The sequence below is a fragment of the Ursus arctos genome, unplaced genomic scaffold (genome assembly GCF_023065955.2).
Source record: "Ursus arctos isolate Adak ecotype North America unplaced genomic scaffold, UrsArc2.0 scaffold_37, whole genome shotgun sequence".
NCBI lineage: Eukaryota > Metazoa > Chordata > Mammalia > Carnivora > Ursidae > Ursus > Ursus arctos.
The window spans coordinates 17,054,272-18,187,454 of NW_026623053.1; the positions used below are offsets into that span (position 1 = coordinate 17,054,272).

The 1,133,183-nt window shown below is 37.8% G+C and overlaps 6 protein-coding genes and 1 non-coding gene across 23 annotated transcripts; 5 read left to right on the forward strand and 2 right to left on the reverse strand.

The window, feature by feature from the left end:
* The first annotated feature begins 69,884 nt into the window (after positions 1-69,884).
* PAX9 (paired box 9) lies at positions 69,885-84,113 on the forward strand. The gene is made up of 5 exons (XM_044389495.2): positions 69,885-70,085; positions 70,471-70,619; positions 70,782-71,476; positions 74,440-74,582; positions 83,859-84,113. Exons 1-5 carry the CDS (start codon positions 69,885-69,887, stop codon positions 84,111-84,113), a joined length of 1,443 nt encoding a protein of 480 aa, XP_044245430.2.
* Positions 84,114-86,878: 2,765 nt separating this feature from the next.
* On the reverse strand, positions 86,879-557,429 carry SLC25A21 (solute carrier family 25 member 21). Of its 4 annotated transcripts, none has more exons than XM_044389466.3 (10): positions 556,942-557,429; positions 266,624-266,672; positions 208,038-208,121; positions 137,308-137,374; positions 130,732-130,791; positions 126,827-126,934; positions 113,361-113,525; positions 92,318-92,499; positions 91,349-91,401; positions 86,879-88,320 (listed from the first exon to the last, which is right to left on the reverse strand). In XM_044389466.3, exons 1-10 carry the CDS (start codon positions 557,009-557,011, stop codon positions 88,259-88,261), a joined length of 900 nt encoding a protein of 299 aa, XP_044245401.1. In that variant the 5' UTR covers positions 557,012-557,429; the 3' UTR covers positions 86,879-88,258. The 4 variants fall into 4 exon arrangements, with proteins under 4 accessions (XP_044245401.1, XP_057162407.1, XP_048076662.1 ...); XM_057306424.1 differs by lacking the exon at positions 556,942-557,429 and adding an exon at positions 542,977-543,079; XM_048220705.2 differs by lacking the exon at positions 126,827-126,934 and having other exon boundaries at positions 556,942-557,023.
* MIPOL1 (mirror-image polydactyly 1) lies at positions 556,707-914,313 on the forward strand. 13 transcript variants are annotated; one of them, XR_008957208.1, is made up of 17 exons: positions 570,579-570,814; positions 619,069-619,207; positions 619,797-619,875; positions 636,269-636,488; positions 638,129-638,264; positions 639,578-639,683; positions 655,346-655,475; positions 670,016-670,049; positions 670,309-670,479; positions 723,034-723,141; positions 792,737-792,831; positions 844,266-844,496; positions 882,594-882,697; positions 883,767-883,822; positions 884,882-884,922; positions 897,730-897,759; positions 899,081-914,313. XR_008957208.1 is itself a non-coding variant. In XM_057306421.1 (15 exons), the coding sequence occupies exons 5-15, from the start codon at positions 619,857-619,859 to the stop codon at positions 882,658-882,660; spliced, it is 1,317 nt and encodes a 438-aa protein (XP_057162404.1). In that variant the 5' UTR covers positions 556,707-557,526; positions 559,600-559,661; positions 616,382-616,437; positions 619,069-619,207; positions 619,797-619,856; the 3' UTR covers positions 882,661-883,333. The 13 variants fall into 13 exon arrangements, 7 of the variants coding, with proteins under 7 accessions (XP_057162404.1, XP_057162406.1, XP_048076590.1 ...); XR_008957209.1 differs by having other exon boundaries at positions 570,580-570,814; positions 882,594-882,725; positions 883,767-884,922; positions 899,081-900,970; positions 913,539-914,313; XR_008957207.1 differs by having other exon boundaries at positions 883,767-884,922.
* Positions 627,391-627,545, forward strand: LOC113266241 (small nucleolar RNA SNORA62/SNORA6 family). Its single transcript, XR_003320327.1, has one exon. It is a non-coding gene; the product is annotated as a small nucleolar RNA SNORA62/SNORA6 family (small nucleolar RNA).
* A 9,408-nt stretch (positions 914,314-923,721) lies between the features above and the next one.
* On the reverse strand, positions 923,722-929,317 carry FOXA1 (forkhead box A1). Of its 2 annotated transcripts, none has more exons than XM_026513525.4 (2): positions 928,860-929,317; positions 923,722-926,449 (listed from the first exon to the last, which is right to left on the reverse strand). In XM_026513525.4, exons 1-2 carry the CDS (start codon positions 928,929-928,931, stop codon positions 925,103-925,105), a joined length of 1,419 nt encoding a protein of 472 aa, XP_026369310.2. In that variant the 5' UTR covers positions 928,932-929,317; the 3' UTR covers positions 923,722-925,102. The 2 variants fall into 2 exon arrangements, with proteins under 2 accessions (XP_026369310.2, XP_044245403.2); XM_044389468.3 differs by lacking the exon at positions 928,860-929,317 and adding an exon at positions 926,717-928,845.
* On the forward strand, positions 925,627-934,584 carry LOC130542552 (uncharacterized). Its single transcript, XM_057306417.1, has 2 exons — positions 925,627-925,900; positions 929,864-934,584. Exon 2 carries the CDS (start codon positions 932,320-932,322, stop codon positions 933,379-933,381), a length of 1,062 nt encoding a protein of 353 aa, XP_057162400.1. The 5' UTR covers positions 925,627-925,900; positions 929,864-932,319; the 3' UTR covers positions 933,382-934,584.
* Positions 934,585-941,811: 7,227 nt separating this feature from the next.
* On the forward strand, positions 941,812-1,132,451 carry TTC6 (tetratricopeptide repeat domain 6). The gene is made up of 32 exons (XM_057306418.1): positions 941,812-941,985; positions 953,327-954,289; positions 1,009,441-1,009,533; positions 1,014,697-1,014,906; positions 1,021,060-1,021,193; positions 1,025,954-1,026,148; positions 1,039,409-1,039,550; positions 1,050,151-1,050,255; positions 1,054,099-1,054,191; positions 1,056,557-1,056,631; positions 1,064,307-1,064,674; positions 1,070,131-1,070,593; positions 1,070,918-1,071,047; positions 1,072,112-1,072,284; positions 1,074,309-1,074,445; positions 1,077,530-1,077,699; positions 1,080,242-1,080,362; positions 1,081,758-1,081,908; positions 1,085,298-1,085,380; positions 1,088,501-1,088,577; positions 1,089,017-1,089,177; positions 1,092,184-1,092,318; positions 1,093,536-1,093,685; positions 1,094,725-1,094,865; positions 1,096,140-1,096,253; positions 1,099,697-1,099,816; positions 1,105,352-1,105,425; positions 1,119,200-1,119,410; positions 1,122,140-1,122,292; positions 1,123,147-1,123,317; positions 1,131,350-1,131,575; positions 1,132,224-1,132,451. Exons 2-32 carry the CDS (start codon positions 953,342-953,344, stop codon positions 1,132,358-1,132,360), a joined length of 5,661 nt encoding a protein of 1,886 aa, XP_057162401.1. The 5' UTR covers positions 941,812-941,985; positions 953,327-953,341; the 3' UTR covers positions 1,132,361-1,132,451.
* The last annotated feature ends 732 nt before the right edge of the window (positions 1,132,452-1,133,183 follow it).

Sequence of the window (1,133,183 nt, forward strand, 5' to 3'; positions counted from 1 at the left end):
GCGGCGTTAAACTCTGGCGCTCTCTTTCTCTTTTTGGTTTGGGCCCCTCTAAGGCTTCAGAGGCGAGAAATTTCAGGAGGGCATAGAGGAGTGGCCTGGTCCCGCCGGCATTTTGAAAGCCTCTAGGAACCACACCCCAAACGTTCCGCCCTTCAAGGTGTGCCAGGGAAGGGCTGGCAGTAGTACAGGAGCTCCAGCTCTGCGCCCCTTTCCCCAGATCGGCAAAACGGAGGCAGAATCCGGCCAAGAAGTTCAGGTCCTTAGTGCCACGCTCCTGAGCCCAGGCCCGCCCGGCCGCCGCCGGCCCTGGGCCCAGCTCCAGTGGCCGCGTTCCTCAAGAGCCTAGCGCACGCCCGCTCTAGAGCCCACGGGCGGCGGCGTTTCATCCAGAGGCCGCGAAGGCCTTGTGGCCTCCTTGACGTCGCCAGACCCTCTGGCGCCACTTGTGAGATTCAGCTATGCGGCCTCAACGTCAGGCCCAGGACCAGGGATACGGCCTCTGCCCCAGGGCAGGCCTCTGGCCTGGGCTTCCCGCTCCAGGAAGCTGCCCGGCCTAGTCCGGTACTGGACCGATTGGGAGAATTAGGGCTGGGCCCGGCGGGCAGAAAAGACAGCCTGCTCGGGGTTTCTCTGCCATCTAGTTCCCACAGCCCCACCCGAGCGAATGATCGCGGTGTAAGGCGCAGGGAGCCAGCCGGCGTGGACACATTTTGTTGGTCCATGGCTCCCGCTTCAGTCTAGGGCTCATTGAGGGCACTTTTAGAGGCCGCTCCTCTGCAGCCGTGGTTTGGGTATTTGCTTGCTAAATTCTAGTGAGGGACGCGGCGCTTGGGTGGCCGCACCCGAAATTCTAGGTCCACCTGAGCTTAACTCGGACCTGGCTCCTGCGCAGTGGCCCCGGCTCGCTGGCCCGGTGCACCCTCCCCATCAGCCTCCCTGTCAAGCGTGCCCAAGGCACCCCGGTCTGCGCGGCGCGCTGGGTGGTCGGGCGGAGGCAACCCCAATACAGGCCAACTGCTAGGCCGAGGACAAAAGGGAAATGGAGCTCGACGCCCCGGACCTGTTGGAAGCATTTGTTCCAGTCAAGATTTTGCATTTGTTCAGTCCGAAATAATGCGTGATTGACGCCTGCTCACAAAGCTCTTTAGCACGCCGGGATAAATCGGAGCTTGTCCCGTGTTGTCATGGTTTTCAATGGGGTTCAATGGGATTGGGAGCACGATCGACTCTGCTGGCCGTCTCTCTGCGGCCCCGGCAATAGATTTATTAGTTATGTCTTTTTAAATAAGATTAAATTGAAATGACTTGGCTGTCCTCTTTGAGATGGGCGGCAGAGGGAGCCAGGAGTAGACAGCGGGCGGCAGAAGCCCGAAACTCGGTGCCCATTGCGCCCCAGCACCTAAGCTCCAGCTCCCAGAGATTGGGCAGGTCACAGACTGGCCCAGGGCTTCCTGGACTTCTCTCCAGCTACAGCTGGATGCCTGGCAAGCTCTGCTAGCCCATTTCCCGAGACAGGTGGAAGGAGGGCACTGGCAAACACTATCCTAGGGAAGCATTAGGATAGACTCCCATGTGGGGTCTGAACATTATGGCTGTGTCAGGGAGAAGGAGCTCTGGCCTGGGAGTCAGTTGGCATCCCAGCCCAGCCCCTCACTAGCTTTAATGGCCTCATCACTCTGAACATCTCCCCCCACCTCCTTATCTGAAACAGAAGAGAATAGGTATGGTAACTTCTAAGGACCCTACTAGTTTTATCATTACATACTGCTGGAATTTTTCTAAAACTGTGTTGTTGAATTAACCAGCAACTTTGGTCTCCCTCCCCTGCAAGCCCCCCCCCCCCTTTCTGGCACTCATCCACAGGACTCTGACTCTACATTCTCCAGAATGTTCTAGAAGAGGATGTGCCATCTCCGAGTTTCCAAAGGACCCTCCATAAGAGTAGGGGTGAGGTAGGTAACAGTTTTGGAAAGAGAACCAGAAAACCAAGTCAGGAGATGCAAAAGAAGAGTCTTTCCTGGAGTGACTGACCTCTCTTAGCCTTTTAATCTATTTAACATCCTAAGCCCACACTGACGTGTAGAAATAAGTAAATGGCACTCTTCAATTCTTAAGAGCTCTTCAGCATCAAATATTTGCTTTTACTCTTAGTATTTGGCTCCCAAAGAAGAGATATCCCCCCTGCCCCCCACATCTAGCAGTGGTGCTCTGAGAAGGATCTAGCTCTGGGATTAGCTCCAAATATTACTTCTAGCCTTACCTTCCCTGACCTGGCAACAGTGTTCCTGGGTCCTTCTGTGTTCTAAATATCCCAGGAAAACTCTGTACCTCCTGGTTCTGCATTGCAACTTCCCTGTGTCATTGTGGTTTCCTCAATGCCTCTGCAGGCTAGTCCAGTCTTCCTCTCCACTGGGCTCTGGGACTTTATCTAAATTATCTCTAAGAGCCAGAGCCTGGGGACTCCAGGAGTTTGTTCCATGTAAACTGTGCCTTCTGAAGTAATGGAGGAAAGGAGGTAAACAGCCAGAATTATTAGAGAAAGATGCTTTCTTAATTGCCTTTTCATATCACATAGACTCAAAAACGTGGGAGGAGAAAATTATTTTGATACGGGGTCAATTGGAAAAACTAGGCAAGATAATAAGTTTCACACATTTTGGAAATCTTTATATAAATTGCCTCCAGCTCATAAGAGATTCTTAGTATCCAAAGTAAACCATTTAACTGAATATCCTTTCTAGATTTTATTTTATTTTATTTTATTATTATTTTTAAAGATTTTATTTATTTATTTGATAGAGAGAGAGACAGCCAGCGAGAGAGGGAACACAAGCAGGGTGAGTGGGAGAGGAAGAAGCAGGCTCCCAGCAGAGGAGTCTGACGCGGGGCTCGATCCCAGAATCCTGGGATCACGCCCTGAGCCGAAGGCAGACCCTTAAGGACTGAGCCACCCAGGCACCCCCCTTTCTAGATTTTAAAATATTGTTTGGTGTTCTGGACATTCAAACTTACTTTGCAACTCAGCGTAGCTTGGGAATATTATTATTTAATTAGATAAGTATTTGTTTCCCTGTAATTGGATGTGGTGCATCTCAATCCTAATGAGAGTTTTAATTGTTAGGCATCTGTGCTATAGTGAATATATTTAAGCAGTCTGCATTAATCGCCTTTTCAAAAGTATTATCCAAGAGGATCATCACTGCTGCGTGCTTAAGAATTTAAGACTAGGAAATTCTGAAATAAAACTAAAGTATCTTGATTTTTAAAAAAATGATTGCATCTATATCGTGCATTCTGTTTTTAAATCCTTCCATTTTGGTTAAGTGTTTCACAAAATCCTGCAAATCTATACAGTATTGAAGAGAGGCAACATTGCAAATTCCCCTTGATAGATGGAGGGCCCTCAACTGCCAGGACATTTTTCTTTGCCTCATAGCAACTGCTCTCCCCTTTTTATCAGTAGTCTGGTTAAAATAGCAAAAGGAAAAAATAAAAATGCACTTTTGATACCTCCAAGAAGAAGTGAATGATCTTGATCAGACTTAGGATAGAAAGAAAAAGCAGCATTTAAAACAGACCTCTTTGCCTTTCCTTCTGAAACCTAGTTGCCATGAATAAGTAAACATTTCCCCTTTAATGGCTAATAATCAATTGCTTGGTGGTGGTCCAGGCCTGGCTGCAACTCATTCTTAGTGGTACCGATGATATATACATACAGGACAAGGAGCGGCAATTACTTTCAGACTGGGGATTTAGTACATCTTTGAAATGGGCTTCAGATTTTATTGCTTAATGTCAAACGGCAAGATTTGAAAGATCCCATCTTAAGTTCCTTAAAATATTGACTTTCCAGGGACTTTTTGTTGTCATTGTTGATCTCTAGGAGAAAAGTTTTTCTCTCCTGCTATGTTTATCTAGTTGTTTAGATATATAATGAAAAAGATAGGGAGTACTATGGTTCAGTGAATTAAAAAGTAAGGGTATTTAATGAAATATCTATAGTCTACGTTTCCTAAAGAGCCAAAAAAAATAACCTACAAAAATTTTAAACCAGTTTGTTAAGTATTTCTGGTCTTTTCTATACTTTACAGTGGTATAATATAATGCTAGCATGGAATGTAAGTTGTCAGAATAGAAATAATAACACACCTTGGAGAGGGTGACAAATCTTATTTGCTCAGAGCTGAACTTCTTCATTAAAAAGGATTCATAATCCTTTTTAAAAGATGCTACTTTATACTCCTTTGCTTGACTGATACAGATATAGTTTATATAATATAAACAGTATCCTAGTTGATGTTTGTACAATAAAGGTCCAGGCCCTACGTCACATTTAATGTCACATACAGACACTGACAGAGTAGACTGACCCCAGAAACATATTTTGTGGTATTTGCCCTAGCACCTTACATAGTATTCTACAGTGCCTGCTTATAACCACCAGCACTTCATTTCAAATTAGGTATTTTTTCTTACCCAAGCATTATAATAAGGCCTCTTTTTTATATACCTTTACTTTGAGTTAACTTTGGGATTTTAAAAGGGTTGTATTATTAAAATGAGATATTATTTCTGTCTTATTAGCAGTGATTTAAGCACTAAACCAATTATTAGGCTAGAGAAGTATTTGTTAATATCCGTCGGAGACAGGGACCATAGTCTGTCAGAGGTCTAAAGAATGAAATATTCTATTTTCTTACAGTGAGTGATGATGACAGCAGTAGTAATAAAATATCACTTTACATTTTATACATTTGAGAATGTTACAATGTACACTCGCATTTGTTATTGCATCCTGAGTCAGGATAGATTACCTAGGAGAAGCAAAGCTTAAGGAGAGGCTTGAAGGCAGATAGACTGTGATATCCCTAGAATTGAAGAAATTGCGGGGGCGGGGGGGGGGATGAAGAGGATGTAAAGAGGAGAAAGAAAGTCCATTGTAATAGAAGGTATTAGAAAAGAATGATTAAGAGGTGAAAGAGAAAGCAAGTCTGGGCTGGCTTAGAGCAATGGGTTCAATTTGATCTCATCGACTCAGAGAGAGAAAAAAAAATGCATGAACCAGAAATTTCCAGTCAACAGTGGCTTCTATATGCTTTCCCAAAGTATTTATATTTCTAAAGATTAATTACAATAGCCCCCAGTTATGAGATAAGTAAGTCCTGGGGATGTAACACACAGTGTGGTGACTACCATTAACAACACTGTATGATATACTTAACAGTTGCTAAGAGGGTAGATCTTAAAAGTTCTCATCACAAGAAAAAAGAATCTGTACCGATGTATGGTGATGGATGTTAACTAAACTTATCCTGGTAATCATTTTGCAGCATATACAATTATCAAATCATTGTGTTGTACACCTAAAAACTAATACGTTATATGTCAATCATATCTCAATAAGAAAATTAAAAAAAAAAAACAATAACTAAACTTCACCCTCTAAAGCATTCAAGTTTTTCTAGATTCTATTGAGTTTATTTTTAAATGTTTCTTTTTTTTAATTTTTAAATATTTCTTTGGAAAAAATCTTTTTCCCAAGAGGAGGCAAAAATGTATCACAAGGGCATTGAAATGACAACCTGCAGGAATTTCCTAACACACAAAAAAAGTAAAAGAGCTGTATGTTTACTGCAGTCTAGGGAAACCCCTTACCAGCAAAGGTGGCTGTCTTTGTATTCTTGATTAAATGGGTATTTGCGCTGAAGTCACATACCACACAAAGGAAACAAAACAAAATAAAAATGTCCTTCGTGTTCTGTTTTTCAATCATTTGTGTGAAGGAGGTTCTTGGCCTTTATCACTGTCAGTGAAAAGTTCTTCATTGGAAGGAGGCATTCCACTCACCCTGCTTCTCGTGCACAGGGAACTTACCATGGAAACTACTTCTGGAGCCATCAGACTAATGTATAAATGACAAAGCTCAACCCTGGGCATTTTCGGTTTAGCTTTATCTCAACAACAGGGTATGAGGAAGGGTGTTTAGAATTTCCTGAGAAATTTACTGTTGTATTTGCCTTGCTCTGAATCTTCAAACCCATAAAGTGGACTTATTCAAGTTGGGAAACAATGAAGAAATGACTTTAAATAAATTCCGATACTAGCATATGTATGCTATGTATTTAACATATGTATGATAAAGCTGTACTTTGTTAGGTGACTTTTTAAAGAATAACTTGAGTATCCCCAAGACGGGAGATTCATCTTTAATACACGTTTGTATTTTTTAATTGGTTAGGAACTTCAATTAAGCGAGAGAAAAAAAAATTTCTCCTATTGAATAAGTTTCTTTTGTGTAACAAGATCTATCCTAAACTGTTGACGGCTTATCCTTAAAATATTTTGCTTTGTAATATGAGCCTGAAGAAATTTAAGACCGTGCTCCACAAAACTTGTATATATATATATTTTTAAATTCCACCTGCTTGCCAAGTTCTCATTTAATTTACAACCAATCCCAGGTCACCCCCCTACCGTTTCCACCAAGTCTGTTTTCAGCCTTCTTCTGTCCATGGTCCACATGAACCAACTGGAAAGACTGTTTCTGACTCAGCATGTGTCCATTGCTCATTTTCATCACCAGCTCCTCGAATCAAGGCGGTTTATAAAAACTAGATTGATATATTTCTGGATGCTTATGGCATCAGGATGTGTGCCCTTTTTGGGGGATACATTTACGAAAGTTAGTTCTTAGGCACTGAAAGTATGTGTGTATTTGGATGATTGGTAGCATAAGGAAAGAAATGGATGGCTACACGTGGGATTTTAGTTGCTTCTTTGTTTTTGACTACTTAACAAGAAAAAAACCCTTCTCTTTAAGCAAAAGGATTGGGCTGTAAGACAAATTTTGAGGGGGGAAAATAAAAAAAATAATATGTTTGCCTCAAGTTAGACATCCTATTTCTTACGTATTATTGAAATGATTATCAAATGATGAACTTTGTGAAAGCTCAGATGTCAGAATGCCAGGGGTTAGACAATATAATTAGCAGGTCATCTCTAGCAAATTTAGCCTTCTGGTTTCTTCTATAATAAAAATAAAAACCACCCAGTTTTCATGAATTATCATCTTAATAATTTCTTTTATAGAACAATTAGGAAAGTATATGAGTATCTCTTTCCATGATGCACACTCATTTATCCATTGTTGAGATTTGCTATTATTCAAATTCTGGTGGGATACTGAGTCTCCTGTCAGCTGATTGGTCAGAAGAGCATCCCAAGGGGTAGGCAGAATAGGGGAGAAAACCTGTTAGTGTCTCTAAGTGAATCCAAGGTGTGTGTCCACACTGAATGGAGGTGACAGTGACTGGGTGAAGGGAGGAAGGAAGGTACGAGAAAGTGGGAGAGTGAGTGCCTGTCTCACCTTGGTGATCACCCATCTCTATCCAGCTATGGCTTACCAGCTGGAAGTTGGTAAAAGGAAGGCAGGGAGTTGATCTGATCACCGGAGCAGCACACCGGGAAGTGGAGGGGAGAACGGGTGGTTTTGTTCAGATACCAATTAAGACTTGAAGGCCTACAGCATTTTAAAAGTCCTCGCTGGGAACTACGTCTCATTTCTAGGAATCCTGTTGTGATTTGCTTTTTAGCAGTATCTCAGTGACTAGCAGAGTGTGATTTCATCTGCTCTAGGTTGTATTTGTTTCCAAACAGCTTAACAATGCTAATTGGACAGCATAGAAACCCATTGCAAGTTGCGTTTTTTAAAAAAGATAACTCACCCTAGCAATGAACATAGATTGAAAACCAGTTAAAAGCCAGCGAGGACAAATGTGTCTTAAATGGAGGATGAAACAAAGGGAAGGTGGGGGCACATCCCCTAATGTCAATAGGCAGAAAGCTGCACGTGCATAATGGCCATGGGAGCGACCACCCAAGGTGATCTGAGTCAATTCTGGAGACAGACAGAGACCTGGAGCCAGAGAAGGGGCGGGGACAGGCCAGCCACCCAGAGTCCTGCTCAGGAGGGAGCCAAGGTGGTGGGGAATTGTCTTATTCCTGTTCATGATACACTTGTATCGGCAGCCAATTTTCTTCCTCCAAATATAGCCCGCAAGGCAGGAGGTCTGCACTCTGGCTTCTGTGGCCAGTAGTCACACTCCTCGTAGATTTAGAAGGCTGTCAAAGATAATGACGGAATACTAACTAGAGTCAATTGAATTACACAAATATAAACCCCCCTCCATCCTGCACCACAAGGCTGCCCACCCACCCAGCCTTATAATCGGTAGCATCAAGGAGTAACATTTTTAAGAAAATTGTAATCCACAAATATATGAGTAACTCATGAACACAAGGCACTCAGCAAGCACTGAGGCTGATCGACTCAAGCATAAGGCAGAGTCCAGAAGGAACACCTGTTTTTTCTTTCCAATAGCACCAGATTTGGGGAGCAGACCGACAGCACCAGATCTGGGTTCGAAGTCTGGCTCTCTGAATAAGCTGGGTAACCTGGATCTACTTTTGTAATTTCTCGGAGTCACAGTTTCCTCATCTATAAAATAGAAATAGTCATTCCTATGGGTGTTGGGAGGATAATGCAGTAGTTCATGTAAAGTGCTTGGCATGGTACTTGTCCACAGTTAGGAGGTGTTTATCACGGCAGTTGTTGCTATGATAATAATGGATGATGGGGAGGTGGAGAGGCTGAGTTTTATATTCACGCAGCAGCTGGAAGCGTTATCCTAAGTTTAGGATCGGCGGTCACAGAGCGGAGTCGAATTTCATCCAATTCACAGAAGAAGAAACTGAGGCACAGAGAGAGTTTCAGTGACTTGCCCGGCATCTCACAGTTCAGCTTCACAACCGAATTTTCCTCACCTAGGCATCTTTCTACTTGACCATGCCCTATACTACTAGTCCCTGAAGTAGATTTTCTTCTAACAGAGTTAGGAAAAAGTTGCCTGTAGCAGAGATTTCCTTAAACTCAGCAGCATTACCCAGACCCTCCAGTTTCAGAGCTTTGGCCTCAGCCTACTTGCTGCTCTGGGTAAATCTCTGCTCGCAGTGCAAAGGCTCTCATTGCACTTAATGCAAGGATAGAGGCTCAGCCTCCCAAGCCCTAATGTTTTCATTTCTTGGTGCCTCTACAGCTGCCTCAAGGTGTTTTCTCCCCACTGTCTGTGCTTCAGGATTCATTCTCCCCAGTGTGTGAATCCCTGAAGTAGCATTTGAATCCTCTCAATTCGGCCAGAGCATCCTGTAAAAGTTCTCTCTCTCTAGCACATATAAAACACGAGTAAGAACAGAATCAGATGAATTAGAAACAAATGCATTTGCCTAGAGGGAAACAGAACAAGGCAAATATTGACTGCTCTAAGAAAGCAAAGGGAAATGCATCAAGACTTTTTTTTAAAGGCCAGGGTCAGGGAAGGATTCTTTGCCTACTGGGAAAACTGGAGAGGAGGGAATGGTCACGGCAAGGCTGTGTCACTCAACATCAAGTTCTTGGATTTCCTGGGGAAGGCGTTGGAGGGGGGGCACATGCGAATGTGCTGGGCAGAGCATTGTGTGTTCGATTCCACAGGCCCTGCTCATCCAGGCCTGCCTCACAGTAGCCCTGCAGTCCTTACTCTACAGGGAGAAGCGAGCTAGCTCCCAGAGTCCTCGAAACCCAGGCCGCTTTGCCCAAGACCGTGCATCCTGCCCCTTCTTTTGTCTTCTAAGTTCCCTTGGCTCTGGCAGTCCCTACCATCTGCTTTTCCTTTTAATTGCTTTCTGAAACATTTCAGATGTGCTAATTCTAGGTGCCTCTCCGGGACAGGCACTGGTGCTCTATATTTTCTTCTGTGTTTTCAAAAGAAATACTTGTTGATATTTTTTGATTGATACAAGAGTACACTGTTAAATATAAGACAATTGGGCTTTTAAGGTATACAAACATTCCATTAGAAGGAACATGTTTCCTTTGTCACCAGTGTACCTAATCAGATAAGAATATGAATCAAGGTTAATTCCCTACCCAGCCAAAGTGATATAAAATCATTTCCTGCTTGAAGGAGTGTGCAATGGCACGGGCAAAGGATGTGCCGAGAGAGGTCCCCCCTTATTTGAGAAGATGAGAAGGACTCGGTCATCTTACCAAATCATTCTCATCTTAGAGCAAGTTAAAAGGGATTTTGCTGTTTTTTTGCGCAAAGTTCTCTTCCCTTGGTCTGCATAAGGCACAATAGAGGCTAACAGCTGATTCAGAATAGTTACAGTCTAGTGTATAAATATGTAAACATGGGTAAGTATGTATTTAGACAATTTAAAAGTGTGTCTCATTTACCCAATTATAAACAGCTGTCTGAGAGCAATTACGATTTATCATGTAAATGCTTATTTGCATAATTCAAAATATGAATATTATTTGCTTGATAAAGACTGTAAATAAAAGGCAACCTGAACTTTCTCAGGCTGAGAGTTTTATGCTAAGTTTTTATCTAACAGGGAAAAACAGCATTTTGTTCGAAATGGTACTTAATTTTGTTAATTTTAGCAGGTCCAGGCAATTGCTAATTTAATAAGAAAAGAGCAAAAGTTTTCAAGTAAACGTGGCTGGCTTAGAGGTAATACAAGAAGTCACACTACTCTACTACTTTTACTCCTGAGAATTTGCTACGTAGAGAAGATGAACTGCCTCACCACTGTTTTCACTGCACGTGAGTGTTTAATGGTGAATACTTTCAGGGTATTTAGCATATTATTTTCAGTGCTACAGTTTGATAGGCACATAATTTTCAGTAATATGTCATTATTTTTTAAAGTATGGGATTATTATTATTATTTTTTAAAGATTTCATTTATTTATTTGACAGGGATAGAGACAGCCAGCGAGAGAGGGAACACAAGCAGGGGGAGTGGGAGAGGAAGAAGCAGGCTCATAGCGGAGGAGCCTGATGTGGGGCTCGATCCCGGAACGCCGGAATCACGCCCTGAGCCGAAGGCAGACACTTTAACCGCTGTGCCACCCAGGCGCCCCTAAAGTATGGGATTATTAAATGATCGCGCTTCCAGGTGTACTAAGGACCATTTCTCCTATTAAAATCTAACTTCTGCTTCTATGAGAACAAGTAATAAAATGTGGGCATCGGAACTTCCACTCAAGTATATCCTGGTGTATTCATTTTCTAGGGCTCCATAAACAATCACCAAAACCTCAGTGGCTTCAAACAACAGAGGTGTACTCTCTTAAAGATCTGGAGGTGAAACCTAGAAGTGAAATCAAGATTCAGCAGGGCCACGCTCCCTCTGAGGGTTCTGGGGAAGGATCTTTCCTCATCTCTTCCCAGCATCTGGTGGTGTTCCCTGGCGTGCGATGTAACACTCCAGTCTCTGCCCCTGTAATCTTCCCTGTGTGTCTGTGTTTCTGTGTGTCTTCTTTTCTTCTTAGAAGGACACCAGTCATTGGATTTAGGCCCCATCCTACTTCCATATGACTTGCTCTTAACGAATTACATCTGCAAAGACTCTATTTCTAAATAATGTCACATTCACAGGTACCCAAGGTTGAAACCTATCTTTCGGGAGGACACAATTCAACCTACTACACTCAGTGAAAACTACTACGCAAAGTAATGTCTCTGAGCACTAAAGCAGCCTGAACTATCTGAATTATGCTTCCCCCAAGAGTAATCTGTATTTTGCATAGTTTTGACATTATAGACAGAGTATGATGTTATTTGAAAAGTTGAGAATTCACATCTAACATATAATATGTCATATTATTATATAGTATATTCAAGAAACATTTATTCACTTTCCTTTATGTGAAAAACAATGTGAGGGGAACTCTCTCTTAACCGAACCAGCCAGTTAATAGTGCATCCACTATTTTTGACAAGCCAAAGTTCACGATCTTTCCTTGGTATTAATGCTTCTCTTCGAGGACCTCATTTTTGTTACTGTGCCACTAAGTGTGGGTGAGTCTCCCCGGGGGGATTAAGTCTCTCTCTGCAGCTCTCCACTGCGTTGAGGCGTCAGTTCGTCCTTTATGCAATTCTTCCCATGCTTCCAGAAAAGAAGCTACCATGTGCCAGCACAGTTGCTAAACACGTCAGGCCTCATAACCCTGGGAGTTGTGTTTTACGACACTCCCATTTTATTGCATGGCAGAACCAGGATACAGATCCAAATCTTCCTGTCTCTAAAGCTTGTGTCGTTGCCACATGTCTTCGGGGTTGGAGGGTATCCCAGTGTGCTGGGCTACATGCGGTGGCGTCCCTGGCTGTGTCTCCTCCTCGAAGACCCGTCCAGGAGAGCTTTCTGTGCTGCATCAGCGCGGCTGGTCCTGCCTTGTTGCTATGCTTCTACTAAGTGGCTTCTGGTTCCTAGGAAGATGCACTAGCCACGTGACTGGGGAAGGAACTTGGAAACCTGAATTGTTCAGGAGGGGGGAGTAGAGATCATCTCTCAAAAGAGCTGATCCGTGGGCCCCCTTAGGAAATCAAAGCAGGAGAAATCAGGGTACCACAGTGATTCAGAGGTGAGAAACTAGCCCTTAGAATCCTAGCACAGGCACAGGAGTTGGTAATAGACTTCCGTGAGCGGACCAAAAATATGAACGAGATTACCAGAACTGAGATGAAGCGGTAGGGTTTTGCTTCTCTTTTATCATGTCACTTATTTGCTTCTCACTAGGGTTCCTAGAGCAGTGGCAGGGTTGTCATTTCTGCCTCATGACACTACTTATTTCTCAGGCATGTGTCCTGTCAGCCCAACTGGACAGCAAGCTTGTTGAGGACACAGTCTTTCTCTCTTGCTATCCTGGTGGTACCAACAGTGCCCGTCGGGCTCTAGGACCTCATCCAATCTCCAGTCATTGACATTCAGAGAGGACCATATCTGATGAGCACAAATAAATGGGAAATGCACTCATTGATGGGCTGAGTTTTAATTTTCCCACGTTAAAATTTTTGCTTCTAAAAGAAAAGGCATGCTTTGTACACATCCAACATCCTATCACTCCATAGAAGATCCCACAGCCTTTATAATTTACGTGGGGCTCAAATGCCACAAAATACCAAATGACGGGTTCAGGGCCAGTTCCGGGGTTAGGAGAAATATGCAATTGGTATGTAGTGCTATGTAGTTGAGATTCCTGCCTTTGTTAGGGTCTCCTTTTTGTTAGTGCTATTAAAAATCAAATCTGATGTGGAAGTCAGACTTCTATGACTGCAGAATCATACATTCTAACCCCCAGGCAGAAAACAAATTCATGTCAATGCTTTGTTTTCTAATTGAACTTTCCCTTTCCAATCAGAAAAGAAGATGAATTAACATTTTATGGTACCTATTAGTGGGGGACCGGTCAGGTCGTAAAAGTGCACCAGGCAGTGGAATTTCCACCCTGGTATAAGCAATGCACTTCTCTTATTATGCTTGCAAGTTAGAGATTCAGCTCGATTCACCATCCTGGCTCGGCACAGTCTAGAGGTGATGAGCTTTACGAGAGAATCAGAGAGGGTAGGTCCTGCACCTGCCAGTCCCCAAAGTACAGTAAGGGCCAAGGACCCGCCTTCTTGTGACTCCTTTAGCTGTGTTGAAGCTTCATTTGCCACTTGCCCCAGTATTTCTTGATTACTTATTTCCTTTCTAGTCCTCACAGCAAGCCTGCGGGAGAGGTTCATTTTGCTATCTTATCTATAGGTTAGCTTTATGGTAAGATTCTAAATGTTTTTTTTTTAAGATTTTATGAATGTATGTATGTATGTATGTATGTATGTATGTATTTGACAGAGAGAAAGAGTGAACTCAGGCAAGGGGAGTGACAGGCAGAGGGGGAGGGAGAAACAGTTTCCCCGCTGAGCAGGGAGCCCGATGTGGGGCTCAATCCCAGGACTCCCGGATCATGACCTGAGCCGAAGGCAGATGCTTAACGGACTGAACCACACAGGCACACCTCTAAATCAGTTTTGATTGCTAAGTATAGCATTCCAATTTTAGGAGAATCAATCATTTCCCCCACTGAAGGTTGTTAATTCATTATTACTAGTTTATTCATCTATTCATTGAACCAACAAGCATTCATGGAATGCTTGTCATATGACAATTGCTGTGTTAAGCTCTGGAACAGGGCATTTCTATAATGTCTTACAATTTCTGGACTGTAAAATCAGTAGTTGCTTTGTTTTGTTTGCAGTTCCAGAAGGTGAATGTTATCAGCTCCACTTTACAGATGTCAAAACAGATGCTTGGACCCCAGAGCCTTTATGGGGGCAGGACTGTTATTCCCGGTTAAACTACGAAGAGTACATCAGACTACCAGCTTTTTGTGGCTCTGTGCTGGAGGTTTCATAATAAAAATGACCCAATCCCTGCCCTTGATAGGGTAAACATTTAATATACGTGTGACCATAGAGTTTGCATATAACTTATTACCCAGACAGGACATTTTTGAGAGGGAAAAGAGGCACTATAATGTTTATGCCAGGACAATGTGCAAACTAGGGGGGATAGTTATTTCCTTTCTCCCAGCCTGTCTGTCCAAGTTGAAAACAATGCATCTCTAGAGACTATTTGCTTTCATGAAGAGTGTGAAGTTGGGGGCAGGCAGAGTAAGGCAGAGGCAGGAGTGAGGGGGCAGGGAGCAGTACCTGGGCTGACTTCATGTACCGACCAGGTAGTCAGAAATGAAGCCAACCTGGGAAGCGGGGGCTGCTGTGGTCTAGCTCCCCCCGGTGCTGCAGTGTTTTAAGCTGCAAGAGAAAAGAGGGAAAGGGAACAGAGAGTCTCTATTCACTGGACAAAATCAGTCCATCTTCTCTCACATTCTCTTCCACTAAAATCAAGCCCCACAGGAGGTGAAAATTCCCAAGATCTTTTTCTTTTGGCTGGGAGTCCTTTTATAGACTACCCCCGCCCGGAATTCATTCTCTAACTAGCCTGATATTAATAAAAGAATTACTCGCACTGGGTGGGTGTTTGCCATTACAAATCCCAGAGTGTGGGGATGATACCTTCCTTTGGTTATCGGCACAAAGCTAAATGTTAGGAGCTGTGCTCCGTAAGACTGTAAGACAAGATCGAAATTGTGTTTGCTCACGGGTGGGAATCACGTGTCAGAGCTGGAGGGAATCTGAGGAGATTATCGGTAGACAGTTAACTCCCAAACTGCAAACACCCCAAAGGGAATGATGGATATCAGGGCAAAGTATATCCTTCTCAGAATGTTACGAGGGCCTTCATGCACTGACGCTTCTCCTGCCCAGGCCACATCTCCCACCACTTCCTCACAGGAGTTCAGGGCTTCAGCAGTGACAACGATGAGGATGATGACAACGATGGTATCCGACATCTTTGGAGCTCTTACGATGTACCAAGCTGTTTTCTAAGCACTGTGCCTGAGTTATCTCCGTTTTTCCTCACAGCCCTCTGAAGTAGTTTATTTTAGTAGTATTTCTATAGATGAGGAATCTAAAGTACAGAGAAGGTAAGTAACTGTCCCAAGGTCACAAGTCTCCAAAGGGGCTAGAGCCCAAGGCTGACCTCTACAGTGCGCAGGTCTGCTCAGTACGTTCCCCCGGTGTAGACAGCGGTCGTCTCAGGTCTTCTACCTGGCACACTCCTCACCCTCGAAGGTGCGGCTTGAGTGCTGTTTCTCCTTAAAAGCTGCCCGTGCCTCCAGTGGCGGAGCTCTGTGGGCCTGGTCTGGGCATGCACACACCCTATGCAGGCATCCATGACAGCCACGGCAAACTGTCCTTCCTGCTGGCTTTTGTGCCTGTCTCCCAGTCTATACGGAGGACAACGTGAGGCTAGAAACTCTTGTGCCTCTGGCTTCTAGTGCATGATCCGCTGTCTGTTGCTTTCAAATGCATTTAACACAGTAAAATATGCGTAGTCAGAAAACACACAAACAAGAGTGCCAGCTTCCCTTTGCAGTGCCACCGTGGGGACAGGGCTACCCTAACGGAAGCACTAACGGTCTAAGGAAACACAGCTTCCCAGAGGGGGCTGTCAATCTGGCTTGCAATTCTGATTTGGAACTCGTGTTTGGCAGCAATTGTTTTAAACCATGAGCCAGTCAAACCTGAATTAATGATAAAAATGAGATACTATTTTTGGAAGAATACTTAAAAGGTTACTATGAAGCCCATTGGTAGGTGTGTCAGTTGGCACTGCCTACCTAGCAATTTTTACCTAGTAAAATGTATCAAAACCTTAAAAATATGAACGGCTTTTGACTCATTTACTTCCAGGATTTTTTTCCAAGAAAAGATCAGAAATATATAGAAATACAGGGGTGGGTGGGTGGCTCAGTCATTAAGCGTCTGCCTTTGGCTCAGGGCGTGATCCCGGTGTTCTGGGATCGAGCCCCACATCAGGCTCCTCCGCTGAGAGCCTGCTTCTTCCTCTCCCACTCCCCCTGCTTGTGTTCCCTCTCTTGCTGGCTTTCTCTCTCTCTGTCAAATAAATAAATAAAATCTTTAAAAAAAAAGAAATACATAGAAATACGTACGCATAAGTATTATTACAGCACCACCTTAAAAAACGGAAAGTTGCAAGTGACCTAAGTGCCCAGGTTAGGGGTGTGGTTAGGACTGCGTTACCATCAGATGATGGATTTATCCCATGTGTACAAAGAATTTGTAATGACACGGTAAAGTCTCATGATATGTTAAGCAAGCAAACACTCTAGAATATAAAACTCTATATAAACAGCATGATTTCAACAATGTAAAAAGTGTATGAAAACTAGACGGAATTATACTAAAACATTAAAATGATTATGTCTGATTGGTGAATTGGGTAATTATCATATTTTTCTTTATAGATTCCTTTACTTCCCAAGTTTTACACCTTGAGCATGTATTACTTTAATATTTAGGGAAAAAATTTAAGTTTTTAAATACTGCATGGGATGTAACACATTATTACCAACAATGAATAAAGTTGAGAGACAATATGTAAATTTTTAATTAAATGAAAAATATACCATTATCTCTGAAATAAAAAATGAATGGAATTAGACAAGTATAGAATAAGAGCTCTAATAAGTAGAAGCTGGATGGTTTCACAGGGGAAAAAAGCAGTTTGGGTGTCAGAAGTTCTGGTTAATAGTATTTGTACAACCCAAGAGAGTCACTTAACCTCTTTTTAAGTTTCTTCATTTGTAAAAATTAATTGGTTGAATCAGATGAGCTCCACCTTTCCTCTAACAAAGCTCTGGCAAAGCGTCTGCTCTTTAGCTATTGATTCATCCACTATTTATCTCATATGCACAAAACCCCACATTTATGGGTGATTGGATCACTCTAGATGAGGCGCTGAGTGCAAATTCACAGAAACCTCTCCAAGTCAGCAGGGGTGGTGACTAATTCCTGAGCTTAGAGTCAATACAGCTGCGAGGACCAAGGAGTTGAAAGGAGAAAGATAAGATATGGAGAGAATGGTGAAGAAGACACGGAGGTGATGGGAGAGGCCGGCTGGGTTGGGGAGGAAGATGCCTGTTTGACAGAATCCGTGATAGCTGCATGGAAGGCAGGCTGTGGTCGGGGTTGATTGATCAATGGTGGAGAGGCTGCCTGACAGCTTGCCAAAGGAAGAACAGGGACTGGTGGGGGGATGACCTTTCACCCTTGGGCTCCCAGCACAAATTCCCTGGAGACCCAGTGTCTTATCGCCCTGTGGAGTTAGAACTGAATGCCTGAAAACAAAGTTCCACCCAGGAGATGGCCGAAGGGTTTTTGCTTGTGGTTAGGAACAAGTGAAAGAAATTATTTTAACCAGAGAGCAAGCATGCAAACATCTGGTCCAACACGTAAAGGAGCGGTGAAGAGGAAGGAGGAATACTCTGGAATTCAAAAGTCCTGTGTCTTAAGCCTGGCTGTGCTGCAGTCTTGCTGGGTGGCCAGTGAGCCATTCACCCTTTCCTGCCTCACTTTCTCTCAGTAAGATGGAGACAGCAATTCCTGTTCCCAGCATCAGGCAAGGTGTTAAGAAATCACAGATGCCACAAATGACGGACAGTGCTATGTAAATCCAGAGTCCTAATTTTCTTTCTCCTTGGACCGGATGAATCTGGCAAGGGGCAGAGGGTAAGGGAAAGAGAGAGACAGAGACAAAGGAAGAGAAAGAGAGAGATCAGCCTCCTCTCAGTTATGGGACCATCCTTCTAGTCACACTCCCAAAGATGGCAGATGTTAAATAATGAAAATTGTACAGCCTAAATAGAAACCCAAATAACCTAAATTTTTCTGAGTCAAATAGCATTGTCATTCTAGGAGAAACACTGAATACTTGGAATATCCACATTACACTTGTGGAGTGATGCTATTCATTTCCTTCTCAATGTTGTTTTAAATTTGCAACTGCCATGAGTCACGGTTGCATTTTATTTTGCCTGTGAAGCCTTCGTGTTTAGTACTTTAAATGTTGCTGGTAGTGCAGCAATATTTGATTAACATATCCTCAAGGATAGAAGCTATGTCTTCTGCTCCCCTTGCATTCTTAGAGGGGCAAAAGAGATACTCAAGTTCATGTGTCACTTAAAATCCAGCACATCCTTCCCATGGTGGTTACTCTCAGCATTTGCATTTAGCTGAGCCCCTTCCAGTAGAGCAAGTCTGTTTGTAACTCCTGAATGATACAGGAGTGGGCCAGGTGAACATGTTGGGGTATGATTTTTGGGATAATAATGGCAGCTCATTTCTATTTATGGGTTTAATTGATCTTAATCCAGCAGGCTCTGAAATCACGACCCTACAGCAAGTACCTCCCATGAAGGATGATGGCTTAAGACCTCTGTCAATCACCCAGCAGAGCAGATGAGTACCCAAGTATTTCTGATTTTAAGGAGCGCTTTAATCCAATCAATTTCAGAGAGTCTTACTTCCTCTGAGCCATGCATGGATTAATTCTATAAGAGTGCCTTTTCCATTAAAGAAACTGATTGCAAACTTCCCTTCTAATTGTGAAAATGCTCACCTGCTCAAAGTAAACAGTTCTGGAAAGACACCTTCATTTTGCTTCAGTTATTTGGCTGAGAGGAGTGGAGTTTCAATGGAAGTTTAAGAAGTAAGAATGCAACACCCATTCTCGCTCATAGAGCAATTTGTGCCTAAGGTAAATGCAGAAACTACAAATCGACCTTGACTTCCATCACCCACTTTTCAAGGACCTTGATTACTTGGTTACTATTCCCTAAGTAGGGGGGCTGTGGGAATAAGGAGGCATTGAGTTAATTATTTAATAGGAACAATAATCAAAAATTGAAAGCAACCTAAATATCCAAAAGTCAGAAAATTATTAAATCAACTATTAAATTGATTTTAGTATATTTATATGCTGGAAAATAATGAAATAAGTAAAATCATGTTTTCTGAAGAATGTATAATGAGACGAGAAAATATTCACATATGTGAAATGAAAAAAAGGGTGTAAGACTGTATGTACAATTTCTTGAGAATCTGTAGTCCTGGAGAAAAGACTGTGTTCTACAGCAGTTCAAAAGAATGAAATGGATTTAAATGTACTAATATGGAAAGATTCCTAAAATGTGACTCACATCATCAAAGCACATTTCAAAACGGTGTGCAGCACAATCTTACTTGGCTGGGACTTTGGGTTGGAAAGGTTAAAGGGCACTTTAATCTCATCTGTAGCATTTGGGTTTCTGTAATGAGAACATATTTATAGGGGTGCCTGGGTGGCTCAGTCAGTTAAACGTCTGATTCTTGATCTCAGCTCAGGTCTTGATCTCGGGGTCATGAGTTCAAGTCCCACATTGAAGAGACTATATTTGTATATCATGTCATTTAAAATTATGTTTTAAAAATTTTAAGTAGGGGGAGAAGAGATAGGATGATGATGATGATAGTTGACTATCTCTTAATAGTATGATTGTAGTTATTTGCTGAAACTTGCGGCTCAATCACTTGACAAGATTGGATTGTGGTTCTCTGCGACTCCGAAGTTCAAGTTCTTTCCGTTCTGTATCACCTTTCCAGTCACGTGTCCCTAGGGGCTCCAGGGTCAGGTCACTGTTAGCGGAAAAGAAGGAACAAGCAGAGATAGGTGGCTGTCTTTCTTCATGAACCTTAAGGCTCCGAGTTCAGAGGTGGAAATCAGGCACTGGGCCAGCAAACCAGAGGCTGTGAGGGGATGGAAATGGCACCACCAGCTGATCCTCCCCCCCTCCAAAATCTGCGGCTTCTTTGCAGCTGTGGTTCACCGCATAGTCTTCTTGGGAGCTTAACAGAGAGATTCTGAGACCTACTTCCAGGGACTGTGACCCAGTAGGTCTCAAGCATGGCCCAGGAATCCTGCATTTTCACACACATCCCACGTGGTTTTTAGACCATTTCTTGAGAAACCCTGCCCTAGAGATACTATGGATTCAGAGAACGAATGCATGAAGTGTCATCCTCTCCCTTCCCAACTTACCAGATGATCCTCTGAATCCATTTTTCTTTCAGAATGGTCCTTTATGCCCATTTAAAGCTGATTCCTTGAATTAAAATATTGGGGGTGGGGTTGCACAAGGGTAAAATGAGGGGGTAGGGGGAGAATTATACACTGTGAGTGGGCTGGGGAGAGTGGGGAGAGGCAGGGGTGGCTCAAGGAAGAAGAGGGGCAGCAGCTACATAAATGCTATGAAGTTTAAAAATCAATACAAATGCTCTTCTCTTTAGACATGACCCTGCCAAACATATGACATAACAGAGTACGACCTGTTAAATAACAGTTGTTGTCGGAGGATTGTAGTGAAAATAATTATAGCATTGAAGAAGTAAGCACCCAGGCTCTGATCATTAGCTTAGCTAAGAGACAGAGCTATTAGTCCACTGGGGTCAAGAAGAACCGCAAGAAACAGGTTTCCTCCTGAAAGATTTGCCTGGATTGCCGCTGCTCCCAGAAAGCAAACCAAAGGTCCTATGTTGCCACCTAGAGTCCAAAGGCTGGAAGTATTGGCTGAGGAAATTTAAATCGATCTGACTTCTGGAAAAATCTCTCTGTCCAAGTTTAATTACAGCACTTAAAAACCACCAGCTTCAGACTTAAGGATGCCAATCATTCCTTTCTTCCCCCACAGGACATGAGTTCAGTGTGTGAACTCAATCCTTCAGAATGCCCAAATAATTTCAGGATAGAAAAAATTTCTAGAACCTCGATTGAATGTGAGAGAGAATATGTCTGTGTGTGAGTGTGAGGGGGTCGGGTGAGGTCTTAACTGCCACTGTCTAACCAGATGATCTTAGTAAGATCACTAATCCCTCAGGGCTGTTCCTTTTATGTAAATGAGAGGACTGAACTAACTTGACAACACAAGACATCTAAGCCCTAAAATTCTGTATTTCTATAATAACTAGATTCTATTTTAACCCAGACATCAGTCAAAAAAAAAAAAAAAATGGCACCATATGCAAAAAAAGTTGGTACCCTGCGTTCCTTAATGTGACCTTCTTCATCAAGGAAACCATGTCTTTGCTGCCCTCTAGAGCTCCGCCTGAAATCTACACGAATTTAATCGAATCTTAGAGCCTGGCAGAGGCATGCAGTCTCAGGCACATTTTTTCTGCAACATTTTACTCCTTCTTTCCATTCTTGCTCTTATACATCTTCCGATACAATTCAGTTCAATTCAATCATTTATTCTAGAATTCACTCCCAACTCTTCCTGTTTATGGCTTTTGGCTGTTGGACGGTAAGCCTACATCATTTACTTGGAAGAAGGGGCCAATTTTTCTAAAGGGTTCTTTGCTCCATAAATACGTCTCCTCTAAGTAAGTTGTACAGGGGCACTAGGGAGGATTATCTGTTCTGATTTACGGAACCAACGCTTATAAAAATAATCCCAGGCTCTTTTCTTGTATCACGTCCAAGAAATGTGTGCACCGAAACCTCCACTGCACTGACAACGCAAGAACCGCTGTGAAACTGCCAAAGAAACATGGGACCACTGGGTAGAAGTTCACCGGCTGAGTCAGCAGGGGAGCCGTATTTTCCGCCTTGCTTTGGAATTATAATTCAGTTCTGAGCTTTCTCAGAACTATAGCCAGTCTTTGATCCATCCAGTCTGCTAATTGGTGGGTTGTACATGAAGGACGGCTTAGAGAAAAGTGGAAACAATGCTTTCGCTGGTTGCATCTTTCTTAACATTGGAAACATCTCCATTTAAGGCAAGAGCATTCCAGTTCAGTTGGGATTTTTTTACTCGGAGCGGGACTACTGCTGTTGCTAGAACAGCAGTGATGTATAGCAAAATTTATGCCAGAAATTAAAGTGTTGGTAGTGACCTATTATAAACTAAAACCTCCATAAGACCAGTTCTACGATACCTAGAGGATATGCAATGGCCTTCAGGGTTACGGCTAAAGGGAGACCCAAGACCCCTTCTTACTTGATCTGTATCCCATTCAAAGTCTAATCCATTCCAGGGTCCAGCCTCCTGCAGGGTGTCAAGTCAGCCACAGTGGGGACTTCACAAAGCTTTTAAGGCACTAGTTGATCAGGGAGTAGATGAAGCACTGGAGAAAGATTCGCAGAGTTTCAAATGTTTTCCACTGTTCATAGTTATAAAAGGATCTTCCAGTAGTTAAAGGGCCGTTAGTGTTTATGATAACTCTAAAGGGACTGCCTGTAAATTTGGCTTTTCTGCTACCCATCACGCAGCTACTGGGAAACCTAGCAACATAGAAGATTCCATTGTTTAGCCCCAGGTGCGACACCCTTAAAACCCCAGGGAACAGACAATAGTAAATAACCTAGTCTGCTTGCGAGAACCTGCTGCCTGTTGCTAGCCATGTGTTTGGCTTTTTAAGCTCCCAGAATCCATTTCCTGCCCCAGAGTCCTTCCGCCTTCACCCTGGCATGGTCTAGCAGGCATCCTTCATTCTACCCACTGAGGCCATGGTGACTAGGGAGGACTGAGCGGAGGAGTCCTCAAACCACAGAGGCTCCAGAATAGTTTCCGCCACTCAAAAGTAAAGGGGTGAATTTGAACCCTTTGTTTACTGTATCTCTTTCTGTATATGACCTAAATAATTATTCCAAGTGCTGGTAAATGCAGGTTTGTAGCCACATGGAGAAAGGAGGTAGAGCTAGCTTATGCTGGGCATTACAGCTGCTCACTGCTATTTCCAAGCCTCTTCTTCCATGTGCTCAGGAGGGTTGCCCCTATTACTCCCTACAAGCACGTGACTCTGTAACTTGCTTTGCCCATTGAAATGTGAGAGGAAGTGAAGTTGATCACTTCTGTATGGAAATGCTGAAGAGTGTGTGAGATTCTGCATGGCCCTCATCTTTTGCATGGAAAGATGTGTCAATGTCACAGTGCCACCAGACCAAAGAAACCTGGAATGTTGAGCCAATATACAAAGGACAGCTGCCTAGAAAATTGATTGAACCTGTAAAGGACTTTACATGAGTGGGAACCAAACCTTTGTTTCTTAAGCCACTGACTTTTTTTTTTTTTTAAAGAGTTGTTTGTTACCGCAGCATATCCAGGCTCTCCTGACTGGTACATGCTTACCTATTACTGTAAGTTGAATTTTTTCAGTCTGAATATTGTTTACCTTGCTGAGAGAGACAGAAGCAATCAGAAGCTCATATTTCTTTCTAATCTCATTAAATCCTAACAACAACATTGCATTATGACAACAGCTGAAATATTTGGCCTGCTCCTGCCTTGATCTTTCTTACTCTAAAAACAATTGCCTTATTTTCAATTTTAAATTCCCCTTTAGCTCTCTTTAATGCTTTTTGCCAGATTTGCCTCACTTGGGTCATTAACTTTTCCAGCCCTGCCATTACACATCTATGCTACCTTCTTATGTTTATACTGCATATTATTTCTCCTTCCCTGAACCATGCTACCCGCCAACCCTGACATTTCCATCATCTGGACATACTGTTTTGAAGTCTGGGCTTATTAGCATTTTTCAGAATTCTCAGCATTCTTTCTTTTATTTTTTTTAAGTTTACTTATGTTTTTAGTGATCTCTACATCCAACATTGGGTTAGAACTCATGACCCCAAGGTCAAGAGTTACACGTTCCACCAACTGAGCCAGTCAGGTGCATTCTTAAGGGGCCTTTCCTTCTGGAGTTTCCTGTAGTGGTACTATGTCTCTTCTGCCTTGTGCTTTAAAATCAATTTTCCACAAATCTAGGTTCCCAAATTGTGTACTGGGGTTCCCTGAACACTTTAGCAAACTCACAGGCTCATTGCAGAGTGTTTTAAACTTCTGAGGAAAACACAGGGATATCCAACTTCTATCAGATACGATATGAACTACTAGCTCAAGACTGTTTATAATTTCAATATTAGAACACATTACATTCTGTTGACATCATAACTTTGCAAAGTTGTATTTTCAGTGATCACTGTAATAAAAACCAAGTACAAGATTGTGAAAATCAATATAGACAAGGAAATGAGGATGGCAATGTCTTATTTGAATCCAGGAGTTTGAGAAGTTGTGCAGTGCCAAATAGGTACACACATTTAGCAATTGTTGGTTATTTAAGAACAAAATAAAAATATTATCTTTTAATTAATGTATAATATTTTTTCAAATAGCTACCAAGTTGTTAGAGCATAAATACTTCTTATGTTGTTCGGCCTTATCTACTTATAATAATGAAACTATTAACAATTTTTTTTTGGTCTAGGAGAACCATTAAAAATTACTGAAAAATTGGGGCATGATAGACTGAGAAAATGTGGGAACTTCTGGCCTAGGAACACATTCAACCATACTCAAAATCGTGTCCTGTTACATCCTCAAATAGACATGGTCCAGTCTCTTCAATAAGTGGTGCTGGGAGAACTTAATATCCACATGAAAAAGAATGATGTGGACCTTTATTTCACACCATATACAGAAATTAACTCAAAATGGATCAAAGACCTAAATATAAGAGTTAAAACTATAGAACTCTTAGAAGAAAATATGAGGGTAAATCTTCATGACCTTGGATTTAGCAATGGGTTTTTAGATAATGACACCAAAAGCACAAGCCAAAAAAAAAAAAAAAAGAAGAAAGAAAGAAAAAAGAAAAAGAGAAAGAAAAAGATAAATTGGACTTTGTCAAAATTTTGTGCATCAAAAGACACTATCAAGAGAGTGAAAAGACAACCCACAAAATGGGAGAAAATATTTACAGACCATATATCTGATAAAGGCCTAGCATTCAGAATAAAGAAAGAATTCCTATAGCTGGACAACAAAAAGACAAAACCAAATTTAAAAATGGGCAGAGGAGGGGCTCAGTCAGTAGAGCATATGACTCTTGGTCTTGGGCTTGTGAGTTCAAGCCTCATGTCGGATGTAGAACTTACTTTAAAAAAATAAAACTGAAAACGGGCAAAGGACTTGAATAGACATTCCCCCTCCACCCCCCCCCAATATACAAATAGCCAAAAACTACATGAAAAGATGCTCACTATCACCTGTTATTAGGAAAATTCACAACAAAACCCAAAGAAATACTACCTCATACCCACAAGTTTTGGCTATAATAAAAACAGAAAATAACAAGAGTTGGTGGAGACTAGGAGAAACTGGAAAACTTGTTCATTGCTGGTGGGATGTAAAATGGTGCAGCCACTGTGAAAAAAAACAGGTTAGTGATTCCTCAGAAAGTTAAGCATAGAATTACTAAATGATCTAGCAATTCCACTCCTAGATATATATCCCAAGGAAATCAAACAGGTATTCAAACAAATACTGGACATAGATGTTCACAGCATTACTATTCACAGTAGCCAAAAGGTGGAAGCCCAAATGTCTGTCAACTGACAAATGGATAAACAAATATGGCATACCCATACAATGGAATATTACTCAGACCAAAAAAACAGGGGATGAAATAGTGATACCTGATACAGTGTAGATGAACCTCAAAAACATTATGCTATGTGAAAAAAGCTAGACACACAAGGTCACACATTGTATGATTCCATTTATAGGAAATATCCAGAATAGGTATGTCTATAAAGACAGAGAGTGGACTAGTGGTTGCCAAGAGCTGAGAAAGAAGGAATAGGGAAAGACTGCTTAATGGATACAGAGTTTACTTTTGGCATAATGAAAATTTTTGTAACTAGATAGAGCGGATGGCTGCACAATATCACGACTAACTGCCACTGAACTGTACGCTTTAAAATGGCTAATGGTTAATTTTATGTTATGTAATTTATGTTATGTTATCTCAATTATATATATATTATATATAATATATATAAAATATATAAATATATCTTAAAACTTTTGATAAGGGTTTCAGAGCAGGGAGTTCAAAATTGTCACATCTGGCAAGAATCTGAAAGGTGAATATATATATATTCACATATATATGTATATATGATATACATGATATATATGATATCATATATAATATGATATATAACATATCATTGAGATAAAATTCATATATAAATAAAAGCCCCTAGCATGGTCATCTTCTCTCAATGTTTCCGTAACTTCTACTCTGCCAGTAATTCCCACTTGCTGGTAGAATTAGTTAGGGCCATTGTATCAGGGGACTTAGTCATCCTTCCACTCTGTGAGACAGAGGTTCCTAACCTTTAGTTCAGCTTCAGGGGGTCAAGAGACTCTTCAAGATTCTATGTCACATTTTTCGCCCATGTGCAGAGAGAGCAGGTAAACTGCACTGTGGTGGCCACAAGAGGTCTCGGCAATCCCACAGGGAGTTCTGAAGCTGGGATGGTCTCCATGTATACCACGGGTCCAGGCACTACTTATAAAGGAAGCTGGGTTCAGGCTGCCTCCAGGGAGAGGACATAATCTTCTTCCAAGAGCAATTCCTGGGGGAGGACTCAGCTGTGCGTGGGGAATGAGTGTGCTGGTCCTAAGAGGAGGATCTGAGCAGCTTACAACAGCATCCACTTCAGTTGGCATAATTGCGATACACCACCAGTACCCTCTGGGTGTGGTAGATTCCAAATGCTAATTGTTTCTCTTGCATAGAGCTTCTTGATTCTTTGGAGACCGATCAACAGTGGACATCCTGAATTGGGTGCTGTCTCTTTGGCTGAAGTTGCCTGACAACTTTCCTTTCGGCTCCCAGTTTCCTAGTCTGTTTCTCTGTGGGGGTCTTCTCACTGCTCCAGGTAGCCCTCTTAGACTGAGCTGCTTTCAAAATGACTCAGACCAGCTCCTTCCAGAGATTTTTTTTGTAGCATATATTAGAAGTGGTCTCAAAAAAAAATTTGTGGACCCTGTTATCTAAATGTTACCAGAAAGAAAGATCAACTTCTCAAAACCAAATTCATGATCCTTGGCAGATGTGCTGTGTGTTTCGTGTGGCTTATATCCAACAATTCCCTACCACTGGTCAAATCATTTCACTATCTGAGAATATGATTTGCAACTAATTCATCTTGAAGTGTTTGACCAGAACCTACAGTGCTTAAAATTAGAAATGCTATGTGTATTTTATTGAGATTTTTTTCAGTGCCCATGGTGGGTGATTGCTAACATCTGCTTTGAAAAATTTCCAGGCTAAAATCATTATGGCCTTATGCTACAGCTTAGAACTTTGGATCTCAACTGCCTGTTCCTCAGTGTGTCAGAGCAGGCCCCAGGACTGTTTCTTAGGAGTATTTCTTTCTTTCTTTCTTTCTTTCTTTCTTTTTTTTTTTTTAAAGACTTTATTTATTTATTTGACAGAGATAGAGACAGCCAGCGAGAGAGGGAACACAAGCAGGGGGAGTGGGAGAGGAAGAAGCAGGCTCATAGCGGAGGAGCCTGATGTGGGGCTCGATCCCATAACGCCGGGATCACGCCCTGAGCCGAAGGCAGACGCTTAACGACTGCGCCACCCAGGTGCCCCCTTAGGAGTATTTCTGACCCTGCTCATAGTTTGTCTCTATTCCCACTGCCATGCCGAGGTGGGTTTTAGTTAGACTCCTTAATTTTCAAAGGATCTTAAATCTACTCTTAGCCAGTGATTGTCTTTTCCTTTAATCAGCCATTCAAAATATTCACCTTTCCGATTCTTGCCAGACATGACAATTTTGAACTCCCTGCTCTGAAACCCTTATCAAAAGTTTTAAGATATATTTATAGGAGCTGGCTTAAGAAAACAGGCAGACAATCCTCTAAATATTTTTAAAATTTAACTCAGGATTATACTAGACCATGTGATCTCAAGCTTTTTGTAGAAGTGTGGAGCCGTACTTTGGCCTACCCTGAAGGATTTTATAAGAGACTCATTTTTTAATTTACTGGGGGAGAGGGCTGTGGTTGAGAAGCCATCCTCTCCATGATCGTGCTTCCTCTCTATGACATCTATTGGGTGTAAGGAGAATAGGTACTTCTCTGCATGACCTAGCTTATTGGTTGCTAGTGGAAAGTGTGAATCTTGAAACTCAGCATATCTTCCTTTTTACAATGAATTATCAAAAATTTCAAAACCAAATCTGTGACTCACTTGAGCAACTACCAAGACCTTAGAATACGCATTTTCCTCATGACCTAGCTCCTTGGTAGCTGGTGGAAAGTATGAATCTTGAAGCTCAGTGTTATTGTCCTCTTTACACTGAATTATTAAAACAGGTCAATGCCAAAGTTGTAACTCACCCATAGCAACTATTAAGATCTTCAGGCATGCATTTCTTGGTATTCATATTACTATTTTTCTACTCATTTCCTTGTCATAGTCCCCTTAAATTATATATTTTTAATGCTCTTATTTGTACATGTTTTATAGCTTAACTTAAATTTTTCATAGAAAAGGGCTTGGATATAAATAAAATGAAATAGCCATCTCAACTCCAGTTCCACCCCTTCCTTGCCTAACCATTCGTTTCATTTGACTTCTTACAACATTCTTTATCAAGCCTGATTTAATCATTAATCATGATGATGACAACAACAACAACAAAAATAACTGTTGGTTGAGAGACTCTATGTGCGAGATTCTTGACATACTAACATGGGTCTCATTTAATCTTTAAGCCCCCTCTCAATGCAGGTATTCTTTCCCTGTTTTACAAAAAAGTAAAACAAGGCTCAGGAGGTTTAAAGTATTGCTCAAAGGTAACCTCAGTAAGCGACAGACCTAAAACTGGAATTCTCCAAAGACCCTTTTCTTTTCTCTGTGCCAGTTTGCCCACTCTGTAAAATAATGCTCTTTCACTCTTTATTTTATTTTATTTTATTTTATTTTATTTTATTTTATTTTATTTGCACTTTCACTCTTTGAAAGCGTCATCATTCAATGGCTTTGAACTGATACAATGACACGTACCGGTAAAACCCCAAGCCTTCGTTTCTCTAATAGAGATGGGGACATGGGGGTGGGTGGGATCTCTCAGCCATTTAACAGGACATTGTCTTGCTCGCTAAATGAGTGAACAGAACTCCATCATCATTCCTTCTCCTTTCTGAAAGAGGCATAAGCTACAGCTTAGACTAGAGGTGGAGACGGAAGTGAAGAAAAAAGCAGACAAGATCTAAAAAAGAAATATTTTACTGGATTCCCAACCCAGGGCTGAAGAAAGTGAAAGGAACTGGGGGTTGTGTTTTCATTAACTTGTAAGACAAGCCGGTTTGGCTAGATTTTAGCTGAGCAACAAGCAGAAACCTGTACTTTACTATTTTTTATGTTAGGTTTATTGAGGAGTAATTTATATATAATAAAATTTACCCCTTTAAAATGTAGAGCTGGACGAGTTTTGATCAATGTGTACATTTCCATAGCCACTATCATGCAAGATGCAGAATATTACTATCACCCCAAAAAGTCTTCCTCCTGCTCTTTTGCAGTGAATCTCTTCCTCTTGACACACTAATCCTTGGCAAATACACAGTATTGCCTTTTCCTGACTACAATATGAATGGAATCATATAGTATGTAATCTTTTGCATCTGTCTTGTTTGACTTAACACAATACTTTTAGAATTTGTCTATGGTGTTGCAAATATCCATAGTTCATTCTTTTTATTGCTGAGTAGAATATCCTTGTGGATGGAATTCACATTTGTAGATATGCCAAAGCTTGTTTACCTACTCACCAGTTGATGAACATTTGATTTGTGGCTTTTATGAATAAAGCTGTTATTGAACATGTGCCTGCAGGTATTTATAGAAAAATACCCAGGAAAGGTATCGCTGGATTGTATGGTGAGTGGATATTAACTGTACAAAAAGCTACTGAACTGTTTTTCAAGTGGCTAAACCCTTCTGTGTTCACACCAGCAATGGATGGGATTTCTAATTGCACCACATTCTTGTATACACTTGCTATTGTAAATCTTATTGTAATTTTAATTTATTTCCCTAAACACTAATGATGTTGAGTACCTTTTCATAGACTTATTTGCCATTTATGTCTTCTTTTGGTGAAATGTATGTTAAAATCGTTTCCTTTTTCTTTTTTCTTTTTTGGATGGTTTGCCTTTTTATTATTGACTTATAAGTGCTCTTATATTTAGGATACAAGTCCTTTATCAGACATATGTTTTGAAAACATTTTCTCCTAGTTTGTGGTTTTCCTTTTCTTTTCCTTAATCGTGTCTTTTAAAGGCGAGTTGTTAGTTTTGGTGAAGTCATTAGAGTTTTTGCTCTTAAATTCAGGGCTATGATCCATTTCAAATTAGTTTTTGTGTATGAGGCAAGGTAAGGGTTGAGGTTCTTTTTTTTTTTTTCTTGCATATGGATGTCCAATTATTCCAATTGTTCTTTTAAGAAGCACAACTTATTACAAACTCGATACTTTCTTTCCTTCAATTACCTTAGCACCTTCGTCAAAAATCAATTGACCACATATATGTGGGTCTATTTCTGAGCTCTTTATTGATGTATATGTCTATTCTTACAATACTAGCACACTGGCTTTATTACTGTAACTTTACATTAAGTGTTGAAATCAGGTATTAATGGAACCCACATCTTTTTCAAAACTGTTTTGAATATCTAGATGCTTTTCATTCCATATAAATTTTAGGATCTTGCTTTTCAATCCCTAAAAAAAGAACAGCCACTGGGATTTTTATTGAGATTCGTTGAAACTATTGATCAGTCTGGGGAAGAACTGATATCTTAACAATATTCTAATTAATAAACACAATGTATAACTCTATTTAGGCCTTCTCTGTTTTTCCCCCCCAGCATGTAGTTTGTTAAATTTATCTTTGAGAACTTCATTTTGATGCTATTATAAATGATATTTTTATGTCAATTTCCAATTGTTCACTGATAGTACATAGAAATATAATTCATTTTTTATTTTGACTTTGTATCCTTTGACTTTGCTAAACTCACACAGTAGTTCCGTAATTGCTATAGTTACTTGGATTTTCTATGTAGATGATCGGGTCTTCTACTGATAAAGATAGTTTGACTTCTTCCTTTCCAAAATATATGACTCTAAGGGGCACTTGGCTGGTTTAGTCAGTAGGGCATGCACCTCTTGATCTAGGAGTCATGAGTTCAAGTCCCATGTTGGGTATAGAGATTACTTTAAAAAAGGAAAAAAAGAAAAACTGGGGCACCTGGCTGGCTCAGTCTGTAGAGCAGGCAACTTGATCTTGAGGGTCATGAGTTTGAGCCCCATGTTGGGCATAGAGCTTACTTAAAGAAAAAACAAAATATATGACTCCTTTTTTAAGAGATTTTATTTATTTATTTATTTGACAGAGAGAGACAGCGAGAGAGGGAACACAAGCAAGGGAAGTGTAAGAGGGAGAAGTAGGCTTCCCGCTGAGCAGGGAGACCGATGCCAGGCTCAATCCCAGGACCCTGGGATCATGACCTAAGCTGAAGGCAGATGCTTAACCGCTGTGCCACCCAGGCGCCCCGGATATTTCCTTCTATCGCTAGATTATTTAAAGTGTCTATTATGAATGAATTTTTGACTTTATAAAATGTTTCTTTTTCCTGTTTCTTTTCAGATGATGGTATGATTTTTCTTTTTCTTTTTTAAATTAATTAATTGGTTATTTTAGAGAGGAAGGCAGGAGGGGCAGAGAGAGAGGGAGAGAGAGAGAATCCTAAGCTGGCTCCATGCCCAGTGTGGAGCCCGATGTGAGGCTTGATCTCACAACCCTGAGATCATGACCTGAGCTGAAATCAAGGGTCGGATGCGTCACTGACTAAGCCACCCAGGTGCCCTATGATTTTTCATTTTAAGCTTGTTGATGTGGTAAATTACATTGATTGATTTTCAAATGTGAAACCAATTTTGCATACCTGTGATGAATCTTATTTTTTTTGTGGCCCTGATGTATTATCATTTTTATGTATTATTGGATTCAAGTTAATAATCTTTTCTTGAGGATTTGACATACATATTTATGAGGATTTTGTTCAGTAGTGTTCTTGTAATGTCCATGTCTGGTTTAGGTATCAGGGTCATACTGGCCTCACAAAATGAGTTGGAGAGTATTTTTTCCTCTCCTATTTTCTGGAAGAGTTTGCAAAACCGGCATTTTAAAGCTCATCTATTTCTTTTTTTTTTTTTTCTAAGATTTTATTTATTTATTTGACAGAGAGAGACAGCCAGCGAGAGAGGGAACACAAGCAGGGGGAGTGGGAGAGGAAGAAGCAGGCTCCCAGTGGAGCAGGGAGCCAGATGTGGGGCTCGATCCCAGGACCCTGGGATCACCGCCTGGGCTGAAGGCAGATGCTTAACAACTGAGCCACCCAGGCGCCCCTACACTCATCTATTTCTATTCATTTTGCCCCTGAACGTCCAACCTCACCTCAGGTCCTCTCTACATGATTCTTTGAAGTACTTTAAAGTTCTCTTTGTGGAACCAAGAAGACAAGGGGTTCCTATACATATGAGAAATTCAAATACCTTGGAAAGGCCGTGTGTGTATGTGTGTGTGTGTGTGTGTGTGTGTACGTGTGTGTTCCTGTGCTTCTCTCTAAGAGTTACTGTACAACAGGAGAGAAAAAGGAAAGAGTGTTCTAAACGTTGGAGGAAACTAACGTAAGTCACCATGTGTCACAGCCTCACAAGGACAACGGCTACTTATTATCAGAGGAGAAGGGCATTATATCAAAATCCACTCCTTTAAGCAAGACGAGGGCATGTAATGCCAAAGCAAACCCTTTCTCTCTGCTTTCTAAGTGTGGTTCCGTTGACTCATATTACCCTCCAGAGTCTTGCCCCTTGAAATCAAAAACTTTTCAGTGAGCTCAAACCCTTCAGGCCTGGAACAAACCTACATTTGAACATGGGTTAAACACACAGGTGAGTTCTTAGAGAATCCATATGTTTTGCTATTGCCTCATAACCTGTCAGAGACTAGACAAGTGACAGGAAGCCACTGAAGAGGATGGAAGATGAAAGGGCCCTGTGTAAGTCTGGGACTTTACCCTCTTTCACCTTCCAGCTTTTCTCTCCGTTGCAGAGAGGACATTTCTGGAGGAAGGTTACATACAGGTGACATTTGCTTTTTGGAGATTTACTGGGGAGCACATGGGAGCCCAGCTGAGATTCCTGTAGGAGGAAAATTACTACACAAATGTACATTTTCACCCCTGCTTAATGAAGACAGAAGAGCAGAGAGAAGACTCAATAAGGACGTGTGCCTTCAGCTCCTTACTGGGCTATGTCTAAATCCTCTTCACCCACAGGGACCAGCACCGGCCTTAGGGCTCAGACCATGGAAGGAGCATTTGCATGCAAGTCAGAGGATTTGGTGTCCAGTCCTAGAGTGACGCTTATCTGAGTTCAAGGAAGGTGTGTCCTGCCAGAACAAGGGAATCCGGGTCTACTCAATTTTACCAATGAAAAGTGGGGTCCATCCCTTCCCTCTGGCATCTCTCTGCACACAGCAAGCTAGATCTTGATCCTGGTTGGTTTCCTCCCTGCTCCCAAGGCAAGGCAACTTTGTTCTTGAAGATATGGTTAAGGAAGAGAGCTGTATTGGTCAAGGTTCTTGCGGAAAACAGATGGTGCACTCAAATCAGGACAATACTCTAGAGCTAATGAAAATGGGGCTCCATTACTGTCTCAAGTCTAAAGGGAAGAGAGGAGGACATGACTTCCAGAATCTAAACGGAACAAGCTGTATGAAGAGGGTCTCCTGACAAGAGCGGCTACCCCATAGGATGGTGGCCAAGGAATGACACCCCTCACACACCTCAGTCTCCTTCTGGTGTTCCACATTGGTTGAACCAAAAGGGAAACCAGAGGACCAGGAAACAGGTTGATGTGGTCCACACAGGTGAGCTTCCTGGGGTCCAAAGCAGGGTGGAAGAGGGTAGGGAATGAATCTGGAGGAACAAAGGGAAGGCATCCAGTGAGTAGGTTCGTACATCAGAGAGTTTCCCACACCCCCAGACCCTGTTCAGAGAACAATTATATCTTTCCATTCCCTTCTTGACATCTATTCCCTAGGAGGAAAAGCTCCAAGGTTCACCATCTCTGGAGTAGAACCAAGGGGCCCATCATTGGAATCTGGGTCTTGAGCAGCTGGGCCACCAGGTAGGAGAGACTGGTAGAGACTGTGAAACCTGCCAAAAGGTTCGTGGCCAGAAGCCATGCTTTTTCCCCCAAAGAGAAGAAACAGGTCCCTGAAACGGGCTGGTTGGTCATGAGTAAAGTTCAACCCTGTTCATTCCTGTTAACATCCTGTGGCGGCCAGGGGCACTGAAGGAAGTCAGTAGTCAGGAAAATTCCAAGACGCTTTTACTAAAAATAAAGTAAATAGCCATTTCTTACAAGATGCCCAGCCACTAATTAGCTGCAGTACTTCTGTGTGAGGAGAGGCCCTTTGGCTACAGAATATGAATTTTAAAACTAAGCTCCCTCCGAAGTGGCAATTAAGGGCTTTACCCAATCATAATAAACCTTAGTCTTCCTTTCCTAAGCAAGCTCCGCATCTTGCTGCCAGAGCAAACCCATCAGCTCATTCCTGGTTTCCTTCTTAAAACAGAGCAGGGCCCTGACACTCCACAGAGCAAATACTCTCGGACAGCTCTTTCCAGGCTCCTGGCGCAGCTCTCAGGGCCCGTTACAGCGCTGGCATGGGCACAGCAGACCCTAAGTGTCCTTCGGTCTCTGGCCTCGGCCCAGGGCACCAGGACACCGTCCACTAAGGCCGGGCAGCCTGGTGGTTATGGATGCCGGCTTTGCTACTACAGTCATGGCGTTTGCAGAAACAGAGCAAGAATTCCTTCACGGCACTTGATGAAAGTTTGCGAGTGTACATGTAACAGTGATAGACATTTTGCACTGTGTGCGTTCTCTGCCTCTTTCCAGCTCTCCATTCTCCCCCTAGAGACAAGCCTGGTGTTGTCCACCTGGCCCGCTCCTTTTTCTTCCCTCTTGGGACCAGCATGGGGAGCTCATGGTGAAGTCAGACTGGAGTCACAAGGTGGCATGCCTGCAGGGGCAGGGCAGGGCAGGGCAGGGGGCAGCAGTGCAGGGAGAGTGCAGAAGCAGCAGAGAGCTGGGGCCTGTAAAGCAAAAGGAGGTGAAGCCCTGAACTCAGCTCTGCCCAGCCAACTGTTGTTGGAATACACCCCTGCTGTGGCCTGATCTAACCATTCTTCAACACAAACCCCAGATTTGGATTTCTGTACAAAACGTCTTGATTGTTGTGGGACCAGAAAACAACGTAGGCAGGTGTGGCCTGTGCCTGCCCGTGTGTGACGCCAGGGTGAGATGAGGTGTATTGAAAAGGAACAGGAAAGAGGGGGAAGGGACAGCAGAGTATAAAGTTAGGTTTAAAAGTATCCTAAATGGGGAGTTGAGAGCTGCTAATAGTGAGGAGGATTTGGAGAACGGCTGCAGCTGAAAGAGGTGATTTTAAAGATGATCTGCTATGCATTACTGGACTGCCCATTTGGATGTTACCCTGAGAAACTGAATTAAAATTTTAAAGCCTTCATGACATTTCCCCAAAGAAGACATCCAGATGGCCAACAGACACCTGAAAAGATGCTCAACACCACTCATCATGGGGGAAATGCAAATCAAAATGAGATATCATCTCACACCAGTCAGAATGGCTAAACCCAAGAGCACAAGAAACAAGTGTTGGCGAGGACGTGGAGTAAAAGGAGCCCTTGTGCACTGTTGGTGGGGATGCAAACTGGTGCAGCCACTGTGGTAAATAGTATGGAGGTTCCTCAAAAAGTTACAAATGGAACTACCATGTGATCCAGTAATTCCACTACGGGATATTTACCAAAAGAAAGCAAAAACACTAACTCAAAAAGATAAGGCACCCCTATGTTTATTGTAGCATTATTTACCACAGCCAAACTATGGAAGTAGCCCAAGTGGACACGGACAGATGAACGGTTAAGAAGATACAGTGTATATACACAGTGGGGTATTACTGAAGCATCAAAAAAATGAAATCTTGCCATTCGCAAAAACACGGATGGAGCTAGAGAGTCTAATGCTAAGCAAAAAAGTCAGAGAAAGACAAATTCCATATGATTTCGCTCATATGTGGAATTTAAGAAATGAAACAAATGAGCAAAGGTAAAAAAAAAAAAATAAAGTAGAGGGAGACAGGGTGCGCCTGGGTGGCACAGCGGTTAATCGTCTGCCTTCAGCTCAGGGCGTGATCCCGGCATTACGGGATCGAGTCCCACATCAGGCTCTTTCGCTATGAGCCTGCTTCTTCCTCTCCCACTCCCCCTGCTTGTGTTCCCTCTCTTGCTGGCTGTCTCTCTCTGTCGAATAAATAAATAAAATCTTTAAAAAAAAAAAAAAGTAGAGGGAGACAAACCAAGAAACAGACTCTTATCTATAGAGCACAGACTGATGGTTACCAGAGGGCATGTGGGGGGGGGGCTATGGCTGAAATAGGGGATGGGGATTAAGGAGTACACGAATCGTGATGAAAATAAATACGTAAGTAAATAAATAAAAAATTTTAAAAGATTTTAATTCTCTCAATTATTCTTTGGTTGGCAGACAGTGTTACTGTTTCGAGGTGACTGTGTCGTGCAGGGCTTGGGTGGCTGTCAGCTTTCCCTGTGGATGGCTCCCACTCGCATACTTTGGCTGTGTCCACTACCTCACGGTGAGCCCCCTGAGGGCAGGGTGAGGGCAGGGTGAGGGCATCTTTTGCTTCTCACTATTTGCTAAATGAATGCCTCTGTGGTAGCCTTCGTTCTTTTTTCAAGAGGTACAAACTGAGTTTAAATTCACTTTCAGTTTCCTCTGGGCCAATCAACATAATCGATCACAATATAATAAGCAGAGTGGGAGGGGCGCCTGGGTGGCTCAGTCCTTAAGTCTGCCTTTGGCTCAGGGCGTGGTCCTGGAGTTCTGGGATCGAGCCCCGCATCAGGCTCCTCTGCTGGGAGCCTGCTTCTTCCTCTCCCACTCCCCCTGCTTGTGTTCCCTCTCTCGCTGGCTGTCTCTCTATCAAATAAATAAATAAAATCTTTAAAAAAAAATAAGCAGAGTGGGAGAAAGCAGAGAAATCCACGACTACGAAAGGGAGAGTGGAGTGATCCTGGCGCTGCAAGCTGGCTCCAGCTAGGCTGGTGTTCTAGGGACAGGAAGCAGCCTGAAGAAAACACATTTTGCCCCACTCCTTGAACCAGGCTCTCTGTCAGCTCTCCCGGCAATTACTCACAGAGGGCAAGTTATACTCTCCTCCCTTTACCCTTAGGAAGCATATTACTTTTCGATGCTGTGTAAAAAAAAAAAAAAACTATGCCAAAACTTAGTGATCTGAAACAATGAAGTGTTTATCTTTATTTCTGATTGTCAGAAATCTGGGCACAGTTTGGCTGGGCGCCCCCAACGTTAGGTCTTTTGTGAGGCTGCAGTCATCTCAAGGCTCAAGTGGGGGAGGATCCACTTCCAAGCTGATTTTCCTGGCTGTTGGCAAGCCTAGGTCCTTGCTGGCTGTTGGCCAGAAACATCACTTCCTTGCCAAGTGTGTCTCTCCTAAGGGCAGCTCACAACATGGCAACCTTTGGAGCAACCTGGTGAGAGAGCGAGTCTCTTTGTAACCTAATCTCAGTAGTGACTTCCCATCACTTCTGCCCTAGTTTATTTATTAGAAGTAAGTCACTAGGTCCATCCCGTGCTCAAGGAGAAGGCAATCCATAGGGCTTGACTGCCAGGAGGTGGGAATCCTTGGACGTTTTAATCCAGCCTTGAAACTCAGGGCAGTGATGCAATGGTCATATTCTTCTAGACATAACTCTGGCTCATCTCTCTGAATAAGCTGAGGCATACACATAATTGTCCCCTATCAACCATCTTCCTACAAAAGTTGAACCCTGATACTAGTCACACATGTACCATGGGCAAACACCATAAACTGATCCTGGGGAAAGTTGACTTATATTGTAATTTGTTGAGGACAGTGAGTCTAAAACATAAATCCATATTTTCTCAACATTTTCCTGTGATCCTTGGGTTCAAATTCTGGTTCTGCCTTTTATTAGCTGTGTGACTTTGGGCAAGAAACTTCCCTAAAGCTCTATTTCCTTATCCATAAAGTGGGGTAATAACAGAATTCATGCCACTGGGTTTTGGGTGGGATTAAATAAAAAAAGATTACATATCTAAAGACCTAGCATCGTGCCTGACACATTACAAGTACTGAAGGTTTGGTGCCTGTCATTATCATTACCATTATTGTTCCATTACTTTTCTTTAATGTATTTTCTTTCAAACCTTCTGCTCCTAAAGCCTGGCTTGCTTCCTCTTAGGATCCATAAAAACTGGTCAATGCTAAAAACTCACGGACAGTTTTTTTTTGGGGGGGGGGTAATGTTTGGAAATTATAACCCTAGTCTTTGGAGATCTTATGTTGGTAGTTGGCTTCCGTCAAAATGAGGCATCTCAGAATTAGAACAGCTTATTGGAGAAGTTGGCAGGGAATAAAATGTGACAGATTGGCAGAAGTGAAGTGGATCTTTCTCCACATTTCACCTCTTTATTCTTTGCCCACAGTTTGAATGGGTGTGTTCTGAGGGAATCTGTGCAGGGAAGGACAATATTGTCTCAGGTCCTCTCTCTGGGGTTGGAGTCCCCAAGTGTTTCAGAGGAAAGATGGCCCTTGGACACTTTGCTCACCACTGTGATATTCTGGAGTGGAGCAGAGTTGAATGTCTTTTCCTGCTTGCCTCAGGCAGTATTAGTTGCATTCCAGAAGTTTAGAAATATATGAGTGGACATATGATCTATGAAATAATTGTTGACTTTTCCATGTGTTTTGAGAAAGAGCTAAGGAGGACAAAGGCAATTTTTTTTCCCTTTCTCTCTCAACTTTTTTTTCCCCCAAGAAGTCACAGAATTGTGACCCACTTCATATCCGCCTTCTGCCTCTGGTTTTGAAATCTGCAGGCTGATGGCTTGTTTGCTTGTTAGCATGAAAGGCTTGCTCTGGGTCTGTGCTTGCTTGTTAGTAAAGAACCAACAAGCATTGCAGTCCAAAGGTAATCACAGAATGAAATCACTTCCAGATGCCAAACCCCACTCCTGATGGTGAAAGCAGACTTTACAATTTCAGTGGAACAGGTATTCGATGGCTCTCACCCAATCCTATTAGGGTTTGAACACGTACACGTGTTCTCAAGCTCCTTTTCTTTCTCTCCCTTTTCTCCTTTTTCCCCCCTTTTCTATCATCCCTTGCTTTCCTCCACTTGGATCAATATTAATGTAAAGAGCAAAATCAAAGCTGGATATAACCCTGTCTCAATTCTCCCATAAGCCTCTGAGCTGCTGTTGTCCCGCGATCTATGATCGCTCCCTGTTAGAGCTGCAGCTGCTAGAGAGGGAACCCCTTCTTCTAGCTCCATCCTCACAGGCTCCTAGGAAGCCTGTCCCAGGCAAAGTGTACACACAAAGGATACTGGTCCTCGGGAAGTTGGTAACGTTGCGACCAGAGGGATTGTCCCGCCTGCAGAAAAAGATCACTGCCCATACTCAGAATTGGCACAGAAATGAGACAGGCTGTCAGAGCTGGAACTCACACTGATGGAATATGTGGGGCTCAGCGGTGACGTGGGACACCTCTCCTTTGGATCCCTACACGCTGGGATGTGTCAGCTCCTCACAGAGAGTGTGGGGAAAGAGGAAGGAAAGAAGATAGAGAAAGAGAGATAGAGAAAGTATGGCTAGAGGAAGAAAAGGACTTAATACTAAGCGAACAGTTTGAGAGGCCTTTGATTATAGTACGGAAGTCTGAGAAAGAATAGGATCAAAAGGGCTTTCAAAAGAGGAATGCAGCATAGACCTACTGACTCTCTCCCCTCACGAAGTGAGTACCACGAAATCCAATTGCATGTCCCCTCTCTCAGCCCGGCCCCCAGAAGGACTTAGTGTCAGAATCTTTCCTTCATTCGCTTCTGAGTCTCCTTCACCAGTGCTCCTGTGGTGGATAGACATGGCCATTTGTGAAGACAAGGGTCTGTACGATTTGATCATGTACATGAGGATAAAATGCAAATAAAACATTTGTATACAGCCAGTAGGAAGCCTTTTCAAAAAAAAAAAGTCTCGCTTAATTCGCTTATGTATAGTTAGTAGACTTATTAAGTTATTACTTCCCTTGTGAATAATTCATTAAATTTTAAATGCAACACAAATGTATTTCTTCCCAGCCAGAATAGCATATAGCTCTCACTCAACCGTTTATTCCCAGATGTTTATATCCACAGGGTCCAAGAACTCCATAAAACTAGAATAATAGCACATTGAAAATATCTGGCCACAACCCATAAACGAACGTGCATAATAAAACTGCTCCCACCCTTCCAATGCAAACCTTCCAAATGTTTCAAAGTAATTTTCCAAAGGTGTAGTGGGGGGTAGATACCCTAAATCTTATACTCACATATCACTGAGACCTGGGTTCAAGATCAGATGGAAGAAGCACCTTTAAAAAGAATCTCTTAAAAGCAAACTCAGGAAAAAATAAATAAATTTTAAATGGCTGGTGAACAGTTTGTTTTATTTTAAGGAAAAATAAAAGGGTTGGGTATGTGTGTATGGGAGCATATGCCCAAAGTGATGAATGTATTCTCCAAATGGCCAGATTTTCACCATCCTGTTAACATCTAAGCAACTCCTGCTTCTCCAACCATTTGCTAAAGCTGAGGGTGGTTTTTTTTTTCCTATTTGGTTTTGGAAATATAAATTATTTCCTATCAGCCTTTCAAACAGCCTCTCATCTTAGATACATAATTCCTTATGCCAGATGATAGCAAAATTCCCTAGTTCATTTCTTTCTAGATTCCCGTTAGAAATATGAGGCATCCAAATACTGACCAGTTAGATGCCTAGTCAGTCAGTATCAACTACTAAGAGGATAGAATTAGGGATATGAAGGAGAAAACACTGCTTCTGTATCCAGGGAGGGAACAGGGCAACGATAGGAAATTGGTCGGTGTGATGTAAATGGGAAGGAAGATATAACATATCCCATGTGCATAACACGCCACGGCTATTCAGAGAAGTCTGAATAGAAATGCACTCAGGGACCTGGGAAAGATGAAGGATTTGGGCTTGGCAGTGGCATAAGGCAGGGGACAGTCAGGGAAGGAGTGTAACTGGTTGTGTTGTAGAAACGAAACTTTATTTGAAGTCAGAAAGTCTAAGGTCGAGTTAGGCTTTTTCTCTTGGTAATCATGTGGCTTGGGCTTAGTTTCCTCATCTATAAAGCTGAGATAATCACTTCTACCTTGGATGGTTGCTGAAGACACCAAGGGAGCTAAGAGGTTTTGCAAGTTGTAAAATATCACACATGTCTGCCTTATCAGAGAGGGTGAAGTTACATAAAGAGGGCACCTGGCTGGCTCAGTCAGAAGAGCATGTGACTCTTGATCTCAGAGTCCTGAGTGTGAGCCCCACATTGGGCGTAGAGAATACCAAAAATAAATAACTTAAAAAACAGTTGCATAAAGAATTAGACAGCTGATGAAATGAAAACACCCTGAAACCCGGCTTCACTTTTATTTATGCCTAACGCATGCTTGAGGGTTGCTTTCCAACTCACTCCTTTATCTGGTAAATGAAGATTGTAGTATTTGTCTTATGTGGTTGTTTCATGATCAAATGAGAGTCTAAAAACAGGAGATGTATAAAGGGTGAGGCACTATTCAAAGTTAAGGCATTGTCACACTTTGGTAAAACACAACCCATGCTCATCCATCCATTCATTGATTCTACAGTCTTTGAGCATTAAACTATGCCAGGCTCTGCCACACCCTAGAATACTAAGGGCGAAGAAGACAGACCTAACCTTGTCCTCTTGGAACTTATAGTCAAGTTTGTTAACAAGTTACTTGCAAAATCAACTAGGGAAGCCGATTTTTTGAAACCACACGTTTACAACATTCCGCCATACTTACCCTTTAACACAAAAACACAGAATCAAGAAAGTTTATTTTTTTTAGGGACCTTATTTATTTATTTGAGAGAGAGAGTGCACAAGCTGGGGAGGTGAGGGAGGGGGACAAGCAGACTCTGTGCTGAGTAGGGAGCCTGATGTGGGGCTCAATCCCAGGACCCTAGGATCATGACCCAAGCCAAGGCAGACACCAAACCCACCGAGCCACCCAAGCACATCATCAAGAAAGTTTAGTGGAAAAAAGAACTAGATGAGAAATTAGGAGATGAAGATTCAGTTTCAGACCTTCTTAGGCACATCACTCAAAGTCTTTGTACCTCTGTTTTTCCATCAATAAGAAGGGGCTAGCACAAGTTTTGTATGCTTCAAAGGATTTCTCTTAAGTGGATAGGTGCCCTTGTTCTAAATCTGATAGATTAAAAAGATACTGGAAGGTGGGATACTGGACAATTGATCTGATTTCTTTAACAAGTCAATGTCATGAAGAGATGAGAGTATTAGAGGATACTTGGGAGATATAACAACCAGATAATGTGTAGACTTTGGGTTAAACGACCACCTGTAGGGGCGCCTGGGTGGCACAGCGGTTAAGCGTCTGCCTTCGGCTCAGGGCGTGATCCCGGTGTTATGGGATCGAGCCCCACATCAGGCTCCTCCGCTGTGAGCCTGCTTCTTCCTCTCCCACTCCCCCTGCTTGTGTTCCCTCTCTCGCTGGCTGTCTCTATCTCTGTCAGATAAATAAATAAAATCTTTAAAAAAGAAAAAAACAAAAACGACCACCTGTAGCAGACATTTTTGATATAATGATGGAAATCTGAATATTCCCTGAGTTTTGGATGACACTAAGGATAATTTTTATTATGTATGATAATAGCAACATGAGTTTTTAAGAAGTGTCTCATGCTTTTTGAGCATCTGTAGAAATGAAATGCCTTAATTTCTGACTGCTACAAAATAAAATACTAGGGGAGGTGGGTGGGGGGACGGGTTAAACAGGTGATGGGAATGAAGGAGGGCACTTGCTGTGATGAGCCCCGGGTGTTGTATGGATGTACGGAATCATTATATTATACACCTGAAACTAACATTACACTGTACGTTACCCAACTGGAATTTAAATAAAAACTTAAGAAAATAAAATCCTAAATAACAAAAGCATAATTATATAACAAACATGTGCATATAAAGACACATGTTATAGTCATACCTTAAAGCCAGCATTACTCACGCTTTTTCCCCCTCTCTCTGATACACAAAATAGGTTACAAAACTCTTCAAAGTGGAAACATTTTTCCTAATTACTTGAGTTCACTTTGGGGTGGGGGGAAGAACACAGGAAAGGAAGTTTCCAAACTTATTTCTCTGCGATAAGTGTCATTAAACTCACGGGTGTTAGATTCAAACTGCATGACTAAGGACATTTGGGTGCTTCTGGCCCTACGCCTGGCTTCGGTATGGTCACAAAATTGGGGATGGGCGGATAAGTGTGAAGAGGGAGGTAAAGGTAGTCAAATCCTTCCACCAATGATTTGGTGCCTTTAGACGCAGAAGATCTGAATCAGTAAGGCAGACGTTCGAGTTTGGCTACGTCAACTCAACATGTGTCCCTGCTTCCCTGGGGCAGACTCGCTAGCAGTGTGTGACTTGAAGTGTCTTAAACTGTCACTACTCAAAGTGTATTCTCAGACCATGAGTAGTGACATCACCTGGGAGCCTGTCAGAGCCGCAGGAGGTCTGATCCACCCAGAGTTACTGAACCAGAATCTATATTTTAACAAGATCCCCGGTTGACTTATACGGTCATTAAAGTTTGAGAATCGAAGACTTAGATAGTCATCGAAAAGAATAACTACAAAGGACCACACCATTATTATTATTATTTGTGTGAAAGTGTGGAGAAATGAAGCAACTTGCAACGGGGTAATTTCAGAAGAGCATTTGGTCTTGAAACAGTCACAGATTGAGAAACTGTGCCTTCTGCGCACAATTCTCCCAAGTCACCCACCCATATCTGTAGACATATCAGCCTGGTGGATATCAAACCACCTCAGTGTTAGTTACCTCCACTCCAGCTTGCTTGCTTTCTTTTGATGTCAGAAATCACTTACTCCTCTGAAAATGTGAAGGTACAAGACAACAACTCCAATTGTCTCTCAAAGCCTTCTCTCTCTCTGTAAACTTAGCATTAACCCAGAAGTGTTCTTAAAATATCCTGATCTTGATATATTCAACCTTTCCTAATAATGACTTGTATACTCTCCAGTGGTCAAAATTGTATTTCTTATGTATTTGTTTTCCCCTGCACTCTTGCAGCCTGAGAGCTTGTAAAGGAGAAGAAGGGGCCACTGTTGTCACGCACTCAGCAATGATTCCCCCATCTCAACACTGGCTCGACCACCATCACCGCTTTCTCCTACACCCGTCACCTCTGGGCATTTTACAGAATACTCCCCTCAGCCGCCCAGCTCCTTCCTCCCGGACCTTTTGCTAAAGAGTACGGCTGTGGGGATCCCCCAGACTTGATGTACTTAAAGGGATGGCCTCTCTGTACCAAACCAAATGATCAGATTTCACTTATTCCGCTAAACTCCATTGTGCAACCTCTACATGTTATTATCTGGTGACATTGACTAAAGTAAGCAGAGAGCTATCAGCTCTCTACTCCACTTAGACTGTTTAAGCACTTTTCCAGTTCTGTCTCTCCTTATTAAAGTGGGTGAAGCACACTACAAGTAGAATTAATGCCAAAAGTTCGAAATTGATAACAACGCAAACCTGATCATTTGTGTTATAAGAGACAGCACTCCCCCTTTTAAAATGCCTCAAGTCTTTTGTTTTCTGTGGTCCTGGGAATCTGGAGGTTTGAATGGTGAGTGTAATAGGAACATCCTAGGCGCCATAACAGCCCCATAAATATCTCCTCGGCAGAGCTGTGCATCTCCCTCTGGACTCGAAGAGCTTTCTTTGAAGTCCCAGGGCAGAAGTTGTGCACGTGGAAGAGGTATGCAACTTATTATTATCATTATTCGCCATTGCTTTAGAAGCTTTTAAGTAATACTAGATTTATCACAGTTTTCTTACAGCAAATTTTAGTTTCATCTAGTGTTTCTTCTGAAGCCTGAACCAATAAACCGGTTTGTCTTTGTAGTTGATCCGCCACAGTAGTTCCCATATTTTTCTGCCAAGAAGCCCTTTTGGAATCCGATTAAATGGGTAACATGACATTTATAGTCTCAGAGACTAGAATACCTGGAAGGAGGCCCAGAACTTACCCAGTCTCTTGGGGACCCTCTGGCAGAAGGCAGACTGGACCTTGTTGTTGGACAGATCTAACTCAGAGCCAACCTTTGGCTACTGGCCCCTCGTGAGGTCTACTCTCATCTGGAGCAGTCCCCTTAGACTGCATTGCCTAGCATTGTACGTAGTAGTGTTCAGGAAATACTCCATATTCTTGATTTGATGTTGCTGAGGGGCTCGTGGAAAGTCAGTGCACACGTAAACAGTTTGCATTGCACTGCATCGTAAGGGAGGAGGACAATTACAGAACACCTGGAAATTTCCATTCCTGTGTAGATTTAAACTCTTACTTCCTATCTCCGTGGGACAAAGCATCATTTCCTACTTTAAGACACGTGCGTGCGCACACACACACACACAAGCACACACACACACCTTAGTCTCTTTATCATTACAAAAGTAAAATACAGTCATTGTAAAAAACAAAATTAGTAAACATAAATAAGCATTTTCCTCTACCCAGCATAACCAGTGTTACGTTTTGGTCACACTATCACTCCAATATTTCTCAGTGTGTGTGCATGTCTACATACGGTTTTGTACTTTTCAGTTAACAATGTGTCTTGTATTTCTGCACACATCTACCCGCTCTGTCTCCAAAGCACCATTGAAACAATTTTTTTTAAAAAAAGGTTAGTTTTAAAATTCAAATCATTACAACAGTGGAATATAAGACTAAGTCTTCAGTGAGTCAGAAAATGTGAAGGATTCAAATCAATAGAAACAAAAAGGTTTCCAGGAAAAGGCGAAGTTACAGTAGTGGTAACAGGAGCCCAAACTCCAGAGATAAAGGCTGACTTTTGCAGAGGAGTCCTCCAGATGATTCTAGCTGCCAATTTACAAATTAGTCTGAGATGTTAAAGAATTGCATTTGGGAGAGCTGGGAGGAGGAGGCCCACTCTCTCTTCTTCTGAAAGAAAAGCAACGCCAAGTTTGAGATAAATCTGGACTTGCACAATAGGTCAAGAAAAAAGGCGGAGCCGCCCAGAACTGAATAACCTTGAAGACCTTGACCCCAGAGAAAAGCCCTCCTGACTTTGGCAATTGTCAAGGAACTCGAGCCTGACAGCAGACTCACACTGACATCATGGAACTCCAGGAGGCAATGGAACACCATCTCCAAAGTTCTGAGGGGAAATTATTCTGAACCCTGTTTTCTATACCCAGCCAAATTTCCCTTTAGCAAGGGCTAAAAGAAGGCACTTGCAGACATATAAGATTTTAGTTAAATTTAGTAACCACACATTCAATAAGAAAAAACTACTTCAGAAGTAACCCAGAGAAAACTGAAAGAAAGCCAAGAAAGAAGAAAAGACGAGATATAAGAGGGTGCAGCTCCCTGATATGACCAGGAAGATTTATAGATGTGAGAAAGAAAAATCTAAGCAATCCTTTAGATAGGGGTGTGTGAAAGATTACTGTTAGAGTGGCAAAACATTCAAGATTGAGGATTACATTTTCTTCTCTAGAAAGATTTGTAGTCACATAATAATAATTTTATAATTGTTTCACACTGTTTTTTAATTATTAGAATCAACCTAGAGACAAAGGAAAGAAATGAAGTTATGGTTTAAGAAGCTTGTAATCATTATAAATATTAATGCAATAAAAAAAGAAGCTAAACAGGAGGAGAAATGAGAAGCCCCTCAAGTTCCAAAGTCCTCACATTTTGTACCCAGAGGCCAATGTATAATGCCTGGATTTGATAAAAATAAGAAATAGAAGAATAATTATATTTTTAAAAAAATCACAATAATAACTGCTAGAAGCCGAAGCAGAAACTATTAGCCATTGGGGGGGGGGTGGACAGTGGGATCAGGGCAAGTGAGAACTTCCTTTTTATTTTACATATCCCTATAAAATATAATTTTTTAAAAGATTTTTTATATATTTATTTGAGAGACAGTGAGAGAATGAGACAGAGAGAGAGCACAAGAAGGAGGAGCATAGGGAGAGGGAGAAGTAGACTCCTTGCTGAGCTTGATCTCAGGACCCCGAGATCATGATCTGAGCCGAAGGCAGACGTTTACCTGACTGAGCCACCCAGGTGCCCTACAGTATGATTTTTTTAACCACATGCATGCATTACCTTTATAGTTATATATTTTGGACATCTTTCTAGATATAACCCGAATGTTACCAGCCTGTGGATATAACTGAGATCACATTTATATTTATGCCCAAATTATAATGATTCCGTGTCTTTAGTTCCCCATTTGGGAGCTTAGTTCCCACTCAATATCTCCCTATTATTTCTGGGAACTGCCAGGAGACCTCTCACAGGACCATAGTAAAATCTTTCAGCTCCAGCCCCCGTGATTCCTTTTCTGTGTTCTCTCTCCTGTTTCTTGGTATATGATGTATTCCTGTACATTATTTTTAATGACAATCATTTCTTGATCTTCACAAAAACTTCAGATACTTCTTGTCTCCCACTCCAAACCTTCAGATCAAATGTCAAACTTCCAATTTAGAGGAGACATCAGAGGTAGAGGAACAAGCAAGTAACATCATGAAAAAACAAGCAAAGACAACCAGAAAGTGTGACAGCGCAAGGGACCTCTGGCTTAGCCTCTTCAATCAGTGTATTGTAGCTATGCTACTTCCAAAATGAGACTTACGGGACACAACCAGATGCCAGAGTGGACCTGGGTTAGATCCTGTACATGACCTTTTGGGATCACTGGGAAATTTGTATTTGATATAGTTAATTTATGGAATGAAAACTGAAAACACCACAATATGGAAAGGTAGAGAATGTTGACTAAAAAGGCAAGTACAGTGGGATCTCATTTAACACACACACACGCACACACACACACAAATACACACACACATAGAGAAAGAGCGAGAGATCTGCAAGAATATACACTAAAAATTGGCAGCGGTTGTCTCTTGTTGGCAGGAATATGTTTTAATTTTTAAAAATGTACGTTTGTTTTTATTTTCTGATTTGCTACCATAGGTATTGCTTTTGTAATAATGAAAGGCTATAAAATTCCCCAAGACTTGACTTTATGAACACTATTTCCTTTGCCTGAATCTTGGATCCCTTCCTCCTCCAGCCACATCTAACCCATGAACAACAGAATGGGTCCTCCTCTCCATCAACATTTTCCCTCCTTTCCATCAATATTTTCCCTCTCCCCATCGGTATTTTACTCTTGGAAACAGAGAGGCTGTACAGATAAGCAATCTGGGTAATTAGGCTAGGAAGTCACATCACTGGGAGTCTTCTGAAATTCACCCTGGTCTGGGTAGACTTCATGTGTACACCTTGTGTTTTTACTTTCTCAGCCTCACCATGGGAGATGCATGAATATGAGGGTTAAGACACAGCACACTCATTCTTCGGATCATAACAATGCACCCAAATGAAGAAGGACTTTAACATCTCCTGTGCTATTGCTCACAAATAGCTGATGGGAACCTTAAGGCTTCCTCTGTCAGAGAAAATAACTCGTTCTGAATGGCACGCGAGACTTAGCAAGAGGCCCCTCTCGCCTCACAATATGAGCTGCACATGTGCACCCACACTTGACTCTGACCCCTAAGCATTTCCAACACCAGGGATGTTAAAGGTATGCCTTTTTTTTTTTTGAAACAGCTCTTTCCCAAGTACTCACAAAAAAACACCAAGAACAAAAAGTGTATTTATAACTCTTTGAAACCAATGAGAGTTCCACATGGGGAGGAAAAAGACGGGAAAAATCGCAAAATTAATCAATAAACTCTCATGTTATCCATATCGATGTTTGGTCTTCTGGGAATTTGTGTAAGTAAAGTCACATGGCTGGAAGCAGCAACACATTAATAAGTCCCAGGAGATGTGTGCTGAACTGTGGGGACTGGAAGAGATAGAGGACGTAAGAAGGAATAAAGTATTTTAAGAGAATTCAGATTCAAGGGGAGATAGGTGTTCTGTATGAGGAAGAGAGGTAGTGAGAGAAAAGCACTGAACAGGTTTTCCCAGTCCTCACATTTAGAGAAGAACTTCGACACCATAGCCCTCCTCTGCAAATGTAATGCACACTTCCAAAGCATTAAGACCTACTTGAAATAGAGTGAATCCTGAGATTCTTTTAGTCTTACCATGATTCAGGTGTGTCTTGAGCCAGGCTATTGCAACTAGACCCAGGAAAGATTCTGCTAGAACAGTTCATCGGCAGTATAGACAGTGATCCTGTTCTCCACTCCATCTTTTCCTCCATTCTCAACGCGAGCAGTCAAGTCTAGGAATCTTACAAGATAAAAAAAAAAAGTCTCTCAATGCAAATCTTCCTTTTCCCCTATCTTTCTCCCCAGATAATCTCAGGGCCTTGGAGTTTATGGATCATTTATTTAAGCCCCAGATTTTATAGATGATACAGAGAGGGAAAATGACTTCCGAAAGCAACTGGTGACACAAACCAGACCTGAGCCCAGCTCTCCCCTAAATCTCCTAAATCTGGAGCTATTTACAATGAGCTCCATGCACTTCATGATCACTTACAGATAGGCTATCTTACATTGGGCTTAATTTAATTGTCTTCTCAGTAAAGCAGCACAAAACAAAACAAACCCCAAGAACCACCTCTCCCCCATACACCCACCTTTCCCTTAAGAACAGCCATAAGACCCTGCTACAATTATCTGTAACCAACAAATACGTAAACCTGAGAATATCCTTAGATTAATGTACAAGAGGCCTTTGATTTTAGCCTGTCAGAATTAATGTCTTCCTATATCCTCTCATTTAGCATATTGTCTCTTCAAGATAATCGTTGCATTCTTTATAATCCTAAATGTTTGCACTCATCATCACGTTATTGTAATTAGTTGTTTGTGTGGCTGTCTTCCCATGTGTTGTAAGATCCTGGATCACAGGCATCTGTCAAATTCATTTCCTTGCCCTCTTAGACTTTGCACATAGGGGAATGAATGAATGAGATCAATGAATAAAATGGCAAAGTCAAATCTTTTGGACAGCTCTTCCTTCCCTCTCAAAAAGATAGTCTAATGTAGTCATCGATGAATTATGTTACATACAACTCCAGTATAGAAGCTTCAGTTTTGCCACTAAATCACAAAACAGGTAAGATTTAGTAGAGATTTTACAACTACCAGCATTAACAAAAAAAAAAAAAAAAAAGATGGTGTAGTTAACTGTCACCTGAGAGTCTTTTCTACCTTATAGAACTACGTTTGTAAAATGACCTGAATTTAACTTTTACTCTGCCTGGAATCTAGCAAAGGGTAGGAGCTCAAAATGCTGAGGCAACACATTAGAATTTTTTTATAGCCAATAAGTGAACAAACCATGATTCAAATCAGGCAGTCTGTCTCCAGAACCATACTTTCAAAACCATTCTTTTTTTTTTTAAGATTTTATTTATTAATTTGAGAAAGAGAGAGAGAGCATGAGCAGGGGGGAGGGGCAGAGGGAGAGGGAGAAGCAGACTCCCCACTGAGCAGGGAGCCTGATGCTGGACTAGATCCCAGGACTCTGGGATCATGACCTGAGCTGAAGGCAGACCCTTAACTGACTAAGCTACCCAGGCGCCCTCAAAACCATTCTTTAAAAGTATTTTTCTGGCGCTTGTCAGTTAAGCATCTGATTTTGGCTTGGGTCATGATCCTGGGGTCCTGGGATCAAGGCCTTCATCGGGCTCTATGCTCAGCAGGGAGTCTGCTTGTCTTTCTCCCTCTGCCCCTCTCCCCACTCATGCGCGCGCGCACTCTCTCTCTCTCTCTCAAATAAATAGATAAATATAATCTTTAAAAGAATGAAAAATAAAATAAAAATAGTTTTCACTTCATCTCTCCTTAGGTTCTTCAAGTCTCACGCTTACAGTGTCGGCCTAGAGGTATGCACAGTGATGTGTCCATGTTTAACGACCAGCTCTCTGGGGAAATGAAAGAGCCTCGTTTGGAGCAATTTCTGATTTCTGTGATATAAATATTTCACCAGCAAATTTAAAGCTACCAACTTGATGTCACTGACTATGGAGTTGGAAAGAGATACATAGTAACACACCATTTTATTAATATAAGTTATTATATGGTATGGCCATCACACAGGAGACATAAATAACCTCAAGAACATAGATAATAGTAAAGTATAATAGTGGTAGTAAATATAATTAGGTGAGTGATGGTTGAAATTAAAAATGTGAATCATGCATCCTTCCTTACACCAGTGATCCTAATTAATAGGCAAATTAACTGACTTCATTTGTCATCCAACTTTACCCTTTAGCCCTCGAGCCTCAGCCCTGTCCTTTGGAGCCACGTGGAATACTTCATGTGTTCATTCCTACAACAAAACTTTATTGGCTGCCTTCTATGAGCAAAGCACTGAGGTTACCAAGTGAACGGGACAGACGTGGGCCCTATATTCGTGGGGCGTCTACCAGGAAAGGACAGCCAAGCTCATAGAGCACGGCTTGCTTCATCAGCCTCTGGATTACAAACTGAGAAAACCTTGACTGTGCTCCCTTGATAGAGTGAGTTAAACACTTAAAAAATATATATCGATTGATTGATTTTAGAGAGACAGAGAAAGAGAGCACAGGGTGGGAGGCAGAGGGAGAGGGAGAGAATCTCAAGCAGACTGCCCGCTGAGTGGGGAGCTGACACGGGCTGGATGCCAGGACCCTGCGATCATGACCTGAGCTGAAATCAAGAGTCGGAGGCTTAACTGACTGAGCCATCCCAGCACCCCCGTTTTCATTTTTAAAGATTTATGTATTCATTTTAGAGAGACACAGAGACACACACACACAACTTTCATATATGAGAGCCTTTCTGGTATTTGAAAACACTCTGCTGTCCTCCCTGAGTCTTCTGGTCTCTATCAACATTCTCAGTTCCATCAGTCAGTACTAGACCTGGTTGAGGGTCTTTCATCATACCGAGCGTGGAAACCAGAACTGAGACATGTTCCAACCCCAGGGAAACAGAATCATCACCCTTTAGCACAAGGTAAAAACATTAACATCCTAGCATTATGTTAAGTTTGCAGTCAAACGGAGGCCTTTGAGCTTAACTGTGCTGCCATCCCTGACAGTCCCTTCATACATTCATGCAGTTATTTTGTATCTGAATGCAGAATTTTATACTTACCATAAATTGATTAACATGAGTTATGGTCAATTACTCCTGTCTATTTAAGGTATTTCTCCATACTGATTGTGTCCCCCTTCAAATTTCTTATCCTTTCTAAGTGTCATGTTTTCCACAAATACGAGAGCATGCCAACAGGCTGGCATCAGCCTGAAGACCACCCTCTGGAGCCCTTTGGCATTTCTACAGCATTTTGTGTCTAACGCCATTACCACATTGTATTATCACCTTACTATCACTATAGTTATTTTAACATGTCTCTTTCCTCACTCAACTGTGAGCTCCCCAAGGACTGTGGCTTATCTCTTTTTGTATCTCCAGTGTTGAGTCCAGTTCCTGACACATAGAATATGCTTCAAAGAAAAACTGATTTGTCTGAATAATGAAGGAGTAAATGAGCCATTCAACTAATTATATCACCCAGGCCGCATTCCTCTATCTCAGCTCTAGGGCTGCTATAAAGAACTTTGTTAGATGCTTACTGTAAAACAAATCTATAGCTGTACCAATTTTGCTACCTTCCACGTTCCTTCCATTTTGGTTAAAAGTCACTATTTCTCTATGCCTCAGGTTCCCCATATGCAGATCGTCAAAGCTTATCAAGGTTAATAAATGAACTATGTATAAAAGTGCTCTATAAAACTGCAAAATGTGTGAAAATAAGATGTACGCATTCCCTCATTCTAGCAGGAAATTATGTTTATTGACCTTGCAAGAGCTTGTGGCTTGTGGCTTCCATTTAGAAGTGAGCTCTAGGAAAAGTTTCAGGGGATGAAGCCTGGAGCCAAATCTACTCCCCTCTGGCTCCCTGTAGAGGAGCTCTCTGATGGAAAGCTTATGCCTCCCATACAGGGCCTTCTCTCTCGGCTGGCCTTCGGGAGTTTTCCAAATTCCATGTTATAGGGTCTAGAGAGGGTCTCCTTCAGATCTTTGTTTGGGTGGGCCCTGGAACATCTTTAGTAGGCTGTCAAAGTTTACGCCATGTGAATAGGGGACTTTTCCTTTGCCCTAGGAGAGAAGGGAGGAAGGCCAGGAGATAAGCAGAGAGGTGTACTGCCCTGCTGAATGGATAGCATCTTGTTAGGGGTTTGGTCTGTTACAAGAGGATATCATTGTGAGGAGCCAGCTGCCTGCCACAGTTAATGGGTATCTCCTTTTCTGTCTGAGCATTTCCCTACCTTTGATATTATTGTCTTACTGAATCTATAAAGAAAGACCACATCACACTGGGTGAATCATCCAAACAAGAGGTAGGTCCTCAGCCACCTGGATTCCTGAATTTTGAAGCCAGGTTTCAGGTTGGCTGGAGAATCCACTGGTCTTGTTGGCGCCCCTCTCCTTGACTTACAAACAGCATAACTGTATTTGAGAACACTTAAAAACGGTAAAGAAAATTTGCCTTTGTCAGGAGTAAATAACCAGCCCTATAGCAAATCCCAAACTGAGAGCAAGCAGTGTTTTATTAGCCAAAAGGTCCAGCTTGTCTGTAAGGCCATGTCTTTCTTCTTTGTCATTGTACCCCCAGCAGTTAGCACAATGCTTGACACATAGCAGGTGCTCAATAAAAAGGTGTTGAATGTATGAGTGTGCCATTGCAGACTAATGAGGCTAGGTACTTATGGCCCCTTGGCCAGAGTTTTAAAAGGGTAGCAACACCTCCCCAGGTCGACGTTAAGATAGCAGGATAATTACAGCAAGAGCATGAAGCAGTTCATTCAAGCAGTTCACCAGAGATACTTTGGACTGGGGGGATCTAGCTTCTGCCTTCTACCTGAAGATTCTCCCTTCACCGCCATCCTTGGCTGATTTTAATAAGGTGAGCTTGCAGTAGCTATTACCGTATGAAGAGAAACGATCCACTTCTCTGTTGTTACGCTCAAGTGAACACTGCTCACTAACAGAGAAGTCCACGTCCAAGAAGGAAGCCAGAGAAAGGAACTCAGGAAGGGGTGCAGGGGGACGGGGCTCGACTGTAATTAACACCAGGAACCTAACTCTGAAAACGGTTGTTTCTTTCTGTATCTTTTGATCCCACCCTCTGACTTAATTTCTTTTTAAAAACGTTACTTTCAAAAAAATCTCTAACCTTGATGGCAGAAACAGGAAAAGCTTTCTCTCTTTCTGTGGCGGTGCAGAGAGCGGCTGGGTGCATCCCCCGTGAGAGAGTGGAAGTGACCGCAGACAGGTCGGCTCTGTTCCAGTCCGGGGAGCAGAGCTGGATCCCTTCCGGAAGACTCCATCCCACTGCAACCTGAAGCCTGCCTCGGGGGCCACAAATACCCTCCACCTTGAGTCATCTCCTCCTACTCCTTGCTGGAGTCTTGGGCACCTGGCTGTAGCGGACGTGAGGGGGGTCCGAGATCCCTTCGCCGGTGATGGAAGGCCGTCTTGTCCTGGGGAGCCTGCAGCCTCCTGCCCTTTCTCCAGCGGGAACCCGAGAGCAGGTACGTGCGTGGGTGTGTGTAGACCCTCCCGGGAAGCTAGGGCCTTCCTTTCATCTCTTGGGGAGGACACCGACTATCGGTTTAGTAATTGTTACCACAGGCACCTCTGGAGGTATTTCAGGGCGTTATTAGGGGAAATGGCGCGGACGCCGGCGTTCGCGCTACCCGGAAGAAGCCGCGGTAAGGGCCACCTGTGGAGTCGCACTTCCTGCGAGGTTTCCTCGGGAGGTGGCGCCACAGCCCGTGGCTGCGCCCCGCTGCCCGCCTTCTCCGGCGGATCTCTGGCTGCGCCAACACCAGATGGAGCGAATCGGTGGCCCCCGCCTGCGCCGCGGCCGGGACCCCAGCAGCACTGCTTCCTGGGCGCTCAGAGCCACGGCGCGTGGAGGTCCGGGTGCCTGAGGCCGGCCTCGGAACCCCACCCTGCGGCTCTCCGGGCGCAGAGGACGTGCGCCGGGGTCCCGGCACCTGCGCGCCCTCGACCTGGGCCCGCCGTGATAGCCCAGGAGCCATTTATTGGGCCATGGCTGCCCTTGGTGCCTCAATGAGAGCGGTCAGGCAGGCCTCGGCTGGTGACTGGTAGGAGATGAGGGGTCAGCTGGGAGCTAGGTCCCCCACTACATCTTTGCCGTGGGGGAACCCCAAGCCCGCTCGCGGTGGCCACCGAGTATCATAAAGAGACCCTCAGGTCTGAGCTCTTTAGGGATTCAGAGTCGGCAGTTCGTAAGCCCCAGAAGATCTGCGGGTTTCCCGCTTGCAGAGGACTCAGCGCCCGGGGCAGACGGCCGCAGCCGCGCTCGCAAAGCCAAGCAGGGTCGGGGCGCACCGCCCGGGAAAGAACCGCGCGGGTGGCAGCGCTCTCTCCGCAGCCACGCCGAGGCGTCCGGCAGCGGCCCGGGCCCTCTTAGCTCCACAGATCCGGCTCAGCGCTAGGGTTTCGGACCCGGGGCTCTGGAGGCCTCCGCCCGCGGGAAGGAGACGCACGGCGGGCACTTCGCATTGAGCTGGAGGTCCTGCGCCGCTGCGGGTATTGGACGCCAAGCCTGGGAAGGAGCGGATTCAGCGCGCGGGGGAGAGTTACCGGGGATCCGAGAGAGGGCGATATTTACCGATCCCTTCCCAGAGCAACCGTGCAAACGGGATGGTTAGGGGTGACGGATTTGCACAAGTTGGTACAAGAAAGTCGAGAATCGAGGACCTTCCTACCCGGGGGCCTGCCGGACACCAGAGCAGACTCTTTAACTCCGGTCCGGGGATGGGACGAGTGGGCACGTCCAATTTTCTAAGTTTCGTCTTGCTTCTCCTTCATCTGCCACTCTGGCAGCACTCTTGCCACTCTCGCCGCCGGGTCACCACCTTCGCCTGAAGGAGAGTAGCTGTCTGAGGGGCGCAGACAGCAGAGACTTCGTTTTCGTACAATTATTCGTTACAGCTCTGTTCGTCCAAATCGCAGGACATTATTCTCAGCTTCATTTCCACATATTTGACAGCGGACGAAGAAGTACTTGTGTATGCAGACTTGAATCAGAACCTGGGAGCTGACGCTATGAATTAGACACTTGGGAGTTCATGGTTCAGCCCTGGGGAGCGTTTCTGGAAATGTGTTTGGGAGCAATCCCGCAAGCAAGAGGCCCGGTCCAATCCAACTTTCTTCCTTTGGGGCGATTCAGGGTAAAACGAAATGTGAGGTCTCCTAAATCGTTAAGATCCCCTGGTCAGCTAGAAAAGCCTTAAGTAACTTGTTTTATCTTTGAGACCACTATCCGTCCCTCAGCGCCTAATTATGCAATACCCGCCCTCTGGGGGCATACAGATATACATAGCCTAGCGTTCAAACACGTGTTTTTTTGGAGTACACTATTGTCAGACACTCCCCCCATATTATTTATTCTATTGAGTCCATTTAAAATCTATTTTAAAAGTCATTACATATTCTTGCAAATTTAGTTGTAAACATCATTTAATTATGAATAAATAATTTCCATGTAGTCCCGGAACTGCCGACCTAATGGAAGAGAAGCTTGAGGACTTTCCAACCTTCAATAAAAGGAAGAGGACTTTATGACTGGGGTGAAAAGGGGGTAGTGAGCTAAGCCAATGGGGCAGCAGACCTTTACTATGTGCAAAAGCATTCAGACACATGGTGACCCATTCGCAATAAAACTTTATTGATGATCGTTTGAAAGTTATGGCAACTCCAAGGTTATAAAACTTGTCATAAAATACCAAGCAGTCATTAGTTTACCTGACCTCATTTCAATATAAACTTCCACAAAACATTTTATTTTGTTCCTTCTTATAAGTGGGGAAAAGAAATTGAGGAGGTTAGACACAGTGGCCCATTATTGAGAACCCAAGATCTGCAATTTGACACTCTGACCTTCATCCCTGCAAATAAAACAGTGAAATCCACATTTCTGTTCTTTTCTATAAATATTCTTGTAGAAAAAGAGAATAATAATAGCTATTTTTTGGTCCAATCATCCATTTTTAGCACATAACCTGGGTTTGAATTTGGATGCAGAGTTGTTTCTCTTTGGAAGATCTTGCAGGGTATCTTTAACAGTTGTTAAAGAGTATTGGCTTCCTGAGCTATGCATAAGAACTCTAAGAAACAAATAGCCACACATTATTTGGCATGTGACCTGAGAAGTAAATTGTTTAAAATATTCAGTTGGTGTTTAGAACTATTGAGAAGTCAGATGAATAGTCCATCTCCTCCATACCTCCAATCAAGAAATGCAGCTGTCCTAATTGAGATCACTTAGAATTGCACTGCAGTAAAGAAGCCAAACCGATGTTGCAAGAAAGTTCCAGGAGATAACTAGTCTGAGCTCTGTCAAAATCATTGTTTTTGGTACAACTGTATGAATGGACTTGAACCCCTGATGACAGAAAGAACTGGCGAAAAAACACTGATGACTTTGAGTAGATTCTCATCTCCCCATGCTCCTCTTTGGATTGACCAAGGCTCACGTTCCCCTAACGCTGTACAGCTAAGGTCAGTCTACCTGCTCTTAGGGCAAAGAGTTTGTGAGCATGTACAGATGACAAAGGTTGACCTTGTGTTAGCTGCATGCTAATTTCTCCCAAACATGTAAAGGTCTGGATATACTTTTCACTGATTGTTTAATAATATAAGCTTTGAGAGAGATCCGGGCATATATGCATTTATGGTGGTTTGGGAATCTAATATGAAGAATGCTAACTGTTTTATGACCTCACTGGAACTCATCTTGGTAATGTTATGCTTAGTTTCCTTGTGTGCCTTAAACTATTTCAGGGATTTCATAGAATTTTAAATAGAAAAGAACATTTAAAAAAGCAAAATCTTATGTAAAATGCTGCTTTCTTTCAGGGAGTGCATAGGGGGGTGTGCGTGTGTTTGAGAGGGAAAAGTACAAGATCAGAGAAAGAGGGTAGAGATGGAGCTAAAGGAAGAGAGAAGTATATGACACAGTACTAATTAAATGGCAAACTCTCCTGGTGTCCATAGCTTTCCCTAGCTGGTGGGTACAAATTGTAATAATTTGACTCGCCATTTCTTACTCTCATGTTTTTAGGCACAGTGATGCCATGCATCAAAACATTCTGTGTTTCCCCAATTTAGCACTGATTTCCAGGAAGGACAGAGGAGAAGGTGCTTGTGATCTATGAGGGGGCCCATTGGCTGAACACAGTGTATTTACTGGACTTTAGAAACAGGCTCTAAATTCATTCTTTTGGGTTTAGGACATTTTGGAGAAGTTCACACAGCTCTAAGAGAGAACTTACTCAGAGATAAGTTAGCAAATTGTTCTTCTAATTGATTTCATTGAATTTATTTATTGAGATACATACATACGTACATACATACACAGATGGGTTAGGATTTGTGTTGTGGCAACAACAGCAGCAGTGAATTTATACTGTTTGTATTCCTTCTGCTATCAATTCCAACGTTCATTTTGCTTTTCCTAGATGCCTTAAGGGTATGGTATAAAGGAGAAAAGTGTCTTTATTTTAATCAGCAACAAAAATATTTTACTCTTCTTCCATCTTCCTTCTCAAAATAACCATTCTTCACCCCCCAAAAAGGTCATTTAGACTCTACACAAATGTTCACTAATTCACATTCACCCAAGTGATTCCCCATTCAGCTCTATTTAAGTGTGCTTACTAGGAAGGCTTGGTTACCAAAAAACATCCATTTGGATTCACCTGTCAGAGATCTCTCTTACACCATATTCTAAGAAAGGCATGGAAGTTACCTAAGTAGAGTTTTTAAAATAGTTTTCATGTCAATAAGTTGTGAAAGGGCCACACAGCATGCTCATGCTTCTTTTTCTTATATTCTCCTCATTTAGAGATGTGCAGGTTATTAGAAGACATTCCCCATACTTCATCCACACTTGCTTTCCTGGGTGATCTGATTCACTAAGGCTTAACTACATGATGAGAAGTATGTCTTGGGTGGGGGGGGGCAGGCTTACAAATATCTTTGAAGTTTTTTGGGCAGCTGGGTGATAGAGTTGTGAAATCCCAAATTATGCCTTGAGTTCGGTACAGATGACATGTACAGACTGCATAATTGTGGCCTCATCATTTCTATTGACACAAGAAACTCTCCCATATGAGGAAGAAAATGCAGCTTTTACGTAGCCTCATCCAAGTGTCTGTTATTCATTCCTGCTGTATAATTCAATATATGTTGTACCCCAAGGGTATATTTTCCCCAAGGAGACTAATTTGCTCTAATAGGAATAATAATGCCTCCACTGCACCTAATACCTTTATTCCAAAAAACTCTCCTGTGACTTAGCAGTTCCCGGATGAAACACACAGGTCATGTGCATGTGTAGCCAGAAGCTGTAGTTCATCTTACGCACAACTCTACACATTTAACCCTCTAGTTTCTGCTTTTATATATTTATTTTTTTGGTTCTCTTTGGTATTAGGCGCCCTTGAGAAACAGAAAGTCTTAAGGTGATTTTGTTTCACAGCTAAAATGTAAACAAGTCTGGTTCTAAAGAAAAACTCATGTACACTTTTTGTCTACCCTTCCACTCATTGAAAGAGGACAATTTGGAGGTGACTTTGGAAGTAATAATTCATATGTAACTTAGCAACGTCTGGAACTTCCAGCGCAGAACTTAAATAACAACACATCTTTCCACTGTGTATTTTCCTCTTGGGAAGCATATAGATACAACCATTTAGTTCTAAAACAAAAAAAATTAAGGAAATGGTGAGGAAAATACACCCACTCACATCAATTACCATTTGAGGAATTCATTTGATGTCAGAGTTGAAGAACATATAGAGCTGACTTTGAATGATAAAACTCTCTGGATTTAGTATCTGGAAGATTTGGGAGGTATGTAAATATTTACAGCACATTTCTATTTTGTTTTGAATTGGCTTTTTGTTACCTACAAGTAAATTGGCTTTCTTTAATATTTAAACCCATTTATCCACACGAGCAGTGCAATAACTTTCACCTAGCAAGTAACCGCGGAAATCTACTGGTGTGAGACATTCAAACGCGAATGGAAAATCTACCCAGTCAAGGGGAGCTACAGTGCTCTCCCTTTAAACACAGCAGCAGCCGCGCCTGGCTGCTGGAATGGCCATGCTGGGGAGGCTTGTAAATGTTCCATGTATTATACAGCCTAGGCAGAGAGGGTGATTGAACCCAACTAAAAGAATTTTAACTTTTCTATTTCCTGACTTTCAGGGGTTTAAATTTTTAGCCCTAAACTGGCATTATTGAAAGTTTTTTTACATTGAGTAATGGGATCATTATTTCTCTCCCCACTGAAAAGGGTTCCTCCAAGAACAGAACCATGTGGCTAGGCAGAATTCTATCCCAAAGGGAATTGCATAGGAATCGTTCAGGCAATAAAAACTACTTAGGGAATTTGTATTGTCAGCTTGCCAGAACATCAGATTCACACCTCTGGTTCTGCAGGAAGGTGCTAGGGGACTTTTTAAAGGTCCCCTGTGGCCGTGACCTTGGCTTTCTATCCTTATAAGAAATGGCTCACCGGTCAGCCACTGTCATGGGCTAGCCTTTTGATCCTGCAGGAAACAGAACCAGCCTTGTTCTCCCAAACCTCTATCTACCCTGGGAGCCTTTCAAGAATGGCAGCCACAAGGTTGTAGCCTCCCCATCATACATAAAACCCTGGCCCAGCATTTCTGGTGCTAATCTCTGGTTGTTGCCAACCCTCTCTCTGTCCCCTGCAGCCTTTAAACCTGCAGGCTGGATATGACGCAGCAGCACAACAACAAAAGCACCTTAATATGTAAGAACGGTGATAACACAGAATTGTAGAAATTGGGATAAAATATGAATCATTGGTATTGTTCAAAAACCCTTCTTTATTTTCTTAAGTTTTCCCCTCAAGAAATTTCTTTTTCCTTTGTTTCTACTATGCCATCCTTACTCATTATAATGGTTTTTGTTTAATGCTCTCCCCCAAACGATATTTTTATGAAATGCACTCCCGAAGTAGACCTACGTTACGAAGATATGTACTTGGACATCTTTGTAGAGACTTTAAAACGCCAGGAGCTTTTGGATGTGCAAATTCTTTTATAGCATAAACAAACCTTTTAAAAATCATTTTTTCACATTTGCACAAAGGACATACATGTACTGAACAAAACCAGTAGCACTTACTTGGGTTTTCCTGAAAAATAATTTGGAGTCATTTGTATTAATTTTGAAACATTTCATTTGAATACAAAAAAGTGAATCATAAGGAGGCCGTAAACTCTTTTCCTCTTTCTCCCTTCAGATTTATGTGTGTGTGTGTGTGTGTGTGTGTGTGTGTGTGTGTGTGTGTTTCGCTTATTCTGCAAAGATATACCTGTTTTATCTCTCTTGGCTTAGAAAAATGACTCTTTTGAGAGGTACCATTTATTTCTTTTTTACATTTCTCTTCCTCAGAGTCTATGTTCCCACTGAAAACCATACTGTTGAATCTCTTGGCAATTTTTCCAAAGCTACCTTCCAGTCATGTCTGTGGAGAAGTGGTTACAGTCTGTGTCCCACTGGCTGGGACACACAGCTTGACTCCAAAGTGACTGAGACTGAGGAGAAGGGTTGCCAGCTCTTTCACTGGTGTGGTGGAGGTAGGGTTTTTAGACTCGACGGGATACTGCGCTGGCAGAGGGGGAGGAGAGAGTGCACCCTGGACGCAGCAAGTGAGCCTCTTGCGGGGGACAGCATTCTGCAGAGGGGTCTGCCTGAGACTATCCAGTCCTAGGGAGCGCTGAGCCCAGCCAGGAAGAAGACTTGTGGCGTGTGACCCGCGTGTCCCGCGCTGTAGATTGCTAGGCTACGGACCCTTGCTGCAAGAAGACAATCAGACTCCTCTTGGCCTGCAGAGCTCTGGTGACCCCAGACAAGACAGGAGCGGCCAGACTCTGGTGTGGACCACAGGTTTTCTCCGAAACCTGAAAACCCCAGCTTGGAATTTTGCAGCCCAGGTTCTCAGTCCCTACTGGGAGGTGCCTCTCCTACCTAATCCCTCCCTACTCAAAGACGACTGAGTGAATTCCTTGTGGGCCACAGTTAGAGAGCAGTTTTCCAAGACAGTAAAAGTGACCCCTGCTCCTAATAGCTTTGTGGCTTTCTCTTATCCGGGCTACTACCTCTCCCAGAGTGCACTGAAATCCCTTTAACATTACAGTTTTTAAAATGAGATGGTTTATTTTTCCTCTATATCCAGGATAACGAAAAGAGTTGAGCTAGACGACAAGAGGCACACAAGAGCAAGAAAAATGTTAACTATATAGTCTGGACTCCAGGGAGAGAGCATGGCTAGCTACCAGGTACACTTCGGAGCCACTTGGGCCCAGCTAGCGGTGTTAATTACGGGTTCTAATTTTATTGCAGCTCGGCTCCTCCTGGTTTGTCCCACCTATAATGGTCTTAAAAAGAAACACCCACAGGCACACACCACGATGAATCCCCAAGAAAGACAAAGGTAGATTTCTCTGCCTGGGGGCTAATACTCCCAGAGCGCTTGGGGAAATGGATGGGCATGTCCCGGCCTCCGGAAACAGATTCCAGCAAAGAGCAGCTCATTCCCGATTCTTCTCGGTCCTCGGAGTGCCCCTCTTCCTGCAGTTGGGCCTGGGCGCTCCTGGTGGACGCTTCTGATACCTACAGTAGCCGCGGTCTGCGCCCCGAAGCCCTGGAGTAGCCTGGGTCACGAGAAGACCGCACGCAGCCAGAGCCTGATCTGGATTTCCTGTCCTCACCTGGTCAGTCAGACGTCCTCGGCGGTAGTGTGAAGTGTCTTGGAGTCTGTGCCTATAGTGAGGAAGCGTAGAGTGCAGACCTTCTTTCCCGCAGGCTCTGTCTCTCCCCCTCCCCAAACCCAGAGATGGAGGGGGGAAAGGGGAGCGTCCAATTTCCTTGCTGATGCTTGTGGTGCGGGGGCTTCTTTTGATGCTTCAGCAAGAGCTCTTCCTGCAGGATAGGGAAACGGGGAGAACAACGACACTAGAAGCATGGTGGGGTTCGCATTCCCATCTACATAATTAACCGTATGATCTCATTTAATCTGTTTTGTGGGCTTTTATTTAATGTAAGTCTCTGTTTTATCTCTTGTAGCACTGGGAAGATAGTATCTCCTTTATATGGTTATTGTGGTGCTTGGATGCTGTGAGCCCTCAGCAAATGGTAGGATGAGCTGGAGAACCGTGGTCTCATCACTCCCTTGGCCTTCGAGAATCCTCTTTGCAGTTTGTGGTGTTCCCTCCCCAAAGCAGGGACCCGTCACAGAACCTGGTCCTGAGTAGCCCCTGGGAATTCCAAGAGGATCCAGACCAGCAGTGCTTAGAAGATGAGCTTTGAGTGGGTCATGAAAAGACTGATAGTCGAGTTTGCCTTGGAGAGAGGTAGAGGAAGGTATGGGGACTTGGAGCCCAGTGGGGAATTGAGGGTGGAGGAGGAATTGGAAGAGGAAACTAAAAATTTCGGGCTATCAGAGTTCCGTGGATTTTCAAAGGCCTTTCCCAACCTTTGCAAAAATTACTGTGGGAGCGCGATCAAATCTGACCCCTGTAGGTGTCGCTATGACGAGATGACGTACTGGAGAGAGGTAACCAGGGACTCCCAAGACCACGGCAAATTTTCCGTGACTCCGACCCTGACTCTGCTCCCAGCCCCCGCTTTCTGTTTTCGGAGGGATGCTGAGGACAGTGCAGCAAGATTATCTGCTTTCACGGTCAGCGCAGGGCTAGTTGGTGGTGGAATTCGTCCAGAGAAAGAGGTTGGAAATCCCCCGCCTCAACTGCACCGAGCCGGGCGGATCCACCACTGTCTATCCATTGCCCGGGTGCGAGGACTCCCGGGGAGGGAACCGCGAAGTGAGCCAGCCTGTTCTCCGCATCACTGAGAATGGGAGGAACGCTCGCGCTTAGCTCCAAGACTGGCCCACAGGTTGATTCCTGCTCTTTGAAGCCTGCAGGCAACCCCAGCCTCACAAGAAAGCTGCATTCCTCGTAACCTGACCGAGATGGGGACTATGAAGTGCTTTTCATGTGCTTCAGAGCCAAAACCAAGGCTTGGAGGTGCGGCCTGGTTCGCATTTATCTTTTCCAGACAGTCTTTGGGCCAATCGGGTCTTCGGAAAGAGGCATCTCCACTGCCCTCGCAGGGACCCGGAGGGCAGGGTCTTTAAGACCCCGGCAAACCTGCTTTTCCCACACGCAGCTGCAACTTTCTTGAGCTGCTTCAGCTCAAGGCTGTAGTGACCGCGGGTGGTGAACTGCTCTCGTCACCGAGCGGTGAGGCTTCTACAGATGCTTAGACCCAGGCTGGGCGACGTGCCTCCTCCCTCTGACTGGAGGCTCAGCCTGGACACCCGGAAGGGATCTTCCCTGCCCCTGCCCCCAACCGGGATCCATCCTTGATCGCACTTGCGGGACCGCAGCCACAAGTTTTGCCCTTTGCACATAAAAATGTGTTCTCTTTCATTTGCGGATTTAATAAACAAATGTAACCATATCACATGGGGCTCCGCGCCGTCCTTCTGAAAGCAATTCCGCTGTTGAAAACTGAAAAATGGGTGTAATTTGCGTTGAGAAAGTGATGTTAGGGTCATGGCAATTTCCCGGGCCGTTATTTATTTTTACTTTAAAGTCTTTAGGGAAGATTTGCTTATATACTCGGAAACCTTCCAATGCGAGGGTACCAGCAATCTAGTTCGCCTTCAACGCGCGGGGGGAGGGGGTGGAGAACAATTACTGAGTGACGCTAATATGGGGAAACTGAAAAGAAATGTCGATTGTTTTTATTGTAACAGAAGGAGTGAACAAACAGAAAAACCAACCCCGGGTGATCGGAAACAGGCAGGCGGGGAATTAAAAGCGGGTTTCAGGCGGCAGCAGGCCCCTCCCCTGCCTTTGGAAGGAGAAAGCGGGTGAGGAGCGCTCTCGGCCCCGGGGGCCCATCCCACCGCCCGCAGCGGGATTACCGCGCTCTGGCGGTACCCTGCACGCTGCCGTCTTCTGGGGAAAGGGTCTTGAATCATAAGCATCCGTCGGCAGGAAGGCGGAGAGGCTGCAGGGAGGCTCTGGCGATTCTCGGAGAATCTTCTGGGCTCCTTCTGGGGGCCTCCTCCCTCATCCCCCGCCTCCACTGGGGCTGGTACGTCCTGCGGCGTCCGCAGCCGGGCTAAGTCCAGGCCTGCAGGTCAGTGTGTGGGCACCCCCACACCCCAACCCAGGGGCCCTGGCTGGGGCTGAGGGCCCTGGTGGTCTGTCTCTCTCTCACCCCAAAGCGTTTCCTTCTAGCCGCCGCCCCGACTCCGCCCGCGGCTCCACGCGCAGATCCCGCCTGGCCCGCAGCTCAGGGTGGACCTCCCTCGCCTTGGGCACAGGGTGCGCTTCCGGCTGCCACGTGCCGCAGCAGGCGCTGGGAGGTCGAGTAGGCGGAGGAGCTGCAGCTGACCCCGAGTGGCCCGGACAGAGCAGTGGGCAGATCGGGGTTGGAACCCGTGGCCCGGGCGTTCGCCGCTCAGTCTGGTGAGGACTGAAGTCCGGCCTCTTTTTCTCTCCGCCGCGCTCCATCTTTCACTTACCCAGAAAGAGGCGCTCCGTTGGGAGAATCGGATTCGAGATCTTGTTTCTACCTCATTCCCTCCTCACGAGGCTGGAAGCAGTCGCTGTGCTCCGAAAACCGTGTCGGAGCTCAGACCCTGTCTCCTCTCCTTCCCTGGACCTCCCTGGGCAGGGCGACAAGCCGGCACCGTCGCATGCGCCTGCCCGGGGTCCTGTTTCCCAGGAGGAGGGCACGTTGGAAGAATCTGCCCCTTAATATTCTCCTCTGCCAGCTCTGCTCTTCGTAAATGCAGCCGAGAACAGCAGGACCCTTCTCACGGCGCACTGGCACGCCCTCTCTCATTCTGTCCCCCAGCCGAAGTCGTAGTGACCTGCAGACGCCGGGTAGCAGCCCGGGGCATCGGTCAGCCTTGCAGAGCTAGGGAAGAGTTCCCCTTCCTCAGCAGCCCGTAGCGCCGGGGTCCCACCTCGCCGTCACCGGGCGGGCGCCGTCTGCCAGGCTGCGCGAGGGCGGCCTCGGAAAGAGCTAGATTCCTGTTCCTTCTCGTCGTCTCTCCTCAGAACCCGCTAGTGCGGAGAGGGGGGCGCCACAGGTTACCGTCCGCGGCACTGCGACCGCTGACAGATTTATGAAGACTTTACAGCATCTGGCCTGGGCCCGCAGGGGCAGGGCAGGAGTCCAGCCTAAGAGGTGCTCTGCGGGCTAAGTTCCCCCAGCCGCGTGCCTGGGCCGAGCCGGTCCTGGAGTCCCGGGCCCTGGCTCCCCTCTGGGCCGCGGACACGTCTGTCCCCGCCGGTGTCGAGCGTAGGGATTCTCTCCGCCCGGTGTAGCCCTCTCCTTCCCACCCTCCCCCGCTAGCTTCCAGTCTCCCACTGAGTAAATATTTACCCAGAGAACGGGTAGCCCCTTGGAGGAGGCCTCGACAGCATCCTGGGAAGGGCTTTTGGCTTCTCCCTGGCCTGTGTCAGCTGCAGGCCTTACTGGTTGTGTTTTGGTTTTGGTCTTTTAGAAGAAATTCTTTTAGTAGAAATTTTTTCCGATCTCTTTGTAATCTCCCGGGTCCACAGCAGGCAGTAACCAGGGAGCGCTGACCCCAGCTGCCCCTTGGCTGTTTCTCAAAGTCCTGCATCCCTAGGCCCACTGTCGAGGCTTACCGGCCCTTTAGGGTTTTTTTTTTCTCTCTCTCTCCCTCCCGCCTGCCCGCCTCTAGCCCTCGAGGCCTCTTTTCCCTTTTTCAGGTCGCTTATCTCTCTCTCGGGCTCTTCGGTTTGCGGGCTACCTGACCGTAGCACTCAGTGTGCGGCCCCGGGAGGGTTCAGCATCAGCACCTTCCCCTAGGATCCCTCGCCTCGATCTGTCTCTTGAAACTTCCACTCTTTTTGCCGTCCAAGCTCGGGCCTCAGTTTGCCGCGGGTTCTTAGTGTCCCCAAGCACCAACGATTCTTCGCGGGCTGCTGGGAATGAGCGGAGCTAAGAGCGCCGAACACCCGCATCCGCCGGCGTGATGACCGCCTGCCCGGCTCCAAAGAGCAGGAGAAGGGGTGCGCCACAAAGATAATGCGCGGCCGCGGCCAAGTCCAACAGGTGGAACTGGAGAGATAGTAGCAGACCTGTTTGAGAGCATGGGACTTATCAGTCAGCTGAAGGAGTTTAGAGGCAAAGGAGAGGGATTTGTGTTTAGGTTCACCTAGTAGGAGCTCTAAACAACGCGAGTCTTTGGATCACTCCGAGTTGGTGCTGTAGAACCACTAAAACCCTCATAGAGCGCATAGACCCACATCAGGACACCGAGTCTTGCCAGCCAGAAGGTGGAACAGCCCTTTACCGACGCTGCAGCCCGCAAAGTGCGCTCACTGGGGGCGCGAGCTGAGTAGAGTCGGCGCGTGAGATAGCCGTGCGTGTGGGGGGCGGGGGGCAGGGAGCTTCTTGAGCAAGAAGCCAGCATGTTCAATCTTCCACACAAACGTCAGTCGAAGGCTCCTCTCCGATACCTCAATCTCAATTAATTTGCACCAATCCCCCGGAAGGAATTGCTACATTAAAAATCTTGGATGCTCAAAGGACCTCTGCGTGGTGAAATACCAGGCGGTGCCGAACAATAGGTATTTGAGGTCAGGCCAGGGTGAAATCGCTATTGAGTCAAACTGCGAGATTTTAAACAATTGAAACAAACAAATAAAAAGACAAGTTCAAGTATTTCTAGTTGTGAGACTTTTCGCAAGAAACCGATTATAAAGAATTAAGGGTGTTTGAACTCATCTGTATCTTTTCATTCTTCTTACCTATAAATTTGAAATCAGACCGCGGCCCCAACCACAGAAGCATCTGGAGGTGGCTCTTCGTTTCAAAAAGCACAGATGATTATTCGTTTTTCCGGCTTCTTGTCACTTACTGGCCCGCAGTCTGGGCCCAGTCAGCTTCCCTGTATGTAGTAGACCAGAGCCACGCACATCCCTCAGGACTCTGGGAAATTCACCAGGAATCCTGTGGGCACAAGAAGCAGCGTTACGACTGTCAAGTATCAATATCCTCGACCCGAAGCAGTCCATACACCCAAGTTCATTAAAGGTGTTCCCCATCTTGTTTTTAATTTTGATTAGCATTCTCCATAACCCATACTCAAAATGTGACTAACTCTGGCCCCCAAAAAGAGTACTGTACACTTTAGACTTAGAGTGATCGAAAGTGAAAATTCAGATGTAGGCTGACTCTCAGGGCCTCTGGTAGCTAAACAGAAGACGGGGGAATTATATGTATAGGCAGGCTCGGTGTTCAACTTTTTTGGGACCAAGTCTCTTTCATTAAACAAAACCCTTTTGCTGCGGGTTTCACTGGTGGGGGGAAGCCGGCAAACCTTGGCATCAAATACCAGCAGACCAGCCCCGGGACTGAGCGCAGTGGCGCGCTGGCCTCCAAGGAGAGTGCCTCACGCACGGGCAATCGTCGATGTTGGCTGTGACCTAGCTTTAGCAGCGTGTGCTTAAGTTCTCCGCGATCCGCGCGCAGCCACAGCCTGGAGCCTGCGTGGCTAAGGTTTGGCCCCGCGCTCGTGGAGAAACCCACCAGAAACTGCATTGAGGGGGGCTAGTCCCGGGGGCAGGAGAGGGGTCTCCACCTGGTGGTCACAGTGGCCTCCACCTCTGGCTCTGTCTCCGCTAAACCTCCAGGTCTCTCCTATCGGCCTACCGTCTCACACCTGCGCTCTCGCCACCTGGCGTAGGCTGGAGTGAGGAGATAAGATCCTCCGGTAATAGCGTCCTTCTTCAGACAGCCCCTGGAGGCCTACGTGTCCGGCTATTCTAAGAAGCACCCCGCTACCTGACGGTGGCCCCCACCTCCCCCCTAGAGTTTTAACTTCAATTCTAACGCGTCTGTTTCCCCCTTCCCCAAGTCTCCTCAACGCCTTCCCCCTTAAAGTCTCTCATATTCAGACCAAATGCTTTCATTTGCTTATTCAGCATTTTTATCAGGCTGATTTTGTTGTCTGTTTGCGCTGCCGCTAGGAAGGTGTCAAACACCCATTTTCATTGTATTTAGTCACCCAGGTGCAGAGCAAGCTTGAAAGAGACAGCGGAAGGACTTTCCCGGACTGCACTGTCGCTCAGCGGCCCGCACCAATCAGCACGCAGCTTGACCTCGGGCCCTCCTCTTCGAGGGCGTGTCCCCAGTGAGTGATAGACGGAGCCGCCCGGCCCAGCTCAGGCCAGCCCAAGTTGCTGCTTAGATTGAAATGCAGAACTCTAGCCTCTTTCATCGGGGCACAGACTTCCTTTTACTCCTTCCTTCTGCACTCTCGCCGCCTCCTCCCGGGAAGAAGCGGAGGCACCGGCTGCCCCGGGCAGCGACAAGCCGGGCCACTGAGGCTGTGCGAAAAGTTTCTTTTTGGGAGTTCGGAACTGGGGCCGCGTTGGTGTACTGCTCGGAGCAATGGGTGAGTGGCGGCGGGGGGACGCTGTCAGAGCCGGGAAGGGAGGGAGGGAAAGAGAGAGCGAGGGAGGGAGGGAGCGCGAGGGCGCGCACCACTGAGCGCTCACACTCTTCTTATTGACTTTGCTCGTGTTCCTACAAGTTGTTAGAAACACGCTAAGGGTCAGGGCACACAGCAGTTCAGTATTGAACACTGGCTACTGGGTTGCTGTTGATGCCATTTTCTGATCTTAAAAGAGGAGAGCGGTGGCACCAGCAAGCTCCGTAGCCTCAGTGAGGACCAAGTTTTGTTTCACACAAACTCACACACTCAGAACAGGAAAAAAAAAAAAAAAATCCAAACCGACTGTAGTTTCTCCTAGACCTTGTCTAATTGCGCCGGTCCCCAGGCGGGGCGCTGGGGCTCAAGGGGTAGCAGCCGAGACTTTAGCGCCGAGCAGCCGAGAAAGAGCCAGTTGCAGGCGTCAAGACCGATTTCCCCGCCTGCTTCGGAGGCTTTTGAACACTTGGAGCGGCCCTGCGTCTCACCACTTTGCTTGTAGTGGCCGCACGCACCCCTGGAATGGGGGTGGGGGAGGGTCCGACTCGTCCTTAGGGGTTTGGGGCCATTGGGGAAGGCTCCGGACAGTAGGGTTTGGGAAAAGCCCGGCTCCCGAGTCCCGGGTGGGTGCAACTGCCCTGCCTTCTGACGTGGGCTGAGGCCGAGTGGTAAACGGCTGTCCCAAACTGCCGGTGCGCGTTCCCGCGCGCCGTGTGTTCGTTTTGCAGAGCCAGCCTTTGGGGAGGTGAACCAGCTGGGAGGAGTATTCGTGAACGGGAGGCCGCTGCCCAACGCCATCCGGCTTCGTATCGTGGAACTGGCCCAACTGGGCATCAGACCGTGTGACATCAGCCGCCAGCTACGGGTCTCGCACGGCTGCGTCAGCAAGATTCTGGCGCGCTACAATGAGACTGGCTCGATCTTGCCAGGAGCCATTGGGGGCAGCAAGCCCCGAGTTACCACCCCCACCGTGGTGAAGCACATCCGGACCTACAAGCAAAGGGACCCTGGCATCTTTGCCTGGGAAATCCGGGACCGCCTGCTGGCGGACGGCGTGTGTGACAAGTACAACGTGCCCTCGGTGAGCTCCATCAGCCGCATCCTGCGCAACAAGATCGGCAACTTGGCTCAACAGGGCCATTACGACTCATACAAGCAGCACCAGCCGGCGCCACAGCCGGCGCTGCCCTATAACCACATCTACTCGTACCCCAGCCCCATCACGGCGGCCGCAGCTAAGGTGCCCACGCCGCCCGGGGTGCCTGCCATCCCCGGCTCGGTGGCCATGCCCCGTACCTGGCCCTCCTCCCATTCGGTCACCGACATCCTGGGCATTCGCTCTATCACCGACCAAGGTAAGGGCTCAGGGGCCGGATGGTGTGGATGTGCAGAGCCTCGCTCTGCACCTTCGCTGGTGTCTCTGTTTCTGCGGCCTCCAGGCGGGCGTCTCTCCCACCACCTGAGGCTTTTTCCTTTCGAAACCAAGGAGTCCTCCCAGGGGGTGTCCTGATCTCATTAACTTGAAATTCATGCCCTCCGTTTCCTTGCCACACACAGTCTCCTGCCTCATCTCAAACTACCAGACCCATAACATCCCCCCATCCCCAACACATGGTTCGCATTTTCCACCCTCCCCCGCCTCTCGCGCCGCTGCAGCCTTAGACCCGCTCGCTCACTTGGAGAGCGCGGCCCGGGTCGGACTTGGGGCGCAGCCCGGGAGGCCTGAGCCGGCGTGGGGCTGCAGGCTGCAGACACCGCTGCGGGCAGCTTGTTTGGGGATCAGATGCGGCCGCGAGGAGTCGGGCACCCTGTGGAAATTGCAGTATTCTTGGATTCTGGCAATCAGGCCAAATTTGCTGAGGCAGGAAGTTCAAATGTCACCTAATTGGTTTCATTCTTATGCTTCACTTCATTTTCCTCGGAAACGGAGGTCCCGAAGTTACTACTAGTAACTTGCATGTTACTGCATTGCTCATTCTGGGACTAATTTTCTGCTTTATTTCTCTCTCTCCCTCTCTCTTTTTCCTATCGTCCCCACCTCCGGCCTTTACCTTAACAGACTTCACTATATGTATCTTAGGAAGTGGCACCAACCACCGCTGTGATGGGAACAAAATGCAGGGTGTTTTCATCATGTCCCCTCTTCTTTCCTGGTTTCCCCAAGCCTGCGGCTTCCCTTTAGGGTCCCCTGGTCCCTGGGAATGCGAGTGGACATGTAGTACCTGCACATTCTCAGCGTGCCACCCCACTGTTCCTTTCCTTTCTCACCCTTGACCTTGCTGTGTAGCCAGTGTCTTTTCTGCTTGGTAAGAACAATTCCCCGAGCCTTCCTGCACAGTTGGGCTTCCGCAGACCAGACTTTGTTTTTCTTTACTTCATAATTAAACAAAACAAAACAACAACAACAACAGCAGCAGCCGCAGCAAGGAAACGGGCATTAACCTCTTTCTCGGTAGGGGGAAAAAGTCAAAATGTCCTAGATGCAGAATTTAAATAATACAGAGATAAGAGCCTACCGTTTTAATTTCCCAGCCAAAAGTTTAAGAAGTGCAGGGGGAAAAATTAAGTAGGAAAAAGGGGGTGGGATAGTTCCTTTAATTATTTCCTGCCTTTCTCTGTTGCCACCACATTGGCACAATTATCTTTTTAAGTAATAAAAGCAGAGCCCTGATTTCTCATCTTCGTGTTTGCTGACTGTGAATTTACAAGATTCTTCTAGGAGCTCGGTTTTGTCTTATTCCGAGCTGGTGGGAGCTTTAGTTGGAGAGAGTTTGCCCTTGATTTATAGGATAAACTGACCTCACTGACATTTAAAGGAAGCCCCTGTTCATGGGAAAGTGTGAGATCAGCAGAAATGGGGGCTCACAGGGGGATCTCAATTTCTTAAGATAACTTCAGGCTTGTGCCCACCGATTGCCTTTTGTCTGGGAAGGCAAAGAGAGACTGGCAGTTCTTCGCCAAAACACAGTTTCCTGGTGCAAATTGGAACACAATCTAATTCTTTGGAGAGGGGGAGGAATATAGAAAAAAGACTGACAGAGTTGATTTTCCCTGGGGATCCTACAATCAGACCAAGTATCAGTTGGAAAAGTAATGGATTATATGGAGAGGAGCAACTTTTCTTACTAGATGTTGTTGATTCTGGATGCCAGCTTTAAACAACCTGTTTTCTGACAAATCTGTGACTATAATAAGTGATCATTTCTACACTATGATTGCCCCTTCAAAGCACTGTGTCAGATGGAAGTATTTAAAATCAAGTTGCAGTGGCTTTGTCAAACTTCAGTCCTCCACCTATAGGTTCCAAAGACCAAAACACATTGCTTATAGTCTTCAAAAATCTTGTCTTTTAAAACTGCACTTAGTCATTTAAAGATGGCAGTGATTCAGTGGGCACACTCTAGGTATTGTGGTAATCAGTTTACAGCATATAATTTTCTTTGTATCTCCATTAAGAACATAAAGGATAACTGACAGCTTTACTCCTTTTTAAAAAGCACTTAATTCTGCCTTCATTTCCTTAACCTTTTATTTCATTGAATAAAGAAAAACAAACCCTCTCTCTATAACCTCACCACTGACGCTGGTGGCACTTACAGTGAATTGTAGTATTTATGTTTTAAGTTATATGCACATATTTAATGTGTAGACATAGAGCATCAAGGGTCATCACAAATAGTTTTGCGCGTACAAGACAAACTGTGCGTGCATATTTTGCATGTGTATTGTGGGCATCTTGTAGTTATTTGTTTGCAAAGGACTTTGCAGGTCTTTTGTCTCCTCTATTGACATAAGTACTGGATCCCCACAGCACAGAGAGCACTTTTGTGGCTGTCTCTGAGCACCGGCCCAGGCCCAGGACGGTCAGGCCACGGACGCTCCTCTCTCCCTTTTCAGTCCGCACCAGTCCCCGCTTTCGTCAATCCCGAGTCAACCCCGAGTTAGGACTGGGATGACCTGCGCATCCAGCTTCACGTGTTTCATTCCTCGATTTAGGAAAACTCTCAGGCTCCTTCCATTTGATTCCCCGGGGGAATGAGGAGGGGAGGAGGAAATTAAAGGCTGTTGAAGAAGGGAAAGAAAAAAAAAACTTCCCCCAGGCGTGGGTGAAAGAGCTGGGAGAGGCCTACCCCGAGGAGAGCAAACTTCGCCGGGGCCCGGGCTGGAAGCCGGCGAGGCCGCGCCTGGGCCCAGCGCCCCCGGGAGGTCGAGGGCAGGGGTCGGAGTCCTGGAGCTCGCTGGTCGCGGCTTCGGGCCGCGTCTCAGGAGGGGGCGCGCGGGCTGGATCTGCGGCTTGACGCCTTCTCCTCGTCCCCAGGCGTGAGCGACAGCTCCCCCTACCACAGCCCCAAGGTGGAGGAGTGGAGCAGCCTGGGCCGGAACAACTTCCCCGCCGCCGCCCCGCACGCGGTGAACGGGCTGGAGAAGGGAGCCCTGGAGCAGGAAGCCAAGTACGCTCAGGTGAGGACGCGGGCGCCCCGCCGGGTGGGCCGCGAGGCGGCGGCGGTTTGGGCGCCGGGGGGAAGCCTCGACCCCGGGGAAGCCCGGGCCGACCACCCGCCACTGCCGGGAGTCCCGTCCGGGGCGGGTGAGGCGGGACCGAGGCCCGGACCGTCCAGGGCGGAGTCGAGGCCTCGACCCCCCGCCACGAGCCCGGGGGCCTGGGGCGGCGGAAGCGCCTCCGGGCCTGTGCGGCCTCTGCAGGCGCGGGAAGGCCGCGCCTGAAGCCCCCGCCGCTGCTCGCCCCGGGGCGGGTGACCCCCGCGAGGCGCGGCCGCAGGGCCCGGCGGCGCGACCCGGTCGTGAGGGCTGCGCCCGCGCGAGCCGCCTCCACGGCCGCCGAGCGCACGCCCGAGGTCGCGGCCTGCGGGGCTGTGGGCTGCCGGTCCTCGCGCTCGGACATTTCTCGGGCCGTGGCCCCCCGAAAACAAGCAAACGTGGCTCGCCCTGCGATAGTGAAGAGAGGGCAACCAGATAAACTTAATAAAGTTCCCATTTCCCCATTCAAGGTCACGTTGTAATCTCCCAAGGGAGGCTTGTGAGAAAACCTCAAATTATACGGACTGGCTGTGGACCGTTTAATTTTTCTTTCCCTCTGTCCCTCCCCCGACTCTGCAAAAGAAAAATTAAAACACTCGTGTTTTTTTTCCCGCCCTGATAAAAACTAAGCAGCCACCACTACAAAAGCCCTAGAGTTTTGAGTCTAAATTCACCACCAGGATGGAGTCCCGAGCTCAAAGCTCTGAAAAACAAACAAACAAACAAACAAACAAACAAACAAACAAGGACCTTAAGGCAGCCTGACGTTTCTTAGAGCAAGCAGATCTGGGTGGATTTGCAAATTTCTTAGAATCAAATTCCAATTCCAAAGCCTCAAAATACCCAGTTTTCGTTTTATTATTTTGAAGTCCTAAAACTTAGTGCTTTCTTATCTGTCAGAATCAGCGTCTTACGTGTTACTTTCATACACTTGGGAAAAAACCCTAATCCTTGTTTTCTCGAACAAACCCTATTTCCACTTCCTTTTCTCTCCCTTATTTTGCTAAAACAGAGTCAGATACATATTAGCAGCTCTCCCACGACAAATATCCCAGAAAATAGCAGCGAAGAAAGAGAGTCCCTTTCCCGAGTCTGTTTCTACTGTAAAGAATGCCAAGGAGAAATTACATGAAAGTTTGCCATTTTCTTTTATAAAAAGCCCCTCACGCATAAAGAAGAGGCCATAGGTACAATGGTTAGGAACTCCCATCTTCGGGCACCATTGTCACAGAAGCAAGTTATTTAACCTTTTAGCACCTCCATTTCTTCATCTGTAAAACGGGGAAATAATAGTCCAACCTCAGGAGATGTGAAGATTCAATGAGATAATGCAGCCATATGGCGCAGAGTAAGCGTCCATTTAATAGTACCTATGGTTATAAAGGGCGGTTAGAGATTGACTTTTAAAAACAGGCATTTTTTCCCCCTTTTGGTGAGAATATACTTTGTTCAGAGAGCTCATAGTCAAAAAGTGTCAAGGCATTTTGTTACAAACATTAGGAGTGTTTTTAAAGCACCGCGCAGACTAGCATTTAATAGGCGCACAGTAGTTTTTATTGGGTCACCATGTGTTGTAATAACATCAGGAAGTAAAGAGTTGAAAAATAGTTTTTAATTCTCATATATAGTTGATAAACCCAGTTTATATATAAAGCAGTGTCATAATTCAAAAATCTTTGGTTATTTCATTTTTTTCTCCCTCGAATTATAGATCTAGTGTTTATACTCATTTAGAAATGGTTAATTTATACACACATATCAAAAGCACACTGACCATTTTAAAATAAAAATAGAATACTGATTCAAATAACCTACTCTGTATATTCTGAACATTAAAATTGATTACATTTAAACACTATTATATCACTAAATTATGAGATTTATAAAAGCAAGTAAATGAAAGATATAAGTGGCCCAATAAGTGTTGTTCTAAATACATAAGAGAACAAGTTAATTTTTTTTCCAGAAGAAAAACATATTTATATCTTTAATTTGGAAACTTCTTTTTTAAAAAGATTTTACTTATTTCTTTGAGAGAGAGAGATAGCACAAGCAGGGGGAGGGGCAGAGGGAGAAGCAGACTCCCCGCTGAGCAGGGAGCCTGATGCGGGGCTCCATCCCAGGACCCTGAGATCATGACCTGAGCTGAAGGCAGACCTACTGAGCCACCCAGGCGCCCTAAATTTGGAAACTTCTTAATTGCTAATCTTCCGCATTGCCATGTAGTAATATAATTCAGATGATGTAAAATTTCAAAACTTGAAAAGTTTCGAAGCACAATTAAATCAGTGGTTACTGTATTATAATTACCAAAATAGTGCTTAATGATGAAGGTGGGCTAAGTAGGCACAGATATTTAGGCTGTGTCATTCTGTGAGCAGTTTTGGAATTTAGACATTGATTTCCTTGAGGGTAAAATTCTATGCCAATACTTGCTCATAAACAAAAAATAGTAAGGTGTGTTGTGTGTATACACACACACACACACACACACACACACATGCATTTCTCTTACAAATTTAAAGGGCAGCTTTATTTTTAAAAATTATTATTATTTTCAAAATGTTACCAGCATAAGTATACTTTTACAACAAAAATGTAAACTTAAGTAACATTTCTTCTCTATTTGTATTATGAACAAAATTTGAAAGTTTTTGACAAAAAAATTCTCAAAAATTATGCACATAATATTTTCAGGGCACTTATAATTTTTATTAAATAGTGCAATATTATATGATCCTAGTTTCATTTTAGTATATAGAGGAGGAAATTGAGAATTCAGAGTCAGAGGAATTAGAGTATAATCTTTTTCCAGAAGACACCTGTAAAATTACTAAAGGCACCGAATTGACAACTGATCGTAGGTACTAGTGATTACAGTAATCTAAAGTTTCTATTTCCAGTTTAAACTGCAAAAAAAAAAAAAAAAAGAAAAAAAGAAAAAGAAGAAAGAAAAGAAAAAAAGAAAGATGCCTGATCGCTAGTAATTAGAACCTTATGCACATTTCAGCTATATACACACCTATCTTTTGTTTTTTAAAATACTAATATAGAATATTCACACTTGTCTTACTGATTCATATTACATTGAAGTCAATATTTTGTATTACCATTCAGAAGTTCTTACCCTTGAGGATAGAAGAAGGATATTTATTTGTTTTGGCTTTTTTCACCTGCATTTAATATTGGGCCAGAAATACTTAATCTCATCTAATTCTGAAAGCCAGCTATGTTCTCTGGTTCCTAATGCTGGTTCTCTTCTGTTGAAAACATGAAATCTCTACTGAATGCAATTGCATGGCAAAGAAAAGGGGGAGGGATTGGAATATATCTCCCCTTTTACATGGGACTTAGTGATTTAATGCTTCATTTTATTTAAAGAGTTTATAAATTGTTGTATAGCTCTTGAAACATTTTCTACAATTGGGCATACTTTCTCAGAAAAAATATACTGCATATCTGGTACTCTAACTGAAATAATCTGAATGTTAGATTTACAAGCTTCGAGTATCTCCAGTTTTGGGTAGTGTATGTTAACTCAGACAGCAAATTTAATATAACATTAGCTACAAGTTGAGATGTCAGAGATGGGGAATAGTGCATACAAACTTGAATTTAAGAAAAACTTCAGAGTTTTACAGTTAAACGAGTTGTGAAAATGGTTGGATTTGGAGGCAAATTAATCTGAAATTCTTATGGAGCATTCATTTGTATATTTGAAATAAAGATAGTATTTCAGAATCCTGAATATAATTTTGTAGTGCATTATTTGAAACACTGGTTGTCCTTGCAGACATACTGTTTTCATGAAAATATAAATGAAGTTGCACTGGATTTTTCATCTATGAAATAGTTAATTTTGTCTTAAATAATTTATAATTTTGTAGAGAATCCAATTGTAGGCAGGTACCAATAGAGAGACTTTGAAATTCATGACGTTACCTATTATGAAAAACATTCCTTGACCTGGGTTGCTTTTAACTATTAGTGTCTTAAAACAAGATTAATGATTATGTGGTAGTAAAGTGTGTCATGTAAAAATACAAAAAATAAGTAATTTGAAATTTTTTCAAGACTACCTTAATTTTAATATTTTGGAAACATAAAATTTAGGAGAAAAATTTAAATAACAGCTTCCCATTACCTAAAGACATTTAGATCTGCAGTGTGATAACTCAGCATAATTAAGATCTTTTTGGATGAATGTTGAAACCATATTTACAACCGTCATTTCACTTGATCAGATTTGTTTTACTAGGTCATTGCATAATGAATTAAGAAGGGTATAACAACAGTCAAACAAAAAAGTTTACACAAAAAAGAGAAAATCTTTTTTATTCTCAGATCTGAAACTTTCTCTTGCTAATGATATGGAGGCTAAAATCTAGGTGAAGCACATCTCTGTTTGTGGCTAACTCTACTCTACTATAAAGCCAAAGTAAACTCATTTATCATAAGGGTAGGACCAGGTAGAACTGATGAGTGGATAAAAGATTGTGGGTACGGGACTTGGCACTGTTATCTGCATTTTCTTCAAGAGAGAAAATGTTGAGTAGACAATTCCCTGAATGTGAAGACTTCTGGTCTATAACTTGTAGTTGCCAGACAGTTGTCATACCAGTTTTGTGTGTGTGTGTGTGTGTGTGTGTGTGTGTGTGTGTGTGTGTCTGTGGTCAGAAGTGTTTGTATATTAATGCATTTCCATTTTCGGGGTGTGTGTGTGGATAAATGCAACAAGCATAAATTAAATAGCGAATGGCTACGTTAGAACTTTTTTTTACTTTTTTCAACAGCTTTAATCATGTTGCTTACTGGAAGTGTAAAGTCAGTTCTGTGATAAAGAGTGCCTAGTTTTCCTGTTGTTTTATTTTGTTTTTAAAGCAAGAGTATTCCATCTTCTGCTTTCAAAAGGCTGCACTAACTTGGGTATACAAATGATTATGAAACACCTCTGACGTGTCCCGTTCTGTGAGGATATTGAAATAATTAAGGCAAGGTCCTGTCCTCAAACTGTTTGTACTCTAGCTCTCTGCCAATACATCTTCTCAACATACTAATTTAAAAACATATTTTTAAAAACGGACAAATCTGTATTTCTAACATTTTAGAGCAAGTAAAATGAAAACTCATGCTTTCATTCAAACCTTAACTGGACATTGTATTTTATGTGTTTTTTTTTTTTCTAGACTATTTCCTTTAATGCCAGTGAGATAAAATCTTTTTCCAAAAACATTCAACAAAGCAAGAACTTACTTTTTTTAGGGTATGCCATTTGGTATATTTTGCTTTGAATTAGTAAATCTCATTCTCAAAATTAGGTAGAGTTTGCTTCAGGGAAGATCCTTGTACAGTTCTCAGGAAGAGAGGATTCTCATGGCTTTTATGGAAGATCCACATTAAAAAAAAGGGGTTGATGGATTGAGGTCTTATTTATGGAATCTTTAGGTAAAGTCATTTTCAAAAATGAGATTTCCATTACATGCCCATTGCTGGGGTTTCATTTGGAAAATTTGTTTACTCTTCTCTGGGGATTCCATATGTTGGTTGATTTATAAATCATATTTACAATCCAATTAAATAGAGTAATTTAGCATGTTTGCTCCCACTATATTTATGGTGTACATTTGGTAGTCTCTACTCAGCCTAACTAGCTTTTCAGATTAATTACATGCCGTTCACTGAAAACATTAAACAGATTTGGGAAGTTTAAGTCATGTACTCTTTTACTGGAAAGAATAAACAAACATCAATGCTACCTGTAGTTGTTTTCTTTTGTGGTGGAAAATTTTACTCATTCAGTGATTGCTTCATAAATAACAATTACTTTATCCAGTAGAGATTTATATCTTTTACCAATGCCATGTTTCAGAATTACTAGTGAGAAAATCGATAGGTTTACTGAGTCACTAGGCTGAATGAATAGTGAAAGTGGCAGGTACATTTTAAAGCATGTTTGTCATCTCATCTTTCTTATGCTGCTTTTTCTAGATTTCTAAATCTGACCTTTAAAAGTAAAAAGGAAAATTAAGACAAAACTTTTTAACCCCAAATCTGGGTGATAATTTAACCGGAGGGAATGCTAAGAGTTATTTTTATACTGTTTAAAGATATCTGTGGTTTTTTTCTTTTTTCCTTTTAAGCAAACACTTTTGCCTACTCTTGCCTTTACTAACAAGGAGATCAAACCTCTTTGAGCTTCCCTTCTTATTCATCCTTTCTGCAATACAGAGAGGACTGCATCCCTGAAATGACTCTAAATATGTTGTGAATTTTAGAGAACTTTGAAATGTTTAATACTAATAGTAATACTAGCATAAAAGCAAATTTGGTGCCTTAAGTATAAGCAATGGGACAAATATGGAAAAAATTAGTAGTGTTTATTTTATGCTCGACAAAGGTAGTCACAGAATAAGTGAGGCACCTGAAGGTAACACAGGCCTAAATCCAGTGTTCCTCCTCCCCCTGAATCCCAGGAGCATCATGTAAGATGAGAGTCCGATCCAGGCTGATTTCTCAGGAGGGACGTTTCAGGGCAAAAAGAAGCAGGTCCCTGAAAGGGGATTGTAGCCATTGCAACAGAACAGCTGGAGAGCCCCAAATAAAGGGGGCACATCAGGGAGCAATGGTTCCAAGGGCAAGGGTGTAAGGGGAGGAAAGGGAAGATGAGGAAGCAAGTGTTTCAGAGGAAACTATAATTGTGGATGATAGAAAAAAAATTGCAAAGAAAAACGAATGGATAGGAAAAATTTAGCTGTCATAAAAATAAGAATTCATCAACACATTTTTTGGCTAACTAGAGCATTGTTTCTGTCATGTATAATGTTAAATAGTTTAACCTTATGTACTTGTAAAATGTTGAGCAAAGGTTTTCACTATTTTAAAAATAATTTTAACCTTAACATTTTTATTTTATGATTCTTAGTGACATTGGTGTCAACAGTATAAAATATTAATTAATCTAGAATGGAAGAGGGCAATGCAGATGCAAATACGTTTCTCTAAGTGGACTGAAATGATTCCTTTTGAAACTCATTTCTTATGGGTTACTGGGAAAATCGTCCACGAAAATGACCGGGACTATAACCTCTATGCAATGCTAGATTTCTCCGGCAGTTGGATAGCTGTCTTACTCATTTTCTGAGAGTCTTGGAGTGGGTCTCCTCTGAGCCCTTCTCTGATGAGCCATCCTCCGAAAGGGGGAAGATTTTTTTTTTAAGAAGTTAAGAAACAGAATGAGGATCTAGCAATGAGAATAGGGCTCTAGAAGGAGAAAGAATCTTTTATAAGATGTTATCTCAAAAGATGCTCTAGTTTGATATTAAATTGTGTCTGTCTTTTAATTGTCCTGGAAAAAGCAGGAAAAGATTTGCTATAGAGCATCCGTGTCAGACAGGGGTGAGAACTTCTTTTAACACATGACTATTGACTTGCCAATTGGCCCAGGGTAAATGGCTAAATTCCTTAATCTACATTCTTGTGTATAAAAAGAGGATAAGATTTCATTTATATTTTAAAGTGATGTGCAATGATTTCTTTGTTAAAAAATAGAGCACCATCCTATGGGACCCTTGAAATACATTTTAATTTCAATTGAACATTGTGTTGTAATCGTTATATATTATCCTGTCATTATTATAACCCCAGTAGTTTATAATGAGTTACAATTCACCAATCTTCATTATTCCATAAAATACGTTGGGTATTTCATGGTGCCTGGGACATAGGACATAGTCAAAAAGCCTTAGTATCCTTTCCCCTTCCTCATTTTTCAAAGAACAGGCACTTTGACACCAGAACAGGAGGCATGTGTTCTTACAGACCAAGTACACAAGGATAACCCCTCTACTTTTATTCTTATTTCGTCAGAAATCCATGAGCAGTGTTAAGTCATATCCATGTGTTTATTCTACTCTGTGTATTACTCTAAATTGACAAAATCATTTTTGAGAGCCTATCATTGCATTCTCATAGACGTGGAAGTGAAAATAATAACCAATGAATTAAATTGGAAAATAATTTCTATGTTGCAATCAAATTGGAAAAAGTATCTAATTAACATACGTCTGCTTTTCTTACCTCTAAGGATTGAATCAGTTTTACTACTAGTAATTCTAGTATTTACCTTACACTCTCACTAGGAAATATGTTGATATGTTAATTCATTCACATCACTACCAGGGAAAAGATTTACTCTTTATTTCTAAGTAATGTAGAAATTGAGGGGAAAAAAAATAAGTTACTTGAAGAGGGATGCCAAGCGTTCATGCCAGAATCAGGATTAGAAATCAGGGTGTTTTTGTTGTTGTTAATAGTAACAATACCAACAATAATTCATTGGATGCCAAGAGACACTGGTTTCTAGGCAGAATCGCTTGCCAGGGCTGCTGCATTTTGTTTGCAAACTAAGATTTTACATTTAAATTCATTTCAAGAGATTTATCCATGTGGCTTTTAAAAATTCCTATCACAGGACCCCAAAACTTTGCAGACCAATTTTCCAATTTTAAAACCACACACATGCAGTTCTTTTATATTCCAATAGACAGTTTCCTTTTTGATAAAACAGCTCTGGAAAAAATACCCCCGGTCTTCATTTAAACACTCTTATAAGACAACTGTCTGATTTTGCGTGTCCTTTGTCCAATAGGCATTTTCAACATGACATTTTAAAATACGGCCCATGTTTTATTTAACAAAGGTCATGCTCATTTTGAGTTTCTAAAGTGACAGCCTACGCTCTGTGCCCTTCTTTACTGGAAATGAAAGCTACACCAACCAGGCCCTTCACAAATGCTTCAACAAAAGAGCCAAACAAAACCAACGTACAGCGAAGGTTGACAAAGGCATTCGGATAGCTGGACAGCTTCTGAGGGTACTTTATCACCATTAATTCTTTCCTCGCCCTGTATTTCCTTCCTATAATTCCAAATAGCAAAGCAAATACTGTGACTTTTCTGGTTGTAGCCTCCTCAAAACCGCCGTGGAAGGAATAACGTCTTGTCTGTGGGCATTATGTTTGAGTAGCAAGACGGGGGAGGCAGGTAGGATACAAAGATCGAATCTAAAAAAAATCAGAAAGTAGAGTCAGAATGTTGCTACTACTACTCGGAACTTACGTTCTGCCACTTTCTGAAAACCGGTGAACTGTCAGCTACTACAATGCGATGACCTTCACCTCTTGTCTTTTCCTACTCCCAGGCACCGAATGGTCTACCAGCTGTCAGCAGTTTTGTGTCGGCATCCAGCATGGCTCCTTACCCTGCCCCGGCCCAAGTGTCGCCTTACATGACCTACAGCGCCGCTCCTTCTGGTTATGTGGCTGGACACGGGTGGCAACATGCCAGCGGCACCCCACTTTCCCCCCACAGCTGTGACATTCCCGCATCGCTGGCGTTCAAGGGAATGCAGGCAGCCAGAGAAGGTAGTCACTCTGTCACGGCTTCTGCACTCTGATGGGAAATTCTGTCCCCGTCGCAGCTTCACCCCGTCTCCCCTCAGCACACCCTCCCCCTCTTCCCTGGTCTCGGATCCCACCCCCCTGCCCTCCCGCCCCCAAAGCTGGCTTTACGGACTCACATCCTTTGTGCTGATGACACTTAAATATTTCTTGCCATAACTTCTCTCTTACAGAAAACCTGACATGACTTTAGGATTTGAAAACAAAAGCAATCTTAAGGATTGAATGAGACATTTGTATTGCCCACACACTGTTTTAACGTAGCAAAGAAACCTGCACCCCTCAAAGGGCTTAAGGAACTTTTAAAACTAGTCTTTGGTAAAACCACATGTGTATATTTATTCTAAATCAACCTGAACTTTTGAAACGTGCAATTGTTGAGATTTTGCAAAATCAATAAAGGAAAATACATATAGAAAAAAGTTACGCTACACCCTCTAATCAAATAAGGTGACCAAATAAGCTTTAATTCATCATTAGGAAACTAATCAATAATTGACTTGTTTGAGTGATGCTTTGTTTATTTTTAAGAGATGACCTATTTTGTTGGAAAATATAATGTGTAACACAAGCAATATCTGAATTTAGCTCCTCCTGGTGTTTTGAGTTGGTTCCAAATACAATAATGTTTATATTTTCTATTAGTTTGTAAATATGGACTCTGGATGGTGCATTTGTGTTTTCATTCCATGGGATATCCCCCCTCCCTCCCACCCCGATCTATTTTTTTCTTTCTTTTTGCAAAGGTGACTTTCTGGCAACGTCTTTGTCTCTGTTTGGTGGTGGGCTGCTCGGGCTCCTGGACCTGGACTTGCCCCCAATTTTGTGTGTGCAGTGAAGGCTTCAACATCTTATGAAGGACATTTTCTTTCTACAGCAGAGGACTCAAAAACAGATTAAACAAGCCAGTCTCCCATTTTGTATCCTTATCAAGCAACACACATGCCAAGCATATAAAGACACGAGGGTGGAAAATATCTGAACGAGAAGGCTTTAAAGGAAGTCACTTAGAAACTTAAGTTTAATGTGAAATGCTTTACAAAGACACTTAAAATGAACTTTATGTTAAGAAAACCACTGTGAAACTAAATTGTACTGTTATTGTTGGCTTACCTGTGTGTTCAGCAATCTCAGCCCAAAATTATGTTGTAATTTAAAGAAAATGGAAAATTCTGCTCCAATGAATGTAAAAACGGCTTGCTGTGAAGTTTACGTTGTTGTATAGAAGCATGTTTCACATGTAGGGAAACTGGTGGTGGTATTAGAAATACAAATGCTATTTAATTTTTTAAAAATTCCCTTTATTCATTTCTGGAGTTACAGGACATAGTTTAGCTGATAAGTCTTTCTGGACCAAGGGGGTTTTCACTTTCATGTCAATAGCAGAGCTGTGGGTATACGTGTGTGCGGCGCGTGCTATGTGCTGCATTTTAAACTAACCGCTTTCCTCGGGCAAAATTCTACAGTGTTTCTCTCCTGTTTAGAAAGTTCTTCCTGCTTGGCAATATGTAGGCTTGAAACTACGTTTTAAAAACATTGGTACAATTCATCTATTGGAAAATTAATATATTGTGGTTTTTTTTTTTTTTTTTGGTATTCTGTGCAATAATGGAAAGGGGACATCAGTACATGTGGATGCTCAAGAGGCGTCCGTGAGGCGGTCCTGATTTCTTCCTGTCTGTGCTGTGTGCAGTCCACACGGCCGTCCAGTTCCGCCACATCGGTTTCATGGCTTCATTTAAAACTCAGATGGCTAGACGAGCGAGGTTTTCAGATCACTAGCGTATAAACAGTAAGCAGATTTCTGACACATAAGTTATATTCGAGGAATTGCTGTTTTCAAGCAACAGAGATCTTATAGGGAGAGCTTTGAACTGCATTTATTTCTAAAGCAACCAAAATTCAGTGCTACAAACAGAGGATTATAACTTCAGGAGAAGAATAAGCAGAAGGAGCAGATGAACTCTCAGGGCCATAGTCTTCCTTTGATCTTATAAAACTCCTGTTGACATCTGGAGTTCCCAGTCTGGTGAGAAAATAGACTATAAACTGAATGGAACAAAGATACCAGTCCAATATTTTGGTGGAGACTTTAAAACCGTACCATCCAGGGACTCTCCTGCCAACCAGAAAAACTGACATAAGGTATAGAATTATCCCTTATCAGATATTTTTTAGATGGCTACTAGGAGTCTTTAAAAAAATACCAGTCATTTGTATGGAAACACAATGAAATATTTTATCTAAATTAAGAAATCTCTTGTTAATGCTATTTATAATTTTTTCTGGTTCTTGTATTTTAAAAAAATCTAATATTAATGATATCAAGATTTTTTTTTTCTTCTCTTTTTCCCCCTGGTCTTTTCTTAGCAACAGTGAATTCACATGGGGTAACTTAAGAAAGACAACAGAAAGCTAAAATACAATTTGCTATTCAAAGCAAAATATGATTTAAAACTACTTTTAAAAATAAGAGAAGGAAAAGGGGATGGGGTACGGGATTGGGACTGTTTGATTTTTAAATGTTATTATTATTGGCTAATGTTGACATATTTCCTTTCTTTCTTAGGGGGTAAAAGTGTTATTTTTAAACTGGCAAATGCACTCTTCAGAGATCCTTTTCCATCCCATTCACAGGGAGAGGTTAAAGGTTCAATTTCATGGCCTCCATGCAGGCAGTTCTCTCCCTCACAGGATGCAAGAGCATTACCTGCAAGGATAGAATGCAGTTGTACAACAGACACATTCTTCTTTCTCTTGCTTTTTTTTTTCATCCTACTTTTAATGACCCTCTTTTGGAATATCGGGCTGAAATATAAATTAACACGTTGGAAAGGATGTACAACCGAAGGCTGTGTATGTATATACAGTATGTCAAAAAGCCTTTATTTTTATACTTCAAATGCTCTAAATTAATAAAAAGTAATAATTATCATGTTATCTTTTATTTTTTGTTTTCCAAATGCTTTAGTGACATAGCCTCGTGGTAGAAAAGTCCCTCAGTCGTAGTTAAGAACAGGTGTCATCTAGAATGGGCAGATATTTTTGTTGACTTTAGCTGCTAATGTAGCATCATTTCAGGATGCAAATATAAAATCAAGTTTGTTCTATCAGTGCCAAGGAGAGATCTCTGAGAGAGCATGTTAGTACAGGAATCTTTGGAAATGCTAAGAATGTACTTCTATTTTGAAACATTTCCCCCTTCACAGTACATATTTTAACTCTACAGATAGTTGACTTCGCACCTGAAGCTGTCACTTAAAACTAATAGCTTGGAAATGTAGTTTTACTCTAAACATTCTTTTTAAGAATGGCACAGGCAAGAGTTCTGAACAAAGATATCTGGATGCAAATACAGACAACACAAATGGGCCCAAGGAGTGGTTCCAATCTGTGTTTTAACATGAAAATATTTCAGCAACAAAATTGTTTTCAAAGGGAATTATGTGAAGGAAATTTCATGTGTTCTATTTGCCATAAGAGACTTCACGTATCAGGATTTAAAAATATGACCTGCTTTAAACAACAGTGCAAAATATAGAGTAGCTTTGGGAAAATATAGCTGTGATGTGTATTATTACTCTAAAGAATACCACCGGATTTAAATTTTAACATAAAATTCAACATTTTAAAAATGCCATTTTAGTGTACTTTAAAAACATTTTGTGCCTTTTAAATATTATTTATGGGATAATTTAATTCCTTATAAAAACTGTTCAAATTTTGGCTTAATTTTTTTAATACTTTAAGCATTTCTTGACCTTGTGGGAAAAAATAATTATCAATACAATGAATTTTCATTGTGAGGCAGTGTAAGAGGAATACAGATCACGAAATTTACATAGCTTTTATGAAATATATCTGATTTCTATGCTATTTTCTATGTTCAATTTACATACCTCACTATTTCATACTATTTTTCTTCTCACAGGTTTATGGATATGGCCAAAATTACAGTCTCAAATTGTCTAGAGATAATTTTTGAAGTATCAAAATAGGTTTTGTTCTTGAATAAACTGTTTCCCCTTAATAATTGTACATAATTGTATAATTATAATTTATAATCATATCAGCTGAGCTGATAGTCTCTCCTCATGGTTCTGTAGAGCAAATACCCATGATCTCAACACTTCCCAGGTAGTCACCAGTTCTCCTGAAGCCATGAATAGGTATATTCATAAACCAGCAGCATCACTGCACCACCTAGAAAAGAAGAGAGCTGGTTTTTATCTCAAGCTTGCAAAATAGTGTCACTTTCTTCCATTGGGTTTCTGAGTCTGTGAAGTCCCATGCAGCTTATCAGGCAGGGGCAGTGTAGACTTGTCAGTCCTTGGGCTCTAATACATCAATATAAAGCTATTGTGGAAAATTCCCAGAGCAAAATCAAGACCATCTTGAGTCTCCGAATACATTTTTTCCCCATGAGTTTCTGTAACTTTCATCATTTCGCATCAGATTCTTTTTCAGGCACTTTTAATTTTAAAAAGTAAATAAATATAGACACATTTAGTCATGTAAGGGCATGTGGCATTCCTGCAAACAGAAACCATTCATATTTTTCATATGTAGCCAAAGGATTTATCTTTTTCAGTCCATAATTAGCACTGTCCTAGTTCATTCAAGAAGGCGAGCTCTAAGAGGGTGCTTGATGGATGAGTCTGATTTTCTCTTATAGGCTTCAAAGTGGATTGCAATGTAAAAAACAGCTTCTGAACATTTAAAAATATGTGTATTACAAAATATAGCTAGCTTTCAGCTTCCTTTTGCTCCTTTTGCCTGCCTCAGATATGAATGGATTTCACTTGAAAATTTGGTGGTGGAGTTTGGGTGTCACAGACCACTATTTGTCTTGAAAGGTCAACAGGACTATGATACAGAAAGACAAACACCAAGGTTGCGGAATACCTAGGAGTCGGGAGGGGCCTTTGCATGTGGCAAAATCACGTGGATGATTTTGTGTTCTAGCTGATGCAGTAAATGGCACATGTCCCGTGCTCTTTAATGTGATCTATCTATCCTCTCATGTCTGTGTGAAAAATATTACAAAATTAAGACGTGGGCAAATATCCTGAGCACAACCTCAAGAAGACCTGGCCGCATGAACGGAAGAGTGACTTCTGACGAAAAGAAATATAACTTGATTTTGATCTTAGTTATTTCGTACACTGCTGTGTGTGTGTGTGTGTGTGTGTGTGTGTGTGTGTGTGTTTAATCCACAGGCCACACATGTTTGTGTAACCTTATACCAAAGATAATTACCTGCCTGTAATTTTCATCTTTAACCCATGAAGATACTCTCTTAGACCCCTCTCAGCTGCTGTGGCCCTCTTGGCACTCTGGCAAACAAAAAAAGACCCACTAACAGAGGGTTGTTAATACCTATGTAATTGCTGTGTTTACTCTTATTAACTGTTCTCCACGTAGGACAAGAACATGCAGACTTGAGTTAGTTTTCAGCCTAGTGATATGTGGAGTTTAAACCACAGACGTCAAGAGCCTCCTTTCATCGGAGGTGACTGGGGGTGAGCCACACAGAGCTGCCGAGGCTGTTACAAAAAGAAGATGGGGTGCTTCCTACAATGAAGGATGAAAATCCCAGACTTACCCTTTCTTTCACTTTTTTACTCTCTTAGAAAAAAAAAAAATCTTATCCTTAAGTCAAATGTTGTACTTTTCTACCTTTCCTTCCTTTCAAGCCGCTGGGACTTGCATGTTGGGAGGACTTACGTGTGAGTGGAGGCCAGGTCCCTGAAGGAGATTTCCAGTCATTCACAGTTTTGTTTAGCCTGGACAGTCCACTCACAACAACCCTTTTCATTGTATTTAACAGCACAGCAACTCAGGACACCTCATGCAAAAACATTTAAAAAGCCAACCAAACATTTGCAAGCCTCTAACAAAACTTGGGGTCAGATTATTTAAGAGTTTTGGATTAAGGTTCCAGTCAATTACTGTTTTAGGTAAACTCTCCCTGATCACTCTTTTCAGGCCCAACCCCCCCTGAGAAAGCTGGGTTAGGGTCATTCCTGTGATTTTCTCTAATACCTGGTCTACCAGCAGGGTTTTACTGTGTGGTAAAGGGAAAACACCACATGCTCACAGAGAGAGTCACACAAAATCACCAATATTCTTTGTCATTGGCTTTGTTTTTACACACGGGCCAATGACTAACAGGAGGCAAGTCTCCATCTTAAATGTGAAGCAAAATCCACGCTTAAATGCCTAGAAACTTTGGGCTAGATGGAGAGGGAACTGGGGAAGTGTTTTCTAGATACATGAAAGGATGTGCTATCCTCTACCTCGGGCTGGTAGAATGCTGGCTGGTTGGAGCTGAGAGAGGACGGTGAACGTGTGTGAGCTGGTGGGACAGGAGGACCCTGGTGTTAAAAGGGAGGAACGGGAAGGGGAGAGGGGAGGGGGGCAGGGGAAGCTCCTGGGAGAGGATACCAGGACGCCTGAGCAGGTGAGTGTGGCCTGGTAGAAAGGCCGGCGAGGGTGGGCGCCTGGTTCTGTACTGAGACACAGAGTTGCTTATAATCCAAGACTGTTTGTCCAGGCGGTTGGGTCTGCAGCAGTTATGTTCTTATCTATTTACATAGAGGCAGCTGACTCTCCCTGTGGGGATGGCAGCCGGTTTTTTGTGGGCTGGCTTCTGGAAGCAAGGCCCTGAGCCAGGAGCCTCCACCGTCATGCTGACAGAGGCCAGGAAGGTGAGCGCCGGGCTGCAGTGCCACCACTCCCTGCACTCCCGGTGACCGTGAGGACAAGTGACTCCTGCACTTCGTGGAGGCAAGTTACCCTTCCTTCCTTTCTATTTTTCAAATGAAGTTGAGGCAGGAACAAGAAGGAACTGGGGGGCACCAGGAGAGTTTTTTCGGGCTGGTCCCTCCCTCAGTGCAAATCCTCCCGCACAGCCAGAAGCTACCATCAGTAGGCCTCCTTGCTCACTGGACCTCCACCTGGCGTGGATCCCTTCCTATTGACTTAAGCTGGGCTTGGGCTTCTCTCAGCCTCCAGTAAGGTCTTAAATAGTACCTTATAAACAAAGGTGGAAAACCTTTCTAACGGATGCCTTCAGTGTCTTGAATACTCGCAGACAACTTTATATCCTCAAGGTTTCCATCTTTCACAGTGTGATCAATGTAGCATGTTGCTGACCGACACAAATAAGAAAAAAAGAGACACTAGAACAACAAAGAAGGAAGGATATAAGTAAGAAAAACATCATTACCTGGTCCAAGCCTCATAATCTTGGGAAGCAGGCCTTTGTACAAAGCTAAAATCCTATAACAGGAAGGGAAAGAGCAACATTCTTAATTCTGAATTCTGAAATGAATTCTGAATTCTTAATTCTGAAAATAGAACGGACCAGCTTTATTGAGATGTTGACCCAGCATCCACAAGAAACTTTATTTGAAATCACATGTACCCCAAACCAGGCAATATCTGGCTATATATTTTCTGCAGCAAACCGCACAAAGGGAAAGAGTTAATGAATTCTATTGCCCAAGTGATGCTGATCGTGTCCAACCAGAAATATGACTTTCCTCAGCGAGGAGGTTTCTGCTTGGAACACAGGTCTTACTTTCAAGACAGCTGTGTAGATGGACAAAAATGACTTTTGTAATTGAATTTAAAAGACCACAAACTCGGCCTTCACAAAAGGAAATATGACATAGTGTGCATCGAAATAATAAAATATTACTCGTTTACTTGAGAATAAGGTCTGAGTGAGGAGGGGTGAAGAGACAGACGTAACACTTAAAAAAAAAGACTAGCAGAGAAAAGCATGTACTTCAGATATTTGAAAGAAAGCCACTTTCACGGAACTCTCACGTTTAATTCTCCCGGGAGAATATAATGAGGTGACGTTTTGACTAGATTTACAGTCAGAAGACAGTCATTGTCCGACCCACGTGTTCCCAGGGTGTATTACAGCATGGGACGCAAACTGCCGAGCAAAATGTGCATCTTAGGATTCTAAGAGAAACACGCAGCCGGTCAGATGGTGGTGGCCCAAGGTTCTGGATGGTGTAAGAACACGTTGCCAACATCTCATCATGGTGTTATCTTTCCAAGTTTGTCATTATTCACACACACACCCAATTTAGGAGGGCTTAGTGGCTCTCGGCAAAATGGAAGTACGATATGCTTTTAACAGGACTTGCGTCCTGCCCATTTATTAAAATAAGAATGTTACCCTTCTTCCCGGTAGACCGTTGCCATTGTTTTAAAACAGGTTTTGTACTTGATCTCTCCAGGAACTGGTTGAGGCCCTTGAATCCTACTCTTGGCAACATCAAAAGGGATGTTAATGACTGAGGCTATTGTGCCTGAGAGAAGACCAATCCCAAATTTTCTCAAAAACTCCAAGGTTGGATCCTAAAAGAAAAGAAGAATAAAGTAACAGAAAGAGAAGCGGAAGGCCCTAAATTGGCTAAACACTATAAAGCAATATGTATTTAAGCAGAGCATTGCACTCCCCGGCACCCTCCTGTTATTCCAGCGGAACACATTAGGATTTCCTAGGCTGGAACTTGTTTTCTTGACAATCCCATTGGCTATGTTTTTACACATGGTCTAAATTGCTGAAGTACACATTTCCTCACACAGGATTTATAAACACAGTTCATAAAGAAAGACTGGTATGGCATATGGGGATGATTTGTATAATTGGGCTTCACAATGTACTTAGTATTACTGTATCAAAACAGGAGAAATCCAAGCACACTATTAGCTAATTGGCCAGAATATTTTACAAATGACAGCAACTTCCACCATGAAGCCTACTAAAATGCTCATTTGTGTGTGGACCCCCAAATGTTAAATTAAATCAAGGCTACTCTTGGTCTGCTGCTATTCCCCTCCAGGTTTTTTGCATTTATTTTCACGTGTGGCTGATCCACTGTACTGAGAAGTGCTAGCTTCCTGTTATTAACAAACCAACTTGGGGAGTTTGCAAAACAGCCTGTGACATTCTGTGCATTATAAACAGTAGTAAGTTACTGGACTAATTGGCTGAAGAATTTACAACCTATTGTTCCTGAATCTTATTCTTCCTTCATGGCAAAGGAAGAAAAGAAGAGAGAGACAGAGGCACAGAGAAAGGGGGGGGGGGGGAGTAGGGGTGGTGGGTGGGGGGAGAGAGAAATATTTCTTCTTTTCATTTGAATTTAGGTCCTTCACTTTGGTCTGATTTGATTTTCCACCCCTCCCTGCTCTGCTTTCTGACATCAAAGTATTTAATTAGGTCTTATGTGGGAGTCACTTTCCTTCAGCCTATTTTTGTGCCCAGTGAGCTCACATTATGCTTTGTTATAATGAATTTGCTGGGAAGTTCTCATTATGTTTTCAGCCTCAGTTCTTGCCCTGAAGAGAGGTCACCCCACAAACCTTAAGTTGCCGATGGAGACCACCCACCCCTCCCCCATCCCTCCCCTGCCCTTTCTTTTGGTCAATATTTCAGGAGGATCTTCACCCAGGAACAATACAGGGTGGGGCCATGGTACCATTTCACCCAGCAGGAGAACGGAAGTGGCGAGACATTCTTGATTAAAATAAAAATTAAAAATTTAAGAAATCATGTCTGAGCATTGCATGCTTCTAGCTTCTGTGGTAGAAGAAAACTTCTGGAAGCTCTGAAATTTTCAACTGAACCAAGAGCCAGATACCATCACAGAAACCCCTATGTGGCTAAATATAAAAAGTGAAGGGTTCGGTAATAATTCTTGGATCTGGGCCATACAGGTGCCGGGTAGGTTTAAAGGGATTTAAAAACCAACAGGGTGTTTCAACAGGAAAAACAATGCAGTGATTGCAGTATGAGTGAGGTGTGTTTAAATAATTCCCCCTCCCCCCATTTTTTTTCTCTTTTACAAGGAGAGAAAAATGCCTTTATGTTACCCTTCTCCACTATGGCCCAGAAGCAGAACCGGAGCTCAGGAGGATGGCGGGTTCAGGACTGGCTCTGGTTTGTCTGACCTTGCACAAGTCACCAAGTCACACAGAGCCCAGTGTCCAGAAGGGACCTGTTTCACACCCTCCTTACCTTTGTACCCCATTATTTTTCTGAGAAATAAACAGCAGCGAAAGCACTATGAATGTTGTGTAAGTCTGGCGGAAAATGGATAGTATTATTATGTAGCCTGTCTTCCAACGTCTCAAAGCATCCTGCAATAAGATTCTCTTATGGCGTCCCTGTGACGCAGCCAAAGCCTCCTTTTTGAATTGAGGACAAGGGTGAAAATGATGACTTGTATGAACATTGTCCTTTGGGACGCTCAGGGGACCCCATCAAGCATGCAGCCTGTCCCATCTCCTGGTGAGGTCACTGAGGCCTAGAGTTGGAGGAGGGGGGTTCCCTCCTGAGACATTCGGTGAAGGTCCCTGTGCTTGAGACACTGCTGGAGACTAAAGCCTTGGGGCTTCAGCTCCTCAGTCTTCATTAGCACCAGTATGTACTGAGCCCAGGGTCTCTATACACCTCCCAGACTAATAGTAAGGTCCCACAGTGGGTCCCCAAGACAGACGTGCACCACAGTCACCTGAGAGCTTTACAAAATATGGATGCCTGGGCCCCACCTCAGGTTTCCGGATCAAAATCACATGGCAAAGGGCCTGAAAGTTATTTTAAAAGATCTCCAGGACTTCTGAAGCTGCCGGGCTGAGGACCCAGGTCCAGGCATCAGTGATTTTGATACTCCTTGCAGCAAAGCAGATGGTCAGATGCTACCCTTCTGGGCATTCTAGGAAGGACAAAAGTCTTCTTCCGACAGCCAGGAGGTATTCCTCACCACCTGGTCCCCGGGCCCCCAGCCTGTTTCCTCCTCGGAGCCCGTGGACTACTCTATGCACCAACGCGCCTGGGGTTGGGTGTTCCCAGCAGAGCCCCCTCAGCTGGTCTCTGCTTTTTTTTTTGCTACGTGTCACCAACCATTGTCAAAAGGCAGCCTCTCACACATTTTCCCCTGCGTGCCCTCCTGGCTACTCCCACTGCTCTGGCTTCAGTTCAGACGCCCAGCACTTTACCAGGTCGTGTTTGCTTTTTGTTCTCTATCGTCTAGTCACAGCGGCACCAGTTCTCTTTTTGGAAAAACAGCTCTGCCTGTGGTATCAAAGACCCTCGATCCTTCCCCACTGCACGGCGAGTAAAGCCAAAGCTCCTCACTTGGCCTTTGGTTTCTTTCCCACAACCTGTTTCCAACTTACGGCTCTGGCCTCAAGTTTGATAGCTCCACCCCGCCCCCATACTATAGTCACACTGGTTAAATCATTAATTATGCAAATTTAAACCAAGGACTTAGTTCTAACTCTTTTCTTCAAACGACTTCTACAGCCTATAAAGTCCTTCTCCATTATAGTCCCCTAACGCAGTCCCACGTCTCCTTTAGGGGCCAGCTTAAATCCCACCTTGCCCAGGAGACTTGAATGGATCCCTGTCAGAACTGATTTCTCCCTCCTCCTGTACTCTTGAGCCTCTGTGTGAACCACAGTCATTGCCCTTGCCAAGGCTCACTTTGTGTTTGGTTTATTTTTGCATGTATTTATTTTCCCTGCAGGACTGTGAGTTGACATAGCATAGAATGCATATTACTCTTCTTCATGTCATCTATTATACAGTGTACACAGTAAGTGCTAAATAAATGTCTGCTGATCGGTCTATCGATGTATTTATTTACTTTTGTAGAAACAATGAGAACCAGGTTTAACCCTTAATCACTATTCCTCAAGACTCATCATCTTTTAGCCTAGAAACAAACCCCTATTACAACTTTGCATTTCTATCTTTCTGCCAGGAGGCATTAACCTGGCGACGTGACAAGGCATTGGACATCTGCAACGTGGAGCACTTCAGGGCAAGGAAATTGAGACTCTCAGGTCACAGAGCCAGGCCTGGGCTTGCTAGACCCCACTGCCCAGTGACTCAGAGAACATGATATGGCAGCCTGTGACCAGAGTTTAGCAGAAGAATATGGTGGGAGTAGAGTACGGTCTTGACATACTACACTTAGGGCTCTTTCTTATACTTCCTTATCTTCCCTTAGTAGGGAGAGCCACCCACTGGCCTCAAGAATGAAAGTTTATTGTAGCACGACTATGAAGAGAGAAAAAAGGTAATATTTAGAGTTTCTGGCTTTCATATAATGCCTTTTCATGTATTATGTCAGCTAATCTTCACAAACTTTGATGTAAGAACATTAATTATTATTCCTGTTTTATTTTTTTATTATTATTATTTTTTTAAGATTTTATTTATTTATTCGACAGAGATAGACAGCCAGCGAGAGAGGGAACACAAGCAGGGGGAGTGGGAGAGGAAGAAGCAGGCTCATAGCGGAGGAGCCTGATGTGGGGCTCGATCCCATAACGCCGGGATCACGCCCTGAGCCGAAGGCAGACGCCCAACTGCTGTGCCACCCAGGCGCCCCTATTATTCCTGTTTTAAAAATGAGTTAACTGAAAGGTTAGGTATAAGAAGGGTCTTTTTGTTGCATCCACGTGAACCCAAGACTTTGTCTTCCGCCAGTTTTTCTCCTGATACTCCTTAGGGTCAGTGGGTGGGCTGGTGGGAGGGGTGTCCCAGCACCTCCTGAGATCGTAAGCAATGCTTCTGTGTATGTGTATATGGGTTTTTCTGTAGAGAGTGTCCATGGATTTTATCAGGCTCATAAAAGCTTAAAAACAACTTCACGAAACTATTTCCCCTACCAATAAATTTATAAAGAAGAAGGGAGTTCAGGGTTGAAAACACTGGCACTGAAGAAAGAAAGTCCTCATTCTCACAGGGGTTATCAGGCAATTCAACTTCGTGAAAAGATTTCTGCACACATTCCCGCCCCGGAGTCAGGTTACTCATACCTCAACCATTTCTAAGAACTCGGTGGTTCTCAACGTGTGGTGCTTGAACCACCATCATTGGTTCCATGTGGGAACTTATTAGAAATACAAATTGGGGTTCTATTCCCAGGCCTACTGTTGGAGATGGAGACCAGCAATCTGTTTAAAAAGTCCTCCAAATTAGTCTGACGGATACTAAAGTCTGAGAATCCCTGGTTAACTGGAAGATTATGGTTCATCTCTTTGTATCCTCAGGTTGGAGAAGTGATGCACTGGAATGCTCTGGACGTGCTGGGAGGGCTTTTAAAACTTTCTTTGGTGGAAACGGGGCTTTGTTTCTTTAAGGCTGCAGAACTAAAGGTGATGCTGTTAACTCCGCTCAACCTCTCCCACCCCCGGCTCAGTCCAGAGCAAGAATGCACACCTGTGAGGTTTTGGGTACGAGTGGTACCTGTCACCTAGTCTGAATGGGTCATTCTGGTACCGGCTATCCGTGAATCACCCAAGCATTTCTGTCAATAATGGTAACAACAAATCACAATGAAATTGATAGCAAAAATAAATAGAAACATAAAATAATATACATTATATAATGTTTATATTATTTTTCATAACTTTCATTATGAGAAATAATGGTACTATTAATAATAGTTACTTATTGCTAGATACCATCTTATATGCAAAAACTATATATATAAAACATTTTTATTATTATATAAGAATCCTATGGATTAGGTATGTAACACTATTTTACAGATAAGGACACATGCCTGAGAAAGTTAAGTCAGTTGTCCAGGACCACAGTACTTGTAAGAGGTGGAGCCTGGACTTGAACTCAGGTTCTTCGGATTTGCAACCATATGCTCTTAACCATTATATCATATTGTTTCTATCCATCATTCATTTTTTATTTATTCACTCAACAGGCATTTATTGGATGTGTATACATGCCTAGTCCTACTCTGGGTGCTAGAGTTGAGTGTGGAGGTAAGTGATCCAGAAAGGGGTTGGGGGCGGGTGTATTATTATCACACCATGTGATAAGTAATGAAGTGGGGGTGTGAACAAAGTGCGAGGGAAACATGCGGCAGGGGGAAGGCAGTTACTCCTGGGCTTTCACTATCAAAGTCCTATGAGATAGTACCCAGCTTCTCTGCCTCTTAAAAACTTAGTTACTTCCTGATCTATGTGTCCAACACCCCAACTTCTTTGGGGAGGCCCAAAAAAGTGCATCTCTCTTGCCAGTCTTGGAGTTCTGACAGGTTCAGTGCAATCTAGCTACCTGGGGGGGCAGGCAACTGAGGTGTCATAGCCCTCTCGTTGATCAGCAAAGAGGGAGCAGACACAAATGGCAGCTGCCCGCTCCTCCCTGAGGAAACCACATGCTATTAAACAACCAACCGAGGGGCACCTGGGTGGCTCAGTTGATTAAACATCTGCCTTCAACTCAGGTCTGATCTCAGAGTCCTGGGATCAAGCCCAGTCATTGGGCTCTCTGCTCAGCAGTGAGTCTGCTTCGTCTTCTCCCTCTGACTCTTCCCCTGCTTGTGCTCTCTCTCTCAAATAAATAAAATCTTAAAAAAATAAATAAAAGAAATGAAAACCAATTGGTCAAAAGGGAAATTAGAAAATACCTTCAGACAAATATAAATGAAAAGGCAATATATATGAAATGAAAATACAAAACCTATGGGATGCAGTAAAAGAAGTATTCAGAGGTAATTTCATAGTGATAAACACCTACATTAAAAAAGATCTCAAATAAACAACCTAATTTCACAGCTTGAGGAGCTAGAAAAAAGAAAAACTCAGTCCAAAATTAGCAGAAGGAAGGTAATAATAAAGATTAAAGCAGGGATAAATAGAGACCAGAAAAAGTTAAAAAATGACATCGAGTTCATTTTTTTGAAGATAAAAATGACAAACCCTTAGCAAGACTAATAAAGATAAAAAGAGAGGACTCCAATACAACAGGAACGAAAGAGGAGACATTATAACATCACAGAACTAAGAAGGATGAGACTGCTAAGAACAATTCTATGTCAACAAACCGGACAACCTAGAAAAAGTGGATAAATTCCTAGAAACATACAACCTACCAAGCTTAAATCATGAAGAAACAAAGTCTGAACAGACTATAACTAGTATGGAGATTTAATCAGCAATCATGAACCTCACAACAGAGGAAAGCCCAGGGCCAGCTGGTTTCACATCGCTGCTCCCAAATATATAAAGAAGAATTGATACCAATGCTTCTCAAACTCTTCCAAAAAATTAAAGAGGAAAGAACACTTCCAACTCATTTTATGAGGTTAGCATAACCCTGATACAAAAGTCAAAGACACCACCAGGAAAAACAAACAAAAAACCCCCCAAAAAACAAAATACAAAACACTATAGGCCAAGATTCCTGATACAGATGTAAAAAATCCTCAATAAAAAACCAGCAAATTGAATTCAACAGCACATTAAAAGGATCACACACCATGAAGAAGTGGGATTTATTTCTGGGATGTAAAGACTTTTTAACATACAAAAATCAATTAATGTGATACACCACAACAGAATGAAGATAAAAAAATCACACGATCTCATTAGATGCAGAGAATGCATTTTACAAAATTCAACATGCTGTCATGATCAGTACCTTCAACAAACTAGGAACAGAGGGAAAGTCCCTCAACATAATAAAGCCCATATATGAAAAGTCCACAGTTAACATCACACTTACTGATGAAAAACCAAAAGCTTTTCCTCAAAGATCAGTAACAAGGCAAGGATGCCTGCTCTCGTCACTTCTCTTCACCATAGTACTGAAGTCCTAGTCAGAGCAACTAGGCAAGACAATGAAAAAAAGACATCCAAATCAGAAAAAGTAAAATTGTCCCTGTTACCGACAACATGGACTTACATGTAGAAAGACCTAAAGATTCCATAAAAAACATTTAGAATAAATAAGTTTAATAAAGTTGCAGGATACAAAATCAACATACAGAAATCTCTCATGTTTCTATACACTAACAACCAACTGTCTATAAAAGAAACTAGGAAACTAATTCCAATTAAAATAGCACTAAAAGGAATAAGATACTTAGGAATAAACTCAACTAAGGAGGTGAAAGACTCGTATACTGAAAACTATAAAACATCAGTGGAAAACATTAAAGAAGACACAAACAAATGCAGACATCCCATGTTCATGAATTGGAGTACTTAGTATTGTTAACATTTCCATAACAATCAAAGATTGAATCAAAGATTCAATGCAATCCCTATAAAAATCCAATGGCATTTTTCATAGAAATAGAAAAAAATTCTACAATTCATATGAAATCACAAAAGACTACATATAGCCAAATCAATCCTGAGAAAGAAGAATAAAGCTGGAAGCATCACACTTCCTGATTTCAAAGTGTATCACAAAGTTACAGTAATCAAAACAGTATGGGGTAGGCATAAAGACAGACATAGACCAGTGCGACATAACAGTGAGCCCAGAAATAAATCCAAGCACTTATGGCTGACTAATATTCAACAAGGGTGCCAAGAATACACAATCAGGAAAGAATAGTCCTTGACAAATGGTGCTGGAAAAACTGAAAATTCACATGCAGAGGAATGAAATTGAACCTATATATTATACCATACACAAAAATGAATTCAAAATGGATTAAAGACTTCAATATGAGACCTGAAACCATAAAACTCCTAGAAGAAAACATATGAGAAAAGCTTCATGACACTGGTGTTAGCAATGATTTGATACCAGAAGCACAGGCAACAAAACCAAAAATAGACAAGTAGGATTATGTCAAACTAAAAAGCTTCCGAACAGCAAAGGAAACAAAAGAGTAAAAAGGCAACCTATGGAATGGGAGAAAATATTTGCAAACCATGTATTTGATAGGGGTTCATATATGAAATATATAAGGAACTCCTACAACTCAATACCAAGAAGACTATTAACCCAGGGGCACCTGGGTGGCTCGGTTGGTTAAGCATCTGACTCTTGATTTTGGCTCGGGTCATGATCTCAGGGTTGTGGGATCGAGCACTGAGTCAGGTTCTGTGCTGGGCATGGAACCTGCTTAAGACTCTCTCTCTCGACTATGGACTATGAGAAACAAACTGAGGGCTACAGAGGGGAGGGGGGTGGGGGAATGGGATAGGTCGGTGATGGGTAGTAAGGAGGGCACATATTGCATGGTGCACTGGGTGTTATACACAACTAATGAATCATCGAGCCTTACATCGAAAACTGGGGATGTACTGTATGGTGACTAACATAATATAATAAAAAATCATTATAAAAAAAAAAAAGACTCTCTCTCTCCTTCTCCTGTGTACCTCCCCCACCCCCCTGCACACACATACTCTCTCTAAAATAAAATAAAATAAAATAAAATAAAATAAAAAAAGAATGGGCAAAGGACTTGAATAGACATTCTTCCAAAGAAGACACACAAATGGCCAGCAGATATATGAAGAAACGCCCAGCGTCACTAGTTATCGGGGAGATGTAGATCAAAACACAATGAGACGTCACTTCATATCTGTCAGATGGCTAGTATCTAAAAGTAAAAGACAGGGGCGCCTGGGTGGCTCAGTCCTGAAGTGTCTGCCTTCGGCTCAGGGTGTGATCCTGGAGTCCTGGGATCGAGCCCCACATCAGGCTCCTCTGCTGGGAGCCTGCTTCTTCCTCTCCCACTCCCCCTGTTTGTGTTCCCTCTCTCCCTGGCTGTCTCTGTCTCTGTCAAATAAATAAATAAAATCTTAAAAAAAAAAAAAAGTAAAATACAGCAAGTGTTGGCAGGGATGGGGAGAAATTGGAATCCTCATGTACTGCTGGTGGGGGTTCGAAATGGTGTAGCCTTCATGGAAAACAGTATAAAGTTCTTCCAGAATTAAAAACAGAACTATGATATGACCTAGCAATCCCACTTTTGAATCTTTATCCAATGGAATTGAAAGCAGGATGTCAAAGAGATATTAGCACCGGTATGTTCATGGCAGCACTATTCACAATAACCAGGACAGGGAAACAACCTAGAAGTCATTGACAGAAGAACAGATAAAGCAAATGTGGCATATGCGTACCATGAAATACTATTTGCCTTTAAAAAGAAGGACACTTCGCAGTATGTGACAACATGGATTAAAGTTGAGGATGCTATGTTTAGTGAGAGGAGCCAGTCATAGAGAGACAAATACTTCATGATTCCACTTATGCGAGGTACCTAAAATAGTCAAATTCACAGAATCGAAGAGTGGAATGGTGGTTGCCAGGGGCTTGGGGGACAGGGAAATGGGGAGTTACTAATCAGGTTTCAGTTAAGCAAGATGAATAAGCTTTAGAGATCTGCTTCACAACACTAACTATAGTCAACGATAATGTATTGTGCACTTCAAAATTTGCTGAGGGTAGATCTTATGTTAAGTGTTTTTACCATAATAAAATAAAAATGAAAAAAACGTGAGGGAAAAATATGTCACTTAGCCTAAGTAAAATATTTAGGATGGATCACACCTTAATTGTGTAAATGGATATTAATGTTGATGAAAAACCTATCTTGTTATTAAAAATTTCCAACTTACTTCCATAATTTGTTCCAACTGTCATCAATCAGGAAACTTCCTGTGTTCCTAACCCACATTCCTCACGCATAAGCCTAAACTATTTCACTCCAATTTTTTGCTCAATTGCAAGGGCAATCAACTGTCACCATTCTTGACGTAATTCATCATGATTTAAAAACCGTTATTGAACTAACTTTTCTTCCTCATGCTTAAAAACACGGTTCCTTTAAAATATTTATTTATAAGTAGGATGTATTATTTCCCCACCTACAGATGAGTTTTACTCTTTTCCTCCAAATATTTTCCAATTTTTCTTATAAAATATGGTACTTTAAACTGGAGCTAAATAGCCTGAAATGTTAATGTATGTTATATGCATTGACCTTATTTTGTGATAGCAATACAAAAGCCAATATTCATAGCTTTAAAAAATTATTTAATTCCCCTGCAAACATTTTTAAGGCTGATGTTAACATTTTCATCTCACAAATGAGAAAACAGAGACAGAGCAAAGGTATAAATTGCCAAAGAGACATGGCTAACTGGTAAGAACCAGAATTTGGAATTAATACCAGGTCTCTTACTAGAATTCTGGCTGTTTCCATCACACTGTGATCTCGTGTGAGTGCAGAGCTGCAGAGATGTGTTTACCAGTGCCTCTTTAGGAAGATCAATGAGGTTCCCTGACAGGACATATTATGTATAGGCTCTCCACGGCTTCACGAGAAACACCAATAAGTGATCCCAAAACACTGGTGGCCATGATGTTCCACAACCATTAAAAATTCAACAAAAGGTACCAAGTCATCAGAAATGAGATCATCTGACTCAAAATAGTTAACAATCAACATACTACATATTTGTAACTAATTTAAACACCTAATGCAAACATTATATCCACAGCTAAAGACAGAACCAGTAATTTAAGGCAATGGCACATAAGAAGTTAATATGCAGAGAGGCAAAATGTCTTGATCAGAAGACGCATATGCCTCTCCTTTTACCTTCCCTGGCATGGGCTTTGATGCCTTGCTTAGTGACTGGCCAGCTGGCTGCTAGCTTGATAAACAGAGAACCTTTGCCCATCTCACAGGCCTTTGTGATTAGGGTCTGGCATCCTTAAGAAGACATTCCACACAGAGACAGGCCAGAAAGAGGGGGTAAGGAAGATGGGGGAAGGAAGATTTGCTAGTAGTAAGGACAAGGAGTGGTGAGGGAGACTGGCCAGGAAGCTTGCTCCCCACAAAGCAAGGTTGAGCAGAGTGTAGCAATGGGCTTTTCACTTCAAGGAGCTCAGCACGAATGTTCACATTAAAGTCTAGTTACAGAATCTTCCTACCTTGTCAGCCCAATTAAATTTCATTTGCTTGTTGCAATTCACGTACCTTTTAATTTCTCCTGGTATCACACTGCATCTGAGATCCTTTCTGACTAGTTTTAACCTTTTTTTTTTTTTAAAGATTTTATTTATTTATTTGAGAGAGAGAGAGACAGCCAGCGAGAGAGGGAACACAAGCAGGGGGAGTGGGAGAGGAAGACGCAGGCTCCCAGTGGAGCAGGGAGCGGATGCAGGGCTCGATCCCGGAACGCCGGGATCACGCCCTGAGCTGAAGGCTGACGCTTAACGACTGAGCCACCCAGGCACCCCTAGTTTTAACCTAACTTGACGTCAGTATACCCTGGCTGCCTCAGACAGTCTTCAGTAAATACAGGGAGAGGAATGTTCTCCATTCAGGATTGGCCTTGGTTGATGCTAGATTGGATTTATTGTTGCTTGTCAAAAATTGCTAAAATAAGTTTACCATTTGAAGAACTAAAATTGTTCAGAAGTGACTGAAAGAGATTGTTATAAATTGCTTTGGGTAAGACAAAGACAATATGGCGGGCCTACAAAGAGTCACATGATTTTCAGGGTATCACAAATTACTTCTTGACAGAACTCTTTTATTCTGCTTCCTCTTCCCCCAAGTAGGCTAATAAACTGTTTGATGGTGAGAGCGTCACGACCATACAGGATGACTCAAAAGGGACTGAACAGTTTAATAAATCTATTACTCTGTTATTAGATTATATATAATAAACATGTGGTCAAAACCAATTTTAATGGGCTCCGTCACAGTTATTTCCATAATCTTACAAACGGTCAGTCTGTGCTAACAGCACACATTCTGTACTTTAACTCCTTTTATTCCTTTCGTAGCACACCGCCATCAATAGCTGACTGCCTCAAGGCTGCCAGGCACGAGGTGATAGAAACACGAAGTTCGTGATGTAGTCCCACATGAGACATGTGAGAGGCAACCCTTTTGAAAGTTTCATTTCCTTTTAAAGCACCCGGCACGCTTTGATTTTAGAAAGTTACTTGAAAAAGTCTCCCATGTTATCCTGACTAATAAGACACTGAATTAATAAGAACTGAAAGGAGGCTGAGTGAAAGTACAGCTGGAGGTCTGCATCTGTGAAAGATGCGTCCCCAAGACAGCCCGAAGACGGGCTGGATGAACTTGGGTGAAGATGGGGAAGGCCTGCCCTCGGATCTGCAGATGACACGGGCTAGGAGGGGAAGCTAGAATGACAGATGAGGCCCGCAACATGAACGTGTATCGTCCTAAGCTCTAGCACTGAAATGAACCCACAGGATTACATTTAAGCAGAGTGAATACACTGCACAAGTTCAAGATGAGGGAGGCTTGACTGACTGCAGTTCATGTAATCCGGGGATTTTAATTGACCACAGAGTTTTATACACACCAACATCTTGATGTAAAAGCAACACCCATTCTCTTTCCACCCTGACAAATCCCCCAAGAATTCATCTCTGTACAGTCTTCGGCTGCATTAAGAAAGGCACGTATCCAGATCACAGGAAGGGCTGAGGCTACTGTACTCTGAGTTGACCGCCTGACAACTGCAGTATTATGTCTGGTTTTGACACTGACATTGACAAATCTGATGCATCTATAGTGGGACAGACAGACCATACAGAGGACAGGAAACCATGTCATTTGAAGAGGAGTTGAGGAACTGCGGGTAAATTCTGAGGAAGGAAAGACTCAAAGGCTCACCTGTCCATATATTTGAAGAAGTGGAGTACAACAGTGACAAGTAGGGACTCTAGTGTCAGATGGCCTGGGCTCAGTCGTCTGCAGGATCTAGTGGAGACCGGCACCAAACTCTGACGTTCTTTGGGAAGAGTCCTTCAAAGCCTCTCAAAGGAGAGGACGGTGCTGTGTCATAGTCATGCTGTATGTGTAACAGGCCTGACACATGATCGGGGTTTAATAAATGTTTTATCTCTCCTTTAAAAGGATACACTACGCAGAGAACTAAGGTCTCAGGAGCAAATTACAGAGGCGGAACGTACACGCTGCTCGAGCACCTGGTAGCAGCTGGAAGGCAAATAACAGCAGCTCATCGCTGCCTTCCCCACAGCTGGCAATGGTCGTCATGAAAATGATGTGGTGCGTTGAAATCATAGTTGCCTCCTGGCAACTGAACAAGGAGGCAGCTTGACTGAGTGTAAACTGCCTTTTATTTTTTTAAGAAGAAATTTGCATTTTCGATATTGTTAGTTTCTGTGGGTCCAAGTCAACGAGAAGCAGAGTCAGCTCACAGTCTGTATCTTGCATTTCCTCTAATGTTGGCTCTCTTTTGTTGTTTTGTTCACAAACTTTGACAAGAGCTTTTTTTGCCCTGATGTCATGGTATCATGCTGTTGTGTCCTCCAATGAAAATACCTGCTATTGAAGCTTAATTAAAAAATACAGTTGTTTCCACTTCACAGCTATCAGAAGAATCTATTACAGTGTTTGTTTTCTCTTTATGTGAGATAATTTGGGGAAATGCTAGCTCCTCACTCCACAGAAGGTCACTAACTAAAATGAGATGGTTTAATTGATAAGCATTCTTTAAGGAATGTAGAGTATTCCCAAGATCCTATCCTTGCAGGGCTCTGGGCTTTGGAATGAAATCAAAGTCTTGTTAAAAGCTCAGCATCTAAATGTAGCCATTCAGAAAATAGCCATGAAAATTCCTTTCCCCCCCTGAGCTAGCTGTTCTTTAAAGCATTGTGAAATGTAAAATAATTTTAAACATCTAACCCACTTAGTTCAAATTATAAAACACATACAATGTCAAAATGGGTTAGGGTTTAAGCATAACAGTTATCACTTGATTATTTCATATATATGTACACACACACACACACACACACACACACACCCTCTCCTTAAACATCTCTCTATAAATATTTACATGGGTAGGTAGTACCTTCAAAGAGTCCGTTGTATCACTGAGTATTATCATACAGAATGCAGGAATATATTAATATATTTCCTTGGGAACGCAGTCAGATTTTTCTGTTTTGGTGTGCTCTGTTTATTCCTTGCCTCAGTAAAGGCACTGACCCCAAAGAAAACTAACAAACCAGGTTTCCAAAACAAAATTCTAAAAGTTGGGAAGTTAGGACAAGGACACACTGAGATGCTTTGATATGGAGGTAGGCATATGATCAAGAAGTCCTCGACCCAAGTTTGTTTCGTGAGATTCTACTTCTGGACTGCTTCAATAAATGAAACTTTCCCATGCCCATCCAGTCCTCCTTATGTAATATGTTTACTTGACATCCCCCCCTCAGTTACAGCATTTAAGAGGAGTCAAGTGACTTATAACATGCCTCGAACATTCTGGCCCAGTTAGTCAGAATGCAGCCTCCACCACCTCCTCTCCCCTCTGGCTCACCATACACCAGCTATCCTCATTCTTTGTTTTCTTCCCGGGGCCCTGGGCCTCCGTTTGCTTCAGGGCAGTCACTCATCCTCTCCTCTCTGACTAAAGATCTGTCTGGTCTCGGCTATCCTCTTCCTCTTGGCCTAGCTAATCTTCAACCTCGAGCCTCAGCCTCAACATTGTTTTTGAAGGAAGGCCATTCCTATGTCCTTGCCCTGCCATCGGTCTAGACTACGATCCCGGTTTATCAATTCCCGCAGTTTGGTAGTTGTCTTTTCATGGCACTCATCGTGACTGTCACAGCCCAGTGTCCCGTGTGATGACTTGCTTATTGTGTGTCTCCTCTCACTGACCTAAACCCTGGTAAGGCAGGACAATGCTGAGACTCAGTGAGACGGAGCCCCGGACATCGTAGATGTGCCATGAAGGCTTTGGGAATGAATGAACAGAAAGAACCAACTGAGAATCTGAAGCTACTGGTACCACACTTCCATCCACTTGGGTGGTGCCTGACTGGAAACTTTCGGCTTAAAGTTTATTTAAGAAAGTGTCTGCATCCTTGCCCCCTTCCCTCTGCCCCCCCCCATGCCTTCCTTCTCCCCAGCACACATGCCCAAGGGAGTCTGTGAAAACTGCCAATGAAAGATACTGCTTTTTACCACAGAATCTTGTCACATATCCTGGAATTTTATAGATAATATATACTTGTAGTTTTACCCCAGTGGTTCCCAGAAAGGAGAGTTGTTCTTAATGAAACTTTAATGCTCTTGCCCTTCCCATTACCGGATGATTGGTAAGACTAATGATCGAGTAAGAGAGAATCAGAAAAATAAATGGCCATAAATTAAATCCGACTATGATCTAATTCTACTGAGATTCTTCTTTCCAAAATACAAACAGCTCTGTCTAAGTTCTCCATTTGAACCCAAAGGTGCATTTTTCATTCAGCTTAGTGCACACCTTAGGGAAGGATACAGCTTTAAATCATGAAACGAACACATTTCCACATTTCTTCTGATAAACTGAAGTGCGTCTGGCACCGCCCTTCGACTTTCTGCAGAATTTACAAAACGAAGAAAATATTAAAAATCAAAAGAAAAAGAAAAACATTTGCATTTCTAAAAGGCAAACTTTTATAAATATTACCTTAGGAGAAAATAAAATATGTTTGACTTAATGCTGTCTATAGTAAAATGACCATAGGGACAGGTCTAAATGGTTTATTAAGTAAGAAAAATTGAACATATGAAAAATTGTTCTCTCCTAGAATATTTCTAGCCCACACATGTAATTTATATCATGGCAAAATTCAACACAAAAGGTCTATTGTTTTTGGCAACATAACTTGCAAACATGCTTAATTAGGATGCAAACTGAAAGCACAGCCCAGCACTGTTGACAGCCCTGAGCTGCAGACAGTGATTTCTGCTATTATTGTTATTATTTTACTTATGGAAACATTTGAAAAGCAGTAAATATGGAACTAGAGGACAAGGTTATTAAAGAAATGTAACATTTGAATCTTATGATTCTCATTTCTGTGTCAGCATCACAAATAATAGGCTTCGAACAGCCCCACCTTGTAACGGGAATGAAAGAAATGATTTTTGCAATGAAAGCTTACTCCCATGGATATTTGAAAAAGATGTCAGCATTTAAGTTAATCAATACCTGCTTCCAGTGGGCTTTACTTTGAGAAGTGATGCCTCTTTCTGGGGAGAAGGGATAATTCTTTATGCTGACATTCCATTCCATTTACTGCAAGATGTAAATGAATGCCTCCATTACCTGGATTCCACGGTCAGTTAATATCCAAAGCAGTCTTTGCTCTATTGTAGCCACTTACTCGCCACAGGAGCGGCCGGAGCCTAAAAATTAATCTGCAAGAATCTAACCCAGGGCGCCATTTTCAAACGGCTAATGCCTGCTTCTTCCAGGGCCATGACTTCTCATTCTTTGTTTCTACAGATTATAGACTAAGGATATGGAAAGGGAGGACGAGGTCACAGGGCTGAAGGAGACAGAAGACGAAGCCGGTTATATTATCTGGACATTCTAGCTAGTTCACGTATTTGAATTTCAGCAATCATTTTTAAGCGGTCATTTATGTGCGACAAAACACAAAGTAAGATGTAGAGTTAAAGCATTGCATGGTATACTGGAAGGAGTTCTGGCCTCTGGTTTGCCCCCCCCCCCCACGCTGTATAACCTCAGATAAATTATTTCAGTAACTTTCAGCGCTAGGCCGTAACTTCTCATTTGGTTTTCTTATCTGAAAATGACAGTTATCGTGACAGGGATCGGGCAAAATTGTGCAGTCTACAAAAATGGTTTTAATAGTATGACATGGCACAGAAGGTCAGGATAGCTCTGTGATCGCTTGAAAAATATATCTAACGGAGATCACAAGTCTGAAGAGTTAAAGACGTCAGGGGTGGATGTCTGACCTGAGCTCTCCAGGCTTACCGCTTAAAGCTCTTATTTTGCCTCTATGGACAGCCTCAGAATTATATAAAATGTGAAAAAGTTAACTAGGTATTCTATTTTATGAGACTCTATTAAACTTTTCACTGATTTATTTCCTATTATAAAATTAATACATGCTTATTGCAGAAGCTTCCAATAGCTCAGAATGGTATAAAGAAAAAGGACTTTCCCTTCACTGCTGCTTGCTCTCTCTCTCTCTCTCTCTCTCTCTCACACACACACAAACACACACACACACACATACACACAAACACGATTCCCCATTTCCACTCCCCAGAGATAATCATTATGAAGTTTCTTTTAAAATAAAATACTTTGAAAATGGAAAACATTGCAAGACCATTTATGGATTTAAAAAAAATACATTAAAGGAAAAAATCTAAAATTATTTCATGCCAGTCAGGACTGAGAAGATCTCCAATTCCCTCGGAACAACAGAATGACCAATTGCTGGGTGAGGGAGCTGAAACAATAATCCTGTAAGCAAGTCGTCCACAGTGTATGGCTAGAGACAGCCCACAGCGAAGATGGAATAAAGCCTTCAAGGAACACCACCTCCTCCTCATGGTTAACAACTTGATGACGTTCTTCAACATGTTTTAATGATTATCATACCTTCCCCTTCACAAAGGATTGATTTATTATGGTTTAAATTTAAAGAATACTGGTTTCCCAGTTTTGAATCAGGCTTAGATTACAGAACACATAAAATCAATGACTTTGTTCTAGGCAAGAAAAAACACAGTGTTCATTTAAGTGCAAAAGGAACAGTCCTGGGGAAAAATTCTTCCTGCTGTTCTGTGTGCTTGCTGTTTCCACCACCCGCCTCCCCACCCCACTCCTCCCCTCATCGCTGTCATCAGCACCAGCACACCTAACACTTCCGTGGCACCCTAAACTTCACCAACAACTTCACGTATTCGTTCTTTTCATCCTCGAAATAATGTTGTTGGGTAGCTTTTCAATATACAATAAAAGAAGCCGAACCTCAGAGCAGTGAAGTGATTGGCTCAAGACCTTCTACCCAGTAAGGGGACACTCACCCAGGTCTATGATGACTTTTTTTTTTAGATTTTATTTATTCATTTGAAAGACAGGACGAGAGAGCGAGTGAAAGAGCAGGGAGGAGAGGCGGAGGGAGAGGGACAAGCAGGCTCCCCTCTGAGCAGGGAGCCCAACGTAGGGCTTGATCCCAGAACCCTGAAATCATGACCTGAGCCAAAGGTCGACGCTTAACCGACTGAGCCACCCAGGCGCCCGGATTTGTGATGACTTCTAAGTGTGTATCTCCAACTCAGATCTCTCCTCTAAAGCTCCAGCACCCACATCCAATCTCCGACTCATCTGCATTTTAGTTCCAAGTGCAGTTAAATTCAGCTCCCAGGCTGAGCCCATAATATTCTCCCATAAACTTGTTTCTCTTTCAACGGTTTTCTTTCTCAGCAAATGGCACCATCAGCCTTCCAGTTGCTCAGGCCAGGAACCTAGGCAGCATCTCTATCCACCACCCCTTTTCTCAACACGCCTATATGTGTTCCATTACCACACCCTGTACATTATGCCTTCTCAAGATTTCTCCAATCTGTCCACTTCTCGTCTCCACCATGAACAACAGAGTCTGAAGTCCTAGCATCGCGCTTTGAAATCATTTCCATGTTACACCCTTCCCTTCCCTCACCACCTCCCCTCCATGCATTCTCCACTTGGCAGCCAGACTGATCAGGTAATTCCTCTGCTTAAAATCTTTTGTTGGCTTCCTAGTGCTTTTCAGATAAAGAGTGGCCTATAAGAGCCGGTATGATCTGACTCCTGGCAACTGGTAAGATCAATGAGTGCTTTCCATAGTTTCAGGATATCACGATGTATTTAAAAAAATAAATGAATAGTTACACTTCTGTGTTTATACAATGCATAACACTTAATGACTTAAGTGCATTGATTAATTGTAAAATGAAGTTTACACTTGTGGATTTTTTTTAAAGCATTATTAACATATGACCATATGTAGATCTTTGTGACTTCTTCCTTAAATAGAACCAAATTCATTTTATAATACTATAGGAATTAAAATATATGCCCAAATATATGTTATAAAATATATAATAATTTATATAATTTATTTCATTGTGTGTGATTTCTAATTGTCTCAAGACTGGATAGCTGGAGAGATAGAGGCAGGGCCTCTTCTCCCATGCTGTATGGAGCACTCATTTCAGAGTCTAAAAAACAGGGTCAACTTCATGCAACTTTGTGACTTATGCAGTTACCCAGGGCCTCCACTTAGAAGAGCTCGGGTTATTGCCTTACTATTTGGTCTTGAAATTCTTAATAATTTTTGAACAAGGGTCCTACATTTTCATTTTGTCCCGGGTACCACAAATTGTTTAGCCCATTCCTGCTAAAAAGAATCTCCATTCATTAAGAGTCGAACTCTCTCATGTCACTCTGCCCAAAGTGTCTATTGCATTCGATTTCTGTGATTTCTTGATGGAAGGAGGGCTCTGAGGACCACTGGAATCAAACTGTCAGTCAGTGGGAGAAGGGTGTCCATACACTGTGGTCAATCACAGATTTCAGGGCAAACATAAGCTTCTACTCAATAACAGATTTCCAAGTACAGTAAAATGTGGTTAACAATTTTGGCTAGTGAATGAGGCCAAATCAACAGATGGTTACTGTGGAACATCCCTTGGCTTCAGCTGCTACTTAAGGTAAATCCTAACCCTGAATATAGGGGATCACTGGGCAAAAGTAGGTATAATCAACTTTACTGAAGAGTCTGGTGGTAGCCATATTAGAAATCTTTTTATGGTTTATAAAAGTCTGTCAAGAGTTTCGTACTAAGCAAAATAAAAATCTGAACCCCTGTGGGAAATGTCTGCATGTGCAAAATGTGTCCCCAGTGGGTGCTTCCAGGATCACAATCTTCAATCCAAGCAAGCAATATAATGGTGGGGGAAAAGTGTGCTGTTACAGATGAGAAGATGCTGGGCTTAAAGCACATCATCTGCTACCTTTATCTTGTAGAAGTTGAGAGGCTGCTAGCATTGGTAAGTTACCATTAAAAATATATTTATAATTATTACTACTTTGCCTGAAAAGTGAATGATCCTTGAAGAGTTGGTTTACTGCTTACCCTAGTTAACTTAGGTGAATTTAAAAATTAATATCTAGGTAAAATTTAAATTTTAGGCTGATGATTTCCCCCCAGAGCTCAAAATTTATTTAGAACATGAAGATTTCAACTTTCTTGGGAAAGTTATGCTTCTGAGATGAAAAAAAGTAAGTGATAACACAGATTCTAGAAGCTTAGTGATAAATGGGAAGCATTCAGGTGTCATGGTGCATATTTCAAGGAGATGAATTTTGGTGTCATATTTGGGTTCAAATCTCTACTTTGCTCTGAACTACTTAACAGTGTACTTGATTCTTCTAAGCCTCAGTTTCCAATTCCTAAATAGGGATAAGGACACCCCATGAATAAGGCTAATGTGGGGATCAGATTAGATGCAAGTGTTCAGAGCAGTGACTAGCACCTGATGAGCACTCTACAGATACAGCTGTCATCACTGATGAGATTTTCCCTCCAGGATTTTAATCTATTAAATAGTTACCTTATTGACAGGAATAATGTTTTTGACATTGTGGTAGAAGCCAAAATAAACCATGTTGAAAACCCCGTGACGTCCCAAAGTTGCTGTAAATCCTTTGTTGAGGCCCTGGAGTCCCAAGCCTTCCTTCTTAATGATGTGTCTTGCATAACTCATTGTGGATGGTTGCTGCAGGAGACAGGAGCAAAGCCAGAGAGATCATCTTTGAGACCGTGAAATAGAGTAAATTACCGTTTTAGCCTCCCTTCAAGCCAGAATTATTAGGGACTTTCTTCCCCCAACATGAATAATCATGCCTAGATCCATGCTTTTAAAATTAGGAAGCCCCAAAAGTAAACAAAATTGCATGCATACAGGCCTACAAGGGAAGACTGCTGGCAAAAACCCCCACATCTTTGGTGGAATTAGTGAAACTAATGTCATGTAATACCTATCATCACTACCTACATGTAAATAGCTGTATCCAATTCTGGATTACCCAAAGTAATGGAGGGGATTAGCCATACAGGTAAACTGGTAATCCATAACTGCATAATCCAAAAGGAATTTACATTTGGTTCCTGAATCCAGCATATTTACTTTCCTAATTATGTTTTTCTGAAGTGAATGTTACAAGTAGTCTTGATTCCACTGCCTCAATAGTTTAAATGGGCGCTAGGTTAGAAATCGAGTGTGGACATCGGAAACCGGGGATGTACTGTATGGTGAATAACATAATATAATAAAAAATCATTAAAAAAAATAAATAAAAAAAAAAGAAAAAAAAATAAGCTAAAAAAAAAAAGAAATCGAGTGTGGAAAAAAAAAAAGAAAGAAATCGATCGTGGATAAATAGCAGTTGTTTGTACACTTGATCCTCAGGAGGGTGGGCAATCAGTGTGTGTACCACTTGTTGTGGTAAATGATAAGTCAGTGGCACTGGGAGTCGTGGGTTACCTTCGATTTACTTCTTTCCGGCCCCCCGATGATTACCCAAACTTGAAGTACCCTGACTGCTCTCCAGCCTATCGATACTTTCGGAACACGCTACAGAGCTCATGGTAGTTTGCCCTGAGGTTTGTAATTCACTACGATACAAGAACAACGATTCACGTGGGCTTTAACAAAAAGTTGAAAGATCGCTTCCTTTTTGGAGGTACAATACAAAGGATACCTCTCCTTGTTAAATTTTGACGGAACAGGAAATAGGGGAAAACGGTCAGTATTTAACTTTTTGTTTCCCACGAGGCCGGCACTGATGTGACCTTTGTTTGATGTCCCGCCGGAGCAGCTTGCTGCAGTGGTCTGAAGTCTGATGTACTTTCTGACTAAATTTGTTTTCTTATCATGTGCAACTGCGGTTGTACCAGCAGAACAGAGTAGAACAAATCCAACCATGGCTTTTTATCCAACTTGTATTTACAGCTATGTAATTAACATGATACATTTAAATGAACTTGTTTATATAGTAAATCCTATAGTTTTCGCTGATAAATGTTTTAAAAACTCTTAACTACAATACTATACTTAACTTCATCTTTTCACTTAAGAAGATAAATTACAATACATTGTATTAAGCTTAAGGAAACCCTTTTTTGTAACAGGAAAAAAACCACATGAGAAGGTATCTTAAAATATTAAAAAACATTTCATATAGGAAAACCAAAAATTCTCAGAAGGTTAAAGTTCACTCTCAGCTCTACAAAATGGGAATTTTTGTTTGTGTTCTGGCACATTGACTATCGACACAAATTATTTATTTTGGTTTTCAAAATAGACTTGAGGACAAGTTGAGCAGAAGTTCATTTCTGTTTGAAAGACTCTGAAAGTGCGAGCAAACTGCCTAGGTTCTGCTCTCCTGCTCTGAGAAAGACAGCCAGAGGGCAGATTTTGAACTTAAGTGCCTGGTTGAGCTTGAACTCTAGTTGTGAGTCATTAAGTAAAATCAAAGAGTAGCACAGTAGTTAGAAATAGTGGGTTGTCTTTCTCTGCTTGACTTATTTCACTTAGCATAATCCTCTCCAGTTCCATCCATGTCAGTGTAAATGGTAGGTATTCATCCCTTCTGATGGCTGAGTAATATTCCATTGTATATATGGACTATATTTTCTTTATATGTGGAACATAAGGAAAAGCGCAAAGGACCACAGGGGAAGGGAGGGAAAACTGAATGGGAAGAAATCAGAGAGGGAGACAAACCATGAGAGACTCTGGACTCCGGGAAACAAACTAAGGGTTACGGAAGTGAGGGGGGTGGGAGGATGGGTAACTGGGTGATGGGTATTAAGGAGGGCATGTTTTGTGATGAGCACTGGGTGTCATATGCAACTAAGGAATCATTGAACACTAAAAAAAAAAAAAAAAGAAAAAAAAAGAAAAGAAAAAAAGAAAGAAAAGACATACGAAGAAAAAGAAAAAAGAGATAGCGGGTTGGAGCCAGACAGCCCCAGGTTTGAGTCTCAGCAATCCCACCTGCTAGCTTGGGAAAGGATTTTATCCACTCTGATTTATCCTCACTTAACTCATCTGTAAATAAGAATAATAAGAGAATAAGAGAATCTTCCTCATAGGATTGCTGTGATGGTAACTAAGTCAATGGATTTTTGTTCTCTGTAAGCATTCAGTACATATTAGCTGTTAATAATAATGGCAACAGTGCTTATAATAATAAAAATAGTTCAAATAAGAAAAGAGCAGGTAATTGTTAGCTGAAGGCAATGGCAGGAAACAGGGCGGAAGCTGATTTGAGGGAGACGAAGGGCATGCATAGCTAGCCTCTTCCTTTTCATTCCTTCTGGCTGTCCCTTCCTTTTCCCAGAGCCCTGGACCCTTGTGTCCACCAGAAATGCATCATGCAAGACAAAAAGGTCTGCCTCCTCTGAGGCCTAATCAAATCCAGCCTCTGGGCTACAGAGCTCCCCCAGGGGTCTTCCTCACCCCAGGGGCTTTCTTCTCTACAGCAGTAGATCCTGTAAAATGGCCTCTTCCCTACCCCTCAGAGTTAACAACCTTGGTAAGCATTCTCCACTGGGTAAGTCTGTGGTCCACATGGGAGCAAAGGTTGAGAATGAAAGTCACCAGCTGGGCCTCCACCTCACACAGCTTACAGCCTGGACAGCCCATTCTTGTGTGTTACCAGGTGCCTGGAACACAGTAAGTGCTCATCAATGTTAGCCATTATCAAGGATGTCTGGTACTTTACATATATCACGTGATTTATCCTCTCAACAAGGGTGCGAGATAGGTATTATCATTATTCCCATTTGACAGATGGGGAAACTAAGGTCGTGGTACTTGCTCAAGATCACAAGGGTGGTGCCAGATCGCAAACTAAGGTCTCTCCCACTCCAAATCCATACTTTTATACTCTGCATGGTTTTGCCGTCCTAACATACCTGATTGCTTTTCTCAATCTTGTAAGGCGGGCAGCGGGTATATTTTCCTTATTTCGCAGGTGAGAAAACCAAGGATTGTTAAGTAGCGGGCCTAAAGTAGAAATGCTGCTAAACAGCTTCATGAGAACTCTGCCCCTAATCCAGTGTGGTTCTCATTCTGCGGACTCATTCTCGTTCTGCATATGTGGTAAGAGTTCCAGAGTTTGATAATCCAACTGATACAGGTAACAGCTACATCCTAACCCAAATATATTTTTCTTGGGGCCTGGCGAGACAGCAAAGCCCGAGTTCTTCTCTAATTCCCCATAAAGAGTAGAAGTGTGCTTTTTGCTTCATTTGGCAACATTGTGTCACACACATGTAAGCAAATATTTAATTAGAAAGGCAAAACATGACTTCCACTGGGATGCTTAAATAGGAAAATATAGAGTCATTTTGACTAGATCTCTGTAAACACAAGGAATTTTACTAAACTTATTTGATTACTGGGCTTTCATTTCAAAACAAAAATGGTGACTGATTGGCATCATCAGCCAAATGACTCCAATACTATCCAACCCAGCAGGTCACCCACCGGTTTGGTTTCCTTCCAACATTTAGACTCACTGCAATTTTCATATTCAGTTACCACTTGTGGGCCAAGTTGCATTATAACTTTCCTAGATGTACTCTTCGTCGACTGCACCAGAATGCAAGCAGGAGAGAATAAGTGGATTGGCATGTAGTTAATACTGTGATATCACACTGCTCTCCACACTGGCTTATTGAAATCCTCAGTTCACTGGTACCCGCCAGAGTATTTCCATTTGACGTAACTCAAAGTCTTTAGGTTTCATGTTAGCTATTGGCGACTGCTAATTCTGGGAACTCTCTGTCCTTTCGTGCATTCGTTTCTTCAACGAGTACCTGTTGTGTGCCTACCAGGCACCATGTGCTGTGCTAAATGTCTCGTGCAGGACTTTGCTCATATGCTAGAAATTTAAATACTTTTGCTTTGATTTTTATTCGGGGAGATAGGCTGATAATTTTTAGATCCACCCGTGAGAATATTCCGCAATGGTCATGAACTATGGAATCCAATTTCTGTTTTAAAAGTCCTTAAGAGGCTTAATTAAAGGGAAGATTTTTTGCACCACTCCAGGGCACTGATTCCTTACTCACGGAGAGTCCAGGATTACCAACAAATCACGGAGATGAGTTATGGCAGCCTGAGCTATTTTGTCTGGACTTCTTCCATCCAACTACTGACTGTAGCTGGCTCTGATTAGCTTGTGAGATCACGGACTGAGGTGCAGGCAGCAAGCATTGTTCTCTGGGTAAATAGCTATCAATAGGTAGAGACATGGGGTGTGTGCGAATGAACTTCCTCCATCCCTGAAGCCAGAGAAGAGCTCTAGGCACACCATGTCAAAAGGCAGCGCGCTCCACAGGCGTTCCTTTACTTGCTTCCCAGGGCAAGGTGAATTCTGTTGTGTTTTAGAGCCAATGGAATAGGGTGTTGCTTTGAATTTCGTCACATGGCTGGAAAGCAAACCGGATGAGACCTTTGCACAATGGAGTGAGTGTCCATATCTGGGCCTTCAGAAAAATACTGCTTTGTTAAAAAAGAGGAGATTCAGTTGCTGCATTCAGGCAGGAAAATACCCTGGTTCCTCAGGAGATAGAAGATCACTTATGTGTTTCGTTACTCAAATAGAGTCTTGAAGCATTTTCATAAATTGGAAAAAAAAAAAAAAGAAAAAAGAAAAAAATCCCTTCCTTTTATTTGAGAACAAAATGTAAGTGAAAGAAGAGGTATTGGGCTCAAAATCCCACACTACACGTTGCTTTCGCCGAGATATTTCACTAATTCATCATTATAGCTTACTTTAATAGGGCAAGATCACGAACAAAAAGATATGCCAAATACAATTACACTCTATCTAGAGTTATGTTTGATGAACGGGTCTATTTTCTAAACAATCCGTGAGTGGATAGTAATTTGCCATAAACAAACTTTCCCAGATACTGTGCCATAAATCTCCTTTGACACCAAGCTGCCGCCCGGTCACCGTCCCTGGAGGAACACGGGGCCTTCCAGGTGATGAGACGCTGACGCACCCACCAGCCGAGCAGGGGGGAAGGAGACCATGCTGTGGTGACCGCTCGGAAAAAACTGGCACCATGGAAAGAGCCTTTGCTTTTTCCTGGTTCCAGAAACACGTCTGACTTTCCCTTAAGTTTCATGATCACCCACATATCTTTATCCCAATAAAAGCAGCGCAGTGCCTAGAAAGAGAACTCTATGTTAACATTCAGTTCCTAAGAGCTACTAACTTCATAAGGCTTTATTTTCCCTATCAACGAAGCCGAGAGAAAGCCACCTCCCTTACAGAGGTAGCGGGGGAATTTGAAATACCAAGAATGTGCGGGCACTGGGAAAAGGGGAAGGAGGCACGAGCAGTTACCAAAGCACTGGGATCACGGGGAAGTGCTGGTGGAAATCATCAACTGCTTTTTCTTTATATAGCTTTGTATTACTTGATTGGTGTGTGTGTGGGGGGGCAATGTAATACTTTTATAATTTGCAAAATTATATAAATTGGAAAAAAATCAAATAAAGGAAAAAACATGTAAGGCATCTTACACAGTATCTGGCATATAGTAGATGTTCTGTAAATGGTAGCTATTATCATTACTTCAAAGTCTCAGTTCTGAAAGCAAAACTCCTGGCACAGCTGAATGGAAGACTGAAGTCTATTTTCTGTAAATGATAATAGAGAGACAACTTGGCTGCTGCCTTAGGTATTGTTGAAAGATAACTATAGGAATGGATTCATATACATAATTCACTTTTCTGCCCACAAGAATCATAGACTGGAAAGAAATAATTTAGGTACTGAACAGTTTCCAGGCAGTATTTCACATGGTAATGCAGGAAAAATTTGAACTTAACTCAGGACATCATCATGAATGCTGACATGCCCTTGAAGCTGGCTTCTCACACTATCTGTAAACAGAGCCACACGCTTGCTCTCTGACTCAACCTCCTTCTTTCTTGAAAGAGATAATCGCAAAATGCAGTGCTTCTATTTACTTTATGTTGACTCTACATACTATAACTAAGTTTAAACATTCGTCGATTGCCTATGGAGAAAATAATCACTAAGCTTTGTGATCTCCTGTATGATCTGATCTCGATTAGATTACTAAGCTCCCAGAAGAAAGTGTATAGAATTATATCTAGTGGTGTTTATCCAAAAGCAGAATCAAACCCTGAACGAATTTTTTTTTGTTGTTGTTATTTTTTTAATAATTTTTTTATTATATTATGTTAGTCACCATACAGTACATCCCTGGTTTTTGATGTAAAATTCCATGATTCGTTACTTGTGTATAACACCCAGTGCACCATGCAAGACGCGCCCCCCTTACTACCCATCACCGGTCTATCCCATTCCCCTAATTTTAAAAAAAAATCCCTATCTTTAAAGATTCTACCATCAAGGACACATTTGCTATCTGTTCATTGAACCTTAAAATTACAATCATATAAAGGCAGAAGACTAATTATTCCTTTCTTGGGTTGAACATCTTTAAAGACTAAGTAGAGAGGAAACAGGCTTTTGCAATTCACTTAAGCCTTAGTTTCATATTTGGGGGTGAGAATGATTACGTTCACATGTAATGTAGATAAAAATGAGTAGAAGGAAAACCTGTCCCCCATCCACACATCAGAGGCAAATCCTATAGACCTCAAGGGAAGGAAAACATAACCCGTTAGCCAAATAATAACTTTGAAGTAGATTTCAAAGTGGAGAGAAAAACCGGGAAGCAGTTCATCCAAGATTTTGCTCCTGGGGAGAAATTCACATTTTCTAGGCTTGCAGAGAGCATGCCAGCCAAGTAACCACTTGGCTTAGCACGAGTGATAGGGGACTTCTAGGTCTTATAAATATATAGATTAAAAAACAATGCACCCAGTTCGAGGGGAGAAAGGTCCTACAAGGACAACAAGCTATAAAGTCACACTTTTGGCAAGACTGGATATGCGAACCATCTCCAGTAGAAAAATCCTTGGGCAAGCCTAGTCCTAAGCCAAGGAGACTACAAACCAGAACAACACTTTGCTCGGGTTTAGTTTGAAGGACGGGGGGAAATTTGGGTCTATCCCGATTTTATTTGAACATGTTTTTACACCCACTGAACCAAACCAGAGCATGACAAAGCTGTGATTACTTTGCTCCCCACAGAAGGTCAAGCATATTTAAATTAGAGACCGGTTCTCTTTATTCACTGTGAATTTTAAGATGCTGGCCAAGATTCTGGTATTGGAATTGGAGGAAGTGTGGCAGGGATTATAGTCTTTGACTGATATGGTGGTAATTTAAAAAGTGGAGGCGAGACAAGCACACCTATTGAAATACTTTACACAGAAGCTGGAAGGAGATGAGGGAAGTACCAGGAACCAAAGGAACCACAGTTTCTTTGTATTTTTAGAAGAGTTCATGGCTAAACTGAGTGGGAAGGCATATGTTATGGGTAACATACTTCTGACTGGCTAGAGAATCAAGCCTAGACCACAGAGGGGAGAATGCAGGCAGTAGGAGCCAGCAAGTCACCTGCCATTCCTGGAAATCCTCATGGGAATTGCTTGGGGCTCCAAGAATATCACAGACACAGCCTCTCCTCTCAGCCAGTCCTGCACCCCAGCCAGAGGGGCCCCCGTTCAGGAACCCGTTCTTCAGAGGGCCCCATTCTGGTCCTTTGCCAGTGATGCCCCCCCCACAGTACCAAGGGGGATATCTGCCTGCTTCCCACAACCTCCTTCTAGACTTTCCGCTACGTACCCTCAGACTGGGGCAGTCCGCATGCTTCATCTTTACCACCCTATCATTGCCTACAAGACGTTAAGTGTAATATTTTTTTAAAGATTTATTTATTTACTTTGGGAAACAAACTGAGGGCTTCAGAGGGGAGGGGGGTGGGGGAATGGGATAGACTGGTGATGCGTAGTAAGGAGGGCACGTATTGCATGGTGCACTGGGTGTTATACGCAACTAATGAATCATTGAACTTTACATCGGAAACCAGGGATGTACTGTATGGTGACTAACATAATATAATAATTATTATAAAAAGAGATTTATTTATTTATTTCAGAGAGAGAGAGAGAGTGCGGGTAGAGGGGTAGAGGGAGAGAGACAATCCTGAAGCAGACTCCCTGCTGAGCCCAGAGCCCAGCTCCGGGCTCAATCCCAGGACCCGAGATCACGACCTGAGCCAAGAATCGGACGCTTAACCGACCGAGCCTCCCAGATGCCCCTTGTTAAGTGGATTATTGAGATGAGTATTGACTGGCTGCCCTAGGCTGTCCTCCACTGCCAAGCTTCTCTCAGCTGCAGCAACTTCTTGGGAGATGTTCGTCTTTAAAGGCCCGTGGTGACTCGCCTCCCCCGGCTGGGGAAATAGGAAAACCCACAATTCCTGTGCAGGACTCTGTAGTGGTTCGTGTCTAAGACACGAGGGTACAAGGGCTGAATAGCAGACAGGTGCCTGCTGGTGGGGACAACAAGAGTTATCTAGCGGCAAAATAAGCCCCTAGGGAAGCTGCTCTGCTTTTCTTAAAGGTGTCGGCAAGCCACGTGGCCGTTCTGCCTGCAGCCCATCCATTTCGTGTTCCATCACAACTGGTAGCTATAATTAACTGAAAAGGCTGAGAACGAGCTTCGTTCACAACTCCATGCACTTGAAGTGATGAAGGGGCTTGATCAAGAATACATGTTTGGGGTGCCTGGGTGGCTCCGTCAGTTAAGCGTCTGACTCTTGATTTCAGCTTCTGGTCATGATCTCAGGGTCGTGAGATGGAGCCCCGTGTTGGGCTCAGTGCTAGGCATGGAGTCTGCTTAAGATGCTCTCTCTCCCAATTCCCCTCCCTTCAGAAAAAATACATGTTGATTTTGTACAACTATTCCAGAGGAAGCATATCTTGATTGTAATGGAATTCTTTCCCAAGTGGCTTCAAATGTTTTTTGTGTCAGTCTCTAACTTCTGCTGCTACCTGCTAGCTATTTACAGCAAACGGAGATCCAGCTTCTTCTGTTTATGATGGTAGACCTGCATCTGAGCTTAAAGACCTTGTCAGCAGGCATTGTAACCAGGCTGCCCGCCCTTAAGCCTTGATAAAGAATTCCGGCTGAATGGATTGTACTGGCAGCTGAGCACTGCCTAACGTGGACCGAGGGAGCAAACCAACCACACTCTGTAAGCTGTCTACATGCCCATAGCCGGAGTCAGCTGTCACTGCTCAATATTAATTGGGGTGCTATCTCAGGATAAAGGTCTTTAGGTAACCTTCAGCATTTAAAGATCAACTTGCATCTTGAAATAGTTATCGTCGGTTGACTGCCTACCAATGTACCAGATTCTGTGTTAGGATCTTTGCATATATTATCATTTAAATTCTCATAAAATGTGTAATAACTACTGACACATTAAAGCATCACTACAGGACAGGCTACGTTGACAGCTTTGCATAAACATCTCCACCCTATTACTATTATTCTCCCCTCACAAAATACGAAACGACTACAGTCAGGGTGGGAAACATGAACTTGTCACATGGCCAATGACAGAGATGGCCCTCCAGAGCTTGCTTCCAGCCACTTCCCAGAAATGCCTCGCTGTAAGACAACTTGACCCATCGCCATCATTCTGTCACCGAGAGAACTGCACGTAACTTGTTCAAGGTCATGTTAGAAAATGGAAAAGAGCATGATGGGTGTATCTCTCTCCGACCCTGAGACAGATAGGCCAGTTCACCAGTGGCCCTCCTGTTCTAGACAGCTCTGTTTATATATGTTCTTTGATAGTCCACATGTAAGGTTTCAACTTTTGTTAGAAATTATAGAGCAGGAAATAATGGGGGTTTCTGCTACTACAAATGAAGTAATGGAAACTGAATTATGCAACATGGGGACTTAAGATGGACCGGCAAGTCATTTCTACCCAAATCAGCTGAGAACCTTCTCGCTAAAGGGAGCCTGGATCCTGGCAGAGCCAAAGAACATTTCTTTGGGATTACATACTTTTCTTTATACTCTCCTGTTTTTCCTAAATTTTCTACGAGGAAAGTGTTACTTTTTAAAGTAAATATTCACAGGTAATGCTGAATACATTCTCACGTTAAACATTCAACTACACAAAGCCCTTCCCTTAAACTTACCTTCCACTCCCCCTATTCTAGTCTCCTTTCCAGAGGTAATCACAATTTAGAAGTTGGTAAGAATTCCTTTGCATGACAGACCTGCACAGTCCTATAAGGAAATCACTACCCATATGTGGCTATTGAACACTTGAAATGTCCTAGTTCAAACTGAAGTATGCTTGTAAGCATAAAATACACACGAGATTTAAAGACCAAATATGAAAAGAGGGTAAAAGATCTCATATAATTTTTATACTGATTACATGCTGAAATGACAATATTTGGGATGTACTGGGTTAAAGAATTAAAAATAAATAAATAAAAACAGTATTAAATTAATTTCATGTTTCTTTTTGCCTTTTTAAAAGGTACTAGAAAATGTGGCTTGTGTTGTATTGTTATTGGCCAGCACTGCTCTGGAGTCTAGATCATTTTAAGTATGTTTACACATTTATATATAATATATATTTTTTGTGCTTTCTAAGATAAATATGTGTTACTTTTATACTTGGACTAAAACTTTTTTTCTTAAAAAAGTATAACTTTTAAATGCGTTGATCATTAATTCCTTTCTTCCTTCCTGTCTCTCCCTCTTCCCCACCCCACCCACCAGCTCCAACGCACACACTTCTTGACAACCGACAAAGCCTCAGAGTGAAGAAAGCAATAATTACTCTTGGTCATAGAAATGCTGAAGCGAGCACACCTAACAACTGGATTAATCCAATCCAGGCACAGATTAACAAAGAAAATGCTAGTCAATGGAAGAAGGCTTTGGAGTTAGTGGGTCCTAGACAGAAGACATGGGAAATAGCTACAATTGCCAGTAATGACTACCAGTTATTTTTAAAGAACAGACCCAAATTTGCTATTCTTATCATGTCATCTCTTCCTCTCAGATTTTTTTTTTCCAGAAACATAGTTCCATTACTTTATGTTGGGTGACTATGTACCACTAACTCCTTTTCCCTTGATCAATATTGCCTAGAAAGCGCCAGTTCAGCTACTGAATCTTGATCGTTGCCGGACATAAATGTTGACATGTGTAACCATGTCTGACTCACCGAAGGTTATAATGTACCCATGATTTTTGTTTTGTCTAAGTAAACACCTAAAAATGAGTCCAGTTCAGTGGATTCTGCAAAGGAAATGACCCCAAACAAGCTCCTGTTCTCCCCCCACTTAAAAACTGCTAGCCTGCGTTTACGTAAACAGTTGACACACGCTGCACTCTTGTCACTGAACGGGGACACGTACACGTGCGGCACTCATGTGTTAGGCTGGAAGGGTGTTTCCTGTGTTCTAGCAAGGCCTTCAGACCTGCAACACATTAGCAGCTCCTCCTTGGCCTCAGTGTGGAACCTCCTTGAAGGCAGAGGAGAGACAACACGCGGCACGCGCAGGGCTGCTGTGATAACTCACTATTCTCTTTCCCGCGGGTGCTCCTTGGTGCTCTGTCCCACCTGCGCACGTGGGTTCTGTGCTGCCCCATACGGACCGCGGCTGGGTACGTGCTTTCCTCTGCCGCCTCCTCGCTGCCCCGGCGAGCTTCCCAATGACGGAACAGAGGCTGCGGAGGAGGAGGAGGAGGAGGAGGAGCTCCACGTTTTCCTTCTAGTGCTAACTCTCCCAGCCTAAGAAATCAAAATTTCCTTCAACCGATTTCATGGGGGCTGCTCCATTTCAAGTGGACATTCAAAAAGTGTTTCTTCTCTCTTCTTCCTATTCCTCACCGCCTTTTCCCTTCATGCAAAGAAACAGAAAACAAAACAAAGACTAGGGCAATGCAAGGACTTTCAATCTTCACTGAAGTGCCGAACATCACCACAACTAAGGCAACCTTCTGAAACGTAAAAGAAAAAAAATTCTCCCTTAATTAGGATTGACTTCATCTGCGTGGATCCCATCTGCTGAGGCAGCCCAGCCCTGTCCTTCTCGGGGCTGGGCAGCTACAGGGGAGTCGGGCCCCCTTCTTTCCCACAGCCCTGCTCAAGAAGCTGCCAGGGAGCTCTCAAGCAGTTTGGGCAGGCGGGAAGTGGGGTGGGAGCGCGGGGGTCTCCACCCATCAGCTGCTGCTAAAGTGGTAGGAGGGGAACCGCTCTACAGAGAACTGCAGGTCAGCAGACATGCCAAAGCAGTTTAGCCCACATGCTTCCCAGTTGTGGAATTAAATTAAAACGCTGAGGAAGGAAGGACCTGGAACGCCGATCTCCTTATTTTCTCCCTACCTGGTGCTCGTCACCCAAAAGAATAAAAGAAGCACAGTTGGACTTGGTGGTTTAAAGGGAATTATTAGGCAACTGGGAGGAAGTGAAGGCAGCACACACCAAGGGCAGCTGTCTTCATGGAACATCATGTACCAGTGATTAAATGTCAGGACCCATCATCGTCCAAGCGGGGACGTCTACACAGGTTTACTAACTTGCTTCATTCAGATTAAACCAAAAGACAAGCTTGACAGATTATCAGAATCTTTGGGGGAAGGCGGTGGGTGGAGTGCAGAAAGGAGTAAGGCAATTTTAAAAAATGACTTCATAATTTTTTTTTTAAAAAGCACAACATTTATCACCTCTGTGGTTTTTGCTTCAGTTTCTTCTAGCGTAATGTGAAATCGAGGTTTTGCTGAAAGCAGGGGAAACATTTTCAAAGAAGTCGTTGTAGATTACATTCCAAATCTAAAATAAAAACCTGTAAACATGTGTTTGTCCATCAGACTTTAGAAATGTTTGCTCACACTTCTCTTGTGGAAGAAATTTGACTTTTTCTTATGCTACTTCTTTAACAAGAATTTGCTACGGTTTTAACAAGTGACTAAGAGCTGGGTTCATAATTACATATATAGTATATACATATATTAAAAACATTTTTTTTTACATTCCCTCACCAATAGGAAAACATTAAATGATTACCTCTGTAAATTTGTTCCGATTCGCTTGCAATCCAACTTTTACTACCTCAAAAGGGTTAACCACGATAGCTTCTGTTAGTCCAGATCCTAATCCAGCAATGGCAAATGTCTAGAAAAGTTAAATCAATCAATACTTTCAAACAAGTGATGTGTACTGGGTTAAACATCGTACTCCTTACACTCAGCAGCTGAATGTTTGGTGGAGAATGGAGAAACGTACATAAATACACCACATACCATTACTAAACAGCTTTAGTTCTTGATTAGATGCTGACAATTCATGAAGAAGAAATTACAGAAGCCACAAACCACATCCTAACAATTCAAAATAAAATGTCAAAGCCCCATCAACAGCGACTTTTTCCTTTAATGAAAAGAAAGGTTGTTTTAGTGATTTAAGGTGGATACTAAAACATCTGCACATGTAACAATTAAAAGAGTTTGACTTGTAAAAGGAGAGCTTCGTTTTTATTTTTTTTTTTTCTTTTTTTTTTTATTTTTTTATTTTTTTTTAATAATGATTTTTTATTATATTATGTTAGTCACCATACAGTACATCCCCGGTTTTCGATGCAAGGCTCGATGATTCATTAGTTGTGTATAACACCCAGTGCACCATGCAATATGTGCCCTCCTTACTACCCATCACCGGTCTATCCCATTCCCCCACCTCCCTCCCCTCTGTAGCCCTCAGTTTGTTTCTCATAGTCCATAGTCTCTCATGTTTCATTCCCCCTTCTGATTACCCCCCCTTTCTTTATCCCTTTCTTCCCCTACTGATCATTCTAGTTCTTATGTTCCATAGATGAGAGAAATCATATGATAGTTGTCTTTCTCTGCTTGACTTATTTCACTAAGCATTATCTCCTCCAGTGCCGTCCATGTTGTGAGAGCTTCGTTTTTAAAACACCTACTTAAATCATTATTGAGCATCTCCAGAAAATTCAAGGAGCAGAACCAAAAATAAAATGTTTATAAAAAGTGAGATTTCAGGTAACCAAACAGTGCAGCTGAAAACATTTAAAGGTATAGCCCTGTTGTTAGAGTCACTATTCTAGACAATTGACAAACAAAAAAAAATTTTTTATTCATCCTTTCCCTATCTAAAAAAACCCCCCGATAACTGCCCTATTCTTCTAGACGTAGAAAATGAGGAACAAAAGTTGAGATCAGAAATGGCAAGGTTGTTCTGAAGGGATCAGCTAAAATCTAGAACATCTCTCAAAAGATGATGTCAGGTTCTTATTTGCTCTCAGTTAAGAGTTTCTGCAAAAGGAACTACAACTTTCTTGACTTTTCCTCAAAGTAGAATGTTTAAGGGTTTTTCAGAAACTCTGTATCAAAAAAAAAAAAAACAAAAAACAAAACAACAAACCCAACAAACCCCACAATTAAAACACACACACACACACACACACACACACACACACACACACCAGAAAAACAAAATGAAACAAAGCCTCAAATCTCCAAAACAGATGCTGAAAAAAAGTAATTCTTTAGTGCTGAAGCTCTCATTGCAGGAGAAGAGGGAACGCTACATACAACCAAAAGAAGAAAAAAGCCAATGAAGAACAAAGGACAGGTAACTCTTACTAGGAGTCTCTAAATTCTCCAAAGTAGAAGACTGGAAGAGAAAAGAAAAAGGAATATTCCCTAACCTTGGAACAACAGGCAAGGTGGAACAAGGGAAGATCCAGAGGGAGGTCTGGGTTCTGGTCCTGGTTCTGCCACTTCTTGGCTATGTGACCAGGGCTGCCATGTGCATTAGTTTGTGCACAGAAAAAGGTACGTGTGTGTGGATGTGTGTAGGCTGAGATCCAGCCTGCACCCCACCATCCAAGCCGGAGCCCTGGAGAGGCATCAGCCAGGACAAAGGGTGCCTTTGCGTAATTCACACAAAGGCACCACGTGTGCGAGCTGCAGCTCTGTGTCTAAATCACTGAGCCTTTTATAAGCCACGGTTTCCTCATCAGTAAAATGGAGACAATGATGTCTAATCTCCCCACCTCATAGGAGGATCAAAACAATGGGCGAAGCCCTTTGTAAAGTGCTTTACAAAAACCATTGTTCCTGTCGCACATAAACATGCCGAGGAAGAATGGGATAGTACACAGATTCAAGGAGAGGGAATAATCCATCATGTTTTCCTTTCATGCCCCTTCAGTACTACTTTAAACACATTTGCATAGGGTACCAGAGCATGTATTTTATTCATTTATCTCACACTTCTATCATGGAAGCCAAAACGTGTGTGTGCACGGGTGTGTACACACACAGACACGCACACACACACAAATACCAGTCCCAAACTCTGCTGACTGGGAAAGCTAAAATCCAGATGTTCAGGTTTTTATTACTTACTATATGCAATCTTCCAAGTAATTCACTTTTTTGTTCTTCTATAAAACTCAGCTACATTTGCTGTCAGAACTAGTGTTCAGCAGTCCCTTGTCAAAAGAATTGATCAGCTATCAGCAGATCACGTTACTTAGATGATTCCAGAGACCGGCGGTAACAGTTGGGTTCCCAGCCTCCTAGGCTTTTCATGTGCGAGCACCAGGGGACATTTAAGGGCTGTTTAAGTGTCTAGTGGTATCAAAAAGAAACTGGAATAAATGAGTTCAAGGAAAGAGAACAACTGTCTACAGTTTGCATGCATTTACTTAGAGTAGCTGGAGTGGCCAAATGCTTTTGTTTTAATTCTCAGGAGTCCAAAGGACTGCAGCGTCTCACATGGTACCAATGCTCAACACAGGAACAGCCAGCTGGCCCTCTGGAGACCATATTTTATTGTCTTTTGCTAGGAAGTTTTTAATCCTCCCCTTACCAAGAGGTTTTCAAAGTTGAGAATGACATTAAGAAAAGGCAGTGAGGCATAAAAAAAAAATCTGAGCTAGTATCAGGACTCATGCTGCCACCTCTACCACACAAGGCTATTTCGCAGTCACCTTGTTTTGGCAGGAGGCTTGGCAAGAAGTTTCTTAACAGTATCCTTCTTAGAGAAGGGGCATGTAGGTTTTAAAAAATAACAGATATTTTTTCTTGGACAGTCTACTGGGCAGAGTAAATATTCTGAAGTGAACCTTTACAAGTTAAGTAACGGCAGAGCTGAAGCCCAGAACACTGCCTCTCTGGTTGAGTTCTGAGGCCCACTGCAGCAGGAAAACTGGAGGACTTTTCTAGGTGCTGGGAGGCCCACTGTCGATTGGAGGGCCAAGGATCATTTGTTCTTCAGATATGGAGGGAGAAATCAGTGCACTTTCTCTCTCTTGGGCTCTTGTCGCACACATACTTGTAGAACCCATTTGATCACTCCAATTTGTCTTGTGAAAAGCAGCAAAGTCACCAAGAAGGAGAGGAGAGGCCCTGAGAAATGTTCACATCACCACGTGATCTCCACGTAACAGCTGAGATGCGTCATTGTAGCATCCCTGTTCTCCTCAACGACAAAAGGTCCTTCAGTCTGCATCTGCCTGCAGGGTGACCCGAGGTCCTGTATTTCCTACAGCTTGAGCAAAAGCTGGAAAAGTGACCTGTTAGGAAATGTTTTAGGCATACTGACTTCTGCATAAACACATATGCGCAGTACCTAGTATGTAAACATATGCACGTTTTGGCTTTCACAGAACCTTTGACAAATGTACTCTTTATTTTATATTCTTGACCATATCTCATATGGGTCTTTCCACACATATCACTGTTATCATAAATTCATCACTGGGAGCTATAAAATAGCCAAATTGTGAGTTATTAGGAAGATGGCTTTCAACAAGTAGCTGAACATTGAATAACTCGAATTCATATTTTAGTAGTTGGGCTTGGGGAATCAAAAGGGTTTTTGTTTCCAGATTTTGCTTTATGAAATAACTCACACACTTAAGTATAATAAATACTCTCACTTACCAATGCTGGCGACAGTGACACATATCCTAGCAATTTCTTGTACTGCTCAAAGGTGAAAAACTGTGAAACAAAACCAAACCCAGAGATTTATAACAATTTCCTGCAACAAACTCTTTAATTGGCTCAAATTAACCAGCATTTTAGAAAAATGATAAACCATCAAACACAGTTTTTAATCTGGTCTCGGGTAGTTGCTAGTGGACCTGACTTTTTACATTCACATTTTCAAATGCAACTATAATAACCTACAGAAGAGCTGATGGAATCCTTTATAGCAGTAAATGAACCATACAGCTTCCATTTACCATGACCATTTTCAGTTTCCCCAGACATCAATAGACTTCTTTTTTATGGCAGTGATTCAAAATTATAGGCAGAGAGACCTGAAATCTCTGGTCTCCTATGTTTTCTCTGTGAACTGCTTTCCCAGTGAATGCCCAGTTTTCTAACCCACTTGTAAAAGGCACCCACCCCCTTCTCATCTTTAACTTGTGCTTACATTGCTGTGTATCTCTGTTGTTCCATGAAGTTTCTAAACACTCACTGATGATGACGATGCCGCGGTAAAACAAAGACCCAATAAGGTCCTCTAGTCCATCCCAGAAACCCAATAAGGTCCTCTAGTCCATCCTAGAAATTTTCTCTGCAAATAAATTTCTATGGAGGTAAATCTCATCAGACTTCATGTAATGTGCCCCAAATACATTTCTCTCCTCTCTTTCTGTACTCTGTATTCTGGGAAACAACTCCGCTTGATCATGCTGTTTGGCTCCCGAGTGCTCTGTCAGCAGTAGCTGCCGATGTCACTGATAAGGCACAATCATAGGTCTTGCTAGGGTCTGAATTTTAAGACCCCAGGAAAGGCCTGGGAATTTTATGGTCTCAAAGGTCTTCTACTCTATTACTTTATAACCCAATAAGATGGGGGAAGAAAAAAAAGCAAATTTGGGGATCGAATAATACTCTGTTGTTAGAAAGAGGTAGTTCCATGTAGACATGGCTCTATGAGTCTCTGGGCAGCCCCAAAGTCATTATATCACCAGATAGATTTTGATTCTTTTAAAGACCCAGGAATAACTTTTGTGCCATACTTCTTTAGCTCAACTACAGATGTAGACGTTTCTAGATCAGGGATTCATTCATTTACTCATTCAACAGATATTTATTGGATGCCTCCTACAGCAGTAAATAAAGAGAAACCCCTGCCTCTTTAGTCGAACATTCTAGTGTATGGTGTCAACCCTGAAATTCTCCTGGTGTTAAAAAAAAAAGAAAACAGCATCAGCGGCCACTACTGTTTTAGTGAAACCATTAATCATGGAAGGAAAAGTGACATTGTCTTAAGCTTTACAAGTAAGTTTTTTCCTTCATTTTTATAGTCATTATCATCACTATTCTTCGACAATCACCTTGCTGGGGTTTTGATGGGAGCAGTCCTGGGACTGAATCCTGCCTATGCTACTTAGCTGTGAAAGCACGGGCAAGTCACCTGACCTTTCTAGCCCTCAAGAACATAAAACTTAACTTCTGAAATATTCCTTAAATAATAGCATTTAACTAAGATATTCTGACATGCCTGACCCAGATAGGACTTTCAGAAAATCTTAGTTTTCATTCTCTTTCTTCACTTTGGCTCATAAAGGAACCACAGTTACTTGTATCACTCACGAGAGCTTGCCGTGGTCCAGAAAACACGCCACGGCCTTTGCACGTGCTACTGCACTGAGTCCATACAACGGCATCAGGCAGCAGGTTATGGTCATGATTCTCATTTTGTAGATACATATCCTGCAGTTAGTGGGTGGAAGGACCGACTGCAAAGCCTGTGTGTGCTCTTAACCACGACACATGCTTGCTCACTGCGGAGCCGTGACTGTTAACAGCTTGGGATTCTCTGCCCTGGAGTTTTCTTGCTGCTGAGGTCTTCTTGCCTTCCCTGACCTTGGAAACCCAGAGTCCCTCAAGGCAGAAGATTTCAAACCTTTCTGAGCACAGTCTATGTAAAAAGTATTCACATAACACGCACGCACACACACACACACACGCACACACACACACACACGATGAATACAGTGTACGCTTGTGTTTATAACTGAAACAAAACATTGCTGTAAAACAGTGTTTCCCCCCCTCACTATGTGTAATGCACTATGTTTCTATTCTGTTTCATGAAAAAAATTCTGGTCATGACCCATTACATCCAGTGACCCACTAAATTGATTTTATGACTCATAGGTCATGACCTACATTTGGAAACACTGCACACTGGGTTCGAGGAAGTTCTGGGATGAATGGACCTCACAAAAGACCTCACTGCCTTTTCTCTTCCAATGAGAAGATGCGGTTTGATTTTTGTCTTTCTTTATTTCTGACTTTCTGTAGTTACAAGGGATTAAGGACCAGACTGGGACCTCAGGGGAGAAGCCTGGGGATAGGCACTTGGCCTGTCATTGTAGCAATCCTCACAGGGAGTTCCAAGTCTCCAAGTTGGGGCAATTCTATGCTTTTCTTATATCATCACTAAAACTGTGAGAAAACCAAACTACTATTAGCTGACTGGTACTCATCAGCAGCGTTGCTGGAAGCTTTTGGTGAATGGCTAGGATGAAATGATTCAGGTTCCTGGGAATAAAGAAGCCCCATAAGTCACAGTGATGAACTGTCAGTGTACTGAATTCAAAAGTCATGAAAAAAGTATTATCATATATTCCAATAAACAAATAGTGCTTCAAATAAATAAGACACTAGCTCAAGGAAGGAAAAGGTACAACCTTTTAAAATGGAGTTTCAGTAACAGTAAAAGAATGTAAATGTCATCATTCTAGTTTGAAACCAATATTTACTAAAAAATATTCATTCATTCATTCAACAAATATTTACTGAATGTCTCCCAGGTTCAAAGCTTAGAAGACATTATACCAGAACTATATTCTTAAGCACTAGTAGATGAGCTGTTATTTTAATTCCTCTCTATATGACACTACTCCTTTATGGCTTTCACGAAATTTCTCATCCACAACATTGATCAATGCATAGATGTGATATAAGTACCCTATCATACAAGATGTGAGGTTACAGTCTAAGGATAAAATTGGGGGGCTCAACACATAATAAAGCTGCCTCCCCAAAGTCATACTGATATGTAACTAAAGAGTTTTGAAAACATTCATATTCAATCAAGGTTTTGAGAATCCTGAATGTAAAATCTTGAATCCAAATGAATTGTGCCATATATAAGCTATCAACTGGAATCCTGAAATTGGTAGTCTCATGTAGGGAGAGGGGCTGCCATGTGGTCTCTGGAGAAGTGTCAGGCCGTGGCTGGGCAGGGGAGGTCGGTGCAGTTTGCCTGGTGACACAGCTCACCAGCACTTTTCCCTTTGCTTCTATTCACGCTCACTCAGCAATCTGAGGACTAACCTGACCTCCCGATGTTCTGTTCCCGGATGCAGTTAAATTACATGGAAGGAGTCTGGTCCATTTGGATCTTGCTTTTAACTACCTAAGCTGCGCTCTGACTAGGGCCAACTAGTCCCCACTACCGGGGCAAACCCTTTCTGAGTACTCCTCTCAACAACGCCCTGTGCATTTTGAGGCCCTCCGGTTTGGCTGGTGGGAACAGGTACTATCCCTGGTCCCGCATGCTGGCCAAGCACTGTTCCCCCGAATGCTCTGGACAGCTCTTTCCCAGCCTTGCTAGTTTCCTCACATGCATGCACTCATCGGTTCTCAGCTGAATATTTACGGGGTCCCTCTGAAGAGCTTATGAGCTCTCTCTCTACGTGGCTTTCTCTTTTCTGGTACCTCCATCCTGTGAACTCTAGCTGCCTTGCCCTCTCCAGCCTGCCAGTTCCATCTCAAGCCAGGGAGTACACTGGGCTCTGCTTACATTTCCTCTGTGTGCCCGGGGTCTGGAAAAACCTCTCAAGGCAGTAAGTTGGGGAGAACCATAGAGCTCATCTCATTTGTTTCCCGTCCCCATCCTTCCTTGTCTGATGTCCAGTGTCTTGAAAACTGTGGTTTCATATTTTTTGTTCATTTTTGTTGCCGTTTCAGGCAGGAGAGTAAATCTGGTCTCTGTTACTCTATCTTGGCTGGAAATGGAAGTCATGGTCTTCCAGAAACTGAATAGTAGATGCGGGAATTTTGGGAAATAGCACAGGAATGTCTCCTGTTTTAAATCAATACACTTTCTATTTCTCTCTGTTTCATTTGTGCATCTAACATTGAGAGAGCATCTAGTGTGTGTAGACACCATGACAGGTGTAGGGATGGTGGTGAACAGACAGCCTTCACAACTCCTGCTTTCTCCTGAGTCTGTTTAGCGTCAGGCAGTCCTTGAGAATCTGTCCATGGAAAAATGGTGTTTCTGGACCTGTGAATCTCAAGACTGGACCCTGGAACCTGGAACATCGTGCCTCCCATGTCTGAAGGAGCAGTTGGTCTCTTTCTGAGGTCTTTATTTCCTTTTGCTAACTGCAATACTAATTCTGTCTTAATCTGTGAAAGGTGAAGTTTCACTTATTTAGCATCAATGAGTCTTATTTTAATGATGAATCTCATTTCAAAGAATAAAGTGCAGAAAAACTTCATATTGTCTGTTTCTGATTATAATAATGATTGTAATCGAAGTGTCAGTACCGAGGAATACACACATACACACACATTCACAGACCATATATATGTGTATGTATGTGTGGGTATATTTATACATATATGTATGTACGGTCTCTGAATATTTTTTCTGATGCCATACAATGAAGCAGTTTATAATGTATGAAATCATTATAATCAGATGATCGCTTTCCTCACAAATTCTAAGATAAATATCTATAAAATGAATGTTTTCATAAATTGTATTGAAAAACTAGTGCTATCCATCTGGCAAAGATACACTTAACTCCAAGTTATACTTAAAAAGCCAACGCACTTACCATATGTCTCAATAATTTTAAGGTAAAATCAACTTGAAACAAGATGTCTGGGACACATACACCATATCCAGTTGCCCAAAAGTTCATCTGTTAACCATTGTTCTGGCAGGGAGCGTTGCTTTTTTCTTAAGTAGAGACTAACTCAGTTTTGTAAAGCTCAACTTTTTTTTTTCTTACATAAAAGACTGTTCAACACTGATAAACTTTAATCCTCTTCAAATTTAAATTAAATTGTCTCCAATGTATAGTATTAAGGAAAAATATTCCAGGAAAAACTTTAATTATAGTTTACTCTATTTATCCATGTAAAACACTGAACAAATGAATATATTATTCCACGGAGACAAAGTGACTTTCCTTTTGAAAAGGAACTCTGCTCTGTTTGTTTACTTGGGCAATCTTTTATCAAGTGAAGCCATTTCATAATTCAATTCAGCCCTCTTGTGTACTTTGGTGAACTTTTTCCAGATTCTCTACTGCGATTCAGATCCTTATAATGAAATTTGTATTGAACTAATAACACAAAATCACAAAAACTATGGCAACAAAGGGGACGAATTTATAGAGAAAGTATGTTTTAAAGCTTTGTTTTTTGAATTCTAGACCTGAATTAAATCCTATGAAATTACTATTTTGACAGAATGTAGAAGTATGGTGTCTGTGAATATATGTTGGTTATTTTATTATAAATTTTAACTTAGTCAACCTCTTAGCTTACTGAGCAAAAGTACAGAAATTGTCCCATCTTACCTGTCAGGAACATTGGGAATACAAATTGAGTAATGTATCTGAAAAAAGCTTTATGTCATTAGTTGGAAAGGAAGCCTTTTGGTCTAAGGGTATGTTATCCTTCTATGGAAAGACAAAGCCATATTTGGTGAAGCCAGTGTGGGGGCAGGGGCACTGCCAGCCAGAGTCACTGTGATCGGGACTTCTGTCCAAAAGAACATTGAAAGGAGTGATCAGATTTAGTTCTTTGTTCCCCGGAGGTCCTGCCAGATCTCTGTGTTCCTATCCAGACACTGAACCGGCAAATAGTACATAAACTCCATAGTTATGTGGTTAAAGAATGGAAATCAGCATAGTGGAAGTAATAATTTTGTAAAAACCAGAATAGAGAATTTTAACAGAGGAGACCAGGGAAGCAAATGAAGTTAGCATGCCAAATAAATGTGTTCTACGCGAATCATGTACAAAGTAATGTAGTGTATTAGTTTGCTCTGTTCATAAAATGGAACTGATTTAGGGAAAAAGGTTTTTCTACCACTCTTCCCTCCTCTCCTCTCCCTCTCTCTTTAATAATTACTGCTCCTAAGGAAAATTGATGAATTGCTTTGAGAAAAAAAGTTATTTTGTGGCTGCTGTGGTTCAATTACGTGACTTTCATTCACCACTGTACTTTTTGTATAATTTCCTCATCAGAAGGGAGTGCCTTTACCTGAAAAAAGATCCATAAACCAATATTTGAAAGAGTGACCCAGCCTAATTATAATAAAAGTTATGCTATAGTTTCCACATTAAATTTTAAATTATCTTATCTTTAATTCACATTAACGTCCCATAGATTGTTGTGGGATGTTTTAGGGCTGAAGTTGTTACTGCAGTCTTGTTTTCCCTTGGTGGAAAGGTTAACAATGCTTACCTTCACTGCTCTTTTTGGTGTTTCCGCCAAGATTGGTGGCAGGATCCCCTTGTAAAAACCAAACAACCTATTGGAGAAATAAAAGATTTTAAGTAAAGGAATCAGGAAACAGGTAATTCTGCCTCTGTTTATGGATAAAGCAACTAATCTAAAGTATCCCCAATTATTCAATGTAGTACACCAATCATGAAGTCTTCCTTCGTTTTAATTCTGAAGTGCAGAGATTATATTTGCTGCAACATGGACGGCACTGGAGGAGATACTGCTTAGTGAAATAAGTCAAGCAGAGAAAGACAATTATATGATTTCTCTCATCTATGGAACATAAGAACTAGGAAGATCGGCAGGGGAAGAAAGGGATAAAGAAAGGGGGTAATCAGAAGGGGGAATGAAATATGAGAGACTATGGACTATGAGAAACAAACTGAGGGCCTCAGAGGGGAGGGGGGTGGGGGAATGGGATAGGCTGGTGATGGGTAGTAAGGAGGGCACGTATTGCATGGTGCACTGGGTGTTATACGCAACTAATGAATCATCGAGCTTTACATCGGAAACCGGGGATGTACTGTATGGTGACTAACATAATATAATAAAAAATCATTAAAAAAATAAAGTGCAGAGATTATGAATTTTACATTTATTAACACTATGAAATTCAGAAGAATAAATGGTACTGAGACTGGAATCCCCTGAGTACATTGCTAAACACTACGAGTTGCACATTAAGGATGAACTTGACCTTCCTCAGTCTAAAGAATCTTGAATTTATTTTCTCAGGTGTGTGGTAGGTAGCTTCAAGCTGTCTACAGTTTAGCATTTCCTCCCTTGTAACCAAATGAGGTTAGGGTTATACCTGAGCCTGCTAGACTGGAATTTTCTGCGCTAACAAGGGGCACAAATCCTTAATTTCAGCTTTACTAACACAAGGGAACTAACAAGCTCTACGGCTGTGAAAACTGGGCTCCCAGCCCTATCCTGAGTTAGTCATGATTTTTTTAACTTCACTGATGGAGATAGAACGTCAGGGACATATGTTGCTGACAGAAGAAATGTCAAACTTCCTTGCTGATATAGTCTTACAGGGCCTGGGACAACTGTCGTTGCCAATGTTGAGGGACTTATCACATACTCAAATGTTTTTAGAAACAAAAACAAAAACAAAAAACAAAACCAAGAATGAGCGCCATATGCTTATGATAAGGTTCATAAAATGTCACCACTTATTTCATATTAGATTTTAAGATTCAAAATTTTAAATTTGTCTGCCCTGGAAAAAGATATATACGGCATATACTCATTTTAGACCTGAAATACATAAGTAGAATATTCCTCATTATTTTCCGAGATAATTCAGCTTTCCTGATGAACCCACACGTGACTGCAGAAAAAGGCAGGACTCGATGTGTCTGTATTTTAGGATGTTCATTTAACATGGGGCTCGAGCTTCTCTGATTGACCTCTCAAGCTTCACTCCAACTTCCTTAAAGTGCTTCTAGAACAAGAAAGTTAAGAATTTATATATACTAATCCACTCTGCTACCCAATCCAATGTGGTGATCTCTTGTTTTTCCTTGATTCACTGGCGTACAAAGCACACTTCAGTTAGGGAAGCAAAGGACTTGTTTCATAGCTTCTAAATTGTTAGCTTCTTGAGGGCTGAGTGTGCATTAGTGTGCTTACCCCAGAGTCTTCTCTGTGTGTGAATATGTAACCAGGATACAAACGTTCGTTAAGCATGTGGATTTTGTGAAGGGGAAGAAAGGAATCAAATGATCCCTTGATATGGGCTTACTCTACCCAGTATTTTTGACATAATGGATAGTGCTAGCAGACATATGATTTGAAGAACTATGGGAATTCATGCTCCCACCTCGTTTCCATTCCAATTTCAACTACTAATGCCTGAAATTCACTTACAAAATTCAAATACCACCCTTTATCATTGAAATGTCATTATAAATTAATCATTACATAATTTTCAGTATAAGAGTGATTAAGCATAGGCTCGGCCTTCCCAGAAGATAAATGTGATTTTCCTGAATAGAAGTTCTATATTTATAATGAAAGATTTATGAGTTCTGTTCTTTCTGTGATTTTTCTGTATCTGGAAGATTACATCTGGTTTTTGGGGAAAAAATTAAGAAGAACATTAAAGTAAGTAAAGCTTCTAGAACAGAGTGTCCCTGTTAATAATAGAGGTACTTGAAATCCCATACAACAGAGAACAGTTATAGGAAGAACAGTCGTTCAGCCTGGAGAAGAACAATCACAGGGAGTAACATGATGAACGTGATTGATTTCTTGAAAAGTGAGCATGTAGGAAAGAAATTCAACTTTTCTGTTTGTTTCCAGATTGTAGAACTAGGACCAACAGGTGGAAGCAACAAGAAAAGACACATTATTCGTCCAGTAGGAGCTTAATACAAGGAAGTACTCTTAATAGAACTACCTACAGATAGAATGGGCTGTCTTGAAAAATAATCAATTCTCCTTCATGGTATGTGGCCAAGCACTCTGGAAGGCCCTTTGTCATGGATGCCAGAGATGGGATGTATACAGCAATGGATGAACTTAATGGCCCTCAGGATTTGTCTACTCCAACCCTCAGATTTTGTTGCTCTAAGAAAAATAACAGGAGGATATGGGAAAGTGCTTTCCTGAAGAGACAAAATCTGCCTTAACTGCAAACTTTTGCCTAAAGTAGAGCACTGCTTTTCTGGAGGAGGACAGAAATCTTCTAAGTAACACAGAAGGTCTTCATTTTAAAAATGATGGGAAAAAATATTAAAAAGAGGTGTAAGGCAGGAGGGAAGAGAGGCAGCTGGGAGAACCATAAGGATTTAATCTGAAAAGAGCTGGGAGGTCCAGAGCCCTCTGCTTCAAGTTGTCTATGCTTCCTTGATGCGCCCTCCTTCCCTTCTCTCTGCTCTGTTCCTTTCATGTGTAATCATCCCCACCGCCCCAACTCCCTGCGACCGCCTCCAGCCGTCCCACCATCCTGAACTTTCTAACAGTGAATGAACAGCTTTAATGGGAAATTCTCAAGGACCATAGGCAGCCTTTGCTGGAAAATGGGAGGCTAGATCCTTGCACTGTTTTCACAGTATAGCCTAGCAATAGTGGACATCTACAGAATAGTCAGGCCAGCACCTCTTCTGTTGAGAACTGCCCCACCCAATTTTTTAAAACATTGGAGCCAACACATTAGTATAATATGATACTACTTGCATGCAGTTGGTTGATTGGGCACCTCACCAAATGGATCCAAATGGTGTTCTGTCTCTTTGCCCCAGTTAATCTGATCCAAGTTAGACCTAGCAGAGTTTTTCTCCAGGATTTGGGAATTAGAACTGAAAAGGTCAAGTCTCACTCTGTGTGGTTGAAGCTCGAAGACAGAAAACTAGCGTATCAGTGACAGTCACATTTTCTGTCTTTTGGAGAGTCAATCTGCAGTGATAAAAAAGAAGGAAGCTACTATTCAGGGAAACGCAGAAGCAAGATGGAGAAGAGTTCTGGTACTGTGAGTATGACCTTCTGTCAGCAATTTTTTACCCTTAGTTACATCTCAACGCTTCTTGCAAATTGGCATTTCTCTTTGCTTTTCATTCTTTGAGATACCCAGTATCATTTAGAATAAATTCCTTTTTTCAACCTAAATAATTTTGAGTTGTGTTTATTACTTACCAGTCCAAAGTCCTGGATCTAGAAAGTAAGCCTCATGGGCCCTACAGTCAAAGTGGTTGCCACAGGACCTCCATGCCACGCCCTCTCCCATGAAGAGCCTTTTGTCAGTGAAGATTGGCACTTGGGCCAGTCAGAAGAGTCACACCCAAAATTCGAGAAAGAGAATGTGGTGGGCAAGGGTGCAAGCTGACGATTCTTGATTGATTAGATAATTACTGGAAGCTTTCCCAAGGTAAAGTATGAAATACAGATTCTTAAAAAACAAAAAAAGAATTGTAATGTTTTATGAAGGAGATACTTTTTTTTTTTCTGCTAAAGAACTAATGTTTATACCCACATGCACTGTTCACTTTGCCAAATTTTCTGCCTTCATGTAGTTTTGGCTTGAAATACAGAGCATGTGGCTTAGGAGGACAATAACTAGGGACGTTAAGAGATTTGTGACACCCATATCAACATGCTTTATCTTGCTTACTTCTCAAGAAGCAGACTGACACACTCAGTCTACTCCCTAGATGAATGGAAACGAATTCTAATGTGTATGTGGCATTAATAGCCACTCTTTCCCTGAAAAGACAGTCAAGCCACCATTCTGGCTTTCAGTTTTGACCAACACCAAGCCAACCGGAGAACTCTTTGGAAGATGCTCCAGACGCAATGCAAGACCTCTCTCAACAAGATGGTATGTACTATACGACAGGCCTCACGGTTTGTTTCTCAAAGCTGTTACTTCTAGAAGTTGTGAATTTGATTTTAATTATCCTGTGTAGGAAAACGTTAACTTGGATGTTTATGGACTTTTGTTGATATTGATATAAGTAAAAACAGTCAAAATTTGTTGAAAGCTTACTATGTACTAGGCACTCTGTTAAGAATAAATGTATGTAGGCAGATGGCCATATTTTAATCTCCTTCAACGTTCACAACAATCTTTTGAAGATGGTATGATTATTTTCTCTTCATTTTGCAGGTGAGGACTACTGTCACATCACCGCCAAACACAGTGACTGAAATCAAGTTCCGTTGTCCTCATAGTCCATGTCCTTGACCACTGGGCTACACTCTATTGCAATTCTTCTTGAAATAAATTTATTTCCATAAACATTTTTGAAAAGTTATTTATGTTGCAAAAATGTCTTACCACTACTTATTTTAGGAAAAATCAGAAATGGCAATCAAAAATCAGTTTTTTAGTCCCATTTCCATTCAGTTCTGTTTTAAAGTAATGTGAAACACTATTTGTATAACTGATTGATCTGGGCTGAGATGAACAAGATCATTTTTTTGTGAAAGCTTTTGGGTTGTTGCGTATTTTCTAGTTTTATCAGAATGAGAAAAAAAAAGTACGCCCAAATGTTTTTCCCCCTCAGGATAACTTTTGTCCTTACAAGGAATACCAGGATAATACTGTCAGTGTGGAAGAAAAACAATGCTTCAGTAATACGGTAAAAAACTGAAATATTGATGCTCTATATTAAAGTAAAAACTGTTATTATCCAAAAAAGTCAGTGGGGAGAACTGTTGGTTGCTCACCCAATAGATATCCATAGATATCCCTCTTTGTTCCTTGGGGTGCAAGTATTCACCATGCCCTGTACTCAGGGAAGAAACCCCTTCTCTAGCCCAGGGGTGAAGCAGCATTCTTCAAGCCAACCATGGTGGTCCCAGTCCCTTGCTGGTGAATCCTGTCACATTCATGGACATATGATCCAAACCTAGCCCATGAGACCAGTGGTGGGAAGAGGGGGAATGTATGTTGGAAGTCCTGGATTTCTGGCCTAAGGAAAAGAGGAACATGGAAAGAAAAGTCCTTCTTTTTTGCTAGTTGTTGTGCTATCTGCATGAGACGCCTGTGTGCTGCATTCAGATGAGAGATCATCGCCCACAAACTGAAGAAGGCCAGCACAAAGACGGGAAGGACCTGGATCTCAATGACATTATCGGGCTGCCGAATTAGTCAATCCCAGCAATCTGCCTCCAGATTTCTGGTTAGGTGAAATTAAAAATACATCGTTACTATCTGAGTTGCTTTCAACTACGTCTTCCATTAACCTATGGCTAAAAAGAATTTGAGAAAGATATGTACAATGCATTTTTGATTTTCACTAGCAAATAGCCTTTAACACCCCGTTTCTGAAAAAGCCTTAAAATAGAATTCTTCAATCATAATTATAGTGACCACAGTTGTTGAATGTTAAGCAAAGCATTTAGAAGAAGACCGTGAGAACCATTTTGAGAAATGGTTTTAGATGATTTCTTTCAGGAGCCCATCATACATTAAAACCCTGTCCTATTCAGATGATTACCTATGAAGGAACCCCATACCACACATGGAAAAGTTCATAAGCAAATATCGGATGGGGTTCCAGGTCTCCAAAGCCATTAATGGTGGTTCGTAGACTAATGAGAGCTGTTGTTCAGAAACGTAAGTAGATACAGAGCACGACAATATTGGGTCACATTTGTTTTTCATTGTATAATCAAAACAGGCCTTGTATTACTTATGTACATCTATAAAACGAAGATCAAAACTGCGTTGCACGTGTTCCTCGCTCAAAGACACAGCTCATACATAGCTTATTTGAAATACAGATTTGTGCCAAGCCCCACAAAATAATTTTACCCCTCATTTCCCCCACCCCCACTTTTAAAGTGCGAAGCTATTTTAACATATTGGGTGGCTCCAAGGTCATAGACCGATCAATGAAAAGATGCTGATTGTATGAAGCAAGGAGATGTGGAATTTCCTTTGAGTTCCAGTTTGTGTCCCGTCTTGGTGGTTCATTTATGGCGAGTCAAACCCTTGAAGAAGCCTTCCTGCTGTCTCTCATTAGTAGGCTCTAATTTTAGGTTACCTTGTTTAAGGTCCAAACTTTAGACGCCCAAAGAGACTAGACAGATCCTTAATTAAACATCTTGTACCTGACAACATCTTTAGTCCATTTGGATGGCTGAAAAAAAGTTACTGGCTTTCAGTCAGCTACTGAAATTTGAAGACGTTGTGGTAAATAATGGGTAGACAGGACAGGGCTTAACATTCTCAAAATTTGACTCAGGTAAAGAAACCAAAAAGGAGTGGAAAAATCACATGTTCTGTCTGCCCCTCCTTTTTTCCTTCTGAGTCACCCCCTTGTTGGTTTTGCTGTTTTTTTTCTAATTTAGTATGTAGAAAATGTTTGTTTGGAAGTCATTTGTACCGTGCAGTTGGACTGCTCCTACAGGCAGGCTGGGAAATTTCCGAAGTTGTCGGGCTAGTACGCAGGACTTTGGTGTTAGGAAAAACAACATGGAATCTTTTCTTCTTTGTGGCCCTCAGGGAGAGAGGGAAAAGTGTAGCTGCTTCAGAACCGACCTGAGAGGGAGTTAAACCCTGTTGTCCATCAGAAAGGTTGTCAGAAAACTCAACTGATAGGTTACTGAGAAAACGAGTGTAAGAAAACCGTGAATAAAATGTCTTCCTGCCAACTCTACTGCCAATGGAAACTGAGGCTTTTCCTGGTTGTCAGAGACGAAGTGCTTTGGGGCCCAAACTGCTGAGACTCATAACCGAGGTCCAGCAACCGTAACACTGAATGCCAGGATCGAGGTGCACATCATCCAAGCCTGAACAGGCCAATTAAAGAAACGATTTCCAAGTTTTAAAGCCATTTTCAAAGCCACCTGCAGCACACTCACACGCAGCCTGAGAAGGATGCTTTCACCTGGATCCCAGGTCTTTGCCAAAAACCTGGCATTCACTTAGTGTCCAGAGCAGCAATAATACTCACCGGTGAAGCATGAAATAGGAACGACAGGGAAAGTGACACCAGATCCCCAGTTGGGGAAATTGGAAAGCATTAACACGTCTGTGTACCTAACAGAGCACAATTACTACATTTTATTTTGTTTCAACAGTCAGAACCTAAATGAACATCACCATTCAGTTCTGTTCTGGGCAATGATCCAAGCTCATCTTTGGTACAGTTGATTTTGAAGCCTTACAGTCAATCATATCTTCACAATTTGTTCTTCTTCCAGGCTTCAGGCATCCTCCTGATTTCCATTTCTTGTTTGGAAGCCTTGAGTCATCTGCTCTGGCAACATGACCAACCCAAATCAGTCATTTTCTCCAAATTACATTGAAATCGGGATCCTGCTAGTTTGTTTTCTTCCTCCTTCTTTCTTTCACATAATTTTCCCTTCAAGGATCTCCTAATACAAAGCTGATTGAAGGCATACAATATCCTCTTTCTTCCGCTGTTGTCAAGTCCAAGTTTCTTACCCACATGCTGTAGCTCTGTAATTAAAACAATGAGGGCGGCCCTCGGCCCTGGGTTGTGAGTGCAAGGCTCTTACAGCCCGATGGGCCATGGTATCCCAGGGCAGAGTTCTGGCCCTGACACTACACCTTTAGGGCATCATTCTGACATCATTTCTACTCCACAAGTCTCAGTGGTTCGCGGAATCCAAATGAAAGAGTGGAGCTTCATGGCTCTGTTATTTGAATTACGCAGAATCTGCGATCTGAAGTTCACAAATTTGCATGCATCTTCGGGCCATTTTCATCTAAGCAACGGAGAGAGAGAAAACTATGCATCCTTCAAAGGAGAGGAAAAACAGCTTAAAAAGACCGAGTGACACAGATTCGGCTTTTAAAACCAGCAACTGAACTTCAAGGAAGTGCACCCTCACAAAAGTTTTAGCTAACATCGTAACATAAGACTAACACAAGTTTTTCCTCCTTCAACTCCTATCAGGTCTTCAGGCACAAACAATATAGTTATTATTTTTCATTACAGAGAATTAATTGAACTAAGTTTCTGCATATGGTCCTTGGATATATTTGTTAGCCCAAACCATGCCACTTTCATTATATGCTGTATGGAGGGTTTCTTTAAAGTTTTCCTGAACACCCGTTTTTCCCTGAACTTTTAGTGGGATTCTACCACGTCAATTAAACTTTGTTGACATGTCTAAAATAAACTACAACTTTGATTTTCTAAGATACAGAAAAATTAGTTTAGCTGTCAGTACCATTTAGGAGGTAGTTCTGTGGCTCGATTCCCTGGAAAGTTGGCTGGGTGCTCGACGCACTAAACACGTTGCACAGCTCAGCCCAAGGAAGGCATTAGCGTGATATAAGAACCAGAACCCTGATGGAAAACGCTAAGGAAAGAGAAAGCAAAAAAGATATTCGAGAAGTGATTGAAGTAAATAATGTGGGTACAGTGTGGTGTTAATTGCTCCATTAATCTATAAGTGAAGAGACTGCACAAAAAGTGTATTAATATTCAGTGACAGCACATTGCCTTGCTTATAAAGATAAACACGTTTCCATTAGGAAATAGGAATCATTTAAGGGCAGTCTTTGACTCGTGCGGATGGCAACTATGTAGAAAAGGACTAACAAACAAACGAACGAACAGACAAAACCTCCAAACCAACCAAAGCAACACAATTTCTTGGAGTGAGACTGAAAGTCAGGAAAGAAGTCCCGATCGGGGACTCAAAAGCTCTTCACCGGCAGCTCTCTGCTAAACAGGGCCCGCTGAGGGGATTCCTTGCTTCATCCTACTAATCCCACCTCACCTATCCTCATTTTTTTTTTTTTACTTCCTCTGTTTCTAATTTCTGCCCTTCCCATTCCTGAAGTAACTATCTTTCATTTATTCATTCACTCATTCTTTCAATATACTCTGTTCCAAGCATGAGGCTAAACACGTGTTTGTAGGGTCAAATGTTGATACAGTGGTCCCATTGTCCCCATACCAATTAAGACCTTAATTTTCTTCAAGAAGTCTTCTCTGAGATAGTGGACAGAATCTTGATATTGCAATTACCCCCAATACTTAACCAAGATGTTGCCTTTCATCTTACATTATGTGCTTAGCACACACTAACACTCAGATAACATATGTTGAATATAGCTATATTCAAATGAGAAATGTATATACTTACGCATATACACCTATACATATATACAGGCATGTATATAGATCCATGTACACAGACACGACCCAGACACGATCCATATTAATAGTCTGAATGACCTGTATATTTTTAACTGAGTAGAGTATGCATTAGACACATGATTACCATGTTTAATCCAGGTTATAAACTGCTTGACAATGGCCACTCCTGTTCTTTATCACCACCCTCCGGCATTTAGCATTAATTCGATGCTACCTGTCAGTAAAGCAACATGATACAGTGGGCAGGAGTGTGGGCTCTGGAGCCACACTCCTTGAGTTTGAATTCTGGCTCAATCATATGTTAGCTGTTTACCCAGCATGAAAAACCTTTGGCACAAAAGGTGAGCAAATTAATTCCAAAGCAGTACTGCCAGAATAGAGATTTTTTTTTTTTAAATGTCAGCTCTCTCTACAAGTGCTTATGAAAATGAGTTGGTACATTGTTGTAATAAGTAGACCAATTTAACAGCTTGACCTAGCAGGGCTATGTATGACCACAGCTGGGGCAGAAAGCCTCAGAATTCAGAGATGTCCTTCACAAATAGAACCTTACCTAAGTGTATGACGCAGTACCTTAGGAATTCATGCCCTGTTGTGGAATTCTGCTGCAATCAATTTATACATATTTGAGGCCAAAGATGTTGTGCACTAAATGCACTGAGCAGGCTGCTCCCAAAGTGTAAGTCACATTTAGAAATTCATTAACTCTTTATGGCTGCCAGTTATTACAGTAGGCTCCAAAATTAATTTCTTGAGGTGCCCCCTAGTGGTATTGGAGTTAAATGCAACTCAACAATTGTCTCAACCCTAATGAAGGAAGCCTTGGACCAGAGCATTTTGTAGGTTACAAACTACAATCTGATTTAACAGACCTTCATTTCACTACATTAGGTTCCAAAGGAATAGTATTATAACAGCTTGGAATTCTACTGCAATTGAGACTACTGAGAGAAACTTTAGAAACAAAAATAGTGATCACTGTGCTAAATGCTTTGCAATTATCATCCCATTCAATTCTTACGTGAAATAGATTCCACTCTTTCCATTTCATAGGCAAATACCAGCGAGACTTAGAGATGTTAGCCACTTTCTCTCTAGTGAAACTGGAAGAGTTGGGATAAGAACACAAGTCTACTTGACTCCCAAACCTCTGCTGTTGAGCACTCTGCTTGATTCTGTGTTCTCAGGTTGAGCCAGTGTCAATCCACTGGGAACTGTCGCTCCACCTCCGCTCTAGTGCTCCTTCCGTGACTGTGTCTCTAGTGCTCGGGCCCCGGTCTCTGCCTAGTTGGCTAAAATGCTGGGTTTTGAATGGAGGAATAGCTGAGCCAAGGTTTGTGGCCTCCTTTGTCATCCACAGTCCCTTACACCAGTTTTTTAAGTGCCTGAATTTTTACATAACTTACTAAAACACAGGTTAAATGAGTAGTCACCAGGCTTTCTGGATGCAGTAAGTAAAAGTCTATATGTACTTTATGGACTCATGGATGTGCACAGTCTTCCAGATAGCTTTGAAAAAATTTCCCTTCATATCACATTATTGTCAGTGAGTAATCAAGGGTGAACTATTTTCCTAACTCCTGCAGTCAATGTCCTAAGAAACTACAAGTTGGATAAGTTACATAGAACTCAAGACATTTAAAAAACAATGCAGAAGATAATCCTAGGACTTAGTGTCTGGACCTTGTCTACCTCTTCCCAGTGATTTCATCCTGTCCTACTAATTTAATTACCTTCCTTATGTAGATAACTGTCATATATCTCCAGTTCTTCTAGTCACCTACTCAACATCTCCACTTGGATATGTAAATGGGATGTCAAAATTAGCATGTTCAAAATGGATTCCTGATTCTTCCTCCACAAACCTGTTCTATCTACAATATTCTCCAGATCAGTTTATAGCAACTCCATCTTTCCAGTTACTCAGGCCAGAAACTTGGAAAGCATATACTTTAGTCGAGTTCTTGCTTTCTCTTATTCATCTCTGTTTTTCTGGTCCAAGCCCTGGTCATATGTCACTTGAACCATTGTGATAGGCTCTTAAATAGTTTCCCTACACTATTCTCAAAGCAGTGACAGAATAATCCTATTAGAATAAAAGGTAGACAGTATCACTCCCCTGTTCCCAACCTTCCAGTGTTCTCCCATGTCCCTCAGAGCAAACCCCAAGTCCCTTCAAAGGCCTCAGGTAATGTGGTTCTACCATATTGCATTATACATTCCACCTCATCCTCGGTTCACTCCCGTCCAACCCTACTGACCTTCTTGCTCCTTGGACCAGGCACACACCCACCCCAGGACCTGTGTACTTGCTGCATCTTGTCTGGGATCCTTTTTCCCACATATCCCCATGGCTCACTACTCATATCCTTAAATTCTGTACCAAATTACATTCTCAGTGAGGCCTGACCTTACTTCTCTTCTATGTAGAATTTCAACACCCTTCCTTGAGTACTACCTATCCTTTCTGCCTGCTTTCTTTTCCTGTATAGAAATTATCCCTTCAAATGTGCTTTATTGTTTGCCTACTTGTTTTATTTCTTCTCTGTTGCTCTCATTAGGATGTAAGCTTCATGAGGAAAGGGCAGGGGCTTTTGTTTATTTTATTTATTGATGTATCCCCAGGGCTAAATACAGGACCGGAGGACATATAACAAGTGCTCAGCAAATACTTGTTGAACAAAAGAACGAATGCATTGTATTCCCACTGGCTCAGTCTGGCAGTGTTGTGAACAGAAACTCTTAGCTGGCATTTTGAACTATTCCAAGAGCAACCTTTTTCATTTTCTTACCAAATGTCAATTCTACCTGGTTTCTTCAGAATCACCTAGACTTCACCGAAATGGCTATCAATGAGGAAAGTTTTGGGTACTTGATCGAGAGAACATGAGCAGACTTCAGGAAATGGCAACAGAAGAAATCTAGGCTTCATGTGAGTTATTATCCCTCATCAGCTACTAAGTCATGACTGCGAACTTTATTTTGACCCACCCAATAGGCTTCATCTCTTCTCCAGGCTGTCAGAACCCAACTCTAGTGTTCACACTCTCGAGGCCATCTGCTCAGGGAAGTAGAACTCTCTCCAACCCTGGCACGATTGATTTAATCACCTGGTTTTATTCTCCTAGCTTGTAATTGTATGAGATGTGAGCAGGCAACTGAATTCTCACCAATCAAACTTGAGGGGGATTTTGAGAGAGGTTTTTTTTTCCCCCTTCCTGATAAAAGGGATCCTTGTGGCTTACCTCCAGAGATTTGGATTTGGTAGGTCTGAGTGCATGTTCAATAATTTGTATTTTAATACTAGCCCTAATTCTTACGCAGAAGGTCCAGGAACTACACACTGAAAAATTAAAAAAAAAAAATACTTGTTTATCAGGTTAATGACCTAGGGCTGCTTTTACCTAGATGTCTATCTGTTAGGAATCAGGCCAGAGTACTCAGTACCATTTGATCTGGTAATTCTTCTAGAAACTTGATGAAATTGTCCTTGCTTTCTTCCATTTTCTAGTCTAGAGCGTACTTGCTTTTTTCAGTGAAAAACTGCTAATTGCAAGCGTGCTCCACGCCTCTGACATGGCCATCTCTGGCCTTTGAGACCAGGAAGCTATAGATATTCTTAGCTATAGATATTCAGTCACTGCTGAATAGAATACCAGGCTGTGTCCCCCCAACACCTGCCGGTGGCTTTGCTCCTCCGAGGGCTACTTCTTGGTTTCCTCTTTGGCTTATTTAGAACAACACTGAGACACACCAAAACCAGATCATTAGCTTGCCCGCATCTTTTCAAAAGAAACTAAGATTTCATTCCACCGTCTGTCTATGAAGACTAGCAGAAATTGTGGTTGGCAGAAAGCACGTTTTCACTGTTTAAACACCAGAAGAAAATTTAAATGAGGGTACTTGTCTCTCATTCTGCTAACAGTCGTGCATTCTGCAGAACAGGAACAGCAGGAAGCAGCCCCTGATGTAAAGCAAGCAGGACCACACCTATGGCTGTGTGAGCTGCACAGTGTAGGAAAACACTCCCCTTGTGCTTTACGGCATGAACCAACCAAGAACTCAGGCGTCTCTGAAGTTCTGCCGGTGACTGATTTTTAGAGAAGCGACACTGCATGGGGAGGGTGGCTATAGACTTAGCTTCTCAATTGATTACTTGTTTGAAGAAAAAAGACCTATGAATTACCCACTCATTACCCACTCATCATTAATTCTTCCCACCAAAACCACCATCCAGGGCTCTGTCCTAACCGGTTTCAAGTGTCTCGCATACAGTCTTTATTTTTAGTTACCAATGACTAACCATTTTCAGGACCATTCACTTATTTATCAGCAAGTATTTGTTGAGCACATACTATATGCCTGGTACTAATTACGAACAGTGCCTATAATTTGGTCATAGAAATTGCAAACATGCTACAGTTTCGTCAGTTATCAAGTCTGTAAGCAAGACTGATCCAGCCATAATATTTTATTAACCTAATTTAAATTAGTTTGTCCATGAGGCGCCAAAGGCACAAGTATATTGTTCTCTCATTTTCCAAGGAATGCTAAGTAATGAAAAGGTTACACTTACTTATTATCTCAGGCAAAAAAATTGAATGCTTGAAAAATAATTTGGACTTTGAATTTTTCTCTCCGGTAAATTCATCCATCCATCCATCCATCCATCCATCCATCCATTCATTCATTCATTCAACAAATTATTGAGTATCTTTTATGGCCAGTGATGGCTCTCTGGGTTAGAGATAAGTTGTGAACAGGTTGGACGTATTTCCCATAATCGCAGAGCCTGCCTCCTGTTTGGGGAGCCAGACAATGAACAGGCAACAGACAAGTGAATAAAATCATACCAGATCAATATCACCGATCATTAGGGAAATGCAAATAAAAAGTGATGAGATACCTATTCACACCTATTAGGAACATTTTTTAATTAATTAACTAATTAATTAAAGAGAGCGAGCGAGCAGGGGGAGGAGCAGAGGGAGAGGGACAAGCAGGCTAGATGTGGGGCTGGATCCCACGACGCTGATATGACCTGAGCCAAAGTCAGATGCTTAACTGACTGCACCACCCACGTGCCCCAACATGGATAAATCTTGAAGAATTATTGTGCTAAGTGAATTAAGCCAGAAATAAAAGGATAAATATTACATGATTCTACTTATATGAGGTACTTCGAGTGATCAAATTCATAGAGAGAAAGTAGAAGGGTGGTTGTCAGGGGCTGTGGGATGAGGGAATGGGGAGTTAGTATTTAATGGGTATGGAGTTTCAGTTTTGCAACATGAAAAGAGTTGTGGAGATGGATGGTGGTGACGGTTTTACAACAATGTGAATGTCCTTAATGCCGCTGACCTGTACACTTAAACATGGTTAATGTGGGGAGTTTTATGTTGTGTCTATTTTGCCACAATAAAAAAAATTATGCCAAAGAGTGAGAAGTTATAAGGAAAATTAAGCAGGAGGGTAACTGGTTGCTGTGAGATGGGAGGAGGCTACTAATTCTGATTGGATCTCCAGGGAAGGCCTCATTGGAAAGATACTTGCTGAGCTGATGACTTGTATTTAGAAGAAGAAATCTATGGGGAAGGGAGAGAAAATTGAGAAATGGAGAGCTTTAGGAAAAAAATACAAGGGAGAATCCAAGGCAGCAGTTTTTAAGCTTTTGCTTTCTTCACATAAGGAGGATGAGGAAGCCATGATTTCCAAAGTAGTCTCTTGGGATGTTCTAAAAACTGATTGTAAAATTAGTTGACGCTCTTCAGACTCATTCTTCTTCCCATAGGGACTCAATGCATAGTAGTTGCTTACTGTACTGAAGATTTAAAACCAAGTCATTTGTTAAGACCAACCAGAAGCAAAGCCAATATTAAATACAGAATTATAGGACCATGACATCTTTGGAGTAGGAAGGGCCCTTAGGGTCCTTAGTCCTCTCTTCTGAAGCTTGCTTTCTCTTTATAATGTCCCTGCTATGATATCACCTGGCTTCTGATCAGATGCTAGATGCCAGGACCCCACATCCTTTCTAAGTGCCCCTCTGACCTGGATACCTTTGCTGCTGAAGAGAGAGACCCTCCTGCCTTGAGCCCTGTTCTGTTTTCAGGTGACTTTCCTTTGATTCTGTTCACTAGGTGTGATGGTTAATTTTATGGGTCAACTTGATTGGGTCACAAATTGGTCAAACATTATTCTGGGTATTCCTGTGAGAATGTCTTTGGATGATATTAACATTTAAATCAGAATACCATGTAAAGCAGATTACCCTCCATAATGTTGGTGGGCATTATCCAATCAGTTGCAGGACTGAACTGAACAAAAGGCTGACCCTCCCCAATTACAAGAGAATTCTTCTAACTGATGGCCTTTGAATGGGAGTATCAGCTCTTCCTGGTTCCAGACTTTGGACTTGAAGGGGGACAGTAGCTCTGCAGATTTTGGATTTTTCAGCCTTCATAATCTCATGAGCCAATTCTTTATGATCTATGTATGTACGTGTGTATGTGTACATTCTATTGGTTCTGTTTCTCTGGAGAACTCAGACTAATACACCAGGAAATACAGAATAAGTCTAATTCCAGTCCCCTTAAGGAATTGCAAAATATTTGAAGATGGTTATTGAGCACTCTGATACCTCTCTTCTATAAGTCAAACTCTCAGCTCTTCATACGACAGGGTCTCAGACCTCTCATCATTTGACCTTGGAGTCCCTGGACCAAAATCCACACTTAAATAGGCTGATCTGGGCACAGTAGAGCAAGACCATTGCCCCCATGTTCTTAATATTATATTTCTCTTCATGTGGCTAAAGACCAATTTAGCTTTGTTTCATTCACACCATTCTGTCTGTGTGTAACACACACACACACACAGATATACACAACCTGCTGTTGTAAACTTATCCCTCTTCTACTTCTTTAAGGCTATGATAGAACGAAAGAGGATGGGTAGGAGTAAATATGTTCCAAGTACATGAAAGGGGAGGGAAATAAGATTTAATGAGGGTTGCTTAACATATATAATGTTATTTCATCTTTATTTACAGATGTGGAAACAAAGACTCTTGGAACCTATGTAACTTATCCATATCAACATAGTTTAGAAGTAATTGGGATGGGACTGAAGCCCAGTTGCCTCTGATCTTAAAGCCTGTGGTCTGTCCACTGCCCCACATCACACAGCATACACACTGTGGGCATTTAAAATAATTTCCAGAGTAATATAAAGTGTGAGAGAGATGGTGTCCAAGAGGAAAACAAGGAAGAAAACTATTAATACAAAGAAAAATCAAATTTAATATCAAAGGTATTATTAATTCACCTCCTAGTCTTTTTATACCTTCCTACAGATTCCAAGAACTCTCATAGAAAAATTTTTCACACACACACACACACACACACACACACACACACAAAGAAAAAATTTTCACCAGCAATAACAGAATATGCGGCAAAGAAGGAATAAGTACATGTTTTTCAGGTGTGCTAAGGAGTGAGGAAATGGAACTAAAAAAAAAACCCAACAACACACACTCAATAATCATGACTGTTAAAGTACATTTAGTCTCAAACCTTGGCAACCGTGGTCCAAGTCATACTCCCACGTAGATTATATTAAATGATAATGAGAGGGGAAAAATCTGCTATCCGACCACATTTTAGAAAAAGCGGACACCAAAGAGTTTTCATCCAGCCATAAGTATAGAGGTTCCCTATTCACTGAAGAAAGCAACAGTGTGATACGTAAGAAAAATTTGTAGTTACCGCCCACCATGAAAGACCAACACTGTATTCAGAAAGTGGGCATTTTGCACATAAAATAATCCCATGAACCACTCACATGTGCACACACAGAAGCACACTCACACACATAGTGGTTCTCCCCCCTCCCATCTCTGTCAGTGCCCTGGGGTGGTGTCATTGATCCCTACGAGACCCACACTCTCATGGGGCCTGGCTACATATCTGTCCTACAGAGCCACCACTTGACGTTCCTGGTGATGAGCTTGGAGCTGTCCCCCTCCTGCTCGAGGCTGAGTGGATTCTGTCTAGAGGCCTGGCATTTCGACCAAGACTGCAAACGAGAGCCTGGGATTCGGGGCTGAAAGTGGATTTCCTGCACAGCTGAGCCAAGTGCTTCCAACCATCCAGCCAGATGTTTCTCTATATGGTCCTGGCAGTCATAGCTTGGGATAGAGCCAGAATTTGGCCTGATTTCTACAATGAAAAGCTTGATGGAATGCTGGGGTGGTGCCATCCCATAATAAAAGGGGTGGTCTCTCAGATTGGCACACCACTCCCTTTTGGACTTGGGAGTCCCTCCAAAGAGAAGAGGTGCTTGAGTAAAAGTGGGTGTGTCCATCCAGTCCTTGCCAGGGCTGGGGTGAGGAGGGGAGGGTACAGGCGGAGGGAAGGTGGATGGAGAAGAGAGGTTCTGAGTGATTGGAAGCTTGTGCCAGATGGAGCTGGAAGACGGTGCTCTGTTGCTTCCCTCTGCACATGTGTGGCCACCAGGGGATTGCCTGGCTATGCACACTGCTTCACATCTGTCAGCTAAATCAAAGTTGCATAATTGAAGATGCAAAGCAAGAAACATTACGTGGTTCACAAGGCTCCCCAGAGGATTCTGGATCTGTAATCCAGTGAGGAGATTTTAATGAGACATGAGCCTAGCACTCTCATCTGTGAGAGACGATCTTACTCCAGCTGTGTTTAAGGATGTGGAAAACTTTTTTTTTTTTGCAGAATATGAGGAGTCTTTCTCAACTGGTCACTGCCTGCCCATTTCTCTTGGCACCCTTTGGCCTTCCTCCCAAAGAAATGCTTCTTTTTGAAGCTTGGGTTCTCAGCATGAGGAAGGCACAAAAGATGCTGTGATTGAGGCTTTAGGACAGTGAATCAAGAACGGACGTGCTAGATAAAACCATTAGCCTGCTATCATTTCTTACAAGCAAATTTAAACATTTTTAAATATTTAATCATAAAAGTAACATATATCCAAAGTAAACATTCAACCATACATAAGGAAGGAAAGTGTGAAGTAAAAGTGTAAATAGGATTCTTTGTTTGAGTTCCTAGAACAGTGTTTCTCAAATGTTCTATGGTAAAGGAATAATTTTTCCTTATTTTCAATCCTCACAAACCAATACTTTTGTAAAATACCATAAAAATTAATTATCAGAACAATTATAAAAAAGGACCCAAAGGCATGCAGAATACCAACCCATTAAAAAAAAATTAAGTTCAGGGACGCCTGGGTGGCTCAGTCTGCTAAGCATTTGCCTTCGGCTCAGGTCATGATCCCGGGGTCCTGGGATAGAACCCTGCATTGGGCTCCTTGCTCAGTGGGGAGTCTGCTTCTCCCTCTCCCTCTGCTGCTCCCCCTGCTTGTGCTCTCTTTCTCTGTCTGACAAATAAATAAAATCTTAAAAAAAAAAATTAAGTTCAACAGATCAGCCTTAGATGTAGTGGTAATACCAAATTGCTACAACCTTTCTGAACATTCTCAATTTCTGTACTTACTGTAGCCCACACTTTGATCATTTTCTTCCGGAGATTTTCAAAAATTCCTATACATATCAAACATATGAACATACAGATAACTTTGTTAAACATAAGAGTAATTGTGCTATATGTATTGGTCTGTAACTTGCCTCTTGACTTAGTATATTTTGACATCTTTCATATTAGCCCTTGAAGAGCCACACCATGCTTTTATGTGGCTGCCTGGCTTTCCACAGTCTGAACGTACTACATTTTTAAAAAAACTGGTCTCAATATGTATGAGTATGTGATGGTTTCTAGATCTTGCCTATAGTCAAAATTTGATGGCATGACCTCTATAAATGGACTGTTATTAACTCTATATGCCTTTTAAAAAATTAACATTTTCATTAATTAATTTTTTACAGAGAGTGCACGCACACACGTGTTGGGTGGGGGAGAGCTGGGAGGGAGGGACAAAGGGAGAGAGAGAATCTTAAGCAGGCTCTATACCCAGTGTGGAGCCCAACATGGGGCTCGATCTCACAACCCTGAGATCATGACCTGAGCTGAAATCAAGAGTTGGATGTTTAACCGACTGAGCCACCCTAAGCGTCCCAATTCTATATGGATACCAAAGTTGCCATAGCACTTGTTAGAATTTCTGCTTTGTGAGCAAAAAGCAAAATACTTTGCAGTCCAAAGGTTCTTTACCTTCAAACTAGCTTGTTGACCATTCTGAGAGTGGTTGGTGGTGCAATGATAGGGCTAAGCTTCTGTCACCACGCACTGTGTAAGGCATACCCTCCGCCACTGCAAGGGGCTTGGGATGGATCCCATAACGACTGGCTTTGCCTTTTTCACTTAGTAGCACAAAGGTGGATGTGCGACAGTGGATGCAGGCTGCCTTGGGGGGTCCCACAAACCCCAGCCACTCCGCGGTGAGCTCTTCTCTTGCTGACTCAGACCTTCCCAAAGAGCTTGTATGAAGGAAAGGTCAGCTTGGTGGCTAACCTCAGCTCGGTGCCCAATTCCTCTCTTACAGTATTTTTGCTGAAGCAGTAAATTTGGGGCTCTACACGATTACCTGCATGATTTTTCACATTTCTGTTAGGGCCTCCAGTGGCCCTTTGTGGAAGCAGTTAGCTTTGTATGTGTAAACCCCACTCCCAGTCAGGCAGGTCCAGTCAGGATGAACCTGAGCAATTGGCCCCAGCAGACCTGCTCCAGGCACAGGGCATGACCCAGGAGAGGGGTGGAGTGTTTCTGATGTTTACATTTCAGATGTCTCCAAAGCAGCCAATTATGTCAGGTCCCGGGCATGTATGGAGATACGGGAGAGGATTTTGTGTGGAAGGCAAAACGCTCGAGCAGAAAGACAAGTTTTCCTTTCTACTGGGTTAGCCGGGCCAAGAGAAAGAGGACGGTCTAGGTTTGTACTATGGAGTTCGTCGGCTTGGGTTTGGTGAGCCCAGATGGAGGGAAACTGGCAATAACTCCCCTCTGCATTTTCAGTTGGGAAGAGAAATAATCTCAGACACCCCAAAGGCTTATAAGGACCTGAAGTTCCCTTGCACGAGGATTAGGCATATCCTGACAGGCAGCGAGGGAACCAATTCTTTGGTCTTGCTAGAACTTCAAGCGGTCCTGAAGAGAGTGGCCCTGAGTAGAAGCATCTAGGCTAACAGCCAAGTTGGAGCTACATGGAGAACGGATGAGCTTCATCGAAGGCTGATTCAGCTTCGCTTCTGGAGTGTGCATTATCCGTGCGAAGGGGGCCCAACAGAGGTCCGGCAGACAACCCAGACAGGAGTGGGCGTGTTTGTTATTCACCTCACGCTCGGACTGGGCTCTGAGACGGCACCCTGAGTCGCAGGCATGGTCTGCACGGGGAGAGGACTTGGGGCTCAGGATCTTACCAGTGACCTGCCAGCCCTTGATGTGAAGCTCCTGCAGGATTTTTTTTTTTTTAAAGATTTTATTTATTTATTTGACAGAGACAGCCAGCGAGAGAGGGAACACAAGCAGGGGGAGTGGGAGAGGAAGAAGCAGGCTCCCAGCGGAGGAGCCTGATGTGGGGCTCGATCCCAGGACTCCAGGATCACGCCCTGAGCCGAAGGCAGACGCTTAACGACTGAGCCACCCAGGCGCCCCCCTGCAGGATTTTTTTTAAACACCCACCAAGAGCCTTTTGAGAGGAAACCTGCCCCAGCAGGCCTGCCTTACACATCCCTTCAGAAATGTCTTCTTTTTCTTCTGGATATGTTTTTCTGAGTGGGCACTCTTCCTACTGCCGGCCTCTTTTGTGTGAAAGCAAAGTTGCCATCTAAATCTGGGGGAAGTATTCTTATATGTGCATCTAGTTTCCTTCTCAGAGAACCAGGAGACCCTTTCCCAGTAAACATCTTCTCCATTCCAAAGTTCTTAGACATTTTGCTGTGCTGACATGGAAATGCTTATTCTGTCTTCAGACTCCCTGATTTTGCAAACTCTCTGCAGACAGGATCTAAACGTTTTGTGTCGCTGAGACAGTGCCTGGGTTACAAGTGTGTCCTCACAGCCCTCATGCCCTGTCCCTGCTGCTTGGCCCGAAATGACTTCCTTTATGTCCTACGTTGGAGACAATCACGGCCCCAGAGGAGAAACACCAGCATCACAGAATAATAATTCAGTTAATGCGGGCAGAAAAAGGTCGCCCACTTCCCCCTCACAGCACAGAGCTCTCATCTCCAGATGATGACTAAAGCAGTTACAAAAGTAAACTGCTAAGTCCCTGGGCAGTTTTTTCCTCACGTCATCTGAGTAAACGATTCAGTGTGCATCTTCCCGCACATGTGTTCTCTCTGGGTGAGTGAGGAGCGAACCGGGCTGCTCTCTGGCAGCTAGCTTATGGACGACTTCCCGACGCTGGAACTCCGCGGGCAGCGAGGGCTGCCTCCCCTGCGACGGACCATTTGCACTGCTTTGCTCTGCATCATCACGGGCCGTGCAAAGCCAACCCGGACCACACTTCACCAGGCGTGACTATGTGATTCCTGTGACATACTGCCATGTCGATTGCATCGTCTTAGGTAGGCAAGGAAAAGCTTGGTCCCTACCAACCAAGCCCTCTCAAACTTAGTGGGAGTGCAAAATGAGACGCAAAACGAAATGCCATTCCCTGCCTGTCACAGGGAAGGGATGGCCAGCCACACACCGGCACACCCAGAGTTTGTCTAATCACCCGAGATTTTTCCATGCTAAAGGGAATGGCTTAGTCAGAGATGTCCGAGAGCAAGAAAGCTCTCTCACACTGAATTTTTGCAAATGTGTTCACCTCCCTCATTCATTTCCATCCCTACCGATGACATGGAATGCCAGCCAGTGTGTTTGGGAAGATACCCTTCAGGAGAATGCTCCTTCAGGAGAATGTTCCTGCAGGAGAATGTTCCTTCCCAGAGAGAGAGGAAAACACGAAGGGAGCAATGTTGATCACAAGAGAAGAGAAAAGAAGGAAGGGAAGGAGGGATGAGGACAGAAAGGAAAAGAAAAAGAAAAAGGGTATCAAGTGGTTTCTGCCTCATTATTATTTTTCCTTCTTGCCAAAGTTGTTTGGCAGATTCTTAGAGACGGCAGAGCCTGTTCCTTGAAAACCAACTGGTTGTCTAGACCAGGCTTAAAGGCATCTCTTTAATTACAGCCACAGAGATGCTCTTCTTCCTTTCATCTCAGGCCTTGTGGGGCTCAGCTCCGGCCGTCGCCATCATCTCCTGAAAGGTTATACGTGCCACATCACCATTCAGTTTGTGCATCCACACAGAAGCCTTGAAGCATTCCCCCTCGCTTCGGTTGGCACGGCCAGCCCGTGGGGGTGTGACTTCGCTCCTCTCTCGTCCATTTTTTCGTTTTCCCTTTTGAGCGCATATCACATTAGTGTCCTGCTCTGTGCCAGGTATGTCCCTCACCACAGCTTTCGCTTCAGACAACTTCCTTGAAGGGGCAGTGACTACGCTCCTCTCTCGCAAAAGCTGCAAACCCTGCAGGAAAATGCCTGCTACTCTCTTTATAGAGTTGGCTCGTGTTAAAGCTGACGCAATCGAGGTGCAGAGCCTGCTAAAGAGCATTTTTAAATGATTTGTAACAATTACTGAAAGTCAGTTAATCTGCTCAAATTTTCATGGAGGATCATAAACTGCGTTTTGTATATAAAGTAACAAACCAATAGTCTTCACTGACTTGTCGGAGGCCACACAGCAGGTGGGGAAAGAGCCAATTTAAGAGCTTAGTTTGTGAAACACTTGTCTGGTCTCCTGACATGATGATATATTTGCATAGAAACAACTTAAAAATTGGTCTGGAAAATAAAAAGATGATACATAAAAGTGCAGACTATTATGACATTTAGAAAGTTTGAATTATCAAATCAATTACAAAGATATGTAAATTGATGCATAAGAGATTGAGAGACTTCAAACACGTAGTTAACTCCCATTATTAGGTCGAATTATTCACCTTAATGGGTAGTCTTTGGGGTCAGTTTTATTTTTGTTCTTTTTTCCTTCCTGCTGCCAGATTTCTGTTTCTATTATTGCTTAAGAGTGGGCTATAGACAAGAGAGGAGAAAATGTATAGCTCAAATCTCATTTTTATCGAGGCCAACCTTTCAAAATACAGGGAGTCATGAGGGATTACAGGTAGATTTCGATTAGCTATATTTGCATATGTAAGAAGGTACCATGCGGCAATAAACTTAGTGAAGATAGTCTCACCAATTCTAGTTAGACTTCTTAGAGAACTGAGGCACTCTCTCCTCTAGTGGTCGTACGGAATAGATTTGTCATATATTCAGAAGACTTTAATCTCAACAGCAAAAAATGATTAATCAATACCAATGCAATACCAATTGGAGTGCTTACTATGTATCAGGTACTGAGTTAGTTATTTTATACATATTATTTCATCTAATTCTCATGATAATCCTGAGGTAGATTTTCTTAATTCCATTTTTTTCACATGAGGAAACTGAGCTCAGTACTGAGCCACCAGAGGCAGCTCTGGTCATAGGGCTGCCTTTCCCTGAGATGCTCCCATGACCTTGCCCTCAATGGAAACTGTGTCTGGTTGTTGGGAAAGGCAGCTGTGAGATTTATTCAAAGTCACATAGATAGCAAGAATTTGAAACTAAATGCGTAACCAGATTCATGGGGGGGGGGTATTTATAAAGTTGAGACTTCCCTGAATATTGCAAATTCATCTGAATTTGAAAATATAAACTGTAATCGATTCTATATCATGTGATGTGGTTATCAAGCATTTAAATCTGGAATTGAATCCTAGTTCAAATCTGGGCTCTGACACTCAGCTGTGTAACCCTGTGCATGGATCTCTCTAAGCTTTAGTTTCTTCATCTGTAAAATGGGATCTTATGCTGCTCTCTTTGAGTTGGTACAGAGATTGAGATAATGTTTGCAAAGAGCTTACATGTGCGTCTGGTGCATAGTAAGCCCTCAATAAATGTTAGTATTATTGCATCTCTGTAGCACAAAGTAGAAGTGAAGAATATGTCATTGAATTAATCCAACATACTTACTCACACAATTTAGCAAAAATAGGCCCATTACCTAAATTACATAGACCCTGGTAGTTATGTGGATGTATGAGTTTATGACTCCTGTAAGAAGGTAAACATCATGTCATGATTATCTCCCTCTAGTTAAAAAAGCCTGCATTAAACCATGCAAAGCAAAGAGATTAGGTGTCAGAATTTCAAAGAGTAACACTGTAATTTTATAAAACAAGTGAAACATGCTAATTAAGTTATATTCAATGTAGACTTCCAAACACCCAATAAAAAAATTGATACACTGATTCTGGGATGGGATTGAGTAGTACCACAAAGGCCCAGATTGAGGTTTTTCTCTGGAAAGATTTAGGACAGAGAGAACACTCATTTGTTTATTTCTCATTCATTCTCTTTTGTTCATGTGACGAATACTTATGGAGTGTTGCTAAGCTGTGCTTGGGTGGTGCTGGAGATACTGGGGTGAATCACACGAGCTCTTCCCTGTCCTTATGGGGTTTATAGTCCATGGGGGAGAGAGAAGGTATTACATTAGTAGAAAATAACTAATGAATGCAAAGGTGATGAATGCTTTCAGTGAGAACTATGTGTCTCTTAGTCACTCTGCCGCTGGAGGCGAGACCAGGAAGAACCTCGAGCTGCTTGGGCTGGAGAAGAAATGCTTGCTGGACCACCTCAGGTATTTGGGTGGGGGTGTTGGGCTTGAAAAGATGTTCACTGATGGGGTGGGGTCCCTGCTGGATTTGAAGTGGTGCTCACATAGGAGCCAGACACATTAGGGCACAATGAGACCAGAAAAAGCAGTCCTATCAAATCCATTACCACGGACACTGTGTAGCCTCCCAGGACAAAATGTATCCCAAGGGAAGAGCCACGTAGGCACCTTCACTTGTTCTAATGACAATGCCTCAGCCCTGGGTCAGAGTGTTGTCTCTCACTGAGATTACTCCTCTGGCCATGGAAACTGGGTCTGAGTCCTGGGGACTCCTGCTAAAAACAGAATCAATGGAGAAAAAAATAAATCCAAGAAGAGTGGTTTTCATATATAATTCCACGAGACATTAAAGCACAAGCTGCTTTTGACTGGGGACCAAGATAACGTACCGAAAGGGATTCTAAACGTACACCGTAACACATACATACATATCTACGCTGACACAAGACTCAGCATGGCTTTGTTGGACTTGGAGTTCCAAAAATTTAGGCGTTGACCCCCGATGAAGCAGTTACCAGCAGGGGTGGCTGTGGACATAAACAGCTTTTACAGTAATGGGAGACAGTGCTCCTAAAGTGTTGTTTTGATGGCAGGCCCCTAGCAGGGTCTGTGACAAGGCTCCCTATGTGGCTCCGCATGTTGCAGGAGCCCTTCTGCTCGGGTACCTGAACTTGGAGGAAGAACATGGTGGACCACAAATTAACTAGCCGTCTTGCTCTTAAGCCCATGTGACACCCTTTGTATAGACTTCTGGAACTAGTTGAGCAGGAAAGTCTGTGTTCCTTCTCTTTAAATCTGAATGGGCTCTATGAATATGACCAATAGAATATGGTAGAAGTGACACTGGGCCAGTGTTTGGGCCCAGACTTCAGGCAATTGGAAGCTTCCAGTTCCTGTATTTTTTTAAAAGATTTTATTCATTTACTTGACAGACAGAGAGAGAGAATAAGCAGGGGGAGTGGCAGGCAGAGGGAGAAGGAGAACCAGCCTCCCTGCAGAACAGGGAGCCCAATGTGGGGCTTGACCCAGTACCCTGGGGTCATGACCTGGAGCCGAAGGGAGATGCTTAAACCGACTGAGCCACCCAGGCGTCCCTTCACTTCCTGTATTTTGAAACATTTGCTCTTGGTGCCCTGAGCTGCCACGTAAGAAGTCTGATTATCTTGAGGCCACCATTTTCTTTTTATTTATTTATTTATTTATTCATTTATTTATTTATTATTATTTTTTTTTATAATGATTTTTTATTATATTATGTTAGTCACCATACAGTACATCCCCGGTTTTCGATGTAAGGCTCAATGATTCATTAGTTGTGTATAACACCCAGTGCACCATGCAATAGAGGCCACCATTTTCTGAGACCTGGGCCTTATGAAGAGGCCCTGGAGGATGAGACCCTCCCATGTGGAGAGAGCTAAATGCCAAGGAGCCCTGAGTCACCAAACATGTGTGAAGGGACCACCTTGGAAATGATCATGGAGCTCCAGCTGCCTTAGCTGAGCATACGGAGCAGAAAGGAAGTAACAGGCCAAGCCCTTCCCAAATTCCTGGCCCATAAAAGGGTGAATGAAATATCACGGTTGTTTCAAGCCCCTGTGTTTTGGGGACAGTTTGTTACACGGCAGAAGATGACTAAGGTCTTAAGGAAAAGTACAAGAACCAGTGATTAAGCAGTTGGGTGCCCCAGAGTGGAAACCAACACCGTATATCATTGTTTACTGTTTTGCTTCCAGTCAGCTATAGCCTGGGAAAACCAAGATTTTACTAGAAAAGATGAAAAAGTAAAAAAAAAAAAAAAATGAGAGAGAGAGAAAGGTTATACAGTGCACTGTTTTGGTTTTCCTGTTGTGGCTTTGTTTTTCTGACTCCTCTTGTGTATCCTTTTCCTCTGTTACTCCCCAAACATATGTGTTCAAAAACATCTGTCCTCAGACTTTCCCTTCTCTCACTTGGACATTATGCACTGTCTTCAACTTCAACTCCTCCTCTGTACAGATGGCGATGCATGACACTCTAGCCCCAAAGCCCACCTTGGGCCACAGGGTCTTACTCTCAAATGCCTGCTTAATACCTCTCGGAACATGAAACTCAGCTTGTTCAAAATCAAACTCTCTTCCCATACAAATCCAGTTTCTCCACCCATCCGCCCAACTTCTGCTAACAGTTGTCAGCTTTGGAGTCTCTTGAATGACTAACTCATTCCCTTCCAGAATATCTTTTTTATATGCTCCTCCCATTTCTCTAGTTCTAACCTTGATCTCTACAATAGCCTGTCATTGGTTTGTCCACCTTGTCCCTATCTTCCCCAACTATGATCTAAACCAGTGTTTTTTCCTACTGTGGGTTGCAACCAATTCACGAGTTATGAGAATCAATTATAATCAATACTATTTAAAAAAAACAGGAATAGAATAGAATAAAATAGAATAGAAAGTATGAGCATTTGCATACAGAAAAGGTATTATCTTGTACAAATTTTGTTTCAGTTAGAAATGTATACTTTAAATACGTATATACTAACTTGCAATGAAAAATGTATTTCTTACTGTTGGTTGTGATCAAAGAAAGTTGGCGAAATAATGATCTGAATAGTACATTCCTGTCCGACTAATGTTCCTAAAGTATAATTCTGTCATATTGCTTTCTTGCTCCAATGTCTTTGATGGCTAACTATTGCAACCAAAGGAAGTTCCCACTCTCATTCTGGGTTCCATGACGTTCTTGACTTGGCCTAATTTCCTTTCTAGTTTATCTCCCACTATTTTGAAGATTTTATTTATTTATTAGAGCGAGCGAGAGAGAGCACAAGCAGAGTGGTGGTAGGGGTAGAGGGAGAAGGAGAAGCAGGCTCCCCGCTGAGCAGGGAGGCCAATGTGGGGCTCCATCCCAGGACCCTGAGATCATGACCTGAGCTGAAGGCAGACACTTAAACTGACTGAGCCACTCAGGCGTCCCTATCTCCTACTATTTTTGTCCACAGTCTCCTAAGCAGGGTGGGCTGCTGTCTATTCCCTGAACATTTCCCATGCTTTCTGTCTTCAGGGACTTTGCTTACGTTGTTCCCTTTGCCTGTCCTCTTCCACCAACACCTCCACATACTGACTTCATTTCAGTGCTCAAGAGGCACCGTGGCATGGTAGAAAGGGTGAGGCCTTGGAGTCCCACCAATCACAAATTAACTCTGGGCTCTGCCGCTTACTCCCTTGACAAGTTATTTTTGTATCTTGGCAGAATTTCTGTATCTCTAAGAAGGGACCCATTGACATGAGGATTATCCGAAGCAACGCACATAATGCATTCGGCCCCCCAGTAGGTATCTATGAATGGGAGCCAATGTCTCCAACATGCCAATACTGTGCGACGGCATTTCTGTTCATAATGAAGTAGCTGCTGCTTATACTGTTGTAAGTATAAACAATTACGGCATAACGTCAGGCATGCCGGAGATGTTCAAGTGCTAGTTCTTTCTTCTGTCTTACTCTAAGCTTTCTAATTTTGTTCTATTTTATATTCAGTGATTCCTATGCTTGTTAATTTTTTAGTGCACTTGATTCTCCCAGATTAGGGATTTTAAACTGACTCTGTCTGATCTCGCTCATCGTGCTTAGTAATAGGACTTTGATATAGGAAGTGATTTTTCTGGAATGGAGTTGGAGGTGGAAATGCTGCCACACTGTATTCCAGCCAGAGAGAAGTTCCACATCTGTGGGCCCCGAGTACACCAACTGAGAGAAAATCCTGACTTCTTATTTTGATTTTGTCCTGCATTCACAGAATGGTTGCATGGGTGTCACTTAAGGTTTGTGCGCACAAGTACCTCCTCTTAGAGTGAAAAATAGACTGTGGTATGAAGATTTGCCTTAGAGAGAGGCTAGGAAGCTCAAGTCCATAAATTCTAGGCAGAACCCGGGCAAAATCAGCATAAAAGTAAAAAGCGAGAATTTGAAACAAGTTATTTTAGGGGAGAAAGGAGGCGTCAAATCTTGAAAAGTTGGAATGAGTCAAATACACCAAAGATCAAATGTATAAATCCCAGGACTACACTTACTCACTTCTTGTCGTGAAGGCTCTTTTCCTCCTAATCCATTATGCTAATACAGATGCCACATTTTATGAGGCCAAGGTGAAAACTAATCAGGCTCTATTGTAACTAAGCCTGTTTAGCTGACACATGACACCCAAAAGGATTTCTAGCCCAGCAAATCAAGCCCACTGGTATCTGCTGGGAGGTGATGAATAATGAGGTAATCACAGAGGATTGTCTCACCAGGGCACTTTGTGAGGAGGTGGCAAAACAGGCTTCAGATCTGAGGTTTTAACCCTTTTTTACTGGACATCTGGTGCTGCAAACACTGCTGTGACGAGGCTCTTGTAATCCTGACACACATCTGGGCCAACTCCTGTGACACGGCGTCACTGAATTTTGGAGCGTGGAAAAGCGTGTAGCTGCCTGCAGATCCCTACTCTAAGAATTTTTAGGATTCCAATTGGCTCTTCGCATTTCTGTGGCCCTGGAATCACCTACTGGCAATACCCTTTGTTTAACGGCTTTGTGCATTTGCCACGGACTTTGGAGAACCAGCAAGCAAGAGAGATGTACTTAGTATCAATGTTAGTGTCGAAATGAACAAGGAGAGAAGCAATTGTGTCACTTGCGCCATTTTCTATTAGTACTGACAGCCTTAAAGCACAAACAGAAAGCCCAATCAGTAAACTGACGGTGATTTGGGCTTAAATACCAATTCATTTATTTTTGATACTACATCTGTAATCCACGTGGCTAGGACAAAAGCACACAAAGTGCTTGAAGCTAACCGAAAGTTGCTTTCAGACGGACCTGGGTCCCAATCTCTCCAGATTCCGTGACAGGGGGAAGATTACTCAACTGCTCTAAATCTTGGCTGCCATGTTTGTAAGATGAGATGGCCATAGAAGTCAGGCTTTAGGGTTGTTTAGAAGATGAGTAATGCACACACCAGGCTAGCACAATGCCGGGCTAAGTACCCGGCAAATGACAGTATTAAAGGTGATAAAAATCCTCGCACTAGATTGTCTCTATTGTATACTTCCCTTACAAAGCAATATGATGTCACTTGATGTGACTTCACCTGGTATTGTTGCAGCTGAAGAGACAGGGAACATAGATGATAGGGTGTTACTAAAAGGTCTGCAGCTACACGGATTTACTTGGAAACTCAACAGTGGGGCTCTTCTCTAGATAACACAATTCAAGTTTCCTTGTCTTGATGTTCTATCTTGGTTCTTCTTAGTATTTCTGTCATATTTCCAACAATTACAAATTCTTCCTCCTTCTGGGAATTGTCAGGGTAGGCATATGCTTCTCCCTCTCCCTTCAATATTCTCACGAATGGAAGAGCTTGTTTTTGAAGGAAACTTCTTTCTCTTTCCTTTTTTCAAACCACTTTGTTGAGGTATGACTGACATGCCGACAGCTGTACATATTTGACGTATATGACTTGATGCGTTTGGAAATAAGTATATACCTGTGAAACCATGACCACAATCTATCCCTTAAATATATCCATCACTCCAAAAGTTTCCTCTTGCCCTCTTCACTTATTATTATTATTGTTATTGCTATTATTATTTTGAAGGAGTTTCAATAGCCCTTCAAGTATTATTGCTTTTAAAATGGTATCAGTTTTGAAGGTGATTCCCAATTTAGGAATTTTTCACCTATCAACATTGCAAAAGGGTTTTAAAATAAAATACTAGTGATCGCGAAACAGAGCTAGATTTGTAAAAATCCCAGGCAGAGTCTACCCTCATCATATTATTTCCATATTATCCAAATGCTTGACAAGGATGGCAATTTATCTTTGGACGGCCTATGTTTACATATTTCTTCTCCCAAGGGTATATTAGGGTTTTAACTTTCTTAGTTGCTTAAAATTCTTTTTAAAATATGTAGACCCATGTTTTTGCTACAAAGATAGAATCCATGACAAGGAAACTGAAGACATCTCTCAGAATATGAAACCTCAAGTGGCACTGAAATACTTAAATTGTTGTGTCATTTCTATTTTTACATTTCTGTAACTAGGATTTCTTACTTTTGTATTTCTGGGTGACCATTGTTTTCTACCTTGTTTAGTGTCACATCCTCACAGGGCCTGGCATGCAGTCTTGTTTGAAGAAGGAAAATCTACATTTCCTGTCAGGTCAGAGACTGTGGTGTCTTCGAAGACGGTGGCCACATGCCTTCAGAGAGCTTGTCCAGAATCTATCCCCGTCTAAGTCAGGGGGCTCCAGTCTAGACAGAGCTTGTCTCTAAGACTGGGACCTGAAGGACTTCCCTCTTGATTTATATTCATTTCAGAAAGCATTACGCTATGTATACATAGCATTTGCTGTTGATTATTTATGATTCCTGGTGATTTCTAGAAAATGTTAGGCATCATGCTCTTGGTGAGGCATATAATCCCCTATTATAACTGTTTCTATGAGGAAATCAGATTTGACTTATGTCTTTGTTACTTATGTAACCTTTACTGGGAATGTAGGTAGATTTGGAGGCTGCCTGTATTTCATTTTGCCATATGTAATTATGTTACATGTATAATCAGTGCTAAAAATGTGTTGGCTATATTCTGTTACCCTTGTAACCCTCTTGACTTTCTGCATATCTGTTTTATTTAGATATTGTTTAACTTACATTCTGATGTCCACCTTATGCTCTCATGTAATTCTAGTCTATCAAGGAAGTCTAAATTTAAAGGCCCTTCCTGGGGATCAGGTCTAAGGTGCTATGTTCTGACTCCACAGCACGTAACTGATATGTCAACATTCCACTGTGATAAACAGCAGGTGAAGATGTAGGTTTTCAAGAATAATCTCTTGTGAGCTCAAGTTTTGTTATCTGACAGCCCATCTGGTCTTCAGCCTAACTGCTATATTTAAATCTATAATATACTCTAAAAAATTATTGCCTAATATTTCTCTTAATTTGAAAATCTCAGCATTCTTTAAGTACTGTGTGAGTCTTATAAAAACAGAGGTACTACAACTAAAAAAAAAAAAAAGAAAAGATAGAAAATAAATCACTGATTCAATCTTATTTTTGCAATTGTCATTTTTGGATGATAGCCAAGAATGGATTTTTTTGATGCGGCTGTGAACGCAGAGTACAACTCCCTCCATTGTTATCAGAACAAAGATCACTTACTTTAAATGGCTCAATATATGTAAACACAGCTGGTCCAATAGCTTGAGTGGCAATGAAACACACTGCCACAGAAGAGCTGGTTTCAGGTGTGACCCGAGGACTCAGATGCACTTGTGCAAAAAGCCTGGAGGCCATACTATGTCTCTTTCTGATAGAGAGCAGTAATTTGTGCTCTCCAGAGAAGTTTCTCCCTTGCTGAACTTAGAACCTTCCAACTAGATATAACCTCTCAGAGTTCCCAGATATACAAAATTTCCAACACTTTGCGAGGACTTGCCAGCTTTTAGTCTTACCAAGCAAGAAACATCAGACAAAAAATTCCTATCAGCTACTCTCTCCATCATTTATTAAAAAGGACATTTTAACATAAAAAATTAATAAGGAATATCCCTTTAAATTGAATACCTTTAAGCTTTATAAAAACCGCTGCCTTCTTATTTTACAGTGTATCAGAGAGGCTTTGTTACACACAGTGTGGTGTTAGGGCCCCCTGGCCTCAGCCCTGTCTGCTAAGTGCTGATTACTGATGCCCAGAGAGCCCCGCTCACGGGCAGCATCAGGCGAAGCACCATTTTCCTCAGGGCCAAATGGTGGAAGAGCTTGCCAAACCCTAAGATTTCACATTCCCAGAATGTGCCACTTCAAGGCCACAGCTTGGCCACAAGGGACTGCTCACAGGCTGCACGGGCTCCTCCAGGAGCAAGGCAAGCCATGGAGAGCCTTCATAAGAGAGAACTCTTGTATGGCTCTCAGAAGCCATATTTCAACAGCATCAGAATCAAAGCAGGGGAAATCTTTTTGTATTTTAAAATCTCATCCAGACCCTCTAAACTACATGTTTGGAAATCCTTGATATTTATAAGGGATAAATCCTGAGATATGAAAAATCTCCAAATATGTGAATATGGAGATTCTTGCATAGGCTCCTCACTTTTTAAATAATTAGGTTGTTTTTTTCCCGTTGAGACATGTATTTCCAAAACATACTATCTTCCCAAACTAAGCAAATGTTTTTGAAAGATTTATTAATTTTATTTTTCATATGCGGACTATATTTTCTTTTTCACAGAAACCAAGTTTTCCATCACTCTAAGAATTACTTCCTAGGTCAGGAGTAGGAAACAAAAACATTTGATTGGAGAGGGACGCTGAGTGGCTGACTAGGTTAACCCACTAGCTCCTCAATCACTCCCTAACGCTAGCTTCAAAGTACATGTGATTCAAATTTGAACCTCAGCAAAACTGCCAATTAACACATCACAAACCTTCATGGTCGATTGCAAATATTCAAAACCTAGAGTGTTAAATCTGTGAATACCAAGGGTCTCCTGCATAGTTCTCTGGCAGTTCAGTGTTATATAATTTAGGGTGAGAAACCCACGCTGCTGTTGGCAATGGTAACAATCACTAACTACATCTTCTTTTGTTGCAATTCAAAAGCACAATAAAATAAAAGCAAAATACATTTTTAAAAATGAACATACCAATCGCCTACATCAATTTCTCTTGTTTTCACTATGCCCTGGCATGGAGTCAATGGATATTGTAAATTAAGAAACTGGGAGATCGCTAAACATTGTTCAGGAGAAAAAGCTGGTTAAAGGTCTCTTTATCGTTGAACCACTATGCTAAAGAAAAATATCTCACATTTACCAGCATTCTTGAGGATTTGATGTTCTTTCAAAATAAACTTAAAATACTTTGCCTGGTTGGATGCATGATGACAGATTTTTGAGAGGAAAAAAAAAAATCACCTACCAGCCACTGGGTGGCTAAACAACAAAGTGGAATGTTTGTCCCTTCTCAGCTGTGATTGATGAGTTAGTCTCCCAGACGCTGCTGTGATACATGCCCATGTCACCAAGAGCCATACCAATTAACATTCATTTGGAAAGACCCCCTAACTGGCATATATGTGATAGGTCAGAAAGAGAATATGAGATGGAAAAATACCCTATGCTCGGCTTATCCTCAGATTTCACCACTCTCAGAGGGAATATGTTCAAAAGTTTTAAGCAACATACATCTATCAAGTATTTATTCAAAATCTAGAATTCTGCTTCGAGTAAGTTTTAAAGAAGAACAGTAAATGGTCCCTGTCCTAAAGGAGTTCGAAATCTCCTACTGAAAAGAAGCAGCATGATAACAGCAAATATAGTAGTAACATTTACCGAATGCTTGCCAGACGCCCACCACTCTGCAATGTGATTTACTCCTCACGATAATCTTACGTGTAGAGTTCCAAGGTTGTCGGTAGGTCATAGATGAGAAAACGGAAGCTTACAGAAGTTAAATAACCTACCCAACTAAGTCTCTCTCACTCCAAAGCACGTGCTTTTAACTCTTCCATCACGTAGACATCCATGTGTACATACATATATAAATACATACGTACACACATATATGACAGTGGGGGAAAACAGAGTTAAACAAGGTGCGGGTTCAATGATATTTATTGATGCTTTACGTAATGAATAAACATGAGTTATGTTAAATGTCCACTTGAGGGACATTTTTGGGTGTCTTGGAATAATATGCCTACCTCTACGTAGCAGGTGAGAGGAATGCCCAGCTATGAGCTCAAATTCCTTCTTTCTGCAGTGGAAGGAATTTCTAGGAGGACTTTCTTTGTACTCTTCTAAGAGCACATGTTACCTTTTGTCATTTATTGTAGTGATCTGTGTAGGCATTATAATTCTCTACTAGGCCGTAATAAAAAGGGTTTGGTTGCTTTCTCAATATTTAGCAATTGTTTCATATCTAGCAGCAACTCGACATCTGTAAATTCTAATAGTCTAATGAATTACTCAGCAGATACAGGAACTAACACGTGTTCTTGACTTTGATTATATTGTTAGTCTCCACCATTGATTTGGCTTGCATGTTAGCAGATATTATTCCATATGACATTGGAGAAAATACTTAAAAGGCAGACAAAAATAAACTGTTTTTCTCAGTATTTTTCCTGAGATTACTTCAGTAATGCCAGTAAGAGGAAAAGAACTGATAGTTTGCTAGATAGATTTTGATAACAATATATTCTGGACTTTAAATTCGAAAATGAATAACAAAAAGTTACAGGAAGAACTCAGAGCACTTGCTGGCCTGTGAGGACATTGACTAATTTTAGAAACTTTTCTCTCCTTAGTAATGTAAGTGTGTCAATCATCCTGTCATTTCATTTAAACAAATTGTTGCAAATTAAAGGAAAAAGCTGACGTTTCTATTTTAGAAATAACCATTATTTAAAATATTTGAATGAAAACTTAAAATAATTTAAAATCGATCCCAATGGTACTACCCGTAAAATTATTTTAAGCACCTTTGCAGCATTATAATATTGATAAATATAACAATATTAATCACATACTTCATTCTCATCATCCATGAGATTCTACCTCCCTCATTCGAGAGCTGCATATGGAGCATTCCGTAATTGCTCTTTGCCAAAGAACTGTTTGAGTAGACATTAATTCCCATAGGACTTGTAAAACGAAGTATGCCAGCTTTAGTGAAAGGTAAATGACTGCCACTCAGGAAACCAACAGCAGAAAAGGGGAAGAGTAGAAACTCAGTCCTATGTTTAAGTTTAGTTCTCAGAACTTACTTAGATTTATCCCTAAGAGGCTACACGTAAGAACCATTTGAAGTAACCAGGGATATGAAGTCTGTGTAGCTCTCTAGAAAAGATCTTTACCTTGCTAATTTATATCATTTTACAAGTTGACAAATACCTGCGAGCATCAGAAGTCAAAAACAGTCAACCCATGTTGTGGAAAACGAGATACTGGTTCAGCGTTGGGCAGCTGGGGGGCCCCAGGGGTCCTCCACTGCAGAAGTCACCAGCATAGACACCGAAGGCAAAGTTTGGAAGACTGTGTGTATTTAAAACCATTGAAAGAGAAAGAGCCTTTCTTATTCCATAACCAAGTAACCAATAAATAACTTTTTTTTGATGGTCCCCAAGCAGAGGGGTACTTACTCTCCTCTCTCCCATTGTTCAGAGCTATGAGTGAAGTGTGTGTTAGCCGCCCAATTTAGTGAGGATTTAAGTTTTTTTGCTTTGCATTCATCAATACCAGCCATCATATTCGACAGTCTCCCCACCCCACCTTAACACCCTTGCTTGATATTTCCTTGACTTCTTATTTTCAAAATTCTCTACCACCACCTCAATGTAGCACCCTGTTCCCAAGACGCGGCATTGCATAACCTGGAATTGAGATACTCTGAGACACTGAAGGCCACCAACCCATCTTTCTGTCCTTGCCTCACCTGTCTTACTGCTTTGGTTCAATAATACCTGCCTTTCAACCTCATCTGGACCTGCTTCTTCCATCTCTCCCACTTGTCTCAGTCTGTTAGGACTTCTCTTCTTTTTTTGTGCAACTACACTCAATCCATCAATTCTTAAAAATTTCCAACTGCTTTCTTTCCATCAACTGCTCCTATCCTTAGGTTTTAGTATCACTCTATGATCTGACCTAAAGATTGGTGCCACCCCAAATGTACAGTGGCCAGTGCCAAATGGGAGCTCAATATGACCCTTGACAATCCTGCTGTAAGTTCCCGGCCCTTTCTCTCTTCTAGTATCACAGGTGCTATTTCTAACCTTCACACCACTTTTCTCAAGTTCCCTCTTCACTCTTAGCAGATAAGCTGGCCTTCTATTTCACAGAGTAAATAGTGGTTATCACAGAGGATATCTGTCAACATCCAGCTCCCCACCTTCAAATCTATTTACCTTCATACATCTGTCTCAGAGAATTAGAGATACCCCCTCTTGTTAGAGTGTGTTTCTCCACTGACATCTTTGGCTTATGCCTCCTTAAAGGTTTTGATCCGTCAATTATCCTTTTCTCACATAAAACCTAGGTTAAATCCCTCTCATCTTAAAAAAAAAAATCTGACCTCAGTAATGTGTTTAATAGGTCCCAAAGAGATATGCCCAAGTCCTAACCCTGGTACCTATGAATGTGAACTTATTTGGAAATAAGGTCTTTGCAAGTGTAATTAACTTAAGGATCTGGAGAGGAGATTACCCTGGGTTAGAGTGGGTCCTAAATCCAATGACAGGTGGAAAAGGAAAAGACACGCAAAGGAGAAGGTCACATGAAGATGGAGGCAGAGACCAGGGTTATGCTGCCACAAGCCAAGGAATGCTAAGGACTGCCAGCAGCCACCAGGAGTGAGGAGAGAGGAACGGAATAGATTCTCCCTCAGCCTCCTGAAGGAACCACTTCTGCAGACATATTGATTTTGGACTTCCAGCTCTCAGACTATGAGACAATACATTTCTCTTGTTTTAAGCCACATAGTCTGTGGCGATTTATTACAGCAGGACTAGGAAACAGATACACCCTCCGTTCCATAAGCCCTTTTACTTATCAACGATTTCGATTTTATTCCCTGAGAGAAGAGACTATGCTCTGTCTCTTACCTTGACTGTGTCACTGAAAGTGTAATCCCCATAGTCATTATCTTCCAACACCTACCCTTATGATCTCATTTAATCTTGATTGCCTCCCTAAAGTTCCTATCTCCAAATATCATCACGTTGGGGGTTAACAAAGGGTTTCCACATATGAATTTAGGGTGGGGGGACACAAGCACACATTCTGTAATAGGATGCAAAAAACTCCGTTCCTGGCATGAAGTAAGCGCTCAAAGTATAGAAGGTTCCTCACCGCCATTCACTCTTCATTCAACAGTGTTTTGGTGAGAGTCTGGTAGTATGTGAAGAGCTGGGGTAAAAATGTAAATCTGACAGAGTGTTCACCTTTAAGTCATTCCCAGTCTAGTCAGGGGGCAGATTCATTAACTGATGATGAGTGCGGTGGTCGATCTGTCCACAGGGTGGAAAGGTGGGTGAAGAAGTGTTAAGGAACAGATGACACCTCAGCTGAGTCTTGACCAAATGGTGCAAACAGCCAGGTGAGAAAAGGAGAGTGTTCTAGGCGGAGGGAACACCACATGCAAAGGCATTTGTGAGAGACCATGGTATGTTCTGGGACAGTGAGTGATCTAGTGTGTCCAGACTACAGGGTGTGTGTGGGGGGAATCAAAGCTGGAGAGGGAGACAAGGACAGCTGATGAACAGTTTACACTCTAATCCAGAAAGTCTGGGGAAGCCATTGAAGAATTTAAGGCAGAAGAGTGACACATTCAGATTTATATTCAAACACTACTTGGATTAAAAAAATGGCTCCATCACTTACTGTCTTTGGGACTCACGAAAATTACTTAATCTCTTTGTGTCTTATTTTCCCATCTGGTAAGTGGAGAAAATAGATAATAATACTACCTCAGAGGGTTGCTGGGACGTGATTAAACAGTTTGTTATGTGTAAAGCACTCAGTGTCTGACACGTTTGATACGTTCCACGAATGTTCTCTCTTTTCATTATTTTAATAAGAGTACTCTGGCAGCATAGGAAGCATTCTAGGTGGAAAGAGACTCACAGGATAGCTCCCCCAGGAAGAAAACGCAGTCATCCAGGTTCGAGATTGTGGCCCTTCCCTGCGAGCTCACTATGTTCCAGACGCAGTGGCCTCCTTTCTATTCTCTACCCCACTGAGCTCACTCCAAATTTTTCCCTTTGCGCTTGCAGTTCCTACAACCCAGAATGTTCATTCTCCCAGCTCTTTGAAGGGCTGGCTTCTCATCATTCAGTATTCAGCTCAAATGTAGTCTTTTCAGAGAGGTCTCCCCTGACCGGCGTAGCTAAGGAACCCCCCCCCATTCATCTGTCTTTGTTTTTCTGATAGAAGTCATCACTGTCTGAAATGGTCTCTTGCATTTATGTGTTTGTTTTCTTTTCCTTTCACTAGAACGTAAGCTACCTTGTCTGTCTGGTGTACCTAGAACAGGCTTGTTCATGGAGAGAAGGAAGGAGTGAATGACCTTTGAACTAAGGAGACGGAAAGGGAAGGAACTAGCCCATGTCAGGTAGCCACTGCACCCACCGCAGCCCACACAACCCCTCTCCCGGGTACTGCAAACGCCTCTACACCCGGAGCTCTGCCCTTAGCTCCACCGATCAGGTACTTCATTCAAACTCCCTTCGGTTGTTCCACGTGGGGTCAAGTTTGGCTCTCGTGAAGACTCCAGCCACACGGACGGCAGTGGCCGCACCTAACTCGTCTCCCATCCCTGCTAACAGCAGTAGTGGCTCCGGTCTTATGTTTTCCCCTTCTTGCCAAAGACTCTTTTGCGAATCTAATGAAGACCATGAACTCTCCCCAGAAAAACACACGTAGACACAACAAAATATCTGCCGGCTTCATACCTCTCGAGGTCTATGGACGAGAGTTTTGATCCCTGCTCTCTGGATGCTGATCACGAGGCAGGACAGTCAGAACGTGTGCACTGACTTCCTGCAACTGAAAAGCTACTTCGTCTATGAAGCTAAGTGAGGGCAGAAGTCATTTGGCCGGGCTCAGTTCGGGTGGGGCTTGATCTGGATGTTTAGGTATGGGTAGGATTGAATACATAGATGAGGGGAAAGTGTATTCGAGGCAAGAGAAAACACGTGAATAAAGGCATGAGCTGGAGGACCTCAAGGTGGCCCACTTGAAGAGCGTGCTTGAGAGAGCAGAGAAGTGGGCAGGGATATAAGGTAGTATCAAACCTGACCTAGCACAGGAGGCGATGAGGAGGCTGTAGACCTTTCTGAGCGGAGAAAAGATGTGATGACATGTTCAGACAAGTGGACATTAAGAAGAGAAGAGAGAGGGGGGCGGGAAGCAGAAAGCCTGGCCAAAGTGGCTAAGATGGTAGCAGTTACAAATGGAAAGGCAGAAAAGAACGGAGAAATGTTCCAAAGGAAGAACCAGAATTTGGTGAGGACGGATTAAGGGATCTAGTGTTGGAAAGAGCCCAGGAGCTGGCATAACCAGTGGAGCAGGGGGAAAAACCATCAGTAGTACTTTCCTCATAGGATGGTGTGCCATGCACCAGACTAAAACCAGCAGAGTTGTTCCCTTCACCAACTTAAGAGTCTACACCAGACACCAATGTACGTATTCAACATGCTTCCCAGAAAACCTGCAGTGAGTTCTACCAAATTCTAGTAAGTGAAATAAACCCATGAGTAATGTTTCCAGAATGTCGATCAAAATGACCACATTGAAAACATCTCAGAGAAGCTCTCTTTTAGCAGCCGGTGCCCTGCACGGAACCTGCTTTTAATGCAACTGCATCTAATCATTAGTCACGTTTCCCTTCTGCTGCCTAAAGCCTTCTCAACAACAGCAGCATTGATAACGCCTACCAGCACTGCTAATGGCTTTGCACAGCTCCACTCTACCCTCTAATGAAGGCATGCCCAGGGGTTCCCACGGATCTCAGCAGTAAGTAAAGGAGCACACCTGCATCTAAGGAGCCTCTTACAGGAGGCACTGGTCACAAGCCTTCGCAAGGGCACAAAGGTGTGTGGCGGCAGCAGCTACAGCACCATGACTCATCCAGATTCCCCCACATCAAAATTGTCCTTCAGGACCAAGCCGTACACGGGTTGTGCCTGGTAACAGCTGCAGGTAGGAACTAAGTGATTAGGTAACTGTATTGACTCTAGGATGATGCAAACTATTTCAGTGTCTGAAACATTCTGCATGGTGGTCGATCATTTTAAGGAAAATTGGGCATGAACTTAAATTTGGGGTAGGCGGTGGATGGGGAGATCAAATCGCCCACTCAGATCAACTCTCTAATTGGGAGCAATTAGAACAATGAGTTCTAATTGTTCAGAGGAAGGCCAGATTCAATAAAGACACCTTCAAACTGAGCTTGGAGCTGGAGCTGAGGACAGTCTTGGCATTAGAATGGACGCCTATGGGAGCCCGGAACCAGCCTGAGGCCGGAGGGGTCAGTGTGAATTTGTGCAAATCAGGAACCACATGGTGGGTTCTGTTTCCCATTTCCTACCCCAGAGCCTTCACCAGTCAGTGAGACACACCGCCCAAACTTGTTTTGTGGGACAAATATTTAAAAATTAAAAAAAAATAAAAATATTAAAGAAAATTTAAAGGCTTAAATATTCTTTTCACCTTTTTGTGGTCGTTGTTAAAAGTCTCTTTGCATCATCAAAAATAAATTGTTCCGGTTGTCAGGTACTTGTTGATGAAAGTTACTAGTCTGTAGCAGAGGAGCCCAGGCACCGTACATGAGCTCTTAATGGCAGATCTGAGGAATGTTTAAATCAAGCTGTGGTTTGAGGCATTTTCCAGCACGGTATTTGGTAGATACACTTGATCTCCATGATTTATTAGCACGAGAGACAGTGTTTTAAATCAGGCCTGTTATGCAAGAAGTTCAATAGTTCCTGATAGAAACTTCCATACTCACACAGTCTGGATGTGCCATCAGAACATTGGACCCAGTTGTTTGCATTCTCTGGGCTGGAGAGATCTTGAGAGTTAGCTCATGGGTGGCAATGGTTCTATGTGAGAATGACTTGAGATTATCCTAAGCAGCATACTATCATTTCTGGAGCTAACCTCTCCCGTCGGCTTGAAGGCCAACCATACTGTCTTTCAAGGTTCGAGAGGAGTAGACTGAGTGAGTAACCCTAGGTGTCCCCAGGTGGGAGACCAGCCCTTCCTTTTAGAAACAGACCTGCAAGCTAACGCCAACCAGACAACTTCTAGAGACAAGAGTGGGAGTAGCGGAAGTGAGGGCCAAACCGCACAGGCTCAGCTTTGTGTCTCTCTTCCTTCCACAAGAGTGGAAGAGAGATGGGAAAAGAAACATTGATTGCTCACTTACCATGTGCCACTTTCTGTCTTACCCCACAAGCTGACTCTTGTGATTTCATTTTGCAGATACAGAAACAGAGTTCTAGGGTTGTGTGTGCTTACTATGCACTGCACATTTGGTAGTTTGCTTCTTAAAAGTATCTTCTGGAGGGAGCAAAAAGGTACCACATCTGACTGGTAACTAAAATGAATTCTTGAATGCTCTGTATCATCTCTCTTTACTATTCCCGATTCCCACATGAAATGATGAAAGTAGAAATCAATTAGTCTGCTAATTCCTTGACCTGACAGGCTCTGCCTAAGGGTGGCTGCCAGGGAAAGACGGACCAACACAACGTCTCAATGAATACTGAGTCCTCACGGAGTACAAAACTGGCTCAAGAATATGTGGTCAATTTTCCTACAGGCACAGATCAGGGAAATCCATTTAAGACCCGCCCATTCCTCTCTGGCATAAAGGAGGTTGCTTGTGAGTCCAGAGCAGGGTGAACCACGTGCCCTCAGGCTCCTTTGATCTTTCTGGAATTCTGATTCTTTTTGGATCTTGGGTTTGACAAAACCCAATTAAACCAAATCAACCAGCAAAGACACACTATATATATATTTGGTGGTTTCCTCAACAGGCATTTAATAGTCTGACACATCCCTTTGCCAGTCGTTTAGAAAGTAACCTTGCTGTGCTTGGCTTTCTGCACATGAAAAGTGGAGGTGTATGTATATTTTCCCTCATCTACCCCAGAGGATTATTGAGACAATAGCCTCAAAGCTATGTGAGCTTCTTACCAAATGATGCTACTGGAATACAAATGATTATTAGCATCACCACTGTTAAATGATTTAAAACTACAATCTGAAAAGCAGGGCACATGGATCAGTGTGTCATCATCCTGCATAATTTAAGTTCAATTTGAAGTTAGTTGTCCTTGCACGCTCAGGTTCTGTATTAAAGCATTCTTTTGATGAAAAGCACTCTCAAGAGGCCAGATGTAGTCACCCTGCCAGAAGAATAATGAAGGGGCAAGAACAGACATGCACAGGTAACACCTGTGGAAAATGGATGTTTGAGCTCTCATTTCTTTAATGCATGTTTATATTACAAAGTCCCACCGCGGTGAAGTTGGGGGAATCTTACAAGTCTTTATTAAGTGCTTAATGTACAGATTTATGTGACTCAAGACTAGCTGGAAACAGATACATCTTGCTTTGGTAAGGGAAGCATTTTGATAGAAACTTAAAACGTGGTATCAATGAACATTATTTCTTGGGGACAAATGTGATATTTCTAGTCATTTAAGACCCTGCTCATGGGTTTGATTCTTGGGAGGCACCCTGGAGTACAGGCAAGAGCGTGGGCTCTGCAATCAGACACGCCTGGATTTATTTATTAGCTGTGGGACCTCAGGCTCCTTGGTTTCCACCTATAAAATGGGGACAATAAAATCTACCTCAAAGGTTGTTGTGAAGATCACATAATGTAATGTGTATAAAGAACCCAGATCCAGAGTAGGCACTCGTTAAAAATTATTCCTGTTCCCTGCTGTTTGGCACGTTTCAAGCATCTATATTGTTCTTCAAATACAGTCGACAGACTGGCATTTAAAAAATACCTGGTTTTGAACAGTTGAATCTAAATGCTAAGTAGGCCAGAGGTCATTTTCTTTTCTCACTAAAAAAGATATTCTGCAATTAGGACAGGCCTATTGAGAACAGGCTGTTTAGAAGAGCTGCGTTTGAAAATGAATCAGGAGAACCGTCACAAAATGAATCCAGAATGTCCCTAAATGGTGTCTCAATATCCAGGGACATCGTTCTGCAGGCAGAGCTTAACTGCTTAGCTTAACCCCTATGACGCTGTCTCCGTGAAGTTCTTTCTCTGAGTCCTGAGATCATTCTAATTCTCTTCTTGTGGACCACAGAGGTCCTATATAATTTCTGTTCCCTTTATCCTATTGGATGGACCTGTACTTTAAAACTCCTTCTAAGGGCCATCTAGAAAAAAAGGAAAAAAATGGCATGAGGAATGGGGGTGGGGTTGGGTGGGGAAACTCTGAAAGGGTTTGGCATATCACCCTGCACCCCAGACTCCAGCGTCATACAGGAAATGTTCTGGGCCATGCCATGGGCCTCCGTCGAGCTGATGGAAGTGGGGCTCCTCACCTCCTCGGCAATAAGAAGTCACTGTCCTCCCTAAATTTTCTTGCCTGAGGGTTGCAGAACCAGCCCTGGAAACCTTGGTAATGAAAGTTATAGTGTCATGGCAGTGTGTTCTTTAACATTTATTTGGTGGCCCCGGATGAGTCGGATTCATGTAGAACACAAGGCCCCCCGCTCTCAGCGACTTGAAGGAGTTTTGCATTAGTTGGCAAGAGCAGCAGAAAGAACAGCAGGGAGAGAGAGGCCGTTAAGACAAAGACAGGGAAATGGCCTTTCAAATATATTCGCCTTAGAATATCCTGAGAAGTTATGAAAACTATGGTGGGGTAGGGGAGCAGTCATTTTTTCTAATCCTAATCCTAATCTAATCTAATCCTAAATCCTTATATTACCTCAGGATTTTGAGATGATATAAATTAATTCATCATTAATTTTTCCTTTTCTCACAATGGGGCCAATGGCATTTAAGAAAAAATTTATAAAAACAATAGATAAAAATGCAGAGGGTTTTAAAACATACTTAGTATGCAAGTTCTAGAATTCAATTTTCTGGGTATTTTCAAAAAGGACACACTTTTGTGAAAATTAAAAAAAAACTAATGCTGAAACTGACATTAATTTAGAAAAGATGAAAAGAATGAAAGCACAGCCCATTTTACACTAAACCGAATTAATATTATTCCAAATAACTGCACAGATAAGTGAACAAAACAGATGCAAATGTTGTTTACAAAATAATATTAAGTACATCATTTTCTAGAAAATTTTTCTTCCTGAAACACATCAAAAAGTTTTAAGAAATTATTACTTCTTCCACTGATGCAGAAACATGTCTTGTTAACATAGGAACAAGTAGGATGAAGAATTGCTTTGGCCTCATGCTATTTTTAACACCTAAATTCCCTGTTTGGATTTTCTTAGGCAGGGACAAATGGTTTCTTTGACTAGCTCCTTGCAAGCATGCCTGTTTTAATCAGAACGCTTGTGCAATGCATAAACTTAGCTGTATCAAACCAAGGCGACACGCGGTGTAGACACTCAGAATAATTTGTTTGATGTGGACCCTAAGCAACTGCAAACACTAACTTAAAGCACATTGCTCTCTGTACTTCGAAAGGAAATGACTAGCATTTCTTGGGCACTCTGCATTTATTTTTCAAGAAATGCAAGAAATAGAGTGGCCACTTTTATAAGTTTGGACATATTTACAGCATTGCTTTATTTTCTTAAAGCATAACAGCATTCATTCATCACTTGCGAGTAACAAAGCAGTAACCTGATATATGACAAATATTACGAGCTTAATGGCTGATGTCCATTACTGATGGGTCCTGCTCACTCTTCGGAGGAGATTGGCACTGAAGGATTACTGAGCAAACAGAGCACCTGAAAAAACTTGCACTCCACAGTCTGTCATCAGGGCTGTGATCGAGGGCATTACCTGAGAGCAGCGGCTCTTATCTGAAGCTGCAAACTGCTGCCACTGCCAACAATTCTCAACAAAGAGCAGCGGTTTTGGAAGGCTGAGCCACGGAGGCCGGCGGCCGGGGACGCCACCTTCCCGTAGCCCACCCCCTCTATGGATCACCTGAGCCCAAGTACCACACCACCCTTTAATCTGGATGGCCACAGCAACTGAGGACAGGCATCCCACATCTGTATGTGTTGAAAAACAAAAAGGCTCCAAACATTCTCTTTATAATACTATAAAATACTTAGCATTTAAACTGCTCTTTAATTTCACAACCAAGGACTGTGTCTGTGCATATGGTTAAAACCGTGATGGAAATCTTTGGATTCTATCAATATTGAAAGTACTTGTTTTGCTGTCATCTATCTTTCTTCTCCTTCCCTAAGAGGACCTCATAGCCTTGAGAACTAAACTTGTCACACTGGTTTGACCCTCATGAAAAGTAAGTCACTGCTTTCTCTTTAGCTGTTCTACTTACCTAGAAAAGATCAGCTTTCCAACCATAGGGTTTATGGCTTAATGGGCTTGTCAAATTATAAATTCCAGGTGAAAACAGGATTTTTGTAGTTTTGGTTTTACTCCTTTTACTGTGTCGGCAACCAAATAAAATATCTACAGCTTTCCCAGAAAAAGATATTTACCTAATGCTGCCTTGTTGTTATTGTCGTTTCCTTGTTGGATTTTATTTCAATTATGTATTAACCTTTGGCTTATTTGTTAATGTCCTTTCAATTTCATTTATGAGCTGAGAAGTATAATACATACAATTACTAACTTTATAACAGAAATAAAAAACTACAGGAAGTTGAAATATTTGGAATTAAATACTGACATTGTATCACTGTGATAATCTCTCATCAATAGTTAAAATTCAGTGAAATGAATAATAGGAGTCATTTGATGTTGAAGTTTTGCTGCTGATAATGTTTTGCTTAAAGTATTTCATAGTTTTTTTTTTGGCGGGGGAGGAGTGCGGGTGGAGCAAGCATCGTCAGGGAAAAAAGGACAAAGGTCAGAATGAAGAAGGAACAGGACATGTCTTTTTAAGAAAACTGGTGGGAATTTGATGCTCATATGTTGTCATTATGCTTTCATTTTGCTAGTACCTTTTCTCCCGAAAAATTTTATTTCTATCAGTCTTTGTCAAAGAAACTATCAAATAGTTGATAAAACAAAGAAAAGTAAAGGCATGTGCAAAGTATTATTGACGAGATTTAAAGATGAGATTCACAACTTCATAGGGTGGCATTTAATATCCGCTGGCCTTAGCATCTAGAAGTGTTTTTGTCAAAATTAAATTTTCTTTTTGAAGTGTGGCAGCATCTTAGGGTATCAGGATATTTACAGTGACAATTCTAAGGTAATAAGCATAATAATAATTATGAGCTACCTCAAAGGAAATGTCCAAACCAAAATAAATCATCATCAAAGTCTCAAATCTGTACAAAAATTTTCATTATATCTAAACCTAATTTTTGAGGGTTTTGATGCATTATTCTGTTTAAATCTGTAAGTTCTCTCTCTCTCTCCTTCTGCCTTTGAAGTTCTGCCATATCTGCTCTTGCCAGGTAAAACGCTGAATTTATTCTGCTTTAGCTCACAAGAAAGAAAAAGAAAACAACAACAAAGAACTATGGATTCGGACTGTGAATTCCCAAAATTCTTTTGCACACAAGCAAATATTGGATATTCAAAATGGTCTCTGTTGTGCTCATATTTAAACAGATAGTTCACTTAATTATAGATTATTGAGAATTTTTATTCTCCAAAAAGCCTGCAACACTTTTGAGGGTGCAAAAATAAGCCCTCTGTTAGAAAAGCCACAAATAATGGGATTTGGGAAATCTGGTGTAAGATGAAAGGTTAGCTAGCACACACAATTGCACAGTGATGATTGCCCTACATCTTGAAAAATAAACTTTTCAAAGCAGGAATTTGGGAAGGTTGGACTATTATAAAACTATATATATCATAGCATCACGGTACTGGAAAAAGGGGATGTGTATAGTCAAATTCTATATTACATGTTCCAAAGATAGTATTTCAGTAATAAAAGGAACATGTTATATCAATTTTCATTTAATAATAGAGTTCAAAATTCAATGCAGCAAGAAATACCATCAAAAGATCTGTCCTTCCTTTTAAAAAAAATTTCAAAATAAACAGCAAGGAATTAACAAACATAAGCAAATGACTGCAGGCTTTAAAACTACTGTTTATGCTTATATTAGAATGGTTAATCTAATTGAACCATAGTATATTTCTAAGATGATCTTCCCAGAATTATTGAAATCTAAAAATTTTGAGAGAGAAAATTATGCCATAAGTTGGTAATTAACAAGTAAGCATCTTTTTCAAACTCAAGTATTCTTATTAGGTAACACTTTAGAAATGCATGCATTACTTTGGATGTAACTTTATAGCACTAAATCACCTTTCACAGGGAAACACTTTGTACTTTACAATAAGATTCTTGTTCGTTACTTATTGACTTCCTCCATCTAAACAAAAATACTTTACCCGCCTTTTAAAGTCTAGAAATTTCTTTTACTGATTTCACTGAAAGTCTCTAGGTTTTAGTGACTAATATCTATGGAGAAAAATCTGGCTTAATTATCGTTCTTTGCTCCACCAGCAGCCATTTTAAACAGAAAACTGGTTTAGTTGTGTTGACAATCACATTTTAAACTGATTCTTTCCAGATGAAAAGATACTTTTTCAAACAATGTAATAAAAATGTAAACTCAGCTGTTTCACAGACATAAAAGTGATTTATATCACATGTACTGTGCTCGTGGAGTTTTCTCCTTACACAATGGAAGTTTTATTTTAAGGAAAAGTTAATAATTAACAGCTAGGAAAATCCCACAATGCAAAGAAGTCAGCTATAGGGGATTAACTACCCCCCTTTGCTCTCACACAAAAATCAGCCAAGAAACCTGGTGAGGAAACGATGTGATATCTGAAAATTAAAAAGAGTCAATATCAGGATGGTCCTTACCTTTGGTGGGGGCCAGGTGAGGTAGTGAATGGAGGGAGGGACCAGGAGGCTTCTGGGAGATGAAAATATTCTGTTTTTTTATCTGAATGCGGGATACATGGCTATCTAGTTTGTGAAAATTCACTGAAACTGTACGTTTATGTGTACTTTCTGTACGATACTATACTTCAATGAAAATGTTTAAAAAGAGATTACGTATCATTTTTTAAGATAGTATGAAAAAAATTAATGTAACTAGATAAGTACTTATAAATACTCTGAGGTAGAGTGGAACCATCAAAAAAAAAAAAAATTACTAGAGGACCAAAAATCATGCTGGTGGCTCATGTGATGAGTCCCATGCTAGCCCTAAAGAAGCAGAGAATAGGGTCATATTTTACATTTTAGGAGAGAGAAATATGTGTGAGAGAGAAAGAATGTATCTGAGGGCTCATAGCTGCAATCTGCACAAAAACATGATCTTTTTGAAGAGACTTTAACAGAGGCCTGTAAAATTCATGTTTCTAGCAGAATTTTGCAACGGCTGTGAATCTATATGCTGTACATCCAGTTCCCAATTATTCCTGTTAATGGGAGGCAGGCCACACGGGTAATTGAAAACTCACAGTCAAGAGCTGGAACGTACCCCTCCTCCATCAAAATGGGGGTCAAGTATTAAATAAATAGAAAAATTGGTCTCTGTTTGAATTGCTAATAAACTGTGAAATGTCCAAAGTGCAGGCAACTGCAGGGCAAGCAGAGGACACAATCCAGCCAGTGATCCCCTGAAAAAATTCTAGAATTGGACAGATTAAGTGGATACCTTTATGTAGCAAAAGCTTACTTTGTACATCTGCTCCGTGAATTCTGGTATTTAAAACTTTGAAGTTTAATCCGTCGGCACACAAATGTTTACTATTTCCATTTTCTCAATGTACTATTTCTTCTGTCATTAAAAAATTGAAAGCAATACGTAGGATTAATCTGTGATATCACGCATTCCGAAAGAGTTCTCAGTCGTCCACCACCACCGGCACTTCTATCAAGGAAAAAATATTTTTACCACGATCACAGTTCCCACCGCATCTCACACCCCACAGCTTAAAGGCGGTCGCCACCAGCTCTCTCCTCCTAAAACTCCTCTTTCGCATTTTTATTTACGAGTCCTTGCCTTTCTGTGGTGTCCTTACCCTCTGAAACGGGGTCTTATACTGCTTTTATTTACTTTTTCTTCAAGTCTGAGCAAAGTAAAAAGATCATCTTTAAGCATACACGTATGTACACATGTTCAGCTCAAATAAAACTGAAAGGTTTGGATACGAACAGGCAACAGACTGGCGAAGATACTGTGACTTCTTCTCTGTACTGTGTGGGGAATGCAAAAGAATCCCTTCGTAATTTGAAATCTCCGAAAGAGCTGTATTCTGAGGGAAAACAGAGGCAGAGTGTGTGTGGGGGGGTGCTGGGGGCAGCAGAGATAGATAAGCAAACTTTTTGTCCCGGCAAAGGCACTGATGGGAAAACCTGAGTAAACAGAGTGAGCGCAAGAACCTTGGCTTCACACTTCCGAGCAGCCAGGAGGCTGACGTGCCATTTTCCAACTCACAGTCGTCCTGAAGAAGAAGAAGCCTCTTCCCATCCCTCTTTACCCTCTGTCCCCCTCTCCGTCCCCAGAAGACACACAAAAATCCCTCAGCATGAGTACCATGATGGTCTCAGACATGCCATGTTGTTTGCAGTTAAGAGTTAGGGCGAAGCGCAAGCAGAAGTATATGATGAACCCAAAGTTAATGGACCAAATGTTTTCAGAGTTACTTGTGTACATCCCCAGGGTCAATTTCAGTCCTCAGAAGTCCACGTGCAGTTTCCATAGAAATAACTATAAATACTAAGCAGGGAAGAAAGAGCTGCAGTCAGTCTTTTTCTCTGTATTGACACATGGTCTTTATTCTCTTCTGGCTTTATCTCTTGAATGGCAAGTTTTGGCTTGGTTTTATTTATGCAGGGGAACTTCATCAACTCACACACACCTTCAAGAGAACCAGAGTAAAATACTCGTTGTGGGGATCAGTAAAGAACTGGAAAAAACTTGGCAAGAAGAAGCAAATCAAAGAAGGTCATAAAATATATTTATTTTATTGGGCTATGAAAAAAATACGGACTTGGAAAGTGATGTATGATGTATATGATGTAATCTCAAAGGAAAATAAATAGTTGACAGAGATGGAAGTGTCAATCAGCAAACCATCAAGGCAAATGAGTGAAAAGAAGTCCGTGGCCAAAGCAAGTGTAGATAAAATACCACATAGGCAATGAGTACATACCATCAGGGGCAGGTGCACAGAGCGTTAACAAGGGAGTAGAAATAAGTAGGAAGCTGTTTCCTAGTAAGTGGTGTTCACGTTTTCATTTCTCTCCTTGAGTGTTTTTGTTTCCACAAAGAAGAAAAAAATTACCCTTACTTTTAGTAAAGTTTTAATAACATGAAATGCAATGAATCTTTTAACAGATACACAGCACCAATATGTAATATGCTTGTTTCAGGCTGATTAGAAAATATGATTATGTAATGAATGAAAAATGTAATTGTAGAGCTGCTTATTGATGATGTATATAAACATCCCAGTAAAATAAGACTCTTGTCCAGGTAATAAAAACTAAAGCTTTATGTCAATAGCTCAGTACATAAAATTGACTAAAAAAACAACAATTTAAGAATCTCATAAATTTCAAATAATCCAAATTTTACTCACAGCCAGAATTTATGCATTTACTGCATTTGTCTTTAGCATACAGCATGCTTGTATTATTGAAGGCCACTAGACCTTTCTGGTGAAAACTTTATTTACTATGACTTTGTGAATCGAGGGGAAATGAGGGAATTTCCAGGCCACTCTATATGACCATAGCTTATTATAATCACTTTAAAGATACAATAAAAATAATCTATTTAAATTGCTTTTTGTTACAAGGGCTTTGAGGGAAACTGCCTTTTTATAAACAAAATTAGAACATGATTTTAAAACGCTGCTGAGTGGTATATAGCTTAGAAAATGATTTTAACTTTGTTCTTAAGTCCTAAGGATCATAAATAAGTGATCAGTTTGGTCAGTTTAAGCTACAAGTAAACCAATTCCATGCTGAGCAAAATTTTGCTTGGGGCAGGTTTTTGTTGTGTTACATGATTCCTCAGGTCAAGTTCTGAGTTCAGCTTCTTGTGGCGAAAGTACAGCATACCTGTACCACACTCCTGCTCGCCTGACAGATCCTAACAAAGGTCCAGGCGTCTCAAAGAAAGGGTAAAATGAAGTGTGGACCACTCAGACTTAGCGTATCGTTAGAGGTCTTTGGTTCTGGTTTTAAAAGAAGGATGGGTTTATAAGCAGTTACTTGCTACCTCTAGATTTCTAGTCAGAAAAGCCCAAGACTGAGGAAGAGTTGATTTCTAAAACCGGGGCTGGCGTAGATCTGAGACCGACAGTGTGATGCATGAAGTGTTTGTGCGGTGTGCGTCTCATGCCCAAACGAAGCCCTTCTTGGGACAACGGTAGCAGCCAACTGTTTGCCACTCAGAGACTCCTGTCACCAACTCAGAGAAGCAACCAGGAGGCAAACTCACACAGTAAGTCTGATAACCATGGCGATACCATAAACTGTGCCTGAAAACTCAGTAGGCAGTTCATGCAGACTGGCCTGGAGGGCGTGGGGAAGAAGAGCAGAACTCCACAGACGCAACGCAGCATGTACATAATACCCTCAGAACAAGGGTAGCCTCAATGTCAAGGAGTCGTGGGAAATGTGATAAAGGAGGACATTGGTGTCTGATCAAGGGAGGAGATGCTTTTCCTCGTTTAAGTAGTATTGGCACCATGTAAATCAGAAGAAGGACCCACAAGTCTCTAAGTTAGCTCTCAGGAAGAGGTAGTAAGTTGATGCCCCAGGAACAAAATGAAAATTCCATGGACACCATAACTGCCAATTGACTAGCAATCTCTGCATGATAACATATTATAACACTTTAAAACTGAACATAATAAAAAAAATAAGTCAGACATAGAATGACAAATACTGTATAATCTCACTTATATGTGGAATCCATGAAAATAAGCCCAGAGAAACAAAACAATAATAAAAAGAATAAAATGTAGGCAATCATCACCACCATGGATGTGACGCAGAAAGGAATTAAGAATAAATTAAATCCGTTGAGGAATAAATTCTGTGTTCCACTTAGTAAATAAAGAAATAGTGTATTATTTTCTTTAAAAAAAGGACCAAAACCATTTTTAAACAGAGTTAAAAGTTTTAATCTAGTTTCGTTGAGTTCAACAAACGTTTGTTGAATTCAGTCTAAGATTCAAGCACTGTGTCGGGTCCCAGGGACATCAAGACAGCTGTGAAAGGCTCTGGACCCTCGAATAGCTCACTACTGCCTGGTGGCGACATGCTAATTAGCTTTAGATACATACTTGGTCTACGAGCCTCAGCTGTTGCAAGATTCTGACATCCCCGGAATTTCTCTGGTCTATTCGCATGTATGATACGCGACACACCTGCACAAAAACCTACCCGTATCCACAGGGCCATTTAGTTCTGGTGGTGAAATTGAGAACTGAGTTATGTGAATGTTCACATATCAGCTTTGTCAGGAGATACACATTTTTTTTCAAAGGGAAAGTGCACTTTAGATAACTGCCTTGGGGCGCTGGAGGCAGCCAGTAAACCTGGTTTGCATTTCTAGCTCCGCAGCCACTCCTTAGCAAGTGACCTTTAACAAGTTGCCTAAATTTTGTCTCCCATTTATTTTACTCAACCTAAAGCAGGATCAGCGCCGGGTGGGGGTGGGGAAGTGTGGTAAAGAGGGAAGAAGCAATAGCTAGGATGAGTTAGCGGAGTATAAAATTCTTCTTTTATTTTTTGGAGGAAAGATGTAGGCAAAGAGATGTTAGTGGGAATTATAACTAATGCCAAGTTTAAAAAAGTAAAGTGAAGTATCATTAATCTAACATTAATTTGGTGAACTATTTTTAACCTAACAGATCATTTCCAAATGGGTAATACTTCTACTTACAGACAGAATCGCTTATTTTTTGAAACCTTTTAAATGTCTCATTTAAAATAAAGACAAAAATCTAATGCTGTTGATATTTAGCTATAGGTGAAACTGAAAAACAAACAATTTAACAGTTTAAAACCAGTTTACAGCAGTCTGTCCCCCTTCCCCACCAACAATGATGAAAAATAGCAAAAACAAAAAACAAGACCAAAGAAATTTAAGAGCTCTTACTATATGTAAGTTACAGGAAACAGTAGAAAAGACAGTTGATATGATAAGCAATGTGGCTTAGATTTTGCTTTACTGTTATCTAGAAAGTTTGCATGGCCCATGTAAATTCTATGGCAGTGAATCTCTGAACGGTAGCCTCTTCCTCTTCAAGGTTTTACTTACTTCAAAACCCCTGTTGTAAAACATAATTTGGGGTAGCGAAGTAGAAGGGAGTGAGCAGGGGCACAAATTAAGGGGAGAGGGTTAAAGAAATCGACACAAAAAGTTTTTATGTAGTTGATCCCAAACCTTATTTGAAAAGTCTGAATAGGATGAAAAGGTTTTCTCTCTTCACTAGTTTCTCTTAATCCTCAGTCCAAACATTTGCCCCAATAAACATTAGATTATTTTTATGTTAGCTATAAAGCTGTCAGTCCTCAATAAACAGATACACTCCTGGTGGTTTTACCTTTGCTGTCAAAGAATTGTCCATATGCACACTGGCTCTTAAATTAAAACGAACACACAGGAAAAGATGTGTAAAACAGAAGCATGCAGGAGAGGTTAACAGGAGGCTGCTGAAATCCTAAATAAATGAGAGTCCAAAGAGAGAATGGTGATCAGAAGTTCAGTATTCTGTGATACAGTCAATGCGTTGTTAGCGCTTTGCTGTCTCCTTGATGGAACGCTGTCATCTCTCCTACTCAGATAAGCCGGACCCTTCCTTAAGTGTGTCTCAATTAAATTTTATGTCTGATGTGTCCATTGGTCGTAGAAAAAGAAACAAACTCAATGAAAGGGACACTTTGAAGATTTTTATTTCCTATGGGGACAGTTTACTTCTGTCTGGAAAGTCTCCTCGGAGTTTTTGTAGTTTGTTGTCCTGTGATCGAGAATGGTTATACAAGAGATGTGAGGAGATACGGAGGTACAGAAAATGCAAATCCATTTTCTGGTCGAATGTCTATCATTTTCACAGTTGCTTTTCAAAGGATTTTTTCCACAAAGGCTAATAGAATCATGTGACTCACACAATAATTCTTGCTCATATGGTTATCTCACTGCAGAATTAAGATTTTAGAAGGCCAAAGCTGTGCCTTTTTAATGTACTCTCTGTGTGGCTTAACAGAAGTCTGCGTAAATATGGGCAGCCAATAAATACTATTTGCTTGGTGGGTTACAAGTGTTCTTTTAAGGCCAGTAATGAAACAGCATAAATGTAGAAAAGATACAGAAATCTGTTCTTAGCCAGAATAATGTTGTTTGCCCTCCATCTCTCATATCAAAAAGCTATGTAAACTCTAGGGAATTGGGTCTAAAACCAGAGAGACACTAAGAAATACTTAATAAAGTGACTGTCCACGATCACAAAAGGAGCTGTTCTTTTAATTTTGTTCATTTTCTGTCTGAAACGAGTAGCTCTTTTTTCTAGAAAGAAAAGAAACAAATAAGCAAGCAAGGAAACAATGAAAGGGTCCTTTATATCGAAGGGTCCGAAATAAGAGATTAAAATAGGATGTGAGGCACTTAGAAACGTAACCTGGATGAACAAAGAGTTTGAGGAAAAGAGAGCTGACGGCAAATATATTGGGAATCTTAAGGCTCTGATGAATACTCCCTTTGTTCTGTGCAATAAATGTATGCTCTTCCCTGCCAAGGCTGAAAGAAATGGATTTCCCAAGGAATGTCCCATCACTGGAGAAGAGATCTGCCATCAAAAGCCGTCATCCTCTGACGAGGTGTAGCAAAAAAGAGTAAACATTTAAAATAAATGATGGGGTAAAGGAAGAAATGAAGACAGTGATGTAGAAAAGGTAAAATGTCAGCATCCTGAGAATGAGATCCACCAACATGAAAGGAGGAAATGGAGAGTGTCAACTTTAAACCCATGTTTTGTATCTTGTGGCCTTGGGCAATTTGGAGTTCAGGGAGAAAGATGGGACATTTGTTCATCATGGTGTTGTTTCTTATATGTCAAACATACATAACAGAGCCCATGCCAAAATACATCAAGTAGTATCCCCTTGTCCAGAAGGAACATCTGCGAAGATGGAAAGGTCATGTTACAAGAAAAGTTTAGTGCCCTGGCACATGTCACCAAGCAATCTGGCTTCTCAACTCTTCATTTATTTTCTAAGATTCGCAACTAGCCAGTCAGCCAAAACAGAACAATTTATGTTTCTTGAAAGATTATTTCTTTTAAAGTAATGTAGAGGCAAAGATCTAGACCCAGATCACATGGGTTCAAATTCCTACAACCTACGAAACATTAGATAAGTTACATAAACATTTTGGCCTTAACTGATGCATCAGTAAAATGGAAAGAATGATGGCTCCTCTCCCACAGGTTGTTGTAAGAATACACAGAGTTAGCGTATGTAAAGCACTTAGCAAAGTGCCTGGCCCCTGGCAAATTATTATGATTATTTTAGTTGCTTAAAATGAATTTTTAAAAACTTTTATGATTTCTCTCAGCAAAAATTTTTGTTATTATTATTATATCTGTACTTAATCAATGAATTACAATATGGAGTACCTACTACTGCAATGTAGTCAGATAAAACATGTTCCATCATATTTAAATATTTATAAGATAATTAACAAGTTAAGTGCTGCCAATACAACATGTGGGTTAAAAATCCACCTACCGAATTCTTATTTTTAGCTACAGTATTTTTTAAGATTTCCATTTGAGTCCTTAAAAAACAAAAGATTCGTATCTCTGGTGAAATTCCCTATCTGTTACTTTTTCAGACATATTTATTATATCTTTTTTAAAAAGTTCTTGTCCATCAAACACAGAATTATATATGATCCAGAAATTTCACTTCTGCATATATACTCAAAAAAGCTGAAAGCAGGGATTTGAAGAAATATTTGTATACCCACGTTCACAGTAGCATTGTTCTCAATGCCAAAGGGTGAAAACAACCCAACTGCCCACCGACACAGGATGGATGAACACTATATGGTATATACGTACAATGGAATATTAGTCAGTCTTAACAAAGGAAGAAATTTGGACACATGCTACAACATGGATGAACCTTGTAGACATTATACTAAGTGAAATAAGCCAATCACAAAAGGACAAGTATGATTCCCCTTGTATGAAGTACCTAGAGTAGTCAAATTCAGAGACACAGAAAGTAGAATGATGGCTTCCAGGGGCTGGGGGCAGGGAAGAAATAGGGAGTTACTGTTTAGTGAGAATAGAGTTCAATTTGGGAAGATGAAAGCATTCTGGAGATGGATGGAGATGATGGTTTCACAACAAAGTGAAAGTACTTAATGCCACTGAACTGTATACTTAAACAAGGTTAACATTGTAAATTTTATGTATATGTTACCGCAATAAAAATTAAATAAATTAAAAAATCACCATCTGATAATCCCAAAATTTGAGTCACTTATTGTTTCTGTTTGCCTTGATATTTGGTTCTTTCGTCTTTTCTTCTCTAAGTACCTGTGATTTTTTAATTGAAGGTAGGGCATCGTGCATAAAACAATTCAAAGATCCTCTGGATGATGCCTCTTCCCCCAAAAGAGGAATGAATGTTCTCCTAGTGAACAGAGAGAATATAGCAGATCAGTTTCATCTTGCTGAGGGTTTGCTGACTTAGGCTTTGTTAGAAACAATGTGTTTCTATTTTGCCCTTATTCCTAGGGCAGAGCCCTTCCTCTTGGATGTGGGCATTCTGAGTCTCAAATGAAAACCTGTTGTGTTTACCGGAACTCCTCTACCTGGCTGGGTTTGAAGTCCAACCCTTGTCTCCCCGGCATCATGGGGCTGCTGAACTTTCTGCTCCTCTCTATAGCCTCTCAGCTTCTGGGGTTTTGTTTTGCTTTTTGCTGGGTTTGTGGGAATTTTTCCTATTCACGTGTAGCTTAGGAGTTGGCAAATGCCTCAAGGAGAAATTGCATATAAACCCAAAGTTCACTTCTCTCTAGTTTCCCTCTTCTTTGGGATATTTTTGCTTCTCATATCCCAGACATATGAGAGCTCTGCAAACCGATCTCCCACTCCTCTCCTCAGGCTTGGTCTGAACTCCCTTCCCCACCCCATCCCACAAGACTTAGCAAAGTATGGAAAAAGCCTGGGTAAATGTAGAGTTCACTGAGGTGGGCTTCCTTCCCTCAGGTCTTGTAGCTCTTTGCAAGTTCTGCCTGCTTTTGATGACTCTCTAATGCCTTCAAAAGTAGTTTTGTGTATTTTGTCCAATGTTTATAGTTGCTTTCAGCAGGACAGTTGTTCTGATACAAACTACTCTGATTGCTGGAACCAAAAGTTTGTTAATACAGTCTTTTAAGATTCTAACTCTTCATTTGCCTCTGATTATGTTTTAAACATTTGCTTGCTTTTACTTTAATTCACCTTTTTATTGACCAGAATATTTGGCTTTTATTTATACTGTTCTGGGTCCCTGTGCTTATTAAACCCTAGGCAGGCAAGTGTCATAAAGAGAGAACACATTCTAAGCAATGGGGGTAGATTGTTTGCCTTCGCTTGGGTCTTCGTCAGCTCTTCCAGTTTCCCTAACCAAACCTGTCAAGTATCCCAACAACACTTGTCAATGGTGAGTCCCCTGAATCTAAAAACTCAATGTCAAAAGCCAACTCCCTACCTTCAGACACCTTCATGGCCCTTAAAAATATTCTACTATCTTCTGAGACTGTTACAAAGATGTTACTCTTCAGGAGATAGAGGCAGATTATCATCTTTAGAATTTTTGTCTTAATGGTACCAGCAGCATCATAAATTATTCTTGGTATTTATTTAGATTTGACTATATTTATTTTCTATATTAATGTGGCCAGAATAGCTTGGTATGTGAAACTACTAATCATTTAATTAAATTCAACAAACGTAACTTGGATGACGATTATATACAAAGAATTGTGTGATACACTTTAGAAGCCCCAGAGAGATTTTATCAGAGCTCCACACGTTTAAATAACTGTGAATAGTTACAAATAGTTAGCTACAATAGAAAGTAATAATAATGGAGCCAGTTAATGATTATTGTGTGCATACTTATATACCATCTATTATACTAAGTGCTAGCAACATAGTAACATAGATACTACTATTTTAGACAACAAATAAAGAAGCTGAAGTATAATGACATTAAGTAATTTGCCCAAGGTCCCCAAACTTATATGTGGGATTCTAATCCAGGTCTCTTTGACTCTGAAGAGAAATGTTGTTATGGAGGAAGAAGAGGCCACAAGAGAACAGATAGGGAACATTAATTTCCATTTGGGTAATGAGAGAAGGCGATAAAGCGAAGGTGGCATGAAAACTGGTTATTTATGGATGACCAGAATTACCAGAGCTGGACAAAAGAAAAAAAATGCCATTCTGGGCTGATGAATATGCATGAGAAAAACCACGGAAGAATCATTTCAGGAGTTAAATTGGTCCAGAAGGGCTTGACCATAACATGCATGTGATGACACTAGGTAAGATAAAGCTTAAAAGATTCAGAAAGCAGATATGGAGAACTCCAAATAAATACCATGTCAAGGGGTTCGGATTTGTTTTTGTGTATTTTTTATCACCACACAATTTCTGTGGGTCAAGCATCTGGGCATGGCTTAGTATGTGTCCCTGACTCAAGGTCCCTTAGGGGATTGTGGTCAAACTATCAGTTGGGCCTGAGGTTTTATCTGCCTCACTCAGGTGGTTTTTGGTAGTATTCAGTTCCAAACTGTTAAATAGAGGCCCTCAATTTCTCAATTGGCCAGAGCTACTCTAAGTTCCTTACCACATGGGCTCCTCCATAGGGGAGCTTACTTAAAGGCAATGAAATTCCAAGAAATCAAAAGAGCAAGAAAAATAAGAAGGGTCTACCATGATCGAAGCCAGTTTTTTTATATACTAATCTCAAAGGTGACATCTCATCATTTTTGCCATATTCTCTTTATTGGAAGAGAGTCAATAAGCCTAGTCTATGCTTAAAAGGAGGGGATTATACAAGGGGGCAGGGATCATTAGGGCCATCTTAGTGGCACCCTACAACATGAATCAATAGGAAATCATCAGAGATTTATGAATGTGTAAGTGACATAATTTGGCTATCATCAGTCATTCACATGAAAGAGTAGAAAGTCATTCAAAACTTCTCCTTCTCACTCAACACCAGTATTCATTATTGAATCACTCCAAGGAGTTTAGTTGTCAGCATTTCCTCTTTCTAATGGTACATAAAATAATAGCACATCTTACAATCCCCAGTGTCTCAGATCCCATGGAAAAGGATAGGAGTCCTGTGGTGACTTCTGAGACAGCAGTTTGTAAATACATGGTGTAGACAGAAGTCAGACCATGGGGATTAAGGAGTGAACAAGTGGTCAAGAAACATTTTTGTAATCTAACACAGATATTTTTTTACATATGAAGCCAGATCTCTAGTCATTGTTATGTCCTTGATCCACTGCTTAATGGATTACATTGCAATATTCTTTTAATTTTAGTTCTTTTATAAATAGTGCCAATTTCTGGGAATTTTATTATTTGAGTTTTGAAAACATGTTGACCTGTTCACTGAAAACTGTAAGAATACAAAATGGTAATGACACCAGAGCATGTCCTTTGTTTCATTTTGGTTCTAGATTCTTCTAATTTAGTTAAAGCTTTATGCCAAGAAATCAAAGAACTTATTCATCTAACACAAACTTATAAACTCTCTTTGACAGCTTCCAAAACTCATCTCACACTTAATCCCCTTTTTTGTTACCACTGAGACTGTGTTCACTTTAGAATTCCTGGTACCCAGGGCGTTGTTTTCCTACAAGTTCTCTGTGGCCAGACAAAGAGACTTATGAACAGTATTTATCAGCAGGAGAACAGGGCCACTGAATATGGCTGGCATCTTGTTTAGATTTTGGTGACCACATATTTTAACATTTAATGCAGTCATATGATGATTTTCACTCCATCTGACAATTCATCCAAGAAACTTTGGTTAAATGCCTTATCTCATGTTTCATGAGGTTTTCATGGTTATTACTCAATATTCAAGTTGAGCTAGGCAGAGGCACTGACAGGTCAAATAAATGAGTTCATTCAATGAGTCTTAACCTTAAACTGCATCCTTAACTTCTTTTGAACAGGGCTCTGCCCAAAGGATTATGGACCTCTATCTTGGTCTCATGGGAGGATGGTGCCACACTTCATAATACATTTTTAGTCCAATTTCATTTGTCCAAGATGTCATTTAAAGAAAAAGTGCACCTTTGTGTTCTTTGGGTGCTGATCTTAGGAACCAATCTATTATTTTGGGAATCTCACTAACCTCCCTTCTGTTGAAGTTTGCTGGTCTGCAGAAGTAATCAACCATACCAGATGCTACCTTCCCCTACCTCCCCACTCCCCCAGATGCTATTCAGCCAAGTGAGATGACATATATGACAATGCTTTGAGCCCTTACTGGCAACAGTGTAAATCTGAGGTGTTGCTTCTCTTATTACTAATGCCACTATTAAGTTATTGACAGAGTAGGGAGCATGATACAGGATGCAGACGACCTCAGATGAACACTCACCACAATAAACACCAGCTATGGGATGCTGGGCAAGTCCCTTAACATTCTTATCAATTTCCCAACCAGAAAACTAGAGATCATACTTCCCACCTGCCTATTGCCAGGGTTCTTGTGAGCAACAAGTGAGGGAAGGCACGGGGACACATTTCACAAACAGTAAAGGGTCAAAATAGAAACAGTGGTTTTGAATATAATCACTGTCATAACAAGAGTGTCTGAACCTTTTCCTTTCCAACCATCTGAAATACCTGGAGGAAAGGTAAAGCTAAAGTCATGAGACTAGACAAAAATTCATGAACTAGTGACAAGAACATTGTAATTGGGTGATGAAACAGATTTCCAAGCAGGAACTGAGTAGAAACTTAACCACAATTAACAGTCAGATTCTCCAGTGGTATCTGAATCATGGGACTTACAGAGAAAATGCAGCAATCTAAACTATAAGCAACTCAATTTAGTTTAAATACATGTATATGTTCACATATGTATGGATGGATCTTGTCAATGCTTTTACCTTCTTAACAGTGTTCTAGAATATTAAAAAATCCACGTGACCTTGTCTTTCCAAGGAAAATAAAATGAGATCAAATCTGCACATGGCCAGGAATAGAAGATGTCTTAACAGAAGACAGAAAGACGGAATTCCATGAAATCGGAGATGCTGGCTGAATCAATGATGATGATAAAATATTAACTCCTGGGGCACCTGGGTGGTGCAGTTGGTTAGGCACCTGACTCTTGGTTTCAGCTCAGGTCATGATCTCAGGGTTGTGAGACTGAAGCCTGGATCCAGCTCTGTGCTCAGCATGGAGTCTACTTGGGACTCTCTGTCCTTCTGCAAACCCACCCACCCCCTCAAAAGAAAAATTAACTTCTTTAACTTACGTCAAATCATGCCTAAGTTATTTTCTTTCTTTCTTTCCTTTTTTTTTTTTTTTAAACAGAGAGTGTGTGTGCAAGTGGTGGTGGGGGGAGGGGCAGAGAGAGAATTTTAAGCAGACTCCACACCCAGTGTGGGGCCCCACATAGGGCTTGATCTCACAACCTGAGATCATGACCTGAGCTGAAATCGAGTGCTTAATAAGCTTAACTTATTTTCTACATTAAGAGAATCAGACAAAGGTAGGAGTTTTTAGGAGATTTTCTTTTCTTTCTCATTTTCATCTGAAACTGTTCAGTTTAACAATCGCTCGAAAAAGGATTAGGGTTTTGGTAAAGACATTTTTCCCCCAACGTGACTGCATCTAGCTAATCAGAAATCCAGAGTAAGTTAAAATAAAGGCTTGAAAATATTTCCAACTGGACATCTCCCATTGGCCATAGAATCCTCTCACCTCCCATTAACACTCTATAAAACATGGGAATATCTGCTCACGTTCTGGATTGAGACACTAACGTTCCCGAAAGACAACTACTTCCACCCAAACAACTGGTCCTCCTTTCCTTCTTGTCAGCACTGTGTGCTGGGAGAGGCTGTGTTTGGTCTCTTAATCAGGCCTTGCTGACGAGCTGACATCACTGCAAACGTTTTCACTTATTCTTTGGCAACACTTAAATCCTTGCCAAAGGCCAGTCAGTAAGTCAGAAAGTATTCTTAGTGAGAGGCTGGGGGAGTCAGAGTGTGACTGTCAGCTAGCAATCTATGGTGATGACAGGAGGAAAATCTAGGAGCTGAAACCATTTTAAAGGTCATTCTGTGGGCAGAACAAAAGACCTCTGACAGAGCTCTGGGATATTGGAAGCATAAGGATGCTGCTATCTGAGCACTCTGGAAATTCATCATCCCTGATTGTAAAGACCACTTTACAACCCAATACAGCTTAAACCAGCAACTATTTGCCTTCGCAGTGGTATAAAATAATCTGGTAGGACAGAAATGCCAAATAATGCGCCAATGGTTCAACTTTCTGCTTTTTTTTAAAAAAATACTCTTCGTTAGTATTTTCTCCTTACCCTACATTCTTTCATTTTCAACCTTGACTTGCTAAACAATCAGAGTTTAAAGTACTTAGCCACATACTTTCTGTGAAAAGCTATTACATACATTTCATGTCTAAAATTTTATGAGTACAATATACTAAGCATTGATAAGCCACTTTTAAAAGGAACACAGATCATTCAGGAATGATAGTAGGCCCATGACTGAATTGAGATCAACTCTTTTTTCTCTTGGCAAAACAGGAGAAGATTTGGAAGAAGAAAATGGCTCGGTTTATCGGATGCCATAATCTGGACCTGGGCCCACCACGTTTAAGACCTGCCGGACAGATTTGCTAGAGTTTATTCTCCAAACTCTCACCTCTTATGTTATTTTCTTATTCTTTTTCTCTCCCCTACCTAAATGGACGACTTCTGTTGTGCCATCATTAAGAAGCCCAGGCAGGCCAGGGCAGGACTCTAGCGTGGGAGCAAGAGCGGCTGGGATGGTCTGCTTTCCTCCCTGTCACCGAGGAAAACAAGGGAGCAGGGATCTAATGCATAGCATGGTGACTATAGTTAATCATACTGTACTGGATACTTGGAAGCTGCTAAGAGAGTAGGTCATGAGTGCTCCCACCACACACAAGTGGTAATTACGTGAGGTGATGGATGTTAACTAACCCTATTGTGGTGATAATTTTGCAAAAATGTGTGTATCAAATCATCACATAGTACACCTTAACCTTCACATTGTTCTATCTCGATTATATCACGAGAAAGCTGAAAACAATCCAACACAAGGGAGCACTCAAGGGAGGTCCAGCGGGTACCAGGAAGGGCCTCTGGTAAAACAAAAACGAGGCGAGAGAAGACACTCAAGGCACCAGGACACTCACACAGAAGGCACAGTGGACATCTGGCACCCACCAAAGAATGAATTCACTTGGGTCCCCCAGGCCTGCAACCCAATCAATACCCAATGATCTATACACCGTTGATTTGCACTGCAAATTATCTGCTCAGGGGCCTGGGATACAGTCTGTAATTATCCACCTGGCGAAAACTCCGCGCTGTTTAAGTAGCAGTGAGTACACAGGGACCCACCCCTCAGCTGCAGGTGAACTGCACTGGGTCTATGTATCAGATAAGAGGACCAGCCTCAGGATCCAGGGAACAGCGACGCTAAGAACCAGCCGCTCCACTCCAGCTTAGCAACACTGGGTAGCGGTGGTTGGATGAGAAGTGGGGGAGAGAGGAGAGAGAAAAGGTAGCAGCGACTATGGGGCCTTGTGAAGTTGGAACCTGGCTTAGGTGGGGAGGAGGCTGGTCGCTCAAATAACTGCCATTCCTGGGACGAGTCAGCGCCTCCACTGTCTCTTCAAGTCCAGTACTTCCCCTCCCTTCCATGTGAAAGTGAGGGGGTTTCCAGAGTCTGCTTAGGGGGTTTTCTCTAGGGGCAAGTCTTTCCATTTAGGCGCAAAGGTGCTTTCAAATCACCTGGTCACATTACATTAGGTAAACCATGTTTTTAAAAGTGGACCCACTAAGACACCAAATTAAGTTACAGATCTTGGAGTTGGTCCACCTGCAAAAAGAAAATATCCAAATCTTACCAGGTTGTAGTTGATTTTGAGTTGTAGACGTCCCGCTTCCTTTGTTTGTGTCACAAGCCACTCATTCCCCTTCTTAATGAAAACAAGAGGGAGTGATTATACCTCCTGGGGCTGTGCCATTCATGCCGTCTGAAAGGCACTTAAACGAGTGGCACATTATCTCACACATCTGGAGTTTACCAAATTAGCCAATTATGCTGGAGCTCATAAAACGAGGCCTTAAATGTCATTTAACTAGAAAATATTATAATCACCAAGTGGTCTGATTGTAAGATGATACTTGGGGCAGCATCAGTGGTTACAGAAAACAAATCGTGAAACAAAACACAGTTCAAATGCCCCCCAAATGCAACCACATATTTTCTACAGTAATACTTTCTGAAGAATACCATATTTCTGAAGGCACCAGCAATCAACATGTTTCTCATTTGAGACTAAGTCTAATCCGACCTAGTTGTTTCTGAGTTATGTGCCTTGGGCAAACCAATGTCCATGAATTTTTCTCAGAAGAAAACTGAGGAACATGCAGGATGAGAGCAGACTGATGGAAAACCATGAACTTACCAGAGATATGGAGGCATTTGTAAGGGATGGGACAATAACCAGATTAAGAGTCTTGTGTTATCAGAGGTTTGTGGTGCTGTCTTGGAATTGACAAGATTCGATTAACTGAACATACAATAGTCTCTCAGGGTTTTCGTGTTTTGCTTGAAGGAAGAGATAAAAGCTGCTTTAAATTGCTATGTGATTTGAGGGTAGGACTACCGCAAGTTTTAGAATAGCTATTTAAAAATTAGGGGTTTATAGCCACTACTTTCACATTGTGCTCTTTTCGTTTAATATATAACAAAATTTGGTGTTTAGTAAAAGGTGATATAATATAATGGGAACGAACACCTGTGTGACTTTAGGCAAGTTATTTAACTTCTCTGATCTTCTGTTTTCTTATACAAAATACAGACATAATGCTACATTGTGTTGAGGAACAGTGTTGTGTTGGAAATAATGTATGAAAAAGTCCCCAGAATTGTGCCTGTTACACTGAAAAAAATAAATACTAGTTTCACGTCTTTCTTTACCTATGTCACCAGAATATCTTAAGTTCTGTTTTATTCCCCTCGCCCATCTGTGTGCATCTCCATCACTCTCTTTAGAGCGACAGGTACAAAAGAGACGAGAAAAACTTTCAGGAGATACTCTGAAACGGAAGGAAGGAAGACGCGATGCAGGAGCACATGGTAAGTGGAGACACCAGCTGCTACTTGCTGGGAGAACTTACAAAATGAAACTAATTGGTTTTAAAGGCACCTAATCAGCTAGGCTATGTCTTCTGGGCTCACTACTTCAGTAGATGGACCTATGGGTTTATTTTTGCCAAACCAGAGTAAGATGAAAAAATCATGGTGACAATGGAGGACTCTCAACAGTGACAAATTCCTTGCCTATGAGTTCTCTCTTCTCCATTAGATAAAACAACAATGGCCTCTTTGGTAAAAGCTAAGTATGATGATTCCATATAATAGAAATCCTTGTCAAACATTTGGAAGGTCTTTTTTTTTTGGGTAAAGCTGGGTTGAAAAGCCCTGTCTTTCACTGAGTACAATATATCGATGTTGTTGCTTCTTAAAAGAACCTTAGAAGTGGTTAAGGGACTTGGACCCATGTATTTGAGCCACTGTCTCTTGTAAACATGAATTCTGGGCAGAGAAGTGGGGAACTGCATTTCTCTGAACGGTGACGAGTACCCTTCACTTTCTTACAGCAGGGAGGAAAATGGGAGATCTGTGCAGACTTTAAGAGTATGAGCAGACTTTAATGTTCTTAAACAACAGAAAAGAAATAGCTTTCAAAATCTTTAACTTGGGGGATACAGGAAAAACCAGGAGAGATGGGTTGTCCTAACTATGTTACTAGTCAAGCTGACTTGCACCATGTCCCTATAGCCACAGACCAGACTGGCCTGATGACCCTGAGTGAGAAAAATGTCTTTGAAAGCAGAGTGTACTCTACAAGCTAAATAAGAAAATCAAAAGAAACTGCTTTCGCTAGGAAAAAAAATCCAACACAACATGTGCTAAAAGCGTTTTTCGTTTTTCTTTTTCCTTTTTTTTTTTTAACAACACTATGAAATGTTCTTGCTCTGTATCAAAAATAACAGGAAGCTTTTTCTTTTGTATTTTTTACAAATATTTCCATCTCTGAGACTAGAGCTCTCCGGCTTTGGGCTAATAACATGTCCAGATCTAAAGGCATTACAGAAAGAATGTCAATTTGCTCTAGAAGCAATTATACATACAGTCTAGGAAAAGGCCAATTTTACTATGCAAGGACCACACATGCTGTATGTTTGTTGTATTGCTTGATATCAAAGCAGAAACATCAAATTCTTCCTAACACACATGAAATAAAGAGCCTGGCTAAGGAACTCCCACATTCAATTCAGAGATATCTGTTACAGCTTACAGAACTTGGCAATGCTGCTACTACTGTTTTACTGGAAAGCAACACTGCTATTGACTATATAATGCACGAGGATTTCTTCACCTTTATATATATTTTGGGTAAAATGAGCATGATTTTGATCCTAGTTGTCATAGATGCAGGTATATCATTAATCTATGGCACTCAGCTACCATATCACCAGAGTACTGGCAAGAACTTGCTGATTCATTGTCACTAGTCACCTAAAAACAGTTAATCAGGCACCAAGATTATTATCATAACTTCAGAGGGTGTGGTCAATAGCAAGAGTTATCATCTCTGTTTCATTCTGCATCATTATGCTTTTGATGTGATGACTTGTATTCATTTAATGGGCACTTACTATCTGTACTCAGGGCTAAACACAGTCACGGGAGATACAGAGCTAAATGAAAAATGGCCCTTAGGGGACTATATCCTTGGGGTGGGAGAGAGGAGACAGACAGAAAATAGCCACAGTAAATTAGAGAGATGCATGGTATATTTTGCATATCATATATGAATGACTGCTAAAAAAAAGCATGTGGCAGAGAAAAGATGGTCAGAGAGAGAGAGAAGTGTGAATGAAGAGGGATGATTTCTTGTGTGGATGAGGGGGTTGGTCCTGTAGGAATAAGATAACGACCAGCATGCAAAGCTACGAGAATGTGAGCAGATCTGTTGTTCTTAGAGCGGATCCGCGTATGGAGAATGAGCTGGGGAAGAAGGGAGGGCCATAGAAGGACCGGTGCTGTACCACCATAAGTTTAGGTTTTCTGGGCACCTGGGTGGCTCAGTTGGTTAAGCATCCGTCTTTGGCTCAGGTCATGATCTCAGGGTCATGGGATCGAGTCCTGCATCGGGCTCCCTGCTCTGTGGGAGTCTACTTCTCCCTCTCCCTCTGCCCCTCCCCCTGCTTGTACGCTCTCTCTCTCTCTCTCTCTCAAATAAATAAATAAAGTCTTTAAAAAAAAAGAAAGAAAAAATGTTTAGGCTTTCTACTGCAGGGCATATTTTTATATATTACCCAAATACTCCAAAAGTAAACGAATTAAAACAGTATGATACTGGCATAGAGATAAACTAATGAAACAGAATAGGAAATGGAGAAACAGAGTAGAAGATTTAGACGACGTGTTTGTAGAGGTTTGGGCTAGCGTTTCCAATGAGGGAGTAAAAGAGAGCTTTTCCAACAAGTGGTGCTTGGGCAAATTGACTAACCATTTGAAAATAAAATTTCATTCCTACATGCCATACGGTGCATTAAAAAATTTTTTCAGATGGATTAATGATTAAGATGTAAAACATACCAGAAGAAAATATTTATAACCTTGGGCTTAGAAGACATCCTTTCTAATGCGACAACAAGGTCAGATATCACAAAGGAAATGAGAGATATGATCACAAAACCACAATCTTCAAAAATGACAAGGTTCTGAAAGGTGTAAGGCACTATAGCTCTAAGAAAAATGACAAGTTGGGAAAAATATTTGTAATCTATGTCATGGTTAAAGAATTAGTACCTATAATATATACTGAGCTCCTACAAATCAATAAAAAATCTAACCCAAGAAAAATGGGCAAAGACCATAAATAAGAAATCCACGAAAGAAATGACATCTGATGGTTATAAAAGTATGTTCAATCGCAGTTATAATCAAAAGAATGCTTGTAGACAATTTTATTTTTCACCTGTTAGATTATTAACAGGAGACACATGTGGGTGACAGATATACCAAATAATGATTGGTAATGTCCAGTGTTGGAGAGAGTGTGGAGAAATGAGAACTCTCAAATACTAATACTTTTTGGATGATAATTGGGTAACATTTATAATATAAAATGTGCATATCATTTGATCCTGTATGTCCATAGCCAGCAACTTATTTTATAGAAAAAATATATGTGCACACAAATGTGAAAAAATAGTATAAGGATATTTACTGCACCCTTGTTTGTAATAGTGAAAATGCACAACTTAGTGGTCTGCCAAAAGGATTAATTTAATAAATTGCAGCATGTCGATACAAAAATTACTACGGTATTGTTAAAAGTATATATACTGTCATGGAAACACATCCACAACATATGTTTAACTGAAATAAACAACTGGGAGAATAACATCCATAGTATATCTGCCAAGAGAGGTAGTGAACTACCAAGGTTAGGAGCATGGGCTTTGAGGTCAAGCAGGCCCAGATTTGAGTCCCAGTTCCATTATTTTTCAGATATGTGAAAATGACTAATTTCTCTGAATCTTGGTTTCTTCATTTGTCCAACTGGAATGGATTCTCATAGAACCTACCTCACAGAGTTATAAGGAGGATTTCTAGTACACTGTAGAGGCTAAGTATATACTAGTTTTTATTATCACTGTTACCATTTTTTGCATACTTATTATTTTCAACCAATTTTCTTAAATAAACAACTTCAAAAAGCAAATCTAATATCCTTTGGAAAATTATGCTGGAAGGAGTCTTTAACCGAATCTACACATCAAAGACAATTTTAGCTTGTGTAAAAAAATATTCTATTTATCTGATCATCTAGTAGATAGGGTAACAAATCTGACACATCGATTTTTGACATAGTTCTGTTTTGACTGAATATTCATAAGCCACAATGCAAATAAGGAACACATTTGGACACTATATTCAAGAATCGAAATAAAGAACTATTACATTTAGATAGCTGCTGCTACGAGAACTTTAAAAAATCTCAATGGCACAAAACAGAAATTGTCTTCTAGTCAGCAAACTGATTATTAATACCATTTTTGTGGTAGTTCTTGTGTATACATAGTTTTCAATTGTATTATCAGGAAAAACACACAAAAAAGTGGGAAGGCACCCTTTTAAATATTTTCCTCTAATAACACGAGGAAAACGAGCCATCCAAAATGAGAAAAACATGTTATGTAATAATATGTCAAACGCCTATGTCAACATAAAGTTCATACACAAAGAACCATACATACCCTTCTATTCGGAAAATCGTTCGAAAGCTGTCTCCCAAGCTTTTATAACTGTTTGGATCAGTTGCACATCTCTGAATCTGGAACCTAGGAGTAAAAAAAAAAAAAAAAAAAAAAAAAAAAAAAAAAAAAATCAAACAAACAAAAAATAATCCAAGTTAAGGATTTTGCCAAATGGCTTTCCTCATTTTTCAAAGTCTTAGGAAACTTAGCCTTTTCAGGTTAATCTAAAATATTCTGGGTTTTGTTATAGATTTTGATTTATTTGCCTTATATAATCTTTACCTTATATTTGCAGCCTTTAAAATTATATTTCTCTGTACTTTAATAGAATTTTTTCATCTCTTTCTTAGCCAGGCAGATGCACCCCGAGGCATTTATGCCTTTTTCTTTTATGAAAAACATACACAGATGTCATAGATTGTTTTAATGCAGAATTCAGAAATCTGAAGGTGCATATGAAACAAATAAGTAGCTCTATTTCTTATCTTAATTAGTGCCCCCTTGATGGTAATTTAATACAAAGGTTAAAAATACAGAGCAGCTAATATGGCCTAACTTTGATCCTGATTGTGAATTTGGAATTCATTCTGGCAGACAGGAGCCTGTGCTTAGAGCAAGAGTTGCAGTCATATTGTGATACAGTTTATAATCCCTACTTCTCCTTCATGATGGAGCAGAGTTGGTCATTACATTCAGGCTGCCTGCATTTTCACAGGAGCACCATGTTCGGTATATAGTTGGTGCTCAGCAAAAATGCTATCGCATTTTAGAAAGCATAATTCTTTTTTTTCTTCTTTTTGGTTACGATCATGCATCTCCGGACTCTAACCTTCAAAATTTGGGAGTTCCCCAAGGTGAGGGTCTTAAGTTATTTATTTTGTATTTTATCTGGGGTTTGTTTCTAATGAGATTTATGACAAGGACTCTCATTTCCCTACATCCCAGTTGTTCTCCATTTTTGGGTTTCTTTAGTCTGCTCACTACTTGTGTTTAACTTCTTTGTCCCAATTCTGAGTTAAGACCCTTCTGTTCTTCCATCCACAATTTCACCAAAAATTTTTAAACGAATTTTCAAAAACACCTCTTCTATTGTTTACTTTAAGACGCTTTTCTCAGATTGTTGGATTTATAACACGAACACTTCTACCTCTAAGAATGGTGTATTTTATGGTTCTAGGCCTCAGGGAATTACGTTGAAAACTGACACACATATCACAGAAAAGAGTGACTACTTTGCTTTGCCTGATGCAGTTGGGCATATGAAAGGAATGAGTATACTATAAAACTGGAAAGTGAGGCTGGATTATATTTGATTTTGTAAAGTAGAGAGTTGCTGAACCTAATCGTGCAGGAGGGTAGTCATTCTGAGATGAGGAGGTTGAGTATGCCAGCACAGTTCTTCCAGCAGGACACATAGAAATACCAACAAAAATATTTACTGCCTGACTGGGTGGATTGGAATGGGAGTATGGAGGGCGGAACTACCATGAAGGCAGTACTATAATCCCGGTGAATATAATGCCAGAATATCAATGGTGGCAACAGGAATGTAAAGAAAGGGGTAAGCTTGTTGGGTAATCTTTTTCCTCTTTATATATACGCGTGCATGTGTGTGTGTGTGTGTGTGTGCGTGTGTATGTTTTATGATACATTCAACACGACACTCTCTTGATCCTCTTCAGCCCAGCAAGGAATATTCCACTATTGCCAAAATGTAAAGCATCATAAATGTTCATCTTCATAATGGTTTTGTTTGTCGAATTTAAACCTCTATTAGCATAATCATTTTTAGAAGGTTAGTTTTTAGATAAGAACTAGATCTCTAAAATTTGAATTGTATTGAACTCATCAGAAGATCATGGACCGATACAGCTAACTCATTTAAACTGTTCCAGACCTAGAGGTACACGTGGTGTATGCGTAACCATCGGCCCAGGAGGCTCAGTAAGCAGTTCTGTCTAGAACCAAGAACACGATTTGATGGTCAGGTCGATGGACCGTGTTTGGTATTTCTGGACTACTGCACATAGATGAGATACCTTGGTACTCTGGATAAAAATGAGTTAACACTAAACCCAAAATAGAAAACTACATGTACACCCGCACAACAAATAACTTTACATAAAATTTGTTTATACTACAAATAACAACACAGGGAGTGATTTCCAAAATATGATGTTGATTCTCGTGTGAAAAAGAATCTCCATCTCTCCAATTGCATATTTGTAACCTATATTCATTGCTAAGCATGAAACATTTTCTTAGGTCTTCGTTGGGAAGTCCAACATTATTTTCTAACTGTTCTTTTAAGAAAATACTTTAAAATAGTTTTATATATCATAAAAGTATTACATGCTTGTAGATTTTTCTCATAATATCTGTAATAATTCTCAAGTTCACTGACCTCCATCAAATTCCTTTCTAGATGCTTTTTTCCCAAATTACCAAGTATGTTTTAAAATAACTATCATATGAAATAAGATCTACGGGTTTTAAAAAAACTCAGGGTATTATCTTCACTTCAAGAGTCACAATAAATAAATAAATGAGAAAAATAATTTACAATATAAAGAAAAATATTCACGATGTCAAGTAGCACCAGCACCAAATTGCCCAGGTGTTTATCAGAGGGAGCAATTACTGCTTTCTGCAGAGCTTCAGGAAGGACCTCAGGAAGGAGAAGGGATTTGAGCTGGTCCTATAGGATTCAGAGGCAAAAAGAGTAAGCGGGAGAAAGCATTCCAGGTGGGGAAATGAGAGAAAGGCTAGTGAGGAAAAGCTGTCCTTTCAAGAGAAGTGAAGAAAGAGATCCCCCACCATGGCAGCCTCCCACGTTTCCTTTAGGACAGGTGTTATAGGACTCTGCTGGGCCATTCAGTTGCTCAGGTGGAGACCTGAGTGGGTTGGGAGAGGAAATTTATGAGATAAAGTCAAAAAGCCCAGTAGAGACCATTTGACCTCTTCCCGCTCCTCAGCTGAGTACTTCAGTGAACTCTGCATGGCCATCTCCCAGTTATGTGACCCTGGTCCTAGAAGGGGCTATAAATGAGTCAGCAGAGGGACCAAAGCAAGTGCATCCCAATGCCTAGAAAAATGACCTTAGCCCCTCTTTCACGGCTGAAGTTCCAGACATCAGCTTTGTCTATGATGTCCGTGTGCTTGGGTAACACTGAGGCGGGTCTTCCGTCAGCTTACACCAAGATGAATACAAACTACAGTTCTTTCACAATTAACTAGTCATCTAACCTTGCTATTGGAAGTCTAGGCACTTTACTTGCTAGTTGCAATTTCTTTCTTTTTGTAGAATCTGACAGATACTATTTCTAACCTGCCATTCATTCAGTTAATAAGAGTTCTTGAATGCTAAGTATGTATTAGGTATTCCAATATTTGGGGCATTGCAAAGAAATAAGACATCATCCTGCCCTTTAGAAGCTTCTAGTTAGGTGAAGGAACTATGCAAATAGATGATTACCATATGCAAGTAATAATAGTGTTTCAGAGTATCCAGTGTCAGCCAAGGAGTTTGACTGGCACTGAGTAGATACCATTATTACTCTTCTTGGAGATAATCTCCTATCTATGTGTAGACTGTAGCTGACAGAAAATAATACTATGCAGAGACACTGGAGGAAAGAGGGAAAATGGGAAGGCTATCTTTGGGCTAAATATCTGTGATTAAATTTTACCCAGGACTTTAGAACAGGCGATAAGAGCAGTGAGTGGAATCCATGAGTATTCCACTTAGAAACTGACTAATGAGTGACGCTGTTAATTACAAACAAGAGTGGCGTCATCACGTGAGGAGAGTCCACAAGCTGTGTTGTACAGCAGTGCAAAAGGATGGGCAGGCAGGGTAAATACTGATTCTTCAGTAAAGCCACCCGCCATTCCTCACTAGGCTAAGGCAGCGGGAGGTCCCATTAAGCAGGTTAAGGCAAGTACAGCTGTCTCTTCTACCGCACATCTCAAATACGGCATGTCTACACTTTGCAGAGAAAGTACATGCAGTATTTAGTTCTACTACACATGACTTGTTGGGATCACAGAGTTATCAGTTCTAAGGAGTCTGTTTCAAGTTGATATAATTACAGTGCATTTTGGTCAATCATGTAAAACAGCAATTTCCTTCTTCCTCTCTACTACATTTCAGCAACTTAAAAGGTTTCTCTCTTGGATTGAAGCTTTACGTCAGCATTATTCCAAGCTGCATTCTGGGCTAACAAATTCTCTCTACGCCCGGGGAGACAATTTTCCAGTTACGTAATATAACTCTTTGTAAAATTACAAAGGCAAAGCCACACTACTCTTGATTGTATTTAGAAGAAAAGGTTGGACCTTTCCATTGTCCTAATAAAACCAGCTTAGACACATCTGGAATCTCCATCTGAGAAACTTCTCTTATTAGAATGAAAACCTGCTGCCAAACTGGCAAATGGGACAGTGGAGTAACACTCGAGAAGTATTCAGTGCCTGACGTGCAGTCAGGATGAACCACAAAGAAAGGCATGTGGCTCAACCCCTATGTACGCCTCATTGCCCAGGAGCCAGCAACCCCGTCTGCTGGGGTGCCAAGCAGCACGGTCGTGCAGACTCCTCCGAGTGGAGGGAACAGCCCTGTCATCCACCGTGCCATAAACATGAAGGGAGTTACTGTGGTAACCACCAGGGCAAAGAAGGGCTGCTCAGTGTTCACAAACAAATGTACAAGCATATTTTTAAAAGCTGAAGAATGTTCTCACTCACTAAACTATTTATTTTTCTCCGAACGGATCGAGAACCATTACTATAGCCTTTCCCACTGACTTAGATGTGTGCTTAGTCGGTGATACCAAACTTCAGACTAGTCTGTTGTTGATTCTTGGCACAGTTAGAAATGCCAGGTTAGGCATTCAGCTGGTCTGAGCACTTCTTAAGATATGCCATAAAAAAGATACGTCTGTAAGAAATAAAATGACTTTGCTTGCCTTAAAAGCTGTAGGATGAGGTTTTTTTGAAAATTTCAAAATCGCAAATTTATGCAATGCCTTTATCTGCAAAGTAATTTTATATCTATCATATTTTTAAAAAATACTGATGGCTGATGGCATCTATATTGGGGAGGGGAGGCTTTAGGACACACATCTACAGATACACGTATATGCATCTATGTATGTGTATATGTGATTTATAGTATATTTATATGAAGGGTGGCAGTTGAGTTGCAAAGAGTCAGATTGGGGTAGATGATGACATCTGTCCTGAAGCTATGTTCACATAGCACACACTCTGCTTTTTAGTTTGATCATATGATTGTTTGCGGTGCTTTAGGGTAGGGAACTGATGGAGATTCGGGAGGGGGCGAAAGCCATCCAAACCATCCCTTTGGTACTGCCATTGATCCCGAGCAGAGCAGCAAGATAGGAGAAGTTTAGCTCTGGCATCATCTCCAGGTCATTTTCCAGTTCAACAGTAGGCTTGTGCTCTCTCCTATCTTCCCCTCTTCAACTCCAGCTCAGAAAAGCATTCACACCATTTATCTTTAATATAGCTTTTCAAATGAGATGCTATCTCTCAGATTTGTCTGCTGTTAAAGGGATTTCCGCTGTCAGAGGCGAGGTAGACAGGTTTGTTTTGTTTTGGGTGGAGATGCCACCAAAGATAGTCCTGAGTGATACGTTTTCCTGAGTGGAATTGTATGCTACCCTCATGCTGTGGGCTACACACAAATTCCACCTTTCTGTCCGAGGTAAGGACCTGAGGAGAAAAGAGACACAGACCAGGAGCCACCAGTTACAATTTAAGTGTAGCCACGAGTAAGCAGTGAAAACTAGTGAGGTTTGCAGCTTAATCCTTCTTGGCCTTTCTCCTTAGCAGTGAAATGGGAGAGCAGACATTAGAGGACACTTTGACTTTGAAGGGACAGTGACACACAGACTTATAGTTGAGTTTGTTAGCCATAAGAAAGAGGAAGCATTTCATTTTGTTTTGTAAAGCCCCAAATTCCATATTTTATAGAGGTGGGGAACAGCTAATAAAAATTGTACACTGACAATAAGTGGTGAGGAATCTAATGAAACTCCCTGCCAAGATCTTCGCAAATGTGCTATGAACCAAGATTATTAGTAATTACCAGAATGTTACACATGCTCCTTAATAAACACTTAAGAAACCCACTAATGAATCAAGAGATTAACAGACTAAAGGTTTGCAATTACAGAACACATTAAACGGATAACTGTGGGAAGATTAAGTAAAGATTTTAATTCACTGTAATTAGCCTATCTTACTGAAATAAGATGTTTCTCCTATGGAGTATGTTTGCTTTCTTACTGGTTGGTTGAGCATGGCCAAAGTCACACTGAACATGCAAAGACATGTCTGAGGCTTTGAAATGTGGGTGTACACGCCTACCTTACAGACTTTGGGAAAAGGCCCTAGGAAGCACATCTTCAGAACAATTCCCACCATGTATATTTGTTTTCTGTACTCTCAAAAGTCACCTTCCACTGAGGCTGCCCCAAGAGAAAAAAAATACCCACTTTCCACGAAAGACTAACCACTGAACTCAAGGGGGATGGGGTCTCTGCATTTGTCACCCCTGCAGAAGACCACGTCAGATGGTGGAGAGACGAGGCTGCGACCTAGGAGATGATTCCAACAGTTTTCTTTAGCAGGTGCTGGGGAGAAAGGTTTTCTTTGAACATTTCTCAGACAAATGTTGGCTGTGGATATTCTGTTTTACTTTAGATTAAATATAACAATAATCCACGTAACACTGCCTTGGCAATGATGAGCACAAGAGTCTTTTAATCACGTTGGAAGGGTGCGGTTTACAGTTCTAGACAGATTTCTGCCTCAACATTTCCTGAGATTTCCATCTGCACAAGAGGCAAAGTGAAGAGTTCTGGGGACATAGAGATGAATAAGCCACAGATCTTGTTCTCTAGAACAGAACAAACAGGTGGAGGGCAGGGAGATGTTAGTAGTTCGTCATAAAATAAGGCAGAATACAGGGGCACCTGGGTGGCTCAGTGGGTTAAGCGTCTGCCTTCAACTCAGGTTATGATCCTGGGGCTTAGGATCCAGCCTGATGTCTGGCTCCCTGCTCAGCAGGGAGTCTGCTTGTCCCTTTTCTTCTGCCCTACCTCCTCCCCCCTACCCCCCCCCCACTCATGCTCTCTCTCTCTCAAATAAATAAAATCTTAAAAAAAAAAATAAGGCAGAATACAAATGTTAAAGATTCCGGGATAATTACTGCAGATAAAGTAACACATCTTGGCAAGGCCACAAAAGCAAGGGAAATCTTCAGTGCCATGTAATTTTGAACACGCTTTTGGACAGAGCCTCAAAAATATTATCTCTCTGAAATATCAGATCAACCCAGATAGCCTGATTATACTTTAAGTAATTTCCTGTGATCCCAGACACATCTAACTGCAGTCTCCTTTCACAAGGCAGGGAGATTTAAAGTCTGATATGCTTTGTACATTTCACAAATCACACTTTGACTATACACTTCAATATTCTATAAATGGTTCATCGTTTTGCCAAGCACAAGTTTTGTTACAATAAACATTTACCTGTGTGTCTCTGATTAGTGTGATGAAATAGATCTAGCCTTGTACATCTTACACAATTATAAGACATATGGTATTCCTGGTATGTCAAATCTGCAAAATTTGACATTGTAAGATGAACCATGATAAGACAGTTGATTCTACCATCTGGCACACGTTCTTCCAGTTGTTTATGTTACTTATGGGATAATAACTAAGAACACTGACGATATAATTCTAAAATTTATTTTAATGACAATATGCTAGTTAACAAGTCAGAGACAAATGATCATTAGAAATTACAACCTAAATCTAATAATGTTAAACCACAAGCAATAAAACAGGCTAATTGACATGGCTGTATAATTAAAGTGCTCCAAGCATAAACTGGTCTCAATTAAACACAAGCCTGACTAGCATGACTTTCAGTATTTTGCTTTGTAAAATACATGTCACAATATAAAATAATGCTGATAATATAAAAATATAGGGCTGCCACTTTTTGAATATACGTGTGTATGTATGCATATATTTAATTAAACTTCATATTTAATGTCGACAAATGACCAGATGCACCTACCTATATTTTCCCAAGTGCACTGATGTAGGCTGGCCATTACAGTGGTTAATTAGCATGAAATCAAATTATACATGGGCAGGGAGGGAAGGATGGATCACAGGTTGGAAAATAACCCATAAGCAAGGTAATGAGAATAGAGAGGGTGACATCAGCTTTAGCAATCAAGTACTAAAATTACTATAGTCATGACGAGTATCGTTTTCACATATTCCCAAAATAATTATAGTTTTAAAAAATTTGACCCCCACCCCCCAAAAAAAGTCAGCTATATTCTTTCTCTCTCCAATCCTCCCCACCTACCTCCTTGGGTCAACAGGTTTTCCTAATGTTCATCAATAGTACCTACTGCCTGGTGACAGAGAACCACAGGACATCATTCTCACCTGTTGAACTTCAGCTCATTGCTCGGGATGGCACTGAAGTTCTTGGTTTCCAGCCTCCATAAAAGATTTCCAGAACAGGGAAATTGAAAGCAGTCAAATCTACCAGAACCCTCTCACTGGCCCTGGGAACTGAGCCACTTCACATAAACTAATTATGCACTAGAGACTGTAAGCTGGGGTCCCGGTGAGGGAGAATGTCAGAGAATATAGTCTCTAAAGACCTAATATACCATATTCCATTTTATTTTAACTGATCAAATGTGCCTATTTTATGGTTTATTTAGCATTGATAAGGAAGGATGTTTTTCAACAATGTCAAAGGGAGAAGATTAAGAGAGTGGGTGGCTTCTTTGCATTCATAAGCATAAGTGCTTATGCTAGAAAGAAATTTGGGGAATGGAGGTAAGAAACTTGGCTAGTAAGGAAGAAAATATGCTTATGCTTATCAGAGTTGAGGAAAATTTCAAGGGAAGATTTTATTTTTATACCAAGATTGACCTCATAGGTTACCAAGATTTGGATCAGTTATTATTGATTCCAAATGAGGACTAGAGTTTTCAAAAGCATTTTATAGGTGGACAGGACCCAAAAATGACCAAAAAAGTGGTGATCGTACTGCTTACTTATAAATTGCTTTCAACTTTGAGAGCATTTTTACATCTGTGATCTAATCGCAGGATACTCCTCAGTTTCACAGTTCCTTGTATTTGTAGGGTAAAAATCACTTGAAAAAGGGGAAAAGAAAAAGTATCAGCTTGGATCTAGAAAAGCATCAGACTAGAGGGAATAGGTTTCCCTGAAGTCTTTCACCTTATTTTTGTCTCTAGGTCAGAGAATGTCTAGTAAAATTACTTCTCTAAAACCAAGCTTTTTTCATTTGTTAAAGAGGGAATAATGTTACTTGCATGCCACCCAACTGACTTCGAAGTTTATCTCCGGAACTCTAAAAAAATTGGCCCTGAATTAACTGTTGTGGGGACAGCCAGGTTTCAGCGATGAATTGACTGTGTTAATTTGATTTGATCCCTCATTGTCTGGAGTATAGACTGTGGGTGGAGAGGGATCTCTCATGGGGGAGGTAGGATGGACATCTTTGTGGAGGAATTTGGATGCAGTCTTATTTGAAGAGTAAGACATCATGTGATTCCTGCCAGCCCTCTCATTGTAGACAACTAGACTGATACACTGTAGACCAAAACCAAAACCAAAAACACCCCCTGACCTTTCTACATTTCTTTAGCATCTATTCTATGGGGTTTATTTCCAAGCTTACTGTCTGCCTGGGGAACACTGTCAAGACCAGTATCAACTAACTCTGTAACTTCTCTCTCTCACCCCAACTGCCACTTCTCTCTTCCCTCTCTCTAACTCTGTTTTTCTCAACTATATGCTTTTAATAATGAAGATTCCATTATGACAGGAACCCATGCTCAAGAGAGCCCCAGTGGAAGGGTGTGGTTTCATCATCATCAAATAACAAGCTAAAAATAATTAAAAATGACTTAGAACACTGGCAACAGAAGAGATGCATGAATTATTTCCACCCAGGAGCAGGCCTAACTTGGCCACAGAACTTGTATGGGAAACTTTGTTTTACCAATTAACCAAATATTTAATAAAAGACAACTAATACATTTGGCCAAATTACAGGTGGGTAGTTTGGTGGATAACAAAGCACATCAAGACCATTCCAGTCATGTAATTTCATAAAATGATGATCTTATTCCAACCAGCAGCTTTTACATAAATGTAAATTTGCATTTTAAAACAATTATTCTAAAAAACCTAGCTTTCTACTCTATAAATTAAGATTCAGATTAATTGGATAGCTTGGTTAATGTAGGTTCCCTAAAATCTTAAAAACTAAACATAAGACATTCACTTAAAATGAGACCCAAGTGAGAAACCTAGAGTGAACACCTAAGAGTTAAACCTCCTCCTCCAAACTTCTGCGAGGGTGAGTTCTCGTTGTCTCCAACGAAACTCTGCTCATTTGCAGTCAATTAATCGTCATGAGTTCTGAGTATGACGATTAGATTTTTTTAACGGTTTAAAGGGTAAGTTTTATGCATATCTTACCACAATTAAAAAAAAAAAGCCTTATTCAGTTTAAGGATGCTTCACAGCCCTTTCACCATCTCCCCAAGCTGTTCCCCAAAAAACCAGTTTGGTTGAGAGCATGATAGGAAGATTAGCTCAACACAATGGCAGTGTTGAAGGAAGATTTTTTGTGGGTGGGGTGGGGGTGGGGAAAAGGGAATCAGTGATGTAGGAAAAGAATTTAGTGCAGAAAACTCCTGGGGGATCCTGAGCTTGTCTCATCCCTCAAACACAGCTGGATAGTTACCAAATTATTCTAAACACCCAAGAAGTCAGTCAGAGGTCTGAGAGAACAAAACCACAAGGTTACAAGTAGTAAAGCGACCACTTTCTGGAAGGTAGGAGTTGTGGAAGTTCCCTTGGCGGAGACATAGCTGAAGATTAGATTCAAACACTGGGAGTTTTAGCTCCTCCCCCACAAGTAAAACCTTATTGTTGAGTACAGAAGTGCAAACAAGTATTCTGGAACACTGAAATTTACAAAGAATTCATGCCAACTAACATTTGCTGAGTGCCTACTCTGTACAGGACACTCACATGTTAAGACTGCTTAACTCAGACACTGACCCTGTTACAGAAGTTTGCATTCTAGGGGCGCCTGGGTAGCTCAGTCAGTTGGGTGTCCGACTCTTGATTTCGGCTCAGGTCATGATCTCAGGGTTGTGAGATTGAGCCTGGTGTCAGGCTCCATGCTCAGCATAAAGTCTGCTTAGGATTTTCTTGTATTCTCCCTCTGCCCCCTACCCCTTGTCGCACACACACGCACACTCTCTCTCAAATAAATAAATAAATAAATAAATAAATAAATCTTAAAAAAAAGAAGTTTGCATTCTAATAGGAGACAAACATGTGGCATTCAAACATGAATAACAGGCAAGTCTTCCTAGATTTGTCATATTCTTGCTTGCCCCCTTGAATAGTACACAGGAAACCCAACATAGCATGTTCGCAGTGCCTGTGGTCAGTGGGGGCCTTCCAAAGGGGAATTATCCTTCTGTGCTGTTACCCTGGGATCTGCCTACACTAATGGCCTCACAGTGCTTTTCTGGTTCTTTGTTTCTCTGTATGGTTTTGTTCTACCCCTTATTGCTAAGCAATGAGCTATCTTTTCTTGCACATCATTGTGTTTGCCCCAAGCCACTCTCCCTGCTTCCATCTTCCCCTCCCCCTTTTCTCTCCTGCATTCCTCCCGTGACCTTTCACTCACCACTTGAAACCCAGCAGTGAATGAAGGACGAGATAACTCAGCTTGGTCATGGCTCTCAGAGAGGGCCGCAGGGGCCATATTATGAGTCAGGTCCGTGAGCATCAGTGCCTGGTTCTTGTAACATCTATTTTGGCTGTTCAGAGACCATTTTCTGCATGTGTTTTGTTTCTCAGTTCTGTGCCAGAGTTGAGGTTCTGAGATAAGTGGGCCTCTGGCTGAGTTTGAACTTTCCCTGAGAATGGGCTGTCCTGAGAGGAGAGAAGGGGTAGATAGTCTCCATTTTCCTCTCGTATCCTCTTCCCTAGGCTCTGTGGTCATGCCCAGGTAGAAGACCTCAGGCAGGGACAGTCTCTCCTGCTTGTGGGAAGGTAGCCCTGCTGCCACGTGCTCCTATCCCTCTGGGATCCTTCCACTCCATGGGCTTACTAAAGAGTCCTGAACAAGAACTAATTTATAACTTACACTAAGGATGATGAGGATGGCACACAGCAGAGCTGATGCCAGCCATAATGATTTCTTCATTCTGTTCCCCTATTTGTTTTGTGGGTTCTGTTCCTGTTTGTTTCTTCAAATAAGATGCCCTTCCTTTTTCTTGGTATGTTTTCCACTTTTGCATTATGAACCATGTGGTGTCTGTTATTTAGATTCTCATAAATGCATGTTTAGTTTGAACATTTGAGGAAAATATTCTTTTGAAAAACCTATATTTTTCAGAATTCTGACCAAATCACTGTGGTTTTCTGTTGGCACTGATGATATTGCACTATCCTTTTGGGAGAGAGAAGAGAAAGAAATATAGAAGAGAAAAGAAAAGGAAAGAAAAAAGAAAGAAAGAATGAAAGAGAAAGAAAAGAAAGGAAGGTCAAACGAAAGAAAAAGAACCACTGCAAAGGATTCTACTTCCCAGTACAAATACTTTTGGAACTGCTAAGCCCATTCTTACTCATGTGTGTTAGGTCAAATTCTGGCAGAAATCATAAGACAGCTGCAATTCCATACTTTGAAATGTCTATTAAAAAAATCTTGATATAATTTATAGAATAGTTGGCAGGTATTCCCCGTTTTTTCTCATTCCCTTGAATGTAGACAACTTTTGGAATAAAGGAAGGGGAGAAATGAGTATTTTCAATGGTGAAGTCAGTATATTCACAACTTTAAATGTGATGCCAAGAGATCTTTATGCAGTGAAGATTGGTTTGAGTGTGTATATATTTTTAGTAATATTACTTGTGTCAGATTCAGTTTCAGCTAACTTAAGTTTGGGACTGAAGACAAAAATTTACCACAGGTAAACAAATATACAATGGAAGACACTACACTTTTAGATACAAATCAGATAAAGAAAATTTTCTTAAAAATCTCAAGTTTAAGCATTCTAGAAATTTAAAGGCATAAGCAGATGACTTTTTTCATTATATTGCAATACCAATCCTAAATGAACATGGCTTCACCAAGGGCTTTGGCTGCTAGGACTGACATGTCTCAAAGTAACTCACATCAGGGAGAAAGTGGTTATTACAGAGACTGTGTGGGACAAAATAGTGTAATGAGGTCTCCTGGGAACTGGGACTGGGCAGGGGAATCCATCAGGGACTGTGGTGGAAGCAATAAGCAGTCCACTAACACCTTCTGCTCCCTTTTTCATTGTGTGAAGTTGGTTTGGGGAGATACCTACACCGTCTGATATAAGTACATCCCCAGCGCCCTGTACATCCAGATGTAGGTCATGTGACTAGTTCTTTTGAATGGAATCGAAGTGATGTAATGGGTCACTTTCAGACTGACATTCTTATGAGTGGGGCTTCTTCATTCTCTTTCCTGCTTTACCCAATGTACTTTTGCAAGATACATCTTACATCAACACTAGTTACACCTGACATCAAACCTGTCTCCTCTGCAAGAAGGAACCAGAGGACTCTGAAGCTTTAGTGGGTACACAGCTACAAGGCAGAAGGAGCCTGGATCCCTGTCTCACACATGCTTTCTTGGGATAAACACTGAAATTTAGGGGTTTATTTGTTACCGCAACTAGATTTGCCTTAACTGATCCAAGGACCAACCTTGTACTGTGTCTCTGTCTCTCTCTGTGTCCCCTCTGTAGACCAGTTCCTTCTGGTTATTCATGCTTCCTGCTCCCCCACAGCATGCACTGACTTTGATAAAGCTACCCAGCCATGGTGTAATAAGACACAAACCTGATGCCCACCAGTAACTCGTTTCTGCCACTACGTGAGCCAAGTATCTTCTGCTTGCTCCTCCAGACACTCTCTCCACCCTTTTCCATCCTGTTCGTTGCCCTGAGAAGTGATCCAAATTGATTACATCAAAAGAATCCTATGTTCTCTGTCTTCCAGTTGGATTTGGTCAATGAGAAAGCCCTGGCAGGTGACAGGAGGAAGGGAGGAAGATGAATTTGGGCTATTTATTTGTCTGGTTCCTTCCTGTGAGGTTTCCTCAGGCTTGTCTCTGTCAACAGAAGCTCACCGCTCCTCTCAAGAAGCCCTCTCTTCACGACTTTTGTCTTTCAAGTTTTGGTAACCTTTCCCTTCACGCATGCCTTTGAGCTTAGAGACAGCTTTTCCTCCTGCTGCTGGTAGCCTCGGGATCCTGAGAGTTCTTCCTTATGATTTCTTTATACCCTGCCCATAGTTTTGTTGTGAATCCATTTATAAATGCTTCCAATTATCCTAATTTGAGAGAACTACCTGCTTCCATTTCACTGCAAAATCATATCCCAGTTAAAATTCTCTAAGGAGTCAGTTGTCTACCACTGGCTCTCTTAGCCATGTCCATGGGATGGAGTTATTCTGCAAACATCACCTCAAGCCCACCCCTGCAGCCAAGCCTGTGAGTGATGGTGACTTGCAGAGAAAGAGGAAGTTTGCAGGTATCTCGAAATAGGTCTATCAAACCATACATCTTCATATCTTCTGGTAAAAGTTCCCCTTCATTTTTCACTCCTGTTTAGCTAGATAATTGCCATCATCTCCATTGTATTTTTTTTTTTCCCTCTAGTGGATTGCCTTATCACAGAGAGAGCACATTATTACTTTTTATAGGATTGTGTATTGTGAACAGTGAATGTTCCTACTATACCATTTAGAATCCAATTCTTTAGATTCCAAAGTGGAAATGTTTTAAAAACAAAATAGGAGAAAAAAGTACTAATAACCACAGATTAGTGTTTTGGCCATGTTATTTTTTAGGGGGAGAAATGTCTTTGTACCAACCTGGATATGCCATGGATATATGATACAATATTTGCATCCAAAGAGCTCATCAATTTTCTCTTGGAATTTTTTTTTTTGTGTATAGTTCACTTTCTTTTTACTGCCATTAGTATCCAGCAAAAGATGTTACGTAAGCATACAACTGAATTAGGAATTATTATTATACCAAACATCTCACCGCTTTCATTCAATGTAAAAAGTGCGTTATACATGGGGAGCCAAGCAGTTTTGATAAGGTGCCTAACTTAAGGTAGTATAAAAATTGTGTGAATATCCAGGTACAGAAGCCAAATGTTACATTTTAAGGGTTTATTTTTTCTAAATATTTTATTTTAAGCCTTTGGTAGTAACAGTTGTATTCTTTTTCTTATTTCAGGAAAAGGGGAACTAGAAAGCACTCACCTGCCTCCCCCGGGAGAAGACAAAATGGAAGACAATATATTTTTTCACTCTATTTAAAGTCACATGTTTTATATAAACTGAAATAAGGTTAATATTGCAAGATAGTTATTTTTCCAACTTAATATATGTATATTTAAAGATTTTATTTATCTATTTGAGAGAGACAGAGATAGCGACAGAGAGCATGTGCGGGGAGGAGAGGGAGAAGCAGGCTCCCCGCCAAGCAGGAAGCCTGACGCCAGACTCAATTCCAGGACCCCAGGATCATGACCCGAGCCAAAGGCAGACATCCAACAAACTGAGCCACCCAGGCACCCCAAGTTAATATATTCTTAAGAAATATTATTACCACTGCCCTTCACCATACATAGGAAACCCATACCACCCGCTCCTCAATTTCCTGCATCATCAATTTCATGAGGGGGATATATGCAAAAGCTCAGACTTACTAGGACTTCATAATGGGATTCAAAGTGGGAGGTGGTTATCTGTTTTCAAAAGTCATAGATTGATCATATAGCCACAGCACTGCCCCCCTCCTGAAACTTTCCAGCACACACACACACATACACACACACACACACAGCTAAAATCAGAGAAATAAGCTTAGAAATTGGTCCAGCATGAAAGCATCTTATTAACACTGATTTCTAGTGCATATATAGAAAGCGGATTATCTTTATTTTATCATGTTTCTTCTAAATAGGAACTACCTACAAGGAGATCATTAAAATAGCACTACTGTTTAAATAAATTCCTCAAAGGCCTAAATTTGCACTGTCCAGTATGGAAACCACTAGTCACATGTGGCTTCTGAGCAGTTGAGATGGGCCTAGTGCAACTGAGGAAATGAATTTATTTTATTTTAATCGATTTAGATTTAAATTTAAGAGCTAAAGAACTGTAAAATATTTTTCCATTAAATATAACTTCATTGTTTTCCTAGGATTACACTATCTGTTGCATCCCAGAGATGTATATAGCAAGCATGTACTTTTTACTTTCTAATATCTGGCTAACAACAAATTGCAATTATGTGTATGTCTCACATTATATTGAATTGGAAAGTTCTGGCTTAAAAACTAAGATCTAAGGCTGAAATACTTTTTTTTTTTTCCCTATAGCTTCACCCTAAATGGAGCATTATCAGAGTAGATTCAAGAGTTAGGAAACCATCCTGAATTTTAAATTCAGTTCCTCTCTTATAAGCTTGGTGTTACTTATTGTATAGTTTCATTACTTCAATTGTTTATATAGGTTTAAAATGAAATAAGTTTCATCACAGGATAACCTTATTATGCCAGTTTTGAACTGATTAAAGATGAAAATATGTCTTTGGTGCTCCTTGAACAATCTTTTATAAGATGCGTCAACTTAAAATGAAGCCATAGTGGTTGTAAGGCCGACAAAAATGTTTTCTGAGAAATCCAAAATGGAATCTACTGGATTAAATTCCAAGCCAAATTAGGAACATTGAAAACCCTCTTAAATACACAATGTTCTTTTCCTTCAAGCTATTTGAGAGTTGCAGCTGAAGAAATCCGTGTGATCTTTTCCAAGTACAAAATTTGAGGAAGATCAATACATAGATATGCTGAAGTCATTTCCATGCCTGTGTCTTTGCTAGTTTGATAAAACTAGCAATTAAATAGAATCTTCCAAACATAAGGGATTGTTAGTATCGTCTCAAAGAAAGTCAAATCTTTCACTGGAAAACAGAAACAGCCAGTTCCTCAGGACAGTTTTGTGGAGAAGCTGGAGCTGTTTATGGAGAGATAGTGACTTGAAAATCACCAGCGTGTAATGAAAATTGAAAAGTGTTTTTTTTCTTCCACATCAACCTAATGACTCTATGAAAAAATACACATATCTTCATTATCATGAGTCACAACAATGATTCGAGATCTTCTAATATAAATGGTATGTCCTTTGTTTTTCCTTAGACAGGACAAGAGACAAAAACTGGAAAGTTTGGGTCATATGGATCATGGCAGCACTGCTATGTCTGGAATTTTCTTATAAATATCCTATTGCTTGGAGCCTCACAGGCCTGGCTAAAACAGCAGGGACAATCTCGTTTGCACTTTTATAGCTGTAGAGGGATTTTCAGGAGTTAAAACAATTTTCTATAATATTCCGTATTAACGAATCTGAAGTGTGATCATTACACCTTTTCATGCTTTTCTGTGAGCTGACAATTTGGAAGTAATTAAAAAAAAAACAAACAAGATTACAAACAACGACAACAGGAAGGCATTCTTGGGTACTCAAAAGAATCTACTCTGCAACGATTTTTTACTGCCTGTTCGCAGCTCTATGCCTCTTTAAGATTATTTTTTTAAACACTATAAATGGCTGTTTCTACCCTTGTGCCCTTGTGAAAATCATCACTTCAAAGGAATGTCTTGCGGCATCGTACAATAACTAAATAAATCTCAGCAAAGTGGATGCAACCCTTTCTTGTGCTAGTAAACACCAGAGAACATTATATCAGAGTCTCCTTTTACTTATGTTACAAATGTTCGTTGTTTACCAGCATTTGAATAACTTTACTTTTCTTGAAATTAGGAAAATACTAATATGTCACTAAAACGTAAAACTTCCATATAAGTCCATTAAAGTTACTTTTTCAAGCCATCTATAAATTCTACCCTAAACTACACCAGGCAGGCATAAGGATACTAGAAAACATGACATACAAGGAAGTTTAAAAATCAGAGTCAATGAGAAGGGAATTCAAAGTAAATATACAGTACTATTAAAATAAATTTTATACACACACACACAGAGAAAATAAATAAACGCTTAAAGGAGATAGGATATACACATTGAGTTGATGGACTGGAGACTAGATGGGGTTAAACGGAGCAAACTTATCTGAAGCAGTTAGCTTGGGATGCCAGGAAGGACGGTTCTGGGGCAGTGAGCAGAGTGTTTTCATGGCTGGATGGGAAGCTAAACCAGCACAGAAAAGAGCCTTGTTAGAGAGTTTTAAAAGGAGATATGTGTACATCAGTAAGCGCTGATAAAACCTTTTCCTATGGAGTAAACATATGGTTTTTGAAAGCTTAGGAGGGCTGTTCTAGAAGTTTAGGGGGGAAAGCACATGTAAAGTCGAAAGGAAGTAAGTACCTGAACAATAGGCAGAAGTGAGAGTAAATTTTCCGATAGCTGATTTGTATCTATTTAGGAAAGGGCATCGGCGTCCACTGAACTTGGCTCTAAGAAGGGAAAATTGTGCCAGACCAATTTAATTTCCTCCCACAGAATAGTGACAGGCAATGTCAACTGACAGGAAGCAGTAGTAAAAAAAAAAAAAAAAGGATGTTAAAATAGGCCAGGCATGAGAGAACCAAAATCTGGAACACAAACCTGATAAGGGGTTTGGCAAGGTAAGGATACACGTAGGTAGAGACAGACCTGGATTCAGATCCTGACTGTGCCAGTTACCCACTGCATGAACTTGGACAGGGAGTTTAAATTTTTCTGTTTCTTTATCTGGAAAAGTGATACCAACCTTTGCCACTTGCAGTGAGGATTAAATAAGACAATGTGTATAAAATGCATGGTACCTATATTTCCCAGTAAGTATTGGCTTCCTTCCACCCCTTCTCAACCCAACCTCTCCTCCCTTCTCTTTCTCTAATTGCCCATACACCTTGGAAAGAAAGATTCATGAAAAGGCTAAGAATAAAGCTCTGTGAAAACAGGAAAAGGGACACAGCCCCATTTCCTTTTACTCTTAAACTCTTGTTACAGGTTTCCTGGCTCTACAAGGAACCATTTACACCCATTTGGCATTCTCACAGCGTTTCCCAGTTTTTCCTTGTCAAATGTCAAGAAGCTGAAGGAAACAGCCTCCTTACCAAGTGAAATTTTTTTTAAAAAAATTCTTTATTCATATATATATATATATATATATATATATATCTCAAGTAAAATGCAGTGCAAACACAAGTATGAACACCAACTAATGGTAACCCTATTAGTGCTTAAAAAGAGCCACCCCACCATGTCAGCTTTACAACTACAACCTTCAACTAGAATATCAGTTACTTGGTTCTTACAGATTTGTCCACTTTGTTCAAGTAAACAAAAATCAATTTCCTAGCATGCTCTATAACATCTCGATAACAATTTAACACCTATGCGTAAAGAAAGAATCGGGGATTATACAATCACTTAGTATGTATTATTTCTAGACTGAGCAGACATAAGTCTTTGAGGATTAATTTCATGCTGAGGGTTAAATTTCACTTTCATGATAGGCTAACCATTGCCTGGGGCTGCACAGATAATGAACCTGCCAAGGGATTAGCAAGGAAACACTTGTGTTATTATAAAGCGGGTACACTTCCCTTTCTAACCAAGTTCATCCTACATGACATTAACAAATTACTCCCTCTCTCTGCCCACATTTCAATATAATGTGAGCCAACAAGTGACCCCAAACCAATAGGACACGAGATAAGATCTTCCCTGTGCATGAATGGCTATTAAACTTGTCTGTGAGAGCTAGACCTCCTGCAGGGAAACACAAGGCATTTTATCTCCATAGGGCCCCTGCCTCCCCTGCAGAAACCTTTCTTTGGTCATAAAGCCTCTAAATGGACACAATGCCAAGAGGTAGAAATGTCTTAACAAAAATATTTAGCCTACAGAAAAGGCACTCTCCAGAAAACACAAATGACACAATTCATTTTTGACAAACTCGCAAGGACCTAATATCTTCTAAATAAGAATTTAATGGCTTAGCATTTGCTGAAGTATGTGTTAAGAGAGATTTCTGATTTTTCCGATAAAAATATCCTTTACTCAACAGGCCCTCTCTTAAATAACAGCTATGTACATAGACGTCAAATCTGTTGGCCTTTTCTCAGGTTTCATTCTCAGAAGATCATCTTCTGCGGGCGGCGGCGGGAGAGGAACTCCACTGGGCGACACTTAACCATCGTGTCCCTCCAATTGTGGTCTCTAGGTACTTGTCATATTTCTACTACTTGACTGCAAGCTCCCTCAGGGCAGGGAGTTCATCTTAACTTACCTTTGCATCCCCTCCAGCGTCTGACCAAATATCGTCACCGAGGGACAAGCAGCTACTATTGGCAGAATAGAATCTAACCAGCCTCTACCGTTGACCATATCCTGATCCCATGGCACAATGTTTGGAGCAAAGAAAATCTAACAGATAAACAGAATACGTGGCTCCTGTTATACATGAAGTTATAATTTAGGTGTGTTTAGTATAAATTAGAAATTCTTTTGTAAAACAGTACGGAGGTTCCTCAAAAAGTTAAAAATAGAGCTACCCTATGAGCCAGCAATTGCACTACTGGATATTTACCCCAAAGATACAGATGCAGTGAAAAGAAGGGGCACGTGCATCCCAATGTTCATAGCAGCAATGTCCACAATAGCCAAGCTATGGAAGGAGCTGAGATGCCCTTCAACAGATGAATGGATAAGGAAGATGTGGTCCATATATACAATGGAATATTACTCAGCCATCAGAAAGGATGAATACCCACCATTTACATCGACATGGGTGGAACTGGAAGGGATTATGCTAAGTGAAATAAGTCAAGGAGAGAAAGACGATTATTGTATGATTTCGCTCATATGTGGAACATAAGCAATAGCACAGAGGACATTAGGGGAAGGGAGGGAGAACTGAAGGGGGGGCAACCGGAGGGAGAGAGACCATGAGAGACTATGGACTCCGGGAAACAATCTGAGGGTTTCAGAGGGGAGGGGGGTAGGGGGAAGGGTTAGCCCGGTGATGGGTATCAAGGACAGCATGTGTGGTAATGAGCACTGGGTGTTATACACAACTAATTAATCATGGAACACTACATTAAAAACTAATGATGTACTGTATGGTGAGTAACATAACATAATAATAAAAAGAAGTGCTTTTGTGAAAAAGCTGATCCGTTACTGAATGGACCAACTGCTGCCAAAGTGAGACCAGCAACTTCTCTAACTTACCAACGAGCAGCAGGAGGAGAAATGCAGCATGTTTAGGATATCCATTGGTATCTGCTACAACTCAACTTAGTTCAGGCCATGAATATTATGGGAAAGCACAGTATAGGTTTATGATATATCAGTGCACCTCCATTCAAAATACTGTCCTATGCACAGTAGATAATGTTTCTATAAATTCACATTCTTATTTGCCAGCTTGAAGGCTTTAGTATTGGGCCTATAATGATCTCATTGCATTTCATGTATATTCTCAAACTAATAAAATATGTAACTCTAAAACACAGATGTGTTGAATGCTTACATGGAAGCATTATGTAATGAAGATGGGGGATCTAAGTTGGACTTCTGAGCTCCGTTACACTGAAGCACTACAGAAGCCCCCGTCTGCGAGGCTGTTTCAGTAGAATGGTAGAGGTGGGCATCGGAGCACCCGTGCAAAGTAAGAGCAGGTGGCGGAGAAAATGGATGCAGACAGTAATGGTATTCTTCATCCAAAGGTTTGGTAATTAAGAAAAGGGGAGAAAGGGCTATAAACAAGAGGAATTAATAGGAAGGTTTTTTTTTTTTTTTAAAGGATGCGAGAGATGAGTATATGTGTAGTTAGAAAAATCAGGTTAGAGGGGAAACTGGAGGAAGCAAAAGGAAGAGGGGATAGAGTAGAGTCCTAGAGGAGTAGAATCAGGAGGATCTGATGGTAGAAAAGAGACCGGATACTTTCTCTTCAGCAATAAGAAAAAAGACAAGAGAAGCAATGCGGGTTCAAGCCAGAGTAGAAGGGTTTTGAAGAGAATCATGTCAGGTGTCCCCAGCTTCCTCAGTAGAAAGACAGGCAAGTTCGTCTGCAGACGGTGGTGGGAAGCGATGTGACTGGAGGCTTGTGCTGTGGGAGGGAGTCCAGAGAGGCCGCTGCTATGGGGAATGAAGTGGGGGCTCAGGAAGGAATTCATCAGAAGTACTGACAAGTTGCAGTGGGACCAGAGGACACGGGGATGGGCTCTCATGTGGCTGAAACGGCTGAATGTGGGCGTCCAGCCTGAGAGCCAGGCAAAGTCAGGACAACTAGGAGAAAGCCTAAAAGTGGAGGATGGGGAGAAGTAGGAGCCGAAGGGTAATTGTTTTGGAAGGGACAAGGAGTAGGTGCAGCACATACAAGACAGGGGAACAGTGGAGGAGCAAGAAAAGGGGGAATTTTAGAATTGACATTAGGGAGGGGAGTCTACAGCCACCACCCTACAGGGAGAGCAAGGCCAGGGGTGGTGTGGGAACTGTGAGGACAAGAGGTTAAATGCTTGGCCACACTGAGGTTGAAAGGCCGATAATACCATCAGGGAACAGGCCCTAGAGTGCTGGAAGGTTGTGGGGTCATGTCTGGGCAGTTGGTAAATGGCCAAGTGATGAAAGAGAAAGCTGTGGAGTGAGGGTCAAGGACAATGGCAGAGGGAAGTGAGGAATACGCCGGCCCCTTGTGCGAACAGAGAAGAGGAAAAGCAGCGGCCTCCTCTGGAGGGTTGTGAGTATGAGAAGAAGTCAGGTGAAGGGGTCCAAGGAGAGGACGAGGCGATGTGAGAGGGAGAGGTGCACAGGGCTGGTGAGCGGTGTTTAGCGGCAGAGCAAGTTTAGGGAGAGTTCAGGCTGACCTGGCCTGGGGTCAGAGAGCACGGGGCAGCACTGGACATCCCCTGGCTTTGCAGTTCCTTGGTTTTCTCAGCTCCAGTGGCCTCTGTCCCCACGACACTCCCATGACTCACCAATATAGCTAAAGCGTGACCATGTCACACTGGAAGACTCTCCGCTACCATCTCAGGATTTGCCTTGTTGCTGTCTTGTCCTTCTAATTGTTCTGGTGAACAAGCTCTGCCATCCTGGGACCCAGTGTCCACTGCTATCTCCACCACCCTGTCTCAGGAGAGCTGGGCCCGCAGACGGGCTCCAGGGCTGCAGTGAGCACTGGCAACCAAGCCATCATCCCAGCGTCCATGGAAGAGATTCTAGATCAAGGTGTGCCACAGCTCTGCTTTTCCCACGGAATCATCATGTAGGAGAGCGGTTATGATGACAGTCCTCACGTGAAACTAGTAGTTTAGGAATGGAAAGAATGAAGTCAGAATCAAGAGGTAGACTGGGAAGAGATGGAGCCAGTTGGAGGTGGGTAAAGTGTTCCCAGCTGCCAGGGCTCTCACTCTGCTTTTGGCCTCTGGGTGAGGATTGGGGCTTGCTGATGGGAAGTTCGATGGAAAATAAAAGAGCCTTGATGTCTGTAAAGATTTCTTACCTTCTTCGGGAAGAGTGAAATAAATGCAAATTACAGAGAGCTATGAAAGAGCTACAGTCCGGCGTAACAGTACCTTCTCCAACCCCGGGACTGGCAGCTGCACAGCCCTGGCACGGTCTTTGGGGTCTTTGGGACCCCAAAGCCACCCTGGGACATGCTGCACCTGCACCTTCCCTGGGTGGCCACCTCGCCTTTACTAAGCCTGTTTGTTATTTAGCTTTTGCTAAATAAATCAAGGACTGTAGTACAGACTTACAGAGCATGACTGCATGGCCTCTTCCTGCCAAACTTGAGCCCACCTGAGGTAATGTAGGTGGGGTGTAAAGAACAGGATGTGATATCATAAGCCTGACACCCCAGAAAGATGGCCTAGTCTGCAGAAAAATCAATTTTAGAGACAGGAAGAAGTAAATTTCAGGGATGCTGGAAGATGGGAAAAGAGCACTGTTAGAAGCAAGTTACACTCCTTTGATATTCTAGGCTACAGAATCAGGGAGATACAGTTTGGCACATTAGCCAGCATTCCTGTTCATGGCAGCATGAAACAGTGATGCTTCTCTCTAGAGTTGAGTGGAAAGCCTTCTTTATTTGTTAGTAGTCAGTAGCTGCCAGAAGAAACACAGCTTTCTCTTTTAATAAGCATTTTAGTTGGTTCAGTGTATTATACCAGTCCATTTACTAGTCTCTTACTGGAAATTTCAAGTTATTACTGGTTCGTACTGATTTCAACATCTCACTTGCTATGAAGTGTGTAATCTATAATTTGCCAAAAGGCATTTAGCCGAATGAAGTTCTGTAATCTACATAATTACTATATAAAATATATTTACTATATTTTTATTTGATGTTCCCTTTAAAGGAGTCACTGGAGTTTATCCAAGATCACTTACTTATAATAATTTTCCATTTCCCATATGAAGGTTATTAAATCTTAATTAAAGTGCATTTGCAGTCAATCATAAGAGGCTCTCATTCAAATTATATTGACAAATTTTATTATAAATCCCCACAGTCTTAACACATTAACTTGTCTCTCAAACCAAATTTCAGAAGCAGATAGCACTTGGGCTTGTATGTGCTAGGGGGAAAATAATAAACATTCATTGAGTATTTACTATGAGATGGGTTATTTTTCCCGGGGAACACAGAATCGGGAATGCAAAGAACGAGTTTTATTTAAATAATGACTATTTTGGTGGGTAAATCATCTCCACAGCCTAAGTGGAATTGGCCAAAGGGGACTAGATTAACTTTCCTATGGTTCAGTTTCATACAAGGCCACCCTGTTATACTACATGACACCGTCTGGCTCTGAAAAGTTAATTTGACATATCTGAAACCAATTCCCTGTCTGCCCCTGAATCCAGTCAAACACTGACAAACACAACTGGGACAAGAAGCTCAAGAAAAGTATTCTGGAGACTCAGAGGCTGTCGTTCACTTCTGGGGGATGGTTCAAACTGGTGAGGAATGGGTTGAGACCCCAGAGGCAAGAGAATGACTTAAGCCCCAACCGCCCGCAACAGCAGCGCCACAGAACTGATCTTCCAGAGGGATGCTGGGGTTCACAGACACAACGCCATGAGAACATAGTCTGATAGGCTTCACGGTCACAAGCAGGGCAGAACTGAACTCACCATCAAGAATGAAAGCCAGGGTTTTTACAGAAAAATTCTCATCCAAGAACTCACTGGGAAAACCTCTGAGAGTTGACTCTCTGTGATGGGAAACAAGAAACTTCTCTGATGGACAACAAAAGGAAGAGTTTATTTCAACCACAAATATATTTGTTTGCCTTTATCTTTTGAATTTCTGAAGCAAGATAACTGTTACGCTATCCCTTCTTAGAGTTATCTTTTATCTAACAAATATTCCAGTGTTCTCAACATCATTAAGAAGAAAAAAAAAAAAAGCTCTCCAGATCGGTAACCTGAGCAAATTCCTTACTAGCTTCACTAATGGGAACAGAAGAATCAGTTTGTTTTGGACAGACTTTATTCATATAAATTTTCTCGAAAAGTATTTTCCTTCAAATAGCTTGATAACATCAATTTCCTTAGATCAGACTCTAAAGAACCAAATGTTGCTCTCCAAAGGTTTTCCCACCTACTATTATAAAATAGAATTACGTGATACACAAGGTTCTCAAAGTCTTTCTAAACCTCAATAAGATGTGACTTCCAAAAATTGTAGAGGAGCAAATTTTCAATAGATGTGCTATTGGATGAGCCACAGAGAAGGGAGGAAGAACTAAGAAGACAAAAGAGCAGCAGCTTTGACCTCAGTATTTTGAGGCTTGAATGCTGGTTCTACCACGTAGCCGTGTAACGAGGACAGCACTTACCTGCTCTGGGTCTAAAAGTAAGAGTATTGGAGGATGAAATAAAATTACGTATGGCATTAAATTAAACGTTAATTATTTTACCTTTTATTATTATGGCACTAGTTAAGTGCTCATTATTTTCCCTTTAGGAAGTCTGGGTAAATGAGGTTTTCTTTTTTCTTTTTGTAAGAATTAACACAGTAAGACTTGAATTTCTTGAAGTATAATCAAAGCATCAACATATCCTTAGTTTGTCTACTCTATGTAGTACATAGGAACTTTAAAAATATCAGCTATCTCTCTCATGAAGACATTATCCTTCTTAAACACACAAACACACACACACACACACACACACACACACGCCCCAAAACCCAAACCCAAACTACTGGGTATGTTGTAACTGGAAAATACAGAGGGCTGAATGCAAAGCATAGTTCAGGTCTCAAATAACTTGGTAGAAATAACTTTGCGGATTTCAATTCTATAAGAATTACTTAATGACTTTTGTTCATATCTCTTCTGTCCACTTTTTACAGTTCTTCCTCAAAGTCCTCCAGAATCTACAACTGTCCCCTTTGGCCAAAGGCTCCACTAGTCTTTAGGACTAGAAACCTCGGAATCATATTTTTTTTCCCTTTTCTTCCATTCCCTGATCAATATCCCTCCTCAATTTTCCTTTCAAACACCTTTCAGCATTGTCTTTTCCTCTCCATTTCCACTGATTTCTTGACATAGTTTTATATTAACTCACAACTCTACTCATTTATTAACTCCAACCTCTTTATTTACTTCTACTTGTAACTAGCAGTCTTCCTAAAGTACCATGTTCACCTAATTAATACCCTGCTCAAGAATCTACAATAGCTCCCTGTTGCCTAGTCCATCAGGACCAAACACATGTGTCTTGCGTTCAATATCCTCCATAATCCATCCTCATTCTACCTGTCATTCTAGTTTCCACTTTTCAAAACATCTCCTCTGTCCAGGTGAGGCCAGGGCACTGTCCCCTGACTACTTGCTCATTTCTTCCTCTGAGCTTTACCTGTGCTCTTTCCTCCCCTTGGAAAATTCTCTTACTATATCTCTCACCTAAATATTACGCAAAGCCAGAAACTTTACCTAAAGACCTACACTCTCTTTTTCTCTGAGTTCCATTTAGATTAGCACCAAATTTCTTCTAATTTTTCCACATATTTTGCCTCCTTAAATAAGTTGTAAGCTCCTAGGGGATTAGGTGGCATGGGAGACATGTCCTATTTTTTTTTTTTTTATGCATTCCACCTCAGCCCAGAGTCTATACTCAAATACATGACCCAAAGATATACTAACAGATGTTATAGCACCAGATTTCTTGTTGTTAGCTGGTGTTCTTTCTCTTCTTCTTCCTAATAAATTCCCAACAACGTGCTCAGGGGAAAGACTACATTTGTCAACCTTCCGTGCTACTTGGTGAGGTGCTGGCAGGAAGTATTAGGTGAGGCTCTCAGGAGACGACTTTAAAGGGAGCTAACTCAGCTGGGAAGCGTGTTCTTTTTGCCCGGAAGCTGGATGTAGAGCTGGAGGTCTGGTAGCCATTCTGCACTGTGAAATAACTTCACGAAAAGATGGGAGGCACAGACAAGGTATAAAGGAGCCCAAAGACGGAAGGAGCGTGGGTCACAGCTGCTGTTGCAGAATTCTATTCCTGTATTACAGCTAAATACAATTCCTGACTTGTATTGGTGCCAATAAAGGAGAAAGAAGCTTGCGAGGAAGGTGGCACAAAACGAGGAGAAAAATCACAATCCTCGGTATAAACAGGAAAAGAATAAAGTAGGAAAGTTTTCAAAACTGTGTAGAAAACATGGCTTACCAAGGGGTGCACCCACATGGCACTCCCATCTGGTGCTACAGAAAGAAACCCAGGCTGGGGGAGGGAGGAAGATACGGGGCTAGGAGACCAATGTTCCTGGGTCCATTACTCTCTGGGGGCCAGTCCTGGACATTATGAGGGAAGAAATTGCTAGGGGACATGTTTGGCACCATATGGAGTCGAGTCTGGCTAGTACTAGAAAGAAACCCTTGGTTAAAAAATTCATATGTCAAGTAATGACATTCACAACAGCTGACAATTCAGTGTGAGAATCCTGAATCACCTAGTACGTTGCATGATGGAAACTCCGTGGTTGTCTTCTGGAAGGCGAGGCTATCAGCTCTACTGTGACCCTGAGCGGGAGGGGCAGCAGAGAAGACTCACCGATAAGCAGTGCGCTATTCACTTGGCCTACACAATTTTTACTTAATTATTAAAATAGTACACAAGGTAAATATTATAAATCTCATTTGTAAAACTCATCCAGGGTCATCAGTGTTTAACATTTTGCCACACGTTTTCCCTCCACCCCCCACTCTGTGTGTGCGCATACATATATATGTCAATGGATACAGAACATGAATATTTTGCTGACTGACTTGATATTAAGTTGAAGACATCATGTCACTCCATCCCTAAATACCTCAGAATATCTCCTAAGAACAAGGACGTTCTTCAACATAACAAAATGTCATCATTTCACTCACAAAATTTAGCATCAGTAAAATCATATTATCTAATGTTCAATCCGCATTCCTATTTCTCTAACTGTCCCAATAACATCCTTTTAGTTTGTTTGTTGCATATCATACTACATATTATATTCAACCGTCATGTCTCTTCAGTATCCCTTAATCTAAGATAGTTCCCTGACCTTTGATTTGGTCTTGCAAGACTTTTTTGAAGTATACAGACCCCGTTGTTTGTAGAATGTCCCACAATTTGAATTTGACTGATTGACGTTCCTTACAGATTTTTAGGTTAAACATAAACATTTTTGGTAAAAATACTATGTAGGTGATGCTGTATCCTTTTCATGTGTCACATCAGGAGACACACAATATCAGTTTGTCTCATCGTTGGTAGGCAAAACTACAGATTTTGATGCTTTACGTTTACTAAAGAAGTCCAGTTATTTCAAAGGCACTGAATCGATTAGCACGCCAGTCCAGCATCAAACAGGTTAGTAACAATTTGCCCCGCATTCACTTTCTTTTCACACCTTAAGAACACATCCTTCCTAATTTATAACTCCCCCTCAATTAGAGAAATAAAAGTGTTTCCTGACTTCTGACAAGTTTTCTGTCAAGGAGAACTGTTCCTGCTCCAGGTAATATGCAGACACAGCATCTCTCCCTCTTCCCTTCCGTGTGCCCTTGCCAGAAGCTGGGTACAAGTGGGTACCAGTACTGCCAGCAGCATACAAGGGGAGAACCAGCAAACAGATCACATTAAACCGTGTTGCCCAGAGAAGGTGTTTGGAAGAGACGAAGCCAGATCTGAAATATGATCCCTGAGCTCTCAATCATTTCCATTTTATTTTACCTAATGAGGCAGGAGTTACAAACGTTGACCTGATCAGAGTCAGATGGAAGCCTTACGGGAGCGGGACCCCCACGGCCCTCCTGTCCCGACACCCTTTGTTACCTCCAAGTGAGCTGAGACCAGGCTGTGAACCATGTAAATAGAAGGCTTCCAGGTTAATGAAAAGCTTCAGCACCATTCAAAAATCTGGACAGAGGGTCATGCCGCCTCCTAATCCAAAGAAACTTCATGCAGCTCAGTAATAAAGTTTAATGAACGCTGGTCATTTTGAATCATGAGCCTGTGAGACTGGCCAACGGCTAATAGTTTCCTTACAGAATCCCCTCTTTAGCCGGGACACAGCAAGTACTTGAAAGCTGCCTGGGAAGCCAGAGGCGCACATGAAATGTAATATTCCATATGACCAAATCCAAGGGGAAGTTTTTGAAAAGGGCAGTAAACATTTCTCACAAGCTGATGTTTTTATTAGGTGATGGCATGCTTTGTGCTGCATTTCATTCATTATCTGCAAAAGGAACTTTCTTTCAACACCACGTCAGATTTGACCTATTGCAATCATGTAATGTTGTATAAGGCCAGCCTGCAAAGTAGCTTCTCCATCTTTCTAGGGGCGTATGCATGTAAGGCAGGCTAACAATTGAACTGAAAGTGACCCTGGAAAAATTCACATCTCCCAGAGAATCAAGGACAGCTTTGCTTTTATTAACTTTAAAATCTGACTATCCTAATTGCTTAGAAGAGCAATGTAGAAATGGATGGCTTTATGAAAAAAACTATGTATCATTGTCAGAGTGCATGAGAAAGCCATATAGAAACAGGCAAAGATCAAATGCTACTTTCATGAGGATGGATGCGCGCCTTATGTCCTCGAGATTCATTTTAAAATATAGTAGAGATCATATTCCGGTTACCTACTACATGGACTTAGATATGCCATAAGTCAAACCACAGTCTAAAAATGATCTTGCTTGCACACAGCAGAAGTCTAAAATGTGCCAAGCCATATATGAGGCACTGGTATTTTCAGGAATGCAGAGAACTTTTCCACATTTAAAAGAGCCTCGCGCTGAACTCTTTTGAATAAAACTTCTGTAGAAGAATATAATCCAACTGGTGGCCAAATTATCATATTTGCCTCAAACTCCTCTTTTCAGTAAATAGGGCTTGCTATTGGCTTTCACCTATTCTTGTAAAACAATAAGCTGGGATTTTAGACATTCTGCAAGTCTGGGAATTCAATGTAAATATGGATTTGAAGATTTATGGGGCGGAATATTGTGATCACACACCGGCGCTTCTCCAGTTTTCCAGAGATCATAATTCCTGCCTCTGTTTATTATTCAGTTTATGGTTGGAGCATAACAGATGATTCATTTTTAATGTGATAAATGTTTGGGGGTTTGTTTGAGGGAAATAAAAGTTTATAGTTCAGCACTGGACATGGATAGTAAACTGGAGTGTAAGGCTATATATTTCTAAAACATGGTGATTAGGATATTTATTTGCTCCTTTATACCCAGGGCTCCAGTGAAGAGTGACTGGTCGTGTTTACTTTTAAACCCCTGAACCCCATTACTCTGCTTTGCAACGTTCTAGAAGGAATTTAAATTTTCTCAAAAAATACAAACCACTACTTTCTAGCTGTGAAAGGAATTTATAATTCCTCATACGTAGACAGCACGAACTCTAGACAAAGCATCAGAGAGCAAACCGGGATCAAAACAAAGTGCCCTGACCCATAAGAACTCACAGTCTGTGAAAAAAAATAATGCTTAGAAACACTTAATAGTCTCTGTTATTCAGATTATCTCCACAGCAAGGCAAACTTGTGTTTAATTCACGTATCCATCTATCCACCCATCCATTCAACAAAAGTTTATTGAGCACATACTAAATGTCAGATGCAGTTCTAATGCTAGTGATACAGGGCTGAGCAAGAGAAAAGTCCAGAGCCCCAAAGAGTTTACGTTCTACGGAGGGAGATTAACAATAAACAAATAGACTAATACATCTACAGGCCCTAATCCCTTTCCACAATTCCCAAATCCAAATGCTCAAAACATTCCCAAACTATGATTTTCCCCTAAGTTTGTGGCAAACTCATTTGGTGGCAAAACTTTATCTAAAAAGAAGTGAGGCTATCTTACATTTCATTACATTTAGTGTGAACGTGTATATATTTAGTTACAGGATTATTACATTTGATCTTGGAATGCTGTCCCAGACCCTACTGGGTGTTTGTAATACACATAGTGCATCATATGACTTTTATAAAATACAAAAATTTCTGAATTATGAAATATCTATCTTCAAGAGTTTTTTTTTTTTTTAAATAGTCTTACTGAAGTAGCAGTGATGTACAAAGAACGGCACATAATTAATGTGAACAACTTGATGAGTTTGGACATATGGGAACACCCATGATACCATCAGCACAACCAAGGTAACAGATAAATCCAACACTTTCTACAGTTTCCTCGTCGCTCTTTGTTTTTCTTTTCATGGTAAGAACACAAAACATGAGATCTGCCCCCTTAGGGTTTGAAATGCCCGATACCGTACTGTTAACTCTAGACACCATGTTGTACGGTAGCTCTCCAGCACTGACTCAGCCAGTGTAACGGAGGCTGTAGGCCCATTGAACAAAAACCTCCCATTTCTGCCAGCCCCTAGCCCCTGGCAACCACTATTATAGTCTCTGCTTCTACGAGTTTGACTATTTTGGCTATTTAAATACCTCATATAAGTGAAACCATGCAGTATTTGTCCTTCTCTGACTGGCTTATTTCATTTACCATAGTATCATTCAGGTTTATCCATGTTGTTGCAAATGGTAGGATTGCCTTTTTTTAAAATGTTGAATGTTATATTCCATTGTATGTATATACCATATTTTCTTTATTCATTCATCTGTTGGTGGTCACTTGGGTGGTTTCCGTATCTTGGCTATTGTGAATAATGTTGCAATAAACATGGGAGTGCTAACATCACTTGGGGATCCTGATTTCAATTCTTTTCAATATAGAAAAGGGATTGGTAGATCACATGGTAGTTCTATTTTTACTTTTTTGAAGAGCCCTCATACTGTTTTCCATAGTGGCTGCACCATGTTACCATTCCTACCAACAGTTCCTACCTACCAATTTTGGTTAAGGAATTTGGATTTGTACACTGTAACATCAGGAAGTGAGTGAATGAACAGATACATGGATGAATAAGTATATGTTTACAATCTTTTTCAGGTGAATCTGATAATTCTAGTAAAATATCCAGCCATCAGTAGATTGATACATTTTGCAATGTCTGTGACCTAAACCCAGGATACTTGATAGTTCTTGGCCCCAACATTCATTGATTCATTTACTGGTACCTACTTTGTCTACTGAGGAGACTAAAATGAATAAGGCTTAGTCCCTATCTTTGTAAACTACAATCTAGTAGGCAACATAGATATGAAAACAGAAGAATGTCACGCACTGTGATAAATGTTACCATCACTTGACTCTGCCTGGGAGAAGTGGGGAGAGGAGGTGACATTTCAGAAGCGTTGAAAGATGAGTAGATGTTTGCCAGGCAAAGAAGGTAAGAGGGGACTCTCCAGGAGGTGGATTTCTCTGTTCAAAGGCTCACAGAATTTGAGAAGATCATGAGATGTTTGAAGAAAAGGTGAGAAGGTCACTGTGGTGGAAGATGAGGGTGCATGGGGGTAAACAGCTGGGAGGAGAAAAGACTGGAGTCAAAAGAAGGCCTGTCTGTGGCTTTGCAAAGGAGGTTAGATGATTTTTATAGGACATCTTCAGGCACGGAGGGGAGTGAAGCACCCAAATTTTTGCTTTCTTTCATTTATTGTTTCAGGAAGATAATGCTGGGAGCAGTAAACGAAGGTTAGGTTTGAATAGGGACCAAGAGTGGAAGGCAGGCCCTTGGGAATTGCTGATAAAGGCTGAACTGGGGCAAGAGAAATGGGAGCAGGAGAACAGAGTTCAGAGACATTTCTAAGGCAGACACAAAAGGCTATGATGACCAATGGATATGTGCACTGAGGGAGAGCGAAGAGTGTTGAACTTGGGTGACTAGGTAGAGAAAAACACCATGAATTGAGATAATCAAAAGGCATTGCTAAATATTATCCAACAACCCTTAGAGGTTCCCCCTTTTAAGTTATCACCTTACCTCACAACATCAATAATATTCTGTTTTACACAATTGTGGACCCTATTCACAAGGCACAATAAGATTAGAAATTTTTTTTCTTGTACTTAGGGACTTTCCAGTGGGAGAAGCAAAAGAATTAGGCATTAAGTATATTCTACATACTGTCAAGGCCCAGATTCGTTTCCAGTGTCATAAATCATCATAATTAACAACCTTTCAACCAAATGGATCCCAAAGCACTTTCCAAATTATGCAACTCTGGAGGTGAATTGCCTTGGCTGTCCAACAGCTGTCAGCAGCACTCTGCAACGGGGACAGAACGAGAGGGAGGATGCAGAATCCCCAGGGAACTCCGTGCAGTATTTAGGTTTGTGGAATGCAGGTCCCCAAAGCAGAACTTGGCTCAGAACAGGGTCTCATCTACTCTTGGTAGAAATGCAGTAAAGCCATTCTTATTTTCAAATAGTCAACAGATTGCTTTTTTTTTTTTTTTTTTAACAAAAGGTACCTGTGAATGGAATCAATATCAGTCCTTTGCCTGAGAAACCAGTTATATATTTCAAATCATATTTCTTATTTTGGTAACAGCTTCCTTACTGATTGATCAGGGCATGGTTGGTTTGAGCGAAACCTCATTTCTTTTTCACATATTAAGAGATCAATAAACAATTATGAAATTGAATCAAATCAGGCTGTCTGAAATCTCATGTGCTCAAATCCACTCTGTTTTTTTTTTTTTTAAGTTTGGTTTTGAGGGGTCATTTTGTAATCTGATCGAATAATGACTCTTCTTCTCTCTCCCTGTTTGTTCGGGCCCAGCGGACCACAGTAAACCTCCCACAATATTCTCTTAATTTTGTGCTTTTCCAACCAAGGACGGCAGGGGATTTACAAAGTTGTGAAATTAACATGGTGACTATGCTTGGAGCTTCTAATTTATTCTAAGATTTGGGTTCAATATCAAAATTGATATAGTATGATGTGTAATGTAAGATTAAAATAAATTTTAAAGGTAATCTAGGAGAACTTGAGTTTGCTTTGGACTACTCAGGTGCTTCCCCCGAGAGTTCTCTTAGTCCTTCCCTGTCCTCATCTGCTCATGTGTATTTGTTCCCTTTTCATTTGATATGGAGAGGACTACGGGGAATAAATGTATGAGACACTGCCATAAGTGCTTTTATTTTTAAAGCATGGCTTTTTTGGGCAGCAGGGAGATGAATTACACAATTCTGAAATGATACCTTGATTCAAGAAATCTGATATTAAGGAAATAGTGATGAAAAGGGCTTGTATATTTGTATTTCATAATTAGCAAAAACTATCACTAATAGTCTGAGAATAATTCAAAACAATCTAAGTCCAGTTGACATAAATCATCTTACCAATACCATTCTAAAAGAAGAAGTAAGAACTTGGTTCTTCTTTGGGCGCCTGGGTGGCACAGTCATTAAGCGTCTGCCTTCGGTTCAGGGCGTGATCCCGGCGTTCTGGGATCCAGCCCCACGTCAGGCTCTTCCGCTGGGAGCCTGCTTCTTCCTCTCCCACTCCCCCTGCTTGTGTTCCCTCTCTCGCTGGCTGTCTCTCTCTGTTAAATAAATGAAATCTTTAAAAAAAAAAAAAAGAACTTGGTTCTTCTTAAATCAGTCTGATGCAATAAAGTTTCTGGATTGCCTATCCTGTACAAAAACACAGCTAACAACTCTCAGTGATAAAGTGAAATGAGATAGAAACAGCATTTCCAAAGCTTTGGGCCATGCTGCTCTTTGGGAGGATCTATCCATATCTCTGGTGGCTCTTGAAAATCAGTTATCCAGAGCTTATTTCCCGCTAAAACTCATGCCAGACATGTAATTAGGATCTATTATCATGTTGAGTTAATTTGCAGAATCAAGGGCTTAGACTTTTTAAAAAGTTGAACTTACTTTACTTACTTTAAGTTACTTGTTAATTCACTGTTTAAGTAACTCATCTACCCATTAGTTCAAATCTTTATTGTTTTCCAGCTATGTGCCAGTCTTTGGGGATCAAGTGAATGACAGACAGCTCTTAAAGCCATAGAAGTTTCAGTCTTGTGTGGATACAGGTAAGTAAACAGATAATTAGCAATACTTTGTGCACGAAGTGCTATGATCAAGGGAAAGTCAGAGGAGGGCACACAGTAGCAGGTGGGTACCTGACCCTAACCTAGGAGGGGGAGAAGACCTGCCAGGGGGAGTGATGGGTAAACAAAGGCCTAAAGGATGAGGAGTTAGCCAAGGGAAGGGGGAAAGGATGGAGGGGGAGAGAGACTGTTCAAGACAAAGGAACCAGCATGGGCAAAAGCACGACGAAACAAGAGAGTGGTATTTGGGGGCACAGAGTTCAGGTGGGAGAATGATAGGAAAGAAGGAGGATAAAACATGTAGGGGCCCAGATGTGACAACCCTGTGAACAGAGCTGAGGACTGTGGGCTTTATCCTGAGAGCAAAGGAGATCTGAGTTCCAAAGATGGGAAAGGAGCCTAAACTTTATCAAATAGACGTTATCCTGACCCACTGGCTCAGAAAGAAAGCAAGATATTCATGCATGCTTCCAATCACATCAACCCATATTCACAGGGAAGTAACGATTGCTACCAAGGACTGACTCTTTGCCAGAAATTCCATGACATTTTACATATATGAAAGCATCTAATACAACTATTCCATTTGTTGGGCATCATGAGCTCTATTTTACAGATTAGGAAAATGGGGATCAGTTAAGTAATTGGTTAAGTCACACTGTAAGTAAGTCATAGAGTCAGGATTCAAACCCAAGCCTGTCTTGCTCTAAAACTAAAATTCTTACCATACCTTAGCTTACCGGCTACAGAAAGCAGTAGAAGATTTTGAAAGAAAGGTCCTGCCTGCAGTCTCTTAAGAAAAAAGCTTATAATCACAGAAAGCTACTTAGTCAGAACTCAGATTTGACTACCTTTTTTTCCCAGTCTGTCAAAAATGATATTCACCAGGATACCTTGTAACCATCTTGGAATATTGACCGACAATTCATTGCTTTGTTATAACATATTATTTCTCCATAGTACCTGCATTCTCCAGGCATCTAACAGAGCCATAGCACAGGGCACAAAAGCCTACTAAAGTCTGAACGGATTTTAGCACCAGTTAGCCAAAAAGGAGAGCAGGCATTCCGCATCTATGCAGGAAGCAATATTTCGGTCTTGATTATGCTCCATGGGACTCCTTCATTCACCACTAGAAATTCAGACTTAATGCATAATACAGGGACCATGGCAGGTGACAGAGAATCCTGTTTTCTACCTATTCTTTCCCTCTACTAAAAATGTTAGTGGTGGAAATGGTGATTAAAGATTATGACACTTTACAGTCCTCTTTAAATAAGACATACAATATGCATATACTCCGTACAGGGATTACTTGGTATCTCTACTTAAAGGAAAATATTCTTATTATGAACAAGCTAACAGATGCTGGAGTCATCGTTTATTAAACTTCGTCTTTTCTATGCGCAAAGTAAAGTATGTAAAGATAACCTGGGAGCCATATGTGTCACATGATTTGTTAGGGCCCAATCACACCTAATTTCAGTGGCTGAAGAAAAAGAGGCAAGCAATTAAGGGAGAGTTTGGTCAGCTTCTGTTCAACCACGGACGGAAACCTGCACAGCTGGAGACAATTCTGAGCAAACTGATCAGAATTCCTTTACCTTAACTAGAGCCAACTAACAAGTGGATACCCGTGAGTTTCTATAATCAAGCAGCAAAAATTTTAGAACCCAGAAAGGCATCGGAATATTCAATAGCTCTAACCCATGTCATTGTAAGGACAGGGACACCTATTAGCTTGGGATCATAGCTATTTTTTTATGAAAAGTAAAATTTTTTTGGGAAAAAATGATGTACCTGGGTGTCAGGAAAATTAATCAGCTGAATGTGGCTGATTACAAAATTAACTGACAAACTCGAAAAAAAAACAGGGACTAGAAAAACTATGGAAATTATCACTCTCAATGTCATAATATCTTGTATTCAAAATGTTGTGTCTCCTATAAAAACAAAAAAGAGACTTACATTTTAATGCGTGTTCTCCAAATGAGCAGCTAAGAGTCTTCTCTGAGTTGTTAATCCCCAGAACCTTATGAAGGGTTGCTTTATATATACTGGTTTGCTTGCTTGCTTGCCAACCTGGTGACCATGCCCCCCCCCCCCCCCCAAAAAAAAGTCTTTTCCTGGGATAGATCAGCTACTTTAAGGAGGTTTCCCTAATTCCCAAATAATGAACACGGTACTCTGGAAGGATACCAAGCACATTAAACATTTGGAAGAGTTAGTGAAAACAGTTACATACTTTTTAAATAATAAAATAGATCTACCTCCCCCGAAACTTATGATTATTTTTGCAGTTGCAGATTTTAACTCGAAGCCAAAAAGTGCTGGGAACACAGTCATTGCTATCCAAATGAGCTATGTATCCTTTCATGTGCAGCCTGAGAAGGAAGGAAGGACCTACCAAGCAAAATCACCTATACCCAGAACAACAACAAAAACAATGATCAAGTCCAATCTGTTTCCACCAGCCAGCGAAAGGGAACCTGGCTCTTTTGCTTTAGCATTGAAATACTCTTTCTGGATTCTACACCTTTTCTTAACTATACTATTGCTATTTCAGGAAAAAAAAAAAAAAAAACCCACCATAACAACAAAAAAACCCCCCTAACAATTAGACACACCTGCTTAAAGCGCCCTGTGCTCTGTTCACACTTCATGGTGTATCTTAAAGTGACAGCATATTAAAATGTCAGTGTAATTCCTGTGTATTATGTAGCTCTAACAGCTGAAAGTACAATTAGACTTCCCAGCATTATGGAACTGAACTTGACTCATTCAGAGTGCTAAAAATTCATATATCACATGAGAAATGTAATTTTCACAAGATTATAAAAACTCAGAAAAATGGAAGTGCACCTTCACATAAACTTACAAATTCCTATGGCTTTTCAGTTTGTGTGTTTAGAGTATGGTCATAGTATTTAAGAGTCTACCATCATGTGTTAGCATAATACATAAAATTTTGGATAAGAAAATTGTCACTCTAATATTTCCAAGACAAACACACAGCTAACCATATTCAGCTTTAAATATATATATTAAAAAACCATACAGGAAACACTGCTAAAATTTTACATGGAAACCAAATATACTGAATTTGAATATAATGAATATCATAAACATGAAGTGGGATCAAATTGCTTCCATGCACTGAAAAAGGAAAATTGTAAATCTGTTAGAACATATATCCCTGGTAATAAATTGTGACATTCTTATTGTGAAAACCAGGAGTGCAGCAAAGTACTTCTAAGATTGTCTTGGTAGCCAAAATAAAATAGAATATTACAAAAGAATTTGGCACTAAAACCAAAACAACAATTGTTCAAGGGGAAATGGTATAATTAAATTACCCGTTTGAAAACTGTAATGATAAGATATGAATCACACAGTTCAGATAAATGTTTTGGCAGAGCTCTGCTTCTATTAAAATCTCCCAAGGACAACTCTAAAATTGCAAAATCTGAGAAGCTGTCCGAGTCAATGCTGCCCTCAAGGAGAGCGTTTCACAGGAGATTGAACACTTCTCAGCAGCGAAGTGCCATCTTGCTCCTGAGAAACCCCTCCTCCCCTCACTGGACACACAAACAGACCCTCAACCCCCCTAAATCATTGGTTATATGGGGAAACACACCTTGATGACTGCAGTTTCTCCAGCGTGGCTACTCTGGGCTCTGCTGGACCAGTGACAAATGCCACAGCTTTTTAATGGTTTGATCCCTGGGACTTTCATCGGCCAACACCCTATTTTTCAGAGGCCTTAGGTGGCCTCTGAGACCCTCCAACAAACACTGCTGCATTATGCATCTGGTGCTTTTGTTCCACTTGGATTAGAGAGCACAGTCCACAGATTGTCTTTTTTTTTCTTTTCTCTTTTTTACAAAAGTAGGTAGGGTGAAAATCTTTTAAATTATAGAAATCAGAAGTATATGTTTAACTGTTCGTTTCAACTCAGGTCTGACAACTGGTAGATGGATGTGGCCCGTGTATATTTAGAGCAATATTTCAAGTTGGGCTATATCACTCCTTGACTCATTCCTTCAGTTAGCACTTAGATGATATCTCTTTGGTACCAGGCACAGTGTCATATGCTAGGAGTTCAAATATAAATGTGACATGATCTCATATTTTGACATAGGAGACTACAAACATCTAATAATATTATGATCTGAAACATGCCTGTTATATACATTACAGCCACACATATGCACAGGGCACGCGCGTGCGCACACACACACACACACACAAACATACACACAGTTTCATCCAGTGTCATTCCACCTGGAGTGTTGAAAAGTATTCATAGAAGTAGCCATATTTGAATTTAGAAGATGAGATAATCCCCCCCAAGGAGAAGCTGAGGGAGAGTAATCATTACAAATATAGTGTCTACAGTGCTTAATGCAGAAAACTAAAGAAGGAAGAAAAAAGGAATAACATAACACAGCTTCCTCATCTGCAGCTATCTCACTACTGATAGGTCAAGTACCAGTCCAGAAAGATCCAAAGCACAGCCAGACTGCCTGGGTTTGAATCCTGCCTCTCTCCTTAACTCATTTCTTGACCTAAGTTCCAAGTTCTTTATCTGTAAAATGGGGATCACGGTGCTTCTTTCATGGGCTGTTGGAAAGATTAAAACAGACAACATAGTTAAGAATAATACATGGCACATAGTAAATGCTTGATGAGATAGCTGCTAATGAGTTTTACCACTATTACCACCATTATGTGTAGTTACAGGTCATGTTTGGGAAATAATAAATAACAATCTGGTGCAGATGGAATATATTCGCATCAGAGGCAGCAGATACAGCAGATTCTGAAAAACGTTGGGTGGGTGTCCTCGGAGAAAGGCCTCTTAGGTCATGCAAAGGAGTCTGGACTTAATCTCATCAACAGAGGGGAACCATAGATGGTCACAGAGATCAGTCAAGCACTCAGTAAGAAACCTACAGTATACAGAAACCTGCAGTGTAGGAGAATGACTGGTGTCTTTTGTACTTGCCTTGGGCATAATGCAGGGGAGACATTCTGCCACCCCTGGAAGCTACCAAGAGGGAGTCATGGTAGCAGTCTGCCCAAGGTGCAGACAATAAGGGGGTGCATTGTCGGTACAGAACTTTTTAAAAATAATGAACTTTGACATAATTTTTATTATCACCATGCCCTGGCGACTATGAACAATGTCAGTGATAAAATATGTTCTTCCCTGCTGAGCAAGCCACCTCTTTGGTACGCCACAGTCTGGTAGTTTGTTTTGTGAAATCTGAGGATTAACAAGCACCCAGAAGCTGGGTGCCCATTAGTATTTCCTGACATTTAGGCATGCGTTAATTCAGGAGCAGGAAATGAACCTGAGGAGCAAAGAGCCAGACAGAAAATTCTAGTGGGGCCATGGAGTTGGGAAATGCCTGGAGCATTTCCCGAGGAGAACAGTCTAAGGAGGAGGCACCCTCAAGGAGGTCCTGGGAAAAAGAGGCCAAACGACACTGGGCAGTAGGTGATGAAGAGGAAGATACAGACACAGGGAAGGCTTAAAACAATACAGCTTCCTCATCTGTCATGACCTCACCATAATAGGTGAAGTACCCACCCAGAAAGGTCCAGACCAGGGGTTTCCAGGAACACTTCAGGAATCAGCATCACCTTGTCAGAGACACACATTATTGGCTCCCACCCAGACTGGCTGAATCGGTAACTGTGGGGTGAGGCCTGGCCATTTGTGCTTTACCAGCCCTCCAGGTGATTCTGACACGCACTGAAGTTTGAGAATCACGGATCTCCCCCCCGTGCAGCAGTTCCCTGAACACAGTACTGTGTTCTTCTGGTGCCTCATTGGTATCTGTGACATTTGTCACATATCAATATTTATGCCTAATAGACACAAGATCAGTGGATTCGTTCTTTTGTTTAATCTAGTGGTTCTCCAGGGGAGTGGAGAGTGATTTTGTCCCCTGAAGAATATGGGGCAATGTCTGAAGACATTTTTGGTTGTCACATTGGGAGGAAGACACTACTGGCAGCTAGTGAGTGGAGGCTATTGGGTGCTAAACATTCCACAATGCCCAGGACAGATCCCCTTCAACAAAGAATTAACCAACGCAAAGTGTCAACAGAGCTGAGGTTGAGAACCCCTGGTTAACCTTACAAAGAAAGAGGTTTCTTCAGGATCCCTATTAAATTGGGGGAAGGAAAAGGCAAGGTGGGGAAGTCGGCATCCAATCTGCTGTCTTTGAACACAAATCTCCACTCGTGTGGTGAGGAATGTTTACTGATTGGTGACTGACTCTGTTTATTGTTGGTCTGTAAAGGAAGTAGGAGCTTTATGACCCGAACCAGGAACTGCCGGCTTTGTTTGCTCTCCCTCTCTTGAGCTGTCCTTCTGTATATTGTTTCTGCCCTGACTTAATTCTTTGATTCTAAAGCAGTCAGGCCAGGCCTGATCTGGATCTCGGGTGAAGGCTTGAGTCCTGGCTGTTCAGACAGGGCTTGTAAGAGAGGGGGGATTTGGGAGATGGCCAATTCTGGTAGCGGGCAGTGGGGAGATAACTTCACTGAAATGCTAAAGTCAAGATACACCCCCCCCCACTTCCTTAATTCGGGAGAGGCCAGTGACAAGGGGCCACTGGCACTACTTTGGAGAGATCCGCAGCTAGGGAGGGCTGTGCTAGACATGGGGGTGACCGACCCATGGAAGCCCTGGGATCCCCACACCCTGGCACATTGCTGACACAGCAGAGGTGGGCACACAGGGCTCTTCGCCGAGTGAATTCAGCTAGAATCTGAAGGAGGCAGGAATTGTGCTTCATGGTGGGGTGCAGGGACAGGAAGGAGACAGATCTGTGGAGACTGGAAGCTGGGCACTGGAAAACGTAGACTCAGATGGAAAGAACATACGAGAGCCACGAATATTTGGCTTATTTTTTTCCTCATGTAATTTGGAGGAGGCTTGTCCACTGTGCTGTCCAAGGAAGCTTGCTGCTGGTGCAAAAGGACATTTAATTCTCACCAACAACTCTTGCCATCTTTTTACACAATGATTTTACAGCCCTCACATCTCCATGGGATGTTTTCAAATGTACCACAGTTTGATAACTGCATAATGCACTCCAATAGCCAAATGGAATACTGCTCTCTTGGAATTTTCAAGGAACTTCTTTGTAGTTAAAGCCTAAAGCACGTTTTCTCCTACGCCTGAGGTCTGGATCTGCCTGGGATTGGGTCTCCACGTTTCTGATCATCGGCTGCAGGGGAGCTCAGCACCAGGAAGGCTCTTCCGGACAGCCAACACCGGACCCACACTGGAAGCTTAATTCCTGAAAGACACGGAGTGAGCCAGAGGCCCTCAGATGGAAACACCTTTCAGGCAGCACCACGGGAGTCTATTTAAACAGGTGACCTTGCGGAGAGAGGCTCCAGATCCCATTACCGACTGCCCGGCTGAGAGGCAGATTTGTTTTTATGAGCTCTCAAGGCACACATTGGGGGCCTGGCGTAAATATGGAGAAAACTCGCTGAGACCTTGCTCCTTGTACACATATTATAAAGAAAAGAAAATTATGCACAGGCTTTTCAAGCATAACTGCGTAACAGCAAAGGGCCAGTGAGCAAAGTGGTTATCGTTCCATTAAAGTTTTAAATATAATTTATCATAAGAACTAGGAAGATCGGTAGGGGAAGAAAGGGATAAAGAAGGGGGGGTAATCAGAAGGGGGAATGAAGCATGAGGGACTATGGACTCTGAGAAACAAACTGAGGGCTTCAGAGGGGAGGGGGGTGGGGGAATGGGATAGGCCAGTGATGGGTAGTAAGGAGGGCACGTATTGCATGGTGCACTGGGTGTTATACGCAACTAATGAATCATCGAACTTTACATCGGAAACCGGGGATGTACTGTATGGTGACTAACATAATATAATAAAAAACCATTAAAAAAAAGTAATAGTGATGTAAGACAACAGTGATAACACCATCAATATTTGTATCACAAAATAAAATACCATGTCATTAAAAAATAAATAAATAAATAAATAAATATATTTTATATATATATATATATATATATATATATATATATACACACACATATATATACATATATATAGTTTATCTAGGGGGAGAAAAAAGAGTATCAGATATTTCAGCCCTCCTGGTTCCTTCAGGGAATGGGGGAAAGAGGAAAACAGCTGCTTGTATATGAAGCAGTTTAAGGGTCAGATATTGCTCTGCCCAGCGGTGCTGACATCACTTAACTCTCCCCAGGAGAGGGGCACTGGCGTCATTTGCTGGGCTAGCCGGCGCAGGCCTGAAGATGGGCCGGCCCCAGCTCCCATTCTGTTTCTCCTCGAGCACCTCTGGGGTCAACAACTGCAAATGAACATGGCAATTAAGACTCTAAAACTTTGTTTTTATTGGCTTTTTCAGGAAAAAATTTTTTTTCACAATTTATGAAAACACAATGTAGCCAGTAAGTTAAGATGTAAATGTGAGTTTCAAACTTTGCATAGTCATTAGGCTAATCATTAGTCATTTGTGGTTGACAAGGAGGGTTATAATTTGACACCTGGCAAAAATCAAGCACATTTCAGAGAACTTGGAACTGGGAAATGAGATGGAAAAAACACCCTCTTTTTCCCTAGGAGGTCCCATGAAGTAACGTTTGCAAACCACTTTTCTCTCCACAGAAGTGAACTGCCCGTGATTCAGGGCTGTGATGTCTCTCCATCTCAGCCTGCTGGACACCCACCCCCCCGAGCCTTGTAAGAACTGGCCAAAGAATCCAGCCCAGAAGGTTTCCAGAAGTGAACCTCTGGGAGTTAAGAGAAAAGAAATAAATAACTTCTCGATGTGATACTTAAGCAACAAGAGCCCACCAAAAAGTTTCAGTGTCGATTCAGAAAATATTTTCTGAAACATCGTAGAGTCATGGGAGAAAGGAGTTTTAGAATGACAGAATCCTCCGTTCCTAACTTTTCCATAAACTTCCAGATTTTCTTCTGTCCGCTATCTGTGACCATTTTCTTTTGTGTAATGTGATCAAAATATCGAACCCTGAGTTTGTATTTTCTGACCCCCGACCTCTCACAGGTGTTCTGGCTCATTTCCTGAGAGTTATGTTTGATTTGGGAATGCTTCTCTCTTTTCTTCCATTCCCTTGTTACAGTTTGAAACCTGGAACACCCGCATACAAGACCCTGACTATCTCCCTGTGCTACCCAAAAAACACTCTTAAATGTTCTCTCGGAACTTGGCCAGCATCTGGACAGGGACAGTTTTCTCACACTCTGGGAAATCAAAATGTACAGCAATAGTTCTCTATACCAATTCTTTAAACTGAGGATAAATTTCAGGGTCTTTGCTTTTTCTTTTTTCTTTTTTCCTACCTAAACCTAATAGTTTCCCTGTTTTAGTACGAAAAGGAAATCAAGTAAATAATCTACTTAAGTTTTTAGTGTATGACAAGGAAATAGAAATGCTAATCGGGAATTCTTTAGGACCAAACAAATATCAGCCAAAATCCAAAAATTATCCCCAAATTATTGCTTCTGAAGCAGTGCTTAACATTTTCTTAATAAATGTCTCTTTCTCATTCTTCCTTTCCCTTCCCCCCTCTCAGATTCCAGAAGAGACTAGAAAGTATTACTTTTAGAAGTCATGCATTGTTTTTATTTCGCAATGAAGCTAGAGCCCTACTTGACACTACTCGTCTATTAATCCTGGTTGTCTTTGAAAGAGAAAAAGCTTAAGATACCTAGTAAATCTTGATAAAAAGAGATTTCTATACCTTTTAATTCATTAAGAGGTCAATTATTGAACTAACAAAAAGAGCTACCTTGAGGAATGCAACAGGCTCTGTTTCACTCCATCTGGCATTATTCATTAAAACACACACACACACACACACACACACACACACACACACACCCAGATTAGCCTCATTAAGTTGTATAAGTAAAAATAAGATTGTATACACTAAAAACATTTCCTTAAGGAGTGTCCAGGCTGGTTTCATGGAGCCCACCTGTCACCAGCATCATGCCCACCAATCTACACACCACCGGGGGGTGGGTGAGGTCTTCTCTTCCTAGCTTAGTGGATGGGAGGTCGTCCATGCACTGGACTGGAAGAAAGATGCTTAAACCTTGGCAGAGGAGAGTACACACAACTGAGGGAGGCTCGACTATCCTGAATCCAGATGACAACTTCCCCATGTTCGGAGTAGTAAAGGAGCAGCTGGTACAGAGGTCCTGGAAAACTCACTGGCACTGAGCAAATATATGAATATCATTTCTAATTCTCTGTGGTATAAAGCTATAAACCACAAGTTAAGCACCAAAGAAAGAACAGCTTAGGCTATATGAAATGCCCAGATTATGTAGCCAAAGAAATATGTAAATTCCATCAAGTCTGTGAATTGCCCTTGTGTGGAGCCTGGCTCATGATTAGAGTAAAAGTCAGTCTTAGTATTTTTGTTTGTTTTATTTTTCTAAATACACAATTTAAAAAATATATATGTAGTGTCAATTTTTCAACTATAGTCATTCAGTAAGTATTTACTGAGCACCTACTTTGTGCCAACACTCTTCTAGACAGGGCATACATGCATCAGTGAACAGAGGAAGAAAGCGCTTTGCTTATAGAAGCCCACATTCTGGGGCGCCTGGGTGTCTCAGTCGGTTAAGCGTCTGCCTTCGGCTCAGGTCATGATCCCAGGGTCTTGGGATGGAGCCCCATCTCAGGCTCTCTGCTCAGTGGGGAGTCTGCTTCTCCCTCTCCCTCGGCCCCTCCCCCCAGCTCGTGCTCTCTCTCACTCTCTCAAATAAATAAATAAAATCTTAAAAAAAAAAAAAAAGAAGCCTACATTCCAGGGAGATGGACACACAGACACTGAGTACACAAAGAAATCAACTTGATGGCATCAGAAGAAGAGAGTAAAGATAACTAGGGTAATGAGAAAGAGAGAAACGCAGGAGGCTACGTTAGATGAGGTGGCCAGGGAAGATTCTCAGAGATGACAACTGAGCTCCTGAGACAGAAGAGAGCTTGGCGTGTTTGGGGAATAGAGAAATCCCACCACTGGATATGTACAAAGATCATATTTTTAAGCAATGAAAACATGGCTATGGAAACATAGAACATCATATTGGAGAAGCCTCTGGGATCACTTAGGGGTATATCCTTAATTTCCAGGTAGAGAATCAAGGCCCAGAGCAGTTCCATCGACTCACACATCTGGGGCCAACAGGGTGGACCTGGAACGCTGGTCTCCTATCTTCATCTTCCTGCATCATCTCCTGCCTCTCTGAGTTGATATGTGTTAATCACAGTCTCCCTTGACACTGTCCGCAAAGCCTGGAAAGCCTGTGCACAAAGGGACCATCTCCGCTAGCCTGTCCTTTCAGAATGAAAATGGGTCAGAGTTCTAACCAGCTCCCACTTTAGAGCATCTAAAAAACAAAAAATCAATCCTTTTTTTTTTCTTGCAGGTACTTGTTACTTTTCAGAATTTAAAAGGACACAAATAGATGACTTACATTCTAAAGCCTATTTTCTTCTTTGAGTACTTGGCAGAATTGAATTAGATCTGAAAATGACACTTTTACCATGATGTGTTTTTTCACAAAAAAGAGAAATGAATATCCCAGATAGATTTTGATTACTCAAAGTTGAGGATATTCAGTTTACTTTTCAATTGTTTTTCCTATAAAAGGAAAGTATGTAATCTTTTAGGTACTCACAAAAGTTTTACCAGAGAAAATATTATTAAATAGCCCCCAAATGGGATAATTTTATTCTGTAGGAACTTGGCGCAGAGTATGCAGAATTGCATCCAGAGAATATACAGCTCTATTTATCATCTTGCAAACTTCTTCATTATGTCAAAACTAAATCTCAGCTGTGCCCTGACTGCAAAGCAAAAGCAATATGGGCTATTTTAGCCATCTCAACAAGAATATTTTGAGAATTAATCGATTTTCCAGGAATGTTAAACAATTTTATCAATTTTTGGTCAAGGTTCACAGTTAAGATACTAGTCTTGAATTTACGTTTGTCTAAAGAAATTTATGATTTTTATTCTTGCTTCACAAAGAGGAAAAACAATCTTCTAGAGTATTCATAACCATAGTTTTCAGCTGTGCTACAATCCCAACAATTTAGATTTCATTAGGCTTGATTCCCACTATATGCTCAACTCAAAAGCAGCTTTCCCAGGGGCATGGCTTGAGGTTCTAAGGTTCAGCTCACAGTTAGAGCTTTCTCTTCTCAAGCAGCTTCTTTCTCAACACTTTCAAGTTTTCTCACGCTACAGGAAGAGCTTCCTCCACGGTACAAGACATTGAAGGAATATTCCAGTCCTTTTGAGATAAGCACCTGCTCTTTCTTTATAGATGCAGATGAGAAGAAACACCCTTGATAAGACAACTTTATTTTCACTGGTGGCAGATTGCTTAGAGCTTAACTAAAAATCATTTAAAGTAAGTACTATAGCCAAATAAAAGCAAACATTTTGAACTTTTGCTTTACTTCTTGAATTTGGAGCTAGGGCTTATCTCAAAAAGTCTTTGAATAGCCACTGAAAATAGACATGGTATTGGTTCCAAGTTCTCTACCCCCCAAAATTTATACTTAAAATAGAAGGTTATCTGAGAAAACTTTATGATTGTATAAAAAAACACTTAGAAAAATATCCCATTTGTTTTTAAATCAAAGTAATACCAAATCAGTTTATTTTATTCTTATTTTATAGTCTTAGTAAATTCCAACAACCAAAAATTGGAATTTAGGATGGCTAAGGCAAAATACATCATTATAGGGGAAAGTGTGTTAGGCATTGGCTAAATAAATAGATTAATGAAACTGTTGAAAAATTTTAAAAACAATTGGATAAATCTCTGGATGGGGCCTGGGGTTGGGGGGGGAACAGAGGAAATAGTTTTCATGCTGATGCTCATTTTAGAAGTAATTCACTTTCCCATGGCAAAGATAAGAAAGCCATTTAAGAGTTATTTACCTTTCAGCTTAAAAAAAAAAAAAAAAAAAAAAAAAGAAAGCACCACGTCTGGAGAAGCCCATTGACAGGCATGAAGAATGCACAGGCGCTTTTCCTTCTCATCCTCTGGGCTGGGATCGTCATAGAAGGAGAAGCTTTTGCAGTTAAGCAGAAGGAAGAGGAGGTATCAAAACAGAACAACATGTTATGTTATTACCTAAGGGAGAATCTTCTAAGCGCATTTAATTAGTTGGGGAATAATAGCTACTGTACTTTAAATAAACACCAAATCTTTATTTTAAAAATTTAGACAAAAACACAAATGAAGGAGAGATTAAACACTTTACAAAAGTTCTACAATGTGAGTCATAAAAATAGCATGCTCCTCTAGGGAGTAACTTAAAAAAAGAATTCTATTTACAAAAAAAGAAAGAAGAAAAAAAAAAAGCAAGAAAAAAAAGAAGGAAAGAAAAAAATTAGAAGCAAGAGTTCAAGATTATAAAGTGAGTTAGAGTTGATTTAACATAATTGGGGTTTGTTATTTTATGTGGAGGGAACTGACTGGATTTTTTTTTTAAGGAAAGGATTTTTTCCTTATTAATAAATCTGAAAAATAAATTTAGTGTATGGTAGCAAGATTATTCTGCATAAGATCGTTGGGTCCTCCCAATGTCTCCGAGCAACAAGGTCTCTAGGTGTCCTCTCATCCTATCTCCTCATCATTGGCCTGAGCTCTGCAAGGGAACCTCTGTCCTTCCACTTCCATTCATTACTAACAAAGCAGTTTACATAAATGAAACCAAATAAAGAAATGATTAAAACTACTTAGTAGCAGCAAAAACTGACTTGCACTTAGCACTCTCTATGAATAAGGAAACTTGTAACCAACCCAGCCTAGTGCTTCGCTTTATGTCCAATGGCAAGGACCACCAAATGTGAGGGAGGGAAAGACTTTCTACTGTGAACCCTTGTGGGTGTTCTGATACACACTTGTTATCCCAAAGAAAGGCAGAACATTGTTAAAGTAAAAATCCCACCAGTAGGGGCACCTGGGTGGCTTATCATTTAAGCGTCTGACTCTTGATTTTGGCTCATGTCATGATCTCAGGGTCCTGAGATGGAGGCCCCCATCGGAATCCCTCCCCCATGTTGCTCTCTCTCTCAAAAAAAAAAAAAAAATCCAAGCAGTAATATTAATGAAATCTCTTCATGGGATCATGGCCTATTATCCCTAAACTCTCTGCCTTTCTCCGGAAAGTCAACACCCATCTAGAATGTAGACATGTAGCATTCATAACAGTGCACAAAATAGAATTATTTTCTCTAGTTTTAAGGTCATGCTTAGGTTCTACTCATCTTTTTAACTAAATCACTATACAAATGTGGGACCCTTTAAAGTTTGTCATGTACTCGTTGGCAATGATGAATTTGATTTGTAATAAAGCACTTCAGTGGGAGCAAATGGCATTTCATTTTATTTTATTTTTAAAGATTCATTTGTTCATTTGAGAGAGAGAGAGCATGCAGAAGTGGGAGGGGCAGAGGGATAAGGAGAGAGAATCTCAAACAGACTCCAAGCTAAGCATGGAGCCTGACACAAGACTTGATTGCACAACCTGGAGATCAAGACCTGAGCTGAAACCAGAAATTGGATGCTTAACCAACTACACCAACCAGGAGGCTCCCCACAGGTGGCATTTTAAAGCACATATTCACTTCCGTATTCACAGCAGTTCTACGATGTAATAAGCAGAGCATAATTAATTTTCACCTCTATCCCTTCCAAATATATTGTCCATCTTGTGCACCATTTTTGATTTAATTATGTTAATAAATACAATCTTTAATGATGACCGCACAGAAAAGAATGACGATCAGTGCAGAGTTGCAGTGTGCTCACCACCTAGTACTTTCTTGCTTTCGATAATTACAAAATAAGACATTTCAGTTAAATAAAACAAAATCCAAAGAAACCCTAGTATGGTCATACAACCTCAAAATCAAAGTTGGAGTTATATATACTCACATGTATTTGGGGATATTGTGACCATTTCATACCATTATATGTTGCCATTGATTGATTTACTTACAATGACAAATTCCCAATAAAAATATAGTTTATAAAAATGTGGTTTTATTCCTTGCTTACTTTACTTCAGACACATTCTCTCCATGGTTAGAAATAAGCCATGACAGTGGTCTAGCCCTGAATTTCTACGGATGATGAGAAATCAGGCATAACCATGGTCTAACCCTGAATGTGATCTTAATGTTTTATACCACGGACAAATCGTTAACATATGGAAATAACCCACTCGGCTGCTCTGTTAATTTTTTTTTTAATCCTATAGACTCTCCTGCTTCCACTCTATGCTCCATCCTAACTTATCCTGCTGCTCTCTTCCCATTTTGAAAGGATTCTTCTCTTCTTTTTTAAAAAGGATCTGTTGGGGAAAAACATTCTTCGTTCCTTGTTTCCACCCTGCTGTTCTGTTGGCCCCAACGGCTGCTCAATGTCCCTTCTCCAACCTCTAAATTAAGTGTTCATTTTCAAGTTCATGGCTGGTCCCCCTCTACCCCCTTAAAGGGAGGCTGTGGATGTTCCCAAGCTCTTAGCTCCTTGATCTCTACTGGGCTCCCCACAAAGCAGCCTCTCTCCACAGCCATCCTCAGATTTCTCTTTTTAATAAAGTTTGTGGTGGGCTAATGCCTCTAAATCATTTTTACCCGTCACAGCCATTTACCTTCCCTCTGTAACAGCCAATGCTCACTCCTCTCCCATCTTCTGGCATTGATTCTTGCCTCTGTAACCTGACTCAGTAGGACAATATGTGTTTTTTCTGGCTATAGGTAATACTCTCCCGTAGCACTCTCACCAACCACAGAATGAGCTCGCAAGGGAACCTCTGTCTTTCCACTTCCATTCATTACTAACAAAGCAGTTTACATACACGAAACCAAAGAGAACCACGGTAAACGAAATGTTTAACACACACACACAGAGAGAGACAGAGACAGAGACAGAGAAGGAATTCTTTACATGAAGACTTTTTACAGAACAGCCTATAAGGGTATATAGCAATGTTTCCCAAAGGTTGACCCACTGAGCAGTCTGGGCTCCTTGCTTAAGATTCACCCAGGAGGGTGTTAAACATAAATGTTGGTAGGCCCCCACCCCTACAGTTTTGGATTCAGCAGGTCTGGGATATGGGAGCCACCAACAGAGAGTGTAAATTCATCTCAACAACTTGAGTAAAAGCCCCATAAGCACATACAGCAACGTGTGGATGCCATGTTTTCAACCCATGTGAGTCTTTAGAATTCACACAGTGATTAATATGTTTTGAGAGAAGTATGATAAGACTTTTCAGTGCAAGTTAAGTCCTGAGGGGAGGAAGGATGAAAGCCAAGGTATGTGCCGGCCTGCCCACTCACCAGCAGCACGTCAACTTGTGTCTGTAACGAGATGTGAAAATGCCTTTCCCCTTCTCGCCCTCCCTGGCATGCACCAGAAAATGCGCCTTGCAGCTCTCTGGCAGGACGTGCTTTTGAAAGATCAGTCCTTACAGGATCACTAATCTTTTTAGTTTGCAACTGATTTATGCCTCATTCGAAAGTGAAACAAAACAAAAATGATTAAAAATGACTGGGGGAGAAACAGAATGAACACCTCAGTAATTCTCTCTTCCTGAAGCACAACGACCCGTTTCCCTTCCCGGGAATAAAAGTGTGAAAGGGATGTAAGCTAAAACCCCCTTGGACTGTGAGCAGATAAATCTTTGGGGCTTCTGACTGCCACTTTCCCCACATGAGTACGAGCCTTCGAATGCGTATGGAGTAAAATTCCCTTCCACCTAGAACCCTGCTCATTTGCAACTGTCAACCCATTCTAAGCTAGAGTATTTTTACTAAGGAACCACAGGGCCACCTCTCTTTCCCCTTAAAGAATTTCCTCCCCACTGCATTCCAGGCCTGTGCCGTCTAATCTGGGAACCACTAGCCACATGTGGCTATGGAGCATTTGAGAATGTGACCAATTCATCAGTATTCAGATGTGTTCCAACTTTAAAATATGCACCAGATTTCAAGGATTGAGTATTTCAAAAAAGAATGTAAAGCATCTCATTAATAATTTTCATATTGATTAACATGCTGTGATGACAATGTTTTGGACATATGAGGTTGAACTGGATATATTGTTAAAATTAATTTTACCTGCCTCTTTCTACTTTTTAAAATGTGGCTATTAGAAAACTTAAAATTACCTACATGTCGTGCACTTGATTTTGACAAGCTGGCGCTGTCCTAGATGAAGTCCTGCATTTTGCTTTCCACTTCAAAGCTTGTCACACCTGCTCTCTGGGCACCTTCAGTCCCCTGTGCTGGTTCGATCCACCCTGCTCGCATTTTGGCACCCCTGCTGGAAACCCTCTTCCCTCACTCTGCCCTAATCCAGTCTCTGGAATTCCACCACAGGGTTGAGATGTTTTTGCCTACCATCCTATCAAGTAATTTCTCCTCTTTTATTTCAACAGATTCTCACTCCCCACCTTTTTTATGAAATCTTACATTTTTAAATGAAGACAACACAACTGCATATTATTCACTTTCTAGACATTCAACTTTGGCTGTAGAACTCATAGGGCTATTATTTCTGATCGCTACCAAGTGCTCTCTTATTCATTTATTCATCAGCATTCGCGGGGCACTGCCTGGAGACCAGGCACTATGATAGTTGTGGCACGCAGCCCTAAATAATGTCAGCACATGGCCCTAAAGTGATATGTGGAATGATGTCAACAGGAACACATAGATGAAACTGATGCTGTCCTGCCCTCAGACCCAGAAGGACTATCTCCTTGCAAACACCCTTCCGAGAAAAGATTTAAATGTAGTGCTCATATAACACAAGTCTTCCGGCCTGGAAACTCGAAACTGCCTGATTCCGTATTAAACATTTCCCCTCTCCCACACTTTTTATTCTCCCTTGTGTTTCCCTCACTACCTTACAAACTCCATTTGTCTCTGCAGTCCCCTTTCCTTTGCTGACATAGTATAAAACACTACATAAGCATATTTATATATAAACACCATATATGTGCATATCCTCATCTATTTCTCACAGTGATGTAGATGCTATTATTGTTTCCATTTAAAGCTTGGGAAACTTAGGCACAGGGGAGTTTAGCAACTTATCTGAGGTTACACAGATAATAAGCGAAGGAGCAGAATTTGAACCCAGGCTGCCAAACTCTACTGCCAGAGTTCTTAACTACCAGGTTATCCTGTCTCAGAGAGTACACACAAATGCCAAGGCCCATGTAAGCTTGAAGCTGCTGGGGCCATCTGGTGCCAAGTAAAAAAACACCCCACCCTCAAATGAAGCCTATATAGGAAAAGGAAAGCTGAAGGGAAAGTGGAAGAGAGAGAGGGAGAGAGAGAGAATATGAGAGAGATATGAAATATTACTGATGACCTTATTTGAATCCCTGGAGTACAAAGCCAGAAACTACCTTTGGTCTTCCTAGTTATACAAGTGCATAGAGTCTTTTGTCATTTGTAGTTATGCATTCTTAGCCAGAGTGTCCACCCACAATTGCACACAAAGTTTTTCTGTATATAAACTATAAAAGAACTATGAAAGAGTGTATATGCATGTTTCTAGGAAGAATCTCAAAGGAGAACTCGAGTCTACATAACTGCCATCTATACAGCATCTTAGCCAAATCTCCTCTGCTAAAATAAGTTGGGGACATTTGGAGCAAGGCAGTTGTCATGTGGCTAGTCTATGCTTACATTAGGCCTTACCCTGGAGCTACACTTATATGAAGGAGAATATACTAATTCTTTTTTTTTTTTGAGAATATACTATTTCTTATATAAAAGGCAAGTGCCACAGTGCCTAAAATCTTTTCATAAAAAATCTATCGATTATAACTTCTAATCATCTTTTAAAATGCAAAGTGAGTGCATATTAAACCTGCTAAATTGAAAATGCGTGCTTGAAACTTAAGTGTCCATCTTAAGGGTAAAGAAAATGTGGTATATATATGTGTGGGTACATACATATATATGTATATATCTTGCACATACATATATATACAATATACACTATATACAACGGATATTATTGTGTCATAAAAAAGGAGGAAATCCTGCCATTTGCAGCAACATGGATGGACCTTGAGGGCATTATGCTAAGTGAAATCAGTCAGACAGAAAAACAATTAAGATAATGATCTCACTTACATGTCAAATCTGAAAAAAAAAAAAAAAAGAAAAAGAAAGAAAAAAATGAAATTTATAGATAAAAAGAAGAGATTGGTGGTTGCCAGAGCCTGGGGGTGGTGGGTGGGGGAAATGCATGAAGGGGGTCAAAAGGTACAAGCTTCCAGTGATAAAATAAATCAGCCCTAGGTATATCATGTACAGCATGGTGATATAGTTAATAATACTGTATTGCATATTTGAAAGTTGCTAAGAGAGATCTTAAATATTCTTATCACGAGAAAAAAATTTGTAACTGTGTGGTGTCAGATGTTAACTAGACTTGTTGTGCTGATCATTTTACAATACACACAAATTCCAAATTATGATGTTGTACGCCTAAAACTAACATAATGATATGTCAATTATATCTCAAAAAAAGGAAAGAAAAGAAAATGCATGCTTATGTCAGCTCTCTCTCCAAACCTCACTAAAATGACAGCTTTTCACTCCTGGTTCTGTTTGTCTTGAGACCCATTTCTTGTTCCTCCCTCAGTTTGCTCTGCTTTATTATGCAGAAAGACCGCCCTCTGCTAGGCTGGGCTTTCTTGGCTTCCATGATTCAGCAAATAGAAGCACTGGTGGGAGACTGAAGACTGGGGAGAAAGCAGAAGGTAGAGGATTTTTCTCCCTCCCTGTCTACCTCAGGCAGTGAACGTGGCAATGGTTGGGGCTCCAGCTACCATCAGACAGCTCCATTATGGTTCTAGCTTTCACCAGGTAACTTGGTCCTTGGGCTCAAATCATACCATCACCTCCCTTTGCCTTCAGTCTGGGGTAACACAATTGATCATTTACAAAGTTAAAAAAGAAAGAGATTTACAAAGTCAAAAAAGAAAGAAAGAAAGAGATCCCTGTAAAGGATGAGTTTGGAAATGCATTCTTAGAATCTGTTACCTTTCATTCAACAAAGAAAAGAATTAGGCACAAATAGAACCCAAAAAGAAAAGACTAAACTCCAAGAAGTAAACACTTACTTTGCTGTATACTTCAGCACATGAGATATTGTTGAAAATGAACCATTTCCATACTCAGGTTCATTCACTGTACTACTCTTCAAGTAATAATATCCAAGGAGAAGCAAAAACAGCCCACAAAACAACTGTGAAGGAACTGAGAATTGGTCTGGTGTACGCCACCCTCCACTTTGACAATGCTGACAACAATTTAGAATTCAGTGCCCTTTATGTCATTAAGGAAAGTGACCTGCTAAAATGACTAATGTTACCTTGTTTCATATATTATCTCTTATAGTTTACAGTTTATCTTATTTAGAAATACAGTCATCTCCTGTCCAATATAATAATGAAGAGATTTCAGCATGTAGTCCGTCCTGTCCACTCCCTATCACCTGCCTGTTAGTGCCCAGTGAGAAGTGCTTCCAGGGGGCGCCTGGGTGGCACAGCGGTTAAGAGTCTGCCTTCGGCTCAGGGCATGATCCCGGCGTTCTGGGAGCGAGCCCCACATCAGGCTCTTCCGCTATGAGCCTGCTTCTTCCTCTCCCACTCCCCCTGCTTGTGTTCCCTCTCTCGCTGGCTGTCTCTATCTCTGTCGAATAAATAAATAAAATCTTAAAAAAAAAAAAAAAGAAGTGCTTCCAATCTCTGCACATTCTACTTCTGTTGCAAAGTCAGTTGCACATTATTCTGGACTTTCAGTTTACTCTATGATTGTGAGTCTTTATCCAATATACTTTTTATTGTTATGCAGGTCAAATGCAATCCCATATCCAATTCCCTTCTTCTTCAGGGCATCTGGAAGAATTGTATTTTCCCTCCCTGCTGAAGTTAGACAAGAGCATGTGACAAAGTCCAATCAATGAATGCCATTTTCATGAAAATATCTATGTAACAAAGAAGATATAAAGCCCCAGTAACTTGGCACATCCATTTCAAGAAATATTCTATTCAAATCCAGTGCCACGAAATAATATAGTTTTTGAAATTTATATTAACTAATCAGACTGTGAGCTCTTTGAGGACAATGCCTGCTTGGAACCCACACACACTAGATACTTAATAAATGAATGATTGAGTGAATGAATAACTGTAATTTCAATGTCTTGTCTTATTTAAATCATTCTTGTTTCTCCTGTATGCGAACTTGAACACTTTGCTAATTTAGGAAATTACCCTTAAGAAAGACAATTTATTCCTCAGTGTGGCTAGCAACAATATTCTGGCTTTCCAAAGGTTAGCATGGAATCTAAGAAGGAAATGCCAGGGAGTTTTGCTTTCTGTTTTTGAACCCCATAAAAAGATGGTCCAGGGAGTGCATGCAATTTTACATTTGAGTGTAATTTGTGGTTTTCTTTCTCTGTGTGGTTTGGTGATTTGAGGCTGCTAATGGACTGAACGTTTGTGTTCCCCCCGGATTCATATATTGGAGCCCTAACCCCAGTGTGAGGGTACTTGGAGGTGGGGCCTTTGGCGAGGTAATTAGGTTTAGATGATGTCGTGAGCTTAGATGAGGTGGAGCCCCAGTGATGGGATTTGTGCTCTTATAAGTAGAGGAAGAGACAGCAGAGCTGTCTCTCTCCCTCGTGTGAAGATACAACAAGAAGGTGGCTGTTTACAAGTCAGGTAGTGGGCCCTCACCAGGAACCAAACTGACCAGCACTTTGATGCTTGACTTCTCAGCCTCTAGAACTATAATAAAAGTTGATTGCATAAGCCACCCCGTCTGTAGTATTTTGTAACCATTGCCTGAGCTGAATACAACAGGGGCCAAATTCTCACCTCCTCTAGCTCTTTTAGAAATGTAATATTTGCATGATACAGCCACTTTCCCCTGCTTTCAGCAGCCAGATTCAGAGTCTGCTGCCTCTTTAGGTAAATTAAGCAACATGTCCATTCAACGATGAGCCTGACGCTTTAAGCATTTTCTAACTTTGGTTGTTTGACCACCATTGTTGCAAGGCACTGTTTGCTCTGGAGCACCAACCAAGGCATGGTGTTCTTGGGTTTCACACAATGTGAATAAATGGAAACTCTAATTTGACTCTAACAGCTTCTAATTCTAGAAAATAGAGAGTTCAGTAATTCAGCCATAGAGTTGACTTTTTAAAAAAAATGCTCTAGATCATATTAAAACCCACATGATTTTTTTTTCACTCGGTAAACAGATTTAAAACATTGCCCTGATGTGTGTCTCTCTGTAAGAGCAAATACATTTTCCTCAAAATATGGCATTTTACATTGGCGAACAGTTGTAGGAATGAATTCTTTAAGCACCATTTGAGGAATTTACTTGAAATTTTGGAGTCTCACAGGAAAATGCTGACTATTAAATAACAATCTGTTACATGCAATGCCAAATGAAAGTCTGCTGTCATAATTCACTAAACTTTAGTTTTTGTACCATTTTGATAAATTTACTTCACCTACCAGCTTTGCCACAAATCATATCTTACAGTTGTCATGTGAAGGCAGGAAAATATCATATACCTTCAGATGACCTCTATCCAAAAATGCTTTTCCCTGTTCACATTTTACCTGTCAAATAACATTTTCTTTAAGAAGCAAATATAAATGCCATTATTGGGAGAAGCTACTGGCCTAGGACAAGTTCTAGCATTTAGTTTTCTGACAGATCTTAATTTGGATATCAGCCAAAGTCAATAAAACTTGTTCATGCAGAACCTTACCTGGTTTTCACCACATCGAGGGGGTGCATCAGGCAAATTTCTACAAGACCTGAAAGATGATAAAGAAAAGTCCAATAAACACTTATGTAAACACTGGTTCTTATTTCCTTGACCCCATTGATTTCTCAAGTATGAAGATTCAAATGAAAACTTGGGGCTTTGGAAATGACAGCTAGTAGTTAGAGACTAGTAGCAAAAGACAAGAGTGTAAGTGCTCCTCTAGCATGGGGGTGGGGCTGTAGGGGAAAGAAAATGAAAAAGGAATCAGATATCCGAAATTCCAATCATCTAGGCAGGAATTATTGTGCACCGTTCCAGTCCAGTATATAAATATATGTCAAAGGAAGGGAGGAAAGAAAAGAAGGAAAGAGGGAGAGAAGCTCTTTCAGCACCCCCACCACTGCCATTCACAGCAAATCATAGCCTCAGTCTCGGTAAGCATGAAATAAACATAATGAGGCCTGTTATCTCACGAGGTAGTTACGAGAATCCAATGCACATTTAATACATTAATAGCCTAATAGAGAACATGTATTAAGTGTTCATTGCATGCTGGACAGTATTCTAAACAGTACTTAGATTATCTCGTTTAATCCTTACAAGAGCTTGTTGTGATAGGAGGTATTATTGTCCCCACTTTACAGAAGAGTTCATTGAGGCACACAAGGTTAAATAACTTGCCTAAGATCTCAGAGCTAAGAAGTGCATAGTAGCCCCATAAAGCCCACGATCTTAACCATTGCACACGGAGAAAGAATTTCTATACCTTCTTACAAATCAATTGTAAAGCCCTCCCTCCTGTTTCTAACAGAGCAGAGAAGACTGCTCAGTTACAAACTACTGGCACATAACAATAGTAGCAGTAAAAATAGTTTTATGTACTAGGGTAGTACAAATAATTACAGCAGTAGTTACAGTCTTGTAGTAGTAATAATCGTAACAGTTACTTTACCTGCAGCCCCTACACAGTGATGGTCATTTAACACACATTATCACTGGTATGCACAACTACTAGGCAAGGTAAGTATGTATTTTTTAAAAGATTTTATTTATTTGAGAGAGAGAGAGTGCACAAGAGGGAGCAGGGTCAGAGGGAGAAGCAGGCTCCCCACCGAGCAAGGAGCCTGATGCAGGACTCAATCCCAGGTCCCTGGGGTCATGACCTGAGCCGGGGGCAGATGCTTAACCAACTAAGCCATCCAGGTGTCCCAAGGAAGTATGTATTCTCTTCATCTTTACTTGAAGATAAGCAAACAGGTTGATAGTGTTGGTTGATTTGCCCCAAAGCCATAGTACTTGTGGATAGTTTCTTAAGGGCAGAACATTTACTAGTCTTTCCATTTGCAAACTAACTCAATATGAGCTTAGCTGTGATTTAGTTCACCTTTCCCATTCCATATTCATACATACAAATGTCTTTTACTCCCAATCTTGGTAAGGTCCAGAAAGCACAAAGGTCCTGCACTTACCTCAAGTCCTGCTTTCCTTCCACAGAAGTTTAGGGAATTCTTCCAGCTTAAGCCTGCTATACAGTTTACAAAGCCTTATGTATTGGTCCAAAACAATTGTCTTACTTTGACTAAAACTAATAGGATCCAATATTAACGTCTGTGCCACAGGTTTCCCAGCAGGAATCGTCCTTAGTGGTTGGTAACCAAATCACTGACCCAATCAGAGCCTCATTGCCTAGAGATGGGAGGAGGAAGGCGTGGGACAGCAGAGGCAACAGAATCGCTAGGCACAACAGCAAAGCCTCTGGGCACTGCTTTAGCTTCAGGAATAAGCTCCCTTACTCAGGATTGCATGGGTGGGTTTCTTCCTTGAAACAGGTGAAGTCTCAATACACTTCCTCTTGCTTTAAAATTCACATTCACCTTGAGGTAAGAATCGGGTGACCAGAGTTCTTATCCTGATGCTTTCAGGGAATAATTTACCCCTGGGGGCATCAGTTCCTTATCTGTAAAGGGAAATGTTACATGGTCTATAGTACCTTAAGGTCTCATATTCTGTATTTATTTATTCTTGAATCTGATTTATATCTATCTCTATCTCTATCTCTATCTCTATCTCTATCTATATATATGATTGATTGGAGTGGGAGAGAGAGAGAGAGGAGGGGGGAGGGGCAGAGGGAGAGGGAGAATGCCTGTGATCACCAAGACAGCATGGTACTGGCACAAACACAGACACATAGATCAATGGAACAAAACGGAGAACCCAGAAATGGACCTTCAACTCTACGGTCAACTAATCTTTGACAAAGCAGGAAAGAATATCCAGTGGAAAAAAGCCAGTCTCCTCAACAAATGGTGTTGGGAAAATTGGACAGCTACAAGAAAAGGATGAAACTGGACCACTTCCTAACACCATACACAGCAGAGAGAGGCCCGTGATCCAGCCTGGAGTTGGATGAGGTGTGGAAAAGGGACTCGAGGCTGAAAGAGGACAGAATGAGTATCAAGCATGGAGGGGACACTGCACACAAAAAGAAGGAAGAAAGAACATGAAGAACACTGCAATAGCTGAGGGCTCAAGGCAAGAGATGAGGCTGTAAGTGTATGTACACAGGTCAGCATCAGATTTATGCTCAGGGACTTCTAATTCATCCCATAGGCCATGAGGAGACAGTAAAAGATATTTTTTAAAAATAATTCCTTGGTTGTTTTTTCTTATTCTTAATGTATTCCATGTTAATTGAAGACAATTGAGGGATTTTAAGTAGAAGTGAGATATTAGCCTTTGTTAATATGTTCTCCCAAGAATTAGCAATATGTCCAGGAATCCTCCACTGCTCCCAATTACATTTTCACATGCAAACACATGTGCACTGAAGCTCCAACCCTTATCCTTCGATTATCAGTAAAAGCCCCACCTCTCTTCACAGCATAGATGGCCTGATGTCCCATGTACCTCTAAGCCTGAAAGAGTCAATGACCATCTATGAAACTACCTGCTAAATTATAACTTGGCCAATAAGAAAGTATGACTTAAAACCTGAGGATTTTAGGGGCGCCTGGGTGGCTCAGTCATTGAACATCTGCCTTCGGCTCAGGGCATGATCCCAGAGTCCTGGGATCGAGCCCCACATCAGGCTCCTCTGCTGGGAGCCTGCTTCTTCCTCTCCCACTCCCCCGCCTGTGTTCCCTCTCTCACTGGCTATCTTTCTGTCAAATAAATAAATAAAATCTTAAAAAAAAAAACACCTGGGGATTTTAGAGGGGAGGGGACTGGGGGGATGGGCTAGCTGGTGATGGATATTAAGGAGGGCACGTATTGCATGGAGCACTGGGTATTATACCCAAACAATGAATCTTGGAAAACACTACATCAAAAACTAATATAATGTATTTAGTCCAGAATCTCTTAGTGGTTCATTCATGGTCATTTTTAATCAAAACAAACAATTTTCTAGAATTCAAGTTAGCAGCAAAATGCATCAGAAGCAGAAAGAATAGATATGTTGTAAATGATATGGAAGTTTGATTTTCAATCGAGTTCAGAGTTAAATCCGAATTGACTCAGTGTGAGAATGGCTGTTTCTTGTCCTCCACTGGGTAGCTAAGGACAGTAAGACCCTGTTGATAATAATGAGGATGATTATTATTTTTTGCTTTAAAGCATGTTTGTTTATTTATCTATTTATTTTGTAGTTCTTTATTTAAGTTCAATTTAGTTAACATAAGCTGTATTATTAGTTTCAGGGGTAGAACTTAGTGATTCATCAGTTGCGTATAATACCCCGTGCTTATTATATCAAATGGCCTCCTTAATGCCCATCACCCAGTTATCCCTTCCCCCCTCCCACCTTGCTTCCAGCAACCCTCTGTTTCCTAGAGTTCAGCATCTCTTATGGTTTGCCTCCTTCTCTATTTTCATCTTATGTTATTTTTCCTTCCCTTCCCCTATGTTCATGTTTTGTTTCTTAAATTCCTCATATGGTATTTGTCTTTCTCTGACTGATTTATTTCACTTAGCATAATACCCTCTAGTTCTTTCCACATTGATGCAAATGGCAAGATTTCATTCTTTTTGATAGCTGAGTAGTAGTCCATTGTATATATGTATCACCTCTTCTCTATCCATTCATTTGTCAATGGACACCTGGGGTCTTTCCATATTTTGGCTGTTGTGGACATTGCTGCTATAAACATTGGGGTGCATGTGTCCCTTCAAATCACAATGTTTGTATTCTTTGGATAAATACCTAGTAGTGCAATTCCTGGGTTGTAGGGTAGCTCTATTTTCAACCTTTTCAGGAACCTCCATACTGTTTTCCAGAGTGGCTGCACCAGTTTACATTCCCACCAACAGTGTAAGAGGGTTCCCCTTTCTCCATATCCTCACTAACATCTGTTGTTTCCTGAGTTCTTAATTTTAGCCATTCTGACCAGTATGAGGTGGTATCTCATTGTGGTTTTGATTTGTATTTCCCTGATGGTGATGTGCAGCATTTTTTCATGTATCTGTTGGCCATTTGTATGTCTTCTTTGGAGAAAGGTCTGTTCATGTGCCCATTTCCTGACTAATTTGTTTCTGGGTTGTTGAGTTTGATAAGTTCTTTATAGATTTTGGATACTAGCCCTTTATCTGATATGTCATTTGGAAATATCTTCTCCCATTCTGTTGGTTGTCTTTTGGTTTTGTTGACCGTTTCCTTTGCTGTGCAAAAGCTTTTCATCTTGATGAAGTCCCAACAGTTCATTTTTGCTTTTGTTTCTCTTGCCTTTGGAGATGTGTGTAACCAGAAGTTGCTGTGGCCGAGGTCAAAGAGGTTGTTGCCTGTGTTCTCCTCTAAGATTTTCATGGATTCCTGTCTCACATTTAGGTCTTTCATCCATTTGAGTCTATTTTTGTGTATGGTGTAAGAAAGTGGTCCAGTTTCATTCTTCTGCATGTGGCTTTCCAATTTTCCCAATACCATTTGTTGAAGAGACTGTCTTTTTTCCATTGGATATTCTTTCCTGCTTTGTCGAAGATTAGTTGACCATAGATTTGAGGGTCCATTTCTGGGTTCTCCATTCTGTTCCATTGATCTATGTGTCTGTGTTTGTGCCAGTACCATGCTGTCTTGGTGATCACAGCTTTTTAATAGAGCTTGAAGTCTGGAAATGTGATGTCTCCAGATTTGGGTTTCTTTTTCAACATTCCTTTGGTTATTTGGGGTCTTTTCTGGTTCCATACAAATTTTAGGATTATTTGTTTCATCTCTGTGAAAAATGCTGATGGTATTTTGATAGGGATTGCATTGAATGTGTAGAATTCTTTGGGCAGCATGGACATTTTAACCATATTTGTTCTTCCTATCCATGAGCAGGGAATGTTTTTCCATTTCTTTGTGTCTTCCTAGATTTCTTTAATAAGTGTTCGATAACTTTCAGAATACAGATTCTTTACCTTTTTGGTTAAGTTTATTCCTAGGTATTTTATGGTTTTGAGTGCAATTGTAAATGGGATCCATACCTTGATTTCCCTTTCCCCTGCCTCATTGTTAGTGTATAGAAATGCAACTGACTTTGTGTGTTGATTTTATATCCCACAACTTTGCTGAATTCCTGTTATCAGTTCTAGCAATTTTTTGCTAGAGTCTTTTGCGTTTTCTGCATAGAATATCATGTCATCTGTGAAGAGTGAAAGTTTGACTTCTTCTTTGCCAATTTCGATGCCTTTTATTTCTTTTTGTTGTCTGATTATTGAGGCTAGGACTTCTAGCACTACGTTGAACAACAGTGGTGAGAGTGGACATCCCTGGTGTGTTCCCGACTTTAGCGGAAAAGGTCTCAGTTTTTAGGATGATATTCACTGTGGGTTTTTCATATATGGTTTTTATGATATTGAGATATGTTTCTTCTATCCCTACACTGCAGAGATTTTTTTTTTATCAAAAAGGATGCTGTATTTTGTCAAATGCTCTTTCTGCATCTATCAACAGAATCATATGGCACTTGTCCTTTCTTTTATTAATGTGGTGTATCACATTGATTGATTTGCAGATGTTGAACCACCCTTGCAGCCCAGGAATAAATCCCACTTGGTTGTGGTGAATAATCCTTTTAATGTATTGTCAGATCCTATTAGCTAGTATTTTGGTGAAAATTTTTGCATCCATGTTCATCAGGGGGATTGGTCTGTAATTCTTTTTGGTGGGGTCTTTGTTTGGTTTTGGGATCAAGGTAATGCTGGCCTCATAGAATGAGTTTGGGAGTTTTCCTTCTATTTCTTTTTTTTTGAAACGATTTCAGGAGAATAGGTATTGATTCTTCTTTAAATGTTTGGTAGAATTCTGCTGGGAAGCCATTCAGCCCGGGACTCTTGTTTGTTGGGAGATTTTTGATTACTGATTCAGTTTCTTTTCTGGTTATGGGTCTGTTCAGGTTTTCTATTTCTCCTGTTTCAGTTTTGATAGTTTATATTTTTCTAGAAATGCATCCATTTCTTCCAGATTGCCTAATTTGTTGGCATATAATTGCTCATAATATGTTCTTATAATTGTTTGTATTTCTTCAGTGTTGGTTGTGATCGCTCCTGTTTCATTTATGATTTTATTTATTTGGGTCCTTTCTCTTTTCTTTTTGATAAGTCTGGCTAGGGGGTTATCAGTCTTATTAAATCTTTCAAAGAACCATCTTCTAGTTTCCTTGATCTTTCTACTGGTTTGTTTTTTTTGTTTGTTTGTTTTTTGTTTTTTTTTAGTTAATACCTGTCAAATTTTAATTGTTGAAAAGATGTTACTTGTTTTTTTTATAATAATATTTTTTTAGAGGAGCCTGGGTGGCACAGCGGTTAAGCGTCTGCCTGCGGCTCAGGGTGTGATCTCGGCGTTATGGGATCGAGCCCCACATCAGGCTCCTCTGCTATGAGCCTGCTTCTTCCTCTCCCACTCCCCCTACTTGTGTTCCCTCTCTTGCTGGCTGTCTCTATCTCTGTCAAATAAATAAATAAAATCTTTAAAAATAATAATAATAATAATAATATTTTTTATTATATTATGTTAGTCACCATACAGTACATCCCTGGTTTTTGATGTAAAGTTCAATGTTTCATTAGTTGCGTATAACACCCAGTGCACCATGCAATACGTGCCCTCCTTACTACCCATCACCAGCCTATCCCATTCCCCCATCCCCCTCCCCTCTGAAGCCCTCAGTTTGTTTCTCAGAGTCCATAGTCTCTCATGCTTCATTCCCCCTTCTGATTACCCCCTCTTGCTTTATCCCTTTCTTCTCCTACCAATCTGATCCTCCTAGTTCTTATGTTCCATAGATGGAGAGAAACCATATGATAATTGTATTTCTCTGCTTGACTTATTTCACTTAGCATTATCTCCTCCAGTGCCATCCATGTTGCAGCAAATGCTGAGAAATTGTTCTTTTTGATAGCTGAGTAATATTCCATTGTATATATGGACCACAACTTCTTAATCTTGTTTTTTAAAATTTCTGTATAATTGATTTCTGCTCTAATCTTTATTATTTCTCTTCCTCTGCTGGATTTAGGCTTTATTTGCTGTTCTTTTCCAGCTCCTTAAGGTGTAATGTTAGGTTGTGTGTTTGAGACTCTCCTTGTTTCTTGAGAAAGGCCTATATTGCAATATACTTCCCTCTTAGGACCGCCTTTGCTATATCCCAAAGGTTCTGAACTGCTGTGTTTTCATTTTCATTTGTTTTCAAGTATTTTTTTAAATTGTTCTTTAATTTCCTGGTTGACCTAGTCATTCTTTAGTAGGATGCTCTTTAACCTCCATGTATTTGTGGTCTTTCCAAATTTTTTCTTGTCGTTGACTTCAAGTTTTAAAGCATTGTAGTCCAAAAATATGCAAGGTATAATTTCAATTTTTTTGTACCAACTGAGACCTGACTTGTGACCCAGTATGTGATCTACTGTGGAGAATGTTCCATGTGCATTTGAGAAGAATGTGTATTCTGTTGCTTTAGGATGAAATGTTCTGAATATATCTGTGAAGTCTATCTGGTCCAGTGTGTCATTCAAAGCCCTTCTTTCCTTGTTGATCTTCTGCTTAGACAATCTGTCCATTGCTATGAGTGGGGTGTTAAAGTCCCCTACTATTATTATATTATTATCAATGAGTTCCTTTATATTTGTTATTAATTGGTTTATATATTTGGTTGCTCCCAAGTTAAGGGCATAAATATTCATAATTTTTAGATCTTTCTGTTGGATAGATCCTTTTATTATGAAACAGTGCTCTTCTTCATCTCTTATTACAGTCTTTGGTTTAAAATCTAGTTTGTCTGATATAAGGACTGTTATTCCAGCTTTCTTTTGATGTCTACTGGCATGATAATGGTTCTCCACCTCCTCACTTTCAATCTAGAGGTGTCTCTGTGTCTAAAGTGAGTCTCTTGTAAATAGCACATCGATGGGTCTTCTTTTTTTTCATCCATTCTGATACCCTATGTCTTTTGATTGGAGCATTTAATTCATTTACATTCAGAGTAAGTACCGGAAGATAAGAATTTAGTGCCATCGTATTACCTATAAAGTCGCTTTTCCTGTAGATTGTCTCTGTTCCTTTCTGGTCTTTGTTACTTTTGGGCTCTCTCTTCACTCAAAGGATCCCGTTTAATATTTCTAGCAGGACTGGGTTAGTGTGCAAGGATTCCTTTAGATTTTGCCCTGGAAACTCTTTGTCTCTCCTTCTATTCTGAATGACAGCCTTGCTGGATAAAGTATTCTTGGCTTCATATTTTTCCCACTCAGCATGCTGAATATATCATCCCAGTATTTTCTGGCCTGCAAGGTCTCTGTGGACAGGTCGGCTGCCAGCCTTATGTTTCTACCTTTATAGGTTAAGGATCTCTTTTCCCAAGCTGCTTTCAGGATTTTCTCTTTATCTTTGAAATTTGCAAGCTTCACTCTTCTATGTCGAGGTGTTGACCTATTTTTATTGATTTTGAGGGGGGTTCTCTGTGCCTCCGGGACTTGAATGCTTGTTTCATTCCCCAGATTAGTAAAGTTCTCAGCTATAATTTGTTCAAATAAACCTTCTGCCCCTTTCTCCCTCTCTTCATCTTCTGGGACTCCTGTTATCCGGCTATTATTTCACTTTATGGAATTGCTGGATTCTCTAGGTTTCCCTTTTTGAGCCAGTAGGTTTCTTTTACTCTTCTTTGCAGTTTCCTTATTTTCCATCATTTTATCTACTATATCACTGACTCTCTCTTCTGCCTCATTTATCATTGCTTTTAGAGCCTCCATTTGGGACTGGATCTCAGTAATAGTATTTTTAATTTCTGCCTGACTAGATTTTAGTTCTTTTATTTCTCCAGAAAGGGATTCTCTAGTGTCTTCTATGCTTTCTTCAAGCCCAGCTAGTATCCTTACAATCATTGTTTTAAATTCTTAAATTCTAGTTCAGACATCTTAATTATACCCTTATTAAATCCCCGGCAGTGTGTAGTACCTCCTGTTCTTTCTTTTGGGGTGAATTTCTCCATCTCATCATTTTGTCCAGAAGAGAATAGAACAGAGAGAGAGAAAAATATAACAATAACCACAACAGAAAAAAAAATCCAAACCAGAAAAAAACAAAAACAATACAAAAAAAGAAAAAAAAAAAAGAAACAAAACAGAACAAAACAATAACTAGATCCTGGGTGTGTTTTGGTCTGCTTGTTAAAAGAAACTAGTTCCCAAAATAAGAAAGAAAGAAAAACCTATATATAAACAAAAATAAAAAAATTAAATAAAATACAATGAAAGGAAACAAAAAATAAAAAACATATAGTATATATATTAAAATAAAAATTAAAAAATAAAAAAGAATTGAAAAAATAAGAAAATAACTAAAAAAATAATACTGAAAGATTTAAGAATAATAAAAACCCACAGATGCTATATACTGTTTGCTCCAAGAGCTGAAGCTCTGCAGTTCTCTAGGATCAGTATACTTGGTGCTGGCCAGTTGTTCCTGCTGTTCTTCTGGGGTGGGGCCCATTGTGGTGATTCTCAGGTGCCCTTGCCCTGGTGGAATTGCACCCCCCCTTCCCAGGGGGCCAGGATTAGTATAAGTAGCTCTGGATTGCACTAGGTGGTGCTGTTTTGCTCCCTGAAGGCTTTCAGCATCATTGGGTGGGATGAAAATGGCGGCGCTCGGCTCTCTACCCCTGGAGCTGAAAGTTCGAGCCCCACACTCTTTAGTGAGCCCTCACAGAAAAGTAGTCAGTCACTCTTGTCTCCTGGTTTCTGTCCAAACTCTGCGTTCACCCAGCCTGAGACCAAGTGTTTTTATCTCGGGCACGAGACTGAATTTCAAAACTCCAAATTTTACTGACTCCTGTGGTGGACCTGCACCCTTCCTCCCAGGGGTGAGAGGGGCAGATGGGGGGAGGCATGGGGATCTCACCATGCTTCTGCCTTTTGCTGGGCCCCTTCCCAGAAAGCAGTTGCAGAACCATGCAGCAGTTCATAGTTTATGGCAAAGGTGGGCAGAAAGCTGCACCTGGACTTACTGTATTCAGCTGGCTTCCCTGCTTTGATGCCTGGGAATTCTGCCACACTCAGGCACCCCCATTCTTCTTGTGACCCTGGGGATCCGGAGACTATGTTATCCCTCCTGGGACGTCGTCAAGCTTTACCACCTGAGCACCTTTAAGCCAGGGATGTCCCCAACTGTAGCAGAATTCTGAAATTTCCAATTTCGTGCTCCATTTCCTTAAGCAGGCTCCCTCCCTTCCGCCGTATCCTGATATATCACCCCATATTCAAGTCTCTGCACCTCTTACCTTCCAAAAAGTGGTTGCTTTTCTATTTGTAGAATTACAGCATTTCTTTTCTCAGATCTCAGATTGATTTCAGAGGTGTTCAGAATGATTTGTTAACTAGCTGTCTTCAAGGGACCAGAGAAACTTAGGGTCCCCTCCTCCCCCACCATCTTAACTCCTGATTATTATTTATGGAGATAAGCATAAAAGTAGAACAAGATGAATCATGTTGCCGTAGGCCTGGACGTGACCCCCAGAAACTAAATTGCTAATGTCTTCTGTTTACCTGTAAGGCCCTTCTCAATGTGTCTTATCTGTGCCCACCTTTGAAATCTACCAGCCTTTCAGGCACTCTTGATGGTGCTTCAGGCTATGTCCCCAGCACCTAGGACAATACCCAGTATGCACGTAGCCCTCAAGAATCATTTGCTAATCAGTCAGGTGCTGATTGATTGGTTGCCTCCTCACATTTACATAGCAGCTGAATATCTGGGTATGTGATTAACAATATTGCAATTCCCAATTCAAGTACTTACTGTACTTTACTTCACATAATTTTTACCAATATTTCTTGTCCTTACTTGCTTATTTGTATAATACTCAAACTAAAGAAACAAATATAGAAATGTAGCTGCCAGTTCAGTTTATCTTGAGAATTAGCTAACACAATGGCCTATACAGCTTTAATTCATTTATTCAACAAATTTTTATTGAGCTTACTGAATCGAGTGCCAGCCATTATGCAAAGTGACAGGATGCAAAGGTGAATAAGGCAGATGGAGTCTCTGTCCTGATGGAGCTTTCAGACAAGAAAACATATATTTGCAGCGCCATGTAATAACACAAGTTCAGGGTACTGTGTAAGCACAACAAACGGCACCCCTATCAGTCAGATTCAGGTTCAGGTACAACAGCAGAAAACCCAAACAGCAGTACTTTAAAAGAAATAGACATTTTTCTCCAACGTGAATGCCTGGAGATAGATCAGATCTCCACAATGTTAGAGACCACTTCTGTCTTGTTGGTGAGTTGTGTGTGCCCTCTACGCCCAGAGTCACCTCATTGTCCAGGAAAGCTGCTATCAACTTACCAATTTACATTTCCAGTCCAGACTTCTCTTTCAAAATCAGCTTAAATATCCAACTGCCTATTTGGCATCTGTGCTTGGATATCTAACAGACATGTCGAAAATCACATGCCTAAAAGTGGACTCTGTACCTGCTTCCTCTCCACTCCTACTCACAAAACAAAACAAAACAAAACAAAACAAAGCAAAACCAACCTGTTCAACCTTAGACTCACCCTGGACTCCTCTTTCTCTCAAAACCCTATTCCCACTTATCAGGAAATCCCTTTGGCTCTCCTTCAAAATATATCCAGACTTCTACCTTCTCTCACTTTCTCTATGGTGCCCACTCTGGTCCAAGTCATGATCATCATTTCTCAGCTGATTAACTGCAGCACCTCATTAACAGGTCTCCCTCCATCCACCTTTGACCCTTTCCATCTGTTTTCACCCAGCAGCCTGAGTGATCCTTTTAAAGTGGAAGTCATTTCATGCCATTCCTCTGGTTAGCAATGGCTCTCAATCTCACCCAGAGAAAAGCCATATGCAATCCTGACCTGTACTCCTTCTCTCACCAATTCTCTTATTACTCTCTCCCACACTCATTCCACTCTGGCCACACTAGCCTCATCACTGTTTCTCAGGACTACTTCAGCTTTTGGTTTGTACTACCCATTCTGCCTGCCTGGAATGCTCTTCCCCCAATTCTACTTGCCCAACCAGTTTCGCATGGTCAATGAGTATCCCTGACCACTTTAACACAGCAGCCTGTCCTTCCTCACCCCAGCACTGATGAAACACTCATGCAGCTCAGTTTTTGCCTTCTTCCATAGGATGTGTCAACTTCTAACCTAGTACATTATTTACTTACTTATTACATTTATTCTTTCCTGTCTCTCCCAGAATATAAGCTTTACCAGGGGAGAGATCTTGGCCTATACTGTCCACTGATATGCGCGAAATACCCAGAACATGCCTGACACCTAGAAGTTGCTCAATAAATAGTTGTTGAAAAAAGAAACCAAACTGTATAAAACAATAAATCTGCTACAGTAAGATTCCTTTTAGTGGTATATAAAAGATAAAGTTTTAAGGATTTAGTGTACAGAATGAGAACTCACCCCATCATTCAAGGAATCCATGATAATGTTTATAATGGGAAATCTACTGATAGGTGCTGAGTCCATCTCTATTCTTTAAGTAGAATTAGATTATTCCGAAGATAATTTTGGTAAGTAACATTTTGTGAAGCAGAAAATATCTCAACATCCTGCAAACTGCAAAGGAATAGCAGTGCAGACAAAAATTGAGGTTGTCAAGTATCCCCAAGATGTCAGATACAAGTAAAACTGTATGGTGACTAACATAACATAATAAAAAATTTTAAAAAACAAACAAACCTATGTTTTCCTTTTATCAAGTCCAAACTCTTCACACTGCACTATAACCCCTTTCTTGGCATTTTCAAATCAAATCTAAGACTTCTCTTCCGTTCTCTCAATTTCACCCTAATCTAACCATTACCCTAAATGATTTTCTGTAACATGTTTAACTCTTTAAAATATAAAAGAATCTTTTTATTTTTTAAAGAGAACCACAGAGGAATAAATGGTTTCAAACTGTGCAAATTTGAAATTCAAAAATAGAACTGCTACAGACAGAACTGATATTTTTTCATCTACTCTACTAGTCAAGCAAATCATTACAACATCCTATTTGATAGCCTGCCCAGAAAATGTGGTAGCCCTACTGAATTATAAGCAATGTGAGACTCATAAAGGGAAATCAAATATATTATGCTTTCCCCTAATAACAGTTAAGGCGCACTACCTTTGTGGCACAGTAAATTAATATTCTGCACACTGAATTGGCCAAATAGGCAATGTGATTTGGCAGGTTTGAAAGATGTTGTTAAAAGTTATGCTTTTGGGCAAGCCACAGCCTTCCTTAAAAAATCTGAAGTGAATATTTTCATAGAAGTTTACTGTTAGCATGTATTTTTCTAAAGAAACTAACACTAAGCAGTGGTTGTAGCATGTATCTAAAGGAAGTACAATAATTTCCTTGGTGCATATCCCTTGTTCGTATAGAGTTTATTATCTAATTGACTTCAAAATTTAGAAAAATATATTTTAGAGGCATAAGAGATGCATACATTATGGTCTAGAGACCACAGTAGATACAGCATGAACAAAGGAGGAAGAAAAGTTGAGGCAGAGTTTAAAAAATAAGTGAGTTTTTATTACACTTTGCATGCAGAGAAAGACTCAAAATTATGAAACTAATGAGAATCTCACTTGTCAACAAAGTTTTTATATTAACTTTTTAAACTCAAGTTCAGCTCAATGTAACATCTTTAAAAATTATTGTTTGGTGTTTTAACTCAAAGGAAATGATCCTTTTCTTTTTTGTTATATTTATGTTTATATTAGACTCCAAGCAAGCTCCAAGTGCATGTGGGTAAGTGGACAAATTTTCAGATATGTTGGTCTTTTATGGAAAGCTAAGTGCTATATATGGTCCTTAACACAATTGGTAATGCAAAGAGAAACAGCAGGGGGAAGTAAGCTGTGGATTAAGTTGGCAGATGGGAAAATACTTCCAGAAGTGTATAAAATGCCTTTAAGGAGAAGGAAATATGAATAAAAGAGAAATAGAGGTATCATTTGTGTTACAGAATATATGTATTATATGTATATATTATATTAATTTCATAATATATATTATACATAATAAATATATTATAATTGTTAATATATTATTTCAGAAGAAGTTTGCATTGCAGTGCATTTTGTTTATCTAAAGTAAAAAAAAAAGTTCAGGCTGACCAGCATTTCAATGTTGGAAGTGTATGAAAATGCAGAAGGGCAGCTGAAAGAGGGGTTAGGACTCTGTGGCATGGGGGAAGGGCAGCCTGCCTAGTTCCACTCCACAGACCACTTGCCCCAATTCTGGTGACTCTGCTTTCTTCCTTCTCAATCAACTAGAAACACAAAAATATTCTGCTCTGCCTCAGGATTTCTTCTTTCTCACTCAACCTCTGCAATATTACTTTTTCCTTTCTTCTTTTATTGAATTACCTAGAAAGAAGGAGCCCTCTATTTGTCACAAGAGTCAGGAACAGAACTCAGTCCTTCCCTGCTCACCCCTTGCCTTCCCCAGGTCACGTACTGAAGCTGGCTCTTACACGCCGGATAGCAGGCCTCCCTTCCCAACTTTACATTCAGTGGCATCATGTTGGTAGCTTGAAATTGGCCATGGCAGGAGTATTTACACCAAGGAAAATGTCAAAGCCTACAAATCAGTTTTTGTTTCTTTGATTTCCAGGGAGCCATTGTTAAACATGTGCCAGCACAACACTGCCTAAATTGAACCACAGATTCTGTTGCCTAGCCTATTAGGTTCAAATAGTTTCTGATGTATCATATATGGAGAGGCTTTAATTCCCAGTAGTTCTGCTTGTCACAGATTTCCAAAGGTGCCATAAAGTTCATCTTTAGCTTATGTTCTCTGTACACAATTTAATAAGAATTGTGATCCTGCATTTGAATTTTAAAGAAATCCTTAGGTATTGCCATCTAAGAAAACCAACCAACCCACCAAACTACCAACCACACCTATGATTTGCCATGCTTTTGTGCAGATGTTTCTATGCTTCACACAGAGATTTAGTAATGAAAGCAAGTCTTCCATTTCTCAAGAAATCAGCTTCCTTCCTCTGCCCTCTTCCAAGGGTTTGAGCACCTTAAAAAGAGGAAATGTGGCTACAAAGCCAGTTTCATCCTTGGTCATCAGACAGAAGTCCTGAAATAGGAAGAAGGCCTCAGGCAAATACACAGCATCTTGCTAGGAGAAGAATTCAGATTTTTAGTCCATAAGTAGCTAGTTCTTTCTCATCTATATGTCACAAATACCAGTTACCATCAAAGAAAGAGCAGGATGAAGTTACAATGCTTTCCTTTGCTGTGAAAAAGTTTTTTGTTTTTTTTTTTTGTTTTTTATCTTGGTGAAGTCCCAATAGTTCATTTTTGCTTTTGTTTCTCTTGCCTTTGGAGATGTGTCTAGCCAGAAGTTGCTGTGGCCGAGGTCAAAGAGGTTGTTGCCTGTGTTCTCCTCTAAGATTTTCATGGATTCCTTTCTCACGTTTAGGTCTTTCATCCATTTGAGTCTATTTTTGTGTATGGTGTAAGAAAGTGGTCCAGTTTCATTCTTCTGCATGTGGCTTTCCAATCTTCCCAACACCATTTATTGAAGAGACTATCTTTTCTCCATTGGATATTCTTTCCTGCTTTGTCGAAGATTTAGCTGACCATAGATTTGAGGGTCCATTTCTGGGTTCTCCATTCTGTTCCATTGATCTATGTGTCTGTGTTTGTGCCAGTACCATACTGTCTTGAAGATTACAGCTTTGTAATAGAGCTTGAAGTCTGGAATTGTGATGCCTCCAGCTTTGGGTTTCTTATTCAACATTCCTTTGGTTATTCGGAGTCTTTTCTCGTTCCACACAAATTTTAGGATTATTTGTTTCATCTCTGTGAAAAATGCTGATGGTATTTTGACAGGGATTGCGCTGAAGGTGTAGATTGCTTTGGGTAGCAGGGGCATTTTAACCATATTTGTTCTTCCAATCCACGAACATGGAATGTTTTTTATTTCTTTGTGTCTTCTTCAATTTCCTTCATGAATGTTCTATAGTTTTCTGAGTACAGATCCTTTGCCTCTTTGGTTAGTTTATTCCTAGGTATCTTATAGAACTCCTCTTTCAGCTCTGTGGCATTTATACCATACAGTTTCATCACACAGTATTTCTACCAAATACAATTAAACTAATCTTTATTTCCACATGAAAAATTTGCAAAAATGAAACTGATTATACTTCATGTAAAATTAAGTACCAATGAAAACAATATTTGGATACTAAAATGTAAGACATTACATAAACACAAAGGCAGATAGATTTCATATCGCAAATATTTAGTTGTAATAGCAGTGAATATATTACTTGTCATAGAAACATTATCTAAATAATAATTAATGTTTGATTTCAGTTATAATTCTTAAATTACTGACTCACTAGAAACAATATTTGCCTCCCTGGCTTCCATCCCAATGAGCACCATGGGATGTGTCCTTGCTACTATACATTAAATGTACTGGACAGGTACACATCCAGGAGGGTTTTTATTCACCAATTTTTTTTTTTGAGTGCCTACTATACACATAGGTTTTCCAGCATAATTCTAAATGCTGGTTCTCTTCTGCTTGCTCCCATTTTCTCAGAATAAGAAGCAAGTTCATCAACTGAGAGTGAGAATGAAGAAAGGGACATTGGAGAAATTAGAGAAAAGATGTGAAACAGTCATCTATGGGATTCTGAAGAAAGGGATGGACCGGGAAAATGTAATATGATTACTGGGTAGCATTGAGTCCACTTGAGGCCAGCAGTTATGAATATAAAGTGTCATTTCTGTAGCCACATTCAGCTGTGAGGGTGCAGGAAGAGTAAGATTTACCCGAGATGAGGTTTTGCCAAATGAATATGAAGTGAGAAAGGGCAAATGAAAGAATGTGTGCCCGAAAGTGATTGCAATGGTTGGCCATGGAATTTAAGCTAGGAAGGAGGGAAGCGATGACATGATGGGGATGAGGATATGGTAGTAAGCGCAGTGGCTTGCTGGTCTTGTTGAAGTCAGATACTAGAAGACAGAGCTAGAAAGGTAAAAGATGGAGTTAACATTAGGATATCTACTAAGTCCCATTTTTAAACCCAACTAAAGTTTACATTTTTTTTTCTGTATTCTCAGTGTCTAGCACAAGGTATGGTACATTATCTATACATTGAATAAAAATGCTGAATGAACAAAACTCTGATCCTATAATTAAGTAATACTATGTGAAGAACAGCTACATTGATGGATAGCACATTCTCCATTCCCTGAACTAGATTCAACAGATACTCTTTGTTTTGATTTGATCTCCAAGGTTCCTTTGAGATTATAGTTTGACAAATATTAAACTAAGATCTGACAATCAGCAGAATGTGTGCACCTTAGAAAGCTAATACATATAATGGCCAATGTACATCACATAGAAATGTAAAAAGAATTGAAATATTAATTAAAACAACTGTACAAAAAATACAGCCTTCCAAAGATCAGTTATTTAAGAATAAAAACAAAACTACTTTGAAAGATTTTGAATCAATAGTATTAAGTTCTCAAACATAGACACTTTCATATTTATAAGTTGAGGAAAGCTTAGATAGTAATTAACGAAACACATATTTTAAAAGACTTTGTCATGTTTTCTAGGGAAAGCAGGCCTAACTTTTTGTCAAGCAACTTAAAATTTGTCCTCACTAGAAAAATCTCACGGTAGATGAAGATTAAAGCTATGACAATTTACCCTGGAATTCTACAGGTGCCTACAAAACCTGAAAACATGGATGAGTAAACATAATATTGTGAAGGGCATTGTCAATCCATAAAAAGGTAAATTAATATTACCTATTCTTTCAGACTTTACACTCCATTGACGATTTCATAGGAGAGGTGTGATTTCTATATTCACTAAAGGACTAGATTTAGCTGCCAGATAATTTTTTTAAGTATAGTTTACACATTATGTTACATTAGTTGCAGGTGTACAACATAGTGATTCAACAAGTTTATACATTATGCTATGTTCACCACAAGTGTAGCTACCATCCCTTCCCATACACCACCACTACAGTATCATTAGCTATGATACTGGAAGCCTGTATCTCCCACTCCCCTTCACCTATTTTGCCCAAGCCCCCCACCCCCTTCCCCTCTAATAACCATCAGTTTGTTCTCTGTTTTTATAGGTCTGATTCTGCTTTTTGCTTGTTTATTCATTTTCACTTATATGTGAAATCATATGGTATTTGTCTTTCTCAGTCTGACTTATTTCACTTAGCATAATACCCTCTAGGTCCATCCATGTTGTCTCTAATAGCACAATCTCATCCTTTTTATGGCCATGTAATATTCCATTCATTATCCATTTGCTTATTGATAGACATGAGTTGCTTCTATATCTTGGCTATTATTTACAATAGGCTGCAATAAACACAGGGGTGCATGTATCTTTTCAAATTCATGTTTTTGTCTTCTCTGGGTAAATACTCAATTGTGGAATTATTGGATCATATTGTATTTCTATTTTTAGTTTTTTTAAGAACCTCCATATTTTTTTCCACAGTGGCGGTACCAATTCAGATAGTTTTTGAATAAATAAAAGTGAAGAATAATGTTTATAACTCTAATTTCTTCACGTACTACTTTGATGATATAAGGATCAATTTCTTCCTTTTCCTCTTACACAAAAGTTAATAAAGGGGATGTGTGAAACAATGGCAGAAACTTTTAGTTTCTTATAATCCTGGGTATTTATAATCCTTGGAACAATACTGGAGCTCCACCAAAATCCACTGTGTCTTTCATCCATGGCCCGTAATATCTCAGAAAGATGGCAGTTTGTAGCATTTCTTGTATGTGACCATGTAAGTTCTCACCCATGGAAGGTGAGAAGCAGAGAGCCTAAGACTGTGAGTTTACCTCTTTCAGACCTAATTTCCGCTTCCCATTAACTGGAACGTCAGTGTGGTATTGACTCAAGTTGTATTTTACAGATGAGAAGACAGGCCCCAAGGGGACAGTGGAGCAATCACTGGAAGGGACCTATGTCCCAGAGTAACTATGAGGAGCAGAGATTCTGTACTAAACTGAACTATCACTGTAAGGACTTAACATAAAAGAGAAATAAACTTTTGGTTCTTAAGCCACTGTATTGTTGGGTCTCTTTGATACAGTAGTTAACCTTTACCCTGACACATACAAATGCCAAGTCAAGTAGTGCCATCACACAGTTGTCAACTATATTAAAAATTCACAAATGGTAACTTTTCTGAATTAAATTCAACCTACCACCAACGAGGAAAGAGAATTGCCCTCTCTCTCAAAAAGAAGAAGAGTGACATCATGATGTGTGCTGAGATCAGGGCTATGAAGTTTCACTGGGCTAACTAAGCTATCCCTAAGGTTTCTCTTGTTTTGGAATGGGTTTTAAAGCACCAGTAAGTGAAAACTGAATTTAAGAAAAAGAGATTTAAACTTGATGTGGAAGCTATGGCACAAGTTGGACCATAATACAATTATTAAAATGAGCAAAAAGTCTAAAATGCCATCGTCTAGAAAGTGAAACAATACTGTTTCTTCCATTGCAGAGTTTAATTTATTCATTATTTGTTTCACACAACTTGAAAGATACTCCTAAAAGGAGCTGTTGGTGTTTTAAAATGGCGTTTTCCAGAATGAACACATATTTCATGTTTTCTATTCTAACTTTACCAGTGAAAAGCTGGAGGAATTTGTGGGAGAGAAACAATGCTTTCTTATTCGTGCAGGAAGTCAATTCCAACAAAAATAATTTGTCAGGGCTCCTCTGGTTGTTTGAGACAAAATTCAACACAAATCATTTTAAACACAAAAGGGGCATTTTTTTGTCTCAAAATTGAAAAGACGGAAATGGCACGGATGCTTGGCTCCAAGACTTTATCTCCCCTTCTCTCATCTGCTTGTCTCTGCTTGTCTTTATTCACTCTTGCTACAGAGATTTCCTAACACAGAGAGGTATACTGCCTGGGAGAGCCCCGTGTTCCTACGCAGTAATCTTGAAGATGCAAGAGGCAAGCAGAACTCTCCTCTGCTGGCAACGACAGAAAAATCCCTGGCAGGGCTTTGATTGGCCTCACTTTGGTCCCCTGTGAATCCCTTGGCCAATCATGTGGGCAGGAGGTTGTGGACATTTGATTGGTCGGGCTTTAGTCACATGTGTATTCTTGGAGGAAGGGCTATAGAAAAGAAAGTTTCAGAGTTTTAAATATTTTTGTAACATCTTTTTCTTTGTAACTTGAAAAATAATACTGGGCTTGAAATATTTAAACAATACTCTTGCTGCTTCCTTCTCTAAATAATTAAGTTTTAATCCTAATTAACTGACTTCTTTTCTATACTGCTAACCATCCAATGACAATGGTACTGGGACTAATTAATTGCACTTCATTTCAAAAAATACTTTCCTACTAGGGGCTTTAGTTTATAGTTTGGTTATTCTATATTCCTGTGAGATTAGCAAACTTGGAAAGGAAATGAAATGGCTCAAGTTTTAAATATACATATACTGCATGAGATGTTATGTTAACTTGTGGATAAGGCCCTGGCTCACCTAAACTTGTCATTTATAAAATATTTACTGTATCAGGAAAGGTGTGCAGAAAGAGGGAAGACATAATCCCTGCTTGAAAGGTTTACATAATAACTCTAGAAGCCATTGCAATAGGGCATCTTGATTATTAAAACTGTAAACTGCTTCCTGGAGGGGCAAACAGAGGTAACTGGCTGCATGTTACAATCCACAGTTCAGTTTGGCATAGCATCTTGCACAAAAGTGTATCCCAAACCACTTTACAGAAGTGAAATTTCCATTCTCAAGCCAATATATGCTATACATTACAGAACAGCTGTGTGCAAACATTGCCTCATGGGGGGAAAAAACTCAAGGCATTAGGTCATGAGATGAAAATCCAAAGGAGAACTTAGGAGGCATGGACCAGTAGGGCAGAAAGGAGGGAGAAGAGGAAACGATAGGAAAGGAAACACATTAATTTGCAAGATTTAGAAATGAATCTGTGATAAGCTTAAGAGACATCACATACTTTTTCCCTGGAAAAAATTGAGAGTGAGGCAATCTTTTACACAATCCAAAGGAGTAACAGCAGAAGTTAAACAAAAAAATTATGTAGTGAAAGCTGACAAACTTTCACAGTAGCGGTATAATTACATAGGCTCGGTAATTTCAACTACTATGGGATAAAGGCAATAAAATGATATATTTTGAGGTAATCTGAATTATGGTAAACGATTACCTGAAAATGTTAGGGGATGAGATGTACTGTGAAAGCTAATTTCATAAGGATAAACACTATACATAAATTGTGCATTTTAAAGTAAACAGAATTTTATAAAATATGCTTACTACAGAGACAAACCAATTAGACTACATTCTTTCAGAATCTTGCCTAGCTTTAAGAAACCATAAAATGTCAATTTTTATTTGAGTCCTAGAAGTAGCAGCTAGTAGGGAATTGTATTTAACAAATGAAGACAGAGAGTTTGCTATACTTAAACTGGATTCCTAACATAAAATCCTGCTTTTAAACTAAATAAAAATTTTTATGTAGAAATGACTCTCAAGAAATTTTTTTATGATTTATATTTCATATCATTTAAATAGCATTGAAATATTTTTAAAAATTCAAATTCTCCATTTTGGATGTTCACTTGAAGCTTAAGTTTCTCTTTCGAGTATCATCCAGATAGCAAATTAGCCTTCCATACGCCGTGTGCATCAAGAACATTATTCAAGTTCCATGAACTGCAAGATTATCCATTTAACAACAGGTTTACATAACTCATTATAAGTTACACACTTCTGTTAAGGGGATATACTCTGGAGTACTGGAGTTTTCCACATAAAAATATGATTAACTCTGGGGCACCTGGGTGGCACAGCGGTTAAGAGTCTGCCTTCTGCTCAGGGCGTGATCCCGGCGTTATGGGATCAAGCCCCATATCAGGTTCCTCTGCTATGAGCCTGCTTCTTCCTCTCCCACTCCCCCTGCTTGTGTTCCCTCTCTCGCTGGCTGTCTCTATCTCTGTCGAATAAATAAATAAAATCTTTTAAAAAAATATGATTAACTCTGTATCTTGTGCAAGCGATTCATGTTTGGCATCTGCTCATTTTAATTTGGCAGGTATTACATTTTACAAGACACATATAACACTGTGCATGAGAAATGAGGAAATCAAATCCATAATGTATTATTTCCCAAAATATCTGGAAATACTGGATACTCAGTTGGGTTGTAGATAAATTTGTATGTCTGGCCTTTAAAGGACATGGAAGATTACGTAGATGATCACTGATTTTGGCAGTGTAACAGGGGTTTAGTAATAACTGATATGTATGAAGATTTCCACTAAACTGGGTGTGATTAGGTTTTCCTCCCCCCCCCTTTTTTTTTAAAGATTTTATTTATTTATTTGAGATAGAGAGACAGAGATAGCGACAGAGAGCAAGAATGGGGAGGAGAGGGAGAAGTAGGCTCCCTGCTGAGCGGGGAGCCCAATGTGGGACTCGATCCCAGGACTTAGCCACGAGGTGCCCCTTTCCTTTAACTTCTTAGATACATGGTATTTTTTTTTTTTAAGCCATGCTACCCGAAAAAAAAAAAAATACCACTGTGTCATAGAAGGAAAATCAATCGACTTTTCAGGAATTTCCATACTATCTTATATCTTTTTTTATATATATCTTAAGAATGATGACAGAATAAAGGATCTTCCTCTGCATGTTCATCACCCCCATATGCTCACCTCAGAATGAAAATCAGAATAACAGAGTGGTTAACAGTGTTGGAGGCAGAGTCAGAATGATAATCTTGATTTAGCAATTTCCTTATCTGTGTGATGGGAGGTAAAAACCGTACTGACTTCAGCACTTAGCATGGTGCCTGACATATGACAAGCATGGGATAAACAGCGGCTACTCTTATTGCTGCTATTACTATTTGCAACTCTGAGATCTCTCAGATAACCCTGAGAAGTCTTCCAGAGACTATGGTGATGGGAGGTCCCAGCTGAACTGCTGAGGTCATCCTCCCCAGTTCAGCCTCATCTCAGAGTCCAGCCATCATGGTGATGGTGGCATAGTTGAGATAGCTGATGACTCTTCAGCCTGAGGACACTCTACTCTGTTGGCTGCTGTCTCAATTGTGCCTCTCTCTAAGGAGGGAAATGTCATGTAGTAGAAACACACACACACACACACACACACACACACACACACACTCCTCTGGAAATCTCAGTTTGAGTTCTGTATCAAGTTTCAAGATCACTTATTCCAGGGGTTCTTAACCTGTGGTTGAACTTTGGAAAGAGGAAGATATCCATGAATTCCTAGAAATGATATGCTAAATTTTTCTTTTTTAGTGTTCATTTTTATGGCAAGAGAAACCCATGACTTTCAACAATTTCTCCAAAGATTCTGTGTCCTTAAAATAATCAGGAACCACACTCATTGAGCTTCAATTTCTTTCTCTATAAAATGGGAATAAAAATAATGGTCCTACTGGCCTTACCGGGTTGTTCTGAGGACCCACTGAAATAGAGTGTGAAAGACTGTAAGTCATCACTATAGAAGCATTTGCTATTCCTAACCTTGCTGCCATTATTTTTTTTAAATCAGTTTGTGTGAACAGTTCTGATTACACAGTGTCATCCACAAGGAACTCAAAATCTTATATCTACTTTTTGAAAACCATGTCATAGCTTGCCCAAGCAGTAAGCATTGAAAAGAAGATTGAGGCACTACCTCCAGAAAATAGTCTACAGATGTGTTTGGTTTAGTTCACATACTGTTCTTTCAAAAATGAAATGGTTGTCAACATTTAGAAATCAGGAGTTTTCACTTAAAAAAAATCAGACTTTAGGTTACTTTAAAAACTGAAATATCTGGCATCCCTGAGTCACCTTTCTGGAAGACAACAATTAGCTGGAGCTAAGTACAGGGACATGTGTGCTTCCTGTACCCCCAAAGTGAATCTGGCCCTCCTGCTTCCCTCCTTGGCCACATAAGTGTCCCTAGCCTATAGATATGAAGTCTAAATCTTAACTGAGTATAATCAGTCTGCTTTGAAAATACATAAAATAAGATGTCACCTCCCCTCTTTCTTCTTGGAAAGTTCTTTCAAACTTCAAATATAGAATAGTTAGAATACACCTTCAGGCAATTAGGGAGAAAGTATCTATACTTTCCACATACATTGCTCTCTGTTAGCAAATTCTTACCCTTTGAAAGAACATCCTTTAACAGGAATACTGAAGGGCAAGACCCATGACGTGATTATAAGATCCAAGAAAGAGGCAAATGATGTGATTGGGGAAAGGCCGTAAGTTTACAATGGAAAGTCATGACTCTGACTCATAATTTGAGCTTGTACAAATCAATAAGTATGGAGAAATAAATGGACTGCTAACATATAATTTGGGAGAACTTGAAATGAATCATCAACTCAAAGAGCCTCTTAATTTTGACCTGAGAAAAAATGTCAGTTTTAAGGATAAGAAAATTGTGAAGTATAGGAAGTATAGGTGTTTGTTTCCCTTAAATTTCACAGGTTACAAGAGCTTTCATAAGGCTGACTTTTCTCTGGAACTTATGAAGAGGAAGAGCTACTATGAAAATTAAAAATGCATGGTGAATCAACAGATGAATGGATAAAAAAGATGTGATATATATATATATATATCAAAATATTAATCAGACATCAAAAAGAATAAAATCTTGCCATTGGCAATGACATGGATGGAACTAGAGGGTATAATGCTAATCGAAATAAGTCAGTCAGAGAAAGACAAATACCATATGATTTCACTCATATGTGGAATTTAAGAAACAAAACAGATGAACACAGGGGAAGGGAAGGAAAAATAAGATAAAAACGGGGAGACAAATCATAAGAGACTCTTAATTGTAGGAAACAAACTGAGGGCTGCTCGAGGGGAGGTGGGTGGGGAGATGGGGTAATTGGGTGATGGGCATTAAGGATGGCACTTGATGTGATGAGCACTGGGTGTTATATGCAACTGATGACTCACTAAATTCTACCCTGGAAACTAATAATACAGTATATGTTAACTAAATCGAATTTAAATAAAAAATAAAAAAAAATGCATGGTGAAAAATTAAGGACTGGGAAATTCTTGATGTTCTCCTTTTAAAAAAAAAGATTTATGCATTTATTTATTTGAGAGAGAGAGAAAGAGAGTGAGGGAGCATAAGCAGGGGGAATAGCAGACTCCCTGCTGAGCAGGGAGCTGGACGCGGCACTCGATTCCAGGACCCTGAGATCATGACCTGAGCCGAAGGCAGACACTTAACTGACTGAGGCACCCAGGCACCCCTTGATGTTCTCTTTTTTAAATAAAATATTCTGTTATGTTATTAAGGGCCCCCAAATAATGAATAGGCTGCTACGGATTACAATAAAGAAGAAAAAAAATAATACCAAGAAACCCACTTAGATATGATTAGAATGGACTGCCTTTCAAAGCTGTTCTTAGACTCTGGTCCAAGATTATTTGCTCTAAGGAATGCTCCATTTTTTTAAAATGTTGATACTGACATCAGAATTTTGGTTTAAAGAACTCTGCATCAGCTACATAGACCTGTGAAAGATTTCAGTAAGATTTATACAGTCATTACCAAACTAAAGTTTATGCTGGATCATGCACTATCGTAAATGTTTCGGCCAAAGCGATGTGGTGTAACAAAGGCTGTCCATTCGAGTAGTATGGCCTGTAGGAAGTTTTTCTAAACCTAATTGCAGGGGCCATTTGGGGTAGAGCAAGGTTGCACTGTAAATCTGCCATTCTTAGAGGGCCAACTTTCTCAATGCATATTGAACCAATATTCTCACTATGAAACCGTGTAAGCTAGATTCTGTGCCACTATAGTAAAATGCTCCTCAATAAACTTGTTCTCACAAAAAGTTTGCCCACTCATGCGTCCCAAAGCTGTTGTAATCTTCATTGTCGGGGCTGATCTAATAGCAGGGACATTATTCTATTTCTTGACATGTTTAAAGTTCTCTAATGAATAAAGCTAACAGCTATGGCTGCTTCAACTGTCACTTGATTACCCCGAAGGGATTTTCTTTTCTTTTTCCTTCTTCTTCTTTTTTTTTTCTTTTTGTCTTTAAAACTGGCCTCCTAGTTTGTTTTTAACTATCTTGTGCACAGAGGTCTGAAGGGGGAAGCAGATCAAAGATCAGCTCGCAACATAAAAAGCAGCTGTAGTTAATTAAAGGCAAATGAAGGACATCTGACCAGATTCTTTATGAGCCGCCTTGTCACACATTCAACAGTCTATAATCTCTGTGACCTTGTCCCTTGGTCCTGAACTGTCGCTAAAACCTGAGAAATGGATATGTCTTGAATTATATATGAATTAAAAAAATGGGAGGAATGTTCAGGGTGTGACTTAGGAAGGAGTAAGTGATGTGGAAGAAGAACACACAGAAGTGGAGTCTCGTGGGGTGGGGAGAAGTCACCTGGAGTTTCCATTGTAAAGCAGTGAGTCTTTTCCCACACTGGCAATTAAGTGGTTTGTTATAAAGAGATAGAGGCAGATGATCAGATTGTAAAAGGTAACATTTGATTGTAAGAGGTCAAATGCAATACTTATTCTACTATGATTTGAGAGAGAATGAGCTAAGACTAATTCTACAGTGTCCACTATTAGACTTCTTAAAAATTTGTAATTGTTCCTATTTTTTTTTAAAGATTTTATTTATTTATTTATTTGACAGAGATAGAGACAGCCAGCGAGAGAGGGAACACAAGCAGGGGGAGTGGGAGAGGAAGAAGCAGGCCCATAGCAGAGGAGCCTGATGTGGGGCTCGATCCCATAACGCCGGGATCACGCCCTGAGCCGAAGGCAGACGCTTAACCGCTGTGCCACCCAGGTGCCCCGATTGTTCCTATTTTTAAAAAGTTATTCAAATCTAAATAATTCAAGTAAAACAATTCACGAGTTTTTCTAATTTTGAAAGCAATACATGTTCATTCTAAATCCTTGAAAAGTCCCAGAGACATCTAAGAAAAAAAAAATTCCCCTGAAACCCAGCCTCCAAGAGAATCCTGTTAAGATTTATATTTAAATCAAAAGAAAAATATTTGAGTACATACTACCAAAAAATCTGTGAAGTTGCACTGTGCCTGTTTGTAGACGGCTAACACGCCTATAAAGCATGGATGATGGAATGGGAGGTGTGGGTTCTGGCAAGTCAACAACCTCTATCAGCCCCAGGGAAATGGCTGTCGGGGCCTGCACTGGCCCAAATGCATCGTCAGCACAGATAAAAGAAAGGCCACTGCATCCTCTATAGACCCCAGAGTGATGGGACAGCTCCTGATTCTGCCTGTTTGCTAACTTGCTATAGGCCTAGAATGGCACGCGACATGCCCTAACTTCCACTTTCTCTTGACTGAAGATTGGGGATTATAGGAAAAATGCCTACTTTACAGGACTGTGTAAGGAAATATCTCTAGGAATGCTCTGGAAATTGCAAAATGTTATTTATTAACCATTATTAGCAGTAATTGAGGTATTGTGGGAAACATTAAAAATGATTAAGAATCATGGCATCTGGGTGGCTTACTTGGTTGGGTATCTGACTCTTAATTTCAGCGCAGGTCATGATCTCAGGGTCGTGAGATCTAGTCCAGCATCCGCTTTGTGTTCAGCATAGAGTCTGCTTGGGATCTCTTTCTCTCTCTCCCTTTGCCCTTCCCCCGCTTGCACTCTCTCTCTCCAAGTAAATAAATACAAAAGTAAAATCTTTTAAAAAAATGATTAAGAATCTACCTTTAAGGAGTTTTTATCATGTACTTGGAGATACAATACATAAACAAAAGAATGTTAATTAAAATTTGAAAATAGGTTCAACTTTACAATGCAAGCAATGTACCAGGTAACCATCAGGTTAACTGTCAACGTCTAGGAAGGAATGATACAGTAGACTATAAGTTTTTGATTTATTTGTTTCTAAACAAACATATCAGAAGTAACGAATACAAGTGAGTGCTATCCTTTTCACTTAAAAAGGATATTGCCATGGTTTAAAACATTTTTGAACTGTATGAGAGTCCCTTGAAGCTGTGGTATATAATTTTTAAAAAAACCAAAAGTTGTAATTTTGAAGATAGATTCAGTTTCTGGAAAGAACTGAGTACCAGGTGGAACCAAGAATGGTAAGTACAGAGGCTGATACCAAAAGAAATGTGGCCTCATGAAATGAAATTAATAATTTTATATAAGACAAATTATTTCTGAAGAGAATTCCAAGATTGGGTATCCAAAAAATATTTCAATTAAGGCAATGCCTTGAAACAGGCTAATAGTTAAAAGAGTGATATTCAATTGAGTGAATAAATTCCTATTTATTCTTCATTTAAAAAAGTACTGGTTACTTTATATTCAACTTCAGAAGAGAGAGATATGAGAACGCTTTGCAGTCTAATTGGATTTGATTTGTTATTGAAGGATAGACAAGATACGGTTGGGAGAGTGAATTTTAGGGAAGTAGAATGATATGTAAAAAATGATGCCGGAGTGCCTGGGTGGCATAGTCGGTTAAGCGTCTGACTCTTGATTTCAGCTCAGGTCATGATCTCAGGGTCGGAAGGCTGAGTCCTATGTCCGGCTCTGCACTCAGCATGAAGTCTGCTTGAATTTCTCTCTCCCTCTGACCCTTCTGCTTCTCTCTCTCTCGCTCTCTTTCTCAAATAAATTAAAAAAAAAATGATGGGGGGACACAGAGAACTTTTAGGGCAGTGAAAATATTCCTTATGATACTATATAGATGGATACATGTCATTATACATCTGTTATAACTCATAGAATGTACGTCACCAAGAGTGAACCCTAATATACACTATGGACTTTGGGTGATAATGATGCATCAATGTAGGTTCATCAGTTGTAACAAATGCACTGTTCTGGTGGGGTATCTTGATAATGGGAGGTGTTGTGTGTGTGTAGGGGCATAAGGTATAAAGGAACCTTCTGTACCTTTTCTTCCTTTATACTCTAAAAAATAAAGTCTATTAAAAAATGATGGTGGGAAAGCACAAGGCACTGATGGGAGGAAAGAAGATTTAGGAAGCATTCCAGGCAAAGAATAAAAAAGAGTATAAATGAGAGAAGGCAAAGTTGCTGGAAATTAAAGGAGTTCAGCACAGTACTGTCCAACAATCATGGAAATATTTTATAATCTGTGCTATGCAGTATGGTAGCCGCTAGTCTCATTTGGCTACTGAGTACATGAAATGTGGCTACTATGGCCGAAAAAATGATTATTTTGTTTTTACTTACTTTCAATTAAATTAAATCCAAATAGCTATATGTAGATAGCAGATACCATTCTGGATAGTGCAGGATAGAGCATGGAGTGGGGATCCTGTGAGACAGGGATGGAGAATTACATAGGATATAGCTAGACACTGGAGGAACTTCAGCTATGTTAAGGAGCATTAAATTTATCCCAAGGAACATGAGAAGTCAATGAAAAGATTTAAGAGGAGAATAACTAACATAATCAATTTATTTGCTTTTTGGCATTAAGCTACAATGAAAAGGATGGATTAGGGTTAGGATGATGGTTTCCTTAGAGGCAGTGGTGACAGGGAAAAGGCTATTGGATAATCCAGGCAACAGATCCCATGACCCAAAAGGATAGAAATAAAGGAACCTGAGGGACATTTGGGAAGTGAAGAAAAGGATGGATTGGATGTTAGGAATAAAGGAGGGAGAGGGAGAGATAGATGAGGCCTGAGGATGATGGACAGTGGTACCATGCACTGAAGAACAGGTCTGAGGAGATGACCAGTCCAGTCAGAGACACGTTGAATGTGAGAGGCCTGCCAGGCGTTCAAATGGGATGATACACATCTGTGAGCTACGCACATGAGGATGGTCCCTGCTATGGGAGGGGGTGACACCGTCCAGGCTGAGTCTGAAAGTGAGAAGGACTAGGACAAAAACCCCAAAGAATACCAATACCCTGACATGATTCTTTTGCTTTTAAGTCTGTTTTATATTCATGTGAGCGTGGGGTTTTTATTTAAAAGACAATATTGTCTTTTAAATAAAAACCCCACGCTCACAGTCTCAGCACCCCATGGCACTCCACAGTATTTGGTAATCTCTCCCCACCCCACGCCCATTTTTAGGACACATTGACACATGAGAAATGTTATTTCAAATTTAGGTTTTTTCATTCAGGGCACAATTTCAGATACAACAAAGTGAACTCTCATGCAAACAAGAAAAATTACTGGTAAGAGACTATATTAGTTAAACACGTTTAAAAGAAGTTAAGAACACAGTCATCAAAAAAAAAAAAAAACAAAAACCCCACAAGTGTTTCTCTCTTCTATAAATTGATTATTAAACAAATGTCCAGTGCCCTTACTACATCAAATAAACTACTAACAATCATATCACAAAATGAGGGAATATACCGATTTTTTTTAAGTGGGAGCATAAAACTAAGTGAAATACAAATGATGATGATACCATTCCAGTTTGCTTTATCAACAGTTTTTACTATGCAAATCAGAGCCTTAATGGAGGGTGCCATTGCTCCTACTTGTGATCCAGAACTTGGGATCATGCATGGCAAAGGTATGCAAGTACCAGTCTCAATTCTTCAGGTGTATCGGACTGTCAAATGCTCTTATTTGAGGAAGCACAGCTAATAGATTAACTGAGAAATTACTTACTGCACTTTAAATAATCATAAACACCAGCAGGCAATGCAAGTATAAGTCGAGATACCACAGAGTCATTCTTCTTTCCAGAACCCAATAGATGTTGCCCCATAAATACATTATGATAGACCCTGTACTGGGTCATTCTTTCATTTAACAGCCTCTTATTAAGCATTTACTAATTATCAAAATAGAGTTTTCAGCTTCCTGCTGACTTTACAGGTATGAAAAAGAAGGTCTCAAAGTGCTGGGAGATGAGATATGGTGGGGGTAATGACGGGATCTCATCTGTGTTTTCAGAGAGAGAACACTGGCAGCAGAACTACAATGCAGAGACCAAATTCATGAGCCCAGTTGTGGATGAGAACAGATTAGTGCATAAAATTGGGAAGTGGTGCTGGGGATGGAGAGAGAGGGATTAAAGATATTTAGAAGTCGACTGGGAATTGAGAAATAATCTGGAGATTATTTCCTGAGGGGAATTGAGTAGATATTTTTGAGCCCAGGAGGTACCTCTGAAAATATTATTTCTTAGCCTCTTTTTGTGGTACTCTCCTAAAAGTATCTTGGAAGTGTCAAAAACTCATTAGTGGCTTATTTTGGAATTATAGTCATTTCTTTACTGAACAGCCCTGTCAAGTAGTTAATGATCTGTAAAACTCTGAACTGGGAAGAGCTCTTTAAATTAAATCAAAGATCCTTAAATCAAAGATCCTTTGATAATATTTTGTAAATCCTGATTTACTTTTCTAAATGAATCATACCTATCTTTCAGTGTGCGTTTTCTAGTCCCTGAACTGTGAGGAAAATTTTATTAGTTTTCAATATGATCAAAGGGAAACCAAACTCAACCTGTTAAAAGTCAACATACTGTACTACACTACAGATTGTAAAAGCTCTAGTGAAACTAAATCAGCAGCTGTCATGAAGCTCTACTCTATTCCTAAAATGATATTTCTTCTATTACTATTATTGCTTCTACTAATAATAATTCCTTACTCTTACTCTTACTGTAACTATTACTATCATCACCACTACTATTAAAACTGGCTTACTTTATTAACTGCTTTTATGTATCAGAAACTGTTGCACATTTTATGTGTATTAATTCATCAACTGCTTGCTGACAATCATATTCACAACAGCCACATATTCCCTACTTTATTAATGAGAAGACTGAGGCACAGGGAGGAGAAATCACTTGCCTAAGCTCCCACAACTATTAAGAAGCAGAGTTGGGATCCAACCCAGCTGCAGGGTGTTACTTTGGTGGTCACCAGTAAACCCCACCTCCCACTATTCCTGTCCTGGTGGTATGTCCTGTCACATTGACTCCAAGCGTGGCCACGTGACTTATTTTGGACAATGAGACATTAGCACGTGTTATGTAAGCAGAGGTTTGATAAGTCACTTCCACATTGGTGTTTGCTATTTCGTATTTTTGGGATCCAGCTGCCATGTGCTAAAAAGCCTAGCCACATGGAGAGGCTACTTGAAGGAGAACTGAGGCCCTCCAGTCTCAGCCAGGAGCCTGCACCAAAAGCTAGCCACGTGAGGGAGTCATCTCTGCCATTGCAGTCCCAGCCGCCATCTGACTAACTGCTTGAAAGACTCCAGTCAAAGGCAGCAGAAGAACTGCCCATGTGAGCCCAAGCAACCCACAGAATCGTGAGAGATGAGAAAAAAGTCTGTTGTTTGGGGCGCCTGTGTGGCTCAGTTGGTTAAGTGTCTGCCTTCAGCTCGGGTCATGATCCCAGGGTTCTGGGATTGAGCCCTGTGTCAGGTTCCCTGCTCAGTGGGGAGCCTGCTTCTCCCTCTCCCTCTGCCCCTGCTTGTACCCTCTCTCACTCTATCACAAACAAATAAATAAAATCTTTTTAAAAAGTTTGTTGTTTTAAGCTACTAAATTTTGAGGTGACTTGTTATACGGTAGTGAAAAAAAACCCAACAAAACAAAACCCAATCTGTTTATGCTCTTAACCACTTTGCTATCCTGAGCTAAAGTTACCTTTCTAAACAATCATTATATATAGAGATAGATACAGATTTACGTCTATATCTATATTCTATTGAGTATTTCTTTGCCATGTGCTTATTATAGCTTCTCATGATTTTAAAATCTGTGTGGTATACCGCATTACTTATTATTATAAATTTCTACCTTAAATCCAAAATATATCCTGGGAATTAAAAACTAACAAACTACTTATCCATTGCCAAGAAAGTTCAGTTTTACCACAAGAACCAATTTGTAGAAAGAATTAGACCTATTTCACTAACTCTGCTAAGGGTTTGTAACAGCAGTGTTCACTCACTTATTCAGTCATTCAACAAATAGTTAACATTTATTGCACAAATACTATGTGCCAGTAACCACGCTAAGCAGTCTACATATATTTGCTCCTCACAACTGCAAGGTTGTACGAGGGATGGGAATGTGCCGGAAACCATGCCAGAGGTCACAGCTGGTAAGCAGCAGAGCCTGGCCAGGCTCAAGTTCATCTAACTTGAGTCTAAGCTCTTCCCCCACATTCTGCTGCACTTGGTGTCATAATACAAGCAGCAGGCGCTAATCAAATCCTAGTGGATTATGGAAGTTAAGGCCCTAGAATCTGACTGAAGGCATTACTGAATGAATGTATAGTCTCATTAAAAAGGCATTCAAAAATGCCTATTTCTAGGTTCAATTTGAATTGATACAGTCTACAATTTAAGATAAATCTATAGATTATTTTTAATTTAATATATAAACACAGATTAATGTTTAATGCATAAAATTCTCTTTTGTGGGTAAAAGTTTGCCTACACGTTAAGTTGCAAAGATTTTAAGCCTCTGCTTGGCTGAAGTTAATGCTTAAATTGTTAGCTCAATCCTCTCCTCAGGCAGGAGTCCCCCTCAGACTACCCTAGTCAAGTTGGGTGCATATGGTAATTCTCAGGTAATGTATCGCAGTGAATTCTAATGTTCTATTCACCAAGCTATCTCCTAATTCTCTTCTACCCACACTGGATTGTGCAGACTTTCAGAACAAGAACTATTTTAAAAAAAAAATCTATGTTGTCATATAGCATCTTTGGGGAAAGAATAAATCCCTGCAGTATTTTTCTTTCCTCTCCCCAGCAGCCACCCATGGGTGAGAAAATCCATTCTTCTGATTGAGAAATAATAGTAATAATGTAACTTTAAGTAATAATGTCATTTTAAGTAATAATGAAACTTTAAGTTTTTGTTCTTCTAAGTCACTTTTTCCCTTTCCATTTCAAAAAACGTTTGACTTATATGGTATGGGTTTAAGGACCAGAAAATGATATAAAAAGAAAGAGAAATTCCTAACACAAAAGCTGCTCTATAAGCCTCTACGTTATTTAGATAGTTGACATCCAAAACATATCTTGGGAAGAATAAACACCTCACAGCTAGAAGTAGCGATGTCTGAACTGAAGGATAAGATGAGTCGTTTGAGTAGATGTGTATAATTCTCCACTATTAATGGTAAAATAGGGGCTAAGACATCGGAGAGCTTAACAGCAAATGTTAAGTATTAATTATCTTATATACTAAATTAAGTATTTAAACATGAATGGAAAGATAGGCCAGAATATTCTGAATTATCATAATAAAGGAAAGCCGGAGGGGTATTCGAAGAAGGACCAACAGACTCCAAGAAATATTAGGCTATTACAACATATGATTATGCAGAATACTGCTAAGTCATGTAATAAGAAGTCACAGTCATATGGGACAGTTGTAGTTATATAAGGATTTCCTTTAATAAGCAACTTTTCCAAGGCAGATCTTCTACCTAAATGCTAAATACTAAATACATCGACATTGGCAGAAGGTGAACAAGAACAAATGAATGTAAACTTTCTGAAAATCAGAAAGACTTTGAGGAAAACTTCCAGCTTACAATAAAGACGTGTTTAATTTGCCTCCAGATTCCCTTATACTTGACTGGTTTTAATCACCATGACGAAAATTAATAAATGATTTGTCAGTGTTTAGGAGACAGCATAGTCTCCATCTGGTATATTCGAGGCTTGTGAAAACATTTTCCAGTACTACCCAGTGACAGAAAACATTGGTAAGGTAAGCTCTTACAGCTGAAATGCAGCAGTTGATTGCCAATGGAAGCTACAGAAAAGGATGATTAATATAAACAGGCTTTTGCCTGTGCTTCATAGCAACATTACATAAAGCAGTGCTATTTCAGGAGACTTTTAGATTTTAATTTCCAAGAGTCCATAGGGTAATGGATTTTTTTCTTCATCTTGTTTGATCTTTGATATTTAAGACCAACTTCTGTGTTTTGTTTATTTTTTCTTTGCATTGGAAAAAGAACATAAATTGAGTGACAACACATAATCAGGGCTAATTGGTATTTTTCAGAGAAAAAAAAAAGAAAACACCTTTTATGATGAGCCAAATGCAAACATTTTACAAATAGGGTATCTTGCACCAAATAATCATGTCAGGAAAAAAAAAAAAGGTTATGTTGCATGCATGGAAGTATTTGTTAGTTTCAAATTTAATCACAGCAAGTGGTTTTCATTTATATTTCCCTAAAATTTGGCTATTACACAAAGCAAGTACTTTAAAGGACTAAATGATTGTCTTCTCCCTGAAGGAAAGAAACTGAAAGTTGATTTCAAACTGAAAGGAATAATAGAGACAAAACATTTTAAATAAAAATAAATAAAGGGGGTAGGTAAACCATCCAGTGGCCAGCTTGTTTAATATAAGATGATTTAGTTTCTCTTTTTTAAAAAAAACTTACTATTTTTTCACCCTAAAAATGATCAGAATGATGCAAGCTAACTATTCCTCCTTAATATATTATCAAATATGTAGGGGTCTCCTTGCTGCCCTGTTGGTAAGGTCTGTGTTGCCGAAACAGGTGATGACAGCAGTACTATTTTGTGTTATTTTAGCCGTCACTAGCCTTCCTAGTATTTTTCACCACTCCCACTTGCTGGCAGTATATCATGGCACAGTTTCAACAGAATTCTACTATGAGCTGTGAGCTAACTGGGAAATGTCAACATGTAAAGCCGTGTCTAGAATTAACCTGTCTTTAACAAGGGCAAACTCCCACACTCTCTTCTCTCTCAAAACTTAATTACAGCAGAAGTACAGCAAAAAGGGGTGGAGACGGTTGGATGAGAAGATGCTAGAGACAATTCTATAACCAAAAGATAAGATAAATCACGCAAAATTCACCATGAACATTTTGCTATGGAACTAGAAAATAATACTGTTCATCTTGTCAGAGAACAAACTCTTCTAATTAAGAACCACATGGCCATCTAGTAAGACTCTCTAACCCTCCAAAGTGAAAGGATCATGCCCTTCAGCTTATTGTAATGCATGCCTTGTCCCTTCTTCTGTGGAACATCTGACTTTAATTGAACAGTTATTGAGATTCCTGCTGTGACATCCTAGAAGTATCATCACACTTTTAGGCATCAGCCTTGGCTGTGATCTGCCCCTTATCCCCTTTAATGACAAGAGGTCAACATTCTACCTCAAACCAAGTTACACACTATATGATGGCTTCTCTTAGCACTGTCCCATGCCTGTTGACCTTGAAAAATGTCTAGTAACCACCAGACAAATCAGCAAAACCCCTGAAGGTCACGGCCCCTGTGTAACTTAATCAGCATCTCTAAATAATTTGTCAGAGTCAAGTTGAGAGTCACACACTCAAAAGACATTACTGCCTGCATACCTAAAACCTTTCTCGGATAAGAAGTGGATCCATAAGGGTATCTGTGGAAAGACTATGGAAATAAAAAAGAAATCTTAAAAACTTTGGTAAGATCTGAGAAAACAAAGAAATAGAAGGTGGTTTTCGGATTTAAAACAATTGATTAAAGCATTTCCTGGATTCTCAGCAATATGAGAAAATTTCACCAAGAAAAGAACAGAGATTCAAAACTCTGGACTATTGTCAATACAAGTGGCCTCTGACAATGCTAATAGCATCCTGGGGATCATAAAATGACATGAAAAAGAGCTCAGATGTTGTCTCATAAGATCACTTCTCATTCAAGCTGTTTATCCTTTGTCCTCTCAAAAATTAATATATTTTAAGCCCTACCACCAGGGAGAATAAATATAAGTATTCCTCATTCTTTCTTGCACATGTATAGTTAAAGCTACTCATACTGTTCCAGCACAAAGTAAAAAAAACACAATGTATTTCCAACATAGTTTTGATTGAGGCTTCATTTAAATTCACTATTTAACAACTGTGGATAATGTGAATATATTGGTGGGGTCCACTAAAACATGTAAAGGGATGCTATCTAATTGCAGGCCATAACGGCATAAATTGTGAGTTTTGTTTAAGTGACATAAATTTAAAGGTCGATTAATTTTGTAAGTATGGGCACAAACTCTGACAAAATTGAGGTAATCCCCTTATAATTCCTGTTGACTTCAGATCTATTATACCCAGATTTGATCTCTCTATGGCTCAGAGCCAGTTTTAAAATTACCTCCTGGACAGTTCCACCTGAATGGCTCTTGGGCACCTAAATCTCAATCTGACCAGAACAGAAGCTCTCATTTCTCTTCCCAGGCCCACTACCAACCTGCTCCTGTCCTTTGGCTCCCGCCATCTATCCTACATGCAATAGTGCAAATCAGAAGCCTCATCTTCAACCTAGAAGCCTTCACTTTCAAGCAGTCTCTAAATCTTGGGATTTCTCACTCTTTGATTTCTCTTAAATCTCTTCCCTTCTGTATTTTTACTGTCTTTATCAAATGTCAGACCTTCCTTGTTTCCTGACTGGACTTTAACAATATCTTCTACTGTGGCTCTTTTTGCTTCAGGTTTCTCTTCACTCTTCATGCATATCTGATATTGATGGTCCACTGCCTCAGTGGCTGCCCACTATCCATAACCCAAAGATTCATCTAAACCCCATCTTTTCGTCCAGGACTTCACCTCCAATCTTCAATTCTCTTTCCTTGGTGTACCTCCTGCTTTCTGACCCTAGAAAAGTAACTGCATATCCTGTTTGACCCTGGCCTTCTGGACGCCATGGGTAAGGATGCCCTGCATTCCTCATCTGCCTTTTGAATGCCACCTGGGCACCTCTAAACAGAGAAAGCCTCTTTTCCCTCTTTTCCACAGTTTCTTGTTTATATCTTGTTTCTTACAATAATTTTGCACGTATATGTTCTTTTTCCCACCAAAATGCAAGCTCCTCAAAAAACAATCCATGCACTGTTCATATTTCTCTCCTTAGCATCTATTACAATGCATGGTGCATAGGGGGCAATTTAATAATGTTGAATAGTAAATAAACAAACGAAGCAATAAAGCACTGAAAGATGCTTCAATTCTTGGATTCAAAGCTATATAAATAAGACAGAAAATACAGAGGAAAACTAATGGCATTATGTACAGTTCCTAGTCAGACATTAGTTAAATATTATTTATAAAAAAGAAAATTGGGGCGCCTGGGTGTCTCGGTTAAGCTTCTGACTCTTGATTTCAGCTCAGGTCATGATCTCAGGGTTATGAGATCAAGCCCTGGGTCAGGCTCCACATTCAATGGGGAGTCTGCTGAAGATTCTCTCTCTCTCCCCCTCTCTCTGCCCTTCCCCCTGCTAGCACTCTCTTTCTCTCTCTGAAATGAATAAGTAAATCTTAAAAAAAGAAGAAGAAGAAAACGGAGGCCCTAGCAAACATAATGCTAATTATATAAAAGTCAGGAGGTACCCTGTATTGTATCATTAGTAGAAAAAATTAAAAATACTTACAGATAAAGGTAAAGTTACAGGAAATGTAGATTTCACTTTCAGTAACAACCTGACTAAAAGCAAATTAGAAAACATTTGATTTGCCAACTGAAACTGGCATCATAATCCTATTACTTTTTGTTATTTCATGATTATAAGTGTTTTCAGGGTCTGAAGTATGTGGTTGGCCTCACTTGTGTATATGAACATCTACATTGTTCAAGGCACTAGACTTTGGGGAACAGACAAAGACTCCTTATGTGACTGTGATGCAGAAGTACACTCTCTAAAAAGGAATATAAAATGCAAAGCCCCAGAAGTTCCTTAGTTCAGGCCAGCTTTCTTATTGCCTAAGATCTACTATAAAGATTGAGCTAAAAAAGTTGCAAAAAATCTCAACATCAGTCTAGCAGATGTTAGACATACTTTGAGCTCCAGATGTCCACAAACAGCCTTGCTACACTTAGACCCATGGGTAACCCATCCCAGAATCACATGTCTCTACAGAGATCAAGGGACGATTGTGGGATGCCATGGTTTTCCTCCAAAATGCCAAGCTCAACATGATAAGCAACTATTTCTCAAACATCCCCAGTTTCCTAAATAACTTACTGAAAAGCTATCATCCTCAAGTTGATTTAAATCCTTCCTGAAAAACAAAATTTACTACAGACTCCCGATCTGGACCTAGGGAATTGGCTGGACTTGAATCAGAATTGTTTTCAGAATTGCAGGATGAGAAAACCCAACACAGAGGACTTTAAAGGGATTTCACCAAGGGCAGGGAAATACTGTCCACAATAATTGTGCAAATCTAGAGCTATTTTTAGAAATCACCTTCGATTTAATATAAATAAATTTCATATATTCTCATTGTAAATGATCAGAAACCAATATAACTATAAAAGTAGGAAAAAATGCAGAAGCTATAACTTTGTCACACATCTTTATTACCTTTAAAAATAACTAATGAAAAACATTCACACACACACAAAAATAAAAACCAAAAAAAAAAAAAAAAAAAAAAAACCACACACCACCAAATGGTGGGGAAGAAAAAGAAGCTGTAAAGGGAAAAGCCAAAGATCCTTTTAAGTGTAAGACACATAAATTTTTCTTTCTCTTTCTCTTTTTTTAACTACTCTCCTCTGTGAAAAGAGGTTTTATGTGATCAGTCAGAACTTCTAGATAGTAACTAAAACAGAGGAAGAAAGACGGTAAAAAGAGGTAGAGTCCAACCATAGAGAACAAAACAGAGTTCACGTTCTTCATATCACTCTTAGAAATATTTATCTCAAAAAGAAAGATAAATTTATCAGTTATAAAATCTCAGATGCTGAAGTCCTCTTTAAATCTTCTTAAACTAAAATTCTTTACCAAATCCACTTTGGCATTAGATAGAATACCTTACTTTAAACTGCTTCAGAGTGAGATTTAAACAGCTATTTCCATGTTAAAAATTAGTGACTTATTTATTAGGTTGTGTCTTCATTAGATTTCTTTATCCATGTTTAAACATATTTATGGAGTCGTTTTTGGGGGGTGAAAACTCATAATCCATCTTTAGAAGGCTGAATTAATTCTAGGTGCATTTTACTTTGTATGACTACTTGCTAAGAGGTATATCAAACTGACACTGAAATAATATATTACTCCAGGGTCAGGATTTCACAGTGGCACTTCCTAAGTCCAAAGCAATTTCTCTATCTCTTGAAATTTAAAAATTCCTCTGTGATACTCCTTGCATGGAATGGGAGAAATATATAGATATATATACCCCAAAACTTGAAATACCTAAGTACTGAATTTTTGGTAATTATGCAGGAGGCCAACGAACAGATAGTAGGAATTTTAATTGAGTCAGAGATATACACTCGATTTGCAATCAAAATGTTTCCTTACTAAAGACCACAGGCCAAATTATTATATCACATAAAGACAAAAAGACAAATAATAGTGGTGAATGAAAGTAAAGATCAAGATGCCAATTAATTTCATTCTCTGTAAGTAAAATTACACTACCATAAAAGCTGTTATTCTGTACACATGTCCTGAAGATATTTTGTTTTGTCAGTTCTGCAAACTTTTCTGATTGCTAATTTCAATTCTGGAAATCAGTCAAATAAACACAAATACACAAAATGTGGCTGAAGAAGCAAGTTCAGAAGTTTTGCTGTATTGGACAAGTAAACCAGTTAACATTTCTTCCAGAGACTGTTAATTTTAAGAACTTTATGTTTCTGGTTATATTTATGGTAGGGTAAATGTTCTTTAAACAATATATCTATCCTACTACAGAGATACATCCATGAAAAAACTATTGATTTAGATAAAATAATTCTTGGTATCAATTAAAGTTTAATATCGATAGGAAATTTAGAATTATAAAGCAAGCTCCATTTACAATTTTGTGTTCACAAATAGGTGGCAGGAATGTGATATAATTTTTTTAAATATGGGAGGGGGGTGATCCAGGATGGTGGCACAGAAGATCCTGAACTCACCTCCTCCCACGGACACACTGAATATACAGCTACATATGAAACAATACACACTGAAGAAGACCTGAAAATTAGGTGAATAGCTCCTTCACAAGAAACAGTAAAAGGGCCACATTGAGATGGGTCAGAGAGGCAGAGATGTGTGTAGTCTTGCCAAATATCTCACCCCTGATTCAGTGACCCACAATTGGGAGAGATCTCACAAATCCAGAGCTTCTCCCTTTGGAATGAGGGGTTTATGCCCCACATCAGGTACTCCAACCCTGGGACCTGCAACAAAAAGATGAGCCTCCAAACACCTGACTTTGAAAACCAACTGGGCTCACGTGTGGGAGACCCAAAAGACTGTAGGGAACTGAGATACTTTCTTAAAGGGCTTGCATATAGACTCACTCACCCAAGAGACCAGCACAAAGGCAGCCGCTTGAAAAGTGCCTAGATTACATGTGGAAAAGATTCATTTGCTAATGTTATAGGGTCTGCTGGAGGGGCAAGGGCCTGTTGGAACTCTCTCTGGGGGAACAGAGGTGCTGGAAGGTGCCATTTTTGCCCTCTCCCTCTACCTTGATAGCACAGGTGGACCCTGCACAGGTGGGCGCTGGCCCTGATAGCACAGGTAGGCCCTGTGTGTGAAAGTGGGCAGGTATGCCCTGGCCCTACACTTTCCCATGGTCCCATGAAAGCCAGTGGGAGATACACAAAATAAAAAGACGTAAAATGTAACATTAAAAACAAAACATAGGACGCGGGTGGTTAAAATGTAGAGTTTTAGAATGCGTTCAAACTTAAGTTGGCTATCCACTTAAAATAGACTGTTAATATATAGGATATTATATGTGACCCTCATGGTAACCACAAAGCAAAAACCTCTAGTAGATACACAAAAGGTAATAAGAGAATCTATGTATAACATTAAAGAAAGTCATCAAATCATAAAGAAAAAGAGCAATAGAACAAGAAAGCAACAGAGGGGAACTATAAAACAGCCAGAAAACAATTAACAAAATAGTAATAAGTCCATATCTATCAATGATTACTTTAAAAGTAAATGAACTAAATTCTCCAATCAAAAGACAGAGTGGCCGAATGGAAAAAAAATTGAAACCCATTTATAAGCTACTTACAAGAGACTTACTTTAGATGCAAATATGCACACAGACTGAACTTGTAGAGATTGAAAAAGATATTACAAGTAAACAGAACCCAAACAAAGCTTGTGTATCTATACTTTTATCAGACAAAATAGACTTTAAAACAAAGACTGTAAATAAAGGACAAAGAAGGGCTTCACATAATGATAAAGGAGTCAATCCAACAAGAGAATATATTTGTAAATATCTATGCACCCAACATACAAGCACCTAAATATATATTAGCAAATATTAGCAGACTTAAGGGGAGAAATTGACAGCAATACAATAGTAGAAACTTTCATAGCCCTCTTACATCAATAGTAGATCATTCAGACAGAGAATCAATAAGAAAATATTGGCCTTAAAGACCATTAGACAAGCTGGACTTAACAGATATGTACAGAACATTCCATGCAAAAGAAGCAGAATACACATTCCTCTTAAGTGCACATGAAACATTCTCCAGGATAGATCAAATGTTAGGCTACAAAACAAGTCTTAATAAATTTAAGAATACTGAAACGATATCAAACATCTTTTCTGACCACAATGGTATGAGTTACAAGATGAAAACTAAAAAAAAAAAAAAAAAAAATTCACAAACGTGGAGACTAAACATCATGCTACTGAACAACCAATGGGTCAATGAAGAAATCAAAAGAGAAAAAAAAATGCTTTGAGACAAATGAAAGTGGGAATACAACTACAATCTATGGGACACCACAAAAGCAGTTCTAAGAGAGAAGTTCCGAGTGATATAGGCTTACCTCAAAAAAACAAGAAAAATCTCATATAAACAATCTAACTTTACACTTAAAGAACATAGGAAAAAAAAAAAGAACAAATCCCAAAGTCAGTAGAAGGAAGTAAATAATGAAGAGTAGAGCAGAAATAAATGAAATAGAGACCAAGAAGACAATAGAAGAGATCAGTGAAACTAAAATCTGGTTCTTTGAAAAGACAATCAAAACTGACAAATGTTTATGTAGACTCATCAAGACACAAAAAGAGAGGACTCAAAAAATAAAGTCAGAAATGAAAAACAAGTTACAACTTATACCACAGAAATACAAAAAGCTTATAAGAGACTACTATAAATAATTACACACCAACAAATTGGATAATCTAGAAGAAGTGGATAAATTCTTAGAAACACATAGTCTCCAAGACTAAATCATGAAAAAAACAGAAAATCTGAATAAACTAATCACTAATAAGGAGATTTCATCAGAATCAAAAACTCCCAACAAATAAAAGTCCAGGTCCAAATAGCTTCACTGGTGAATTCTACCAAACATTTAAGGAAGATTTAATATCCTTCTCACACTCTTCCAAAAAACTGAAAAGGAGATAATGCTTCCACACTCATTTTACACAGTCAGCATTACCCTTATACCAAAATCAGACAAAGACACCACACACACACACACACACACACACACACACACACACAATCACGGACCATGTCCCTGATGAACACAGATGCAAAACTCCTCAAGAAAATATTAGCAAACAGAATTCAACAACACACTGAAAGAACCACACACCATAATCAAGTGGGACTTATTCCAGGGATACAGGATGATTCAACATCTGCCAATCAATCAACATGATATACCACATTTACAAAAACGAAGGATACAAGTCATATGATCATCTCAATAGATGCAGGAGATGCATTTGAGAAAATTCAACATCCATTTATGTTAAAAACCCTCAAAAAAGTAGGTGTAGAAGAATGTACCTCATCATAATAAAGGCCACATATGACAAGCCCAGAGTTAACATCATATGCTATAGTGAAAAACTGAAAGCTTTTCTTCTAAGATCAGGAACAAGACAAAGATTCCCACTCTTGCCATTTTTATTCAACATAGTTTTGGAAATCCTAGCCAGAGCAATTAGGCAAGAAAAAGAAATAAAAGGCACACTTTATTATTTGTCTGTTTTAGTATCAGGGTAATGTTGGACTATTTGCAGATGACATAATTGTATATATAGAAAACCTTGAAGATTCTACCAAAAACACTATTAGAACCAATAAATCCAGCAAAGTTGCAGGGTACATAACTTTTATACATTTTTATGCACTCATAGTGAACAATCAGAAAAAGAAATCGAGAAAAGAATCCCACCTACAATTACATAAAAAAGAATAAAATACTTGGGAGTAAATTTAACCAAGGAGGTCAAAGACCTGTACACTGAAAACTATAAGACAATAATGAAAGAAACTGAAGACACAAATAAGTGGAAAGATATCCCATGCTCATGGATTGGAAGAATTAATATTGTTAAAGTATCTATATTACCCGACATAATCCACAGATTTAATGCAATCTCTATCAAAATCCCAAAGGCATTTTTCACAGAAAGAGAACAAACAATCCGAACATTTGTATGGAACCACAAAAGACCCAGAATTGCCAAAGCAGTCTTTAGAAAAAAGAACAAAGCTGAAAGCATCACACAACCTGATTTCAAAATATGTTTCATAGTTATACTAATTACAACAGTATGGTACTGTCATAAAGAGAGATATATTGACCAATGAAACAGAAGAGACAGCTCAGAAGTAAATCCATGCATATACGGTCAGTTAATTTACAGACACTAGAATATACAGTAGGGAAAGAACAGTCTCTTCAGTAAATAGTGTTGGGAAAACTGAACGATCACATGCAAAAGAATGAAACAAGGCTACTGTCTTATACTATACACAAAAAGCGACTCAAAAAGGGTTAAAAACTTGAATGTAAGACCTGAAATCATAAAAACGGATAGAAGAAAGCACAGATGATAAGCCCCCCAACATTGGGCTTGGAAATGGGTTTCTGGATCTGCTCCAAAAGCAAAGGCAACAAAAGCAAAAATAAGTAAGTGGGACTACATCAAACTAAAAAGTTTCTGCACAAAAAGAGAGAGCATCAACAAAATGAAAAGTCAACCTTTGAATGGGAAAAAAATATCTGTAAATCATACATCTGATAAGGGGTTAATATCCAAAATATATGAAGAACTCATAAAATTCAATTGCAAAAAAAAATTCTGATTAAAAAAAGGGGGGGGGTTGAGAACCTCAATAGACATTTTTCCAAAGAAGACATACAGATGGCCAACATACACATGAAATGATGCTCAACGTCACTAATTATTAGGGAAATGCAAATCAAAACCACCATGAGATATCACTGTGGCTCTTACCACAAAGACAAGAAATAACGAGTGGGGGGCACCTGGCTGGCTCAGTCTGTGCAGTACACAACTCTTGACCTTGGGGTTGTAGTTTCGAGCCCCACATTGGGTATGGAGATTACTTACAAATAAAATCTTAAAAGAAAAAAAGAAATAACAAGTGTTGGCAGGGATGTGGAGAAAATGAGGCCCTTATGCACTGTTGGTGGGAATATAAATGGGTACATCCAGTATGGAAAAAAGTATGAAAGTCCCTCAAAAAGAAAAATAGAACTACATATGATCCAGCAATTCTACTTCTGGGTATTTATCAGAGAAAATAAAAACACTAAATCAAAAATACAGATGCTCTCTTATATTCATTGCAGCATTATTTATAATAGCCAAGATAAGAAAACATCCTAAGTGTTCATCAGTAGATGAATGGATAAAGACTTTGTGGTATGTGATGTATATATTTATACTATATGCTATATTTTAGTATACTATGTATACTATATATATATATATTATATATATATTATATATATATATAATATATATATAATGGTTTACTAGTTGATTTAAAAAAAAGGATGAAATCTTTCCATCTGTGACAAGAATGGACCTTGAAGGTATTACACTAAGTAAGATAAGTCAGAGAAAGGCAAAGACCTCACTTACATGTGTAATATAAGAAACAAAACAAAACAAAACAAAACAAAACTCATATATACAGAGAACAGAATGGTGATTGCCAAGGCAGAAGGGGACTGTGGGGTGGGCGAAATGGGTGATGGGAGTCAAGAGGTACAAACTTCCAATTATAAAATAAATATGTCATGGGGATGTACTATACAGCATGGTGACTATAGTCAGTAATACTGTACTGCATATTTGAAAGTTACCAAAAGAGTAAATCTTAGAAGTTCTCATCAGAACAAAAAAAAGTTGTAACTTTGTATGGTGATGGATGGTAACTAGCCTTATTATGGTGATCATTTTACAATGAATAAAATACTGAATCACTGTGCTGTAAAACAGAAACTAATATAATGTTATCTGTCAACTATACCTTAATAAAAATTTTTAAGTATAAATTCAAGTCATTTTAACTATTTTTGTATCTACGTCAATTTGAAATTATTGGCAAGTTAAATATTCTTTATAATCAGGATAGCTACCCTAACAATGTCTAAACTCATATAAATATTATTTGAGAGACTCCACATGTTGAGAAGGTGCCAAGTTGTCTATTTTTATTTATTTATTTATTTATTTATTTATTTATTTATTTATTATTTAAGAGAGAGAGTGCACAAGTAGGGGGAGGAGCAGAGGGACAACCAGACTCAATGTTGAGCATGGAGCCTGACTTGGGGCTTGATCTCACGACCCTGAGATCATGACCTGAGCCAAAATCAAGAGTCAGATGCTTAACCGACTGAGCCACCCAGGCACCCCAAGGTACCAAGTGTCTTAAAAGAAAACAAAACCGAACCATTCCCAAGCAGAGACTTCCCATCACACTTTCTTTAAGCATCTCTTGGACAAATGCCACAAGAAGGGGAAGGCAAAAATATGTTTTCTATAGTGATGCTACACAGAATGACAACTTTAATTATTTTACCTCCTTTCTTGCAGTCTGGGTTTCAGAGATAGTAGATAAAAGCTACAAAAAAAGAAAAGGAGGAGCACTAGCAATTCTACAGATCTAAGGGAAATGTTATGACACTTAATGCAAAAGAAATTCTAATATTAACCAAAGTTAATTCATTCATCACTTCTTTTTGTTCAATAAATACTGGTCACATACTACACATACTACCCATGTACTAGGAAAAGAAATTTTATTGATAATTATTGATATATGACTTACAATTAGTCACACGGGAAAGTGGCTATGCTTGCTTTTAATTGTTCCATAAAACAACTTCCAGATTTTTAGGTCTAACGAATTCTTAAAAATTAAGTCCTCCCATGGGGCCCCTGGGTAGCGCAGTTGTTAAGCGGCTGCCTTCGGCTCAGGGCATGATACTGGCGTTCTGGGATCGAGCCCTGCATCAGGCTCCTCTGTGGGGAGCCTGCTTCTTCCTCGCCCACTCCCCCTGCTTGTGTTCCCTCTTTTGCTGGCTGTCTCTCTGTCAAATAAATAAATAAAATCTTTTAAAAAAAATTAAGTCCTCTCTTAAGGTTTTTTAGCAACCTCTTCTAACATACAAGCTAGAAATTGTGGCCCAATGAACTTTGCCCCACACTGATAGTAAATTGACCCTATTTCTATATGAAGTTCAGCCAGTCATATTCTGGACCATACTCAATGAAGAAAATGTTAGAACTAAAATCTTTTCCATTTAAGTGTATAAGATTTCATTTGTTCATTCTGAGAACATATACTGAGCATTTTCTACATGTAAGGCACATACTGGGTCCTACAGATGCAAAAACAAAGAGTCTTTTACCCTCAATGAAATTGCATTAAATTAGAAAAAAATCACATTTATAGAAATCGACAAACTAATTCTGTCATGAAAATGCACAATTTACATGGAAATGCAAAAGCCAAGAATAGCTAAGGCAATTCTAATAAGGAACAAAGTTAAAGGACTTACTATTACGTATCAAGATGTATCATACAGCTATAGTAATTAAGACAATATGATATTGGCATAAAAATAATGAAATAGACTCAATGGAACAGAATTTAAAAATCTACAAATAAATTTATGCATACAGAACCACATGATTTCTAACTAATATTTCACTGAAGAACAGTCAGGAAAGGAAAGTCTTTTCAATAAATGGTACTGGGACAATTGGATATCCACACATACACAAAATGAATCTTGACTCATACCACAATATATACAAAAATCAAGTTCAGATGGATTGTCCATCTAAACATCAGAAGTAAAATAATAAAACTTTAAAGAAAACCATAGAAGACAAACTTCAGAAATTTGAGGCAAAGACTGATTAAATGGGTCAGAAAGTGCTACAAAAAGGAAAAAAAGAAAAATTAGGTTGCCTTAAGTTATTAAAAAATTCTATGAAAAGAACAATTAAAGAGTAAAAGGGAAAGCCACAGGGTGGGAGAAGGTATTTGAAATATATAATTGACAAATGACTCCTATCCTGAACATGTAAATGACTCTTACAAATCAAGGAAAAGTCAGGGAGAAAAAAAGGGCAGAAGGCTTAAGCAGTCATTTCACATAGTACTCATTTCACATACACAAACCTAGGAAAACATTCTCCAATTTGTTGAAATTAAACCCACAATGCCATTTCACAATACATCCATCCGAATGGCTAAAATGGAAACATGTATACATTACCAAGTGTCACTGAGAATGTGGAAGAACTGTTCCATTCTAGGAATACAATAGAAAGAGATATACATAGTCACCAAAAGACATCTATAAGAATGTTCAGAAGTGTAATGTTCTCAAACCAGACCATCAGAAGTAGAATTAATATTTATACTGTAATACTATACTGCAATGAAAATGAATGAACTATAGCCACATAATACAAAATGAATGGATATGATATTGAACTAAAGACGACAGCATCAGAAGAGCACCTATTGTATGATTCCATTTCAATTAAGTTCAAAATAAGGCAAAACTCATCTAGGGTAGTATATATTGGGTTAGTGGTTACCCTTCCTGGGGAGAAAGTGATAACCTGAAGGGGACAAAAGGGGACTTCTGGGTGCTAATTATATTCTGGATGATGTATTAGATAGGTGTATTCATGTGAAATTTTGTTAGGCTGAACATTTATGATTTATTCATTTTTCTCTATGTATGCTAAACCTTGATTAAAACTTTAAAAATTATAGTATGGAAATTTCCAATCTGGCCTGATTTGATCTCCCACTATAAACAACCAAACTTGCCCTCCCACCAGAAACAACTAGAAAACTGGATAAAATATGGAGCAGCTGTTTTCAGAAAATGGATAACCAGCAGTGCAGGACTGTTTTCCCTAAAAGAAGGGAAACAAATGAAGTTATCTTTATGATCACCCCTGCATTCCTCCTGGAAACAATTTCTAGACCCCATGCAGGAAGGAGCAATCCAACCAAGGTACAGTGGTCTTGTTGAATTAAGGATACAAAGATTAGAGTTCAAGACAGCCAAGGCAGCTCTAACTTAAAAGACAAAATACCAGAGAGAAATCAGCTATGTGGAGAAGGAGCTCCAGAAATCTTCATGGGGTCCTCCTGGTTTTTTGATAAACTGTAGGATGTACTAATGTATAAAAAAATTCTATAAGATCAGGCAAAGAACTATTGGGGAACTGGAGCTTACACATGCTCAGAGCTCACATAGGGCTGGGAGACTTTTATTTTTATTTTATTTTTTATTTTTATTTTATGTTATTTATTTTTTATTGAATTATAGCTGACATACAATACTACATTTTCAGAAGTACAACATAAGTGATTTTATACCTTACCTTCTGTCACCATACAATGCTATTACAATACCACTGCTTATATTCTCTATGTCATACCTTTTATTCCCATGACTTATTCACTCAGTAACTAGAAGCTTGTACCTCTCACTTCCCTTCACCCATTTTGTCCATTCCACCCTTCCCTCCACCCCCTGGTAATCAACAATCTGTTCTCTGTATTTGTGGGTCTGTTTCTACATTTTGGTTTTGTGTGTTTTTTCATTTGTTTTGTTTTTTTAGATTCTCATATAAGTGAAATCATATGGTATTTGTCTTTCTCTGTTTGACTTATTTCATTTACTATAATACCCTCTAGGTCTATCCATGTTGTCAAAAATGGAAAGATCTCATTCTTTTTTATGGCTGAGTATACCACATCTTCTTTATCCATTCATTTATTGATGAACACTTGAGTTGCTTCTATATCTTAGCTATTGTAAATAATGCTACAATAAACATAGGGGTGCATATATCTTTTCAAATTAGTGTTTTTGTTTTCCCTGGGTAAATATCTAATAGTGGGATTAATGGGTCATACAGCATTTCTATTTTCAATTTTTTGAGGAACCTCCATGCTGTTTTCCACAGTGGCTGTACCAATCTACATTCCTAGCAACAGTGCACAAGAGTTCCTTTTTTTCACATTCTTGCCAATACATGTTATTTCTTGTCTATTTGATTCTAGTCATTCTGACAGATGTATGGTGATATTTCATTGTGGTTTTGATTTGCATTTACCTGATGATTAGTGATGTTGAGCATCTTTTCATATGTTATTTTAAATAGCCAGAGTAGAGAGATGTCATTGAAAACATGGAGCATTCAGTACCGACTCCAGAAGGGTCACAATTTTAGTAGGAATAAACTAGCTCTAGAAAAAGACATACTTTAGATCCATCTTTAAAAACTTAAAGACAAGCTTTGAAACAATGAAGATGGTCCCTAAGAAGCATAACTGCCTGAAAAACAAACTAAAAATACTTTTCTAGGGGTGCCCGGGTGGCTCAGTGGTTAAGCATCTGACTTGTGATTTCGGCTCAGGTCATGGTCTCATGGGTCATGAGATCAAGGCTTGCATTGGGCTCTGCGCTCAGCAGGGAGTCTGCCTGAGATTCTCTCTCTCCATCTCCCTCTGCCCCCTCCCCACTCATGCACACTCTCTTCTCTCTCTCTCTCAAATAAATAAGTCTTTTAAAAAGTTACTTTTTTAAAGGAGAACAGTGAAATACAACCATTCAACAATGTAACATTTACAATGTCCAGCATCCAATAAAAAATAACAAAGATACTGGAATGCATGAACCACACCCAGGAGAAAAATCAGTCCACAGAAACAGACCCAGAAATGAGAGATGATGAAATTAGCAGACAAAGACTTTAAAGCAGCTCTAGTAAATATAATCAAGGATTTAAACGAAAACTATAAATCATGTATTTAATAAGCACAAAAGATCCCAAGCAGAATAAAGAAAATGAAATCCACTGAATGACAAATTATATCCAAATTGGTATAAAGGAATGACAAAGAGAAAATCTTACATGCAGCCCTCCCCAAAAGACATATATACAGAAGAAAGATGAAAATGTCAATAGAATTCTTAACAGAAGTTTATAAGCCAAAATCAATAGACAAATATCTCTGAAGTACTGATAGAAAACACAACCACCTAGATTTCCATTTCCAGAGAAAAGTCTTTTTTTTTTTTTTTTTTTTTTTTTTTTACAAAAGCAAAATAAAGATTTTTTTCCCACAGAAAATTTGAGGGCACTCATTGCTTGCATCCCCATGTATAATAAGGAATATTAAAGGGAGGAATCTGGCAGGCAGAAGGAAAATGATAGCAGATGGAAATTTATATCTATACAAGGAAGAAGATTATCAGAAATGATAGATGTGTGAGTAAATGTAAAAGAATTTTTCTTATTTTAAAATTTTACTTAAACAACAATAGACTGCTTCAAATAAAAAATAGTACAATGTAGGGTTTATAACATATGAAGAAGTAAGGATCATGACAGTAGTAACACAAAGGAATGGATGCAAAAAGTAGAAACATTCTGTGGTGAGGTTCTTACATAATATGGAATGTGGTACATTATTAGTTGAGGGCAGACTAAACTAAGGTAAACATACATATTGTGAATTCTTAAGCAAGAACTTAAAGCAAATTCACAAACACAGGATGCCTTTCCATTTATTTGTGTCTTCTTTAATTCTTTTATCAATGTATTATAGTTTTCAGTGTGCAAATCTTCCACCTCCTTAGTTAAGTTTAGTCCTATTTTATTCTTTTTGATACTATTGTAAACGGAATTAGTTTTTTAATTTCCTTTTCAGATCATTCATTGTTAGTGTATAGAAAGGCAACTGATTTTTATATGTTGATTTTGTATTCTGTAGTCTTACAGAATTTGTTAGTTTTAACGTTTTTTTGGGTAAAGTCTTTAGGGTTTGCCATGTATAAGATCATGTCAACTTCAAACACAGGTAATTTTATTTCATCCTTTCAGATTTGAATGTCCTTTATTTATTTTTCTTGCCTAATTGCTCCATTTAGGACTCTCAGTACTGTGTGGAATAGAAATGGCAAGAGTAAATGTCCTTTCTTGTTCCTGATTTTGAAGAAAAGCTTTCTTTTCTTCAAAAAAAGAAAAGTTTTTCACCATTGAATATGATATTAGCTGTGGGTTTGTCATGTATGACCTGCATTATGTTAAGGGACATTTCTTCTGAAAATTTGTTCATTTTTATCCAGAAAAGGTATTGAATTTTGTCAAATGCTTTTACTGCATCTATTGAGATAACTGTATGATTTTTATTCTTCATCTTGTTAATGTGGTGTATCACATTTACTGACTTGCATATATTGAACCATTCATGCATCCCAGGGATAAATCCTTCCTGATCATGGTGTATGATGCTTTTAATGTATTGTTGAGTTCAGTTTGCTAGTATTTTGTTGAAAAATTTTGCAACTATGTTCATCAGGAATATTGTCTGATAGTTTTTGTTGTGGTTATTGTACCATCTTCAGCAAACAAATCAAACAAATTAAAGAAGAAACAAATAAATGGAAAGACACCCCTTGTTCATGAATTGGAACACTCAATATTGTTAAAATGTCCATACTACTCAAAGCAATCTACAGATTCAATGCTATTATTATTCAATGCATAAATAAACCCATACATCTAATCTTGAACAAGGATGCGAAGAATACACAATAGAGAAAGGACAGTCTCTATAACAAACGGTGTTTGGAAAACTGAATATCCAAATGCAAAAGAATGAAATGGAACATTTATCTCATACCGTATACAAAATCAACTCAAAATGGATTAAGAAGTTAAATATAAGACTTGAAACCATAAAATTCCTAGAAGAAAACAGTGGGAAGGCTTCATGACATTGCTCTTGGCAATGATTTCATGGATATGAAACCAAAAGTACAAACAGCAAAAGCAAAACTAGGCAACTGGGATGACATCAAATTAAAAAGCTTCTGCACAGCAAAAGAAACCATCAACACAGTGAAAGGCAACCTAAAAATGGGAGAAAATGTTTGTAAACCACACATCTGATAGGGGCTTAATTTTCCCAAAATATATATGGAACTTTTACAATTCAGGAGCAAAACAAACAAAAACTGAACAAAACAAAACAAAACAAAAAACATAAACAGTCCAATTGAAAAAGGACTGAAGGACTTTGGATAGACATTTCTCCAAAGAAGACATAAAAATGGCCAATAGATATATAAAAAGGTGCTCAACATCACTAATTGTCAGTGTAATGCATTCAAATCAACAATGAGATATCATCTTCCATTTGTTAGGATGGCTATTATCAAACCAAACCAAACAAAAGGTAACAAGTGTTGGTGAGGTTGTGGAGAAACTGGATCTCTTGTACACTGCTGGTAGGAATATAAAATAGTATAGCAGCTATGGAAAATAGCACGGAGATTCCTCAAAACATTTATAATAGAACTACCATATGATCCACCAATCCCACTTCTGATTATCTATCCAAAAGAATTGAAATCAAGACCTTGAAGACATATCTGTGCTCTCATATTCATTGCACCATTATTAACAATAGCTAAGATATGAAAACAACCTAAATGTCCATCAACAAACAAATGAATAAAGAAAATGTGGTATATATATATGCAATGGAATATTAGTCAGACTTAAAAAAGAAGGAAATCCTACCACTTGTAAGAACATGTGTGGACCTGGAAGACATTACATTAAGTGAAATAAGTCAGTCATGGAAGAACAACTATTGCATGATTCACTTATTTTTTTTTAAAGATTTTATTTATTTATTCGACAGAGATAGAGACAGCCAGCGAGAGAGGGAACACAAGCAGGGGGAGTGGGAGAGGAAGAAGCAGGCTCATAGCGGAGGAGCCTGATGTGGGTCTTGATCCCATAACGCCGGGATCACGCCCTGAGCCGAAGGCAGATGCTTAACTGCTGTGCCACCCAGGCGCCCCTGCATGATTCACTTATATGAGGTATCTAAAATGGTCAAACTTACAGAAGCAGAAAATAGATTGGGGGCTGCCAGGTAATGGGGGTGGAAGAAACGGAGAACTGTTCAATGGATATAAAGTTTCAGTTATGCTAGATAAATAAGTTCTACTAGAGATCCGCCATAGAACAGAACATAGAACTATAGTACCTATAGTTAACAATGTGGTATTGTGCACTTAGAAGTTTGTTGAGTGTACATTTCATGTTAAGTGTTCTTACCACACACACACACACACACACACACACACAAGGAAACTTTTGGAGGTGTTTATCTTGACTGTAGTGATGGTATCATGGGTGTATGCATATGTTCAAGATCATCAAATTGTATACATTAAATATGTGCAGTTTTTTGTACATTAATTAAAACTGAATAAAGTTCTAAGAAGTAAAACAAAGGTGTATAATGACTAAAGACAATAAAATAAAATAGTAAAAAATACTCAATCCAAAAGAATGCAAGAATAGAGAGATAAGGAACAAATAAAAGGAGGAGAGAGAGAAAAAAAACAGCAGAATAGTAATTCTTAATCCAACTGTATCAATAATTATATTAAATGTAAAAGGTTTAAACTATCACATAGCAGGGATTGTTCAATTAGATTAAATAAAAAGGTAAGCCCCAATTATATGCTATCTAGTGGAAATCCACTCTAAATATAAAAACACTGATAGGATAAAAGGACAAAAAATATACACTGTGCAAACACTATTTTAAAAAAGCAGAAATGGCTCTGTTGATAATAGACAATGTAGACTTCTGAATAAGAATATTATCAGAAATAGAGATATTTTATAATAATAAAAGGATGAATTCATCAAAAAAACCCCACGATAATCCTAAATGTGCATTCATCTAATTACAGAGATTGAAAATACATGAAGCAATATGCAGATAGAACTGAAAATAGAAAGAGACTCACAAATATATTTAAGTGAAAACAGAAAATCAGCAAGTATATAGAAGAGTAGAACATCATCAACCAATTTGACCATACTGACATTTACAAAACCCTCCACTCAACAACTGCAGAATACATATTCTTTTAATAAAACATTTACCAAAACAGGCCATGTGCTGTTTTGTAATCTTATGGCCATAAGATTAGTTTTAATAAATTCAATAAAATTGAAATCAGAGAAAGTATGTTCTCTATAACTGAATTAAATTAAAAAACAATAATAAATATTGGAAAATCCCTAATTATCTGGAAATTAAAGAACGCAATTCAAAATAACTCATGTCACAAAGAAGAGATCATAACAGAAATTAGAAAATATTTTTATCTGAATGATAATGATAATGCAGCATATCAAAATTTGACATTGGGTAGGCAACAATTTCTTAGCTAACACACAAAAAGAATTAAGGATACAAGAAAAAAACAATGATTAATTTAAATAAAGAAATTTGAGGGAGAGCAGAGGAAGAAAACCCTTGGAAGAGGAAGATGATAAATCAGTCGAGGTAGGTGGGACACTAGGAGGGAACTATCTAAGGATACAGATAGAGTGCATTTACCTTAAATTGCCAAATAAAACTAAGAGGTCAGAGAAAAGAGCAAGTAGACAGGGTAGGCAACAAAGATAATGAAACTCACTAAAATGAGTATGTGAAAGAACACCAGGGTGAGGACCAGCTCAGTGGATTTGGAAGAGATCATTAGTTAAAACACTGGTCCTACAGTAGTTTGGGTATTTACATTGGCACTTGCAGAAGTATTTGGAATACATTCTGAATCTCTTTATGCTGCCCACTCCCACCCCCAGCCAAAAGAATGAATGGTAAAAACTATCTTGTCTGCTTTCAACTAAATCTAAAGAGGGCATTTATGTAGTAATTCTCTAACACTGATAAGTTTTAATAACCAAGTCCTTGTAGAATGTGTCTCATTTCTTCAATTTGGCACATTAGAAGTATTTCCTAGGTTGTATTGATGTTGCTGATGATAAAAAGTAAGTCAAATTATTGAATTTATGAAAAGATATTTTAGACATTTGAACAAAACCGAACATTTTCAATAAATCTTTAGTTATTTCAATCCAGAGATAGCCTGAACCTGTTATTTATCACTTATTCTTTCTTCCAAGAGTCACATCTGTGTTTGGAGTTTTAAAGACTAAAAGATGAATGGACAGAGGGGCTTCTCTCCTATTTTGTTTTCCAGGCAGACAAGGATATTGACAGGTCTGCAACAGGGCTAGGCATTTCCCATGGGAGTCTGCAGCAACAGCATGCATGTGAAATTTTTGACTGTGTCGCTATCTTACTTAATATGGATTTTCTCTTTTTTAGAGAGGGAGAGAGAGCGTGATGGGGGGTGGTGGGGAGAGGCAGAAGGAGAGGGAGAGAGAGAATCTTTTTTTTTTTTTTTAAAGATTTTATTTATTTATTCGACAGAGATAGAGACAGCCAGCGAGAGAGGGAACACAAGCAGGGGGAGTGGGAGAGGAAGAAGCAGGCTCATAGCAGAGGAGCCTGATGTGGGGCTCAATCCCATAACGCCGGAATCACGCCCTGAGCCGAAGGCAGACGCTTAACCGCTGTGCCACCCAGGCGCCCCGGGAGAGAGAGAATCTTAAGCAGGCTCCACACCCAAGGCAAAGCTCCACCACGGGCTCCATCTCATGACCCTGAGATTGTGACCTAAACCAAAATCAAGAGTCGGACGCTTAACTGACTGAGATACCCAGGTGCCTTTTAATTCTCATGCTACCTCTGTCTACATGGCCAGGCAATTCTACTAATATGGAGAGTCAGCCCAGTATACAGTTGGTGCAGTATGTAGTTTGTGTGAGAAAACTTCATCTTTTAAAGCAAATTTATTATATCCACAGTGCTCTCACCTAATTCAGCACGGAAAGAGCAACTGACACTGATGGAATCCAGCTTTGTACGTGTCCCCAAAAATATGAATAACGAAGCATCTGCTCTGTGGTGTCTATAATCACAGTACCAACTGCTAATAGCCTCTGCAGTCGAGAATGAACAACTGCTTGGGGAAAAAACCTTCTTTTCCCCTTTATTCTATTTAAAACAGCCTTCATTAGGTATTCTTAGTACCCAGCATATAACCTGAGGCAATGGAAGCTGGGGCCCCAAAACAGAGATTGCTTAACAATACCTTGGAGGCCCAGAAGCATTACTGTTGACTTCCTAAAGCATTTAATCTTTCCCAGGGAGAGGTTTTCACTCCTGATATAGCCTGGCTCATTATGACACCACCGGTTGATACCCTTATCTTTAAAACAACTAAGAGTTAATTCATAAGTCCTGATAATAGTCACAACAGAAGAATTTATAATAGTCACGTGTGAAAAATAAACAGGTACTCCAAAGAGGACTAATTTACTTAAGGAATAATGCCAGAAACATTAAAAGTGATAGTTTTGCTTTTAAATAAAATGTGGTTAATTTGATTACTAGTTATTTTGGTTTTTGCCAGATTTCAATCAGTTTTTATGGCAGGATTAAGCTTCGAGGTAGAGTGTTGTGTGTGTGTGTGTGTGTGTGTGTGTGTGTGTTTAAATAATGGAAGCACTTTTCCAACCTTTACCATGGTTAACTAATGGGAGGTTAGTGTTGTACATTATGGATCTGTGTTGATCCTCAGACGTATTTATCCAAAATGCGTGCACATTTAGGTTTGGGTTAGAATGACTAGGTATGTGTATTGCAGACTCTCATTAATTCATAACAGCTTAAATTGTGATTTTTATTTGGCATCCTACTGTGGAACCCAGTAGAGAATGCCGAAATGCTCAGCTAAACATTTTCAAATCCGTGACTCTCCATCTGGTTATTCAATCAGAAGAAAATTCCTGCAAAGAAAATCCTCTTCCTAAAGGTACCCCATTTTCCTGGCTAAGAATCATTCGGGAGAAATGTGAACAGTTTGCCTAGTTGTTCAAGAAGTTTATTTGCAGGAAAAACTAACACTATAAATATCAACAGCACTTAAAGGGAAGTGAAGAAAGAATTCCCTCATTCTGCATAATGGCAGGCTTGTTAGAAATGACTACACATAGAAAATGGAACTGTGGCATTTATTATGTTGGACCATTCTTTGAAAACTTCAAGTCACACAGAACAATCTCACATAACTCAATTGACATAGAAGGAACAGCTACATTAATACTATCATGTTTTAAATTAAAGGAAAGTTCAAAGTAATGGTAATTTAGGACCTAACACCATGTAAGGCCTACACCAAAAAGATAAATTGAAAAAAAAAAAAACTGCTCTAAACAAGAAAGCATATACTGAGGATCCTGGAAAAGAATAAAATACCCGCCTGATGCCTGGGACATAGGAGTCTATAATAAATATTTGTTAGATGAGTACTGGGATAGCCCACTTATAGTTCATGGGACTTTTGTTCCCAACAAAAAAGTAGAGAATCAGCTTCCCGCCTTAAGTAGTTTTTAACAGGGTCTTTTATGGATATACTTTATTTGGGTTAATAATATTTTAATGTGTTTTTCATTGCTTTAGTTCATCAGCTATCCCTGACTTGGAGAAGAATGGGAAAAGTAAACATTGCAATTATTTTTTTCTTCTTAAAAAGTAAGTCTGTTTCCAATTAGAGAATATTGGATAAAACAAGATTTCATGTGTATGATAATGAAAAAGTGATAGGAATTGTATGGGTTAGAAGTAATGGACTTGGCTATAATATTAAATAGAATAAACATCATATAAATATGGGATGCTAGAAAACATTCTGTGCTTTTAAATAGAAAGTGGTTCTATTAATCTTTTATCATTAAGATATGGAAAAAATTTTTTTGAGAAACTCCCCTTGATTCACTTAAAAGGAATTGTGACAAGAGGTTGTAATATAGCTCTTCCACCATCAATTTGTTCCTCCTGTGTATGTGCAATCATCCCTCCTTTGAGAGTGCTGTCTATTCTTTCATGCTCTTGAATCTGGGCTGGTCTATAACTGCTTTGATCAATAGAATATGATACCCTTTGACTTCCAAGATTAGGGTATAAGAAGTCTTGTAGCTTCCACCTGGTCTCGTGGAACATTCTCTCTGGTTGAAGCCAATCACCATGTAAGAAGTCCAACTACTCTGAGAATGCCATGCTGTGAGGAAACCCAAGACAGCCATGTGAAGAGGCCTCCTGAGAGGGAAATGTCAACCAGTCATTATAGCCTGGCACCAGACATGTGAGCTAAGAAGTCTTCTGATGGCTCTAGCATCAATTGCATTCAGCTGCCGTCCAAGTGAGACTTGCCTTGCCTAGACTATCAATCCCCAGAAAAAGGAGATATATTAATAAATGGTTGTTTAAAGCCACTACTTCTGGCCAGCTAAAGAACACCAAACAAAATCAATATTAGTGAGCTTTCAGAATAATATTTAACATTCTTCTATTACTAAATGTTTTGAAACCTGGTGAGATTTTAGAATAAAATAAGGTAGGAACCTAACTAATGTTCACTATTTCACAAGTTGCTAAAATTAGAACACTGAGAGTCACATTAAACCCTCCCCTTTCCTTTAGTCCCCTCATCCAACCAGTCCTCAAGTTCTCTATAGTCCACCTTCCTAACGTTGCGTAATTCCATCCACTCCTCCTCATCCACACTGCCACTGCCTTGTATCAGATCTGAACTTTTTTTTTTTAAGATTCTATTTATTTATTTATCAGAGAGAGAGAGAGAGAGGGAGGGAGAGCGTGCGCACAGCAGGGGGAGTGGCAGGCAGAGGAGAAGCAGACTTCCCGCTGAGCAGGGAGCCTGATGTGAGACTGGATCCCAGGACCCTGGGATCGTGACCTGAGCTGAAGGTAGATGCTTAACCAACTGAGCCACCCAAGTGTCCCAGATTTGAACTTCTTGTTTAAGTTATACAACTAGTATTCCTTCCTTCAGACCATCTAAACCCCCCTCAAACCCTTGCTGTATCATCTATAACCCAACCCCATATCTGTCCTGCACAACACTACCATAATAACATTTTCACACCAAGTTCAAGCCTCTCATCTTTCTCCCTAAAATCCTTCAATGGCTCTCAATAACTGTTACAATGAAGTTTAACCTCCCCAGTCTAACACATGAGGGCCTTCATGATCAAGCATCCTCTTAACCTCTCAAGTCTCATCCCCAATTTTTCAAAATTAAGCTAAAAAAATCACCTCTCCCAGGAAAATTTCCCTGAACTGGTCCATCTAATTTTGACACCTCTTCTCTGGGTTCCAATGTACTCATTTGCTTTTCTACTTGTTTGTTCAGTGAACCTTGAGTTGATTTCCTTCTCCTCCTATTTAAAGTAAGGGAGGCTAGGAGTGCCTGGGCAGCTCATTCAGTCAAGAGTCCAACTCTTGATTTCAGCCCAGGTCATGATCTCAGGGTTGTGAGATGGAGTCCTGCATCAGGCTCCCTCTCTCTCTAAAAAAGGATTAAAAAAAAAAATAAAGTAAGGGAGGTTAATATCGGGCCCTCAACAAATATTCCTTGAAAGAATAAATGGATTATTGAAAGACATGATATTCTCATTTATGCAATGAAAAAATCCTAAACATCACTTCTAATTGTGAGTAAGAAATTGTTTCTCTGAGGAGGGACATGTAATTCAAATTAAAGGCAAATGAGACCACTTCTCAGAAGTGGTCACCTTAGCAAGGATGAGATAGCTTGCCAGGTGGAGTAGAGAGCAGGGATGTCCTTGCAGAAGGAAAAGCCTTGGCAAAGTTGTAGAAGTGAGAGACAGACAGAGAGTTCAGGAAGGATAAATAGATCAGAATGGCAAATGCTTCATATTCTGAAGAGCAAAATCTGAGGTTGGTATGATGGGCAGAAGCCAGAAGATGGGAGGCTCTGAGAAGGATGTACATTATTGTGTAGGCAATGGGGAGCCATTAAAAGATTGTAAGTAGAAGAGAAACATTGGGGTTACAAGTTAGAAAGCAGAAGTATGGAAAATGGACTAAAGGAGGGATAGAAAGCAGAGAGGAACCCTTAGGAGTCTAATTCAGTAATTCAGGTAAATACAAAAGACACGGTATCAGAATTGACAGGATTTGTTAACTGACTGGATATAAGGGATGGGCAACCAAAATGCTTCTCAGAATTTTGCTCTGAGTCCTTTTGTGGATGGTAATGCCAAATTAAAAGAAAGTTAAATTAATTTCCAAGGATTTCTGAGAATTTAATCATGCATTTTGAGCTAATCAGAAACATTTTGTAATACAAGGGGCATGATGTTTTCAAAGAGATGATTCTGACACTGGTGTCCATTTGCCATTAAATAATCATGAAATTTGATTTTGGGGGGTTATGCCATGAATTCTCCGTGTGACCCCAAAGAGTCATTTAAACTCTCTATGCTTTAGTCTTGGAAATCCTTCCATACAAATAAAAAATATGTGCTTCCTAGATAATTCAATGAAGCAATTTAAAAGTCAATTTGTCTGTGTGGCAATTTCTGTTTCCTAAAAGTAAAATGAAATACGATCTTAATTTCCTCCTCTATTAAAAAATTTTTTTAAAGCAGAAGGTTTAAATGATTTCAAATGGCCCTTTCAGCTCTAAAGATCAATAACTCTGTAAGTCAGAACACTTGGTTGGAGCTACATTCAACCCAGATCAGTGGCTGATCCCCAACAAGAACCAAGGGATTTATGGTGGAGGTAGGTTGTCCTATTTAAGCACTTCCTGCTGAGTGAAGTAGTGCTTCCTTTCACTTGTCTTAATAGTCCTCTGTTCTTTATTGTGCTACTTTTTAATGAGGTGTTTTCATTTGTTTAACAAATATTTATTGAGTACCTACTATGTGCCAGGCACCACATTAGGTGCTGGAGAAAAAAAAATAAAATGAGACATGCTTCCTTTTGTTGCATTTTTTAAAAAACTGTAAACCATATTCAAGCCAAAATACATCATCTTATAAAGTAATATTTATCATGTACATGATCCTGCTCTAGGAACCATGCCAGGCTACCCCATTAAACTTGATGGGCCTGAGAATAGTAAAACTATACTCTGTATAATGTATTTATAGTATATAGCAAGGCAACAAGGTCCCCGGAGAAGGGGAGGCAGGAAAACTGAAAAATCATCATGAGTGCACTTGGAACTCATAGAACATTCATAAGCTCCCTGACTACTTTGTGACTCCATTTCTTTACCTATAAAATGGAGATAATAAGGCCTACTTCTAATATTCCTCATAGGATATTATAAGGATTAAATCAGTAAAAGCACATTAAGGATTAAATCAGTAAAAGCACATTAAATACTTTGGGCTTAAAAAAAAGCACTAAATAAATATTAGCTATTGTTGTTTGGTAGCATTACATAAAATCACATTAAAGTCAAAAGCCTACTGTAGCTATTCTAATGGAAGTTTAAATCCCAAGATGAAAGCAGCAGGAATGAATAACTAAATTCAGGATACACCCCTAATTAGATCTAATTAGAAACTAAAATTAAAACTGGAATTAGCTGCATGACTGAACAATGGTTTCTCATAAACGACAGAACTTACAAAATATCTAGTTTGTGTCTATAAAGTTGGGAAGGTGAGCAAGAGCCTCACCTGGATTGACCACTCTTGGATTCTAAAAAATGAGTCTTCCTCTGGTTTACAGCTTTCAGGAAGAAACTCCTAGTTGGTGGGAATCATGCCTTCATTGAAGGTCCTACCACCAACTCTCAAGTGCCAAAGCAGGGACATTTCCAATACCAGGATATTTGATGCATGTCAGCCTCAACAGCAGAACCATTTGTTAATCTTGAGAGGCCAACTGTAATGAAATCCCTTTGTCTCTTTTTTAAAAATTTTTATTTATTTATTTTTAGAGAAGGAGGTGGGGAGGGGGAAACAGAAGGGGAGAGACTCTTAAGCAGGCTCCACACCCAGCACGGAGCTCAAAGAAGGGCTCAAGGGCATGACCCCAAGATCATGACCTGAAATTAAGATTTGGATGCTTAACCGACTGAGTCACCCAGGCACCCCAAAATCCCTTTGTTTCTTTTCAGAAACTTTGCATAGATTTTTAAAAATGTTCTGTTATAAAATATCCAGATTTTTAAATTATATTTATTTTTATATGTTTTATTTTTATCCTTGAAGAAGATAATTCCTCACAAGATGTTCTTGCTAAGATACTCAAAGTTAAAGCAGATGCTATTACCAGAGAAATTAAACTATTAAAGCCTCTACCTACCACCACATTAGAACTATCTCTAAACTCAGCAAGAAGAATCAGGAAATTGTTCAGTCCCTTCCTCTGGGTCCCCGGATGGAAAGCTTCCTGATTAGACAACTAACAGACAGCAATATCACGGTATTGCTTTCTCTTTCTGCGTCAGCACTGTAGATAAGAGGATAAAGGAGAACGGAGTGGGGTTTCCTTTTTCTTTTCACCTTACTTGCAACAGTTCTTTTGGTTACTGAAAGAGGGAATGAATGGTAAGGATAGGTGCAGAGATTTTTGGATCCACTAATCTAGTACCAGAAGGTTCTCTGATGCTAAGAATGGCTGAAAGTTGAAAGCAAGACTTCAGGAACCACTTTTAACTCCAAGCCAGCATTCAGGGAGAGTGAAAAAAGGAAGAAGATTAGTTAGAAAAATACCAAACTTTAACTAGATTTTTAAGTTCCAAAACAGTGTTTTTAAAATCCATATTTGGTTAAACCCAAATTGTTTTAAAAAGAGGCTTATTTGGATAACAAGTGGAAATTACATTATTATTAATCTTTTAGGACTGGAGTAGAGAACTGCTGTCTGACTCTCAGGCAAAGCAAATGCTTTTTCTATTGATTATAATGCAGGAGACCTCACACTTTTGTTGAAAGGTGAATAAATCTCCTTAGGCAGGTAAATCTCTCTATAATTAAAGTATCTAAGCAAAAGCAAATCCACAAATTCTAGTAAGTTACACAACTTTTGAACAATACCTTCCAGTGTCTTAAAATTCTTAGACTCAAATTCTCCCTTACACCAAATCTGTTATCTGTTTTATCCCGGGAGATAAAAAAATTTAAAAGTATGTCATCCCTTGGGAATTAACTCTTCATTTATATTAAAGCTATAAATCACCAACCACCAACCACTGACTGAAATTAATGATCCTAGTTCCTATGCCATTTCCACTCAACTTCCAATTCTCCCTGACTTACAGGGTGAAAAGAAGGTGGTAGAATTCTCTGCTTTTAGTTTATAAAATATACTTGTTAAAATCCTCACTCTTGCTCTCTAATTAGATTTTACACACGCACACACACACACACACACACACGCACACACGCGCGCACATACACACACACCCCTCAGCTGAGACTTTGAAACTTTTTATATGCTTAGTGTCTTTTATTTCCAACATTTTGTTAAGCGCCTACTACGCTTTCTATGAACTATTTCCATTTTAGTAGCCTTGCCTTCATTTTTATGACTTTCGTTCCACAAAATACTTCAAACAGCCTACCCAGCACCACCCCCTGCAAAAGCAAGAAAGAGAGAAAGCAAGCAAGCAAGCCAACAAGCCAGACCTAGCAGCTAAAACCCTGTGGTCCCTCATCTTTCTCCTGAGGGCTGTCACCAGGACTCTTGAGTAATTCTATCAGCATATTTTAAATGGGGACGATGATTTAGAAGATTCCAGAATGCTCTCAATTCAGTCTTAATTCCTTCTTTTACCACTGCCACCTCCAAATGACTATTCAGGATCCTCAACCCTTGAGCTGCTGTAGATTTTCTAACTGCCCATACAATATCCAGAACACTGTTCTGGCGAAGCTTTGTAATGTTTCACAGGAATCTCCTAACAGGATAATTTTGAATCATAATTAAATTTCTCTATCCCTCACATCTTTTTATTTCAACTTATTCTGGCATGGAGCAAGCTGCGGCCAGGCAGGGGACTGCCTCAGAGCTTGACTTGAGAGGTCTCCCTGTCCCCCAGCCTGGACTCGAATATGGTAACCATTTTGAAGGGATTCTCCTGCCTGGACTATGAGAAAGGTGATGTTATGGTGCATGCTATAATTCTTTTTCTAGGTTAGCCTTGAGAACTAAATTATTTTTTAGGAGTAAACAGGTTCAGATGGGAGCCACTGAGTATCTACATTCGCCATGGTGTTCTAGTGGCCAGATCCACAGGATTTCGCTGTCACTGTTTAACATCTGATTGATGAGATGGTTTAAGGAAGTTTCCTCATGGCCATCTCCTTGAATATACCAGGCTGTGGTATATTTGAAATAGAATAAAACACTGTTTGCAAATCTAGCAAAGACATCTGGTGGGAGGAACCCTCCAGCACTCTCATGATAAACGTTTACATCTGATTCTGAGATTCTGCCAAAACAAACAAACAAACAAACAAGTATGTATGGTCACAGATTTTTCATTTTCTCAATTTTAAATTTCAAGTGTCTGTAAAATAACATCATCTTAAATTTTCTTTTAAAAGACACATGGATTCTAATACTCAAGGGCCGCCTTATAGAATCCTAAAAGTTTAAAGAGTAGAAATTCTGCATGGTTTTGACGTTAAGGAAGAAACAATTGGCTTCTAAATAATGGGATCGTCACTCCAGGGTAAGTTATTTCACATTTCCTTCAGCTACCGGTTCTGGGTTTTTATCTAACAGTACTATCAGTTTTGTAAACCACAGGCCTACAATCACAGAAGTTGAGAAAACCCCATCAGGGAAAATCAATCCTAGTCAGGCTAAAGAAACTCACATCTGCATTTCTTCCAAGCTGAATCACAAACAGTCCACACCCATCATGATCCCTCTTCAAATAATTTCTTCATTTACCTGTGTGGCACTTCCTGAACGTAAGGAATGGGCTTGACTGGATGAGCTATTATCTCATTAGGATTTGTGAAGGACCCAAACAGACTGGAATGCTTTTCATGAGCCTCCCCCACCCCACATCCCTTCTCCATTTCCCGAACCCTGGCCACCTTTTGTGCTGTTTGCCTTTTCTCAGTTTCTGTGTTGCTCAAGGCAGATAGATAAGCCCTTTAAATGATTACTACCACTCTGCATTAGCCTTCAAAGCCACTGACAATTTTTCCATGTTTGGTAACTGATTTGTGATAGAAGTGTTGACAACGTAAAGTGATAACTAAATCAAAGACCAGAACTTCTCAAAATAAATGGAAATCACCCAAAGGTTCTCTGGGAACCTTTTCTAAGGATTTCCCCACAGATCTGTTCAGAGCATGGGTGAATTATAAGACTAGATCTATTTTCATTGTTCTTTAACCCACCGGAATACCAAGAACAGTTACATAGGTATGCATACTGGGTTTGTTTGTTTTTTATTTCAATATGATAGCTTTGAAACAAATTTTATTTTTTCTACTTCTTATCCAGAAGAAAATCATATCATTTCTCAATCTGATATGCTAGAAGAATTACAAACTTTGGTTTTCACTTAGAATCCCAATATACGCTTATATAGGGGGAGACCAGAGCATAATGTTTTCTCTCCACCCTGCTGTATGTATATTCATACTTCTCGAGGTTCATTTATAATAGTGTAACTGGAGGTGCAAGGACACAGCCAGAACTCTTCCTATGGTACAACAAGGACAGATAGATATTACATTTCAGATGGAGAGACAAAAGAAAAAATAAAGCAAGAACGTTTGCTAAATATTTGTTTCCATTCAAAGCACTGCTAAGTTTTCTTTTGCTGGTTGATTGAATGCCTGTCTCGGAACAAAACCCTACATTTGCATTGTAGAAACTGGTGTCTAACTAACCTGGAATGATGCTGGACGCACACTCTCCCACATTATCTTGGGTGCCCAGAAAGCATATGGCCAATGAAAAGCCCCCAGAAGTGTTGTACCCACTTGGGTTAATTTGGAGTGGACAGGTGTTCTCTGACTGACCTTTTTTTTCTTTCCAAAGGATACCAGACTAAAGTTAAGAATGCTGACACAAATAAAGCAAAAGGAAAAACAAAAATACTTTTGCTTAACAACACTAAAAAACCAATGACTGGAACAGTGGAGTGGAGAGTGACACTGGTGTCCTTTGGACGTGGGCTGCCCGCTGGTGATTGTAGTGTGTAAATGTTAAAGGACGGCACTCCATCATCTGATTCTTTCTACATCTACTAAGTACCTGGCACTGCTCAGGATGAAGGAAATACAGTGGTGGAGAGTAGGACATATAGGAAACCACATCAACATAATTTTGGATCATGAAGGAAACAAAAATGACAGACTAGAATAACAGGGCAGCGAGAGGACAGGCCATTATAGATAAGACACTCTACTGAATGGAAAAAGAACTAGCCACGCAAGAAGCTGGCAGAGCAATCCGGGCACGGAGCGCACAAAGTAAAGGCCATGAGGCAAGAAAGAGTAGAAAATGCTCAAAAACTAAACTCATCGCACAGAGGAGAAGGTTTCATTGTTGTTGTTTTGATGACTGAGTTTCTAACAGAAAGCTGAGAAATAAAGAAACAAAAGTATATAACAAAAAAGTATAGGTTAACTAAATATGTCTGATTTTAAAAACCATCTATTATTTCAGACGTTTTCTGGAAAAAACACTTTATTATCATTATTATATTATTTTACTTTATTATTATTTTTATTGTTATTATTTTGGGGAGGACTCAGTATAATGTTTGGCTTGTTTTTCCTTTGAGTGCTCAGGAAAATGGTGTGATGAGGTCTACATTGTTGTTCTTGATTTAGCTTATTTTCTCAAACATACCCACTGAAGGCATGTTGGTAGCTACATACCCACCACGGCACCCTTTTGTACTTCATCTTTCTTAGCCTTCTCCCAGTGACACGTAGGCTGATTTAAATTTACCCATGGATGCCAACAAATCAAGTCCCCGTGGTCCAGGGTGGATGGGGCCCAGGTGTTTGACCAAGTCTCCTGACCTAGGACTCTAATTAGGTGAGTTTACTTGATGCCAGATGCTCTTCACATGGAAAGGCCACTTTGTGTGTTAGGACCAAGCGTTGTTGGAGACTATCAAGCTCTGGACAGCGTTAGAGGAGAAGCAGGGTGAGGATTCTTGGCACTTCTGTGTCACCCTCTTCTCAGGCTGCATCCCACTAAGCCTTTGTCTGTATGTGGGATCAAATAGGCTCTCTTCTGCTTGATTGATTTTTTCCAATACATAACAATAAACGATTGCCAAACAATCAATTGGATCACTGCACAGGGAATTCAACTTGATCACCAAGATCACATCTGGTTATTTTACTCATTTTAATGACCAAACAGGATCAACCATGAAAAAATTTTGGTTGCTTAGCAATCAGTTAATGTCATACACTTCTAAACAAAAACCTGATGAAAAACAGTCAAGTTGGGATGGGTCTATTAGGTAGGGCTTGTATGATGAATAAAACACAAATTTATAAAAAAAACACATCAGAAATCTATTTTTCTCATTGAATCCTTGAAACAGAACAACCTGTACTATATTCAGATTTAACTTTTGCATGCTTTAGATAATAGATATTCACTACTTTCAGCTTGTGTTTCTAAAAAGTTTTATGTAAACCAAATTTTGCAAATCTAATCCTATTTAAATACATTAACAGAATTTACTACTCTAATTATGAATCTGTTTGTAATCAATGAAGTTCTCTCGAACACTCTTCTGGTGTAGAGCTGGAATTTCATATCAGAGATTTTGCTTAAAGTGAGGTTTCGTTGCAAAATTCTGTGTTTCCCAGATAATTTGTAACAATTTTTAGTAAACCTAAATTTGTGGTCAGACTCATTTATGGAAAAACACAAGAAAGCAATGTTTCCCTATTTAAAAGAAGAGAAGGGGACATCTTGGTTTTTTTTGGTTTTTTGTTTTTTTAAATCCAATAAGTTAGAACCAGAGGGGGGAAATGTGAATAGGAGTCCTTCATCATGCACATTTCCTTTCATGAGGGATTTGACTGCAATATGATTGAAAAGAATATATTCCTGAGCACTGCTTGTTAGGACAGCATTTCTGTCAAATGGCTCTGTCAAGTAAACATTACTTATGCCCCTCTTTCTCACACCCATAATTTTCTTGTTGTCCACCTAAATCTTTTTGACATGGCACCTCCAGGTTACCTGGAGCTCTGTCAAGTCTCCCAAACCCCTGTCCCTCTCCTTTCTCACACCTTCTTCGTAACTTTCTGCCTCTTATTGTCCTGTGTGAAGAAAAAGCCTTTTTTAAAAAGTGTATTTTATATTAAAAAAGATCGATGAATTCTTTAAGGGGAAAGCATTCAATGTTTATATATATATATAAATAAGTTGTATATATACAGTTCTATTTATGTCTTATTAATCTCACAAAAGGAGAAAATGAATTCAAAAGACACGGGAAACTTTGAACAGGCACTGTTAGCAACTTAAGTAGCAAAACCTTCAATGAATGAATAGAAAACAGACAATTTTGCCCCTGATGTGAACTGTAAGAAATAAGGAAGTTTGATTATTTTGCATTTCTTTTTTTACATGCAGGGTCCTTTTTCACTTGAGACTTTCTTAAAACTGATCTGTGCCTCCATTAGCTCTTCACTGTCTACTGAAGTTGACTTTTAAAATCACCTTAGCTATGTACACACCTACTCTCCCACTGAGTTCTAGAGAAAGAAAATTTAACAAGAAATTTTAAAATGTGTCCTCTAAACTGTTTATTGCAAAAGTTTCATAATTATGCTTAAATTCAGTCAACTTCAAACACTCTCAGAAGTACCTTTTGAACGAATATATCAAAGTGTTATTTTCCCACACAGCGAAGCTAATGTGGAGTTGAAAAAGAAGAAAAATATATTTGAAACCATTGATATTTTTTTTCATTCGGTTTCTTCCAAATTTGAAGGAGTGAAACTACATTGATTTTAGCTTTTTAGTAAAATTTTCTCTGGATTGAAAAAAGAAATGTATTAATCTGAGTGTAGGTTGGGATTCTTAAAAAACGGTTGAGTTATAACCCCAAACTCCTAAAAATAGGAGAGCGTTTTAACTGCAAGCGCATGAGTGGTGTCCTTTTACGGACGCCTAAATCAAACACAGAAAGAAGTGCTATGTTGCCAGGACATTCAGTGCACTTTCCTTTAATTGCCATATATAGTTAATAACCTGATTTTTTTTTAAAGAAAATAAGTTTCAAAGCTGCAAGCAACTCAATTACATAATATCTTCCCATGCAACATATCAAAAACAATGAATTCAATCATTCCGTGGTCTGGGTTGAATTCAACACTGAAATCTTTTTATTGAACTTCACAGCAACAAAGAACTTCAAACTTACAGATGACCATCTTTGAAGCTGGATAGAAGCCTGACCATGCTATGATTGTCTGATACTGAAAATGGACAAAGTACAGAATACAGTATTCCAACCACGATTTGGGCTGATCTGAGAAACTCGAGAAAAGTACTGTGAAGGAATCACAGATATAGAATGACTGGATAGGTCATTTGATCTTGCTTCTGAGACTGAACTTAAAAACCTCTGTTTCAGATTAAACAGCACTTCATTGCTTTCCTTTTTCTTTTTTTCTTGACACAAAAATACTTCTACAGATTAAAAGAGTGGAAATAATAGAATTATGCAGTATGTATTATATCTACATAGGTCCAAAAAGTTACTGAAATTTGAATAATCCATGCTTTGTTCAAAATATTGACACTAAGTAGCATCAAACCAAATTCTGAGAGCACACAGTGATCTTTTCGATCATGTGTGTGATGAGTAAGAACAGCGATCCTATCTTATAATGTACCATAAAAGAGAGGAAAGAAACTGTCTCACATTTTTAGGAAACAATCTATCCCATTAGCCTAAACATACAGTTTAAACAGTCAACATTTTATGGCTTTCATCATTTTCCAACATTATGCTGCACAAAATTGTACAGAGAATGTTCTGACATTTAAAAAAACAGGAACGACAGCAACAACAGTACTGACTGTAGGTTTAACTTACATTATTAAGATAACTACATCACATAAATTTGAAATTCATAGAATTTTGATATAAATCTTGAATCATTCAGTTCCCACCATTTAAATAAATACTTTCACCACATTAATATGGATTTTGATGGTATTTTTTAGGTAGAAGATCTGTGGTATATATTTAATTATGGAATGGAATATTTTTATTATGTTTTTTTATATAGCTTAGGATTTACAAAATTAAATGTAACACATAAAATAATTTTACAGGCTGTTCTTCATTAGTCTTTAAAATATTAACTGCTAATTCTTAAAAAAGTTAAGTTTTATTTTAAGAAATAAATTTAAAAATGAAAACTTTAAGAGTAGGTAAACGATGAAGTACTTAAATGAATAATTTGGGGGAACTGTTACACATGTAGAATGCCATGGCAGGTAAAAGACAGTGCAAATATGGTAGCATTATCTTCATTTTGAATTGTAAAAGCATATTTTCAAATAAATTTTAAACATAATTAGATGAGGTAAAACAAATGATACAACAAATTATACTTACAACACTGAACAAGAAATAACTATATCAGTTGAAAAATTAATTCTTGAAAAACAAAACTGGTAAACATCTAAAATTTTGTTCTTATTTTTTAGAAACATACCACCCCACTTTAAATTTACTTATATTATTTTGGTGGTTACCTATATTTTTCACAATTAATACTGAGCTTATAAGCAAAAGTTTAGACTACATATTAAAGATCTTGCTTTCAGAAGGACTTAAATTCATTGTACCTTGAATAGTTTTTGAGACAGAAATTCTTAGCCTTAGAAAGCCAGTCTAATGAGAATATTTTGGTCCAATTTAGTAAAAATTATGAAACCAAACCAACCAACCAAACAAAAATACACCATACATGCAAAGTCCATGTTATTGAGGCTGGAGAACCGGCTGAAATAACCATCTCCAGAAATAAGCAAAAGCAGGGAGCAGAGCTGTGCTGGCACCTAGTGGAAGGAGGTAGAGGAGTCCTTTACCTTGGTCTCAGAGACATGTTGGGGAAAAAAAACCCCACATTTTAATTATTTTAATCTATGCTTTTTATCACATACATCTGAAAATAAGATAAATGAAAAGTATCTGGGGTAATTCATCCTAAGTATGCAACCAAATGCTATGATTTTCATTTCCTGCAAGGACAAAAAGAAAATGTGGAGAGGTGGGGGTGGTAGAGAAGAACAAGACCAGCTGTGGTGAAAAATATAACATAGTAAAAACAAGGATTGTGCAATTTTCCTTTCCCTTGATATGTTCTGCCAAACCTGGTCACACTAGTCTATTCTCCGTCAAGCAAAGAATCTTTGTGAAATCAAGTGACAGGCTATTTGTTAAGTTCTGTCTGTATTTGGGATATAAATCACCAAACACGACTCACACGTACCTCTCAACATTAAATGTGGAATTTTCAAATGTCAATATTATGTGCAGAGGTATAGTGGTTTTTTCTGCATAGTATTTTTCAATATCAGGGCAAATTTAAATTTGAGCCCTGCGTCCCGTATCTTTTGGGACTGGGGAAAGGTGTGGTTCTGGTGGAGAGCTTCTACCTTAGAAGGAATGAGTTCCCCATTCAAAGTGATCAAGCAAAGGCAGAATTACTACCATTTGCCAGAAAGAGTCATTCATCAGTTAGGTTCTCCAAGTGACTTCTATGGTCCCTTCCAATTGTGAGATTCTATGATTTCCTAAATAATTTTCTACATTGGGAAATGGACTTTAGCTCACTGTCCCTATAAATGTTACAAAGACTACATCTATACCTTTATTTCTTGGTATTCCTGGAATGATTAGTAATTCTTTTATGATGGAGACACAGAAGGGTCAAATCGTGCTAAGGTGAAACCAAGACTTATCTTGTGATAAGTTAGGAGTCAAGTTTTCCGTAACTGAATACCGAAATGGGTTCCTAAAATATGAGTATACTCCATTGTTTACTCTAGGTCTGCTTTCCTTGATCAAGCAGCTGCATTGTTGTAGATAGCGGGTTCAATTTTTAACTACTACACAATGAAAGATGTTCATATATACATTCTTGTCTATTAATAACCTTTTTCTCACTTTTAATCATGGAGCATAATCTGTTTTCATCCTATTGTATTAATTTGATATCTTATACCTAATCATGTGCCTAATGCTTACCTTATTCACTTTACTGCTGCTCAACTTAAAAACTGATATTTTAGCTAATAGAATTTGGTTCGTTTCGTATCGTATTTTAGACATCCAGAAATTTCTGTCAGAGTACATGAATGAACTCTTCCAAACTATTACCGTGTTGGAAGGCTGTTTCTGTCCTTCGAGGTCCCTGCTTTGCTGCAGTGTAAGAACAAGCTCAAATGTTCCTTGTAACTTTGGTTTTTGGATAACCCAGTGATACAGTTCCCTTAGGTTCCATGCAGCTCACACAGTAACTAACCTAAGACTTAGAAACAAGAATCGGACTTGTATCCTAGACTTCTTGATTCTGCTTTCTAGTTAGCAAGTATCCTTTGTTTAAAAAGCTGGCTAGAAAACCTCTTGGTAATAAGCTTGATGAATTGATAGAGAATATATACAGTAACAGGCTTTTATATTAAATATGAAATTATCACTACTAAATTTATAAGAGAAGGAATAAAAGGGGAAAAAAGAAACAGATAGGTCCTAGGTCATTGGCAAGAAAAGTTTTTCTTCAAAGGATGCCCCAATTCCCTCTGAAACCCCAAACTCACAGAAATACAACCCCTGCCTTAATCCCACTCCAATCACATCACACAGCCACAGTGTCCATCTCTACTTCTTCAGGTTGACCAGAGGTTTAGGATTCTGTTTCCAGTGGGCCAAAGGTCAGAATCATGTCCTGAATATACAACCCTGTCCATATGTAGAACCCTGGCCCAGAGCACTGTGGGACAAGGACAGGGACGAATCAGAGCAGGAGCCTGCTATTAGTGGAAGGGGAGAACATGTGGATAAGTAGCAGGAAAAAAATCCATAGCCACAGTGCACTCAGACAGTTATGGGGCTTCAGAGGAAGGAAAATACCTTCAGCTTGGGATGTGGGTTTGGGGATGAAGGTGTGAGTAAGACTTCCTGAAGGAGGTAACTGTGCCTTGGGAGATGGTTAGGATTTGAGAAACCATGATGGGAAAAGAGCAAACTGTGTACGAGGACACACTGCAGATGGTGATCTCTTCTCCAGCTCAAGCTGTATAGCCTGAGGAGAAAGCCGTCCGTCAGAAGGGCGGGGCCCCAAGTGGCCGGCTCTGTCACAGGCAAGAACAAATGACGACAACTGCCCCACAGAATACACAGGAAAAGCACTGCTCATTTGTAAAGTATTTTGAAGCTCACAGAATTTACCTGTGGCTTCAGTAGCAATGATAAATTGCACATTCTTCTCTTTGTCCCAGCCCATTCTGTCTCCCGCCATTTTTCAAGTACCATGAGCATGACTTCAGAAGCCAAACCAACAAAACACGGAACCAAGACTGAGTGCCCTCAAACTAGGTCTGCTCCATGGAGCTGATTTACCCCACTTAAATTTTTGTTGTGTGAATCAATTCTAATTTGCAAATCAAAATATATTATCCCTTATCATCATTTTTTCCTTTTCATACTATCCCTGGTATAGTTGCTAAGAACATGCAAATCATGTTTGTTTCTCCAGAGTCATTTTTCTAGGAGTGCCTTTACCAGTCAACCTTCTCAGGACAACCAAAACCAGAAACTAAAACTAAGCCAAACAAAAAATCTTATTTCCTTTGACCCAGATTACTATTTTTTAGTTCTTCAGGACTACCTGTGAGTGTAAGTGGAGGTAGTGACTCATTCCCCCTGTAAAGCTCCCATAACGATTTCAAAACTACTGGGCAATAGGGAAAGTTCTCTTCATTTAATGAAGAAAGTGAGAGACATTGGAGTTAGGAGTATTGCTATAAAAGGAGATAGAAATGTGAATTGATACCATGTACCCAAGCGGTAGATCTCATTGTTAGCCTGTTTAAGACAAATTTCAATGATATGATCCAGGAAATCCACTTCTGGGTATCTACCCAAAAGAACTGAAAGCAGGGACTAGAAGAGAGGAAGCAACCCAAGTGTTCATCAATAGATGAACAGGTAAGCAAAAGGTGGTATATCTACACAATGAAATATTATTCACAAATGAATCTTGAAGATATTATGCTAAGTGAAACAAGCCAGTCATAAAAGGACAAATATATACCACAAAAGGTGGTATATCTACACAATGGAATATATAACACAAATGAATCTTGAAGATATTACGCTAAGTGAAACAAGCCAGTCATAAAAGGACAAATACTGTATAATTCTATTTATATGAGGTCCCCAGAGCAATCAAATTCATAGACACAGAAAGTAGAATGGTGGTTGCCAAAGGCTGGGAGGAGAGGAAATGGAAAGTGACTGTTTAATGGGGACAGAGTTTCAGTTTTACATCATGAAAAGAGTTCTAGAGATGGATGGTGGTGATGGTTGCATGATACTGTGACCATACTTAATGCCACTGAACTTTACACTTAAATATGGGTAAGATGGTAAATTTTATGTTACGTGCATTTTGTCACAATAAAAAACATATCTAATATTACTCAAGAAGAAAAAAGTTGGGAAAAAAACCAATTTTCACCATTCAAACTAGCCATTATTAACGTAGAAGGAAGAAAGTATGTGTGGTTCCTTAAATGTAATTCATTAAGTTTAATTAAATGTACCATAAATAAATTCGTATTTTATCAGTTATTAAAGCCAATCAATATATAACCACAAAGGTAAATAACAGCGGTAATAACACCAGCAAAAGCTCTGCATTTGTGTTTTAAAATCTTTCAATGACATTAACATGTGCCCCCTAAAACTTCTATTTTATACGTGCATCTGCTTGCCTGACATAATCGGCATTGAGAAAAAGACCTGTTAAACACTGAATAGGTGAAATTTCTCTTCCATAAATCATTATTTCACATGTGTTGTCACAATTCTCAAATGTCTAATTAATTAAAATCCAAGTAACAGTTGGTTTTGCTCAACAACTGTCCAGCCTAGCAGCCCAATGAAAGATGGCCACCCCTGTAATCTTAATAATACCTCTAGGCTGTCAGCGTGTCATGGCCTGAGCATGAAATCTAACTTGACAGATAATGGAAATGAGCTATTAACACAAACGAACCTGTGCACAGGCCATGTTCTAATATTTTATATGTGTTTATTTGGCAGAATATTGCAACGTTTTTCTAGTCTGTCTTGTTACAATCCCATTCTAAAAATGATTTCTCTTTCATAACATATATACACACATATATATTTATTTTATATATATTTATTTAATGCTGACAACTTACTTATTCCATACCCTCCAACCTTCCTCACTCCACCCCCATGCTCCACAAACTTTTCTAAAGGTTACTTAGTACTTTAGTCTTAGGCTATTTCAACTCTTACCTTTTGAAACAGCCCAGAAGTGATAATGAAATACATAAAGGAATGGGAAAGAGAATCCAATTACACTTACCTGCATAGCTCAGCTGCACACCAAGTAACAATAAACAGGCATTCTTAAGTCACAGCATTTCACTGGAAATGGGGCAGAACTTGTGTATTTTAACAACTTTTACAACTAGTAACCACTACAGCATTTATTTTACTTTCTCAAAGAAAACCAGAGAAGGTTCATAATTTAAACTAAAGGGTCTTTCAGCCTTGAAGACAAAAGGCACTTCTGCTTAGCACCTGAGTAATAATGTGGGATGTGTACAGGTGAATTAAGACGACTGGATTCAAAGAAGACTGTCTTTGGCCAGTCTGAAACATATGACTCCTTTCCAGTCTTGCAATCATTTATTATCCAGCAAAGAAAGAAAGGCTAGTTTTTTGCTCTGCAAACACAGTGGTGGTCCTCAGTTTATAATGATTTACCGTGTCTGCTCTGAAATGCATGACACAGACTGTTCCAAAATGGTCTCTCTCATACACAGACACACACATCTGATGATATTTTAGGTCTGATTTACTCTTGTGCCACTAAAACCAGAGAGCTTTGGTCACCTGCACATATTTTCCCTCTCAAATGTGACACTGAAAACACATTTTAGGGGGTACTTTATTTTAAACGATATATATCTGAACATACACAGCAAAAGCATCTCAGGTTTTATTGGGTTAGTAACCTGATATTCATTTTTCCTCTTAGAAGGGACTGTTTTTAAAACTTAGAGGAGTATTGCACCCAAAACACATTTTAGGCATTACTCTCTTTTAAATAATATGTAGTGGAAATAAATTGTGAAAGCTTCTCAGGGAATGTTGGATTAGTAACTAGATATTTAGTTTTCCTCTAAGAAGGGACCATCATCATTACTAAAAAGTATGAATATTTTACTAGAGCACAGAAGAACATATAGTATTAATAAGTAGGAGCTTTAACCCTGTTGGAAGTGTGGACTTATCAGTCTAGAAATCCCAGTTGCGAGGTGTGCAAGTATGACTTCCAATCTATATCATGCACATATTTAATTCTATACATAGCCATAAGTACTGCCTTATGCATGACATATCTAGGTGTGCAGAATACATATATAAAGTCAAAGGCTCCAATTTTTAAAATTTGCTATCCTATTTAGCTGGGGTGCTACAAGTCAGAAAACAATAAATTTATAAAGTTATCTGGTATATAGATTTCTTTTCTTTGGATATACACGGCAGCATGAGTTCAGACATTAAATTAGAATATAAGTGGATTCAGTTAAGCTTGTCATTCTCAGGGAGGATAAGTTACAAATCCATCACAGCTAGTTTGGCATAATGGATAAATCTGCACTCAAAGAAAACTATTCTGTAGTCACAAGAGAAAGAGAGGTAGGAAAAAACTAATAAAGAATCATTTAGGCGCACCTGGGTGGCTCAGTGGTTAAGCATCTGTCTTTGGCTCAGGTCATGATCCCAGGATCCTGGGATCGAGCCCCACGTTGGGCTACCTGCTCCGTGGGGAGTCTGCTTCTCTTTCTCCTCCCTGCTCATGCTTTCTCTTGCTATCTCTGTCACTCTGTCTCTCTCTCAAATAAATAAATAAAATCTTAAAAAAAGTTTTTTAAAAAGAATCATTTAATAAAAACCTGCTTGAAGATAACAGAAGTAACTGGACATCCAGTGAAAGGCAGAGTGAAGTTACTCCAAGGTATCCAACAGTGATGAAAAGTTTGCCTTTCTAATGCTATAGGTCTAAAGCTGTGCAGCCAAATATGATAGCCACTAGCCCGAAGTGGCAACTGAACACTGGAAATATGGCTAGTCTGAATTGAGATGTGCTGTAGGTATAAAATAAACACCAGTATTAAAAACTTGGTATTAAAAAACAGACTATAAATATTTCATTAATATTTGTAATTGATTACAGGTTGATAAGTTAATATTTTGAATTAATTACATTAAATAAAAATATTATAATCAATTTCACTTTTTCCTTTCTATTTATTTTATTTTATTTTATTTTATTTTTTTAAAGATTTTATTTATTTGACAGAGATAGAGACAGCCAGCGAGAGAGGGAACACAAGCCAGGGGAGTGGGAGACGAAGAAGCAGGCTCATAGCAGAAGAGCCTGATGTGGGGCTCGATCCCATAACGCCGGGACCACACCCTGAGCCGAAGGCAGACGCTTAACCGCTGTGCCACCCAGGCGCCCCTCCTTTCTATTTTTTTTTAATGCGGCTACTTGAAAATTTGACCTTACACGTGTGTTTGCATTATATATCTGTTTGACAATACTTGATCTAAAGGACAAAGTCTCAGAATGTGAAAATAGGTTGAGAACTGACAAATCATCTTGTCCAAACCCCAACATTTTACAAACAAGGAAGCTGAGGCTCAGATAGATAAAAGCAATGGCTTCTGGTTAAGCCCAGAATTAGCGGTAGATTCCATCAGAGGCCAGTGTCCATCATCCAACTTTCTTTCCATAAGACTATCATGAAAGAGAGATAGGGACTTGTCTCAATTACCACAATGAAAACACTCTACTTTCAGTTTCAAAATCCTTCTTTTGTCATCTTTTGAGAAGTAATGTGAGAAACTTCGATCTTGACCAAAGTCATCTATGCAATTGCCTTCACTTTCTTGACTCTGGTGGTGGACACTTACCCCAAGACACGCCTTTTTGTACTGTTAAAATTATATGCATGTATTTCAAGGAATATTGTTAAATTCATGTCATGCAATAAGATAAGTCAGTTAGAAAGTGAACAAGTGTACAAACCAAACCAATTTAAAACAACTTTTAGGGGTGCCTGTGTGGCTTAGTCCCTTAAATATCTGGCTCTTGATCTCTGGGTTGAGTTCAAGCCCCGCTTTGGCTTAAAAATAAAATAAAATAAAACAAAATAAAATGAGATGAAATGAAATAATATAAAATAAAATAAAATAAGTTTTAAACTTGTCTTTAAAGCACAATAAAGGTTAAGTCGCCTTTCACATGAGCTCCAGCATTCTTTCTCAGGAATTTGTCACCCTTTCCCCCTTTCCCTCTACCATCCCTCATTTCCATAATCTATGGGATCAACTTTTTTCCTTAACAAAACCTTTACTTTTGCTTTTTATTGTTATTGCTATGACACCAAGTTTTTAATTTATATATTAATGCTTATTTCTAGATTCCCTTGTCCTGAAAGCCTAAGTTGAGTTGAGATGTTAAATGGAAAATGAGATCTACCCCACCAGCCTTGGGAATACTACCTACCCTTCAGCAAGGGTTGAAGCATTTTCCAAAGTGGGCAAATAGACAACAATAAGTTTCTTTAAAAAAAATAATGAGGGAAGGTTCTATATCCAATATATGGGAGAAAATTTTGGGTTAAATAGTTAAATAGCTTTCTTTTCTGTAGTACATCTCAGAGACTTTAATATGCTAATGGATAATCTTACTCTCCACAAGATAGATGTAGTTTAGAGTTCTCTGACCTATTTAAACCATGTAAATCCTGTTCTCACAGAGCATTCTGAGAGTCCAGTATCCTATAGAACACATCGGGAAAACCCTGGACCAAAGAATCTGCTACAAGATACATTTATAAAATCACATATCACCCTTCACTTTTGTGTTATTAGTGAATAACATTTATTATTCAGTCATTTACCCAGTAAAATTCATTAGCTTGTTATAGACTGAACTGTGTCTCCCAAAATTCATATGTTGAAGCTATAACCCTCAATGTGACTCTGTTTGGAGATAGGACCTTTAAGGAGATAGTTAGGGTTAAATGAGGTCATGGGGTGGGGCTCTAATCTGATAGGATTGATATCCTTGTTGGAAGAAGAAACTGACACCAGAGATTTCTCTCCCTCCAAAGGCCATGTGAGGGCATAGTGAGAAGGCAGCTGTCTATAAGCAGGGAAGAGAGTTGCCACCTAAACCAACTGTGGACTTCATCTTGGATTTCTGGTCTCTAGAACTGCAGAAAATAAATTTCTGGGGAAGCCTGGGTGGCTCAGTCAGTTACGTGTCTGACTCTTGATTTTGGTTCAGGTCATGATCTCAGAGTCCTGCGAGCCGTGTGTCAGGTTCTGCACTGGGCATGGAGCCTGCTTAAGATTCTCCCTCTCCCTCTGCCCCTCCCCCACCCCTCTCTCCCTTTCTCTTCCTCTCCCTCTTGAAAAGAAAGAAAAGAAAAGAAAAGAAAAGAAAAGAAAAGAAAAGAAAAGAAAAAAGAAATTTCTGTTGTTTAAGCCACTGGGTCTACGGTATTTTGTTACTGCCACCCTAGCAGACTAACATATAGATCCTGTCATGTTTTCGGGGATGCAAATAGTGAACAGACAACAGTCCCTGGCCACTAGGAGTTTGCATTCTAGTTCAGCGTAATATAGGAAATACTAGCTTTCTGCTGTTAGACTAATCACTTGCTTGACTTAAGGTCAGCAACAACTTACCCACAACCTAAACTCCAATTCACATTCTCATTGCAAGAGATAATCAAATTTATTTATTTTGTAAATTTGTACTTAAAGAAATGGGCCAAGTGGACCTCTTGCCTCTCTCTCTCAATTTCTGGAAAAACCTACAATTCCAGGAATCAGAGCCTGAGTCCCTTCGCCACTGTCATACAGCATGGAAAGATGTTCTAACTGGGCAGCAAGGAATGAGCATTCCATGCTCCCCACCACAACAGCTTTCTAGGAGCCCAAACACAAGTCTCCATAACCTAAACTTAAGATTTCCTCAGCTTTGGATGCTGAAACCACACTGTGAGCATTTTCTACTCCTGAACTGTCCAGAAGGAAAAAGGTGGCAATCTGAAGTCAACCCCATCTACCCACACCCTACATATGCAGCCTTCTCTTGGTCTCAGAGACAATGTTTTGGTGGCAAAGCCACACACCATGAACTATTCGCCCTCCCCTTTCAAACTGCACAAAGAGAGCAATAATTTGTTTTATCTCTTGCCATTACAAAAAAACCCCAGCTAACTGTTACCAAGACAAATAGCCTATTTTTAAGCAATCAGTAATTGTGCTCAGAAATAGGGTTTAAGCAATATAATAACTTGAAATAGAGTGAGATCACATGAAAATAACTTAGGGAATTTGGGAACTGTTGACTAGTTGTATTATTTCTACTACTTTTTCCATGGTACTGTCTCTGAATCATTGCAACTGTCTGCATCTCAAATGTCAAATTGTCTACTAACATATAGACCCTATGAATTACTCTAGCTATGTCAATGGTGTAAATGAAAGAACTAGGACTTTCCTTATCCACAAACCTGTCCATTAAACACTTATTTTGTCTGAATATTTGTGCAAGAAACTTTTTTTTTGCAAAGAATTGTTTTGCAAAAGCATCAACAAACAATTAAAATGTAGTAATATTAAAATAATTCAATTGCTATTAAAATGATACAGCCTATGTGGTTAAGCATCCAGACTCTTGGTTTTGGCTCAGGCCATGATCTCAGGGCTATGAGGTAAGGCTCAGTGGTCAGCAGCGCATCTGTTCCTGATTCTCTCTCACCCTCTCCTTCTGCCCCTCTCCCCACTCCACATGCACTCTCTCTCAAAATAAATAAATAAATCTTTAAAAAAAATGATGATATATTCTAGATCTGGTTATACCTTCTTGAAAAAATTAACTTCTCTGAGCCTCAGTTTCCTCAAACTCGAAATGAAGGGAAAAGTTTATCTGGTTTCTAAAATATCCCAAAACGGCATGATTGAATGAAAAATTATTTCTTGAACTTAAATTAACTGTAAAGCTACCTTTAAAATTCCATTCCCTCTTATAATATTTTGCAATTCTAAATTTTAGGCAAATCATGGTATACTAAGAAAATAGGCTAGTTCTACTTAAAATTAAGCCATTGCAAAACTATCCAGTTGAGCTATGGGTATTATTTGAAGCAAGAATAAGCAAAACAATGCCGACTGTGTGCTACTATTTTCTGTCCAGAAATAGAGACAAGGCCAGTCTCTTGGAAGGAATGAGTCTGAGATTTATACAAATAAACTACGTGTGTGCTTATATAAAAACAGTTAAATATTTTTAAAATATTACTGCACATGCTAACATTGTTTTAAAATACTCTGCCTTGTGATTGTGGAAGAATGGGCATTTTGGTACCAATGCAGAGTAAAATTATCCCATTCATGATATACTTATTGCTCTTAATTCTAGTCTGTACTGGACATGCCTAGGACCCAGTGGCAGTGGGGCTGTGGGGCATAGTCTTTTTGTTTGGGTATTTATTACCTGTGTACACCAGAGCCCTGGATATGAGACTTGTAATCAACTGCTTCCATCTCCAGAATTCCACCATGGGTGCAGATCACAGTGAGGAAAACTCTTGGCTTTTCAGATGAGTGGTAGATGTTAGGAAACCTCCCTAGGCCAACGGTTTTTATCAATGAGGCAGATAAATTTGGAGTTTTTTTTATGATTACGACAGAAGCACAAACAAATCCATTTATTGCAGAAATAGATCTCACTGAGGCAGGAATTAGTCCATGCTGCAAAATTTTCTGATACTGAACCAGGGTCAATTCTGTGGTAAAGCACCATGTGTTGACAAAAGAGACGAGTAAAGGAATGCTTGCCAAAAAGTCTGTTCAATGGTGACTTTGTGAAGGTACTTTCCATTATTTAAATCTAATTAGCTTCTCAGATTGTCTTACTTCTTGGGGAAAAAGAGCTGCCTGGATTTAGTAGTTTCTAACTGTTGCCAGGTTCTGGAAAACATGGAAACCAAAGCAAAGGCTCACCTCAAATATTGTCCACATGGTTTCTAAACTACCAGATTTCACAAATGAGTAAATTTTTTAAATCTTGAACATTAACAAGGGCACCTGGGTGGCTCGGTTCATTGGGCATCCTACTCTTGGTTTTGGCTCGGGTCATAATCTCATGGTTATGAGATCGAGCCCTGTATCGGGCTTCGTGCTCAGCGTGGAGTCTGCTTGAAATTCTTTCCCTCCCTCCCTCTCCCCCTCTACACCTTCCCACCCCTGCTCACGCATGCACACACACTCTCAAGAAAAATTTAAAAATGACCATCATCTACTCTCACAATTATTTCACAAAAGAAAGGGAATTTTTAACAGCAAAGAAGTGGAAAGGACAGACTCCTAAGAATTACAGTTATTTAGGCTGATAAGAATTAATCTTATTAAGATGTATTCTTTATTTTTCTTATTTGACACAAACCAGTGAAGACTCCATTTTGGATAGACATGGGTTTAGGAAACAACATTTGGGAATCACTGATTTACACTGTAAAGCCTCGCCATAATCTTACCCTACCAGGGTATTTTCTCTCTCCATTCCCTTAACATTTTGCTCATATTAATTCTATTATAGAAAAAAAATCACATTATATCATATTCATTTATGTGTGTCCCAGGAGACAAGAATAAGAATTATCTTACTCATCTTCTGACTGCTATCATAATAAATTCTGGATACCTTTTTATGAATGAGTGAAAGGATAAATGGGAGAATAAATCAGTGAAGGAATAAACAAATAAATGAATGAAACCTAGGCACACCAAAGACACTTACTCAATTCCATGTGTTAGCCTGTTTTTCCCTACTGTGGAAATAGACGGCTGAGGGAGCCCGATACTTCCTACAAATGCGGTACAAGGCTGAGAGATCAATTTCAATCTGCCACTGTGCATATCTAGCTCAATTTTACATGCAAAAATAGAATCAAATTGGAGCTTCTGATATGGGCTTTTGAGTTACCCAGATTTCATCACCTAAGACTGCATTCTAGAATTCCACAAAATGCTTCACTGATTCCATACAGTGTAGGCAGGGGAACCTGCAATGGCTTCATTTTTGCCCATGCTTTAGGTAGTGTTACTGCAGGTACAATGAATGCAGAGTAAACTTGGACCAATAACAGAGAACCACAATGAAATGAACAATTGTCTTCTTCCTTTCAGTTCTTGTCAGAACAACTACCTGAAGCACGGAAATACAGTATCAATTGGGGGAGTCTATTATTTGATATTCTTAAGGATTCCTATATTTACATGTCTCTATCATTTCTATAGATAAGTTGCTTAAAGTTGGAATTCTTTCTTAATCTTACTTTTATATGATCACATGCAAATATTCACTAAATAAATGGCAGAATTTTCATCCTAAATAATCAGAAGTGACATCAGGCTTAGAAACTTGTAGACTAGAGAAGTTTGAGCCTTAGGAAGTGCTACTGTTTTCTAGATATTTGGAGTTCAAACTGACAATTCTTGGAAATTCTGTGCTAGAATAATTAAGGGTAGAAACAAAACAAAACAAAAAACAGAGATTCCTTAACATCATAACAATAAATCCCAAAAAGATAAATTCCAAAAATACAACACAAATGAATCCCAGTTTTATCCAGTCCACAAGTGCATGGACTTGGGCAAAAAGACTATACCTTCTATACTTTGGACTCAGTCTCTGAGTTGTCATGTTTCAGGTATGAAGAACAGGATGTAAAAAAAAAAAAAAAACTTCTCTCAAATGACAGTATTTACAGAACGTTTAGATCTGGTTACTCATCTATCACCAAGCTGTGCTACCCAGTGTTCTCTGGATCCTTCAGCGGTGTCGTGGAATTTGATTTTTATCATTTGCTATTCTTTCTCTGCCTCTACCTATTTAGTTTTGAAGTGTCAGCTTACTGTATTATGGTCCATGTCTAAACACTGCTCTTGGTTGTCAGGGGTTGAATGTCAGAAAATATTTGGTTAATGATAACAAGACATACTATAAGCTATTACTAATCAGCAATGTGCTTCAACTTTAAGATGTTTCTTAATCATCTTTTTTTTTTAAAAGATTTTATTTATTTATTTGACAGAGATAGAGACAGCCAGCGAGAGAGAGAACACATTCAGGGGGAGTGGGAGAGGAAGAAGCAGGCTCACAGCAGAGGAGCCTGATGTGGGGCTCGATCCCAGAACGCCGGGATCACGCCCTGAGCCGAAGGCAGATGCTTAACCGCTGTGCCACCCAGGCGCCCCTCTTAATCATCTTTTGAACTTCATAAAAATATGGCAGGATTCATTTGGGCTACTTTGTATAAATAGCAGCTGGACTAAATAACAAAGACTGTATTGATATCTCTATTTTATAACCCATAAGATTCATATTGTCCATAACATGAATATGGTGTAAACAACTGATAAAATTGAGTCACAAACCTTTTTAAAGCCTATGTAAAGTCAGAAATATGGAATACAAAGGAAAAGTCAAAATAGAACACAACAGGATATAAAAGTTTATAAGGGGTTAGCTCCAAACTGAAAAATATGAATCCTTGTCTAATGAAAACTAATGTTCAATAGATGACAAAGCTAACAGAGAAAAAACTTTTAGAAAATTTTCTTTATATTGTATTGCAAACAACTAAATGTTAGTGTTATTTGCTAGCAGAAACTAATTTTGGCACAAAGTTTTTTGGCACAAAAATTTTCTCAGCATGAGACCATATAATTCGAATATTGTGTTCAGTACTGACTGAGAATAGAGGGTATAAATCTATCACTTTAAAAATTATCATGATAGAGGAATTTATTAAGAAGTATTTATTTACCATTTAAGCATTCTAACCACTCTTATGGTTAAGAATTAAAAGTTATTAGATATTTAATGCATGCTTAAGTGTCTTCTATGTACCAAATACTGTGAAGAGAGAAAATAGGTGGTGTATTGCTTGATTTTTCCAACTCCCTACTGGACATCTTCACTTGGGGTAATTTGTTATAATAGTCCACTTTATTCAGCACCCAAACTTTGTTATAAATTAGGGATTCAAAGATGTATACAAAATGATTCTTGTAGAACCAGATTGTCATACTGGTGTCCAGAACCGAATCTGTCATTCCATCCCTGCTAAACCTCCTCCCGTTTTTAACTGACTGTCCTAGTCACTCAGCAGAAACCTGAAGGTCGATCTTGATGCATCATCCCAAATAAAAAATGTCTCTGGTCCTCTGATTTGACTTCTGTCTCATGTTTCTACTCACTGGCCTCCTCTTTCTTCATGTTCTTTTATAGGAATTCTCTCCTCTCTCACCAAGGCTTCCCAGCTGCACCTTTGGTCTCTTTATCCTCCACCCCATGCTAGAGAGCTCTTCCCTAGCACAGTTCTGATCAAGTCTGTTTCACATGCTACAGACTTTAAGTTCTCCCCTACTAACTAGGGAAGAAGGCCTCAAATCTTTAGTTTAGCCTCTCAAGGTCCTTGTTGCTCTGGCCCCAACTTATGTTTCCATTATTTTCTGAGTCCTTCACTTCTCCCTTTCTTCCCTTCCTCTGCCTTCTTTCATTTTCCTTATGCCTGCAATGGCTTTCCTCTACTTTATCCTGTTCTCTGGAGGTACAAAATCCTAGGCATCCTTTAAGAGCAGCCTCAAATACTGTCATTTCTAGGAAGTTTTTCCAAAGCCTCCGGCAACAACTAATGGCCTTTCTGCATCTGCCCCCCCCCACCCCCAAACTATTGATAACTTTCCAAGGATATGGATCACATTCTACCTTATATTTGTGGCATTTTTGTTTTATCTACTCTACTACTTTCTTTTTTTAAAAGATTTTATTTATTTATTTGACAGAGAAAGAGACAGCCAGCAGGAGACGGAACACAAGCAGCGGGAATGGGAGAGGAGAAGCAGCTCCCAGAGGAGCAGGGAGCCTGATGCGGGGTTCGATCCCAGGACCCTGGGATCCTGTCCTGAGCCGAAGGCAGATGCTTAACCACTGAGCCACCCAGGCGTCCCTACTCTACTACTTTTTAAGCCATTTGAAAGTTCCTTGTCTCATGCATCTTTGTATCTTCCTCAAAACTTGGCACAGTGTCAGCACTCGAAAAATACTGAATGAATGAATAAATGAAAGAACAAATGGGCAAACAAAAACTGACTAAAGATGGACACGGTAACATTAACTTGTAAGTTGTAACCATTAAGAAAGAAGTCTGTACAGCATTGCTCAAGAGGTTATAATAACTAGGTATAATGGCTGACATTATGAAAGAAATAAATTATGCTAAGTACTTAGAAAATTTTCCCAAAGGGATTACTTTTGTATTGTGATAGTTTCCTATTTAGTGATGAAAGGAAATTAACACTCGGATTGATACTAAAAGTTTTTCCTATTTTTCATTGTAACTCTGTTTTATACATACTGGAAAGGGCACTGTGGGGACAAGTCTATGCTGTCATTCAGATGGCCTGGCTGACTTGTTAGTTGCTTACATTTCTGGATTTTGTGATTTTTATCTACAGGCACTCTCTGTAGCAACTCACCATTAATCATGGGAATTTTAAGTGTAGACACATTAGAGATGACAAACCAAGATTAAAGATGTATGATAAATGTGGTAAAAAAAAAAAAAACCTCTTCTGCTTAATTTTTCATATTTACCCATCAAAACTTGCACCTCTGGTAACGAATACTTAGGCTCATTTTTTTTTTTTAAAGTGAGTAATCCATCTTGTGGAGTGATATCTGTGAAACAACTTAAGAACTGTTGCCTGTAAGAGGGTGGGACATAGAAAACAGTTTCCACACTGAAAAAAAAAAAGGTAGAGACTGTTCAAATCCCATCTCATTTCTACCCTTTGGTGCTGGTCAATAAACTTGGTACCAGATATAAACAAAACATTCCATTCAACATTATGTCAACCTTCAGCGAAAAGGTCATCCATCACTGTACATTAATGTTCTGAGCACCTGTAAAATCTGATGTGCGTTCTTTCAGGCCATTTTTTTTCAACTTTGTGTCTGTCAGAGATACCCCCCACCATATATATATTATTTATGTTGGGAGTAGCTTTCTAAATGTCACCCAAATGAATTAGTATCACGCTGAGCCTCAGAGTTAAGAGAGTCGCCATGTGCATTTATGTGTTTTCTCTCCCTGAATACTGACACATTTATATCCTTTCCCCGTCTGCTCTGGCTTTGGCAGGGATGCATAGTACAAGCAGTTTATTTTACTATGACATGGTGACAAAATAGAACTTTATTTATGTGAAGCTGGTTAAAAATGCCCTGGCCAAAAAATATGACACCAGTTAAAGAAATCTAATAAAACCTCTTGTAGAAATGGTGTAAAGTATAGAGTTTTATTTGGAACTTAATGAGGTTAGTAATGCATACTGTACCTTACTGTGTCTACCAAATAACATCAGGCTAATGTTGCCAAATGCTTTTTTTTTTCCAAAGCAGTCCAATCTCTGTTAATTTAGTCAGCCACTTTTAACTCCCGAGCATTCCCTCATTCATTCATTCATTCATTCATTCATTCATTCGCTCTTTTAACAAATAGACTAATTATCACATATCTAGTTCATATGGCTGGAGAGGAATTAGGTTAGTTTTTAGATATATGGAACCTCAAAAAGTTTTTATCAATGTTTATGAATTCCTCTAAAGGTCTCAGTAGAAGCAACTCACTAATCACAAGCTGAAAGAATATAAAAACTTGAAATCTGGTTTTATGAAACTTTTGTGTTAAATGCTTTATCAACTAACAATTATTTTCTAGAATGACAAAACAGATATCTTCATTTATATATTATGCCATGTGGTTGGCCATGGTGACATAAGCAGCAAGTAATAACAAAAACAAAAGGCCACACTTCTTAAGCACCCTCAAGTTCATGTCTCTGATGCGTACAAACAGAAATGAAGTAAGAGTTTTTCATCCAAATTTTCATTGTTTTTCAAAGGCAGCACAGTGAAAAGCTGAATGCATATTTAAATGATGCTGTCTGCTGCTCAAAGGATTTCTGACCCTTCCCTTTGAAATGGCCATCAGAGACACTGTGTAGGTCACAAAAGAAAGTCTATCTCATTGTTTTAGAGACACAGGACACTTTTCCATGGTCATCACTCTCCTCTCCTCCTTTCTGATCTTACTTCCTACTCCCTCTCACCACAGGGCCCCCTACTGCTGGCAAAGATCCAGAGACCCAAGGAAGGGGCATTACAAGCTTGAAGAGGCCCTAGGGAGCAAGAGGTACTTTCCTCAGCTTTCACCAGGATGCCTATGGGCAGTGTTCAAAGCTGGTGCCAGGCGGAAACCTGCTGACCTTGGGCTGGAACTCTGAGTTCCTGTCTAAGTTCACTCACTAACATGTTATGTGACCCCGGATAAAGGAATCCACCTCTCCGAATTTTCATTTCCTCACCTATAACATAAATTGGTTGGATATGGGATTGGGTACCATAGGTGATCTCTATCCATCCTTCCTGCTCCATACTCCGATGACCTGATAATCCCTTCCCCAGGTAAACACCAAGAGCCAGTACGAATCTTCCATCAACCACAACTAAAACGACATAAAACCCCCAAATTTGAGAAGCCAATCACATTGCCTGAACGCAATTTAATTTTGATTAGGATTTCAAATGCAACTGCCAGCATAAATACCACATTAAAACAGCAATATTTCTGGGGTGCTTGTGTGGCTCAGTCGGTTAAGCATCCGACCTTGATCTCAGCTTAGGTCTTGATCTCAGGGTCTTGAATTCAAGACCTAAGTTGGGCTCCACACTGGGTGTGAAGCCTACTTAAAAAAATTCAAAAAACAGCAAATAATTTCTCTTTCAACATAATCATTATGCTCACCCTAACAATTGGCATTAGTATAGGTTTCTGGCAAGGTCATGAAAATAGTTTTATTACATAGAACTTGTTCTCATAATGATATTTGTTTAAGTTTGTTTATGTTTCATATATATACACACACATACATATATATATCTCTATATATATCTATCTATTTACTTATATATTCTGGGTAACTCTAAGCAAAAGTCTAATCTTTCCACTGAAAGTGATAAAACAGTGTTGATTAACCTGAACACATATAACATAGGACATGGCTGGGTTACATGGTAGCAGGGAACAAAGGAAGAATGTCTTCAGAAATTAAGGTTCATTTTCTACTCAGCTATTAGGCCTTTATAATACATATAAACAGCTACTGAGGCTCATTCAACTAGGCCATTTCCAGGTGTGTTTGCCCAGATAGCCAAACTATTAAAACACCTCCGTCGCCCCACATTGCCTAACTGCCATGTGGCACAAACAAGTAACCATGCCCAGCTCTCTAGGACAGACAACATTTACTCAGAAACACAGACAATGACAGCTCCAGCAACATTCAATTTTATTTTTGTCTCGTAGTCCATGCACACATTTATTTCACATGATGAACAGAAAAAGGAGTATGAACAAAATTTCAAATTGAAAAACCATTTAAGAAAGTGTCCTTTTAGGAATCACAAAGGTTAAACTCTTTTGAAGTCTTCCTTCAGGTATTTGTTTTATTATGGTCCTTTACGCAGTAAGTACGAAGCGCCAGTCCAGAGGCAAGTTTCCTGACATCACAGAGATATTAAGAGTTATTAACTGTGTCTTATGGAAACTTGACATGTCACTGGGTATTGAGGCTTTACCCAGATATGGGAGACTGGCAATCTCCTCCCACATAACACTGTCAAGCTCACACACGCATGTGTGCAGACACATACATACACACGCAACGGAACCAGAGGGAAGAGGACACTGAGTGAGGCCACCTGGTTTTCAAGAACTTCTGAGACTACCATAGAGAGGAACCAGTGCAGAGTGGACAGAGCCAAACCACAGGAAAGAAGCCCCTAGAAACAAGACCATGCTCTAGAACGTCTTCTGCAACCTGCTTCTTGTTAGACTGACACACTTCTTCAGGCCTGTTTGTTTAAACTGTCTTGATAAATTGTGCATATTGACCCTACAAACTCTTGGCCTTTTAGTTGCCCAGTAAATCAGTGATTCTACCAAACACAAATATGGAGCGAGGGAAACACTACCATGTGCTTCTCGTAGTTGCTTTGATTATCAGTTGAAAATGTCTTATGAGGGAGCCCAGAATGTGTGCCATGAATTCAAGGTTTTGTTTTGCTTTTAGTGGGTACTGCTGCCACAACAAATGTCCCCCACTTTTCCACGGTACACTGACAGGGCAGCCGAACAAAGCTTCCTCTTCCAACTGCCCCCCACTCTTCTCCCTACCTTCCCTCTACCAGAAACCTATGATGGAGCGAAGGCCAGTAGAGTTGACTGGCTTGACTGCCAGGCTCCAAGCCCTTTGTATTGGATCCTACTCACTTAAATCAGGACATCCTCCTCTCCACTGTTTCTAAAAACAAACCTCTAGAACTGTCTTTAAATATTCTAATCCCTTATCATCCCCCACTGACTGCAAGTGGAGGAGGTAATGCTTCACCTGCTTTTATAACCTGAGAAATAAGGTCTCCAAACCTGGGCATGCCCTGTCTCTGCCTGTGTTTCCCAAGGCCTAAGGGCTTGGTAAAGTAAACTCTCCACAAAGCTGAAGAGATGGAGAATAAAAGGCATACGCCACCAACTGACTTGAAACACCTATAGAAAAAAAGGAAGGAAGGGCAACCCAATTTTTTGCTCATTTTCATCTTTAGATCTTTGTTTGAATTTTCTGAATCTAGATTCCACAATTTAGACCATAATTCCTCAGTGAATTACTAGTAGACAGGCTAATACATGATGGATGTTCCAGTACCTAATTAGTAATAACATAATCAGTGACCAAGAAGCAGTCTGAATGTCTATCTTCTCCTGAAATGGTAAGACAAGAGAAAAGGCAACACATTGGAGAAAAGATCATTGAACTCAGAGCCAGAAGAAATGGGCTGGAATCCTTCTACCACTTGCTGATCATAAAATGTCTAGAAGATCACTTAACTTCTCTGGCTATTAGGTTCCCTATCTGTCCAATTAGGACAAGAATATTCTTCGTGCTTCCCTGAAGGACCATCTAAGCATCATACAAGATGAGGTGTGTGTGAAACCCACAAAAGCCTAAAGCAGAGAGGTCCATAGGTGTGCCTTTTTTGTTTTTATTTTGTTTTGTTTTTAAAGATTGATTGATTTGAGAGAGAGAGAGAGAGAAAGCATACGCCCACGTGGGGGCAGGGGCAGAGGGGGAGGGAAGGTAGTCTCAAGCAGGTTCCGCACTGAGCATGGAGCCACACATGGGGGTTGATCTCATGATTACGAGATCATGACCTGAGTTGAGACCAAGAGTTGGACACTTAACTAACTGAGCCACCCGGGTGCCCCTGTTTTTTTTCTTATTTAATTTAGAAGAAAAAATTGGAAACTAATCATTTAATCCAAAATATGGTTAGGTGTTTATATGACCATAATCTATTTTCATTGGCCAATTTATGCCATTCCCCTTTTTAGACTTTTGAATCCTATTCCTATCTAATTACGCCTTGTTCATTTTAGGAATTTGACTTCTTAAGCATACACAGACATGTGTTTGTGAGTGAGAAAGTTCTCTGGAATATCTAATATGACAATGCAGAACAAACCAGGATGGAGAAAATTTGCTTTCATAAAGCAGAACCAGAATTTTACGTTTCGGGCTAGTGATGAGGAGTGGAGAGAGAAGAGGAGGAAAAGCAGAGATAATGCTAGATAAATTCCTGTGTTTTTCAAATCATCATCATAATTATTTCTATTTCTCAAGAGTGCCTTTTGGGGGGTGTATACATTTCCTATCTTATCATAGAGACTCGGGGCTGATGCTTTTCTCTTTCCATCTCTTTTCTTTTGTACCCGATCTTCCTTGTGCCATCCTGCACCTCAGACCTTTCCATCCCTCCTTTCCCTGACCCACTCTCCTTGAAGATGGCCTCACCATTGTTCTCCAGTTTCTCTTCGGGCCTCTACCTTTAGAGCAAATCCCTTTAGAGTGAGAAATGTAAAGCCAAGGGCTGTAGGTACGTGCACAACCCTGCTCAGCAGCACCAAACGCAGTTACAGCCAAAATAAGCAAGAAAGTCCATGGGAACACCTAACAGCAGTGGTGATTCTACTCTCCAAGCCACCCGAGCATAGAGCCACCCTCATTATATGTGATTCCTGCTCTTTGCCAGTAATCAGAAAAGAGGAAGGTTCACACAGCCTAGAGCACAACACCTAATTGCTCATATGGACTTCTGACAGCAATAACGCTGTCATCACTGTACTAGTTTTTAAACTCATCACAATCTGTTAAGGTGAGAAGGTTTAAGAGGATGGTTCTTAAATTTTCATGTGTGGAATTACCTGAGTGAGCTTGTAAAAACCCAACCCCCGAGAATCTGATTCTGAAGGTCTGGGGAAAAACCTGGGAATCTAGGTTTTTAAAGATTTAGCAAGCCTTCCCCAGGTGTTTCTGATAAGGGAAGTCTAAGGGCCACACATTGGAAAACACTGCTCTGAGGCTTTGCTGAGAAAGTGGCCACTTCCAAACAAGGGCTGGAAGATCTTCTAAGATGGACGGTTCTAAGAGAGTCACTTTGGCTCCAGGCCTGGTGCCGACCCTCAGTCTTGTCCCACAAGTCACAGGCCATATCCCTTCCTGCCATCCATGCTCCACTGCTGGTGAGGAGTAGATAACAGCTCACCAGTTGACACCCAAAGCTACAGTCTATGTAGGGGAGGACGAGGGACATAAAGGCCCTTCCAGGGTGATGAAACAGTGCCTTCCAAATGCCCTTTGCACATGAATGCTGTACCGGCAGTGGCCAGGCACAACACCACCCTAGAGCTGAAGAGATAAGTATTCCCTGAACTCCTTGAATTGACCAGATGCCAAAGCAGTGATGAGAGCTATTTCCAGGACAGAAATGTTCCCTCCTTCCCATATGTCTCACAACATAATTTCCCATAGAAACAATAATGGAAGGAGAATTAGAGGCTCAGGCCAGTGTACAAATGATGCCATCGCTTAGAAGTACTTCAACTCTTGGGACGCCTGGGTGGATCACTTGGTTAAGTGTCTGACTCTTGATTTTGGCTCAGGTCATGACCTCAGGGTGGTAAGACGGAGCCTCACATCAGGCTCCGTGATCAGCGTTCTGTGCTCAGCAGGGAGTTTCCTTGAGATTCTCCCTCCCCTCTGCCCAGATTTTATTTATTTATTTGACAGGAGAGAGAGAGAGAGAGCACAAGCAAGGGGAGCAGCAGAGGGAGAGGGAGAAGCAAACTTCTTGCTGAGCAGGGAGCCTGATGCAGGGCTCCATCCTAGGACCCTGGCATCACGATCTAAGCTGAAGGCAGACACTTAACCAACTAAGCCACCCTGGCATCCTCAGAAGAGAAGTATTTCAACTCCATCTCCACAGTCCCAGTCTGAGATCTCCTCATTTTCTGTCTGGACATTTGCAGTAGCTTTCAAGGCGGCTTGCTGCCTCCACTCTATGCTACTATTCATTCCTTCTTTCGCCTGTTAACAAAGTTAACTTTTCTCATATATAAATTGTTTACTAGTGTCAATATCCTTGTTTCTGTCTACTCAGCTCTACGCGATTCTTTAGCATAATGTTTTTAAAACACAATCAAATAGCATTACATTTAAATCAGTAGCTGAACATCTGGAAAATAACCAAAAAAGTAGTAATAGAGTATGTTTTATCCAGACAGAATCTGGAAATTATTCCCCAGTTTATGAAGGATAACAGTATAATATGTACCTATCCAGCCTATCTTGCTTCTAAGGATAACGGTGTCTTTTAGGAGTTAGACATACCAAACACAATTTCGCTTTAATAATTTATCGTTTTACTGCTTTCCTTGATTCTAGAATTTTGGGTGGAGGTAGTAGATACGTTGTTTTGACTGAGCCAGAAATTTTCTTTTTGGTAGTGGGGCAGTGCTATTAATACAAACAGCAGTAATTTTAGTTTCTGGCAGAAAAATTATTGTGAGATCTGCGTTGGCAGCCTTCAAGTTTTAATTTTATTATTCCATACTTTTTAAAAGTTATTTAAGAGGTTGAGAGAAAGTCAAAATGTTCCAGAAATATTTTCCACTTTCTTTTGGTTACAAAATAGGCCCCCATTTCTATCAAAGGTTAGTACATATCCCCTCATAGTATATTAAAGTGCTTAAAGAAACTATAAGTGAGAAAGCCATTAAGCTTATTCTATTTTAAAAATTTCCCCCTTTTTCCTGTTTTATTCCCCAAAGTCATGAAAATGCTGCTCAGATCATGTGAACAGAGGATATAAAATGGCCCTCCCCAGATTATGGTGATTCTAAACAGCATGCTAGTGACAAAGGTATTTACGGCTGACAGAGTAATAGGAAAATTTACATTTAAAAATAATAGATTATTCATGCAGGGACCATAACAGCTCTATCTTCCTTCAGCACAAAGAGACAGAAGAGCACGCATGGGGTTGTGATAAAAATAGACAGCTGAAGCATCGTGCATTCAGGCCATTCTACCCAGATTCCGCATCCTCTTGGTAGAAGGCATGCTTTGACTCTTTGTTAATGGAAAATGAGGTTGCTACAACATTTAACGCTGACCCAGAATGAGCTGTTCATGCAGAGATGTGCATCTACCCTCACTGCAAGCCAAGCCAGGCTTGTTCCAACTTCACAAGTCTGCTCAAAGAAGGCCAGGAGCCCCTGGTGATCCCTTGCTACGTGGTGCAACCTGAAGGGACCACAGATGCAGCATCACTGTCTTCTGTTTGTGAAGAAAGTAGCTAACTGTAGTGGAGGGACACTCAAAAGGCTCGGTGAATAATGGCTTCTCTTGTCTTGTAGGCCTGCTGCCTTCAGAACTCCACAATACTCTTCTCCATCTCTCCCTTGAAGCCTCTTTTTGAAATTGCACTTTTGCTACATTTGCAAAGGCTACTTAGTGCTTTCATTTCTCAAGGCTTCTTAGACACATATATAATTTCCTAGTCTAAATCCATGAAAAACCAAAATGGGTAAATATATTTTTAAATGAATATAGTTTTACTGCTTTCTCATAAATACTAATTATCATGGACTTAAACCAAACACCAATAAAATGTTTCTAAGTATATGCATCCTAATTTGTGAATCAATAGCTTGTTTATAATCAGGATATTGGGTATAAGCCAATGCAGATGAAATGTTTGGCAACCTTTCCATGTAGCAAGTTCTCTCTATTTGTATTACTTCATTTGCTCAGCAAACCCTTTCTGTATGGAGTCTACAAAGTGGATCCCTCATGTATGTTCACAAATTCTTAATTTAATGGGGTCCACATGACCATTCTCTGGGTGAGAGCCATCGCAGAATGCCTCCTTCAAGTGTTAATCTTGAGGGTGGAACAGTCAAGCCTGGAATCAGGAGCGGCTTTGTAGCCACATTAGAGACTTGGTTTGTAGCCTTTGAACAAGTTACTTATATCCATGGGAAGCAGTTTCCTCAGTTATAAAACAGGAAGAATGATCCTGGGAATAACACACTAATGTGAGTTAAGCTCTTAAAGATCCTCTTGTGAGAGGTGCAGGCAAAGGACAGAGTAATATTATTGGTACCTTGTCAACACTCAAACAATATGCTTAGGTATTAAGAAAAAGTGAATACAAATAAAAGTAGAATCAGTGCCTGCAGTATAATCACATAAGCCCACTCAGCGTGCTCACCCACAACTGTAATTTAATTATACATTTCATGGTAGACATTAGACATGAGCATATCTATTCAGCTTTATGATATCAGAATTACAAACTTGCTTGTGATACAGAGGGTAATGATTTTCTTATAGCTGTCTCATCAGTTTAGTTCTTATTTGTCTTATTAGTTTAGTTTGTTTTTCCTATCCATTGTGGATGTTTCCGTAACTTGAGAAAGGCTTTCCTAAGTTACTTAAAGGAATGAATGATCCTGGTTGAGCTCTGACTTTGTCTTCCAATTATCTACTCCATGTTCAATTTTAAAAGTTTGTGGTTACTTTCAAAGGATATGGATCGATGCTAGCAGGTGTACTAATTTGATTCTTTTTGCAAATACTGGTTAGCTTTGCTTCCCTTTTGGAATGCCCAGAATCAATCACACTGAAGGTAAACTGTAAATGCTACCTTTTGATCCTGCCTTATGGAATAGAATTATGCTTTAATCAAAGGACATCATATTTCATATCACAATCGCCACAACTTTTGCTATAAACATAATAAATTCACAATTCCAGAGTTATTGCTCCTCTTTTCCACTCCACTAAATTTAAAATCTTAAGCTACATTCTTTTAAAAAAAAAATTCCTCTCAACTAGATCAGTGTATCTTCATTATGATTTTTGATAGTCTAATATTCAGATTTATATTATTTTTAAGTAGTGTCAACAGACATTTAAATTTCTAAATTTTTAACAAAAGACAAAGAACACGTGAAAGAGTGATATTTATAGAGTATCTTATAATCTCTAACATTCCAATGTTTAAATAATCTTATTTTGGTTTTGGTATATAAATACACACAAACTATATATAGACATACTTTCTAAAAAAGAACTATAGCATTCCTATTTATCCCTATCAAAAATAAGAGTAGAATATTCTGGATCAAGTCCAATATTTCTTGGAGTGCACTAGACCAGAAATAGTTTCCTTTTGAGTTTATTCCCTACTCTGTCACTTTGGTAGAATCTCATTAAATAATGACAAGTAATTTTCATATTCTTATGAAAATATTATATTTTCACTTATTAAAATATATTTTCATGATATTTTTAAAAAATCACAATCTGTAAGAAAGTCTATAAAATATTTATTTTCACTTATTAAAATATAATATTTCCATATGATATTTAAAAATAAATCACAATCTGTAAGTAAGTCCTAACCATCTGAAAACATTTGTAAATACACTTTTGGCTCGAGATAAGAAATACATAGGACGTAAGAAAACGGATGGCTCAGAGATGTCACAGTCATGAGGAACAGCCAAATCACCATTCTCAAGGTGGCTTCTCTCCTCCCGCTGCTCTTCTGCTTCATCTGCTACTCCAAAGAAACATTTCAAGAAAGTGTCCAAAAAAGAGGGAGGAGGTTGCCCATCAACACAGTGATCTACGACCTCACAGACATTCCAACAACTTCTCACTATTTCCACCACAGAGAATGGACCTCTAAGCAATGTGGAAGCAAGCTAGAAGAAATTCCTGAGTTGATTAAAGAAATTGTTTAAGAGTCTTTTTTTTTTTTTCTGCTTAACTAAGAAGAAGAGCCCTTGTATGTCCTGGAGTGGGTTTAGCACAGCCTGACCTAATGTCCCAATTGATCAATAGATCAGTGTCAAAATCTTACAATTCTTGCTTTCCTTATAGGAAATGTTACTGCTTCTCGTCTTGTCCATACACTCTACTCACACTCCCCTACTTACTTTCTGCTTCTCCGACATTCAAACAAACCAACTATCGTCATTTGCCCTGAGCAAGAATTCCTGAAATCCGCAGTTTAAAAGAAAAGTTAGCAAATCACAGCAGCAGAGCTCTTCCCTTGAATGAGATCCTGAAATTCTGAAAGAAAAGTTTCAACATGGAGCCTTTCTGGTTGGAGGACTGGCAGGACCAGAGCTTTATTCCTGAGTTCCTCCTTCCCTGGCATCTCCTTCAGAAGCCCTTATAGGGATTTCACAGGGAAGGAAAACCTCTAAATTAGGCAGTAAGAGGAAACTTGGATGTGAATTTTTATTCCCCTAAATATTTAATTCCTTAGCTCCATCTAAACACGACAGTCAATAAAATGCACCTACTGCAACTTCCAAATCTTGTAAGAAATCCTGATTTTTCCTTCCTTTTGAAGAGTGGGCTAATTTTAGAATGTAATCACAAGATTTACGGGCTGTAGATCTGTATAAATCACCACTAACTGAGGGTCAGTTACATTTTTGTCCTTCATGATTCCACAGATCTAACCCTCCTCTGAAATGAAGAGAATGAGACCGTCCTCTCCTTTGTGATTCTCCCACATTTCCACAGATGAACACTTTCTTCTCTTGTTTTTATCTGATGTTCCCTCAGATGATAAGTGTCAGGAGGGCAGGGATCTTGTCTATGTAAGTCACCTCTACACAACACCAAACGACTGTCCTAAACACACACTGGCACCTTGTAACCACTGTTTGGTAAGGTCAGTAAGAGAGAACTTTATTTGAAATACATATACTCATTTGATCTGAAAATGCTAAGATTTTAAATATCCATTAATTATGAACAACCTCCCCCCCACACACAATGGAGAGAGCTGCTATGCTTGTTACTAAATAAGTAACTAGCCTTGCTCTTAAAAGGTATCTCATACTATGAATGTTGTATGTCTATTTATGCTTTTGAAAAGGATCTAATAACAACTTTCTACTTTCCTAATAATATATAAATTAAATGTCTACTGTATTCAGCAGCAACAAATATGAATTGAGTGATGGGCACTGGAAATACAATGGTGAGGACTGACAGCCATTGTCCCTGCCCTAGAGGAACTTGCAGCTGGGGTGGGGAGGACAGGCATTTGTGCAATAGTGTGTATGTGTATATGAGTGTGTGTGTGTGTGTGACATAGTCCTTAATTATGTCAAGCATGAGAAAGACATCCATCAAATGGTCACTCAAACAAGTGCTATCAAGGAAGGGACATTGTCCTATGAGGACTTTGAGCTGGTAGCTTTGACCTAAGCTAGATGGCTGACGGGCTTCTCCAAAAATGAGTAAGCAGCTAAGAAGGCAAAGTAAGGAGGAAAGAGCATGCATGGCTGAGGGAAGAGTGTATACAAAAGCTCTGCAGCAGGAGGGAGCTTCGCAAGCACCAGGGCCTGAGAGAAGGCCAGGAAGGAAAAATTTCTTAACATGAGGTAAAGTGAAAATGTTTCTGAAGGCAAAAAAGGTCAAGCAAACTTTGAAGCCACTTCTTCTGCTCTTCGTCCATATGCAACCTGATTCTTTTCCCTCACAGCCCTTCTCCGGCACTGACAGCACAGCTAAGGCCCTGGTCTGAGGTGGGAGGTCCTGCTGATTGACAAGCAGTCACTGGTGAGACACAGTCAGTCATTCCTGACAAACCCAGGTTATTATTAAATGTAGTGGAGCAGTGAATTCAATGGTTAGAAACGGAACGGAGAGCGCCTGAGAAACACGGCGAGGCAGCCTAGAGGAAAACCACCTCCATGGAACAGGAAGTCTTTTCTCTTTTCAGAGCATCATCCATCATGCTGGGGGAAACGGCAGGAACGTAACCTACTACTTCTTAATAGGCTTCTGCACAGAGAGTGGCTTTGAAGCAGCAGCTGCCCACAGTAAATTTCACTGACCCTTAGAGCCTTTCCCCAAGTTTTCCAACTGTTTTGTCTCCTGAGCTGCAGCTCAGTGTTGGGTCCAAGTTAGAGCACCTGACAAAACTAAGGAGCCTCCACTGTATGAGAATGGAAAGCGTTCAGCGATGTTGTCTTTTCTGTGCTACCCCAACAGTGAGACATGATGCCATTCCATCTGGCCATAAAGTGTATTCTTTCCCAGGGAGAAGAAACCCAGCAAGGGATTTTATTTTAGGATCTGGTATTTTACTGTACATATATCAAAGGAAATATAGTGAAATACAACCCAATCCCAAGATAATGCAGCCGAGGGGTCAAGTCTTCTCAATAAAGCAGAATTAATAAGTCTAATAAGAACAAAGCCCTTTAGAGTTCATTCAGACTTTTTTTTTTTAATTATGAAGTTGCAGAGACATAAAAATCAAAGGATGGTTTCAGAAAAAAGTGGTGTGGAAAATAAGAGTAAATCTGAAAATTCAGCTTTTCCCTCTATTGAATAATTTTCATAAGAGTTCCAATTAAAGTTTGGGCAATGTGATTCTTATGTATAAAATGGACAAATTAATTAGGTAAATAAATATGTGGCCTTTGATGTCCAAGCTTGATGTTCCAGGCCCTTGCTAAGAGAGCTTATGTGCTGAGCTGCTTTTCCAGGATGGGAATAGTTGTGCTTAGCCCTTACTATCCTATCTTACAATCTGGTTCTCACTGTGGACTGTGGAAGGCCTTTGTGAGGCTGTACCCCACAGTGAATCTACTTGACACTTGGGGGCCTGATATCACACTCTGGTTTTTATTATCACCAATTGAGCTGAATATTAGGGATCTGGGAAGCCCCAGACACACACTTTTATACCTTGATTCTTCCATCCCAAGCAGGCAAGAGAGGCAGATGCAAGCAGGAGGGTTTGGGTGGTACAAGTTTTAAGTCTTGTTCTCACACATGAAATGCTTCTCAGGTGTTTTAAAGGCTTAGGACAGAGGAAAAACAGCAAGGGGCAAGGTTTTGGATTCCACTGTCTCTGATTACCTTGAGCAAAGGTCCACATAAATTCCTATAAAGTCACACAATTGAGTGTTTACTTAATGAAGCTACCTCCTTTGCATTCTTATCACTGTTCTTAGCCATGAGAATCTCAGAAGGATAAAAAAGGATGTATCAATGACTTTTTTTATTTTGAAGAGAAATTCTTAAAATATAGCTAACTATCAGTAGGATTGTAACCATCATCATAATAATGATTATCACAGTGACTTCAGTTGAGCAAAGATCATGTATCAAACACTTTTCATACCTTCTCTCCTTGTGGCCAGAAGTCCTATGTTGTTCAAGATGGTATGCCCAGAGCAGGTGCTCAAGAAACATTTGCTGATGGAATCATGAATAAATGGATGAGCCTACAGCATAAGTCACTAACAAGCATAAAAGTTGCAAGTCAAGATCATGACGTGGCATGTATATACCTTCAGGCCAACTTCAAAGTAAAGGACATACTCAATTAATTTTAATGTTTTAATTACTAGTATAATAAACCCAACTGATTAATGCACTAATATGAACCAATAACTATCAGGGAATTAAGCCAACAATTACCAGTAATGACTAAAGCATTACTACAGCATTACTAATTAGCACTCTATCTCCACAGGCTGAGTCAAAAGTAAAATAACAAACCACTTTAGGGTAAAGAAAGAACCAGATGTACATAGATCCTAAGCACTAACGTTAAGTTCTAGAGATTCAAGACAGAAGCCACATGTAGATTGAGCCATGTGAAACTGCTTTTTTGTTAAAATGTTCAAACATCATCAGTTTCATATGGCTCAACCTAATATTTTCATGTAGGTATCCTTGTATTGAACTAAAAGTAAAGGTAATATATTAGAATAGGTTAAGCATATTGCTAATATATCAATCTTTGAAGAGATTTAAAAGAAATTATGTTGAGATTTCCAGCTTTTTTACATTTCTACAGTCTGTATTTATATATTCATTTGTACTTTTGACATTCACACATTGAATATATTCAATCAGTCCCTGCCCATAGGTACTCAAAGACATCTTTACAGAGGAGATACATATATAAGCAAATAAAATTCTTCTAGATTTTTAAGCTTCAGGTAAATACGTAAGCTCACTAGGCAAGGCAAACTGAAACAAAACTTCCCAGTACTTTCAGCATTCTCCATTAATCCAGAAGTGACAATACAATCCCTTTTAAGGGATATTCTTCCTCAAAGTACAAGTCCTGGTTGAGAAAGGAGGTCCTGAGTCTTGATGTATCGCAAAAGTAAAGAAACACTGGCTGTGAATATTGTGTTTAAAAATGGAAATAAATAGGGGTGGCTCAGTAGGTTAAGCATCTGCCTTCGGCTCAGGTCATGATCCCAGAGTCCTGGGATGGAGCCCCGCATTGGGCTCCCTGCTCAGCTTCCTCTCCCTATGCCCCTCCCCTGACTCATGCTCTCTCTCTCTCTTACTCTCTCTCAAATAAATAAATAAAATCTTTAAAAAAAATTAAAAAGGAAACAAACAAATGGGGATATAGGAGATTAATTTTTAATTATATAGGTTTGTGTATATGTATACACATACTTATCAAGTACTAAGCATGTATAAGGCATTATTCTGGGCACCAGGGAGAACACAAGAATCATTAAGGCAATGGTCTTCATGGAAGGATCCTCATTGATCCTTTATGGATCTTAAATTCTTCTCCCCCAAAAAGAAAGAAACACAATAGAATATAAGGGTAGGTAATGGCTGACAGACTAGAAAAAAGGAACAAGTAAAGTGAAGACTGGCCAGCAGGCATAGGAAGCAATGTAGCATAATCAAGGATGGCTTTACGGAGAAGTGGTATTTGAGTAGGCCTTGAAGAATGGCCTGGATCTTGGCAGACAGAAATTGAGGAGGAAGTTTTAAAGAGTACTGAGCAAAAGGAACATGAGAAAGATGAATTGGGAGGAAACTTAAGGGCAGAGCAGTTTCAGAGAAATCCAAAAATGTCTGGAGTATGTGAGTATGGAAGGCATGGAGGAGAGGATGGGAGAATAAATGGGGCTAAAATGTGGAAGATATTAACCATCAAGAAAGGGGTCAAATTCATTCTGTAGACTGTAGAGAGGCACTGAAAGATTTGGGGCAAAAATAAACAACAACTAGAGCCACATTTTAAAAAGGAAAATCTGGTGGTCATGTGTAAAATGGGTTGGATGTGGCAGGAGGCAGGGAAGCCAAGGATGGTTCATGTAGTGGGGGTGATGGTAATAGCAGGGAGATGGGTTATAAGTCAGAAACAGTAGAGGACAAGAGGAGCGGTGAGTGCAGTGACATGAACATGGAACTGAGCAAATCGATATAAGAAATGCCCTGAGGCCAATGTAATGGGATGTGGTGACCGCTTGAATACGGGATAAGGGGAGGAGGCATAATGTGAAGAAAACACCAAATTTGCAGGGTAGAATGACTGGATGGTTCCATTACCAAACATAGGGACATGATGAGTTTATAGTGTTGGAGGGACAGTGATGTATGGATGGACAGCAGAGAATGAGGAAGACAGAATTGAGTTCAGGAGAGAAGCCGGGCCAATTCTGGAGTCCATTTCCTAGAGTTGAAAAGTGACCGATTTACTGATTCAGAAAATATTACTTAACAAATAAGAAGAAAGGTTTTCACTAGGAGGATTAAAGTATAATAAATTATAACATATAGTTAAACAGATCCAATTGGATTGTAAAGTAAGTTTTAAAGATCAAAGAAAGTAAATGGAGAAATACACAGAGTTCATAGGGAAGGGGGAAAAGGAAATAGGGCAAGAGAACTCGTTTGAAGAATGAAGATCAGGGCCTAACTAGAACAAAAGAAGGAAGTATGGCAAATCAAAATTTCAAGTCCAAATTTGCAAGGATGAAGTCAAATGTGTTACTAAATTAAGAAAAAAGTTAGCTAAGAACGGGTGAGACTCTGTTTGGGACTGCTTTATACCTAAGGCTACATATGAGGGGGGAAAAAAGAGCAACATTTCAATAAGAGGATTTGACAAACTCCAAAAGAGTTGAGTGGAAGTGAAATAAAAGGACACTGGGATGGGCTCACCAGAAATATTTGTCTGAAAGATAGAAGGAGATTTGTTTTTCCAGTGTTACGTAAACTAATCACCGGTATTTAAAGTTTACTGACTCTCGGTAATACCAACTTCTAGGATGACTTAGATGTTAACAGACGTGCTCCTGCATTGTTTCCACACAAAGTTGGTGACTGCCTATTCTTGTTAGGAACATGAGTCACACTTTCTCTTAAATATCCCCTCTACTCCTCCCTTTTTATTTGGTAATATAATTCTGAAAGAGTGGCATGTACCAAGACCTTCATTTTGACAACTCTTCTGCATTTGAGAACCTGTCTTAAAAAAAGAAGGCACATGTAAAGAAGACAAAGTTTGAATAGTTTTTTCCATCTCTCTGTCTTTCCCTCTTCCATTTGAAAGAAAAGGACTCTGGGGTTTTTACTCTGTTACCTAATCAGTGACAGAGCCTTCTAAGGACATTCCAAGACAGTATATGGAAATTCATGGAAGAAAACATTTCAAGGAAGATACCCTGTTGGTTTTGACTGGATATTCATATAAACACTTTTAAGAGATAAGAGATAGAGCTAATCCTTATCTGTAAGTTTTGAATTTATATTGTTTCTTCCCATGTACAAAACCATTTTTCCCCCTACAAATAGTTTTGTTTTTGTGTTTTGTGTTGACAGGTGTAAAGGAAAGCAGAATTGTTTCATTATGATTTTGCTTCATCCACTTTGGGACAAATTAAAAGTTCTAAACTCTGATGCCAGAAAAAAAAAGAAAAAAAAAACAACAACAGGAGACACACATATTCTTTTTTCCTAATCACTTTAGGCGGCTGCTGAATATTCTGAAAGCTTGTATTTCCTGAGGCTCCAAATACCTTGCTATGAAAAATTACATCCACTAAAAAATTGGGCCATTTTGAAGTCTAACTTTGTGAGAACATAAACAGACATCAGTAGCCGCATAAAACTTAAATTCAATGGAGCTACAATAGCCTGGCCATCTGATACACAGAAACAATGCACACCTGCCATTTTGTATCATTATAGGCTGTGCAGATCAGATGGGGTGGAACGCTGACGAGGGTGAGCCGATTGGGAATATAAGGAAAGGCATGGGACTCACTGCAGCATGCTTCAATGTATTTTGGTCTCTCTGTGAGAGTTTATAACAATTTGGCCTTTTGTTTGTTTGTTTTGCCAATAACCAAAGACACGATTAGAATAAATCTTTAAATGTGATGATTACTATACCATGTTAAAGTTACAAGTGTCGACCTGGGGATTTTTGAGCCAATAAGCTATAATATTTATACCAAGTAAAATGAACAAAGTTCAAGAACTATATCTGAGTGTAGTTCTCTAGGGATATAAAAAACTAATGCAGAGTTTGAATACATAAAACAAGAAACCAAGTAGAATAAAGGACAACCAAACTTGGACCTGCAGTGAGAAAAAAGAAATGGTAATAGTACCCAACATTTCCGAAAGGAAATGATCAAGCTGATTCCTTGACTCATGATGAAGATGATGATGACGACTGCCATTTTAAAAGCACTTTTGAGGCACATATTATCTCATTTAATCCTCACAACAATCCTACAAGGAAAATAATCACCGCATTTTACAGATGAGGAGATTGAAGCTTCCTGGAACGCCTGACAGGATATACAAGACTAGGCAGAAGAAATAAAGATATACATAAAGAACTTGACTGACATCAGGGAAGAATCACCAATGAGAGAAAGATGCTAGAAAACGAGGAAGCACAGAGGATAAATAAAGCTTATATTACAATGAAATATACATTAGAAATCAAACATAAATCAAGGAAAAATGTAAGAAAGATTTTTTTTCTTTCAACATACTAACACTCCATCTAGAAAACAAAGTTGAAGAAATGTCTTTTGTATATTGCACTGTTTATGAAGATAACAGCTGTTCAATGAGTACACACTTAACACATACATTACAGTTTTACAAATCCAACTGTTAAAAATGTAATTTTAAGATGGTTTTGTTTGGCTAAGGAAGCACCTAGAAAAAGATTGGTGGTCTATTTCCTAGATAACCTTGTTTCGTGCATAGCACATACATATCCAGTGTCCAAATCCTGAGGTGAGAGACAGCTTTACTGTCTCCTTTCTGGCAACACTAGGAGAACCCCAACAGGTGACAAATGGGAGGAAATCTGGGGACCATGGTTGATAGCAGAGAAGCAATCAAGCAATAGTCACAGGAGGAAGAATCAAAGTTCAAGACACCCTGCAGAAGTAGAGTCACGGGAAGAAACAAACTAAAAATGTGAGTTGCAGAGAAAACATCTGTAAGCAGTGCTACTGTTGGGGGAGGCAGACCCTCAGGCAGCCCCTTGCCAGGCAGCGTCAGTGTAAACCAACACCTCAGCCATGGGAATTTTTGCTCCAGATCAAAAGGACAGCAGCAATGCCATCTGCTGTTTGCTTAGAAAAATGGTAAGAGCAGATGTTTCCATGTGCTGACCTGCCATCCCTTGACTAAGAGGCCACTTGAAAAATAATCATGAAATAGCACAGGAGAACATCTGCACAGTGTACAGCAGACCACCAATCACGCAGCATAGGAGGGAAGGAACAGGCAGTAAGCCCATGAAATGATTGTAGGCAGGTCCCTAACAAGGGATGGGGGCTCCCTCATGTGTACGTGGCATATGAGAACATAGAAAGGTTGAGATCTGTGGTCAGAATGTCTCCCAAGGACCTCAGTAATTTTGGTGAGCAAACCCTAACCTACGTCAATTATCTTCACAAGACCCATAGCTACACAGTCACTTCTTAGACTCCTCTTTGTTGTTGCAAAGAATATCATTTGACTTTGTATAGTCCATATTTTAGGCATCACTGCAATTAAATAATTAGCGGTTCCGTAAGAACAAGCCCTGGCCTGTAGATGGAAAAAAACTCAAATGCAAAAGACCTGTGCAGTGTCGGGTCAGGACATGGTGAGAGAATTTGCATCTCACCATCCTGCTACATCAAGCCCCCGGAGGCCCTCACCCCCAGGGTGAGGTTGATTCAAGCTCTGGCTCTCAAATTGCTGAGTCACTCGCCAGGCACCAGGTGGGCCAGCAGACGCTTGGCCTCAGGAGGAACCAAGTTTCATTCAGGATTTGCACCTCACGTATGCTCCCCTTACTTTGTTGCCACACCTGCCACCCTATGGGAGTTGATCCTCTTGCTTTGAGAGCCTTGTGTGAAAAGCACTAGTCATCTATTCTTGCCTCCCTCTTCTTGCATGTCCTTGGGCCTCATCTCCCACTAGCTAATCATCATCGCAGCCCCTCAAGTCATTTTCTCAGCCAGAACACATGTACTTGGGAGTAAATGTTATTCAGAATTTTTCAGATAATAAGTTTTCTCTTTCTGTACATGGAGGACAAAATGTTTACATGACCTGCATTTCCTCTTAAACATGTTACACTTTTCTACTTAGGAGTTTTGATCTCAAGGCATTATTATTTTTTTTTTTCTAACTTCATTTAATTATTTGTTCCATCCTCCTTCTTTAGTCTATTTTTCTGATCTAGTGATCCATTGACAAATACGTCCTCAACATTTTGGTTTTGTAAACTGGAAGGAGGAGATCTGGCTCATTTTGAAATGAACACTTCCTTCCTTTTCCTGGTATGAATGAGGCATTTTTTGTTACTGATGAGAGAGGGAGGACTCTGTCTTATTTTCTTTGCAGATCCACTGGCACACAGTAAATGTTCAAGTGTTTTAACCAATTAGAAAAAAAAAAAAAGTCTTCAGGAAAGGTGTTACTGAAAATGTCTGCTATATCACCACCAGAAATAATACAGATTTTTCCCTAAAAATGATACACAAACACTGGTGGGGACCTCAAGCTCTATCATAGCTGCCACCATCTCCTCCCAAACTCTCGGGGAAACGGAATTGTTGCTACCTCTCCTCTTTTACAGCAAGACAACCTTTGAAGAAAAATGTTACAACATAATTTTCTATGTATTGTAACGCAAGCAGTGTCTTCTAATAAAATTTGTTTTCTTAGATCCTATCAACTATATAGCACAGCATATGACACTATTATCTATACCACACATCATTCCCAAAGAGAGAAGATATTACTTAAAATATAAAGATATTGCTTAATTTAAAACATTGAAACATTTTTTGTCCCCTTCAAAGTTCTATTCTTGTTAAGACGAATGCAAATCATTAGCATTCTCTTTGCACTTGGCACTTCAGGAATTATTTTGGATATGCCCTTGGAGGTTTTTCTTTTCTTCTCCTTTTTCTTTTATACTCTCCTCAGTGGCCATAAAGTTTTGGGTTTTTTTTTGAGAATGAATTTGAATTTTATAAAATTCAAACGTCATTTGGAGGCAACCATGGGCAATAATGTGATCAAGCTAGATACCATTTGGTTAAAATCAAGATTGATTGTAAAGTTACTATATGAGTGATTAGTTGTTTTCTTCTGTGACTCAAACTGGCTCTAAAGGTATAACAAAGATTTTCTGGGCAGTGGCAGAACTGCTGCAACAATTCTAAGATGGCAATTTTGATGGATAATACTGATCTGTATATAAATAATGAATGCATATAAATAAATCAATACATATAAATTATTTCATAATGATATTCATACTTCAAAGTAGAGTATAAAACTAATACCCACACACTTTTAGTATGCTCTAAAATATTCCAGTTATTTGGCTTGGAAGATGGAATTTTGCATATTGTCCATCATTTTCTGTTTAGACTTAGTTATTCTCAACTGGATTGGAAGTGAATGTCCTTTCCCCAGAGAGTTAGGTGATGTCAGTACCTGGGCCATTCATTGCCTGTAAATCAGGAGGATCACTGCATTATTGCTGGATACCTTACCACAGTCATCACTATCAAGCAGCTATTCTTAACCTTCAAAAGACAGTTGGCCAAAGACAACAATATACTGTAACAGTTTAGATGTCATGATGCTGGTACTTGTAAAACCCAAGTATTTGCCAAGTACTTGGTTCTTTGAGGTACTCAACGAAGTAGAATACGGGGTCTTTTCCCTAAGAGCTTTTATTACTACATGAGAAAACAAGTCAACCAGAAATTTCAGTGAAAGTTAACGTAGAGGACGGTGAGGTAATCTAAACAACTAGCTGGGGTAGGACTTTTTAAAACTTGCTCATACTGTCTAAAGGTAAACAATCTTTTGATTGGTTAAATAAACAACAAATCATGGAGAAAAATCAAGGCCATCAAAACCCACTTTAAAAATTTTTGTGTGTAAATTAAATATGGTGCTAACATCTTCCTGTTTGATTTCCTGTATAGAGAATTCTGTGCACGGCAAAGGATCTGCAGACCTATAATCCAGCAACTTCTAAGGCCACAGAGACTCAAATTTAAAGGAAACATAAATTCCTAACCTGCTTCCTGGAAGCTAATTCTTTCTCAATTAAACAGTGAGATTTCCTAAAAAACAAGCAAACGAACAAACAAAAAACTAACACTCAAACGCAGGGACAGCGTATCCTCTGGGTGTAATTCCAGACCTTGTCCAGCGCTCAGGGCTTTAACCTAACAGTAGTTATGTACACAGCAGCTCTAATGTCACTGACATTTTTTCCTGGTTTGTAGGATGAGACCATCATAGAAGAGGCTGTTCTTTGCCCTTTTTTTTTTTCTTCAAACTAAAGCATGAGCTGGGTATATACAACGACAAACAACTATTTAAAAAAAATACTGAACTGGGCGCCTGGGTGGCTCAGTTGGTTAAGAGACTGCCTTCGGCTCAGGTCATGATCCCAGGGTCCTGGGATGGAGTCCCACATGGGACTCCCCCGCCCCCCACCGCTCTGCGGGGAGCCTGCTTCTCCCTTTCCCTCTGCCTCCCACTCCCTCTGTTTGTGTGCACGCTCGCGCTCTCTCTCTCTGTGTCAAATAAATAAAATCTTAAAAACAAAAACACTGAACTGAATATTTGCTCTACTCGGTACCCAACGGGCTGATTTATTAACTGAATTTACTTCTTGCATTTTTACTTAACTGAATGACTGTTTTGGTGTCATGCAAACAACATTCTCTAGGTTTTCTATTGGCCATCCCTATGATTATGTGCCCTTTACAATACGAATGTAGTGACCCTATATAGTCATATATTCTGGAAAGTGCTTGTAAAACATGGAGAATATCTGTTACCATCAACACTACATGATCTCAGTGCTTAGAAGCAACAGTAAGAGTTCAGCACCAAACTGAACTTTACAACTGATTTTAGAATCTTTTAAACTCCTTTTGAAAAAAATGTATGCCATGAAGAAGTTGTTTTAAAATATACTGTCACAGAAAGTGTGACTCATTTAATAATTAAAATTATTCATTGTGTATTATTCATAGCATCATCCTTAGTGTGGACACTCCTTAATGAATTGATTCAAGTGTACAAAAATAGTAAAATATTACTCAAATATCACAACAGTAACCTTATTTTCATCCTGTTGGTCTTGCTTACATGACATAAAGAACAGAATTTTTAAAATTAAAAAAAAATTTTAAAAACCACAGAAATGTGTGAATAATAGAATTTTTACCCTTTAGAGATCCTAGTACATTTTTAAGGAGGTTTTACATTGGCTAATGCAAATATACTTTAGTGAGTAATATTCTCCTAATTTAAGGGAATACACTTGTTTGTGTTGCTTCACTTTTCCAAGTCTACATTAAAGACACCAATTGCCTCTGAATTTTTTTCAAAATAGGCCAAAGGAATGGCTAATAACCATCATAAAGTATGGCTGAATAATACTCCAAAACAAACATTTGGCCTTATATCTTATAATAAGTATTTGTGGACTTTAATACCCATTAATTTTTTTTAAAAGAAAGTTATTTTTCTCTTCACCTGACATTCAAGAGTCTTGAATATAAGACTCTGAAACATGGTATAAAGGTCTTCTAGACATCATATACTTATTTAGTGCATTTTCGGTGAATAGTCTATATGGCTGGGTACATTTTCATAGCTTTGCATCTTTCTCTTATTTTTAATCTAAAATTAGATACAGGAGGGACAAATCATAGTCTGGCTATTAAAGTCTGATTTATTTATTTCACAAATTTTGGGGATGCCTACTATATATAGGGGCTAGTATATAGCAGTAAACAAAACAGACAAAAAATCCTATCCTCATAGGTTAATATTATCTCTTTCTTACCCCATATTTAAGAGAAATACATTCCAGGTAACCCAAGAATAGTGACAAAATCAATTGGACTCTGTATAATCTATTGTCTTTCTTTTCATTTGCCCCATCAAGGCTATTTAAGGGACAATGTCATAAACAAAGAATTCCAATGACTCTGATATTATATGAAATTGCTTATGATACTGTTTGAAAGACAGCGACTAAGGGAAAGAGTATGAAATAAAGTGCCCCTAAAAAGGGGGGTATTACATTTCAGAATTTCCTTTCCTCTCTGGGATCTCATCAGGGCTGCCCAGACATTTTAACACTGACACAGGTAAATGATGAATATATAGTTCAAACACAGATGAAGGTCCTTATATACTCAAAGAAACCACACTTGCCTGAAGCCAAATGGGACTTGTCCAGTGGAAATAATCCCGTTTACCTATAGGTCAAGCTTAAGAGAGGTGAGAGAAAGAATAAAGCCTGACATAGCTTAATGTTCCCTTAAAAAAAAAATGAAAAGAGGACAATTTCCTATTTATTTTTATCAGCTCGCATCATTGTAACTTTAGATAAAGCTGATCAAGTTTAAAATTGACATACTGTTGAAGAGTATAATGGAAAAATTGGATTCACTCAAGAAAATCAAACCCAAATCCTCCAAGGTTGAAAATGAAGAGGGACTTTTCCCTTGGGGAGGAGCATCTGACTCAGGCCCCTGACTCTTGTCCCCCTGAATGGTCCTGACTCTTCAGTGACTTGCTAAATAGCACCACCAACATTACACTGGCCGTAGAGTTACTGCGGTCTCCTTAGTACTCAGAGAAAACAACTCAGAATAACACTCTGCATTGCAGCAAAGGTAGACCAGATAGACAAGGAAATAAAACAGAAACAACTAGAGAATCAGGTTTTCAAGTCATGGTTTGCCAATCCTGGTGTTCAGGACCCATTTCTACTATTATTTTATTCAATGTTTATTTAAATATTTAGCAATTTTTTTGCTCACCATTCTTTCTTTCATCTCAAATCTTTCTGATAAGGTCATTTTCTTCTTTGAAGTGTAAAGTGTTTTTCTTAAAGTTCTTTTGGTAAATGGAAAGACCTATTTACATTAGTTTGCTAGAGTTGTCATAACAAAATATCCAAGAATGGGTGGCTTAAACAACAGAATTTTATTTTGTCCCAGTTTTGGAGGCTGGCAGTTCAGGATCAAAGTACTGGCAGGGTTGATTTCTCCTGAGGTCTCTCCTTGCTTTGCAGATGACCACTTTCTGATAGTTTCATCCTCATATGGTTGTACTTCTGTGCACACATGCACCCTGGTGTCTCTCTTTGTATGTCTTAATCTCTTCTTCTTAGAAGGATATCAGACAGTTTGGAGTAGGGCTCACCCTAATGGCTTCATTTTAAATTAACTACCTCTTTAAAGATCCTATCTCCAAGTATTACATTTTGAAGTACTGGGGTGCGGGCTTCGATATATAAATTCTGGGAGTACATAAGTCAGCCACAACACTACTAAACTCTCTTTTCATCTGAAAATGTCTATTTTGTGCTCATTACTAAAATATAGTTTGGTGGTTACAAAATTCTAGGTTGACAACGTTGTAAAAAATGTTCTCCATTGTTTCCTGGCCTCCATTGCTGCTGTTGAGAAATCTATTGGTATCCAACTATCATTTCTTTTTAGATGATTCATCTTTTCTCTTTTGGCTGTTTTTAGGTTCTTCTCTTTGTCTTTTTAAAGATTTATTTATTTACCTACTTATTTACTCATTTATAATTCCAGTATAGCAAACATGCATTGTTATATTGGTTTCAGGTATACAATATAGTGATTCCACAATTCTGTGTATTACTCGGTGCTCGTCAAAATAAGTGTACCCTTAATCCCCTATATGTTTTTCACCCACTCTCCTCCACCCACCTCCCCTCTGGTAACCCTCTGTTCTCTTTAGTTAAGAGGTTTTTTTTTTTTTAATTGTTTCTTCACTTTTTGTTTGTATTGTTTCTTAAATTCCACATATAAGTGAAATCATAGGGTATTTGTCTTTCTCTATTTCACTTAGCAATATATTCTGTAGATCCATCCATGTCATTGCAAATGGCAAGATTTCATTCTTTTTTATGGTGGAATAATATTCCATTGTTTGTGTGTGTGTGTGTGTGTGTGTCTGTGTGTGTCTGTGTGTGTGTGTGTTCGCATGTGTATCACATCTTTATCCATTCATCTATCAATGGACGCTTGAGCTGCTTCCACAATTTGGCTGTTGTAAACAATGCTGCAATAAACATAGGGGTGCATATATCTTTTTGAATTTGTGTTTTCATATTCTTTGAGTAACTACCCTGTAGTGTGATTATAGGATCATATGGTAATGCACTGTTAGTAGGAATGCAAACTGGTGCAGTCACTGTGGAAAACAGTATGGAGGTTCCTCAAAAAATTGAAAATAGAATTACAATATGATCTTCTCTTTGTCTTTGGTAGTCTACAGTTTTATTAGGATATGTCTATGTATAGACTTTGAAAATTTTTCTGCTTGGGATATGGTAGTGCTACCTTTATTTACGGAAATTTTTTTAAAAGTTTATTTTATTTTATTTTAAAGATTTTACTTATTTATTTGACAGAGAGATAGAGCCAGAGAGCACAAGCAGAGGGAAAGGCAGAGGGATAGGGAGAAGCAGGCTTCCCACTGAGCAGGGAGCCCGATGCGGGGCTCTATCCCAGGACCATGAGATCATGACCTCAGCTGAAGGCAGACTCTTAACTGACTGAGCCCCCCAGGCACCCTACTTGTGAAATTTTATATTTCATCTCTTTTAAACATCAGTTATTTTTTTAAGTATTGATGCTCCTCCATTCTCCTTAGTATATCACCTGGACATTCTATCAGATGTGTAGTGGATCTTTGCATTGCATTTTTGATGTCTCCTAACTTCTCAGTTCTAATTTCAACCCTTTTCATCTCCTTGACCCACATTCTGATCATTTCTTTAGCTCTTTCCTGCAGTTCACTATGCTCTTTTCAATTTTTTGATCTTCTGTTTGGCTTGTACATTGGATTTTTAACATCAACATTTTTTTTCACTTTTACAAGTTAAATTTAACTAACCTGAATAGTTTTTAAAAGTCTCTTGTTTCTTGTGTACTTCTTAAATTCCATCTTTTATTTCTTTAAAAATTGTATAACAGTATTTTAAATTTTTTAATCTTATAATTCAAATATCTAAAATCTTTGTAGGTTTAAGTCTTTTTTTGTTGTTTCTACTGACTCCATTCTTTATTTGGTGAATTTCTAAAATTGTGCAATCATTTTTAAAATGTTTTATTTTTAAATAATGCAAACTTAGAGAAGAACTGCAAGAATAATACAAAGAATTTCCTTAAACCCTTCACCCCAAATTCCAAGAGTTTTTTCAAGTGTTCTAATTATGTACTTTATAGCAAAGAATACAATCAAAGATCACATAATGCACTTAGTTCTTATGTTTCTTTAGGGTCCTTCAATCTCAAGTAGTTCTTCAGTCCTTTCTTGACCTTCATGATGTTATTATTTTTTAAGATTATACGTCAGTGGTTTTGTAGAATGTGTCTCAATTTTGGTTTTTATGATGCTTCTTCATGATAAGATTCAGATTCTAAGGCAATTATGTTGTTACCTCAGGGCAATAATATATCAGGAGGCACATGATGTCAAATGTTAACATATATTGATATTTCTTGACTGAATTATTATTATTATTATTATGGCTACTATAATTTTCTAATTATGTTACTTCTACATTTAATAGCATTCTACATAAAAAACTTTCTTTTGGGGCGCCTGGGTGGCACAGCGGTTGGGCGTCTGCCTTCGGCTAAGGGCGTGATCCTGGCGTTATGGGATCGAGCCCCACATCAGGCTCCTCCTCTCCCCACATCAGGCTCCTCCTCTATGAGCCTGCTTCTTCCTCTCTCACTCCCCCTGCTTGTGTTCCCTCTCTCGCTGGCTGTCTCTATCTCTGTCAAATAAATAAACAAAATCTTTAAAAAACAAACAAACAAAAACCCTTTCTTTTATCTCTATTTATTTATTTATTAATCTATTTATTTATACAGTGAGGACTCTGGATTCCTATTTTATTCAATGTGATACAAGCCATTAGTTTTATTTTAGTGCTCACATTGTCCCAGATTTGGCCAGTAAGAGTCCTTTCAAACTGTCTTATATGTCCTTTTCACATGTCCCAATCATTCTTTGAGTATGTCCTTACTTTTTGGTATAAGACCTCTAAGCTTATCATATACTAATTATCCTTGTCCCAATCCTGAAATCAGCCATTTCTCCAAAGAACTCTAGTTCCTTTTACTGGAAAATGGCATTTAGAAACCATGGTCTCAGTATTACATGTGCTCTTTACTATAGAGATCTTTCAGGCACTCTCAAATGGAGAGAGCAACAAAATATATTCATGTACATACATATACATAAACCTATATACACACATTTTTACTTTTATAGTTATTTCTATATCTATCTATCTATGTATTGGAAGTCATGAGTTCACACCAATATCTGCAATTCCAATCCAACGCCAAAGGGTATGCTCTGTATTCTCCCTTTTCATATTAGTAACATCCATCTCCCAAAGTGAGAAATTTTATTCCCATTTTCTTCAGTCCATTCACTTACTTGCTCAATCCCCCTGTACGTAGCCAATGCCCTGCTGCTGCTGGGCAGCGTCTCTACCCCCTTGGCTGCTTGGCTGATGCTTATGAACTCATTTAATTGGATTTTGTGGGACTTGCGAACGCCTCAGTGAAGTTGCTTCTCTATAATGAGGATTTAGGTTTCCTGCTACCACGAGACTATGGCACAACCACTGTGAGATCTTGTAAACTCCCCTACAGAGGATCCTGGATAATCCAGAAATTTTAGGTTAGCAATCTGATCTGATAGCAAGGCTCAGTCTAAGTCTCCTGATCCAATCATTTACTGTTCCCCTTTCTGATTGCAGTTCTCAGGTGTTTGGAGGGGAGATGATTTGAATGGTGGGGTGTTCTCTATTTTATTGTTTTTGTTATTTTTTGCTTTGTCTTATTTTGTTTGTTTAGGTGTTCTTTGTTTCTTTATTTCTTTGTTTTTGCTCTTGAAGACGCCCTTAAAGACTTAGCTTCTTGCAGTCCTGGGAATGCTTTGAGGGGTAGGCTTCTAATTTATCCAGATTTAGTTGTACTAAGTAATGGAGCCTTTCAGAGTATCTAATCAGCCATACTTTATGTGTCTATATGCTTATCTATATTGATCCTGCCCTATATACCAAAATTATTAATACCCTTGGAACACCATGGGAATCTCTACTACAGTCTGGTTACTGTTTCAAAGCAGGAAAAAAAAAAAGCAAGACTAGAGAAATTACTGGGTAACACTTCTATCTTGTTCTTATCAGAAAATATGAACCTTTATAGCAAGGTTATGATAAGAACAAGTCTTTTTTTTAATCTTAAAGATAAAAAGATCATTAACATTCCTTTGATCCTGTCCCCTAATTTGACACATGAAGAAAACATGGCCCAGAGAAGATGGATTCCTACCAAAGTAAATGGCATTTGGTGGGCTTGCTTAGATTATTTAGAACTGAGGTCTAAATTATTTCTAATTAATTTTTGTCCAATATTCTTTTTCTAACCAAACTCTATGATTCATTTTTTCACAAATATATTTTAATGTTTCTTACTTCTTAAAATAATTCATGATCATGTCAGAAAAAAATTTAAACGAACTGAAGTATAAAGAAAATGAACTGAATTTATAATCTTACTACTTGGAGATACCTACTGTTAACATTTTAGAGTTTTTAATGCTTACATCCTTTATTTTTATAGTTGAGATCATACCATATAGTTTTGTATCTTTTTTTTCATATAACAGCATTAATATTTCCACACCTCATTAAAATCTCTTCAGAAGCATTATTTTTGATGCTATACAATATTTCATCATATGGATGTACTTAAGTATAGTGAACTATTCACCTTCAGTAAATATTTAGATTTTTCCCTTTTTTCTCATAATACATAATGTTCTAAAGAAGTTCTATTGTTTTTATTCAATGTTAGTCCACACCAATAGTTATTCCCTAGAACGGCTTCCTAGAATTAGATGTACTAGGTCAAAGGGTGTGAACGTAGTTAAGATTCCTGATATATACTGCCAAATTACTTTTCAGAAAGACAGTAGCATTTTATGCTACTTCCAGCTGGATTTAAGAGAGCTGGTCTCATCTTGTCTTTACCATGGTTCTTCCATATGGGTTTGACCATTCTCAAGTATTCCTTTCCATTATTTTCCTAAAGTTCCAAGTTAAAGGGCTCTTGAATTATGGAGTGGAGACTGGGGATACTAAAACTAGCTCTCCAACTAGATAGACCTGTGTAAGGATGACCATAGGAGCATCTGAAAGGTCCTGCTGTGCAGAATGCTCCTTCTTCCATTCCCTGTGGTAACATGGCCTTGCGGCGGGGGGATCCTAGGCTTTGACGTTAGACATATCTGTCCACCTATTACCTGTGCAATCCTGGGTAAGACAGGTGAGCCTCACTGAGACTTATTTTCTTTATCTGTAAAATGAAATATTGATGCCTCTCTGGTTGCAAGGATTAAATGTAACATTGCCTGATACCTCTTTACCCTCTAATCAGTCCTGCCTATAAAGGAATCTCTACACTTAAGATTATTTCATGAGCTAGATAAAACAGGATCTGCTTCCTTCATAGGTCACAGTATTCACAGGTTACAGTTAGTTAGCTCGTGCACCTTTACACCATTTATCTGACAGGTGAGCTGATATATCGGATGCTTACATGTTTGTAATGCGGCAGCATGAAAGAATGGGGCTGCCAAAGGACTGGTGTCCAGGATATAGAAGCCAAAATGGGAAGGTTTCATAAGATACACTTTATCATGTTTTAACTGATTAGACCAGGCTCCTCGATCTAGGAACACAGAAGTACCCAGCAAGGAGTTAACTGTTTATTGCAATCTCACCTCTGGTTATGCATCTAGTTTAAAAAAACTTTTAAAAGCTTCACTCAGAAGCTGAGTGGAATTGGATATACTGACTTGGAACCTCTGTGGGATGGGGCCAAGGTATCTGTAATTTTTAAAGCTCTCTAGCTGATTCTGATTCACTGCCAAGGTTGAGGTTTAATGGATAACGTGGTTCATAGATTCTGGAATGTAAGAGCTGGAAATGGTCATCTAAACCTTTAATTAAACAACCTTGATTTATAGATTAGGAACCAAGGCCTACAGAGGTTTAATTACTTGCTAAATATCACATAGTTTGGTAATAACAGGATGAAAACCTAGAATTCTAGCACATTGCCAGAATGCCTTCAAGAAGCTTATTAGATAGAAGACAAACATCTCATAAAATGCAAAAATCAATTTTTTGAAAGAAATTACTGCCATGTGGTAAGGGGTCCTTACTGCTCTTGTTTCTAAATGATCATATTTCATATTGTAAGTATATGCAGGATGAAGAAATCGGATTTCAGTTCTCACCTGGATGAAGGGCCAAAAAAATGCTTGCTTTGCCATTTTCTTTGCCGCAGGAAGGGAGCAACTGTTGAGGCAATATAGAATCTTTGCTCTCCTCAGCACATCCAATCCTCTTGTTTCTTGGTTTTTAAAACCGTTTAGATATATAATGGTCAAGGTGTAGATGTCAAAAAGGTTCTCCAAGGTTTGCCACCTCCAAAATTCTTTTAGATTCCTAAAATGTAATTATTTTTATTGTAAGGTACTTTGTGAACATCCCTCTCTTAATATATACCACTTCTTTAGATATCAGAGGGAAGGGTGTGAATGTTAAAAGGTGCTTAGGCACATAATAGTGGAGGTATAATGGTCTTAAAATCTTGGGTGGGAAAAGGACTTAACCAAACCTACTTTTTTTTTTGACTATGACAGCCTGCTAATGAACTTTTTATATCATGTTATTCATGAAATTTTAACTATGACTTTGCTTTAACTTTAAAAGATTTCTTTAAAAAAACAAAACAAACCAAAACTCTAACTATACAAAAATGCCTGGCTAATTTTTATTCTCTGGGGGCCATGTTGGGAAGCACTGGGTCCTAAAATATCGCTTAAAGGCCCTGAGTTCACAGCTGACACGTTCTTAACATTTATAGTGATTCTAGAGACCCTCAATATCTATTGCTACAGTTCCTTCTCTCAGTGTTTTTCTTGGATTGGATTTACAGCCAACTGGTTGTAATTGACCCTCTATTGGGACAAGTTAGGATATGAGCATATGACTTTTCTGTAAAAAAAAAAAAAAGAGAGAGACAGAGAGAGAGAGTGACCAAGAAAAAAAAAAATCACCATTGATATTTATCTTAAACTTCCTTCATTTCCAGCTTCTCTGGCAGCAAGTCAAGCTGCTGTCATAAAGCAGAACTCTCGGTAAAAAGGGTTCCTAGGGAAAGGCCACATTTCTGAATGCAAAAGCACACAAGAAAGAGTTTAATAGAAAAGACAAGCATTTCTCTGTCCTTTAGGCATACAACACCTAAGTCTTGCCACAAAAGTGGAGTCTGCCATCTGAGATTGCAGGTTGGCATTTCCCCATAGGAAAATTGGTCCTAAACAGTCGAAGGACACATGGGGACAGGGCATGTGGAAATCTCTATCAGCTCTTCATGAAAAGCAAAGGCCTGTCAAGCTATAGAACTCCCCGCCCCCAAAAGCACTGCCTCCAGCTTTCTCCACAGAACTGATCTACGGGTCCTCTTCCACTTCCTCATTTAGTAGACCACCTCCCCTAAGGCAGAAAAACAAACTCAGGTTTTACCCACTAAATGAGTCTGAAACTCCTTCTCATTTAACTACCATGGTTGATTTTGAGGAGCCTGAAAAAACAACTGGAAATAATTCTGTATGGGGTACATGAAATAAATTTATCTCCCAAAGAAACTTTCACTACCAAGTCTACTCTACAAACGACAAAGTATTGATTTGTCACAATCTAATTTTAAGAACCTAAACCCAGCCATCTCCCAAGCTCTTTAACTTTATGGTCATAGGCTTGGAGTTCCTACCCTGATGTGCTGGGAAACAAATCAGTGCAAATCATTCTATTCAACGGCTTCCAGTTTTCCCTTCAAACGGCCCCTAAAAAGTTAACAACAACTGAAGCCTGTTTTGTGTTAAAATCCTAATAATGTAAATAGTCAAAAGCAGCATTTTTAGTCATTAGCACTGAAAGAACATCATACACCCGACTGTGTCACCTGGGGATGAGCAAGGAGTGCTGCTTTTTGTACAAAGCCATGGACCACAATAAGAGATCGCCCATCTGTGTGACTGCTGGGTAACACTGACCAGAAGTGGGAGGGCTGTTAATGGGGACCCCTTGATGCAAGGTTTCAATTCATCTCAGTTTTGTCTCCTCAAACTTCACACTAGCTTTACATTCTGGCAGAGTGAAGCAGACCAGAGGTGGCCCTGACACCTCTTCAGAACTTTTGAATTTGGGATGCTGGTTGGAAAAGAGAATGGAGAAGCAAACCCTTTGCACCTCTGAGTTCAAAAAACACGTCTTAAGCACTGTGCTCTATTATGAGAACTAGTACCCTAGTAGTAATGAACATTTGAGTGCTTAATTGTGCTAAGATCTAACCAGCATTACATCATTAATTCTTTACAACAACCCTGGGGGGGTGGTAATATTACCTTTCCTATTTTACAGATGAAGAAACCGAGGTTTGAAAAAGTTAAGTAACTTGTCAGAGGTCGCATAGATAGTAACAGAGCCCAAATTTTAAATCAGGCTTAACTGATTCTAAAGCCCATGCTCTTAACCTCTACACAATACAGGAAAGTCAAGGATCTTGCCAATGCTGCTGCCTCTTAACCTGGGCTGTTCACACTGCTTCCCCTGTACAGCAGGACACCCAGAGAAGGATGTCAGAAAGACAAAAGGAATCAACTGCTTTTTGGGCTGTTTCAGTAGCATCAGTGCCGTAGCATACCTTAAATGGGACCTATGTTTGTCTTGACAAGATTCTTACAAGATTTGGGTGACATATTATATTTCTACGGAGGTGGTATTGTAATTTGGTGGCTTCTCCACTTATCAGTGGCTTCTTCATTTCTCACTTGGCAAGAGCTCAAGCTATTCTCTTTTTCACATAAAGCAATAGTAAAACAACACTAATGATTTACTAAGTGTCTATATGTGTGAGGCCTAGGGCTGGGCAATTTGCAACTTGCTGGGGGGGGGCATGAAATGGCATCTATATTACATCATTCCCATGAATTTAACTACCCGTGGGTGGAACCATGTGCCCTTCCAATGGATAAAACCCCTATGTTGACAGGTCACTATCTCAGCTCTCAGGACATTAAGAATAGCACTGTTCTTTGGACATTTATTCTCTGAAAGGAGCATTTTTACATCTGGCTCCAGCTCTGAGTCAGGAACTGGATACATACACTCAAGGTATGCTAAGGAGAAACTATTAACCATGCAAACTAGCCCCAAATGGCTTTTCTGATTATTTGCTAGCATGCAGGTGGCTTCATGAAGAGGCCTGCAGTTCTAGAATGTTAGTTTTTGTAGTATAAGAAAATCATAACCTTTTTTTTCCCAGGAACTTGTTTTGCCATAGATTTAAGGCAGTAATTTGTTACAGGCAAGACATTTATAGGGGCTGCGTTATCGAGGCTAGAATCATCAAGAAATTCTATCAGAAGACACAATGTTTAAGTATAGGTCTAATTACTGCAATCATTTCTTTTTTGTTTCCTTTGCAGAGATCCACTTAATCCCATCTCTTAGTGTGGGCACAAGCTGACAGTTGCATGACAAGGAATGTTTCCCTTTGTAAAAAACCCACTTCCTTTCTGTGTAGTTTTAGCCTAATTGAAATGTTTCCTATTAAGCTCAATCAAGGCAGCAATTATCTAATTACTCACTTATGCTTTTCCAGCCAAAAATTTGCCTAAGCTGGTATATTGGAATGAGAGAGAACATATTTATTATTGCTTTTACATTTTCCTGTTTGGCTTTAGACAATAATCATAAACATTTACTTCTAGCTCACCAGCATATATCTAATTAATACTGCTATTTTCTATAAAATTGTATCACTGTAAGCTACAGGCTGGTACCAAATGTAGCCCTGTCTACGAGATGTGCTTTAAAAGACTCGTGGTTATGCTACATGAATGGTGTCACTGGAGAAGGGGAGTAAGGAGAGAGACTAGTGAAAACAAATCACAAACATATATTCAATCATTTCAAAGCCACGAGTTTTATGGCTTTACAAAATAAAAAATGAGTAACAGATTTAATCGAGAAAATAATTTTTATAGCATCACTTTAAAGAAACATGTATCCTGTGTGTCTGGATTTTTTCTTGATACAAATCCCTTAGGTCTCAGATGATCACAACCAGTCAACAACACAGGTGGTCCACACTTTTTAGGTATAAATTAGAGGCATATATCATTAAAACCAGAATTAATTTTAGAGTTAGTGACCCTATGAGGTCACTCCTGATTAACTCAATTTTGATTGAGGTTGTACCAAAGCACAACAGACAAATTGGGTATGAGGGATTGATATTTTCATTTCCAGACAATAAATTTTATTGTTATTATTATCTTAAATGTTAACTAATGTGGGACTAATTCAGTCCTCTGCATGGAAAAACACCCCCAGAAAACTTGGGTATTTCTGGGTAAATTTATAAGGAGGGAGAGGAACACCTCGTTAATCCCCCAAATGCAGCCACTTGACAATCTTTCACCTAAGTTTATCATAAACCCAGAAAACGACTACACTCAATTAGAATTGCAACAACAACAAAATCAGTCTGCAAGGAAAACATCCCATTTACCGGAAGGAGTTGAGAGTTTTTGCATTGTGTTGTAAAGGGAAGAGCTTTTTTCTTTCTTTTTCTTTCTTTCTTTCTTCTTTCTCTTTTTTTCTTTTTGTTTGTTTACACATAATGATGAATGAAGCACACACAATATTAATAACCTCAAACATAAGAAGTTATCTACACCCCCCCAAAAAACCAACCCAACAACAAAAACCACTTCACTTCCTAATAACTGATTAGGCTCAGGTATACCCCAAATGATGGCTGATAATAACTTAAGCCTGAGTGGCTAGACAATGGGAGTGGGGAAGATGTCATTCTTAAAATCATGTTATGTTATCTGCTTCACAGTATGGAAAGAAGAATTTTTTTTTTTTAAATAGACATTCTCAATTCTTTTTTTTTTTTTTAAGATTTTATTTATTTATTTGACAGAGAGAGAGACAGCCAGCAAGAGAGGGAACACAAGCAGGGGGAGTGGGAGAGGAAGAAGCAGGCTCCCAGCAGAGGAGCCTGACGTGGGGCTTGATCCCAGAACGCCAGGATCACGCCCTGAGCCGAAGGCAGACGCTTAACGACTGAGCCACCCAGGCGCCCCTGGAAAGAAGTCTTTTAAAAACATGTATTCTATCTTAAAGGTGGTCCCAAAGATTCTGCATTCTGTGCTGTTTGATTCCTTCAGGAGAGGAGGGCAAGAACAAAGAGTAGAGAAAAGGAGAGAAAACAATTTCTTTGCCAGAATGGGGAGAATAAGTAATCAGACATTTCCCCTTCACTGGTCCTTATTTAGGGACTTGAAAGCTTCTGCAGTGTTATTAAATAAAATGTCTGGAAAATGGATTTTGTTTCTTCATGTGACCATTCACTGGAGAGGACAAGTAAGACAAGTAAGTCTCAGTATTCTGTCTGCAGTTCTACTCATTCCTGCTGTTCTCTCTCTAAGCAGCTTTTTTACATACTCTAGAGGGGGACTAAATCCATTTTACAATAGGCAGATTGGGAGCCTGAGGTAGTAGGTGAACCCATCATCTGAGAACAAACATAGAGACCAGCTCTACCAACCATCTGTTTAGATCTGCCCTCAGCAGCACCAGGATCAGTGAAAGGCGGGAACATTGAACCTACCAATATCACTTCTGTACACGGGCCCACGAACCTTCTAACGCCCAGCAATAAACAAAAGGAAACAAGATGTTAAACCAATGTGGTCCTTGTTTTCAACATTATTTAGCTTTTGAAATTTTCAAGTTGAGTTCCCACTGCCTTTATTTCCCCTCCTACTTTGCACTAGTTCTCGTATTTCCATCCTTCCTCTGCTGCAATAATTCAATAGAACTAATTATGTCTTTAAAAATAGTTAAATAAGCAAATGACTGACATTCTCTTTCTGTTTCCCCTGATGCTGGGTCAAATGGCTCCTCAAGTTGTTCTGAAATGAGACCCTTGCATGTCTGGCCAAAATCTTCTTTTGAAATTACTTTTATGTTGTCCCCTTATTCTTCCCAGCCTGTTGAAGTGGTGCTATTTTATCCAGTTTTAAGTAATACTGGCTGGCAAATTTTAGGATAATGCATATTTAACATTAGAAAAGGTAAAATATCCCACAGTTTCTTAATTATAATTGTGGATTATATATATACATATATATATATATGTATGTTTATTTTAAGTCTTCCATTTGTGAGTTTTCTATTTTGTACATTTTTTAAAGATTTTATTTATTTATTTGAGAGAGGGAGAGAGAGAACAAGCAGGGAGGAGAGGTAGAGGGAGAGGGAGAAGCACACTCCCCGCTGAACACTGAGCCCGACTTGGGGCTGGATCTCAGGACCGTGAGATCATGACCTGAGCCAAAGTCAGACGCTTAACCAACTGAGCCATCCAGAAGTCCCTATTTTGTGCACTTTTAATATCTGATTGGTTCGTTGGTTATTTTGGTTTTGAGGCCTATAATATTAATGCTTTTCAAGTTTTTATAATCATAAATAGGCTCTGGCAGAAAACATGAACAAGATCATTTATCCCCTATTATTTTAAAAATGCAAATAAATTGTTGGTGCTTTGAATACAGGTCATGGGTTGCCTGTGATAAATGAAACTATCTGCTTTTCATCAATCTATTAAGATCTTACAAGTCAAAGTTATTCAATACAAAGACCACCTACTATGGAAAAGTCTAACCTTAAAGGCTCTTCACTTGTCATTGCCCAAGTTAAGAATATGTCACACAATTTAAGGCTTGTAAAACATCATAACCCTGGCTAAGTACTGGAATTACCTGGAAGTTTTTAAGGCCATCTATGGCCCCAGAGATTCTGATTTAAACTGTATGTTGTGTACCTGGGTATCAGGACTTTATAACACCCCTAAGTGATTCTGATATAAGTCTAAGGTTGTGAACAGCTGCTTTGGAATGAAAGTTTACAAACACGTACACCTGCCCAGTTAATGGATTTGTAATTTGTCCTTTAAGAATCCCACCATTAGTTTGAGGTGAAACAGAGCACTACAGTAGTTCATTCAGTCACAGAATGACACCTTTTTCATTACCTAACTCTCCACAAAATCAAAACACCCCTTGCAAAAAAAAAAAAAAAAAAAAGAGGGAGAGAGAGAAATTTGTGAAGAAAAACTAGTTTAAAGGGAAAAATAGTGTGGTAGGCAAAAGAATAGCTCCCCAAGAGGTTCCATCCTAACCCCTGAAGTCTGAATATATTTCTTTACATGAAAAAAAAACAAAAACAATTTTTGCAGATATAATGAAGTGAAAGACCTTGAGATGGGAATAGTATCCTGGATCATGCATATCCTGGATCATGCAGGTGGGCCCGATCTAATCACATGGATCCTTAAAATCAGAGAACACTTTGCAACTGTGGCCAGAGGAAGTCCTGAGTACAGAATAAAGGCCCAGAGAGATGCAATATCACTGTTTTTGAAGAAAGAGGAATGAGGCCGCGAGCCAAGGAATGCAGGAGGCCTCCAGAAGGTGAAACAGAAGGTAAGGAAACACTCTTCCCTAGAGCTACCAGAAAGAAAGACGCCCTGCCAATACCTGGAGTTCGGCCCAATGAGACCCATGATGGACTTCTGACCTACAGAAATGTAAGAAAAAAAATTGTGTTGTTTTAAATCACCAAGTTTGTGGCAATTTGTTAGGGCAGCAATAGGAAAATAGTGCAGATACGGATGCTAATTTTTGCATCTCCCAGAGGCCTCAGGCAGAAGTAGGGGTAACAGGGAATGTTATGTGGAGTCCTGAGATCGCATCTTGCAGACCTCCAACTACAGGGAATATAAATGACCTAGGGCTCCAGCTGCTGCTCTGAACTCCCTTTGGTGTTTGTGCAGAGACCATGCCTCCCACAGCTGCTCCCAGCCAACAACCGGGCCAGCAGCAATGCCGAGGCAGCCAGGGTCCTGGGAGACCCCGAGCTCCTCTGACTTAACCAGTTTGGTAAGGACTCCATCCTGTGATGGCCTTGCTGAGCATTCCTTCAATTGCACTGGAGTCTAGGATACTTCCATCTCACCTTCCCTTCCTCTTGCCTTCACTCAGGGTCCGATTTGCACAGGGGTCAGACACAGCTATTCTACCTTTCCTGACCCCTCCCCCATTTTCTAGCACAGGCATTTCCTCCAGGACCAGCTACATAATTTGAGTACAAAATAAAAGCATGAGGCCCTCTGTTCAAAAATCATTATGAATTCTAAGCCTGGGATAGGAGGGCATTACAACAAGTACCTGTTCTAAATGCAGGGTCCTGTACACCTCCTCAGGTAGCTCCCCCATGCGGCTGGCACTGGTATCTTTTAGTAAAATCCTTGCATATCTAACCCTCCTTTGCTATCTGCTGGGAGGACACTAAGAGAACATTCTGCCACTTTCCCTCCAGATTAACTCCTTTGGTATCAAACCTGGCTATGATCAAGGAGTGGTTGTCAGTTTCACCTTGACTTCCCAAGCCTCTTAAATGGTTTTAAAATTAATTTTATTGATTCAAGCTAGTTTTCGGGTTTTTTTTTTTTTAAGATTTTATTTATTTATTTGACACAGAGAGAGAATGAGGGAGAGCGGGTGTTCGAGCACTAACAGGGGAAGTGGCAGGCAGAGGGAGAAGTAGGCTCCCCATTAAGCAGGCCGCCCGACCCGGGACTCAATTTCAGGATGCTGGGATCATGACCTGAGCTGAAAGCAGACACTTAACCAACTGAGTCACCCAGGCGCCCTTTCACGCTAGTTTTCTATTCAGTTTTGAGGTTTCCGTTTTCTATAATAATACATAATGTTTAAGAAGTAGTGTGGTTTTTTGAGCCAAATTCATTGGGGAGAAAATGTAATGAGAATTATAACTGAGATTTTGACATTTCATTTGAAATAAACACCAAAGCCAAATTAGGCAGCAAAACTCATAAATGCATTCCTTCATTTCACATTTAAAGAAAAGGAGCTGGAAACAACCAAAGGGCTACTTGGGGGAAAGGACTACAGTTCTCTCCTTCTGTTTCTGTTTGCAATTCCAGGTGCAATCATTTTTTTGAGAAGGTGGTTTCCAAACATTTGGCAATGTTAAATATAAGTGCAAAGCTCTGTGACCTTTAGCAACTCTCTAGGCCTCAGTGTTCTAAGCAAAGTGGATCCTACATAGTCTCTGAGATCCCCTTCAGCAATAAAATGCTTTGGATTCATGAAAAATGTACTCTAGTCAAGGCTGTGAATTTTTATAACATTGTTATATATTCTTCCTCCATATATATTCTACCTGGAAGTGTCTGTCTTTTCAGGATTTTCCAAAACAACACATTTGCTTAGTACTCCCATCATTAAGATTTGTTAAGGCATTATAGGTAAGACAAAGGAACTGAAATAAAAAATGCAGTTGATGGAATATTCACACGACTAGCCCAAGTACCCAGAGTTCTTTAAGGATAAGCTCTGGACTGGAACATAAGTCTCTAGACTATTCATCCTATTTCGTTGTCTGAGCAAGGAAGATCATCATAAAGAGTCAACTTGTTAGATTTTCACATTTTTGCATTATCAAATTAACAGATCGACATTCATTCATTTAATATATTCCCTTAGATGGTGCACAGAATATTGGATTTCCCAGGTCCCAGGATAATAATTTGGTCCCTTCAAACTGATGTTCTTTAGTCTTTTTTTCTTTTTTTTAAAATTAAGCTCTACCACCCAATGTGGGGCTTGAACTCATGACAAACTGATGTTGTTTAAATATTTACCTAACCCTGATGTGAACTAAGCACTGGGGGAGAGGAAGAGACTAGGGGGAGGAGGAGGACCACCCAATCCCCATTTGTACACCAGAAGGCCTACAGGTAACAGGACCCACTGTCAATGGAAGTCCTACTGCTATTATGGTATATACCTCTTGCGGGCCCACCTAAGCAACTCCTCCATAGAGGTGACCTTGGGTGTAAAGTGTTGGTGTCCTGGGTAACCATCTAATTGTTCCTGCTCTTAATCCAATTTTGTTATTGTATAACAGGTTTTCCTTCAAGTCCATTTCCTTTTTATAATTTGAAGCCACAAGTAGGGGTATAATGATGGCCCCTACATCATAAGTCCAATGTGAATTTTGAAATCTGCTTCTGGTTTTTCTCTTTATCCAAGTAATTTGTTATCACAGAGGTCTAGATATGGAGAGAACTCCTATGTCTCTTTGAGTAAAACAAAACAAAACCATACCTCTCAGGCCAAATGTAAACCCGAACCATATATACAGTATTATTAAAAAAAAAAAAAAACAAAACAAAACCAACTCCTATTTGTTGAGTTGAAGCCTGCAGAAAGAGTAAGTCTTGAAAATCAGATTTTGAGACTGCTTAGCATTGCCTAGGATAGGAATACTTACAGAAACATAGGACATTTAATTTTTTTGTAGGGTCCATGCTGGCCACTGCAAATTGGACCAAACCTCTTTCCTCCTCATTGGGAACTAAGATGATTTATTCACTGATGAACCTGTCCCAAAACTTGCTGAGTTTATCAGAAAACTGTATAGAGACTCTAAGTATTTGGAAAAATCTTTAAGAAAGCAGTATATGCTATAGAGTCAACATGTTATTCAGATCTTGGAATAGGCAACTACTGCATTTTGAGCATTACTGTAGGTAAGCCATGTACAAAGTCATCTAAAATGAGCAGACCCTTGTTTCTAGCCCAGGTCTCCAAAGGTTTTTGTTTTGTTTTTTAAGAGCTCACGTGGGCACAGGTGGGAGGGGAGTGGTGGGCAGAGGGATAGAGAGAATCTTAAGCAGGCATGGAGCCTGATGTGGGGCTCCATCTCATGACCTTGAGATCATGACCTGAGCGGACATCAAGAGCCAGATGCTTAACCAACTGAGACCAGGGGCCCCCAGATCTTCATAGTTTTTAAACATTCTACATACTACCTCTCCGACTACTCTGTCATTACCATAGTTGGCTTCCACTCCTCCTGCCTTCTCAGTATATCACATCCCCGTGTCTTCTCCTGATCAATGTCTTCATTAACAACAGAATCTTTGTATCTAGAATTCTTGTTTGGCTAACTGTCATCTCATGGTCTACCAAATCTTCATCATCTTAGTTCTCTGTGCTTCGCTTGATCATAGTATTGAGTCATGTTAGCCAGCCTTGATCAGGTCCTCACAGAGGCTCAGCATCAGATATTAAGGATTTCCTACTGCATTTGGTAATATATAATATAGTGGTTTAAAAAGGGGCCTCTGAAGCCAGATGTCCAGGTTTCAAAGCCTGAATTCTTTACTTTCTAGCTTATTTAACGCGTTTGCGACTCTGTTTCCTCATCTGCAAAATAGGAGGTAATAATATATTGTTGTGAGCAGCAAACAGAAGTTGTTGATTAGTCACATTAGCTATGCTACATCCTCTTTTTTCTCCTTTATACCGTTTGAATGTTTCCTCTCAAGTTCCCATAGGTTATATGAGGAAATGGCCTTATGGAGAACTTATAAGCAATGAAACCAAAACAGTTAGTTGAAGGAATAAAGGAGAGAACAGTAGGATGAAGACGGAGAGTGGTCTCAGAAATTAGTCAGCCAGGAAGTCAGAATTTTCTTAAGACCTACAGGTAAATAACAAGGCTACGGGCTCTGTCTCCTTAAAGTGCCTTCAAATAGAAATGTGGTGATAAGTACAGACAGAGTATATGAAATGAAGGCAAAATAAAGATGTTCAAAATAAGGAGCAATTAACTCAAAAGAAAAGAGAAAGAAGGAAGCCTTCGAGTTGTTCCTACTTCTACCGATTAGTGATTAACTTCACTATGGGATAAGGAAGGAATAAAAAGGGAAGAAACAGCCCAAATCCCAGTAGGAAAGCAGGCAGTGCTCTGAACCACAGGACAATTTGTTCTCAGAACTAGAACCAAAGCAAAGTCAGTGAAGGATTACGTTGTGGGAACCCTGATGATAAACACACTCAAGATGAAGGAACGAGAGTTCCCTTCCCCCAGTTTTGTGGGTACCAAAATTGAAAACAGGATGATGTAATTCATAGAAATTGAACAATTTAGGATTCAGCTCCATATTAACTGAACCTCTGCTACGTGCCAGGCACTGAAGACGTGGTCTTGCTTTTGCAGAGCTATGTACCAAAGGAGAGGCAGACTTTCTCCATGAGTCACCAAAAGAGTAAGTGGGAAGAGAGGAGGCCAAACTGAGGGTGACTTCCTATAGGAGGTCATTTACACTGAACTATGGATAACAAGTACAAATTAAACCATTGGTGAGAAGAAACTTAACCTGGCAATAAATTACTATGCACATAAATAATATTACTTTAGAATATACATGAGATGGAAATTAAATGCTTGATTAAAGAGACATAAAGTAAGATTTAAAAACTATATTATTTAAACTTGTATAAAGTGATTTTATTCATGTTTTATGCATTTAGAAACACTGAGTGAAGCCTAAAGCAAACTTAAGGGAGCCTGTTATTATCCCCATTTTACAAATGAAAAAACTAAGAAATAGAGAGGTTAACTGCCTTGCCTAAGCTCACACAAACAAAACCATCTTCTACACTGGACCCCATTTATCTGGATTGTGCCAATGATGCTGTTGGTCCACCCAGCATTTTCCCCAAGTGTGAACTCTGAAACACCAGTTCTGTGGAATGCTGGCAAATTTCTGTTTTATGGTAAAGTAAGTCTTGGACATGCTGAGCGAACAGCTTCAAACAAGTTTCTTACTGTGAGACTTCTCCAAGACTTTAAAGTAGTCATGTACAATGTGAGTTTCCAAGTAGGGCATATAGAATGTGGCTTTTCTTCTTTGATCACAGAACACTTTTTTCATGGTCTGTTTCTTGGATCTGGAGTAATATGGAATGCACTGGAAAATACTGCACCAATGTGTACTAAGGTGAGCAAGCAGCTGGACAGGTTTTGAGTATGGGCAGAGAAATACAAATATGAGATAGAAAAATTATGACAAGATGATTCTGGAATAAGTTATCCACTTGAAAGAACTTAAGCAGAGAGGAGCTGGTGTCCCTAAACTAGACCACCAGGCCTCCATAAATACCTAGGCAACACTAAGTCTGAATAAGTATGCACAGGTGTATTTCATTATGGAGAATTCAGATATAAACACTGCACAGAGTTAGCATTTGGTGGGAACTGTATGACAAAGAGTCTATTTCATCTGAACAGGGCTGAGGAAAAAGATGCAAATTGAAAGTATCATCTGAGATAACTGGAAAGACTGTGGTCCAACACCTTTAGAAGCAGATTATTTGAGAGCTCACAAGGGGAGCAAGGCAGTAACAGCAAGTTTACTTATGTATTTATAATATTTATGTATTCTTCATTATCCTCCCTCATTTAAACTTCTAAAGGGCAGAGACTGTCATTTTGCCCCCACTGATTTACCCCAAGAGTCTAGAACAGTGTCTGCCACACAGGAGATCGATAAACAGTAAATGGATAAAAGAACCTTATATTCAAGTCAGAATCTTTGATAAACTCTCTACCTACCCTCACCACCCAGAGAAAATCTTCTTCATCTCTTCCATCTTTTTAAAAAAGTTTTTACTAAGTAATCTCTACACCCAACATGGGGCTCAAACTCACAACTCCAAGATCAAGAGTTGCATGCTCTTCTGACTGAACCAGCGAGGTTCCCTCCACCTTTCTATCTTAATGACAATTCCAGTTGACCTAGTTCCTTGGGCTAAAAGTCTTAGAGTTTACCTGCACTCCTCTTTCTGTCTCACCCTCATCCAATTGAGTAGTAAACGGAATCAAGTCTACATTTATATGTATCCCAATTTTGATATCTTCTTCCCATCTCCAACGATATCATCCTAGTCTAAGCTACTATCAGCTCTTAATTGGCCTATTTCAATAGCCTCCCAATTGTTCTCCCTGTTGTGTCTCACACCCTGCTCCCATTTCTTCTTCACAGAGCAGGCAGAATTATCCTTTATGATGACAAATCAGGTTCTATTACAACCGTGCCCAAAATCCTCCACTGGCTTCCTATCAAACTCAGAAGTCCTCACAGGACCATGAGCTAGACCCCACTCTTGCTCCAGCCTCTCAACTTCCCTCTGTCCCCCCCTCTCTCTCCTGGCTCCTTGCTATCCATGGCTACATCCAGCACACTCCACACTGCAGGCCTTGACACACAATGCTTCTCCACCCTGGGCTCTTTCCTCCAGGACAGCCATACTTCACACCCACTTTCCCTCAGGTGTCTCTCAGAGGCTACCTCACCTGAGACTTTCTCTAACCACGCCATGTAAAAGAGCGGACTCGCCACCATAATTCCTTTCACCCCTAGCACTTGCCACTTTATAGATAGCTATTTGTTTTCTGTCTCTATACTCCACTAGAACACAAGCTCCATAATAATAGGGACTTTGTTTTGCTAAATTGTGTAGCTTTAGCATTTAGCAATTTTAGAACAGTACCTGTCATGTTGTAACCCCTGAATTAAAAAAAAATGTGCTAAATGAATGAATTACTGTGTGTCAAATGCTTATTAAACGCTAGGACATTTATTCTTATTTTTATTTTTATTTATTTTTAAAGATTTTATTTATTTATTTGACAGAGAGAGAGACAGCCACCAAGAGAGGGAACACAGGCAGGGGGAGTGGGAAAGGAAGAAGCAGGCTCCCAGCAGAGCAGGGAGCCTGATGTGGGGCTCGATCCCAGGACCCTGGGATCACGCCCTGAGCCGAAGGCAGACACTTAATGACTGAGCCACCCAGGTGCCCCAAACGCTAGGACCTTTAAATATATTATTTCATATAATCATTAAGAGGCAGTTAGTATTACTAACTTACTTTATAGATGAAGAAATTGATACCCAGAGAAGTAATTTGCTCAAGGGCATACATGAAGCAAGTAAAGGACTCTGGTTTTAAACCCAAGCGGCCAATTCTGGTCTGCACTTCTGTGCTCTATATTCTGTTTACGTTGCTATGGCAGATATATAGAAGTCATTCTAATAGTTTTGTTTTCATGACAGTTCCTAGAAATGTATTTTCTCTTTTCCTTTCTTCCTCTTTTTCTTCGTTTGTTCGTTCATTCATTCATTCATTCATTCATTCATGTGCCCACATGTTAAGCATGTGATTGGCTTTGGGGATACAAATTTAAATAAGATACATTCCCTACTCACAAAGAGCTTCCCTGTCTAGAGGGGAAGGCAGACATATAAATAAATAAATCCAAGATACATATTTATTTTTTCTCAGAAAATAGAAATCATTTTACTCAAAACATTTCCCAGTTTGCATTAGACTGCAAGAAATTTTAGTCAAAGCCATTACTTAAATGTTGTGATCTGTTTATCTCCATTGCCCCAAAACATGTAAATACCATATTTTGCATTTTTTTCTCCTTGCAAGTTGTTTCTGGTTCTTTGGAAAGTAGATGCAGTATAAATAGTAAGTGATGTAAAATGTATGTATTTCATTATTCTTAAAATACTTTTGATATTTATGATCAAGGCATAGCACTAGGCACTGTAAGGGATTACAAATGACCTGGCGCTAGCCCCTCTTTGAGTTCCCAACCAAGCAGAGGGACATAGACAAAACATGCTTAGTGCAAGACCCCATCAAAAAGCAAAGTACAGGGTCTGATGTGCTTTCTGCAGAGAACTAGATTCTGGGTGGAGTGTTGGGGATTTAAATGCAGACATTCCAGTTCTAGGGCCTTTATTCTTAATCATGTCTCTCTACTATGCTCATTTTGAGGATTCTATGAATTTAGCATTGGTAAATACTGTAAGGTAGAAAGTTCATCTCAGATATTTTAATGTAAACTATCTAAATGTTTTATCTTCTGTGGAATTATTAAGGGCTCTACCAGCCCTATGAGCTTTCTCTGCATAGAAGTCTGGTCTTCAAGATTGTGTCCTTGTCGACTTTTAAAGATCTTGCATGACTTACATGTAAAGGAGGCGCACACATTCTTCTCTACTTCCTATTATATAACTTTGATCAAGTTACTTCTCTGTACCTCACCTGTAAAATGGGGTTAATAGGAGTATCTACAGCACAGTGATTGGTGGTGAGGGTACAAACATGATTAAAAAGCAAGAAAAATGAGAGCAGTTAGCTAAAATACAGTAACGCTCAGGTAAAACAACTGAAAACTGTACATAACAGTGTTAGAACTATAGTGTTATAGCTATATACAACCGTGTGTCCTTACTAGAATGAGGGCTAGTCCATGATCCTGATGCAGTCTTTCCGTTGAGTTTACAGTTCAGAAACCATGGTATAGCAACAGAGCTTCTTTGATTACTTGCATTTTTATAAATTTTTATTATTTATTTTTTTAAAGATTTTATTTATTTATTTGACAGAAAGAAGGAAGAGCATAAGCAAGGGGAGTGGCAGGCAGAAAGAGAGGGAGAAGAAGAGCCCAATGCCAGCCTGATCGCAGGATGCTAGGATCTTGACCTGAGCTGAAGGCAGCTGCTTAACCAACTGAGCTACCCTGGTGCCCTACTTGCATTTTTAAAAAGATTTTATTTACTTATTTGAGAAAGAGAGAGCACAAGCAGGGGGAGGGGCAAAGAGGGAGGGAGAAGCACGCTCCCCGCTGAGCAGGGAGCCCAAAACGGGGCTTGATCCCAGGATCCTGGCATCATGACCTGAGCTGAAGGCAGGCAGCTGCTTAACCCACTGAGCCACCCAGGGGCCCTGATTGACTTGCATTTTTAAAAGGTAACATATGATGAAAAACTGGCAGTATCTACTAAAGCTGAACATTCTTATTCTTAAACAGCAGTTACAATGAACAAATCACAAATGCACGAAACAACATGGATGAATTCATAGAAACAATGTTGAGCAAAGAAGCCAGATACAAAAGTACACATATTCTGTGACTGCGTCTAAATAAACTTCAAAAACAGAAAAACTAATCTGTGATGTTAGAAGTCAGGACAGTGGTTTCTTAGGGGGTGTAATAACTAGGAGATACAAGGGGGGACTTCTGAGGTTTTCGTAATGTCTGCTTCTTGCTGTGAGCTCTAGACCGGTAGGCATATGCAGTTGGTAAAAATTCGTCAAACTGTAAAATTAAGATATGCACCTAATGTATATTTTTAATAAAACCCTCCCTTCAAATGCTATGGTTCTCTTCATTGTCCTGACACCCAGGGCACATGTTTCTTAGCTTTGTGCGTCCCCTCACCCAAGGCCAACCACTCTGAGAACGCACCCAATTTAAGCCTTAACAATCTCTCCTTCTGTAAGCATAATGCCAATGCAGAGTATTGCTGCAAACCACTCCTTGAATCAATGTTTTCTTTGACTATGATTAGCTCATTGGTGCCACATGTTCTATGGGGCATTAAGACAACATTTTTAAAATGGCAAAATAATAAAAGAGGCATTTGATGCTAAAATAAGTAAATAGCTTGTCTTTATTTTCCAGAAACAACTGGCAGCCACCCACCAAATTCTATTTTGAAATCTCATCAATGCTTGGGGGAAAAAAAAAACTATCAACTGACAACTATTATTTATAAAAGGTCCTATAAAGGGTATTAAAGATGTCAAGAGTGTTTTATCTACTGACCTGAAACCTCAGACAGAAATAAAAATGGCTGCAGAGTCAACACATGTATTTCATGTTAGTGCTGCATTTGAGGGCACCTGGGCCAATGTTATGTGTTAAGTCAGTGAAAATGTGTAATTCACGGGGTAACTGAAAAAGCCACTAGACAGGAAGATGGATGGATTGAACATTTTCTGTGCCACCAAATGGCTAATGATCAGGTAAACACCTTTGAGAAAAACAAACTCCAGAATTGTTTCAGCCGTTCTCTGACCACCTCTCTCCTCTGGCATGAGCAGCTATTAGTCTGCTGAAGGCTCCTCCAGAAGACGGACCAGCTGCAGAGTCCCTAGGAGGTCACATCCTCCCTCCCACCCCTTAGAGCCCACTAAATAGCTCATTAGTTGGAGGCACCTGCTGGGGAGAAACTGGTGTGGGCAGAGCCAGGACTCAAACCAAGTTTGCAGATTCCAAGGTCCAATCTCATTAAGTGTTACACTATATTGCTTCTTCATTTTAAGACACCTTTTAGGCCCTCCTTCTGAAAAAAGGAATAAGAACAGGAGGAAAGCCAAGGAGTTCATTAGGATCCATACCCAACTCTTGAAATCCCTGCTCTGGGTCTAGATCAGCCATTCAATGAGAGGCAGAGCTCCCGGTGACGCATTTTCTGAAATCACCAAATCTCCTAAGGATACTGCTTTCCAGAAAGTTAATCTTCCAAATTATTCCATCTAAGTAGCTGTCTGCATATCTGCACCTCCTGTGTCCGTGTACACACACACACACACACACACACACACACACACACCCCATGACGAAAAGCATTCTGGGGGCAGCGAAGTTCAGAGAAGCAAGTCTTCAGATTCAATCTCATTTGGACTGAGTTCCACAGGAAGCTCAGCCAGATCTTCAAAATTAACCTCTTGTTTTTGGTTCTTAGTTCCCATCTGTAGCCAATGTGGTATCTTGTTTGGTTTCTCTTATTTATTCTCTAAGTACTAAGTCAATATCCATCCATTATGCTTTATTAAATAGCCATGATTGGATAGTATAATGATACACAAAAGTTTGAAAAAACAAGGTTTGTTACAAACTATGAAACATAATACAGCATCTGTTAAGAATTGAGTTCACTTACCTAGTTATCATACATTTTAGTTTTTAAATACTGCACTTATGGATTAGATTTGTTTTATGTATATTTTGCAGTTTACATTCCCTTATGAATCAATATATTGTATACCTTTCATACCCACACACACACACACATGCTGTGATTCAAAGTTAAGACTTTTAAAGCTATACATACAAAATCAGTGCATGTGGAATTAAAGCACATTATACACAAAATGAAAAGAACTATAGCATAAAACAAAGATAGAATGCAACTTAGCAAAATAAAACACAGCATATGGTCATTGTATCTCTAGAATATTTTTTTTTCTTAAAAACTAAAGCCAATTATCTACTTGTTGAGTAAATAACAACCCAGTTTTCCAAAAAAATTTGCTAGGCAATGGTAAATTGATTGTGTTCTTGGCTTCAGCCCACCAACTATTCTAAAGATATTTAATTAAAAAAAAAAACACCATCACATGAAATACACTGTAAATTGTTTAAACAAACATGCTTATGTTTAAATATATGAATGATAAATAGCACCACATTTGGGAAGTGTGGGCTTTTCCCATTATTGATATATCTCATTAATGATAAAGAGTAGTCACTGGCCTCTTTCTCTTATTTTTTATAGCTTTTTAAAATGTTCAATAAAAATTGCATTTCAGTTGGGGCGCCTGGGTGACTCAGTTGCTTAAGCAACTGCCTTCAGCTCAGGTCACAGTTTCAGGGTCCTGGGATTGAGCCCCACGTCAGGCTCCCCCTGCTCTGTGGGGAGCCTGCTTCTCCCTCTCACTCTGCCTGCCATTCCCCCTACTTGTGTTCTCTCTCTCCCTCTCTCTGTCAAATAAATAAATAAAATCTTTTTAAAAAATTGCATTTCGGCATTTTATCTTGAAGTATAATAGCCCAATTTTTCTCTTTACCTCCAAGTATACCCCAATCTTAAAATATTTTGTATGTGTATAATAGTATATACATTCATGTATTTATTAAGCAACTTGCTAAAAAGGTCCCCATGAAAAGATTTACTAAAATTGTACAAAACCAGGACTGCCTGACAAGAAGAGAACCGCTAGCACAGCTATTCAACAATTTACTATACTGGCTGGGAAAAACAAGAAGGCCTGGAAAATTCCATATTGTTCAAGTTTATCAATCTTAATTTCCTAAAACACTGCTCCATAATCCCAGACAAGCCTCAGACAAAATTATTTCCTTAATTTTGTTACTTCCTATTTCCCCTCACATTTTAACATTTCCAAAATCAGGATTATTTTACAAAGAATGTGTGTATATATATATATATATATATTATGGTAGTTTCCCTTTAAAAAATGGGCAATACTAAATTGGCATCAGAACTCACAAGTGATGGAGATTTAGAATCACAGAAATATAATAAACATAGTATTCCTCATGAAAGGGAATTCTAAATTAAGTACTTTTTAATTTGTCATTTCTTCCAGTAACACTTGTTAAGGCTACTATTCATCCTACCCAAATTGGAGCCCTTACAATTTCCTGAAACAAAGAAATGGCATAATCCTGAAACCAATCAATTTTTTAACTTTTTTTTTTTTTTTACAATGGCAACTAAGGCCAAGTAGTTTTATCACTTACTATGTGAAGACACCAGAGAGTGATTTGGAGATTAAGAAGATAGATTAATAGAAACAAAAACTTACTGAGAAATAAGGACATTAGTTGCCAAATTGCCAGTATGAATTATCTGTTGTAGAGGGTCTCTCTCATGAGATGACACATTATTACTCAAAGAATTGGCCATTACGTTACCTTGGCCAGACTACATGTAGCACTGCCAGAAACTACTCATGCAACAGCCTTGGCTGAAAGTTACCTCTCATGGCCTGGAACTTATTTTGGCATTAAAAAGCCAGAACTTTCAGGCCACTCAGCATAACTTGCCCAAGAAATCTATTTCTCAGTTAAAAAAATAAGTTATTCTATCTTGATTTTACTGGCACACTTAAAGGGAAGAAATTATTGATAGTTAATTCATGTATATAATCATTCATCTTTTCAACAAAAGAAATATGAGAGGCACATTTAAAAATATTCCAAATTCAATTTACATCATCTTAAAAATAAATAAAACCTTTAACATCTCAAAGATTCTGCATTTACTCCTGATTATTTTAATTTGTCACAAACCACCCTCAAGTAAACCATCAGGCCGAAAGGATTGTACAGATTTTCAGATAGCCTAAAACTGAAAGATTAGGCTATGGAAGCAGCCTAACTGGAAGATACTATGAAACCAATTTGCCAGGCTTCTCATTGTTCCAAATATTACTGCATGTATTCTTTGCTCCAAAACAAGAGTTTATTCTGCTGAATTACTGAACCAAATTCTTGATATTTGCCTTAACTATCTTTATTCAGATCTGTTAAAAAAGTTTACAGGTTAGATAGAGAGTCTTGATGCTGCTCCGACCCTACAGAACGTGACAAAGGAGGTTGAGAGGGGAGGTGTCCAGCCATTGGAATGGAGGATGTGGTGCCCAAAGCTCACATAATCTCCTGCAGCAACTGAAACCACAGCAGTATAAAGGCACTTCCTCTGCCACTGATTTATTATTATTATTAATATTATTATTGGGGTAAAATTGGTATATAACATTATACTAGTTTCCTGTATACCACATAATTCAATTTTTGTACACACTACAAAGTGGCCATCACCATAAGTCTAAATAACCATCCATCACCATACAACTGACTCACATTAACCATTTTGCCCACCCCCAAACCCCTTCCCTCATAACCACCAATCTGTTCTCTTATCTATGAGTTTTGTTTGTTCCTTTGTTGTTGTTTTTGGATTCCATATATAAGTGAAATCATTCAGCATTATCTTTCTCTGACTTATTAGACTTATTTCACTTAGCATAATACCTCAAGGTCCACCCATGTTGTTGCAAATGGCAAGATTTTCTTCTTTTTTTATGGCTAAGTAGTATTCTATATCTATATAGAGAGAATATATACAAACATATGTACATATATATAGAATATAAACAAAAATATATCCAATGTATTTTTATATATTTTATTACCCTTTATATACATACAATTATATATCTCACAAATTCTTTATCCATTCATCCATGAACACTTAGATTATCTCTATACTTGGCTATTGTAAATAATGCTGCAATAAACATGGAGGTGCATATACCTTTTTGAATTAGTATTCTAATTTTCTTTGGATAGATAACTCAGATGTGCAAGTGCTGGATTATACGTAGTTCTATTTTTAACTTTTTGAGGAGTCTCCATATTATTTTCCATAGTGGCAGAACCAATTTACATTCCCACTGACAGTGTACAAGTGTTCCCTTTCTCCACATCCTCTACAACACTTGTTATTTCTTGTCTTTTTGATTCTACCATTCTGGCAGGTGTAAGGTGTTATCTAAATGTAGTTTTGATTTGCGTTTCCCTGATGATTAGTGATGTTGAGCACTTTTTCATGTGTGTTTGCCATCTGATGTCTTCCTTGGAAAAATGCCTATACAGGTTTTCTGCCCATTTTTAAATTGGATTATTTGGGGGGTTTTGGTGTTGACTTATATAAGTTCTTTATATATTTTATATATTAACCCCTTATCAGATATATCATTCATGAAAATCTTCCATTTAGTAGGTTGCCTTTTCATTTTTTAAAAGATTTTAAGTAATCTATACCTAACGTAGGGCTTGAACTCGTATCCCCAGGATCAAGAGTCACATGCTCCACTGAATAAGCCAGCCAGGTGCCCTGGTTGCCTTTTCATTTTGTTGATGCTTTCCTTTTTTGTGCAGAAGCTTTTTAGGTTTTTAGTTTTATGTAGTCCCACTATTTATTTTTGCTTTTGTTGCCTTTGCTTTTGGAGTTGGATCTAGAAATTCAATCACAAGACAAATGTCAAGGAGCTGAATGCCTATGTCTTCTAGGAGTTTTATGTTGTCAGATCTTTTTTTTTTTAAAGATTTTATTTATTTATTTGACAGAGATAGAGACAGCCAGCGAGAGAGGGAACACAAGCAGGGGGAGTGGGAGAGGAAGAAGCAGGCTCACAGCGGAAGAGCCTGATGTGGGGCTCGATCCCATAATGCCAGGATCACGCCCTGAGCCGAAGGCAGACGCTTAACCACTGTGCCACCCAGGCGCCCCGGAAATGTTCCCTTCTCTTCAGTTTTTTGGAAGAGTTTGAGAAGGACAGGTATTAAATCTTTCAATTCATCAGCGAAGCCATCTTGTCCTACATTTTTGTTTGTTGGGAAATTTTTTAATTCTGATTCAATCTCCTTACTAGCAATAGTCTATTTAGATTTTCTGTTTCTTTATGATTCAGTCTTAGAAGATTATATGTTTCTAGAAATTTATTCATGTCTCCTAGGTTGTTCAATTTGTTGGCATATAATTGTTCATAGTAGTCTCATGATCCTTTATATTTCTGTGGTATCAATTGTAACTTCTTCTTTAATTTCTGACTTTGTTTATCTGAGCCCTCTCTCTTTTTTTCTTGGTGAGTCTAGTTAGAAGTTTCTCATTTTTTTTTTATATTTTCAAAGAATCAGCTCTTAGTTTCATGGATCATTTCTATTGTTTTTGTCTCTATTTTGTTTATTTCCACTTTGATACTTATTACTTTTTTCCTTCAACTAGCTTTGGGCTTTCTTCTTCTTCTAGTTTCCTTAGGTATAAAGTTAGATTGTTTGATATTCTTGTTTCTTGAGGTCTTGAGGCAGAACTGTGTTGCTATGTTTTCCCTCTTAAAACTGCTTTTGTTGGGTCCTTTATAAATTTTGGAATGTTGTATTTTATTTAATTAATTAACTAATTAATTAATTATTTTTTAATATCTGGGGCTGGAATGGGGCCTCAGATTTTTTAAAAAATATTTTTATTTATTTGACACAGAGAGAGAGAGACAGCCAGTGAGAGAGGGAACACAAACAGGGGGAGTGGGAGAGAAAGAAGCAGGCTCCTAGCAGAGTAGGGAGCCCAATGCGGAGCTCAATCCCAGGACCCTGGGATCACGCCCTGAGCCAAAGGCAGAGGCTTAACGACTGAGCCAACCAGGTGCCCCACAGAACGTTGTATTTTAATTTTTATTTGTCTCAAAGTATTTTTTGATTTTCCCTTTGATATCTTGTTGACCCACTGGTTTGTCAGTAGCATATTGTTTAATCTCCACATATTTGTGATTTTTCCAGTTCACTGTAATTGATTTCTAATTTCATGCCATTGTTGTTGGAAAAAATAATTGGTATTATTTCAGTCTTCTAAGGTTTACAGAGACTTGTTTTATGGCCTAACCTGTGATCTATCTGGAAGAATGTTCCTTGTGCACTTGAGATGTGTATTCTGCTGCTTTTGAATGGAATATTCTGTATATATCTATTAAGTCCATTTGGCATGATGTATCATTTAAGGCCAAGACTTCTTATTGATTTTCTGTCTCAATGATCTATCTATTGGTGGAAGTGGGGTATTAGAGTCCATTACTATATTGCTGTTAATTTCTCCCTTTAGGTCTGTTAACATTTGCTTGTATATTTAGGTATGCCTATGTGAGGTACACAAATATTTACAAATGTTATATACTTTTGTTGGATTGAGCCCCTTATCATTATGTAATGCCCTTCTTTGTCTTTTCTTAGTTTTTGTTATAAAGCCTATTTTGTCTGATACAAGTACAGATACACCAGCTTCCTTTTCATTTGCATTTACATGGAATTTCTTCTATCCCTTCATTTTTATTCTTTGTGTGTCCTTAGATCTGAAGTGAGTCTCTTGTAGACAGCATATAGATGGGTCTTTTTTTTTTTAATCCATTCAGCCACTCTGTCTTTTGATTGGAAAATTTAGTCCATTTACATTTAAAGTAATTATCAATAGGTGTGTACTTATCGGCATTTTATTAACTGTTTTTTGCTTGTTTTTGTAGTTCTCCTCTGTACCTTTCTTCTTCTCTTGCTCTCTTCCCTTGTGTTTTGATGACTTTCTTTAGTGTTATGTTTAGATTCTTTTCCTATTATCTTATGTGTATCGACTATAGGTTTTTATTTTGTGATTACCATAAGGTACACATATATTAGTCTCTTTATACAGTAGTTTAAGTTGATAGCAGCTTACATTTGAACACATTCTACATAACTACATATAGTTATGAAGAACACATAACTACATTTTTATCCCCTCCTTCCCACCCATGTTTTATGTTTTTGGTGTCATATTTTACATCTTTTAATTTTCTATATCCTTTAACTTATTATTGTTATAGTTAATTTTACTAATTTTGTTTCTGAATCTTCATACTAGCTTTATAAATGGCTAATCTATTACCTTTACTATATGTTTGCTTTTTCCAGTGAGATTTTTATTTTCATGTTTTGTTTTGTTTTTTTATTGCTAGTTAGTGCCTTTTCTTTTCAGTTTAAAGAAGTCCTTTTAATATGTACTGGATGGCTGGTTTAGTGGTGATGAACTCTCAATTCTTCTTATCTGGAAAGTCTTTACATCTCCTTCAATTATAAATGATAGCCTTGCTAGTTAAAGTATTCCTGGTTGGAAGTGTTTTGTTTGTTTGTTTTCCCTTTTAGCACTTTTAATGTCTTGCCACTCCTTTCTGACCTGCAAAGATCCTACTGAAAAATCAGCTGAAAGTCTTATGGGAGTTTCCTTATATGTAACAAGTTGTTTTTCTCTTGCTGCTTTTAAATATTTTCTCTTTCTCTTTAACTTTTGACATTTTAATTATAATGTATCTTGCTGTAGATCTCTTTGGTTCATCTTATTTGGAACTCTCTGAGTTTCCTGGACCTGGATGTCTGCTTCCATCCCAACCTTTGGGAAGTTCTCAGCCATTATTTCTTCAAATAAGTTTTCTGCCTCTTTCTTCTTCTTTCTTTCTTCTCCTTCTCAGATCTTAAAATACCTGATGTCCTGTTAGCTATATTCATTTTTTAAAATTCTTTTTTTCTTTTTGCTGTTCTGTTTTGGTGAGTTCCACCCTGTCTTCCAGGACACTGATCCATTTTACTGCTTCATCCAGTCTGCTGTTGGACCCCTCTAGTGTATTTTCAGTTCCGTCATTGTACTCTTCAGTTCAGTGACTTCTATTTGGTACAATTCTATATTTTCTATTTCTTTGTTGAAGTTCTCACTGTCCTCATCCATTCTTCTAGTTCAGCGAGCATCTTTATGACCATTATTTTTGAACTTTTTATCAGGTAAATTACTTGTCTCTTTTTCATTACATTTTTGTTTCCTGGGGTTTTACCTCACTCTTTCATTTGGGACATATTCTACTGTTTCCTCATTTTGCTTTTCTGTGTTTGTTTCTATGTATTAGGTGAAACAGCTACTTCTCCCAGTCTTGAAGGGGTGGTCTTGTGTAGAAGATAAAACTTATTGTTCAAATTTGCCATAGTTCTTAGTTGTCACTGGAACTTTTGTGATTGTCTAAACAGCTTGATTTATTCTTGATTTATTCTTGATAGGTTCAAGTTGTTGAGGTCATGCCAAGCCCTGTCAGTGTTCGTAAGGGAGGGATTTCAGTCGGCACCTAGTTTCAGGCTGTTTTGAAGCTGGACCTTTAAACAGCAGCTTTTAAAGTATGCAAATATAAACAGTCCTGTGAGACCATAGTCATAATCCCTGCTAACCTGTAGACCAGGCAATTTGGAGGTGTTCCTTGGTGATATCTGCCAATATCAGGGCTCCAGAAAAGTTTATAAGTTCCTTTTGGGGAAGTACCACTGAGCTGGAGTGAGGCCAAAGGAGAATGCAAAGCTGGCATCCCCCAGCCTACATTCCCTGAGAGCTCCTCCATAGCCTCTGAATGTGTGGTAAACCTAAGGCCTGCCTTTAGACTGAAGCTCCGGGACAAGTAAATAGGTCTTTTTCACAAGAAGACTAGGGTTGTGTTTCTTACTACTCTCTGTGTGGTGCCCTGGGGTTAGTAGTCTACCACGACTGTCTTTCCAGTTGTTTCAGTCCCGCAAGGCCTCCAATACAAGCCTGCCTAGCCAGGTGTTCAAAAGACGTCCCTTGTGTAGACTGCATATACCTGCCAGCTTCAATGTGGATTCAGGGGAACTGGGGACAGGGCAAATCCACTGGCTTCAGTGGGGCTGTAGGAGAGTGTGGGGATGAGGTAAGCCTACTGGCACTAGCAAAGTGAAGTAAGTATAAAAAAATGGCATCCACCAACACCTCTTTCCCCAAAGAAATTCCTACCAGGCCCGTGCATCTCTGGCAGATTCTTGGAGATTAGCTAATGAATCTCCTACACATACAGTCTAGGCACTTTTCAAACTGCTGCCTCTGCACTGGTCCTAGGGTACGTAAGCCTTCATACAAGTCCTTTATGAGCAGACTTTGCTCCACATAGCCTTTTGGGTCTCCTAGGTATAAACTCCATTAGTATTTAGTGGCTCATTTCTCCAGGGTATGTCCCAAGGGTTTGGGTATCTGATGTGGGGTACAAACTGCATATTCCCTAGGGAGAATCTCCAAATTTGTTAGATCCCTCCAAACTGTGGGTCAACCCGTGCTGGAGGTGGGTATACGGGAGGAAGTAAGTTTAGGATATTCCTACACTTGAACCACTCTCTCCCTGCCATTGATTTTTTAACTTCATCTTATGACAGCTTACTACAACCACCCAATCCACCTGCTAGAGCCACATCCCGTAATTTTAACCACCTGGTGTAATACAGAGGCTTCTTATCATCAATTAGAAGATGATGCTTAAAAAAGAGAGATGCTTTGATTAAATGCTATTTTTTTCTCCCTCTTTAAAGTTTCTCCCTCAAAGTTTTATGTCTCAACTATTTTATGGTGAAGTTAGGTATAGAACTATTTATAACACAAAATATTTTATATGAAAAGGCTGCAAATATATTGCACTGCTTGACTACAACATCTGTTCTGTGTGACCAATAAAATCCAGTAACCAACAAATTGAAATGGAAGACAACCTTAGTCCAAGAGAGTACTCCTTTGTGGAAGGAAGTGAATGGAGATAAACATGCAGCAGGAATCCAGGGCCCAGGAAAGCATGAGCACAGCAGGGCAAACATAAGCCTTCGCTTAGTTCTTTCCTTTTCTACCACACCTGCTCTTGTTTCTCTCTTTCCTCTTCCTTAATTTCACACCATCAGCTGCCCAGAGCCAATATATTCACTTACCTCGATGGTGGGCTTAATGCTTTTCCTTGGAACTAAGTGGGGGGATGCTAAGGAATAAAAAACTTAGTTTGGCTTCATAAGAAAAATCTTAATGTGGAAAGATCTGGAAAAGAGAAAAAATAAAAGAAGGGGAGGCTTCCATTTGTCCTCAAGTGTTACCTTACCATAATTGGTGACATCTCTGAATTAGTGTCTAAATGTAATGAAAATCCTCTGACTCATCTGTTACACTCTAAGCAACTTCTTTTCACTCCAGTGAAAGCAACAGCCTTGCCATAGAATGTTCGATTAATGTTACCAATAGATTGATGTCCTGACATTACACTCTCAGTGGTCCAACTAGTTCAGGCGTTATTGTTTAAAAGACAGGATAGGACAGGCAAAATCAACCATAAATCCATGTTATAGATCACGGGGAGAGACAGGGCTCAGGAAATATATCATGGCTTTGTAGGTTTTAACAGCTTAAGAAATTTTGACACAGTGTGAAAAATGTCTCTAGAGCTCAAATAATTGTCTAGTCTAGGTGGAATAAGAATTAAAAACTTGGTTTGAATGGAATGGTGGGGAGAAAACTCAACTTAGAATCATAACATCTGGTTCCAATTTTACCCTGCCATTTATTGCCTGTGACTTTGAACATATTGCCTCTCTTACCCTGAATTTCTGTATCTGAAAATTGGAAAAATTCAAGTACATACATGATGGCATTGTTGTGAGGATTTAACAATATGAAACATGTGAAAGCTAATAGCATAGTACCTGAAATTCAGTAGATACTCAATAAACATTTTACAGAACAATTTTCCTCCACTGTAGCTGTGTGCTATCAACTCAGAACTTAAAATCCTTTTTGAGGGAGGAAAAGAAACCTTTCTTTCTGATATGGCCATTGCCTGCCATCTGCATTGTTTGAAATATTAGGTCTCTCTTAACTCCTACTGTCATATGTGAAATGATATGTGGTTCATTCATATAATTTAGTGAGGACCTACTTTCTTCCTCAACAGGCTTGTTGTCTAGTAGTAAGAGAGAAATGCAAATTATTTCTATGTTGGGTGTATGTGTAATTAACACAACAAAGCAGGCTGGTGGTACAGTGGCAGCAGCAGGGGAGAAGAAGGGTGTAAGGGTCTGAGGGAGCCAGGGAGGCTTTGGTGAGGAACAGGACTTGGACTCAGGCTTAGGGGTCAGAGAAGGAATCTGCCAGGTACATGCAAGAAAGAAGAGAGGTTTTCCAGACAGAACCTAAAGAAATACCCAAACTCTAAAATATTTTAAAATATTTAAAATGCTCTTTTTAAATATGCCTAAATTCTAAATTCATATGGTTTATATGCCCATATTAAGTTATTCATAATTGTACACATTTTCCCCTAGTGGTTCTAATTTAGATAATTTAAGAAGTAATAGAGGGGTGCCTGGGTGGCTCAGTTAGTTAAGCGTCTGCTTTCAGCTCAGGTCATGATCCCAGGGTCCTGGGCCCCACGCCAGGCTCCCAGGGAACCAGCTTCTCCCTCTCCCTCTGCAGTTCTCCTTGCTTGTGCTCTTTCTCTCTCTCTCTCTGTCAAATAAATAAATAAAAAATCTTTAATAAAAAAGTAATAGAGACATTTGTCTTCTTAGGTTATGAGAACTTCTATAGGAATAAGCAATGATGGGAATAAATTGACAAAACCAATCAAACAGGGGCACCTGGCTGGCTCAGTCAGTAGAGCATGCGACTCTTGATTTCAGGGTTGTGAGTTTGAGCCCCACATCGGGTGTAGAGATTACTTTAAAAATCTTAAAACAAACAACTCCATCAAACATTCTACTTTTACATACTTGTTTTAACTGGGAGACAACACTTGTGTTAACTCAGAGACCCTTGATATTTGGTGTGTGGAAATGCCTGTCGTGGTCCTTGGTTTTCTTTCAAATCATGGTTCCATCTAGAGTCACATAATGATCATCATTATCGTCACAATCATCATAGCAGCCAATACTTGAATGGTGTTTATGTGCTAAATACTGTTGCAAGTGCTTGATAGGTAGAAACCCATTTATTCTCAAAAATGACCAAAAAAATCCCATGGCCCTTTCAATTTTGCTAAAAATTTCTTACTTAATGAGCAATTTGACATTGGCTAGAGCATTTCCAGCACAGATTACAAACCATTTCTTATTTCTCTATGAGTCATATGACAGGCTCGGTTCATATACCTTAATCATGGTGAAATAAATAAACGTCACTTTGCATTCTTGGCTTTTGCATTCTTACTTCATCTCATACTCACCACTTATCTCTTAGCTTTTTCACAAATAAACCAAATTTCTACTCTTCACAAGAGTTATAATATATTGATGACTTGATTGGAACAATCAAGTTGCTCTGAGAGCTACGGCAGAGTAGTCAGTTGGGCTTACTCCCTGACTAAAGTGATTTGCTCCCATGCCATGCAAGCACTTCAAATCCATGCTTCAGTAAAATGACAGGTGAGTCCCTGTCAGGACTTCAGGACCATGCACAAAGAGTGAAATCAAGGATACTAAATCCAAAAGTCTATTATTGTATTTGATCACCGAGACAGCACAATGTGTAGTCTATGTAATGAGAATATGGTTGTAATATTTAGGAATAAAGTTTAAAAGCCACCGCTATCAAATTTCTTTTTTTATGTTATCTTGATGTTTCAAATGTGTACTTTTTCCATAGAATTACCATATTTCCTTACACCTGCAAATAACCTACTATAAAAAAAATTTACAACTGCAACTCCTGCCTCTACCATCCTTAAAATGAGATGATTAGGAAATTAGAAGCTAAATTATATGTCTGAGTACTAACATGCCCACAAATAGTATAAACTGTACATGCAGAAAGCAGTAAATAACTCTTAATTATCACGGAAAAGTTAACCTCAGTTTCAAGGCATCAACAGAAAGAAGTTTAATATTTTTTGGAATTTTGATAAATTTTAGTCAAATGCTGACTCTTACTTCATGATTCCATAATTTAATACATGTAACATTTTTAGAATAGTGTCTGCATGTGTGTGGTAGCCAACTTTCCCAATTTTAATAATAGTTATTGGCCTTAAAGGACTCAATTTTCATAACAGACCAACCACTTAGGACATTCAACATGAAACAACAGCTCTTGAAGTTAGAAGGGTCACCACAAAGAATCCACAGTGCCGGGCTGTGTTTAGCTTGTCATTCCTACTGTCAGAATGACAAAACTGATTTGATCATAAATAGTCTCAAGAAGGCCAGTGTGCTTTGGGGACACGCCAGCTTGGTCCAACCACTGTGAACTCGCAACTCGGAGAGCACAGTATCAGACTTCTTGAGGAGGGTAGCGGTGGAATGTGGAGATCAGAGTCTAGTTAAACAAAAGTTAAATTGCTTTTTAATTAAAAATATATATACTCCAGGAACCCTAATAATTTGGGTGGTATTTGAAAATAACAGCTTCAACAAATATGATTTTTAAAGATTTCTTGCCACAGACCTGCTGTTCTGTGGGTGTGAAATAAAACACCAGGCTTTATCCCACTGAAATCTGAGAGGCAAAGAGCTCGTTTTAACTATTCATATGTCTGTGTTGGCTTTACAGATAAAGATCAACTCAATGGCATTTTAGAAAATTAGTTGTGTCTAATCCCCAGTGTCCTAGTTGACATTTCCTTTATTAATAGAACAGGATACACGTGGCTGTGGGCAACCTCTTACTGCGTCTGCTGTGACTGTTGTAGCTGCCTGCAAAGTACAGCTTCTCTCTGAAGTACACTGCGCTGCTCCAAGGGAAAGAATACTTCGTCAGACGCCTTGTTAGCTTTCGCTATTTTAACCATCAATGTTTCTTGAGCATTTGCAGATTTTTCAAAAGTCTTTTAATATATAAGTAACACCACCAGACATTAAACACTGATCTCGGGTGTTAATTCACAACTAATGAATCACTGAACAGTACATCACAAGCTAATCATGTTCTATATGTTGGCTAACTGAACATAATAAAATAAACACTGATCTCTAAAATATCTTCCAAAAACTACCTTTAACATTTTGCTAGTATGTAACTTTCACAAGCAAAAAGCGTTAATTGTCAATTTTTATAAATTATTTAACCCTCACCCCACCAACCACTCTCCAAAATCTCATAAGTCATCTAATAGCAAACAAACAGATAAATAGTAATTAGGTTTCCATTTCTTTCCTTAATTTTCCCCCATTATCTACCTTCTTTCCTTCCTTTCTTCCTTCCTTCATTTTTTACTTTCTCATTTTCTTCCCCTTAAATATCTGAATGTTATTTGCTTTTCCATTTCTAGAACGATTTCGTATGTTTTGAACATAAAACCAAAAAATGGAATGGCTAATAAACATATGAGAACGTGCTCAACATCATGGATCAGGAGAAGGTAAAATAAAGTAACACCAAGATAACACTTTCCCCTTTCAAATTGTAAAACATAAGTTGATAGAATCCAATGTTAGAGAAATTGACACGCTAATATATGGGTAATGGTGCAGTTATTTTCAAGGGTGGCAATTTCTATCTGAATTCAAAATCTGGATACCTTTTGATTCAGCAATTCTACTTTTAAAATGTATCCTACAGAAACACGTGTAAAACTACATAATGATATACATAATAATGACCATATAAATTGTTGATTAAATTATGGTACAGCTATACTATCATGCAATTTAAAAAAAATAATGAAGGAAACCTATATTACAATTATGGAAGAATTCCCACAATTTGTTTTTAATGAATAAGAACAAACAGAATAATATGCTTTTTCTCTAATTTACAAATATATAGGTGCATAGATATATTTAAGCACAAATATTTCAAATTTATTTATTTATTTTTAGATTCACTTATTTGTTTGAGAGAGAGAGAGAGCGCATGCATCGGGGGAAGGGGAGCGAGAATCTCAAGCAGACTCCCAACTGAGTGTAGTACTGAATGCTGGGGCTCGATCCCATGACCCCGAGATCATGCCCTGAGCCAAAATCAAGAGTCAGACGATTAACTGACTGAGCCACCCAGGTGCCTCAATACCTCAAATTTAATGTCTCCAAAACTGAACTACTGATCTTTTCCCCAACACTGTCCCCTATCTTACTAAATGACACCTCTATCAGTTGCTCCTTCAAGAAACTAGGACATCTTCCTCTTTTGTATTCCCCACCTCCAATCCAATCCTAAACATGTTTCAAGTCTGTGTACTTCTCACTGTCACCAACCACTACCATTACCCCATCTAAGTCTCTATCAGTTTCACCTGATTTTAACAATAGCCTCCTATTTATTTGTTGTCTTCTACTCTTGAAATTTCCTAATCTATTTTTATACTCCTTTTTAAAACACAATTGGGATCATGTCACTTCATGCCTAAAACCCTCATGGTATCACTTTGCACTTAAAAAATGTACTCTCCTTTCTTTAGCCTACAAAACCCGCATTATCTCCACACTGACTACTTCTCCAACCAATGGAATTATTACTGTAACAGCAATAGTAATATTATTGTCAAATATTTCCTCACTTAGGTTTCAAAAGAACTGTTTAAGAAATACGGCTATTAGTAACTAATCTGAGGATAGTCATGGGTTTATTCCAGGATCAACCATTTGAAAGTTATCTCTTGCCCAGACCTGTGCACTAGCCTCCTTACTGGTTTCTTTCAGATTCCTGCTCCCCTCCAATCTATTCTCCATACAGAGTGATGAGAGGTAATATATTCAAGACCTCCTATTGCTTAAAAGTCTTCAATAGTACAGACTGACCTGATCTGGCCCCCACTTAGCTCTCCAACCTTATCTCATGCCATTGTCCCTCGATTAATATACTTGAGCTAAGTGGCCCCTTCTTAGTTGCTCAAATACACCAATCTCTTCTTCATCAATCTCCTCTTCATCTTGGAGTTTGTATGTGCCTCTTGGCCTGAAACATTTTTCCTTCTACGTTTTGTATGGCTGGCTCCTTCTTACATTTTCAGTCTCAGCTTCGATGTCCCTTTTTCAAAGAGTCTTTCCTTGACCAGTAAGTAGCCCTACTCCTACCTTTCTTATTGTGCCTTACTCATTTCCTTTATATCACTTGACACAAGTTGAAATTGGTTTTTTTACTTGTTTGTCATCAGTCTTCCTAATATTCTGGAAGTTCCATGCAACACAGCCATAGTAAAAGCATTGGTAGTGGGAGCTATGAGTCATGCCTGCAAAGTCAGGAAGACCTCTTAGAATACAGCATTAAGTCCTGTACTTAAGGGAATGAGCAAGGAAAGGAAATGAGGAAGGCCATGGTTAAGGGGACAATTGGTGAAGCTGGACAAAAGCATGTAAAAGGATGTCAGATTCCAAAAGACTCTATTTGGGGCCTGAGAAGGGAAACAAGAAAGGGTTATTGAAGCTGGATGGGGACATGAGGCTGGAAAGATACAACTGAGTGGTGAAGGACTGAGGAGACTTTTCTTGTCCTGTAACACTGGAGAGCCACAGAAAACTTAAATGAAGAAATACTCAATTTATAATTCAGATAGAGTAAGAAGAGAAAATACGAGAGACTATCTTCTAATAAACAAATCTGTATCCCCTACTCTCCTCATTAGTAAAGATATACAATACCATCTAAAACATGAGATAAAATAAGTAGTTTTTAATTAAAGATGAATATATAGGCAAAAAATAAATGTAAATATGTATATATTTTATTACATTTTAAGAAGTCAACTTTTTAAAAATAATGTAGTTTTCGGAATTTTCCAAAGGAACTAGCACCAAAACTGTGACTGACTTTTATCTAGCAATGTAGCTGTTTATGGAGCAGGAGCAGAGTTATTTGCCCTAAATAATAATAGAAAAAAATTTGAAGCATATAATCCATGTGTTACTTTGGTAAACTTTACATAGTAAGGTCCCTGGACTTAGAGAAAAAAAAATTTTTTTCAAGATACGTGTATATAAAGAAAAGCCCTTTTAAAAGACCTGGAAAATATATGAAACTCAGTATTTTCCATTTAGAAATTCATCCAATAATCTGGAAAAAAAACTAGTAAATATGAAAAAAGGAACTTAAAAAAAATCAGAGTTTAGATATGACCTGATTTGACCCCAAATTCCACTGGACATTCTGTTACCAAGTAATTACAACTCTACAGTGTACTTGTTCAATTTGTTTGTACTATGTAAAATTGATTTTTTTTCTTTAATACTAAAATTTGGTCCATCTGTTGGGAAAACAGAAAATGTTCTAAATATATACAAAGAGTGGAAATGCTTCATTCCACTGGCTGTATCCTGTGGTATATGCATTTTCATCAGTATGTTTGTCTTGCAGACAAAATGAATATCAGATGGTGGTTTTGAAAAAGGGCAGACCTAACATGAGGTGATTAGTTTCAAAAACAGATTTTTATTCTTGATAAATTATTACCAAATACAATCATCTGTTGATTGAGGATATAAAACAGATTGGTCATACTATAACCCACAGGTTAAATGAAAAACGGAAATAATAAGTTTATTTAACATGGTCTTGCATTAGGTTCCCAGCAGTACAAATCTAAGGCAAATAATTAGATTTCCAATTTAAAGATATACATTTGTTAAGCCAGACATTTCCTGAGGTCATCTATTTCTCTGTTGGCTAGTCTCGTTGCACTGGCAATGTATTTAGGACATTTTCACTTGGAACTTTCTATTACTACCTATACCTTGTACATTACTCTGATCAAGCCAGTATTATAGTTTGCTTCAGGTATAATGCAGAGGGCAAATGACTGATTGTGATGATCCCTGGCTGCAAATTAGATTCAAATACACTGTCACACAGACTTAAAGAAACTAATGCTTTAAAAATAAATCCCTGGGGAAAAAAATAAAGGATTTACTTGGAGACAACCAGTAAACCAAACAAATCTTACACAAACTATCTTATACTAAGTAAATAAATGTGACAACAAATACAGTATACTCAATTTCTTATATATCCACTCTTCTTTTCCCACTTAATTTTATGGTGAAAAATAAAAAGTTAAAAGACAACTGCTCTGATCAATAGTATGTCCTATTTTTACTGAGCACACTGCCCCCCCTTCTTCCTCCTCTATTTCTTCAGTAATTTACAGCTCTGCTATGTAATGTCTCTCCAGGGAGCAAAGAATCCCATTACAGATGATTCCTCTGTGCAGACTTTAACTCTGTAAATCAACAGGCTGAGCTCTCTAACAGATTTTAAATCCCTGCTTGAGTTAGGCTGGGACAACCTGTAAATTGGTGGGACCGGAAGTGGGAGGAGGAAGGAAAGTTTGATACCAAAGCAAAGTCCAGGAAAAGAGCTTATAACACACTTTGTGTTTTTGTTAACTTTCTCCAGTAACTACTGTGCCTTGTTTCAGAAGACGGAAGGTCCAGAAATAGTAAAAATTGAAAAAGTACCTCCAAAGGAGATTTTCTCCCCAGAAGAAATTCTCAAGGGATTCTAACAAGCCCAGTAGAGTGTATCAGAAGCATAAGGTCATAAGCTGGGCTAATGCCTTCTTGGAGATGAGATTTCTAAATGGAATCGAGCACCTTAAAAAAGATAAAGTTGTATGGCAAAGGTAGAGGGTGGTATTTTTAAAATAAACCTCTGAGAATTAGATGGCTCATAGAGAATTTGTTTACTTACAGAGCTTCATCAAAAAAAAAAAAATCCTCTAGAAATCCATGAATGATGTGAAAGGATTTTGAGAGATTGCCATTATTTTTTGTATAGTATATGTCTCACTTAAAATAATCATTAACGATGATAACAAGGAGGATGTAAAGCATATTAATTATATAAAAATTTATATTTTAATAAGAATATTACACATATTACACCAACACTGATCACAGGAGGAAACTGACTCTTGCTTATTTCTATTAAAAATCCAACATGATGTGGTTTTAAATGTTCCTTATAAAAAAATAACATTATGTTCAAGTTGAACCAAACATTTATTGAAATAGAACAGTAAGAAAAATAGGGATAGGGAAAGCAATTCAATATTCCAAAACAGATTGTTTCTGAGTCAATTTCATATAAGATACCATCACAGGATCCTAGTACCAGGATTTATCTCCTCTATCCTAGATTACTATTATTTCATTCTGTCTGAACTTTTTGAGTTTTCCCCCAGATCTTTGGCCTATGCAGAGTTCCAATTAATGCTCCTAAAATGTTACTCTAATCATGAATTAATAAAGTCTGGAATGATACTTGCCTTTACTTAGTTCTATGGTCTCAGGAAATGACCTCTGACTATGATCAAATATTCTGAAAACAAATCTGCAAGGAATGAGCAAATGAATGGATTGGGACAAGTCACTTCTAGACAAACTACTCTCAGCAAATGCTTTTGTTAGTCAATATTTTCCTCTAAGTATAAAAACAAGAGCATATAATTATTAAACTAGAAAAAGTTTTAGAAGATAACTTAATGGAACACTTAATATAGGTATGATTATCAATTTAATATAATTCCCTATAAGGTCCTTTTTCTTTTCCAGTATCACTTCTCCAGGCTACCACCCTCTCTCAAACATTGCTTCTGATTACTCTACCAACAGACTGAACACACCTTCAGGACAGTCTTGCTCCTCTGGTGAAAACCTGAGTGACATTCTCTAACAATCTTTGCTGCAGCTGGTTTTTTGGAAGGGATCTCACTGTCAATCTTTATTCCAAAAGTGTTCTAAAAGTCAACCTTCTCTTTAGCATGGATTATTATGTAGGGACTTTTCTGTGCTGCCAGGAAATTTCAGACTGAACTTTTGAATGGAAGAAAAAGCCTTCGGGCACAACTGGGCACCCATGTTTAAGAATGGTGTGTTTGTTTTAAATTGGTGCTCCATCTCTAAAGTTCAGGAGGAACCTTAAAAAAAAAAACAATGTTTAAAAAGATCCAATTTCTCTGCACCTTTGGTCAAGAGTTCATAGTTACTTCCTCTGTTAGAAGAAGCACTAACTTACCTTAGCAAAACCAAAGAAATTTAAAACCAATGGGTTCTCTTTTCTCCACCTATTGATTCATCAGTAAGTTAACTTTCCTCTAAAACTATCTTAGCCTTTGTATGCAAGAGCTTTAATTCTCTACTTATTTGGCATTTACAATCTAAAATGTAAATAATGAACGCTGAAACTCCAGAAATCCCTTCCAAATACTCTTTACTTCTGCTTACACTTACTTCAAACAGTACTTCTCTGACTTCCGATTAACAATTCTCTTATGTGTACTCTCACAAAACACTGTCTTCCTATCTCCCTGCCCACCCCCATCACTGATATAGCACTTAACCACATTCTATTACAGTAGTCGTATGCGTTTGCTTTCTCCCTGCCTACACAGACTGTGAGCTCCTGATAGGGGCCTTATTTTATTCACCTTTGAGTTTCAAAGCACATCACAGTAATTAATATATACTAGGTGTTCCTTAAATGTATTTGCTGAATTGAATTAGACTGACTAATTGCGATTCAGCCCATGTTAATTACTGGCTAAGGCCAGGCCTCCACAAACAGAGGACAGCAGTGAAATGAAGTAATTATCCAGATCACTGAGGACAAAAAATGTGCTAATTTGGGCAAAGTGAGTAAGCAAGATTTTGCCTAACTGGACTAATCCATCATTTCATTCTGATGCTTAGCTTTGCTAATGGAAATCTGATCTCAGTAGAGCAGTCCTATTCTCTCCCGTCCTTTGGTCATCTGTTTTATATTGATGCTGAACATAACCTACACCTCTTGTGCATAGGACAAAAATTGCATCCTAATCCCTGTCACCTATCATGGGCATGCCATTGGTTCCAAGCAGGGTCAGTTGAGGGCAGTGTGTAGATGGTCTTATGAAACTCATGACTAGACCCACATTTTAAGACCACACGTCACTAATATAGTGAGTCACTGGTATCTTCTTTATATACCAAAGTCAGCAAGTTGCACGACAAATTCAATTTTTAGCACCATGGTTTCTCTACATGAAGTCTGCGTAATCCTCTAGACAGAAAGTAAGGTGGCTCTCTCATGTAAAACCATAAAACTCCTAGAAGACATAGGCAGTATTTCTTTGACATTGGCCTTAGCAACATTTTTCTAGACATGTCTCCTTAGGCAAAGGAAACAAAAGCAAAATTAAACTCTTGGGACTACACAAAAATGAAAGGCTTTCGCACAGCAAAAGAAACCATTCAACAAAATAAAAAGATAACCTACTAAATGGAAGAAGATTTTCACAGATGATACATCTGATAAGGGGTTAGTATACAAAATATATAAAGAACTTATACAACTTAACACCAAAAAACCCCAAATAATCCAATTAAAAAATGGGCAGAGGACCTGAAGAGACATTTTTCCAAAGACATACAGGTTGCAAACACACATGAACAAATAAATGCTCAACGTCACTAATTATCACAGAAATGCAAATCAAAACCACAATGAAATATCACCTTACACCTGTCAGAATGATTAGAATCAAAAAGACAACAAATAACTGACGTGGAGAAAGGGAACCCTTGTATACTGTCAGTAGGAATGTAAATTGGTGCTGCCACTGTGGGAAACAATATGGAGGTTCCTCGAAAAATTAAAAATAGAATTACATGTGATCCAGCAATTTCACCTCTCAGTATTTATCCCAAGAAAATGAAAACACTAATTTCAAAAGATAGATGCACCCCTCTTAACTGTAGCATTGTTTGCAATAGCCAAGACATAAAAGCAACCCAAGTGTCCACTGGTAGATGAATGGATAAAGGAGATGTTGGTATATGCACACGCATGCACGCAGGGAGCGCACACACACACAATATGCAATGTTACTCAACCATAAAAAAGGATGATATCTTGCCATTTGAGTCAACAGGGATGGACCCAGAGGGTACTATGCTAAGTGAAATAAGTCAAAGACAAATAGCATGATTTCAGTTATATGTGGAAGCTACCAAACAAAACAAATGAATACACAGAAAGCAGAATCAGACCTATAAATACAGAGAACAAACTGATGGTTGCCAGAGGGCTTGGGGAGATGAGCAGAATGGGTAAAGGGGAGGAGGAGATACAAGCTTCTAGTTACGGAATCAATAAGTCACAGGCAAGAAAGGCACAGTGTAGGGAATATAGTCAATGGTATTGTAATAGCACTGTGTGGTGACAGTAGTAGCTATACTTGTGAGCACAGCATAAGGGGTAAACTTGTCAAATCACTATGTTGTATACCTGAAATTAGTGCAACAATGTGTGTTGACTATACTTCAGTTAAAAAATATGATCTGTAATTTTAAACAGGTACACATAGTATATATACAGTATACAAATATGTACATATATATACATAAGGTGAGTCAATACATTTACCCTTTGGGATGAAGATAAATCTTTACTGCATTCTAAGAGGAAGAAATGAATGTTGCCTTTTTTTTTTTTTAAGAGAGAGAGAGGGTGAGAGAGGACTGTGAGCAGGGGAGGGAGTACAGTTAGGGGGTAGAGTCAGAGGGAGAGGGAGAGAGAGAATTTCAAACAGGCTCCGCACCTAGCACGGAGCCTGACACAGGGCTCAATCTCACAACCCTGAGATCACGACCTGAGCCAAAATCAAGAGTACACTTAACTGACTGAGCCACCCAGGCGCCCCAAGAATGTTGCTTTTTAAACCAACAGCTTAATTATTTATAACAAAGCATATATATCTGTTGGCATCTTTCCTTGTCTAGCTCATCTGTACTTGATCTAAGCAGGAAAAGCAACGTTATCTAAAAAGCTAAGCAACAGATTAGAAATTTAAATACTTGACTTAATCTTTTGCCATTCTGTGACTGTAATTCATTTCCTTATGTAGTTTCAGAAATGGGGATAAAGTTTTTATTGTGTTTCGTGAGGAAGTATAAATTTCAGAAAATACTTTGCCTTTGTAAATTTAAATCTTTCAACTAACAAAGCAGTTACTCACTTTGTAAATAACTGAAAAAACTGCATTGACTACATAACTATATTTGAAATCAACACTGTCAAATTTATAGGATTTTTTATACCATAAAGGCTTAAAAGCAGAATGATTTCTAATTAATGGCAGACAAAATATTTAATAAAAACTACAATGAACTATAATATTTTAGACAGTAGAGAGAAGTAGAAAGAAATTGGATATCAGAAAAATCCTAGTTTGAATCTCAGCTTTACCAGTCAGGAACGCTGTGACATTGGGCAAGTCACTGAACCTTTGTGAACCTCACTTTGCTCATTTCTTATAATAGTCCCAACCGTATCTAAGTCTTGAGGCTATTTTGAGAAGAACATGAGATAACACAGAGTATTTTTAAACTATGGAAAGCTATACAATATAAAGACATTATTATTATTATTGTGGCATATGGCTGTTGATGGTGATGGATAGCAGTAATGGCCTGATGTTAGCCATCAGATGCATTGCTAATGCTCTGCTGTTAGTTAACACGATTACTACAACAGCAAATTATTTTTTGTTCAGATTCAGCCATCTGCAAGGCTGAAATATTTGTTTCAACACCAAGGGGAAAACAACGTATATTAGTTTAAATAGAGAATAATAAATACATATACAGCTCTGCCAGAAAAAGACTAGTTCATATTCCTTCAAATTAAGGAGTCCTTGTCTCATGTGGCTTCCTCCTTACTCCTGTAGGACAGACTTGTTTGCAAACGTCAATCATATTTTATTAAATTGACTGTGAAAAGGGTAAACTTCAGACCAAGATTTTCAGCCCTAGGCTTCCTCGATATGCTTGTTGCAGATGCAATTTTAGCAACTCCTGTCCAAGCTTCTTAAGAAAAAAAAAGAAGAAAGAAAGAAAGAGAAAGAGAAAGAGGAAAGGGAAGAAGAAAAGAAAAAAAAGAAAAAGGAAGAAAAAGAAGAAAAGAGGTGAGATAGAGACTAATACATAAATTGAAACTGGTGTGGACAAAACCATGTGGTAAATACCAAAATGTGCAGCAAAGGAAAAATTCCCTAGAGCAGGCATTCAGTCATTTACACTTCACCACGGGGGTCAGGAGCTAACCCAGACATAATCCACTATGTCTAAGGCAACAAGAAAGTACCCAAAGAACACCAGCCATCTTCCTAAAGACTAGACCTCCTAAGTAAAGAAGCAATCTTCAACTAGCTCTCCTCTTTGAAGATTGCTAACATCCAAAGTGCAATCCATGGCTCTTTGTAAAGATTCTATTGCAACACAGGAAATAATCTGTTTTTCTGCATATCATTAGTTCTCAGTTATTTTTAATATGATGCTTCCCCAAAACTATAATGAGTTGGCTAGGAAAAGTGGGCATCGTTGTAGTTCCTTGGGTTTTGTCAAAATGATTACCCTTTAATAAAGGTGTTTATGAAGAGCCTCGGCCAAACTGGTAATCTCCTAAGTGTCTTTCTTAGCTAGGAAAACCTCCAAATTATTTTGTTATTTAAAAAAATAGGCACCAAAAGGAGCTCCTTGCTCCCACCAACTTTAAATTCCACATACTTTGCACTTGGAGAAATAATTAAATTAGATAGTATCTGTATAGGATATGCCCCAACCCAAACTAGCATCCAAAGTAAAACTATTGTGTGGGATATTATGACATCATGTGAAAAAAAGAGTGTTTCATATTCAAATAAGTTTGAGAAACAATGAAATAAATTACATTTAAATGGTATCTTTTCTGTTGGATTTCTCAGCTACAAAATGCTATCACATACTGTGATGTCCTAAGAAAGTATTTACAAAATTTATTTGACTGTGAAACTCTTTTTCAGGGAACTCTGTAAAAATGTGGAAGAGATGCAGTTAAGAAATGTAGAGCTGTAACATGGCAGAAATGCGTCAGAGCTGAGGATGACCACGGAAGAGCTGTGTTTGTGTGGCTGAATCTATTTATGCCAATCGGTGTAGCCACAGAGAACCTACTGTCTTGCCAGGTTCTGTTTGTTTAAGGAGTAGATACAGATTGCTTTGAGGGAAGGAAAGAACAGACTTAATTAGCACCAACAATTCCAAGGATTTTTCCCCCCAAGTGACAGCAATCTGAAGAAATAGTTTAAGCTATCTTTTCTAGGAACTCACAAGGTCCCAATATTGTATTTTCATTGGGGAGAGTGGGGACAACACATTTATGGAATTACAAAAACCATGATACAAACCACAAAAGTACCGGTGTATCCCCATTTCTAGAAATTCTAGGAAACCTGGTTTCACAATTTAAAAGAGGGCATACTATAGCAGGCAAGAGATAACTTTTAGGGGTAATGACTTCATACCTAACACATCTGTATCTAGCTACCAGTAACCCGTATCTGGATTCGAAGTTCCTATCTCTGCATCTCTGACATTCCTTTCTCTAGTTGCCAAGATGGTTGAGCTGTGACACAGTTGGTAACAACTGTTAGACGACTGTTTCTGCTACTAAAGGAACTCAAATCAGGTATTCAATCCAGAAGGCTTTTCTTGTAATCAAAATAATGACGACCGGTTTTGTTCTGTTTTGTTTTTTTTAAAGGGCAGTGGGAAGGACCTAGATTTTATCTCTTTTTGAGAAGCTACTCTCTCCCTGAGCCCAAGTGGAGCCGCCCACGATACCACGGAAGCTCCGGAGCGTGTTCAGCGGCTGTGGCAGCTCAACCATGCAATTTTATAGCAGGCAGCAAACAAGGCAGAGAATTCAGGGTTAAAAACTCAAGTGAAGTTTTGTCTTCTACAGTAATGAAAGCTGACTAAAAGAGTAAATCAAATGGATCTCCTAACAAAATGAAAACAGCTGTTTGGCCTGGCTAGGTCTCTGATTTAGGTTAAGTAATTATTGCTCTAGTGTGGTTCAAGGTTGTTCTGTATTAGTGAAATAGGATATCACATGAAAATCATCCAACTTTTTAATTTACTGTAGCATCAGAAATTCCACTGTATAAAAAATTCCAGAAACGTAATCTTCTAAAAACTTTACCTACAAACCTTTTCAAATACCAATTGATTAAATCTTACAAGGCATAATTACACAATACATAATTACATTATAGTAATAACCTTTAGTATCTATGCTGAGAAAATATTTTAATATTTTACCTTTAAAACACTAAGTTTTTCAAGTTCTACTAGAGTGATATATTATATCCCAAATCCTAAATAACGGTAAAGACCATTTTTTTGTATATAGAGATTTTCTTATGAAGAGTAAATAATAAATAGCTACTTCTTGAGCCCCAAAACAGTCTATTTTAACAGTGTAAATCTTTTTATTTCTTGAATTCAACGTTAGCAAACTATGGTGGCTGAGAAGAAAAAAAATTATAACAAAGAATCATAGTAAAGCCATTCCTGAGGAAGAGATTTCTATGTTTAACACCATTCAGAGTAAATTAAATTACTCAAGAAACTTGAAATTTCATATCTTGTTTGTGGACTTCTCATTCTTCTATCACCATCATTCATGCTATTCTGCTCTTATTTGAGGCTTTATTTGTTTCAGTTTGCCTATGGTAGCAAAGGACAAATCAAGTGTAGGTGGTTGGTGTTTGTTGTTGTTTTTCAATGATGCCCAAGTAATTAAGTGGTTAAAAAAAATTAAAACTATTATCTCACACAAGATGTTAAGTTCTTGAAGAAAACAAAGACTTAAAGTCTTGGCCACTGTTGATTTTTAAGTCTGTCTCTGTTATATCACTACAAGGATACTTACATACATGAATAAACAATAACATTAAAATATTTTCTAACACTAACAACTATTTAAAATATAGAGTAATATGTCTTCAATAAATTGACATTTTTAGAGCACTTTAATTCAGTTAGATACATTCAATTTGGTTCCCAACAAAAAAAGGGAGACATGGAAAGAGGAACAAAGGGAGAAAAGATTGCATCAGAAAATTAGTATTTTAAAGAAAATTACTTAGGGTGGTGTAAAGCCCAGGGAAAAATCTCAGATGTTCTTGTTGAATTATTATTGCTGGCTGCAAGACATGACATATTTACCTTTCCAGTGGGATAGTTTTGTAGCTTTCCTAAGTCTAAATTGTATTTCTTGCTAGTTTTTGCCAATTATTCTAACTAGTGCTTGCCAGCACATCAGAATAAGAGAAACAACAGAGTTACATGTGTTATTTCTCCAAAATGTTTCCGCATTATGATCTTTCTTAGGGGTCAATATTCCTTAAATAGAAGAATATATCATGTCTGGGGTTTCCATTCAGAAATCGTGTTGTGGAACTAGATCAACAGTGTACAATCTAAGGATTAGAGAGGAACTCGGTGAAAAGCAATATTTAAAAGGAAGGTTTAATTTTTCCCTTTCAGACAGTTAATGTAAATTCTACTAACTGAGATCTTCAAAAATGATAGGGCACGAGAAGCCAGTCTACATTCTTAGCTGTCTGCAATCTGAGGAGGGTAACACAGAGGAATGGTCCCACCACTTTGCATAGTCAGTGTTTTCCTTTCAAGAAACACAAAGCCTACTGTTGTTACTGCATAAATCTTAGTGAATAGGTAAATGTTATTAAGTCAGTTTCTAAAGAAAATGGAGCATAGTTAGAGCCACTTAAACAGTGTACCCTTAATTGCTGAGTCAAAATATAAGGTCAAACGATTCAGTTTTTCTGTAGACACATTTCCATCAGTAGTGTCTGAGCAGTACTTCCAGATGTATATGCTGTGTATGTGTGTGCTGAAAGGAGAAACTCCCTCTCCAAAAACCGATCTTGTTCTCAAATACTTCTTTTGAGTCCCTGATCTGCCTCTAGTTCTATTACTCCTGATATTCCTCCACCTGGGATATCATTCCTTGAATAATCCTTTAGTTGTCACATCTTCGTGAGTTCCATCTTGGGAACAAATGTTTTCTAGAATCCACACTGAAAAAGTCTTGCCCTGTACTTATTTTTTTTCTATTTTTTTTTCTGAATTAGTCTCCTAAGATACTACTATTTTCCTCTCTCTTCTTGAAAAAATTCCAGGAATAAATCTAGTAGAATCTAAGAAACGAGCACCAATGATGAATTTGTTGGTCTTAGAAGATTATGTTTCTGACCTAGGGCTCAGCTTCAGAAAGGGCATACCAGGAAGGGAGGAAATGGACACCCATGGTGACTGATGTGACAGAGTGAGGACCTCATATCTTGAGTATATATATTTTTATAAGTGTTCCTACAACCACAGAAACTCCTAGTTATCAAGTTGAATATAGGTCAAGGTCCTGGATATTTTGAGTTTGGTCAACAGTCTCTAAATCCCAGCAACAAAATTTGGCACCAGGTGGCCAAAAGTAGTCAGAATCAACTATCAACATTTCAGTCTGGGTAACTAGAGATTGGGACTTTGATCCAACTTTGTTTTGAAGAATTTATACAAAGAAGGAGCTCTCTGTTAGGAAGAATAATCCACCCCAAATGGTACTTTTCTACCTCCTTTGTTTCCTCAACCATTTACCTTTACCCTGAGGATGAGCAGGACGCTGTTGATTTTTGAAGTTTGGCATTCTTTCAACTCTCCCTCACCTTCTTCCCCATTTTCCTCAAGACTCTAACACGGAGTCATGTTCCAACCACCTTCCAAGGTAGCAAGCCTTTTTACACATGGTTTTTAAAGGAATGACACTTTGGGGGAGCCTGGGTGGCTCAGTTGGTTAAGCATCTGCCCTCGGCTCAGGTCATGATCCCAACATCCTGGGATAAGCCCCATGTCAGGCTCCCTGCTCAGCGGGGAGTCTGCTTCTCCATTTCCCTCTATTCTTCCCCTGCTTGTGCTTCCTCTCTCTCTCTCAAATAAAATAAATAAAATCTTAAAAAAAGAATGACACTTTGTATAGAGAAAAGGTGAGATCAGATAGATGGAATACACAGACCACCCTGAAGAACATTTGCACTTAAAATGAATAGTGTTCCGTACAATCACAAAGTTTTACACTCTTGCAGCCAACCATTTCAAAGCATATTTACCACTCAGTTTTCCTTTTACTCTTAAATTTTCTAAGGAGGAAATTTCTTTTTTTTTAAAGTCCTTGGTTCAAAGTAACCAAGTAACTCCTTAGTTCAAATTATTTCATTATATGTATTTTTTTTTCATTTTAAGTTTTAAAAATTTAGAATACAAAATGAATATAGAATATAAAATACTGTATATCATATCAATTCCTATAAAACTTTAATAGAAGACCTTACAAAGACATTTTGGCCACTATTCTATACTACCTTACACGTTACTTTGTATCGTAGGTACTTCTTCACTTGATGTTGGCCAAAATATGAGACGATATCTCAACTTTCATAAGCTGGGAATAATGGCAACCATATAAAAAGCTAGGGCCTTTACTAGAGTGAATTCAGCCATGAATTAATCATGAAATCTTTTGTAGTACAATATTTACTCCTACTCTCAAATCATAGGATTCTTGAATATCAAGGACCTTAGCAACTACCCTTTCGAAAGCCATCATGTCAAATATGAGGGTATTAAGGCCCTGAAAGATGAAGCAACTCGGGGTGCTTGGATGGCTCAGTCACTTAAGTGCCTGCCTTCTGCTCAGGTCATGATCCCAGGATCCTGGGATCCGAGCCCTGTGTGATTGTCAGGCTCCCTGCTATAGGGAGCCTGATTCTCTTTTCCCTCTGCCCTTCCACCCTATTCATGTTTTCCCCCCACCCTTCTCTTACTCTCTCTCAAATAAATAAATAAAATCTTAAAAAAAAAAAAAAGATGAAGCAACTCATCCAAGGTCACAAGGTCTCAGTTGAGGAGCCCAGACTACCTCTTTCTTCTTCTCCAGGCAGTAGTGGTAAAACAACCATATTTTTCTAAAGTTTTTATTTCACATTGTATCAAAAAGAGACAAAGATGTTCTCTTTAGAGAATTCTCAATTCCTAAAATTAAACATTTTATTCCTTTACTCTTTAGCACTTCCTAAATGGTACCAAATTCAGTCATAAGGCTTTTAATCATTCCCATTCAACATTCCTAATCCTTTAATCAGACATTCCCCATAATCTTTCCTATATAGCTATTTGAATTTTACATTTGAAGAAAGTAAAGTACTATAGAAAATAGTACATCTAAATCATAAAAATTATTTTTATGTGACAAGGTCTTAAATCATCCTGAGTTTCTGAAACAAGTGCTAAGTCTATAATTAAAAATGAATCTGTTCATTGTTTTAAAATACTCCCCCCCAAAAGGTGGAGGAATAGATGAAACAAGATTGGCAAAATTATAATTGTAATTATCTTTCATTATAATTGTAACTTATAAAATTGTAACTGGAATGGATATATGTGATTTATTATACTGTTCTATTCAGTGAATACTTGAAATTTTTCATAATGTTTACTTTAAAAAATGAATCTATATACTGCCTTTCGGAGGAACTTAAATAGTTACCAAATTCTAACATATACCAGCGGACTGTTCTAATCAATAGTAAAAAGGTAAAGGAGAATGCAACCAATGTCTTCATCTTTTCTTTTAATTGTGTAAAAAAAAAAACACACGATGAAATTAACCATCTTAACCATTTTTAGGTGACCGGTTCAATAGTGTTAAGCATATTCACATTGTTGTGCAATGGATCTCCAGAAATTCTGCATCTTGTAAGACTAGTGCTCTATGCCCGTTACACAACTCCCCTTTTAACCCTTCATTCAGGCCCAGACAACCACTACTTTCTGTTTCTGTGAATTTGACTACTTTAGATATCTTGTATAAGTGGAATCATACAGTGTTTGTCTTTTTGTGATTGGATTATTTCACTTAGCAAAATGCCCTCAACATTCATTTATGCTGTAGCATGTGACAGGATTTTCTTTATTTCAGCCATTTTGCACCCATTCGTTCTCCTTGTTGCTTAGCTGAGTTTTCCTCATAGCATCTTTTATTTCAGTTTCTTCAGAAAATACATTAAGATGAACACTTTAAGATATAAGTAACCCAAATGACCATCAACAGATGAATGGACAAAAACATGTCGCATATACATACAATGGTATCTTATTCAGCCTTAAAAAGGAAGAAAGGCTGTCCACTTGACATTCATCACTCCAGGACCTACAAGAAACTGGCCACACCTAATGGAAATTAGCGGTGGATCTATAAGAAGTTGAATTTATCATTTATCTACTTCTGTTTTCTAACCCCCTTTTATATTGGTACCCTTTCTTGATGGAACTATTTAGAGAATATTATTGGATATAAATATACTTTTACTCTCTTGGTCTAGAAATACAGCTGTAATAGATGTAGCCTGACTGAGAGGAAGACACCATGGATGGAAAGATAAAAATTGGGACAGTGTCAGATTTTTCAGATTAAAAAACATTTTTTATTAATAAAAATTACATTTAAATCCCAAATTTGTCAAAAAACTTGGTGTGACAGGTATTTCATGGTTTATTTTGAAGACGAATTTGATAATCCATTTGATTTCTAAAAGGCTGCACACTGTGTTCCATTTAGAAAAGTTTCCTGAATGCCACTGTGATATCATGGGGGGGGGGTAATTATCTTACTTATTTGAGAGCATGAACCTACCATAGAGGATGTAGGTCTTCAGATGACTGCACTACATCTGAGTCCACATGGAATAAAGTCTATCCAAAACCACTTGAGTTTCTTGGGCACCAGGAAGCCACTGCCATCTTATCTTTGTATTTTGCCTCTACTTAGCTTTCTCGGCTCCCACTCCAAGGAGTCGCCAATCCCTTGGGCTCCTTAAGTTTCTGGCTCAGATTATGTAGAGTGATTAATGGTGGTGGGCCTGGTACACATTGAGGTCAGCGTGCTGAGCATCCTGTGTGTCAGCGACAAATACGGCAGTGTGCATCCACCAACTCACTTTTCCCCTTTGCAGCCGTAATTTATTCATCCCAGAGTACACTCAGCCATCTGCTATTTATTTTGTTTTCTTTAAGCATTATTTCCCTCAATTGGCTAAGCTAGGGCACAGGTGAAAAGTGGTAAGAAGCGAAGGGAAGTTGCTGTTGTTGGACACAGGAGGGGTGAGCTGAGCTCCCCAGGAGGAAGAGTACTCAGCTCAACAGAAAGGGCCTAACTGTATTGTTGAATACTTAAATCCCTGTCTAATAGGAGCATTTGGGCCAGGCCCAATCATAACTAGCTAAGGCTAGACCCCTGGGGTGAGGAGTGTAAAGCTGGGGAATTTTAAGCATCCTTAATAGTAGCTCTGTAATAAACTGATGCTCTGAATCTTTGCTAGAGTCTGTGCAAGACTGGGCTATAAATTTTACATTTGGCTAAGTGACTCATAAAGAAACACCCACCTGATTTCAGACATGCATTTTTGGCAGTCAGGGAGCTCGCTAAATTAGCTATGGTTCTATTTTTAGCTGCTTTCTCTCTCTGCCTAAAATACAATGATTCTATCTGCACAGTTTTACAACTCGACTCTCCACTGCTGCTTATTAGACTGTTTCTGGACTGAGAGATTGCTTCCTTCTTAAATGCCCAAAACATTGGAATACATTTTTTTATTTCATCTATTAGCTTCTGGCCATGTCAGCTGTTTTTCATGAGAGTAACTATAATAAATAAGTTATCAAAATGCATTCCAGCTTATTTGTACTATATAACAATCCCTGTCATTATAGAGTGATAAAAATATAAAAACACTTTTTTCTTCAGGAAGAGCTGAAGTGTCTCTTGTCTGGGGAGGTCCAGTGTTGACTTGAGGAACTTCGGTCAAGCTGGTATTTGACCTTTGGCAGGAGGCTGCCCTGGGTCTTATATTCTCAACAAACTGGGCCCAAGACAATAGTGTGCTTTATAGCCCAGAGCCCGATCGGTGTGTTTCTCCAAGGAAGACCTCAAGCTGAAAAGCCAACATGCCTGACAAGCACCGTCAAGGTACCAAGGGCATAAGCACTAGACATTGGAAAACAAATGGAAAAGCACACACAGCTACATCTGGAATCCTAATGGGCTGCCAATGGTTCCCAGCTAAAGGAAGAATTACCCGTGTTATTTTATCATCCCTTGCGCTAACTTCGCTGTTTATGTACAGCAATAAATGATTTTTTAAAAACATATTTGGGTCATTATGTCATATACCACCAGCAAGTAAGGTTGTTTTATTGTGCTTGGAGTCAAAATACACTGCTGTACCCAGATGTACGGGAAGTTTAAAATCTCTTGTCCTTCTGTATTCATTCCTCTTGGACAAATGAGTTAAGTTTTTAAAAGGGAAATTGAGAATTTTTATGGCTTCTACTCCCACCTCACCAGTAAAATTTGCACCAGTATTTTTCTACCCAGCAAAGGTACTTGGCCAATGATAACACTAAATAGTAACGCAGAAAGCCAAACAGCTTCCAACCAACAGGAAATGCCAGAGATTTTTTTTTTTTTTGAACACTTTTAGCAAGTTGGATTCTTCTGCCAAGGCTGTGCTATAATCAAAAAGTAACTTTAGCAGATCAGGAATATGGAGTGAAATCCAGAGGTTCAAGCTGACTCTTCCCATGCAATATGTGGATTTCTACCTTCCTTTCTGATCGCTGCAGGGAGTTTTAAAATACACCTGCTCTGTTAACTCCTTTATTATACATATCCAACAATTACCAACAAGATGAAATATTTTTTCTTTTTTAAAAAAATATTTTCTTAGCTTAAAAAAAATCCAAAATGCCTCTCTTTATAATATATTCTTTTGCATGATCTTTAATCAATGAATCTGGGTGGTTTCTTTTTCTACCCCTTCCCCACACTTTCCAAAATTTTAAAGCTCAAGTCATCCAAATCTGCTTCAATTCCGTTATTAACAAAGGGAACCTTTTTTCACATGAATAAAGAAAGGACTTTATACACCAAGGGAGGGGAAAGGAGAGGAAAGGCTAAGAAAAGCAGATGTTCAGACATGACTGACCCACCTACCCAGAGAATCAGTTCTTGTGTGAGTGTTTGGTTTCTGAAGCAGAGGATGCTGACTTTCCTGTTTACTTAGCTAGCCCTGTCACTGGTTTACAGGTGGTCTGGAAAGAAGATTTAGGAAATGTTTTCTCTCTCCATAAATGAACATCAAATTATTTTACAATGTGCCCTGGTACATGCATCATAACATATTGGAAGCCAAAGACAATCGCTCAGCAGAAGGGAGGGGAGCGGGTGGGAGAGGATGGAATGGGGCAGGGAGCTGAGTGTTCTGTGAAGAACTTTGTTTCAGAGTTCTTGGTGAAAACAAAATTAGTTAAAATTTTCAAATATTTTTACTAATAGGTAAGTCATTTTGCTGGTATATGACTTTAGCCTGGCACACATACCCTTCTAACTCCCCTTCTTTGACAGGATTTTTCTCTTTTTTTTAAGATTTTATTTATTAGAGATAGCACACAAAAGAGAGCATGAGGTGGGGGAGGGGCAGAGGGAGAGGAAGAAGTAGGCTTCCCACTGAGCAGGGACCCCCAATGAAGGGCCAGGCATAGGGCTCAATCCCAGGACCCTGAGATCATGACCTGAGCCAGAGGCAGATGCTTAACTGAGTGAGCCACCCATGCACCCCCTTTGACAGGATTTTTGAGTTCTGGTTATTCTTACAATGAACCATTCTTACAATGAACCATCACCATGATCTTCCGCTACTAATGATCAATTAACTTGATTCAAGTTTTACCTGAATCCTCTACACAAGGAAAGCCTAAAATCACCAGCATTGATTCTTTATGAGAGAAGACATTACTTGACAATTTATCAACCAAGGCTAAAGTTCCATCTCCTTTTTTCTCCCTTTTTCATGCTTACAGGTCATCTTTTTCTTTTGTCCTATTACTTACCAAAGTTTTTCACCAAACTTCAGTGGTGATTTTGGTGATTTCTTTCACTTTTTTCTTGCTTGTGTTCTAACCCTATCCTCCTGACACATTTCTAGCTTACATTTCAGCAGTATCTGATTCTTGTCATATTTCACATTTCAAGAGAATTTTAGAGTCTCTTGCTCCTAACTACATTCCCCCAGCCCAGAAGTCTTCATAGATCATCTATGTCAAATCATGTCCCTCCTCCTTCAGAATGCTGCCAGGAATCATCTCCCAAACTAACCCCATATGGCTCTGCTCAACCAAATCACTTCAACAATCCTGTCTGCACATTGACAGGAGAAATCACTTAGGAAGATGTTTCCATATTCTGCAGATGTTTATATTTTCCCTATGATTCTTCTGCTTCTGTTCTTTTCTTATTTCATCTGCATATATCTTCTTGTCTTTATTCAAACTTAAAGCTCCTTGTGAATATGGAATGATCTTATAATCAAATACTTTTTATGTGTGTCTAGAGTTTTCAGTTCAGTGCTTACTTTATTACATGGAGAAAAAAAAAAACCCAAGAAATATGGCTACCTGCCTGAAGTCTGAAATTGGTTTTTTTTTTTTGGCTGTCATGTTCTTTGGTTTGTGATAGCTAAGCATATCAAAATAACCATTCCCTGTATTTTGTAATCTAAGTATATTAGTTGCATCCATTGGGCTCAAGATTTCTGAGGGACATAGGGTATAACCACCTTCTGTCAGTACAATAATGGATAATAAAACTGACAAAATGATAACATCCGAAAAATGTGTCTTCACAGCATTCAGCATTTGTGAGAGTCTCTCCTTTCTCAAACCCAGATATTATGTGTCTTAATTTCCAACTTCTCCAAGTAAAAACATCAAGATGTAATGTTATTTATCCTTTTAACTGAAATTATCACAAATATATTCATTCTTTTTAATTTTATTGGTTTTAGTTGCTATTATGGAATAAAAGTATATCCTCAGAGAAGAGTTTATAGAATACAGAAAGTGAAAAGAATGTTGTAGGAGGAGGAAGGTATAAAATAGTCCCCTTGGCTCTAATATTGCACTGCATTTAATTCTGGTCTTACAGACTGCAGAGTGAACTTGCTTCAGTTGTCTGGGGTACTTTTCTTAGAGACTAGTAGACTGCCTTTCTGTTTTCCTTAATACAAATATTCCTGTGCCCTAAGATTCACAAATGCCAGGGGTTCTGTGCCCCCAAACTGTCCTACGTCTTAGCATTACTGTCATTCGTATGCCTCCCTCACTTCCACAACCACCACATGGACAAGGGGTATGCCCTTCCCTAAGCCTCTCTTTGCTTCTTCTAGAATATAATCCATAATCCCATTATCCAAAGTTTTAGTTACTTCCAATACCCCAAACAGTTGAATCTGACACCGCCTTAGAAACACGGAACAGTTGCTTAGTAGTCATCAGGGAGGTACAATGATGATAAGGAGGGGATGGGAACCATCAGCCCAAGCACGCTGTGAGATGCCACCATTAAAGCACCATGGTTATTAGCAGGTATGATCCTGCCTCTCTGCCTGAGTCCCTGACAGCATATCCCAGTAAAGTTTAAAAACATTCATTGATGTAGTCATTCTTCCTTCTTGTTGGCATTACTTTTACCTGAGGTATAACTGACATGTAATAAACCATATATTTAAAAATGTACAACTTGATAATTTTTGACATTTGCTTACACCTGTGAAGCCATTAGCACAATTCAAGGTACTAATGAACACATTCATCAACCCCAAGTGTCTTCATCACCCTTAATTATCCCTCCCTCCCATTCCTGCCTCTCTCTAGGCAATCACTAATCTGTTTTCCATGACAACAGATTAATTTGTATTTTTTAGAAGTTTACGTAAGTGGAATCATATAGTCTGTGGCTTCTTTTACTCAGCATAATTATTTGGGGATTCATTCATGTTACTGAATGTATGACTAGAATGTTTGCTTTTATTGCTGAGTAGTATTCCACTGTGTAAATCTGCTGATCTGGGAGGGACCTATTGAGCCTCTTCACTGTGGTAGGTGCTATTTTAGACATTGGAATATACAGGCGCTAAAGGCTAGGTTCCAGCCCTCAATGTCTAACTTGGCGTCTTACACACAGCTTTCAACCCTTAAAAGAACATCCCTACATGGAAACCTAGGGCACTGGTGACTCGGAAGGCATTCCCTTCTGACTGTAAATAAAGAGTATGAGGAATAAATTCTACGTGCAAGGCAAAAGTTGTAGTTAGAAATGCTCCTGAAACTTAAACACTGCCAAACACACAGACTGTTTGAAGAGAAATACTGGGAGTGAGTTCATACTGGGAGTACATCCTCTCAATTTAGAATCTCAGAATATTGTAGCTGGACACTTTAGATTGGGGTTCCAAGCTCAATTAGAAGGCAAGCACATAGCCTACCTGACAGAAGTTGCCTGGTGGGGACTGTGGTATTAGGAAAGGGCAGACATCTAAAGGGGGAAATGCAACTCAACTCTTGGTAATTGGTGTCTTGATGCTCATTGTCATCAGTCTCCAGTTTCTTGAGAGAAACTGGATTTTAATGTGAAATCCTTTAAAATATTTGCAACTTATAAAACTTTAAAAATGGTGTCTTCAAAGGAGGTTCAGCAAAACCTCTTGGAGGTAGATTTTGACTAGCACTTGAGGTAGATTTTGGTGGATGTGCAGCAGTTTGTTACAGGATGGGTCAAAGAACTACAGGTCATTTTCTATGCCTGGCATGGTGGGGGCAGCTGAAGCTAGTAGGAAGGAGCTTTTATGATGGGTAGAAGCTTAAATTATATCTTGAGACTTATTAAAGGCATTTAAATAGCAATTGAGTGACATAATTAAATTTACTTTTAACTATGTTGAATGAATTGAAAGATGACCAGAGATAGGAAGAATAATTAAAAGGTGATCACAGTAGCCCAAATGAGAGAGGGGTTAAAGGCTTAGGCTCAGATCATGGATATAGAAACTGGGGGAAGTGGACAGACCAGAAGGAAAGTGATAGAGACAGAGGAAATAGAATTCTAAGTACTCACTGATTGATTAAATATGTGCAGAAGAGTCAAGTAGATTCCCATATTTAAGGCTTAAGCAACTAGGTAAATATACAATGGATCAGGAAATGAAAGTAGGGCTGGGGAAGATGAATTCATTCTAACATTTTGAGTTCAAGGTTGTGTGGGACATTCGAAGGGAAAAGTCCAGAACTTAGATGGATGTTAACATGGGTTTAGAATATGCAGGAGCTCAGAGATGAAAATACACTTTTTCTTATATTTATAGGCCTGAGGGAGGAAAAAGATAAAGAAAGAAAAAAGAGCAAAAGGCTTAAAATGCAGCTCTTGGAAACACTGCCTTTATGGGGAAAAATTAGCTCATGTATCTTATATATTCATTTTTGCACCTTACTTAGTTGGTAAATTCCTGAAGGAAGGGGCTTTGCCTTAAACTTTTCAGTAACTCAGTGCCTCTGTTAGAGAAGGGGTTCAAAATTAATTCATTATTTGCATATTTACAAATTGGAAATATGGTGAATCTGGGTCTCTAACTAACTGTTTCTGATAAACCAATCCATGTGTTGTACTAAAATGTTAAAACAATCAGTTTGTGAGTCCTAGGACATGAGTTATTACCACCACATAGACGTGACCTATCTCTGTTGAGTAGGAACAACAATTGCTAGCTACAGGTTTTTTTCTGATATTTAACTTAATACATAAAAGAGAAAGGTGCTTCCAGTTTCAAATCCAGTAATATAACTTGAGCAGAAGGCAAGACAGTCAAATACAGCAGTGGCCTTAAATATACAACTAAATAACAATGAAGACAACATGATGAACACCAATTTTGTTTTTTTTCACATCATGCAGAATTTAGCAGGTGACAACTTAGATACATTTTTGCTTAAGTGATCAAGAATCCCAATTCTCTCAACAGCACTCCCACCAAAACTAGGAAGGCCTTCCTAATCCGAATTAAATCTAAAGACTGTAAATATTATTCTATCTTTAAACTAGATTAACTAGAGGTAAATGAGTGGAAAGAGGTCAGGAAAACTTCAGTGAATCAATCCTCATTTTTCTCACCACATCAAGTAGAGAAGCTGTGATTTACACAATTTCTACTAGGGAAAGTGCTTCCTGTGTAACTTTCTTCCTCCATGATCTCTCCCCCTTAATACATTAAGGGGTAACCTTTACTTGCCATAGAAAAACAGACATGTGAATTCGATACTCTCAGTTTGTTGATCTGTTTTTAAAGCTGGCGAGCAAATAGAGTGCAGAATGTGAAATTTCTTGCTTCAACTGCCACACGGCTAGCTGGAAGCAGAGTTCAGGACATAGCCCACTGTCTGTTCTGATTTCCAAGAACAGCAAAAATATTAAGTTATGTTGAGGGGGAAAAAATTCTTATTCTTGATATCATCAAACTTGTTTCCAAAATACCCTCCAATTTCTTCTAGGTAAAGAACCTTACAATGAAATAAAAACAACAAACTTAATTTTACCGTTTCCCAAAGATGTCTAACAATTTCCAAAGGAATTTCTTAGACTCTCGTTTTTTTGAAGTTTCTTTTTTAAATTAGAAAACAACAATGTAGTTTGAATTCCAGGTACATTTCCTAACTCCTTACAGAAATATCACTTAGATATAACTTGATTTAAGAAAACTGAGTACGTAAAATTTTTCTGAAAAAGATAAATTAAGCAGATACTAATTGTATTTTATTTTTTATTTTTTGTAGTGTTTAATAATTTATCAGTTGCATATAACACCCAGTGCTCATCACATCACATTTAATTGTATTTTAAAAGCATTATTTACATTATAAGATTCATTAACATACTAATCTGTTCATTGAACCTAAAAAAAATAATTTATAAAAGTTTTGTTCCCATAGCCTTGGAAAGTTTCCTTTGGGCAAATGGATTTATGGTGCAAACCAAGGCATGTGTGAATTTTCCTTTTATAACAATGGGTCCATGATACTAGGCTATTAGTCTCTTCTGTTTCCCTCTACAGATTGAATTTCCTCCTAACATGCTAGAGAATACCAACTCCATATCACCAAGTCAGATATTTTTCCAGCACTCCAGATTCATATATTGCACTTCTTATAAGACATCTGCACTTGTTTAACCCATGGAAGTCCAAACCCAATACATTCAGGACTGACAGCATCACTCCATCTTCCAAATCCTGCTCTTCTTCCAATTCCTTCTTCCAGGAAACTGATGAACTAGCCACCCACAGCCCAGTTCAGCACACTGCAGACATTTTCAAATCCTCCCCACTTTTAACCATAAATATAACCAAAGTCCTATTGTTTCCACCTTTTTAATACTACTAAAATGCCTCCACTTTTCTTCCTTTCCACTTTTTCAACTTGGTTTAGACCAACTCCATTTCCTGCATCCATTACACAACTATCCAGTCCTACCTTTCTTTACTTCATTCTCCATACCATAGCCAATGATCCTATAAAACTACAAATCTAAGTAAATCTTCCCTGCCTAAATTCTTTTTTTTTTTTTAAAGATTTTATTTGAGAGAGCGAGTGAGAAAGAGCACAAGTGGGGTGGGGGGAGGAAGGGGCAGAGAGAGAGAGAAAGAGGGAGAAGCAGACTCCCCACTGAGCAGGGAGCCTGATGTGGGACTCGACCCCAGGACCCCGGGATCATTACCCAAGCCGAAGGCAGACACTTAACTGACTGACCTACCCAGGTGCCCCATTCCCTGCCTAAATTCTTAAAGAATTTTCCAGGATAAGGCTTTACTCTTTAGCTTGGCATAAGAGACACTTCAAGAGAAACCTCTTTTCACTCCCCCCACCTTCCCGTCTGAGCTCTAATCATTCCGAGTTACCTGCAATCCCCTGTGTGCTCGCTCACTGTCACTTCATCTGTTCTACCTAACATGAATTTTCTACCCTCTTAAGCTCTTTCCCAATTGCCTTTGGTACTTGCCTTTGGATGTCTCATTTCAGGCTATTACCTTTCCAGGAAGCAGCTTCCCCTAGCTAATCTTTATCCCTTCCACAGAGAAGATAGTGCCCTCCTGTGTGTTCTGGAAGTTCCCTGTCCTTACCCAGACTACAGCACTTATCATCCTTTATTATAATTGCTTATTCATTTGCCTGTCTCCTCTTCCAGAATACAAGCTTCTTGAGACCAGGAACCATTCCTTGCTTTCCATTACATCACCAGTGCTAAAAGCAAAATCTAGCACATAGTGGACACTCAGTAGATAGAGGCATGAATAAAAATATATAAAGAAACATGAACCAAAGAGGCAGTTTCTTTCATTTTAGTATTAATGATATTTTAAACTCTTAATATGTTTCGTTTTTCTTTTTTTATAATCTTGGTTATAATATTGGTTTCTCGAATTTAAAAAATGAAAACAAAAATACAAATGTTTACTTTTCTTATTTAAATGCAAATTTAAGCATGTCTCTTTTCAAAAAGCAGTAGTAGGCTATTATTTTTTTAATAGAAGTTCTATAGAATATGTTATATTTGTTTTCCCTTAGTCTTTTTTCTTTTTTTAAAGATTTTATTTATTTATTTATTTGTCAGAGAGGGAGAGAGCACAAGCAGGGGGAGTGGCAGGCAGAGGGAGAAGCAGGCTCCCTGCTGACAAAGGAGCCCAATGCAAGACTTGATCCCAGGACCCTGGGATCATGACCTGAGCAGAAGGCAGATGCTTAACCAACTGAGCCACCCAGGTGTCCTTATTATTTTAAATTAAAGATACACTTATCCATTCACAGAAATTCCAAAGCAAGCATACTTTGATATATAACATAAAGGATATCATTAAAGATTATAGGTAATCAGATTTTAGAAATAATACCAATTTTGAATGTACCATTGGAACTTGTGCCTCATTATTTATAGGAACACTGGTTTTATATAAGTGACTAATCATTCTCTTTAGTTTTAGAAACTTGAGTTTCTGTGTACAGTATTGGGCTTTCTTAAGGTAGGGTACAGTCATGAAGCACTAAAAACCAAGAGAGACTTCAGACTTATAGAGAAAGGAAAGGTAAAACCCCAAACTACGAATACTGAATGATTATGATTATGAAGATGAATATTCTCCTAAACCTAAATTAAGGAGTGTGATCTCCAACTTTTTTGGTTTTTTAATTTGTGGCAAAATTCCAAACCTAAGGATTAAGGTGTTTACTTGCCATTTGTTTCTTACCAGGCAAAATGAGAAAACTGGTCTATATTAAGGTTACCTAAACATATTCCAACTGAAAAAAACCTTTTCTTTCTTTAAAATAAACATCAAGGAGATGACAAATATCTGAAACATTTAAAAATATGGGGGAAAATGAAAAAGAGAGACACTTTTCTTCTCGACTCCTTTTGCCCCACAACATGCTGATTCTAAAGTGCTAAGAATTCAGTGGAGCATAGCTTTAAAACCACTTGTGTGTGAGGACTCCAAAGACCCCTTTCAAATCTGAAGTTACGCGGTTCTAAAATTCAAACATTTCTGTGTGTGCAGTTATCTAGAGAAGAGAGGCTAAATAGTCAAATCTCTATACTGGGACTTTCTAGGAAACATGAAAGTATGTAGTGTAATATAGGTGAGTTTTAAATTACTACAATTATGAAGGAGAGATCTCTGGGAACCATCCTAGAATTAATGGATTTTATAATGTTTCTGTAATTATTTTTTTAACCTATTACTTTCCATCATTTAAGGGAGGCTTTGAGAACACGTATAGTTGATTGAAAAGACAAACTGCTGGGAAAAACTTCACTATTATTTCAGAATTGGAACGTGAAAAGAGTAGGTTTCATCAAGAACCACAAAATAATGACAGGAACTCAGTTTGAAGAAACCCCAAGACATTCAGAGACTCAAAGTAATGAGTTTAATTCCCCAAAGTCTCAAGCAGTTTCCACCCCAGGGTAACAAAAACAAGAACTCGTGTTTGTTTGTTTTGGAGTCTCCATTCGGTCCTGAAAGGTCAGGCTCTGAACAGCAAAGCCATTGTTCGACATCATTCATCCTGATCATGGTCCAGCACCTGACTGGGAATTAGCAAACCTGGGTTCTTGATCGGATTCTCTAATTGACTCATTCCGGAGTTTTTAAAGAGTCACAATTCCTCCACTCTAGACTATCTGTGAAGCGATCTTCCGCTTCTGGATGATGGAGGCGTTACAGGGATTATGTTTTCCACTAGTACTGGGAAATATGTTAGAGAAGGTTAATGCTGATACCTTGTTACCAATGTTGTTCATTTCAATACCTAAAAACAACAACAGTTATCACTTCTCTGAGGGATTATTTTGTGCCAGAACCTGTTCTAAGTGCTTTACATAAATTAACTTCCTTAATCCCCATAACAACCCTATTAGTTAAGTATATTATAATTCTCATTTTGCAAAAGAGGCAGTGAAATTATAAAGGTGAGTAATTTGCCTAAAGTCACACAGCTAGTAAGTAGCAGAGCCAGAGCTCTAACAAGGCAGTCTGGTTCCAGAGTCCGAGCTCCTCACCATGCCATACTGTCTCTCCGGAGAAGCTATCGGGTTTTCCCAGGCCTGGTGCTATGAACAGGAAGGCTACAGTACATATAATCTCTTAATTGCCTGTCTAGTCACATTAACTAGGTTTGCCCTCCCACAATCAGGGACTAGGGCATATACTGCCCTTATCTTTTTCCCCAAAAGGGGGATGTAGTTGGAGAAGCAAGAGGGTGAAACAGCTTCAAAATGGCGTTTTTAACTGAAATGGATTCTCTCTCAATATGCACGCCTTTAGAATAGAAAAGGGGATTTGAAAATCTTGTTAAATATTACTCCGTAAAATTACTTTAATAATAATGGCAAATCCTGAAATTTCTGTTAGAGACACTACAATTAATATAAAAGTGCAAACAAGATAACAGCTTATAAAGTAAAACCTGTGGCAGGGCATTCTCTGATCGGGTTTCCACGAAGTAGGTGTTGTTTTGATTTCTTAAAGCCTGTATATATTCATAATTATGTTCTGCCTTTACTCCTCTTACCTCCACCCCACTAGTTAGAAGTTCCGTCATCAGATTGTACAGGATAGGGGGTTCTTAGGTCCCAGCAGAAACAAGAAAACAATTGAAAGTGTATTGGGCTGTTGAAGGCAGCTGCAAATGTTGAACGACCTCTGCCCCCTCCCCCCACACACAACGCCCCTGGTTCCTTCTCCCCAAAGATTCCCTGGGTCTGTCTTAAATAGGAGCCAAATAGAACAATGGTATCCGGAACGTTTGGCCTTATTATAGTTTGTTTTAAGACATTACAGTTCAAAAGCCTCTAAGCAACTACTGAGTTGCACTAATCACAAAGAAATCTCTCATACAGGAACTAAGAAATAATTTAACTAGAGTCTTCCTTCCAAGACTTCAATAACTTCTAAAAGTCACGAGCCAAGGGATTTAGAAAGGCATTGAGGCTAAAGAAATGCACACTGGCGGGGTTGTATTAATCCCAAACCAATCTGGAAATCAATTCGCGTGAGATTAAGAAGAGCATACTACAAGCTAGAGAAAATGAAGCCTGGGTGTCAAGTCCAGACCCTTGGAACATGCAGATAAGATACTCGGTCCAGGCAACTGAGACATGTTTTGAAGTGTACACTTTGTGCACTAACACAAGGATAACTGATACTAATCAACTGCTGTGAAACCAGAACAAAGTCAGAAGTATGGGAGCAATAAGAAAAACATGACCTAAAGTGGCAATGTAGCAAAGAGCAGACTATGGTCCATTGCTGGAACTTTGCTAAGAGGCAAAAGCAGGAGGCCCTGGGTCTCACCAAACCCAGATGGTAATGCAAAAATAAATGAATGACTGCTGAATAATTATTTATCAAACAGCTCAATCATTCCAGAAAAATAGAAAATATGTAACATAACAAGAACTATTAAATCAGTCCCAGCAGAGTTTTGAAATGGGGCAGTAAAGAAGTTCCCATTGGTTAAAAACCAAAAGCAATTTTGTGCTGTTGATTTGCTTTGCTCTTAGAAAACAAAAAGTGTTTTATCAATATCTATACGTGGTGACAGTAAGCAAACCTTTATTGAATTTCGTGCAAAGTAGATATGGTTCCCAATGTATCATCACCCACTCTATGCCAGGTTTCAAGTTAACTTTATTTGGCTTATTAGGGAAAAGAAGACTAATTAACAGTACAGAATTGTAGGTGTCGGATTTTATACCATTGTAAGGTATTCTAAGGTGTATGTGTGTGTGTATAGGTTTGGCCATAGTTTTAGGAAGAAAAAAAGCAAATTTCAAAATTAATATGGAACTCCTATAATTATACAAGGAATGAGGATTCTTCTTATATTTTAGACAGAAAATTACTTTTGTGTGTGTGTGTTTATTTATTTTTTATTTATTTTTTAATTATGTTCATTTAGCCAACATATAGTACATCAGTAGTTTTTGATGTAGTGTTCAGTGATTCATTAGTACTCTTTAAAAGCTTTCCAAGGGCACCTGGGTGGCTCAGTCAGTTAAGTGTCTGCCTTCAGCTCAGGTCATGACCCTGGGGTCTTGGGATTGAGCCCTGCATTGGGAATCCCTGCTCAGCGGGAAGCCTGCTTCTCTCTCTCCCTCTGCCCCTCCCCCTACTCATGCACTCTCTTTCCTCTCTCAAATAAATAAAATCTTTAAAAAAAATAAAAACTTCTTTCCAGGTCTATCCACAAAGTTCTTCCATTGTTTACAATGTTTATGTATTTATTTAGGTTCTTTTGAAAAATGACCACTACTTCCATTCCTCCCTCAACATAGTATCTGAAAGGAAGCCAAGGAAAACCTTCAGGAAAAATGCTGCCTCCTGAGAACTCATGAGAACAGTAACACATTTAGATTTTGCAAGATTAACATAGACCATACAAATACATATTTCTCCCAGTGGCCATGTCATTTTTCGTATGTTAGCCACCACTTTCTAATAACACATAGGTAGGAAACTACTGTCATCATACACTGGGTCATGTGTCTCAATCAACTACTACCTAAGGAAACCTATGGGATCTGGGGAGGGGACAAGGCAGTATGAAATTTCTGCACCTTCCTGCTTTTGCAGTAAAAAGTGTACCACTGCACTTCAATGAGAAGATGGAACCACCTCAAAAGACCTACATTATTCAACAGACTCAAAAATGCAAAGCTTGTCTGTAACCATAAAGACATGTTTTGCAAAGCTTGTCTGTAACCACAGAGTTGTCACTAGCTATCTGCCTATGATATCTGACAGCTGACAGGCACCTAATTATAAATCTCCGTAGAAAGATCCAAAACTGCACTCTGGTATTAGTTAAATGAGAAGGTACTGACCTAAGCTCAAAAAAAAAAAAAAAAAAAATTTGGACCACGCCTCCCACCCACCCAAAAACCTCCTGAATCAGAAATTGCAGGGGTAAGGTTTAAGGTAATCTTTATTTATTTTTAATCTCTACACAAGGTTATAAAGCGACCATGGTTAAGAACTATTAACATAACCTGCCAAGTGTTCCAATGTTTCAACACAAAGTAACTGAATAAATCAAGTCTGTAAATCTTGCCAAAAAAGAAAAAAAAAATCACAAATGAGAAAAGATTGAGAGCCATCACAGATCACAACAGATCCAAGAATTATTAAAATAATAATTAAAAGGCACACACTTTAGACCAATGTGGTGCAGTAGATAAATAACAAATCATAATTGTGAGTCACATGTGTCATTTGTAATGTTCTAGTAGTCACAAAAAAAATGTGGTTTTGATCATATAACTTGATACAGAGATGGAGTAATAAAACAATGAAGATTGATGCTATGAACTTTAGGCTTGTGGTTCCAAACATGGCAAAGCATCAAAATTGCCTGAAATCACACAGTCAGAATGGCTAAAATTAACAAGTCAAGAAATGACAGATGTTGGTAAGGATTCGGAGAAAGGGGAACCCTCTTACACTATAGGTGGGAATTCAAGCTGGTGCAGCCACTCTGGAAAACAGTATGGTGGTTCCTCAAAAAGCTGAAAATAGAGCTACTCTGTGACCCAGCAATTGCACTACTGAGTATTTACCCCAAAGATACAAAAGTAGTGATCTGAAGGGGCACCTGCACCCCAGTGTTTGTGGCAGCAATGTCCACAATAGCCAAACTGTGGAAAGAGCCCAGATGTTAATCGACAGATGAATGGATAAATAAGATGTGGTGTGTGTATGACAGAATACTACTCAGCCATCAAAAAAATGAAATCTTGCCATTTGCAATAATGTGGATGGAACTAGAGGGTGTTATGCTAAGCAAAAAGAGTCAAACAGAGAAAGACAATTGTATCATCTCACTCATAAGTGGAATTTAAGAAAAAAAACAGAGGATCATAGGGGAAGAGAGGAAAAAATAAAACAAGATGAAATCAGAGAGGGAGACAAACAATAGGAGACTCAATCATAGGAAACAAGCTGAGGGTTGCTGGAGGGGAGAAGGGTGGGGGGATGGGGTAAATGGGTGATGGATGAGCACTGGGTATGATATAAGACTGCTGAATCACTGACCTCTACCTCTGAAACCAATAATACATTGTATGTTAATCAACTGAATTTAAATTGAAAAATTAAAATTAATAAATTAATAAATTAAAATTAAAAATTAAAAAATTAAAATTAAAAATTAAATTAAAATTAAAAATTAAATTAAACTCAAAATTTAAAAATTAATTAATTAAAAGATTAAAATTAAATTAAAATTAAAAATTAAATTAAAATTAAAAATTAAAATTCAAAAAATTAAATTTAAAAAAATCTCCTGAAGAATGTTTTAAACCTAAAGAGTTTAGGAGGATCTGCCTACTCTACCCCCCTGACTCTGACTCTTCAGGGAAAGGGCACAGGGATTGTGACACACAGATTTTGGAACTAGTGTTTTAGAATTTCCCTTTAAAATGTTAAATATCTTGGTTCTTTAAAAAAATGTTTTTATTTTTCCATGCTTATTTTTATGCTGTTTTAAATTAAGTATTCATCAGACATAATTTGTTATTCAAATTTCTAAAACCAATCAGTAAAAGCATTAATAAACATAGACACTTAATAAAAGACTTCTGGGAATTCTGGTCCAAGAGGCAACAAAGGAGACTTCTGAACTTGCCTTCTCTTACGGCATTAAAATTATTTAGTTAAATATTTATACAGTTAAATAGCTTTCTGGTTATTTTTAGAACTAAGATCAAATGAGAATTAAGAGGAAGGTTAAAATGTACGTAATGGCTGTATACTCTGACAATATAGGTACAGTACAACTATTTTATAAAGTGAAGGAAAGAGGGAAAGCATGTGCAAAAATAATTTGCTTAATTGTTTTTACAATCCTTTCAGTGGTCTTAAAATACTATTTCTCACTAAAAGATACTGAGGCTCCTTGAATAAATGGCCGACTCTAGGTTTAGGGAAGAAATGTGCAAAAGAAGGCCTGAAACATTTTGTCATACTAGGTAACAAAGAAGCTAACAAATGCTATTAGGGTCAGGTCAAAAGGATTTAGAAGCCAACTTTGGGAGGCTCATATTAGCCAAAGATAAGACAATATGAGGGTCGACACAAAATAATGGCTGCAATGGACTAAAGCACATCAAATATATGTAAATTCATGAATTGATAATGATCCTTCTTTTTTAAAAAGTTCCCTTAGAATAATAAGTGTGTAGATTAAAGATGACCACAGAGTCTTTATTTTTTTTTCTTTTTTTTTTAATACTGTACACCAGGACTGATTTATTCCAGTTGAGACGTGAAATCTAATTCCCTTCCTTTAATATAGGCTGGCTTTAGGGACATGCCTAAGCAATAGAAAGAAGTGGAAGTAACACTCTGGGCCTTCAAAACCTAGATCATGATAAGCCTTGCAACTTCCATCTGGTCCTCTTAGAACACTTTCTTTGGGAGACCTGAGCTATCCTTATAAGACAATTCTAGTTGACAGTTTAGCGGAGTCTAGCCGCCCAGCCGTCTTCAGCAAGTCAGTGGACATGTGAGTAATGTAATTTTGGATCTCTTAAACCATCTCATCTCTCAAACCAACTGAGTGACTTAGTTGATGCCACATGGAGTAAAAGCATCACCCAGGCAAGCAGGCAAGTGCTGCCCAAAGTCCTGACCTGCAAAATCACGTTCTTTGTGTTATGCCATTAAATTTTGGAAGAGCTTGTTATATATTAAGAGATAACTGGAACAGGAGCACCTGGGTGGTTCAGTTGGCTAAGCATCTGGCTCTTAATTTCAGCTCAGGTCATGAGCTCAGGGTTCTGTGATGGAGCTCCATGTTGGGCTTCATGCTCAGCGGGGAGTCTGCTTGAGGATTTTCTCTCTCCCCCTCTTTTTCTCTCTCTCTCAAATAAATAAATCTTTACCAAAAAAAAAAAAAAAAGAGAGAGACAGAGATAATTGGAACAGATTTTTATACCCAGAAGTAGAGCTCTACAGTAACAAAAACCTATAAACAAGTGACATTGGTTTTAGGACTAGCTGGTGAGCAGAAGCTGGAAGACCCTCAAGGAGACTAGTAGTGACTAGTAGTAGTAGAGACTACTAATTGAGAAACTGTCAGTGAGGACCTGAAGGACAGTAAAGAAAATGCTAATGGAGTTTGGGGAAAGGGGCACTCTTATATAGTGGCAGAAAGCTTGACAAGATTGTGGCCTTAAGAAATTTAGAAAATAGAAGAGAGATAAATTTTAAAAAGAATTATTCAGTTTTTAAGTAGAATTTAGAGGGCAGATAAAGATCTAGGACTTTCTATGTTTAAATAAAACAGTTTCTCATCTCTACTCTCTCCCAACAAAATATTATCCAGTTAGAAATGGTTTCAGGGCAAAGATCAAAGCTCTAGAATCAGAGTTAAGATGTCAAGTGTAGCTCCAAAGCCCTTTGGTGAGACCTCAAAAACATTTGAGGGTATGCCTAATAGAGTCTCTAGAATCATACTGGTATGCTTCTTAGACCCTCTCTGCTAGATAATTAAGCCTCCAAGAATCTTAGGGGTGTGCCTCATAGATCTTTTCAACTGAAAAATGAGCTTGTAAGAATTTTAAAGTCATTATCTCACAGTACCCAGCCATTCAGATCAAGGTTGAGAACGGCAAGTTTTTGGAATAAAATATAAGTGTAGTTTTTGTCTAATTAAGTGGATTATAATCTAATACACAGGAAGCCCACATATTGTTTTTAAAGATTTTATTTATTTGAGAGAGAGAGAGGGAGAAAGAAAAAGAGAGAGAGCACACATGCGAGTGTGAGTGCAGGGAGGGGCAGAGGGGGAGGAAGAGGGACAAGCAGACTCCAAGCTGAGTGGGGAGCCCAATGAGAAGCTTGATGACATGGGGCTTGATCTCACCACCCTGAGATCACAACTTGAGCTGAAACCAAGAGCTGGACACTTAACCGACTGAGCTATCCAGGCGCCCCTGGAAGCCCACACACTTTTAAAAGAAATTGTATCAGCTTTGACTGAAAGACACAAAGACAATCCAAAAAGAAAAGAGAAATTTGATTTCCCAACTTCTACTGGCAGAAATCAGACTAGAAAGGTTATTCCTTTGCAGACGTAGAAAGAAAAAGGAAGAATGACTCAGAATGTGAAGAAAGAAAAAAAAAAAAGCCCAAGGGGAAATACCAAAAGCCACAGAAAATCATTTCCAGGGAGAAGGACTGGGCCCTAATCAAGGAATTGGTGATGTCTGCCCAGCTAGAAATCCAAATTGCTATAGAACCTTCGTAGCTATGTGCCTCCCGTTTTACCCCTTTGATAGTGGAAATGTACATTGTAGATACCTTATGCCTTTGTCACCATTATATGTAAGGTGTATGGGGAGAAGTGGATCTCTAACTTATAGACCTTCAGATCAAGAAACTATGCTAGAGAATACTAGACCTGAGGAATCACACCCATGGACCTTCGTTAGCATCTGGACCTGATTTAAATAATGTCTTAGTCCAGGCTGTTATAACAAATTACCAAAGACCGGGTGGCTTAAATAACAAACATTTATTTCTCACACCTTTGGATGCTAGGAAGTCCAAGATCAAGATGCTGGTGGATTTGGTTCTGATGAGAACCCACTTCATGGTTTGCAGATGGCCATCTCCCCTCTGTGTCATCACATGGCAGAGAGCAGAAAGAGAGGACATAAGCTCTCTATTCTCTTTTCTCATAAGGGCATTAATCTCCTTCATGAGGGTTCCACCCTCATGATCTAATTACCTCCCAAAGGCTCCACCTCCTAATAACATACATTGGGGTTAGGATTTCAACATATGAATTCTGGGCAGACATAAACATTCAGTCAATAGCAGATAATGAGCATTAGACTTCAGGAAGTTGCCATAATGAGATCAGAGTTTGGGAGAAATGGGAAGGAGATAACTATATTTTGTACTTAGTAAGAATATAGGAATATATATATAGTATATATATATTCTATACTTATATACCATAAGAATATAGTAAATACTCTATGACAAAGGGCAGCCTGAAGTAGATTATATGTAGCCACAAATTCTTCACTGGTCCTGCCACTGAAATTGTGTTTCCTTCCCCTTGAATCTGGGCTGCTTTTAGTGACTTCCTTGACCAAAGAATGCAGAAGGAGTGAAACAAACTGAGGGTTTCAGAGGGGAGGGGGTGGGGGATTTGGGATAGGCCGGTGATGGGTATCAAGGAGGGCACATTTTGCATGGAGCACTGGGTGTTATACGCAAACAATGAATCATGGAACATTATATAAAAAGCTAGGGATGTACTGTATGGTAACTAATATACCATAAAAAAATTTTTTAAAAAGTGATATCTTAGGATTTCTTATAACTTTGAAGACTTGAAGCTTCTACCTAGTAGCCCTTTTGAAACATTCTTTCTAGTAGATCTGATCTGGCATACATGGAAATCCAACTACTCTCAAACCTTTCTGCTGGACAGGCAAGGGTAGGGTCTCGAGGTGACAATTCTCACTGAGCCCTGCCTTTCAATCATCCCCATGAAGGCACCAGACATGTGGATGACACGCAGAGCTGCAGACTAGAGGCAAAGAATCCTATCTCATTTTGATCTTTAAAAGAGTAGGTAATGGCCTAAGAGAAGACACCATGAAACTTCACAAGTATTATAAATTCTATAAAGTAATATACCCAATCTGTTCACCCATAAAATGACACAAACAACCCTTCATAATTCACATATTCTCTGAAGTCTATGAAATGACTTACACCCTTTTCCATCAGGTCCACACATGATGGACCTGCTGCAGTTTTCTTCCCTACATTATGATCACCCTGCTGTGCTCTGACCTCCAACTACAGACTTGGAGTCTGTAGCCAGGTCAACACTAACAGATCATTTATTTTTACATACAAGGGGCAAGCATTCGTCCATATCCATCACACCTTTCCAAACCATCAGGCTTTTCTTTTCCCCATATAAACTTCTGAAAATCTTTATCTAGACATGGTATTGACTTTAATCCTGGATCCATCAAGACTAGAAACACTTTAAAATCTTATTCCCCCTGCCTGGAAGTTTAAATAAATTTCCACACACTAAAAGTTGGATTTTTTTAACATCTCAAGAGAAAGTCAAAGATCATTTTAGATGTCAGAAATGTCTTACTTTTTATTTGAGATTTAATGTAAATCCTCCTCTAAATTTTTACCATTATATCTAAAGTAATGTAGTATTACTTTCTCATCTTTGGATTTAGAACTTTCAAATATGTGTGTACATGGCTACAATAACCTTTCTTTAGTCACAGGCTCCCTAACTATTTTTAGCTTTTGCAGTCTTGACATTTCTCACCCCAGCTCATTTTTTGGAAACAATTTTGTTTTGCTTTCATCTGTGATACAATGACAGTTGGAACCTAAAGCAGTATTACAGGTGGGTCCTGAGTTCCTTGTCTTTTATAAAGTATATTTTTCCCCTGGCCAATCAATTTTATTATAAATTTAGGTTAGGAAAATTTTAGCAAGTTCAGCTACAAAAAAAAAACAAATATAGTTATAAGTGGAGGATTTTCATAGTGAACTGTGCAATTTCCTTAGATTTTTCTAGCCCCTTCTCATATCCTCAACCAAAAAGTTACTGGATCTGAAATCCTCCCCGTTAAATCAACAGACATTTAGCAACAATAAGATAAAATATAACAATCATTTAAAAATAAAAGGCTTATAGCATTGACATAGTCTAGTGAATATTTATGTACAATTGGAACTAAACCCAATCTTACTCTTTTTCTCTACTGATGAATTACATTGTTGTCACTTTTCATTTTATTATGCTAACTTGAGTTTTCATACAAGTAAAAGCTTTCCCTTGGTAAGATATTTTATTGCTGGATTTACCTCTGTCTTGTCAGTGGATGCTTCCTTCAGTATTTTGAACACATTATCCATTTTAACAACAGATGCATACTATGATCTAGAACACTAACATCTTAACACATTAACATTGAGAACCCAGATACCCACACAGACTGCACGATGAACCTTCAGCCAAACCTCATAGTGCCTGGAATGGTCTGCATTTTATGTTTGGCATATGAACAGCTTTCTACCCATGCAGCAATGATCATATCCGCGCAACTTGAATTTGGAATGTGTTCATGAGATCCTATGGCCAGAACTTTCCCAGACTCAAATCACAGTAGAACTACAGTCTATTCATCTAAAACTTTTAAAATTTTATTAAATAATTTGAAAAATGAAGCATATCAATGACAACTTATTCTCCATACTTACTAAAATATCCAAACAATTCAATCAAATCTTTCAAAGTCAACTCAGCAATATTTATTAAGTGCCAGAAATTTAATGATGAAAAACATAATCTATACTACCTAACAAAGCCCTTATATCTCAACTACCATTAGGGTGATCCTCAATTTCTGGTATACTTTAAGTTTGTGAAGATACAACTCATTTGACCAGACTGTGTATGCTATTGTTAAAGCAGACCTTTAGTGGCAATCTTTGGTTTATATCATTTCCATGAAATAATATGAAATAATAATGGCTGCTCAATATGTCTTTCAGGTCCAGACCTGTCAGATATGGTCATCAATCATTTCATAAAAGTTGCTTTTCCTCCATGAGTTTTAATGTTCTCAGCTGTAAGGTGAAGGGGTCGAACCAGATGATATCTAAGGGTTCCTCCGTTTTTTGGGCACGTGTATTCTGCTGTCACTGGTAGGAAGGAGCATTATCAGGTCTAGACAGATGCTGCTTTGATACGCACAGTAACAACACTTGAAGTCCTGATTGGATTTTGGGACAGTAGTGTTTAAAGGCCACAGCAATATCATTTGAGGGCCTGTCACATTTGCAGTCAAGTTCTGCTGAGACTGATAGTTGTTCTGGGAGACCAACCCTTTTCCACTCAGAGGAATGTACAAACCAGTACCAGTTGTTGGTCTCTTCCTGAGAGCCTTGCTTGACCTTGCGCTCTTGGAGCAGATCAATGTGAATGGTATCCGAATGAGGGGTGACCCCCCTTACCTCTCCTTCAAATTATTGTCTCAAGAATTCTTCTCTCAAAAAAGGTTAAACATTTCCATGAAGTTTTCCACGCTCTCTCCAGATAAGAGTCCTTTCTTCCCTGGTCACTATTCTAACTTGAATGCCTCTGTGGCTATGCTCATATTATTATTAAGTGTCTCCTCATATATTTAACAATGAGCTTCTTCAGGGTAAGCATCATGTCTTATTTATCTCTGTCTCTAACACAGGAGCTTACCACACAGGAACACTGAAATAATAGTAGTAGCCAACATTTACAGAGTATATGCTAAACGGCAGGCTCTTTGTAAATACCAGCTTTAACCCCTATACCAACAGCCTGAAGTATACACTGTCATTATCACCATTTTATAGATGAAGAAACTGAGTCCAAACATTAAGTAACTTGTCCATGGTTACATCCAACTAGACAGTGACAGAGTAAGAAAATGAATCCAAAGAGTCTGGCTCCAGAGTCTGCACTATTAACTACTATGTGTTGGTTAATTATTATGTGAGATATATATATATAGATAGATAGATAGAGATATATATATATAACCTTTTAATATGTTACTGTGATACACATTATCACTCAAATTATTCTTCCTCTCCTTCTGAGACAAAGCATATTGTTTCTAGAGTGGGCCTCCAGATAACACATGGAGTTATTATACAAAGTAGAACTGTATTTTTAAAAATAGCAATCATTCATTCGGGAGAGATTAACTAAAACAAACAAGCAAGCAAACAAGCAAAACAAACAAACAAACAAACAAACAAACAAAAAACAAAGCACAAGGAAGAGATTTTTCGGTGTTTACTACCGGGAGAAAATGACCATAGAGGCACACTTGCAAGCATCATCTTCTATAATGGAATTCTTCATTGAATTAACAAGTATAAATATGGTCCTGTGTAGATGTAATCTGGCATCTGAAATGTTCTCTTCTAATACTGCCACCCTAAGGTATGGCCATTAGCTAGTCTGGGATGGCCAGGGGAGGGCATTGGCAGAGTGGATATAAAAACTAGAGGAGCACCAAGCAACAGTCTGGATCTAAATTTGGGGCCGATACCTAGCAAGCTCCAAAGCATTGAGGTCTAAGTAATGGTTACAAATTGAAATGCTTTTAAGGGGATCAAGCAGCTAACAAGACTGAAAGATATCTTGTTAGAAAAACATTTACAAATACTGGGATAAAAGAAATATTTCATTTCTCTCTTTATTTCTTAAAAATAACAACCATGAGAAAAATAGGGCATGGTGTAAACTACAAAATAAAAAGACGGATACACCATTGTTCCAGGCATTGGTTGCCAAATCTCAGTTTTTCATGGGACAATCAGAAATCCAGACTTTAATGTGAAATCTTCCAATTTTTAAAATATTAGCAACTGATTCAGTTAAACACACACACACACACACACACACACACACACACACACAACACACACAATGTAAATAAACCCTAGATGTGGCAAACGAAACATAGCTGCAGGACAGATGTGGCCCACGGCCCACCAGTTTGCAGCCTTGGAATACAGGCTCCACATCCCCAACATCTAGAAAACAGGAAACAATTACATGGGCAAACATGATTACTCGTGGTCAGAAATAAAAACAGAGAGTAGAATTCAGTAAGTTAGGCAAGGTGAGGAGAAGCAAAGGATCCTGAGGTAAAAAAGCAGGAGAGAGCCCAGAAACCAGGAAGTTCAGTGGGTTAAGACAACGGTACCAGAAATCGAAACCACAGAGAGCAGCCTAAGCCAGGGGACGTTTCGCCCAATAGAGCCATTACTTGTCACTGTAACTGAAGCTGGTAGTGGGTGGGCCATCCTCGGAACCGCAGTACACTCAAGGAAGTGAATGCAGGTGGCTGGAAGAGAAAGCCTCTCTCTGCAGGTGTGCTCTTGTCCCTGCTGGAGCAAAGACAGTCCAGCTGGGATTCCAGGGAGATTCTAATGGTGAGGGTCCCTGAACTTTCCATTCTAAATAGGAAGCACACCTCAGAGACAAGGAGGTTAAGCCCCCTCCTATATTTCAGAGCCTCTCCTGTCTGCCACAGCTCCTCAACTCTTCCACAAATAAAGCACATTTTGCTATGACACCAATGAACAGCATTAGTCCCAAGCAACAACATTCAGGCTGATTCCTCAAATGTCAGTTTGCACAATCTGCCCTCTTTCTTGTGGACCACCCAGTCTTCTTATAATGATTCTACGTTGTCTCATTTATTTTCCTCATGGCAGCAAGATCCCAATTTCCTTAGTTAAATTTCATTCCTTCCCTTATGTAACTGCTGATTTATTTGTAATTCCCTGGCTCTCTATTAGTCAGCTCAGGTTGATTTTTTTCTCTCTAATCAGCTAAGAAATATGGTAGAATTGATAAACTTTTTTTTCTACTCAGAGAAAAGTGAGCAAAAAAAAAAATACAGAAAGAAAAAATTAAGTATAAAGAGATTAGAAGGGAAAGGAAACAAGGCAGATGCTACACATAGGTAGCTCATAGTTTGTAGCGTCCTTTTCACTGAGTGTTGTGAAAGAAATGGACAAGAAAACAGTCTTAATGAATTTACCCTATCATTTGGTGCAGCCCATGTTATTGCATTATTGTAATGAAAAACACATCAGAATATGTCTAGACACATGACATACTCCTGGTAGAGAGTTCTCTGCACTTCAAAAAATTGTGGTTCAATTTCCTTCTGGGAAACGCTCCAATGGCAACATTTCAGGTTCTTGAAAGGCTCTTCAGAATGACCGCCTAAGGGAAGGCCACCTCCAAAAGGAGACTTAAAGCACCAGGGCACTGTAAGGGCTGGCAGAGCTTTCCATGGGAAAATGGTCCGAACAGCATGGCCCCCCTGCAGAAACCCCATGTACAATAATCCACTGATAGGTTTTGCTGTGTACAGAGTAGCTGTGACAGTCTAAATAAAACACTGAAAAGAACCTGTAAACAGAACAGAAGTAATGAAATACTTTGTTTTGGTGATTCTTTAATTTTAACTACATATGGATTAAACAAATCCAATTGGTATAACTTACACCAATGTGTTGATTTAAACCAAATTCTATAGGCATTGGAAGTTAGGAAAGGAAACTAACACCACATCCCCATGATACGTTACCTAGTATAGGGTAAATGATGCTATGCCTGTGTTTTCGCAGAAGAGTATCCTAAATTGCAGTCATCATGCTTAGATTGTAATTCTGGCTGTGCCACTCCCAGACTTAAATCTCTAAATGCCTAAAGTTGGGCAAACCACATGATAGCCTCTCATATTTCTATAAAACAAAGATTATAAAACAAAGCAAAAAGGACCCTGATTCAATCTAACTCCTAGAATTCTCTGAGATTTTATCACATATGGAACAGGATGATTTAAGAGCTATGGGGATGCTCTCTACCTATACTCAGCAGGTCGACAAGTATTTCTTAAGTGTATAACCAGTACCACAACTAGATCAATGGCCCACCAGGGTGAACACAATATTCTTTAGAGAGCCAACAATCAATACTGGGAGAAAGGAGTAACCCTTAGGAAATAATTAAGGAGCACGACAAAATTGAATATAATTAAATGCAGAATGTTATGGGTTAAGATAATCTATAGGAGTTTGGTCAATGGGCTGGAGTAATACACAGGGTATCCTAGCAGAGTTAGAATTTTAGTTGAGCATTGAACTCTGAGTAGACACAGAAAAAGGCATACTGGAATCATTACAACTGGAAACATTACAGAAAAGGCACAAATTGGGAAACGTGTTTTGGGGTGAGGCCTGGGAGCAGCAATTACTATGGATCTGGGGACACTTCAGCTTGATTGGCACTTATTGGAAAGGGGCAGTCAGGTGAGTCAGGCTAAGAGGAGCCAAATTCTGAAGTCTTAAAAGCAGACCTGGTGGAAGTAAAACCTCTATCCAAAAATTTCATCCTCATTGTAATAGCTAACACAAAAGAAGTTTGCTCACCCTAAAAATTGGCCCGTGTATTGCTCAAAGCACACAACAATCCCACACAATAATCAAATCTTAAGACCAGAATGCAGGGTGCTTGGGTGGCTCAGTCGGTTAAGTGTCGGACTCCTGATTTCAGCTCAGGTCATGATCTCAGGGTCGTGAGATCAGGCTCTGCCCTGAGAGTGGAGCCTGCATAAGATTCTCTCTCTCCCTCTCCTTCTGTGCTTCCCCCAACCCCTAGTTTGTGCTCTCCCCAACCAAAAAAAAGAAGAACAGAATGCAAGCCAAAGAAGATCTTTCCTGACACACCTCCACTTGTGCCACTGAGCATCACCATTTTACCTTTTCTAATGCTGGAACTGCTTTAATTATGCCTTCTATCTGGATCTTCCTCTCTGGCATATATCTATGAATAACTGAATTATAAATCCCCCATTTTGCTTCTGTTTGGCTAGACAAACCAGATAGTGTCCCTTCAGGACTCACAGTAATTATACCACCATTGCTACCATCATCACCAATACCCCATCCTATGAATTAACCTATTTGTGTCCCCTGGCTTTTGTCCCTTAGCCTATCTCAATTCCATGTTGACAAATCAAGTTCTGTCAACAACAAATAGTTATTAGACAACTAGCACATGATAGATACTGTACTAAACACTGAAAATGCAAAAACAAATAAGACACACCAGTTTTCAAAGAGTACAGTCCATTGGAAAGTTGGATATGCTTTCATTCTTTCATTTGACAAACATCTATTATGGGCCTGTTACAAATCAGCCACAATACCAGGTCCCGAGGATACAAAAATGAGTAAGATATGGTATCTGCTCTCTAAGAACTTATGGTATCTTTGGAAGAGACAGAAAGGCAAAAGAAACCAACCACATAACAAAGCAATATATTTGCTGGGCACACTGGAAAAAAACAACCTATTATATCTTGGGGGAGGGATTTGTTCAGAAACGTCTTATGGAAGAGGTGACACTTGAACTAAGATATTAAATTTAAGGGGATTTTCGGGAGACAGAACAGGTAAAAGAAAACACTTAATGTAGAGATTATAGCATGGGGGAATATGGAAGCCCAAGTTATTCACACTAGTCTTCTCAATGAAAACAACAACACTGGATAATGTAAAAAACATCTTCTTAAAACCATTAAAAAGCTGAGAAGAAAGTACGGAATAACCAGGCTAAAATCTAAGTCAAGCAGAAGCTTGGAAAGGTGAGCAGAGCTCTGTAGTTGCTTTTGCTCCAGGACATTTGTCAGTTAGGGAAGTCTGAGTTTTCATTTGTAGACTCTCAGGGTGAGAGAAAACAAAACCAAAGCTCGGGTCCCATAAGGTGGAAAGACAAATTGAAGAGATTGCTACATTAAACTCTTTCTCCAAAAGGTTATACCTGCAGGGAAAGGATGATCTAGAAGTAAACTCACCCTATCCTATCCCCTACCCCAGGGGATGGTAAGAAAATGTGTACTTTGCTGAGCAGATTAGCAGGAATAGTCCCTGAGATGTTTAACCATATGATGGCCTTTGAGTGAATCTGAAGACCAAATCCGTATCACTGAAAAAAGGCACCATGAAGCAAGGTCCAGAGGAAACAGCGGAATGCAGAAAAAGAGCTTCAAAGACTTGAGATATTGAATCATTAGACATATATTATAAAACAGTTATTCTGAGTGTATTTAAAGAAATAAAGAAAAAATGGGATAAAATTTAAAAGGAAAAGGAAAATATTAAAATGTACCTTTAGCAAATCTGAAAAGAATTAGATCTTTGGAATTGAAAAACAAAATTTATTCTAAATGAATAGTTTTTGCAACAATTTTAGTGAAGATTAGATCAGGCAAGAATAATCACTGAATGCTAAATCTAGGGGGACATTTTTACAAGAAATGGGATATTTGGGTTTATTGTTTTTGTCTATTTGCTTTCACACACACAAGTAACTTATTTACCTGATTTTGTTATCTTCTATATACATAGATTTTTTCTACTGAGGTAAGAACACTTAATGTGAGATTTAACCTTTTCAAAAATTTTTAAGTTCACAATACAATATTGTTAACCATAGGCACAATACCATACAGCAGATCTCTAGAACTTACTTGTCCTGAATAACTGAAACTTTATACCAACTGAATGGCAACTCCCCATTTCCCTCTCACAGGAGCAGGATATTTGTATGACTTAAAATGTTATCCCACAAACTGCTTATTAGTTGTAAGAAAAGAGAAAAAAGTAAACAGAAGAAAAATTGGATCAATTGATCAAAATTAATATTGCCACCTCCAGATGTGATACCCCAAGAAAGACACAGTACCATTGATTCAGTATTCTTGCCAAGAATGCACAAGTCGGATCTAATCATGAGGAAACATCAGACCCCAAGTTAGGAATACTCTATTTTTAAAAGTTGAGTATGAGGGCTATGGTCTTCCAGAATGTATATGTAATAAAAAAAAAAAAAAAAGAAAAACTAAGGAAATGTTCCAGATTAAAAGAGGCTTATGAGACATGATAACTAAATGTAGTATCTACTCTACTGTACACGAGGGGGAAAATGCTATAAAAGACATACTGAGTCAACTGAAAAATTGAATTTGGCAGGAGATTAAACAAAAGCACTATACCAATACTTTCTAACTGTTAACTTTAATTTTACCTCATAAAAATTTATTAAAATTGATAACTTTACTGTAATTACATGAAAATATCCTTATTCTTCAGAAACATATATTGAAGTACTCAGGGTTTAAGGGCCATGATGTATGTCATTTATGCACAAATGCTTCAGAAAACAATTATTTACATATATAATATATGTGTGTGTGTGTATATAAATTACCACATACAAGTTATGTAATAGATATAAAGTTACACATAGGAAGAGAGAGCACAAATGATAAAGCAGATGGAGCACAATCTTGATAATAAGTATATCTGGGGAAAGAGTGTGCAAGTATTCTCTGTACTATTTTTATTTTTTCAACTTATCTGTAAGTTCTAAATGTTTTAAGTTATTTCCAAATAGAAAGGCTAAAAAATAACCTCAATGAATGGATTCAACATCAATGTAGACATATATGAGGGGAAAATTAGTACACTGGGGCAGAAGAAATTATTCAGAATGCAGCACTGTGGAAAAAGACAGAAATACAGAAGAGAAATTAGGATACATTGGCTAAAGAATGAAGGCTAACATATGTTTAACTGGAGTTCCAGGAGGAGAGGAAAAAAAGAATGAGGCAGGAACAAGGACAACATTTGAAGTAATGACTAACACTTTTTTTAAAACTGAAAAAAAGATACCAAATCAAACTCATTAATTACAATGAATCTTGAGCAGGTGAATAAAATGAAATGCATATAAAGAGATAGCATTGTAAATTTGCAATACACCAAAAACAAATAAAGACACCCAGGGGAAAAAGGACAGATTACTTCCACAGCAGAAGTCTGACAGCTGGGGCGCCTGGGTGGCACAGCGGTTAAAGCGTCTGCCTTCGGCTCAGAGCGTGATCCCGGCGTTCCGGGTTCGAGCCCCACGTCGGGCTCCTCCTCTATGAGCCTGCTTCTTCCTCTCCCACTCCCCCTGCTTGTGTTCCCTCTCTCACTGGCTGTCTCTATCTCTGTCAAATAAATAAATAAAAAAAAAAATCTTTAAAAAAAAAAAAAAGAAGTCTGACAGCTGACAAAAACAATAACAAAAGCCAAAAGACGGTAGAATTACAATTTCAATGTGGTGAGAGAAAATCACCAACCTAGAATTCTATACCCAGCAAAAGTATCTTTGTTATTAAGATATTTTCAGGCAAAGAAGGAGATTTTTCGTCTAGTAGACTATAGCTAAAGGAATTTCAAAAGGAAAAACTTCAAGGAAGGGATCCCAGAGAGGAAGGTCTGAGATGCAATAAAGAGTAACAAGCAAAAAGAGTGCTAAATACATGAAAGGAAAGCATGAACAAAGGCACAGAGGCAAGAAATAGTCTTCTGTGTCCAGAGAATTGCCAGAAGCTAGTGTGTGGGTTGGTGGAGCAGAGAGTTTATCAACTTTATCAAATACAAATCCTATCAGTAATAATTAAATTAAGCATGTGCTCTGAATACATGTAAAGCATAGTGAATATAATGATATATAATATAAATATAAATATAAAAAATATATATAAATATACACAAAAATTAAAATTAAAAAAGGATGAGATTAAAAATATATGAATAGAACTTCTGACAGTTTTTTCCCACATTCTAAGAGATTGTACTATAAAACTAGTGGTTGGAAAACTGGACAGCAGGCCAAATCTGGCTGACCACCTGTTTTTGTAAATCCGGCTGACCACACAGTCATTCTCATTTGTTTAAATATTATCTCTAACTGCTTTCATGCTATACCAACAGTTATGTAGCTGTGGCAGAAACATATAGTGCATAAATTTAAAATATTTGCTATTCAGTGTCTAACAGAAGTTTCTAACCCCTGAGCTTGAACACGGGTAGGCACAGGAGAATAAAGAGCTCAAAAGTCACCACTTAGTAGACATGAATATACTGGCAATGGGGAGTCCTCAAAGGATTTTCACCAGGAGACAGGTTACTCTGGTAGCCATGTGGTAAATGGAATAGAGAAGAGAGTCTGAGGAAAGGGAGACATTAGATTTTTTTGTCATGTTGATGAAAGTGATCTTCTCTGTGTATAAAATGGGAGTGATAATTCACACAGAGTTCTCTGTGGCTCAAATGAAATAATGTGTAATAAAGTGTTTCTTAAACTATAAAATACTACAACAAATTAAGGTATGATTTTACTTGCAGCAGATTTTTCATTAAATGAATGTTTTAGAAAGAGTTATATAGCTGACTTGGAACAACACAGTGGTTAGAAGTGCCAACCACCCCCCGACCCCACACAGTTGAAAATCCATGTATAATTTTTGATTTCCCAAAAACTTAACTACTAATAGCCTACTGTTGATTGAAAACCTCACCAATAACATAAACAGTCAATTAACACATATTTTGTATGTTATATGTATTATGTACTACATTCTTACGGTAAAGTAAGCTAGGGAATACAAAATGTTATTAAGAAAATCATAAGGAAAAGAAAAATACATTTACAGTACTATGCTGTATGTACTGAAAACAATCCATGTGTAAGTGGACATGCACAGTTCAAACCCATGTTGTTCAAAAGCCAACTGGATATTCTGCTCTCTTAGTTTTGGTTGCATTCTTTTGTATTAATACATCTTGTATAATTGCATCACATAGCTAACACTGAAATCATTTAGTATCAAATTTTAGGTGTGATTTAATTGTGTTAATTGATTTAAACCCATGTAATCACTCGCCTGGCAAAAATGCTTCCAGATGTTAATATTCAATGTATTTTATTTGCCTGTTTAGTTACAAAACGTGGTCCTCAGTTGAAAAATGTATTGCATAGGCATTGACTTTTTATTAACACCTAATATGTTCACCCTATGTAAAAGGCTTCTATAAGAAGGTCATAAAGAAACAATATGGCAGAAAAAGATCTATAAGCACAATCTTATATTTTCTTATAATTCTTGAGACTTTCAAAACATTAGGAGATAAGTAAAGCAATTCAAGTCTTCATAAAAAAATAAAAAACCCAAAAGACAACTTAATGTAGTTCTCATTAATATTTATGATACTTAAACATAGAATCATATTAGTTGATCATTTTTCAGAATCGGGGAGATGATTTTCAAGAGCACCCATCTGTATCTACCATCTCATTAGATAAAATGCGGAGAGTATTACTTGTTTGTGATATACTATAAAGAATCTATGGCAATAATAGATTATGCCTCATAATTTGTAAATGCCTCTGTCCCTCATGTGTGCACAAATATGTGCTTATGAACACATGTGGAGATATCCTTTTAAAACATGCCAGCAAATTTGTGAAAGAAAAAAATATATTATTATCATCAGTGAAGATAGAAGGTGAGAAGCAGTACCACATGCATCCTAATAGAACTGCAAGCTGTTTCAATTTAAATGAGTTTCAGCCTTCTTCGTTGAAAACAGAAGTAAATCATGTAAGGAACTAATTCATACTGGGAGAGACAACAAAGAATGCCAATAAAACTTATTTGTAAAAAAAAATTACTACAAAAATATTTCTACCACATTTCCAGTTTTGTTTTAAATAAAAGAATAGAGGCCCTTTTCCAGGAACATTTTAAAAGGATATAGCTTAAAGGAAACTTTTATTTCTTTTTTTATATATATGGCTGGGTCTCATTTATTATGCATTAATTGCAGACAAAACCTTGGTTCTCTGCACAAAAAAGGCTTGACACAAGCAACATGGTGGTCTATGAAACAGAAGGTTGCATGGCCCCTACTTCTGACTGTGTCCAACCTATGCACCTTATTGTATGCTCCTCTGATAACAAAGATCAGATGCTTCTAGTGTACAAGGTACACTCTTTCAGAGACTTTCCACCACTAATGCCCCAAGAATTCACGCACAGTTATTTTATTTACATGGCTTTGGAACTTGGATAATTCAGTGAGTCCAGTTTTTTCCACATTTTGGCATTTGTCTTACCTGCCTAGTCAGACTCCAGTATATATCCTACCCATGACCCATTCACCATAATAATCCTTCTTTGATGGGCACACCAAAGCAAATATGGTGGAGGAATATGTCTAATCTCCTTCACGAGTTGTAGACATACCTCAAAGTGTTATTGTTTCCCTAACCTGTTTACGAGCTTATCTAAACTTTTAATAAATCTATTTATATTTTCAATCTGCACCACATCCTGGATAATGCATTCCACAAGTCTCTATTCATTGTAGACCTCTTTCAAGCTTCTGAGAGTGCCCTGAGTTCTAGCATACCAGGATTCAATAAACAAGGAAAGCATAGCTTTCAGTTTTATAGATTTTAATCGTATCTCCTCCTTCAGCCTTTATAGAGCCCTCCTCTTTTTATGCTACACTCAGAAAACTATTTAATTAATGAATTCACCAATTTAAGCCAATTAATCAACATAGTAGCCTATTCTTTTGCCCATGTTAGCTAACTTTCTCTAGAACCTCTCACTTTAATCATGTCTTCATTGAGGGCGGCTGACCAGAACTGTACACCATGTTCCTGGTGCAGTGCATAATGAGGTACAAAGATTGTTTATTCTGAAACAATTTATAAGCAAGCCTGGAAATGATTAGGATACTTGTGAAATCACCACATACACTGGAATCAAGAAGGGCTTTGGGTGAAACAGTGCTTGTCAATGAAGATACGGTGCAGAGGTCAGAAGTAAGCTGCCTTTATCGGATTCACCTCTTAATCCCAGACTGCCTTCCCCACTGGACAAGCTCCCACATCAGTCTTTCCAGGGAAAGGCTTCTTCAAAAAAAGGCTCTGAAATATTGAGAGTTTCTATGAAAGGAGAATTTGGAAATGATTTTATAAGACAAGCTAAAGTACAGTGACCATACAAATGGTAAAGAAGAAAGAGACTAGGATATTTGTCTGTTTGTGCTCATTTTAAGCCACATTCCAAAGTGATTACCCATTTATAAAACATCTAATAGATCTTCAAGGGCATAAATCCCCCAGAAAGCTAATTCGAAGGTTTCTTGGCAAGTACAGAATAAAAGAAAAGATGTTTACATGGTACTGATAAAAATAAAAAATATGCTACATTAATCCTACTGCAGAATACATCGGTGTCATTACAAGACAACATGTGTCCATCAGATACTATTTTTCAAAGACTTGGACAATGCTAAACAGTTATGTTATCAATTTCCAATTCCCCTTTTTATATAAACTCCATGTAGACAATTCCTTTTCAATTACTTTATAGGAAATAAGGTAAATGCCTGGCTCACATGCAGCCATTATTCTATTCCTTTTTCTGTTAAAGACTTCACAAATGGAAAAATACTCTTAAGGCAAAATGCAGCTTCAGAATGCTTTTTAATTCAGTATTTTTGGTACTCATTACAAAACTGTCATTAAATTAACTAGTAATTAACTAGTTTCCAGCTTTCTTGGGTTCTAATCTAGTGCCAGAGATACATTCTGGTTGCTCAAGGTAGAGAAATACCTGAATTATATTTACAAACGTCTTTCCAACGTCCAGTTTTTAAACTACTCCAAGAGGCCATCAACCATTAAATGTAACACCATTTTTATGTGCCACTAAAGGAAAAATGCTGCTAGTTATTTGTAAGACTACAGCAGTTGTAAAATACATCCTTATTTCACAGACGTTAAAGTGTGGGTAAAAATATATCTCGAAATCTATGAAATACAGTATTTTCATTCTCATATTTTTCAGATCAATCCCAAATTTACAGATCACTCTTCATCTAGGTCCCATGATCTGATCCCACATATTCTCAGGCTGTCCAAAGGCAGCTTCAAATTAGCGAAGAACTTTGGAAAATTGTATCACAGTCAATAGCCTCCCATGCTCAGTCAAAAACAGGGGATGAGTGGGCCTTTATCTGAAGTAAGGCTTCTAGTTGACTACAAACCAAAGTGAGTCATAAGAAGAATCCATTTTGGAAATACCACTAACATAAGAAATCAGTACAGGGCTGCTGGGTGCCTCAGTCGGCTAAGTGTCTGACTTTTGATTTTGGTTCGGGTCATGAACTCGGGGTCGTGAGAGCGAGCCCTGTGTTGGGCTCTGCACTGGTCGTGGAGTCTGCATAGGATTCTCTCTCTTCCATTCTCTCTGCACCCCCCCCCCTGCTAAAAAGAAAGCAAGCAAGAAAGCAAGAAAGAAAGAGGAGGGAGGGAGGGAGGGAAGAAGGGAGGGAGGGAGGGAGGGAGGGAGGGGGGGAAGGAAAGAAGGAAGGAAGGAAGGAAGGAAGGAAGGAAGGAAGGAAGGAAGGAAAGAAGGAAGGAAGGAAAAAAGGGAGGGAGGGAAGATGGGAGGGAGGGAGGGAGGGAGGGAGGGAAGGAAGGAAGGAGAAGAAGAAGGTTTCTGTTTTTTTCTTTTTTGGTGGGGGTGGAGAGGGAGAGAAAAATTCTTAAGCAGGCTGCACACCCAGTGTGGAACCCGATGCCGGGCTTGATCTCATGACCCTGAGATCATGACCTGTGCCAAAATCAAGAATCAGACACTTAATAGACTGAGCCACCCAGCCTCCACCTCAACACACACATAAGAAGGTTGTTTCTTACGATTTGGTACTCTTTCTAGAATTGAAAGCAATGTTTTCTGTATTTATTTCATAACCTATAACTTACAACCTTTATTGAATGAAACTAGATAGCTCTCCCGATGGAATCAGAAATCAGATCCTCAATTACGCTAGATATTCTTCACTTGCCTCTCTAGATCCACTCTTCTCCACTTTTACCTGGCTTTCTTTCCAGAAGGCTGATTTCTAAGGACTGAATCAACTGTACTCCCTTTTGCCTTCTGGCTTCCAGTCTGGTTCAACCAATGGGAGGTACCTACAAGAATTCACAGGGAAGAGGAGAGAGAGGGTTGAGTTTTCATTTGCCCCGCTCTCTCCTCTCCAGGCATGGCTTCTAATTGTTTCCTGCTAGTTAAGGCCACAGCTCCTGTAAGGCAGCCTTCTCTTCCTGCTTCAACCACTGCCAGGATGATAATAATTTCCTATTGCTTCCTGGTACTGGGTGAGCACTCTCTCATTGGTTCCTTAAATATGTCCAATTTTGTCAATAGTTCTTCCATCAATTTCTCTTCAGGTTTGCCGTTTCAAATGTGCCATGTCCAGCTGGGACCAGACTGACACATCGGATTTACAATTTACCTAATGCTTAGCATGGAAATTTCCTTCAGTCTAAAGCTCAGAATATTTCTTCCTCAGATACTTGCTAGTAACTTCAATGTCAAAGAATTAAAAGAACTTTAACCCTTCTGCTAATGGTTCAAATCCTGCCTGAAACACCAGATCGTCAAGAGGATCATATATGTCAGTCACTCTTACTTAAGAGCCTAAGCGTTATCCCTGTTTTAGGCCAGATCGATCACCAGGAAGCTACAGACCGCAACCGTGTCTCTCTGTATACACCCTGCAGAGTTGCTTCCCTGTAAAGGATTGCAACTCTCCCATTTCCCTGCATTAGCTACTCTTCCTCTGAGCTCTCACAGCACCATGCACTTGTCTATTTGATTTTCCATATAACAGCTGTTTTCTCTACTTATCTATCTGCCCCACTAGATTATAAGCTCCATGAGGGCACAAGCTGTCTTACACACTTTAGTTAATTTATAACACCTAAAACTGTGCCACTAGGTACTCAATATTTGTTTTAAAAAAGTGAATGAACTGAACATTATGCCCGTGAAGTTAATGGGCAATGAAGCAACTACATATGCATTATAAATAAACTGCTAACAGAAACTGTGTCACTCATTCCTTCATTCACTGTTTCATTCATTTACCGTTCTATAAAATGTGTTTAGGACCTGCTACTGGACAGCATGACACTAGGTCCCAGAAACACAAACTTGTGTGACCATCGTCCCTGCCTGAAAGAAGCACTGTTCATTCATTATATGGACACCATGCGGGATACATTTTGACCATAGATGAAGGTTTCCTGTACAAATTCTTCTTACACGAACTGTTTTTTGGTTTGTTTTTTCATTTTTGTTTTGTTTTGTTGTGTTTGCATCCCAGGAAGACTAGAAAGACCACTCTGAAACTTTGTGCAATGTTTTATATCAAATGGTATAACTTTCTACCACTAGCATGTCTTGATTTTAACATTTCTCTTCTCTGAATTACTCCCCTTTCCTTCTCTCATTTACACTTGATAAATGGTTCTTAGTTGTATTTTTCCTTTGCCCTAGTTTTTATTGTAAGCTGTTTTAATGCTTCTTGAAAGAAGCTGAAACATAAATAATGACAGAAAAAGATGGCTTTATTTTTCCGCGCTTAAATTTTATCTACCTTTAGAGATTTTTTTGATCCAGCTAATTTTTCACTTAAATTAATTTTAAAAGGCCACAGTTGTATTAGTACAGTATTAACAATAGAAAATTCCATTAATGATTAAGAAGTAATTGATACATACCAAACTGTTCACAATGTATCAGGTGGTGGGGAGGGCAAAAGGTATTATATAATTTTCAAAATTTTATAAGCATTTTACTTGTAGATACAGAAAAAAGACATATTTAAAAGAAACAAAGTAAAGAGAAGACAGCCTAGACTATCTTTGTTTTCCCATGTCCACATGGTGGTCAAATGAACATGCAGATTTAAGATATATAGGGTGGTAATTTGATTATTGAGTCATATGTGACCCAGCTGAGTGAATGTAATAACAGACAGATGATGGTTTATGTCGTTGATAGGAACTGATTTCCCTCGTTCCATATTTTAGCAGCCAATCATTTCCAGAATTGGCTTAGACCCTGAACATATCCTCAGCAGGGATGCAGTTTTGAGCCTGGGACATTCTCTAACAGCTGGAAGACATTCAGTGACTCCAAATGATGAGGGCCATTGGGAGCATGTGAGGATGGGCACCCGTCTTAGAGCTTCCCTGAGCGAGCAAACACCTTGCTCTGGCAATGAACTCTCCCCTGGGGTCTTTTAGATATTAAGTTTTAGAAGCAAATCTGAAGAATGACAGTTCATTTGAAATAGCCTTCATATCTAAAGGCCTCATTGTGAGACTTGTAGAAGTTTAATATGAGTATGTATTAGAGGATGGGGGGGAAGGGAAGAATGCAGCACAGATAGCCTTATTTTCAATTTCATAGGCTATTCTTTTCAAAATAATTCTAAAGATGAATAAACCCAATTCTCTCTATTGCAGAGCAACATAAAGTCTTCACAAAATATAAAATTAAATGTAAAGTGTGTGAATAATGAAATATTGGGGTTTTCCATGTTTGAATTCGCATAGCATAAAATATTTGAGCTGTTTAACATTAAACCCCAAAGATTTAATCAAATAGATATCTAAGTGACTCAGACATCGTAAATAATTTCAGCATTGTAGCATTGTATTTGCCAGCAGATACAGTCAGTTCTTTCACCAACTGAGATATCATTTAGCCTATAAATTAAACAAGCATTGATAAAGTTTTTCACAAAAGATGCTATCAGCAAAACAAACAGAGGACTTTGTATTACTTCAAAGCTTATTTATAATGTGTTTAGAAAAAATTCAATGGAAACAGGAAAATAATGTCTTGATTTTCTAAACTTCGCAACATCTGCTTTTACTTACTTTTCAGCATTGTAAAGGTCTCTGGATTTCAAGTGAATTACTTTGCTTTCCCTTTGTCTATTCCTTTACTTAACTATCTTCACACTAACTTATATATACAGGCACAATCTGTGAACCCATGAAAATCTCTATGGCATGAATAACAAAGGAATTTTAGAACATGTGACACAGTACATGGAAATATGCCTCAAAAGAAAGGCCAGGTGTATAAAGAGCAGATGCCTCTACAAAAATACTCAATGTCCTGTATCATTTTTTCTCATACCATCCTACACTGGTTATTTACATGTTATTCACAGTCTTTGCTGGATAGCATTAAAAATATCTCCAAAAGAAAGGACTTTTACATATGTGTGTATATATGAGCACATTTGTGTGTTTTGCCCAAATCCAAATGAGAGTTTTAATATTATGTTGAGTAAATCCCCAGCTTTTGACCAAAACAAAAACAAAAACAAACAAACAAATAAACAAAAACCAACAACAACCAACCAAACAAAAACCCACCAATAAAATCTGCTGGGAACAACATCCTCAATGTTGATCTTCTTCTCTGTTTGGCTTTTGCTTCCCTTCTTCCCAAATCTCATGTGGCTTTAAATCCAAAGAAATTTTTTAAATGTTCTCTAAATTTTTAAAAGAAAGATATTTCCCTACACTCAGTGAGAATTCCTCCTAAAACACACTAATGTCCCATTACTTTGGAGGGCATGAAGTCTCTCATTCCTTGACCTTTCTCTGTCTGACTAAGCATCCCATTTATTTCATTTAATGTAAGTTACCTTAGAAAAACACCACCATTCCTTCTGCTGTATTTCCTGATTGCTTAAAATTTGAGATTTCAGTAAATTTTGCATCAACAGGGAACAGTGGGCAAAAAAATAAAGCTAATATATTGGTCATCACACAAACACAATTTTATTCAGGAGTTTCTTGGAAACGTTGTTGAGATGCTTTAAACATTTGTTGGTGGCTTCTTGTGAAGCTGATTTAAAGGCTGGTGGTTATTTGTGGTTAATATACAAAGGGGTAAAAAGAAAAACAGGGAGAAAATGGCCTTTACAAAGCACACTCCTGAGGTTTCACCATTGGGTTAACTGACATTCTTTCCTTCACTTCCCCACTTGGGCTGACCTCAACATTCTTGGTGTCCAAGACTTCTAAAAGAATGTAAACCACATTATCTTCCCCAGAGGGAAAAACAGAAACAAAGCTGGATGATATGTCAGGATAAGGAATAGGTCCACCATGTGTTTAAGAAGGAGGAAGAGTTCCACTGTAATCATACCAAAAATCAAGATTTTGTGGACATGGATTTGTTCACATAAAAAAGAAGAGTGGCTTTGCCATTTAGTCAAAGGTCTTTTACAAGCAGTTAAAGAACGAGTTGGGAGCCATTATTCTTGGTTTCTGCCACACACCTGTGAGATCAAGATGGGAGAGAGAATACAAAGAGATCTGAATCTCTAAAGGATTTTTAAAAATGTTAAGATATTGGAAGTAAGTGGTAAGAGGGAAAAGAAGCAAAGTCCTTCTTTAGCCATCATTGAATGTTGGCAACAGTGCCTTTCATGGTTGCTTTGATTATGCGCTAAATTCAAAAAGTTTTAGCCATGGATAATTTGATGCTTTGGTTTTCCTTTATTCCCCATTTTTTTCATTGCATGTTTTATAATGGTTTGTGTTCAAGAATCAATTTAACCACAACAAAAAGAGACTCTGATTCAGAATGTGTATGACTTCACTTGAGGTGGAGGAAATGGCAAATCGGTGCTGAAAAAGAAAGGAAACTCTCAGACAAGCATGCCTTCCTCTTTTCCTTAAAAACATTTTTAAGATGTTTTCACCTAACATTATCTTTAAATCCTCACTTAGAGAAAGATCCTTTAAATGTCAATACTTCTCTGAAGGCTCAGTTATAAGTCCTCTGTTTTTCTCATTCTATGCACTTCAAGTAACTGCAATGACTTACAGAACCTCAATGAGCATCCACGCACTGGTCACCCTCCTATCTTTATCTCCAGTCCAGTTCTGCTGCTGTTTAGACTTGCTTGTCCAACTGCCTAATGAACAGTAGCCTACTTGATATCTCATAAGCCCTCCAACACATCATGTTCAGAAGTGAGCTCATGTCTTTCTTTGCTCTCCCGTTATCTAGGCATTTCCCCTATGTTGCTTGTCTTCAGTGTCTACCCAATGTAGCCCAAATCTTTTTGACTTTTCTATCTCATCTAATTAATGACCAAGTCCTGTCAATCCGTCTCCTCAATATCATTTTAATAACCATTTATCTCCATCTCCACTGTCCCCCAAAGTCATCAGCATCTCTTACAAACTGCTGAAACAGCACCCTAACCAGTCTCTTTGCCGCTGACCTTACATCCTAGTCTACAAGTTTACCATCCACACAGCCCTCAGGGTAATCTTTCTTGAAGTGATCTTCATAAAGCACAAACCTGATCACAACAGTCTAGCTCAAAGCCCAACAGTAATTTCTCATCTCCCTTATTAACCAAGTCTAAACACCTTAACATGAAAGACTCTTAATGGGATAGGCTGGTGATGGGTATTAAGGAGGGCACATATTGCATGGTGCACTGGGTGTTATACGCAAGTAATGAATCATGGAACTTTACATCAAAAACTAGGGATGTACTATATGGTGACTAACATAATATAATAAAAAATTATTATAAAAAAAAAAAGAAAGACTCTTACTATCTAGCCTATGCCTATTTCTCTACTGCTGAGGTTTCACTTCCCCATCCAGGCACACTAAGCAGCTTTTAGTCCCTTAAAACCTGCCATGCTTTCAGTTGGAATATGCTATTCTCTCTGCCTACGCCCAATCTGAATGCCACTTTCTTAGGGTTATCTTTCTTTGCTGTAAACGAGATTAAGGCCCTAGCTAAGCTTGTAGAACACCTTAACTTCTAGTGTATAGCTCATCACATACTGTTGCAACTGTGTGCAGTGGCTCCTCCACTATGCCGTCAGTTCCATGACGGCAGGGACCATGTTTGTCTTATTAACTACTACTCAGCACCTGGTACTTGGGAGGTATTTAATAAATACCCATGGGGGCACCTGGGTGGCTCAATCAGTTAAGTGTCCAACTCTTGATCTGGGCTCAGGTTATGATCTCCAGGTCTTGGTCTCAGGGTCCTGTGATTGAGCCCTGCATCAAGCCCCACACCAGGCTCCACACTCTGTGGGGAATCTGCTGCTCTCCCTTTCCCTCTCCTTCTGCCCTGCCGCCCTTTCTAAAATAAATAAATCTTTAAAATAAATACCCATTGAACAAATGAATGTATATATATTTCCTCCTTCACCAGCACAACAGGCCACATTATGTGCTGTACAGCTATCAATGATTCGCTCATCTACCACAGAGGAAATACGAGCCATTCCAGACAGAAATTAAGAATCTGGATGATCCATAATCAAGAAACCTCACAGGGGGCGCCTGGGCAGTGCAGTTGTTAAGCGTCTGCCTTCGGCTCAGGGCATGATCCTGGCGTTCCAGGATCGAGTCCCACATCGGGCTCCTCCGCTAGGAGCCTGCTTCTTCCTCTCCCACTCCCCTGCTGTGTTCCCTCTCTCGATGGCTGTCTCTCTGTCACATAAATAAATAAAATCTTAAAAAAAAAAAAAAAGAAACCTCATAGAATTTATAGGCATCACTTGTCCCAAATTCTGCCTAGTTAACAGTATGGTAGCAGGGTCAACTAAGCTTGGCCAGAGCCAAAGACAGACTTGCCTTTGGCAATCTAAAAGTCACGGGTAGAATAAATAAATTAGGCTGTTTGGTGGTTATTTAGTACCTCTACCTATTCTTCTTGATTCCTGAATCTAATTGTAAGGATAGCTACCATCAGTGACCTACTTAGACCCTGATCATGTTGGTAGTAAAGTGTTTTTGTGCACTTTTTCAACTTTGAGAACATGAGAAAACTTACAGGTTTACACAAGCATTACAATGGCACCTAAGTTAGTTGGAACTGTTTTAAAAAAATGCTTATTTTAACTCTAACCCTTGGTTATGTTTTCCTGATGTTAGATATAACATTAGATGTAACCCCTTGAGATAGCTGTAACTGACAGAAGATGCAATGTTAGTGCTACAGTGTGGAAAATGACTCAGTCGTGCCAAAGTTGAATCACAAAACATGATCCAAGCAAGAGGCATGCCACCTGCAGTGGTCTCCCGTCATGACCAGCACTCGGTCCACTTACAATGTTCTGCTCCTTGCTGCTGCCCATCAGAATACGACCATCTCCAAATGGTCCCAAGAGTGTTACATCAAAGAAGAATTTTCCATGTCTTAGTTATGCTTAAGGCTTACTAATATAGGGCTACATTAAACCAAAAGTCATTATTAACTTAGTAGTTTTTATTGCTCTGTATTGCTTAGAGTGATAAAACATAATAACAATGAGGAATCAAAACATTTTCAGTGTTCTCTTTAATTCTGCCCCTCAACTACTGATGCATCAAATCCCAGCACTGGAAATTATAAAGTAAGATGCTTCACAGAAGAAAAAGTCATGGAATAAATTAGATCAACACTGGGTAAACTCAACAAGAAGAATTCAATTACTTCCCTAGAATCTCTTCAGTATTTAAGTTGCCATTACTAATGAGCTAGGAAACTGATAATACGGCAACTCTGCCACACTGCTGGAAAATCACGTACTGGCGTTCTATTCAATGCCCTTTCCGGAGGTAGTAAAAAGACAGTGCCCTTTGTAGGGACACCTAGAGAAGAAACTTGGCTCCATCTATTTATCCCTTGTCTCCTTAAAGCTTTAATCCTCAAAAGTGAAAAGAGTGATGATAACTATCTCATATGATGGCTCTGAGCAATGAATTAGGGCATGTAAATTTCCTAGTACATGGTGAAGTACCTAGCCCATAATAGATATTTTTAGAAGTTAGTTCTCTTCCTTCTTCCTTTCCCCATCCACCCTCAAGTACCTACTGTATGCTGCAGCACTCATACAACCACTGGACAAAACAGAAACCATTCAGATCTCATATTAGCAGGTCCCATTCTGTTGGCCTCTATTTACGGTTGTTTGGCCTATTATTTTTCCTATAGAAATTAGAGTTGTTGTTTTTCGTAGTATTTCTTCCATGATAATGAATAAAGGGCATTTTGTAACTTTGTGTTTAACACAGTCATAATTCAGCACAGCAATCTAAATAAAATTCACTTTTAAGTGTATAATTCTACAACTACTCTACCTTTATTTGGTGACAGTATATTACGTTTAAAGTTCATTGCATATCCAAACACTAAGAAACTCACAATGTAACTGTCTCATTGATTTCCAGTTTCAATGTATCCTAACTGGCTTTACACATCAAATTGTTTGCAGCTGACAGGCAAGATTCTCTTACACTCTGAACATCAGAAGGTAAGGTATGCTCTGAGAGTAAAAGAGGTGTATTGAAATCAGAATCAATTATTTCAGTCCACATAGCATTATTTAGCAAATCCACAAATTTGTTTATTCAGTCAACAAATATTAAGAGCCTGCTATGTGCCAGGCACTCAACACTGTTCTGGGGCATGCAGTTGCAGCTATGTACTTCTAGAGCTGATTTACAAATGCAGAATCTGAGACGTGTTCATAGTTTTATCTACTGAGTATAATCCACCATGATTCTTCTTCTTCCTGACTATAATAATAAAAATAACACATGCTGAGTGCTTACAATAATGCCTGAAACAATGTCAGGTGCTTTATCCCATTCACTCTTCACATTTATATAAGGCAGGGATTATTATAATCACATTTTACCAGATGAAGAAAAGAACTGTGGAAAGAGTATTTAACTTGCCAAGGCCACCTAGCTAGTAACCTGAAAGCTGAAATTCAAACCAAGTCTGTCTGACTCTAGAGTCCACTCCCTAAAGTCTAAACCAGTGCTGCTCGAAGTCTGGTCCTCCATGGACCGGCAGTATCAGCAACACCTGGAAACTTGCTAGAAATATAGAACTGACTCAATCATAATTTTGGGAAGTGGGACCAGCCATATGTTTTAATGAGGCTTCCACATGATTCTTATGCGTGCTAAAGTTTGATAAGCATTATTCTAAACTACTCACTATACACACTGTTCAGTCCTAATTGACAATACACTAATGGTGTCAGGTCAGATTACTGCTCATCGGCTTTAAAGAATTTCTAGTCCTCATAATAGTTGTCCTTCAGTTGGATTCTATGGGTAGTGAAAATACAACTCTGCACCAAAGCCTTTAAGTAGGGTGACTATTCATCCTAATTCTCCAGGGACAATCCCATTAAGCCTATCATGTAATCAACCTCTTTCACTCTCAGAAGTGCTATAATTTAGACCAAAAATCATATGGTGGCCCTAGCTCTAGGGCCTGGCTGTCAGTCTCTCCAACGTCATGTCCTACCACTCACCTCCCACTTCTACATCCTACCTATAATAATGGCCTTCTTTCAGTTCATTATAAATCTCAAACTCATGTAAGGGTTTACCACTTCTGTTCCCTCTTCCTGGGAGGCTCTTCCTCTAGATCACAGAATGATTTGCTCCTCCTCACTGGCATTTCAAAGGTGGGATGGTAGGAGCAATCTGCACTACACACAGGCAATTTTGAGTATTTTAAAATAATAGTAAAAGAAACAAAAACTATGTCTTACTTCTTATTTATTACCATGCCCCAGCAAGGTTAAACAATGTTAGTGATACAACACTGCTCTTCCGTGAAAAATACTTTGTTATGTGTCCCTTAATCAACATTGTGTTCTACATGGAAGTTAATATGGAGAACTCCCAAGTACATAGGTGGCCCCCAACAGACACAAACATAGATACTTGAATTTATCTCAAGAGAAAATTCCCAATAGCTACAGAATAGCTATAGCTACAGAATAGTTACAGCTTGTTTTGGGTAGTTACTGTCTCCAACCTCTGTGTTACCACATATTCCTGAATTTAAACAACAGATTTAAAATAAATTTTGGTAGCACAGTAATTGTAAAGATGAAGAAACTGAACTTGGCTTGCTTCAATTCTGTCATTTTATTTGGCTTCTTGAAATGTGATTTGTATTTAAGATTTAGAGATGCCCTTCAACAGATGACTGGATTAAGAAGTTGTGGTCCATATATACAATGGAATATTACTCAGCTATCAGAAAGAACGAGTTCTCAACATTTGCTACAACATGGACAGCACTGGAGGAGATAATGCTAAGTGAAATAAGTCAAGCAGAGAAAGACAACTATCATATGATTTCTCTCATCTATGGAACATAAGAACTAGGATGATCGGTAGGGGAAGAAAGGGATAAAGAAAGGGGGGGGTAATCAGAAGGGGGAATGAAACATGAGAGACTATGGACTATGAGAAACAAACTGAGGACTTCAGAGGGGAGGGGGGTGGGGGAATGGGATAGACCGGTGATGGGTAGTAAGGAGGGCACGTATTGCATGGTGCACTGGGTGTTATACACAACTAATGAATCATCGAGCCGTACATCGGAAACCGGGGATGTACTGTATGGTGACTAACATAATATAATAAAAAATCATTAAAAGAAATAAATAAAAAAATAAAAAGTCACTGCCAAACCCAAAAAAAAAAACAAAAAAAAAAAAACCTAAGGGGCACCTAGCTGGCTCAGTGGGAACAGCATGTGACTCTTGGTCTTGAAGTCGTGAGTTTGAGCCCCATATTGGGTAGAGATTACTTATATAAATTAATTAATTAATTAATTAATTTTGAAGAATGATTTAAAACATAGGGAAATTCAAAGGAATCCAAATAGCCAAACGGTCTCAAAAAAAAAAAAAAGGGAAGAAGAACTAAGTTGGAGGATTCACATTTTTTTTTCAATTTAAATTCAATTTAGTTAACATATAGTGTATTATTAGTTTCGGGTGATTTAGTGATTCATCAGTTGCATATAACACCCAGCACTCATTACATCGAGTGCCCTCCTTAATGCCCATCACCCAATTACTCCATCCCCCCCACCTCCCCTCCAGCAACCCTCAGTTTGTTTCCTATAGTTAAGAGTCTCTTATGGTTTGTCTCCCTCTCTTTTTCTATCTTATTTTACTTCTCCTTCCCTTCTCCCATGTTCATCTGTTCATCTGTTTTATTTCTGAATTTCCACATGAATGAAATCATATGGTATTTTTCTTTCTCTGGCTTATTTCACTTAGCACAATACACTCTAGTTCCATCCACATCACTGCAAATGGCAAGATTCCATCCTTTTTGATGGCTGGGCAATATTCCATTATATATATAATATGTAAGAATATATAGAATATATATAATATTCCATTATATGTATGTATGTGTGTGTATATATACATAGTACATATATACATACATGTATATATACATACACACACATACACACACACCACCTCTTCTTTATCCAGTCATATGTCGATGGACATCTGTGCTCTTTCCATAGTTTGGCTATTGTGGACATTGCTGCTATAAACATTGGGGTGCAGGTGTCCCTTCAGATCACTACATTTGTATCTTTGGGGTAAATACCCAGTACTGCAATTGCTGGGTCCTAGGGTAGTTCTATTTTCAACTTTTTGAGGAACCTCCATACTGTTTTCCAGAGTGGCTGTACCAGATTGCATTCCCACCAACAGTTTAGGAGGGTTCCCCTTTCTCTGAATCCTTGCCAACATCTGTTGCTTCCTGACTTGTTGATTTTAGCCATTCTGACTGGTGTGAGGTGGTATCTCATTGTGATTTTGATTTGTATTTCCCTGATGTCGAGTGATGCTGAGCATTTTTTCATGTGTCTGTTAGCTATTTGTATGTCTTCTTTGGAGAAATGTCTGTACATGTCTTCTGCCCATTTCTTGAGGATTCAGATTTCTTAATTCTAAACATACTGCAAAGCTCCAGTAATCAAGACAGTGTGGTACTGGCATAAGGACAGTCACATATGTCAGTGGAATATACTTGAGAGTCCAGAAATAAACATTCACATTTACAATCAATTAATTTTTGACAGATGTGCCCAAACAATTCAATGGAGGAAAAAGTCTTTCAACACTGGGGCAAGCACACCTGGATATCTACATGCAAAAGCATAAGGTTGGACCCTCGTCTCACATTAGCTCAAAATGGACCAAAGACCTAAAGCAATAGCTAAAACTATAAAAATTTTAGGAAAAAAAAACATGGACGTAAATCTTTGTGACCTTGGATGAGGCTACAGTGTCTTAGATATGACACCAACAGCATAAACAACAAAATAAAAATACATACCAGAGTTCATCAAAATTAAAAACACTTTTGTGCTTCAAAGGAAACCATCAAGAAAATGAAAGACAACACATAGAGTGTGAGAAAATATTTGCAAATCACATGTCTGATAATGGATTTGTATCTGGAATATATAAAGAATTCTTATAGCTCAATAATAAAAAGACAAAAAGGCAATTAAAAATTGGCAAAGAAGACATACAAATGGCCAATAAGAAAATGAAAAGATGCTGAACATCATTAGCCACCAGGGAAATACAAATCAAAATCACAATAAACTACCACTTTGTACCCACAGAATGGATAGAATCAAACTGTCAGATAATAACAAGTGTTAGCAAGCACATGGAGAAGTTACATCCCTCATACTTTGCTGGTTGGAATGTAAATGCTGCACCCACTTTGGAAAACAGTCTGGCAGTTCCTCAAAAGATTTTAACATAGAGTTGCCATATGACCAGACAATTCCACTCCTAGGTATATACTTGCCAAAATATAAACATATGTTCACATAAAAATGTGTACAGGAATGTTCATAACAGCATTATTCATAATAGCAAAACTATGTAAACAACCCAAATTTCCACCAAGTGATAAATGGATAAATAAAATATGGTATATCCATATAATGGAATATTATTCAGCAATAAAAAGAATTATTGATATATGCTATGACATGGATGAACACTAAGAATAAGATAAGTGAAAGAAGCTAGTCACAAATGAGAACATATTCATGATTCCATTTACATTAACTATCCAAAATAAGCAAATCCTTAGACCCAGAAAGTGGTTTCCTAGGGCCAGGGGTAGAGGTGGCAGTATGAAGAAACAGAAGTGAGTAATAAAGAACATGGGGTTTCTCTTTTAGGGTAATGAAACATTCTTTTTTTTTTTTTTTTTAAGTGCATCCCATGCCCAGCATGTAGCCCAACATGGGGCTTGAACTCATGACCCTGAGATCAAGACCTGAGCTGAAATCGAGAGTCAGATGAGTGACCAACTGGACCACCCAGGCGCCCCAGGGGTGATGAAATGTTCTAAAATTGATTGTGATGATAATTGCACAACTCTATGTGTATACTAAAACCCATTGAATTATACAATTTAAATAGGTGAATTATATGGTATGTGTATCTCAATAAAGCTGCCCCCACCAAAAGATTTAAAATAGTGAAATATGACGCAAACTGCATGCTATGTAGGTATGTTATTTTTCCTTTTTTGTATAAAAAATAATGCAATTAAAAATACTAATGCATTACTTTTTTGCTTTTTTTGGTACAGTAATGTTTATTTTATTTTTTAGATTAATTTCATTACTAGCATGATAACACATGAAGTTGAATAACTTTTTTTCATTGTGTTTTTTCTGGCCATCATTGTCATCCTTTTCATTGCAAGATTATTAAAAATAATTTTGTCTAAAGAGAAGGGGAGTGTTAAAAATTTTTTTATCCTAGTTGGCAAATACACTAGAATGTCATTGGTGTTCAATATTATTATCTAGAGTTTTGCTCAAATGTCAGCGTTTTAGAGAAGCCTTCTCTAAACACTCTATTTAAAATAGACACCACTCCATGTCCTTCAATAACATCACTTTCTAACCCCTTACTCAGTTTTACTTTCTTCATAACTCTTATGATTATCTGATATCATATTATTTGTTTGTTTACTCCCATATCTGCCACTAGAATGTTAGTTCATTAAAGGGTTATCTATCTTACTCATTCCTGCGCCCTCAATGCATTGTACATATTCAGTCAATTTTTGGTGAATAAAAAAAAACAAAAAATATATCTACTAAATTTCTTCATATAAAAGATTAAAAAGATAGTTTTATCTTTGTGCACTCTTCTCATCAGAATATTTCCTGTATGCACATTATATTCTGCTAGATACTTCAGAGATGTCTGGACATTCAAATCCCTTTGTCTAGGAGTCTGAAACACCCACAAAAATGTGTGGCATTTTATGCCTTTGCATTATCTTCAATGAGGTTTATAAGTATAATTCGTTCAACTCTGCAATGTCTCTTTCTTAATGTTACAAAAAAAAAAAAACTCGTAATTTTTAAAGGTTAATCAGCTTAGATTATCCCAGAATTCATTACTCCAGTCTAGTGATAAAAACCAGCCTCTTCCATTGAACTTAGATAATGCTGTATTTTGCTAAACAAATGTTAAAACATTTACTTCTGAAATCTGGACAAATTTTTATAGAAACTACTTCTTTCTTATTGTTGCTTTATCCCTTTTTCAAAATAGTCATTGTATTTTTAAAACAAAACAGAACTCTGTTATAATGTGGTTCAATATTACAACCGTTTAAGTAGGCCATAGGTCAAATACTGTCCCTCCCAAAATGTGACAATCACACATAGTATAAATTTGACCACACTGTTAGCCTATAAACCTTTTGTTAGTCATGTTCTGGGATATGAAAGTTAAGAAAAAAAAGATATTTCTAAGTGTATAGATGTGTTAATATAATATTCCTTCTAGGAAAAGCTTCTAAACATAATGAAATAATCTTTGGAATACTGTTCCAAAAATCTTTTGAATAATAAATTTGGTGGATTTAGATGTTTGTGTATAGATCCTCAACTACTTAACCAAACCAAATCCTACACTGCAGAGTGGCTAATTGCCTTAAATCTAGAGTTAGAATGCCTATGCTTAAATATCCCAACCTACCACTTAGTAGCTGCATGACACTGGCTAAATTATTTATCTTCTCTATACCTCAGTTTTATAACCCTTAAAGTGAAGATAATACTAGTACCCACAACAAGGGGTTGTGATGAATACATAAGTTAATCCATGAAGAGTTTGTTACATAGGGCACTATCAAAAAGTACTGGCCATTGTTTTTAGGTTGAAAGGAAGAAAACATTTAAAATTAAAGTCTGAGTTAACATTAATACAGCATTAAAAATGAAAAGACACCATTTCACATATTTTAATATAAAATTAGTAGGAAGACTTTATCTTAGGTTCAGGCTTTTCATGTGTAATTATATCTTATTTGTGCAGCTAAAGTAATGGCTTTCTAAAATGAAAATTTATGCAGAAGCCTAAAAGATGCAAGAATATTTTCTTATACTGTTGCAGCCCAGTAGAAAAAAGGATCCATGGCCCTCCTGCTAAGTTTAGACTAGACGCTTTTCTTAAACAGTCACATATTTCTTCATTAAACTGTTTTTTAATGGCCCTTTTGATGACTGCCAGTTTCCTCCACAATAAAAGAAGTTTTGACCTGTGAATTCATTTTTTTAATCTAGTAATAACTTTGAATACATTAACTGAGCATCATGGACCAAATAAGGAGCCAATTAGTTGTATTTTCCATCATCTGAATGAAATACGAATGAATCAACTTCATCACTAAACTTAAAAGGCTGTCTTCACTGGCAAAGAAGTCTAAATATTGTTCTGCTAACTCAAGTTCCTTTTAGAGAATAAGGAAAGTTGAATTATCTGTGACCTGAAAACAACTGAGTTTCATTTTCCCTTCCCCATCCCCTCACCCCCCCCCCCCCGGGAAGGCAAGTCAAGCGATCTAGTACCGTTCTACAGTAGCAGTCCCCATAAAATTACTGTAAGAACTCGTTACTTAGAGCACTGCCTATAAATTAAGACCCTGTACAGGATTCATTTTCATAAATAGACGCTGTTTATTTTTCCTTCATCGTTCATTCTTTATTTCCCTTTCCCACTCATTTGGATATTGGGACGACATGATGAATGCATCTACTCATCAAGCTACCATCCTTGGTAAATATACCTCACAGATAATCAACTCATCAACTAGTCACGACAAGTCAGAAAAGACACAACCATGAGTGATCCTGTAATCTTAGTGCAAACGCTCTCCAACCATATTTGCTTTTTATATAAGCACATCCCTTCCCTTCAAACGTTTCGTTTTTATTGATATTGACTCAGAATATTTCAACAATACACACATCAAACACAGCATCAACATTTTGCGCCCCTCTAGGTAGTGTGAACGGTACATCGAGCCGAACAGGAAGTACAGTTTGTCTCACCTAAGCGTATTGGAAAAGATCCTCATTTTCAGCATTTTTATGTGCACTTTCTTTGAGGTTACAAAAGAGAAAGTGAAATATCAGTTTTAACTTTAAATGTGTCACCGCAGCTTTGGAAATTTTCATATTATAAAATTAACTCAATTGGGATTTATTGATAATTCACAACTGAACGTTTAAAGGCACATATTAATGCATTTTTTTCTTTTGAATATGTATCTATAGATTCAGACGAACTTCACTTTCCTAATTATTTGCTTACATTGTTGCTAAAGTATAATACATACAAGGTCTAATTTTAAATACCCTGATTTAAAAAAAATTTTTTTTTATTATATTATGTTAGTCACCATACAGTACATCCCTGGTTTCTGATGTAAAGTTTGATGATTCATTAGTTGCGTTAAATATCCTGATTTGAAAATATTTCTACAGCTGTTGTCCTTATAGAATTCACTTTTTTAAAAAAGTTGAGGAATAACGCAGCTAATGATATAAAAGGTAAAGAAAATTAAACCATTTAATGTTTAAAAGCAATTAATTAACTGGGCAACTAACTAAAGAGAGTACAAAACCCTTATTTTTAATACTCACAGGTTCTATTGTGAATATTTGTTCTGTTGCATACTTTTCTGTCAGGCAAAGTCTCCGAGTTGGGAATGGGCCCTGTCAAGTCTCTGAAAATCGATTGTTCAAAAATCTTAATTATGAGAAAGTAAACAAAGAGCCGGTTGAAGTTGTGCAGAGTTCTAACGAGTTAATGTAACAAAACTTGAGCAAAGTCAACCCTCTTCAAAGCCAGCAGGCTCGGCTCTGACAGTCATCCATCAAACTGAAGGTCTCCTTAATAAATGCCAATTATAGTGCATACATGCACAAATGTGGCAAGCATAAGCCATGGGATCATTTCCTTCCGAGAAAACTAGTGACCAAGAAAACACCCAGGCAGTGTAAGCAACCAGCCCACCCGACAGTAAGGTTTGCTCCTGATTGGAATACTAACCAGCATTATTTCTCTCTCTTTGGAAAAGTTCAGAACCACACAGAATTTTGTTTGGGGTTATACAAATTCCTTCACAATTTGTATAGAAGTCTAACATAACTTTTTAAAAGCCATGACATGCCCATAATGTATACAGAGTCTCCGACTTCCGCCGTAAGCGAGGCTTTTTCCTAACTTAATCATACTCAAATTTCACCCCTTTTAAAGATCCTGATTCAAAAATGTTCACTCATTCTCCACAGTCCACAAATTTATACCATCTCTTCCTGTGGTATTTTATGTGCATAAATTAAAAAAGAATGGCCTGCAATGAGGATTAAAAGGTTGAAAAAAAAATCATAGACTTTCTAAATTTAGTTTCATTTTTCTTATTTTAACTGTCAAAATATGTGTGTTAACAAAACATATATATTTTCCTATACTCATAAAATAATCCATTTACGTTAACTTTATTACCTAGAGGAAATGCTGGCTCAACTTAGATAGGAAGTTATATCGTAGGCTTAGTATCATATCACTATGTAACTCAGCATCTATGAGAAATAAATATTTGAGAACTCTTGAGAAATAACTAAAATATGCCTTCACTGGTACATTAGCTCTTATTGTGGAGTTCACACCATTATATGATTCCCAACTTACAAAAATGTTTCTCTGATGCCTTTTTCATTATCTAGCTGGCCAGGAGCTTGAGCCCATCCTCAAACAGTTTTCTTAGAGGCATTTGATGACATCAGGGAGTGGGGAAAGAACTTTCTTAAAGTGTACGGACACAGATTTTTTGACCAGAAGCACATGCCCCGATTTTATACCACAGCATTACTTCTTTAATAGAGATAGATGGGATTTCAAAAAGAAGGGCTGTATCCTCCTATGATGACAGAGATAATTAATGAAGTAAATGAAAACGTTCGTGTTTGATATTTTTATGCAAATAGATTAGAATAGTCTGCATTAGCCCCAAGTTGATGTCTTATCTAATTGCCCTTTAAAGTGACATCTTCCATCACACATGCAGACCCGTGCTAAATTCATTTATTTCTATCTTGCCTGAAATTATGATGAATGGTCTGAGCTCCATTCAATTATTTAAAATGTGCAAAGAAACAGAAACAATGAAACTGGCAAAGCCCTCTACATTCTTAGGAACAATTTAGGCTAATTAGCATCAACTTCTCCCCCATTCATCATACCCCTTTAGAAATATAAACAAACTGTCAGCTCTAACCTAACAAACAGATCACTGAGCTACTTAACACAAATTATTCTTACATGAAAAGCTCCTTCTCAGGCAATATTCTCCTTTAGGGCATCTGGGAAGCTGAGCTATCAAAATTGAAGACATATGTTCCAGTCAAACTCAACTCCCGGATTGTAATGATCGCTGTTGTGACAGTTTTCAGTCAGCATACTTGCTGTTGGCAACACAGCCCCAAGCTCCAGTGAAACAAAAGTCAAATGGAATGATGCAAGCAGAACCCTAGATGCAGAAGAACACCTCCTCACACTACCCATCACAATTTACTTAGTGGGTCTCAACTCTTATGATGTCCTGTTGCAGCTCCAAGTTTTGCTTCATTTGCTTTGCAGGCAACTGAGAGAGGGAAAGGTAACAAATATGGTCTTTGACAAGGCAGTGAATTTCAGCATGTGTTATTTTTCATTTCTGTATTCAGATGAAGCCTGTAAGTTGTTGCCTATCATTTCAGAGAAGGTAGAGAGGATGTAGTTGTAAAGGTCCAGATGAAGAGAAATCTAGCTTGCAAGAGATTGGCTATGTCTCCTCAAACGGACTTAGAAACTCTGAACTCCTTCTTTTTAACTAACAGGAATATAAAAAGCGTTTACCCCTTTGCATACTAGAACTCTGTGGTTAAGCCCCTGCCTGGATTTGGACCAAGCTAATCTTTTCTTCATTTGCTTAAATGAAGTCACATATATATAGTCGATTCTCATTATTTGCAGTAGTTATGTTCTATAAAGTCACTGTGTATGTGGAATGGGTGAATACGGAACCTACTGCTCCTAAAGGAAATACAAGATTAAGTTCCTGCAAGCCCCTGGTCACAACCTCTTCATCAGCCAATCAACGTGTAACCTATTTTATATGTGCTTCCATTTAAAGACACCATATTTACCAAATATTGTTGATTTATTGATATCGAACTCACAACCAACAACGTTGTAATTCATGCCACAGGAAGCTTGTCTAACACATGTGTTTTCTCATAAGGCACATGGCAGCCTTCTTGTATTTAGAAACACCAGACAGCACTTCAGCACTATGCTTGGGGGCCATTTTAACAGTGAAATCACCAACAAAAAAAGCACGAAAATGTGAAAAATGTGGCACTAAATAGACCATGAAAGGTTCACGTGTTCATGGTACGAGAGCTGAACAGGAAGGCAGAGCATCATGTTTTTCAACCTTAGCGGTCCTCAGTGCTTCAGATGACTCAAATTTTTCACCACTCCGCACACATCCATGAATTCCATGAAAGCATCATGAGTATTTTGAGGTTACAAATAAATTTTATCAAGTAGGCAAATTCACAAATAGTAAATATGCAAATAATGAGGATCTACCATACATGCGTTTATACATATTTTCTCCCCTCAGATTTCCCACTGAAGATCTTTCAGTTTTTCTCTCTGTAAGCAAAGGGCACAGACTGAAAGTAAAGCAAAGCCTTCATGAGTTAACTGATAAAGTGGGTGTCTACAAACTTCCCAGTGGCATGGAAAGCCACAAAGCCCTTCAAATATGTTTCTGGTTTTTAGCATCCCAGAAACACGACCATTGATGGCACCTATAACAACCGCAATAATAGCATCAACCCATACGCAGCCCATCCTACACAGTACTGTGTACCATGTGTACTTTACCTTATTATAGCACTTGAATTACTGTTACTTGCTGTACTGAATAGTTGTTATTGCTAGCAGCCGTCTCCCCAATCCTCCAACCTAAGTAGGTCTCAGATTTCTCACCATGCTGTTTATGTAGGGTGATCTGCAGGAGTAATCTCTTGGCCTTTAAGCCTATTAGTGCATGCTGTCCCCTTAGCCACAGTGACTCCTTTAGGGATGAGTACATGATTCAACTTGGGCTAATGACACACAAGGAGATATTTGCTTAGCACATGTAGCAAAAGTGATTCATCCCCATGACAGCCATGGTAAGAACCAGCCTCAGGATAAAGCAGGCACAATGGAAAGTAGAGCAGAGAAATGTAAAGAATAGGAGTCCTTGATGATACTACTGGGCTACTGCAAATAGTCTCACATCTATCCCCATTCTATTTTAAGAAGTTTTCAATTCGATAACTTATAAATACCTTTCGTTGTTTAAGGCAACTTGGGTAAGATTCTGCTTTTCTGGTACCCAAGAGAATTCTGATATACTTATGGGTTAGTTTTTACCCCCTGTTCCTAATACACACACACACACACACACACACACACACACACACACAAGTACCAATTGCCTGAATTATCTTTTGCTCATCTTCTTATATATCTTTACCTTCCGGCATTCATGAGAAATAATGGTAGCCACTGATAAATATACTGAACTTAATTAGTAGAATGGAGAATACCTTCCATGGATATAATCATATAAACAGTATACCATGTTAGAATGGTTAACCGAATGGCTGCTATCATATTGCTGCTCACCCATGAGAACAAAGTTCTTGTTATGATTACCTTAAATATATTTACATCATACACATCTATATTACAGAAGACCAAAACCTTAATATAACTTAATATAACTTTATCAACTAAAATTACAAAGATAGCATGATCTTGTCTTCGACCCACTCCTCAAAGTAGGATAACTTAGGAATACTTTTTCTTCAGGATTCCTAACTCCAGTATCTCTAAATTGGGATAAAATGAATAGAGCTGAATGTTACCCAAGCATTCATAAATGTAAAATAATACGCCACTTTTTAAAGTTTCTGCCAGCCTTTTCTTTCTCTATGGGTGGTTTTAACAGCCATGGTTATTTGTGGATGCAAAACTGTGTGTATAATAAATTGCAACTGCAATTGACTAACCTCAGAACGAGTGACAAGTGACTAATTACTCCCACAGGTGGCCAACTGCTTTGGCAATTAGCCCATTGCGGGCAAAATTCATTGCATGTAAGAAAGAGGCTTCCTTTTCAAAATACCCACTCCTCCTTTTTGGAGGATGAATGGAGGGGAGGGGACTTACAGGGAAAAAAGTGGGGAGGGGATGAAGGGATAATGGGTAGATGGAAAAATTAACGGTTTCTTCAATAAACAAACCATTTAATCTGAATTTTTCTTCCAAGTGGTGGAATTCTACCCAACCACGTCCTACCAAAAAAACCTCAGTAATAACCTTAAAGAGAGTTCAGGCCATCTAGCTAAACATTTCAAATAATTCTAAGGTCATCTGCTATGAACAAATATTTTCTCTTTACAATATATTTCAGAAATCCTCGAGTGATACTCTAGCAATTTTGGAGACTATTATAGACGATTCTTCATAGCACATAGCAAATAGCATAACAACATTGTTTCTAAATGTATGTTTTTCTGTTACTTATCTATAATTATTATCTCATTAGCTTCCTACTAAAATGTTTCTAGGTCCTAGGTAACAATCCTACATCACAGCAATATGGTCAAGTATAGAATTTAGAGTTTAAAAGATTTCTTTCCATAACAGACTTTAATTGAGAATTAGGCATTAAAATGTCCATACTACCCAAAACAATCTAAATATTCAATGTAATTCCGATCAAAATTCTAACGCCATTTTTTTTTTTTGCAGAAATAGAAAAATCAATCCTAAAATTCATATGAGGCCAGAAAAGACCCTGAGCAGCCAAAGCGGTCTTGAGCAAAAAGTACAAAGCTGGAGCCATTACACAGCCTGATTTTAAAATATACTACAAAGCTACAGTAATTAAAACAGTATGGTCTGGCATAAAAACATATATGTACACTGATGGAACAGAATAGAGAGCCCAGAAATAAGTGCAATTATAGTCACCCGATCTTTGACAAAGGTGCCAAGGATACACAAAGGAGAAAGGAGTCTCTTCAACAAACGGAGTTCATAAAACCAGATAGTCACTTCGAGAAGAATAAAGTCAGACAAATACCTCACACTACATAGAAGAATCAATGGAAAATGGATTGCAGACTTAAATATAAGACTGGAAACCATAAAACTACTAGAAGAAAATATAGGAGAAAAGCTTCTCAACATTGGTCTGGGTAATGATTTTTGAATATGAACCCCAAAGCACAGAAACAAAAACAAAAACAGACAAATGGTACTGCATCAAACTAAAAAGCTTCTGCACAGCAAAGGAAACAATCAACAGAGTGAAGAGATAACCTACAGAATGGGAGAAAATGGATATGTGGATAATGGATGAATGGATAAACAAAATGTGGTACACACACACACACACACACACACACATCTATATATACTGGAATACTATTCAGTTTTGAAAAAGAGGAAATCTTGTCTTTTGTGGTTACATAGTTGAACCTGGAGGACATTATGTTAAGTAAAATAAACCAGATACGGAAAGACAAATACTCTATGTTCTCACTAATATGTGGTATCTAAAAAAGTCAAACTCTTAAAAGCAGAGAGTAGAATGGTGGTTATTGGGGACTAGGGAGAGTGGGGAAATGTTGGTCAAAGTGTACAAAGCTTCAGATATGCAGGATAAACAAGTTCTGGAGATCTAATGTAACACATGGTGACTGTAGTTAATACTGTTGTGTTGTATACTTAGAATTTGCTCAGAGTGTAGATCTTAAGTGTTCTCACACCAAAAAAAGGTAATTATGTGAGGTGTGAATATATTAATTAGCTTGATTGTGGTAACCATTTCATAATATATTCGTATATCTAAACATTATATTATACATTTGAAATACATACAATTTTTATTTGTCGTAAATTGTTTAAAATTGTTAAATTGTTTTATTTGTCAATTATATATTAATAAAGCTAGAAGGAAGAAAAAGAATTAGGCAGTTTTTCTAAAGACATAAATAGCAACTCTAATCGGTCTCTCTGTTCACTCATGGTAGGTCTCCTTGAGGACAAGACTAGAAGCACTGAAGCAATAAAACACAAACAGGCACTTTACGCACCAGACTTGGCAAAAACCAGACTCTTCATTACCATTCAGCTAATATAATACCTGTTAGTATGGAAAAGATGAAAACCTTGATAGTGTCCAGTTTGGTAAGAATAGAGATACAGAAGCACTGTACTGAGAACAAAAATCAGAGCAAAATGATAGCATTTATCAGCATTCGTTTGATCCATAAATTCACTTTTAGGGAATTATACTACAGTACATGAGTTTGTACACATACCCACATGCCTATACAAACATTCACACATACACACAAACACAATCACATCCACACCTATACACAGATATACATTCACATACACACATACACACACACACACACACATTCAGATTAATATACTATATTTGCAGGGTGCTTATTGCAGCATGGCCAGTAATAGCAAAAAATTAAACATGGAAACAAGCTAAATACCATCAGTGATGATTGCTTGAATAAACTATGGTACATAAGCACAAAAATACAGAGTACTATTGTCTAGTTTTTTTAAAAACATGAAATAGCTCTACATATGGAAACACAAAATATATATCCAAGATGGAAATATAAACTCTATCAGAGCAGAAATTTTGTCTGTTTTGATCACTGGTATATCACTAGGGTTTAGAACAGTGTTTGCCACATATGTACATGATAAATATTGTTGACTTGAAATAATTATGTTATTCAGTAAAAACATATTGAAGAAAAAGCATGAATAAAAAAAAGATACCTATGGGGTGCCTGGGTGGCTCTTTGGTTAAGTGTCTGCCTTCAGCTCAGGTCATGATCTCAGGGTCCTGCCATCGAGCCCTATGTCAGGCTCCCTGCCCAGCATGGAGTCTGCTTCTCCCTCTCCCTCTGCCCCTCCCCCTGCTAGTGTTCTCTCTCACTCACTCTCTCTCTCCAATAAGTAAATAAAATCTTTAAAAAAAAAAAAAAGATACCTATGAACAACACCTTGACCAGGTGTTGAAAATTAGCATCTCGAGCGAGGCACATGAACCCGTGAGCCTCTGGTTGCGATATCCTAGAAGAATACAATATCACTTACATAGTATTCCACCCAAGAAGGCATAGCCAGTAGCTAATCATGAAGAAACATCAGGCAAACCCAAAATGAAAAACATTCTATTAAATTCTTCAAAAATTTCAGTGTCATAAATACCAAGGAATAGTTGAAGAATTGTTCCAGACTAACAGAGACCAATGAGATGTAACAAGATAGTGTAGTATATAGTCTTAAACTAGACCTGATACCAAAACAGGGAAAAATTCCATAAAGTATATTGTTGGATCAATCTTATAAAAACACTGGATCAGTGACAAATTTATTGACGTTTTATCAAAATTGATGACTGTATTGTGCTTATGCATATCCTTATTCTTGGGAAATGTACACAGAAATATTTAGAGGTTGCTATAGAATGAAAGATTATGTCCTCCCAAAATTCTTATGTTAAATCCCAATGCCCATTGTATGGGTATTAGGAGGTGGGGCCTTTGAGAGGTGATTAGGTCATGAAGGTGGAGTGCTCATGAATAGGATTAGAGCTCTTATAAAAGAGATCCCAGAGAGGGGTGCTGGGTAGCTCAGTCAGTTAAGCAGTTGGACTCTTGATTTCAGCTCAGGTCATGATCTCAGGGTCATAAGACTGAGCTCTGCACTCAGTGGGGAGTCTGCTTGAGATTTTCTCTCTCCCACTCCCTCTACTCTTCCCCCCCCCTCACGTAAGCACACTTTCTCTCTCTAACATAAATGAAAAAAATCTTTAATAAGTAAATAAATAACAGAGAGCACTCTCAAACCTTCCCATGTGAGGACAGAGCCAGGAGATAGCCAGCCATCTATGAACCTTGAAGCAGGCCCTCACCAGAACTGAATCTACTGGTATCTTGCTCTAATTCCCCAGCTTCCAAAATTGTGAAAAATAAATTTCTGTTGTTTAAAAGTCACCCCGTCCATAGTATTCTGTTAGAGCAAACTGAATGGACTAAGACAGAAAATAAAGGACCACAATGTTTACAGCTTACTCTGAATTGGTTCAGACAAAAATAGTATCGATGGATGGATGGATTGATAAGCAAGTAGACGGCAACTATAGAGAACAAATGATAAAGCAAATGGGGCAAAATGTCAGCAGTGAATTCAGGTAAAAGTTCTTTCTAAAATTCTTGCAATTTTTTGTAAGTTTAATTTTCTTCTAAATAAGAACTTCTGTAATTTCTGGAAGTAAATACCAAAAAATTGTTCATGCTATTTACTTCTAGGGAATGGAAATAGAGGGATTCTGGGGGGCAAGAGGAGATAAGATTGTTGAGAGGGAGAAGGACTCTTAGCTTTCATTTAATATCTTTTTATACTCTCATAATTTCATATAAACATATGCTACCTTTGTAATAAGAATGCCTAATAATTTTAAAGCAGCAGCTTGCAGGCGTAGGAAACGTGTGGCCTTAGTCAGACAGACCTTGGCTGAAATCCCATCAGTGCCCACTTTACTCAGGGTGTGGCCTTGACCAAGTCAAGTAATTTCCTTGAGTGTGAAATTCCTTAGACAACCTGGTTTCCAGTCTCAGCTCTGTCATGAACCCACGGGGGGGTTTCACACACCTGGGCCTCAAGTCTCTTGTCTATAAAATGAGAGAACACAACCATGATTTCTTTTCAAGTCCATTTTTCCAGCAAAAGAAGTTTGGTTTCCCAGGATATATCTCCTAAACAGAAAGAGTTCTAAATTTTTTCATTCATATGAAGAAAAGATGATCTACCATTCTTTGGGCTGATGACTATAACCTAAACTTCTAAGAGCACTTAAAATGTTTTTTAAACCTTTGGCGTTGAGGCCACACTGATTTGTAATAACTTGGACTTCACCAAAGTTGGGGTGGAAGGTATGATATCTTTTCCCTGTTCCTTCTCCTCCCTGCCTTCCCCAGGGAGCATTTCTCAGCCTTTCTCTGTGAGTCTACCTAAAACCCTCCTGGGGCAAACATCAGAGAGTTCCTAACCCAGTAGGGCCCTGTTCTCACGTCTCTTTCCCCTTAACGTTTAAACCCGTGCATTGCTGAAAGGAAATTTAATCCATATGCTTCTGAGTAATTTACACTTAACACATCAAAATATTCCGTTGTAACAGTCATTTGTTGTCCCAAGAATCCTCTTGAGTCTTGTTAAGGCCTTTTATTCTTAGCAGTCTCAGTTTAGCAGTTATAAATGGAATTTGAACTCCAGAAGGATAGTTCTTTCTCCTTATTATTCCTCACTCATTTCATAGACCTTGCCAGGCTTTCTTTTCCTCCACCTTAGGTAAGAAAGTCTTTGTTCTAAGATGCTTTTTACATTCTTTTAGTTACATAATCAGGATGCTAATAATTACTATTTGCAGGCATCAACAATAGGCTCTGTTCTAGAAACTGATTGTATCTTCTTTAACTTTCCCATTGAGATGAGCATAATTTTTCCCTACTTTTTCAAATTCGGAATCTAAAGCTCTGAGAGATTAAGTAATTGGCCTAAAATCACCTAGCTCATAAGAACCTAGGTGTGACTTACTCCAAACATGGCACTGCATTCTTTCTAAGTTAGATTAAAAATAAACAATGGATGATGGTCCAGCTGCCACAGCGAGAGGCTTTCTTATACCCAAAAGAGTACAGAGGCCCTATAGCCTTGCTTCCCTGGTAATCTTTATTCATCCCAGTTCAAGTGTCATATCTTCTTCAAAGGTTTCACTCTTCTTTGCTGTCTTACACGTCCTTCTTTGTCAAATCATACTGTAATATAATCATTTTCTCATGTCCATTTTCCTTTCAGACTACACATTTCTTGAGTTCAGGGTTATGTCTTACTCATTTTTGTCTTTCCAGAGCCCAACCCAGAGTAGATGCTTAATAGATGTCTGTCAAATTGGATAGCTTTTACTTAAGACTGAAGTGGAAATGCCTTTCATTGATTCATTATTCATTGTCGGTACTGGAGATAGGGCAAGTTAAAACAAGCGGATTACCTCTTCCACCCAACGCTACTCAGTTTGGAAGCCTACTTCTCCACGCCCTATTGACTGTACCCGTATATTCCCTTTGGAGCCCACATCAGTAGAGTATAGCGCATAATGGAGATAGGATAATACAGTGAATGGACCCTGCAGTCAGCCCATCTAACTTGGAGCAATTTACTTAATTAACCTCAGTTTCTACATGAATGGAATGAGGAAAATAAAGTACCTACCTGACTGGGTGGTTGCAAAACACAATTTATATTATAGACATTACATTACATGTAAACTTAGAACAGTGCCTAGAAGACAGAGTTCAGTAAATATTAGCTATTTATTATCATTCTCTGTATCACCCAGCCCATTTATTCTGCTTTCACTGCTACCCAATCTAAATAGCCATTATAAACTAAGAAATTAAATGAAACAATCTAATATGATGATTTCACAAATACACTTTCTTGGTGAAAGGCTTTTATGGATCATTACAAAGTAATGTGTTGATTCTATGTAAAAATGCACTGACCAAACAGGTGTAAGATTTTTATACAAGCACAATTATTAATTCACCAGACATACTCTCATATCTGTAATTTCTCTCAACACAGATACACCTCTTTCACCTCTAAAATGTCCATGACGTAAACTATATGTTCTTATTTCTCTCTCTCTCTTTTTTTTTTATTTCTTCTTAGTTTGCTTCTCTGACCCTGTGTCAACACACAAATGTTGATGAGGTCAAGATCATAAACTCATTCCCTTTGTAAATCAGATTGTTCCCTATCTAATGGCTGCAGAATATACCCTGATCCTTGGCCAATGTTACTAATAAAAATAATGTATCATAAGAGATGCCAGTGGGTAAGGATACCACCCTATGCTTTAAAACCCTCGGCTATCTATTAAAACGTAATAGTAAATGGAAGCTATTCATATACAAAGACATTATTTTTAATTGATAAATTTAAAAAATGTAAATGTTCAATAATAGAAGAATGGTCTAATAAACTTCATAGTTGAACAATGGATTTTAAATGATGGTTTGCAAAGATTTTTAAATAACATTACAATATAATAATTTTAACAATCAGGATACAGAAATGCATTTAATGATGCTAAATTATGCACTTAAATATGTTTATACAGATCCCTACATATGTACAGAAAAAGCAAAAGAAGACAATGCACTAAAATGTTAACAGCACTTATATCTTGAGTAATGAAATGATCTATGGGTGATTTTTATTTTCTTCTTTACCATTAGTAGTACCAGTTTTGACTTTTATTGACTGTGTTAAATGCCTTATGTGAATTCCCTCGCATTTCAGTTTCCTGGTCTGTAAAATAAGGACAATGAGAATATCTGTTTCACAAGTATTATAATGTATAGTTGAGATAACAGATACAAAAATAATTGAAAAATTTTAAAGTATGCTTAAGTATTAAGTTATTGGAAAACAATATAACTTCATTATATGTATGAATTACAGCAATTAGGACTAGAAAGTTTACTTAGTTTAAAAAGTATAAAAAATTATAATACATGTGTGGCTCTTTCTTCTCAGATTTTTGCCAGTGCTTTAGGATTTCCTGCTCCTTTACCTCCCCTAGCTGTGCATTGTTGTCAATAGGAAGGCTGAGGAATATTAAAAAGGCTGGTAGTTTAAGGCAGGAGATAGAAGAGGGATCAAATAAAAAGTTCAGAACTGGATGTCACCATTGTAGCCAAATAATGGAGAGTGAGGCCAAACGCTGAAGCACAGGAAACAGTTAGATTTGGAATCACTCATGTACCAAAAAAAACCAGATAATGGACATCTCAGTTTTCTGAACAACAAATCAGCAATGACTTTAGTCAGAGGTGGTCTGACTTCAAGCCTAAAGGACTAAAAGGAAATGAGATGTCTAATCCTGAATACAAAACAGAAGCCCAACGTGTCCTTGTGGGGCTGGAGGAGTGGGTTTTTTTTTCTCAGAGTCAAATCACCACAATGTGAACTGCAGGGGAAATGCTTTTCTGCATGCTTTCCATCTTAGACTGTGCTTTTTAATTTTATTTTTAATTTTAAGAAAGAATGAGGAGAGTCTGTGTGGGAATAAATCAAGCTATCCATTCCAAAAGAAAAAAAAAACCCAGATATCCTGAATTATTAAAATGAAGAAACCACGTGATCTCAAGCATAACACAGATTACTTATCATAAGGAAAGACATTAAGGTCTACTAGTAGAATAGAACAGAAGTAATAGAATTCTATCAGAAGTCAAAAAAATGGTAAACTATCATGAAGTCTCATTTCATCACAAATCCAAAATGCTCCAAGATGGAATTAACTTGCTAATGCTGTCTTACTGTGTAGATGTTAATAGTGCTATACACTAAAACAATAATGAGATCGTGTCACCCAACAGCTCTCGCACATTATTAGTAATTTCAGGTACAGATATTCAAAGTATACCAAAAAGTAGACAATGTTCTGAGAACTGATTCAGAAAATGTGCTCTGGAAATGAAAAGAATGTTCTTAGCTAAATAGGTTCTAATTTTTCCTTTAGTTTTCAGGGTCAATATTCATATTTTTATTTATCAAGTACATATGGTTCCTACTAAGTGCCAGACACTATTCCAAGAAGGTTACTCATTCAATCCATATAACATCTCTATAATGTAAGTATTAGTATTATCATTCCTATTTCACTAAGAAAGAAACTGAAGCAGAGAGGTTAAAGTGCTTGAGGTGTACCCAAGAGCACACAGTCAATAAGTGAAGTTTCCAGAATTCAAACCCAGCCATTCCCTCTCCTGTGACTATTATATGTATTCATATACCTAGCAAGAACACAAGGGGAAGTCTGAGAACCATAGAGAAATGGAACTATGTGAGAGTCAGTTGTGGATCCTACTAAAAGTGACGAGTCTCAGTTTCCTGGAAACAGTCCATATTCATACCTCTTGTCCCAATGTAATTACTAACAGCACCCCTTGTCACTCTCAATAGTGTCCAAGTTTGGGCAATAAATTATAGAGGGGACCTGTTAGAAACACCCTATTCTACTATCATGGTGAGGTGCTTAAGCCTTGTTATCCATAAATTTCTTTATCTTTAATATGAGAGTGTTAATGTTTGCTCTCTGTCTTCCAAGATGATATTATTGTGGCATTATGCAGAAGAATCTAGATGTAAGACATCTGAACATACTACAAATGTCAGATAGCTGTATAGGGAACTTCCATAATGCTGGGTCCATATCATGTGCAATGCCTGAAGGTGGATGCTTTTCATTTGTTAATGGACTCATGGCCCATAAGTACATGATGCCTTTTTTATTCTTACAGAAGAAGCATTTGTGATAGAAACCTTGGTGTCAGGGTAGAGTACAAACAAACAAATCATTGAGCCACTCTCCACCATCACTACTGAACCAGAAACTATGTCAAGAAACTGGAAAAGGAAGCTTTGCTAATTTCATTATATAATATCCACTTTATGGTTGACTCATTATTTCCACATAAGCAAGAAAAATGAGCAGAATAAAAAGAATAAACTGTTCTGTTATTTGAAAGACAGTTTATGAGGCTAGTACTGCTAAGTAACATATCAGAAAGAAAAGCTATGGATGCATTTTACAAAAGAAAAAGTATATTGAGACATTGCTGCTATATCAATGAGTTGAAATTCAAGAAAATCACGTATTTATTCAGATTTAAAAGGTGTAAACTCTATCATTGGGGTGTATCTGGGTGTGTGTGTGAGAGAGAGAGAGAATCTCTTTGTATTCTGGCTTTTTGACATGAAAATTCATAAAAACAGGAGAAGGAATGGGGCGCCTGGGTGGCACAGCGGTTGGGCGTCTGCCTTCGGCTCAGGGCGTGGTCCCGGCGTTATGGGATCGGGCCCCACATCAGGCTCCTCCGCTGTGAGCCTGCTTCTTCCTCTCCCACTCCCCCTGCTTGTGTTCCCTCTCTCGCTGGCTGTCTCTATCTCTGTCAAATAAATAAAATCTTAAAAAAAAAAAAAACAGGAGAAGGAAGAACATCTAAAATGTGTGCAAGTATTATATCCTTATCTTTTTGTATCTCTCCTCAGTTCCCAACTTTTGTTCCCTGCTTTCCATCCATTCACTCCCTCACACTAATTTTTTTTTGAATATTTTATTTATTTATTGAGAGGGAAAGAGTGCGAGTGGCGGGAAGGGCAGAGGGAGAGAGAATCTCAAGCAGACTCCGAGCTGAGAGTTGAGCCAAATGCAGGGCTTGATCCCACAACTGTGAGATCATGACCTGAGCCGAAATCAAGAGTCGACTGCTTACTGACAAAGCCACCCAGGCGCCCCTCATACTAATTTCTGATATATTGAACATTATATCACAGTTTAATACTTCCTTTAATCCTCTTCAATTTGTCATCTCACTAAATGTCCTCATCTCTCTGACTGAAAATAAGGGAAGAAATCTAAGTATGTTCATTCTATTAATTTTTTTTCTTAAATTTTTTCCCATTGTGCAAAAGGGGAGTTTGGGTCATGGTTTTCTCACCTGTAAGTCAAGAAATTTCAATCTGTAGATCCCCATGAAATTCACAGTTTTGTAGATCACAATATATCATGTGATAGAGGAGCTGAATAAAGGCTTCTGAACAGGACAAAGAAATTATGATGGTGGGAATGATTCTATCTTGCCTTGGGGAGAAACATCACCATAACAATGAACTCTACTTCAATTAAGCAAGAAATCTCTGGTCAAACAAAAAGAAAGGACCAAGGAAGTAAAGAAGGAAAAAAGGAGGGACGAGAAGAAGGAAGAGAGGACAGAAAGGAGGGAGGGAGGAATAAAACCTCTTGGTATAGGGGCACCTGGGTGGCTCCGTTGGTTAATAGCCTGCCTTCGGCTCAGGTCATGATCTCAGGATACTGGGATCAAGTTCTGCATCGGATTCCCTGCTCAGTGGGGAGTCTGCTTCTCTCTCTGCCTCTGCCCTCTGCTTGTGTTCTCTCTCTCTCTCTCTCTCAAATAAATAGATAAAAAAAAAACCCTCTTGGTATATAAAAACGTAAGTGTCAGATTTGTGGCACTCCCTTAATGTCTTGATCTGTTAGTCATTAGAATGTGAAATACAAAGCCAAGATATATAAATGCAATTTTGGCTTTTTGAAAAATCTTTTTATCTTTATCTGTCATATACAGCAGTTGCAAAAGTAAATGATGTCGTACAGTCTGGAGACCTATGTGCTAGCTTAGCTCTACGTCTAATTAACTGCCCGAGAGCAAGCAAGTCACTTGGTTTTCAGACGCCTGGGTTTTGTCATGGTTCCTGAGGCATCTCTCAGAATGGGAAATAATGGTAGGGATTATACCTTCAGTCCTTCACAACTTTTTCACATTGTGAAAATGCTATATGGTTGACTGGTTCTTTTTTATAGATAATTTGAGGTCTTTAGGAAAGAAAATAAAAAAAGAAACTTAATAAATAATATTTTGCCAGTTAGATTTCTCATAGAGATGTGAAAATTATTTACACTGCATGTCTAAAACCAAAACAGCTTAAATGTATATAATGAAAGTAAATGATTATATTATGAAAATATTTTGAGTATTCTTTATAACATCATAGTATTCCAAGAACCAGAGCTTCTGACTTTAAGTTGACCTGTGTTTTCCATGAAGAACATTTTCATACTTGTGGAAAAAAAAATGTATAACTGCTGTAAAACAATAGCTTGTGAACACTACTTGAGAGACTCTAACCATGCTCTAGGGAACCCAAGAGCTCATTTCCTCTGAACTTCTATTACTTATGTTTTATGTTAAGAGGTTATATTGGTTTGCAAAGGCATTAGTTAGCCAGAAAACTAGTCCCCAGAGATTTACTTCATTATTAAATGTAAAATAAGATACTAAATAGCAGGATGAAGGCCACTTCCACGTTTACCAAAATTACCTAATAGGCTTACAGAGAACAGGTGAGTGTGATGTGATTCCGGAGTATTATGCACATTCACTTGAATTATGGCACATGCTGGCTCTCCTAAGCATGCCAGAATCATCCTCTTTTTATTTCTCAGAACCAAAAGCACAGCATGTACAGAAACAACTCTTGATAAAGATATAAAGGAGGCACCACGTGCTTGGGGTGAAGAGCACAGTAGAGAGGATGAGGGTGTCACTCCTAACCCACTTCTCTCCAGGCCAGCTCCTGTGTCCACCCACACAAGCTCTGGGCACCATTATTCAGTCATGTAAGGGACCCCACCATATGGTGCTCAAGCACTGTCAGTCAAATCCATGGCAATGAAAATATTTTACTACCAAAAAACTGCTTATCAATAATTGATAATATTGATATATATTATCAATATAGTTATCGATAATATAACATTCACAGTGCAGCAACAGCTTGTTTGAAGCAATACGTGTACATATGTTACTTGGTTTTTTAAGAGACTACAAATTGCGGGAGAGACTTGGTTTCCTACTTTTTTAAGATTTTATTTATTTGAGAGAGAGAGAGAGTGCCCAAGCAGGGGGGAGGGGCAGAGGGGGAGGGACAAGCAGACTCCTCGCTGAGCACAGAGCCTGATGCAGGGTTCAATTCCAGGACCCTAGGATCATGACCTGAGCCGAATGAAGACACTTCACTGACTGAGCCACCCAGGGCCCCCTTGGTGTCCTATTTTATGCCAAACCTCACTATATAATCCCCAAAAAGAAAACTAATCTTTTTTTTAATAACAATGACAAATTACTGATACAAGAATGCTTTGAAGCCAGTGTACAGTGTAGTGTAGTGGGAAGATATCCATCCCAGGAGTAAGGAGATATGAATTCTGGGCCTTGCTCTGCCTTGATATCTTTGAAAAATTACTTCTCTCCAAGCCTTAGCGTTTTCATGTACAAATTAAAGAAGCTGTGTTCAACAGAAGGCTTCTAAACTTTTGTTAGAATAAGAACCCGTTTTTTTAAACGAATTTCACTAATGAACCCTACCTGTTACAAGAATGAACCTGCTCTGGTGGAAAAGAGGGCAGTAAACCCAAGCTTCACCAATCACCTTCCTATCTACCCCCCACCCCCATTCAGACTGCAAACCACTAAGTTTAGAATCTCTAAGGTCCTTCTGCGACTCCATATGGATGACAAAGAGAATAAATAAAGCAGATGTTAATTTTTAAAGACTGATAGTGAGCTGTCTGAGGCTTTAGGAAAGAGTTTAATAGAAAGAGAAGGAAGAAATTGATGGCCATCTCTCAGTGATTCTAGATTCTGACTACTGGGGGCCTTTTTTTTTTTTTTTTTTTTGGAGAACCCTTTTTCTTTCTATCACTCATCTCTGGTTTGAAAAGCCAAAGCAGTCAAATAATGGAGTCAATCAGAAAGAGTTTTATTGTAATGAATTTCATATTTCTTATCTGTACCAGTTCACTCTCCTCAAAGAGAGCCAAATCACGTTTAAGGTATAGATTGCCTCCTGAACATTTTCTCTTGCACGTAATAATTCCATGTCAAATATACCTTAAAGAAACTAATTACCATCTATTCAAAGATGAAATCCAAAATAAAACAATATTAAGTCTGTTATTATGAGCCATTTGAGACAACAGTAAGTTGAATTTGTATGAGCAAATTGCCACTACTTTGCATTCAGGAAAGATTTTTCTAATGGAAAACAAGAATTTTGGATAAGCTGGAAGTTTGAAACAAATTTGAGGACAAATAGTGAGACGGAAAAATAAATTTGTTTATTCATTCATTTAACAAATAAAATTTGAGCACCAACAAGCTCAGTAATATTCTAGATGTTAGAGACATAGCTGTGAACAAAAGAGACAAAAATCCCTGTCTTTACAAAACTTATAATCTTACTCCATTTCCTATTTTTTTCTTTCTCTGTCCCCTTCTTTCCTCCTTCCTTTCTTCCTTCCTTGCTTCCTTCTTTCTTTCCTTCCCTCCTCCCTTCTTCCTTCCTCCTTCTTTCTTTATCCTTTCTTTCTTTTTCTATCTCCCTCCTTCCTTTCTTCTCCCCTCTCTCTTCCTCTTTGCTTTCCTTCTTCTTCTCTACCTCCCTTCCCTATATTTTACCTTATTCCAGAAAGGATTAAAGGTGATGAGGGCAATATATTCCACAGAATAAAAAAGTTAACCAATAGTTTGCAGACCCAAAGAAACACTACAGGCTCCTTTGTAGGGCGCAAGCCACTAGAGAACACTAGCTGTTTAGGTTGAATAATAGCATTGTCTTTATTATAGTATAAAATAAGGGAGAGGAGGCAATCAGCAAAGAAGAGTAAGACTAAAGAAGGAAAAAGAAGAGAAGAGGGGAGATGAAATAAAGAAAATCAGAAATCTGCATTAGAGAAGATCACAATTACCAGAGACCACATTGGCAGAGATCACTAATTGTCCTCCCAGTGTTCATTCTCCTCTTCCTTCCTTTCAGTAATAAACACCCCACCATCACGACTTACTTTTAGCTGGACACATAATTGCCCATCCCCAACTAGGCTTCCTAGACTCCTTTGCAACTAGGTGTGGCCAGATGACTATGTTTCAGCCAAAGGGAAACGAAAGGAAGTGATGTAAGCAATTTCAGGTCATTTCCTTACTAAGGAAGTTGCTTCCCCTCCCTACTTATGACCACTCCACCATGAATTCAAGCTGGGATGAGGAGATAGTGGTGGTAATCCAGCTTTTACTATGCAGATGGAGATGACATTCTAGGGAAATCAGAGGAAAAGAGAAGTAACCTATATTCCTTGATCTTATGGAACAGAAACTCTGGTTTGACTTCTTTCTTTTTTGAGTTACTGTATTTTAGGGTCTTTTTGTTATAGCAGCTTAGATTATACTCTAGCATAAGCTCCTTCTGCCTTATCAATAATTAAAAAATGGAAACAAAAATATAGGGATAGATGCAAAGAGACAACACCCAACAAGTGCCTCTGCCTTGATGTTATGAAGGCTAAAATCTGAGTTTAGCTTAACTTAAAGTTTAAAGCTTAACTAAAAGCTTAGTTCTTAAAGTGTCAAGTCCACTAAGAAAGCTTTGTAGAGTGATTCTGAGGGTTTCCATAGACACCTCAGGTAGATCAGATTTCAACAGGCCAAAAGAAATTTCATCACGAGGCTAAAATCATTCACCATACTCCCATTAGCTATGGTTGTCTACTAGTTGCCTATTATATGACCTTAAAAATACACCTTTATTTCCTATCACACAAACATCTCTACCTTGCCATTTCATTTAAAGGGATGGATTTAGGGTAGAAATGACTAAATATTTCTAGTCTCCACTCTAATTCCATCCCTCATGACAATAAAATAAAGAGTAATAGAGTGGATAAGAAAGACAGTGTACACAAATGGGGCAAACACAGACACCGTACATAGCATATATGCAGGCAAAAACCAATTACATTTTGTCACTGACATTGCCTTATTTCCTCAGAGCCTTTTCTCTAGTTATTTGGAGAATACTGCATACTGTAAATTATTAAAACTTACACTTGGAAATAATAATGCTAAACCCTCTTCCATTCTGTGTATTTTATACCCATTTGTATATTTGCAACTAAGATATTTGAAAGCTATTTTTGAGTTCAACATGTAAAAGTATTTATATATATTTTAATAATCCAGGTAATTAAGCATTAAAAGTGGTAGGGAAAAATTGGTTAAGCACGATGATGTAATGAAAATGTTTAGCATGTCTTCATTTTCTTCAGACTTTTAATTGTTTGTTTTTCCTCCTACGTACCATAATAAAACATAGAGTTACAATCAATGTGTGATGACAAATGGTCTCAGGGTTGGGTTTGCATTCTTCTAATTATATTGGCATTTGTAAGCTGGAAAAGATAGATGTAATCAACCACCCTCAGACAAAAGTAGGATGACTATTCTGGCAAAATGTTCAAACCACATTAAGCCCTAATTTGAAATGATGTTTGAAAGAAAGCAATGCAACTAGGACCAATTTATTTGTACAACAACAAAAAACTGAACTCGCTAAGCATATTTAAGAGATGGAAACAATTAAATGCGTTTGTTTTCTAAATAGACCAAGAATATCAGAACTTTGAAAGAAAAAAAATTTCACTAGACACTTATTTGTTGCTGTGCAATACTTAAATCATTTTCTTTAATGGTCCTCTGAGGTTGTTCTAATAAAACATGCTATTTTTAAGAGTAAATAAACAATTTGTTTAATTTCACATTATCAATATATTATAGAGTTTCATTCTAATTAGCAGCACATGAAAGAACGTAGCTGTGAGGAAGTATAGAACAACTGAGTGTCATTTTATTGGGGGGATATTGTTCATTTCATTTTTGTTTTTCAGAAAGGATGAATCTTGATGGTTCTCTTTTGCATTCAAATCAAGTTTCTATGGTATTCTGGTAAAATTACGTCATGTGAGTTCTTCTGGGTATACATCTAGACATACTAGGCACTTCAGCTGAAGATAACAATTGTTCTGGCTCCAAAGAGATTGAAACAATGACGTTTCTATCCAGAATAATATCCTGCTCCAAATGCGGGATGGCCAGATACCAGCATATCATCAAGTCTTTGGCTAATATATGTACCCTGACCACTCAATCAAGCAGAGTTTCTTTAAGACCAAGTGTCCTAGACTCTCTGGCGTCTTCTCCCTTGGGCTATATCCTGTCAAGCCTGGCTAAAAGAGGTGGCTCTTAGCACACTATAATGAAGCACAGGTCTGGGAGGGCAGGACTGCCAAGGCCCTACTGAAGTTTGCCAAAAACGGATGCTACAGAGTATTGAAAACAGGATGGAGCTCTTTTCGGTTCTCCTCTTCTGCATCACTAGTTTGCAGAAGTCCAATGAACATTTGAATGAATACACATCAAGAGGGATTTTTTTTTCCCATAAGGATCAAGGATTACACATCACTGAGCAAAAGTATATAAAGCATGCCCCTTGCGTGGAAGACACAGTAAGGACTAGTAGAAAAGGGAGAAAAAAATTCGTTAATTTTTTAATCTCGTTACTTCATAACTCCAAAATACTCAAAGGCTCTCCTCTGGGCTTATTTACTTTATGTAGAAACACCAGTAATTCAAGCACACAGCATTTTCCTAACGTAAGGTGCGCCTCCTTAGAAACCCATCTAGGGTTAGGAGAGCGTATGACTTTGATATTGCGCCTATTCAAGCTGCTGAGCAAAGAGTAAGGAGATTCTGCCGATCAGAGCATTCAGCCTCAAAGACGTTTAGCAGGTCAGAATACTGGTGAGACAACAAAAGCATGACCGAAACATCGAATCTAATGAATTGCTTCATTCTATACCAGTGTAATATTTCATATCTAGCAAGTCTAAAGCACATTCTAATTGAGCTAAAAGCCAATGAATGCTTCAGGTACCGAATTGTAATTATTCAGCACTTTAACTAAAATATTTAAAGATTTCAAGTGTTTCTTCTACTTAAAAAGTACATTAAGAATTAAAATTTAAAAATACATGTAATAAAAATATATTTTAAAGAAATTTACATTATGGATTTATTTATGTAAACTAGAAGTTGTCCAGAAGAACAATCCTACTCTAACACAAAGGATAAGAAAGTTCAAAAAGACTCTTAAAGGACGAGCTACTAAAAAAAAAAAAAATGTTAAAAATGTTGAACATGGAAAGTCATAGAACTTCAATCAGCCAGCAAACATTAGGTGAGCACATGTTATGAATAAGACACTGTGTTTCAAGAATCATGGCAGATAACATACAACCTCTCACTTCTACCCACCTCATAGGGTGAGCCTAGTACTGAATGTATGGACCTGTGTTCTACCCAGCGTAGCTAAACTTTAAGCAGCCTGCTCTTAGTTGGAGTTTTGAAAGTAGTAAGAACTGCCTCACCATGCCTACACATTCGCCATGCATGCTTCCAACAACACATAAGATGCGCTGGTACTAAAGGCGTATGTTACATTCTCTAACTTCAGCATTACATTTTAAGTCCTTAGACATGCTATTGGAAGCCCTTACTCGTCAAACCTTTCCAAACTAACCAGAACATATCCTTTTAATAAAAAATAATAGCTATGTTCTCATTTTCAAAGTTTGCGATTAAAACCTACAGTGAAAGAATCCAGCTGAGAAGAAATTTCCTTTTAGTTCAAAAAAAAATAATGTCATTAAATTTATCGGAACAATATGAAATGAAGATGTTGTTGTTGGGTCCTTCACTTATAATGGAAACCAAATTGGCTTGCTGGCTTAGTTAAATCCATAAATTATTCTTCACATAACATTTCAACAATAATTTTAAACATATAAAAATTAAGGTACAAAAGAAAATCCCACTATCAATGATAATCAAACTAAACAATTACACATCTTTTTGTATGTGATTTAATTGCCCAGATTTCAAAGAAAACCACAAAATCTCACATGTTAAGATATTGCTTTTACATATTTTAAGCATGGCAGGATGGCTTTTCAAAATATAACTTGTAGTATTGGGTGCCATTCCAACTGCTATTTCAGATCCTTTGACATGGCAGCTAGTTTGCTAATCTTGGCTTATACTTTTAAAAACAACTTACTACAACTTTACGTGGTAGCATTCTATCTTTCTCATGGTTAATAACCTAAAAAATGTACTGTTAAATTGCTTTTGATATTGACAAAGGGGACCGTTACTTATTTTGTTTTTCAACATAGTCCTAAAAGGTATATGAATCATCCTTTTGAAACTTGGAATGCAGGCAAAACAGTAGATGTGAATGGAGACTAAGTAAACAATTCCTCTGATCACCTAAACTTTTTTTCAGGGCATCAGCCCTAGAAAAAGTCATTTTCTTAGCAGTAGCCTACTGCCCGAAAAAAAGAAATGATAAAAAATGTATTCCCAGAGAGCAGCTTATGTATCATAAGACGTGGCTCAGTAAGGTGTTTTGTGTTCTGGAAACGTCAGGTTAATTCTTCCTGCCAAAGCCTTAGGAAAACAGGCATATCGTAAACACACTTTTGCATTTTAGAGCTGGTCCTCATTTTATTTGAGAGGGTTACTTCTACGGGTCCCCTGAATTGGCATTCTTAGATGTGCAGACATGAGTGTAAGTGATTTAATCGTATCTTTGTATGACAGTTCTAATATAACATATATTAGAGCACTCTTTCATTCTCCATATGGGATTACAAAGGGAGTAAGGGTAGAAAATAAAATCCCAAGAGATGAAACTGCATTTAGCTAAAGTAATACTCCTTTATGAAAAATCTTAAGCTATTTCAAACAGTGTCAAGTCTGAGCTGAGGCTCAACACTGCCATCTCCTTCTTAAATGCTGAAATACAAGAAGCAATCTCAAGACAAAAATATAGGATAACAAAACAAAAGTAGCTACCGGACACATAAAATACACCAAACACATAAATTTTATGTTTGTCATTTTGGAAGGAAGGTCCAACCACTAAAGATACTATATACACTTTATTAAATTAACAAATGTTTTTACCAACAAAATGACTACTATTTTTTTGTAGATTCTCCCCACCCAAAAAGGCAAATATATAGCTATAACTTACAATTTATTCATCTTATTATTGATACTAATATAACTTATTTTCTTATTTTGATGATATTTAAGCATTGAGACAACTACTAAGGTAGTTGATAAAGCCAGCCTTAAATTTAGGCAGAGAATTCACTGAACTATAATTTTAGGGCTCTCATTCTCTGACTCTGATTCTAATAGTTTCCTCACCTAGTAACTGATACCTGAAAATCTGCCATTAGAATGTTTTCCTTAACTTAAAGCTTTGAGCTCTATTAAAATTCAAATAGCTCACTGAGAGGTAAATTTATAATGTGTTATCAACTACAAGGATCTTATTGTGTATTGTTCTCTAGGAGGGGGGGTTCAGGAGGTTCCTGGACAGTGCCAATTGATGTCTCTTGTCCCAGAATAATTACTAAAAACTCCATTTTATTAGTCTGATAAATTCTATGATTTTTCTAGTCTTAAGGTCCTTCTTGAGGGAAGAATTTAGCAAAAGGGCTCCTCTACCAAAGTAAGTGGGTGGAAAGTAAGAAGCAGAATAGAAAGGCTGGGGGAATTATTTAGGTATTACATTTATAGGACTTCAGGCAAAAAATCTACAAAGCATGAAATGCAACACACTCTTAATTGACAATAGTAAAAAATTTACTTAGCTAAAATAAATATTAAAGCACCAGATTTGTTTTATCACTAACTTCTTGAGCAATTTGTCTTTTCCAAAAGAACAAAAACGTTGATTTGGAATTTCTCATTCCTAAGCTGAATAGATCACTACTACTGCAGTCATTTCTCAGATCCAAAGCAAAGAAGAATATACTCATAATCAGCCTGAGAGAATCAGAGTTTCGGGGGAGGCACTATTCCACCATAAGCATTCTCACCCTGTTTAGCAAAACACCTCTTCTCCCATTCATATTTCTTGAGATCTATGAGAAAAGCCTAGAAGAAACAAGGGAAGCTACCACCATGTTAGCCACTGGACAGGATACTCATTGACTAGAACAGGTCTATTGCCCTGGCTGATACACAAAAAGCTCAGGTCTTTAAAGGCAGGGTTCAAATTCAAGAAGGGCCATTGACTCAGGGGGAAAAAGAGGATGTGCTCACTCTTACTGAAACAGTAGTCATAACCGACCAATTCTCATTAACATCAATGGTAGCAGGAGACTCAGTGTTCAGACTCTAAAAATAGGAAATAAGAAACATTTTTGTGAATCTATCAAATGAAGAACACACTTCACATAAGCTACAAGAATTATATTAAACTTGGGGCGCCTGGGTGGCTCAGTCGTTAAGTGTCTGCCTTTGGCTCAGGTCATGATCCCTGGGTCTGGGATCGAGCCCCGCATTGGGCTCCCTGCTCAGCAGGAAGCCTGCTTCTCCCTCTCCCACTCCTCCTGCTTGTGTTCCCTCTCTCGCTGTGTCTCTCTCTGTCAAATAAATAAAATCTTAAAAAGAATTATATTGAACTTAACCACAAAAAAGCCTTAACCACAGAAATATAATGATATAATGTTTTTGCACCTTCTAAATTCAGTTATTCAAAACTTCGAGGAAGTTTTTCTTTAAGTAAACTGACTACGAAATAAATCAGATTCAAGAGAAGTTTCCCTTTCCTCTAATCACCGGGAATTTTTATATAAAAGTTACTGGAGCAAATTATCTCCTCACCTACCATCTCCAAGTTAACCATTCTGTGTATTAAATATTTGGGCTTGAGACCTTTTAGTGAGAAGCATATATTTTACATTGCATTTAATGTCATCTGAAAGAACATCTTAAAAATGTATTATAAAATGCGTTACAAAAAATAAAAAAATGATGAATGTGTTTCAATGACCAAAAAGGACTTACTTGATGCTCTTCAATACTGCCTTGAGTTCTCTGAGAAAGCAATGCTGATTTGAAGTCCTCTCTGTCTTTTAATCAGAGTTAGAAACAAGGACACCGAGCACAGCTGCCAAACTGCAATGCAGTGGACACAGGTGAGGCTACTGATGTCGCACAAGGAGCACCATATCTGCTGACTTTCCCTTGGTCCCTTGAATAAAGATGCTGCACTCTATGTGTCTACCATTCCTCAAGCTTCATTACCAGGCATGTTGATTCAATTGTAGGGGAATAAAAAATGTCAAGGGAAAACATTCAGAGCTGGGATGTTTTACCTAGTGGCTGCTTCTTGGTGTTAGCAAGTGGCAGCGTTCCCATGGGCAGGCCCAGCAATAATAGAACACCACACGAGTAGTTTTTCCATATATATGTCAGTAGAAAAAAAAATTATTCTGTACCTTGAAGAGTGAACATATTTTAACTGGTATAAGTACTTTTATTAGTTCCTTCTATAAAGGGAAAATTGAAAGCACTGTTGTAGATGTTATAGAATGGAGGTCACTTGCTAAATGAGGACAGAACAGTCCAAAGCTAATACAAGTTCCAAATACACTTTTCTTTGCAAAGAGTATCATGGCCAAGGCCTTTTAACCTTCATGACTTCAGGAAATGCCCAAAAGGCATAGTGAGGCTGACCGCACACCCTTTAAAAGTGACTTTTATACTTTTTCAGAACTCCAGAACACTTGTGCTGGGCAAATAGTTTGAAAACCCCACTTGCTCCTAGATACAGCTTACTAAAATTCCTGAAAAATGTAGACCTGTTTTTCAGGATATCCTATTGGAGTGATCATGTCTTCAGTTATTTGGTCCTTTCTTTGATAGATTACATGAAGGGGCATGATTTTCACCCCAAGGTAAATTGTGTGAACATGAGCGCAATTAATTTAATGTTCCTAATCTCACTGACCTATTGGGTGGGAATAAAATAGCATGTAAATGCAAGTGAGAGGGGAGAAATGTAAAGAGACAGAAGCACATAACAATTTAGCAATGTATGGATTCCAGCCTGTAACCTGTTTAAACAGTGCTGACTTCACTAAATACCGTGAGTGGGGGATTCATGCTGCAGAAACTGACTCCTTTCCTTGGACTCCATCTCATCTCACGCTCCAATCTTTCTCTTTCAAGAACCAGCTCAAAAGTCATGTCCTTCATCAGCTGTTCCCCAATGCCCAGGGGCAGAAGTAAATTCTTCTGATCTATTCTGACAGTGGACTCTCTCTATCCCTCTTCTCATGCTCTATCTTTTTTCTTCTTCTTTCCCCCCTAGTTTTACTACAATATAGTTGACAAATAACACTGTAATGGTTCAAGGTATACGGCATAATGATTTGATATATGTATACATCGTGAAGTGACTTCCACAATAAGTTTAGTTAATTAACATCCATCATTTCACATAGGTACATTTTTTTTCCTTTGATGAGAATGGTTTTTTCTTGTTATCACAACATTTTTCTTTCTTGAGGAACTTGACCATCTTGATTATCTCCAGAACAACTAGGATGATGCCTTCCCCAATAAGCCTCCAAACTTCTTCCTGACATTTCTTAGACTGTCTCTTGTGACAAGGAATAATTCTTTTTTTCTTGTTGAATTCCTCTAATTGTTTATAACTCTTATGTTAAACCACTTTGTAACTTATACCCACAGATCGAAATTATGCATTCTAGAGTTACGCGTCAATCTAATATAACTTCCATGGTACAATCTTTCATTCTGTTTTATTTTCCAGACTAAACACCCCCCATAAGAAATGGCTTCTAGACCCTTTATCATCTTTGTCATCCATTTAAATGTATCTTCCATTTCATCAATACCCTTAAAATCTTCCCATCAGAAACAGGAAAGAAGGATATATAACAGACAACTAATATGAGTACAATAACAAACATATGAAGTGAAAAAGTACTACAGAAGCACAGTGGAAGGAACAATTACCTGGCTTGAGAAGTCATCAATTAACAATCAGTGAAATAATTGAATAAGACTAAATCAAGGTCAGAGGATCCTAAAACTCCCCTTCAAATGCCTGTCCCTGGGTCAGTTTTCCAAGGTGCATAGCTAATAGTAAACAAAACTAGTAAACAAAAACGAGTAACAGCAAACATTAATTGAACATATAGAATGTACCAGGCATCATGCACGTACTTTTTATATATCAGGTTATCTAATCTTCACAATAATCCTTTAAGGTAGATATTATCATTACATTAATTTACAGGTGAAGAAACTGAAGCTTTAAAAAATTATTTGTTGAAGGTAACAATGAATAAACGGCAAAGCCAAGACTCCACCTGGGTGTATCTGGTTCCAAAGCCCAAGCTTTTAAATCTCACACTACACGGCTTACTCTTAAAAATAATTAGATAGGAAGGTAGGTAAACAGGAGGTAAACAGCTGGATGGAAAATTAAAAAGTAGATGTAGTCACATAAATTTGGAAAACTCAAGTTATATAAAGAAATGGGGAACTGCATGATTTCTCAAAACCTTTAAAATGCTAATTTACATTGTTAATCCCCAATGGAGGGACGTAGTATGACAAATTTTGTAGCATGTTTCCCAAATATATTTAACCAGAAACACTTTTTTCTAAGATGTGTCTTGCAGGACTAGTGTCCTACAGCACACATTTAGGAAAATGCTGTGTTAGATTAAGAACAACTCTTTAAAATTTTTTCCAGTACATTTTTTAATGAGTTTAAATCTATCCTCTAGTGCTTGTGCAAGTGAATTTTCATAACTAAATTCTTAACTTGGGCAACCAACTACCTAAATATAGTCTGGGGAGTGGAGAGGAATGTGGCTTGACAGTAGCTCATTCTTTCCTTTCTTCATTCAAAAGAAAGTAGTGAACAGCTACCATGAACTAGGCTCTGTGCTAAGTACATGGCATACAAAAATGGCAGTAACCCAATTCCTTCTGTCAAGGTGCTGTTTTGTGGGGGATGTAGATGGAGACACACGGCCCATCTCCAGGGGCGTGACTCACATTGCACATTGTATGCACAGAGTAGCCTCATGTAGAAGCTTTGAATGGACACATTCAAAGAAATAATACTATATGGTATGATGAGTTACAACATTTGAATCCTAAACAAAGTTTAGACTCCATACAAAAGGAAATGTAATTCCATTTGAGTCTGTCGGGGAAGATTTCACTGAAGAGGGGCTGCGCTCTCCTTTTCTTTGCCCTGAACGCCAACAGCGGTCCAAATGTTTCACTCACTTTCTTCTCCTTCAGGGACAGAGAACTTATTTTCCAAAATACCATAAATGAAAGTATCACTAACCTCAAAGTTGCTCAAAAAGTGTTCTTTTAACAAAACAATGTGAATCCTTATGTAGATAGGTCCATATACCTGATGACAATTTGCCACTGTGTCTTCGGTATTTGAAATCCAATATCAAATAGATCCTTTCTTCTCTAGAGGATAATTGTGGGGTAAAATATGTGCCCTATGAATCCTTAGGGCTTATATTCACAGATAATGAGAAATTACTCATATAGTATCATGAGTTAGAAGAATGTTAAAAATATAAATCGGTTGTCTTCTAAAGCATTTTAGTACCTGAAAAACTTCACTTGGAAAAAGAAAAGACTTCAGGATTGTTGCCAAGTCCCCTAAGTGACATCTTGGACTAACTTAATCTGGTGGGCTTGGGGGAAGGAGTTGAAAAGGAGTGACACTGAAATGGAGCCAGGCTGAGTGAGCCTGCTTTGGAGTAATTGTCCTTCCAATTCTTCAATTTCAGTCATCAACAAAGAAAACAAGCATGTATAACTGACAAGATAAGAATGTTCGGGTCTACGGAAAGTTAAAAAACGTGATTTTCCTTGTTATGGAGCAATTTTTAAAACTAAGAACAAAAACAAAAACGTTAAAAGTCAATATGCCACTTAATGCCATATGCCCCACCACAAACTCCCTCTTACTAAGCCTCTCAATATTTCCTATTTAATAAAATGGTGTTTTAAAATGATGTTCTTGAGTGCCTGGGTGGCTCAGGGTCCTGGGATCAAGGCCCACATCAGACTCCCTGCTCAGCGGGGAGTCTGCTTCTCCCTCTACCCCTCCTCCCTGCTCATGATCTCTCTGTCTCTCACTCTCTCTCTCTCAAATAAATAAATGAAATCTCTTAAAAAAATAAAATGATGTTCTCATTTTATTTTTCCTTCATGGAGAGCTGACTTAAGACATTGAATAATAACAGAATTTTTAATTTCATATCACCTTTGCTTAATAGGGTATTACAAGGCATATACAACACTAACAGGTTTTCCCGATATATTATTGCGACCTACAGCAAAGATAAAAAATCTATTTCTGAACATATGGCTGTGCTATGATGATTCCTTTCTTGAACTGGAGGGTTTGATTTCCAAGGCTGAATACATCAGTAAGACCACTTTTGGTTACAGATGTCACCTAGATGCAAATGTAGGGCAGACGGTGAATGGTACCTGAATGGATGGCCACGCAACAGAAAGAGATTTGTACTGGGTAAAAGTCAGGCCACCAAACCTCTAGTCCTGGTCATGCTACTAAAAGGCTGTGTGACCCTTGGACCAGTCACATCTTCTTAGAGAGTCAGTTTCTGTATGTGTAAAATTGGGGAATCAAACAATTTACTTGTTACTTGTCCAATAAGAGGGCTGCAAACACATAAATATTAGAGAGTTACATACAGAAGAGGGTGATACTTAAGTCAATGTAACAGCTTAAAAAAGATTCTCCAAGAGTCCCCAGTCTATCATCTACAAGCCCCTGGTCTGCCACTAGCTAGCTATATGATTTTCTGAAAATCATTTGATCTCCTTAGGCCACTGTAAAACAAGCTGGGTGAACCAGATGACTCTAAGTTCCATTCTACCTCTAAATCTATGATTTGGAATTGAAATATAAGTCAGAGAAGATGAAGAGAAAGTTAAAAAAGGATTGAATAAACATGAAATTCTCTGGCTTCCTTGTTTTTACAATGGGTTAGATTTTCTTTAATTGTGTTACTTGGTGAAGGGATAAGTGAGGGTAACTCCTGCATTCCAATTAATGGTAGGATAACAATTATTTAAAAAAACAAAATAAAACAATTATGATTAGGTTAAGAGGCAGAAAATCAGTTACCCAAATGCTATCACTTTACATACAATAATTAGCTCCAGAAGGTGGAACCACCTAGCACTTTTTGGCAACTAGAAAGTTAATAAATATTTACTTTATGAATTATGATTATTGTTCTATTTGAAAAAGGATGGACTAGGAACACGCAGTCCTCAATGGAAGATTCTGGTATTTAGAAATCCTTTCTGTTTCAAAAGACTCCAAGTCTATGGACCCATTAAACATCATTACGTGTTTATGGTCTAGCACCATGAGAAGGAGTCAACTGGGATACACAGTATTTCAGTTACTTTGAAGGCTGTCCAAATACTGTGGCAAGATCTCATTGTATTGAGTAAGTGTCAAAAGGTACTGAAAATACCTAACAATTTAAAAGAGATACTCTTTGCTCATATAAATTAGGAGCAATTATGTTTTTCAACCTATGACATATGATATCATAACTTTCAAAAATCTAGATAATATTTACAGATGTGGTCCCAAAGTCTTTCATCACATCTCTTTTTATCCTAAACACAACTTGGACTAAAAATGTTGTCTATACTTATTTTTAAAAAATTTTACTGAAGTATAATTGACATATAATACCCTCTTAGTTTCAGGTACACATCATAGTGATTCAATATTTTTATACATTACAAAATGATCCCCATAAGTCTAGTTACCATCTGTCACATACCAATTTAATACAATATACTGACTATATTCCCTATGCTATACATTACATCCCCATGACTTTTTTTTTTTTTGCTTCAAAGGGAAATAATTGTTTTATTCAACTGTATAATACCATTTTTTCATAGAATGTGCTTTTATTTTTTTAATTAAAAAAATTTTAAGCTTTTGTTTTAATTCTGGTTAGTTAACATAGCGTAATATTGGTTTCAGGTGTACAATATAGTGATTTAAAACTTCCATACAGTGCCCTGTGCTTATCACAAGTGCACTCCTTAATCCCCACAACCTATTTAACCCATCCTCCTACCCACCTCCCCTCTGGTAACCAGTAGTTAGTTCTCTATAGTTAAGAGTCTGTTTCTTGGTTTGCCTCTCTTTTTTTTTTTTGCCTTTGTTCATCTGTTTTGTTTTTTAAATTCTACACGTTAGTGAAATCATATGATATTTGTCTTTCTCTATTTCGCTATGCATAATACACTCTAGCTCTATCCATGTTGTTGCAAATGACAAGATTTTATTCTTTTTATGGTTGAGTAATATTCCATTGTGTGTGTATGTGTGTGTGTGTGTGTGTGTGTGTGTGTGTGTGTGTATATATATGCCACATCTTTATCCATTCATCAGCTGATGGACACTTGGGCTGTTTCCATAGTTTGGCTATTATGGATAATGCTGCTATAAACATCAGGGTACATATATCCTTTTGAACTAGTATTTTTTAATTCTTTAGGCAAATACTTAGTAACGCAATTGCTGGATTATAGGGTAGTTCTATTTTTAACTTTCTGAGGAACCTCCATACTGTTTTCCAGAATGGTTGCACCAATTTGCATTCCCACCAGCAATACAAGAGGATTTCCCTTTCGCCGCATCCTTGCCAACACCTGTTGTTTCTTGTGTTGTTGATTTTAGCCATTCTGACTGGTGTGAGGTGATATCTCATTGTGGTTTTGATTTGTATTTCCCTAATGATCGGTGATGTTGAACATTTTTTCATGTCCCCATGACTTATTTTATAACTGGAAGTTTAACCTCTTAATCCCCTTCAACTATTTCACCTGTCTGCCTCCCCCTCCCCACTTTGGTAACCAAGAGTCTTGTTTCCTCTATCCATGAATCTGCTTCTGTTTTGTTTTGTTTTTTAGATTCCACATATAAGTGAAATCATATGGTATTTATCTTACTCCATCTGACTTATTTCATTTGGCATAATACCTTCTAGGTCCTTCCATGTTATTGCAAATGGCAAGATTTCATTCTTTTTTATGTCTGAATAATATTGTGTGTGTGTGTGCACGTGCGCACACGTGTGTGTGTCACATCTTCTTTATCCATTCACCTCTCGAAGGACACTTTGGCCATCTGTATGTCTTCTTCTTCAGAAAAATGTCTATTCAAGTTCTCTGCCCATTTTTATTTTAATTATAAGTCAAGGCATTACTCTCCTGTGGCCTGGCTGATGGCTTTCCTCTTTGCATGCATGCTGTGTGTATACTATGATTAGGAACTGAACAGCTTTACCATTAATAAGGACTAGAATGATCATTAGTTGTGCTGTCACAGAAGTGGCAGTTCAGGGGTGCCTGGGTGGCACAGCGGTTAAGCGTCTGCCTTCGGCTCAGGGCGTGATCCCGGCGTTATGGGATCGAGCCCCACGTCAGGCTCCTCTGCTATGAGCCTGCTTCTTCCTCTCCCACTCCCCCTGCTTGTGTTCCCTCTCTCGCTGGCTGTCTCTATCTCTGTCAAATAAATAAATAAAATCTTAAAAAAAAAAAGAAGTGGCAGTTCAGTAACACTGGATCAATAAGACACCATTACACAGGCATTGGTGCTTTACTAGAGCCACTGAAATGGAATACGACCAATATCAATGCCCTTATCATTATGAGTTTCCTCCCTAAAATGAGGGAGGAAACTCGTTTGTAAAATTAATTTAATTGTGCATAGAGTATTTATCTTTCACTTTCTGCTGATGATGCCAGATTACCACTGTGACTGTACATTTCACATTCCAAGTTATTGAGACATTAAGAACTTGTAGAAAGAATGTACATATGTACAATTTTGTACTTTTGGCAAAATTATACAACACATGCAATGCAACATAAAATAAAAGTCTATTTGTCACCACACTGATTCCCACAAATTTACCATGTATAGTTCAATTACAGCAAAAAGTTTATATAAACATGTCAGTCTAATCCAATTTAACAAGCATTTATGGGGTGGCTGCTAGATAAAGAATACAAAGAGACATTCAGGATGCGATCACCTTCCTACCCTCTAGGAACTTACAAGGATATTTTAGTCTCCCTTACAAAGAAAATCTTAGAAAATCAATTTGTTGTTCTTTTTTTCCTTAACAGAGTTCCCAGAAAAAGGTTTTGCTGAAAGTGAATTAATTATATTTTTGTTACAGTTTTGTGTTTGGGAGGAAGACCATGGAACTGATCTGATTTGAAAGAAAATAGCCAGGGTCTACTGGAAACTACTGAAACACATGTTTCTACAACACTAATATTAAAAGGAAATTGCTTGCCCCTCCTGGTTCTGAGAACAGTAGGTTCCACTAAGGTAAAACAAAAAGGAAAAACAAAAAAAGTGATAGAGGTAGCACTTGTTATAATAATACAGCCCTAGGTTAGGAAGGACTAATAATAACTGCTATTTATTGAGTGCCAACCAAGTTCTGTGCATATTACAAACATTATCCTAATTGATTTTATTCATATGTGTAATTTAAGAAATAAAACAAATGAACAAAGAAATAAAGGAGACAAAAAAAAAACCAGACTCTTAAACATGGAGAACAAACTGATGGTTGTCAGAGGGGAGGTGGGTGGGAGATGGGTGAAATAGGTGGAGGGGATTGAGAATACACTTATCCTGATGAGCACTGAGTAATGTACAGAATTGTTAAATCATTATACTGCATACCTGAAACTAATATAATACTATATGTTAATTATACTACAATAAACAGTCCCAGAAAAAAAAATTATCCTATTAACTCTGCAAAGTAAGCATTTTTACCCTTGTTTTTTCAAATGAAGAAACTGAGGCCCAAGGGTCTTTGGAAATTTGCCTGAGGTCACGCAGCTATGAGTGGCAGAACCAGAATTCTAATCCAGGAATGTGTCACTCCAACCAGCAGAAATGCCCACTCATCAGCTTCCTCTATTGAGAGAGATCTCTCTGGATACCTACGTGGATACCAATCATTTGGCCAAAACAAATTTCTTTGACTTGAACTTCAATGCTGCATAATGTAATTTCAGCACCCTCTCAGTTTTTACCCCCTCTGTGGTTGGATTCTTGTCATTGACTTCTACTGCTTTTCTGCCCCCTCAATGGTGAAAGCTTGAAAGAGTGTGCAGCAATTACCAATTGTTGGCGCAGAGTCAGAATGGTCGCAGATTGTACTTTTTTACCTGTATAAATCCTAAAATCAAAAAACTTCATTGATCGAATGCAAAGTAACTTTTCAAGAGCACAGAGACCAGATCTCTAGCTGTCAACTGTCTTGTCTCAATACACACTGGCATATGGAAACTCAAAATTGAAGAGGCTATAAAAAAAATTTAAGGAGCGGGAGAAACCAAATATTTTGTTACCAGCCAAAGAATCATGAGAATGGGATTCTAGGAGTAAAGACTTCAGAATTCAAGAAGCAAACTGACCAAGAGAAAAGTTATGTTACAATCTATATTTTAGCATTAAGAAACTAGTTTCCTTGTCTATTATGTGCTAAATACACCCATTCCTAAAATAGAAATGCCCATTTTTTTAAGAGTTTTTATTTATTTGACATAGATAGAGACAGCCAGCGAGAGAGGGAATACAAGCAGGGGGAGTGGGAGAGGAAGAAGCAGGCTTCCAGCGGAGGAGCCTGATGTGGGGCTCGATCCCAGAATGCTGGGATTATGCCCTGAGCCAAAGGCAGACGCTTAATGACTGAGCCACCCAGGCGCCCCAAAGAAATGCCCATTCTTTATCTCCTTACTTTCGGGGCAACAGACATTCTTTAAGAAATGCCCACACTACAGTGGTTTAAAAATACTACATTGTTTAAGCCAAGGAATGCCAGCACCACTGAAAGGGGGAAGACAGGTATAGAAAAGATCCTCCCTCAGTGCCTCTAGAAGGAACCAAACCTGTTAACACATTGATTTTGGACTTTTAGCCTCCAGAACTGCAAGACAACATCTGTTGCTTTAAGCGCCCCTCCCCCAAATTATGTTGCTTAGAACGAATTTTATCTCTTAAAGTGAAGCATGAATTAGATTAAATTATGTTATTTTGATGTGTTAATACAAAAGAATCTCCCCAATCTCCCTCAATATGGTCCATTACTCTACATTTTAAACATTATTTCTTGGTTTGCACAAATGTGTAATCTAAATGATAGTTACTAGCCACATGTGGCTACTTAAATTTAAATTAATTATGATTAAATAAAATTAAAAATTAATTTCCTCAATCCCACTGGCCACATTTCAAGTGCTCAATAGCTACTACATTGGGCAGCACAGATAAAGGATATTTCTATCAATGCAGAAAGATCTACTGGAAAGTGCTGGTGTAGAAGGATGAGATAAAGAATAGCCACGGCCACAACCACTGCTTCTATTTAAGGAAATTCCTGGCTTCTCATCCAACACTGACTTCATTACACTCATATAATGACAGCTATACTCCACAGTCCCATAAGTATCACTTTCCTGGATTTACAACCTAGAGAAACTAAGAACTGGGGCTTTATTATGCACAGTGGCAGATCAGCATCGAGTTTGGAGATGCTATTGTCCTGGCCTTTCTGTTGGCAAGAGTTATCTTGTGCAGTTCAATTTGTTTGGATTAGAACACAGTTGGGGGTGAGAAAATGGAAAACATGATGCTCTCCCTTCAGCAATGACCCAAATGTATCCACTGCTCCTTTCAGGATTGTTCCTAAGTGACCATGAAGCATATTTTACACCAACAGCAATGCTGCACCTTTCAAAAACCATAATAAGCCCTCAAGATAATGAAAGCATTGATCCTGGAAAGAGAAAAGCTGTGCATTTCCCCAGGTCCCATATTCTATCACGGATACAGAAACACTGTATTAAGTACATTTTAAATAAGAGTGTTCAGAACAATCCATTCACAAGGTGGACAGTCAATATTCCAAAGTGAGCCTAGAGTTCTCAAAATAGGTTTAGAGTCTTTTCTAATTATATCATAGGGGTCCAAAGTTCTCAGAAATATAATTGAGGAATCTTTATTTCTTGCTTTAATTAAAGTCTCTAAATACATTTGAGAATTACTTTAATAATTTCTCTCAAGACCAATGGCTTTGGCATTACCAAAAACTTCTAAAAGGCTTTTCTTCTTAAAAAACAAGTACTCCGTATCATCCCTATAAGAATGATAAAGAGTAAAAATAAAGCTGAGTCCTCCTGTTAAGGCAGCCTAGATTCATTCTGTAACAGACTGTCCCCACTCAGAGAAAACAATGGCCAGTTTGAGTCCAGAGAGATATCATGACATAGACACTTGAGATAGCAGAAAGACATGTTTGCTCTGCATTAACATGCAAATTGGATCTATCCTCTTATTAACTTTTCTACTATAACAAGCATATGCAACATGTTATGCTGTTTAGAGCATAAACCTAAAGGAAAATAATAAAGCGCATTACTACAACTATAAATGTGATAGGAACTCTGATCTAAGCAAAAAATTAGAGGAAATTATTTTTTAAAATTCACAGCAATTCATGTACACGGTGTGGCTCTTTTGAGAAACACGGCCCTGAGACAGACTTATAGCCAAAGAAGATTTGGTGGTTTCTCATTAAGCCCCTGGAAGTGAGTGAAATGAAAATTAAGTCGTTTATGGAACACATACTCTTGAGACATTCCCTTGCTTGATTAGATGAGGCAACAATACAATGTGGATGTGAATTCTAAACAGATGGGGAAAATAACCATAGAAAAGGGCTGCTGGCTTTGGCCAGATTGTAAAAGGTTTCTCCTAATGGGCAAGCAAAATACACCTCATTGAAAAAGAAGTTTGAGGGGATCTGGCCAATAAAAGAAAAAAGCTCAAGTTAAATACCCTATCCCTGGAGGGGAGGGAGAAGATAATGATTGCAGGGAGGGACAAAGGGGCCTTCTCGGTTACTGGTAATATTCTATTTCTTGACTGGGATCGTGGTTACAAAGTTTGTACATTTTGAATAATTTGTCAAACTCTGTACTTAAAGTTTGTGTATTTTTATGTGCATATCTTACACTGAATTTTTTGTAATGTAAAGTAACCCCTGCCTCCACAACAGAAAGTCACACAGACTAACCTCAGAATCTTTGTGGGATTCTATGAAAGAAGCAACAAAAAGGAATTTGTTTAATGTAACACGAGGGCATGTCATTGAGTCAGACACATGTTGTGGTGACACTTCATCTTATGAGGTCCCTTTGTGAACATTCTGGCGTGGCATTAGTCCAAGCTCATTGGTGCATACTAAACAAGATGTTTTACGTCTGACTGTTTGGTACTAACCAAGGCAGCTGTCAGCCAGCGGACATATGTGAGTACCTGGTAGATGCGGAGCGCTGCCTGCACTGGCCAGTGCGGCGAGAGAAGTATTCTGCGCACAGTGACGTAAAAATGACTTTTTTTCCCATAAGCAACAACATATCAGTGAGTGCAGAATAATGCAATTCATACTAAGATTGTAAGTGCTAAAGGGAGAATGACTAACCATTCAGATTATTTTAATCAAAGAGACTCTCCGAACATAGGTAACTAGTTTAGAGCAATGGTTTTAACCTTGGCTGCTCAGTAAAATCACCTAGCAGCTTTTAAAAGCACTGATACTGGGATCCATTTCCAGAGATTCTGATTTAATTAGTCTGGGGTGTGACCTGGCCACGGGATTTTTTTTTTTTTTAATTCTCCAGATGATTCTAACGTGCACCCAAGGATGAGAACCACTGCTCAGGTTGGGACTTAGGTTGACAGTCTATTGCAAAGCTATTTCAGGTAAGAATAACATCAGCAAGAGAAAATGAGAATGAGTAGAAAGGTCCTATGATTAAGAAGAGCTAGAACATTTGACCAGAGGCAAAGGGTCATACTGAGAAGTTAGGTTAGATCATTGATTCCCAAAGTCTCAGGCAGTTTCCACCCCAGGGTAACAAAAACAAGAACTCATTTTTGTTTGTTTTGGAGTCTCCGTTTAAGCTCAGGAAGGCCAGCATTACTCATCCTGACTGTAGCTATCTGTATTTATGACTGACCGACCTCTGTGATTTTGGGGAGGGGGTTAGGCAGAGTAAGTTCTTTATTCCAGAATAGCCCCTATATTCTCTTCCCCACCTTGAATGATGAAGATAACTAAGGATATTATGTTGCTAGTGAAGTACTCTGAAACATGCTAAGAGTACTTAGGACAATACTGTACTACCGATGTTTTTAGTTTCAACACATAAAAATAATTGAGTCAGACACATTATTCATAGTAACTCATGTAACCCTCACAGCATCCCTAGGAGATTGATTCTTTTATTAATCCCAAACACAAGAAGCTAAACCATGGTTAGCAGAACTTGACAAGGTCACATATTAAGGGGAGGAGGTGAGATTCAAAGCCAGGCAGTTTGGTTGTCTTCCATCCCACTACACTCACAGGTAAGGTGGAAGAGGACAGCAGAGACAGGAGGTACAACTTAAAGGTGGAAGTTTTAAACACCAAGCCAGGACATTTTAACTTGTGGGTGACAGATGCTTATGGGCTGAAATGTAAACGAAATATTTTTCAGACATCTGTTTTGGATTAGAAGAGCATCTGACATTACTGACTTCCTTGAAATTCTCTTTAACTTTCAGGACACCCTTTTCTGGTTCTCTTTCCACCTCTCTGGTGATTAAGTTTTCAGAGTCTGAGGCACCTGCTGCTGCCTCCTCCTTCTCCTCTTCTTCCTTTTCCTCCTCCACTTACCCTAGTGTTCTTCAGGGTTCTGAGTTACTCCTCTTCTGCCCTTCTGGCTTCTCTATAGCTATGCTTCTTAACAGGGTTATGGAGGGTGTGGAGAGGGATAAGTTTAAGTATCTCAAGTAGGGATGTACTTTTTAAAATTCCCTCAGGTGACCGTGATACACACACCCCATCCCAACACACTCAACACAATGGAAGACTCACTGACAAATATGCTGGTGACTCTCAAACCTTCATGGATAGCCCACCTATTTTCAACCCCCTACTGAATAATTCAAACCTCATATACATAAAACATAAATCACTATTCCTCAGTCCCTCTTTGATATTTCCCACCACGCTTAATGGCATTAGACACCATCTTCACCCAGTCTTCAACTGTGAGAATCTTTCTCACTCAACTTCCCAAATCCAATATACCACCAAGTCCAACTGATTCTTCCCCAGAGCCAGTCCTCCTTCTCTTTTCCACCGCCACTGCCGTAAATTTTCATCCTCTCTCCTCTGAATAATGGCAACCACCTTCCAAACAGGCACCTTACGCAAATTCAACCTCTGCATCACCACCAATTTCGTTTCCTCAGTAGAATCTGCGCGTGCACCCTCCTCCCCTTCTTTGTAACACCTTTCACAGCCCCCCTGTTGCCTACAGAATAAATGTAGAAACCTACGTAGCATAAAAGAACCACAACACCTGCCCCAACCCACCTCTATAACTTCATCTCTCACCATTCCTTGCCTCTTTCTCCTCCTCTAAACCCTAAATTACACTAAACTTCTCATCCTTCCATGAGCTGACCATAAACTTTCATGCTTCCAAGTCACTGCAAGTCCTACTTTCTCTGCCTAGAATGTCCTTGTTCACTCAGAAAATTCCTACTCACCCTTCAATGCCCACCACTATTATTTACTTCCTCAGTAACATTGTTGCCGGCTCCCTCTTTTGGATCTCACAGTACTGGTGAGCTCCTCCGGGCTCAAGACCCACTTTATTTCATGTTGTCTTCTCATGTCCATACTCAGGCACCTGAAACCTCCTTAACACTCAACGCAATCAATGTTTATTAAAGGAAGGACTAAAAAACATGACCCAGAAGTTAAATAATTATTGGAGTCATCTAGTCAAGAAACTTTAAGAAACCAAAACAATGCTGGTCAAAATAGAGAGAAGGAGGTAGGCCAGAGAGATTAATGACAGTTTTGATGAGAGGTACATCAAACAGAATAAGGATCAGAATAACCCAATGTTTTTGTGTGGGGGAGATTTGAAGGTTGATGTTTCATGGGTAGTACCTGAAAATTTGGGAGATGAAATAATTTTTCTTTTTCCTGTGATGGGTCCTTTCATACCAAACCCAACTTTAGTTTATGTGAAAAATATGTGAAAAATTTTTCAAGTTTTAAAAGTTTCAAATTTTAAATCTAGAATTAAGAGAACCTTTGGGTAAAATAATTTTCCCAACGTCTTCAATGGCAAAATTATTACTAAAAATCAGGCATACTGACATTCAGTTCTTTTCCCACTGTGGTATACCAACTTTTTTAGATTAATGTTCTGAACTCGAAAACTGAATACTCCAGGAAAAAACATCTAAAGACAGGATTCTCTTGTAAAAGAGATTCATAATAAAATTTAATAGTCTATGTCTCTTCTATGATTCCTGTCTCCTGGCCCTTGGCAAATTTACTCATGATTTTATTGGATCTCCTCTGCCCCACTTCAAAGTCTTGTCTAAGTTTGAATCCTATGGCACCCTCTTCATTGATCCAAAAAGCATACTTAACTCTTTCTGCACATAATTTAATATTTAGTTTAACAGGTGAAATAGTGGAGTTTTGTGATTTTGAGTGAAGTCTCTGGAATTCAAACCCAGAATTTGCCACTTACAACATGAGCAAAAGTTACTTCTCTCTTTCTCAGTTTCCTTATTTGTAAAATATTTGTGTTCTACAAAATATTTCCTTATTTTTAAAAAAAACCCACAAAACCTGTTGTTCTGCTCTAATCTTAGAAAATACCTGACACATAGTAAGTGCTCAATAAATATTAGGCACTATGATAATAACTATTACTATCATTTATGTAGTTGTGATAGTTCAGTGACTAGTCTATCTTGAATATCTATCTTAGATTAAAAATTGCTTGGTTGTTGAAGGGAGTAGAGGATGTACATCTAATCAAAGGTTTTGAATGGCACCTAGCACAGAACTGAATTCTACTGTAACTACCTTAGAAACAAACTTTCAGTAACCTAGGGAGACATTCCAATCTCCTGACTATACTCTAGCAGTCATCTTACTATGTGCTATGTTCTCCATGTCTTTAAGATGACCCACCTTCAACTATTAATTGTAATGGTCTTATCAAATTATGTTTATCTCACCTTGAAATCTCATCAAAAACAAACGGTAGAAAAGCAAGAATTTGAATAGTCTTTCGTGCCTATGTATACTATCTGGGAAGAAACAAAAAGTGTCTATTTATTTATCCAGAATTCAACTGTATTAATCCAGGAAACGAAATTTGTCTATTAACTAAAGATGTGGATATTCCTATGAACCAGAGACATTGTTACAGTTATTTAAAAAAATTTCAACAACCCAGAAATCACACTCCTAGGTATTTACCCAAATGAGTTGAAAAGCTTACATCCACACAAAAATCTTCACACAAATGTTTATAGCAGCTTTATTCATAATTGTCAAAACCTGAAAGCAAACAAGATGTCCTTTAATAAATAAATAAATAAATAATGATATATCCCATACAAGGGAATGTTATTCAGCCATGAAAAGACATGGGGAGACTTAAATGCATTTTGTTTAGTGAAAGAAGCCAGTCTGAAAAGGCTACATACTGTATGATTCCAACTATAAAACATTCTGAAAAAGGAAGAACTACAGAGGCAGTAAAAAGACCATGATTGTCAGAGGTTGTGGGGGCAGGGATGAATAGATGAAACACAAGGGATTTTCAAGGAGTGAAAATATTTTGTAATACTCTGTAATGGCAGATAAATGGCATTACACATTTGGCAAAATCAGTATGCTGCTGAGTTTTAAAAACAAGTATATTAAAATGTTACATTTATGTCTAACTATTACCATTTTATTCATTTGTGTCAATTACGCTTCTTTCCAAAATTTAATTTTGCCCATATGCAAAAATCCCGATTTTACTTACTTGTTGGAAGCATTAAACATCAGCTGATTTTAAAACTTTCTTATTATTTATGTCAAGTATGTGAACATATGAGGCTGAAATATAAGTAAATTGGAAAACCTCCTTTAGTGGCTCCCAAATGGATCTTTATTTGTGCCAGTGGTCTGATTTTTATACACTGCTACATTATAGGATCTTGAGTAAAGACAAAAAGAAGTGGATGATGTGCTGTAAGCCATCTCTACTCTGTAGTCTGCTTTATCTAGGAATTAATCTGGCAATAATCTCTGTTACTCTCTAAGGTAAATGATATATCATTAAAGTAGCCAAAAGGCATCAACCCTTCTTTAAAAGTTACAGCCTACTATAACATTTAGCATGTCTGTATGTCAATGAATTAGTTTTACAGGGCTTCCTTAACTACTGACACTCAACAGAAAATGTGTAAAACAATTCAAGCGTATGCTAAAGGTGGATCAGCCATTAAGGACACACTCTTCAATGTCAATAAAATAATATTTCATTTAAAAACCTTGTATTTATGTTGCTTGGATTCCTAGATTCTCTTTGTCTTCATTTTGCCCCAAAACTTGTTTCTTAAAATATTTTGCACATATTCCCCTTGTTTCTTTCTTGAGTGATTATCAACCACATAGAGAGTTAAAGAGTTATTCTATTCAAGTTACAACAGAACCAGATGTAATATCCCACCCCCCAAAAGGCATTTATTCCCCAGGTGATTTTTAAAAAGCTACTGAAGCAATACAATCCCACCTTCAGAACACTGAGACAAGGAGAAAGACGACAGAAGAGAAAAAGAAAAAGAAACAACAATAGTTCTAGAAGTTTAACTCATAAACTACCACCTCGAGTAAATTATGTACTTTGGCATTCAAAGGAGTCATTCAAAATTCAAAAGATAAGGCCTTTATGTCTTATTTTTATGTAAACTGATTTCCAAAATAAATAATTTTTAATAACTATTTAAAATTTGAGAGAAAATGTGTAGGTTTTCCTTGCAGACCATGTTTTTTAAATTATAATTTCCATAGTTGGGGCGCCTGGCTGGCTCAGTTGGTAGAGCATGCAACTCTTGATCTTGGGGTCATGCGTTCAAGCCTTTTGGGCATAAAGTTCACTTAAAAGAGAAAAAGAAGAAGAAAACAATGACTAATGAATTTATCTGTCTACGAATGCCAGAAAAGCTGGATAAAATTGAAAAATTCAGTTGATCTATAATTCCATAGCAATGTAATATCCAGTAAAACATTCAAGCTATTGATGAAAATGACAATATACTAATAGCTATATAGCTCTGACTTAAACACCTTTGTCACATACAGTAATTTACTGTCTTTGGACAATATCTCTTATCTTTTATCTATTTCACTCTACTCAGTTACCTATACGTTTCTAATTGCTCCATCTGCCAATTTCTCTTCATTGAAATGTCAAATATCATTTATGGGCTCCTTTAAAACTTTGCCAATATACTAACTACATATTATATTGATTTTCATAAGGAAAAATTAGTTTTTGAAAAAGGAAAAACTATTTAAAATGTTCATATTATATCATACAAAACAGTCTTCAACGGAATTTTTTTGGTAAACTATGTTGCAGTCTTTTACCAACGTTCTTTGGTTCAGTATAAATGATATGGTAAATTTGCATTCAAATTCATGGAACTTTTCAAATCTGTTTCCCATTTAGCTGGCCAGCCAAAAACAATATTTTCATTTGTAAACAGCTGTTTCATAATCAGCTCTTTTGTACTACGTGGAACTCCATAAAAAAATTGAAAATTTTATTTAAAATACAAGAATTGCATTAATCCACTGCAAATCATTGATTAGTTTTTGTATACTACCACACAGTTTAACTTATAAGGAAAGATTTTAAGGAAAATTTAATCTTGTGTCCAAATATAACATTACTTTAAACATGAGGTCATCTAAACATCTGTCTCCAATATATCACTGGGGATTTAAATCAAAAGTCTGCTAAACATGTACAATCATTTTGAAAATAAATAACAGGACAAATTTTGTCTTGATTATGATTATCATGCATTTTAAAAGGAAACATTTATTCTAATAAGAAAAGTCTGAACTAATTTAAACTTTATTGACATTAACTTAAAATAGTTTCATACAAGACTAAGAGATATATTTCATTTATTTGCTGTTTAACAATACTTATATTTTAACTTTTCAACATTAAATGCTATTCCTCTTTATAATATTTTTTATCTTTGCAAAATATTTAAGGAAAATTTTCAATACATAAAGTATTTCCACTCAATAACTGAAAAACTAACAATATTCGTTCTGAACTTTCCTTCCTTTAGGGCAAATATGAATCCTCAACAAGAACTAAAATGGTTCTATCCATTTAACTGACTCCTGCTTTATGCTTTAAAGTAATGTGAACATGGCTAATTACAAAAGACAGTTATGACAATAACTTTACTCTAAGACTTTACAATCAGAAAAAAATGGATGTATTTTGAGGAGAGTTTAATTAAACTTAAACTCTTTACCTTACTGTAGAATTTAATTTGTGTCTAGTAAGTGCGACTATTTTAAATTCAACAACAGGATTACTACTACCAGTTAACTACTTGAGATGAAGTCGCATTAAAAATAAACCAAAATGCTTAATCTTCAAAAGTTTCTGCCAAAACTAAAATGAACATTAGCTGTTGAAAAGCTGGAGAAAAACAAATTAAAGCATCGCTGGATAATATATTCTTAGAAAAACACCACAGCATTCCCTACTGTGGCAGAAATCACCAGAAAATTCAGCTGCAGGGGATATTAGTGTCCAAGCTGATCTTGCACCTAGTAGGCTGTCACAAAATATAACTGTAAAACACGGTCATTATGGGTTTCTGAACTACCTCAACTCTTTTCTTCTTCTGCCCTATGTCTTGGAAGACTTGACAGCTTTGTCCTTGGCAATTTCAGGTCATGGATTTTGCCTTGGTAGACACAGGCTAAGAATTTCAAGTCCACTTATGACACTGTGTACATAACTCTTTAAAGGCAACACGTGTGTCTTACTCATCTTGGATGCCCATTACCTAGAACTCCATCGGACACATACCGGCAGCTTGATAAAGATAAATGCATGAATGAGCTGATGACAGGAATATCTGACTAGAAAACAGGAATCTTTGCCCTAGTTGAGTTGAAACTGCCTACTAATAAACTGCCTTAGTTTCCCCACCTATAAAATGAGGCTAATTCTCGAACTGTATCCTCACTGAGGTATTGTGAGAACTGAAAGAACACATACATACAAAACTATCTGGAAAACTAGCAGTAGTAAACAAGTGTGATTATTGTGGTGAGTGTCAACAATATATACAGGTTAAAACTGTATACACCAAGAAACAGATAATGAATGTGAGATGAATAATAATATTTTAAAACGTTCTTTTAAAGAAGCTTAAAATTAAAACAACTTGTTTACCAAAATAATGTGATATGTTGAAATACAGAGAAATTCACGTCGGAAATACAGTTAAAGAACTGGGGGGCTGAGAAATCCCTCTGGAAAAGTTAAGTCTGTGCTTTCATTTTTTTTTTAACTTTATAAGATCTTGAAAACTTAATAATTAACGTCTTTTGGATTACCAGGAAGAAATTCAAGCTTTCTTATGTAGTTATATACAATTGAGCTTTTCCTGGATCTTTGCCTTCCCATTCCAAAAGGTTTAATAATATAATGAATGGCTAAATATGCTGATTCAGCATAAGCAATATAAAAGCATGTATTCTCGAGTTGCCATTGGTTTTCCCTCAAATTCACACAAACACAGATATGAACTAAGTGCGATATGTTTGAATTACACTGATCTTTGTGTTAAAATAGTATAGATTTGTCTTTATGATTGTCAATTATCTCCCTTTTTTCAAAAAACCACTAAAATATAAAAATAATTTTACTTTAGTATAGTTTCATTTTGCTTTAGTATAGTTCCATGTGTATAGTTCCATTAAAAATAATTTTGCTTTAGTATAGTTCCATTTGTTCCAATTCTCAAAAACTTTGGGTTCCCACATATTTTACAATTTTCCATTTCTTTCTTAGTAGCTTTGCTCTACTATGATGTTGATAAAAAGTGGCCCGTTGAAAAATCACTCAATTTAGCTTTGCCCTATTCAGTTTCTCAAAATACTTACAACAAAACATGCAAGGTACTCTGTGTCACTTTTTTTTTTCTAGATCATATTTTTATTTTTCAAAATATCCACATTAGCAAGTTTTTCATACATTTTTTGTCTGAATGCTTTATTATAATACAGGCCCCACCTTCAGGGACAGTATTTCTGAACCTCGGCTACACACTGGAATCAGCCGAAGCACGTTAAAAATGCCAAGTCCTGGACCCAACCCCCAAGATGCTGATTTTGTTGATCTGGACTGTGGTGCTGGCACCGGGATCTTTTTAAATTACCCAGGTGATTCTAATGTGCAGCCAAGGCTGAGAACCATTGCTTTTACAGTCTTGTACAGGAGACTGCTGATAATAGCAACAAACCATCAATTTATGGAGGGCTTACTTGTGCCAAGCAGCAGGCTAAGCACCTTCTGTGCATTATCTTATTTAATTCACAACAACCTTATGAAGAAAGATTCTGTTACTAACTCCTACTTTATGAATAAGGATGTGAAGATTAGAGAGATTAAGAAACTCTCCCAAGGTCCCACCACTCTTAATTGGCTGAAAGAGGACTTACACACAGCTCTGTCCAACTCCAGAAGAGGAACTCTTCATCACTGACTACCATCGGCAGAAACTATGCCATAAGCCAGATTTTTTAAAAAGGCAAGTCAGAGTGCTATTGAATAGAAGAAGTGACAGAAGAATTAGCTTTGGGGATACAAAAACACTAAAATAAGCAAGATACTGGAAATGCCCATTTTTCTCCTTAGCCTGATTGTCAGAATAAATTGTTAGCTTTCTCAAAATAGTAGTATTTGAGGAAAAGAACATTCCCAGGCAGTGTCCTGGTCTAGCTGCATACCTCTCAGTTGTCATGGACACAGGAAGGAACAATGAAATCATTATTTGACTATTATTTTTTAGTTGCTAGTCAGCATATGATTCTGTCTGTAAACTGCATCTCTGCATTCCCTACAGATCAGGGGAGCTGTCCCTCCTGGTAGTGACAGAACAACCACAAACAAAACAATCCTTCTCAGGGGAAAGCCATCTTTATCTGTCAGTATTAGTCAGTTGAGAAACAGAGCTGCAGGCAGCTGAAAAAACAGTTTGACTGTTTTAAGTTTACAGGTGGCCTTATAATGGAAATTTTTACACACTGAAATTCCTTTTTCAAGTTAAAAAAGTTTGGACAAAAAGGGACAAAATTTGGCAGTATTTTAATGCAATGCTTCTAACCAGCTTGCGAAAGCAAAATATCAAATTTTAGTGAAGGTTGGTGAACTAAGCACCCGCCTTCTGGCAAACAGACTCAGTTAACTATTACCACCCTTTCTGGGCTGAACATTCCTCATGGTTAAAATCAGATCGGCCACACTTATCACAGGGCCTGATATATAAAAGACATGTAAGAAATGTTTTCTGAATGAATTCATGGACATTGGGAAGAATTAATTTAAAAATATTTTAATAGAAGGTTGTATACACAGAAATATAATAATAATGTTAGCATGTAAATAATTGGATACCTGCTCAAAGCCCAGCCAGAAAGTATTTCCGTGTGTGTGTGTGTGTGTGTGTGTGTGTGTGTGTGTGTGTGTTGTTTGCTTGGAAGAAACCAGGATGAAAAAAGAAGGCATTTGACTAATAATTACATAACCATTAGCAGCAAAGAAAACTTGGGGTTCCACAAAAGATACCTGTTGTGCTTTCCTCAACATTTGGGGCAATGAAGCAGACAAAGCCAGTTTATTTTGTAGGTTGCTCAAAACCTTCCTGATTGGCCTACCAGAACTTATTAAACTTTTTCTGGGAAAAGGCACAGTTTGGAGCCTATCCCAAATAATAAAATAGAATTAATTACATTTATCAATTTAGCTACTAGAATAAAAGTTTTCTGGAACAACATCAGGGTTTTAAAATGTCAGATTAGGAAGCTATTTATGGCGTGCTTTGGTGGGAAGCCCTGGACAGGCCCCTGAGAACACCGAACCTTGGGGTTGAGGGACTAGAAAAAAATACAGAAACTAATGAGAATGGGTGATTACAAACTTCGGTAATAATTTTGCCTTCAATTCCTGGGAAAAGGACTAACAGATCCCTGTTAATCTATAAACCAGTAGTTGTCAATCACATGGTTGGTCTCGTTCTCACCGGCATGGGATATGGAAATAACCACATTAAAGGAAAGGTCTTTACTACTTGTATTGATTAATAATACTTGATACACTTGCTCCAAATAATACTTTGCGATTTTAAGATAGCCAAAGTTATTATGAATGATAAATACAATAAAATACCTACAAAAATATACATGCCCTTCTTTTTTTAAAAAAGTAGGTTTTGGGGGAAAGGGAGTGACCCAAGTTATTTGATAGGGTGACCACTGGAATATGAACTGAGAATCACTCCTATAGGCCCACTATGGAATACTGAAAATGAAACCTAATGACTCCATTCTGGGAATAAAAAATAAAAATTTCTGGTAAAAAATAAGATCATGTTAATGATATCCAGGTTTGAGAACATAACAAAAACTCCACCACCCCCAAATAAGGTTAGGTTTCTTGAAGAAAAACAGAAAAATACAGTTTACATTGTAAATTGTAGAACAGAATTATTGTTTGCACACACATATTCATATAATATGGCACTCATCTATGACAATTTTTTTAAATGCCTGGAATAGGCCTAAATACTTTTACATTTTCCCTCTCTGTTAGTAACTAGCATTTACTGAGTGCTTACTAAGTGCTAGGCACAATGATAAACCTTTACATGTATCAACCCATCTGATCCTTCTAACAACGTCATGAAGTATTGCAATATATCCTATGGATAAACCACAGAAATGTTAAGCTGTCTGCCCAAAGTAACACATCTAGTGAATATCGAAGTTGGGATCTAATGCCAGTCAGTAAAGCATCAGAATCCCTACAGGACGTCACCTCCCTGTATCACCTCTACTGTCTTCATAAGGTAAAGTTCACTATCAAAACATGGATGCCTTTTGATGAGGTGCTCCATTTTCTTCTTTATTGATCTCAGTTGTAACTATTTCATTGCTTAGCTCCCACGGTGTACTCAAAAGTTTGCCATCTATGTAGCCATTTTTGGAAAATGATGTAATTCCAAAACAAATATCAGAGAACAAAAATTAGGTAGATCAATGTTTTCATATATATATATATAAAATAATATTCATATACATATATATTTCATGAAATATATTATGTGTATATATATGATAAATGACTGGAAAAAACTACAACCAGCACAGTGGACTTTGAGCTTGGGAAAATAAACCTACCCTCAAGCAGTTAGCAACTCAACCAATAGTCTATATATGCTTCTTATAATCATTCCTGGGAAGGCCGGTATTGGGAAGAAACAGGTCTACATCCATGCACAGTCAAGATCTAGGTTTGTAGAATCGATGGGACTTAGACTATATAGGATTAAAGTCCCTCCAAGACTGGCTCCTTCTTAGGGCAATCAGGACGGGAAAAGTAGGACCCTTTGGATTTCCTTTTTCTTCCATTGCCACTATTAGGAATAAAATGGAATAATGCATCTGGGACCCTGCATGGTTCCTGGGGTCATGTCTGAATTCGGTGACAGGTGAGCACTACCAATGACATGTATGGGGCATGGAAGAAACTGCACCAACTCCTTCAAATCACATAGAAAGCAATATATGCTCTAGCATCTTGCTGAGAGGTTTAGAATTTTTAAAATTAATTAACATTCAATTTTTTAAAATTGATTAACATTCAAGAATTAATTAACATTGGGAACCAAAATAAATTTAACATTCATTCAGTCATCTATTCATCCAACAAATGTTTATTTAGTATCTAGCCTGTGCCATTTTCTGTTTAGGGACTAGGGATATAGCCAGGTACCAAACAGACTAAGATTCTTATCCTCAGGGAGCTTATCATCAACGGATAGGAATAAGAGCATGTTTTAATATCTGTCACTATTATACATCAGGCTTTAGTTAACAATTAATATTATGCATTCTTACATTTAAATAAACATGTCATTGTTACAGGTCGATAAAATATAAAAACTAAGATTTCTTTAAAAATTTAATATATGGCTATTTTTTCAGTTCTGTAATGTTAATAAAACATACATTAGAAGTGTGACTTTCCTCATGTATGTTCAAATGAAAGAACACATAAATTTATACGAACTGCACAAATCATAACAAAAAATACAGATAGTTTTCAATGTAGAAATAGTTTTAATTTGCTAACAACCTATATATATACCAATAACCACTGTGACCCCCCCATCTACTCCAACCTTGATGCTTCCTTTATTTCAGTCCCTTGCTTCACACTTCCTCTGTGATCTTCTGCTGACTATTCAACATCCATCTATCCATCCATCCATCCATCCATCCATCCGTTTATTACACAAATATGTACCAGGAACAATTGGAATGAGAACCTCTCCATTACATCTTTCCCTCAGGACGAGAGTTTCTCAGAAGTTGAAAAAGACATGAGACTCTTAATATATTAAAAAGTAAAGAAATGCCACTCTGGAAAACAGTGTGGAGGTCCCTTAAAAAGTTAAAAATTGAGCTACCCTATGACCCAGCCATTGCACTGCTGGGTATTTACCCCAAAGATACAGACGTAGTGAAGAGAAGGGCCATATGCACCCCAATGTTCATAGCAGCATTGTCCACAATAGCTAAACTGTGGAAGGAGCCGAGATGCCCTTCAACAGATGAATGGATTAAGAAGTTGTGGTCCATATATAATATGGAATATTACTCAGCTATCAGAAAGAACGAGTTCTCAACATTTGCTGCAACATGGACGGCACTGGAGGAGATAATGCTAAGTGAAATAAGTCAAGCAGAGAAAGACAATTATATGATTTCTCTCATCTATGGAACATAAGAACTAGGAAGATCGGTAGGGGAAGAAAGGGATAAAGAAAGGGGGGGTAATCAGAAGGGGGAATGAAACATGAGAGACTATGGACTATGAGAAACAAATTGAGGGCCTCAGAGGGGAGGGGGGTGGGGGAATGGGATAGACTGGTAATGGGTAGTAAGAAGGGCACGTATTGCATGGTGCACTGGGTGTTATACGCAACTAATGAATCATCGAACTTTACATCAGAAACCAGGGATGTACTGTATGGTGACTAACATAATATAACAAAAAAACATTAAAATAAAAAAAATAAATAAAAATTTAAAAAAGTAAAGAAATGCCAACTGTTACTAAAGTGTAGCTTATTTTAAATGCCTGCAAATCACCTATTAATGCTTTCAACACACGCAATTGCAATGAGAAAGGCAATGTCTTTATGTCTAGCCTTATTTGAAAGAAATGTCAAAAGTTTAAGTTAGGAGGTCCTTTGTGAATGTGTGGCCCCATTCAAATGGCCCTGCTGGTCCTGCTGGTCCCCCTTCCCTCGTGACTCACTGCCAAGGAGAAGTTACCAGGCTGTCTCTACATATGACCATCTCATTCTCACTCCCCACTCCTTAGAGCCCTTGAAACCTCCAGGGAAGCTAACTTCAGAAGGGCACAGAACCCTAGATTTGGGCATGAAGGTCCTAAATGTCCCAGGGTTCAGGGCTCCTATTAGTGGTATTTCACACTCACTAGGGGTTAAAAATATTTTTTTGTGGCTCGCCCACAAATTACATAACACTGTTCTAGGGGAAACGCACCCTGATTATAAACAACTAACCTAAAATTACAGATTTTTGGAACGTGACCTACACATTCAGGCATTACACGAAACTACATTTTTTCTCATACATGGTAACAGCATTTCTTATTTTTTTCTTATATATTTGTTTTGTATGTTTTTCCTATCCATGGTAATGGTAAGTCATTTTTTCCTAATTTTAACTTAACCACAAAAAAACTTACCATCTATTTCCAACTTATGTGAATAATGAAAAATAATAGACCTGCTTTTTGAATTTATATTATAAAATATTTCTGTGTATAGTTGCTCACAAGCAGAAACTGTGCATCTTATATTGATTATATGTCAAATATTCCATTATACGAAGTAAATCACACTATTTGGCATTTCCATATACCTTATGTCAGAAAATAAAAGTTTTATTTTCAGTGCAGCTCTGAGAAACTATCACTCCTACAAGGAGCATTCCCTCTACTATCACCAAAATAAGATGCTACGAATGAGTTCAAAGCACTGGCTTCTAAAATAGAAGATATTTTCTTTGTCTCTGCCACATTTATGGCTGATCAGACAGGGGCACATAAGCAAAATATGTCTCAAAAGAATTGTATCATTTTGTGGCAAATGCAATTGGAATAAAAAATAGATTTATTGAGTAGATATATTCTAAGAACTGTGCAAGTCCTGGAGATACCTAAAAGGGGCTCGCTCTTTGCAAGACTTAAAAAACAAGAATTAAATCCAGTGTAATCTTTTAAATTAATCACACAAAAAAAATCTAAAGTAATCGTGAAGAGCATCCATGTAGAGTAAAACATAATACCACATAATATGTAAGCATATCAATGAAAACATTGTAAATACAAACAATACTGGATAATGTCTATTTAAAAACCCCTATTGTATGGACAGAGGATACATTTTTAAAGTATATAATATATAAATTCAGCAAGGGTCACAGAGACACCATCATCACTGCTTTCTTTCCATATAACTTAGGAGCCAGTGTCCCTACTATTCTTTCTTTTCTTTCCCTTCTTTGCTTCGCTGTTGACCTTCTAACCTCCAGCGTATGTGTGCTCAAAAGAATAGAAGGTACAGGCCAATGCAGATCTTTACAAAAACATGAAGGAAACAGAAAAAGTCTTACCCTTCTTTGATGCTTGGTCAGGCAAACACCAGATCATATTGTTCCGTAAAAGAAAGTTGCTGATATTCTTTCCAATTCTGATATGATCACATTTCTACTTTCATCTTAAAAGAATATGAAATAAATGTTTTCTTAGCTCAACTAAAAAAGCCCCTGCTAATCAAAATAAATCACTAAAGGTTCTATAGTACTTTTTATATTAAGTATTTTCAATATTCATCTTCTTTATAATTTTGTTAAAATTTCATGTATAAATTTCTCGTTGAGAAAGAAATGAGTTTAATTTACTAATCATTTTTCTTAAAAAAATGTTTTAAAAAACATGGGCAAGTTACACTGCCATCTTGTGGTTAGGAGTTCATTTACAGTGGCAAGGACTTCTGGTATTTCCATTAATTCCACACACAGTATGTATTAAACAAAACAAAACAAAAAATCCTGTTTGGAACTTAAGAAAATACATTCTTTATACACCTCCCTCGCTTTCTTATGTTAAAGCTCATTATATGAAAACAAGAAATGGCATTTTGAGGGGCTGCCCCAGATAGATAAATAAAAAGAACTATGCATTTGGCACTCTAGATCTTGCTCACAGAAACTTGTAATTTACTATTAGTGTATACACACTTTAACCCCGACAATTTAGAAAAACAAAATTATGGAATCTAGGAGTTTCGTTTCCACAAGGTAATCTCCAAGACCTAAAAGCAATGAATATGACATTTATGCTAAACTTACCAACGGTTTTTGTTTGATCCAGAACTCTAAATTCAAAAGCAAGACTACCACAGAGAAAATAAATATTATAGCAATAAAAATAGTTGTTCCCACCTCTCTTACTCATATACATAAACTTATTTTCCCATACATAGTTAAGGATAATTTAATAGAAAAATTAATTCCAAAGTCCAGTCATCTACATTTTTCAAATGTATAATTCTCTATCATCTACGCCAGGCACCTGTTTCAAATGTTTTACAATGGTAGGATCTAATTAGAAGTTAACACACTTCTACATCTAACTGTCTGCAGAAAGCTTTTCCTTTTTTTTAAGCAAATCACCAAAATTATAGGAAGACAGTGCCATCTATAGGTCTGCACAAGGACAGAATGGTGTTCTATTCAAATGTAACTGTCCACTGCAATAGAGTAGCCAACCAAATGCACTGCCCTAGAAGGAAGCTCCAGAATAACTTTGCTCATTATTGAATCTCTGGAGTGGTACCTATAATTTTTTCCAAAGTATTTTAACTTACCTCTACAATCATTCTCCAAATAACAACAACAGCAACAGCCATATCAACGAGAACAAAAATAATACTTCCTATAACTGTATTATTCTGATTTCGATCATCCATAAATATTGATAATTTTCAAGAAATATTAGTTCATTGGCATTTGTCCTCTCTCTTTCTCCCTCCCATCCTCTCTCTCATAATGTAAAACTTTTTGAGCTTAATTCTGCTTTAGGTGTCATTCAATTCTACTGAAAAATATGTCATTATTATTTCTCCAAAGTTATATTCCCCCCATAATAGTCCATTCTAGATTTTACAGACATTCAACTGAATTCACACTGTGTCTCACCTAAAGCTACCAGATTCGTGCAAATGAAAAAGCTCAAAACAAACTTATTTCATTCAACTTAAATTCCCTCCTTTTTCACAGCCAGGCTCACCCAGTCTACTCTGGGGTTGCTCTCACTCCAGTGAATCATTCTGGTATCTTACCTAATTGTATAAGGCTTGTTTAACAACTACCCAAGGATTGGAGCTCAACTCATTCCTAATCAATCGCCTGTAGGGAATGACAGAAAAGAGGTAGCTCTGTCAATGCTGACAGAGTCCCCTGATGGGTGATATGGAGAATTTTATACTCGTACTATGGCTGGCATTTAGAGGTCTGGCAAAAAACAAGAAATGGCTGGTTATGCCAAAGGCAGATCTTGATTGTTCATCAATGTGTGAGTTTCTAGAGCAACTATAATATTTAAACCAGCCTGAAGGAACAGAGGTCTTATAAAGGCAAACCTCTATGGGGTTGCTAGTCTGATTTCTCATTTTGCACACCATGAGGCAGGGTGGGGTATCGGGTAGGAGTAAAAGCTCTAAAAGCAAAGAAAATCGAGCTTGAGTTCATGTTCTGTCACTGGCCTTGAGCAAGTTACTTAATTTCTCTGTGCTTCACTTTCCTCATCCTCAAGAAATTACAAATTATTAACAATAATTTAAGCAAAGTAAGGTGCTTTAAACATAGTAATCATTCAATTAATGTGAGCACTTAAGATTTATCATACTGTTTCCTGTTTGTCTGATCTCAATTATTGACTAGATAACAAGGGAGGATCCATCTAAACCCAAACAAACACCCAGAGAAGGTCACTTGTAACTAGCTAAGTTAACAAAAAGAATGAATGAGAAAGACAATTCAAAATAGGATGAGTACAATGATACAACAAAGAGAAAATGGTATTTGATGATCTGATACTAGTTTCAAAATTTACCTCTGAAACATTACCTTTGAAAATCACTAAAAATCCACATAACTCTTGTTCCCACGTTATTTCTACTGTATAAATTAGAAATCTGAATCTGGGGGCACCTGGGTGGCTCAGTCGTTACGCGTCTGCCTTTGGCTCAGGTCATGATCCCAGGGTCCTGGGATCGAGCCCCCCATTGGGCTCCCTGCTCAGGAGGAAGCCTGCTTCTCCCTCTCCCACTTCCCCTGCTAGTGTTCCCTCTCTCGCTGTATCTCTCTGTCCAATAAATAAATAAAATCTTAAAAAAAAAAAAAGGAAAGAAAGAAAAGAAAAGAAAAGAAAAGAAAAGAAAAGAAAAGAAAAGAAAAGAAAAAAGAAATCTGAATCTGTAGGACACCGAGAAGTTGGAAATATAGATTGGGGAGTTACGTGCAAATCGATAATACTGAAGCCAGAGAGCAGATGGGCTCACTCAGGGAGGTAAGAGTGTATAGAGCAGAGAACTTAGGACCCTGCAGAATGCCAATTTTTGAGGAAAGGGAACAAAGAGAAACCAGCAAAGGAAAGAGTAAAGAAGTGATTGGATGTGAAGAGGAGAGTAACAATCAACTGTAGAGATGACTTTGAAGAGAAAAATTGGTCAGAGTGTGAAATTTTACAAAGATTAGGCAAAATTAAGAATGAAAACCAGTAGTTAACAGTTTGAACAGAAAGGTAAAGACTGATATGCCAGTTATAGGAGGTTGGAAACTGAGCGAAGAACTCTTCACAAAGGTTGACAATGAAAGGAAGAGAAACGTAGGACCATAGCTTGAGATATGGAACATGAATGAGATATGGAACACAATACGAAGAAAAAAAAGTGTGGGTTGAACTGTGTTCCCCCAAAAAGATATGTTCAAGTCCTAAACCCTAGTATGTGACCTTATTTAGAAATAGGGTCTTAACAGATATAATCAAGTGAAGATGAGGTCATACCAGATTAGAGTGCGCCCTAGTCCAATGATATAAAAAGAGGGAAATTTGGACAGATAAAGAGACAGATGGGAAAAGAAAGCCATGTGATGACAGTCAAAGAACACAATGATTCTGAGCAACTACCAGAAGCTGAGAGAAGCATGGACCAAATTCCCCTTTGCTGCTTCCAGAAGGAACCAGCCCTGCCCACACTCTGATTTCAGACTTCTAACAGCCAGTACTGTATGACAATAAGTTCCTGTTATTTCAAGCCATCCAGTTTGTGGTACATTGTTCAGACAGCCCTAGCAAACTAATACAAGGGATCAAAAGATACAGATCTAATAAAATACTTAGAATGTGTATAAGCCATGATCATATCAAAGTATGGAAATAATTGGCACAAACGTAATAATTTAAAACCAAAAGGAAAAGAAATTGTTAAGAAAAATCAGTTAAAATCTAGAACAATTAAGAATCTCATAGATTGGGGCACCTGGGTGGCTCAGTCATTAAGCGTCTGCCTTTGGCTCAGGGCGTGACCCCAGGGTCCTGGGATCGAGCCCCGCATCAGGCTCCCTACTCTTCTGGGAGCCTGCTTCTTCCTCCCCCACTCCTCCTGCTTGTGTTCCTTCTCTCGCTGGCTGTCTCTCTCTCTCTGTCAAATAAATAAATTTTTTAAAAAATGAAAAAAAAAAAAAGAATCTCATAGATGTTACTTAACCTAGTTTCATTTATTAAGATATCACCTGCTTAAATCATCAAGATGTTTGAAAATGATTTGTGCACCTCTTTTCATTTTGGGGAGATGGAACAAAAGATGATATATAAATTTTAAAAATTATCATAGACCTCTCACTCAGAAGGTGGCAGACATTTTAGACCTGAAGATAATTTTTTCACTTCATTTACCAAATGATTACAATATAAGAAAATATTGCTAAAGAAAAGTAATGTTGCAAATATTCATTGTCTGATGACTTGAACCTCAGCATACTTTTCTCTCTTCAGAGAAGGACCCTAAGAATATAATCCACGGCTTAAGCTTCTGATATTTATTCATTATTACAGTCAACATACATTTCTGAGCATCTACTATGCTCTACCTAAAACACGAGGTTCTCAGCGGCTCTGAGATGTTGTAGTCAAGACTGGGAAGGGAAAGCAGCACACAGGCAAAGGAGATGAGGAAGTGCTGGTTTACAAGACATTCCTAAAATGTTCTAAAAAAGTTGATTAATGTTTTTATGTCAACCAAATCACGTACGCACATATTATATTTATGCTTTTGTCTTTCACTAAAATAAATAAGTAAATAAGGATGAAATTTAGTTTGTAAATAAACATTGTAGATATTCAATATTAAAAAATAATTAAATAAATAAAATGTCTTTCACTGAAGGACAGTAAAATAAATCCTTTGAAATATGGTTATGCAATTCATATTTTGCTCTTGCTTAAATTCATATTTTTGAGAACTAGATTTTCTTTAAGAGAGACAAGATAGAGCTACCCTATGACCCAGCAATTGCACTACTACGTATTTATCCAAAGGATACAAACATAGTGATTTGAAGGGGCACCTGCACCCCCATGCTTATAGCAGCAATGTCTACAATACCCAAACTAAGAAAGAGCCCAGATGTCTATCAACAGATGAATGAATAAAGATGTGGGGTGTGTACACACACACACACACACACACACACACACACAGTGGTATATAACTCAGCCATCAAAAAGAATGAAATCTTGCCATTTGCAATGACGTGGATGGAACTAGACGGTATTATGTTAAGTGAAATAAATCAGTCAGAGAAAGACAAATACCATGATTTCACTCATATGTGGAATTTAAGAAGTAAAACAGATGAACGCAGGGGAAGGGAAGGAAAAATAAAATAAGATAAAAACAGGGAGACAAATCATAAGAGATTCTTAACTATACGAAACAAAGTGAGGGTTGTTGGAGGTGGGAGGGGGGGATGGGGTAATTGGGTGATGGGCACTTGAAGTAATACGCACTGGGTGTTGTATGCAGCTGACGAATCACCGAATTTTACCTCTGAAACTAATAATACAGTATATGTAATTAAATTGAATTTAAATAAAAATTTTAAAAAGAGACAGGACACATTTTATTTAAAATACATCTTTTAACAGTATTTTATAATTAATTTGAGCAGTAGAGTTGCTTCCTCCTATGCGGTTGAAATAAGGGGAATTTTTCCTCCCTAATTACCCAGATAATGGGTTCTAGCTTTCCTTTGATGTTCCTAAAGGCTCACCTGTTTCACTACAACCTGCTATTTATTATCAAACAATTGCATTTTTCCCAAGTTCTGAAGTTCGAAAGGTGCCATTTATCCAAATCACATGTGTGTCCCCTTTGCATCCATTCTGAAAAAGACTTTTCCTTGATCAAAATTTTAACCTTGATTACCCCCCAGTACATCACCCCTTTTATTACTTAGCCCAAATTAAAGTTCACAGGACTACTAGTATACATACCACCTGTTAAGGTACTTTTTTTAAAACTATATTTTAACTACTATGGATTAAAGCAAAAAAAGGTAAAAAAAATCTTGTAAAAATGAAGATACATAAGATATATAAGATCAGGAGTTTAAAAAATAAGATTTGAAATTATTCGGTACCATTTTAGTTACCTTTTTAGGTTGAAAGCCTTGACTCTCAGCCATCAGTATATTGTGCATTTTACCTATACTTTCAATAGTTAACTTCCCAGAGACCTATCTATGAATCCCAGGCTTCTTTCCCCCTAAAAAAGGTTTTTCGTTTCACTTTCTCATTTGACCCCTTGAAGGTGATTAATGAGACAAACTGCACAAAGTACTGGAACTGTGTCTAGTGCAAACTTGGAAAACTTGTTTCCAGAATACTTTGACTACACAATTTGACTAAAATATCTCCAGGCAGACACACAAAATAAAACCTGTAATTGGAGATGTGATGGGGATGTGTGCCTACAAGATATAAGAAACTAGGGTGGGGCTGGAGAGGAGCCTGAAAATTTTGGGAAATAAATCAGTGTCCTGCATGAATGGTGATCATGTAAGAGATATAAGGAGGGAAAATGCTGTAGGAAGTTCTCTGAGTGGCACTGGCAGACTTCTGGGAATATGAGTATGAGATTCTGGGAGACAGGAGGAGGAGGGTCTTAGAGACACCACTGTGCAAGGGAATTCAGTGTGGACAAGGCCTAGGCATACCCTCAGGAGGGACCCTGACAGGCTCTGGTGAGAGTAGGGTCTCTCCGGGACCCAAGACGACTTGCCAGAGGCCCTGGAAAACTCTGAAGTTAGAGGCAAAAGCCCAATGAGAACTTGGGGAGAATACCCATCTGAGTGAGCCTAAAAGGCTTCTATATGACATGGGAAATAAGAACCCTGTGAGCTTCGGAAACACATGGAAGAACCCAAACTGGTTATTAAGGAGAATGGGAGGGTCTGAGGTAAAGCTAAGTTCCTGTCTCCAAGGAAGAGATGTGCATAGAAGGGAAACTTCCTGGAGCCCTACTGGTGAGAAGACAAGGTAATGATGTGAAATACTGAGGCTTAAGGGACCTTGGGAACTCCAGCAAGTTTGGGGGGAATCATGTCAGTATTGTTGTCAGGTTGCTACCAACCCCCTTGGTCATTGTGAGAAATAGAAAAAGATGTCCCAGAACCGTATGATCCTCTCAATAGATGCAGGAAAAGCATTTGGCAAAGTACAGCATCCTTTCCTGATTAAAACTCTCCACAGTGTAGGGATAGTGGGAACATACCTCCATATCATAAAAGCCATATATGAAAAGCCCATAGCAAATATCATTCTCAATGGGGAAAAACTGAGAGCTTTTCCCCTAAGGTCAGGAACATGGCAGGGATGTCCACTATCACCACTGATGTTCAACACAGTACTAGAAGTCCTAAGCTCAGCAATCAGACAACAACAAAAAATAAATAAAAGGCATCCGAATTGGCAAAGAAGTCAAATTCTCATTCTTCACAGATGACATGATACTCTATGAGGAAACCCAAAAGACTCCACCCCAAAATTGCTAGAACTCATATAGGAATTCAGTAAAGTGGCAGGATATAAAATCAATGCACAGAAATCAGTTGCATTTCTATACACTAACAATGAGACAGAAGAAAGAGAAATTAAGGAATCGATCCCATTTACAATTATGCCAAAACCCATAAGATATCTAGGAGTAGACCTAACCAAAGAGGCAAGGGATCTTTACTCAGAAAACTACAGAACACTCATGAAAAAAATTGAGGAAGACACAAAGAAATGGAAAACAAACAAACAACAAAACCATGCTCATGGATTGGAAGAACAAATATTGTTAAAATGTCTATGCTACCTAGAGCAATCTATACATTCAATGCAATCCCTATCAAAATACCATCAACTTTTTTCACAGAGGTGGAAAAATCCTAAAATTTTTATGGAACCAGAAAAGACACCAAAGCCAGAGGAATGTCGAAAAAGAACACCAAAGCTGGAGACATCACAATTCTGGACTTCAAGCTGTATTACAAAGCTGTAATCATCAAGAGAGTATGGTACTGGCACAAACACAGACACAAAGATCAATGGAACAGAACAAAGAACCCAGAAATGGACCCTCAACTCTTTAGTCAACTAATCTTTGACAAAGCAGGAAAGAATATCCAATGGAAAAAAGACAGTCTCTTCAACAAATGGTGTTGGGAAAATTGGGCAGGTACATGCAGAAGAATGAAACTGGACCATTTCCTTACACTATACACAAAAATAGACTCAAAATGAATGAAGGACATAAATGTGAGACAGGAATCCATCAAAATCCTAGAGAACACAGGCAGCAACCTCTGTGACTTTGGCCGCAGCAACTTCTTGCTAGACATCTCCAAAGGCAAGGGAAACAAAGACAAAAATGAACTATTGGGACTTCATCAAGATAAAAAGCTTTTGCACAGCAAAGGAAACAGTTGACAAAACCAAAGACAACCAATAGAATGGGAGAAGGTATTTGCAAATGTCTTATCAGATAAAGGGCTAGTATCCGAACTCTATAAAGAACTGATCAAACTCAACACCCAAAAAATAAATAATCCAATCAAGAAATGGGCAGAAGACATGAACAGACATTTCTCCAAAAAAGACCTACAAATGGCCAGCAGACACATGAAAAAACGCTCAACATCACTTGGCATCAGAGAAATACAAATTAAAATCACAATGAGACACCCCCTCAAACTGATCAGAATGGCTAAAACTTACAAATCAGGAAACCACAGAGACTGGCGAAGATATGGAGAAAGGGAAACTCTCTTACACTGCTAGTGGGAATGCAAGCTGGTACAACCACTCTGGAAAACAGATGGAGGTTCCTCAGAAAATTGGAAATAGAGCTACCCTATGACCCAGCAATTGCACTACTGGGTATTTACCCCAAAGATACAAATGTAGTGATCTGAAGGGGCACCTGCACCTCAATGTTTATAGCAGCAATCTCCACAATAGCCAGACTATGGAAAGAGCCCAGATGTCCACTGGCAGATGAATGGATAAAGAAGATGTGGTTTATATAGGAATATTACGCAGCCATCAAAAAATGAAATCTTGCCATTTGCAACGACTTGAATGGAACGTCGTTGGGTATTATGCTAAGCGAAATAAGTCAATCAGAGAAAGACAATTATCGTATGATCTCACTGATATATGGAATTTAAGAAACAAAACAGAGGATCATAGAGGTAGGGAGGGAAAAATAAAACTGATGAAAATGGAGACAAATCATAAGAGACTCTTAATCTTAGGAAACAAACTGAGGGTTGCTGGAGGGGAGGGTTGTTGGAGGGTGGGGGGATGGGGTAACTAGGTGATGGACATTAAGGAGGGCAGGTGATGTAATGAGCACTGGGTGGTACATAAGACTGATGATTCACAGACCTACACCTCTGAAACTATTATATGTTAATCAAATTTAAATTAAAAAATAAGTAAATTTAAAAAAAGAAAAGAAAAAGGTGTCCTTACTCCCCCAGATGGATACATCTCTACTCTAGGATACATGGATTATGAATCATCATGGGCTAGATTTCAGCTCCCACTTGCTCCAGTGGCCAGAGCCCTTTTTCAGTATACAATGTGCCCAACTGCACATTTAGACTCCAGATGGATTGAGAATTTTCTTTTGGCTAAAAGCTAATCTTGCACCCATGTATATGAAAATATTTAGAAAGAGAAACACGCTATTTAGCAGAAAGTCTGTAAGAATTGTATTTGTAGATAAAAGATCTCTTTTAAGGGATGTAAACTCACAAGAAATATGGAAATCGTAAGGGATAGTAGACTTAATTTGATCTCCCCAAATTCTAAAAATGTCTCACAATGGAAACAATACCCTCCTTGTCCCTCTCCTACCCTGATTTCCTACAGAAATGGTTGCATGCTAGTGCAACCATAGGCAAATTAATTAGGCCCTCTGTGCATCAGTCTTCATCCTGGAGTTGTGAAGAGGATTAAACATGTTGATACATGTAAAGCTTAGAACTGAGTTTACCATTTAGTATTTATTCAATAAATGTTAGTTATTTTGATTATTTGTGCCATTCACATGTTAATGAGAATGTTAAGCTGGATGAGGCTGTAGAGGCTATCTGGGAAACCTTCATGCAGAAAACAGTTTTCAAGCTTGGCCTTGGAAAATAGGTAGGATTTCAATAGGTAGAGAAAATAAGAGGAGGACATTCCAGGCATCGTGAATACAAGTGCAAAGGTACAGGTAACATTCAAGTACGGCAAACAGATCTATTTAGCAGAAACTGAGTGGCATGTGTAGGAGAGGAGTGGAAAATAAGACTGACAGCTAAACTGGGAGCATATAATAAAGTGTGCAGAATGCATTCTTCTCTCTCTGGTCAGCAATGAAAACCAAGAATGTTTTAACTTGTAATCCTCTGCCAATCTGGTTCCCCTCTATAAATTATAATCTCTTTTCCTCAAAGGTCTTCTAACGCAGTGCTTCTAAAACTGGAAAGTGCAGATGAAAGACTTGGAGTCCTTCCTATAATGCAGATTCTGATATGGCAGATCTGGAGTGATGCCTGAGAGCCTACATTTTAAACAAGCTTCCAGGTGCTACCATGTGCCTGAGGCTGCTCATCCACAGGTCACATGTTGAGCACCAAGGGTGTACTCCAATGGCCTCTTGTCATTCTCATCCTTACTCCTCCTGCAGTGTTTGGATTTGTTGATCTTCCTGAAGTTCTCATCATTGGTTTATATTCTTTCACGTGAATCTTAGATGATTAGTTGAAGCTGAAAATACAGACTAGAAGCCTGCTCTGTAAAACTTCAATTCATATGGACTTGCCTTGAGCATAGCTTTCATCATATAAAACAAAGTTGCCATTGGTAACAATAACTTTATATATTAGGTATAGCTACAAGCTCAAGGCCAGTCTTTAGATGTATACTGTCTAAGCAACTGTCAGCGCATCAATCTCTTTGGTCTTTCAAATACAAACATCGCAAACCATCTTTTAATGAAAGACAGACATATATTGTTATGAAAGTCATCTATTGCCCATCTCATGATGTGTCTGGCTTCTCTGGAAAATAAATCTCCCCTGAAATCCCCATGCCCACTGCTGCCCCACATATCCACATGGGCAGTGGCTACAACTGACTGGTGCAGAGGTGGGCCCCTGTCCAAAATTGGGTTATCTTGAGTCTTTCCCATGATTTTACACAAGAACTGAAAAAAAAAATCAAGTCAGTCTCTCACTGTCTCTACAGAAGTCAAGAGCATGTAAATTCAAGGGCTGTTAGGAACCACACTCTGTCATGTAGATGGAAGAGCAAAAAACAGCAGTCAGTTGTAAGGAAAAAAAACTGATGAAGGCACCAGGACGGCACAGGGAAATAGCTCCCCAGCCTGGCATGTTGACAACCTTGTACATCTCCATATAACCCTATAGGCAGGGCTAGGCCACAGTCTGACCTGAGTCTTGGCAGAATGCCCTGTGACTTCCTCTGCCCCAAGGGAAGATAAGCAGACTGGTGAGGAAGAGCTGAGAAGCGGTTTCTCCTGTTATGTTATGGAAGACTGCCGTAAGGCCATTTCTCATCTATCTCCCTAGTTTCAGTTGAACACAAGATTTTTCACCTCACTTCCATTTAGGAAAAGCTGCAGCCTTCAGTGTAAGTGGATAAGACTGTTTGACTGTGGTTCTGAGGCACCTCCTCAACAGCAAAGTGACCCACCACTCATACCGCGTATCATCTGGCCTCTCTAGTTTGGTGTCATCCATGGAATAAGGGACACAGGGAACTGACACCATAATGACTTGCTTTTCCTGTCTTTATAAGTAATAGCTGTCTGAATCCATTTGGGTATGGCAAGCCGTCCTAACAACTCTATTAGTATTACCTGTGACCCTATGGTTCACCACCACCCTGCTGCCTTGGAAATGCTTTAACCATTTGACAAAGTGAGAAAGGGTACGAGATGGCAAGAGTTCACTTCCTGAGCTCCCCTCAGTGTTCTAGCTCCTGATTCCAGTCTCTTCCAGGAATGCATCAAGACCTTGAACTCCATGAGATACCCTGGTTATTTCTCCAATAAACATCCCCAGCTTTTTTTTTCCCCCTTAAGAAAGCCAGAATGTATTTTTAACCTTTACCCTCAAAAGGTCATATAATACACACACAGAGGTGTTGTATTTGATAACATTATCAGTAATGAGAGCTCCAGCACTAGAGATTCAAATGCATTTTCTATATTTATTAAAATTCTACCTCTCTTGTATATTAGTTTCTTTTTGCCCCTGGACCTGTATATGTAATATGATTAGTCTGCATTTATTAAAGTCCAATATAAAATCCTATGAAAATGTTATTGCCCAAGTAGAATCATCATACTATGATGAAAGTATAAATTATTCTCATCATTTATCAACAATTCCATAGTACTAAATACATAAATCAACTACACTGTTTAATTTACCTTAGAAATGTACTAATCTTCATTCAGATTAGTTACAACTGTAAGAACATGATAGAATCACACATTATATCTGTGCCAAATATTTATCATCCAACAAAACAGTGTAAGTAGGATTACAGTTTGATCTACTCTTAACATCCCTTGAATTTAGCTGCGTCTAGTATAGAGTATGATCGCCTAAGCCAAATACAGATGCTTCTGAATCATTAGTCATAGGTTAGGATGTTCATCAATCAGCCTTATTCTACTATTGGGACAGCTAAGTTTTCTTTGATCAGGGTCATGGACTCTGAATCAACTGAGCCAGGGACAGCTGACAGAGTCTTGGACATTGTGAAACTAGCCAAAATGGTGAGTAAACTGGTGAAAATTCATCATCACTACAGGGAAACAACTAAAAAAGCAGACAGTGGGACCTCTAACGTCATAATTATGGATGGACAAAGCACAATCACATATAAGAGATGAATGTCTTGGTTGCCATGTTAACGAAATATCATCTTTGGGAAAGTGTACAGACTGTAATTGATACATTTGGCTGCGTGTGGTACTCCTGAGATGCAAGTGGTTCATGACATAATGATAACTAGTCATAATTTATAATAGGCCTTTATAAAAAGTCCAAGTTTGAAAATAAATTTGACTAGTCGATGTTAAACATTGGTCATCTAGTCACTCTCTTTACATGATTTACTAGAGTTGCCACAGTGTAACTTATTAAGAGACTACCTACATTTAGAAAAATGTTTTATGGTGATGAGTGAATTACAGTAATTATACATTTATAATAAAAATGCATCACAGTTATGAAAAATTAAATTTTCAATCAACTCATAATTTGTTTTAAAATATCTTTAACACACATTCACACAACATAATCTCACGGGTTACTAACTTTCTCTAGCTACACTTAGTAACTGTTTCCACGAACAAATTTTTTCTGATGTTTTTTTCCCCACAGCATAACTCTCCATAAACTAACGTGAGCCAATTATACCAAAGGTGTTGATATGTGTTAATATACGCATTTAATTTTAATATGCCTATTTAAGGCACGAATAGCCCCAAGGAAGCACAGTCTGCATCGAGAAGAGCTGAGGTGTGTACTTGAATGAGCGAGGCAGGAGTTACGTAAGACCTGAATTACCCAGAAGAAGACTACAACTGAGAGCAAAACTAAGTCTGACAGAAACCGGATCCTCTCAAGCAAAGCAGCCCGCTCCGCATAAAGGCCTCCTCCAAGTTGCAGGCCTTGGGGCTGCCCCGCTCGCTTTCCAGGCTAGGGCACGGGAGGCGGGGCGCGCGAGAGCGGCGGCGCCGGGGACTTGCCCTCGGGCACCCGGCGTCCGCCGTCCGCTCCCGGCCTCCTTTGCTCTCCCGTTCGGCGGGCTCGGGCGCTGCGCCCGCGGCGCGGAATTCAGGGGAGAAACTTCGGTAGGGAGACTCGTCTGAGGAAAGTTTTCGGGACACGCGAAGGAAAAAGCAACTGGCCCGCGGCGGGGCGGGGCGACCTTACCAGCGGAACCACCGGCCAGGATCTGGCGAGAAGCCTCTTTCACGAAGCCGGCGTCGGGCTTGGCGGACATCTTCGCAAAGCCGGGACGACCGAATGGGCCGCGATGAGTGGGCGAGCTCGCCGGCCTCGCTGCCGGGCCTGTAGAAATTCCTCTGATCGAGAGAGCCGGCGCTGAGTAGGTCCTTGCGCGGAGTGGCTCCCCGTGAGGCGGCAATTCGGCGACCGCTCGGAGGCAGCGGCTCAGGGCGCAGACTCGCTGCGTGCTCTCCGGTGGGTCCGAACCTGCCCGCTGCACCCCTTCGGGGGCTCACTGTCGCCCCTGCCAGGCCCCGTGGGCTCCAAGAAGGACCCCGGCGGAAAGAAGACTCGCGGATGCGTTTGGGTTGGCGGCCCGCGGTGGGTCGGGTTTGGTCTCCTAGATTGGCGCCCACGCGCTTCCCTATCAGGAGCCTCCTGCAGTTAGTCAAGCGGGACGCGCTGCCTCTGATAACGCTGGCCCAGAAGGGAGCCCGGCTGCGGCGCGGCTGGGCCGACCCTTGCCCTCCGGGCAAGCCAGCGCTCCGCGAGGTTCTGAAGGACCGACAGGTGAACGCGTCCTTTGCGGTTAGCTGTGCGCCGGTTGTGGGTTAGAGAGACCAACTCAGAGCAAATCCAATTTGCAATTATCGCACAATTAAGTGAATGTAGTTCTTTACAAAGAAATGGTTCTGGCTTAAGGGAGCTTATCACACCTCAGAAACTTGAGTTCTGTTTATTGAAAGACCAAAATAAAGAAGAGGCCTTGTTACAAAGAAGTCTCTTCAGTACTCCACGTCAGTGTTGCTCCAAGTATGAGCTTAAGATCCAAAAACATAAACGTAATGTGAGGGTTTGTAAGAAAGGCAAATTCATGGCCCCACCCCTACCGACTGAATCAGAATCTCTGGATATAGGGCTCAGAAACCTGTGTTAATTTAGTAAGTTCTCCAATGCTTGTTAAGATCGTTAAGTTTTGTCAACCACAGAGCTAAATAATCAAGGAATATTAAGGAGCTATCAGTGTATTCTTTCTATAAAAACATTTCATTTTTTGTACCAGCCCTTTAGGATATTTGGCAAAACGTATTAATTTATACAATTTTTAAGCCGCAAGTTACAAATGCCGTGTAGAAGAGACACAATATTATGAAATTTTAGAAAAATATTTGCCACACCCCTAACGGGTAGGAAATGATACCAGTACAAGGTTGAATGAGAGGATTTGGAGCCCCTATTGTCATATTATTTCTTAAACATTGTATTTAATACTAAATACATTCAGTTTGAACCACATAGAATTGCCAGTTTTGAAAACCAAAAACAGTTGAATATCAGGAATGTAATATGGTTAAAACTTAATATATATGCTTTCCAATTAAATGTGCAAAATATAATAGTTTCATATTTTGTTTTTATTTCTGAGGCTGAGCTATTAAAAGCTGTTAATAATGATATCTGATGGGCAAAATTGTTGAAAGTAAGGAATTGAGTAGACTTGCTGCTTATGGATCAGATAGGCAAAAATAAATTTTCTCATATTTGATTAAATATTTGACTGAAATTACTGTTTGAAATGTTTACCAAGAAATAGTTTTCAGAAATTTTTGCTGTTTAGCTAAAGTAAAAGCTTTTGAGGAATGTTTCAGTCTTTTACTAATTAAATTTGAGGTCTTGAGTGCAATACAGAATCATTTATTCAACAAATTATATATCTATTATATACTGAGCACTAAAATTAGAATTTCAGAGCTCATAGAAAACATTTCCCTCATATTCCAATGAGGAAACTGAGTTTCCCAGGATCATGCCATGAATTAATAATATTGCTGGGATTTGATTCCAGATTCCCTCTTCTAACTGCAACGGGATTGTGGATTTAAATCTTAGCCACAGGCCAAACTACATTCTGTCACACAGAAACCTAAAATAATTAAATGCCCCCCCAATTAATTTCATTTATTCATATATATAAGTGGAGAATTTTTTAAGGTTAAAAAAAGTGTCACAACTATTGAACCTCAAGGCATACACTGAACCAAATTCTACATTCATTCCTTGAAAGCTTCCCTATGTGCTGGCAATGTAACACTTAAAATCCCTGGCAGAGCATATAATCTAACGGAAGAAATCCCACCATATTGCAATATAAGTGAAATTTTGTCTTCCCTAGATTATTTCAGGAAATACAATCATATTCCCAGGTCAAGATTTAAAAATAGCCTTTTTTTGTTCAGTCAGATCAGTGTAAAGATAGACTTTTAACCAATTCTATGAGTACCTTAGTCTCTGAATATCTTATCCTGAGGAGGTGAGTGCAAATTGGTGGCCTCACTAAGACGTCAGTCTCTCAACACCTGTAAATTCAGTGAGAAGACTCTCCTAGACATAGTTCCAAATATCAGTAAAAAATTGCTACCAATTTTTAATCTCTTTGGGCTAGCACCGATTTTTTTTGGAGTTAAAAAAAAGCAAAGCCTGATATCACAAATAATATAGTCCTATACCTCGAGAATAGTTGAGGATATAGGGTCTAGGTATAAGAATATTCTGAAGCTTGGGAGTCAGCCAGTATCGATCCAGAGTCGACAAATACCCACTGTGCTGAGAGCTCTGATTATGGGATGTATCTTTTATCTGCAGCCGAATTTGCCTGTGACCAGTTTTGGAATGCTGCAAGGTTTAGCACTGAGAGAAAAAAAAAGGTAAAATTCATTTGACCTACTATTTCAGATACCCTAGACTGAATCCATCACAATTACTTTCTATTATTATTTTATATAATGCTGTAATGTCCTGATATTAGAGCAAAACTGCTAAAGTATCATGCTTATATTTTTATTTTACTTTTTAAAGATTTATTTATTTATTTATTTGAGAGAGAGCGAGAGATCCCTCATGCGGGCAGTCAGGGGTAGAGAGGTGGGGGGGGGGAGGAAAAGGAGAGAGATTCTTAAGCAGTCTCCCTGCTGAGCATGGAGCCCCACACAGGGCTGGATCTCACAACCCTGAGATCATGATCTGAGCTGAAACCAAGAATTGGATGTTTAACCAACTGTACCACCCAGGCACCCCAAGCTTATATTTTTACATTATTGATTACTTAGCTAACCTTGGTTGAGAACTACATAATTAAAGTATTGATTTATCTATCAGTTTCCAGAATGGCTAGAAACTAAACTGCCAGGAGCCTTAAAATCCTCACTAAACTTAAATCTCTGACAATTTATTCAGTGTTGTTTTGGAATAAGGTTTTTGTATTGGGTCCTTAGATCAGCTACTACTGTTCAAGACCAAAATAATAGTGGTTAAATAAGATACAAATTTATTTTTCTTCTTATGCAAACCCAGTTGTAAACCATGAATAAGGTTCCAGCCAGCAGAAGGAGGAGAAAGATAAGGGTAAAGGCGGCCCTGGAAATTACAGAGATCTCATTGGTCAGAACTTGGCCATAAGGGGTATAAGGGAAATTGGGAAAGGTAGTATTTTGCTGTGTGTCAATGAGCGTAGGAAAAAAACAAAAACAAACATTATGGAAGAAGGGGAAGAACATACTGGGAAACAATCAGCAGTATCTGCCACTTTGGGGAAAAGTTTAGGAATGAAAAGCTATATTTTAAAATGACAGTATTTGCTCATTCTGAAAAATTTTGTTTTCCTCAAATTTAAAGTTTACTTCATCAGTGTCTAACTAGAAAATACAATATAACCCTGTAGTACTTGTACTATGATGGGACCCACATTTTGAAATACCGTTCATTGAAAGATACAGAGCCACTGTAGGTCCATAGATTCTTTTAATTAGGGGCAGAATTTGGCACACATGGAGTCCATCCATGGAATAGGGTGGAAAGTTGGAAAGAGTGGTTTGTGGACACAAGAGTAAGAAATCTTGATGAAAAGAGGAGATTATAACTCTTGAACTATTCAAAAGATCTGTTATTTCATAATATTCTTTTACAGAAGTATTAAAAGTACCGAAGAAATGCTATTTGCAAGTGAAAGACCGGCTTTAAAATTTGTGGGTCTGATTATCACTGCTCTAAGCTCTAACTGGCTTATAACTTACAAATACCAAGGTATCATATTATTTTTTAGGACTTAGGTTCTGGTGCATTAGATTTTCTCATCATCTAACAGAGCATTTCTAAATTCCAAGGAACTTTAGTGAACAGTATGAACAAAATAATTACTTGGGCAACTTTTTTTAATATTTTGTGATATAATAGGAACAACACTTAGATGTCATTTATATAACAGAATTCTGTTATTAGGGACATAAGCTGGGAACCTAGAAGTTAAGGCCTCTAAGCAGTCAACATGCAGAAATTGATACACTTTGATCCTAGGATCTTCCCAGGCCTTCCTGTAGAACTAGTTTTAGACCCAATTCTAAATATGTCGGTAGGGTGGTTATCTAATATCTTGGTTCATGGAAGATTAGAAAGAAGAAATTAAAAGAGAATTAGGAAGGGGGATATCAGGGAGATTCTAGAAAAGTGTAGAGCAACCTGCAAGTTTCCAGTCATATTCAGCCTGCCTAGCAAATTGGAATAATGACAACCTTCATTTAATGCTTATTTGTAACGCATTATCTTGTTCACAATATCCCCGTGACAGAAATATTCTTATCCTCATCTTATACTGGCAAGTTAAGTAACTTGCCTGAAGTCACAATGAATATTTGAGATATTATTTAAACTTAAGTATGTATAATTTAGGAGGCCTCTTTCTGAATCACTAGCTATGTTGTTATTATGTTCTAATTTTTATTTCAGCTTTTCTACCCATACAAAAAAAATCAAAATGTAAAATTATTCAGAGTAAGTAGCTTGTAGCATTCTTGACTTTGGTAAACAATGAATTGATAAGCTAGATCAGGAATTTTATATATCTGAAGTTAGAAAAACACTAACTTCAATGTCACAAATTGCATATGTGAGAATGGAGTGAATTTTCTGTTTATTAAGTCAGGGTCATCTCAGCAATGGCACCATTAACATTTTGGGCCACATAATTCTTTGTTGTGGGAGTCTGTCCTGCGCAATGCAGGATATTTAGCAGCGTCCCTAGCCCGTACCCATTAGCTGCCAGTAGCTTCTCCATCCCCACTTGTGACAACCAGAGATGTCTCCAGACATTACTAACTGTTCCCTCCAGGGCAAAAGTGTCCTTAGTGGAGAATCACTGGTTTAAGTAAAAGAGCTCATATAAGTGAAGCCTACTTTATCTTTTTAGAATCACAGGATGACAAACCTGGAAGAGACTTTAATTGATTCCTTATTTGACAGTTTAGGAGACTGAGGTGGGAAGGGCAGAGGGAGAGAGAATCTTAAGCAGGCTTTACACGATGCGACATCCTACAAGCCTGAGATTGTGACCTGAGTTGAAATCAAGAGTCGGACATTTAACCGACAGAGCCACCCAGGTGCCCCAACAGTGGCTGTTCTATTTTATATATCCAAAGAAGTGTAAAGCCTTCCTACTTCTCCACATTTCTCCCAAACTTACTTTCATATATATATTTTTAAATTATAGCCATCCTAGTCTGTGTGAGGAGGTGGTATCACATTGTGGCTTTAATTTGCATTTCCTCAATGGCCAATGAAATTGGCTATCTTTTTCACATGCTTTTGGCCATTCGTATATCTTCTTTGGAGAAATATTTATTCAAGTTTATTGCTCATTTTTTATTAGGTTGTCTTCGTTACTGTGTTGTAAGAATTCTTTATGTATTCTGTATATTAAAATCATCAGATATATGATTTGCCAATATTTCTCCCATTCTGTGTGTTGTTTTTGCTTTCTTGACAATGTCCTTTGATGCACAAAAGCTTTTAATTTTGATGAAATCCAATTTATCTATTTGTTCTTTTGTTGTTTATGTGTCAAACTAAGAATCCACTGCCAAATTCAAGGTAATAAAAATTTAATCTGATATTTTCTTGTAGTAGTTTTATAGTTTTAGCTCTTTATTTGGGTTGTTGGTTAATTCTGAGTTAATTTTTGTATGGTCGTACCACCGAGGTACTGTGGGTTCATTTCCAGACCAACACAATGAAGCAAATATCACAATAAAGCCAAATGAATTTTTTGGTTATCCAGTACATATAAAAGTTATTTTTACATTATACTGTACTCTATTAAGTGTGCAATAGTATTATGTCTAAAAAAAAAACAACATGCATGCATTCATTGAAAAAGACTTTATTGCTAAAAATATTAACCATCATCTGTACTTTCAGCAAGTCATAATCTTTTTGTTGGTGGAGGGTCCTGCCTCAGTGTTAATGGCTGCTGACTGATCAGGGTGGTGGTTGCTGAAAATTGGGTGGCTGTGGCGATTTCTTAAAATAAGACAATGACATTTGCCACATCCATTGACTCTTCCTTTTCACGAATGATTTATCTGTAGCGTGCAAAGTTCTTTCATAGCATTTTACCCACAGTAGATCTTCTTTCAGGATTGCTGCCAATCCTCTCAAACCCTGCCACTGCTTTATCAACCAAGTTTGTGTCGTATCCTAAATCCTTTGTTTTTATTTCAACAATCCTGATAGCATCTTCATTAGGAGTAGATTCCATCTCAGGAAGCCACTTTTTTTTTTCATCTATAAGAAGTTAACTCATCCATTAAAGGTTGATCATGAGATTGTAGCAAATCAGTCACATCTTCAGACTCCACTTCGAATTCTAGTTTTCTTGCTATTTCCACCACATCTATAGTTACTTTCTCTACTGAGGTCTTAAATCCTTCAAAGTCATCATTGAGGGTTGGAATCAACTTCTTCCAAGCTCCTGTTAATGTTGATATTTTGACCTCTTCCCACGAATCACAAACATTCTTAATGACATCTAGAATGGTAAATCCTTTCCAAAAGGTTTTCAATTTACTTTGCCCAGATCCATCAAAGGAATCACTACCTATGACTGCTGTGGCCTTTCAAAATGTATTTCTTAAATAATAAGACTCGAAAGTCAAAAATACTTCTTGATTTGTGGGGTACAGAATGGATGTTGTGTTAGGCATGAAAACAATATTAATCTTACTGCACTTCCCCATCAGAGCTCTCAGGCGACCAGGTGTATTGTCAATGAGCAGTAATATTTTGAAAGAAATTCTTTTTCTGAGCAGTAGGTCTCAATGGTGGGCTTAAAATATTCAGTAAACCATGTTATAAACAGATGGACTATCATCCAGGTTTTGTTTTACATTTCTAAAGCACAGACAGAGTAGATTTAGCATATTTTTTAAAGGCTGTACGAACTTTAGAATGGTAAGCGAGCATTGGCTTCAACTTAATGTCACCAGCTGCATTAGACCCTAATAAGAGAGTCAGTCTGTTATTTGAAGGCTTTGAAGCCAGTCATTGATCTCTATCAATGAAAATCCTAGATGGCATCTTCTTCCAATAGGCTGTTGCATCTGCATTGAAAATCTGTTGTTTAGTGTAGCCACCTTCATTAATTAGCTAGATCTTCTGGATATCTTGCTGCTTCACCTTGCACTTTTATGTTACGGAGAGGCCTTCTTTTCTTATACTCAATGCTTTTCTTCTGCAGCTTTTTCACCTCTCTCAGCCTTCATAGAACTGAAGAGAGTTAAGGCCTTGTTCTGGATTAGGCTTTGGCTTAAGGGAATGTGTCTGATTTGATCTTCTATCCAGATCACTAAATTTTTTTCCATTTCAGCAATAAGACTGCTTTGCTTTCTAGTTCATGTGTTCACTGGAGTAGAACTTTTAATTTCTTTCAAGAACTTTTCTTTTGAATTCACAACCTCGCCTTTTGGCTCTAGAGGCCTAGCTTTCAGCTTATGTTGGCTTTTCAACGTGCCTTTCTCACTAAGCTTAATCATTTCTAGCTTTTGATTTAAAGTGAGAGACATGTGACTCTTCCTTTTACTTGAACACTTTAGAGGACATTGTAGAATTATTAATTGGTATAATTTCAATATTGTTGTGTCTCAGGAAATAGGGAAGCCTAGGGAGAGGGATAGAGATGGAAAAATGGCTGGTTGGTAAACTGGTCAGAACATATACAACATTTATTGATTAAATTTATTATATGAGCATGGTTCATGGTGCCCCAAAAATAATTACAATGGTAACATCAAAGATCATCGATCACAGATCTGAATAACAAATAATGAAAAAGTTGAAATATTGCAAGAATTACCAAAATGTGACAGAGACACAAAGTGAGCAAATGCTATTGGAAAAATGACACTGATATACTTACTTGATGTAGAGTTGCCACAAATATTCAATTTGTAAAAAACACACTATCTGTGAAATGCAATAAAGCAAAGTGCAACAAAATGAAGTATGCCTGCATATGGAGTGAAGTTGGCATCCAAATTCATTCATTTGCATATGGTTATCCAGATATCCCAGCACCATCTGTTAAAGAGACTATTTTTCCCCATTGAATGGTCTTGGTATCCTTGTCAAAAATCAACTGGCCATAGATATTTGGGTTTCTTTCTGGGCTCTATTCTTTCCATTGGTCTATATGTCTATCCTTATGTTTGTACCTCACTATTTTGGTTAACGTCGCTTTGTAATAAGTTTTGAAATCAAAACACGTGCATCCTCCATCTTTTCCTTTTCCAATATTGTCTTGACTGTTTGAGGCCCCTTGCAATTCCATATGAACTTGAGGATCAGTTTATCCATTTATGTAACAAAGGCCATTGGAATTTTTATAGGGGTTGCAATGAATATGTAGATCACTTTTGAGAGTAGTGCATTTTAGTTGTGTGGGCTTTTAATCTGTGAACTTAGAATACCTTTCTATTTAATTAGGTCTTTAATTTCTTTCAGCATTGTTTTTGTAGTTTTTAGTGTACAAGTCTTTTACCTCCTTGATTAAATTTATTACTCGTATTTTATTCTTTTGGATGTTGTAGTAAAATAATTGTTTTATTTCCTTTTTAGATTATTCATTGCTGGTATATAGAAACCATTGATTTTTGTGTATTGATCTTGTGACCTACAACTCCATTGAATTCATGTATTAATTTTTTTGGTGGATTCTTTGGGATTTTCTCTATGTAGAATCACGCCATTTGCAAATAGGGATAGATTTACTTCTTCCCTTCCAATTTGGATGCCTTTATTTCTTTTTCTTGAATAATTGCTCTCTCTAGGATTTCCAGTACAATGCTGAATAGCAGTGATGATATTAGGCATCCTTGTCTTATTCTTGACCTTAGAGGGAAAGCTTTCAGTCTTTTATCATTGAATGTTACATGTAGATTTTTCACGAATATATTTTTTATGTCAAGGGAGTTCCCTTCTATTCCTGTTTTGCTGAGTATTTTATCATAAAAAGAAGTTAAATTTTGTCAAGTGCTTTTTCTACAATCAATTGAGATGGTCATGCGGGTATTTTTCCTTTGTCATAATAATATGATATATTACATGGATTATGTTGAACCACCCTTGTATTTCTGGGATAAATCCCACTTTATCCATGGTGTTTAATCCTTTTTTAAAAAAATATTGTATGTACGTATGTATGTATGTATGTATGTATTTTAGAGAGAGAGAAAGAAAGAGAGAGTGCCTGAGCAGGGGTAGGGGGAGGAGCAGAGGGAGAGGGAGAGAGTGAATCTGAAGTAGACTCCATGCCAAGCTTGGAGCTTGCCACTGGGCCTGATCCCACCCCGAGATCACAACCTGAGCTGAAATCAAGAGGATGCCCAAGACTGAGTCACCCAGGTGCCCCAGTGTTTAATCCTTTTAATGTGCTTTTGGTGTATGTTTTTTGTTTTGTTTTGTTTTATTTTGTTTTGGTTTTTTTTGGCTGATTTATTTATTTATTTATTTATTTATATTTATTTTTAATGTTTTTTTTTAATCATATTATGTTAGTCACCATACAGTACATCCCTGGTTTTTGATGTAAAGTTTGATGATTCATTAGTTGCATATAACACCCAGTGCACCATGCAATACATGCCCTCCTTACTACCCATCACCACCCTATCCCCTTCCCCGACCCCCCCTCCCCTCTGAAGCCCTCAGTTTGTTTCTCAGAGTCCATAGCTTAATGTGCTTTTGAATTTGGCTTGCCAGTAATTGTTGAGGAATTTTGCATCGTAAGGAATACTGCTCTGTAGTTTTCTTGTGATAGATTTGTCTGGCTTTGGTGTCAGGGTAATGCTGATCTCATAGAGTAGATCAGGAAACTTTTCCTCCTCTTCTATTTTTTGAAAAATTTTGAGTAAAACTGTTAATTCTTCTTTAAATGTAGAATTGCCCAGTGAAGCTTTTTGGTGCTGAATTTATTTTTATTTTAATTAATGATTCAATTTCTACTTGTTATAGGTCTATTGAGATTTTTCCATTTCTTCTAGAGTAAGCCTTGGTAATGTGTGTGTTTCAGGAATGTGTCCATCTCATCTCATTATTTGTTGGCATACAAATGTTCATAATATTCTCTTATAATTCTTTTAATTTCTGTAAGGTCACTTCCGATTTTATTTACATCTTCACTTTTTTTTAATCGATCTAAAGTTATGAGAATTTTTAAATATTAATGTCTCTTGGCTGTAATCTTTATTATTTCCTTCCTTGCTGGTTTGGGATTTAGTTTGCTCTTTTTCTACTTCCTTAAGGTATAAAGTTAAGTTGTTGATTTGAGAAGTCTTCTTTTTTAGTATAATCATTTACAGTTATGAATTTCCCTCTTAGCACCGCTTTCACTCCATTCCATTCCTTTTAGTATGTTGTGTTTTCATATTCATGTTTCTCAATGTATTGTTTTGGGTTGAATTATGTCCCCCGCAAAAAAGAAGCAAAGTCTAACCCCCAGTACCTCAGAATAAGACATTGTTTGGAAATAAGGTCTTTACAGAAAAATTATAATGTCATTAGGGTGATCCTAATTTAATATGATTATTAAAAAAGGGGAAATTTAGACACAGAGACAGACATGGGCAGGAGGAAGAGACATGAAAGTGCCACTTGATTTTTATGGTCTCTAGCATGTTTTGAAATCAGGAACTGTAAGGCCTTCACTTTGTTCTTTCTCAAGTTTACTTTGGCTATTCTGGATCTTTTGTGGTTCTATATGAATTTTAGGATTTTCTTTTTCTATTTCTGCAAAAATGTCATTAGAATTTGAATCTGTAGATGCTTTGGGTAGTATAGACATTTTAACAATATCGTCTTCCAATTCACAAACACAATATCTTTCCATTTATTTGTATCTTCTTTTAGCAATGTTTTGTAGTTTTCAGGGTAAAAATTACGTCCTCAGTTTATTGCTAAGCATTTCATCCCTTTATCCTAATTGATGATAAAGTAAATGGGATTTTAATTTCCTTTTCAGATTGGTTATTGTTAGTGTATAGAAACACAATTGATTTGTATACATGTAAAATCTTGTTTCTGTTTCTCTAGAGAACCCTGACTAAACACACATGGCATTCTCAGGTACTTGTGAGCATAATTTTTATTCGTTATTTTATTTCCAGAACTGAGTGTGGAGTACCTGGCACATTGCAAGAGCTTAAGATATTAGTGGACTTGAAAGCACTCATGATCAGACATTCTTTTGCTCTCTGTAAAGAAAGAGGAGCGTTCATTTTCTTCTCCCTCTCATCCTTAGCCAAATTTTAGCAAAAGCCCAACTTATAAGAGGGATGAAGGCATAGACAACATCTTTGATAATTAGCTTGAGAACAGGAAAGAAGGCTCTAATTGGTCTCTTTCATTTCCTATAAACTGGCAACTGTTAGCAGAGTAAAGAATAAAGAAATGTATATATGAGTGACTGTGGTGTGGAAGAGATTTAGGGAAAAATTAGCTATTGAAGTCTGAAACATTCAGGAAAAGAGCGTTTGAAGAGTACTTCAGGTAAGTTAGAGGAAGGACTAGGGAGAAAAGGCCTAATGTTTGAACTCACTGGATACGAAAGGTGGAAGAAAAAACAAGTTACTGAAGGGACAGAAAACATGGGGTTTTCTCTTTACCTGGGAGACTTTTAGCACCCAGAATAGCTTTAAAAAACTAGGGTTAACGTACCTTTACTTAGAGAAAAATAGTATAATCACTTTCTCTAAATTTAACCAATGAATGCATTATTTAGTTTGAATTTTCTCAATGTTGTGGTCACTCTCTCCCTTGGTTTCTTCTTATTCCTTAGCTAGGAAAAGCAATTTTCTTTCCTTTCTTTTGGACATAATTTGAGTTGGCCCTAAACCTTTTCAGAGGCCATTCTTGATTGGAGTGCCCTTCACATCTACTCTAACAAATTATACCACTCCTCTTTTTGTCTCATATATTCAGTGGTACTTTGTGTCTGTAAATATCTGATTCAGACCTTGACTGAAGTAAAGAAAAAATGTATTTCAAAGCTGAATCTGTAACCTCTTTAGAGCACTGTCCATTCATTACGCTATAATAGCCAAGAGTTTGTGAATATTATTATCTATTTTGTTCCAACCAATTTTTTAAAAGATTTATTTATTTGAGAGAGAGAGAGAGAGCAGGGGGAGGGGCAAAGGGAGAGAGAGAGAGAGAATCCTAAGCAGACTCCTGCTGAGCACGGGGCCCAATGGGGGACTCGGTCTCAGGACCCAAGATCACCACCCCAGCAAAAATCAGTCCCACGCTGAACCAACTGAGCCAGCAGGCACCCCTGTTCCAACCAATTTATATTCAATTTTTTTCTTTTTTTTATTTCCCTTTATTGCACTTACTGAAGTGCAAATTCCTTCCATTAACTTGAACCATTAACTTGGGAAACTGTCAACACTTCGTATTATGCCTATTCTCTGGGGATGTGTAAAAACAAAACAAAACAAAACCATTATCATCGTTTAACAAACACTCAGAAGAGTACCAGGCACATAGTATGTACTCCACAATTATTTGGTGTCTGAAGGAGTTAAGGTGACATTTATAAAAGCAATACTGTTATGTGGAAAAAGAAAACCACCTTTGAATTACTAGCAGCTATTTAATTGTGCCAGTCCTTTCTTGTTTCAACAGAGGAACACGAATTGAGGACTTATTCTTTAATTCTGGAAGATTCAACATTGTGTCTTAAAGAATTCATTAGTTGAACGTAAGCCTCCAGATCTCGTTCTACAGTACTTCAGTCAAAAAATTTACCACCTCCAAGTTTTAGTCTGTGAACGTTCCCTGGCCGGGAGCTAGGCATTGCTTTTTGCTCACTCAACTGGAATCCACTTTGGCCGTTTTCATTCAACCATCACTTCACAACATGCCCCCCTCTCCCCGGTGTCCTCTCACCCCAAACCACAGGCAAACCAACCAGGAAACCACAATTCCTCCAGCTTCTTGGAGAGTGCAACCCTAACTTTGAGGCCACAAGACACGTTTTTAACCACACGGTTTCCTTCCTCTAGCCCGATTGGGTTTTGTCCGGACAATATTCTGCTGTCGCAAAACGCGCCTGTCTTCTCGAAGCCGACAACCGTAGCGTCGGGCCCCTGCGGCCACGGAAAACTACGAGAAAAACCGCCTTTTCCTCCAAACTCCTACAAGTACTTCGTTAGCTCCTGAGCGGTCTAGAAGCCACGCCCCGCGGCTTTGGCGCCGCGGTGTGCGCATGCCTGGTGCGCGCCGCCTGCCCCTGCCGGGCGCCCGTTCCGCCTTAGTTCCCCGCGGCCCCGGCGCGCGGCGCGCGGCTGGTTTCCTCCCCCACCGCGCCCCGCCCGGTCGTTTGCCGGCGCGCGCACCTCCTCAGGCGGGTGGGCCTCAGAGTCCGGAGGCTTCGAGCGAAAGTCGATTGGCTGACGTGGTGGCCGCGCGTCGGGCCTCAGAAACTCTGGGCGAGCGCGCAGAGTCGGCTCCTCAGGCAGTGCCAGGCACATCTCAGGTAAACAGGTAGGCTGGGAGGTTTCGGCGACCGGAGAAAAGGAGGGGGTGGGCTTAGATCCAGCCCTGGAATTTCCGGCCGCAGCCTCCTTGGCGCAGGAGAAGGGGCTGCGCGGAGTCTGCACCCGGTGAATCTGCACTCCCGCACGGCCGGGAATGATGGGGCTCACGCGAAGGTCAGCGTCGTGGGATCCGCAGGTCCTCTTTCTGGGCATAATTTCGGCATCCTCCCGTTTCCTCTGACAAGAGTTCAGCAGCTGAGCATTTATTCAAGGGTGTAGCTTTTTGTTTGCTTTTTCCTTAAGTGGCGGTTAGTTGGAGAGTTCAGGTCCTGGCTCAACCTGTGATTGACTGTGTGTGTGTCCTTGAGAGTCACTTAATCATCGTGTGTTTCAGTTCTCACACTTGTAAGTTTCAGCAAAGAATGCGATGCTTCCTTAGGCACAGAGAGCCGTGCTGTAGAAAGATGAAATTAGAATTTTTGGGTTCACAGTGTTTCTGAGCCCAAATCTCTGGAAGGTGGTACCACCCAGCAGTATTTGTGAAGTATTTTAAGCTCCAGGGATGGAAGGAACTACATAAACACAGGTAGCAGCAATATTAGGCAGGATGGTAGAAAGAAAAAAAATCCTTTTCTCCCGACAAAAGCAGGCTTTTTAAAAAAGCTCCTTTGAACATATTATGCAGATTAAATCACTGTGGCAGTAGACAAAGTTAAACCAAAACAAAGGGCCAAACAAAACCACATTTCAGCGTCGCGCCACCCTCCAGGTAACTTTAACATACTATCATAAATTATTGGCTTTTCAAAGTTTCTCCTTGGGATTAGTGTGGTACTAACCGAAAATGACAGTTATGTAATCATTTGGGTATCCTGTGCAATAGTATACCAAGAAAATTTATTAAAGCGACTTCTACGTAAGATAACAAGTTAAGATACCTCATTGATGAAATATAATGATGGCAAGTCAGAAAAATGAAAGGGGGATGTACACAATTATCTTTTAAAGGCATAGGTTTTATTAAAATCTTTTTAGTGTGTTAATTTTTAGGGTATAATATAGAGAAAACCGTATAAATCATAAGCGTACAACTCATTGAATGAACATGAACATATTCATGTATTCAGAATCAAGAAGGAGCATTACTTGCATCTTAGAAACCCCACTTTGTATGACCCATTTCCGAAGGTAACTTTTATGTTGATTTCTAAAGTCATCTATGAATTTACTATTATTGACTTTATATAAATGGAATCATACAGTAAATAGTCCTTTAAGTCTCACTTTGTTCAATATTGTATTTGTGAGATTTATACAAGTTTTGTAGCAATATTTCTTATAGTATTCCATCTAGTTTCTGATTATTATGAATACGGCTTCTATGAACGTTTTATAAGTACCATTGACCCTCGAACAACATGTATTTGGACTGTAGGGTCCACTTATGCATGGATTTTTTTCAATAAATACAGTACACTACTGTAAATGTATTTGTTCTTCCTTATGATTTTCTGAAAATTTTCTTTTCTCCGGCTTGTTTTATTGTAAGAATATAGTATATAATACATGTACAAAATGTGTATAAATAGACTTTATGTTATTGATAAGGCTTCCAGTCAACAGTAGGCTATTAGTAGTCAAATTCTTAGGGAGTCAAAAGTTAAAGTTGGATTTTTGTGTGGGATTGGTGCTTCTAATTCCTTTGCTATTCAAGGGTCAATTGTATTTTGGTGAATATACACACACACACACACACACACACGCACGCACACACACACATTTCTGTTGGATATACATATACATATTGGTGAAATGGCCATATTATAAGGTATGCAGGTATGTATTTTTGGTACACACTACCAAAAATATTTTTCAAATTAGTTGTGTCAACACTCCTGTTAGCATTGTTTGAGAATTCTGGCTCCTCCAAAAGCTTGCACACTTAGTGTTGTCTTTTTCATTTTAACCATTCTGGTGGATTTATAGTGATGTCATATTGGGGTTTTTCCCTCATTTCCCTAAAGACTAATGATATTTAATACCTCTTCATATATTTATTGATCATTTAGATATCCTTTATTTCAGGGGTCATTAAATTTTTCTATAAGGGGTCGGATAGTAAATATAGGCAGTCCTTGCTTTGTAGTTTAATTTAGTGCAGTACTGTGTAAAGCTAGGACTGCTTGTATTTTCAGCTTTGCAGATCATATAGAGCCTCTGTTGTATTTTCTTCCTTCCTTTCCTTGCTTCTTTTTTTCTTTCCTTCTTTCTTTTTTGCCTGCCCACTTATTTGCTTGCCTTCCCTCCCTCTCCCTCTTTTCCTCCCTCCTTTCTTTCATTCTTGTTTCATAGATTGCTAAGACCTACTATGTTGAAAAATGACTGTTCAAAAATGACAGTTCAAGGGCACCTGGGTGGCTTGGTCAGTTAAGCGTTTGGCTCTTGATTTCAGCTCAGGTCATGATCTCAGGGTGATGGGATCAAGCCCCATGTCAGGCTGCTGCTCAGCAGAGAATCTGCTCAACATTCTCTCCCCTTCTGCCCCCCCCCCCCACATGTGCACTCCTGCATGCTCTTTCTCTCTCAAAGAAATGAATAAATCTTTAAAAATAAATGACAGCTCAATCTTTAGCCCCTTGGTGGTGGTGAAATTATTGAGAGGGGCTACATTGAAAAAAAATCTAAATACATAATAGTATTAAATATTGTGTGCTGTAATGTTTTGAGATTAAGTAATAGTATTAAGCAGCATGTGCTATAGCGTTTTGGAGTTAAATTTGAAATCTCTAAGCATACTTTTTTTGCTTCTTACCAGTTTTACCTCAAAGCTAATTAGAGAGCTGTTTCAGTCTTCTCTAAGCTGTTCTTATTTCTTCTACTTTTTGTCATCCCTTTAAAGCTGATGAACAGAAAGGAGGTAAAAGGTGAGAAAAGAAAGGAGAATACAACCCTTTTCTGATATTCTGATATCTGATAGTCCCTAAAGGCTAGGAAGGGATGAATACCCAAACAGTTCTGGACACTTAGAGTAAAAAAGTATAAAAAGCATAAAATACTTTCTGCAGTACTTTGACTGTCTTTTGAGCTGTTCCATTGCGGGATGGCTCGATTAAAATTTGTATCTACCTGATTGAGTATGCCCATAAGTTGGAAGGTGATAATAGTGTCTTGTGCCATGAAACTCAGCTGTGGCATCCCTGCCCATAGTGGAGGTCCTCTCTTCTTTAGATGCCCCATTGGTCTGTCTAGTTCATCTTCTCTTACTTTGGGCCCCCTGCCCTTCACTCAGTACCAAAAAATATCAAAAAAACTTCTGAAAGTGTCAGAACTTTCTTTGACTACTATTTTAGCCTATGTTAACATTTTTAGCTAACGATTTCTTTTTTTTTAGGTGGTTTATAGAAGTGAATTTAGGAATGTATTTAGATATATGCTAATACTAATGACAGACTTAGGGGTAATCTCCATCAACTTGATATTTTCTTTGAGATAGATAATTGAGTTTTTCATCGTTCTTACTTGATTGTTATGCAAACACAGATTTATGATAAGCCATTAGGCCTAGCTTCTACCACCAACCACTTTTGTCCTTAAGCCTTTCTTAAATAGAAATTCTCGATCCAGTTATGCATTTCTATACATTTGTTTATACACACATATTCATACATATTTTGACAAATACAGATACTTTACTGGCCCCACAAAAAAATTGTACTTATATGCATTATTTTCACCATGCTTCTTGAACCAGTGTTGGAGACATTACAAATTACTATGGTTGGTAAAGGGTATAAGGTAGACCTCATATAGAAACAAATAGGGTATTTATGTAGTACAAATGTTTCATGGTACTGGACCCTGACTGATAGGGATATATCTATCAGTCCAGAGGTTGTCATTAGCTTCCTAGAGTACCTACTCCCCTGGACATTGCCTGCATCATATTGTCATTGTTGACCTCTGGGACTTTGTATTTTCCAGGATTCCAGTGGGGACAAATCTTGCCTTTTCTGTTGCAGTTTCTATTTTTAGACACTTCATTTAGGTTATATTTAATCTTGGTTTCTTTAAGGTGACTATATTTCTCTGCTACAGTCTATTTATTTGTTGCTTTTATACTTCCCTTTCCAGCGAGTCTATTACTAGTATGTCTAAATATCTGGGACTGGGGATGGACAGAGGATAGCTCATTTTCATCTCACAGGCCACCTACAGAGATAGCTTTAGGGTTGATAAGAGAAAAAGGTAAAGCATAACATCAATTTTTGCTGCTCTTGTGAGTTCTGTGTTATTATTCTCAACTTCCTTTTCTGTTTCTTGGATTTTGATACTGTTTTAAAGGGGATGGGGCAGATTAAGGACATTTATTGCAAAAGCAACATGCTATATAGTGCAAAGAGCACTGGGCATAAGTGTGGTTTACTACTTTTCTGTATTAACCTTTCTTGAAATTTGGCTCTTTTGTAAAATGAGGCATTTAGACCAAATATCTCAATCCTTGGTAATTCTTTCCAAAAGACATGGTAGAGAAGCACAGAGTTTAGAATTTAGATGATCCTAGAGGTCATTTAGGCTATTATCTCAGGTTTTCTCAGAACACTGAGGCCTTGAGAGATTGTATTTAGTCACATAGTTTTTAGAATCCAGTTCTCCTGACTTATTCCAGTTGCCTTTTCTGTATGCTACTTTGTAAGAACCAGCCGCCTTTTTTTTTTTTTTAAGATTTTATTTATTTGACAGAGACACAGTGAGAGAGGGAACACAAGCCAAGGGAGAGGGAGAAGCAGGCTTCCTGCTGAGCAGGGAGCCTGATGTGGGGCTCGATCCCAGGACCCTGGGATCATGACCTGAACTGAAGGCAGACGCCTAACGACTGTGCCACCCGGGTACCCCAAGAGACAGCCTTCTAAGATAACCCTGGTATTCATCCTCTTGTGTAATCCTTTTCCGTTGAGGGTAGACTACCGAGAGGCTCACTCCTAATAGGATATGACAAAGGTAGTGGGATGTCACTTAAGAGATTATGTTAAAATAGACTATAACTTCCTTTTTGCCGGCCCTTTTTTGCTTGCTCACTTCGATGAAGCTATCTGGTTGCTATATCATAAGCTGACGTATAGAAGGACCCACCTGTCGAGGAATTGAGGGGAGCCTTTGACCAATAGCCCGCAGAGAAAGTTTAGTAACGCCCTGGGAACTGAATCCTGCCAACAACCACTGAGTGAAGTTAGAAGATCTTGTCCCAGTTAAACCTTGAAATGACTGTAGCCCTGTTGATGCCTTGATTACCACCTCGTGAGAGACCCTAAACTGGAGGACCTAGCTAAACAACACCAGATGCCTCAGGAACTGAGATAACAAATGTGTGTTGTTTTAACCTGCTAAGTTTTGGGGTAATTTGTTTAGCAGCAACAAATGGGTAATAAACTGCTCTTAGTAATTTTTAAATTTTAATAAAAAAAATTGTTAATAAAGGAAATAGTTCACCCTGAAGTTTTTGTGAACATAACTTTAGTCAGTTTTTATCATTTTAGACATATTTGGGAATATGTTATTTTTACTCTTTAAAAATGAAAATATTAGGGGCTCCTGGGTATCGCAGTCGTTAAGCATCTGCCTTCAGCTCAGGGCGTGATCCCGGCGTTCCGGGATCTAGCCCCACATCGGGCTCCTCCGCTGGGAGCCTGCTTCTTCCTCTCCCACTCCCCTGCCTTGTTCCCTCTCTTGCTGGCTGGCTCTCTGTCAAATAAATAAATAAAATCTTTAAAAAATAAAAATGAAAATATCAATCATTTGTTCTGTATTTGTTTTAGTTAGAACTTAATTACCATGTATTTGTTTGATCTCAAAACTGGCAACAATAAAGAGATAATTACTTTGAAAGTTGAGAATTACTACTTTGGTTGAAGGTTCCACTGAACTGGATGATTGATGAGACAAATTTACCATAGAACTCCTTTTGGCAGTTGACAGGAGCACCTTTGATTCAGCTATTGTCTGTATTGAAGGTGTTTTTAATTTAGATTGTTTACTGTTTGGGATGTATATACTCACGTCATCTACTCTTGTTTATCTGTAGTTTTGCATTATGGTGATTTTATTGTATATAAATACTGTTTTGAGAATTGCCTTTAATATTCCTGGATTTATAAGTTTTGGAAGCTACTAGAATACAACAGGGATTATTTTGCTGGAACCCTTAATCCTGAATCTTGTTTTATTTTCTGTTGAGGTATATACCAACAACGCCTCTTCATAATTTTATCTTGGGAATTTTGCTGCTGTGGAATAAGTGTTGAAAAACTGAAAAAAATGAATAAATAAATGATAAAGATCAGTGAACTTGTAAAACACTTTATTGTGAAATGTAATAAATGTGAAGAAAAGGAAATAAAATATATGTGGACGTTCAATGAATAAAAAGTTAACACCCATGTAACTACCATCAAAATATCTTGAATAATCATTGAAATGTTTAAGTCCTTGCTTTGTATATGGTTTTGTTTTTTTCTTAATGCTGTGTGAATATGAGTGTGCATGTGTGTGAGAGAGAGACAGAGAGATGTGAATTCTTTGGTCTGTGCAATGCTTTATGTGTCTGTTAGGTGAAGTTTGTTAATGCTGTTGTTAAAATCTCTTTCCTTACTGATTTGTGTGCGTGTGTGTATGTGCGCATGCATGTGATTGATGAACTGCTAAATACTGAGAATTTGCAGTATGTTAAATCTCTGTGTAATCATGCATGTATTTCTCCCTGGTAGTTCTATCATTTTTTATTTATTTTGAAGTCATGTTATTAGAAACATATAGCTTTATAACCAGTCTGTCTTATGAATTGAACCTTTTTTTTCCCCCACTAAGAAGTGTTCCTTTTTATCTCTAGTAATGCCTTTTGTTTTAAAGTCTAGTCTGATTTTTTAAAAACTTTATTTTGAAATAGTTTTATACTTACTGAAAAGTTGCAGCAATAGTAGAGAGTTCCTGTAAATTCTTCATCCTACTACTGTTCACACAATGCATTATCATCGTACAAGGACCAAAACCAAGAAATGAATATTGTCACAATATTATTCACTATATTATACACTTTATCCAAATATCACTGTTTTTTCCATTAATTTTGTTGTTGTTGTTCTATCCAATCCAGATCCTGTGTTGCATTTAGTTGTTGCGTTTCCTGAGTCTTCTCCCATCTGTGACCTCTTTTGAATTTTGATATAGCTATGTCAGCTTTCTTTTGGTTAATGTGTGCATAGAATTGGATTTTAAAAATTCAGTGGGACATCTTTGTCTTAGAATTGGAGCATTTGGTAACTGGATCATTAAATCCATTCATATTTTGTATTATTCCATTTTCTATTTTCAGTTATGGCAATTACATATGCTCTACCATTCTTTTGTAGAAACTCTTGCATCTTGGAATGTGTCTTTTCAGACCTTTATGCATTTTCTTACATGTATATATATAGCCAAACACATGGTTTGGTTTGTTTGCTTTTTTATTTTAATATAATAATGGTAATGTTTTATTATTTTACAACACTCCTTTCATTTAGTAATATTTTATATATCTTTCTATGTCAGTGTATATTCTACACATATATATAGTACTTATACATATATACCATAGTTTGTTTAACCAGACCCTAACTGGTAGACATTTATGCTGTTTCTGATTTTCTTAATGGTATAAACAGCACTGTCTTATATATTCTTGTATGTGTAATTTTGCACCCTTTGCTAGAACATAGATTTCTAGAAGTAGAATTATGGAATCAGAGTTTGCACATGTAAAGCTCTAATTGACATTGTGGGATGTTCTTGTTATTTTTTAATGGCATAGCTTTTATAAAAACAATATATGCTTATTATAAATTCTTTCAAGCAACATAAATAAACAAAAAGGTGATGGTGAAACATTACCGCAAATTCTAGTACCCAACCAAAACAACCCTCATTAAAAATCAGGTGTATAGCAGTCTGTTTCTGTTCCTAAGAGTTCTCAATATTTAAAAACAAACAAACAAAAGAGCCTACCTGTAGGCACATGTTTGTGAAATTTCACAACACCAAGAATGAAAAAAACAGAAATCTTGAAGGTTTCCAGAGAATACAAAAATAGAAAAAAGAATCGAACGTATTAATATCAGTCTTGACCAGAATCGTGGCTATTTAACAATGACGTATGGGAATGGAACAAAGGTGTTTTTAGGGGTGCCTGGGGTGGCGCAGTCAGGTAAGCATCCTATTCTTGGTTGTGGCTCAGGTTGTGATCTCAGGGTCATGAGATGGAGCTGCCAAGGGGCTCGGCACTCAGCGTGGAATCTGCTTGGAATTCTCTCTCCCTCTGCCCCTCCTGCTTGTGTGCTCTTTCTCACTCTCTCTCTCTCTCTCTCAAATAAATCTTTTAAAAAAAGATATTTTTAAACCTGGAAATCCTCAGAAGTTATGCTCAAGCAAAATAAATAAGTGAAAGAAAGGCCTGGAACGTAGGAAACAGTAACTCTAACCCAGAGCACAGTGAAATGATGTTCTAGGAGGGACAGCTATATAGCTGGCCTAGAGAACATATGGTGCAGATTTAAGGAGAAGCCCCCTCATGAAGGAGGTTTTCAGGAGAGAAAGAGGATTTCAGAGGTACATAACTTCAGAGCCTGGAGTTTTCTCTGTTGGGAGGTTTTTTAAAACTATGAATTCAATTTTTCCTCCCCTACTATGTCTATTTCATTATTTGTGTATTTTTATTTTAAATAATGTTTTGATTTTAGGAAGTAATTTCTTATCAAGTATGATCTAATATCATGTAATTTTATGTTATGATGCTTGGATATAAGTGGTCATCACATAATTAGAAAAATTTTTGTATTCTTACTCTACTTCTTGGGTGGAATTTGAAGGGTAATTTTTTACAGATGCTATTTGCATTCAGGTGTTAAAATGTTTTTTTGCATTAAGTCTCAACCATATACATATAACCTAAAAAATTTTAAACATTTAAGTTTGTTCATTTTAATGAAGTATTTTCTGAATTATGACATATCTCTTCTTTAAGCAGCATGTCTTGATACTAATTAGTACTGTAATACTTTTATTATCTTTTAAATTTAATGTAAATCAAAGCCATTTCCTTAATATATGTCAAACAGCTTATTACCAGCATGGGAGCTACAGATACTGTGTGATATAGCATATGATATCCCAAAGTAGAACATTTTATTCAGTGGCATGAGCTCGCACAGTGGGCAAGATTATTGTAATTCATTTGGGTAGGTGAACAGTAATTTAGGAAGTTCACATACAAAAACTCACTGTCAGTGAGTTTCTTTGTGATTCTTTACTGGTAAGAAACTCAGTTTAGGATATCATTAGCTTATTTCTACTGTCTTTATTTCCTGCCGGTGACTAATTTACATCTTAGTTTAAAGTAAAATCTACGTACACATCTTTAAAATGCCTGTATTTTTGTTAGCCATTTTAGAATTAAAATCTCAAAATATTTGGTCACGTGATTACCAACCAGTTGATTCTAAAAGCTCATGTTTGCTCTACGTGCAAATATACCTTAAGAATTACAGAAATTAAATATTTTCTTCATTAAAGTTTTTTTGAACAGTTTCTCTTTTAAAATGTGTTCTTTTAGGAATTACTTTATGAAAAGCAAAAGATTGTATTTATTTGCCTATTAGTGGATAAAAATTTAGACTAATATATAACACGCCACATTTAATAATGAGATTTCAAAAAAGCTGCCACAAAGATATTCCTTCTAGTGCTTTTTGTAACAGGAAATAATGATGTTGCCATCCAGTGGAGTGTTAGTCAGTAGTTAGTGAAGCATTTTGAAGAAAAATGCCTATGATATATTATTGTGAAAAAATTAAATATGTGTAGACTTTGATTACACATATAAATATGTAAAAAAATGACAAAGGGAACACACTAAAATTTTAAGAGTATTTTATATTTTGGTGGTGAATGTAACGGGTGATCTTTTTTCCTTCTTTCTACTTTTGTTTTAGTGTATTTTGGACTATTTTCCAAGAGATGAGGTCATTTGGGCAGTACCTAGAATTTGTGTCTCAGTGGGTTTTTTTCCTATCATCAGTGAATTTTTTACCAAATCAAGAATTCAGCATCATTTGACATTAACATTGGATCAGCTCCGACTTCTCCTAATGATAATGGATTTATTGTAATCTGTTTATACCAGAATATAATGATTTTTATGCCCTTTGAAATCTTCCAAGTGAGTTGTCAAAAGGTAACGTAATGTACTTATTACTTAACTTATGTACTTAAGTAATGTACTTACTTAAATGTAAGTAATTAGAAAAATGTTTCCTGTTGTTTTTGAGAAGGTTTAAAGAATGACTACTAACTTTAAGATCTTTTGGCTGTACCACCTTCCCTTCCCCAGCTTTTAACTGGACCTAATTTTTACTTTCTCCATATGGTGTCTTCCCTACAAATTTAGACTCTATTTCCAGTTTCTCTTCAGTGTGTGAGAACTTTGTCCAAATGTTTTGACAGTTCATAAGGCTCTAACTGTTCCAGCTCCTTTACTTCAGACCTTTTGCACCCTAATTGCTTGCTGAGAGCATACCTGCTGGTTATAGTGATTCTCATGACTTTTAGATATCACGTTGCTCCCTATTGTTTCCTTCTCCTCCTCCGTGCACACATGCTGGATATCATGCAGGTCTCATAGTTGTTGGTGTTGTATGTTGGTATTTACCTAGTTTTGTGGTAGATATTTTGTTTATGGTTTCATTTTGGTATCCTGGTTGCTCTGTTTTTATAAAGATAGTTGGGAAGATTTAAAAACTGCTGATTCCACCACAGTCTTCCCAGAATCTTCCTGGCTTTTTTGCAAAGTTAAATTTACTCAATTTAAAGGGTTGTCTTTTTTGAAGGTATGTTCTGCTAAAATGTTCTTTATTTTATGATTATTGAAGGTAGTTGCTTCTATTTTTTAAAGTCATTTATAAAATAAAAACCTATCAACAATTTTTGTTTTGGAAATTTTACTAGCTTGGGAAGTCTAAAATTTTAGTGACTATTGATTTTCTCAATTCCCTATAACAGGAAATTGAAGTGATTTGCCAGAGGCTACAGAGTTGATAAATGCCAGCACCTGTATCCAAATATTCATTTTATGATCCCACAGTAATCAGTCCTGAACTAGTTATAGGAAGTGACTGAGCGAAAGGGAGCTCTGTTTTAAAATCATTTAAAAATGATTAAATCCTTCATCTAATACATGGCTCTTCTGGGTTAGGACTCTCCTGGGTGGTATGAGAAATAATCCCTCCAGGGAGAGTGAAGATACACTTTAGGACAAGTTCCTGATCATCAAGAATTCATTTTCCAGTTGATTCATGACTGTGACCCCTCTTTTTTTTAAAATGCATTCTATGAGAGAAGCTGAAAATGTCTCTGAACATGCTAGGTGGTATGAGAGCTAGAAACTCACAAGGTATATGTATTAGTTTCCTGTCATTGCTGTAACAGACCAACCACCACAAATTTGGTGGCTTAAAACAACATAAATTTATTATGTTACTGTTTAGGAGGTCAGAAATGTGAAATTGTTCCCACAGGGCTGAAATGATGTCAGTAGCACTGCATTCCTTTGTAGATAGTCTCTAAGGGAGACTTTTTCTTACCTTTTCTAGCTTCTAGAGAGGCAGCCTACTGTTTACTTGAAATGGTGCATTTCTTTAAGGAGGTGATCAATTAGCATTTTATAGTCTATTCATATATTCAGTTCTTTGAATTTATGCAGTATATAGTTGACCCTTGAGCAGTGCAAGGGTTGAGGGGACCCCCCCCCAGTTGAAAATTCATATATAACTTTTGACTCTCTAAAAACTTAACTACTAATGGCCTCCTGTTGACTAGAAGCCTTACTGACAACATAAACAGTTGATTAACACATATTTTGTATGTTATGTATATTATATACTGTATTCTTACAATAAAGTAAGGTAGAGAAAAAATGTTATTAAGAAAATCATAACGGGGGCACCTGGCTGGCTTTGTCGATAGAGCACGTGACTCTTGATCTCCAGGTTGTAAGTTTGAGACCCATGTTGGATGTAGAGATTACTTAAAAATAAAATCTTTAAAAAAAGAAAAAAGAAAATCATAAGGAAGAGAAAATACATTTATAGTACTGTACTGTATTTATTAAAAATCTGCTTATGTTTAAACTTGTATTGTTCAAGGGTCATTTGTAGTTTTTTTAATTCAGCCAGTACACAGTCAGTGTCTACCATCTCTGGCCATACCTGGGGTTTGGAATTGGTGATGGCACTGAACTGAGACATGCACGTGGTCTAAAAAAAAATGAAATGTGTGTGAGTGTGTATGTGTGAAAGAGAGTGTGTGTGGGTGTGCATTTTCAGAAGAAGGGATGGGATGAGCTTGGAGTTAGAATTTTAGGAACCACAGAATCACTGATGACGTTTGTTGTTACTGCACCAGGGAGTTCCTGTGGTCAGGATTGGAGGTGGGAGGGTGGAACTCTTTAAGTTGTATATTACGTTAAGAGAGGCTGTGTTGTGCTAATAACCCCCATATCATGACTTAATACAACACAAGTTTAATTCTCACTCATACGGAGTTTGGCTTAGAGGTCAGCATCCCTTTTATCTTGTGATGCCACCATCTCGTATTGGTGCTTACATGGCTCTGCTTCAACCCCATCACATGACCCAGATGTAAAGAAGATTAGGAAATGCATTTTTCCTGCACATTTGGGAATAGGAGCTGCTATGATTATAATCCAACAAGTCTAGGTTTTGGAGAAGAGGTGGAAGAGTAAATGACGATTTACATCTTTTATGAACTGAATGTTTGTGTCTCCCCTTCCCCGCCATGCCCAATTTGTTTGTTGAAACCCTACCCCCTAGTATGATGGTATGGGAGGTGGCAACTTTAGGAGGTAATTAGAATGCAATAAATGTCATGAAGTCTCTACCCTCATTGAATGGGGTTAGTGTCTTTATTAGAGACATGAGGGAGTTTGCTTCCCCCTCTGCTCTCTGCCATGCAAGAATACAATAAGAAATTGGTAGTCTGCAACCCAGGAGAGGACTCTCACTAGAACTCAACCTTGCTGATTCAAACCTGATCTCAGACTTCCAGCCTCCAGAACTGTGAGAAATAAATTTGTTTGTGAGCCATCCAGTCTATGGTATTTTTGTTAAAGCAGCCCAGATGCACTAAGATCTTACTTCTTTCCATTACCTAGTAGGACTTTTGCCTTGCCTTGACATTACCCCATGACACTTGCAGCTTGGGTTATTGCTACTGATTTCTGTATTGGTGAGAGAGACAAGACTTATCCTAATGCAACATGGGGGTAGTAAGAGCCATGCAAATTTTTCTGAAACATGGATGATGTGAAGTTTTTGATGGGTTCCTGGGGGTCCATATTCCCTCCCATTTTTCAGTTTTAACTGAGAAGGAAACAGTTCCATTTCTTGTCCCAATAAATAGAATAAACAGTCCATAGCGCCAGGGTAGGATGATAATTTTTTTTTCTTTTTTTTAGAGTGAGAGAGAGAGCCTGAGAGCACAAGCTGGGGGAGGGGCAGAGGGAGAAGCAGACTCCCCACTGGGCAGGGAGCCAGGAGTGGGATCATGACCTAAGCCAAAGGCAGATGCTTAGCCAACTGAGCCACCCAGGAAGCCGGTGATAATTTTGACAAACCAGTAACTTCGAGTATTTGATAGTGACCAAGGATAGCAGAAAACTTTGTGTTGGATACCTGGGGGTTATGATTCTTGCTTAGCAGGTGGATTCCCTCCCAACTGTTGATGGTATCCTCAGCCATTCCCTTTAGGTCAGGTTGAAGGTTTCAAATAATAATTTAAAAACCATTTTATCAAAGTAAGTACATTGCACCAAATTTTAGCCTCTCATGGCATACAAAAGGAAGAAAAATTTAAAAGAATTCAATTTGATAAAACGAGCACCTCGACCAATAAAGAAGAGATACAATGTTGAAATTTTTGTTAGAGTTTTCAAAATAAGTTGACAATCTCATTGAAACTATTTACATTGGATTATTCATTTAAAACCTATATATTCTGCTCAGTACTGTGCTCAACAGGCATTAGAGATACTTAGACATTGTTAAAAAATTAATGTGTGATAACTCTATTCATATCAATTAACATCACAGAGTTGTAGACTAACACTAATTTGATTAAATCAGCAACGTAGAGAAATACACTGAAATTCTGTATTGAGTTTATGCAGAGATATGGAAATAGTAATAAGAGGAAAAATCTTTTAATGTTACTACTGATTGTATACCTCTTCATGTTGGTGCCTGATTTTAGTGAGCTTTCATTAAGTTAAATTTATATTTTATATCATAAAAATAAGTTTGATTTGAAATTTATATTAATGATTAGAATGTTTTTATATTGTTTTTAAAATATATGTATTTAAAATAGTTATTAAAGGGGAAATTGTCAACTTCAGAGTCTGCTATATCATTAACGAATTTCATCAAATTTTTTAAAAACACAATTTTTCATTGTTATTTATCATTGGGGAAAGGTCAATGAAGTGTTTACAAACCCTGCTTGTGTTTTGTTATCATGACCATAGGAAATTTGAAGAGAGTTTTACATTGACATTTGCTTGCAGAATGTCGCTTCATCCTCATGGAGTGACTTTTGTGTCTTTTATCCTCTTTAAACGGACAGTATGAATATGAAGTTTTTCTTTTGCAAAACCAACTGCTATTATTTTTGGTCATATGGAAAAATTTGTTAGAAGATGTTGAGGAAATTCCAAATACTCAAAAGTATCACTGTTCAAAAAAAATGTTGGTTAGAATATTGATTAGGTAGGGGCGCCTGGGTGGCACAGCGGTTAAGCGTCTGCCTTCGGCTCAGGGCGTGATCCCGGCGTTATGGGATCGAGCCCCACATCAGGCTCCTCTGCTATGAGCCTGCTTCTTCCTCTCCCACTCCCCCTGCTTGTGTTCCCTCTCTCGCTGGCTGTCTCTATCTCTGTCAAATAAATAAATAAAATCTTTAAAAAAAAAAAAAAAAAAAAAAAAAGAATATTGATTAGGTAAAATGTCATAATTATACAGTATGAGTGAAAAGCTAGCCTTTTTAAAAGTCAGTTTTGTTGGGTTTACTGTGAAATTCCTTAGGACTGAAAACGCTCTGGAAATGTTTGTCTATTTCTCCACTAGATGGAGCTGTACACTAGGTATTGGTGCTGTAGCAAACAAGGGCATGTATCCGATGAGGTAATAAATACTAAGGTTAAACTTCAGTAACCCATATATTAATGCAGTTAAATAATTGGTATAATTCTTGCATAACTAAAGGTAAAATTTAATTTTATCCCTTACATATAAAAATGTTATTTTCCAGTCATTCTGGGGAATGTATACATTTGATTTTTCTGATAGAGTTGTTAAGTTTCTCTTGGTCTATCCTTTATACTTCGTTGGTACCCTAATGGCCAAAAATATTAAACATTTTCAACATAGTTAAAATTACCTTAAATGGCTTCTGCTTAATGATTTGCCAGTATAACTAAAGTTCTGCATTTCTTTTGATGTAAACATACTGACTGATGCCTATGGTTTGCTAGGTATGTGAGGTCAGTACATTGATCTCTTGTAGATGCTTCTATTCCTACTAGTTCAGTTGATTTATATACTTACCAAGAGTCACTTGTGTTTGTCCCCAAACCTCTTTATACCAGTTATATCTGTGATCATAATTATATAATTTAAATGAAATCTATGTAAGCTAATGAAAATATCATTTGTAGAAAGTGTTCCTTCTACGAAAACTTAAGGTGAATGATTTGCAGCACTCAGTAAGAGGTGAATTGCTAAAAAAAAAAATTACTATCAATGAGATAGTAATTTTTTAATTTGAATGAGAAAGCTGTAAAAAAAAAAAAACAGCTTTTGCACTTGTTTGTGGGGCCAAAAATGCTTGGGATTCTGTAAGCTCTGTACAAAAGGTGCTGTTATTTAACGCTGTGATTATAAATGTACGGGTTTCACATTTTGAAAGTTATAATTGAGAAATAACTCTCCAAGTAATTTTAACTTGAAAATGAGAAGTGTCCTGAAGTTATTTTTACTTAAGTGCTTGATGATTTTAAAATCTGCTTCTCTCTTAACGTTAGGCTATCTTACTATAGCTTTCTGTGATTGTTTTAGCTGATTATTATTTAGAGGCCATCCAAATAAAACGTGTTAATTAGAATACAGAATATATTTAGATAGAAGAAAATAAAACCAGTACTTTATCAAAGACTCCAGATATACAGTTTAGCAAATAACGTAGCTTTTTCAGTCTTACTTTTGAGTTAATGTAATGATTTTTATCTTTCTGTTATGCCAGATTTTATGATTTCTTGAATTGTTTTTTTAGGCAAAAGTTTGAAATTTGGTCCCTAGTTTGTCTGGTCTCATCATGTTGAGGTAGCAAGGGATTGTCTTCCTCCACATATACAAAACTGGTGATTTTGGTTCAGTAGTGATTTCCTCTCTAATTAGAGTTTCTCCTCCTCTGCTATAATCCTATGAGAGAAATTTTATTACTAAAAAAAGATAAAAGAATTTTTTTTTCTACTTTCGTAAAAAGAACAGGAAGGAATCAGAAGATCTAGGTTTTAATCCTGGAATCTAGGACCTAGAACAATAAATACTTGCCGAGTAAATAAATGAATGAGTAGTTTGCTGCTTATTAGTTCTGAGTATATAACCTGGTCGATTAACTTCTCTTAGAGCCTTATCTATAACATGGGATTTTATCAATTCAACACACATTTCTTCTTTTTTTTTAACACACGTTTCTTGAGTGTGTTACAACAATGAGAACTCCTTTAATTTAGATTGCTTAATTGGAAGGAATAGATAAGTGAATAATTGAAATATACTGTGACAAGTACTCCGATGGAAGCAGGCCTGGACAAAGACAAGTGAATAGCCCCTTTAAACCTGTAAGTATTGGTCAGACTTTTATTTAGTGGAAATAGGAAGAAACATTTTATTTTAAAATTATTATGCAGAAACTGATTAAAATATTAATTTTCTCTCACTAGTTGAGAATATTTCTGAAAAAATTTTACAAGAAAATTTTCAGTTTTTTTAGCTTCTGTGTTCACTTCTCAACAAACAGTTTCATGGAAAGCACATTTATAAGTTTCAAAATTAGATGATATAAGTTGCCAGAGAAGTGCCATGGATTATTTTCTGAATTTTAATTCAGTACAACTACATGTGTAGTAGAAACTGTTGAGGAGTGCTTTTAAATTTCCAGTTAAGAGTGATATACAGAAACCTTAGTTAACTGACATCATACTTATAATTTATTCCAGTGATGTTTTAATGGCCCTCATAGATTGCTGTACTCACCAACTTTGCCCCTGAATCCTAGCTGGCTTGCCTACATTCAACATGAACAGGACTGACACTTTTATAATTTTGAGTTTTCCAGTCTGTGACCACAGTAAATATTTCCTTTTATTTAGGTCTTCTTTTATATCTTTCAGTAGAGTTGTATTATTTTTTCCCTAGGGGTTTTGCATTGTTGTAATTCTTATGCAAGGACCTCAAATTTAGGGTGAAAGAAGTGTGAATAGCCAAGATTCTTGATTTGTTCCAGTATCAAAGGAACGAATTTAAGTGTTTCACCATTCTTAGAGGATTTTTTCTTATTTGTTGTTCGTTTTAAGATACCTGTTATCAGATCATTATATTTTTAGAATGCGAAGATTTTTTTTTTAAGAAATGCATGTTGAATTTTATCAGCTGCTTCATCTCTATAGATTTTTTGCCTATCTTTTGATTTTCTTTTTTAATGTTAGTGTAATAGATGTATTCATTTCTTTTCAAATATTGAATAAATCTATAATGAAATAACACAATTTAGTCACAGTGCATTACTACTTTTCTTATAATGCTGGTTTCTGCTTGTTAATATTTTATGATTTTTACATGTGTGTTCATTAATGAAATTTGCTTCTTACACTATTCTCATATAGGTTTGGTATCAAGATTTTTGCTATTTTCCTAAAGATTTTGCTATCTTTTACTCTCTGGAGATTTTAAGGTAACATTAGACTAATTCAAATTAGATTGAAGTAATAATTTCTGGAATATGCTACTTCCCAGGAATATTTTTTTACTCATGATTAATTTCTTTGAAAATTATAGGCTTATTCAAGTTTTCTGTGTGTACTAAATCAGTTTTGGTTAATTATATTTTTTCTGGGAATGTGTCTGTTACAGCTCCATTTTTTAATACATTGCCATAAAGATGCTTATAATATCCTTTTATTATTCTTAATATTGTTTGTGTATTTTCTCTTCTTGATCAGTTTTCCCGGTTTTTCGGTCTTTTAAAGAACCAGCTTTTGGCTTTGTTAATTCTCTAAGTGATATGTTAACTTTCCTATTTAATTAGTTTCTCTCAATTTTTTTCCCTTACAGTCTTTTTGGACTTATTTTGCTTTAAATCTGATTTCTTATGATGGGTGCTTAGCTCATTAATTTTCATTTTCCTTTTCTAATATATGTACTGAAGGATATAAATTTGCCTCCAAGTAGTACTTTAGCTGCATCTCACAAGTTTTGCTTTGTGGAATTTGTTATCGTAGGATTCAAAATATTTTCTAATTGTCATCAAGATTTTTGTCATTGACTTGTGGGGCACCTGGTGGGTTGGTCGGTTAAGCATCCAACTCTTGATTTCAGCTCAGGTCATAATCTCTGGGTCGTGAGATTGAGCCCCGTGTCAGGCTCCACACTGCCATGGAACCTGCTTAAGATTTTCTGTCCCTCTCCCTCCATCCCTCTCTAAAAATTAAAAAAAAAATTTTTTTTCATTGATTTATTAATTTCTAAGCATATGGGAACCCTAACTTATGAATTTATGGGAATTTAAATTTCTGAATGATGATTTTCTTTTTGTTATCAATTTCTGACTTTACATTGTGGTTAGAGAAGATGCTCCATCAGGTTTTAATTCTTTGAAATTTGATTCTACTTGCTTTGTGTCAGAATATGGTCAGTATTGTAATATTGCATGTGCTTAAAAAGAGTGTGTATTCTGGATATTGGGTAGAACATTAGTTTATGTTCAGATTTGTTAGATCAAGTTTGTTAATAGCATTGTGTAAATCATTTGTATTCTTACTGAGTTTTTTTGTTGTGTTCCATCCTTGTGGGTTATCCATTCTCTCCTCATGGTTTTGGTGTTTTCTCCTATACTTACATAAAGCCTGTGTTATTAGGCTTGTATACATTTAAAATTTTGTATTTTCCTTGTGAATTGAAACTAAAATTTTATTATTATAAAGTGACCCTTTCTCTGCCTTAAAATCTACTTTGCCTCATATTAATATAACTTAATGTTTTTTGCTTAATATTTGCATGGTATATCTTTTTGCATCCTTTTTTGTTTAATGTTTCTGATTATTTTTAAAGATTTTGTTTATTTTATTTTAGAGAGAGAGAGCATGCGCGTGCGCGTGCACACACGCATATGCATGAGTAGGGAGAGGGTGAGAGAGAATCTTAAGCCAGCTCCCTTGCTGAACGTGGACCCTGACACTGGGCTTGATCCCAAGACTCTGAGATTGAGACCTGAGCTAAAGCCAAGAGTTGAAGGCTTAACTGACCTAGCCACCCAGGCACCCCTGATTTTTTTCACATTAGATGAGTCTGTTGTAAACATGTAGATGAATTTTTAAAAATCTAGTCTGACAATTTCTTTTTAATTTGACATTCTGAATTATGTAGATTGATTTCTTTTTCATTTGGTGTATGTCCCTATGAATATTTTATGTGTGGCAAAGTATACATAACATTTTATTGTTAACCATTTTTTAAGTGTACAATTTAGTGGCATTAACTACATTCACATTGTTGTACACTATTACCAATATCCATCTCTATAATTTTTTATTTATCCCAAACAGAAACTTTGTACCCATTAAGCAATAATTCCTTACTCTTCTTTCCTCAGCCCTGGGTAATAACTGTTCTACTTTCTTTCTTTATGAATTTGACTATTTTGACTTTCTTTATGAATTTGACTTTCTGTATGCATTTGGCCTCACCTAAGTGGAATCATACAATATTTGTCCTTTGTGTCTGGCTTAATTTCACTTAGCATAATATTTTTAAGGTTTATCCATGTTGTAGCATCTATCAAAATTTCATTCCTTTTTAAGACTGACTAATATTCCATTGTATCTATTTGCCACATTTTGTTTATCCATCATCTCTTGATGGACAGTAGCATTGTTCCCATCTTTTTGCTATTGTGAATAATGCTATGAAACTGGTATACAGTCCTGTGAATTTCAATACAAGTAAAGATTCATTTAACTTCCCCTGTATCAGAATACAGAGCAATTTTCTATCATCTCAAAAAACACCCTGGTGCTATTGTTTTAAAGTTGTATGTTCCCTCTAGTTACTCTCCTTGGCAAGCTCTGATCTCTTGTCCATCACTATAGTCATGTCATTCTAAGATGGTTATATAAATGGAATCATATTAGTGCAGTTTTTTGAAACTGGTTTCAGCTCAGGTCTCAGAGTTTTGAAACTCAGCTTAATGTCTTTAAGTTTCATCCAATTTGTTGGATCAAGTTTGTTCTTTTTTATTGGTAAGTAGTGTGCCATTCACTATATGTGTGTATGTGTATAGCAGTTTGTTTACCATTCATGGGTTGAAGGCTAATACAGTTGTTTTAAGTTTTGGGCTGCAGATTTTTGTGCCGACATGAGTTTTCATGTTTAGGGTAAATACCCACCCAGCAATGAGATTGCTGGGTCAGATGCTGAGTGTTTAACTTTGTAAGAAATTGCCAAACCATTTTCCAGAATGACTACTGTTTTGCATGTCCACTAGCAATGTGTGAGAATTCTAGTTGTTCCTCATCTTCATCAGCATTTGATATTGTCAGTATTTTTTAATTCAGTCTTTCAAATGTGTATTGTAGTTATCATGGTTTTAATTAGTATTTCACTAATTAGTCTTTATGTTGAACTACTTGCATATGCTTATTTGCCATCCCTATATCCTCTTTAGACAATTGTCTGTTCGAGTCCATTTTTATTGTTGAGTGTTGATGGTTCTGGATATATTCTGGATACAAGTCCTTTGTCAGATATGTTATTTCCACAGATTTTTTCCCCCAGTCTATAACTTGTCTTTTAATAAACTTGGCAGTTCTTTGACAGAACAAAAGTTGTAAATTTTGGTAAGATCCACTTTATCATTTTTTTCCTTTATGGATAATGCTTTTGGTGTCATTTCTAAAGGCTTGGAGTTTTTGGAGCTTTCTGGATCTATGGGTTTGTAGTTTTTATATGCTTTGGTTGCTTTTTCTTTGCATGCCTAAAATTTGTTTTTTTCTTTCTCTCTTTCTCTTCTTTTCTTTTCTTTCTTTATACTTTTTATTTTAAGTAGTCTTCACACCCAACATGGGGCTTGAACTCATGACCCTGAAGTCAAGAGTCACATGCTCTACTGACTGAGCCAGCCAGGCACCCCTATTTTATTCTTTCACAGGTTATCATTCTTGTGTTTTCTTCAGAGACAATTAACTTGTATAAACACAAATTATAAACCTTGGCTTTCCAACATCACATTAGCTGCTGTCTGCTTAGTTTTTAATCTCCTGCTGCTTTTTTGATAGCCTCATTCTCTGGTATGCCTGTATAGTTTGATGGTCAGTGAAGGATTTGGGTAGCACTTACAATCAGATTTGGGGGCTTACAGTTTTTGTATCTTCCTTATTTCTGGGGATCTTTCCATTAATTTTCCACTACTCTGCCATGTTGAGCTCTTTCCTCATACCTCAGGCCTCAGCTCTCTGCTGCCCTTACTGCCTATTGTTTGGGGAACACATTCAGTTAATAGAAGCAGCAGGGTCATAAATCTCACCGATTTCAGCTCTGTCTTTCAAGGGTAGACTGCTTCTAGTGTGTTGTTTTTTGTTTGTTTGGTGAACATGCAGTGTCCCCCACCCCCACCCCCAAGCATGCCCAGTTTTGTGGAGATTTGGGCAGTATTTATACTCAGAGTTTGGGTTTTACTGACTCTCTGGTTCTTACTTCAGAGTCTTACCCTTGTATTTCCAGCTCATCTTCTAGTTCTGAACTCTGTTCTCTGCCATCTCAAGCCAGCTGTGATCAACGTTCTGTTGATGAAGTTGTGGGGATTGGGGAATTTTCTTCTTGAAGTGCCAATTTTTCAAGATGAAATTCTTGTCTTTTTTTTTTTTTTTAAGATTTTATTTATTTTAGAAAAAGAGAGAGAGAGTATGAGTGAGTGCAAGCAGGAGAGGAGCAGGGGGAGGGGGACAAGCAGACTCCGAGCTGAGCATGGAGCCCGATGCAGGGCTCAATCCCAGGACCCTGAGATCATGACCTGAGCCAAAATCAAGCATCGGATGCTTAACCAACTGAGTCACTCAGGTGCCCCTGTTGTCTTTTTTCTATGTTGGGCTGCTTCCCATTGACTTAATTTTGTCTGGATTTCATAATTATTATCCATGGGAAGGATCATTTAACCACTTCACTCTGTTGCCATTACCAGAAGTTACCACACATTAAATTTTACATTTCAGTTGTTATGTTTTATATATAGAATCCTCATTTATTTCTATTTCATATATGTTAATTCACAGTTCACTTTTTATTGCTTCATGTTCTCTGCATATATTTCAAACCTGTTCTTATTTTTTAAAATTTAATGTGAATGGTTTTGTTATTTGTGAATGACAACCCCAAAGGTTGAAGTATTTGTGGTTTGTCTGTGCAATACCTTTTTTTTTATGGTGATTCTTCATTTTAGTTCATTACTTCTTTGTATGCTTGGGTATTTTTGACTGTGTGTTACTTATTTTAAAATATTTTATTTTTATTTATTTATTTGTGTGTGTGTGGGACTTGGATTCCTGGAATGAAGAAACCTTTCTCCAAAGAAGTTTTGCTTTTACTTCTGCTGGGTACCAAAGAACCTACCATTCTGGCTCTATCTGAAACTAAATTAAGTGTGACATTTTTTTGGACCACCCAGCTGATGTGAATTTGAGTTGCAGACCTTTGAAAGACCTGGTTTGTGGTGAAAATTTCTTAAGGACCCTTTTTCCTGCTGTAATCAATACCAGGGAAGATTTCCCTGCAGTCCTCTAAGTGTGAGTGATGGATTAAGTTTATTTCTTTGATGTCTTTGCATTTTTTCCTTCTTTGGTACGTTTATAACATTTGGGGTCATAGCTGTATGGAAGCAGTGTTCCAGTATGTTCTACCTTGGGTCACATTCTGGGATTCATCATTTATAGTTCCTCAAAAGGACAGAAAAATCAGTAGCTCAGTTACTTATGTTTGGCTAATATCCTAGACTAAAGCACATTCTGTGCTTAGCTCCTCTCAAAGGTTAGATTCCCTGTGAAACAAACTTTGAGACTTTGAGATTTGTGCATGGGAGGTTTGCTGGAGGAATTCTGTCAGGAACAACATCTGTGACAAATGAGAGAAGCAGGAGTGAGTAAAAGGAAAAGTTGAACTGCAGTCAGTTGCAGGAAAGATTTCAGTCAATCTTTTTGTCCTTTAGAAGTGTCTCATTTTGAAGAAAGGGGTTGGCTTTTATACACCCAAATAGACCCCCACATTGAATGCAGGCCACTCTGAGGGACGAGGCATGATTCTGGGTAGGGTGGCTCTTTTTGTCTGAGGGTTGGTGCTTGTAAAGGACTTAGCTGAGAGCCTTCAGTAGCCACCTCTTAACCAACTGGGGGAATTAAAGCCTTGATACTGAAAGAGATTTGGGATATGTACCATAGCAGCCGCTGTAGTTTCCCCTCTGAATTCTTGCTTTAGCTATTTATCGGCCTTATAATTTCTTTTCAGATCATACGTTCTTCTTTTTATTTATGTTTTATACAGTATTTTTATGGTTGTTTTCAAGGTTAGTCCAAATGACCTTGTTTGTTATATTATTGGGACAACTCAAATTATAAGATAGAACTCTTTTCCAGCTTTGCTTTACTATTTTGTGAATTACATTTATATTTTCCCAGCTTTACTGATGTATGATTGACTAATAAATATTATATATATTTAGGTTGTACAATGTGAATGTTTTTTAAGTTATACTTGATGTTTTTATATACATATACATTGTGAAATATGATAGAACTCTCTTTTTTTTTTTTTTAAGATTTTATTTATTTGACAGAGACAGAGACAGCCAGCGAGAGAGGGAACACAAGCAGGGGGAGTGGGAGAGGAAGAAGCAGGCTCATAGCGGAGGAGCCTGATGGGGGGCTCGATCCCACAACGCCGGGATCACGCCCTGAGCCGAAGGCAGACGCTCAACCGCTGTGCCACCCAGGCGCCCCATGATAGAACTCTCTTAATAGATTTCACCTTACCACTGACCATTAATACTTTGACTTAAACTTTTTGTTCTTTTTTTCTCTTTATGGTCAGTCAATTTCTTATGAAATGATTCTGAAAAGTGTTGTGGTAATTTAGAAAGAATCCCAGTAATCTATTTTTTGTAAAAGGGCAAGTTATTGGGGCACCTGGGTGGCTTAATCAGTTAAGCGTCTGCCTTCGGCTCAGGTCATGGTCCTGGGGTCCTGGAATTGAGCCCTGTGTCGGGCTCTCTGCTCCAGTGTGGAATCTGCTTTTCCCTCCCACCCCCCAGCTTGTGCTCTCTCTTGTGTGCTCTCTCTCTCTCTCAAATAAATATATAATCTTAAAAAAAAATCAAAAGGGCAAGTTATTAAGAAATTCTCAATGAAGTCAATTTATTACACAGAGAATTAGCAGTATTTTACTTTAGATTATTTCTCTTAATATGAAAATGGTATAAGCTGGATCATTGTCATAATGAATTAGGAGGAATTTAGCATATTTAAAATAATGAAAAACTCAACAGTCAGAACATTCTAGATAAGTTCTTGTGCTTGGTAACAGATAGCCTGTCAGATCTAGCAACTATCAGTTACTAATTCTCCAATGTTTTCATTAAATATTGTTAAGCAACCAAGAACCTAGTAGCCTATCTCTCTAACATGTAGTTACAAGGGCGCCTGGGTGGCGCAGTCGTTAAGCATCTGCCTTCGGCTCAGGGCATGATCCCGGTGTTCTGGCATCGAGCCCCACATCAGGCTCCTCCGCTATGAGCCTGCTTCTTCCTCTCCCACTCCCCCTGCTTGTGTTCCCTCTCTTTCTCTCTCTCTCTCTCTCTCTCGCTAGCTATCTCTATCTCTGTCAAATAAATAAATAAAATCTTTTAAAAAAATACCATGTAGTTATAATACCAGTTATAGTGTGTAACTTTTTAACTTTTATTTTCTTTAGCATATTGCTCTTAATTCCATCTCCCCCAACCTGGGCCTCTGAGATTTCATGTGGAATAGGAAATGGAGATGAAGGTATCAGCAGATGTTTTTCTTTTCCACAGAACCTAAGAAGCCTTTACTTCATCTTTTGCAATTAATAATTACCATTTTTTATTATGCATTTACATTTATGTACCCCTGTTACTAGTGTCTTATTTGTGTTATGCAATGTATCAAGTACCCAGAAAAACACAGAGAATAATAAATCTTAATTGAGCTACACAGATTTGGCATAAATGTTTTCCATTTTACCCTTCTCTCAATCTCATTTGCCTTTTCTGTGTTAACTACTGTTAAGTAAAAGTAGCTGTGAATTTTACCAGACTCATTTCTATGTATTCTTTTTTACAAACACACATCCAGATGTCAAAATAAATGCATAGTTTTCAGGGTTTTTTAAATACAAATGCAGTTATGCTGTACATATTTTTCTGATATTTCTTTCATTTTTTAGTATATTGTAGAATATCTTTTTATGTTAGTCCATACTGATTTACTTCATTTAGTGAATGGCTTTTTGGATATTTTTAATATTAGTACATTACTTAGTATATAATAGGCACTCAGAAAATATTGGCCATGGTTGCGCTGTTAATATTATACTATATGGTCTGGATGTGTCCAACTTCATTTAGCCACTTACTTATAGAGTGACCTTTAGATAGTTTCTAGCATTCCAAATCTAATATTTATATTTCCTTTTAGATTATTTCCTTTAGCTGCCCCAATTTTTTTTTTTTTTATCCTGGAGATCAGGTATGTTTGGTTTTCATTTAGTTCTTTTAATGAACCTATTATAATCCCAATGTTACATCATACCGTAAGGCAGAAAGATTAAAATCTTATGGCCGGTTTAAAACTACAGATTCCATGGTGATTAAGATATTCAGTAGTCCTTCCTGAGTAAGGGTACTAGTCTTCTTCAGTGTAATTAGTGGAGGTGTATACTGTTTTACTAGCTTAGTGAAGCATCCAGTCCACTTTTGCAAGTTTCATCTTTCTAAACGGACTGCCAGTCTTGACTAGTCTTCTAGAAGAGCGCACCCTCTAGTGTTCCTATTTGGTGTAACAAGTATTTATTTCATCCTGGTGAAGTGCTTCTCAGAGCACCATTTGGGCTTGGTTCAATAAACTGAATCTATCCCTAGGGCTCTTCTGTTGCTCCTTGATTGTTGGGGCCAGTGTTGACAGAGCTGTCACAAATCCTGTTGGCACTGAATACTTGTGGCCTGAGTGTAATTTAAATATAATGTACACACCCAAATGTATTTTGTGCCCCAAGAAATAGCCAGTTGGGTGTATTTCACTTTCAGATTAAGTTTAGTCTGTGTAAGCCACAGGTTTACTACAGCAGCCCTTTTCGGAATTCTGGGCGTGAATCTATGCATGATATGTAGCCACCGTATTGTATCATTCACTCTTTTAGAGAACATTTTTATCCCATGAATGCTGTTCCATTTGCATTCATGCTTTTTATAGCCAAAAGAACAAAGCAGCAGACTTTTTACACAGTGAGCTGCAGCAATATTTTGCCCTCATACCCCAATAACTTTCTCAGGAGAAAGTGATTTTGATTGGTGGCAATACAGTACACCAATTGCTACCTATTACAGTCATCCCACCTGAATCAAAGGTAGAATCTTTGTTAAACACTACAAAGGAACCATCATCATAAACATAACCAACACAAATGTGACTCAAATGACAATTCTAATTGACTACCATTTAGATGAGTCATTAAGAGGATTTTCCTTGATATCTTCTCTCTACATCACTTCAGGTTGTTGTCGTAAGGCAGCATTTGTTCAGTTTTCATATGCTAGAGATCATGGGTTAGCCACTTTCTCCCAGCCTTAGTCATTCTGATTTTCTTGCTCTGAGAAGTTCTTGTGGGAAAAGAATCATAGCATCCTTTCTTGTGTCATAGCCCATTTCTCCACTCCCTTACTGTTGGGGACATAATAAACAGTACTACTGTTTATTTGTTTCCAATTATTATTATTTTAACCTGTATTTTGACTCCTGCCAGTGGAATGCTCTGATTTGGCCACACTGTCTGTCCATATGGCAGACAGTTAAAGCAGCCTTGCTGAGACCTTTGCTTTTGTTTGTTCCCAGGAAAATTTTATACAATTTGATGAATCAAGAATTATAGGACTGTCTCTTGTTTGGTAATGAAGTAGTACTTATGATCAATCTTAGTTAGCTTTGTGGGGTAAAATCATGAGCCACTCCAAAGTTTCCTTAGGAATAGGTACAAATTGTATGTTATGAATAATTTGTCTTATGCAGCAATCTCTCCCTCTTTCTGTCTCTGGATTTGCCTGTTCTAGGTACCTTATATAAGTGGAATCATACGGTATTTGCTATCCTTTTGTTGGCACATATTAGTTTGGGAAGATGAAAGAAACATTTGTGAGCTGGAAAAGATAAAATTGTGAACTGCATCACATCCATCCTCTCCCTGCCATTCTGGTTCCTAGAAACTTTTCCAGTGGAGTCCCCTCTGACTGCCTCTCATATTTAATTTAGAATATAATGCCACAGTCAAGTTAGCCAATCCTTGATGCCCTTATCACCCATCATTTAAATGACAAGTATTTTAATTGCCCGTTCCAACTTTTAATGAAATCATTACTTTGAGGGTGATAGTATTTTATTTCCTTGCCCATTTTTGTAAATAGGTAACAATCAGAGTAAACATATGCAGTGTTGAAACTGATAAGTGATTCTGTTCCTTTAATTGAATTCTTGGCAATTGCTTTCATTAAGGTATGAGCAAAGCCTAGAATACAATTGGTGTCAATTCTAGTCACTACTCATTTGTTAGGTCCCTGCAGTAACTGGTAGAAGTCTACTATGGTCCCCTTTCTGCTTTTTTTTTTTTTTTTTAAGTAGGCTCTATACCCAACACGGGGCTTAAACTCATTAACCTGTGATCAAGAGTTGCATGCTCTGGGGCACCTGGGTGGCTCAGTCATTAAGCATCTGCCTTCGACTCAGGTCATGATCCTAGGGTCCTGGGATCGAGCCCCGCATCGGGCTCCCTCCTCAGCGGAAAGCCTGCTTCTCCTTCTCCCACTCTGCCTGCTTGTGTTCCCTCTCTTGCTGTGTCTCTGTCTGTCAAATAAATAAAATCTTAAAAAAAAAAAAAAAAGTTGCATGCTCTAGCAGCTGAGCCAGCCAGGCAACCCCACTTGCTGAATTCTAAAAACAGAAGTTCGCTCAACTTTTTTTCAGACGTCTTTAGTGTCTTAGTAATATTTTCATGGTGCTTCTAAGCTGCTTCCTTCTGTTCCTCCATGCTGATTTTTGCTTGGTATTTGCTTTTTATCCCAGCAATGCAAGGATATGAAATCACTGAAAAGAATGTAGTGAGACCTAATGTTCTAAGAGTGAACCCCCTTGAACTAGTAGTTCACATGATATTCAACAGATGTTGCTGTTTCCTTTGAAAATTTAAAATATGCATGTGTTTGTTGTAGTATTTGAATACCTTGGCTCCCAATTTGGGAACAATAGGTCTAAGACCATTTTCTAGACATTAATGTTGAGTGTGTGTGTATGTATGTTAGAAGACTGTTCATCAATCACAGATAACATCATTCATTCTACAGGTGTGTGTGTGTGTGGTAAAATACACGTAACATAAAATTTAGCATGTTAGTCATTTTTAAGTGGTATTAAGTATAGTCATGGTATTATATAACCGTTACTACTCCCCATTTCCAGAACATGTCATTATCTCAAATAGAAACTCTGTACCCGTTAAGTAATAGCTCCGCATTCTCTCCTTCCTCAACCCGCTGTAACCTCTATTCTTTCTGTCTCTGGATTTGCCTGTTCTAGGTACCTTATATAAGTGGAATCATACGGTATTTGTCCTTTGGTTTATTTTACTTAGTATAGTGTCTTCAGGTTCATTCATGTTGTAGCATGTGTCAGAATTGCCTTTTTTTAAGTTTGAATAATATTCCATTGGATATATTAACACATTTTGTTTGCCATTCAGATGACACTTGGTTTGTTTCCACTTTTTGGTATTGTGAATAATGTTGTTATGAACATTCACTAACAGATATCAGTATTTGAGTCCCTGCTGTCAATTCTTTTGGGTCTATTACCTAGCAGTGGAATTGCGGGCTCTATGTTTAACTCTTTGAGGAACTGCTAAACCATTTTCTACAGCTGCATTATTTTTACACTCCTACCAGCAATGCACACGAGTGTCAATTCCTCTACATTCTTGTCAACACTTGGTATTTTTAGTTTTTTTGATAACAGTCACCTTATTGGGTGTGAAGTGAGTGATTTTTATTTGGGTTTTACTAATGGCTAGTGATGTTGATCATTTTTTCATGTATTTATTAGCTCTTTGTATATTTTTGAAGAAATATCTATTCAAGTCCTTTGTCTTTTTTTTTTTTTTTTAACTATTGAAGGCTGTGGTAGCCCGTTTGATTTGAGACTTTTCCAGATTATTGTTGCAGACTATTCTTTGTTGTGTGTGATCACTGTTGTCCCTGTCCCTTTAGCTCATGTTCAGCTAGTATTTTTACAGTTTCCTTGAATGTCAGGAGCACTTCTAGTCCTTGCAGATTGTGTCTGTTTTCAAAGCACTCCTTTAACCCTTAGCTAGGCTTGCTCTGAGCCTAGTGGTCAGCCTGAAAGGAAAGCTTAAGGTCTTCTTCAGTCTTTCTTGAACATGCAGGTGGCCTTCTAAATTCCCCCATATACTTAGCTGCTTTGCATGTCTTTATGTCCCAGAGGCTCCCCTCAGCTTCTCCTCCAGGCTTTAGATGGTCTATTGTATGTCTCCATTCTTCTTATGCTAGGTGTCAATGGGTCCGTAGTTGCCTTGCAGCTTTTACAAGCAATGTTTGTTCCTTTACCCACCTGAGTTCCAAGTTAGGTGCTACAGAGGTGGGTGCCTTGCGTCAGTCCTTCAGGTATCCCCCAGACAGGTTAGAACAGACTATGTACAAAAATTTTCATATCAAGTCTTCTTTGCTGTCCTCTAGTAGAAGGAGGAAGCTGGGAACCATGCTGCCACTGCTTTAAGAACAAGACCACTGTTGCACTAGGGAGTGGGCAGGGGAACAGTAAGGAGAAAATACCACAAAATTCTCCTACCATTTTGAAGATGACTTTTTCTTGATTGAGTATTTGCTTGGTTGCTGTTAACTTTTGACTGTTTTCTAGAGTTCCAACAAAGTTCATTCAGACAGTTCCTGCTGGGTTTTTATGATGTTTCTTTTGGGTAATGAGAGCTTGGAGCTTTCTAGTCTGCCATTTTGCTGTCATTCCTTCTACTGATTTTTAATATAGTTTTATTCAATAGTGCAAGGCAAATAATATCATTTTTCAATCTTTGTATTACTTGTGTGATCCATTGCTTGCTCGTTCCATGAATTCAGGAGGCTAGTTCTAGAGGTCTGGGGCATTTGCCTTATCATTCCAGCCCCCCTCTGAACTAGCACTTTACTTTTTTTGATAAAGTTTCATAGGGATAGCCGGAGACTCCATAAAGGTGTGTTTTTTTATTGCCCAATCCTTCAGGACCTTTTGCCATACTGTACTAGAATGACCCAAGATTTTGTGAATATCCGGATCTTAACCCCAGAGGCCCATTTTGCAGATTTTCCTTTACTACCTTCTACCATGGTTTTACTGTTTGCAGGCTACATATGGCTGATTTTCAAAAACATTGCAACTCTCAAGCAGGCAATGGTATGCTAGTAACGGTAAGGGATTGACTCTGGCAAAAAAAAAAAAAAAAAAAAAAAAAAAACCGTATTTGTTGCTTCTGGTTTTTTTTTTTTTCTTTTTTTTTCTGTTTAAATACCACGTTTCAGGCTAAAAACATGGCATCTTTGATCTTGGAGTTGGATAGAGAAAAATGCCTCTTGCGGGCTGTAATGCATTCCATTACAGTTAGGGAACTTGCATTGTTGAAACAAGTGGTATATTTTTCTTTGGCTGAGAATCATAGGGTTCACATTGTACAGCAATCCAAACTGGGAGGTCCTGAGAGGACATTTATGTCAGTGGCTTCAAAAATGGTGAATAGGCCTGTATGTGAATGCAATGAACTCCTCCTGAACTTATCCCTAGAATATACTCTTGCATAGGACATTTCTGTTATCAGAAAGCTCTCCTGAGTGGCCTTCTCCTTATTTGAATGCTTCTTTACAGCATATGGGACATGATGGGTATTTCTTACCTAAGGATTATTTGATGACCTTCGATGATGGGTGCACTTTCTTCCAATACCGAGTAATAAGATAGCTGTAGTCTTTAAAAAGGTGTATCTTTAACACTCGCATCGGGCAGCTTTCCAATCTCTAGTGATCTGAGAGTTTCTGAGGTATAATAATCGGTTTCTGCCCAAGGCCCCTATCTTCCTTCATGTGTCACTATTGAAGATACTTCTAAAATAGTTTGAGCACTGAGATCATAATGTTCTAGACTCTAGGACCTAGAGGCACTGCCTGCGAGACAATCCTTTGTAAATCTTTTATTGATTATTTTGGCTGAGGGCCTTACTCATATTCTGATTCCTTTTTCCTGACTTTATTAAGAGGCTTAGCAGTATCTTTAAATGGAAGATTTTGCTTCACCAAAACCCAAATAGCCCCACTAGTCAGGGGTGTCTATCTAGGGAAAGGTCATAAGGAATACTAAAACATTTTTCAAAGATTAAGGATGCTCTTGGTGTTTCCAGCACACATTATTCCCAGAAGTTTCACAGGTTGGGCCTGGCCTTGAGTTTCAGTTAGGTTTATTAGCCAAGTTTTATGTCACGTGAGTAAGAATGCAAAAGAATTCCATTGTTTCACATGTTCAGTTTGCCTTGCTAGAGCTTTTAGTTATGGCCACACTGATGTATGTGTAATGTGTGATATCTGATTTGGCTTTAATTTATACTTCGATAACCAGTAATTCTGGGAACCCTAACATGTTTATAAGCCTTTAAAAAAAAAAAAAAACTCCTGTCAAATGGATGTTCTGTTTATTTGCCCATTAAAAAAAAAAAAGTATTGTCTTTCTTGTATAGATTTGTGGGAGCTTTTAAAAACAGTTTTTTGAATATGAATCTGTTATCATTAAACATGTTGCAGACTTCTCCCAGTCTGTTGTTTGTCTTTTCATTCTCATAGTGACATCTTTTGATGAAGAGAAAGATCTTAATTTTTAACAAAGATTCTACTTTTAGATCTATGATCTAGCTCAGATTTTTTTTGGCATAATATGAAGTAGGGATTGAGGGTAATTTTTTCTGTCTGGATATCCACTTGATCCTGCGTCATTTATTGAAAAGATTAGCTTTTCCTCACTATTGTGGATTATTTGCCAAAAATCAGGTGTGTGTGTAAGTGTTTGTGTGTGTGCAGGTATGTGGGTTTGTGTGTGGTGAGGGTTTATTTGTGTCCTCTTCATTCCACTGGATTATTCCTGTACCCTCGCACCAGTATCACACTGTTTTAATTACTTGGCTTTATAGAAATAAAAGCATATGAACTGGGAAGAAAGAAATAAAGAATGTCCTTTTTAGCAAATAACATAATTATATATGTAGCAAATCCTAAAGCCTCTACAATAAAATGAGCAGGACTTATAAGTGAATTTGGTGAGGTTGTAAGATTCAAAGTCCAGGGGCGCCTGGGTGGCTCAGTCGTTAAGCGTCTGCCTTCGGCTCAGGACGTGATCCCAGCGTTCTGAGATAGAGCCCCACATCAGGCTCCTCTGATGGAAGCCTGCTTCTTCCTCTCCCACTCCCCCTGCTTGTGTTCCCTCTCTCGCTGACTCTCTCTCTCTGTCAAATAAATAAATAAATAAAATCTTTAAAAAAAAAAAAAGGAGATTCAAAGTCCAGTACAAAAATCAATTATATTTCTATATATAGCAAAGAACATTGAAAAAAGTGAAATAAAACAATTACATTTGTAGCAGCGTCATAAAGCATTAAATACTGGGGGTAAACTTTATAAAATATGTGCAAGACCTTTATACCAGAAACTGTAAAACATAGCTGAGAAAAATTAAAGAAGACATAAATAAAGAGGTGTGCCATGTTCATGGATTAGGTGGTTAAACTTTTAATTCCTTCTTAATTAATTTATCTCCGTCAAAAAGTCCAGCATGCTCTTTAAAAAGAAATTTACAAGCCAACCCCACTATTTATATGAAAATCCTCAGGGCCTAGCCAAGTAATACTTTAAAAGAATAACAAAGTTGTAGGACTTATACCACCTAATTTCAAGACTTACTGCAAATCTCATGTAATGAAGGCAGTTTGGTATTACGAAAGGACTGAAAGAGCCCAAAGATAGACCACATATATATAGTCAACTGATTTTCAAGTAGGTGCCAACGTAACTCAATGGAGAAAAGATAGTCTTTTCAAATGATACTGAAATAACAGGAAAAAAAAGTGAACTTTGATCTCTGACTTACAACTATATACAAAATTTGAAATCAGTCGTTGATCTAAATATAAAGCCTAAAACTATAAAACTTACAGGAGAAAACATAAAAGAAAATAGCTGTGATCTTAGAGTTGGCAGATATTTCTTAGAAGATGAAAAATGTTAAGCTCAAAAGAAAAAGATGATAAATCGACTTCATTAATATCAAAATATTTCTCCATATGACCACCATTAACTAAAATGAAGAGGCAAGCCACAGCCTGGAAGAAAATATTTACAATACATATATCTGGCAGAGGACTTGTTTTCAGAATACATTGAGAATTCTTACCACCTAGTATTAGGACAAGCAACTCAATAAAAAAAAATGGGCAAAAGAGTTAAACAGACACTTCACACAAAAAGATGTATGAGTAGCCAATACACATTTGAAATGATGCATATCATCATCAAACAAGTTATGCAAATTAAAATCATAGGCTATAACTGCATATGCAAGAAAATGATTCAAATCAAGAAGACTGAAATACATCATGAGGTGTAATGTACAGCATGGTGACTATAGTTAATAATACTGTATTGTATATTTGAAAGTTACAAAGAGTAGATCTTGGAAGTTCTCATCACAGCAACAAATTCTATAACTACATTTGGTGATGGATGTTAACTAGACATTGTGATCATTTCTTGATATATACAAACATCGAATCATTCTATTGTATACCTGAAACTAATATAATTTTATGTCAGTTGTATCTCAAAAAAAAGAAACTGGTTAAGCAAAACACGTTCTCTTTTTTGTCTTTTCCAGGTTGTACCATATCAGCTATAATGAATAGTGAAATATCCATATATGTATATATATATTTGTATGTATATAAATTTGCATATTTATATTTATAAAAAGACTGTCCTTACCAAGTGTTAAGACTGTGGAGAATCTGGAACTCTCACACATGGCTGGTTGACATGTAAAATCTTTGGGAAACAGTTCGGCTATTTCTTAAAAAGTTAGTATGATCCAGCACTTCCACTCTGGATATTTATCCAAGAGATTGAAAACCTATGTTTGCAAAAAAGGCTTGTACCAGCACATTTGTTACTGTTTTATTCATAATGGCCAGCAATTAGAAACAACCCAAATATCAGTTTATAGGTGAATGGATAAACAAATTACAGTATGTTCACATGATACAATAGAATATTACTGAGCAATAGAAAGGAACTACTGTTTTATACAACATCAATGAATCTCAAAAATTTATGCTAAGTGAAAGCATTCAAATACAGAAGAGTATTGTTAGGTACTCAGCTGAGCTGGAGAAATCTGCCTAAGTGTGAGAGTTGCAGTTTAAAACAATAAGCCAAAACGAAATTAACTGTCAAGACTTTAATCACTTTCTATGATAGTGTAAGCAAGAGACTAAATAGAAAGCACTCAGGACACCTGGGTGGCTCAGTTGGTTAAGCGTCTGCCTTTGGCTCAGGTCATCCCACATCAGGCTCCTTGCTCAGCGGGGAGCCTGCTTCTCCCTCTTCCTGCTGTTCCCCCTGCTTGTGTTCTCTCTGTCTCTCTCTGACAAATAAATAAAATCTTTTAAAAAATAAAATAAATAAATGGAGAACACTAACCTCCCCACTGTTCCATTTTTACCCATGGAACGATGTACCCATTTGAGGGTCGGGTGTATCAGCACAGACATGGGGATCATCTCAGTGCCTAGGGAGCCCCAAATGAAGTACTTTTATGGGCCCAGGTTGGGGGTGGGGATGGGGCACAGGATGGAGGAAGAGAGTGAAGGACTCGGAGTGGAAAAGTACTGTTCACTAAGCCAAAGCCGAGAAAAGTATCCTCTCTCCCTAGCCCTTTACGGAGGTCTCCTGAGGGAGGGCCTGGATAAAGACATCTCTGAATGGCTAGGAATGCAGGTGTGCCTAAGAGCATGGCCAGCCAGGGAGGGCCTGAGTTCTTGACTGCAACTCCCTTTGGAGACTGCAGAGCATTGGTTGTGCAAAGTCTGGTGGGGGGAGAGCACCTTCTTCCTGTGAGGTCTGCCAGATGAAGGCTTTTTAATTGTCTATGGTTGGGTTTACAAAATCACACATTGGTTTTTGGCCAGGAGCTGTACTCCTCAAGTATACATTGTATGAGCCCATTTATACAAAACTCTGGAAGTAGTATCTAAGTTATATAGTAAAGGAACACAGATAGTGATTGCCTGGGATTGGGGAGTGGGGTAGATTTATTGCAAAGGGGCATGAGGCAACTTTTCAATGGGGTTTTTTGTTATACCGTTGTAGACAGCTGTCAAAACTCACCAAATGTACACTTAAAGTGGCTGCACTTTTGCATGATGCAAATTATATCTCGAATTTGATTTTAAAAGTTAAGAAAAATTTTAAAAATGATTTAGTTGAATCCTGAGTGTACGGGGAAAATATTTACATGTTTACTATAGTTTCTATTTTTTAACTATAAATTATGAATAGGACTATAGTGTAAATATAATGTGAAACTGTATGGGTTCGGTTAGGGTATGTTATATGCATGATTTTATCCAGGAAGCTGAGAAAAAAGTGATAACGGAAAGAATCTTGACTACTCTCTGAAATTTGTTTTATTATTAAACTGATGTTCTTTTTGTACTTAGTTCACAGTGCATTATTACTGTGTTAACAAAACTTTGTCATATAGTGTCATGAAGCAGTAAAATTCTTGTGTCTTAAAAATATGCCAGTGTTTTTTAATATTGTAGTATAATGTACTTAGGATTTTAACCATTTTTAAGTGTATAGTTCAGTGTCATTAATTGCATTCAGATTATTATACAGCCGTCACCCCTATGCTCTCCAGAATGTTTTATTTGCCTTTACTTGAAGAGTCAAATTTCTATAAGGTTTGCTATGAAATCTTTGTCCAATTCTTTTGAAATATACCTCCATATTTCTCTATAACATGTTTATGTTGCTGTTTCTTGATCCCCCTTCCCCAGTCTTATCACAAGTCCAAGACTTCCTGAAGCTATCAAATGTAGGGAAGGTGTTTATCATTATGTTTTAGGACAGAAACACACACACACACACACACACACACACACACACACGCACACCTAGCTATTCCAAGCAGAAAGGGCTTTTATTATAGGGAATTGCAGCTTACAAAATTATTCCAAGTGCTGGAACAGAAATCAGAGACTATGTCTAAACCATGATTCAGGGTCATGATGTTATTGTTGCAATCTAGAGGTCAGTGAGCTGCTGCTGCGCCACCACAACTAGCTGTACCAGGGAGCTCGTACTAGATCTTAGACCACGGAATCTCTGCCACTGGAAACATTCATGTCTGTCTGACTTTACCTGCTGCAGACAAATGACCTCTACCTTACTTTCTTCTTCCGTATCTTGCTGGAGTACATCTGCTTGGTAAAACTTTTTTTTACATTCAGACCATGAGCTGCAAAGGGACTGCAAAATGTAATTTTAGCTGTTTTTACCTCTTCCAAATGGAAAGGAAGAGTGAAAGTTGGGAGAGCCAATCCAAGTAACTCCTACAAGGAGACAGGTCTTTCTGATGCTTTTGCCCCTGGTACAGGCACCTTCACTTTCTGTTTTCTCAAGTTTCTAATATAGTTATATTGTAATTATTTAGAAAAATATATAGTGTTTACATTATTATGGTCATATAGATCCTAATCATAACTAATACATGTAGTATATTTTAATTATTTTCCCTTCCCCCGCCCTTGCATAGCTCTTTGCTATTGTATTTGTCTTGTTGCTTAGTTTTTTGTGTATTTTTATTGATTCAATCCCAAACTCTCTTATCATTTATTTGAATCTCTTCAGGCGCCTGGAGTTTTCTTAGTGCTGTCAACTTTGAATGATTTCCTTCTATGTCTGGTGTATAGCTGTTATCCTGTGATTTTCCTCACCATGACCTTACGTATTCTTTATCGCTCTCTCCTGAGATGGACCTCTGTTTTCTAAAATCAGGGTCTGCTTCTTTCATGTTTTACTCCCTTGTTTTGGTGGAGCACATTCTCTACCAGCTTCCTGAGAAGGAATGTAAAGGTAAGGTGAGGTGATGTTTGCTTTTTGAGTTCTATTCATTTCTGTTTCTATGAAGAAATACTTTAGAGGTGCCTGGGTGTCTCAGTTGGTTAAGCGTCTGCCTTTGGCTCAGGTCATGATTCCAGGCTGTTGGGATCCAGCCCTGCATTGGGCTCCCTGCTCAGCAGGAGAGTCTGCTTCTCCCTCTCCCTCTGCCCCTCCCCCTCTGCTTGTGCTGTCTCTTGATTTCTCTCTCTCAAATAAATAAAAATCTTTAAAAAAAAATACTTTGTAGAGCATTGCTAATACATATTTTTCCTGTGTTCTGAGTGTTATCATATGCTCTTGGCCTGTAAAAACTGAGACTGCAGACTACTACATGCACTCAGCCTTTAAATGTGGAATTGCATTCTGCAATTTATTTTGATTTTTAGCAAACAGTTTTGATCAGGTTGGTAACAAGAGATGTGCAAGTAATAATGCTGGACTATAAAAAGTGGAGAAATAGTATCATGCTGTATGTTAACAAGCAATTATATTGGTGATTCCCTGTGCCTTCATGTAAAAGTTGAGGAAAAGGAAAGATAAGGATCAGCAGGCTTAGCATTATTAAACATCTCTTGATATTATGAAGCGTATTATATGTATCACTCTGATTTGTAGCTAAAACAACAAGGTAGGCGTGCCATAATTTCAGGGATTTGAAGAAAACGAAAGATCATTGCCAAAATATGATGTCAGGAACGCAGCTCTATAGGAATTATGCAATGTTGATACTGTGTAACTCTGATTCAGTTTTTCTTTTCCAGGGACACATTTTCTATACTAATTAGAGTATAATTATTTTGCTTTTCCTTTCTTTTTTCTGTTCTTCCCTTCTCTAACCCTAATTAGACACGTTAGATCTTTTTATCTTATCTTCCATGATTCTTCTTTCTCATATTTCCAACTCTTACTCTGTGATGCATTCTAGGGAGTTTCTTCCCTTTGGCCACCACGTCATTAATTTTCATGTCCAGTGTTTTCCATTTTCACTTCATCTATCGTTTCAACTTCAGGGAACATACTACTCATTTCTATGATTTCTACTTGGTCCTTTTTCACGTCTGTCCATGCTTATTTAATAACTGCCCGCTCGTATTTAATAGTTGTGTTGCTTTATCTGTCTGGCACTTTAAAAATTACACCTATTTTGAAGATTGATTTCAGATTGCTTTGTTTTCTCTAATTCAAGTATGAATTCCCACCTCTTTTGTATGTCTATACTATTTTTTCTTACAACAGATTCTTTCATATATTTTATAGGGTTTTTTTATGGCTATAAGCTTATTTTCAAAAGATTTTATCTTGTAAAGGAATCTAGTTCATGACCTACTTTTTTTTCCTTTTAAATTTCTGGTTGGACTATATGATGTCAATTTGTTATGTTAGTTGCTTGGTTTTAAGTGCAGATTTTGGATTCCTTACCCACCGTGGTGAAGGCTTTTGGTTTTGCTCTTGGGTAGTTAACTTTTTCACCTAATTTGGCAGGTGCCTTGTGTCTGGCTAAGGTATTAAGCAGGTGGTCGGAGATTATGTAAGTGCTATTTAAGGGAAGGGGAAAGTCGGCTAGTTGAACTTTAACCTTTAAGCCAATTTGGTCTCAACATTTTCTTGGACTACTTTGGCTTCAGGTCCCATTCTAACTTATGGTTTGATTTTGACATGTGAATGTTTACCTTGCTTCCTTTTGAGCTTATCTGTGGTTTAACATATTTATTTAAAAATATTTTAGTCATGGGGTGCCTGGGTGGCTCAGTCGGTTAAGCATCTGACTTGATTTCTGCTCAGGCCATGATCTCAGGGTCGTGAGATCAAGCCCCACGTCGGGCTCCACACCAGGCGTGGAGCCTGCTTAAGAGTCTCTCTCTCTATCCACCCCGCTGGCACTCCCACTTCATCGCTCTAAAAAAATAAATAAATAAAAATGTTTTAGTATTTTAAAGTTTGGAATGGTAGATATCAGGAGGCATTCCAGCAAATGCTTAATTTTTTCAATCAGAATGAGTTTGGGTTTGCAGTTCCTCAAAATATAGGGTCAAAAAAGAATTGAAACTGGATGTAGGACTGACCTGTGACTAGCTGTCATTTCACCTTAAAGATTACAGATATATTTATTGCTTTCACTGATATGAAGTTATTATTTAGTAAAATAATTTTATTTTAAACATTGTGATGAGGTATAAAATTTACCTAAATTTGCTGGTTCAAATATAGACTTAACACCTATTAAGTGGTAACAAGTGTTGGAATTTTGAGACCTGTTGTTATAGTCATTATCACTGTTTCTGCTTATAAGTCATCTGTGTAAGTCATCTTCTTTGTTAAGATTATTATGCCTTTACAAAGAAATACGACTGTTCTACAAATGGGAAACATCCCCAGGAATAGAAATAAATATTTTGTAAGGTAAAATTAGAGAAGATTTCAAATTTATATCGTTATGACTCTAGCAAATGATAAACGTGGTTGGTTACTTCCATTGCAAGTCAGTAAGTAGCAGTAGCTAACTAGGATGTTGCTTCAGGGTATAGCAGATGGCCTGTAAGTAGCTTGGTGAGGAAAATGTTTGCTAAAGGTGACAGAGTGTACCTACCCTATTTCCCATATGCACTAGGTCATTGGTAACATAAGGTCTTAGCTTCAGGAAGTTGTTAAATTTAAGGTCAGGGAGTAATTCCAAAGCATTTTAATAAATAAAGTACATATCCCTTAGCCGATAATATTTTCTTTTCAGTTCCTGCATGCTAAGATGAAATTTGTAAGCTTTTCTCTAGACAACATGCAGTATAGAGTCCAAGTGGGGTGTGAGTATATATATTTGTGAAAAATGTGCAGTATCTGTTGCATGATATATTGTGTGTATATATATCAAGCATGAGATTGATGGGGTTTTGATAACATTCTTATAAAATGGAACACTCATTGCTAGTCCTGTGAAAGATTATTTAATGGCTTTTGCTAACAAGTAAAAAATGCTGTATATTCTCTTTTATATTACAATGTGTGTTTTAAATTATTTATTATGGAAAACTAAATGTACAAGAGTAGAGAAACGATAATGAACTCCTATGTATGTACTACACAACTTCAACAATTGTCCTTCATCGTTCATGTTAGTTAATTTTGTTTCATCTTATTCTGCCTGCCTTATGAATCCTGCTCCCCTTGGCCCCCCGCAATCTCTACTTTCCCTACTCCCACCCCAGGATGATACATACAAGTTTGTGTTGCATACTTCCCCTAGGAGGCTCATAATGTTTGATTGCTGTTTGTAATACTTTGAATATTTATGGCAGTTTTTGGTTTCTCTTCATTTTCTTCTCAGTTTATGAAAGGTTTTCTTCCATAATTAGTAGTGTAAACTGTCAGATTGTTTATATAGCCATTTTGTAGTAATCAACACATCGTACAGATGTAATTTTCTTGAAAGAAGTGAAAGTCTTACATTTTTTAAATGAAAGATCATCAGTGTTTTTTGAAAAATGTCTTTAAAAAAATTAAAATCGCCCTGCTTAATTTGTTTAATACTTTAGAACATTGTACAATTGTATTACTATTAATTTTGTAAGTAATATTTTTAATTCAGTTGATTTGCCATTTAGGGATTTTTTAAAAATGTGTTTTCTGAAACATATTTTTAGTGAACATGAACGTCTGATCCTAAGAAACTCTTTATAGTATGATGAAGAGATAGGGCAATACTTACATATAATTTATAGTGGAAATTATAATTTTAAGTGCAAGAAGAACAAAAGTGTTTCTTGAAGGAAATTGCTACATATAGTTTGGCTTATATTTTTCTTTTCATACTGTATTTTTATTATTTTATTATTCACTGTGGAATATCTATTTTAGGACTATATTCTTACTACATACTTTTCATTAGTGAAAACATTTAGTAAGAATGACTCTTAAATTGCATGAGCTTTTGCAGTTCTTCAGATAAAGGAGACTGATAGCTCTGACTTCCCAGATATTGAACAAGAAATTAGAGCTGTAAGCCTGACGTTTATTTTACTGTTTAAAGGTTTTTGTCCTAGTAATTGTATTTTGCAGCCCCAGAAATCGTCTTTAACATCACAATTTAAAAAAGCAAAATGCATGGTTTGCATGCAGCACTGTCTATCGAGAATGATTAGGTACTATAGTATTAGCAAATGGCGTAAACATTTATTAGTTATACAATGTATGGATTGCTATTAAGTGTTCAAAACACCAGAGTACAACTGCTGTTATTGAAATATGTTGATTCTCATATACGTGCCTCTATTTGTTAATGTCTCAGTACGAATTATTAAATAGCTTTCTGATAAAATCTATTAGTAATCATTACAATGCCTAATGAATTAAGACTTTATGTGGTTATTTTTACTTTATTTTAGAAAGACATTTCTGATAGCTGTTATTTCATTTGATTTCAAGTGCCTGCTCATACCAGTTGTCATTGTAGACTGATTTAACTTGCTCTTATACATTTTTACTTTTGATATGCCAAGAACTTCAATTGGTTGTGTGGAAATGCAAGCCTTTGTGTGAAGGAGTAGGTAATTGCATCAGAACTTGGCACCCACATGAATCTTATGAAAACATGCTGTTTGTTCCCTAGAGAAACTATTCTATAAGCTGACTTTGTTTTTATATTCTGTTCTGTGCTAGATTAAGCGATTTAGTTTAGTTTGGCCTGGGGCAAAACGTTTCAGGATATTTTAGAAAATCCTGTATCTGATTAGCTCTCTGAAAATAATACTAGTTTTAAAGTTTTGCTTTTTAAAAATTTATCAGTAGGCTATGCAATGCCATTTCTATTAGCAAAGTGTCATTTGTAACTGGCACTGAAAACAATCGCAGTGTTCCAAGTGGTATATTGTTTTGCCCTCCAAGTTTTAAAAATGTGAGAGCCATTTATTTTAAACCAAATATTTATTTCTTCTTAATTTGATGTCCTAATGCCCTTCAGTGATGAGGAGTAATTTATCTTTTTTGATAGTAATTTCTTGATTACTAAAGCATATAACACAGGGGAACTATGGGAGACAAACATACAATAGTCATAATATAGAAAAAGTTATTTTTATTATAAACTTTTAAACCTTAAAATCCTGAACACTACTTGCATAACTTTTAGGAAACTCATTTATTTTAAACTTTTCAAAAAAAAGTTCCGACCATATATTAGTTTAATTTTAACTTTTCACTCTACTTAAACCAAGCAAGCAAGTAAACAACCATAATAAATTATAATTATAAAAGATTAATTAGGCAATATAATTTTTTCAAAGTTTCAAGAGAGTCATAAAGATTTTGTTCTTTATTCATTTTAGATCTTTCAGGTATAATAGTTACAAGTAGTTTTAAAGTTTCCTGTTCAGGGGCGCCTGGGTGGCACAGTGGTTAAGCGTCTGCCTTCGGATCAGGGCGTGATCCCGGCGTTATGGGATCGAGCCCCACATCAGGCTACTCTGCTATGAGCCTGCTTCTTCCTCTCCCACTCCCCCTGCTTGTGTTCCCTCTCTCGCTGGCTCTCTCTATCTCTGTCACATAAATAAATAAAAAAAAAAAATCTAAAGTTTCCTGTTCAATTCAAAGGTTATTAATAAATATTTATTAAGTTAAAAATAATACATGCACATGTTAAAAAAATAAAATTATACAGATAGATATAAAATGAAATAAAATACTTCCTTCTCTCATTCCTCAGTCTCCCCACCTCAGCTCTTAGGTCCTTTTTTCAGGGTAAGCACTGGTAATAATTTCCTGTGTATTTTCTATGCCTTTTCAAGCATGTATGCATATGTAAGTATAATTTTACATTTCTCTCTATTTTACTGTATGTATGTTTTGTGCCTGCATTGTTTTGGCTAAAGACATATTTTGGGTAGGAAATTTATTTGTCTTATTCATCATTTTATATCTATCTCCTAGAATAATGTCTGACACATAATATATAAGTGCTTAACAAATGCTTGTTGAAAAATCTTTATAAAAATCTTTATATGGTACAGACTTTATAGATTTGTTTTATGATTATATCACATTTTATATTACCAGTTTTTTGTTGATGAACATTTATGTTAACTCTGTTTTCTGCTAGTCATTGATCCATCCATCTATCCATCCATCCACCTGTCTGTTCATCAAATATATACTGAGTACTTACTGTATGCCAACACCTTCTAAGAATGCAGATGAAGGAATAAATCCTGGGCTCTGCTTGCATGTAACTGACATATACATAGTTGATATATATAAAAAACAATGAAATGAAACCTAAACAAAATTAGTTTCATGAAGGCAGTAGCATAGGTAATATGATGAGACAGGAGTTTCTACTTTAGGTAGGATCCAGGCAAATGAAATAAAGACAGATGAACAGAATAAATGATGAGAAAAATAGTTTAGAGAGCTAGAGAAGAGAATTCTAGGCAGAGGAACTAGTAAGTATAAAAGCTGCAAGGCAAGAATAAGCTTGGTAAGTTCAAGGACCAAAAAGAAATCTGGTATGACTAGAGTGTATTTTCTCTTACAAATAAAACTGTTTCAGTGAGTGTCTTTGTACATAAAAATATATTTTACATGTTTTTCTAAATACTTTTAGTAGTAAAACTGAGAAGTTAAATAGTATGTGCATTTTACATTTCGATAGCTATGGAATGGGACCTCTTTTATCCCTTATCCTTTCTCCCAAAACCTCTTCATGCTTTCCCTGGCTCTGAAGAACTTGGGCTATCTAGAGCTTGGTAGGGAATGGGCCGTGACATGAGGCACAGTGAGTGAAAGGAATTTTTTTTGGAAGAGAATGCGCAGGGAACTGTGAATGTTTGAGAGACTTTTGTCTAATAAGATGAAAATCCAGTAGTGGAACATATTCATATATTGTGTGTGTTGAGTTATGTGATAAAATATTTGGCTCTCAGAAGTACAGTCCTCTCCTTTTGCCTTTTAATGACATCATTTCAATGCAGAAATTATCTCTACTTTCACAACTAGCAAATAGAAAATTCAGAGTTTTTTAGTTTATTATTGGGTATGAGGCAGTATTACAAATGATTCCTAGTTTGACACTCTTGGATTCAGTTTACAAAAATTTGTGATTAAATTAAAAGATGTGTTATGAAAAAAATGCCATTAACCAAAGTCAGTCAAAAACCTTTGCTATAATGTGTCTTTTGTGAAAGAAGGCAGGAAGGACATCTATTTAAAATAAGTTTTTAAAAATCCTGGGTATTGTTAACATTGGTGAATCCCATATTTAAATAAAATGCCTCTCTATCAAAAAGGCATTGTTTTAATTTTAAAGGAGAAATATCAGAATCACTTACAATGTTTTAGGCAGATTAGAAATTTTCAACTGGTCAAAGAACACATTTTGTTTCATGAGGTGTTTTACTGCTTGAGTAAACAAAGAGTCAAGTCATATTTGAGATCATAGAGATGTTTGTTTAAATTTTTTCAATCTTTATTTTTTTGACAGGTTAAAGGTAGGAAATTTTGGCAGATACATTCAGATTCCCATGTACCTAGAGAGAGAAGAGGGTATGAGGTTTCCTTAATTATTATTTATTTTTCCTTTTTTCTACGTATTACCATTTCCTTTGAAAATTAAAAACAACTTGAAGGAATGAGGCTAGGAATCTGCGATGGAGAAGATCTTAATTTAAAAGATGCTAATGTGGTATGTTCTATCTATTATGTTAAAGTTTTTTTAAAATTTTTTTTTAACGTAGGTTATCTTTTCCAGCAAAACTTATAAATAAACTTTATTTGGAAATCGATTTTATTTTGCTACTTGAACCTGGTATACATTATTAATGATAAAGCAATCAACTTATATTTTGTCTGTATAATAAGTTAGTATTTTGATTAAGGAGGCTAATTTATCTGGTGTCTACTGTAAAGTCATCCAGCTAGTTTTAACATGAATATATAATTTTTAATTAAGACAAGTTCTTGATACCAGATCTTTAAGGTGAGTGTAAGGAAAGGAATTACTATTTTATTAGTCTTATCTTTTATCTTAAAATGAATAGTAGTATAAAATATGTTACATGTTTACAGAAATCTTCTATTCCTTTTACGATATGTAGATATATAAGTTGTAATTATTTGAATTATTAGAACATCTAATTTTTGCTTGACAATATGCAAATGTGCCATTAAATCTGTTTTTTAAGATTTTTCCAGTTTAATGTCTGAATCCAAATTCATAAAGAGTTGGAAAAATGAGATGTCTGAGCTATAGGATTCACAGGGATTTCATATGAAGCCTATTTAATCAGGATAACACTGTTATTAATATTCATAATGTCAGCTGGAACACAAATGACAGACTATGGGGCCTAAAAATTTTACTTGGTGAATTTATTAAAAGTAGCTTAAAAAATTAATGGAATTTAAGTAAAGTTGGTGAATATGAAAATCTTGTGTTAGCAGAAAAAAATCTCTATTAGAACTTTCTTTAAGACCATTTTGCATTGATGTCTTTTGACAGATTTCATTGGTACTTAAAGAAGAAGGATGCATGAATGGTCATTTAAGAGGATTTAAACACATTGGCACATTAATTTTTACATGAATAATAAGTACTTTCCAAAAGCAATTAACTTACAGTGTACAAGATATGAATTGAAAAATAAGACTGTGACATCAAGGGCAAAGCAAATGTGCTGTACATTTTAAACTTAGTGGCAGGACTTTTTAATATTTTGGTTTATTTTATTTTTATAGTTTAGGTAGGATGTGACTTAGAATATGGTTATTTTAACACATTCGAGAGAGTCTTAGAAGAGCAATAATGCTTCCCCCTCCACAAAAATATTAGTAGTGTTAAACATTATCCTCTGCAGGTCTTGTTTGCATTTATTGGAGAATTAAGCATTTCTTGTGCTATTGGTAATATCTGAGAATATATTCAATTTTATAGACAAAGGGATGATTCTGATTGGGTTTAGTGATTCCAGTATTTATGTGTTAACACAGATTTGTTGATTATAGCATAACTTAAATGTATAATAAATAAGCTTCTCAAAGTTTAGTGTGAGAAGTTTAGTTAAGACCCATCTGAGTGATATACGAGTCAATTTGTTCTGAATTTTACCTAAGGAAGTAAGAAGTTGGGAATGGTGTTAAGTAAAACTGGAATGCCTTTTATTTGGTGTACCACCTGTTACTCTTTATGTTTTCAAATGTACTTATAATGACATTATACCAGCGATCTAGTTTTTATTTTATCACTAACATTCATTAAAAACAATTAATTTTAGACCATTATGTATAATTACAATAACAGAGTATTGTGTTTTATTTTTTTCAGATTATTTTTCACGAAAATTTTAGTACTTATAAAAAGCATAGTTATTATCTGTAACAGTCCACTTAGGGTTTACCAGTTAGAGAATATAGGCATTGGCCTGGCAGTCCAGACGGGTACCAGAAGTTTCACTTGTAGTCTGTCAGTGTTATATATGAGTGATTTTGTTTCATTAAACATAGTAGAAATTGCCTGGTATGTTTTGGGACTCATATTCAGAGTTTGGTTAGAAAAAGCATTAATCAGGTGTGTAGAAATGATCACAGTATAAGCTATATGTTAATTTTTCTGTATGAGGAATGAAATCAAATTGATACATTGGTTATTATTATTTTTTCTAGTAGGTTTTTAGAAGTTAGGTTTGGGGGTAGTGGTTTTTGTTTTGTTTTTTGGCTCTGAGATAGATATTCACTTACATGCCCAGGAGAGGGCAGCATTTTACTATATCAGACTCATAAAAGAATTAGCCCTGCTTAGACTGTCAATGTTTCTTGTAATTACTCCCAGTATATTTGTTGCTTGCTTATGAATTAACTTGCATTTATGGAACTAAATCATTTCAATCATTTAATTACACCTGAGGAGCTGAACTATAATTGCTTGCTTCCAACTAGGATCTGATATGGCTTGAGCAGTATTAATTTGGTGTTTACTTTTCTGAGTGCTAAAAGCATTAAAATGATTGTGCAATGGGATTACATTTTACTAATTGCTGGCATTCATTAGCTGGGTAAATGATGAGGAAGAGTGACTGTATATTGCAGAGGGATAAAATTATGGTTTTAAATAGTATATTACTAAGCACATTAAGGCCTGTAAGACATGTTTTAAAATACTCCAGAGGTTATTAAAGACTGTATTTTCTACATGTCTTGCTATATGAATCTCTTATTAAAAGACTGCAATTATTATTAACCTTTTTGGGCAATATGTAGGGAAATGGCTTCATTGACTGGGACATATTTCTTTGATATTAATAACTTCCTATATTTTCAGCTAATCCAAAAGTAAATGAGGAACTTAGAAAAAGATTGCCAACTCCAGATCAACATATTTAGAGAAAATTGGAAAAGGAGAAGCTTACTACAGCTTTATTTGAAGACTTTTTAAAAGAACGCAGAGTTCTAGCTGTGAGGTAAATCAGATTTTATTCTCCTTAAAAAGCATGCCAAGGGGAAAAAAAAAAACCCTTGCATAGCTTTTGTCATGTTTATTATGAAAACAAATGCAAGACAAATATCAATAATTCCATAAGTTAATAATAGTCATTATGTTTTTTTTAAAAAATAAATAGGATTCTTAAATTATTTTTACAAGTATAAAATGTTTTATATGAAAATATACATCATAAATTCAAATCAATAAATTTGAAATTTTTGGTATAAAGTTTATGACATATAGAGTGCAAATTTTATTTTTCTTAAATTGGTGGAGTTAGAAAAAAACTTAAGTTAAATAAAATAAATGGTTCTCTAACCAAAGGAGCAAGAATGTCTAGAAGCTTAACCTGAACTGTATTTACTAAAATGTAAGTGTGAAAGAAAGAACCTTTCTCTGAGAAAAAAGATTTAATTTCACCTGTTGAAATATACAGTTAATAGTCCCATTATAAATGTTTTAGAAAACCATTTATCCTGTAAATTCTCTGTTAAACAAAGGTAAGGTTTAGGTGTGTTCTGATATATTGTTTTAAGTTTATTTATCTAGAGTTGGCTTTATTTTAGCTTCAAATCTTGGAGCAAAAGCCAGAGACATTGCCAGAGCAAACAAGAACAGAAGTACAAATGGAGGACTGGTCAAAAGGTAAGGACTTTTAAGGTATTAATACCAAACCCCAGGTGTTGTGCTAGTTCAAGGCACTGAATGAAGTGTGTTTGTTCTAACCAATATATTAGATGGAGGCAGACAAGCGCACACGCACACGTACAAAGAAGGAGGCACACACAAAGAGACCCACATACTGCAAAAGAGACACAAAGACACAGAGAAAGAGAAACACACAGAGGAAGAGATACTGAGAAAAAAAGGGAAACAGACGGAGGGAGAGAGAAAGAAACACACATACACAAAAAGTGATCAAGAGAGGAGATTGAGAGAATGGGAGAGAAATGCTTACAGAGGGCCACACTCAGAGAAAGAAACACAAACAAAGAGAGACACAGACACAGGGAGGGAGATACGAAAGCCAAAGAGGGAGGCACAGACACACATGTGGAAGCACACACATGTGGAAGCATACAGACGGGGAAAGACACACACAAATGGATACATACACACTGAGATGCATAGAGGAAGATAGAGTAAAAGAACACGGTAGAAAGAGACAGAGACATGCAGGGAGAGAGACAGGGAAAAACATACATACACACACAGGGAAGAAGACACACAGTGAAAGAAAATAGAAGATATACACAGAGGGAGAGAGACACACATATGCGTGGAGAGAGACAGATGCACTCAGGGAAACAGACCAAGACACATTCGGACACAGAGACATATGTGGAGACAGGTGCATACCAAAAGATGCACTCAGAAAGAGACATGCGCAGAGAGATGGAGGCAGAGGGGGCCAGAGGTAGAGTGACAGAGACACACAGAGATGTGCAGGTGGAGACAGAGAAAGACACTCCCAGATAGAGACAGAGAGAGACATGAAGACAGAATCCCAGATAAGGAGAGAGGCAGAAAAAGATGCACAGGCAAAGGGAGAGAACAGCCAGGGATGGAAACACAGTTTAAAAGACACACAGACTGAGAGGTGGCTTGAACAGCAGAGAGAGACGATAGATAGATGATAGATAGATAGATAGATGATAGATAGATAGATAGATAGATAGATAGATAGACAGACAGACACACACACACGTAGGTCAGCAGGCAGGCAGGCAGGTAGGGCACATCTATCTCCCTATAGAGCAAGATACAGAGAGCCATAAAGAGAGAGGTTTAAAAAATGTTAGGTTTTTTCATTGAGGTCTCTTAAAATAAAATGATGCAGGTCTGGAATCCCTGGGAAACTAATCATTCTGAATATAGTGTTGCAAATAGTTGAAGGCTTAAATCTCTGAGTGCATTGTTTTTATTTCCTCTAAATTTTATATTTAAAGTAATAGATTATGACCAAAACATTGCACACATCTCTCCCTTTTTTGATTCCCCCTCCCCCAACAGGGTTCTTCTTCCACCATATATCAACCACATGGTTACCTTTTTCAGAAGGTCAAAGGCCATTTTGGGGTACTGTTCTATCATCATTGTATTAAATAAATTAACAGTTACACATTCTTTTGAATTATAGGAAGATGCTTTGCTTTCTGAGTATACTTTTTTCTGATTTCTGCGTTTCTTTTGATTTCCATACTGTTATAAATTTTTTTTAGCATTAGCAAGCTTTCTCTTCTAAACTGTGATTTTAGGCTGCTTGTTATGAGTTTAGAATCCAGGTAACTAATTGAATTGTGTACAAAGTAATAGCAAGTAATATCCGAGTAAGGTAGTTATAGGTATTTAATTCAACGTTTATGGTTTTAGTGAATGGGCTTTATGACACTTAATTTCCATCCGCTTTCTTTATATTCAAGTTTGTACTGGTGTGAAGCTGGGAACTAATTTTTTGTAGCTGTTTTTATTCATTTATGCAAATAAACAAGAAACATTCTTCTTTTCAAGGGCTCAAAGCAGTTTTACTCAATTTATGTAAAATAATAAGAAAAGAGAAGTAAATAATGATGCCCCTGTTATTTATGTTCCCTAGTCAGAGGTCACATTGCTGTGGAAGTCATGTTGTTCAAATTATAGACAAAAGGATCTCTACGGAACCAAAGGAATTATTTTTAATATATCTAAAGCTGCAGGCTGTGGAGGAAATACTTCTCATAAGTATAGAATAACCAGGAAAGAAGTTAAGGAAGGGAGCTGCTGAAGTTCTAGGACACTTACAGAAGGAAGGTTTTAGGGCTAAAGACATAGATGCATAAATAGTTTGCAGAAGGCACAGACCACGATAGACGTGACTGAAACATCATTAAGAAAATTTGCATTCTTACAGGCTTTTTCTTTTTTTTTTTTTTTTTTTAGTCAGAAATAGGAATAAGACATTCCTTTATATAAGGGCCTGTTAAGGAAACATTATTGAGAACTAAAATTAAATAGGTAAATGTACTGTATCTTTTGAGTTTTGAGATATAATTGATATGTTTAAAATCTCGCATGGTCATTGCCTTGACATCAAGGTTCGCAGAATTTATCTTAAAGCACAAATTTCTTCAAAGCTCTGTCTTAAACTAATATTCATAGTCTGCTTGGGCGATTAGTTATTTAATATTATTTTACTTATTTTTTTAAGAAATGGAGCTAACTAAAAACTTGTATTACACAGACCTGCCTTTGTGTCACCTTACACATTTTATTACAAAGAGTGCTAACGTGGCTCTTCTTTTCCTAGCTTTATTGTAGAAACATTGCTGAAGTACTTGAAGTCTGAGTTGATGAGGTATATAATGTGAACAGATATAACAATTTACTTTTTTTTGTTTTTGTCATTATTGACAGTTTAGAAAATGTAAAGCTGTGGTTGGTAGGTAGGACCGGTGAGAGCATCTACAAAACATGTCCAGGTTTCTTGAAGAGTTATTTTTACTCTAAGTGAAGGACATTTGAAGTTGTCGGAAGCAATATGTGAGTGAATCAGCATGTGTTGCCAAGTGAGCATTGGTAACATCCTCTGGTTTCTTAAGAAGTAAATAACGTTTTGCCCTTTTGTGAAAACTTTCTGTTTGTTAGGGTTTTTCTTGTTTCTGCTTTTTCAGAAAAAAATAAAATGTTATAATCAGAAGATGTATGTAAAGTTAGCCCCCCAGAGTGAGTTGTTATGTGATTGGTTGTTAAGTCCTTTTAAGCATTTACTTATTTACTTAACTATGTAAGAAAAAAGGCACGAGGGTCAGAAGTCTCTGTAATTTTTTGCAATAGTATGATAAATTTCTGAATATTATTAAATTTTGATGGTTTTTATTACATTAGCAGACACATGGTTTAGTTGTTTATTTATAGTGCACAACAGTACACTGAAAATAGCTTACAAATTTATAAACAAACATGTCTGCCATACTCATACATACCTACAATAATATAGAGAAAAATGACATCCAGACACCGTTTAAATTTAGAATATGGTGAAACCTATTTAAATTTAGAACCTTTAGGGGTCAGTGTTCCCTAAGAAAGGTTAAAAAAGGTTACTGTGCCTACCCAAATTAAATATTAAGTCTACTGTATTCTAAATATTTCTTACCAAATGAAGGCAAGAAATGGTAAGAATCATACAGCTTAAAGACGCTCCAAACAAAAGCCTTTGAATTTTACAAGTTTCTTCAATATGAGTTTTAGGTTTACTATTTTAGGGAATTGTATTTAACATGTAGTTTATACACGGAGTAGTTATTTTTACTTACGTATATTATCTCAATTTAGATATGAATCAGGTGTTTTTAAACTATTTTCTTTTAAGCTTACAAAGCGAACATGATTCTAAATCACTGTACTCATTTGAAACTTGAAATGAAAAACCACTGCTAGAAGCCCTTCGAGTCCTTTCATATTGTAGTTTACTGGAGACTAGCAAATATTTTAAAAATCTTAACTTATTGAATTTAAGAAAAAAGCAGCTGTCCTCTTTACTTTAGAATTAGACTAACAATTATCTTTTATAACCATGATTCTGATGGTTTTTCTACTAAGCAAAATAAATAACTAAAACCCAACAAAAGGTAACTTGTCAGTGATTTGTTAGTTTCTTATTGAGTCGGAATACTGTTTATTTTTGCTTGGCATTTGGAACCTGTGTGCCACCATCAGCCTCTTTTATTATTGGTTCATCTATCTTTCTGTCTTTTCACAAAGTATGTGTTCTTTTTACCTTTTGTCCATCTGTTTTTCTGTAATTGAATTATATCTAAAACTATTGCATGATTTGCAAGCATTTTATAAGGGGAGACATCTTTAGAAATACTATAGAAAAACATCTAGCATGCTTTTAAATGTCTGATCATTGTGACTAAAATAGGAGTGTGGAATCTCACATCATTTTCATAAAGTTTCTTTTTAAAGCAGAGAAGAAGGAAATGGTGAGTTGGATGGAATGGCCATCCATTTCTACCAACAAAATAGCTGTTAGGGAAAAAAACAGATTCCTGGGCATTATGATTAGACACTGCTTGAAATTCAGCATTTTGAAATCTAGATAATCACTCCCTGTTAAGTTATAGGACTTGAATTGTATTTAATAATTGGCTTTCTATTAAGTAATGGTATATTTTCCTTAAAAAGTATTACACCATGTTTTTGTTTCATAGCAGAAGGTAAATTTTACTGGAGAACCAGTGCATTTAATAATTTCAGTAAAATGTTAAAGTAGAACACAGGTTTTGAGCTAGATAGACCTGGGTGTCAGGTTTTTGATCTTCCACTTACTACCTACCTGGACTTGGGCACAAATTTCATAATTTTAAGCCTGAGTTTTCTTGTGTATGGAATAGGGAGATAATTCTTTAGGACTGTTTTGAAGATTAGGGATTGTGTATGTAAAAACCCTACTACAACACCTGAAAAAGGAGATGAATTTATATAATCTGTATTTCACATACTAGAGTAATTACTTTCACTAGTGTGGTAGTGATAATGGTTTTTTTACAGATGCTTTAAAAAAAGAAAAAAGAAAAAAAGGATTGTTAACATATTTTACAGGACCTAAATATAAATGATGGTAGTTGTTGTCATTGTTATTCTACCCAGCTGAGAAAGGTAGGTCTATTAAAATTTCCAAAACTATTAAGAAACAGAAACAACAGTATTTGAAATGGTCATTGTTAGTTTTATAAAAATATTCTTTTCAAATATAATGTTCACAATACCATTAGAAACTTGAGTTTTTCAAAGTAGCGTAGTTTGTATTCGGTATGTTTATATTTGTTAGAATATAAAATCAATTATGTTCATTTAGGGTAGAATCTAATTTTGTCTGTATTGAAATCCCAGTTGCAATAAAAATCTTCAGACTAGTGGCACCACACAATATGCCTTTCATTTCCTTTTGGCAAGTGTGAATTTAAAAATGCATTTTTTATTTTCCAGATGCCATAGAAGGGTTAAAAAAGAACATGTCCTCAGTCTGATTAAATTTACTATTTATCTCTATAGGCCCTAACTTACTAGAGCAGTGGTAGCTTCTCACACATGACCATCTAGAATATTTGAAAGAGTGTTTTTAGGACTACTGGCAGCTGGTCAACAAGGATTGATTCATTTACAGAGGAAATGCTAAGGCTACTCTTAAAAGAATGATTGACGCTATACTCTTTCATAAAAAATAGATTTCTCTTATTTTAAATAACTTTATTAAAATAAATGGGATTCTTTGTGTCTTTATTTTTAAGTTTGTTATGAATGAGTCCATTTACTACTGTTGTCCTCAGTTGAAAAATGGAATGAAAAAAAAAATGTTTAAAAGGGCAATTTAAGTTTTCTAACTGGTTATGAAGTTTATGAACTGTGTTTTGAGATTCATTGTTTCTGATATGAATAATTCACATTTGTGAATTTATGCCATAAATTGTATTTTTTTCCTTTATTTTTTGGCATTTTTAAATAAACTTTATTTTGTAGAAAAGTTTTAGGTTCACCACAAAATTGAGAGGTAAGTGCAGGGTTCCCACTATACCCCCTACTCCTTCACCCCCCCCCAACACACACACACACACACACACACACACACACACACACACACCTTTCCCACCATCAACATCCCCACTATAGTAACATTTGCTACAATTGATGAACCTACCTATAAATTCTGAATAAGGGAAAAAGTTTGCAGAATAATAGACTCACCTTCTTTTATTGTTTTTATTCGAGTGTTTTAAATCAGTTCAGGCTATACCCTTCAGGTGGAATTCTCACTACACTTTTGGTTCTTCTTTTTAAAAAATGATAATTATTAAAAAGAATAAGCACAACAACTGGTAAATTTCTTTTTTTTAAAATAAGTTTTATTCTCCCCCATTATTTCTATACTATTGGTATGATCCTCTCTTTGTACAACTTGTGACTATTTCTTTGATTTAAGGAAATCCAACTCTACTTTTATGTGTAAGTTCTGTCAAATTTATTTGTGGCCATGAAAATATGAATATGTTTTTTGAAATAGAAAAGAATACCTGAATTTTTCAAAACTTTTTGCTTTGTTTTAAATTCTCCATTCTTAAGATTCTGAGGTCTTTGATAAAAATCCTCATTGATTTCTGGTTATGGCCCTTTGATGCTAGAACACTTCCTGGAACACATAGTTACAACACAAATCTTAATACAATCTTATTGAATCTTTAATTTTTTTTTTAGAAATTAGGATTTCAGCTTATCATATTTAAGATAACCATTGTGGTCTCCATAGTGGCTATATTTTTCACCTTTTGTGTGATTTATTATAAAGTCCTGAGTGTGCATTGGCATTTTGTTGATTTTGAAGATCTGAATCAATATACATTGGTGTATAGAGTGAAATTATAGCCATTTACACAGTCTGTCTAGGTTTACTGGCTGTTTATAGAGTAGGACTGATGTGACTACATTTACTCACTAGTTTGGTTATCAATAAATCTGGTAATTGAATAAAAAAATGGGGGGGTCACTAAATACTCCAACTCTGTGTGTGTGTGTGTGTGTGTGTGTGTGTGTGTGTGTGTAATTCAGAACAACCTAACATGTAGGACATTATTATCTTTTGGGGAGTTCATGCAGTTTTTCTTTGTGTTTTTGCCTTTTGTGTTTTTTGTTTTTCTTAGGGAATATGAAAAAGGAAACAAATCAGACTACAAAATTTTGCAATTTCATAGTCTAAATGACTGAATTAAAAATATTCTAATTTGTAGCTTTGGGGTAAATTCAGTTATTCTTTGCCAAAAAGTAAAATTGTGCTGATAGACGTAAATTAAAAGTAATTATTTTTAAAAATCCAATTTGACTTCCATTTTTAATTTTTGAGAAAGTCTAGGCTTCACATATGGAAACTTTTTGGTACTTTAAAATCAGGATGGTGCTAGTGGGTGAAAAGTTAAAAATGATCAGTTCATGTTGATAAAATTATACTTGTTGAATAGATACTGAATATGTTAGTTTTTGCTAATTAAGTATTTTTAAAATTAAATTCTCTTTTTTAATGCAGTTTCACTGGCTGTACCTAGGGTAATTTGACATATGCCAAAACATAGCAATGCTTATTGATTTTGAGCGATTTTAGTATAGAAATATAATCAAAATTAAGCACATGCACGTTATTAGAGCTTGGAGTTTGAGGCCTCTGGCTGACCGATGAACTGGCAAGTGTAGGTAGTGTGCTACATGAGGGGCAAGTCTTTCGCTAATACCACAAGGGTCTCTGGCCCAATGAGTAGAGTTTGATAGTAATTCTTGCTACAAGTATAAAGGGAGGAAGGAAAGAAAAAAGAAAAAAAAGAAAAATTAAGCACGATAAACCCTATTTATCTTTTTCATTTCTCCCTGCCTGTTCAAAAATTTCAGATTAATATTGATCAGATTAGGATAGGTTGGGTTTATTTAGCATTAGTTTTCTTGAACCAACATGTATTAGGGGAAATATAGTAGGAAAGATAGAACAAATACATAAATCTTTAAGGATTCAGGCTTGTGTATAAGCATTTGGAATATGGGTTGCAGGGTATTCTGGATTCTTTCCACAGATTAAGTGTAAAGAATTTATAATTAGAAAGAATTCCTATTTTAAGTAGATTAAATGTTTTTGAATTTTTTTTAAAAAGTCAAATGCTGCAATTTTGGAGTCACCGAAGCTTTTTACACAATCATTTTTAAGTTTTTAAAGTTAAAGTAATGATTTCAGTTCCGCAAATCTGATTATTTCCTTTTAGAAGTCTTCAGGGCCCGTATATTATGGTCAACCAGTATAGAATTTAAGACCAGCACAAGGCTGCATTAGTCCAGGTAAGAAGACCAAAGACAAAACAAAAATTTTCATTCAAAAACCAATACTTGATCTCCTGAGAATGCAGTAGAGACTTCCTTTGCATTTTTAACAGGCTATTTGCTCTCTAAGATGTTCTGTATTGGTCTTTTATTACCTTTTTTTTTTTTTTTTTAAGTCCCTTCCTCTTCCCCAGGTCATTTGAAATGAAAACATAATTTTTTTTTTTTTACTTTTCTCAGGCTTTTTTTTTTTTTTTTTTCCTCAGATATTTAGTGCTTTTTTTTTAAAGTTCACAAATGTTAACTCTAATATGGGGCTGATGATACTGTAGTATTACTAACAAGGCAGAGTATAGTAGTCATGGTTGATTGATGAAATGGGAGTCCCTACCTTTTCGTTTTATGCTTTTGTTGTTTTTTTTTTTTTTCCTGGAGAAACAAATGGTAAATTTGAATAAAACACACATCATTTGCATAGAAAGTTATGTAATGATGCCATATAGAGTATAATGATTTCCTAAAACCTTGTATTTAAAGTAACCTGAATTACAATGAGAGATAAACAGAATATTTACCCATCCCTTATGAGCTGCTGCTGATATGTAAATTTATTCTTCTACTTTGCACAAATATACTTTTGAGCTACTGCTTAAACACTTTGAGGTCCTTAGTCAAACAGTTTTAATGATGCCTCCAATATTATGAAAGTGTGACATTTGATGAATGTCTCATATAGTTTTGATATCTGGGCACATGTCAACAAAAAAAATTGAACATTGGTTTGTCATGCAACACCTAGATAATTTATAATTTTACTGTTTATATCCATCTTGACATTTTTTATCTGCCAAAGGCAGGTTTCATTTGGAATCTTAATCTGAGATTTATTTGGTGGATCTGGAAATCATAGCTAGGGTTCCCACAGGAAATGGTCCATCTACCAACAGATTAAATGGCAGTCCTGCAGTTGTTAGGGGAGCTCTGCATTTAACACACATGCATACTCATTCAGTCAGCACTGTGGAGAAAAATTAAAGTAGTAACCCAGGTTTAGGAACAATGTAGCTAAAAAGTCCCATATTTGCTGAATGACAAAGGGTTATATAGCAGCATTTCATTTTATTATTCGTGCTTGAATTTCTTGTTTGCTCTGTTGAGTCTGCTGACGAATACTAATAAATGCCTGCAACAATCCAGACGAGAGATGCCTGGCAACAAAGCTATGCGGTGGACCTCCCTGATCTTCTCCAGTTCACAACCTGACCTTTTGAAAAATTGGCTGGGCTAAGCTGCAGAATTTGGGTGTAATGGTTATTGTTAACTCCAGCTTTAGGATTTATTAATTTGTGTGATCAAGACTTACCTATACTTCAAAGTTTCAAAAGACCAAACACAATCATCCATCCATTAGAACTAACATTGTGTTTCAGTGATTTCCACTTAGTGTCTGACTGGTGATTCTTCTGTTTTGTTTTTCAAATCTAAAACTGCTCTTAAATAAAATGAAAGGCACAAATGAAGAAAATCTGTTTTTTTCTCTTTATATTTATTATTGGAAAAGTTAGGGTCCGTAAGTGATCTATGAAATTGTTGAATTCATGGACAGTCGGTATGTGTTCATACTTAACAAACAAAAAATAGATAATTATGAAATCTGTTTTACTTGCAGTTGTGGAAATTTAAGACCTAACCTAGTTTGTTCATATTTTTAATTACTTTATATAAATTATTTAACACAAATTGAGAAAGGCCGAAAGGGTTAGAAATGTATAGTAGGTAGCCAAATAATTCATATCCCTGAGGCAAAAAAGAAAGAAAGACTGCTCATGTTAGTTAATAAAATTTTAGGACAGTTTTCACAATTATTTCAACCTAGATAATATTTGTAATGGTTTAAATAGGATGATATAAGTTTTACAGAGCTTTAATTTATGTGATATGTTCATGAGTTAATTAGGTAGCCTAAGCTTTAGGAGATTACACTGTTATACTGTGTTCATGGTCTTCATACAGTGAAGGATGTTAAAATTTAGAATCTGAAACATTATAATAGAACTTAGTTCTTACACAGAAATCTGATCTCTTCCCCAATAGAATGAATATTGATATGTTCCTGACTATTTAACTTGGTAAAGCAAACACTTTTTAAAATTTGGTGTAGTACCACCTCTTAAAATAGATTTTTCATAATAAAACAAATAACAAAATTCCAGTAAAATAATTTTCATGTCTAGCCAGTAGATAATTTGAAATATAGTACAATAAGTCATCATTTGTCTTAATCAAAGATGAAATAACCTCACCACTTCTTTTTGATATGGTGTTCTAAATATGCAACCATGTATAGGAATGTAAAAGATGTAGTTTATTTTGAATGTTGAACCTTCATGTGCAAGTGAATAAATTATGTGATATTGGTACGTTTCATGATTTTCCAACTTTATAAACCTTTATAAAATCTTACTTCAATATCCGATAGCTATATTCTGCCTCTGCCCCTGATATATTTTTGACTTCTCCTCATTATATATATTACGCCTTTATTAGAACTATGTAAGACTTTGTATCTGTGCTTTCCAACATGGTAGCCACTGGCTATGTGTGGCTGTGAGCACTTGAAATGTGGGCAATGTATTTGTAGACCAATGAAAATGAAAGTTATAGTTCTTTCTTTTTTCTTCTTATTGCTGTTCAAGCCAAAATGTATTAAAACCTGAGAGAGTATACAGTATCCAAGTGGCAAGTTTGCATTTTTTTAAGCCAGAGATCCAGAAGTTACCTAATTTCTTGTGACTCCCAATTTAGAATCTCTGAAGGATAAGTGCCTGTGCACTACTAACTATAGTCCTGATTATATCTAATATCGTGCCAGGATAGTGAAGGCTTAAATTCTGTTGCAGAAACAGGCTATTTAAATTTCTTGTTTTCTCGCTATGGAATTGAATCTACAGAAATATACTATTAAATTTTCTTTCTGTGCAATGAATTTCTTTCAGGATCTTTTCCTAGTGTCTGGATTTCTAAATTTTGAAGTCCTATTACTTCTGTAACTTACTAGTTTTGTAATCTGATATGTGCTTTATTAAACCATTATGTGTTAACTACAAGTTTTAACCTCATTAAATAATTTCTCTTTATTGTATGTTTCTCATTGAATGAGCTAGCATTGTATTTATTTTTATATCCATGTCTTTGGATATTTTAATAAGAAATTTTAAATTATATTTTTTTATTCTTCTTATATTTTAATTTAAAAATCTTTTGCTTTAAAAAAATCTTCTGCTTTTTGGCAAGCAGAATTTTGTGATAATCATAGCTAACATTTATTGAGCGTGTACTCTGTGCTGACACTTTTCCAAGAGACTATATAATTTGAATAATTTAATCTTCATAACAACCTTTTGAGATAGGTGCTGTTATTATGAACTTTTATTGGTAAGGACGTTAATGAGGTTAAGTAATTTGCTAAAGATCAGACAGCTATTTGGTGGAGCCAGAATTCAAACCCTGCTGTTTGTCTTTAGTCCATGCACTGTGGTTTGGCTTGGAAGATCTAAATATACCAGTTTTCTACTTGGAAGGTCTAAACTTTTCTCTTGTACACACTCATAGTAAGTGAGACCACTCTAATATGGCACAAGTTTCTGATGTCTTTTTCTTTTATGTTTGGCAGGGGGTGGGGAAGCCCATGTATGCATCTATGTGGAAAACTAACCCTTCCCTGCATAAAAAAGGAAACAGCATTATTTAGTAAAGGAAATAAATAGTATTTGTACACACACACACACACACACAGATAACCTACACTTAAATTACTTAAGGAGTTGGCAGAAGTTATTTGGGCCCACTAACTGATACTGTTGTTCTGGTTATGTTAAAACTAATGTTCACTTAGAGAAATCCTTAACCGTTGAAAAAAGACAATATCTTTTGTTTAAAATATGGGACTACCTTAGAAATTACATCATCATATTAAATTTACAGTCTTATATAGTAGCAAAAAATGTGTCATGTTTTGATGCTGTTACATAATGTGGTAATAGACAAAATACAAAAGAAAGCAATAAATGTGAGATTTTTGTTCTTTTTATACTTATAAAATCATATGCTTTAGTATAAGTAATCATCTTTCCCCTCCAAAAAAAGTTTAAAGAAGTGGTGACCAATTATATGAGCAAGCATCAGAGAACACATTAACAAATTGCCTCCTTTATGGCTCATTTTAGATATAAATGCCCCTAAGTAGCACCCGCATCTGAAGGTGCAAGAGATCCATTTATTTGAATGTACTTGCCTATAGTATTTCTATTGCCCTTTTTCTTTTCTGTCCCTGAGCTCTCAGGTAGCTGGCATGTTGCTATTCTGAGTAACTCTGGTAGGATCCCTAGAGACAGTTCTAGCTCAACCACTCTGAAGAAACAGCTCTGTAAACAGTATTGACCCCCCCAGGGGACCATCAAATCCGTTTACACAGATACCAGTTGTCACAAACTATTTACAAAGCCAGACAGAACAGAATTTCCCAGCCTTTAAGAATCCCTATTTGATTCTAGCCACCTTGTCACTTCTGTGTAATAGTTGGGAAATAACAGTTATTTTTGGCCATGAGTCTTGATTTGTTGAGTAGCATCAGTTTAACTGAGTGTATCATACATTAACTAATGTACAACTGTCTGGAGAATTGAACTCAGAGGGGATCCTAAAGCTTTTTTCCCTAGGGTAAGAAATGGTATAATGTTAATTTTCTAGACTAAGGAATTGAGAATTTAATAGCAATGCTAGTGTTGAGATAGTTGACAATACTGATACCTACAGAAGTTAAGAGAATTTTTTAGATCATGAAGATGGTCCATTGGAAACAGCATGAAAGTCACTAGAGTGACACAGGGTCTTCAAACACATGTGGGTAGCCAAGGCACATATATTAAGTATTAAGATTCCCCCAAATCTTTATGAAATCCACCCATTTTACCCAGATGAATAAACTGTCTCTAGCTATAGCAATTTGAGGAATTAGTAATCCTCTATAACATCATTTTCAAATGGCCATAGGATAAGCTGATATGGTAGCAATAGCATAAGATATTAAAAGCAAAAATTGGGAAATATATTTGGTTTGATGTGGTCAAATTCTCATGTCCAGTAATACAGTGTGGTCACAGAAGAGCAAATAAAGTAAATAAAGGAATTGATATAGTTCTAAAAATTCCCTGTCATTTAACTCTTAGGAAAGAAAGACTTCAGAGTATTATGAAGTATGAAGGGAGATTAATAATTTATTCTCTAAGGCCATATGGAGAAATATATAGTATTTATTCTGTTCATCATAATGATGGAACGGTTAAGGACTTTGATTAAACACTGAAGCAGATTACTAAAGAAGGTTATAGAGTTTCCATTTTAAACCATGTGAAAGAGGAATTAATAGAATAATTTCAGTTTTAAGCTTTATCTGCCTAGAGATAAGAGTTTGAATTGTTTTTTCCTTTTAAACATTTATCTTATCTTTCTAATTGACTGGTGTGCAAAACAGACCTATAACTTCCCTTTTTGTTGCATTGTATTGCCTTATATACTTCTATTTCTATATGCAGTGCCTTTTCAGGTGATGGGACAATCCAAAGAGCTCAACCGAAGCTTTTAGTAGCTTCACCCCATTATCACTTCATATGGTCTTTCTTCTGGGATGGAGAGTTCAGAGAAAATAATTGAAAACTGAGTTAGAGTCACTAAATGCTATCATCTTCTCTTGGTTGGAGACAGTACCAACTCAGAAATTGAATTTAAGTCAGGCTTTGAAAAAGGTAAAGAAAACTTGGCAAAATGCAATATGATAAAGCAGTATCTTAAAATTTGACTTGAAAAGTCAGAGTACACCATGCCTGTGTCTTGTTCTCAAATGTTATGGAAAAAAATAACATGTGTAGATAGACAGGTAGGTAGGTAGATTTGGAGAGAATGAATAATAAAGAAAATGCAGTAAAATGTTAACATCTGGTGAATCTGGGTGCCTTCACCCAGTATATAGGAATTCTTTGTACTGGTTTTGCAACTTTTTTATAAGACAAATTATTTCAAAGTAAAAAGATAAAAAGAAATGACTTACTACAATCAGTTCCTGTCAGTTCTTTCTTCTGTCTCTGTCTTCATCATGTTCCTGTAGTCAATGAAGTTTTGACTCTCCTTTCTCCTTTCTTTTCTTGCCATTTTTCTGAATGATTTTCATATCCTAATAGGTGATACTTTTAGTACCCTGATTCCTTGATTTCTTCCTCTCCAAGTACCTTCATCATCAGTCTGTTTCATTAACCCATTCCCGGATGAACCACATCTTGGACTCTGTCCTACATATTACTCATTTTAGAAATTTTTACTCCCTCACTATGACATCTTGTCATTTCAAGAAAGACATACAAGAAGTGTCTGTGTTTTTCCAAAAGTTATTCCTTCTTTGTATCATGCTTGCTTTTCCTGTTCTTTTATTCTTACAGTCTGTCAACTTTTTCTTTACACCATCTAACTCGAACTCTTTGCTCTTTGGTAGTTGATTGCTTTGCACATCCCTACTTGTCTTTTAGAGGAACAAATGCCTTTGTGAAATCTTCCCAGAGTCTTCTAGTTGAGCATCAGTATGTCTAGCATGTTTTATATTTGGTCTCTATAGCCCTAGTGTAGTCCTTTTACACTGTATTGAAATCATTAGACCAGTTTGCTTTCCTCACTATACTACAGAGTCCTTGAAGGGAGAGTCTGTTTCTCACTTGTCTTTGTTTTTCCTAGTACTTTCATACAGCATATCACATTGGAGGTTTTCCATAGATTATTAAATTAATGAATAAATAGTTTAATTAGAGGGGTCAAACTTTCTATACAGAGGTTGAATTCTGACATAGGGTAATTCAACATGGCAAAGTAGAAAAGCATTGAGAGAGCATTTAAGCAACATTTACTATAATAGTTGGTCAAAAACATAGATGAAAGAAAAATTTTATAAATCAGCCTTGTTACCCTAAAGTAAAATTAAATTCTCAGTAGAAGAGTATGGATAGTCTGATTTGCAGAGGATGCTCCAAATGTCTGGTAAACAGTTACAGTTGGGAATCTAAAAGCTTTTAGTACAGACCAAGATTAGAAACATCTAGAATTCTTCAAAAATATTAAACATTTAGAATTCAAATCCAGAAGTACATTAGGACTTGCTGAATTTATTTTAATAATACTATAAGGGATTATAATTACTATAATCCAGGAGGGATCTGCAAAGGGTCCTTTTATTGGGAAGATCACACATCTGCTCTGAGTTTGGAGAAGATAGGACAATACCAAGTGAAAAGGTGCTGATTTACCAAGAGTTCAGCAGATCATAAAACTTGATAGTCAGTAAGCTGAAGTAAGAAAGAGAGCTATAAATATAGTAGGCAGATAGGAAGTATAGATACCAGGGATGGAGTAAAGTAAACACTAGGAGATTAGGGATAAAAAAACTGAAAGGAGAAAGATGCTGAACTAGACCTAGAAATACTGAGGTAAAAATATGGGACAAGTTGTAAATAGTGGTAAGATAATGGTAATGTGCATAACGGAAAAGCAGATCAAAGAGCCAAGTACTTTGCATGTATATACCCAGTTAATCATCAGAATAACTCAAGTAAAAGTGCTATTATGTTCTCATTTTACAAACAAGAAACTTAGGCTTGGATGGGTAAGTAACTTGACCAAAGTTATGTACTTGGCAAAGCTGAAATTCTAACCCAGGCTGTCTGATACCAGAGTTTCATGCACAGTATCACTTCCCTATAATCATTAACTTATTGCATCCTATTTTTTGAAATCTAGAAAAGAAATCTAGAAAATAATGCTTACATCAGTGTTTCTCAGCTTTGATTGTATGCTGGAGTTATTTGGATGCTCTGACAGATTTTGATTTAATTAGTATAAGATGTGTTCTGGGCTAAGGATTTCCAGAAACTCCTCAGGTTGTTTCAACCTGCAGTTAAGGTTGTAAACCTTTGCCCTAAATACCTACCAGAAGTGGAAAAACAATACTGTACAGGCTTAGCTGATTACAATAGGAGTAAGACTAGTTAAGTACATGTTTAAAGCTATGAGAGCACCTATTTCCACAAAAATATTCAGTTGAATGATTTAATATGTAGCTATGGTATTTCACATATCATTTCTTTTTGTTTTGTTTTAAATACAGAGATAGCCCATAGTTATCTTGAACAAGAAACTAGAGGGAGAAATAAAAGTACAGAGCCGGATGAACAACCAACAGTGAATTCTATGGAAGGCATGCATCATAAAGCCAGTGAGTTAGGTAATGAAGCCACCCATGAGGACACAGAACTCCCAGGGCAGAGATCAATGAATTTTCCTTATCCAGGTGATAAGACAGCTGACTGCGCTACTAAAAAATCCAAGTGAGTGCTGGCAGCCTTAAATTTAGAAAATAAGATTGAGAGAACTCTTTCTTCTTCCCTTCCTCCTTCCTCCACTCATCCCTCCCTTTCTTTTTGGCTTGGGCTAAATTGGATATATCATTAACTTATTGGGATTTGGGCAATCTACCAGAGTTTTCTACTGTTTTCTTTACATTGGTGTGATGCATGTAGATTGCTAAGTGAAAAAGCACAAGGTGAGTTTAAATGAAGGCAAAGTTGAATATTATTTTCTATGTCCTTTCATTTTTGATCTGGAAGTAACTGTTAAGGTGATATAAATGGGAAATTATTCATCAGAGCCCAAAACTGGCAGCTCTAGGACAAAACAAACCCAAATATGTGTTTTGGTTTTGGTTACCATGATTTTTTGTTTAAATGAATTTGAATGCTTCTAGAAAGGCCCTGTGCTCTCTCCCATTTGTCTTCCTTATTATTTCCCATTCTGCAGCTTTTAACATTCACCTTACCCGCTTATCCCAGGAAGAGTTTGAGTTTGTGACACCTGTGACTTTTACCTTTATGGGATTAAAGTACTTTGATAATTAGTCATATATTTTGAAAATACTGCAGAATTACAAAAATTTCAATGACTAATTATATATTCAGTCCAAACAAAATCTTATTTAATATATTTTAACAGTTTTGCGTAAGAACAGCTAAGTAAGTAAAATATTTAAAAATTATTCAGTAGATATATTAATAGCTACGTTAATATATAATATAGTAGATATATATTAATATGGTCCTACTTCTTGGCAAACAGTTATATCATTACTAAAGTGCAGATTTGGAATATACTTTTGGGGGATTGGAGTAGGGATGAATGAAGAAGTGATAAACGTTTTATAACCACATGGGACAAATAGTAGAGATTGGGCTAAAGCCAGAATATTAAATATCTGATATAATTGCAACAGAAGAAATACATAGTAGGTAGAACTGCACTGACTGTCCCATACCTCACTGCTTAATTTCCTAGAAACTCTAAGATTTATCTATGTTTACAACTTTAATATAATGCCTTCAAAAAATGGTCCATCTCTTCTCCCTTCCCTCCTTTATACTACTTGCTAACAAGTCGTTACTGTTCTCAAATAGCATATAAAATGTCAAAAAAAATTATTTACCATTAAATGTCACAGGAATCGGTTTTCATTTTTAATTTGTTTTGGGTTTAATAATGAAAAAATGATATTCTGTCAACCCAAATGAAAAAAGTATGATTGTTGTTCCCATTTTCCAAAAAGTGAGATACGTTTCCAGACTCCTGACCAAAAGTACAAATAGAATTATTCACAACCCTTAAAACCTGAATTCTTTAAGTGTGCTGAACCATGAATCTCTGTAGAAGTTACTAAATGCTTTCCACAGTAAAAGCAGTAAAATGCTTTTACTCTCTTAGTTGATAGATTAGTACCTCTGTGAAATTGATGTATTTATTCTTTTTTATCTATAGTATTTTCTTAACAGTGCATAGCAAGAGAAATTTAAAATTAAATAACTTTACATATTTTTTGTTAAAATTAAATTTGTCTCTCTCTTTTGCACTGTAAAATTTATGGATCCTGTATAGTAAAAGTCATATGTGTATATTGTTTAACAGGTGTTTTTTATTACAGCATTATGGAACATAGAGCTAATGATTTGCATTGTGAGTGTATGATCCCTTGTCAAGTTACTTCGGACTTAGATAAAGAGAAGAAAATAGCATTTCTTCTAAAAGAATTGGACATTCTCAGAGCAAGCAATAAAAAGGTACAATATAGAAAGTCTGATAATTGTATGGTGTGCGTTTAGCTGTTGACCTTCTAAGTTTGCTTTGTTGCCCATCATAATTCAGTTTCATGCTGTACTTTCATCCTTTAATGGTATGGCTTTATGTTGTTGCCATACCATGCCATCAGAGTATGACTGAGGTGAGACATTGGCTATATAAAGCAATTTCTTTAATTTCCTCCCTGGCTGGCATGTGATATCCCTTCCTTTTTCATAAATCTATGGTACCCGGAGTAGGTACCTAAAAAAAAGACTCAAGTTTTACTGTAGTAAAAGTTTACTTCGGTATTATGGAAAGTGAGAAATACAATGTACTGATTTCGTGTTACTTAACTTTTTGTTTTTTTATTAGTATCAGTGCCCTGTATTTCACCTCGTAATTAAATTTTAAAGTCTTAAGGCTTGGCAATATTGTCACATTCCTTGTGTTATATACTGCTGCATTTTGTCCAGTCCAATTTGTCATGTCACGTTTTATCTTTCCTGACTCTTTCTAGTTACATTTCTTGGAGTTTTAAATAATGTTATTAAATAATGCTCATATTCTATGCCTTCTGTTTTTTTAACCTCTGCATACCTCTACATACCTTTCTGATTTTAATATTCTAGTTTTTTGACCTTGATCATGCCTGACGGAAAACAACACAAATGACAAAAGCCAAGGGAGAAATTTAAAAAAAAAAACAAAAAAAAACTGTTGAGGAGTTCTGTATGAAAGTAGGAGATATTTTCTGTATTTTCATTTAGCTATTATTTATTACATGCCAATTACAAATCAGGTGCCAGTGCCAATTTAAATGGAACATGATGGGATAGCATTCTCAAAGGAGATTTGTTTTACATATTAAGATTATTATCTTAATTAATTTTGTTTCAAAATATTAGAATTACTAAGAGAAGCTGTAAAGCTGTACTCTCCGTTATTTTATTAGGATAGTGCCTTCCAAGTCTTTTGCTTTAAGACAAAGGAACAGATAAGATTGCTTTTTGCTGTAGTTATTTTTAATAATTATGTCATTTCTTCTTTAATTTCATTTGCCTGTACGCACACATACAAATTAAGTGTATATCAAAATGTTTTTATAATTTCTATATCATTATAGGTAATTATTACTTTATGAAATATCTTAAAATTTTAAATATTGTGGGAATGCCCCCCCCCGAGTTATGTATTTAGGCAGTTAAATGTAATATAAAAGGGCTTAGAAAAAAATAATTTCTACTTTGGGATTAATTATATTTCTGCAAGAAATTTGTCAAATAACAATTTGTGTTTTTTCAATGTGTTTTAGCTTCAAGAAAAATTGACTGAAGAAGATAAGGAACAGAGAAAACTAAAGGTTAAGCTGGAACTCCAGGAGAAAGCAACAGAAGCTCATATTGCTGAAAAGACAGCAGGTACGGTAGATGAGTATTAATATATGGTCTTAAGAATCATACACAAGGTTATTATATGATTGGCTTGGTGAATACTAGCATACTGGCTTATTTGCCAAAGGAGGGGAGGCTCTGTCTTTTTTTTTTTTTTTTTTTTTTTCTTTTTGGCTGCATAGAAAATAGGTGGCTTTAACATCCTGGTACTGGTATTAGTGAGAGCTTTACCTGTATTCATACTGATTTGGGCATTAAATGCATTGTTAACACCATGTCAATCCAATCACAAAAAGGTTGTTTGTTTTGTTGGAAGGGCCTGAACAAACAAGGGGAAATAATGATTACCAGTGCCTCTACCTTTCAACCAGCAGTTCAAATACCACTTATTGTTTTAGCTCGTTGAGAGGAAATACTTCTCTTCTGTGTGAAGATAGTCATATATTCATTGCCAATGGAAACCTACATTTGATTCAAAAATCTGTTTTGTGCAATTAATAAGTTTTCATCTGATGATGTGGATGATAATGGAGATAATATTTTCACTGAGAAGATTAAAATGAAAGGTTGCCAGAGTTTAAGATTATAAATGACTGCCTTAAATATGTTTTGGAGTCTATCTTTACTCACAGGTCTTTGCAAGGAGAAATTTTTTTAATGCATCTGTGATATGTTACAGATAAAGATCAGATGATTCTCAATAGTCTGTGACTCTCTTCCTCACACTGTTTTATGTTAAGGATAGAAATCTTGTAGTATAGTAGAAATTAACATGCAGAGGCATTTTAAAGGTTACTTATTTTAACGCTTTTGTATCAATTGGAATGATTTTAAGAAAAAATTGTATTTTGTGATTAGTTTGGAGTTATAATCATATTTTATGAGCTACATGAAGCTGGTTGCATATATGGAAGAATTCTGGTGTTTTAGGTTAGAGACAGGTATAGCCTGTCTTTAAAATATTACTATACAAAATAGAACTAAACATCACTATGAAAATATAACCAAAATTACCTTAAATAAGTACTCCAGCTAAAATAACAAATGGTTGCTTTTCTATTAATGTTAAACTACCATGAATGTTTTGTTTCTTATTTAGTGGAGAAATACGAGGCAAATATATTTTAAGGACAATTAACAGTATGTTAAAATGAATAATTCAGGTATAAATTTGGGACAATTTAGAAGTGTCTTGGTTTTTTATAATCAAATACGTATATACTAATTGCTAGGAAGGTATTATAAGAAGTACATTTGTTTTGAAGGTGTTTGCGTCACAATACGACTTTGCATGTGTCTTACAGGAGTTGTTTGATAAGATTTAGGCTGTTTAGGCCATTTCACTGATGAAAAGCATGAATTGATATGTCTGCATAGATCATTTATGTCTTGGAGGGGAAAAGTCATTAAGCAGTATTATCTACTCTTAAAACTTTTGTAAGATGTAGCTAATCATCTACTTCAAATATTTACTTATTTGTATGTATTTAAGACTTCCCTTTGACTAAATAGTATGAATCATGCATGCATAAATTGGAAAGAATTTGATTGCTTTATGATTCTTGTTAATCGAATATTTCTCATTATTGATACAATATTATTTTAGTAAATGTTTGAAAAATATTTAGTATTTTTTTGTAGCCTCCTAAATTGATAAAAATAGCAGTGCTATATAGTTTTTCTGGAACAAAGCAATCTAATTAAAAGAGATACATCCAACCACTTAGTTACAAAAATGATGAAAATGAAAATCCTCTAAAATATATACTTTTTTTAAGTATAAATTTTCAGTGTGTATCTTTTTAATGTTTCAGTTCTACCTTTTAAAAAAGATTAAAGATATTTTACTTGTGACATTAGAATCATCATTGTAATATGTCAAAAAATTTTTTAAAAACTGAATTGCTTAAGAAATCCATTGATTTGAAACTATAAGAAATTCATTAAGTGATTTTTGATACACTCATGATTTTTTCATGTTTTCTCATACGTACAGTCTTAAATAGCTTATTTTCTACCTGACTGGTAGTAAGTGTAGTCAAAAAGCAAAACACAGTAACAAAAACAATTATGTCAGTATCTTAATAGAAAGGGGAACATTATAGAAATATGATTACATGTGAAAAATGTTTTCTTTAGTATCTAATGGAAGGATATTAATCCATATAACGAGAACAAAAAAATCTACATAAATATCATAAATATTGATGTTTGTTTCTATCATTGCTTATTTTCATATTCAAAATAAAAAGTGATCTTGGTTAAGTATATTATAAATATGTATACAGATTTATGTATTATAATGTATTAAGCAGAATATAAATGTTTAAAAAAGTCAAGATATCCCACATTAGAAGAAATACATGCAAAAACATCTCTAAACTAAGCATTGGAAATTGCAAATAAGATACAAAAATGTTATGTTTACAGATTTTTCAAATAAAATGTAAATTAAAGTATGAAGTACTCGAAGGAAATAGGAGCCATTTCCTTGCAATATATGATACAAAGATTTATATGTAAGAATATTCATATCAGTATTAGTTATGATAACCAGAAAATTAAAATCAATCAAACACTAACAGAATGGTTAAATAAATTAAGATATGTTTATGCTGTAAGGCATCATGCAATAACTAAAAACATTTCTGAATCGTATTTGGTGATATGAGAAGATCTTCACAACAACATTAAGTGAAACTTAGGGGAAAACTATTCAAATATAATTTTGTTAAATATATTTATACATGTACATTATATAAGACAAAAGGCAAATTTTGGTAGTATTATTGCATGTATCAATGTTGCAATTAAGTTTTCTGCCCTTTCAAGTTTTCTACAATGAGTATGGATTAGATTTAGTATTAGTACTACTATTATTAGAGATTGGTATTACTAATCAATAAAGATGTGATTTTTTTAAAAAGTTGCTTGCTTTCTAATCTTAAAATGACTCCTGTGATAGATTTGATATATAAAGACCACATAAACCAAAGTTTTATGAAATTTATATGATGGCTGTGATCAAATCTTGTCATTTTACCTATGCCATTTTTGTTGTCTTTCAGATTTTCACATTTGTTTTTCTCTTTTTGTGTATTATGTAACTTATGTATATATTAGTCCATCTTTTCTTCCCACCTGATTGAATATAAGAATAAGAATCTGGTGTAGTCAGGACGCCTGGGTGGCTCAGTTGGTTAAGCGTCTGCCTTTGGCTCAGGTCATGATCCCAGGGTCCTGGGATTGAGTCCCATATCAGGCTCCCTACTCAGCAGGGAGGCTGCTTCTCCCTCCTTGCTCCCCCTGCTCGTGCATTCTCTCTCCCTCTCTGACAAATAAGTAAATAAAATCCTTAAAAAAAGGGAAAAAAATCTGGTATAGTCAAAACCACATAAAACAAGGGGCTCAGTTCTCTGTGAGACACATTGAAATAATGGGAAAACCAAAAGCCTTGGAATCAGATTGACTGAGGTTCAAATCACAGCTTTGATACTTTATAGCTACTGTGTGCCTTTGGGCAAGTAACTTATTAGCTTCTTCAGGTTTACCTTCTCCCATGTAAGATGTGAATACTAACTAATTTACCAGATAATTTTAAGGATTATAGATAATGTATAAAAGCACCTAATATGTAACTGATACTCAGTAAGTTGTAGCTTATAGTAGTATTGGTTATTCCTATCTTTATAAAATTCTTAAATCTTTGATAACATCAGAAGTCATGAAAAGATTTTTCTTCTGTTTGGCTTTTAATTAAAAATATATTTTATTTAAGTGTGAATCCAAAATAAAAGAAATGGGATACAAAAGATTTGGGCTTTAATCTAATGTATAACTATAATAAATGTTCATGTAGACTGTTAAAATAATGTTAAGCCTGTTTCCTTTACTTCCCTGTTGGTTTTTACCTAATGTGAACACTGTCATTCTAATGTAATCTCATGAGAGTTTGAAACTCACTTGTTTCCTCTGTTGTGATAAAAATTTCAAATGGTTGACACTTATACCCTCCCCTTCTTTTTTCACATCACCATCACCATTATTACTATTTTTATTAGACACTTTATAGGAACTAAGCTAATTTCTTTAAAAATCAAACAAATATTTATTGAAGGGTCGTTACGTACTAGGCATTGTGTTAGGCACTGAGTATACGCCAGCAAATAAGACAGATTTGGGACTTTAGACATTTCTTTTTGACTGTAGTCACTTTTCACTCATAATACACTATTGAAATACATAGTGGTTAAATGTTCATACTTTGGATTCAGACCTTTATTCTAATCTTTTTACCACTTATCATGTGTAAGTGACAGCCTCACTAAGCTTTGGTTAAAACTTATATTATAGGTTGCTGTGACATTTAAGCGATGTGATGTTTATGAAGTGCTTAACCCATAGAAGGCACTCAAGATGATGATGTCATCATCTTGCTTTCTCAAGACTCCTTGATTTAGTAGGGGATATATTCAAAGTGTACCTAATATAAGTAACTGTCCCATAACTATTTATATATGGTTTTGTTTCTCAAAAGATTGATATGTATTTCTTTTTTAAAAATAATTTATTAAATATTGTTATTTCATTTATCCCCATAGTTTTCAATTTCCCTTGATTTTAAGATTTAACCTTACTTAAAAAGTTTGAAAATATGAAAATTATTTTTTTAATGTTTACAAAGAAGAAAATAAAGGAAAATATATAGTAAGTAGGTCTTATTTACTTAGCAAAAGCTGAAATGACCAGGTCATTCCCTATGAGTTAACATTGGGAAAAATTTATCTCATTGCAGCTATTTAGGACTTTTTACTGTGTTTTAACTCACTAAATTGTACATGTGGATAAGATTATTTGAAAATTATTGACATATATGACCTTTAAATACTAGGGAATATTTTAGAGAAGCACAGCAGGAAACATTGACTCTCTATTTTTTACTATTTCTCTTCATCTAAATAAAATGTTTAAACCACAAACACTTTAAAATTTGTTTTGAGTTTGACAGTGACAGGTAGTATTGTATGGTCTGTTGCAACCATTAATTTACTCTTAGGTCAGTAATGTAGTTATAAATTTAAAAATAACTTGTTCAATTAAACGTTTTCAGTTTTCCTAAATAGGCTCAGTGCATATTATGTAGTGTAATATCTCTTAATTTTTATTACTGTATTCCATTTACAGTATACAGATGATGTTTAAATTTTATACATAAGAATATTTAGTTTTTTATGTTACTTTGTGATATTTAAAATATATTTCTTTAAAAGCCTTATTTTTTCTATTTCTTAAACGCTCGCTTTAGAGTGTCTGCTTTATATGTTAGTTATTTTTCTTCCTTGCATGTCATCCATTAAAGATTAGCTGTGGAAGGTTGGAGCATGGAGAGATTATGAATGACAGAACAACTCCTGTAGAATAATAATCAGTTTTTGGTATTTAATGCTGTTTGACTTTTGCAGACACATTTCTTATTAACCTTTGGTACAAAGAGAAATCCAGGTTCCTGATATCTCATGGAGAAGATGAATTTGAGATCCTCTTCCAATTAAACTGAAATAAGGCCAATATTGGGTTTTAGCCAAAAGAACTCCTTAGTTCCTAAGTCTTGTGTTTATAAATCTCTCTCTCTCTCTCTCCATCCATCTTAGTTACATTTTACATATAATTCAGTGGCTACATAATTTGCTTATCTTGCTGTACTGATTCTGCAAGCATTCAATCTGCTTTTTATAGCTTATCTCTTTAAACATAGATTCTTTTCTCTGCACCCAAATTTAGACTGATATTTTATAAATTAAAAAAAATATTGTCAAGCTCTTCTTATTACGGAGTGTGTTCATCTGTTTTTGGTAGGAAAGAGAGGAGTTTAATTGTGGTTGCCCAAAGCATCAGAATATAGAATCCATGAAACTTGCAACTTAAGTTTTTCTAGGTTAACATGTAAATGTTTAAAGTATAGATATATAAACATTATAGCAAATACATTTGGACACTACAACCAATTAACATTGAAAAATAAAAGTTGTTGTGTCATAGAAAGTATTTACACTGTTCTCTTTTCAAAAAAAGTATTTATTACTGTATACCATATCTCAGATGATATTGACCATCTAATGATTAAGAACAAAAGTGAGTTTTATATATAAGAGGAAGATAATACAATATTTACTTTAAAAAAATAATACATGTTAGAATAATACAATGTATATAATAGACATTACAAAAATGTGATAGCCTTTAATACTGAAATGTATTGACAGTATTATAATGGAGCAATACATATATATGTATATCGATTTTTTTAAAGATTTTATTTATTCATTTGAGAGACAGACAGACAGAGAGCACAAGCAGGGGAAGAGGCAGAGGGAGAGGGAGAAGGAAAAGGAGACTCCCCGCTGAGCTGGGAGCCCAACATAGGGCTTGATCCGAGGACCTGGAGATCATGACCAGAGCCAATGGCAGATGCAAACCATCTGATCCACCCCATGTCGATTTTTTCATATCCCTAGCATCTTTTAATTTGGAAGGAAAAAGGATCTCAATAATATGACCAGTTGTTTCAGATAAAAACAAAAAGCCCAATTCTGTGAAATATCGCATTTAGAAATACTGACGGGTAGAATGTTTATTATATTATTATCTTTGGCTGCAGAATCCTGTGAGTGTGCATCAGGATTAATTATGATGAGTGCCAAGTGAAATAATGCTTGAGGGTAGAATGTGGCCAATTTTGTAAGCTGTCTCCCTAGGAAAGTTTGTATTTTTCTGGGAAAAAAAAAAATTGAGTAAACAAAGAAAGCATTATGCATAACAATGACCAACAATTGAAATATTTAATTAGGTCTGGTATACAATGAAATTTACCCTGGTGTCAAGCAGTTGAGAGCATATCATCTAATTAGAATAACAGAAAAATTTTCAGAAAATGATTCTTAAGATTTTTTTCCATATGTTTAGTTAATTCTGAAGAGGAAATGATCTTGGAAAAACTTTAGATAGCAGTTATGTTTTACAGAATTTTCATATTGGTATTTAATTAAAATTTAAAGTAGATATTCTATGCAGAAAGTAAGTTAAGAACCTCTTAAAATTGTATTTCAGAAGTGCATAAAATAATTGATACTGGTTTTAATACTTCTGGGATAAGCTTTTTCTTTCACATTAACAATTTTAGCTCTAATATCAGATATTTTAATGTTTGAATGTAAATAGTATATTCTTAGAAAGTACTCTTACATACTCTGAGTTTCTGTACTAAGTACATGTATATAAGAACTCAGGGTTTTGCAAAAAAAAAAGTTCTTTATAGTTTTGCTACTAAAACTTACTATCTGTATATGTTTCTAATTAATTTTTAACAGTTTCTATACCATTGATAAGTATAAATGTATTAGCAACTTTACAGAGGAAAATTTGAAAGTGTGTGTTAAGAGTTTAAGAAGCTGATTTTAATGCAGTAACCATACTTGTAGGAATTTTCCTCAGTACTTAGCTATGTATACACATAGAGATTTGTGTACAAAGATGTTCATTACAGTATTATTTATATAGTGAATAAAGGAGAACAGTGTAAAATCTAATACTAGGAGCATCTTTGTTCTATCAAATACAGCATGTCCAAATGATAAAATCCCATGTACTATTTCATATTTTTGAAGAATATAGGAATATATTCTGTTTAAGCATACGCAGAAAGTTATGACTATGTAAAATATTTGTTTCCATATTTTTACAATGAGCCTGTATTATTTTAATCAGAAAAGGTTATTTACAGAATAATCATATAAAATGTTGAACATTCAAATATAGTTTTTAGAAAAAATAGTCTGGTCTGTAAAAGAAAAAATAGAAGCATTAAACTACTTGGAGTAGGTTGGTTAATTTTTTGTCGGTGTAGGGCATTTACCATCTATGTTTAAATTTCCAGTAACTGAGTTATGCAAAGAGAGAAATTATAATTTCTAAGGAAATTAAAAGACAGTAGTGTAATATTTATGATTCTGGAATATATATGTGGTGGTTTCATAAAACACTAGCATATTTGCAAGGAATCCATTTAACAAGTAAAGTAGTAGATATCCAGACAATCTGAAATTCTTTCAAATATAATAAAGACCTGTCTTTTATAGAACTGTTATCTATATTTGTTGCCTAGAATTTTGGAACATGAATTGTAATCAGTCATTATTTTATATGTTTCAAATCCTGTTGATATCTTTTTCCTTCGCTTTAGTTCAGCCTTTTCTATGTATATAACTACCTTGAGGATGTTAACAAATGTGTTCTTTTTCTTGGTAAATGTCTATCCTCCAAATTATGTTATTTAGGGAATCATGATCCAGTGTTTAAACTAGAATGTTTTCCAATACACTGCCTCACTTCTATTGTATTTTAAAAGTAGTATGAGAAGTGTAGAATATGGGATTGTCAATAGACTTGGGTTCTACTAAGAAAATATGTACTCTGTCTTGACTCAATAAACTCATACTTAGTATGGTTCAGCTTCTTCATATTTACTCTTGCCCATATTAGAAAACAATTAGCTTACTAAACAAATTTGAGTATTTGGTGTTGAGGGGGGGTGATCCTCTCTGAATCTTCCTCGAATTTACCTAAGAATTATCGGATATTTGATAACCATGTTTAAAAATGGAGATATCCAAATATTATTGTAAACACCCAATGATTTGTTTTACCTACAATATAAGTATTTTACTTGGTTGGCTTACATAGTAGCTAATAATATTTGTTAATGTAATTTAACTGCTGTGAACCTTTACTGAACAAATATTGAAATTTATTCAAGTCAAAGAAAGAGAATCTCTAATGACTTTTGTTAAAGCTTCTATTTAATAGTTAAGGAGAAAAGTTTGTATGACATACGAGATGCAATTAACAGTAGATTTTACATTTAATAAAAAGAAAGAAGCATGCGTATTTGCTTTATTCATTCCATCATAATTTGCATTAGAGCTGTGGGTGTTTAATGAGCAAATTCCAACTAAAATGCTATATTGATTTTCTAGTGAACTTTGTAATAGTCATCTACCTTGGAAAAGCTCAGTGTTTACAATTAAGTTTTCTTTACTAAAAATGTTTGAGAGTTGCATATTGATCCTTTAAAAGTACTGAATTCTAGAAAGAATCAGGTTTTTCATAATCAAATTTCACATATAACCTAATAGATGTTTAAAAATTAATTTTGGAAGTACTTCTTAGCATTTGTAAAATGTGTAATCAGATTTTATGTGTGTGTGTTTTATGGCACTCTAAAACTTAACCTTAAAATACTCAGAAGGCAATCTCCTTTAAATATACACATTATTTACCTCTTTAGAGTTGATAGCATTATAGAGGGAAAAAAATGTTTTCTCTTGATTAACTAACAGTACCAAATAAGCTCTTGGTGTAAAGTGTTTAAGCATAGAGATAACTATACTTAGTCTTAAAGCCCTTGACATTGCTAGTCTTACCACTTTCATTAAACTGTTATTGTATATAAAGTAGAATACAGCTTACGTTAAATGTCACTTTATAAACATCTCATCACACTGTACAGAAGTGATAGGAAGCCTGTTGGCATTTAAAGTTTAGTAATTAGTATTTTAACCTTTTGATATGTCAGAATATTTCACAGCATGGCACACATGTTTATCTGTACTTAGATCACTGTGTAGCATCATTGTGTCCATTCTTTCTGACCTACAAATTAGAAGTGGGTTTGGGTTTTTTTTTAGAAGTGCCTAAAATTTTTTTTTCATTGCATTATAGTTGACACATGTTATATTAGTTTCAGGTGTACAGCATAGTGATTCAACAACTCTATGTGCTATGCTATGTTCACCTCAAGTATGGCTATCATTTATCACCATACAACACTATTAAATACTATTGACTGCATTCTCTATGCTGTATCTTTCATCCATAATTGGAAGCCTGTATCTCCGACTCCCCTTTACCCATTTTGCCCATTCCCCCATGTTCTCCCCCTTTGGCACCCACCGGTTTATTCTCTATATTAATGGGACGATTTCTGGGTTTTGTTGATTTTTTTTTCTTATTTTGTTTTGTTTTTAGATTCTGCGTACAAATGAAATTGTATGGTATTTGTTTTTCTCTGACTTATTTCACTCAGCATAATACCCTCTAGGTCCATCCGTGTTGTCACAAATGGCAAGATTTCATTCTTTTTTATGGCTGAATAATGTTGCATTGTGTATATATACCACATCTTCCTTATCCATTCATCTATCAGTGGATACTTGGGTTGCTTCTACATCTCAGCTTTTGTAAATAATGCTGCAGTAAACATAGGACTAGAATATTGTGATATTTTGTACAAATTATTATGTCATTATAGTGTGCAGTAAACAATATAAAATGGATTGTAAATTTTTCTTTCAGTTCCCATGTATAATTTTTGAATGCCAACAAAATATATACATGTATGTATATATGTGTATAAAGCTTTACCTACCTAAATTCACAGAGGTTTTCTCCCAGAACATTTATAGTTTTAGGTTTTATATTCATCTTGTGGAATGAAATGTTATTTTACCTTTAAAAAATCAATAAAAATAACTAAAATAACAAACTAAGGAAAGAAAAACAAAAATAATCCCATTCAAGGCCACACGCTACCTTCTTGTTTCAGCTCTTATACTGTAAATGAGTGTTCTTTTTGCAGCTTAGTTAGTGTTAGATTTACTTCATTTTTGTGCCTTTTATTCGTGATTTCACTGTTTCAGACAGCCCCCAAGTTTAGTGCTGAAATACAATCTAGTGCTCCCTGAGTACAAAAAAGTTATGATGTGCATTATGGAGAAAATATGTGTGTTAGATAAGTTTTGTTCAGACATGAGTTGCAGTGCCATTGGCTATGGATTCGATGTTACTAAATCAATAGTATATTTTAACAAGTGTCTTTAAACAGAAACATGCATAAGACAGGGTGATGTTAGTTGGCTGACAAAACTATTAGTTTCAGTTGATTAATTTTTTGTCATTATGGGTCCTAATTTTGGTGCTTGTTTGCATGCCGAGCAATTTGATGCCATGATGAATTTTACCCTTTTGGAAGCTATTTTGTATTCTTATAAAATATTTTTGAGCTTTCTTATCAGATGTACTTAAGTTTTTTGGAAATAGGCCTCTCCTTTTGGGTCATGTTTTCTTTTCTTTTTATTTATTTATTTATCACATTTTTTTAAGGTTTGTTTGTTTGCCAGAGGTAGAGAGAAAGAGCACGAGAGAGAGCAGAAGCAGGGGGAGTGACAGGCAGAGGGAGAAGCAGGCTGCCCACTGAGCAGGGAGCCCAATGTGGGACTCGATCCCAAGATCCTGGGATCATGACCTGAGCCAAAGGCAGATGCTTAACCAACTGAGTCACCCGGGTGTCCCTTTGGTCATGTTTTAAAGATACGCTAGATGTTACCAGAGCAGTGTTTAGGGTTAATTAATCCCCACTACCAAGGCAAGACCCTTCTGAGTACTCTATGCAGTACCTCATGAATCTTGAGGTTTTCTGATCTGGCTGGTGGGAACAACATGCACTATTTCTGGTTTTGTGGAGCCCAGGGCACTGTTGCCTCTAATCCTTTCAGGTGGTTCTTTCCCCAGTTTGGAGTAGTTTACTTACACATGTGCACTCAGTATTCAACCGACTTTTTGAGAAAGGCCCTCTGTACGTCTCTAAAATTTTCTCTTTCTTTGCAGCTGTTTTTTATCTAATAGTCTCTCTTGTGAGTTCCAGCTGCTTTGGTTTCCCCAGATTATATCTCTGCCCTCCCAAATTGTGGAATCAGCTGGGCTCCTCCTTGATTCTTCCCTTTCTGTACCATGTTCTGGAAATTCTCTCAGTTATTAAGCTGGGACAATCATAGGGCTCAACTCTTTTGTTTGTTTGTTTCCTCAGGTCACTGTTCTTTTTTCCTTACAGTCTTAAAAGCTGTCATCTTATATATTTTGCCCATTTTTAAATATTGTTTTGGGGTGTCTGGGTGGCTCAGTCAGTTAAGCGTCTTCCTTCAGTTGAGGGTCCTGGAATCAAGCCCCCGCATTGGGCTCCCTTCTCAGCATGGAGTCTGCTTTTCTCTCTGTCTCTCTCTCTGCCCCTACCCCCAAGTGCGTGCACATGCTCTCTTTCTCTCTCTCTCTCTCTCAAATAAATAAATAAAATCTTTTTAAACATTGATTTAAGTGGAAGGACAAATCCAGATCCTGTTACTCCATCTTGACCAGAAGGACAAGTCTCAGCTGCTCAAAATCTAATCTTAACAAGTACCAGAAATTTTATCATACATGCTAACTTTTTTCTACTCTTAATATTTTTCTTTAAATCAGCTCAACTTTTTAACTAGATAAATAGATTTATTCTTTTTAATGTAATATTCCTTATTTAGTTTTAACATCTAAACATAAAAGCACACCAATAACTGTGCAGTTTTATGAATCTCAGAAAGTCTGGACAAACTGTGTAACCAGCACCCAGATCAAGAAACCAAATATCACCAGTATCCCAGAATTGTCCCTCATCCTCCCTTTCAGTACTCCTTCCAAAACGTAAGCATTATCCTAAGTTTAATAACTAGGTCATTCTTTTGTGTTTTTGAACTTTAAATAAATGAAGTAATAGAAAGTTACGTTCATATGGCATCTGGCTCAGCAGTGTATTTGGGTAGCTTAGAGAATTTTAAAATTTAATTAGACATTAAATTAAATGATACTAGGAGACATTGTAGGCCTAATGTACCTGTTGTATTTTTGTAATATGTATTAAAGTGATACCTAACTGTTAAAAACTGTGTTTTGCAACCTGCATTTTATGTAACATTGTCCTAGAGGGAGCATGGTGGTAGGTGATGCTGGGAAAGTAAGCTAGAACTGGACTCTAGTTTTCCTTGAATGCCAGGCAGAGACTTTTTTTTTTTTTTGCCTTGAAACCAATGTAGCAGCAGTGAGAAGAGTAATCTGTTTATCCTAAGGTTTTAAGAAAATCATACTACTGATAAATCGAGAGATGGTCTAGTGAGGTCACCTGTCCTATTTTTCTCTTCTCTAAAATTTATTCAGTACATGCTTAATTCTTGGGTTCTAAAATTTATTCAGTACATGCTTAACTCTTGGGTTCTGTTATTTTACCTTTTTGTTATGAATGAATCCCTTCTTTTTCTTTTCAGTTTTATTGCCCTTGACTTGGTTCAGGATTTCATTATTTCTTACCTGAACTGTTAGAGTAATCTATGATTGGGTTAAGGGGCACGTACAATCCAACCTGCAACCTTCTGCTGACCCCTGCATCTTCCAGATACACTCTATATGCCAACTTGTGGGTGTTTCCTTCTAAAGCACAGAGCTGATCAAATTGTTTCTGTTCTAGAAATCTTTTAATGTACTATATAAACTCTCTCTCTCTCTCTCTCTCTCTCTCTCTATATATATATATATATATATATAGATCTCCTTCTAAGTAGCTTAACTTTCAGGGAATGGGCCATTTATATGGGTTATTGATGTGAATTTTTGCTTAGACTATTCCTCTAGTCTCCTAACTGGTCTCTTCTTCTATGCATTCCCACCTCCAGACTATTTCTCACCCAGAAACCAGAATTCCTTTTCAGACTTCCACCACATAAACGTGATGCTGTCATTTCCTTGCTCAGGACACTCCATTGGCTACCGTCATAGTTAGGTGATATGTAAAATCCTTGCAATGGATCACAAGGCCCCATGTGATCACCCAGAGCTCTCACCCTTTCTCACTGTGTTTCAGACACATTAGCCTTACTGCTGTTCCTCTAATACTTTTAGGGCCTTTCTATTACTTTTTATTCTGCTTATTAGTCTCCTTTCAAATATGTATATATGGCTTCTCTTCCTTTACCATGCGCTGAAATGTCATTTATTTTAAAAGCGCTTTTCTGGCCACCTTTCTAAATTAGTTTTTCTTTTCCCATCTTCCAAATTACTCCTTTTTTCTCTCACACACCCTTATTTTCCTTCAAAACCTTTACTTCTATCTATCTATCTATCTATCTATCTATCTATCTATCTATCTATCTACCTGTTCAATTTTGGCCCTACTTTCTCTCTTTTTTGTCTCTCTATAATAGAATGTATATATCTCCAGGAAGGTAAGGACATTTTAGAACACTGTAGTCATACTGCTTACAACCGGATGGGTGGACTGCCACAGGAATTTCATAAATATTTGATGAAAGAATAATGAATGAATGAGTGAAGAAATGAATGAATATATTTCTCTTCCCTTAGGCTCACTTTCTTGGAAATGGTTTTGAGTTTAGCTTTGCTGTTACATGTTCCATTTTATATTCTATTATGGAAAAGATATAGTTGATTCACTCTCAGGGTTCGTTTCTTTTCTACCAGCTATAATTTAAATAATACAAGAATAACTCTTAATTAGCTATGCATTAATTTATGACAAATGTTAGCAAAAACCCAATGTTTTGTGAACTGAAAGAACATTTCAAACATCTTTCCTAAGTTTATTTTGTGGTTTGATAGTGTAAATAAAATTTGGTTTGGTGATCTAGGTGTTTGAGCCCCTTTTTGTCTAACATTGCAGTAATATTTTAAAAGTTATGTAAGATTTCAGGTAGAAATTATGCTTGAGAAATGACAATTTCAGATAACATCAAAGCTCCGTATATAGTACTACACCAATCTAGATGAGGCCATTTGTACTATGATCTATATAAACAGTGCTCCCTGGAGATGCACAGTGCTAATGGGCTCAGCTCTGCTCATTTGCTTTTCCTTGATCCCATTTTCTTTCCTTTTCTTCCACTGTGCTACTGACATAACTACTATCCTGAGTTTGATGATTATCATTGCCATGCTTGTTTTAATATGTTTGTCCATAAATGTTAAGTAGAGTTATTTTGCCTTGCACCTTACAATTTTTGCCATAATTTTATTTTTGAAATGTGTCCCATTTGTCCATAGCTAATTCATTTTAAATGTTGTATTGTATTCCATTTTGAATGTTTAGTAATTTATTTATTCTTGCTCCTGTTTTTTGACATTTGGGTTATTTCTAAGTTTTTGCAATTATATAATGCTGTAATAAGCATTTTTTATACATGTTTCCTTGTGTACATGTGCAAGAATTTCTCTAGGGTGCATACCAAAGAGGTGATTTGCCAGGTTATAGGCAAATCTTTAATTTGCCAAGTTGCTCTTCAAATGTCTGTAGAGATATATACACCTGTCTGCAGTGTATGTGAGAGTTTCCTTTATTTCACAAGCTCACAGTATTTGTTATTATTTGACCTTTTAATTTATGTTTTTATGGGTATGAAATGTATCTCAATTTTGTAGTAGCTTTTAAAAATGTTTTTTCAGGGGCACCTGGGTGGCTCAGTCATTAAGTGTCTGCCTTCAGCTCAGGGCGTGATCCCAGGTTCCTGGGATCGAGCCCCACATTGGGCTCCTCTGCTGGGAGCCTTCTTCTTCCTCTCCCACTCCCTCACTTGTGTTCCCTCTCTCGCTGGCTGTCTTTCTCTCTCTGTCAAATAAATAAATAAAATCTTTAAAAAAAAATGTTTTTTCAATGATTAACTGATACTAATTTAATTTAGTAAAAAATTGTTTTCTTTTTATTTTTGCTAAAAGTAAGCATTTTTACATTTTCTCTAATTATGGATTATATATTTTGGTAGCTCTGGTTGAAGAAGTGTATTTTGCACAGAAGGAACGTGATGAAGCTATTATGTCTCGCTTGCGGTTAGCCAATGAAGAGAGAGATGAAGCAGTTGCAAGAGCCAAGCATATGGAAATGTCTCTCAAAGTGTATGTATACATTTAAAACTATATGTGACTTTTGAAGCATTTATAAAGTGTTTGCATTATATGGTGGTTACATATTAAGAAAAGTTACTGATTGTTACATGGTATACCAGTAAATTCTATATTCCCACAGTCATGCTGTAGTAGTTTGCATGTCAGGGATAACAGTCAAAAAAAAAAAGGGGGGTGATGCGAGGGAATACACAGCACTGTCTGTACATTACTCTCTTTACTCCTTCATAGCCCGCTGTTGATATCCTTACTCTGCCTTCCTTTATGATGCCTCTTTTCTTCCCTCTCTTATTATCACTTTTTTTATTTATTTAAACTATGTGAGTCTTTCGGTGCTCTCTGCTTAATATGCTTATTCCTGTTTGTCACTGCTTTTTACTTTTATTAGGTGTATCATAAACTTTAATGACATTTGAAATAGGGCAGAGCCTGAGGATCTACATTTTTAACAAGCAACCGAGGTGATTCTGATATAGGTAAATAATGGGCCACACTTAGATAAATAATGCTCTAGGAATTTCCCAATTTTAATGTGACTTGGGAAATCTTGTTAAAATGTTCATTCTCATTCGGTAAGTATGGAATGGAGCTTAAGATTCTGTTTTCCTTCAAGCCCCCTGATAATGTAAATGATGCCAGTCTAAGGAGTCAGATTTAGGTAAAGGCTCTAGAGCATCTAGAAATATGCTACTTGTAAGATAGGTACAATGTAGTAATGTAATATTTTATGATGACCCATCAATATATGTATTGAGTGTTTGCTCTGCCCGACATTGTACTAGGCTCCGTGGGGGATTACAGTAAAGTACTAATTAAAACATTGTTCATTAGGGAGACAAAAAGTCATTAAATAATTACCATGACAGTGTTCAAGTTGTGATTAGATAATGTAGTTTGTTTTTTGTTTAGATTAATGGCTTCTTTTTTTTTTTTTTTTGAAGACTGATACTCATTATAAGGCATTAAACTCATTGAATAATAGAAATAAACAAACCGAAAAAATTTACCTGAATTCCCCAGTGCCTACTCCCAAATAACTATCTTTATCAATAGAGAAAGGTTTTTCCAAACATTTTCTTTGCTTAAATGGTTAAATACTATTATCTACAAGAATGGATGGTTGATGGTGGTTGAATGGATGTATACATAGAATTAATTTGATAAAAATCAAATAATTCTCTACATGCTGTTTTATTTGAGAGGCAATATAATGTAGAGGTTAACAGCAGAATCCAGATCCAGACATCTGTATTTGAATCTTAGCTCTGTTGCTTCCTAGCTGTACAGCTGAGAACAAATTACTCAGAGTCTCTGGAACTCAGTTTTTTGCCTACAAAATGGGTAAAGAGTGCCTACTTTGTATAAGTTGTTATGAGGACTGAATGACTTAATAAATATTGAAAAGTACCTGTGTCATAGCTGGTGCTGTGTGTTACTTGAATTTGGGAGTAATAGTCAATTAAAGTGAAACTAAAGAAATTTTTGAAACTCATGGAAAGTTTACTTTATACAGTAAGATATATTAATTCCCCAAAGATCCTTCAAAATTTAAGAAAAGAGACTGAAAAACATTAAGATGTTGGAATCATCAGTTCTTTTCGGTTTTTGAAAACATGCAGTGTTTCAGTTAAACAGTATCATTTGACTTTCAGCTATGAAATAAGTTTTAAAATCCTTGTAAAAATTGTATTAGATTCTATAGCCAAAATGCCCCCCTGTTGTTTAATTTTGATTTTATATTTAAAAGGATTGAATAATCATCTGCAACTTTTTTTCATACATGACATTTTATAGCTGGTTTCTTTATTTTGGGAAATCCCTGGGTAACTGAATTTCAGTTTCAGTTTTTTGAGGAAGGACTAAAAATACTTTATGCTCAGATTTAGCATGCCTCAGACTGGCTTTGTGTTATTCTTATATTCAAATTGGTTATGAATGAAATTATTGTGTTAAGTATTTTTTATTCTACACATTGTAAAAATGTTATTCTATTTTTTGACATTGAGTTTGGCTAAAAAGAAGTCAGGTCACAGGTTTTTTTTTTCCTTTACTTATATGTGACTTGTTTTGGTTTTTGGTTTTTGGTTTTTTTTTTCATGCCAGGACACCTGAAGGATTCTTTGTCCTTGAAGTAGAAGAACTTAATCATGGTATTTGTTTTGATTCTTCTTTACTAACGTATTTGGAACCCACCGCATGCCTCACTAAGGACTCTTTGATTCTTCTTTTAGTTCAGGGAAATTTTAGATTTGTGAATTTTATATTCTATTTGTTAGGTTGTTTTAAAGACTCTAATTATTCTTATATTGGGGCCTTTTGTCTTTATTATCTGTTCAATAATTATTTGAATCCCCCTCTTTTTCTCTGCATTCACTGTGATCATCTCAAGCCTTTTCTTCGTATTAGTTATTCCAATTGTCTCTATTCCCGTCCTGATTTTTTCTAGTTCATTTATTAAATTTTTATTTATTTGTTTATGGTTCTCAGCATATTTCCTTAAGTTTTCAACTTCCCTTTTCATTCACTTTTTTGTTTTGGCATCTTCTCTTTGAACTTTTCTTTATTGAATTCATGTTCTTATTATGTTCTAAGAAACCAACAACTGGCAGGAAATTTTTCTTCATTCCTTTGGTTTATATTATTTTTTATATTGTGATCTTTTTTTTGTCATGTGTTTGTGGTGTATTTATAATTGCCATGTCATTTCTCTTCATCTTGCTTGTGTGTAAATTGTCAAGAACTTTTCTTTGTTCTGATATAGTGCAAGTGAATTTTCCTTGATAAGCATTTCTTATTTGAAACCTGTTTACCTTCTCCTCAGAGCTACAGTTTCTTGGCAAAGTATTGCTTTTACATTTCCCTCATGCCAATGGGGTGGGGGGGGGGGGGAGATAGAGGTTGGGAAGATCTCCCTGAGGCTGTACACCCCTTTTGTTGGAGGTTCTGTCCTCTGCCTAAGGGATTTTGTTTGGTGTCTTTCAGTGGACCACAGGCCTGTTCTTGTGTATATCCGGATTCCATGGAGTATTACTTTTGGGCTTTTATTTGTTCCATCAGTATAGTGGAAAATGGCCGCTCTGACACTTCTTCCTCCCTTTGTAAAGATTCTTCTGTAATACAGGCTTCTTCTGTTCAGGGAAGAATTTTACTTTTCTCTGGGCCATCTGCACAACTCATTGGCCTCTCAGGTTATTTCCAAGCTGTGTGGTGTTCCAAGTGAAAAATTCTCAGGATTTGGTGAGCTTACTGTCTTTTCTCCATACCTGTTTTGATGTGTAAAAGAAAAGTTCGGTGAACATGGCCCAAATCATCTTTTTTCTACCCTGCTTTTAAAAATTGCTATGTGATGTCCTACTTCCTTTACTGTTTGACTAATTTTTTTTTAAGAAGGAAATTTTCTTTTTTTTTCTATTTCTATTTCTTTTTCTTTCCTTTTTTTTTAATGATTTTTTATTATATTATGTTAGTCACCATACAGTACATCCCTGGTTTCTGATGTAAAGTTCGATGATTCATTAGTTGCGTATAACACCCAGTGCACCATGCAATACGTGCCCTCCTTACTACCCATCACCGGTCTATCCCATTCCCCCACCCCCCGCCCATCTGAGGCCCTCAGTTTGTTTCTCATAGTCCGTAGTCTCTCATGTTTCATTCCCTCTTCTGATTACCCCCCCCTTTCTTTATCCCTTCTTCCCCTACCGATCATCCTAGTTCTTATGTTCCATAGATGAGAGAAATCATATGATAGTTGTCTTTCTCTGCTTGACTTATTTCACTTAGCATTATCTCCTCCAGTGCCGTCCATGTTGCAGCAAATGTTGAGAATTCGTTCTTTCTGATAGCTGAGTAATATTCCATTGTATATATGGACCACAGCTTCTTAATCCAGTCATCTGTTGAAGGGCATGTCGGTTCCCTCCACGATTTAGCTATTGCGGACAATGCTGCTATGAACATTGGGGTGCATATGGCCCTTCTCTTCACTACGTCTGTATCTTTGGGGTAAACACCCAGTAGTGCAATGGCTGGATCATAGGGTAGCTCAATTTTTAACTTTTTAAGGGACCTCCACACTGTTTTCCAGAGTGGCTGTACCAAGTTGCATTCCCACCAACAATGTAGGAGGGATCCCCTTTCTCCACATCCTCTCCAACAATTGTTGTTTCTTGCCTTGTCAATTTTTGCCATTCTAACTGGCGTAAGGTGGTATCTCAGTGTGGCTTTGATTTAAATTTCCCTGATGGGTAATGATTTTGAACATTTTTTCATGTGTCTGTTAGCCATTTGTATGTCTTCATTGGAAAAGTGTCTGTTCATATCTTCTGCCCATTTTTTGATTTGTTTATTTGTTTCTCGTGTATTGGGCTTGAGAAGTTCTTTGTAGATCTTGGATACCAGTCCTTTATCTGTAGTGTCATTTGCAAATATAGTCTCCCATTCCGTGGGCTGCCTCTTAGTTTTTTTGACTGTTTCCTTGGCTGTGCAGAAGCTTTTTATCTTGATGAAGTCCCATAAGTTCATTTTATCTTTTGTTCTCTTGCCTTTGGAGATGTGTCATGAAAAAGGTTGCTTTGGCCGATGTCGTAGAGGTTGCTGCCTATGTTCTCCTCTAGAATTTTGATGGATTCCTGTCTCACATCGAGGTCTTTCATCCATTTAGAGTTTATTTTTGTGTATGGTGTGAGAGAGTGGTCAAGTTTCATTCTTTTGCATGTAGCTGACCAATTTTCCCAGCACCATTTATTGAAGAGACTGTCTTTATTCCACTGGATGTTTTTTTCCTGCTTTGTCAAAGATTAGTTGCCCAAAGAGCCGAGGGTCCATTTCTGGGTTCTCTATTCTGTTCCATTGGTCTATGTGTCTGTTTTTGTGCCGGTACCATGCTGTCTTTGTGATCACAGCTTTGTAGTACAGCTTGAAATCCGGCATTGTGAAGCCCCCAGCTTTGTTTTTCCTTTTCAACAATTCCTTGGCGATTCGGGGCCTTTTCTAGTTCCATACAAATTTAAGGACTATTTGTTCCAGTTCTTTGAAAAATGTCATTGGTATTTTGATCGGGATAGCACTGAAAGTGTAGATTGCTCTGGGTAGCATGGACATTTTAACTATGTTAATTCTTCCGATCCATGAGCATGGAATATTTTTCCATCTTTTTGTGTCTTCTTCAATGTCTTTCAAGAGTGATTTGTAGTTTCCAGAATATAGATCCTTTACGTCTCTGGTTAAGTTAATTCCAAGATAACGTATGATTTTTGATGCTATTGTAAATGGGATGAATTCCCTAATTTCTCTTTCTTCAGTCTCATTATTCGTGTATAGAAATGCAACTGATTTCTGAGCATTGATTTTGTATCCCGCCACATTACTGAATTGCTCTATAACTTCTAGTAGTTTGGGAGTGGATTCTTTTGGGTTTTCCATATAGAGTATCATGTCATCTGCGAAGAGAGACAGTTTGACTTCTTCTTTGCCTATTTGGATACCTTTGATCCCTGTTTGTTGTCTGATTGCTGTTGCAAGGACTTCTAGTACTACATTGAATAATAGTGGCGAGAGTGGGCATCCTTGTCGTGTTCCTGATCTTAGGGAAAAGGCTTCCAGCTTTTCCCCATTGAGTATAATATTTGCTGTAGGCTTTTCAAAGATGGCTTTTATGAGATTGAGAAATGTACACTCTATTCCTACACTCTGAAGGGTTTTAATCAGGAAAGGATGCTGCATTTTGTCAAATGCTTTTTCTGCATCAATTGAGAGGATCATATGGTTCCTGAGTCTTTTCCTGTTGATATGATGTATCACGCTGATCGATTTGCGAATGTTGAACCACGCTTGCATCCCAGGTTATGAATCCCACTTGGTCATGATGGATAATCCTTTTAATGTACTGTTGGATTCTATTAGCAAGGATCTTGTTGAGGATTTTGGCGTGTTTGACTAATTTTTTATCTTCTGTTCATGTGGCAGATTTCTGTGTTTAGATTTCACTCCACTGTCTTTACTTGGACTTCTTTTTTTCCCCCAATAAACTTCTTATTTTAGAATACTTTTAGGTTTACAGAAAGTTTGCAAAGATAGTACAGGGAGTTTCCATACAGCCACCTGCCAGTTTTCCTTTTTGTTAACAGCTGAGGTTATTATGGTATATATGTCACAGGGGAAAAAGCAACATTGATACATAAACTCCACACTCTAGATTTCACTAGTTTTTCTCATGTCCTTTTTATGTTCCAAGATCCCATCCAGGATCCCATATGAATTTAGTTGCTATGTCTCCTTGCCTACCGTAGTCCTGTTTTCTCAGACTTCTCTTGTTTTTCATGACTTTGACAGTTTTCAGGAGTATTGGTCAGGCATTTGATAGAATGTTATTCAATTTGGGTTTTTCTGAATTTTTTCTCATGGTTAGACTGAGGTATTTTGGGGGGACAAAGAATACAGGACTGAAGTGCCATTCTCATCATATTATTTCAACATCATGCTATCAACATGACTTAACACGAGTGATGTTAATCTTGGTCACCTAGCCAAGGTAGTGCTTACCATGTTTCTCCACTGTAAAGTTACTTACCAACATTCCCCTTTCATATTCTTTGAAGCAGATTACTTAAGTGCAGCCCATACTCAGAGGTGGGGATAAGGGGTGTGGGCTGAGAGCTTAACTGAGCTCTACTTCCCTCATGGAAAATACCTACATAAATTATTTATAATTTTGATTTGTCTCCTCTCCCTCATTTATTTGTTTGTTTATGTTAGTATAGACTCATTGATACTCGTTTAATACTTTGGGTTATAATCTAATACCGTGTTATTTATTTTGTTGCTTGAAGTATTCCAGCTCGGCCATTGGAAGCTCTTTCAGTTGGCCTCCATAGCCCTTTGACATGTCCCCATCCTTTTGGTTTTTAAACACTTTTCTTCCTTTTCTGGCACTACAGGATGCCCTTGGATCATGTGTTGTAGGGATGTATAGGGATGTGCCTCACCCATAAAATCAGCCATTCCTCAAAGGGCCGTGATTCCTTTTGTTGGAAAACGGTTATTAGAAACCAAGGTCTGGATGCTGGGTGTGCTCATTGTTACTTGTTGTGACCACTTTTAGGCCCAATCAGCAGAAAGAGCTAGGAAATACATGTATGTATACTAACTAATATACATACACATGTATGAAATTATTCGTGTATGTATCTATCGGTATCTTTATTAAGCTAAATCTGAATTCATACTTATTTCTCTGATTCTAATCCAGTGCCACATATTTCATTCTGGGTTTCTCCTTTTTCTTATGTGTAATTTCCTCTCCGACAGTAAGAAACCTGTTCTCCATCCCCCACCATCCATCATTTCCTTATTCCTTCTACCCCACTATACGTTATAACTCTTTCAGATTCATTAAGGTACATCCCCATGAGAAACAACTTGACCTACTAGAGTACACTGTTCATGTATAGTTCCTTTAGTCTTTAATCTTACAGTTTCCAAAGTACCACCTTCCAAAGTTACTTAGAAGGGCTCTTCTTTTTTCCCTCTACCTCCTTAAGTGAAGTTATGTAATATAGTTTGTAATATAGTCAGGCTCTTTTTCATAGTCCTCATACTATCCTAGGATCGTCTCACCTCCTGGTGATTCTTTTTCTGATTTTGGGGGATTTTGAATAAAGTTGCTTTAATTTAAGCATTTGCATACAGGTTTTGTGTGGACATATGCTTTCAAATCTGTTGACATGATTCCTGGGACCTACGTTTAATCTATGTTAACTTTAGAAGAAACTGCCAAAGTCTCTTCCAGAGTGGCTCTACGACACCATTTTGTATTCCCATCAGCATGAATGGTTTTTTGTTCTCTTAATGGTGTGTTTAGCAGAACATAAGTTTTAAATATTGATGAAATTCAATTTATTGATTTTTTTTTTTCTTTCATGGATTATACTTTTGGTATTGAATCTAAAACTCATTGCCATATATAAGGTCACACAGGTTTTTTGAAATCCTTTCTTGAAACTTATAAATTTCATGTTTTACATTTAGATCTGTGATTTTTTGAGTTAGTTTTTGTGTAAGGTAGGTGGTACTTGTGGTGGTGGTGAGTTTTTTGTTTTTTGCCTATGGACCTTCATTTATTCCAGTACCATTTATTGAAAAGGCCATCATTTTTCTATTAAATTTCATTGGTACTTTTGTCAAAACTCAGTTAACTATATGAGTGTGGATTAATTTCTGGACTTTATTTTCTGTTCTATTGATCTGTGTGTCTATCCCTTTGCCAATACCACATAGTATTGATTACTGAATCTTTATAGTGTCTGAAATCTGATAATGTTAGCCTTCTAATTTTGCTTTTTTATTACAAAATTGTTTTGGCTATTATAGTACCTTTGCTTTTCAGTATGCCTTTTAAAATCAGTTTGTTTATATCAACAAAAACATTTGCTGGGGATAGATGTTTTTATTTATTTTTTAAAGATTTTATTTATTTGACAGAGAGAGCATAAGCGGGGGGGCGGGGGGAGTGGGGGGGGCGCGGCAGGCAGAGGGAGAGGGAGAAGCAGGCTCCCTGCTGTGCAGGGAGCCTGATGTTGGTCTGGATCCCAGAACCCTGGGATCATGACCTGAGCGGAAGGCAGCCGCTTAACTGACTGAGCCACCCAGGCACCTCGGGCCAAATGTTTTTAAACATAACTTTTCAAAGTAGATGCCTTTTTTATTTTTATAACTTTACAGCTCTTCTTTGGGGATTTGCAAGTACTATTACACTCAGTTTATCAGCTACTGAGCAGTGATGTGTTTACATGTAATTCGTGACTGTAATCTTGTTACCTAGGTTGATTACCAATTTTATTCACGAAATTTGCTTCTAAATAGATTTTGTTTCTTTTCAGAAATCAAAATCACATCCCAAAGATAACAGATCAGCTTTTTATACAATGTCACAACTCCTTGAGGTAGATGATGCGTGTACTTATAGGTGAAAAAACTTTGAGTGGCTGACTATTTGCTCAGAGTCAAAGTCAATTACACATTGTAGGACTTATCTATCTCAGACTTACATAGGCAACTCAAACTTACCATATCCCAAATGGAATTTACTAATTCATTTTTAAACCTTATTCTCCCTTGACCTCTTGTCCCAGTCAGTGGCGCAACCATCTGCCCACATATCCAAATCAAAACTTCTTCCTCAGAGCCTCTACTAGTTTGGTCTCTTAGTTTTGTTCATTCTCTCTTTAATTGATGGCTCTAAATTGAGCCTATCTTTCTTTACATTTTTTTTTTTTACCTGCCATTGTCTACTTTAATTTGTACATACATTTGTTCCAGTTTTTATTACAATATATTAAAATTAGGGTTCCTTGAGGCAGACCCTTTCTCATTTGTTCTTTGTAGCATTTATATTAAGGGAGAAATGGGAAAGGGAGTAAAGAAAAACCCTCAATCCCAAGCCCTTTCTTTTAGTTATTTAGTCCATTCAATAAATATTTATTGAATATGTACTATGTGTCAGGTTACTCAGAACACAGCATTATGGCCCAGTTTAGTTGAGAAAATAGACATTAAAGAAATAACTACATAAATACTAAAATAATATTAATTGATATGAATAATTATTGGTTCTTAGGAACAGTTTGTAGTCCACTTCTACAGTTTTATAGTCTAGGGGTGCAGATTGGGGAGATCAGGAAAAATCATACATAAGAGGGAAGAACAACAACTTTAAAAGAATGGTATGTCAGCATAGTTTTAAATGTCACTGTGCATGCTCCTTTCTACTCAGTTGACATCTATAGGTTCTGAACTTTCAATAGTGCATTTTAGATGAATTCCTTATTAAGACAGAACCAATTTATAATTGATCTTTGCTTGACTGAAAGGCATATTTGGAGGCACTGAGTTATAGGTTGAAATAATACACATTATTTCACATCTCTTTTTGTTTTAATTCCTTATTTCTTGGTTCCTATAATCTTCAAATTCCTTCTGTCATTTTCATTTTTGCCAGTTCTGATCTACTTCTGTCTTTTTGTGATGTCTGTTTTGTCTATATTCTACTTCTGCCTTCCCTTACCCCTTGAATCTTCAATGCTTTTTTCTGTTTCACTTTTATCCAAAACTAGGAAAAAAGTAAAAAAGATTCAAGTTAAAATAAATAAAATTTGGGGCACCTGGGTGGCTCAGTCATTAAGTGTCTGCCTTTGGCTCAGGGCGTGATCCCGGCGTCCTGGGATCAAGCCCCACATCAGGCTCCTCCGCTATGAGCCTGCTTCTTCCTCTCCCACTCCCCCTGCCTGTGTTCCCTCTCTCGCTGGCTGTCTCTCTCTGTCAAATAAATAAAATCTTTTTAAAAAAATAACTAAAATTTACTTACTAATATAGACACATTTGTGTATGTATATTCCAACTTTTGAGATCATGACATTCAGTCTGTTCAGTTTTTCTTTTTAACATATTAAGGTGGCACTGTGTAAAAATGAAAGAGAATAAAAAACAATTCAGAGATTTTTGATTAGGTGAACACAAGTTCCTTTTATCATTTGAGGTCAAAGTTTAGCTGCTTCCCATTGAACAAGGTGAATGACTATAGGTTCAGAAAGGAAAGACATGATATTGACTGATCTAGGGATAAATCAAGAAATGTGACATTTAATGCATGGGTCTTTTCACTTAGAGTGCAGGGGTGTCAGTCAGAATATGCACAGTATAGGAAATCAATTGAAACTTGAGCCCATGGACATTTACTTCAGCAAAATTCTTACTAATTATCATGACTATGTCTGGTTAGACTGTTATAGGCATAATTTAGTTTCCAAAAGGTTGAGATTCTTTTGTATCATTGTAAATCTCCTATTAATGATACATAATTTATAGTTTGCCAACTGTATTTCATATAATCAACTATACTTTCAATCTTTATTAAACCAGTAAAGCCTTATGTATTCTACATGTTGCTAGTAAACCTTAAGCCTCTAACAAGTCATTTTATATAGAAAATAGAAAGCCTGGTAAACTGTTTAAAATTGTCTTCTTAAGGGACGCCTGGGTGGCTCAGTGGGTTAAGCATTTGCCTTTGGCTCAGGTCATGATTCCAGGGTCCTGGGATCAAGTCCCGCATCGAGCTCCTTGCTCAGTGGGAAACCTGCTTCTCCCTCTGCCTGCTGTTCCCCCTGCTTGTGCTCTCTTTCAAATAAAATTGTCTTCTTTTTTCTAAAAGTAGGTTGTTTGCCTAATTTTTATGTTTTCTTAAGTCATAACGATAAGTGATGTCCTTATAAGACTGAATTTTATTTTCTGAAATCCACATTTTTGGGTGATTAGTCTTTAACTAGATAGTGAGTGATCCAACTCAGAAAAATATGTCACAGTTGGCACTTAGAGTGTTTTAACATCAAAGATCTGGCCTCATTTTTCAGTGCTCTATATCAGGGATGAGCAAAGTAAAGACCTATGGTGCACATCCATCCCTCCAGTTGTTTTCGTGAATAAAGTCTTATTGGAGCACAGCCACACCTGTTCATTTACATATTATCTTTGGATGCTTTTGTACTAGAAAGGCAGCATTTAGTAACTGCAACAGAGAACATACAGCAAAGTCTAAAATACTATATGACTGTTTACAGAAAGTTTGCTGATCTTTGCTGTAAATAATCTAGTTGAAACTAAATTATGATGTACTTAATCTTTGATATCTATGACAAGTACTTCCTGAAACTTTTAAAGAAATACAAATAGAGAAATATAAATATTAGCCTTTTCTCTTTCCAGACTTGTGTTTATATTGAAAGTTATTTGTTTTTATGTAATTTTTCAACTCTCAGATTAACCATTTGGTCATTTTCATTAAAGTTTTAGTTTTCTCTTAATGAGCATTTATCACTGTACTTATAATGGATAACCATAGAGCAAAATTAGATCAATTATAAAGGATAGGGCGCCTGGGTGGCTCGTTCGGTTAAGCGTCTGCCTTTGGTTCAGGACATGATTCCAGGGTCCTGGGATCGAGCCCCATATCAGGTTCCCTGCTCAGCAGTGAGTCTGCTTCTCTTCTCTCCCACTCTCCCTGCTTGTGCACTCTCTGTCAAATAAATAAATAAAATCTTTTTAAAAATTATAAAGGATAATAATAAAGCAAAATTGAGATCCAAATAAATGCTAAGTGGTTGACCTCGTGCCCTGCATATCAGACCTGGCACACCTACCAAAACATGATTCAAATTCACCCATCAGCAAAATGATAAGTCACTATACCTTAGGTACTTCTAAGGGCAATCATATATATTATTTGTAGCTGTAATGCTAGATTCATGTGGAAAGGATTTAGTATAACCTTTGATAAGAAAATTTTAATTTTTAAAAAATTTTAGTTTTTAGTAGAGAAATCTAATATTATACTAAATACAACTATCTTAACCATATCCTCTTGAAAGATATTAATATAAAACATTCAGACTCTTCATTTGTGTCTCCTTAAAGTAATAATTCTTCTTCACCTTACAATTCCTGAAAAAAACTTATAGGTATCACATAGAAATTGCATACACTGTGTTGTGTTGATTATTTTGAATGTACAAACTAGGTAACTTCACTACACTGTTATTTTCTTCCTAATCATATATGTAGTTCTTTGGAACAAAAGAAGGACATTTATAACCTTGAGATCTAAACTTTGTTTTTTTGCAAGAGTTTCCAGTAACCTACTAATCTGAGTATTTAGTTTTCATGTATCTTTTCATTTTAAATTATCGAGTTTAAGAAATTAATTATGAAATTTATAAGAATTTAAATTGAATCTCCTTTGGAAACTGCTGTAATTAGCTCATGGTCTGATTTTGTCTAAAAAGAACAATATTAAGGGAACTATTTCTCACTACATATGGCTTCCTTAAAAATGATATTTAGCCAACCAGTATCTGATGGTTAAATGCTACTGATGTTTTTCAAATAGTTTTATATGATCATAAATAAGCGTAAGAATTTTGTTATCTTATACTTTTCACTGTGTTTTTAATTGATTAAAAAAAGAAATGATTATCTTCAGAGTTTTTGGAGAACAAGCTTTTATGAAGCAGGGTATTTGAAAACTGTTGATTTATTTTGGGAGAAATGTGAAATGTGAATCCAAGTGGACATTACTAGTTTGAGATATACTAAGTATACATAATTCAAAATTACTATGCCATCCTGTAAATTTATGCCATTTATGTATGTGTAGAAATAGTTTTTGATAGGGGCGCCTGGGTGGCTTAGTCACTTAAGTGTCTGCCTTCAGCTGGGGTGATGATCCCAGGGTCCTGCACTGGGCTCCCTGCTCAGCAGGGAGCCTGCTTCTCCCTCTCCCTCTGCCACTCCCTCTGCTTGTGCTCTCTCTTGCAGTCTCTCTCAAATAAATAAATAAATTCTTTAAAAAAAAAAAAGAAATACTTTTTTTTGTATGTTTATTTTTTTCCTGTCAAAAATTCAATGTTCTAAATTTCTCTTCATGAATGTAGCAATTTCATTGAACTGTGGAGTTTGGAACAATTTTGTAATAAATTTATTAAGTTTCTCTATATCTTTTCCAAGTATCCTTTTTTATTGTGGTAAACATTAAATCATAGGAGCCCAGAAATTGGGGGGGGGGGGAATGTGAGAAAACAGGAACTTATATATCTAAACATTTTAATTTTTAATTTAATATTAATACAATTCAAAATAATGGAGCCATTTCTAAAATCTACATCATTTTACTGATAGCCATTACAGATTTTCATTTAATTTACCCAATTTAATGGCTGCCTAAATTACATTATAGACATTTTCTAAGCTATGTCATTTAGAGCTTCTTTCTTTACCTTTCCTGCATTTGTTCAATTCACCAACATCAAAAAAATTTTCAGTAAGCACTATGACTCTTCTAAGACAAAATGCATTTATGAGAAGAACCAGTTTACTTCCTTAGTCTTTAAATTGAATAATTCTATATATGTAATGAAAGAGAGAAAATAACATTAATCATCTAAAAGCATGGTCCAGTTTGGTCAGCCTTTCTATATGATGTATTTGTTTTAACAAATAGATAGCAGCAGGAGATTTTCAGTTCAAATTTAGAGGTCATTATTTGTCTTTGCTTTTGAGGGAACATAGTTAAACTTTGCAATAAAAATACTTGCCTTGTTTTATTTGTGATGAAGTCCAAAAAACCAGAGGAAATACAGTTTTTGGTAAGAATTGAAAGTCCAGGAATAAATATAATGATGAGAAGTAGTGCTTCTATCACTAGGGAACTTTCCTCATCTAAGCACATATGAACAATTGATCCTTGTAGTCATATATAGCAGTAAACATTAATAACTTAACAGTCTGAAGTCAGTGCAGAAGATATGGAGCATTATTGAAAGATGGAGTCGAGCAGGTGGCACTTTAATATGTTCAGTGTCATGGTTGACTCTAAAGACTAGTCGAATGAAATTACTTGAGGTTCTAAAGATTTAAAAAGCGAACTCATTTTGCTGCACTAAGGAAATGCTACTGATCAGGCTTTCTGTGTCCCTTTTTTCTAGGCTAGAAAATATTAACCCTGAAGAAAATGACATGGTAAGCCATTCTCTGAGGAGATTTCTTGATGTCAGTCTTATATCTTAGAGGCTTAAGTTCAATTGAGTGGGTTTCAAGAACTAAGATGTGGGAAAAAGAAGAATTGACACACTAATAATGTACATCTTTGCTGCAATATGAAAATTCAATAACTTCACTCAGTCAATTTACAATTCACATGTGCCTATTAATTAAAACCCTATATTAAATAAAATATATTAAAACTCCATGTCTGACTAACATATAATGGTGTTGGTAGACATTACAGGAATTACTGAACAGAATAAACAACGCAGACACAGGAATAGCTATTCAGAAGAATGGAGCTGTAATTGTGGATAGAATCTACAAGACCAAGGAATGTAAAAAGAGAATCACTGCAGAAGAAATGAATGCGGTGATAGAAGAGCGGGATGCTGCTTTGTCTCAGGTAACTGCATGTATCTGTAAAAGCATTTCCCCCCATTTCTTTACCGTTAAAAAATGACCTTTCCCCACATAGTCTTAATTCAAATTAGTTTTTAGCATCTGATTAACACCACAATGATTAGATGTATTAAAATAGTCACAAATTTTGTTAGACCATTCTTCAAATACATGCATCCTCATTTCTGAATAAAACTGTTAGGTTGTTATAAAAATTTAGTTATATTTAAAAAAAAGAATTTAGTTTTATTCTTTAAAGTAATCACTTTTATATGAGACTTCTTACTTGAGTCTCAGTTTTGTGAGGGCTGAGATTATGTCTTTATTACTGCTTTATTCCCAGTGCCTAATTCAGTGCCTTTTAGTAAACATTGATAAATGAATCAAATTATTAGTGTATTCTTTTCTGAACATTACTTACACCTTCCTGCTCTAACTGAAACCTGATTCCCTCCCCGAGGATACTGCTTCCACTGCAGTCCTCTCAAGTAGTGATCGTTCTCCGTCCCACAGCCGTTACACCAGTGGGCTTAGAGGCTTGTTCCGCATTAGTGTTTTTACATTGTTGTTCCTTTTTTCTCTCTAAACACCTCGAGCTTTGAAGCGCGGGCCTCAGATTGTACCACCCAGTAGGCACTCCCGGTACAGTGCTGGGCACACTCCAGTGGTGCTTCCCTCATTTCTTGAAGATCTTAAGACATATTTCATGGTCTCTTTCTTCAGCACACTCTTGTGGTTTTGAATTATGAAAAACAATTCTTGGTGATTTAAATTTCTATACAGATGATTCTTTCCCTGTTCTGGCCTCTCATCTCTTTGAATTTCTCTCCTCTCATCATCATGTGTTCTGCTCTACTTCCGCCATCCACCCTATGGTCATATCCTATTTCTGACCAGCACTTAAACTATCTTTCCAGTTCACTTAACTCCAGAACTCTGAGTAGCAAATTTCAACTCCACTGGCACCGATTTCTGTTGAATTTACCACTTATTTTCCTATTCCCTCAAGCCTCCTGTTCCCACTTCCCTCTTTACGGAGGGCTCACCTAATTATCACCAATTTGCATATAATATAACCTCAGTTCTCTTGGCCTTTTGTCCTACTCACCAAGCAAAACCTAAGCCTTTTATATTTAATTTTCTGCCTGTTCTACACCTTCGCAGCTTTATATGAGAGAAGAACATCACACAGATTTGCCAACTAACCCTTAAATTCATGACCATTGTCTTGAGGTAGGCCCTTGGTGTTGCCCGGCATTTTTCTGGCCTTTTGTTAGTCCATTCAAGGACTGTTTTATCTCCCTTCTCTCTTTAGATATCCAACCTTCTGCTTTTCCCGACCATTTCACCCACCAGCCTTCCTGCATTTGTACCCATATACTCTGCCTTTTGTATTTTATTTCTTACGTAGTACATGCCCTTGTTTAAGGACAATGTATTTCTATACTAGTTCTCGTCTTTTCTTGCTTGCTTAAGGTTATCACTTAATCAATTGCCTCTTTTCTCTCCTACTTCATAGAATGTTTCCTATTAGTTCATTTTTATCACTCTATAAAATAGTTTACTCTCTCCCATGGAGGCTGGATAGAAGTTTTGGTAAGTCTTAGTCTACCTGTGGCTCAGCCCAGTACTTTTGGTAAGGCTTCCCAAACAGAGCTGATACTCAGAAGGACCCTACTTCTGGCAAAACTTGTACTCTGGTGTTTATGTCCTCACCATTTAAGACTGTGGAACTCTCCATTATGCTTTTCAGAGGCTTTAGGGCTTGGCTTTTTAATTTCAAGCCCTGTACAGGTTTGGGATTTATCAAATGATTTGGGGGAGAAATAAGTCTCGGATCTCCAATTTTGTCACTTCAGTCCTGCACAGCTACCTAAAGCTTCGATGATTTCTCTGTCCTCCAACATGAGCCCTCTGTGCAGTCAAAGGCTGGCTTCCCAGCCCCTTACCCAGGCCTGGAATCTTTAAAACTCAGGGGTAAAAAAATGACTGCAGATCTGCAAACCACTCTCTTCAGAATCTTAGCCACTCAACTTATTGTTGGAGCTGCAGCCTTCTGACGTCTTTAAACTGGATTTTTAAATTTAATCTGACTTTTCTTGTTTTTGGCTGGAGCACTGTTTTGCCACAAATGATTTCCAGATAGGATGTGGAGAACTGACATTTATCTTCAGGTTAGATTTGGAAAAAGTCCTTAAACTTCTAAAATGAACAAACTGTTTTTACCATTTTGTGTCTTACTAACAGTATGCAATCTTGAGTCATTCAATATATTGTTGAAGAGATAGCCAAATTGTTTGTAAGTACTTGGAAACAATTATAGTGTGAACTCAAACATTTGATTTTTTTATCATTTATTTTCTTAAGTTAACTGAAAATAAACACATAGAGCCTAATTCAATATTGACTGCTACCCATTCCTTCTTTCTCTCTATCCTTTGCTTGCTACCTTTCATGATACATAAAGATAAAGAAATCAACATTTGGCAATATTTACCAACATGCCTTTATTTATAAATAGATATTATCCATCATTACAGTGTATTTATTATTTATCTATTGCATGTCTTTATTATGTTTTGTGAAGAAGCAGTTGTTTATTTTAATTATTTTAATTTGCATAGTTTTCAAGCTCTCTGGCCTAAATAGTATTCATTTTAATTTTTATGTCATAATCATTCTAAAAATGAACTTTTGAATTACTGTCTTATAGTTCTGAATGGAAACTTTTTTCCTTAATTTTTTAAAATAAACTTTATTTTGGCACAGTTTTAGATGTGCGGGAATGTTTCAAAGGTAGTACAGTATGGCGTTCCCATATACCTTTAACCCCATGTACCTTTGACCCAGTTTTGATTTGCCCTGCTTTTGCCATTTTGCTCATGACTGTGGTAAGTTTGTTAAATTTAAGAAACCCACATTGGTAGAGTACTGTTAACTTCAGGCATTATTCAGATTTTACCAGTTTTCCATTAAAGTCCTGTTCAAGATTTAATCCAAGATGGGGCTCCTGGGTGGCTCAGTCATTAAGCATCTGCCTTCAGCTCAGGGAGTGATCCCAGGGTCCTGGGATCGAGCCCCGCATCGGGCTTCCTGCTCTGCTGGGAGCCTGCTTCTTCCTCTCCCACTCCCCCTGCTTGTGTTCCCTCCCTCGCTGGCTGTCTCTCTGTCAAATAAATAAATAAATAAATAAATAAATAAATAAATAAAATCTTTTAAAAAAAAAAGATTCAATCCAAGATACCACATTTCATTTAGTTGTCGGGTCTCTCCAGTCTCTTCTGGTCTGTAATATGTTCTGTGTAGTGCCAGTCCCATTCTATATAGCTATAGTGAGAAGTTCTTGATTTTGATACATTTGCTAATCTACTTCGTTTTTCAAACAAGTTAAAATCATTTATTTACTTGGACTGGCCTTGTTAAAATCTTATCTTTTTCTGATGAATCCTAATACTCTTATTTATTCGAATTCTTCTCCCATAACTTCTATCTCAAGCTGAGAACTGAGCGCCTTAAAATATTTTATAAGATGAATTAAAATTTTTATAATAAGCATTTGTTTGATTAAAGAATTATCTTACCACAGTCTTTCATTCATTCTTATCACTTTTGGCCCATTAGTCCTCATAAATAGTTTATTTATGTTACAGAAATACCTGGTACTATGGGTAAAGCTAGAAACTTCCATTTCTTCACTAACTTTTCTGGGATCTTAAGTTTCATAGAACTCTAGAAGCTATCTAGTTAAACTACCCACTAAATTGAGGAATCTTATGACTAATTTTCAATTTTGTTAAGTAGTCATTCCCTCTTAATATCTTGCTCGTATTGGCCTCAGAACATTTGACTGATGAATTATATTGTATCAGATATATTTGAATATCTACATGAGCAATAGTGTCCTAATTCATACAGCTAGTCTTTGAGACACAATTGGATTCAGGCCAGACACCAATAAGCAACAGAAGAATAGAACTGGCCAGAATTGGCAATTCATTAGCTTTGAGGCCTGACCTTATTACAAGCTACGGTAACTTAAATAATCATTTGTGTTACTTTGGGTTCTCCAGGAAAACAGAACCAATAAAAAACATACATATAAACAGATTTACTATAAAGAATTGGCTCATGTTATTATGAAGGCTGAGAAGTTCAAGATCTTCAGTCAGTAAGCTAGATACCCAGGAGAACCAATGCTTTAGTACCAGTCTGAGTCCAAAGGCCTGAACAACCAGGAGAACCGATGATGTAAGTTCTGGTTCAAGTCCAAGTCTGAAAGCAAGGGAAGACCAATATACCAGTTTAAAGACAATCAGAGAGAAGGAATTCTTTCTTACTCAACTTTTTATTCTATTCAGGCCTCCTGAAATGGATTGAATGTGGAAGCCCATTCACATTGGGGAGAGCAGTCTGTTTTGTTCAGTCTACTGATTCACATGTTAATCTCATCCAGAAACATCCTCACAGACACACCCAGAAGTAATGCTTAATCAAATATCTGGACCCTGTGGCCTGGTCAGTTTTTCACATAAAATTAACAGTTACACCATTCTTAGGGGTTCTAGCTAAATTAGGCTAGTTCAGGCTAGTTTTGAATTCCATAGGCATAGATAAGGGCAAGGCCTAGCAGCAGGAAGCTGGGCCTCATTGATACTTGTAGTTGGTACAGTAATATTGCAGAGATTTTTATTGATTGGACTGCAGCCGGTACCTGGAACATAGGTGAAGGGCCCAGTCCTGAGAACTGAATAAATTAGGCATGGGTATGGAGGTTGGGATATGGACTTTAGCCAAATGGGCCAGGGGCATTGATAAAATATATTCAAAACACCAAAGCAAAGGACTTGTCATAAAGACTTAGAAGATAGCAAAGATAAAGGAAAAAAGTGGTAAATTCTCTATGTACATAGATGTTTGGAATCAACTCCAGGCATAATTGATAATATGCTTATGGATCTTGAACTCACTTCTTTCTCACCTACTGATAAGAATTAGACTTTCTGTTGCCAGACTTGATCAAAGTTAGTTTATGAACTATATGAAAAAGAGCTTGCAAGGTAAAAACTTTTAGGGTCAGAGCATAAGCAGGCAAAAGCAGATATTACCACTGTCTTTTCTCTCCCAGATTAAACATCTCAACATCCTCTGTCCTTTCCCTGGACTTCCTTTTCTTTGTTGTCTTCTAGATGTTAGTTTTCCCTTGTTGATCTATCAGGGCTGAATTAGTGACCATAAATTTCTATAACCTGAACACCATGTAGAGAATCTTAACTGGCCACTGTTTTTAGAAATAAGTCATTACAAATATCTAAAATCAATAATAACCCTTTTAATTTCTTCACTTTTGTTTATTGTTTTTGTTGAAAATATTTCTAAAACATTTATGTGCCTCCTTTAATAGGATATATTTAGCACATCTTTTTTTTTTGATCATTTAGTTATTTCATTTTTATCAAATCCTATAATGAAAAGTACAGATCCTGAAGTCCTTCAGGTCCAAAATTGACAAATACAAAAAGCATGAAAGGACCAAGGGGTAATCACCAGGGTAATTAAAGAAACTCAGCTTAATATTTCTCTAGTCAGGTTCCTTATTCTCTATAGCCTGTAAGCTACTACAAGCACTAAGCTACAGCTCCAGCAGAATGAAAAATAAACCAAGAGGAAGACATGCATCCAGTCCATTTTATAATGAAGAAAATTCTAAGAAGACAGCTGTCCAATATACAGAAAGTGTAATTGGTCTGTTGTTGTATAACTCTTTCTGCCTTCATGTAAGCGTGTTTCCCCTCACTGGAACATGCTTTCTCTCCACTTGTTGCTCACTTGTCTATTTGAAGTAGACTGCTACTTCAAGGCTAATTTAACTATCTCTTTCATAAGGTCTTTCACATGAATCAATATGATAAATATCTTCTTTGTGTCCATATTTCACTTTGTATCCTGTTAACAGTACTTGTCATACTGCATTACACTGTCTTTCCTACTAGCATGAAGATAGAAACTATTTTTCTTTATGTTTCTGTCACAGTTTGATCCTTAGGACAGTGTAGGTACTTAATATATGTTGAATTAATGAACTGATGAGCTGAGCTATTTTAAATCAATTTCAAGGTACACAGAACTAAAAGAATTTGGTGAAATATTATTCATTCATTTACATTTTATTGCATACCTGTTATGTGCCATGTGTTGGGAACCCAGCAATTCCAAATAGAAGGTTCTTTCTTGTACAAGACTTATATTTTAGAATGGAAATATAAACGTAGTGAGCAAACTAACGAATAAAATATTTTCGAGTAGTAATGTGATGAAAATAAAAAGGTAGTGGAGAATAACCACAATTGGTAGTGGGGCTGTTACTTTAAATAGGGTGATCAAGGCAGGCCTCTTTGTCAACATGAATAGTTGAACTGAGACTTGAAAGAGGAGGAGGATCTAGCCATGCAAAGAACCATGGAAAGAGTGTTCCATCAGAAAATAATAGATCAGTAGTGCCCTGAGAGAGAATAAGCTTAGTGTGCTTAAGATGCTGATATGAACATACCCAACTTAAATGCGATTGACTTACAATGAGCAAAGAAAGATAGTAACAAGAGATGAGGTAGAAGAGATAGGCAGCAGACAAATCTGTATGGTCTTGTAGACCGTGGTAAGGAGTACACATTGTATCTAAATGCAGAAAAATTGAAAGAGAAAGGCTATTGCAATAGTCCATGCAAAAGGTGAAACTGATGATGGCTCAGACGAACAAGTGTAGATTTAGAGAAGTGAACAGTGGGAAATATTTCAGTAGTACAGTGAATAGAACTTTAAGGCAGATTGGTTTTGGGCATAAGGAAGCAGGAAGAATCAAGGCTGACTCCGATATTTGGGGCTTGAAGACTGTAGGTATTTGCTCCATTTATTGTGATGGGCAAATTTTTGGGAGGAGATCAACATATTTTGGGAGGGAAATTACATTGTCTTGGAGGAGATCTATTTGAGATGATTCCTTAAAAATCAGATGGAAATATTGAGCAGGCATTTGACTATTGCAGCCATCAGCATGTACATAATTAAAGCTTGGGACTAGATGAGACAGATCATTGAGAAAGAACAAGGCCTAGGACCACACTCTGTGATGTGCCAACATTTAGCAGTTGGCCAGATTAGAAGGGGCCCATGTAGGAGACTGGAAAGGATGGTGAGTGAGGTAGGACACAAAAAAGAATGTGGTGCCAGAGAAGGCAAGAAAGTGCTTGCTAAAGATGAGAGTGATCAATTCCTTTGAATGGTGTTGAGAGATTGAGCAAAGTGAAAATGGAATGGTTACTTGTAGATTTGATCACATGGAAGATGTTGAGGGCTTCGACAAGAGTTTTGTCCAGGACAGAGGCCACATTGGAATAGTTCGAGGAGAGACTGGAAAGTGAGGCAGTAAAAACAGCGAATGCACACTTCTTAGCCCTGTAATGGAGCCAGAGAAATTGGTGGTAGATGGAGAGGGGGCTTACGGTTCATGGGAGGGTTTCTCTTTTTTAATAGGAGATTCTAGGGCATGTAGTTGGTATATTGATGGAAATGAATCATGAAAAAAGAAAAGGTGATTTTAAGGGAGAGAAAAAAATTATTGTAGTAGGAAAGTCCTGGGGTAGATAAGTAGATTGAGAGGGGATAGGATGTAGAATATAGGTGCAAGAGTTGTCTTTTGCTAGGAACAGGGAAACTGCTTTCATTGTAACAGAGGAATACAAAAACTTGGATGGATGCACATGCTGGCAAGTTGATAAGTTTAGGGGATGGGGTGTCTTAATATAATTTAGATTCTCAGTGTGATGGGTCAGTGGATGATGCTAAAGATTTTATAAAGAGGAGATCGTTTGAAATAATTATCTTGGTTTGTTTGTGAATGAACATAACTAGAGAAATGTAGGATGCCAGGCAGAGCAGAATGCCCGTTTGAGAATTAGGGTAGTGAATTTAAAGTGAAACCTGTCAGGAAAGTTGTGTGATTTCTTCTAGCAATATTCAGATCTGGAGTGTAGTGTGGTGTTGTCAAAATTTTAATAAGGGTTGGGGTTTTAATGGGTGAGGGACCAGGAAGTCATTACAGTGATGCCTATGGACTGTCCCTTACATAAAGAGGAAGAGGAGTGATGAGTGATGTAAAAGGAACTGAGGAAACTATAGCGTCACAGAAGGCAGAATGCTGGACTGCAAAAATCTGCTAAGTCTATGTATTGGAGTTCTTTGTTCATCTTGGAGTGCTGTAATGAGTTGTAGTCAAGAGAAAAAGAACCTTGGAATAAAGATTTTGAATGTATTGCAATTAGTGGAGTCAATATATTTCAGATATTTTTCTGTGTAATTTTTATATGAATTTAAGGGGATGAGGGGACTAAACGTTGGATATGTTTAACACACAGCAAAACAGATCCAGAATCAGTGAAAGAGAGGGAATACATTTGAAGAAAATGTATAAATAATTTAGAAAATAGAGTTCTCTCTCTTTATTGTATCACATGGTCCAGAAGTCCACGTTAGAACATTCCTGGCCTGGTTATGAATTTCTCCCTTGATACTCTGTGTGAGCAGAAGTCACTGTGAAAAGCAGACTGAGGTTAGGGAGTTTAGCATAAACTAACAAATCCACTTGAATAGCAAAACCAAAATCTTGGCCAATGATGTAGGCATCAAAGTTAACTTTCCACGTTAACAGAGGAAAGGATAACCTCGTTTCGTAACCTGTCAGTTGTTAGTGTTGCCTTCACTTTGTATCCCTTTTGATTGGCATGGTGCCCGGCATATAATAGATGCAAAATAATGATTTGTTAAGTTATTAGAAGTTTGACAAAAAGCTCATCCTTGAAAAAATAAATCATAACATTTAGGGTTTTACTTTTCAGGAAAAGTAGGAAACATGTTTAACATTCTTTATTATAGTGACTGTAAAATTTTTATTAATTTTTTCCCCTGTCAGTTTGTTAATTTTCTTCTCTATCTAATCATATAATTATTTGCCTGTGCATGTTTTTTCTTTCCAGTCGATCTTGCTAAGGTATCTTATTTATATTTGATCTATTCCAATAACTCTTCTTAGTTCTTACTATAAAATTTTTACAAACTTTTTCAAACTAGAGATGACTTTGGAAAGTGTAGATAAACAAGAAAGTAAAATTTACTCATAAAGTCATTTCCTAGAAATAATCACATCAGATTATCTTTTTTTCAATCAATATTATACATACTACTTAGTAACCAAATTATTCTCTTTGATTTTATATGTCAGATAGTTTTGTAATTTTATATTGAGGCTATATTAGGATTTATCAAACTCATCTGTTTGGGTGGGTGTTTATATTTGTTTCTATTTTTTGATACTGTGAACACTTGTAGCTAAATTTTTATGTATATCTATGTTGATTTCCTTAGAAAAAAGTCCTAGGAATGGAAATACTGGATTGAAGAATATAAACATTTTAAAATAAGTATATATTTTCAAATTGCCTTCTTAGAAAAAATGTACCTAGAAATGTTATTTGAGGTTTCATTCAGGGGAGTTTTAAGTGAATAAAATGCTAAGGAATTTAGAATTTATTCTCTAAGCAGTGTGTACCTCCTGAGATTTAAGTCCAAGGCTGAGGAGACAGTTGGGAATCTATTATAATAATTCATGTAAGAGATAATGAGGGTTTAAATTAAAAAAATCAGAGAGGAATGGATATGAAAACGATGAAAGGAAAAGCATGCATTTTTAGGGATGCCTGAGTGGTTCAGACAGTTAGGCATCTGCCTTTGGCTCAGGTCATGATCTCAGGGTCCTGGAATCAAGCCCCATTTCCGTCTCCCTGCTCAGAGGGGAGCCTGCTTCTCCCTCTCTATGCCCCCCCAGTCGTGCTTTCTCTCTCTCTCTCTCTCTCAAATAAATAAGGAAAATCTTCAAAAACATGTATTTAAAAAATTTAAAATTTAAAGTTTTTTAAAGGAGAGTGCACAAACATTCATAGTCCATGATTTCAAACTATATTACAAAGCTACAGTTCATCAAAACAGTATAGTTTTGGCAAAAAAAAAAAAAAACAGACACATAGATCACGATGGATCAATCTCAGTAGAATAGAGAACCCAAAAATACACCAACACATATATGGTCAATTAAAGGAGCCAAGAATATATAATGCAGAGAAGATAGCATCTTCAATAAATGATGTAGGGAAAACTTGGCAACCACATCATAAAGAATGAATCTGAACTACTATCTTATACCATATATAAAAACTAACTCAAAATGGAGTAAAGCCTTTAATGTAAGACCATTGTGAAACCATAAAATTCCTAGAAGAAAATTTAAGCAGTAAGGTCCTTGACATTGGTCTTGGCTATGAGTTTTTGGATCTGACTCCAGAAGCAAAAGCAACAAAAGCAAAAATAAACAAGTGGGACTACATCAAACTGAAAAGCTTCTGCACAGCAAAGAAAAGCATCAACAAAATGAAAAGGCAGCCTACTGAATGGGAGGAGATATTTGCAAATCATATATCTGATAAGAGGTTAATAACTAAAATATGTGAAGAATTCATACAACTCAATTGCAGATAACCCAATTCAGTTAAAAAATGAACAGAGGGGGGCGCCTGGGTGGCACAGCGGTTAAGCGTCTGCCTTCGGCTCAGGGCGTGATCCCGGCGTTCTGGGATCGAGCCCCACATCAGGCTCTTCTGCTGTGAGCCTGCTTCTTCCTCTCCCACTCCCTCTGCTTGTGTTCCCTCTCTCGCTGGCTGTCTCTATCTCTGTCGAATAAATAAATAAAAAATCTTTAAAAAAAAAAAAAAATGAACAGAGGATCTAAATAGACCTTTCTCCAAAGAAGACATGTGGAGAAGAAGATGGCCAACAGACACATGAAAAGATGCTCAACATTACTAAATGTCAGGGAAATACAAATGAAATACAATGAGATACCACTTCACACTTGTTAGAACGGCTTTTATCAAAAAGACAAGAAACAAGTGTTGGCAAGGATATGGAGAAAAAGGAACCCTTGTGCGCTATTGGTGGGAATGTAAATTGGTGCAGCCACTGTGGAAAACAGTATGGAGGTTCCTCAAAAAATTAAAAATAGAGCTACCGGATAATCCAGCAGTTCCACTTCTGGGTATTTATTCAAAGAAAATGAAAACACTAATTCAAAAAGATAAACATGCATCTCCATGTTCATTGGAGCATTATTTTCAGTAGCTAAGATATGGAAATGAGGATCTGTATGGATGAATGGTTAAAGAAAGTGTGTGTATACACACACACAGAGTGGAATACAATCAAGCATTAAAAAAGGAATGAAATCTTAACCATTTGCAACAACATGGGTGGACCTTGAGGGCATTATACTTAGTGAAATAAGTCAGAGAATGACAAATACCATATGATCTCACTTTGACGTGGAATTAAAAAACAACAACGATTATAAACCCAGCTTAATAGCTATTGAGAATAGAATGGTGGTTGCCAGAAGTGGAGGTAGAAGGAGAGAAATGTCTGGAGGGGGTCAAAAGTACATACTTCAATTAAAATAATGAAGGGACACCTGGGTGGCTCAGCCAGTTAAGTGTCAGACTCTTGGTTTTGGCTCAGGTTGTGATCTCAGGGTCCTGGGATCAAGCCCCATGTTGGGCTCTGTGCTCAGAGCAGAGTCTGCCTGGGGATTTTCTCTCTCCTTCTCCCTTGCTCCCCCCACCCCCAGTGCTCTCTATCTGTCTCTAAAATAAATAAATAAATACTAAAATAATGAAATCATGGGAATGTAATGTAGAGCATGGTGAGTATAGTTAATAATACTGTCTTGCATTTTTCAAAGTTGCTGAGAGAAATATTTTTGAGTTTTTAAAAATCATAGCTTTATTGAGATATAATTCACATCCCATACAGTTTACGTGTTTAAAATGTACAGTTCAGCGGTTTTTGGTATATTCACAAAGTCATGCAAATCTGTCACAGTAGATTTTAGAATATTTCATCATCACCCCGAAAAGGATCTCCCCACTCTCTCATACCCACATACCTATTAATAGTCACTTTACATTCTCTTAGCTCCCTCTCCCCCAACCCCAGGAAACCACTGAACCACGAATTCACTTTTTGTCTCTATGGATTTGCCTATTCTAAATATTTCATATAAATAGAATCATACAGTATGTGGTCTTTTGGGACTGGCTTCTTTTGTTTAGCATACTGTTTTCAAGATATATTCATGTGGTAACATATTATCAATACTTCATTTCTTTTATTGCCAAAAAATATTCCATTGTATCAACAACATACCACATTTTATCCATTCATCAGCTGATGGATATTTGAATTGTTTCTACTTTTTTACTTTTGTGAATAATACTGTAACAATCATTCCTATACAAGGCTTTTCTTCTTTTCTTTCTCTTTTTTCTTTCTTTCTTTTTTTTTTTTTTTTTTTTGGATACCTGCTTTCACTTCTTTTCAGCATATACCTACAAGTGGAATTGCTGGGTCATATGCTAATTTGATGTTTAAGTTATTGAGAAACCACATTTTTCACAGTTGTCATACCATTTTACATTCCCATCAGCAGTGTATAAGGGTACCAGTTTCTTCATCTCAAGGTATGAAGAGATATCTCATTTTGGTTTTGATTTGCATTTCGCTGATGGCTAAGGAGCATCTTTTCATGTATTTTTTGGCCACTTGTATATCCTTTTTGGAGAAATGTCTATTCAGATACTTTGCCCATTTTTAAGTTGGATTATTTGTCTTTTCATGGAGTTGTAAGTTACATTATTTTTATACTCAGAAAACACTTTAGGGATGCCCGGCTGGCTCAGTCAGTACAGCATATGACTCTTGATCTTGGGATTATAAATTCAAGCCCTATGTTGGGTGTGGAGATTACTTAAAAATGAAATCTCTGAGGAGACAGACTGATTTATCTGTTTGGTAAATTTGTTAATAACTAAGCTTGGCTGGTTCAGCCACCTTCCCACTTCTTCAAGTGAGTCTGCCTGCAGAGAACACACTCTGCTCTGCTCTGTTTTAACTGGGCAAGCACCTGGGATTCAGGGGTGAGCACAGGGATATGGCTGGGTGCCGGGTCTGTTTCCAGCCCTGCTTGCTGACATGGCGGCCGAAGAGCTGTTACAAAGTTGGCTTGGTTACATCGAAAACCGGGGATGTACTGTATGGTGACTAACATAATATAATAAAAAATCATTATAAAAAAAATAAATAAAATAAAATTAAAAAAAAATATTTACTTTAAAAAAAAAAAAACAAAAAACAAAGTTGGCTTGGGTCTCCCACCCTTCCGGTGGAGCAGACACCTCTTGCTTTCCTACTCCGCCTCCCTCTGCACCTAAGAGAATAAATCTTGAAAGTGGTCATCACAAGAAAAAAACAGTTTGAAAAACCAAATACAATGAAATACTATATTGTTTTTTATATATATAAAAGAACATTTGCAACTTTCCAAAAGATTCCTTCATATCTCTTTTCTGTCAGAATTTCTTGCCAAGAGTAATCACTATTCTGGGGCGCCTGGGTAGCGCAGTCGTTAAAGCGTCTGCCTTCGGCTCAGGGCATGATCCCGGCGTTCCGGGATCGAGTCCCACATCGGGCTCCTCTGCTGGGAGCCTGCTTCTTCCTCTCCCACTCCCCCTGCTTGTGTTCCCTCTCTCGCTGGCTGTCTCTGTCAAATAAATAAATAAATAAAATCTTTAAAAAAAAAAAAAGAGTAATCACTATTCTTTCTTCTAACACCGAAGGTCATTTTTGCATGTTTTTAAACTTCATATGAAATGAATCATGCCATGTACTCTTTTGTGTCTGACTTCCTTCGCCCAGTGATATTTATGCCTGTATGTTGATCTGTACTGTTATAATTATCAATAGCTTATCTTTTTTATTACAGTGTTATGTTCCATTGTATGATTATACTCTGATTTATTTAAATATGCAACAGTTGATAGAAATATGGGTTGTTTCTAATTTTGACCTATTATAGATGAAGTACTATGGATGTTCTTGTATTTTTTTGCTGGACCTTAGAATTTATTCCTTTTGGTACATATGTAGGCATATGCATAGGATAATATCTATCATATGTTTGGCTTTAGTAATTCCAAGCATTTTTCCAAAGTTATACCAGTCGATACCAGCAGTGTAAGAGAGCTGCTTTCAGTTGTGAGAGTCAACACTTGGTATCTTTATTCATTTTAATTTCTGCCATTTCATTGGATATATAATCTTACTTCGTTGAGGTTTTAATTTGTATTTCTGAAATGACTAATGGTGTTGAACGCCTTTTCAGATATTTTAGTGGCCATTTTGATATCCTTCCTTGTGAAGTGTCTGTTCAAGTCTTTTGCCTAGTAATAAATTCTGTTGTCTGTTTTTTCTTATCGACTTATATAAACTGGATACAGATACTTGTGTCATCTGTGGCTTGCATTTTTATTCTCTTATTGGTGTCTTTTGATAACAAAAGTGCTTAATTTTAATGAAGTCAGGTTTATCATTTTTTCTTCTTATGCTTAATGCTTTTTGTGTTCTGTTTAAGAAATATTGTTATTCCCACAGTAATGAACACGTTCTGTAATGCTTTTTTCTAGGAGCTTGATTATTTTAGCTTTCACATTTAGGTTTTGATCTGTTTCAACTTAATTTTTATATATGATCAAGGTACATCATTTTCTTCATATGAATACCCAGTTGACTGGACCCAGCATCATATGTTAAAAAGATCATGTACTGCCCTCTGTCCCCAGTGAATTACAGGAAATAACTGTGGATTTCTTTCTGAGCTCTATTCTGTTCTCTTGGTGCAGTTTTCTGTCCTTGCACTAATACTATCCTATGTCTTAATTCCTGTAGCATTATAATTAAGTCTCGATTTCTGATGGTGTTAAGGATCCAGCGTTGTTGTTCTTCAGTTTTTCCTTATTCTGTGTTCTTTATTCAGCTTGTGATTTTTCCATTAAAAACTGCTAGAAGGGGGAATGAAGCATGAGAGACTATGGACTCTGGGAAACAAACTGAGGGCTCCAGAGGGGAGGGGGTGGGGGAATGGGATAGGCTGGTGATGGGTAGTAAGGAGGGCACGTATTGCATGGTGCACTGGGTGTTATACGCAAGTAATGAATCATGGAACTTTACATCAAAAACTAGGATGTACTGTATGGTGACTAAAATAATATAATAAAAAACGTAAATTAAAAAATTAAAAAGCTGCTATTTTGATGGGAATTGCGTGGGCTCTAAAATTAAAGAAAGAGTCTCATCATAGCAATATTGAGTCTTCCAAACCTTTGGTCTTTTCATGAAAACGATTAGTTTTTCTTTATATACTGCTTTGGCTGCATCACACAAGTTTTTGATAAGTTGTTTCTCGTTATTATGTACCTAAAATATTTTTTTAGTTTCTAATTGTGATTTCTTCCTTTACCCATGAATCATTTAGAAATATGTTGCTTCATACTTAAACATTAGGAAATATGAGTTTATCTTTCTGTTGTTGAGTTGGAATTTAGTTACTTGGTGGTGGGAAAACAAACCAAATGATTTCAATCTTTAGAAACTTGGTAATTGCCTTAGGACCCAAAATAGGCCATTTGTACTATTTAAAATAAGGTGTATTTTGCAGTTGCTGAATGTACTATGTAGTATTGTTATCTATAGGTTATTTAAGCAAAGTAGTTTAATCATGTATTTCACTTCCATATTTATAGATTTATTGTTGCTTGTTGTATCAATTTCTGAGAGACATGTTTAAACTATCAAATGATGAGGTACCTGGCTGGCAGTAGAGCATGTGACTCTTAGTCTTGGGGTCATGAGTTCAAGCCCCGTGTTGGTTGTGGAGCCTACTTAAAAAAAAGAAAAAGATGTTGTTAAAAATACTTAAATAAAATAAGCTATCAGGTGATGATGATGAATTTCTCTCCTTTTAATTCTGTTAAGTTTTGTCCTACTTATTTTGAAGCCATGTTAAGTACTTAAATCTTTAAGATTACTGTATCTTCCTGTTTCTATTATTATGAAATGTCTTTTGTTATCTTTTTTTATTATTGAGTTTTTTATTTTAATTCCAGTACAGTTAAAATACAGTGTAATATTAGTTTCAAGTTTATAATTTAGTGATTCAGTACTTACATACAGTACCTGGTGATCATCACAGTAAGTGCACTCCTTAATCCCCACCACCTATTTCACCCACCCCTTTACCCCTTTCCCCTCTGGGAACCATCATTTTATTCTCTATAGTTAAGAGTCGGTTTCTTGTTCTGTTTCTCTCTTTTTTTCCCAGTGTTTGTTTTGTTTCTTGAATTCCACCTATGAGTGAAATCATAGTGTTTGTCTTTCTGTGACCGACTTATTTCACTTAGCATTATACTCTCTAAATCCATCCATGTTGTTATTTTTTTATATTTCTTGCCTTAAAGTCTACTTAAGTATCTTAGTGTTATAGCCTCTTTCATTTGTACTTTCAGCCTTTTTTCTCCAACATTTTATTATGAAATATTTCTAGCATACTGCAAAGTCATAAGAATTTTACAACAAACATCTATTTACCCACTGCGTGGAATCCATCATTAATATTTTCCTAAACTTGATTTATTACATCCTTCCCTCTATCAATTCATCTCACTTATATGATGCATTTCAGGTAAGTGCAGGTGTAAGTACAAAGGCCCCTAAATTCTTCGACTTTGAATATCATTAGCTAGAGGGGCACCTGGGTGGCTCGGTCCATTACACAATCAGCTCTTGGTTTCAGCTCGGGTCATGATCTCAGGGTTGTGAGATTGAGCCCCGTGTCAGGCTCTGCACTCGGCACAGAGTCGGCTTGACATTTTGTCTCCCTCTGCAGGTCATTTGGTTAGAATGATGATTATTCATTTCAGCATATCACTCCTAAAGTTCTACTGTTTTGCCATTTTAAGATATCAAAAACTGAAATTATTTCCCAAAAAGTTAATTTTCACCAGCTTTCTGATTAACACTATTTAAAATGTAATAAACTGTATTAAGTACATAATACCATTTTTTTCAGTAGGTTGTTATTTAGTGTAATAGTAAACCCATTCTGATTTCCCAGAAGAAGCAATGTTCCTCTCACAGCAAGATTGCAAGAAGTATGAATTTAACCCATAAACTCATTATGAAACATTTGGTAATTAGTAGATGTCCCTAAGTATTGGGGAACCTATATTATAAACTTTTTGGCCTGGAAGCATCTTTATTCTAAAGATATGACTTTTTAGGGGCACTTAGGTGGCGCAATTGGTTAAACATCCAACTCTTGGTTTCAGCTCAGGCTGTCATCTCGGGGTGTGAGGTCAAGCCCTGTATCAGGCTCAATGTGGAGTCGGCTTGAGATTCTCTCTCCCTCTGCCCCTCCTGCTCATGCTCTCTCTCTCTCTCAAATAAATAAATAAATTTTTAAAAATAGTAAAGATGTGACTTTTTAAAGGGAACTGAAATTTTATAGTAGCATCCTTAGAAAACTACTTGATGGTTTCATGAACTGTCATTTGGGCACAAAAATTAAAATTGCTATGGTTTTCTTTCTTTAGTACATCTCTGATTTCATAACGATTTTTTCACTTAACATTGTAGTGGATTTATATTTATGCTTAATTTTATCTTCAAAAACCAAAGTACATGCAACTAAATAGCTTATCTGCCATGCTAACACAGATATTGCAGGAGGAGTGTAAAAATCTGAATATATCATTCATAGCAAAATACTTGTCTTTTTGGTCCAAAGTGCTAAACACTTTATTCATTCATTCATTCATTTATTCATTTATTTGCTTATTTATTTTGGACATTTTAAAATAAAACTTGCATTGTCAACATACTGTATCAAAGCAGGCCTTCTTCCTTCTTTTGAAAATGACTCTGTGACTGTGCTTGTACATTTGCATATAGGTTTGTTTGATTAATTGCTACTTGACTCATCTGTCATAATACTAAGCTCTGAGATCACAAAAGATCAGATTTCCAAACCACTTCCCAGAATTAATTTAAATATTTAATGTCAATACCTTGAAAAATTCAGGGGAAAATGCTTTTAATTGTTACTAGTAACCTGTTTTAGTATTATAATCCCTTGAAAAAAACTGTAGAATTATATATTAATTCATCATTAATATTATTTATCCTATTGTAAAAAATTGTAGTGACCTTATAAGTAGGTTAAAACAGATCATAAAATATGCTTTTAAATTGTAATTTATTTGGAAACATTTTCAATAAGTATATCTATAAATATGTGTATTATAGTTTTTTATCAGTGTGTTGTGGTTTAGTGATCATCGAATATTGAGAACTTTTCCACTGTTAATGTTTACCTTTTATTTGTTGACAACTTTGATTTTATATAAAAACCTACACACAAATAAAATACACAAATATTAAATCTGCAATTTGATGAGTTTTGACAAATACCTACAACATTTCCATAATCCAAGACGGTCTCCTCATTTATTTCCCTTCCCTGCCACTCATCCCTGCTTCAGCTTCACCAAAACAACTTTTCTGACATTTTAAACCACAGGTTTATTCTGCTTATTCTAGAACTTCATACAAGTGCGTTTCTACAGTGATAGGATTATATTTGTGATATTTATCCATGTTGTTTCTGTATCAGTAGTTTGTTCCTTTTGTTGATAAGTAATATTCCATTTTATAATAATCCATATATTTTTAAAATATTTTTTATTGTATTATGTTACTCACCATACATTACATCCCTGTTTTTTTATGTAAAGTTCGATGATTCTGGACGGCACTGGTGGAGATAATGCTAAGTGAAATAAGTCAAGCAGAGAAAGACAACTATCATATGATTTCTCTCATCTATGGAACACAAGAACTAGGAAGATCAGTAGGAGAAGAAAGGGATAAAGAAAGGGGGGGTAATCAGAAGGGGGAATGAAACATGAGAGACTATGGACTATGAGAAACAAACTGAGGGCCTCAGAGAGGAGGGGAGTGGGGGAATGGGATAGGCTGGTGATGGGTGGTAGGAAGGGCACGTATTGCATGGTGCACTGGGTGTTACACGCAACTAATGAATCATCGAACTTTATTTATTTTTTTAATGATTTTTTATTATATTATGTTAGTCACCATACAGTACATCCCCGGTTTCCGATGTAAGGCTCGATGATCCATTAGTTGCGTATAACACCCAGTGCACCATGCAATACGTGCCCTCCTTACTACCCATCACCGGTCTATCCCATTCCCCCACCCCCCTCCCCTCTGAGGCCCTCAGTTTGTTTCTCATAGTCCATAGTCTCTCATGCTTCATTTCCCCTTCTGATTACCCCCCCTTTCTTTATCTCTTTCTTCTCCTACCAATCTTCCTAGTTCTTGTGTTCCATAGATGAGAGAAACCATATGATAATTCTTTCTCTGCTTGACTTATTTCACTTAGCATTATCTCCTCCAGTGCTGTCCATGTTGCTGCAAATGTTAAGAACTCGTTCTTTCTGATAGCTGAGTAATATTCCATTGTATATATATGTACCACATCTTCTTAATCCAGTCATCTGTTGAAGGGCATCTCGGCTCCTTCCACGATTTAGCTATTGTGGACAATGCTGCTATGAACATTGGGATGCATATGGCCCTTCTCTTCACTACGTCTGTATCTTTGGGGTAAATACCCAGTAGTGCAATGGCTGGATCATAGGGTAGCTCAATTTTTAACTTTTTAAGGGACCTCCACACTGTTTTCCAGAGTGGCTGTACTGTACCAACTTGCATTCCCACCAACAATGTAGGAGGGATCCCCTTTCTCCACATCCTCTCCCAACAATTGTTGTTTCTTGCCTTGTCAATTTTTGCCATTCTAACGGGTGTAAGGTGTTATCTTAGTGTGGTTTTGATTTGAATTTCCCTGATGGCTAATGATTTTGAACTTTTTTTCATGTGTCTGTTAGCCATTTGTATGTCTTCATTGGAAAAGTGTCTGTTCATATCTTCTGCCCATTTTATATTTATTTGTCTCTCGCTTATTGAGTTTGAGAAGTTCTTTGTAGATCTTGGATACCAGTCTTTTATCTGTAGTATCATTTGCAAGTATCTTCTCCCATTCCGTGGGCTGCCTCTTAGTTTTTTTGACTGTTTCCTTGGCTGTGCAGAAGCTTTTTATCTTGATGAAGTCCCACAAATTCATTTTTTCTTTTGTTTCTCTTGCCTTTGAAGATGTGTCATGAAAAGGTTGCTGCGGCCGATGTCATAGAGGTTGCTGCCTATGCTCTCCTCTAGGATTTTGATGGATTCCTGTCTCACATCGAGGTCTTTCATCCATTTAGAGTTTATCTTTGTGTATGGTGTGAGAGAGTGATCAAGTTTCATTCTTTTGCATGTAGCTGACCAATCTTCCCAGCACCATTTATTGAAGAGACTGTCTTTATTCTCCTGGATGTTTTTTTCCTGCTTTGTCAAAGATTAGTTGCCCAAAGAGCCGAGGGTCCATTTCTGGGTTCTCTATTTTGTTCCATTGGTCTATGTGTCTGTTTTTGTGCCGGTACCATGCTGTCTTTGTGATCACAGCTTTGTAGTACAGCTTGAAATCCGGCATTGTGATGCCCCCAGCTTTGTTTTTCCTTTTCAACAATTCCTTGGCGATTCGGGGCCTTTTCTAGTTCCACACAGATTTAAGGGCTGTTTGTTCAGTTCTTTGAAAAATGTCATTGGTATTTTGATCGGGATAGCATTGAAACTGTAGATTGCTCTGGGTAGCATGGACATTTTAACTATGTTAATTCTTCCAATCCATGAGCATGGAATATTTTTCCATCTTTTTGTGTCTTCTTCAATGTCTTTTAAGAGTGATTTGTAGTTTCCAGAATATAGATCCTTTATGTCTCTGGTTAAGTTAATTCCAAGATAACGTATGATTTTTGGTGCTATTGTAAATGGGATGAATTCCCTAATTTCTCTTTCTTCAGTCTCATTGTTTGTGTATAGAAATGCAACTGATTTCTGAGCATTGATTTTGTATCCTGCCACATTACTGAATTACTGTAAAACTTCTAGTAGTTTGGGAGTGGATTCTTTTGGGTTTTCCATATAGAGTATCATGTCACCTGCGAAGAGAGACAGTTTGACTTCTTCTTTGCTGATTTGGATACCTTTTATCCCTTTTTGTTGTCTGGTTGCTGTTGCGAGGACTTCTAGTACTGTGCTGAATAACAATGGCGAGAGTGGGCATCCTTGTCTGTTCCTGATCTTAAGGGAAAGGCTTCCAGCTTTTCCCCATTGAGAATGATATTTGCTGTAGGCTTTTCATAAATGGTTTTTATGAGATTGAGGAATGTACCCTCTATCCCTACACTCTGAAGGGTTTTAATCAGGAATGGATGCTGTATTTTGTCAAATGCTTTTTCTGCATCTATTGAGAGGATCATATGATTTTTGGTTTTTTTCTTGTTGATAAAATCTATCACACTGATAGCATTGTGAATGTTGAACCACCCTTGCATCCCAGTGATGAATCCCACTTGGTCATGGGGGGTCATTCTTTTAATGTACTGTTGGATTCTATTACCAAGGATCTTGTTGAGAATTTTGGCATCCATATTCATTAGGGAAATCGGTCTGTAATTCTCCTTTTTGATGGGATCCTTGCCTGGTTTGGCAATCAAGGTAATATTGGCCTCATAGAATGAGTTTGGTAGCTTTCCTTCTGTTTCTATTTTTTGAAATACCTTTAGGAGAATAGGTATTATTTCTTCCTGGAATGTTTGGTAGAATTCCCCGGGAAATCCATCAGGCCCTGGTGTTTTGTTTTTTTTTGGAAGGTTTTTAATCACTGTTTCAATCTCTTCGTAATTAATAGGCCTGTTTAAAAAATCAATTTCTTCCTGTTTCAGTCTTGGTAGTTTATAGGTTTCCGGGAAGTCCTCCATCTCTTCCAGATTGCTTAATTTATTGGCATAAAGCTGTTGATAAAAGTTTCTAATAATCCTTCCAATTTCATTGGTGTTGGTTGTGACCTCTCCCTTTTCATTCATAATTTTATTAATTTGGGTCCTTTCTCTATTCTTTTGGATAAGTCTTGCCCGTGGTTTATCAATTTTATTTATTCTTTCAAGGAACCAGCTTCTAGTTCTGTTGATCTGCTCTACTGTGCTCCTGGTTTCTAAATCATTGATTTCTGCTCTAATCTTGATCAACTGCTTTCTCGTGCGTGGATTAGGCCTGTCCCTCTGTTGCTGTTCCAGCTTCTTGAGGTGAGAATATAAAAACTGCATTTTAGATTTTTTATTCTTTTGAGTGAGGCTTGGATGGCTATGTATTTTCCCCTTAGGACTGCCTTTGCAGTATCCCATAGGTTTTGGACCGTTGTGTTTTCATTCTCATTGGTCTCCATAAATTGTTTAAATTGATTTTTGATTTCCTGGTTTGTCAAATCATTCCTGAGCAGGATGGTTCTTAGTCTCCAAGTGTTTGAGTTTCTTCAAATTTTTCCTTGTGGTTGAGTTCCAATTTCAAAGCATTGTGGTCTGAGAATATGCAGGGAATAATTTCAGTCTTTTGGTATCGGTTGAGACCTGTTTTGTGACCCAGAACATGGTCTGTTCTTGAGAATGTTCCATGGGCATTAGAATAGAATGAGTATTCTTTGGTTCTGGGGTGTAGTGTTCTATATATATCTATGAGGTCCAACTCATCTAGTATGGCATTCAAAGCTCTTGTTTCTTTGTTGATTTTCTGCTTAGGTGATCTATCTATTGCTGATAGTGGAGTGTTGAGGTCCCCTAGTATAAACGTATTATCTATATGTCTCTTTATTCTGGTTAAGAGTTGGCTTGTGTATCTTGTTGCTCCCCTGGTGGGGGCATAGATATTTATAATCGTCATATCCACTTGTTGGATTCATCCTTTAAGAATAATATAGTGCCCTTCTGTATCTCTAACTATAGACTTTAGTTTAAAATCCAATCTGTCTGATATGAGAATTGCTATCCCAGCTTTCTTTTGAGGTCCATTGGCATGAAAGATGGTATTCCATCCCTTTACCTTCAGTCTGGATGTATCTTTAGGTTCAAAATGAGTCTCTTGTAAACACTAATGGATGGGTCATGTCTTTTTATCCAATCTGCAACCCTGTGGCCTTTTATGGGAGCATTTAGGCCATTTACATTGAGACTGATTATTGAGAGATATGATTTTAATGATGCCATGTTGCCTGTAAAGTCTTTGTTTCTATGGATTGTGACTTTCTGTTCTGTATCACTCTTGGGGCCTTTTTACTTTTATAGAACCCCCCTAATATCTCCTGTAGGGCTGGTTTCGTGGTTACGAAATTGGTCAATGACTGGCGATTCTGGAAGGTCTTTATCTCTCCATCAATTCTGAATGACAGCCTTGTTGGATAAAGGATCCTTGGCTGCATGTTTTTCTCTGAAAGAGCTTTAAAAATGCCCCCTTTTCTCTCATTCCAGGTCTGTGTAGACAGGTCTGACATAACTCTGATACCTTTGCCTTGGTACATGAGAAATTTCTTTGCCCTGGCCGCTTTCAATACTGTATCCTTGGATCTAACATTTGCGAAATGCACTATGACGTGACATGGCGTAGGTTTGTCATGGTTGAGCTTGGGAGGGGTCCTCTCTGCCTCTTGGACACGAATGCTTGTTTCCTTTGCTAGATTAGGGAAGTTTTCAGCTACACTTTGTTCAAATATCTCTTCTAGACCTCTCTTTTTCTCCACCCCTTCGGGGATGCCGATGATTCTGACATTGGAACGTTTCATTGAGTCAGTAATCTCCTGTAACCTACATTCTTGAGATTGGATTTTTTTGAGCCAAGTTTCTATTTTAGCTTTCTCTCCTACTAACCCATCCTCCAATTCGCTGATACGTTCTTCTGCTTCATTCACCCTGTCAGAGCCTCTACTTTTGACTGCATTTGATTCATATAATTTTTAATTTTTGCCAGATTCGCTCTCATTTCCGCCCTTAGAGATTCTATATTCTCATTAATATTTTCGTTAATACTTTTTTCAAGTCTTCACATCATCTTGACCATTGTTACTCTGAACGCCATTTCTGATAATTTGGTTATATCCATATCCATTAGTTCTGTAGCAGAGGCCACAGACTCGTTGTCTTTTCTTTGCTGGGGGGGATTTCTCCTTCTTGTCATTCTGATGAGGAGAGGTTGCGGGGTTGTCCAGAGCCCAAATTATTGACCAGGACCCAGGCAGTGTGCACTTGTTTTATAGGGACCTTAGGTATGTGTGCGTCTTGATTTCTCAGCCTGCCTTCTGGGTGAGGGGTCTGCCACGCCGATACTCAGGCAACCCTGTTTGGGTAGAGTCTCCGTGTCCCCTGCGAGGGGGGATGGGATGGGCACACTGTGAGCCGGTCTTCCCAGGCTTTTGTTCTGTGGCGGCTTTCCCTGGTGGTTTGCTGTGCCTCTTCTGAGAGTCAGAGCAGCAGTAGCCGAATCTCAGCCCCTGTCTCAGAACAGAGGGATCACAGATGGTTCTCCACTGGTGTTCTGGCCACTTTAACTCTGTTACTGTTGGTGCTGCTCAACCCTGCACCGTCCAGGGATGTGCGCCCCACACCCAGCGTCCCAGCCCACACTTCCAGGGCTGGCAGGTCTCTGTCCTTTGTATTTCTAACACTGCCAGCCGCCCCCGCGTGCTCCAGAGCTCCGTGTCAGTGTGGTTTGCACCCTCCGAAGCTCCGGCCCTCAGACTGGTCGCGCACGTTCCCTGGCTCACGGTCTTAGTTTGCTCTCTCTCGGGTGCCATCTGGGAGTCCGCGGCTCCCTAGTGCAGGTGGCTACCGCTTCCCGGCGCCTGAACGCGGCGTCTCCCTCCCCCTTCCCTATAATATTCCATATTTTACTTCTTATTCATTTTCCCATTGATGGATATTTGAATTTGTCCATTTTTTATCTAATAAGATTAAGACTACTATGATTAAATTGTAAGAATCTTAAAATTTCATTTATATCATTTTGTGTTCTTTTCCTTAACTTGAATATGTTTCAGCATTTTCTTTCTTTTCCTCTTCTTTTCTTTCCCTCCCTTCCTCCCTCCCTCTTCCTTTCTCTTTTTCTCTTCTAATACACATCTATTGTTGAATTCAGTTCTCATTTATCTGAATGTATCTTTATTTCACCCTCATCGTTTAAGGATATATTTGCTAGATATAGATGAGTATAATATTATAAGATAAATATAAGAGAAGCCCTAAAGGATCTCTGTATTCCATATATGCTCTTCCTTACCCTCATTGTGTAGTAGCAACCCTGTTTCCCCTTGGTAGTCCGTATCACTTACTCCAGCAAGTACAGTACCCCCTTCCTTACATACTGATTCAAAAGCTTGAGGAGACCTAACCAACCATGTGGCAGTTTCAACTTCCAGTTCAGTGGAATCTTGTTATGTCTCTAAGTGGAAATTGTTCTCCCTTTGTAACTAAGACCTCTGGATTATCAGAACCTCTATTTGCAGAGAGAGGAAGCAAACTTTTTGCTAGTTGATCACTAGGAGTAATAGTGAATGAGACCACTCCCATTTCTACCCTTGATTCCCTGACCCACGTATATTGGCTATGAAGGAAAAAGCCATTGTATATAATACTGTCATTTGAAGCACGCACATTGTCATGGAGAACCTTGCCCTAGTTCCATAAGATATTGCCACCTACCATTACAACCACGTCTTCAGAAATCCATTCCTGTTTTATTCTGTGAACATGGTAAAATCCTTGTGAATTCCATGAGCATGGGCCCATGTTGCCATACTTCATTTGCTGATTTGCTGTGAAATGATTTCCTTGAACAGAACAATGCTATGTGGAATACTGTGGTGGTACATATGGTATTCTGTAAGTCCATGGATGGTTGTTTTTGCATAAGCTTTGCATTTAGGGAAGGCAAATCTATATCCAGAGAAAGTGTTTATTCCAGTAAGAACAGTAAAGAGCAGTTCGAGTAAGAAAGTAGAAAATAGAAATTTATAATCCCAAAGTAGAGTTTCAGAGATAAAGATTAAAGAGAACTAAGAACTAGATACTGCTTTAGGTATTGTTTAAAGATAAATATATTAGAACAAACAAGTCAAGAAATTGTGAGGCAAGAATGTTATATGGGTGACTCGCTTTTGTCTAAAATATTGGGAAGATATTTTCTTTTAAAATGTGGGAAAGTAACTTTGGTTGTCAGATCACAGTTGAGAAGCAAGTCATCCAAATCAGTGCTTCTCAAACTATCTGGTGAAGGACCAGTTTTTTTAAAAAAAATATTTTATTAGGTTCAAACAGCTTTGAAATTGCTGTGAATTTTCTATAATATGTTTAATTTCTTCCTCTGAACTTTAGTACCACCTTCATGGCACTATCAGTTTCAGACCAGTACTACTAGCCCCTGGATCACACATTCTAAATGGATAACAGAAAGTTCAAAAATTGAAAGGATTGTTTAACAGATTAGTGGGCTGGAAATGACATTTGGGAACCAGGAAAATGCAAGTCCATTCTTCTTGCCTCTGACGTAACAGTATGTGAAAGAAGGAATACACTCAGAGGGTTCAGAAAGACATATCACTGGAAGTGAGGTGGTTTTTATTTTAAGCTGAGATAATAAAGGGATTAAGTTAAGATTGTAGTGAAAGTATCTTGGTAATGAAAAAGTACCTCCAAAGGCCACAGATTCAAAAGTACAAGGAAGGTAGGTAAGCGAGAGAGCTAAGCCAACAGAATATTAGAGGTCTCATTGATTTTAGCAAGTTGAATGTAGTAGACCATTTTTCGCTGAGATTGTTCTTAAGTTCATCACTGCATTTGGGTGATTTTTCTGACCTTGCATATACACATCAGTAAAACAATTACAAGAATATTTATAAATTTAAGGAAAAAAATGGGTGTAAATGATTGACTTCATTGTAAAACTAGAAAGTGTTTTGAGAACTGTCCCAAGTTTCCAAAACTTGTTACAGTGTTTAATAAATCAGTCCACAAGTATTTACTGGTTTCCTATGGAGAACACTAGTTAATTTACATATTCAAAGGTAATTAAAGTCTTATTTCTCAAAGAATATTCAACCTGTTGATACTTTTATTTGTCATACAATTTTTTTTTAGCTTTTCTCCTGTTGTAATCTTAGAAGTTGGAGTGGCTTCTGTTAGGCTTTTAAAATGTTTGAGCAATGCATTTTATACGAGAATAGTAAGAATGAACACTTAAGTAATTGACAGCTCTAGTGAGATTACAACATTTATAATAGCAAACAAAGTTTGCAAGCCAAGAGGCATCTGTAATTCTAGGAATGCAATAACTGAAAAAGAGCTTAATAAACTATTAAAGACTATGGCTATCATCCAATGACTACTATTTCCTGAACTCTGCTTTGTGTTTTACAATAGTATAAGAAGCATCCCTGTCCTTTTGTGCAATAACTGCCAACTTAACATTTAGGTTATACTGTTGTTTGTTTATGGATTTTGAGAAAATCCATTGAAGTTTACTTAAGAACCAACTCATTACAATGGTATTATTTACTGAATTTTGTTTTCCTGACTATTAGCTAACTACAGGGTTCGGCATTGCAAGGTTATAACTGTACAAAAAGGATCAAAATACCACGTCCTAGCTGGGGCATTAGCTAGAGAAGTAAAGTCATCTTAGAAATAAATGTCTTTACAGCACTCAAGAGATTAAAAAAAATAAATAAGCTTAAATCAGACCTCTTTTATGTGGTAATTTTATAATTATTTTTTATATTATTTTAGTTATAAAATATTGTTATAGTTTTTAATCACTTACTATTTATTCATATTAAACTACCGAAATTCAGTACTTTTTGATATAATTCATGTCAAAGCAAAAATTTAGAACACTTATAGAACTTTGTCATTGAAATTGAAGAGGAAGTGTTCTTAATGAATTGCTAGTTTTAATTAAACTACTAGAATTATATAATTTCAGATCTAGTTAAGATTTTAGGTGGCCATCCCGATCATCTGGAAACTACCAAGTATTCTTTTATACAAGCATCTTTCTAATTCAACTTTAATGTATTGAGTATAATATAATTTGTAATTAACAATTATATATTAGATGTGTGATATAATCTTGGTGTTTAGATTGCCATTTTCTTCTTGTTAGACCCCTAGCAGATTGAGATCCTGAGAAGATGTGGGCCTGGTGAAAAGGTTGCTTCTTTCTAGAACAATAGCTACTACTGAAATCAAGGGACTATGGTGGTGTTTATTTTGGGCCCTACTTCATTTTTTTGGCAACCTGTTTAGGTTACTTCCTTGGATTTATCATCCTACCCTTCCCTTCTTTTACTCCCAGAACAAGGTGTCATAATACATAAAGAATTAGCTGAGATGCTAGGAAAGAGAGACCAGAGAGGGGTAGGTTGAATGGACAAGTGATAAGTTAGTGTTGCCTGTATTTTGTGTTCAGGGAAGTGTTAGTTGCCTTTAAAGTTCTAAAGTGGAGCAGATATCTGTGAAACGTTGAATTTTTTTAAGTTCTTCTAGTTCTTTATGTTATTACCAGCTTATATCATGAATCATTTCTAAATGTGTTCTAATTAAAATCTGAAAATGGTGATTTAATAACTCTCTAGTTGTTAGACTAACTACATTTCGTAGATTAGCAGTCTCTAATAACTCTATACTCTGTCAGACTAACTACATTTGATAGGTTAGCAGTCTCTAGTTGTTAGATGCTGTGTAATTAAACACCATTATTAATTTATTTTTAATTTACTCATAATTTAGTAATTATTATCACTGACATATTGTAGCACACCCTGGAGGAAAATTTCACTACTAGGGAAGTGTTTAGGAATTTGCATACATAATTTCATTTCCTATTAACCTTTCCAGAAATTTAAGTTTACAGATAATAGAAAAGATGTATTGAAAGTTATAGGAAAATTGAAAAGGAAAAGATTTTTTTGTTGGGTATTGTCAATTTGAAACAAATGAAACTTATCGTTCAGTTTCTGTATTGCAACAACTTTTCTCTCAATAGGAAAAATTGCTTTTGTTGTCTTGAAAAATGATAGAAGCTTCTTGCCAGGACAGTCATTATTACTAATCTCGTCATTCCTCAAAAAACAATTACAAAATTGGAAAACATGTATGAACAACAGTCTGCGCAGGAATTCACAGAGTGAACTCAATGATTCCCCTGGCATTATGCCTACAGTCACTCTTCCTGACTCAGGAAGGTAGAACTCAAGCAGAGCAGTGGTCTTGCTGCACTAAACAAGAAATTTATGTCTATGTACTTGAAACACCTGAAATTTGCAGATGATATTAAATAAGAGGTAACTGCATATGTTAGGTGTCTTACCATGAACCATCCACTATGTCTAGCATATAACAAAAAATACTAGAAGCAGGAAAATGTGACCTACAATCCAGAGAAAATGTAGTCAATAGAAGCAAATCTTGAGACATTTAAATATGTTAGAAATTGCAAAGTACTTTAAAGTATCCATTTTATATTTCTTCAAAGATTGAAAGGGAAGATGATCCTAATGAGTGAACTGATGGGAAATATCAGCAAGGAAACAAATGCTAGAAAGAACCTAATTATAAAAATTGCAACATCTGAAGTGAAAAATTCAGTGGACAAACTTAGCAGTTTATAGACTGTACAATAAAAGATCAGTGAACTTGAAGACCAATCAATAGAAATTATCCAACCTGAAGTAAAGAGGAAAAATGAAAGTAAAACAGCACAATCTAAATTGTCTGTGAGACAATATCAAGCAGTCTAACAGGTGTGCAACTAGAGTCCCTAAAGAAGAGAAAAAGTGAGGCAGAATAAATATTTGAAAGAAGAATTTCTGAAAGCTTTTCAAATTTGGTAAAAACAAGCTTACAGGGGCACCTGGGTGGTGCAGTCAGCTGAGTGTCCGACTCTTGGTTTTGGCTCAGGTCGTGATCTCAGGGTCGTGGGATTCAGCCCAGCATTGGGCTCTGTGCTCAGCACAAAGTCTTCTTGAGATTCTCTCTCCTTCTCCCCTCCCACTCATGTGTGCTCACTTTCTCTCTAGTAAATCTTTAAAAACAAAAAAGTTTATAGATCAAGAAGCTCAGTGGACACCAGGAAGAATAAATGCAAAGAAAATTCTACCTAAGCTCATCAGAGTCAAAATAATCAAAACCAATATAAAGAGAAAATCTTGAAAGCACCTAAAAGGATGGGGACTGATCCATACATGGAACATTCCTGTGAATGATGGCTCACTTATCAGAAATAATGAAAGTGAGGAGACAATAGCCAAAAACTTTAAAGGAATGTAATGAAAAAAACAAAAGAGAAAACTGTCAACCCAGAAGTGTATATATAGTGAGAATACCCTTCAAAAATTGAGATGTAATAAAACTGTTTTGCAGATAAGTGAAAGATGAAACAATTGAACTCTAGGAAATGTGTACTACATAAATGCAGTGTTAAAGTGAGGTTTTTCCAATTCAGTGGAAATGACATTCAATAGAAAATTTAATCTACAGGAATGAATGAAGAGCCTCAAAAATGGGAAATTGGTAAATAGAAAAGCTATCTTTTTTATCTTATTTATATAGCGGATTGCTCAAAACATACTAGATATAAAATATGGCAAAGTGCAAAACAAATGGAATTTCACTGTTGGTTAGTTCTTAAATTTTAAATGAAGTGATAAAACATTAAGAAGACTATAACAAATTGAGGATATACGATTTAATTTCTGGAACAACCACAAGAAGATATAAAATGTCATCTGAAAAAGCAATATAAGAATTAAAATGAAATACGAAAGTATGTTTGGTTAACTCAAGGGAGGTAGGAAAGGAGGAAGAGAATAACAACAAAAGATAAACAACAAATAAGATTGAAGACCTAAATCTAACCACATAAATAATTATAAGAAAATGATCTAAGTACTCCAATTAAAGGTAGATATTGTGACTTATTAAAGGCAGTAAATGGTCAGACCCCAATTTTATACAATTTGTAAGAAACATACTTGAAACAATAAGACGCTAGATAAATGGAAGTAAAGTGATGGAAAGATATATAAGCTATAGCATGAGAAAGGTGCTGTGGCTATATTAATATCAGATTAAGTAGGCTTAAAGTCAGAGTATTACCAGAGATAGAAAGACATTTCATCAGGGAGACGTAACAACCTAAATATTTATATACATAATAGCATCTTCAAAATACAAAAGCAAAAACTGACAACTAAAGGAAGAAATACAGTATTTGGCAAACACAATTAGAAATATTAACACTGTTCTCCCTAATTGATAGTTCTAGACAAAATCATTAACATTGTGGAAGGCTTAACAAATTCACTTTCATCTACCTGAAATTTATAAATAAATCAACAAATGTAGGAGTGCCTGGGTGGCTCAGTCAGTTGAGCATTCCACTCTTGATTTCGGCTCAGGTCAGTCATGATCTCAGGGTCGTGAGATTGAGCCCCATGCCAGGCTCCCCACTCAACATGGAGTCTGCTTGAGATTCTCTCCATCTCCCTCTGTGCCTCCCCCTGCTCACATGCTCTCTCTCTCTCTCTCAGTCTCTCAACTGAATGAATAAATCTATAAATAAATAAATATAAATGAATACAACGACAAATGTAGAATACACATTCTTCTCAAGTTCATATGGAAAATTAAAAAGACCATGCTGGACTGGACCTTGAAATATTTCAGGATAAATCTGAAAAGATTAAAACCATAAAGAGTATATTTTCTGTTCACATGGGAATGAAATAAATTAACAAGAATAAAGTTTAGAATATCTTTAAATATTTGGAAATCAAATAGTGCCCTTTTAAATAATCCAGGTGTCAATGTAAGTAGAGAAAAGGAAATTCAAAAAATACTACAAATTTAAAATTATGAGATAGTACATATCAAAATTTGTGAGATACAGCTAAAGCAGTCTTCCAGAGAAGTTTATGTTGCTTTAAATCTTTGCATATAGAAGAAACACCCACAATCGATTTAAATTTCCATCTTAAGGATGAAAAAGGTGAACAAACTAAACACAAAATAAATCGAAGAACAAAATATGAAGAGCAGAAATAAATAAAAAGAAATGTAAAAGAAATAGAAAAACAATAGAGAAAAGTAAGCCAAAGTTGAGTTTTTTGTGAAGATTAGTCAAATATACAAGTCCTGGTAAAACTGAACAAGTAAGTAAAACTGAAGTAAGTCAGAGAAAGAAAATACCATATGATTTCACTCATATGTGGATTTAAGAAACAAAACAAATGAGTATAGCAAAAGGAAGAGAGAGGCAAACCAAGGAACAGACTTACCTATAGAGAACGAACTGAGGGTTTCTGGAGAGGAGGTGAGAGGGTGGTATTAAATAGGTGATGGGGATAAAGGAGTGAACTTGTGATGATCTCCAGGTGTTGTGCGTAAGTATTGAATCACTAAATTGTACAGCTGAAACTGATATTACATTGTATGTTAACTAACTGGAATTTAAATCAAAACTTAAAACTGAACAAGAAAACCCAAATTAATAATATCAAGAATGAATGAAAGGGTATAAGTAAAGATTCTGCACTTGTTAAAAGATAACAGTAGTATGGAGAATGTCACACTAATGCATTTGATAACAGATGAAATGGACAAGTTTGCTGAGAAACACAATTTACCAAAATTACTCAGTTATTCAACATTTCTATTTCTTGTGTAAGTTTTGGAACATTGTGTTTTTCAGGATTTGTCTATTTCATCTAGGCTATAAGACTTTTTTTAAAAAATATCCTTTCAAAATTTTATGGAAATATAAGTGATCTAGAGTACTCAAAACAGTCTTGTAAAATCGGAATTTGGAGCATTCAGACTACGTGATTTTAAGACTTACTCAAAACTACAATAATCAAGACTGTCTTGTGCCTATACAATCAGTGGGACAGAGAGCCCAGAAATAGAACACATATATAATGACTTACTTTTGTTTACATTTTAATAGCTTTATTGAGATTCACATGCCATTCACACATTTAGTGTACAATTCAGTATTTTTTTATTGTATTTACAGAATTGTGCATTCCCACAATTTCAGAGTATTTTAATCAATCCCAAAAGAAACTCTCTACCCACTATCAGTCACTCCTATTCACTCCCCCCAAAATACTCCTCCCCAAAGCCTACGTAATCAGTAATCTGCTATCTGTCCCAATAGATTTGCCTAGTCTGGACATTTTATATAATGGAATCATATATGTGGTATTTGTGACTAGCTTCTTTCACTTTGCATAATAAAATTAAAGTACATCCATGTGGTAACATGTATTAGTACTTTTATGTTAAATTAATACTTTTGCCAAATAATAATTATACGGATATACCACATTTTGTTTATTCATTGGTCAGTTGATGGACATTTGAGTTTATACTTTGTGGCTACTGTAATGATACCATGAACATTCATTTACAAACTTTTGTGTGGATATATATTTACTTTTCTTTTGGGTATATACCTGGCAATGGAATTTTTGGATCATTTGGTAACTCTTACATATGGCATTTTGATGAGCTATCGTCTTGTCTTTTTGTTACTGGCTTATTTCACTTAGTGTAATGTCCTCAATATGGTAGAATGAGTCAGAATTTCCTTCCATTTTAAGGCTGAATAATGATCCATTGGTAATATATACTACATTGTGTTTATCCACCAATGGACACGTGGGTTACCTCCACCTATGATTATTGTGAAAAATGCCGCTAGGAACATGAGTGTACAGATATATCTTGAGACTGTGCTTTCAGTTCTTCTGAGTTTAGCCCAGAAGTGGAATTGCTACATCGTATGGTAATCCTGTTTTTACTTTTTTTAGGAACTGCAATACTGTTATCAACAATGGCTGCACCATTTTATATTCTCCTGAGCAGTGCACAAGGCTCTCAGTTTCTCCACATCCTCAGCAACACTTATTTTCTTTCCTTTCTTTTCTTTCTCTTTTTTTCTCTTTCTTTCTCTCTTTCTCCTCCTTCCTTCCTTCCTCCCTTCCTTCCTCTTTCTTTCTTTCTTTCTTCCTAATAGTCATCCTAATGAGTGTGAGATAGTGTTTTATTGTGGTTTTGCTTGAAATTTTTGTAATGATTACTGAAGGTAAACATCTATACATGTGTTTATTGGTCATTTGAATGTCATCTTTGGAGAAATGCCTGTTCATATTCTTTGCACATTTATTAATCAGATGTATTTTTTGTTTTTGAGTTATAGGAGTCCTAGATATAGTCTACGTATTAACCCTCTTATTAAATATATGATTTACTGATATTTTCATCTGATCCATAAAGTGTCTTTTCAGTCCGTTGATTGTGTTCTCTGATACACAAAAGTTTTTAATTTTGGTGTAGTCCAATTTATCTGGATTTTTGTTGCATGTGCTTTTGGTGTCATATCCAGAAAATCATTGCCAAACCTGTCATAAAGCTTTTCCCTCATATTTTTGTCTAAGAGTTGTGTAATTTTAGCTCTTATATTTATTTAGGTATTTGATCCATTTTGAGTTAATTTTTGTATGTGGGGTAAAGTAAGTGTTCAACTTCATTATTTTGCATGTGGATATCCAGTCTTCCCAATACCATTTCTTGAAAAAACTGTCCTTTCCTCCACCGAATGGTCTTAACACCCTCATGAAAAATTATTTGATCGTATATACAATGGTTTATTTCCGGACATTCTGTTCTATGGTCTACGTGTCTGCCAGTACCACACTCTTCGGATTATTATAGCTTTGTATGAGTTTTGAAATCAGCATATATAAAAACTTTATATGTTATGTCTTATTGGTGAATCGACCCTTTTGTCATTATAAAGTACCCTTCTTTGTAATAGTTTTTAACTTAAAGTCTATTTGCCTGATGTTACTGTAGCCACTCCTGCTCTTTTTGGGGTCCTGTTTACATGGAATGTCTTTTTCTATCTCTTCACTTTAAGCCTTTGTATGTCATTTACATGTAAAGTGAATCTCTCACAGACCACACATAGTTGGATCCTGTTTTTTTTTTTCCTAATCCATTCTGCCAGTGTATGTCCTTTGATTGAGGAATTTATTTCAGTTACATTTAAAGTAATTACTGATAGAAAAGGACATACCGTTGCTTTTTTGTTCATTGTTCTCTAAATGACTTACAGTTTCTTCAACCCGCATTTCTTCCCTTACTGCCTGCCTTTATTTTCAGTTGATATTTTTATAATGATTTGCTTTCATTCCCTTCTCATTTCCTTTTGTGTATAATTCTGTAGATATTTTCTTGGCAGTTTGCCATGGGATTACATAAGATATCCTAAAAGTTATAGCAATTTATTTTAAATTGATAACCTCATTCACTTAGAAATTATACTCTTCCTGCCTCCCCACTTTATGTTGTCACAAATTACATTTTTATATATCACGTACTCATTAACATAGATTTACAACTATTTTTATGCTTTTGCATTTAAATTCTGTAAAAGAATAGTATGTAGGTTTGTAAACCAAAATTATTGTAATACTGGTTTTTATACTGGTCCATATATTTACCTTTACTAGAGAACTTTATAATTACATATGGCTTTTTATTTACTGTCTAGTGTCCTTTCATTTTATCTTGAAAGACTCCTTTAGCATTTCTTGTTAGGGCAGATTAATGTTAATAAACTCTCTTGGTTTTTTTTTTATCTGAGGATGTCTTAATATTGTCCTCATTTTTGACAGATATTTTGCCAGATGTGGAATTCTTCTTTGACAGGGCATTGGTTTTTTTTGGTTTTTTTGGTGTTTTGTTGTTTTTTCTTTTCCATTCATCAGTTTAAATCTATCATCCCACTGTTTTCTGGCCTGCAAGTTTTCTCCTGACTAATCTGCTGGTTATCTTATTAAGGATCCCTTGTACACAGAGTTCTTTTCTCTTGATGCTTCCAAGATTCAATTTTTTTTTTACTTTCAGTGGCTTGATTATAATGTATCTTAATATGGGTCTCTCTAGATTTATCCTACTTGGAGTTTGTTGAATTTCTTGTTTTTTAACATCCTATATTTTCTCAAATTTGGGGTCTTTTCAGCCATTATTTTTTTCAAATGAACTCTCTGCCCCCTTTCTCTCCCTCTTCACTTTCTTTGAATCCCATAATGTATATATTAGTCCACTTGATAGGACCATAAATCCCTTAGGCTCTATTCACTTTTCTTTATTATTTTTTCTTTTTGTTCCTCAGATAAAATTTTTAAATTAACTTTAAGTTCACTGCTTCTTTATTCCGTCCATTTGAGTGTGCTGTTGAACCCTTCTAGTGAATTTTTTAATTCAGATAATGTGTTTTTTATCTCCAGAATGTCTCGGTTGTGTGTGGGTTTTTTTTTTTTTTAATAATTGTGTTAATTTGTTGGTATCCTCATTTTGTTCATATGTTGCTGTCCTGATATTGTTTAATTTTCTGTTCATGTTCCCCTCTACTCATTGAGCACACTTAAGACAGTTGTTTAAAGTCTTTGTTCAGAGGCGCCTGGGTGGCTTAGTTGTTAAGCGGCTGCCGTCAGCTCAGGGCGTGATCCCAGAATCCTGGGATTGAGTCCCCATTGGGCTCCCCGCTCAGTGGGGAGCCTGCTTCACCCTCTCCCACTCACCCTGCTGGTGTTCCCTCTCTCACTGTGTCTCTCTCTGTTCAAAAAAAAACGAATAAAATCTTTAAAAAAAAAAAATAGTCTTTGTCCAGTAAGTTTAAGGCCTGTGTTTCTTTAGGGTTGGTTTCTGAGGATTTATTTTGTTCCTTCAAATAGGCCATGATTCCCTGTTTCTTTGTATGCCTTCTGATTTTTTATTGTTGCAAATTGGACATTTGAATAAATATCCACATCTCCCAGTCTTTGTAGACTGGCTCTGTACAGGCGGAGACTTTCACTAATCAGAGTGGTATGACGGCTCAAGTTTTTCTTGGGCCTTTTCTGGAGAGGCATCTAGCATGGCGTATGTATGCTTTTTTACCAATTCTTCCCCATGTTTGGTTGCTTTAAAGTCCTTAATTTCCCTTAGAGTCTCACACTTGCTTCTTTGGAGGTCCTTGGATATCTGTTGCAGTCTTCTGCTAATAATTTCTTAACTCCAGACATCTGAGACTCTGCACTTCTCCTATAGTTCTCATTAGCCACGATACCCACTACTGCTTTCAGCAGCCTCCACCTTAATATTCCAAACCATGCCTTTGTTCCTATCAGCACTCCATATCCGACAAGGCAGAAAATCCTTTGCACAGCCTATAGATAAGCCATAATGTTCAAAGAAAGTCCATCTTTTTTTTTTGTCTCATCGAAGAAAGGAGCTAGGAATTGGGCAGTCTCCTCCTAAGTGACATCACTGTGATGTGCCAGGGAGACAGTCCAGGATGGACAAAATCTTCTACCAGTTTGAGAGTGTCTTTTTCTTGGTTGAGGGTTCATTTAGTTGCTGCTGATCCTTAACTGGTTTCTAGAATTCCCACAGAGCTTTGGTTCATACGTTGTTTAATTTTTGTTTCCATTGTGAAACTCAGGCCTGGAGCTTCTTAGGCTACCCTTTTGAAAAGTCACTGTCATTGTGGTTTTGATTTGCATTTCTGTAATAGCTAATGATGTCTTCTTCTTTCTTGTGTTTATTAGCCATTTGTATATGTTCTTTATTTTATTTTTTTATAATAATATTTTTTTATTATATTATGTTAGTCACCATTAAGTACATCCCTGGTTTTTGATGTAAAGTTCGATGATTCATTAGTTGTGTATAACTCCCAGTGCACCGTGCAATATGTGCCCTCCTTACTATCCATCACCAGCCTATCCCATTCCCCCAACCCCCTCCCCTCTGAAGCCCTCAGTTTGTTTCTCAGAGTCCATTGTCTCCATGCTTCATTTCCCCTTCTGATTACCTCCCCTTTCTTTATCCCTTTCTTCTCCTACCGATCTTCCTAGTTCTTATGTTCCACAGATGAGAGAAATCATATGATAATTGTCTTTCTCTGCTTGACTTATTTCACTTAGCATTATCTCCTAGAGTACCGTCCATGTTGCAGCAAATGTTGAGAATTCGTTCTTTCTGATAGCTGAGTAATATTCCATTGTATATGTGGACCACAACTTCTTAATCCAGTCATCTGTTGAAGGGCATCTCGGCTCCTTCCACGATTTAGCTATTGTGGACAATGCTGCTATGAACATTGGGATGCATATGGCCCTTCTCTTCACTACGTCTGTATCTTTGGGGTAAATACCCAGTAGTGCAATGGCTGGATCATAGGGTAGCTCAATTTTTAACTTTTTAAGGGACCTCCACACTGTTTTCCAGAGTGGCTGTACTGTACCAACTTGCATTCCCACCAACAATGTAGGAGGGATCCCCTTTCTCCACATCCTCTCCCAACAATTGTTGTTTCTTGCCTTGTCAATTTTTGCCATTCTAACGGGTGTAAGGTGTTATCTTAGTGTGGTTTTGATTTGAATTTCCCTGATGGCTAATGATTTTGAACTTTTTTTCATGTGTCTGTTAGCCATTTGTATGTCTTCATTGGAAAAGTGTCTGTTCATATCTTCTGCCCATTTTATGATTTGTTTATTTGTCTCTCGCTTATTGAGTTTGAGAAGTTCTTTGTAGATCTTGGATACCAGTCTTTTATCTGTAGTATCATTTGCAAGTATCTTCTCCCATTCCGTGGGCTGCTTCTTAGTTTTTTTGACTGTTTCCTTGGCTGTGCAGAAGCTTTTTATCTTGATGAAGTCCCATAAGTTCATTTTATCTTTTGTTTCTCTTGCCTTCGGAGATGTGTCATGAAAAAGGTTGCTGTGGCCGATATCGTAGAGGTTGCTGCCTATGCTCTCTTCTAGGATTTTGATGGATTCCTGTCTCACATCAAGGTCTTTCATCCATTTAGAGTTTATCTTTGTGTATGGTGTGAGAGAGTGATCAAGTTTCATTCTTTTGCATGTAGCTGACCAATTTTCCCAGCACCATTTATTGAAGAGACTGTCTTTATTCCACTGGATGTTTTTTTCCTGCTTTGTCAAAGATTAGTTGCCCAAAGAGCCGAGGGTCCATTTCTGGGTTCTCTATTTTGTTCTATTGGTCTATGTGTCTGTTTTTGTGCCAGTACCATGCTGTCTTTGTGATCACAGCTTTGTAGTACAGCTCGAAATCCGGCATTGTGATGCCCCCAGCTTTGTTTTTCCTTTTCAACAATTCCTTGGCGATTCGGGGCCTTTTCTAGTTCCACACAAATTTAAGGGCTGTTTGTTCAGTTCTTTGAAAAATGTCATTGGTATTTTGATCGGGATAGCATTGAAACTGTAGATTGCTCTGGGTAGCATGGACATTTTAACTATGTTAATTCTTCCAATCCATGAGCATGGAATATTTTTCCATCTTTTTGTGTCTTCTTCAATGTCTTTTAAGAGTGATTTGTAGTTTCCAGAATACAGATCCTTTATGTCTCTGGTTAAGTAAATTCCAAGATAACGTATGATTTTTGGTGCTATTGTAAATGGGATGAATTCCCTAATTTCTCTTTCTTCAGTCTCATTGTTTGTGTATAGAAATGCAACTGATTTCTGAGCATTGATTTTGTATCCTGCCACGTTACTGAATTGCTCTATAACTTCTAGTAGTTTGGGAGTAGATTCTTTTGGGTTTTCCATATAGAGTATCATGTCACCTGCGAAGAGAGACAGTTTGACTTCTTCTTTGACGATTTGGATACTTTTTATCCCTTTTTGTTGTCTGCTGTTGCGAGGACTTCTAGTACTGTGCTGAATAATAATGGCGAGAGTGGGCATCCTTGTCTGTTCCTGATCTCTAGGGAAAGGCTTCCAGCTTTTCCCTATTGAGAATGATATTTGCTGTAGGCTTTTCATAAATGGTTTTTATGAGATTGAGGAATGTACCCTCTATCCCTACACTCTGAAGGGTTTTAATCAGGAAGGATGTTGTATTCTGTCAAATGCTTTTTCTGCATCTAATGAGAGGATCATATGATTTTTGGCTTTTTTTCTTGTTGATAGAATCTATCACACTGATAGCATTGTGAATGTTGAACCACCCTTGCATCCCAGTGATGAATCCCACTTGGTCATGGGGGGTCATTCTTTTAAATATACTGTTGGATGCTATTACCAAGGATCTTGTTGAGAATTTTGGCATCCATATTCATTAGGGAAATCGGTCTGTATTTCTCCTTTTTGATGGGGTCTTTGCCTGGTTTGGGAATCAAGGTAATATTGGCCTCATGAAATGAGTTTGGTAGCTTTCCTTCTGTTTCTATTTTTTGAAATACCTTTAGGAGAATAGGTATTATTTCTTCCTGGAATGTTTGGTAGAATTCCCCGGGAAATCCATCAGGCCCTGGCGTTTTGTTTTTTGGAAGGTTGTTTATCACTGTTTCAATCTCTTCGTAATTAATAGGCCTGTTTAAAAAATCAATTTCTTCCTGTTTCAGTCTTGGTAGTTTATAGGTTTCCGGGAAGTCCTCCATCTCTTCCAGATTGCTTAATTTATTGGCATAAAGCTGTTGATAAAAGTTTCTAATAATCCTTCCAATTTCATTGGTGTTGGTTGTGACCTCTCCCTTTTCATTCATAATTTTATTAATTTGGGTCCTTTCTCTATTCTTTTGGATAAGTCTTGCCCGTGGTTTATCAATTTTATTTATTCTTTCAAGGAACCAGCTTCTAGTTCTGTTGATCTGCTCTACTGTGCTCCTGGTTTCTAAATCATTGATTTCTGCTCTAATCTTGATCAACTGCTTTCTCGTGCGTGGATTAGGCCTGTCCCTCTGTTGCTGTTCCAGCTTCTTGAGGTGAGAATATAAAAACTGCATTTTAGATTTTTTATTCTTTTGAGTGAGGCTTGGATGGCTATGTATTTTCCCCTTAGGACTGCCTTTGCAGTATCCCATAGGTTTTGGACCGTTGTGTTTTCATTCTCATTGGTCTCCATAAATTGTTTAAATTGATTTTTGATTTCCTGGTTTGTCAAATCATTCCTGAGCAGGATGGTTCTTAGTCTCCAAGTGTTTGAGTTTCTTCAAATTTTTCCTTGTGGTTGAGTTCCAATTTCAAAGCATTGTGGTCTGAGAATATGCAGGGAATAATTTCAGTCTTTTGGTATCGGTTGAGACCTGTTTTGTGACCCAGAACATGGTCTGTTCTTGAGAATGTTCCATGGGCATTAGAATAGAATGAGTATTCTTTGGTTCTGGGGTGTAGTGTTCTATATATATCTATGAGGTCCAACTCATCTAGTATGGCATTCAAAGCTCTTGTTTCTTTGTTGATTTTCTGCTTAGGTGATCTATCTATTGCTGATAGTGGAGTGTTGAGGTCCCCTAGTATAAACGTATTATCTATATGTCTCTTTATTCTGGTTAAGAGTTGGCTTGTGTATCTTGCTGCTCCCCTGATGGGGGCATAGATATTTCTAATTGTCATATCCACTTGTTGGATTCATCCTTTAAGAATAATATAGTGCCCTTCTGTATCTCTAACTATAGACTTTAGTTTAAAATCCAATCTGTCTGATATGAGAATTGCTATCCCAGCTTTCTTTTGAGGTCCATTGGCATGAAAGATGGTATTCCATCCCTTTACCTTCAGTCTGGATGTATCTTTAGGTTCAAAATGAGTCTCTTGTAAACACTAATGGATGGGTCATGTCTTTTTATCCAATCTGCAACCCTGTGGCCTTTTATGGGAGCATTTAGGCCATTTACATTGAGACTGATTATTGAGAGATATGATTTTAATGATGCCATGTTGCCTGTAAAGTCTTTGTTTCTATGGATTGTGACTTTCTGTTCTGTATCACTCTTGGGGCCTTTTTACTTTTATAGAACCCCCCTAATATCTCCTGTAGGGCTGGTTTCGTGGTTACGAAATTGGTCAATGACTGGCGATTCTGGAAGGTCTTTATCTCTCCATCAATTCTGAATGACAGCCTTGTTGGATAAAGGATCCTTGGCTGCATGTTTTTCTCTGAAAGAGCTTTAAAAATGCCCCCTTTTCTTTCATTCCAGGTCTGTGTAGACAGGTCTGACATAACTCTGATACCTTTGCCTTGGTACATGAGAAATTTCTTTGCCCTGGCCGCTTTCAATACTGTATCCTTGGATCTAACATTTGCGAAATGCACTATGACGTGACGTGGCGTAGGTTTGTCATGGTTGAGCTTGGGAGGGGTCCTCTCTGCCTCTTGGACACGAATGCTTGTTTCCTTTGCTAGATTAGGGAAGTTTTCAGCTACACTTTGTTCAAATATCTCTTCTAGACCTCTCTTTTTCTCCACCCCCTCGGGGATGCCGATGATTCTGACATTGGAACGTTTCATTGAGTCAGTAATCTCATGTAACCTACATTCTTGAGAATGGATTTTTTTGAGCCAAGTTTCTATTTTAGCTTTCTCTTCTACTAACCCATCCTCCAATTCGCTGATACGTTCTTCTGCTTCATTCACCCTGTCTGTCAGAGCCTCTACTTTTAACTGCATTTGATTCATAGAATTTTTAATTTTTGCCAGATTCGCTCTCATTTCCGCCCTTAGAGATTCTATATTCTCATTAATATTTTCGTTAATACTTTTTTCAAGTCTTCACATCATCTTGACCATTGTTACTCTGAACGCCATTTCTGATAATTTGGTTATATCCATATCCATTAGTTCTGTAGCAGAGGCCACAGACTCGTTGTCTTTTCTTTGCTGGGGGGGATTTCTCCTTCTTGTCATTCTGATGAGAAGAGGTTGCGGGGTTGTCCATAGCCCAAATTATTGACCAGGACCCAGGCAGTGTGCACTTGTTTTATAGGGACCTTAGGTATGTGTGCGTCTTGATTTTTCAGCCTGCCTTCTGGGGCAGGAGCCTGCCAAGCCGATACTCAGGCAACCCTGTTTGGGTAGAGTCTCCGTGTCCCCTGCGAGGGGGGATGGGGATAGGCGCACTGTGAGCCGGTATTTCCAGGCTTTTGTTCTCTGGAGGCTTTCCCTGGCGGTTTGCTGTGCCTCTTCTGAGAGTCAGAGCAGCAGTTGCCAAATATCAGCCTCTGTCTCAGAACAGAGGGATCGCGGACCGTTCTCCACTGATGTTCTGGCCACTTTAACTCTGTTTCCTTTGGTGCTGCTCAACCCTGCAGTGTCCAGGGATGTGCGCCCCACACCCGGCGTCCCAGCCCTCACTTCCAGGGCCGGCACATCTCTGTCCTTTGTGTTTCTAACACCGCCAGCCGCCCCCGCGCTCTCTGGAGCTCCGTTTTAGTGTGTTTCGCTTGCACTGCAGAGTTCCGGTTTTCAGTCTGGTCGCGCACGCTCCCCGGCTCACGGTCTCAGTCTGTTCTCTTGTGGGTGCCGATCCACAAGTCCGTCTGCTCCCCCGTGCAGGTGGCTATCGCTTCCTGGCTCCTGAGCTTGGCGGCTCCCTCCCCCTTCCGTTTATCTTCTGATATCTGTGCTCGGCTTCACAGCTCCCCGCTTCGTACCTCAATACTCATCCCTGGAGATGTTCATTTGTAGAGATCCAGATATATCTTCCTGTGTCTCAGGCTGATTCCGTGGATGTTCAGGATGGTCTGGTACCTATCCAGCTCGACTCAGGGGACCAGCTGAAAAAGGGGACCCCTACTCCTCCATCTTAACTCCTCCCCCAGCCTGTATATGTTCTTTAAAGAAATGTTTGTATTCTGATTCTTTGCCCATTTTTGAGTTATGTGTTTATTCTCTGTCTTATTGAGTTATAACAGTTCTTTATTACACATACAAGCTTTTTATTACATATAGATCATTTGTAAAATTTCTCACTTTCTTAATGATATATGGGACAAAAATATTTTTATTGTGGTGAAGTCCACTTTATATTTTTTATTTAATGTCACTTAAAGGCTTAGAAGGTTATGCTTAACCCAGTGTCAACTAAGATTTACTCCTTTTTATCTTAAGATAAATTTTTACTCCTAAGATGTTTTCTCCTAAGATTTTTATAGTTTTGGCTTTTACATTTAGTTCTGTGATCAGTTTTAAGCTAATTCTTCTGTATGTCTTAAGAAAGTTGTCTAACTTCATTCTTTTGCTTGTGGCACTTGCTTGATTTTAGACCAGGACATCAGGTCAGTCCTTTAAGGAGAGGTAAGTCAGCAAATAGTGGTGCAACATCTGGGTGTCAGTATGGAACAGAAAGGACTCTTCCTTCATGCTGTAATCAAAAATAAAGTCAAGGCCTTGTAGACCTAAACAAGAAAGCTAAAACTTGAGAGATATTGTTAGAAACTTGAGGAAAATAGCTTTATCACATTGGGATAGTCACGCATTTTTAAAAGGACAAATAACTCCAATCATAATGAAAAAATTGATAAATCTGCCTTTGATAAAATTAAAAATTAATATTCCTCAAAGGCCGACTTTAAGAAAATGAAAAGGTAAGCCATAGCCTGGGAGAAAATATTTGCAATTCATGTATCTGACAGAAGACTTATATTAAATATGTTTAAATAATTCCCACAAATAGATAATAAGATAAACAACCCTCCCCTAAAAATGGGCAGAAGACCAGAAGAGAAACTTCACAAATGTCCAGTGAACACACGAAAATATTATAATTTGTAAATAAAAAAATACAAATTTAAATGTGATACTACATCACATGCATTATGGCATCTGAAATTTAAAAAACTGACAACCTGGTAAGGATGTCAGCAACCAAAATTCTGATCTATTGCTAATGTGAGTATAAGATGGTACAACCTGTTTTGAAAACTGTTTGGCAGTTTCTTATACAGTGGAACAATATCCTCTGTGACATAGCAATTCCGTTTCTAGATGTTTACCCAAGGAAAATGAAAACAAATACACATTGTAAGACTTTCAGAGGAATGTTTATAGGAGCCCATTCATAATATCCGAACAATGAAAACAACTCAAGTACCATTTCATTAACAGGAAAATAGATTACTGTATATCCATAAATGGAATACTGTTTTGCATGAAAAAAATGAACTATTTACTCACACAAACAGATGAATTTCCAATATATAGTAGATTGAAATAAGTCAGACAAAAGATTACGGACCAGTAGGTGAAATAATCCATGGTATTTCAAATCAAAATAATGGTAGTTTATGGCTCTCAATGCAGATAAGCTGAAAGAGGGTAGTTGTCCAGATTTATAAATTTGTCAAAAAATAAATCAAGTATACATTCAAAATCTGTGCATTTTACTCTATATAATTTTCATCTAAGATAAAACCCCTACAATGGTTTGGCTTATGAGGTATGGCACAAGTCTTCCATTTGCTTTGATACATTTTTTTCTCTACTTGTCTGTTTTCTTTCTTCTCTTTTTTGGCCCTGTTTTTCCTATCTAGAATCTTGGTGTCTTACTACTATCCTTTTTCTTTTTATGGCCCTACTTGCATTACCATACTGCTGCTGTACCCCAAACTTTTAAAGACGTTGACTGTATGCTTCTTAATTGGGAGTTAATTGAAAGGCATATCATTAAATAGTCATTGTTTGCATTTATAATTTTTCATCTTAGGAAACATAGAGCTATTTTTCATATCTCTATATATTGGAAATTAGTTATATTTCCTTTCATATACTTTTTTCAGATATTTTATGTTGAATTTATGCTTATAGGTGTATGATCGCCTAAATATTGTTTAGTGCGTATTAAACAAAATATTATTTAATGTCTTTAATTTTCAAAGGAAATTAATATAAAAAAATAAGGTTTCTTTAAATGAAATTCACACTATTTATTTAATGAACATGCATTAGATAGCTTCAATGAACCAGGTGCTAGGTTTGCCCAAGGATCATAAGCGTTTATGAGGGATAGTGCCGAGCAGATGGAGAATTTAGCATGTCCAAATTAGAGCAAAGTGTGCAGTTGGGGAGGAATGAGAAAATATGAAATGGGTCTGGGTCATGAAATGCTGCTGTTATTTTCCAAAACTTGGTTTTAATTCTGGAAGCAATGGGAGAGCCAATAAAGCATACCAAGATAGGGTAGGTAGGAGTTAGTTTGATCAATCAGAGATGTAGTCTAGAAATAGCTCTCTGAAATATTTATTAGCTCTGAGATGCAACCTGAAAACACATGCACTCATTGGGTATGAATGAACTGTGTTAAAAGATAATAATTCTATATTCTAGCTAGTCCATATTCCATTCTGATCTATGTTGAATATTTTCTTATGTCAGATCTATGTACTACTTTAAAAATTATCTGTATCTGTAATTGTTCAAAGTTCAAATTTTAAAATGTCATCATCGTTAACTTTTTCTGTAGTCCTGTTTCCATTCCTTTTGCTATTGGACATATTTGTGCACACTATACGTTTTTGTGATAAACTGAATTACACTGCATGAAATTGAATCCTTCTTATCAGTTGCATGACTTTGAAAAAGTTATTATTACTCTCTGCTTCTACTTTCTTCTATTATAATATCTAACTCATAGGGTCCACATGAAGATCTACTGATTAACACATGTACAGTGCTTAGAACAGGACCTGGCACATACTAATTTTCACTAATAGTTGATTGACTATCATTAATAGTATGTGTATTAACCTTTATTCTGTGTAGACATGCAAACTATCATTTTTTCAAATGAATAACTTTTTATGAATACAACTCATATAATAAACAGTACTATTAAAATGGTATTTTAATAACAGCATACTAAATACCTACATACATGTTGATACCTTTAAAAATAATTGTCATGTTTACTAATCCTTTTACTTTGTGATTTAAAACATTTCTTTCATCTTTTTTTGAATAATTCAGTAGTTTAAAATGAGTATGGGGGTGCCTGGGTTTCTCAGTGGGTTAAGTGTCTGACCTTGATTTAGCTCAGGTCTCAGTCTCAGGGTCATGACTTCAAGCCCGGTGTTGGGCTCCACGTTGGGCATGGAGCCTACTTTAAAAAATGAGTAGAAATTACCGTATTTGTTCTTAAATCCTTAGTTATTTACTTTCTTATGGTGTTTTTGAAATGTATATATGTAATTAAGATATATATATGTATAAATCTGTAGAAACGTGTCATTGCCCGGCATGTTGCCTGGTGGGTGCTGGTATATTGTCTAGTGGGTGCTTAATGAAATTTACCAAATAACTCTGTTTTCTGTATGTTTTATATGTGTGTGTATGTGTGCGTATATACACACATCAGCTACAGTACATGTGGTTTTAGAGACTCGTTCACATAATTATTGTTTTTCTTTTTTAATCTTTGGTATTTTTAAAGCTCTGAGTATTGTATTCATTTAAACCAAGTTATTGAAATTTTTCCAGGGCTTTGAAGAAACAAAGCCTTTGAATTTGAAAACTTTTTATTCCAAGTTATTGCAGTGTGAGAAAAGCATTCTAGTTATTGTTTTTAAATCTAAAATGAAGTGATTTTTAAAGATTCTTCTAAATGAAGAAGAATAAAAACTTATTTATATAATCCTAAGTGCTTCCAAACATCTGCCGTTCAAAGTACATAATTCACATTGACACCAAAGTGTAGTTTCTGTTTTGACTGGAAGAGTCTGGTATTATTTTTTGTCTGCAAAGGAAAGAATTGTATAGCATCCAAGGGAGAAGACATTTGATTGTATGCAATCAAAATGATCTGTGACTGAAAGCAGATTGCATAGGAGGAGAAATGGCAGCTGTTAAAAACTTATACAATATTAGAGAACTTTTTGCTAAAAACATAAGGCATGGTAATCTTTCAGAAACTAAAAGTAAAACAACCATAACAATGTATTGTCTGCTTGGTATAATTCTTCAGAATTTACAGTAACAAGTAAGAGGAAATTACTGCTGAAAATAGATATTAAATATGGACCAAATTTAGTTTATAAAAATTTGCCATCGGTTTTTATGTTGTGTATATTTAGTTCACTTGCATTATAGAATTAGTTTTGTTTATAGAGAAAAATTTAATCCTTTCCCTCTTATCAGTGAACTTCGAAACCATAGAATCTCTGATCCCCTGAGATATTTCTACCTTGCTACAACTGTCCAGCCTTTTTATTTATATTCCCCACTCATTTATTCCTTCTCATGTTATTTTGAAGGAAATTTACCAGACATAATATCCTTTTTATTTGTAAATTTTATTGTGTCTTTCTAAAAGATCACCTGTTGCTTAAAACATAACCACAATATCATTATCACAACAAAAATATTAACAAGGAATATTGAGAAACATCTGATTAGTTTTCAAATTCCAGTGATCTCGTAAATATTGTAACTTTCTGTTTTGAATCTATATTTAATAAGAATTATACATTACAAATGATTGAATTGAGTCAACACTATTTTTAATGTATAGATTCTGTTTCTCCTTTTATCCTTTAAATTTTTAAATTTTATTTATTCATTTATTTTTAAGTAGGCTCCTCGCCCAGTGTGGAGCCCAATGCAGGGCTTGAACTCTCAATCCTGAGATTAAGACCTGTATGCCTAACTGACTGAGCCACCCTGAGGCCCCATTGGAATTTTTTTTTTTAAATGAGTCATTTTTCTTGTAGAGTTACCTCGTTTATTCATTGCATCTCTTTAGTGTCATTTAAAATGTTCCTCTCTATTCTATACATATGCCGATTTGCTCTATAGGCTTGAGCAGATTTATATTAATTTTTATTACCAAGACTGCAGGTGGTTTTGTTTTTTATCTGGGAATACACGTTGGTTTGTGAAAGAACTATGTTACTAGCAGTTTCAGTGCTATATTAATGAACTCTTAGTATAGTAATGATTTCAAAATTGTGAAATTGTAACATTCCCTTTTTTTATTAGCTTGAATACTTCTGTAGTATTGTAGTATTGTTTGATTACTTAGTGGTTAAGTTTTATCAGAAAGGGTAGATAAATTCTTGGCTTACTAGTATTCCCGAACAGTGGTATAGTTTTTTAAAAATTTTATTGTCATTACAAACTCAATAATTTAAACATATAATGTGTGTTACAATATATTTCAGTTACTATCCTTATTTGATCATATTCTCTTCTTTTTAGCTGGTGGGGGACTTTTCAAGTTGTCTCCTGAGTCCTCTCTGAGTCTCTTTGATAGTCCCTCAGTACTGATAGTTAATACAAAACTTCTGCTAAGAACATGTGTTCTTGGATCATATTGTACATTTCTTGTCCCAGAGCTGGAGTCAGCCATATATCCACAGAGTTCTCTATTTTTATTAAGAAATGGTACTTGGACCCACAGGGTAGGTCCTGGGAGTATTCACTGCTACTGGATTTCGTGTTATTTCTACCCTTTTCAGTGGGCAAAACTAGGAAATACAGAAACACACGTATTTTTTAAGGATAAAACTGTATCCTCGTACTGACGCTTCCACTTCAAATTCTGTACTAAAGGGTTTTTTACTTAACCTATTTTATCTTTCATCTTTATCTTTTGTCTCATATGAGAATCCTAGTTCTCAAGGACTGTAACAGTATAAAGATAGCATTTACCTAAATTCCATTTGAGTATTAAAAAAATTTTAAGGGGCACCTGGGTGGTTCAGTTGGTTAAACGTCTAGCTCTTGATTTTGGCTCAGGTCATGATCTCGAAGTCCTAGGATCCAGCCACATCCAGCTCCCCGCTCCAGTGGGGAGTCTGCTTGTCTCCCTCTCGTTTCATCCCTACCCCGACTCAAGCGCTCTCGCTCTCTCTCTCTATAAAATAAAATAAATCTTTACAAAAATAAAAATAAAACAAATTTTAAGTATAAAAGAATGTAAGAAACCTCCTAGGTCTCAATTTATTAACTAGAACTTTTAAGGATATTAATATTTGGCAGAATATGATCAGGGAAAATATCGTGTTACTTTTAATTGTGTTACTTCAAAATGAAACTCTAAAACCATATTAGAAATTATATTACTTGATTTAGGGACATACATTTTCTGTCTTGTTTCTTTTCATTCATTGAAGTAGGGAGGAGCCCTAAACACTTGAAAGTATAGCCCTTTAGGACACTTGCTAGTTTGGTCCCTGGGCCTTATTTTCTATCCCTCTTGTCCTTCATGGCCATGAAAACTGAGCCCAGGTATGCAATGTGGATAAATACCCTCAGGTTCAAAAATAGCTTTATTGTTCTTAAGCCATACTTCTCTGTTTGGCTATAGTATTTTGTATTTTGTGGATCATGTAGGTAGGAAAGAAATCTCTATCCTTGGGTTATTTCTGATTTGCTTAGGAACACAAAAAAATAAGTGGTCAGGCAACTTATGACCATGATTTCTCACTTTCTCCAGAGAGACCTTTGATGTTTCTACCTTTTCTCCTGTATTCTTCCTTTTTCTCCTCTTTCAGCTTATAAAATCATGTTCCCCAAATAAGCCCAACTCAGATGTCATCTGCTCCATGAAACATTTTTTTATCCCATAGCCAAATTATCTACCCCACCTTTGTAACCTCATAGTCATATTTAGTCTTTCCATTTACATAGTTAATATGTAATAATTTTGTATTAAAATTAATTGAAGATGTAGAGGATGATTCTAGTAAAGAATACTTCTACTAGATTGTGATGCTCACTGCTATGTCTTATTCATTTTTATGCCTCGTGATTTGTATCTTCAGAGAACTCATTTGTATTTTGGTTGCATTTGTATACTTGAATTGTTATAGGCTAAAAAGGGACAGCTGTAGAGTTTAATGTATAAATCATGTGTTCCTTCCAAATAAAGGCCAGATGATGTCATGTCACAAAGGTTTCATTCAAATAATTTTTAAAAATGTGATGTGTGAATGTGAAGTGGTCACACAGCACATGTTGGAATAGACATGGCAACCTGAAATGATCTGCCACCATATCAGTCAATACTGTATTATATTTACAGAATTTAATTTCAACAAAACTTTATCTGCTAAGTTAAATATTTTAAAGTCTTGATTTTGTGATTATTATTTTACTTCATTTATAAATGTGTTTTGGTTTTATAATTACATATGCAGGAGGCATGTATACTTGATGTTACATTTGTTTTTGTTTTTTGTTGTGGTTTTTTCTTGTTTTTTTAAGGTTTTATTTATTTATTTGGTAGAGAGAGAGAGGGAACACAAGCAGGGGAGTGGGAGAGGGAAAAGCAGGCTTCCCCCTGAGCAGGGAGCCTGATGCAGGCTGAATCCCAGGACTCTGGGATCATGACCTGAGCCGAAAGCAGATGCTTAACGACTGAGCCACTCAGGCGCCCCTTGATGTTATATTTGAAACATCATTATATAAGTCAATATCACCTGTTTGGTAAAACTTCTTTTAAATGGATTTGTATACTTACTCAAGGAGGAGAAATACTAATATAGACTGAAGAATATTATATAGGCCAGAGGCAAAAGAAATCAATGTCAGATGCCAATTTGGATTATGACTGTATCTGAATTGTATCATAGTAATGATTTTTAATTCATTAGGTCAACTAGCCATTTGTCAAATAATCTAGAATTAATTTTGTCTAGGTCTTGAATCAGTATGTGTATTTACATATTGGTTGATACTTAAATATGCTAATTTTTTAGGTTTTTTGTTTTTTTTTTTAATAATCTCTACCTCCAGCCCGGGGCTCAAACTCATGACCCCAAGAGCAAGAGTTGCATGCTCTGTCCAACTGAGCCAGCCAGGCAATCCTTAAATATTCTAATTTAAAAATAGATGACTTAAGGAGTGATTTTTAACTTTTTCCTGAAACATGGGTTTAGTACTGTATTCCTTTAGCTAATTCCCCAAATATCTTCATATGGTCCTGATTTACAACACATCACTTTATATCCTGTACAATTATTGTATGAAATATTTGATATATTTATATGAAGATCTTGTATTCAAATGGCATAGTACTTCAGTTATTTTTTCAGCATAGATGCCCATTTATGCTTTTATTTATAATTTTTTTAATTTATATTTTCACATATTCCCAGTAGGTCAGAATGTCATTTCATATGTTTGTTATCACTTGTTTTACTTAAAAATAAGGTTTAGTCAAAATAGAAATTAAAAACACTTGTTTCCTTAGTTGTTTCCTAACCTTGTAGCACTCTATAGTTAATACTTTTATCCTTATACAATTGTTTCTTTAGATGTTTCTAAAAATCTGAAAAACCTCTTACCGTATATCTTATAATTGTTTTTTTTTTAAACTTAATAAAAATTCATCACAGAATATCATATTGTGGTTTAAGTAGAACCCCATTTGACTTTTAGAAGCATGCTTTTATTCAGCCAGAAGATATATAATAAAAACCATTTGATCCGTGAAGAAAACATTTTTCAATGTAGTTTAATCTTAATTTTATGAAAAAATAAGTATTTTTCTAATTTTATGGCAATATTTAGATTAATAAAAGACAAAATTGCAATTGAATTGCCAGACTACAAACATACGTTCATATTCATCATTACTTTTAACTTACTATTCTTGTTGCAAAAGATACCTTGTCTTTTAGAGAACGCAGTGGTATTATTTACATTAATTCATGTGGCTTGTTTGAAAAAAAAATGCTATAACTCCTTTACTTAATGGGATTCTTCCCCTGTGGCAGTGCAAACGTCTAGAGCAGGAGCTTCATCATCTGAAAGAGCAGAACCAGACTTCAGCAAACAACATGAGACATCTGACTGCTGAAAACAATCAAGAACGTGCTCTGAAGGTAAATCTCCGTTCCTTCTTACAGGCAAATTAAGGTTGTAAGCCCTTGGTGCCAGCTTTCTGTGCTGCATATATCAGTTGTGTACATTTCAGCAGAAGTGAGCTGTGGTGTTTGCCAACAACCCCTTCTTTAAACACAGATACAGCACCCTTCTGTTATGGTATTATTTTATTTCGTGTATGTGTACATGAAAACAACGTATTTTCTGAATTTTGAGTGGTGGTATATTAATACTTTGGGTACATGTTCATTCCGTTCCTGATTTTATGATATACTGTTATCTTTTGTAGTTAGTAAAAAGTGGCCACACTAAAAGGAAAAAAAATAAACCATGAGCCTTTTCTTCACATCAATATTTATTACACTAATCTTGTGATACTATTAACCCACAGAACTGACAGTCCCTGAAGGGTATGTGAATATGTTTGGGAATTGAAATCGTTCTCAAAATGTTACTTATTGCAAAAAAAGAAAGAAAATTTAGTCTACTAGAACTTGAAACAAGGGAAGTGTATGCTTCACGACAAGAGGTTCTGTTTCATTGTAATAGAGATCCAATAATCACGAAAAAGGACGTCATTTTGATTCTACTAATTACATATTTTTTCTTACGGTACTTATATGACTTTCCATTCTCCTTCTTTGTCTTTGTCCCAATTTGTAGCATATCACCTGTGACCTAGTTGTGGTTCCTGCCCTCAAGGTGCTTACTTTCTCATTTACTGGTTAAAAATAAAAACAAAACATATCCACAGGAAACAGAAAAGATTCATCGTTGTTGTGTTTGTGCAGTAAGAAAAAAATGTACTATCAAGAAAATTGTATTGTACTTTGTTATCTTAAATTCGTTTTTGCTACAGATTATAGGAGAATATTAGGGCATTAGCAGTGTAACTCACTAAACCAGAATTATCTACCAAAATTCAGAAAAATGGTGACATTTTGAAGTAGACAATATTTTTTGTCTATCCAAAAAGTGTGAAGTTCGGTTGAAATCTGATTTTTCTACAAATGTGTTTAGCTTCATTTTGAAATTCTCGGTGAGTAGTTAGGAGCTTATAATAACTTTGTTGTCATTTTTAATGCACTTTCTCTTTTTTTCTCTCAAATTTATAGACTAGAACGATAAATTGGAAAGAAAAGAAATGTAGATTCTTGATCACTTTTTAATTACCCCAAGGAATTTACCATGATATGATTAAAATTTAGTGTAATAATATTTTCAAATATATACTTGCAAATTAAAAGCAACTTTGTTTTAAAGGCAGCTTCCATAATATGTGCCAATTTATTATCAGCATTAGAGGACAGATTTCATGTATTGTATGTGACATGGCTATTTCCATATAAAACAGACCTGGAATTAAAATTCTAGTTCGTTAAGTACGTAATAATACCACAGTCCTTATTCTGGCTTGTGTGTGTGTGTGTGTGTGTGTGTGTGTGTGTGTGTGTGTGTGTATTTGTTTTAAATTGAATTAAATGGCACCTGCTATTTATGGAGAGGAAGAAACGCACATTTCTAAGAGGTTATTAAAATTAGAAGGTTAGATGTAAACCAAAAAAACCAGGAAGTTCAAAACCAAACAGAACGAAATCCCTATAAAATAGAAATCTCTAGAAACTATAGACTATGTAAAACAATAAATAAACAAAGCTACATTTTTACCCCTGACGAATATACTATGTTAAAATCTTTTCTAGTTTCTCACGTTTTTCACAAAAGTGTCAGATTTTTCTGTTGCCTTTTAATCTTTCCTAACTTCATCCATTCACTAACCAACTTAATTTTTTGTAGAGTTAGGATGGGAGGAAGAATTTTTAAAAACTCATCAATTTAATCTTTTTAAAGCTCCTGTGTTCATTTTAGCTCTTTTAAAAATGTCTATCTTGTGTAACACTGGCTTTGAATCATTTTTTAGTTATTTTATGCTATACTTCCTCATGAGAAATCTTAAATTTATTATATATTTATATCTACTTTATTCTGAATCATTTTTAAAAAATTATTCTTAACTTCCAGAGATGATGTTCTTTTTTTGGTGCTTTGGTTATTACATGCTGTATCTTCAAGTTGCCATATAAGTTATGAATAATAAGTTTATTACCAAGCTATCTGATGAATCAACTTTTCATCTTCTTTCTCAGCAGTATGCCTGTCTTTTACAGTCCACTTACAAGTATCATTTTTTTGTTGTTGTTAACTCATTCAATATTTAGTATCTAAATAAGCTTTAGGAAGAAATTTTAAGAAGAGTCTATTTCTAGGAGCTTTCAATCGGTCAATAATATTTCTAGCATTTTATCATAAGTAGTACTATTATTGATATCAGTAAAAGGTAAATTTGACTAGGTAAGAGCTGAAAATTTTATGCTTTTTTTAATTGTATAATGCTGAAATTCATAAAGGAAACAGTACTGGGGATATGTTTGGGAAAAATCCAAATTAATGATCATACATTATATAGAACTTTCCAATTAATTATGGCAAATACATGATTATCATACAAGGAAATACTTTATTATATCATAGTGCTGTTCAAATAATAAATCTTTGTTTATTCTAATAACCTGGAAATTATTTCTAAATTATTTTTTGTGGTAGAGCATAAAATTGGATTTTTGCTGATCATATAAGCATTGTTTTTGAAGTAGCATGGAATTATACTAGCTAAATTTGCTAACATGGCATTTTTCCCCTACTTTTATAATGTTTGCAGTTTTCCCTAATAACAAGTAAAACACAATGGTACATAAAGGATGAAGGGCTAAATTTATGCTGATACTAGTCTATACCTTGAGAGTAACTTTAAAAAAACAAAAGAGCTTATTTTCTAATTTAAAATAAATTTTACCTCTTTATGTTAAGAAATTGGTTTCTTGAAGAAGAGTTTTGGACATTTAATGTTTTTGAATAAATTTACATTAACCATAAATATGTAGACATCAGACAATAAGAAATTTCACATATACTGCCTTTTTATCCCTCTTCCATTTTATTTATCTTCTTTATCATACATCTTTAACTTCCTACAGTTGGGCTTCTCCACTGTAATTCCATTGAAAACCATTCATTCTTAGATTATAAGTGACTTCTGATGATTAAACTTGTGAAACTTATTCTCTATCCTACTCAGTATCCTAGTCAATGTAACTAGAACACATTTCCCTTTTGTTGGCCCTGCCCTTTTAAAAACTTTCCTAGAGTTCTGTATTGCTACATCCTCATCATTTTTTTCTTTGATTGCTGTTATTTAGCTGGTGCCTCCTTTTTTCTACCTAGTTATGTGATTAGACCCTTATTGTTCTTTAAAAAAAAAAATTTTTTTTTTAGAGCAGTTGTAGATTCCCAGCAAAATTGAGCAGAGTGCAGAGTTCCCACATAACTCCTGCCTTCACACTTGCACATGCCCACAGCACCCAACACCAGAGTGGTATATTTGTTACAGTTCACGAATCTGTATCAGTATAACCCACAGTCCAGAGTTTACATTAAGGGTCACTCTTAGTCTGTACATTCTTCTGTGCATTCTAACAAATGTACATGACACATACCTACCATTGTGGCTCATACAGAAGTTTCTATCTAAAAATCCTCTGTGCTCTGCCTATTTATTTTTCTCTCCTCCTAATACCTGCCAGCCATTAATCTTTTTACTGTCTCCATAGTTTTGCCTTTTCCACAATGTCATATGGTTGGAGTCATATAGTATGTATTCATTTAAACTTTCACCATACCTTTTGATGGCTTTGTAGCTCGTTTGTTTTAGTGTTTAATATTACATTTTCTGGGTGTACACGGTTTATCTACTCGCCTACTGAAGGATATCTTGGTTGCTTCCAGATTTTGGCTTATGAACATCCATTTGCAGAATTTTTTGGACATACATTCTTCAACTCATTTGGATAAATACCAAGGACTGCAATTGCTGGATTGTATGATAAGAATATATTTAGTTTTGTAAGAAACTACCAAACTCTCTTCCAAAGTAGCTGTACCATTTTTCATTCCTTCCAGTAATGATTGAGTTTTTCTTGTTTCACTTTCTTGCCAGTATTTGGAGTTTCTTTTATTGTAGGCTTGTTTGTTCTAATTTCATGCATTCCTGTAATATCACCTATTATATATGTCCTAATGACTACCTCTTCTGTCCTTCCACTTAGATATCTTAATGTTTCCTTAACCTCAGCAAGTTTGAAAACAAATCCCTAATTTGACTCCCTAAGCCTTTTCTCCCCAGAAAGAAGTCAGTACCTGAGACTAACACTATTGACTGTATAACTCAACATTTATTCCCAATCATATTCTCCTTTGTTTGTCTTTACTATAGAAGCAGGAGAAGTTAAACACTTTCTTAGTCTTTCTTTTTGCCAGTGTGACATAAGAGGAATTCTGCAGCAGGGGAGAGAGAAGTTGGAGTGTCTCTGGAAAGGTTTTTGTTTCCCTCACATAGGACAGATGTAGCAGGCACCATTCCTTTTTTTCTTATTACCTTGAACACTTCCTCCCTTCCTGGAAGTACAGCAACCACTTTATAGCCATGAAGAAAACACCAAATGAAGCTGGCCATTAACATCAGTTGAGCCCCTTAGCCAGTGAGCTACTTTGAGAACATTAAGCACCCATACCCTGATTTCTTTTTCTGGTGATAGATATACCCTTAATTGCTTTTAATAGTTTTCCATTATTTACTTCCAAATTGATCAATTAATATCTATTAATCAATGATACTACCATGCTCCATAGACATGTAGGCTAATACAGTTGACATAATTTTCATATTCTTTTTAGGCTGTCATCCACCACAAAGCAATGGAGCATCCAGTATGGTCAATTCTGTAACAATTATTTCTCTCCTATTTTCCCTCCTATTTTATTATCTTACCTCTACTTACAGGTCCATGATCTAGACAATAATAGCATAGACACACCTCATTTTATTGTGCAACACTTTATTGCACTTCACAGATAATACATTTTCTGCAAATTGAAGGTTTGTGGCAACCCTATGCCAAACAAGTCTATTGGAGCCATTTTTTTTTCAACAGCATTTGCTCACTTTGTGTCTCTGAGTCACATTTTGTTAAGTCTTGTGCAATATTTCAAACTTTTTCATTAGTGTTGTATTTGTTATGGTGATCTGTGATCAATGATTACAACTCACTGAAAGCTCAGGTGATGATTAGCATTTTTTAACAATATTTTTTAATTAAGGTATGTACATTTTGTCTTTTTATGCTATTGCACACTTACTAGACTATGGTATAGTGTAAACATAACTTTTATATGCACCGGGAAATAAAAAAAATTCATTTGACTTGCTCTGTTGCAAGATTCACTTTATTGCAGGGGTCTAGAACAAAACCTATAATATTTCTGAAGTATGCCCGTACCCTCCTAACTTTTCTGACCTCAGTTTCTCACCTCTCTAACCAGTTGTCACTTTCATTTGCTATCATTCCAAAACACAAGTGACACTTTGCTACTCAAAAACTTTCACTGTCTTGCATTGTCAACAGTATGAGAAAATAGAGATATCCTGAATGACCCTTCTGATAAAAAAAAATGAAAAGGATGGCTAAAAGTTATAATTTAAGTATATTTTACAACAACATTATAGAGAAGGCAGGAAGATAAGGAATTTACAAAGGCCTAAAACAAAGTAGAAATGGGGGCAGGATGTTGGGGAGGGGAACATGAGAATTAAGTGATTGCCTGAAGTTGTCTTTCACTCTGAGAGCATTTGTCAAACCTCTGTGAATTTTCCATTTTAATGGTTTCAAGGGCAAGACAAACAAGAGATAGAGCCTGGAGCCTGTTTAAGCCAGAGAGTGTAATGAGATATCCTCTCTTGAAGCTGGTATTGTAATGGCCACACCATTAGTGTTTAGGTGAACAAGAGTCAAGCCCTTCCTGCAAAATAAGGTAACAAAGGAATTTGACTTTCTTGACTATGGAGGGGGTGAAATCACTGAGAATTCATCTTCCTTGGCCAACTTTTGGGCAGGCAGGTTTAGAACCACACAAGTTGCCTGAATTCTTGCTATTTGTGTAGTTCTATAAGCTGAGGATTTAATCGAAGTAGTCCTACCCTGGAGGGGCCCATAGACCACAAACCAAAACAAATTACCTTCCAGTTAGCCTCTAATATTTATTATAGATAAAATTTCAAAGACCCAGAGCTATCAAAAAACACATAAGAGAAAAAAGCACTTCTAATGAAAGTTAGTGAAAACATAAGGCAGCAGAATCATACACATACTTCAACAACAAATAGTTCAGGTATTCTATTAGTCACAGAATATAACATAAGTATTTAAGTAATATCTTTAAAAAGAGATGCTTGAAAATAAGAGCAAGGAAAATGACCAAAAATGATTGAGTGAATTTGAGAAAACTAATGAGATTGAATTTACAGAATTAATAAAATAATTAAAATTAAACAGCAGATAGGTTTAACAGCAGATTACATAGGCTGTAAGAAACTAATAATGAACAGAAAGATAGATCTGAACCAAGTACTTCTGGAAGCCAGAAAGATGAAGAAATGAAAAATATAAAATAGATGTTAAAGGACACAAAAGATAGAATGAAAAGATCTAAAATAAATCATTTAGAATTCTAGAGTATTAATATAGGGAACAGGGAAAAGGCAAGATACAGAGAAATCATGACTGAGCATCTTCCAGAATGGTCAAATGACAAAAGCCTTAGATCTAGGGATACCAAATGAATTCCAAGTATGACATATTAGGAGAAACTGCAGAACACTGAAGTTAAAGCCCTTAAAAACAACCATTAGAAAAGACATATTTAACAAAGGAATAGCATTTAGACTCACTGACTTCTCAATAGTAATAATGGAATAATTTCTTGAATACCCTGAAAGCAACAATGGGGATAATTCCTTAAATATGCAGAGAGAAAGGAACTGTCAAGAGCAAGAGTGAAATAATGGTCAGATAAATAAAAAAACTTCATTTGCTTTCTGTTATGTATAGAATATAATCCAAACCTCCTAATTTAAGACTTCAGAATTTAAGATTCCACACTACAATTTTAGCCTGTTTTTTTTTTTAATTTTCCTTCTTCGTTCTTTCTTTTACTTTCCTTTTTACCTTACTTTTTTTTTTTTAAACTATTTCTCTCTTTGTAGTATTGAGAAACCCTAACCATCCCCCACTACTTCCTACATGTGTCATGTTCTTTAATTTCCTCTGGTCTTTACTTTAGTTGTGACTTTTATTTAATTCTGTCTCTAGTATTAGTCGATTGCTTACGTGTCATCTCTAAATCAAAAACTTCTTAGCATAGGGATCATAGCCTTTTCAGGTTGCTGTTCTCTTGGAATTTAGCACATTGTTGAACTCATTATATAATCACTAAGTTTTTTAAATCAAATTAGTTTTAACCAACCTAGTTGAAGTCAACATATTTATTAAGTATTTACTAAGTTAAAGACAAGGAGGATATGGAATTATTCCAGAATAATGTCTTCATAGTCACTAACTGGGCTCAATTAAAACTCTCTAGAAAGATTTCTGTCTTGTGCTAAAGTTTCTTCACTCATGAATTGAACAATGCAGTGTCAGGAATTCCAGTTTTTCACTATTGGCTTAAAAATATCAATAGAAGAGATTTTTGTTCATGCATTTTTTTTCCTTTGCTATTCAGAGTTCACTGCAGGATAAGCTCTTTTAAGAGACTGAGTAAATAGCAAGCACTATTAATTACATTTGATAGTAAATAATATAATTTCTTATGATGAAATCATATATTGAGATGAGTTATTAGTCATTTGCCTGTACTGGCCATGTTAATGGGCTATCTTTGATATGCCCAGATGATATAACCTTTCTACTGTCTGTGTGGTATGGCTTTAGATTATTTTCTAGTGAATAACTGCAGTAATAGATTTTGAATTTAAAATCCTGAATTTTCCCATTTATTAGCTATTTAGCATTGGGAAAGTCTAAGCTTTGGCTCCTACATTTGTAAGATAATGTCAGCAAATATATTGTACAATTGAGAAAATGTATGGACAATCTGTAAAGTAGGACACATTATTCCATATGGTGTGGTAGTAGAAAGAACATTTGTGTAGATGTCAGACACCGTTTTCTTGTCTTTCCTGTACCGCGAACAAACTATGATCTTGTCAAATTATTTTACATCTTTAAAACGAGGTTAAGTAACATTCAGAGTCAATTAAATTGGAAGATGTGATTTTATAAATTGGTAGTGTTATATCATAGATATATATTTATGAGATGATGAATTCAGGCCCACATAGATTCTGTATTAAGGGAAGACCAGCCCATTGTAAGCTAATATGGTCTTAGGTAGGACAACCATATAATTTATCTTTAAACTAAGACATTTTTTAGAACAAAAGAAATATGATTAAAAATTATACCAGGACAAAGGGATGTGGCTACAAAATGGGGTGGCACAATGGATCCTGTATCGTTAGAACAGTTCTTTGTCTTTGCTTGTGGTGGTGGTTACATCTACATGTGATAAAATTGCATAGAACCAGGGGCGCCTGGGTGGCACAGCGGTTAAGCGTCTGCCTTCGGCTCAGGGCGTGATCCCAGCATTATGGGATCGAGCCCCACATCAGGCTCCTCTGCAATGAGCCTGCTTCTTCCTTTCCCACTTCCCCTGCTTGTGTTCCCTCTCTCGCTGGCTGTCTCTATCTCTGTCAAATAAATAAATAAAAAATCTTTAAAAAAAAAAATTGCATAGAACCAAACACACATACACACACACACGTGCATGTGAGCTAGTGAAGTCTACATAAGCTGCATGGGCTGTGCCACAGTGGCAGTTTCCTGGTTTGGGTATTATGCTATGATTATACAAGATAATAACCATCAGAGGAGGTCAGATACAGGATGCATGGGATCTACGCATATGTCTTTCTTTTTTTCTTTTTTTTTAAGATTTATTTGACAGAGATAGAGACAGCCAGTGAGAGAGGGAACACAGGCAGGGGGAGTGGGAGAGGAAGAAGCAGGCTCATAGCAGAGGAGCCTGATGTGGGGCTCGATCCCATAACGCTGGGATCACGCCCTGAGCCGAAGGCAGACACTTAACGACTGCGCCACCCAGGTGCCCCGTCTTTTTCTTTAACTTCCTGTGAATTTACAATTAGTTCAAAAAATAATAAGTCATTTTTAAAAAAGCAAGTCATTCATCCATCTCAAGCTCAAGGAGAGGAATTCCACAAGGGCATGAATACCAGGAGGCAAAGATCGTTAGGGGCCATGTTAAAGGCTGCCTATCACAACTTGGATGTAAAGAAACACCACAATTCAATATGCCCAAAACCAAACTCATGATCATACCCTGAAAACCTGTTCATTCTGCAGGTTCTATCTCAAAAGAGGATGTCCACCTTACTGGCAGCTTAGGCCAAACTCCTGGGGTTAACCTTGATTTCTCTTTCTGTCTCACACTCCACATTCCAACTGTAAACAAATTCTCTTGGCTCTACTTTTGGTGCATATCAAGAATCAGTCACTTCCCATCATTTCCACTGCTACTCCTACCTTTCAGGTCTCCATCATCTCTTGCCTAGATTATTGCAAAGCCTACTAGTGGTTTCTTATTTCCATCCTTACCTCCTCTATTCTCAACACAGCCTCCAGGACCATCCTATTAAAATATAAATCAGATCACATTACTCCTCTGCTAAGAACCTTTAAGTGGCTTGCCATTTCACTCAGAGAATAAACCTACAAGACCTCTTGATCTGGCCCTCAGTTTCCTCCTTGGCACCATCCTGAACTTTAGTCATACTCCTCTCCTGCTGTTCCACAAACATACCAGGCATGCTTGCATCTGAAGGCCTTTGTACTATCTGTTCCTACTCCCAAGCATCACTCGCCCCCCCAAATATTCACATGGCTTACTTTCTTAACTCCTTCAAGTCTGTCCAAATGCCCCCTTTCAGTGAGGGCTTCACAAGTGTTTTTTCTATCCCCTTCCCTGCTTTTACTCCAGAATACTTATCTTCCAAGAAAGTATATATTTTACTTATGTATTATATTTACTGTCCATTTTCTCGATAGAAATGACTGCTCCATGATCAAGGATTTTTGTTTACTTTGTACACTTCTGTATCTATTGATGATATTAAAAATATTTGACAGTCGGAGATACTAACCAACCATAACAGATGCCAACTGTTAACAATTTGTATGGCTGTTCCTATGCATAGCAGCTGAAACCAGCTCTAACTGAATCTTCTACAAGTACACATAGTAGCCCCTGAGTAAATAACTCTTAAGGGAATTAATACCACATGCGACTTAGTATCTGGCTTTCCCTACTTAACACTTCATAAGCATTTTCCAGGACACTTACTGTATGAATATCACCTTAATGTACTACATAATTTGCAATGCACAGATGCACCATCATTTTAACTCTTCCCTTAATGTTGAATATTTAGGTTGCTTGTAGCTTTACATTCTTAACACCACTGTGAAAAATATTTCTGTATATTTAAAATATTTTGTGTAGTTTAATATTTAACCATATTTAGCAAACAAAAATTTGATTATTTTTCAAATTTTTATTTTTAGTAAAGCAAATAGTTTTCAAAGCCAAATGATTCTAGGGGCACCTGGGTGGCTCAATCCGTTATGCACCTGACTCTTAATTTCAGTCCAGGTCATGATCTCAGGGTCATGAGATCTAGCCGTACATTGGTCTCTGTGCTGGGCATGGAGCCTGCTTAAGATACTCTCTCTCTTTCTCAGCCTGCTTAAGATACTCTCTCTCTTTCTCCGTCTGCCCCTCTGCACCCCCTTAAAAAAATGCCAAATGATTCTATAAGGATTCTAATAAATAAGGCAGTGTCTCATCTTACCTCTTCTGAATTCTGCTCCACAGGGGAAAAAAAAAATAACTTTCAACTCTTTCAGCCATTTATTCTGTATCTGTACTATATTTCTAAGTGAAAAGCTTATAGTTTTTTTTTCATCTTTTGTTATTCATTGATTCCCTCCTATAAAGATGATGATGTAACTTTCTGTTAGATTAGTGCTTAGTATTACATTATTATAATATTCATAACTGACCATGTAGTATTCCTCAGACATCTCTGCAAGAATTGTATTTTACGTCATGACCCAGATAGTATACAAACATACAAATATAAAACTAAAGCAAAATAAAATGTAAGGAAATAATACATACTCTAATTGACATATTTGTATTCAGACATGTTAAATTCTGTTTAATTTTTTTTTGAAACCTAATGCTGGTTGTGACCCTCTGAATAAACTGGGTGACAAGTCTCCCATGGGTGTTTTGTGTTTCTACGTGTTTTGTGAACAGAGGCACAATTGACCTTTGCTCTGAAATATGTTCTGGAGGATATTTGCTTAGCAAACAGTCTTGGAAGATAGAGATAGTGTCTCCCTCTGTAGCAGAAGGCAGATTTGTTTCCTCTCCCTCTGAAGCAGAGGTCATGTAAGTTTGCAGTATATTATAAAAGATTTGGCTTCCCTGAGTTTGAATTTCTTCAGCTATAATGCAGTCCCACTTTTCCCTTTCATATTGCCCCCATGGGAAGTGGGGGATATAATGCAATATCCAACTTTTCCCTTTCATATTGCCCCCATGGGAAGTGGGGGATATAATGCAATATCCAACTTTTCCCTTTCATATTGCCCCCATGGGAAGTGGGGAGCAAAGACCACCAATACAAACATGAAGCTTAAGCGTTTGTGCTATGTCTGAGTAAAGTTCTTTGGGATGCAGAATTCTTGTCTTCTGCCAGTATGCACGAAACTGGCAGGCTAATTTGTTAGCCTACAAGTAGGATAAAAATATTTCATCCTTCACACCCTTCACGGTTCCTTTCTTTTTTTAATATTTTGTCTTCCTCAGAATTATAATCTGGATTTCTTTGTTTGTATACTGTGTATCACTAATACATCCACCCACTCTCTACTAGATATAAATATCTTGTTAATACATTCAAATATTTCAGGTAACCTAAAACTATTACTTTTTTTTTCTTTTTAAGGATCTGAACTGATTGTCCTATAGGACATTATGCATCTTACATTACCTACCTTCAGTGTAACTCTGTGGCTTCCTTTAGGTTCTCCTATGTTGGATCACCTGTTTCCTGTATCTCATTTTGCTTGTCTTACTCTTTCATTTTGATGGAGCATACTTCCTAATAGTTTCCTGGGAAAGGATACGCGTGAGTTAAATTTTTAAAGATTCTGTGGTATTTCTTCAAGATAGATTTTAGAAGCAGAGTACTTGAATAACAGGATGAACATTTAAATTCAGATTCCTAGACTCACTTTCAGGATTACCAAGGCAGAATATTTGACAAAAGACCCAAAAAGCTTGTGCTTTAATTTTATTGTTTTTGAAACTTCTAAAAATTGAATTTCTCTTTTAGAATTTATGCATCCATTAAAACCACAATGAGATACCATGTCATACATATTAGAATGGCTACATAAAAAAAGACTCGCAATACCAAATGTTGATGAGATGTGCAGAAACAATCCCTCGCACACTACTGGTAGAAATGTAAAATGATAACAGCTGCTTTGGCAAATACTTTACCAGTTTCTTATAGAGATATATTTAATACGGGTGGCTCAGTTGGTTAACCATCTGCCTTCAGCTCAGGTCATGATCCAGGCTCCTGGGATCGAGCCCCGTGTCATACTCCCTGCTCAGCAGGGAGTCTGCTTCTCCCTCTGCCCTTCCCGAGCCCCACCTGACCTCACACTCGCTCTCTTTCTCTCTCTCTCAAATAAATAAATAAAATCTTAAAAAAAGAAGAAGAAGAAGAAATATATTTAGCATATTATCCAGCTATTGCACTCCTGGGTCTCACTCTAGAGAAATGAAAATTTATATTCACAAAAATGATGTACAAAAATGTTCATAGCAACTTTTATTTGTAATTGGCCAAAACTAGAAAGAAGCTAGATATCCTTTAGTAGGTCAATGGATCAACATCCACACAATCAACTATGATTCATAAATAAAAAGGAAAAATTTACTGATATATGCAACACCTTTGGTGGTTCTCATTATGTTGAATGAGAAAAGCCAATATCAAAGGGTTGTATCTATATGATCCCAATTATATAACAGTCCCAAAGTGACAAAATCATTATGATAGAGAACAGATCAGTGGTTTCTTGGAGTTAGGTGGAAGAGCTTGAGTATGACTATTAAAGTCCAACAGGGAGTTTCTGTATAGTGTTGTAACAACTCTGTAGTCAGATTTTATAATATTAAAATGTCATAAAATTACATATCTGGGAGGGAAGATGTAAAAACAGATGAAATCCATATAAGGTCTATAGCTGAGTTAATAGTATTGTGTCAATGTCAGTTTCCTGGTTTTGACAATACACTATGGTACATATATGATATTACTACTGGGAGAAGTTAAATGAAGGCTATGCAGGATCTCTGTACTCTTTGCAAGTTCTTTTGGGTCTTGAATTATTGCAAAATAGGAAGTTACTTTAAAAGTTATACATGCTCACCATAGCCAGTGAAACAAATGCTAAGATATATAAATAAAACTTAATAATATCCCCTTGGCCCTCTCACAGTTCTTAGACTTGCCAAATTAATCTTGACCAGGAATTACAATAGTGGATCTCCTCATCTTATTACCTGATTTTAGTGGAAATAGATTCTGTGTCATACTAAATTAGTTTGACATTTACCATGGGATTTTCCCTTTTTCTTCATAGTCTCAGTTTGATAGTTCCAATATGTGGGTCATCTCTGAGTCTGGTTTTGTGATTATTTTGTTGCTTTACATTTTTGTTTTGTTTTGCATTTGCTTTCATGCACCTCATGATTTTTTACTGAATGCTGGACATTGTCAGTAGAACAATAATAGTTTTCCTGTCAGGCCAGTAGAATGAGCATTGAGTTGTTCTACTCAGGAGTTGAACTAGATTTGTTTTTTGTTGTTGTTTTGTTACTGTCAGTGCATCATAGGTTTCAAATTGCTTCTAGTAACAGGTTGCTATTGCCTTGTGCTCAAGATGGAAGCCCAGATGCTGGAGGATTTTTCTCAGTGTTCATGCTCCACCCTTAGTTTTCAGTTGAACCTATGTGCTTAACCTCAGAGAGTGTCTCACTCTACACTGTTGCCTTTCTTCCAGCAGTAGAATTCCATTTATAGTCTGATGTTGGAGGACTGAGAGTCCTCTGCTTCAATTTTAGACAGTCCCTTTATGCTTGGGCTTTGGAGTGGGGCTTTCTTAGAATTCTTTTCCATGGCAGCCAAACTCTGACTTGTATCCCTGGGTGGTATTGTGTTTGAGAGACCTTCCTGCCCCTTACCAAGTTTTAGAAGCTATCTAATGTTATTGGTATAAGATCCTGGAGGCAGGTCTATTTCCTGCCACTAACCCAGAAATAGGAGTTCTTTCTTCTACCATTCCCAAGCAGTGGGTTTTTCCTGTGTCCCGAGGACTTCACTGCTCTTCTTTCAGCTGTAGATGGCTTTTGCTCTATCCATAGAAAGGTGTGGTTGTAGATAGGAGGTGGAGTAGGGTGGGAAGGGATTTGTTCCTTCGTAGCAGCAACCAGTCTCTACTCCTACATACACTGCATGTGAGTATCACTGAGGGAAGCTATCTCTGGTTTCCTACTCTGGCCTTGATATTTTCCATGTGTACCTAATGGAGCAGTGTGGGAAAGAGCCTACTAGTAAGTGCAAACCCCTTTTGTCAGGGATTTCTAGGGCTGTCTGTGATAGCTGGCCATTCTTCCCAGGTTCTGCCCAAGGTAAGCTAGTCTGTGCATCCCATTTCTCCTTGGAGTCTTCTCCCTCATTGAAATTAAGACTGTTTGGTTGCCCTGTGAACTTAGCTAGATCTAATGAGCTCTAGAAAATTTATGACTCTGTGCATTGTACAGCTTTTCTTATAGTTTACATAGTATGACAGTTGTTCTGGTTTTCTGCATCAGAGTCATGATCATTATCTCTACTATTGGATTTTGATAAATACTGTTTTGTCGTATTTAACTAATTTCTTTCTAGAATACTTTTGAAGTTTGTATTAGTGGATATAACAAATTTTATTGAGTTCTTGATATTGAACACTTCCTTGAATAAACTCTTGGATTTGATTTGTCATTGTTTTTTTGAGAATTTTAAAAATTATATTTATAACCATCTGCCCTCATGTAGCATTCACTGAGTGCCAGGCAGTGTTACTAATACTTTACATATGATAAAGTACTTAAAACTCAAAGTGACCCTCTGAGATAGGTGTTATGACTATTCCTAATTTTATAGGTAAAGAAACTGAATAATATGGGTTACTTGACTTAACCAATATTATGGATAATAATAATTGGTAGACCCAGACAGATCTGAACTCTCTCCAAAATTTACAGGCTTGAGAATAAATGAAATTGACCTGGAGCTTCTTGCTTTGTTTTGTTTTGGTTTTTCACTGTCAGAGTTTTGTTAAGAGTGAGTTTGAATTTTTTTTTCATATGTTCAGTGGATGTGTGCGTGTGAATATAAATAAATCTATGTATTTGTCTGTTTATATGTTTTCCTCATTTTTTTCTTGATTTTTGTTTGCTTTATCTTGGTCCTTCGTCCCTGAGTTTTTTGTTTTGTTTGCATTTTATAGCTTTATTGATACATACTTCATATACCATAAAATTCACTTTAGAGTGTATTATTTTAGTATATTCACAGACTTGTTCACCCATCACTGCAAACTAATTTTAGAAAATTTTCAACGCATGCCAGTAACATCTCATTAACATCTCACACACGTTAGCTGTCATTTCCCCATTCCTTCCAACATTCTTCTCCCATTCCTAAGCAACCACTAATCTGCTATTTCTATAGATCAGTCTATCCTGGATATTTCATGTAAATGAAATCATTAAATATATGGTCATTTGTGACTGACTTCTTCACTTGGCACAATATTTTCAAGGTTTATGCATGTTATAGCATGTATCATTACTTCATTTCTTTTTATTGATACATGATACTCATTGTGTAAATACACTGTATACTATTATCAGTTCATTAGCTCATGGACATTTAGGTTGTTTCTGCTTTGGGGCTATTATGAATAATGTTGCTATGAACATTTGTGTACAATTTTTTGTTTGGACATATGTTTTCATTTTTCTTAGTTACATACCTAAAAGTGGAATTGCTGGGTTATATGGTAACTCTGTGTTTAGCATTTTGAAGTTTTGCCAAACTGTTCTTTAAGTGGACGCACCATTTTACGTTCTTACCAACCATGTATAAATTTTCTACATCCTCACCAAGATTGTCTTGTCTTTTCTATTGTAGCCATCCTATTGGGTGTGAGGTGGTATCTCATTGTAGTTTTAATTTGCATTTCCCTAATGAGTAAGGATGTTGACCATCTTTTCATATACCTATTGGCCATTTGTACATTTTTAGAGATATGTCTGTCAGATCTCTTTTGCCCATTTTTGAATTGGATTATTGTCTTTTCATTGTTGAGTTAGAAGATTCCTTTATATATTTGGTATACAAGCCCCTTGTCAGGTATATGATTTGCAAGTAGTTTTCCAATTCTGTGGGTTGTCTTTTCGCTTTTTTTGATGGTGTTCTTTAACAAACAAAAGCTTTTGATTTTGATTAAATTCAATTTATCTATTTCTTCCTTTTGGTTGCCAGTGCTTTTGGTTCTGATCTAAGAAGGCTTCACCTAACTCAAAATCACAAAGATTTACATCTGTGTTTTCTTCTAGGGGTTTTATAGTTTTAGCTCTAACATTTACATCTATGACCAATTTTGAGTTAATTTGGAGATATTGTATAAGTTAGGGTTCAAATGCTTTCTTTTAAATGTGGATATCCAGTTGTGTCTGTACCATTTGCTGGAAAAAAAAAAAAAAAGATGATTCTTTCCCTATTGGATTGTCTTGACACCCCCCTCCAAAGTCATTTGACCATATATATGAGAGTTTAGTTCTGGACTCTAAATTCCCACTTTGTTTTTGTTTTTGAAGATTGTTCTGGCTGTGTCAGTTTTGATGCTAATATTACTAGCTTAATGAATGGCATAATTTTTATTTTTAACTGGTCTTGACAAGTTTAAATTGAATTGGAATGGTTATGTACCACTGGAAGCCAGTGATTCCAGGCCTCTTTTTTCTCTATATTACTATTACTGTATTTTAAATAAAAGTAATTTACCAATATGTCACTTGGTGCATAAGTGACATAGTGAGAAATATAGTGGCAAGAAATTAGTTTGAGAAGGGAGAGAATGATACCAGATCTTGTACAAGTTGTAGTTCAAATTATTGAAGCGTATGGGAATACTCAGAGGTCAGATGTAGAAGAAGTGAAATAAATGGAACAATAATGATTTCCAACGTTTGGCTCTTGGTGCACAGAAATAAGTGGTTCACAGAGGAGACTGAGAAGAAATAGATAAGAAGATGACCCAGAGATTGTGTTATGAGAGAATTCAGAATAGAGTAAAACTCCATGAAAGGAATGGTTCACAGTGTCAGATGCTACAGGAAATCAAATAATATCAAAGTGTCCATTTGATTTGGCAAGTAAGAGGGCAGTGGTAGCTTTGTCACTGCAGTTTCAGTGGTTATGGTGGTGGTCTTGAATCTAGTAAACTGCCGAGTAAATGGAAAGTTTAGAGGCAGAAAAAATATAAATCATTTTTTGAAGAGCTTATTTCTGAAGTAAAAGTGCAAGGATTAGAATGTAATGTGAAAGGAACATTGAGGATGATTTATTTTAAGGAATGGAAATTATCGCAAACATTTTCTCAATCATTCTCCTTGTCTAAGAAGTCAGATATGTAGCTGTCTAACCTAAAGCTAGCTGGTGTACGTCCTGGTTCAAAAAGATTGCTAAGTCAGATAATAATTTAATAATTCGGAATTGGAAAACTTAGAGGGAACGGGCCAGTTGGTTTTGAATGCTGAGCCAAATGATCCTGAGGTAGACTGAGGGCTAGGTCGTCTGCTGTAGGCCATGTGCAGTCTGAAGTTATGAAGCAGCCAGTTGGAAAAGTCGGAGTCAGTGTTAAAAAACACACAATTCTGAGTAAAGGAAGTGGAGAGAAATTGTGCGCTGATTCCTAACAGTGTTCTGTTCCCATGCCAGGCTTTGTTTTCCAACAACACATTTTTCCTTGAGAGGGTGCCTTTCCTTACAACACGCAAGACTGGCAGCTAGACCAGGTTTACAGTCTTTGCATACCAAATGGGGAATTGCTATGACAGCATTCATTACAGGCTCTCTGAATTCAGACACAGTTACGCTGAAGGGTGGGTCTATGGATTCCAGCACCAGGTATAGCCAAATCATCAGAGCCTAAGTTCACCAAGACACAATAAAAATTGATGAGGTTCAGATAAAACAACTGTGAGCCATACCTCTTACATGGAAGGAATACTGAATTTCTTTGGGAAACTGTACGTTATCTGGAGATTATCAGTGGCAAACCACAAATGCAGTACTTGTGAATTCTTAAATTTAATTGCTCTTAACATTGGATGCCAGTGTTTTTCTAATTTTGAATTTCATAGTACTATTTTAGGAATGTGAGATTTGATTTTGATACATAGTTATAGACATATAAAATTACATTGCATGCTCTCCTGTCTTATATGTTTGTAATATGCCAAAAAAAAATCAAAATGAATACTTGAATGATGATATAAACTTTCAGTAGGGGACTGAATATTAAGCACACCAGGCAAATTTATCATTATGTCAGCTGGCTTTAGATAGATCTTGGAATCCTTTTTAAATCTTTGTATCACCTTCTTTTTGGAACTGGTATTTCCTTTGACTGAAATGCCCACATCACCTATTGCCCTACCTCCTTTGCCCAGATAACATCTACTCATCCTATCTTCAATTTGGCCACGGTTCTCTTTGTCACCAAACCAGAAAGGTATTTGGATGGTAGGATGAAATTGTTTTAATATCAAAATAAGCACTGATTTGAAAAGAAATGGAATATGTAAGAAACTCAGTGCTCCCAGGATTTCTTCCAGGCCTTTCCTATCTCTGTCACATGAACAGTACCTTCAGTCCTACTTTCCCCTTTGCCTTCTGCTCTCACCTCAATATCTCCTCCCTTTTTTTTCCTGGCCTGTTGAGTTTTGGTGTTACAGTGGACCAAGGTGTAGAAGAGAAGTTATTCATGATACATTGTTGAAAACAATACCCCGGGTAGCTTTAAAAGCAATAAAGGTCCACTTGACTGGTTGTTAGGTAATGCGTATAGGTTAATGGCTCTTGACAGAGGCATGTATTGGAATCATCAAAAGAATGTTAACAAAATAATAAATCTGGGCCTGACCCAAAATATTCTGAATTGGAAAATCTTACACTGAATTTGAAAACTTGCTGACATAGACAGATTTGGTGTTTGGAAGTAAAATAGGGACAAAATATTTCCCCAACCTCTTTTTAGGCCTTTGGATTTTTTGTTTCTGAAGATGATATGTTTGTTTTCTACCCACTGTGCTTTTAATTTTAGTTCTGTTTCATTTTTTACTTGATTTCAGTACTAACTTGATGTTAGTATTTTGGTGGCATTTTCAGTTTTATGTCTTTTTAAAGTGCTTTCTTGGTGTTTTAAGGGTACGCTAGATGCGGCTATATAAGGAATGCTGGCCAAATGAAAGTTTCCTTTTTCATTTTTAGTATTTCCAATAACCAGATTCTACACAAGTTTGTACCTTGTAGTGATTTGGAATAACTTGGACATATTAAAGTCTCCTGTGAATTGAAGTATACTAGAACTTTGAAAAATATAGTATGAAATTTGTTTTGATTGATTTTTTAAAAATTTACATGTTCTTTCCAAGCTAAAAATGTATGTTTAAAAAACAAACTCTAGATTATCAAATACAGTTAATTTACTTTAGCTACTAAGTAAAAGTGTTTCTGATTTGAGACCTGATGATGGAAAGCAGTTAAATACTTCATTAGAGATTACATAAAATTCTCAATAAAATTAACTACATTGAACAGTGTAGTTTCCTGTACCAAGCAAATCCTTGTTCTAGTAGCATACTTGACATGAGTTTTTTTCTAGACACATAGTTTTTAGTAATGCATCTACAGAACTTTATTAAAGAAAATGAATACTTGCAAATTGACATAGCTGTAGTTTGCCTTCTATACCAAAATGACTTTATTGTGTTGTTCAGTGTTGGTTAGTTTTTCTGTTATGTTGATGCATTAAAACAGATATTAAATTTTATCATTAATTCAGCGCCTGGTCTCTCATCAAATCCCCTTAATTACAAATTGACTCCAAGGATTAGACAGCATGGATTTTAATTTTAACTGAAACAAAAAAAAAAAGAAAAGCATCTTGAAAAATCACTCTTGCCTAGTGACTCATAGACACATTTTAAAAGATCCTATAATTTATTGCTTAGTATTTAAATTGCAGTATGAAAAGCATAACATTGATACTTTTATTATCTCACAGTCCTACTAAATATATATTTTAGAATATATTTCATAGTATTGAAAAAACTCTGAGTACAGCTTTAGGAGTTTTGATAACTTGGAACCTTGCACAATCATAATTGTATCCAAACGGCATTATATCATCTTGTATTTCTACTTCTTTAATTTCACAGAATCATACAGTGTGGTTTTATGTATTCCGTGGAAGTGTTTCCAATATAATCCAGTATCCTGTTTCCAGTATTATATGAGTAAATGATTATTTAGTAAACTCTTCACTTCCTTTTGATAGTTGATATTTTAAGTTCAGAATCATTTTTGTACATTTTACACTGATGATATATAAGCATTGCTGTCATTTCTAAGAATGCCAGTTTTTAAAATTGAATTTATTACATAGATTGTTCGTTTTAAATACTAGAATGAATATTTGTTTTTACTAGAATAAGAGGATAATGAAATTCACTCATGATCACAGTGATAGAAAAGTACATTTGTCCACTATATTTTTGCCCCATTATATGATGATCGGCTTTGAACTTTGAGATCCCTTTCCAAAAATTCACCTAATATTCTGAATAGTTCCTGGAATCTAACTTGTGTTAGTCACTTATGATGATTTTTAACTAGATCCATAAGTTTTCAGGTGATCACTTTATTTTTAGAAAGACCAAGTAAGAGTTACTGATAAACCCTAAGTATTCTGAGGTAAACCATTTGTTTATTAATAAATTCCGTTGTGCTAATTACCGTCACATTTTAAAGGTTGTAAAATATGAGTGATAATGTTCTTTCTAGCTAAGCAAATATTATATATCATATATTTTTATAAATTTTATTTTAAATGGCATTCCTTTATGAGCTTTTGTTACTGTTGCTGTTAAACTGGATTTTTATATGTTGAAAGATATTTAGTGTCCAAGTGAGCTCAGCTCATCAGGCAGAAGAAAAAATAAATTGCCTAGAAACGGATTGTTTACGTAATGTTAGATGGTAATATAAACCAACAAAAGCAAGGAAATTAACTTCTAAGGCTGACACACTGCCCTTTCCTTGCTCCTTTGTGCCTGTAGGCATCCTATACGTGTGGTAATACCAAAGTACAGTGGACTCAGTTAGGAACTGTCAAACTTAATTCTAAATTTCTTTACTTTGTTGGTTTATGTCACAACTTAAGATTATTGTTTTGTCTCTTAATGCTATATACTGTCCTTCGCATGTGAGATGAAGCAATGCATGGGTGGATCTGAACAAGATGGAAAAGTTTATTTGCTTTTCTCTCATTTACAGTTGATTGCCTCTGATTAGCAAATATCATGCAGCTCTGATATTAGTTCTTTACATTTCGAAAAAGATAATACAAGAGAATATTATAAAATATCTGAAGAAATTTTTGAAAAAGTATAGATACTGATAAAAAAGTATTATTTACTCTTAATTTTTACTCCTATTAATTTTTATCACTTTCATATTAATAAAGGCAGATATTTCTCTTTATTAAAAATGTACAGCAATGAGAAACTCCTGGTGTTTTATTATGAATAGTCAAATACACAAGTGTGACTTTATGGAACAGTTCTTGTATGAATTGAACAAAGGAATTATATGTGGAATTCTGAAGATAGGACTTAATCTCCCAAAATAACCTCTGAGATTAATTTGGGAACTCATAAATACTTGGCCATTCTCTTAACAGCACCTGTTTCTTGATGCTTGTGATAAAATGTAAATAATTCATTCACTTTGATTTTTATATTCACTAGTTAGGTAGTAGTTCATCAATTGTTAATGAATGTTATCCTTGCTTTGGGGGACTATATTATACAATTGTAGGGACTAAATGATATTTTAGTATTAGAAAATTTATTCTATTTTTAAATGTAAGTTCCATGTTTGTAGCATTTTGGAAATCATTTTGCTTTTTGTATTTCTTTGTAAATGATTTCTACTCCTATATAAGTATCCATTAGGACACAGTTTTCTAAGGGGGAGTTACATATTTTCAAGCTTTGAATTTTTCTAAGTCTAAATCTTTTCTTGCGTGGTCACCAAAGGTACTTTACTTTAAAAAAAAAAGATTCTTATTCACTTCTAATTTATGTGTTAAACCTTATAGGAACAGATCAGATACTTTCTATAAAACTTATATAAAAGAATGAACTATCTAAATGTGGTCAAACACAAGACTTTACTCTCAGAAACTAAAAAACTGCCATAAAACATGGTAGAAGAGAGGTTGTAAGGTTGGAAGTGGTGCTAATTCTTTAAGAAATTCTACTCTCTACTTTATGTAATTAATATTTAATTGGTTACACTTAAAAAGTAGTGAAAATATCTATTTGTTAGATATTTCTGAAACAATACTTTTAAGCTCTTATTTTGAGGTGTTGAAAGGTGAAACATTTGACATTTTCTTTTCGGGGATTGCTTTAAAAAACAGAGGGCGGGATAGAGGCATTGCAACATCAGAGTTAAGGGTGTTTGTGGTTGTCCGTGACAGCCGCTCTAGTTTTAAAAACACCTGTGTTTACTTTCCAGCTTTTCAGAATCTGCCTGAAAGTGGCCTAAGAATGGCACAGGCTTTCATGATGGCTGGGTTTTTTTTATAATACATGGAAGTATACTAAACCGTATACTTCAGTTTTCTATTGCAAGCATTTACTTCTCCTATATATTTTATTTCTTTATATACTTACATGTGTGCATTAGATAATGCATGATTTATATAATGTATAGATTATAATATAACAAAGGCATTTATTTGTATCGGTTATTCTTGTTCACTAACTAGAAAAAACTGGTGAAAAAATGGATGTTTTTCAACTTTGTACAAATGTGTTTTCATTCATAATTTGAAGCCAGTGAAAAAATGAAAATTCAGATACATTTTTGGAGAGAAATAAATTTGGCCTAACATAATAATTATATTATTTTGTTAATTTTTTATTCACTAGTAGGTATTTCTCAATTTTTGTTTACATTTTTTGCTTTAGAGGGTTTAGTTTTTGAAACATTTTTTGTAAATCGACAGATGTGATTTCCTCTTTAGTGTAGGTTATATCTTTAATGATTTCAGTATAGGTTGATGTTTCAACTTACCTATCACTACTTAATGCTCAGTGTTTCCAATTATTATAAACATGATTTTTTAAATATTTTGTACATTATTATTTCATAATATTCAAATGACACCTACACGTTATATAAACTTTATTCTCAGAATGAGAGATTCCTAGCTATGGCAGTTTAGTTTAATAAAATTCACTTTTTGCAGATTTGTTTCAATTTTTTTTGTTTTCACACTTCTTGTTTCTTACATTAGAAAGAAGCCAAATGTTGTATATTCTGTGATGCATTTTTTTAAACAAATTCTTAATTATAAAAGCAGGACTTTTCCATGAGATTATAGTTAATGTCAAGCCTGTCTGGTATGTAAAAGGGATAATTTCATTTTTTGTTAAGAGATTGATGTTCTTTATTTCTCCATATAACTAGTATATTAACTATTTGTGTCATTAAACCCTTTCGAGAAGCCAGTGCTAATTTTGAATGTTCTCCCTAGGAAAACACACATACACAGAAATTTGCATATAATTTCAAGAAGTTTATTCCCCTCCCAAGCCCATCAGTGTGCCCAGGTTAAAAACCACTATTCTAGGTCTTATTTTCTTTAGAAAGTGTTAATTCTTTAGGTAGTTGTTTAGATAGTTGTTAACATGATAAATCACAGAGAATCATTGAGTCAAAATATTAAGTGGTTAGTTAGTACAAATCACCATGTTAGGAATTGAGTAACATAAAGCAGTAATTGATTTTTATCAGCTTTAAATATACATAGTATTTTAACAATATACTTCATATCTTTTAATGATTACACAAATGTCAGTGTCTTAATACCATCATCTCAGTGGATTTGAAATAAAATTGATAATTATCTCATTTTTCTAGATAGAAGGAATTAACTGTACCTATTATATTGTTGAAAGATAAAGTCAGCTAATATTATTAAACAAAAGCTGTAAAAATTATATTCAACTCAAAAACTGAATCATTTTGATGTATGCTTTCATCTAGGTGGATAATGCTCAGCTACAGACAGTATCCTAAAGCAATTATATATAATAATAATAATATGTATCACCTGGAAGATAATGAAAACTTGGAAAATAGCCGTAATAATTGAGTTTTTAAAATATGAAAGCATTTAGGAAAAGACAAAGTGTTTTAAGCATAGGAAAAGCAGTTAAATTATTTTATTTTTTTTTAAGATTTATTTGAGAGAGAGAGAGAACGGGTGGGAGGGGCAGAAGAGGAGAGAGAGTCTTAAGCAGACTCTGCACTAAGTGGGGAGCCAACACAGGGCTCATTCTTATGACCCTGAGATCACAACGTGAGTGGAAACCAAGAGTCCAGCGCTTAACTGACTGCACCACACAGGTACCCCAAGCAGTAAAATTCTTTCAAGTGGCATAAATTATATGACAAATAAATAAGATATTTATACAAGGATTTATAATACTATATTATATATAGTTTAACATACATCAGAGCAACTATTTTGGTCAGATGAAACTACTGAGATAAAGAATTATTTAAAGCCTTCTATTTTCATTTTCTGTGACTACTAATGAGGAAGTAAAAGGGAGAAAAGATATTCTTAGTTCTGTTAGTACATTTGTTTCCAGAAATTCCCAAATTGCATAACTTAAATCATGAAACTTGATACAGGATTTCTATTGGGTGTGTTGATTTTGTCCTGGGGACAGTTGTCTTTAGATAGTAATAAATGTCCATGACCTAAATTTCAGCATAACTCATGTATAGTTACGTGTTATGAAAGACTTTGAATTCCTTAATGAAAATTTAATGTGTGTATGTGACTCAAGCACACTTTCCCTAGTTATAAGGCCATGATTCTCAATACATATACAGTATATTTCTTGAATCTTGAACTACCAGTCTTGTGTTTGGAATGTATTTATTTTACTCTAAAGTATTAGGTGTTTTAAAATTTATATTTTCCTAAAACTAATATTTTCCCATGTAATTTTAAAGGGAAAGTGCAGAAAACTTTAAGATCTGAAAGATATTTTAAAAAATAAAATTAGACTTAAGATAGAAATTAAGATAACTGAACCAGAAGAGAGAAAGTGAAAGATATAGCTTGTAACTATGCAAATGTATGAAAATGTAACTTGAAGAATTATATATTATCTTATATCCAATTATAAGTAAGTGTGAACACAAAAAAATACTAAATCAGTGATCAGGAAAGTCATTAAGTAACAATTCCTAAGCAGTGTAATACTTTAAGAAATGTTGGACTCTCCTCTTAGAAAGGATTAAAAATAAAACTTGAGTTAATCAGCATTATTGGAGAATCATGTTTTTTATTTAAAGGAAAGGTGAGTCATTAAGCACCTATAAGTCTTTTTGTTCAACTATTATTGACTGTCTTTCAAAACTGTATTAATACATTTGCTCACCATAGTAAAACTTGTAAATCTAACATAATTGTATCAGGTAGGGTTTACTTGTTTCAAGGGAAAGAAAACCACACCCCAAATTGCTTAAATAAAAATAAAACTTATAACTCACATAACTGAAAGACCAAGGATAGGGCTAACTTCCAGAGATTACTTTTTATTTATTTGTTAACTTTTATTTCAGTCAATTTTATTGAGGTATAAGTTACATATACAGTAAACTGTATCCATCAAAGGTATACAGTCCAGTGCATTTTGATAGGTATGTGTCCACACAGTAATGAAGATAAAGAGCATTTCATTCATCCCAACCAAAAGATTGTTCTCTTTTCCAATCTATCCATCTCTCCACCACTGGTCCTAGTAACCCCTGATCTGCTTTTTGTCGTTATAAATTTATTAGTATTTTCTAGAATGTTATATTAATAGAATCATACAATATGTATTCTTCTATGTCTGGCTTATTTCAGCATGATGATTTTGAGATTCATCCTGTTGTATGTATGTAGTTCATCTCTTTTTAACTTCAGAAAAGGCTTGCTTAGGACCCATAAGGTTTTGTTCTGCCTTTGGATTTTTGTTTGCTTTCTTCTATGTATTGCCTTCATTTTCAGGTTATATAGAGGTAGAAGTTTCAGCCTATATGTTTCCCAATTGAATTCTAGAGGAAGAAACAAATTCCCAAAAAGAGAAATTCTGGAATTGGGTCTTGTTAACTTGGATTGGACTACAGGGGTCATATGCTTATTCATTTATTTCTGAAATAATTGATGTGGCCAAAGGAATGCAATATACTGACTGCCTTAGGACAATCCAGGTCTGTCCCTAAAGTTAGTTTGTGAGTGGAAAAGGATGGTGTGATGGTTACTTTTATGTGTCAGTTTGAATGAATCACACGCTGCCCAGATATTTGGCTAAACAGTATTTCTGGATGCATCTGTGCAAGTGTTTCAGATGAGATTAACATATGAATTTGTGAGCTCAGTAAGCAGATTGCCCTCCCCAGTGTGGGTGAGCATCATCCAATCCACTAAGATCCTGAATAGAACAAAAGGCAGAAAGGTAGAATTCATTCCTTCTGTGCCTAACTGTTTGAGCTAAGATATCCGTCTTCTCCTCCACTTGGACTGGGATTTGCACTATTAGCTCCCCTAGATCTTAGACCTTCAGACTCAGTCTGGGACTTACAACAATGACTCCCCTGGTTCTCAGGCCTTCAGGTTCAGACTGAACTACACCATCAGCTTTGCTGGGTGTCCAATTTGCAGATGGCAGATTGTGGGACCTCTTAGAACCCTATTGGTTCTGCTTCTCTGGAGAACCCGGACTAATACAGATGGTTTTCCAAAAAATATTTGAAATATTATTTTACCACTAAGTGTAGTAAGTCAGTCAGAAAAAGATAAATGCCATATGATTTCACTCATATGTGGAATTTTAAGAAACATACAAATGAACATAAGGGGTTAAAAAAGAGACAAACCATAAAACAGACTCTTAACTATGGAGAACAAACTGAGGGTTGCTATAGGGGAGATGGGTGGGGAGTGGGTTAAATGGATAATTTGTATTAAAGAGTACTTACTGTGATGAGCACTGGGTGTTGTATGTAAATGATGAATCACTGAATTCTACACCTGAAACTAATATTTCACTATATGTTAAATAACTGGAATTTAAATAAAAACTTGGGAATAAACCTGGAACTTAAATAAAAAATTTTTCAAATGTTAAAAAAAAAAAAAATATATATATATATATATATATATATATATATATAATTTTACCAAAAGAACCAAGAAAGAATGAAGGGTAGTAAAACAAATAAAAAAACAGGATTCCACTGTAATAGCATATGACTAAAAACATTTATGGTAGCATGTAGTAAAACTGATTTTAGTTTTTATTTATCTCTTAAAGAAAGGAAGATAATCTCAAATTTAACATATGTATGTGTATATACATTCATATATTTATGTACATACATGCAGATTGTGGCTAATCACATGGTTTATATAGAATATATATATGTGGTTTTTTAAACTTGATTCTTTGACAGTCTGGTAATCTAGGTCTTTCTCTATTCTTTTTCCCATCTATTTTTATGGTCTGTATTCTATGTCTTGTCTTCTGAGCCTTGACCTTTTATTCTTCAGAATCCTTTATTCACACACACACACACACACACACACACACATCTGGTTTAAACAACTAAGAAAAATCATTTATTTAAAGGCACCAGAGAGCTGTTGGGGCAATGAGAACTAGAGTGTCTGAGACAGTGGAAGTTAAAGACTGAGAGAGCTGATTTTTGCAGCCACTTTTATCCTGTAGGCATTTGTTATCTACAGGCAAAAATCTGAAAATTCCAGCTTTTTACTCATGGAGGGTCATTGCTAGAATATAGGAAAACCAGCAGATCTTTTGTGGTGATATTGAGAGGAGGGGGCATCAGGCATACATCCAGTAGTACCTTTAGGACATCCGGGACTGCACAGGTTAGAAGATTAAAAACATAAATAGAAAATCTCTGAAAAACAGGGTGAACTTTGCAGCTGTTTAATGAGAACCAGAGCCTACAAACTGGCATCTACACTGCACAGTTCTTGTTTAAGTTGAAGTGATTAGCCCTACTCCATCTGCCTGGCATAGGTAAGCCTACATCATCAGAATAAATAATATGTGGAATCTCTACCATTATTTTATGTATAATGGTAGGCATTCATTTAAATTCTTAGGCACACAGAATGATAAGACCCCATAACCAAAACCAAGAAAAATGCACATGATATAAACCAACTCAAAGTTAATCCAAATGTTGGAGTTGAATGGCAAGGACTTTGTAATAGTTATCGTTAAAATATTCAAAAAGGTAGTAGAAATGAAGAAGAGAGTGGATAAGCAGATTAAGCATTTCTCCCACAAAAAAAGAATCTCTATAAAGAATCAAATGGAAATCCCCAAACTGAAGAACACAATATCTAAAATTACTAACTTATTAAAATGGGTTTAGCAGTAGATGATAGGATTGGTAAGCTAGATAATAGGTTGACAGTAAATTTTCAAATTGAAACAGAAATAAAAAGGAATTTGGGGGTGGGACCATAGCTGAGAAGACAGGTGGCGTGTAAATAGTCCAATACATGTGCAATTGGAGTCCCTGAAGGAGATGAGGAAGACAGGGGGACAGAGCAATAACTGAAGAGATAACAGCCAAGATTTTTCCAAAACTGGTGGAAGACTTGCAAACCAAAAGTTCAGGAAGCTGTAAGAACTCCAAGCACAATAAATAAACAAAACCTTATATAAACACAACATAATAAAAGTGATGAACTTCAGAGATAAGGAGAAAAATCTTAAAAGCAGGCTGAGGACAAAAAGTTTTTCATAGAACAACAATAAAACTGATTGATGCACTGGAAGCCAGAAGAGAATAGAATGACACTGTTAAAGCTCTGGGGGGGGGGGGGATTGCAAATGTGGAATTCTATACTCGGTTTAATATCCTTCAAGGTGGAAAGTAAAATATAAACACACTGCAGACAAACAAAAACAGAGAATTAGTAGCTTACATACGTGCATGTAAAGAAATAGTAAATGCAGTTCTTCAAAGAGAAAGTGATAAACACAGAAATGTAGGAAAGAATGAAGAGCAACCAAAAAGATAAATGTATTGGCAAATATTAAAATTTTGACTTAATGTAGCCTATTCAAAACAATAATGATAATGTCTTCTGAGATTAAAATATATATGTAATTAAAATGCGTGGCAAAAAAACACCCTAATGCCTGGAAGTGTGTAGTGGACTTACTGGAGAAGTGGTAAGTGCTAAAATTAACTATTTACATTGGTTAAAAGTTAGGAAAGCAAGTTAGAATTTCTAAGAAAATCATGAAAAGGATGTTAAATATATATACGAACTAATAGAGGGGGTTAGTGATATAATAGAATGTATTGATAACATAAAAGAAGAAAATAAAGGAGAGAGAAAGGAACATAAAAAACATGGGTCAGATAGAAACCAAGATTGAAATAACAAACATAATTGTAAAGGATAATTTTTAATCAAAAGAATTAAATGTTCCAATTAAAAAGCAAAAATTGCCAGACTGTATAATAAAACAAAACTCAACTATATACTCTTACAAGAATACATCTTGAATTATAATGGCAAAAAATGTAGAAAGCTAAGGATGAAAAAAGAAAAACTTAAGCAGATGTTTAAAAAAAGATAATTTTTTTCTTATGTTTTAATTCCAGTATAGTTAACAAATAATGTTATATTAGTTTCAGATGAACAATATAGTGATTCAGCAATTCTATACATTATTCAGTGCTCATCACAATAAGTGTACTCTTAATTCCCTTCACCTATTTTCACCCATCTTCCCACCTACTGCCCCTCCGGTCACTGCTAGTTTGTTCTCTCCATTTGAGTCTGTTTCTGTGTCTCTTTAAGAAAATGAGGTATTTATGTTCATAGCAAACAAAGTAGACTTTAAGTCAAGAAGCATTATTAGAATTAAAGGATATCTAATCCCAATAAGCATCAGGAAGATATAACAATATTAAATCTCTATGCACCCAGTAGTAGCTCCAGAGTATATAAAGTGAAAAATGATGGAACAGAAAGGAAAAATAATCATGTGGTAGATTTTAACACATCCTTCTCAGTAACTGATAGTACAAACAAATCAAAGTCAGAAAGGTTATAGAAAATATGGACATTGCAATTAACCTAATACACACACACACACACACAGAAAGAGAGGCACAGCGAGAGAACTTGCACTCAGCATTCTTTTGAAATTCGTGTGGAATTTTACTAAAGTAAATTACATGTTAAGCCATAAAACAAGCTTCAATAAAGTTTGAAAAAACTAAAATAATTTTCTAGAGAACCCATATGGTGCCACCCAGCACCCGCTGAACTCAAAGCTCTCCAGGATTTCTGTGCTGAGGAAGACCAGATTTTCAGGAAAGATGGTGAAGTAGGAGGATCCTAAACTCACGTTGTCCCGTAAATACAACTACATACAGTGTAAATAATGCAGAAAATTACTCAGAGTGGCAGAACAAACTCCACAGCTAAATGTAGAGAGGAGGCCTTATTGAAGAGTGTAGGAAAGTCAGACATGATGAGCAGCTAAACCCCTCAGGTCTGGCTACTGGAGGGAGGGAGTGAGCCACAGGCACAGAGAGGAGTGAGAAACAGACTATCATACTGGGGAGCCTGCACAAGGAAGATGAGTCCCCCTAGCATTTGGCTTTGAAAATCAGAGGGACCAAAAAGAACTTAAACCGCCAATAGAACTTAAAGGCTGGAACTTTAAAAATTGTTGGGTTCCATCCTGGGAGAGCCTGGAGGGCCATAGGAAGTTGTATTCCTGCCCTTAAAGAGACAGTACAACAAACGGCCCTGGAAAAACAGAGCATGGAGACAACTGTTTGAAAATGCCTGGGGCATAAAGGAGGGAGAGTTATTCACTAATCTCAGAGTTCTTGAGGAACTTCTCCAGGAACTAAGGAGCTGGTGAGTGCCGTTTCCTCCCCCACCCCAATATAAATACACACCACCTGCAGGAACCAGCTCAGCACTGCCATTCACTAGCTAACTTGCTAACACCACACTCCGCCCACTCCCATGGGGCTGCCTCAGACCTGCTGCTTCAGGTCCCCTCCCCCCAGAACAAGTGCAAACTTTGCCAATACTTTGGCTCCCAACTGTGGGCTTTGCAGGGCCTTGGTCTCTGCAGCAACTGGTCATCTCCCATGGAGTATGCGCACACCTTGTTAAAACCACAACTCCTGCCCGCACCTGTTTTGCAGAGTGGCCCTGGCCTGCTTCAGTCTCCACAGCAGCTGCACATCCCCTGTGGAAGAGAACAAGCACCATCTTCTTAAAAGTGCAGACCCCACCCACTGCTTTGAAGAGCAAGACACATAACTGACTTGCCTAACACACAGAAACAGAGTGTTAGGCAAAGTGAGGAGACAGAGAAATATGTTCCAAATGAAAGAACAGGACAAAATCACGGCAAGAGACCTAAGTGAAATGAAGATAAGTAATATGCCTGTTAGAGAATTGAAAGTGACAATCATGAAGATACTCACTGGACTTTAGAAAAGAGTGGTGGACATCAGTGAGACCCTTAACACAGAGATAAAATGGAACCGATTAGAGATGAAAAACACAATAATTGAAATTAAAAATACACTAGATGGAATAAATAGCAGGCTAGAAGAAGCAGAAGGATGAATCAGCGACCTGGAGGACACAGTAATGGAAAGTAATCAAGCTGAGCAGGTGGGAGGAAAAAAAATTATACACAATGAGAACAGATTTAGAGAACTCAGTGATGCCATCAAGCATAATAACATTAGCATTATAAGGATTCCATAAGAGGAGAGAGAATAGGGGGCAGAAAATTTATTTGAAGAAATAATAGCCAAAAACTTCCCAAATTTGGGGAGGGAAAATATTCAGATCCAGGAGACACAGAGATCTCCCAATAAAATCAAGGAGGTCCACACCAGATACATAGTAATTAAAATGACAAAAAGCAGTGATAAAGAATTTTAAAAGCAGCAAGAGAAAAGAAAACAATTACATTCAAGGGAAACCCCATAAGGCTATCAGCAGATTTTTCAACAGAAACTCTGCAGGCCAGAATGCAGTGGCGTGATATATTCAGAGTGCTGAAAGGAAAAAAATCTGCAGCCAAGAACACTCTATCCAGCAAGGCTATCATTCAAAAATAAGTATTTCTGTAAAAAATTTTTCGAAAGTATTTCTGTAAAAATCAGCTTAAGGGACTCACAAAATAAAGAAAATATGACTCCATATACCTAAAATGTGGGAAGGAGAGGGGTAAAAAAGGGTTAAAACTTAAGCAACCATCAATTTAAGATAGACTGCTATATGCAGAAGATGTTATATACAAACCTAATGGTAACAACAAATCAAAAACCAGTAATAGGGGCGCCTGGGTGGCTCAGTCAGTTAAACGTCTGCCTTCGGCTCAAGTCATGATCCCAGGGTCCTGGGATCAAGCCCCACATCTGGCTCCCTGCTCAGCAGGGAGCCTGCTTCTCACTCTCCCACTCCCCCTGCTTGTGTGCTCGCTCGCTCTCTCTGTCAAATAAATAAATAAAATCTTTTTAAAAAAACAGTAATAGATATGCAAAAAATAAAGAGAAAGGAATCCAAGTATATCGATAAAGAAAGCCAACTTATTGTATGAAAAGAGAGCATGAAAGAGAAAGGAACAGAGGAGATCCACAAAAACAAATGCAAAACAAATAACAAAATTGTCGATAAATACATACCTATCATTAATTACTATGCATGTAAACTAAGAGCTTTTCCCCTCAGGTTTTAATCAACATAGTCCTGGAAGTCCTAGCCAGAGCAGTTAGGCAAGAGAAAGTAATAAAAGGCATCCAAATTGGTAAGGAAGAAGTAAAACTCTCACTATTTGCAGATAACATGATACTATATATAGAAAACACTAAAGACCACCAAAAACTACTTAGAACTGTTAAATAAATTTAGTGAAGTTGCAGTATACAAAGTCAATGTACAGAAATTTGTTGAATTCCTATATCCTAATAATGAAGCAACAGACAGAGAAGTTAAGACAGCACTCCCATTGGCAGTTGCACAAAAATAATAAAATACCTAGAAATAAACTTAATCAGAGAGGTGAAAGACCTGTATTCTGAAAATTATAAACCACTGATGAAAGGAATTGAAGACAACACAAACAAATGGAAAGACATCCACGTTCATGGATTGGAAGAATAAATATTGTTAAAATGTCTATACTACCCAAAACAATCTACAAATTTAATGCAATTCCTATCAAAATACCAACAGCATTTTTCACAGAATTAGAACAAACAATCCTAAAATTTGTGTGGAACCAGAAAAGATCACGAATAGCCAAAGCAATCTTGAAAAAGAAAAACAAAACTGGTGGTAATAGCACTACAGGCCTTTCTCAAGAATCAAGAAAAGTCTCAAATACACAACCTAACTTTATATCCAAAGGAGCTGGAAAAAGAACAGCAAATAAAACCTAAATTCAGTAGGAGGCGGGAAATAATAAAGATTAGAGCAGGAATCAATGATAGAGCAATCAGAAAAATAGTAGAACAGATCAATGAAACTAAGAGCTAGTTCTTTGAAAGAATTAACAAGATTGATAAACCGTTAGCTAGACTTATCAAAAAGAAAATAGAAAGGACCCAAATAAATAAAATCATGAATGAAAAAAAGAGAGATCACAACCAACACCACTGAAATACAAACAATTATAAGAAAACATTATGAGCAATTATATGCTTACATAGGCATAACAAATTAGGCAATCTGGAAGATATGGATAAATTCCTAGAAACATATAAACTAACCAAACCAAAACAGGAAGAAATAGAAAATCTGAACAGATGCATAATCAGCAAAGAAATTGAATCAGTAATCAAAAATCTCCCAACAAATGAGTCCAGGACCAGATGGCTTGCCAGGGAATTCTACCAAACTTTTAAAGAAAAACTAATACATATTCTTTTGAAACTGTTCCAAAAAATAGAAATGGGACAAAAACTTCCAAACTCATTCTGTCAGGCCAGTATTGGCTTGACCCCCAAACCAGGCAACAACCCCACTAAAAAGGAGAATTACAGACCAATATCTCTGATGAACATGGATAGAAAAATTCTCAACAAGATACTCGCTAATCAGATCCAATAGTGATTATTCACCATGCCCAAGTGGGATTTATTCCTGGGCTGAAGGGTTGGTTCAACATCCACAAATCCGGGGCGCCTGGTGGCGCAGTCATTAAGCGTCTGCCCTCGGCTCAGGGCATGATCCCGGCATTCTGGGATCGAGCCCCACATCAGGTTCATCCGCTGGGAGCCTGCTTCTTCCTCTCCCACTCCCCCTGCTTGTGTTCCCTCTCTCGCTGGCTGTCTCTCTGTGTCAAATAAATAAATAAAATCTTTAAAAAAAAAATATCCACAAATCCATCAATGTGATATACCACATTGATAAAAGAAAGGGCAAGAACTGTATGATCCTCTCAATAGATACACAAATAGCATTTGACAAAATACAGCATCCTTTCTTGATTAAAACTCTCAACAAAGTAGGGATAGAAGGAACATACCTCAACATCATAATGGCCATATATAAAAGACCCACATCTAATATCATCCTCAATGGAGAAAAACAGAATTTTTCCCCCAAGATCAGGACCATGACAGGGGTGTCCATTCTCACCACTGTTGTTCAACATAGTACTGGAAGTCCTAGCCTCAGCAATCAGACAATAAAAAGAAATAGAAGGCATTCAAATTGGCAAAGAAAAAGTTAAACTTTCACTCTTCACAGATGACATATTACTCTTTGTAGAAATCCTGAAATTTGCCACCAAAAAATTGCTAAAACTGATAAAAGAATTCAAAGTCTCAGAGTATAAAATCAGTGCACAGAAGTCTGTTGCATTTCTATACACTAGCAATGAAGCAGCAGAAAGAGAAATCAAGGAATCGATCCCATTTACAGTTGCACCAAAAACCATAAGATACCTAAGAATAAACCTAATGAAAGAGGTAAAAGATCTGTACTCTGAAAACTATAGAACACTTATGAAACAAATTGAGGATGACACAAAGAAATGGAAAAATATACCATGCTCATGGATTGGAAGAACAAATATGGTTAAAATGTCTATGCTACCCAAAGCAATCTACTTATTTAATGCAATCCCTATCAAAATAACAGCAGTATTTTTCACAGAGCTGGAGCAAACAATTCTGAAATTCGTATGGAACCAGAAAAGCCCCAAATAGCCAAAGTAATGTTGAAAAAGAAAACCAAAGCTGGAGGCATCACAATTCCAGACTTCAAGCTATATTACGAAGCTGTGATCATCAAGGCAGTATGGAACTGGCACAAACAGATACATAGTTCACTGGAACAGAATAGAGAACCCAGAAATGGACCCTCAACTCTATGGTCAAGTAATCTTTGACAAAGCAGGAAAGAATATCCAATGGAAAAAAGACAGTCTCTTCAACAAATGTTGAGAAAATTCTGCCACATGCAGAAGAATAAAACTGGACCACTTTACTACACCATACAGAAAAATAAATTCAAAATGGCTGAAAGATGTGAGACAGGAATCCATCAAAATCCTAGAGAAGAACACAGGCAGCAACCTCTTTGACCTTGGCCACAGTAACTTCTTGCTAGACATGTCTCCAGAGGCAAGGGAACAAAAGCAAAAATGAACTATTGGGGCATCATCAAGATAAAAAGCTTTTCCATAATCAACAAAACTAAAAGGCAGCCTACAGAATGGGAGAAGATATTCACAAATGACATATCAGATAAAGGGCTAGTATCCAAAATCTATAAAGAACTTATCAAACTCAACACCCCCCCCAAAAAAATAATCCAGTCAAGAAATGGGCAGAAGACATGAACAGACATTTCTCCAAAGACGCATCCAAATGGCTCACAGACACATGAGAAGATGCTCCACATCACTCATCATCGGGGAAATACAAATCAAAACTACGATGAGATACCACCTGACACCTGTCAAAATGGCTAAAAATAACAACTCAGGAAACAACAGATGTTGGCAAGGTTGCAGAGAAAGGGGAACCCGCTTACACTGTTGGTGGGAATTGAAACTGGTGTAGCCACTCTGGAAAACAGTATGGAGGTTCCTCAAAAAGTTAAAAATAGAACTACCCTGCAGCCCAGCAATTGCACTACTAGGTATTTATCCAGAGGACACAAAAATAGTGATTTGAAGTGTTATATACACTCCAATGTTTATAGCAGTAATGTCCACAATAACCAAAATATGGAAAGAGCCAAGACATCCATCAACAGATGAATGGATAAAGAAAATGCAGTGTATGTATACTATGGAATATTACTCCACCATCTAAAAAGAATGAAATCTTGCCATTGTGGATAGAACTAGACTGTATTATGCTAAGCAAACTGTGTCAGTCAGAGAAAGACAAGTACAATATGATATCACTCATGTAGAATATAAGAATCAAAACAGATGAATATAGGAGAAGAGAATGAGAAATAAAATAAGATGGGGCACCTGGATGGTTCAGCTGGTTAACTGTCTGCCTTTAGCTCAGGTCAGGTCATGATCTGGGGTTCTGGGATTGAGCCCCATCTTGGGCTCCCTGCTCAGTGGGGAGCCTCTTCTCCCTCTCCCTCTTCTCTTCCTTTCTGTTTATGCTCACTCTCTCTCTCTTTCTCAAATAAATAAATGAAATCTTTAAAGAAATAAATTTTTAAAGAATAAAATAAGATAAACAGACACGGAGGCAAACCGTAAGAGACTCTTAACTATAGGGAAGAAACTGAGGGTTGCTGGAGGTGAAGTGGGGGAATAGGATAATTGGGTGATAGGCATTAAGGTGGGCACTTGATGTAATGAGCACTGAGTGTTATATGCACCTGATGAATCACTAAATTATCCTCCTGAAACTAATGCACTATATGTTAACTAACTTGAACTTTAAAAAAATAAAAACTGGTGGTATCACAATTCCAGGCTTCAAGTTATATTACAAAGCTGTAGTAACCAAGACAGAATGGAACTGGCACAAAAATAGACACATAAAGCAATGGAACAAATTAGGAAACTCAGAAATAAACCCACAATTATATGGTCAATTAATCTTCGACAAAGAAGGAAGGAATATGCAATGGGAAAAAGACAGCCTCTTCAACAAATGGTGTTGGAAGAACTGGACAGCTACATGCAAAGAATGAACTGGATCACTTTCTTACACCATATACAAAAATAAACTCAAAATGCATTAAGGACCTTAGTGTGAGACTTGATACCATAAAAATTATGAGTATAATGCTAAGTGATATAAGCCAGTCAAAGAAAGATAAATACCGTATGATTTCACTCATATGTCAAATTTAAGAAACAAAACAGGTGTACAAAGGGGAAAAAAAAGAGACAAACCAAAAAACAAACTCTTAACTATAGAGAACAAATATATGGTTACCAGAGCAGAGGTGGATTGGGGGATGATTGAAATATGTAAATGGGATTAAGAATACCTTATCTTGGTTAGCACTGAGAAACATATAGAATTGTTGAATCAGTATATTGTACACCTGTAACAAATATAACACTGTATGGTAACTACACTGGAACTAAATTTTTTTAAATATCTTCTAGGAATATAAAGAAACTAAATTTAGAACATGTTTTCTGACAACAATATAATTAAGGAAAAAATTCCCAAATTCTTACAAAATGCAAAGTACATTTCTAAGGAACCCATGAGTCAATGAAGAAATCACAATGGAAATTAGAAAATATTTTTATCTAAATGATAATTCAGGTTTCACTTAATACATTTGTAGAATGCCACTAAAGCAGTCCATAGATATAAAGATACATACTTAAAACGTAAAAATTAGAAAAGCAAAAATGCTAAAAGCAAATATGCTAAGGTTCTACCCTAAGAAGCTAGAATAAGAGCAGCTGAATGACAGTAATGAACCTGGCAGACAAGGACCTATGGAAAAAGCATTCCAGGGGTGGGGAGTAAAGCAAACACTTTATACATGATATGTATAGATAAATATGTATACATGTTGAACAAATGGGAAGAAATCCAGTATGACTGGAACACACTGAGGCGGGAGTGGGTGGTGAGGGTCAGAATAGATATATAAAATTAGATCTAAAAGGTAAGCATGATCTCTGTTTGCAGAATATATGGTCTTATATTAGAATATCCTAAAGAATCCACACACAAAAAATCTGTGGAGCTAATAAAGAAATTTAACAAAGTAGCAGATCAAACCAACATGCAAAAATCAGTTCCATTTCTATATACTAACAATTAACAGTCTCAAAATGAATTATGAAAACAATTCAAAAAATCAAAAATAATAAAATACTTAGAAATTAACTTAACCAAGGAGAGGAAACACTGACAAAATTAAAACTACCAAAAAATTGCTGAAAGAAATTAAAGAAGACATATATAAATGGAAACACATCTTGTGTTCATGAATTGGAAGACTTAATATTATTAAGATGCCCATACTACCAAGAGCAATCTACTGATTCAATGCGATTCCTATCAAATTCTCAGTGACATGTCTTACAGAAATAGAAAAACTCATACTGAAATTCATATGGAATCTCAAGGTACTCCAAATAGCCAAAACAATTTTCAAAATTAACAAAGCTAGAGAACTCACAATTTCTGATTTTAAAACTTACTACAAAACTACACAGTAATCAAAACAGTGCATCATTGACATAAAGAGAGACATTGACCTATAGAATAGAATTGAGGAGCCCAGAAATAAACCCTCATATATGTAGTCAAATGATTTTTTGATAATGTTGCCAAGAGCATTCAATGGTGATAGTACAGTTTTTTCAACAAATGGTAATGGGAAAACTGGACATCCACAGGCAAAAGAATGATGTTGGACCCTTATGTAACACCATGTATAAAAATTAACTCAAAATAGATAAAAGATCTAAATATAACAGCTAAAACATAAAACTCTTACAAAAACCCATAAAGCTTCATGACATTGGATCTGGCTGTGTTTTCCCTTGGATATGATTCTAAAAGCACAGACAACTAAAAAACAAGAAATTAAGTTGGACTTCATGAAAATTAAAAGATGTACATCAAAAGACAACACCATCAAAGTAAAAAGGAACCCACAGAATGGGAGAAAGGATTTGCAAATCCTATATCTATGATTAGTAAGAGATTAGATTAATATCCAGAATATATAATTTCTAAAACTCAATGGCAAAAACGACAACCCAGGTTAAAAAGGAGAAAGGACTTGAACAGGTATTTCTCCAAAGAAGGTATACAAATACTGGTAAACACATGAATTAGATACTGAGTGTCACTAATCATTAGGGAAATGGAAGTCAGAATTAACTTCATTGATAGACTACCTCAAACTCATTGGGATGGCTACCATCGGGGAAAAAAAGAAAAGAAAAGAAAAAAAGCCCTTTGGTGAGGATGTGGAGAAATTGGAACCCTTGTGCACTGTTAGTAGGAATGTAAAATGGTGCATCTGCTATGGAAAACAGTATAGCATTCCTCAAAAAATTAAAAATAGAATTACCATGTGATCCAGCAATTCCACTTCTGGATATATACTTAAAAGAATTGAAAGTAGGGTCTCAAAGACACATTTTTACACCCATGTTCACAAACAGCGTTATTCACAATAGCTAAAAATTGGAAGCAACCCAAGTGCCCATGGATAAGTAAAACGTGGTATATACATACAATTGAATATTGCTCAGCTCTAGAAGGAAATTCTGACACATGCTACAGCATGGATGAACCTTGAGAACATGAAATTAACCAGTTACAAAAAGATAAATAATGTATTATTCTACTTTTATGAGATACTTAGAGTAGTCAAAATTGTAGAGAGAAAGTAGAATGGTGGTTGCCAGGGGCTTGGAGGTAGGGGAGAATAAGGAGTTAGTATTTAATGGGTATAGAGTGTCAGTTTTACACAATGTAAACAGGAAATAGATGGTGGTGATCATTGCACAATGTTATGAATGTATTTAATACCATCGAGCTGTACACTTTAAAATAGTTAAGAGGATAGATTTTATGTTGTATGCATTTTACCACCATTTTAAACATGAAGCTATGTTATGTTTTTAGAGTGTCCTTTGCATTGATAAAGAGTTTAGATTTTGTAAGTGTAAATCAGTGGTTAGTAGCAAATGAGAGACAGGACTTAAGGGTTAAGAAGCTCACTTGAGGTACAACATAGAATAGTTTACAATAGGATTAGAAAAGAAACAGGGAGAACCAGTAGGAGACTAAAAATCCTAGTTTAGATAAGAGGTGATAGTGGCTTAGAGTAGATTGCTAGAAGTAGAAAGAGGAGAAAAGTAGATGGGTTCACGATTTTTTTTTGTCAACCGCTGCAAATACCTGTAGATTGACATGTATGTTTAGATATCATAGTGATAGTATTTACTTAGGGGTTTGAGAGAATGACTTAAGGTAAAGAGAAGAATCAAGAATGAATGTTTTGACTTTAGGCTGGGAAAATGGCGGTCCTATAGTTGAGATTGGAAATATGAGAAGAAATAAGGTAGAACTCAAACTTTTCATTGGGCTGTGTTAGTTTTAACATTAGACACCTTTTGAACATATCATGGTGGCAGTTAGGTACACAAGTTTGGAGTTCTGGGAGACGAGCCCAAGGCAGGGTATGTAAATTTTTAGTATCATCTATATATATATGGTATATAAGCCATGGGTGTAGATTAGAGTATTTAAGAGAAGAATATAGATAGAGAAGAGGAGCAAGATGAAGCCCTGTGTCTTTCCAACATATTGAGGTCAAGGAGAGAAGAGAAACCAGCAAGGGAGAGGTAGGAGGTAAAACAGGAGAATGGAGTTGTTCGGAAATCAAGGAAAGTTTCAAGTTAGAGGATGTGGTCAACTCTTTCCATTGCTGCAGAGTTATTTAGTAAAATGAAGAAAAAAAGCTTTTCATCGGATTTGACTGTGTGGGGATTTATATGGTGACCTCAATAAGAGCATCGGTGGATATAAACACTGGGAGAGTAAGCTGAAGAGAGAATTTGTAGTGACAAAGTAGAAATAACATAAATTTTAGTTTGCTGTGTAGCTAATTAGAGAAATGGAGTGGTAGTTAAAGGGAGATGTGTTGGGGCGCCCGGGTGGCTCAGTCAGTTAAGCGTCTGTCTTAAGTTCATGATCCCAGATTCCTGGGATAGAGCCCCACATCGGGCTCCCTGTTCAATGGGGAGTCTGCTTCTCCCTCTCCCTTTGCAGCTCCTCCTGCTTTTGCTTTCTCGCTTGTGCGTGCTCTCTCTCTCTGTCAAATAAATAAAATCTTTTAAAAAAAGGGCGGGGACTATGTCAATAGAGGATATATCTGAAATACAGGGAAAATATACTGTATGAGGGATACATAATCACACACATAAACAGTTTGAATGGTGTTTTCACCTTGACTTTTCATAGTTTGATGGAAGCAAACCCCAGTTTATCAAATGAATGAATAAATAAATAAAAAGTGAGAAAATAGAGACACTATGGAGGACTATTTTTCATCTTCTCACTTTAATACATAGTGTTAAACATATCCTTGGCTCTGTCCATGGTAGTAAGCCTATGCCAGATCACCTAAGAACATATAAAAAAATTCTTCCCTAGCTCTATAGGGCTCACCATACTAAGGATTCACCTCCATTCCTCCAGTAAAATAGAGATACAGAGGGGTGCCTGTGTAGCTCAGTCAGTTAAGCATTGGACTCTTGATTTTGTTTCAAGTCATGATCTCAGTCAGGGTCATGAGATCAAGCCATATGTTGACTCTGTGATGGAGCCTGCTTAAGATTCTCTCTCTCCCTATCTTTCTGCCCCTCCCCCCTTCAAAAAAAAGAGATACAGATTACTGACTTCATTCACCTTTATTTCCCCCAAGATTCATTGCCAAAAGAAAAATCTATTATCTCATTTTCTTCATCTCTCAGGTAGATAACACAGATAATAAAATTAATCAGAAGTGGATTAAGACGAACCTGATTTATGTCAAAATCTGCAGTAATAGACATTGACTATAATTATTTATGATATATTAAGGAGTTTGATGTTGGTTTTGTTCCATTAATTTGTAATTTAAAACACAGTGATTTTTTAGGTGTCTAGGATATCCTAGTGCTTAGTCCAGTGTTATTATTACATTAAAATTACACATTAAAAATCTATGTAAAAGTATAAGTTAATTATGGATGTTTTCTACCTGGTGAGTCACTTGCAAATATTTGGAAACTTTAAGAATCTTGGAATTTTTTTACTTGAATATATTGCATCAAATTGGCCAAAGATAATGTGATAAGATATTTTGCTTGCAGTTTCCAAAACCGGGAATACCATGATGAGAAACTGTTAGTAGGTGTGTTGAGAAACAGTCTTCCCCTGAAAATAAGTTTGCATAGTTATTAATAAAAGTTAAACATGTTTCTTTTCTTTGTGGGTTTTCTCAAAGTCTTTAATGTTCTATTGTTATTTGTGCATCTCTAAAAGAGATTTAATAAAGCAGGTACACTTAGATGACGAGACCCTTTGTTCCCTTAGCACAAGTTAACATCTACTATTACTAGTTTCTTGTAACTCAATTTGGGAAATTGTGGCATAGAGAAGGTTCAGATGTTGTCTGAATTATAAATCCATCACAAATTTATCACCATCATGTTATCGGGGTGACATCAAAGGATATACAGTACAATTTCTTTTCCATTCTTAATCCTAAGATGGTATAAAAAATAATTACACAATTGAGCCAATTGCTATGACTGTGGCTTTATCTTTACCCTGTTTTTTCTTCAGTTCCCCTTAGCAGTTTTTTTATCGCACAATCTCTACAACAGCCTTTTTGAACTTCTTTTAGCTCTTATTTTAGTGCTCTTTCCCTCTCTCTCTGAGAAGATCTTGTGTCTTCACAGAAAAAATGAGTCTAGTAAATATGATCTCTCAACCTCCTTATTTGCTTTCCTAATGTCTCAGAGGAGATGATATCCCTCCTCTTGATCAAGGCTGTTCCATTTGCTTGTGTTCTCAATCCTGTATTTGCTTGTTTGTAATGCCAGTTGCTTCCAAATATGGATTAACTATGTATTAAAATCACCTATAAAGGTGTTGTTGTTTTTTTTTAAATACAGAATCTGAAGATTTCCTTCAGAGGGCTGATTCCTTCAGTCTGTGGTAGGGCCTAAGAATCTGTATTTTAAAAGTTCTCCTGGTAATTCTCATAGGTGGTCAGTTGTGGGAACCACTGATCTGTGTTTGGTGGGGCAGATGTTTTTAATTTTGATGAATTCTAGTTAATTTTTTCTTCTATGGATTGTGCTTTTGGCGTCATGTTCAAGAACTCCTTGTCTAACTCTAGGTCATGAAGATACCCTATATTTTCTTCTAAAAGTTTTATAGTTTTACATTTTATAATTAGATTTATGATATATTTTGAGTTAATTTTTGTGGAACATGTGAGACTTAGATTGAAATCCTTTTTTTTATTTTGGCACCTAGATGTCAGATTGTTCCAACACCATTTGTTTAAGACTACTTTCTCTGTTGAATTGATTTTGCACCTTTATAAAAAAAATTAATCGTATTTGTGTGGGTCTGTTTCTGGACTAGCTAATCTCTCTTCTTGATCTATGTGTCTGGCTCTTCATCATTTTAGGCTGTGAATACTCCAACTTTATTTTTTTTCAAAATTATTTTAGCTATTCTTTCATTGCCTTTTATAAATGTTTAAATCAACTTGTCTACATTTACAAAAAAATCTTGCTTGGATTTTGATAGGAATTGACCTATATATACATCAATTTAAGGAAAATTGATATATGAACATTAGCTCTATTTTTTGAACTGTTATATGAATTTGTACTTTCCCCCCAACCTTCTGCACCCATTGCCACAGACTGGAACTTTATACATCCTGGTGAGGAGTTTCCCAAAATGATTGGTCACCCTGTGGACAATTCTGATGTTATAAAGTAGAGTGGGCTATTGAAAGTGAAACAAAGGAGATAATACTTGGTAAAATAGAAATTACACAAGCTCTGAAGATTTTTTTTTCCTGAAAGACTGATAAAATGTATGACCTGATAATATCAGAGTGGGACAAAAATAATCTCATAGGTTTTAATGGAATTAATTAGGGCAAGCACAGGAAGATAAGAAAGACTGATTTGGAGGCTATAGAATATTTCATAAATGAAGTGCATAAGGCAAATATATGATTAGTAGTAGAAAATACTGGGACTGGAGCGCATTGATGAGGACGGGACAAACTTCAGTGAACACTGCAGGACCAATACAAACTTCCTTTGGCGTCAATATGATGATCTAAAATGAGGACTCTTTTCCACTGTAGAAAAGGAAAACAAATACAACCTTTAAAAGTTTGAATGAATAGGGGTGCCTGGGTGGCACAGCGGTTAAGCGCCTGCCTTCAGCTCAGGGCATGATCCCAGCGTTCTGGGATGGAGCCCCACATCAGGCTCCTCCGCTGGGAGCCTGCTTCTTCCTCTCCCACTCCCCCTGCTTGTGTTCCCTCTCTCACTGGCTGTCTCTATCTCTGTCAAATAAATAAATAAAATCTTTAAAAAAAAAAAGTTGGAATGAATAATAGGGGAAGAAGTGATGAAATAAAGGTGGTTTTTGCCCCGACAACCTGAGCTCCAGTAGATCCTCTTATCTTAAAAAGAAGCTATCTCTGTCCAATTAATGATGTGCCCTAAGAGAAACATGCTAATCTGACTAATGAAGGAACTACTTACTACTCATTCTTGCTTATCACCACTATCCAAATATTTCCAGTTTTTAAATGTGCTAAGGGAATCCATACCAGCTGATATGAATAGCTTGAGAGTCCATGTATAACTCAGGGAATTTGGTTGCTTTGAAAGACCACATTCTACCACACAAGTGGCCCCAGCTGAGGCTGTTTTAATTGCAAGTAGAAAAATTTTTAAATTGAAATAAGACTTCCTAGGGAGAGTCAAAGAAATGTTTTGAAAGGGTGATCAAAATAGACCAACATTTTAAAACTACGTAATAGATGATTTGAATAACAATGATCAGGGACAAACATCTAGGGATCTGGAAGAACAAAGAGAGAAATACTAAGCAAAAATACAAAGAAATGGAGTGAAATGATAGAGAAAACCTAGTATGTGAAAACAGGAGTAACTGTAGAAGTGAAAGAAGTAGGTAAAAGACAACCACATTCAAAGAAATAGAAGAAAAAACTAATCTGAACTGAAGAAAAACTCAAGTTATCAAAATGAAAATACATAACAAGGAGAATAAATTTCTAAAATTACATACTTACATATGTAAATTTATATATGCATATACACATATGTTAAATGTATAGGCATATCTGGGTGAAATATCTAGTGGTAAAGAGAAAACATTGCACCTTTCCTAGTATAAAGTTGATTATTTGCAAAGGAAAGAGCATCACATTGGCATTAAATTTCTCACTTACAAAACCGGAAAGTAATACAGTGCAACTATGTTTATAAATCTTATGGGAAAATACTGCAATTTAAAGATCCTATATCTAAGGACACCTGGGTGGCTTAGTCAGTTGGGCATATGACTCTTGATTTCAGCTCAGGTCATGATCTTGGGGATGTGACATTGAGCCCCACGTCAGGCTCCACACTCAGCGAGGAGTCTGCTTGAAATTCTCTTCCTCTCCCTCTGCCTCTGCCCCTCTTCCCGCACTCACTCACTCTCTCTCTCTCTCAAATAGATAAATAAATCTTTAAAAAAAAGTAAATAAAGATCCTATATCTGGCCAAAATATCATTTATACAAGAGGACAAAACGAAGACTTTTGTTTTTTAATAAGCTACAAACGTACCAATTTATACTTTCTGGAGAAATTACTTGAAGAATTATTATAGCCAAAAAAAAAGTAAAACTTGTCTCAGAAGAGGGAAGGACAGCACATAAGAATCAATGGAAACCAGTATACCTTAAAAATGTATAAATAAATTTAAAGCAGTAATAATTTTAATTGTGGTGTGTTGAGAAAGGATTCTCAAAATATGTTACATATAACAAGAAAAATCCAAAATATGGCATGAAACTACAGTTTTAAACTATTCGAAGTAAACTGTAGAAGGGGTAAGTGAAGAACATAGAGTTTTTTTAAAAATATTATTTTGGCTTTTAAAGTTCTTCCTTTATTTATTAGGTATATCAGTTATGAAGTGATATAAAATTGGAATTAGTGTCTTGAATATGAGAATCAATAAAGCCAAGTTGATTATTTTGATTAAAAGGATAGATTTTCCTATTCATGGATATACATGATGAGTCAACCTAGATTAAGTAAATAATATCTTTGTAGGATATGAATTATACTTATAAAATTTGCTTTTTCAACAATTATTAGACAAAGATGTCAATTATTTTTTAATATTTATTCATTAAAAATGTTTAATAAAAGCTTATATACTACATGCTGGGAATACAGAAAGGAAAAGAAATCTGCCTTCTACAAGGAAGATATATATACAAAAAAATGCAGATATAATTAGATGAATGCTATAATAAATATGTATACAAGGTTAAATGAAGCATAAGAAAAGAACAGTCTTTGGGGGAAGATGTGAAAGACTTCACAAAGAGGAAGGTTGAGTCTACCAGTGAGCAAGGTAGGAAAGGCATGTTGAACAGTGGGAACATAGGTATGGATAAGAAAATGCAAGCTTCATCACAGGTAACTAAATTATACAATAAAATTCTTAAATTTATATGTATTGAAATTGGTGTGAAAATGAGATATCTGTTGAAAGCAGCTGTGCATACTCGAGTACTGTTATGGTTTATGCCTAGGTATTTTCAAATTTTAAAAATGGCAGTATTTTGAGGAATTGTGTATAACAATCAGATGTTCACTACGTATTGCCATTAGTTTTTTTGGAGAGGAATGAGGATATAAATTCCTTGGCTTGTTTTTAAACAGCAATGTGCTGAGGAACCAATGGCTTCAAAATAGTCTCACTTCTGCCTTCCTGGTTTAGGTCACCTAAGATAGGAAGGGAGGACAGCCCCCTGCTTCCAGTAGTACCCAGGGATTCCCAGCATGGGTAACAAAACTCATGTGATGGGCTTGTTAGATGGTAACCACAACCTGTCCCTTTCCACACTGAAGAGAAAAGCATGAGCTCCTGTTCCTTGTGCAGTTTTCTAGTATTCCTGTGTAGAGCTGAGAGAAAGGACTGTCCCAGTGTCAGCGTAGAACAGATTTGCTTTGATTGCTACCGTGCTGAGAAAGTAGGTCTTCTCTTAGAATTGAGAAATCACAGAATAAATTCTATGACCTAATACAGATTTTCAAACATAAAAGCTAATAGTTTGTTCTCTACTTACATATTTTGCTAGCTTCTATATATCAGGAGACTCCTTAGAAATTAAAGAATTTTAAACATTACAAATTCTCATGGGAAGTTGGTTTCATAGAAATGGATAAATCTTTTGGTGGTGCTTATCTCTTGTCTGTAATTACGTAAATGTTGAAATTCCTGTTTTAGGAAACATAATTTTGTAGAATGTGGTAGAGTTTTCTAGCTTCCAATTTTTCATATAGGAAAGCGTAGTACCCAAGAGGCAACCTAAATAATATTGCTTTAGAAAGTTTGCTTTTGTTAATTATTTTTTATTACAACTTCTTTTGGTGAAATGATTTATTTACATGTTGTTTAAAGTTTCTGTCCCTATTAATTGTCCTGATGCCTAACTGAGGCGTTCAGAACTGATAATCGGTAGGCTTTTCTATTTAATGCTGGAAGAACAAGCTGCTTATGATGACCCAACAGAGACATGAGGAAGGTTTGTGAAAGGGGTGTATTCATCCAGCTCTAATCCTTGTTTTCAGAAAGGCAGTGTCTTTAAGTGTTCTCTAATTAGTGAATAGATATGGTTGTAAATTCTTATAGATACCTCTTTTGTAGGGCAGAGATAGATGCCTGGCTTGTTTAAATCTTTGTTTTACATTTCTTTTAAGTGAAATTTTAATATGAACATTTAACAATAGAGAATAGTAAAGGTAATTTTTATACACATAATTATTGCTATTAGTATGCTCCATTGTGCTATTTCTTTTTAACATCATCATAATTAGAAATGAATATTATATATCGTATGATGCTGTCTAAAATAAAATACGGTTTTATTTTTTGTTTTCCTGCTTGCTTATTTTGCTGATCTCTTTGTATACATAAAATAATGTTTACTGCTATGAAATAAATTCTTTTTGGGTTTGGTAAAATTGCTTCTACCAGTCACCTAGGAAATATAAGCTAGGGAACAAGACACTGATATTTAGGCATACCAAGAGGAAATATATTGCTTCAGTGAACTGAATATAAAACATGATCAGTGAAAACACCTGGAAATCAGAAAGAACAGATTTTAGTTATGCTTCTCTTTTTCAAAGAACTTAAGTGCTTAGCTATTATTGTTAGTACTAGAAAAGTACGTTGGCAGTGACATTTGAAATATGATAAATAAAAGCCTACAGAATGTCTGCTTCTACTTTTAGCACTTCTCTGATTCCTTCTTCAGAAATTGCATGATGGAAACTACCATAGAGTTAATGCAACTCTAATATACAACCTTACTTGTTTGTAATAAATGTATTCTCTATTACTGTGTAATGATAAAACCATAGTTATTGAAACTGCCAAAGATATTGAAACAGAGGGATAGGAGCTTTTTGCCTTTATCACCTGTATTATTAATTGGAGATAATTACTGCAGAGCAGCTGGCTGTTGGTTTTAGGGAGCATCAATTGTTCTCCTCACCCAGCTGTTGACTAATAAGGATAGTCAACACATCTGTTTCAACAGCTGGTAATTAACAAGAGCCTAATTGCTGCAACTCTTTTAACATCCAATCTGTGAAAAAGAAGGGATGTAGAAGAATATTATTTACTTTGTGCTTTGCGCTTTCTGAGACCAGTTTCTCTTTTTTCTCTCTCCCTCCACTTTTTTTTTCTTTGAACACCACTGCCTTTGTATGAAGCATTGAATGGCAGGAGAACACAATATGGTAATCCAGAGCTTAACTTTTTCAGATCTTTGTTGGTGTTTCTTATTGCAACATTTCTTTGCTAACTTGCAAGATAAAATGGATCAAAAGCATTTTGAGTAGTTCCATACAACAGTTAAAATCCGCAGCAGTGTGCCCTAGGCTGTTGCTGTTGTCTGCAGCATCCAAAAGGAAACAGGGAATTCTCTTTTCTTCTGCTTTTCACATGCTTAGACACAACTCCTAAATAATTCCACGTTCATACACAGAATTTTTGTTTAAATTACTATATACATATATTGATTACTGCAAATGAAGTCCTTCCTCTTTTGACTTAGCAATCTTTCTTCCTTTGGTTGAAAACTGGAAAGAGAGAGAGAGAGAGAGAGAGAGAGAAAGAAAGAAAGAAAGAAAGAAAGAAAACTTAAAAATGTAGTTGCTTTTCTTAATGCCTATAAGTCAATTTAAAGTATTTAAGAAAACTTTTATTTATGTAATCTTTCTTGGTCCGTTTTTCTTTAGAATGTGTTTTGGTCTTTTTAAAAATTCTCCTTTAATTCAGATGACTTCAATTATTTCTTGTTGATTTTTATAATAAATGAATAGGAAATTTACTGGATTAGTCATAGAAACCCGAGTAAAATGATTTCACAGATGGGAAATTTATAAATTAACATTGCTTTTATTTGATTTCTTTTAGCACTCTTATTTAGTTATGAACTATTTCAGTAAGAATATCTTTCATATAGCCTTAGTTATAAAGCTTTATATTTATGTTTTTATAATTATAATTTTTGCTAGTTATATATTGATGTTTACGTTTAAATATCTCTTTGTCTCCTATTTTGAAAATTTCCTTTTAAAATATAACTTACCAAATGTGTTCCTTTCTTCAAGCATGTTTCCCCAGTGGTCTTTCCATAGTCTTTTACATTTTCTTTATAGCCTATATCTAAAAACTTTTTGATGAATGAAAAATTTATTTTTATTAATTGAAGGTCACATAGTTGTACTGAATTTCCTTTTAATACAGCCATAAAATTTTAGATTAATGTCAAAATTAATTTGATAAGTAATGATTATGGTACTTATTTAATATGAGTATCTGAAAAGTCCTTAGCTAAAATGTTAGTCAAGTTCACTTGATTAATCCCGCTTCACTTACTTCTCAGTTGGCAATATTTCTATGCAGGCAGTTCTTTAATTGTTGTTAGGTTTGTTGAAAGGTATAGATGAAATTCTATCCAAGTGCTTGCCATGGACTGAATTGCAGATTGCATAATTTCAAAATTTTTTACTGGCAAGACAAGTTCAGTTCAGCAGGTGTTCAGGTGATGAAGTATATTATAGATGTAGTAAAAAAAAAAAAATACATGATCCTGAACAAATAAACAAAATACTGCTGACTAAAATTTTAACTAAATAGGGGGTCAACTGGCAGGTAGAGAAATGTTTATGACTCAAGTGTAATGGAGGGGAATATTGTCATTTTGGGAAATGTTTGCTTCTTCAGTTTAAATAAGAATTTAATTTTCTCTGTGTGCTCATGTTCTTAGGTAGTACAAGAGAAAGCAAGCTTAGTGAGAGGAATGTATCATGCCATGAGAAAGGAGAATGAACTTTTTGGGGAAACTCACATTCCAGCTGATGCTTTAAGTGTTTTCCTACATGTAATTTTTTTTTCCTCCTGAGGAAATTATCTCAGAAATGAATGGCGTGGTAGACAGAAATTCAGTAAATTAATATATTCTCTGAAGACTATAAATACTACATAATGAGCCTGTTTTCTACATGTTAAAAGAGGCAAATCTTATTAAATGATGCATAGAGTATTAGTGAAGCCAGTGAGGTGGTCAGTGGTTTCACATATATTAGTATAAATGACTTTCAGAGGTATAGTCAAGAAGTCTTGGAGAACAGATGGATCTAACTAGCAACAAATCTTAGGTCAAGGTAATATCTTCTGACGTAGAGTTCATTCAATAGCAAAGATAAACCCTCTACAGTCTGAGTTAATGGACAAAGAAATAGTTCCAGACAAGTATGTTAAATTATTTATGTCTTAAAGAGTAAATGCTGTCATACACTAAAGATAAAAATACAAAGAAGTTTTCCCAATAAATACAGTGAATGGAAAAAGAGCTAGGATTTGGGAGTAAACTGTGTCATCTCTAGAGTCATCACAATAGGATATAATGGCAAGTGTAATGTTGAAGAGGTTGGCAAAGTAGTTAATGCACAGACTCAGGATTATTTACTAAACTGGTAGTCAAGAGTTCTGAGTTCAAATTCTGCTTCTAATAACTTTTATTTATAATTTTTTTAAAGATTTTATTTAATTATTTACTTATTTGAGAGCACGAGCACAGAGGGAGAGGGAGAGGGAGAAGCAGGCTCCCTGCCGAACAGGGAGCCTGATGGGGGGCTCAATCCCAGGACTGTGGGATCATGACCTGAGCCGAGAATGACAGCCTCCCTGGGTAAAATATTCTTGGCTGCGTATTTTTCCCATTTAGCATATTGAATATATCATGCCAGTCCTTTCTGGCTTGCCAAGTCTCTGTGGACAGGTCTGCTGCCAGCCTTATATTTCTACCCTCATAGGTTAAGGACCTCTTGTCCCGAACTGCTTTCTGGATTTTCTCGTTATCTTTGAAATTTACAAGTGTTATGTCCAGGTGTTGACCTATTTTTATTGATTGACCTATTTTTATTGATTTTGAGGGCAGTTCTCCATGCCTCCTGCACGGAAATGCCTGTTTCCTTCCCCAATTAGGGAAGTTTTCAGAATAATTTGTTCAAATAAACCTCTGCTCTCTCTCTCTCCTCCTTTTCTAGACCCCTGTTATTCGAATATTATGTCTCTTTATGTTATTGCTGATTCTCAATTCTTCCTTCATGATCCAGCAGTTGTTTTTCTTTTTCTCAGCTTCCTTATTCTCCTTCATTTTGTCTTGTATATTACTGTCTCTTCTGCGTCATTTATCCTAGCAGTTAGAGCCTCCATTTTCTACTGCATCTCAGTAATAGCATTTTTAAGTTTGGCCTGATTAGATTTTAGTTCTTTTACTTCTACAGTAAGGGATTCTCTACTGTCTTCTATGCTGGCCTAGCTAGTATCTTTATACGTTGTTTTGAATTCTAGTTCTGACATCTTACTTATATCCATAGTGACTAGATCCCTGGCAGTGAGTACTTATTCCTGTTCTTTCTTTTGGGGTGAGTTTCTCCGTCTCATCATTATGTCCAGAAAAGAACAGATGAAAGAGAGAGAAAAGACAAAAATAACAACAATACCAGGAAAATACAAACAGAATGAACCAGAAGAAAACAAACAAAACAAAATAAGAAAAAATCAAACAAGAAGTAAAAAAGAACAAAATAATAAACTAGATCCTAGGTGTATTTTGGTCTGTTTGTTAAAAGAAACTAGATCCCAAAATAGGAAAGAATGAAAAATTTATATATATACAAAAATAAAATAAAATATAATGAAAGGAAACCAAAAATTTTATGTATATATAGCATATACATAAAAATTAAAAATTAAAAAAGAATTTGAAAAGAATTGATAAAATAAGAAAATAGCTGGGGGGAAAAAAAGCCCGAACGACTAAAGAATTAAAAAAAAAAAAAACCCCACAAATGCTATATACTGTTTTCCCCAAGAGCTGAAGTTTTGCAGTTCTCTATGAACCGTAAACCTGGTGTTAGCTGGTTGTTCCTGCTGGTCTTCTGTGGGAAGGGCCTGTTGTACTGATTCTCAGGTTTCCTTGCCCTGGTTGAATTGCACCCCCCTTGCCAGGGGTCTAAACTCTGTTTAAGCAGCTCCAGATTGCACTCTGTGGCACTGTTTTGCTCCCTAAGGGCTTTTAGTACCAATGGCGGGGGGGGGGGGGGGGCATCTCTAGCCCTGGAGCTGAAAGTTCACGTGCACACACACACACACACACACCCCACACTCCTACCCCCACCCCCCACCCCATCTTCAGTGAGCCCTCACAGAAAAGCAGTCAGTCACTCTTGTCTCCCTGGTTTCCATCCTAACTCTCTGTTCATCCAGCCTGTGACCAAGTATTTTTATCTCAGGCATGTGAACCAGTTTCCAGTCTCCAAACTTTACAGACTCCTGTAGCACGGATCCATGCTGTTCCTCCCGGGAAGGGAGGGATTCTTGCCCCACTTCTTCCTTTTGCTGGACCCCTGCCTGGAGAGCAGTCACTGGACCGTGTAGTGGTTCACAGTTTATGGCAACACTGAGCGGAAAGTTGGGGCCTAGGCGCCTAGACTCACTGCTTTCAGCCTGCTTGCCTGATTTGATACGTGGGAACTCTGCCGCACTCAGGCACCCCTGTCCTTTTTGTGACCCTAGGGCTCCTGAGACCATGCTGTCCCATCTATAATTCTGCCCCAGTTCACCATCTGAGCACCTTTAAGCCAGGGATATTCCCAACTGTAGCAGACTTCTAAAAGTTTCAGTTTTGTGCTCCACTGCTTATAATACTTTCCAGTAGCCTGCTAAAGAGCTCCCTCCCCACTGAGGTTTATCTTCCAGTATATTGCCCCAGGTTCACATCTCTGCACCTCCTGCCTTGCAAAAAGTGGTAGCTTTTCTATTTGTAGAACTGCAGCAATTCTTTTCTCAGGTCTCCCATTGATTTTGCAGGTGTTCAGAATGATTTGATAACTGTCTAGCTGAATTCCAGGGACCAGGCAAAATTGGGGTCTCCTGTTCCTCCACCATCTTAACTTCTCCTAGCCATGTGATCAAAATTCTTATATAGACAACCTTTACATCTCCAGTACTTTCATAAAACAATGTTAAAAGAAAAAAAATATTGTTATGATGACTATATCCAAAATTTTACTTTACTTTTCATATATTTGTGTTTTAGACTAGACAGCCCTATAGTTGGTTGTTTTCAGAGAAGGGCTTACAAATGCAATCTGAAACCTCAATCGTTTCTATTTAAAAGCAGGCCAGGAATATTATGAAAATAAATAAATCCAGTTGATATACTGAATGTAAGAATTCTAAATGTTAAATTGTAAAAACAGATTGGTCTATTTTTGATGGTATAATATGTGTTAAATTTCAATATAAACTTTTTTTAATAATCTTTTTTTATTATATTATGTTAGTCACCATATAGTACATCCCTAGTTTTTGATGTAAAGTTCCATGATTCATTACTTGCGTATAACACCCAGTGCACCATGCAATACGTGCCCTCCTTAATACCCATCACCAGCCTATCCCATTCCCCCACCCCCCTCCCCTCTGAAGCCCTCAGTTTGTTTCCCAGAGTCCATAGTTAATATAATCTTCTCCTTCCTGCAGTGTGTCCAAAAAGTGGGACACTCTTGCTATTAACCTAGCAGGTCTTGGAAAAACTCTAAATTCTCATGCATTGCTAGACTCACAGAAAATAAAGGAAATGTTTCAAAATTTTTACTTAACAAAAAATTTGGGAGTAGAACCAGAGACAAACCCCTCTCCAACAGTAAGCAATCAGATGGTCTATAACTGCACTAAGGGCAAACATCTATAGAAGTACTCTCATCTTCAGCTGGGATCCCAATTTCTAGACCAGCAGCAAGGCTAGGGAGCTGAGCCAGAAACTCCAGCATTAATCCAGGCTTCTTGAACTTTATCTGGAATTGTCTCTCCTGGCTCCCTGATGAAACATGCACAAGTCCTCAAAGTAAGGCATCCCTAATTCAGCCCAGTAGGATCCCATAAATTATTATCAGGAAAACATGAATCACAACCAAAGATCAATCAAACATATGAGGAAGATAACCATCATTAATGACAGTCACAGCAGATACAACAACTTCGAAGAAGAACACACAAAAACAACAAACAATAAATTCATAAAGAATATGGAATAGCTGTGTTTGAAATGCTTCAGTGAATATTTAAAAAGAGTATGAATCACAACCATGAATAAACTAAAAGCATTTTCTAGGAAACACCATGCAAATCTGGGAGAGAATCACATACAAGTGCAAAACAAAACAAAACAAAAACATTTTTGAAGTAAAACACTCTAGATAAATGTCAGATTATATACAGCTGAAGAAAGAATTAGGGAGCTGGAAGACATATGAATTGGAGTGTGTCTGAAAAATTACCCATAATACAACACTAGTAAATAAAACCAATATTAAGAGATATAGAGTAAGATAGTCCAACAAACATTTAATTGGGCTCCCAAAAGGAGAGAATACAGACAGTCCTGGAAAAGCATTATTAGAACAGAAAATGACTGAATTTTTTTCTTAAGCTGATGAAAGATAGTCTTCCAAAGCAAGATAAGAAAGAAATCCACACCTAATCACATCATAATGAAATAGAAGAATTCTAACATTCAAGAAACATTTATAAAAGAAGCCAGCTAAAGGAAAAAGACTACTTTCAAATGAGCAACAATTAGATTTACAGATGACTTCTCAATAGAGCACTGGAAGTCAGGAGACATTGGAATAATGCTTTCAATCTGCTGAAAGAAAATACCTGCTAATTTAAAATCATATACCCAAAATTAATATCCTCAAAGAATGAATATGAAATAAACATATTATCAGACAAAAATTGATTAAGTCATTTGCAGCTTTATATTAAACTTTTGAGAGCTGTTGTTCACACAGAAGGAACATAATTCCATACGGAATAAAACACAAAAGTAATATGACAAATGCACACTCACTCAAAAAAATATATAGTACCGATATTCTTTGAGGCTTAAATCTAAATAAATTAGAATACATTAAGAATAAACAGTAACATAAATTAGGAGGAGAGCAAATAGAGTTAAAGGGTTCTATGTCCTCTTATTGTCCAGGAGTATTAATATTAGGTTTTTGATAATCAAATATTTTCCTTGTAGTTCCTAGGATAACCATTCAAAGAATGTAAAGGAGGGAATAACATTCAAAGTGAAGAAGGGGATATGGGGTGATGATAATAAAAGAATCCAAAAGGTAGTAAGGAAAGGTGATGTAAAAAGAAAAAAGAGAAATATCAGAACAAAAAGAGCATGATAGGATTACATATTTAAGCCCAAACTTATCAGTATTAAATGTGAAGGAATCAAATGTTTGAGTTAAAAGATGAAGATTGTTAGACTGGAAAAAAATAATACATGCTATTTATAATAATCACTTCTAAACCTAGACAAATAAAAGAGATTGAAATTAAAAGGATATAAAAAAAGATATGCCATGCCAAAGCTAATAAAAAGATTGCTCTTGAAACTATGTTAACATCAGGCAAAATATAATTTAAAGATACAAGGTTTTTTTATTTGTTTGCTTTGCTTCATATGTAATAAGTGAAATCATGCCTCCTTGACAAGGTCGTTTCCTGTCACACTGCAGTGTTACCATGCAAGCACACGGTTGCCATGAGCCACTATTAATTCCTTTTTTCCTTTATATCATCATATGCCCTGAAGAACCTGTTCTAAGACTGTGGATTTCAGATATTTTGTTTCATTGACTTTATAAACTATTCATTGTAGACAGATCAAATGTATTGAAAATGTTGTTGGCATTTTCATTTTTCACCTTTTCTGACATTATCTGTTGTGCTGACGTTATCTGACAACATTAACGAAAAGACTGTTTGGCTCAACACATATTCTGGGCTCTATGTAAACCAGTAGTCTCTGACCCCCAAGATCCATAACCTGCAAACTATGGCCTCTGAACCAACTGACTATTTCTGTAAATAAAGTTTTATTGGAACAAGCCTTGCCCATTCATTTATATAGTGTCTATGGCTCTTATCACACTGCAACAACAATTAAGTAGTTGCAAGAGAGACAATGTGGCCCACAAGTCTAAAATATTTGTTACTTGGACTTTAATGATCATACTCTAGATTACCACATGTCTTGAACTGATACTTTAAGCCCAATCCTTTTTCACTTTATTGACCTGTTACTTGGTATAGTGCTATTTCTTATTGACATCAGTTATTTCCACAATAATTTTACATCCAGAGTTCAATAGAGTCTATTGTACAGCTTACATATTTGTTCACTTTGATATGGCTATTTCAAATGGTAAGTTATCTCATTTTATCATTGCATAACAGTCATGTGAGATGGGTATTATCACCCCTATTTTACCAATGAAATATTGAGGTTCAGAGGCCCTAATTCAGAGTCAGAATTACTCACTGGTAGCCAAACCTAACTTTGCTCTTAATCACGGTGCTGCATTATCTTTTTGGAATACTTCTACTTCCCTTCTCTATTTTGTGGACTCAGCTCTTTCCTCATAGATCATTGTCTGCCTATGAATATTTTGATTTCTGCTTCCATTACAAACTGTTTTCTTCCCTTTCTCATGTCAGACCATAGATCATTAGACAGTGCATTTAAGACCACTTCTTTTTATGTTAAACTTTTTTTTATTATGTTATGTTATTATATTATCTACTGTATGGTACATACAGTACAGCTTTGGTTTTTGATGTAGTGTTCCATGATTCATTATTTGCATATAACACCCAATGCTCATTACAACACATGCTCTCCTTAATACCCCTCACTGGGCTAATCCATCCTCCCACCCCACCCCCTTCTGAAACCCTCAGATTGTTTCCCGAAGTCCATAATTTCTCATGGTTCATCTCATCCTTTGATTTTCCCCCCGCTTCAGTTTTCCCTTGCCTCCCCTAATGTCCTCCATGCTATTCCTTGTGTTCCACATATGACTGAAACCATATGATAATTGTCTTTCTCTGCTTGATTTATTTCACTTAGCATAATCCCCTCCAGTTCCATCCATGTCGATGCAAATGGTGGGTATTCATCCTTTCTGATGGCTGAGTAATATTCCATTATATATATGGACCACATCTTTATCCATTTGTCTGTTGAAGGGCGTCTCAGCTTCTTCCACAGTTTGGCTATTGTGAACATTGCTGCTATGAACATTGGGGTACATGTGGCCCTTCTTTTCACTGCATCTCTATCTTTGGGGTAAATATCCAGTAGTGCAATTGCTGGGTCATAGGGTAGCTCTATTTTTAACTTTTTGAGGAACCTCCATATTGTTTTCCAAAGTGGCTGTACCAACTTGCATTCCCACCAACAGTGTAAGAGGGTTCCCCTTTCTCCACATCTTCTCCAATATTTGTTGTTTCCTGCCTTGTTCATTTTTTGCCATTCTAACTGGTGTAAGGTGGTATCTCAGTGTGGTTTTGATTTGAATGTCCCTGATGGCTAATGATGTTGAACATTTTTTCATGCGTCTGTTAGGCATTTGTATGTCTTCTTTGGAGAAGCGTCTGTTCATGTCTTCTGCCCATTTTTTGACTTGATTATTTGTCTTTTTGTGTGTTGAGTTTCAGAAGTTCTTTATAGATCTTGGATACCAGCCCTTTATCTGTAATATCATTTGCAAACATTTTCTCCCATTCCATGGGTTTCCTCTTAGTTTTGTTGACTGTTTCCTTTGCTGTGCAAAAGCTTTTTGTCTTGATGAAGTCCCAGCAGTTCATTTTTGCTTTTGTTTCCCTTGCTTTTGGAGACATGTCATGAAAGAAGTTGCTGTGGCCAATGTTGAAGAGATTACTGCCTATGTTCTCCTCTAAGATTTTGATGGATTCCTGTCTCACATTGAGGTCTTTCATCCATTTAGAGTTTATCTTTGTGTCTGGTGTAAGAGAATGGTCCAGTTTCATTCTTCTGTATATAGCTGCCCAGTTTTCCCAGCACCATTTATTGAAGAGACTTTTTTCCATTGGATTTTTTTCCCTTATTTGTCAAAGATTAGTTGACTATAGAATTGAGGGTCCACGTCTGGGCTCCCTATTCTGTTCCATTGATCTATGTGTCTGTTTTTGTGCCAGTGCCATGCTTTGTTGGTGACCACAGCTTTGTAATATATAGCTCAAAGTCAGGCAACGTGATGTCCCCAACTTTGTTTTTCTTTTTCAACATTTCCTTGGAGATTCAGGATCTTTTCTGGTTCCATACAAATTTTAGGATTGTTTGTTCCAGCTCTTTGAAAAATGCCAATGGTATTATGATAGGGATGGCATTGAAAGTATAGATTGCTCTGGGCAGCATAGACATTTTAACAATGTTTATTCTTCCTATCTATGAGCATATATTTTTCCATCTTTTTGTGTCTTCTTCAATTTCTTTCATAAGTGTTCTGTAGTCTCTAGAGTACAGATCCTTTACATCTTTGGTTAGGTTTATTCCTAGGTATCTTATGTTTTTTGGTGCTATTGTAAATGTAATTGATTCCCTAATTTCTCTTTCTACAGTTACATTGATAGTGTATAGAAAAGCAACTGATTTCCGTGCATTGATTTTGTATCCTGCCACATTACTGAATTGCCGTATGAGTTCTAGTAACTCTAGTAACAGGGTGGTGTCTTTTGGGTTTTCCGCGTAAAGTATCATGTCATCTGCAAAGAGAGAGAGTTTGACTTCTCCTTTGCCAATTTGAATACCTTTTATTTCTTTTTGTTGTCTGATTGCTGAAGCTAGGACTTCTAATACTATGTTGAGCAAGTTAAGAGTGGGCATCCTTGTCATTTTCCTGATCTTAAGGGAAATGCTCACAGCTTTTCCCCATTGAGAATGATATTCACTGTGGGCTTTTCATAGGTGGTTTTTATGAAATTGAGAAATGTTCCCACTATGCCTATACTCTGAAGAGTTTTAATCAGGAGAGGCTGCTGTATTTTGTCAAATGCTTTTTCTGCATCAATTGAGAGGATCATATGGTTCTTGTCCTTTCTTTTATTAATGTGATGTATCATGTTGATTGATTTGTGAATGTTGAACCACCCTTGCAGTCCAGGAATAAATCCCACCTGGTTATGATGGATAATCCTTTTAATGTACTGTTGGAGCCTATTGGCTAGGATCTTGTTGAGAACTTTGGCATCCATATTCATCAGGGTTATTGGTCTGTAATTCTCTTTTTTGAAGGGGTCTTTTCCTGGTTTTGGGATCAAGGTAATGCTGGCCTCATAGAATAAGTCTGGAAGCTTTCCTTCTGTTTTTACTTTTTGAAACAGCTTCAGGAGAAATAGATATTATTTCCTCTTTAAATGTTGGTATAATTCCCCTGGGAATCCATCTGGCCCTGGACTCTTGTTTTTTGGGAGGTTTTTGATCACTGCTTCAATTTCGTTAGTGGTTATCGATCTTGTTAATTCTTTCAAAGAACCAGCTTCTAGTTTCGTTGATCTGCTCTCCTGTTTTTCTGGTTTCTATTTCATTGATCTCTACTCTAATCTTTATTATTTCTCTTCTCCTGTTTGATTTAGGTTTTATTTGCTGTTCTTTCTCCAGCTCCTTTAGGTATAAGGTTAGCTTGTGCATTCGGGATTTTTCTGCTTTTTTGAGTGAGGCCTGGATGGCTACGGATTTACCCCTTAGGACCACCTTTGAAGTATCCCATAGGTTTTGGACCTTGTGTTTTCATTCTCATTGGTTTCCATGAATTGTTTAAGTTCTTTAATTTCCTGGTTGACCCAAACATTCCTTAGCAGGATGGTCTTTAGCTTCCAAGTGTTTGAATTTCTTCCAAATTTTTTCTTGTGATTGAGTTCCAGTTTCAAAGCATTGTGGTCTGAAAATATGCAGGGAATAATCTCAGTCTTTTGGTATCAGTTGAGACCTGACTTGTGACCCAGTATGTGGTCTATTCTGGAGAAAGTTCCATGTGCATTCAAGAAGAATGAGTACTCTGTTGTTTTAGGGTGGAATGTTCTGTATACATCTATGAAGTCCATCTGGTCCAGTGTGTTATTCAATGCTCTTGTTTTTTTGTTGATCTTCTGCTTAGATCTGTCTATTGTTAAGAGTGGGGTGTTGAGGTCTCCTACTATTAAAATATTATTATCAATATGATTCTTTATTTTGGTTAACAGTTGGGTTATGTAGTTGGCTGCTCCCATGTTGGGGGCATAGATATTCACAATTGTTAGATCTTCTTGTTGGATAGACCTTTAAGAATGGTATAGTGTCCCTCTGTATCTCTTACTACAGTCTTTAGCTTAAAATCTAATTTCTCTTATATGAGAATTGCTACCCCAGCTTTCTTTTGAGGTCTGTTGGCATGAAAAATGGTTTTCCATCCCCTCACTTTCAGTTTGGATGTATCTTTAGGTTCAAAATGAGTCTTTTGTAGACAGCATATGGAAGGGTCATGTCTTTTTATCCAATCTGCAACCCTGTGCTGTTTCACAGGAGCATTTAGGCTATTCACATTGAGAGTGATTATTGAAAGATATGATTTTAGTGCCATCGTGTTGCCTATGAAGTCCCCGTTTCTATAGATTGTCTCTGTAAATTTCTGGTCTATACTACTTGGGTTCTTTCTTCTTTTCTAGAACCCCCCTTAATATTTCTTGCTGGGCCAGGTTGGTGGTCACTTATTCTTTCAGTTTCTGCTGGTCCTGGAAGCTCCTTGTCTATCCATTTTGAATGACAGCCTTGCTGGATAACATATCCTTGGCTGCACGTTCTTCTCATTTGCTACCCTGAATATGTCTTGCCAGCCCTTTCTGGCTTGCCAGGTCTCTGTGGACAGGTCTGACATTATTCTGATGTTCCTCCCTCTGTATGTAAGAAATCTCTTCCCCCTAGCTGCTTTCAGGATTGTTTCCTTGGATCTAAGATTTGCTAGTTTTACGATTGTATGTCAAGGCGTTGATCTGTTCTCTTTGATCTTGGGAGGGGTCCTCTTTGACTCTTGGACACGAATGCTTGTTTCCTTCCCCAGATTAGGGAAGTTCTCAGCTATGATTTGTTCGAATATATCTTCTGGACCTCTATCTCTCTTCACCCTCTCAGGGATCCCATTAATTCTGACACTGCAGCGTTTCATGGCATCATTAATCTCTCTCAGTCTGATCTCTTGGGCTTTAAACTGTTCTTCCCAGGCCTCCTCAGTTTCTTTCTTTTCTATCCTCTTATCTTCTAGCTCACTAATTAGTTCTTCTGCCTCGTTTACCCTGGCAGTCAGAGTATCCAGTTTAGACTGCATTTTATTCCTAGCATTTTTAAGTTTGGCCTGATTAGATCTCATTTTGGCCCTTTGAGATTCTATATTGTCACTAATATTTTTCTCAAGCCTAGATATCGACTTTGTAATTGTTACTTTGAAGTCTGTCTCTGACATCTTGCTTATATCCTATCTATTAGGTCTGTGGCAGAGGCCATAGTCTCTGGTTCTTTTCTTTGTTGGGGGTTCCTCTTCTCAGTCATTCTGTCAGGGGGTTGGGGTGGTTGAGGGAATGTAGAGTGCAGAGTATTAACCACGACCCAAGCAAGATGCACCTGTTTTGTAGGGCCCCTAGGGTTGTCTTCTAGGAGAGCAGCCTGCCGTGCTGTTACTCAGGCAACCCTGCTTGGTCAGAGTTGCCCTCCCCCCTGTGGGAGGGGGGTGGGCTCAGTGAAAACTGGTTTTTTTTTTGAGCTTTTGTTCTCTGGAGGCTTTTCCTGGTGGCTTTCCATGTCTCTTCTGAGAGTCAGAGCAGAAGTGACCATACTGAAACCTCTGTCCCAGAACAGAGAAATCACAGCCTGCTCTGCACTGAGCTCTCTAGGATACACAGTCTCCATTTCTGTCTGCTCTTCTAAAAACCGCAGCCTTCCCTGGTTGTGCACCCCACAGCAACTCTCCCAGAGGTCGATCCCAGGGCTGGGCACATCTCTGCGCTTTGTGCTTCTAAAACCACAAGCCACCCCTGGTTCATGCATATACACCCGCAGCTCCTGGTTCCTGTCTGGGGGCTGGACTAAAGTCCTTTCCCCACCGCTACTAGTCTGCAAGTCTGTGCCTGGTCCCCAGTGCAGGACGCTTTTGCGCTCCAGTGTTATATCACCTTCCTGGCGCCAGCTTATGGGGCTCCCTCCCCCTTCTGTTTATCTTCCAATATCTGCCTGCAGAATCACTGCTCCACCCTTCCTACCTCAAGACAGGTGGTGTTTAACTGCTTGTAGAAATCTAGATATATATTCTTACATCTCAGGCTGATTTCGTTGTTCGGAATGGTTTGGTAGATATCCAGCTAAATTCAGGGGATTGGTTGAAATAGGCTCCCCTACTCCTCTGCCATCTTCCCTCCTCTCCCCATATAAGACTGCTTTTGAGTCTGGAACCTGATTATCCTTGGTCTGACAGGTATCTCATGAGGACAAAATATTACCTCTTAGGAATAGTCGTTAAAGAGCAATACGCTATGGTAATATACTTTGGTGAGCAATCCCAGTTTTCCTATGAAGGGGGGGTGTAATTGAAATCCAGTCATTTTTATCCTTTTGGTAGTAGCTTTTAATTTTTTAGATACCCTTTTGCATGATATTTAGTTATGTGTCTTTACTAGGTTTATAACCTGCTTCTGAGGTTAAAAAAAGTCAAATACTAGGATGTCTATAGTCATATTATTAAGCAATTTTCTAATTTGATGTATTGTTTGAACGTTATCTAATTAGATTCCTTACAAATGTGTTCAGTGTAACACAGTCTATACATTTATGATTACTCTATAAAACAATTCTGTTAAAACAGTTAACATACATATTAAATTATGCCATATTGAAATGTGGTGTTGTATGGTAGAATAAGCAGTGTTTTTTGGATATTTGTATTCTAGTTCCAGCTTTCCTTCTAGCCAACTATGAAACCTTGGACAATTTCCAAATGTTTCCTTAAACATATATTAACAACAATTTCCTCACCTATAAAGTAGGGGACTATATTATCTCTAAGATCCTTTTCAGGTCTAAAATTATTTGGTTCTGTGATTTAATTTGTACTGTATGTTTCTTTATTTAGCAGATATCACACATAAGATCAAATGCTCGGTTCTCTGATAAAAACAGATTACCATTAATGGTCTTGGATTACCAAAGGAAGGCTTAATTATATTAGACTATTACTATTAAAAACACATTTTTAAAAAACAGGATTTTGAAGTAAGATAAAAATGGTTTCTCCACAATATCCATAACAATAGTGTTCAGTGATATAGATAGTGTACTGTTTTCTTTGTCTGTCATTCTAAAGTACTAGATAAGTGTCTAAGGAAACAATGTAGTTCATTTCTCATTTGATAACAATACAAATGGTTGTCCTATTTAGATGGCATTGCTCACAATATAGTCTTAGAATGAGCCTTTCAATTATAAGACTAAACTAACATTAGTTAAATACTTTTTTTTAATTCACTTAAGGTAAATAAATTCTGGGGATATAATGTATGGCATAGTAACTAAAGTTAACAGTACTTTATCATGTATTTAAAAGTTGCTAAGAGAGTAAATGTTAAAAGTTCTCATCACAAGGAAAAAAATGTGTAACTATGTGAGCCGATGGACGGTAACTAAATTTATTGTGGTAATCATTTCACCATATATACATACATCAAATCATTGTGTTGTACATGTAAAGCTAATACAATGTTATCTGTCAATTACATCTCAATAAAACTGGAAACAAAAAAATAATGGTAAAAGGAAAAAAGTTATAGGGAGAAGATATTAAAGATATAAAACACACAGATTGTTCTGTAAACTTCTGTTTATTATCAATAACTGTTATCAAATGATGTTTTGATTCCATTGCTTCGCCTGGAATTAGTTCAGCTGCCTCTCCCAGGTGTTCTAAGCAATACCTTTTACATGTTGCGAATAAGTCTGAAAGGTAGCTGAAGGACATATAAAACTCTGGAGTACATCATTGAAGATCACAATGAAAACTTCGAAGTTTTCCTTATATAGAAAACAAAAGAAAGGATCCAGAATGTTACAGTTCTCTTTATTTAATAGAGAATACTACTCATAAGAAAAGGACAAGGTATGGTTTTGGTGTGTGAGTGGAGTGAGGAGATGAGAAAAAAATCTAAAACACATGCCACGGGCCAGGAAAAGATATTTTGATATTGCTCAGAAGAGAATTTTATTGTTTTGGAGCAGGGAAATATATTAGGTTAAAAATCATTTCACATTTTGAAGCACCTGACTGGCTCAGTCAGTACAGCATCGAACTCTTGATCTCAGAGTCTTCATCTCAAGGTCATGAGTTCAAGTCCCACACTGGGCATGGAGCCTACTTTAAAAAAATAAAATAAAATAAAATACTTAAAATACTCATTTCACATTTTAACATTGCTGTATGCTTGTTACAATAGATGGTGTCTTAGAAGTATTATTGGCATGATTTTTCTGCATAAAATTATAGTGTTTTAAAATCAGTAGTATCTTAGATTCAATGAAATTTGGTGATAAGTTCATAAAATTTATTTAGATAGTTTTAAAAATACAATTGTGATTATATATGCTTAGAAATATTTTTTTAAAGATGTATTTATTTATTTATTCGACAGAGATAGAGACAGCCAGTGAGAGAGGCAAGCAGGAGGAGTGGGAGAGGAAGAAGCAGGCTCATAGCGGAGGAGCCTGATGTGGGGTTCGATCCCATAACGCCGGGATCACGCCCTGAGCCGAAGGCAGACGCTTAACCGCTGTGCCACCCAGGTGCCCCGGAAATAATTTTTATTACAATAGTAAAAGTAGTGGATTTAGGAGGCCATGTTTTAGTCAAGAAGACAAATGTTTTTAATAGGTAAATTTTGATGGAGTATATTCTGACTAGTATTAGGGAGAGATGAACCAGCACACAGTTTGAGAAGTAGAAGATTCAGCTGATGACTAAGTACAGTGTTAACTCCCGGTTGTTCCCATTCGTAAGACTAAATACACACATTACTCCCAGTTACAAGACTCCTTCATCCCAAAAACTTAGGTGAAGTTTCGGAGGAATTAGAATAAAGAACAAAAAGAGCAATTATATGTGGAAAGGCTTGAGTGAAATATAAAAAGGCAGCATGCTCAAGAGTATCTAGTACAACTCTCCTTGTCCTTTTTCCCTGCAAGTGTGGCTAAGACATATGAGACATATGAAAATTAATCACATGCTTGTGAACCCACACATTGGTATTATTTCTCAAATTCCTAAGTAAATTCTTTTTGTCATCTGTCATATGTTCTTGAGAATGTAGGTTGACCTAGCATATATGTGTATGTGTGTAAACATATATACGTTCAGTGTTTATGTATATTTGCATATGTATATCCCAGAATGTTATATAGTCTTGCAAGTTGCTTAGTTTTCATGAACTTCAATTTTATCACCTTAAAATAAAGATAATTGGAGTTATCTCACAGGTTGATCATGGGGATAGACTATAGGGTTTCAAGCACTTGATACAATGCCCAACCCATCGTAGGCATTCAACAAATGGCATTATAGTTAAGCACAGATGTTTTCAAGTTACATTAATTTAAGCAGCAAGTTTGGAAGTTTCTTTATAGTGTATAAACTTTATAAAGTACATAACTTTATATGAAGCATATAAACACATTATACACACCATAGGACCCAGCAATTCCATTCCTTAGTATTTACCTGAAGGAAATGAAGGCATTGTTCCACAAAATTACCAGTATGCTGATGTTTATAGGAACTTTATTAATAATTGCCCCACACTGGAAACAACCCCCAAATGTCCACCAACTGCCAAATGGATATATAGATTTTGGTACATCCCTATGATGGAATACTACTCAGTGACATAAAGGATGAACCATTGATAAATGTAATAGTCAGGATTCAGTTTTCTTCTGGGACTGGTGGGATGGAGTACTGTTTTTGAACAACCTGGATTATGTTTACCCGAGGTGGTGGGGAATGAAGTTCATCCTAGCCACCAGGACTGAACAGGATCACTGTGGCAGAGGGTAAGGGTATTTCCCCAAAACAGAAATGCTGGCCGGATGAACGTATATCTGATAAAGGAAAGCCAGGAAGTTTATAATAGCTTCAAACATGGTCAACAGGGCCTAGGCATAAGATTAGACATTTGGATTGCTATGAAGCCACACCAGATCTTCATAGCCAATTAAATGTGAGATGTGAGAAAGTCAATATTACCTGAAGCACAGAAATTTAAGTAAAATTCTCATGTTCCCATTTTTATTGCAGAAATTTCTTAGGCAAAAATCTTCATTATGGCCTTTTCCTACCAGAACATTGTTGGTTTTGTTTTTTGGTTTTGGAGGGGGTTTTTTGGTTTTGTTTTTATTTGTTTTTGCAAAAGTATCAGGTTAAAAAAAATTCAAAATAATCATCTAAGGTACTTAGCAAACTCTCTATTACCTGTCCAATATTTGATATTTCTTAAATACATGTAACAGGATGTTCGACATTTTATAAGTTCAATGTGATATGTCCTTTTTTGTGTGAATCTTTTTGGCCATTAGTCACTGTGGGTATCTCTGTCTTCCACGTTACCATTTCAATCACATTTTATAGTTTACTGAAAATTGGCAAAGCTGTCTATTTTTGACATAAAGAACCAGCCACCTATTAAATGCTTTTTATAATTTTTGAGAATGTTTTATCTATAATTCTAGAATGTGACCTGTTAAAGCAAGCACTCAACATCTTAAATTTAATGAAGAAGTAACTCTTTGTTAGGTTTGCTAGCCCAGGTAGAGAACAAATTATTTAATTTCGTTCCTAAAGTTATATACAAAGACCTGAATTGTTACATTGTTTTTATTATTCTCCATTATTAAAATAGAAAAGTGGCATTGTCTAGCATTCACTTACATTACACTAATTAGTTTTCCTGTGGTCAGGGTTTCACAGTTTGCCTTATGACCTTATTCTTTTTTTTTTTTTAATATTTTATTTATTTATTTGACAGAGATAGAGACAGCCAGCGAGAGAAGGAACACAAGCAGGGGGAGTGGGAGAGGAAGAAGCAGGCTCACAGTGGAGGAGCCTGATGCGGGGCTCGATCCCATAACGCCAGGATCACGCCCTGAGCCGAAGGCAGACGCCCAACCACTGTGCCACCCAGGCACCCCTTATGACCTTATTCTTATGCAAGAAAATAATCCCAGTAAAATCATATGAATTCAGCAAAATTAGTGAACTTCTGTCTCCAAACTCAATCACTTTTTAATTATTGCCATTAGTGTAGTTTGTGAGGTGTTTGATAACAATTTGTTCTGTGTTACCTATCAAGCACCACTTAAAGTAAAAGACAGTCTTTTCATGCAAATCAAATTTCGAGTAAACAAAACTGAAATCTGACTTACCAGTACAATTTTTTAAAAGTTTCGTTGAAAACTTTGTGGCTACGCCTGAAACCCAATGGGAAAGATGGTTGGAAGTTGGCAATTCTTTTAAAACTGCGACTTTGAACTCTGTCAAAAAACTGATTACAGTCCCTTTAAAATTTGAATACTATAGGCAGAGAGGAACAATAACATCCTTTGGAAAAAATACTTCTAACATTCAAGATTGTTGTCTACTCCCTTTAGAGATTTTTGTTCTGCAGAAAAGGAATTGAAAAGGTTAAGTCCTATCTGTAAGAATCAGGTTATAGTCTTGTGTATTTTTTTCACATTAAATATCAAAGATAGCTTAACAACATATTTAGAATTTTCTGGGTTTTACTATTAATAAAGTTAAAAGAAAACCTAGTGTGATCAGGGAGTGGAGCCACATTAAGTTTGTAAGTGAAACACCCATTGTGCTTATCTTGACTCTAGATATTGCTCTGAACCCATGTTCCACATTCTGAATTCTGTGTATAAAGTTAAACATTGCAGAAGGGCATATATCTGATGATACAGATGAATAAGGTTGAGGTTGAGTAATGAGCAAACTTGGTAAATTTAATATGTTCTCGTCTTCAATATGTCTGTTATTAATATAATTTGATTATTTTGTGGGAAATTATGAGACACTACTGAAAATACTGATAGATTTTAAAACTACCACAAAATTAAGGCTCCTATTTATACTACAATACTGTATTCTAACCTACCAAAACTAATATTAAATTTCTTAAAATATTAATTCCTTACAGGCAAAGTTGTTGGCCATGCAACAAGCCAGAGAGACCGCAATTCAACAGTACAAAAAACTAGAAGAAGAAATCCAAACACTTCGAGTTTACTACAGGTAAAATTCTTTTTAACCTGGGCATAAATAAATGTTGTTGGCCTGGCCCTATTGAACTGTTTGCTCATCTAAATGCCACCTCTGAAATGATATATATATTTTTAAAATAGTGCATGAATAGCAGTAATAACAGCCTTTCACCAATTATAATATAATATGAGAAGTTTATAATGCCACTGAAGGATTTTTAACACTTATTTAATTTACGCTCGAAGAGTAGTTGTGAAATTAATTCAGTAGGTCACACTGGCATTTTTTAATGAAAAGAAATAGAATAGGAAATGTCACCATGCATCTCCTATATATAGTAAGGGTAATTATTGTTTTGTGTTACTTTCAGTTTTGTGTTGTGTGAGAGAGAGTTAAGATTGTGTATTGGGTTATGTGTAAATATATATATTTGCACAATGGGTCATGGTTAAAAAAAAAAAAAAAGGTTTGAAAAATGATGTACAATGTCCGGGATGTTCTCTGATACTTAATAAGATTAGAAAACCCTCAAGTCTGAAGTATAAGAATTCACTAACTAACTTGGGCTGTGGATTATTGAAAGATTTTCTTTTAATTTTGCCCCTTCTCAGAATAATGTTGTTAAGTGCAAAAAATGCAGTTAAATGAAAATCAGTTTTACTGAAATAGTTATGAAAGTATTATGTCATGATATATTACTATATTCACACATCATTATTAATACATTAAATTAGTATGTCTAACAGCAAGTCTATTAACTATATTTCAAAGTACTGATGACTGTAAATGGTATTTTGGGGATAAATGGAAACCCTAAAATGTGATATGTAAACACCAGTGGTTCCTATAGGTGCAAATTCTCAAGAAGCACTAAACAGTACTACTATAGTTTGTTGCCTATGTTCACAATTATGAGAAATGCTATATTTGCATAAGAGTGAAAAATAAAGATGAATTTTTTTTTTCTCATCCCAAGAATGCCTACGTTAGAGCAATGTTACTGGCATATTGTAGTTAGTTATTGTTATGAGTTGAATTGTGTTCCTCAAAAAAGATATGTTGAAGTCCTAACCCCTGGAATCTCAGAATGTGACTGTATTTGGAAATAAGGCCTTTAGAGAGGCAACCAAGTAAAGTTAGGTCATTAGCATGAGCTCTAACCTAATATGACTGATGTTCTATAAACAAGGAGAAATTTGGACACAGAGACACACACGTAGAGGAAGGCTATCTAAAGACACAGGGAGAAGACAACTTTGTGCCTGACATCCACACTGCCAAGTAATGACAAAGATTGGCAGCAAACAGTAAAATGTAGAAGAGGCCTGGGAGGATTCTCACCTATAGCCATCAAAGAGAGCATAACCCAGCTGACACCTTGATTTTGGACTTGTAGTTTCCAGAACTGTAAGAGAGTAAATTTCTGTTTTCAGCCTCCCAGTTTGTGGTACATTGTCATAGTAGCCTTACGAATTAATGCAGTTATAAAATATTAAGTATGTTTGATTGATGACTGCCTGGGGAATCATTTGTCTGCAGTTAGAAACAATGTCTATGTGTGATCATGTGGGTAAGCAGAAACCTGATGATTAATGAAGACATCCCAGCCTTTCAGCCCCTTTTTTTTCCCTTTGTAACTATAGAGTGGGTATGACAATCTTTCCTCCATACTTTACACCAACGACTTCTCAACTACAGCTGTGCATTAGAATCACCTGAGGAGCCTCTAAAAATCCTAGTCCCCATCTCCTCCCAGGCCAACTCCATCAGTTTCTTGAGGTAGGACTAGGTTGTCAGTGTGTTTTAAGCTCCCTAGATATTCCCTTATGTATCCGAGTTTGAGGGATGCTGCTTTACAAGCACATTTCAGGTAGCTGCATCAAATTAGGGTCTCTTCTTGGTAGAATAATAGAGGCATTTATTAAACCCTCTACTAGGACTTATGAATATTGCGTGATTTGTGCCTTTGGATATTGCAGTGCGGTACAAAGGAGCTTCACATTATTGATAAGGGAGAGTTTTCATGGAACCTTCTCCTGCCATCCTTGTGAGATAGGACAAGTGCTTGTTGATATCGTGACAATGTCCAAGAATTCTGAGAGGCATATAATCCTACATGAACTGACATTTTTTCTTGAAAAACAAACCTTGATGTCAGTTCCTAATGCTCCTTCTTTTTGCTGAATTGCAGGTTACTGAAAATTTTTTGAAAATTGTAAAGCTAAAATTCTTGTTTTCCTAAGACTTTTTTAATCTACATGAATATAACAGAGTTAAACAATCTCTTCTTGATAAAGGGCTAACAATTGTTGGCTCAAAGATATGCTTCACATGTACCCCTCTCACTGCTACTCTAAAAAAAAAAAAAAAAAAAGCTAGTAGTGTGGTAAAGCTACTGGGATTTGCCAAGGTCGCCCTGCCTTTTGTGACTTATATAAATGAACCTCTCCAAGACCATTTCCTTTTTGTGGAATTAGAATTATAGCAGCTACGTCATACAGTTAAGTATGTGCAGTTGTTACCACAGTATTTAGCTTATTAGTGCTCAACCAATGTTAAGATAAATTTACTTTTACATGACAAAGTCAGTGAGGTAGGAGTAGAATCAAAATGGATGCCACTGAAGTCAAAGAAAGAGATCTATTAAAAAAAAAAAGGTCATCCAATGCTAAATGGGTAAGGAAGATAAGGACCAAAAAAGTGTCCATTTTTATTTGAAATTAGTTGGTCATTAGTAACTGCCACAGAAGTAGTTTAATAAAGCATTAGATACAGAAGCCAGTTTTCTGTGAATTAAAGAGTAGAGGTCAAGAAGCATAGTAATTTGGACAATAGAGTGGTCCTTGAAGAAACTTGAATAAGAAAGATGTTAATGATAGTTGAGAAGAAAGGAAGATAGGTTAAGGACTTTTGTTTTTTGTTTTTGAAAAATGGCAGATACTTGAGCCTGTTTATGACTAATTGGAAAGAGCCAATGGAGAGAATTGTTATGGGTGGAACAGGATTCCTATAGAAATAGGAAGAGGTGGAATTTAGAATCTGCAGAAGCGTTTGCCTTGAACAGGAAGATGGTCACCGTGTGCTCACAGACAGGACTGAAGGAGACAAGAATAGCTGTGAAATAGAAACAAATTTCAGCTCACAATTAAGAGTTTCATTTTTTTCTGTAAAGTGAGGGTGATTGTGGGCTTAAAACGTGCAGAGGTCAGGAGGCTTTGAAAGGGAATGGGAAAAAGTAGCTCCTGAAGGGAATGGGAAAGAGAACTGAATAAGGACAAGAAGAACAAGACAAGCAGTCCTGAAGAGCCAGCTGGGCATAGATGCTACCTATGAGTTTGAGTTCTAGTTTGTACAGTTGCATAACTTAGCACATTTACCTATCTTGTAGAGTTATACGGAAGGCAAAGGATTGAAATGATCCAGGATTACAAGTTTGCAGAACTGAAATGATGGAGAGGAGAGTGGTTGAAAGTAAACTAGCAAAAAGTTGTTGAAACGAAGAATGATAGTCTAAGCTAAACAGAGCAGGAAATAAAACTGAAAGAACATGTATACCGAGAGAAAAAGGAGGAATCAAGAAACCCTAAATCTTGAGATCAAAGAGCAAACGTAGTGGGAATAAGAAAATTCAAGAGCTAAAAGGATCAGAGGTTGTAGGCAGAAAGTGAAATTTTGCTGTTTAAGATCTCAGAGGTGAAGCACTCAGACTGAGCATTGACAATATTAAAAGCATTGCCTTAGAAGTAGATGAAATTGAGAGGAGGGAGGGGTCACTAGATAAGAAGAAGTAAAAGATTTATGAAACTAAGGTATTGAATACCCATTTGGATATTGTCTGAAAATATTGGGTACTCACTGTAAACCCGTAATAGCAAACGACCTAAAAATAGATAGATAAAAGCTACATGTTGAAATAAACAGCCATATGTATCAAAGGAAGAAACCTGTCCTGTGTGTGACGCGCAGGAATATGTGTGTGTCTATGAGCAAAGTTGCGTCCTTTAAGAAGATCAACATTTCTATCAAAACAAAAAGGTACAGAGAACTTTCATGCGTTGTTGATGAGGATATAAAATGATGCATCTGCTGTGGAAAACAGTTTGGCGGTTCCTCAAAATTAGACATGGAATTCCCACATGATCCAGCAATTCCACACGTAGGTATATACCCTAAAAGGATTGAAAGCAAGGACTCAAACAGATACTTGCACACCAATGTCCGTACGGTATTGTTCAAATTAGCCAAAAGGTGAAAACAAAACAAGCCAAGTGCCCATCAACAGATAAATGCAAAAACAAAATGTGTTATTTACATACAATAGAATATTATTCAGCCATAAAAAGAAGTGAAATTCTGATACATGGTACAACATGAATAAATGCATTATGCTAAGTAGAATAAACCAGAGAGAAAAGATAAATATTGTATATTTAAACTTCTATGAGGTATCTAGAATAAGCAAATTCATAGAGACAGAAAGTAAAATAGAGTTACCACTGGCTGTGGGAAGGGGGGGATGGGGAGTTGCCAGGGGCTGGGGGAGGAGGGAATGGGGAGTTATGGTTTAACATGTACAGAGTTTCTGTTTGGGATGGTGAAAAAGTTCTGGAAATGGATAATGGTAATGGTTACGCAACATTGTGAATGTACTTTGTACCACTGAATTGTACACTTAAAAATGGTTAAAATGGTAAGTTTTATGTTATCTTACCACAGTTTTTTTTAAATGTACAAAGAGCATTCTGTGAGGATATACAGAAATTTATTTAAAATAGGATAGGGGAAAAATCCCTGGCTCATAAGACTCTGGGAAGGGAGAGGCAATTACAAAAAGAACAACGCTGAAATTTCATGGGAGCTCACATTCTGATTTAATTGATTCGAATGAAAGTAAACAATATTTCTTACTCGAATAGATGGTGGTTACAAATCCATACATGAAACACAACTAGTATTCATAGAGATATGTTTTTTTTCTCACTTTCCTATGTTATAGAGGATAGGATAAAGTTCCATTTTTATGTGAAGAAAATCAAGAATAATTCTGTAATTTGTGTGTGTGTGTGTCTGAGTATGGGTAAAGAACTCCTAGATAAATGTTGTGTAGCAAAGTTTAAGAAAAAATATATTTTCAGTTATTCAAGTCAGTTTTACACACACGTACACATGTGTGTATATTATCATGTCAAACAAAGCTATTCACCGATAATTAAGAAAACATAAGCTAGGAAAAATAAAGGAATAGGACAGTAAGCTAGCGTCAGGAACAAGTCAGTATACAGCTTGTATGTATATACCATGAAACAGCAAAAGAATGAATAAACATCAAGAATAAGTCTGGCTCTCAGCTTTCCAACAGCCAAAGCCAGGGAGGACGTATGATCAGTTATTAGTTTTAGGGGCAGATTAAAATATGCTGATGACTTTCATTCTACCTTGCCTTTAGTTCTGCCAGTTAGTGATAATGACTGTATTCTCTTTAAATTCTTTTCCAAAAATAATTTTCTTTTGCTGGGTTATGTGCACCAAGACTACTGTTACTATAACCATTCCATTTCCCTGTATGGAAATACGGAAAATGGAACTATATTTTTCTGAGCTTCTCTCTTCTGTTGTCCTTTTAGTTTGAGAAGAGTACTAAGAAGAGAAATGTTGGCCGTTGGTTTCCTTTGGCAGAGTTAGGGACAGGGGCAATGAAGTGGATGGGTAGGGATACTAAACTTAACCATCATAACTGACAGCTCCTTCACATTAAAGCAGAAGGGATAACAAGAGAGGAATAGCAACAGGAAGATTTAGAATAAGTTTCACTTATTACAGAAGTGCTTTTAGTAAAGTATTACTACCTCCTCATTGCTGTGCTAAATGTTAAATTCATCTGCAACAGCTTCATTAGTTTCAGTCTAAACAGCTTCATCAGGGAATGATCTTAAACTTGTAAGGGTTAGATTTGTATTTAGTAATGATTTTTTCCTGTTACTGTAAACCTGTAGTGCTGCATTCCTAAGTTCAGGAGGCATAATAATAACAACCTCTTTCTAATCGAGAGAATGCCTCAGTTTCAGTGTTTGCTGATTTTATAGTGCTTCCTTATGTTTCCTTTTGCTTAAAAAAAGTGTAAATTTAAGTGTGTAGATAACAATTAGATCCTGTTGTTTGGTGCCAGTAAACTAGGATTCAGTATTTATAATAACAGCAGTTTATGTTTTAAGTTTGTATTATATTTTGTGTGATTCCATGTGGGAAGTCGTGATGCCTTTCAGAACGTGGTAAATTTCACATTTTAGACCAAAAATATTGAATAGAATGCTTCATATTTTAAGGTAGTATGTTTCCTATGATTATACTAGTATTTTTTTAATCATAGAAATCTTTTCTTAATAGAATACTTACATGTTTGACATCGTGAAAACTGGACTAAACATGAGCCATACTAACTGGTTTTAACATACATTTCCGAGTTGTAGAGGCCATAAGATAGAGCCCATGTAAAATATATTGAAAAAGAGAATGAAATTCTTAATTTTTTCTACATTCTTTTTCTAAATTTTATTTAGTATGAGTCTTTTGCTTCTTGGTTATATTTTTTCTCTGTGTATGCTATCCTTAGCAATCAAAAGCATTGCTGTCACTAAGAGCTGGTGTTTTGTTTTGTTTTGTTTGTTTCTTTAGTGGTGGTGATAGGTTTTCCTTGAACCGTATGTTCTCTCAGTTAGAACTGTGCACTGATAAGACAGTTGGCAGTGACTAGGGCATGCAGGCTCTAGCCAGGGAGCAACATTTTCCTCAATTCAATCCCTCAATGAGAGGGGTTGAACACTTGATTCTAAACTCATTCATTTAGTGTTCAAATCAATTGTGCTAATTGGACTGCCCAATGACATAAAAAATTTGTTACATACGTGTTTTCGATAAGAATTCACAAAGCTGCGTTATGGCACCATACTGCTAAAGCAGTAGTAAAAAGAGCAAAAGAAAACCCAAATTCTTCCATCTTTGACATTAGTCAGATTTTTTTTTTTAACATAGGCAAATTCCAAACTTTCTATGTTTCAGTTTCTCTAACTTTGACACTAGGGGCTTTTTATAGTTAGCTTTAACATTTTGTGAAATTTGTCACCCTTTCATGTGAGGTAGATTAAATTCTTGTTTAGTGATGTTTATTTATTTATTTTTTTTAGAATCAAGAACTGTTGAGGTGCCTGGCTGGCTCAGTCAGTAGAGCATACAATTCTTGATCTCAGGGTTGTGAGTTCGAGCCCCATGTTGGGTATAGAGATTACTTAAAAATAAAATCTTAAAAAGAAAAAATAGAACTGTCTTCTTATACTGTTAAGTTGCACCTATTTTCAGGGTCTTTTTAATGCACAGTTGGCTTCACCTTTACTATTCGAACACCATACATATTTTTTGGTGGCTCTGGAATGCAAAACAAAAAGAAAAATTAAAACGAAGTTTGAAAAACAAAATACTTAAGGTTTGCATTTTCTGTATGTCCAGTGATTTGGAATATAGTTATTAAAGATTCTTTCCTTTCTCCTCTCAAATTATAAAACATAACATTTAATAAGTTATTTCTGAACGTCAGTTACTTCACCTGTGAACAGATATCTGACCCGCTTACTATGAAAATCAATGAGATAATATATTTGGATGTTTTTTGAAAACTGTAAAGCACTGTGCAAGGAAATAAATTAATAGTTTATTGATAAGATTACTTTAAAAGTTTTGCCTTATTCAGATTAAGGCAACTATTAAACTAGTAAAAGGCAATTTCTACTGAAATATTTTATGCTTCTATGACTTTGTATCCAGAAGGCTGTTTTTTTGCATTGTCTGTTTTCACTATTTGCTGGGCCTTATTCTAACAACAAGTTAAAAAGCAAAACTAAAATTCATCATGTACAGTTATACTGTTCTTTGTTTTTCAATCAAATGACCCTTCCTCCTCTTTTAAGAGCATTTAACAAAATATTTTGTCATTTAATCATTGTGTTTAGCAAGAGGCCCAGAGTTAAAATGGGCTTTCTCCTAGTATTTGCCATCTATTAACATTATATCTATTAGCTTAAGAAAATTTTAATTTTAGATTTTATTAGATAAAACAGTAGTGTGCCCCTTGAACTTGGCACAGAATCACCACCATTATTGATTCCACAGGTGCGCCAGTTGCCTCATGCATAGGTGATCTTTCATTTGTATCCCTTTTCACAATTGTAATCAGTGGCCGAATTTCACTACACTTTTCCTTGTAGTGTCTGTTACTTTTGCCTTATTTCCCACAGTTCCTACCTCAGATCAGGCTTGTACAATCTCCTGGCCAGGCTTTTCCTTCCTACTTCATCTACTTGTCTCCATTCCTTACTCCTCTTAAAATTCCTGAAACATTATTTTCAACCTTTCACTCAGGCATTAACACTATTTAATGATACCACATTAGCTATCCAATAAATTCCAAACTCTTTAACCTGACATTCATAAAACCTTGTTATTTCTGCCACCTCTATGTCTGAATTACTATTACACCCATCATCTTTTTGCCTGCTGATTTCATTCCTAGCAGTGTCACTGGTGCCAGTACACTGCCTCACACATAGTAGGAACCCAATAAATATTTGTTGTACCGAACTATTATTTGCACTCCCAAAATGAACCGTTCACTATTTCCTGGACACACCCCACAAGTCCCCACTCCAGTGCTTTCCCATATGTCCCCTATTCCTCCTGGAATACTCCATCTCTGCCTATCACCTTCTTATTGAGCCTTCGGAATACAATTTAAATACCAACTATTCCATTAATCTTTTTATTATCTTCTCAACCAGAAATGATCTCATTCTACCTAAAAATTAACTACCATAGTTCTTCATAATGGCTGTCTCACAATATGTACCTCATGCTTACCTATATAATAGCTGTATGACTATTTCTCTTAATTCGTCTACCAGGGCTGCTATTCTTTATATACACCCAGGCCTTCAGTAAATATTTGCCAAACAAATGAATAAACAATGAAATTTATCACTAGATTGAAAGTTTCTTCAGATGAAACATTTCTTCAGAATAGTTGTGTGTGTACAATGCATACAATAAGAATTCAATGATGAATAAAATGATTGGAAATAGTATGGACCTAGTCCAACATCTTGCTTAGTCATCTGCAAGGGTGTGGGGCAAAACAGGGTCTCCATGTAAGAGAGTATGTCATCTGCCAACAAAGCTTATTTTTTCCCAGGCCAACAGTGTTCAAATTTGAAAAATGTTATTAGAAATATTTGTTTGGATTTTACTTTTTTTTTGAAATTTAGAATTACCTCAAGAAGCAATATTATCACATATCAACATCATATGTCATGTTCATTCTAATATTGTTTCTTACAGTGAAAAAATAATTTAGAATCTTTCCTATGGATGTTTTGTTTAGTCAGCACCTTATTTAAAAATATTAAGTTAATTGTCAAAATAAAAACTGGAAGATTTGCCACCTTGGAACCCTTATGATTATATCATGGTGTGTGTATTAGTCAGGGTTCTCCAGAGCAAAAGAACCAAGACACTGTGTACGTACATGGAGAGAGATTAATTTTAAGGAATTTGCATGCATTTGTAGAAGGTGACCAGTCCAAAATATGCAAGGTAAGCCCGCTGGCTGGAGAACCAGGGAAGAGTTGATTTTGCTGTCATGAGTCCGAAGATCCAGAATTCCTTCTTCCTCAGGGGAAGCTCTTTCTTTCTCTTAAAGCCTTCAACTGATTGGACGAGCTTCCCCCCCACCCATATTATGAAGAGTAGTCTGCTTTCCTCAAAGTCTACTGATCTAAATAGTAATCATATCTAAAAAATACCTTTATGTCAACATCTAGACTGAGGTTTGAACAAATATCTGGGTACTAGAGCCTAGCCAACTTGACAAAGTTAACCATCACGCCTGTGTGTTTCAACAATCAGCTGGGGCTAAGTAGAAGCTATTTTCTCTAAAAAGAGCACGCGCTCTCTATTTCACCATATTTCCCGTCCTGCCTACTTCATGCATTTCAAATCATCTGCCTCATTCATATGGGCATATAATTTGGACCCCAGATGTAGTTTGTGATCTTATTTATAAAAGGAGTATTTGTACACATATTACAAATGCACTGGCCTTTGGCTGCCTCTCTAACCTCGTTTATTAACATGTTTCTGCTCTTGCTTTAGCTACACTAGTTCCCTTATTATTGTAAACCTTCTAAGAATACTGCCATCTCAGAACCTTGACTTTTTTTTTTTTCCTTTGCTTTGAGTGATCTGCCCTCCAAATGTCACAAGTCTGCTTCTTCACTTTGTTCAACTCTCTGTTTAAATGTACCTGACCAGGGCACCTGGGTGGCTCAGTTGGTTAAGCGACTGCCTTTGGCCCATCCATGCTTACTCCCAGGATGGAGTACTGCTTCGCCCTCCCTGCTCAGCAGGGAGTCTGCTTCTCCCTCTGACCCTCCCCCCTCTCGTGCTCTCTCTCTCTCTCATTCTCTCTCTCAAATAAATAGATAAAATCTTTAAAAAATAATAATAAATGTACCTGACCATCTAAAATAGTCTATCTCCTCTCTGCATCACTCCATTACCCTCCTTTATTTTTCTTTATAATAGACAATCACAAATGACCCTATACTCTATTTGTGGATTGTCTTCTAGAAATTAAATTCTGCAGGGACAGGGATTTTTTGTGTTTACCACTGTATCTTACACCTGAATCAGTCCTCAGCATATTTTTAATAGTCAGTAGAAGTTTTCTGAACATATGTATATATGCTTAAACATAGTGATATGTCAGAAACTTGACAGTATGTTAGCCGGGAAATGGGACTAAGTGTAACAGATTTATTATCTGTTAAGTGTGAGAGGAGGAAATTTTACATTGCATTTCATACCCTAATAAAGTATTTGAAGTTTTTATGAGTATGCATTACTTTTATATAAAGTGAATTTGATTTTAAAAAATACTATTATCCATAACCTGAACAATTTAAATTTGATGCCTAGAAATAAATAACCATCTCTAAAAAATAGATCTGTAATGCCCACATATGTATGTGTATGTGATAGGAAAGTTCATTTTCTTTAATAGATGTTATTAGTATTGTGCTTTACAAAAAGATAAGATACATAAGGGAATGAAAATTCAAATCAGATTCATTATGAATTTACTGTAAATCTACATTATGGAATACATTTCTATAAATGATAACCTCACTTATGTTTTAAGTTTGCCAAATATTTCAAACTATTTTTCAAGTACTTTACATTGCAGAAATTCAAGCACTTTTAAAAATAAAATGTTAAAAAATTACCAACTTTAAAAAATATATTAACAGAAACATTCTCTTGCCACTTGGTAGCAGCAGGGGCCGTGGCAGGTTAGTAAGGAAAAGGATGCCTTTAAAAAAAAAAAAAATCCAATGCTATGAGTAATAGCTATGGCCAGAAATGACAATGAAAGGAGATAATTCCTTCCTATTTCAAGAGACTTCATTGAGTACAATTAGATTTAATTTAGCATATTTGAATTATAAATGTTTTTCTCTTTCCTTTCTATACATGACATATATGTTATTAATTCTTTAAAAGATACCTTAAAGGATACTCTTAATGCTTTGAAGTATACTTTTAAAGGATACTTTAAAAGTTTTATTAAATCTAAACTAGTTTAAAATATTTGACAAATGAAAATATTAGCTAATCATTGAAAACCTTTCTTCAGGAACATTCTCATTCATTAACCATGAAAACAATAAATAACGATTTGTTAACCTATAGAACAAGATATAATAAGCTGAGATCTTTGAGCTACTCTTGATTTCTAATGCCACTGTTGTCATAAAAGGCTAGGTAAATATTGACTGAGGATGATGATGATCCCACAGTATTTTTAAGACTGTATGGCACTGGCAGTACAGGCCGGTATCCGGGACTTAACATTGTCATTTTGCCCTGGGTCCCTTCCATCTGGGCTTATCCCAAAAGGACAAATGTTTTCCTGCAGTTAGGCATTTAAATGTGTAAATATTCCAGTCTTAATTATATACAAGTTGCTCAAGTTTTCACTCTTTAAATCACAGACTAGTTTTTCTCTGAAGTTTAAATTGGTGTTCCAAAAGTTTGCAAGGTCCAAATAGGCTTACTTGAATGTTTTTCCCATAATTCCAAACAAATTGTATTATAAGCTCAGGTCAATATAAAAATATTTTGTTACTCTTATAATTCCAAACCCAAGATGTTTATGAAACGTGTGAGTTTATTATTATAGTTTACTATTCTGCTTATTTGTTAAGTTTTAAATGTTGTACAGTATATCTTTTTCCTTTGGGCTTAGAAGGGTGTTATTTTATGACTGTCAGTATTCTATTAATATACTTCCAGTCACTTCCCAAATAACTGCTTCTGATTAGATCAGAAATAAACAGTATTTGCTACTACATGAAAGAATCAAGAAATTCAAAAGCCTAAGGATTTTCTTTAGTTTTGTTTTATTAGACATTATTGATCTAATAAATATTTTAATGTACATTAATCCATGGAAAGTTTCGTTGTCCTATCAGGGTAGGACATCTGTTCTAAAAAAACAGCTGAAATTTTTCTGAAACCTCGATTATATGAAAGAATGTGAAAATTGAGATTTTATTCTAGAACATTGAACACACTACACCATTGGCTCATAATTGAGTTATATAAGTTTTCTGATTTTGTTTGGTTTGATTTCACTTTTTATGTTTTGTTGTATATGATTCAGAATTGAAATAACCATTTATCTAGTTTTTCTACTCTGTTACCTGAAAACTAAAGTGAAACGAAGGAGTCAAGTATTATTAGTTGTTTGTGTCCTGACATGATTTTTAACAGCTACTTCTTTTTTGTTTATAATTAGTAACATGATGAAAAGGTGACAAATAGACTTGAATTATAATTCATATGAAGAAAACTTCATTTATTTTAAAATCTGATTTAATTGGATCTTTGTTTATTGTTTTATTTGTTAAATGTTTATTTTGCATTCTTTTTTTTTTTTGGTACGATACAATGTTTTAATTCGGAGCTGACATTGCAGTAAGACAGATGGTATAGGTTCTGACTAAGTGACCTTTGACAGGTAATTAACCTGTCTGAGCCTCAATTTCCTGACCTGTAAAATTGGAATTGTAATATTACCTGCCTCATATTATTTTTGAGAAAAATCAAATGAAATAATGCATGCCAAATGCTTTGTACAGTTGCTGGGTACAGGCTTAGGTATTTAATAAATATGAACCATTGTTATTATAATCCCTCTGCTGAGTTTATATTGAGTTGTCATTCACTTTTCTTTGAAATTCTGTTAATACATTTCTTCTCTTTTCTTTCCTTTTTCTTTTTTTTACTATTTTTGGCTCAAAATACAATATTGTGACTGCAATATGCAATTGTTTGATTTTTCTTAAGAACAAGTTTTCACTGGAATTAGAGGTCTTGTTTTTTTCTTGTTGTAGGATACTTTTAAAAAAAATACTTAGTCAAAATGATGTGCTTGAACTTAGATTTGGCTCTTTTTTATGAACAGTTTATTTTCGGGAGTTATTTCTTTACACAGGAACATTTTAATGGTCAGAAATCTATTGAGAATTAGAAAATTAATAATTTTTCATTTTTATTCTACCTTATTAAAAATATTTTTAGAGTTCACATTCAAAATATACCATTTCTCCCAATGTTTTCTATTAAAAAATCTACCCCAGGGGCACCTGGGCAGCTAAGTTGGGTGTCTGCCTTTGGCTCAGGTCATGATCTCGGGATCCTGGGATGGAGCCCCATATCGGGCCCCCTGCTTGGCAGGGAGCCTGCTTCTCCCTCTCCCCGTCCCCTGCTGTGCTCTCTCTCACTATCTCTCTCTCTCTCTCAACTAAAATCTTTAAGAAATAATAATAATAAAATTTTTTTAAAATCTACCCCAGAAAATAATAAATATGTAATTTTAAAGCTATTTTTCTAATTCTTTTATCTTGGAGTTTGATATATACGTTATCTTCTTTAATCCCATCAACATCCTTGTGAGATATTATCCATTTTTACAGATGAGGAAACTGAAGTACAGAGCTGTGAACTTACCTAGGTCACATCAGGGCCAGTAACAGAAGTTAAATATTACCTAACCCATCCAATACTTGGGCCTTTTACTTTTCTACTGGACAGCTTCCCCCAGCCCTGCCTCTCGCAGAAATATTGCTGAGGCTAAACTGGTACTTCAGCATTATTTTCCTGATTTGGATATGCTTGATATGTTTGTCACATTAAACACACCTCTGAGACCACGTTAAAGACATGTTAAAACGGTAAAAGAATCTGACCTGCTTTGGAGTTTAACAGTCTTTGTCTGTGTTCAACCAAACTATACAAATTACAACCGCAGTCAATGTCTGGATTTATAAATAGACTACTCTGAATTTTTTTTTATAACTTTTAAGCTCTAGCGTTATATCATATGTCAGACTAGAGAAGATAAATACTGTGCCTGAAAGTAATTTTATCCACACATTTATTTTTATTTGCATGTTGTAGTATTGTATTGTTTTATAACTACTCTAGCAAAATCACTAACATAACATTAACTATATTAACCGTAGAAGTAATCATTAGCCAAATAGCCATTTTCAATTTAATATGAATTTATCAAGAGCCTACTGTATACTAAGGACTGTGCAATCTCCTGTGGAGAGTAAAGTAACAGGATAAGATTCAGTTGCTAACCCTCAAAAAAACTATAATTCAGTAGATAGAAAAGATACTCAAAATGAGCATAAGAAATTATGTGCTGTTAAATAAAATTACTTGACATTGCCATAGAAAATCACAGAAGGGAGAAATCATTTTAGATTGAAATAGACAATGTTTTATGGAATGCTTGGGAACTGAAGTATGAACAAGTAGGATTCTGACAGAGAGGAGGAGGAAGAAGAGCATTTCAGTCTGGAAGAACAGAATAAGCGAAAGTGAGGAAGTTGTAATGCGTATAATGTGTTACATCACGGAACTGAGAGAAGGTTGCAGGAATTTGAAAGCTAGCACGCATTTAAGTTTGATCCTGCATTCGCTACAGATATAGAGCCTTGGTAATTAGCATATTACCCAGCAGTTCCATTCCATTCCACTCAAAATAGGTATTCAAACAAAAACTTGTATAGTAACGTTCATAACAGAATTGTTCACAATAGCCAAAAAGTGGAAACAACCAAAATGTCCATGAACTAATGAATAGATAAACAGAATGTGATAGATCCATTCAACGGAATATTATTCAACCATAAAAGGGAATGACATGCTTTCTTTTTACAAAAGAAAGAGTTGGAAGAAAATTACTACCTGATTTCAAGATACAGTCCATAAAATCACAAATATCAAGACACTAGTAATGTGAAAGGACCATGTAGATCATTGGATTAGAAAAGAGTCTCACATACGGTCTGTTTATTTTCAACAATGAAGACAAGGCAATTCATAGGGAAAAGTAAAACCTATTCAACAAGCAGTAATAGAAAAACTGTGTAGCTCTTTGTAAAAAATTAATTTTAACTCGGGGCGCCTGGGTGGCTCAGTCATTAAGCGTCTACATTCAGCTCAGGGTGTGATACCAGGGTCACACATTGGGCTCCTCCCCTGGGAGCCTGCTTCTTCTACTCCCACTCCCCCTGCTTGTGTTCCCTCTCTCGCTGGCTGTCTCTCTGTCAAATTAATAAATAAAATCTTTTAAAAAAATTAATTTTAACTCTTACCTCACATCATTCACAAAAATTAACAGGGACTTCGTCTTATTTGAATTTTTCCCCAGCACCTAATATACTGTCCAGCTTATAGTAGGTGCTAAGTAATTATTTGTATGATAAATAAATGATTAGATTCTAGTTCTGTTTTCTTGTTCTAGCCGCAGTGAGAGATGCTTATCACAGTTTTAGAAGACTATACGAATTCCTTATTTTCACTTCAATAAGATATAACCTCATTGCACTGTGTCAGTCTGGGTAGCTTTCCAGTCATAGCTTCCAGATACACTCACTTGGCACTGAAATGCTTAATAGTTTTACAGATATTTCTTTGTGTCACTGCATTGTATATATTAGAAACTGCAAGAATAAGAACATGTTAAACTTAAATAGAATAGCAAGAGGTAGAACAATCCTATATGTCTGTGGATAATTCGATACTATTTGTTGATGCTGCTAATTTGCATTTTGCTCCCACTGGCAGCTAGAGTCAACATGACATATTCATTTATCCTAATATTTAATTCCAGTGAGCTCTCTTTTTTTATTAACACAGATATAATGTGACTTTATTTTGCTCAAAGAAGTTAAAGGATACTGGTGCCTATCTTCAGTGTACAGGCAGATAGACAGTGATTAATGTTGGTGGATGAACTAAAGAGGTATGGTGACTATTGACACAGCAGACCAAGACTGGAAACCAAAGTCAGGACTCCTGATGGCTGATTTTTTAAAACAGTTCTTAAAGGAATAGACTGTATTATAGAATACCTCCCTCATCACATAGCTGCAAACTGTTTTGTTAAAAACAAAACAAAAAAAGTCGGATCAACGGAAAACAAAGTGCTTTTCTTAGAAGCTATGTTTTGTGATACTACTTCAGTGACTCACCAGAAGAAAAGCCCCAGTTATGTTCTGTCTCTGAAAATTCTTCAGTCCTTACCAATCTTCCTTTTGAAGAGGAATAGTGGCCATACTCTAGCAATAGCAGCAGTAGCCAGTGTGGGCCAGTACAAGACTGGAGAAGTATCATTGCAAAAGTCAGCATGTTTCCTGAGACAAGAATATGAAGCAAGGTGTCCTGTATATGCTGCTTAGTTTGAAAGTGATCTGAGTTCTAGGACAGTAGCAGTTTATTTACAATGTGCCCACAGTGTTGCTGGTAGGAAATTATTTTTGTTTTGATTGATGTTATTACAAGTAAGTTCTAATATATAGCAAAAGTCTTCTTTTTTTTTATAAAGATTTTATTTATTTATTTATTTATTTGACAGAGATAGAGACAGCCAGCGAGAGAGGGAACACAAGCAGGGGGAGTGGGAGAGGAAGAAGCAGGCTCATAGCAGAGGAGCTTGATGTGGGGCTCCATCCCATAATGCCGGGATCACGCCCTGAGCTGAAGGCAGACGCTCAACTGCTGTGCCACCCAGGCGCCCCAGCAAAAGTCTTCTGATTTGACTCTTGACTTTCTTAAAGATTGTTTGCCAATAAATACTTAATAATAACTAGCAAAATCATTAGCAGCTTTCAAAGTTTTAATAGTTCACTGTATTCCTTAAATATTAAATAGTCTTAAAATCTTTACAAGGAAGTTAATATTGTTTGCTATGTTGTCGCCTTTTAAAATGAGTGGGGTGGGGTTAAGCAAGAGAGCACAAGGGGAAAAAGTGTTCCTAAAGGGAACTTAGAAAACTGAAAGTCTTCCTATATACTGTTATTTATACTAAAATAACAACAGGACCTCAAACTGCAAAATCAGTATTCTGCTGACTCTTTCATATACATGGTCACTTACAGTTTTTGCATTCATTAATATTTGTTCCAATTCCATTGCAGACATGTTCCTTTATGCCTTCATGTTTAAGTTCTTTAGGTTTATATCTTTACATAACTCTTCAAAATTTTCTCATATATGACTCCACAGACATTCTCAAAGACTACCTTAAAATCATTTCTGGTTTATGCCAACAACAAGGGGAATAGCACAAGATTACATTCTTCCTTCTGTCACCTGAGGAGTATTTTTGACATTGCATACATCAGTACTTGATCAAACAGGTTGCTGAAATTTTGGCCATGTCAAAGTCATGTTTAAGAATTATAGCTCTATTCCATTTTCTTTTCATCTCCCTGTCAATGGATTCTGCAACTAATTTACCAATTAAAAAAAAAAATAGAAGAAGTCTTTGGCAGAGATAATCCACAAAATTGTCAAAATACTCAAATAAGGCATACATGCACTTGGATTATATTTTAAATAATTATGTTTATCAGAAATAACACCGACTAATATAGGCTTCTCGAAAACATTGAAATAGCAAATATATAGATCTATGAAGAACTCTTATTGTCCCAATTGTCTTAAAACGTATTCAGCAAGTTGAATGAAGGTAAAGAATTTGAATTTTGTTTTCTTTTTTCCATATATCCTTAAGTGGAATTAGTAATGAAATTATTCTTTATGTACAGACTACTGTTAAGATTTAAAACTTTTCCTATTTGAAATTGACTGTTTGCTATGTGGAATTCAAGAATTACAATTCCTTTCCTTTGGATTGAATTTGTCAACCCCTGTGCCAAAGGAGAATGTTTTTGGATCAAGACAAAGGGGTTTTTTTGGTTTGTTTGTTTTTTTTACTCCATCAAGTCCTTAAAATCATACCATATTTTGTGTTTCTTTCTTACTTGAGCCATGACTCTTTTCTTGTACAATTGTTTTATCTTGCCTGAAATTTCTAATTACCTTTCTTTTTCTTGGATCTTGTGCTTTATTATTTCAGCTTTTTCCATCTTGTCGCTCTTACTTTCTGGAGCCCTCTCTCCCTCCTGCTCTATTCAACCTGTTGGTGGCTCTCTGGAGTCCTGCACAGCTATCATCCTAGAATTCCTCTCCACTGCTCTACTGGGGTTGGTTTCACTATTTCCGGGATTCCGTGTCTTCTTTCTTGCTTTGTTCCCTCTACAAGTAACTTCCGAACAAAGTGTAGATTGTAGAGGAGTTTTCTGAATATAGAATTCAGATTTGAAAATTACATCCCTTCAAAACTTTCGAGATATTACTCTTTTCTTTTTCTGCTCCCTGAGTAACTGATCCCAGAATGATTCAAATTAGTCTTTCTTTGAAGACTTTCTTTGTAGACTTTGTAGACTTTATTTGTAGACTTTTTCTCATGGGAGGTATTAAACGTTTTTACCTTGGTGTTCTGAAGTCTCCTGAGGAGCGGTCTGAGAGTGGATCTTTTTTAATTTATTGCACTCTATACTTATAGATGCTTTCAATCTTAAGATTCTTGTCTGTCATATATGAGAAATGCTCCTTAAGATTATTTGCTGGTTTGCTCTCCTCCTTTTTATTTTCTTTCTGATGTCTCTTTCTGGTTTTCTAATTGCCAGCTGCTTCACCTCCCAGACTGGTTCTTTCATATTTTTTCTCTGTATTTTCTCAATCTTTAACTTTATTACATGGTTTAAAAATTATCTCAATTTCATTTCAAATTTTGTTTTTTGTTGGTTGTTTTGTTTGGTCAAATAGATTTGAAACATTTATTTATATAAGTCTACTTTCTCATTGTTGCTTTTATTTATTTTTTTTTTTTAAAGATTTTATTTATTTATTTGACAGAGATAGAGACAGCCAGCGAGAGAGGGAACACAAGCAGGGGGAGTGGGAGAGGAAGAAGCAGGCTCCCAGCGGAGGAGTCCGATGAGGGGCTTGATCCCAGGACCCTGGGATCACGCCCTGAGCCAAAGGTAGACGCTTAACGACTGAGCCACCCAGGCACCCCTCATTGTCGCTTTTAAGTAGCTTTCCATTTCCAAGAATAAAAATAAGTTGTCTGTAGATACGAAGTTTTCAACATAGCTATTGGCTTAGAGGAGCTTTTCTTGGAAATATTTTCCCACTTAACAAGTTGCATAAAAGCCCACACATTCATTTTTTTTAGTTGTGGTAAAATATATAACAAAATTTACCAATTTAACCATTTTTAAGTGTGTGGTTCAGTGGCATTAGGTACGTTCACTTGTCGTGCGGTTAGTCACGTCCTTCTATTAACTTTTAATTTAGCCAGTGGTATTTTTATTCTCTAAAAATGTTTATCTCATTTTTTGTTCCTTTTTCATAGCATTCTGATCTTGTATAATCAAATGTCTCATTTCTCTCTGCATTAATTTTTTTCTAATTTTTATTGTCTAAATTGTTTCTTTGGAGGAGTCAAGCTTTCTGGTTATTTGCCATGTTCTTTCTCTTTCATCCTTTGGTTCTCATCATATGTCTTTTCATAATTACAAAAAGAAAGCTGGATGTCTGGTATGTACTTCATTAGCTATTGTGTAATGGTCTATATCTACCCTGTATAGGAATTGTGCTGGAGAATATTGTATGGGGTAGAACAGGGAACATAAACTAGCAGGGTTCACTTTAATTTCTATCCAGTGAATAAGAAATTCTACAAGTGACAAAACTAGGACTATTTGACTTGGGAGTGTATATCCCAATTAACTTCTTCCAGGGAATTCATTTTTAAGCAGTTCAGTAAATTTCTTTAAAGATGGCAGACTCTTTGCTTATTGGCGAACATCAGGGCACCAGCCCTGTGTGCTTGGGGAAAAGGTCTCAAATAGGGACTTTCAATTAACCGTCCTGTTTAAAGGCTCCGTTTCTCACTCCTGCCCTCCTTCATACCAGGTACCTGTTAGCCCAGAGCTATAGCACCTCTTTCTATAGAGTTCTTGTGTAGTATATTCCGGGATGCTTCTTTCTTTGCCTGTTTCGTCTGTTAACACACTCATCACTTTCTATCTTCTGGAGTATATTAAAATTTCTCATTGGGGGTAATCACCACCTCCATTCCCACCTCTCTTCTCTTCCCTTTTATGGCTTTATTTCTTTTTAAACTGTGATGCTTTTATTTTTGTGTGACCCTAGAAGTTATGGGAGGTAAATGCATGTTGTAATATATGTATCTTTTAGTTTCCCTGAACAGACTAATGACTTGGAGAGATAATTCATATTCTCTACACTATTAAATTAACAATATTTCTACAGGTACAGAAGGATTCTGTTGCTTTGAAATTTCTTTTATTTAAAAATAATGGAGGTGCTTACAGTGCAGAATGAACATCTGTTACCCTAACAACAACAAAAAAAATACTGGCTCAGTTGGTAGAGCATGCAACTTTTTTTTTTAAGATTTTATTTATGTATTTATTAGAGAGAGAGTGTGTATGCACAGGGTGGCGGGGGAGGAGGGAAGGGAGGGAGAGAGTCAAGCAGACTCCACACTGATCTCACAACCCCGAAGATTATAACCTGAGCTGAAACCAAGAGTCAGACACTTAACTGACTGAGCCACCCAGGCTCCCCAAGAACATGTGACTCTTTTGATCTTCTGGTCGAGTTCAAGCAACACATTGGGCATAGAGCTTTCTTAAAAATAATAATAATAATAGTAATAATAATCAACAATAATGATGATGATGGAAAAAGCAAAAAAGAAAAAGTAAATTTCAATAATCCAACTGCCTTAAAAATCAAAATATACAGGTATTATCTGTAGACATTTGAATACATTTTACATATATGTGATTTGAATGTAAGTTTTTACCATATCTGAATTTATTAAGAAACTTTGTACCCAATATGTAAAATGAATTCATAAATTGGATTTACAACTATATCTACCAAATTAATTCAGTTATAAAATTACAGTTTTTAAATAGGAATACTCATTTGTTTCCTTACTCAAACTACTCTAAAAATTTTTATTTCTAAATCCTACTTGACATAATTAGTCATCAAGATGGATATTTTCTGTGGAGTTCTTGACACTGCTTCCCCCGGGTAATATTAGCTGCTTTGTACACATTGCCATTGTATCCTGCACTTTTTGTCACAACACTTGTAAACAGTTCTTCTGCTTACTTGTTCACCTGTGTCACCTCCCACCAAAAGTAAGCTTTTTGACAGTATCTTATTTATCTCCATACCTTATCCCCAGTGTCTTACACATGGTATAAGTGCTCAGCTAACATTTGTGAAATGTTATTGTGATATCCTGATAAATAAGTATCTTAGGAGCCACTTTTTCTTCTGCTTGTGTATATTTGAGATTTTATTTTAATAATTTTTTATTTCCTTATTCAAAGATAGATTTAAATATGGTGAGATTTTTTGGTTTAGGTAAGATTGTATATCATAAGTTTTCCATAGCCTCATCATGGGTAACACATTCACCTGCCTTTTTATTCAGGTCTGTCATTTTTGAATAATGAGCTTTGCTGTGTAGACTCTGATTTTTGTATATGGAAATGGAGTTAATTATTTCCTTTGATAGGTATGGGTTTGTTTAATGAAAGAATGTGTATGTATATGTCTTAGAATATATACGTACATATATTAGAATATATACATGCATATGAAAAAGAAATAACATCCAATAGATTTTAAATATCAAAGCATAACTTGAAGCAAAAGATTATTTTTAAGGAGAAAGCTATATAAAATACATGTTCTGCCAAGTTGTATTTGTCAAAGCATATCAAACAAATCCTTATGAACCTTAAAGTTCTTTTGTCCATTCTCTTTGCCTAGCACTTGAGCACTGAGAACTTGAGATGAAAAGAAAGAGATACGGCTACTCACTAGTGTCTCTTCAGTGCAGTTGGAATAACAAAGTATGAAATCTGGAACTCAGCCAACTGTTATTAATATCTTAAAATGATTTTTAAATGTAGATTTGCATTTATTAAAATTTAATATACTAGAAGCATGAATTACAGAAATAGTCTTATGAATATGAACAGCAAATGAAAACATGATTAAAGGTGGCCATATCAAGCATTCTTCACTTGAATTATCTTGCCAGCTTCTGAGTAATACTTTGATTTGGGTTTGAACATTTTGTATGTAACAGTTTTTACAGCAAGTTACTACAGTTCTTTCTGAATAATATAGGTCATGAGAAGTTCATTTGTAGGTGGGGCAGCTGTACTACTTCGGGGGACTGTCTTAATAGATCCATTTCATTAATTGTCATGAATTTTTTTATTAACAAAACCAGTACATCAGGTTTAGCCAGCTAAAAACTGTTCTCATAGTTGTTATCTTTATTGTCAGAAAGAATATTGTGAAAATGGGGAATTACTGAACATGCTTTAACTCTTGATTAAACAGAGGAATGGAACTATCCATGAACAGTAACTTAGGGGCATATTATCAAGTTGATGTACAGTGTTTCAGTTGTGTAACTCCCATTAATTTTAAAGCCCTATGCTTTAATTCCAGTGTCTTCCAGCTAGGAGTAATGTCGTAGCTGTCTGTTAGGTACTCTGAGTTAATGTGATTAATGTCAAGTAGCAGGATGTTCATTCTTTCCTACTTAAGCTTTATTCCTTAGGTACTTTTGGTTAAGCAACCTTCTAAGGAATTGCCTTTCAGAAACCAGGCAGTGGTATTAAGAAGCAGCAGTAATGGATTGGAAAATGAATGATGTTAATGTTTGCATTTTATTTACCAATGGAAGAAATTTCCTTCAGTTCCCATCTGATAATCCTTATTATTAAGTCATGCATAGAGCATTAGAACTATTTTTTTTTTTATTTTAAGAAGTTTCTAGGGACGCCTAGGTGGCTCAGTCAGTTAAGTGTCTGCCTTCGGCTCAGGTCACGATCTCAGGGTCCTGGGATGGAGCCCCACATCAGGCTCCTTGCTCAGCAGGGAACCTGCTTCTCCCTCTGCCTCTGCCCCTCCCCCTGCTTCTTTACTCTCTCTCTCTGACAAATAAATAAATAAAATCTTTTTCAAAAATATTTCTTAGACATATGCTAGGCAATTACAATATTATTATCCATATTCTTTGTCTCTTCCATATGGAGGTTATAAGCACTTTTTATTTCCTGCCTCATTAATAGCATGAATTATTATCTTCATAAAAATGGTTTTAAAAGTGAAACAGGAAGGTACTTAGTGGTTTTCTTAGGATCCCATAATTGATCTTTGATATACTCCACAACAGAATTTAGAATGTGTACTTGTACTCATTGTACTTGGTTAAACATTGGTCTTATAAAATTTTAAGGCTAAAAAAAGTCCTGAGAAAATCATACTTTATAAAACAAAAATGACATGATTTTTGGAAGTAGATATATTATGATTAGAATCCTGGCTCAACCATTTATTTGCTTGGATAAATTACTTAACCTCTAGCCTCCATTTTCTCATTTTAAATGGAAATGATAACCACCTTCCAGGGTTATTGTACAGATTAGATATAATATAGGTAAAGTGCCCAAATGAATGGCTAATCAATAAAACAAAAGGCATCATTTTTTTATTATCTACAGATTTGGAATCAGATCTAAAATAGTTAAACAGGATTAGCAAAGTAACATGGCATGTTACTGTGTTGCATATACAGTGTTATCTCTTAATTACTGATATTGTCCACACCATTTAGTAAGAATTATTCATTGGTGAAAACTCCTATTACTCAATATCATTTTTTTTTCCTCTCCCCCAAATTCAATATCTGAGTATGTCACAGAGGCCAGATTCTCAGATTTCTTTTTCAGGTTTGTGTGACTGAAGGGATCCTGTTATTTTTAAAGAGATCCCATCAAACTCCGTTATAACCAAGAGAGGTTTTTCAGTAGCCATTTATCAGAATCTGTAAAATAGATCCAGTTAACCATGACCTAGACTAAATAACAGAAGGCATTCCACACTAGGTCATACAGTTGCCTAGGCATGTGAATATCTGCTGATCCATGGAACCTTATGTTTTTTTCTCCTTATGACTCTGCGTGCTTCCTGCGTTCATAGCTCCAGATCCTTATTCCTACTCAATTATAGGCTTTTGGGTGCTTCCCAAGTTTGGCCTTCTCTGGAGCCATTTGTCTTTCCCAGCCTTGTTGTGGCCTCCCACCTCTCACTTCGCATACTGTCTAGGTGATCCACCACAGAAGGAATCATAGTAGGTGTTAGCTAATACTTACATAAAGCTTTACTTTTGGCAGAGTTCTTTCATAATAATAATCTAAGTTGATCCTCATAACAACTGTGTGAAGTAAGCAATATTAGCTCTCTTACAGTTGAGGAATCTAAAATTCAGTTAAGTAATTTGCCCGAAGTCATACAGATAGTAAATGGAAGAGCATAGGTCCGTTGACCACAAACCCCACACTCTTTTCATCTCTCAGTCACCACTTAAGATTCTTTTTCCGACGAGTGATAACAGAAGTGTCCTAAAATAAAAACAAATGAAAATATAAGAGTCTGTGTTGTAATATGAGAGCTCTGTGGAAGAAGCATCTATATGTAAATCCATGTGAGAAATATTGTCAAGTGTTAACTGGGGAGTAAGTCTTACACTTCTCTTATTTCTCTCAATATTGAGCACATGGGAGGCAGCTGATAAATATTTTTGATTCAATATTTCATTTAGAATATTAGAAAAAAGACAACATCTCCTCTAGGGAAAAAAAAGTTTTACTGTGATATTATTGTAACTATCTCTTGGCAGTTTTTTCATTTTTTATGACAGTAATTATTCAATAAAGTCTTCTCCCTGGACTGCCTCCACTCATTCTTGTGATTTTAACTCCCACCTGTATACTAATGACTCCCAAATGCAGATATGCAGCCCAGACCTTTCTCTTTAGTTCCACTTTACATATGAAAGCTATCTGCTGGACATTTCCAGATGATATTTCATGGGCACCCCACCTCAGAATGTCTAAAACTGAGGGCAGCAACTTATTATAAACAACAACAACAACTGTGCTTTCTTCTGAATGCCTGAGTCAACAAATTCCACGTGTGTCACTTCTTAAATATTTCTTGAATCTGTTTCCTTTTTTCTATCATTATTACCGATACCTTATTCAGATCCTCATTTTTTCTCAATTGAGCTACTGAAGTGGCCTCTTAAATAACTTCTCTGCAACCAGTCTTGTTCTCTTCAGATCCATTCTCCACTCCTGACTGCCGTTTCCCTCCATAAAACCTTTCAGTAATAGCGCTCCATTTCCACAAGAGAATGGCATGTTTTTAAGGCTCTTCATGACCTGCCCCAGGACTGCCTCTTCACCCTCATCTTTTGCCCTTTCGCTATTACTTCCTTGGGGCCTAATCCACACCAAGCACCATCGGCTAGTCTTTTTTCTTCTGACTCTGCTTTTGTTTATGCTGTCCCATGCTTTTTTTTTTTTTTTTCACAAATTGTTCTCTTCTAAATAACCAGCTGCCACCATTCCCTCCCACTGAGCAGCCAAATTAGCCTCCTTTCTGTACTGTAACTGTCTTCTCAACTGCACACTGAATTTCTTAAGGGCAGAGATGATCTTACTCAGTTTACAATGAGAGGGCTGCTAGTGCGTTTGGTACAGTATAGACAGATACCTTTGAAACTCATGCTCTTTTAAAAATTCTCTTATTCGTGAAAACCACATCCTATTAATTTTTAAAACTTATTTCATTGTGATATCAATGATCTTAATAGCTCAAACTTGGTCGATTCAAATTGGATTTTTCCCATTTTTCCCATTTATATATCATTTTTTTCATTGAAATAAATTATTTATTATTATATTGCATTTTGCAATGTATTTCAATAAAGAACAAAAACATTACATGCTGACAACATTATTGCAGAAGCCCTGTCTCATTAATATTATGTAGGTGAAAATATAGGTTTCCTCTACATGACATTAATATTGGTAGCTTTCTATTTGTGAATTCATTATACCCATAGCAGGAACAAAGAGAATAAAATAAATAAGCTGAAGACCAGTTTTCAGTTCCTTACCATCCAAATCAGTCTTTTTTTTTTTTTTACATTTTTTCCTACTTGAAACTGTTTTTCAATTAGCACATATCTTTTTGAGTAGCAAATAAGATCAGATGCTTAATCCTCACCCTAAATAAATATAGGTAAATGATATTTACCCATAGTATAGTCCCCAAGTGGAGAACAAATTATAGTCGGAACCATGTTTGTACTTGTCTTATGGGTAAGTTCTATACATACCCATAATAGGAACTTATTAAATGAAAAACAAGCGTGTTGCAGCTATGAATATTTCAGATAAGGGAAATGCAATTGTGCTTATTGGAAAGGAGCCTAACATTCTTTCTTACAGTAAACTCAGCAGCAGTATCATCTTGCCCTAATCCACTGTTTCAGTCCAAAGCTAGCTAAATATTGGGCTATAAGGACAATAAAATTTCCCTGCTATATATCCTTCAGCTGTTAGTTTGTTGGATTGGTTGTTTTGTTTGTTTTGATGCTTTACTTGCTTCAGAGAGATCTAGTAGTTGTATTTGTCACTCCCAAAAGTAAACCTCCTCTAGGCAGTGATCGCCAGAATGTAGATAGAGATATGCAGGTACTACAAAATCTAGTATTTATGTTTCAGACCTTTTCTTAATATCACAATATTTCAGTTCATCCTGATGTTTTTTCTCATAAGAATATCAAATCTTTTGAAAAAATAAACATAGATTTATGAAAACTCTCTTTGCAATCTACCTTTAAGGAATTGTTTTTACAATTGACTAGTTCTTAAAAATTGTAACTAATATTCTTTTTGGTATTTGCATAATATTCAGATTTATCTTTATTTAAGAGAACATATTACAGCAGTATATACTTTGTTGACAGGAAATTTATTCCAGAGATACATATAATATCAAAAAAGGACTCATCGTGCAAATATAAAATGTGAAATAAAGTATTAGTTATAAAAACCAAAGAATTGGTATCTGGAAGTCTTTTTTTTTTTTTAATGATTTTTTATTATATTATGTTAGTCACCATACAGTACATCCCCGGTTTCCGATGTAAAGTTCGATGATTCATTAGTTGCGTATAACACCCAGTGCACCATGCAATACGTGCCCTCCTTACTACCCATCACCGGTCTATACCATTCCCCCACCCCCCTCCCCTCTGAGGCCCTCAGTTTGTTTGTCATAGTCCATAGTCTTTCATGCTTCATTCCCCCTTCTGATTACCCCCCTTTCTTTATCCCTTTCTTCCCCTACCGATCTTCCTAGTTCTTATGTTCCATAGATGAGAGAAATCATATGATAATTGTCTTTCTCTGCTTGACTTATTTCACTTAGCATTATCTCCTCCAGTGCTGTCCATGTTGCAGCAAATGTTGAGAACTCGTTCTTTCTGATAGCTGAGTTATATTCCATTGTATATATGGACCACAACTTCTTAATCCAGTCATCTGTTGAAGGGCATCTCGGTTCCTTCCACGATTTAGCTATTGTGGACAATGCTGCTATGAACATTGGGGTGCATATGGCCCTTCTCTTCACTACGTCTGTATCTTTGGGGTAAATACCCAGTAGTGCAATGGCTGGGTCATAGGGTAGCTCAATTTTTAACTTTTTAAGGGACCTCCACAGTTTTCCAGAGTGGCTGTACCAACTTGCATTCCCACCAACAATGTAGGAGGGATCCCCTTTCTCCACATCCTCTCCAGCAATTGTTGTTTCTTGCATGCAAAAGAATGAAACATGACCACTCTCTCACACCATACACAAAAATAAACTCCAAATGGATGAAAGACCTCGATGTGAGACAGGAATCCATCAAAATCCTAGAGGAGAACATAGGCAGCAACCTATACGACATCGGCCAAAGTAACCTTTTTCATGACACATCTCCAAAGGCAAGAGAAACAAAGATAAAATGAACTTGTGTGACTTCATCAAGATAAAAAGCTTCTGCACAGCCAAGGAAACAGTCAAAAAAACTAAGAGGCAGCCCACGGAATGGGAGAATATATTTGCAAATGACACTACAGATAAAAGACTGGTATCCGAGATCTACAAAGAACTTCTTAAACTCAATACACGAGAAACAAATAAACAAATCAAAAAATGGGCAGAAGATATGAACAGACACTTTTCCAATGAAGACATACAAATGGCTAACAGACACATGAAAAAAATGGTATCTGGAAGTCTTGATACAGAGGACAGAATAGAAAATAGGTGAGAGATAGAGCCTCCTGGACTAGAGCTGTAGTGAGGTCTCCACAAAGGGAACTTACCTGCCAGGTAGGTCTTTGCTAAAACCTAAATAAACTTCATTTTCTCAGAGATCCACAAGAGTACAGATCCTGGTCTATTTCATTCACTTCTCTATCCCTAGTGCCTAGAACGATCTGGCACAAAGTAGGTGTTCTGTAAACATTTGTTGAATGAGTGAATGATGACAGTAAAAATGAGCATGTCCTCAGCCAAACCCAAGAGTTTCCACACACTGTCTGTCCTTCCAGCAATCAGAGCACCAATTATTCTCTCTAGGTGTCAGAAAATACTTGGACGTAGGAGAACACACTCATTCCCTCTTAAGATAATCTCTCCCTTCCCCACTTTACAAAATCCAAAGACCTCTGTTTAGAACTAGCCATATTTGCAAGCCCATAATTTGTGAAATATTTTCAGCAAAGCTTTCCTCAGACCTCCATGCTGATACACATGACCTTCTTTAACTGGAACACTCTTTATTTATCCTTGTTTGACTGAGGAACTCCTACTCCTTTTTCAAGACTTAGCTTACACATCATGTCTTCCAAGAAGTCCCCCTACCCCCCCCAACCATCCCTGGATCTGAATTTGGTGCCCCTATCATACATTCCCAATAGCTTCTTCTGCTTGGCTTTTGCAATTTTCCAAACTAGACAGTTTCTGAAGAAAAATATTAAATAGATTAGAACTAAATCACCTCTGGCATGACCCCATATATTATTTGGTTTCAGAAGCTAGCTGGCTGGTAAAATTTGGTGATGCAGTTTGTCATTGTATATTATAATATGCGATTGTGTATCAGAGCCAGAAAAAAAAAAGGTTTAAATTTCCAGTTGAGGTACTATTTCAGCAATAGTACATCCAATTTACATCTTTCTATTTGCATGAGTAACTGGTTACCTGTACACATGAGTTAACTAACACCATATTTTAAATTTATTCCAGTTTTGTAACCATTTTTTTTTTAAGATTTTATTTATTTCTTTGAGGGAGAGAAACAGAGCGAGCGAGCATGAGTTGGGGGGAAGGGGCAGAGGGAGAAGCAGACTCCCTGCTGAGCAGGGAACCCGACCCCAGCACAAACCCAGGATCCCGAGATCATGACCTGAGCCAAAGGCAGATGCTTAACTGACTGAGCCACCCAGGTTCCCCTTTGTGACCATTTTTTTAGCATTTTTTTTTTATTATTATGTTCAGTTAGCCAACATATAGTACATCATTAGTTTTTGATGTAGTGTTCTATGGTTCGTTAGTTGCATATAACACCCAATGCTTATCACCACACATGCCCTCCTTAATAGCCATCACCCAGTTACCCCATCCCCCTACCCTCCCTCCCTTCTGTAACCCTCTGTTTGTTTCCCAGGGTCCATAGCCTCCCATGGTTCGTCTCCACCTCTGATTCCCCCCCCCTTCAGTTTTCCCTTCCTCCTCCTAATGTCCTCCATGCTATTCCTTATGTTGCACATATAAGTGAAACTATATGATAATCATCTTTTTCTACTTGACTTATTTCACTTAGCATAATCCCCTCCAGTTCCATCCATGTCGATGCAAATGGTGGGTATTCATCCTTTCTGATGGCTGAGTAATATTCCATATGTACATGGAGCACATCTTCTTTATCCATTCGTCTGTTGAAGGGCATCTCGGCTCCTTCCACAATTTGGCTATTGTGAACATTGCTGCTATGAACATTGGGGTACATGTGGCCCTTCTTTTCACTACATCTGTATCTTTGGGATAAATACTTAGTAGTGCAATTGCTAGGTTCCTTTGTGGCCATTTTAAATTGAGGTCCCAGGCTGACCTGCTGACCTGCTGACCTGTTCCTAGTTCTAATCTGACCTGAGTCCCTGGCCAAAATTTGAGAAGTAGGGAAATACTATGTCACATAACATTTCAAAGTTCAAAATCAGAATACATAGGCATGTCATCAAAACATAAAGCAGAAATACTAATTTAAAAACATACATATTTTGTGCCACCCTTCCAAACTTTGATATATTGAAATCAGCAGTATACAACATCAGACTCCTTTTGAAGTTGGAGCATGATACCTTTCTCTCTGAAAGTGTACACCATATTATTAACTAATTCTTAGAGGGGATTTTAGGAAAAATTTAGGAACCTTGCCTTCATACCAATTGGACCATTAGTCATATCTTAAAAATTAACTTCATATGTCACTGATAGTAGGGGACTATTTCTTTTTCCATACACCAGCTATGTCAGGCAAAATATACATAAACATTCCTTTCAGACCATCACAAAGTAAAATAAACAGATCATCCCAATATTGCAAAATCCAGTGTTTCCATCTCAAGTCTGGCATATTTGTAATATTTTTCCATTCTGAAAACCTAACTTTAACCTTTTTATTCTGACTTTTTTTTGTTTTTTTTTTTTTAGTTTTAACCCTTTGGTATTGAATGCATCTTGAAGGATCATTAGTTCAGTACAGTGCTTTAAGTCACCAGCCCTTATTTGATACTTAGAAAAATAATTTGTGCTCTTCTGCAGCTAGGCTATAAAAATTCATACTTCATAAGTCAGTGTTTAGTAATAAATTTCTAGACTGAAATATATGCCAGAATAAAAAAGAAATATGTTACCTGAAATAAGTGAAATTTAAGTAAATGTAAATTTAAAGGAATTAGTCTCATTTCTAGAAAGAACCTAGGAATTATCAAGTATTCTAATAAAACTTAAGTCTGAAGAGATTTCCTCCTTATTTTTAAAAAATAAAGCTGTCATTTTTTTCTGCCTAGCCAGGAGTTACGTTACAGTAAGTAAAACAAAGGAGCCTAAAACTCAATTGATAATTAAAAAGGTAAAGATGTAAAGCCCAGCCTTTACTGTGTTGAATAAAAAGCAAAAACCCATATGTCTTCTGATTTTTACAGAGCATGTGGCAACTCTAGAACAACAGAAACTTTATAACATTTCCTTGTGACAGCAGCTGTACAACGGGTTTTGAACAAGTCTGGTGAAGTGTCTAGTAAAATGAAAGGGGCTGGGTTGTTTAATGCTTTGAGTTGGCATTTTACCAAGGAAAGAAGTTTGGTGGTGATTTGTTTTTCCCTGTTACATTTAAGTGACACAGTACTGATGAAAATGAGCATTTTTTTAATCTTAATTCTCCTTTGGCCTTTTTCTAAGCAAGATACTCAATGAAATAAAATCCAAATGCTTTTACACCTACACACTATATTGCTGAGCAAATTATGCATGGAAGGGAAGGCAAGATAAAGTTGCTTTTAAGAGTCCTTTAACATATCAGTCGGATAACTAGCAAAACACCTTTACTGCCATTAAATATTTACCAAGACTTGGCTTTGGGCAGGGGGGCAGTTTAGTGCAACAAATTTGACTCTCTGCAATGCCATTGATTAGTTATCAGAAGGACATAGTTAATAAGTAACTTTAGGTATTACAGAGCACTCTACATTCTTGTCAAATCTTTTCTCTGAAGATGACCTAAAAAAAAGTCAGTTACAACCAGCATTTGCCCCAGCAATGATTGCACAAGCACAACTAGGAAAGAAAGAAAGGCCAGGCAAATCGGTTGAGCGGTACTTAGGCAATCTTTCCTAGTGACTGTTGTCATTGCTGCTGGACTTTAGAACTGAACGTGTTTACATTTAATTAGAAAGGACACACAGTTTACAGCACAGTAGCTATCAATATCGGATCAGAATTGATTTCCGCTTTCTCCCCAGTGATTGCTTCCTTCCAGCTAATTAAAAAAGGCATATAACCAAAATGACTCACATAAATTTTAAAGCAAAGTAAACAATATTCCCTGGAGACCAAAACAAAAGTAAATGACATTCACCCTGATTATTAGCTACATTTTTTAAAAAGAATTCTGATGCCTATATATGTGATATAAGGCATGTTTTAGTGTTATCAGACTGCTGATAAACCAGGTATTCCCTTTTGAAGAAAGCTGAATGAATGCTTCCCTGAGTACTTGAGCTCTTAAAGAGACAGCCTTACTTTTATCTTTATAATCCCTAAAACATGTAGCTAAAGCAATCCGATAGAAGTTCCTGCTGATTTTATTCAGGTTTTCCATTTTCACATACCATACAGAGAAACTGCTAAAACAAATGGCAAAATAAATAACAAATCAATTACCTTTCCACTAATGCGTATAGAAGATCATGTATAATTTGCTAAAATTAAAGAATCATCCTGCTACATGTGACTAAATTTCCCCAGAATTCACCATAGCCAAAGTCATCAATAAAATTATAAGATTATTTCTCGTAATTGTTACTATAAAGATAACTGCTTTACATTTCACAAACTAACATTTATTGTTGATGACACTAAATTATGGTAAAATGATTTTAAAATCAGAGAAGTAAAAGAAAATACGGGAGATGGAGAGGTTACTCCCAGGAGAATGGTGTCATGGCCTTCCTTCTTCCTTATCTACAGATCTGCCATGCAACACCACAGGCCAGCAAGATGTAAGGAAGTACAGAACGTTCAGACTAGAAGCAGACCTTAAGAAACATTAATTCATTTATTCACATATTCATTAACCACTTATTCTGGGCACTAAAGATAAAATGGTGAGCGAAACCTCAGTAGGATTAGACATTCTGTCTGATTTGGTGAGTGTTGTATCCCCAAGCATTTACTGTGTGCTTGACTCTATATAGATATGATTGCTCAATAAATACTGAATGAATGAATGAATGAATGAATGAATGAATGACTTCTTTCAAGGATTATTTCACCATAAGCAAATGTTCACTCCGCCACCAGGGGGGCCTCCGGTAGCACTTGTTCCTAGTATTCCAGGAAAACTGCTGAAATCCACAATGATGCTATGCTAATGAAAGTCCATTTAAAATCCCCCTTCAGAATAGAATAACGCATCAAAGTTATTTTTGCTTGCCTTTCTTTCCTTCATTTCCTTTTTAAATCTTAGGCTTTTTTTTACTCTTAGTGTTACAAAGCACTCGAGCTGTAAGCCACATTGGTTAACTACAGAGCAGTACTAGATATCCATAGCTTATATTCTGCAGGGCACATACCGTAGATCACAAAGATTCTAGTCACCCATTACAACAGAAAAAAGTTAAGAGCTGCATGAAGCAGGACTAAGGAACCAGTAATCAATCAATTCCACAAATATTTATTAAAGCCTTTTCTAGGCACTAGAGATCAAGTGGTGAAACAAGAACAACTGCTTAACATCTATCCAGTTGAGAGGTCACAATACTGTGGGAGCACATGAGAGAACCACCTAATCTAGACAAGTCAAATTTCTTGGAGAAACTCACTCCAAGCTGAGATCTAAAGGATGAATGGGAGCTAGTTAAATAAAAGAGGATAGGGTCAGTGTTCTAGGGGATGTGAAAGTTGTTCATCTTGGCTGCAATATAGAGAGGTAAATACATGAATAAAGAGAGATGGGCTGGAAAGAGAGCCATGAAGAGCTTTGTGAATGATATTTAAGGAATTTGAACGTTATGCTAGGAAAGTGAGGAGTCATTGAAGAGATTGACTCCAGCTAGTGATAGTCATATTTGTGCTTTAGAAAACTCACTCATGGCAAGGAACAAGTGAAAAGACTATTGCAGTAATCCACTTAAGAAAATAAAAGCAGGCACTCTTAATTAAGACAATGGTAATGGAGCTAGAAAGAAGTAGAAAAATGCAAGGGAGATTTTAAGTTTAAACCAAAAGGATTGGTTAGATCTTATGGTGAGAGAGATTCAGGGATGATGTGTAGGATTTGGGCTTAAACACTGAGTAGATAGTGGTACCCAGTGAGGAGGGAGGGAGAGAAAGAGGGCATAACATGGAGAGAAAGAGGGCATAACATGAGATTATGAGTTCAGTTTCAGACATACTGAGTTGTAGATATTTGTAGGGTGGTCAAGTGGAGGTGTCTTATACTAGGTGGTTATGTAGATCTGGTGCTCAGGATAGAAATCTAAGCTATAAAGAAAGTATATAGATGATTAAGTGAAGCTATAGGAGTGGGCTGAAATCAAGTGGGTTGACTAGGAAGAGCAGACAACCAGTTAAAGTGTTGGGTAGGGGAAGAGAAGCCCCAAAGGAGATTGAGAAGCATCAAAAAATACTTTTGTTGAAGCAGAACACCAGAACTGTATTTTCATGGAAAGCATTTCCAGAAAGAATTGGCTTCAGATAGGTCAAATAAGATAAAGATTGAAAAGTACCTTTTACAATTAACAAGATCGTTGAAGCGGTTGTAGACAAAGCAGATTGCAGAGCCTTGAATGTAAGTTGAAAAGGTGCAGACAGCAAGCACAGATAATTTAATTCTAAATGAGATGATTCCTAACTAGGTCCAAGAAAAATCCCATCTTTTAGACCAGACTGAATATCTTTAGAACTTAGTGAGTTAGAATCTCTTAGTAGAAGGGCACCTGGGTGGCTTAGTCCGTTAAGCATCTTGACTTCAACCGAGATCATGATCTCAGGGTCTAAGATAGAGCCCCGCCATTGGACTCCCTGCTCATCAGGGAGTCTGCTTAAGATTCCCTCCCTCTTCTTCTGCCCTTCCCACCACTCACTCTCACTCGCACACTTTCTCTCTCTCTCTCAAATAAATCAATACATCCTAAAAAAAAAAAAAATCTCTTAGTAGAAAATAAAACAAAAAAATCTTCATAAGTAGCATATCCTGCCCAAGTAAATATCAGGTGAGTTCTAAAACTTTATTGTATTTCCTAGGTTTGGGTCTTAGTGTAGTTCCATGTTTTCTTGAAATTCTAGAGCTGGCCCACTCAGACAAGGAGCAAGGTGAGTCTTACCTGTCTGAGCCTGTCCTATCAGGTAATAGAGATACACAAAATACCCCCTAGCCAGAGCAGTATTTTAAAAAGGCACATCTTTTTGCCCTCTTTTAAAAATTCTTCAGTAATGTCTCATTTTTCTCAGGACAAAGACCAAAAAGGCCCAATGTCATCTAGTCCCAACTACTTTTTCGCTGGTCTTGGAACATTAATGGTAGCGGAACTGGGCTTCCTCAGCTCCTCAGCTATCCTTTCTCTTAAAAGGCCTTTGTGTGTGTTCTTCCCTGCACGTGAAATTCTCCCTCTGCCCCTCTAATTAACACCTACTCTTATCTTTAAATTTCAATTCAAATGTCACATCCCTTCCTTTACAGTATTTATAATAATTTGACAAGTGTGTTTAGTCCCCACTCTAGTTCTAGCAAAGTGCCCAGCACCCAGTAGTCATTCATTTATGTGGCCCCCCTTAAGTAAAACAAAGCACATGCTTCCAATATGCACGTACTCACTGAACCCTACATTCAACATTTCAGCTAACCAAATAGCTGTTCATCAACAGCTATGTATCAAGCAGGGTGCATTTGCAATAGCCTTGTGAAGTGACCTCATATCTGAGATCAGCATCAGTCCATCTCCTAAGCTGTATTATACAATGTTAAGTAAAACTAAATTAATAGGCCCTGACTAACTTTTTGAAAGAGAGTTAATTAGGATCATTAATAAAATTTAAAAATATTTATCCTATGTAAGAACAGTTGGTTATTTGCTGTTTTTACATTTTTAGTATAATCATTTATTCATGCAAATGGTATGGAACATAATTTTCAATAGTTGAGCAAACTTCTCAGCCATTTACTAAGAAACTGGCTAGTCAGAGTGTGTGCTGAGGTCCTCAAAAATCTTTTTCTCCAGAACTGATCCTTATGTAGATAATATTCTTCCTTTTTGACTGTTCTTAGATGGAATACCCCATCTCAGTAGAATTAGGATGACAAATAATATCTGGCATTTAACGAGGCCTCATAATTGCAAGATCACTTACATCTAGAGATAATTGAATCCAACCTTCACCATTGTGCAGGGAGTTCTTCTATGCCATTTTTAGCAGGTGTTATCTAGCAACTACATAACTATAATGATACCTGATCACAGGTAAGGTTTACCCTACCTGATAAGCCCTCCCGTGGAGGTGCTTTAATTTATCACTTATAAATTATTACAGACATAGCCAAATTCAGGTGTGGTTAAGTCTGATATGGACACTATACCATTGCTGGGTATGCTTGCCCTTGTTTCTTTGTATCTCATGTCACTTTTGATTCCTACCAAACCAATCTTAGCCTGTCTCCATTCCTACTGTGTGTGTGTGTGTGGTGGGGGGGCAATTAATAGACTTTAATTTATTAGGACAGTTTAGATTTACAATAAAACTGAGCAAATAGCAGAGTTCCCATATAGCTCCTTACACACACACAGTTTATTCAGTATTAATGTCTTGTGTTGGTGTGGCACATTTGTTACAATTAATGACACTTTATCAATACTTCACTACCTAAGGTCCATAGTTTACATTAAGTTTCATTTTTTGTGTTGTAAGGTTCCACCTCCCTCTGGACCCTTGACAACTACCGATCTTTTTACTATCTCTGTAGTTTTTGCCTATTCTATAATGTCATATAGTTGGAATCACACAGCATATAGCCTCCCAGATTGGCTTCTTTCAGACTGGTTTCTCTCACCACGTAATATACATTTAAGGTTCCTCTGTATATTTTTATGGCTTAATAGCTTGTTTTTTATCAATAAATAATATTCCATTGTATGGAGGTACCACAGTTTATTTATATATTCATCTGTTGAAAAACATCTTGGTTGCTTCCAGTTTGAGAAATTACGTATAAATCTATAAACATTCATGTGCAGGTGTTTGTGTAGACATGGGTTTTCATTGCTATAGGGTAAATAAATACTTATGAGCACAATCACTGGATCATATGGTAAGATTATGCTTAGCTTTGTAAGAAACATACAAATTGTCTTTCAAAGTGGTTGTATCATTTTGCGTTTCCATCAGCAATAAATGAGAGTTCCTGCTACTCTGTATACACATCAGAATTTGGCGCTGTTACCTTTTTTGGATTTAATCATTCCAATGTGGGTATAGTTGTATCTCATTGTTTTAATTTGCAAATCCCTGATGTTATATGATGTTGAACATCTTTTTATATGTTTATTTACCATGTATTTCTTCTTTGGTGAAATAGCTATTTGGAACTTTTGTCCATTTTTTAACTGAGTAGTCTATTTGTTTTTTTTTTATTTTTGAGTTTTAAGAGTTCTTTGTATATTTTACATACTCGTCCTTTATCAGATAACATGTTTGCGAAGATTTTCTCTCAGTCTGTGGATTATCTTCTCATTCTCTTAAAGCATGTCTTGTATTACACAATCTTTAACTTTAATAAGGTCTAACATCTACTTTTTTCATGGATCATGTTTTTTTTTTTTTTTTTAATTTTACTTATTTATTTGTCAGAGAGAGAGCACTAGCAGGGGAAGTAGCAGGCAGAGGGACAAGTAGGCTCCCCACTGAGCAAGAAGCCCGATGAGGGACTCGATCCTAGGACCCTGAGATCATGACCTGAGCCGAAGACAGACCTCAACCGACTGAGCCACCCAGGCGTCCCCATGGATCATGTTTTTGGTGTTATATCTAAAAATTCATTACCAAACCCAAGGTCAACTCAATCTTCTTCTATGTTATCTTCTAGAAGTTGTATAGTTTTGTGTTTAACTCTTAAGCCTATGATCCATTTTTAGTTATTTTCTGTGAAAGTGTAAATTCTCTGTCTAGATTCACTTTTTTCTCATATGGGCATCCAGTTCCAGTGCCATTTGTTGGGGGGGGGGGGGGGGGATTGTCCCTTTTTCATTGACTTGCCTTTTGCTCCTTTGTCAAAGATGAGTTGACTTTATTTGTGTGGATCTACTTCAGGGTTCTCTGATCTCTTCCATTGATCTATTTGTCTGTTTTCTTACCAGTATGATGCTGTCTTAATTGTTGTGATTTTATAGTAAGTCTTGCAGTTGGTCAGAGTCAGTCCTCTGACTTTGTTCTTCTATATTGACTTGACTGTTCTGGATCTCTAAACACAGTTTTATTTCTTACTTCCTGATCTATATACCTTTTATTTCCTTTTCTTGCTTATTGTGTTAGCTAGGACTTCTACTCTTGTTTCGAATATGAGTGAAAAAGGAGAAATCTTTGCCTGGTCTTGATCTTGGGGGGAAAGCATCTAATTTCTCACCATTAAGTATGGTGTCAGCTGTAGGTTTTTTGTACATGTTCTATATCAAGTTGAGAACTTTATTTTCTCTTCCTAGTTTGCTGAGAGTTTTCATCATGAGTTTAGATTTTGTCAGATGCATCTTCTGCATTTATTGATATGATCGAATGAGTTTTCTTTTTTAGACTGATTTGTGATGGATTATACCAATTGATTTTTGAATGTTGAACCAGTCTTGCACACGCAGATTAGGTCCCACTTAGGTATAGTGCATAATTCTCTATCTGTCTTGTCAGGTTTGATTTGCTAATATTTTGTTAAGGAATTTTGCATCTATATTTATGAGAGATATTAGTCTGTGAATTTTCCTTTCATGTGATACCTTTATCTGGTTTTGGTATTTGGGTAATGCCGGCCTCATCGATTGAGCTAGGAAGCGTTTCCTCAGCTTCTACTTCTGGAAGAGATTGTAGAGAATTGGAATCGTCCCCTCCTTAAATGTTTGATAAACCTGTCTGGGTGTGGTCCATTCTTTTTTGAAATGTTTTGATTATTGATTCTATTTCTTTAATAGATAAAGACTTTTTCAGATTATTTCCCCTTGTGTGAGTTTTGATAGTTCGCATCTTAAAAGGACTTTGGTCCATTTCATCTAGTTATTAACTTTGTGGGCCTTCAGTTGTTCATAATATCTATTATCCTTTTAATGTCCTTGAGGTCAGTAGTGATGACCTCTTTCATTTCTGATATTAGTAACCTGTGTTCTTCTCTTTTTATTTTCTTAGTTAGCATGGTTAGTTTATCAATTTTATTGATTACGGTAGGCCAAAAATGGATGCCCAAAAGATGCATTAAATCACTGTAATTTTTGAGTGTTATCTTAACAATTTTTGATGTGATTAAGCTAAGGAACTTTAAAGGGGGAGTTTATTTAGGGTTATCAGGGTGGTCCTAAATACAATCACCTGTGTTTATCAGAGAGTGGCAGAGGGAGTTTTGAAAGAGACACACAGAGGAGAAAGCCTTGTGAAGAGATTGGAGTGATACAGCCTTAAGCAAAGGAATACTTATAGCCACCAGAAGCTGGAACAGGCAAGGGAAGAAATTTCTCCAGAGCCTCTGGAGAGTGTGTGGTCCTGCTGACACCTCAAATTCAACCTTCTGGTCTCCAGAATATGAGAATAAATTTCTGTTTTTTTAAGCCACCGATTCATGGTAATTTGTTATGGCAGCCCTGGGAAACTAATCCATTGATGTTCTCAAGGAATCAGCTTTTGATTTGGATGATTTTCTCTATTGATTTCCTGTTTTCAGTTTCATTCATTTCTGCTCTAAATTGCATTTTTTCCTCCTGCTTGTTTTAAGTTTACATTACTCTTCTTTATCTAATTTCCTAAGGTAGAAGCTTATGTTATTGATTTTAGACCTTTCTTCTTTTCTGATATATGTATTCAGTTCTATCAGTTTTTCTCTAAGCACTATTTTTGCTGTGTCCCACAAAGTTTGATAAGATGTATTTCCACTTTCATTTAGTTCAAAATATTTTTCACAATCTATGGAGACTTCATCTTTGACCCATGTGTTATTTAGAGGTGTGTTGTTGAATCTCCAGATACTTTGGGATTTTGCTGCTATCAATTAATTTGCTAAGGCTCCTTCAAGCAAATAATAGTTGACTTCCCTTGCTTATTTTCGAGCAAATCAGCTTATGCTCTGGTATAACAGGCCTTCATTCTGAAAGACATACAGAAATGCTTTCAGTACAGTGAAGAATGTGGTTGAGGAGATTTAATCTGTAAATCAGACAATGAGGCAGGAAATACAGGGAAATGCCTTCAGTATAGTTAAGAATGTGGTTGAGATTTAATTTGTCTGAGCTCCCATCCACAGTGCCCAAATAGTAATCCCCAACCAGTGGCTTGGCTCATCTATAGAACTAAGCCAGGGACACACTCTGACCAGAGAACTCACTGGGGTGCAGATCCTCAAATGAGGAGTTATGCCAACCCTAGAGTCCAGATTGCCCACACCCAAGCAGAATTCTGAGTCACAGCCCCACCCACTATAGAGAATGCCTTCCAGCCGCCCTTCTCACCAGAAGGGCTGGCAACAACTTCTGGAGGTCGTGTAGCCCAACAGCACTTGAGCTCAGAAGCAGATGGACAGGGCCGATCACCCCAAACCAAAGCCAGTACTGGGTATGGAGACTTCCCCTGCCATACATAGGCAGGGAGATTAATCCATAACCATACTGAGAGTAGCCTGGAGCGCCCCTACCCCTCCTGCCCAAGCAAGGAGGCTGAGACATAGTGCTACTGACTGTGAAGAGTGTCTTCCAGCCCATCTTACCAGAAAGATTGTCAGAAACACCTGAAAGTGTGGCCCAGCAGTACTCAAGCCAAGAGAAGAGCAGACACAACCAATAGTGCAGAGAGAAGGCAGTGGCCCTGTATGGCCAGGGAACTTGGGGTACAGATCAGCTTGAGTTAAGACGATAAAGAGCTTTGCCAGTTTTAGAGCTCTTTCTACTGCTGCACCCAGGCAAGGAATCTAATTTGTAGCCGCTGAATACAGTCTTTAGCCTGTTTGACCAGTGAACATAACCAGAGCACATGGGAAACTATTTAGCCCATTCAGGAGCCCTGCATAGAGTGGCACTTGAACAGAGAGCACAGCCCATATCTTCCCCCATCTGCAGAGCAAAACCAGTAGCCTCATCTGACCACAAATTTAATGCATAAGGTTTAAGGTCCCAAAACAATGAGCTATACATGCCCTGGACTCTGACCTGCTGCCCTGACCAGGCAGGAGAGCTGATTCATAGCCTCATCTGCTACTAAATGTAGTACCAGTCCCAGCCATCTGGTAAGTCTGACCAGTGAATTCAGGCAACCATGGAGCCAACCCAACAGCTTCACTTGGGTAGGGAACCAAGCCAGCCGTCCTGTCCAACTGATCCCAGCCAGTGGTATAACCTACCCCTCCATTCCCATCCTCAGAGCTCAAATAGTTGCCTAAAAGTAGATGGTACTTTTACCATCTTTTACCACGTGGGCACACAGACCCCACGTGCCCAAAACATTACCAGCAGACTCACCCAGAAACCCAAACTTAGCTGATTAATAAAGAAAGGTCTCTGCCACAGCAAACTTACAAAGTCTGGAAGAGGAGCCCTATCATTCAAATGAGCCAAAACCAATGTAAAGCACCAAGGATCACAAAAAATCAGGTAAATATGACACCACCAAAGGAAACTAATTAAGTCCAATAATTGTCCCTAAAGAAATGGAGATTTTGAACTGTCAAAATGTTCAGAATAACCTTCTTAAAGAAGTTTAATGAACTATAAGAAAACAGAAAACTAAATGAAACTAGGAAAACAATGCATGAGAAAAACAAATCTGATGAGGAAATAGCAACCATAAAAGAAAGAAAGAGAGAGCAAGAGCAAAAGAAAGAAAGATCCTAGAGTTGAAAAATATAATAACTGAACTGAAGAATTCAATAAAGAGTTTCATGAAGAAGAGCACATCAGTGAGCTGGAGGATAGAATGTTGGAAATTACCCAGTCAGAGGAGTAAAAAGAAAAAAAAAATGAAAAGAGTGAAGAAAGCCTATGGGAATCATGGGACACAATGTAAAGAAAAAATATTCACATTATGGGAAATTGAGAAGAAGAAAAAGAGGTAGAAATTATATTTAAAGCAATAATAGCTGAAAACTTCCTGAGGAAGGAAGTAGACATCCAGATCCATGAGGCCCAAAGGATCCCAACTAGGTTGAACCCAAATTGGGCTACATTGAGACACATAATTAAACTGTCAAAGACAAAGAAAGAATTTTAAGAACAGCAAGAGAAAAAAGAGAAGTTACACACAAAGGAACCCCAGTAAGACTATCAATGGATTTCTCAACAGAAATGTCTCTGGCCAGGAGAGAATGGGATGACATAGTCAAAATATTGAAAGAAAATAACTGTCAACCAAGAGTTCTATAGCTTGAATTGAAAAGAATTTTGTACGCTGTCCTTCAGAAACAAAAGAGGGATGAAGACTTTCCCAAGCAAAAGACAACAGAGTTCATTACTAGGTTCATTATTTAACTTACAAGAAATCAAAACGAAATTCTTTGGAAATAAAAGAATGTAATTAGCATCATAAAAACACAAAAGGTAACATAAATCTCACTGATAATGGTAAACATATAGTTAGATTCTGCAATATGGTAATGGTGGTGCATAACTCATCATTCTAGTTTAAAAGTTAAAAAAAGCAAGAGGCGCCTGGGTGGCACAGCGGTTAAGCATCTGCCTTCAGCTCAGGGCGTGATCCCGGCATTATGGGATCGAGCCCCACATCAGGCTCCTCTGCTGTGAGCCCGCTTCTTCCTCTCCCACTCCCCCTGCTTGTATTCCCTCTCTCACTGGCTGTCTCTATCTCTGTCGAATAAATAAATAAAATATTTTTTTTAAAAAGTTTAAAAAAGCAAAACAATCATAAATATAAGAATCTATCAGTTACACAGTATTAAAAAACACGTATAACAGTAATAACCTAAAATGTGAGGGTGAGAAGAAGTAAAGAACAACAATAAAACCTCAGGGACAACAAAAAGAAAATGGCAGGCTTAAGCCCCAACTTAAATGTTAATGGTCCAAATATAACAACAGACAGAGAGACTGACAAAGTGGATTAAAAATTATGGCCTGTGAGGCACCTAGATGGTTCAGTTGGTTAAGTATCTGACTCTTGATTTCAGCTCAGATCATGATCTCAGGATTGTGAGATTGAGTCCCACGTTGGGCTCCGCACTGGGCATGGAGCCTGCTTAAGATTCTCTCTCTCTCTGTCTGCCCTTTCTGCTCCCTCTCACTCTCCCCCTCTCAAATAAATAAATAAATAAATATAAATAAATATTATGGCCTAACTCTAGGCTGGCTACAAGAAACTGATAACAAATAAAATCATTAAGAGAACAGAAGATAAACCATAAAAATACAAATCAAAAGCAAGTAAGAATGGCTATACTAGTATCTTATAAGTAGACTTTAAAGCAAAAACACTTGTCAGAGAGGGGCATGGAATTATAAAAAAGAGTCCACCCAAAAGACATAGCAATCTTAAGTGTGTTCATACCAAACAAGAGAACTAAAAATATATGAAGCAAAAACTGGTGGAACTGAAAAGAGAAATTGACAAATCCACAATTACAATTTGGAGGTGTCTACACCTTCCTCTCACTAGACGCAAAAAAATCCAGGGGTACAGAAGATTTCAACATGACCATCAACTACCAGGATCTAATCAACAGTTTTAGACATTCCACACAACAGGATACATATTTTTTCTGTAAATGCCCATAAAACATATACCAAGATAGATCATATTCTAGGTCATAAAATAAACCTCAGTTGACTTAAAAGAACTGGAATCATACAATGTATGCTCTTCAATAACAGTAGTATCAGAACAAATATTAGTAACAGAAAGATAACAGGCAAATCTCCAAACACTTAAAAATTAAATAATGCATTTCTAAATAATCCATGAATCAAAGAGGAGTTCTCAAGGGAAATTTTTTTAAAATACATAGAAGTGAGTGAAAATAAAAATGCAACACACCAAAATTTGTGGGACACAGTTAAAGGAGTGCTGAGAGGAAATTTGTAGCACTAAATGCATTAAGAAAAATTGGAACTGTATCAGATTAACAATCTAAACCCCTACCTCAAGAATCTAGAAAGAGAACAGAAAAAGAAATGTAAAACAAGCAGAAGGAAGAAAGGATAAAGATAAGAACAGAAAGAAGCAGATAAGAGCAGAGAAGAGACACTTTACCAGTATCAGGAGTGAAACTGAGGATAACACTATAGACTTTACAGATATAAAAATAAGGATTATTGTCAACAACTCTAGACACACAAAATGGCACAACTTAGAAGTAATGGACCATTTCCTCTAAAAATTTAAAAAAAACACAAATTATTGATACATGCAACAACCTGGATGAATCCCCAGAAAATTATGCTGAATGAAAAAAGTCCCAGAAGCAACCTTTCCATTTATAAAACATTTTTGAAATGACGTTATAGAAATGGGAAACAGATTAGTGGTTAGGGTTTAAGGAGGGGAAGGAGTGGTGGGGAAACATGAGGGGTCCTTGTGGTGATGTAACTGTTTTTTGTCTTGACTATATCAATGTCACTGTCTTGGTGGTGCTTTTATACTATAATTTTATAAAATGTTACCATCGTGGTAAAGTAGGTAAAGGACACCAGGGATTTTTCTGTGGTATTTCTTGCCTACTGCATGTGAATCTACAATGATCTCAAAACAAAAAGTTTATTTTTAAAATATCCCCCAAAATGTGAGGGAATGAATTGTGGGTAAAGGTGAACTATGGAACATACGGGGCTATACATTAAGATAAAGAGAAAAGGAAAGGAAATAAAATTGATGTGATCCTTTTACAACACTGGAGGCCACTTGTTCAAATAGAGCATTTAAGCAGCAATGTTCATTAAATAACTTTTGTATGCCTCCTGTAGAGAAGCCACGGAGTTAGGCCCTAGAAGGAAACAAAGAATAAAACGTGGTTCCTTCTTTGAACAGTATTAGAATCTAGTAGGAAAGAAAACAAGGTTACAGTAACTACAAAGGATAGTAGAAAGTGAGGAATATAATATAAGGGATATGGAAAGGGTGTGGGAGCTTAGAGGAAGAACCATCCCCCTGGGCAGGGAGGGTATGGAGTGTGACTCCATGACGGTTGTTGCAATTTGTCTGAATCTTGAAGCGTGGTGATAAGGGGTGCGGAGGGGGGAAAATAGCACTCGAAGTGAAGGCAACAATGTGAGCAGTACTGCAAAATGAAGTGTGATGGCATTTTCAAAGAACAATTTATAGTTCCATTTGGCTAGAATAAAAGACTTTGATAGAGTAGGTAGGACGAAGTCTGAAAAGAAAAGTAGAATAGAATTTTGGAGCACCTTGAGTGTCAGACTAAAACTTCGGACATCAACCTAGAATTCTGTATCCCGTGAAGTTATCCTTCAAAAGTAAAGGAGAAGTAAAGACTTTCTCAGATAAACAAAAGCTGAGGGAATTTGTCACTAGTACACCTGTCTTGCAGGAAGTGTAAAAAGAAGTTCTTCAGAGAGAAGGCAAATCACAGGTCAGAAATTCAGATCAAGGGGCGCCTGGGTAGCGCAGCCGTTAAGCGTCTGCTTTGGCTCAGGGCGTGATCCCGGCGTTCTGGGATCGAGCCCCACATCGGGCTCCTCCACTGGGAGCCTGCTTCTTCCTCTCTTCCTCTCCCACTCCCCTGCTGTGTACCCTCTCTCGCTGGCTGTCTCCCTGTCACATAAATAAATAAAATCTTTAAAAAAAATTCAGATCAAATTAATTGATACAGTAAACTAGGAAGTAAACGCAGACACTATCCTCTCAGAAAATGTACACTTAGGACAAGGTAGCACATACTTCTGCCTTTCATACTTGCTTTATCTTTATTTAATTCAGTAAAACAAGCCAAACCTGCCTCTTTTTTTTTTTTCCAGAATGATTTAAGAATGTTATCAGTAAATGATAAAGGTTAGGAAAACTAGTTTACTTCTCCCAATTCATGAAAAACCTGTAGAAACAGGCAGTTGTTTTTCATCAAGTATTTCTAAAATGTCTGCATGTTGTATAAAATATCATACAAAGTTAGAGATAAATTATTTCTTTTAAGAGTTACACATGGATAAATGCCCATTCTTTACCAGATATGGTGCTAGATATTTTCACATAACTAGATCACCTCATTTTGTTCTCAGTCAACTCCATGAGATTTTTCTCATTGTTCTTGAGTTGATGAAATTAATACTCAAAGGGGTAAAGAATTTTCCTAAGGTCATACAGAGTGAATGACAGGACTGAAATTTGAATCTACTTCTGCAAAGTCCAGAGCCAACATCTTTCACGTACACCAAGTTTGGCATTTTTGACACACTGGACTGCCCTCTGCAATGTAGGATGCTTAGCAGCAGCTCTGGCCTCTACCCCCTAAATGCTACTAATACTTCCCTCCTCGAGTTATGACAACCAGAAATGTCTCCAGGTGCTGCAAATGTCCCCGGAGGGACAAAATTACTCCTAGGTAAGAACTGTTGGTTTATACTGTGGTACTTCACCTCTAAATTCTTAACTCAAACATATTTATCCAATTAAAGCAACACGTATAAAATATTTGATTGAGCAATTACTGTAAATAAATGAAACCTGAGCAGAAGAGTAAGCGCATGCTGTAGGATGATGAGTAAAGCGACTCATGAAGGACTTAAGTTAATACCTGATCACGGAGACAAAAGAGGAAGCCAGGAAACGTAGCATCAACACTTGGTACAAATGAAAAAGTACCAGTTGCAAGAATGAGCTGAATCCACGTGTGACATTACAATTGAGAGAAAAAGAGTTCAGCAAGCAGGAAAGCAGGATAAGCTGAGGTGAACATAAGCAAGCAAAACATAAAAGTGGGTCAGAAGCTTGATAATTCCAAGATAGTTTAAGCTGAGGCAGTTCAGAATCAGGGACTAGGAAAATAGGACCACAGACTTGAGGGAATTGAAACTAAGACAGAAAACTTCTGAAAGGAAATCTGTTACATGCTACTTACTAGTACAGTGCCCATCAAAGGGTATTTTCTACCCTGGCCTGCTGTTGGACTCAACGTGGTGAGCAGCATAAGAGGCAATGTACAGTCTCATTTGATATGGATTAGAATTATAATATGAAAGATTACCAAGCAAAGATATTTTCAAAGTCTCACTTTCTATAATAACAAAAATTAAAGAATTACATCATTTGAAAACTGTAGAATGAGTAGAAACCTTGTGTGTGATACTACCTCATTAATTTCATGATAAACCAAAATAATTACCATTCTTTGTCAATATTGGGTGAGCCACAGGCTTTGGAACTTCTGAGAGTGATTTAATGGCTCTTTTCTGCTATTGTTTTATCATTTATTCTTACTATAACTTCAAATATTTTCCAACACAACGTCATTTAAGACCAATAAATTGTAATGTTGCTGCCATGCTAAAAATGCCTCTGAAAATCAATAACTTTGAAAAGAGGTTAAATGTGATTTGACTCTATGAAGAAAGCTAAACAAGATGGCCCTAGGGAAGAGCACTCTGAGGGGAAAAACAGCATTAAAACAAAAATATGCTATAAATGGTATAGATTTATATATGCCAGGAATCTGTCCCCTCTACTTCATCTTTATTCTGATAAGAAGGTGTCCTTAGAAATATTTTGATTTATTGAAGTTATTAAGGAATGTGTCCCCATTTTTAAAAATTCCCTTTGTAAATAGAGCGTTAATATGGTGGAGTTGGGAAGTAGATCACAAGATGAAACTGAAAAAAACTACAAATTATTATAAGTTCTAAGAAGAAAAAGAGTAAGGTCATTGAGACAGAATAACAAAGAAGGAACACCAAAATTTAGATTGAAGTGTGGTAAAAGGTTTATCTGAGAAAGCAGTATCCATGCTGAGACTGAATGAATAAGTAGAAGTTTATCAGGGAGAGGAGAGAAAGACGTTACAAACAAATGCCTCAAGCAGGAAAAAGCTTGACGTACTTGAGAAATGGAATGTCTGGCTAGAAGATGAGGAGGAAGAGAGAAGAGGTGATACAGGGCTCCACGGCTCATGGCCAGCTGGGAGGAGTGTTTCACATTTCAGCTCAGGGAGAAAGACTATGGGTTGAGATTCTGGGTCTGTTACATGTGTGAGATTAATTAAATTATTGCCCTCTGTTTGCTTCAATTTCTTCCTCTGTAAAAAAGCTAATATTGATAGGCCTTCTCTCATAGGTCGTTGTGAGGTTTAGTGAGTTAAAATAGGCAAATTGATGTTATTATTTTTAGAGATTTATTCTGAGTGCAATGAGATGCCACTGCAGATTTTAAGTGACATTATCTAATTTATTGTTTTAAAAGCTCATTCCAGCTACTGCTTCTGTTTGAGAAAGTCTTGATGTGAATTTAAAGGTTTCCAAGGCATTTTGAATGATGAGTAGCTTTTTGAGCTTGAGAGTTAAGGATCCCAGTCACAGATCCCACTGAGAGAAAAATGAGATATAAATTTGAAAAAAAAATTAAAGGCTAGAAGACTAGGAAGTGATGAATGATTAGAGAATTAAATTGGGATACCATGGTTTTAATAAAAGATGAGATTTTTAAAACGGAATCATTGATTCTTAATATTTAATTGGCTAGAGGATACTGAGTAGTGTTATGGACATCGTAGATAAATGCAGAATCCCCAAACGAAGCTGCCCACTGTGAACTTTAAATGAGACCATATACATAAGGGTAAATACAAAGGAACGGTTAGGCTAAGATTTTTTTTAAATAGGACACAAAAAGCACTGCCATTAAATAAAAAATGATTAATTGGACTTCATTCAAATTAAGAACTTAAATTCATCAAAAGACAATATTAAGAGAATGAAATTGTACTGCACCCCTGTTAGAATGGCTATAGTTTACCAGTAGGGAGAGTACTCTAAGGGAGAAAGTAGAGCGATTGCAACTCCCATATATTGCTGGTGGGAGTGTAAATTGGTAGGACCACTTTGGGAAACTATGCAGCATCTACTTAATCTGAACATACATACACCCTATAGAGCAATTCTTACTACAGAAAGAAGTACTTATGTCAGTTATATCTCAATAAAGTGGGGGGGGATAAGTACTGAGGTCCATCAAAAGATAACATGTAAGAATACTAATAGCAACAATAGTGAAATGATTAAATAAATTGTGGTATATTTATATAACAGAATACTTCATAGCAATAAAAAACTAATCTTAATAGAGGTTGAATAAGTGATTGCTTTGGGAAAGGGGAATTAACTGGAAGGGAACAGAGGGGAATCTTCTGGGTTTATTACATACTTTGTTCTTTACATTTTGTCAAGCTGAATACTTTGGATTTGTGCACTCTGTGTAATTTAAAGTATAACAATTAAAATGTAAGTAATAATCTTTTAAGTGTAAAGAACATAAAGAAACTTGTCTTTTTAAGGGTTTTTTGTTTTGTTTTTTGTTTCTTTCTTGGATTTTTCAAGTAGCCAAAGAGGGTGGATTGAAGAAAACAAACATGGAATAAGAGGGATCAGAAAGTGTGAAAGAACATAGAAAGAATAGGAAAATGGGCAAGAGATGGGAGCCTTTAGGCATGTGGATTGGTAGGAAGAACTTAGAAAAAATGAAGTAAATGCTTGATAAATAACAAGGTCAAAACCATAAAGAAAGATACTTCTTTGCACTCTACTAAACACCATTCTTATTTTTATGTAGTAATCAATTGACCACAGTTTAGTAGCAGTCTTTCTTCTTAAGAACTAATTTGAATCTTGAAATGATTTCTTTTGGTGTGCTGACTGTCCCTGTTTCGTGTGCTTCTTATTTCTGTGTGACACCTTCTACAAAGTGAGCATACTGGAGAGATCTATAGGTTACTTAAGCAAAAAGAAGAAATGTATAATTAGTTTGGTTTGGACAGTTTTAAATAAAGTATCAGACTAGATAGATATTCGGCTAGTGCTAAAGTTCCCTGACTAGCTTTTTGAAGCTTTCAGAATTATATTACTTTCTTTCACATCATCAATCTGTATTATATAGTTAGGTTGTTTTACTTCAAGTCTCCCATCGACATTTCTTTTGTATGCATATACTGAAATGATTTTATTTAATAAAAAAAGAACATCTCCTGTGTGGATTTTAAATTTCCCTTATTAAATATTTATATTTTCAAAATGTCTTTATTTAATTGAGTGAGGTGCTTGGTGCCATTTCAAAATAACCTCAGGTGGTAGGTGTAATGACATATCAAAGATTTGACCTTTAGCATTTTAGGGTTCTATTTGTCTGCATTTTCTTCTGCATTCATTTAGTCTTAATTTATATGCTATTTCTCTGTATGACTTAATGAGTGGATATATTTGGCATGAGATTCATTAACAAAAAGAAAATATATCTGAATACATATTATTTCTGTGCAGTCGGACTAGTGATTTTAACTTCATTTATATCTGTGTATGAGCTGATCAGTATTCGTACAACCCCCGTTCATTCTCATTAAGTGCTCAGCTGAAGAAACCCTGGATCTACTAAACCGATGCCCGTTCTCTTACTTCTCACTTCTTTGCAGTCAGCTTATTATATTCTTTTATTTACCTAGGGATGCTTTATTTTCCAATTCTCCACTATTCCTTTTAAAGAAAATTGAATGTAATATTTACACTGATGTAATTAAATTAACATCTTGCAGCATCTTCTTCTATGCTTTGGTAACATCGATAATCATTTGTCTGGGTAGCTTTCAGCCTAGAAACAGAGAAATAGAATAATTATCAAGGATAATATTGTGATGTGAAAATTATTTTTATTTACCCATTTAAGTATGTCTTCATTGATTTTTAGAAAAGGGTATCTCTTATGGAGAATTTTGTTCAATAGATTATTGGTCAGGAAGGCTACATATCTATGTTTCCATTATTTATTTTTATGTTTTTTCTCAGTTTACACAAATCTTTATCCCAAGAAGAAAATCTGAAGGATCAGTTTAACCATACCCTTAGTACTTATGAAGCAGCTTTGAGAAATAGAGAGAACATTGTTGCCATCACGCAACAACAGCATGAGGAACTGGCTACCCAGCTGCAGCAAGCTCTGGCGGACCGCGCGAACATGGAGTTGGAGCTTCGGCACGCCATGGAGGCCTCCCGAGCGGCCAATGACAAAGTGCAGAAGTAAGTCAAATGATCTTGCATGATTTCAAGAGCATGAGACAAAACAAAACAAGAACGCTGGTTTTGCAACTGAATAATAGATTATTTATTAGGCATGTTGTTAATGGTTTAAGACAAAAGTAGATTGAGCCAAATGAACTTTTTTATTTTTTGCCTATAGATTGCCTATCATACCTACATAGTTGGGGTCAAAAAAAGTCACTCACTTGGGAATCATGGTTACCACTGAGGGCAAACCACTTTTATTTAATAACTGCTCTTCATTAGTTCCTGGAGGCCATACCATTAAAAGCCTTTCATAGGTAATAGGTAAAGTTACTGGCAAGGGAAGAGGCAGTCAAGTAATCAACTTTACTCATTTAGCTTTGTGATAATCCTGCTTGAGTTGAGATCATCTGTGAATTTGTAATCTGAGACCTCTAGGCACATAGAATAGTTACAGTGGAATTAATTTTCATGTGTTGTTCTGAAGTATTCAGGACAGCTTTTCACAGTGCATAGCTACATTTGTTTATTTTCGATGATCTTCACATTTTTGTTAAAATGTTTAAAAAGCTACAAAATCAATCAGTCCTTACGACAGCTAGCAAAGTGTTAACATAGGACATATCATACAAAGAATTGTTAATTTAAGGGACTTGAACACTGTAGCAGAAGCTGCTAAGGCAGCTTTAATGAAGTGGAACTTGTCATTTTAACTGATCCCATCTTTATGTATTGTTAACTGCATTTTGTCATTCACACACTTAATTGCCTTCAGTTCCTAAGACATACTTTTTCCTTAATTTTATTCAGTCTCACAGTATGAAGTAGTGCTAGCTTCAGAGTTTCTTACTTCTTACCACTTTTTATTTGAAAGTAAATCATCTCAACCATTTCCCCAATGTCCCTGAAATTATGCTTTGAATGGTAGCCCAGGGTTAAGGTAAATCTATAGTTAAGAACGATTTTTAAAACAGATTAGGAATTATGCATATTAAAATCTTTATATAATCAGGGTACCTTGAAATTTATGATTTATGGTAAGTATTCTGTTGTTTGTAGGTTGAAAGATTAGGTTTATGTTCAGTCAGAAACTATGTCCAATTATTCACAATGTACATTAATATTCTAAAAATACTAAGATACATAGGTAGATCCCATTTCATTGTAAATTACAGATCAGTAACTTTTGACAGTCAAGATCTGTTAGCTCTATTTGCTTGAAGTCTACAAATAAATACAAATTTCAAAGTTTTCTTTACATGTAGTTCTTTAATTTATATACATGACTAAAATTCCCTAAAACAGTGTTTCCCAGAGACCAGTTAAATTTCTATAAAATCTTTGGAAATGTTGTCAACCTTTTATTTTTTAGATCTCATCAACTATTATTATTTTTTTAAATAATTTAAAAAATACTTTGTATCAATATAGAAGTATTTCAATTTTGAAGTAAAAATAACATCATCTCAGATAATGCTTTAAATTGAGTAAGTTTGACTTTTTGAGAAACTTACTATATTGTCCTATTTTTCACATTTAACCATGGACAGATCAGAAGGTTTTAGTGGAATGACACTAATCAATGGACAGAGTTTAAGTGAAACAGTTACATCATTTAAATGTTAAATTTCTATTTAAATGTTGAATCTTTTATCCTAATTTCCAGCAATAAGACCCAGACAAAATACAGGAGGTTTCCTATTCATATTCAATCCACTGTATTTTTAATTGCCCTCAACTGGGCAGTGTACCTTCATTGCAGTTAATGTGGGCATCAACCTATTTTATTGCATTTAAGAGGATAATACTCCAGGAAACCAACTTAAAAGACTTTGATAGGTGGTATTACTCTTCTCCATATGATCTGAAATTTCTGTTATTAGCAATTATTTTTGAAGGTCCTTTGTAAATATGTCAGTATTCTAGGCAGTAATTATAATGTAAACTAAAAAGGTACACATTTCCCCTTTTCCTTTCACAACCAAATTTCTTGAATAACTGATCTATATTCAGTATATAATTTTTCAATTCCGTTGACTCCTGTGCTACTCAATACACTATGGCTAGCTTTTATACTGAAATTGTTCTTTTTAAGATTACCAGTAATTTCCTAACTATTAAATTCCATTTCTAATTATATTTTTATTATAAACTAACATATGATCCTGGTAAACAATAAGTAAAGATGCTCCCATATCTTCAGTAATGTAGCATAGTGGTTTAAAAGCCCAGAATCTGGATCCAAAATGCATAGGTACATGAACTTGTACATTTTGTTTTAAAACACTGTGCTGATGCAGATAATAATATATGGGCAATAATACTTCCACCTCGTAATGTTGTAAGAATTAGATGAGATAAACATTTAATGTCTTTAGAACAATGCATGTTGCATTGTCCCTCCTTCTCTTGCCATTTCACTCCACACTGTAATATCTCATTCTTCAGAAGGGCTCTACCTTTTCAAGACTAAATACCTTTATATACGTGGGTTCCTCTGCTTGGAGCCTTTTCACCCTTTTCCCCCATGAAAAAGTTATTCATCCTGTGAGATCAGTGCAGCAGAGAGGATAGAGGCAGGCTTTGTAGTCAAGTCAGACAGACCTGTATGTCAATCCCTGCTTTCCTACCTATTAGCTGTGAGATTTGGGGCAAATTACTTAACCCCTGGAAGCAAAAGTTCTCAGTTGAAAAATTCAGACAGTATTACTGCCTTCACAGGCAGATTTGATACGAGTAATAAACTGGATACCATGTAAGATAGCTAGTTCACTGCCAGTTACTTTATTATCAGCATGTTATAAATTATATGTGAAGTAGTTCAATATAAATTGTGTGTGAACTCATCAAACTAGCAAGACTAGTTCAAGTATCTCTTCTCTATAAAGTCTTCTTCAGCTTCCTAGAAAGTTAAATATCACTCTCTTCTCCGTGTTTTCATAGTATGTTAAAAATTCCTCCCCTGAAAATAAAGCCCTCGCCATTTTCCTGTATCTCCTGTCTCAGTAATGGTCTTCAGCAGTTTCAGCACTGTCCTTATTCCCTCACTCTTTCTTACTTTTCACTTTGCTGTCATTCTCTGTTTTCTGTACTGCCTATCACCCGATTCCCTCTATTCCATCCTCACTTTTAATTGCATTATTTCAGGCCTTCATCATCCTCCCTCTAGACTATTGAAATAATCATAAAACTAGTTTATTTGCCTCTAGGCCTCAGCAAGGTGTCTTCCTTGCTGCCACCAGAGTTAATTTTTCTAAAACTGAAATCAGGTTACATTACTTCCCTATTTAAAATCTTTCAGGGGCCCTTCATCCCCTACATGCTAAAGCATAAACAACTTAGCAGGCTATATGAAGCCTATCACCTTTCTGGCCTTCATCCATTTTCTGGTATCATTTCCTCCTACAACCCCAAACACAATATCTCTACACAAGCTATTTCTTCTTCTTAAAGCATATCCCTCCCTTCCAGTACCCAGCCAAATTTTTGTTACTCCTTAAAGTCCAGTCTTAACATTACCTCTGTGATGTTTCTTAATTTTTTTTAATTTTTTTCATAATACTTAGTCCATATCTTTGTTAGAGGTCTTAATCATCTAGGTGTTACAATTGCTTTGTTGACCTGTTTCCTGTCTACTTCACTCCCTGCAAAATTACTGAGCATTCCCAAGACATGGAGAGTGTTCCTTTCATCTTTGTATCCACATTTCCTCCAAATATTCACACAGATGCCTGCTGCGAAATAGGTACTCTGTAAACACTTAGGAACAAATGAACTAGAACAATTTAATAGGTTGATGGGATGACAGAATAAAGTAAAAGCAAGTCAGGTCCAGAATACACAGGAAAATTTCAAATGTGCTCTGATCTACTTTAGGTCCTAGATAAAAAAATTTTATCCCAACCCGGTACCCAATGCTAGTAGAAGAGTTTCATAGAAAAGTATGACCTTTGTGGCTAGTCCTGCCTGCCTGCCTCCCTCACTGACACCACCACTCCTATGGTATCTGACTTTCTAGTGGGCTTTTAACCCTTGTTCTATCCACCAGCTCCCATCAAGTTTAATTACATTTAAAAGATCTGAAATCTTCAGTTAATAGTGGAGAGACTATATACTATTTCTAATAATTATAGAATTTTAAATTTATATTTTATTTCCTTTTAGAGTCAAATGAATTTCTTAAATTTTTTGAACCTGTAGGAGTATTCCTGAAAAAGAAAGTGGTGCAGAATTACCATCTATAAGCTAGCCAATATGTACAGGCAGAAACACCGATAGGGGAAAGTGTAAAGAATGCCAGACCTTATTTGTCCAAAAACAGCTTCTTGGCCCAGGTGTCATAAAACCTAAAATTTCACCAGTGGAAATCCATTCCCTTGGGTTAAGCAAGGCTAAGGTACTTCTCTTCTAAAAATGTGTATGTTTGTGGAAGAAGAACACATTGTCATTTCAGTTTTAGGTTGCTCTTTGGCTGATCCTGGATGCACTTAGTTTTGGTGAGCTACGTGGAAGTAGAGGGGACTAAAGAACAGGTTACGAGCATAGGAACTTTGTAAGAGAAACTTCTCTTAATGATTCGGCCAAGGACCATCCATAATTCTTGTTTATTAGAGATAACTGACACACATATCCATTAAGTGATATTTTTATCATCACCAGAGATTTAAACTTCCTTGTTCTTCGTGCTGTATTTTATTTCCCATCTGTCTCTCTGTCTATAGATAAGGTTCTTGTGGCCTAGAACAAAAGTTTTCTGAAGGATTTTAAAAATGTATTTGACTATTCTTAACATACCTAAGCTACACATAATTACTTAAAATATTTACAACCAGGCTTATAAGGTTAGAAGATCTCAGAAGCTTCTAGATTTTACAGTAAAGTAACTTTTGTCACATAATCATCTTTACTGTGGGCCAGATTTACACTACTTTGATTCAAATCCCTCATAAACTGTAACTATATAATAAGTAGATCAGACAAAAAGATATAGGACAAAAATTCTAAACTTTTAAACATGTTTTCAAGAAAGAATGTATCACTATCTAAAATTTTCTTTCTTTTCATACTTTAAAAAAAATCGGTTACTTAAAATTTACATGTGTTCTCATTTCTAATTACATAATTAAAATATCAAAGATCAGCATAGAACATTTCCTTTTGAAATATAGGGCATCCTGAGCTTTTGAGTGGTATTGACAGGGAAAAAAGAAGAAGAAGAAGGACATGTAAGCTAACAAAAAGTCTTTCCTGCCTCTTGGTCAAATACTGATTTCTGTGAAGAAGTTGAGGTCACAAAGAAATTGTGAATTCTCAGCCTGGTTTCCCTGCTGATGAGTAAGGACTGTCTGTAGTTCCCTTCGAGGTGTCAGGGGAGTCGCCATAGTGTCACACAAGGGTTCTTAGCGTAGAGCAAACATACTTTCCACAACTCAGCTGCTTAATCTGTTTGCAGGTTGAATTATAAAACAGGGTAGATGACTCAGTACTGGGAAGGGGAACAGAGCATTTCCACAGTTTCTTGGTTTAAAAAAAAAAAAAAAACCTGCCTTCTTTTCATCAAAAGACATCACTAAACTTTTTAGTTTTGTTGCTGGCTCCAGAATCTGATTTTAACCATAATGAAGACAAATTGTCGTAAAATATCCTTACATAGTTTAGTACAAAAGGTGTTATAATTATATTGTTGTTTCACTAAAATTATTCTGCTTCTTGCCAATTTTACCTGTGATTTTTTTTTTTTTTAGTAAATTCTTGGTTAGACTATAAGTAGCAAAGCAAAATAGTACACATGTCTGAACACTTTATAAATGTTGATTAAATCAAAGGATAAGTTTCATAAATTCTCACCTCAGTATAAGGTTTAAATCATTGTTTAATATAAAGTTGAAAATTGATCTTGATTTATTAGTATTATTAATAAATGGGAGGATTTAAAACTTGTGGAAATTGCTCTTCAAAATTTATTTTGTGTTTGAGATTTAAAAGCTCTGTGAAATATGATACATACCTCAGCACATAATGAGTCAAATAATTTATTGTGGTAGTTTATGTACAAATAAACTTCCCAATCAGCTCTAGAAGGCACCTTCCAAATCTAGATCCAATCAGATATTGTCATTTATATGTGGAAGATGGATTCAGATGACTCCTAAGCAATCGTTGTAAGGTGTACAACATCTAACATGCTTAATTTTTGTTCTTGAGCACATGATATGCTTTTTAAGAATTTAATATTCTAGATTTGTAAATCATAACACATATTTTTAAATTAAATACATATTTAACTTATGAAATACAAGTCGTCTTACACACTAGGAAATAAGTATGTATTTTATAAAAAATTTAATTCCATTATATATTTGTTTAGTGGATCACCTTTCTCATCCATTGAGTACATAAAGTAGATTTCTTTAGAGCTACTTTTATTTTATACACACACACACCAATACCTGTCACATTTGATAGATATGTATTCATTTCTTTACAAAAACTAAAGTGTTGGGTTTGCACCTTTATCTTTAAGGAATGTCTCACTTTGACACAAAAAAGAAACATAGTGTTAATTTTCGATGGCATTCCTCTCTACTAGGGAAGGATTAATGTAGGATTATTGAAATTGAAGCCTAACCCGAAACTTGAGAAATTCTAATGAAGTGGAAAGTAAAGGATGCAAGCTAAAGAAGAAAAAAAATTCTCTAAACCTAAGAATCTGCACTTTGTCTGATACAGTTAATGTTATGGAATGAATCATAAAAAGCATGAAAGTAGGGACCAAAAAGTTGAATTACAACACAGCTGCTTACATTTGATCTGCTTCTTCACTTCAGAACCTATCTTCAAATAGGTGATCTAGAGTTGGGCTAATATACATTTCTGCCTACTAAGATAGATAAAACATGTTTCAAATGAGTACAATGGAAAAGAATGAAAGAAAAAGAACAAAAGAGTAAAATATGGGAGATATCCATGCTGTTTCAGTTTAAGACCAAATAAAATGCAGGAATTTTTGTTGTTTTTCATTAATCCCAATATTACAGTAATTAAAAGAGATAATGTCCCTGTTATTTTAGGGGATTATAGGATCCACTTAACAATGATCATATAATTTTTAACCAGAACTTGATAGGTTAACATTAAAAACAAAAAACCAGGAGTTCTTATGCTCCAGAGACATTCAAATGTGATTTTCACTTATTTATATTAAATATAAGTTCCTTAGAGTGGCCATATGACCGGACAAGCATCCTTTTCCTTGGTTTTGTTCTAGCTCCAGTTAAAGCCTTCCTACTGTTTAACCCTTGACAGGCTACAGAGCTCCCAGGTACTTCTGTGAAGACAGGAGAACTCATTCATCCATCTTACCTGAGGATAGTTTTAGAAATGATGAAAACAAGATATATAAAGTGATTTTAACTTTCTTATATAATAGCACTAACCACCAGTGTACTTTAGAATTCCTTTGTAGTAATAAAGAGGAAAGGGAAGCTATTGTAAAAATTTGATTTTAACAAATTTTCATTAGTCCTGCTTGGATGTTGCTCAGCCTCATTATGCTCCACAGCTCACTCAGAGCTTCGTCCTTTGCTTTCCCTATTCTTAAACACATAGAAAATTTAATATGATGTGTCTATCTATTAGTATAGAAAGGTCTACATTATTATATAAATCACGGTCTGGTTTTCTTTTAATAAATCCTCAGTAGACACATCTAAAATCTGATATATACTTCCTTACTAGGTATAGCTTTTATTCCCAAAATGTAATTAGAAAAAACCTAAATTGAACCCAAGAATAAGTAGAGATACCAATTTTACTTAGATCCTAACATTCCAGGCTTGATTATTTCTCCCCACTAAGCCAGGGATTTGCCCATGTGCATATTTTGCCCTCAAAAAATACAGAATAAAAGAATCTTTTGGGGTGCCTGGGTGGCTCGGTCAGTTAAGAGTCCGACTCTTGATGTCAGTTCAGGTCGTGTTCTCAGGGTCATGAATTCAGGCACCACGTTGGGCTCCACACTGGGCGTGAAGCCTATTTTTAAAGAGAGAGAGGGAAAGGAAAGGAAAGGAAAGGAAAGGAAAGGAAAGGAAAGGAAAGGAAAGGAAAGGAAAGGAAGAGAGAAAGAGGAAGAGAAAGAAAGAAAGAAAGAAAGAAAGAAAGAAAGAAAGAAAGAAAGAAAGAAAGAAAGACTCTCTTGCTTATTTCAGTGTAGCTTTGGCCGGCAGTAAAATCATAAACATTGCCCATACATAAACTTCATTCTTGATCATTTATAGTTAAAAAGAAAAAAATCATTCTATAACAATATAGTATGTAGTAGCAGCTGAAGTGGTCTTCTTTCTTCTTCATATTGTCATATATTCTTGGGCAACTCAACAAATTTTTTTTTTCTGTAGTTCTTAACCTAAGTATAAAGAAAAAAAGAGTTCCACTATTGTCGATTACCTTGTCAGGTGTTTCTATATAAAGACTGACTAAAAATGAAAAATGAGGCTCCAGAAATTACATAGTGAACAGTATTTTAGAACTCACTAAACTTAATCACTTCAATTTTTTAATTGTTTTGGCATTTATACCATTCAGACTAATAGTCCTTGGGACATCATCATCTTTGACTTTTTCTTTTGCTGCATATAGCAGTATCCTAAAAGCATATGAAAGCGTGTATTATTTCTCTTTATGTTACCGTTTGCCGTTTGACAAGCTACACAATGGTAAAACATTTAAAATCTTGAAACATCTGCTTCCTTAAATTAATTTGCCTTCTGAGCTATGTATATTTCACATCAGTCTTGCAAGAAGTTCTCTACTACTGACTGGAGGGCCTAATCTTTCCGAGTGGTGGGAGTAGCACAGTTCAAGAACAAGAATGAATCTCTGTATAATCACACCACAATGTGAGGTGACCCTAAGACAGAGAACTGACCAGATACACATATGGGTTTTAGGAAGACTTTCTGATGCTCTTTTTTAACACAGCTGTGAGAAGAATGTGGCTAAGACCCAATAGTCATTCTTGAGTAGAGCTGGCAAAGGAAACCATGAGGAGAAGAGAATTTAACACATGGGTGTAAGAGAGCACGGCTTCATTGATGCGATCTGAGGGGAATGCCTAATGACTGGAAGAATCAAACTTGGCAATGAAAACACAAAGCTCTTTTCATCAATTCAAACGCAGACTCTAAAGCTGCAGATGGTCACCTCCAGCCTCGTCTATTCAGCACGAGGTTTTATAAAATGGCACTTTGGTGAATACTAATAGATCAAAACAAAGATTTAATAACGTAAAGATGTGGTGTTCATTTTTAAATGAGTATACAGGTCAATGTCTCAGAAAAGGATAAAAAGAGTACCTTTTATATGTGGGTCTAAAGTCTTTTTGTTATTTTTCAACTTCCAAAATAAATGACATCTTTAACATACAGATTGTGTTTTCTGGAAAAGAGTTTACATTAAGAAAAAGAAACCAAAATCAGGATTTATATTTACACTTACTGATTTCATTGTCTCTGTTTGAGGATTCTCAGTTTATAATGTCTGTTAAGGTCATCTTTAGTAGTTCCTTGAAGCTCACTTGATAGGATAAATATATATTACCATTTTCAAGTATGAATCAATCTAATTAAAAATTAGGCCAAAATATTTTATACTTGAAATAGAACTTTTTTCCCTATCTTTTCAGAGAATGCTAAGAGACATTGTGTAGTACAAAGGAAGCCTTTGAACTTCAATGCAGTCTTGAAATTATATTTTTGCTACTTTGTATTTGATTTTCTACAATTTTATAAATTCCTAATAATTGCTTATATATGAAAAGGTAATTCACTGTGTTCTAACTTGTTACTGCTTACATAACTGAATCTTACTTTGAATTAAAATATGGTATATTTTTCCAGAATAAATTACATTATTAGTTGTGATTAGCTCTTTATAGTTTGTAAAATTCTTGAGCTAAACCCCCCAAAATTAAGCTTTATTATCCAAAATAAGCTTATCATATAAACTTAAATAACTCATTAATAGCTTTCATATTTCTGCTACTTTGTGAAGTAAATATAATTTGTAAGTCTGTATGCCTAATATTCTTATCTTATAAGTGACATTAATACATAATAAATTAAAGCACTAGAATTGAAAGTTAAAGGGGAGGCAACTCAGTATCTAGTAGAGATATCAGTGAACTAACAGGACCCTTGATTGTCATTAACTAAGTATGTAGAAGTCATTAAATTGTGTTGCTTCTCAGTGTCCTCATCTGGAAGGTAGAACTGATATACTTCCCCTATACTTCAAAACATGGCTGTGAGGATCAAATAAGATGCATGTGCATAAAAGTATTTTGAAAAGTATAATGTGCTCTATAAATGTAAGCCATTGACTAAAGAGTATCTTCTACTTATAATATACGTTTTAAATAAAAAATTGTAATCACCTTTTGGGAACTAGAAATAGTAAGTGAGAAAAATAGTGAATTTTAGCCTCAGAGACATAAAGTAAAAACCATGTAACTTTGGAAAAAGAGATTCTTCACAAAGATCTTGGAAACTGGAAGTAAAAAGGATTCTATGCATTCTCATACATTTTTGGTAAGAATGCAAAATGGTAAAACCCCTGTGGAGGAAAATTTGATAATATCTAACAAAATTCCATATGCACTTATACTTTGACTAAGGAAAATTGCTTCTAGGAATCCATCCTGAATATATACCTCCATGAATATGAAGCAACATAGGAATTACAGGATTGGTTTTTGTTTGTTTTTTTAAAGATTTATTTATTTACTTGAGAGAGAGAGAGACACTATGAGCAGGTGGGACAGAGAGAGAGGGAGAAAAAATCTCAAGCAGACTCAATGTTGAGTGAGGAGCCAGATGCAGGACTCGATCCCAGGACCCTGAGATAATGACCTGAGCTGAAACCAGGAGTTGAGGCTCAACCAACTGCACCATCCAAGTGCCCCTACAGGATTGTTTTTATTTATTTTTTAAAAAAGATTTTATTTATTTATTTATTTGAGAGAGAGAGAGACAAAGATAGCGACAGAGCATGACCAAGACAAGCTGGGAGGAGAGGGAGAAGCAGGCTCCCCGCTGAACAGGGAGCCCAACACAGGACTCGATCCCAGGACTCTAGGATCATAACCTGAGCCAAAGGCATATGCTTACCTGACTGAGCCACCCAGGCACCCCCAGGATTGTTTTTAATAGCAAAGAGAAGCAGTCCAGGGGCGCCTGGGTGGCTCAGTCATTAAGCATCTGCCTTCGGCCTAGAGCATGATCCCAGATTCCTGGGATCGAGCCCGGCATCAGGCTCCCTGCTCCACTGGGAGCCTGCTTCTTCCTCTCCCACTCCCCCCGCTTGTGTTCCCTCTCTTGCTGGCTGTCTCTCTCTCTGTCAAAAAAATAAATAAAATCTTTAAAAAAAAAAAAAAGAGAGAAGCAATCCAAATAGGAGAGTAGTTGAGTAAACTATGACATATTCACATAGTGGAATACAATGCAACTGTGAAAAAGAGAGAGAGAAAGGAAGGACGGTCTGTAAACTGATATTGAGTGATTTCAGGACATATTCCTAACTGAAAAAAAAAATCAAGTACTTATAATATCCTATCTTTTATGTGAAAAATAAGCATAAAAAGAATAAGAAAGATAAACCCACAGCTAATGAATTATTAGCCTTTGGAGGTAGATGGGAAAGAGCACCTAGGTCTGGAGAAGGGAAAGTACAGTGAGTCCAGAGTATTTTTTCGTACGAGAAAGCAAGTACTCAAAGACTAACAAGGTTATGTCGAAAGGATACAGAAGCCAGCTTGGAAATGTTCCCACTGACCAAATTTGGCACGAATTTGCCTTAGGAATTTTATCAGTATTAAAGTAGATACTAATCCTTTCTCTTTTTAAATTTTGATATTTTGTTTATCAAGAAATTTTTGTGTTAACTTTGATTTTTTTAAAATATTGATTGAAATATTATTTATATTGATTACTGATGTTTTTTGTATCCCCTTAAAATTTTCACCTGAATTGAGTGCTTCATTCATCTCACCCTAGTTCTAGCCCTGAATACTCTGTAAAAGGTGAAAAAGACACTGCTGGAGAAAAAAGAAAATACTCCTGGTTTACCCTTATTCAAAAAATAATAATGAAAACTTAGTAAGTTAACCTAGCTTGTATGATTTCTACTGACTGGTGTTTCATATTGAGAAATGATAGTACTATAATAGAGCTGAACAACTGTGGTTCTTCCACCCTATGGAATTTCACCAGGTTTTTCATTGTATACTATCCAGAGTGTCTACCATTGTCCGAATTTCAGTTTCTTATGTCAGGGTCATTACCCGCACCACTTCTGTCAACTGTTGCTTTGTCTTTATTTCGATCATCTGTATAGATCATTCGTCATATCTGTCAATAGTAGGGTGGTCCTGATTGCATTCTAGAACCGAAATGTTGATTTCAATTTGAGAATGTGTGGTTTTTATGAATCAAACATAAATCAGGTAGAGAAAATTACTGTGACGATGTTAGCTTAATAAGTTGAATATTACTTTTACTTTTTAGGCCCTTGGCTTAGTCTGAAGTTTGAAGGTGCATTGAATATTATCTCCACTAGTCTCCCAAAGGATGTTGCCAGTCTTTTGAATTAAACTTGAATAAGGTTGATTTGTATTCCCTGTTAATCAAAATTTGAAATGTTGACATTAGAAAATTTCATTCAGTGCTAATTATATATGACTTTTATGAAAGTTAGGAAGAAGAGAATCCTACATTTTAAAGTTTAGTATCAGCCTAAAGCCCTATGAAAACAATAGTGAGTAGCTTAATAAGCCATCTTAATAAGATACCTTAATAAAACTAACCAGTTATTCTAGCTTGCTGCGTTTCACTTGGCAGTATGAATATCAGTGACTCGCTTCCTCCATCATTAATTGAAACTTTTCTGGGTTTAAAATGATGAAAAAACTCAGCAGTGTTTTCACAGTAGAGTTTCCCAGCCTTTCTTGACTCTTGAATCCCTTTGGTAGTAATACATATTCTCTAAGTAGAATTGTGAGCATCCCTTTCGGTTGATATAAGAAAAAGAAGTTAATTTGCATTGATTTATAATTTTATTTAAGTGCAATCTTTAATATTTATAGTATGTAACACCACGTGGTATTTGACTTATTTCAACCATATGAGAAAGAGCATAATTTATTAAGTTTTATTATGGTGTATTGTTTGGTTTAGGGACAAAATACATATTAAAAAGTTTAAAATTTAGTAATATTAAATAACTGCTTGTGAGATGATAGTTGGAATTCTTAACATTCTACCTTTAAAAGGAAATAACAGAGGTTTCTCAGCATCTATTTGCTGGAATATTTCCTCAAATAGCACATTACAGATATTTTGGTCTTTACTTCCATATAAGTAGAGACTAATTAAGTTTAATTATTATTCCAGTATTTTTTTGTCCTTAACTTTGTTTTTTTTAAGTAACACCTACTAAATAAGGTGATATGAGTAGTTTGATCAAAGGAACACAATTTAGAGAGCTGGTAAAGAGAATCTTGAGGCAAATTTACAGATTAATGCCGCACATTAATTTGTGTTTCAGCATTAGTGTACTTTCTCCTTCCTATAAGTTTTCAGTGCTCCATTAAGGGTGGAAATTAAACAATTTACAACTGAGAAAAAAAAAGAGTCAAAAACATGTTGACCAGCTATGCTCAGCTGAGGGATTAAGTAGTGAACATGCTATGCTGATCTTTGCTTAACCTCCACCTTGCTCATTCATATGCACTCACAAGTTACCAAAGTAATCTACTTTAAAAGGCAAAATAACATAAAAGGCAAAAATGTTTAATAATAATTGTATATTTTGAGTTCAAAAATGGAACTCAGAACAGACATTGCCACCTTTGACTACATGATCTCCTGTGAATTTTTAAATTACAAAAGGAAAAAATGATGCTTTAGAGAATTTCATTATATAGTTGTGCACACCTTTTTTACTCTTGTCAATTTTAACATACTTTATATTGCTTAAAAAACATTTATTTTCTCAAAAAATATATATTTTAAAATACTTTCATTGTTAACCAACCCCCCCCCAACACATATAAAGTCAAATAAATTACGTGAATTAGTTAAATTAGGCTGTAAATTCTTGAAAGAAAAGAATTGCTTTCTGGAAAAAGTGTGTGTTGGAGCATACTAAATAAATGTTAATAGTTTCTTTACATACCTTCAAATAGGAGAACATTTTTCAAAGAGGGAAATTTAATAGTTCATTATAGAATAATTAACTGTATGCTTTTTTAAATGAAGTAAATGTTTTCTCATCATGAGCAAAGTATACAACTTCTAAGACCTGATTTGCTTGTGTTACTGGACTTACTAAATATTCGCCTTTGCTAGTTCAGCTTATACCGTTTATCTTTCCTATGCCAACACTCTGATTTTGCTCTGAAGTATTCTACAACTTGCTGTTATATGATACTAGCCCCAGAGCTAACTTTTCCAGTTTCTGAGTATGCTTAGTATGTTCTATAACTAATAAATCAATAAAGCCTTTTTGTAATGTACAAACTCCTATCTCCATGAAGCAATTATAAGCAAACTGTAAATGAACACATGAGTCCAAGAAAGTATGCTGTGATTATATTGACTCTGAAAACATTTGTCTTTCATAGAATACAGCATTTATTGTGTGGTATAAATTGGTCATAGTGTTGCTCATAATTTTTTTAATAATAAATCCAGTGAATAGTAAAACAATAAAAATGTTTATATCCTAGGAATACACTTTAATTATTCTGAAGAGCTACATGTTAGTGGTATCTTTGAACAAATTAATAAATATGAATCATATTTCTTATTTAGGGAATGAAACTGAAACCTGTTAATAAAATTTTTATCCTTAGTAATTGAATTTTATATTGGTTTCATACATTTTCCGTATCCTATTATGATAGATAGCAAAAAATGCATAAAAACTTCTAAATAACATTTAAGTAATAATTTAAACACTATAAACTCTACATCGATTAGGTAGATGTGTTTAAAAGAGAATAAGATGAAAGCATTGAAGAATTTACTTTAGCAATCATGTCATCTTGCTCATTTTTAAATAATTCCTGCTTAATGTAATGTTTCATTACTCAGTGAAATTTGATCAAGTCTAAGATTGTACTTCCATGATAAAACATAGCTTTGATACTGTTTTCTTGAAAGATTTTATCACTTTCAGACATAGCCCTTTTGACTGATGGATTGTATTTATTATTGGTTTGATTGATGTAGATGTCCTAATTATTTATTATAAAGTGAAAACCTAAATATAAGCCATTATAGTTGGATTTGTTGAGGAGGAGGTAAACAGATGAGTTATAATAGCCATGCCAAATATAAGTAGATTTTTTTTCTGATCTCAAAGCTGATGTATTTCATTCTAAATAAAAAAGGTAAAAGAGAACATTCCTAATGAATGAAAAGCCATCATCTAAATATTTTCCCAGTTATAATTACAATAGCATGATCTTGAACAATTTTATTCATGTCTTTATTCAACAAATATTTTTTAAACAGCTACCGTGTATCATGCAGTGACACTACTAGGGGAAGAAGCTGGAACCAGATGTATAAGTGGGGATTGGCCAGGGGAAAAGCTTGCATGTGGAAGCCAAAGCAAAGAACTTGGCACATTCCATACACTGAAGGAAGATCTTTGTAGCCAGAGGGCAGCTTGGAATATAAAAGGAGGATGGAGCTCTATGCAAAGTTAGAGCTTGAAGAACCTTGGGACCCTTGTTAAGGTTTTTCTCCGTTAGTTTCCATCTTTAAACTGTATCTTACAAGCAATGGAAGTCATTGATAGATTTTAATCAGGGGACATGTTCTCATTTGCATTTCTAAAAGATTTAAAGACTGCTGTGTGAAGGATAAATTGCAACAGGACAAGAGTGGAAGTAGAGAGACTCATCAGGAAGGATTGGCACTGGGGACAGATTGTAGTGACTTGAACCAGGGAAGTGTCCTTGGAGACAGAGAGAAGAAGGGGGGCTTGAGAACTATGTGGCATCTAAACAGTAGCCTTTCTTAATGGGATGCAGGGTATCAAGGAGAACGCCCAAATTTTTGTCTTGAGCAACCTGATAGTTGGAAATACTCTTTATTAAGGATGGGAAGACTAGAGGAAGAACAGAGTTGAAATGGAAATACATTTTTAACAAGTTTGAGTCGTGTGTGAGACATCAAGTAGATATCCTTATTGATATCTTACTTTCTCAAAGACAGACTTATATTTATAACAGATAGTCCTTCAAATTGTTAGTAAGTCCCTTTAAGAAAATACTTGGGATTTAAATTAGTTATATTTATTATAAAAAATTCTAATGGAAAGAGGATAACCTGCAGTTCTCTTGTATGGTAATCGTACCATGAGGCTATATGAGGCCAGATAACATCCTGTGGTGTGTTTGATGTCTACAATACCAGGCATGATCCAAGAACACTAATTAGTATATTTTTCCTCCCAATAGTAATACATCATTTTTATCTAAAATTTTTCATTGAACCATCTTGCCAAGAATCAGTTTAGGTCTTAAAACTGTCATTCACATACATGTGTCAGTATTTTGTGCCAGAAATCTTTCCTATTTGTATTTCCTGCTAATAATGAACTTGTATCATATTAAAAGATATAATGGATACATATTAACCAGACAAGTATATAATTTGAAACCATAATTTTATGTTGTATTGTTTCAGAACAAAAAATGTTTTGCTTTTGAGGTTTATATTAGTTTAGTTATCTATTGCTGTGTAACAAATTACCCCAAAACTTAGTGGATTAAAACAATTACTATTTCACAGTTTCTGTGGGTCAGGAATCTCAGTGCAGCTTAACTGGGTCCTCTGACTCTGACTCTGTTATAAGGCTGCATCATCTCAAGGTCTGACTGGTAAAGATCTACTTTCTAGATGATTCACATGGCTGTTGTCAGGACTAAGTTCTCAAAAGCTGTTAGGCTAAGGCTTCAGTTCCTCTCACACTCAAGACTTCAAGGCCTTTTGTTTCTTGCTATATGGACCTCTCCATATAGCATCTGACAATGTAGCAGGTGGCTTTATTCAAATGAACAAGCAAGGGAGCAAGAGAGAGAGTAAGTTAGCTGAATGGAAGTCCGGAAGTAATTTCCCATCACTCTCGCCATATTCTGTTCATTAGAAGCAAGTCAGTAGGTCCAGCCCACAACAATGGGGTGGTGATTATACAGTGGTGTGACTACCAGGAGGTAGGAATCATTGGGAGCCATGTCAGAAGTTGCCTTCCACAGAGTTTTTTAAAAGTTAATTTACTTTTATTGGGCCTTATGTAGCTGGAAATTGGTGGTCTATAAGACATTCAGTTAATCATATTGCTTTATGAACAGTGACAGTTGTGGGAAAATGCACAACCACAGTCTGACCTTAGGATACCATCACAATCCTTTGAAAATCTACAGGAGCCTGTCTAAAGAAACCAAAGGTCATGGTAGGGTCAAAACCTCTAAAAAAACCAAAGTCTGGCCCAAAATTAAGTATCAAGAATCACACATATTCAGAAACTAACAGATCATGAACAGGGCAGTTAGTTAGATGGTGCTCTCACTTCTGGATAGCTTCCTACTGATAAATTTCAAGTTTAAAACTCTAAGTACAGCAAGCTAATGTAAGAAGCAAGAAAGGAGGAATTAGATTTTTACTTCTTTTAAATGAAGATGCATACAGAGAATCTGAGTCAAGATTTAAGCCAGCCCTACTAGTAAAAATGAGAATAATAAAGTAATTGGCCAGGGTTTGTGAGAAGCACTCAGCTATGGTAAATGTAGAAAACCAGTCAGTATTATTTGAATGTATGTTGAAGTGTAGCAATTTTATTGGCACTTCAAATCCATTTGTTATTGATATTGATGCTATGAATGATGTTAAGCATAGTTTAAAAAATTCAATAGCAATGGAAATTCAGCAAAAAAAATGTTATCAAATATAAGTATTTAAACACGGAAGCTTATTTTTAAATGACAAAGAATTATAATAATTAACATGAAAGATTACCAGAAATAAGCTGAAATAATAAAAAGCATGATTATTACCACACTAGAAATGTCAATGAATAGACAGCTGTTAAAATATTTTGGTAAAATCATACTAAAAGGAGCTTTAAATAATGAAAGAGAGTAGTACCTGCACTTTTCTATGTACCTTGGATTATCTGAAGGTACTTACAAAATTTTTTGAAACTATTTCTTCTCTCCAAATGAAATATTTTTTTAATCCAGTATTGAGGTAGACACTGGGTATCAAGCATTGAGGTAGACACTGGGTATCTACCCAGTGGATATCACAGGTAAATAAGATTAAAGGCAGCAGCATCTGCCATCACTGAGTTTATTATAATCTAGGAAGGAATATTGACAAGTAAACAGTAATTACAATAGGAGAAATATATGGTACTCTAGGAACACTAGGAAAACTTGGGTCAGTCAGGGAAGGTTTTATAGTTGTAAAAAGCATGCATGTTCCATTAACTCTGTGGGTTATGTTTCTAGTCTTTTTTTTTTTTAAGATTTTATTTATTTATTTATTTGACAGAGTGAGCACAGCAGGGAGAGAGGCAGAGGGAGAAGCAGACTCCCCACTGAACAGGGATCCCGATGTAGGACTCGATCCCAGGACCCTGAGATCATGACCTGAGCTGAAGGCAGATGCTTCACCAACTGAGCCACCCAGACACCCCATGTTTCTAGTCTTGATTATCAGTTAGAAGAACATGCTGTAGAAAATGGTCTAAAATTGAAGATTCAGGAGCACCTGGGTGGCTCAGTCGGTGAAACATCTGCCTTCGGCTCAGGTCATGATCTCGGGGTGCTGGAATCAAGTCCTGCATCAGGCTCCCTGCTCAGCGGTGCGCCTGCTTCTCCCTCTGCCTGCTGTTCCCCCTGCTTGTGCTCTCTCTCACTCTCTCTCAAATAAATAAAATCTTTTTTAAAAAAAATTGAAGATTCAACCTCTTCCTCAAAATATGATTTTGAAGTATCAAATATGCTATGGCATATGTACAATATTCACTGACTACAGAAATAACAACACAAAACCTAAATGGATCCACATCCTTAATTTAAAGCCCTTGGGACTATATGTTGTGTTTCAGAATTTAAAATTTTTCAAATTTTATAAAGGTAATATGATATATATTTTTCTCTTTAATTATGTAACACCAATTGTTCTAGAGAAGCACAATTTAATGAAACATATGAATTGTCACCCTCAATCAGGTTTTCCTGCTACGTGAGTTTGCAGCAAACATAAAAATCTTTTGGCTTTTAGGAGCTTTATGAATTTTGGAATTATACATTAAAGGATTTCATGTGAATATAGCCTCCTTTTCCATTAAAAGGTAGTTGGACCTGATAAATTAACTAAAAGGATGCCTGGTGAAGATTTACATTATTGTTATACCTTTGATACCAATCATTGACATTAAGAGGAAAGATCTCACCCACTCCTCTATGATGGTGTACTGACTATCCCTCAGTAGTAGGGAGCATCAGTGGAAAAAATAGAGACTATTTTAATGGCTTCTTTAAAGGAGTATGTCTAAGAGATTATGCCATATCAAAAGTCGTTTAATTTTTAGGGACAGAAGAATCACAAAAGAGTGAGAACTACTTTAAAATGAGAATTTTAATAATTTTATTGAATATGAACCTTTCCAAGTTAATATTTATGCCAAGGCTCTGGTCAGGGTAGTTGTTGCATATATGCTGCTTTATAATACCAGTGGATGCAGTAACTTAATGGATTAGACTGAGTTTATTTTCAGGAATTTGTCACAAGTGGGAACTTTTTACATTTCAACATTTTCTCCAAAACTTTATCTCACTGTAGTTAAAGTTTTTTCTGGAATTTCATTAGTCATTTAAGTTCCATGTTTAGTGAGATGCATAACCACCTATTAGTTGGGTTAAGTAAAAAGAACACACATTAAAGATTTTTTGAAAGAGGGATTTGTGGTTTTATCTGGAAAAGCTAGCTCCAGCTAGCTTTTGAGGGATGGGCCTCTAAAGGAGAAGACAAACTGTAGAAACTATTAAAATCATTTTTTAGAGCATCAGGTTTTCATTGGAGCCCAAATGCAAGCTGTTTTGACCTTCTTCCTTAAAGACTTTTTCCTCACAATTCTGTGAATGTGATCACTGTTTTAAGCAAAACATTTTGCCTGTCATGAATAAGAATTTATACTGATGTGTGCAAGAAAAGTGAAGGTAAATGTGTATGTTTTCATAGTGCTAAAAAAATTAGCTTTGAAATTATAGTCTCTAAAATGCTATCCACTTCCTTACAGACTTTCAAAAATATAAGCACCAATTGTTAATTTCCAGCCAATGCAAAACATTATAAAATTATAATTTAAATCTTTAAAAATTGCTATATGCATGTATCTTTTACAGACTAGAGTACAAATTGTGTGAGAAAAGAATCTGGGCTTGCTTCTTTGGGTTTGTTTGTTTGTTTGTTTGTTTTAATCTGCTGTTACAAACAATGTTACAAGTGAGCAACCTCCTTTAAACATACTTATATGTAGTTTTTCAATAGATCAATAGGATAAATTTCTAGAAATGAAAAGCGTAAGTTTCAAAAAAGTGTGCCTTTTTAAGTCTAAGTCATACCAAATTCTTGTTTTTAAAAATTTATATTGACAACTGATAATTTGTAAGAATGCTATTTCCCCAAGCTTTACTACTATTTAGTATTATTGAGGTTTTTAACCTTCCAAAATGAAAGATAAAAAATTATATCTCATTTCAATATGCACTACTTTAATTATGAATAAAGTGAAGCAGCTTTATATATTTTTATTTACATTTTTCTTTGAACTTCCTGTTCATGACTTTTTCCCATTTTTGTATTGGATTGTTTATTGATTTTTAAGACCTTTGGGATAGTAAATAAATCAGCTTCTTATTTAATGTATTATGAACATTTTTCCCCATTTAAAACTTCGCTTACATTATTTTTTTCAACAGAGAAGTTGTGTTTTTTTTTCTCTTACAGTGTCAGATTTGTTATATTGTGGTATTATATGATAACTAAGGCAGCTTGCCTTCTCTTGAGTTGCTTATTTGAGGTTTTTTAATATTATTATTTATGATTATCTGCCTAGAAAAAGCATTAGAAATATTTATAGCCATGGTCTTTGTGTTCTTTTTTTTTTTCTTTTAAACAAAAGATTGTTTTTATTAATGAGTAGTCCAGTGGGTTTTTATACCTTAATACTAATTCAGGTTGGTTTATCTTCGCAAATAAGCTATTTAGTCATGTTCTTCAGCCATAAATCTCCCCTGCCAAAGTAAATATCCTGCATGGATAGAACAAACAGGATCAAAACACAATGAGAGGCTTGAACGCTTAGATGCTGGATTGGCTTCATTAGGGTGTGGGAGATGAAAGGGAAGTACCTGAGAGAGCCTTGACTGTATAAAGAAATCTGTCTTTCAATTCAAATCATCTTTTTAAATATTGTAAATACTCAACAAAATTGTACAGCCTTAATATGTGATGTCAAAAAATAACAGAATAAATCTTTGTATAGCATATGTCCCCTTAATTTATTTTTCTGGGAAATTTCTAGCTATGAAAAATAAAATTATAAAACTGTGAATGGTATGCATACTGAATATAAATACTTTACAGCCACATATAATTTTTAAGCTCTCTGTCAGTCTCATAGGATTCCTGCACCTGGGGAGAGTTCAGCAAAATATAAGTGAGGATGGGAAGAGAAAGAGTTTACATTTTTCTCTTTTAAATGCCCTCTTGATCACTTTAATAGTTATGTGCATGTGTTCATTTTTACCAAGAGATGTATTAATTAATATTGTTTTGATAGGCCACACATTTTAAAAATGCTTTTTAATCATAATACATATTTTTTCAAATTACTAAAACAATTTACATTAATTTTTATTAAAAATTTAAATATCACTAAGCAACTTGGCATTTTTACAAGATGTTTTCATATATTACATACCGTTTCATAACCTAAATCACTTAATATATGATTAATAACTTTGTCTAAACCTTATAATCTTTTACTAAGTGGTCTAAATGGCTCTAAATCTAACTGTATGGTTGTACCATAATTATTTAACTAATTAATTATTGTTACTATTGAGTTGATTTAAAATACTGCTGCAGTGGACACTCTTGCAGCTAAATACTTGCACATATCTGCAGTTATTGCAGGGGACACAAATTCCTGGAAGTGTGGAATTACTGAGTTAAAAAGTATTTAGAATTGCTAGAAAAGATTTCTATTAACTAGAAAAACAATTAGACTATTTATAGAACTGCAAATTTTAAACCTCTTCAGGTACATGGAAAAGAGAGAAATATGGTGCTGAGTTTTTTATAGTAGATAGGTAATATTTCATCTTGTCCTCTAATAATAAAATACATTACCATAAATACTTTCTATGGTAAGAATGACCTAATTGTAAAAGCTGTTTATATAAAGATATACAGTGATAGCAGGAATTTCATTGGGATGTACTTCTTATGGTACAAGGACTAAGAAAAAATTTTTTTAATTTCTATACTTTTTAAATTATGGCTTTTTTATATCCGTCAAAGACATTGGCACATAATAGAGCAGAATGATGTGAAGCTGAAAAAGGCAGAGTGTGCATCCCATCAAAGGGCTGCCTAACAGTAGTTCAGATTGAGAAAGTTTAGACAGGAGTTAATAGCTCGCTTTGAGGATAGTAAGTCATCTACTGTTCTCAGTAAGCATGTCAAAATAGTGGACCAGTACTTTTGACAGGTTAATATGAATGATTTAAGACTTTGGGTGTATGTACATAGCATTAGAAGCACGCCGCCTATGAAAACTGTTTGGCAAAAAGGTAACAATTATGAGTAAGATGAACTCTTTCAACTGTGCATTTACGGCTGGCAGTACCTTTCCTCCTCACCATTTCATTGTCAGCCTTGATACAGAGAGCTTCTTGGTCTGACTACATACTACATGCAATTAAAAATAAATTCTTCTTGAAAAGATATGGTAACTTAGAAATATGGGGAGAAGGAACAAATTTGGATTTTATTTCCATCTGTTACTGTTATTACAAGATACGGGGAAAGACTGTAAAAACTCACAAAAAAGCTTTGTATCATGTCCTTAGCACTCTCTTAAATTTGGCAGTGTAAATAAACAGTGTGCTATAAGGCTCCTGCCCATAAGAAGCTTAAAGCATGGGTATTTAGTTGTTTCCAAATACTGCTGCAGTGAACATGCTTCTAGTTAAAAATTTAGAGAGGGCACAAATCCCTGGAAGTGGAATTGTTGGGATCAAGATAATATGACATCTTGTATCTGCATATAATGCTAGTAGTATATTCATATATATATTTCACCTTGTTTTTTAAAAAATCATTTCATAGACTAGAATGGTAGTGAATAACCTCTTAATGGTTCAGTGCAGGTAATGTAGAGAAAAGGAATGCCTCAGGGAAATTGAACTTGGCCCTCTGGAATGAGTGGGATACAAATAAGCAGAGAGGAAAGGAGAGAGTGTAGAAGAGAGAAACAGCATAAATGAAGCAAAGGTACACATGTGAATATATTTTATGAGAAGAGATAGTACAGAGTTCAACCTGGCAGGAACAGAGGTCCCTGTGGGCTATCAGATAGGCGAGACAGCCTGAATTACTGAGAGCTTTCACAACGATGCAAAGGCAGTTTGATTTCATGTGATAGGGAGTAAGAAACCAGTGTCGAGTTTTGAAGGCAGCAAAGGTTACCTGAAAGAAACAGCATTTTAGGAACACCGGGCTCTCTTAGCACTGTGGAAGATTAATTGAAGCAGGCTGGTTTTAGAAGTAAAAGTACCAGTTAAGAAACAATGATAATAGGGGCGCCTGGGTGGCACAGCGGTTGGGCGTCTGCCTTCGGCTCAGGGCATGGTCCCAGCGTTGTGGGATCGAGCCCCACATCAGGCTCCTCTGCTATGAGCCTGCTTCTTCCTCTCCCACTCCCCCTGCTTGTGTTCCCTCTCTCGCTGGCTGTCTCTATCTCTGTCAAATAAATAAATAAAATCTTTAAAAAAAAAAAAAGAAACAATGATAATAATATAGTATAATAATAACAGACAGCTGGTGTGCTAGAGTAGGCTGGTAGCAGGGAGAATGGAAGAAAGGGATTCATATCAGAAACACTATAGAGAAAAACTATGATTTGGTGACTAAAGAGATGTGAAGGGTAAAAAAGTAGTCGGTATTTTAAGATTTTCTGGCTAAGAGATAAGAATGACACAGTGCCATCAACAGAATGTCTTTAGTTCAGTGCTAAGAACTAATTTCATTTTCTTTTTATGTAACCCTAACTTATAAACTTATGAGAAAAAAATATTAAGTTGAGTTTGAGAACAGTACTGTCAGATGGCAGATATAAAACTCATCAAAATTGGCTTCCAGAAACTGAAAAGCAAAAGAAGGGGAAGGCTTCTAAGGATTCTTCTCTGGGAATAATAGAAATACTCATGAGAATGTCTTTGGAATGATAGCAATTTAGATTATATAACCCTATTTCCCACATAATTAAACTCTTCCTGTGGAGTTTAGTGCTAAAAGTCAGAATGTCCAAAGTTATTCTGAATGATAAAGATTATTCTTAAGAGCTGTATCTCAAGCCATTCAAAGATAGGCCAAATGTCAAGGCTGTGGTTTGAGGTGTCATTCTTCAAAAGGCAATATGTACCTCTGCTACTGGGCAAACAGCAGATCAGTTCCTGAGGTGATATCATTGGTGATATCAGAATTCTCTGAACCAGGCTGGTGGGCGAATATTTAAAAGTCCAGATACAAGCAGCTGAGAGCAGCATGTAGAAAGAATTTTTATAATTATTTTGTTTCAAAATGCACATGATGAGGATAGGCTATTAGCACAGATTTACAAAAATTATTCATTCATATCATCTAGGTTATTTACTCAAAGAAATATTTTTTTAAGATTTTATTGATCTATTTGAGAGAGAGAGAGAGCACACGTGGCTTAAAGGGAGAAGCAGGCTGCCCGTGGAGCAGGAAGCCTGATGTGGGGCTCAATTCCAGGACCCTGGGATCATGACCTGAGCTGAAGGCAGATGCTTAACCAGCTGAGCCTCACAGGTGCCCTGTCAAAGAAATATTTCTACTAAATTTAGGTAACAAAACACATACCAGAAGATGTAAGCACTACCATATTGCCCAAACCTAAACTAATCTAAGGAAAAATAACAACAAATCATAATTCATGTATCATGCTTTATAGAATATTTGAAAAACTTTTAGGATTTTACCAGGAGGTGAGTTTGAGGCTCTTTTCTTCACACGCAGATGAGAATTGCTCTACTGATTAAGATAAAGAATAGTTTTCATTGGCCTTACAAATTGCTCTCTATGGCGTGCCTGGGTGGCTCCATCAGTTGGGCTGGGCATCTGCCTTCCACTCAGATATGAGGACTCGAGTCCTGCTCAACGTGAGCCTGCTTCTCCCTTTGCCCCTCCCCCTGCTCGTGTTTCTATCTCTTTATCAAATAAATAAAATCTTAAAAAAACAAATTGCTCTCTAGTACTTAGTAAATCAGAATCATTATAAACATATAAGGCCTTACTTATTATCTTTGCTGCCAAGTATATGGTAGTTTCTAGAATATAAAAATATGTATTATAACTGCAAATTCTGTAAGTCTAAAGGAAATCATATGAAAAATCTATCTTGGTGAATAAGTTACTGTAAATAAATTAGAACATAAGTATAATTCACATTTAAGATCATTGTAAATCAGTCTCTGAGGCAGTTTGCTAATTTCCTGTCAGCTCAAAAGAGTTAATGTATCCCTATGTCACTAACATACTACCAATGAATAATCCTAATACCGAGAATAAAGCCCATTAATCCCTAATACTAACACTTTAACACATATAAGAAAGAAGTATGTGATTTAATTTCAAGGCTTCTATGCTGCTTGAAAAGTATTAACTGTGAAGTGAATGGATATTGAAGAATGGAAATTACATTTACAAGTGGCATATAAAAATCAGAAATCAGAAAGAAATGAAAATCAGTCAGAAATGCTCATCTTTCTGTGCATCCAGAATTCCTTATCTATAAAATACTGTGTGTGTGTGTGTGTGTGTGTGTGTGTGTGTGTGTGTAATAGACACTGTTTTTGAGATGGATGAAAGTATAAACCTCTTATATATGTGGTGTTAATCTTTATAACATTTTCCTTTTATATGTTCTGATGCAATTTTAGTTAAATAATTATGCTCTATGACTATTATGTATCATAAACTTTTCAGAGAAATCTGCCTTTTCATGGTTATATTACTTTGCTAAATTTTGATGTTTTAGGAAGATTGATTTATTTATATAAAGAATTTAGGACTGTATATAAAATACATGAGTCTGATAACATACAGTTTGTAAGCTGCCAGAAATTAGCAGTGACTACCTAGCAGCCTAATAATATCACGAGTGAGATTAAACCTCAAACTTCTATTTACTGTATCCTTATCTTGAAACCAAGGATCAGTTCTCCATAGGAAAAAAAAATTTAAGGACAATATAATTGAGCAGTTTTCAAAACACTTAGAAGGAAACGACTTATCACTCTTAATTTTCAACAGAAGTCACTCTGAAATAGTGAAACTGATATTTTAAATAGGACAATGATACATCAACAGATAGTCCCTTTCAGTCTAAAAGAAATAAAGAACTTCTGTATACTTTCAGATTAACTTAAGCAGGTGTTCATACGGGTTGTCCTAGAGGCTGGGGAGCTGGGACAGAACACAAAAGCCAGAATAAGAAAAGGAAGAGGAATCTTCCCACAAATCTGCATCCTTTTTCAATATACCACTATCATACCCTGTTTCAATTCTTAGAAATCAAGCGTTTTTAATGAAGTAATTAAAATGGTTAACCTTGTTATCAATTTGCTTTTCCCATATTTTGCCATGTGCCTGTTTATTTTTCACCCTGAAGCTTCTCCCACAGAAGATGCATCAGTAGGCAATGCTTGGGTGGCTCAGTCGGTTAAGCGTCTGCCTTCTGCTCAGGTCATGATCCCAGAGTCCTGCATTGGGCTCCCTGCTCTGTGAGGAGTCTGCTTCTCCCTCTGCCCCTCCCCTGCCTTGTGATCTCTCTCTCAAGCTCTCTCTCTCTCTCTCAAATAAATAAATAAAATCTAAAAAAAATTTTGGGAGAGACCTGAACACAGTGAATCAAGGCAGTAGTACGAGTCTTTTTAAATGCATTCTTTGATTTCTACTTAATCTCAAAGATTTTAGGATTAACAGGGGAGACAAATGCTTGATTCTAATTGTCATAGCATATCCATGTAAACTTACCAAGGACATGTTAACCAGGCTAAGATTTTTGTCTTTAAAGATTTAGTTAGTTAGTTGTGAGGGTGAGGGTTAGTGGGGGGAGGGGCAGAAGGAGCCAGAGAGAAGCAGACTCCCCACTGAGCCCAGAGCCCTAGGCTGAGCTCAGTTCCACAGCCCTGAGATCATGACCTGAGCCCAAATCTAGAGTCAGCCCTTATCTGACTGTGTCACCCAGGTGCCCCCAGGCTAAGATTTTTAACACAATCTTTTGTCGAGACTTTTTAAAAGTTTCCCTAATCATTTGCATTGGTAATATTTTCTAAGAAAAAGACAAATATCTTTTAAACCTGTTTTATAATTAAAATCTTGGGGCGCCTGGGTGGCTCAGTCAGTTAAGTGTCTGCGTTTGGCTCAGGTCATGATTCCAGGGTCTTGGGATTGAGTCTTGCATTGGGCTCCCTGCACAACCGTGAGTCTGCTTCTCCCCCTCCCACTGTGTGCTCTCTCTCTCAAATAAATAAATAAATCTTGATAGATAGATAGATAGATAGATAGATAGATAGATAGATAGATAGATAAAGTCTTAAAAGAGGTGCTCATTCAGAATTCCTATTTATTATCTACTTATAATGAAATATTTGTGATGTCCTTTTCAAAATATTTTATATGAATTTATATAGTAAATAATTGTCCTGTATCTTCTTTCCTTCAGTAAATTTGCGTGGTTATAATTACTTTGGCTTTCTACATTCCTGCCAGAATCAATTTTTCCCTCATTTTCTCCAGTATAATTATATTTGAAATCTTATTTTAGTTATTAATTTTATAATGTTCTGTTCCAGATAAATAAATTATGCCCATTTCCAAATTAACCACAATTTATTATTAACACTGAGTTTGCTAACAAGAATACAAAAATGTTTTAGGCCTTAAATTTTATAAAAATCTATTTCTAAATCCACATTTATTTAATAGTGAACCTGTTCAAAAAAAAATGGCATCTTTTTTGGATGCATAATACCATCATAGTGTTGTTAAGTTGGTGGTATTTTGGAATTCATTATTTGCTTTTAATAGAGAATGACTCCTGGACTTTTCAGTGAAGTTTTTTAGTAAATATATCTTGAATGTTGAAACACAGGTAGACCAACCCTCAAAATTAAATTTAAAAATAGAGTAAGTGCCATGTGCTGTGGACCATCCTAGGCATGATATCAACTTAAGCAAGAGTTGCTACAAACTCATCGTATTTGCCAAATATCATCACAGCCCAGAAACTCTTGTTTCCATGCCACAAATCATCAGGTAGACCTATTTGGGTATCTGTTAAAGCCCAAATTAAGCCCTTTAACCAATAAAATAAACCAAGTAAGGCCTCAAGAGGCCTTAGTGATTTCAGTATTACCCTCTTGCTGATGTGTTCACTAGGTAAATAAGTCTTATCTGGTTGAGGATGAGATACCACAGAAAGAGAGAGTCCTAGCAGAAGTCAGCACCACCTGTCATGCACATGACCACCCCACCCCAGATGACTACAGCTGAAGGAGTGATGCCAGGAAAGGCTAGCGGAATTGCCCAGCTGCTCCAAGCCCAAATTGACAAAATTAAATAGCTGCTGTTTTAAGCCACCATGTTTTGTGTGGTTTATTGTAAAGCAGCAATAAATGAAAAAGAAATATTGTGTATGTCCAAAATAGGAGAGACTTGGCTTGGCATGGAAGGCAAAGCAGGCTAAGTATTAGTGATATTAGTATCAGTATTAGAGTATTAGTGTAAGCTGATAGTGAAACATGGGAACATTAAAATAGAAGTAAAAGTCTAAATCAAGGAAGATATCAGCCCCACTTCCCTTTATAATGATTAAACTGGATTATTATATAGGGCAAATTTTTTTTAAGATTTTATTTATTTCTTTATTTATTTGTTTATTTTAGAGAGAAAGAGTGTGGGGGAGGGGACACAGGGAGAGAGAGAATCTCAAGCAGACTCCCTGCTGAGTGTGGAGCCTGGCATGGGACTTGATCCTATGACCCTGAGATCACTACCCAAGCCAAAATCAAAGAGTTGAACATTCAACCAGCTGGGCCACCCAGGTGCCCTAGGGGCAATATTTTTAAGACACTGGACATAGTAGAGAATATGCACAAAAAATATGAATAATAGTGAGCAGTCTACCAACTTTAAGGTACCAGCCATTTGAAGACTGGAATTGTAAATAATAAAATACCATAAAGACATGACAGCTCTCTTAACATTTTCACAATACCTCATATGGAAATCAAGTAGGCTAACGATTTAAAGGGTAGGTCTAGGTAGATGAGTGGGAGATTCAAGGAGGCAGTTTCCAATTAAAATAAGGAATGATTTTTGGCTGTATAATTCTTATTCCATTCCCCATTTTTACCACTGTCTACCAAGTCTTGTTACTACCTTCTTCACCATGACTTGTCAACCCACTCTCGTATCTTACTCCTACCCTGACCTTTTCACTTACAAACTCTTTCTTCATTGTGTTTCAGATGTACAGTCTTTTCTCAACTTCATTCTTTCCTCATATAATATTTACTTATTTCTTATGTATTCTTTTGTGAAGAAGAATGAAATTGATGATCCATATTTAAATGGCCATGTCTCTATATATTCATAAATATATGTGTATATGTCCATTTTTATTAGCATCAGTGTATCTTAGTCTGTATTCCTCGGTTACCTTTTGTAGCTAAAACAGAGCAAGAACTTCTTACTTCATCATTTACAATTTATGCACAGGAGAGTGGGAGCACTCCATCTATTACTATTCTCTTTCATAGCTCTGTGATTTTTTCCCTCCCCATCTTTCTCTCCTTTTCTTTATTCCTCTGATCTCAGCTCTTTTCAGTCTGCTTTTTGGAACCTTCTTTGCATTGTTACTACCTTGCATCTATCCACAACTTCCACACTGAATGTTTCACACACATTCTACCTGAAACTTGAATTTACCAAGGACACTTGTTTCCAAGCAGCCCACTAGACACCAGTCTTTTTCCCATACCCAAGTACTAGGAAGGAGAGTTCTGGTTCCCCTTTGCTATGTTCAGACCTTCTGCATTGATGTAAAAACCCTCCCTCCTTTAAGATTTACACCATCCAGCTTTCTCACTCACTATCTCTCCTTTTCAGTGATATCTACTGATCTGATCAGTGCCATTCCCCTAAAATGTATTTCAGGCATCTGATTCAGTGTTTTCCTCTCTACCCCAACTTCTGCATTCATGCTAAGAAACTTCAATATCAGTGTCAGTAATATGCACTATTCTTTTGTCTCTTGAATGCTAATGACTTTTACCTCTTATCCACTTCAGCTACAATGGATGTTGGCAGAATTTTCTACATCTGAAATCCTAAGATCAAAGTTGCCTCTTTCACAATAACCACAGCCTTATTCCAACTACTCTTGCTTTTTAGCTTCAACAGAAATCAAGACATCTGGTCCCTTGCTCCTTTCATTTTTTTTTTCTGAACTAATAACCCCTTACAGACTCACTTTCTTCTCTACCCAATCTGAATTCTAGGTTTAATCACTTTCTCTCAAGGATACAGTCTACTTATACCATTGTCTTGCCTTTTAAGTCATAAACTCTCAATTACTTCTATTATTTGTCCTCCCCAAATTTATCCCCACGGTATAGACCTGATGTGGAAAACAAAAGTCATACTACTATGATGATAGAATCTCCTACTAATTTGTAGTCTCTAGCTGTAGCCAGATCATCAATCTCACCTAATATTTCTTTTACATATTCTAAGTTACCTCCTTTTCTTGTCACATTAAACTTCAGCATTTTCCTCTAGCTTTTACTTTACCCTATGCTTTCAGCAGAGAACTCTGCCTCCTACTCCCTGGGGAAAGTTGAATCTAGCAGACATAACTTCTGTCAGTTAACTTCCTCCATACCTAAATTATCCACAGCTGTATTCCTCCCACCTCTTTCCCCTTGGTCTCCAAGAAAAGTTGTCCAGTCATATTTTTTAAGATAATGCTGTAAGTCGTACTTATGATCCCATCCTCTGAGACCCTACTAAAAAAGGTATCATCTTCTTCTCTTATACTTTAGAGTCTTCCTCTAGTCTTACTCCCATCGTCCACAAATACATTCACATGCCATACATTTCTTTAAGAATTTCTTCAATGGTACATCCCCCTATAATTATAATTCTCTTTAATTTCTAGCTGAGCTGTTATAAAACAGCATGTACTTAGCCTTCAGTTTTTTTAAGATTCTGTTTATTTATTAAAGAGAAAGAGAGACCACGACTGCGAGCACAGAGAGGGGGAGAAGGAGGAAGAAGGAGAGAATCCCAAGCAGATTCCATGCTGAGTGCAAGCCTGACATGGGGCTCTATCCCACAACCCTGAGTTCATGACCTGAGCCAAAACCAAGAGTCAGATGCTTTAACTGATTGAGCCACCCAGGTGCCCCTAGCCTTCAATATTCACATTCCTCTCAGGTTTCCTCCTACTTCCATCATGCCACTAAAACTGCCCCAGAAAGTTGTCATTTTTCCCAATTGCCAAATCAAATGGGCATTTTTCACTTTGGTCTTGTTTAAGTTCTTAACCCTATTGATCACTGCCTTTGTGAAATTCTCTTCTTTGGATTCTGTAACAATACCTATTCTGGATTCATCTTTTACTTACCTGTCTTCTCAAATTCTTTTGCCGATCTCTTAACTTTAAATATTTGTTTTCATTTGATTTCTTTCCTATTCCCACCTCTCTTCTTTTTATTTCTCTTTCTAAGCATTTCCATCTACTCCCATGGCTTCAGTTACAACTTACAGCAACCTAGTCAAGGCCCACCTCTTCAGCCTCATTTCCTACCATTCTCCACCTCTTACTTCATGATCCTGAGAAAACATACTCCCGGTAGGACTTGACCCATATCATGCTTTTCATACCTCTGTGCCTTCACAGATATTATTTCCTCTGTCTTGAATGCTCATCCTGCCCCGCTCCACTCCTGCCCTTCTTAAGATGTCTGTTTCCTTCTTATTCTTCAGTACTTAACTCAGACAAAATCAGGAAGATTTTATATTTATATGCCTTTCCTCCCCTACCCAAACTAGGTTCTGTTTGATATTTGTGTTTATCCTTTTATTACAGCATTTACCAATAACTTACTTGAGTTATCCATGTAAAGATCTACTTCCCCACCTTACTGTTCCTTATAAGCAGGGACCATGCCGTTTTTTGAATAATCGATGCCTAGAACAATACCTGGTACATAGGAGTTACCAAACTCGGTTCCAAATAGATGGAACTGAAATGAAATCTGTATCATAAACCTAGAATTTTGTCTGTAATACAGACTCTTACATCCAGGTATCTACTTAACATTCCCACTTATATGTCCCACCAACACCTCAAATTTATATGTACTAAGCTGAATTCATACACACACACACACACACACCCAACAAATTCTTCTAAACTTCCTCTACACCATCTTGGTGACCTCTATCCATCTAGTCACCAAAATCAGATACCCAAGAGAAATCCTTGCCCACCCCATCTCTCCCCACCCTACCCTCTAAAGTCACTACGTCCTTTGGATTCCGTATCCTAGATATCTTTCAGACTTATCTTCTTCCCATTTGCACTGCTGCTGTTATAGTTCAAGCCTTCAAGTCTAACTAGGATATTTTTTATTATGGCAAGGCTTCATAACATAAAATTTTACCAATTAAACCATTTTTAAGTGTACAGTTGTATGGCCTTCAATACATTCGTGTGTTGTGCTCACTAGGGTTATTTTAATAAGGAACTCTCTGGGCTTTCTACCTATAGGCTAACCTGCCTCCATCCCATCCCTACACTCTTGCATTCGGTGTAATCTTTCTAAAGTGCAAATGATGTTACTAGATGAGTTAAAACCCATTCATTGCTTCCCACTGTTTGCATTAGTGGTTTCATCACAAAGTTTTCACAGGTTCACACTGAAATGAGATAGATAGATAGATAGATAGATAGATAGATAGATAGATAGATAGATAAATAAGACAAATTTTTTCGACTTCATGAATGACAACATTAATCAAGATAAATACTGAGGGTGCCTGGGTGGCTCAGTCAGTTAAGGGTATGCCTTCAGCTCAGGTCATGATCCTGGAGTCCCAGGATCGAATCCCACATTGGGTTCCCTGCTCTGTGGGGACTCTGCTTCTCCCTCTGACCTCCCCCTCTCATGCTCTTTCTCTCTCTCTCTCTCTCTCATTCTCTCTCTCTCAAATAAATAAAATCTTTTAAAAAAAAGATAAATACTGAAACATGCATGGGAGGCAAAATTAATTTCGTTTTAGATAAGCTAAGTATCATATGCCCGTGCAATAAGCAGTTGGGTATGTGAGTCTGAAGCTCAGAAGGGAGTTTGGGGACGGAGGCTTTGTATTTGGAAGTAATAAGCATGTAGGTGGAATCAAGGAAACAACATTTTTTGAGGAAAGTATGGATAGCATAAAGAAAAAGGTGATAAAATAAATCCACATTAAAAAGACCAGCAGAGGAAAAACAGTCATAATCCTAAAAAAAAAAAAAAATTACATTTAAAGTCTTTTTCTCGCCCTGCTGCCATGGATGAAAGCAGGCAAGATCTTTGATACTAATGGCAAACCCTACGTGAAGCATTTCAAGTGGTTTTTCTATCTTCTCTGCTGGATAGAGGTTGTTATGCATCTCTCTTGGATTTCCCTGTTTCTTTCTCCTTGAACAAAAAAAATTTTAAGCCAAATATGTTCGATGGGATAACTTCATTGCCTAAAATAGAAGGAATAATTTTTCCAGAGTAAAAATTGTCAAGCCAATAAGAATTTCCATTCTCACATTAACAGATACAAAAATTACTCTCAAAAATGAGTGAGATTTTTACTTCGGTACAATTCTGTTGGTGATGAGGAATTCGTTCTGTTTTCACTCCTTTCTGTTGCAAAAAAAATACACACACACACACACACACAGTAAGCTTAATTCAAGCCCACCAAAATTTAGAAATACGCCTTAAAAGTTGTAGTGCTTTTGGAAGTAGTATAGCACATCAGAGAGATCAGGGAAGTGATAATTAGACTCAGTATCATGTCCTAGCACCAAAACTCACTAGCAGCCGGGCTCTGATCAAATTACTGTCTATATATTTTGGTTTTGTCAGCCAGTGATGTCTACTCCATGGAGTTATCATGAAAATTAAGTGTGTGCCTAATTTACTTCTCACAATTCCTGGCACATAGTCAGTATTAAGAATTACTTACCATTTGGGGCACCTGGGTGGCTCAGTTAAGCATCCCACTCTTGATTTTGGCTCAGGTCATCATCTCAGGGTGGCGAGATCAAGTCCCATCAGACTCCACACTGGGTCTGGAACTTGCTTGAGATTCTCTGTCTCCCTCTCCCTCTGCCCCTCCCCCACCCCACTCTTGCAATCTCTTAAAATTTTTTTAATTAATTAATTTTAAGAAATAAATTAATTTTTTAAAAAAGAATTACCGTTTTGGGGCACCTGGGTGGCTCAGTTGGTTAAGTGAATGCCTTCAGCTCAGGTCATGATCCTGGAGTCCCAGAATCGAGTCCCACATTGGGCTCCCTGCTCAGCAGGGAGTCTGCTTCTCCCCCTGACCCTTCCTCCCTCATGCTCTCTCTCTCTCCTCTCTCTCTCTCTCTCAAATAAATAAAATCTTTAAAAAAAAAAAAAAGAATTACCATTTAAAATATATCACAATATTATCAAGTGAAAAATAAAAGTACATTGGTTAGGAAAATTAATAAATAACTATGTTCATCTACCTGATAGAAGAGTATGTATTCCATTGTAGTACATATATATTATCTAAATACATAGAAAATATAAAAATAATGTTAATTGAGAAAATAAGTTTTCTATCTAAAATATAGCTTTAAGATTTTTTCAAGTTTATATAGAAATCATACTATAGCAAGTAGTAGTTTGCAACTATTATGTCCTAATTACGTGCACTGTCATTAATTTACTTTCTTAATGTGTTACTAAATGTCGGTGAAATATACCGACAAATACTTTCCCAATTTGACTTCAGTAAGAACTTGAGAAAATTTTTAATGAAGCCAAATAATCCATCAACCTATAGTCTGAAACCCATGGCTCTCTTAGTGACCCAAGCCCTCATGGAAGTAGCTCTGAGCTATGAACAAGGAAACCAGGCCCAGATGTGTTACCGTTTTACCGCAGGCCTCGTATAAGGGTTTACTTGTCTGTGCTTCAGTTTCTTCATATTTAAAATGGAGAAATCCTAATCCTAGTTCTAACCCTTTTATTTCACGAAGCCCTTGGGAAACTATCGTTGAGTAACATGTAAAGCAATTGGAACCCAATTTAGTAAGCTACATAATTTTTTAAAGGCTATTGTTGATTTGGAGAGTAAAGAATAGCCTGCAGGCAAATCCTGCAAGGTGCTTCAACAGACGTACACAGCTACCTTCCTGTTGGCACTGTCCATGTTTGGCAGGTGTATTCCATTCCTTACAGGAAGGAATAGGTGCTTCATTGTGTTTCAGAAGTCAGTGAGCTTTTACAGAACTAAGTAATTGACATTTTTTTCATTTCTGAGATCAAATTTTCATACATCATTCAACCTGGATAAACCGAGAATGTGGTTGATCTAGTAATTGTTGAAACGTAGTAAAGACAGCGCAAGATGTGATATTTAAATATTTCCTTCTAACCTTTTATCTTAGCAAGATGTAAGAGTTCTAATGGAAATATGTCCTAATGTATAAAAAGGAGACTAAAGTAGATGAGCCTATTAATAAAGGAGAAGTCAAAAGAGGCACAACACCAATTCATCTCAGTAATTGGGGGTTCCATTGATTCTGAATTCATAGTAATAGTAACTCTGCAGAGTCCAGCTTCTTTGACATTATGAAGAAGGTTTTTTTTGATAGTAGTATTAATGAATATCATGGTGGAGGGATAAAACTAACCAACTTGAAAGTAATATTTTCTGGCTTTTTTACAATGTATGCCAAAAAATGCTGTTAAATGACCTGTCAATATTTCCACTAGAAGTCCTTTTTTAACAGTTAATTGAGGTTACTATCATATATTTAAAATACATTTAAATTTGCATACTGGTATTTTTCTTGCCCCTCCTCCAAAATTTAGGTTAGTGGAACTTTGTCTTAAAGACTTTATGTAATCCTATAAGTCATCATTTAGAGGGTATATAAGATAGCACTAGTTTTTATCACTAGGGAAAATCCAGCTAATACAGATCGGCCTGTGAACACCGTGAATTGTCCAGTGAATCTTCTCATTCAGTAGTCTGAAGCTGTTTTAGTGGACGCGTAATACTTTTGTATAATTTTTTACACTTGAGAAATTTGTAATAATAAACTTAGGTACCTAAGATTTACCTTTTTACTCTAATTACTAACATTTCTCAAAGGAAAGATTTTTGATGCATTGGATTATTTTGTTTCATCCTCTTGTTTTCTGTTAACAGAACTAAGTATACGTTGAATCATCCAATAAACGTGAGCTAGCTTTCAGTGTTGCATGCAGCTTATTAGCCATGTAAACCAAAGTGTATGACATTAAGAATACCCTCATTCCTTTAGTGTCTAGCTCTGTGCTGTGTTTATTTGCAAAGGACCCTCATGCATGGATCCATATAAATGAGGCAAGCTAGAGCAGACTAGACTGTCGCTCACCAGTCTTTGAGGAGGAAGATTGTGTATATGAAAACTGGAAGATTTTTCTGTGTGTAACATCAAATGGGATTTTTTGTTGAGGTTTTATGTTTTCAGTAAGAAAATAATAATAATAAAAGGAAAAAAATTAATGGTCTGATTCCATCATCTCTTGTAAAGCAAAATCTCACTGATCCGAATGAATGTCCTCATTCACCCATAGAGTAGCCTAAGAACACTACAGAATGGACTTCTGAACTTTTGACTTTATTTTCGGTATAATTGGTGAGTTTTTAATCAACTAAAAAAAATCACTTATCTTTGACTAGAAACTATAGAATCATTGCTAACCTGTTTATATTACTCAAAATAGAAACTTCTTTTTAAATGTAGTACAGAAAGTCTGGTTTTACTAGCATCAAATCATTTGTGTATATTTAAATGATTTTCATGCCACTAAAATGTGAAGTTTTTTCTAGCTAGCTAATTCCTAATTATTTTCATCAGCTGACTTCATGAGGAAGGAAGAAATGTAACATGTCAGAATCGTGTAACATACCAGTGTGTCACTTATGTAGCTAAGTAACAGGTGTAATAGCGATGGTATTTCTGTATTGAAATATGTACTTCTTAGTTAAAAATCAGTCTGAAACTGCTCTGCATTTCATGTGCCATCTTCTCATTTCATAGTAAATGACTCATTCACAACCTTAATGCAAGCAGGTAAATGTACTGAAATAAGTATGTTATATTTTTCATGTAGCATTTAAAGCTGACATAATCTGAAGATCTGGGTTAAAGTTTGTGTTGTTACTGTTTTTTTAACCTCAGATACTTGGCACTCTGCACCAGTGTGTCTTGCTGACAGTAATGCTTTGTCTCTTAACATGACTACCAGCACTGCTTGGTCACAGGCAAATACTGTTCTTTTTCAGCCAAAACATTCCTGATAATAACTGCACTTTTTGTATTCTCTTTTTTTTCTTCCCCCTTCCCGCCCTCCTGCCCGCATCTTAGGTTGGAAAGGCTGGTGGACGTCCTGAGGAAGAAGGTTGGAACAGGGACCATGAGGACAGTGATCTGACTGAAAAAACGACAGTCTGGGGAAGCAATCACATCTGGTGACCAGGCTGCTTCATTCAACACTGTGTAAACACTAAAGCCTTAACTTAGCAAACAGTTGTTAGAAGTGGGACACTCCAACCACATTCCAAGCTGAGATAAAATCAAATCACAAATGTTTAACCACTTTGCTGCTGACTTGAGTTATTTATCCAAATGTATTAACTACAGACTTTTACCAATGAGTAGCTATAAAGTTGCGGCTTATTTTGTAACTATTTTCTGTCTCCATGTATTGAATATAAATCTTTTTACCGAGAGACCATTATAGGTCATATCTTCACATATGGCCCTTTCTGAATCAAAATGCAGCAAAGTAAATATTGTCTAAACCTTAATCCACTGTGTTAGGTCAAAACTTCAAATACATGCATTTTTCAGTATAGAATTTATTTCTTCACTGATGAGAGGAGCTCAGACATGAAAGTGTATAGTCTTCCTCCAATGCATACACATAATCTTTGTTAGTATTAAAGAATATTAAGTATAAATACCAAGAATTAAATGTATACTTTGCTCTAATAAGAGTTTGATATTTTAAAATTACATTAATCAACGCATGTTTTTTGTTTCACTACAAATAATGCAAACTGTCTTCAATAAAAAAGAGGATATCGTTCATGTGTACTTTTAAATTCATATTGTCAGCATTTTTTAATATTCTGACTGAATATTTGTCTGAACTCTATTTAAGCTATAGAAATTGCCAAGTCTGTCTCATAGGCTGGGACACCTTTGGCGTGAAAATTAGTATGTGCCAGCATGACTCTAAAAGGCAAGAGGCCATCAAACATGTTAGGTGTTATTTTTGATTATCTGTACCTAGACTATCACTTGAATTTTTGTTGTGGAGGAGGGGAACCCAATAGATAATAAAATTACAATGTAAAAATATAAGTACATGGAAAAAAAACTGGCAAATTGGTTTGGTTACCTACTCTGTCTTTTATTTAAAAGATAATTTGAAATAGTTATGGCATAGCAGTCACTTCTGATCATATGAAATTATGAATAAAAAACTAAGGTTTATGTATTTGGCTATAGGAAAAATTTCTTCTTTTTTTTTAGATTGAATAGATGAGAGGCCAGTAGAAGATGACTATGACTGGAACAGGATGAAATAGGCAAGTAGAGATTGAATTAGTGAAAATTTTCTAGGAAAGTGAAAATTTTTCTAAGCCCACACAGTATTTTAATTTATCTTTAAGACTGAGCTAAGTTATTTACCATTGTTTGTTTTGGGGACAAGAACAGGACAATTTATTGCACCATTTTTTCACACACCAATGGAGATTATTCTTGTGGTTTTTTATTTTTTATTTATTTATTTATTTTACTCTGCAGGAAAATGTAAGGTGCTTTATCACAGACTGACAAAAGAATCATAATGTTAACAGACTCAATTTCTTCCCATTAAATTTATTAAATTAACTGGCAGTTAAACCATCCCATTGAGTTCAATTTAGAATTTCCTCACGTTGCCTGCTTTTAATTTTTCTTTAAACTATTACAGTTAGAAAATAAGGAACAACAGGGGTTAGAAATAAGCTAACTGGATTTCCTCTACAGCCCTAAAGAGAATTATAGGCTTTCATAGGCCAGTGACTATATAAATAGAGAAATCTGAAATAATTTGGTCATGCATGGAGTCTTCTGTCTGTGCTCTAATTGCAACACGTGGCAGCTCCCTCTGTGAAGAACAGAGCCTTTCAAGTCTTGCAGGTAAGTAAAGAGGAGCAGTTCTTGTCACAAAATAGTCCAGTCCTGAATCTTCTTCAAATAAATCACAAGTAAACTTGAATTTTCCATTTAGTCCTGAGGAAGAGACAGATCTTTCTTGCATTATTTTGCTTGGGGTTTTATAAAACACACTGTGAGCATAAAGACATTCTGCAGTTTCCAAACATCTTTCTGTCCCTAACTGATCAGATTAGAGCAACCAGTTCCTGTAATTAATATCCAGAACTTTTGCATATTATGAAGCTAAATTTATAACAATTCTAACGTTTACTATTGTGAAATAGGGTTCTCCACCAAAACATCACATCCACTTGAAAATGAGTTGGGTACAAAATTACAGATGCCAAGTATTACAGCCAGGAATTACCAATTGATTTCTTGCACTTAAAAATGCCCACGAACAATGTTTCAAACAGTCTTTATGTCTTTTTTTGTCTATGAAGGTATGGCCCAGCTCACTGAAGATCAGTTCTCCACATACTCGGTAATAATGCAATTTCAGAAGTTTTCCATGCTGCCCAGAGATGTTGCTTTGAGTTTGCCTTAAATATTATCAAGTCTAATTCCAACGGTAACATGGGAATTCACTTACTGTGTAAAAATAAGTAGTTCAGAAGAAAAGCAGAAAAGATAATTCAAACGTGTAACATTTGATGATTTATTGTAAAATCCTTTCACATCTGTATTTTTTAGTTGATCCTATCAACAACCATATAATAGTAATAATAGTAAATTATATATACATATATATCAACCACATAATAATGATGATAATTGTAGTAGTATTGTTATTGTTACATTTTACAAATGAGGAAATAGACTCAGAGGGGCTAGGAGTTTGCAAAGGACTGGCTAAGACTTACAACTGAGGTCTTATGACTAATCCATGCAGCCATATTTCTCTAAACCTTTCTATAAGAAAAAAAATTTGAGAAATTTAACTCTTGCAATTTTTGTTATTGTGCCATTTCTTTTCTACATAATACATATAAATTTGCTAAGAATCGAGATGATATGCATCTCTTTCAGTGAAATACAGTAATGTGAACTGCATGGGTAAATAGCATCACATTATTACCACCTAGTAGCCGCATACTTTGCCTTAGGTTTCACTCGTTAGGAGTGACAATTCATTGTTAGTAAAAAATAACCTTGAGTTGCTTTGTACTCTTTTTAATTGGGCCTGATGCTGAAACCCAACAGTGTAGTTTTATCAAATGGTGGTCTGAATTTCAAGGCTTACTTTACTTCCTAGAGCAACTGTTAGAGATAGAACTGATTATAGGCAAGTTGTAAGCAGGTTATTGGTTATAAGCAAGGTATGAGCAGTTATAGCAAAGTTACTAATTATGAATATATGAGAAATTTTAATTCTACCTTTATAACTTGGTCATTATGTTAAAATTATTTAAAATATTTTATTAGATAAAATATTCAATGAGAAAGGCGATCCTTTGTATATATCCTTATTCAAATAAACTGAAGAATCTTGTCAGCCACTTACTGATAGAATTAGTTTACTTCACAAAAATGTTAGAATATTAAAAATCTAGTTTTAATATTGGATATAGTTGCATAGAAAAGCATTTTTATATGTAGTATTTTTAAAGATCATAGATTTTTTTTAAGTTTCTATTTTCAAATACTCATGATTAATGAGTCATTATAATGATAAAATAACCATGGCTTACACATTTTACCTTCTCACATATGGTTTGCATGGAACCCGGATTTTTCCCAAGACGTTATTTGGTTGTTGATAACTATTATTTACAACTAACCTATCTATCGACCTATTCAGATCTATATACATGTATGTATCTATATACTTAGATGTATACACACTGACACACACACAAATACATTTTCCTTTTTAAAAATTTGATTTATAATTCCACTGTTAGGCTCCAGTGACTTCAGTATTTTGTTCATGTTTTATTAGAAATGCACGTGGTTTCTGAGGCTTTTAAACAAATACATGGAATGGTTGAAAGATTTATATTGCTCATGCTTAGCTAAATATGTCATCTCTAGAAAAGATGTGGTTTATTTTGGCACTGTTTTAAAAACTCAAATATTTTAAACATTTGTTAAGTTGGAGCTTGCACATTTGAACTAGTAGCATACGTTCCAGAGTAGCTTCTCAAGTTACCAAACTTTTTTGTAATCCTTTTACTAGAATAACCTTTTTTGAAAGGTTTTTTTCTGTTCTTTTTTATTATGTACTTTAAGTTAAATTTATAGAGGTTGGAGTTATTTTTAATGTAGGATTTCATAAACAGAAGAGGACAATGATGAATATTTATTTTTGAGAATCATTAAAATTCTGTATACCATTGATAGTTCTTTGCAGAAATCTTAATATACTAAATTTTAATATAGTTAATATACTTATTTTATACTTAATATACTTATTTTATTGTTACCTAAGTATAGTTTTGGAATACACTAGTACTTTAGGGGCCACCAGTTTCTTGACTATCTGATTATTAACAAAGATGAATTTTAACTCAAATATCTAAAATATATATTTACTTTTTATTCATATAAAATCCCCTACTGCAAATCCTACACATTTCAATGCAGTTCTTATATATTGATCTTAATCATATTTATAGTGGTACAATCCTGAAGATCCTGGACTGAATATGCCTATAAAATATATTGCAGTAAGAAGACCAATTAAGTTCACCATCAAACTTGTCTGACTTCCTGAACAAATTTAATAAAGATAAAAATTGATACGAACAAATTTTTAGGTACCTTAGGAACCTTTAAAAACTATAGATATAAAATAAAAGTATAGCAATAAAATATTAAAGATAAACATTACTTTTGGTAATATGGTTAGGAAGAACCTAGGGGGGCACCTGGGTGGTAGTTAAGTTGGTGGTGGTTAAGTTGGTTAAGCGTCTGCCTTTGGCTCAGGTCATGATCTCAGGGTCCTAGGATCCAGCCCTGAATCAGGCTCCATGCTCAGGGGGGAGTCTGCTTCCCCCTCTCCCTCTGCCCCTCCCCCCTTCTCATGCTCACACTCTCTCTCTCAAATACATAAATAAAATCCTTAAAAAAACAAGAAAGGAAGGAAGGAAGGAAAGAAGAAAGAAAAGAAAGAAAGAAGAAAGAAAAAGAAGGAGAAAGAAAAGAAAGGGAGAAAGAAAAGAAAGGAAGAAAGGGAGATTACTTCTCTTAATGAAAAAATAATAGACTGATTCAAATCTACTGCAAAGCACCTCTACTAATTTTGGAATTTGTATGTGGAATTTTGCTGTAACCAATAGCTGACATCTAAAAACATTTCTTCTATTCTGTTTAATTATTCAATCAAGGTAAGGTAATGTAAATACCTTACATACACTACATATTACCTGTAGGGAACTTAGTGAACTTCGGATTTAAAGCTTGAAGTACATAACTAAAAGAGGACCAAGGGTGGGGTGGGCAGTAAGAATCTTTGGGGGCAAAGATTCTGTAAACTGTTCATGTCTAAACTGTCACATCACAGTTCACGAAAACTGTTGTCTCACCGTGCATGGTCTTTGTGATATTGTTATCATACGTTCTACTTCTACATATGTACACAATAATAGCATTGTTATTATTTTTGCTTTAAACAACAATTTTTAAGAAGATTTTTAAAAAGTTCTGACTTTTTAAATATTTAAAACAATATGATATTTTATATATAATATATAAAAATATAATAAAATAATAAAAATAAAATAAAACATTATTTTATATTTACCCACATATTTACCATTTTCAGGGCTCTTCTTTATGTAGATCCAAGTTTCCACCCACTATCATATTCCTTCCTCCTGAAGCATTTTTCATTTATACTAATGCAGAGCTGTGAGTGATGAGTTCTTTCAGCTTTTGTATGTCTGAAAAATGTCTGGATTCTTTTCTTTGCCTTCATTTTGTGAAAAAGTTTTTTGCTGAATGTAGAATTTTAGGATAATTTTTTTTCAGTATTTTCAAGATGTTGCTTTTTTGTCTCTGGCTGGCTTTGTTCCTGCTGTCATTTTTATTTTTGTTCTCTGCATAATAATGTCCTCTGGCTGCTTTAAAGATTTTTCCCTTTGTTACTTGTTTCAACCAATTAGATTAGGGTGTATTATGGTATAGATTTTTGCATGCTTCTGTGCTAATGGTTTATTGAATTTCTTGGACTGTGGGTTTGTAGTCTATGAATTTTTTTTTTAATTTCAACCACTTTTTTGAAGATTTTATTTATTTGTCAGAGAGAGAGAGCACAAGCAGGGCGAGTGGCAGGCAGGGGAAGAAACAGGCTCCCTGCTGAGCAAGAAGCCCGATGGGGGACTGGATCCCAGGATCCTGGAATCATGACCTGGACCCGAAGGCAGACACTTAACCAACTGAGTCACCCAGGCAACCCTCAACCATTATTTTTAATAGTTTTCTGTCCCCCAATTCTTTTTCCTCTCCCTCTGGACCTACTATTCAATATATATTAGCCACTTTAACTTGTCCTACGGCTATTTCATACTTCATTTATTTCTTTTTCAGGCTATTTTTCCTCTGGTTGTTTTATTTTGGATAGTTTCTATTGCTTTATTTTCAAATTTACTTATCTTTTCTTTTGCAGTGTCTAATATGTTCTTAATTCCATCCAGAGCCTTATTCTTTGCAGGCATATTTTTATCTCTAAAAGTTAAAGTTGGGTCTTTTTAATTTATCTCTCTCCTGAATTTATTTATACCTTATGTTATCTTCTGGAATATAGAAAATATAGGTATAGGAGCTGTTTTAATGTTCTTGTCTATTAAGTCTATTATCTATTCTTTTTCCAGGTCTCTCTCTATTGATTTTTTTTCTCGTCGTGGTTATATTTTCCTGCTTTGCATGCCTGCTGACTTTTTTTGGATGCCAGTCATTGTGTATTTTAACTTGTTGAGTGTTGGATTTTTTGTTTTTCCTTAAAATTTTTTGACTGTGTTCAGGGATACAGTTACACTGCTTGGGAACAGTTTGATCGTTGTAAGCCTTTTTTAAGCTTATTAGGCAGGATCAGAGTACCTTTAATGTCAGTTGATTTTTCCCTACAGTTTAGGCAATACCCCTCGGAACGCACTACCTGTGGAGCACGAGGTTTCTCTTCTTTGACTGATCACAGCCTTGTGTGAGTTTTGGTTATTATCGTGCCTGCTCCTTTCTGGTAGTTCTTACCCTCACTTACTGTCACATGTGCTGGTCAGTACACAGAAGAGTCAGGGTATGCACTGCTGCTCTCCAGAGCCCATTGCTTTCTCGTACTCTCCCTGTGCAGCGTTCCCCACTGCATGCAGACTGACTCTTATTCCATACTCTGACCTGCAAACCCAACCACCTTGGCCTCCAGCACATTCTTAGTTCTGTGTTCTCAACTCAGGGAGGCTGCCAGGCTCTGTTCTGTTACCCTCTCCCTGCGCCCTGCTCGGTTGTAACCTCTCCCGATGGTAAGCTGGGTCAGTCCAAGGGCTCACTTCATATGCTTCCCTTCTCTCAGGGATCACTGTCCTGGGCTGCCTGTTGCCCAAAGTCCAAAAACATTGATCCATGTATTTTCACCATTGTTTGCAGTTGTTGTGGTTGGTTTGGAGTGGGTTTTGTTGTTGTTTTTTTCAAGTCAGGGGGTAAATGTGGTCCTAGTTACTCCATCATGGCCAAAACTATAACTCTTCCTACAACTCTTTTAAAATGTCATCTTCATGGGGCGCCTCGGTGGCTCAGTCATTAAGCGTCTGCTTCTCTGCATCCCAGAGTTCTGGGATCGAGCCCTTCATCTGGCTCCCTGCTCAGAGGGAGCCTGCTTCTCCCTCTCCCTCTCTTGCTCCCCCTGCTTGTATGCTCTTTCTTTCTCTTTCTGTCAAATAAATAAAATCTTTAAAAAAATAAATAAAATAAAATGTCATCTTCTTAATGTCTAGCTGCTCTCTTCCCTGTTAAGAAATTAGCTGTCTTTCTCTCCTGAAAGGAAAGTCTCTGTTTTCTCTGTTGGAGTTTTTTTTTAGATTTTTATCTTTTTCTTTGTTTTTGACAGTTTTGTTTTGTGCCTAGCTGTGGCCTTCTTTGTGTATTCTTGCTTGATTTCATCCGTCTTATTAAATCTCTAACTCAGTATCTTTTCTCAACTTCAGGAAATCTTTGGTGAATATCCTTTTCTCCTCCTTCTGAGACTCCCAATTGTATATATTTTATATTTATTCACTATGTTCCCACATGTTGCTTTCACTCTTCTGTGTTTTACTAAATTGCCTCTAGAACACTAGTTGTGAATTTTCAAAATTGTCTTTTTTTCATTAATCCTGTCTATGGCTATTAAAACTATTCAGGTCTTAATTTCAGATTTTATACTTTTCAATTCTATAATTTCCTCTTGATTTTTTGGGGGGGTACATTACAATTCTCTGGTGAAATACTCATCTTTCTAAATATATTGTCTCCACCTCTGCTTCTGTTTTCTTCAATATACTAGTCGTAGTTACTTAAAAGGCTATGTCCACATGTCTACTAACTCCAATATCTGAGTCATCCATGGTCTGTTTGTTTTTTTGCTTTCTGGATGCATGATCCTCTCTCTTGCCATGCCTGTTAATTGTTTACTGAATATAAGACATCATGACCCTCTGGATGATTTTGTCTTCCTCCAGAGAGGGCTTATTAGCCTTTCCTCTATTGGGAAGATTGAGTGGAAGCTAATCACCTTAATCCAGTCAGGTACTGTGCTGAGTTGTAGCTGGATGATACCCTAAGGCTCAATTTTCTCTAGTTTGCCTCTCTTCCAATGGCATAGCTCAGTCAGGCTTCCAGTGGTACAAGTGATATTTTCTCTGGGGCCCATTGAGATAGTCTCATCTGAGTTTTTTGGGGTTTTTTGTTGGTTTGTTTAAGTAGGCTCCATACCCAAGATGGAGCCCAAAGCAGGGTTTGAACCCACAACCCTGAGATCATGACCTAAGCTGGGATCGAGAGTCAGAAGCCTAACCGACTGAGCCACCCAAGCACGCCTCTTCTAAGCTTTTTTAAGTCCACTTAGGACAGCTCAGAATTTGCCAAGTTATTTTGAGGGGAAACTGGGTGTGTGTTCCAGGTACTTTGACTCCCCAGGTCTATCAGTCCAGCCTTGCAAGATTGCCAAAAGCTATTTCCTCTGTCCCTAGCAGCAGTCTTCTGCTAGGACGAAGCCCAGATTATCATTCTCTCACTTTCACCCAAAACCAGCAAATGCCTCCAGGGGAAGAACGGCTGCAGATCATCAGTTTACCTCTCTGTTCTCTTTAGAATCTTAGTCCCTCTTTGTTTTAGCCCCTCTCTAATACACCTTAAATAACTTTTTGGAAGTTATCCAGCTTTTCTTTTTTTTTTTTTTATTTTAAAGATTTTATTTATTTATTCGACAGAGATAGAGACAGCCAGCGAGAGAGGGAACACAAGCAGGGGGAGTGGGAGAGGAAGAAGCAGGCTCCCAGCGGAGGAGCCTGATGTGGGGCTCGATCCCATAACGCCGGGATCACGCCCTGAGCTGAAGGCAGATGCTTACCACTGTGCCACCCAGGCGCCCCCCAGCTTTTCTTATTTTTGTCAGGAGCATCGGTCTGCCACAAACTACTCTCTTCTGTCTGGAAGCAGAATTTCAATGAGTCTTTCATTTCTGTTGTTATTATTTTTTCATTTCTGAACGTTATATTCTGTTCATTCCCAATCCAGTCAGTCATTTTTATGGTCTCTTGTTCCTATCTCATATTTCAATCCCTTTTTATCTTATGCATTTTAAACATGCTTATTCTGTACTTAATTTCTGATAATTTTAATATCTGTAGTATTTATGGCTCCAACTTTGCTGTTGTTTCTGCTAGCTACATTTATACTACCTCGTTTCTTTGAATGTTTGGTGATTCATGAATGTGAGCCTATCTTTCTTAGAATTATCCACTGTGGGACTTTTCAAGGCCTGGGTTGAAGGTGGGCGCCTCTGTACAGGCTTCACATTTGCTTCACCTTTAATCCCCTGGGAGTGTATCAGCCTTAGAGCACTTTAAAAACTTCATCTGAATTGTACTGGGCCAATATTATTGATGATAACTTGGTCGAAAAGCCCACCTGAGGGCTAGCTTATGGTTATAAAATTCATGGCAGGATCCATGTTTATGGATTGGAAGAATTAATATTGCTAAAATGTCCATACTACCAAAAGCAGCCTATAGATTCAATGTAATCCCTATCGAGGTTTCAATGGCATTTTTTACAGAAGTGTCAAAAACAATTCTAAAATTTATATGGGACCACAAAAGACCTCAAATCGCCAAAGAAATCCTGAGAGAGAAGAACAAAGTAGGAAGCATCACACTTTCTGATTTCAAGCTATACTATAAAGCTATAGTCATCAAGACAGTACGGTACTAACTTAAAAACAGACAACAGATCAATGGAACAGAATTTATTTTGTCAACTAATATTTGACAAAGGAGCCAAGAATACTTGAGAAAAGACAGTCTCTCCAATAATGGTGCTGGGAAAACTGGATATTCGTGTGTAAAAAAATGAAACTAGACCCCTATCTTGCACCACTCAAAAAAATGAACTTGAAATAGATTAAAAGCTTAAATGTAAGACCTGAAAGCATGAAACTCATAGAAAAAAACTTAAGAACAAAGCTCCTTGACATTTGTCTTGGCACTGGTTTTTTGGATATGACACCCAAAACACAAGCAATGAAATGAAAAATAAATAAGTGGGATTATATCAAACTAAAAATTTGCACAGAAAAAAAAACCATTGACAAAATGAAAAGACAACCTGCAGAATGGGAAAAAATATTTACAACCATATATCTGATAACGGGTTAATATCCAAATATATAAAGAAATATAACTCAATAGCATAAAAACAAGCCAATTAAAAATGGGCAAAAGACGTAAATGGACATTTTTCCAAAGAAGATATATGATGGGCCAACAGGCATATGAAATGATGCTCAACATCCCTAGGCATTAGGTAAATGCAAATCAAAACCACAAAGGTGTATCACCTCATGCCTATTAGAATGGCCATCATCAAAAAGATAAGAAGTAAGTGCTGGTAAGGTCGTGGAGAAAAGGGAACCCTCCCCCCTTATATATTGTTGGGATTGTAAACTGGTACGGCCACTATGGAAAACAATATGGAAGATCCTCAAAAAATTAAAAATAGAACTACCATATGATCCAGTAATTCCACTTCTGGAAATCTATCCAAAAGACATGAAAACACTAACTCAAAAGGATGTCTGCACCTTCATGTTTCTCACAGCATTATTTACAATGGCCAAGACATGGAAACAACCTAAGTGTCTATCAACAGATAAATAGATAAAGAAGCTGTGATATATACACATATATAAAAATATTGGAATATTATTCAGCCATAAACAAAACCCATGAAATCCTGCCATTCACAACAACATGGATGAACTGGAGGGCATTATGCTAAGTGAAGTAAGTCAGACAGAGAAAGACAAATTTGTATGGTCTCGCTCATATGGGGAATCCAAAAAATTCGTAGAGGAAATACTTTTTTATTCTACATTCATAGCCTACGTTCAAGGTTTTTTCCTTGGGTGGGCCTGGGACTTTATCCCTTATCCCCTGCTCCACTAAAAGTCCATGAAAACCAAAGCTCAACTTCACCCCTTCATACGGCAAATGCTTTCAAGGTAAAAATTGCCTTTTGTACTCTACTTAACCATTGAAGGTTCCCAGTTTTCCTTAGGTTTTGGCCTCTGAATATTCCTCACCGGCTAGCAAATATATTGATAGCTTTTGAGAAGATATTAGTCATTTTCTATCCAGCATTTTTAGTTGCTTACAGAGGGGTAACGTTCATCATAGCAGGAAACAGTAGTCAGGGCTGAATGTTATTAAATGTGTACACACACACACAGATAAAATTGTACTGCTAATAAAATGTTCTGAATTTAGTTCCAAATTTAGTATCACTTGTATACATGATTAAAATGAGTAGATAATAAATTTACTTTCCAAGGTCCATAATTGCAGCTCTTTGTCCCCACCAGTAACTACAAGCAGTTTTTCATTAAAGAAAAGAAAATGATTGAATAATCCAAATTAGCCTGGGCAAGAAAACGAACAGCTGCCTAAAATGAAATGTTTGAGTTATGAGCCATGTGCCACTTTGGTTTATCTGCAGCCAAAAGGTTTAGAATCCTTATTCAATTAACCATGTTGCTGGGAGGGCCTGGTTGCCCTGAATCAGAGCTGCCTGGTGATGAGTAAGAGGTATCCGTGACACGCAAGTTCAGACCTTGCAACTCTGTTTTTGTTGTTTGAACTTTCTGCTCCGTTGTAGCTAGGGATCCGGCATGGAATTTAAACACTTGTGTGGTAACTCCATTCCTTCGGCCATTGTGTTGTTAAGCTCTAGCTAACGAACTTTTAACACTGGCTCGATGTAAAGCAAGACTTAGAAAAGAGCAGCAATCAACATTTCGGGTTTTATAATTAAAACCATATGATTTCTGTGTCTTTAGGAAGTAAGCTGCCCTTGTCTATCGAGTCCAACTGTTGCCCCGAAAGTAGTCTTCCTAATATGTGCAAAAAGTAAAGAAATTAACCAAGGTGCCTCTAAGAAAGCTTAAATTAAGAAGTGACTTTCATTTCAAAAATCACACCTACTGTTAGGAAAATTTCAAAATGCAGACCTGTTTTAAAACTCAGGAACTTTGCCTAAAATAAAGGAAACAGACTTACATACCATTTGCAAAGGTGAGTGCTGCCAAATGCACCAGTCAAGTATACTTTGTCTCGTGTGGCCCTTTTCTTCCATGCCAACAGTTGTTGTTGCCTAGGGAGATCCTCCTGATAACGTCACAAAGAATGTTTCTGAGACCCATATAGATTGTGTACACATTGGCTTGCTAAAGACAAGTTTTGATTTTAAATCTCTAAGCTTCATTTTGCTTCTAAGCGTACTGTTTGAAACAAAAAACAGGTGACTACAAGAGAGGAGACTGAATTTCTTCTCCAACTCATAAATCACTTTGAAGATAATTCTGGATGAGAAAATTTACATATAGTTTGAACAATGATATATAATGTGACATAAAACTTCTCGGAGTTTGAAGAACTACTTTGAAGAATTACTCTACACTTGCATGTATACACTGATTTCTGATGTCTTACGTCACAGTCTTTTCACATTACAAAATTAGATTTGCTTTTTGCACCTTATTTTCTTAAACTGTGGTCATATTAAAAAGAGTAGCTGAATACTTTCATTTAGGTGACATAATAACATACTTTCATTTAAATGAGTATGTAATCTTGCTTGTCAAATAGAAGTGAAGAAAACCTTTTGAAATCAGAAGTCTCAATTAAAACTTCAATCTTGTCAAAACCATCACTTTATTTTTGCTTTTATAAAGTTGCAACAACTCATTCCGGAAATAAAGCTATATTGTAGACTGAAAACTTAAATATTGCAGATATTATTGTGTTTCAGTTGCGGTAAGGGAAACAATGGTTTTATTATTTCAAGAGTCAAAGAATGAAGTGTAAGTGTACTGTTTTGTTTGGGTGTTTGTTTTTTAGATTTTAGGAAAGTTTTCTGGTTCCATATTGGATTTAAAAAAAAAAAAAAAAAACACCAATTGCCCAAATCGTACCTGGAGATTCTGGCACATTATTTTGTTTTCATATGGATGGCAAGAAAATTAACAAAAGTAACTTTGTATCATGCTAACACCTCTGACCTATGCTCCAAGCTTACTCTCCCATTTTAGTTCCTACCCTGTATTTTCATTATTTAATTCATTTACCATTTTTAATCCTCTACTCAGTCAAATCCACCTTCATGTGTTTAAATCCAATTCATCCTTCAAGAATACTTATGCACCACCCCTACATGAAGCTTTCCCTAATTCCCCACCCCCACCCCAACACCAAGCCACAGCTAATCTCTCTTCTGTATGCCTTATAGCTCTTTCTTCATCTCTATTAGGGCACTTATTAAATTTCCCCTTGTTTCAGTATTCCTGTACTATCTCCCATTAGAATGCAGCTTTTAGAAGTCAGACATTATTCATATTTCTTTGCACAGGTAAAAACTTGGTAGTCATTCATGTTAATGATGAAACCTAAATCTTCCACCTATGTTGTTTTATAAACATTTGGGTGACCTGTCTTTCTAAAAAATAAAAAATGACATTAAAATATTAAGATTTGAGTATCCTTTCCTAAAATAGTGGTATTGAAATATACTAGCATGTCAAATTATTTAGCACCTGGCATATTACCAGGTGAAATGTGATTACCTGAAGACTTTAACTTATAACCGTAATCAGTTTAAAGTGAAGAGTTACAGTCTTTGTTGTTGTTGTTTGTTTGGTTTTGATTTAGGTTTGGTTTATTAATCAGAACTTCTTGTGTAGCTGTTAAATATTGGTCCTATAAAGTTCAAAGTTTGAAATTTCACTTTATGATAAAGTGAAGACATGTTTTCATTGTCTTGGAAAGTTTAAACAAAATTTCCAGACCCCAGAATAGGACACTTAAATCTTTATTGAACAACAGTAATAATTAAATTGCTTTCTGGAACCAAGTGTGTCAAAAATCAGAGAGAGAAGACAAGCAATGTATAAACCAATGTGGTGTGTTTGGATGCCTTCTGATATTGCTAAATAAAGTGATCTACTTTAAATTATGATTTCAAATTCAATGATTCCTTGTTTCTGAAAAGTAAAATTTTCTGAATTCTGATTATTTTGATAAATTTTCTTGATATTTTACTTTCTGGTTATATATTATTCTTTCAATACCTAAGCCGTATTTTAGGATATTTGTGAACAAATAAATTGTGTGTGAACATGTCCCACCAAGCTACAGCTTCCAAAATTAATATTTAGTTACTGATTTTATCTCTACTTTATTCTCCACCAATTTTCATCAGGCAACTTGTTAAATGAAAATCTTCTAAAGCTTAAAAAATGCATACCATTTTCCAATAAATAGGTCAGTTATATCCAAGCCTTTTTGAAACACTCAGGCATAGAATATTCACTGCATTTACTTGTATAACCATGACATTAACACACTAAAAATCTTTAAGTTCCTTAAGGAAGAGTTTCTTATAATCTGTCCTGGCTCTATCTAACCAAATTACATTTTCAAGAAAGTATGTCCTCTAAATTGTTTTTAGTATGTACCTCACACACAAAGTTAACTATCTTCGTTATAGTTGATTGCTGGCAGAGAGATTCACTTTCAATAACAGTATTTTGTTTGTAATTTTCTAGGAAATACGGCTCCTTTCTCATCAAGCAACAGTAAGCCAAAACTACCAACATTGTTTACCATGTTGAAAATTAAAATCATCTTAATGAATGAATAGTGGTCAAATGCTGGCATGTGTCTAGATGTAGCAAAAAGGTTAAGACACTACCTATGTTAAGACTTAATTTTTCTTGAAATTCATCAGACAAGAAATGGAAAATGCTATAGATTCTTAGCTTTCATCTTGAACATCTGAAGTTCTCTTAGCTAGTAATTTTTTACTTGGAATTACATCTTTAGTCCCAAGAGCTTCCATCTCTTCGAAGCCAATTAATTAAAACACATAGTAGCCTTATGGAACTTTACATTTGGGTAAAATGAAAACAAAGGAATTGAATAACTTTTATAATGTGACCTAAGCAGGCATTTTCAAGCACAAATGCGTATCCATTCCTAAATTCCTGCTTCCGTATCTGTTTCTGTTAAGAGCTGAAACTTGTGCCATCATGGTTAATGTTTTGACAGATTTTATCATAAATCCTGCTGTTGTAAATTTGCCTTGAGCCAAAATTTAACATGTTGTAAGCTCAGAAACAGTTTTTACTGTTGGTGACCAGAAAAGGAAATAAATCAATTATGCTCTTCTAAGTGATGGGAGGATAGAGTTTAACTCTTTAAACGTTATACATTACTTGAAATTTAGGAGTAATTTTCATTTTGTATGTCCAATGCCTGACTCTCAAGTGTCAATAAAATATACGTAAACACATTCTATCACAAGGAAGAATATACCAAAGGAAATATTATGTGGTTTATATATGCTCACTAAATTTATAATAAAAATATTATCCTGAATTTTTTAAATTAAAAGGTCCTTTGCCGTAGTATGTGGAGTCAAAAATTTAAGCCTTCAACATTCGATTGATTCAAAAGCTATGGGGTACCCACTATGTTTCCAAATAATTTATCAGAATTCTCTTTAGTTAGACCCCCCATTTTATGGTGTCTGTCATCTACTATTTGATAACTACTTGAGTATTTTATTACACATACTTCCAATCATTGCTGTTCCTTAAAGCCTGAAGACCTAGATTTTTTTTCTCTCTAAAACAGCTTTAATGACCATGACCATTAATATTTACTCATAAATGCATTTGTACACAGGCTTAACCATAGCACATGAATGAAGAAAAAAAGAGTTGTTACCCAGTTCTTTACCCTAGAATAAATCAAATCAACAAATATTTATCGAATGTCTACTATGTGCAAATAGCCCTGGACTGGTCAGCTTTTAAAAGCCATCCAACTTTTCACATTGACAAATCCAAGCATTATTATTTCAAGCACTGCAGAAGCTGCCTCCATGTCCTTTAGGTGACAAAGGCTATGAGGACTCTGGATTACTTGGAATAAAGAAAGACAAGGAAGAGAAAGCTAATTAACAGGCTGAAAAGAGGAGAAAAATATCACCGATGGATTGCACCATGTATGTATGTGTATATATACAGGTATGTGCGTATGAGCTTAGTGCATGAGTGTATTTTATGTATGTGTGTATATCTATATACACGTGAAGAATGAGTGAATTTGAGAAAAATAGACTTTGTTAAGGTGACATAAGAATGGGCATTTACTGAGTTCAGAGCTTTGCTTTAGAAATAGGCTTAAACGTCTGGTTAGTGTTAAATAACACTAAGTCCTATAGTATAATGAAACCAAAATGTATCATGGTATAACAGAAAGATCACTCAGCTTGGTGACCAAAGTTCTAAAACCTAGCTTGCCCTAAAATCTATTAGAAGATGACCTCCTCAATCAATAGATTTTATTAGAAGTGACTTCTATGTTGCTACTGTAGAAAATTGTTGTAGGGTCCTAAATAAGAAGTTAATTTGATCATAAGTAAGAGAAGACACTTGGACGCTCATTGTAAAGATTCTAATCATTATTATAAACTAAATAAAAACTACCAGTAAGAGACAAAACGTACATACTTTATTATATTATATATTCTATATTATACTATTTATTATACTATACTATTTTATACTATATATTATGCTGTAATAGTCTCTGCATTTAATTCTGTTAATCTGTAAAAGATAAATAACGAACTATCATACCACGTCAAATAATTAAATGTGTTTCCTTAGTGAGGTTTGAAAGGGAGGCCGGTGATAATTTCCAGCTTTAACAAATAGAAGTAATCCTGGCTACTGTGCATAGTAGGTATGTATATATCTTGGCCATTGAAGACATTGTCATTGACATTCTCCCGGAGGATGTCTGGTGTCAATTTTAAAATATTTGTTTAGAAGAACTAATTTTTTAATATCCATGTTTGCCTCCTATTGGTAGGCTAAGTTTAATTTCCAGTGAGGATCAAAGCAGACTCTAAATAACCTTTTTAAGTAGCATTTACCTTTTTCTAAAGTACCTGAAATTAATTGCTCACCTTTTGTGTGGGGGGAAAATGTTACAGCTCTATTATTCAGAGTTGATATTTCTGTTACAAAATTGTTGGTTATTAAAATCACTTTGAAGCCAAGGTATCTTCTCCTATATCTTTTTAATTATTTGATTCTTTGCCTATCTGTAATTTATTTTCAATGCATACTCTAATTGCTCTGTAGTAAATTTTGGATTTCTTCTCAGCTACAGTCTTTCTCTTCTTGGTAAAACCATGCTATTGGCCTTTATAAATATAAGAATCACTTTCAATGTATTACTACATTGATTTGGTCTCTTTCATTTATTTCCTTGGTATATTGTAATTAATGTCTTTGGTATATTCTAAATAAGATTTCACTTGAATGGTCCAGATCTAAGTGCTTATGTCCATGAAGAAATATTATCTTTAGAGTTGTTTCTAATTTTCATTTCCTCTTTGCCCTCCTTTGACCAGTATTCCTGATACTAAGACCCTCTCACCTAGGACCTAGCCTGGATTCACCTGCCCCCTTGTGGTGTTCCTCTCTGAATAGTTAATTGATTTCTGAAATTTGGACTGGTATTACATATCCTGAAAAGAGAAACCTCATCCCATTACTCTTGTCTAGCAGTCTAGGGTCAGAAAAGTTTTCTTCTCTTAGCTACTGGCTAACACAAGAAGAGGAAAAAAGTGTGGTGAGTTTTTTTTACTTTTTTGTTTGTTTTTAATTCAGCACACAAGAAGGAAATTGGGCAAGAAATGAGTTGCTTGGAATAAATGATGAAAATTAATTTTGTCTAGAGTCGAATATTAGTGACCTACAGATTGATAAGGTAAAGACATATTTCGAACATTCTCATAAAGCAACTTAAAATCAAGTTTTTTCTATGTCAGTGTTTCCTTTTTCAGTGAGTGAAGAAAGAAGGGAAAATGGCATTCTATCTTATTTAAATTTTAAATAGATTTTGTAAGCCTTTCATCAAGGATGAATTCATAAATATAAAAAATAAACCTTGTGTTCTGTGTAGTCAAATATGTCTGATACAATTGGCACAAATACATTTTTGTTTCCTTTTCTCAAAAAGGAATCCCTTCACTTGCCACAGGACTAATTTTTACATCTTCTGCTGAAGTTAATAGACTTTTCACATGGAACAGGGTTGTATATGGTCAATGAGTGAATAACCTACGTGCAGATTCAGAGACATTTTGCAAGAATAAGGACTTAAGAATTAAGTCTCTAGTTAATAAAGAATAATATAAAGATAAAGAAAGGGAAAATGAAAGAAAAGCAGTATATGCGTAACTAATCTGTCTTTCTTGGAAGGAAAAGATGGATTAATAAATGATTGTTAACAAGTACATTTTTAAAGATACCCTTTTCTGTTAACTGTAAATATTTCTAACAGAAAAGAGTTGTCTCTTTCTATGCTGTCCTACCTCCTGCCCCTACTCCCCACCAAAATCTGATTTGATTGAATAATAGTGATCTTCTGTGGCATTTTAAACTTCATGTCACCTCCCTTGAGATCTGGAAGGAACAGCATGCACGTTTTAATAAAGCTCTATGCAGTCCAATTGCCAGGTTTCTAGTACCCACCTCTCCTTTTCAGTTTCTTTTACATTTGTAACAGTTGACCTACTAACAGGTTCCCAGAAACACAGGTTCAAATTTTGGCAGGCTTACCTCACCTCTTTGTCCTTCCAAAGTACATAAATGCTAAACTGTGTTCACAGTGAGGAAGGGAGAGTCATTCCAATGAGACTTTTAAAACCAAGACCCTTTCTGCTCCCCACCAAGTTACTGCCATCCTCTCCAAAGGAATCAAGTTTTGTCAGTGTGCCCTTGGCATAATTTCTTCAGCCGGGATTAAAACACAGGTGACAGAGTCTACCTTATCTTCACAGGGCATTAGTCACTCTATAAAAGTTAAATTTATTATGAAATACTTTGTTTGTGTTAACATATATCTTCTCTGGGAAGTTGGAAACAAAGGCATGTCCTTTAAGACTCCATATGGGGAAAACACATCCTCCTTTGGAATTTAACCTTAATTTGAACCAAGATCTGTGAAAGAAAAGCACTTTAGTGTATTGTTCCTTGCTCCACCCATCTACCCCTTATCTAAATGGGGTTACTGTTGCTTCGTGTTTTTTAACTCTTCCAGTTCCAAACCTTGCTTTCCTGAGTTTAAAATTTATCTCAGTAGAGAAATATATTAAAATAATTGTGGCAAACAATTATGCTCTGTTTTAAGGATAGGATTTTATGTGACACGTTAATTCTAATCTTTGAAATTAAAATACACGTATAGCCAGTTTATACTCATATACTTTGTTTTTAACAAATGGTATATTGTAAAGAATATTTTATCTCCTAAAAAAACTTATTTCCTGAAAATCTTCTCAAAGATTCTCCTACTAGCATTGTCATGTATGCATAGTTTATACTTTATTAGAAGTTTAAAAAATTAGAAGAAAAGTCTACATTAGGAATATAATGAGGTATATTTGAAAGACCAAATTCCAAGACCTTTATTTTCTTTCAGTCTGTTCACAAAGTCTTTGCAATGCTTTCACTGTATCTAAATCCATAGATGCCCAACGCTCCTTTTTAAAAGCAAAAGCAAAACCTTTATTGCTGCTATCCCCATCATAACAGACTACTTGTTTATAAACATCAAGGAAAGTATTTCCAAAAAAATTGTTTAAGTTGACATTTTTAAAAAATACTGCTTATACAAATGCTTGTTTCTTTAACAGCATCTACCAACAAACTTGTAATTGTCCAAATGATTTTCCTTCATTGACTTTTGTTACATGAAGGGAAAAAAACACAAACTAAAATTTAAATATAAACTTAGATTTTTGTTTATTAAAAGAACATAATTTTTATTTTTTTAATTTTTTTATTTAAATTCAATTTAAGTAACATATACTGTATTATTAGTTTCCTAGGCAGAATTTAGTGATTCATTAGTTGCATGCAACACCCAGTGAAGAACATAATTTTTAAAACAGACACATACTCAACTCCACTGCTCAAAACAACTATCTTCATGAGGCGTCTTGCTGGCTCAGTCAGTAGAGGATGCACCTCTTGATCTCTCGGGCTTGTAAGTTGGAGCCCCTTGATGGGTGTAGAGATTACTTAAACAAAAATCTTTTTAAAAAATTGGTCTTAAAAAACTATCTTCAGAATTATTAAATTGAAAACATCTTTAGAAATTCACATATTTGTTAATTTGTCACGTATTCCATTATTACACAGTATATTTCATTTAAAATGTAATGTTGAAATTAGTTTGATGGATACTTTTTTAAAAAATATGGAATATAGGGGCGACTGGATGGATCAGTCTGTTAAGCGTCTGCCTTCGGCTCAGGTCATGATCCCAGGGTCATCGAGTCCCAAGTCGGGTTCCCTGCTCAGCTGGAAGCCTGCTTCTCCCTCTCCTCCCCACTCATGCTCTCTCTCACAATCTCTGTCTCTCTCTCTCTCTCAAATAAGTAAATAAAATCTTTTTTAAAATATGGAATATAGGGGCGCCTGGGTGGCTCAGTCGTTAAGCGTCTGCCTTCGGCTCAGGGCGTGATCCTGGCGTTCTGGGATCGAGCCCCACATCAGGCTCCTCCGCTGGGAGCCTGCTTCTTCCTCTCCCACTCCTCCTGCCTGTGTTCCTTCTCTCACTGGCTGTCTCTCTCTCTGGCAAATGAATAAATGGAATATTTTTTAAAATTTTTAAAAATAAAATAAATAAATAAAAATAAAAATATGGAATATATATAATACATTTAGGATATTAGGACATTTATCACAAGTAATATCAAGTCAGAGCATCAGTGCTCTCCACCTCAACCCCAGCTACTCCACCTCAGCCCCAGCTACATTTATTGGTTCCACCCCAAATAACCCTCAAATAACAAATCACTGAAGCTTACTTAGTCTTTAGCAGTCAACACTTTTACATACTATCAGTTATTTAAATTCATAATGCATGTCATTTTTCATGGAAATTATAAATTTGCGTGGAACAATGAATTGGCGATTGGAATACTTCACCTCTCAGACTCAACTCCTTGGTTCTCTTGGACTTTGCACTGCCTTAGATGCTAATTTGATAAAACTTTTTTTTTTTTTTAAGATTTTGTTTATTTGACAGAGAGACAGCCAGCGAGAGAAGGGAACACAGGCAGGGGGAGTGGGAGAGGAAGAAGCAGGCTCCCAGCAGAGCAGGGAGCCCAATGCAGGGCTCGATCCCAGGACCCTGGGATCAGGCCCTACGCCGAAGGCAGACACTTAAAGACTGAGCCACCCAGGCGCCCCTTGATAAAACTTTCTTAAAAGGTAACAGGGCTATATGCTCTGTTGCCCTACTAATTGCTGCCCCCCTCAATTTTTCCAAGGATGATTTTGGATGACCATCTTCATGGTGTATATAAATGCCTATATAGTTATATCATGCATCCATGGTCTTACCGTAAAATAGCCATAGGAAGATTTTTCACCGCAGTAAAGTGGTCAAAATACCTATGAACAAGATAATGGAAGAAGTGATGATAACTAAGTATAAGATTGAAAAGGCAGATGTTAACCAGAATCAAAGAAAAAAATTAAAAGCGTGGACTTTGTAAATTATGGGAAGAAGCAATTTAGCAAAAACTGAAATAAAGGAGTAAAAGGGAGAGAAAGAACCAAAGATAATTCCAAACTACCACATGAAGTAATGTTGGTAAAAGCCCAAAGTATTTGCAAAATTGGATAAATTAAGGTTAAGTGCGTGTGTGTTTATAAAAATGTAGATAAGTGTGGTCTTCACATATTAAATTTCAAAGATGTAAGGAGGTAACAAAACAATAATAAAATATTGAAGCATCCTTATTGACCACGAGCTATATTACTAGATAAAACTTAGTTCGATGAAATTAGAAATAAAAAATACCATAGGTCCCATGGAAGTTATTTATTTTTATTCTTATTTTTATCTTTGAAACCCCAGCACTAACACATGTGAAAGGTGAAAGTAGTGTTCTCAGAGGAAATGTTTGTATTCTATGTGGAAGTCTTCAGTATTTTTCTAAAAGTACATCTTGATGAGGGGATTGAAAGAGATACTAGAGAGGGTTTTATTGTTTGCATTAATCAGTAATTCAGACAAAACCATACCAGGGTGCTAGGGATACAAAGTTGAATCAGACAGTGTCTGCCCTCATGGAAATCGGAGTCCAGAAGCAATGATGTAGCTATAAATAATTAGAAGACAGTATGGTGGGTACCATAATAGAGGTAGGCTCAGAATGCTTTAGCAGAACAGGTAAAAGGGCATCTTGCCCTGCCGATGAGATTAAGGAAGGCTTCCCAGAGGAGATGGTGTTTGAGTTAAGTGCTGCTGGGACTGGCAATTAAGCAGTCCATGGTGACTTTAATGAGAGCAATTTCTACTCTAATAAGACACAAAATCCAAATTGCAGACAATTAAGAAGTGAATGAAAAACGTAGAAATGGAGACAGTGAGTATAGACTACTTTTCCCAGGAAATTGCTTTCTAACTCTTTTTACTTGCTGCGTCTGAATAGATTTAATAAAGAATTTCACTTTGCACAGCACAATTAAGTGCTATTGCTAGTAATGGATTTTTTTCCTGCTGTTGGTGAATAAATTTCATTCCATTTGTACAAGCTCGGGAACATGAACCCTTCTAGCAAGAGCCTTACCACTTGAAGGAGGGTCAGATCTACACCTTTGCATTTTGAGCATCTTTGATCCTCAGTTCTTCTAGTCCTCCTTTCTATTCTGGAGTTTCACAGTCTCCATTGCCAAGTATACCCGGAAGAAACTTTCTCTTCCCTCCCTCTCTTCCATCTTTCTCATAATTTCTCTTTATACGTCTAACCATATATCCTCAAGTGATTCAAATAGTTTATTATCTACACTTATCTTTCTAATGCTAAACATTACCTACTGAATAAACCAATTTCTTAGAGCGTTCAAGGCCCTACACATTTTTATTCCAGCCACTTTCTCAGCTTTATCTTCCCGTACCCTCCTCTTTCATGCTTCAACTTCACCTTCTCCTCTATACACCCTGAACTTTCTGGCTTCCATTTCCCGACACTGTTACCTTCAACTGGAATTGCCCCCTCCCTCCCTGCAACCTCATGTCTAAATCCTGTCTGACATTTATGGTCTTACTTAGTTGTCATATTTCCTATAAAAGTCTTTTTTGATCTTCCCAGTACTACTGTTCTTCTCAACCTCAGTTTTTATATATGTCTCTATGCCATTCATTCAACAAAACTTTTCTGAATACCTACTATGTGCCAGAAATCGAAATAAGTCACTATTTTATCTCACCACTCCTATCAGACTATAAATTCTTTGAGATTAAGAATCATCTAATATAGCTCTAGAAGTATCTATTGCAATGATTTACACTAGTAATTATATAACAAATTGATTGCATTAATGAATAAATTAATCTCAAATGGAGATCCATCCCCTGAAATTCAATTGAACAAAGATAGCACCCAAATCTTTTATCTTCCCTGCCATGAAGTTCTCTCCTACCATTGTCTGCAAGAATGCAGTTTGTCACTTCCTCAGTTTAATTGTCTTAAAATGGCATTTTTCAAAATTTGGTATTTGGCTTCCTTGTATTTATTCTCTTAAATTCTTCCCTGTCTTCAGCTTCATACATTCCATTGAAAGATTCCAGAAGTTATAATAATCAAGTCATTCCACTTTACCTACGTGACTACCTCACTTAGCTGGTATACTACAACTTCCTTCTTACAAGAGTCACTTGGTGTGGCTGGGTGGCTCAGTCGGTTACGTGCCTGCCTTTGGCTGAAGTCATGATCCCAGGGTCGTGGGATCGAGCCCCATATCGGGATGCCTGCTCTGTAGGAAGTTTGCTCCTCTCTCTCCCTCTCCCTCTCTCTCTTGCTTTCTCTCAAATAAATAAAATATTTTTAAAAATTTTTTTAAAAGGATCACTCAACTACAGTCGCTTCCCTCTTTCAACCCATCCTGCATAAGTTAGCTATGGATTTCAACTCAGATTATATTTCTTTTCAAATCTTCCTCTTTCTGTAGCCATTATAAAAACTGTTTAATACTAACACACTTCCATTTCTTCCCTAATCTTATATCTTCTTGCTATTTGCCAACAATCTTTAGTTTAAAATGTGCTTCACTGGGACGCCTGGGTGGGTCAATCGGTTAAACGTCTGCCTTCAGCTCAGGTCATGATCCCAAGGTCCTGGGATCGAGCCCCACATTGGGCTCCCTGCTCAGCAGAGAGCCTGCTTCTCCCTCACGCTCTGCTCCCCCTGCTCATGTGTGGTCTCTCTCTCTCTCTCTCTCTCTCTCTCTGTCAAATAAATAAATAATCTTTAAAAAAAAAAAAAAAGCTACTTCACTGGGGCACCTGGGTGACTCAGTCAGTTAAGCATTGGACTCTTGGTTTTGTTTCAGGTCATGATCTCAGGATGGTGAGATTGAGCCCCATGGCAGGTTCTGTGCTGGGTTAAGCAGCCTGCTAAGATTCCCTCTCTCCCTCTTCCTCTGCCCCCTCTCCCTCTGAGTGCACTCACACATACACACACACATTCTCTCTCTCTCTCTCAAATAAACAAATAAATCTTTTAAAATAAAATGTGCTTCACTTCTAGAACATTCTACGTCTTTACTACCATCAGCAGAGTTTACTATCACTCCAGCTCTCTAGAACCCAACTTAAAATCTGTTTTTAAGGGAGTTTCTTTGATTAACCTAGGTTTGTGTATCACTACACTTATTTTCTATATATTGTTGAATCACTAAATTAATTTGAATCAAATTGTATTTATCCAATTTGCCCCCCCACAAGAGTCCTCTGCTAAGGATGTTATCTAATCCAACTAGTGTAATATTCAATACAAATCCCATATACTGATCTGTATTATTAATGTGAAGCTTTGCTCTTCATGATGATGTTAATCTGTGGTTTTCTGCCCTTTAGGTAAAACAAATATAATGGATTAAATAGAACCAAGATATTCAACTCTTCTAGAATTACAATATATAACCAAATGATTGGGCTTTATTGACTAATCAGCTAGAATTTACAGAAAAATTAATGCTACCATTAAACCAGTTCCTAAAATATGGGTAAGAGAGTGAATTTGAGGCTTGAATACAAGATAATTAAGAAGATATAACAAGAATTACCAAGATTTGGTGTGAGCAGCTAGGGTTTAGAATATAATAGGGAAAAGTCTTCTGCTTCTGACTATAACAGAGTTGCTAAAATCAGAGTAATTCACTCACTGAGAATAACTATAAAACTTGGACAAAATATAAATTCACAGCAGGGGCGCCTGGGTGGCGCAGTCATTAAGCGTCTGCCATCGGCTCAGGGCGTGATCCTGGTGCTCTGGGATCGAGCCCCGCATCAGGCTCCTCCGCTGGGAGCCTGCTTCTTCCTCTCCCACTCCCCCTGCTTGTGTTCCCTCTCTTGCTGGTTGTCTCTCTCTGTCAAATAAATAAATAAAATCTTTAAAATATATATATATATATATAAATTCACAGCAAAGCCAAGTAAAAAACATTTACTAAAAAGATAAAGAACTAAGAAGAGAATTTGCCAGTCCCATGATGCTGGGGAGACAAAAATTGGAGTGCAAGTCTCACCAAAAAGGAGAGACTCAGCTTTTGAATCAGATCTTGGGAAAGCTATCCCATAGGAATAAAGATAAATTGTAAATAGAGTAGCTTCCACTATATCAAGGTGATCTTCTCAAACACCTAAAACACTTACCAATACAAGGTGAAATTTAGAGGAAGGGGCAGGGAATTTGCCTGTGCTCTAGACCCTGCACTGAATAGGAGGCTGCCTGCCATTGGAGGAGATACGCAGGGCCTGCCTAAGACCGAGATGGGAGCTGGAGAGCTGAGAAATCCTCCCCTGTCCCACCGTGATCCTTGCATCTAGTAGCAGGTAACAGCCACGTACTTCTGGGGAAAATAAAAACATGGGAATAGACTCCCTCTATGCTGCAGGCACAGAGAACCTGCTAAAATCTGAGGGTAGAGCAGAGAATGAGGGAAAAAAAATACCTCCAGCTCTCTCAAGCCTCACATTCAACACAAGATACTGGCAACCCAGCCCCTCCCTGGAAAAATTTTAAATCTGTAGTACACTAAAGATAACTTATAGCAACCACAAGACCCAAATCACCTCACACGTTGACTAAATTTGCTCAAATGTCCACACTAATGGCCTGACAAAAGACGAGGTATTACCATTTTAGACATTTACCTCAGTTTCAATTGCTCTTTTATATATAATATTTGACATTTAATTTAAAAACAAAACAAAAAACAAGACACATTAAAAAGAAGGACCATGTGAAAAGATAAAATAGTCAATAGAATCAGACCCAGAGATGACCCAGATGTTGGAATTACCAGACTTAAAAAAGAGAAGAATAAAGATATATATTAATTATTAATTTCAAAATAGTAAAAAAGAGTCACAGTTAACTTCTCAGAGAAATAGAAACTGGAATAAAATGAAAAAATGAAATAAATGAAAAATTTGAAGTGCTGAGAGTAAAAAATCAACAACCTAGAAACAAATGCATGGAAAAAAATTAGAGATTATCATAAGCAGAGTTCCACCAAAAGAAATCCTAAAGAGAGTTGGTTAGGCAAATGCAAAGTGATGTGATCACAGATGAGACCATGGTAACATAGGAAAGAATGAGAGCACCAGAAAGGGTAAATGTGTGACATAAGGTAAACGGATATTTACTGTTTAAGGAAAAATAGAATACATGTAATAAACAGTTTGTTTTGTTCAAAAGAAACAAATCTATTAATATTGGAAGTTGAATGATCATAGCTAAATAAAGCACAAATTTGAGGAAAATGTTTACCCAAGTGCTCATCTGTACTTGAGTTTAATGTTGAGAAGCTCACTATTTCTGAGGTAACCTACTCTATATATAACTATGTTATAGATGTCTTTATAACCTATCATCTTCTTGAATTTCTGCCTCCTGGCTCTAATTCTGCCCTCTACAATGATGCACAATAAATAATTCTGATTTCTCTCACATACGCTTGAAATAATTATAGTACCCTCCAATGTAACAGAAATGTTTTATTCTGTAGTCAAACATCCCCAGTCTAAACAGTTCTTCACAGGATGTGGTCCAGTTCTCCTCTAACCCAGAATCTTCTAAATGTACCTCACTTTCTTGATATCTCTGAAATGGATCCTAACACATGAAACAAAATCCTGTAGTGACCAAGGCATTCTTGCTTTCCCCACTCCATGTGTTCAGAAATGACATTTATCTTTCATAAGGGGAGAAAATCACGCTATTTATTCATATGTAATTCCTAATTTTACTTCTGTGAAAGCTCTGGCCTCAAGAGGTTAGGACTTATTTTTGTTCACTGAAAGCTATTGCTCAGAAATATTAGGCTAGGAATAGTGTACAAACAAAAACTGGCCAACAAGATTCTTGAGGCTATGTTAACAAAGTGACAGTAGTATAGTCTAAAATTGTGACCTTTGGGATGTCAAAGAAGGAAAGGCTGGGGTAATGGGGGTATTGATAAGGCATAGTAACCACTTTTGGATGTATGGGCCATAAGAGGGATGAGTCAATAATGACTATGACTTTTCAAGCCTTAGTAACAAAGAGAACAAGAAAAATATGGAAATCAGGATGAATGCCTTGTTACTGAGAGAAATGTGTTGCTGTAATTTAAATGTATTGGATATTCATGGAAATAACTTGTAGACAGGCATAGAAATAAGATGGGAGATTTTGTTGGAGGACAGGGATGGACTTTTAGCTTGACGCATGGTAGCTTGAGCCATAAGACACAGGAACAAAGGCCTATCAATGTGCTCTAGCCAAAGACCGTCAGAAACATACGTATGGTTGAGCAAATTGGCTTTACTGCTTGTTTGCAAATAAGACCACACACCATAGGAAACTGTGGCATTTCAGTAAGAAGGTGTTAGAACTAACTTATTATAGGTTAGATGTTCTGTGTGAGGATTCAAGAAAGTAGAACTTTGAAAAAAAAAAAAAGAAAGTAGAACTTTGAATTGGTTACTGTCAGGATGTGGGGCAAGTTCTGTGATTGGGCATCTTAAGAAATCTTATCTAGAAAGAGGGAAGACTAGAACAAAGCTAAACCTGTAATTTGTAGAGAAGCAACAGTTACTAGTATTAGCAAGCACAAGCAATGTTTGCTATCTTTGTGGTTTGCAGTGACTTTATTTTCATCTGTACTTAGACAAGTTACAGAGGGGTCTTTTTGTCTTACCTCTCTACAGTTAGAGTGTCCTTGTCTAATGCTGGCATTCAGTAAAACAGTTTATGTTTGACAGGAGAACACCTAGGCCTGTGAATCCCAGGTCAACTCCTAAAAATACTGTAGCCTCGCTGCATGTGTCAAGCCATTTTCCAAATGTGAGGGGTTGGTTTTGTCTTTCAGACCAACGGACTTAGCCATGGGGAACAAGAGTGGAAGTTGGAATAGACAGAAAAGATAATTATGGAGATAGAGAAGCAGTCATGAAGAGGTAGAGAGCAAGGGTAGGCTGGTGCCAGGAGGTCCTTGGTGAGAGGATGGTCAACATTGCTAAGAGTATTCACAGCTGTTTGGGACTCGGGAAAAATGGAGTAAAAACATCATTGAATCAAGGTATCACTGATGATCTTCAAGACAGAAGTGGGAGGGTGGGTTGTTGTGGTTGTGGTTGTGGTGGTTGTTGTTGTTTTTCAAGATAAAAGTTTAAGGGACCACAGATCAGGTTGCAAGGCTATGGAGGAGATACTGTGGGTAAAGACCACTCATTTGAAAAGTTTGGCAGTGAAAAGAAGAGCAAGGGAATGTTAACTAGAAGATTTTGTGAAATCATTTTCAGGAGATTTCACCCTAAAATAGAGATGACCATTACATGTTTGAAGCGGAGGATAAGGAGCCATTGAAAACAGCAACAGGGTAGATGCTAGTAAAGCAGTAAAAACAGAGGGGTCTGAGACTAAGAACCTTGGGACATATGTCTGTCCTGGAGAGAAGGCAGGACTCCTTCACACCCTAGACCTAGCAGAGAATGTAGGTACAGAAATAGAAATGTTGAGTTGGGATATATGGTAGACGTGGGAATGGATGACAGGTAAAATCGTCTTTTTTCCCTTTTCCTTTTTCAGTGAAGTTAGAAACTAAGATCATTAGCAAAGGAGAAAGGGATATACAAAAGCCGGGAGAAAGTCCGAGTCATCTGCTAAGAAGTTGTTTAGTAAATCAACAAAAGATACTGTTTTCTATGAAGTCACCCATTTTGTTAAAGAAGAAAATGCGACTTTTGCTGTATATTACGAATTTACAGAGGATTTAGAAGTGAGAGCCCTTTTATTCTCAACGAAAGGGGGGAATGGTTGCCATCATTTTACATTAAGAGTGGTCCAAATAAAGCTTTTTCTTGGAGTATCCATGCTAGATTAAATATTATTTGACAAATAATTTGTAACTTTGGGGGGGGCTTTGAATACTCTATCTCCCAAAGGAAAAAAATCTTGCTGTTTTCAAAAACTAGAGGGCACATCGACCAAAGACAATAGCCATCCAGAAGGCTGAATTCCATAATACCTAGAGCAAAGATAATTAACGTTTCCACTCACAGTCACAAAACCGGACCCCCACTCTCCACTGAATTCTGTTTATGTGTATCTAAACACCGAGCCGCCCGCTCCTTCCTGGTATGAGGTGTGATTGAGAGATAACTCAGCCCGCGGCGGCGGAGCAGTTTTTGTGCACGCCGGAGCACATGCTCTCGTGAGCATCAAAAGGAGATGAAGCCTGATTAACCATTTTGAAATCTATCGGATGAGGAGAAGTCCTTACAAAACAACTTTTATACGCTTTAATTAAAAACGTGTTCCGGCAGCTCAGAGCTGAATGGGCTTCAGGGGGAGCAGGGCTGAGCCCGTTGCTATGACGACACCAAATCTTTTCACGCCTGGCCCTTCCCCAGCACACTGTGTCGCGCTCTGTCCAGCCATTAATTTGCCTCCGTCCCATCTCTCACTGCCCCAGTCCCTTGGTCTGGGAGTTGATGGAAGACCCAGTACTATCTACCTTTTCGGCCATGGCATCTCTCCCTCACTCTCTTTCATCATTTCATCTCTTATATTTTCCCTGCCAATCCCTATTTTCTTGCTTCTTTTGAAAACAAGTTCACCCCATGAGTTGAAAACATTAAAAAAAAAATGTGAGAGGGGGGTCACAGCATAGGAATCACTGCTGGATATCCTTCATGATAAATTCATTTTTAGTGGTCTTGAATGTAGTTGAGAAGGATCTCACTGTCTTCTACATTTTTTTTTCAGGTTTAACACTGGCAACTACTCCACTCACCCTGTTGCTGAAGATGAGGCTGAAATAAAAAAGACTATGTTTTATTCTGTTAATTTGTGCTTATTAAAAAATCTCAGGTTATTCCACAAACAGTCTCACCCGGAAGTGAATGTAAGACTTTGAAATATGTCCTGAAACATCGCAGACCTCACTCTATTTAAGAAAGCTCTTGAATATTTTAGAAGTTGTACTTATTATACAGAGACTTAAATAAAACCCAGTGTTGTCACTTGTTGTACCATATGAAACAAGAATTGGGTGGAACTTGCCCATCACACAACCTAACTTGGGAGAACCTGATATTTTTGCCATCTTGTATATTATAGGCCATAATATTATTACACAAAAATGTTAACTCTTTGAGTCATCAGAGGCCTTACAACTTTCATTTTTATTGTAATTTCAATTTTCCCTTCCACCTATCCCGTATTATAAGATAGGCGAGTGGAATGCAGTGGAGATCGTTTCTCATTTGTTCTCCCTACTTAATTCCGTCTCCTCTTACTGTGATTACACTTCCAAAGTGAATTATTTGTCAGATTCTGGAAGGACTTCCTTTCTAATTGCCTGACTCGGTGGAGATGTTGTAACTTAAGAGACAGGTGTGGTCAGTCTGGAGTGTTAATCCTCAGCATAGCATGGCCCAGTGGTCACTGTATAGAAAGTGGGTGAATTCTTCAGAGCCATGGGAGCCCAGAATAGTTTTGAGTCTGAGATTCCAAATCATAATAAAACCTTGAAGTTCTAGCCTCTGCATTCCTGAAATTGAAATTTAAAAATTTAACGTCTCTTTAGAGGTTTTATAATGACCTTCCTCAGTCTCTTTACTATATAAAACTCTGGCATAAGACATTCCTAATAGGCCACATGTAAATCTGTGGGCCACAAGTTCACAGATACTCTAAAGTCACTCTAGTATAAGGAACAGTATTTCCTTTAAATGAAACACCCCCCAGGTTAGTTCCTAGGTTCTTTTCTCATAACTTAAGAACTTACCATATTTTAAGAAATTGAAGTCCTTTGACTTCTTACCATAGTCATACTTAAAATGTGGTGAAGACTCTGAGTGACCTAGCATTTGGATAGCATCTCACAAATGGACCAAGTCTCCTGTTGATAATTACCTGGTATAATTTAAATGAATTAATGAGATTTAACTTTCTTATCCCCCTCTCAGTATTAAGAATAAAAAAATCAAAGGCTTATACATGCTAAAAGTGTTTTCCCACCAGGGTCACTTGATTTGGAACAATCTTACATGGGTACTAAAGGAAGTAAATGTGTATAGATTGACTAATAGGCATTCAGGTATCTGAAGCAGGTTTTAGAGCTAATAAAAATGTATCCTCAAAAAGGCGTTTTACCTAAATATCAGAGAAAATATTCCATTGGCAAAATGTTCTCTGTTGTGAATACAGTGCTTCTCCATTACACCGATAAGAAATGGGAGTCCTTCAGTTCTTGACATTTGAATCTATTCTGGACCTGGCCTGGGAAAACTCTGAGGGGAATAATCTTGCAGGTGAGTGGACTAGAAAACATAAACAAGTCTTTTCCATCACCATATTCTATGGCCCCATGATTCAGTGAATCTCAGGGCTAAGTGTACTTAGGGGGTGCACTTTAGATAACACAGAATTCTCATTTCTACTGAAATGTTTTACAGTTCCTTCCCTCCTAATTTTGTTTCATAGCCAAAGACATCCACAGGAAAATCATGGTATCTTTTGTTTAGTAAGTCATCCATCCTACGGTGCCCTGCTTACCTGAAGTCACATAATCCTTTATGTGTGCTCTGGCACTAGACAAATTGTTTATGTGATAAACCACAGGACTATCCTGTAGTTTCTGTGGTCTGGGGGATGTATGTCCGAATTAAAGCCTTCTGGTGGCTGTTTTGAACATATCGTTATTCACAGAATGGTTCTTAGACTGCGTACGAAATGTAGTCACTCCGAAGTACTCAAAACATCATAAAAACTAATTCGCAGCTATGTCTACTTACACAGAACTTATTCTGGTCATACATGTTATGTTAAATTCGTATTTAAGTTGTTAATCTGTACAATCTAAACCTTCTTTAGCCTGTATAAAATGCCTTTCTCTCCCCAACGTTTCTAAACATAGGAAGGAAGGGCAGCAGTCTGCCACGTGTGGAATAGCATGTTACAGTTAAGGACAAAGATTAAACCTCCAACTGATGTTACCAAAGAGATTTTACGAAAGGTGACTGAAGTAATACCACATTGGAAATGTACTGGTCACCAGAATCCAAACCTATTCTTCAATAGGTTAATAGAAAGTGGGGTAAGGGTCCAGAAGAGAAGGCACTCATTCTTTGATAACTTGTAATAAGTATTTGGAGCTTAATAACTCATCTAAAGAATACCACTACCCATGAACTTCTTCATTAGAGTCTCAGAATATCTGCAAGGTGTTTTACATCCTTTTTGATGTAAATGAAAAAGATTTCACAAAAGTAAATATATGTTTTAACATGAGTTATATTCAGGATGCTGTTCTATAAGGACAAAAAGAAAAAGGAAGGGAGAACCGAAGGCTTCTCTTTAATCTTACCTGTCACACTGGATTTTTTTTTCCTCCTCTCCTCCCCCAAGTGCCTAAAACTTGAAGTGGTCAGATAGGGGCTAAATGTGTAAAGGTTACTCCACTTAACGATGAAGGGAATTAAATAAATAAATTCCTATTTTTCTTGATGAGAATAATGCCTAGCTGAAAATCTTCCATCTGAAATGCTTTTCTTGGTTTACGCAAATCAATCGATCACTTTATTGCTTTCATGCTTTGGGGACAGTTTTGTAGATGGCAAGGTCTCATGGATGGTCCTTTAAATAAGATACTTAATTGTATGTGTACACTATCAGAGCCAGCACATGTATACTATAGGGTGTGTGTGTGTGTGTGTGTGTGTGTGTGTGTGTGTGTCTAATTCTCTGAAGAAAAAAGGGAAGAATTGGTAGCTTGAAGATTGGAATAGTCATGACTAATTGGCAAGGAACCACCAATCCTAATCCACAGTTCCTACCATAGAAGATTCCGTAAGTGTTGTTGCAAAACAAAAACAAAAAAAAACCTTTAAATTCTTTATTATTCTTTGTCTCACTGAAATAAAACCGCAATACATAACTTCCTCAGTAATGGGTGAGGGGGACAATAGGGTTGTGTAGGAAGTATACCCAGTAATGACTGAAACCTGTATTTTAGACACTAAGCTATAGAGGTCTTCTTGGATCATGATTCTTAGGGAATTTCCCACTGCCTCTCTGTCTCTCTAGTCTCTGTCTGTCTCTGTCTCTCTGTCACACACACGCACACTAGGTGAAGGCACGTGATATTGCCTGTTTTAGCCTCTCTTTTCACCTCCGTTCACTTAGGAGAGCAGAGAAGCAAGGGCTGGAGGTGGCTGAAAGGGCAAGGATGGCAGTGGAACCCGGGAGGAGGCGCACATCCAGGTCGACATCCAGTGTCCACCCAGCCGGAAGCAAAGTGGGTGGCGCAGCACTGCGGGTACCCGGACCCTGCGCCCGGATGCAGGACGTGGTGCCGCGGCCGTCCTGGCCCAGGCTCCTGGAGCGTCGCTGCGCGAGCCGTGCGGATGGCTGGCGTGAAAGCAAGTGGGGAGAGCCTGAGCAGAAAGGACTCCAGAACAGGGGCGATTTACAACCCCGTTTTATCGGTGCTAGGGTGCGAGCAAAGCCGGCTCCGAACCGAGGGCACCGGGGTTGGGCGGTGCGGCCGGGATGCTGGGGACCCTTCGCGTTCAGCCAGGGGCGCTTCTCGGCCCTGCTGGCCCGCACGCCCCGGGCGCCAGGGACGGCTCCACAACTGGAGTCCTGGAGGGAAGAGAGTAAACACCGGCCCTCGGGGCGGCCCTTGGGGAATGATTGCAAAGCGAGACACGAAAAATAAATCAAACCAGAGAGCCGCCCCGCCCCCTCCCGGCGTTGTCTCCGCGGGCGGCGCCACCCGTCCTGCAGCCTCCGCGCGGGCCCGCGCCCCCCGCGCCTCCGGCGCCCAGGGGGAGCCGCAGCCCGGGCCAGGCCGGCCGAGACCGCGCCTCGGAGCGGGTCGCAGGAGCGCGCCTCGCCCTCCTGCCCCGCCCGGGCGGGCCCCTCGGGCGGGATAGAGCCCTGCTTTGCTCTTTTCGTTGGCCAAGCACAATTGTGTTATTGGAGATAATGAATTCAATCCCCATCAAAGGGCATTAGGCTCGCCCGGGCCCTGGAGTTGCTGATGCCTTTTTTTTTTTTTTTTTTTTTTTTAACTAGGAATGAAAGGCTGTGGAGAAAAAAAAATTCTCTGGGGGAGCCTTTCCCCTGATCGCCGCTTTTGAAGTGAAGGGGCCCGGCCATTGTTGTTCACCTCGCGGCCCATACGGCTGAAGAAAGCCTGGGCTTTTGATGGGCTGAGAACCGCCTCGGCAATGAGCACCACGTCGGGCCGCGCGGCCTGCGGGCAGCATATGTCTCGGGGCGCCCGGGCACCGTCTGGCGGGCGGGGCGGCAGGCCCGGCGGGGAGGGGGCTCCGCCGAGCGATCGGCATGGGAGGCAGGGACCAGACACAAGGCCCGCACCCAGTAGCCCGTCCCCCCCCCCGGGGGCCCCAAGGCCTCCGGCCCCGAGGTCTCGGTTTCTCGCGCCCACTTCGTGGCTCCACGCAGGGGTTCCATCATCTGTGGTTAATCAGCTAAGACCTCTGACTGGGGGGCCAGCCCTTTAGAGGTGAGGGTGGGGAAGGCGGGGGTGTTGTGGGCGCAGCCAGCCAAGGAGGGTTGGAAGTCTTTATTTTTAAAGGCTTGGAACCGAGCAACTAAGGTGGCTGGTAGCTAGAGCTTGATGAGTCTGAGACGGCGTATCCCTCCGAGAAGGGCATCCGTACCGCACGCAGTTAAGATTTTTTCGCCTGTGACTCGACCCCGCGCAGCGCGACCGGGCTCCAGGTGGGGGTGAGGGGACAAGCGGAGGGTAGGCAGTCACTCAGCAGCACGCCCGCTTGGCCAGCAGGGCAGTTTCTCCAGCGTGCGCGGCGTCCCGCCTCGCAGTTCTGAACCCAGGACAGAACATTAGCATCAGATCACCTTTTCCAAAAACTTGTTGCACGCATTTAGTTAAGTTTACTTTCTGTGCCCTCAATGTGAACTTTTCCCACCTCCATTCGTATCCAACGACGTTCCTCCCCACCCCCCGCCCGCCCCAGGCCTCCCTCCTCTGAAGTCTTTGGCCCAAGGGTCAGCAACTAGAGCTGTTCTGTTCCCTTCCTGGTCTCCAACCCCCGCCACTCACCGCCCCCCCCCCATCAACCACCAAAGGATCCGGGTTATCCGCCCCATTAATATATTAGCCAGGCATAACAAAAGGAAGCGCGTGGCGGCAGAAGCCAGTGTGACTCCAGGGAGAGGTGAGGAAACCTGGCCGGTGCCTGCACGGCAACACGGCTCATTGCAGTTCGAGCTCGTGAATCGGCCTCCACCTAGGCAAAATCGGTGGAAGACGCGGTGGGAGTTGGCGCTCTGGGCCGAGCGGATGTTGGGTTAGGTGTTTGTAGCTGGGCTATGGGAGTGAAGAAGCTCAAGGCTCCCAGGTGAGACCCAGAGCTAGGGGAACGTTCCAAAAACCGACCAGTCACCTGAATTTCGCAAGGAAAATCAGCTCTCTAGGAGTGTAGCTCTGGATGGGAGCCTCCTTCCTCCCTCATGCATAATGGGTCCATAAAATTAAATATATAAATGAAACAAACCACCACAAAACCCTTACATTCTTCTCATTAAATTGCTTATGTTTTAAAATAACAGCTCTTTGGTGTGAAAGAAAGAAAAAAACTGACCTGGGACATGATTAGACAAGCAGAGGAGTAACTAAAATGTCATGAGAGAGAGGGGAAAGAAACTAAAGAGCTCTCCAATTGAATGCGTTGTTCCTTATTTCCAAGCAGTGCTTTGGGGGGGGGGGTATTTCCAGGTTGTTTTTCTGGATTTCAGGGATTTTTCTTAAAAAGCCCCTGATGTAATCTTGAGGAAAGAAGTAAAAAGTCAACACAGAGAAACATCACACTGACTCAGGCCTGCCCTAGTGTTGGCCGTTCTGAACTTGATCTTGATCTGAGTTGACCAGCATCCCACCTGAATTCCGAGGTCCTCAAGACCTATTCCATGTAAGCCCTTTTCTTCCCAGATTTTGAGGGACAATATTCTGCTTTTACATGGACTAGAACATAGAAAACCCCAAAATATCATGAAGTGGCATCTAGAAGGAGGGAAGTTTCTCACTTTCTGGGGCTACAGAGGGGGAGTTTATGTTCAATGTGAGCTTTGCTCTTACATTGTAGAGTCACAGCTGACATAATTGGAGAAATGAGGAAGTTAGAAAAAAGAAAGGTAGCAAGTGAGGATTTCCCCCTTGTCAGATTTTTAAAAAATGTTTATAGTAGGAAAATGCATGCCTTTTACAAGTTAAAGTTGAAATGGATGGGTATTTTCCAGCTCCACACAGCGTGCTAGAATGATGACTGGAGGGGGCAGTGGGAAGGTGAGGGCTGCGGTCTGAGCTGTCCAAAGTTCAATGAACCGAGCTAGACTGGGAGCTAAAAGAGAAACACCAATGAAACCATTATGGTCTTAAATGTAACTATTTGGAAGAAGAAAACCCAGAACACCGAAAGTAATCTGTTATTAAATGTTATTTGGATACACCAAATAGGATCAGTGGTAGAAACTAAAACTTGCAGAAACGGCTGCTTTAAAAACAAAAACAATAACAAAAACCTTATATCTCCCCAAACAGATTCCATTTCTAAATGGGAAGGTTGTAAAATCTCCCAAGTTGTTTCATTTTATTACATTCTTACTCTCATGAGTTTCTATTGATGTTAATGATCCTATTTGAGAAAATCTTATTTCTAAATTTCAGCATAATTTAATGACCTATTTAGCCCAAGGTAGCGTACAAATAATCAACTTTTGCACATAATTGTCTTGAACTAATTAGACATTATCTTAAATCCATTTAGTTGCAAAACACATTTTACTACAATCCAAATAAGCAATTAAGATTTAATTTTTGAAAATAAAATATTTTTACAAATTTTTAAACAGCTATTAAATAATTTTAGCAATTTTATCTTTCCAATGAGTGTTTCCTCTTGACATGTTGAGGTATCACATTAAAATACATTATAGCTAAATGTTCTACAATATTACTGCTAAATCAACAGAAAACCAATTGATCTTGAGGAAAGGTTAATTAATTTGGGGTACAGGTCTCCTACTTTGGTCTGCATTGAAAGGAATTTGTATTGATCACAGAAAATTTTTGCAAAGAAACTTAATAAGCATTTTTGTGGAATTGAGATCAATTTTTTAAGTGCTAACACAGCAAGATTTTTAAATTTTATCACTCCAGGAATTCTTTTCTGCAATGGCTCACTCAAATCTGTTATACTCCAAAGAAAAGTCATGTTTTTTATACTTTCAGTGAAATCAGTCGAGTGTTCTAGGCTTCAGAAAATGAAAACAGAAGTTAAGAACTTTAATAATTTTGTTTGTTTAATCCCTCCTCCCTTAATAATGCTCGCCAGTTTATTCTGCTATAAAGAGTTCACGGAGGGACAATGGAAATTAAATTTTATCTGTGACGTAAACACCGTAATAGCCTTCATGTAGAAAACAGAGCGAGCTGCCTTCTACTCGGGAACACGTCTAAGTTGTGTAGTTTCTGGTGAGCTTCTCCCCTAGCTGTGTTTAGTTGTCTTCTCTTTCTATCAGTAAAGAATGTGCCAGGCCCAGAACAAGGTGAAAGTTAACATTTGAAGTTCTCTTCCCCAGGACTGTATCCACTCCCCAAACATTCTTTTTCTCCCTAAAAGTGCTCGGTGGTGGCGTCGTCCCTGGGTCGGAGAGCCTCGGGAGCTTTGCACTGGAGGGTCTGCAGGAAAGCTTTTTCTTCTCACTCCCTCCCTCCCCATCCGGAGACCCCTCCCCCATCTCGAGGGAAATTCCTCCATAAAGCGAGCCCGGTGGACGGCGGCTGAGCGGCCGGCAGCCCCTTTCCGCCCCCATCTGCAGGAACGAGTGTCCGAGGTGAAGAAATATAGAAATTCGAGGACGACGAGGGGGGCCGGAGGGGGTCAGGGAAGGCGGCGCGCTCGAGGAGGGTCGTCGCAGCACTCCCTCGGAACCACAGATGTTTTCCTCCTGGCCCTGGGGCGCGGCGCCCCAGCCCCGGGCGTTCCGGCGTTTGTGTGTCCGGGTTTCCGAGGAAGGGATTACGCAGCGGGAGCAGCCGCGGCAACGCGGGGTTGGGGCCGCGGGAGCGGTAGAGCGACGCCTGGCCTTCTTTGTTGACTTTTAGGTCTCGGGCTCGACAGAAGATTTATTCGCTGGGAGGGGAAAATGCCCAAACAATAAAGAACTAACTGCACTTGTCACCCCGAGATGCCTGCGGTCCTGCTCTGTCCCTTTTCCCCGGCAACCGCCCGCCGCGGCCGGATCCTCGCCCTTCCTAACGCGCGGGCCGCAGCTCTCCCGGGCGCGGCGGAGCGCGCGCAAGGTGCCAGGAGGTGCTCTACTGCTCAGGGGTGGCAGCAAGGCGCGTGAGAAGCCCACGAAACCAAGTCCCCGCGACCCACCATTCTAGCTTCTCAGGCAGGTTTCCAAAGTGGCCTCTGCCAGCAGCCTGCGGCGCCTCGCCCCCCGCAAGCCCAGAAAAAGTCTCTGCCGAGTAAGAGAGAGAGCGAGCTAAGGCCCACTTAAGCCTGGCGGGTGAAGGCAGGACTTGATATTGCTAATATGTTAGAGAGGGAAGGGAACATCACCGAGGGGGACGCACGAAAGACGATTTAGATTCAGTGAGGCTGGTAAATTTCCTCGGCCCGAACTCACGTCCTTATGTTACATTTGGAATTCGAATTTGCCAACGCGTTTGTTTACCCGCTATATAAATAAGTATTGAGATTGAAAGCTTTTTCCTCTCTTTGGGACTTTAATGTCCTTCATGCCCTCCAAATTAGATTTTGAAATCATTCAAACCAGTTATTTCCCTCTCCTCCTTTCATTAGCTGAAGTGGGGGGGGGGATTTCTGGATTTTTCTCAAGTGCTACATGCCACCCCTTCTCTCATCTGGGGAGGCAATTACGCGATAATTAAGGGACTCACACAGCTCTTTTTATCTTGTCCGCAGTGTGGAGTGGGGCGATCAAAGTAAAGGCTGTCCAAGTTCAAGCCCCCGCGAGGATGGAGTTCATACACAAGGGCTCAGGCAGGCTAGCCTCTGCTTGGGCTGGTGTTGTTATTGTTGATGTCAATCCGAACAAGACTTACAAAGAAATAGGTGGACTGGAAAGTGAGCCTACTATCAAAGGAGATTAATGATTTTGTGATCTCAAGCAACTGTAGGGGTGTGAAACTGCATTTAAAAGCTTCTTAGAAGGCAAACAAATCATCAGCTTTAAGTTCTCAGGAATATTTTTAGAAACAATATTTTTAAAGGTATCTTCACAAAATACAAAATAGCAGCTATCCCGAAATATCCTGGTGGCACAAAGCTTCTCCTGCAGGAGTGATTTAACTCGACTCCGCCTGGCCCCCTCCAAAGCTACCATGATGGTTAAGTTTTGTTTCTTTTAATGGAAAAAAAAAAAAAGAGTTCAGGATTCTCTGTTGTAGACAACTTAATTTTATCAGCCACATCTGATATTTTACTCTCACCAGAATACTTCACAAATAAAGGAAAATTAGACATTGAGGAAGGGGGAAATGTAGTTATATTAATGAATTTGATTTCACTGTGGACAGACTCAAAGGAAATAGAAGTCTTAAGCTCATGTCAGAAATTAAACCCATTACTGGGAATAAATAATCTTAAAAATCTCAATTCTTGGGATATTAAATCAATTTATCTACCCACTTTTATTGAATTTCTTTAACTACTTTTTACTACCTTCATGTTCATATAATAAACATAAACAAAACAATTTTGTTTTAGATCATTTTCCTTTTTGTCACTTATACTCAGTGCCGGACTTTGGAAAATATCATTTTCAGAATACCTATTTTGGATTTAATTGAGGAAAATAACAGAAATACTTTTTTGTTAACATTTGATTTATTTAAAGTCCTTAACTGCAAATGATCAAGAACATATTCCACGGCTTAAAATTTATCATTTTCGTTATTTAAATCAAAATATTATAATTACAATCACATTGATAAAATTAACATTTTTAATTTGTAATTTTAACCATTATTTAAAGCAATTTCAACTATAAAGAAAAAAAAGGACTAAACCATGCAATAAATTAACATTGAGAAAGCAAAGAAGAATAATGAAACCCGTCTGGCTATACTAACACCATGTCCAACCGTGAAAAGTGCATCAACACTGAATGAAACAAGCACACGACGGCAATAATTAAAATGGCCACAATCAGTTGGATTTTGGAATTTTGGACCAGATTTTGAAATGCCACGTCCTAGAACTTATCTCTCCTCCAACATTGTAATATTCCCTTTTTTCCTGGAAAAAAAATATTATTTAAATGGTATAGATACATAGGAGCTAATTTTATACATGTTATGTGACCTCAGAATGACATGACAATGGCACTCTGCAAAGCAAGGAGCAGAGTTACTGAGGATGGCAATTCTTGAGGAATTGATTCTCAGGGCTATATGTGGGTGGCGAGGACAAGGGAGGTGGGTGTCTTTGTAACTTCTTGGTCAGGCAACTCTTGAAAATGTACCATGTATATCACCTACCTATTATTCCTACGTGTTATGCAAATATATGGAGGATGTCTACATATTTGAGCATGTGCATAAATAAGTTCGTACGTAATATATATGTATTTCATTTTAAGATGTCTGCTATCTGAATGTATCAGACATGGAAGCAGAGTGACAAATGGCTCTGATGTTTATAATCAGTTTATGTTTTGCTGCATAACAGCAGTATTGTCCTTCAAATACTTTTAATAGCGCCTAGTGTCTACTTGTTTCTTCACCCTTTCAGTTCTTATGGTTAAGAGTATTGCCATAGACCTGTAAACTTGTGGAGGGTCAGGCGAGGCGGGGTGGGGGGGGAGCACAAACAAATATTTTACAAGTTTGACCATCTTTCTTTCTTTCTTTCTTTTTAAATAAATCCTGCACAGACTAGAACGTGTCTGGAGAGGAAAGAGGGAAGAAAGGGAGAGGAATAAGGAAGTAAGAGGATTTTATATATACATTTGAGGATTGTTAAACTTTGCAGGAAAAAAATTTGTTGTTTGGGATTGGTTTTCTTTGTAATAATATACACAAGGCATTTCGAATACAATAACAAAGTAACAGTCCTTTGCACTGGGGAAAAGATTGTGCACACACACACACACACAAATGAAATAAAAATAGTTGGGATTTTATTATGCTGTTGTTGGCTTGGTATGTGTGGTTTTGTTTGCTGTTGATTTCTCTCTCTGTCTCTCTCTCTCTCTCTTGCTACTAGCATGGCCATGCCACACAAACCCCCAGTCCCAGGGAGCTAGGAAGTGTTTAGGACGGGTCTGGAATACACACCTTGGTAGTAGGCCGGCTCCAGGGCTGAGGGCTCGATGGGGCTCCTGGTGGCCACCGAGGCGCTGCCGAGGGGCAGGCTGGCGGGCAACGCAGCGCCATAGGGCGAGTACTGTAGTGCCTGCTCATAGGCCTTGAAGTCCAGCTTGTGCTGCTGCTCCGAGGAGGACATGAGGTTGTTGATGGAGAAGGGGTGGTTGAAAGAGTAATGGGGGTCCCCTTTCAGGTGCAGCTGGGACTCGTGGGGTGCCAGGCCATGCGCCGGGTGGGAGGGGGGCACAGATACCAGTGCCCCGGGCCCGGAGCTGATCGGGGGCGCAGCCGAGGAGGATGGAGTCTTCAACTCCGAGGCGCCCCCTGTCGCCGTCGCCCCGCTGTGGTCCAGAGTCTGGGGGCTGGCAGCCGGCCCGGGGGCCGGCGCGCCCTCTAGCTGGCCTGCCTTACCGTGCACGCCCCGATGAAGGGGCGAGTTAGCACTGGGGTTGGCGGCGCTCGAGGGGTCCTTGCGGCTCTCAGGACCGCCCTTGGCGCCGCCGCCGCCGCCCCCGCTCCCGCTCCCGCCCCCGGCCCCCGGCTGCTTCTCACACTTGAAGCGTTTCTGGCGGCGCAGGTAACAACCGTTCTCAAACATGTTGCCGGAGTCCGGGTGCAGCGTCCAGTAGGAGCCCTTGCCCGGCTTGTCCGGGGAGCGCGCCACTTTGACGAAGCAGTCGTTGAAGGAGAGCGAGTGCCGGATGGAGTTCTGCCAACGTTGCTGATTCTGCCGGTAATAAGGGAAGAGGTCCATGATCCACTGGTAGATCTCGCTTAGCGTGAGCATCTTGCTGGGCGCCTGCTGGATGGCCATGGTGATGAGCGAGATGTACGAGTAGGGCGGCTTAGCGTGCGGGTAGCTGCGCTTGAAAGTCTTGGCGTCGCCGCCGCCGCCCGCCCGGCTGCGGCCCAGGTTGGACGGCGCGTACGCCATGGGGCTCATGCACGGGTTCATGGCAGCGGCGTAGGGGCCCAGGCCGTTCATGGAGGCCGCGGGCTGCGCGCCCATGGCGCCCATGCCGCCCGGGCTCAGCGTCGTCCCCATGGCCGTCACGCCCGCCGCCGTCATGCTGTTCATGGCGCCCGCGGAACCGCCCGGCATGCCGGCCACGGCGCCCGGACTCAGGCCGGCGCCCAGGCCCGGGTTAGCGTAGGACATGTTGAACGAAGCTGGGGTCATGTTGCCGCTCGTGGTCATGGTGTTCATGGTCATGTAGGTGTTCATGGAGTTCATGGAGCCCAGGCCCGAGTTCATGTTGCTGACGGGCACGGAGGAGTAGGCCTGGAGCGGAGACAGCGAGGGAAGAGGCCCCGAAGGGCGGCGTTAGTAGTGGGGGCCGGCGGCCTACCGCCAGGGGCAAACGCGGAGACGTGCAGAGAGCGCTTCGGCAAAGCATGGGACCCCCCACCCGGGGCAAACCGTCAGGCGCCCTCCCCAGAAAGAGCAAAGAAATGTCTTGCGCAGCAGGGGAAAAATCTTATCTCGGCAGGCATGAAAGACAAGCGCTCACAGAAAATATGTCCCCAGGAAGATGTGTAATCGCCTTACATGCCAGGCTCAGGGGCCGACTTCTAGGTCCCCTCCATCGCCTTCTGCTTCCACGCCAGTTGGTATCCCAGTCTCCACCCCAGACCCGCCTCAGCAAAGCCCTTTTGGTTAAAAGGGGTTAAACTCCGAAAATAGAATTATTCTCTGACTCTGCTGATTCACCCCCACCTTATCGGGTGCGGTGGGCTCGGCGGTGTAACCCCCCCCCCCACTCCCCGGGGGTGGACAACAGAACACCAGCTCTGTGCCTAAGTCGCCTAAGCCTGCCAGGCCGGGCTGGCCGCATAGTAGCCTCTGCTGTGCGGGGTGGCTGTTAATTAAACTCTCCCTGATAGAACTAATCATTCATGGCCATATGACCATCCATTTCTCAACAACTGGCTTGACTGCCTTAGCAGTCTTCCCCAAATGGTGACTTTTCGTCATTATGCTTAGAAGGAGTGTTTTCCATTTACTTGTAGCAACTGTAATATTTATTAAAAGGGAAAGAAATTCAGAAGTTAAATAGGTTTTGGGAAAAAATTAAAAATAGATCTACAAGAGGAGAGGGGGCAAAGGGGAGTGCATAATAATATCAATGTACTACACATAACTTTAACTTGACTTTACATGTACATCTCCATGAGCCATCCAAAAAGTTGCACTAATTTCGTTACCTATTTCCAGCCCCATAACATTTGAAAAATTTGGTGACACAATTTGTCAAAATAATCTATTTTGTTTTCCCATACTGATATGTTACCATGGATTATTTCAAAGCTTGGATTTAAAATCCCACTTTAAATTTCTAAAATCAAAGTCTACTTATTTTCTCTTAATGCTATTCTATTTCCCAGTTCTCAGCTTTAACCTACAAGGAAGTTCTTTCTATAGGGGATTTCATTAACTAGTGGGTCGAGATGTCTGCATCTGAATTAAACCCAAGGAAGAGTTCTGTGCTCATTTTTAAATTATCAGTAGGAGAAAACCCTTACCAATAGCAATTTGGGAATGCACTATATATGTTAAAAACATAGAGCCCAGAAACATAAAAACGTCTCTAATAATTTAATAAAAGTAATATCCTTGAATTTTTTTTCACCAGCAGATACAATTTCATTTGAAAAAATAAAAGGTGTACAAATTTAACTAGGCACACTCCACTATGGTATGCAAATAAACTCAAGCTAAGTTTGTGAATACATAAATATACAAATCTAAATAAGTTAATTGCCATAAAAATATTCCCTGATTCTATATTTTTCTGTCCATGTCTTAAAGTATTTTTTACTTTCGTTTTTTCTTTTCTTTCTTTTTTTTTTTTCTTTTTCTTTTTTCTTTTTTGTCTTTTTCCTCTCCCCAAGATTATCGAAGGCCATTTCAATAAGCGTTTTTAATAATGGTGAGCTTTTGGGGAGTAATTGCCAGCTGTTTCCAGAGAAATACTTTTAGTAGGTGATGGGCCCGCCTGTACCTGGTTTTCCTCACAATCCCTTTGTGCACATTGTAAAATAAACCACATGAACGTGCCACCAAGGGGACAATGAAGAGAAACAGGTTCTCCGTTCGGGGTGCTAGAGGGAAAGTCAGTTCGCACCAGCGCCACCCAGCGGTTCCAGAGTAGAATGAGCACACTTCTCCCCAAACAGGGCTTTTAAAGAAGTTTTATAAAATTTCGGAATCGATTCATTATTAAGACGCTCAACTTAACGGCGGCGCGCTTTCATCTGAAGGCATCTGCGAATTCAAGCGTGGGAGGAAGAGGCCGCCCTGCTGGAAAACTCTTTCTTAGAGTTACCTCCAACTCTTGCCGGCGCCCGCCCGCCAATCCAAGGCACCCCGGGCCTGGTTCCGGCTCCCGCTCTTAGCAGAGAAGAGGCAAGCTCTTTCCAGAGCGGGTGCTTTCAAAGCCCAGAGTTTCCTAAAACCCTCTGGCCCGCTCCAAGCGCCGAGCGCCGCCGGGACCCAGTCTCCCCCGCGGGACACCGGATCCGGCTCCAAGGCCCGGCCAAGGCCTGTCCGGGAACACCTCGGGTGGGCACGCAGCAATGGCATGGAGGAAGCGCCCCCAGCCCGCCAGCCGCCCATCCTGCCTGGCGCCCGCCTCTCCGGGCCTCCGCCGAAACGGGTTCCGGGAGCGTCCCGCCTGCTGCCCGCCTCTCACCTCCTGTGTGTCCGCGTAGTAGCTGTTCCAGTCGCTGCTCTCATGCCCTTCCATCTTCACAGTCCCTAACATCCTGGAGCCACCCTGCCCGATGCAACCATCCAGCCCAGTGCGAAGCGACGGGCGGCCGCGCGGCGCAGGGCGGGGGGCGGGGAGCCGAGCAGCTGCAGTCACCCGAGTGCCCACGCCAGCCCAACGCCACCCTAGCGAGGAGGAAGCCAGGCGCTGCGGGGCGCGGCGTGCACGGCGGAGGCGGCGCGGCGGGCGGGGGCAGGCGGCGGCCGCGGAGCGCGGCGCCCGGGAGCGCCTCCGCGGGAAGTGAGCGGGCGGCCTCTGCGAGACGAGTGCAGTTGAGCTGATGTGGATCTTACGTCGCTCGAGTGCCCACCTCCTCGTCCTCTCCCCATTTGTCCGCCGCACAAAGACGCTCGCACCTACAAAGCCCGAGGTGCACCTGCGAGGCGGCCGCCCGCCAGTCCAGCCGCCGCGCCTCCCGCCCAGCAGCGCTGCCACCGCGCGCCCCCTGCGCCCCCTCCCGCCGAGCCCCCTCCCTCAAACCCGGCCCTCACTTTGTTTGCAAAGCAGCGTAATTGGTTTAAGACCGGAGCCTGGGGAAAGAGGGAAATGGGATTGGGGGGGGGGTAACCCCCTTTGGAAGAGGAAAAAAGAAAAATAGGCGGGGCCGGGCAAACTAACGAGGGTTCTGGATAGGAACAGCGCAGCCGGAGAAGGGCTGGGGGCGGTGGCGTTGGATCCCCGGCTCTCCGGGCCGGGCCAGCTAAATGACCCCAGAGTCCCTCCCCAGGGGGACCCACCATCTTCCGGGGGCCGCCGGCTGCAGTCCCATCCCGTGCCCCTCCTGCACTTCTGCCCGCTTCCAGTCCCCACTGTACTGATTACTGACCCAAAGTTCAACCCCGGGAGACTGGAGAATACAGACCATCCCCCCTCCCCCGACTTCAGGCTTGAAAAAGGAGAAAGCCCCAATTTTGTCCCTTCACTAGAAACTCGGCCATCTGAGTCAACCCAGCCGAGTGACGTTGGGCCTGTCTGGGCTCCTGGCTAGCAGAGTGGAGACGCTGCCACGAAACCCGTACCTGCGGCTAAGAGCAGGTGAGTCAGAGCACCGTTTTATATCTTTATGACATAACTTTTTTTTTTTTTTTCCGCCTCGGTCCGCTCTACTTCCCTTGTCATCTGTAGCGATCATGAAGAGGAAGAGACTGAGAACAGATGTCTGTGTGATAGGGCAGGCGCACCCGAGTCGGGCCGTCCTCCTCTGCCCAGCTCCTCCTCCTGCCCCCCTTCCGCAGCCCAGGGGACTGAGCTGGAGGCGACCGTCTGGTTTCTGATAGGGAAAGGTCAGGGGGAGGGGACATCTCCCTAAATGCGCGCGTTAACTGGGAGAGCATGAACACAGGCGCGGGAATGCATCTGCTCGGCAAGAGAGGTGCCAGGCTGAAGCCAGGGATGGTCTGCGGCGGTGCCGGGTCCCATCTCTCACCAGGAGGGGGTGAGGCTAGCACCCCAGGCGCTTGCTTGGTTCCTAATGGGTCCTGGTGGGAAGTTCCCTCCAAAGCAAAGTCTCTTGGCTCCTCTGAGGCCATGGCTAGTGGATTGCCCACAATCACTTTAGTTGGAGAAGGACCAACTAAAGTGATTGATAAGCACCGAGTTGGTGATAGGCTGTGGGATGGTGTGAGTTTTTGAGTATATTTCTGAGTGTATGAATGTGTGTAAGCTTCTAAATGAGTGTGGCCATGTCTGTTTCTAAGTGTGTGGGTGACCAGTGTGTGTCCTACCCTGGGTAGAACCCACTAGTTTTCCTGAAGTAACAACAAGATAAAATCTTCCTCAAATAACTAAAAATCTGCAAAATATTCTTGTTTGGCAAAGTTTTAAGCATGTTATTAATCTCATATTAAGAAATGTGTTTTAACTTGTCTTTCAGATAGCTCCCCCCCTCCCCCGTACTTTGTTCTTTTAAATCTTTCTTCCTTGAAATCTGGCAACAGAATCACGTTAAATCCTTGAACCAAACAAATCTCTTAAATCAGCAGGGGAGCCTGAGAGGGTGAAGATGTGCAGTTAAGGAAATAAAAAAGATAAAAGCATTGGATTACAATTCCTTTTTTTAACAAAAGTGGAGGGGAGAGAAATGTCACATTGTAAGGAATGGAATGAGAGTGAAATTAAATCCACCTGGAACTCAGAGCAGGCGCCCTCCCCAACTGCAGCCTGCCCCTGTGACTGCAAGTCCCATCAGTTTGTGTAAATGTATCTGTAAATGTGTGGATCTGCACGGATTTCTCAGAGCCACCATCAGAAACTCATTCTTTTGTGCAAAGTTCCCATCAGCAGCAGGACCTTCGTTCCATTTGTGAAGTACACGGATGCTTAGCTTCCTTGGCCTGTTCCGGGGGGACTTTCAGTGCTAATGAGCTTCCCTGTTCCTTCCCGCGGTGATTCTCCAACGCCCTCTTGGCTCTTCTGAAACATCGAGCATGACTAGGGTATTTTCTATGGGTAGTAACAACTTACTAATACCTTTTATGGTACTCAAAAAGCTGATGCCTAAAGGGGGGGTGCTATCATTTTATAGGGGGTCAATTAAAACATCAAATATTCTTTCACTTTTAGCCCACTTCCTAAACCTACTAGAGCTCATCTTAAAAAAAAAAGTCAACTTAAGGAGAAGAAAAAACGCCTATAGCTGGGTATCCAAAGTAAAGTTTTTCCAGGGCTTCTTCAAAGTCCAAGACTGGTGGTGAAGAGTGGACTCTGCCAACTTTAGAGCCTTGATCCAGCGTGGGAGCTCCTGGGTCACCGCCCGGCCAGGAACGACTGGGCTCACAGCACCTCCCGTGGTGTGTGTGGGGAGGAAGGGTGGGCGCTGAATCCTCCCCCACGCGCCCCCAGTGAGCACCGTCGGGGGAGTCTGGAACTCCGCACTCCTCTCTTGCCTGAGATTTTAGTTCACGGAGCTGACTGCCTGAGACCAAGAAGGAAAGGGGCAGCTCGGTTAGCCCCCAGCCTCTCTGCGTCTCAGTGGCGATATTCCAAGACACCTAACACATTTAGGAAGCGAAGTTCTAAGGTACTCAGATGCCAGCCAGTCATTTCTCGGAGTTTTAAAAGCGAATCATCAGGGTCGTGCCGGGTCTTTGTTTTGGAAAATAAACAACAAACAAGCAAATATATGAAACAAAGCTGCTGTCTCCGGGCTACTGGCCATTAGGTAGCCAGGTGACTTGCCGGGTTGCTGCAGTCTACTCTTTGGTTACAAACCCCTTCTCCCAAGTAGGCCCTGTCTACGCTTTTCAGAAGGCTGTGCTTTGCTTTCCGGGGAGCTGGACCTGTCTTCAGCCTCGGGGAGGCTGGGCGGACTCGAGGCTTAGGGGCCACGAGGGGAGCCACGTGGCTTCTCCTGGGGCGTCCCGGGCCAAACCTCCTGGCTAGGATGGGTCTGCGCGAGCCTAGGGCGGCCCAGGTGGAAGGGAGGGCATGCTCCTCAGGCGGAGGAAGCCGGAGCCGTGAGGAAGGTGGCGCGTGGGTCGTCCAGGTGGCCTTGGGCGGAGGAAGCGGCTCCGCCCTTCCCGGAAGCTGCGCCTTCTACGCCTTTGGGGTCCGCTCCTGGCTCAGTCTGGCTGTGGCGGCGGGCGGGACCAGAGTCGCCGGCCAAACAAGGCCACCTCCTCTTCCCTTTCCCCGTGTTACCTGGCTGGGACCCCTTCCGCAGATCTTCACCGGGGCAAGGGAGAAGCAGAGGGTGACGACGGCGAGAGGCAGCTCGCTCCTTAGGCCTTCGGCCCAGCCTGCTGTCTGTGGCGGCGCCGGGGTCCTTCCCGTTTGGCAGGAGTGCGGGGTGGGCAGAGAGCAGAACCCGGGGCGGCGGGCCTCTGTGGTGCCCCCTGGAGCCTCCCGAGGATTTCCCTCTGTGGTTCTCCCTAGTCTGTCCCTTATCTCCGCCGACCTCCCTCCTTCCAGGGGGCTGTGGCCAGGTCCCGACTGTCGCGGGCCCAGCCACCCTCGGTGCAGGGTGGTCCGAGTTCCTCCTCCGGTCCCCACCTGCCACCCAGATAAGAAGCTTACATCCGTTTGCGGGGGAGAATCAGATGCTATGAAACTAAGACCTGTTGCCTTTCACGTGGTTCAAAGAGGACCTGGACTGGGAACCCGAGTCGGTTTAGGACTGAGGAAGGCCTGGGAGGCTGAAAGCAACTGTTTGCACTTGCGCGTGACCGGCCTCCGCTGGCCGAGGTGTGTGTCCGAGCCGGGGAAGGGGCCAGGGCGCCGCGAGAGGGCGGATCCCAGAGCCTGCCTTCAGCCTCCCGCCCGCCACGCGGGAGGCGCGGCAGCCCGAGACTTGGGGGTCCACCGATGCCAGTCTGCGGCGCAGGGGGCTAGGAGAGGAGAAGCACCGAACTCCTGTCCCTTCACGGCCTCTCTTCTTTTCCTTTACCTTTTTTTGTTTTCTCATACCTTCCCTTCTCTGCCTTTCCTTCTATCACTATGTTACTAATCAAGAAATTAATTCACAACTCACAAGGCGTCCGACCCTCAGTAGGTAGGGGCCCTGGCCCTGGGACCACATAACCGGCCTCGTCCAGCAGCTTCGTGCGGAGAAATCTAAGGATCCCGGCCGCAGCCTGGCCGGATGTTTGTGCTGGGAAAAAAAAAGAAAAGAAAAGAAAGAAATTCTAATGAAACATTTTAATCCCAATTCTTTAGCTCTGGGTTTGTCCTTTCCCTCACTGCTGCTGGAGCCGCCGCGGGGTTTCTGAGCTGCCTGGGGCGCGGGCCTGGGCTGGCGGGCAGCCGGATGTCGGAGCCGGAGCTGCTCCCTACCCAGCCTTGCCCGCGGGCGACAAAACCGTCTCCCTGGCCCTGAGCTAGCATTGCCCTGCCAAAATCAACTCGCATTTTCATGTATTCAAATGAGAAAGATTGGGAAGGGCGACCTGCCCTTTTGGGCAATCACTAGCCTCGGAGGGAATAAGTGTCCCATTGGTGCCCGCAGAGAACGGGAACCTCCCTTCCTCGAGGCCTGGGTAGCAGACGTGGCGCCCCCGCCCAGGCCTGTGTCCCCAGGCAGTCGCGCATCTCTACGCAGCTCTGTTCTCCGAGTTAACCGACTGCTTTATTCACAGTGGTCACTGCCAGCTCGAGGAAGTGCCTGGTCCAGCTAGTCTCTCCTCACCCCGGTGCAGCGCTTCAGCGCTATATCTGCTCATTGATGCCCACACTTTCCTCTAGCTACTTAAAAACTGTTAGGGTTGGAGTCCTAGAAGAGGGACTGGAAATGGACGCTCCAGATAAAAGTTGGAAAATTAGGGAGGAGCGTAACAAATTTTCGGTCTGAGAGAGGGACTAGAGATTGAGGCCCTACTGTGTGCCACAGACTGGATGGGTGCTTTGAGATCCCGGCATTTCCCCCCACGTGCTGCTCCAGGTGTGCAAGAGTGGGGAGCCTGAAAGCCTGGCAATTTGACTCTACCCCACTGGCAGAAGTTGGGGCTAATAGGAAGCCAGTGATGGAAACCCAGAGCCTCAGAGAACTCTAAATGCCATCCCTCTTCTGGAGGCTGCCATCTTAAACCTAAATCCTTCCCCAACGGTGAATGAGTATTTCGCTTCTCAGTCCCTTTACTCCACCCCCCCATCCACCCATCTCCCCCCCACCACCACACAAGCACACAGACACACACACACACACACACACACACACACACACACACACAGGCGGGAGGTTTCCCACGGCCCCTCACTTGGCCCTGGTGGTTTAACTTTAGCTATTCAAATGTGATTACCCTCAAATTTACATAGTTTCATTTAACAGATGCTTTTATAAAAATAATATAAATCGTATCCTGCATTTGGTGGGAGGAGGTAAAAATGCATTCTAGCCAAGCTTTTTTCATTGTATCATCTTCCTGATTTCCCCCCGAAGTTTAAAACTGTTCATTGGACTGACAAAAAGACTAATTTATTGGCATGGCTAGAGGGAGGTTACATTGATTATTTAAAATTAAAATTCAATTGGAAGACACTGGTGAGTGGCTGCTTCAGGACTTCCAGCAGCTATTCCAGAGCTAACATCAGAGGAAAGTTTTGTTTTAAAAATAGGGCATTTGTCTGGAGTTGTTTGATTTTCCTGGTCCTATGGGTCACAGAGTAAAACTCACATTGTAGTGAGTTTGCTTTTAAACAGAAACACTAGGAAGAGGTCTCCTTGGCAGCATTCCCTTTTGCTGGGATACCAGCAAGATTTGCAGGAACTTTGACAACTTTCTAAACGCAGTCATCGTGGTCGCCTACTGTAAATGAATCAAAGTAAGGAAATGCAGCTGCCAACATTGGGCGTTACCTGCGGTGTCCAGGGCAACTTCCTGGGTCTTGGTGAGCGCATTGCAGGCGTCCCCAGTGAACTGAGCTCTGCTCTGCTGAGGTCCGCATCTTAATCTGCATTCCTACCAGGGGTGTATCGGTCTGTACAGCATATTTCATTTGTGTCATTTTAATTTTTTTTTTTGTCTCCCCCACTGGACTAGAAGATCTTGAGGGTGGGGCCCACAGTCCCCACTGCCAGAGCAGAGCCTGGAGCGTAGTAGACTTTTCAATAAAGATTTGTTGACTCAATCAATAAACTAACTGCCCCAATCCAGATGCTGGCCAGGCTGGTGTCAGCTGGGAAAAGATGCTGGAGCCTAGAAACCTTATCCACTTGACTCCAAAGTCTCCAAGTAAGAGGACACTAGGGACCCGACGTACCCCAGGGGGCTGTTTAATGAATGGACCAACAGACAGAGGAATGAATGAATGGATGGATGGACAGATGTTTCTGGCAGAAAGGCTAGGGTCTTGGAGCCCTGTAATACCTGATTCCAGGCCCACTGGGCATGGCCCCCTGGCAGCGATGCACGATTTTAACCAAAATCATCTGTGATCAAGTCGGAATGCCCCCACTTCACTGGTTTCTGGACTTTCGCAAAATCAGCAGGCCCCCTCCCCCCCTCGTTTGCCTATCTAGGGCCGTCAACGTGAGACCAAAGGCAAATATTTCACTTTTCCCTGGCTGTGAAAATGCAGCAGCAGAGCCTTTCAATAGCAGATATTGATTAAAAAGTTAAAGAACCCCATCAACTTTCCATCAAGCAGAATGTTTCACTAGGAGCTGTAAAGGAAACGTCCGTGTTTGAATAATATGTTTAAATTGGCAAGCAGATGAAGCCGAGCCCACGCAGTGAGAAAGAAAAGCCTTGCAGCAGGGCTCTCTGCGAGTCCGGGGTTGTGTGCCGGGGCTGACAAGCACGTGCGCGCTGCGCTCCCACCCTGGCGCTGGAGGGCGCCTAGGAAGGCAGGCCACGGGTTGGTCCGGGTTTGCCTGGCGAGAGTCACTGAAACGATGATCCTCCCAGGGGCCAGGCACTCAGCGGGCCTTGGCGGTGGCAGCGCGCTCGAAATTATCAGCCGTTTACCTTAATTGCCTCCCTGTCTTTAGGAGCCGAAGCATTTTATTCCACACGCTTTCCCTGTGTGATGTAATGATTTTCTTAAAGGTCCACCCAACCTCTCCAGATCTGCCGTGTTGTTGCAAGGTATTAACTGGAGACCTCTCGTGTCAACTTCTCCTCCCGAAGTTTTATTTGCCAGGAAAGCCTGCGTGGGAATCCTTGAGAGAGGAAGCCGCTCTGCCGCCTTTTCTGGGCTGCTGTCACTCGGGAAACTACCTGGCAGCGCGATACCGCAGCTGCTTCTGTGACTTTGATGTCCGGTCCCCCTCCCCCCAAGCGGCACTGGGTGGTGTGGGGCTCAGCCTCGGCTGGGTGGCTGCCCGCGTTCTGCGCCACAAACTGCGTTCAGACCACGCTCTCTGCCCTTGGCCGCTCCCCACAGGCACCCCGGTCACCGCAGGCAGAGGAAGGGCCTCGGAAGTCAGGTGGAGCCCCACTCGCCTTGGAAACTTAGGGTACTAGCAGACCTAATGTAGGTTTTTCTTTCAACAGCTTTCAATGATGAAGTTGGTGGCATGGATCCCACTCTCCTCACCGCGCTGGCCTCCTCCCGCCAAAATACCTTCTATTGTGAATCTCTAGACTCCTCTGACCTCTTCATGACCCCCCTCTCACACCCCGCCAAGAGAAGTGGTTTCAATAAATAAAGCGCGGTGCTCAGGTTGAAGGTCAGTTTACATTGGGGCAGAAGTTTCTAGAACTCCTGCAGGTGCTGGAATGGGAATAAACCAGACCATCGTCCTAAGAGATGAGAGAGGATATGAGGAGATGGGAACCGGTCTCAGAGTGGGTAGGAGTAGGTGGTCAGGAGCTTGGTGGTGATCCAGTCACAAATTCGTGTTCCAACCATTTGAGCTCAGATTAACTGGGGAATCCTGGGCAGATCCTTCCGGCCTCAGTTTCCTCCTTTTCCAAAAGAGCTTGGACTCGATTCGTTCGGTTCCAGCAGCGGTCTTGTAGGAAGGGAGTCTGGAATGGCTGGAGCAAATCAGGCCTGATGACAGCCCCTCTCCTCCACTGTGGGGATGGAAACCAGTGAGGGTGTGAACGTAGGAAGGAAACTGTTATGGTGATGGGGGTGAGGGGGTGGCTCTGCTCGGGGAGTGGGCAAAGCATCTCTCTCTCCCTGAGGGACCTAAGGCGCCGGGAGAACAAGCCCTAGGGAGAAGAGTTCCCTCCCTTTTGCTCTGGTTTTGTGTTCTATGTTTCATGGTAACTTTTGGGCAAAAACCTTTCCCTTTTTCACTTCCCAGCATCTCCACAGACAACAGTCGGTAGGAGACAGCAGAGAGTGTCTTCCAATTCTCAAGCCCAGGCAAAGCCTCCTAGCCTAGGAGGCTGCACAGTGTTCTGCTCACTCCTCTGGGCAGGACTGGTGCCTCCGAGGCTGAGGGTCTCTGAGACTGTCTCTCTTATTATCCACATAAGCTCCAGCCTGGCTTGTTTGTGTGACGGACAGGGACAGTAGGGTTTGTGCTTACGAGCAAGGGATTTGGAATGAGATCTGGATTTCATTCCGTACTCTGCGGGAGGCTTGCTCTTTCTGAGCCTCCGTTTTCTCAACTGTAAAATGGGCTTATTAGTACCTACTTCATACCATTTGAATACAGAGTAAGTGCACTGAATTGTAACAAATACAAAGAGCCTTCGCAGAACTCTGGGAGCCTCGGCGGTGCTGGATGCTGAACACTTAGTGGCAAGTAATGCGGCCCTGCCATCTAGGTGCGCTCGCCCCTCCCCCTTACAGGTCTTTCGCTGGTGGCCGCCAGCCCAGCTCCCTGGATGCTGTGGTCCCTCGGGCTACAGTCGGGCGAGGAGGGGAGAGCTTCTTTGGGGAGATTGAACGCCTGGTGGTTCGCGGGGCCGTGTCTCATCTTCCAAAGCGACCCTGCCTAGAATGCTCTCCCAATCTCCTCGACCTGGGGGACCACTTTCTGTGGAGTCAGCGATGGCAGGATCGGGCTTCAGAAGCTAGTGTGTGACTCTCCCAGGTCCCCGAGATGGTAGACCCGGTTCAGGGACAGTAGGTGGACTTGCCCCATCGTCCTGGCTAAGGCAATCTCAGTTAAGACCTAGGGCCTGGATCCAGCAGGCATCCCAGTTGCTGAAGGGAGTGAGTCTGGCCTTTTGGGAGGCCATTCCGCCCTCTGCATCTGAACTTGGGGAGCATGGAGATGAGAAGGCAGGACCCTTGATTCACCCAGACATTTTCTTCTTTCTCCCTTGGACTCCCTTCTCCACTTCCCCTCTTGTGGCCAGAGTTAGAAGAAACCACTTAGGACTCATTTGGAGGAGTATCACTCAGGACATTTTCTAAAATACTCAAAACCCAAGATGACATTACAGCAAAGAAACTTTCATCGATAATTTTAAGAACTATTAGACATACATGCCCTTAAAAAAGGGACTTCCTGGGAGTCCCTTTCATCTGAAATGAAGTAAACATGCTGGGCTTATGATGGGTCCTTCAAATATTAAAGACTTGGAATATTGCATGTGCAAGAAAACTTAGTGGGGTGCCAAGTCTTCATTAAGAAAAACCAGTATTGTATATGAAAAGACCAAATCACAAAAGACTTTTGTCAGCTACAGATCCAGTTGCTGAAGTAAAGATTCACGGATTGCTTAATTCCTCCTGTTAAGGGAGCTTAGAAGAACTGGAGCTTCAGGGTGGATCCCTGGGGCTCACACGAACAACAACCCACATTTCAGACAGAGCTTGGATGGGTTAAGAAGGTCCTGTATACAAGGCTCTGATAAGTTTTTGAATTCCCCTTCATTTAGTAATCAGAACCAGGTGGATAAAATAAAATATTCCTTCAGAACAGAACAATAACACATCTTCAAAGCTGATTAATTTTTTTTGGATTGGTACTGGGGGAGGTGCATTCAGGGGAAGTGGGCTGGTACACAGAAATCTCAGGCTGCGAGCAATTTCTGGCTAAATGCAGCTTCTGTTTTTACAGCTTACTTAGGGAGAGCTGTTAGTTTTTCTAAGCATAAACCAGGCATTGGTTCTCTAAGCTCAATGTTTAGGCTACAAAGCACATCCAGCAGTCTTACATACCTACCTTTAGAAAAGGAATGGTTTTGACCTCAAACTCAGCAAACTCTCTGGTGCATTACCATACTTGGAGAGCACCTAAGCAAGCCCTTTGGAAGTATAAAGGGGAACTGGAATGCTAAATACCAGCCACTATGTCCTAGAAAAATAAATCCTTAATTCTCAGCCAGGTACACCTGCTTTGGACCAGGCTTATTAGTGTTATTTGTATCTTTTCTTTTCAAATGGATAGTTTTACTCACAGAGTTTTCTTTCTGCTCAGTGCTTGCTATTTTTATCTAACCTTAAAAACCCTGAGATCAGGCCTGGCGCCAGACTTTTGAGGCCCCCCAGGGAAGTGTGATGGCTGGCTTCCCACAGGTCCCTTTCTGAACTCTCTAAGCTCAGATGTTAGAATCACGTCAGAGTTTGGGGTCTCGAGGGAGGCCTAGCCTATGTTAAGTAGATCGCCAAGGGGTAGGAAGGGTGAGCAGGGTGTGAGGAGAAGGGTGAGGGTAAGCAGTGCCAGGGGAGGACCTTAAGGCAGAAGAAGCTGTTTCAGTATATTAGTGTCTGTGGATTAAAGCAGTACAGTAAACTTTGGGTAATACTTTTCTGGTTATTCTCTGTTTTTCTCCCTAGCCCCCTCTTCTTTCTACTCTATTCTCTGTCTGTGTTCTCTGCACATATTGTCCAGTTTTCCTTGCCTTTGGGCTTCCAATTGGGTTCAGCCAATGTCCGGGCAATGGTGCAGGAATGAAGGGTATCTAGCAAATGGCATGACAACAGAAATCTATGAGTGACCCTATTCCTTCAGTCCCATGCAGGAACTCTGTCACAAACCTTGTAATTCGATTGGTGAAAAATGCATACCATTATTTTGATTTGCATTTCTGAGATTACTACTGAAGTTGAACGTTTTTATATTTCTACTGGCCATAAATACTACTTCTCTCGGAAACTGCCTTTCAACACCTCCCTTGGTCAATTTAAAATTGTGAGCTTGTCTGTTTCTCATCTAAAGAATATTGAGCCTGTGTTTGTCATAAATATTGTGAGTTTTCCACCAGGTTTTCATTTGCATTATAATTCTGCTTATTTTTCAACACATAGATGCTTTAAAAAGATCCATCAATATTTTAATTAGAGTTTCTGCCTTTTATGGTTTAATGCTTATAAGTCTTATCTATACCTGCTACTCTTGTGCGTAACAAAATCTTGCAACCAGTTGGAATTTATTTTGGTGCATAATATAAAGTCAAGATACATATTTTAATTATTTATTTTCCAAAAAGACCTCTGGATGGGTCTTAATTATGAAGGGGCTTGAATTCCCTTTGGAGAACTTTGCAATTTGTTCTGTGAGCATACTTGAAGGTGTGGAAGCTACAGTTTTGGGTCTTCCTTTACTTGCTATGCAGCGAATCCAATAAGAGGCTCCAAAACTAGAGGACAAGAGGACTGGTAGGTGGTGGTTTGAGAGACAAAAACTAGATGAAATCATAGTGTTTCAATGATTGAGTAGTTTTTAATGCCCTTTTCTAGAAGATAGCACTGAAAGTACTAACATTTTCATACGGAGCCATTACAATCTCATCAATGAATTTGAAATGCCTTTAGATCAGTTAAGTATTCCTTCCTTTCCTTTTTCCTTTCTCTCTTTCCCTCACTCCCCCCCCTTCCTCCCCCCTCCTCTCCCTCCCCCTCCCTTCTTCCCTTCTTACTTCTCTCTCTGTTTCTCTCTTCCTATCTTTCTTTTAGACCTAGAATAGAGTTCCTAGCACAGAATTGATTACTAGCTAGGTGACCAAAGGTAAACCCTTGATCTCTTTGGACATCAGTAACTTATCTGTAAAATGAAGCTAATAGTATCTTAGCTCATGGATTGTATTATCCTATGGTATGATCAGCTGAATACTTTGTTACCATTTTGTATTATAAAAGTATTAAGAACAATGTTTATTTACCATTTAAATTGCTTCCTGACCATATGATAGATATGTTTCGGGGCTACATTAATTTAAAAATTTTTCAAGTTTAGGAATATGGCCTGTATGTTATTTTTACGCAGCATCCAGGATGATACCAAGAACAATTCACACTAAGCACTTTGGTTCTTTGCTTATTATTTTAATTAGCAAAGGGAAGCAATGTATTTATTGTCCGAAGGGGTTACTTCCACACTTGGAGTGAAGTGTCCTCAAGGAGTACCCGCAAGGCAGTGGTATGTGATGTGGGTGCAATGAAACCTCAGGGACAGCAGATCTTTGTAGAATGCCTCTTCTCTTCTGGACACTCAGCAACCATTTTTGAACTCATATTGGGGAGTAAAGTAACAAACCTTTGTTTTTTTTTTTTTTTTTAAAGATTTTATTTATTTATTTGACAGAGAGAGAGACAGCCAGCGAGAGAGGGAACACAAGCAGGGGGAGTGGGAGAGGAAGAAGCAGGATCCCAGCAGAGGAGCCTGATGTGGGGCTCGATCCCAGGACTCCGGGATCATGCCCTGAGCTAAAGGCAGATGCTTAAGGAATGAGCCACCCAGGTGCCCCAGCAACAAAGCTTTGAGGTAAGATTATTATCTCCATTTTACAGAGGAGGTTGCAGAATCCCAGGGAGCAAAGCTACCAGCACAGTTGGCAAAGCTGGGTATCCCTACTGGGCCTTACGTCTGTAGAGTGGAGCTTGCCTCAGGGAGGCCTGAGAATGTCTGAGTGCATCCATCTCCACAGTCGGGCTGCTTCGAGGCCCAGCACCTGGGAATTGTGCAGCAGAGCGTTCTTTTATTTTGAATTTCTGGGAAGCATTAGTCTCAGAGAGGACTTCCAGAAGATTTTATCTGCCACTTTCCTGCTCTCATTAATAGTTGCCTGAGTGTTTGGAAGGGGAGAGATTGGTAGAAAGTAGAGCAGTATAAAATAAACACTTGAGGGCCATCGAGTGCCAGGCACTGAGCAGAGCACTTTCATTTACATGATGGCATTTAGTTGTTTTTTCTGTTTGTTTTTTTAAATAATAGTGAAATATAATGCAGGAAAACAAAGGAGAAAACAGTGGTATCACAAAGAGAAAACTCAAGCAGCCATCACCAAGGCTAAAATGCAGAGCAGTGCTACACCCAGGACTCCTCCTTACAGTGTCCACTCCCTCACCGTCACCTTCTCCACTCCCAAGACAGCTACTATTTTGACACTTACGGTTATTACTTTTTTGTACTTTTTGTAATACAGCAGCTGAGCATGCATGCATAAGCACTGTAGTTTTTGCTGTTTTGGTTTTTAAACTTTGTACGATGATTTCATTCATATGTGGGTTTTAAGAAACAAAACAAATGAACATAGGGGAAGGGAAGGAAAAATAAAACAAGGTAAAAACAGAGAGGGAGGAAAACCATAAGAGACCCTTAACTATAGGAAACACAACTGAGGGTTGTTGGAGGGGAGGTGGGTGGGGGGATGGGGTGAATGGGTGATGGGCATTAAGGAGGGCACTTGATATAATGAGCACTGGGTGTTATATACAACTGATGAATCACTAAATTCTACCCCTGAAACTAATAATACATTATATGTTAACTAAATTGAATTTAAATAAAAAATTAAAAAATTAAACCTCATATGAATGGAATAGTAGAGTGTATACTCCTTATGTTGGGCATATTAGCTCACAGAGACTCACCTATGTTGTTTCCCACAGATGAAGGTTATTCACATCCTTTATTGCATTTTATGAATATACCACAATTAATTTATGCACCCTACTTTTGATGGACATTTGGATATTTACCAGTTTTTAGCTATTATGAATGAAACTGCTATGAATATTGGTGTACGTGTTTCTTGGTGCATGTTTACATGCATTTCTATTGGGAGTAGAATTGCTGGGTCATAGAGTATGTGTGTATTCAACTTTAGCAGATAATGCCAACCAATTATTGCTTCTAATAACCTTTCTTATCTTGGACATCAAAAACTCTGAATATGATGAATCCAGGATTTTAATAGGAACTCTCCAGAAGTCTGAATCTCATGCCTCCAGCATTACTCGTTTAAATGTATAAAGAACATGAGTGCCAAGTAAGCAGTTGGTTTAATGGGCCAAAAAACGGCCCATCTAGGAGACTCCAGGCCGGGAAGCTCTTTGGGACCAGCAAGTTCACAGCCAGAAAGCTTGAGTTTTGGCATCTGGTCCAAGACGGCCTTGCAGCTGGCTCCGCGAGTCAGGAACGCGCGGGCGGGGATCCACAGCGCGGAGGGATCCACAGGAGCCAGAGCCTGGGCGCAGGGCGGAGGAGGACGCGCTGCTTGTTGCCGAGCAACGGAGCGCGTTCTTCCTCCCAGTAGAGCCTGTCCGAGCCCACCGGCCGCTCGGCCCCAGGAAGGCGGGTAGGATACGCCGCTGGGCCGCGGCACTGTCAACCTTCCCGCCACCTGAATGGGAGCAGAGGCGTCCCCGCAGGCGGGTGAGAGGCGGACGGGGGCCCTGGTGACTTCGTCTGGGAGGCTGTGGGAAGTAGAGGCTGCGATATTTGGGCGGAGCAATCGGCGTCTCCGGTTCTGCCTCTTTAATCCACACTCATCTGTGAGAAAATCAGTGTAGAAAATAGGGCTAGGGTGGGAGAAGGGGTTGGGGCTGGAGTAGGGGCTGGCATGCCCTCGGGAAGAGTGAAAACCTGGTGGAACGGAAAGATAGGTAGGTTGTGGGGAGAGGAAAAGGAGTTAGGAAGGCAAAAGACAGGAAGGAATCAGAGGGAATGTGGCGAGGGAGAAAGGTCACCATGGAGGGAATTTAATCTCCAACTGTCTGACCTTTCCTGGTATCCATTGACAGGGGCTGGTTGTTTTGGGCAAACCTTACACACCATTAGGTGATCTCCCCCACTGAGGTCAGTGTGTCTAATTTTGGAATAGGAAGCTGTTTCCTGAGTGTGGCCCAAAAACTCTTTAGTGGGCAGTGGGATACCGGAGGCAAGGCAAGGATTATCTAGCATCCAAGGCCACAGATCCACAGTGGAGCTATTGCAAGCTACCATTGCAAGCGTTTAAAGGAGTTCAGTAGTTCTTTTTATTATTCAACATTCAAACATAAAATCTCAACAAATTGTTTTTTTCCCCTGTTTACAGCTTTATAAAGGTATAATCTATATTCCATAAACTGCACAGAACATACAGATTAGTAGTATAATGTATTGCAATATAATGTACAGGTGTACAATTTGATAAGTTTTGACGGATGGATACACCTTTGAAACAATTACTGCAGTCAAGATAACTGAACCTTTTTTTCCCCCAAGTTTTTATTTAAATTCCTGATAACTGACCCTTTTCATTCCTCTGCTCCCTTTGGTATCCACCCGTTCTCACATGCTCCCACTGCCCCCACCCAACCACTGATCTGTACCGCCATCTTAACAATGCTGTCTTCTAGTTGGTGAACATGGTTTGGAATTTTATGTAGGTCTTTAATTTCTCTTAGCAACGTTTTGTAATTTTCAGTGTAGCGATTTTGGACATCTTTCGTTGGATTCATTCTCAAGTATTTTATGTCTTTTTGGGAATTATTTTCCAAATGTTTGTTACTAGCATATTAAGATACGGCTGATTTTGTATATTAACTTATATCGTACAACCGTGATAAGTCACTTGTAGGCAACTAGGAATCGTTTTGTAGATTCCTTGGAGTTTTTGACGTAAAAATCATGTCACTGCAAATAGGAACAGTTTTACTTTTTCCTTTCCAATCTATTCCTTTTATTTCTTTTCCTCGCTGTATTGCAATGGCTAGAACCTCCAGTACAATGTTGAATATATGTGGTAAGGGTTGAGGCATTTTTAATATTTTGTTAATGGATATAAAGGTGTCCACCTACTTGCTTTCATAAACAACGTTGCAATGAACAATGTTAAAAAAAAAAAGAGTTAGGGCACTTTTGCCTAGTTTTCCATTTTAGCGGGAAAGCAAAAATATAATGTTAGCTGTAGGTTTTTTGTAAACCTCTCAATCAGATTGATGTTCCCTATGAAGCATATTTGCATAGTTATTTCTTTATTATTATCATGAATGGGTGTTGGATTTTGTCAAATGATTTTCTACTATCCATTGAAACGATCATATGTTTTCTTCTATTTTCTGTTCACGCTATGAACTATATTGACTTTCAAATGTTAAATCAATTTTTCAACCCTGGGATAAACTCTATATGATCAGAATATATTATACTTTTAAAAATATATTTTTGGATTTGATATACTAATATTTAATTAAAGATTTCTAGATCTATATTCATGAGGGATATTGGTAACATAATTTCTCTTTTAAAAAATGCCTTTGTGAGGTTTGGTATTATGGTTATATATAAGTCTCAGAAAATGAGTTCCTTCCTCTCCTATTTTCTGAAAATATTTGTGTAAGTTTATTGCTATTTCTTTCTGGACTGCTTGAGAACCATCTGTGCCTGGAAGTGTCTTTGTGGTAAGATTTTTGGTAATAAATAAGCTTATTTAACATAAGACTATTAAGATTTTCTGTTTCTTATGTTAATTTTGGTAAATCAAACATTTCAGGGATTTGACCATTTTATCTAAATTGTTGGATTTGTTGCTATAAAGTTGTTTGTTGTATTTTCTTATTATCCTTTAATGTCTTTAGGATCTGTAGTGAAAAGCACTTTTTTATTCCTGATATTGCTGATTTTATTTTCTTAAACAGTCTAGGGAGGGGTTTTAAGAATTTTGTTGATGTTATTAAGGAACCAGCTCTTGGCTTTTAATTTTCTCAATTATCTTTCTGTTTTCTGTTTGATTGATTTATGTCCTTATATCTTTCTGTTTACCTTGGGTATACTTCACTCCTCTTTTTCTAGATTCTTAAGGTAGAACCTTAGGTTATTGATTTTAGACCTTCGCTTTGATTTAAGCACTTAAACGCTGTACTGTTCCTTTTAGTCACTACTTTAGCTGCGTCCCACACATTTTGATATGTTGTGTTTTCATTATTATTTAGTCTAAAATATTTTCTAAGATTTAATATTTTTCGTATTCCATTTTACTTTCTATTGATTTCTTTGTATTGCTTTAAAAAACTGTTTCTCTAGGAATTATAATATACATTCTTAATATTTCACAGTCTGGAGTTAATATCAAACTAGTTCACATAAAATGCAGGACCCTTACAACCATAGTTAAGTCTTTTTGGTTCTTGTCATATGTGTTGCATCCATGCTTACAAACACCCCACAAGACAATGTGATTTTCATACAATTAAAAAAAAAAAAAGACTAAAAAATGGTATTTTAAACTTACCCAGATGCTTGTCATTTCTAATCTTCATTCATTCCTAAAGATTCAGATTTTCCTCTTGAATAATTTCCCATCAGTCTGAAGAAATTTCTTCATTATTTCTTATAATTTTCTAGTCTGCTGGCGAGCAGTTCTTTTAGTTTTCCTGCATCTGAATATGTCTTCATATTGCTTTCATTTTTAAAAGAATATGCTTGCTAGATACAGAATTCTGTGTTGACAGTTCTTCGCTTTTTTAGCATATTACAAATCTTGTTTCACTATCTTTTGGTTTCAGTGGTTTTTAATGGGAAGTTTTTGTCATTTGAATTGCTTCCCTATAAATAACATGTTGTTTTCTCTGTCTGCTCTCAGTATTTTATCTTTGTCTTTGATTTCCAGTAGCTTACATATGGTTTTCTTTGGCTTTATCCTGCTTGGAATGTACTGGGTTTCATAATTCTATAGATTTAGGTATTTTTTTCAGATTTGAGAGGTTTTCAGACATTATTTATTTAAGTATTTTTTCGCCCCATTCTCCCCTCTCCTTTTAGGACACTGCTTACCCATATGTTAGAACTTGTGATACTGTGGGACACCTGGGTGGCACAGCGGTTAAGCGTCTGCCTTCGGCTCAGGGCGTGATCCCGGCATTATGGGATCGAGCCCCACATCAGGCTCCTCCACTATGAGCCTGCTTCTTCCTCTCCCACTCCCCCTGCTTGTGTTCCCTCTCTCGCTGGCTGTCTCTATCTCTGTCAAATAAATAAATAAAATCTTAAAAAAAAAAAAAAAGAACTTGTGATACTGCTTCATGAGGCTCTGAGGGTGTTTTCTGCACCCCCCCAACTTTGTTCTTTCTCTTTTAAATATTGGATAAATCTGTTGATTTATCTTCCAATTCACTGGCTCTTTTCTCTGACTTCTCCATTCTGTTCAATTTTTATTGAAAGTATTGTATTTTTCAGATATAAAATTTCTATTTCTTTATTTTTATTTCTATCCTTTTTCTATCTTTTTATTCATCATTAATATATCTCCCTTTGCTTCATTGAACATAGTGATAACAGATGCTTTAAAGGCCTTGTTTAATAATTTCAACGTCTGTGTCGTCTCTGGACTGGCATCTGTTCATTATGTTTGCCCTTGAGAGTGGGTCACATTTTCCTGGATCTTTTTATGTTGAGTAATTATTTTTCTTATTATATCCTGGACGTTGTTAATGTTTTGTTGTGTAGACTCTGGATTTTGTTATATGCCTCTGAAGAATGTTGATGTTTTTCATTTGTCTGGCAATTCACCAGGTTACACTCACTGTAAGCTCTATCTCACACTCTATGATTGGAAGTAAGTTCAGCTAAATCTCACTTTAGCTCTTTAAGCTGTCGTTGTGCTGCTTTGAGTTTGTCCTACATATGCACACTTCAGAGGTCAGTCTAGATTGTGTGGGGTTTAGATCCAGAATTAGGGGATTACCTTCTCTGGTTCTCTCTCCTTTGGGATTTGTTTCTCACTCCTCAGTGATGCTTATTGCCAGGGGTCTTTTCTTTGATTTTTTTGGCCAGAAGAATGAAGGGCTTTCTATCAAAGTTTTTGTCACCTGCACTATACCATTCTACAGTATGGATGGTATTCAGGGAAAGGCCACAATAAACCTGGAAACTCGCCTCCAAACCAGTGTTTCTACAAGTGTCTACTCTCCTCCACAATCTGCCCACTTTTATTTACTTCTAAGAATCCTCAGGTATTTGTTTTTCATATTTTACCCAGAGTTTATCAACTGTTATTAGTGGGGGATTTTCTATGGATGTGGATGTGGAACTCCAACAAATTACTTTTGAAATTGAGAGCATGCAACATTTACCATGTCAAAACCATGATGATAATAATAATAAAACTCTTATATTTTTCTATTTTGGCTATTTAAGCAAATTAGATGAAGGAAGTTCAAGAAGGAAAGACAGAACATGGGGAGAAGGAGGAGGCAGGGAGATGTTTTATTGTTTCATTGCCTGGTATGTGTTCGTTTGTATGTATATAGGCTGTGGGCATATTCTAGGTACTGGTTTTAACAGTAGAATAAGTTTGTAGAGTCTTGAAATTTCTATGGGCTTCTCAATACTTTAGAAAAAAGCCTTTTTGTGAGCTTGAAAACAGATTTTCTCTATTTTCTATATCATTTTTAACCAGCACAATGTAAGTATGAGTCACTATTATTGATATTATTAAGATTAAAGATAGCAAAACAAATATTACAGAAAGTATCAAAACATAGAAAAAAATACCATTCTCTCATTCTCTTAACAAAGTTATTAAAATGATCATTTATTTTCTACTAAGCTTCATAAATTATAATCAGTGCAAAAACAGATCTCACTTCTACCGCTGCTACTTCAAAAACAAGTATTGTTTTCAGAATATTTTTATTTTCCTTGCAATGTGAAGATTTTACCAGATGTGATAGACTTTCTTTGGACTTAGATATTTCTTCTGGAACTTTCCTGTGCATTGGAAGTTGATGTTGATATGAAATTTAGGAAGCGAATTGAGAGGATATATGGCCATGGACCCAAGAGAACCTAAATCTTGTCTTTACTATGTCATCCTTCCCATTGAGGTGTCCATGACTATATGTAGATGAGGTCAAGACCTCCATATAACCAGCTGGTGCTTTGGCTCTATTCTCGATAAAATAATCTGATGAACTAGGCCTAACATATGAAGGATTCCTTTCCCTGTGTGAGGTGATTCCATGTAGTTTATCTGGTGGTCTGCTTTGTTTATTTCTACCTTAGTTGAAGTCTAGAGTGGAGTATAGATATTCTGTTCCAATAGGAGGAACAGCCACAGCTGCAAGAACCAGAGAGCAACCTGCCCCAGAATCTAGAGAATTCATTATTTGCTCTCTTTGGGCTTCTAGCCCTTTGTGGTTGGAGAGCTTGATTCTCATGTCTGAGCACATCTTGTAGGAGAAGTGAGAAGGCTGGATCTTGGCCTTTCTGACTACTTAAATGTTAAGGCACTGAACCTCCTGGGAGAGGAAAAAGAAAAAGGCTCGAGTTCCAATAATTGGGAAAGAAGCAGAGAGTGAAATTACTGCTCAGGTTATAAAGATTTCAAGCATGTTCTGTCCCATTTTAAAGTGTAAAGTAAACTTAAGCTGGATTGTGAGCAGCAGGCTTGACACCTTAATACTTTTGGGGACAGCTACATTATTTTTCCTTAAGAATACCCACACCATGGGGCGCCTGGGTGGCTCAGTCGTTAAGCATCTGCCTTTGGCTCAGATCATGATCCCAACATTCTGGGATCGAGCCCCGCTTGGACGCTTGGAAGCCTGCTTCTCCCTCTCCCATTTCCCCTGCTTGTGTTCCCGCTCTCCCTGACTCTCTCTCTGTCAAATAAATAAATAAAATCTTAAAAAAAAAAAAAAAAAAAAAAAAAGAATACCCACACCGGAACTAGTCTCTTTCTTTTAATAAATTGCTACCAAAAAAAGAGAGAGAACATGTTATTTTCCCATGAGATTGGATGTTTAAAAGTCATTTTACATATTTTGTGGTGTTGAGGGGTGGGTGGGGGGAAGAAAGGCACCAAGCTTTGGTGGACTGCCCCATTTAGCATTGAGATACCACTTACCTTGAAAACACAATAGAAGTTCCTGTCAAAGTTAGAAGTTCTCTATCCTATTGGTTTTATTTTTATATGTGAAGAGCAACTTTCCTATGAAGAACTCAAGGGAATTTACTGAGAAATGTTAAACAATGAACACTTGATAAACTTCACTAGCAAACCGAGAGCCTGAGAGAAGTTGGGATGGGAATACAAAGCAGGAACTAAGAAACAAAAGGGAAGTGCAGTTGGGAGAGTCAAGTCAGATTCTCATCAGGTGTCAATGTGCTTCTGTTCTGTGCTCTCTTCCAGTTACAGCCTTTGTAGGAAGAAATGCAGATGGTGTCAGTGTGAGCATATTACCACCTGTGCAAACAATAATAGCCAAAACACTATGAGGAGGATGTTTTATAAAAAGGGAAACTTCCTTAAGGGTTTTAGAAATCATTTCTAAAATTCATATACTGTGGTGCAAAAAAGAGCCAACAGCATATTATTTTCACTTTTTAATATGAAATTTGGTTATGGATAGAACTGAACTCTTCAAGGTCTAGGCACTGGTGGAGATGGGTAGAAAAAGAAAGCCTATTGATTCCTAGGTGAGAGCTCTGCCATGTAACAGGGTCTTTTGTTTTAGAATCACCAGCAGATACTAGAGATTAAAAGCAATATGACTATATTGAGAGGCTAAATAGGATGTTTTGTTCATATTGCCCATACTCAATGGTAAATGAATAAATCTAATTATAAAGGTAACTTTTTTAATGAATTAATATAAGTCCAAAACCAAGAATGTGGATAAGATGATAAGCAAAGAAATGCAAAGTGAAATACAATTTTTTCCACATTTAAGTCTTAAATCCATCTTATTTGGGTATATGGTGTAAAATGAGGTATAATCTCCCCCCCCCAACAATCAACCAATTGTCTCAGCACAACTTATTGAATACTTCGTATTGCCAATTTAACAGTCTTTACAACATAACTCACAGTATTTTTTATTCTTTTGCTCAGTGTACATGATGATTCTAGCGGTAGTATAGCCGTTTTAATTCTTATATCTGTATACGTTTTATTTATCTTGGTAGACAAATGCTCCCTCATTTCCCTTTTTCAAAATTTTGCCTACTCTATCCTGTTTATTATTTAAAATGAGTCCAGAATTACTTTTCAGAGTTCAAAAGTATAATTTTTAGATTTTGATTATGATGGCATTAAACCAATACAGTATTTTGGAAAGATCTTATGTAATTACAATATTTGATTTTTTTCACTATTTAGTCACATCTTTCTTATGTCCTTCAGTAAAATTGTAAAACTATTCAGTTTCAGTACATTTCTTGTTATGTTTATTGCTAGATACTTATTCTTTTAAAAAATTATAAATGGAATTTTATCACATGTGTTTTTGCATGGATCGTTTTGGTATAAAGGAAGTTATTGGTTTTTGTATAAAATTAAAAAAATTCAAGTGCCTTGCAGAAATCTATTAGAATTCTGCATAGTTCTTTGGTTTCGATCTTCTAGGTAGATAATCATATTTGCAAATATGATGATATTGCAGAGGTGTTTCTGCTTTATTATTTTTTTTTTCAAAGAACCTTGGCCTTGGGTTTCCTAAAAGTAAACAAATTGGTTTTTCTAATTCATTATTTTCTGCTTTTATTTTCATCGTTTCACCCTTGTTTCTTAAAACTCCCCTCTTCTTGGCTTCTGTGGAACTCTCCTCCCCATTTTCCTCTCTGTTGCTTCTGCTCACCCCACCCCCCAGAGGTGAGTCCCACCTACCACAGACTCTGTCGCTGGGCCCTTCTCTATTTGTATTTCCTGTTAGCCTGGCTTTTGTGAATGACCTCAGATCTGTCAGGATCTGAAAATCCACTTAAGGATCATAGATGAACTGGTCCTGCTGAATACCAGGGTTTTTTTGTTTTTGTTTTTAAATTATGGTAATAAATACACATAACATAAAATTTACCATTTTAACCATTTTTAAGTGTACAGGTCACTGGAGAACAGAAGCTTTCTTGTGCACTTGGCTATGACCAAAACTTCATCAAGATGATTCAAAGCTCCTGTTTTATGAAGGATCTTTAATTGCTCCCATTTATTCCTTCTCATTGGCCAGATCCTATCAGTTTTACCTTTTATGTCTCTGTTTTCACTCTGCCCCATTACCAAGGCCGGGCCTTATGCTCGGGCTGTGGAGACTCTTACTTGCCTCCCTCCCTTTTTTGGTCCCACTCAGTATCCCCCAAGCACCAGATCCTATCAAGCCACAGTCTATTAAAAGTTTTTGAATGGTTTTCAGTAGTCAAGAGAAAAAGTACAAATATTTGGCATTCGTGGCCTCATGATCTGGCTGCAGCCTACCTTGTTGCTGATCACTTCTCTCTCTTCATACAGTCTGCTCTAGCTCAGGAGACATATTGAGAGAAGTGGGCTGGGTAAGGAATGGAGACACCCAGGACTAGTTGGAGAAGGAAGAGGAAACTGCCATCTTGCCCCAAGAGTAGGGTTTTGGCCCTTCCATTGCCAGAGCCTTCATTTTTTTTCCTCCCTAGAGAACTGCTAATCTGGAATTGTATGTGAAATCTGGGAATTTAAAACTGTTGGTACAAATTAGTATCTTTGAAAAACTTGGAGCAGTTGAAAAATCTGTTCGTGAGCTAGATCCATTGTCACAGTTGATGGCCTCTTCTCTCTTAGCAGGCTTTCTTTAGATTCTCTGTCCCTGTCTCTCTTGTCTGCAGTCGGGACATTACATTGTAGTCTAAAGAAATGTTAAATCCAAGAGCAGTTTCAGAAATTCCCACCGTAAAAAGGTTACCGCCTGAAAGGTTTTCCATGGTTCCGGGGATATGGCCAATAGTTGGATATAAAATGATATAAACTAATACTACCCGCTTGTGCCTCTGGGAGCACACCGAGTTCTGCCTTACGAGGCTTTTTTGAGGGGGACTTGCATTTATTAACGTGAGGTTTGTTATAGATATGTAATATACTGTTGTTATTTCACAGGACAAATTAGTCAAGATGTCCACAGTTTCGAAGCATTTTGGACTGAAATACAAAGAAGAATCGTACATCTTTAAAGAGCTCGAGAAGATTCGCCAGGAAACTAAAAAGGATCTTCTCCGCTTCAAGCAGACGTTGGCCTCCAAGCCGGCTGTGGATGAAGCCCCAGTGTGCTGCCTCCAGGCCCCCGGCCCTGTCGGTCCTGGGGAGAAGGGCGGCGCCGCCTACGATGGACCCCCAAAGCCATCAGGGTCCCCTCGAGCCAAAGGCCCTTGGAGCGCCGCGGCGGCCCTCCTGCAGCAGGCGCCCCGAGGCGCAGCGCGGCCCCCGGCCCCGGGGGAGGCGGCCGCTCCCGGGAAGACCCGGCCGTTTCGCCCCCAGGACTTCTACTTGCGGAGCTCTGCGTTCCTCCGGCACCCGCCCCAGAAAAAGCCTCCGGCCATCGCCTCCGGGGCCGGCACGTCCAGACCCGTAGTCCTGATGCCGCCCCCTGCGGCAAGGGAGAGGCCCGGGGCGCGCCTGGGCCGGAGGAGCCCGCGGCCCACGGGCCCCAAGCCCGTCCTGCACCCGGCCCGGGAGCGCGACGCGAAGCGGGAGCCGGCTCCGCTCGCAGAGGTCCGCCGGCCCAAACCGAGGAAGGGCAGCACCGTTTCCAGCCAGGAGGGCGACGCCGAGGCGGCCGGCCGGCAGAGGAGAGCCAGGAGTCACACCCTCTCCCCGAGCCCGGGCCCAGGCAGCCGGCAGCGCGACGCGCGCGGGTCCGTTTCCCAAAGCCGGCAGGGGAGCGTCCCGCGGGGCGACTCCCGGGAGGGCGCCCCGCAGGCCGCGCAGCCGGTGCGAGCGATCCCGACCTCCATAGAGGAGATCATCGCCTCACTGCAGTCCGAGGCGCAGCTGGCCTCCGACCGGACCATCAGAGAGCTCATACAGAGTGTCCTCGGCCAGAACTACGACTTTAAAATGGAAGTAGGTGAACCAGAAGGAGAGTTAATATTTCTCCTGGTAAATGCAACTTTAGGAAACATTCGTAGCATTTTTGAGTGCGTACGGTGTGTTACAAGCTAGAAAAGCTAGACAAAACACCGGGGTGTTATTCAAGTGCTTTGAATTTGGAATTCTAATTTTTGAATATTCCATCGAGGGGGACTATACACTCTTTCAGTGAAAGAAATTGAGAGGTTATCTCAAAAATTAGCTCAAAGTACATTGGTCGCAGACCTGAGTAATACATCACTGGTAACCTTTCGTTTCAAAGTCTTTGTGACTATTTAGTATTGAAATAACAGAACAGATGTTTTATATGGAAAACTCAGCTCTTTTGTTATAGCTTAGCATTAGCAGTGAATTTTTATACTAAGCAAATCAATCTATTACTACTAAGAAGTTGAATTTGTAGTTCTGTGATATTTTTAGTGAAAATCACTCTCAAAATATATTTTTTAAGATTTTATTTATTTGACAGAGAGAGAGATGAGAGAGAGCAGACGGCAGGGAGGAGGGGCGGGCCAGAGGGAGAGGGAGGAGCAGACTCCCCGCTGAGCAGGGAGCCTCCTGCAGGGCTCCATCCCAGGACCCCAGGATCCTGACCTGAGCCGAAGGCAGATGCTTAACCTGCTGAGCCACCAAGACACCCCTCTCTTAAAATATTTTCCATAAATTTATTCCCTGGGCCTTCCCAGTTATAGAGATTGTAAGTGATTCTCGTGTGCCAAGCAAAATGAGACACAGTTTGTGTGCGTTGTGTCCCAACGGCCTCATCGGGTGGATACCTAGAAAAGTCCCACTTTACATAGGACGTTTCCTAGCTTTAGTGATGTTAAAGGATTGGCTCAGTGTCCCAAACTGAGCAATGGCAGATCCTGACCAGGTGGTCACACCCCAGAGACTGGACTGGAAACATGCTGGAACGGTCCATTTCTTGATTGTGATATGTCCCCAGCAGGGAGCAAAGCTAGATAGGGTCATTGGTTAAGATATTTTGTCCATTATATAGACTTTGCTGTGGCAGGGACATTCAAAACAAAAATAGTAACAAGGGAATGAGTCCCACAGAAAGACAGAGAGAGGGAGGAGGGGAGGAGGAAGGATGGGGGAAGAGTGGAACGAAGGGGAAGAAAAGAGAAAAAGAGAAGTAGTGTTTTTGAGAATGACAGTGAGGATGACTGTAAGAGGGAAGAAGATTCTGTTACTGTTCTTGACTGCGGCACCAAACCTCTTGTTAGTACGCAGAATACTGCTGCCACATTATGTCTTTAAAAATGTTTCAGCCCCAAAATACACTCTAGGTTGTAAGGAATGTGATCATAAAGCCCATTAGGGAATAAAAACATGTAAGGACAAGAGTCCCCAGTGTCGTCTTTGACCTAATGTTTGTCAGCAGAACAGGACAAATGTTTTCAGTTAAGACCCACACCTCCTCATAGTTACTCAACAGATCAGTGTGGCTGCTTTAGGGCTGTTTCAAAATGGGGATTTCTTTTCTTTTCTCTTTTCTTTTCTTTCTTTCTTTCTTTTTATTATGTTCGGTTAGCCACTGTATAGTACATAATTAGTTTTTGATATAGTGTCAATGATTCGTTAGCTGCATATAACACTGTGCTCATCACAGCATGTGCCCTCCTCAATACCCATCGGCCAGCTACCCCTCCCCCAACCCCCTCCCTTCTGAAACCCTCAGTTTGTTTCCCAGAGTCCATAGTCCCTCATGGTTTTTCTCCCTCTCTGATTTCTCCCCCTTCATTTTTCCCTCCCTTTCCCTACAGTCCTCTGTGCTATTCCTTATGTTCCCCATATGAGTAAAACCATATGATAATGGTCTTTCTCTGCTTGACTTATTTCACTTAGCATAATCCCCTCCAGTTCCATCCATGTCGATGCAAATGGTGGGTATTCATCCTTTCTGATGGCTGAGTAATAGTCCATTGTATATATGGACCCCATCTTTATCCATTTGTCTGTTGAAGGGCATCTCAGCTCCTTCCACAGTTTGGCTATTGTGGACATTGCCGCTATGAACATTGGGTGCATGTGGCCCTTCTTTTCACTACATCTGTATCTTTGGGATAAATACCTAGTAGTGCAATGCTGGGTCATAGGGTAGCTCCTTTTTTAACATCTTGAGGAACCTCCACACTGTTTTCCAGAGTGGCTGCACCAGCTTGCATTCCCACCAGCAGTTTGAGAAGATTCCCCTTTGTCCACATCCTTGCCAACATTTGTTATTTGCTGTCTTGTTAATTTTTACCATTCTAACTGTAAGGTGGTATCTCATTGTGGTTTTGATTTGTATTTCCCTGATGGCTAGTGATGTTGAGTATTTTTTCATGCGTCTGTTAGCCATTTGTATGTCTTCTTTGAAGAAGTGTCTGTTCATATCTTCTGCCCATTTTTTTGACTGGATTATTTGTTTTTTGGTTGTTGAGTTTGAGAAGTTCTTTATAGATCTTGGATACCAGCCCTTATCTGTAATGTCAGTTGCAAATATCTTCTCCCATTCCATAGGTTGCCTCTTGGTTTTGTTGACTGTTTCCTCTCCTGTGCAGAAGCTTTTTACCTTCATGAAGTTTAAAAATGGGCATTTCTATTTAGGTTTGTGTTGGTCTCACAGAAAACAGAATCAGGGATGTGTACTGGCTAGCCTTAATAGAGAGAACAAAGGTCTCAGTGCCTGCCCCTGTACAAAGTAACTCTGTAACATAGTCAAGGTACTTGACAGGAAGAGGGGCCCATATTAGAAACTGGCCCAGAGTCCTGCACAGTTGGGAAAAGTTACATTTTTCAGAGCAAGGGCCTTAAGAGAGGACTGCCCTTGCTCTGAAACCCATTTTGAAGGGTTCAAGTAGAATAAGACATAAGAAGAAAGAATGTCTAGTGAGGACTGAATACCAGGACAGTGAGTTCTGTTCTTTCCAGCGTTTTGTCTTGTGTATCCTTCTGTGTTGCTTCAGCTACCTGAATTGTTCAACGTAGAAGAGGGGCCCGGAGCATTAGCGTCGGGAGCCGGGGACGCGTGCGCTGTGTTACAGGACTTAGCCTGTATCAAATGGCTTAGTCCACCCCTGCTTTCTATCATATTGATTTTGTGCTTTCATGATTTTTACTGCTTTAGTGATTTCATTCTTCCTTTTTAGATTTTGCCTTTCTCCACCCCAACAATTCCAGAAGACAGAGCTCTGCATTATTTTGAATAAAAGTGCTTTCAAAAGTTTTATCAGGGTAAGAAATGGCTGTGGCTGGCTGGGTAGGTGACAGGTCGTAATAAAAAATGCAGGTGTAAAAGTGGTGTCTACATTATGATTTTAAAAATTCCTAAGATTAGAATAAGAACATTTGTTTGAAACATTTATAATTTAGATAAACATCATCCTTTCCGGGATAAACAAGGAATGAATATGGTTCTTCACTTTAGATATTTTGCCTTGGAGTCGCACAGCATTTCTCAGAGGGAAAGCTGGACGAAAAGACAATCTTGGCTGGGGGTTGTCTTTGTTTAGGGCTTGGGTAAGGCTGTTCCCGACCTAGCATTCAGACTTTCTTTCTTTCTTTTTTTTTTTTTTAAAGATTTTATTTATTTATTTGACAGGATAGAGACAGCCAGCGAGAGAGGGAACACAAACAGGGGGAGTGGGAGAGGAAGAAGCAGGCTCATAGCAGAGGAGCCTGATGTGGGGCTCGATCCCATAACGCCAGGATCACACCCTGAGCCGAAGGCAGACGCTTAACCGCTGTGCCACCCAGGCGCCCCTAGCATTCAGACTTTCAAAACCAATAGGCCAAAAGTCGCACAGAATACCTGAAGATTAAATTTAGCTGTCAAATGTAGGTCAAATGTCTAAACCAGGTTTTCTCATCTTTAACACTACTGACATTTTGAGTTGAATAATTCTTTGTCGTGGGTGGCTCTCCTGTGAATGGTAGGTTGTGGATGCCAGTAGGAAAGTCCTCTTGCTCCCCTTCCTCACCTCCTTGCCCAAGTCATGACAATCAGAATATATATATGTTGCCACATGAGACCCTGGAGAATAGGGCACCCTCCTTCCACACATTGAAAATCACTGGCGTAAACAGTATGAATATACCATGGCAGGAGGAATAGGAATGTTATATGATCCTATGTTTGCTTTACTGAGGAATCAATTACTCACAACATACATTCTAATGATATGAGACTAAAGTTCAGAGACTACCTTCCAGATATTAATAGAGGACGAAGGAGCCAGCCCATCCTTGGTCCTTTCATGTGGAGTTGCTTTTTACCACAAAGCTCAAAAGACAAATGGCTTAGCATGATCTGGATAAGAAAGAATTCATGTTCCAAGATCTTTCATGAGTAAAATGTATAGTTCACAAATGTTACATCATAAAATTTACACCTACTTCCACTTCAGGGAAGATGAAATAGATATACTTTCCCTTGTTTCTTCCATACAACTAAATACACTATATATAAGACAAATATGAGAATACTCCAAAAGGTAGAGAGAGGAAGACAGACTGGCTAGGGACTTTGGGTTTCAAGGAATCACATAGTGATGCTTCCTTCGGCTTTCTTTTTTGCCTCCTATCCTCTAGACTTGGAGACAAAGAAGCTGGCAAACTAGGAATGCCAATGGATGCAGAAAAAGCTCCAGTGAAAGCCGGCTCTCTTTAGCCAAGGGATCAAGAAAGGGGCAGACTAGAAAGACAAAACTTTTAGACAATAACTGTGCTACTCAAGCCAGAAACAACAGAAAAAATAAAATCTCTGGCCCCATTCCCACCCCTACCAGCCATGGCTGAATGGGGATCCTGGACTGTCAGTCTCACCAGGCTGTAACAAATTACCCCAACCTTCTCCCCACTGAGCCAGTGTCAGTGGAAAGTTAAGACTTTCAACACTGCTCAGCAGGAAAGAGGCTACCTTTCCACTATCCCTGTGTCACTGGAGACTATGTGGGGAATAGTAATGCGATACCCCTCTCCCTTACAACTAGGATGGTGTCAGTAGGGGCATAGTGGGAACCAGAACTCCTACTCCCACTCAGCAATAACAAGGAAATTCCCACCCCTGGTGTCAACAGAGACCAAGTTGGAACCTGGACTACTACCCCTGCCTGGCAGTAATGCCCTCCCCCAGCTACCCCTACTAGAGTAATGCCATAGGAAGCCAGCTAAAATAGGAAGTTTAAGTGAGATCCAGACTCTCATAATACCCAAATGTCTAGGTTTCAGTGGAAAATCATTTGTCATACTAAGAACCAGGAATATCTTGACTTGAAAGAAAAAAAATAATTAATAGATGCCAGCATTGAAATGGTGGAGATGTTAGAATTATCTGACAAAGATTTTAAAATGGCCCTCAAAAACAATGCTTCAGTAAGCAATTATGAGCACACTTGAAACAATGAAAAAATAGAGTTAGCATAGAAATAGAAAGTCTCAGTAAAGAAATCAAATATATAAAGAGGAACCAAAGGAAATTTTTAAAGATTTTATTTATTTGAGAGAGAATGAGTGTGTGCACATGAGCTGGGGGTGGGGGTGGCAGAAGGGGAAGGAGAGGAAGAGGAAAAGTATCCCAAACAGACTGTGCACTGAGCATGGAGCCCAACACAGGCCTCGATCCCACAGTGCCAAGATCATGACCTGAGCTGAAACCAAGAGTCAGATGCTCAACTGAAGGAACCACCTAGGTGCCTGATCAAAGGAAATTTTTAGAACTGAAAATACAATAAATGATATAAAACCCCAGTTGATGGCTAAACAGCTGAATGGAGAGGACAGAGGAAAGAAACTGTGAATTTGAAGATGCAACAATATAACTCACTCGATCTGAACAACAGAGAGACAATAGACTGAGAAAAAAATTGTATATAACCTGAGGGACCTATGGGACTATCACAAAAGATCTAACTTTATATCATCAAGGTCCTGGAAGCTGAGTGAACCCCAAACCAAAGAAACCCAAAAGAATTGACACCAAAATATAATAGTCAAAATTCTGAAAATTAAGAAAACAAAGTTTCTAAAGCAGTGATAAACAGTGTGTTACCTATGGAGGAAAACAACTTGAATGACAACGGATTTCACATTAGAAACTATGAAGGCCAGAAGGAACAGGCACAATGTTTTCCAAGTGCTGAAAGAAAAGCACTGTATATCCAGAATTCTGTATCCAGTGAAATTCTTCTTCAGGAATTGAAGGGAAAATCAAGACATTCTTAGAGAATTTGTCAATAGCAATCCTACCTTAAAGAATGGTTAAAATTAATTCTCTAAAAAGAAAGGAAATTAATAGACAAAAGGATACCAGGAAGGAATAACACAATAAACAAAAACTATGGCTAAATACAACAGATTTTCATTCTCCTTTTGAGCTTTCTAAATTGTGTTTGATGGTTGATCCTAAAATTATAACACTGTCTGATGTGGTTCTAAATGTATGTAGAGGAAATTTAATTTAATTTAAGGCAATTATAAACAGGGGAGAATAAGCAGACATAAAGGGAGATAAGTTTCTATGCTTCACTCTAACCAAGAAATGACAATACCAGTAGACTGTGGTTAAGTTATGTATATATAATATAATGCCTAGAGCAGTGACTAAAAAAGCTATACAGATTCACTAAAAAAACACTATAGATAAGTCAAAATAGAATTATAAAAACTGTTAATTCATAGGAAGGCAGGTAAAAAAGAGAAATGAAACAGAAAAAAACTAAAAAGTAAAGTGACAGCTTCAAATTCTAGCATATCAATAACTACATTAAGTATAAACTGTTTAAATACACCAATTGGAAGACAGAGGTTGGCAAGTAATTATATACATAACCCAACTATATATTGTCTGCAAGAAACTTACTTCCAATATAATGATATAGGCAAGTTGAAAAGAAAAGATGGAAGATTATATCATGCACACATTGATTAAAAGAAAGCAGGAGTGGCTATATTAAGTTCAGGTAAAGTGAACTTCAGAACAAAGAAAATTACCGGAGAAAAAGAGGGGATTACAATACAGTAAAAGGGTCAATCCACCAAGAAAACAAAGCAATCCTAAATGTGTACCAAATAATAAAGCTGAAAAATATGTGAAATAAAAACTGAAAGGAGAAATAGGGGAATCTACAATTATAGTTGGAGACTTCAACAGCCTTCTTTTAACAAATTGGTAGAAAAACTAGACAGAAATTCCCCAAGAATATAGAACTCAATGATACCATTACCATCAGGAGCAATCAGTATTTATAGAACACTGCACTCAACAACAACAGAATACACATTCTTGTCAACTGTCCATGGAACACATACTAAGACCGTATCTGGACCATAGAAAGAACTTCAATACATTTAAAAGAACTGAAATCATACAGAGTGTCTTTTCTGACCACAATGGAACAAAACCAGAAATTAATATCAGAACGATAATAGGAAAATCTCCAAACACTTGGAAACCAGAATACAGTTTTAAATAATCCATGGATCAACAAGGAAGTCTCAGGTGAAAAAAAAAAAAAAGACATTGGACTAAGTTAAAATACAAATACATGTCAAAATTTGTGGGACATGGTCAAAGCAGTGCATTTATCCAGTGAAATGAAATGTATATTCAAGTAAAAATCTGAGATGAATGTTTGTAGCAGATTTTATTATTTAATAACCAAAAACTAGGAACAAACCAGATGTCTTTCATGGAGTAAATGGATATATGAATCAGCAATAAAAAGAAATGAAGTACTGATACCTGCAACAATTTGGATGAATCTCCAGAAACTTATGCCAAGGCAACAAACAAACCGACGATAGTCAACGAACAACAGCACACCCCCAAAAAGAAAAACAATCTCTAAACTCTAGATACTGTAAAATTCCATTTATATAACAGTCTTAGAAGGACAACATTGTACGAATGGAGAACAGATTTGTGGTTGCCAGCGGTTAAGGACAGGCTCGGTGCAGGGATGGGTGGAGGAAAGTGTGTGTGGCTTGAGAAAGGCAACATGAGAAATCCTGGTGGTGATGGAAATGCGTGTATCTTGACTGTTTTTGTGTCAGTGTTCTGGTCCTGACACTATATTATAGTTTTGCAACATATTACCATTGGGGCAAGGCAGATGAAGAGTACTTAGGATAATTCTGTGTTATTTGCAACAGTGAATATGAGTCTACAATCATCTCAAAATAAAAACTTTAAAATGTTATCAGATTCTTTATAAAAATGTGTGTTTCTTTTTATCAGTTATAAGAAGAAACACAAGGAAACAATATATTCCCTTCTAAGCCCTCCTTAGCTCCCCATAGTAACCAATGTTTATTGTTGTTTATCTTTCTACACTTATCTTAATATTTTAGTGCAAATGTGTACACATACATGCACACAAAGTTTTTTTCTTTACAAAAATAAGAATGTGTGGTATACATTATTCTGCAATGTACTTTGTGACACGTATCAATATGTATAGCTTCTAAGCTGTTCCTTTAAAGAGCTGCTTATTATTTCATAATATTTACACATTTCCTTGGCTCTTTGCTTTTCAAATTTCATCTTTTCCTATCCTAGGAATAAGTTTTTGCTCATTGGAGGTATAAATTAGGGAACCTACCAGGATCTGGGCCAAGAAAAGCAATTTATATTGTTTGAATGACATAATACAATTGGGAGGGACTAGTTTGGACAAATCTTTTCTATTCAAAATGACAGACACATTTATTACATTTTTCTCGTACACATTCCCTTTGTGCAGTACTTTTTGTCCTCATAGACATAACACCTTAAGCTAGTACAAATGAAATAATGATTAAGAAGTTTCGTGATTTACACCTTTTTTTTGTGAAGTTTGAAAATCTCAGATAACATTTGGGTACTTTCAATAAATACCAAATGCTTATGTATTTAATTTACATTCATTTTTAGAAGATGGAAAATATTATATTAGTTTTTGAAGGAAGATTCCTATTTCTTTAGTCAGTTTGATTGTAGTAATGATTTTGAACCAAGTTAGAAGTTGTTCCTTCAAAATAAACTTATTCTTTTTGGATACAAGTGCAGTTTATTTTCCATGAGGATTTTCTTTCAAGATTGAAATACCAAGTTACTTGAAAAATGAAATGCTAATTTATTGTAGAGTTCAGGTGTTATTTTCTGATTCTTAGCACAGATCCCGCTCAGTAATAATTTTTTCTTTTGCCTGTTTGTATAATAACGTCCCTTAATTTAGACCATACAGGACAAATGCATTTGAATCTTGAAAGTGATCCATTTTCACATATACCAGGGTTTAAGTACATGTGAGGAAAAGTGAAGAAGTTTTAAATGTTGGCAAAATAATTGCCTTTTCTTGCTATTTCAGGTGTAATTATTTGGATATTTAGGATAAAAGCATTTCCCCCTTGTGGACTGTTATTTCAATACATAACTCAACTTAAATTAAAAAAAAATTTTTTTTTAAAAGATTTTATTTATTTATTCAACAGAGATAGAGACAGCCAGCGAGAGAGGGAACACAAGCAGGGGGAGTGGGAGAGGAAGAAGCAGGCTCATAGAGGAAGAGCCCGATGTGGGGCTCGATCCCATAACGCTGGGATCACGCCCTGAGCCGAAGGCAGACGCCCAACCGCTGTGCTACCCAGGCGCCCCTCAACTTAAATTTTGATTTCCTAATGTAGACCATTTGAATGCTTTAAAATTTTAAGGACTGGCTTAAGGGCTTAGACTCTCTTTCAGTAGGAGGTGACATGGGCACTCTCTGATAAATTGCACATATAAAATCCAGCACTAATTGCCACCTTAACTTTGTAGAGTTCTAGTCCACTTTTAGGGTAATTCTTGTGATACCTTCAAGTCACGATTTTCATCTATTTTGGGTAAATTGAGAGATCAGAGTTTATATAATTTTAAGTAGGTTTTTTTTTTTTTTTGAAATTTAATGTTGATATCAGGGCTTAGAATAATATGGCTACCTTGACAGCAAATTGACCAACGGACTATTCCAGTTAGGTTATATGTTGACTTACCATACATGGAAGCCATTTATTTTTTATTACTGAAAAATGTAGTATTTGGTTGTGATTTAAGTCCATTATTCTGTAGCTGTAAACAGCCTCAACCTTGTTTCAAAACATAATAGGTAAATATTTGTGTTTTAAGGATGGGTAGATAAATAGTTTTGACAGTAAAATCAAAATCTTGAGAACTAGCAAACCACAATCATGTCTGAACATCTCTCATCCCAAATCAAGCAGCCTAATAGACTGTAGCACCTTGTCTAGTGGTACTGAATATACATTTCATCTTGGGGGGATATTATTTTATAAGTACCTGGCTTCCCTGGTTCCCTGCAAAGGGCACTGAATCTTGGTCCCACCATAGTGGAAAAGGATTGCTTGACAAAATCTGTTATATTTATTATCTTTATTAGTTTTTATGAGCACAATAGAAAAAGGTTAAAATTTTAGTTTATTGCATTGAAACTGAAAATAATATATTCTCAATAGATTTTCTTCGGCATGTTTTACTTTGTGTGTCTTGGTAATAAACTTTTCCATAGTGTTTTCTTACCCTCATTTTTCAGTAAAATAATGTCTGGAGCTGGAAGATAACCTGAGTAACTATGTATTTTAGATAACAAAACTGAGACCCAATGAGAGCAAGGGACTGTTGCAAGACCATATAGCTCATTAGCATAGTTGAGGCTGGATCCCTTTAGTTCTGACAGCCTGGCCAGAATGTTTTTATTCTTATTACATCATGTTGATGTCACTTCCTTTCTCTTTTTCCCCCCACTGGTCCCTTCCTTATTTTCTTCACTATCGTAAGGCTTAGACCCCCGGTATCCAGAATCTTTTTTCACCATGACTTCTCCCTTCTCAGATTTCTGTGATGACTGCATTAGTGGGAGGACCTTCACACTCTCCTATTCAGGGATGCTGAGCCCAGCACATTTAGGCCAAGAAGCAAGGATTTGCTGCTCACAGAGCCCCGTGGTGATGATGGTAGAGATGGTGCCTGTGGGACAGGGCTCAGAATGGGCACCTAAGATTCATATTGAGTCATAACATTAAAGGATAGAGGTGGGATGAATTACAGGTATTGATGACACAAGTAGTTGATTATACAATCACTAGCCAGTTCCAGTCAGCCAAGTACCACTGATTCTGCCAACTTAAGTTGTTAATACGAGCGAAAGATAAAATCTCCATTATCTGCCCTCTCTCATGTCAAATAAAGGCAGAGTAACAGACTGACCCACTTCTACTTCATCTTATTAGCTTTTTTAATTTTACTTATTGTATTTTAAAATCTTTGAGCTATTCTCAAAGTGAAAAAATACCCTCCAACACTTTCTCTTCTTAGCCCAGTGGGTATATGTATATATATATATATATCCTTTTGGGGAACTTTTACATGAAATTTTATTATCTGTGGTGGTTTGGGGTCTTGTTGAGAGCCCTTGACATGAGAGAATGAAGTGTGTCAGTGGCCTTACCAGGAATTCCCTTAAAATACTAGATGAAGAGCCAATGCTTTGGGTATTATCTAAGTGAGGATGCAGGATTGCCATGATCACGTGGTTCAGTATTAATTGGCATACTGGTCATCAGATTTGACGAGTCTTGATAATGAGTAAAATCCCCTGCACCCTCCACCCCTTCTGCACCTTTTAAATTGGTAGTCTACCTTCTCTGTAGATCTCACAGATAATGCAGTAAATAAAATTCCTATTCTTTGCTTGGCTTACTGCAAATTTATTAGGCACACAAGAGAAGATTATAATAAAGCTAGACCTCATCATTTCAGCCAGATTTCCCCTCAAGAACATCTCCAGTCTCAAGCTCTTCATCTCTTAATCATTTGAAATAAGGTTCTGAAGAAATGAAAGATTGAGACAGCTGAGACACTTTTCATTGTTCTGATTTCATTATGCTGTTGAGACCTGCCCAGACATACAGTCTTTGACAATCAATTATTACTTTGGAAAGTGATTATTAAACAGTTCACTAAATTATGGCTTTTTATGCATGACTATTCTGTTGCTCTTTAGGGTTAAGTGAAAAAGCTTATTAAATATCCATTTACAATGAAATCTTTGAAAGTGCTAAATGGAATGCATAATTCATATAGGCTGTCATCAGTACAATGCCAAGTTCGTTTAGCCAGATATCAAGTAACAAGGAAATGGGGATAAGTAGCAGTCCTAATAGAACTTATTCTGGGCAGCTAATGCGTGCAGATAATCAGAAAACACCAAATAATAGTGACTTAGATAAGATGGAAGTTTATTTCTCTTTTGTAAAATATCATGTAAAAGGTAATATAGGACTGATACGGTGTTCTACAGAGTGAGGAATCTTGCCTGCCATCTTATTGCTTCACTGACTGTGACCCTCGTTACCAAGGTCATCTCAAGGTCCAGTGTGGCAGCTCTGGCCATCGCATCTGCATTCCAGCCAGCTGGAAGGTGTAAATAAAATAAGAAAAGCATGTGCCTGGATTTGCCTGCCACTTCTGCTGATATTTCAATAGCCAGAACGTAGTCACATGATCACATCTAGCTACAAAAAGAGAATGAAAAGTGAAGTCACTATTCTGGGCAGCTGTGTACCAAGATTCACATACTACTCCTATGCAAGAGGGTAAAAGAGGTATTGGGGCAGTTTCTGTCATTGGTCTCTATGTAAGATGGGCCTTCTATGGAGACTTTACCATTCCAGCAAAGTTTTATTGAGCACTTGCAGTGTTTAGCATTGTACTAGGCACTAAGAATTTAAAGTTTTTATTTGTGACCCAATTTTTAGCTTTAAGCAGTTAGGTAACGTAACAAGAGAATGAGCTGGCAATGAAAAATGGTGGAGAAGGCCTTGGGATTGCAGTTGGGTGATCTTGATAGGGATTCTTGGTTTGTAATTTATTTGTTTCTTAAAATTATTGGTGTGTGAGTTTTCTCATCCCTGCAGTAGAGTTTATACTTGCCTTACAATACTGTGAGAGTAAAATGATCTTAAATAAAACAACACATTAAATATACTGCATTTTTAAAAAGGTTTTTAGTATGTACTTTCACATTGCCTTTCAGTAAGGTTGAACCACCTACATTCCCACCAATAATGAGTACCAATCTCTTTCCACAGCCCACAACCTTATTGTGTTTTTGAATCTATGCTAATTTGAAAGGCCAGTGGCTTTCCGATACTTTTCAGTTGTGGGAACCTTTCTTCAAATGAAATATTCAATGAATGTTAAATATCCCAAACATTTAATAGCATGGCAGCAGTGTCTCAACTGGGAATGAGGGACCTAGAACCTATGTGCTGGATCCAGGCTCACATCAACACACTCTTTGGCCATTAAGACATTTGTGCATCCATTCAGTTTTATTAGGTGCCTGTACCAGACACAGGGAAACAGCAATGAACAAATGAAGTTCCTGCTTTCTTGGAGTTTACATTCTAGAGAGGGGAGGCAGAGAATAAACAAATCGGTAATGTCTCAGATGGCGATAAGTGACATAAGAAAGACTGGATAGGAGGGATAGACAGTGACGGTGTGGAGAGATATTTAAATCAGATTGTCAGGAAAGGACTGTAGGAGAATGTGACATTTGAGCAGAGGTCTTGAAAAAATGGAGCAAGCTGTGCAATTCCTATAAAGGGAAAGATCATTCCAAGCAGAGGGAAGAAATGTGAGTCTGCAAGGCAGGAATGTTCTTGTGGGGTTTGAGGAACAGCAAGAGGGGGCTTTGAATGGGGTATGGTGGGAGATAAAGTCAGAGAGATAGCACAGAGCCAGGTCGGCAGGACAGCGGTTCTCAATACTATCAGACTCAGTGCTCCCTTCTTATTGTATATACGTTGCCTATATTTTGCCCCTTTTACTATCCTGAAATAAAATTCATAGATAATTATCATCTCCCGACCCACATGTCAAACGTTGATATAATGCCCTATTTGTAACATAAAGGAAAAAAAAATGAGAGTAATTTATAATTGAATCATAGTTATAAACAGCTACCCTGGAAGATTACAGTGAAGTCGTTAGCTGCTTTTGTCTACTGATAATGAATGTGTTCTTGGTAGGAATAAACGGAGCTATAATGTATAAGAAGGACCAGAGAATGAAAACACAGCGCAGGGGGCGCTAGAATGCGTGTTAGGATGAGTAATAGCAGGTTAGACTTTTGCCTATATGATAAAAGAAAATGGGAAATGGCAAGTGAAATAGGGATGCATGCTAAGACCAATTAAGGACTTTTAAAATGGAGAAAATGAGCTAAGCCTCTTTATAAGGGTAGTGTCAAAATAAATCCCTGTTTCAACATGGAACAAAATGAAAGAGTATCAACTGCGCCCCTCCCCCCCATATCTTCCAACTTGAAATCTCAACGTATGTCAGCATACGTTCAGTCTCTGGAACTTAGAAAGACCTTGGAAGCCATCTCCTTTGATAGATGATGAGACTACAGAAGAAAGAGTAATCCAAGAAGATAGGGGGAAATAGACTTCTATAAATAATCTGAGAGCAAAACAAAACTAACTAACTTTAATATATAATTTTCATGACAAATTTATTATTATTTTGCTAAAATATTTAAAAATCATACAGATTGGCAATAATACAGTTAAAACTTTTCCTTTATAACTAAATATTCATTATTCCTCTGTTTCACATGTGTCTGCTTTATTGTGTTTAGTTCTAAGTTAATGGAACGGATTTCATATATCCTCTGTTCATATCTGCATGTAGCTGCTATCAACACAGAATGAAACAGGTGTGTAGTTTGTTGGATAAACTGCTCGCACAGCTGCCTTGGTTGACCTGATATTCTAAAATAGTAAGGAACTGTTCTTGAATTTCCTAAGAAAACAAAGTATAGTCTTCCCTTTGTTTACACAGTAGTTGCATTCTTGGAAAACATAGTGTGGGTTAAATGAGGGGGGATATTTTGTGTTTAAATACATAAAATGGAGTTCGATTCTGGTCTCAGACATTTGTAAAATGTCTGTCACCCATATGAAAGCCTTTTGGGACATTTGACATTCAAGCTGATGTGGGATATTTGTTTTGTGGGATTGTTCCATGAAGCGCGGGATGTCTAATACACCCTTGGTCCTTCTTTGCCCACTAAATGCCAGTAGCACATTCCCATCATAACAACCAAAAATGCTGCCCTCCTCCCCCAGGCAATTTCTAAATGTTTCCTAGGGAGCAGTACTGTCCCTGCTGAGAATCACTGGTGTGTCGTCTTGTAGCCATGATAAGAACTTTGGATTTCACCCTGAGTGATGTGGGAGGACACTGAGGGATTTTGAACAGAGGCATGACATGATCTGACCTTATTTTAAAATTATCATCTACCTTCTGTGTGGACGGTAGATTTTAGGGGAAGGAAGGAAGACCAGTTAGGCACCTATTATGATAATCCAGGTGAGAGCTGATGGTGGCTTGGGTCAACTATAGTGATAAGGAGATGAGAAGAAGTCTGATTGAGCATACATTTTGAAGGTTGTTTATGGGTTGAGTGTGTGTATGTGTGAAGAGAGAGAGAAAGAAACCAAGAATGACTCCATGGTTTTTGGTGGGTGTAGCTAACACAGAGTATCAGGTTGTTGTAGTTTTTTTTTTTTTTCCGAGATAGTGAAGACCATAGGTATGTCAGGTTGTGGGGTTCATTTTGGACATGTTAAGTTTGAGATGCCTAATATAATTTCAAGTGGAGATATTGAATAGGCATTTAGTTATAATTCTAGAGTTCAGTGGGGAGGTTAGGGCTAGAAACATAGGAAGTCATCGATGACCAGATGGTGTTTAAAATTCGTTAAACTGAAAGAGATGACCAAGAGGAAAAGTGTAGCTGGAAAGGAGAATAAATCAAAGGAGCGGAAGTCTGGAGCACACCATTTATTAGAGGCAGAGGGAAGAGATAGAGCGAACGAAAGAAACCAAGAAGGAGAACTAGGTGTAGAAGTACAACTAGGAGAAGGTTTATGGTGATTTGGAAACCACGTGAAGAACGTATTTCTAGAAGGATGTGATAACTGTGTCAAATCCTGCTAAATCAAGTAAGATGAGGACTTGTAAGGTTTAACCATAATGTTATAATATTTAACTACACACATACCTATGTTTATAGATTTTATTGCTTCTGTGAATGAGATATTTTTTTCTATTTACATTTTCTAATTGCTTATTACCATATTGGTTTTAACGTGTTGACCATTTATCCCATAGTCTCTCTGAACTCTCTTTATCTGTTCCAAAGTTTGCCTAAGAATTTCTTGTTTAATAAAATTTGAGTTGAATCAAAGTGGTGGTAGTGAGCATCCCTGTTTTATTCCTGACTTTAAATCAAGGGCTTGGTTCTTCATTTCACCACTAAGGAAGATGTTTATCATAGATTTTTGATAGATTTCTTTGTTAGGTTCACTTTTCTTCTCAGCTTGCTAAGAATTTTTAAATCACGAATGAGTGTTGAATTTCGTTGAATACTTCTGCATCTGAAATCTATTGTCATAATGTTGATTCATCTGAACTGTCCCTGCAATCTGGTAGAAGTGTTTTTGGTTACATGACAGTATGTTTTTATACATCGAGGATTTCTATTAGGGTTTTTGCATTTGTGTCTAGTATACGTGAGATTGGTGTATACTATCTTTTTCTTCTAATGTGCTTGTCCGTTGTTTTTGGTGCTTGTTCATTTTTGGTATCAAGGTTGTACTAACCACTAAAATTGGATGCTTTCTTTTTCTGTTCTCTAAAAACAGTTTATATAAACTTGTTTTTGTTCCTTGAAAGTTTGGTAATTTTTATCTGTTATGTTGTTGGGCTGTTTACTTGGGTAAAGAGAGATTTTAAAAAATCATCTCAGTTTCTTTAATGATTATTAACTTTTTCAGGCTTTCAGTCCCCTCCTTACCCCCAGGTCAATTTTGTGACATGTATTTCTAGACAGTAATTCTTTTTTATCCAAGTTTTCCTATACTTATTGGCATGACATTATTCGTAGATTATTTCTTCTTATCCTTTGCTTAATCTTTTGATTTCATAGCTGTGCAGTCTGTCTCAGTGTGTAGTAGGCATGAATCTCAGTCTCCAAACACAGATGTGCGAGAAATATGTTTATTTCTCTAGAACTCAATTTAGTCTCTATTTGGAGTTCCCATTCCATCAGGACCACAGAAATTTGGTCTTAGGCAATTTGGGGATTCCCCTCTCCATCCCTGGGATATTTACAGAGTTCCTTAAGGTCATGTGCCATGCTGACCTCTGCTGAAACATCCATACTTCCACCTGGAGGTCCACTTAGGTCTTGTTAGGAAAGGACGTCTCGTGCATGCAGTCTTTTGACCCCCACTTGGCCCATAAGAATGGGCCTTAGGCCTGGAACACTTCCTTGTGAAGAGATAAAGAGTCCCAACAGCTAGTGCTGAGCTGGTAGCCTTTTGTGGAACTATGTTTTCCTGTTTCAGATTCAGTTTCTTTGTTTTGCTTAGTATGTGTGTCGTATAGCACCTGCCCAGTCCCTCTGTCTGTCTCCTATAGGGAGGGGACGAAGCCCTTAGTTCGGCATCACAGGAGGGGAGTGTGAAGACCAGTGGTCCTGCACTGGCTGTCGGGAGGGACCTGATGGCCAGGATGGACTGATGGCCAGGATGGACTGATGGCACTACTGAAGCCGATCTCGCTCTGTGTCTTCTTTATGTAACATTTTCCATCCAGACCTTGACTGTATTGTTTTCTGGCATCTTTAATACGAAGACACAGGGTTAAAAGTATTTGGACTTCTACTCCTGGTGATAGGCAACAGATGCCACTTGCTCGATAGGTGTCCCCTCCATTGTCAGTCCACACAGGTCCCTGCTAAGTTGCCTCTTGTTCCCATCTCTAAGGCTCCTTAAGTTCCCCCCAGCTATCCCATCTGTGTTTGCCACTCTTGGGCATACAACAGTCATTTTGCTATTCTCAGGACTTGCTGGGGCCTGGTAAACTCTGCAAGGTTATGTAATGCTCCATCTGCCTCTGTACTCCCACATGGCCATTTCTTCTCTGGGATCGTGCTGCTTCTTGGATTCTCCATGGAAAATGGTCCCAGATTTTTTTTTGCTCTCTATTTTCAAAACAGTTTCCCCTTTTGTTTCCTAGGGGCTTAGCTGTGGAGAGCTGGGTATGAGACTGCAAAGGGACCCGGCAGCATCCATGTTTTCATCACCTCCCCACCAGCTTTCTCTGGCCTAGGAATTCAATTCATTTCTAGCTGCAGAGTGAGGATATACTACTCAAATAAAATGATCTTATTTTCTGCCAGATCAGTTGTCATTGGTCAGTGTTCTTTGGTTCCAAAAGATTCTCAGGCTTTTGAAACCTGAAAGCCAGAAAAAGACTTCTGTTTTATCATTTTATGTTCTGGGATGGCACTTTTTACCTGATGCCAGGGGCCCAGAATGGCCAAGCTGAGTAAAGGGAGAATATTGGGAGTGTGGGTTGGAGGGAAACATCAGTTGATACTTCAAAACTATCTTTCCAGACCCTTTGTTTGACAGAGGAGGAGACAGTCTCAGAGAAGTAACTGATTTGCCAATGCCACATACAGTTAGTGGTGGAGCAGAGAGACCACCTCCAGGTACACTAACTACTACTCTTGTGTTCTTTTTTCCTTTTTAAAAAAGAGTTTATTAATTAATTTATTTATGTATTTATTTATTTGAGAAAGAGAGAGAGTGAGCGAGCATGAGCAGAGGAGGAGCAGAGGGAGAGGGACAAGAAGACTCCCAGCTGAGTGAGGAGCCTGACACAGGGCTTGATCCTGCCAACCTGAGATCATGATCTGAGCCCAAACCAAGAGTCAGGCACTTAACCGACTGAGCCACCCGGGCATCCCTACTCTTTGTTCTTTGAAGTTATAAGTTGTATCACAGTTATTTGAAACACGTATGGCGTTTAGGTTCTACAACCTAATATATATTTCATCTAGATTTTAAAAAAAATTTGGGTATAGTTGACACAGAATGTTACATTAATTTTAGGTATACAACATAGTGATTTGACAATTTTATATGTTATGCTATGTTCATCACAAGTACAGGTATCGTGTGTCATCATACAAAGCTATTATAATACCATTGACTATATTCTCTATGCTGTGCCTTTTAGTCCATGACTTACTCATTCTGTAACTGGAAGCCTGTATCTCCCATTTTGCCTAACCCTCTTCTCTCCTCCCCTGCAGCGCCTATCAGTTTGTTCTCCTTATTTATAGGTCAGGTTCTGCTTTTTGCTTGTTTATTCATGGTTTTTGTTTTGTTTTGTCTTGATCCCATTTATGAGTGAAATCATATGTTATTTGTTTTTCTCAGTCTGACTTATTTCACTTAACATAATACCCTCTAGGTCCAGCCATGTTATATCAAATGGCATGCTCTCATCCTTTTTTATTGCTGTGTAATATTCCATTGCATGTGCGCATACATACACACACACACTGCATCTTTCTTATCCATTTGTCTATTGATGGACACTTAGGTTGCTCCCATATCTTGGCTTATTTTCAATAATGCTGCAATAAACATAGGGTACATATATCTTTTCAAATTAATGTTTTCATTTTCTTTGGGTAAATACTCAATAGTTATTTCACCTAGATTTTGAAATACATTATAATTGCCATCGTAAGGGTCCCTTAGCAAATGAATCATTTTCTTAATAATTATGTGTTCAATCCCTTAAGGACAAATATGCTCTTTTTAATTTTCACTCTTTTAGAAGAAACACTTTCTAAAATCTTTTATACTGTTTCCTTTTGTAAAAGCAGGTGTGACTTGTTCCTCCTTGTCTTCCAGTTACCTAGCTCAGGTCCGAAGTTGATCCTTTTCTTGAGGACAAAGGACACCATTTTGGATGTCAGTTCCTTTCACTAGCCTAGGATATCGTGATGCCCAAGGTCTTATTGGGTGAGTGAAGTGTTGGCCCTACACCTTATATTCAGCTGTGCTTTGAGTTCTTTTGTTTTCTTTTTATAATTTTTGCTTCCTCCTTCCCATTAGGCTGACAGCTGTCTCTGTTTTGCAGTCAGTATTTCAGTGTTGTAAGTAGCCCCTCTCCCACAGCTCTCTTCCTAATATCTTGTTTCTATTCTGCCCTAGGCTTCGAAACTAGATAAATAAGCCTGGTAATATTGTTTGCAAAGTGAGAGTAAATAGCCTCCGAGGGAGGGCCTCAAAGCTTTCCTATGGGAAAGTGTGTGAGCTTCCTCTGTGTGGGCCTTTGCTGACATCTCTTTTGCCTGCTCTAAGGCCTTTTTTGCTTATATCCTGCTTCCGGTCTGTAGATCCGTGAGGTTGCAGGATGTCTGCAAGGTGAACAGGTGAGGAATAACTGCTTTTTTTTTTTTCTTTATTGATTCAGAGATAATGTAAAAATATTTTGCATTTGAATGAACCATATTCGTAGAAGAGAGCTATTAACTAGATTTCGTTGCAAATCAGAATAAAAAATAACCACCACAGAACCACAGAATTCCTTTGGGCAATTTGATTATTTAAGATGCAAACTATACCCTGACCTTGGGGGCTTTTTGAACCACAGCTGTCAGTTTAAACAAAACTCCGAACCTAATTAAACTTCTGGTGGATGGGGTGCTAGTTTGAGAACTGGTCAGACAGCTTTTAAAACCTAATGATGCAATTCTTTCACCAGTATGAGTACACAGAAGTACTAATACTTAGTACATATGTTCTTTAAGGCTAGCCATAGGGCCTTGGTTTTATCACTTGTTAGAAAATGGAGAACAATTTTCTGCATACAGATTAATTGTGATATTTATAAATTTTCTTCATGTAGTTGTTACATTATAAAATTGAGGTGACATTTTTTCCAGATTCCTCTCCTCCTTCCCTTTCCCTCTCTATTCTTTTCTTTCCCTTTCCTTTCCTTTCCTTCCTCTCCTTCTCTTTCTTCCCCAGTTTAATACAATTTATAAGTTGTTCCTAGTTCCTTGTCACTATGCATTTGAATATTTAAGAAAACATCATCAGCCTTTTCTTTTTTTATTAATATTTTTATTTTAATTACAGTATAGTTAATATACAATGTTATTTTAGTTTCAAGTGTACAGTATATTGATTCAATAATTCTATACGTTACTCAGTGCTCATCATGATAAGTGTACTCTTAATCCCCTTTACCTATTTTGCCCATCCCCCTACCCATCTCCCCTGTCTGGTCATCATCAGCCTTTTCAATACTCACTTAGAAAAAATCGAATCTTTATCTATTTTTCATTTATGATTAATTTTGGGGTCATTAAGAAAACACTGAATTTTTATTTCATAAATATTTCTTAAGTGCCTTTGAAGTGCCAAATATTAGTGATATATAATCATATACATTGAAATACACAAAAATCAAAGGAACACATCTGTAAGTAAGTTGTATAATATGACTCATGTGTAGAGTTTGGGTAAATTCTACATTGAGGTGAGGCTCGAGGTTGGGGTCAAGGAAGGGTGGATATAACGACTAGAGGGAGGTAAATTAGGGAGGCAGATAGTGGTCAGCTTGTGGCCGTCGGAAAGAGTTTAGGTTTGATTATGATGGCATCGGGATGGCCCTGAAAAATTTAAAGCTGGAGAGTGACATGACACAATAAATGTTTTAGAAAGACCGTTCTGGCAAAGGTGCCAGCATAGACTGGTGGGAGGTAAGAGTTAGGGGGCTGAAGCCTTAATTCAGAAAGAAATGAAGAGTGAATTAAGGCAGGAGAGCAGGGCATAAATGAAACAGACAGCAAGACCTAATTCAGGTGATGGACTCAGAATTTGGTGGTGGCAATGACAGTAAGCCACTAGATTGAACCATATGAAATGCTCTTTTCATACATAAAAAATGGCCAAATCAACCTTTCATATGGTTCAATTTAGTCCATTGCAGCAGATTGAGGAATGATGGTGAGGACCTGATTAGGGAATAATTTGTAGTAATATTGACCGTGATGGAAAGAACAGAAATGGGACTATATTTAGAAGAAGTTCTATAAGGATTCGCTTTGAAAGGATGTTTATGGGCTGAGGGAAAAGACCTAGGGGAGAGAAAGATTGAAGATAGAAGGAGAAATGGGGGGCGCCTGGGTGGCACAGTCGTTAAGCGTCTGCCTTCGGCTCAGGGCGTGATCCCGGCGTTCTGGGATCGAGTCCCACATCTGGCTCCTCCACTGGGAGCCTGCTTCTTCCTCTCCCACTCCCCTGCTGTGTTCCCTCTCGCGCTGGCTGTCTCTCTGTCACATAAAAAAAAAAAAATCTTAAAAAAAAAAAAGGAGAAATGGGTTTAATGCTGTTGTTTTCTTTCATTTTTAACTTAATTTTGGTCAAAATACATAAATGTAGTTTAGAAAGTCATATAGCTCGACTAGGCTTATAACAGCGTTCCTTTGCAAACCTTTCTATACCTCCCATTCTGACTCCCCATAGAAAATTACTATCTACATTTTTAAGTGTTTCATCTTCTATATAGCTTCATATTTCTAAATCATATTTAAATGCTTCTATTTCAAATTTTCCTTTATATTGGATAGCATTTATCGATTTCCTTGATGGAACATGACATTCAGTGCTTTTACTACTACTTAACCCTGTACCCCCACCATGGTACATACAGTTTCATATCTTCTCAATATAGTTAATCATAATTTTTGGTAATCGCAGTATTATATCTAGGAAGACATCACAAATAACATTTCCTTTATTGAGTAACTGCTTCTTGCTAGAGTTGATGATTGCAAAGGTTTTTTTTTTTCCCCAGTTAGTTTTCTATGTATACATTACTAATTTATCCCTAAGCTCTTTTTTTTTTTTTTTTTTAAGAGAAAGAGAGAGAGAGAGCAAGTAGAGGGGCAGAAGGAGTGGGAGAGAGAATCTTAAGCAGGCTCCATGCCTCGTGCAGAGCTGGATGCCCAGCTCAATCATATGACCCTGAGATCAGCCCCTGAGCTGAAACCAAGAGTCCGGCGGTTAACTGACTGAGCCACCCAGGCGCTCCAATCCCTAAGCTCTTTGATACAAGCATAAATGTCCTCTTAATATGTTTACACACATCAAATAATCTCTCTCTCTTTTTTTTTAAAGTAGGCACCACACTCAACGTGGGGCTTGAACTCATGACCCTGAGATCAAGAGTCACATGTTCTACCGACTGAGCCAGCCAGATGCCCCTCATGTTCTTTTATTGAGGCATTCCTTTTGGAGCTCTTTGATTTCCTGGTTTGGCCGGGATTAATTGCCCCCTGGGCCCCTCCTTAGCTGCGGCCCCCACATTGGCCTTCGTTGTCTATTGATTGCATCCCAAATTTTCCTCTTTTTTGATTTACTATCGAGAGAGGATAGATGGGAGTACTTTTTTTTTTTTTTTAAGATCTCACCTCTGAAAATTTTATTATTTTGATTTCACCTAAAATAATAGTTTGGCTGGTCACAGAATGCCGGGTTGGAAATCATCTTACTCAGAGCCTTGGAAGTATTGCTTCATCTTCTAACATCTGTGGTTGCAGGTGAGAACTCCAATGATGTTCTCATTTCTGTTGCTTTTCAGTCACCTTTTGTCCCCTCTCTCTAAAAGCTTTTTACCCCAAGTTTTCTGGAATTTCACAATGACACAGTGTGGTTCTTTTATCACTCACTTGTGGTGAGCCCTCAGTAGCCTTTTCAACTCCAGTGCTTCACTTCTGTCCATTCTGGGAAATTTCTTTTTATTACTTTTTAAAAAAATATCTTCCCCTTTGATTTCTCAAGCCTCTCTTCTGGAACTTCTATTATTTGAATGTTGTTCCTCTGGAGTAATTCTCTTAATTTTTTATATTTCTCTCTTATTTTCCTCCTCATTGTCTCCTCTTTCTTCTGGGAGAATTTTCTCAATTTTTGCTTCTTTCTTTGTGTTTGAAGTAAACATTCCTGTCGACATATTTTACTTTCAGCCCTTTTTGTCTTCTGCTCTGGTGTGGGAGAGAAATTTGGCTGCATGGAGGGGGGTCTAGGGAGGCATTTTCAGCCTCAGTTGCACCCTCACTTTTGGAGATTGTTGCCTCCAACTCCTAAATCATTCTAGAGTTCTACAGTATGATGACATGTTTTGCTTCTGGGCTTTTATTTTTGTAAAATGTGGTTACATTTCATAGAGGGTTTTTGATGAAATAATAACATATTTACAAGACATTCTTGTGTCAGTTTATCAATATTTATTATTGTTTTATATACTGGCAACTTAACTATATGCATTATAATAGTGAGCTATAATAATAAATAACTGTCTTGTAGAATATATTTTGAGGTTCTTACGGTCTATCAAATCATGTCCAAAGTAAACTTCCTCTACTATATTTGTTCCCAGTTAGAAAAATGTTTATTTAAAAGCAATGTCTTCTTACAGTTAAAGCTTGTCTAAGATAACTTTTTCTATGGATACTTTTTAGAAATCCTCTTTTTATTGAGAAGATAGTGAACATAATTTTAAGAAAGTGGAAGTTGGAACTGACAGAATTGTCAGGGAGTAAAGCAGCTCAGGGATAAAGAGTTTTTCTCCTGTTTTATTTAGTCTGGAAGAAGATCTATAAGAATTTTCTTTGAAAGGATGGTTGGTACCTAGACAGAAGTTAAATTGGAATAATAGTGCTCCCAGAAATAGGGGTAAATCAGGTACTTGAGTCATTGAAAAATTTTGTTTTCTAATCCACAGAGAATGATGCTATATGTTATACTTGAGTGTAATCTATTAATGTTAATCTGGTGAATATACTTTTTCATTTATCAACTTATTCCTTAAATAACTTTTTTTTTTTTTTTTTTAAGATTTTATTTATTTGTTCGACAGAGATAGAGACAGCCAGCGAGAGAGGGAACACAAGCAGGGGGAGCGGGAGAGAAAGAAGCAGGCTCATAGCAGAAGAGCCTGATGTGGGGCTCGATCCTGTAACGCCAGGACCACGCCCTGAGCCGAAGGCAGACGCTTTAACCGCTGTGCCACCCAGGCGCCCCCCTTAAATAACTTTTGAATCAAGATTGCGTATGTGATTCAGTTTCATACTGTGGATGGGTTTGTGAACACTATGAGTGAGTTGTTTGGGCTGCTTTTAGGGTGTGTGTTACCATTACTGCCACTGCCACCCACTGCGCCCCCCCCCCCCTTAAACCACTTCTTGTCTAGTGTAGCAGGCCTAGAGGTTTTGACATTAAGGTCTGAAAAGCAAGAATTATGGCCAAACACTGCCTTTGAATTTTCATACTGTTAGAGATGAATATTTGTAACAAAACATAAACTGAGAAATATGTTTATCTAAATAGAAAACCTGAATGATACCCAGAAGAGCAAAGACTAGAAAACAAACAAATTTAAGTATAGAATGGATAATTTCTCATATTCTTTTTTCCCTTTAACTTTCTGTATTTTATTTCAAGCAGTTTAAAAATAAAACCTCTTGTTTTAATTTCTATATTGTTACTTTGCTACCATGCTATTTATATGAGTCATGATATCTTGAATTTATAGAATATGAATAACCAACCAGGATTGATCTTTCCTTCCAGAACTACCTTTGTGTCAATTTTTAAAATAACCTGCCTTTCCTTTGAACTATTTACTATATCTATAATGAAGGCATGTGATACCCCGTCCTAGGTGTTTCTTTTTCTAACAGTTCTTCCCAGGCTTATTCAGCATGACTCAGCATCATGAAGGGCCCCAAATACTTTGATAAAAGGACTCACAAAAGATAATGAAATAACACTATGGATTCCCAGGAAATGCAAAGACAAACATTAATCTGATAGATATAACCACCATTCAATATTTTATTTATGGGCATTTATGAGGGACTTTACTACAAAATCACTCTGCTTTGGAGTCCAAAACTGAACACTGCCTGTCTTCAGACTCTGAAACACCTCTCTGAACTTCAGTTTCTTTCTTTCTTCTTTTTTTTAAACTAAAGTAGAGTTGACACACAATGTTACTTTAGTTTCCAGTTTACAACATAGTGATTCAACAAGTCTATTGTTACACTATGCTCACCTTAAGTGTATCTACCAATCGTCACCACACAAAACTATTACAATATTATTGACTGTATTCCCTATTCTGTGCCTTTTATCCCTGTGACTTATTCACTCCAGAGCTGGAAGCCTGTACCTTCTACACACCTTCACCCATTTTGTCCGTCACCTCACCCCCGCCCCTCAGTTTGTTCTCTGTATTTATGGGTCTGTTTTTCCTTTTTGTTTGTTTTGTTTTTTAGATTCCACATATAAGTGAACTCATTGTCTTTATTAGTCTGACTTATTTCACTTAGCATAACACCCTCTAGGTCTATCTATGTTGTTGCAAGTGGAAAGATCTCATTCTTTTTTTTTATGACTGTGTAATATTCTATTGAGTATATATAACCACGTCTTTCTTATCCATTCATCTATTTTTTTTAAAGGTTTTATTTATTTATTTGACAGAGATAGAGACAACCAGCGAGAGAGGGAACACAAGCAGGGGGAGTGGGAGAGGAAGAAGCAGGCTCATAGCAGAGGAGCCTGATGTGGGGCTCGATCCCATAACGCCGGGATCACACCGTGAGCCGAAGGCAGACGCCGAACCGCTGTGCCACCCAGGCGCCCCTTATCCATTCATCTATTGATAGACACTTAGGTTGCTTCTATATTTTGGCTATTGTAAATAATGTTGCAACCAACATAGGGGTGCGTGTATCTTTTCAAACTTGTATTTTCATTTTCTTTGGGTAAATATTCAGTAATGGAATTTTTGGATCATATGGTATTTCTATTTTTAATTTTTTGAGAAACCGCCATACTGTTTTCCACAGTGGTTGAATTGATTTACATTCTTATCGACAGTACACAATGGTTCCTTTTTCTCTACATCCTCATCAACATGTGTTATTACTTACCTTTTTTATTTTAGTCATCCTGTGGTTTTGATTTGCATTTCTCTAATTATTAGTGATGTTGAGCATATTTTCATGTCTGTTGGCCATCTGTATGTCTTTGGAAAAATGTCTATTCAGGCCTTCATTTTTGTTGTTGTTTCTTTTTTTCTTTTTTTTTTTTTTTTGGTTGAGCTGTATAAATTCTTTGTGTATTTTGGATATTAACCCCCTATCAGATATATCATTTGAAAATATCTTCTTCAATTCAGTAGGCCACCTTTTTGTTTGTTAATGGTTTCCTTTGCTGTGCAAAAGCTTTTCATTTTGATATAGTCCCAATAGTTTATTTTTGCTTTAGTTTTCCCTTGCCTTAGGAGACACATCTAGAAAAATGTTGCTATGGCCAATGTCAGAGAGATTATTGCCTGTACTCTCTTCTAGAATTTTTATGGTCTCAGGGCTCACATTTAAGTCTTTAATCCATTTTGAGTTAATTCTTGTGTATGGTGTTAGGAAGTGGCTCAGTTCCATTCTTTTGCATGTAGTTAGCTGTCCAGATGCCCAGCTTTCCCAGCACCATTTATTAAAGAGACTATCTTTTCCACATTGTATATTCTTGCCTCCTTTGTCATAGATTCATTGACCATAAAAGTGTAGGTGTATTTCTGAGCTCTCTATTTTGCTCCAGTGTGTCTATTTCTGTGCCAGTACCATACTGTTTTGATTACTCCAGCTTTGTAGTCTACCTTAAAATCAGTACATCCCTCCCGCTTTGTTCTTCTTTCTCAAAATTGCTTTGGCCATTTTGGGTCTTTCGTGGTTCCATACAAATTTTAGTTTACCTGTTATAGTTCTGTGAAAAATGCTGTTGGAATTTTTGTAGGGATTGCATTAAATCTGTAGATTGCTTTGGGATTATAGTCCATTTACGTTCAAAGTAATTACTGATAGAAATACACTTGCTACATTTTGTTACTTGTTTTGTGGTTGTTTTATAGTTTATTTCTGATCCTTTCTTCTCTTGCTCTTTCATGGTTTGTTGACTTTCTTTAGTGATATACTTGGATTCTTTTCTCTTTATTCTTTGCATATGTATTACTGGTTTTTGATTCGTGGTTACCATTGGGTTTGTATATGACATCTGCATATAGCAGTCTATATTAAGTTGATGGTCACTTAAGTTCAAACCCTTTCTTTACTCCTCTCCCCCACCCCCATGTTTTAGGCATAGAGTATCATATTTTGCATCCTTTTATTTTATGAATCCCTTGACTGATTTTTATAGAAATATTTATTTTTATTGCTTTTGTGTTTTTTACTCTTACACTCTCACTTATGGTCTTTCTTTTCCATCCAAAAAGTTTGATATTTCTTGTAGAGCTGGTTTAGTGGTCATGAACTCTTTTAGTTTTTGTTTACCTCAGAAATTCTCTCTCCTATTCTGAATGATAACCTTGAGTATTCTTGACTGCAGATTTTTCCCTTTTAGCACTTTGACTGTGTCATACCACTCTCTTCTGGCTTACAAAGTTTCTGCTGAAAAATCCACTGATAACCTTAATGGAGTTTTTCTTGTATGTAACTGTCTTCTTTTCTCTTGTTCCTTTTAAAATTTGTTCTTTATCAGTACTTTTTATCATTTTAATTACTTTATGTGTCTTGGTGTGGACCTCCTCAGGTTGATTTTTTTTTTTTTTTTAAATCTCTGTGCCTTCTGGATCAGGATATCTGTTTTTCTTACCCAGATTAAGGAAGTTTTCAGCTGTTATTTCCTCAAATAAATTTTCTGCCCCCCCCCCCCTTTTCCCTCTTCTGGGATCCCTCTAATGCAAATGTTATTATGCTTGATGAAGTCACTGAGTTCCCTAAGACTACTCTCAATATACATACTTTTTTCCTCCTCATTTGCTTGGGTTGGTTACTTTCCATTCCTCTCTCTTTCTAGGTCATTAATTTGTTCCTCTGTTTCATCTGGCCTGCTGTTTATTCCATTGAGTTATCTAGTTGTATTCGTGGGATGAGATGAGCTTAGGGTCCTTCTACTCCATGATCTTCCCAGCATCTGATCTTTTAGGGGAGTATAGATATTTTAACAATATTAATTCTTCCAAACCATGAGCATGGCATGTCTTTCCATTTGTTTGTGTTGTCTTCAATTTTTTCATCAGTGTTTTCAGAGTGCAGGTCTTTCCCCTCCTTGGTTATGTTTATTCCTGGATATTTTATTATTTTTGGAGTACTTGTAAATTGAATTGTTTTCTTAACTTCTCTTTCTGCTGCTTCATTATTAGTGTACACTAACCAACCAATTTTTGTGTATTAATTTTGTATCTTGCAACTTTACTGAATTTATTTAATTATTCTATTAGTTTTTTGGTGGAGTTTTTAGGGTTTTCTCTGTATAATATTATGTCATCTGCAAACAGTGACAGTTTTGCTTCTTCCTTACCAATATGGATGTCTTTTATTTTTTCTTCTGTGATTGCTGTGGCTAGAACTTTCAATACTATGTTGAATGAAAGTGGCAAGGGTGGACATCTTTGTTCTTGATGTTAGAGGTTAAGCTCTCTGTTTTTAACCATTGCATATGATGTTAGTCATGGGTTTTTCATTTATGACCTCTCTTATGTTGAGGTATGTTCTCTCTAAATCTACTTTGTTGATTTTTTAATCATTCATGGATACTGAATTTTGTCAATATTTTTTCTGCATCTATTGAGATTATCATGATTTTCTTTTTTTTTTAAGATTTTATTTATTTGTTTTGACAGAGAGAGAGAGAGAGAGAGAGCGTGCACAAGCAGGGGGAGGGGCAGAGGGATACGGAGAAGCAGGCTCCCCTCTGAGCAAGGAGCCCTATGTGGGGCTCGATCCCAGGACTCCGGGACCATGACCTGAGCTGAAGGCAGACGCCTAACCAACTGAGCCCCTCAGGTGCCCCTATCATATGATTTTCATCCTCCATTTTGTTAATGTGGTATATCATGTTGATTGATTTGAGGATGTTGAATCATTCTTGCATCCCTGGAATAAATCCCACTTGATTGAGATGAGTGGTCCTTTTAATGTATTGCTGAATTCAGTTTGCTAATATTTTGTTGAGGATTTTTGTTTCTATGTTCATTAGAGATTATTGGCTTATAGTTTTCTTTTTTTGTAGTGTCTTTTTCTGGTTTTGGTATCAGGGTAATATTGGCCTTATAAAGTGTATTTGAAAGCTTTCCTTTCTCTTCTATTTTTTGGAATAATCTGAGAATAGCTTTTAACTGTTCATTGAATGTTTGGTACAGCTTATGTTGTTGTTTTAATCTGTAAAGTTGGGATGATAATAACCATTATCATATGGGTTTTTTTTTTTTGTGAGAACTAAGTGAAATAATGTTTGTAAAATATTTACCAATGCCTGGGTTACTGTAAGCATTCAGTAGTTGTTAGCATTCATTGTCCATGTGACATTCTTTTGCTTATTTTTTGTCAACTATCTAGCCTTCAGGGGTGGGTTGGATTTTTTGAAACAACCAAATGTCAAGCAGTGTCTTTTGAATAAAAGGGGTGAACATTTTGGAGTAAAACCACTCTGGTTCAAAAATCCAGGTGTACCAATGAAGAAGAAAGACAGTTTTCCTTTTGTGGTTGGTATATTGTTGCTGAGGGCAATTCTGAAAGATATTCCAAAAAAGCATAGAATTAAGTGTAGAACTTCCAAAATGGACTCCTTTAAAGTAGTTGGCAACCTGGAGAATACAAAGAATAAGATGTCACACAGCATTAATTTAATCACGAAACATCTTTAAGCATCTACTGTATACACATTATACACGTATGCTCCACTTATGGTGGGAGTACAGGCTTCAAACTCTAATGTAATTTTATAAGCCACATACGGTTATGATTGCTTGGATTATGGTTAAATGAACTAGTCAGAAATGTCACAATATATGTATATCTTTGACAGTTGATTCAAGAGGATTTCCTGACCGTTTTGTGGGGAATGAATGGCTGTTGTGAGAGGTGGTTAGATTGGTTGTGGTTTATAATAGTTAAGAGGTTACAGTGGGGGTTCCAGGAATATTTAGGTAGCAATTTAAGGATCTGATGATGGGTTGGATTTGGGAGGTGAGGGAAGGGAGAAGTGCCAAAGATGACTCCTCCTATCTGGCATTTGTACCTCGACAGTGCCATTCCAGAGATGAGGAACACCAGAAGATAACCAGCTTCTTGAAATCTGTAAACAACTAGGTGATTGATTCTAAAATCACATTCCAGTTGGATAGAATGGCATAAATAATAAATAGAAATACAAGTAATGTATTGTGGGGACAATGAATTCTGAGTGAATGTTCAAGGAGGAGAGGCATTTCAGTAAAAAATAGTTTTCAAAAGGTTCAGAAAGTTTGGAAGCTATCTGATAATAAAAAGGACCCCTCTCCTTTTCTCCCACAAACTCCAAAATATCTTGCTTATCTACCTATGCTGCCTAGAGAAAACTACTGCAGGAGGGTCTTTGGAAAGAGAATTCCTGATGGAGGAACAAATGTAAATAAGGATGCTGGGGCAAGAAAGCGCCTGGTGCATTTGGGAAACTATTCCAGTATGAATGATTTGAACAATTTATAAAGAAAAATACAAAGTTTATTGGCATGCTTCATGAATTGAAAATTATATAATACATTACCTGTCAGTAAATAGATTTTTCACAGATACTAATTTTGTAAAATAATATTTTCATTATTAAAAACCTTGTTAAGTTAAAGTGGAAGGATAAAATAGAGTGGTTGCTGAATTCTTAGGCTTAAACTTTCAGTGAACTTAATTTTGAGAAGAGATCCCATTTATCTTGTTTTTCAGAAAATATGGTATGTAATAAGGTGATAAAATCAGTGTAACCCATGTCACTCTACATAAGGAAATAGTTTGATTTTTTTTTTTTTTGTGATATGTACCAACTCTTAACAGTATTTGCTTGTCTGAAATTCCAGAGTGAAAAATTCATTCCTTTGGTCTTCTTTAGCAGTACATTTTCCCCACAGAGTGGTGATTTCTTATTACTTATTGGTCATTTACATCAGGGGTTACCAAACTTTTCTGTAAAGGACTAGATACTAAATGGTTTAAGCTTTGTGAGCCAAGAGGCAAAATCGAGGACAGTATGTAGGTACTTATATAATGAGAGAAGACAAATTTCCACAAATATTTATTGATGAAATTCAAAATGATATTAATGCATTCTGAAATTTGAATTTCATATAATTTTCACTTGTTACGAAATATTATTCTTTTGATCTTTTAAAAAAAGTTGAAAAATGTAAAAACCATTCTTAGTTCATGGGCTCAACAAAAACAGGTCGCTGGCCAGATACGGTTGGTAGGCCATCATTGCCAAGTCTTGATTTATATCATGTAGTGGAAGTGCGTCAGTCATTTTACGTGATCATATTTTCCTCCTTTGAATACAAGAGACAACACGAAGACCTTGGGCATTGTTACTTGAAAGTGTGTGTGAGGCGGCGGAGCCTCTGGTGGAGGTGATTTTGGTTTGGTTAGTCTCAACTTTCTGTTTTCATAAAAGCCCTGGACAGATAAAATGTCTGAAAAGTCCTTATTTCATCTCCACTTTTGAAATGCAGGTGAAATGAAATGATTGTGGAAACTGATGAAATTTTTGAGAATATATCTGTGTTTCCACTCAAAAATTTAGGTATTAGTCTCACCAAGCTATAATGATTGGATGGTGTGGAGTTTGTTTTTCTTTGAAATATAAATTATATGATGATTAATTACCAAGATTTACAAGTTGATTTCAAGTGTTAGTCTAAATTCTTAATTCTCTTACTCATATTATCAAATCGAAACCTTTTTACTTAATTATTTATGCTAATTACTTCAGGCATGATGTCCGTGGTATTAACATGGATAAAGGCTTGAGAAAACAGTGGCATTTGTGCCAGTGTTGACCATCTGAAAATCAAAGAGTTGCCGTGATGAAAGTTAATGTGAAGTTTATCTTAGGAGGGGTCCAGGTTCCCAAACCAGCACACAAGTTGAAAATGATGAACAGTCAAAAATACTCTTGACCATTTCTAAGACAAAGGGACCATGTGAGGCAACTACATGGTCTCCAAGCAAGCCCAGGGGAGCTAGGCTGAGCCCAAGATGACCTGGCTGGTTTACGAAGGAGGCTGCTTGTGGCTGTCCAACACCTTAAAGCCAGAATCATTTTCCTTAGGTGAGATGCTCATACTCCCAGGCTGTACCAGCAACTGAGACTGACCTAGGCAGCAGCGAGTCAAGCTTGTCATCTCATGCACGCACCAGAGCCTTGGTTTAAGTAGATTATTTCTTTTTCTTCCCCTTTTCCCCACATAAGTAGTTGCATCTATGGGAGCTAAATGAATATGTGATTACAAAACAGTTTACAAATGAAACGGTTTCTAAATGTAAATTTGTTCTCAGATGAGCCCATTTATATTATTAACCTAGTACAAGCAGTGATTTCTAGTGTTCCAGAGAATCCTGAGGTCCTATGGAGAGGGGAGAAGGAATGAGTGGGCAGGACTCTGGTCCTCCCTTCAACCCTTCCCTTACTGCAACATTTCCTATTGATCTACTTTATAGGCTGAAGCTCCAAGTATTAATTTCTTTGACAAAAGGATCCGGCTTTTAAAAAGTTGAAAACCACCGATTTGAAGAGTATTTCTGATAGCCTTCATTCTCCAGTGCCTATCACCACACAGCCATTTTCTTGAGCAATGCAGGTAGAGTGCTTGTTCGAGCTACTGGGCAGATTTCGTGCTTCTCTCAGGTGGTGGATGTCTTGTCATACTGCTCATGGGATGCCTTGTTGTGGGGCAGAGCCTCCTTAGGAGAGAAGGGGAGAGAATTAAGAAAAGATACCCCAAACTCCTGTGCTTTCAATCTGCTAAATTCCCTGTCCACCTCTTGCCTTGTGATTTACTACTCAGGTCTTCTGTGAGGGTAGGTGGGGGAAGGACAATTACCCAACCCCATCCTGGTAATCTCCACCACAGTTCAGGGCTCTCGGTTCCAGGTTTACACTGTGGTGGCACCAGAGCTGCATTATGACTTTTGTAGGCCCTACGTACTTTTGTCTTTGGGGATGCTTATGCCATAAAGGCTGAATTCATTATTACAGGTTCATCACTATTACATTTATTTTTTTCTTCTGATTTTAAAAGAATTAAAATGAAAACATCTTTGTAGGTCCTTAAAATATCATGCCCTACTCTCCCCCAACCCCCCAACACTGGCACTGAGTCTACTGGATAAGTCAGCCCTGGTTAGGGCAAGAGGACTGGGTTGGGGGAGGAGGACTTTTCTTCATCCCTTAGTGGAATGTGTTAAGTTAGTTAATTCTTTCATTGTTTACTTACAGCACCCATCTTCATTTTCTGGTGTTCCCCCCCCCCCCCGCCCCCATCACATACCTACCATGCATCAGACATGAGTTCCCCTGGCTGGACCAGAAGACAAATCTGAGAGGCAGAATTGTTGCCTCTCTCCCAAGACCAAGGTTTTCTTATGGGGTTCTATGCATCATGTCTAGCTCTTTCATTCCTTGGGTTTTTTCCTTCATTCCCCAAGTAACTCTCCATATTTATGCAAATGAGATTTTGGGAAGTCTGTCCCATTAGACTTTGCTAGACATGTCCGAACATATCCGAATCCCATTTAGACTCAAGATGTGGCTGCCTATATTTCAAAAACTTGAAGGTTACTTTTATTAATCTTTTCCTTTGATCTGTAATAATAGCCTTAAGGAATGGAGAATGACAATTAATAAGGAATATTCTTTTTTTTTTTTTTTTTTTTTTTTTTGAGAGAGAGAGAGCATGATCAGGGGTAGGGGGAGAAAGAGAATCCCAAACAGGTTCCATGCCTAGTGCAGAGCCCAATGAAGAGCTTAGTCCCATGGCCCTGAGATGATGACCTGAACCAAAATCAAGAGTCAGACGCTTAACTGACTGAGCCAACCAGGCACCCCAGTAAGAAATATTCTTTTAAACTTTCTCCTTATTTGTAGTGACTGTACCTTAAATTAAACCCTCATCAACTTTCACTTGGATCCTTCCATCATCTTCAGGAACAACTTCCAATTCTTACCTCCATAAAAGTTTATTCACCAAACACTTGTAATATGTTATTTTCTCATTAAAAATTTGGTTGGATCCCTACTAATCATGGGATAGGGTCCAACTCCAAAACATAGATAGCAGAGAGGGTTTTTCATAATTTGATCTTACTAGCTTGATACTTTTTCATTGCCATCTAATGGCATTTACCAGGTGTATCAGTCAGCGAATGCTGTGTAACAAACAAAACCTAAAATCCACTGGCTTAAGACAATATTATTATAGCTCTCACATTTGTGGATTGGCTGGAATCAGCTGATTTAGGCCGGGCTTGCACGTGTGTCCTTGGGTCAGTTGGCTTGTTCATGTGTCATTGGCTCAGCTGGAGACTTTAGGTAGGGCAGCTCTATTTCATGTGTTTCCCCTTTGGAACCAACGTATAGACCAGGCACTTCCATGTGTGTTTTCACACTGGAACCATTGGTTTGACAAGGCATACCTTTTCTTTTCTTTTTCTTTTCTTTTTCCTTCCTTCCTTCCTTCCTTCCTTCCTTCCTTCCTTCCTTCCTTCCTTTTTAAGATTTATCTATTTATTTGAGAGAGAGAGAGAGAAAAAGATCAAATGAATGGGGGGAGGGGCAGAGGAAGAGAATCTCGAGCAGATTCCCCACTGAGCATAGAGCCCAGTGCTTGATCCCAGGACCCATGAGATCATGACTTGAGCCAAAACCAAGAGTCAGACGCTCAACTGACTGAGCCACCCAGGCGCCCCTAGCCATACCTTCTTTATAGTGACAGCAGAAGCTCAAGAGAGCAACATGTAAGAGCTCTTGAGCCCTAAATTCAGAATTGGCCTATCATTACTTCTGCCTCATTTAATTGGCTGAAGCAAGTCACATAGATGAATTTAGAGTCAAGAGACAGGAAAATATACTTTGCTTCTTGATGGGAAAATGGAAAGGTTACATAGCAAAGTGTGGATAGAGTGAGAGGTAAAGAATTGAGGTCATTAGTATGATTTGACACACCAGCCATCCACTACACTTTTAAAACCTCCTGAACATACCATGTCTGCTCGAGAAAGAGATTGTAAAGATTCATTCTGAGCCACTGTGTCATGAGGAAGGCTGGCAAGTCTGTTCTTGCTATAACATTATTATGATGTTTCCTGCTTCTTAATCCTGTGACTCCTTTGGTTTCTCTCCCACTGGTTCTATCAGTCTTGCGAGCCTTTCAATGCCACCTACATCGAAAGAATCTGTTTCTGATGCTTCCAACTGAGAACATTGATCAAATCACTTGAAGACCTGGGTAACCTCCTCTTTGCTTCCACCTAGAGATGAACTTTGTTGCTTTAAAAAGTAAGAGGCGGGAAGTTAAGTATATAGGTAATGTGGTACAAGTTATCACAACTTCAAATAAACCAAATGAATAGAGTTATTTCCCTTTTAAATTGGAATCTGGCTGTCAGTACAGCTATTTTAGAGAAGCAAGTATGTACTACCATAGTGTTCATCACCACGCCTTGGAAGTAGACCTGGGTGTAGGGAGTGAAGGGACAAATATGAAGATACCTTCCATCCTCACCTTACCTGTCTGCAGCAAGTGACATGTGTGTGCCTACCCCAGGGGAAGAGAAAGGACTTGAAATTATGACCAAGGAGTCTTTCTCCACATGAAATGCCCTTTGCATCCACTGGGCAATTTTAACTCCTACCTTTCACTTTAGGCTATTTTATGGAAATACTGCCTTCTATTTTAAATCAATTTAATCTGCCCTCTCCTCACTCCAACTCCATAGTGCAAATTTACTTTCTGTGTCTTTTATGTCATGTATTATTGTTATTTATGTACACACCAATATATATATTTGTCCAGACTGTGAATACCTAAGTGATCAGGGTCAAGTCTTACTTGTCTTTCTATTTTTAGTAAGATGGATCGAATGAATGCAGAATCTGTCCTATCAGATCATAAACAACTTGGAGGCAAGATTATTTATCTTGTGCCTTTTTATTCCTCACATCACCCTGCATAATTCCTTGGACTTAGTAGTCATTCCTTAAATAAATATTTGTTGAATGATATAAATTAAAATATGCTTACTCTTAGAGACCTGAATTTTATTATTGAAGTATTTATTTGTTATTAAATGATGTGTGAGATTAGGAGGATTCAAGAACATTCTTATGGTTTCTTCAGAAAATTTATCATTTCTACTCCCAGATCGATACAAGAAAATTTTGGAGGAGCTGGAATTTAGTGTGGAGAAAGGATAACTGAAGGCTGATAATTAATGCTCCTTTATGAGTGATATTAGTTATCCTTCATCTTAACTAATGAAAGTGTATGTGTAAATATTGCCTAAAATATAAATGTAGATTAGATGTTATTATTTGTAGACTTGTGTTAGGGGACTTACAGAGTTTCCTTCATTGACTTTGTTTAATAATAGGACAACCATTTCTTGGTGTGGGCTTATGACACCTGCTTCTAGTAAGCTCTTTATTTCTCCGTGATTCAGTAGTTTTTACAACTACTGTAGCAATGGTTCATGGGATGTGTCTTTTTAAAAAGTTTTTATTTTAATTCCAGTTAGTTAACATACAGTGTTATATTAGTTTCAGGGGTACATTATAGTGATTCAACACTTCCATACATCATCTGGTGCTCATCACAGCAAATGCATTCCTTAATCCCCAACACCTGTTTCACCCATCCTCCCACCCACCTCCCCTCTGGTAACCACCAGATTGTTCTCTATAATTAAGAGTCTGTTTCTTGGTTTCTCTCTCTCTCTCTTGATTTTTCCCTTTGTTTGTTTTGTTTCTTAAATTCCACACATGAGTGAAATCATATGGTATTGTCTGTTTTTTGACTTATTTCACTTAGTATTATACTCTCTAGCTCTATCCACATTGCAAACGGCAAGATTTCATTCTTTTTTATGGCTGAATAATAATCCATTATTAATTAATAATTAATTAATGGAATATTAATACCACATCTTCTTTATCCATTCACCAATTGATGGACATTCGGGCTGCCTCCAAATCTTGGCTGTTGTAAATTATGCTACCATAAACATAGGGGTGCGTGTATCCCTTTGAATTAGTGTTTTTGTATTCTTTACCCAGTAGTGAGATTGCTGGATCACGGGGTAGTTCTCTTTTTAGCTTTTTGAGGACTCTCCATACTGTTTTTCAGAGTGGCTGCAGCAGTTTGCATTCCCACCAACGGTGCACGAGTGTTCCTTTTTCTCCACATCCTCACCAATATCTATTTTGTCTTATGTTGTTGATTTTAGCCATTGTGACAGGTGTGAGGTGAAATGGCGTATGTCTTTTAAAGTTGCTGATGTAAGTAATGAAATGTTAAATGGTGATATTTCATGATGTACGTGGAATAATAATGTGAGACGAAGAAGGGTATATTAAGTATTTTCTAGTATATATTGTTAATGCACATATTTTTGTTTTGATTAAAAATCCAGCACAAAATACTTCACTTTTTAATGGATTTTCTTAAACAAAAAGGCTAACAAAAATTATGTAATAACAGGTAATAAGGAAGAAAACACATACTTGCCTAAATAAATGGTAATTATGTGATTTTGAGATCTTAGGTTCTCTAGGAAATGTCATGAAATACCTGAAGAGCTTGAGTTTTACCTTTAGAGCCTTTTTCAGTTATGTATTTCTTGGCAACAAATTACCCCAAACCTTAGCAGCTTAAAATAGTGAACATTTGTTATTTTATATGGTTTCTGTGGGTCAAGCATCCAGGGTCAACTTAACTATGATTCTGGCTTGAAGTTCCTCATGGGGTTGTCATCAAGATCTTGTCGGCTCTGCCATTATTTGAAGACTCAGTTGGGGCTGGAGGATCTCAATCACAAGACTGGCAGTTTGGTGCTGGTAGTTGGCAGGAGATCTCAGTTTCTTACCATGTGGCCTCTTCATTGGACTGCTTGAGTGTTAACACAACGGTTGGTTTCTCCTAGGGTGAATGATCTAAGAGAGAGCAAGGTGGAAGTTGCAGTATCTTTTATGACATAGCCATATACTATCATTTCTGCTATATCTTATTGATTATATAGATTAGCCCTATTCAGTGAGGAGGGGACTACTCAGTGGCATGAGTACAAGGAGGTGGAAATCAGCGGGGACCATCTTAGGACACTGGCTACCAGAGCCTTTTCGTAATAAGATCTGCAGATGTTACAACAAATGTTTTTGCTGAATATTAGGGTAGGTTAATTGTATGTTAACTTGTTGAGTTTTAAATTTTTTGAATGATTTTACATTAGAAGACATTTAAGAAAATTAATTTAACTTATTATTTGATTTAGGAACAGCAAAAACTAATAGAGTTTCTCAGAGTTAGTGTCATTTGAGAAACCATAAGAAAAATGTTTTCATCTTTCTTCAGATTGTGTCTTGGAAGGTTTAGTGTTACAAATTCCTGTTGACTAAATAAGCAAAAGGGGTATAAAGAGGTATAAAAACTTTCAGAGTGAATTGACACAGGCACATAATTATTCAGGTGGTCTTATATTAAGATATAAAATGAGAACCACTGTTCTTCCTTCCCTCTTTCTCTGCCCCCAGCCCTAGAATCAATCCGCCTCTTCCCCAAATTTAGTTTTCAGTGGCATAATTGGAACTGGTGCATATTCTGGTATTTATACTCTTATTCTCATCTCTCTTTATAAACTGAATGAATTTGTGTTGAACTTGGATCCCGCACATAATTATTACGCTTGCTTGAATACATTGCTTTGGATTAAAACAATAATTTCTAGGTTGTCATTCTAATTTCCCTAATTAGATTGTAAACTTCTTGAGGAAAAGCACCTTGTCTCATACTTCTCTTGGATTCCTGGCCCTAAAGCCCTGTAGCACAATAGTGGTCACATAGCTGGTCCTAATTCACCAAATAGTCAGTGCTTAATTCAAAGGAATGTCACATCTGATATGGTATATACCGTAACCTAGAAGCAGACATATTCACTAAAATTTATCTATAGGTTTCTGAAAGAAAAAGCCCACATTTGTGTTGCCTTCCTTGGTATGAACGTTGAGGAATAAAGGATAGTGCATTGTTTGACTGCAGGCTTGATCATATTCTGGAAATATTTTTCTGATTGCATCTGTTTTAGGCAACCTGGATTACACAAGCTTTTCATGAATGTTTCAATATTTTTTTTTCAAAAAGTTCTATATAGTTTTATGTAATAGAGCACCTATCAGAAGAGTGATATAAAAAGTGGAAATCTACTTGAAACACAGTGATTCTGGAAATATTTGTAGCATTTGTTTTGTTTTGCTTTTTTTTCTTTTTTTTGAATAGGCTTAAGGAATGGACTGTATTCTGTTAGGACTTTGTGAAAAAGATACCAACATATTTAGTTATAGATAGTGTCTGTAGCAATTTTGCTATTTAAATTTATATGTCAGCCATTCAAATTCTGTTTTTTTTAATCATATATTTTTTAGAACTGACAGTTTACTGAATACAGGGTCCAGCCATCCAGAACAATCATATAAAATGTTTTTTTTTTTTTTTTAAAGTCAAATGTGGTTGAGAATGATTGCAAAGCAGCCCTGACACATTCTTGGGCTCGTAAGCAGGATTCTACAGGCCGATGCCGGCAGGGTTTTGCCTGCGGGAAGCAAGAAAAAGTCGATGCAAATCAGGGCAGTTTCTCAAGAGAATAACCTGTGTGGACAAGTATTTGTTTAGGGTCATAAAAATGTCTTTTCTTTCCTTCTTTCTGAAACTTGAACTTCATAGTAAGTTATTTAAAGGCAGGGCACCTTGAATAAGTGCTGATGAACTCATAAAAGGGTATGTGTTAGAAACACTGTTTTGGCGCACCTCTTTGCAGCCAGTGTCTTTTGGGAAGAACCTGGATTGCATGAGGAAGAATAGGGGGGCGGGAAGTTGCTCTCCCCACTTCTCTTCTTTTGAAGATGATTGAAAAAATACTGGGCCTGCCTAACAGGCCAGAGGAACACTGCTTCTTCTGTTGCTGCTCCATCTGCTTGAAGCAGTTTAGGGGAAAGACCAGGGACTCTGTTTGTTTTGAATAGTACGCATCACACTTTGGGGCTCCGAGCTCTGGTTTCAGTGGCTGAAATTTGGGCTTCCTTCAGACTTCACTGATCTTTCAAGTTCCTTCCAGCTCTGACATTCTGGATTCTAAGCTAGACACCGGAGGTAGAAAGTGCTCTGTGAACACGTGAAAAATGTATCCAGGATTGTCAAGCTGGACTGCTCAGGGCTTTATAAATTTTCAGGTATCTAAAAATGTGTTCAACACTGTGCCAGACCATGTGAGAGACGTAGAAATATGTTCCTCATGGTTGTTTCTGACCCAGGGAGACAAGATGGAATTAATCATGCGTGTTAGGCAAAAGACAGCAGCAGTAGTTCCCCCCTATCCTCAGGGCTGCTTTCTGTGGTTCCAGTTACCCACACTCAACCACAATCTGGAAGCAGATGATCTTCCTTCTGACATACTCTCAGAAGGTCAGTAGTAGACTGACGCTGCGTCACAATGCCTACGTCGTTCACCTCACTTCACCTTATCACGTGGACATCATCTCGTATACTCGCAGGAAGGTGAGTACAGCTTAGTAAGATATTTTGACAGGGACCATATACACATGACTTTTATTACAGCATATTATAATTGCCCTATTTTATTATTAGTTATTGTTGGTAATTTCTTACTGTCCCCACTTTATAAATCAAACCTTATCATAGGTATGTCTGTATAGGAAAAAACACTATCCACAGTTTCAGGTGTCTTGGATCATATGCCCTACGGGTAAGTAGGGACTACTGTAATTGTATTTTTTTTTAAAGCTTTTATTTATTTATTTGACAGAGAGACAGCCAGCGAGAGAGGGAACACAAGCAGAGGGAGTGGGAGAGGGAGAAGCAGGCTTCCTGCTGAGCAGGGAGCCCGATGCGGGGGCTCGATCTCAGGACCCTGGGATCATGACCTGAGCCAAAAGCAGATGCTTAACGACTGAGCCACCCAGGTGCCCCACGTAACTGTATTTCTTTTAAAAATTTTCTGTGAGTTTTTCTTAGTCCCAAATCCAAAATTTCTGATTCAAGTCCATTTTTGTATCTTGGTAAAGTTATTTTTAGTCTTTCTTACCTTTCTTAAGGTACTGTTTTGGTAGTTTATATATTTTTTGTTGCTTTTGTGATTTTGTTCCTTTTTTCATTTTTTTCTTTTTTTAAAGTAAGCTCCATGCCCAATGTGGGGCTCGAACTCATGACCCTGAGATCAAGAGTCACACGCTCCACTGACTGAGGCTGCCAGGCACCCCCTGCCTCTTTTCTCATTTCCTAATTTTGGGTTTTGATAATGGATTTACTGCTAAATAACATTATTTCTAATACTTTTGCAATTGATTCTTTTGGGGCCTAAAGTAACAGAGTCAAGACTTGAATCCAAGCAATCAGACTATAGAGCATGATAGAGCATGTGTGCTGAACCAACTTATCGTACTGCCTTCCGTGTGATTTTTACTGGAGACTACCATGGAGATGATTATATGCTTCTCTTTTTTTGACTTATTAATTAATGAATTTCCTATGGTTAAATGAAGCAACTATTTTACTATTTTTTTTCATTTGACTTATGAAATTGTGTATTTCCTAAAGTTAAATGAAACATTGTTTTAACTCTCACGTGTTACCTCCACATCCATTTATTATATTCATAAGGAAAACTGTCTCTCATTTTCTTTTCATGCAGTGTCTTTATTTGGCTTTGGTATGAGAGTTATGCTGGCCTGTAGAGTTAGGAAGTGTTCCCTCTCTTTTATATTTTGGAAAAGTTTGAGAAGGACTAATGTTAAATATTCAGTAGAATTCATCAGGGAAGCCATCTGGTCCTGGACTTTTCTTTGTAAGGATGTTTTTGATTACTGATTCGATCTCTACTTGTTATAGGTCTGATCAAATGTTCTACTTTTTCTTAGGTCAGTTTTAGTAGTTTACTTGTCTTTTTAAACAGAATTCCTGACATTCACACTCAGTTTTGTGAGTCATTTTAAGATTATTTAGACTATTACTTATGTTTAAAGGGTGTCATTGCATACCACCTTTACTTATTTATTTTTTATACTTAACTTTCCATTTTGGAGCCCTTAATTGCATCTTCAAATAATTTTTCCAGAAGGTAAGTACATGTGTGGTGTGTTTTCTGAGTATGTGATCCTCACTGCAAAGGAGCTATGCCGAGTTCTGAGCCAAGAAGGGAGGATGTCCCTGTTCTCTACTTGGTGTAAACCCATTGTCAAGGAGTTCTTGTGTGTCTCTTGGCCTCATAGAGTCACCTGTGAAAAGTGTTCCTTCAACTTCTGCCTGTAGAAACTTCTTAGGATGAGGGGCCAGGGCTTAAGATAGATTCTGCTGTCTTCCCAATCCACACTATCCTCCCACTGTTGTCTGCCTGAAGCACCTTCTTGGATTTTCTGCCCAAATTGACCATTTCTGATGCCAGATTATTGTTTCCAGAATATGTCAGAATACCTTTTTTTTTTTGTACACAAACTCAGACATCAGCTATATTTCTAAAATATTTTAGACTATGTTTATGTATGCTTTTACTTTACCTGATTCTTTCTCCTGGAATATAACTATGCAAAACTTTTAACTTATTTTCAGGTTTTTGTTATTGTTGTTGGGTTTGTGTGTGTGAATCAATTAAGTCATTTTTCTAATAAGCTACAGACTTTGCTTGTATTTCATTTACTTTTGTCTTCAGAAACATCAGTTATCCCCATATTGTCTCTCTGTTGTCTCTCTTTGATTTTACCACTATCTTCCTGCTGCTTCTCCCATACCCTCTTTGGTCATTTCCCTCTATATTTTGGAAGATTTTATTATTTTTCTTCTACCTTCTGATTTAATTTTCTTTATCAATATTTTAGAAACTCTGCTTTTGGGGTGTCTGACTGGCTCAGTTGGTAGAGCACTGAACTCTTAATCTTGGGGTCGTGAGTTTGAGCCCCATAGTGGGTGTAGAGATTACCTAAAAAAATTAATAAAAGCTAGCATTTAGAAAAATATAAAAACTCTGCTTTTAAAAATATGTTTAAATATTTTAATACTATCACAGTTTATTTTCCTTCAGGGCTTCCTATTTCATTCAGTTTGTTTCATTTTTACTTTGCTGTTTTTCAACTCATTCTCTTTATGCTATATGAATTTCTGTATGTTTTGATAGAACTCATATCTTCTTACATCTTTCGAGCACATCATCAATTTATTAAAACTTATTCCTTTGAAGTTTCAAGGTGTTGTCCCCATTCCTTATCCTGTGATGTTTTTCATAGGCCTTAACTTGTCCTCTTCTCTTGGGGTGTCTGGGTGGCTCAGTCAGTTAAGCGTCTAACTTTGGCTCAGGTCATTCAGCCTCAAGTCGGGCTCTGTGCTAAGCTGGGAGTCTGCTTGTCCCTCTCTCTGCTCCTCTCCTTCTTCCCCACTCACTTTCTCTCTCTCAAGTAAATAAATAAAATATTTTTAAAAAGTTGTTCTCTTCTCTTTACTCATGCATTAAATAAATGTAGATGTTTATGAACTGAGCGGGTTTGCGGATAGGTTTAGCCTGCATTCTTTCCCAGAGACTCATCTGTCAAGTAGGTTGACTTGCCTGGCTCTGAGTCTCATTTCCTGGTTCCAGTAAGCTTTCACTATGGAAACTCTATTTCAGTGTTAGTGGCATCTTCTTCAGTACCCATGGTATGGTGTTCTGAAATGTGGAGTAATGAAAAGCATGAAAAGCTGTAGGTTTCTTTTTGCACCATTTGATTTCCTTATTTATTTTACTGTATATTTTTTTACTTATTTTCTTAGCAGTTACCTTTGGGATTACAATTACCATCTTAATTTATAACAATCTGGTTCAGATTCATACCAACTTAATTTTAATAACATACAAATATTTTGCTTCTATATTGCCCCTCTCTTTGCAATGCTACTGTCATTTACATGTCATTACATGTTTATACTTTATGTATCCATCAAAATGTATTTATAATTATTGCTTTATGCATTTGTCCTTTAACTCATATAGGAGAAAAAAAAGAATTACGGACAAAAAATTCAATATTGTCTTTTGTATTTGCCTATCTGGTTACTTTTACCAGTGCCCTTTATTTTTCACGTGTATTTGAGTTATTATCTAGTGTCCTTTCATTTTGGCCTGAAGACTTCCGTTAGTATTTCTTGTAGGGCAATTATGATAGTGACAAATCCTTTATGTTTTGTTTATTTTGGAGTGTCTTTATTCCTCCATGATGTTTGGAGGATACTTTGGCTGGATTTAGAATTCTTAGTTGACAGATTTTTCTTTTAGCACTCCAAATGTGTCATCCTTCTGCCTTCTAGCCACAATAACTTCTGATGAGAAATCAGCTGTTAATCATATTGAGGATCTCTTATATGTGATAAGTTTCTTTTCTCTTGCTGCTTTCAAGATTCTCTCTTTGTCTTAATAGATTAACATTTTGTTTAGAATGTGTCTGATTTATTGGATATGTAGATTAATGTACTTCATCAGCTTTGGGAAGTATTCTGCCATTATTTCTTCCAACACCCTTTCTGCCCTCCCCTCTTCCTCTGGGACTCCCATTTTGTTTGTTGGTATTCCATAGATCTCTAAGACTCTGTTGACTTTTCTTCATTCTTTTTTCGTTTTGTTCTTCAAATTGGATAACCACAGTGGATCTGTTTTCAAGCTCTTTTTTTTTTTCCTTCTAGATCTGTTCAAATTTACTACTGAGGACCTCTATGGAATTTTTCATTTCAGTTGATGTACTTTTGAACCCCAGAATTTTTATTTGGTTCATTTCATAACTTCTAGTTCTTTATTGATATTATCTATTTGATGAGACATTACTGTCATACTTTCCTTCATTTGTTTTGACATGGTTTCCTTTAGCTCTTTTAACATATTTAAAAAGGTGATTTAAAGTGCTTGTGTAATTGGTCTGATCTCTGGGCTTTCTAAAAGTTGGTTTCTATTGATTGTCTTCTTTCCTGTGTTGAGCCATGTTTTGTGTTGTTTTGCATGTCTCATATTTTTTTGGTTGTTATAAACTGGATGTTTATTTATTTATTAAAATATTTTATTTATTTATTTGAGAGAGAGAGAGAGAGGAAGAGAACATGAACTGGGGGGAAGGGGGAGAAGGAGAGGGAGAGGTAGACCCCTTGCTGAGCGGGTAGGCCAGTGTGGGACGCACTCCCAGGACCCTGGGAGCATGACCTGAGCTAAAGGCAGACACTTAACTGACTGAGCCAGCCACCCAGGCATCCGTAAACTGGACATTTAAAATTATGTAATGTGATAATTGTGGAAATAAGATCCTTCTTTTCCCCTAGGGTTTGTTATTATTGCTGTTTTCTGTTGTTGTCATTGTTTTTATTGCTGCCATTTAAAAAAATGAGTGACTTTCTTGAACTACTTTTGTAAAGTCTATATTTTTTGTTTTGTGTGGCCACTGGAATCTCTGCTTGGTTGGCTTAGTGGTCAGGTAATAATTGAATATAGATTCTCTTGAATGCCTGGAACCAGTGTCTCTTAGATTTTGCTGAGGGGTTCTTATGTGTGTTGGGGCATACCTCAGTACCAGGCAATTTACAACCCTGCATTTGTCCTGACTTCCAGCTTGCCTAGAACCTCAGTGTTGTCAGAGGTGAAAACTTAGGGCTTCTAATCTTTTCTGAGCATATGTACAGCCCGTGGTGTGCATATCAGTGTAGTATAGGGACCTGACAATTAGCTTTTTTTTGATTGTAATGTAAGTGCCTGACATGAAGCTTTTGATTGCTGAGGCATTCATTTAGAAGACATCCGTCTTGAATAAACACATTGCCAACTACACAGCTAGATAAAGAACCAGGCTGCCCTTCTCATGAAGTTCCCTTTTTTTGGAAAGTTCTGGTTGCCTAGATAACCATTTGACTGATTGCTTGCATTTTCCTTCCTGTGCTTTATTTTTATTTATTTATTTTTTATAGTGATTTTTTATTATGTTAGTCACCATACAGTACATCCCCGGTTTCTGATGTAAGGCTCGATGATTCATTAGTTGTGTATAACACCCAGTGCACCATGCAATACGTGCTCTCCTTACTACCCATCACCGGTCTATCCCATTCCCCCACCCCCCGCCCATCTGAGGCCCTCAGTTTGTTTCTCATAGTCCATAGTCTCTCATGTTTCATTCCCCCTTCTGATTACCCCCCCTTTCTTTATCCCTTTCTTCCCCTACCGATCATCCTAGTTCTTATGTTCCATAGATGAGAGAAATCATATGATAGTTGTCTTTCTCTGCTTGACTTATTTCACTTAGCATTATCTCCTCCAGTGCCGTCCATGTTGCAGCAAATGTTGAGAATTCGTTCTTTCTGATAGCTGAGTAATATTCCATTGTATATATGGACCACAACTTCTTGATCCAGTGATCTGTTGAAGGGCATCTCGGCTCCTTCCATGATTTAGCTATTGTGGACATTGCTGCTATGAACATTGGGGTGCATATGGCCCTTCTCTTCACTATGTCTGTATCTTTGGGGTAAACACCCAGTAGTGCAATGGCTGGATCATAGGGTAGCTCAATTTTTAACTTTTTAAGGGACCTCCACACTGTTTTCCAGAGTAGCTGTACCAATTTGCATTCCCATCAACAATGTAGGAGGGATCCCCTTTCTCCACATCCTCTCCAACAATTGTTGTTTCTTGCCTTGTCTATTTTTGCCATTCTAACTGGCGTAAGGTGGTATCTCAGTGTGGTTTTGATTTGAATTTCCTTGATGGCTAATGATTTTGAACATTTTTTCATGTGTGTGTTAGCCATTTGTATGTCTTCATTGGAAAAGTGTCTGTTCATATCTTCTGCCCATTTTTTGATTTGTTTATTTGTTTCTCGTGTATTGAGTTTGAGAAGTTCTTTGTAGATCTTGGATACCAGTCCTTTATCTGTAGTGTCATTTGCAAATATAGTCTCCCATTCCGTGGGCTGCCTCTTAGTTTTTCTGACTGTTTCCTTGGCTGTGCAGAAACTTTTAATCTTGATGAAGTCCCATAAATTCATTTTATCTTTTGTTTCTCTTGCCTTTGAGGATGTATCATGAAAAAGGTTGCTTTGGCGGATGTCGCAGAGGTTGCTGCCTATGTTCTCCTCTAGAATTTTGGTGGATTCCTGTCTCACATCGAGGTCTTTCGTCCATTTGGAGTTTATTTTTGTGTATGGTGTGAGATAGTGGTCAAGTTTCATTCTTTTGCATGTAGCTGTCCAATTTTCCCAGCACCATTTATTGAAGAGACTGTCTTTATTCCACCGGATGTTTTTTCCTGCTTTATCAAAGATTAGTTGCCCAAAGAGCCGAGGGTCCATTTCTGGGTTCTCTATTCTGTTCCATTGGTCTATGTGTCTGTTTTTGTGCCAGTACCATGCTGTCTTTGTGATCACAGCTTTGTAGTACAGCTCGAAATCCGGCATTGTGATGCCCCCAGCTTTGTTTTTCCTTTTCAACAGTTCTTTGGAGATTCGGGGCCTTTTCTGTTTTAAATACAAATTTAAGGACTATTTGTTCCAGTTCTTTGAAAAATGTCCTCGGTATTTTGATCGGGATAGCATTGAAAGTGTAGATTGCTCTGGGTAGCATGGACATTTTAACTATGTTAATTCTTCCGATCCATGAGCATGGAATATCTTTCCATCTTTTTGTGTCTTCCTCAATGTCTCTCAAGAGTGATTTATAGTTTCTAGAATATAGGTCCTTTATGTCTCTGGTTAAGTTAATTCCAAGGTAACGTATGGTTTTGGGTGCTATTGTAAATGGGATGGATTCCCTAATTTCTCTTTCTTCGGTCTCGTTATTCATGTATAGAAATGCAACTGATTTCTGAGCATTGATTTTGTATCCCGCCACGCTACTGAATTGCTCTATAACTTCTAATAGTTTCCTTCCTGTGCTTTAATTCCCATACTTATATTTTAAATTCACTGATAAAGAGTGAAACTGCTAAACCCTGGGCACCCCACCCTCAACTCCAATAAAGTCAGAACCCCAGGTCCATGCGCTCGCTCTCTCTCCCTCCCTCTTTCTCTCCTCACAAACTCACTGTGTGCTCTTAGGCATGCCGTGTACCCTTTAGAACTCATAAGTAATAAACCTTGTTTTTTCAAAGTTCCCTGATAGCTGTTGCTGAGGTTCGTTTTGTAGTCATAATAAGAACTATAGGGCTGGTCCAGCCACAACACTTGCTGTGGTTCGGTAATGTCTGTGGGGGCTCACCACAAATAGTGTGGGCCCAGGTGGGTGCCCACCATCATTTTCAGTTGATAACATCAGTATTGAGAGGTTAAGACTGACCCTAAACAACCAATACACATTCACGTGGCTGAAAGTTACTAAAATATTTATTTTATTGTTATCTTTATTTTTCAAGGCTACTGCTTAGCTGGATTGTAGATTATGGGAATAGGGCAAGTTAGAACACAAAAAATACTGTTCTTACCAACATTCATTAGTAATCATTGAATTAGTGCTCCCTGGGTTGCTATAAACCTTTCAACAATCAATTATGAGACATACAAATAAACAAGGAAGCATGACCCATAGAAAAGAAGAAACTCTTCTTGAAAAAGCCCTGGCATTGGACTCTAACTAGACAAATACTTGAAGTTTTCATATATTTTTGTCTTTATATTTACTTTATTGGGTGGTTTGGAGTTACTATTTTTGGCTATTATTTATTTATTTTTATTTTTGGCTATTCTGATGCCATTTTAACCTGGCTTTTCCTGCTTAGCGTAATGTTTTTGAGATTCACTCATTTTATATATTAGTAGCTCATTTTTTATTTAAGAATGGAATCTTAACTGGTTATTGCTGGTATGAAATTTTATTTGTTGACTTTATTAGATATGCTAGTTTTTTTTTCAGTTAATTTTCTTTTTTCCACCAAATATACGGTTATATAATCTATTAAAAGTAACATTTTGGACTTCTCCCTTATGTTACTTATACTATTTCTTTTAATGTTGCACTGGGTCTCATCTGTCTAATGTTTTATTATGAAATACATTTGGTGCAGGAATCTGCAAATATCTCTTGTGGGGTTAAGTTTTTTTCTATTTCTAGTTACTCTTTACTCAGATATAGGTGTTGAATTTTATTGATGGTTATCCTTAGCAGTTAGTGAGTTGATCATTTGAATTTCCATGTTAATCTGTTAATCTCATAAACTAGGAATGAATTATCCATGCAGTTTTGGGAAAAATTTCCTTGGTCAAGATTTATTGTTTCTAAATATGCTCATTATTTTCATTTGCAAATATTTTATTTTTTAAAAAGGATTATTTATTTATTTATTTGAGAGAGAGAGAGAGTCAGGCAGGGGGAGAGGGAGAAGCAGGCTCCTGCTGATCAGAAAGCCTGATGCAGGGTTTGATGCCAGAACCCTGGGATCATGACCTGAGCCAAAGGCAGATGCTTAACCGACTGAGCCACCCAGCCACTCATTTGTAAATATTTTAATGGGGATTTTTGCATTTATGTTCACAAGTAAGGTAAACTATAGGTTTATTTATTAAGATATTTCTAATCCATCTTTGATATTGCTACATTACCTAAATGAAATGTGTTGAGAAATTTCTTTATTATGAAATATTTTCAGTTGTAGAACAAGTGTTCATCACTCAGATTTTTCAAAATTTAATATTTTTGTCATATTCACTTCAGATTGTTTAAATAAATAGAAAATTGCAAGTAAAGTAGAGATCCCCTTCGTACCTCTTTCCAATCAATCTCTCCCTCCTCAGATGTGAACAATATCATGAATTTGGTGTTGATTATTGTCAGGTTTTTATACTTTTATCATATATTTATAAATCTATGAGGTTGTCAAGAATTTTTTTGCAGGATTTCACATTTACTCTTTAGTTAGTATATTTATTTTATTTAATTTATTTTTAAAGATTTATTTATATATTTGGGGAGGGGAGAGAGAGCACAAGTGGGTGGGGCAGAGGGTGAAGGAGAGAGAATCACAAGCAGACTCCATGCCAAGTGTGGATTCTGGAGTACCCTGGGATCATGACCTGAGCCGAAACCAAGAGTTGGACACTTAACTGACTGTGCTACCCAGGTGCCCTGAGTTAGTATATTTATGAAAAGCTAAGTTTCAGGAGCCAGATAGTCTTGGTTTGAAATTCCCAACTATAATAATGAAATTTTCTATTTCTCTTTTGAGTTTTGTTAGTTTTTAAGAAAACGTCCTTGGAAGCATGGTCATTAGTGTATACTTGTATGTCTTCTGAGGGACTTGACTCTTGTATTATTATGAAATCCTCTTTCTTTTGCTAATATTTTTTGTTTTGAAGTGAAGTCTGTCTTTTCTGATATTAATATAGTCACTCCAGTTTTCTTATGATTAATGTTTGTATGTTATAACTCCCTTCATCCTTTTACTTTTTTTTTTTTTTTTAAAGATTTTATTTATTTATTTGACAGAGATAGAGACAGACAGCAAGAGAGGGAACACAAGCAGGGGGAGTGGGAGAGGAAGAAGCAGGCTCATAGCAGAGGAGCCTGATGTGGGGCTTGATCCCATAACGCTGGGATCACGCCCTGAGCCGAAGGCAGACACTTAACCGCTGTGCCACCCAGGCGCCCCCATCCTTTTACTTTTAGCCTATTTTTGTCTTTATACTTAAAGTAGGTTTCCTATAGCAATCATATTGCATGATCTTGTCTTTTTCTGCAGTGACAATGTTTGTCTTTTAACTGGAGTGCCATTTACATGTAATTATCGATAATGTTGGGTTTATTTTTACTATCTTGCTATTTGGTTTCTATTTGTCACGTTCGTTTGTCTTTTCCCCCTCTTTACTTGTCTTCTTTTAATTATATTTTTTAGCATTTTATGCTATTTTGTACTAATAGCTTATTTACCTCTTTATTGTTTTAGTGGGTGTTATGGAATTTACATTGTGCATATTTAACTTATATCCCTATAAATAATACACCATTTCACAGATAAGAACTTTACAGAAGTATATTTCTTTTCCTTTCTCCCATCATTGTGCTATTATTAATGCATACTTCACATCTATGTATGTTATAAAACATTATTAATTTTATTTAAACCATCCATTATATTTTTAAAAAATCTTAAAAAGGAGAAAAATATCTTTTTTATTTATACACGTTTTAATTATTCTACTACTTATTTCCATTGTGTGCACTCAAGTTTTGATCTAATATCATTTTGCTTCTGCTCAAAGAATTTCCTTTAACATTTCTTGTAATGTAGGCTTGATGTCAATTAATTTTTTTACCTTTTGCTTGCTGAAAAATTTTACCTTCTGCTTTGAAAGATATTTTTGCTGGATATAGAATTTTATGTGGACAGTATTTTTTTTTTTCAGTACAGGTACTCTAAATACATTGCTTCATTGTCTCCTGGCCTATGTAATTCTGATAGGAAGCCTGCAATGTTAGTTTGTGGTAATTAGTTGCCAGTAATTTTTAGTTTCTTTGTACTTAATGTTTCTCTGGATGCTTATACATTTTTTTTTATTACTAGTTTTCTTAATTTTGATTACAATGTGCTTGGCATGGTGTTCTTTGTGTGTTTCTGCTTGAAATTCATAGAAATTTTTGCATCAAGGGGTTTATTGTTGTCATCTATTTTGGAAAATTTTGGCCATTTTTTGGTACACATATTTTCTGCTCCCTTCACACTGCCCTTTCCAGGACTCTAATTAAATATTACGTTAGACTGAGTATTAATTTTCTTTCAGTTTTTATTTCTCTCTGTGATTCATTTTGTGTTGTTTCTATTGCTATGTCTTCAAGTTAACAAATATTTTCTTCTATAATTCTACTCTGTTATTAATGCCACTCAGTGAAATTTTTATTTCAGATGTGTTTTATCTAGATATTCCATTTGATTCTGTTTTTATTTTTTTATTTTTATTTTTAAAAAATTTTTATTATGTTAGTCACCATACAGTACATCCTTAGTTTTTGATGTAGTGTTCCATGATTCATTGTTTGCTTAAAACACCCAGTGCTCCATGCAATATGCGCCCTCCTTAATACCCATCACTGGCCAATCCCAATCCCCCACCTCCCTCGCCTCTGAAGCCTTCAGTTTGTTTCCCAGAGTCCACAGTCTCTCATGGTTCATTCCCCCTTTTGTTTACCCCCCTCTTCATTTTTTCCTTCCTTCTTCTACCGATCTCCCTGCTATTTCTTATGTTCCATAAATGAGTGAAACCATATGATAATTGTCTTTCTCTGCTTGACTTATTTCACTTAGCATAATCTCCTCCAGTCCCATCCATGTTGCTGCAAATGTTGGGTAATCGTTCTTTCTGATGGCTGAGTAATATTCCATTGTATATATGGACCACATCTTCTTAATCCATTCGTCTGTTGATTCTGTTTTTATATCTTACATTTGTTCCTCATTGTATTTACATATGTGAACATTTTAATATTTATATTAGAAATTTCAAGATCCTTATCTGCTAATTCCAACATATCTGTCCTTTATGGGTCTTTTTCTAAAGATTTTTCTCCTGGTCATTTATGCTTCTCCACATGATTAGTAAAATTTGATTGAGTGCTGAACATTGTGAATTTTACATTGTAGAATATAGGATTTTGTTGTCTTCCTTTAAGAAGTGTTGGAGTTTGTTCTAATAGTCTGTTAAACTATTTGAAGATCAGCTTGATATTTTCAAGTATTATTTTAAAATGTTAAAGTCTTAAGAAGCCTTTATTCTAGAGCTAATTTAGAATCACTAGTGATGTCTGACTCTTCTGCGGTTTATAATTAATGTACCATGTATTCAACATATCTGGTGGGAGAGCTGATGATTCCTAGCCTTTGTGAGCTTTGGGAATTGTGGTTATAGCTCTTTGGTAATTGGTTTTTTTTTCCCCCATGGCAGTTTATTTTTGTCTGCTCTCATGGGTTTCACTGTTGTATGAACAGATTGGTATTCAGTTGATAACTCAAATGCCTGATGCAGATTTCTGGAGCTCTTTTTTGATGCTGTTCCTTCCTCTCCATACTATGCCTTACAAATTCTACCCTCTTTGTCTTCCCCTTACTCTAATTTCTGTTTCTTCAACTTAGTGAGATACCTGGGTTCTGTATTGTTTCCCCCCCCACCTTGTGTTGTGGTCTGGGAATTGTGAAAGGCAGAAATCTGGGTTGATTTGCCTCTTAACCTTTTTTGGTTTCCATTTTCTTAGTCATTATAGTTGTGCACTGCTTGTTGCCCAATCCTAAAAGAGTTATTCTTATATTTTGTCCCACTTTATAGTTATTTGTGATAAAAAGGCAGAAGTAGAAGCCAATAGCCTCAGTTGGATCTTTTTAATGAAGCAAAGAAAAGTAGTGTTTTAAAGTACAATGAATGTTTATATCTTGCTATTGATGTTATTAAAGTCTAGAGGAGAAAGGGGCTGTCAAAAATCATGTAGTTGAATCCCCATTTTAAAGATGATAAAACCGAAGTGAGGAGGAGCAAAATAACTTCCCTGTTGATACTTGGTCTGTGACTTTACAGTTTGGGCAGGAGCTGGGTCTCTTTATTTGTTGTTAGATGTCGTGGTGTGCTGTCTTCTTACCACTTCAGCTGAATGAGATTTTATCATAGCAATTAGCATTAGTAATGATAAAAATGATAGTACCAATTATACTCATGAAAATTTTAAGTACATTCATATTCCTTCTTGCTTTGGGTTAAATTTCAGTTTTGATTTTATCTTTTTAGTGCAGCCGTTTAATAGCAGTGTTTTACAGAATCTGTACCTTTATCTTATTGTCTTATTAAATCTGATGTTATATCTATAGATATCAATAATTTAAAAAGCCATGAAACTGGAATAATAAACAAAATATTTTTATTGTTTCTTTTGTTTTATATTTCCCAGTTACTGCGTAATATTACCTAGCTTAAATTTCTCTTTTATATATTCCTTACTGATTAAATGACTGGAATTTGACTGCACTGAATAATATACCTCTATGATATTAAAAACTGGCATTGTTTTAATTGTTTTCTTTTTCTTCTTCAAGGACGTATCTTTAATGGGGAAGGCGTACTGGCACAAGCCATCTCCAGTGCAAGCAGAGCAAGGATTACAGATAAATCTTGAGGAACCTCAAGTGGTAAAGTCTTTAATAAAAATCCTCCTTGCCTGTTTTGATGTAGTGGTTTGTCTCTTGTTGCTTGAATGCTTATCTAGATAGTTAAAAAAAAAAACCTCCTCTAATTTATTTTAGAAGTGTGCTTAACTCTAAGAACATCTAATCCAATATCACATTGGGAGTCTTGGCTATTTTGGCTCACCGTTGCTGCCTATCATAGACCTTCTGTGCTAAGGCTCAAAACTCTTTTCAGAAGAGAAAGATTTTAACAATTCCTCTGGTCTAGACATTTAGATTCAGAAGGTATTTGGGGAGTTAAATTAAAGGTTATTAGCTTCTAAGAAAGCATCATCTTATTTTTTATTTAGGTAGAAAAATTATTTATAGCATTTGTAGAGAAATATGGACTGTTGGTGACAGAAGCTTCCTTTCATACATTACTGGCAAAGTATTTATAGGATTCAAAGCAATCAGAATATATTCCCTATGGATAGGACATGTCTGCTTGTGTATAGAAATCCACAGTTACATAAAACAAATCATAGTACCATGATAATTTCCTTTATAAAGGATTTGTAAAATACGATTAAATAGCAAGCTCCTTTAGTTCCTGAATATATGAGTACACATACATAAAAATTCAGATTGCACTTCATTTTTATCATAATATGTTACGGTTAGAAAATATATGGAATCTTTTCACAAAAGCCATGGATCTTACAATGGTAGTGTTGTACTGGTTGAACTACCAGAGTTTGAAATGCTTCTGGGTTGAGACCATGCCTTTTTTCTGCTTTGTATTTTCATGTCTTACCTCAAGACCCCACATGTGTGATGCTAATATGTAGATACATCAATTTTGAAGCCTTACCACATATACTTTGGACATAAAACCGACATCTAGGGTACCTTCCTCTAGGGAACACCATTTACAGGTAGATATCGAAACTTCTGATATGTAAGCTTCTAATAGGTACAGTAAACTGAAAATACAAAATTAGTCAGGTATAGAAAAATAGAAGTTCTTCATTAATACCATTTGACTTAAGACCATTCACTACATTCATGTAAAGTATAAGAAAAGATACCATTGAGTGAAGCATGGGAGACTATGGACTCTGAGAAACAAACTGAGGGCTTCAGAGAGGAGGGGGGGTGGGGGAATGGGATAGACTGATGATGGGTAGTAAGGAGGGCACATATTGCATGGTGCACTGGGTGTTATACGCAACTAATGAATCATCGAACTTTACATCAAAAACCAGGGATGTACTGTATGGTGACTAACATAATGTAATAAAAAAACATTAAAAAAAAAAAAAGAAAAGATACCATTTTCCAGGAAAATATGAAAAAGGCCAAATATCAGGTACTTAACTTAGACATCATCTTGACTATTTAAAATAAAGATTTAAACAAAAATATTGATTTCCTTGTAATTCTTTTTTTTTTTTAAAAGATTTTATTTATTTATTCAGCAGAGATAGAGACAGCCAGCGAGAGAGGGAACACAAGCAGGGGGAGTGGGAGAGGAAGAAGCAGGCTCATAGTGGAGGAGCCTGACGTGGGGCTCGATCCCGTAACGCCGGGATCACGCCCTGAGCCGAAGGCAGACGCCCAACTGCTGTGCCACCCAGGTGCCCCAATTTCCTTGTAATTCTGTGGGAACCATTGTCTCAGCTTTGACATTTACAAGCAATCACTGGACCTCTTCTGGCCACTGGCTTTTGTTTTGTTTTGTTTTTTCCTTAAGATTTATTTATTTATTTTAGAGAGAGAGAGGGACAGAGAGAGGGAGAGAGAGGGCGTGCACATGGGGGGAGGGGCAGAGGGAGAGAGAGGGAGTCTTAAGCAGACTCCAAACTGAGCATAGAGCCTGACACGGGACTTGATCTCATGACCCTGAAATCATGACCTGAGCTGAAACCAAGAGTCAAATGCTTAACTGACTGAGCCACCTAGGCACTCCTGGTCACTGGCTTTTTAAGAAGTAAAATACCTTTTAACTTGATACCTGGTCATGGTAAAGTCTCTTCTGTGATATCTCTCATTCCAGACACTCTGCCAGAGAGCAGAACTCTATCTGTCCATGCTACCTGTCCCTTAGACTTCTAGAAGCTTCCTGGGCTGAGATTTATCTGCGGAACACGGGCCAATATGCTGTCATCTGGTTGTGCCAGCATCCTACCCTAATGGCAGCCTCACTTGTGAACATCTCAGTGCCACAGGTCAGAGGTCTCTTAGTTCTTTGATGCAACTTATTTTCTTTAAGTACCCACCATTTCAAATATAGTAGTTTTTGAATCATCATGGAGAATGATTTCCTCACGTACTTATTTAAAAAAATCAAAGAGTTTAGTCACTCGTTCCTTTTCCTACAATGTGGTAGGCGTTGTTTAAGACATGGTTAATACAAAGATAAAAAGACAGTTCTTGACCTTGAGGAACTCATTGTATGGAGTAGACCAGTACATAAAGAGACGAAGTCTAATACTGTTTAATGAATATTCTAAACAGAGACTAAGTACATAGCAGAGAAAAAAATTGATATAATTTTCTTTCATTTATTTATTCATTCACTTGTTCACAAATAATTGCAGATGGTATAAACACACTAAGTACTTGAGATATAAAGATAGGTAAGACACAATTTCTTTTTTAAGGAATTCTCAGACTTTAAAGTTTTAAAGTACTTAAAATTTGTGGTCTCAGGGTGCCTTTAAACTCTTTTTTTTTTTTAGAGTTTAAATATTCTTTTTTTTTTTTAATTTAAATTCAATTGATTAACATATAATGTACTATTGGTTTCAGAAGTACAGCTCTATGGTTCATCAGTCTTATATAATACCCAGTGCTCATTACATCACATGCTCTCCTTAATGTCCATCACCCAGTTACTGGAGGATGCCTTTAAACTCTTGAAAAATATTTTAAGGACCCAAAGGAGTTTTTGTTTATGTGGATTGTGTTAACCGAGTCCATTGATCTACCTTGCTCTTTGAATGGCTGTTTAACCCCTGCATGCTTTTGTAATCTCATGTGTTCATCATATGAAAAGTATTGGCTCACTATTTCACCCACTACTGCTTTTCCATCATCAGTGCAAGTGTGAACACAGTGAAAAAGGCAAATGAGGCTTAGTATTATTATGAAAATAGCTTTGACATTGCAGATCCCCTGAAAGGATCTCAAAGACTGTCAGGAGTCTGTGGACCACACTTTGAGAAGTGTTAGTCAATTGGGAGTAGGAGAAAGAGGGTAGGAGAGTGTAGTTTGGATTCAAGTTGTCTAGGCTCAAACAGAGCACTGCTACTTACTCTCACTGTGACCTTCGGCAGGTTTCATAACTTTTGCAAGCCTCAGTTTCTTCATCCACGAAATGGGGTTACAAACAGTTTCTGCTTCACGGAGTTGTGGTGAAGATTAAGCTTAAATGAGACAATGGTCATATATGTCGATGATTAGGCTATGATAATGAATACTTAGACAATTACAATACAGTGTGATGCATGCTGAAACAGAGGCAGGGCACAGAGCAGTGACATGTCAGTAAAGGCTTGGTGGCAGAAGGAAGGCTGGGCAGAGTCCTGAAGAGGGTCAGTTGCAGCTATAGGATTGCCATTGCCCTCTCCTCAAGCTTCTCTTCCTCCGTTTTCTGTTTTGGAGGGTGGTACCTTCATCTGTTCAGTCTCCCAAACCAGAACGCTGGGAGTGTGTGTTGCAGCCAGGAGAGGAGAAATTGGAAAGGAAGTGAGTGATTAACAGTGCCAAATCTATGGATCATGGAATGAATGAGCTGACAAGCACAGGGCCCATAACACGTATTGCCCGAGTGTATCTATTCTGCCATTTTATGAAAAAGATTTTATTAACCCCCCTTTTTACCAGTGAGGAGAATGAGGCTAAAAAAGGATTAAGTAACTTGACCAAAATCACACTTCTATTAATCAACAGATCCAGGTTGAATAATGTCCCATCTAGTTACAAAGCTTTTACTCCTTTCGCAGCACCATCCAATAAATAGTTTTATAGAAATATGAGCTCCAGATTAAAGTTTCATTTTACAAATGGAAATTTCTTGGTTTAGCCATCCCTTTTTTTTTTTAATAAGATCACTTTTATTTTTTTTATTTTTTATTTTTTTTTTAAAGATTTTATTTATTTATTCGACAGGATAGAGACAGCCAGCGAGAGAGGGAACACAAGCAGGGGGAGTGGGAGAGGAAGAAGCAGGCTCATAGCGGAGGAGCCTGATGTGGGGCTCGATCCCATAACGCTGGGATCACGCCCTGAGCCGAAGGCAGACGCTTAACCGCTGTGCCACCCAGGCGCCCCTAGCCATCCCTTTTTGCATAATAAAGCTATATAGTATTTGGTGCTGTATTACATCTTTACCCTTTATTTTACTTATTAGCAAATGGATGCATCAAAGAACAAAGTTATGCAATTGCATTTTCAAGTCATTCTCTAGAATTCGGATTTTTATATAAATCAGACTGGTTTTATCATGTTAATTTGAGGCAGTGAAGCTTTAATTGCCAGTATTCCATAATCCCAAATAGTTTTGGTTTAAAATTGGGTAATATCAAAATATGGCTATAAAGATACTTTACCTAAGACTTGGTGAGATACAGATTAAGTCAGTGAGGCATTTTTAAGGAACACAAAATAGTTTTAAGAGTGATGTTTTGTGAGAGTTTTTCATTAGGGCTTGGGATGGAGTGGGGTGTCTGGGTGGTCTTCTTGAGGCCTTGGGTCAGCTCTTCTTTGAGGACTTGAAGTCAGGCTTTTGAAAGAGCATCTGGTTAGCAGAAATCCCATTTCTCAGGACCAAAGAACCTCAGAGGTCAGATGTTTCAGTGGGCCTTGATTCTGTGTGAGTATGAGGTGAAGTCAGGGTAAGATTGGTATCTTACGATTTCCTTAGAGTTGGTGTGTAGTAACTGTGGGGTAGCTGTATTTTCTGAGACAAGAGCCAGAGAAAATAATTTGTTAGGCTTTACATTGTTCTTAAGTCAATTTGAATTTCTCTTTCTAAATCTTCAGAGGAGACATACTACCTTTGCTTAATTTCAGTCATGCATTTTTATCATCATTTCATGGTTAGAAAGAAACATTGTGTGACTTAAAACTTTGGAAGGACCAATAAGAAGAACATTCTTGTACATTTATGTTTTCCCACAGAATGTGCTTGAGGAACTTCCTAAAACTATCTCAAGTATTTTCCAACTCGAACAAGAGGATGTGTTAGAGTGGGGAGTCTCAGAAGCAGAAAGCACAGTATTTAAGTCTCAGGAAACTCTGGAAGTTCGACCAGTGGATGAATCAAGTAAACCTTTGAAAGACGAACAGCCCACAGGTGATTCCAAAGCAGCCAAATGGGTGTCTTTAAAGGTAAAACACTATTTGTATTGGAAACAGTTACGATTGTTGGGGATGTGGAAGTGTGAAGAAATGGACCAGGCAAGGGCCACGGCATGGAGGTGGGTTCACCCTGAAAAAGGGCCTTGTATTTGCAAATTGCTCATTTGGGAAAAGGGGACATCTGTGTGTTGAGGGCTTTTAGTCTCAACCTTAATTACAACTCTGGGGAGAGAAGACACATTTATAAGGAGGGAAGGAACCCCAGGGCTTCAGAAATTGACCAAGAGCCCTCCCATTACCATTTTGAGGGAGTCTCCCAAGGACAAGGACTGGGTGAATTTTGTGTATTTTATAACATTGCCCCGTTTAGGTTTATCCTAACCCTAAGTCTTTTCCTATTGTGAGAATGTCTCTCAGATTCATTTTATATATGTATAATTTAAATAATTTTTTACCGTATCTGTGTTTTACCTTACTACTATTCACTTAGTACTTTTCTTTAATTTGAGTTATCTTTTGACTTTAATGAGCTTATTTAAAATGGGTACATTATTATTAGGATTTAAAAAAAGCCATTTTTCCCTAAACCACAAAATATTATCTTGATTATCACCACGGATCCTCTCTCTAACTGACTCAAATGGTTACCACTTCTTGGGTAAACCTTCCCTCTCCTGTTGGGTCCCCTCTCCCCATGGAAGACCATGTTCTTGCTATGCTTCACCCATGTCAACTGGCCATTCTTCAACTTGTGTCCAGAATTCCCAACTCTGAAACCTTGGGTTTATTTGTGACCTCCCCTTCCCTTGCCTTTCACCCCCAATGAGTCTCCAAGGTCTAGATTCCTTCTAACATTATTGTTTGTAATTTTTTACTTCTCTTTTCCAGTTGCCTTCATCCTAGTCTGGGTCCTAGTGACCTTATATTCAGATTAACACAGTTGCCTCCTGGTTTTCTTCATTTCTCAAGTCCTACTTTCTTAAGTTCATCTTGCATGATGCTAGCATATTGATCTATTGGGAATAATGGGTAATAAGGAAGATGCACACATAATAATTGACCAGAGAAAATCCATGACTGCTGTGAAAGAGAAGGGACTTATCTTGTGATGGGCTACAGACTCCATCAGAAGTCATGCTATCTTTCTAAAGCATGCACTTGGGGTATGAAGTGAATCCTGCCAAGGTTAAGTGAACCCACTCATTGCTAAATACTCCAGGTGAATCCTGTCTTTCAGGCTGACACCTTCTAGTTGTGGAGCCCTTAGATAGCATCTTTTTCTTTCTTTCTTTCCTTCTTTTTTTAAAAGCAGTATCTTTTTCAAGATTTTATTCATTTATTGAGAGACAGAGAGGGAGAGACAGAGATAGCAAGAGAGAGCATGAGTGGGGAGGAGAGGGAGAAACAGGCCCCCGCACAGCAGGGAGCCCGACTCGGGACTCAATCCCAGGACCCTGAGATCATGACCTGAACTGAAGGCAGACGCTTAAACGACTGAGCCACCCAGGCGCCCCTTAAACAGTATCTTTAAAGACTACGGCATCTTGGTGAGAACGTGTTAGGCTGGTGGGCATGGATAGTGTTTTCATCCATACTCCTATCTGAACATTGGAACTTTGGAAATAAAATGTGAGCTATGAAATGTGTAAAAAAAACGACATGGATTTCTGGACAGTGATTTAACCACGATGGCCTGGCAGGAGTTCAAATCTCTCATTAGAAAAGTTCCATGTTGATTCTTTTGGATTGTTGTGGCTGCTATTAAATATTATTAAGAAATTACAGAAATTTATTTATTTTTGGTAGAAAGAGGCAAACTTCCTTAAGGTAACTAGCATTTACTGAGTATTTATGACATGCCAACCACTTTGCTAAGTGTTTTACATATATTATCCTACTTTTTCCTAAAATCAGATTTCTTAGCAAGACTGTATTCAAAGAAACTCATAAAGAAGATAAATAACTTGTCCAAGTACAAATATCTAGTTAGATTGTAGAGGCAGAAGTTGAACTGAGATGGTCTAATTCTGGAACCTTTACTCTTTACCCCTTTGCAAACAGTGCTCTTTCATAACAACAATTAACAGGTATCTGGTTAAGTACAAGAACAAATTCTCAGCTACAAAAATGACTAGGGATAGAGTGTCCCTCACAAAACTAGGAGGAATGGCTGGACAAGAAAAACTTGGGAGAATGGATTAAGAGAGGGCTAAACCAGAACCAGAGTGTTTCAAGAGGAGGAGAAGAGAAAAGCATAAAAGACTTTGTGGTCTCTTATTTTGGCATAGTGTGGGACATACTAGAAACGCCATAGAAAGGCAGTAGTCCTGTGACTCATCCCACCAAGTAGCTTGTATTTATTTGCATTATATAAGATCAGTTATAATCCATGAACTTCACTTTGAATGTTTGAGGCCATAAAAATTAGCATCTCTGGCATCTCTGGCACAGGAATGAGGAATAATACACTCCAGCAAGGCAGGCCAGACTGGGGGGGACAAGAAGACCTCTTTTGACACAGCAAATGGAAGCCGCACAGAGGCGTGTTAAAGGAGCAGTGCAGGACTTCCACCGCTCAGATATGTGCCCGAGGGTCTCATGGAGCAGGCAAGCAGAGAATTTGATTAGTCTTTATTGACCATTTCTACTCTTAGAAGCTCATTAGTATAATAAAGGTTATGAGGACTCTGTTCTCAATCATGACCAACATGACTTAGATAAATTAAATAAAAAAGAGAAATGAGGTAATGGTGACCGTGAAGAGATGACTGACACAGGGCCTGTGAGAGGTTTGTCAAGCATTTTAGGAGGGAAAACGGTAAAAAGACTATAAGAACATAGATACCACATGTCTTGCGATTCTAAATGGAAGGAAGTTTAAGAGATGCGGGATGCCCTAAATCCCCTCAAATTCTCACAAAAACAGTTATGAGTGATCTACTGCATTCAGAGTTTAACAAATATACAAAGATGAAAGAAGAAATACACATCCATAGATAAACATAAAAGTGACATGTGGCTATAATAATTATATGAAAAAGCCTAAGACGCAGAATGGGTTGAGGCCTGTGAATCATGCTAAGAATAAAAAAGGATTTTTTTCATATTAGTTTAAGAGCAAAGAGAGACAAAAGAAAGGATAACCCCATCATTATGGATGAATAGTGTGATGACAACATATGACAGAGCTGCCTTAATTTAATTTTGAAAAAAGGTTGAGGTTTTAAGTAAACAGAAATACGACAAAGAGAAAAGGAAGCTGATAAACTTGTACTTCGCTTCTCTTAAATCTGACAAGGAAAATAATCTTTAGTTTAGAAAGAAGGGAAAAAGAAGTGATAAAAGAAACTTGAAGCCTAAGATTGGTAAGAGTTAACTTAGGTATCTGAGCCTGTCAGCTCAGATAGAAAGGTCGAAGCCTGTTGCCCCGCCGTCCACAGCAGCTTTGAGGAGGTGCTGCAGTGAGAGGGGAGCTAGAAGCCTGGGGACTGGCAACGGCAAATCTGAGTTTTATTTTTTTAAGGATAAGGGTTATGGTTTCTGTGATGTATGCATTGATCTTGGACAAAATTCTGGAATGATTAAATGAATCATTAAAATAATTGTAAGAACCTTAGAAGAACCCCTTATATACGGCTTATAAGAGGAAGCAGTAATCACTTGGGGCCAGCATGGGTTTCCTAAGGACAAGCCACAGAAGACCAACCTTATTTCTTTTTTAGACTTTAGTAGACTGAGCATCAGAAAAGTGTGAGACCTGGAGTTCAATGCAAGGCTATCATGGAGAAGAGCTTGGCCTAAAAGAAAGCTCATTAAACATTAGTTATTGTTATTAGCCTTTGGATTTCAGCAATCCCTTTATGCAAGCCTCCCAATGACAGTTTCGTAGACAAGACTGCAATCAGGTGAACTGCTAGATGGATTTGTGATTAGTTATGCAAAGGATGCACAGCTAGTCATGAAATGCCCTAGTGGACTGTGATAGGGCTATGTCCATTTCAGCATATTTCCTAATAATTTGGATAAGAATATGGAAGATTTACTGATTGTATTTGCAGATAACATCCAAATGTGATTAGTAAGATTTGGATGGTTGACCTCAGATGAAATTTAATTGGGATAAATGTGTGTATGGTTCTGCCCTTGGGTCTACAAGTTAAGTGCATGGATATGGGACGACGTGACTCAGAGCAAATGTGAAAGACTTCAGAGTTTTAGGCCATGATTTAGTTTTGTGAGAGGAAGACAAGTGCAATCATAGTTTGCGCTGATTGACGAATTCCATAAAAGAGGATCATCTTTCTTCTGGTTGATCTGATCACATCACACCTCACATGTCGTGTTCAGATCTGGGTATCCAATCCCAGGAGCGACACTGACAAATTGCAGACCATTTGGAAGAGAGCATTCAAGATGACAAAGCACAGTATTTCAGAAACTTGTCATGTAGAGTTGAAGGGACTGGTGATGTTTTTCTGGGGGAAAAGCAGGCCCAGGAGAGCCAGCTGTATTCAAATATTTGTTTGTCAGTCGGATGGAAGGAGCTGGACCGTGCATGTATGATCCTGATGTGTGAATTGAGACTGGTGGATGAAAGTTGTTAGGCTCTATAACAAACAAACAACTGGGAGAGTTTCAGAGAGAAAGTGGCTGCCTTTGGATATATCCAAGTCTTCTGTTCCCTACCATGTTCAAGCCAGGGTGGATGACCATTTGGTGGAGAAACTGTAGGGGAAGTTCAAACATTAACTGGGTGGTGAGATAGAATGCTCTGTATTCAGCTTTCCTTATTCATCATCATTTCTTTACCTAAGAAATCACAATAGCTCTCTCCTTTCTACTGCTGGGATCCCAAACCCTCAACCTAATTCATGAGAACCTCCCTTTATCTGGCCTCCTTCTATTTATCCAACCATATCTATCTGCTTTCCCCAAGGAAAGCCTCCCACTTTCTTCCTTAAATCTAGTCTCAAAAACAAAACAAAATAAAACAGAGCATCCCACAGAGAAGAAATATCTTTTGATGACCTATTAACATGAATTCTGCAAATTTTCTAGGAAATCTATGAAAACAATACTCCTAATACTTACAATGATTAAAAGGCAATTATTATTATTATTTTTTAAAAGACTTTATCCACTTATTTGACAGAGAGAGAGAGAGAGACAGCCAGTGAGAGAGGGAACACAAGCAGGGGGAGTGGGAGAGGAAGAAGCAGGCTCCCATCGGAGGAGCCCGATGTGGGGCTTGATCCCAGAACGCCGGGATCACACCCTGAGCTGAAGGCAGACGCTTAATGACTGAGCCACCCAGGCGCCCCTAAAAGGCAATTATTTATGAGATGGAAATGCATTTGATTTTTCCCAAGCAGTAGAAAGAGAAAACAGTACAATTTTAAGAAATACAAATTGCTCAAAACAGTTATATAAAGCATTAAAGTTCATTTCGGCTTGTGCTTGCAACCACCAGTCATGACAAACTTTTAAGAGACTAAGGGCAAATTCTATTAAAAATACCAACCAAGGGGAGCCTGGCTGGCTTAGCTTGGTGGAGCGTGTGACTCTTGATCTCGGGGTTTTAAGTTTGAGCCCCACGCTGGGTGAGGAGATAACTAAAAAAAAAAAAAAAAAAAAAAAAAAATCTTAGGAGAAAAAACCAACGAAGAAGAGTAGATCTATGGAGGGAAGAATCTTATATTTCTTCTTTAATAGTTTTAAGGCAATAAATAAAAAATATTTCTTAAAGATTGTATTTATTTATTTGAGAAAGAGAAAGAGAAAGGGAGAGAGAGTGTATGTGTGTGGGGGAGGGGCAGAAGGAGAGGGAGAAGCAGAAGCCGACTCCACCCTAAGCAGGAAGGCAGACGTGGGGATCCCAGGACCTGGAGATCATGACCTGAGCTGAAGGCAGATGCTTTAACTGACTGAGCCACCAGGTGCCCCGGGAATAAATAAAATATTGTAGATGAATATGGTACTAATATTTTCATTGCTATGAAGGTGTATATGTAAAAATTCAGAAAAGGATTTAGAGGAAAATATCAACTCACCTTTAGGATTTATGTTATAAAATATACATAGAAATTTGGAGTTTAAATATAAGATAGACCATTAAATATGAGAGAAAGATCTTATTCTCATGTTACAACTTTCCTTAACAGCCTACTTTATATTTTCTTGAAGGTGAAATCATCAGAATTTTTGCAAATCAGAGGAAGAGAAGTTAAGCGAACACAAAAAAGTAAATTAGGAATTCCACATCAGAGACAAGGAAGGTGTTCCAGACCCCAGTGGGATCAAAAACTACCTAAAAAAAAGTAACTTCCTTGAGTTTACAAATTTTGCTGCCTGAAGAGAAGTTATTTAATAGCATTGATACCTGAAAATGCATTTTTAAAGGAAAATTAAGCATTTTAGAAATTCGTATATATGAGATCTAAGTTAAACTTTCCCACAGGAAGAGTTGGTGTCAGATATTATGGTTAGGATATGTATGTGTGCTATACTTCACACTTCTTTCTATTACTATTTTTGGGCAGTGTACTTAGATTAATGATATAACAGCGATATAACTAGAATTAAAAATAGCTCTTTGTGAAACTAAGGAAAATTAAGTTCTAACATGGTCGATCTGATATTTTTGGTCACAGTAATGACTACTTTGGATTAACTGCTTTTTATATTGGTTAATTTTGTTATGACAAAATAAAAATCAACCCAACACAAAATGTTCATAGGCCAATCAATTTGGTAATTAAGATGACCTTATTTTTCTCTACCGTCATTTCATGTTTTATTCCCCTCCCCCCAATTTTTAATGGAGATTCTTATAATACGGGGGTACAACCGCAATTTTGAATAATATGTGTAAATGCAATTTAGATTTATGGGTTTATCTTTTGCCAATCACCTTGTTGAAACTGGTTTTCTCCTTATTTTACCACTAGGTTTTTATGGGTTGGTTTATTCTAGATTCTTCTTCATTTGACTCTTTATTGGGGCTTAAAGAAGCTTTAATTATTAGCTTTTGTTGTTGCTTAGGGCATTGAAAGGTGTGATGGACATGGAAGACAACCTTTTTATGGCCAGCCTAAACTTTGTAAATGGATATTACTCACAATTTAGTAGCTGAGAATAGACTCACGGGAAAAGAATTCCAAAGTTTATGAAAGAGTCGAACTGGCATTTAAGTGACCCTGTACATGCCATTGCTTATCTGCATTGCTTTAAGCTCATTTAGTTAGCAAGATTATGTATTAAAACAAATAGTGACAGCAGACAACAAGTATTTTACCTTCAATAAATAGTTACTGTCAGATTATCAATGAAGCAGAAACTTCTTGATTTTTTTTCTAAAAAACCTTGCATTTAGTGCATTAAGCAAAGTAGTGTGACCACACACAGAGTCAGAGTCTTTTCTTTTTTATGTCTTAGTGTTTCAAAGAATGACAAATAGTCCTGTTTAAGGAGAGTGTGCTATAAAAACATACAGCCTTTCTCGAGCATGCCAAAAATATTTGTAGATCTTTTTGATATATATATAGTACTGTGTTAATTCATTAAAATTGAAATGAGAAATTTCCATTAGCAAGAAATAAGAATAAGACACAGAGGAATGAAAACCTGATAGTTAAGAAATTTGTATAAAGAAAGAGAATTTTGGAAAAATGTTTCTGAAAATCTTTGATTCACTGCTCCTTTTTCTTTAAACAGTATTTTCTTTACCTAACTTTTCTCACCAGTGACTAGCCCCCAAATTAATTTGTTTTCTTGGAAATTCGCCATCTCTTGGCGACATGTTATTTAGCTCAATGACCTAGGCAGATTCACTTGCAAATCTGTTATCAGAGTATGATGGGCGCATAGGAATTCAGATTGGTTGGGATGCTTTTTCAAGGAAAAAAAAAAATCGTAATGTATTCCACTAGCCGGGGCCTGTTCTAGACAGAACGGTGATGTAGATTACCTTGACCTCAGAGCTCACCTTTTCTCTCCTTTTTTTTTTTTTTCCTCCCTCAGTCCTTCCTTAGGATCCCTGGCTTTCCGGACACGCATTTTCACTCCTTCAGTTAGGTTTCTTTGTCTTGGGCATTTCCAAATGCTTTGGTTTTACCTCCCCAACCCCCACCCTACTCAAACATGAACAGATTTTATGGGCTGGTCTTGTTGAGCCCTGTGCTGTTTTGGAAATGATATGAACTGCTCTTTACCAGTGATTCAGGAATGTCCATACTGTGCCTAGCGATGGGTTAGCTGCTGTCTAGTGCAAATTAATAACAACAGCAATAAAAATAAAACGAGCATTTCTTAAGACTTCCACAGGCCAGGGACTGTTTATTCTTCTCAATTTCACAAAGGCAATAGTTAGGCATTTCCTTTAATAGTTAGGGATATTTATTTTCATCTTACAGAGGCCTTCAGAGAAGCTAATGATATAGCTTGCAAGTGTTAGAACTGAGATTCTGATCCAGGCGCAGCCAACTCTAAAGTCTAAATCCTTCATGCTATGCTACTATCTACAATACATGGAGCAGTTGGTGGACAGGTCAGCATTAACCCATTAGATAAAGGGTCAGAAGGGGCGGCACAAGAAGAAGGCGATGTATGAAAAGAGATATTTGTAAAAAAGAAAAAAGAACAGTAAATTTTGCAGGGAAGTTTGCCTTGGAGGTATTGTTTGAAGGATGTTTAAACATGGACGAAAGGATAGGCAGCAGTTGACCCATAACTGAAGGAACTGACAGGTATTGCTGTCGCCATGAATTATCCTGGAGACCGATAGTAATAGCTAATAGCTGCCATGTGAGAGACACTATTTTAAATGCATTCAATCCTTTCTTTCTTCTCTTTGTACTGAAGTATAGTTGACATGCAATGTTACATTAGTTTCGGGTTTACAACCTAGTGATTCAACAATTCTTTATGTTATGCTGTGCTCACCACAAGTGTAGCTCCCATCTGTCACCACACAATGCTGTTATAATACTACTGACTATATTCCTTCTCCTGTGTCTTTCATTCCCATGACTTATTCATTCCATAATCGGAAGCCTCTATATCTTGCTCCCCTTCCCCTACTTCCACCCTTCCACCCTTCCACCCCCTCCCCCTCCCCTCTGGCAACCATCAGTTTGTCCTCAACTCCTTTCTTTCTTAAAGTAACTTTATCCAGGATGTGCTAGTGTTGTTATTTCCAATTTGCCAAGGTATAAATAATTGACTTGCGTATGACCTAGTGATAATTTTAAACAGGATTTGAACAGAGGCATTCTGACCCTAACCCCTGTGTTAGAAGTACAGTCAGACATTAAGAGCCTTGAAACTTAGAGGAAGTTAGATGAATGCAGGAAGCAACAGAGAACTGTCGTGCCAGGCAAAGGAGTATTTAAAGATCAGTGTAATAGAATTTTGCAGGAGGAATTGAAGAGAGAAAGAAACAGAGGGTGTGGTGCTCAATCCAACTCTCAGACCCTTGCGAATGCAGGCTGAAGTGATGAGGACCTTGACTGGAGTGTGTTGGAAGTGAGGAGGGAGAAGCAGCGGCCCTGGGTAGAGGAGAAGCTCAGTTTTTCATAGGATGTGCAAGTGAAGGGAAGAGGAGTCAAAGATGGCTCAGCATTTTGTATCTTACAGACCAGGAACCTATGTGAGATAGTGATGCTGGAGCTGAAATTTGAGAGGTCTCAGCACAAGAGCAAATAGAAACACTGAAGCTTACTTTTCCATCATGCAAAGGGGAGTTCAACCTTGGAAGTCATCCCGTTTGGGATGGAGAAAGAAAATCGAGTGACTAAATCAAATCATGATGAATTTGAGAGGTAGATGAAGAGCTGGGACAGCACAGGTTTAAAAAAATTCACAAAGAAAAAGCAATTTCAGGAAGGGTCATCAATATTGTCAGCTGTGTCTTGGAGGTCCTAGAGAACATGATCTAAAGTTCATTTGATTTGATTTGATGAAAAGGTCATCTTTTGGTTAATGTAAGAGTATGATTTTATTTATTTATTTTTAAATTTAAAAAAAGATTTTATTTATTTATTTTGACACAGAGAGAGAGAGAGAGTAAGCACACAAGCAGGGGGAGTGGTAGTCAGAGGGAGAGGGAGAGGGAGAAGCAGGCTCCCCGCTGAGCACGGAGCCCAATGTGGAGCTTGATCCCAGAACCCTGGGATTATGACCTGAACTGAAGGCAGACGCTTAACCGACTGAGCCACCCAGGCATCCCCAAGAGTATAATTATAGTAGGGAGGTGGGAATGGAGTCGTCCTGGATAGGGGTCACTTCCACCTCAGGGGTCATTAACAGGCAGTAACAGGAAAAAAAAAATATAATCAGCAGTATTGTATTTAGATCCTAGTAGTTACTAATTTTATGAACCTATCCAAAATAGGCCTGCTCTAAAATAAGGGTAATAATACCTCCCACATAATAAGTTCACCGTGGGAGTTGGAGAGAATGTGTATAGATCACCTGGCACAGAACAGTAGTAGTAGTACATGGTGGGTGCTCAATATGTATTTGTTGATTGGATGGCAAGTGACAGTGGGAATTAAGAAAGGTCTTCATGCCTTCTTCTGTACTTCGGGAAGGCAGGAGAGAGGCAAGTTCGAGCACAGTGGGAAGGAAGATGCTGCATAAACTTAGAGACCTGGGTTCCAGTGAGGCTAGTTAACGGATAATGTACTACATTGTTCTACTTCTTCGGGGACATTAGCATTTGGGCAGAGTAGCAAAGACGTCATACGTGGTGGCTGAGTATGGGGTCACCAACTGAGTTACAGAAATCGGGAGAGAAGAGATTTGGGGTGAGATGACAATGAGTTTGCTTTTAGACCTGTTGTTTCTGAGGTATCTGTTAGTCATCTAGGTTGAGATCTTCAGCAGAAAGTTGGATATATAATTTTGAAGATCTGGTCAATGGTGATATTAAATTTGTTATAAACCAATATTATAGTTTTAAAGCTTATACATTTAGACACCCTTTTTAGAGCCTAAACTAAAATGTCAATGTCAATGTATTTTATATCGAAAAGACCACAAATGATCAAAGAAGCCCACTTTCTTTCCTCTGTTGCAGAATTCTGCAAGACTACCCCTCTCCTACCCTTCATGATCTGTGCACCACTGTCCCAGCCCAGCAACTACCTGTTAACTTGCGCTTGGCTTCTCGAGTGTACCATACAGCTGACAAGAAAGGTCACGATACTCTGCTTGCGATATTGGGAACCTCTTTCTTAGATCATCACTTTACAGATGAAGAGCGAAGAGACAGGTGAGAGTTCCACTGGTAACTTTCTTTTAAACTAGATTTAAACTGCCAAAGAAATTCTGCCTTTGAGGTTTAGATTTTGAAGACTCAATTCTGTTTTCAGATACTAGAGAGGAGCAGTTTTTGTCCTTTCCATTCCTTCCTAGTACATACACAGTCTAGGACAGCATCTTCATTTCCTGCTCTTAATACCATGACCCGCGGCCTATCACAAGGTAACTTTAGTTTAGTGGTGTCTAGTTACCAAACAGTGTCACATGCGTTAGCTCATTTGTTCTTTGTAACAACTCTGTGGAGTACAGATGTGAAAATTGAGGCTCGTAAAAATCAAGCCACGTTGCTAGGCTTATTACAATTAAGAAAATCACAGATTTGAGATTCAAAGTCAGTCTTTTAGATTTCACACCACCTTTGGGCATACTTGAGTCCAGGGATCATGTACAAAAGTCATTGCCCCTGGAGTTTCTTCCATTTCTCTTCATGTCTCACTTTCCTTTGGCATCTGAGCATTCTTTCATGGAGAGGATGTAATTTATAGCATCCTCAAAAGAGAGGAGAAAAGGGAGTGGAGGTCACATTTATTTAGCAGAAACTACAATCCTAGCACTGTGTGGTGTGCATTGCACCTTTTCTTTTTAAATCTTCAACTATAAGAAGTCGTAACTCCCATTTTATTCTCGAAGAAGCTTAGGCTCCATAATATCAGGTTGTTTGCCCAAGTTTTCATCTTTGGATAGTGATAAAAATCCACATGTGTCTAACATAGTTTTTCTCAAACTTTTTTTCACTATTACTCCTTTAAGGAAGGCTTTTAGACTTTTCCTCCTAATTGCCCTCCCCTGTTGCATTTTAATATCCTGGATATACATTGCTGATCTTTATGGTAGTGTATCTATCTATTTACACAGACACATATATACATATACATGTATACATATACATATATGTGTGTGTGTGTATATGCCGTACACATAAAAAGAATAAGCTTTCATCATCCTCCTCCCCAGGCACCAACTTTCACCCCTTTGGGGGCGATATCACCTGCCCATTGAGAATGCATATTCGTAAGTCTCTTGCCTTTCAGAAGAGCTGATAGGAATCCCGAAGATAAATCATCTACTACACATTTGAGAATATTGAAAACATTAAATATTTAGTTAAATTTAAGTATAACATTTTAAGCATTATAAGTATTTCATTAAAATATGAGAATATTTTAAAAGACCACTTTTAATTGCATGAACTATCACAGAATTATTAGTAACTTGCCCACTCTTTTCATGGTGTTTTCTGAGCTCATTTCCTCAAACTTGACTTTTAGTAAAAATTGTAACACTTTACTGCATTCTTTCATGATTTTAAGTCATCCAGTTTCCCTGCGTTCAGTAATCACAATGAAATTGAATTTGAATTCCTAAAAGAGGGTCATTCTCATGTTTATTTTCTATTTAGGCAAAAATGTTTTCCAAGGATTCATTTCCTATTCATCGTCTTAAACATCTAAGTCTTTTAGTTTTGATCTGTCAGGTACGTGGTTTTCAAAGTTTGGGAACAAATTGTATGTGAAGAATTTTGGAAATTTCAAAACTTCCTGCTTCTCTGGTAGAAAGTAACAGTTCTGTATGACATTCTTTGGAATATCTTTCAAAAGCCTAAAGCTGAGAGTGGAAAATAAAGACATAAACATAACCGGGTAGTCACGAAGCTACTGTTTTGAGTAATTTCCATCAGCGCCGTAAGCTACTCAACGGTTTGTGGAGTTATAGCTTGTGTTCGTCATGCGGAGTGTTACAAATACTGGTTTCTTTCCAATTCTAAAGTTTTTTTTCTTCAAGTAGATCGTTCCTTTTCTAAGAGAGTCAATAAATGTTCTATTTGATGATGATAATTCTTGGCAATTTGTTCCCAAGTACCAAATAAGAAGTTAATTTAAGTACCGCATATTTAATTCTCTGGCACCCCTCTCTTGAGGATTACCTTGCTAAACATAGCTTAACCTTTGCAAAATATATCTGTCTGCTGAGCCTACAAGTTCGGAGAAATGCATAATTTTTTCTGCGCTAATAAGTGTTCTCAGGAGAGGTGATTGTAAACACAAAACGCATACCCTTTCATTTAGTAGTTTTTGGTTTTTCTGTGAGATGAACAGTTAACTACAAAGCATAACAATATTTGTGGTTGTATTGTTTTCATGCTCTCCTAATTCTGCATATAGTAATTGTTATTTGTGGCAAACACCAAGGATATTTTAATGAACTAGCATAGGTACGTACTTAAGTTTATTTAAAATAGCATAGATTGTTCAAAGTTACCTTTATCTTGCTAGATAGAATTTTGATGAGGACTATAAAAATGTTTCATATTGATTATAATTTTGCTTTTAAGGTTTCTGTATTCTAAAGAGGAGTTTATAGTTGTTTGGTTAGAATTAGCATAGAATTTTAGATTTGGGGTTTTAAATAAGGTAAATCATTGAAAGTATTTAAACACTTAGATTAACTTACAGTTTGATGAATAGTCTTCTAACATCTCTTGTATGTGCACGTGTTTAAACCATGTACGGCATTCTATAGACTGATTTTTCACCCAAGGGTATATGTGAACATTTAAATATTTTCATATTATTCACTAACTTAACCAAGCTGCAATGTAAGAAGACTCCAAATGTGGAGTAATTTATTAAACTTTTTTTGCTCTAAGTTTTTGATGCATATTGCCAGTCTTCTCTCCAGAAAAATTATATGGACTTAGACTGCTTTCAACAATTTATGATGCTGTTCATTTCCTTTCACCCTTAAGACAACCTATTATCAGTCTTCTTGATTTTTTTCTAATCCGCTGAGGAAACATATCTTTTTATTATTATAGTTTTATTAATTTCTAGTGATGGTGAGCGTATTTTTAGATGTCTTTTGGCTATTTTTCTCCTTTTGAGAATTATCAATTCATATTCTGTTGAGTCATCACTCATTTCTTCCTAATTGTATAAATGATCTTTTTATATTAAAGATTTTAATTATTTGTCATAGATAGTAGACAGTTTCTTTTAATTTGTTGTTTACTTTCTAGTTTTATTTATGGTGTTTTATGCTATCCAGAAGTCTTAATTGTTATGTGGTGAAAACTATAGCAATCATTCTCCATGTGTCTTAGTCTTGGTATCCTTCTTAGAAAGGGCTTTTCTACACTTAAATTTAAATGTATTTTCTCATATTTTCTTCTAGTAATTTCATAGCTTTCCTTGATCCATCTGTAGTTAATTTGATAGAATAAGCATTATTTTTTCCCAAATGACTAGTTAATTGCATATCATTTATTCAATAAATCCTCTTTCCTCACTGATTTGAAATGCCAACTTCTCATACCTTAAATTCCAGTGTGTTACTGAGTCTATTTATGGACTTATGTTCTATTTCACTGGCTTGTCTATGTAGAATTGCTTGTGTATTTTGTTGATCCACCATCAATAAAGAGGGAGGGGGCAAAAAATGGTGTCTCACAAACATGGGCTGACCTTCTCAAGTCAGGTTCACCTTAAAGCTAGCTTCCTCGTGGTAAGCAGTACTTAGGCTATAGATCCCAGACCTAACCTTCCACTCGACTTCAAGTTACAAGAGAAATTCTTAGTCACATTTTGAAAAAAATGTGAACAGACTGTTAGTTCTATAAATTAAAACAGTGGCAACTGCAACAATTGGAAAACCAAAGGCTAAGTGTCAGAATTAAATGTTTAATATCATTTATTATTTTGTTACAAAATAACAATAGGAACAATACTTCAGCAAATATGCAAGAAAATGCAAAAACCCCTTCAATTATCCAAAATCTTGCCATCCAGAGACAGTACTGTTTACATTCTTAAATATGTGATTCCAGACTTTTCTGTATGCAGATAAATAGCATAGAACAAAACTGGGATAATGCTATGTACCTAATGTTTTGTAACCTGATTTCTTAAACTGTGTTGTAATTATCTTTTCTTGTCAAGGAAAATAGATCTGAATAATCACTTAAATCAATCAGCAAATATTTTTTGTGTGCCTACTGTGTGGCAGGCATAGAGTTTAGGCACTAGGGAAACATCTGCTAACATAATCCTTGCCCTCAGGGAATGTGGAGATTAGCAGAAAAGAACATGGTAAATTACTTATCAGGAATGTAACAATTAATATGCAGATGTGCAGGGTGCTGTGGAAACTTGGAAGATTTCCTGATTATCTTGGGAGGTTTGAGGAAATGATACTTACATTGCAACCTGAAGAGTGAATCAACATCACTCGGGAACTTGTTAGAAATGCAGGTGATTTGAATGCATATTGGAGTTTGAGAGTCCCTGCTGTGGACAGTTAGAGCTCATCTAAGAATTGGAAAGAGGTCTAGCATTGGAGAACAGGAGGAGCAGTGGTGCGATGGAGGCTGAGTGGAGGCATGAATAAAATCATGTAGGATTTCACAGATGCCCTGCATGTGTGTGTGAGAGCAAATGAGCCTTGGGGGAGAGATTCTTATTCACAGTGTATTGGGAAACCATTGACAGAGTTTTTTGAGGAAGAATGACACGATCAGATTTGCTGTAAGATACACAGTACTCAACTTGACTTTTTAGTAGTGTTTTGCACAGTTGCATTAACTCTTCCTTAAAACACTTTAATCTCTTGACCTTTGGGACTATACTCTTTTATGGTTCTCTTTCTGCCTCCTTGACTATGTCTTCTCAAGTCTCCCTTGCAGGTATCTCCTCATCTCTTGACTTCAAAACATTGGCGTGCCCAATGTTTTTTATACTGGGACCTGTTTTCTCCCCTCCTTACCAAGACCATGGCTTTAAATACCATCTATATGCTGCTGGTATCATTTACTAAGATACATGCAGAACGATGTTCATTGTCCTTATAATAATTAAAAACTGGAAACAACTTGTGTGTTTATCAGTGGAAGATTTTTTATGGCACATCCAATGATGGGATACACTGCAACCTCAATTAAGAATACGGTAGTGCTCTGTGTGCTGAAAGGAGGTAGAACTAAAATATAAACAGACATATGATTATATACAAATTTGTGTGTGTGTGTGTGTGTGTGTGTGTGTGTGTAAGGAAACTCAAGAAACTGTTAACTGTGGTCCTTTTGTTTTCATTATAGATTGTACACTAATTCCATAAAAAATGAAACTCTGTCCTGTTTTTGGCTTGCTTTATATGGTGTATGTTTGCCCTTTTATTTTTAATCTGTTTTAGTTGTGTCACTTGTAGATTGCATAGACTAGAATATTTTTTAAGCCAATCAAAATTTTTCTTATAATAGATTGGATCACCCTTATTCATTTATTGTCATATCAGATATACTTGATATTATTCCTGTCATCTTACTTTATATTCTCTTTCTCTTGTTTTAGTTCTTTGCTATTTCCTATAATCTATCATATTTACCAATATTTATCCATGTGTGTGGTTTTTTTTTTTTTTTGGTTTGTATCATTATCTGATATTTAATGTTGTGAGATAGAAATCTGAAGCCTGTTTTTATTTTATTTGCAAGTAATCTGTTTCCTCTCCACTTCTCCTCCTAGATGCTTCTAGGACTTTAAATTTTGCCTTAAATAACGTCACTGGCACATGTTGGGGAGTGCATTGCTTTTTAATTAATTTTTCCTGATACACAAAAAGCCCTTTTAATATGCAAATACACTTCTTCAGTTTAGAACTTTTTCTATTTTATTTTAAGTAGTATTTACATTCTACTTATCTGATGACTTTCTTCGGGTATGTCAATTAACCATATGTTGGATCTGTATTATCTATCCTCTACATTATCATCACTTTATATACCTTCATCTCTCAAACCTTTCTTCCAAATCAATTGTTTCATTCTTTTTTTTTTTTTAAAGATTTTATTTACTTATTTGACAGAGAGAGAGTCAGCCAGCGAGAGAGGGAACACAAGCAGGGGGAGTGGGAGAGGGAGAAGCAGGCTCATAGCGGAGGAGCTTGATGTGGGGCTCGATCCCAGAACACCAGAATCACGCCCTGAGCTGAAGGTAGATGCTTAACGACTGAGCCACCCAGGCGCCCTAATTGTTTCATTTTCTGCGTATAAATTTTAAAAATTTCTGCTAACTACCATTTAATTAATTAATTTATTTAAAGATTTTATCTATTTGAGAGAGAGATAGCGAGTGAGAGAGAGAGCATGAACAGGAGGGAGAGGGAGAAGCAGGCTCCCCTCTGAGCAGGGAGCCCGATGTGGGGCAATCCCAGGACCCTGGGATCATGACCTGAGCCGAAGGCAGATGCTTAATCGACTGAGCCATCCGGGTGCCCCTCTAACTACTATTCTAATACTGCTATAGCATTTTTCTTTTTTCTTAATTCTATTAATCTCTTAAGAAAAATCTAAGTCTTTTGTCTTATCTGAATTTTTGTTACGTGTTTCATGAAAGAATTTTAAAAATTTCCTTGATAGATTTTTGTCAAGAAAGCACAATTTTTCTGAAATACTTTTTAAGGGGAGCTTGGGTGGCTCAGTTGGTTGAACAGTTGCTCTTGATTTCGGCTCAGGTCGTGATCTCCGTGTGGTGGGGTCAAGCCCCCAGCCGGACTCCCCCCTCAATGGGGTGTCTATTTCTTTCCATCTGCCCCTGCCCCTGCTCACATGCTCTCTCTCTCTCTCAAATAAATAAATCTTAAAAAATACTTTTTGATTTCTATAATAATTTTTTCCCAAAAGGATGTTCTTCATATAACTTTTGGATGCTATATTTCTTTCTTAAACATTTCAGACTCTCTTCATGGAATTCGTATTTGATTTTTCTATGTACTCACTTTCTGGTTGCCCGAAGTTAATATCAGGTAGATTGACCTGGCATTTCTTGACTGCTCATCTTGGAGGCATAAGAATACTATGTTTAGATTTTAAGTAGGAGCACCAGAAGATGCAGGTTTTAGTACTCATTTTCATTCAGGATCCTGAAATTTGTTGGAGGGTGGGATGGGCCAGGTTCTGAGAGTTTTGCCTCTATATAGTTTTTCTGTGAGTGTTAACTATTATACTAGAGATTGGCCTTTGCCATTGGTTTTTCTATATGATAAAGATTATTCTAAGCTTTTTTTCTGTGCATGCACATATTTTATATACATACATCTTACAAAAATGATATTAAGGATGTTGATTTTGCAGTTTATATTCCTTTGAGGATTTTTATTTTAAAACTGAAATACTGACACATGAGATATTATTTTGACTCACTATATCTACTACTTAACAGTTTATGAATGAACTATATAAAGTTTGCTTGCATTTCAAAGATTTTATCTGAATCTTTTAAATACTGTGGTGATATTTGAATACAAAAAACAGAAAATTATCTAATAGAAAATGTGTTGGATGCATTTATTATATAATTTAGTATTTTTAAAAAACATTTATTTATTTGAGAGAGAGACAAAGAGAACGTGAATGGAGGGAGGGGCAGAGGGACAGGGAGAGAGAATCCTTAAGCAGATTCCCCACTGAGCATGGAGGCTGACATGGGGCTCCATCCCAGGACCCTGAGATCACGACCTGAGCTGAAATCAAGAGTCGGATGCTTAACCAACTGAGCCACCCAGGCACGCCTATATAATCTAGTATTAACAACAACTCTATATAAACAGATAAAACCATTGTATTTCCCAAATGAAGAAAATGTAGTTCAGAGATTCCATGTCTAGCCCATGTATGTAGGGCTGGTAAAAGCTCAGATTCAGAATTAGATCTCTCTGCTTCTATATGTGGTTTCCATTATATCCCACTGTTTTGTGAATTTGTGAAGACCCTCTCATTTTTTTCTTTTCATGCTTCATTCTGAATACTTGTTCTTATCTTGTTTTCGGAAAAAATCTTGATATAAGCCAGAAAGAAGCTGAGAAGCAAGCTCTAGTTGAATAATTTGAGATATGCATATTTTATTTAACCCTGGTTTTTTATTTGATGCATTGTGACCCAACATTGGAAGCAGGGCTTTTGCTTATATTAAACTGGAGGTTCTTACATTTCTTGTTCCCTCTTAGCAACTGAAATCCTATTTCTGAGTATTAGGCCAGGACTGGGACCTTGCAAACTGTGGTAGACTTCCTTGATATTAATTACTTAATCACTGAAAGCTTTCACTGAATACTGCCTGGTTTTGTTTTCCCTATTACTGGTTGCTCCCTACTAGAACGTGCCATTGTCCCAAGACAGAACTTTTTGATGCCACTTCTAGTGCACTACTGCCTGTGGTCTGGCATACTATGTTTGGAATATTGTGTTCTGTCTTCTGCTCTATATTTCCTTCAAACGTGGGTATGTGGAACAGACTTTCCCCCACTCTGCCCCATTTCCTGCATTGTCTTCCATTCCTCAATGGTTAGGTCTAATCCTACCCCCACACCCATCCCTTACTTGGCCTTGTTCCTTGCTACGTAATCTAGGCAGTGACCCAAGATACATTAAGCACATAAGACTTAATTCCTGTCTGAGGTCTAGCTGGGGATATGTCACAGACGCACATGTTTTAGAGCCAGAAGAGATCTTACCCTTCTCCTAACCTAACCTTCTCATATTTATGGATGCAGAAACTGGGTAAATTTCACACTCCAAATCACAGTTGGTGGCAGAGTTAGAAGTAGAACCAATAGTAACCTCAATTAGACTTCTATTATATCCATTTTTAATAAATAACCCTTATACCTAAATAAGCCTTAAGCATATTTTAAAAAATACAGATTGGGATGACAGAAGTCATTTTATTATGCGTGATCAATGTTTGGTGAGATATTAGATTATTTTTGATGTATTTTTGTCTTATATGGAACTATAAACACAGGAATTATTTGGACATTACTATGATTTCATAACTCAATATGTGAAAGCTGAAATTTTTTTTAAAGCAAAGCAATGTCATTCCACCAGATGTCACTGTTTGCATGTAACAAGGAAGTTACAATGATTAAAAATAAAATCCCCCACTTCCCTAATCATATTTTGTAAAAAAAAAAAGAAAATCTATATAGTTATACTCTTCTTTAGATTTATTATTTTATTATAAAGTATTCAAAGTGTTCATTACCTGTGCTACAAATTTTGAAGACTATGCTAAAGAAAATTATTTGTAATCTTCAAGAAGACAAGTCTTTTCTAGATCTAGGAATTTGCTTCTCAAGCAACATTCTTTGTAAGTTACTATTTCCTAAATTGTAGGTTGTGATCCAATGAGGGGCTGTGAAATCAGTTTCGTGGCTTGCCACAAGCACTTGAAAAAACTGTTGTGTGGAATAGAATACGCTATTGCATATAAGTATTATTTTGGCAAAACTTTTGCACATGAGCACTCTTAAAATATCCCTGTACACGTTTTCTTTGAGTTGTATAAAAGCAACTGTGAGCTCCATCCGTGAAGCCTCTCCCAGATTTTGTACCCCAAGGAGCAAGATGAATTCTAAGGAAGGCATAGCAAAGATGTGGTGGGGGCACGTGTCTGTTAGAGTAACACCAAGAAGGGGAGAAGGGGGCTGGAGGGAGAACACGTCTCCATGCTTCATAGGATGGAGCTCATGTTCGCTTTTATGTAACTCCAAGAGTACGTATGCAGAGATTTTAAAAGAGTACTCACAGCTTAGAGCAAAGAAACACATTTTATATCTCTGGCCCATGGGAGACAAGGAAAGAGGTTTAACTCACTCTGAGAGAGGTGGGCATGTTTCCTTCATTCAACACCCTCAATAATGGCAATAATACCAAAAATAATTGTAATACCAACCACTTAGTGAGCATGCGCTATGTGCGAACTCTCACATGTATTATTTATAAGCATTAGACTCTGAAAGACCTGATCACTGTTGCTGTAGATAGATGAAGAAACAGACCTAGGAAGGAAAAGTGACCTACCCCACATAGAACGCCAAATGGTCAAAGTGACACCAAAGTCCTGGTTTTTAGCCTCATTCCAAAAGCTAGCTCTTCTCACTATATCTGAATTTTAGGCTCCAGCCCCCCATAACGACCACCTGGACTCTATGATAAGGGTATCAGTTCCTAGGCTCTATCCCTAACCCACTGAATTAGAATCTCTAGAGGGGGAGTCTGGGAAGCTATAGATTTGACAAGCTCCTGGAATTTTCTTATGATCAGGCTGTTTTAGGAAAGATTGCAGTACATCTGTGGTTTTCAAACTTCAGTATCTATCAGAATCTTCTCTAGGGCTGGTTAAAACACAGATGACCGGGTCCACCCTGAGATTTTGGCTCATTAAGTAGAATGGGGGGTCAAGAATTTGCATTTTCTAGCAAGTTCCTGTGTGAAGTTAACGATGCTGGTTAGGGAACACACTTCGGGAGCCGCTGCAGTACCTGCGCCTCTCAGTTCCCCAGGGCAGAGTGTGGGACTGGCTTTGGCTGTGAGGCTTTCCTCGCTGCGCCAGAATACAACAGCACTGATTCAGTACCTACTACAGTTGCACCCACCGAAGAAAGAAAATGAGTAAGAATCACTTTTCTCTTCACACCAGTCTGTGTCTGCTGTGAAAAAGATACACAGAATCAAAAGTAGTATATTCTACGATGAAAGATCAGATGGAGTGCCGCAGGAAAACTAGGGAAGGAAAGATGAATTTTGACTGGGTAGAGGGGGATTTATAAAGCTGTCATGAAGGAGTTTTGATCTGAAAGCCTTCTTTTCATCATTTTTATAGCCACACTGTATTGTCATTTGGTTTGCCTGTCTTCCCTCCTGCCCCTTAGTAATCTCAGCCCCTCGGGCACCTTTTGCAGAGGGAATGTAGGTTCGGCCAGGAGTTAGGGATGGGAAGTGGGATTGGCAAGTAGGTGGTGCCCAGACTGCGGAGGACCCCGAATGCGAGGCTCAGGAGCTTGAGTTCATACAGGCTGTGCAGTCATTAAAGTATTTGGAGATGCAGTGACTGATGACGCCTCTGGCAGGGTATCTAGCATGGATTGGAGGAGGGAGAGTCCAAGGTAAGGGGCCAGTAACGATGATATCACAGGACTAGGTGAGAGAAAATGCAATGGACAGGACAGACACCACGGAAGGAGAAGGAGCAGAATCAGGGATTACTGCTGGGCGTGAGGGAGAGGTTGGTTATGAAGAGATTTTCAGTCTGAAACGGTGTTTTCCAAAGGGGGTGAACTCTAGAAAAAGGATTAGTTCTTCCCTCTGCATATAAAGAAGGAAGTAGGAAACGTTTGGAGAAAAATTTCAAGTAAATGATTCATCTTTGTCATACAGAAACAGTTGCTAATCTTGTATAGGCTTTCACTAAGGTCCTCTGTAAATGTCTACCAGAGCTATACAGTCTAAAATGTCCAATGACTTCTTTCTCTTCCTGTCAACCGGAATGTCCTTTTCTTTAGTGCACATTTGGACTGTGAAAAGACAGTAAGCTGGGAATGACTCTTACTACCTTGTTTTTGGTATAGAGCTAGGTAAAAATACAGCAGTGTCTCAAGATGGCTTCTTAAGGTCACACCTCTCCTTCCTGATCTTAGAAATATTTTACTGATGTTGACGTATGTGCTCTCTTGGCTCAGTATTACAGCCAACAGACTTTGCCCTGTTTTTTGTTCTGTATGTATCAGTCAGGATTCAGTTGCAGAAAACAGAATTATTTTTAACTATTTTAAGCAAAAAGGGAGTTAGTAATGAAAATTTGATGCTTATAAAAATCAGTGGAAAGATTGGGAAAATGGGTTCTAGGCAGGAGGACTTCCAGAGATGACTCACACAGCACACTTAACTGGCTGCCAAGGGAGCTGCTCCTTCTAGCATAGTCAGGAAGGTGGCAAATCTGGAAGCCAGTACTGGCAACATTCTACCTTAGCTGTGATTCAGGGATCCAGTGGCCTCTACTGTCACAGCTTTAGACTCTGAAACCACAGTATTTCTGTTTGATACACTCACTGCCGCCCCCTTCCCCCTACCAAAAAAAGAGAGGCAGCCTACAAAGGACTGTTCACTGAAACACTACTACAGTAGAACTCAGTTGCCGTGATTGTTTGCCAACAAAAACATGGGAACCTTCTGCCTTCCAAATTGTAAGTGAGAGCATCTGATTCGTGGATCCTGGATCACAGCTAGGACACTGGCTGCAGGAGAGTGTTACCTCAGCAGTTCAGGAAAGCACTTCAGAAGGAGGCTAATTTGGGTATTCAGGGGCAGTCTGCTATAGTCACCATATTGGCACTTGAACTTTATCTTCTCTTTGAATTAAAACATTTTGACTAGTTGAGCTAGGAGGCTTTTCTCCACAACTCTACTTTGGCAAGCTCTGTCTCCACGAGCCTAGCTTTGGGTGGGCCTGCTTTTTGAGAGCTGGTATGATAGGATCCGAGGGTTTCAGCATATTATTAAGTAACTAAAGTCAGTTGGGTGGTTTCTGTACTCTTAGTCTTCACATTTGATGGCTCATAAAGTGATTGTCTGTTCATATAATGGAATATCAAGAACATTGGCTCTAAATACGTCCACGTGAAATTGATACAGCCACAGTCTGTGTAAGCCCATTTTGTACTCATTTTATAGTTCTTTTATAACAAGTACAAAAATTAGTACAAATTAATATAAAATTTAGTACAAAATTCATGTTATATTAAGCAGTTTGTAAGTCAGTCATAAATAACACATTTTGCCTTCAAATTTTCATTTAGCTCATCTCTTTGGCATATCTAAGGCTTTTGTTTATAAGTTTTGTTTCTTGTGTATACCCTAACATATATATACATATATATATACATACATATATATATGTATATATACGTATGTATATATATATAGTTTGTAGCCTAGAGAGGAAGATTTAATGCCATAGTTTTTTGGGTCATCCTGGCAAGATATGATTCAAGAGGAGAAAACTTTACTGTGAGAAGGCAGTTCTGCTTGGGCTGGCGCTTCACCTCCCTCTAAGAAATGAGACCATTTCCTGTGGGCTTGGAGTGGGGGACAGGTTAGTGATCAGAAAGTAGAGACCTTTTTTACTTCTTTTGTAATTAGGCTTTCACAGTGTGAATTTATTATTCCAATATAATGAAACCATCATAAAGGTTACTACTAAAATGTATACAGAACCAAGATAAATTATTTTGAATTATTTCCCATTTCTGATTATCTGACTTCTGCACAATTTCTGCTTAGTACAGATATCAAATGTTAATGTGTTTATTTCAGCAGAGATATGAAATGAGACTCATCAGTGACCTAAAAAACAAATTTATTGTTTTTATCATACTATAGAATACTGCAAGGAATTCCTGTTGTGGATCGCAATCAAGAATATGTTCCCGTCCTTCCACCACCACCAGTGGTACTACCGCAATTGACACAAAGAACTAGACAGCTCGCTCACAAACCATACCTACAACTCTTGGGAGAGGAAGTAAGAACTTCCTATAAATATTACTTTGCTCTACCTTACTGTTCTCAAACGTTTTGGTTTCAGGACCCTTTTTATAACCTTAAGAATCATTGAGGACCTCAATAATTATTTATGTGGGTTATATCTTTTTTTTAAAAGATTTTATTTGTTTTTTTGAGACAGAGAGAGAGCATGTTCGTGAGTGGTGGGGGAGGGGCATAGGGAGAGGGAGAAGCACATTCCCTGCCGAGCAGGGAGCCACAGGCAGAGCTTGATCCCAGGACCCTGGGATCAGGGCCCAAGCCAAAGGCAGACACTTAAGTGACGGAGCCACCCAGGTGCCCCTATGTGGGTTAGATCTATTGACATCTAGAAATATTGGAAATTGAAACTGAGAAAATACTAAGTGTTTATTTACTAAAAATAACAGTAACAAAATAATATGTTAACATAAAATGTATTTTTATGAAAAATAATTATATTTTTGAAAACCAAAAATTTAAGGAGAAAACTAGGGTTGTTTTACATGTCTTGCAATCTCTTTAATGTGTGGCTTACTAGAAGATGGCTGAAGTCTCGTGTCTGCTTATGCATTCAATTTTGTGGTAGGTTGTCTTGGTTGAAATATATGAGGAAAGTTCTGGTCTTACACAGCTGTGTAGTTGGAAATTTTAATATATTTTTTAATATAATTATGGATATTTTCCCTTGATAATATGCCAAAACTTAACAAGTAGTAGTTTCTTGAAAGTTGTTGCAAGCCTTGTATTCTGGGGAAGATGGAGAAGAACTACTTTTACTCCTCCCTGTTTTTCCTGCTAAGTACAACTAAAAATGCTGGATGTTACAAACATAGAAGACTCTTGAAAACTGGAGAACAAAACACATTAACTAGAAACTTTGGAACCCAAGAAATGACATGGCCGTGAGTTAGTTCCTTGGGTTTTCTTTTTTGCTACATATATACTAGACTTGAAGCTGAGAAAGCTGTTAATCTAGAAACAAAAAATAGACAAAGGAAAAAAAACTCTAACAAAAGCCAACTCTCATTAGGCAAAGAACTAGGAAAGGGGAAGCCTAGCAAGACAGAAAAATTTTTAGACAGTAACTGCTCCATTCCAGCTAAATACCACAGAAAAAAGTGCCCCCCCCAATCAAAAGTCTAGTGGGAAATTGAAACTTTACTCTTGCCAGAAAATGATGAGGCACTCTTATACCCCTGCCAGGGTGGAATCAAAGAAGGCTGAATGTGGAGCTGGGACTTTCATCTTAACGGAGTGTGAATGAGATTCCCCCTCCATATTGTCAGTTGCAACCACATGGGGATCTTGGACTTCTAGCATCAAATAGTAGTAATGACCGCATCTCCCCCTCCCCACTGTGATAGTATCAGGGGAAGCCTAGTGGAGTGTCAGCTAAAACAGAAGCATTAAATAAGCTCAAAAGTCAATGGCATTTTTCACATAAATAGAACAAACAATCCTGAAATACGTATGGAGCCACAAAAGACACTGAATAGCCAAAGCAGTCTTGAGAAAGAAGAACAAAGCGAGAGGGATCATGCGCCCGATTTCAAACTATATTATAAAGTTCTAGTAATCAAAACAGTATGGTATTACCATAAAAACAGACACGTAGATCCATGGAGCAGAATAGAGAGTAGATTTTAAAAGTTTCTTTTCACAAGAAAAGAAGTTCTGCAACTATATATGGTGATGAATATTAACTAGACTTATTGTGGTGATCGTTTTGCAACATATACAAATATCAAATCATTACATTGTACAACTGAAACTATATAATGTTATATGTCAATTATACTTCAATAACAAACAAACAGAAAGGAAATAGAAATTTTCTTAGGGAAGAAACAAACATTTTAGAATTAAAAATAATAACTGATGGGGCTCCTGGGTGGCTCAGTTGTTAAGCGTCTGCCTTCAGCTCAGGGCGTGATCCCAGGGTCCTGGGATCGAGCCCCACATCGGGCTCCCTCCTCTGCTGGGAGCCTGCTTCTTCCTCTCCCACTCCCCCTGCTTGTGTTCCCTCTCTCGCTGACTGTCTCTCTGTCAAATAAATAAATAAAATCTTTAAAAAAAATAATAACAAATAAAAAGCTTAGTGGACAGGCTCAAAAGTAGAATGTGGGAGATAGGTATTAGTGAACTTGAAGATAGAAGAATAGAATTTATCCAGTCTGAACAGCAAAGAGAAATAGATTGAAAAAAATATTTACAGACTTTTGGGAACAGGTCCTTTAGGGATCTGTGGGCATATAATAAAAGATCTAACATTTGTGTTAGTGCAGTTCTGTAAGGAGAAGAAAAAGAAGAGGTGGTGGTGACTGAAAACGTATAGGAGGAAATAATGGCTGAAAATTTTCCAAATTTGGAAAAAGACAAACATATTTAGGAAGCTGAGCAAACCCCAAGCAGGAAAAATCTAAAGAAATTTGTACTAAGCCACATAATAGCCAAACTTCTGAGAAATAATGACATAGAAAAAACCTTGAAAGCACCAAGAGAGAAACAGTATGTTATCTGTCGGAGAAAAACCTTTGAATAGCAGTGAATTTCTCATCAGAAACTAGGGAGGCCAGAAATCAGTCCTATATCCAGAGAAAATATCCTTTGGGAATGATGGGGGATCAAGACATTTTCAGAAGAAAGGAAACTAAGAGAATTTGTTGCTGGCAGATTTGACCTAAAAGAATGACTAGAGGAAGTTCTCTAAATAGGCAGAAAATGATAAAAAGAAGAAATCTTAGAGTATCTAGAGGGAACAAAAACATGTAAACCAAAAATATGATTAAAACAGTAGTTTCCTTTTCCTTTTGAGTATTCTAAATTATGTTTGTCAGTTGAAGCAAAAAATTATCACGTTGTTAAATGTATATAGAGGAAATGTTTAAAATAATTACAAATGGGGAAGGGTATAAAGAGAGGTAAGGTTTCATATCACTTGGACTGGTAAAATGATGACATTTGTAGACTGATAAATTATGTTTATATAATGTAATTCCTAGAGTAAAACTAATAAGCTATACAAAGAGATACAGTCAAAACACCATAGATAAATAAAAGTGGATTTTAAAAATATGTCCAGATAATAGGAAGGCAAGAAAAAGAAAACAGAGAAACAAAAGATACCAGAGAGAACAAACAAAACAAAAAACGAAATGGCAGACTAAATCCCTAAGTTAAATGTAAATTGTCTGGGTACACCAATTAAGTGATGGAGATTGCACTGTAGATTAAAAAACATAGCCCAAGTACCTGACTTCAAATATAATGATATTGGAGGTTGAAAACAATAGGGTAAAAAAAGGTATATCATTCAAACATAAATCAAAGAAAAGCAGATTATTAGTTAATATCATTAATATCAGATAAAGCAGACTTTCAAGCAAAGAAAATTATCAGAGGCAGAGAGGGGCATTATATTATGATAAAAGTGTCAATCTACCAGGAAGACATAGCAGTCTTAAGAAGTGTGTGCACCAAAGAATAGACCTGCAAACTATATGCAGCAAAAACTGGAATGAGAAATAGGCAATTCCACAATTACAGTTGGAGACATCACTACCTCTCTAAATAATTGATAAAAACACTTAGAAAATCAGCAGAGATATAGGAGAACTCAAAAACTCCATTAACCAATAGAATCTAGTTGAAATTGTAGAACATTATACCCAACAAAAGCAGAATAAATATTCTTTTCAAGTTCCCATAGGATATATACCAAGATAGAGCAAATCCATAATGGAATCAAATTAGAGATCAATAACAAAGATAGCAAAAAAATCTCCAGATATTTGGAAGCTAAATAATAAAGTTAAAAGTAACTGTGCATTAACAAGAAAGTCTCAAGAGATTTATATATATATATATATATACACATGATCGAATTTATTTGAGAGCAAGCATGAGCAGGCAGAGGGGCAGAGGGACAAGCAGACTCCCCACTGAGTGTGGAGCCCTATGAACATGGGGCTAGATCCCAGGACCCTGAGATCATGACCTGAGCCAAAGTCAAACACCTAACCAACTGAGCCACCCAGGTACCCAGGTTCTTCCCCACCTTTAAAAAACTGAACATGCAACTACCACTCAGCAATAAAAAGGAAGGCACTCTTGATATATGCATCTATAAGGATAAATCTTCAGAGAATTACACTGAAAAAGCCAATTTTAAAAGATTGCATACTGTACAGTTTCCTTATATAACATTCTTGAAGTAACAAAATTATAAAAATGGAAGACAGATTAGTGGTTTCTAGCGTTTCAGGATGGATGGTTCGGATGAGTGTGTCTATAAAAGGACAACATGAGGTATCCTTGTGGTGATGAAAATGTTTTGTATTTTGACTGTGTTAATGTTAATTTTTGCTTGTGATACCGTACTATAGTTTTACAAGACGTTACCTTTGAGGGAAATTGAGTAAAGGATAGATGGGATCTCTCTTACTATTTCTTAAAATTACATGTGAATCTACAATTATCTCAAAATAAAGTTTAATAAAAAATTGTCATCATTAGAGCAAAAACAAAGAGCAATTAAACTTAGTTATAAAGGTAACCTTGAGTGATAATTTATGTAGCTAAATTAAGTGATAATTCCCACAACTAAAGCCACATCAACGACTTTCATGTCTTGATACATTAAAATCTATTGTCGTTTTGTACTTTGAGTGGATTTTTTACCCATTTATGATTTGTAACATTGTACATCCATTATTTGTTCATCAAGTTATGTCGCTCTTCAAATGTTGATACATTTTGCTATATAAATATATATATAATATCAAAATATCTTATATTTAATATTGTCAGAAAAAGGTTTTAGCATTGTGTTAGAAGGTGGAGAAGGGACAGTAAAGTACCCTCCAGACTGAGAAGGCATTTTGAGACTGAAAAACAAAGCAAACCACTCCATACTATTCATACAGTTATATTCAGGGTAACTTGCTGACAGGGGGGATTGGACACTCAAATGACTCAGGTACTATGCAGCTATCCTCTGTCCAATCTGGACCTTAATCCTTAACTTTTATAGAGCGAGGGGCATGGTGGTGAGGTCAAAGTGTAGTTATCTAAAGTGACGTCATCTGTGCACCAGTCATCTCTACTAGTTATCTGAGGTGGAGCCTTCTGTGCATTGCTTTAGGGAAGTCAGAATAAGCCTTCCCACATTCCCGTCAGGGTATCCATTAACCTCCATGGGTCCTGGAACACGTGGCACTGAGGGAGGTCCTTGTGCAGGCATGAACAAGATGGAGAGCCAAACATGGAGTCAGTGTTGTCAGCACTCCTACACACTGGGAACGCGACAGACTCATGGTGAGGGACACACATTTTCCAAATTTCTCATTTTTGCTAAAAGCTTAAATTTTTATTGGCACAAATACTCTTAATGTTTTTATTTGAAATGACAGGATTGCTTCATTCATTTTCAGGAAAATGCTTGCCATACACCCGAAACTGAATGAACAGTTTTATGTTTGTCCTCTCAAATGAAAACCGTGGCTAGTTCAGGTCGCAACTCTGACAAGAGCACATGCGTTTTTCCTCAAAACCACCATCCTACTTCACTGTGGCCACAGAGACACTTTATATATACTTCTCATCTAGTCACGTTGATGTGTACTTAAAAAAAAGATGTGTACTTAAAAGTTGAGATGTAATAAAATTGCATTTTTATGTAATTTTTCCTGCTTTCTGGTGGGCATTTTTAAGGTGCAGATGCCTTGATTCATGCTAAGCTGCCATCAATTTTATTCAATTTAATTTTTGCGCCATTAGTGCAAATTTCAACACAGAGGAAGGGCAAGTAGCCTCTAAATATTATTGAGAGAATAGTTTTCAAGTGTGGAAAGGTATTGAAAAGGTCTTGAAAAGAGCCCTGAAAAGGTCTTGAGCTCTTTAGAGTCTCAGACCGCATTTTGAAAAGTCTTGTTTATCCTTATGTTTCACTTACATGAATCATAATTTACCAATAGGAACTAATTCGCATGTCTGTCTCCCTTAGTGAACAGAATATTCTGACTTTGGCTCTTCAACGTGAACATGAGTTATTGTACTGGCTTGTAATATTCATAGTGACCGCAGGGACTGTGCAGGTGCTATTATAATAAGTCAAGCTGGTTGCTTAATAGTAATTCAGTTTGCTGTGCCATCTCTATCCTCCTGTTAAGTACTAGCAGCTACCAACCCTGTCATTCTTAACCATTTTTGTAGTCCTCCTCTTAGAAAGTTTTGAGCATTGCAGGGGAAATCAATTTACCACAATGAGTGGTTCTTCACTAGTTTAATTTGATAAATTCTCTCCTGAAGGTGCACTTGTGCTTTTCCTTGATAGCAAAGTTGCTGTTTGCTTAGTGATACATTTTCCTCTCTTTCCACTCGGAAGGCTGTATCTTGCTTACTTTTAGGGCAATCGTTTTATTCTGGAGGCTTACGCTGCTGGACACTACTACATGGAAGGAATTACTGTATTGTATGTGTCCTACCATTTGAATGCCTGAAATCTTCTTAATTTCTAGGTGATCTTTGGAAGAAGAGTCGTCAGCTGATTTTGGAAGATTTTATTCATCTTTTAGCAATGACTTCCTGGCTCTAGGTCTATACAGCATAAAGTGATACAGTATGCCCAGCAAAACGGAGGACAAGTGTGATGGGAACTTAATTTTGAATTCTTGTGGTGGACAAATTAACTTGGCAACTGCAAAATCTGCTTTTCTCTAAATACTCTGTTGATAGTCAGGAAATGTGATCAAGTGTATGGAATGGTTGAAGTATATCTGACTAGAAATAAAAGTGGCCAAGACTCAATGTCACCTTATAATTGTGGATCTTTATTTACTGTGTTTGGGTCTTTGTATATTACTCTAAAAAGTCTGTAACATCCACACTCCAGGAGATGTCACTCTTAAGGTTTCATAGTTAATGCTATAGTAATGCTTGCAAATTGATGCTTTAAAATTATTTGAGTTCATTTTTCTGGTGAAAAATCTTTTTGGGGTAAAGGAATAGCCCAATTAAGTGTTATTAAAAGTCAATGGAAATATAATTACCCATAATACCATGCATTCAAGCAGCTATTATTTTAAAAATCTTACCACATTTTCTCGAAAATTTTGTCATGAATGCCTGATTAATTTTTATGCCTTCACCTGTTTTTTTTTTTTTTTAAAGATCTATCCATTCATTTGAGAAAGAAAGAGAGCCCATGTGTGCGTGTGCAGGGGGAGGGGAAGAGGAAGGGGGAGAGAATCTCTAGCAGGCTCCCCACCGAGAGCGCAGCCTGACATGGGGCTCAATCCCATGACCCTGAGATCATGACCTGAGCCAAAATCAAGAATTGGACGTCAACTGACTGAGCCATCCAGGCACCCCAATGCCTACGACTAGTTTTAAAAACAATTTTGTCTTTTACTGTTTGCTTTATTATTATTTATTGATAATGAACTTTATTTTGTAGAATTGTTTGAGAGTACAGAAAAGTTACAAAGGTAGTATAGAGGTCTCCCATATATTACACGTCCTGTTTCCCCTGTTATTAATATGATCATATTGGATTGAAAAGTGGCCCTAAAGAGACATGTTCAAGTCCTAACCCACAGTACCTGTGAATGTGACCTTATTTGGAAATAGGGTCTTTGCAGATATAATTCAGGATTTTCGGATGAATCCTGGATTGAGAATGGGCCCTAAATCCCATAGCACAGGGTCCTTGTAAGAGGAAAATGCTGCTTGAACACACAGGGAAGAAGACCAGGTGACAGCAGGGGCAGAGATTGGAATGATGCAGCTGCAAGCTAAGGAATGCCAAGGACTGATGACAACCACTTGAAGCTAGAAAGAGGCAAGGAAGGATTCTTCCTTAGAGCCTTCAAAGGAGCATGGACCTTCCTACAACTTGATTTTGGACTTCTAGTCTCCAGAGCAGTGAGAGAATACATTTCTGTTCGTTTAAACCACCCAGTGGTAATTGTTATGTCAGCCTTAGGAGACTAATACAGCCTACAGTACCATGACCCAGTATTTATACGTTATTAGTAACTAAGGTCCATACCGCCTTCAGATTTCTTTAGTTTTTATATAATGTCCATTTTCTGTTCCAGGATACCACATTATATTTAATTGTTGTATTTAGTTGCCTTATGTTTCTCTTGGCTGTGACAGTTTCTGAGACTTTGGGGGAGTAGTGGTGAGGTATTTTGTAGAATGTCCTCCAATTGGGATTTGCCCGATGTGCTTTTGGAATTAAGACAACCAAGGTAAAGTGCCATTTTGATCACATCATATCAAAGGTACATATTATCAACATGTGTTATCATTGTTGATGTTAACCTTAATCATCTAAGGTAGTGTTTGCCAAGTTTCTTCACTGTGTAGTTTCCCTTTTTCCCTGTTTTCATACTGTAGTCTTTGGAAAGAAGTCACTATGGGCAGCTCAAGCTTAACGAATGTGGAGTTGTGCTCTACCTTCTTGGGGGCAGAGTGTAACAAAAAAATTAATCTGTATTTGTGCAGATTTGTCTGTTCTTATTTATTTATTCATTCAGTTATTTATATCAGTATGACTCATGGATATTTATGTTGTACTTTGAGTTCTACTTTAATAATACTTTATTATTATTATTATTTTGCTAACATATTTTGAGCTTTGGTTATTAAGAGTTCCTTCAGTTGGCTCCTATGTCTCTTCTACATATCCCATTATTGTGGGATTTTTTTAAACACTTTTTAAAAAAACAGGCTCATTTTGTATATTTCCTGCCCCAGTCCATAGAATCAGCCATTTATATAAGAAACCCTAGTTGCCTATACTGGGAAATGTGATTAGAAACAAGATCTAGGCATTAGGTGTGCTTGTTAGTACAAGCGTGTTGTTGCTTCCAGGCCTTCTCAGCTGACACAGCAAGGAAATATGTTTGGTATACTAACTCCTGTAAATATTTCTATACGTAACCATCTGTGTCTAAATTAAGCTAAACATGAGTTCATACTGATGTCTCCAACTCTATTCCATTACCACATGATCATTCTAATCTCCTCCCTTGCTTTTCTTTAAACTCCCAATCCAACAGGGGTAATCCTGGCCTTTCCCATCTGCCATTCATTTACCTAACTGTTCAGTTCCAGTACAGAAGTGTCAGATTTATGAACCCACATTTCTGTAGCATACAACTTCACCAACTAAAGTACAGTGTTATGTACCATTTCTTTTGCCTCTACTTTTATAAACTATACTCATTTCCAAAACTACTAAGTTCAGCAAATTTCTCCCCTCCCCCTTCAGTGAGGTTGTTTCAGACATTTATAATACAGTTAGACTGTTTTGTTATATTCTGCATTCCATCCTGGGGTTCCTCTTGATTTCCTAAATGATTTTTTAAGATTTGCATACACAAAGGTTCACTCTTTGTGCTCTAAAGTTCAGTAGGTTTTGACAAACGCATAATGTTATATAGCCACAATTCCAGTATCATATAGAACAGTTTCACCTCCCTCAAAATTCACCTATGCCTGATTAAGTTTTATTTTGAAAAAGTTTGAATAAATAAACAATTATAGAAGCCAAACTAACATATACTTGGGGACACTTTATCAAGAATTGATGCTAACTTTTTGTCATACTTGTTTCAGATTTTATAAAATAAAAGAAATTTTAAAAAATAAGTCCTTTTGTACTTTTTTCTAATTCCATTTCCCTTCCTCCTTACTCAAGGGCAGTTACTGTTACAATTGTGGTCTTTCTAGTCCATGATTTTACACTTTAATAGATGTATTTGTGGCACTAAACAATAAGTACTACAGTTCTGCGTGTTCTAGAGACATTTATATAAAGGACACTATTTTGTATGGATCTTTCTAAAACTTGCTTATTATACTGTCAATACTATGCTTCTAAGATCCATCCGTGGTTTATAATTTTTGGGCTTGAATAGCCTTATAGTATTAGTTATATGACTATGCCGTATTTTATTCATCTGTTTTTCTATTAATGAACATTTAGATTGGGCTTTTTTTTTTTTTTAAGATTTTATTTATTTATTCGACAGAGATAGAGAAAGCCAGCGAGAGAGGGAACACAGGCAGGGGGAGTGGGAGAGGAAGAAGCAGGCTCATAGCGGAGGAGCCCGATGTGGGGCTCGATCCCACGACGCAGGGACCACGCCCTGAGCCAAAGGCAGACGCTTAACCGCTGTGCCACCCAGGCGCCCCTGGGCTTTGTTTTTTACTATTTCATATGCTCTGTGAACATTCTTGTACATCTCTCTTTATGCAAATGTATGAGAATTTTCTTGGTATATATAGCTGAAAGTGAAATTACTGGGTCATATGGCATGTACATTTTCTATTTACCTAGAAATGGCCTGCTTGCCTCCTATGTGGTTCCAGGAGTTTCCCCACATTCTCAGCATCCGTTGGAATTGCTATCTTTACATTTCTGCTAATCTGATGGGTATGAAAAGTTGTCTTTCCCAGACTTGCAGAGGCTGTGGAACCAATCAACTCGTTATCTGGGCCACTAGAAACACTTTTGATGGGAGTTTGGGTTTTTACACTAGAGATCATTTGTTAGTTTCTTATAGCTTTTTATTTTATTTTCAAAGGTGTCTGCTTATCCAGGATGTACAAAGTTGTTTTGGAATCTAACTTCACCCAAATTCTCTGTTCCAGTATCTGTGATGAAGGAAACTCTATATCCAAAATATGAGGTAACATGCAGAATGACTTTTCTCTGTTGTTGTTGAATAATTAAATTGTGTAATTGATTATGACATTAAATTTTACTAGACAGTTGTTTTGTAAGTTGTCAGACAACTATTGCCATAATTAAGAAAGACCGAATGGTACTATAGCATTGTACTTATTCATATTACTTTAGCCAGTCGAGAAGATTATTCTGTTTTCTTTTTGAAAAAATATTTTATTTGACTGCGGTTCCAAGATATAGAACTACTCAGGTTGTTTAGAAGATCTTCATGTCATTTGCATTTGCTTTTTAAAGTGAACTTTTAGTTAATTTAATGTTTAAAAAAAGCTTAACATCGACCAATACAGTTATCACTGTTTTTTCTTCTTCCCTTAAAGTGTTTGCTCTCATTTCGTGTTATATTGATTATTTTAAAACTTAGAAAAATCAAGAGAAGAAAACCAAGTTCACCTGTTATTCTTCTGCAAGGCAATTACTGGCTATTGTGGATAATGCTGCAATAAACATAGAGGAGGATGTATCTTTTTGAACTAGTGTTTTGCATTCTTTGAGGAATTATCCAGTAGTGGAATTACTGGATCATCTGGTAATTCTATTTTTAATTAAAAAAAATCCCTATGCCCACTGGGAGACTCAAACTCATTACCCTCAGATCAAGAGTCACATGCTATGCTGACTGAACCAATGAGGCACCCCTCTATTTTTAATATTTTGAGAAACCTCCACACTTGTTTTCCATAGTGGCTGCACCGGTTTGCATTCCCATCAACAGTGCACAAGGATTCCTTTTTCTTGGGTTGTTCAATGTTAAGTATTTTTTCTTGAGTCAATTGATAAAGTGTATTCTTACAGAAAGCCATCTATTGGACTGAAATGTATAAATTTTATGCAGTGTTTGTGTAGTCTCTCTAGTCTTAGTCTCTATTTCTAATGTTGCTATAATTTTCTTTCCATGTCTAATCATATTTTTGAGAATTTTTTCTTTCCAAAAAATAGTTTTTAGAAATGAGTTTAATTTTTTTGTCTTCTCTCATTTTCAATTACAAATGCTTTAGTCTCTAATTGTCAAATTACTATACTGAGCCCAGTATAAAACCATATTTAATTTTTTTTAGCAGGGTTTATAATGTAGGATCCCTTAGCTATTAGAAATCATGGCCTGTCAGTCAGAAAAACAAATAAGTTCAATCTACCGTCTTTGACCAAAAAAACTTCTGAATTTTTTCAATTTTTGCCCCTTTGAATTTTTTTTTACTTCTCTTTTTGAAAATTTTTGTTGTTGTTGGCTTCCTGCTTTCTATAGAAAGTTGACATTTCTATTGGGTATTTTTCTAATTTCTTGTGTTGATTTACATTTTAATGAATTTCTTTATTTTTCTTCATTTTAAGTAATATAAGTACTTCCTGAATTTTCTTCTATGTAAGAGTTGATCTTATTTCATAAATTTTTATTTATAGTGTGTTCATTTATTTTCTAAATTTCTATTGTCATTTTCATTATCTCTTTGATACATGATTTGTATGGGAAGGTGTTTTTTAACACTGTTTTGATTTGGCATTATTTTGTTTTAATTCTATTCTGTATCCTTATTAACATAAGAAAATATGTTCTTTAGAATACCAGTCTCGGAATTTATTGGTATTTGCTTTATGGTTTCCTACATGTCCCAATATTGTCTATTAATTCAATGGTGTTATAAGTTGTGACCATTTTCACATTGTGGCAGCACTAAGCGGAGCATAGTCTTTCCAATCCATCTTGGATATGACTCCCACTTACTTTCTGGATAATCTTAGTTTCTTCAAGTCTCAGGTTTTTGTATGTACAATAGGTGTTCTGAGAATTTAGTGAGAGACTACATAGCGTATTGCCTAATGAATAATAAGTGCTCAATTAGGAATAGATATAGCCATTGTCATATTATTCGTTCTTTGGTGGCATATTTTTTCATTTAATCTATAAAACACTGTGTGCAAGGGGGGGTGTCTGGCTGGCTCAGTTGAACGGGCATGTGACTCTTGATCTCGGGGTTGTGGGTTCAAGCTCCACGCTGGATGTAGAGATTACTAAAAAAAATAAATAAGCTTAAAAAAATTAAAAATAAAATAAAAAACACTATTGGGGATTTTTCAGCAGTTGTGTTTTACCGATTTCTTCATGTATTACCTGCAGTTTTTACTTTATGTAATTAGAAGCTGTTTTATCTTTATTATGAATTTAGCAATGTTTTACCTTTATTATGAATTCTGCCTCTTATCAATTTTAAATGACCTACTTCAGCTTTTTTAATGCTATAATTCTACTGTAATATGGCTAGCCCTGTGTTCTTTTCTGTTTGCATTCAAGAATATTTTCATTTTAATCCTTCATTGTTTTTCTTTGTTTTTGCTTTGTTTCAGATAACCATATAAGTAGCATGTGGTTAATTTGGTCTTATAATAATAATAATAATTATTATTATTTTGTGGTTTCTATCTTTTTAAATTTTTCTTTCTATTCTCTCTTTTGTTAAACCACCATTATTTCCTTTGGCAGTATTACTGTTTTTGCTGTTCTGAGTAACAAGGCCAATTAAAATCACTTAAGAACTTGCATGAGTAGTATATGAATACTTTAGTGTAGAAAAAATTCAAATGATACAGCTGTGTATGACACAGAGACTTTCCCCACCTTGAATGCTGTCCTTTCCCAGTTCTCTTCTCTCTGAAGTTAACGATTATTAAATGCATTGTATGTATCCTTTCAGACATTTTTTTTTCATTTATATAATCCAAATACATGCAAATTAATGTTTTTACGTGTGTGGAATCATGTAATCCATATTATTCTGCATCTTGAGTTTTTTGGTTAAAACATACTTCTATTGATTCTCATTTATTGAATATTTATTATGAGCCGGAGACTGTGCCAGGCACTTCATGTGTGTTATCTCATTTGACCCTCCTATGAACCCGGAGAGGTATGAATTATGTCCCCATTCAAAAAAAGTCCCCTTCTCCCCATTTGTTCTGTAACCCTTTTCCTTATCTCTTCCTGGTGCTGAAAGCCACTAACCCAGTTTAGAAGGGTATATTAATTATTTATTGCTGCAGATCAAATTATCCCCAAATTTAGCAGTTTAAAACAACAAACTATTATTACCTCACACAGTTTCTGAGGATCTGGAATCCACAGTTTCTAGCCTAACTGGGAGGTTCTGGCTCAAGATGTCTCATGTAGTTTTAGTCAGGATCTCAGCTGAGGGTGTATCATTAAAAACCAAAAACCAAAACAAAGACCACCTTCCCATGAACCACGCTTGCACATACATCTTTGAATACATATGTGTATTTTTCTATTTGGAATTCCTGGTCAAAGTATATGTGTAATTTAAATCTTGAAAGATTGTTGTACATATTTGCATTTCCTTTTCTTAAGTATAGTCTAAACATTTCACTTACTTAAGAAGATAATATTTTTTGGGGAAAAATATATAATGAGTTACAGTAAGAAGGTTCATAACATAAAGTATATAAAAGATTACCTTAGTGTAAGATTGGAGAATATTAATTTGCATAAATAGGCATGGCATCCATGAAAATGTGATGCTCACATCTCCTTCAAGAGAATCTGTTGACATAAGGTAGAAATATCTCTTCGGCTAATGGCCAACACGGAAGCCAAATTGTGGGTTTGGGCCAAATACTAAGGCTGTAGCTGGACTCTTGATGTGTCTTTGGTAAATGTTGTCTCTACTTCTACCTTTTCAATACATTTCTCTTTTGATAATAATGTGTGCTATGAAGTAACAGTGATCATCGGGTTTTTAAAGTATAATTTAAAACTGTTATCTTTGTATTACAGAGTGTTCAAGCAAGCAGAATTTTAACTGAGAGATTTTCAGCTGTAAGCAAGGAAAGTGTCACTATGTTAAATCAGCGTAGCAGAAGTTCTAGGGTATGTACAATTTTTATTCTAAGTTGTGGGTCGGTTGCTTTATCTGCCTACAGCTCAGATATATTATTTCTAGTAGTTCTGGAAATTATTTCTTGGTGCTTCCTCAGTCTGGGAAATGCCTCACAACATTCACTAGTGGTGTCTTCGTGGAGGACACATTTCCTCTTTTTCAAATATGTTGTCTTTGTAACACTCAGAAGATGTTATTTACTAATTAATAGCAGAATATCTGCTGTGAATTTTCCTAAAATTTTGAAAATTTCTGGTCTTGCACTTATTTATCACTTATTGCCTAGGTCTTTTTTTTTTTTTTTTAAGATTTTATTTATTTGACAGAGAGAGAGACAGCGTGAGAGGAAACACAAGCAGGGGGAGTGGGAGAGGGAGAAGCTGGTTTCCTGCTGAGCAGGGACCCCGATGCGGGGCTCGATCCCAGGACCCTGGGATCATGACCTGAGCTGAAGGCAGACGCTTAAGGACTGAGCTACCCAGGCATCCCTATTGCCTAGGTCTTAAATGATTAAAGAAACATGTTTGTGAATGTTTGGACCAAATGGGCGGGTTGGTTATGGCCATGAAAGAGTAAAACTGAATTCTCTCAATGGTGATTAGACTCATGCTCATGACTTTGTTATCACTGTAGTGTATCCAAGGAAGCTAATTAAATAATAAACATAATTGGAGAGAAAAGAGATAGCGATTGAGAGAAGTCGAGAGAAGAAGGAAAGTATGAAGTATACATAACTGGTTTAATAAATGTCCTGAATTTTATGGGGGACAAACAAGAAACAGTTTTATTTTTCTCTCATTAGTGCCTTCAGGCCTCTCCTCCCCTTGATGATATCTTGGGATTCTGAATGGCACACAGCAGAAAGTCTTAGTGCCTTGGGACAACTCAAATCGTATTCTAGTCAGTTAACTAGGTTATAGATATGTCTTTGACTCCTCCTTTATCTCCCATATAGTTAGGTAATACCTTCTTTTTTTGAGGAAATAATGTTTCTAATTAATATAGATCACTTTTTATTTTTTTATTTTTTTGCTGTTTTCCTTATAGCACTTACTAAATCTCTGTCCTTATGTGTGTTTCATCTTTTTATTCCTCACCAGCCTGGGGTCATAGCATTCTTCATCACTGTTTTATCCATAGCACCAACAGCAGTAGCCATCATACAAAAAATAACTGAACCAACGAACGTCCCTTTCTAGTCAGAATGCCATTTATACTTTCTGGACTATTGCAGTAGCACTACTTACACCTACCTGTCACCCATTCCCATTTTTAGTAGAGGCTTCTTCCAATCCATCCCCCTACTGCCTCCTGCTATAGTCTTAAAACACAGGCATAATTATGTCACTCATGTCTCAAACTGAGGAACGCCACCTACCAAATAAAGTCAAATTGCTTCATTGAGCCTCATAACCTGGCCTCAACTATACTTTCTATCTTACCTCCCATTATACTAATGCTTTTGTGTCACCTCCACATAGCCTGTACTCCACCTGCACCCGAGTCCTCGGGGACGGAAACCCCCTGCATTTTGACATTTCTCTGGGCTTGTTTAGGCTGTTTCCTTGGCCTGGAATATTCTCACCTCTATCTCAGGCTATGGAGATGTTGCTACCTTTCACAGGCCAGCCCTGTGCTAACTCTTTCAGCTAGTCTATCCAGGTGCCATCCCACTGAGAACTGACCTCTCCCTACCGTACGTTCTCTTCACACAGGATTCAGTCATGCCATCTTGTCAGTGCCACGGCAGCTTTGGATTACAGTTATTTCTCTCCTTCTGTTTCCACCATTATTGATGGTGATTGAGGATATGGAACATGTCAATTTTTTCTGTACTTTCTACACTATCTAGTATAGTAGTATTTCCCAACTCTTTCAATATAATAGCTCTCACTGTGAGTGATGGTGTTTTTATGGTCTGGTGGAATGAAGGGTTGAGGTTGCTTGTATTTAGAGGTGACTGTTCAGAGGACAGTAGCTGCTTCACGTCCCACTAGTGCAGCCTCACTGCTGAGGGGATTCATGGGTCAGGATATTTACGGCACATTCATACACACCTGTGCCACTTGCACCAACCAGAACACTTTGGTAAGTGTTTGTTGTATCAAGTTGAATTTTAAAAAATAAGATTGTTTCTATTATTATACAGTTTTCTAAATTAATTGATGGATTTTCAGTTCTGCTTCTCTCTGTGAAGTCAGTGACTTCAAAATCAATAAGAATGTGTATTTCAATTAGCATTGCTGCATTTCGTTAATTTACCTAAGCAGTTATCATTAGTCAATTGTTATATGATATTTTACTTTACCAAATAGTATCTATAGTCAATGCATATTTATCATTTGAATATTTCAGGTTTTTTTCCTAAGAAAATCTGCATCATTTGAAAATATCCAAAAATGTTTCAGTACACCATCTCCACAATTAAAGGTATGATAATTTTTTAGTTCTTATTATTCAAAGAAAACGTTTATGTTTCTAGTAATAACCACTATTGATGCTTTTTTTGTTTGCTTTCCTGAAATAATGTAGTCAGTTGATTCATTCAGAATTGATTAAATGTTTGGATTCAAGAGTGTATTTGGCAGCTCCTGTAAAATTGGTTGGTGGTGCCAATTTAAGATTTTCAACAGCTCTTGGGAGTATCTCCTGTTCATAGTTTGACTTTACCTGGCATATTATAAATCAAGTTATTATGATATTGACCTACATTTGTACTGGGCTCACAATTTCAAAGCATTTTCATGGATACTATTCCAGTCTGGTCTTGAGCTTTACAGCGTTCTGAGAGTAGAAAGGCGAGACAGATATTACCCTTGTTTTATGTGTGAAAAAGCAAAGGTCAGAAAGTGATAAATGGCAGAGCTAGAACTTCGGCCCACACCCTCTCTTACTAAATGCAGTGTACTTTCCTCTGCACCAATAATCCACAGGTTTTTGGAGCGGCTGGTTCTTACCCTCCGTGGCAGTGACATCTAGCTTCCAGCTTTTGTTTTCTCTCTGAAATCTTACGAATCTTTCTTGATTCTTTGTTACTTGCTTGTAACTTGCTTTTAACCTGCTTCATATTAGCCTGCTTCCTATGTCATTTCTGACATTCTCTTTTCTTACTGACCTTTTGATTCCTCTGTTTTATATCCCTGTACAAGCACACTATCCTTAAGATTTTTTTATTGGCCTATAATTGACATATAGCATTATATTAGTTTTAAGTGTACAACATAATGATTCAATATTTGTATGTATTGCAATATGATTGCCACAATAAGTCTAGTTAACATTCATCACCAGACATAGTTACACATTTTTTTTTCTTGTGATGAGAACCTTTAAGATCTACTCTCTTAGCAAGTTTCAAATATACATACAGTATTTTAAGTATAGTCACTATGATGTGTTACATCCTCAGGACTAATTTATTTTATAAGGGGATTTTGTACCTTTTGATCATTATTACCCATTTCATCCATCACCCATTCCTTGCCTCTGGCAACCACCAATCTATTTTCTGTATCTACAAGTTGTTGTTTTTAAGATGCCACATATAAGAGAGATCATGTAGTATTTGTCTTTCACTGTCTGACTTATTTAACTTATTTATTTTACTTAGCATGATGTCCTCAGGGTCCATCCATGTATATACACACACACATATAACATTGTCTGTATCCATTCATCCATTAATGAGCACTTAGATTGTTTCTATATCTTAGCTATTGTGACTAATGCTGTAAGGAATTAGGGAGTGAAGATATCTCTTCAAGATCCTGATTTCATTTCCTTTGGTATATACCCAGAAGTGGGATTGGATCTAGGGTAGCTCTATTTTTAATTCTTAGAGGAACCTCCATACTGTTTTCCGTGGTGGCTGCACCAATTTACATTTCCGCCAGTAGTGCACAAGTTTCCTTTTCCCCATAGCTTTGCCCACACTTGATATCTCTTGTCTCTTTTATAATAACCATTCTACCTCCTTATTTTTTGTGTATCTGTCATAGGTTTTTGGGTTTATGGTTACCATTAGGTTCATATATAACACCCAAAGTAAATAGCAATCTATACAAATTTGATGACCATTTAAGTTCAAGCACATTCTGAAGAAAAAAAAAAACCCAAAAAACAGAAAAATAACTTCTTTTTCTTTTTCCCTTTCTTTTCCCTTTTTACTCCCTCCTCCACATTTTATGCATAAGTTGCCATGTTTTACATCTTTTTATTCATAATTTTTTTATGTCTAATTCTGGCCATTTCTGTTCCACTTAAAGAAGTCCCTTTAAAATTTCTTGTAAGGATGGTTTAGTGGTGATAAAGTCCTTTATCTTCTGTTTGTCTAGGGAACTCTTTATCTTTCCTTTAAATCTGAATGATAACTTTGTGGGGGTAGAGTATCCTTAGTTGTAGGTTTTTTCCTTTCAGCACTTTGAATATATTATGCCACTTTCTTCTGGCCTGTAAAGTTTCTGCTGAAAAATCAGGTGTTACCCATATAGGTTTTCTCCTGTAGGTAACTTTTCGTTTCTGTCTTGCTGCTTTTAAGATTCTCTCTTTATCTTTAACCTTTGACATTTTAATTATTATGTGCTGTGGCATGGGCCTCCTTGTTTGGAACTCTCTGTGCTTCTTGGGCTTGGATGTCTATTTCCCTCCCTAGGTTAGGGGAGTTTTCAGTTATTATTTCTTCAAATAAGTTTTCTACACCTTTCTCTCTCTCTTCTCCTTCTGGGACCCTATCATATGAATGTTTGTTTGCTTGAGGTCGTCCAAGAGATCTCTTAATCTATCCTCATTTTGAAAAATTCTTTTCTCTTTTTGCTGTTCATCTTGAGTGTTTTGCATTACCCTGTCTTCCGGGTCACTGATACATTCTTCTGCATCTTTAATCCACTGTTGATTTCCTCTACTATGTTTTTTATTTCCATGATTGTATTCTTCAACTCTGATTGATTCTTTTTTATATTTTCTATCTCTTTATTGAATATTTGATTGAGTTCTTCCACTCCTTTGTCCAGCCCAGTGAATACTTTAGGATCATTACCTTAAATTCTTTATCAGGCATATTGCTAATCTCCGTTTCATTTATTTATTTTTCTGAGGTATTTTTCTTGTTCTTTCTTTTGGAACATATTCCTCTGTCTCCCCATTTTGCTTGACTTTCTGCCTTTGTTTCTATGGACTAGATGGAACAGCTGCTTCTCCTAAACTTGAAGGAACGGTCTTGTGTACAGTGTTCCCTGTGTTGACTGTGTGTGCTTGGTGGCTTTTGCTGGCTGGCTGGATCTGTGGCTGTATATGCCAGTTGCTCTTTTAAACCATGGCTCTCTACAGAAAGAAGAAAATAATAATAAAATAACAAAAGAAAATAACAAAAGAAAAAAGAAAACAGAGAAAAGAAGGAAAAAAAGAAGAAAAAAGAAAAAAATCCCAAAAGGACAAAAATAAAAGCAAAACAAGACAAATAAAAAATAATTAAAAAAAATTAATGAAAAATAAAAAAAACTAAAACAAACAAATGAAAGTCCTGGTTTATTTTCTGTGCCCCAGCTGGTGTGGACTTGTGGACCCTGGGCTTACTGAGGTAATAAGCTCACTGTGATGACTGGACACACCAGTTACGATATCCAGACCCTGCTCCTATCTGGACTTTTAAGGTGGGGGACGGATGTAAAATGTGTTGTTCTCTAGTTCCTCTGACCTGCAGAGTTTTCCAAAGCTCCTCCTCCATTTGGTAGAGTTCCAGTGTTGTCTCTTTTATATGCTAGCTGCTCTTTTAAACTGTGGCTTTTTTTTCTGTGTCCAAGAACAGATGAATCTGTTTTCATTTCCTCAGTACTATCCCTCCCCAGTGGTGTTTGCAGGATCAGGGGTGGAGGTTCCCTCTGTTACTATGTCTCCATCTCTCTTGCTACTCTTTCTTCATCATTCGATCTTTGATTGTTCAGAAGCTGTTCAGATAGCCCTCAGTTCTTCAGGAGAAATTGTTCTGTAAAAAGGTATAATTCGGTGTGTTCTGTGGAGGAAGTGAGTTCAGGGTCTTGTTATGTTGTCATCTTGGATGGGAACCCCTCCCTATAATAGCCATCCTAACAGGTTTGAGGTGATATCTCATCGTATGTGTTTTTTAAAAATTTTATTTATTTGAGAGAGAGAGACACACAGAGATAGTGAGAAGAGAGCAAGAGCAGAGAGCAGAAGGAGAAGCAGACTTCCTGCTGAGCCTGGAGCCTGATGCAGGGCTTGATCCCAGGACCCTGCGATCATGACTTGAGCTGAGGGCAGACACTTAACCAACTGAGACACCCAGCTGCCCCCTCATTGTGGTTTTGATTTGCATGTCCCTGATGATTAGTGATGTTGAACATCTTTTTATGAACCCATTGACCATTTGTATGTCTCTGGGGAAAAAAAATCCCTATTCAGTTGCTCTGGCCATGTTTTAATTGGATTTTTTGATTTTTTTTCCTATTGAGTTGTAAGAATTGCTTATGTATTTTGGATATTAACCCCTTGTCAGATAGATGGTTTGCAATATTTTTCCTATTTTATAGGTTGCCTTTTCGTTTTACTGATTGTTTATTTTGCTGTGCAGAAGCTTTTTAGTTTGATGTAGTCCCACTTGTTAATTTTTGCTTTTGTTGTTTGTACTTTTGGTGTCATAGCCAAAAAATCATTACCAAGGCCAATATCAAATAGCCTTTCCCTGTTTTCTTCTAGTCATTTTATTGTTTAAGAATTAAAATTTAAATCTTTAATTTATTTTGAGTTAATTTTTGTGAGTAGTGTGAGATAGGAGATTTCATTCTTTTGCATATGAATACCTAGTTTTCTCAACATAATTTATTGGGGACTGTCATTTCCTCATTGAGTATTTTGTCTTCTTTGTCAAATATTAATTGACCGTATACGCATGGGATATTTCTGGACTCTTGATTCTGTTCCATTAGTCTATGTGTTTGTTTTTATGCCAGTACCATACTGTTTTGACTACTATAGTTTTGTAATAAAGTTCAAATTCTGGAATTGTGAAGCCTCCACGCTTTTTCTTCTTTCTCAGGACTGCTTTGACTATTCAGGGTCTTTTGTGGTTCCATATGAATTTTAGGATTGTTTTTGCTATTTCTGTAAAAATGACATTGGAATTTTGGTAAGGATTGTACTGAATCTATTAATGGCTTTGGTAGTGTGGACATTTTAAAATACTCATTTTTCTGATTTATGAGCATGAAATATCTTTCATTTATTTGTGTCTTCAGTTTCTTTCATCATTGTATTCTAACTTTCCATATACAAATCATTCACCTCTTTGAATAAATTTATTCCTAACTAATTTTATTATTTTTGATGTTATTACAAATGGAATTACTTTATTTCTTTTTCAGATAATTCATTGTTAGTGTACAAAAATGCAACTGACTTTTGTATGTTGATTTTGTAACCTACAGGTTTACTGAATTCATTAATTAGTTCTAACAGTTTTTTGGTGGCGTCTTTGAGTTTTGCCTATATAAGATTATGTCATCTGCAAATAAAATTGTCAGAGATAATTTTACTACTTCCTTTCTAATTTGATTGCCTGTTCCAAATTGCTTTGGTTAAGACTTCCAGTACTAAGTAAAAGTAGCAAGAGTGAGTATTCTTGTCTTGTTCCTGATCTTAGCAGGAAAGTTTTCAGTCTTTTTTTTTTTTTTTAAGATTTTATTTATTTAGCAGAGAGACACAGTGAGAGAGGGAACACAAGCAGGGGGAGTGGGAGAGGGAGAAGTAGGCTTCCCACTGAGCAGGGAGCCAGATGCGGGGCTCTATCCCAGGACCCTGGGATCATGACCTGAGCCGAAGGCAGACGCTTAATGACTGACTCACCCAGGCACCCCAAGTTTTCAGTCTTTTACTGCTGATGATGATATTAGCTGTGGGTTTGTCATATATGGACTTTATTATGCTAAGGTATGTTCCTTCTATACCAAATCTGTTGAGAGTTTTTATCATGAGAGAATGTTGAATTTTGTCAGATGCTTTATCTATATCTATTGAAACAATCAGACATGGTCTTTATCTTTCATTCTGTTAATATGGTATGTTACATATATTGATTTGTGTATGTTGAATCATCTTTCATCTGAGAGATAAATCCCACATGATCATGTTGTACGATCCTTTTAATGAGCTGTTGAGTTCCGTTTGCTAGTATTTCTTGAGTACTTTCTATTTGTGTTAATCAGGGATATTGAGCTGCAGTTTTTTCTTTTTTTTCTTATAATAATTTTTTATTATGTTATGTTAGTCACCATATAGTACATCCTTAGTCTTTGATGTAATGTTCCATGATTCATTATTTGTGTATAACACTCAGTTGAGCTGCAGTTTTCTTGTAATGTGTGAGTGTGTGTATACATATATATACATATACACACATATATAAATAATGGAATATTAACTATAGAAAAAGAAGGAAATTTTACCTTTTGTAAGTAGGTAGTTGTAATAATGGCTGGACCTTGGGATATTATGCAACATGACAGAGAAAGAGAAATACTGTCTGTTCTCATTTATATGAGGAATCTAAAAAAGTTGAACTTCTAGAAACATAGAGTAGACAGTGGGGCTACGATGGGGAGGAGAGGATTGAGATGGTGGTCAGAGGATACAAACTTCCAGCTATAGGATACATAAATTCTGTGGTTCTAATGTACAGCATGGTGACTATAACTAACAATACTGTATATACTTGAAAGTTGTTAAGAGTGTAGATCTTAAATGCTATCACCACACAAAAACAATGTTAGTTATGTGAGGGGATGGAGGTGTAAACTAACCTTATTGTAGTAATCATTTCACAATATATACATGGATCATATCATCACACTGTATACCTTAAACTTATATATGTGTCAATAATATTTCAGTAAAGGTGGGAAAGAACCCCAAATGCATTCTGGTAGCTCTGCTTTATAATTATAGATTCTGTCAGTGATTCATTTCTGAATGTTCGACAGAACTGCATATGGCCTCTCTGTGTAATTCATATCTAGTCAGCAAGTGGGGAGTATGAGCATCTTATGTTCTCCTTTTTTTTCAGGTACATGTTTTCCTGAGATATATATATACCACATCCACATACATATATGCCTATATTTCTTGATATAGACCTATATTATACATACATATATTCTATAGTCTCTGTATTACCCTATTCCCTATTCTAATTATATAGTGAGTTAATATAGTTTTTTGAGATCGGGGAAGTACGGTAAAAGTTATGGAGGGTCAATATCTCTATTGTACTTAAGTATATCTTAAAGAATATAACTAGTTTGTGTGAAATTGTTATGTTTGGAATTTGGGCCTAACTTCACTATAAAGAAAAACATTTGTATAACAAATTATTATTTATCAGCAAACTCAAATGCAGTTAATTTATTGACAATGGCTCAATAAGCTGGAAATGCTGTATCAAAGGATTGGAACTAATCTCTTTTATTAATAATGAGTTGTTAGAATTTCAAGTCTAATGCATAGTTATTGCAAATTATTTATTATTAGTATATTGATATTATTAAAAATTCAGTTGATTCTCTGATGATTAGATAAAGGAAATATTAGGTTGGAGTTCTGTTCTTAAGCTTGTAAATATTGAATTGAAAATTATTGTAGAGGATACTTGAATACTATTGTATAGAAATTCAGTGTTGTTAAAGTGCTTTTGAAAATAGACTCACAAATTCGTTTTATAGGATAAGGCATTTTAATATTTTTTACCCATTCTACCAATTTTTTTCATTAAAAGTAAAAGCAGAGTATATATTTTATTTGAATATGTAAAGAACATTCTCTTTTAATTAAGAATATATAAAATCACAGTTAATGCATATCTACTTTTGTGTTATTTTTATGTAGCTAACAAAATGTCACGTAACCAAAGTATCTTACTTTGCTTTAGCCAGCCTACTATTAACTTTATAGGCTGACTTTGAAACACATCAAGAACACCATTTAAAATTTTCAATAAGTGACCAAACTTCATTAATAATAATTGTAACTGAATTAGTTTAAAACATATAGCAACTAATTTGATTCTAAGTTTTTCTATCTTTGTTTCCTTGCTAATAAGAGAGTAAAATCTGCAGTTGAATTGAAGAAGGAGGAGGCCACAACTCCAATAAAGATTAAGGATGACATGCAAAGCAATATGAAAGACATATTTCAGAAAGTAAAGCAGTTGGAGCATAGAATGACTCAGAAAAATGAAACTGAGGAACCCTCTGAGAAAGAAAATATAGATACCATCTTAGATAACATGCAGGAGGGAAGGAGTTTGAGAGATCTGTCTCTCTCTCTCATTGAAGCATCTAAAAAAGCTGGCATTAGTTATATTGTTTATCCCAAGAAAAAGAAGACAAGACTGAAGAAAAGATTGAAGCTCAGTAGACTTACAGCCGTGTATGATGAATTATCCAAGCCTCCAAAAGTTCTTAAAAGGTCTTATTTAATCAATAATTGTTGTAGTTTATGAAATGTACTGTGGTTTTGGCCTTAATCTTATTAGTTCACTAACTGAAGTTATTATTATTTTATTCAGCATTGAAAATATGTTAAACTCTTGGCTGAAGGAGAATCCCTTACTTTTTAATATATGGGCATATAAATATACTGGCTTAAACCAATACACTGGTTTAAACTATATTTTCAAGTTGGGGCTGACTTATGGGCATGAAGTAAAACTAAGTCAATTTGATAGTTTAATGAAATCTTTCAACGGAAAGAAAGAAAATCTACTAAGTTATTTTTCTGAAGTGATTTAACACCAAAAAGCAACCTCTGCTCCAAACAAGTTGGAATAGATTGCTGAGATTTAACTGTTTTTAAATTTGAGCTTAATGAACTGAGTAATCTAGTTAAAGTGTTTTTGTATGTTGTGTGAGCCCTTATTCAGGGATCAACACATAGAAATTATTAATTTTTCTCCTTACTTAGAACTAATAGTATCCAGCATGTTTGAAAACGTGCAAGGACATGGGGCGCCTGGGTGGCTCAGTCGGTTGAGCATCCAGTTCTTGACTTCTGCTCAGGTCATAATCTCAGGGGCGCGAGATGGAGCCTGGTGTTGGGCTCCCCGCTTAACGGAGAGTCGGCTTAAGATTCTCTCTCACCCTTTGCCCCTCCCCCTATTTTCGCGATCTCTCTCCCTCTCTCTAAAATAAATAAATAAATCTTTAAAAAAAATGTGCGAGGACCTAAGATGACAGCAGTTGAAGTTCCCGGTATGCTCATGTCAGAGTGTTCAGGGTGTAACTTTCTTAGAACTGAAGGGTTGTGCAAAATAGTTTGCAAAAAGCTCTGGGCTTTCTTTCTCTTTAGATCTCCTCAGATGACAAAGAATTCATTAAATTTATGCCCTTTTGAAAAGTAAAGACTTTCTTGTTGATCAGAAAGTCATTAGTGTTTTGTTTACTTCATTATTATAAAGACTTGCTGGTTCTGAAAAAGGGTTAAATTAATGATGTTTTGTTGTGGTGACTTATTGTCCCTGAAAAGACTTGGGAACATCTATGTAAGCATGAGTGTCAGTGGAACAGAGACTGACCGTAGGGGAGATGCCATTCACGTCCTGGGTTCCCCACACGCTACTTATGCTTGGGTTTTCCCTGAAACAAATATGTGGAGCTGTTTTTGTTAGCTCCTCTTTAGAAAACTTCGGATAGGTTTTCCTAAGTTGACGAATGTTTTTGATAAGAACCAGAAATTTGCTCATACATTTTTAATATATTTTATATATATTCAAAGCATATGACTCTTTAACTATCTTAGAGAGGATAAAACACGGCACCATTCTGGTTATGACCTAAGTGACTTCTATCTCTGTAAAGCAGGTGAAAAAAAACACTATTTTGGTGGGGTATTTTACTGCATTCTGATTCTTTATCACTTTGAATATAAAGTTTCACCATTGAAAGAGATTTATTTGCCTTTTAACAACTGAATTTGAAATTCGTATATGTGGCCAACAGGTGTGATAGGATGTGCCTTTGGTGGAGGCAGTAAAACAAACTATGGGAGTATTTATCTAGGATAATATATTAGTACAGCTTTCCTAACTTCCTTTAAAAAAAATCTAATCTAAAATAATTTAGCACAAAAGCGTAACTATGAAATAATTATTTTAAAACAGGTTTATGGAGGAACCTTAAAAAATAATTTTATTCCTATGGTTTGAAATCTTTTTTCACTAATCTTAACATGGTTAACACAGAATTATGCTTCTTACCATCTTGTATCTGACCTTTAAGCTTGTTTAATTATACTCACTCTTGCTGGCTCCCTCAAATGGTTAGGAGCAGACTGTGTATGGACTCATATATCAAGTCAAAGCTTGACTGGGGAAAGTAACTCTTGCCAAAGTCTGTTTGGGCTGATTAAAAACCCACACCCATGCATTTTCTGTCAGTCCATTTACTATAGGTTATCCCCGTTGCCTGCCCCCTCATCTAGGTCATGGCAGGATGCCATGTGTCTGTAGTAACTTTTTTGCTTCACCATTTCTCTGGAAGTTTCCTTCTGCTTTGGTCTCTGAGTACAATACTGGTGGACCAGCCAATGAGGGACTAGCAGAGACCTCCTTCAGCAGCTCACTGATGTATCAGGAAGCTGTGTTTGTTCATGGCTCCTGGCCCACCTTGACTCCCTTGTACTCGTTGCCTTCTCTCTGACCTCGACTTCTGTGAATTGTTAGCCTCTCAGATCTCTGCCAGTGTTCTGTTTTCCAGGATTGAGTAACATACTTGATCTGAGATCCAGGCCAGCCCTTTTGCTATTGGCTCTTCTATCTCTGTGAATGCATTGCCTTCTTCCCCTTCTAGAATAACTGGCCATGGTCCTGACTTCCACTATCAAAACTTCCAAACTTGACTAGCTCCTGAAAGTGAATCTGTAGTCTCAAGTCTGATTTTCTTGGCCCATCTTGCTGCTGCCAAGAGAAGCAGAATTTATTTCCCCCACAAGCAGTAGATGACATATTTTCCTTGTGCTGTTAATCTGTCATTTCCCCAATGGTCTGGTATTGCTTTTGATATACTGTCTTGGTGTATGGTGGTATAGGATGGAATGGGGCAGTTACAGAGATTTCCACTTGTTCCTTACCACTATTATCTTCTTCAGTGTATAGTTTATGCAGTTATTACGTTGATTCATTCCTACTACACTTTCTTTTTTTTTTTTTAAAGATTTTATTTATTTATTTGACAGAGAGAGACAGCCAGCGCGAGAGGGAACACAAGCAGGGGGAGTGGGAGAGGAAGAAGCAGGCTCTTAGTGGAGGAGCCTGATGTGGGGCTCGAACCCAGAACGCTGGGATCACGCCCTGAGCCGAAGGCAGATGCTTAACCACTGCGCTACCCAGGCGCCCCTCATTCCTACTACACTTTCTGGTACTAGGAAAATTATCTCAGGACGGTTCCATGTCTCACTAGATTTCGTTAGATGGTTTCAGGTCAAGATTCTTTATATCACTTGACTTTCATAATTCCCTAATTTAGCTGTTGACTTCAGTGGCATCCACAATGGGTATCTGTGGATCAGTATAAATTTAGGGTATTTAATAATTCCCAGAAGGTTTGGGTGTTTCCTCTTTCCTAGACCTTTGGAAACTTTTGGGGAAAATTCATTAAATGCATCAAGGCCACATTGCAAGATCCTTCCTTAGCAGGACCTGGTCTGGCCTTCCCGTCAGGTGAGAGGTTTTAGATATGAACTGGCTGAGGTCTGAGAGCTGCATAAGAGGTTGTAAAACCCCACAATAGCTGGTTAGGCTTATGCCCAGAAGACCTGAAAGTTTTTCATCTGTGTAAGTCAAAGAACACCTTAGCAGGCTGCCCACCTACCTCACTTTCTGAGGACTTGCAGTCATTTAGTTATTGCCACAGATCCCTATAACTTCAAATTGTGCCTGGGGCACCTAAATGGCTCTGTTGGTTGGGCGTCTCATGCTTGGTTGTGGCTCAGGTCCTGATCTCATGGGTCTTGAGATCAAACTCCACATTGGGCTCTGCACTTAACAGAAGTGTGCTTGGATATTTTCTCTCTCTGCCCCTTCCCCTGCTCTCTTTCTCTTTCTCAAATGAATAAATAAATCTTAAAAAAAAATTCTGTCTATCAAATCTCATTAGAAATCTACACCAGAAATCTATATTTAACAAGTCTTCCAGGTGACTGATGCTAAAGTTTGGGGATCACTCAGAGTATGCTAGGAAGTTCTAGCAAGGCTGCACAGGCTAGGGCTAGCAGCCACTGATCCAAGGCCACCTATGTGGAGGAGGAATGTAGAAGGCTGATGGGTGATAGTTGTAGCTCCAAGAGAGGGTTCAGGAGATCCCAGCTGAGTGATTCTGGGGAGTGCTTAAATTAGATTTGATATAGCATATGAAACAATGTGTCAGTGTAGTCATCGAAAGATATTTATACAGGAGAGGGTTGAGTCTCTCAGAGAGGGAATATGACAGTCCCTCAACCAGTCTCTTCTGTCAAGAGCAGATGAGTGGAATTTGGAGATTCGAAATTGTCAGTCTCATTCATACTTGCTCAAATGTTCACATCCTATAGTTCAGCTTTTTACTACTTTCCTAGTAGCTTCATTACCTTGGCATACAAGGTTTAGGGAATTTGGGTATTTAATAGGTACTGTTCTTCTCTTTTGGTCTGAAGTAAAATGATTCCACAATTTTTATAATCATTACTGTTGTCCTCATGAGTAAGTGGTAGCTACTTGATTTCCTAATGCCTTGCCTTTCACCTGAACACCATCCCCTGCTAACACTGGTGATAATTTGAGGAGCTTCGATAGGACCACTTACCATGGATTATTTGTGTCCTATTTTATCCTGGCAGGAAGTTTATCCTAGGAGCCTTCTCTGTGTGTATTTCCTGAGTCTACCTCTGGTACCAATTATTTTATCAGTCAGGGACCAGTAGTAAAGAGCATTCTCAATTTAGGATAATTTGAAGAAAGTATAAGAAAGGGACAATTTACAAAGATGTCAGGGCAGGGAAACCACAAATGATAATGTAGTATCCTAGGGCTAAAAATAAGAGAGCCATTTTCTACCCTAAGTCTGAGAGGACAAAAAGTAGGAGTGATTACTAGAACCTTCAAGAGGAATTGTGTAGAAAGGGTTTCCTTAAAAAAAGTAGTGATCTTTGGTCACTTGATGTTTGGTCAAGGATCATAGCCAGTTTGAGGCGACCCTTCAGGAGGGAGCCAGAGGAATAAATACCTTGACTTCACTCTCCTCCTTTCCTCTTTGGGATTTCTAATTGGACATATCCAATTAGAAGACAGAGAAAAAGGGATTTTATGGATATAGTCTATACAGATTAATTGCCCAGGCAGAGGGCAAAGTAGAGAAGGGTAGAGATGAATGTGGAGGTGGAAATGTCCACTGAAAGCAGATTAGGTATTCTCTTATTTCATAGTCTGCTAAAGAAGGGTGAAGTCTGGGACGTTAATTTGGTAGTTTACTGTCTAGTTAAATCTTTCCTTCTTCCCATTTCCTCAAGTTCCTGTGCTCTCCAACCTCTTGGATGGCATTTCCTTTCTTACATCAGTTTACCTCCTTAATTCCCCATTGTAATTTCTCTGGTTGGGGGCAGCGGTGTAAATTAAATCTGAAAGGATCATCAACACCTTATTTCAGTACGGTAAGAAGGCTACATCTTTAGAAAATAATCTTCTGCTTTCATAAACTCTATAGAGTTTCTATATAGATTCTTCATATGGTGCTACAATTTTGATGAATAACAGAAGGACTTGGTTTGCATAAAAATAGCATGTGATTTTATTTTAATAATTGAGGAATAGTAATTTCGTGTGTGGCTGAGTTAATTTATTGATTATAAAAATAATTATATTTCTGTAATTTAAAAATCACTCTTTTAATAACTAGATCAACATCTCATGGAATCCTTCCTGGACAGAAGAAATATTTACTCAAAGTTCCATTATATGAACGTAAACTTCCTTGTCCCAGTCTACCTATGTGTTTAAATTTTGATGAATTTGTTCAAAGTAAGGGAGGAATTCCAGAAAATTGTAACCCTCGAACATGGGTTCTTGATATGTTCTCTCATCATAAACATCAGAAGACAACCACAAAAAAGAAAGTTGTTAAAATATCTATCCATGAAGGCTCGTCTGAAAGAATGGAAGAACCACCAAAAATAGAATTGAGTGATTCTTTGAAGTCTAGTCTTTCTCCAGAAGTTATCAAACATTATGAATCTGAAGTGGAGACCTTGACTAAAGAAATAAATGATAAGAAAAAATATCCTGCATTTGCATATTGTAGGCGTGGAGCTATTTATAGGAAACTGGGAAAGTTACAGAGTGCCATGAAAGATCTACAGGAAGTAAGTTTTATTTAATCAAAATAACAATATCAACAATTTACACTTATAATTATAATCCTCTCTATGTAATAGTTTATATAATAATTTCTACTAGAATTTTGAACCATGAACATTTGTAATATACATGTGGGATTGTGAAATTATAATTATTGTCATTTTCAATAATTGATATTAAAAACACTACATTTTGTCAGATTGGAAGGTATCATTTTATACTATATACATAGAAAGCCACTGGGATCAGTAGTGTTTGTGAAATTTATTTGAGAGGATATTTTCCTTTAATAAAACAACTTTAACTGAATTTATACATATATTTTCTAGGCTATATTTTTGGAGCCATTGTTTCTCAATGCCTATTGGCACCGACATTTCATTTATCTCTTTCAAGATAAAATTAATGAAGCTTTGGATGATTTGAATTATATAAATAAATATAATAAAAATAATGCAGGTGGGTTGTCTACACAGTTATATTATTTATATCTTTACCTAAGCTTTGGTCATTTAGTGGTGTTATAAAGATATATCAGTTAATAGATACAAATCTCCCAAAATAGTTGTAGCTTTTAAAAGTTAAATTGCATTGTATATATTGGACTTGTATGATCTTACACTTATTTTCAAAATACTCATCATGGCTTGAAAGGCTAATGTCCTTGTGTGCATTATAATAAATTTGTTTCTTACTGCTCATCGCACAAGAAGGATACAAATTTAACAATTTTAGTTATAGAAGTGATTCATAAAGCTCTTCTTGACCACAAATCTCTGAAACATTGTAGTGTTACAACACTTCTTAGTAGGAGGGAAACTACATTTGCCTTTAGGTACCATCCTCTAACCTGCTTGAATGGAACCAGGAAACAGAACTTTTTGGGAATGAGAAAATGTCACATTCATCTTTGTATCCCCAGCATGCACAACGTACCCCTAGAATATAACTTGAGCTTTATAAATATTTTTTGATCTATGCCTATTTCTGCCAAAGTCCACAAATTTTTGTTTTACTATAAACATTAAGAGTATGAAACACTTCAGATATACAAAAAGGTAAAAGGTAAATTTTGTTACTTAAAACTGAAATTGAAAATGCTTTTAACTGTAATGAGTATTTATCAGCCTCTGAGAGCAAGTTCTGCATTGTTGAAGTAAAAAAAAAAAAAAACCCTTAAATGGTTAAGAAAGTGTAGTAGAGGGGCGCCTGGGTGGCACAGCGGTTAAGCGTCTGCCTTCGGCTCAGGGCGTGATCCTGGCGTTCTGGGATCGAGCCCCACATCAGGCTCCTCGCTATGAGCCTGCTTCTTCCTCTCCCACTCCCCCTGCTTGTGTTCCCTCTCTCGCTGGCTGTCTCTATCTCTGTCAAATAAATAAATAAAATCTTTAAAAAAAAAAAAAAAGAAAGTGTAGTAGAGAAACATTATTCTAAGACTCCATTTTTAGAGGAAGAAGGATTAAAATTTTCATAGTTAATAAAATGAATGTAACACTAAATTTTACCTTTTTAATTTTCTTTAGAGGCATATTTGTCAAAGGCAGAAATTTACAGGAGAAGAAAAGACATTACTTTAGCGATTCTAAACTATACCCAGGCAATTAAGTGCAAGCCCATGGATGCTGACATATATTTCAGGAGGGGTGAGATGTATGAAATAGCAAACAAAGTACTGGCCATTGATGACTTTTCTAAAGTAAGCTGCATTACATATAATGCTGACATTTATATATTTTAGATAATGATATTCTCATCCTGATATTATAGCAAATTATTGAAATTCTTTCATATACATTATATAATCAAAACGAATTTATTGTATGTTAGTATCTAGAGCACTCATTACTGCAATTGATACTAACACTATGTCAATGATTTTTTAAATTATTAGTGAATGAAGGAATTAATGTCAAAGAGTTGGGTGTGAGAGCATTGAGACAACTCTGGGAGGGAGGAGCCATGACTTTTCCAGCTTTCTCCTCTTGAAGCATGAAATAGTGGTTAGAGAAACTTTTGAAAATTGCTTCTTCCCTTCAAACAAGAGAAAATTATTTTCCACTTCTTACTCTTGAGACATGGCTGATTCTCTTCTGCAGCAAAGCTATCTGCTCTTCAAGAAGCTGTACTCTTTGGCTCATTCATTCATTCACTCACAAATATTTATCGACTAAGACACTGTACAAGGTGGTGGACAAATGTTGGTGAATAAAACAGACATGTGTCTTGCTTACATGGAGCCTATAGTTTGAAGGACAGATACTAAGTAATAAATACATACATAAATGCATAGTTACAATTTATGATGAGTGCCATGAAGGAAATAAAGATGATGGGGAGGGGTAAATGGATATTTAATTATATATTTATATTAGGGAATATCAGGGAATTCCCTTGAAGAAGTAAACTTTTAGCTGAACTGTACTTTGAGGCTAGAGTCAGACAAAATATTCCCCCGATTGCAGCAGAATTGCAATCTTCATCTCCTGACTTCACTCTAAATTCTAGTTTGTAGTACGATTGCGAATTTAGAAGTTACTGAAATAATTTAGCTTTCCATGTTCCCAACTGCCCTGTTTCTTAATCCATGATGGTTAACCACGTACTTGACATTCTTTTGCTTCAAGAGAATATTGTAAGTTTTGGTCACTTCTAAATTAGAAGTGACCAAAAATCTCTTTTGAAATATCTATTCTTGTTCATTTCCTCCATGCATTGACTAATGCAGCCACTTGAGGTCAAACAAGCTTCAAAATCTTCAGGTTTTTTTTTTTCCCTCCTGTTTTAAAAATACTCAATAGTCCTTGTGCTTCACTCCCCCCCCCCCGGCCACTATCAATCGACAAGGAGTTTACAACAGATTATACAATGATTTAGTCTGTTTGCTCTTGCCTTGTATGTCAATGTGAAATGAATAAACCAATACCAATTCGTTTCTTCTCACCATTTTAGGGACTGGATTAATACATATTTGATTTGATTGAGTCACCCTTGATGTGGTCTAATATGTATCATCTTTAATTGGGATAAATGCTGTGATCTATTATATCTTGTTTTTAAAAATATTTTATTTATATATTTATTTGAGAGAGAGAGAATGCAAGAGAGCAAGGGGAGGGGCAGAGGGAGAGAGAGAATGTTAAGCAGACTCTGTTCTGACTGTGGAGCCCGACTCGGGGCTTGGTCTAATGACTCTGAGATCACGACCTGAGCCGAAATCAAGACACAGATGCTTAACTGACTGAGCCACCCAAGCGCTCCAAAGAAGTTTTATCAGTAAAAATTTCAGTGGGCAAAAGCCTTGGCTTCTTATATATGCTGTTTTTTTTTTTCCTCCCTCAGAAAACCTTCTCTTTTTAGAATTTGATGATAAATGATCTTCCTAAAGACATGGTCTTTAAAGATTTATTTATTTATTTATTTGTGAGAGAGAGAGAGAGAGCGAGCCCCACTTGGGGCTGGATCTCACAACCCTGAGATCATGACCTGAGCCGAAACCAAGAGTCAGATGCTTAATGGACTGTGCCACCCAGGTGCTTCTAAAAACGTGGTCTTTAAATGCAAATTTGAAAGTTTAGGCATCTTAGTTTGCTTTTATGTAATCTGAAGTTAAAAAATGTAATTGTCCATTTAATTTGCTATGAGATTATATACTTTTCTTGTGCTTTTTGTTTGTTCATTATGTGATATGTTTTTGTGCCTCCTTTCTACCCCCCCATTTAGTGTATTTTTTATGATCCCAAAAGAACAGATGCATTATTGAAACGTGGGACATTTTACTATGAAAATGAAAACTGGATTTCAGCCATACAAGATTTTACAGCTCTATTAAATATAGATCCCCAAAATTCTCAAGCCAGGTAAGAATTATTTTAGATGTGATTTTTGAAATTATTATTTTTAAAAAATACCTTCCCAGGAAAGAAAATTGCTTGAAATACATCAGACAGCTCTTTAGAAATAGTGAAGTCAATTTTCACTGCTACCAGTGAATGAAAATCTTTACCTATATCCTAACAGTAGTGGGTAATTTAATAGGCATAAAGTGACAATTTAGAGTTGTTTCATTTATATTTCCTAAATGCTAGTTACATTATCAATTTTTAAAATATTGGCCTACATTTTTTTCTTTAAATTTCTTTTCATATCCTTTTTATTAGCTGAGCACAGAGATTTGTTTATATAGATTTCTGTAATATCTTATTATAACTTCAATAATAAACTTTGTTTTTCCAAACTTGTGGTGCGTAATACAGTTCTCATTTTGTTGCTTTTCCTTTCATCTAAGTTTTGTTTTGAAGAGATTTAAAATGTGTATATAGTCATACCTGCTCATTTTTTCACTCAATTTGTTCAAGATTGAAATTTTTTATAGTAACATGAAACATGAATCCAGAAAAGTGTACAAATGTACAACTTAATGACTTATCACAGTGTAAATACCCGTGTAACGATTACCGGGTCAAGAAGCATTTCCAGCAGCCTAGATACCCCTTTGTGCCTTTGCCTCCCCCAAAGAGTAACCACTGTCCTGGCTTCCATTTTAATCATGTCCTGGTAGTTCTTTATAGTTTCATCACATTAGTATGTGTTCCTAAACACTCTTAGTTTAGTTTTGGCTGTTTTTTTTTTTAACTTTATGTAAGTAGAATCATGTGGTGATACTCTTTTTATGTCCAGCACGCTTCTTCACCTTGCACTTTGATGTTATGAAGATGACTTCTCTCCTAAACCACATGAACTGACCTCTGCGAGCTTCAGATTTTTCTTCTGCAGCTTCCCACCTCTCTCAGCCTCCACAGAATTGAAGAGAGTTAGGGCCTTGACCTGGATTAGTTTTAGCTTAAGGGAATGTTGTGGCTGATTTGGTTTTCTATCTAGACCACTCAGATTTCTCCATATCAGAAATAAGGTGTTTCACTTTCTTATCATTCATGCGTTCACTGGAGTAGCACTTTTAATTTCCTTCAAGAACTTTTCCTTCGCACTCACAACTTGGCTAACTGTTCGGTGCTAGAACTCTTGCACCAAACAGCATCAAATTAGTTGGAGAAGAACAAGAAGATTAATTCAAGGTATTGTAAGATGGTACAATCTTATGGAAGACGTTATATGCTACTTTAAAGAACTTGGTCTCCTTCCATTGCCGATAGGGTTTTGTTGAAAGTTTTTGAGAAAAGAGATCTTTATTACCTGATGATAAATTTTATTACTCTAGAGCTAGGAATGGAGTAAAATAGTAGCACGGGTGTGAGCTGATGAGGATCTGACGTATGAGGCAGTGGAAACAAAATAAGATAAAGATGTAAAAGTCAGTGTGTTTGAAGAATTGACATGACTTAATGGTGTCTTACAAAAATATTACTAAAGGTTCATTCTGTAAATTTTAAGTTTGGAATTATGTATATGCTGAAAAATAATTAGGATTATTCTTAACAAAGAGAAATAATTGAAAATAAATATAAAATTCTTGTATTCATTAGAAAATAAATAAGACATCTCTTAAAGATGGGGCAAAAAACTTTTTGCTGCAGGATAAAATATCTTGGGTTTCAGGATGTTTAGGTTTTTTTTTTTTTTAATATTTTATTTATTTATTTTAGAGAGACAGCATGAGTAGGGCAAGGGGGAGATAAAGAGGGGCAAGCAGACTCCCTGCTGAGCTGAGTGTGGAGCCCAATGTGGGGCCTCTCTTGGGGCTCGATTGGAGATCAGGATCTGAGCCGAAGTCAGACTCTTTTTTTTTTTTTTAATGTTTTTTTATTATATTATGTTAGTCACCATACAGTACATCCCTGGTTTCTGATGTAAAGTTCAATGATTCATTAGTTGCGTCTAACACCCAGTGCACCATGCAATACGTGCCCTCCTTACTACCCATCACCAGTCTATCCCATTCCCCCACCCCCCTCCCCTCTGAAGCCCTCAGTTTATTTCTCAGAGTCCATAGCCTCTCATGCTTCATTCCCCTTTCTGATTATCCTCCCTTTCTTTATCCCTTTGGAACATAAGAACTAGGAAGATCGGTATGGGAAGAAAGGGATAAAGAAACGAAGTCAGACTCTTAACTGACTGAGCCACCCACGTGCCCCTCTGGATGCTTAGTGCTTTTGAAAGACCTTTGTTACCAATCTGCCAACATACTGGCTGCACTCTTTTCTCCAAATTATCATTGGTTTCATAATATAACTTTCTGGAACATCTCTTTATCTCCCCTTCTTCCCCCCTCCAAACTGGATTTAACTTCTTCACAGCAGATAACCTGCTAGCTTATTATGCCTGTTTTTTCCTTAATTGTCTATTTTATTTCTAAAAGCTGATTTGCTTTACATTATTAAATGACTGAAAATAGAATTTTCAGGAATTGATATAGGTCAATGATAATTTCGAAATTGGAGTCAGAAGTTAATAGAGATAAAACCCAATCACACAATTGATGAAATACATTTCATCCATGTAAAGCAGCCTCCCATTTATTTGGGTGTATCTTCAGTGCCAGGGAAAAATCTAACAGCTCCACTCACTGAGACCCATTTCCTTCAAAATGAATTACTTGGTTTTTCTAGCAAACAATGTTATATAAATTAAAGTCTAAGATTTTGGGTACGCAAATAATAAAAATAAACAAATCTCATATTTATTTTATTGACACACCTCCCTGCTAAGTGCAAGAAATATAATAAAGTTACTAAGCATATAATTAGCATATAGCATGTTATTAAGCATATAATTATATATAAATAAGCAAGTATAATTGATTTATTTATAAAAAGTTTTTTGGTTTTTTTTTTTTTTTGCTCTTAACATCATCACAACTTTTTGGAAAACAAGTGGAAATAATCACAACTTGTTATTCAAATACAAAATTAGTTGTAAATGTTTGCCAAGAAGAGAAAATGTGTATTTTGCAATACATAGTAAAGTGAATTTTTTTCTTTTTCTAGGACATACAGAGGAAGAGCATATTTTAAACGGCAATTTTATAAGCAAGCAACTCAAGATTTTTCTGCTGCAATTCACTTAGATCCTAATAACTGGTTAGCTTTGTATTATAGAGCCTGCTTATTTAGAAAGAGCAGCCCTTTTAGAGCGCTACAGGATTATAGCGTTTCAGGTGCTTCACCTTCAACTGCACATACATAGGAATTTGATCTCAAGTTCAGCAGTTCACTTTCATAGAATGTAATACTAACATGGGGTGATTAATATGCTATGTATATTTTCATGTGGTTATATGTTAATACATATTTATATAATATATATTTTCATATATATTTACAAGCTACAATGGTTTAGCTGAAAGTATTCCTGTATGCCCTCTTAGTGAATGTGAATGTGTTTGTACTTACATGTGTGTGTAAATTTGGCAATGGGAGAATATCATATCAAAGACATCTCTTTCTATATTTTGAATTCTGAGGTTATTTCTGGAAATCCAGGTCTATTTTTTAGTTGGCTTTCTAAAATGGCAATGAATTTTCCTGGTGGGCTATGTCCTATTCCATAGGTCCAGCCCACCGATTAGTCAAATTCAGAGTTTTTTAACCCTTAAACTAAAAATGAGCTTTGAAAATCCTTAGTGATAGGATGCCAATAGTTAGAAGTGGCCATTTCCTCTTTACCCTATATCAGTATATTCTTGGTATATAAATATGCCCAGTACAATTCCAGGCATAGAGTAAGTGCTCAGTAAACAGTCCCCAGCTGAATAAATCAGCCTAATGTGATGGGATAATTCTAGCCAGAGACCAACATTCCAAACATGGCTGTGTTCCCCTGGGTACAAAGCGCTAGACCCCATCATTCTAGGTGGGGCAGTGTCTAGAGATTAAGAGACAACTAGACTCTTATAAAGAGAATTGCATGGCTCCTCAAGGAAGGCAATATAAGGTGATTGCCTTCCGAGGCCACCCTTCCCATGAATACTCAAATAAGATAACTCTGAAAGTCCATTTTACGTGCTGAGAGGAGTCTGGTGCTCTCCCTTCTATTTCCAAGGATTTTTGGAAGGGAGGACTAAGTTAATTTTTTGTTTAATACTCTTTTAATCTTTGCGTCTAGTTTCTGCTCTCCCATTGATTCTCCATTTTTGCTCATCCACACAATTCTGTGGTTACTGTTCATGAACATCTTGGGGTTCGAAGGATAAATTTAGCAGAGACAATTTAAATTTGAAAGGCAGGCACGCCCCTATTTCCTTGAAGTTTATTTCTCTCTGTCAGCCCTGTCCACCTGCCATCTGGCTAAACTCCTTTCTCTTCATTCATCTCTAAAAGCCTGTTTCTCATACTTCCCTCTTCTCCAAGTTGTGGACTCCTCATTCCCTCTTTTCTAGACTATCACAATAATACAAAATCCCTATTATTTAATTATTCAGAGCAGACAAGCTTGATTTTTGGCCTTAATCCTTTTCTATAGGCTAGCCTAAAGAGTTTTATCTTCCACAATCAAAAAAGACCCCTAAGATATTTTTCCAAATAATAATAATATCTAACATTTATTGGGCATTTTATTGCTTGCCAAACACCATTCTAAACGTTATATATAGGGTGTCTCAATTAATATGCAGAATAATGCTATGAGGTAGGTAGGTATTTCCATCCCTGATGAAGAAAAGTGAAGCACAGAGAAGTGAAGTAATTCTAATATTTTTTTCCTTAGGAAGAATTTTTTAATTTTCCTAGAGTAACCACCAAAACTGCAGCTGACTTGCTCCTTGCTGGCCAAGCGTACTGTGACTGGCGCAGTCAGATTGCCGTCATGTGATTATTTAATCTGCGTGATCATTGCTTACACTGGATATGCTTCCCAAAATCTAGTACTGTGACTCTTTGTGTCCCAGACTGTGAGCACTAAGCTCATTTTTGGCAAAACTTTCTTAGCCAGAAAGGGCCTGAGAAGCTTAGAAGACATGGATCAAATATTGTGGAAAACCCATATAATTCACTAACATGCTTTTGAAAGTGAAGGGAAAATTAGTAAGTGAAGAGACATGAGATGAACTCTAGACCAGTTACAGATGAGAGACATACATCTGGAGAACTGAGAGGAGATTCTTTTTGCCCCACACTCCTGTTATTTGGGACATGCATAGTCAAGTTGCCTGTCTTAACTCCAAGTTCTGCTGGCCTTGGAGTAGCCTTTTTGAGCTTCCTTGTTGATGGGTAGTATCCCGATCTCTGCCATTTGCCCCAGTCTGGAGTTGTACCAGAGCCTGTTTCACGGCCAGTGGCAATGCCCTCCTGATAATTAACAGGCCATCAAGGGCAAGGATGTCCTTCCGACTGCCATCACTGAAGTGAATCAGAGATTAGATTCCATCTTTGCCATTGACTTGCAGCATGACTGTGGTCAATGTACCTAGCCCCTTTGCACCTTAATCTCTCCATCTGTGAAGTGAGTGGACTATTTTAGATTACCCTCAGGATTTCCTCCAGTTTTAATGAGTTTTTGAACGTTGATAGCCACATTGCTACTTATAAACACATACATTTTTTATGTGAATGCAATTTCTTACTCACCAAATAAATACACTCATCATAGACGTGTTTTATAAAATGTTAAAATGTAAGAATAAGCAATAAGGGTGAAGACTAAAATATAACTCAGATATTTTTGTTCAGAACCTGAATAAGCTATATATTTTTATTTTTAAGCTCTCATAAATGATGGCTATGAGAATCTTGGTTGTTTTCTACATCGGGGCATACTCTATGCAGATCTCAAACTTTGGTTGCTGGCAATCTGTGACTTTGAAACTGTTATTTCTCTAGAAAGGTATGTTTTCCTTTTATCCTTATTGATTTCACTTTTGTATAAAGTTAAGAAAAAAATGAAAGAAAAAGCCCTTTCCCCTCATCATTAATAACCTTGTAAAACAATTGTAAAGCCATCTTAGAAACAGAATACTACCTCTGGAAATAAGACTACTTCTAAAATAAGACCTGTTCCCAACATCAGTTTGCCTCAGATACTTTTGCAAATTTTAGAGATTGAATGCATTTGAGAGGAGTCCAATCTGCAGATGACAACGTGAAGTTATTAACTACAGTGTGGGGATATCCAGGTTAGGGCTTTTTGAAGTTAACTTCATGAAAAACTGTCACCAACTTTTAAAATAATGAGAAAATATTCTGCTTGATGTTGCTGTGCACAACACATGACTCTATAGGAAGAAACTCTATTCGGAACCTCTGACTTCATTTTGCATAGTATAAAGCAAAAGAAAAAACCAATTCCATTAGAACGTAGGTTCAGGAAGAAACAAAGACTGAAAATTGCAGACATTAGTCAGAAACCTCAGCTCTAAAACACAGAATTAATTAATTTCCTTTCTTTTCAATGAAACATTCATTAAAATGAAAGGTGTCCAAAAAAGTAGCAAAGCATGACAATTACATGCCAACCAGCGGACTGTTTACCTAGCTTATATAAGGTAAACTTCAAGCTTGACTCAGGAAAGACGTGGAGAATGGCTCCGTAATGGCCTCAGTGGTTTTCTTTTGGGTATTTTTGAGCCAGTAAGGGAAGGAAAAGAGTTTCAGTTGCAAAAAAGCCAAAAAATGGGCACACGAACTTTGATGTCTTTTAGGCAAAGGGTCCAGGCTCCTAATGAAGCTGGGCTATAGCATATGCAGTTTTCCTCATTTTGAAATAGAGGCATCAGGCAAAGCAATTTCTAAGACCATTTCTATATTGAAAATTTTTTGATTCTAAGAGAAAAAATATAGCTATTCGACATAGAAAAGATGCTGGGTTATACCTATGTGGAGAGGATTTTTAACCCCAGGCTTTGAGAATATTACTGTTTCTCTGTTACTCAGGGTAAATGCAAGATAGCCTGAAGTGAAAACTTTTAAATTGAGAAAAACTAAGCTTGTAATTCAAAATAAGTCAAGATTAAGTCAAGGAAGGGTAAAGTATTGCCTGGGACTTCAGGAATTCTGTTCCTGGCGTCGACTCTGCAAATGTAGATTCTCTACTAAGGATTTTATAAAGGTGTTTATCCTTTTTAATAGAGAATAGTTCATCGATTTACTTTGCTTTAGTAAAACATTAAAAAAACCCCTGATATATATTGACGTATGTATTTCACTAGGTTCATTCAAAATTGAAAAACATTTGGAATAATTAAAATGTCTAACAAGATTTTGCTTTCTCATTTATTTTTAGAACTGTTATTTTGGCTTACATAAATATTGGCCTCATACATCTGCTGTACTTGGATAACTACTTCGAAGCTACTTGGCATTTTTCTGAGGCTATTAGACTTGATCCTTTATATATTCAAAGCTATATTTGTCGAGCAGAAACCTATCAGAAGGTATTTAAGTTTTGAAAACTTTGATTTTCTTAAAAAAAGTTCTAATTTTCTGGATATCTACCCGTTCAGTATAATTTTAGTTTATTAATGTATTTGTTTTCAGTTAATTATAGAGACTAATGCATTTTCAAGCAATAACTATTAAGTAGATATAGTTAACGATAATTACCTATGTATAAAGCCTCTACTTATGAGGCATGAATTTTTGTCTTTCAATTTTGAAAAATAATAACTTTTTTCCTTATTCCAAAAACAATATATATTTTTTTCATGTAATATATGTATCCAAATAAGTTAAAAGCCATCCATAATTTTATTCTCTAGAGACAACTACTGTTAACGTTTTACAGTCTATTGGTTTTGACTGTGTGTGTGTGTGTGTGTGTGTGTGTGTATAGTGAGCAGGTGGCTTTGTGGAATGGGATCCATGCATATAATAAGATCCTACTCATTCCACTTACCTTTAAATTTTGTTTAAATTTTATAAGTTATTGGGGCGCCTGGGTAGCGCAGTCGTTAAGTGTCTGCCTTAGGCTCAGGGCGTGATCCCAGCGATCTGGGATCGAGCCCCACATCAGGCTCCTCCGCCGGAAGCCTGCTTCTTCCTCTCCCACTCCCCCTGCTTGTGTTCCCTATCTGGCTGGCTGTCTCTCTGTCAAATAAATAAATAAAATCTTTAAAAAAATTTTTATAAGTTATTTAAATTAAAAAATGTAATTTATCTTTAGTGTTGTAAAGTCAAACAATGCAGTAAATAGTGTAAGTCCTCCCTGATTCCAACCAAATCTGACTTTCCAGAGATAAATACTACTAACTCTTCTTTCTCCCTTTCAAGATAGATATCCCTATTTACCGTTCCACCACTAATCATCCTGTCCAAGACACTGTCATTCCTCACCAGGATTATTGCAGGGAACTCTTGGTCTTCTTGCTTCTGTTCTTTACTACTTTTTGGTGGATTTTCAATACAGCAGCCATAATGATCCTGTTAAAACATGTCAGATTATTCCACTTTGCCCCAAACCCTTTGATAGCTTCCCTTGTGCTCAGGATAAAAGCCAAATCCTGCAAAAGCCAAAGGCCTACAAGAGCCACAGGAATGGGCTCCTTAATACCTTTCTACCCTTGTCCTCTATTTGTCCTCTAGTCCCACTGGTTTCAGTTAGGATAGTCTAGTTTGTGCTGTGGTTAAACACATACACATACACACACTAACACAAACACACACACACCCCAAAAAACTCCAAAACACTTAAAAAAATCACTGTAATAAAATAACAAAGGTTTATTTCTTGCTCACACTGCTTGTCCACTGAGAGTTGGTTAGAGGGTCTTCTCCATTGTCCACATCTCAGGACCCAGTGTGACTAGAGTCCCTCCCTGATGATGGAGGTAAAAGACCCAGGGCAGACTTAGTATTGTCCCCAGGGAAAGTTTGCTCTTGACTATTGTTGGGGAAGGGATGGACATACTTGTGGTGTGTGGTCCTTTTGCTTAACTCTATGTTGATGGAGCTGAGGGCTTCTGGGGAAGTTGGAACTCCCTCCGGGCACACTTACAAACCAAAGCACCAGCATGATATCAGGGTATAAGGACATTATTCAAAGTCTCATTATTCTGAGGAGGAAAAAGTCTCTACGCGATAATGGTTGAATAAACTGTGCTGTATTCACACCATAGACTATTATGTAGTAAATAAAAATAGTAATTAGAACAATACCAGTCAACTCAGAGGGGTTTCCATGAGATATTGTTGAATAAGAAAAGCAAGATTCAGAAAAGAGTGTTAAGCATGTACAATATGATCCCATGTAAATAAAACAATTGCAAATCAAACCCTGTGCTTGTATATAGAAGAACGCACATTCCTACTATGTGGGTTCAGCCTCCGGAACGAACCTAATCTAAGGCTGCCTGGAGAAGTCCCACCCCAGGACAGCTTATAAAGATCAGACAGTGAGCCTCCATCTTTTCCAAACAGGGGTTCCTCAATGTGTAGGTTTCGGAACAGGTGGAACAGTGCAGACATAATAAGACTAGATGGTCTATTAATTACATCAAGCAGAGCAGGGTCAGCTTGAGAAGCACTGAAGTTCCACAGAAATTCTCAAATTTATTTAAACACATTTTAAACTCTCTACTTTTGGATTCCTTCTTTTTTTTTTTTTTTAAAGATTTTATTTATTTATTCAACAGGGATAGAGACAGCCAGCGAGAGAGGGAACACAAGCAGGGGGAGTGGGAGAGGAAGAAGCGGGCTCATAGCGGAGGAGCCTGATGTGGGGCTCAATCCTGTAACACCGGAATCACGCCCTGAGCCGAAGGCAGACGCCCAACCGCTGTGCCACCCAGGCGCCCCTGGATTCCTTCTTTTGACTCCATCCACTATTTCCTCCAAACAGCTTGTACATTTCAACAGACACTGCCTGCTTCTATGCACAAATGAGTTCTGTGCATTCTCCTCTTTGTATCACTATGTCAGTATTGTAAGAGGAGTTGTTGATGTCCCAGGTTCATTTTGCTGGAGTCTCTAATAGTCTTCTTTCTGTGATATTCCCGATGATAGTAGGTTTTTGTTCCCACATTTGTACAAATCCAGATTATGCTCCTGTGACCTGTATTAAGGAAAATCAATGTTTACTTTTCATTACGTATTGATTTTAAACATATAATTTCCATTCTTTTATTTTATTTTATTCATTCATTTACTTATTAAGCGCAAACTTGTTTTCCCTCACTTATTTTTTTTTAAAGATTTTATTTATTTACTTAGCAAGAGAGAGAGCACACACATGCAAGCAGGGGAGGAGCAAAGGGAGAGAAAGAATCTCAAGCAGACTCCATGTACTGAGCATGGAGTCTGATGCGGGGCTCGATTTCATGACCCTGAGATCGTAACCTGACCTGAAATCAAGAGTGGGTCACTCAACCAACTGAGTCACCCAGGTGCCCCATACCTCCCTTATTTTTAAGTGGAATTTACTTTTAGTTTTTATTTTACCATCTTTTGCATGCTAGTTTATTAACATAAGTAAAGCTTAGGGAAAGGTATTCTGGTTGAAGGAGAAAAACCAAAAAGCTAAATGAAAAGGGAAAACAAACTAATAAAGTATGATATAATCACATTTATGTAAAATTATATATATATAGATGTGTGTGTGTGTAATCATTCTTCAAAATTAAAGATAAATGGTTTTAAAAAACCAAAGACTTTGCATCGTAAACTTCTTTTTAACTTCTCTGTATCCTATTTGCTTTGATGATTCTTAAAAAAATATGTATTAGGAGATGTTCTTGAAAAATTTCTGTACTGAAGGGTGGGAGAGAAACATCAGAAGGGAAGCAATCAGTATTTATTATAAGCAAAGTTTCTGTTTATCACTCAACAGTTGCATAAACTGAAAAAGGCAGTAAGAGAGTTATCTCGTGCTATCCACCTTCAGCCAGATGGAATCCAATTATATATAATAAGGTATGAACATAGAAATGGAGTTCTCTTGGGATAACTTAGCACATGAGCTAGCTATTGGGATCTTTACTTCCCTCTTGATCCTTCTAGGGTCCTTTTTTTACATTTAGTCTCCCAGCAATGGCCGTCTTCCAACTAGCAAGTCAGATATAGCTATTGTATTTGTTAAATTTTAAGATAATTTACATTATAAAGTAACTAAATCTTTCCCTTTGCTCTATCCTTGCATCAAAACACAACTGTTTAAGCTATGCTATGGTCCAGTAATCCCACTACTGGGTATTTATCCAAAGAATACAAAAACACTAATTCGAAGATCTATATGCAGCTCTATGTTTATTGCAGCGTTATTTACAACAGCCAAATTATGGAAGCAGCCCAAATGTTTCTCGATAGGTGAATGGATAAAGAAGATGTGTATATATACAGTGGAATGTTACTCAGCCACAAAAAAGAATGAAACCTTGCCATTTGAAACAACATGGATGGATCTAGAGGTTTTAATGCTGCAAAATAAACTAGCCAGTCAGAGAAAAACAAATACCATATGATTTCACTCATATGTGGAATTTAAGAAAAAAAACAAAGGGGAAAAAAGAGACAAAACAAAAAAACAGACTCTTAACTATACAAAACAAACAGAGGGTTACCAGAGGGGAGATGGGTGGAGGGGATGGGTGAAATTTTTATGGCTGAGTAATATTCTTTTGCACATATATACCACATCTCCTTAAAAATTTAAGTGCTGTTGACACACGTTACATTAGTTCCATGTATGCAACGTAGTGATTCAGTAACTCTATACCTTGTTCTATTCTTCCCACAAGTGTAGCTACCAACCAAATAATACTATTACAGTACCATTGACTATATTTCATATGCTGTACCTTTCATCCCCATGATTTATGCATTTCATAACCGGAAGCCTGTACCTCCCATTCCTCTGCACCTGTTTTGTCTACCCCCACCCCCTCCCCTTTGGCAACTGTTCTCTGTGTTTATGGGTCTGTTTCTGCTTTTGTTGTTTGTTCATTTGGTTTTTGGATCCCACATATAAGTGAGATCATATGGTACTTGTCTTTTTCAGTCTGAGTTATTTCACTTAGCATAATACGTCTTCTTTACCTATTCATCTACTGATGGACACTTCGATTGCTTCCATATCTTAGGTATGGTAAATAATGCTGCAATGACAAAGTGGTGCATATATTGTTTTAAATTAATGTTTCATTTTCTTTGGATAAATACTCAAAAGTAGAATTTCTGGATCATATAGTATTTCTATTTTTAATTTTCTGAGGAACTTCCATACTGTTTTCCATAGTGGCTGCATCCATTTGCATTCCTATCGACTGCACAAGGGTTTCCTTTTCTCCACATCCTCAATACTTATTATTTCTTGTCTTTTTGATAATAGCCATTCTGACAGGTATAAGGTAATATCTCATTGTGGTTTTGATCTGCGTTTTCCTGATGATTAATGATGTTGAGCGTCCTTTGGCAATCCATATGTCTTCTTTGGAAAAATGTCTGTTCAGGTCCTTTGCCCATTTTTAATCAGATTATTTGTTTTTTTTCTGGTATTGAGTTGTATGAGTTCTTATATATTTTGGATATAAGCCCCTTATCAGATATAACATTTGCAAATATCTTCTCCCCTTCACTAGGTTGACTTTTCACTTTGTTAATGGTTTCCTTTGCTGTGCAAAAGCTTTTTATTTTTTAGTTCAGTATAGTTCCATTTGTTTATTTTTGCTATTGTTTCCTTGGCCTGAGGAGACAGGTCCAAAAAAATATTGCTAAGACCAATAACAGTTTTTGGTCTATGTTTTCTTTTAGGAGTTCTATAGTTTCAGGTTTTATATTGGATAAAGTCTTTGATCCATTTTGAGTTTATTTTTGTGTATGGTATAAGAAAGTGGTGCAGTTTCATTCTTTTGCATATAGATGTCCAGTTTTCCTAGCACCACTTATTAAAGAGACTGTCTTTTCTCTATTGTATAATCTTGCCTCCTTTTTCATAGATTGACTGACCATACAAGTGTGTGTTTATTTCTGGGCTCCCTAATCTCTCTTCTGTTGTCTGTTTTTGTGCCAGTACCATACTGCTTTCATTATATAGCTTTTTAGTATGATTTGAAATCAGGGAGTATGATACTTCTAGCTTTGTTCTTTCTCAAGATTCTTTGGCTACTTGGGGTCTTTTGTGGTTTTATAAAAATTTTAGGATTATTTGTTCTAGTTTTATGAAAAAAGCCATTGGTATTTTGATATGGATTGCAATTGAATGTCTAGATTTCTTTGGGTAGTATGGGCATTTTAATATTAATCTTCCATCTATAAGTGCTGAATATCTTTCCATTTATTTGTGTCATCTTCAGTTTCTTTCATCAGTGCCTTATAATTTTCAGAGTCCAGATCTTTCACCTCCTTGGTTAAATTTATTCCTAGGAATTTGATTCTTTTTGAAGCAATTGTAAATAGGACTTTTAAAAAAATTTCTCTTTCTGATTGTTCATTATTTAGTGTATAGAAGCAACAGATTTTTGTATATTCATTTTGTATCCTGTAACTTTACTGAATTCATTTATTAGTTCTAATAGCTTTTTTTTTTTTTGGAGTATTTAGGGTTTTCTATGTATAATATCATGTCATCTGCAAATAGTGAGAGATTTACCTCTTCCTTTCTAATTTGGATGCCTTTTATTTCTTTTTCTTGTCTGATGGCTGTGGCTAGGACTTCGATGTTAAATAAAAGTGGCAAGAATGGGCATTCTTGTCTTATTTCTGATCTTAGTGGAAAACTTTTAGTTTTTCACCACTGAATATGAAGTTAGCTGTGGGTTTAGAGTATAACATTTAAAATACAGATCATTGGAAAAAGATTTGAGTATTTTTCTTTCAGCTTCACTTTTCCTTAATTGTTTTCACCACATCTGCATGCTAATTGGTCTATTTAGAGTACATAAAATGTTCATAATTTTTGCATTGTTTTTATCATACATATGTAAGTATGAATAAAAGCATTGTAACTGTAAAAACTTTAGTGACTTGTTATAAGGAATTTTATTTAGAAAAATTATTTTTAACTGCTTAAAATTAAAAAGGTATTATTTCTTCCAGAGGACAGTATCTTCTTATGATGAAATGTTATGATCTTGCAAAGTTTACTATTTATCAAGTAGCAGAAATGAACAAAGGTAAATATAATTAATACAAAATTATAATTGTCTTAATTTTAACATAAATACCTCCTAAAAATGTTTATACTGTTTGCAGTAACTATGTATGGATAACATGAAAGGTTTACTTTATCAGAGACAGACTTTGAAACTTTACATCTTCAGTTTCACATGTACATAGTCAACTATTAAATGCTTCATAATTAAGTGAGTTTTGTGAGAGATTATTATAGGAGATGCCAGGGTTATACTTTTTATACTTTTATTTTTTTGTTTTTGTTATTTATAATTGGAATGTCTTATTGTTTGTTGGTGGTAAACAGATTTTAGTATTGTATTGTTTTATTAATCTATATTTCAAAGGTAAATTATTGAATTGCTTGAATTCTTTAAAATAATTATATTCTAAATCCTAAATATTTGGCAAAGATATTAATAAACTTTCTTTTCCTTTTAGGTCTCATTGAGTTGAGTCCTATTCAGCAAGCACTCATTTATTCATTTTGTGAAAACCATGACAAGGCCATTCAGGTCTTGGCTGGGATCACTGTGAACAGGCCTGAGCTCATCATGTATACCCTATTAGCAAAAGCCCAAATGAAGGCCAAGAGAAACAAGGTGAAAAGTTTTGCGTAACATTTACTAAACCTATTAAGAGAGTTTTTCTATTGTGCTTAGAATGATGGCTTATGTGCTTTTTTTTTTATAAAGCTAAATTATAACATTTACTTATTGATTGTTGTGTTAACATTTGGGTTATTTCTTTTCCTCTTAAGGGTAGGACTGCTATAAATATTCTTTTTCATGTATTCTGTTAACATGTGAGATAGTTTTCTAGGATATATCCCTAGGAGTGGAATTGCTGGTATGTAGAGAATGTGAATATCTAACTTTCAAGAAAGTGACACATTATTACATAGGGTTGTACCAATTTATTCTCCTACCTGTCACGTATGTGTGTGCCTGTTGATCTCTATCCTCCACTGTAAATGGTTATCAGACTTTATTTTCGTCAATTTGGTAGATAAAAACTGATGTCTCATTGTGGTCTTAATTCACATTTCTCTGTTTGAGCACAGATTGAATATCTTCTTATGTTTGTTAACCACTCATATTTCCTGTCCCATCAATATCCTAAACAAATTTTTTGTTTGTTTATCTTGTTCTTAGTGATTTTAGGCATTAAAAAATAAATTCTGTATATTAATTGTTTGTTGGTTGTTAGGTTTGCCATGTATCTTCTTGCAATTTGTGTCTGGTTTTACAGAGGTTCTTAATTTTAATGTAGTAGAATAAATATATTTTTTGTTTTATTGTCTTGGCTTTAAAAAAATTCTTGTTTAAGAAGTTTTTCCCTATCCCAAGGTCATATGGATATTATTCCATATTTTCTTCTAAAAAAGTTTTGCTTTTTCCATTTAAGACTTTACTCTAACTTAAATTGATTTCTTTGAGTGTGAGATAAGTGATAAAATATCAATTTCCCCATATGGATATTCAAGTGTTCTAGTATCATTTATTGAAATGTCCTCTCAACCCAAAGATCTGAAGCGGTGCATCTATCGTATTATAAATATTCATGTACATGCAGATCTGACTTTGGGCTTTCTATTCTGTTCTTTTAGTCAGTTTTTCTATTCCCAGCCCCATAGTGCAAGGTTTTTATTTTTATTTTTTTAAGATTTATTTCTTTATTTTTAGAGAGGGAGAAAGAATGAGAGAGAGAGAGAGAGAGAGAGAGTGGGGGGAGGAGGGGCTGAGGGAGAGAGAGAAAATCTCAAGCAGACTCCCTCCTGAGCATGGAGCCTAATGCAGGCTCATGACCCTAAGATCATGACCTGAGCTGAAATCAAGAGTAGGATGCTCACCCGCCTGAGCCACCCAGGTGCCACTACAATGTCTTAATTACTATGATAGTTAATTATTATAGTTTTTTGTAATTCTTGATATCTGGTAGAGCTAGTCCCTACACCATATTCTTCTCTAGGAAATTCCTGGTTATTCTTGGGCTTTTACTCTTCTATATACATTTTAAATTCAGCTTGTCAAGCTCTGTTAAAAACTCTGTCAGAATTTTGACTGAATTATATTTAACCTCTAGGTTATTTTAGGGAGAATTGACACCTTTATGATATTGAATTTCTTTTTGGAATACTCTCAGATTTACTTTAACTTCTCTCCCCCTACCCATCGCTCTGTAGAAACCTGGAGTTACGTTTGATTGCCCTCTTCTATCCAATCAATAGTGATGTTCTCTTGGGTCTTTCTAAATATCTCCTAATACTACAACCTTTCTCTGTTTCTATGGTCATTATTGTAGTCCAAAGCATATTTTTATTTTGCTAGAACAATAGCAACAGCGTTGTACTTTTCCAAGCTTTTATCCACACAACAGCTGCAGTACTCTACTTAGAATGTAAATATGCTTTACCTGTAAGCCTCTCCAGAGATTCCCGAGGAGTCTTTTTTAGAGTAATGAAGAAGCGACAGGTAGGACATCAGCTGCTAGAGGAAGCAGGAGGAAGTGGAGATGTGTTCACTTTAATTTAAATGGGATGGAAGACTTTATGGACTCAAAGAGATAGTGAAGGGACAGTAATCCAGAAGAGGAAGACAATAACTTGTGTTCAGGCAGGGCTGAAGGAGTTGAGGTCAAGGACACAGCTTGAGGAATTAGCTCTGAAAAGGAGAAGAAAGGAAGCCATTCAAAGACAGGAGAGAAAAAAGGTGGAAAAGAAGGAAGATACAGATACACTGAAAAATAAAAAGGAGGGAAATGGAGAAAGAAGGTGATGTCTTCTTTCTACTGCAAGGTCATGTGCTTGAGAGTGAGGATGGAAAGATGGACGTTGAGGTGGGCTGTAAATATATGAAATAAACCTAAGTGGGGGGCACTAGGACACTTAGCATATCCAAGCTAAATCTCATGGTGTCTTTAGTAATTTAATATAATTAAGAAAATGGGCTAAAGAGTCACAAATATTTGTATTTCCATATAGATAAATATATAAATAAATATATCTATTAGTTTATTATGAAAAGTCATTTCTATCTGGAAAAATGAATTTTTTTCATTAATGAGTTTCAACTATTTTGACTAAATAGTTTAAATAGGTGATTTTTGATGTTAGTTTATTTCCTGGTGCCAGTGAAAACCCATTAAGAGCATAGTAGGACAAAATAAACGTTGATTAAAACCACATCAGGTATTATCATTAGAAATCCCTTACTATCTAATAGCCGTCCAATATTTCTTCCAGGAAAATTACTAAAAAATTGGTCATAAACTAGTCTATAAATTTAAGTTGGTTATAGACTACAAGAAAATAACCTTTAGAATTTAGAAATTATAATTTCAAAAGTACACATGTATAAGCCTGCTTAAGCGGATTGTAGGAGAGACACCTTGGTGGGATTCCCTGCCATCAGATTCCCCGCCTGGGTCCTCGTCTGGTGCTGCACTGACAAGGCCTGTGTCTTTACCAGGCCTGTGTGCCTAGGGTGAAATGAGAGTCAGGCTGTGTACTCAGGATTCCCTTTACCGTTTAAGCTGTCATGTTTGTCATGTTGAATAAATACTAGAGAGAAACATTCTCGTCTTTTTTTTTTTTTTAATCATTCTAGGAAGCTGTGAGAATGTTTAAAAAGGCATTGGATATCTTTTCTCATTCTGATAAAGGACCAAATGCCATAGAAGCTTCAGCAGACTGTCTGTATAACTTGGGTCTTTGTTACATGGAGGAAGGCAACGTACAAATGGTATTTTGTATATTTAGAGCATAGATTATTTGTGATTTTAGAAAATGATTGCTTGCATTCAATTGTTTCTGACCTATACAGTCAGTGACTAGACCAAATTTCTTATAAAGGTTGGTTTATTACAATCAGTGTACACTCTGCAATGCCTACTATATTGTTTTATTTATTCAACACATTTTATTTAATGCTTGTTTGTCAACAATTTTCCAAAGACTAATGTCTGTTTCCTACCAAAACAATGAATCTAGCTGTAAGAAATTATTATAGCAGAATATTTTCATCACATTAGCATGAATTTACTTCTTAAATTATAAGTACTTTATTTTTTATTTTTATTTTTTTTCAAGATTTTATTTATTTATTTAGAGAGAGTGAGTGAGTAGGGGCAGAGGGACAGGGAGAGAGAAAATCTCAAGCAGACTCCATTTTAAAATTGTCAATGATGTGATAAATAAAATAATTGCTATTTTATAATGGCTAATACTGGATATTTCATAATTTAATCTCTCTACACACAGACATAGAGACATAGATACACACAGGCACACACAGACACACACACAGACACACACAGATACACACACACACACACACACACACACCATTCCAGTCTTTGTATTCATACAGTCTTGCATCTCCATAAACTTGGAAAAGAGTTGCACTTGATTAGTTGTTCCATTAGGAAATCCCAACAAATGTAAGATTAATTATAAATCTTTTCTGTGTTTTTAGCCCTTTTAGAGAGCCAGAGCAAACCAACCTTTGCTTTACAATGTTGGGGAAAATTTTAGAGTTTCGTTGTTAGGAAATGCCATAACTATGTATCTGCTATGGTTCTTGGGCCCTCATGAAAAATAAATGTACAGGTTGTACTTTCTTTGAATAAACACAATATGAAGAATAACAATTAAAATTATACCTCCAGAAGTACTGTTATCAACAACATGGATTATGTTGACATTAGTCTGGGAGTAAAGGGACCTATAAATTATAGTAATAAACCTAACTTGTTTATATTACTTTTATTTTCTTCACAAAGTTCAGTGGGAAAAATGTATTTAAAATGACCAAAAATAAGTGAAAACTTTTCAACAATTGTTACACACTATAATTTATTAACATTTTAAATGAATATATTCTATTCATCGACATATTCTACTCACTAATGCATTCTACTCACTATATTCTACTCACTACTGAACAAAATACTCTTCTAGGCTTTTGATTGTTTTACAAAAGCTGTGAAAGCAAATCCTGAATTTGCAGAAGGCTTTTATCAACGTGGGCTTTGTAAAGTAAAACTCCACAAGGATAGCTCGGTCCTGGATTTTAATCGTGCAATCACCCTCAATCCAAAACATTACCAGGTATTTAAACAAACAATTTCAGTGATTTGGAGAGTGTGTCAAATTTGTTAAAACTATTAAATCTTTATATGTCATTGTTATTAGTCAGCAAGTATCGGTTACTTACACCTACTTTTCAGCTATGTTTTGATAATTCGTCTATCTGTGTTTCCCCTTGAACTAAAAATTTTGTTTCCAACAGTGATACTTTATGTAGAAGTGCTTCATGAATTGTGATGTTTATAAATATTGTTAATATTTTATCGTACCTATGAAAATTATAATTTTATATACCATGTTATTAATTTTATTTACTTCATATTTTGCTATCACATTTATTCCTGCCTTTTAAGAGACTGTAGAGACAACACAAAATTCAATAGGTGAAGCTTGATTGTATCCTGAGTTTAAAAGCCTATGAAATTTGAATATACTAAATATTAGATGATTTTAGAGAATACTATTAATTTTCTTACATATATAATGGTAGTGTGCTTATGGAGGAGAATGTTTGCATAATGGAAAACCTGGGGGTGAAATATGACGATGTCTACAACTTATTTTCAAATAGTTCAGAAAAAATAGATACAACAAATACTGCAAAATAATAATTATTGAATCCAAATGGTAGTCATATGGGTGTTCATTGTACTATTTTTTTCAATTATTCTGTATGTTCAAAATATTTTCTTTTTTTAGAAAAAGATCGATTTATTTATTTGAGAGAGAGTGTATGCATGAGTAGGGGGAGGGGCAGAGGGAGAGAGAGAGAATCTCAAGCAGACTCCCCACTGAGCACGGAAGGTACTTGGGGCTTGGTCCTACTACCCTGCCTGAGATCATGACCTGAGCTGAAACCGAGAGTCGCATGCTCAACTGACTGAGCCACGCAGGCGCCTGTTTGAAATATTTTCTAATTAAAGAGAGTGGGGGAAGAAAGACTGTATATTATACCATCTTTGGATGGCATGGACTTGTTCAAACCACTATATATTTTGGGAGAATCGATGCTTTTACTAAAATATCCATTCCTGCTTTCCTCTGCTCTTTCTCTGAAAAGGCATACTTAAGCCGAGTAGCCTTCTACGGTTTGAAAGGGAGATACTCCAAAGCAATCCTGAATTGTAACGAGGCCATCAAAATTTACCCTCAGAGCGCACGCGCCTATATCTACAGAGGAGTTCTGAAACACTATAACAAGGTAGGGCCGTGTCCTGCCTTGTTAACTGAGATGGTAGAGGGGGCGGCGCTCAGATGCCCAGCCGGGACTCGCCTCCTTGTTTTCTCTGTGGGAGGAGAATCACCGTCGTATAAAGGGCAGACCTGCGTAGAACACTTGATACTTTTACATCCGAGGGATTTCAAGTCATAATTTTGCACAAACTAGTGATATTTATTTTTGATATTTGTATTTTAAATAGCACTTACTGTTTATCTTAATAAGAAAGTAGTGTATATTCATTGCAAAGGATTTGGAAAATACGTAGGGGAATAAAGGAGCAGATTAAAATCACCTATTATCCCCACCATCAAATGACAATTCCTGAGAGCATTTTGGTTTATTTACTTTTAGTCTCTTTTTCCCTGAAAATAAGATATGTATTTTCCAAAATTGGGATTATGCTACTTATAAATTTGCTGTGCCTTGCTTCTCACAATCTTTGAAGATACCATTTTTAACGACTGAATAATAGTCTACCATATTTTTTTTGTTGGACATTTGGGTTGTTTTAAATGTTTTACTATTTTACTATCTTAAATAATACAGTTACACACCCTGAGAACAAGGTCATTGCCTGAGTTTGTGATTGATTTCTAACCAGAAATTACTGGATCAAACGGTGTGAGCAGCACCACTGATATCTGATACTTCAGGGAATACTTTGTTTCTCCCTACTTTTCTTTTCTGACCTTTCTTTGTAACTATTTCATATGAAATATTTTGCAAATAATACCTTTAAGCAAAGGTAAGACCTTGTAGAACATGTTAATTCCATGAAAATTACTGTCTACAGAAATGAATGATTTAAGGTATCAGCGAAGCATGGAAGAGGAAGTGAAAGAGAACGTGGATAGAAAACATGACCATTAGGTTACATAACAGTATGAGTGACAGAAGCAAGTGAGGTTTGGTGAATGTTTGCTGGATGAATGTGGCTTATTTCTCTTTTACTAATAAGAAGCATATCTTCTTTTTGCTTTATAGCAATAGTGGCAATAAGATAATCATCTAAGTTAAATTATATGTTGAAGTTTACTTGCAGGTAGGAGAAACATTATTATAACAATTCCTACCAAGAGATCTTAATTCACTCTGTGAGAGATTAGCTTAGTTGTCTTAATTTCACAGATGATGCGCTGAATGGGTAAATAAATGTTCCAAAAATTCTGATAGAATTAAGAATTTATTTTGCAATTAAATTTCAGTCCATTATGATTAACCCTTCTTATCTAATTATTTTTTTTTCTTTGTAGACTTATAAGCTAGCAATTACAGATTTAACTACAGCTATCAATATGGACAAAAACAGTTACGTAGCATTTTATAACAGAGCATTATGTTACACCAAGATAAATGAACTTCGAATGGTAAGATGACCATTTTAGTAAACTACACGTTACAGCATTTGTAAACACATTTAAAGCATGTGTAAAGCATTTCCTTATTTCTGTTATAATTCTGAGAAAGGATTCCTGTGGAAATACACACACACACACACACACGCACACACACAAACTTGAGAAACCAAAGAACCATTTCAAAGAATATTTAATGTTTTGTTGGTATTCAGCAACTATTTTTATGTAATCTTTGGACTGTCACATGAAAATTGATTTTACAATGCTCTTAGAAGCACTTAAAGGGATTTATAAATTAAAATATATTACACAATTCTCATTCGAGAGAACGTTTCTATGATGTACTGCTTGGAGAATTTTTAAGCAGTGATCACCAGCAATATTGTTGCTTCAAAATCTCAACACCAGCTAGAACAGTTTGTCCGGGGATTTTTTTGTGCGGTACTCAGACCACAGGCACAGCACAGAGTTTTCCATGATGGTTTCCAGGTCCAGGACCAGTGACGAGTGTTTCCTGTGTATTTTAAAGCCCCAACTGATGGCTGCAGTCAACCTTTTTCTCTATTTGTCCTGATCCACCTTCTACCTGAGCAAACCCTCTTTTCTGTTTTCTAATCTTACCTTTCTCTTCCCTACCCTTGTAGGTTTGGTCCTTTTCCAATCAAGATCCCTCACTGGCCAGCTGGTCTTAATCTTCTCACTCTTTTCTCTGTCGTCTTCTCGTCTTCTCTTCTTCTTTCTGTTTCCATCGTCAGTGAAGCTTTGAGTGAGAGACTACATCATATTCCTGCTGTTCTGTGCGAACATACTCCTCCAACCTCCTTGAAATTTGGAAAGTGAAATCTGTTTAAAACATTTGGAGATTTAGAAAAGTATTTGCTGTGGAAGGGAAGAAGTTGAGAACCGTTGTTTCTACTTAAGAGACTGTAGAATTCCTGGTAGCCAGTCTGTCAGGTTTCCTCCAGAAATGTTGACTAATGAATAACTAATTTTTCACAAAGGAGTTGTTAAGATTCTAAGAGCTAATTAAAGGGTCATTTATCAAGTAACCTGCACAGCAGGTGTCTTTGACGGCTCCCTCCCCACCCCCAGTCCCGCCTTTTCTGGGTAACTCTGAAGCCACAAACAATGGACTGGGTGGGGGCAGGGAACTCCCATTTTTGTTATCTCTGATATATATATAGCAGAATCAGTACTCTATGAATAGGGAAAATGAAAAGCGACCTAGAGATCTAACTAGAATAATAACTTATTGGTTATTTTAGAGCCGCCAGGTACTGAGCACATTTCCTCCAACTGAGTCACTTTACAGAGGAGGAAATGGAAGCGGGGAGAAGTTAGAAACACATCCAAGCCACACAGAGTAGAAACCTGTATTGGTGTTCACAGGTTTGTTTGCTTCTGGTTAACAGTCTTTAGGTGGCTTTGTAAAACTATCTGACCTCCAGTATGTGGACCGGATGTCATTTAACAGTGTCACCTCCTCCCTTTTTGTCTCCCTCCACCTGTTTCTCAGCATTCCTGCCATCACTAGAGTGAGAAAACCCAAGTACGTTTCTGCAGAAAATGTCCTTAGGCATTCTTCCAAGATATGGTTTCATAAAAAATTAAGAAAAGGTGAATTCTGCTTCCTACCACCTCATTTTAATAGAAATAACAGTTATGACTTACTTAGGGCTTATTGGGTGACATGCACTGAGCTAAATGCTTTACCAATATACAATCAAAATATTTTTAATGGATGTTTGCAACAATATGATAAGTTATCAATATTCCAATTTTATAGATGAGGAAACTGAGGCTTAGGGTTAAGTAATTTCCCCAAGATTGGAGAGGTAGTAATAATAGCGGAGGCACGATCCAAATCCTGCTCATTGACCTTCCCGACGTCTCATTTTCCACCTTTTGTTTCCTCTCGTGTCACATACTCAGCTGCTTAGGGGATCTCTAAGGCGTCTGACAGGAACATGTACAAAGCACACACAGTTCTGGGAGTCTGTGACAGGAGAATTGCGAACATTCTGGGTTTGTTTTGTTTTATACATATTACGAATTATTTTTGCAGCCCTGGCAGAGGTTTGCTTAGAATTACGTCACTGCGCACATATGGGATCTTTAATTGGACAGTGCTGTTAGACACTTGAGTGTCAGGGAATGAAACACTAGAGGAGGACCAGTGAGCAAACAGTAAAATACTTGTTTGCGTTTTCGGTTAGCATGTGCTGCAGGCACACACGATTTGGCCCTTTTCTGATGAAGCTGTAGAGGCCGCTTTCCCGGGGGCAAACAGGCTTGCGGGATGGAATGTAGTACGGGCCCACAGCGACCCCCTGGCAGGTGACCCCCCTCAAAATATCCATAGACCCTAACTACCCAATGGGCTTCTTACAACCAGGCACAGTTACCAAAAACAAGGAAGATTCCATACTCGGCATACCTCTTCACCTTCCCCCTTTAAACAGCTGCCACCTACTGCCTCCTTGCAGACAGCTCTCCTCGGCTGTCCTGCCCGCCACCTGCCACTCCCTTACGGTGTATTCGATAAACTTCTCTCTCCTTTGTTCTGCTTCAGGTGGAATCTATCACTGCCCATGCCGCCAGTTTCCACCCCATCAGTGCCGTACATCTGGGGGCCCCCATCCAATCGAGAGACACCCCATTGAAACACCCCAGAAACCCATATGGCTCTTTTGGACAAAATGTTCAGTAGGAAAATGAGTTAAGAGATTCAGCTCCAACCCAAATTTAGAATATTCCCAGTACCTGGCATAGAGTAAGTGAATAAAAAAAAAAAAAAAAGATGAAAGTAATGGAGAAAGATCCTATGAGTTGATAATTCTTAGTTTAGTGCCTTTCAAAACACGAGTATGCTTATCAAATATTTTGAAGTAATTTTCCAATGAGTGCTTATTTGTTAGTGTATTAAAATCCATTTTCATTGTTCATGATTTATTCATTCAACAAAAATTTATCTACTGCCTATTATAGGCAGGCACTGAGCTAATTATTGGCTTTACAATGGTGAACAAAATAGATCAGCTCTGCCTCCACTTAGGTTTCAGTGGGAAAAACAATAAAACACTAAGAAGAAATTAAATTTTAAAAGGTAACAAGTGCTCTGCTCTAATGTCAACAGTCATTTGGTGAAACTCCTGAGCGGGGGAAGGGTATTGCATCCTTCCAAACCATACACAACAAAAATGCTCAGGATGATCCAAAGATAACCTGCGAAAGCCGAGCACAGTGTGGACCATTTATTAAAACATAGCAGTGTCTGTAATATTTAGTTAAATATCCTTTAAATCTGAATGATTATTTTTGGCCATAAAAGTAAGTCACATTAAAGAATCCATGTTAGGGCCTAGTTTGGGCATAAGCACATTTGTTCATATCCAATGTGGTAAGGCTCTAAAGAGTTAAATCTATGTTGAAAGTGATTATTTTATTTTTAGGCATTAATGGATTATGGAATTGTGCTGCTTCTTGATGCTGGAGAAACTGTGACGTTAAATACTTTCATTAATCGTGGGCTCATCTACGTAGAGCTGGGGCAGCATAGTTTCGCATTGGAGGTGAACCTTCCTGTTGACTTGTAAAAATGAACCCACTTGATTTTGCACATTCTGCTCTGAACACTAGCGAACAAATTTTTCTTGGTATCAAATGGCAGTGTTAATCAGCAATAACGATTTTAGCAAGAATTGTATTGAAGTACTTTGAATGAATAATAGAATCTTTGCCAAAAAATGTGTATTTTTACTCTGTTTTGATTACAGGTAAATAATTAATTTGTAAAAGTGTTTCTGATTTGATGAAATATCAATACACTCACCTTCTCTCAGGGAGTATCTTGGCTACACATATGATTTATGTATCGATTTATTTTGCTGCTCAGTGCTTATTCTTCCTCATTCAAAATTTTCCTCATTCCCCATTGAAAATATATCAAAATAAATCTGTTTGTTTTGCATAGGGCAGAAAATGGCTGCTCAAAATAGGCTACTGGGAATAGACTTTTAAGTTAGTGGAAACAGGCACTCAGAATTGCAATAAAAGAGCATCTGCAGTGTATCAAAAGAGAAACAGGTTGTTTAAAATGTATTTTAGTAATTAATTGTTATTAATTATAATTAAACAAAATTCACCATTCTCATTTTTATCTTAATTGTATTGTTTATTTTAAATTAATTTTGGAATTAAGATGAAGAGATATGAGGCAAAAATCAAATAGCAATTTGAAGTTTGCAGTTAAATAATGGTAGTTTTGTTTTTGTGTTTCTGAGGAATGACAACAGAATACTGTGCAATGAGTGTTCCCTAATATTTTCACCTTTAGAGATGGCTTGTATTATTTTTCTGTGCCCTGGAGTTATCTTTTGAGATTTTGCCCCCACAGAAATACTTATTATTAAGGAAGTGTCTGGGAAATCTTATTCTAGGCAATTTATACTATGATGAAATGTAATTTCAGGAGTTGAACTCCTCTAGGTCTTGGTTTTGAGTTATACCATTCCGAATTCCCTCAGGTAGGAGAAGCTAAAGAACTTCTTTGTTTGGAGTAGGCAAGTGAGCTATAGAACTCTGGGCTACAGTGTTGGGGTGGAACAAGTGAGGAAAACGGGGGTTGGGAGCAAAAGACCTCAGCTGTTGGAGAATTAAATACAGGGCCTGTGTTATCTAACAAGTGAATACCATTTAGTACTTAATAAAATCTTTCAGCTAGGAAGTACTGGGGCAAGATTTGAACTCAGATCTTTCTCGATTCCAAATCCCATGTTCTTTCTCACAAGGCAAGTAACCTGCATTGGCAGTAAAGTCATGGAGATCATTAAGACAGAGTTCCAGTCCTTGAGGAGCTCATGGTCTGGTGGGAATCATTATTAACCCTTCCCTTTCTTTACCCCACATCTAACTCATCAGCAAGTCCAGTCAACTTTACCATCAAAGCATATTTGGAATTCATCACTTCTCATTTTTGCCACTGCTGACCTCCTAATTCAGGCTCAACCATCTCTCCCCTGGAGTAGTGTAATAACTTCTTAACTGGCTTCTCTGCTTTTGCTCTTGTTCCTCTGCATGCTGTGCTTTACACAGCAGCCAGAGAAACCTCTTAAAAACATAGAGAAGATCGAGTTATTCCTTTGCTCAAAACTTTCCATTGGCTTCCCATAACATTTAATATAATATCTGAATTCTTTTTTTTTTTTTTTAAAGATTTTATTTATTTATTTGACAGAGATAGAGACAACCAGCGAGAGAGGGAACACAAGCAGGGGGAGTGGGAGAGGAAGAAGCAGGCTCATAGCGGAAGAGCCTGATGTGGGGCTCGATCCCAGATCGCCGGGATCACGCCCTGAGCCGAAGGCAGACGCTCAACCGCTGTGCCACCCAGGCGCCCCTAATATCTGAATTCTTGACTATGGCCAGCCAAGACCCCACATGTTCTGACTGTTGTCCGCTGATCTGACTCGTTGTCAGATATTCTTTTTTTCTTCACTCAGGTCAGTCCACTCTGGACTTTTGCTATTCCTTGGAAATGCCAGACTCCCTTCCTGCCTCAGAGTCCTCATACAAGCTATTCCCTAAGCATACAACACTCTTCCCACTGATCTGTGTATGGTTCATACCCTCCTTTCCTTTCAGATTTCTGCCCAAATGTGGCCTCCTTAGTCAAAAAGACCATAGATTGATTAAAATGGAATTTTTAAAAAAAATTAAAATAACTCAAAATATGTCTGGAAAGGAAAACAAAGGAACAGAAAATAGAGGAAACCAGCAGAAAACAAAAAATAAAATTTAGACCTAAATCTAACTGTATCAGTAGTTACATTAAATAGAAATGGTCAAAATATACCAATTAAAATAATGAAGATGTCAGATTGGAATTTTTTAAAAGCCCTGACTATAGGGGCACCTGACTGGCACAGTGAAGTGTCTGACTCGATTTCAGCTCAGGTCTTGATCTCAGGGTTGTGGAAATTGAGCCCTGAGTCAGGCTCCATGTTCTGCTTAAGACTCTCTCTCCCTCTCCCTCTGCCTCTCCCCACCTCTCTCTCTCTCTCTCAAATAAATAAATAAATAAATAAATAAATAAATAAATCTTTAAAAAAAGCCCTAGCTGTATTCTGGTTGTAGGAAACATACTTTAAATATAATGACATAGATAGGTCAAAGTAAAGGCTGGGAAAAAAGCATGCCCTGCAAACACTAATTAAAAGTTAACGATTTTTTCCTCAATGTAAAGTAAAAAAAATATTAATTTGAAACATTAAATTAAAAAAAAGATGCAGGTTGAGGAAGAACCAGTGAAAGAATCTAAGACTTAACAATAAGAGCGCTAGGTAAAAAACCAAGAGAAAGCAGTGTCTTAAAACCTGCCTAGGGAAAAATTTTTCGTGGGAGTGACTGATAAATAGTGTGGTTAAGTAGGACAAATACTGAAAACCTACTAGTTAATTGGAAGTTATATGTCCTACCTTCATAGGAACACGTTGACCAGGAAGTAGAATGCAGCATTTAGGCTGGCATTGTTTAGGAAGTTAATGGTTAAGCTGGCTGGATTGAGAACATTTGTTTATCTCTTTGTCCTCTTGAAAACCTACCAGGAAAACAATAAAGGAATAAAAAAGATGTAATGCCACAAAGTTAAAGATAGTGGAGAAGAGCTGTTCAGGGCACCCAAAACTATCACTCAAGATTTTAATACCTCAAACTTAAAAATAAATGGGTAGCCAAGGATCCTACACTTGAGGGAAGTGAAACAGAGACTAAAACAAACAAGTGCATTGCTGTAGGTATATGGGATGGTGGCAGAAGGGGAGGTGCATGGAGTGGTGTAAGACAGCTAAATATTATCCAGTTTCGGAAGTTAAACATGATACAATACTCATGTTATTTAGAAATGTGAAGGTAAATAGCAGGACAAAACCCAGCAAGCTGTCAAAACAATTGTCTTTAGGGAGTAGACTTGGGTAAGGAGAGGGGGAGCAAGAGGGGAAGTGGGGGGGTACATTTTCTAGTTTTATTAGACCCTCTGCATTGTATAATAAAGGTTACTTTGACAAGAATAAAAATCAATAAACAACAAATGCCTTTAGAGGCAGTTTACAAGTTACAAAACAAAATTGGCCTTATTAAACAAGAATAATGAGTTGAGGGGATATGGCGACATGGCCGCTGTGAGTGGTGACCATGCGTTCGAGGAGATTGGTAGTGACAAGAAGTAGAATGAGAAGGCCATACGTAGTTTTCCGGGAGGGAAGACTGAGAGGAGGCACATTAGGCAGGGCAGTGAGCCAAGGCTTAAAGATACAGAAAGCAGCAGGATTATGATGGAGCACGTTTTCAGAGGAGATAGGAAGGAATAAAGGCGAGAGTCCACGCTCTGACACAGAAAGTGAGACAGTGTGGGTGAAGGTCTTTACAAATAAACTCATCAGTGGAGGAGATGGGAGTTGGGATTTCGCTTTGTAGATGAGTGGCTTTGTGTGGTTTATAATTTATGATCTCCGTATTAGAGAAAAGATTCGTGCGGACAAGAAAAATCATAAAAATTCTGTTAGCTTTATTCTTTTTTTTTTTTTTTTAAGATTTTATTCATTTATTTGACAGAGAGAGACAGCCAGCGAGGGAGGGAACACAAGCAGGGGGAGTGGGAGAGGAAGAAGCAGGCTCCCAGCGGAGGAGCCTGATGTGGGGCTCGATCCCAGAACGCCGGGATCACACCCTGAGCCGAAGGCAGGCACTTAACGACTGAGCCACCCAGGCGCCCCCAGCTTTATTCTAAGTAATGCCAACAGTCATCATTTATGTCTATTGCTGATAATTAATGCCTGATTACCATGTAGCATAACAATGGTTATGTATATAAAGTCAAGTTGACATTTGTAAATTGTATCTGATTACAAAATGAAACTTGGTATTCTCAGGCTTTTAAGTTTGTGGTCATTCCCCACAACTCCTCAAATTAATAAGAATGTTTGTAACAAATCTCACACTTGTAAATTTGCCTCTCTTTTAGCAAAACAATCCCTTTAGGGGAGTTAATTGGCAGCATATCTGATTAGATTATATTTGAGTAGACAATAACTTTCTTATTTTCTGCTTAAGACTCGATCCCAAATATTCTCCCAAATATTTCCACTTAATATCAAAATATAAAATGGGGAGTCCACTTTCACAGATTGGTCTACGTAACTAATACCTTCCTCCCCCAGTAGGATCCCAGAGTGCTCATTTGACCCTACTGCTCCCTCTTCCACCCCAGTATTTGCAGAAAACTCATTCTATCCCCGCAAGACAGCCAGCTTCCTCCCTGTGGCAGAGTCTGGGAAGTTTGTGGAAGAAAGAGGGGAAAAGAGAAGGAAAGGGGAAGGGAGAAGGAGAAGGATAGCGAGACCATCTATTATGGTTAACTCCTCTCCAGTGCCTAAGAGAGGCCAGTGAGCATTAGGGCCAAAAGTTCGGGACCTTTTGCAGGCTTAGCTCGTGTAATTCTCTTGACAACCTCTTCCCCTGGGCCATGCAGGTCTATCCTAGCTGACTTCTCTAAGTCAAAATCTTGGGGTTAGAATTTACATTGCTCCCTCTCAGAGGCTTCTAGGATCCCTGGACAAAACAATACACGTCTTCCCAGCAGTGTGGATTCCACAGGTAGGAGCAGCCTTAGCATATCCACACAGAAGGCCCAGTTACACACTTTCCCTGGGCCTATGTGCCCGTTGTCCTATAGACCTGTATTGCCAAAGCTTCTCTTCAAGTGAATTTCCATTTCTATCTAGATGGGGAAGTCTCTGATGGTATGCACTGGGGAAAAAACAATAAAATGAGAGCAAATGAAATATCTCATTACAGAGAGCAGGGAAAAGCCACAAGAAAAGTGGAGACCAGTAACGTAAGATTCTGAGTGAGTTTTCAGTTATGGGCTTCCTCTGCTCCATCCACTCTCACTAGCTGTGATACCAAAAGGAAAAATTAAGTTTTAGGAAGATGTATATTTTAATGCTTGTGTTAAGTATATTCGTGGTAGAATCAAAGTTAGAAGGAAGTTTAAGAAAGCGCAAAAGGTAATACTGCAAAATTAACAAAAACCTATAAAACTGTTTCAGGATTTTAAACAAGCTGCACTGATAAGCAAGACTAATGTGAGCCTTTGTCAAGCCACTGCCATGTGCCATCACAGGTAAGGAGTGCAATTTATGTTGATGTGAGAGCAGGTAGAACCATCCTATTTATAATGACAGAAGAATAGAAGACACAGAAGGAAATGTTGTGGAACTAACAGTACAAACACGGGGAGAGACACAAAGATTCCCTGTAAAGAAGTGGGGGGCATACCTGAATGTGTCATTACAATAAATGATTAAGCCAACTCTTTAAGAAAATACCTGCATCATGGCATTGGGGTACCCATCTGATACAAGCCCATTTACTGGAAAGGACCTTGGTAATATACAAAATAAAATCATGCATAGCTTGAAATAGCTAAGAACAAAATTAAGTTAATTAATTTTGTTCATAAAATGGAGCTAACTTTTAAAAAACCTGTTTCCTGGAAGAGAGAGTGATTTCAAAACAATATATTTTCAAGAAAATTTTGCATTTAGAAAACATAGTTCTAAATATAGAACTAATTACAACAATACCGGTAAATATCCACAAAGTACAATAAAATCTACAAGAAACATATTACTTAAAACATTATTACCTGTTTCTGGGGTTATTATAAAAATAAGTATTGGGACACCTGGGTGGTTCATTCAGTTAAGCATCCTGACTCTTGATCTCAGCTTAGGTCTTGATCTCAGGATTGTGGGTTCGAGCCCTCTGTTGGGCTCCACACTTAAAGAAAAATAAAAGTAAGTTATAAAAGGGGAGAAAGCAATAGGCTCAAATACAGATGACAATCAGTTTAAAATTTACTCAGATAATATTAGAGTAGGTAGATTTTGTTAACTGTAGTGTTTACATTTCTATATATACATTTGGCATCTAAAAATTAATTTCTGCAGAAGGGGGAATGAAGCATGAGAGACTATGGACTATGAGAAACAAACTGAGGGCCTCAGAGGGGAGGGGGGTGGGGGAATGGTATAGACTGGTGATGGGTAGTAAGGAGGGCACGTATTGCATGGTGCACTGGGTGTTATACGCAACTAATGAATCATCGAGCCTTACATCGGAAACCAGGGATGTACTGTATGGTGACTAACATAATATAATAAAAAATCATTAAAATAAAAAAAATACTAAAAATTAATTTCTGGTCATTTTGCTTTTAAAAGCATAGAGATTCAGCACATGAAGATTTTAAGGTAGGATAAGATATGTTTGATTAAGTAATAGTTTACAGCATTATTTTTCATGAAACAACAGCAATTAATTGGAGGAGAAATTTGGATGTTCATAAATTATGTAGGCTAGCCTGTATAAATATCCAATTTAGAGAATAGAACATAGTTTGAATTATTTAGGAAATCAGCATTCTTTTTTCCCCCTTTAGGACGTATATAGTACAGCTACATTTTCCAACGAGAGACTTTTTATTTTATGAACATAGTGATATAATAACTGGTACTTGTGAAAAGTGTCATTGAGGTAAAAAGCCTAAACGGGTCTCAGACATCTAATTTTATATAGAAAGCAAAACATAGTCACACTGTTGTCTATGTTAATCCAGGAACCTTGTACAATTCATCTCTTTAGGAAAAAGAGATGGAATAATGATGACTGACGTGTTTGTTTTGGTGGGTGAGTGAATGTTTGAGGTCATTGTATTCTCTTAAAATTAAAAAAAAAAAGACAGCAAAATTTCTCTCAACCTCATTCCTATGTTTAGCAACTATTAGAGACAGTAAAGTTCTCTCTGTGTCAGTTGCTGATCTCTTTTATGAAATGTAATCACTGGGTCTATATGGCGGAGCCTCCTTAAGCTGATACTGCTTTGCAATTCCAAATAACCCAACTTTCATCAGCCGACTGGAATCTCTATTGTCCTTTAATAAAAGTAGAATTTAAATCAACAGTAAAGCCCTGATAACTCACAGTCCCAATTCCATGTGTTTTGAGTTTTACTGAATTTAGCAATAAGGCATGTTTAGTGATCGGTTATATTTATTTCAGGAAAAGTATTTTTGCTTTTCAAGGTAAGCTATAACATACTTATACCACAGCAGCTTAGTTTCTAAGTACTGAGATTCATTATTGATGTCTTATAGTGGGGAAAGTAAAAATTTTCCCATTTGGAAAAATTAAAAAAAAAAGGAGTAAATCTTTAAATTTTAGGACTTTGATCTTTGAACTCATGGGGCTGCAGACTTTTGAAGTATGCCTTTGTGTATCTCTGGCTCTCACTCTTGCGGTTGCTAGGAGACAACATTCCTTAGGCTGAATATCCTACTTGTTGTCCAATTTGGTCACTAAGAGTGTTATGGTAGAGTTAATTTTTAGATCTCTTTGAGAAAGCCACCTTCAGATTAGAAAAAAAAAAAAAAAAGCCACAGAGGGAGAGCCTGATTTACTCAGTTACATGTCCTATCCACTTTTTATCCCAGAACATCTATTTTACTATTCTTATATTTGCATAAAATATTTTTGAATCTTTGACTCTGCAAGCCACATTCTTTAGTTTTGGGGTGTATTTATGATTTATTTGTACAACTCAGTAGGGCACATCTGGTCACGTATGTGATTAATTTGGAAAATGTAGTGGGCCTTTGTGTCTGTGGCCTCGTCTGCACACTCAGCACAGGGTCCATAGTTCTGGACACTGTAATGAAAATCAGGCACCTTCCTCAGTGATCATATTATTTTAGATTTATAAAAACATTTAATTTCAGAAAAACAAATTTAATATACTTTTATATTTGTAATTGATGCTTAACAATTTATGTCTTGCTGAATATGTATCCTGATATAGATACTTTACCACATTCTTCTGTTGTTTAACTGCCATGTGATTATTTAACAAGAGCTTCAATCTAGGATATTGTGTGATATATACATATTCAAAAAAATGGGATTGCTATTTCTATAGTGGTATCTCTTTCTTTCCTTTTCTTCTTCTTCTTTTTTTTTTTTCTATTTGTATGGGGCCTGGGAAGTCTCTGGTTTTGGCAATGTCACCTCCTCTGGACTTGATTTTTAGTCATTGTCAGCTTTGAAGAGGTTGCTAGGTGTCTTTCAATGTCTCTTTCTAACTTTAAGGTTTAATAATTATTTACTTAGTCTGAATGGATTAGATGCTCATTAAACTTTAGTGCTGGTAGAGGAGTTAGGATGGCAGAGGAGTAGGGGGACCCTAAGTTTGTCTTGTCCCTTGAACACAGCTAGATATTTATCAAGTCATTCCGAACACCCAAAAAATCAATCAGAGGTCTGCGAAAACAAAAACTGCAAGTCTACAAGTAGAAAAGTGATCACCTTTGGAAGGTACTCCTACCCGTGGAGTTGACTTGGGGAAGATATAGCTGTGGATACATTGGTGGGGAAGGAGCCTGCTTACGGAGGCTACCACAAAGTATTAGAAGCCATGGAACACAAAATCTGAACTTTTAGTAGTCCGCTGCCATGGAGGATATGCCTGGCTTAAAGGTGTTCAGGTGGCAAAGTGGGGCGGAATCCCAGGACTGAAAGTGTGGTCTGAGGATCCCCTGCGTTGCAAGAATGGGTGGCTCCAACGTGCTGCACTGTTCCCAGGCATAGAAGTGGGGAAGCTTGGACACAGGCAGCATTAATGCAGGGTTCTGAGAGAAACTGGGGACGCCAGAGGGGTGATGGATTGCTTTTCTGTGAGGGCTCGCTGAAGAGAAGGGGGTGCATAATTTCTGCTTGGAGGCTAAAGAGCAGGGCGCTGCCCTACTCATCCTGCCCATCAGCACTATAAGCCTTCAGGGATCAAAACAGTGCCACCCAGAGGAGGCTGGAGGTGCTTACACCAAGTCCCACGCCCCTGTGGCCTGGAGGCGCATTTTCACTGAAACAAGTGAGCCTGAGAATCAGTGCAACAGGCCCCTCCCCCAGGAGACTGGCACAAACAACCGGCTGGCACAAAATCTACTGATCCTAGAGTGCTACAAAGCTTCAGCTCTAGAGGAAATAGGATCTAACTTCTTTTTTACTTTTATTCTTTATTCTTTTATTATTTTCTCATTTGTTTTATTTTTTCAGTTCCTTTTTAAGTTTTTTATTATTAACTTCTAAAAAATGTTATTTCTATTTATTATATATGTTTTACTTTTTGTTTCTTTTCTTTTCTTTTTCTTTTTCTTTTCTTTTTTTTTTTTTTTTTTTTGTATTTTGGGATCTGAATTCTTACAAGCAGACCAAAACACACCCAGGGTCTAGGCTTTTTTTTTTTTTTTTTTTCCTGGACAAAATGATGAGGTGGAGAAATTCACCCCAAAAGAAAGAAGAGAAAGTAGAACTCAAAGCCAGGGATGTAATCAATACAGATATAAGTAATATCTCTGAACTAGAACTTAAAACAACAATTATAAGGATACTATCTGGACTTGAAAAAAAGCATAGAAGACACAGAGAATCCCTTACTGCAGAGATAAAAGAACTAAAATCTAGTCAGGCCAAAATTTAAAATGCTATAACCGAGGTGCAAACACAAATGGAAGCCACAAACATGAGGATGGATGAAGCAGAGGAACAAATCAGTGATATAGAAGATAAAATTTTAGAAAATAATGAAACTGAAAAGAAGAGGGAAAGAAAAGTAATGGATTACGAAAGTAGACTTAGGGAACTCAGTGAATCATTAAGACTTAATAATATTCATATCATAGGAATTCCAGAAGATGGAGAGAAAGTGGGGCAGAAGGTTTATTTGAATAAATTATAGCTAAAAACTTTCTTATCTGGGGAAGGACACAAACATCAAAATCCAAGAAGCACAGAGAGCTCCCATTAAATTAAAAAAAAGCCAGCCATTGCCAAGGCATATCACAGTGAAATTCACAAAATACACAGACAAGGAAAGAATCCTGAAGCAGCAAGGGAAAAAAACAAAACAAAACAAAAAAAGCCCTTAACCAACAAGGTAAGACAGATCAGGCTCACAGGAGACCTGTCCACAGAAACTTGGCAGGCCAGAAGATAATTGCAGGAAATATTCAATGTGCTGAATGGAAAGAATAGGCAGCCAAGAATTCTTTACCCAGCAAGGCTGTCATTCAGAATAGAAGAGAGATAAAGAGTTTCCCAGACAAACAAAAACTAAAGGGATTTGTGACTACTAAACCAGCCCTGAAAGAAATTTTAAGGGAGACTCTTTGAGTGGAGAAAAAAAAAGACCAAAAGCAACAAAGACTAGAAAGGACCAGAGAACATCACCAGAAATACCAATCTATAGGTAACACAATGGCACTAAATTCATATCTTTCAGTAATCACTTGGAATGTAAATGGACTAAATGCTCCAATCAAAAGACATAGGGTATCAGAATGGATAAAAAAACAAGATCCATCTATATGCTGCCTACAAGAGACTCATTTTAGACCTAAAGACACCTGCAGATTGAAAGTGAGGGGATGGAGAACCATCTCTCATGCTAATGGGCATCAAAAGAAAGCAGACAAACTAGATTTAAAACAGATGAACTATATCAGACAAACTCGATTTTCAAACAAAGCCTATAACAAGTTAAGGAGTCTATCCAACAAGAAGATCTAATAATTGTAAATATTTACGCCCCCAACTTGGGAGCACCCAAATATATAAATCAGTTAATAATTAACATAAAGAAACTCATTGATAATAATACAATAATAGTAGAGGGGTTTAACATCCCACTTACAGCAATGGACAGATCATCTAACCAGAAAATCAACAAGGAAGCAACAGCTTTGAATGACACACTGGACTGGATGGACTTAACAGATATATTCAGAACATTGAGTGCACACGGAACATTCTGCAGAATAGATCACATACTGGGTCACAAATCAGCCCTAAACAAGTACAAAAATATCAAGATCATACTATGCATATTTTCAGACCATAATGCTTTGAAACTTGAACTCAATCAAAGAGGAAATTTGGAAGGAACTCAAACACATGGAAGTTAAAGAACATCCTACTAAGAATGAATGGGTCAGCCAGGAAATTAAAGAATTAAAAAAATTCATGGAAAGTAATGAAAATGAAACACAACTGTTCAAAACATGATGTTTGTGTCCTTTCCTGGATTGGGATAGAGCAAAGGCAATCCTAAGAGAGAAGTGTGTGTGTGTGTGTGTGTGTGTGTGTGTGTATTTTTTAAAGACTTTATTTATTTTTCAGAGAGAGTACAAGCAAGGGGAGTGGCAGGCAGAGGAAGAAGCAGGCTCTGCACTGAGCAAAGAGCCTGATGCGGGACTTGATCCCAGGACCCTAGGATTGTGACCTGGCCTTAGGCAGATGCTTAACTGACTGAGCCACCCAGACATCCCAAGAGGGAAGTATATTGCAATATAAGCCTTTCTCAAAAAATTAGAAAAATCTCAAGTACACAAGCTAACCTTACACCTAAAGGAGCTGGAGAAAGAACAATAAATAAAGCCTAAACCAAGCAGAAGAAGAGAAATAATACAGATTAGAGCAGAAATCAATCAAATAGAAACCAGAAGAACAGTAGATCAATGAGACTAGAAGTTGGTTCTTTGAAAGAATTAATAAGATCGATAAACTCCTACCCAGACTTATCAAAAAGAAATGAGAAAGGACCCAAATTAATAAAATCATGAATAAAAGAGGAGAGATCATGACCAACACCAAGGAAATACAAACAATTTTGAGGACATATTATGAACAACTATGCAAACAAAATAGGCAATCTGGAAGAAATGGATGCAGTCTTGGAAACTTAACAAACTACGAAAACTGAAACAGAAAGAAATAAAAAATCTGAACAGACCCATAACCAGCAAGGAAATTGAAGCGGTATCAAAAACCTCCCAAGAAACAAAAGTCCAGGGCCAGATGGCTTCCCAGGGGACTTCTACCAAACATTTAAAGAAGAGTTAATACCTATTCTTCTGAAGCTGTTTCAAAAAATAGAAATGGAAGGAAAACTTCCAAACTCATCCTGTGAGACCAGAATTACCTTTATCCCAAAACCAGACAAAGACCCCATCATAAAGGAGAATTACAGACCAATATCCCTGATGAACATGGATGCCAAAATTTACTCACCAAGATATTAACCAATAGGATCCAACAGTACAAGAAGAGGATTATTCACCATGATCAAGTGGGATTTATTCCTGGGTTGTAAGTGTGGTTCAACATTCGCAAATCAGTCAACGTGATACATCACATTAATAAAAGAAAGGACAAGAACCATATGATCCTCTCAATTGATGCAGAAAAAGCATTTGACAAAATACAGCATCCTCTCTTGATTAAAACTCTCCACAGTGTAGGGATAGAGGGAACATACCTCAATATCATAAAAGCCATCTATAAAAAGCCACAGCGAATGTCATTCTCAATGGGGAAAAGCTGAGAGCTTTCCCCCTTAGATCAGGAACATGACAGAGATGCCCACTCTCACCACTGCTGTTCGCCATAGTGCTAGAAGTCCTAGCCTCAGCAATCAGACAACAAAAAGAAATACAAGGCATTCAAATTGGCAAAGAAGAAGTCAAACTTTCACTCTTCACAGATGATGTGATATTTTATGTGGGAAACCCAAAAGATTCCACCCCAAAATTGCTAGAACTCATACATGAATTCAGCAAAGTTGCAGGATATAAAATCAATGCACAGAAATCAGTTGCATTTCTGTACACCAAAAATGAAGCAGCAGAAAAAGAAGGCAAGGAATTGATCCCATTCGTGACTGTACAAAAGCAATGATACCTAGGAATAAACCTAACTAAAGAGATAAAAGATTTATACTCTGAAAACCATAAAAACACTTCTGAAAGAAATTGAAGAGGACACAAAGAAATGAGAAAGCGTTCCATGCTCATGGATCGGAAGAACAAACATTGTTAAAATGTCTATACTATCCAAAGCAATCTACACATTTAATGCAATCCCTATCAAAATACCACGAGCGTTTTTCACAGAGCTAGAACAAACAATCCTAAAATTTGTATGGAACCACAAAAGACTCTGAATAGCCAAAGCAATTCTGAAAAAGAAAAAACTGGAATCATCACAATTCCTGATTTCAAGCTGTATTACAAAGCTATAGTCATCAAGAGAGTATGGTCCTGGCACAAAAACAGACACATAGATCAATGGAACAAAATAGATAACCCAGAAATGGTCCCACAACGATTTGGTCAACTAATCTTGCACAAAGCAGGTAAAAATATCCGGTGGAGAAAAGACAGTCTCTTCAACAAATGGTATTGGGAAAACTGGACAGTCACATGCAGAAGAATGAAACTGGACCAGTTTCTTATAACGTATACAAAAATAAATTCAAAATGGAGGAAAGACCTAAATATGAAACAAGAATCCATCAAAATGCTAGAGTAGAACACAGGCAGAAACCTTTCTGACCTTGGCCATAGCAACTTCTTACTAGACATGTCACTGGAGGCCAGGGAAACAAAAAAACAAAAATGAACTGTTGGGACTTCATCAATAAAAAGCTTCTGCACAGCAAAGGAAACAGTCAACGAAACTAAAGGCAGCCTATGGAATGGGAGAAGATATTTGCAAATGACATATCTGATAAAAGGTTAGTATCCAAAATCTATAAAGAACTTATCAACCTCAACACCCAAAATACAAATAATCCAGTTAAGAAATGGGCAGAAGACATGAATAGACACTTTTCCAAAGAAGACATCCTTGTGGCTAACAGACACATGAGAAGATGCTCAACATCACTCTTCATCAGGGAAATGCAAATCAAAACCACGATGAAATACCACATCACACCTGTCAGGATGGCTAAAAATAACTCATGAAACAATAGATGTTGACAAGAATGCAGAGAAAGGGGAACCCTCTTACACTGTTGGTGGGAATGCAAACTGCTGCAGCCAGTCTGGAAAACAGTATGGAGGTTCCTCAAAAAGTTAAAATAGAACTACCCTATGACCCAGCAATTACACTACTAGGTATTTACCCAAAGGATACAAAAATACAGATTCAAAGGCATAAACCCCAGTGTTTATAGCAGCATTATCAACAATTGCTAAACTATGGAAAGAGTCCATTTGTCCAGCGTCTGATGAGTGGATAAAGAAGAGGTGGTATATATATATATAATGGAATATTACTCAGCCATCAAAAAGATGAAATCTTGCCATTTGCACAACGTGTATGGAGCTAGAGTGTATTATGCTAAACAAAATCAGTCAGAAAGACAAATACCACATGCTGTCACTCATATGTGGAATTTAAGAAACAAAACAGATGACCAAATGGGAAGGGGAAAAAAAAAGGAAAGAGGGAAACAAACCATAAGAGACTCTCAATGATAGAGAACAAAGTGAGGCTTGATGGAGGGAAGTGGGTGAAGGATGGGCTAGATGGGTGGTGGGTATTATAGAGCACTTGTTATGATGAGCACTGGGTGTTGTATGTAAGTGAGGAACCACTGAATTCTACTCCAGAAACCAATATTGCACTGAATGTTAACTAACTAAAAGAAACAAAAAACAAAAAAAAACTTTAGTGATGATAACTAGATAGATATAGAAAAATAGCTTCAATTTATTGCCTCATTTTTTCTTTTAAAATTGGTTAATTTATATTAAAGGTGAGATTGTATTTTATAAGCCATATATTGGTGTATGTCCTCACAAAGGATTTTTAATTTCCTTCTGGGTATGACTGGGGCAGTGTGTATGGTGCAAATGGATGTCAAAATACTAGAAGCATTTCAATGATATATAAGAAAACTACGAGAGAACTGAGATTGTTGTGGAAATTTCAGTTTACATAATCACGATGGGTATGCACCATAAGTAAATAGTTTGTTGCTACCCAGAGATAGAAATAATGAGCACAACAACCTATTAACTAAATGCATTTTATACAGAATTACTACTGTCTAATTATTCTTGATAAAGAATTTGTTATCCAAAGCAATCTTGAGAAAGAGGAACAAAGCTGGAGGTATCACAATCCCAGATTTCAAACTATACTACAAAGCTGTAGTGATCAAAACAGTATGGTACTAACACAGAAATAGACACGTAGATCAATGGAACAGGATAGAGAACCCAGAAAGAAACTCATGTTTGTATGATCAATTAATCTACCACAAAAGAGGCAAGAATATACAATGGGGGAAAAGGCAGTCTCTTTTTGAGACAGATCCTCATAAATGCTGTTGGAAGAACTAGACAGCTACATGCAGAAGGATGAAACTGGACCATGTTCTTACACATACACAAAAAGGAACTCAAAATGGATTAAAACCTAAATGTGAGACCTGAAACCATGAAAGTCCCAAAAGAAAACATAGGCAGTAATCTGCTGGACTCAAGCCTTAGCAACACTTTTTTGGGTATGTCTCCTCAGGCAAGGGAAACAAAAGCAAAAACAAACTATTGGGACTACACCAAAATAAAAAGTCTTGCACAGCTAAGGAAACCATGAACAAAAAGAAAAGGCAACCTATTGAACAGGAGAAGATATTTGCAAATGATATATCTGATAAGGGGTTAATATCCCAAATATATAAATAATTTATACAACTCAACACGAAACCCCCCAAATAATTGGATTAAAATGGGCAGAGAAACTGTATAGACGTTTCCAAAGATAACATACAAATGGCAACAGGGAGATGAAAAGCTGCTTGACATCACTGATCATCAGGGAAATACAAAGCAAAACCACAAGGAGATAGCACCTCACACCAGTCAGAAGAGCTAGTACCAAAAAGACAAGAAATAACAAGTGTTGGTGAGGATGTGGAGAAAAGGGAACCTTTGTGGTGCACTGTTGAGACTGTAAATTGGTGCAACCGGTGTGGAAAACATTAAGGAGTTTCCTTAAAAAATTAAAAATAGAAATACCGGGGCACCTGGGTGGCTCAGTCGTTAAGCGTCTGCCTTTGGCTCAGGGCGTGATCCCAGCGTCCTGGGATTGAGCCCCACATCAGGCTCCTCTGGTGGGAGCCTGCTTCTTCCTCTCCCACTCCCCCTGCCTATGTTCCCTCTCTCGCTGGCTGTCTCTCTCTCTGTCAAATAAATAAAATCTTTTTTTTTTAAGATTTTATTTATTTATTCAACAAAAAAAAGGATTTTATTTATTTGACAGAGAGAGAGACAGCCAGCGAGAGAGGGAACACAAGCAGGAGGAGTGGGAGAGGAAGAAGCAGGCTCATAGCAGAGGAGCCTGATGTGGGGCTCGATCCCATAACGTCAGGATCACGCCCTGAGCCGAAGGCAGATGCTTAACCGCTGTGCCACCCAGGCGCCCCCAAATAAATAAAATCTTTAAAAAAAAAAATAGAAATACCGTATGGTGCAGTAATTCCATTATTTTACCTAAAGAAAACAAAAACACTAATTTGAAAAGATCTATGCAACCCTATGTTTATTGAGGCATTATTTGTAATAGCCAAGATATGAAAGTAACACAAATGCCCTTGGGTAGATGAATGTATAAAGATACGGTACACACACACACACACACACACACACACACACGCATGCACACAATGGAATTACTCAGCCATAAAAAAGAATGCGATCTTGCCATTTGCACTTAGAGGGTATTATGCTAAGTGCAATAGGTCAGATGGAGAAAGGCAAATACTGTATGATTTCATTTAAATGTGGAAATTGAAAAACAAGACAAATGAGCAAACAAAAACAGAAAAAGGCTCATAAATACAAGGAACAGACTGGTGGTGGCCAGCGAAGACAGGAGTGGGGAATGGGCAAAGTAGGTGAAGGGGACTGAGAGGCACAGAGGAAAAGATCTGTGTAAACAGAACACAACCTCAAGCATTGTTACCCTTATTTAGCGAACTCTCACCTCTCCAATAGTGCCAGGAGAGAAGCACAATTTCACTGTAAGCTACCGAGGGAAGTAAACCTGTATTTTCTTAGTAACAACCCACAGAGAACTCAGTAGATACAACCGACTCGTATATGTGAATGTTCACTTTTTGCCTGTCTGAATTATTAGAAGCCAAGTTTCCTGGTATTTCACCGCGGATTCGTTTACGGTCTTCTGGCAGAACACTCGATGCTCCAGTTTTGGGTAGTGTTTGCCAAAACATGGAGTAAATATCTTAAGAACCTCAATTATTCTTCATGGCTTAGACAGGCATTAAAAAATATTGAATCACATTGTGAGAAAATGAAGTGCTTTTCCATTTCAAACTGAATTCTTTCTCAAACCTTCTGAATACATCAAGGAGAAAGTCTCAGCTAAAAGTTAGACTTTCCCATCTTTCCAGCATTTTGTAATAGATGGCCTAGCCCTCAGGTTCAGTTTCCTGCAGGCTACGGTAGTATCCAGCTCCAAAAGTTGTTTATGTTTATGGCATGAAATATTAATTTTCTGTTTATGGGATTGAAACTAAGTTGTCTTTTGAAATAAATCAAGTTAAGTAAAACAGTGATTTGACTTAAAGAAAAATATCCAGTAAATGATAGTGCAGGTAGGACATAGGGCACCTGTCACCAAGGAGGTGCTGAAGTTTGGGAAACACTAGGAGTTGACAGTCCCTAGAATAGTTTCCCTCGGTTCCATGTGTCTTATAAAGGAAAAATTAGCGAAGTAGTGATGCATCTTGTTAAATTTTGGAAACTTTTTTGAGAAACAATGAAGAGGATGAGAGGAAGATGATAATATTTATTGAGCATTTCTTTGCTTAATAATTTTCACATGTGCTCATTTGTTTCTCATAACGACTTTGAAAAATTAGTATTAATTTGCACATTCAGGTTTAGGTCTGAGCGTCACGGCTTCCTTCTGCCTACGCTGTTGTGATATCACATCTTGTGCGTCAACTGTAGGTAGGGTAGGGGTGAAGAAGGTGAGGTAGAGATGACTGAGTGAAAAGTATCCAGTCTGGAGTTAGGGTTTACCTGAGTCTGAATCCTAGCTGCGTACACCAATGAGCCTCACCACTCCATTTACAATGTTATTTACTAGGCGCAAACTTCTCTGAGCCATTCTCTTTTAATCTATAAAATGTAGAAAATTATAACCAGCTTAGGAATTGCCGGACGGATTGAGTGACGTAGCATCGGTAAAGCATTTAGCACAGTACCTGGTAAGTAAGCAGTTACTCAACGTTAGCTCCCTCATTCTAGTTTTTTTAAAAAATCCTCGATGTTCTCCCTGTCAGTTGAGACTGAATGTAATTATTAGATATGCATATGAAATGGAAAAGTGACTGTCTCTGCCCATAAACAAATATCTGATTCATTCTCTAGCCCTCACCCCACCACAAGAGAATGATTAAGGATGAGAGATAGAGTTATCACTTGGTCACATCTATTCACAAGTTAATAAATCAAATGCATTTGACCTTTTTTCTTTTCTCCTTTCCTGGTGTCCACAAAAAGTGTTTGCCTTTATAAAAGCTCTGAAGTAAGGCCTCCCGTGTAATAAAAATGTGTTCCTTTCATTGTATGAGAAAATATTAAATACATAAATAAATTATTTTAATCTGATTTAAATAGTGTATTGCATCAATAACAGCATATGTTTTTCTGTATTGGCCACTGATAGCTGTTAAAAACAAGTTCAGGAATGCCATTCAGACATTTGTTGTTGTGAAAAAAGAACTCTAAATCATCCCAACATATTCTGTTGTGAAAATGGCTCTTACCTTTCTCTTTCCTTTCACCAAAATCTTCAAAGACCCTGTCAGACTTTCTTAGGTTATATGAACTTAACTTCCTATGATGGATAATTAAAATGAAAAGTTTTTTTTATAAGGGTTAGTGCAAATCTTCATGAATAAATTATATCTAGAAAAGCACTTCGAAAATTCACTAGGAAGGATCAATATTTTCATTTATTTTCAGAAATAAGGAGTTTGAAGAAGCCGTTGATTTCTTCACCTGGGCTCTTAAAATTAATCCCTGTTTTCTGGATGCTTATGTTGGACGGGGAAATTCTTACATGGAATATGGCCACGAGAAAGCCACTGAACAAGCACAGAAGGACTTTCTGAAAGCATTGCACATTAATCCAACATATATGAAAGCCAGAATTAGCCTAGGCTATAATTTGCAGGTAACGTTATATAACAACGTTTTAACCCATAAAAGCACCTTTTGGACCAGAAAAGAATATATTTGGCCCTTTACTGGTGGTTGGGATTTATGTTATTTTTTGGTCATGTACATTTTACCTTTTCCTTACTATCAGTATCCAGAGCAGAGCTTCCGCCAGGGTTTGTTAGTTACAGGGAGCCTGCCTGGGGACCACACCCAGGGACCTGGTGTGCTAGTGAGATGTGGACCCTTTGAACCTGAGCTTCCTTAATGCCTATACCCCGCCTTACTTTACCCCCACACTTACAGACAACTTTTGAAATTTGCCTGATGAGTTTCACATAAGAATGTGACTAACATTTGTTTCACTAACTGATACTTGGGCCCCATAGGTATTGTCCTGTTGAATTAATGACAAGCTACACAGAATAAACACTGTATGAAAGTTTTGAAGTGGACTTTAGCCATGCAGTGGGTCAGACAACCACTGTATAGGGATTTAGGTCATCTTCCAAAATGGGAGAGTGTTAATCTGTCTGTTACCAAGCAGGTCTCTGAGTGATTTCTGGAACACTCTGACCTGACGCATGCACTCACCAACCTATTTGCCTAATAAAATATGTAGTGACATTCTTGGAATAAAGTGCTAAGTGTGCTATATTTTCCATGAAGAGGAACTGAGTGATTTTAAATTCTTTTTTTTTAATATTCAAAATTTTAGACAATGGGCAAAAAATGTGTTCAAATTATCATAATCTGCAGAAATTCTTGTTAATCTGCAATTAAAGTTGATTTTTTAAGGTTTGAAAATGAGTATGGCTGATCTAATAATATTAATAATATTGGAGGTGATTGTTAGGGTTGGTGGTTATAGTGAGGTATGCCCAAGAACCCATTAATAAGGGATATAAGATTGCCCTCTGAGACTTAAACATAAAATTAGCCATCATTGGATCACAGTAGAAATTTACAAAGTTAACTTGCAGAGACCAGATGACTCCCAAAGTGGCAAGAGCTGACTGCAATCCAGTGAAATGTGTTAACATCATCATTCATTGCATTCAATAGGCATTTTACTGAGCCCCTGATATAGGACAAGAACAGCTCTAGGCCTAGGGATACAGCAGTGAACCAAATATACTTGGTTCTTCTTATCGAGTTTACTACCTAGTAGAGAGATGAGTATCAAACAATCATATGAGTAGTTATTTAATTATACTCGTGAAACAAAGGAAAAGGATGGATTTTAGGACAACTTATAACAAGGAAACCTAGATTTGTTCAAGGCGTAAGAAAGGACTTTTTGAGAAATTAACATTTAAATTGAGTGTGAAAGACTAGTAATCAGTCAGAGTTAAGAGTTGGGCTAGGACACAGGGAACAACCCATTAGAAAGTCTTGTGAAAGGGACAGAGGGCCCAAGTGGATGGAGTGTTATGACAAGAAGTGAGTGTTGTAGGACAGGCTAGAGAACTGGAAAATGACTGGAGATGAAGGCCTTGCAGGCCAGTTACAAATGTTAATATAATTAACCAAACCGATGGCATCAGATTTTTGTTTAGATCTCACTTGGTGTGTATCAACCTGAAAGAAGATTGAGAAACACATCAGTAGGAAGAAGGATTGAGTCAGGAAAGAAAGGACTGAGAATAGAGAGTTAGAGAGGTTCATCCAAATTCTGCCCAGGGGAAAGAGTAACCATTTGTTCAACAAATACGTCCAGATTTCCCTACTAAGTGCCTTGCACTGCAATATCGCGGTTAGCCGAATCAGATTTCAGGAACAGATGACAGATATCGCATTGTGAGGCTGTTTGCAGCTTAATATTCTTATATTCCTAGTTTCTCCAATGAATTTGTTAGGACAGTGTTGATTTTCACAGAATTTGCCCAGATGGAGAAGAATTGCCAGTTAAAGAACAGTGTGTAGCTATCTTATTAGTTTAACGCAAGAGTCACTGGGCTCAATTTGGTTAATGTGAGTCAGCTTCTCAGCTTCTGAGATTCTGGTAAGTTGGATTTTTAGCCTATGCAAATAAAGGACAGACTCTGGACTCAGTGGATTACTCAACTCACTACCTTACACTGATGAGGTATTTAGTTGCTAATTGGTCTTCTCTAGGAAATACGCAGATACCTTTCAATTAATAGCGCCCCTCGCCTAACTTTTTTCTTGTTTTCCAGTTGGTGCTAAGTTTTATAAACAGTTTTATAAACAGAAACTTGGTAGATTTGAATGCATTTTCCATGGAATATGTATAGTGACCCTAAAATTCCAGATACTGGTGCAATTTATCGAAATAGGTTTCACACCATTAGTTTGTTCTCTTATTTATTCAACACATTTATTTTATTGTGTTCGTTATATGTGTATTATGTATAACTGGAGATTCAGCGCCAGGCAATAAAGACAATCTCTGCCTGTGGGTGTGGAGTTCAGTGTAAACTTTGTGGTGATGCTTGTCGGAAGCATTGGTGACCATGATTTTATGTTGCCCAAGGTTGGCATAAGAGATGACTGACAATTGGATTTATTTTAATTAATTAAGATGTTAGCATAAATACTCAGAGGTAATTTAGTCAATTGAATGCACTTAGAGTACAATCTACTTCCTTGTTTAAAATAGGTTAGATTTAGCACAATATAAATTTACCCTTACTGAAGGCTTTATCTGATTAAGTTAGAACCATAAACATTTGTCATGTTTTGGACAATTTCCTACTTCATGTAAACAAAATTTTTTTTTAGGCCCAAGGAAAATTCCAGAAAGCGTGGAATCACTTTACCATTGCCATAGAAGTGGATCCAAAATGCTACTTAGCCTATGAAGGAAGAGCTGTGGTCTGTCTTCAGATGGGTGATAATTTTGCTGCAATTCAAGACATTAATGCTGCCATAAAGGTAAAAATCCACTTCGATGATATTATCATTAGCATCAGTTAACACCATTAATGAATAGGGTCATGTAACTTGTCTGTAACTGTTTAAAGTAATTTGTAGGGAAAATAATATTTGTATTTTTTTTTTCTCCCAGGAGCTTCCTAGAGTAAAGAGTTTCTATGGCTCGCCAATTTTATAACCTAAGTACATTTAAAATCCAAAATACAAACTTACGATAAATGTTGATTTCTCTCAGTAAATGCAATTTATAGTTTCATGGGACATCAATATTATTTTGTCATAAAAAAATGAATGTAAAACATAAAATAATGTTATGAGTTCAAAGGAACTAAAGAAAGAACAATACAAATCCCCAGATTCTTCTGTAGTGAAATTGCAAATAAAAACCTCGGGTTTTGTATACAGTGACAGAAAATCTTCTTTTCTTCTAGTTTTTGGATTCTGTTTCTGTAGAAACAGGCAGATTTTGTAATCTTTGAGATGCGAAAAAAGGAAAGCATTGAAAGATAATTGCTACTACCTAGTACAAATAAGCAAGTTAACTATTTAATTTATTTTCCGGTGTAACGGAGTCAAACAGATAAGCTTCCTGCTCACCGGGTCTGTCCTTTGGAAAGGAACTGAGTAAAGCACTAAGATTATTTGTTTTATTGCAACCAAATCAACCAAGGGTTGACACCGAATCAACTTCATACTGAGTCCTTTCTCAAAATATTTGCTCTAATGGGGTTTCACCTGCACTATAAAATTACTCGTTTCCCATAAGTAGATTTCATAACATTCATTTTTACAGACATGAAATTGGAGACAAATACTGTTCCCAGATGCTAAGTACTCATACTATTATATTGCAGATCAATACTACAGCAGAATTCTTAACAAATCGTGGTGTGATTCATGAGTTTATGGGTCAACAACAGAATGCAATGAAAGACTATCAAGCAGCAATTTCTCTAAACCCCACGTATTCACTGGCTTACTTTAATGCAGGAAATATCTATTTTCACCACAGGCAGTTTTCCCAGGTAATGCATTTTCCTGAACATTTTCTTTCTGACACTAAATGCTTTCTTTGTTATATATAATTTCAAAACGCAATCCTTACATCGCAGGCTCATCATTCATTAGCTCTTTTTACGAAAGTTCTCTTTCATAAGAATGTTTGTAATTATTTATTACAAGTCCACATCTCTATGGATTTATTCTCCTCATTATCATCAACCATTCAACGCTCGTCCAGTAAACAGTGTTCTGGACTTTCCCCAAGTGTGGGCCATTGCCTTGCTGTCCATTATTGCCAGCTTCTGGCCTAGAATCCTCTCTCTGCCCCCACTCAGACAAATCACAGACTTGCTTCAAGACTCTTTTTCATTGATGTGATTATCTAACTCATCTTGCTACCTTTCCTAAATTTCAGTCACATGAGCATTTGACTGGGAATGAGGAGATAAGGATATCAGTTCTGGTTTTATAACATCTTAATCTCTTCAGGACGTCTGAAATGAAAGTGTTGGGTTATTAGATGATATTTTTTATATTTTGAATTTATTTTATTTGAACTGTAACGCACTTACACAATTCAAACTCAACCTTAACTTTTTATTTATATTCACTCTTTTGTTCTTTACCTTCAACTTATCTTGTTGTCTATGCTTGAGTCAGAAGTTTACTTCCTTTATTGACACCCTTTAACTTAACACTGATGAGTTGTCAAGGTTAGGCCGTTTCCCTAAGTACTGCTTCTAGCGGTACCCTATGTATTTCAGTCTGTAAATGTTCTTTACTTTTTCCTAAATGTTTTACGTTTTCCTAAAATGTTACACCTGAAATGTTATTTCCCCCTTGACTGAAGAATAAATTAATAGGACACTTAAAATATCCAGGTGGAAGGGCTTTATATTTTCTAATTTTGGAGTTTATCGAGTTTTAGTATGGTCTTATATATGCCAACGTAAAAAAAAAAGATACTCCAGGGGCCTTTTTGAAAAAGAGTTTCTACTATAAGGATAATAGAGTTAAAAATATCCATATAAGATCTACCTTATAAGTTATATTTTTTAATTTAGACCATATCCACACTTGTTTTTCATTTGGTTTATTTTGGAGTGAGAAAGGTCTAAGTGTCTTAAAATCGGTGTGCCCTCTGTAGTTTTCTTTACATCTCTTGTAATTTCTGCTTCATGAAAATTGCTGCCACATTATTATTTTATGTACAGATATTCATACACATTACATATGCATCGTGAATGCATTTCAAATGCCCTTTGTTTCTTTAAAATGCTCTTTGGAATAAATTCACTTTTATCTGATATGAAGGCTGTAACCTCTGATTTCATTTGGTTTGCTTTTGCCTGGTATTCCTTTGTCCTTCCCTTTATTTTCAGTGTTCAGAATCCTTTATTTCAGGTTCGTGTTTCTTTTATACAGCATAGCGTTAGATTTTGCTTTAGATGGCAACTTGAAAATACTTAGCTTTTAATAATAATAATAATAATAACAACAAATTTTGGTATGGCTGATCTTAGTTCTGTTATTTAATGTCATATTTCCTGCATAGATGTATTTGATATATTTTATTCTGTGGTCCACTTTATTAAATTATTTTCAAAGGTTTTCTGATATTTAGGAAGGTTTACAGTTTTGCTTTAGTGATTACCTTTATAAAAATACCTTTATACTCTTCGTTTCTTATTTCTTTAGTTTCTCTATTACGAACAACAATAAAATTACCATTTAATCTCTTCTTCCCTTACTCCTCCCTCTTATCCATTTGTTGATTTTAGTTAATAGTGTTCTCTTTTTAAGAAAATATCTATGTTTTTATTCTTAAATGTATGTACGCTTACAGTGTCAGCTGGTGCTAGCCTTCCACTCTGTCTCTAGTCTCCCATTTTGCTGTGAGTTGCATTATTCCTCCACTGCCAAAGGGCTTAATATTTGCATACTGTTTTGTTACCCTTATTTCACGTTTTAGTCTTAGTTTTCCAGTTAAGTATATTTAGTTCTCATCACCAGGCTTTTTGCCAAAGTTTCCCTCCCGACCACTCATTTCTTAGTTGCCTGCAATTGGTCTTCTAGCAGAGTCCTGAGAAAGGGCTCATGAGAACAATATTCCTTGAATTTTTTTAATGTTCATAGCTGTTTGCCTGAAGCGTTTACAACTTAAGGCAGCTTGTCTGGGTTTAAAATTCTGACTCACTTTTTCTTTCCTTGAGTGTCTTACGCGTTGTTTCACTATTTTCTGGTGTTGTATGTTGGTGTCAAAAATGATCTTTTTGATGCAAACCTGATTTTCATTCTTTTATCGGTGACTTCTTTTGGTCAAGATCACCAAAGATTTTTAAGTAAAAAGTTTTGCCAAGGTACGTCTCAGAGTTGACCATTTGGAGTCAGTTTTAAAATACACAGTGTGCATTTTCAGTATGTAGATTTCAGAAAAGTTTTGTTGAATTCAGTGTAAAAAGTTTTTTGTTTCATTATTCTCTTCATTGGGAATGAATGCCAACTATTATATATAAGATGCCCCTTGACTTCTATATACCAATTATTTTTTCTCATGTTTTTTATTTCTTCGCTTTTGTTTCATTTTCTTTGCCTTTTTCACATCTGTCTCCTAAATCTTTCCTTGTTCTCTGAAATCTCTGTTATCCCCTGTGGACCTTATAGATCAGGTTTCTTTAAAAAAAAATTTTTTTTTTTTTTTTTTTTTTTTTAGTTTCATCTCATTCCCATGTCATACCTTCGTGGCCACCTCATTTCTGAGATCCTTCATTTCTGATTTATTTTTTCTTAAATTCAATTGCTCCCTTAGCAATTTTTTTCTAGTTCATTTTGAAATGTCATGTTATAATTTTTATCTGCGTTGTAGCAATACCTTTTTATCTGGTGAGTTTTTATTATCTTTCCAAAAATTAAGCTATTTTTTTTCATCCTTGTTTTTACAACGAGGGCAGGCAAATTACTTTTGTGTTACTCACGTTTGGATGAGATAGATTTTTTCCTTGACTAGTAGCAGAGATTCTTATGGGAAGCAGGGTGATAAGCCACAGTAACTTGCCAAGTTGTGCTCCTTTTGATGCTATGACAAAGGACTTTACAAGATGTCCTCTCTAGCCCGGCTGGTCTGGGAAGGCTTCTACCTACCACAAGCTTTGTGTTTCTCAGAACTTTTCACAACCCTTGCCTTCTAAGACGACGTACTCATTTTAAGAAGTTGTTTTTATTGCTTGCATTTTCTGAGACCTGTAACCTCTGTGTTCTCTTGGCCACCTAATACTGCCACCGTATCCCTTAATAAAATGATCACTGGGTCATCTTTATGTACCAAGAGGCTATGGTTCTTGTCTTTATTTTTCTGGAAAAGTTGAGCAAATATTTCCTTATACCACTTAGCTCTTCATTCCTTCCATCTCCGTATATCTATGATACCTGCCATGTATGAGGCATTAATAATACCCCGAGGAATGCAAAGCTAAACAAGATAAGAAAGGTTTTTTTCTGATGGAATCTACTTTTATTGGTGGTAGAAATGAAAATAAACAAGAAAACATTAGTAGTGATGAACATCGAAGACAGTCTCACGTAAGCATTATTCTATCAGTCTGAGCATATGTGTGGGACTACATGAGATCGAGATTGCCTGGATAGGTGGTATAGGTGGAGAGAAGGGGTTTAAGGAGCAAGGTCTGGGGTAACACCAATGTTTAAGACTGAAGCAGAGAGGAGATGCCAGAGAGTAGACTGAGAAGAGAGCATCTAGCCAGGATGATGGGAAGAAAAGCAGGAGAGTATGATAATACCTTGCGAATAATGTGCTTTAAGAAGGGAAAAGTGTCTTGTGTCAAATGCTGCTGGGAGAGGTCAAGGAAGAGGAGGTTGGAGGAACTCACTGATGATTTTGGCAAGAACAGTGCTGTGGCAGCGGTGAGACAGAAACTTAAATAGGTAAGGGTTGTGGAGGAAGTGTGAGGTGAAGAATTAGAGCAGTTAACTGGTTCAGGAAGTTCTGTGAAGAGAAGTAGTGAAATGAGAAGTAGAGAAATGAGGTGGAGTGGGGTAAGGAGTTCTTTTTATTTTGTAAATATGAAGGATAGTGATTCATGCTCCTACGTTAATAAAAAATGTAGTAGAAAAGACAAAATTTGGGGCAGGAGAAAGTGGCAGGGATAAGTAGGATCAAAATCTTTGAGAACTGGGGGTAAGTTTGGAAGTTTCTGGGTTGGCCTTTGAAGGGAGCAGAACACACTATCGATTATGTCATGAGGGAAGGCAGAGAGCGGGGGCACAGTTGCATGCAGACAGGCAGATTTTGAGAAGTAGGCATTTCTACTTACTGATTATATTTTCTCTATGGAATACGAGTATCAGTTATCAGTTGAGAGTGGGGTGGACTCTTGAAAAGGGGGACAGGGTGGCTAGGAGCCCTGAGAAGAAAAGAGAAAATGTGAAATAACTGTTAGAGAGAGTAGCAGGGTGAGCATACTAGGGAAGTGTAGTAGGATTACCAGACAACATTAAGCTCTCATTTTAGGCTCATGGTTATGACATCAGCGGCAACATATCTTTCTCTTCCTCACTTCTTTCATCCATTAGTCATCTAATCCTGTCAGTTTTGCTTCTTAATTTTTTTCTCAGATGTGTGCCCTCCATTCTGTCCTACTGTCATTGTCTTGAGTTAGCTCTTATTCTTTCCCAGCTTAGATCATGCCTCCAGGCAGCCAGCGCTGTGATGAGTTTAGTTGACCTCAGCAGGGGAGCTAAATGCTGGGACAGAGAATAATCTAGAACAATTCTGTAAGGCATGAATGGGATTGTTGCAGGTCAGACCTCAGTGGACAGTTGGCAGGCTAATGTTTTCCCAGGTGGACAGGCCAGGGTCAATGGCCTTAAACTTCATGAATCTTAGACCACCTCTGGTTGGGTCCTAGCAATGTTTCCCCGTGTTGTGGAGTTAGTTAATGAGATAAAGACAAATAAAATGCCCAGGTCAATTTTCTGTTCCCATAAATGTTTAAGATCCACACGAGAGGGAGACTCTCACCTTTTAAACTTGTCTTTAATAACTCCATGGGTATCATGTATAAAACTGGTTAGATTTAAAGTGTATTTGAACTTTGATTTTCTTTTTTTTTCTTTTTCTTTTTTTCTTTTTTTAGTGTGGTTCTATTTCCCTGGAATTTGGGAACATATTAATTGGGCAAATATTTCATCTAAAATGTGTTCTGTCGGGGCGCCTGGGTGGCACAGCGGTTAAGCATCTGCCTTCGGCTCAGGGCGTGATCCTGGCGTTCTGGGATCGAGCCCCACATCAGGCTCCTCTGCTATGAGCCTGCTTCTTCATCTCCCACTCCCCCTGCTTGTGTTCCCTCTCTCGCTGGCTGTCTCTCTCTCTGTCGAATAAATAAATAAAATCTTTAAAAAAAAATAAATAAAATAAAATGTGTTCTGTCCTCTGTCTTGATATATACTGGTTGCTTGGGCTTCCCAGTGCACACCCCCTCCAGAGTTAAGAAGACTTTGCAAGGAGTTATGCAGCTATGCTATATTTTTGTATGCTCGAGGCCTCTTTGTGGAGAAAATGGCTTTTGTCCCCTGCTCCCCTACCTCCTCAACCTTTGTTTCTCACTGTTCTGGAAGGAAGATTTAGGGGCAGGAAGAAGGGTCCCTCAATAGATCAAATAATTTCTAGAGGGTTCAAATTTATATATGTTCTGGCTTCTTTTATCATTAGTTAGTGACTTAATAATTGTAAATCACTTTTGGATGAGCTGTGTGCATGCATCATGAACTAGGGGTGACTTTAAAAAAATAACTGGATCTGCTTTTTAATTAATTACAGATATTAGGACATTAGACCAATTGTTAAAAAACGAAGGCCATCATTTTAGTAGGAGTCTTGGGCCTTAATTGTTTCAGAGCCATTACTCCTATACTTCAAGTTACTTCTTTAAACGTATAGGCTTTTATTTTCTAAGCAATGTATTTTGGAAGCTATAATAGAAAGTTACATTGCTCACAGTTAGACACATTATTTTGTGTTACTGAATTCTTTTATCTTAGCTGAGATAGGCATTTGCTCCTACCTGATTGAAGTCATGTTTTTGTGATGTAGAATAGTGTGGCCTTTATTGATCATTTACTGGTTAATTAAAATGAAGCCTAAATTACTTTTTGAAGAAAGTCTTGGCCCTGCTTGGAGTCATTTCCTTGCCTCATTTCTGATGATTGTGAGTCCAGCCTTCTGTTCGGGAGTGAATTCTCTTTAAGCTCTTCACAGAAGGATGTCAGTTCTGCCACCATCTTAACAGATCCTTCTACCACACTTAGCTGCCACATAGAATAGTTCCATCCAAAAATGAGACGGGTTACACAATCTTGATTGATTGCCTCTTGAAAGTCAAAGGCAGCAAAATTCACGGAGAATTGCCTTAGGGCTATGTTGTCTCTCCATTTGTAGACACCGGGAAGAAATGATACATCAATAATAATTGAGTTGAAATAAATCGATATTTTGAATATATATGGATATTTTGTACATACTTTACCTATTAACCTCACTTAATCCTAAAAGCAACACTGGAAGAAGAGTTCTATTTGTTACTTCCATTTTACAGAGAGGAAAACTGGGGACAAAAAGAACTTAAGTTACTCACCCAAAGACATGGAGATAACAGGTGGAAGAGCCAGGATTTGAACCGAGAAATCTGGCTCCATGGGTTGGGCTCTTGGCCACTGGGCTACCAGTGTTCCATTTCACTCATGATGGAAGTGAATTGAAGTCAAATCCCTGGGAAACATAGAGAAAAACAGTTCAGTGACAGAGACAGAGAAAATGACCAGAGAGGTAAGAGAAAAACCAGAGAGACTCTCTTTCCTGAGGACAGAGAATTTATAAAGGAAGGAGAGATCAAGAGTGTCCATGCCCCAGAAATGTCCTGTGGCAAAAGAACTAGAAAATGTCCGTTGTGCTTGAGGACATAAGAAGCCTTAGCAAGAGCAGAACTCACAAAATAAGGGGAGATGGATAGAAGCAAGATTGTAGTATGTTGGGAAAAACTGAGTGGTAAAAAATTGGAAAACAACCAGTACTGTTAAAAATGACTTTTCCTTTAAGTGAAGTAAGTTTTAAAGTAGGAGCCAAATTTTTAGTCATCACGGAATTAGAGAAGGGATTCCTATCTTGAGTAGTAGGATATCTAATCAGCATCTGAAGCTCTTTGTGGTGAAAGACCATTTAAAAAACTTTCTAACTTATTATTCATCAATATGTTGCTAAAACAATATAAACAAGTTACTAGAAATATGCTCTTGTGCTGGAATGTCGTAGCCACGTCCAAGTGCTCTACAAGTTACTAATGATTTACTCTAAGTTTCTGTACTTTAATCTCTTTATAGAGCTGTAGTTAATGATTTCTCGGGCTAAGACCCCCAAACCAGTCTACAGACCACACTTCGAAGGGTTCTTTTCAGCTCGATGATTAGTAGAGAGTAATCTGGAGTCTTTCTTCTTCTTGACAAGTTGATTTTTCCCCTCTCTCTTCCTTCTTCATAACTTTCATAGTATCACTAAGTTTTTATCCCTTTTTGGTATGGTTTAGAATCTTATTTGGAAAATTCATTTAACTTTTTAGCTCTTAGAGACTCCGCTTTTATGTGAAGAATGTTAATTTTCTAACGTATTTTATCTTGTTGTGACCTTCTTTTCTAATTTATATTTTACCTTTTTTCTGGTGCTGTATAAGGATGGGGGATTTAAGGGGTAAGTAGTGGAGCCTTTCACCTCAGGAAGGAGTAGTATTGTATCACTGACATCCTTGAGATTTGCCAACACATGGTGATAACAAAAAGCAAACTGACTTTTGGCTGGTTTTATTATTGTCTTTTACACTGTCCACAGACAATGCACTTCTTTTTCAACTCTACCTGGGATGCCGTGCTGCCACTGCCCCCTTGGCTTGCCCATGTCCTTATTTTAAATTAAGAGCAAAAGTGCTTCAGATTGCTATACAGCTGCCAATTAAAATATATTCAAATTATCATCGTCTTCACCCTTTCCAGGCCAGTGACTACTTCTCGAAGGCTTTAAAGTTTGATCCAGAAAATGAATGTGCTACCATGAATCGAGCTATTGCAAATACAATATTAAAGAAATACAAAGAAGCAAAAGAAGATTTTGCACATGTGGTTGAAAGCTGTCCCTTCTGGGCTGCAGTATATTTTAACAGAGCTCACTTCCACTGTTGTTTAAAGCAATATGGATTAGCTGAGGAAGACCTAAGTAAAGGTATTTTTGTTTTATAATTTTGGGGTAAAATCACAGTATGTTTGTTTTTAGACAATAAAAAGAAGGAAATCATCAGGTCTATCTGTCTAGGTAAGCTTACCTAAGAATTAATTTTTTTTTAAAGATTTTATTTATTTATTTGACACAGAGAGAGGCAGCCGGCGAGAGAGAGAACACAAGCAGGGGAAGAGGGAGAGGAAGAAGCAGGCTCCCAGCAGAGCAGGGAGCCCGATGCGGGGCTCGATCCCAGAGCCCCTGTCTCCCTGAGCCGAAGGCAGACGCTTAAGGACTGAGCCACCCAGGCGCCCCTGAATTAATGTTTTTTATATATCATATCTTTAATGCCATCAGTATAGATTCCTTTATGGAATAACTTAAAGCGTGGATAAGCTGAGATACAGAAAATCACTAGGGAATCCAGACAAAAACAATGCCAGCCTTTCAAGGAAAGACACTGTACTGTGTTCCTCAAGTTAGTTTTCTTAGAAAGACTTAATATTTTTAATTTTACTAAATAATTTCTTACATTTGAAGAAAATGCTTTCAAATAAGCAATGCTGCAGTGCTTATAAAATTTTCATTTTTAAAGCATGAGACTGTTTTCCAGTGTTATCATAAAACATATCATGAAATGTTTTTCTTTTACAGCCCTGTCTTTGAAGCCTGATGACGCTCTAGTCTATAAGCTTAGAGCAGAAGTCCGCGGTAAAATCGGTCTCGTCGAGGAAGCTGTGGCTGACTACGTTCAAGCGCTCAACCTTCAAGACTCTGCCTCGGTGGTATGATTACAGGGACCATGGTTTCTGCAGCAGTCCACACAGCTCTTCTTCCAGAAATCGAAACTTATTTGTTGTTTAAAGGGTTGCACTATCTTCATTATTGCATTCATTATGTTTTCTTATCTATATAACCCTTTAACTCATTTAAAAAATATACTTATATATTAATTCTAAAACTTCCAGGTCATTTTCTGCATATTTGAAAAAACTAAAAATAATTTCTTCTTAGGGCGCAGCATTTAAATGGCAATGTTTCTTATGGAATGTTAACATTTAAAATATTTTCTTTAAAGTCAAATAATTCCTTTTGAAATAATATAATCTTCATGATTATAGAAAAAGTGTCATTGACCTTTCATCAATACCTCCTCAAAATGTATTCAACAGTATCCAGGTCTAAAAAAAATTAACACAGAGCTGATGGCTATAAAGAAATTAAGTACATTTCTTCTCCCTTCCTGTAAACAATGTCTACACAGGCCCGTGTTCTTCCTGGTAGTTCTATTACTCCACCAGATAAACATGTTTCTCTTTTACATGTTTCCTCCCTTCCAGCATAGCACCTTTAAAAATTTTGACCTTCCCGTTTCCTTGATATAGTTCTTTTTGCCTCTTTGATGCAAGTTTCATAAACATATATAAAAACTTTGTATACACTTATAATTAGTGCTTCATAGAAGTTAATGTGTAAAATTTAAAGGTAGCTAAAAATTCTGTATAGAACGTCTCCAAAGGATCCTTGAGTGAACCAGAGAACCCCTTTTATCTTACTGATAAGAACAAGAGTTCATTCACATTTGCTTCACTCACTCACTCTCCTTCTTCATTT

What these genes read in the sequence shown, in the direction of transcription:
- PAX9 (XM_044389495.2), top strand. Translation starts at nt 69,885, where the DNA reads ATGCAGAACTCTAGCCTCTTTCATCGGGGCACAGACTTCCTTTTACTC. An exon ending in TGTACTGCTCGGAGCAATGG is followed by an intron (nt 70,086 to 70,470) that starts GTGAGTGGCGGC and finishes GCCGGTCCCCAG; the next exon opens with GCGGGGCGCTGGGGCTCAAG. An exon ending in AGGAAGCCAAGTACGCTCAG is followed by an intron (nt 74,583 to 83,858) that starts GTGAGGACGCGG and finishes TCCTACTCCCAG; the next exon opens with GCACCGAATGGTCTACCAGC.
- LOC130542552 (XM_057306417.1), top strand. Translation starts at nt 932,320, where the DNA reads ATGGGTCTGCGCGAGCCTAGGGCGGCCCAGGTGGAAGGGAGGGCATGC.
- TTC6 (XM_057306418.1), top strand. Translation starts at nt 953,342, where the DNA reads ATGTCCACAGTTTCGAAGCATTTTGGACTGAAATACAAAGAAGAATCG. An exon ending in ACTGTTATTTCTCTAGAAAG is followed by an intron (nt 1,080,363 to 1,081,757) that starts GTATGTTTTCCT and finishes ATTTATTTTTAG; the next exon opens with AACTGTTATTTTGGCTTACA. An exon ending in TTCTGAAACACTATAACAAG is followed by an intron (nt 1,094,866 to 1,096,139) that starts GTAGGGCCGTGT and finishes TTTTCTTTGTAG; the next exon opens with ACTTATAAGCTAGCAATTAC.
- FOXA1 (XM_026513525.4), bottom strand. Translation starts at nt 928,931, where the DNA reads ATGTTAGGGACTGTGAAGATGGAAGGGCATGAGAGCAGCGACTGGAAC. An exon ending in ACTACGCGGACACACAGGAG is followed by an intron (nt 926,450 to 928,859) that starts GTGAGAGGCGGG and finishes TCTCCGCTCCAG; the next exon opens with GCCTACTCCTCCGTGCCCGT.
- MIPOL1 (XM_057306421.1), top strand. An exon ending in TCAGAGCAAGCAATAAAAAG is followed by an intron (nt 638,265 to 639,577) that starts GTACAATATAGA and finishes AATGTGTTTTAG; the next exon opens with CTTCAAGAAAAATTGACTGA. An exon ending in GCCAATGACAAAGTGCAGAA is followed by an intron (nt 844,497 to 882,593) that starts GTAAGTCAAATG and finishes CCCGCATCTTAG; the next exon opens with GTTGGAAAGGCTGGTGGACG.
- SLC25A21 (XM_044389466.3), bottom strand. Translation starts at nt 557,011, where the DNA reads ATGTCCGCCAAGCCCGACGCCGGCTTCGTGAAAGAGGCTTCTCGCCAG. An exon ending in TGTCACTGTCGCCAGCATTG is followed by an intron (nt 126,935 to 130,731) that starts GTAAGTGAGAGT and finishes TAACTTTTCTAG; the next exon opens with ACATTTGCCATTGCTGGATT. An exon ending in ATCGGAACAAATTTACAGAG is followed by an intron (nt 113,526 to 126,826) that starts GTAATCATTTAA and finishes TGTCTCCTGCAG; the next exon opens with CAACCATCCACAATGAGTTA.